Source organism: Manis pentadactyla, chromosome X (assembly GCF_030020395.1).
Source record: "Manis pentadactyla isolate mManPen7 chromosome X, mManPen7.hap1, whole genome shotgun sequence".
NCBI classification, from domain to species: domain Eukaryota; kingdom Metazoa; phylum Chordata; class Mammalia; order Pholidota; family Manidae; genus Manis; species Manis pentadactyla.
Window position 1 is genome coordinate 61,479,690 of NC_080038.1, and position 1,148,051 is coordinate 62,627,740.

The 1,148,051-nt window shown below is 40.3% G+C and overlaps 8 protein-coding genes, 1 long non-coding RNA gene and 1 other non-coding gene across 27 annotated transcripts; 9 read left to right on the forward strand and 1 right to left on the reverse strand.

The window, feature by feature from the left end:
• The first annotated feature begins 51,068 nt into the window (after window positions 1-51,068).
• Window positions 51,069-76,750, forward strand: NALF2 (NALCN channel auxiliary factor 2). Its single transcript, XM_036932443.2, has 3 exons — window positions 51,069-52,290; window positions 73,292-73,463; window positions 73,867-76,750. Exons 1-3 carry the CDS (start codon window positions 51,421-51,423, stop codon window positions 74,247-74,249), a joined length of 1,425 nt encoding a protein of 474 aa, XP_036788338.2. The 5' UTR covers window positions 51,069-51,420; the 3' UTR covers window positions 74,250-76,750.
• An 89,304-nt stretch (window positions 76,751-166,054) lies between these two features.
• On the forward strand, window positions 166,055-808,539 carry EDA (ectodysplasin A). 13 transcript variants are annotated; one of them, XM_036932441.2, is made up of 9 exons: window positions 166,055-166,670; window positions 550,181-550,225; window positions 614,951-615,056; window positions 792,362-792,385; window positions 797,316-797,495; window positions 798,882-798,916; window positions 799,850-799,901; window positions 802,507-802,637; window positions 804,488-808,539. In XM_036932441.2, exons 1-9 carry the CDS (start codon window positions 166,275-166,277, stop codon window positions 804,737-804,739), a joined length of 1,221 nt encoding a protein of 406 aa, XP_036788336.2. In that variant the 5' UTR covers window positions 166,055-166,274; the 3' UTR covers window positions 804,740-808,539. The 13 variants fall into 13 exon arrangements, with proteins under 13 accessions (XP_036788336.2, XP_057351618.1, XP_057351619.1 ...); XM_057495635.1 differs by having other exon boundaries at window positions 802,507-802,631; XM_057495636.1 differs by having other exon boundaries at window positions 802,516-802,637.
• LOC118935822 (U6 spliceosomal RNA) lies at window positions 547,034-547,141 on the forward strand. The gene has a single exon (XR_005034008.1). It is a non-coding gene; the product is annotated as a U6 spliceosomal RNA (small nuclear RNA).
• A 70,994-nt stretch (window positions 808,540-879,533) lies between the features above and the next one.
• On the forward strand, window positions 879,534-880,409 carry OTUD6A (OTU deubiquitinase 6A). The gene is given in 1 exon segment (XM_036907297.2): window positions 879,534-880,409. A coding segment is annotated over 1 exon segment (876 nt).
• A 33,366-nt stretch (window positions 880,410-913,775) lies between these two features.
• IGBP1 (immunoglobulin binding protein 1) lies at window positions 913,776-936,409 on the forward strand. 2 transcript variants are annotated; one of them, XM_036907298.2, is made up of 6 exons: window positions 913,776-914,187; window positions 914,566-914,859; window positions 922,720-922,915; window positions 924,462-924,541; window positions 925,513-925,625; window positions 935,019-936,409. In XM_036907298.2, exons 1-6 carry the CDS (start codon window positions 913,997-913,999, stop codon window positions 935,147-935,149), a joined length of 1,005 nt encoding a protein of 334 aa, XP_036763193.2. In that variant the 5' UTR covers window positions 913,776-913,996; the 3' UTR covers window positions 935,150-936,409. The 2 variants fall into 2 exon arrangements, with proteins under 2 accessions (XP_036763193.2, XP_057351231.1); XM_057495248.1 differs by lacking the exon at window positions 935,019-936,409 and adding an exon at window positions 927,728-927,759.
• A 58,380-nt stretch (window positions 936,410-994,789) lies between these two features.
• Window positions 994,790-1,002,217, forward strand: DGAT2L6 (diacylglycerol O-acyltransferase 2 like 6). The gene is given in 7 exon segments (XM_036907324.2): window positions 994,790-994,874; window positions 1,000,151-1,000,224; window positions 1,000,226-1,000,262; window positions 1,000,744-1,000,814; window positions 1,001,056-1,001,340; window positions 1,001,373-1,001,667; window positions 1,002,114-1,002,217. Coding segments are annotated over 7 exon segments (951 nt in total).
• Window positions 1,002,218-1,034,858: 32,641 nt separating this feature from the next.
• LOC130681786 (uncharacterized) lies at window positions 1,034,859-1,038,955 on the forward strand (the record flags this gene model as incomplete). Its single annotated transcript, XM_057495353.1, is given in 2 exon segments — window positions 1,034,859-1,037,586; window positions 1,037,589-1,038,955. Coding segments are annotated over 2 exon segments (4,095 nt in total), but the record flags the coding sequence as incomplete, so codon positions are not given.
• A 7,038-nt stretch (window positions 1,038,956-1,045,993) lies between these two features.
• LOC130681870 (uncharacterized) lies at window positions 1,045,994-1,064,817 on the forward strand. 5 transcript variants are annotated; one of them, XR_008995092.1, is made up of 5 exons: window positions 1,045,994-1,051,096; window positions 1,052,797-1,052,887; window positions 1,057,321-1,057,426; window positions 1,062,758-1,062,897; window positions 1,064,368-1,064,817. It is a non-coding gene; the product is annotated as an uncharacterized LOC130681870 (long non-coding RNA). The 5 variants fall into 5 exon arrangements; XR_008995093.1 differs by lacking the exon at window positions 1,052,797-1,052,887 and having other exon boundaries at window positions 1,045,995-1,051,096; window positions 1,064,356-1,064,817; XR_008995091.1 differs by lacking the exon at window positions 1,052,797-1,052,887 and having other exon boundaries at window positions 1,045,995-1,051,096.
• Window positions 1,064,818-1,088,115: 23,298 nt separating this feature from the next.
• Window positions 1,088,116-1,106,342, forward strand: AWAT1 (acyl-CoA wax alcohol acyltransferase 1). The gene is given in 12 exon segments (XM_057495354.1): window positions 1,088,116-1,088,142; window positions 1,090,778-1,090,895; window positions 1,091,803-1,091,874; window positions 1,091,877-1,091,909; window positions 1,092,167-1,092,237; window positions 1,094,402-1,094,447; window positions 1,094,450-1,094,607; window positions 1,095,328-1,095,503; window positions 1,097,062-1,097,153; window positions 1,103,463-1,103,475; window positions 1,105,485-1,105,567; window positions 1,105,756-1,106,342. Coding segments are annotated over 12 exon segments (1,044 nt in total). The 3' UTR covers window positions 1,105,911-1,106,342.
• Window positions 1,106,343-1,120,603: 14,261 nt separating this feature from the next.
• Window positions 1,120,604-1,123,843, reverse strand: P2RY4 (pyrimidinergic receptor P2Y4). Its single transcript, XM_057495546.1, is given in 1 exon segment — window positions 1,120,604-1,123,843. A coding segment is annotated over 1 exon segment (1,098 nt). The 5' UTR covers window positions 1,123,354-1,123,843; the 3' UTR covers window positions 1,120,604-1,122,255.
• Between the last annotated feature and the right edge of the window lie 24,208 nt (window positions 1,123,844-1,148,051).

Genomic DNA, 1,148,051 nt, shown 5'->3' on the forward strand with positions numbered 1-1,148,051 from the left:
TTCTCTACAATTCACACCATACAACATCACTGTTTTCCTTTTTTTTTAATTTATCATAAATAAGATTTTTATATACAATCGGTGTGCATTGTATATATGCAGTGTGCATTGTAACAGTTTATACTGAGTCAATAAATTTTATTGAAAATGTAACTTGGCTAAATAGCACATTATTTCCCACATGAAAATATAAACAAATGGATTTACAATAACTTTTTGCTGTTTTGTATTCTTTTTTTTCTTTTTTGGTATCTTTATTTATTTATTTATTTATTTCATTTTATTATCATTAATCTACAATTAAATAAAGAACATTATGGTTACTAGATTCCCCCCTTCACCAAGTCCCCCCCACAAATCCCATTACAGTCACTGACCATCAGCATAGTAAGATGCTGTAGACTCACTACTTGCCTTCTCTGTGTTGCACAGCCCTCCCTATGCCCCCCCATATTATACATGCTAATCGTAAGGCCCTCTTTCTTTTTCCCCACCCTTATCCCTCCCTTCCCACCCCTCCTGCCCAGTCCCTTTCCCTTTGGTAACCATTAGTCCATTCTTGGATTCTGTGATTTTGCTGCTGTTTTGTTCCTTCAGTTTTTCTTTTGTTCTTATACTCCACAGATGAGTGAAATCATTTGGTACTTGTCTTTCTCTGCCTGGCTTATTTCACTGAGCATAATACCCTCTAGCTCCATCCATGTTGTTGCAAATGGTAGGATCTGTTTTTTTCTTATGGCTGAGCAATATTCCATTGTGTATATGTACCACATCTTTTTTATCCATTCATCTACTGATGGACATTTTGTTTTGTATTCTGAAAGTGTTCATACACCCACCCTTTTAAGCCAAATACATCTGGAAAAAAGGTATCAGAACATGTAGTTTAGATTTTACATATAATCTCAACATTTTGTTACTACAAACACAATATTGAGTAAAACAGGGAGGGGGATGGATAAAATGTATCTAATAAAATATTCAATGGTAAAAGAGGACTAATGGAATTACGTGATCCCTTTTCCCATTTTTACATTCTAAACAATCATCCTATCAAGACAAATAATTAAGATGTGTTAATCATACAACATAGCTTATGAATCACAGCAATCTAAAATGCCTAAGGCAAAAAAGTGATACTCAGCTCATGTCAGAAGAAGTATGATGTCTTCCCAGGCAGCCAGACAACCAGAACCACTAGCACGGAGCGGGGTTGGGGTGGGGGAGTGCTCAGTGTGGGGGGGAGGGGGAGACATGCCCTCCCTCAGAAACCAGAGGTGTGGAAGTAATGTTACAAGTCCATCCTGGTAAATTCTATGACCAGAAAGCTTTTTCGCTTTTTTCAAATGTTTCCAATAGATTTCTTTAGTTTTCAAAGCTGTTTTTAAGGGATATATATTTCTTTTTTAAATTGAAGTATAGTTGATATACAAACAAATCAGAAATAGATCCATAAACACAGAGAACAGACTGGTGGTTGCCATAAGGGATTGGGTGTGAAAATGGGCAAAAATAGATGAAGGGAATACAGAGGCACAAACTTCCAATTATAAAATAAATTAGCCACAGGGACCAGAAAGCTCTGAGGCCCTGTTATTCTGGTTGCAGCTAATGGCAACAATCCGTTATAGACATTAGGCTGAACTCTCTATATAATATACACACTCATGCAGAGGTCAAGTGGTCAGCTCAGAGGGCTTCAAATTCTTGTTCCATTTATCTTTTGTCCCCTGGCAGGTACTTCCTTCCTTCCTTCCTTCCTTCCTTCCTTCCTTCCTTTCTTCCTTCCTTCCTTCCTTCCTTCCTTCCTTCCTTCCTTCTTCCTTTTTTCCCTCTTCAACAAATATTTATTGAGCATTTACTATATGTCAGGTGCTATATCAGTCACTGGGGATAAAGCAGTGATCCAGAAAGAAATGGTCTGTCTTCCTGGAGATTACATTTGAGTAGAAGGTAAACAAGTAAACAAACACACAAGATGACTTCAGATAAGTGGTAAGTGCTAAGAAGAATATTAAGGAACGGAATGTGATTAAATGTGACTGAGGATTTACTTTACATAAGATTGTCAAAGAAGACCTATCTTAAGGAGGTGATATTTGAGTTGAAATATTACAAAAATATGGAAGGAGTTTATTCCAGCAAGTACAAAGCCTTTGTGTTAGTAAAGGAAAGAGTATGTTAAAGAAACAGAAAGACCAGTGTGGCTGATTCCCACCACAATATTATTGCAGAAGTTCATTTCTGTGGTAAATAAGAATTCTAAATGTAATCCATAGGGATTTTTGGTAGTTTACATGTTTATATCACATGATATCCTAGTGCCTTGATTCTAAGGCTGACCCAAATGTCCTGAATGACTGCCATGCTTCACGCAGAATCCCTGGCCTCAATAATGAAAGCTTACATTGCTGTCACTTCCCTGAGCGTCATTGCATGGTCAGTGCCATGGGATATTCCTGGCTACCAACAACACCCTGAAGGAACCACCTCTGCTGACAAATATTGCTCATCAAGATGGGGATGCTGAACATTTAGGGAGCCTGGTCTGGCTCTCCTCCTACTCTATCTGCGTGGCCAATCCTAATTGGCCCCTTCTCAACTAGAGAAGTTATTACTGGCCCCATTCCAGATCTCTGACATCATTATCCACGCCTCCCCACTGCCTTAACATTATCTACAGTAGCATGTTCCACAGGGCTAGTTGGCCTTCTGCTGAGCTCACGGCTCCCTGCTGCTGCAATAATACTCACTTCACCACTACAAATTGCGAAGACATATTATAGCTTTGCTTGTTTACTTTCTGTCTTTCCCCACTAGAATGTGAAGTCCATGAGAGAAGGGGCTTGTCTCTTATATTCACTGCTGTATTTCTAGTGCCTACCACATAGTTGATGTTTCATAATTATTTCTTGAATGAATGAATGAATTCTAATTATGGCTTCTTTCTGAGGGTTGGTTTCTTGAGTCTATTTCTGGATGCTGTGTTCTGTTCCATTGGCCTATTTATCTACTGTGTAGACTCTCTTAATCACTATAGCTCTATAGTAAATACTGGTATGAGGCAGAATGTAGCTCCCAACTTGTTTTTCAGAATTATCTAGTGTGGAGCTTAAGAGTAGGGAATCTGGAGACAAATTTCCTTAGAGTTCTGGTTCTGAGGCTAACTGGCTGTGTGACCCTGGAAAAATTACTGAACCTTTCTGTGCATCAGTTTTCTCACATATGAAATAAATACAATAGCAGTACCTACCTTATAGGATTATTGTGAGGATTAAATGAGTTAATAGATGTAATGCATAGAACACTGCCTGGAATATAGTAAGTGTTCAATAAATATCAGCTGCTATTCTTAGCCCTTTGCTCTTTAATATAACTTTTATAACCAGCTTTTTAAGTTTCACCAGAAAACCTGGTTTGGATTGTGACTGGAAATGTATTGAATTTATATATTAAGTTGGGGGATTACTGACATATTTACAATATTGCATCTTTTTACCCATGAACATGGCACTTCTCTACTCATTTAGTTCTCTTTAATGACTTTCAGCAAAGTTTGGGTTAGATTTTTGGAATGTTCATATGAGAGATTGTTCTGTACTGCTTTTCTTTCTTTAAATGGTCTTGTTAATTTTGTTACCAAGCTTATAAAGCCTCACAGAATGAATTGGGGGGATGTTTTTCTTATTTTTCTGTTCCTTAGGTGAGTTTTGTCTGAGATTGGATTTATCTGTTTCTTGAATGTTGATAGAATTCACCTATGAAGTCATCTGGGTTGTGGGATTTGGAATGACAGGTGTGGTAGAGTTTTACCTTTTGTTCCATTTCTTTTAATTTTATAAGTTTATTCAGGTTTCTTCTGGAGTCATTTTTGTTAAGTTATATTTGCCCAGGATATTGTTCACTTAGATTAAGATTTCATATTATTGGCATAAAATAGTTTCAGTAATAACATTATTTTTAATCTCTTCTGTATTTCAATAAGAACCATATTTCATTTTTTAGCTCATCCCTTTATTAATTGATTACTGTCATCAAAGTTTTATCCATTTTCAAAGAACCAATCTTTTCAAATATCAGTTGTTAGTTAAACCCTTTATATTATAGCTTCATTTTCTATTTTATTAATTCCTGCTCTTATTTTTATTATTTCCTTCCTTCTACTTTCTTTTGGTTTATTTCATTGTTCCCTTTCTAACTTCTTAAGTTGGGCACTTAATGTATAAAAGCTCATTCTTTCCTATTTCCTAATAAAGTTATTTAAGGCTATGAATTTGTCTCTGAATAAAATCTTCCTTTGCTGCATCCCACAGATTTTTATGTGAGGTAGTTATATTAACACTCCTTTATAAACATTTTCTAATTTACATTATGGCTCCCTCTTTGACCAGTGAGTTAATCAAACATATGTTCTTAAACTTTTATATATTTTTAAGGGTTTGTTTTTTGCTGTTGAAATCTAATTTAATTGCACTATGACCAGAGAATGTGTGCAGAGAATATATTGTAGGTGTGCCTTTTATAACAACATATAACTGCATTTTGAGAAAATCAGTTATCAAATTTAAATTTTAGTAGTTTACTTGGTGGATTTCATACCATTACATTTATTTTGATCACTGACATATTTTTTATTTATTCATACCATTAATTCAATGTTTTATATTTACTCTTATTTTTTTATGCTTACTTTCCATTTTGGTCCTCTGCAATTAATGTAGGTTTTATTATTAAATTTTTTCCTTTACTGGTTTGTATGTTGCATACTTTATTTCCACTCTTTTAGTAGTTACACTTAAATTTTTAAGCATTCATACTTAAAAGAACCAGGTCTAAATTTAATCAGTATCTCTACCTTCCTCCTGAATGACACAGGGACTGTCTAATGCTTTAATGTTGATCACCCCCTCACATGACTTATTACTGTTGTCCGGTATTTTAATTCCACCCTTTTATAAACTCCCTAACTCAGTCACTATATTGTTTCACATAGGTAATGGTTGTTCATACTTATCTAAATTTCTTTTCTCATTATTCTTTCTTTCATCTCATTCTCCTTTCTGGAAATTCATTTTAGAAGATCCTTTTGTGAGGATCTGATTTTACATGTCTTAAAAAGTTTTTATTTAGCTCTTATTTTTTTTTCAATATTAGCTTTTCAAGGGTGGATAGTCTGGATTGAGAGAGATTTTTCCTTGGCACTTTGAAAGTATTATTTCTCTATCTTCTGATATTATTGTTGCTTTTGAGAAGTCTGCTATCAGTTTAATAGTCATTCCTTTGGAGATAAAACATCATTTCTGTCTGGTTCCTTTTCAGACATTATCTTTTTACCACAATGTGTCTATGCACAGCTTTCTTTGTATTTGTCCTACTTTGGATTTGTTATAATTTCCAAATCTAAGGATTCATGTCTTTCATTGATAAAGGAAAATTATCAGCCATTTTCCTTTGAATTTTGCTTCTCTCTCATTTTCTGCATTCTCCCTCTCTAAAAATGCAATTAGGTTTGTGTTAGATTTTCTCATTCTATCTCCCATATCTTCTAATTTCTCATTTATAGTTCCTATTGATTTTTCTCTTTCTGAGCAATTTTTCTCAGATCTCTGACAATCTCTTTATTTCTGTCTAATTTTCTATTTACTCTGTCCATTGAATTTAAAAAATTGATGATTACACTTTTTATTCTGGAAAATATATTTTGTTCTCTTAAAAATTTACCTAGACTTCTATACCAGACATGATGGTGTAGACTCATTCACTGAGTCTCTCCTTGGTGCAATTATAAATCTTAGAAACAACACAAAAGACAATCAAAGAGAACTCTGAAACATGGAAAGAAGACAGTGGACTGTTTAGAGACCAAAGGACTTGAGGAAAGGCACATTAGCAGGGCATCTAACAATCCCCAACACAAGTTGACTCAGGCCTATCAGTAACTGACCCCCAACCTAGCTACACCAGGTGGCTCAGGTAGGTTCATTTCTCCCCCAGATGAAACAAGAGTCCCAAGGACAAACCCAGGTGAGCTTGGCAGCATTGGCAAGGGGATCAATGGGGATCACCTCTGACAATAATTGGCTAGAGCAAGCCTCTCCTTTCATACTGGCTCCAAGACTCTCCTCCCCAACAGAGAGATAATAGGTAGTCAGACAGCATCACCAAAAGGTATCACACCACAACAAGTGACCAAGACCTGGAAACTTCTGTGTTACCATGGGCCTGAGACTCCTCTCCTTCAACTAGAGACATGAAGCATGGCAGCTCAGGGTCACCAACAAGGAAAATCCCATCACAACAAGCTATCTAGGCACTAAAGCACTCCAAGTCTCTCACATACAGATGAGATCCTGCCACAAGAAGTATCTGGCCATGACTGGTTAGCCAGAGATGGGTAAGATTCCTCAAGGGAGGAACAACCTAAGACAGGCACAGTAGCAGGGGGCCATCTGGTGAGAAAATGGGGAGCAGCAGAGGTGAGGCTTAGAACCTCCCCCCTCATGTTCTGAGAGAAATCTTCTGCATACATGGATGTTTATTGCCCTCATCTAGCTCGGATTAACACATAGTCTACAGGCACACACCTGATCATCTACATTTGCTCTCTTACAACACTAAACTCTGTTTTCTACCTTTATCTCGTATCTACCTACCACTTCAGCATTTTATTAAAAATAATAATAATAGAGAAATGTGGTATCCACATATAAATCAAGTTTAAAAATCAAATGAGATTAGTGGAGGCGGAGACAACATGGCGGCGTGAGTAGGACAGTGGGAATCTCCTCCCAAAAACATATATACTTTTGAAAATACAACAAACACAACTAGCCCTAAAAGAGAGACCAGAAGACGCAGGACAGTGGCCAGACTGCAGCTACACCAGCGAGAAACCAGTGACTGGTGAAAGGGGTAAGATACAAGCCCCGGCCCCGCGGGAGCCGAGCGCCCCTCCCCCCAGCTCCCGGCGGGAGAAGAGGAGGCAGAGCGGGAGGGAGATGGAGCCCAGGACTGCCGAACACCCAGCCCTGCCTTCCGGGCCAGAGCGCAGACACAGTCCGTGCCCAGGGGGCCCTGGATACTGGGGAAACAGGGAGTAAGACCTCTGAGCGGGTGCCGAAGCTGATGCCCCTGTGACAAAGAAAAGCGGGGGCTTTTTGAAAGTCTTAAAGGGACAGGGACTTAACAGCTTGACGGAAACAACCCAGGTCACAGTACAGCAGCTGGAAATTACAGGGAAAACCGGGTGCACTAACCCCCTGGGCAACAGCTCTGAGACCCCTCACGGAGGCAAACAGTCAAGCAGCCCCCCCATCCATTACCCCACCGGGCGCTGCGAAAGCAGAGAAGCAGCCTGAGACAAATTCCGCCCACAGAAAGGGAAATTTCTCCCTTCCGGCCAGGCAAGACACAAAGACCCACTCTACACGCAATTACCCAACACAAGCCACTAGGGGTCGCAGTTGTCCCAGTAAAGAAAGGCCAGTAGCAAGTGAAAATTTTGGCCCTCCCAGCTGACAGTCAATAGCGCCTGTCAACATGAAAAGGCAAAAAAATATGATCCAGACAAGACAAACCCAGACAGCTTCGGCATCTGCTACATCTTCCCCTGAGAAGGAATCTGGGGAGATAGATTTAGCCAGTCTTCCTGAAAAAGAATTCAAAACAAAAGTCATAACCATGCTGATGGACTTGCAGAGAAATATGCAAGAACTAAGGAAGGAGAATTCAGAAATAAAACAAGCTCTGGAAGGACTTCAAAACAGAATGGACGAGATGCAAGAGACCATTAATGGATTAGAAAACAGAGAACAGGAACGCAGAGAAGCTGATGCAGAGAGAGATAAAAGGATCTCCAGGAATGAAAGAATTTTAAGAGAGCTGAGTGATCAAACAAAAAGGAACAATATAAGAATCATAGGTATTCCAGAAGAAGTAGAGAGAGAAGAGGGGATAGAAAATGTCTTTGAAGAAATAATTGCTGAAAATTTCCCCAAACTAGGGGAAGAAATGGCCTCTCAGACCACAGAGGTACACAGAACTCCCATGACAAGGGATCCAAGGAGGGCAACACCAAGACACATAATAATTAAAATGGCAAAGATCAAAGACAAGGACAAAGTATTACAGGCAGCCAGAGAGAAAAAAAAGGTTACCTACAAAGGAAAACCCATCAGGCTATCATCAGACTTCTCAACAGAAACCCTACAGGCCAGAAGAGAATGGCATGATATACTTAATGCAATGAAACAGAAGGGCCTCGAACCAAGACTACTGTATCCAGCACGAATATCATTTAAATATGAAGGAGGGATTAAACAATTCCCAGACAAGCAAAAGTTGAGGGAATTTGCCTCCCACAAACCACCTCTACAGGGCATCCTACAGGGACTGCTCTAGATGGGAGCACTCCTAAAAAGAGCACACAACAAAACACCCAACATATGAAGAAGGGAGGAGGAGGAATAAGAAGGGAGAGAAATAAAGAATCATCAGACTGTGTTTATAATAGCTCAACAAGAGGGGCGGAAGATGGCGGCGTGAGTAGAGCAGCGGAAATCTCCTCCCAAAACAACATATATCTATGAAAATATAACAAAGACAACCCTTCCTAGAATAAAGACCAGAGGACACAGGACAATATCCAGACAACATCCACACCTGAGAGAACCCAGCGCCTCGCGAAGGGGGTAAGATACAAGCCCCAGCCCCGCGGGAGCCGAGCGCCCCTCCCCCCAGCTCCCGGCGGGAGAAGAGCAGGCAGAGCGGGAGGGAGACGGAGCCCAGGGCTGCCGAACACCCAGCCCCAGCCATCCGGGCCAGAGTGCAGGGCCCTAGATACTGGGAAAACAGGGCAGCAAGAACAGTGAGCAGGCACTGGAGGCTGGGCGACAGAGGACATAAGAAAAGCGCGCGAACATTTTTTTTTTTGCTTTTTTGCTGCTTTGTTTTGGCGAGCGCTTTTTGGAAGTCTTAAAGGGACAGGGACCCCAATACTAGGGAAACAGGGCAGAAAGACCGGTGAGCAGAGGCCTGAGGCTGGCACCGGAGAATAAAGAAAAACGAACGACCACCTTTTTTTTTTTAATTAAAAAAAATTTTTTTTTTTTTTAATTAAAAAAATTTTTTTTCTTGTTTTCTTTTGTGGTCTTTGTTTTGTTTTGGCGGGTGCTTTTTGGAAGTTTTAAAGGGGCAGGGCGGGTCACTTAATCCAGAGGTAGGGAATCCGGGATCTCTGGGCACCCTAACCCCTGGGCTGCAGGGAGCAGGGAGGCCCCTTACGGAGATAAATAGCCTCCCAGCAGCTCCTGCTCCAACGCGACTACACCATTTTGGAGTAGCTACCCGAGCCAGGCCACGCCCACAGCAACAGCGGAGATTAACTCCATAGCAGCAGGGCAGGAAGCAGAAACCCTGTCTGCGCGCAGCTGCGCAGCACAAGCCACTAGAGGCCGCTGTAATCCCAGGAGAGGAGGGCCACAAACCAACAAGAAGGGAAGTCATTCCAGCCGTCACTCGTCCCAGTTCTGCAGACTATTCCTATCACCATGAAAAGGCAAAGCTACAGGCAGACAAAGATCACAGAGACAACACCAGAGAAGGAGACAGACCTAACCAGTCTTCCTGACAAAGAATTCAAAATAAGAATCATAAACATGCTGACAGAGATGCAGAGAAATACGCAAGAAAAATGGGATGAAGTCCGGAAAGAGATCACAGATGCCAGAAAGGAGATCGCAGAAATGAAACAAACTCTGGAAGGGTTTATAAGCAGAATGGATAGAATGCAAGAGGCCATTGATGGAATTGAAATCAGAGAACAGGAACGCATAGAAGCTGATATAGAGAGAGACAAAAGGATCTCCAGGAATGAAACAATATTAAGAGAACTGTGTGACCAATCTAAAAGGAACAATATCCGTATTATAGGGGTCCCAGAAGAAGAAGAGAGAGGAAAAGAGATGGAAAGTATCTTGGAAGAAATAATTGCTGAAAACTCCCCCACACTGGGGGAGGAAGTAATCAAACAGACCACGGAAATACACAGAACCCCCAACAGAAAGGATCCAAGAAGGGCAACACCAAGACACATAATAATTAAAATGGCAAAGATCAAGGACAAGGAAAGACTGTTAAAGGCAGCTAGAGAGAAAAACGTCACCTATAAAGGGAAACCAATCAGGCTAACGTCAGATTTCTCAACAGAAACCCTAAAGGCCAGAAGAGAATGGCATGATATATTTAATACAATGAAACAGAAGGGCCTTGAACCAAGGATACTGTATCCAGCACGACTATCATTCAAATATGACGGTGGGATTAAACAATTCCCAGACAAACAAAAGCTGAGGGAATTTGCTTTCCACAAACCACCTCTACAGAACATCTTAGAGGGACTGCTCTAGATGGGAGCACTCCTAGAAGGAGCACAGCACAAAACACCCAACATATGAAGAATCGAGGAGGAGGAACAAGAAGGGAGAGAAGAAAAGAATCTCCAGACAGTGTATATAACAGCTCAATAAGCGAGCTAAGTTAGGCAGTAAGATACTAAAGAGGCTAACCTTGAACCTTTGGTAACCACGAATTTAAAGCCTGCAATGGCAATAAGTACATATCTTTCAATAGTCACCCTAAATGTTAATGGGTTGAATGCACCAATCAAAAGACACAGAGTAACAGAATGGATAAAAAAGCAAGACCCATCTATATGCTGCTTACAAGAAACTCACCTCAAACCCAAAGACATGTACAGACTAAAAGTCAAGGGATGGAAAAACATATTTCAAGCAAACAACAGTGAGAAGAAAGCAGGGGTGGCAGTACTAATATCAGACAAAATAGACTTCAAAACAAAGAAAGTAACAAGAGATAAAGAAGGACACTACATAATGATAAAGGGCTCAGTCAAACAAGAGGATATAACCATTCTAAATATATATGCACCCAACACAGGAGCACCAGCATATGTGAAACAAATACTAACAGAACTAAAGGGGGATATAGACTGCAATGCATTCATTCTAGGAGACTTCAACACACCACTCACCCCAAAGGATAGATCCACTGGGCAGAAAATAAGTAAGGACACGGAAGCACTGAACAACACAGTAGAGCAGATGGACCTAATAGACATCTATAGAACTCTACATCCAAAAGCAGCGGGATATACATTCTTCTCAAGTGCACATGGAACATTCTCCAGAATAGACCACATACTAGGCCACAAAAAGAGCCTCAGAAAATTCCAAAAGATTGAAATCCTACCAACCAACTTTTCAGACCACAAAGGCATAAAACTAGAAATAAACTGTACAAAGAAAGCAAAGAGGCTCACAAACACATGCAGGCTTAACAACACGCTCCTAAATAATCAATGGGTCAATGACCAAATCAAAATGGAGATCCAGCAATATATGGAAACAAATGACAACAACAACACTAAGCCCCAACTTCTGTGGGACACAGCAAAAGCAGTCTTAAGAGGAAAGTATATAGCAATCCAAGCATATTTAAAAAAGGAAGAGCAATCCCAAATGAATGGTCTAATGTCACAATTATCGAAATTGGAAAAAGAAGAACAGATGAGGCCTAAGGTCAGCAGAAGGAGGGACATAATAAAGATCAGAGAAGAAATAAATAAAATTGAGAAGAATAAAACAATAGCAAAAATCAATGAAACCAAGAGCTGGTTCTTCGAGAAAATAAACAAAATAGATAAGCCTCTAGCCAGACTTATTAAGAAGAAAAGAGAGTCAACACAAATCAACCGTATCAGAAACGAGAAAGGAAAAATCACGACGGACCCCACGGAAATGCAAAGAATTATTGGAGAATACTATGAAAACCTATATGCTAACAAGCTGGGAAACCTAGGAGAAATGGACAACTTCCTAGAAAAATATAACCTTCCAAGGTTGACCCAGGAAGAAACAGAAAATCTAAACAGACCAATTACCAGCAACGAAATTGAAGCGGTAATCAAAAAACTACCAAAGAACAAAACCCCCGGGCCAGATGGATTTACCTCAGAATTTTATCAGACATACAGGGAAGACATAATACCCATTCTCCTTAAAGTTTTCCAAAAAATAGAGGAGGAGGGGATACTCCCAAACTCATTATATGAAGCTAACATCACCCTAATACCAAAACCAGGCAAAGACCCCACCAAAAAAGAAAACTACAGACCAATATCCCTGATGAACGTAGATGCAAAAATACTCAACAAAATATAATAACTCAACAAGCGAGTTAAGTTAGACAGTAAGATAGTAAAGAAGCTAACCCTAAACCTTTCGTAACCACAAACTTAAAGCCTGCAATGGCAATAAATTCATACCTTTCAATAATCACCCTAAATGTAAATGGACTGAATGCACCAATCAAAAGACACAGAGTAATAGAATGGATAAAAAAGCAAGATCCATCCATATGCTGCTTACAAGAGACTCACCTCAAACCCAAAGACGCACACAGACTTAAAGTCAAGGGATGGAAAAAGATATTTCAAGCAAACAACAGAGAGAAGAAAGCAGGTGTTGCAATTCTGGTATCAGACAAAACAGACTTCAAAATAAAGAAAGTAACAAAAGACAAAGAAGGACATTGTATAATGATAAAGGGCTCAGTCAAACAAGAGGATATAACCATTATAAATATATATGCACCCAATACAGGAGCACCAACATACCTGAAACAAATACTAACAGAACTAAAGGAGGAAATAGAATGGAATGCATTCATTCTAGGAGACTTCAACACACCACTCACTCCAAAGGACAGATCCACCAGACAGAAAATAAGTAAGGACACAGAGGCACTGAACAACACACTAGAACAGATGGACCTAATAGACATCTACAGAACTCTACATCCAAAAGCAACAGGATACACATTCTTCTCAAGTGCACATGGAACATTCTCCAGAATAGACCACATACTAGGACACAAAAAGAGCCTCAGTAAATTCAAAAAGATTGAAACCCTACCAACCAACTTTTCAGACCACAAAGGCATTAAACTAGAAATAAACTGTTCAAAGAAAGCAAAAAGGCTCACAAACACATGGAGGCTAAACAACACGCTCCTAAATAATCAATGGATCAATGACCAAATCAAAATGGAGATCCAGCAATATATGGAAACAAATGACAACAACAACACTAAGCCCCAACTTCTGTGGAACACAGCAAAAGCAGTCTTAAGAGGAAAGTATATAGCAATCCAAGCATATTTAAAAAAGGAAGAGCAATCCCAAATGAACGGTCTAATGTCACAACTATCGAAATTGGAAAAAGAAGAACAAATGAGGCCTAAGGTCAGCAGAAGGAGGGACATAATAAAGATCAGAGAAGAAATAAATAAAATTGAGAAGAATAAAACAATAGCAGAAATCAATGAAACCAAGAGCTGGTTCTTCGAGAAAATAAACAAAATAGATAAGCTTCTAGCCAGACTTATTAAGAGGAAAAGAGAGTCAACACAAATCAACAGTATCAGAAATGAGAAAGGAAAAATCACGACGGACCCCGCAGAAATACAAAGAATTATTAGAGACTACTATGAAAACCTATATGCTAACAAGCTGGGAAACCTAGGAGAAATGGACAACTTCCTAGAAAAATACAACCTTCCAAGACTGACCCAAAAAGAAACAGAAAATCTAAACAGACCAATTACCAGCAACGAAATTGAAGCGGTAATCAAAAAACTACCAAAGAACAAAACCCCCAGGCCAGATGGATTTACCTCGGAATTTTATCAGACATACAGAGAAGACATAATACCCATTCTCCTTAAAGTTTTCCAAGAAATAGAAGAGGAGGGGATACTCCCAAGCTCATTCTATGAAGCTAACATCACCCTAATACCAAAACCAGGCAAAGACACCACCAAAAAAGAAAACTACAGACCAATATCCCTGATGAACGTAGACGCAAAAATACTCAACAAAATTTTAGCAAACCGAATTCAAAAATACATCAAAACCATCATACACCATGACCAAATGGGATTCATCCCAGGGATGCAAGGATGGCACAACATTCGAAAGTCCATCAATATCATCCACCACATCAACAAAAAGAAAGACAAAAACCACATGATCATCTCCATAGATGCTGAAAAAGCATTTGACAAAGTTCAACATCCATTCATGATAAAAACTCTCAGCAAAATGGGAATAGAGGGCAAGTACCTCAACATAATAAAGGCCATCTATGAAAAACCCACAGCCAACATTATATTGAATAGCAAGCTGAAAGCATTTCCGCTGAGATCGGGAACTAGACAGGGATGCCCACTCTCCCCACTGTTATTTAACATAGTACTGGAGGTCCTAGCCACGGCAATCAGACAAAACAAAAAAATACAAGGAATCCAGATTGGCAAAGAAGAAGTCAAACTGTCACTATTTGCAGATGACATGATACTGTACATAAAAAACCCTAAAGACTCCACCCCAGAACTACTAGAACTGATATCAGAATACAGCAAAGTTGCAGGATACAAAATCAACACACAGAAATCTGTGGCTTTCCTATATACTAACAATGAACCAACAGAAAGAGAAATCAGGAAAACAACTCCATTCACAATTGCATCAAAAAAAATAAAATACCTAGGAATAAACCTAACCAAAGAAGTGAAAGACTTATATTCTGAAAACTACAAGTCACTCTTAAGAGAAATTAAAGGGGACACTAACAGATGGAAACGCATCCCATGCTCATGGCTAGGAAGAATTAATATCGTCAAAATGGCCATCCTGCCCAAAGCAATATACAGATTTGATGCAATCCCTATGAAACTACCAGCAACATTCTTCAATGAACTGGAACAAATAATTCAAAAATTCATATGGAACCACCAAAGACCCCGAATAGCCAAAGCAATCCTGAGAAAGAAGAATAAAGTAGGGGGGATCTCACTCCCCAACTTCAAGCTCTATTATAAAGCCATAGTAATCAAGACAATTTGGTACTGGCACAAGAACAGAGCCACAGACCAATGGAACAGACTAGACAATCCAGACATTAACCCAGACATATATGGTCAATTAATATTTGATAAAGGAGCCATGGACATACAATGGCGAAATGACAGTCTCTTCAACAGATGGTGCTGGCAAAACTGGACAGCTACATGTAGGAGAATGAAACTGGACCATTGTCTAACCCCATATACAAAAGTAAACTCAAAATGGATCAAAGACCTGAATGTAAGTCACGAAACCATTAAACTCTTGGAAGAAAACATAGGCACGAACCTCTTAGACATAAACATGAGTGACCTCTTCTTGATCATATCTCCCCGGGCAAGGAAAACAACAGCAAAAATGAACAAGTGGGACTATATTAAGCTGAAAAGCTTCTGTACAGCAAAAGACACCATCAATAGAACAAAAAGGAACCCTACAGTATGGGAGAATATATTTGAAAATGACACATCCGATAAAGGCTTGACGTCCAGAATATATAAAGAGCTCACACGCCTCAACAAACAAAAAACAAATAACCTAATTAAAAAATGGGCAAAGGAACTGAACAGACGGTTCTCCAAAAAAGAAATACAGATGGCCAACAGACACATGAAAAGATGCTCCACATCGCTAATTATCAGAGAAATGCAAATTAAAACTACAATGAGGTATCACCTCACACCAGTAAGGATGGCTGCCATCCAAAAGACAGACAACAACAAATGTTGGCCAGGCTGTGGAGAAAGGAGAACCCTCCTACACTGCTGGTGGGAATGTAAACTTGTTCAACCATTGTGGAAAGCAGTATGGAGGTACATCAAAATGCTCAAAACAGACATACCATTTGACCCAGGAATTGCACTCCTAGGAATTTACCCTAAGAATGCAGCAATCAAGTATGAGAAAGACCAATGTACCCCTATGTTTATCGCAGCACTATTTACAATAGCCAAGAATTGGAAGCAACCTAAATGTCCATCGATAGATGAATGGATAAAGAAGATGTGGTACATATACACAATGGAATACTACTCAGCCATAAGAAAAGGGCAAATCCAACCATTTGCAGCAACATGGATGGAGCTGGAGGGTATTATGCTCAGTGAAACAAGCCAAGCAGAGAAAGAGAAATACAAAATGATTTCACTCATCTGTGGAATATAAGAACAAAGGAAAAACTGAAGGAACAAAACAGCAACAGAATCACAGAACTCAAGAATGGACTAACAGGTACCAAAGGGAAAGGGAATGGGGAGGATGGGTGGGTAGGGAGGGATAAGGGGGGGCAGAAAAAGAGGGGTATTAAGATTAGCATCCGTAGCGGGGTGGTTGAAAGGGGAGGGCTGTACAACACAGAGAAGACAAGTAGTGATTCTACAACAGCTTGCTACGCTGATGGACAGTGACTGTAAAGGAGTATATAGGGGGGACCTGGTATCGGGGAGAGCCTAGTAAACAAAGTATTCGTCATGTAAGTGTAGATTAATGATTAAAAAAAAAAAAAAAAAAGCAGTTCCTATGTGGTGACCTCTAATGAGTTCTACACAATGATATAAAGGGCATATAAAAGTGTAGGCAAAGGGTCTGTTTGTGTTTATACAGAGGATCAAAGCCTAATTTGGCTACCCCAAAAATGAACTAAGATACGATATGAAAAAGAACTTCCAACATCAGCACTCTCGGGAAGACTCATGACAGAAGATGATCAGCAAAAAAAAAAAAAACTCCAACAAAGATCCACGCACTGTCACAGGTGTAGATGCACTCATCCCACCAGTTCCTGGACTTGCCATGGGAATGATGAAGGAGATATCTAAGCTGGCCTGTGCATACAGTAAAACAACAAATTTGACTGGATCTATACTGTTGGAACTCAACCAAGAATTAGGAGAAGTGCAAATTGTAGCACTCCAAAATCTTACAACCACAGACTATTTATCGTTAAAAGAACATATGGGATATGAACAGTCCCCAGGAATGGGTTGTTCTAGTTTATCTGAATTCTCTCAGACTGTTTAAGTTCAGTCGGACAATATCCACCATATCATAGATAAGTTTTCACAAATGCCTAAGGTGCCTAACTGGTTTTCTTGGTTTCACTGGAGATGGCTGGTAATTACAGGTATGCTTTGGTTAGGTAACTATATTCCTATTATGTTAATGTGTGTGCACAATTTAATTAGTAGTTTAAAACCTATCCATGCTGAAGTTACTCTACAAGAAGATATGTCAAAGAAATAATCAATCTTCCCAGGTTTTCTTCCGCCTGCTACTTCTATAGCTTTTCTTCTTCCTACCTAATCACAACCTTTAAATAGAACTCGTGCCATATGTCGAATTTACCGAATATCATAATTCTTCCAAGTGGTAAAGATACCTCAAGACAAATGCTGGGCATAGATGCCACAGGGCATAAATATGCAAAGAAGTAAAAAGCTAACCTTTTCAAACAATAAGGCTTCTCTCTCACTTACCAACTTAACATTTCCCTGTATGGCCCCGGAAGATGACTGGTTAGCCAGAGACGGGTAAGATTCCTCAAGGGAGGAACAACCTAAGACAGGCACAGTCGCAGGGGGCCATGTGGTGAGAAAATGGGGAGCAGCAGAGGTGAGGCTTAGAACCTCCCCCCTCATGTTCTGAGAGAAATCTTCTGCATACATGGATGTTTATTGCCCTCGTCTAGCTCGGATTAACACATAGCCTACAGGCACACACCTGATCATCTACATTTGCTCTCTTACAACACTAAACTCTGTTTTCTACCTTTATCTCGTATCTACCTACTTCAGCATTTTATTAAAAATAATAATAATAGAGAAATGTGGTATCCACATATAAATCAAGTTTAAAAATCAAATGAATATTCATATTTGAACTGACTGTGTATAGTTCATAATGCATGAACAAAACCGAAAGCTTCTGTGATGACTGCCCTTGCACTGTTCACCATGTAACTTATTCACTATGTAAGAATTTGTACTCCATGTAAGAATTTGTTCGTTATGCATCAGAAGATTGGAGACTGACGAAAATTAGGCTTGGGGTGGATTAATGATTGTGCATTGAGTATTGACCCCCCTATACAGAAATTTATTGTGGTTAACAACCATTTGATCAATAAATATGAGAGATGCCCTCACAATATATATATAACACACTTCCAATTGTAAAATAAATAAGTAACCGGGATGTAATGTATAGCATAAGGAATATAGTCAAAATATTGTAACAACTTGGTATGGTGATACCTGGTACCTAGAATTATCATGTATATAAATGTTGAATCACTGTGTTGTACACCTGAAACTAATGTAATGCAATGCTGTTGTCTACTACCCTTCAATATAAAAAATAAAAATAAAAAAAAAGAAGTATCTGGCCAGAAAGCAATTTCCCTCCCTCACAGAGCCAGACACTTCCCTCCATAACAGGTAGCACAGGCAGCAACCAGCGGCAAAGAGGATCCCACCACAAGTGGCTTGGACCAGGAAGCACTCTTCATTTCTGTGGGTGGAGAATTCCTTTCCCCATCTAGAAGCACCAGGCAGCCCAACCTGGGAAAAATACTTCTGCTCACTCAGAGACCAATGAGAACACAAGCAGCACCAGATAAACCAAGCAGATGAAAAGAGAATAAATAACAAAGGATATGAAAATTAAATACCCTTTGAGCCAGAGCCTACAAAAGTTGGCTAGGACCTGTGTGTTATACCTAAACAGGATGACTACCTGCTAAAATAAAAAATATTGAATAAGACTCAGAGTCCATTAATAGCCAAAATGTCCAAGATACAATTAAAAAAATCATGCTTATCTTCATAAGAAGAAATGGAGCCAGGAAAATATCACAGCATGAATGAGGAAAAATGATTAATCAACACCAATACTGAGATGAATCAGATCTCAGAACTATCTGTCAAGGATCATGAAATAGCCATCATAAAAATGTTTTAAGCAGTTAAAAATTCACTGGAAATAAACAAAAAACAGAAAATAAGTGGAAGTTATAAAAAAGAAACAAACAGAAATTATAGAACTGGAAAATACAATAAAGAAATTAAAACCTTGCCATGTAGGCTAAAGAATTGAGTGGAGATGACAGAAGATAGAATCACTAGACTTGAGGCCTGATCAGTAAAATTTACTATATCTGTACAACAGAGGAAAAAGGTTGAAAAAAAATGAAAAGACTCTCAGATGGCTGAGGAACAATAAAAAAATCCAACATTCTTTTCATCAGAGTCCCAAAATGAGAAGAGAATGAGTAGGAATGAAAGAGTGTTTGAAGAAGTAATGTCTGTAATCTTCCAAAAATTGTTGAAATACGAAAACTTACAGATGCAATAAGCTGAGTGAATCCCACAAAAGATAAACCCAAAGAAATCCAAACCAAAGTACAACATATATAAACACCAAATGTGCAGCCCATAAAAGGAAATTTTGACAAATTGAACTTCATCAAAATGAAACTTTTGCTCTGCATCAGACTCTTTTAAGAAGATAAGAAAACAAACTAATACTTGGAAAATTATTTGCAGACTACATATGTGACAAAGGATTCATATCTAGAATAATGTAAAGAACTCTCAAATCTTAATAGTAAAAGAGTAAACAATCCAATTAGAACATGAACAAAAAACATGAGCAGACATTTTACTAAAGATTATATATAAATAGCAAATAAGCACATCAAAAGATGTTCAACATTATTAGTCATTAGGGATATTCTAGTTAAAACCACAATGAGATATCATTACACATCTATCAGAAATGCTAAAATAAAAAATAGTGACAAAACCAAATGCTGGCAAGGATGCAAAGAAACTGGATCACTCCAACACTGCTAGTGAGATTGTAAAATGGTAAAACTACTCCAGAAAACAGAATGGCAGTTTCTTTAAAAAACTAATCATTCAATGACCATATGATCCAACAATTGCACTCTTGGGTATTTACCCAAGATAAATGAAAGCTTATGTTTATTAAAAAAAAAACCTTAACACAAATGTTCATAGTATCTTTATTCATAGTCTCCAAAAACTAGAAACAACCTGGACATTCTTCATCAGGTGAATGGTTAAACAAATGGTGGTACATCCACACCATGAAATACTACTCAACAATAAGAAGGATTAAGCTACTGATAAACACCACTACTTGTATGAATCTCCAGGGAATTTTTTATTTGAAAAAAGCTAACCCTGAAAAGTTACATACTGTATGATTCTATTTATATTGCATTTTTGAAATGACATTATAGAGAAGGAAAATAGATTAATGGTTGCCAGGAATTAGGAAGAGGCATGAAGGCAGGAAAGAGGTGGATGTGGTTATAAAAAGGCAACATGAGTGATTTCTGTGGTGATGAAACTCTTCCATGTCTTAACCATGGTAGTAGATACATGAACCTATTCATGTGATAAAACTGCATAGAATTAAACACATACTCACACAGCCAGACACCCACACATGAATAGAATTAAAACTGGGAAAATCTGAAAAAATTTTTGGGGTTATAGCAATGCTAATATCTTGCATATGAGGTTGTACTATAGGTTAGCAGCTGTCACCCTTGAGTAAACTAGGTAGATGGTAAATGGTATCTCTGTATTTCTTACAACTGTATGTAAATCTATAATTACCATAAAATAAGCTTAATTTTAAAAGAACCATAATGAATGTGGTATATCCACACAGTGGAATGTTATTCAATAATAAAAAAGATTGAAGGAAATTGACTTTCAAAATGGCAGTAGTCAGGATGCTGCAAGCCCTCTGACCAGGGAAACAACAATCTTTGCTGCTGAAAAATATTTTTTAAAAACCATCTAAAGTCTCCATAAATTGTTCTAAGGGTCTACACTAAATGGAGAAACATCTATTCAAAAAAAAGTGACAGTGAGAGTCTGTGCTGTTAATGCCATGATATACTCACTTATCAACACCCCAGTTTCTACACCAGTTATGTGCAGCTAAGAGTCAAGCCTCCTTCTTTATCTGGCTTAGAGTCTGGTACTATGGTTTCATCTTTGGAGGGGCAGGCCACCAGCATCTCTCACCCCTCCAAGCTTCACATTGCAGAAGATCTATTTTGGGCAGGTACTGTTAAGAGGACCAGTCTTCCTTCCCCAACCCATCCTCTACTGGTAGGACAGAGCCTTTACTCCAGGCATGACAGGCTGACTGAGAAAGCTGGGCTCCGAGTGCCCTTGTCCCAGCTTGTTTGCAGAGTAAAGAGGCAAGTTGAAAATGTGCTCCTGTCCCAGCTGTGAACTCATAGATCAGTAGTGTCACTCTCAAAGAATCAGGCCACTGTCCCCAATCCCAACTTCTGTATAATTAATTGCACAGAGGTTCTGTCCAGGGGAGAGACAGACCATAAGAACAGAGAGCTCTTTATCTCTGAGGCAACTGACATTATCTGGAACAAAGTGTGGGGAAGATCAGGTCTGAAAGTATTGAAAACAATGGAGATCTTGGTGGTAAGCATCTAAAAGGAGGCTAGCAGCTCCAGAATACTTAAAGCAACAAGCAAAATGGTATACCACCTAGAAGTTCAGGAGGGATACATCAGAAATAAAACAGCTAAGAAGAATATACATGGGATCTGAGCAGCCACAAAGATTGGTAACACTCTGCTCCTACAAAAGGTCTCTAATCAGATCAGACCCTGGAGTAATTTGTGCCCCCAGGACATCATCAAAAACAACAGAGCAATCATCTAGCAATATATAACAACTGGGTAGGATACCAAAAAGAGGCAGACCAGCCCAGGCATTCAAGGAAACCGTTCACATGTCCAAGACTGTGCCTCTGTGGAGAGCCATAGCATGTAGCATACTGTGGTGGAAACAGATATCACTGAAACAGTCTAGCCAAGTCCCTAAACAATAAACAAGAAAACAAGCAAACAACAATAAAAAGAAGCCCCAGAGGAATGGGGGTATCAGTATCCAGGGTTGTTACAATATATCACATAAAGTATCCAGTTTTACAAAAATATTACAAGATGTGAAAACAACAGGAAAGTGTGACCCACAAATAGGAAATGACGCAGGCAAAACAAACTGCCTATAGGGAGGCCCAAATGTCACTTAGCAGACAGACATCAAAACAGATTATAGAAATGTTCAAATAACTAAACTATGATTTAAAAAGTAAAATAAGCTGTGATGACTATTATCGTAAAATAGAAAAAGAGCAATAAAGAGATAGGGATTACTTTTTAAAATAACAAAATGGGAATTCTGGAGTTAAAATATACAACAACTGGAATCAAAATGTCACTAGAGGGGTCCAAGAGTAATTGGAGCTGGTAGAAAAAGAATCTGTGAACTTGACAAGTCAGAAGATATTATACAATCTGGAAAATAGGAAAAAAAGAAGAAATAAAAATTAACAGAGCCTCAAATAATTGTGGGACACTATTAGATATACCAACACACATGTAATGGGAGTACCAGAAGAAGACAGACAGAAAGCAGCAGAAAAATACTCAAAGAGATATTGACTGAAAACATCCCAAATTTAATGACAAACATTAACCTACACATTCAAGAAGCTTGATGTGAAGTCCAAGTAGGACAAAGACAAAGAGATCCACACCCAGACACATCAGGGTCAGAATGATGAATGACAATGACAAGGAGAAAAATCTTGAAAACTGCGAGAAAAACAAATCATTACATGCAACAGGTCCCAGTAAGATTAGCCACTGACTTCTAGTCAATAACAATGAAAACCAGAAGGCAGTGAGAGGACATATTCAAAGTGTTGAAAGAAAAAGTTATTCACCAAAAAATTCATGTCCAGCAAAACTATTTTTCAAAACTGAAGGAAAAATGAAGACATTCCCCATTTGGTGGTTACTCTAAATATAAACAGGGAGTTACTATATGAGACAGCAATTCCACTCCTAGGTATATTACCCTAGAGAAATGAAAACATATATACACACAAAAAGTTATACATCAATAATAATAGCAGCATTATTCATATTAGCCAAAAGGTGGAAACAACCCCAATATCCATCAACTGTTGATAAACAAAATGTTGTATATCCATACAATGGCATACTACTTGGCCATAAAAAGGAATGAAGTAGTGATACATAGATGAACCTTGAAGATATTATTCTAAATGAAAGACATTGGTCACACTAAAAACATATTGTATGATTCCATTTGTTGTTAACTATCCATAATAAGCAAATCTATAGAGACAGACATTAAGTAGATTAATAGTTGTTCAAGGCTGTGAGCAGGGGCAGGGTGGGTAATGGCTAAGGGGTGCAGGGTTTCTTTTTGAGCTAATGAAAATGTTCCAAAATCAATTGTGGTGATGGTCACACAACTGTGTGACTAAACTAAAAACCAGGAATTGTACACTTATGGGTAAATGTAATGGTATGTGTATTTTATCTCAATAAAGTGTTTAATGAAAAAGGGGGGTAAAGTGTTTGATATACACAGCAACATGTAGAATATAAAAACATATGACCAGAAGAGTATATACTGTGTTGTTCCATTTATATTAGATTCTAGAGCAAAAAACCATAGTAACAGAAAATGTATCCATGGTTGCTTAAGGATTAACTGAAAGAGCAAATGAGAGAACTTTCAAGTGTGATGGAAATGTTTTATATCTTGACTTAGAGTAGTAGAAATATGGTATATACATTCATGAAAAACTCATTAAATTGTACACTTAGGATATGTGCATCTCACTGTATGTAAATTTTATTTCAATTAAGAGAGAAGATATAGGAGACAGGAGAAAGGAAGGAAGGAGGGAGAGAAAGGGTAGGGGAAGGAACAAATATAGGAGTTATTTATAAAGTAGATTTGGCCTCTGGTAGGATATAAAGGATCAGGAACAGGAAAGGATCTAAAACAACAAAAGGTGGCAGAGTGATATTCTGTAAGAATCCTGACTTTAAAGCCAGATAGATATATAAGAGAATCATGCAAGACCTAGCTGTGGGACCCTGTGGCAATCAACTCTCCTCTCAGAGCCTTGGTTTAATCATCTGTAAAAAATAATGATGATCTGGATTAAAGATGGTGGCATGAGAGGTGAGACAGAGGCTTCCTCCTAAAACCGCATATAATATGAAATATAATTAATAAAACTAATCCTGAAAAAGCACAAAGAAGGAGGACTGCACCAGACTGCATACACCTGGAGAAAAGAGCAGACCTCACCGAATGGGGTAATGTACCAAAGCTGTAGCCTGGCAGAACCCTAGCCATACCCCCACCCCAGCTCACCAGCTGGAGGAAGAGAAACAGAGTGGGGAGGGAGTAGAGGCCTGGGACTGCTGAATACCTAACTCTGGAGATCTGCCCTGGGAGCACAAACCTACATACATTTAATGGTGCTTCATGATACTCTCATGATTGGGGGATTGGAAACTAGGACAGGCAGAATTCCTGGAGAAACTGAGATTCTGGCCACTTGTGGAAAGCAGGGATCCATATCCAGCTGCTCTGGGACAAAGGAAGGGCGGGTGGTCTGAGAGACTTCGTAACAAGGAAGCCCTTAGCAGGAGGGCTGCTAAAGGGGCAAGGATTGCACAGAGCTTACTGCTCAGGAGAAAGGACAGGTAGACAAAATTGTCTGGGTACACTCTGCCCAGCAGGTTGGGAGCTTTCATGATTTCCAGGTGCTCCAGCTCCCTGGCTGGCTACACAGCTCCAGGGCCCCCTCTGTGACAGGCAGCCTTCTACGCCTTTCTCCCATCCAGCCCCACCTGTCTTGCAAACCGGCAAACCCTACTCTGGTGTAAAGCCAGCCAGAGGGAAGATCTGTCTATAGCAACTTCAAATGTGAGGCACAGAGGCTTATGACTATGTGCTCGGCCCACTGGTTCAGGCAGTGGAGACAGGCATAGCAGCTGGGAAGCAGGAAACAGCTCTTTCCTCCCCCCAGGCACCAATACCACTCCCCTGTGACCCCCGACATTGCTTCAGGGGCTGACCAGCTCCACAGAGTAAAGCTTCTGGACACTACAGGGCACCATATACAAATATGAAATGCCAAAGGAACCTGGATCAGAGTAAAATTAACATAACTCCTGAGAAAGATGACATGGACATCATGACTCTTCCTGAAAGGCAGTTCAAAATAAAAATCTTTAACATGCTAATGGAGGTACGGAAAGATATTCAAGAACTCAGAAATGAATTCTGGTCAGAGATCCAATCATTGAAGAGCACAATGGAGGGAATTAAAAGCCGATTGGATATGATGGAGGAGACGATAAATGAAATAGAAACTAGAGAAGAGGAATACAAAGAAGCTGAGGCATGGAGAGAAAAAAGGATCTCTAAGAATGAAAGAATATTAAGAGAACTGTGTGACCAATCCAAACGGAACAATATTCGCATAATAGGGGTACCAGAAGAAGAAGAGAAAGTGTCTTTGAGGAGGTAATTGCTGAAAACTTCCCCAATCTGGGGAAGGAGATACTCTCTCAAGCCATGGACATCCACAGATCTCACAACACAAGGGACTCAAGGAGGACAACACCAAGACATATAGTAATTAAAATGGCAAAGTCAAGGATAAGGACAGACTATTAAAAGCAGCCAGAGAGAGAAATAAGATCACATACAAAGGGAAGCCCATAAGGCTAACATCAGACTTCTGAGCAGAAACTTTACAGGCCAGAAGGGAGTGGCATGATATATTTAATGCAATGAAGCAGAAGGGCCTTGAACCAAGATTACTTTATCCAGCAAGATTATCAGTTAAATTTGAAGGAGGGATTAAACAATTTCCAGATAAGCAAAAGCTGAGAATTTACCTCCCAAAAACTATCTCTCAGTCTATTTTGGAGGGACTTCTATAGATGGAAGTGTTCCTAAGGTTTAATAGCTGTCACCAGAGGAAATAAAACCACAGTAAAGAAAGTAGAACAGCTAATTACTAAGCAAATGCAAAATTAAATAAACTATCCCCAAAGTCAATCAAGTGATGGACAAACAGTACAGAATATGATACCTAATATATAAAGACTGGAGGAGGGAAAAAGAAAAGAACCTTTAGACTGTGTTTGTAATATTATATTAAGTGAGTTAAGTTGGACTCTTAGATAGTAAGGAAGTTAACCTTGAACCTTTGGTAACCATGAATCTAAAGTCTGCAATGGCAATAAGTACATACCTATCGATAATCACCCTAAATGTAAATGGACTGAATGCACCAATTGAAAGACAGAGTCACTGAATGGATTAAAAAACAAGACCCATCTATATGCTGCCTACAAGAGACTCACTTTAAATTCAAAGACATACACAGACTAAAAGATATTTCATGCAACTAATAGAGAGGAAAAATCAGGAGTTGCAGTACTTGTAATCGGACAAAATAGACTTCAAAACAAAAACATCACAAGAGACAAAGAAGGACATTACATAATGATAAAGGGGTCAGTCCAACAAGAAGATATAACCATTATAAATATCTATGCTCCCAACACAGGAGCACCTACATATGTGAAACAAATACTAACTGAATTAAAAGGGGAAATAGAATACAATGCATTCATTCTAGGAGACTTTAACACTCCACTCACTCCAAAGGACAGATCAACCAGACAGAAAATAAGTAAGGAGACAGAGGCACTGAACAACACATTAGAACAGATGGACCTAACAGACATCTACAGAACTCTACACCCAAAAGCAGCAGAATACACATTCTTCTCAAGTGCACATGGAACATTTTCAAGAATAGATCATATACTAGGCCACAAAAAGAGCCTCAGTAAATTCAAAAAGATTGAATTGTACCAACCAGTTTTTCAGACCACAAAGGTATGAAACCCGAAATAAATTACACAAAGAAAATGAAAAATACCACAAACACATGGAGGCTTCACAACATGCTCCTAAATAACCAATGGATCAATGACCAAATAAAAACAGAGATCAAGCAATATAAGGAGACAAATGACAAAAATAATTCAACACCACACAATCTGTGGGATGTAGCCAAGGCCATGAGAAGAGGAAAATATATTGCAATACAGGCCTACCTCAAGAAAGAAGAACAATCCATATAAGCAGTCTAAACTCACAATTAATGAAACTAGAAAAAGAAGAACAAATGAGGCCCAGAGTCAGTAGAAGGAGGGACATAATAAAGATTAGAGCAGAAATAAATAAAATCGAGAAGAATAAAACAATAGAAAGAATCAATGAAAGCAAGAGCTGGTCATTGAGAAAATAAACAAAATAGATAAACCCCTAGCCAAACTTATCAAGAAAAAAAGAGAGTCTACACACATAAACAGAATCAGAAATGAGAAAGGATAAATCATGATGGACACCACAGAAATACAAAGAATTATTAGGGAATACTATGAAAAATTATATGCTAACAAACTGGATAACCTAGAAGAAATGGACAACTTTCTAGAAAAATACCATCTTCCAAGGCTGACCAAGTAAAAAACACAAAATCTGAAAAGACCAATTACCAGTAACGAAACTGAACTGGTAATCAAAAAACTACCTAAGAACAAAACACCTGGACCAGATGGCTTCACCGCTGAATTTTATCAAACATTTAGTGAATACCTAATACCCATTCTTCTTAAAGTTTTCCAAAAAATAAAAGAGGAGGGAGTACTTCGAAACTTATTCTATGAGGCCAGCATCACTCTAAAACCAAAACCAGGCAAAGATACCACAAAAAATAAAATTACAGACCAATATCCCCGATGAACATAGATGCAAAAATACTCAACAAAATATTAGCAAACCAAGTTAAAAAATATATAAAAAAGATCATCCATCATGATCAAGTAGGATTTATTCCAGGGATGCAAGGACGGTACAACATTCGAAAATCCATCAACATCATCCACCACATCAACAAAAAGAGGGACAAAAACCACATGATCACCTCCATAGATGCTGAAAAAGCATTTGACAAAATTCAACATCCATTCATGACAAAAACTCTCAACAAAATGGGTATAGAGGGCAAGTACTTCAACATAATAAAGGCCATATATGACAAACCCACAGCCAACATTATACTTAACAGCAAGAAGCTGAAAGCTTTTCCTTTAAGATCAGGAACAAGACAAGGATGCCCATTTTCCCCACTTTTGTTCAACATAGTACTGGAGGTCCTAGCCATGGCAATCAGACAACACAAAGAAATAAAAAGCATCCCAATTGGTAAAGAAGAAGTTGAATTGTCCCTATTTGCAGATGACATGATATTGTACATAAAAAACCCTAAAGAATCCACTCCAAAACTACTAGATCTAATATCTGAATTCAGCAAAGTTGTGGGATACAAAATTAATACACAAAAATCTGTGGCATTCCTATACACTAACAATGAACTTGCAGAGAGAGAAATCAGGAAAACAATTCCATTTACAATTGCATCAAAAAGAATAAAATACCTAGGAATAAACCTAACCAAGGAAGTGAAAGACCTATACTCTGAAAACTACAAGACACTCATGAGATAAATTGAAGAAGATACCAATAAATGGAAGCACATCCCATGCTCATGGATAGGAAGAATTAATATTGCCAAAACGGCCATCCTGCCTAAAGCAATCTATAGATTCAATGCAATTCCTATCAAAATACCAACAGCATTCTTCAACGAACTAGAGAAAATTGTCCTAAAATTCATATAAAAGACCCCAAATAGACAAAGCAATCCTGAGAATGAAGAATAAAGCAGGGGGAATTATGCTCCCCAACTTCAAGCTCTACTACAAAGCTACAGTAATCAAGACAATTTGGTATTGGCACAAGAACAGAGCCATAGACCAATGGAACAGACTAGAGAGCCCTGATATAAACCCAACCATATATGGTCAATTAATATATGATAAAGGAGCCATGGACATACAGTGGGGAAATGACAGCCTCTTCAACAGCTGATCTTGGCAAAACTGGATGGCTGCAAGCAAGAGAATGAAACTGGATTATTGTTTAACCCCATACACAAAAGTAAACTCGAAATGGATTAAAGACTTGAATCTAAGTCATGAATCCATAAAACTCTTAGAAGACAGCATAAGCAAACATCTCCTGAATAAGCATGAGCAACTTCTTCCTGAATGCATCTCATCGAGAAAGGGAAACAAAAGCAAAAATGAACTCATGGGACTACATCAAACTAAAAAGTTTCTGTATGGCAAAGGACACCATCAACAGAACAAAAAGGCATCCTACAGTATGGGAGAATATATTTGTAAATGACATATCTGACAAGGGGTTAACATCCAAAATATATAAAGACCTTACACACCTCAACACCCAAAAAGCAAATAACCCGATTAACAAATGGGCAGAGGATATGAACAGACAGTTCTCCAAAGAAGAAATTCAGATGGCCAACAGACACATGAAAAGATGCTCCACATCACTAATCATCAGGGAAATGCAAATTAAAACCACAATGAGATATCACCTCACACCAGTAAGGATAGCCAGCATCGAAAAAACCAAGAACAACAAATATTGGCGAGGATGCAGAGAAAGGGGAACCCTCCTACACTGCTGGTGGGAATGTAAACTAGTTCAACCATTGTGGAAAGCAATATGGAGGTTCCTCAAAAACCTAAAAATAGAAATCCATTTAACCAGGGAATCCCACTCCTTCGAATTTACCCAAAGAATATAACTTCTCAGATTCAAAAAGACATATGCACCCCTATGTTTATCACAGCACTTTTTACAATAACCAGGATATGGAAGCAACCTAAGTGTCTATCAGTAGATGAATGGATAAAGAAGAGGTGGTACATATACACAATGGAATACTATTCATCCATAAGAAAGAAACAAATCCTACCATTTGCAACAACATGGATGGAGCTGGAGTACCTTATGCTCTGTGAAATAAGCCCAGCAGAGAAACACAAATTCCAAATGATTTCCCTCATTTATGGAGTATAACAATGAAGCAAAACTGAAGGAACAAAATGGCAGCAAACTCAGAGACTCCAAGAAGGAACTAGTGGTTACCAAAGGGAAGGGGTGTGGGAGGGCGGGTGGGGAGGTTTGGAGAAGGGCACTGAGGTGTATTATGTTTGGTACACATGGTGTGGAGGATCACGGGGAGAACAGTGTAGCACAGAGAAGGCTAATAGTGAATCTGTGGCATCTTGCTGCACTGATGGACAGTGACTGCATTGGGGTATGGGTGGAGACTTGATAATATGGGTAAATGTAGTAACCACGTTGTTTTTTCATGTGAAACCTTCATAAGAGTGTATATCAATTGTACCTTAATAAAAAATTCAAAAAAACAAAAAACAAAAAAGTAAAAATAATAATGATCCCTCTTTCACAAGGTTTTATGAGGATTAATGAAATAATACATGTAAAGTATCTCAAGCACTTTACTGTTATGACTCCAGATTTCTAGTTCAACCCTAGATAGGTCAAGGTTTGCCTCTGGGATGGTATAGGTGTCTTGAACACAGGAAGGAGTTATACAGGAATACACAAATAAAAGGGCCAGAATTGAGGATGAGCAGGAGCTTTCCAGCATGCTGAGGGATGGACTTGGAGCCCAGGATGAAAGCTGCTAGATCTACTTCTAGAAGCTCTCTCCCCACCCAGTTCTCAAGCTGGAAGGTGGGATGCTGGTGGTATCTTCACTCTGCCACCTCATACACATACCCCCCCACACCCAAACCTGTCCTCTTATGTCTGCTTGGTGGTCAGCCTTGGACTTGAACCCATTTTCTGGCTCTGTAGTTAGAATAGTACTGTTTCTGAGAGCAATGGGATATTTCCCTGAAGTCTGTGGAAAAGCCTACATCTTTTGCATCAGATTAAGAGCCTGCTTCCTATTACATCCATGCTCTAATGCCCAAAGGTATGCAAAGCCAAGAGGTGAAAGGTGGGCCAGCTGGGCTCTGAGCTACTACTGACCTACCAGAGATACCTGGTAAAGTGTAGTAGAAGCTCAGTCATGGTTCCTGGGTTAACTCTGAGGCATCATGCTCTTCGAGTTTGATATGGGTGCTTGGATATCTTAGGGGGCTTCAGGTTGGGGATTTTGAGGCTGAACACACTCTGAAAGAAATCATCCCATTACTAGTATCTTGAATGCCCTTTCTTTCCGTTCACTTCCCACATCCCTAGAAGAGCTCTAAGGTGGGCAGTTGGGATACAGGCCAAAGTCGGCAGCAGCACCTCACCAGTATCAGACCTTGACCAAGTTGTGTCCTGCCCCTGTTTCAAGAGATACCCATGTTCCTGGCAGCATGGCAGAGAGGGTCATGGGTGACTATAAGGAGCTGAGGAAATTAGCCAGTAATTTGTAGTGCTGAAATTAGAAGTCTCCTTTTTTCAAGTCACCTCAAGTGAGGAAAAGTAACCTCAGTTACCATGAGGGGGCAGCAGAGACCAATTTACAAAACCCTTAGCCTAGATTTAGAGCTCCTGGTTTAGAATCTGCGTCTGTGCAAGGAATCATATCCCAAGTCAGTTCAATCTTAGGCAGTATCATCTCCCTTCAGGCCAGTAAAGACCTGATCCAGTGATGGGGTCAGTCCAAAGAGCAACCAGAGAATTCAGAGAAGAAGAAACCCTCCAGGACAATGGGACAACCTTGGTGACCCAAAAGTCCACACATAGAAAAGTCCAAAACACGGTAAGGAGGGCAGTTATTTGCATATAATTTAGTTCAGTCCTTACTATATCTGCACAGAAATCCCTCCCTCCCTTCTTAACTGTCTCTCACATAGAAACATTCTTCCCCCACTTTTTATATTCTAGGCTGAGCTCTCCCGGGCTAGAACTACTGCCTCAACTTGTCCTCCAGATCACTCTAGCAATGGTTTTTTCCCATGTCCACCATGCTGGCCTCTCTGGTCTAGGAGAGCCACATTCTTACTTTTATGGCTCATACATTTAAGTTATCCAGATTTCATAAGAATGCAATTTCAGGGACTCTAGGAAGTTTTTCACCCTTCCCCACTGGGTATACACCAAAAGGGTTAGTAATCCATGATTTCCTGGGGAAGAGGATGAGTCTGTTAACCAGTGCTAGCTTGACTAGTTACTAAATTCAGAAGACATTGGCCATCCGCGTCCTGCAAATGAGCTGAATGAAAGCCAGAAGCACTACTAAAAGGCAGGTCTTGACTAGGAAAGCCCAAAAGCAAGCTCAGACTTGAGAACAGAGAGAGCCTGTTCACTAACATATCAGAGCCCAAGATGGCATCCACTGAGGAGGCTACATAGCTGATACAATAAAAAGGCCCTGATATGAGTTTAGATCAACCCAAGAAGGTTCTGAGCTTCCCTGAGCAATACCCTGGGGAAGCCTCATGTGCTCTTCCTCCTAAACTCCCAGACCATGTGTCAGATTCAGACCAACTCCAAGAGATCTACTGGCCTCCTCCCTAAAAGCGTATTCAGCCTCCTTTCCTTTCCTCTCTAAAACTGCCATTGACACTCATCCTATTGTGTGGGGCACAGTTCTCCTTTGGGCTGGCTAAGAGTGAGATAAAGTCTTCTTGGCACTCCCCCAAAGATAAATCTAAAGACAACCCTCAGTTAAAGAGCGATACTGACCACCACCAAGGCAAACACAACAGATGTAGAAAAGCAACATACTGTACATATTAAGTCTGGTGAATTATTACAGTGGAATGAACATAATAAAATGGTGAAGGCTCCATCTTCCAAAATCCCTAAATAGAGATGAAGATTAAAGATGTTGGGCTTTATCTCCTGACTCCCTTCTGAGAAGGCCACTGGAAGCTCTATGAGGCATTTTCCCTACTTATTCTGAGGGTGGGAATCACTTCCCCCAGCACTATCCCCTCCACATTTCTCCCAATTCATACTTGAGAAGCAAGGGCATGTAGGACCCCTCTCTCTGTATGGGCAATCTGTATTTCTGAGGGCATTTGCCCTTGAGGGTGAAGATGAGCACCTAGATCACAGGCCTCTGATATACACAGAAATTGTCCTCTCTGGGAATTTCCCCCTAGTCAAGAACTAGATTTAATAACCTGCTGGTGAATGTGTCTCAAGCCATGGAACAGAATAGAGAGATACCCCAAGTGAAGAAAGGAGATACTTACCTTGTCCTACAAAGAGCTGTTCAGGGTGGACTAATATATACTGAGGGCCATATATGAAGCACTTTAGAGCCATCATGCCATTTTTATTTACACAACAACCTTATAAAGTAGCTATTTTTCCCATTTTACTGATAAGGAAACTGACAGGTTCTGATTGCTTGTGCTTAGAAATTCTGGGCTAGGATGTAAACCCGGGCCTGCCCAACTCCAAAGTCTGTGGTGTTTCCACTACCAATGTACTGCTTCCTGAAGAGGGTAGGGCCCATAAAATATAGCCCATAAAGGCAGCTGAAATAGGCAACTTCTAGATCACTGTACCATCCCCCAAACCTCAGGATGGAAACCACAGACCCTCCAGGGGATAGGACAAGTGAAGAGTCAATGTACATTCATGCCAGGGTGTGGGCTTCTTACCCAAAAGCAGTGCAAAAGCAGGTTGTGGGAGGAAGTGAGGGAAAAGCCTGAATCTAAGCAACCCAGGGCTTCCTTCAGTCAGTCCCAGGTCATGCATGGACCAGTATCCAAGGTAACTCAAACTGAACTCTAATGCTCAGCCCAGCTCCACTGCTTTAAAACTTCCACTTGGTTCCCTTCTACATCCAGCTCTGCTGGTGCCAGAGAATGAAGTAGAATATGACTTGGTATTGAGCTGTGGGGGATAGAGGCCCTTCCTTGCCCCCTGTACCTACCTTTCCCCCATCTTCCCTAGGCAGCTCCCTGTGGCAACCTGAGGCAGGAAGCTGCAGAGAGGGGCTTTCTGGCCTTCACAAGTAATCTGTACCAGATCCCAGATCAGGAGCCTTTTGGCATGGCCTTGCCCAGCCTAAGGGGATGGCTACAGAGAACAGTGCCTGAGGGGTCTCCTCTGCCCACTGCCAGCTGGAAAATCTACCTCTGTCTCTACAGCTAGTTCTCTTGTTGATGTATGAGAAAGTAACCAGTGAATAAAGAAACTGTTACCCTTGTTAGGACAAACCTATTGCACTGAAAAGAGAATCTCCATAGGGGAAGAAGGTGTGGTTGTATCCTAACTCTGGCCTACTGAATCTCTCTTTTCCTCTTAGGGTCCCAGGTCTCACTTAACACTGTCACTCCTTTGGAAAAATGGAACACAGAGTCTCTCAGATTGGAGCAAAAAGACCTTGGGAAGGAAGGGCATGCAGGAGGGGATTTCTCACTTCCAGAACCCCCATAGTGAGCCCCATGGTAGGTTTCTGCCCCTCTTTCCTCGTTCCTGCTGCCACATACCGAGCACCAGGCATGTGCGACCCTCTTTTAAACACTCTGACGGAAGAGGGCCATAAAGCCATCATTGGTCTTGGATATTCCCTGGGCATTGTAGAGGCAGCAAGAAGCATCTTCAGAAAGAACTTCCTTTGTGAAGCGATCTAGGGGAAGCACAGGGTAATGCCAGAAACCCAAACACATCCCTGAGCCAACCATGGCTAACTCTTCTCGGGACTCAGACAGTCTGTCTGTAATACATCCAGGCTCCAAAGTGGCAGAGGCCTGTCTCCTTCCCTCTCTGTCCCTGGCCTGTGTTCACAGAATGGGCACCTCTTACATCCAACCTCAGTGAGCAAGTGTTTGAGGGCTAAGTTCCCTCCCCAGCCAGTACTACAGAAACCTGTCCCACACTTCTTAAAGCCTCCTCTTTAACCCTGGTTCCATCTCTGGTGAATGCATTCCTTCCTCAGGTGATCTGTAGGACTCCGCTGTGATTGATACCATTTATTATCCCACAGTACAGGTGAGAGCCAATCTCCATATTGAGAAGCATGGCTTTGACCTGCATAGGCCCCACAGTCTGACAACACTTCAGCTGTTAACATACAAATTCTAAGAGCAACCCACATACAGTATAACAGATGACACCTCACTGCTCTGTACTGTGAACTGTGGAGACTTGCACTCAGCCCAAAATAATAATCTTTATTTAAAATGCTTTGGATACAGCTGAGGCAGTGTAATTCCATCCTTGTTATGAGAAGCATGAGGAAATAACTTTAAATTTAAGCAGGAACGATAAAAATTGGAAGCAAATTTGCCATAGAATGATGGAACTGAGAAAACTTTGAAACTTGAAGACTCTTCACCCCATGGTAATCTTCAATGTAGGAAAAACGCTGGTCCTCCCAAAATGGACTAGAAGAAAATGTCTTTTGGAAGGAAAGTAAATGAATGATGTGATCTCAGTGGGGCTAATATCCTAAATTAGTTTCTTCCATGTCTTTTCCATTTTCAATCCCAGAAGGTGTCTGAATCCTCTATGCTTAAGGCATGCTCTCTATGCACCAAACCCTAGAATCACAAAACCTCAGGTGGAAAAATCTTTAGAAGTCATCTAGTCCTCTTTTTCTTTTTGTCTGTGGAATTTTAAATGTTTTTATTAAGGTATTATTGATATACAGTCTTATGAAGGTTTCACATTAAAAACATTGTGTTAACTATATTCACCTATGTTATCAAGAACCCCCATACCCCATTGAAGTCACTGTCCATCAGTGTAGTAAGATGCCACAGATTCACTACTTGTCTTCCCTGTACTATGCTGTCTTCCCGGTGACCCCCCCTATACCATGTGTATTAACCATAATACCCCTCAATCGCCTTCACCCTCCCTCCCCACCCACCATACCCCACTACTCCACTTTGGCAACTGCTACTCCCTTCTTGGAGTCTGTGAGTCTGCTGCTGTTTTGTGCCTTCAGTTTTGCTTCATTGTTACACTCCACAAATGAGGGAAATCATTTGGTACTTGTCTTTCTCTGCCTGGCTTATTTCACTGAGCATAATACCTTTTAGCTCCATCTATGTTGTTGCAAACGGTAGGATTTGTTTTCTTCTCATGGCTGAAAAATATTCCATTGGTTATATGTACCACATCTTTTTTTGGGGGGGTATCATTAATCTACAATTACATGAGCAACATTATGGTTACTAGACTCCCCCAATTATCAAGTCCCCACCACATACCCCATTACAGTCACTGTCCATCAGCATAGTAAGATGCTATAGAATCACTACTTCTCTGTGTTGTACTGCCTTCCCCATGCCCCCCCACACACATTATGTCTGCTAATCATAATGCCCCCCTTTATACCCTTTATCCCTCTCTTCCCACCCATCCTCCCCAGTCCCTTTCCCTTTAGTAACTGTTAGTCCATTCTCGGGTTCTGTGAGTCTGCTGCTATTTTGTTCCTTCAGTTTTTTCTGTTTTTATACTCCACATATGAGTGAAATCATTTGATACTTGTCTTTCTCCACCTGGCTTATTTCATTGAGCATAATACCCTCTAGCTCCATCCATGTTGTTGCAAATGGTAGGATTTCTTTTCTTCTTATGGCTGAATAATATTCCATTGTGTATATGTACCACATCTTCTTTATCCATTCATCTCGTGATGGACTCTTAGGTTGCTTCCATTTCTTGGCTACTGTAAATAGTGCTGCAATAAACATAGGGGTGCATATGTCTTTTTGAATCTGTGATCCTGTTTTCTTACGGTAAATTCCTAGAAATGGAATTCCTGGCTCAAATGGTATTTCTATTTTTAGTTTTTTGAGGAACGTCCATACTGCTTTCCACAATGGTTGAACTAATTTACATTCCCACCAGCAGTGTAGAAGGGTTCCCTTTCTCTGCATCCTCAGCACCATTTGTTGTTGTTTGTCTTTTGGATGTTGGCCATCCTAACTGGTGTGAAGTGATATCTCATTGTGATTTTAATTTGCATTTCTCTGATGATTAGCTATGTGCAGCATCTTTTCATGGGGTGGTTGGCCATCTGAATTTCTTCTTTGAAGAAGTGTCTGTTCATATCCTCCACCCATTTTTAATAGGATTATTTGCTTTTGGGTGTTGAGGCGTGTGAGCTCTTTATATATTTTAGATGTTAACCCATTGTCGGATGTGTCATTTACAAATATATTCTTCCATACTGAAGGATGCCTTTTGTTCTGCTGATGGTTTCTTTTGCTGTACAGAAGCTTTTTAGCTTGATGTAGTCTCATTTCTTCATTTTTTATTTTGTTTCCCTTGCCCAAGGAGATGCATTCAGGAAAAAGTTTCTCATGTTTATATTCAAAAGATTTTTGCCTATGTTTTCTTCTAAGAGTTTTATGGTTTTGTGACTTAAATTCAGGTCTTTGATCCATTTTGAGTTTACATTTGTGTATGGGGTTAGACAATAACCCAGTTTCATTCTCTTACATGTCGCTGTCCAGTTTTGCCAACACCAGTTGTTGAAGAGGCTGTCATTTCCCCCACTGTATATCCATGGCTCCTTTATCATATATTAATTTATCATGTATGCTTGAGTTTACATTTGGGCTCTCTATAGGTCTGTTCTTGTAACAGTACTAAATAGTCTTGATTACTGTGGCTTTGTAGTAGAGCTTGAAGTTGGGGAACGTAATCCCCCCAGATTTATTCTTCCTTCTCAGGATTGCTTTGGCTATTCAGGGTCTTTTGTGGTTCCATATGAATTCTAGTTCATTGAAGAATGCCATTGGTATTTTGATAGGAATTGCATTGAATCTATAGATTGCTTTAGGCAGGAAGGCTGTGTAGACAATATTAATTCTTCCTATCCATGAGCATGGGATATATTTCCATTTACTGGTATCTTTTTTAATTTCTCTTAAGAGTGTCTTGTAGTTTTCAGAGTATGGGTCTTTCACTTCCTTGGTTAGATTTATTCCTAGGTATTGTATTCTTTTTGATGCAATTATGAATGGAATTGTTTTCCTGATTTCTCTTTCTACTAGTTCATCATTAGCGTGTAGGAATGAAACAGATTTCTGTGTATTAATTTTATAACCTGCAACTTTGCTGAATTCAGTTATTAGGTCTAGTGCTTTGGGGGTGGATTATTTAGGGTTTTCTATGTACAATATCATGTCATCTGCAAAAAGGGACAGTTTAACTTCTTCTTTACCAATCGGGATGGCTTTTATTTCTCTGTGTTGTCTGACTGCTGTGGCTAGGACCTCCAGAACTATGTGGAAAAGAAGTGGGGAGAGTGGACAACCTTGTCTTGTTCCCTCTCTTAAAGGAAAAACTTTCAGGTTTTGCTGTTAAGTATGATATTGGCTGTGGGTTTGTCATATATGGCCTTTATTATGTTGAGGTACTTGCCCTTTATACCAATTTTGTTGAGAGTGTTTATCATGAATGGATGTTGAATTTTGTCAAATGCTTTTTCAGCATCTATGGAGATGATCATGTGGTTTTTGTCCTTCTTTTTGTTGATGTGGTTTTCGATGTTGATGGATTTTCAAATGCTGTACCATCCTTGCATCCCTGGAATAAATCCTACTTGATCATGATAGATGATCTTTTTGTTGTATTTCTGAAATTGGTTTGTTAATATTTTGTTGAGTATTTTTGCACCTATGTTCATCAGGGATATTGGTCTGTAATTTTCATATTTTGTGGTGTCTTTCCCTGGTTTTTGTATTGGCCCTCTAATGATGGCCTCATACAATGAGTTTGGAAGTATTCTATCCTCTTCTACTTTTTGGAAAACTTTAAGGAGGATGGGTATTAGGTCTTCACTAAACATTTTATAAAATTCAGTGGTGAAGCCATCTGGTCCAGTTTAGTCCTTAGCTAGTTTTCTTATTACTAGATTTTCTGTTTCTTCCTGGGTCAGCCTTGGAAAGTTGTATTTTTCTGGAAAGTTGTCCATTTCTTCTAGGTTATCCCGTTTCTTAGCATATAATTTTTCATAGTATTCTCTAATAATTTTTTGCATTTCTGTGCTGTCTGCAGTGATTTTTCCTTTCTCATTTCTGATTCTGTTTACGTATGTAGACTCTCTTTTTTTCTTGATAAGTCTGGCTACACATTTACCTATTTTATTTATTTTCTCAAAGAACCAGCCCCTTGTTTTATTGATTCTTCCTATTATTTTATTCTTCTCGATTTTTTTTATTTCCGCTCTAATCTTTATTATGTCCCTCCTTCTACTGACTTTGGCCCTCATTTATTCTTCTTTTTCTAGTTTCATTAATTGTGAGTTTAGACTGATTATATGGGACTATTCTTCTTTCCTGAGGTAAGTCTGTATTGCAATATACTTTCCTCTTAACACAGCCTTCACCGCATCCCACAGATTTTGCGGTGTTGAATTATCATTGTCATTTGTCTCTATATATTGCTTGATCTCTTTTTTCATCTTGTCATTGATCCATTGATTATTTAGGAGCATGTTGTTAAGCCTCCATGTGTTTGTGGACTTTTTGTTTTCTTTGCATAACTTATTTCTAGTTTCATACCTTTGCAGTCTGAGAAGCTGGTTGGTACAATTTCAATCTTTTTTAATTTACTGAGACTCTTTTTACAGTCTCGTATAAGATCTATTCTTGAAAATGTTCCATGTACACTTGAGAAGAATGTGTATTCTGCTGCTTTTGGGTGGAGTGTTCTGTAGATGTCTGTGAGGTCCATCTGTTCTAATGTGTTGTTCAGTGCCTGTGTCCTTACTTCTTTTCTGTCTGGTGGATCTGTCCTTTGGAGTGAGTGGTGTGTTGAAGTCTCCTAAAATGAATGCATTGCATTCTATTTCCTCCTTTAATTCTGTTAGTATTTGTTTCATGTATGTAGGTGCCCCTGTGTTGGGTGCATATATATTTATAATGGGTATATCATCTTGTTGGACTGACCCCTTTATCATTATGTAATATCCTTCTTTATTTCTTGTGACTTTTTTTGTTTTGAAGTCTATTTTGTCTGATACAAGTACTGCAATGCCTGCTTTTTTCTCCTTATTAGTTGCATGAAATACCTTTTTCCATCCCTTCACTTTTAGTCTGTGTATGTCTTTGGGTTTGAAGTGAATCTCTTGTAGGCAGTATATAGATGGGTCTTGATTTTTTATCCATTCAGTGACTCTATGTCTTTTGTTTGGTGCATTCAGACCATTTACATTTAAGGTGATTGTGATAGACATGTACTTATTCCCATTGCAGGCTTCAAATTTGTGGTTACAAAAGTTTGAAGGGTAACTTCCTTACTATCTGACAGTCTAATTTAACTCACTTAGTATACTGTTACAAACACAATCTAAAGGCTCTTTTTTTTCCTCCTTTTTCTTCCTCCTCCATTCTTTATATATTAGGTATCATGTATACTCTGTACTCTTTGTCCCTTAACTGACTTTGGGGGTGGTTGATTTAATTTTGCATCTGCTTAGTAACTAAACAGTTTACTTTCTTTACTATGGTTTTACTTCTTCTGGTGATAGCTATTTAGTGTCAGGAACACTTCCATCTATAGCAGTCCCTCCAAAATACACTGTAGAGATGGTTTGTAGGATGTGATGATAGATGATCTTTTTGTTGTATTTCTGCTTACCTGGAAATTGTTTAATCTCTCCTTCAAATTTAAATAATAATCTTTCTGGGTAGGCTATTCTTGGTTTGAGGCCCTTCTTCTTCATTGTATTAAATATATCATGCCACTCCCTTCTTGCCTGTAAGGTTTCTGTTGAGAAATCTGATGATAGCCTGATGGGCTTTCCTTTGTATGTGATCTTATTTCTCTCTCTGGCTGCTTTTAGTAGTCTGTCCTTATCCTTGATCTTTGCCATTTTAATTATTGTATGTCTTGGTGTTGTCTTCCTTGGGTCCCTTGTGTTGGGAGATCTGTGCACCTCCATGGCCTGAGAGTCTATCTCCTTCCCCAGATTGGGAAGGTTTCAGCAATTACCTCCTCCAAGACACATTCTATCCCTTTTTCTCTCTTCTTCTTCTTCTGGTACCCCTATAATGCAAATATTTTTCCTTGTGGAGTGGTCACACATTCCTCTCAATATTCTTTCATTCATAGAGATCCTTTTTTCTCTTTGTGCCTCAGCTTCTTTGTATTCCTGTTTTCGAATTTCTATTTCATTTACTGTCTCCTCTCCTTCATCTAATCTGCTTTTAAATCCCTCCATTGTATGTTTCATTTCAGATACTGTATTCTTGAAGGTTTGTATCTCATTCCTGAATTCCTCCCTGAGTTCTTGAATATTTTTCTGTATCACCATGAGTATGTTTATGATTTTTATTTTGAAACCTCTTTCAGGAAGACTGATGAGTTCAGTTTCACTTGGCCCTCTTTCTGGTGTTTGTGGGGTTTGGTTTGAACCAGATTCCTTTGATGTTTCATATTTGTAGGTGGCACCCTCTAGTGCCCAGAAGTTCTACTCTCTGGAGCTGCTCAGCCCCTGGAGCAATGGCAGGGGTTGCAGGGGAGTGGTGCTGGTGCCCATCAGGAGGAAAGATGTCTTTCCTGCTTCTTGACTGTAATGCCTGTCTCCACTTCCAGGGTCACTGGACCAAGCACGCAGGGAGAAGCCTCTATATTTTTCACTTGTAGCTGCCATAGGTGGGGCCACCCTCTGGCTGGCCTGGTGCAATGGCAAGGGAAGCTGATTTGTGAGCCGGGGCCACCCAGGAGGAAGGTGCCTCAGGCTGCATATCATGGTAGGGGGCCTCAGAGCTGCGTACCCAGCCAGGGGGATGGAGCACCTGAAGCTCCTAAAAGTTCCCAACCTTCTGGGCAGAGAGTGCCTGGACAATTTTGTCCACCTGTCCATTCTCTTGAGTAGCAAGCTCTATACAATCCTTGCCCCTTTAGCAGCCCTCTCGCTATTATGAAGTCTTTCAGACTGCCCCCCTTTCTTTTGTCTCAGAGCAGCTGGATGTGGATCCCTGTTTTCCACAAGTGGCTGGAATCTCAGTCTCTCCAAGTACTCCACCTGTCTTACCTTTTCAACCCCACTAATCACCAGAGCACCATGCAATGTAGGTTCTTGCTCCCAGAGCAGATCTCCAGGGCTAGGTGTTCAGAATTCTTAAGCCTCCACTCCTTCCCCACTTCATTTCTCTTCCTCCCTCCCATGAACTGGGGTGGGGGAAGGGCTTGGGTCCCTCCGGATCATGGCTTTGGTACATTACCCTTTTCCTTGAGGTTTGCTGGTTTCACCAGGTGTAGACAGTGTGCCACAGCCTTGTTTCCTGTTGCTCTTTCAGGGTTTGATGTATTTGTTATATTTTAGTATTATATGTGTTTTGGGGAGGAGGTTTCTGTCTCACCTCTCACGCTGCCATTTTTAATCCCCTGTCATCCTCTAGTCTTCTTGTGGCTATTTAACAATAAATAGTCATTCAACTTCTGCTTAAATGCCTGCTTGAAGATATTTTCTCTAAGGGGAATTCATTATCTCTGGAGGCTACTATGAGGGAAAGACCCTCTGTTGCTATGTGTTGTGGTTCATGTTTGGTATTAAAATACAGTCATACTAGCAGATCTGTTAGAGTAAAGCCACACCTCTGTGATAAGGTAGGGACAGTCCAACTTGAAATGTCTATTCATCCACCCACTCATTCATTCATTCATTTAACAAATACTGAACATCTGTATGTTAGGCACTATATTTGCTACTATGGAATCAGGGAGAAACAAAAACAGACATGCTCCCTTCTCTGATGGAGTTTGGAGAGTAGTGGTTGAGACAGTAATAAGCCAAGGAATCATACAGATAAGGCTGAGGTACAACTGAGATAAGTGCTATGAAGAAAGGAAGATTGTGCTATGAGATATAACAAAACAACTTGACCTAGCCTGGAGGAACTGTTCTAGGAAACCTTGCCTGAGGACATGATGCTGGGAACTGAGATCTGAGTATTAAATAGGATTAACCAAGCAAAGTGGATGAAGGTGGGAATTTAAAGAATGCTCCAGAAAGTGGAAAAAGCACGTGAAAAGGCCCTTTGGTCAACAAGAATGGTATATTTGGAACTGAAAGAAGCCAGTGTGGCTGAAGCACATAGCATGAGGGAGAAGGTGATGTGAATTGAGACTGGAGATAGAAGTTTGGACAAGACCTTATAGGACCTTGTAAGCCACATCAGTGATTCTTCTTTCTTTTATGGGACATAGGAAATTATTGGAGGTTGTTATACAATATGGTAACATAGTCAGATTTAACTGTTGAAAATATCACTCTGGTTGCTGTGCAGCAAATGGTTGGAAAGAAGCCAGTGTGGATGTGTAGAGACCAGTCTTTCAGAACAGATTAAAAGAGATGATGGTTAACAGATGAGGGTGGTAGCAGACAATGTCATTGGAAAGATGTGGATGGACTAAGAAACTTTTAAGTGGTAAAATAGAAATTAGTGATGAATTGGATATGAGGAGGAGGGGTTTCCAATAATGACTCTTAGGTTTCCAAATTACATAACTGGATAGCTGGGGGTGCCATTCACTGAAAAAGGCCAAACTGGTGTAGAACCAGATGTTGGGGAGGAGATCATAGGTTTGGTCTTGGACATATTGAATTTGAATTGTAGTTCGGTTATCTTGATAGAGATATAAACATGAGATATGTACCAGGGGCATGAATAAGATTTCTTAGTGAGAAAGTATAGGGTGAGAAGATAAAGCAGCTTTGAGGAACTCGAACATTTAAAAGCCAGTTAGAGAAAAATAAGCCCCCAAAGGAAACCAATAAGGGGTTCTCAGAGTGGTAGGAGAAAAACGAAGAAAGGAGGCTAACGGAAGAGAGTGTCTCCCTAAAGAAGCAGTCAATAGTGTCAAAGGCCACTGAGAAGTCAAGGGAGATAAGGACTGAAAGCACCCTTTAGGTTTAATGGCATGAAGGTCATTAGTGACCTGAGTGAAAGCACTTTAATGCTAGTAATGTGGCAGAAGCACACTTGGAGTAGGCTGAGTGTGCATGTAGACTACTCTTCTGGGAAGTTTGTTTGGAAAAGGAGAAAAATGAGCAATAACTGGAGGGGTGAGGAGTTGAGGGGGACATTATTTTAAGGTGGAAGAGACTGTTTTACCTGCTACTGATAAGCGTCCAGTTGAGAGAAAGAGGATGACTACTACATAAGAAAGAAAAGGGATAGTTGATGGTGTGAGAAGTTGGGAAAGGAGAGACTACAAACACCATCAGAAACAGTGGTCCTCCGAGAAGGTACTATTTCACTATTACAGGAGGAAAGTCCCTCAGAGGATGCTGATGAGGTAATGTGGGAAGTGGAGGCCCTGCCTGATGTTTCAATCTTCTCAATGAAGTAAATAATGAGGTTATCTGCTATCAGGGAGAGTGAGAGAAATCAATCCCTGCTATGACACAAGGATTGGAGGTTTAAGAAAGCAGTGGGGAAGATTTGAATTAGTCACCATGGAGAGTGAACGGTACTAAGGCAACTTAATATCTACTAGAATTGTGAATCAGTGTTGAGAGCTCAATTGAGATTGGTGATTTATAGTGGAGCAGATCCAGTTTGTAATAATGGGGGCACATAAGCAGACAGCCAAGGAAATGGAGCCCTCTGGGTAAAACTAGGTTTCTGTTAGGTAAAAAAGGTTGAGAGTGCTGATTAGGGAGCAGCTGGTCAAGAGGGCTCTGGTAGAAGTCTTGAGGAGATGGTGAAAAACTGATAGATTGGGTCCAGAAAAAAGCAGAGCAGTCAGAACATCAATGTGAGGGTGGAGGTGGGGAGTGGACTGATAACTTTGGGAGATGTGGGGCATGGTAGATTTAGTCCTAGTATCTTTCAGGAGTTATCAGGCTCTGTACCTTGTGGCCAGAAAACTGGTTCTCTCAACCTGGGTTGGTGGCAGCTGCAGGAGCTCTAGAAGCTCTAGAATAATGATGACCGCAGAGGTGGCCATCTCTGTACCTTTTGTAGTCTAGAGTGGAACAGGGTCTATGGTGAGGCCTCTCTATCAATTACCTAAGGATGAGGCTGTATTCCTCATACTAGAAATTGAGAGTGAGAGGGAAAGCCCAAGAGGAGCTAAAATTTGGACATTTCCTTCTCTTGGTTTAGACTGAGAAGGTACCAAAATATCTAAGAGTAATCCTCTGGGTCGTAGGTCTTAAAATGGTGTCTAATATCTCTCTGCTCCATCTGTGCCAACTTACTCACCATAGCCAAGCAATCAAGCAAGCTGCAAATGCTATCTGGTATTCAAACCCAGGCAATTACCCAGAATCACTGACCCTCTTCTAAGAGGAGATAAGGTGAGCATGAATTCTTGTGTTCAAATTCTGCCTCAGTTAACTGTATGGCCTTAGACAAGTGACTTAACCTGTCTGTCCCTTATTTTCTTCATCTGGAAAACAGAGACAATAACAGTTCCTACTTTACAGAATTGCTGTCACAGAGGATTAAGTGTCTTATTATATATAAATCCTTAGAACAATACCTGGTACATTCTAAGTGTTTGTTTTTATTATCAATTCTCTCTTCCATTCTCCCTTTTAATTACTTTAAAAGATGGATTTTCTTCTTTAATTTTTTTTACTCTCTTTTTTACAGAATCTTAATTACTTGATAATACTTTGCTTGCTGTAATCTCCCTGGCTCTCAACCCTAACTTATATAACTACTCCCGATCCTTCCCCTGTGGTGGTTCATTCCTGGGTCTGTTTACCTGTAGACCAAATAAGCTCAGGTCTTCCACCTGTTCCTCATATGATGTGACTGCTGGTTTGTCACTAGTGTAGTGACACACCTTTGGACACTCTGTACTTTGTCATTGTATCCCTGTTTAAATGGCCTGTCCAGAATGGAGCACAAGCACTCCAGGTGGGATGTGACAAGGGTAGATGAGGGAAGAACTATCTTTTCTCTTGCTCTGATTCTATACTTCTATTAATGCAGCCTAAAATCTAATTACCTCTGTTGGCAGCATCATCACTCTGTTGGCTTGAATTGACTTTACAATCAAATCAAGGTCCTTTTCACCATGTGCTGTTGTTAAACCAGCCAAGTCTCTTCTATCCTGTGCTAGAGGACAAACCATCTATAGTTGCTGGGAGGAAGTCAAGTTCAACAGTCAATGCCCAGTATCTGAGGGGTTGAGTAATAAAGGAAAGGTAGTCCAGGCAAGTTGGTGACTGGGATTCATGACATATGATACCAGCTGCCTGCCCAGTAAGGATTTCCATCTTCTTCCTTACTTACAGAATTCCAACTTTGTTCAGAGCAGCAATGTCCCCACCTAAATGTACCAGATTTCTCAGCTTCCTCTGGAGCTAGGAGTGTCCATATGACACAGTTCTAGTCAGAGAGATGCAGGTGAATGGCACTGAGTAGAGTGGTGCATTCTGAATAGGCAAAGCCTCTCTAGAAGGTCTTTTGCATTTAGCCTTCTTGCTGTGTAGCTGGTTCCCCTTCTTCCTTTCTATAATACAGACATGAGGCCCAGAGCTGCAGCAGCTGTCTTGTGGCCATGAGACAAAAAACAAGTAGATGAAAGACTACCCTAAGGACGGTGAAGATGAAAAGCCAGGGTCTTGATGGCATTGTTGAACTGACATACCAGCCCTGGGCCATGTATCCAGGGACTATTTGTTCCATAAGACAAATAAACCTCCATTTATTTAAACCACTATTGTAGAGTTGCCCATTATTTGTGGCCAAGAGCACAAGTAACTGACACACGGTTACAACATATGAACACTGGGGATCCAAATGGAAGATAAACATGACTATAGGAATTTAGACACTTAGAAATACAAGTGGACAGTTGGAATCATAGGAGCCCATCAGTAGGCCATTAGGTCCCAGCCACTGGCTTGGGATTCAGGCTCAGAACTCTCTCCCTAGATAGCAGACTAAAAGAGCATGACTGGGCCTAGGCCTTGAAAGGGGACTGGTGGTCAGGCAGGGTCTCTGACTGGGAGACTCAGTCACAGGACATGAGACAGAAGATCAGGGATCAGAAATGAGCAATGAGGTAGAAGCTCAGTGTAAACTTGCGATCAGACTCAAGTTGGTATCAATGGGACTACCTGATGCTGAGTTCCAGTGTGCAGGATGGGGTTACTTCAATCTTTTCTGTCTTAGGACAGGGATAGCCTGCAGGTGAGAGGAAAATTACTCCAACTATGGAAGGAGGAGGGGAACAGAGGGTGGGATCCTGGCAGAGCCTGACAAGCTTCAGCTCAAGCTATGCTTTAACCATCCTGACACTCTTCTTACAGGTTCTTAGATTCACCCTTGATTAGGAGCTCTTGTTTCCATCTTTTGCCCATGACCCTTTAAGATATGAGCTTAACAGAAAGCTCCCTGTGTAACCACAGTAGTCTCGTTAAACAGCTCTACTTCTTCTTCTTCCTAATTGTCAGAATATCCCTGTGGAAAACCTTCCCCTTCTCCTCCTCCAAATTTTCTTCCCCCTCCCTGGTTTGAGAGTACTCTATGACTCTTGTTGGGCAGTCTGGGTCCCCTTAGAAGTGATCTACCTTTATCCTCTGACTTTAGACCCTGCTGATCTAGAAGCAGGTAGGAAGAAAGGGCTGGGAAGGAGGCCAGGACCCATTAGCTCTAAGGAGCAGCAACTCTCCTCCCCACCTGTCTATTCTGCCCCCTGAGGCCTGATTAGAAGCCAATGCCTTCCCTTCCCCAATCCCAATTTCTTGTGGCATCTAGGGCATCTAGAGCATGAGAGCGTCCTCTGGCCACTGGTGTCCTGCTACCTCTCCTTTTTGTGCAGTGGGTGCTGTGTGAATAAGTTCTTGTTACATTTTGCTCCTGCGATAAATGGACCTATTCACCCTGTGTGTGGGGGGGAGAAGGAGGAAGTCTTGCCTGAGTGACTTCTCACAGAAAGTTCTGGAGGTGCTCAGAGCTGATAGCCTAGGTCTGGCAGGGTGCTCTGTCATTGGTATTCAAGGGTGTCCATCACTGTAGCCCTGCCAGTCAGCTCTGAACTAGGTATCTGTAAGTGATTAGCTTTCTTTATTAAAGAGAACACTGAAACCTCTAAGTACGAAACAAAGAAGGGCTCTGGAAAGACGATTGCTAGGTGGGCAGGGCCAGTTGTGCCAGTGTCACTAACTCAAGCCCTTTAGTTTCATTGATCTTCCTTCTTCAGGTTCTGTCTCTACCTTATTCTTTTTATCTAGGCCAGTCCTAAGTCCTTTCAATTCTATTTCTGTCATTTCTCTCCCATGTGCATTTATTTTCTTCAGCCCCACTGCCACTGTTTTAATTCAGTCCTCAACACCTCCAACCTGGACTACTAACCAGTCTCCTAACCAGTTTTCTCAAGTCTCCCCCTGCTATCCATCCCAGTCTCTATAGGGCAGTCAAATCAGTCTTCTAAAAACACAAATCTGACCATGTCACCTCCTGCTGAAAACCTTTCAGCCTCTTCCGTGTCTCTTAGTTCCCTTGAGATAAAGTCCAAACTACTTAGCATGGCACTCAGGGTCCTTCACGATTTGGCTCCTGCCAAATCCTCAGCCTTATTTTTGGCTGTGCTCCCATTTCACACCTAATTTCAATGAACTACTTTGCAGTTTTCTGAACATGCCATTCTTGGCTTTGCTTCTGGGTCTTTACACATGACATTCCCTCTGCCTGGGACATCCTGCAGACACCACCTTCTCTCTCCTATCTGTCTGGCCAGTTCTTACTCATCCCTCAAGACTTCAATTCAACTCCCTCAATTCAAGACACATATTTTACTCATGTCTATATCTCTGATGCCTAGTACAGTATCTGGAACATAACAGATCCTCAATAGATGTTTGCCCAATAAATGAATGTCTCCAATTCAAGTGGCTGTGGGCAAAATCATCTCTGAGGGAAGCTGGTAGAATTCCACTCATATCATCCTTATTACACTGGGTTGCAATTCCTTCTTTAAAAAGGCTGCTTCCTTATTCAACTGGGAACATCTCAAGGGCAAGGTCATATCTGACCCACCTCAGTCTCCCAGCTAGTCCCCGGCATAGTACTTGGAACATAATGAATGAATAGGCCTCCCCAATGCCTGAAAGTTTTATTCCTTGTCCCCTCTACTCCCTTCCCCACAATCTCACCACAATACAGCCAAAATGTCAGACTTGTGGCTTCACAACCACACAAGGCCCCTCCTCATCCGTGAAACTTCTCCTACCCACCCACTAAACCCTGCCATTTCTTTAGGAACCAGCTCAAATTCTCCCTCTTCCAGAAAACTTTTGTGCATCCACCCCACCCCATCTCTGAGTGGTGCTAATGATTCCCAACTATCTCATTTAGCCATTGGCATCCCCTCATGTCACTCAGGGGAAAACCAAGACTCAGAGAAAGAAAAGGCTCTCTCAGTTGGCATATTCAGTAGTAGAACTATTATCTGGATCTGAATCTGCAGCCCATGAATCCTCCAACATCTACACCTTGTTTTCTCATGTACACTGTAATTTCCTTTAAGGCAAGACTGTCTTCCACCTCTTCATCTTTCCAGGCTTTACTGGAATGTTAAGAGTTTAAGAGTTAAAACTGCCTGAGTTTTCTACATTGTGTGATCTTAGACAACTTAACCACTGTAAATCTCAGCTTCCCCATATGTAAATGGAGATAAGAGTAGGGCCTATCATAAGAGTGTTGTGAAGAATAAGTGAAATAATGCCTATAAAGTGCCTAGAGCAGTAAGGTAGCACTTCATATATGCTCAATAACAGCTATTTTCTTTATTGTTATTTTTATTAACAGTCCTTACTGGTAGAGGTTGAATAAAAATCAGAATGTGGGAGTTACTGGGAATGGGAGGGAGTGAGGAAAGAAGGTAGAAAGCCAGACAAATCTGAGATTTGGTGGCATCCAAACAAGGTTAGTAGCGGGGCAAGACGCTTGTATGTCTGAGTTCCTAGTGCCATGTGACTGGGAGGGCCCCAAGCACATGGTTCCATTACAGCAGCACAGCTTCCCTAACTCTTGCTTAGCTATTCTCAGCAGTCTGTAGGGGGAGCCAGAAATCTAGGACCGGGGAGAGGCTGCTGGAAATGTAACTAAGGGCAGAAACGACACCTCATCACTACTGCCCATCTAAGTCGGCTATTTTGCCCCCTCCAAGACGCTCTCCAAGTTCTGCCCTCTGCGACAGCTAAACTGGGAGCTGTCCTTCAGCACCAGGGGCCGCCTCTCGGCCTCAGGCAGGACAGTCAGGATGACAGCTGAGTTGGGGACTCGGGACTGGTCCGTTCCGCAGCCGGCTCCAACGTCTCCTAGTCACGGGGACAGGGGAAGCGACCCAGGGAGGCAGCGAGACGTGACGGAGATGCCTCCTGCCTTCTGCTTCCAAGAATCACCCTCAGAAGTCCCCTCGCCTTTGGGGGTAGTGAGAGGCTGTCCCGGGGGACAGGGGGGGGGTGGCCGCCCATGGTGGCGGGGGAGGAGGAGCGCTGGGGTCTGGGACTCAGCTTGTGGCGTGTGCACGCGGAAAGTGGGCGGATGAACGGAGGCGTTGAAGTGAATGGAGTTGGGGGTGGACTGGAAACATCCCCAAACAGCACAGGCTGCGGCCGGCTGTGGGGGGGTTGGAGAGGGTGGGCGGGAGTCCTGAAGCGCACGCGCAGTCGGGGCCCCAGTTCCGCTCCCTCCCCTTCTCGGTGCCTCTTTCTCCGCCCTGCTCCCCCCCAAACACACTCGCGCACGGGCTCTCAAGGTGTTCTCCGCACAGCGGAAGATGGCGACAGACTGAGGGGGCATGGCCAGCGGGAGCCACGGGGCTGTGTCGCCCGGCGGCCGTCAGAGCGGCGCGAACGAAAGGCGGAAACGAGAGGCGCACTAAGTGAAGCCCCGCGTCTTCGTCCGGCGCTGGTGGCGCGGCCGGGAGCCAGGTGGCCCGCCCGAGCCGGAACTCTGGAGCAGCAGGCGCGGAGCGGTAGAGGAGCCGGCCCGGGACAGGCTCCAGCTGACGGCCACAGCACGAGCGCAGCCCGAAGGACCGGGCAGCCGGCCGGCGGGCGGGCCTAGAAAGGCGCGACCGAGGCAGGGAGCGGCGCGGAGCGGACAGCAGGCGGGTGGGCGAACGGGAGGGCAGGAGAGGAGAGGAGCGGGGAGAGCGAGGGAAGCGCGGCGGCCGGGCCCGCACGGCGGCGCCCAAGGGCGCAGAGCTGCGCCAAGCCGAGACGGCCAGAACAGAGTGTGAGCCCGGCGGCCGCCGGCGCAGAGTGGAGTGGCGCGGAGCCGAGGGCAGCTGAGGGACCCGACACTATGAGGAGTGCGGCGCCGCCGCCGCAGCCGCCACCGCCCCAGTGCTCCGCACCGCCCCCCGCCGGGACGCCGGGCAGCGCCTAGCGGGCCGGGCCGGGCGGCCGCGCCCCGGGCCGCCAGCGAGGGAGCGCGGGAGGGGCGCGGGGAGAGCACAAGAGCGCCCCGCGACTCCGGCCTGACCGGAGTCCCGGGCCGGCCGGCCGGCCTGCCTCACCATGCAGCCCCCGAGGTAGAGCCTGGACGGCTCTGAGGACCGCTGAGCGGCGCGCAGCCCACTCGCCATCCGAGTCGGCCGTCCGGCCTCGCGCCCGCCTGCTCCCTCCAACCCGGACTCCCATGAAATATGTTCAGGGGCGCTTGGATGTGGCCCGGGAAAGACGCCGCCGCGCTGACTATCTGCTGCTGCTGTTGCTGCTGGGCTCCCAGGCCAAGCGACAAACCTTGCGCTGACTCCGAGCGGGCGCAGCGATGGCGACTGTCCCTGGCGTCCCTGCTCTTCTTCACCGTGCTACTCGCTGACCATCTGTGGCTGTGCGCGGGGGCTCGGCCTCGAGCCAAGGAGCTAAGCAACGCCATGCGGCCACCGTGGGGGGCCAGCCGAGAGCGGCAGCCGGTGCCCTCTAGAGGGGTGCTGCAACTGCAGCTGCCGCCGCCGCCGCCTCCCGGCGAGTCCAGCGCACCCCAGGGCACCTGCAGCCCCCGATACAGCAACCTGACCAAAGCCGCCCCCACCGCCGGTTCTGGGCCGGACTGCGGCGGCGTCCCAGAGCCCACGGGGCTGGACGCAGCTTGCACCAAATTACAGTCTTTGCAGAGACTTTTCGAACCGACTACCCCAGCACCCCCTCTGCGGCCCCCTGACCCCCTTTCCCGTGCCCCTGCCGAGTTCCCCTCTGCCAAAAAAAACTTGCTCAAAGGCCACTTTCGGAACTTCACCCTCTCCTTTTGCGATACCTACACAGTGTGGGACTTGTTGTTGGGCATGGACCGCCCGGACAGCCTGGACTGCAGCCTGGACACGCTGCTAGGGGACCTGCTGGCCGTAGTGGCCAGCCCGGGCTCCAGGGCCTGGGAGGTATGTAGCAACTGTATCGAGGCATACCAGCGGCTTGACCGACACGCTCAGGAAAAATATGACGAGTTCGACCTCGTGCTGCATAAATACTTACAGGCAGAAGAATACTCAATCCAATCCTGCATGAAAGGCTGTAAGGTAGGGACTGCCGTCCGCGACCACAAAGGCTACTTCTGTGGCAGAAGCGCCAGTGGGACTGGGAGAGAAAGGGGGGTCTCCCCCTCTACTCACCCCACCTCCTCCCATCACCCCCACCGTTTTGAGTGCAGCACTATGAGTGCTACCTTGGGACGCTAAGGGGAGAAGGGGCCTCAGAGATTCAGGTCAGGTCAGGTAGCCACCTGGCTGACTTCTATTAAATCCAGGCAGGTTTCGGCATCGTGGACTGGGGCTTCCTGGCACCCTGTCCCCGAATGGGGAAGGAGGGGTCATTGGACCGTGGGCTGGCCAAGAGGTGGAAAGTGGGAGGTGGCTGCCCCAGTCTCCATCCTCAGCCAACAGTTCCCCCTTTCTTTCCTGGACTGCAATTGAAAATCTAGGGTCTGGCTGGTGCACGGCTAAGGCCAAAGGTGGAAGGAAGTATATTTGGAAAACTGCTCCTCACCCTTTGGCCCCTGCCAATGGGTGAGAGGAGGGGCACTTCTGGTGGTAGGGCACACCACACTGTTGACCTTATACGACCTGAGGTGGCTGGTCAGAGCCTGGGCAGGTGGAGCCCATGGGTGCCTGTCTTCTCCCATGGAGGGAACCAGCCAGCTCCTCTTCACTGACAAAAGAAGGAACTGGAGAGAGGGCACAGAGGCTTGTGGGAGGGCCCCTAAAGGTTGGTGAGTTACAAAATTCCCAGTGTCTTCCTAGTGCCCTAGGGGGGCGGTGGAGGGAAAGTTGGCTTTCTGGCTGCTGGGGACAGGCATCCGGAGGAGAAGTGAAACTGCTGCACAACAGGCCTGTGTAGGGCAGAGGTGAGTGTTGAGAAACTTCTTGACCCTGAGCATGGTCATTCTGGACAGTAGGTATGTGGGGGCTGTAAACATTTGGGACATGATGTTACTGCTTCATTGACTCAGGCTGGCCAGGTGGCCTGCCTTCAGGAGGAAAGAGAACAGAAAGGTCAAAGGGTCAAGTGACAAGGAGACCAGGTAGGGTGTTGGCCTCACCCATCCTCAAGCTGGGGGGCTGAGAGCTGGAGAGGGAGACAGTTGCCTCCTAGCCTAACTTGCCTCCTTCTGAGGCTTTGGGGAAGGGTAGAAAGTGTCCCTTTCCATCCAGTGTGAGCCCTGTGGACTTCTGCCAGGTTCCATACTCTTGGTGGGCTCCTTAGGTCTTGGACAGAGGGCTGGGGAAGAAGGGGGTAGCTCTTTGCTCCTGACTTCACTTTCTCATTCTCCTTTTTCCTGTTCTCGTAACCTAGCAGTCTCCCTCCCGCCTCCCTCAGCCTCAGCTGACTCACTGCCTCACTCACACTACCAAATGAGATATTCCACTTCTTAAAGGTGTACAGACACACACACACACACTGCCATGCATCACCACCATCTTGGGCAAAGTCACACAGAGATAGATTTTCACACCCACAAACAGTGCCACAGAAGCAGACACCGTGTCTCATACACACGCACATCTCCCCACCATGTCACAGACGTTTCACAGACACACAGGCAGAACTACTGTCACATGAAGAAGGATACACTTTGTCATATAGAGACAGAGACACATATCCTCAATGTCAGCGACAGGTATACACACTCATGTAGGAGCAGAGGGACAGGGTCCACTAGCAGATGAGATAAAGGGTGTCTGTCTTTTGTGGCCCTCCTTCCAACCCTGTGGCCCCAACTGTTTTTATTCCCTTCAATCACCAGGGTGAATAAGAGACCACACTAGAACTTTCATGGGGTTTCTTCCATGTTATAGTCAGCTTTAAGCTCTGTCTGATCCTGCACCAAATAGTAATCCCTCCTGTTGATTATTTTTACCAAGCAGTTTGATGTAGGAGAAAGATAACTGATCTCTTGGGTTCAGGAGGCCTTATCACCTCTACCACTTGTTAGCGGTATGACCTTGGGCGCATCATTCCACTTCTCTAAGCTTTCATTTCCTTATTTGTAAAACAGGAATAATTACCTTTGCTCTGGCCCATATCATGAGTCTTTTTGAAATTTAAGTGGGAAGAGGTAGCTGATAGTACTTTGTAAGAATAATATAACCTCTGATATTGATGTAATGCTTTGGGTTTTCAAGCACCAATACCATCACCATTACCCCCATTTTACACATGAGGAAACTGAGGTGCAGGGGAATCAAGCAGTTTGCCCTAAGGTCACTCAGCTAATGAGCAGATGCCAGGCCTCCAACTCACATGTTCTGGTGCTATGCTTGTGGTTTTACCATGGCCGTCCCTCCTTTCCTCTGTCTCCCTGTCCCTATTGCTGTGACTCTCTTGATTTCCCTCTCAAGAGAACTCCGCCTGCTCTTTTGTTGCCTGCTAGGCCCATAGAAGGGCTATGCCCACTTTATGGCTTTTCTTCCTGTCCTTCCAGCCCCTCTTCAGTGCTCTCTCTATCATCTGAGGCCTAGACCCACAGGCCTCTCTAGACCAGCTGTGTTATGCACACTAAGGGAAAAGAGCCCTGCTCTCCTCCTTCCTGAAGCACCTCTCTCTTTCCCTCATCACCCCACTTCTATTCCAGGCCTTCTTCACCGATCCCCAACCCTGCCTCCAGGCTCCAAGCCCTCCTGTTCAGGCCCTACCCGAAATGGGATCCCTTGGAGATGATGCCTCATCCTCAAAGCTTCTCCTGTGTGGAGAGCATACAGCCCAGGCCAGGATGAGAAGGCTTCCTCTACTTCTGGAAACCAAGCCTGGAACCTTTACTTCAGGGCCAGGTGACTCCCATCCCAGGGGCCCTCAGTAAGACCTTTCCTAGGCAGCCCCAGAAGCCCTGTTTTCAGCCTTTGCAATGTCTGCCCCTGTTTTGGGCCCCACAGGGCCCCACGAATCATACCTGTCCTCACTGCTGCCTGTGACACCTCCCAATTTAGTACCAGCTGCAATATTTCTTTAATGTGCGACTGACTTCCTCTCGCACGCACAGCAGGGCAATGTTAACTTAGGTAGGCGGATGCCCATACCCACCCTGGTCTCTCCCAACCCCTGGGGCCATGCTCCACCTGCTTTATCTCACTGTGCACACACACCCCAAATCCCTCAGCTCCCTCTCCTTGGCCCTCCTGGCCCTGTCTAGGGTTACTGGACAGCTATCTCACTCCCCCACTGCTCTCCATCCTTCCAACCCTGCCATGCCCCTATCTGGTTCTGATTGCTTCTCCCCCTATCTCTGCCCTTCCCCTACTCTAAATTCAGGACATTTGGACTGGGGCGAGTGGTGGAGCTGGGAAAAAACTCTGGCTTTTCTGTCATAGCTCTGATCCAAGAAGAGATAGAAGCTCAAGAGGAGGACGGTTCTCAGCTCTCTTATCAGCCATAGGGTCACATCAGTCAGTATACGTTAATGCCAAGGAAAGACATGATAGTTCTGTTCTGGACTTGGACTGGTGCAAACCCACCTTTCAGAACATGTGTTCGCTTCTGGGTCTCACACTGAACAGGTTGGAAGGACACTGGAACCCAAGTTCCCCTGGACAGAGCTGAAGAAGCTGTTTCACCTGGAGAAGAAGGGACTCAGGAGGATGTGGTCTCTTGACTTCAGGCCTCGGAAGAGTTGTCATGGTACAAAAGGACAGGCATGCCCTGCTTTGCCCTACAGGGACTTCAAAGTTAGAAAGTCCTGGATTCAAACCCAGCTCTTTTACATATTACTTGGGTGACCTTGAGCTAGGGACTTTAGCTCTCTGAGCCTCACTCTTCTCATCTGTAAAATGGAGATAATTCATTAGACCAGCTCTGTGTGGTCATTATTACTGAGAAGTCAACACAGTACCTAGGCCTGACACATCAGAGTTGCTCAGTTAAAAGTTTATCTCCTTCCAGAGAGGGAACAGACTGCCTGGGGAGGAGGTGAACCCTTGCTCCTGGGAAATATCTGCCTGATTTCAGGCAGACCACAGGAGAAAATGCTGTGAAGATGACTCTAACTCCAAATTACTGGGGGAGTTAGACCAGATGACCTCTGAGATATATTTCAGCCCAGAGTTTAGGCCTGTGAGCAGAGCCTGCTCCTGGAACAGCAGCCCTGGCTGGGAAGGGCTGGGGAAGGAGTCTAACACCCACACGTTGGGGAGGGGGCGCTGCCAGAACCTGCGCCTCGCCTTCTGCCCATACCTGTTGGGGCCCTGCTCTTCCTCCCCTCTGGCTGGCAGTTGTTTCTGCCTCACTGCCTTCCTCTCTCCTCCCACTTGCCACAGCTTTCCTGCCAAACAGGACTCCCTGGCTAACGCTGGTGTGGAGAGCAGGTTGCTCAGGGCACTGGGCAAAGAGCAGGAACCCCAAGTTGACTACTGGTCCCTGTTGTCACCCAATCTCACAGGCCAGGAAGAGTGCCCCCATCCACCTCCCTGACTCAGGGCTCTTGCAAGCAGAGAAGGTGCCCTGGTCCCTGTTTGGGTGTGAAGGGAGGGGGAGGCAGTCAAGAAGCAGCCTCCTGAGAACCATAGCAGAGCCTCCCCTGGGGAGGGGCCTCCAAATCCACAGAAACTCGTTGCCCAGAAATATAAGCACTGCACTTCTGGGGACAGAGGGCAGACCAAAGAAGAGGCAATGTTTATAGCTGGGACCAGGAGATAGTGGACCAAATGTGGGAGTAGGAAAGTGGCTCCATGTGGCCCACACCTCTCCAGGTCCACTCACCCTCATCCTGACCCACCCCCACTCCCAACTCCTAAATCCTTCCCAAATTTTAGCCTACACCCAGCACTCCCCCCACCCACATACCAGTGATCCCACAGCCTTCCCAGTCTCCTCCTAGATGATCATTCTAGGCCTTTCCCAAACCACATACCACACTTCACTCTCTAATCCTTAGCCTTGTACCTAGGCTCCTCCAACCCCTGCTTCTCCCAACAGTTACCCCCTCCCCTTCCCCCACTCCTGTCCTGCCCCTCTCTAACGGCCCACCCTTTCCCATCTCCCCTCCTACCCTATTTCCCTCATCTCCCACCTCTACCTCACACCTTCCAACCTTTACTCATATCCTTATACTCTTCTGGCCTCCTCCCCCAACCCCCAGCAGTGAACCTATTGCCCTTGACACCTCCATGCCCCTCACCTCCCTGACACCCCACTCATACTTCTCCACCCTTATATCCCCAACCCTCCTGTCCCCCGTTCCATCTTCTGGTTCCCCTCTTCTCCTGTCCCCTTCCTCTCGTCCTCCCCCTCTCTTCCTTTTCCTCCTCCTTCCCTTCTTTCCTCCCCACTCAGGTGGACATGGGCATGTGTGCATGCACACATGCTCAGACACACAGACACACATTCACACAGACACACAACCTTCTTCATGGCTACTTCCCATCCTTCCCACAGGCTGATGCCTGACTACTATAGTCACCATGGCAACGGGAACCTCCAGGAAGGATATACTGGTATCTCCTGAAGGTGGGGGTGGTGGGGAGTTAGGTGGAGGAAGGGAGCCCAGCAGCCTCCCACCCAGTCTCATGTCTGGCTGGAAGAGTCTGATGAACACAGTGGAGGTGGGGGTGGGGAAGGGGAAGATGGTGGGTGGGACAGAGATTAGAGGAGGGTCAAGGATCTCTGAAAATATCACAGATGTGAGAGGGTGCTTCTACGCCATGTGGGTGCATGTAGGTCTCCTCCCCAGGTGTCAGAACTTCAGGGTCAGGACACATCCACCTTCTGTGTGGGGGTGTTATGTAGGAGGCCACCTCAGGCTCCATTCCTTCAGATGCACCATTCTCCTATGCTGACCTGAGAGGCTTCTGTGGAATGGGTATGTTGTGTTCCTGTGGTTACAGGCACGCAGACCAGAGCGTGCACAGGTGGCCAGGCATGAGGGACCAGACTTACCTCCGTGGGCATAGCAGGGGTTCAGAAAAGCCTGAGTTTTTGACACCTTGAGCTACGCAAGTGCTTAGAGGGAAGAACAAAGGCACAGGCGACCTGCAGCTGGCCCTGGGGAGGGAAGGGCGGCTTAGTACACAGTGACAGGGGATGCCAGGGCCAAAGTTCCAGCTCAAATGGATTTTGGAGAAAGGATCCGGAACCTGAGCTACAAGTCCCTGGGCCAGAAGGCTAGGCAGGTTGGCACCAAAGAAGGAAAGGGTAAGACAGGGAAAGGGGAAAAGAAAATTGCAAGCTTTCAACTGCCTGGGAGATGCTATATGTGTCCATGAACTCATTTCATCCTGACAATCATCCTAGCAGGAAGGTACTCTCATTATCCGATATTACAAAGGAGACAGCTGAGGTTCAGTGAGGGAAAGTGAACCCCCCCAGGCCACATAGCTAAGAGGTGGGAGGACTGGGATGCATTTGCAATATTGTACAATCATCAGCTACCCATTTCTAAAACGTTTTTTATTCTCCTAAACAGAAACTCTATACCCACTAAACAATAATCCTCCATTTCTCCCTCCCACAACCCCTCCCCTGCCAGCACCTGAAAACCTCTCTTCTACTTTCTTTTTCTATGAATTTGGCTATTCTAGGCACCTCGTCTAAGTGGAATATACACTATTTGTCCTTTTGTGACTGGCTTCTTTCATTTAACATAATGTTTTCAAGGTCCATCCATGTTGTAACATGTATCAGTACTTCATTCCTTTTTATGGTTAAATAATATTCCATTGTCTGGATATACCACTTTTATTTGTGCACTCATCTCTATGGTCATTGGTGTTCCACTTCTGAACAATTATGAATAAACTTGTCAAGAACATTTCATGGACAGATTTTTGTGTGGACATATGATTTCATTTCCTTCCACCTTTGGCAGTTGTAAATAATGTTATTATGAACATTGATAAACAAGTCTCTGTTTGAATTCCTGCTTTAATTTCTTTTGAGTATATACCTAGATGTGGACTTGCGGGGTCATACTGTAATTCTATGTTTACTTTTTGAGGAACCACCATACTGTTTTCCACAGCACTGCACTATTTTACATTCTTATCAGCAATGCAAAAAAGTTCCAATTTCTCCACATCTTCACCAACACTTATTATTTTACATTTTCTGATAATAGTCACCCTAACAAATGTGACTATTTACTTTTGCATAGTTGGAATCATAAGATTTTTACTCTGCTCTTTTAAACTTTTTGTTAAAGTTATACTGAGTATCTTTCCATGTAATTAAAAATTCATAAATTCATTCTTGATAAGTGTACAATATCCCATCACATGAGTATAGTGCAATCTTAACTAATCCCCCACTGTTAGATATTTACTTTACTTCCAACTTTTACTATTATAAATTATGCTGTGACAAACTTCTTTGTTCATAAATCTTTGTCAGATCTGTGATTCCTTTTTTCTAATAAATGCTATCTCAATATTCTTTTCTTTCTCTACTTTGCTGAGTTTCTTAAATCACAAAATAATGCACGCTCATCATACCACATCTAACAATGCAGAAGTTTATAAATAAAACATTAATTACCCTCCCAGTCCCACTGCCCTGAGGTCACTGATGTTAACAATTCCGTGTGTATCCTTCCACTCCTCTCTCTGAACTTACATAAACATTTGCACACAAAATGACCTTTTCTTTCCTTTGTTTTACATACAAATGGGAGCATACTCTTTAATTCTCCAGGATGAACATTTGGGACTAGTCATACGGAATCAAAGAGTATTAACCTTTTTAAGGCTTCTGAAATACAAATTTCTTTTTTACCAAATTTATTTCCAGAAGGACTGTTCTAGTTTATACCCCTGCCAAAAGTGTGGGGCTAACTTATCATCCTTACCCAGTTTTGAGTCTCATATTTTTAAAGCTTTACTAATTTGGAGTTGAAAAATGGTATAGTATTGACTTTTAATTTGCATTTCTAAGGTCAAACTATTGTTTTCTTGTTTATAGGCCATTTGTATTGCCTGTTTTGTGAATTGTCTGTTCAGGTCTTGTGTTTTTCTTACTGATTTGCATGTACTATGTTATATGTATCAGTGATTTTAACCTTTTTTTGATCACATTTGTGACAGTTCTTTTTTCATTTGTTATTTGAATCTTAGAGCTGAAAGAAGGGAATAAGAAAGAAAGGAACTATCTCAGACACTTTTTATGTACTTTCTCTCAGTTCTTCAATTCTTACATCTGCCTTATGAAATGCATATATATTTATCCCCAATTTACATAGGAGAAGAATGGATCAGAGAGGTTAAGTAACTAGCTCAAGGTCATCCAGCTAATAAGGGTTGGAACTGGGATTTGAATCCAGGTCAGATTCAGGGGTTTGATTGCCAGAAGGTAATGGTACTACCCAATCTGTGCCAGTGTAATTATACTATGGATAAAGCTTTGTGCTAGCTGCTTTACAGATATTATTTACAAAAAAGTAAGGATAGGTGCTTTAATTATCGCCATTTTGCAGATGAGGAAAGTGTTGATCAGGGAAATTAAGTAACTTGCTTGAAGTTTCATAACCAGTAGGAGCAGTCCTGGGATTTGACTGCAAAATTGTTTGAGCTTAAAGATGTTTGACTCTGCCTTCTCCCTATACATGCTGTCTCCCTAGGGACCATCCTCTTAGATACAAATTGAAGCTCAGAGGGGGAAAGTACTTTGCTCACAGTCGCATAGCAAATTACTGGCTGAGTCCCTGTCTCCTTTCAAGATGACTTGTCCAGGTTTACACAGCTAGTTAATGGTAAAGCCAAAATCTGAACCCAGCTCTGGCTAACTCTCCACTTGACTGAAGTAAAGGCTTTGTGATGAAGAATAATTTATGGAGCCAGCTGGGGAGAAGGAGCAATAAGGTAGAGTGCATGGCTGCCCTGAGGCCTTTCTGGAGGAATGGACTGGGGCATTTGAATCTTCCAGCATAAGGCAGTTCTAGAAGCTCCTAAATAAATAGGACCTAGAACACGAGAACCTGTGTCAAAAGGCAAAAAACCTTAACACAAGAAGACAGCTGCCCTCCCTTCACCAGTTACCAAAGGTTTAGCAGGAATAGTGAGCCTCATGCTATGTCCATCTCACACTGTGTGTATGTGTGTGTGTGTGTGTGTGTGAGAGAGAGAGAGAGAGAGAGAGGAAAGAGGGGAGGGAGTGCTCTGGTGGAGGAATGGAAGTGGTCATTAATAGTCCCTAGTACCCAAATGTTCTTCCCCCTATATTGTCTTACAAAGAAAAACTTCCTCATTTAGGGAATGGGCTGAATACACTAATTTTAGAAAGTCACTCTCCTATCCAGTCCTAGAAATCTCTCCCCAACTTGACCTGAAATTCTGTCAAAAAGATTTGTTTGACTAACAAGCTAATTACTTCGATGGTGACAATATAATGGAAGGACAACCCTGGGGGCAATATGGCATATAAGAGCTTGGGCACTGAAGTCCAGGTAAACCCAGCTTCAAATTCCAGTTTGAAACCTGTCTTCTCCATAAAATAGTTGTTGAGACCTTGAACATATTCTTTCATGTCTCTTGGAACCTCACTTCACATTTGAAACTCAGAAATAGGGTGAGGCTTAAATGTGAGGCTTAAATGACATACAACATGCTAACCTCTTAAGGGCACCATTCCTGTGGGATGAAAAGTGCTCAAGAAATGGTAGTCACCATTATTATCACTGGCTGTGTGACCTTGGGCAAGTTATTTAACTCTTTAATCCTTCCTGTCCTTACTTGTAAATATGTTGCCACCTAAGGGAATGGTTGTGGGGATTCAATGAATAGTTGTCAGTTGCTTAGAAAAGAGACCTATAGTAAGCACTTAATAAATAGCAGCTATTATTCTCACCTTAACTAGATTTTTATTCTTCTCACCAAATGACTGCTTAATACCCAGTTGAGACTGACAACACTGGAGTGGACTGCTTGGGGGAAGGCAAAGGTAATTTGGGAGCAAGAGGTGAAGTGTCTGGCATGGGGGTGGGAGGTCAGGAGACAGAAGGCAACTGCAGATATTCTCATGACTGAGGGCACAGAGACATGCTTAAGTGGGGAAGGCAAGAGGCTGAGGTGGAAGGACTTAAAGGCCTTGGTTTACCTTATCCCCAGGGACCAAGCACAGCTGACAGGTCCTTCTGTCAGGTCTCTGTTCTCCCTAGCCTCTCATCTGTTTAGAAGGCACTGTGTTTGAGAAAGGAGGTAAGGCAGGGGCAGGGAGCTGGCTTCATAATAATCCCTGCAAAAGGCTGGAGATTGCTTCCTGGGCCTGGGTCCAGGACTAGCAGTGTGGGACAAATGGATGTGCCTGGGAGGGGCCAGTGGGATTTGATGTCATGCATGTCTATGTGCAGCTCAGAGGAAGCTACAGTTGTCACTGTCATCCTGGCACTTTCTGTGGTGGCCTGCACAGCTATTGTGCACAGAAGCCCCCAAAGCTCCCTTCCTCTCACATTAGTTGCTCTCTTTGGTTATGGGACCACTCATTAGTTCTCTTGGTCCATTAAGCTTACCTGGCCCGAGCCTAGGGAGTAGATGGTCTAGGAGTGGACAGTGCAGGGTGGGGTTTGGGGGCTGAGTTTTGTGAGATCAGATCAGGCCAAGTCTTGGGAATTTTGTTTTGTTGTTTTTGAGGCTCAAGTCTGCAGATCAGTTTATATTTTTATTTTATTTTCATTTTATCAAAGTAATATATGTTCATAATTTCAAAATACATGTATAAGCTATATATAAAGATATATATATATATGCTATAAGCTATACACACACCTACTAACTCTTGAGAGTTAAACACTTGAAATTCTCTTAGCTGTTTCTCCTGTTAGTTACCTCCACAATTCTAATGGTATGCCAGTACTGCTTTTTCTTGGCTTTTCTGTTCAAGTTTATCTGTGTGTGTGTGTGTGTGTGTGTGTGTGTGTGTGTGTGTATCTACACACACATAGATAGATACACACATATGCATATATATATATGTAGATCTATTATATATATATATATCCTTGTAGTTTGTGTCATTCTTTTAAATTATATATATGTAATTATATATATATACAAACTTTAATATCTTTTAAATGATAAATACAGATCTCAATGCTTTAATTAAAACAGAAGCCCTCTGCTCCACCTCTGAGCCTCACTCTTCAGAGTTATGTACTTCCAAATCTCTTAACTGTTTCTCCTGATATTTACCTCTACCTCTCTAAATGGCAGGCCAATACTGCTATTTTTATTTTCTTTTCTGTTTTAAATATCTATTGACTTTTTATTTTATTAGAGGAGGATTTAGGTCTCTTACTACCAGCAGCACCATATGCACATACTTCCCCCCTCATACAGCCAGTATTGACATATCACAATTTCTGGTTTTAACAGTATTCCATTTTTACATTATTAGGATTATAAATAATATTCGCAGCTAAATCATGTAGAATACTATGATCAGATTTCCTTCCTTGGTTGACTTCTTTTCCCAGAGTTAATAATTGCCTCTTTTTTTTCCTGTTTGCTTAGTTTTCTATGACTAGTGGATCCCCACTTTCTCCATCAGAGCTGTAAAATTCATGCAAACACATTACATAACCCATTACTTCCTTTTTCTTATAGCTTTCCACCTTGCTCCAATCTGGGCTAGTTGCTGGAGGCTTGGTTTTCAAGTGCTTAGATTTCAAGTACTTAGCAAGCACCTCCTCTGTATACCCAGCTCCTTTAATGAAATCCTGAGAGTAATGCACAGATAAGTAAAATACAATCCCTGTCCTCAGGGAGACTACAGATGTCTCACCAGAAGGCTTGGGCTCCTCACAAAGACTTTAATCTAGGCTGTCTTTGATCCCATCTTCCAGACAGGCCTTCCCCATCCATCTTCCACTGAATTACCAGAAGAAGACAATACAGTCCCCCAGAGAGTTATTGTGGTCTTAGGCTGCCTTAACAGGAACAGAATTTCTAGGAGGAAGGCTGATATTTCTACTTGACTGTGTTGATAAACTATCTGGGGATCACATTCAGTTGCAAGGGGACACAGAAATATAGAAACTTATCTGAATGAGAACAACCAGTATAGAAGAATGAACTGGAAACCACATCCCATGAAATAGATGAAAAAACTGGAAATGTTTGGCTTCTTGGAACATAGCTCTCTCCATTTTTCTTCCCTCTCATTCACTTTTTTATTGGCTGCAGTCTGGTTTCTGCTCCCACTGCTTCACTGAAACTGCTCTCACCATGATGAGACTGCCAGCATGTTCCTGTCTAATCCTTATCTGGCCACACCCTATTCTTTAAATTTTCTCCCCTCCTAGTTTACAGAACACCACTCTGTTTCTCCTCCAGTCTCTTAAACCACCCCTCCATTTTCATCAGATTCCCTTACTCCATCTGCCCCTTAAAGGTTAGTGTTTTCCAGGGATCCGCTGTTGATCTTTTTCTGTGTTCACTCTCCCTAAGCAATATCAATCACTTCCTTGGCTTCCACTATTGCTTTGTCAGTCAGGGTGAGCTAGGTTATGCTGTGGTAACAAACAACTCCCAAATATCAGAGGCTTAGCATAACAGTTCTTCTTGTTCACAATACATGTCCAGAACAAGTCAGCAAGGTGCATCTGCTCATGATGGTCACCAAGAGACCCAGGCTAGTAAAGGGCACATTTCAACACTGCTTCCACAGTCAGCAACAGAGGGAAGAGAATGTGGCCAATCATATACCAAGTCTTAAGGCTTCTCCCCAGAAATGAGCCATGTCACTCACATTTCACTGGCCAAAGTATGTCATATGGCCATGCCTAACTTCAAAGGGTATGGGCAGGTTCAGTACTGTTATGTTCCTACCTATTAACCCCTTAACCCTTGATGACTCCTGATTAACCTCTGAAATCTTGATCACTCCCAAACTTTTATCTCTAGTCCAGACCCTCCTTCTGAGCTCAGACCATTATGTCCAACTACCTAACTGACCCACATATACTTCAAAGTCAACATGACCACAAACTGAATTCATCTCTGCCCCCAGATCTACTCCTTCTTTTGATTTTCCTTCCTTAATGAATGAAACATCCTGCCTCCCAAGCCAGAAACCTGGTAGTCATCCTGGACCCATCCTTCTCCCTCATTTCCCACATCCGAAAGTTATCCTGTTGGTTCTTTCTCCTTGACATCTTTTCTCACATCCACCCTCTCCTCTCCATTTCTTAATTTTGCTGCTGCTGCCTTAGTTGAGGTCCCTATCATCTCTTACTCAGATTGTTGCAATAGTCTTCTAACTGATCTCCCTACCTCCAGGCTTGATGCCTAGACTCCATCATCCACACTTTGAGACCTAGTCCAAAAAGTTATTCACAGAAGTGATAAGTGATCTTTTAAAAAGCAATTATTTAAAACTCATTTAAGGCTCTCCATTGCCTATAGGATGAAGCCCAGCTCCTCCTCAGCATCCAAAGCATATCATAAATATGGTATGGCCTTCCTCTGCAGCCTCATCTCCCATCATGCCCTCCTTCGCACCCTCTAACTATGTTAAACTACCTATAGTGTCTGGACCCAGCACTGTTTCATGGCTCCAGGCCTTTATGCCTGCTGATTCCTTTGCGTGAAATGCACTCATCCCTGCCCTATTCCACCTAGTGAACTTCTATTCATTTTTCCAAGTCCTAACTCAAGCCTTTCCCATATGGAGATGTTTCCTATCCTTCAGGCTTTAAAATGCAGTTGATCACCCTTTATGCTACCACTGTACCAAGTACATATCACTTATCACAGTGACTTACAATGATTGATTCATATGGTTGTCTCTCCTGCTCCTTGAAGGTAGGAATCTTGTCTTACTCATTTCTATCATCTGTAGATCCCAAGCACACTGCCAGGCACTCAGAAGATGTTCAGAAAGTGATCATTGCTTGAACAAATGAACCGGAAGCCCTGATTCAGGGAAGTTTACAAATACCTGCAGGGCAGGCATGGAGGATTGCAAGCCAGCTGTTCTGTATGACCCTGGGAGAGCTGGTAGAAGCCATGAGTAGAGCCAGAGAGGCATTAACTCAGCTCAAGAAAAAACTTCTTTAATTGCTAGAGTTGTCTGAAGCTATGGTCTGCCCTAGGAAAGAGTGAGGGATGCCCTGTAATAAGAGGTTTATAATCAGTATCTGAATAGCACTTGACAGTGATGTCAGAGTAGAAATTTCAATAGCAGATAGGGAAGTGCAGTGATGGATGACTCTCATGGCCCTTCCATTCTGGAGTGGTTATGAGCCTGCCTCCTCTGCTCACTTGATTGATATGGATCATATAGGCTCCTGAAGAGCTGCCCTGCATGTGGGACACTGCTTCTCCACTAACCAGGCTTCCCCTGGCCAGGCCAGGCCCACCCAGCAGCCACTGGCCTTTGAGCAGATGGCCTAAGAGGCTCAGAGGTGTGAGGGCCCTCTGGAACTGCATTGGCTAAAGGTTCTTACCCCTCTGTAGCCATCCACCCTGCCTTTCCTCTAGGCTGTGTCAGGCCACTTTGACTCATGACTGCTCATTCTCAGAAGTAGGAGAGTTGCTTATTTTTACAGCCACTTAAGTAAAGCCGCATCATCCACCTGGATTGGCCCTGTAATACCTCTAATCCCAGACTGACTCTGCCAGTCCCAATGAACTCCTGCTCTCCCAGAACTATGTCCATGACCTCTTTATCCTGGGTTGGAGAGACTGACTTTGACCTTACCCTGCTCTGATCCAACTCTTTAAAAGCCCAGAATCAGGAATAGGAGCACATGGCTTTTTTCAGATCCTGCCTAGGAAGGCCCATCACACAGTTGGAGGTGTGCTGACTGATGTCGCGCAGACATGGGATTGGTCATCAGAGTACGTCCCTTTTAATCCTGGCTTTGTAGTTGATTTTTTGCATGCCTCTGACTTGGCTAAATCAACCTCCTTTTCTGGACCTTAGTTTACCCCTAGGTAAAATCAGATGGCTGGGTGGTTACTTGTGTGCTGGGAGCTGTGGGTTTCATCCCCAAGCCTAACCCAGATAGCTGCCTGGCCGCCCCATGCTCTGCAGCTGCAGCTCTTGGCCAAGGGTCCCTAGAGTGCATTAAGAAAACAAGCAGCCATGAAGAGAAGGTCTGTAGGGAGGATTTGGATGGGAAAACAGACCCTAGGGAGGGAGGTAAGGTGGAATCCAAGAAGGAAACTGCCGACTTCCTGTTTGGCAAGAACTAAAGCTCTCCTACTAGAGGGTTTTCCAGCCCCAGAACCAAGGAGTCCACGATGGCTTCCTCTTTCTAAACCCTCCGGCTCTGAGTTTTGGCTTTGCACTGTGTGTGTACACACACACTCGCATGCATTCACACAACGCTCTGGAGGCCAGGAGAAGTCAGGTGCTTCTTCCAGTGGGGTTCAGGGGTGAAACTGCCCTGGCCATGGCTGCAAGCCAGAGAGCAGGATGGGCAGGCTCTCCAGGTCTTCCCGACACCCCTTAAACTGGCAACTGCAAAGCCCAGTTTTGTCTGCAAGATGAGGATCCCCCTCATCTTGCCTGCTCCCATTTCAAGAGTGGCTTAACAGCCCAACCAGGAGGAGGGGTGGAACAGCCTTCCTAGCTTCCTTTGTGGGTTAACTGGTGTTCCCTCTAGTTGCTCCCTGCTTCCTTCCCCTCCCAGTTCCTATAGCAACTTGGCTGTAGCAGCCAGAACTTGATTGAGCCTAGGGATGGCCTGACGGAGGTGGGACAGGGGCTTCTGTAGAGAAAGGATGGCACTGCCAGCTCAAGGCTTTCCCCCCAACCCAGTCTCTGCTGTTGCCTCGATGGTCCAAGATGGTTATGCTCAGAGGACAGCGCATGATGAAGAAGGCTTTTCTGCCAGGGATGGAGTCTAAAGAGCCTGAAAGATCAGAACCAGCCTGGTTCTCCTCAGCTCTCCTCCCTGACCCATGCCCTGGCATCCTGCCCTCTCAGTTTGTGGTTTGCAGTCACTGGTAGGATTGTCCAGTAAGAGGAACTCTGGAGTTGGAGCTGAGAAACCAGGTTTCAAGCTCCTCCCTCTGCTACTTTTATGTGCGTGTAGACAACTCCTTCCCCCTTTTCTGGGCCTCAGTTTCCTCAACTATAAAATGATGAAGTCGGGCTAAGCTGATAGTTCTCTGCATATTAAAGTTACCTGAGCTAGAGAAGTGTGGGCCTCCCAGAAAGATTCTGACTTAGTCTGCAGTGTGGTGTGGGCCAAGCAGGAGCATATTTGAAAGACTCTGAGTGATCCTAATATGCATCCAGAGTTGAGAAACTATAGCAAAAGACCTCCAAGAGTCTCCCAACTGACTGTTGTCTGGTTCTGAGACATTGGTTCCCTTTTCCCTACATGCCCTACCTCCAGGGAGTCCCACAGCTCTCCTATCCCTGGTTCTCCTGGCTCTTCCCCATCCTTCTGGATGACTGCCCAGGCCCCCTGTGACTGTCCGAACAACCTGACCCCCCTTCACCTCCCTTATACCCTCCACCTCTTATCCCCATGCTCTTCCTCCCAACCCTGGTTTCTCCCTCCCCCCATTACCACCATTTCTTACCCTCAAACTCCCTACTCTGACAAGACAGGGCAAGCTACTTAGGCCCCTCTAGCAAAGAGGGCTGCAGGGACTAAGGCAGGCTTGCTTCCTGGGTGGTCGCACTGATGGCCAGACTTTTCACCTGAGAAGGACCCCCCCAACCCTGGCCACCTAGGAGGCAATCACCTCAGCTGGCCATCTATGAAGCCAAGGAATTGGATTACCTCTCAGCCCCATGTTGTTCTTCTTCCTCCATTCCCCTCATTTTCTCCTTGCCTGTTCCTGCTTCGCCACCCACAGGCCTGGTGCCCTCCACAGGCAATCTGATCACCCACTTGTTGCCATGGTGACTGGCTGGGAGCGTGGGGCTTGAGGGAGGGTCGTCTAATTAAGGAGAAAGGCCACACTCCCACTGTCAGGCCACCCCTTTTTTGGCTCCCATTTCCCTCCCCTGTCCCTGGAGCAGATGAGGGGAGTGTCCAGCCACCATAGCCTGTTGTTATCCCAATTGCAGTTGCCAGGGAGAAGAGTTGGACCTCCAACAGGGCTTCCTCACCTAGGAGCAGGAACACTGAATGGGAGGAGCCCAGAGAGAATCCCACAGGGGCCTCTGGACCCTGCTGGTGGGAGAGGGGGTGATTCCACAGTTTGGGGTGAGGGCCGTAGGAGGACCCTGGGTCTAGGCTGCAGAGACTGGGGCACAGGCTGTGGACAGAGCCTCATCTTGGCACTCTGGGACAAAAAAGATGGAGATGGTTCTCTGAGGTACTGGGGCCCTTAGCTCCAGGAACATTCTTTTCTTTCCTGTCTTATTTGTTTGCACTATGTTCCTGCTGCTCTAGTCTCCTCCTTCTTACCCTTGTTTTCTGAAATTCCTGTCTTCCTTACCCACCTTCATCCCCTGCTCACTCTGACCCTCACTGTCTTCTTCACAGCCGTCTTACCCACTTCTGTCTCACCCTGTCAACCCCCAGCTCTTTCCTACCCCTCAGCTTCTCTCACTCTCTCACCCCTTCACCTCCCTTATACCCTCCACATCTTACCCCCATGCTCTTCCTCCCAATCCTGGTTTCTCCTTCCCTGCCATTACCACCATTTCTTACCCTCAAACTCCCTACTCCTTCTTACCCTTTCTTTCTCACAACCTCCTTCCTCGTGCCACAACCACCCCCACCACTGCCACTCTTCCCCATCCCTTAGACCCTCTCCAACCCTCTAGTGCTCTCTTCCACTGCCTCTCACCTTCACTTGTTCCTTCCCACCCTCCTATCATTCTCATCCCTTTGCACAGACCTTTCATCCCAATCATTTCACTTTTAGGAGTTTATATAAATAAAATTTAACATAAGTGTGCAAGAGACATGTGTACAAAGATGCTCACCAAAGCACTGTTTATAACAGTACAAATTTGGAAGTGACTTCAATGTCCATCCACAGGGGATCGGTCCCCTTTGCATTCCATTTACACAGAATCCTCCTCTTTTCTTTTAGCACACCATGCATTTATTCACCTCCACACATCTGCAGAAGCTGGAGCCTCAGCCTGGAATGCCCTTTTGTCTTATCTGTACCTGTCCCATTTAAAATCCTACTTTGAGTCTTAGCTCAACTGTTATTCCCTCACTGAGATCCTTATCTGCTTCCCTCCAGCAGCCAAAGGTTGAACCTCTTCAAAGTATAGACCATATGCCATAGATTCAATTAGATGTGTGTACCCATGAAACTGGAATTCCTCTGAGAGTAAGGACATGTACTCTTTTACTCATCCTGTTCATTCAGTCAACAGACATTTTTTTTGGTATCATTAATCTACAATTACATGAAGAACATTATGTTTACTAGGCTCCCCTCTTCACCAAGTCCCCCCCACAAACCCCATTATAGTCACTGTCCATGAGCATAGTAAGATGCTGTAAAATCACTACTTGTCTTCTCTGTGTTGCAAAGCCTCCCCATGCCCCCCCAACATTACACATACTAATCGTAATGCCCCCTTTCTTTTTTCCTGTCCTTATCCGTCCCTTCCCACCCATCCTCCCCAGTCCCTTTCCCTTTGGTAACTGTTAGTCCATTCTTGGGTTCTGTGAGTCTGCTGCTGTTTTGTTCCTTCAGGTTTTCTTTTCAACAGATATTTTGTACATATGTTGTGCTGAGTATACACAATGGTCAATAAGATAAACCCATGACTGCTTTCATGTATTTCCCATTTTGGTGAGGTTGACAGAAAAAACCAAAGTAAGGGTGCAAAGTCATACTTGTGGTAAAAAATAGTTAAGAAAAAAGAATGAGGGGGCATCCTCTAGCTAGAGTGGTCAGTTAGACCCTCTCTGAGGAGGTTACATGTGAACTGAGGCCTGAGAGATGAGAAGGATCTAGCCATGCCAAAAGTTGGGGGAAGAACATTCCAGGCCAAGAGAACAGTGTGTGCCAAGGCCCCAAGGTGGGAAGAAGTAGGGTATATTCAAGGAGAAGCAAGAAAAGCTCTGCATGTGGAGCATGATGGGCTTGAAGGGACAGCTAGACAATGAAGTTGGAGAGACAGACAGGGGCCAGGTTATGCAGGAGCTTGAAGTCTATGGTCCAAAGTCTGGGTTTTATTGTAAATGCACTCAAGGTTTTGAAGCAAGGGAGTAACATGACCCGATGGCATTTTGAGATGGCCCTTTCTCCTGTGTGAACAATGGATTCAAAAGAGCAAGAGTGAAGCCATGGGGTCCAGATAGGAGACAGTGGCCTAAGTTGTGGAAGTGGGATGAGAATTGGTGTGCCTTGCTGATGCAAGGAAAGGATGCAAGGAAAGAGAGAAATGAAGGCTGACTCCTAGGATTCTGGTTTGAACACCCAGGAGGATGGTTGTAGCACTTGACTAAAATGGTCAAGACTTGGGGGTGAGGGCAGATTTGGAGTTAAAAACAATCAAGAACTTCATTTGAAGATTTAGAGAATGCTAGGTTTGAAATACCTGTGAGATATCCAAGCCCTAAACAACACTTTGTTCCTCAGGGCCTTGATTTGCCCCGCCACCCCCTACCATGCACCATCTCTACCCCACCCCTTCTTTGACAAAGGCCAGTATGGGATTACATTGCCAAAGTAAATGTTCGTGGTGTAGTTATTTGTATTTTAGTGTAAATGTTTAAATTAGTGTGAGAATCTGTGATCATGTTGTTCAGAGTGTGGCTGAAAGGTCTGCAGCAGCTCAGTGCCCTGGGTCCTTTTTGAAAACACAGATTCTGAGCCCACGTCAGTCTTCTCTTGAAGCTGAGTTAGAGGGGGCCATCTGAATATTTTACACGCCCCCTAGGGTATTATGAGGCACACTGAAGTCTGAGACTCATTGCTGTAAGGAGCAACTATGAGAAGGTGCCCCCGAAGATAAAAGGACTGCATGTGGGGAGGGCCTGAAGCCAGTGTGTGAGAGTTGCCTGGGCATCCTGTTAGAATGCAGGCACTGATGTGGCTGGGCGGGGTAGGGTCTGGGACTCCCCACTTCTCACGAGCTCTTAGATAATGCTGATATTGCTGGTTTGGGCCCACACTTTCAGTAGCAAGGTGCTAGATCTTTTTTGATTCCCAAAAGGAGATGATTTTGCTCCTCAGGGACCTTTGGGAATGGCTGGGGACATTTTCTTGGTTGTCACAACTGGGGGAAGGGGAAGACTCAATTGGCAACTACTGGGTAAAGGCAAAGGGTGTTGCTCAATGTCCTATAATGCACAAGACAGTCTTTATTACAAAGAATGATCAGGTCCAAGATATCAGTAGTGTTGCCATTGATAAACTCTGGGCTTGATGGTAGCCAAAGAGTATTGAGCAGGGAATCTTTCTGAGCTAGGATCCAATGCCCAGGAGGAGTGGGCCAGAAGCATGCCCATGAAGTGAAACTGCAAGCAAAGTTTCCAAACGAAAGGTGGTGTCTGCTCCACACCAGGGCTGAAGCCAGAAGAACAGAACATGGATGAATAGAGCTTGAAAGGCACATGTCGTGCCTGGTAAGGCAGATTCCTGTTTTTGAAAAAAATAACCGTTCACATTTGAGTTGCATTTTAGAGTTTACAAAACATTTTCCTGTGTCATATTATTTGAGCCACCCAACATCCTAATGAGGTAGAGCAAGGATTCTCTCCACCTCTTTCTTGAATTTAGAAACTTAACACCATTGGCCAAAGAACTGTTTGCTAAATTGAATTTAACTGAAATTTACCTTCCTCATGATAGGTGACCTCAGGCAAGCCAGGACACCTCTTAGGGCCAACTGTCAAATGCTAGGCTTGGATGGGAAGATTGGTAATGCCTCTTCCAGCTCTGACATAGGAGTAATTTTACAATTTGACCAACAAACAAATTCTAAGTCTTGGATGACTGCAGATTGTGGCACTCAGGGGTCCTAGCTATGAGATGGGAGATCTTAGGGTACAATGTAGTGGTCTTGACCCAAACCCTTCTTCTCCACCCCCTGGATACCGAGGTGGGGTTGGCAAGTATGCACCCTCCCCCACCCCATAGACTCCAAGTACACCCCTCCTCATCCCTTTCCCCTGTGGCGGGAAGGGGCTGGCACCTGGGCTGACACTCTTTCCTCTCCCCACAGGCTGTCTACAAGGCCTGGCTGTGCTCAGAATACTTCAGCGTGACCCAGCAGGAATGCCAGCGCTGGGTGCCCTGCAAGCAATACTGCCTGGAGGTGCAGACCCGGTGCCCCTTTATACTCCCTGACAATGAGGAAATGGTGTACGGAGGGCTCCCTGGCTTTATCTGTGCAGGTAAAGGCAAGGCACTGGGGAGGAGGGGAGGAGGCCAGGAGGCTGGGGGCCCAGGGCAGGCCCCAGGTCGGAGCTGCTGGGGCAGGGAGGACAGCAGGGAGGAAAGGTTAGGAAAAGGTTAGTGGCTGGAGCAGTGTTCAGCAAGGTCCCCAGGTTGGGATAGGGGCAAAGAGCAAAGTGGTCATCTCTCTCTAGAACATGCCGAGACTGGGAGTCATCCCAGAGAAACTGCCTGGGGTCTTTGGGAGAGAAATGTCCAGAAAAGGAAGGTGCTAAGGGGCAGGAGGTAAGGAGTCTTGGGCACAGCTACCAGAGCATCCCAGCATTAGAAGTCTCCTCTCTAGGAAAGGCACAGCCATCATCCCCTTTAGCACCCCACCACTCCTTCCTTATCCATTGGCAGGGTTGCTGGATACTTCGCCAAAGCAGCCGGAAACCAAGTGCTGTGACGTGAAGTGGGTCTCCTGTGAATCGGAGAAGAAGTTCAAGGAGTCTGAGGCCCCCAAAACCCACCACCAGCAATTCCACCATTCCTATTTCCACCACTACCACCAACAGTACCACCACTACCACCCTCGGCATGACCCCCCAGGCCGCATCAGCCACAAGCCCTCCCTGCTGCCAGTTTCTGGGGGCTCCAGCCTCAGTCCCAGCAGGATCCGGCTCTATGTCTTTGTTCTCATGCTCCTTCATACCATGGTGTCCTTTTCCAGCAACCAGGAGGGTGGAAGACTGGGGCTGGAGGCACTGCCTGCCCTAGAAGAGGGCCTGACTCGGGAAGAGTGACAGCTGGGAGGGAGGACAGACTTCCACCACATACTGACATCAGCTCCAGGCCCCCCCCACAATGGGAGGCGTAGGACCAGGTTGGGGGCAGGAATAAATGGGGGACCACAAATCACCTCCAACCTACCCCACCCCAAAAGCAGCCCCAACAGAATGGCCAGAGGGCCCCCAGGGAGCTGCCAAACTCATCCAGGAGAAAAAGGCAGGAGCGGCAGGCACCCCGCCCCCCAGGCGCCCATTTGTGGAGCTCAGCAAAAAATGGAGGGCAGTAGGGGCTGGAAATGCCCAGGCCTGCTGAGAGCCCTGGCCCTAGGGAAGTAGGCCGCTCACCCAGCCTTGGCCCTGCGGGGAATGCTGGGGGGCATAGAGGGGAGAAGCTCTTTCTCCCTTCTGCATTCCCTTTGTTGCCACGATCCTTAATTCCCTCCTGCCCATGACCCTACAGGCCACGGCAGATGGTACAGCAACCCTCCTCCCACTCCAGCACACCTTGCCCCACATGGGGCCACCACAGTGATGTGCCAGGCTGGGAGATGAGGTGTGCATAGTCGCAGCTAGGTCGGGGCCCCAGTTAAGCTATGCCCCCAAAATCCTAGGCAATGAGGGACTAGAAAGGAGAGCAAAATAGGTGGCAAGAGAGAGTAAGAGATAGAGAAGAGGGAGAGGAAGGGAGAGATGTGGGCAGAGAGCTTGGAGAGAAGGCCTCATGGACTATTGCCACCTGGCTTTGGGGCTATGGGTGATCAGTGTTCAGGTAGGCTCGGGGACAGCTCCACAAATCAGAAAGGGTTGCATAAGGAACACTATGGGGAAAGAGCACAGCAACTGGCTTGTTGGACCTCAAAACAGAAGGCAGAGGGCCCGTGGTCAGTTAGCCGTGTGTGAAGGGCCCCATCTTACAGAAGGTGCACATACTCCCAAGCGCCACTCACCCTGGAGATCTTGGCCTTGGGGCCAAAGACATTCCCATTTCCGATCTCCATGGGGAGGAGGGACTGAAGCCCAAGTGGGTCAGGCCTGGCCTGGGTCCCCGGACTCCCCCATTTTGTTGTAGCCCAGGCCTCCATGAAGGAGAACCTGGTGGCATTGCCCCAGGGCTTTCCAGAGATGAGCCTTCCCTGTCCCCACCCTGTCCCTATCCCCAGCCTACCAAAGAGTATTCATCCCTTCCTATCCCTGACCCCATGGGTTACTACCCCAATTATGGAACAACCAGACTCCTCACCCTGTAGGGGGTCCCCCCTGATCCAGCCACCCCTGCCCATGGCTGGGGAAAGTCCAGAGACTGGCAAGAGGACCCATTGGATAAAGATAATGTGCTGTTGTCCAATGGCTGAGAGACTTAACTGTTGAGTCTGCCCAGAGGGCTAGATGAAAGGCATTGAGAGCCCCTGGGGGGCCATTAACCTTGTGCTGATCTCCTGGGAGCAGGAGGCCACATTGCCTGGGACCTCTAAAAGCCAACCAGGAGCAGAGAAGAAAGGGAGCCAAAACTATGTTCTGGGACAGGCCAAGGGTCTTTCAGTGCCAGAAGGGCCTGTGTCCTAGGCTGTGAGGCCCATGAGTTAAGGGGAGGGGTGTGCCTGGAGTTGCACTATGTGTATCCAAGAAGGAGAGAGGTAGGGGACAACTGGAATTGGTTGGCTGGGGATAAATGAGGGGGCCTCCCTAGTAGAGAGGGAATCATTTGAGAGCCTCAGCTGGGTCCCAAATAGGCTTTGTGAGACTGGGGAGTTCTTCCAGCCAGTTTTCTCTTTTCTCACAGTGTGCGCCCTGTCCTCACTCCCATGCCTGTCCACACATTCCCTGTTTGGCCCTCAGCACTTCGAGCCTAGCCACATACCTTATCCTTAGAGTGCTCTTTTCAGCTGGGGAAGGGAAGAGGTGCTGGCTCCTTTCCAGAGATGCTTATGTAGACATGAGAGATCCTACATACTGCCTTCTAGCTCCTGCACTCTCAGTTGGGGAAAGGGACCAGAAAGGAAAGGGGGACCTTAGGGCCCCAAGGAATGGACCCAGGGAATGGAGACTCCCATCTTCTCTTCCCCTTCACCAAGTGCCCAGGAGACCCCTGGCTCAGACCAGCCCAGGGCCTTGCCCAGTGGCAGGGGAAAGGGGCACCTCACTCCACCTCAAAGTCATTTGACTGTCCCTCTCTGCCCCACTTTCCAGACCTTCCACCACCTCTCCAGCTGCCCCTGCCCTCCATCACAGGCAGCAGAGCTGGGCAGCTTTCTTATGCCATTTTCTACACTGTGCTTCATGAGTAGGACTTTCTTGCACTAGTTCCTATGACTGAGTCTCCAAGCTGGATTCCTAGTAGTTCCCATCCCTTCCTCCCTCCCCCTGGCTATGATTCAGTTGTGCCCCTTTCCCTGCCTCTGTATTTCAGTGAGAGTCTCTGTATGTGTACTGCTTTCTGTTTTGTTGCATTGTGGGGCAGAGGCCTCTCTGCTCTTGTTTAACTCCATAAAGAAATAAATAGTAAGACTTGATGATAACCCTCCCTTCCTGGTTTTCTTCTGTAGTCATGTGTGGCCTGTGGCTTGGGGAGGAGGTGGGAGAAGAGGATGCAGATTCTGTGCCCTGCCCCTTGCTGGCTCAAGTCTTGGCAAAAAAAGGGGAAACTGCAGTAGACCATTCCAGACAAGGACTCACAAACTAAACCCCTGCAGGGAACAGGCAGCTAAGTGTGATGAGTGAAGTGCGCTGGGCTGGAGTGAAATGCAGACTCCAAAGTTGTGAGCAGTGACAAGTGCTAGTGTGTGCCATTTGCAGGAGGTAGCTCAAACCCAGATTCTCTTGTGGGAATGTGGGCCCAATGTTGCCAGATCTTCTCATTCTTCAAGGGAAGTCAGGACAGGATTTGTATATGAAGCCCTCTAATTTCTAAATGTTTGCTCAAGTCAAAAAGACAAACAAACCTCTGTGTGGGCTCAACACGTGTGCAGGCCACATGTGGCCTGGGGCTTACCCAGTTTTCCACCTTTGTGGCAACCTTTGGTTCTAACCTACCAGGCTCATCTCTCCTGCACTGCTTCCCCATGCCTATTTCCCCACAAGAGGAGGGAAAGGCACTGGAGTAGAGCCGCTGCAAGAGCGGCACTCCATCACCACCATCTCTACCTGTAAGAGGGAGAAGGCAGAATGTGGGTTAGGAGGGAATCTGGTGTCCTCCCTGAGCTGATGAATTTCTTAGCCAAGAAAACCCAAGTCCCCCAACTCCTGTGAAATCAGCATAAAGTGGAGGTTAGGGGGAGGTGTCTGGAGCCAGCATGTATGAGTTCAAAATCCAGCACCATCATCTCCTACTTGTATGACTTTGTAAAAGTTCCTTGGCTTCTTTGAGCCTTAGTAAGTTCATCCATTAAAAGGGTTCTTGTGAGAATTATGTGATGTATAGAAAGCACTGTGCACAAGCTGGCACAGAGGAGCATGCAAATACTCGTTATTGTCATTGGTCCCTCAATCTTTCTTCTCTTCCCTTCATCTCCACCTAAAATAGTCACCAAGTTCTGTCATTCCTACCTCTGTAAAACATTCCCTCCAAATCCTTCCCCTCCTTTTCACCCCTAATCCCACCCAGCCGCTTTGGGCCCTCAGTAGCTCTGGTTGAACCACAGCAATGGCCTACCAACTGATCTTTTGTTCAGTTACTCTGACTTTAATCTGCCTCCCTGGCTAGCACAGCTTGCTTAGGCACTTAGAAGGCACTACCTAAATATTCTGTGAAAGAACTGCTGATCTTCCTAAAGTGAACATATTACACCTGTGATCAAAAACATTAGATGGCTCCACATTGCCCATAAAACCAAGTGTAAACTTCTTAGCATGACTTTCAAGGCTCTTTATATTCTGACCCTATCCTACCAGTCTGATCTTCCATTTAGGCTACCAGCACTCCTGTCCCAGCCACCTTTCACTAGTGGCTGTTCACTGAATGAGCTCTGCACCTTTTCATGTCCTACCCTTTGCTCACATTGTTTCTTCTGCCTAGAATGCTTTCTCTCCATCTCTGCTTATCACTGTCATAGTGTTCAAAGTCCAGCTCAGATGCCACCTCTGCCATGAAGACTTCCACAGTCCCTCTCTCCTGAGCTGAGAACTATCTTGTTCTCTTCTGTACTTCTACAATACTTTGCACCTAAATTGTAGTACTTATTACATCCTGCCTATATTCACCTTGGTTGTTCATTCATTCCAAGAATACCTACTGAGCAATTTCTATATGTCAAGCACTGTGCTGGGTGCTGGGAACACAGCAGTAAAAGACAAACACATTATAGATCCACAAGATAACATGATCTTAGTGTTCAGCAACCATAATATGCTTACTATAAAACGTGAGTTTTCACCATATTATAATGAAATGAAAATGTGTACCCACAAAAAGTTTGTAAAAGAATATTCACAGTAGTAGCATTAATAATAGTGGTTAACTGAAAAAAAATACAAATTCATCAACAGGTAATCAGATAAAGCAATTGTGTACTATTCGTACAAGGGAATTATTCAGAAATAAAAAGAAACTCTTGACACATGCAGTGATATGGATAAATTCTAAAATATTATGTTGAGTAAAATAAGACATATACACAAAAATGCATAAGTTAGGATTCCTTTCAAATGATTTTCTAGAAGTGGAAAAATTAGGCTAAAGGAAACAAGTCAATTGTTTTCTTGTGGGAGGGAATTAGATCTACTGAGAAGGGGCATGAGAGAACTTTCTGAGGATTTGAAAATACCTTGATTTGAGCATTGGTTACATAGAGGTATACATTTTAAAAATTCATCAAACTGTACACTCAAACTATGTGCATTCTATCTAAATTTACCTCAGTTAAATTTTTTAAGAGATCTAAAAAAAAAACGTGAGTTTTTATCTCATCACATATCCATAAGGAGAGCCAGCTTTCTTGGCCTTGGGCATAGGAAAAAGAGGCAAGGGATTGGAGGTGGCTACACACCCACAGTGCTAACAGAGTAAAGGGCACAATGGCTGTGCCAAGAAAGCAACCCTACCAGCCACACATTGCCCTTTGATTCCTGGATATTGCCCTGCAGCTGCCCCTCTGAGTGACCCCTTCCACCTGGGTCCAGGCCCTGGTGCCCTCCCTTCAGGCCAGTCCAAGTGCAGACAGCTTCTGTCTCTTCAGCCTCAGCATGTACAAGGTAGGGGGACAGCAGTAGCTCACAACCCTGGCAGTGCTACACAATCATCTGGAGAGATTTTTCTCTGGCCCTACCTGGAGAGATTTGGGTTTAATTAGTCTAGGTTGGGTTCCCAGCTCTGATATTGTTGAACAAACTGTACAAGTGACTCTAATGTGCAGCCAAGCTTGCCAATCACAAGGTGAAAAGAAGGCTGAGGCTACATGAAGTCCTTGTTATTTGAGGATAAGTGGTACTAGAAAAAGGTCACTTACTTGATTCCACTTGAAGTGGAGACCAACATTTCATAGTAGAGTGAGGGAGAAGAGTTTGCTTGGGATGTTATCTTGAGAATAAAATTGAAGAAATTGTATTTTTGTTTAAACTTAAAAAGTGTAATTGATATGCACATATGCATATTACTTTGTGCATATTAGTGCAAATATGCACTAATCCTTAGAATGAACAAAAAATGCATCAAGAACTGGGATAACATAATTTTCCTGACCAAAGTACATGAGAACATAATACTGACTTTTGCCACGAAACGTAAACAGAGTTTTGTTTTTCCAAAATCAGAGAACTCCTTCAATTATCCCAAGGACCTCTTGTAATCCTTTGAGAGTTGAATCATACTCTTTGAAGCCTTGATCCTGTCATTACCTACATCAATTTACTCTTCTGCCAGTGTTAACTGGTCTCTCTGCCAAATCCCTGTTTACCAAGGACTTTGCATGACATTAGAGATGGTCTTCAACATCAGTTTCATTGACTTCACCAAATCCTGAATCTTTTTCAAGATCTGGTTTCACTCTGAAATTCATTTGCATTGCATAATACTAACAATCAACAAGAGGCTGAAAAAGACCTTAGCATAATTGATATGAATAAACAGTATTCAGATGTGAAGTGGGAGGAAGGACTTACATAGGACTCCAAATAATGCATATTTTGTGCTATGACAACTTTCCCTTTCATAAAGTCCCTTTTCCTTTTTGGGTTTCTAATCTGCTTATTTCTAAAATAAAGGGTTAGGATTAGATATTGTTATAAAGAGTAAATAAATTAACTTAAATGAACTAATATATGTGAAAGCTGAGCATAGTTTCTTGCACCTCTGAGGAGCTCATAATTCCTGCTTTTCCTTCCCTCTCAAAATATTTTTAGATTCCTTTAGAAAATGGGAAGATAAAGAAGGAAAAAGGGAGAAATGCATCAGAATAAAAAGAAAGAAGACCCAGAATTTCTGCCCCAGGCCGAAGTTCTAACTACTATTCTCTCCTGTCACATTCTCTGTGGAGGATCACAGAGATCTTTCACTAAACACTGAACACCTATTAGACTAACTGCTTAAGAGTATAGGGTGGGAATCCAAAGATCCCTCAGACAGGGGATCTACCCTTAAGGTGCTCCTGGGCTGGTTGGAAAGAAAACACATGAACAGAAATCACTCAAAATACCTCTAGAATCTGACAATGTCTCCCACCTCCACTGTCATCACCTAGACCAGGCCATCATCAGCTCTCCCCTGAACCACTGCAATGGCCTCCTAACTGGTCTCTCTGCTTCCAATCTTGCCTACCCCCTCTTCACACATAATCCACCCAGAGCCATCTTTTAACGATGCAAATCAGATCATGTCTCTACCCTGCTAAAACCCTCCAATAGCTTCCCATCTCGAGGGGAATAAAATCTAAACTCTTTACCATGGGCCACAGGACCCTACATGATCTCACTTGCCTATCCAGTCTCACCCAATATACTCCTTTGACTAACCTTCAGCAACCCTACCATATTTCTTTTCATCTGATACACTAAGCTTGTTCCTGTCTTAAGACCTTTGTGTGTGTGTGTGTGTGTGTGTATACACACACACACACACACACACACATATATATATATATATGCCCTTTCTCAGCCTGAAATGTTCTTCCCCCAGATTTTTGCAAGGCTGACTCCTCATCCTCAGATCTCAGCTCACATGTCACTTTCTCAGAAAGGCCCTTCCTTACTACTCGAGGTATGGGAGTGCACTTCCTGCCCCAGACACTATCACCAATCTGCTTTTTATACAGTCCCGTGCTGGTAATTATTTGAAATGATCTTGTTTAGACATGGGCTTTCTTGTTCATTGTCTCTCTCTTCATTTGAATATAAGTTCTGAGCAGAGACCCTGGGCAGCAGTGAGCAGTGGTAGGATGTGTGGAGTGGGTGGAAAGAGACAAAGCTTGAAAGATAGCCTGAGATCAAAATATGGCAGGCCGTGAAGATCAAGCTAGAGAATTTGGGCTTAACATCTAGACCCATTGGGAGCCATGGAAGACTGTTGAGTTTAGAGGGGATATTATCAGCTGACCTGAAGATTCATCTAGGGCCACGTGCCAGATGGATTGGTGAGCGAAGTAAATGGAGGGTCTGGTTTAACAGTCAACCAATCACTACGTGCCCCACCTTCGCGCTCGCTTGCCTCCAGGTCTTACTTCACGCCCAGTTCCACTCAGCTCCTCCACTCTTCCAGGGCTACTCAAGAGCCCTGACTGCCGTTCCTTGGCACCGACCGCTGGGTGGCGCTGTGGCTCCTCCTACCCGATCTGGAGACGCCAAGGAGGCGGAGGCGCTGCCGAACGGGGCCTGGAGCTGGGGGCTCCGCTGGCGCTGGCAGAGCGGGCTCTTCCTAGTCCGCCTCTCTCTCCCATTTTCTTGCTGCCCCGTGTCCAAGCCCGTCCCCCCTCCGACCCCTCGCCCACCCCGGCCCACCACTGCCTGCTTTCCTCCGCCTCTGGAGGGCCTTGGCTTTCTGACCAGCCAGGCCAAAGAGGGGCCAGAGGCTGAGGCTGGAGGGGCGCAGGAGCGGTTGCGGCCGGGTGGTTCCCTCCCTTTAAAGCCCCTTCAGGCCTCAAGCCTCCCTGGACCCAAGGAACGAGGCCTAGAGCTCCTGCAGCCGCCACCCTGAGCCATCCCCTCCTCCGGCCCAACCAGGTCCGAACTAAAGGGGAGTCGGGGCTGCAGGGGCAGCCTTTGGGTGGAAAGGGGCCAGAGCCATTAAGGGGCCAAAGCACAGTTTATGTTAATAGCGCTGCCTTTCTTCTTGGCCCTTGGAGCAAGAAGCCAGTCATCTGGGACTCCTCCTTTGATAGCACCTAGATGCCTATCTCTCTTTCTATGTATGCTCTAAATGGTAAACTAATCCTTCCATTGTCACTGCTATTGTCTGCCCAGGTCTTTATTATGCCCCGGCTGGCCTCCCTGCTTCCTGGATCTCCTCCCCTTGCAGCCCAAAAGTCTTTCGAGGGGGCCAGCAGCCTCCTGGAGCACCAGCCTGGCATCCTGCCCCTGTAATGGTTTCCATTGCTTGGAATAATCAAAAGCTGGCATTCAAGACCCTCTACACTCTGATCTCACTATTTTGGCATCACCTCAGCTCACATCCAGAGTAAAAGGCCCACCCCTGGTATGCTGCCCTGAATAGAAAAGGAGCTGGAACAGGAACTGAACACAATGGGAGACTCTCTGGGACTCTGTACAGGGCTCCACAGGCATTTATTTGAGCAGCCTTAACTCACGATCACACTGTCACAAGAAGGTAGAGATGTGGAGAACACAGTGCCTGCTCCCCCTGAGCAGAGGAGAATATCCATTACTCCTTTGGCCCCTGCCTTTTTCTCCTGTCCCCTGATCTGTTCTACTCTCTATCTCCCTGTCCTCCTTTCCATCCATGTTGCCCACTTCTCTATGACCCTCCTGCTGTGGTACATGAGGCTTTTTTCTCAACAAAGACACACTACCCTTTCACAAAGTGGTTGATGACATGCATGACCAGGTTTCTCTGTAATGTTGAGTCTCAGTTTCAGCAGTCTTTTCTTGAAAAACCTAATATTCACATATGCTAAGACTACAGGTAAGTCTTTTTGAGGAAAGGTTGGAGGCTCCTATATTGATTTTAGCTTTGTTGAACTCAGCATTCAAACATGTAAATTAACATGGAAAAGCATGTAAGTGAACAGGAAAATCGGCAAAGGCACATTTATTGGCAAACAAAGCACTGATTTCTAATTTCAGGCTGCCCTATGCCCCTGAACTCCAGGAATCTGTGCCAGAGTTAGGTACGGCTCATTCACAGTCTTAGAAGTGGCCTGGCAGATGAACGAACTTAGGATCAAAAATAGAACCCTGAGAAGGGTAGAATAAGAGGAGGCAGCCCAACTTCCTTCCATCTTGGGATAGCTTCCCTTGGGAAATGACAGCTTCCTGTCCCTCAAATAAGCTTTCTTGCTACGAATATCTTCTTCCGTATGTGCCACACAGGTACACAGAGTTTTGCTCCTCCTCACAATAACCCTGTGAAGTAGGGATTTTTAGTTTGGGTTTACAGATGAAGAAACTGAGGCTCAGAGAGGCAAAAAGAGAAAAACATTAAACACACACACAGAGCAAAAGACCAGGACAAGAAGCCAAGAATCCTAACTCCAAAACCAGTGTCAACACCTTTTCACCCAAAATTTAGTGACCTGTTGAGTACATAAAGCTGGGCCACTGACCCCAGCCCTGTACCTTCATTCTGTTCTCAAGAATGATTGGAAATGCAGAAAGTATGACTGAGGCAGAGGTTCCTGGGCTGTGCAGATACCTGGCCTGGGTCTGAATAATAGCAGAGGCATTTAGTCAACATGGAGGTTTGTAAGAACAGCAGAGAACAGTGGCCTCGTGCCAGATATCCTCCAAAGCTGAGGTCTCCAACTGGAGGCTTCCAGAGGCATTTTGTTTGGCTTGGTAGTGTTGGTCTGTGCAGTGCTTGAATCTGACTTAGTTTTCCTCAATAAAAGATTTCATGAGAGCATCTAATAAAAGTTCAGTAAGAGTGTAGTCATTAAGAGTGTGGCCTGGGTTTGCATCCTGACTCTGCTGCTTGTTTTGTATGACTCTGGGAAGGTTACTTAAACTCTCTGGGCCCACTTAGCTCATCTGTAAAATGGAGATAAACAATAGTACTCTGCCTCATAGGGTTACAATGAATATTGAGTTATAACACCTAAAGCACTTAGATCAGTACCTGACACAGAGTATGGGCCATATGGGTGTTTGCTATTACTATTATTATTGGATATAGATTGGGGAGAGTTAAAATAAAAATCCACATTTCTAGCTTCTTAGAAATTCAGAAGATCCGACAGTCCTGGGCCCCCACTGCCAGCTGAAACTGAATCTTTCCTCTTCAGATGGAGTGTGCTCTCTCCTGGCCAACCCCACTCCCATCACTCCCCATTTGGTCCCTGACACCAAAGTTAGGTGTCACTTGCCATTTATCATCTTACGTGCAGCTTGTTTCATGGGTTTCCATTGTCTGCCTAGTTTAAAACCAGTCTGTCATCTGCTTAATGCAAACCAACCATTACTTAAAGGGTTCAAGGTGCAAAATCTGTCACCAGGTAGAAGTTGTTAAGCCAATGAGGACATTGTTAGCCAATGGGGATTAAACCCTTACCTTTGCCTTTGCCTGCTTTCTTCTTAATGTCCCACAATGACACTTAGTTGCACCAGCTTGAAGGCCAAGGAAAGCAACAAAGTGGTAAAGAGAGGCTAAATTAGTGACATTCCAGAACATTCCCTCCTGCAGCCTCACAGTTGGGTTTATATTCTGGTTTAAGGACTCTGTAGTAAGATAAACCCATACCTCTGGCAAATTATGTATGTTCAAGAATAGTTATTGCTGCATTGCAGAATAATAGAAATGATTAGAAGGAACCTAAATGTCATCAATAAAAAACTGTTTAAACACATTTTTATGCATACACATAATGGAATATCATGCAGCCATTAAAAAGAACATGAAGAGTAGTGTGTATAAAATACTTTCATTTCTGTGGGAGGAGAATGAGAAATGCACACACATACACATTTGTGTTAGTGGAGAATATCTCCTGAAGGACACATGGATATAGCAAAGGCATAAAACATCTGTGGAAGGATATATTAAGAAACTGGTGACTATGGCAGTCTCTGGGGAAAAGAATCATGTGACTGGTGAAGGAAAGAGATACACTTTTTTCACTATTTACCTTTATATTCCTTTTGAATTTTGCACCATGAAGCCAGTACATATATATATACATATAATTTTAGGAAATTCTGCAATAGATACAAAAGGGAAAAACAAAGTAACTCCAAAGTCTCTCAAGAGACAACCTGAAATCACTTGCCAGTCAAGGACAGCTGCACGGAAAACAACTTAGCACCTGTAAGACCTAAAGCCTTGTTTAGTAAGATGTTTTTTGAAGTCATTTCCATAGTCATTCCATGTCCAAGTGTACTTAAATCACTTTCACTCTGTTCCTTCATGTCCAGGCCACCTCCTCTACCCTTGTCAGCTTAGCTTTACTCAACCTCTAAAAATCCTGGTTTGGGCTACCTCTGTGGCACCCAGATGCAAAACCTTCTGGGGATTGTAGTTCAAGTGGAAAGGGGTTTGGCAAGAGTGATGCGCCACCTGAAGACCAAGACTTAAACTCTCCTTCTCAAAAATCGCTTCTCCCAGTCATCTGGGAGGGAGCTCAAAGTAGGCAGAGCCCTTGTATCTGAGTAGGACACCATCCAAACCAAGGCCCACCTGTTTCACCTGACCAAAGGTCCCTAACTGAATCCAACAGACTTCTTTTTTTTTTAACCTTTTGGCTTTTTAAAACACTGTGCAAAGCCATGGGCCAGGTGTAAAGTTCCTGAGGTGCTAAAGACACAAGGTAAAAGAGAGAGAGTACCTACCCTGTAGGAACACACAGTCTGGATTCTGGAAAAGTCTGAGTTGGAAGAAATCTGTGGAGATATCTAAGGTGACGGCTTTCACCCAGAGTTCTGTAGGGGCCCTCTGGCTTTATGGAGGGGCTTCAGGAGTTCACAAACAATGGATGTGTTGGCAGATTTCAGACAGTAACCAAGAACTGTAACCCTTCATTTCTAACCAGTGATTTGATCAAAAGAGCTCCATAATTCTGATTGATTCACTTTATAATAAGATAAATAACATAAATTGGAAATCAATAAATACATTTATATTAACAAAGAACTGCTTTTATCTGTTTTGTATAGTAGGATTCTGTGTAAAGTTTCATTAAAGGGAGGGGGTTCAGCTGTTTTAAAAGGTTCTCTGTTTTTGACAGAGAAGGAAACAGACCCAAAGGAAAGGACTCACCCAACGTAGCACAGCCTGGCAGAAGTAGAGTGTGGTCCAGAAGCAGGGTCCCCTGCCAATCTGTACTAGGTCATTACCCCTGTACTGTATTATAATAGTATACTATAAGTATTGAATACAAAATCTGAATTAAGAATTAACTTGTATTAGAGGCATCCTTCCCTGTGGAATCTCATCAGGGCTGGAACAGATAGCCCAGGATACTGTGGAGTTCAACCAGCCTAGCAAACCATCAATTTTCTCCACCACATGACCTTTTCATGGAGCCTGAGCTTTCAACAGTCCTCAAGTCTAGGCTTATTTCTGTCAGAGGCACCACCCTTCTGCTTGCTCTGTTCTCTGGGGCTTTCTGGGGTTCCCTAAAGCCAGGGCCTGGATTCAGAAAGCCAGAATTTATTACTTGCTCCACATGGCTTGACTCCCAAGGCTGGGTCTGAGCTCTGAGCCTCTTACCTGCCCTTCCTGCAGGCTCACATCCCTTGTCTTGTTCCCACTCATTCCACCCCCTCCCTCCCAGGTGTTCACACCCTTCAACACTCATTTGTTGGCAGACATTCTTGTGGGCCTTCCCCCTTAGTCACCATTCCCCTTGAACCCACTACTGCTGCCTCAGACCTCCTCCCTTTTATCTTGCCCCAGAAGCTAAGCCCTCCAGTCCCTTAAGGGTTGCTTTTTTCTGAACTCACTCTAATTGATCTCCATAAATTGAAGATAATTGGACTGTCTTGCTCAGGTTATGAGCCCCTGGGGCAGTGTCTTCTTGGTCTGGTACAGCCCTGCTCAGGAAGGAGGGAGGGAGGGAGGGGCACAAAGGAGGCCAGCCTAGGGCTCCGGCTCAGACCACTGGGGAGAAGGCACAGGGTCACAGTACAAACACTCCTTCACCAGCTAAGCTAAGCTGCCTTGATCCCTGCTGCCTGCCCGAGTCCTCACAGGTCAGGACTTTGTGAGGAGCCAACCTGTCTCTGCCAACAATGTTAACAGCAATAGTCTGATATATAAAGTGCTTTACAAATACTGTCCATTAAGTTCTAGGATTCTGGATAAAGGACCCTCCTTAAGGGGCATTTCAGTGAAGAGCTACAGGCATATGGGGGGAAACTCAGACTGAGGAGAATCCTAGGCAATTTGTCTGCCAGTGGACATACTCCATTCCACACAATAATATCTTCCTACAGAAGTATACTGCCAACTATCTTGGGTACTTCTGGTAAGGCTGATTTGGTGACATCCAAGGTATTCAGGGAGATGGGGATAACTATTGCCTTAAGTGGTAGTTAAACCAAGGAGTGAGGGACTAAAGCAATGATATTTCACTCTAGACTCAGGACTCCTTCCCTGCTCACCATCTCATGGTGTCCCTTCACCCTGGTACTGTAGTGGGCCAGGAAACATCCTGAAGCAGCTTTTCAGCCATTCTTCCTGGACATGGGAATTGCTCTTCCCCCCGCCACCAACAAGGTCGTGCTCCGCAGGCTCATTTCCTTCCACCTCCCACCATGACAAAAGCTCCCATTGCTGTGCATCAATACTCCTGAAGACAGCAGTTCCCACCATCATACCTTCAAGGCCTGGCACAGAGCCTGGCACAAAATAAATGTTTGTGGAGCAAAAGCACGAATTAATGAGTACAATGCTTATGGTCTGAATTCTTCCATGCTTTAAACCTTTACAGAATTTACCTCCATCCTTCCCTTGTGGGTCTAACATCATAGCATGCCCTCATAGAAAGTGACAAGGGAGGTCATATTTTCTGTTCCCTTGCCTCCAGTTGGGACTGTATCCAAATGCTACTAAGCAGAAAGTTTTTAAGATGTCCACAAAATGAAGTGAGAAGTGAAGCATCCAGGCTATAGTTAAAAGAGCACTCAAACTTGAAATCAGAAGACCTGTTATAAGATCTGCTCTTGCACTCACTAGCTAGAACCTAAATTGCAAGACAGGAAGTGAGGCTGGAAAATAGGAACAGGCTTCCTTTGTCACTCCAGAGAGCATTTGGACATCCATTTATTCAGCAAAACCTTACTGTACCTACTATGTCCCAGGTACTGTTCTAAAGGCTTTCCATCACTCTGACTGGGTGAAGCAGTCATCGAGGAGCAAGACTGCAGACAGGGAGACAAGCTAGGAGGCTGTATCACTGGTTTGGTTCTGGCAAAAGATAAGGACCTGAATGAAGGCAGTAGCAATGGAGAGAAGTAGACACACTGGAGAGCTGTTTAGGAAGTAGAATTGGTGGGACTTGATTAATTGGATATGAGGGTTGAGGGAGTGAGGACACTCTAGACAACTACACTCAAGTTTCTGTTGTGTGAGACTGAGTGGATAATGTCACCAATACAGGTGAGAAACAGTGGGCTCTGGTTTCACAGTTCGATGGAAGAGGGCTCAGGATGATATAATAGGCTTGGTTTGGGACATGTAAAACTTGAGGATGAGGAGAGAAACAATGGATGGTTGGATACATAGGTCTAGAGATCAGCCTCTTACTGGGGAGTCTCAAAATTTGTTGTTTCTTGTCTTTTGGATGTTGGCCATGTGATTATAAATTCTTTCAAAATAAGAAGTTAAAAATAACAGAGAGAAAGAGGAAGCCACAGCATACACTCTAATTTTGGCCTTGTAGAAGCAAACAACCATGCTGTGAACTGCCTATGGGAAGGGCTATGTGGCAAGGACCTGTGGCCTCTAGGAGCTGAAAGTAATCACTGGCCAATAGCCAGTAAGAAAATGAAGGCTTGAGTTCTACAGTCACAAGGAACTGAATTCTGCCAACAACCAGTGAGCTTGGTAGACACCCCCAAGTTTCAGATGAGATTGTAACCCTGTGAACACCTTGACTTCAACTTAGTGAGACCCTAAGCAGAGGACCCAGCTAAGGTGTGCGTAGACTTCTGATACATGAAAACCATGAGATAATAACACTGTGTTGTTTTAAACCACTAAGTTTGTGGTCATTTGTTGCAAAACAATAGATAACTAAGGCATAGCCCCAAGGGCAAGATGCCATTAATCAACTGGAAGCTTTGCTTCCAGGGCCACAGTTGGGACCTACACATTCTGACAAAAGAAACCAGCACTACCACTGAGGAGGAGCCAGTGTCTCCGAGTTGAAACAGTTGTTCATGGTCTTTCCCTCAGAATATGGTTTTTCAGTTTAGAGTCTTGAACTGCCTCCAGATCAACCCAGCTCTGCTGGCTGCTTGACCCTGTAGTCAGCTGTCACATCCTAAATATGCTGTTCACAATTACAAATGAATTGCACATTGATGGCTTCATGCACTTGCCCTGCTTCATGCTGCAGATTTCCTCTTGCAACCTTCCTGGCTCTGCCTGGGGAGGTGGCCTCACATCCAGGGCACCACCTAGTTCACAGGCAGCTATATCAAGCCAGCCTGAGTCTCAGAAACTGGCCCTTTTCCCCTTATATCTAGGCCTTCCAAGCCAGCAGGATACCCAGGCTGACTCTCAGTGAATGCCAGAAAGGTCAGATGTAGTGCCAGACATAGAGTAGGATTGCACAAATAAGCTGGAATCTTTCTCTTGCTCTTGCTTTGTGATGCCGTGCATCATGGTCACTGTCTTAGTCTACTCATTTTGCCATAGCAAAATGCCACAGACTGAGTGACTTAAATAGTAGAAATGTATTTTCCCACAGTTCTGGAGGCCAGGAAGTCCAGGTCAAGGTGTCAGCCAATTTGATTCCTGGAAAAGGCTCTCTTTCCAGCTTGCAGATGGCTGCCTTCTCCCTATGTCTTCACATGGCAGAGACAGAGTGAATGAGAGAGAGAGACAGAACAAGCTCTGGGGTTACTTCCTCTTATAAAGACACTAACCTATGAAATTAGGGCTCCATCCTTATATCCTCATTTAACCTTTACTACTTCTACACAGGCACCATCTCCAAATATAGTTGCATTGGTAGTTGGGGCTTCAATATATGAATTTTGGGGAGACATATTCAGTCCTTAACAGTTACCTTCTCCTGTGCTACCAGCATTCACAAATATTGTTCTAATACAGGTGAGCAGGGTTGGGGAGAGGTAGGAGCAAGAGTCATCTGGTCACACCCTCATAGGCTTGACCAACCTCACTTCCAGTATTGGAAGGTGGGATGATATAGTGGAAAAGACATGGACTTTGGTGTCAGGCACAGGTTTCATCATACTGGTTGTGAGACCTTGGGAGAGTCATTTAAACTCTCTGAGCCTGTTACTTCATCTGTGACATGAAGATTATAATACACATTTCTTGTGAGGATGAAATGAAATACTGCATGTAATAACATGTATCAGTACCTAGCACATAGGTAGTATTCAATAAATATCAGTGCCCTTCCCCACTGAATCTCTCAGCCCATATCCATGACATCCACCTTCACCAAGTCCAATGCATGCTGTGACTACCACATACACTGACCTCCTATGTTCTGGGTTGAAGACAGCAGTACTCAACATCCCTGACTTGGAGGCTGCGGTAGGTAGGATTTCTAAGAATGGCCCCCAGGATTCCATGTCCTCATTCTCAGAATCTGTAAATGTGATATCACTCCCATCATTTTGTAATGTCATGTGGCCCAGCTGACCTTAAAAAAAGGGAGATTAAATGGAATATTATTCAGCCTTGTAAAGGTAGGAATTTCTGATACATGCTATAACATGAAAATAAGCCAGTCACACAAAAACAAATATTGCATTATTTCATTTATATGAGATACCTAGAGTAGTCAAATTCAGAGACAGAAAGTAGTATAGTGGTTTCCAGGGGTTGGGGGAAGAAGGAATAGGGAGTTCTCATTTAATTGATACAGAGTTTCCATTTGGGATGATGAGTAAGTTTTGTAGGTAATAGAGGTGATGGTTGCACAACAATATAAATGTACTTGATGACACCGAATTACACATGTAAAATGGTTAAAATGATACATTTTATATTATGTGTATTTTACCAAAATAAAAGAGGAAGTTTTCAGGATGGGCCTAATATAATCATCTGAGCCCTTACAAGCAGAGAGTTTTCTCCAGCTGATGGCAGAAAAGGAAGGCAGAAGGAAAAATCAAAGTTGATGCACTGTCACTGGTTTGAAGATGGAAGGGGGTACATGAGAAGAAATGCAGGCATCCTCTCGCAAAGCAGTGAGCAGCCCCCAGATGCCGGCCTGCAAGGAAATGGGGCCTTAGATATACAGCCAAAAAGAAATAGATTCTGCCAACAACCTAAATCAACATGGAAATAGATTCTTACTCCGAGGTTCCAGGTAAGAGCTCAAGACTGCTGAAACCTTGATCTTGGTCTTATGAAACCCTGAGCAGAGAACACTTGGAGCCCCTCTGAACTTCTGACCTGCAGAACTGTGAGTTAATAAATAAATGTTGTTTTAAGCTGCTAATTTTGTGTTAATGTGTTTCTATGGCAGCCATAGAAAACTAATACAGAGGCCTTGGGATTTCAGTCATATGAGGAGGCAGGATCCCAGGCACTAGAAGTTTGTTACTATAAGCAATTCATTTAGATATTTATGCATGTACACTTCCACATATTTGTTGAGGTTCTCCTATGTGCCAGACACTGTGCTAGGCTTTGTGCATAGATAGAGCTATAGAACTTCCAGTCTAGGCTGAGGCACTGTTCCCACCCTCTGGCCTAATCTGGAGGCATGCATTCTGACCTGTTATCAGAATCCCCTTGGGCCTTCCCAGCACCTGACTGCTTGGTGCCATTCCCTTAACAGTTGTCATGGGAGTGGCAGGAAACGGCACTGAGAGAAAGATACAGGCTGAAAACCTCTCTGCAGCCCAGAGCCTGAACACTGCAATCCTGCTCCACAGTGTGTAGACATTCTGCATGGATGCTTGTGGGGGTTGGACAGGGCTGTCAGCATCTTGGACAGACTGAGGCCCAAACAACTTAAATGGAATGTTCTGCCTGAAAGAGTAAGAGTAGGGAGAGGAGAGGTAAGTGTCATAGGGGGCCATTTTCAAGGTTCATAATGGGTATTTGTACAGAAGACCCAGAGAGGGAGACACATTGTGGTGAATGTGCTTGAGGGGTATTGAAAAAGTGTCTGAAAGCAGTGAAATATTGGCAAGAGATGGAAGAAGTACACAAGAGAGATGGGCAAAAGCCCAGGTTTAAGAAGCAAAAAGAGTTGGAGTGGGATTCCAGGTGGAAGAGCCAGGGAGAAAGGGGCAACAGTGAAGAGAAGCCCAGGCCTGGCCAAGCTCAGGGCTTGCTTTAGCAGCTAAGAGGCTGGGTGGGGTCTAGGCTTTGGAAACCCAATCCCTCTTCCAGGCCTTCCTGGGCAAAACTGGGGCCTAAGCTTTAGGGGAAGTGCCAGGGGTGGGGCTGGGAAGAGCTCTCCCCAGCCTCTTAGCAGCCCTTCCTGTCTCACTGGCAATCTGTTTATGTGTTTATTTGCAATATTGGTTTCTGCTTCAGTGGGGGAGAGCTTGGCTCCCTTCCCCCAGGCCTCCAGTTCTGAGTAAAACTCCCCTTCAGGGCAAGCGGCCTGCTCCCTGCCTCATTTGGCTGACTTTCACCTACCCTCTCTGTTCCTTTGGCCCCTGACTGGTGGATAAGAAAGTTCTGGGGGCTGGTCCTCTGGGACTGGCCATGGCTGTAGTTCCTTACAGGCCTAGACATCTGGGGTGGGTCTGGGCAGGAACTCAGGCTCCATAGGAGCCCTGAGAAAATCAAACTGAAATCCTGTCCAGGGAAATCTGCAGTTGTCCAACAAGAGCTTCACTTTAATACATGTGGTAATTTTTTTGTTGTGCTTATTCAGACTTCAGCAGCTGCAGAAGGAGAGGCCCATGATGGGGCAATAAGACTGGAGAAGGGTGGCAGGATGGGGAGAAGGTAAAGGCTGGGTTGCCACAGAAGGCCAGAGCCCAGTATGGATAAAGGGAGAGAGGTACAAGCAGTTGGGGTATAAGAGGAAATCCTCAGGAATGCAGGACTGTTTCTGAAGGGAGAGAGGAAGGGGAGGTACAGTGGCAGCCCAAAGTGGTGTGAGAGCCTGATTAGGGTGGCATGTGGTATGGATGACAGAGACAGGGCAGAGGAGGTAGGGCATGAGACAGTAACCCTTTTACTGTTGATGAATATTGTCTCGTACCATAACTCAGCATGTATTTTTCTCTGGTAAAACTGAAGAGATAAAATTCTAGAAGGTCATTCCCAAGGATAGGAGAGGGGCACCTGAATGAATCATCAGAGAAACCCTGGGAAAGAGTGACATTCATAACCTGAACTGGGAAGGCCTAATGATTCACTGGGCTCAAGACCTGTCAATCCTCCCTCCTCTGCCAATAGCCTGAGAACTGGAGGAGTTCCTCAGACAAGACCCTGGATCTTGGGGAATGCTGTAATAGGGGGAGGAGAGTGAGTTTTGAAATGGGGAAAAGACAAGGACTCTGCTACTGACCTTTGAAGGGACCTGAACTGACACATACATAGAACTTAGAACTAGGAAGGTCCTTGTGCTCATCTAATTCATCCTCTTTATTTTATACTTAAGGAACTGGAGCTCAGAGAAGGAAAGTGATTTGTCCAAGGTCACAAAGTTTGTGTCAATGAAGGCAGATGGACAGGCTTCAGAAGAGGCCACATAGGCTACTAGAAAAAACAGCCCCGGGTATTAGCCTAGATAGGGTCTGCAAATACTTGGTGTTACTTAACCTCTATAAATATATAGTGCCACTTAACCACATCTGTGCCTATGGTGGACATTGCTAGCTGGTCAATGCACCTCAAATTCAGTGCTGACTCTACTTCAAAGTTCTTAACTGAGTACTCTGGGCAGCTACTACCAGTGGGTCAGCATTGATATGTAAATGAAAGCAACTTGTAATTGCACGCCTAGCATAACAGTTCTTTGTCACAAAAGGGTAAAAGAAGTCCTAATGTCTAATCAGTTAGATGTAATTATATAAGGTTCTTTCGGTCACAAGCAACAGAAGGAAGAGTTGCTCTCAGGAAGGGCAGGAACCAGGACAGTTCTGCAAACCTAAATAGTAGAAGTTTGTGACCCTTCCTCATTTTAGAGCACTGCCACATTTGGAACTCAGCTCCAGTGACTGGATCCGATGCTTTGTGACTCCCATTACCAGTTTCAAACTCACCAGAGACAGTGAAGTTGTTTGACCAACCAGGAACAGGTTTTTAAACTGTGGAACAATAAGCAAAGGAGGGAAGACAGGGTCATACAGCATAAGGCAGACTTAACCACTGGGCCTGTGATTTGGGGCATTCCCAGCTATGCTTTCAATGGCAATTAATAGCAAACACATCAAAAAGTGACTTAAGCTATGAGGGAAATTTACTGTCTTGTGAATACATTTCCCAGGGATATGGAGTTCTGGGATTGGTAAATTATCATGAAGGGCCCACTGTATTTCCATTGTTAGCAAAAAGAGTGGAGAAATAGCTATTGCATAGACAATCATCAGTGACAGTCACAGGGGTGTTGTGAGTTAAACCACCACCCCAAGAGGTATCTACCCCAGATATGCTTCAGGAAAACCAAAAGTGACCAAAAGAAATAGGCTGGGATGAAGGTGGGCTTTTCAGAGACGAGAGCCATAAAGGCTCTGTAAGAGGAGATACAGAAACACTAGCAAATCCTCCTGAAGTGAAAGAAAGGCCTCTCTAGGGCTAGATGAGGAAGTGCCTTCCTCATTCATGAGACCAGGGCAGTTCTCTAAGAGGCCAGGAAAACTACTAAGGACAAGTATAGAGTTTCCTAGGACCAGAAGATAATCTGGAAATATTCCACCACTTTATTGCCTGCTCTTCCACCCCCAACCCCAACCAAAGCTAAAGTAATAAAGCAGGTTCTGGAAAGGACAGAGAATCCCACCAACCCTAACAGTGGCACCAACCCAAACTTTCCAGGCGATGAGTCTGAGCATGGCTGAGCATCCAACTGAGACAGGATAGAAGCCAAGAATAGGGATGGAGATTGAGTGCCCTATAAACAGTGCCAGCCAAGCCCATCAGTGGAAAGATCTGAGTTCCATTAGGAAAGGAATTAGTCTTCTGTAAACTCATTTATTTCTAGAATTTTGTAATTAAAAAAAATATGTTGTGTTCCCCTCAGCTTCTGAGAAAAGTTCCTTTTGAAAACTTGCCTTGGATTAATTCAAGCAAAAAGGCATTTGGCCCCAGATGGGTCTAGACAGCTGGGAAGATTATCAAGCTCCCAAAGGGGAGGAATGGAGGTGGCTGTGATGGGACACTTGAAGGCTTGAGATGAGAAAATTTAACTGAGGTAGATCAAGAGATGGCATTTCTATGAGACTTAAAGCTTCTTCCCGGACTTTTCCCTCCTGGAGACAGGATGGAGACTATTGTGGTCTCTAGATAGGACACTACTTGAGAGCTTTGGGTCTGAAGGCAAAATGGAATTGGTGAGGATTCAGGCTGGAGTGAGGAAAGACTACCCCTAGGGAGTTTTAATTCCTTTCTCTCTCTCACCTTTGCCTCTGCTGTGACTTTATAAGTGAAACTGTGCATGTTACCAAATATCAGATTGTCCCAATTTCCTCATTTTTAAGGTTGATATACCAGTTAGGGGTGCTGTGAGGATTAAATGTAGTACTATACAAAGCATTTAACACTGTTAGCCCAGAGCAGGTAGTTAGAGAGTCAATAAAATCAATAAAGCATTCTTTCTTTTCTCCTTACTACAGTGTGTGTGTGTGTGTGTGTGTGTGTGTGTGTGTGTGTGTGTGTGTGTGTATCTTTGTGCTGGACATTAGACAATTTACTAGCAGCTGGGTATTCAAAGATGAGATTATACAGTTCCTGCCCTCAAGAATCTTGCTATCTAGAAAAGAAAATCGTTAAGGAAAACCCAAAAAATGGTTTGTATGTATAGGCTTAGTGGGAATGTAGGGGAAGTGAAACCAAAGTCTACTTGAGGACTTGAGGGAGGGCTTTACAGAGGAGGTAGCATTTAACTTAGGCTCTGAAAGATGAAGAGGAATTTGCTTAGTGGACAAGCACAGGGAGAGTCTTCAGGGCAGTGGAAATGACATGTGCAAAGAAGAAAATAACAGAGGTAAGAGAGAGGATACCTAATTCAGTACTGCTGGAGCATTACCTGTTTGCATATCAGGCAGAGATGGTAAATCCTACAGTCTGGTCATGTTACTGAAGTATTTTGAGCATAACAGGGGCTTATCACATTAGTAATATTTAGTATGATTTGGAGGGATAGTGAAATTAGAGGTTAGATGAAAAACTACTATTTTGGGTAAGACTCCTTAATTATGGTATTGGCAAATGGGGATGAAGAGCAGGAGATGGATTGGAGAGTTACTGAGAAGACAGACCTTTAGAACTTGGGATGAATTGCATGTGGAGAATGCAGGAAGAGAGGAGTCTAGTAATCATTGGGCAACTGGGTAGATTATGGTAACATGTACTGGGCTAAGCAACACTGAAGGAAGAGGTAACACAGAATGGGGCAGGGAGGAGATGATGAGTTCCATTTTGAAATGTTACATTGAAGAGCCTGTGGGATATCCAGGTGGAGATGTTTATAGGCAGCTCAGAAGAGAAATCTGAGATGAAAATGAAAATTTAGAAAATAACAGTGATAATTAATATCAGAAGAAGAACTGCAACACTGAAAGGCAGACAGAGGCCTCCTGGAAGACAGTCTGGTAGGTCTTCAAAAAGTTAAACATTGGATTACCATTTGATCCAGCCATTCTGCTCCTAGAAATATAATCAAGAGAAATGAAAACACATATCCACACAAGAACTTGTACATAAGTGTAGGGAAAATGAAAGTTCCTATGGCCAGGATCCTCACCTGACCCTAATCTACTTGATGTAGTTGGCCTACTGCTAGGCTAATGCTTACACACCCATTGGCAATGAGCCATTATTATTGATGTTACTATAAAAAAAGAGCTCCTCCACCCAGTGCTCTGCCCAGAGGCAGAGACAGAAACTGATTGTGAAGGCCCCAGAAGGCAGACATGATTCTAGCACTAGCCCTGCCATCCTGAGAATAGGGCTTGGTATAAACCCTTTTACCCCTAACATTCAGTTGTTGTTATTCAGTCTCACCAAATCCAGCAAGAATTGGCCCAGGGGCAATCCCCCTCAGGTGAGACAATGAGTATTCACAGCAATACTATTAACAATAGCTAAAAGGTAGAAACAACTTAAATATCCATCAAGGGATGAATGAATGAATAAACATATCATGGTGTATACATACAATGGAATACTATTCAGCCACAAAAAGGAGTGAAGTACGGACACATGCTACAATATGGATGCACTTTGACAATCATGCTAAGTGAAAGAAGCCAGACACAAAAAGCCACATGTTGTGTAATTCCATTTATATGAAATGTCTGGAATAGGCAAATCCAGGGAAACAGACAGTAGATTTGTGGTTGCCTAGGGCTGGTGAGGACTGAGAAACTGCGGGGTGATTGCTAAGGGACCTGGGGTTTCTTTTGGGGAAAATGAAAATGTTCTGCAGTTAGATGGTGATAAAGGTTGTACCACTTGGTATATTAACTAAAAACCACTGAATTGTATACTTTACATGGGTGAGTTGTATGGTATGTGACTTATATCTCAATAAAACTGTTAATAAAATTGTTTTAAAAGATGGGAAGAGAAACAAAGGCTCTCAGGAAAAGGAAAAGTCCCAGAGGTAGATTAACCCAGAGAAAGTACCAGAGCAGATACATGGAAAATCAGAGCAGGTCTAGAGAGTGTTCTGAAACAAGGGTCAGATGTCATGGACAAGCCAGGTAAGATCATGACCACCTTTCTTCTCTTCTCCTCTTTTTCTCTTCTGTCTGGATAAAGAGACATCTCTACTGTGGCCTCTAGAAGGCTGGAGGGTCTGAGCCCTCCCATACTCAGGCCTAGGACCTCTATTTATGTAAAACCCTAGGAATATATGAACAAAACAAGCTTGTTTAGACAAAAGCATGGACAAGATGAGAAGGACAATATCCTCACTAATGAGAAATCTTAGGATAATCATCCAGTCTCTTCCAGGGGACCAATTTTTTTCCTGGAAGGAAGATGATTTTGTCAGTTGCTGGTCCCACAAAGCAAAACATCAATGGGACATGGTATGATGAAGTAGAGTGACCTTTAAATACCCTTTACTTTGGCAAAGTCATCATTAAAGAGGAGTGAAGAAGACATTTTCTATGCAAGACCCTACATAGTGTTTTAACTAACTGTATCTTTTGTCTTCAGTTCTTCCTTGAAAGGAGTTTACAATCTAAATCCATGGAAGCTGTGGAGAAAATGAAGGTTCTATAGCCAGAATTGTCACCTGGCCCTGGTTGGCTAGTTCACTACACACGTGTGGGCAATACATTGCTATTGACTCTATATAAGAGCTCCACCCAGTGCTCTGGGCTGCAGCATGGCTGTAGGACAGCAGAGACAAGACTGGAGTGGTGACAGTGCCGAGGAGAGAGACTGAGATGGCTGTGGGGGCAGAGAGGCCCAGAGGCAGAAACTGGCTTGCTGCATGCAGACTCACTCTGAGTGGACAGGATTCTAGTGATTGACCTGACACTGTGGGAATAAAGTTGGGTGTAAATCCTTTCACCCCAAGAATGTTCCATTGTTATTCTTCAGTCTCATTGAATCCATAGTGAACTTGTCCTGGGCTGAAACCCATTGGCAAGACAATTGACGACATCAGCAGGATTCATTGTAGACAGAAGAACAGAATGGGCTGCCCTCAAGGGAGGGGTGCTTCAGCAGGCTGCCCCTATGGATGGGGAGACTTTTGAGTATCACCCAGTGGACATGTGGTCTGAGGTAGTTTGTACCCTAGAGGACTGGGCCTCACCCCAACACTGGAAGAGGTGGAGGCAACACCCAAGGCCGTAAAGTTGACCCTCAGCAAAATGGGGAATTCCTTAAAGAAACGTGAGGCTGAGGGAACTGTGAGGAGTTTTCTCTCACAGTACTAAGAAAGGCCATGGAGAAAGAAGTCCTCCTGCAGGAAGCACAAAAAGAGGCAACACGAGAACGTGAGCTGCGAGGTGACTTAGAGAAGGTAAAAAATTTGTTGGTGACTGAAATGACATCATTACAAGGTCCTGTGGAGATGGTAAAATATGTAATGGTAGCACAAGAAAAAGCAGCACAAGAGTGCAGGCTGCAAGGTGCCGTGGGACAGGTGAAGGATGTAGTAGAGCCATCAGCCCCAGAAATGAAGGAGGAGCTGAGCTGTGATGAACAGGTGTGGGTGGAGGCCCTGCCAGTGCCAGAGGCACTAGCCCCTCCTCAGTTGAAAGCCCACCCCGTTAAAAGCTGGTTGAAAGCCCAAAAGAAAATGAAGACTCGGCAACCATGGGTTCCTCCAGGAGAGGTGCAGCCCCCTCCGTAGGTCGTGGAGCACCCTATGCTCCTCTTCTGTACTTGAGCTCAAGCAATGAAAGCACGAAAGGAAATGCATTCTGCTTCTTGAGAGAAGAATTTAAAGGGTTCTGTGAAGGTCACAAGGACCCAGATGTGGGTTGATTTTATAAAGGTAGCAGCAGAGAGAAATTGGGTGGAAAGACAAATAGAATCTTACTGGAGCTGTGGCAACAATTGAAACTGGAACAGTTCTGGCTGCTGAGGATGAAGAACCTGAAGCCAGAGACAAAGCAACAAGACTGGCCTGTGTGTCTGTAAGATTTTCTGCTGGAGAGGCTGGAGAAGGTGGGTATTGTCAGGCCCACCCATGGTCCTTTTGATTAACTCATTTCAGTAGAACTGGTTTGAATACACCCAGGATGACCACTTGGTGGCAATGGATCTCCTCAGGCTTGAGGGTTATTATAATTTGTCATAATTTTTGTTATTTGTATATTGGCATAGACTCTGTTGTTACTGTGGAACTTGGTTACAATGTTCCAGCTTTCTCGCATAGGGACCATTGCAGAAGATTTTTTTTCCTTTTTTAAAATTTTTATTAAGGTATTATTGATATACACTCTTATGAAGGTCTCACATGACAAAACAATGTGGTTACTACATTTGCCCGTATTATCAAGTCCCCACCCATACCCCAATGCAGTCACTGTCCATCACTGTCATAAGATGCCACAGATTCACTATTTCCCTTCTCTGTGCTACACTGTTTTCCCCATGACCCCCCACACCATGTGTACTAAACATAATACCCCTCAATCCCCTTCTGCCACCCTCCCACACCCCTCCCCTTTGGTAACCACTAGTTCCTTCTTAGAGTCTCTGAGTCTGCTGCTATTTTGTTCCTTCAGTTTTGCTTCTTTGTTATACTTCACAAATGAGGGAAATCATTTGGCACTTGTCTTTCTCTGCCTGGCTTATTTCACAGAGCATAATGTCCTCCAGCTCCATCCATGTTGTTGCAATTGGTAGGATTTGTTTCTTTCTTATGGCTGAATAGTATTCCATTGTTTCTTTCTTATGGCTGAATAGTATTCCATTGTGTATATGTACCACCTCTTCTTTATCCATTCATCTACTGATGGACACTTAGGTTGCTTCCATATCTTGGCTATTGTAAAAAGTGCTGCAATAAACATAGGGGTGTATATGTATTTTTGAATCTGAGAAGTTGTATTCTTTGGGTAAATTCCAAGGAGTGGGATTCCCACGTCAAATGGTATTTCTGTTTTTAGTTTTTTGAGGAACCTCCATATTGCTTTCCACAATGGTTGAACTAGCTTACATTCCTACCAGCAGTGTAGGAGGGTTCCCCTTTCTCCACATCCTCACCAACATTTGTTGTTCCTTCTCTTTTCAATGCTGGTCATCCTTACTGGTGTGAGGTGATATCTCATTGTGGTTTTAATTTATATTTCCCTGATGATTAGTGATGTGGAGCATCTTTTCATGTGCCTGTTGGCCATCTGAATTCCTTCTTTGGAGAACTGTCTCTTCATATCCTCTGCCGATTTGTTAATTGGGTTATTTGCTTTTAGGGTGTTGAGGCGTGTAAGTTATTTATATATTTTGAATGTTAATCCCTTGTAAGATATGTCATTTACAAATATATTCTCCCATACTGTGGGATGCCTTTTTGTTCTACTGATGGTGTCCTTTGCCTATGTTGTCTTCTAAGAGTTTTATGGTTTCATGAATTACATTCAGGTCTTTGATCCATTTCGAGTTTACTTTTGTGTATGGGGTTAAACAATAATCCAGTTTCATTCTCTTGCATGTAGCTGTCTAGTTTTGCCAAGATCAGCTGTTGAAGAGGCTGTCATTTCCCCATTGTATGTCCATGGCTCCTTTATCATATATTGATTGACCATATATGGTTGGGTTTATATCAGGGCTCTCTAGTCTGTTCCATTGATCTATGGGTCTGTTCTTGTGCCAGTACCAAATTGTCTTGATTACTGTGGCTTTGTAGTAGAGCTTGAAGTTGGGGAGCATAATCCCCCCAGCTTTATTCTTCCTTCTCAGGATTGCTTTGGCTATTCAGGGTCTTTTGTGGTTCCATATGAATTTTAGAATGATTTTCTCTAGTTTGTTGAAGAATGCTGTTGGTATTTTGATAGGAATTGCATTGAATCTGTAGATTGCTTTAGGCAGGACGGCCATATTGACAATACTAATTCTTCCTATCCATGAGCACGGGATGTGTTTCCATTTATTGGTATCTTCTTTAATTTCTCACATGAGTGTCTTGTAGTTTTCAGAGTATAGGTCTTTCACTTTCTTGGTTTGGTTTATTCCTAGGTATTTTATTCTTTTTGATACAACTGTGAATGGAATTGTTTTCCTGATTTCTCTCACTGCTAGTTCATTGTTAGTGTATAAGGATGCCACAGATTTCTACATATTAATTTTGTATCCTGAGACTTTGCTGAATTCAGATATTAGATCTAGTAGTTTTGGAGTGGAGTCTTTAGGGTTTTTTATGTACAATATCATGTCATCTGCCAACAGGGACAGTTTGACTTCTTCCTTGCCAATCTGGATGCCTATTTCTTTGTGTTGTCTGATTCATTGCAGAAGATTGAGGGTGCATAGTTTGAGAGGCAAGAATCCTGTAGGGGTGGAGTGTGGAGAAAGTGAAGGTTCCTATGGCCAGGATTCCCACCTGGCTTTGGTTGGCTTGCTCACTACACATATGTGGGCAAAACGTTTTTATTGACTCTATATAAAGACCTCTTCCCAGTGCTCTGGGCTGCTACAGGGCTGCAGGGCTGCACAGCTGCAGGAGAACAGAGACTGGAGTGTTGGCATTGCCAAGGACAGAGACTGAGACGGCTGTGGGGGAGGAGAGGCCTAAAGGTAGAGGCCAGCTTGCTGCCTGAAACTCCCTCTGAGTGAACAGGCTTCTAGTGATTGACCTACTACTGTGGGAATAAAGTAAGGTATAAACCCTTTCACCCCAAGAATGTTCCATTGTCAATCTTTGGTCTCATTGAACCCATAGTGAACTTGTCCTGGACTGAAACCCATTGGCGATGCAGAGGCCATGTATACAGTGGACCATGGGTTTCACCAGTGAAAAGATCACTTGTCATTCATTTCTGTATGTCCAGCATTCCACAGGGGACCTGACACAATATAGATGCTCAGTGAGGATTCCTTAACTGACCAACTGCCTGACTGAATGAAGCAAATGGGCATGCATGAACAAAACAGCAACATGTGTAAAGATTGGAAGATAGGAGAAATTAAATTCCTGTGGTAGAGGAGTAAGGAAATGAGGGAAGATAATGAAAGTTCCAGGTTTAGTTGAGGGTATCCTAGTTTTCCTTGCCAATTCAGACTAGGCAGGGAAAGTTCCTGAGTGGAGTTTACCTAATCTGAGACAGTTAGGAGTGATGGGCCTGGGGGAAACAGAGAGTTATGCCCAGTCCCCAGGGATTCCAGTTCCAGTGCTTGCAAACACTGTGCCCAACAAATAAAACTGAAGGTCCAATTTGGACTGAGGGCCATACTTTGGGAAGGATTCTGAAAGAAGAGGTGGCAGTTGATGTTTGAGTAAAGGAAGAAATAAAGCTTGTAAGTTGTGAGGACTGTGCATTCCAGGGTCCAGTTGTGGAAGATTACTCAAAGAAAGGGGACTTTGAGCTAGAGAGAGAGGCCAGCCAAGGGAGAAAAAAGAGACTGAAGAAATGAGATTAGCTGGAGCTGTCTCGCAGGAGACAAAGTCCCAGTAAGAAACAATGAGAAGTCACCCCAGGAAAAGGAGAATCTATTACTCCCTCTGAAAGCACTTACAGTGTAATATCACAATTATATGCTGAAGTGCTTGTCTTACCACCAGAGTGAGCACAGGGCTCTCATCTCATTATTCTGAGTATTTGCCCTGGTGCCCTGACAATGCTTGCAGACTGAATGAATGGTTGGATGAATGAATGACCGGCTGAGAGGAAGAGGTGTATTTAATGTGATGATAGTTTGGGAAATGATCCAAAAGAAGAAAAAATGCTCTATGTATAAGGATGTTTATTGCAACATTATCTATAATAGTGAAAAATCTGAAATACTTAAGTAAATGATGGTGCATCCACTCCATGGAATATTATGTGGCCATTAAAATGGTAATTATGAAGATGATGCAGCAAATGATTATGTTATAGTAATGCTAAGTGGCACAAGCAGAATATGAAATTGCATCTGTGCTATGATTGCAAGTATGTGAAAATGATATATGGATATATGTATATAGTCAAGCCCTGGAAAGGGAAGCATAAAAATGAAAATTGCTGACTCACTAGGATGGCAGGATTACCAGTGAATTCTTTTTTTCTTTTATTTTGATTTATGTTGATGTCATTTATGCCATTACAAAGGAAAAAATAAAGTTGATAGGTGGGAGACAAACTGAACCATGACCTTGACAACTGGAAAGAGAGGGCTGGTATCAGAGACGGGAATCCCCACAGAATGATGTTTCTGAGGTGAAAGAAGACTGAGGCTGGGGCTGAGGCTGCTGGCATGGAAAAGGAGTGAGTCTAGGAGATGTTTGTAGTTATTGTCTGCCTTTTCCCACTTCTGCAAATATGTGACCCATGGGTTGTATCTGTGCTGGAATCAAGAGAGCAGGGAATTTGAAATCAAAAGACCAAAGTTCTGCTGCTTACTAACTGAAAAATCTTTTGGGCAAGTTTATTAATTTCTCTGAGCCTTAGTTTGATAATCTGTAAAATGGAGCTAACAATCATTTACTCAGAAAGTTGTGAGGATTAAGTGGAAGAGAAGCATATGAACACCCTTTGTAAAGGAAAAAGCCTATACAGATATAAAGATTTATTATTACCATTATCATCATCATTATACTTATTATTATGTCTCCCAACTTGGCCTGAAATTCTACCCATAAGAGATTTATTTCAATAACAAGCAAACACTTCTGGACAATTTTGAAAGAGGAGCTACCAGTCATTCAAGAGTCAATATAGCCTAGTCCAGTGGTTCTCAACTCTGGCTGCTATTAGAATCATCTGGGGTGATTTTTTTTAAATTGATGCCTGAGCCCCACCCCTAACCAATTAAGGCAGAATCTCCGGAGGTGGAAGCTAGACAGGGGTATTTTTTTAAGGAATCATTGATATACACTCTTACGAAGGTTTCACATGAGAAACAATGTGGTTAATACATTCACCCACATTATCGAGCCCCCCCATACCCCATTTCAGTCACGTCCATCAGTGTAGTAAGATGCCACAGAGTCACTACTTCTCTTCTCTGTGCTACACAGTCTTCTGCATGATCCTTCCCACACCATGTGTGCCAATCATAATACCCCTCAATCTTCTTCTCCCTCCCTCCCCACCCACCCACCCTCACCCACCCCTCCCCTTTGGTAACCGCTAGTCCCTTCTTGGAGACTGTGAGTCTGATGCTGTTTTGTTCCTTCAGTTTTGCCTCATTGATATACTCCACAAATGAGGGAAATCATTTGATACTTGTCCTTCTCCACCTGGCTTATTTCACTGAGCATAATATCCTCCAGCTCCATCCATGTTGTTGCAAATGGTAGGATTTGTTTCTTTCTTATGGCTGAATAGTATTCTATTGTGTATATGTACCACCTCTTCTTTATCCATTCTTCTCCTTATGGACACTTAGGTTGCTTCCATATCTTGGCTATTGTAAATAGTGCTGCGATAAACATAGGGGTGCATATGTCTTTTTTAATCTGTGATCCTGTTTTCTTATGGTAAATTCCTAGGAGTGGAATTCCTGGGTCAAATGGTATTTCTATTTTTAGTTTTTTGAGGAACCTCCATATTGCTTTCCACAATGGTTAAACTAGCTTACATTCCCACCAGCAGTGTAGGAGGGTTCCCCTTTCTCCGCATCCTCGCCAATATTTGTTGTTCCTACTCTTTTCAGTGTTGACCATCCTAACTGGTGTGAGGTAATATCTCATTGTGGTTTTAATTTGCATTTCCCTGATAATTAGTGATGTGGAGCATCTTTTCTTGTGCCTGTTGGCCATCTGAATTTCTTTGGAGAAGTGTCTATTCATATCCTCCACCCATTTTTTAATAGGGTTATTTGCCTTTTGGGTGTTGAGACATGTGAGTTCTTTATATATTTTGGATGTTAAACCCTTGTCAGATATGTCATTTACAAATATATTCTCCCATACTGTAGGGTGCCTTTTTGTTCTGCTGGTGGTGTCCTTTGCTGTACAGAAGACTTTTAGCTTGATGTAGTCCTGTGTGTCCATTTTTGCTTTTGTTTCCCTTGCCTGAGGAGATGTGTTCAGGAAAAAGTTGCTCATGTGTATAGTTAGGAGATTTTTGCCTATGTTTTTTTCTAAGCGTTTTATGGTTTCATGACTTACATTCAGGTCTTTGATCCATTTTGAGTTTACTTTTTTGTATGGGGTTGGACAATAATCCAGTTTCATTCTCTTGCATGTAGCTGTCCAGTTTTGCCAATATAGGGGTATTTTTTTTAATCCCTTAATTTGCCGCTGGGATTGAGATCCACTAACAAATGGGTCCTGAAGCCAGGCAGCCCTGACTTCAAATTCCAGATTGAATTTTGTCTTCTCTACTTACCAAGTGTGTGACCATGGAGTATTTATATAATCTCTCTAAGCTTCACTTCCCTTATCTTGGAAATGGAAACAGCAATGGTACCTACCTCATATGGTTGTGCTGAGGATTAAATGAGTTAATACATGTGAACCACTTTGGCACAATGCATGGCACACAGCAAGTGCTATGCAGTCTTTTTGTTATTTGTTGGCTGTACTTCAAATTCATCCTGAGGCATAAATCTTGATCTTAACAGGAGGAAGAGAAAGTGCAGCATAGAGTCTGCTTTATCACCAGTCTTGCTTGGACTTTCTAACTCCAGGCTCCCAGTGGTTGGGTTCTTTGCTCAGATGTCCTAACACCTTGGATTTGGGTCCCTGTCACATGACTTTTATATCTGGTCTTCCCTGATGAAAATTCGCTTCCCCTGGAGATATCTATCACATGCCCATTTCTGTCTTCAATATCCAGGCCTACTGTGTACTATGTACCAGTCTTGGTTGTTGCTTGAATAACAAACAACAGAGCCTGTAAGGCCAGATCCTACCTTCCTACTCTCACCTACACCTTGCCCAGTCAGGTCCCACTCAACCCAAAGCTTGATTTTGAAGCATTTCTGAAAAGAAAAACTGCCAGATTTGTATACCTTCTGTCTTCCTGGAACAAAGGACAGAGATAAGATGAGTCACCCCAGATTTGTCATCTAATGGGGAGGTAAGAAGGTAGTAAAAAGAGGCAGAGCATCTGTCTTCACTATGTATAATCTACATTGGTGAGAGAGTATCTGTAATAACTAAAAATTTTGGATTGTGTTTTGTAGCTGTTGTAACAAATTACCACAAGCTCGGTGGCCTAAAACAGCAACATACGTTTTTATATTTTCACAGTTCTGTAGGTCAAAAGTCCAAAATCAGGCTTCTTGGGCTGAAATCAAGGTAGGGTCATGCCCCTGCACAGGCTCCAGGGGAGAATCCAGTCCTTGTCTCTTCCACTTTCTAGTGACTGCCGGCATTGCTTGGCTTGTGGCTGCATCACTCCAATTTCTGCCTCCTTGGTCACATGGTCTTGCCAATGTTCTCTCTGACTCTGTATTCTAACGATACATGTGATTGCATTTAGGGCCCTCCCAGATAATCCAGGATAATATGCATCTCAAGATCCTTAAATTATTCACATCTGCAATGTCCTTTTCTGCCATATAAGTTAGCATTCATAGGTTCAGGGGATTCAGATCTTTTAGGATCCTTATTCAGACTACCACATGCTTTAAGTCATTTTCGCCTTTAATTCCCCGTACACCCTCTGCCTTGTTTCCTCCTGTCTGAGAAATGAGGACATTCAAGCTTCATGGATTTTGTCTGGGTCTCTTCTGTATGTGTTTAGGGCCTGCTTGCTGTCTATCAATTGTTTGAATGGCCATTGCAGGGCCCTGAGCATCCAGTGACCTGGGAATTCTAGCATTCTTATGAGAGATTCCCTTTCTTTGGCTGTATGGATCTGGGCCTTGCTGGGGCAGACCTTAAAGGGACTAAGTGGTTTTTTCCCTGGAGACACTGGACAATTTCTGGTCTGGACCTTCCTGCCCCTGCCTGAGTCCCATGCCATACCTTTTTGATTCAGCATCTTCCTGTTTATACTCATTCTTTAGGCATAGCCCAACAGCCCCCTCTGTGCCATGCACTAAGGCTGCTGTGCTGGGGATATATCTATATCTGTATATCTATATCATCTCTCCATCTATATCCACATGATTTATATCTATATCTATAGATAATAGCAGGGGAGAGAGAAAAGTAAGCATGATTCCAATGCAGCATGCTGAGTGCAATATTAGGAATCCTAAGGTGTTATGACCTCACAGAGGGGGGCCCCTGACCCAGATGGAAGGTATGTGCAGGCAGTCAGGAATGCCTAGCTGCCTCAGATAAAATGGCTCTCTCACTTGTCCTACTTCTCCCTGCCCCAAAATGCTCTAGGGCATAGTACTACTGTAGCAGTTAGTGCACTTGAATTGGAGTCCTGCAGTGATAGGTTGCTACTTCACTTTGCCAGGTTACACTATGTTCTGAGCCTCAGTTTCCTCTTGTGCTACAATTGAAAAAGGAACATTTAATCAGAAAAGTCATATTAGTGCATTGTTGTAAGGATTCAGTGGGCAGTGTATGTAAAGGGCTTTATAAAATATAAAGTACCATAACCTGTTCTAGTTGTTATTCCTAGCTCACCACTCACTCTGTCTTTTCCATCCTTGCCCATTCTCCAGCTTTCTGAAGGCTGGTTCATGTTAATCTTTTGTTTTAGTTAATTCAATCCTGATTCTTTCATTGTTTCCTGACTCATTCCTGGCTCTACACACACCAGGGAACAATTTGTTTCTCACCTATTGTTCTGCTTCCAGTCAATATCTTGCCAGTCATACATTAATATTTGCAAACAACCACATTTATAGAGAAACACTACTTCAAAGGGGATTGTTTATCAGCCTTCCAAATTTCTGTCCCGTCTAGATGAAATTTTTCTATTAAGTCTCAGCCCCTCATGCAGTCAGCTGATATTTATCTAGCACCTACTATGTACCAAGTACTGTTTTAAGCACCAGGGGTACAAATGGGAATAAGACAGCCCTGGCCTCATGGAGTTCATAGGCTAGTGGAGGAGTCAGACAAGAAAATGATTTGAGTTTAATGTGAAGGTATGGTTAGAAGAAAACACAAAGTTCTGTGGGAGCAAATGAAGGAGTAGTAGAACTCAGACTCAATGTGTAGATATAGTCAAGCCCTCTTGACTTGTGTAGGTAGAGTCAGGAGGGAACTCCCAGAGGAGCTGATACCCCAGAGGGGGAGATATCTAAGCTGAGGCCTTAAGGAAGGGTAGAAATTAGGTGAGGTGGGGAAAGATTTTTTCAAAGCAGAGAGAACGGCATCAGTTCTGGAGGAATTGAAGGAAGTTTAGTGTGGCGGGAGCACAGAAGTTAAGGAGAGAGCTGGTGGGTGTTAAGCAATGGAGGATAAAACAGAAGAGAGAGGCAGGAGTCTGATTGCTCTGGTCCATATTCAAAGCCATGCGTTGATTTTACTTCCAGGGCAATGGGAAGCCATTGAAGAGTTTTCAAGAGTTATGTATCATATCTGCATTTTAAAAAGTCCTTTTCACTGTTTTATAGGGAACATATTGGAGGAAAACAAGAATTGGATGCAAGAAGACCAGTTGGAAGGTCCAGGCAGGGATCCAAATGAGAGAATATGATGACTCAGATAGGGTGACAGCAATGGGGTTAGAGGAAATTAGAGCAATACAAGAAAGATTTAGGTCGTAGGAACCATAGGATTTGCTTGGTGAGTGATCAGATGTGGGACTAAGGGAGAGAAAGGAGTCAGAGTTCCTAGATTTCTGACCTAGTCACCTGGGTGAACAGCAATGCCATGTACTAGATAGGAGAATTGGAGGAGTGGCAGGTGCAAGGTGGAAGAAGACAGTTCATTGGATTTTGGACATATTGATTTTGAAGAGTCTTCAAAACATCCAAATAAATTTGTGGATGTTCAGAACTGACAATAAGGAGAGAGATGTGGCATTATTTGAATAGGGCTGATGACTGAAGCCATGCAGGTGAATGGGATGGCCCAAGGATGGTGTACAGAGAGAAATGAGGAAAGGGGTTGAGGATAGAGCCTTCAGAAACCCATCTTTAAGGAATGAGGACAGAAATAGGAGCACAGAATCTGCCTCATAATAAATATATTGCATTGCTGAATGAATGAAAGGAGGATGAGAAGAATAAGCTAGAGATTATTAACCCTAGCCCTGTTTGGGATGGGAAGAAAAGAGAGACAAGACCTCAGAAAGGAGGTCAGGCTTGAACTAAGTCATGAAAGATGACCAGGCATTCACAAGGAAGACAAGGGAGGAAAATTTCATTTCAAGAAGAATAAAGAGCATATATAAAGGTTCAAAAACCTAAAAAGTCATGACCTATGCACATGGATTCCTCCAGACTCTACCTCTGTCTTTTTTCCTAATGACCTGGCTGTGTATCCTTAATAAATCTTAATATCCTTAATAAATCCCTGTAATAAATCTTAGATATGAGTATGAAAAAACAGAAGTCATGATATTTTCAATGAAGATTTTCTGATTTACTATACAGGTGTCTTAGTCTCCTTTTAGACCTGTATTCATGGCTCTCACAACCAAGGAGGCCTAGATTCAGAATGGTAAATACATTTCATGCTGCAGTCCAAATGAGCGGTAGAGATTGCTTAGAATTATATGATAATGAGGAGTCTGGGGCTCCGAGTAGACTCAGTGCTAGAGGGCTATGACTGATCAACAATGCCTGCCATGGATGAAGGAGAAAGGAGTGTATGTAGTGTTTGTCATGGTGGCCTAGACTTTTCCCTTTTACCTCTCTCTCACCATCTGAACCCTTGAGTGTGAGAATAGGATCTCATGAATCATCAATTGGCAACTAATTGGTAATTGGCAATTCTCCACCTCTAAAGGATATGGTCTTAATGAAACAATGAATATTTGCTGAGAACTTATCCACTGATAAAACATTGACTGAGTATGTACTATGTGCCAGGAAGAAAAACTAGCCCCTAGGGGATTCATACAGAATACATGATTCATTGTGTTGAACCAATGGAGTAAATCCCAGATTCAGGGCTCCATGTTGAAAGAAAGCATGGCTATCTGTATTCCAAGAGCATGGCAATGTCCAGATTGAATTTTAAGGCACTAGCATGTAGTAAGGGTCTGTTTATTGTGATGTGGTTGTATTTTCTTTTTACCATAGCTTATGCTATGTTTACTGGCCCAGTGAGAACAGAAAAAAAGAGCTACTTGCTCTTACAAAAACTTGTAAATAATGCAAGCATAGTTAGCATAGTCTAGCATACCTATTCTTGCACAGCAACTGCTCAAAGCTTGTTTTGTGCCCCCTTCTTATTTACACTGTACCTCTCATCTGTCTATTCTTATGTAAACGTCTGTGTTGCTCATAATGCTCACTGCAAGACTCTTCTAAGTATTGTGTGGTGAAGGTCTTACTATATTACAGACCTGAATAGAGTGATAAACAGAGCTCACCTAGACGCTTATAGAAGGCTCCAGGCTAGTTCTAAGCACTCAAGGATGGCAATCATTCCTCTCCAGCAAACTGGCTATGAAATAGGTAATTGCTGAAGTCCAAACACCAGAACTGAAGGTACAAATCCTTTCAAGGCCTGGGAAATTTGAAGCAGCAGAATGAGGTTTTTAGCAGCTGAAAGATGGAAATGGGAAGGCAGAGGTGAGAGAGTTTGGGAGCTGAGGCCTCCAGAGGGCCTCATGACCAAGCAACAGTCATGGTGTGGGCTGGAGAGAAAAAAAACCAAGTGAATCTGCCTTCCAAGTCACATCAGCTTGTCATTGCATCTTAGTTACCTGGAGGTAAAAAGAGCTCTTATTGATTGGAGTGTGTTGTACTTGGGAGAGGAAAAGGCCTAATTCATATCAAAGAACTTTTAGATTCTAATAGATGAGATATTCATGTAAACAAGTAGGTACACAAAATGATTCAAAAAGTGCAGAGACAAAATACAATCAGAGAATAGTGTAATAGTGAAGGTAAGTAAGGCTAGTTGCTGTAACATAAGGATTCCCTCATATAAGGGACTTAATACAACAAAGATGTATTTTCTGCTAATGTCAAAATGTATTGTATATAGCTTAGGAAAGGAGTCTCTACTCCACAGTCAGTTAGAGATCCAGGCCTGTTCCATCTTCCACTAAAGCTCACAAAGCATCACCAGTTGGGATACGGGGAAAGTCAAAGTGGAGAAGATATACCTTCTCATAACCATTCTGTCCCAGAAGTGACACAGTGTATGGTAATGGGGCCCCATATAGATGCAAGAGGGCTGAGAGATACAGTGCAATGATATACTAAGGAGGGTATTTAAAAACATGGTTTTTAATATTTGCCCCCATCAGAATGTTCAGTTCTACCTAGAAGGGGCAGAAAAGCCTTCATAGAGATGACCCTTGAGTGGACTACCTAAAGTGAAGTAGTTCTGGATATTAGAGTGAAATAATGTCATGGGAAAAATGAAACCCCAGAAGATAAAACTGAGGTTACTAATACAGCCACATCTTCCCATCTGGAAAGTCTCTTTCCAGAGCTCATTTGACTTAAATCATTTAAGTCACCCACCTTCTTCCCTATTCATCCCAAAAAGTCTCAGCTTAAGGGTTACTTCCTCCAGTAGAGCCTTAACAATAGACTGGGGAGGTTCTCCTGCTATGTGGTCCTATAGTATCCACTGTTTTTAATGTAGCTGTCTAAATGTCCATCTTTCTTCTTATATTATTAAGTACTATAAGAGCAGGACCCTGCCTGGTTTTATTCATCATTGTATCTCTAATGAGTAAAACTATGCCTGCCACATAGTAGGCCCTTGGTAAGTATTTGTTGAATGAATGAATCTGCCTTCTTAAAGCATTCTCTCTTACAGTACTTTTCTCAGTGATTCATGTGGTTGATGAGTCAACAGATATTTAATCCTCATTAAGTGCTAGATCTTATTTTGCATAGTAAAGTTAGCAATGAATGAAACACTGTCCTTTTTATTTGATCATGATTTCCTCTATGCCTATCCCCTTGAGAGAAGGATGGGGCAGCCAACTCATTCTGGTTTGCCCAGAGCTTTCCTGGTTTTAGCACTGAAAGTATAATATCCCAGGAAACCCCCTGCCCCCAAGGCCTGGGCAATTCAGGATGGTTGCTCACTCTAGAGTAGGGTATTCTTCTTATCTCTATCCCAAATATCTAGCATTATACCTGGCACATGATGAGTTGTCAGTGAATATTTGTTGAGTGTAGGAGGGTGAGTTGGTAGATGGATGTGGATGTGGACTTGGATGAGTGCATGGATGGCTGTGTGGGTGAATGGATATGCTTGTTTTGGGAACTTTTCAGAATCTGGAGGAAAGGAAAAGAGATACCTAGAGATCCCAAACACTCAGGAAAGGTCAACAGTAGAGGGTTGGGAGAGAAAGGATAGCCTTCCTTGAGTTTAACATAGTAATTCTCTCCTTTGGCCACTTGTCTGAATGAGACTGATTTAGAGTTCACTATAGACCCAGAGGTGGGGAGAGATTGGCCACTGAAGGAAACTCCCAGCTAGGATGACAGGTGTTTGAGTGACCTGGCACAGAAAGTCCTCATTGTACTTTGCCAATCACTGGGATTAATATCCCTTGGCTATGCCCTCAGTGGAGGTCAAGGTATACATTAATATTTTTAAGACCTTACTTTGGGAAAAGAATGTGACAAGCTTTGAGGTTATTGCAGAGTAGAGGTGTGGAGAGGTGAGAAAACAGCCAGAACTTTATAATAATTGCAGATCATTATTTTTTATATATTAAATCATATAATGGCTATCATATAGCTAATAAAATTACATTTACTACTTTCCTGCTCAGGTTCCTGGTGGAGAGGGGTCAGTATTTTCAAATCATTATTTTAAGGGCATTATAGTAGCTGTGTATTCTTAGAAATTCATTCTCTTCTGTCTTCTAAAATATCTTTCAGCCCCAGCTCCACCCCTGTTCCTCAAAGGTGAGTCACTTTGGGGAAGTCTTTTTGGAACTTTCAAGCCCTCAGAACATTGTGTTCATACCCTTTTGTGGCATGTATCCTTGAATAGCACTGTGAGTGATAAACACCTGCTTTTCCCATTAGATGGGCACTGCCCTGAATACAGACAGGGATTCAAATATCTACCCTGTTACTTACTAGCTGCAAGACTTCCCTCTAGTTACTTAGCTTCTTTAAGCCTCCTTAGTATCTCCTATAAAAAGATGACATTACTTATCTCACAGGATTGTCGCAAGGATTAAATGAGATCCCATAAGAAATCTCCTAGCACACTGCCTGGCACAAGTGGACCTTGGACAAATGTTAGTTGCCTCCCTCTTCCCCTTCTTTGAGGAAGGAACTATGAATTATTTACTTATTTTTTGATTGCCAATACAGAGCTTGGCACACAGTGGGCCTCAGATGTTTGCCAAGTTGAACTGTTAAGGAATCATGGTCACACTGGGGGACGATATCAGGCAAAGGCTCAGCTATAATGACATGGGGTAAAATATGAGAAGTAGAAAGAGGGGGCTGGCACAAAAGCATTTGCCAAGTTAAACATAAACCATGTCCAACTCATCAGTTTCCCTTTACTGATTTAGTACTAACTCCGTCTTTTATTCACTTTTTTGCTCACATTGCACCACTGGCATACTTGTATCATACTTAGCAATTATGTTATAATAAACTGTATATTTATATTTTGTTCCCCCCAACTAGATTATAAATTCCTTGAGTACAGAGAGTGTGCCTTGTGCATCTTTGTATCTCCTGTACCTAGAATAATTCTTGGCATATAAGTACTCATCTGATATTTTTGTTCTAGCAGTTGAGCTGTTTTCACTTACTTTGACGTACCTGCCTTTGGTGAGAAATTCTCTTTAATATAAATCTTTTCTCTTAACTGAATTGAAAGTTCTTTCAAGGGTAGGATATATGTTTCTCCTCTAGGGCCTAGCACAGGGTCAGAACCACAGTGGGTACTACTGCATATTCAACTGACCAATGCATAGGTTCTTACAATAGGGAAATGTCATTCCACATCGTAAAGAACATTTCTGTATGAACTAATGTTCTTTCTTTTAAAAATAAGGAAAAGAAAATGATGTCACTGTTTTTATAAAATAAAAAAGCAACAGATCACCCCAAATCCTACTATCCAAACATAATCAGTGTTAATATTTAGTGAACATCATTTCAGGCATCTCTCTATGCACATATTCAGAAAAGAGATGGATGGATGGCAAGATAAAAATGATTCTATGAAAATAGGATCATAATGTGCAGGCCAGTTTTATTAATAATTATTCAATCTAATTTTACTTGAATTTAACAGAAGATGAAAATGAAACCAAAGGAATTGCCAACCTTTGGATAAATATTATTTTACCTCAAGAAATATTGACTTCACAGTATGGAAGATAAGGTTGTCACTGTTATATTTCCTCTCACCTTCTCTTCCCCAAACTCCAGATTTTTATTAGTTATATCATTATTCTGTCAATTGTGTTCACTGTTACATGTTACTTTTCCACCCGCATTACCTCGGTTATTTAGGGGGTGTGACTGTAGTATAAATATTTATTTACTTAGATGAATTCAGTGCTTTACCTGTATTCTTCTAGTATTGCTTATCCACTTCCAGATTTTTTAATTTTATTTTTCCCATAGTTGGCTGTATTTCAGTAGGTTTTATGAATGCTGTATTCCCTGAGTTCTACCTGTCACCTTTTTATTTGCAAAAGTAGTTGGCTGAGTACAGTATCTTTGAGTCTCCTTAAACTTTCTTTCAACACTTTACAGACCTTCTCCTTTTTTTCCCCCTTTGGTATTGAATATTGCTATGAAATCTGAAGCCAGGCTGATTTTTCCTTCATATAAACATCTTGTTTATATTCTGTCTAAACACTTGAACAATCATTTCTTTATCCTTGATGTTCAAAAGCTCACTTACAATAGGTCTCAATATCAGTCATACTTTTATTTTTTTCTGGAACACTGTATGTCCTTTCTGGCTACAGATTTGGTTCTTCTTTCATTTCAGGGAAAATTTTCTGTATTATATTTCTAAATACCTTTTCTGTACAATTTGTTGAATACTCCATAGACTTTAGGAACCCTAGCCAGTATACTTAGACTGTCCTCATTTTCCATGACCATTATCCAGTCTATGACTAAATTAATACTTTTATCTTTTAGCTTTGATTTGCCATGATTATAACAATACTTTTCATATCAGTAATACCATTTCATTCATGGCTATTTTGAGCCACACTGCTTCTAATTAATTTATTAGTTCTGAAATAATATTGTTTTGGTTCTTACTATGTTTCTTAAGTTCTGCAGTATCCTCATTCTACTGTTTATCTCATCTTTGAGTTCTTGTTTACTGAATTCATTTTTTTGAGTTCTAACATGTAAAACAGGATTTTTTGTGTTTCTTGGGTTCTGTTTTCTTCCATATGTTTTTATTTGAATTGAAATTTTATTAAGATCAATGTAGCTTCACATGCAGTTGCAAGAAATAACACAGGGAGGTCCCCATGTACCCAGTTTCCCTCAAAGGAAATATCTTGCAAAACTATACTATAAATCACAACCAGGATATTGACATTGATACAATTCATCCACTTTATTCAGATTTCCCCAGTTTTACTTAAAATCATCTGTGTGTGTGTGTGTGTGTGTGTGTGTGTGTACCTCTATAAAATTTATCACATGTGGAAGGTTGTGTATCCACCACTGTAGTCAGGGTACAGACAGTTCCATCACTTCAAAAATCCTTTGTGTTGTTCTTTTACAATCACACCCTCCACCTGATTCTCACCATCCCTAACTCCTGACAACTACTACCAATTTGTTGTCCATCTCTATAACTTTGTCATTTTGAGGATGTCATATATGTGGAATTATATAGTATGTGACCTTTAAAGATTGGCTTTGTTTACTCAGCATAATTACCTGGAGATCTATCCAAGTAATTGTGTATATCAACAGTTTGTTCCTTTTATTGCTCAATAGTATTCCATGGTATGGATGTACCATCATTTGTTTAACCATTCACCTATTGAAGTACATCTGGGATGTTTCTAGTTTGGGACTGTTATGAAGAAAAAGCTGCTATGGAATATTCGTGCACAGGGTTTTGTGTGAATATGTTTCCATTTTTCTGGGGTACATGCCCAAGACTGCAATTGCTGCTCTATAAGGATTTAATCTCTTGTTTGCATGCTGTTTCTTCCCTTTCTCCTTTGGTTGTGATGGTATGTTGGCATGATAGCCAGGCCATTTCTTTTCCCCTTGCTTGTGCTAAATGTGGGCAGGTTCGGCCAAAGTTTCTATTTACTTTTATATAATTTGGTTTAATTCTCCATGATACCCTCCCCAGCATATCTAGGACTTTTTCATATACCCCTCCCAGGTCTTGTTTGAAAGCAGAATGTTCTGTTTAATGCATAATTCTGTACCTTTCAGGTAAACTGCAGGGAGGGAAAACTCAGCTAAAGCTGTGCCTCTCTTACTGAGGGACCTGGACTCTGATCTCTGTCTTCTGATGTTTTATTAAATATCCATACATGGCCCATTTTCACTTGCCAGAGATATATTCTATTACCAAAGCACTGTCTCAATACTCCTAAGAAATAGGGAAGTAGGAAAGCTCCAGCAAACAGCAAGCCCTGACAGCTCTCCCTGCCTTGGCTGAGATCCTGCAGTAATATGCTGGGGCTTCTCCTCTTGAAGGCATTTCCTGGACTTTTCTCCAAATGCTCTGTTCCTCAATCCCTCCCTCCACCCATTCCAACCCCTGTTGATTACTCTCCAAATGAGTGGGCTTTAGTGATAACTTACAGGTTTTTGTTGACTTGCCTTTTTCCTAAATACTGTTTCTGAGGGTGGGAACAGAGTTAGGAACTTGTAGCACTGTCCCAAAGTCTTCAATTTCTTTCCTTGGATGCCACTGTTGGAAATTTACATTTTGAAGTTTTATTCTTTTCCTTGTTTGTTTACTGCTATTGAAATTGTTAGTGTTTTTCAAAGTATGACTTGTCTTTGTTCATTTCATTAGGTATTTGGCAGCAGTGATAAAGGATTAAGTCTGTAGGTCAGCTTTATTCTATCAGCCTTCCCAGGAAATCTCAGATGGTTTTTTTTTTCTAACTCCCTCTTTCATGCTGAAGGGCCTGAAGCTGGAGAAGGATAGCACAGAGTTGGCCGGCAGTCATTGTATCCAAGACCAGGAAGGTTTAGGACATAAGTTAGGAAAAGTTGGCATGGCACACCCAAACACACAGCTGACCTGGACCCTTAACTGAACCTTCCTATCCTTCATTTCCCTTATCCAACTCTTTCCAAATTCTGCCAATGTACCTTCAAATTCTTTCTCACATGTGTCGCTTCCTTTCTGTCTTATTGTAATGGCCTTTAGTCAAACCCTCATCTTTCTTTTCGATTTCTGCAGTATTCTCCTAATAAGGTTCCATGCCTCTAGTTTCTTTCCCATGGAGGCCATCCCTCCTCACGGTGCCACTGAGTCAGTTTTCCTGAAACACTACTGAATGTATATCCTTACCATTCAAAGGCCACCAGAGATCTCCCAATTGCCATAAATAAATAAACAAATGTTAAGTTCAAACTTCTTAAAATGATCTACAATAAAAGAGCAGCTAAAACAAAACCGAAAGTTTCTGTGATGACTGCCCTTGCACTGTTCACCATGTAAGAACTTATTCACTATGTAAGAATTTGTTCACCATGTAAGAACTTGTTCGTTATGCTTCAGAAGATTGGAGACTGTTGAGAATTAGGCTTGGGGTTGATTAATGATTGTGCATTGAGTCCCCTATACAGAATTTTATTGTTGTTAACAACCATTTGATCAATAAATATGAGAGATGCCCTCTCAAAAAAAAATAATAATAATAAAAAGAATTTGAAATATCTGTTAGACATATAAATAAAGTGCTATTAGTGACAAAGGAAAAAAAAGAGCAGCTAATGTTTTTATGGTACTTACTAAGTGCTAAGAAAATTCTAATTCATTTTTGTACATTGAATGATTTCATCTTCAAACCCTTGAGGTCGCTGTTGTAATTATCCTCATTTTACAATTGAGGAAACTGAAGTGCGGGAGGTCTCACAATGTTCTTAAGGCTAGGCTACACAGCTAGTAAGTTGAAGAATAGAATTCAAATGCTGGCAGTGTGGCTCCAGACTCCATGATCTTAAACCACCTCATGACATACCCCCACAATACCTTTCATTGGCTGTCATCCTAATGACCTTTATATTCTAAGCACTCTATCATCACCACCCATATGCTGACATTCTGGCCACATCAAGCTACTTGCTCTTCCCTGAACACACCATATGCTTTCAACTTCTGTCCCTTTTCACATGCTATTCTCTCCATGGACCAATCTCACTAACCCCTTTCAAATCTACTTGGTAAACTCCCATTCATCATTCTTTCTCCTGCTGTTTTTTTTTTGGAATCATTAATCTACAATTACATGAAAAACATTATGATTACTAGGCTCCCCCCTTCACCAAGTCCCCCCCACATACCCCTTCAAGTCACTGTCCATCAGCATAGTAAGATGCTGTAGAATCAATACTTATCTTCTCTGTGTTGCACAGCCCTCCCCGTGCCCCCACACACACTATACATGCTAATCGTAATGCCCCCTTTCTTTTTCCCCGCCCTTGTCCCTCCCTTCCCATCCATCCTCCCCAGTCCCTTTCCCTTTGGTAACTATTAGTCCATTCTTGGGTCTGTGATTCTGCTGCTGTTTTGTTCCTTCAGTTTTCCTTTGTTCTTACACTCCACATATGAGTGAAATCATTTGATACTTGTCTTTCTCCACCTGGCTTATTTCACTGAGCATAATATCCTCTAGCTCCATCCATGTTGTTGCAAATGGTAGGATCTGTTTTTTTCTTATGGCTGAATAATATTCCACTGTGTATATGTACCACATCTTCTTTATCCATTCATCTACTGATGGACATTTAGGTTGCTTCCATATCTTGGCTATTGTAAATAGTGCAGCGATAAACATAGGGGTGCATCTGTCTTTTTCAAACTGAAGTGCTGCATTCTTAGGGTAAATACCTAAAAGTGGAATTCCTGGGTCAAATGGTATTTCTATTTTGAGCATTCTGAGGAACCTCCATACTGCTTTCCAACTCCTGCTGTTTTTTACTCAAGTGCAAATCTAATTTTACAATTCCTTGTTTGCCCTTCAGTGAGGCCCCATTGCCTCTAGAAGACACCCAGTTTTCCCAACACAGTAGACAAAGCCCTGAAAGATCTAGCCCCTGCTTACCCTGCAAATATCACCTATTCCCTTCCCCTTCACACCTTACACTCCACCCATACCAAAGTACTTAAAGTTCCCTAAACACACCATGCTGTTCTGTCCTTACGCTTTTGTCTATGGTCTTCCTTCTGATTGGACTCCCCTGTCTACCTGAAAGAATCCTACATATGCTTCAAGACCCAGTGAAATCATCCATTCTATGGTGAAGCTTTCCCTTCCCTTCTTTTCCCTTTCCTTCCTTTCCTGTTCCTTCCCTTCCCTTCTCTTCCTTGCTATGCCTTGCCCGGCCCTCCTTTACTCTCTTTAAGCAGAATTGACTATTCTCTTGTCAATGTCACCCATGCACCTTGAGCATTACTTCCTTTTATCACACCGCTGCAAAATTATTTTTTTTACACAGCTGTCTCCTTTATTAACCTCGTCAAGGATGACAATCTTCTTATTTAAAGTTTACTCTGACTTGTACCTGGCACATAATAGGCACTCCCAAAATATGTGTTAAATGAATGAACCTTACTAGCTCCAGTGCCTAACAGTACTAGGACATAGTAAGTGTTCAATAAATATTTGTTCACTTAACAAATAAATGCTTAAGCTCTTTTTCACTGTTATGTGCCTTCCTTCTAGGTACTTCCCTACTTTTTCAAACAAACTCTTTAGTGGGAGCCCCTAGTGCCTCTAAGCTAGCTCTGGGTCCGTTTTTCAGAACATATGATTACCTTGAAGGGAACAGCACAGCCTAAGGAAACAGTGCAAGAGGAGGTTAGGTAAAACCAACAGGAGCAGAAAAAGGGTAGACTATATGTCAACACCTAGCAGGGTTGGTTGTGCAAAAATAGTTCTATAAGTAGCTTTGTCTTTCTGGAGCAATGATCCCCAAACTTGGGTGGTCATCAGATTTGTTAGAAAATAATTCTCCATGGACCTCTGAATGTATTGTGAGTAGAGACACTGACTGCCTGTTATCTAGACTATCTTTTCAAGGGTGTTTGCCTTGGAAGATATAAATAATATCTCCTCCCAGAACAAAGGACAGGTTTATTACTGTCTCATATAATAAAGATAATCTCTCCATCTAGAGTAAAGATCTAGAGTAAGGCATGCTTATTGCCCATTATTTCCCTAAGCTTGGTGTTTTTCTTCTAATAAGTAATACAACTCACTGCATGTGCTCACATCACTTTGCCCTCTTCATGTCATCCTGTGAGAATTAGGGCATAGAAAACTGACACACATGCTAATACTCTGGCTGCTAGTGTTTCTGAGTAATAACAATAATAACTGTTTTTAGGAAAAGTAATAATAATAACAACTCCTGTCTCTGACCCAGTAATTTCATGTCTTCCTCCAGCATCCATGAAACCATGACAGGCTAACTTGTTAACTTGAAAGTGGAGAAAAAAGTTTCAAACACTTCAGAGTTTTTTATAAGAATCACCTGGAAACTTGTTCAAAATGTAGGTTCCTGAGTTGTCTCTCAGATGATGATTTGATGATTCTAGAAAGATACACAGGAATAAGCATTTTTGATAAGTGGTTCTGATGTTGGAGGTCCTTAGAATTCTCTTGAAAACCACTGTCTTCAGGATTTTGTTAATCTATGGACTTGATTATAGATGGAAGACAACACTTACTTCTTGCATGGATAGAGGTAGTCATAGATAGCACAAGAGCTCCTTTGGCAGCTTTTCTCGTTCAAAAGAAACTTAAAATAGGAAATATCTGCTCACTATAAGCAATATATGAGAAAAAGTTATATACTGACTAGAGTTAAATAGGAAGAAATAGAAACACAAGAATAAACTCACACGTTTGTCACTAAACTTAATTGTTTATTTACTGTGTTAATTAAACTTGACCTTTTCTTTCTCCTCTGAGAGAAAGTGGAAAGTGTTTCTTACATTTAGACTTAACTCTTTATTATACTGGTTCCTTCAGCCTGAGTTTCAACAGATATTTATTGAATATCTGTTGTCATGCACTGTTCTAGGTGTCAGAAATACAGTAATGAATGACACAATATCCCTGCTTCTGTGGAACTTATATTCTAGTGAAGGGACACAGACACTGAATGCATAGGCAAATACCTCACATATTTTCAAATGAAGAAACTAAAATAGAATAATAGGATAGAGAATGACTTGGTGAGTGTTGAGGCACATTTTAGCTAAATGTGGTTAGAGAAGTGCTTTCTGAGGACGTAAGGAGATCTGAATAAAGGAGACTTTCTGGTTCTAGATGTCAGTCTTTGCCTGGCAGAGACTTGCCCATTTGTCGGAACTGAAGCTTGTTAGCCTTCACGGTCAGCCTCACCCAGCTCCCACCAAGCCTGAAAACACTGCAGGAGCTTCCCCCTGGTGGCTGAAGTTCAGAAGTAGCCTGCTGCCCCAAGGACATGATTTGGTCCCCAAGGACTAGGGCATTTGAGGAAAGCCCTAGTCTTAAAAACTGAGCTTCATTCATTTGACAGATATTTATGGAATATATACCTGTGTCAAGAATTATGCTAGGTGTTGGGGATACAGCTGTGAATCAGAGAGACCCTTAACTCTCATGGAATTTCTAGAAGCTTCTGTGGCAGTTGCTAGTCTGAACTCTACCCCAACCCCACCAGATTAGACCTTGCCTAGTCTGTTTCCCTAGGTTAAGAGGGTAACTGGAGCATGTCATGATTCTCTCTCCAGCTGTGGGCTTGAATCCTCTTCAAACCAGTTCAATCACTGGAATCCAGAAACTTCCACTCAAATTTCTGTGATTTTCACCACTATGCAAATACTACTGTTCCTAGTTCCCAGACTCCAAATTGGCTCTCAAAACCAGTATAAATAAGACCTGAGCTGGTCCCCACCCGCTGGACCCTGTGACTTGGACTTTGGGTCATCTCTCTTCTTCAGGTCGGGCCCTATACTTCAGAGGTTCCCTTCTTCCCATTGCTGCCTGCCAATCTACTCTGTCCTCTCTCCCTGTAAAGGTCCCAGCATGCCTGTTGCTGTGGTTATGACACCAACTCCCAGAATCCCTTCTAGTTTGCTTGCTCACTGCCTGATGATCAAAGCTAAATGAAAAAGACAATGGAGGCAGCAGTGCCTGCATCAGCAAAAACTCTCAAGTAAAGTGTTCCTTCCAATAAGGAAGAGGTTGCTCTTGCAACCAGACTTCCCACTTCAAACTTACTCTAATCCCTATCTTATCAATTTATATTACAATTGAATGAGTTTTCTTTCCTGAGACAAGTTCTCAACTGTTCTTACAACCTGCTTTTTGGCACCAGTTAGCCTTTTCTTAAAGGGAACAAATCCTTTCTCTTTATGAATGTTTTCCAACAAGTATTTTAGTGCTTATTATATGTAAGGCATGCTGGACTTTAGTGGTAGATACAAAGATGGAAATATATTTATGGTGTATGAAAAATAGCACTGGATTTGAAGCCACAATGCCTGTTATTGTTAAATAACTTTTTACAGAAGTCATACAAACACATGAACAAAGGCTAAAAAAACACAGAGAAGCATAAAGTAAAAAATAAAAATACTCACCTCTCATTCCCATTTCTCGAATTAAGTAATATTTTACTTGTGTTACAGTAATTTTATGTGCATAAGCATATATGTTTTTCTTGTTTTCTCTCACAAATGAGATCACTAGTGTACATATCACCCTGCTATTTGACTTTCAACTTACTATTTATTGAGCATTTTCTCTATCAGCAAGTATCTATCACATTCTTTTTAATGGTTCCATCGTATTCCATTGTGTAGATGTAGTCCCCATCAACAATTTATTTGAATTGTTTTTATTACAATGAATTGATAATAAACATCTTGGAGCACATGTTTTGGTAGATGATATAGTATTTTTATTGTATAAATTCCTTGTTGTAAAACTGTTGGGCCATAGGTGTCAACATTTAAAAAATTGAATCTATATGCTAAATTGCTTTCCAAAACAATTGTACCAATCTATTTTCTTGACAATAGTAAATGAAAGTGACTATTTCCCAAGAAAACTTTGTTTTGAATCCTGTTACTTTTTGGTAGTATGACTTTGGACAAATAACCTGCTTGAATTTCCATGTCTCCTCTATAGAATAAGATTGATAACACCTTCCTTACAGAATTTTGAGGATTAAAGTTAGATAGTCTCAAAAAGCTAGCATAGAGTTACAATGTGACTCAGTAATTCCACTTCTAGGTATGTACCCAAGAGAAATGAAAGCATATGAGCGTTCAAAACTTTGCACATGAATATTCATAATAGCCTAAAAGTACAAACAACCCAAATGTCTATCTATGTGAATTGATAAATTATGTAGTATATCCATGCAATGGAATATTATTTGGCAATAAAAAAATAATAAAGTACTGTTACAACACAGATGAACTTTGAAAATATTATACCACGTAACAAAGCCAGTCACAAAGGACCACATATTGTATGAATTCAATTATATGAAATGGCCAAAATAAGCACATATATTAGAAACAGGAAGTAGATTAATGGTTGCCTAGGGCTGGGGAGAGGGATTGGAGAAAAGTGCAGAATGATTGCTAATGGGTATGAGGTTTCTTTTCAGGGTGAACAAAATGTTCTAAAATTGATTATTATAATGTTTGTACAACTCTGTTATATATTAAAAACCATTTATTTGTATATTTTAAACAGATAAATTATATAGTAAGTGAATTATAGCTCAATGCGCTCTTGGACAAAAAAATATTAAATAAGATAATACTTCTGCTTCCAGCCAAGACAGAGTAACAGGTAATAAATTTACTCTGCTACTTGAAACATCCCTGCCCCTAAAATATCTAGACAAAATATATGAAACTAGGGTTTTTCAGCCACTAGCTATCAGGCCACACAAACTAGTATTCCCTAAGAAATGGGAAACAAATGAAATGAGTCCTAAGATTGCCCAGTTTAAGAGAGAGGTTTCAGGTCATGATACAATGAGGGGGTGCCCAGGTGGATCCCAGCACGCTCCAAGTTGAGGAGATGGAACTGAGAGTTTAGTGAGACTAAGATGGCTAGAGCTCATAGGTGCTGGATCATGTCCTTAAGGCAGCAGGTGAAGAGATGAGCAAAAAGGGGCCCCTGGAGATCTACAAAGGTTTTCCCTTGAGTATTCAGCAGAGTATCGGTCAGTGTACACATGTGAGGAAACTACCAAAAACCAGAGGAAAAGCCATACAAAAGGAATATTTCCTGTTACCACTAGCCAGAATAGAATAACTCATAATTCATAAGGCACTGAGTAGAGTACTCAAGAAGGTCTTATCTCAGAAATGGGGAATAATTAGCCCTAGATGACTACTATTCCAGACTCACACAACAAATCATAAAAGCAATACCTGTAAGGGTCAAACTTTTTCCAAATAAAGTAACCACATCCAAGAACAAACTTCAAGAAGACTTACAAGAATGCAAAAATATCCAGCACACAACAATGGAATTCACAATATGAAGTTCACAATATCTGGTATCCAATGAAAGCTTACTGGGCATACAAGCAAGCAGGAAAACACAACCCATAATGAGGAGAATAATCAATCAACTGAACCAGCCCAGAACTGACACTGATATTGCAATTAGCAGAGAAAGACACATAAAAGCATTTACTATGACTATATATTATGTATGTTTAAAGAATTAACTAGACATATAGAAGATATTTAAAAAGACCCTAATTGAACTTCTAGAGAGGAAAACTATGAAGTGTGAGATGAAAAATACACTGGATGGGATTAACAACAAATTAGATATTAGTGAAAAAAAAACAGTGAACCTGAAGGCATAGCAATAGAAACTATCCAAATTTAAACACATAAAGAAAAGAGAATTTTAAAAAGTTAAGAGAGCATTAGTGAGCTGTGGGACAACTTAAGACAATGTAATACATGTGTTATTGGAGTCCCTAAAAGTGGGGACTGGGAGGGGCACAGAAAAATATTTGCAAAAATAATGGCCAATGTTTTCTAAATTTGGTGAAAAAGCACAAACCCACAGATTAAAGAAGCTCACAGGACCTCAAGAAATACGAAGGAAACTAAGACAAGACCCATCATAATCAACTTGCTCAAAACCAGTGATAAAGCGAAAATATAAAAAGCAGCCAAAGGGGGGAAATAAACATATTAAATGCAGAGGAAAATGTTAATAACAGCCAGAGGAAAAAAGATATATTACATTCAAAGGAGCAAAGAATGAGAACAGACTTATTATCATAAAAATGCAAGCAGGTAGACAATGGAGCAATATATTTACATGACTGAAAAAAAGAAAAACTGTCAATCTAGAAATCTTTTCCTGATGAAAATATCTTTCAAAAATGATGATGACATAAAGACTTCAGATATACAAAGCCAGACTAATTTATCCACAGCAGGCCCACACTACAAGAAATATTAAAGAAAGTTCTTTAGGAAGAAAGAAAATGATACCAAATGGAAATATGGACTGAACCAAAAGGAACGGATGACACTGGAAATGGTAATTGAATGGATTAATATGTAATCTTTCTTCTTCTAATTTAATTGTATTTACAAGATAAGTGAGTGTTTAAACAAAATAATAACAAAGTATTGTGGGATTTATAACATATTTAAAATGTATGACAATAACACAAAGGTCAAAAGGAGAGAAATAAAAATACACTATTTTAAGGTTCTTCTAATATCTGTGACGTGGTAAAACATCACTTAAAGGCAGATTATGATACGTTAAAAATGTATACTATAAACCCTAATATAACCAGTAAAATGATGAAAGAGTTAATAAATTAGCAAAGGAGGTTAAATGGAATTTAAAAATACTCAATCCAAAAGAAGGCAGGACAAGAGTAAAGGGAAAACAAAAGCTAGATGGAGCAAATAGAAAACAAATAAGATGACAGATTTAAGGCTAACTATATCAGTAATCACATTATATGTAAATGGTTAAAACACCCCAATTACAAGGCAAAGAATGTTGGATTGGAGAAAATAGCAAAGTCTAATTGTGATCACTATTTTTTTTTTTTAGATAATTATTTTTTATTGAAGGGTAGTTGACGCACAGTATTACATTACATTAGTTTCAAGTGTACAACACAGGGATAAAACATTTATATACATAATTCTAGGTTCCAGCTATCACCCTACCAAGCTGTTACAATATTGTGATTACTATTTTTAATGTTAATTTGTTCTAAACAATGCCATTCTTTATTATTTTTTGACATGTTCAAAATTGTTAGTTATTATGATTAGTTATTAGTTTTGTATTAGTTTTTCTACCTTTTAGAGCTCACATTTCTCTTAAATTTTATTGTGGTAAGAATACAAAAATCTCTTAACAGATTTCTTTTGACAAATAAAAATCATATATATTAAATGTGTACAATGTGATGAATTGATTATGTATACATTGTGAAATGAGTACAACAATCAAGCTAATTAACATATCCATTACCTCATATAGTTATCCAACTTTTTGGTGGTAAGGACACTTATGATTTACTCTTTGAGCAAATTTCAAGTTTATAATACATTATTATTAACTATAGTCACCATGACAAACATTAGATACCCAGAACTTCATCTTATATCTGAAGCTTTGTGTACTTTGACCAACATGTCCTCATTTCCCCCTCCCCCAGCCCCTGCCAACCACCATTTTACTCTCTGCTTTTATAAATTTGAATTTTTAAGATTCCATATATAAGTGAGATCATACAGCATGTGTCTTTCTATGTCTTGCTTATTTCACTCAGCATAATGTCTTCCAGGTTTATCCATATTGTTGCAAATGGCAGGACTTCCTTCTTCTTATGGCTGAATAATTATATATATATATATAAAATCTCACTTTTTCTTCATACACTCATCCATTGACAGACACAATGCTGTTGCCATGTCTTGGTGTTGTGGATAATGCCACAATGAACGTAGGAATGCAAATTTCTCTTCAAGAGAGTGATTTTATTTCCCTTGGATACATAGCCAGGAGTGGGATTGCTGGATCATATGGTATTCTATTTTTAATTTCTTGAGGAACCTCCATACTATTTTCCATAATGGCTGTACCAACACTTTACCCATAATATACAAGTGTTTCCTTTTCTCCGCACCCTTGTAAAAACTTGTTATGTCTTTTCCTTTTGATAATAGCCATCCTAACATGTGCAAAGAAGCATCTTGGTGGTTTTGATTTTATGTTTCCATGATTATTAGTGATGTCGAGCACATTTTCATATGCCTTCTGGCCATTTGTATGTATTCTTTGGGAAAATGTCTATTCAGGTTCTTTGCCCATTTTTACTCAGGTTATTATTCTGTTTTTGCTATTGATTTGTGGAAGTTCCTTACATATTTTGAATATTAACCCCTTATCAGACATACAGTTTTCTCCCATTCTGTAGGTTTCTTTTTAATTTTGTTTCTGTTGCTATGCAGACACTTTTTGGTTTAATGCAATCCCCCTTGTTTTTTTTTTGCTTTCCTTTTTTTTCCCTCTACTTTTGCTGTCATTACCAAAAAATCATTTCCAAAAAAACTGTCAAGGAGATTTTCCCCTATATTTTCTTGAAGGCATTTTATGGTTTCAGACCTTACATTTAAGTCTTTAATCCATTTTTAGTTAATTTTTGTGTATGGTGTAAGGTAAGGTTCCAATTTCATTCTTTTGCTTGTGGATATTCAATTTTCCCAACACCATTAATTGAAGAGACTATCCTTTCCCCATTGTGTATTCTTGACACATTTGTCAAAATTTAACTTGCCATGTGGGTTTATTTCTGGGCTCTCAATTCTGCTCCACTGGTCTTGTGTCTGCTTTTATGCCAGTACGATGTTATTTTGATTACTACAAACTTATATTATAGCTTGGAATCAGAAGAGTGATGCCCTCACTTTTTTTTCTTTTTCAAGATTGCATTAGCTATACATGGCATTTTGTGGTCTCATCCAAAGTCTTAGATTGTTTCTTTCTATTCTGCAAAAAATGCTATTGGAATTTTGATAGGGATTGCATTGAATAAGAAGGCATCCATATTGGAAAGGAAGAATTTAAATTGTCTGTTTGCAGACGACATGATCTTATATATAGAAAACACTAAAGACTACACCAAAAAACTGTTATAACCAACAAATGAATTCAGTAAAGTTGCACAATACAAAGTTGATATATAAAAATCAGTTGCATTTCTATGCACTAGCAAAGAGCTATCCAAAACAAAGGAAAAGAGATTAAGAAAACAATTCCATTTACAGTAGCATCAAAAAAGAATAAATTGCTTGGTAATAAATTTAACCAAGGGAGTAACAAATCTGCACACTGAAAACTATAAGATATTGATGAAATAAACTGAAGAAAACACAAACAAATGGAAGATATCCCATGTTCATGAATTGGAAGAACTGACATTGTGAGGACTGTTTTGATGTGTCACTTTGGCTAGGCCACAGTCCCATTATTTAGTCAAACACTGCTCTGGGTTGTTGCTGTGAAGATCTTTTGCAGGTGATGTTAAAGCCCTAATCAGATAACTTTAAGTAAGGGATATTTCCTTGGATTATCTGGGTGGACCTAACTGAATCCATTGGAAGGCTATAAAGGTAAAGATGATATTTCCCTGAGATAAAGAACAATTTTCAACTGTGGATCACAGCTTTTTGTGGTATGACCATAGCGTTCCATCATGCTCATGATCTTCTCCTGACTGCCTGAAGACAACAGTTTCAGCCTATGCCATGAGTTCTAACCTGCCTGCAGTCTTCCTTTCCTGACTGTCTGCTCTATGGGTTTTGAATCTGCTAGTCAGTTCTCACATAACTTCACAATTGTGTGATCTAATTCCTTGTAATAAATCTTTCTCTCTCTCTCCCTCCACATACACAGACACAAACATGCATACATCCTACTGGTTCTGCTTTCTGAAGTCAGTCACCCTGTCAATCTAAGTCACTCCCTCAGTATGAGTGTACTAAGACAGCTTTGTCTACCCCTTTTATGACTCTCTCTTACCTTTCCCTAACTTATGAAATCCTTCCACTATGCTCGCTGGAATTTGTGATCAATCATCACCAAATTCCCCTATATCCACAACTGTTTCTCTGTATATTTCCTTCATCTTCTTAATTAGCTCCCTTTCCTCTGAGACCTTTACTCTCCCTGAAACCTTCTTAAATGGTGCTGATTTCTCTCCCACACTTCTACCATCACAAGGCCTAGAAGTTAGGGAGGTGTCCTCTTGATTGTCTTTCAGGACATTCTCCTCTTTCCTCAGTAACAACGCCCAGCTTTGACTCTCATGTCATCAGGTTATATCACCCACTATCTGTCCTCAGGGAAGTAAGTCACTAACACCCATATCACTCACACTTAACTCCTTGTAAGTTTAAGCACCTGCCTCACTGTCACTCTCTCTAGCACTATTCCTGTCATAATTCTTGGCTATTTCAGTATCCACATAGATTATCTTCATGAGTCTGGCCTCTCAGTTCTTTTAAACATACGTTTCACTTCTAATTATCTTGTCCTCCACCCTACTTTATCCACCAACCCATATAGCCATACCATTGACCTTACCATTACTAAAAAACTGCTATTTATCTCTTTTCTTAGTTTCAACTATCCCACTCTTCAATGATCACTTCTTCTTTCTAGCTCATTCCTTATCTTTCCCCACTCTAATGATACTTCAGTCTCACTCACTGAATCCACTATTCCCATTTTCCCTCATGTTTTCATTTCCCTTCCTACCTAGCAAAAATTCCATGGTCAATTATTATATTAATACTTCTACATATGCTCTCAATTCCTTTGCCCCTCTCTCACTTCTCATTCAAATAGCTAAACCTCAAGTCTGGTTAAATCCAACTCTCCATCTATTATGTACCTCATAATTAAATTTAGAAAATACATAATCATGCTGACTGGCCTCATTTTATGTTCATGAAGAATACTGGTCTGTAATTTTCTTTCCATAGAGTGTCCTTGCTTAGCTTTGGTATTAGGGCAATACTGTCCACATACTATGAGTTGGGGGATTCTCCCTCTTCTTATATTTTGAAAGAGGTTGTGTATGATTGATATGTTTAATAGAATTTATGAGTGAAACCATCTTGGCCTAGAAGATTTTAAACTACAAATAAATTTCCTTAAGAGACATTATACTATTTAGGTAAACTATTTCTTTTTGAGTAAGTTTTGATAACTCGAATCTGTCAAGAAATTGTTCCATTTCATCTAAGATGTCAAATTTACAGGTATAAAGTTGTTTATACTATTTCTTTATCATACTTATAATGTATAAAGAGTCAGCCATCATTAAAATAGCAAAACAAAGAGTTATAGCTAATAATCTAAAAAAGAATATAAAATGAGTAATAAAAATTATTTCAGTAATCCAAAAGAAGGCAGAAAAAGAAGAAACACAAATAAGATGCAACATAGAAAACAAATAGCAAGATGACATTTAAATCTAAGCATATATAAAATTACATTAAATACAAATGACCTTAACACTCTAGTGAAAAGGCAAAGATTGCCAAATTGGATAACAAAAGCAATCCCTAATGATATTTTCTGTTTCTAAAAAACACTTCAAGGGAAGAGCCAAGATGGCAGCATGAGAAGGGCAGCAGAAATTTCCTCCCAAAACCATATATATTTTTGAAAATACAACAAATACAACTATTCCTAAAAGAGAGACCAGAAGATACAGTACAACAGCCAGGGTACATCTACATCTGCAAGAACTCAGCACCTCATGAAAGGGGGTAAGATACAAGCTGCAGCCCGGTGGGACCCGAGCATGCCCCCCACCCCAGCTCACCCAGGGGGGAGGAAAGGACTCAGAGTGGGGAGGGAGTGAAAGCTCAGGACTGCTAAATACCCAGCCCTAGTCATCCACACCAGGAGTGCAGACACACAGTGCGTGGTGTGCTGGATATTAGGGAAACAGAACAATAAAATATGTGAACGGGTCCCCACAGCCAGCACCCCTGGGACAAAAGAAAAGCGAGTGCTTTTTGAAAGACTTAAAGGGACAGGGGCCTCACATCTGGACAGAGCATCCTGGCACACTCAGCTCAGCAGCTGGGAATCCTGGGGAACTCTGGGCGCCCTAACCCTCTGGGAAGCAGCACAGCTCTGAGGTTTCTCATGGTGATAAACAGCCTCCCATCCATTCCCCCTCTGGCTCAGCCCCGCCATACCAGGGGAGCAGCCCGAGAGTGGCTACACCCACAACAACCACCCAGAGCTGCCTCCACAGCTGCCCAAGCCAGACTCAGAGGCCCGTAGGTGCACAGCTGCCCAACACAAGCCACTAGGCGTCACCATACTTGCAGGAAAGGAAGGCGACCAGCAAGCAAGAAGGGATTTTGTTCTCCCAGCTGACACACGCACCAACTGCCTACGACCACCTCTATCACCATGAAAACACAGAATAATTTTATCCAGACCAGAATCACACAGACAACCCCTGAGAAGGGGCCTGGGGAGATAGATTACCGAATCTTCCTGAAAAAGAATTCAAAATAAAGGTCATAACCATGCTGATGGAGCTGCAAAGAAATATTCAAGAGCTAATGGATAAAGATGGGAGGGAGAATACAGAAATAAAACAATCTCTGGAAGGACATAAGAACAGACTGGATGAGGTGCAAGAGGCCATTAATGGAATAGAAATCAGAGAACAGGAACACAGAGGACCTGAGGTAGAGAGAGGTAAAAGTATCTCCAAGAATGAAAGAATATTAAGAGAACTGTGTGATCAATCCAAATGGAACAATATCTGCATTATAGGGGTACCAGAAGAAGAAGTGAGAGAAAAAGGGATAAAAAAGTGTATTTGAAGAAATAATTGCTGAAAACTTCCCCAAACTGGGGGAGGAAATAGTCTCTCAGACCATGAAAGCCCACAGAACTTCCAACAGAAAAGACCCAAGGAGGACAACACCAAGATACATAATTCAAATGGCAAAGATCAAGGACAAGGACAGAGTATTAAAGGCAGCTAGAGACAGAAAAAAGGTCACCTACAAAGGAAACCCCATCAGGCTATCATCAGACTTCTCAACAGAAATCTTACAGGCCAGAAGAGAATGGCATGATATATTTAAAGCAACGAAACAGAACGGCCTTGAACCAAGGATACTGTATCCAGCAAGATTATCATTTAAATATGAAGGAGGGATTAAACAATTCCCAGACAAGCAAAAGTTGAGGGAATTTGCCTCCCACAAACCACCTCTACAGGGTATTTTAGAGGGACTGCTCTAGATGCGAGCACTCCTAAGACTAAATAGATGTCACCAGAGAAAATAAAATCACAGCAAAGAAAGCAGACCAACCAAATACTAACTAAAGGCAAAAAATAAAATCAACTAATCACAAAAGCAGTCAAAGGAAACACAAAAGAGTGCAGAATAAAACACCTAACATATAAAGAATGGAGGAGGAGGAAAAAGAAGGGAGAGAAATAAAGAATCATCAGACTGTGTATATAATAGCTCAATAAGCGAGTTAAGTTAGACACTTAGATAGTAAAGAAGCTAACCTTGAACCTTTCGGAACCACGAATCCAAAGCCTGCAATGGCAATAAGCACATATCTTTCAATAATCACCCTAAATGTAAATGGACTGAATGAACCAATCAAAAGACACAGAGTAATGGAATGGATAAAACAGCAAGACCCATCTACATGCTGCTTACAAGAGATGCACCTCAAACCCAAAGACATACACAGACTAAAAGTCAAGGGAGAGAAAAAGATATTTCATGCAAACAATACAGAGAAAAAAGCAGGTGATGCATTACTAGTAACAGACAAAATAGACTTCAAAACAAAGAAAGTAACAAGAGATAAAGAGGACATTACATAATGACAAAGGGGTCAGTCCAAAAAGAGGATATAACCATTATAAATACATGTGCACCCAATACAGGAGCATTGACATATGTCAAAGAAATACTAACAGAAATAAAGGAGAAAATAGAGGGCAATGCATTCATTCTAGGAGACTTCAACATGCCACTCACTCCAAAGGACAGATCCACCAGACAGAAAATAAGTAAGGACACAGAGGCACTGAACAACACACTAGAACACATGGACCTCATAGACATCTAAAGAACTCTATACCGAAAGCAGCAGGATACACATTCTTCTCAAGTGCACATGGAACATTTTCCAGAATAGACCACATACTAGGCCACAAAAAGAGCCTCAGTAAATTAAAAAAGATTGACATTCTACAAGCCAACTTCTCGGACCACAAACGGATAAAACTAGAAGTAAATTGTACAAAGAAAGCAAAAAGGCTCACAAACACATGGAGGCTTACAACATACTCCTAAATAATCAATGGATCAACAACCAAATTAAAATAGATATCAAGCAATATATGAAGCCCCACCTTCTGTGGGACACAGCAAAAGCAGTCTTAAGAGGAAAGTATATAGCAATCCAGGCATATTTAAAGAAGGAAGAACAATCCCAAATGAATAGTCTAAAGTCACAATTATTGAAATTGGAAAAAGAAGAACAAATGAGGCCTAAAGTCAGCAGAAGGAGCGACATAATAAAGATCAGAGAAGAAATAAATAAAATTGAGAAGAATAAAACAATACAAAAAAACCAATGAAACCAAAAGCTGGTTCTTTGAGAAAATAAACAAAATAGATAAGCCCTATTAAGACTTATAAAGAGAAAGAGAATCAACACATCAACAGAATCAGAACCAAGAAAGGAAAAATCACGATAAACCCCACAGAACTACAAAGAATTATTAGAGGATACTATGAAAACCTATATGCTAACAAGCTGGAAAACCTAGAAGAAATGGATAAAGTCCTAGAAAAATACAACTTTCCAAGACTTACCCAGAAAGAAACAGAAAATCTAAACAGACCAACTACCAGCAATGAAATTGAAGTGGGAATAAAAAAACTACCCAAGAGCAAAACCCCCGAGACAGGCAGATTTACTGCTGAATTTTATCAGACATATAGAGAAGACATAATGCCCATTCTCCTTAAACTTTTCCAAAAAATAGAAGAGGAGGGAATACTCCCAAACTCATTCTATGAATCACCCTAATACCAAAACCAGGTAAATACCCCACCAAAAAAGAAAATTACAGACCAATATCCCTGATGAACATACATGCAAAAATACTCAACAAAATATTAGCAAACCAAATTCAAAAATACATCAAGAGGATCATACACCATGACCAAGTAGAATTCATCTCAGGGATGCAAGAATGGTACAACATTCTAAAATCCATTAACACTATCCTCCACATAAATAAAAAGAAGGACAAAACCACATGATCATCTCCATAGACGCTGAAAAAGCATTCAACAAAATTCAACATCCATTCATGATACAAACCTACAACAAAATGGGTATAGAAGGCAAGTAACTCAACATAATAAAGGCCATATATGATAAACCCACAGCTAACATCATACTTAACAGCAATAAGCTGAAAGCTTTTCCTCTGAGATCAGGAACAAGACAGGGATGCCCACTCTCCCCACTGTTATTCAACGTGGTACTGGAGGTACTAGCCATGGCAATTAGACAAAACAAAGAAATACAAGGAATCCAAACTGGTAAAGAAGAAGTCAAACTGTCATGATTTGCAGATGACATGATATTGTACATAAAAAAACCTAAAGTCTCCACTCGAAAACTACTGGAACTGATACTGGAATACAGAAAAGTTGCAGGATACAAAATTAACACACAGAAATCTGTAGCTTTCCTATACACTAACAATGAACCAATAGAGAAATCAGGAAAACAATTCCATTCACAATTGCATCAAAAAGAATGAAATACCTAGGAATAAACCTAACCGAGGAAGTGAAAGACCTATACCCTGAATATTATAAGACACTCTTAAGAGAAATTAAAGAGGACACTAAAGAATGGAAATTCATCCCGTGCTCTTGGCTAGGAAGAATTAATATTGTCAAAATGGCCACCTTGCCCAAAGCAGTATACAGATTCGATGCAATCCCCATCAAATTACCAACAACATTCTTCAACAAACTGGAACAAATAGTTCAAAAATTCATATGGAAACACCAAAGACCCCAAATAGCCAAAGCAATCCTGAGAAAGAAGAATAAAGTGGCAGGGATCTCACTCCCCAACTTCAAGCTCTACTACAAAGCCATAGTAATCAAGACAATTTGGTACTGGCACAAAAACAGAGACACAGACCAGTGGAACAGATTAGAGACTCCAGACATTAACCCAAACATATATGGCCAATTAATATTCAATAAAAGAGCCATGGACATACAATGGGGAAATGACAGTCTCTTCAACAGATGGTGCTGGCAGAACTGGACAGCTACATGCAAGAGAATGAAACTGGATCACTGTCTAACCCCATACAGAAAAGTAAATTCAAAATGGATCAAAGACCTGAATGTAAGCCATGAAACCATAAAACTCTTAGAAAAAACATAGGCAAAAATCTCTTGGACATAAACACGAGTGACTTCTTCATGAATATATCTCCCCAGGCAAGAAAACAAAAGCAAAAATGAACACATGGGACTATATCAAGCTGAAAATATTCTGTACAGCAAAGGACACCATCAATAGAACAAAAAGGTACCCTACAGTATGGGAGAATATATTTGTAAATGAGAGATCCGATAAAGGCTTGACGTCCAAAATATATAAAGAGCTCATGCACCTCAACAAACAAAAAGCAAATAATCTAATTGAAAAATGGGCAGAGGAGGTGAACAGACAGTTCTCCAAAGAAGAAATTCAGATGGCCAACAGATACATGAAAAGATGCTCCACATTGCTAGTTATCAGAGAAATGCAAATTAAAACCACAATGAGATATCACCTCACACCAGTAAGGATGGCTACCATCCAAAAGACAAACAACAACAAATGTTGGTGAGGTTGTGGAGAAAGGGGAACCCTCCTACACTGCTGGTGGGAGTGTAAATTAGTTCAAACATTGTGGAAAGCAATATGGAGGTTCCTCAAAATGCTCAAAACAGACTTACCATTTGACCCAGGAATTCCACTCCTAGGAATTTACCCTAAGGATGCAGCACTCCAGTTTGAAAAAGACAGATGCACCCCTATGTTTATCACAGCACTATTTACAATAGCTAAGAAATAGAAGCAACCTAAGTGTCCATCAGTAGATGAATGGATAAAGAAGATGTGGTACATATACACGATGGAATATTATTCAGCCATAAGAAGAAAACAAATCGTACCATTTGCAACAACATGGATGGAGCTAGAGGGTATTATGCTCAGTGAAATAAGCCAAGCGGAGAAAGACAAATACCAAATGATTTCACTCATCTGTGGAGTATAAGAACAAAAGAAAAACTGAAGGAACAAAACGGCAGCAGAAGCACAGAACCCAAGAATGGACTAACAGTTACCAAAAGGAAAGAGACTGGGGAGAATGGGAGGGTAGGGAGGGATAAGGGCGGGGAAGAGGAAAGGGGGTATTATGATTACCATGTATAATGTGGGTGGTGGGGGAAAGGGGAGGGCTTTGCAACACAGAGAAGACAAGTAGTGATTCTACAACATCTTACTATGCTGATGGACAGTGACTGTAATAGGGTTTGTTGGGGGGACTTGGGGTAGGGGAGAGCCTAGTAAACATAATGTTCTTCATGTAATTGTAGATTAATGATTACAAAATAAAATAAAAAAGAAAAAATTAAAAAAAACCTTAAGAAAATTAAAAAGATTCAATTTGTACAAAGTATGTAGTCTCACCATAATGGAATTAAATTAGAATTCAATAACAAAAACATATCTGGAAAATCTCCAAATACTTGGAAACTTAAATAACACCTTTCTAAATAACCCATGAGTCAAGGAAGACATCTGAAGGGTAATTAGAATGTATTTTGATCTTAACAAAAATGAAAACAGAATATATAAATATTTGTGGAATGCTGCTAAAGAAGCAGTAAGAAGGGGAAGTTTATAGTACTAAAACAGCTATGTTAGAAAAGAACAAAAGGTCTAAAATAGATGACTTCAGCTTCAACCTCAAGAAATTAGAAAAATAAGAGCAAATTAACCTAAAACAAGCAGAAGAAAGGAAATAATAAGACCAGAGTGGAAATCAATGACAGGATATAGGGAAAAAATAGAGAAAAATCAATGAAACTTAAAGCTGGTTCTTTGAAAATATCAATAAAATTGATAAACTTCTAGCCATACTAACCAGGAAAACAGAGAGAAGACATGCATTACTAATACCAGAAATGAGAGAGGTAACATTGCTACAGATACCAGAAAATATTAAAATGATAATGGAGTATTATAAACAACTATTTTCCCATAAATTTAAAAATTGAGATTCAATGGACAAATACTTTGAAAGAAGCAAACTACTAAAGCTCAGTTAAGGAAAATTAGATAATTTTTTCCTGAAAAGCCCTGTTTTAATGAAATCGAATTTGTAGTTAAAAACCTTCCTATACAAGAAAAATTTTTAAGAAGAAACTATTCTAAAAAATAAGAAAACCTTCCCACAAAGAAATGCCAGGCCCCAAATGACTTCACTGGTAAATTCTACAGAAATTTTCAGGAAGAACAATACTAATTCTATACTAACTCTTCCAAAAAATTGAAGAGTAGGGAATATTTCCCAACTCAAAACGACTGTAACAAAATACCTTCTATGAGACCAGCACCTCCTTGACACAAAAGTTTTCTAAGCAAAATGTCAGTAAATTGAATCCAACAATATATAAAAAAATAATGACACATCATGATAAAGTGGGCTTTGCAGGAATGCAGAGAAAGTTTAACATTTAAAATCAATCAGTGTAATTCACTATATAAACAGACAAAAAAGGAAAATCCATGTGATCATCTTAATAAATGCTGAAAAAGGGCTTGAGAAAATTCAATATCTATTTCTGATGTAAATTCTCAGAAAAACAGGAAGAGAAGGGAACTTCTCTGAACCTTTTCTACAAAAATACCTACAGCTAGTATCATAATTCTTGGTGAAAGATCAGGAACAGGAAAAGAAATATCTACCTTTACCCTTCCATTCAACATTCTACTGGACAAGATAGCCAGTGGAATTAGGCATGACAAAGAAATAAAAGACATCAGATTGGAAAGAAAAAAGTAAAACTGTTTTTATCCACAGACATAATTCTCTGTGTGGAAAATCTGATGGAATTTTCAGAAAATCTCCTTCAACCATCAAGTGTGTTTATCGAGATTGCAGGATACAAGATTAATATACAAAAATTGTGTTTTCATATACTAACAATAAAAAATCAATCAAAATTAAGAAAGCAATACCATTTACAAAAGCAACAAAACACTTAATGATAACTATCCAATAACTAATCAAAAACATTTAGGGATAAATCTTTCAAAAGATGTGACAGATCCAAACATTGAAAACTACAGAATAATGCTCTGAGAAATTGCAGAAGACCCAAATAATTAGGTATATATATATATATCAGGTTTATGAGACAGAAGATGCAATATTATTAGTGTCAGTTCTCTCTAAATTGATCTATAGATTCAAATGCAATCCCAATCCAAATCCCTACATGCTCTTGTAGAAATTGACAAGCTGATTCTAAAATTCATATGGAAATGCAAAAGACAAAGAATTGCTGAAAGAACTTTGAAGAACAAAGTTTGAGGGATAATATCACCTGATTTCAAGATATCTTTTAAAGCTACAGTAATATAGAATGCATAATATTGGTGCAAAATAGACAAATAGATCAGTGGAACAAAATAGAAGGCCCAGATATAGACCTACACATATATAGGCAACTGATTTTTTACAAAGGTAAATAGGCAATTCAGTGGAGAAAAAAATAATCTTTTCAATAAATGATAGAACAATTGGATATATATCTGTATGTAAAAAAAGAACAAACTTCCATCCACACCTTGGACCTATGAAAAAATTAAATCAAAATGTATCATAGATTCAAATGTAGTACTTCTAGATAGAAGATCATAAACCTAAATATAAAACCTCTATAAGTAAACAGGAGAAAACCTTTGTGAAATTAGATTAGGTCTATGACACCAAAAACATAATCCACAAAATTTGATAGATTGGACTTCATAAAAATTAAAAACATGTATTCTTCAAAAGACATGGTGAAGAAAATGGAAGACAATCCACAAAATTGAGAGAACATATGTGCAAAGCAGATGTCTGATAAGGCACTTGTACCCAGAATATATAAAGAACTGTTAAAACTGATTACTAAGACAACAAGCAACCCAGTTAAAAAATAGGCAAAAGGTATAAAGAGACAGTTCACCAAAGAAGATATATGAGTGGCAAAAAAGCACATGAGAAGATGTTCATCATTAGTCATTGGGGAAATGAAAGTAAAACTGCAATAAGATACATACTACTAGAATGGCTAAAATTAAAATTTTGACCATACCCAGAATTGATAAGAATGTGGAGATCTGGAACTCTCATACATTGCTAATGGGAATGTAAGTGGTACAAACGTTTCAGAAAACAACTTGGCAGGTTATCAAAAAGTTAAACATACAGTTGTCATATGAGCCAGCCATAGTGTTCTTAGGTTTTTACAAAAGAAATTACAGCATGTGTCAAAATAAATACTTGTATGTGAATGTTCACAGCAGCTGTATTGGTCCTGGCCAAAAACTGGAAATAAATGACCCTCAAATGGGGAATGGATAAACAAACTGTAATATGCCCATACAATAGAATACCACTCAGATTTAAAAAGGAATAAACTATTTTGTATGATTCCATTTATTTAAAACTCTAATAAACGCAAACTAACATATTATGACAGAAATCAGATCAGTAGTTGCCTTGAGACAAGGCTGAATGGGGATTACAGAGGAGCATGAGAAAACTTTGGAATCAGTAAATATGTTCAAAACCTTAATTGTGGTGGTGTGTACATATGTCAAATCCTAGTAAATTGTACACTGTAAATATGTGCAATTTTATTCTATGCCAATATATCTCAGCAAAGCTGTTAAAGTAAGTGATTCCAGCAAGGTTTTTTTGTAGACGTAGACAAGCTTATTCTAAAATTTATATGGAACTGCACAGGACCTAGATTGCAAAAGCAATCTTGAAAAAGAAGAATAAAGTAAGAAGAATCACTCTACCCAATATTAAGGTCTATTATATAGCCTCAGTAGTCAAAACAGTTGCCATATGGGAGGAAAGACACATAGATCAACAGGACAGAACAGAGAACCTAGACAGAGAACCACACAAATACACCCAACTGATTTTTGACAAAAATGCAAAACCAATTCAATAGTGGCAGCATAGACTTTTCAATGATTGTGTGGGAGCAACTGAACATCCATAATTTTTCTGACAGAAAAATTAACCTGTATTGAAACCTTACACCTTACACAAATTAACTCAAAAAGATAGGTAACAGACTTAAATGTAAAATGTAAATCTATAAAAAATTTAGAAAAAATAGAGAAAGCCTCCAAGATTTAGGACTAGTAAGAGTTCTTAGACTTTACACTGAAAGCATGATCCACAGAAGGAAATGTTGATAAATTGGACTTTATCAAAGTTTTAAAAAGTTTGCTCTGTGAAAGACTGTGTTAAAAGTATGAAAAGATAAGCTAGAGACAGAGAAATATTTGCAAATCATGTATTTGAAAAAAGGCTTTGTATCTAAATATATAAAGAACTCTCAAAACCTAGCAAAAAAAACCAATGCAATTAGAAAAATAGACATGAAGAGATCAAGAAGATACACATATGGTAAATAAGCTCATAAAAATGTGAATATCATAGCCATTAGAACAACGAAAATTGCTTTATGTTGTGGGCACAATGAGCTATCAATACACATCCATCAGAATGGCTAAAATAAAAAAATAGTGACAACACTAAGTGCTGGTGAGGATGCAGAGAAACTGAATCACTCATACACTGCTGGTGGGAATGTAAAATGGCACAGCCACTCTGCAAAACAATTCGACAATTTCTTATAAAACTAAACACATGACTACCATACAACCCAGCAATTGCACTCCTGGGCAATTTCTCAAACAGAGAAATGAAAATTTATGTTTACCCAAAAACCTGTACATGGAATGGTTAACTATAGTTAACCATACTGTAGTGTTTGGAAGTTGCTAAGAGAGTATATCTTAAAAGTTCTTATCACAAGAAAAAAATTTGTAACTATGTGGTGATTGATGTTAACTAGACTTATTGTGGTAATCACTTCACAAAATATACATAAGCCAAATCATTATATTATATAAAATCATTATATTACATAAAACTAATACAGTGTTGTATGTCAATTATATAATTTTTAAACACCCTGTACACAAGTGTTCATAGCAACTTTATTCATAACAGTCAAAAACTGGAAACAACCCAGATAGCCTTCAACAACCCAAATTGTACAGTATTCAGATGAATAATTAAACTATGGTAATCCATACCATGGAATACTACTCAGGAATAAAAAAGAATGAACTACTGATACACACAACAGCTTGGATAAATTACAGGTAATGATCCTGAGTGAACAGCTAACCCTGCAAGGTTATATGCTGTCTGATTCTGTTTCTTGAAATGACATAATACTATTCCTGAAATGACAAAACTATAGAAGTGGAGAATAGATTTTTGGTTGCCAGGGATTTGGGATGGGATTGTGGAGAGGGTTTGTGGGAAGATGGTGTGGTTTTAAAGGGGCAGAATGAGAGATCCTTGTAGTGATGAAACTGTTCTGTATCTTGACTTTGGTGGGCAATACAAGAATCTACACATGTGATAAAATTGCATAGAAGTAATAGACACACACAGACAAAACTGAGTCCAGCTGAACCTGGAAATAATTTGGTGGATTATGTCAATATCAGTATCAAGGTTCTAATAGTGTTCTATGGTTTTGCAGGACTTTACCATTGGGAGAAACTGCAAGAAGGGTTAATGGAATCTTTCTGCATTATTTTTACAACTGCATGTAAATCTGCAACTGTCTCAAAATTAAAAGTAATTTATAAAAAATCTGTGTCAAACACCTCCAAAAAATGAAGTGGTGTAATTGCTATAGAAGTGTCTGATGTATTTTACATACTTAGCAAACATTCAGAAAAACATCATAATCATAACAAGTAATTAATTAATTAATTAATTGACATATATTTATTGAGGGTCTATTATGTCAAGCACTGTTCCAGGGTCTGGACTCTACAACAACAGCCAAAATAAAAATGGTTTCCACCTTCATGGAACTTACAGTCCAGAGAAGGAGACTGATAGTAAACCAAAAAACAAACAAATCATTTAAATTACCAATTTTGAGAAGTGTTCTGAAAGAAATGAACAGATGCTATGGTGGAGAACAACATGAATGGATCCCCTTTTGATAGGGTGATCTGAGGAGATCTCTATAAGGAAGCAATACTGAGGGTGAGGCTGAAGGATGAGATGGAAGAAGCTATACATTCTCATGTAGAAAGATGGGATGGAGGGGTAGGGGAGACTAACGGGCAGTGAAGGCAGAAGGAACAACACATGCATCAGCCCTGAAGTAACAGAAGTTATATGGGGTTGAAGGGAGGGGTAATAGAGGATATTTGAAGCAGGAAATATCACCAGAGAGAGGAGACAAGCTCAGAGATGAAGCTAAGGTCAAGATTATGTAGTGCCCTATAGACAATGGTAAGGACTTTGGATTTTATTATGATTGACATGGAAATCATTAAAGAGTTTTAAGGAGGGGAGTATCATGATCTGCTTGAATATGTTACGAGCAAGTTGATCATGCACACAGGTATATAAACAAAATAGGGAAGAAAGTAGGAAGGCCAGTTAGAAAGTTGTTGCAGTTATCCAGTTAAGGGATGGTGATTTAGCCTATGGGGAAAAGGACTTACCTGTTAGCTTTGGGAATGAAGAAATCTTATGTATATGTTAAGGTTTCTTCCTAATGTCTCAGATATAAGAAATGGTGTTAAATGTAAAATAGTAGCAAGTACCTCCACATGGTACTTTCTAATAGGTGGCTAGAAATCCAAGAGATCAGCAGGGACTAAAGATCATTAGGAGGCAAAAGTGGATCAGGGGCTATGGGAAGTGTATAATGTTTGGTCTGGTGACAGGAAGTCAATAAGTGTTCAGTGCTGACCAACAGATAACTAGAGGCAAAGCATCTCAGAATTAGACAGGACCTTAAAGACCATCTAGCCCAGTTCCTCATTTACAGGTGAGGGGCTGAGGCCCAGTTTAAGAAAGGTGTGCTAGTTATGTAACTAGTAAGAGCTAGAGCTGGGATATAAACCTAGGTCTACGTGAACCCCTGTCCAGCCCAAGAAAACAAGTTTAATGCTTTCCTTCTGATCTTTCCCATGGGAGGGGCATTCCCCTGTCTAGCCAGCAGCTGGAATAAAGCTGCTGCTGGGTTTTGCCTTGTCCTTTCTCTCACAGTCATCTTAATGGACAATCTCTGGTCTAGAATATTGGAAAGCCAATATAGGCTTTCAAAAAACTGTTGGAAGGCTTTTACCTTAATCAGCTAGATGATACCCCTCAAAAAGAGCTCCTTTCCTTTTCATTAGAATGAAATGCAGGCTAGGAAAAATTGGAAAAAGAAAAAACCTAGTGTGAACAACACCAGGGACCCAGTTTAATAAATGATGATCCATCACAGTAGGGAATGCTATGCAGTCATTAAAATGATAACTATGAAGACTATAAAAATGAAAACATACTTATAATACAATGGCAAGAGAAAACGTAGAATTCCAAATGGCATGTATACCCTAATTGCAATATGTAAAATCATTTATGTTCATTGGAGACAACATTCAGAAAGGGAAAACTGTTCACGTGATGGAATTATAAGTGTTATGATATTAAAATGTTCTTTATTATAGTTACAGCATCTATTCAAATAAACATTTAATAAATAAAAAGTAACTGTTATGTCCTCTGGAAAAGAAATACTCTCACAGTTGCTGAAAACAAAGGTTTTCTATTGTTAAATAAGTTGAAATGGAGGCATGGAGGAGAACCTAATCGGTTGGAATGCTCAACTTCTTGAGTACAGTAAGTAAGGGCATTCAGCAGCAATACATCTTCTAGCTGTCACAGGCACATTTTCTTGGGTACCTCTCCTTTAGCAACACCTCTTTTTTCTCCCTTTCCCTCCTGCAAGATTAGAATCAGATGGCAGGAGCTGGTAGATCTGGAAGTGCAGCCCTGAGATTCTGATATTAGGCTCCTAGGTGTTAGGCCAGCACTTGTTTCATTTATTTATGTGCTTTAAATTTATTTTCAACTTATTTTAGAAACTGTATTCTATAAATGGAAAAAAAAGAAATCATGTTTACCTGTAATCCAATCACCAAGCACAGCTGCTTCTAGAGATATGTTTTGATAGAGTTATAGTGAAAATGTCTATACAACTGTGTATTCTATTTTTGTCTTTTTATGTCCTGATGTTATTGTGTTTAGGCTTTTCTGTGTTTATTGCAGTCCTCAGAATTATAGTTTTTATTGCCTATGTAATACTCTATTCAATCTATGGGTCTGAATTCACTTAATTACCCTGATTTTGTTGGACATTTGGCCATTACCAGTTTTTGAGATTATGCTTAATTGACAAGTAAAATGTATTTGTATATACAGCTTTTTCCTTTTGAATGATTATCTTAATGGCAAACCACCAATGAAAAGACACTGGCTGGCTTTTGATTTCTGGATTTCTACTGATTTGCAGGCTTACATAAAACCCAAAGGTGTGCAGGCACTTAATAGAAAATCAGTTACACAATATGTGAAGTGCTAGAAAAATTGGCAGAATTCTTCACAATCCTCCCTAATGTGTTCCTGAAGTTCCCCAGTGGGCCTGCTCATAGGGATTGTATTTACTTGTACTTTGTTGCTAGGCAAGAATCAAGGTGTTGTATTTCAACCAGATGTCCTACAAGACAGGGTAGCAAAGGGAGACATGTGTTTTCCTTTACACAGACCTTCTCAAGCCATCACCAGCTGCTTTCAGTCTCATGGGTGGATCTCGTCACTTGTCAGATTTGCTAGCTCTGGAGGCTTTGGAAAAGCCACCCTTAGTTTCTTTATCTTGGATGCTAATTCTCTTTTAAGTGTCAAATTACAGTTCTAAAAGTTTTCTTAGGCCATCCCCCTGGCTGCCTCCTGACCAGGGCCTCAAGGGTTATGCAGCCTGCTGACCTTAAAGCAATCTGATTACAATAGTTCTTTCTAGTGTCAAGGAAATTTGTGAAAGACTTTGAATGGATATAAAAGATCACTGGGTGTCCCGACTTGTGCACTCTTCTCTGTGATGTACCTTTCATTATCTTTGAACTATTTAACAACTGGATAAATTGTAGAAAACCAAGAGCAATGCAAATACTCTTATCTATAGCAGATGAATTTTGTCTAGTGTAGTGCAATTGGTAATTGTCCTGTGGATATTGACCAGTTTTGCATCTATTTAGAAATTCATTCCAGCATTCCTAATTGCCTGTGGGAATCTACGTCCTTTGAATTCTCTTTGAACTTGTTGCAACATTACATCTTAATGCATCCCTCATTAACTAATGAGTTAAATAAAATTTTGACATGTGTTTTGTATTTACATGAAAGTCATTATTTTACCTTTAAAAAACTATCCTTTAACATGAGCTTGTCTTTTCACAGGGACTTACAAGCCCAAATGGGCCTCTGCTTTTGCCTTTCTGTCTGAACTGCAAGGATTCAGCTCAGTTCACCATGATATTTTCAATTTAATTTTTTTTAAGGAAAAGAATTCAAAACAACAACTATATTAGCTGTAACTTCAAGCCATGCTTCCTCAGCCAGCTCCTCTCAGAATTCTGTTCTCCAGCTTCCCCCAAAAGACAAAGAAGCAATTTACTTTGACAGAAAGTTTTTGGCCCCAACAGAATCTACAGAAAGAAGCTCCCTGACTTATCCAGAATAGGTCTGATCACCTACACCCTTAAAGGCTGGGGCTTCTCATAAGTCAAGTGGTAGTTTGCCAGTGAGTTTTAACCTTTCCAAAAAGGGAGTTTTATGTAGAAACTTTTTATTTTTCCCTTAAATTTCAAAATTTTAAAAATGCATTTAAGGGACAGCTTGGCAGCTGCTTCTTCAGAAATAAATGTCACTAATCAAAGAATCAATATCAGTTGCACAGAGCTCTTTTTGGTGGTGGGGTTATGAAACTGCCAAAGTAAGATTAGGATTTGCCCTTAGGTAGTTGAATACTGGAATGAGACTGGATAAAACGGGGGAACATCTCAAGGCAAACTACAAACTAGGAAAATTATTGGGGTTTGTTGGGGAATAGGACTAGGAGTCAGAAGCAAGGCCAGTGATTTCGAGTCAATTTCCTGTTTCATGCTTCTGGCTCAGAAGAAGTAAAACAAAAGTAATTCATGTGTTTTTTTTTTTTTGGTATCATTAATCTACAATTACATGAAGAACATTGTGTTTACTAGGCTCCCCCCTTCACCAAGTCCCACCCCCACATACCCCTTCACAGTCACTGCCCATCTGCGTAGTAAGATGCTGTAAAATCACTAGTCTTCTCTGTGTTGCACAGCCCTCCCCGTGCCCCCCATGCACTATACATGCTAATCGTAATGCCCTCTTCCTTTTTCCCAGCCCTTATCCCTCCCTTCCCACCCATCCTCCCCAGTCCCTTTCCCTTTGGTAACTGTTAGTCCATTCTTGGGTCCTGTGATTCTGCTGCTGTTTTGCTCCTTCAGTTTTCCTTTGTTCTTATACTCCACATATGAGTGAAATCATTTGGTACTTGTCTTTCTCCGCCTGGCTTATTTCACTGAGCATAATACCCTCTAGCTCCATCCATGCTGTTGCAAATGGTAGGATCTGTTTTTTTCTTATGGCGATAAAGGAGCCATGGACATACAATGGGGAAATGACAGTCTCTTCAACAGATGGTGCTAGCAAAACTGGACAGCTACATGTAAGAGAATGAAACTGGATCACTGTCTAACCCCATACACAAAAGTAAATTCGAAATGGATCAAAGACCTGAATGTAAGTCATGAAACCATAAAACTCTTAGAAAAAAACATAGGCAAAAATCTCATGGACATAAACATGAGTGACTTCTTCATGAACATATCTCCCCGGGCAAGGGAAACAAAGGCAAAAATGAACAAGTGGGACTATATCAAGCTAAAAAGCTTCTGTACAGCAAAATAATTCATGTGTTTTGAAAATGCTTCAAGATGGTCAGGTATAGGTACATAAATTAGTGGCTTGCAAGGAAAGGAGGGAGGAGCAGTTGGTTCTCATCTTGTTAATTCATCAACTTGATGGGCATGATTGTTGGCCTTTCCAGGCTTTGGTTTCTTCTTCTGAAAAGTGATGGGTTGGACTAGATGGTCTCCAAAGCGCCTTCTAAATTCTGACCTCTTGAGTCAACTGTAGAGGCTGAGAAAAGAAAATGGCTGTGACTTTTGGAACTATGGGGATTAAATCAAGTGGAGCTCTGCTAAACCAGGGGTATCTCACTTGATTTTGCAGGGCTAAGCCCTTTGGGCCCAAGGGCCCAAGCTCTGGTAGGTAGTAGTGACCCTTAGGTCATATAATTTCTCTAGGCTGCCACCTCCTTCCCTTTCAGAGGCCAGGCTCCTTTCCCAATTTGGCACATTCCTAAGGGCAGTTTCTTTCCCTCAGGTATGGGCTTGGTGTCTCAACTCTTCCTTCTGTGGATCCCACTTTCTGTTACTAGGTAAATCTTAGCTTCCAGACTCCTCACAAAGGAGTCAGTTAGTGGAAACTTATTCTTCAGTGGCCAATGCTAAAAAGCACATTTCAGCCAAGCAAAACCTGTATTCCTAGGGTTAATTGGAAATAGGTTTCCACAAGAAAAACAAAATCCCTAGATTGACTGAGTTGAATTTGTATGAAAAGAAAGGTTAAGATGGTGGTCAGGTCTGCTTCAGGTCTACGGCCTGCTAGACTCAGCCGCCTGAAGTGTTCATTCATTAGTTCACACAGTTCATGGAAGTTCTGTGAGCTGTGAGTGCCTACAGCCACTGCTCAGTAACTCTTTGAAAACTGAAGAGATAAAGGAAATTACAAATGGATAAATGAAAGAATCAGTACAAGGCCTTCTGTGAAGTTTTCTCTGAGACTATTTCTTTGTAGTAACACCTTGAAGATCCCTCTTGAAGATCATCGGTCACACCACCATTTCTCCTTGGTGCTTTCTCATATAATTCCCTGGGTCTCTATTTCCTTCCAGAATTTTCTTAGTTGTTTTCAAGATCTAATTTGGCTTGACTGCAGTATCACACCTTCCCATTAGATTGTAAGATCATATTGTGATGAGAAAAGCATACTACCATCTAACTTCTATTAGATTCCAAATTGAAAATTACTGAAAACTACTTATTTCTTGGGTTTCTGAATGTGCATAATAAATTGTTCATCATGGCGTAATGAAAAGAATGTGGACTTTTCAATCAAGACAAACCTGGATTTGAATCCTAACACTACCATTTACTATCTAGGTGATGTTAGGTATGTTACTTCACTTTTCCATGGGTGAGGGTCTTTTTAACATGTAGGAAAATGATTTGCCTCAAAAAATTGTTCCTGAAGATTTAATGAGATAAACATGTGTAACTTTGCCTAGCACATTGTCTCATACATAGTAGGTACTCAATACAACAAGACAACATAGCTATTATCTTAATATCTTACATTTGCGTACACTTTCCATTTTACAAAGCATCCTCCCATACCTTGTCTTACAAATCATACACACACACACACACACACACACACACACACACACACACACACACAATTACTAGACATTGATTCCCTAAGTCTCAGGTTCAACCTGGAGCTTATCCACAGGCACTGACATGACCTTGGACCTAGGCTTGCATGCTTCCCATCCTTCCAGGGACCAGGTTGTTACCTTGCAGATTCCTTTCCTGGGCTTTTTACTCAATGTGCTAAACAGAGAATAGGGGAGATTAAATTCCAGTAATAGGCTCTTTAGTTAGCATTTCTTAGCCCAAGGCTGCATTTACTAGTTTTCCTGAGTTATTTAGAGGAAAGCCTTTGAATAGGGGTAATCTGTACCTTTTGTTCAGCGTTTGGAGACTGAAACTGTTAGGACATGGCACTTCCCAAACCCTAGGAGTGTGCCTATGAGTCTGGCCCAGCTCAAAGGTGTAGTGGGAGGAGCGATAAGGCTATTTAAAGGCATTTTGCAGTTATACTGTGTTTGTGAAAAACAGAGTTCTTATTTTTCAAAACAGGTGTTTTAATTGTAGATTGTATTAATTCTTTATTTTGTTCACTGGTGTATCCCCAGCACTTAGAATAGTGCCTGGCACCTAGCAGGCACTCTGATATTTGTTGAATAGATGTAATACTTAAACCACCCAAAGCCAACAGTACTCCCTCAGTATAACCCAGTGGATGGGGGAAGCTGGTGCAGGTTTGGAAAACATAACTCTAGAGTCTTCCAAGTGCTGCCTCAGGCTGCTTATCACAGAGCCCCGATCAGAACACAAAGGGACCTCTCTTGGGCTCAGCTCCTTAAATCTGTTCCCTAACTCTCCTGACCAGGATATACATATTACAGATACAGTCAATAAAGTGGCCAGATCAACAAGCAGACATAGTGTGGTGGACAAATATGACAGTTTAGTAAGAAAAAGAACCCTAGACTGAATCAGATACCCTGACTGTGTGATCTTAGGTAAGTCATTCTAGCTCTCTGGGCTTCAGTTTCCTCCCTTGTTACATGAAGGCAAATGGCCACTTTATCTAACATGCATAGTTGTTTGAAGATGTGAGAACCCATAAAGACACTCACTGCCAAAGACCCTCTTAAAGCCCCACTCTGCCAAAAACTGAATCTGTGATTTCACCAGAGTCCTGATGCATCATGTAGCAATGGCTCTGCAGAATAGGCTGTTTCTGGCCTACTTGGTGGGCTGAATGGTAGGGATGACACACATTACAGGGAATAGATGCAAATGACATTCTGCCAGCAACAAGGTTTCCTATTTTTTAATGAAAAATTCCTTTCCTGAAGTGAGAGCCTTCCCATATGCTCAACCACCCATGAGTAGCCAAAGACTTTATTGCAAAAATGAATATTCCATGTTAATGTTGTGCCATCTTGCCCCCTTGCAGAAGAAGAATTTTCATCTCACCATTGCTTTATGGATTTCTGCAAATGTTTCTATGCCAGCCATGGCCACAGTCATTTCCTCCAGCAAATTAGAGGTCTGGTGCTATTCTCCTCTTTTAGTGTGCATTTTAGAAATTCTCTCTAAATACTAAAAATGCTCAGCATTTTATTTTACTTTGCCTTCCATCTAGAGCAGTCATCTTCTGTCCATCAAACTCTTCTGCCTTCAAAATACTGCTTGAGTTTCATATCTGCAGTCTTTAATCCATTAACAGAGATTTGGTAAGCATCTAACTGAGGTAGGCCCTATAGAGTTAAGACAGAGTCCCACCCTTTGAAAAGCATTGGCTATAATCTGGGGGAAATAAGATACTAACACAGAATGGGGAGAAAGACTTAATGTTTGTGGGTGGCATATTCTGAGTGCCAGAGAAGTTGTGTAGGCAGAGTGTCCTGGTGGAGAGCACTATGGGCAATAAGGCTTAGGAGGGGCAACTTGAGCTGGGCCTGGAAGATTGTGCTGATTTTAAATAGGCAAAGGGAAAGGGACAGGGTATTGGAAAGGGGAAGGGGAGTAATATCAGTAAAAGGCAAAAAGGCAGGAATATAGATGTTTTTTCCTGGACAATGAGAGCTGCAATTATGCAGAAGCAGAATTTTGTTGAGGTTAAGCAACAGCACAGCTGGAGTGGTAGTTTAGGGCCAGATTGGAGGGCTTTGGGTGCCAGGCTAGGGAGTTAAGTTACTGTTCTGTAATCAATGGGAAGTTAGTAAGGGTTACTGTACAGAAGAATGACCTGATGGGACCCAGATTTAAGCACATTCATCTACTCATGGTATGCACAGTAGCCTTCAAATTATAGCAAAAGGGTGGTGGCATCAGCAGCCAGGCTGTTAGGATAAGAAACTCTGGCTTCCAGCTGGTTTATCAATCTGCTACTCCAGGAATCCCACAGCCTCTGCATGCTTAGCTCTGTAAAGCTGAGTTTGAGATCTATCTGCCAGTAGTTGTGAGTAAAGTTGAGAATGGAATTTATAAGCCAGGCAGAACCAGACTTGAATTCAGACTCTACAACTTAGTTGCTATGTGAATTTGAACCAGTCATTTAACCTCTCTGTTAAATGCTTCAGTTTCCTCATCTGTGAAATGTTCATGATACTAACCTCATGTAAAAGAGAAAGCTGTTGCTTTCTGCTTAACATGTTGTAAGAAAAGTCCTTGCCTCTCCAGTAACACATCTGACCAGTCCTCCTTTCTCTTTCCTCTTCCTCTACAAAGGGAGAAATTTAATCATTTCAACAAGCATTTACTGAGTCTATTATGTGTCAGGTATTGGTCTGGTAGATATTAGTGAAAAAAAAAACAGACAAAAATCTCTGCCCTCATGGAACTGATATTTTGGTGTGGCTGCAGGGGAGTCACACAACAAACACATATACAGGCATTCCTTGGAGATATTGCAGGTTTGATTCTAGATCACCCAAATAAAGCGAATGTAGCAATAAAGTAAGTCAAATGAATTTTTTGGTTTCCCAATGCATATAAGTTATGTCTGTTAAGTGTACAATAGTCTTTTGTCTAAAAACACAATGTATATACATTAATTACAAAAACTTTATTGCTAAAAAATTCTAATCATCATCTCAGCTTTTAGCGATTCATAATCTTTTTACTGGTGGAGGGTCTTACCTTGATGCTGATGGCTGACTGAACAGGGTGGTGGTTGCTGCATGCTGGGGTAGCTGTGGCAATTTCTTAAAATAAGACAGCAATGAAGTTGCCCCATCGATTGACTCTTTCTTTCATGAATGATTTCTCTGTAGCATGTGATGTTGTTGGATAGCATTTTACCCACAGTAGAACTTCTCTCAAAATTGGAGTCAATCTTCTCATACCCTGCTGCTGCTTTATCAACTTAGTTTATGTATATTCTAAATCTTTCATTGTTATTGCAACAATCCTGACATCATATTCACCAGGAGTAGATTCCATCTCAAGAAATCACTTTCTTTGCTCATCCATAAGGAGCAACTCCTCATCCATTAAACCTTGATCATGAGATTGCATCAATTCAGTCACATTTTCAGGCTCCACTTCTAATTCTAGTTCTATTATTATTCTTACCACATCTGCAGTTATTTCCTCCACTGAAGTCCTGAACCCTTCAAAGTCATCCAGTAGTCTTGGAATCTCTCTTCCCATGAATCACAAATGTTGTTAATGGCATCAAGAGGGATGAATCCTTTCCAGAAAGTTTTCAATTTCTTTTGCCCAGATACGTAAGAGGAATCACTATCTGTGGCGGCTATGGCCTTACAAAACGTATTTCTCAAAGAATAAGCCTTGAACGTCAAAATTACTCTTTGATCCATGGGCTGCAGAATGGATGTTGTGTGAGCAGGCTTGAAACAACATTAATCTTGTTGTACATCTCTATCAGAGCTCTTGGATGACCAGGTATAATGCAATGAGCATTTTTTTGAAAGGAATCTTTTTCCTGATCAGTAGTTCTCAACAGGGGGCTTAAACTATTCAGTAAACCATGTTGTAAACAGTTATGCTGTTATCCAGCCTGTGTTATTCCATTTATAGAGCACAGGTAGAGTTAGCATAATTCTTAAGGGCCCTAGCATTTTCAGAATGGCAAATGAGCATTAGCTTTAGTTTAAAGTCACCAGATGCATTAGCCTTTAACAAGAGAGTTGGCCAGTCTTTGGAAGCTTTGAAGCCAGGTGTTGACTTCTCCTCTCTAGCTATGAGAGTACTATATGGCATCTTCCAGTAGAAGGCTGTTTCATCTTCATTGAAAACCTGGTATCTCATGAAGCCACCTTCATTAATTATCTTAGCTATATCTTCTGGATAACTTGCTGCAGCTTCTACATCAATACCTGCTATTTCACCTTGGACTTTTAGTTATGGAAGTGGGTTCTTTCTTTAAGCCTCATGACCCAACCTCTGTTAGTTTCATACTCTCCTTCTTCAGCTTCCTTAACCTCTCAGCCTTCTAGAATTGAAGAGTTAGGACCTTGCTCTGGATTAGGCTTTTGCTTAAGGGAATGTTGTGGCTGGTTTTACCTTCTATCCAGACCACTAAAACTTTCTCCATATCAGCAGTAAGTCTGTTTTGCTTTCTTATCAATTCTGTGTTCACAGGAGGAGCACTTTTCATTTCCTTCAAGAACTTCCCTTTGCATTCATCAGTTGGCTAACTGTTTTGGCGCAACAGGCCTAGCTTTCAGCCTCTCTTGGCTTTTGACATACCTTACTCACCAAGCTTAATCATTGCTAGCTTTTGATTTAAAGTAAGAGGTGTGCAATTCTTCCTTTCACTTGAACACTTAGAGGCCATTGTAGGGTTATTAATTTACCTGATTTCAGTATTGTGTGTCAGAGAATAGGGAGACCTGAGGAGAGTGAGAGAGATGGAGGAATGGCAGGTAGTGGAGTAGTCAGAACACACATTTATTGATTAAGTTCATCATTTTATATTGGACATAATCCAATGCACCCCAAAGTAATTACAATAGTACATCAAAGATCACTGATCACAGATGACCATAACAAATAGAATAATCGTGAGAAAGTCTGAAATATTGTGAGAATTACCAAAATGTGACAGAGACAGAAAGTGAACAATTGCTGTTGAAAAAATGTTGATAGAATTGCTTGATACAGGATTGCCACAAACCTTCAATTTGTAAAAAAACAGTTATCTGTAAAGCACAATAAAGTGAAGTGAAATTAAACAAGGTATGTCTATATAAAATGTCAGATGGTGATCAGTGCTAAGAATAAAAACAGCATAAAAAGCAGCCAGTGAATGATGGGAAATTGGTCAAGGAAAGGTTCTCTGATAAGGTGACATCTAAGAAGAGACCTGGAGGAAATGAGAGAGAAGCCATGTGGCTATCTGGGAAAATAGCATTCCAAGCAGAAATTAATACAATTTAAAAGACCCTTAAGTGGGAGCATGCTTTGCAAGTTCAAGGGACAGCAAAGAGGTAAATGTGTTGGGAGAAGAGTGCAAGGAGAATAAAAGTAGGAGAGAAACCCAGGAGGTTGCCAGCAGTCAGATCATGTAGGGCTTGTAGGCCAAGGTATGGATTCTGCAGATGGGGAGCCATTGTGAGATATGGATCAGAGGAGTGATAGGACCTGACTTAACATCCTAACAGAAAATTTCTGAGTACAAGGTGCGAAATAGACTGTAGGGTGGCAAGGACCAAAGCAAAAATCATGGAGACCTGGGAAAATGCTAACTTAGTAATGCAGTGAGAGAGCATGGAAGCTTGTATTAGGGTGGCAACAAGGAAGTGGTTAGAAGTGGTCAGTTCTAGGAATATTTTAAAGGCCAAATTGACAGCATTCGCTGACAGATTGGATGTGGGGTGTTCAAAAAAGAGGATTCAAGGGTGACCTCAAAGGTTTTGTCTTGATTAATGGTAGGATGCATTTGTGATCTGCTGAGATGCAGACCAAGAGATGAGCACAGGAGAGAACTTTGGTTTTGGTCATGCCGAGTTTAAGATGTCTATAAGACATCTAAGTGGAAATGGAGAGAGGAGGAATTCAACACAGGTTGAATTCAGGAGAGGGTGGCGGGAACATAAGGGCTCTATCTCAGACTTAAAGAATGCAAAAATGGAGTAGGCATTTGGCAAGGGCCAAGAATGTAGGTGCTTTTATGCATTTCTGTCATATTCTCACATACTGTTATATTTTTCCTCTCATTTCTTTTTGATGGAAGTCTCTTACACGGCAAGGACTAACATTTACTGTGCATTTATTATGTGCCAGACACTTTGACATATAGCATCCTGTTTAAGTACAGCTATCTCACAGAGCATATGCTGTCATCTCCATTTTACAGATGAGAAAACTAAGGCTCTACAAGATAGGCAAAAATTACTTGTCCTAAGTCATGCAGCTAGTAAGTGAATACACTGGGATTCAAACCAGGATCCAAGTCCTAAGCCCATGTTCTCCCGACTATCTGCTTATCACTAAGTAGGTTAGACTAACACTGTGATCTCTATATCAATGATTTGTTCTGTGGTTTAACCGGAACTAAGAGGTAATTAAAACCAGTCCTGCCCAACTCCTTTTCATATTCCACCAGAGGCTGTCAATTCATTTTAAATACTTATTATTCAGGTATTGTCAGATAATATTATTTAAATATTAGGTCCAGAAAGACAAAATTAGGAAGGGAAACTTGATGTGACAGAAAGCCAATGAAGTACTACAAATCAATTTTATTTGAATTTCTAGATTATTTACTCTTCTGGATTATCCAAAACTCCACAGCACAAATAAGAGGATAATTGCACAATTGTCATTTGTTTCAATTTCCTTTATATTTTTCTGCAATGTGTTATTTAGCTTTGCACACAGTGTTTAATAGTGGTACTGATAGGCATACCTTAGCCCATTTCCCTTCTTGGAATTCTAGGTTAGAGGCTGACTTCATGCCCCATTCATTTGACAAACAATTCTAGGGCCTATTTTGTGGTAGGTGTTATGCTAAGTATTGAGACTACCAAAATTTTTAAAATGTGGTTCTTACCATCAGGGAGCTCATAGTTTAGTGGTGAGAAGGCATTTGCAAAAAAAATACAATGTGGTAAATGATATCATTGAGAGATGCTCAGGGTACAGGGAAAGCATAATGGAAAATCTGTTAGGAGTGAGTTGTGGGGCCAGAGAGAACACAGGATTTGGTTCTTGAAGAACTTATTGGGTGTCCAAGATGGGGGCATTGAAAGGTTATCTCGTCGTGACCCTCCTTACCCAGAATGACTCAGGAGACACGGGCCCACGCAAGAGACTTTATTATCTGAAGGAGAGAGTGGCTGCCCCAGAGGGAGGGGGTGGGTAGAGAGAGAGGGAGCAGCGGGACAGAGAGCAGAGAGCAGAGAGCAAGGGAGAGAGAGCAGGGAGAGCAGGGGGACAGAGACAGAGGCAGAAATACAGAGAGAGGGACAGAGAGACAGAGAGGAGGGGGCACAGAGAGCAGCGGGACAGAGAGAGCAGAGAGCAGAGAGAGGGAGAGAGCAGGGAGATCAAGGGGACAGAGAGATAGAGACAGAGAGAGAGAGAGAGGGCAGCAGCGTAGTGCCTTTTACTGTGGGTCCTCTCGGCCTGTTGCTTTGGGGGAGGGTCGGGATGTTTGGAAATAAAGCGGGGTAAGCCCAGGCAAGCCCAGGCATAATTCTCACCGGCTTATGTGCTTGGGACTATGGGGCAAATGGAGGATAAATTACTATATTCTTACATTCCTCCCTTTTCTGTTTTATAAGTGGTAGAGGATTTGGGAAGGGGTGAAGGTTAGTCTTCAGGAGTTGCTTCCTACTGATTAGGGGTGATGAAGTTCATTTTTGTCCTCAGATGAGCCCTTGGTCTGCAGTGGCCATGGCATTTTCCAGGTTCAATAAGGATCATCATCTTTGGAGAGGGGTTGGTAATCCTGTAACATAAGCTGGTTAAAGGTTTGGTTAGAAATTTTTTGCATTTGGGTTGATTGTTTACATAGGGTGGCTGAATTAATAGCATTCTTTGGGGACATATGTGTAGGCAGAAAAGCAACCTGTAGGGCAAAGGGAATCCTTGATGGTGCAATCTGTTGGACAGTCTGAAAGAGAAGAAAAGGCTGGTGTTGGGAAGATAGGTCTGGTGAGAGAATAAGTGTTGAGACCAGGGTTAATAATTCTGAAGCATGATGCATGGTTGTTGTAAGGGAGGTCTTAGGACTCCGTGCTGGCAGAAACTTCAGTGATGAGTGGTTAAGTGGAGATGAGCAGCACGAAATGTGGAGAGTAAGAGGTCCGTCAGGGTGGAGTAGTAGGAACCAGTGGGAGATTTGGTGGGAGGGGAATAAGGGGAGACAAACGGCTTAAGGTGGGAGTTATGTTATCTAGTGGGGATGATCCTGGAGTTCAACTGCAGTTGGCATGGAAAGGATTACGGTGTATGGTCCTTGCCATTTGGGAGTGAGGGATGGTGTTGGTTGGTGTTTGGAATGGGCATGGTTTGGGTAAGTTTTTTCCTGTATATGGTAATGGCTTTGTAGCGTGGGGAGAGCTGAACTCCCAGGTATATGACCTGAGCGGCAGACAGCTTAACTTTGGAGGGTGAAACTAGATAGCTGTGTTCTGAGAGAAAGTTTAAAAGGAGAATAGTATCCTGTTGTGAGGTTTGTAGGGAGGGACTGCACAGGAGGAGATCATCTACATATTGAAGGGTGGAGCTCGAGAGAGTAAGGGATTTGAGGTCTAGTGCTAGAGCCTGTCCAAAAAGGTGGGGAGTATCCCTAAAGCCTTGGGGAAGGTCTTGTTAAGTGGTCTCTTAATATTAAAAATTAACTTAACATAAGGAATTTCCTGCCTTGAACTTTTCTATGGGATACCGGCATCCAGGTCTGGGAGCATATCAAAAGGTTACCTGCTCAGCTCCCAAGGTGGGCTGAGGTATTGTCTATTTGCTAAAGAATCCTGCCTTTTACTATGCCATCTACAGCTGGGTCTGCATGCTAAGTTAGTTGCTCAGTTTGCAAAATTACCTCAGATCTGAAGGAGGAAAGACAGCACATAGGCCTGAGCCTTTTAGTATGCTAATCTTATACATGATTACAAATGATTAGCTTAATAAAACATGTGCTACTCTTCTTTATCTGGGGAACATTAACTGATCTCACTGAAGAACGAATCTAGAGCTTAATGTTCAACATAGTTTTAGTAGGGGGGGTTTCCTAGCATGTAGTTTTACATTGCTCTGACTGCAAATATCCTGCCTTGCTTTCTCCAGAGGCTCTCACCTTATTCTGTCTAAGCCTATGATCCCTGTCTCATTCTCCCCTCTACAGATAGAGCTTCTAGATGCTGCTAGGGAAAAGGGGCGATGACCGCTCTGGCTGCTTCATGCTGAGAGGGGGCACAGTAATAGGTGCAGCTAGGTCTCCATCACTGGTCAGTTGAGAGGGCCTCAGAAGGTTGGCACTTCTATTCCGGGTTTCATTTCTATTATTATTTGCAGTTTTGTGGCTTTTAGGCAAGATAGAACAAATTGTTATTAGGTTAAGTAGCAACATCTGGAGTTGGATTTTCCATTCTGGAAGGACAAACTTGACGAGATTAAGAATGCAAGGCTGAATATGAGAACTAGAAATATGAAGAGTCTAATTGAGAATCATACCCAAGTATCATGAGGAAACTAGAATGTTGGATCGGGTTTACATCTCAATGACTGGTATCGGGATTTAGTACAGATAAGACAGCATTATTGAAACAATACTTTTCTCTAAAATCACCCACATTTTTATTAGAAGTATCCAGATTAAGAAAATAATTAACAGTTGGCTTGATTATTTGCATAAGTGCAGCAAGAAGAGTAATTGATTATATGGGATCTTTTAAATGTGCTTTGCTGGAACTTTTAGCAAGGAATTTCAGATTGAACTTTTAAGGGCTTCTTGAGGCCTGAAAGCCAAGCCAGACTTGACATCAGCTTGTGTCTGCAGTACCTGTAGATTTGGGTGAATTCCTCTCTTCCTGAGGTTCCTGCACCTGCCAGGAAGTGACCTTCCTTACTCACCTGGTAAGGCTGCTGGGAACTCTGTAAGCAAGGTACCAGGCCAGTTCTTCTAAGGGGCTTTGTTGGCTTTATAAAGTCAATCTTAGTTCCTTAAAGCTGTCTGTTCATATCTGAGTTTACACACGTGTCTCTCAGGTATGACATTCCAGTCAAAGCCTTGGTAATATAACCAGTGTTTTTAATTAGTCCTCTTACAAGGAAAGCAGATTCTTATTGAACTTGTGCAAATAAACATACTGCCATGAAATATAAAAATAGTCACTGAGAGTTTTTAAATTCTGGAGGGATCAGGTAGAGTGAAAGATAAAGTTTCAATTCTGCTTATAAAGGCAGTCATTTACTAAACTGCTGTCAGCATAAGAGAAAAAGCTTGAAACACTTTATCAACAACATTTGAAACAAAAAGCCACAAAATTATCTTCCTTAGTTTCCTTAATCCTATGTAACTAATACCTGTTCTGCTGAAATCTAGTTTTTTACTAGTTTAGGAGTAATAAAACAGTGAGTATAGATGACAAAAGACTTACAAATGACAATGGTTAAAGATCTGATGAGAGCTTACTGTAAGACAGTTGTCATAAGGAAATTTGGATATTTCTGTAACACAAAACATTCAGTAACAAAGTTTAGCATCATTCCCTGTGACAGTGCCTTCTAGGTAATTAAGCAGGTAAATAAGCCAAATTAGCCAAATATTTTCTCCAATGAGAAAAAATTCCTCTGACATGCTCCAGGGACCCTCTGGAAAATATCAGAGTTAACTAGAGGTAAAAGCACCTTTTTGCATTTGATTTTGGGTAGCTGTTAAAAGTTTTAAGGCACTTGCTTAAATAGTGGACAAAGCTACACTTCACTTTAAGCATTTTTCTTTGAAAGATTTAACAGATGCCATCAACTTAAATGACTTTAGGTAAACTTATGCAGCTGATAATCTTAAGGACATGTCTATTCAGTTCAACTTAAAGTAGCATTAATGCTTATTATTAGAATTTTCTGGAAATTTTAGAATGCCCAATTTTTACAAGCGCTTGTCTTTAAATCAATCTTTATTAATACCATCCGGAGGTAGAAAAATATTTTTCATTCACACACTTAGACACAAACATACAGATTGAGACGTAATGATACAGTGAGAGGACAGAGAGCTCCTGGCATGAGCCAGGAGGGGACAAGAGGGCCCGTGGTGGTGCATTGTCTAGGAGTTCTATAGGCAGTTAAGGATATTTGGGAACGTGAAAAAAGCTTAGAGGTGTGGACTTTAAGGCAAGTAGTAGGTGTTTAGGATTGCAGGGGAGACAGAGAGTTTGGTTCGGAGGTAGGAGAAGGCCTAGATATATGGGATCTCTTTCCATTTGCCCGTACGCTCACAGAAGTTGTATAAGTCGTGGAGAATTTTAGGATCTAAAGAGCCACTGGGGGACCATTTAGACTGATGGTCCAAGGGATATTGTGGCCAGATCTCATTACAGTAGCGAACAGGTTTGAGGTCTGGAGTGAGGTGGAGGGGCTTTAGATTATTGAGTAAGCATCCTAGCAGTGAATCTGTGGGAACAGAGGGCCAGATCCCATGGTGAGAATGCGACTGTTCAGAAGTCGCTTCGGCGTCCCTGAGCGATTGAGAAGGTCGCGGAGAAGACCAGGCACAGTTAGGGGGTCGTCACCACCTCTAATTGTGGGGTCGAGGCGAAAACGCTGGGGAGGCTCGGTACCTGGTACCAGGAGTTTTCGAGTTGAGTAGAAACGTAGATAAAGGGAAACCGGGCCTCAGTGGATGAGGATTCTCACCATGTGGAGGCAGAGAAGGGTCGACTATGGGGATCAACCGTGACTGTGAAAGTCGTGGTTGGGGGTGCCCCTGTCCTAGAGGAGCCCTTGGGGGTGCCAGACCTCAACGGTCACTTCCCAGGTTCCAAAGGGACATTTAAGTCGACCATGAAGGGGAGACTCACCAAATCAAAGGCCGGTGTTGGGCGAGAAGACGAGTGACCGGGGAAGTGGACGGTGAGCCTGTGGAGGAGGATCGGGCAGCTCAGGTTCCCAAAGCAGCTCAGGTTACCAGAGGAAGAGCAAAGTCAGTGGGAGAGCCTCATCCAAAGTCACGGCACCAATGAAAGGGTATCTCGCCGCGACCCTCCTTACCCAGAATGACTCAGGAGACACGGGCCCACGCAAGAGACTTTATTATCTGAAGGAGAGAGTGGCTGCCCCAGAGGGAGGGGGTGGCTAGAGAGAGAGAGAGAGAGGGAGCAGCAGGACAGAGAGCAGAGAGCAGAGAGAGAGGGAGAGAGAGCAGGGAGAGCAGGGGGACAGAGACAGAGGCAAAGAGAGATACAGAGAGAGAGTCGGAGGGACAGAGAGTCGGGGGGGGCACAGAGAGAGCAGCGGGACAGAGAGAGCAGAGAGAGAGAGAGGGAGAGAGCAGGGAGAGCAGGGGGACAGAGAGACAGAGACAGAGAGAGAGACAGAGAGAGAGGGCAGCAGCGTAGTGCAGAGAGTGGTGCCTTTTATTGTGGCAGATTCGCTCGGCCTGTGGCCTTGGGGGAGGGTCGGGATGTTTAGAAATAAGGCGGGGTAAGCCCAGTCAAGCCCCAGGCAAGCCCAGGCATAATTCTCACCTGCTCATGTGCTTGGGACCATGGGGCAAATGGAGGGTAAATTACTATATTCTTACAGGCATTCCTGACAAAGAAACCAGTTTTCACAAAGGCACAGAAGTGTGACAAGAGTAATGAATTTGGTATGGATTCCTTGTAGGATGGTGGAAGATAAGGTTGCAGAGGCAGATTATAGGTAATGCTAAGGTGCTGATATTTTGTCTTCTTGAGTACATGGGTCCAGACAGGGAAGGTAAATGAGTGATAAGGACAGTAATGGAGACTAGAAGAAGGAGGTAGGATGACTGTGGAACTTGATTGCTCACACTTGTGTCAAGGGGGAAGTTCTAGCTGACTGTAGCCATATGGGAATGTGGATCCCGTGTTAGCAGATTTTCTGATATTTTGTAGAGAAGCAGGAAGTCTGTATTTTTTATGTGAAATCTCCTGATTTCTAAATGTTGGCAGTTAAATTGCTTCAGCTCAAAGATTTAGCCAACATTGCAGCAAACACATCTGTTTGCTGGATGTGGCCTGCAGGCTGTCATTTTGAGACCTGTGCTGTTAGGGATGGAGTTCTTATAGAAACATAGAAGCGAACTGAAGAAATACTTCAAAACATTCTTTAAAAATAACCATGTGCATTCCTCACTGGATTGCCCCATTCCAAAATTTCTGCTGCATATGAAGCCATATGTTCTTCCTCCAAGGAACCAAAGTGATGTCCAGGTCAGATGCAACTTGCAGGGCTTCTGAGGCAATGGTACAACCCGGGGTCTCAGTCAAGCTGTTAAAAGCCTGGTAGAATACGGTAAGCTGAGACCACTATGGCCCCTGAGTACCACCACCACTACCAGGAGATGGCTGTTGTATGTTCCCTTTACACTTTAGGGGAAGAAGGCACAACCTCTTTGAGCTGTGTAAGCAACCAAGTCAAATAGCTGGTGACAGCACAGAGAAAACACAATGCTATAGCAATTCAAGTTCAAAGTCCCTGTTTTACAACTGGAGAAACTAAGGTCCCAAAATACACAGTGACTTGCTCAGAGTGACCCAGTGTGGGTAAATTTAACACTTCCAGAATATCTCGCCTGGCTTTAGTATATCTGCATATCAATAGGTGTTCAGAGGTGGAAAGAGGTATGGCTTTAGTGTATTTGCATCATTCCTCAGGGGTGGAGAGAAGTTCATCTCCATATCAATGGGTAATTACCTGGACAAGGATGGCTTATCTGTACCTGAGAGGTGAGGGGAGGGCCGGTTTTGGCTTCTCCCGGAGCAGAGGAGAAAAATGGCCCTGTACTGCAGTTTGTAAGGAAGAAACGGGTTTTAAACTTTATTTCTCCCTTTGACTGATTTCAGTTTTTAGAGGTATTTTTCCCTGAGATTTCCTTTTCCCAGACTTACACCCAGCAAACCAGTGGCAGGATAGGTTCACTGACTCCTATTCTAATATTTTAATGATCCTTGGCTGTGATAATTAAGGTAAATCAGCCTGGCAGTTCCCCTACCATCTGGAATTTCTAGATTGAACAAGCAGGACTTGAGATTAGCTACTAAGTGCCCTTTTTTATTATCTGATGAAGATGATATTCTTTGCAAACTTTCTATTTCATGGGTAAGGGTCAATGAGGGGACACAAAGATGTTTCTGAAGCACTGAAACCATTCACAAAGTGTATGGAAGAAAGGTTGGCTGTGGCTAATATATTTAAGGTTTATGACCTCTATGCTCCCTAGGCTGACCTCCCCACCATATGCTTTATTTTAGTTTTGTTGTTTCTTATCTTTTGTCTTCTTTTCTATTTCACCCTATTTTTCTTCTTTTCCACCAGCCTAGGTCTTAGGCCTATCCCCCTCAAGTCAATAAAACGGTTAATTATTCAGAACATGGGAATGGGAGTGCATAGAGACCAAGAAGCAGACAACATTTCCTCTGCTGTTGTCACTTAGCTCTCAATAAATTCAAACTAGTAACTTTTGTCATTGTGACTCAACTAATCCTTCCCATCCTTCATTTCAGGATCTATTGTTCTGACATTTGCCACTTTTTGTTGTTTTTTGACTCTGAACATTTTTCTGATTGGTGCAGCTGTTTGAAGATGCTGCAGTTGCAGCCAAGTACATCTGGAACATTTGGCTGACTTGTTGAACTTCCCCCAGGGACTACTCCAGGGAGAGGAGGGGAGGAGTGGAGAGGCCAGAACAGTTGCAAGTAGAGATGCCAATATTATCTGGCCATTCTGTGGATCCCCTGTAAAAATCCACCTTGTTCTGGCCCTCAGTTTCCCCATTTGCTCATTGAAGGCACATGTTCTCCACTCAAATCCTCTGCCGTGGTGGAAGAAGAGAAGCTACACTGGCTGTGGATTCTCTCATACAGCACTTCCTACACTGTAAAGGAATCAGCACGTATTTGTTGAATTAACTAATAGATCAAGAAATCCAAGGGGACTGTTTTACCCTGAGAGGGGCAACCTGGAACAGGTGGGCTTCTTGGCTACTTAGATGGAGGCCTCAGACTCACTTCAGGAGTAGGGCTGTCTCAGTCTCACCCCATTTTCGCTCCCTTTGGCTTTCAGGCTCCTGGGTCTCCTTTTCTTTTGGCGCGCCATTGGATTGCAAACACAGCAGGCACGGTTTCATTCCAAACCGAGAACTGTTTTAATTAGTTTAACGTCTGTTAAACGCTTTGAAGATTGAAATTAACAGATAAGTACTGGATGATGGTATTAACAACTGCAGTTAATCGCAAACATTTTTATTAATACTAGCTTCTGTCTCCTTTTCTTGCTCTACTTTCCTTCCAAGGTTTCCAAATACTTCTCAGTCTCTCCTCTACCCCCCTCCTCCCTGCTGTACCCGGGCTGAAGAGTTAAATTGGGGCGGAGTCTATGGGTGAGCGACAGAGGCCAACTGGAACGGGGCAAGCGGGAAGAACGGGGTGGGGCCTCCAGGCAGAGGCCAACCCACACGCCCCCAGGCCCCGCCCCGCAGCAGGAGGTGCAGGGTGGAAGGCAGGGGGCGGAGCCCGAGGCTTGGTGGGCCCGGTGGTTGGGCTTCCCAGCAGCCGCTTGAAGGGATGGGGCGGGGTCGGCCCGGGCCTCCTCCCTCATTCTCTCGGAGGGCCGAGCAGCCCCTGTCTCCTGCCCCTCCTCCTCTCTTTCCCACCCTTAGGAGTGAGGCTGCACATGCGGCTGCTCCGTGCTCTATTCCGCCCAGCCTTAGCAGCGCAGGAGCGGGTCCCTGCTGCCCACAGCAGATGGCAGAACAGTAGCAGCCTGTCAGGGGTCGACAACAGCTGAGGCAGAAGCGGCGGCCCCTTGGGCCTCAGAGAGAGGGTGTCTCCGGAGGCCATGGGCTACCCCGAGGTAGAGCGCAGGGAGCCCCTGCCCGCCGCAACTCCGAGGGAGCGGGTCAGCCAGGGCTGCGGCTGTCGTGGGGCCCCTGCCCAGGCGGGCGAAGGAAACAACTGCCGGCTCTTCCTGGGTTTCTTTGGCCTCTCCCTGGCCCTCCACCTGCTGACGTTGTGCTGCTACCTAGAGTTGCGCTCCGAGTTGCGGCGGGAACGGGGAGCCGAGTCCCGCCTTGGCGGCCCCGGCACCCCTGGCACCTATGGCACCTTGAGCAACCCCGGGGGCCTCGACCCTGACGGTTCCATCACCCGCCACTTCGGGCAGCAGTCATCTCAGCAACAGCCGCTGGTACCGGGAGAAACAACACTCCCCACAGACTCCCAGGACGGACACCAGGTGAGTCACCTAGTAGGGGCGGCGGCGGCGGCGGCGAGGCCCCCTCCCCTGTGGGCAGGGCGGGGGCCTTCCCCACAGGGCCCTGGGAAGGACTCTGCCACCTCGAGCCTAGCTGGAGGACAGACAGGACCAGGAGGGGGCAAGCTTGCGGGGGAGAGGGAGATCGCCGGGGGCAGGTTGTCCTCAGTCCCTGGTCCAGCTCGCCCAGACTTTTCGGGACCCTGGACTTGGGAACTCTGGCCCGCGCTCGCCGCCCCCGGCTACGGGCTGCCTCGGGAAGAGTTCGCGGCACTCCCGCCAGCAGCTTGGCCCTTCTGCTCCTGGTAAGATTCCCTGCCCGCGGTGCTTGTTTTTTCGCGTCCAGAGCTGATGTTAGCACTAGCAGGCTCCCCTTTGGAGTTGGAGTTGTAAACAGCTGTAATAACTGCTCCACGCCTGTTGAAAGAACTCTTAATCGTATTTTCAGCGTGGGTCCTTGTGCGTTGGCTAGAACTTGAGCTTATTCACGCTTACCTGCAATTTGAGACTGATTATCCTTCGTGTTCTAGTGAGGATCAGCACCCCTGAGGAATTCTGATAGCAATATGCCGTCTTGCTAGACAACTTTTGAACAGCAATTTCAGAAATCTATGGAAATAAAACTCACCCTTTGCATGCTTGTTCTGATTCTTTTTGGAAGATGGGCTAGGCAGAGTGGCTGTGAAGTGTCATTTACTACTGCAAACTTGAGAACAGGAATGTACTCATAGAATAATTACTCAAGAGTAATCTCTCAAGGGCGGTTTTTTGCAATCGTTATGGTGTTTGTGCCCTTGCTAGCAAACAGTTAGCTTTGGTGTTTGTTTTCTACTTCTTCAGCTCTTTATTCAAGTAAACTTAGTGTACTTAAAATAAGTATTCTCTTTACTGCCATATTTTGATTTATGTGAGTCTTAAGAGGGGCATCCAAGAATCCTTTGAGATGGTTAAAGAATAATAATGAATTAGTTCCTTTGGGGGAAAGGGACAACTCGTGCAAATAAGTTCCTTGAGGTGAGGGACCCAAGCCTTCTATATTTATAACCACATCCAGAGCCATTGTCATACTCTGTAAACATTATTTGTGGTATTTTGATCACCCATCCAAAGCTGGCCACACATTCATGGTAATACTGTAATGTTAGGACTGACACATTTTCTACATTGTGCATTGTAAAGTTGCCCTGAGCCTTAAAATGTCTTGCTACCATACTCCAACTTATATAACAGTTTATCAAAGAAGAGAATCAGTAAACATGTTTCCCATACTTGAAACTTTAAACACTGTAGTAAATGATAATTAACTAGGATTCTGGCTCCCTTTATCTACGCACCCCTGCCTCCACAATGCCCAGTACATACACTAAGCAGCTGAATACTGATATTCTGTGAAAAGCTGAAGGAATTGAATTTCCTTAGTCAAATGGTGGCCAAGGCTTTTGGTGTTCAGAATAGACAGACCCATGTTTATAGAGGATTAGCAGGACAGCTATACTCTAGGGCTTCTGTGATGGTATGCAACTCTCACAGGTTTATGATGGCATTTGGCTGCCTGTCCTTTTCATGGCACTTCAAATAGTACTGTCTAGGTTTAAATACGGCTCCCTATCTTCTGTCCTTTATTCTTACTGTTTTAATTTTTGTGAGCAGTAGAAGCAAGCATGCTGGCTCTTTACAATTGCTGAGATCAATTGGAGTCAGAATTTAAGAATTGTGAGGAGCCACAGGAGGCCATTTTGTTTGAGCCTCTTGGAGAACACCTAGGCCCTGAGGGGGAAGTGACTTGTCCAAGATCATACAACTACAGTCAAAATTAGAACGGAAGTTATTTTCTTGACTCCCAGTTCAGTGCCCATTCCCCATAGCATATTACCTCCTGGAGCCTTTTTGGGAAGTAGTGGGGTAGAGCTCCATAGTAGAATTTTTACAAAGTAGAGGGCTCAGATCTGCATACTTTTCTTATACTCCATCTGTATTTTGGCCAGACTAAGTTTAGCCATGTATTTCTTATTCTTCCTGAACTTCACTTTCAGGAGCACTAGAGTATGCTTTGAAGGAATTTTAGCCCAGACTCAACTTAAGTTTATCTTTAGGATATTAGTTTTAGTATAGACAAAAAAAAGGAAAGTTGATTGTTTTGATTGCTAGTAGAGTTAAATTCATACTGCTTCATCTTGGGTAAAATTTCTGGTGCCCTGGTGCACCCTCTGCTGGCTTTGCAGAGACATTTAATTGCAGTATCTGCTGACAGTCAAGATTCCAAGTTGTACTGACAGATTCTGATTCATGAATAAGGAAGTAAACAGCCTTGTGGGATTTGGCCACGTAGGTCATATTTTTATATTTTAGCTTTTCAACACAAACAGCTGCTGTTACAGCAATTCTTAGATGGAGAGGAAGAAAGCTAGACATGTACACCCTTCAAAGGACAGAACATTCAGGTTTCTTACCAGTTTATTTGCAAGGAGTGAAGGCAAACTGGTAAGAATACATTGCAGCAAGATCTCATGACACCAAGTGGGCTTAACAGTCAGAGGCACATAATTGTATCAGGTCATGCAAACCTATCCATGCTTAAGAGATAACGGGCTCAGTTATGACTCAAGAAAGGGATCTAGAAACCACTAAAGATGTATGTATGTCATCCCTTAATTATAAACATTTTAAAAGCGGATAGAGAATGAAATTGGGACAGTCAAGATACATAACAAAGAGATCAGCAAAGTTCTCCAAGGGAATTGTTAGAAAAGCCTCCCCAGTGGAAACACATTACTGATGATAAAAAGGGTCACTTCAGACCTTCTGGAATCATAACTGTCTCCTTAAGCTGTAGTAACCAAGTACCTGTAGATTTATCTGTATATTCACTGGAGATGATCTCAAGATCTGAGTTAGATAATACACAATATGATTGTTAGATTTAAAAAATTAAAATCACTGTTAATCATTGTGAAGAAGTTGGCTCACTTGTGACTGTGGTCCTCAAAGCCAAGAATATGGTAGTTGTCATGAGGAAGGGTGTTGAAAATAACGACAGAACAAAACTAATCTTTCCCATGTAAAAGACCAAAGTGGATTTGCATCCACAATTATATAAGAAATTCTGGTGGCTGATCCTCAAGAAACACCTAACAGCTGGTAAAAGTCCCCAGAAACCCAATTGAATTACCAAAGGATACAGAGACTTTTTAGTTGTTTTTTTCAGTCTGGAAAGGTGTTGAGGGAAGGATATTATCAAAATTGACCACACTATAAGAGATATGAGTAAGGTTAATATATTGGTATAATTTAACAATCTAGTTCAATAAATAGGAAGTCTTCTATGAGCCAGACACTGTATTAAGTATTAGGTATTTTTTAATGGTTAGAAGATTATCTAGGGAGGGATGCAAATAAAAGTATTACCTCATTCCAGTGATTGCCCCTATAGGCAATCTAAACCAAAGCTCTAAGAAGTGTTTAGAAAAAAATATGTATGGGAAGATTAAAAATAATTTATTTGGGACTGTTGGGGATATTTGGAATATGTTCCTAATTTGGCTTTCCACAAAACATTTCTTGGTTTAATTAGATGGAACTTTTATGTATCCAGATTTTAAATTACTTAGTAAAGCTGGTTGATCAAGAAAATGACTAGGAATCATTAAATCCAAGAGTATTTTTAGGGCATGGGATCTAGAAAAAATAGTTTTGTATAGATTTTCAAATCTGGACTTTTCAGTAAGACATTCAAATCTTTTGATCACCTGGATCCAATATACCTATTCCTTTTTCTCTCTCACTAACTCTATACCTACAACCCACTCAACATATCCTGTCTGGGAATCATTCTGTAGTTGTTATTACAGTTGTGTTTAGTAAGTCTTGTGTCATTATATTAAAGCTCCTCAGAAATCTGCCTCTTGTTTTTTCCACAATACCTGACACAGTGCTAATTATAGTTAGGGTACTTAAATAGTTGTTGAGTTGAGTATTATTTTGGTCCTTTGGAGATGTTAATGTAAAACAAAGATATTTTCTTTTATGTAACAGACCTGCTTCCCTCAGGTCTTGATTAGTCTCTGAATTGTCAGATATGCTTAGGTGAGTAAATAGTTCCACTGGTTTCTAGAATCATTAGGAAGTGAAATGTAGAAAAGCCCTAACCACATTACCTCTAGGATGGTGCACAAAACTTTCTGTAATGTATTGTTTGATGTTTTCTTTTATTTGCTTTTAGGCCTCATCTTTCTCTCAAATCTTGTGAAAAATAATCCATAATTTATTTGTACCTATCTTACAGAGAAGATCTCTTTATACTAGAGAATTGCTGAAACTGTTTAATCCCCAAAAATATTACCAAGAGAAATCATTTGCCTTGCCTGCAGAGTGGCCCTCATAGAGGGCCACCTTTATCTGACTACTCTATAAATAGTCATCACTTAGTTCTTCATTTCTTTTCCTATCTTTTCACTTTTATATTGAAGTAAACATGCACACCAAAAAGGTTGCAAATCATAATTGAACCTGATGAATTATTACAAAGAGAATATCCTAAAATTACCAGAACCCAGTTTGATAGAACTAGCATTCACAAGCTCCACCTTATGCTCCATCCCTATCACCATACTATCCTCTTTCTCCAAAGTTAATGATTATCCTAACTTCTAACATCATAGATTAGTTTTGTCCATTTTGCACTTAATATAAGTGAAATAAAATAGTGTGTTCTTTTAGGGTCTTTTTTTTTTTTTGATCAACACTATATGATTGATATCCATCATGTTGCATGCAGCTATAGTTTTTATTTTTATTTTTGTATATTATTCCCTTCTGTGAATATACCACAGCTTTTTAACTTGATCTACTGATTATGAGTATTTAGATTGTTTCTTGTTTGGTTTGTGGTAAGTAATGAAGCTATGAATATTATTATACATATCTTTTGGTTATATGTACTTGAATTTCTGTTGGATTTAGGATTAGAAAACTGGTTTATACAGAATGCATATTTTCAAATTTATTGATAATGACAGTCTAAATGTACCAATTTACATTCCCACCAACAATGTATGATACTTCTCGGTATTCCACATCCTTGCCAATACTTGTTATTATCACTCTTAATTATAGCCATTCTGGTGGGTGACTTTGTATTAATATCTCATTATGATTTTCATTGGCATTTCTCTGAAGACTGGTGAAGTTGTACTCTTTTTCATATGTTTGTCATCTATTAGGATATCTTCTTCACTGAAGTGCCTATGCAAGTATTTTGCCCATTTTTTTATTGGGTTGTTTGTTCTTTTTCTATAGAATTGTAGGATTTTTTAATATACTCTGGCTGTGAGCTAGTTTTGTATTTTTTATGTTGCAAACCGTTCCCATATCTTTTTTCATATCTTTTGGTGAACAGAAGTTTTTAATTTTAATGTGTCCAGTTTTTTATGTTTTCCTTTATGGCTAGTGTTTTTATGTGTTCCATTTAAGAAGTATTTTTCCTTTTTTAATATTTTGTTTTTTTATTGATGTATCATTGACATAAAATCTTATATTGGTTTCAAGAATACAATACAGTGGTTCAACAGTTATACATATTATTAAATCCTCACCCTCACTACTGCATGTTACTATCAGTAAACATAGGAAGGTTTTATAGAATCGCTGACTGTGTTCTACATGCTGTACTACCATCCCCATGAGCCATGCCAACCTCCCCCAAGGCAACCTCCAGTCACTTCTCAGTGTCTGTGTGTCTACTGATATTTTGTTTGTTTTGTTTTGTTTTAATATTACACAAGTCAGTGAAACATATGGTATTTGTCTTGGTCTGCCTGACTTATTTCACTTAGCATAATACATAATACCCTATAGGTCCATCCATGTTGTTGCAAATGGCAGGATCTCTCTTTTTTATGGTTGAATAATATTCCATTGTGTATATATACCATGTCTTTGTTATCCATTCATCTACTGATAGACACTTAGGGTCCTTCCATAACTTGGCTATTATAAATAATGAAGTGATAAACCTACAGGTGCATATATCTTTTTGAATCAGGGATTTTGTTTTCTTCAGGTAAATTCCTAGAAGTGGAATTACTGGGGCATATGGTATTTCTATTTTTAGTGTTTTTTGAGGAACCTTCATACTACTTTCCACAGTGGCTCCATCAATTTACATTCCCACCAACAAAATAGGAGGGTTCCCTTTTCTCTACATCCTCACAAACGCTTGTTATTTCTTGTCTTTTGCATGGTGGCCATTCTAACTTGTGAGAGGTGATGTCTCATTGTGTTTTTGATTTGAATTTCCCTGATGATTAGTGATGTGGAACATCTTTTCATGTGCCTGTTGGCCATCTATATTTCTTCTTTGGAGAAATGTCTGTTCAGGTCCTCTGCCCATTGTTTAATTGGTTTATTTGTTTTTTTTTGGTGTTGAGGCATATGAGTTTTATATATATATGTTGGATGTTAATTCCTTATCAGATAAATCATTTATGAATATATTCCTCCATACTGTAGGTTGACTTTTCATTCTGCTGATGGTGTACTTTTCTGTACAGAAGATTTTTAGTTTGATGTAACCCTACTTGTTCATTTTTTATTTTGTTTCCCTTGCCCAAGGAGATGTATCCAGGAAAAAATTGCTCATGATGGGTATTAGCTCTTCTTTAAATGTTTGGTAGAATTCAGCTGTGAAGCCATCTGATTCAGAAATTTTGTTTATTGGGAATTTTATGGTTTCCAATTTTAGGAGTTTTTAGGATTTTCTATGTATAATATGCTTATGTTTAAGAGATTTTTGCCTATGTTGTCTTAAAAGAGTTTTATGGTTACATGACTTAATTTACCTCTTTGATCCATTTCAAGTTTACTTTTGTGTATGGAGTTAGACAGTAATCCAGTTTCATTTTCTTGCATGTATCTGTCCAGTTTTCCCAACACCAGGTATTGAAGAGGCTCTCTTTCTCCTTTGTATATTCATGGGTCCTTTATTGTATATTAATTGAGAATATATGTGTGGGTTTATATCTGGGCTCTCTGTTCTGTTCCACTGATCTGTGGGTCTGTTCTTGTGCCATACTCTTGGTTACTGTAGCTTTGCAGTATAGCTTGAAATCTGTACAGTAACCATACTCTTTTGGTTACTGTAGCTTAATAGTATAGCTTGAATTCAGGGAGTATAGTACCCCCATCTTTGATCTTCCTTCTCAGGATTGCTTTGGCTATTTGGGGTCTTTTGTGGTTCCATATGAATTTTAGGATTATTTGCTCTAGTTCATTGAAAACTGTCACTGGTATTTTGATAGGGATTTCACTGAATCTGTAGATCGCTTTGGGCAGGTTGGCTATTTTGACAATATTAGTTCTTTATATCCATGAGTGTGGGATAGATTTTCATTTATTGGTGCCTTCTTTAATTTATATCATCAGTGTCTTATAGTTTTCAGAGTACAGGATCTTTCATCTTCTTGGCTGGGTTTATTCTTAGGTATTTTATTCTCCTTGATGCAATTGTAAATGGAATTGTTTTCCTGAGTTCTCTTTCAGCTAACCAGTTAGTATATAGGAATGCAACAGATTTTTGTATACTTTTTATCCTGCAACTTTGCTGAATCCATTTATTCTAACAGTTTTTTTGTAGAGTTTTTAGGATTTTCTATGTATAATATCATGTCATCTGCAAATAGTGGCAGTTTATCTCTTTCTTACCAGTTTGAATACCTTTTATTTCTTTCTCTTGCCTGATTGCAATGGTTAGGACTTCCAGTACTATGTTGAATAAAACTGGTGAGAGTGGGCATCTTTGTCTTGTTCCTGATCTTAAAGGAAAAGCTTTCAGCTGTGGGTTTGTCATATATGTCCTTTATTATGTTGAGGTATGTACCATGTATACCCATTTTGTTGAAAATTTTTATCATGAATGGATGTTAAATTTTGTCAAAACTTTTTCAGCACTTATTCATATAATCATGTAGCTTTTAGCCTTTTTGTTAATGTGGTGTATGACGCCGATTGGTTTACGAATATTGTGCCATCCTTGTGTCCCTGGAATCAATCCCACTTAGTTGTGATAGATGATCCTTTTGATATATTTTTGAATTTGGTTTGATAATATTTTGTTGATCTGGTAAAAAATTTTCTTTTTTATAGTGTCTTTGTCTGGTTTTGGTGTTGCTGGCCTCATAGAATGTTGCTGGTGATCCTGGCCTCATAGAATGAGTTTAGAAGTACTCACTCCTCTTACCTTTTGGAATAACTTAAGAAGGATGGGTATTAGCTCTTCTTTAAATGTTTGGTAGAATTCAGCTGTGAAGCCATCTGATCCAGAAATTTTGTTTATTGGGAATTTTATGGTTACCAATTCAATTTAAGTGCTGGTAATTGGAATGTTCAGATTTTCTGTTTCTTCCTGGGTCAGTCTTGGTAAGTTACATTTTTCTAGGAATTTGTCTATTGCTTCTAGGTAGTCCAATTTATTGGCATATAATTTTTCATAGTATTCTCTAATCACTGTGTTTCTGTGGTATCTGTTGTGACTCTTCCTTTTTTGTTTCTGATTTTGTTTATTTGTGTACTCTCTTTTTTCCTTGATAATTCTGGCTAGGCGTGTGTCTATTTTTTTAATCTTCTCACAGAACCAGTCATTGGTTTCTTTGACTTTTTCTACTGTTTTCTTATTCTCTATGTTATTTATTTCTGCTCTGATCTTTATTTTCTCCCTCCTTCTACTAACTTTAGGTTTATTAGTTCTTCATTTTCTAGATTCTTAAATTATGAGGTTAGATTTTATTTGGGATTGTTTTTGTTTCTTGAGGTGGGCTTTATTGCTATGTACTTTCCTCTAAGAACCACTTTGGTGGCATCCCACAAATTTGGGACTGTTGTATTTTTGTTTTCATTTGTCTCTGTGTATTGCTTGATTTCTGGTTTGATTTGTTCATTGAGCCATTGATTATTTAGAAGCATGCTGTTTAGCCTCTATGTGTTTGTAGGCTTTTTTGTTTTCTTTATATAATTTATTTCTAGTTTCATACCATTGTGGTCTGAGAAGTTACCTGATGCAATTTCAGTATTTTTGAGTTTACTGAGGCTCTTTTTGTGGCCTAGTATGAGATCTATTCTGGAAAGTGTTCCATGAACCCTTGAGAAAAATGTATATCCTATTGCTTTTGGGTGAAATGTTCTGTAGATATCTGTTAAGTACATCTGATCTAATGTGTTGTTCACTGACTCTGTTTCCTTATTTTCTGTCTGGTTTATCTCTCTATTGATGTGAGTGGTGTGTTAAAGTCTCCTCAAATGATTGAGTTGCAGTCTATTTGCCCCTTTAATTCTGTTAGTATTTATTTTACATATTTAGGTGTTCCTATGTTGAGTACATAGGCATTTATAATGGTTATGCCATCTTGTTGAATTGGCCCCTTTATCATTATGTAATGCCCTTCTTTGTCTCTTGTCACTTTGTTTTGAAGTCTATTTTGACTGACATAAGTACTACTACTCCCGCTTTCTCTCCCTATTATTTGCATGAAATATCCTTTTAATTGTCAATCTCTGTATGTCTTTGGGTCTGAAACGAGTCTCTTGTAGGCAGGATATAGATGGGTCTTATTTCTTTATCTTTTCTGTGTTGGAGGAGTTTTCTGCCTTGTCTTCCTTCTCCGCTGTATTTTTTCCCCTGAGAAGTACTTTTCTACCTTAGATCATGTAGATACTCTCCAATGTTATCTTCTAGGAGCTTTATGTTTTTGCCATCCACATTTACATCTGCAATGCATCTGGAAATTATTTATGTGTATGGTAAGATATAATGGCCAAGCTTCCACTTTTTCTTACAGATACTCAACAGACCCAGGCCATTTATTATAAGGAATGTCTTTTTCTCCACATGTATGCACTGTCACCTTTGTCATAAATCAAGTGAACTGTTTGTTCTGTTCTGTTAGTCTATTTGTCATTGCACCAATACCATAGTCTTAATTATGGACTTTATATTTTGATATCTGATAAAGCAAGTCCTTCCACCTTGTTCCTTTTCATTAAAATTATTTGAGATGTTCTCGGCCCTTTGCATTTATCTTTCTATTTTTAAATCAGCTTGTCACATTTCACAAAATAAAAGAATAATTCTGAAGAGAATGACATCAGCAAGATAGTGGGTTAGAAATTCCTGGACTTTCCTTCCCCCCACCATCACACCAATTCAGCAACAACTCATGGACAAATTCCCTTTGTGATAAATACAGGAATGAATTGAAGTGCTCTTATACTCAGGACAAACATGAAGCCAGGCTCAGTAAAGCTGGTAGGAATATGTGGGATACCCTATTACTAGAGTCCCTGAAACTGGCACAGTACCATGTGATAAGGAACAGACCCCCCTAGCTTTCAGCTGCTCCAAGGGGAGGTAAGGATTTGGTTCATACAACCAGCACCCCATGTTTTTTGAGGACTGGTTTCTGTCTTGCTAGTCTTAGAACTCTGAGTGTCTGCCTAGGGAAGGACAGAGATGGTGGCTTCAGCTGATAGACACCATAGATCAACACACTTGCTGAGCACAGAGAAAGAACCCAAAAAAATCCCAGCTCTAAACATTTCCCCTGGGGAAGGAAAGAGTTTATATGTGCATCCAGTGCTCCAGCTACTCCAGGGCTGCCCAAAGAACTGGCATGTGACTTGCCAGTCTAGGAGTTCTGAGGGGTCCAGCACAGTCTAGCCTGGGGGATAACAGAGGGGATGGCTGAAACTGCTAGATGCCATAGATCTTCCCTCCTGCTTAGCATAGTGGATGAAACATCCCAGCTTACTGCTGGAGATGGAAGAGTTAATCTGTGCATTCAGTGCCACAACTTCTCTGGGGCTTCCCAAAGAACTGGCATCTGTCTTGCCAGTCATGGAGGTCTGATGTGTCTAGCACAGTCTAGCCACCTAGGAGAGAATGGAGATGGAGAATTGGACTAGTAATGCCATAGGCTCTGCCCCCTACCCAAACTTAGAGTAAGCAGACAAGAATCACAGCTGATTTCTTCTCTCTGGGTTGGGGAGAGTTGGTAGAGGCCCCTGGAATCTATAACCAGGCTGATCGGTAGAGATCATCTCCTGCATAAGGCCAGTCCCTGAAGACTTGGAGAGGTGGAGAGGTGCTTGCTTTGTGTAATGTGCAGACATCAACATAGAGAGTAAAGGGAAATGAAGAATCAGCAAAGATACTCCAAACAAAAGAACATACTAAATCTCTAGAAATTGACCCTGGTGAAACAGAATTATTAGATTTACCTGATAGATAATTCAAAATAACTGCTATAAAGATGCCCACAAGGATGAAGAGAAGAACTCCTGGTCAAAATGAAAATTTCAACAGAGGTAGAAAATATTAAGAAGAGCTGAACAGAAACCATGGAGCTAAAGAATACAATAGCTAAACTGAAAAATTCATGAGAGAGATTCAACAGCAGACTAGATAAAGCATAAGAAAAGGTCAGTGTAGTAAGATAGGTCATTGGAAATAAGTAATAGAAAACAAAACAAAAATAGAATGATAAAAGGTGAAACAGCTTATGGAACTTATGGAATACCATCAAGCAGACCAAGATAGGCATTAGGGGAGTCTCAGAAGAGAGAGAGAAAGGACTCAAGGCTTATTCAAAGAAATAATGACTGAAAACTTTCCAAATCTGGGGAGGGAAATGGACAACTAGATCCAAGAAGTATAAAAGGTACTAAATAAATGAACTGAAGAGGAATCCATACCAAGACACATTTTAATCAAATTGTCAGAAGTCAAAGGCAAAGAGAGAATTTTGAAAGCAAGAGAAAATTGACTTATATAAGGAACCACCATAAGGTTATGAGCAAATATTTCAGCAGTAACCCTGCAGGCAGGAAGGGAGCAGGATGATATATTCAGAGTGCTTAAAGTAAAAATATTTCAACCAAGTATACTATACCTGTCAAAATTCTCCATCAGAAATAGTGTCAAATAAAGACATTCCTAGATAGATAAAAACTGTGGAAGTTTATTACTGCTAGACCTGCCTTATTATGTGAAATACCAAAGGGAGTTTATCCAACTCGAAATGAAAGGACTCATGATGGCATAAGTGTGAAACTCACTGGTAAAAGTAAATATATAGAAACATACAGAATACTGTATTACTGCAATGGTAGTAGATAAATCATTTTTGTTTCTAGTATAAAAGTTAAATGAAAAAAAATTAAAGAACTATAAAAATTGTGTTCAAAGATACACAACATTAATAGATGTAAAATGTGACAAAAGTAACAAACTGTATGGGGAAGAAGTTATAGAATTTTTGTATGCAACTGACTTGTCAGCTTAAAATAGATTGTTATAAGCTGTTTTATGTAAGCCCCAAGATAACCACAAAACATACCTATAGAAGTTACACAAAAGAAAAAGGAATAAAATCATACCAATACAAAAAATCAACAAAACACAAAGAAGAAGAACAACAGAGAAAATGCAGACAAAAGAATTTCAAGACCAATAGGAAACAACTAACAAAATGGCAATAGTAAACCCTCTCCTATCAATAATTACTTTAAATATGTATAGGTAAAAATTTCTCAGTCAAAGACAGAGTGGCAAAATAGGTAAAAGTTAGACCCAACTGTATGCTTTGTATAAGAAGTCACTTTAGATTTAAGAACACAGATAGGCTGAACATAAAAGAATGGAAAGACATAGTCCGTGGAAATGGTAACAAAAAGAGAGCAGGGTTGGCTATATTTATCTCAGACAAAATAGACTTTAAGTCAAAAACTGTCAGATGAGACAAATGCATTATACAATGATTAAAAGGTCAATCCAAATGGAAGGTATAACAACTATAAATATATATGCACCAACATCAGAGAACCTAAATACACAAAACAAACATTGACAGAACTGAGAGGAGAAATAGACAGCAATACAATAATAGTAATTGACTTTAATACTCCGGTTGATATAATGGATAGAAAGAACATCTGGACAGAAGAACAAAAAACAGAGGACTTGAAGAACAGTGTAGACCAAATGGTCTTAACATATAGAGAACATACCATCCAACAGCAGCAGAATACACATTATTTGCAAGCACATGTATCTTTCTCCAAGGAAGGTAATATGTTAGGTCACAAAACAAGTCTTCACAAATTTAAGAAGATTGAAATCACTCCAAGTATCTTTTCTGAACACAATGTAATGAAACTAGAAATGAATAGCAGGAGGAAAACTGGAAAATTCACAAACATACTAAAGGTAACACACTTTTGAACCACCATTGGGCCAAGAAGAAATCAAAAAGGAAATTAGAATTCACCTCAAGACAAACAAAACCCAAACACAACATACCAAAACTTATGAGATGCAGCAAAAGTAGTACTGAGAAGAAAGTTAATAGCAATAAATGCCAACATTAAAAGAGAAGAAAGATCTTAAATAATTTAACTTTACAGTTCAAAAAGCTAGAAAAAGAAGAACAAAGTAAGCCCAAAGTTAGAAGAAGGGTGGAAATAATAGATTAGAGCAGAAATAAACAAAATAGAAGATAGGAAACAATTAAACTAAGAGTTGTTTGAAAAAAATAGAAGTGACAAACCCTTAGCTAGACTAAATAGAATAAAAAAGAGATGACTCATAAAATCAGAAATGAACAAAGCATAACAACTGAAGAAAAAGAAATAAGAAAGATCATAAGAGACTACTATAGACAATTGTGTGTCAAGAAACTGGATAACCTAGAATAAATGAATAAATTTCTGGAAACATACAGTGCACCAAGACTAAATCATGAAGAATTAGAAGTCTGAACACATCTATAGCTTGAATAGAGATTGACTCAGTAATCAAAAATATCTCAACAACAACAAAAAACCCCAGGATGGTTATTATCAAAAAGCAGTAGGAAGAATAATGTCAAAATGACCATCCTGCCTAAAGCAATCTACAGATTCAATGCAATCCCTATCAAAATACTGACAGCATTTTTTAACAAACTGTAACAAATAGTTCTAAAATTCATATGGAATCAAAGAAGACTCCAAATAGCCAAAGCAATCCTGAGAAGGAAGAATAAAGCTGGGGGGATTACGCTCCCCAACTTCACACTCTACTGCAAAGCCATAGTAATCAAAACAATTTAGTACTGGCCAAAGAACAGACCCATAGATCAATGGAACAGAATAGAGAGCCCAGATATAAACCCACACATATATGGCCAATTAATATATGATAAAGGAGCCATGGACATACGATAGGGAAATGACAGCCTCTTCAACAGCTGGTGTTGGCAAAACTGGACAGATATATCTAAGAGAATGAAACTGAATTACTGTCTAACCCCATACACAAAAGTAAACTTGAAATGGATCAAAGACCTGAATGTAAGTAATGAAACCATAAAACTCTTAGGAAAAACATAGGCAAGAATTTCTTGAATAAAAACATGAGCAAGTTTTTCATGAACATATCTCCCCTGGCAAGGGAAACAAAATAAAACATGAGCAAGTGGGTCTATATCAAACTAGAAAGCTTCTGTACAGCAAAAGACACCATCAGTAGAACAAAAAGGCATCCTACAGTATGGGAGAATATAGTCATAAATGAAATATCTGATAAGGGGTTGACATCCAAAATATATAAAGAGCTCATGCTCCTCAAGAACCAAAAAGCAAATAGCCCGATTAAAAAATGGGCAGAGGATCTGAACAGACACTTCTCCAAAGAATAAATTCAGATGGCCAACAGGCACATAAAAAGATGTTCCACATTGCTTATCATGAGAGAAATGCAAATTAAAACCACAATGAGATATTACCTCAGACCAGTTAGGATGGCCACCATCCAAAAGACAAACAGCAAATGCTGGTTAGGATGCAGAGAAAGGGGAACCCTCCTTCACTGCTGGTGGGAACGTAAATTAGTTCAACCATTGTGGAAAGCAGTATGGAAGTTCCTCAAAAAACTAAAAACAGAAAAACCATTTGAGCCAGGAATTCCATTCCTAGGAATTTACCCTAAGAAAACATGATCACACATTCAAAAAGACATATGCACACCTATGTTTATCACAGCACTATTTACCATAGTGAAGAAATGGAAGCAACCTAAGTGTCCATCAGGAGAAGAATGGATAAAGAAGAGGTGGTACATATGCACAGTGGAATATTATTCAGCCATAAAAAGAAAACAAATTCTACCATTTGCAACAACATGGATGGAGCTCGAGGGTATTATGCTTAGTTAAATAAGCCAGGGAGTGAAAGACAAGTACCAAATGATTCCACTCCTCTGTGAAGTATAAGAACAAAGGAAAAACTGAGGGAACAAAACAGCAGCAGACTCACAGAACTCAAAAATGGTCTAACAGTTACCAAGGGGAAATGGACTGGGGAGGGTGGGTGGGAAGGGTGGGATAAGGGGATTAAGAGGCATTATGATTAGCATACATAATATAGGGGGGACACAAGGAAGGCAGTATTGCACAGAGAAGACAAGTAGTGTCTCTATAGCATCTTACTCTGCTGATGGACAGTGACTGTAATGGGGTATGTGGTGGGGACTTGACAATAGGGGGAATGTAGTAACCACAATGTTGCTCATGTGAAACCTGAGCATTGTATATCAGTGATACCTTAATACAAAATAAGTGTAGAGGGATAAATACCAAATTAAAAAAAAAGACAACTGTTAGGATATGGAAAAATTAGAACCTTTGTATACTATAAGCATGTAAAATGGTGCTGTCATTGGGAAACAGGAAGTTCCTCAAAAGATTAAAAATAAAACTGCCATATGATCTAACTATCCCAATTCTAGGTGTTTATCCAAATGTATTGAAAAAGGATCTTGAAGAGATATTTGAGCTCCTGTGTTCATTATAGCATTATTCACAATAGTGAAGATGTAGAAAGTCTAAATATCCATTGATGCATAAATAGATAAAAAATTTGATGTAAATAGATAAAAAGTTTTGTGTATACATACAATAGAGTAATATTCAGCTTTAAAAAGTGAAATTCTGCATTATGTGACAACATGGATGAACCTTGTGATCATTGTGCTAAGTGAGAATAAGCCAGTCACAAAGACAAATACTGCATGATCCCCCTTATGTGAGGTATCTGAAATAGTAAATTTATAGAATCAAGGAGTGGAATGTTGGTTGCTTAGAGCTAGGGGAGGGTGAAATGTGGAGTTGCTAATCAATGGGCATTAAGTTTCACTTAAGCAATATAAGTTCTAGAGGTCTGCTGTACAACATTATACCTACAGTCAACAATAATGTACAAAAATTTCATTAAGAGGGTAGATCTCATGTTAAGTGTTCTTACCATAATAAAATAAAGTTAAGGAAAAAGCCCTCCTGGGATTTTGATGTTGATTGCATTGAACTAAAAACCACTGTTTAGAGAAAACTTGTATTTTTATGATACTGAGTGTTCAGTCTATGACTGTGAATATACCTCCATTTATTTAGGTCTTCTTTATTTTTCTTCAATAATATTTTACAATTTTCCATGTAGAACTCCTGTATACCTTTTGTTAGATTTACTCCAAGGCATTTGATATTTTTGAAGCCATTTTAAGTATCTGCAGTTAATGTTCTGATCCATCACCCAAGTTCCCCTTAAGGAAAGAAGGACTTATTACCTCACCTGCTGTAAGTGCTACCAGAAGAGAGATCTCAGCTGACAGGCCTCTTAAATTTCTTTTTGTTTGAAGAAAACTGTCTCATCCAAAGAGATGCTCCTTCCAGGGCATCCTACATCCAATGACTGATCAATGAGGAGTTATAAAGGCTTGCCCCTTCTCCACAAATCTAGAAACATTTGAAGGGCCATATCACTCTAGAGCTCCCTGTGAATTTGCCTAGGACCCTTTTGGGATTGCTTTTTTCCATTCTCTTGCACATACACTGATCCCAGAAGGACTTCCTAATAAAAGTCCTGCCTTTATACGCTGTGTCTCCCAATCTGCTTTGCAGGTAAGCCAACCTGGGACCATATCAATTTAAAATCTTATTTTTTAATTGCTTTTGACTGATACTTAGAAACAGTTTATTTTTATATATTGACTTTATCTCAAGCATCTTGCTGGAAGCAATTATTAATCCTAATAAATTATCTGTAGGTTCTTTTGGATTTTTCTGTATACTGTGAAAAAGAACTTTTGTTTTTTCCTTTTCTATATGTATACTCAAAATTTTTTCCAAGCTTATTGTATCAACTTGAACCTTCAGAACAATGTTGAATAGAAGTAGTGATAGCAGGCATCCTTATTCTATTCCTAATCTCAGAGGGAAAAACTTGTAACATTTCCCCTTTACGTATGATGTTTATTGTAGTCTTTTAAAAAATATATCAATTAAAAAGTTCTTTTCTAGTCCTAGTTTACTAAGAGTTTTGTTTTAATCATGTATGGATATATCATTATACCAGATGATTTTCCTGTAGCTATTGACATATCATATGATTTTTTTCCTTTCCTCTTTTAATGTGGTGTTAAGCCAACCTTGCAGCAGTGGATAAACCATACTTGGTCTTAATATATTATTCATTTTATGTATTGCTACATTTGGTTTGCTAAAATTTCACTTAGGATCTTTGAATCTATCTATATACATGGGTGAGATTAGTGTGTAATTTTCCATCCTTACCAGGTTTGGATCAAGGTTATAATGTTATAAAATTAGTTGAAAGTGTTCCTTTTTTATTTTTTGTCTGTAAGAGTTTATGTGAAATATTATGTAGTGATATTTCATCTAAATGTTTGGTAGAATTGGTGAAGGCCTGAATTTTATTCAGGAGGTGGGGAGGATGGAGAGATTTTAAACTCTAGATTTGGTTTCTTATTAGACATAAAATTTTCAGATTTTCTGCTTTTGCTTATGTCAGTTTCAGTAAGTTTTATGTTATAGGAATTTCTTTATTTTAGCAAAAATTTTAATTCATTCACATAAGGAATTTAATGACATCTTCAATGTCTGTAGTTTATTTGTGGTAAATGTACATAACATAAAATTCACCATTATATCCATTTTAACTATACAGTTCAGTGGCATGAATTACATTCACAATGTTGTATATCCATCACCATTATCTGTTTTCAGAACTCTTTCATCCTCTCAAACTCTGTACCCATTACAGCAGTAATTCCCTATTTCCTCTTCTGCTAGCCCCTGGAACCTCTATTCTACTTTTTTTTCCTTTTTTTTTTATTAAGGTATGATTGATATACACTCTTATAAAGGTTTCACATGAAAAAACAATGTGGTTACTACATTTACCCATATTATCAAGTCCCCACCCATACCCCAATGCAGTCACTGTCCATCAGTGCAGCAAGATGCCACAGATTCACTATGTGCCTTCTCTGTGCTACACTGTTCTCTCTGTGATACCCCACACCATGTGTATAAAACATACTACTTCTCAATCGCCTTCTCCCTCACTCCCCACCTGCGCTCCCATACCCCTTCCCTTTCATAACTAATTCATGGAGTCTCTGAGTTTGCTGCCATTTTGTTCCTTCAGTTTTGCTTCATTGTTATACTCCACAAATGAGGGAAATCATTTGGCATTTGTCTTTCTCTGCCTGGCTTATTTCACAGAGCATAATGTCCTCCAGCTCCACCCATGTTGTTGCAAATGGTAGGATTTGTTTCTTTCTTATGGCTGAATAGTATTCCATTGTGTATATATACCACCTCTTCTTTATCCATGCATCTACTGATAGACACTTAGGTTGCTTCCATATCTTGGCTATTGTAAAAAGTACTGTGATAAACATAGGGGTGCATATGTCTTTTTGAATCTGAGAAGTTGTATCCTTTGGGTAAATTCGAAGGAGTGGGATTCCCCGGTTAAATGGAATTTCTATTTTTAGGTTTTTGAGGAATCTCCATATTGCTTTCCACAATGGTTGAACTAGCTTACATTCCCACCAGCAGTGTAGGAGGGTTCCCCTTTCTCTGCATCCTCGCCAATATTTGTTGTTCTTGGTTTCTTCAATGCTGGCCATCCTTACTGGTGTGAGGTGATATCTCATTGTGGTTTTAATTTGCATTTCCCTGATGATTAGTGATGTGGGGCATCTTTTCATGTGCCTGTTGGCCATCTGAATTTCTTCTTTGGAGAACTGTCTGTTCATATCCTCTGCCCATTTGTTAATCGGGTTATTTGCTTTTTGGGTGTTGAGGTGCGTAAAGTCTTTATATATTTTGGATGTTAACCCCTTGTCAGATATGTCATTTACAAATATATTCTCCCATACTATAGGATGCCTTTTTGTTCTGTTGATGGTGTCCTTTGCCATACAGAAACTTTTTAGTTTGATGTAGTCCCATGAGTTCATTTTTGCTTTTGTTTCCCTTTCTTGATGAGATGCGTTCAGGAAGAAGTTGCTCATGCTTATATTCAGGAGATGTTTGCCTATGTGGTCTTCTAAGAGTTTTATGGTTTCATGACTTAGATTCAAGTCTTTAATCCATTTCGAGTTTACTTTTGTGTATGGGGTTAAACAATAATCCAGTTTCATTCTCTTGCATGTAGCTGACCAGTTTTGCCAAGATCAGCTGTTGTAGAGGCTGTCATTTTTCCATTGTATGTCCATGGCTCCTTTATCATTTATTAATTGACCATATATGGTTGGGTTTATATCAGGGCTCTCTAGTCTGTTCCATTGGTCTATGGGTCTGTTCTTGTGCCAATACCAAATTGTCTTGATTACTGTAGCTTTGTAGTAGAGCTTGAAGTTGGGGAGCGTAATTTCCTCTGCTTTATTCTTCATTCTCAGGATTGCTTTCGCTATTCGGGGTCTTTTATGCTTCATATGAATTTTAGGACAATTTACTCTAGTTGTTGAAGAATCCTGTTGGTATTTTGATAGGAATTGCATTGAATCTATAGATTGCTTTAGGCAAGATGGCCATTTTGACAATATTGTTCCTATCCATGAGCACGGGATGTGTTTCCATTTATTGGTATCTTCCTTAATTTCTCTCATGAGTGTCTTGTAGTTTTCAGAGTATAGGTCTTTCACTTCCTTGGTTAGGTTTATTCCTAGGCATTTTATTCTTTTGGATGTAATTGTGAATGGAATTGTTTTCCTGATTTCTCTCTCTGCAAGTTCATTGTTAGTGCATAGGAATGCCACAGATTTCTGTGTATTAATTTTGTATCCTGCAACTTTGCTGAATTCAGATATTAGGTCTAGTAGTTTTGGAGTGGATTCTTTAGGGAGTTTTATGTACAATATCATGTCATCTGCAAATAGGGACAGTTTAACTTCTTTCTTGCCAATCTAGATGCCTTTTATTTCTTTGTGTTGTGTGATTGCCGTGGCTAGGACCTCCAGTACTATGTTGAATAGAGGTGGGGAAAGTAGGCATCCTTGTCTTGTTCCCAGTCTTAAAAGAAAAGCTTTCAGCTTCTCACTGTTAAGTATAATGTTGGCTGTGGGTCTGTCACATATGGCCTTTGTTATGTTGAGGTACTTGCCCTCTATACCCATTTTGTTAAGAGTTTTTATCATGAATGGATGTTGAATTTTGTCAAATGTTTTTAAGCATCTGTGGAGGTGATCATGTGGTTTTTGTCCTTTTTGTTGATGTGGTGGATGATGTTGATGGATTTTCGAATGTTGTGCCATCCTTGCATTCCTGGAATAAATCCTACCTGATCATGATGGATGATCTTTTTTATATATTTTTAAATTTGGTTTGCTAATATTTTGTTGAGTATTTTTGCATCTGTGTTCATCAGGTATATTGGTCTGTAATTTTCTTTTTTTGTGGTGTCTTTGCCTGGTTTTGCTATTAGAGTGATGCTGGCCTCATAGAATGAGTTTCAAAGTACTGCCTCCTCTTCTAATTTTTGGAAAACTTTAAGAAGAATGTGTGTTAGGGATTCACTGAATGTTTGATAAAATTCAGCTGTGAAGTTATCTGGTACAGGCATTTTGTTCTTAGGTAGTTTTTTGATTACCAGTTCATTTTTGTTACTGGTACTTGGGATTTTCAGATTTTCTGTTTTTTCCTTGGTCAGCCTTGGAAGGTGGTATTTTTCTAGAAAGTTGTCCATTTCTTCTAGGTTATCCAGTTTGTTAGAATATAATTTTTCATAGTGTTCTCTAATAATTCTTTGTATTTCTGTGGTGTCCGTAATGATTTTTCCTTTTTCATTTCCGATTCTGTTTATGTGTGTAGACTCTCTTTTTTTCTTGATAAGTTTGGCTAGGGGTTTATCTATTTTGTTTATTTTCTCAATGACCAGCTCTTGCTTTCATTGATTCTACTGTTTTATTCTTCTCGATTTTATTTATTTCTGCTCTAGTCTTTATTATGTCCCTCTTACTGACTTTGGGCCTCATTTGTTCTCCTTTTTCTAGTTTCATAAATTGTGAGTTTAGACTGCTTATATGGGATTGTTCTTCTTTCCTGAGGTAGGCCTCTATTGCAGTATACTTTCCTCTTATCACGGCCTTGGCTACATCCCACAGATTTTGTGGTGTTGAATTATTGTTGTCATTTATCTCCATATATTGGTTGGTCTCTGTTTTTATTTGGTCATTGATCCATTGGTTATTTTGGAGCATCTTGTGAAGCCTCCATGTGTTTGTGTGATTTTTCATTTTCTTTGTGTAATTTATCTCGAGTTTCATACCTTTGTTGTCTGAGAAAATGGTTGGTACAATTTCAGTCTTTTTTAATTTACTGAGGCTCTTTTTGTGTGCTAGTATATGGTCTATTCTTGAAAATGTTCCATGTGCACTTGAGAAGAATGTGTATTGTGCTGTGTTTGGGTGTAGAGTTCTATAGATGTCTGTTAGGTCCATCTGTCCTAATGTGTTGTTCAGTGCCTCTGTCTCCTTACTTATTTTCTGTCTGGTTGATCTGTCCTTCAGAGTGAATGGAGTGTTGGTCTCCTAGAATGAATGCATTGCATTCTATTTCCTTCTTTAATTCAGTTAGTATTTGTTTCACATATGTAGGTGCTCCTGTATTGGGAGCATGGATATTTATAATGGTTATATCTTCTTCTTGGATTGACCCCTTTATCATTCTATAATGTCCTTCTTTTTCTCTTGGGACTTTTTTTGTTTTGAAGTCTATTTTGTCTGATACAGGTACTGCAACTCCTGCTTTTTTCTCTCTATTTGTTGCATGAAGTATCTTTTTCCATCCCTTCACTTTTAGTCTATGTATGTCTTTGGGGTTAAAGTGAGTCTCTTCTGGGGAGCAGAGATGGGTCTTGTTTTTTAATCCATTCAGTGACTCTATATCTTGATTGGTGCATTCATTCCATTTACATTTAGGGCGATAATCAATAGGTATGTACTTATTGCCATCGCAGACTTTAGATTCGTGGTTACCGAAGGTTCAAGGTTAACTTCTTTACTATCTAAGAGTTCAACTTAGCTCACTTAATATAATATTACAAACACAGTCTAAAGGTTCTTTTCTTTTTCTCCCTCCTTGAGTTTTTATATATTAGGTATCATATTCTGTTCTGCTTGTCCATCACTTGATTGACTTTGGGGATAGTTTATTTAATTTTGCATTTGCTTAGTAATTAGCTGTTCTACTTTCTTTACTGTAGTTTTATATCCTCTGATGACAGCTATTAAACCTTAGGAACACTTCCATCTATAGCAGTCCCTCCGAAATAAACTGTAGAGATGGTTTGTGGGAGGTAATTTCTCTCAGCTTTTGCTTATCTGGAAATTGTTTAATCCCTCCTTCAAACTTGAATGATAATCTTGCCGGATAAAATAATTTTGGTTCAAGGCCCTTCTGCTTCATGTCCTTAAATACATCATGCCACTCCCTTCTGGCCTGTAAGGTTTCTGCTGAGAAGTCTGATGTTAGCCTGATGCGCTTTCCTTTGTATGTGATCTTATTTCTTTCTCTGGCTGCTTTTAACAGTCTGTCCTTATCCTTGATCTTTGCCATTTTAATTACTGTATGTCTTGGTGTTGTCCTCCTTGGGTCCCTTGTGTTGGGAGATCTGTGCATCTCCATGGCCTGAGAGACTATGTCCTTCCCCAGATTGGGGAAGTTTTCAGCAGTTACCTCCTTAAAGACACTTTCTTTCCCTTTCTCTCTATTCTTCTTCTTCTTGAATCCCTATAATGCGAATGTTGTTCCGTTTGGATTGGTCACACAGTTCTTTCAGTCTTCTTTCATTCCTAGAGATTCTCTTTTCTCTCTGTGCCTCGGCTTCTTTGTGTTCCTGTTCTCTCGTTTCTATTTCATTTATCATCTCCTCCACCATATCCAATCTGCTTTTAATACCCTCCATTGTGCTATTCAATGAATGGATCTCTGACCGGAATTCATTCCTGAGTTCTTGAATATCTTTCCGTACCTCCTGTAGCATGTTAATGATTTTTATTTTGAACTCCCTTTCAGGAAGAGTCACGAGTTCCATGTCATTTAAATCTTTCTCTGGAGTTATATTAATGATTTTACTCTGTACCAAGTTCCTTTGGCATTTTAATTTGTATATGGTGCCCTCTATTGTCCAGAAGCTCTACACTCTGGAGCTCCTCACAGCCCCTGAAGCAATGTTGGGGTTCACAGGGGAGTGGTATTGGTGCCTGGGGGGAGGAATTAGCTGTTTCCTGTTTCCCTGCTGCTGCTATGCCTGCCTCCACTGCCTGAACCAGTGGACCAAGCACACAGGTGTAAGCTTTTGTCCTAGAGCGGCCAGATATGGATCCCTGCTTTCCACCAGCACCTGGAATCTCAGTCTCTCTAGGACTTCTGCCTGTCTTAGCTTTCCAACCCCGTAATCACGCGAGTATCATGAAAGCACCATGAAATGTAGGTTTGTGCTCCCAGAGCAGATCTCTGGAGCTAGATATTCAGCAGTCCCAAGCCTTCCACTCCCTCCCTGCTCTATTTCTCTTCCTCCCACTGGTGAGCTGGGATAGGGAAAAGGCTTGGGTCTCGCCGGGACACAGCTTTGGTTCTTTACCCTGTTCCAGAAGGTCTGCTCTTTTCTCCAGGTGTATGCAGTCTGGCACAGTCCTCTTTCCTGTTGCTCCCTCAGGGTTAGTTGTATTAATTATATTTTTGTTTTATATGTGGTTTTAGGAGGAAGCCTCTGTCTCACCTCTCATGCCGCCATCTTTAATCCTCTCCCTCTATTCTACTTTTTGTCCCTGAATTTGCCTGTTCTAGGTACCTCATATCAGTGGAATCATACAATATTTGTCCTTTCTGTCTAATTCCACTAAGGATAATGTTTTCAAGATTCATTGATGTTGTAGCATGTATCAGAATTTTATTCCTTTTTATGGCTGAATATTCTCTGTGTGTGTGTGTATACCATATTTGGTTTATCGATTCATTTGTTGATGGACACTTGGATTGTTTGTACTTTTTGGCTATTGTGAATAGTGTTGCTGTGAATATTGATGTACCAGTATCTGTTTGAGTCCCTGCTTTTGTTCTCTTATATGGAATTGCAGGATAATTTGGTAATTCTGTTTAATTTTTTTAAGAACTGACAAACTTTTCCACAGTGGGCTGTACCATTTTACATTCCCACATGCAACGCACAAGGATTCCAGTTTCTCCACATCCTTACCAACACTTGTTATTTCCTATATTTTAGGAAACAACTATCCTAATGCGTATGAGGTGTTTCTCACTGTGGTTATATTAACTGTTTTAAAAACTTTGTTTTAAAATAATTTTAGGTCCATTACAGTGATGGTATGAAGAGGTCATGTGGACCCTTCAGCGAGTTTCCCCCAGTGGTTACATCTTATGTAACTATAGTACAATATAAAATCCAGAAAATATGTGTAGGTATAAAGTATGTGTATAGTTCTCTCATTTTATCATGTGTATAGTTTTGTAACCACTATTGCCATGAATATACAGAACTCTTTCATCACCACAAAGATATCCTTTGTGCTACCTCTTATATTCATATCCCTTCCCACTCCCCATCATTTCTAAACCTAGCAACTAATCTTTTCTTCTCTTCATCTTTAATTTTGTCATTTTGAGAGTATTATACAAGTGGAATCATACAGTGTGTAGCATTTTGATATTGTCTTTTTTATCAGTATAATGCCCTTAAGATTCATGCAAATTGTTATATATTACAGCATTTGTGTACTTTAGTGTGTTTAAATTAACTTCTAATCTGTATGTTCTGCAGTGTACTCTCCCTTTCACTCCTGATAGTATTAGTGTACACTCTTTTTTTCTTGGTTAGTCTTACCAGGGATGTATCAGTTTCATAGTTGATCCAAACTATGGATTGTTTGTTTTCTACTTCATTAATTTCTGCTATTAACTTTTAAATTTTCTTATTTCTAATTTCTTTAGTTTTAATTTTAAAATTAAATAGTATTTTTTAAAAACTGGTTTCTTGAGAAGGTACTTAAATCATTCCTCTTTTCTAATATGTGCATTTTAGAGTATAAATTTCCCTCTGGGCACAGTTTTAGCATATCACATAACTTTTGACATGTTTTATTTTCATTATTCAGTACAAAAAGTATTTTCTGATTTTCATTGTGGTTTCTTTTTTAGTCATTTTAAGTTTATTTGTTGATTTCCAAACATGGTAATTTTCTAGTTTTCATTTCATTATTGGTTTCCAGCTTAATTCCACTGTGGTTATGGGACATGTCTATATGACTTAAAGTACTTGCTATTCATGGGAACTTTGTGGCCCAACATATAGTCCATTTTTGTAATTGCTCTGTGTGCAGTTGAAAGAATATATGTCCTGTTGGTATTTCTTTTCAAATAGGTCAAATTGTGTTTTTCAAATATTTTTTCCCTGATTTTTTTGTCTACTTGCCTTATCAGTTGCTGAGATATTTATGTTAAAAATCTCTCATGATGATTATGTATTTATCCATGTCTTTTAGTTCTTGCAATTTTTGGTTCATATATTTTGAAATAATGTTATTAGGTACATACAAATTTCGAACTCCTATATCTTCCACTTGAGTTAAACCTTTTGTTGTTATGAAATGACCCTCTTTACCTCTAGTAATGCTTTTTACCTTAAACTTAATGTTTTTTGATACTAATACTGCTACTTTCTTTTGGATATCACTTGCATAATATACCCTCCATCTTTTAAAATTTTAATCCTTCTGTATGTTCTAAATGCATCTCTTATAAATAGACATATTTTTCCTTTTTAATTCAGTATGTCTTTTAACTAGCACATTTAATCACATTCATTTAATGTAATTGATTATACATTTGGCTTTATATATATAACATCATATTGTTGGTATTCTACTTTTCCTGCCTGTTCTATGAACCTTTTCTCTCCTATTACCTGCTTTTGGATTTTTTCACTCATTCTTGTACCCTTTGTTAATTTTGTAGATGTACATTCTTTTACTGTTGTTTCAGCAAATATCCTAAAGATTATGCATTCTTGACTTGTTATTGTCTGATATAAATTTGTTCTTTGACCTCTTCCTTTACATTGTAAAGGCCTTAGAATACTTTGGTTCCATTTACTCTCTGCCAACAATATGCTATTATTGTTTTGCAATTTAATTATCTATGTAATTTAAACCACATAAGACTTTGCTGTTGTTGTATAGTCAATACTCATTTAGATTCCCTCTATGCTTACCCCTTTCTTTACGATTACTTTCTCCTTTCCCTTCCAAGTTTCTGTCTGGGATAATTTCATTCTGTTCCAATAATGCCGTTTAACATTCCCTTTAGTGTGTATCTGCTGTTGATACTTTCTTACAGTTTTTATTTGTCCAAAAACATGTCTTTATATCACCTTCATTGTTGGATATAAAATCCTAGGTTAGCAGTTATAGTTATTTCAATATTTTGAAGATACCATGTCATTGCCAACTGGCTTCCATGGTTTTTGCTGGGAAATCAACTGCAAATTTTTATTTGCTTCTTTGAAGGTAATGTATTTTTTGTCTTGCTGGTTTTGATGGTTATATTTGGGTTTTAGTCATTTTACCATGACGTGTTTAGGTGTGATTTTCTTTTTTCTATTTTTTCTTTTCGTATCATTAATGTACAGTTACATAAGCAACATTATGGTTACTATACTCTGCCCATTATCAAGTCCCCACCACATACACCATTACAGTCACTGTCCATCAACATAGTAAGATGCTATAGAGTCACTACTTGCCTTCTCTGTGTTATACTGCCTTCCCAATGTCCCCCACCACATTATGTGTGTTAATCGTAATGCCTCTTTTCCCCCCTTATCCCTCCTTTCTGACCCATCCTCTCCAGTCCCTTCCCCTTTGGTAACTGTTAGTCCAATCTTGGGTTCTGTGAGTCTGCTGCTGTTTTGTTCTTTCAGTTTTTTCTTTGTTCTTATACTCCACAGATGAGTGAAATCATTTGATACTTGTCTTTGTCCACCTGGCTTATTTCACTGAGCACAATACCCTCTAACTCCATCCATGTTGCTGCAAATGGTAGGATTTTTTTTCTTATGGCTGAACAATATTCCATTGTGTATACGTACCACCTCTTCTTTATCCATTCATCTCCTGATGGACACTTAGGTTGCTTCCATTTCTTGGCTATTGTAAATAGTGCTGCGATAAACATAGGGGTGCATCTGTCTTTTTCAAACTGGGCTGCTGCATTCTTAGGGTAAATTCCTAGGAGTGGAATTCCTGGGTCCAATGGTATTTCTATTTTGAGCTTTTTGAGGAACCTCCTGCTGCTTTCCACAATAGTTGAACTCATTTACATTCCCACCAGCAGTGTAAGAGGGTCCGCTTTCTCCACATCCTCACCAACGTTTGTTGTTCTTTGTCTTTTGCATGTTAGTCATCCTAACTGGTATGAGTTGATTATCTCATTGTGGTTTTAATTTGCATTTCTCTGATGATTAACAATGTGGTGCATCTTTTCATGTGCCTATTGGACATCTGAATTTATTCTTTGAAGAAGTGTCTGTTCAGCTCATTTGCCCGTTTTTTAATTGTCTTATTTGCTTTTCATTTGTTGAGGTATGTGAGTTCTTTATATAATTTGGATGTTAACCCCCTATCAGATATGTCATTTATGAATATATTCTCCCATCCTGTGGGATGTATTTTTGTTCTACTGATGGTGTCCTTTGCTGTAAAGAAGCTTTTTAGTTTGATATAGTCCCACTTGTTCATTTTTGCTTTTGTTTCCCTTGCTCGGGGAGATATGTTCATAAAGAAGTTGCTCATGTTTATGTCCAAGAGATTTTTGCGTATGTTTTTTTCTAAGAGTTTATGGTTTCATGACTTACATTCAGGTCTTTGATTCATCTTGAGTGTACTTTTGTGTATGGGGTTAGACAATAACCCAGTTTCATTCTCTTACATATAGCTGTCCAGTTTTGCCAACAGCAGCTGTTGAAGAGGCTGTCACTTCCCCATTGTATATCCATGACTCCTTTATCATATATTAATTGACCATATATGCTTGCGTTTATATCTGGGCTGTCTAGTCTGTTCCAGTGGTTCATGGGTCTGTTCTTGTACCAGTACCAAATTGTCTTGATTACTTCGGCTTTGTAGTAGAGCTTGAAGTCAGGGAGCATAATTCCCCCCACTTTATTCTTCCGTCTCAGGATTGCTTTGGGTATTCAGGGTCTTTTGTGGTTCCATATAAATTTTAGAAGTATTTGCTCTAGTTCATTGAAGAATACTGTTGGTATTTTGATAGGGATTGTATTGAATCTGTAGATTGATTTAGGGAGGATGGCCATTTTGACAATATTAATTCTTCCTATCCATGAGCACAGGATGTGTTCCATTATTAGTATCTTCTGTAATTTCTCTCATGAGTGTCTTATAGTTTTCAGAGTATATGCTTTCACTTTCTTGGTTAGGTTTATTCCTACTTATTTTATTATTTTTGGTGCAGTTGTGAATGGAATCGTTTTCCTGATTTCTCTTTCTCCGAGTTCATCATTAGTGTATAGAAATGCAGCAGATTTCTGCATATTAACTTTACATACTGCAACTTTGCTGAATTCAGAGGTTATATCTAGTAGTTTTGGGGTGGATTCTTTAGGGTCTTTTTATGTACAATATCATGTCATCTGTACACAGGGAGAGTTTGATTTCTTCCTTACTAATCTGGATGCCTTTTATTTCTTTGTGTTGTCTGATTGCCGTGGCTAGGACATACAGAACTATGTTGAATAAAAGTGGGGAGAGTGGACATCCTTGCTTGTTCCTGATCTTAAAGGAAAGGCTTTCAGATTCTCGCTGTTAAGTATAATGTTCGCTGTGGGTTTGTCATAAATGGCCTTTATTATGTCGAGATACTTGCCCTCTATACCCATTTTGCTGAGAGTTTTTATCATGAATGGATGTTGAATTTTGTTAAATGCTTTTTCAGCGTGTATGGAGATTATCATATGGTGTTTGCCCTTCTTTTTGTTGATGTGGTGGATGATGTTGATGGATTTTCGAATGTTGTACCATCCTTGCATCCCTGAGATGAATCCCACTTGATCATGATGGATGATCTTTTTGATGTATGTTTGAATTCGGTTTGCTAATATTTTGTTGAGTATTTTTGCATCTATGGCCATCAGGGATATTGGTCTGTAATTTTCTTTTATGGTGGTGTCTTTGCCTGGTTTTGGTAGTAGAGTGATGTTGGCCTTGTAGAATGAGTTTGGGAGTATTCCCTTGTCTTTTACTTTTGGAAAACTTTAAGGACTATTTGTATTAGGTCTTCACTAAATGTTTGATAATATTCATCAGTGGAACCGTCTTGTCCCAGAGTTTTGTTCTTAGGTAGTTTTTTGATTACCAATTCAATTTCCTTGCTGGTAATTGGTCTATTCAGATTTTCTGTTTCTTCCTGGGTCAGCCTTAGAAGGTTGTATTTTTCTAGAATGTTGTCCATTTCTTCTAGGTTATCCAGTTTGTTAGCATATAATTTCTCATAGTATTCTCTAATAATTCTTTGTATTTCTGTGGTGTCCATCATGATTTATCCTTTCTCATTTTTGATTCTGTTTATGTGTGTAGACTCTCTTTTTTTCTTGATAAGTTTGGCTAGGGGTTTATCTATTTTGTTTATTTTTTTGAAGAACTAGCTCCTGCTTTCATTGATTCTTTCTATTGTTTTATTCTTCTCGATTTTATTTATTTCTGCTCTAATCTTTATTATGTCCCTCTGTCTTCTGACTGTGGGCCTCATTTGTTCTTCCTTATCTAGTTTTGTTAATTGTGAGTTTTGACTGTTCATTTGGGATTGTTCTTCTTTCCTGAGGTAGGCCTGTATTGCAACATACTTCCCTCTTAGGGCAGCCTTCTCTGCGTCCCACAGATTTTGTGGTGTTGAATTATTGTCATCTATCTCCATATATTGCTTATCTCTGGTTTTATTTGGTCATTGAGCCATTGATTATTTAGGAGCATGTTATTAAGCCTCCATGTGTTTGTGGTATTTTTCATTTTCTTTGTGTAATTTATTTCTAGTTTCATACCTTTGTGATCTGAGAAGTTGGTTGGTACAATTTCAATTTTTTTGAATTTAATGAGGCTCTTTTTGTGGCCTAGTGTATCATATATTCTTGAAAATGTTCTATGTGCACTTGAGAAGAATTTGTGTCCTGTTGCTTTTGGATGACATGTTCTGTAGATGTCTGTTAGGTCCATCTGTTCTAATGTGTTGTTCAGTGCCTCTGTGTCCTTACTTATTTTCCATCTGGTTGATCTGTCCTTTGGAGTGAGTGGTTTGTTGAAGTCTCCTAAAATGAATGCATTGCATTCTATTTCCCTCTTCAATTTTGTTACTATTTGTTTCACATATGTAGGTGCTCCTGTGTTGGGTGCATAGATATTTATAATAGTTATATCCTCTTGTTGGACTGACCCCTTTATCATTATGTAATGTCTTTCTTTGTCTCTTGTTACTTCCTTTGTTTTGAAGTCTATTTTATCTGATACAAGTACTGGAACTCTTACTTTTTTCTCCCTATTTGTTGCATGAGATATCTTTTTCCACCCCTTTACTTTCAGTCTGTGTATGTCTTTGCATTTGAAGTGAGTCTCTTTTATGCAGCATATAGTTGGGTCTTGTTTTCTTTATCCATTCAGTGTCTCTGTGTCTTTTGATTGGTACATTCAGACCATTTACGTTTAGGGTGATTATTGATAGGTATGTACTTACTGCCATTACAGGCTTTAGATTCGTGATTACCCAAGGTTCAAGGGTAATTTCCTAACTACAGCAGTCTAATTTAACTCACTTTGTGTGCTATTACAAACACAATCTAAAGGTTCTTTTTGTTTTTCCTCCTTTTTCTTCCTCCTCATTATTTGTATGTTAGGTATCATATTCTGTACTCTTTGTCTATCCCTTGATTAACTTTGAGTGTAGTTGATTTGATTTTGCATCTGCTTAGTAATTAATTTTTCTATTTTGCTGTGGTTTTATTTCCCCTTGTGACATCTATTTAACTTTAGGAATACTTCCATCTATAGCAGTTCCTTCATAATGCACTGTAGAAGTGGTTTGTGGGAGGTAAATTTTCTCAGCTTTTGCTTATCTGAAAATTGTTTAATCCCTCCTTCGAATTTAAATGATAAGCTTGCCATGTAGAGTATTCTTCATTCAAGGGCCTTCTGCTTCATTGCATTAAATATATCATGCCACTCCCTTGTGGCCTGTAAGGTTTTGGTTGAGAAGTGTGATGACAGCCTGCTGGGTTTTCCTTTGTATGTGATCCTTTTTGTCTCTCTAGCTACTTTCAAACGTCTGTCTTTATCTTTGATCTTTGCCATTTTATTTATTTTATGTCTTGATGTTGTCTTCTTTGGGAGACCTGTGCACATCCATGACTTGAGAGACTATCTCCTTTCCCAGATTGGGGAAGTTTTCAGCTGTTACCTCTTCAGTGACACTTTCTATCCCTTTTTTGCTCTTCTTCTTCTTCTGGTACCCCTATAATGCGAATATTGTTCCGTTTGAATTGGTCACACAGTTCTTTCAATATTCTTTCATTCTTAGAGAGATTTTTTTCTCTCTGTGTCTCAGCTTATTTGTATTCCTCTTCTCTAATTTCTATTCCATTTACCGTCTCTTCTACTACATCTAATGTGCTTTTAAATCCCTCCATTGTATGTTTTATTTCAGATATGGAATTTCTTAATGATGTCCCTGAGTTCTTGAATATTTTTCTGTACCTACATATGCATGTTTATGATTTTTATTTTGAATTCTCTTTCAGAAAGATTGGTGAGTTCCATTTCACTTGGCCCTTTTTCAGGGGTTTGTGAGATTTTGGTCTGAACCAGGTTCCTCTGACGTTTCATATTTCTGTGTGGCGCCCTCTAGTGCCCAGAAGCTCTCATCTCTGTAGCTGCTCGGCCCCTAGAGTGAGGTTGGGGGTTATAGGGGATTGCTGCTGGTGCCTGTGGGGAGGAAAGAGTTGTTTCCTGCTTCCCAGCTGCAGTGCCTGTCTCCAGTATCAGAGCCAGTGGGCTGAGCACACAGGTGTAAGCCTCTGTGCTTGATGTCTCTAGCTGTTGTAGGCAGTGCCTCCCTCTGGCTGGCCTGACACCAGCACAGTGACTGCCAGTGTGTGAGCCGGTGCTGGCAGGCCTGGAGGAAGACACAGGAGGCTGCCTTGGAGCTGAGTAGTCAGCCAGGGGGATGGAGTTCCTGGAGCTTGTCAAAGTTTCCAATCTGCTGGGCATAGCATGCCCAGACAACCTCTTCCATCTACTCTTTTTCCCGCCAAGCAAGCTCTGTGCAAACCCTGCCCCTTCAGCAGCCTTCTCACTGCTAGGAAGCTTCTTAGATGGCCTGCTTTTCCTTTGGCGCAGAGCCACTGGGTGTGAATCCCCATCCTCCACAAATGGCCAGAATCTCAGTCTCTCAAGCAGTCCACCTGTCTCAGTTCCCTAACCCCACCAACCTCCAGAGCACCACAGAATATAGGTTTGTTTTCCAAAGCAGACCTCCTGTGCTGTGTGTTCAGCAGTCCCAGGCTTCCACCCCCCACCACTTCTCTGTTTTTCTTCCCCCCCTGTTGAGCTGGTGTGGGGGAAGGGCTTGGTTCCCACAGGATCAAGGCTTTGGTACGTTACCCTGTTTTGTGCGGTCTACTCTGTTCTGTTCATGAGGTCTCCTTTGTTCGTGAGGCCTTCTTTCCTGTTGCTGTTTTAGGGTTAGTTGTATTAACTGTATTTTTGTACTATATGTGATTTTGGTAGGGATTCTCTTACCTCTCACACCATCATCTTGAATCTCCTGGCCATGTGATTTTCTTTATATTTATCTTCACTGGGCTTTGTACTACTTTAATCTGTGGATTAATTTTTTTTGTCAGTTTTGAAACATTCTCATCTAATATCTTTTTAAATGTTGTTCCTGACCTATTCACTTTCTGCTCTCCTTAAGATTCAGTTATAACCTCTTGTAGATATTTTCTCTGTATATTTTGTGTCTCTTACACTTTTGCTATACTTTGTTCTTTTTTCTCTTTGTATTTCATTCTGAATATTTTCTTCTGACCTGTCTTCCAGTTCATTGAGTCTCTTTTTAACTTTATCTCATTCAACTCACTTACTGAGTTCTTAATTTCACTTCTCACACATATTTTTCATTGCTAAAATTTCCATTTGTTTCTTTTTAAAAATAGTGTTCAGTTCTCTGCCAAAATACACAACCTATTTTTCTCTCTTTTTGAATGTATTAAGTACAATAATTTGAAAATCGTCATCTGACAACTCCATTATCTCAATCCTTTATGGTATGTTTCTGTTGTCTTTTGTTTACTTGATTTTCTTGCACTTTGCCTTCCATCCTCATATGCTTGGTTAGTTTTGGTTGAATGGCAGTCATTGTATATGAAAAACTATAGAAGAGATTGTTTGAGGCCTCAGTTTTTATCTTTTGTAAGATGGTTAGGGGCACTAACTCACTTTTGGAAGATTATTGGGGGCACTAGCAATCTCATATCACCTAATTCCAATCTGATATTGAGAAAATTTGAAGATAACCATGTGAAAAATGACTTAGCCTTCTTTTTGGTGTCTATTCTTTCTTAGTTCGAACCCACCATCTGAGGGTTTTTCTATTGTTCCCTTCTCTGATGGATTGTGAATTCCAAATTTTTGTTATTTTAGCTCCATGAGCCTATCAGAAACTCTGTTGGCTCTCAGCTGACTCTTCTGTGATCAGCCAGTGACCTGAGGAGAAAAACAACCTCTCTGAGTTTTCTTTTTATCCTGCATATTGGTTCTATAATAATTCATTGTCTTGGTCGCTTGGATGCCTTCAAATCTATATCGGTTATATTTTATCTCCATTTTCTTATTGTTTTCATCAGGAAATTTGATCTGAATTACTTAGTCTTCCATTGCTAGAAGCAGAATCAGTTAATCCTTTCTTCAATATGTATTTATTGATTATCTTCTATGTGTCAGGCACTGTACAAACAGCAGAGATGTAATTGTTGAACTGGTTAGAGAGGATTTTTGCCATCATGGCACTTACAATCAAGTGAACAGGCAAATATAAGTCAGTGTGATAATGCAATGATAATGTTAGTCATGGGATGATGTGGAGCACTAGGAGAAGTATCTGACTCAGACTTTTGAAATGAAGGAAGAACTTCTGGACAAAGCATCTTCTGCACTTAGAGCCGAAAAATATGTAAGAGTTATCTAGAATAAGACTGTTTTAGGCAGAAGGAATAGCATGTGCAAAGGCCTGGAAATTGGGGAGAACATGGCATATTCAGAGAACAGAAAACTCAGTTTCCACAGTTATCAAGACACACTGGCATAAGGATACTGGCATACAGATCAATGGAACAGAACTGATTGTTCAGAAGCAACCCTCACATTTATGGTGGGTTGGTTTTTGACAAATGTACCAAGACAATTCATTGGGAGAAAAGACGCTCTCTTCAACAAATGGTGCAGGTACATTTGGCTGTCCACATGGAAAAAGATCAACTTAGATCCTCACCATACACCACACTGAAAAATTAACTCAAAATGTAAAATGGGTTTAAATGTAAGTGCCGAAACAATAAAACTTTTACAAGAAAACATAGTAGGAAACATTTAAGATTGGACATGGATTTCTTAGGCAGGACACTAAAAACACAGTTCAAAAAAGAGAAAAACTTATAAACTGGACATTATCAAAATATAAAAGAACCATCAAGAAATGAAATAAATGCAACAGACTAGAAGAAAATATTTACAAAACACATTAAATAAAGAATTTATCTAGAATTTTACAAAGGACTCCTGGAACACAATAAAAAGACAGCCCAAACAAAAAATGGGCAAAAGATATAAACAAGAATTTCAGCATGGAAAAGATTCAAATTGCTCAACAAATAAATGAAAAGATGCTCAACACCATTATCCATCAGGGAAATGCAAATTAAAACTACAGTGGAGACAAATACTTAAGATTTCACTTATATGTGGAATCTAAAAAATCAAAGTACAGATACAGAGAATAGACTGGTGGTTGCCACAGGGAAGGGGAGGTAGGGACTGGGTGAAATTGGTGAAGGGAGTCAAAAGGTACAGTCTACCAGTTATAAAACAAATAAGTCATGGAGATGGAATGTACAGCATGGCAACTGGTTAATACTGTATTGCATATTTGAAAGCTGCAAAGAGAGTAGATCTTAAAAGTTGTCACAGGAAAAAACATTTGTGTAACTATGTGTGTTGACAGATGTCAACTACTTATTGCAATATACAAATACTGAATCATGGTGTAAACCTGAAACTAATATATATTTCAGTTATACCTCAATAAAAAGTAATAAAATTAAAAAAAATACAATGGAGAGGCCATTTCACATTCACTAGAATGGCTATAATGAAGAAGACAAGAAGTGGAGATGTCAAGAAATGGAACCCCTCACATATTGCTGGTGAGAAGTAAAATGATGAGGCTGTTTTAGAAAACAATTTGGCAGTTCCTCATTAAGTTACCATAGAGTTACCACATGACCTATTCATGTTCTAGGTGTTATACCCAAGATAAATGAAAGCATATGTTCACACAGAAACCTCTACACAAATGTTCATAGCATTATTCATGATAGCCAAAAAGTGGAATCAACCCAAATGTCTGATGGGTAAGCAAGATGGGGTATAATATTCTCTACAATGGAGTATTATTCAACCATATAAAGGAATGAAGTACAGATACATGCTACAATATGGACAAACCTCAGCAATGTTACACTAAGTGAAAAAAGCAAGTCACAAAAAGCATAATGTATGATTCCATTTATATAAAGTGCCCAGAGTAGGCAAATATGTAGAGACAAAAAATTTGATTAGTAGATACCTAAGGTGGGTGGAGTGAATGAAACTTAACTGAATGTGGGCATGAGAGAATTTACTGAGGAAACTTGCTGGAGGGATGAAGATATTCTAAAACTGATTTACCACAGCCAGGGTAGTAACAGTGAAACTAGAAGAAAAGGAAATGCTGTAAGAGATACCATGGTTCTACGATATGGTAATTATTAAAAATCATTGAATTGTGCCCCTAAAATGAGTGAATTACATGGTATGTGAATTACATAGAAATAAAGCTGTTATTTTGAGGTGTCTGTAACATAGAATATGGTAAATAAATGTGTAGGAAGTGTTGGTTGGTTCTGAGTTATGCCTATCTTTAAAGTAAGAGAATCTTCAAGACTGTTCACCCTCAGATATATCTCCCCCTAATGGATTTGTCCAGAATCCCAACCCAGAATCAACTCAGTCAGAAGCTCCAGGGGTGGGATGTGTAATCATGTATAATTTGAAAAACCTCTATGGGTGATTCTACTGTGCACACTAGGTTGAAAATATGTGACTCTCATTTATGAAACTTACCGAGTTGTGGATGGTTTGGTATGGTTAGAACCTAGAGTGCATGTTGGGCCCAATGGCTACTTGCACTACAGTGAGCTTACAGTAATCAGGACTCTTGGCCCAGAGTGACCTCTGCTTCTGTCTCTTTCCTACTCTAATTTTCTGTGATCAAAATACGTAGCTATTCCCAGATCCTACTTAGATTTTTTACATTCTCTTTGTTTTCTTCTTATGGCTAAATAATATTCCCTTGTGTATATGTACCACCTCTTCTTTATCCATTCATCTATTGTTGGACACTTAGGTAGCTTGCATTTCTTGGACATTATAAATAGGGCTGCAATAAAAATAGGGGTGTGTATGTCTTTTGAAAACGGCGCTGCTGCATTTTTAGGGTAAATTCCTAGGTGTGGAATTCCAGGCTCATATGGTATTTCTATTTTGAGTTTCATTTTATTTTATTTTTTATTTCATTAATTTTTTTGAAGAACATTATACTTACTAGGCTCTCCCCTACCCCAAGTCCCCCCCACAAACCCCGATACAGTCACTGTCCATCAGCATAGTAAGATGTTGTAGAATCACTACTTGTCTTTGTGTTGCAAAGCCCTCCCTTTCCCCCACCCCCCCACACTGTACATGCTAATCATAATACCCCCTTTCTTCTTCCCCACCCTTATCCCTCCCTACCCTCCCATTCTCCCAAGTCTCTTTCCCTTTGGTAACTGTTAGTCCATTCTTGGGTTCTGTGATTCTGCTGCTGTTTTATTCCTTCAGTTTTTCTTTTGTTCTTACACTCCACAGATGAGTGAAATCATTTGGTATTTGTGTTTCTCCGCTTGGCTTATTTCACTGAGCATAATACCCTCTAGCTCCATCCATGTTGTTGCAAAAGGTAGGATTTGTTTTCTTTTTATGGCTGAATAATATTCCATTGAGTATATGTACCACATCTTCTTTATCCATTCATCTACTGATGGACACTTAGGTTGCTTCCATTTCTTAGCTATTGTAAATAGTGCTGCGATAAACAAAGGGGTGCATCTGTCTTTTTCAAACTAGAGTGCTGCATCCTTAGGGTAAATTCCTAGAAGTGGAATTCCTGGGTCAAATGGTAAGTCTATTTTGAGCATTTTGAGGAACGTCAATATTGCTTTCCATAATGGTTGAAGTAATTTACATCCCCACCAGCAGTGTAGGAGGGTTCCCCTTTCTCCACAACCTCGCCAACATTTGTTGTTGTTTGTCTTTTGGATGGTGGCCATCCTTACTGGTGTGAAGTGATATCTCATGGTGGTTTTAATTTGCATTTCTCTGTTAACTAGTGATGTGGAGCATCTTTTCATGTGTCTGTTGGCCATCTGAATTTCTTCATTGGAGAACTGCCTGTTCAGCTCCTCTGCCCATTTTTTAATTGGATTATTTGCTTTTTGTTTGTTGAGGAGCGTGAGCTCTTTATATATTTTGGATGTCAAGCCTTTATCGGATCTGTCATTTACGAAAATATTCTCCCATACTGTAGGGTACCTTTTTGTTCTATTGATGGTGTCCTTTGCTGTACAGAAGCTTTGCAGCTTGATATGTAGTCCCACTTGTTCATTTTTGCTTTTGTTTTCCTTGCCCGGGGAGATATATTTATGAAGAAGTCGCTAATGTTCACATCCAAGAGATTTTTGCCTATGTTTTTTTCTAAGAGTTTTATGGTTTCATGACCGATGTTCATGTCTTTGATCCATTTTGAATTTACTTTTGTGTATGGGGTTAGACAGTGATCCAGTTTCATTCTCTTCCATGTAGCTGTCCAGTTTTGCCAGCACCATCTGTTGAAGAGACTGTCATTCCCCATTGTATGTCCATGGCTCCTTTATCATGTATTAATTGAACATATATGTTTGGGTTAATGGCTGGAGTCTCTAATCTGTTCCACTGGTCTGTGGCTCTGTTCTTGGGCCAGTACCAAATTGTCTTGATTACTATGGCTTTGTAGTAGAGCTTGAAGTTGGGGAGTGAGATCCCCAACACTTTATTCTTCTTTCTCAGGATTGCATTGGCTATTTGGGGTCTTTGACGATTCCATATGAATTTTTGAACTACTCGTTCCAGTTTGTTGAAGAATGTTGTTGGTAATTTGATAGGGATTGCATCAAATCTGTATATTGCTTTGGGCAGGATGGCCATTTTGATGATATTAATTCTTCCTATCCAAGAGCATGGGATGAGTTTCCATTTGTTAGTGTTCTCTTTAGTTTCTCTTAAAAGTGTTTTATAGTTTTCAGGGTATAGGTCTTTCACTTCTTTGGTTAGGTTTATTCCTAGGTATTTTACCTTTTTGATGCAATTGTGAATGGAATTGTTTTCCTGATCTCTTTCTATTGGTTCATTGTTAGTGTATAGGAAAGCCACAGATTTTTGTGTGTTAATTTTGTATCCTGCAACTTTGCTGAATTCCTATATTAGTTCTAGTAGTTTTGGAGTGGAGTCTTAAGGGATTTTTATGTACAATATCATGTCATCTGCAAATCGTGACAGTTTGACTTCTTCTTTACCATTCTGGATTCCTTGTATTTCTTTATTTTGTCTAATTGCCATGGCTAGGACCTCCAGTACTATGTTAAATAACAGTGGGGAGAGTAGGCATCCCTCTCTTGTTCCCGATCTCAGAGGAAAAGCTTTCAGCCTCTCGCTGTTCAGTATGATGTTAGCTGAGGGTTTATCATATATGGCCTTTATTATGTTGAGTTACTTGCCCTCTATACCCATTTTGCTGAGATTTTTTTTTTTATCAAGAATGGATGTTGAATTTTGTCAAATACTTTTTCAGCATCTATGGAGATGATCATGTGGTTTTTCATGTTCTATTTGTTTATGTGGTGGATGATGTTGACGGATTTTCGAATGTTGTACCATCCTTGCATCCCTGGGATGAATCCCACTTGGTCATGGTGTATGATCCTTTTGATATATTTTTGAATTCGGTTTGCTAATATTTTGTAGAGTGTTTTTGCGTCTATGTTCATCAGGGGTATTGGTCTGTAGTTTTCTTTTTTGGTGGGGTCTTTGCCTGGTTTTGGTATTAGGGTGATGTTGGCTTCATAGAATGAGTTTGGGAGTATTTGCTCCTCTTCTATTTTTTGGAAGACTTTAAATAGAATGGGTATTATGTCTTCTCTGTATGTCTGATAAAATTCCAAGGTAAATCCACCTGGCCTGGGGGTTTTGTTCTTGGATAGTTTTTTGATTACCGCTTCAATTTCTTTCCTCGTAATTGGTTTGTTTAACTTTTGTGTTTCTTCCTTGGTCAGTCTTGGAAGGTTGTATTTTTCTAGGAAGTTCTCAACTTCTTTTAGGTTTTCCAGCTTTTTAGCATATAGGTTTTCATAGGAGTCTTTAATAATTGTTTGTATTTCTGTGGAGTCTGTCGTGATTTCTCCATTCCTCATTTCTGATTCTGTTGATGTGTGTTGATTCTCTTTTTCTCTTAATAAGTTTGGCTAGAGGCTTATCTATTTTGTTTATTTTCTCAATGAACCAGCTTTTGGTTTAATTGATTTTTTCTATTATTTTATTCTTCTCAATTTTATTTCTTCTCTGATCTTTATTATGTCCCTCCTTCTGCTGACTTTAGGCCTCATTTGTTCTTATTTTTCCAGTTTCCTTAATTGTGATGTTAGAGTATTCATTTGGGATTTTTCTTCCTTCTTTAAGTATGCCTGGATTGCTACGTACTTTTCTGTTATGACTGCTTTCGCTGTGTCCCACAGAAGTTGGGGCTTTGTGTTGTTGTTGTCATTTGTTTCTGTATATTGCTTGATCTCTATTTGGATTTGTTCGTTAATCCATTGATTATTTAGGAGCATGTTGTTAAGCCTCCATGTGTTTGTGTTCCTTTTTGTTTTCTTTGTACTATTTATTTCTAGTTTTATACCTTTATGGTCTGAAAAGTTAGTTGGTAGAATTTCAATCTTTTGGAATTTACTGATGCTCTCTTTGTCACCTAGTATGTGGTCTATTCTGGAGAATGTTCCATGTGCACTTGAGAAGAATATGTATCCTTTTGCTTTTGGATGTAGAAGTTCTACAGATGTCTATTAGGTCCATCTGTTCTAGCATGTTGTTCAGTGCCTCAGTGTCCTTACTTATTGTCTGTCCGGTGGATCTATCCTTTCGAGTGAGTGGTGTGTTGAAGTCTTCTGAAATGAATGCATTGCATTCTATTTCCCCCTTTAGTTCTGTTAGTATTTGTTTCACATATGCCGGTGCTCCTGTGTTGGGTGCATTATGTATTTATAATGGTTATATCCTCTTTTTGGACTGAGCCCCTTATCATTATGTAATGTCCTTCTTTATCTCTTGCTACTTTCTTTGTTTTTAAGTCTATTTCGTCTGATACTAGTATTGCAACACCTGCTTTTTTCTACCTGTTGTTTGCACGAAATATCTTTTTCCATCCCTTGACTTTTAGTCTGTGCATGTCTTTGGGTTTGAGGTGAGTTTCTTGTAAGCAGCATATAGATGGGTCTTGCTTTTTTATCCATTCTGTTACTCTGTGTCTTTTGACTGGTGCTTTCAGTCCATTTATAGTTAGGGTGACTATTGAAAGATATGTACTTACTGCCATTGCAGGCTTTAGATTTGTGGTTACCAAAGGTTCAAGTTTAGCTTCTTTAGTATCTTACTGTCTAACTTAACTCACTTATTGAGCTGTTATAAACACTGTCTGGTGATTCCTTATTTCTCTGCCTTCTTATTCCTCCTCCTCCATTCTTTATATGTTGGTTGTTGTATTCTGTGCTCTTTTGTGTTTCCTTTTACTGCTTTTTTGGGTAGTTGATTTTGTTTTTTGCCTTTAGTTAGTATTTAGTTGGTCTCCTTTCTTTGCCGTGATTTTGTTTTCTCTTGTGACATCTATTCAGTCTTAGGAGTGCTCCCATCTAGAGCAGTCCCTCTAAAATACCCTGTAGAGGTGGTTTGTGGGAGGCAAATTCCCTCAACTTTTGCTTGTCTGGGAATTGTTTAATCCTTCCTTCATATTTAAATGATAATTGTGCTGCATACAGTTTTCTTGGTTCAAGGCCCTTCTGTTTCATTGCATTAAAGATATCATGCCATTCTCTTCTGGCCTTTAAGGTTTCTGTTGAGATGTCTGATTGTAGCCTGATGGGTTTTCCTTTGTAGTTGACCTTTTTCCTCTCTCTAGCTGCCTTTAGAACTCTTGGCTTTGTCCTTGATCTTTGCCATTTTAATTATTATGTGTCTTGGTGTTGTCCTCCTTGGGTCCCTTCTTTTGGGAGTTCTGTGTACTTCCATGTTCTGATCGATTATTTCCTCCGCACGTTTGGGGAAGTTTTCAACCATTATTTCTTCAAAGACACTTTCTATCCCTTTTTCTCTCTCTTCTTCTTCTGGTACCCCTATAATGCAGATATTGTTCCGTTTGGATTAATCACACATTTCTCTAAATATTGTTTCATTCCTGGAGATCGTTTTATCTCTCTCTGCATTAGCTTCTATGTGTTCCTGTTCTCTGGTTTCTATTCCATCTATGGCCTCTTGTACCTTATCCATTCGGCTTATAAATCCTTCCAGAGATTCTTTCATTTCTGTAATTTCCCTCTGCACATCTTCCCTTGGCTCTTGTATATTTCTCTGCAGCTCCGATGCATGGTTATGACATTTATTTTGAATTCTTTTTCAGGCAGACTGGTTAGGTCTGTGTCCTTCTCAGGGGTTGACACTGTGATTTTGTTCTGTATCAAATTCTTTTGCCTTTTCATGGTGATAAAGATAGTTTATGGAACTGGCGTGTATGATGGCTGGGAGAACGTCCCTTCTTGCTCGTTTGTGGCCTTCCTATCCTGGGAAAACAGTGACCTCTAGCGGCTTGTGCTGGGCAGCTGTGCACAGACGGGGCTTCTGATTCTTGCCCAGCAGCTATGGAGTTAAGCTCTGTGGTTGCTGTGGGGGTGGCCTGCCTCAGGCGGCTGTTCCGATATGACGGAGCTATGTTGGAGGGGAAACGGCTGGGAGGCTGTTTATCTCCGTGAGGGGCCTCCAAGCTATGCTGCTGCCCAAGTGGTTAGGGTGCCTGGAGTTCCCGGGATTCCCAGCTTTTTGGCTAAGTGTCCTGGGGCGCTTCCATCCTGGTGTGAGGCTCCTGTCCCTTTAAGACTTTCAAAAAGCATTCGCTTTCCTTTGTCCCAGGGGCTCCAGCTGCAGGGACCCGCTCACAGGTCTTACTATCCTGTTTCCCTAGTTTCCAGCACCCCACACACGCACTGTGTGTCTGTGCTCTGGTGCAGATGGCTAGGGCTGGCTATTTAGCCGTCCTGGGCTCCCTCTCCCTCCCCGCTCTGACTCCTCTCCTCCTGCCAGGAGCTGGGGTGAGGAGCACTCGGGTCCCACCAGGCCACAGCTTGTATCTTACCCCCTTCACGAGGCGCTGGGTTCCTGCAGGTGTGGATGTAGCCTGGATTTTGTCCTGTGTCTTCTGGTCTGTCTTTTAGGAAGAGTTGTATTTGTTGTATTTTCAAAAATATATATGGTTTTGGGAGATTTCCACTGCTCTACTCAAGCCGCCATCTTTGCTCCATGTGTGTTTAGTTTTTTTAAGAAATTATTTTCCAGAGGGGATGTACTGTTGTACATTTCCACCAGTAGCATATGAAGGATCTCGTTTCTTTGCATCCTCACCAATGTTTGATGTTGTCATAATTTTTTATTTTAGCATGTATAGTGACATCTCACTATGGTTTTAATTTGTACTTCCCTAGTGGCTAATCATGTTCATCTTTTCATGTGCTCATTTGCCCTCTGTGCCATAGCCACACTGGTAACATTTTTACCATTTTATAATTGGAGTACTTTTTCACTGTTGGGTCTTAAGAGTTATTTGTATATTCTAGGCACTATTCTTTGTTGGATATGTGGTTTGCCAGTATTTTCTCTCACACCATTACTTGCCTTTTATTTCTTTATCTGGTGTTTCTCAGAGGAAAAGTTTTTACCCTTTGATGATGTCCAGTTTTATGAAGGGACTAGCGGTTACCAAAGGGGAGGGTGGGGACGGTTGGTGGTGAGGGAGGGAGAAGGGGATTGAGGGGTATTATGATTGGCACAAACGGTGTGTGGGGGGATCATGGGGAAGACATTGTGGCACAGAGAAGACAAGTAGTGACTCTGTAGCTTCTTGCTACACTGATGGACAGTGAGTGTAATTGGGTATGGGGAGGGGACTCAATAATATGGCTGAATGTAGTAACCACATTGTTTTTCATGTGAAATCTTCTTAAGAGTGTATATCAGGAGGAAAAGATAGAAGCGTAAGTAGTGTGGTGAAAATCTCCTCCCAAAACCACATATTTTTTTTTGAAAATACAGCAAATACAACTATTCCTAAAAGAGTAACCAGAAGTAAGTGTAGACCAGCCAGTCTACATCTAGGAGAAATCAGCATCCCATGGAAAGTTTAAGGTACTAAGCTGTGACCTGGCAGGACCCGAGCACTCCCCCTACCCCAGCTCACTGGCAAGAGGGAAAGAATCAGAGCAGGGAGGGAGTGGAAGCACAGGATTGCTAAATACCCAGTCCTAGAAATCTGCCCCGGGAGTGCAGACTCACATTGCATGGTGCTCTGGAGATTAGAGGAGCTGAAAAGCAAAGTCTGAGACAAACTGCGAACAGGTTCCCACAACTGGCTGCCCTGGGAAAAAAGAAAAGCAGGTGCTTTAAAAGTCATAAATGGGCAAGGGTTTAACAGGTGGACAAAATCATCTTGGTACACTCAGCCCAGCAGGATGGGAACTTTCAGGAGCTTCAGGCGCAGTCTCCCTCTGGTTGGGAATGCAGCCCTGAGGCCCCTCACTGTGATAAGTACCCTGCCACTCCTTCCTCCCTGCTGGCACCTATGTGCAAACTGGCTGTCCCCGTCATTGCTGCAGACCAGCCGGAGGGCGCCCCCACCTACAGCAACAACACAGCTTAATGCAGAGACTTCTCCCTGAGTGCAGCTAATGGGCCCAGAGCCAGAGGCTGCTCCCTGCACATGGTTGACCAGCACAGGAAGGAGAGATGGGTGCTGAGACTGGGAGCCATGAAGGGGATTTGTTCTCATGGCAAAACCTGCACCACTTGCCTGCAACCCCTGCCAGTGCCCTAGGCGATCCCAAAGGCTGCCCTGCCCATGGTAGTTTAGGGGGTTAACCCAGAGGCTTCTACCTGTGCATAGTCGACCGGCACAGACAGCGTAGACAGGCACTGAGACCAGGAGGCATGAAGGGGCTTTGTTTTCACAGCAGAACATGTGCCGCTCACCTGCTACCCCTGACAGCGACTTAGGCCATCTCGGGGGCTGCTCTGCCTACAGAAATTTAGGTGATTAGCCTAGAGGATGCTCCCTGCCCGTGATTAAGCAGCACAGGCAGCTGAGACCAGGAGGCACAAAAGGGCCTGTTCTCATGGCAGACACATGTGCTACTTGCCTGCGACCCCTGCCATCACCCTACACCATCTGGAAGTCCTCCCTGCCAATGGCAGTTTAGGGGATTAACTCAGAGGCCGCTCCCTGTGTGTGGTTATCTGGCACAGACAGCAGAGACAGGCAAGGCAATCAGCAAGCAGGAAAGGACTTTGTCCTCCAAGCTGACACTGTGCCACTCACTGACGACCACTCCCATCACTCCAGGATGATGAAAAGGCAGAAGAACCTTGTTCAATCCAAAATCCCTCAAACACCACAAAGAGGGCTCAGTGAGACTGCAATCACCAATCTTCCTGAAAAAGCATTCAAAATAAAAGTCATAAGTCTGATGACAGAGCTATAGAAAAATATTCAAGAGCTAAGGGATGAATTCAGGAGGGAAATAACAGAAATGAAACAAACAATGGAAGGATTTAAAAGCAGACTGGATGAGGTGGAGGAAACTTAATGGAATAGAAATCAGAGAACAGGAATACAGACCAGCTGAGGCAGAGAGAGAAAAAATGATCTCTAGGAATGAAAGAATATTAAGAGAACGGTGTGATTAATCCAAATGGAACAATATTTTCATTACAGGGGTACCAGAAGATGAAGAGAGAGAAAAAGGGACAGAAAGTCTCTTTGAAGAAATAATTGCTGAAAACTTCCCCAATCTGTGGAAGGAAATAGCCTCTCAGGCCATGGAAGTCCATAGAACTCCCAACAGAAGGGACCCAAGGAGGACAACACCAAGACATATAATAATTGTAATGGCAAAGATCAAAGAGAAGGACAGAGTATTAAAAGCAGCCAGAGAGAGAATAAAGATCACCTACAAAGGAAAACCCATTAGGCTATCAGCTGACTTCTCAGTAGAAACCTTACAGGCCAGAAGGGAGTGGCATGATATTGTTAATGCAATGAAGCAGAAGGGCCTTGAACCAAGAATACTCTACCCAGCAAGATTGTTATTTAAATTTGAAGGAGGGATTAAACAATTCCCAGATAAGCAAAAGTTGAGGTAATTTACCTTCCACAAAACATCTCTGCAGTGTATTTTAAAGGGACTGCTCTAGATGGAAGTATGCCTATGGCTACATAGCTGTCACCAGAGAAAATAAAACCACAGCAAAGGAAGTAGACCAACTAAATACTAACCAAATGCAAAATTAAACCAGCTACCCATAAAGTCATTCAAGGGATACTCAGAGAGTACAGAATATGACACCTAACATAGAAACAGTGGAGGAGGAAGGAAAAGAAGGGAGAGAAATAAAGAATCATCAGAGTGTGTTTATAATAGCATAATAAGTGAATTAAGGTAGACTGCTAGATAGTAAAGAAGCTGCCTTTGAACCTTTGGTAACCATGAATTCAAAGGTAGCAATGGCAATAAGTACATATCTATCGATAATCACTCTAAATGTAAGTGGACTGAATGCACCAATCAAAAGACACAGACTTACAGAATGGATAAAAAGCAATACCCATCTATATGCTGCCCACAAGAAATTCACTTCAAACCCAAAGAAATACACAGACTAAAAGTGAAAGGATGGAAAAAGATATTTCATGTAAACAACAGGGAGAAAAAAGCAGGTGTTGCAGTACACGTATCAGATAAAATAGACTTCAAAACAAAGGAAGTAACAAGAGACAAAGAAGGCCATTACATAATGATAAAGAGGTCAGTCCAACAAGAGGATATAGCCATTATAAATATCAATGCACCCAGCACAGGAGCACCGACACATGTGAAACAAATACTAAGAGAACTAAAGGGGGAAATAGAATGCAATGCATTCATTTTAGGAGACTTCAACACACCACTCTCTCCAAAGGACAGATCAACCAGACAGAAAATAAGTAAGGAGGCAGAAGCACTGAACAGCACATTAGAACAGATGGACCTAACAGTCATCTATAGAATATTCCACCCAAAAACAGCAGGATACATATTCTTCGCAAGTGTACATAGAATATTTTCCAGAATAGACGACATACTAGGCCACAAAAAGAGCCTTAGCAAATTCAAAAAGATTGAAATTCTACCAACCAACTTCTCAGATCACAAAGGTATAAAACTAGAAATAAATTGTACAAAGAAAACAAAAAGGCTCACAAACATGGAGGCTTAAGAATACACTCCTAAATAATCAGTGGATCAATGACCAAATTAAAACAGAGATCAAGCAAAATATGGAGACAAATGAAAACAGCAGCACAATGCCTCAACTTCTGTGGGATGCACCGAAGGCAGTTCTAAGAGGAAAGTATATAGCAATCCAGGCCTATTTAAAGAAGGAATATGAATCCCAATTGAATAGTGTAAATTCACAATTATTGAAATTGGAAAAAGAACAAATGTGGCCCAAAGTGAGCAGAAGGAGGGACATAATAAAGATAAGAGAAGACATAAATAAAATTGAGAAGAATAGAATAGAAAAAAATTAATGAAACCAAGAGTTGGTTCTTTGAGAAAATAAACAAAATTGATAAACCCCTAGTCAGACTTATTAAGAAAAAAAAGAGACTCTACAGACATAAATAGAATCAGAAACGAGAAAGGAAAAATCACTACGGACACCACAGAAATACAAAGAATTATTAGAGAATACTATGAAGAACTATATGCTAACAAACTGGGTAACCTAGAAGAAATGGACAACTTTCTAGAAAAATACAACCTTCTGACTAACCCAGAAAGAAACGGAAAATCTGAACAGACCAATTACCAGCAATGAAATTGAATCAGTAATCAAAAAACTATCCAAGAACAAAACCCCTGGACCAGATGGCTTCACCACTAAATTTTATCAGAGATTTAGAGAAAACATAATATCCATTCTCCTTAAAGTTTCCCAACAAATAGAAGAGGAGGGAGTACTTCCAAACTCATTCTATGAAGGCAGCAATACTCTAATACCAAAACCAGACACCCCCAAAAAAGAAAACTACAGACCAATTTCCCTGATGAACATAGATGCAAAATACTCAACAAAATATCAGCAAACCGAATTCAAAAATACATCAAGATACATCATGACCAAGTGGGATTCACCTCAGGGTTGCAAGGGTGGTACAACATTCAAATATCCATCAACATCATCCACTATATGAATAAAAAGAAGGACAAAGATCACATGATCATCTCTATAGATGCTGAAAAATAATTTGACAAAATTCAACACACATTTATGATAAAAACTTTCAACAAAATGGGTATGGAGGGCTAGTACCACAACATAATAAAGGCCGTATATGACAAACCCACAGCCAACATCATACTTAACAGTGAGAAGCTGAAATATTTTCCTCTAAGATTGGGAAAAAGATAAGGATGCCCACTCTCCCCACTTTTATTGAACATAGTACTGGACGTCCTAGCCATGTCAATCAGATGGCACAAAGAAAAAAAAAGGCATCCAGATTAGTAAGGAAGATGTTGAACTGTCACTGTTTGCAGATGACGTGGTATTGTATGTGAAAAACCCGAAAGAATCCACTCCAAAACTACTAGACCTAGTATCTGAATTCAGCAAAGTTGAAGGGTACAAAATTAGTACACAGAAATCTGTTGCATTCCTATACACTAATGATGAACTAGCAGGAGGAGAAATCAGGTGAACAATTCCATTCACAACTGAATCAAAAAGAATACAATACCTGGGAATTGTATAATTCCTAATCAAGAAAACCTAACCAAGAAAGTGAAAGACCGATACCCTGAAAACTACAAGATACTCATGAGAGAAAGTAAAGAGGACACTAATAAATGGAAATTCATCCCATGCTCTTGGGTAGGAAGAATTAATATTGTCAAAATGGCCATCCTGCCTAAAGCAATCTACACATTCAATGCAATCCCTATCAAAGTACCAACAGCAGTCTTCAACGAACTGGAACAAATAGTTCTAAACTTCATATGGAACCACAAAAGACCCTGAATAGCCAAAGTAATTCTGAGAAGGAAGAATAAAGCAGGGGGGATCTCGCTTCCAAACTTCAAGCTCTACTAGAATGCCACAGTAATCAAGACAATTTGGCACTGGCCCAAGGACAGACCCATAGACCAGTGGAACAGAATAGAGAGTCCAGATATTAACCCAAGCATATATGGTCAATTAATACACAATAAAGGAGCCATGGCGGAAATGACAGCCTCTTCATCAGCTGGTGCTGGCAAAACTGGACAGCTACGTGTAAGAGAATGAAACCGGATTACTGTCTAACTCCATACACAGAAGTAAACTTGAAATGGATCAAAGACCTGAATGTAAGTCATGAAACCATTAAACTCTTAGAAGAAAACTCAGGTAAAACTCTGTTGAATATAAACATGAGCAACTCTTTCATGAGCACATCTCTCCAGGCATGGAAAACAAAAACAAAAATGAACAAGTGGGATTATAGCAAACTAAAAAGTTTCTGTACAGCAAAGGACTCCATCAGTAGAACAAAAAGGCATCCTACAGTATGGGATAATATATTTGTAAATGACATATGAAATAAGGGGTTGACATCCAAATGATATAAAGAGGTCCCATACCTCAACAACTAAAAAGCAAATAATCCAATTAAAAAATGGGCAGAGGATCTGAACAGACACTTCTCTAAAGAAGAAATTCAGATGGCTAATGGGCACATGGAAAGATGCTCCACATCACTAATCATCAGAGAAATTCAAATTAAAACCACAGTGAGATATCACCTCACACCATTTAGGATGTCTAACATCTAAAAGACAACAACAAATGCTGTGGGAATGTGGATAAAGGGTAGCCCTCCTACACTGCTGGCAGGAATGTAAATTAGTTCAACCATTGTGGAAAGCAGTATGGAGTTTCCTCAAAAAACTGAAAGTAGAAATGCCATTTGACCCAGGAATTCCACTCCTAGGAATTTTTCCTAAAAATGCAGGATCCCAGATTCAAAAAGACATATGCACCCCTATTTTTCCCACAGCATTATTTGCAATAGCCTAGACATAGAAGCAACCTAAGTGTCCATCAAATGAATGGATAAAGAAGATGTGGTACATATACACAATGGAATATTATTCAGACATAAGAAGAAAAAAAATCATGCCATTTGCAACAATATGGATGGAGCTAGAGGGTATTATGCTCAGTGAAATAAGCCACGTGGAGAAAGACAAGTACCAAATGATTTCACTCATTTGTGGAGTATAACAACAAAGCAAAATCTGAAGGAACAAAACAGCAGCAGACTCACAAAACCCAGAATGGACTAACAGTTAACAAAGGGAAAGGGATTGGGGAGGGTGGGTGGGAAGGGGGGAGGGATAAGGGGATTAAGGGGCACTATGATTAGCGCACATAATGTAGAGGGGGGCACGGGGAAGGCAGTACAACACAGAGAAGACAAATAGTGATTCTATAGCATCTTACTACGCTGATGGACAGTGACTGTAATGGGGTATGTGGTGGGGCACTTGATAATGGGGGAATCTAGTAACCACAGTGTTGCTCATGTGATTGTATATTAATGATACCATAAGAAAAAAAAAAAGTCAAACGCTTTAATGGCGATTACCAGAGGCTAGGGAGGAAAGGGGAGTTATTAATCAGCAGACATGAAGTTTCAGTGAGCAAGATGAATAAGGTGTGGAGATTTGCTGTACAACATTGTGTCAGTACATTAATAATAATGTTTTTCACACTTAACCATTAAAAGGGTAGATTTCATATTGTGTTTTTATCATAACATTAAGAAAGAACAACAAAATACATTGATAGGTGTTTCCCATGGAAAAGAAAAGTGTATATCAGTGATACCTTAATAAAAATAATCTATAGCTTTAGGTTTTAAATTTAAATCTGTGATACATTTTGTGTTTATTTTTGCGTAAGGTTTGAGGCTTAGGTTGAAGCCCCACCGTTTTTTTGCCTATGGTTGTCCAATTGCTCCGGCATCATTCATTGGAAAGGCTGTGCTTCCTTTCTTGAACTGGTTTTGCATCTTTGTCAAAAATCAGTTGGGCATATTTCTGTGGGTCTGTTTCTGGGTTCTGTATTCTGTTCCATTGATCTATGTATCTATCCCTCCAGCAACACCATACAGTCTTGATTACTGTAGCTATGTAATAAGACTTGCAATAGGTAGACTCTTTCCGTCAATCTTATTCTTCTTTTTCAGAATTGTTTTAGCTATTTTAATTCTTTTGCCTTTCCATATAAGTTTTAGAATAATCTTGTTTATAACTTCAAAAACTCTTGCTGGGATTTTCAGAGTAATTATGTTAAGACCATATATCAATTTAGGGAGAATTGACATTTTTACTATGTGGAGTCTTCCAATCCATGAACACTGGGGTGTGTGTCTCCATCTGTTTAGATTTTCATTAATTTATTTCATGAATGTTTTATAATTTTCAGCATATAAGTCTTGCACATAGATTTACACTTAAACATTTTTTTTGAGAAATTGTAAATGGTATTATATTTTTTATTTCAGTTCATTGCTAGTATGTAGAAATAAAATAGAATTTGGTAAGTTTATATTGTGTTCTCCAACCTTGCTCAACTGACTTACTATTTCTAGGAGGATTTTTAAAAATAGATTCCTTGGAATTTTCTATGTAGAGAACAATGTCATCTGTGAATAGGGACACTTTTAATTAATCTTTTCCAGTATCTATCCTTTTAGTTCCCCTTCTTGTCTTATTGCACTGATAAAAAAAACTTCCAGCCCTATGTTGAATAAGAGGGGTGAGAGTAGGCAGCATTGCTTTGTTCTGGATCTTGGGGAAAATAATTTTGTCTTTCACCATTAAGTATGATATCAGCTGTGGTGTTTTTTTTTTGTAGATGTTCCTTATCAAATTGAAGAAGTTCTCCTCTGTTTCTATTTTTCTGAGAGTTTTTAACATGAACGGATATTGAATTTTGTCAGATATTTTTTTCTGCATCAATTGAACAGTCCATGTGATCTTTCTTCTTTAGCCTGTTAATATTGGTGTGTTACATTGATAGATTGTGAAGTAGTGACCTGTCTCATATTCCTGGAATAAACCCCACTTGGTTGTGGTTTATCATTCTCTTTATATATCGCTGAATTCTCTTTGCTAATATTTTGTTAAGGATTTTTAAATCCACATCCATAAAAAGTATTTCTATGTATTGTCTTTTTCAGTACTGTTTGGTTTGGTTTGGGTATCAGGGTAATATTAGCTTTATAAAATGAATTTGGAAGTTTTTTCATGGAAGAGATAGTATAAAATCAGTGTTAATTCTCTCAGTGTTTGGTAGTAGTCTCCCATGGAAATATCTGGGCTGTAGATTGCTTTCAGGAAGTTTAAAAATTACAAAATCATTTTCCTTAACAGTTAGAGGGCTAATCAAATTGTGTATCTCATGTTGGGTGAATTTTGGTCATAATTATTTTTTGAGGAATTGGTCCATTTCATCTAAGTCTAAGTAGTTAAACTAATGTGTGTACAGTTGTTTGTAGTATTCCATCATTACCATTTGATGTCTGCAGGGTCTGTAGCGATATTCCCTGCTTTATTACTGATATTAGTAATTTGTGTCTTCTTGCTTTTGCTCTTTATTCTCTGTCAGTCTTGCTAGAGATTTCTCAGTTTCATTGATCTTTTCAAAAGAACCAGCTTGTTGTTCCACTGATTCTCCCTATTGCTTTTCTGTTTTCCATATTTCCTTGATTTCTGCTCTCTGTTCTCTTTCTGCTTGCTCTGGCTGTAGTTAACTCTTCATTTTCTTGTAGTTGATGTGGGAACTTAGATTATTGTTTTCAGAGTTTTTGTCTTTTTTTATGGTATATCTTCGGCGCCATAAATCTCAGTACTACTTTAACTGTATCTCACAAGTTTTGATATATTGTATTTTCATTCTCATTCAGTTCAGTCCATTTTTTAAGATTCCCTTGAGATTCTTTTTGCCCATGGATTATTTAGAAGTGAATTATTAGTTTTCAATTAAAATTAATTAGTTGATTTTACCTAGAGCAGTGTTGAGCCTTTATAATTGTGGCTTTTTCTGCTTCTCCTTTCAGTTCCATCAGGTTTTGCCTCACATATTTTCCACTTCTGTTGCAAATACTGCACATTTAGGATCACTTTGTCCTTTTGGTGGATTCACCCTTTCTTCATTATGTCACACCCCTCTTCCTCTGGTAGTTTTCTTTCCTCTAACATCTACTTTATTTATACTGATATAACCGCTCCTTTTTCTGTACTGATGTTTGTCTGATACATATATTTCTGTCCTTTTACCCTCACCCTCTCAATATCATTATATTTGAAATGGGAGTTTTGTGGATAGCATATAGTTGAGCCATGTTTTTTAATTCACTCTGCCAATCTCTGTCTTGTAATTGGTATAGAGTTGACCCTTGAACAGCAAAGGTTTGAACTGTGTGGTCCTACTTACATGCAGATTTTTTTTCCAATAAATATAAAAAAATGTTTTGGAGATTTGCGACAATTTGAAAAAGCATTTTCTTCCCACTAGCTTACTTCGTTGTAAGAATACAGTATATAATACACATAACATACAAAATGCATGTTAATCAATTTTTTATGTTATCAGCAAGGCTTCCAGTCAACAGGAGGCTATAAGTAGTTAAGTTTTGGGGAGTCAAAAGTTCTATGCAGATTTTCCACTGCATGGGGGTCAGTGCCTCAAGCCCCCTCCCACATTGTTCAAGGATCAACTGCATATGGATCATTACCATTTAAGGTCATTTATTAATATGTTAGGGCTGAAATCTGCCACTGAATTTTTTGCTTTTTGTATTCTGTTTGTGTTCATTTGTTGTGTTTTCCCACCTTCTTTTAAGTTCCTTGAACATTTTTTAGCATTCAATTTTCATTTATAGTGTTTTTGAGTATATCTCTTTGTATAACTTTTTAAGTGGTTGCTCTAGGTGCATTCGTGTGTGTGTGTGTGTGTGTGTGTGTGTGTGTGTGTGTGTGTATGTATTATTAAAATCTATGAGGTTGTCATTTTACCAGTTTGAGGGAAGCATAGAAACCTTTACCTCCTTTTGCATCCTTTTACCTTTACCCATTTATAAGGCAGTTGTCTTAAATGTTCTCCATGCACATTCAGAACCACATTAGTTTTCTAATTTCTTCTTCAGTCTTCAAACATAATAGATAACTCCACAGGAGAATGAAAATCTATTGAACTTACCCATAGTTTTACTTACCATGTTTTTCCTTCCTGAATTTTTAAGATTTCTTCTTTTATCTTTACTGTTTAAAGAAGTTCATGTTGCCATTCTTTTAGGTAGGTCTCCTTGTGACAAAGTCTCTTAGTTTTCCTTCATTTGAGAATCTCCACTTCATTCCTGAGGGATATTTTCACTGGAGATAGGACTTGGGCTCATGACATATTTCTTTCAGCACCTAAAAAGATGCTGTGTGACTTGTTTTGGCCTCCATCGTTCCTGGTAAGAAATTTACTGTCCTTTGAATTGTTTTTCCTTTATTGGTGAGGTGTTTCTCTCTCCGCTTTCAAGTTTTTTTCTCTGTCTTTAGTTTTCAGATATTTGACTATGATGTATCTTGGTGTGGATTTCTTTAGGTTTATACCACTTGTGTTTCACTCAGCCTCTTGAATATGTGGGTTTATATCTCTTGCCAAATTTAAGAAGTTTTCAGCTAAAATTTCTTTGAGTACCTTTTCAGTCCCACACTCTTTCTCTTCTTCTGGGACTTTTGTAAGCAGCATATAGATGGGTCTTGCTTTTTTATCCATTCTATTACTCTGTGTCTTTTGATTGGTGCATTCAGTCCATTTACATTTAGGGTGATTTTTGAAAGATATGTGCTTATTGCCATTGCAGGCTTTAGATTCTTGGTCGCCAAAGGTTCAAGGGTAGCTTTTTTACTATCTAACCATCTAACTTAACTCACTTATTAAGCTATTATAAACACAGTCTGATGATTCTTTATTTCTCTCCCTTCTTATTCCTCCTCCTCCATTCTTTATATGTTAGGTGTTTTTTTTTTTTTTTGAGAGGGCATCTCTCATATTTATTGATCAAATGGTTGTTAAGAACAATAAAAATCTGTATAGGGGACTCAATGCACAATCATTAATCAACCCCAAGCCTAATTCTCAACAGTCTCCAATCTTCTGAAGCATAATGAACAAGTTCTTACATGGTGAACAAGGTCTTACATAGTGAATAAGTTCTTACATGGGGAACAGTGCAAGGGTAGTCATATCACAGAAACTTTCAGTTTTGATCACGCATCATGAACTATAAACAATCAAGTCAGACATGATTATTTGTTTGATTTTTATACTTGATTTATATGTGAATCCCACATTTCTCCCTTATTGTTATTATTATTATTTTAATAAAATGCTGAAGTGGTAGGTAGATGCAAGATAAAGGTAGAAAACATAATTTAGTGCTGTAAGAGGGCAAATATAGATGATCAGGTCTGCGCCTATAGACTAAGTATTAATCCATGCTAGACAAGGGCAACAAAACATCTACGGATGCAGATTTGTCTCAAAACAGGGGGTGTGAGGTTCTAAGCCTCCCCTCTGTTGATCCCCAATTTCTCTCCTGATGGCCCCCCTGCGACTGTGCCTGTCTTAGGTTGTTCCTCCCTTGAGGAATCTTACCAGTCATCTTCCAGGGCCATACAGGGAAATGTAAAGTTGGTAAGTGAGAGAGAAGCAATATTGTTTGAAAAGGTTAGATTTTTACTTCTTTGCAGATTTATGCCCTGTGCCTTCTATGCCCAGCATTTGTCTTGAGGTATCTTTACCACTTGGAAGAATTATGATACTCGGTAATTTTCGATACGAGGCACGAATTCTACTAAAGGGTTGTAATTAGGAAGGAAGAAGAAAAGCTCTAGAAGTAGCAGACGGAAGAAAACATGGGAAGATTGATTATTTCTTTGACATATCTTCTTGTAGAGTAACATAAGCATATATAGGTCTTAACAAACTACTAATTAAATTGTGTACACACATTAACATAAAAGGAATACAGCTACGTAACAAAAGCAGACCTACAATTACCAGCCATATCCAGTGAAACCAAGAGAACCAGTTAGGTACCTATATGTTAGGTGTTTTATTCTGTACTCTTTTGTGTTTCCTCTGACTGCTTTTGTGAATAGTTGATTTTATTTTTTGCCTTTAGTTAGTATTTGGTTGGCCTGTTTTCTTTGGTGTGATTTTATTTTGTCTTGTGACATCTATTTAGCCTTAGGAGTGCTTCCATTTAGAGCAGTCCCTTTAAAATATTCTGTAGAGGTGGTTGTGGGAGGCAAATTCCCTCAACTTTTGCTTGTCTGGGAATTGTTCAATCCGTCCTTCACATTTAAATGATAATCGTGCTGGATACAGTATTCTTCGTTCAAGGCCCTTCTGTTTCATTGCATTAAAGATATCATGCCATTCTCTTCTGGCCTGTGAAGTTTCTGTTGAGAAGTCTGATGATAGCCTGATGGGTTTTCCTTTGCAGGTGATCTGTTTTCTCTCTCTGGCTGCCTTTAATACTCTGTCCTTGTCTTTGATCTTTGCCATTTTAATTACTATATGTCTTGGTGTTGTCCTCCTTGGGTCTCTTGTGTTGGGAGATCTGTTGGCCTCCATGGTCTGAGAGACTATTTCCTTCCCCAGTTTGGGGAAGTTTTCAGCAAGTATTTCTTTAAAGACACTTTCTATCCCTTTCTCTCTCTCTTCTTCTTCTGACACCCCTATAATGCAAATATTGTTCCGTTTTGATTGGTCACATAGTTCTCTTAATATTCTTTCATTCCTTTTATCTCTCTCTGCCTCAGCTTCTCTGTATTCCTGTTCTCTGATTTCTATTCCATTAACAGTCTCTTGCACTTCATCCAGTCTGCTCTTAAGTCCCTCCAGGGATTGTTTCATTTCTGTAACCTCCCTCCTGACTTCATCCCTTAGCTCTTGCATATTTCTCTGCAGGCCCATCAGCATGGTTATGACTTTTAGTTTGAATTCTTTTTCAGGAAGATTGGTTATATATGTGTTCCCAGGCCCTTGGGGAGTTGTCTGGGTGATTCTTGACTGGACCAAATTCTTCTGCCTTTTCATGGTGATAGAGGTAGTCGTAGGCAGGTGGTGCGTGTGTCAGCTGGGAGAACAAAGTCTGTTCCTGCTTGCTGGTTGTCTTGCCCTTCTCCGCTGCCTTTGTTGGTTACCCACACACTGGGAGCAGCCTCTGGGTTAATCTCCTGAGCTGCCGTGGGCGGGGTGGTCCTCGGGGTAGCCCAGAGCCCTGCAGGGAGTGGTAGGCTCATCGGGTGTGTGTTCTCCTGTGAGAACGGCGCCCCTTTGCACCTTGCCCCAGTTTCCTCTGTCTCTGCCAGGCAGCTGCGTGCCAGCAGCAGCCTCTAGGTCTGGCCCAGGTAGCTGTGTGCTGGGAGGAGACTCTGGGCGGTTGCTGTGAGTGGGACTGCTCTCCAGCTGCTCCGCCACTGTGGTGGGGCAGCGCCAGTCAGGGCAACGACTGGCAGGCTGCTTATCACCGTGAGGGGATTCAAAGTTGCATTGCCACCTAGGGGGTTAGGGCTCCTGAAGTTCCTCAGGATTTCCAGCCTGCTGGGCTGAGTGTGCCAGGACGATTCCACCCAGCTGTTAAGCCCCTGTCCTTTTAAGACTTTCAAAAAGCACTCAGTTTTCTTTTGTCCCAGGGGAGCTGGCTGTGGGGACTTTTCCATTTCTCTAATATCCAGTACACCATGCAATGTGTGTCTGTGCTCCCAGTGCAGATTACTAGGGCTGGTTACTTAGCAGTCCTGTGCTTCCACTCCCTCCCCGCTCTGCCTCCTTTCCTCCAGCCGGTGAGCTGGGGTGGGGGGAGGGCTCAGGTCCCGCCGGGTCATGGCTTTGTATCTTACCCCCTTCGTGAGATGCTGAGGTCTCGCAGATGTAGATGTAGCCTGGCTGCTGTACTGTATCTTCTGGTCTCTCTGTTAGGCTTAGTAGTATTTTTTGTATTTTCAAAAATATATATGGTTTTGGGAGGAGATTCCCGCTACCCTACTCACGCCACCATCTTGGCTCCTCCACCCTTCTTCTGGGACTCTTATAAGAATTTAAACCATTTGGTGTCCCACAGGTCCCTGAGGCCCTGCTAAAACAAAATTTTTAACAGACTTTATTTTTTAGAGCAGTTTTAGGTTTACAGCGAACTGAATGGAAGGTACACAGTGTTCCCATATATCCTCTGCCTGCACACAGGCACAGGCATCCCTACTATCAACATCTTCCACCAGAGGGGCACATTTGTTACAATCAGTGGACCTACACTGACTCATCACCGTCCCAAGTCCACAGACCATTATAGAGCATACAGAATAGTTCAATTGTCTTAACAATCCTCTGTGCTCCACCATTTATGCTTTTTTCCTCTCCAACTCTTTTTTCTATTTTCTCTTTCCATTTCTTTGCTGAGATTCTCTACTTTTCATTTGTTTCAAGCATGTTTGTTGCTTTCTGAGACAGTTTTTTAGGGCCCCTTTAAAAATCTTTGTCAGATAATTCTAACATCTCTGTCATCTTGGTTTGGGCATCTATCTATTGTCTTTTTTTCGTTCAGTTTGAGATCTTCCTGGTTCTTGAGTGATATTTGATTGAAACTTGGGGATTTGGGGTATTATGTCATGACATGCTCGATCTCATTTAAACCATCAAGTGTAGCTGCCTCCTCTGACACTGCCACCATCAGGGAAGAAGGGTGTCACATCATTGCTACCCAATGAAGGTAGAAGTCCGGGTTCCCCAGTTGGCCTCCACCGATCCAAAGGGGGACTCCATCATTAAGGCTGGGAAGAGTTGAGAGTTTTGGCTCCACAGTCGGCTTCCACTGACAGCTTCCAGGAGGGCTGTAGTGCTGAGTTACTGCTTCTTTTGTTACTACCTCTGACACTTGGGATGGGGGGCCGGCTTCTTTCCCATTGTGCAGTGGTGAAAATCCTCTCTACATGGTCTTCTCTGACATCATCTGATTGGGGTGGCACTTCATTACTGCCATGTGGGAGTGGAATTCTAGGCTTCCCACATTGTGCCTACTGACATAGTGTGTGGGCAGATCTTATTACCTACCAGCGGGGATGAAAGTCCCTTCTCTGTGCTTGGCCTTTTCTGACCACGAGATTCTGTGAGGCAACCATCATGGAGGAGCTTGGGGTGTTGGGGTATGTCATTACAACCTTGTGAGGGTGGAAGTCTAAGTTTTACCCTTAGGCTTTGCTAGTGTGGGTACAGGTGGGGCCACAGTGTGTTCTCTAGTTTGGGCTGGAATAGAGTGGCTATGTGTAAAAACGTTCTGTCTTGCTAGGTTGATTTTTACTTAGTCCTTTGCCTAGAGAGAACAGGTTCTGGCTGGAGGATTTTTAGTCTGTGCCTATTGGCGTGTCTGGGTTGCTGGCTTCTTCAGGTCCAAGTCTGGGATATATGAGGCAAAAAGAGAATTCACATTATTCCTCCCATCTTGTGAACTTAGGTGGTCTAACTTATTCTCTCTACCTTTCAGAGTCATCTTATGTTTGTTTTATACATAATATCCAGGGCTTTTAGTTGTAATGGAAGAGGAATAAGGCAAAGTACATCAATTCTGTCTTCTCCCATCTTATTTTAAATAAACAGAAATACTTCACACCCTCCTTTACTATCATTTGCATGTTTCAAAGAAATGAAATACCATGACTTAAAATGAATCAAAACAATGATAATTTTAGAAATCCATAATGCTGATCTTGAAAGAGACATCTTTTGGACTTTGATAGCATGGTAGCAATGGTCATGTAGAGTCTGCTTGTTTGCTGCAATCAAGATTGTCATTTCAGATTCTGCAGAGGGAATGACAGGTCCCTTTGAATGTCATCCCCATTGTGTGAGGTTTTGTTTGTGGCCTGAAGTGCAGAAAAACCAGCTTTGCAAATGTTGAGCTTTACTGGCTGTAGTTTGTGTTAAGGAAACCATGGTTATTTTAGTATTGAGTGTGCTTTTTCCATATCTTCACTGAAGCCTACCACCCTCTCTACCTCCACCCCACTTCACCCTCCCCACCTTCACCCAACACACACTCTTGTATCTGGAGGTTATGATCCAACCTCCCAAGCATACACCCCTGCCTTGTAGAGCCACACATCTCCAGCAGTGGATGGGCTGCCTGCATTTTATGCAGCAATCTATGAATATCATCCCTCACAATGGAGCTTTTGATAACGATTAGATGGCAGGAAGTTCAAGGTTACCTTTTTCAAAAAGAAACACTGGGAGAGATGGGGAGCTTCAAGATGGTGGAGTAAGAAGGCAAGATGGAAACCTCCTCCTCCCCACACACAAAGGAAGCAACTACAGCAAATATAACTAAACTGGAGAATAAACTAAAGACTGCAGAACAGACCACCTACACCTGGGGAAAAGGGTACCACACAGAAAAGGTTAAAGTGGCAGAGTCACAACCAAGCAGGACCCCAGCCCTTACGCCATCCCAGCCCACAGGTGGGAGGAAGAGGAAAGGCAAGAGGAGGGGATAGGTACCCAGGAACTCTGCACACCTGGCCCTGGAGATCTGCTCTAGGAACATGAGACCACATTGCACTGGGTTCTGGTGATTAGTGGGACTGGACACCAGGGACAGTTGGAACACTCTGGGAGGCTGGGACACCAGCTGCATGTGGAGGACAGTTATGCTCTGCTGGTCCCACCAAGACCCAACACAGAGGCAGAAGTTTGAAAGACTTGCTAGCAGTGGGAGGGGAGCCAGAGGGATGAGGGTTGGATGGACCTGAGTCTGCAGGAGAAAGGGCAGGTGGAGGATACCTCACCAGCCCTTCCTTGGCTCAGCAGGTCGAGCACTCTCAGGATCCCCAAGGGCTCCATCCCCCTTGCTAGCAGCTCAGTCCTGAGGTGCCTCCCTGTGTGCCTATGATGCACCAGCCCACTTATCCCAGCAGCATCTGACTTTGCTGCCTAGCAGGTACAGGGAGACTCTCCCAGCTTTCATGGCCCTGTTTTAGCCCAACTAAGGAGACGCCTGCAGGAGCCAGCCCCAGAGCTCCTTCTTCCCCACATGTGGCCAAGTCAGATGCTGTGTGCCTTGCTGCTGCTAGGGGGCACCTGTGGGACTTGCTGCCGCAGCAGCTGTGCACTGCTACATAGCAACAAGCTGCCTCCACCACTGGCACATCCTCCCACCACTAGACTCGCTTCCCGCACTCACCCACATGCCCTCCCACTGCATGACTTGCTGCCTAAGCATGACTGCACCCTCCTAGCCCTCAATTTGCTACCACCACTGCACGCCCCACTGCTGCTGCTGCATGCCATGTACCCTCCCACCATGTATCTTGCTGCCACTGGCGAGCACCTGAGGGCTCCATAACCAGGTGACTTGCCACTGCCAGGAGCCTGTGCACCCTGCCATTGTCCATCTTGCTCTGCAATTTCCCTGCTCACCCTATTAAACCAGCAGCCCCACCATCGCTGCAAGGCAGGCAGAGGGTGGCCCTGCCCACAACGATCCAAGCAGAAACCACTGCTTTGATCACATAGACCTGGCTGAGGCAAACCACTGGCCTCAGCTGACTGAGATGAACCACTGACAGCAGAGAGACAGAAAGGTGACCCCACCCATTGCCTACCAACAGCAACTGGGGCTCCAAAGCAAAGGTTAAGCAGGCACTGGAGAGGAAAGAGTCCTGAGCTTCTAGGCACTACAGGACACCTTCTTCATAAAGCCGTTACTCTCTAGATCAAGAAGCATAGCAGATCCATCTACTACAAAGGAAAAAACACAGAAACCCTGACAAAATGAGGAAGCAGAGGAGTATGTTCCAAACAAAACTACAGGACAGGACACCAAAAAGAGGGCTAAATGAAATGGGGATCAACAGTCTTCTTGATAAAGAGTTCAAAGTAAACGTCATAAATTTGCTCACTGATCTGCAGAAATGTATTAAAGATCTCAGAAAGGACTTCAACAAAGAGATACAAGACCTGAAGAATACAGTAATTGAAATGAAACACAAAATGGAGGGAATGAATAAGGAGGAGAAGAGAGAGACAAAGGATAGAAAGTCTCTTTGAAGAAATAATTGTTGAAAACATCCCCAGTCTGGGGAAGGAAATAGACACTCCAGTCATGGAAGTGCAGAGAGCCCTTAACAAGAGGAACCCCAGGACGACAACACCAAGACACATAATAATTAAATTGGCAAAGATCAAGGATAAGGAGAGAGTATTGAAAGCAGCCAGAGAGAAAGAAAGATTAGTTAAAAGGGAAATCCCATCAGGGTATCAGCAGACTTCTCAGCAGAATCTTTACAGGCCAGAAGGGAGTGGCGTGAAATATTTTATGTATTGAAACAGAAAGACCTTCAACCAGGAATCCTCTATGCAGCAAGATTATCCTTTAAATTTTAAGCAGGATTAAACAATTCCCAGATAAATGAAGGCTCAAAGAATTTATAACCACAAAATCAGCATTACAGTATATGTTAAAGGAACTCCTATAAATGGAAATGTTCCTAAAGCTAAGTAGTTTTGATTATGACATATAATACATAAAGTGTGGAGGAGGAAGAATAAGAAGAAAAGAAAACCTTTTAGATTGTGCTTGAAATAGAGCAAACAGCAACTTAATACAGACAGTTATGTAGTCAGGAAGCTATCCTTGAACGCTTAGTAACCACAAACCTAAAGCCTATAATAGATACACAAAAAATTAAAAAAGCAAAATCCAACCACAACACTAAAGAAAACCATCAAATAACAAGTGAAGAGTGTAACAGAGGAAGAAAAGAATAGAGAAGAGCTATAAAAACAAAAAGAAAACAGTCGATAAAATGGCAATAAGTACATACCTGTCAATATTTACCTTAAATGTAAATGGACTGAATGCTCCAATCAAAAGACATAGAGTGGCAGAATGGATAAAGAAACAGGAACCATCTATATGCTGCCTACAAGAAACTCACTTCAAACCCAAAGACATACACAGACTAAAAGTGAAGGGATGGAAAAAGATATTTCATGCAACTAATAGGGAGAAAAAAGCAGATGTTGCAGTACTAGTATCAGACAAAGTAGTCTTCAAAACAAGGAAAGTAACAAGAGACAAAGAAGGACATTACATAATGATAAAGGGGTAAGTCCAACACAAGGAATAAAACCATTATAAATATCTATGCACCCATAGGTGCACCTAAATATGTAAAACAAATACTAAGAGAATTAAAGGGGGAAATAGACTGCAACACATTCATTTTAGGAAACTAACACACCACTCACATCAACAGACAGAACAACCAGACAGAAAATAAGTAAGGAAACAGAGGCACTGAACAATACATTAGAACAGATGTACTTAAAAGATACCTACAGAATGTTCCATCCAAAAGCAGCAGCATACACATTTTTCTCAAGTGCACATGGAACATTCTCCAGAATAGATCACATATTAGGTCTCAAAAAGAGCCTCAATAAATTCAAAAAGATTGAAATTGTATCAATCAACTTCTCAGACCACAGTGGTATGAAACTAGAAATAATTTTCTTACACAAAGAAAATAAAAAAGCCTACAAACACACGGAGGCTAAACAACATGCTTCTAACTAATCAATAGATCAATGAACAAATTATAACAGATATAAAGCAATACATGGAGACAAATGAAAACAAAAATACAACAGTCCAATATTTGTGGGACACCACAAGGGCTTTTCTAAAAGGGAAGTACATAGCAATATAGGCCTACCTCAAGAAATAAAAATAATCCCAAATAAACAGTGTAAACTCACAATTAAAGAAACTAGAAAAAGAAGAACAAGTTTATACCAAAGTTAGTAGAAGGAGAGACATACTAAAGATCAGAGAAGAAATAAATAACATAGAGAAGAATAAAACAATAGAAAAAATTAATGAAAATAAGAGCTGTTATTTTGAGAAAATAAGTAAAATAGACAAACCCCTAGCCAGACTTATCAAGAAAAAAAGAGAGAGTACAGAAATAAATAAAACCAGAAATGAAGGAGTAGTCATAATGGATACCACAGAAATACAAAGAATTATTAGAGAATACTATGAAAAATTATATGCCAATAAATTGGACAATCTAGAAGAAACGGACAACATCTTAGAAAATTACAACCTTCCGAGACTGACTGAGGAAGAAACAGAAAATCTGAACAGACCAATCACAATCAATGAAATTGAATTGGTTATCAAAAACTCCACCAAAAACATGATACCAGGACCTGATAGCTTTACAGCTGAATTCTACCAAACTTTAAAGAAGAGCTAATACCCATCCTTCTTAAAGTATTCCAAAAAGCAGAAGCAGAGAGAATACTTCCAAACTCATTCTGTGAGGCCAGCATCATTCTAATACCCAAACTAGGCAAAGACACTACAAAAAAAGAAAACTATAGACCAATATTCCTGATGAACATGGATGCAAAAATCCTCAATGAAATATTAGCAAACCAAATTCAAAAATACATCACAATGATCATCTATTAGGACCAAATGGGATTTATTCCAGGGATGCAAGGATGGCATAATTTTCATAAATCAATTAATATCATATACCACATTAAAAAAGGAAGATAAAAACCACATGATCATCTCAATAGATGCTGAAAAAGCAGTTGACAAAATTCAACATCCATTCATGAGAAACACTTAACAAAATGGGCATAGAGGTTATGTACCTCACCATAATAAAGGCCATATATGACAAGCCCACAACTAACATACTTAATGGTGAAAAGCTGACGGCTTTTCTCTAACATCAGGACCAAGACAGGAGTGTAAACTCTCACTACTTTTATTCAACTGGAGGTCCTTGCCACAGCAATGGGACAACAGAAAGAGATAAAAGGCATCCATATAGGTAAGGAAGAAGTTAAACTGTCACTATTTGCAGATGACGTGATCTTATACATAGAAAACCCTTAAGACTCTGCCAAAAATCTATTAGAACTAGTAACTGAATTCAGCAACTTTGCAGGATACAAAATTAATACAGAAAAATCTGTTGCATTCCTATATACTAACAATGAACTAGCAGAAAGAGAAATCAGGAAAACAATCTCATTTACAACTGGAACAAAAAGAATAAAATATTTAGGAATAAACCTAACCAAGGAAGTGAAAAGCTATATTCTGAAAAGCATAAGACACTCCTGAAAGAAATTAAAGAAGAAACCAATAAGTGGAAATCTATCACGTGTGCATAGATAGGAAGAATTAATATTGTCAAAATGACCATCCTGCCCAAAACAATTTACAGATTCAGTGCAATCCCTATCAAAATTTCTATAGCATTTTTCAATGAACTATAACAAATAGTTCTAAAATTCATATGGAACCACAAAAGGCCCTGAATAGCCAAAGCAATCCTGGGAAAGAAGTACAAAGCTGGGGGCATTACACTTCCTGAGTTCAGGCTCTGCTATAAAGCTACAGTAATCAAAACAACATTGTACTAGCACAAGAAAAGACCCATAGATCAATGGAACAGAATAAGGAGCCAAGATAGAAACCCAAGCATATACGGTCAGTTAATATATGATAAAGGAGCCATGAATATACAATGGGGAAAAGACAGCCTCTTCAACAGCTGGTGTTGGAAAAACTGGACAGCTACATGCAAGAGAACAAAACCGAATTACCGTCTAACTCCATACACAAAAGTAAATTAAAAATGGATCCAAGACCTGAATGTAATACATGAAGCCATAAAACTCTTAGAAGAAAACAGGCAAAAATCTCTTGAACATAAATATGAGCAATTTTTTTCCTGGACACATCTCCTCGGGCAAGAGAAACAAATCAGAAACAGTGGGAACGTCTATAGGACATCTTGTTGTTGTTGTTGTTTTGTATATATTTTTTTATTGAAGTATACTTGATGTACAATATTATATTAATTTCAAATACACAACATAGTTATTTGACAGTTATCTGCATTATTACATGCTTACCCCAACTGGTAGAAATATATTACAAAACTGTTGGCTATTATTCTCTATGCTGTCCTTTCATCCCTGTGATTAATTTATATTATGATTGAGATTTTGTGCCTCTTTATCATCTTCACCTATTTCACCCGTCCCCCAGCCCCTCCCCCATGGTAACCCCCAGTCACTTCTCAGTTTCTCTGAGTCTCCTGCTGCTTTGTTCATTTTGTTTTCTTTTGTTTTTACATTCCACATATAAGAGAAATCATATGGTATTTGTCCTTCTCTACCCAGGTTATTTCACTTTGCATAATACCCTCTAGGTCCATCCATGTGTGGCAAATGGCAGGATTTCTTTTTTTTTAAGTGGGTGAATAATACTCCATTATATATATTTACCACATCTTCTTTATCCATTCACCTATTGATGGACACTTTGGTTGCTTCCGTATCTCGGCTAGTGTAAATAATACAGCGATATACATAGGGGTATGTATACCTTTTTGAATCAGAGATTTTATATTTTCTTTGGATAAATTCCTAGAAGTGGAATTACTGGGTTGTGTGGTATTTCTAGTTTTAATTTTTGATGAAAAGCATAAGCTTTTCCAGTCAGTGAGGTGGGAGGGGCAGTATAACATATCTATCATGCAGGGGGCTGTGATAATCAAATGCTCAGTGCCTGGCACCAAAGAAGATAGTAATGAATGGCAGTTCCTTCCCTCTACCATACCCTAGTAGATACCTCCCAGCTCTTGCTCCCATTCTTTTCTCCCACATCCTCCCCTTTATACTTCACCACCCCCATTCCTCCTCCCCTTCAGAGGTCACCAGAGACTTAGTTTCCATGGAAATCAGCATCTTCATTAGTTCCAAGTTTAATGGTCCCTAAGTGTCTGTCTGCACTGGGTTCCTAGGTCACATTAGAGGGAGCTTCCCTGTGAGCTCAAGGGCTGTTGATAAATTGTCAAACACAAGCCATTATATTCAAGTCATCCTAATTAGACACAATAGCTTGTATGATACTTCACTGTAAAGACAGGATGTGAGGAAATCATCCCATTCTGTCCAGGTCTTGGGAGATTGGGTGACAGGGAGTCAATGTCCCTCAAGGTTTTAGCATACATCACTAAGGATTTGCTTTTTCCTTATCCTCCCACCTGTCCTTTAAGGACAGGAGTTTTCTGCTCTGTTCATACTTGGTTTCTGTGCAGACTTCAACCTTGTTCTGACCCAGCCCCTACCCCCAACCTGTTTTGCTCATTCATTCATTCATCCACCATTTATCAGTCCTCTTATGTTCCAGGCACTGGTCTAGGCACTGTGGATATAGCAAGTGAGCTAAATAGACAATAATTCCTATCATCAAAGAGCTTATAGTCAAGTAAGGAAGATAGACAAAAATCAAGTACCTACAGAATAACATGCAAAATTGAAGCTGATATTTGGAAAAGAGGTTTACAATATCACTCTTGATGAGGGTCCCAGCCCCATTTTTTCCTTTGTTCCTCCTCATGGATGGTCTATATACTCAGAGTAGTTTCTCCTATCCTAATTCCACATCTGCTGAGGGATCACATGAGAATACATGGAGAGTTTGAGATTCATTACTGTCACCAGTGGCACAAGGTTGGAGGTGGGGGTGAGTCTTCTGGGAGAAATAGCCATGTGAGACCCATAAATCCTGGGAGCCTTTGGAAACTAGAAAGGTACACTTTGCCTACCAGGACAGAGGACAGCAGCTATCTCCAAGCCTCCAAGGCATTAGAAGCCCTCTCTGGCACCTTACAACTCAGTCAGTCTTGGCTTTTCCTGCCCCCAATCACAAACCTCCTGTTTTGTTTTTTTTGACAAAGTCTCCATGCCCTGATCATTCTTAGTCTGCCAGATGAGAAAAAGGGCAAACTGGCACTCAAGTCAGAATGCTTAGAAGCCATGCCCAGTATGCAGAAGAGATGGAAGGGATGGGGGTGAATGTGAGGCATGCAGGAAAAAAGTCCATGAGCATAGTGAAGGCACCTTTGAGAAAATTTGGCTAAAACATTAAGTGCAAGGGATGGGGGCTAGCCTGGCCTCTGGGGCAGCTGAGAATTTGGGAGTGACATACAGACCTCCTACACCACTGAACGGGGTCTACTCTCTGGATGTGACAGACAAGGTCTGACTGTAGCTGCCAGTGTGCCAACTGCTGACCACATGGTCCTGGCTCTTAGCGTTGCCAAATTTAGCAAACAAAGGCACAGTACTCCATTAAATTTGAATTTCAGATGAACAATAAATAATGTTTTAGTATAAGTATGTACCATGCAAAATTTGGGGAATACTTATACTAAAACATTCTTTATTGCTTACGTGAAATTCAAATTTAACTGGAATCCTGCAGTTTATCTGGTAACCCTACTTGGGTGGGGTGAAAATTGCTTTGTAAGGGAAGGACTGACTATATTTTTTATCTGTCTCTGGAGTCCTAGGGTAGGGCCCAGTGGGGAACTGGGTCTGGGTCTGAGAGCAGGAAGAAGGATTTCACTGTTAGGATGCTCAGTGAGGCCATGAAGAGCCCGCCCTGGGTGGCTTGGAATTAGAAACCACCCTTTCTAAGGGCTCAGAGAGCCCTTCCAGCTCTGACAGTCTCTGGGCCTTGGAATCCCCAAGGATTTTGAGAGGGTGGGATGAGAAGATGATGGAGGGGGATAGGACTTAGGGCTGGAAGCCCCCAAGCAGCCTTGACTGTTTCTCTGTTTGATGTTAGGATGGTGAGATGCATGCAGATGCATCCACTGGGCACATGGCCTTCTTTGTGCAGATAGGGAGGCAGAGCTTCTAGAATAATCCAAATGCTCACACTATTATTGATTCTACTCTTGAGTTTCTGACCCCACTTTCTTCGAGCTAACACTGCTTGGAGGGAAGCCCATCCCACAGCAGGCCCAGCTGAACTCCGGGCTTTCTTTCCTCAGTGGCCTGCTTTTCCCTCCCCTCCGCTCCTCTTAGTGAGAGTGACAGCAGCAACCTACACGTGGGCACCACTTCACAGTTCACAAAGTGATTGTCCATCTGTTGCTTGTTCTTGGTCCTCACAAGTCTGAAAGGGAGGACCTGATTCATATTTACATTTGAGGAGACCAAGCCCCAGAGATTTGCCCAGTGCCAGCCACATAGGTCAGGCCTGCAGCCACTGAGGCATTTTTATAACAAACCTCAGTGCATGCCTACCATGTGGCCTGTGTTAAGGGCTGGGCATATGAGGACAGTAAGACCAAGTATACCATCCAGTTCCTGCCCCTGAGAGCAACCACAGCAGGGTCAGGGGTGAGGAGTTAGGATCGGTGGACGGACCATGAAATGGCAGGAAGAGCAAAACACAAGTTCTCAGGGCTGGGCTTGATATGAATGAGGCCCCTTCAGGGATAGCTCAGTGGAGGGAACGAGCACTCAGCCCCCAGGCATTCTTCCTGTCCAGTGGGCAGCTCTTCCTCTTCTCAGGCTGGCCAGTCTCCACTTGCTGCCTTGGCACTGGCCCCTGGTAGCGTACCCAGGCCCTGTGCACATGGCCACAGCCCACTGAGGCAGGGAAGGGCAGATCCTTTCCCTGCTGGCTCCCCAAGGGCCTTGCTGAACCTTCTCTTTCCCCACTCTCACCTTTTGCCTGATACAGTCTTTCGTGGTAGTCCCCTTGGAAGCAGATCAAAAGAAAGCTGGTGCTCTGTTTGAAGTGGGAGCTGCAAGTCCAGAGTCCTCTGCTCAGCCCCACTGTAGTTGCCCCCCCTAGCATGCCTCTGAAAGCCCAGGGTCAACAGAACACACTTTAAAAACCAGCAACTAGTTTTACTAGCCATCATAGTGTCAGCCTTTCCTGCAGGCCTCTCTCACATGTGATAGCTGAAACTAGCTTTATAATTTGCTCCACCCATACTGCATCCCCACTTGCCATCTAGGGACTGAGTCAGAAGCCTGGCCATCCTCTCCCTGCTCACCTCCACACCCAGATACCCAGGCCGGACTATTTCCTATCTGCCAGAGCCTTCTCTGTCCCCCACTGCACCCCTGTGTTTGATGTATAGAGAGCTTTGTTTCCCAATAGGAGATGTCTCAGAAATTTTCCCTAACAGAAGCCTGGATAAGGAGTAGTCTACCTTCTCCAAACAATAAAGTCAGTTTGAAGGGGAGAGAAACCTGGGCAAGGAGGTTTTTCTGTGCTGGGAGAGGCCCCATGAGCCCATCACTTCCTCTGTGTGGAGGTGGAGCTGGTCCTGCAAGTAGGTATTAGAGAGGAGATAAGGGTGAGCCTGTGTGTCAATCATGGGGGCAGTGCAGCCCCTGGGCACTGGCAATCAGCCTTATGTAGCATTTGGCACAAGTCACCATCCCTGCTCAGAAGCTGGTCTTGCCTCCTCAGTGTCCACGGGATTAAGTCCAACCTCCTCATCCTGGTGTCCAGACTCTTTTGGCATTTGGCTCTGCTGCCTTTTCTGCCTCTGCCACCAAACCCGTCACAGAACCACCATTCCCTCCAAGTGGGGGAGTTCCACATATTTCCTGCAGAGCTGGATGGGAAAAGGCTTAAGACATGGAGAGTACCCAGGCCAAGGTGGGGCCGCTGGTTGGGTGCTCACCAATGGGACTCACCCCCCCTTGGAGAGGCATGTGAGCCTCAGAGAAGAGAATGCTCTCATAGGGCCTCTGTTTCAGAGGAGACATCCAGAATCCAGCCACTTCCCACTATCCTGACTACCATCAAGCTGGTCTGAGCCACCACTATCTCTCATATGCATTATTGCCATGGCCTCTCAAAGGTCTCCTCCTTCTTCCCTGGCCCTTTAAAACCACAAGACAGTTCTGTCCCCTTTCCCCTCAAAACCCTGCAATGGCTCCCCATTCCCATCAGAGTAAAAGGCCAAGGTCTTCCACCGTCCGGCCCCCTCAAGCTCCTCTTCACCTCCTCAGTTCCTCTTACCCACTTGGCTCACCTCTCTCACCTACTCTGTTCCTCAAGACCTGCGAGGCACACCCCACCTTAGGGTGTGCGTACTGCACTGGCTGGGCCTTCTGCCTGGAACATTCTCAATCACGACGGACACATGGCTCACTTCCTCATGTCCTTCAAGCCTTTGCTCAAAGGCTACCTTTCTGTCCTGGCCCTCCCTGACCATGCCTTCTAAAATTGTAGAGCCCACTCTCCCTACCTAATCTCTCCCCACCTCCAGTGCCTGGAATTCTTCTTACTCTGTTCAAACTATTTTTCTTTTTCCATAGTGCGTGCCACTTTATATTGCACTATATAATTAGTCAATGAATTAATTTCTATCATCTCTCTTCTCCTACTAGAATATAAACTTCACAAAACCATGAATTCTCTTTGATTTGTTTTTGTTTATTTGTTTATTTGCTGCCTGGAACGTCTCTGGCATATACTACATCCTCAATAATTCTATGCTGCGTGAAGAAGCCCTTCCAGTCTTTTCTACTTTCATCTACTTGGTGCATAGCACACACCTGGCTGGACTTGGATGCTCGGACACTCACATGCCCCCACAGCACATGGCATGTGCTTGGAGATGCCACCTACTGATATGGAGATATGAACAGGCATTGACAATTAGATACTTTGGCCTTTGTACATACATAAGTACACACAAAGGCTGCATGTACACATGGACATACATGGATAAATCACATTTTTAAAATTCGTTTTTTATTGTGACCTCAAGGGACCTTTTCTTTGCAAAATTCTATTATAAAAAATTTCAAACCTAGAGAAAAGTTGAACTGTACAGCGAACACCGACAATCTAGATTGCATATTTTGTCATATTTGATTTATTGCACATCTGTCCATCAATATATCCCTCTGTCCATCCATCACTGCATCCTGTATGTGTTTCAAAGTAAGTCGCAGCTATCTGAACTCTTCACCCCTAAACACTTCTTCACTAATGAGAGTTCAATATTTGTTTCATTTTAATGCAAAATTTACATGCAAAGAAATGCCCAAATCATAAGTGTATATTCTTGAGTTTTGACAAATGATCTTTTGATATGTGTAACTGAAAACTTTACTAAGACAGAGAATGTTGTTGTCACTCCTAAAATTTCCATCATTCCCCTTCCTAGTCAATCCCCTGGCAGAGGCAACAGCTGCTCTGATTTTTCCACCATAGATTAGTTTTCCCTGTTCCGGAATTTCATGTACACAGAATAATTTGATATGTGCTTATATTTGTTTATTCATTCAATAAAACATTTATTCAGCACCTACTACATGCTCACAGACATAGGCATGCTATCTGTTCATGGGGAGTAATGAGTTCTCCCCCACTGATGGAAAGACCAGACGTATTTCTAGGTGTGGCCTGTGGCCTCCTTGCTCCCCCCCTTCAATCACATTGTCACCAAGAGAAAACAGAAAGCCAGGCCTCATAAACAGAAATGCAGGCCCCCTGTGCCAGGTGGGCCCTGGGCTCCTCTGACGCCCCTCCCGCCAGCCACACTGGCTTTGGAGGCCTCTTAGCAGCCCCACCCCCACTCCCACTCGCTTCCCAGACCAGAGATTAAGCCACACTTCTCTGTGCAGGAGGACAAGGGGGCTTCACAACTGAAGCCCAGGCAGTGCCCAAGTAGGTAAGAAGTGCAGATGAACTGACAACCGGAAGGGACAGGACAAGTGGAGGCACGTAGTCCTGAGACCCCTTGGAGAGGAGGGGACAAGGATGGGGACAGAGAAGAAAGCTTGAATAGAGGAAACATTGCAGGCCCCTGAGCAGTCAGTTGGGGTGGGCAGCTGAACAGTACTTACCTGGAGCCACTGGGAACCTGGGCATTATGCTTGTGTCCTCCAAGAAGGACCTCAAGACTTCCCTGGAGGTCTTGGCTGTGTTACAGTGGGCCCTGAGTGCCATCCTTACCAGTGAGTCTTCAGCTTTTGGTAGAGTGACCAACAGTCCTGGTTTGCCTGGGATTGAGGGGTTTTAGGGTTTAGCAGGACTTTTGATGCTAAAACCTGGGTGGTTCCAGGCACGTCAGTAAGGCTGGGCACTCTGGCCTCTGGGCTGACATGTCTCGGCAATGTACTTGGGGATCAGCGAGTGTGCCTGTGGGTACATGTGTGCATCTGGGTGTGCACCTCTGCAGGGGTATGTGTGCACATGTGTGTGAGTGAGCCTTGCTGCAGATGTGTAGGTGAGCCCTTCTGGATTCACCTACACTGGGGCATGGAGGGCATGTTTTGGGAAGATTGGGAGGAGGTCCACTGAGGCTAGCCAAGGAAAAGAGTTTAGCTGTTTGGGCAGGCCATCGATGGGAGACAGATGTTCCGGTGGCAGAGGGAGGCTCTGAAAATCTCTCATCCAGGGCAATCCAACCATTTATCCATCCATTGTTACCACCACCAACACCACAACTTTGTGGAAGTTACTTACAAACTAGCCACTGTGTTCCAGGTGCGGAAGCAAACCATCCTTATGGGAGGGGGACCTAGAAACAACTTCTCATTTGTCAGGTGGTTTAGGTGAGTACTAGCTGGGGGCAGGGGCATGCACTTAATGACCCTGTAAGATGGCTGGGAAGGAAGACTGCAGGTTGGACCTGGGAGCCTGGGGCTTGCCAGTGAGTAGGGAGAATGGACTAGAGAGCAGGGAATGAGGGTTTCAGAGGCCTGTCTGGGATGGGCACCAGGACCCTCCAAAGGTGTAAGAGCAGTGTTAACCTAGGAATGATGGGTAATCAGAGCAGGAAGAGACTGGGAGAAAGGAATTCGTGCATATTAGGCACTTACTTTGTACCAGGTATTTTCACACCTATTATTTCATTTTAGCCTCATGCCAACCTTATGAGGCAGAAGCTTCTATTATGCATAATAACATAATAATATAATAATACATAGTAGTAGCTACACTTAATGATAGCTATCATTCACATAATATTAACTAACATTTATTGCACCCTTTTCTCACACCAGGCACTGTTCTAAGCACCTTGATAATCTTTGTACAGATGAGGGAGCCGAGGTCCATGAAGTCTGAGTGGTCTGTCCAAGATCTCACAGTCAGGAAGTGGAGGAGCTGGCCTGAGAGTTGAGCTCACAAGGGCCAGGTTCCAGGCTTTGAGGCCCTTTCCCTGGAATGTCCTCACTCACTGCTGGCTGATTGGGAGGTTGGGTATGGACGTATTCTTGGAGTGCAAGCCAGGCCAGAGAGGAAGGAGGAAGCCATGCCTTCTGCATATGTAAAAATTCCTGACCGAAAGGTGGAAAAGACCAAGTCAGAATGGCCTCTTACTGAGGGCAAGGGCCCATCCGGGCTTCTCCGTTCTCCCTCCATGGGGCAGAGGCCCTGGGGCATTCTCTTCAGTAAGAGCTGAGTCCCCTGTCTGGCTGGAGTGGTAGCTATCCTCACTCTCATCCCGGTAGCTGCTGGGTCCCCACAAAAAATCTGAGGTGAGTCTGCCAGAAATGTACTGTGCCACCACTTGCCTTTTCAAATGGGCTATAGCTTTGACGTTTGATGCTACTGTTCTTCAGGAAGAGCAGTTTCCCTGCCTGGCCTGGGCTTCCTCTGCTGGCTTTTTTTTTTTTTTGGTATCATTAATCTACAATTACATGAAAAACATTATGTTTACTAGGCTGCCCCCTTCACCAAGTGCCCCCCACATACCCCTTCACAGTCACTGTCCATCTGTGTAGTAAGATGCTGTAAAATCACTACTTGTATTCTCTGTGTTGCACAGCCCTCCCCGTGCCCCCCACGCACTATACATGCTACTCGTAGTGCCCTCTTCCTTTTTCCCAGCCCTTAGCCCTCCATTCCCACCCATCCTCCCCAGTCCCTTTCCGTTTGGTAACTGTTAGTCCATTCTTGGGTTCTGTGATTCTGCTGCTGTTTTGTTCCTTCAGTTTTCCTTTGTTCTTATACTCCACATATGAGTGAAATCATTTGGTACTTGTCTTTCTCTGCCTGGCTTATTTCACTGAGCATAATAATAACCTCTAGCTCCATCCATGTTGCTGCGAATGGTAGGATCTGTTTTTTTCTTATGGCTGAGTAATATTCCATTGTGTATATGTACCACATCTTCTTCATCCATTCATCTACTGATGGACATTTAGGTTGCTTCCATATCTTGGCTATTGTAAATAGTGCAGCAATAAACATAGGGGTGCATCGGTCTTTTTCAAACTGGAGTGCTGCATTCTTAGGGTAAATTCCTAGAAATGGAATTCCTGGGTCAAATGGTATTTCTATTTTGAGCATTCTGAGGAACCTCCATACTGCTTTCCACAATGGTTGAACTAATTTACATTCCACCAGTAGTGTAGAAAGGTTCCCCTTTCTCCACAACTTCGTCAACATTTGTTGTTGTTTGACTTTTCAATGATGGCGATCCTTACTGGTGTGAGGTGATATCTCATTGTGGTTTTAATTTGCATTTCTCTGATGAACAGCGATCTGGAGCATCTTTTCATGTGCCTGTTGGCCATCTGGATTTCTTCTTTAGAGAACTGTCTATTCAGCTCCTCTGCCCATTTTTTAATTGGATTATTTGCTTTTTGTTTGTTGAGGTGTGTGAGCTCTTTATATATTTTGGATGTCAATCCTTTATCGGATCTGTCATTTATTAATATGTTCTCCCATACTGTAGGATACCTTTTTGTTCTATTGATGGTGTCCTTTGCTGTACAGAAGCTTTTCAGCTTGATATAGTCCCACTTGTTCATTTTTGCCTTTGTTTCCCTTGCCCGGGGGGATATGTTCATGAAGAAGTCACTCATGTTTATGTCCATGAGATTTTTGCCTATGTTTTTTTTCCAGGAGTTTTATGGTTTCATGACTTACATTCAGGTCTTTGATCCATTTCGAATTTACTTTCGTGTATTGGGTTAGACAGTGATCCAGTTTAATTCTCCTACATGTGGCTGTCCAGTTTTGCCAGCACCATCTGTTGAAGAGACTGTCGTTTCCCCATTGTATGTCCTTGGCTCCTTTATCGTATATTAATTGGCCATATATGTTTGGGTTAATGTCTGGAGTCTCTAATCTGTTCCACTGGTCTGTGGCTCTGTTCTTGTGCCAGTACCAAATTGTCTTGATTGACTTTGTAGTAGAGCTTGAAGTTGGGGAGCGAGATCCCCCCCCACTTTATTCTAACTTCTCAGGATTGCGTTGGCTATTCGGGGTCTTTGACGGTTCCATATGAATTTTTGAACTATTTGTTCCAGTTCATTGAAGAATGCTGTTGGTAATTTGATAGGGATTGCATTGAATCTGTATATTGCTTTGGGCAGGATGGCCATTTTGACGATATTAATTCTTCCCAGCCAGGAGCATGGGATGAGTTTCCATTTGTTTGTGACCTCTTTAATTTCTCTTAGGAGTGTCTTATAGTTTTCAGGGTATAGGTCTTTCACTTCCTTGGTTAGGTTTATTCCTAGGTATTTTATTCTTTTTGATGCTATTGTGAATGGAATTGTTTTCCTGATTTCTCTTTCTACTAGTTCATTGTTAGTGTATAGGAATGCCACAGATTTCTGTATGTTAATCTTGTATCCTGCAACTTTGCTGAATTCCGATATCAGTTCTAGTCGTTTTGGAGTGGAGTCTTTAGGGTTTTTATGTACAATATCATGTCATCTGCAAATAGTGACAGTTTGACTTCTTCTTTACCAATCTGGATTCCTTGTATTTCTTTGTTTTGTCTGATTGCCATGGCTAGGACCTCCAGTACCACGTTGAATAACAGTGGGGAGAGTGGGCATCCCTGCCTTGTTCCCGATCTCAGAGGAAAAGCTTTCAGCCTCTCGCTGTTCAGTATGATGTTAGCTGTGGGTTTATCATATATGGCCTTTATTATGTTGAGGTACTTTCCCTCTATGCCCATTTTGTTGAGAGTTTTTGTAATGAATGGATGTTGAATTTTGTTGAATGCTTTTTCAGCATCTATGGAGATGATCATGTGGTTTTGTCCTTCTTTTTGTTGATGCGGTGGATGATGTTGATGAATTTTTGAATGTTGTACCATCCTTGAATCCCTGGGATGAATCCCACTTGGTCATGGTGTATGATCCTCTTGATGTATATTTGAATTCACTTTGCTAATATTTTGTTGAGTATTTTTGCATCTACATTCATCAGGGATATTGGTCTTTAGTTTTCTTTTTTGGTGGGGTCATTGCCTGGTTTTGGTATTAGGGTGATGTTGGCTTCATGGAATGAGTTTGGGAGTATTCCCTCCTCTTCTATTTTTTGGAAGACTTTAAGGAAAATGGGTATTATGTCTTCTCTGTATGTCTGATAAAATTCCGAGGTAAATCCACCTGGCCTGGGGGTTTTGTTCTTGGGTTGTTTTTTGATTACCGCTTCAATTCCGTTGCTGGTAATTGGTCTGTTTAGATTTTCTGTTTCTTTCTGGGTCAGTCTTGGAAGGTTGTATTTTTCTAGGAAGTTGTCCATTTCTTCTAGGTTTTCCAGCTTTTTAGCATATAGGTTTTCATAGTATTCTGTAATAATTCTTTGTATTTCTGTGGGGTCCGTTGTGATTTTTCCTTTCTCGTTTCTGATTCTGTTGATGTGTGTTGACTCTCTTTTTCTCTTAATAAGTCTGGCTAGAGGCTTATCTGTTCTGTTTATTTTCTCAATGAACCAGCTCTTGGTTTCATTGATTTTTTCTTTCTTTTTTTTTTTTTTTTGTGAGGGCATCTCTCATATTTATTGATCAAATGGTTGTTAACGACAATAAAATTCTGTATAGGGGAGTCAATGCTCAATGCACAATCATTAATCCACCCCAAGCCTAATTTTCGTCAGTCTCCAATCTTCTGAGGCATAACAAACAAGTTCTTACATGGAGAACAAATTCTTACATAATGAATAAGTTACATAGTGAACAGTACAAGGGCAGTCATCACAGAAACCTTCGGTTTTGCTCATGCATTATGAACTCTAAACAGTCAGTTCAAATATGAATACTCATTTGGTTTTTATACTTGATTTATATGTGGATACCACATTTTTCTCTTTATTATTATTATTTTTAATAAAATGCTGAAGTGGTAGGTAGATACAAGATAAAGGTAGAAAACATAGTTTAGTGTTGTAAGAGAGCACATGTAGATGATCAGGTGTGTGCCTGTAGACTATGTGTTAATCCAAGCTAGACAAGGGCAATAAAACATCCACGTATGCAGAACATTTCTCTCAGAACGGGGGGGTGAGGTTCTAAGCCTCACCTCTGTTGATCCCCAATTTCTCACCTGATGGCCCCCCTGCGACTGTGCCTGTCTTAGGTTGTTCCTCCCTTGAGGAATCTTACCCGTCTCTGGCTAACCAGTCATCTTCCGGGGCCATACAGGGAAATGTGAAGTTGGTAAGTGAGAGAGAAGCCTTATTGTTTGAAAAAGTTAGCTTTTTACTTCTTTGCATATTTATGCCCTGTGGCTTCTATGCCCAGCATTTGTCTTGAGGTATCTTTACCACTTGGAAGAATTATGATACTCGGTAAATTTGATATGAGGCACGAATTCTATTTAAGGGTTGTAATTAGGAAGGAAGAAGAAAAGCTATAGAAGTAGCAGGCGGAAGAAAACATGGGAAGATTGATTATTTCTTTGATATATCTTCTTGTAGAGTAACTTCAGCATGTACAGGTTTTAAGCTACTACTTAAATTGCACACACACATTAACATAATAGGAGTATAGTTACATAACCAAAGCATATCTGTAATTACCAGCCATCTGCAGTGAAACCAAGAAAACCAGTTAGGCACCTTAGGCATTTGTGAAAACTTATCTATGATATGGTGGATATTGTCCAACTGAACTTGAACAGTCTGAGAGAAATCAGACAAATTAAAACAACCCATTCCTGGGGACTGTTCACATGCCATATGTTCTTTTAACAGTAAATAGTTTGTAGTTGTAAGACTTTGGAGCGCTACAATTTGCACTTCTCCAAATTCTTGGTTGAGTTCCAACAGTATAGATCCAGTCCAATTTTGTTGTTTTACTGTATGCACAGGCCAGCTTAGATATCTCCTTCCTCATTCCCATGGCAAGTCCAGGAACTGGTGGGATGAGTGCATCTACAGCTGTAGCAGTGCGTGGATCTTTGTTGGGGTTTTTTGATGAAGATTTTTTTTCTATTGTTTTATTCTTCTCAATTTTATTTATTTCTTCTTTGATCTTGATTATGTCCCTCCGTCTGCTGACCTTAGGCCTCATTTGTTCTTCTTTTTCCAATTTCGATAATTGTGACATTAGACTATTCATTTGGGATTGTTCTTCCTTCTTTAAATATGCCTGCATTGCTATATACTTTCCTCTTAAGACTGCTTTTGCCGCGTCCCACAGAAGTTGGGGCTTTGTGCTGTTGTTGTCATTTGTTTCCATATATTGCTGGATCTCAATTTTAATTTGGCCGTTGATCCATTGATTATTTAGGAGCATGTTGTTAAGCGTCCATGTGTTTGTGAGCCTTTTTGCTTTCTTTGTACAATTTATTTCTAGTTTTATGCCTTTGTGGCCTGAAAAGTTGGTTGGTAGGATTTCAATCTTTTGGAATTTACTGATGCCGTTTTTGTGGCTTAGTATGTGGTCTATTATGGAGAATGTTCCATGTGCACTTGAGAAGAATGTGTATCCTGTTGCTTTTGGATGTAGAGTTCTATAGGTGTCTATTAGGTCTATCTGTTCTAGTGTGTTGTTCAGTGCCTCCGTTTCCTTACTTATTGTCTGTCCGGTGAATCTATCCTTTGGAGTGAGTGGTGTGTTGAAGTCTCCTAAAATGAATGAATTGCATTCTATTTCCTCCTTTAGTTCTGTTAGTATTTGTTTCACATATGCCGGTGCTCCTGTATTGGGTGCATGTATGTTTACAATGGTTATATCCTCTTGTTGGACTGAGCCCATTATCATTATGTAATGTCCTTCTTTATCTCTTGTTACTTTCTTTATTTTGAAGTCTATTTTGTCTGATACTAGTATTGCAACACCTGCTTTTTTCTCCCTGTTGTTTGCGTGAAATGTCTTTTTCCATTCCTTGACTTTTAATCTGTGCATGTCTTTGGGTTTGAGGTGAGTCTCTTGTAAGCTGCATATAGATAGGTCTGGCTTTTTTATCCATTCTATTACTCTGTGTCTTTTGATTGGTGCATTCAGCCCATTTACATTTAGGGTGATTATTGAAAGGTATGTACTGATTCCCATTGCAGGCTTTACATTTGTGGTTACTAAAGGTTCAAATTTAGCTTCTTTACTACCTTACTGTCTAACTTAACTCGCTTATTGAGCTATTAGAAACACAGTCTGATGATTATTTCTCTCCCTTATTCCTCCTCCTCCATTCTTCATATGTTGAGTGTTTTGTTCTGTGCTCTTTTTAGGAGTGCTCTCCCGCTTCTAAAGCAGTCCCTCTAAGGTACCCTGTAGAGGTGGTTTGTGGGAGGCAAATTCCCTCAACTTTTGCTTTTCTGGGAATTGTTTAATCCCTCCTTCATATTTAAATGATAATCGTGCTGGATACAGTATCCTTGGTTCAAGTCCCTTCTGTTTCACTGTACTAAATATATCACGCCATACTCTTTTCTCCTGTAAGGTTTCTGTTGAGAAGTCTGATGATAGCCTGATGGGTTTTCCTTTGTAGGTGACCTTTTTTCTCTCTCTGGCTGCCTTTAATACACTGTCCTTGTCCTTGATCTTTGTCATTTTAATTATTATGTGTCTTGGTGTTGACCTCTTTGGAACCCGTCTCTCGGGATTTCTGTGTGCCTCCGTAGTCTGAGCAACTATTTCCTCCCCCAGTTTGGGGAAGTTCTCAGCAATTATTTCTTCAAAGACCGTTTCTATCCCATTTTCTGTTTCTTTTTCTTCTGGTAACCCTATAATGCGGGTATTGCTCCTTTTGGATTGGCCGCACAGTTTTCTTAATATTGTCTTATTCCTGGAGATCCTTTTTTCTCTCTCTCCTTCATCTTCTATGCTTTCCTCTTCTCTGATATCTATTCCATCAATGGCCTCTTGCATCTTATCCATTCTGCTCATAAATCCTTCAGAGATTATTTCACTTCTGTAATCTCCCTTGGGACGTCATCCCTTGGCTCTTGCATGTTTCTCTGCAGCTCCATCAGCATGTTTATGATTTACATTTTGAATTCTTTTTCAGGAAGACTGGTCAGATCTGTCTTTTTCTCAGGGTTTGTGATTTTGGTCTGTATCAAATTCTTTAGCCTTTTTATGGTTATAAAGATAGTTTGAGGAGCCAGCGCAAGGGATGGCTGGGAGAACGTCCCTTCTTGTTAGTTTGTGGCCTTTGTCTTCTGGGAGAACAGTGACCTCTAGCAGCTTGTGGAGTTTAGCTCCGCGGTTCCTGTCGGCATGGCCTGCCTCGGGCTGCTGCTCTGGTATGGCTGAGCCGCATGGGAAGAGAAATGGCCTTCCGGCTGTTTATCTCGGTGAGGGGCCTCCAAGCTGCCCTCCTGTCCTGGGAATTAAGGTGCCCAGAATTCCCCGGGATTCTCAGTCGCTGGTCTAACTGTCCCGGGAAGTTTCTGTCCAGCGGTGGAGTCTCTGTTCCTTTAAGACTTTCAAAAAACACTCACTTTTCGGGGGATCATGGGAAGATGGCGGTATGAGTAGTTAAGAGGAAATCTCCTCTCCAAGCATATATGTTTATTAAGATACAATAAATAACAACTACTCCTAAAAGAGACACCAGTGGATGCAGTACAAGAGCCAGGATACATCTACAACTGTGAGAACTCAACATCAGATGTAGGGGGTAAGATACAAGCCATGGCCAGGCGGGACCCAAGCACTCCTCCACCCCAGACCCGGCGGGAAGGAGTTGGAATGGGGAGGGAGTGAAAGCCCAGGAGTGCTAAACAACCCGCTCTAGAAATCTGCACCTTAAGCGCAGACACAAGGTGCCCAGTATGCTGGATATTAGAGAAACGGAAAAGCAAATCCTGTGCGCAGGTCCCCGGACCTAGTGCCCCTGAGACAAAAGAAAAGCGAGTGCTTTCTGCACGTCCTAAAGAAACAGTAACCCTATAGCTGAACGAAGTCGTCCCGGCACACTTCGCCAGCGGCTGGGAATTCGGGCAAACATTAGATGCCCTAAACCCCGGGAAGACAGCACAGCTCTGAAGCCCCTCACAGCACTAAGCAGCCTGCCAGTTGTTCCGCCAAATGGCGCGGACTCCGACACACCGGCCCAGTAGCGGGATATTGGCGGAATGTGCCGGGAGCGGCAGTGCTGGAAGGGACCGGGAGCAGATTGCATTGCCAACGGTGCTAGAGGGGACCAGGAGATGCTTGTGAGAGCCCACAGTGGAGGTGACCAAACAGCCCGGGTGCAGCTTGTGCCCACCGGCAGCAGTGGAGCCAGTGGTGCCTGGTAGAGACATGCGCAGGAGAGCCCCATATGCACCTGCAGTGTTTCCAGAGGGAGCAGGCGTGTTCCCAGCAGCCATCTGGAATCCCAGCCCAACACACACCTGCCCGGCCCACACCCAAAGGTCGCTGCTGGCACACAGCTGCCGGGCAGGGGCAGCACTAACATGGAGGTGCGCACCTGGCATGCCTGCCACTCCCCGCAGTGCTCCACGCTTCTCTGACGGAGAATCTGCCCACAGCAGCTTAGGGGACTAACCTGGTGTCTGCTCCAGGATTGTGGGTAACTGACACAGGCAGTAGAGAAAGGCAAGGCATCCAGCAAGAAGAAAAGGACTTGCTTCACCCAGCTGACACACCTGCAACCTGCCTACAGCCACCGCTATAACCATGAAAAGGCAAAAAAGTTTAGTCAGTCCAAGATAGTTCAGACAACACCTGAGAGAGGATCTGCAGAGACAGACATAACCAGTCTCCCTGAAAGAGAATTCAGAATAAAAATCATAAACATGCTGACAGAGCTGCAGAGAAATATGCAAGAGCTAAGGGATGAAGTCCGGAGGGAGATTACAGAAGTGAAACAAACTCTGGAAGGATTTATAAGCAGAATGGATAAGATGCAAGAGGCCACTGATGGAATAGAAACCAGAGAACAGGAACGCATACAAGCTGACACAGAGAGAAATAAAAGGATCTCCAGGAATAAAACAATATTAAGGGAACTGTGAGACCATTCTAAAAGGAAGAATATACACATTAAAGGGGTACCAGAAGAAGAAGAAGAGAGAAATAGGGATAGAAAGTGACTTTGAAGAAATAATTGCTGAGAATTTCTCCAAACTGGGGGAGGAAGCAGTTGCTCAGACTACGGAGGCACATAGAACTCCCGAGAGATGGGACCCAAAGAGGACAACACCAAGACACATAATAATTAAAATGGCAAAGACCAAGGACAAGGACAGAGTATTAAAGGCAGCCAGAGAGAGAGAGAAATGGTCACATACAAAGGAAAACCCATCAGGCTATCATCAGACTTCTCAACAGAAACCCTACAGGCCAGAAGAGAATGGCATGATATATTTAATGCAATGAAACAGAAGGGCCTTGAACCAAGGATACTGTATCGAGCACGATTATCATTTAAATATGAAGGAGGGATTAAACAATTCTCAGAAAAGCAAAAGTTGAGGGAATTTACCTCCCACAAACCACCTCTACAGGGTATTTTAGAGGGACTGCTCTAGATGGGAGCACTCCTAAAAAGAGCACAGAACAAAACACTCAACGTATGAAGAATGGAGGAGGAGGAATAAGAAGGGAGAGAAATAATCATCAGACTGTGTTTCTAATAGCTCAATAAGCAAGTTAAGTTAGACAGTAAGGTTGTAAAGAAGCTAACTTTGAACCTTTAGCAACCTCAAATCTAAATCCAGCAATGGCAATAAGTACATATCTTTCAATAATCATCCTAAATGTAAATGGGCTGAATGCACCAATCAAAAGACACAGAGTAGTAGAATGGATTAAAAAGGAAGACCCATCTATATGCTGTTTACAAGAGACTCACCTCAAACCCAAAGACATGCACAGTTTAAAAGTCAAGGGTTGGAGAAAGATATTTCACGCAAACAACAGAGAGAAAATAGCAGGTGTTGCAATACTAGTATCAGAAAAAATAGACTTCAAAATAAAGAAAGTCACAAGTGATAAAGTAGGACATTACATAATGATAATGGACTCAGTCCAACAACAGGATAAAACCATTATAAACATATATGCACCCAATACAGGAGCACCAACATCTGTGAAACAAATACTAACAGAATTAAAGGAGGAAATAGAATGCAGTGTGTTCATTTTGGGAGACTTTAACACACAACTCACTCCAAAGGACAGATCCACCAGTCAGGAAATAAGTAAGGTCACACAGGCACTGAACAACACACTACAACAGATGGACCTAATAGACATTTATATAACTCTACATCGAAAAGCAACACGATACACATTCTTCTCAGGTGCACATGGAACATTCTCCAGAATAGACAACATACTAGGCCCCAAAAACAGCCTCAGTAAATTCCAAAAGATTGACACCCTACCAACCACCTTTTCCGACCACAAAGGTATAAAACTGGAAATAAATTTTACAAAGAAAGCAAAAAGGCTCACAAACACATGGAGGCTTAACAACATGCTCCTAAATGATCAATGGCTGAATGACCAAATTAAGATGGAGATCCAGCAGTATATGGAAACAAATGACAAGAACAACACAAAGGCACAATTTCTGTGGGACGCAGCAAAAGCAGTCTTATGAGGAAAGTATACAGCAATGCAGGCATATTTAAAGAAGGGAGAACAATCCCATGTGAATAGTCTAATATCAGAATTATCCAAATTGGATAAAGAAGAACAAATGAGGCCTAATGTCAGCATATGGAAGGACATAATGAAGATCAGAGAAGAAATAAATAAAATTGAGAAAAATAAAACAACAGAAAAAATCAATGAAACCAAGAGTTGGTTCTTAAAGAAAATAAATGTAATAGATAAGGCTCTAGCCAGACTTACTAAGAGAAAAAGAGAGTCAACCCACATCAACAGAATCAGAAATGAGAATGGAGAAATCACGACGGACCCCACAGAAATACAAAGAATTATTAGAGAATACTATGAAAACCTATATGGTAACAAGCTGGAAAACCTTGGAGAAGTGGACAACGTCCTAGAAAAATAGAACCTTCGTAGACTGACCCAGAAAGAAACAGAAAATCTAAACAGACCAATTACCAGCAACGAAATTGAAGCCGTAATCAAAAAACTACCCAAGAACAAAACCCCGGGTCTGATGGATTTACCTTGGAATTTTATCAGACATACAGAGAAGACATAGTACCCATTCTCCTTAAAGTTTTCCAAAAAATAGAAGAGGAGGGAATACTCCCAAACTCATTCCATGGAGCCAACATCACCCTAGTACACAAACCAGGCAAAGACACCATCAAAAAGGAAAACTACAGACCAATATCCCTGATGAACGTTGATGCAGAACTACTCAAAAAATTTTAGCGAACTGAATTAAAAAATACAGCAAGAGGATCATATACCATGACCAAGTGGGATTCATCCCAGGGATGCAAGGATGGTACAACATTCAAAATCCATGAACATCATACACCACATCAACAAAAAGAAGGAGAAAAACCACATGATCATCTCCATAGATGCTGAAAAAGCATTCAACAAAATTCAACATCCATTCATGATAAAAACTCTCAAGAAAATGGGCATATACGGCAAGTACCTCAACATTATAAAGGCCATATATGATAAACGCACAGCTAACATCATACTGAATAGTGAGAGGCTGAAAGCTTTTACTCTGAGATAGGGAAGAAGACAGGGATGCCCACTCTCCCCACTGTTATTCAACATAGTCCTGGAGGTCCTAGCCACGGCAATCACAGAAAGCAAAGAAATACAAGGAATCCAGGTTGGTAAAGAAGAAGTCAAACTGTCACTATTTTCAGATGACATGATATTGTATATAAAAAACCCTAAAGACTCCACTCCAAAACTACTAGAACTAATATCGGAATTCAGAAAATTTGCAGGATAAAAAATTAATACAGAGAAATCTGTGGCTTTTCTATACACTAACAGTGAACTAATAAAAAGAGAAATCAGGAAAACAATTTCATTCACAATAGCATCACAAAGAATAAAGTACCTAGGAATACAGCTAACCAAGGAAGTGAAAGACGTGTACCCTGAAAACTACAAGACACTCAAGAGAAATTAAAGAGGACACTAACAAATGGAAACTCATCCCATACTCCTGGCTAGGAAGAATTAATATCGTCCAAATGGCCATCCTGCCCAAAGCAATATACGGATTCAATGCAATCCCTATCAAATTACCAACAGCATTTTTCAATGAACTGGAACATATAGTTCAAAAATTCATATGGAACCGCCAAAGACCCTGAATAGCCAACGCAATCCTGAGAAATAAGAATAAAGTGGGGGATGTCTCTTTCCCCAACTTCAAGCTCTACTACAAAGCCACAGTAATCAAGACAATTTGATACTGGCACAAGAAGAGTGCCACGGAACCATGGAACAGAATAGAGACTCCAGACATTAACCCAAACATATGGCCAATTGATATATGATAATGTAGCCATGGACATACAGTGGGGAAAGGACAGTCTCTTTAACAGATTGTGCTGGCAAAACTGGACAGCTAAATGTAAGAGAATGAAACTGGATCACTGTGTAACCCCATACACAAAAGTAAATTCTAAAAGGATCAAAGACCTGAATGTACATCGTGAAACTATAAAACTCTTAGAAAAAAACATAGGCAAAAATCTCATGGACATAAAAATGAGTGACTTCTTTATTAACATATCTACCCTGGCAAGGGAACCAAAGGCAAAAATGAACAAGTGGGACTATATCAAGCTAAAAAGGTGCTGTAGAGCAAAGGATACCATCAATAGAACAAAACGGTATCCTACAGTATGGGAGAACATATGCATAAATGAGAGATCTGATACAGGATTGACATCCAAAATATATAAAGAGCTCACACACCTCAACAAACAAAAAGCAAATAATCCAATTAAGAAATGGGCAGAGGAGCTGAATAGACAATTCTCTAAAGAAGAAATCCAGATGGCCAACAGGCACATGAAAAGATGCTCCACTTCGCTAATCATCAGAGAACTGCAACTTAAGATCACAGTGATATATCACCTCACACCAGTATGGATCGCCATCATCGAAAATATTGGTGAGATTGTGGTGAAAGGGGAACCCTCCTACACTGCTGGTGGGAATGTAAATTAGTTCAACCATAGTGGAGAGCAGTATGGAGGTTCCTCAGAATGCTCAAAATAGAAATACCATTTGACCCAGGAATTCCACTTCTAGGAATTTACCCTAAGAATGCAGCACTCCAGTATGAAAAAGACAGATGCACCCCTATGTTTATCGCTGCTCTATTTACAATAGCCAAGGTATGGAAGCAACCTAAATGTCCATCAGGTGATGAATGGAGTAAGAAGATGTTGTACATATACGAATGGAATATTAGTCAGCCATAAGAACAAAACAGATCGTGCCATTTGCAAGAACGTGGATGGAGCTACAGGGTATTATGGTCAGTGAAGTAAGCCAGGCAGAGAAAGACATTTACCAAATGATTTCACTCATCTCTGGAGTATAAGAAGAAAGGAAAACTGAATTAACAAAACAGCAGCAAAATCACAGTACCCAAGAATGTACTAACAGTTACCAAAGGGGAATGGACTGGGGAGGATGGGTGCGAAGGGAGGAATAAGGGCGGGAAAAAAGAGGGCATTACGATTAGCATGTATAGTATATGGGGGGTATGGAAGGGCTGTGGAACACAGAGAAGACAAGTAGTGATTTTACAGCATCTTACTACGCAGATGGACAGTGACTGTGAAGGGGTATGTGGGGGGCGGTTACTTGGTGAAGGGTGGAGCCTAGTAAACATAATGTTCTTCATGTAATTGCAGATTTATGATACCAAAAAAAAAAAGCACTCACTTTTTTGTCCCAGCGGTGCTGGGTACGGGGACCCACTCAGAGGTCTTACTGTCCTGTTTCCCTAGTTTCCAGCACCCCACGCATACACTGTGTCTGCGCTCTGTTGCGGATGTCTTGGGCTGGCTATTTATCAGTCCTGGGTTCCCTCTGTCTCCCCGCTGTGATGCCTCTCCTCCCGCCAGGAGCTGCAGTGAGGGGTGCTCGGGTCCCTCCGTGCCGCTGCTTGTATCTTTCCCTCTTCACGACGTGCTGGGTTCTCACAGGTGTGGATGTAGTCTGGCTGTTGTCCTGTGAGTTCTGGTCTCTCTTTTAGGAAGAGTTGTATTTGTTATATTTTCAAAAATATATTTGGTTTTGGGAGGAGATTTCCACTGCTCTACTCGTGCCGTCATCTTGGATCTCTTTTGCCTTATTTCATATTTTATACTTGTATCTGGTAAAGTAGAGATTTTGCTGCCATATTACAGATGAGGGAACTGAGGCTCATAGCAGTATCCAAAGACACTGACAGTCAGTGATAGATGGAGTCTTGAGCTCCTACTACACGTTCTCTCTTTGTCCTTTTTGTTGATGTGGTGGATGATGATGGACTTCTGAATGCTGTACCATCCTTGCATCCCTGTGATGAAACCCACTTGATCACGGTGTATGATTCTGTTAATATATTTTTGAATTTGGTGGCTCATAGCTTGTAGACTATGTTTGCATCTCTGTTCATCAGGGATATTGGTCTGTAATTTTCTTTTTCTTTGTCGTGTCTTTGCCTTGTTTCGGTACTAGAGTGGTACTGCCTTCTTAGAATGAGTTTGGAAGTGTTCCCTCCTCTTCTATTTTTTGGAAAACTTTAAGGAGAATGGGTATTATGTCTTCTCTATATGTCTGATAAAATTCAGCGGTGTACCCATCCATCCCGGCTGTTTTGTTCTTGGGTAGTTTTTTGATTACCGATTCAATATCATTGCTGGTAATTCGTGTGTTTCTATTTTCTCTTTCTTCCTTGGTCAGTCTTGGAAGGTTATATTTTTCTAGAAAGTTGTCCGTTTATTCTAGGTTGTCCAGGTTGTTAGCATATGGATGTTCATAGTATTCTCTAATAATTGTTTGTATTTCCGTGGTGTCCAACATGATTTTTCCTTTCTCATTTCTGATGATGTTAATGTGTGTAGAGTCTCTTTTTCTCTTAATAAGTCTGGCTATGGGTTTATTTTGTTTATTTTTCTCAAAGAACCAGCTCTTGGTTTCATTGATTTTTTTCTATTGTTTTATTCTCTATTTTATTTATTTCTTCTCTGATATTTATTATGTCCCTCCTTCTGCTGACTTTGGGACTCATTTAGTCTTTTTCCAGTTTCAATAATTGTGACTTTAGACTAGTCATTTGGGATTTTTCTTCCTTCTTTAAATAGGCCTGGATTGCAATATACTTTCCTCTTAGAACTGCCTTCACTGCGTCCCACAGAAGTTGGGGCTTTGTGCTGTTGTTGTCACTTGTCTCCATATATTGCTTGATCTCTGTTTTCGTTTGGTCATTGATCCATTGATTATTTAGGAGTATGTTCTTAAGCCTGCATGTGTTTGTGAGCCTTTTTGTTTTCTTTGTACAATTTATTTCTAGTTTTATACATTTGTGACCTGAGAAGTTTGTTGATACAGCTTTAATGTTTTTGAATTTATTGAGGTTCTTTTTGTGGCCTAGTATGTGGTCTATTCTGGAAAATGTTCCATGTGCATTTGAGAAGAATGTGTGTCCTGCTGCTTTTGGTTGTAGAGTTCTGTAGATGTCTGTTAGGTCCATCTGTTCTATTGTGTTGTTCAGTGCCTCTGTGTCCTTACTTATTTTCAGTCTAGTTGACCTGTCCTTTGGAGTGTGTGGTGTGTTGAATTCTTCTAAAATGAATGCATTGCATTCTATTTCTTCCTTTAATTGTTTTAGTATTTTTGTCACATATGTTGGTCCTCCTGATTTGGGTGCGTATGTATTTATAATGTTTATATCCTCTTGTTGGACTTAGCCCTTTATCATTATGTGATGTCCTTCTTTATTGTTACTTTCTTTGTTTTGAAGTCTATTTTGTCTAATACTAGTACTGCAACACCTTTTTTCTCCCTGTTGTTTGCATGAAATATCTTTTTCCATCCCTTGAGTTTTAGTCTGTGTATGTCTTTGGGTTTGAGGTGAGTCTCTTGTAAGCAGCATATAGATGGGCCTTCCTTTTTTATCCATTCTATGACTCTGTGTCTTTTGATTGGTAAATTCAGTCCATTTACATTTAGGGTGATTATCGATAGATATGTACTTATTACTATTGCAGTCTTTGGATTTGTGATTACCAAAGTTCAAGGGTAGCTTCTTTACAATCTGACTATCTAACTTTAACTCTCTTATTATGCTTTTATAAACACAGTCTGATGATTCTTGATTTCTCTCCCTTCTTATTTCTCCTCCCTTCTTTATATGTTATGTCTTTTATTCTGTACTCTTCTGTTTCCTTTGACTTCTTTTGTGGATTGTTGATTTTACATTTATCATTTATTTAGTATTTGGTTGGTCTGCTTTCTTTGCTGTGATTTTACCTTCTCTGGTTACATCTATTTAGCCTTAGGAGTACTTCCATATAGAGCAGTCCCTTTAAAATATCCTGTAGCGGTGGTTTGTGGGAGGCAAATTCCCTCAACTTCTGCTTGTCTGGAAATTGTTTAATCCCTCCTTCAAATTTAAATGATAATCATGCTAGATACAGTATTCTTGGTTCAAGGCCCTTCTGTTTCATTGCATTAAATATATCATGCCATTCCCTTCTGGCCTTTAAATTTTTTATTGAGATGTCTGATGATAGCCTGATGGGTTTTCCTTTGTCGGTGATCTTTTTCCTCTCCCTAGGTGTCTTTAGTACACTGTCCTTCTCTTTGATCTTTGCCATTTTAATTATTATATGCCTTTGTTTTGTCCTCTTTGGTTCCCTTGTGTAGGGAGATCTGTGGGCTTCTATGGTCTGAGTGACTATTTCCTTCCCCAGTTTTGGGAAATTTTCAGTAATTATTTCTTTAAAGACACTTTCTATCCCTTTTTCTCTCTCTTCTTCTGTTACCCCTATAATGTGAATATTGTTCCGTTTTGATTGGTTACACAGTTCTGTTAATATTCTTTCATTCCTAGAGATCCTTTTATCTCTCTCTGCCTCAGCTTCTCTGTATTCTTATTCTCTGATTTCTATTCCATTAACAGTCTCTTGCTCCCCATCCAGTCTGCTCTTAAGCCCTTGTATCGATTGTTTCATTTCTGTTATCTCCCTCCAGACTTCATCCATTAGCTCTTGCATATTTCTTTGCAGGTCCATCAGCATGGTTATGACTTTTATTTTGATTTCTTTTTCAGTAATATTCGTTATATCTATTTCACCAGGCCCTCTCTCTGGGGTTGTCTTAGTGATTTTTGACTGGACCAGATTCTTCTGCCTTTTCATGGTAATAGAAGTGGTTGCTTGCTGTTGGCAGTGTGTCAACTGGGAGAACTATGTCCCTTCCTGCTTGCTGGTCGCCTTGCCCTTCTCAGCTGTCTGTGCCAGTTGCCCACACACCGGGAGCCATCTCTGGAATAATCTCCTGGGCTGCCATGGCAGGGTGGACCTCGGGATAACCTAGGGTACTGCGGGGGGTCACAAACGTTCCAGGTGTATTCTCCTGTGATAACAGCACCCCTTCGTGCCTTCCAGACCTTGCTCCAGCTTCCTCTGTTTGTACTGGTCCGTTGTGCACTGGCAGCAACCTCTGGTCCTGGCCTGTTTAGCTGAGTGCTGGGAGAAGACTCTGTTTGATTGCTGTGGTTGGGGCTGCTCCCCGGCTGCCCCGCAGCTGTGTCGGGTCAGGCAATTTGCTTCCAGCGCTGGCGGAGGGGGAGTGAACGGCAGGCTTCTTATCGCCATGATGGGCTTCAGAGCTGCATCACCACCCAGGGGTTTAGGGCGCCTGAAGTTCCTTAAGATTCCCAGCCTGCCAGGCTGAATGTGCCAGGATGATTTTGTTCAGATGTTAAGCCCTTTTCCCTTTAAGACTTTTAAAAGCACTGGATTTTCTTTTGTCCCAGTGGAGCCGGCTGTGTGGATCCACCTTCCATCTCCATCTTGGATTTTGCTTTTCTGTTTCTCTAATATCCCATATACCGTGGAATGTGCGTCTGTGTTCCCAGGGAAGATTACTAGGGCTGGTTATTTAGCTGTCCTGTGCTTCCACTTCCTCCCCACTCTGATTATTTTACTCCCACTGGTGAGCTGGGGTTGGGGTGGTGCTCAGGTTCCCCCAGGTCCCGGTTTTGTATCTTACCTTTTTTGTGAGATGCTGAGTTCTCGCAGATGTAGATATAGCCTGGCTGTTGTACTGTATCTTCTGGTCTCTCTTTTAGGAATAGTTGTATTTGTTGTATTTTCAAAAATATACATGGTTTTGGGAGTATATTTCTGCCACCCTGCTAATGCTGCCATCTTGAGCCATCTCTTGCAGAATTGGGAAGTTTTCAAAGGCAGCAACTGAGTCTTATACTTCTTCAGAGATTCTGCAAGTACAATATTAATCTGTATTCTTAGTGTGAAAATAAATCTTAAGATATTAAAACATTCTTCCTGAAAATGGACTCTTAAACACAGTTGTACACATTCATTGAGGGGACTATCATTCTACCTTAATGATCTGGTGATTATTAATGGTGTCTATTACTAAGGCTTCTTTCCTTTTAGAGCCCTATTGGACCCCCTAAAGCCACCACTCCCAGTTTTTTCTCTCCTTCATATCTTTAAAAGTTTTCCAGATAGCATGTATTCACAATTCCATTTTGACCTGCTACGTACTTGATTTCCTTAACCCAGCAATTCCTTGCCTTTACAATGCCTTTGAAGTTAATTTCCCTGCAGACTAGTGAAGGTACTTCAGTTTCTTGATGTTCAGATTCTGATGTGCCAGGTCATGGGAGGCTCCATAGCTGAGTTTTCCTTTCAAATTGAAAATCCTCCCCCATCATGTATCAGAGTTTCCTAATCTTCTTGTTTGCATCTTTAACAATATCTTGTTTAATGTGTAAATACAGGTAAACACTTAAGGCAAGCACTCTCTATATCATGTATAACACAAAATATATAGTGTTCCAAGTAATAAAGGCCTAGGGAAAACCCTGCATTTTGCTTCTGTATATATGCCCCTGGTGTGCATGTGTGTGTGTGTATGTGTGTGTACATACTACATGTGTGTGAGAGAAAGGGAGTGAGTGTGGTAGAGCAGGGGAAAGCAGAGAGACTTACTGTGTTTGTTTGTGTATACATTTATGTATTAAACACTAGAATTCTGTCCATTGGTAGATGTCATGCTACATATCACAGTTGGGTAGGTAATATTATTTTGCCTTTTGATGTCATCCCAGTAAGAGCACTTCCAGCATTGTTTCCATCTCTAGGAGGACTCACAAAGCTTATGGTTTGTGACTTTGAGGATAATGACATTATAAAGGTATATTTACCAGCCACAGACATTTTGTAGGTAGATTGAAATTTGTGCCATTAAATTATTAAGCAAATAATTACTCTTTTTCTCCTATGTGCCAAACATTTCTAGGAGAGATGTGATCCACAGTTAAAGGCATAAGACCAAGTATTATTACTGTTTCATAAACTAGTTTCTCACACTTCCAGTTAACCCATTTTTCTCCTCAGATCCTACCATTACCTACTCAATCACAAAGTCTTGCTTCCATATGCTAAACTATTATGCCTCATTCTTGTTTTGATCTATTTTGGAGATTTGTCCTGAAAGTTGTGTGGAGAGTACTGGAATAAATTATAGCTCTTCACTTAGCTAGTTAGCACATTTCAATGTCCTTATTTGTAAAATGGGAAAGGTAATACCTTCCCTGTCTCCTTCAGAGTGTTTTTCTGATGATCAAATACAAATACATGTAAAAAATAAAAAGCTGTGTATTTATTTATTGGGGGACTTACTAATATATATGTCTCTTTGTCTCATGTTAAACTTATATTCTGATTGTTACCTTACATATTCCATATAGTTTCCCCATCTATTGACATAAATTCATAGGAATTGATAATGATACTGCAGTTCTTTAAGTCATGTGCCTTTATGTGCACTTTTTTTTATATTTGCAAATGCTTTCTTTCAGGCTGGCCATGTGATAGCTTCTTTCCATGTGTGGTAGAGGGACACCTAGACTGAGAATTGGGAGACAAGGGTTCTGGTCTGAAGTATGAGTCTAGTTATTTTCCCCTACTTAAATTGGGTCACCTTAGGTAGCTTACTTCACCTTTTTGGCTCTCAATTTTTTCCTCTATAAAATGTTGGAAATTAAAGTCAGTGATCTAAAAGTCTCTTGTAACACCAGCAGTAATACTAAGTTTCTATTTAGTACTGCAACTAAATAGAAGCCTCACTGCTCCCCCTGCCTGAGATTTTCTTACCCTCTTTCCCTCTTGAGAATCACAGATCTAATAAATATATTCCAAATGCTTTAGTTGGCAATGCAGCACCCAAATCTATGGTGGTTTGCCAGCATTATCTACTGTTCATAATAGGAAGCCCTGGTTACATACAGATTGGCTTTCTTACAGAATATTCCTATCTTTGTCACTTGTATCTTCCCTCTCATTAAAATTCCCTTTTTGACAGGAGAATACTCCTCCTCTCTAAGAACAAGCTTAAATTTCACATTTTCCTGTGAATCAGACTTCCCTGACCACTTAGCCCTTAGTGATTTTTTCCTATTTTATCTTAACTCAAATAAACATTTCTGAGACACCAGACACTCTGCCTAACATTGTAGGAGATAGAAAATAAATAAGTCCCTGACATTAAAGACAGGCTTGAAATTGTAAATGAACTTTCTGAGCAGAGGGAGCAGCATGAGCAAAGACTTGGGGACAGTAAAGTGGAGAATGTGTTTCTATAAAGTTTTAGAACCTGTGGACCTTACTTATTCGGTCCATATATTGTTTTACAACAGTTCTTGTGATAGTATGCTAACCATATAATAAGAAATTTTTGTTCACTTGTTATTTACTGGCCACCAGCTTCCATTTCTTTTTCTTCATAGCACTGCAGTTTCCTTTTGGAATAGTCTCCCTTTTTTATTGGATAGTTTTGGTGGCATGGGAAATCTCAGTGTCTGTATCCCACGAGGAAAGCCAAAGAAACCAGGTCTTTCTTCTTACTGCCCCAGTAAAACTAAAGAGCAGTGGCTACATGCTGTAAGCTCAGTTAGCTTACATTCTCTTTTGGAACTGGCTTGACTTTTTATCTGGTCAGGCTGTATCATTTCATGCAGTACTCCAGTCACCCTCTTGCAGTTACCTTCAAGTCTCTTGAGTCCTTGTCTTCCAGTTCTCCCTGCCTTAACAAAACCCCCAAACTGTAGGTACTCCATTCCCCTCACTCACTGGAATACCTACAGATTGAACTTCATTTGCACCCACTCTTGTGCTTCTGTCTCCATAGAAGAAGTGTGTGCTTTTGGCCCAAGACCCATCTTTCATGAGGGCTTGGGATCCCATCCTAGTTTTTCATGGTTCTTTATCTATCAGTCATTTTCTTTCTCTCTTGTATCTTTGACCTCTCTTGAATGTCTTTTTCTTCTTAGCATGTAATCATCTTCACATCTCATCTTAGTCGGGAACTTTGAGTCAACATCTTCCTAAAACTACCCTATTTCTCATTTCTCTTAATAGTCAAGCTTCTGAAAGGAATGGAATAAACTTGTTGTCTATATTTTAACAACTCATTGATTCTTCTTATGGTGAGGTTTCTGTGCCCTCCTCACCACTGAATCTGTTCTTCTAAAGGTCACTAGTAACCTCCATATTGCAAAATTTAATGGGACTCTTGTAATCATATTTTACTTGTCTGTCATGTTTCTTATTATCCAATCCTTTATTCTTTTTTTCATTTGTTATTTTTTTAAAAAAATTGATAAGCAGAGAAAGCCATTTGACATTATGAATTTACTGGTGATATAATAGAGGTATTTCAATTATTAATGTTTTCCAGTGAGTGTTGAATGTAAAGTTTAAATTATGCTTTGTTTTAATATTTGGTAATTGAGATGTAATTCACATATCATAAAATTCACCCTTTTAAAGTGTACAATTCATTGATTTTTTGTAAATTCATAGAATTTTGCAATCATTATCACTACCTAATTCCAGAATATTTTCATTACCCCAAGAAGAAACCATGTATCCATTAGCAGTCACTCCTCAATTTTCCTCCTGGCTTCCATCAACCACTAATCTACTTTTTGTGTCTATGGATTTTCCCATTTGGGCTATTTTGTGTAAATGGAATCATGTATGTCTGGCCTCTTTCCGTGAACATACTTTCAAGGTTCATCTTTATTATGGCATATATCAGTATCCCATTCCTTTTTATGGCTGAATAATATTCCATTGTATGACCATACACTTTTGTTTATCCATTCTTCCATTGATGGACATTTGGATTGTTTCCACCTTTTGGCTATTGTGAATAATGCTGCAGTGAACATACAAGTTTTTCTTTGAACATCTGTTTTCACTTCTGGAATTGCTGGGTATATAGTAATTCTATGTTTAGCTTATTGAGGAGCTATTTTACACAGTTGAACCATTTTACATTCTCACTAGCAGTACATGAAAATTCTAATATTTCTACATCCTTGCCAACACCTGTTATTGTCTTTTTTTTATTATATCCATCATAATGAGTATGAAGTGGTATCTAATTGTTGTTTTGATTTGCATTGCCCTAAAGAATAAGGATATTGAACATCTTTTCATGTGCTTATTGGTCATTTGTATATATTATTTGGAGAAATGTCTATTCAAATCCTTTGCCCATTTTTAAATTGTATTATGTATCTTTTTATTGTTGAATTGTAGGAGGTTTTAATGTTTTCTGGATAGTAAACCCTTATCAGAAATATGATTTGCAAATATTTTCCCCCATTCTGTGTGTTGTAGCCCTTTATTCCTTAAATTCTCTCTTCTTTTGGTTACTGTGGGAATGGGCTTTCCTGTTTGTTCTCCTACCTCTGTGGTTGTTCCTTCTCAGGTTCTTTTAGAAGATCCTCTTCTACTCATCTTTTAAATGTTGATAGTCCCTAGATCTACATCATTGGCTCTTTTCTCCTGTTATTCTATACATTTTCCCAGCATCTTTTAAACTCATGGCTTTAATTGCCACCATCTTTTGACTTTGAAATTGAGATATACAGTCCATACCTCTTTCCTTTACTCCACACCTACTGAGCTCCAGTACTTCTGTTGGAAATCTCCTGGGTATCCATCCCATAGGCATCTTACAATCAACTTCTCCTGAAGTTGCATTTATCTCCTTTCTACACCAGACCTGCTCCAACTACCCTGTTCATTATCTCAGTGAGTAGCACTAATGTCCCTTTATTTATGCAAGCCAAAAATCTGGGAGTTGTTCTAGATTCTTCCTTCTCATGCCTTCCCCATCCAAATTCTAACACCAAGTCCTATGGAGTCTACCTCTTTAATGTTTCTTCAGTCTCTCCTTTCATTTCCTACTGCCTCAGATGCCACCCTCACCCAAGTTTAGTTTAACTTCTACTTCCCCCCCAAAGCTCAGTTCAAATATCACCTACTCAAAAAAATTTTCCCTGACTACTCCCTGACAAATCTAAAATAGATGCTCTTTTGTGTACCCATAGCATTCTAGGCATACTTAACTACAATATAGCATACTCTGTGAATGTTATTTAACCTGTCTTCTCTGCTAAATCCTATCTTATATTACTTTGTTTTCAGTGCCTAGAATGATGTTGTACACACAGCAGGTGCACAAACTTTTTCTTTTTTGTTTTTGTTCCTCAAACTTTTGAAGGAAAGAATGAGAGTGTGATACCTTATTATGAACTCATAGGTACAATAGGCAGAATAATGTTCAGATAAACTGTTCTTTCTTGTGACTGTAGGCTTTTGTTATCATACCTGTTTATTTATTGAGAAGATTCTGTTCTTGGTAGGATCTGGACTTGTGTGAAGTGAACAAAAGTATATTAATTGTGCTCTGTCAGACATGATATCTCATTTTTGCCATCTTGCTCTGGCAGGATGTTTCAAGGTTGTGGCATTGTTATGTTACAAGTGAAGGGATTGGAAGAACAGGACAGCTAAAGTTTTCAATCAAGAACTTTTTAACACTGCCCCAGGAGATCTCACAATAGTAGGGATAAAGAGAATTCGAAGAGACTGTCTTGTCTAGGCCCTCTGCCATCAAGCAGGTGAATTCTAAAGCATTTATAGCAAATAGGCACTCAAGAATATCCAATGTGGATGGGAAGAAAAAGGATAGAGGACATGTATAAAAGTGTAAAAATTATGTATGCCAAGTAGTCTACAAATGTACTTAAATATAGAGAAGAGCTAAGTTAGGAAATGACCAAGATGCAACTCTATATATGAAACCCCATTCTCATTGCCTTCCATTAATACATGGAAATTTTCATTCCTAAGAGAAGTGAATACTCTTTCTGAACACTTTGCTCTAGAGAGCAAAGAGGGACTCTTGAGTTGCACCTAGGGGATCTGGGCTAAAGGAGTGAGCCCGCTTCCTTGTGCAAGACCCATATCAGATGGATGAGGTACACTGCTTCAGGCTACCCAGTTTTTGAGCTTGAATTCTGTAACTGAACCATGGATATAAAATCTGAAGACTGAGGTTGGAGCATAGGGTTGTAAAAAGATTTTGCGTTCTAAGTGGAGGGTTGTAGAGAGGTAGTCTACATAACAGTTAGAGGCATGGGCTTGGCAGCCTGAAGTCAGGATTTGAATCCCAGCTCTGCCATTGACTGCTAATTTCCTACTAGTATTCTCCATTTCCTTATATATAGAATAAAAACAATAAGCTATGTACTCTATAGAGTTATGTGAATCCAAGATGAAACGCATGTGAACCTTGTAGCACAGTTCTTGACAGAGTAAGTGCTCACTAAATGTTAGCTAGTAGTAGTAGTAGTAGTAGTAGTCGTCATCGTCGTCGTGGTCGTCGTCATAATAGTGTTTTAACTTATTGTGCTGTACTGAAGAGACAGTGAAGAAGCAAAGGGAGAAATCTCAGTCAGTCTTAAATAAATGAAATTCTTAGTTATTTTGTGGTGGTGGTGGTGATGATGGTGGCAATGAAAAAAGGCTATCTATGGTATAAATGCAGAAAGCCTTTTCAAGGGTACCTGGATTCTGTCACATTTCCAATGTTAGACACTTGCCCATCATTTGAGGGTTACAGCTATCATATGGGATATAGCTTAAAAAACATTTCCATTGTCTTAATACTTTAGGCTCTAGCTTTCCTTCCAAAAATCAATACAGACCAAAAATTAACTGAAAACTATTTTACTTTCTCTTTCTTAAGAAATTCTCTAGTTCCCTCTCCTCCCACCAAATATTGACACTTTGCTAGTGAGTTAAACACAAAAAGGAGAAAAGACATAAATAAATAATCATGTTGTACCAGAAACAGCTGGTGCTTCCCTTCTGATGGGTCCATGACTTACAAGCAAGAGAAGTTGATGAGCAGTTTCAGTATTTGGAATCTGCCCATTTGCTAGATTAGGAAACTCCTGTAACAGGTTTTCACCCCAATTTGAGGGAGTTGTTTTAAAGACAACTTCCTAATAATTATTTACAGTCGAGTTAGTTATTTTCCTATTTGTAGTCAGAGTTTTTATTCAGCCTGGATCATTGAAAATTGGTTTTTAGTAATGCATTTGATAACTTGCATTGATAACTGCATTATGGGGAGCTTGATAATTGTGATTTTCTCAAATAGCATTGTGATGGTGCAAGTGCTTTCTGTGGTTTTTATGGCTTCGCCAAAAGTTTACATTGAAACCTGAACATGCTGAACCAAGCCTTCTTTGGGCTAGTCTAAGCAGCCTCCACAAGGTACTGTACAATACTAGGTAAGAGAACAGGTTGAAGAGTCACAGCTTTGTTTGGTTTGTTTATTGTGGTAAAATACACAAAACATGAAATTTACCATTTTAGCCATTTTTAGGTATACAATTCAGTGGCGTTAAATACATTCACAACATTGTACAACCATCACTACTATCCATTTCCAGAATATTTCCATCCTCCCAATTGGGACTGTGTACCCATTAAACAACAACTCCCCACTGATTCCTCCCCCCTCAGCTTCTGACAACCACCGTCCTACTTTCTATTTCTATGAATTTAACTACTTTAGATACCTCATATCAGTGGAATCATACAATGCTTACCATTCTGTGACTGCCTTATTTCACTTATATTGTCCTCAAGGTTATCCGTGTTATAGCATGCCTCAAAATTTTGTTTCTTTTTAAAGTTGAAAAATATTCATAAATAATACGTATATATGGCATTTTATTTATCCATTCGTCCATCAATGGGCACTTGGATTGCGTCCACCTTTTGGCTACTGTGAATAATGTTGCTATGAACATGGGTGTACAAATATTTGTTTGAGTCCCTGTTTCAATTCTTTTGGGTATATACATAGAAGTGGAATTGCTGGATCATATGGTAATTCTGTTTTTAACTTTTTGAGGAGTCACCAAACTGTTTTCTATAGCAGCTGCACTATTTTGTATTCCTACCAGCAGTGCACAAGGGTTCCAACTTCTCTACATCCTCACCACCACTTGCTTTGTTTTGTTTTTTGATAACAGTCACCTTAACGGGGTGACTAATATCCCCTTATTGTTTTTATTTGCATTTCCTTAATGAATGGTGGTGCATTGTTCATCTTCTCTTGTACTTAATTGGTCATTTTTATACCTACTTTGGAGAGATGTCTATTCAAGTACTTTGGCCATTTTTAATTGGTTTATTTCCTTTTTGTATTGTTGAGTTGTAAGAGTTCTTTATATATTCTGGATATTAATTCCTCATCAGATATATATCTTGCAAATATTATCTCCCATTCTGTGGGTTACCTTTTCATTGTGTTGATAGTGTCTTTTGATGCACTAAAGTTTTTCATTTTGATATAGTCCAATTTATCTATTTTTAATTTTGTTCACTATTCCTTTGGTACCATATTCAAGAAATAATTGCCAATTCCAACATCACGAAACTATCCTTTCTATATTTTCTTCAAAAGTTGTATATAGTTTCAGCTCTTATGTTTTGGCCTTTGCTACATTTTGAGTTCATTTTTCTATATAGGATAAGGTAAGTGTCCAACTTCTTTCTGTTGCATGTGGATATCCAGTTTTCTCAGCACCATTTGTTGAAAAGGTTGTCCTTTCCCCATTGGATTGTTTTGGCACCCTAATCAGAAATCAATTGATTCTATTTGTGAGGATTTATTTCTGGGCTTTGTATTTTATCCATGGAACTGCTTTCAGATCTTGGCTTTGTTATTTACTAGGTGATAATCTGTGGGTTAATCAACTTTTCTGGTATCTATCTACCCGTGGTAGAAAGCAAATTCCACGAAGGCAGAAACTTTTGTCTCTTTTGTTTACTATTATATTCTTCGTAGCTAGAACAATAAATCAGTAACTAATTGCAGTCAATAATTTTGCTGTTGAATAAATGAGCAATAATCACCCTGAGAGGCTGTTGTAGGAATTAAATCAAATAATACAGGTATCTCTTGGAGATATTGTGGGTTTGGTTCCAGACCACTGTGATCAAGTAAATATTGCAATAAGCAAGTCAAATGAATTTTGTTGGTTACTCAGTTCATATAAAAGTTATATTTATACTATGTGATAGCCTATTAAGTGTGTGGTAGGATCGTGTCTAAAAACAATGTATATAACTTTATTAGAAATACTTCATTGCTAAAAAATGCAGTCATCTGAGCTTTTAATGAGTCCTCATCTTCTTGCTATTAATCTTCTTGATAGTGTATGGTCTTACCTCACTATTGGTATGGCTGCTGACTAATCAGGGTATTGGTTACTGAAGTTAGGGTAGCTATGGCAATTTATTTAAAATAAGACAACAGTGAAGTCTGCCACATCAATTGTCTCTTCCTTTCACGAATGATTTCTCTTTAGCATGCAATGCTGTTGCATAGCATTTTACCCACAGTAGAAATGTTTTCAAAGCTGAAGTCAGTCCTCTCAAACCCTGCCATTGCTTTATCAGCTAAGTTTATGTAATAGTCTGAATCCTCTGTTGTCATTTAACAGTCTTCACATCATCTTCACCGGGAGTAGATTCCATCTCAAGAAACCACTTTCTTTGCTCACCGTAAGAAACACTCCTCATCTCTTCAAGTTTTATCATGAGATTGCAGCCATTTGGTCACATCTTCAGGCTCCACTTCTAATTCTAGTTCTCTTGCTGTTTCCACCACATCTCAGTTAGTGCCTCCACTGAAGTCTTGAGTCCCTCGAAGTCACTCTTGAGGGCTGGAATCAATTCTTCCAAACTCCTGTTCATGTTGGTATTTTGGCCTCTTCCCGTGAATGTTCTTAATGGCATCCTTCTTTAAAGGAATCCTTTTTCTGGCCAGCGGGTCTCAACAGTGGGCTTCAACTATTCAGTAAACCATGTCGTCAACAGATGAGCTGTTATACAGCCTGTGTTACTCCATTTATAGGGCACAGGCAGAGCAGATTTAGCATAATTCTTAAGGGCCCTGGGATTTCAGAATGGCAGATGAGCCTTGGTTTCAACTTAGTATCACTGGCTGCATTAGCCCCTAACAGGAGAGGCAGCCTGTCCTTGGAAGCTTCGAAGCCAGGCATTGACTTCTCCTCCCTAGCTATGAAAGTCCTAGATGGCTTCTTCTTCCAATAGAAGCTGTTTGGTCTGCATCGAAAATCAGTTTTTCAGTGTACCTACCTTCATTAAATATCTTAGCTAGATTTTCTGGATAACTTGCTGCAGCTTCTACATCAATACCTGCTGTTTCACCTTGCACTTTGATGTTATGGAGATGGCTTCTTTCCTTAAACCGCACGAACCAACCTCTGCTAGCTTCAGAATTTTCTCCCGTAGCCTCCTTAACCTCTCTCAGCCTTCCTAGAATTGAAGAGAGTTAGGGCCTTGCTCTGCATTAGGCTTTGGCTTAAGGGAATGTTGTGGCTGGTTTGATCTTCTGTCCAGACCACTAAAACTTTCTCCATATCAGCAGTAAGTCTGCTTTGCTTTCTTACCATTTGTGTGTTCACAGGAGGAGCACTTTTCATTTCCTTCAAGAACTGTTGCATTCACAACTTGACTAACTGGTTGGCACAAAAGGCCTAGCCTTCAGCCTTTCTTTGCTTTCAACATACCTTATTCCCTAAGCTTAATCATTGCTAGCTTTTGATTTAAAGTGAGAGGTGTGAAACTCTTCCCTTCACTTGGCCACTTAGAGTCCACTGCAGGGTTATTAATTGACCTAATTTCAATATTGTGTGTCAGAGATTAGGGATACCCAAGGGGAGGCAGAGAGATAGGGGAATGGTTGGTGGTGGAGCAGTCAAAACACACAACATTTATTAAGTTTGCCATTTTATATGTGCATGGTCCATGGCACTCCAAAATAATTACAATAGTACATCAAAGATTACTAATCACAGATAACAAATCAAATAATAATAAAGTTTGAACTATTGTTAGAATTACCAAAATGTGATACAGAAACACAAAGTGTGCAAGAATTGTCAGAAAATTTGTGCTGATAGACTTGCTGGATTCATAGTCAGATTCCACAACCTTTCCATTTGTAAAAAACACAGTATCTGTGAAGCACAATAAAAAAAGTGCAATGAAACACTTTATATATATGAATCGTTCAGTATACTGCCTTGCAGAAAGTGTACAAAAAATACTATTTAAAATGTTCACATTGTGTATCTTCTATGAATAAATAAATTGTAAATATTTAACTGATACTTTAATTGGGTGGGGCTCTGCTCAGATACAAGGCACAGGTTGGTATGGGTTTGGAGTTACCTTGAATTGAATGGTCCTCAACTGTGGGGCACACAAGAACTCAGCACAGTCATCTTCCCCTGTCCTGAATTGCTGAGATGGCTGTCTTATATCTGGCACCAGAGATAAAGGCTAGATGAATGCTGTTGCTGGAATGCCAAAGAAAGAAAGGAGTAGTTCATGGTAAAGCAAAGGGATGAAGCAGACATCTGGCCAACAGCTCTTTAGGTCTGAAAGGAATAAAATCAGTATCACCATGATTCTGTAATCATTCTATATTGACATCAAGCCAGACAGAAGGATTAGAAGAATTTGGATCGCAGAAGAGCTACCATGAGATAAGTGCCAATCACTGGACTAAGAGAGTACATATACTCTAATTTTGTTTTCACAGTTTCCCTGCAAAGCAAATATTATCCCCATTTTACAGATGAGGAAACAAACTGAGAGATGAAATATCAGACAGTAAATGGCAGAACTGGGATTTAGACCCAGGACTATTTTGATTCCAAAGCCTGCAATCTGAAGCAACATAGATTTTATTTATTTTTCATTTCAAATTCCAACCCTTCCAGTAAGTGTGAGAACAGCTAATACATATTTTTGGATAAATGTAATGGTTTGTTTTGCTGTTTTTCTGATGCATAACCATTAAGCCTTTGCATTATTACCATGTCTTGTTCTTTTGTTTTAACTGTCAAGTTGGGGGTTCCAAAGCTGATAACAGGTTTTCTGAGAAATGTAAAATTTTCTAAATTATAAGCCTATGTATTTTGTAATTTGCAGTTGCAATTATAAAATAAAAATGTAATTATGGTATTTGTAGTTTGTTGTATTTGGCAGGGCGGGTGGTTGGAGAGTATATGTGTATATGTATGTGTGTTTACATTCATATATAATATGTACACACACACACACACACACAGGATGATAGTAGAAAACGTCTGAGTCAGTAAATGGACATTGAGGAAGGTGGCTTTAAAAATTCCCAATGAAAACTATGTCGTTCTGGTGCTAAGTCTTGGACCAGTTTGTTTCATTCTGCTTCCAAGCCAGACCAGTCATATTTATAAACTCATAGTATCGTTTACAAGGTAATAAAGGCTGGAATTATAGTTAGTTCATCACAGAGTAATTACCTTTGCCATAAGATGACATATTTTTCTGGGTGAATGATGCCATCTTCACAGAAGGAAAGGCTGTTGCTTTGATATGTGCATGTGTATATATAATGATTGTAGCAGGAGTTATACCAGGACTTCCATGGCTGATTTCTGTCTGGACTGTGAGAGGCAAGACTTGAGAGCTGAACTGCATGGCTTTGAATTCTTGTTCTGACACTAGCTCTGTGACCTTGAACAAGTTACTAAAGGAAACTGAGGCCCACAGTTCATGGGAAAAGTGGGAATAATAACAGGCTGTCTATCTCATATGGTGGTTATGAGAATAAATACATGCAAAGCACTTTAAAAAGTCCCTGGCTCCAAGAAAGTGCTCAATAAATGTTAGCTGTTCTGCTAGTTACTATTAATAATTACCAAATGTGTAATAGTAGTAGTAGTAGTAGTAGTATAGATTTGTCACACTGATAATTGATGAGGAGGTAATACCATATAGCCACAAAATTTTAGCTTTTGAGGCTGGAAGACCAGCCTGGGTTGAATACTGCTTTTACTATTTATTAGCTGTGTGACTTAGAAGTTACCTGGTTATTCCTTCATTTGTAAAATGAATAAAATCATACTACTAATGGTTATGTGACAGTATTTTTGTGAAAACCAAATTGAAATACCATATGTAAAAGTACTTGGTAAGAAATGACTTCACTTATCTGTGGAGTATAAAAACAAAGCAAAACTGAAGGAACAAAACAGCAGCAGACTCACTGACTCCGAAAAGGCACAAGCAGTTACCAAAGGGAAGGGATTGGGCAGGGGAGTGGGGAGGGAGGGAAAAGGGGACTAAGGGGCACTATAATTATCATTGGCAATATAGGTAGGTCACAGGGAAGGCAGTACAGCACAGAGAAGACAAGTACTGACTCTATAGCATCTTACTATGCTGATGGACAGTGACTGCAATGGGGTTGCGGCGGGGGGTACTTTATAATATGGGTGAATGTTGAAACCACAATGTTGTTCATGTGAAACCTTCATAAGATTGTGTATTAATGATACTTTAATTTAAAAAAGTACTTGGTAAGGGAAATATTGTATCTTATCTATGTATATTGCTATTTACCAGCTCTCTTACATAAAGAGCATTGAGAATGACATTAAAAACAACAAAATATTGATGCTGCTACAATCAGTATAATACAAAGATAACCAGGAGTAAAAGCCTTCCAATTATAATTATAATACCACTTGTTGACTATTTTCTTTTTGCTAAGTACTGTGATATACATTTAGAAATCTAGTCTCATGCATTACTTGTAAGATCTCTGTCAGGAGGCAGGTGAGGAAAGACCATTTCAGGGAGAGAGGACAACCTGTGCTGGGTCAGGATGGAGATAGCCCCTGTAAGTAAGAGTTGCAGATAAAATACTGAGTGCTCAGTTAAATTTGAATTTCGGGTAAACAGTGAATAATGTTTTAGTAGAGTATATCTCATGTAACATTTGGGACATACTTCTACTACGAATATTTGTTGTTTATCTGAAATTCAAATTTAACTGGGCACTCTGTGTATTTTTTGAAATTTTATCATTAATCTATAATTACATGAGGAATATTATGTTTACTAGACTCCTACCATCACCAAGTCCCCCCCACATACCCATTACAGGCACTGTCCATCAGTGTAGTAAGATGCTGTAGAATCACTTCTTGTCTTCTCTGTGTTGTATAGCCCTTCCTGTGCCCCCTCACCATATTATACATGCTAATCATAATGCACCCTTTCTTCCCCCCGCCTTATCCCTCCCTTCCAACCCATCCTCCCCAGTCCCTTTTCCTTTTGTAACTGTTAGTCCATTCATGGGTTCTGTGAGTCTGCTGCTATTTTACTCTTTCAGTTTTTTTCTTTGTTCTTATACTCCACAGATGAGTGAAATCATTTGATACTTGTGTCTGGAGCTCCACCTGGCTTATTTACTAAGCATAATACCCTCTAGCTCCATCCATGTTGTTGCAAATGGTAGGATTTGTTTTCTTCTCATGGCTGAATAACATTCCATTGTGTATATGTACTACATCTTCTTTATCCATTCATCTACTGATGGACACTTAGGTTACTTCCATTTCTTGGCTATTGTAAATAGTGCAGCAATAAACATAGGGGTGCATCTGTCATTCTCAAACTGGGATGCTGTATTCTTAGGGTAAATTCCTAGAAGTGGAATTCCTGGGTCCAATGGTATTTCTATTTTGAGTTCTTTGAGGAACCTCCATACTGCTTTCCACAATGGTTGAACTAATGTACATCCCCACCAGCACTGTAGGAGGGTTCCCCTTTCTCCACAACCTCACCAACATTTGTTGTTGTTTGTCTTTTGGATGGTGGCAATCCTTACTGGTGTGTGGTGATATCTCACTGTGGTTTTAATTTGCATTTCTCTGATGACTAGCGATGTGGAGCATCTTTTCATGTGTCTGTTGGCTATCCGAATTTCTTCTTTGGAGAACTGTCTTTCAGCTCCTCTGACCATTTTTTAATTGGATTATTTGTTTTTTGTTTGTTGAGGTGGGTGAGCTTGTTATATATTTTGGATGTCAGCACTTTATCTGATCTGTCATTTACGAATATATTCTCCCATACTGTAGGATGCCTTTTTGTTCTATTGGTGGTGTACTTTGCTGTACAGTAGATTTTATAGCTTGATATAGTCCCACTTCTTTGTGTTTGCTATTGTTTTCCTTGCCCGGGGGCATATGTTCACGAAGAAATTGCTCATGTTAATGTCCAACACATTTTTCCCTGTGATTTTTTCTAAGAGTTTGATGGTTTCATGACTTACATTCAGGTCATTAATCCACTTCGAATTTACTTTTGTGTATGGGGTTAGACAATGATCCAGTTTCATTCTCTTACATGTAGCTGTCCAGTTTTGCCAACACCAGCTGTTGAAGAGGCTGTCATTTCCCCATTGTATGTTCATGGCTCCTTTATTGTATATTAATTGACCATATATGTTTGGGTTAATATCTGGACTCTCTATTCTGTTCCACTGGTCTGTGGGTCTGTTCTTGTGCCAGTACCAAATTGTCTTGATTACTGTGGCTTTATAGTAGAGCTTGAAGTTGGGAAGCAAGATCCCCCCGACTTTATTCTTCCTTCTCAGGATTGCTTTGGCTATTCGGGGTCTTTTGTGGTTCCATATGAATTTTAAAACGATTTATTTCAGTTTATTAAAGAATGGTGTTGGTATTTTGATAGGGATTGCATTGAATCTGTAGATTACTTTAGGCAGGATGGCCATTTTGACAATATTAATTCTTCCTAACCAAGAGCATGGGAAAAGTTTCCATTTGTTAGTGTCCTCTTTAATTTCTCTTAAGAGTGTCTTGTAGTTTTCAGAGTATAGGTCTTTCACTTCCTTGGTTAGATTTATTCCTAAGTATTTTATTCTTTCTGATGCCATTGTGAATGGAATTGTTTTCCTGATTTCTCTCTCTGCTAGTTCATCATTTGTGTATATGAAAGCAACAGAATTCTGTGTGTTAATTTTGTATCTTGCAACTTTGCTGAATTCAGATATTTGTAATAGGAGTTTTGGAGTGGAGTCTTTAGGGATATTTTTTTGGTATCATTAATCTACAACTACATGAGGAACATTATGTTTACTAGGCTCCCCCTTCACCAGGTACCTCCCACAAACACCATTGCAGTGACTGTCCATCAGCATAGTAAGATGCTGTAGAATCAGTACTTGTCTTCTCTGTGTTGCACAGCCCTACCTGTGCCTCCCCCACACTGTACATGCTAACCATAATGCCCACTTTCTTTTTCCCCTGCCTTATCCCTCCCTTCCCACCCATCCTTCCCAGTCTCTTACCCTTTGGTAACTGTTAGTCCATTCTTGGGTTCTGTGATTCCGCTGATGTTTTGTTCCTTCAGTTTTTTCTTTGTTTTTATACTCCACATGTGAGTGAAATCATTTGGTAGTTCTCTTTCTCTGCCTGGCTTATTTCAGTGAGCATAATGCCCTCTAGCTCCATCCATGTTGTTGCAAATGGTAGGATTTGTTTTCTTCTTATGGCTGACTAATATTCCATTGTGTATATGTACCACATCTTCTTTATCCATCCATCTATTGATAGACACTTAGGTTGCTTCTACTTCTTGGCTATTGTAAATAGTGCTGCGATAAACATAGGGGTGCATCTGTCTTTTTCAAACTGGGATGCTGCATTCTTAGGGTAAATTCCTAGAAGTGGAACTCCTGGGTCTAAATGTATTTCTATTTTGAGCTTTTTGAGGAACCTCCATACTTCTTTCCACAATGGTTGAACTAATTTACATTCCCACCAGCAGTGTAGGTTTCTCCTTTCTCCACAACCTCACCAACATTTGTTCTTGTTTGCCTTTTGGACGGTGGTGATCCTTACTGGTGTGAGGTGACATCTCTTTGTGGTTTTAATTTGCATTTCTCTGATGACTAGCAATGTGGAGCATCTTTTCATGTGTCTGTTGACCATCTGAATTTCTTCTTTGGAGAACTGTCTGTTCAGCTCCTCTGCTCATTCTTTACTTGGATTATTTCCTTTTTGTTTCTTGAGGTGCATGAGCTCTTTATATATTTTGGATGTCAACCCTTTATCGGATCTGTCATTTATGCATATATTCTCCCATATTGTAGGATGTCTTTTTGTTCTATTGATGGTGTCCTTTGCTGTACAGAAGCTTTTTAGTTTGATATAGTCCTACTTCTTTGTGTTTGCTTTTGTTTCCCTTGCTTGGGGAGATATGTTCATGAAGAAGTCACTCATGTTTATGTTCAAGAGATTTTTGCCTATGCATTTTCTAATAGTTTTATGGATTCATGACTTACATTCAGGTCCATTTTGAATTGACTTTTGTATATGGGGTTGGACAATGATCCAGTTTCATTGTCTTACATGTAGCTGTCCAGTTTTGCCAGCGTCATCTCTTGAAGAGACTGTCATTTCCCTATTGTATGTCCATGGCTCCTTTATTGTATATTAATTCACCATATATGTCTGGGTTAATGTCTGGGGTCTCTATTCTGTTCCACTGGTCTGTGGTTCTGTTCTCGTGCCTGTACCAAATTGTCTTGATAACTGTGGCTTTGTAGTAGAGCTTGAAGTTGGGGTGCGATATACACCCCCACTTTATTCTTCCTTCTCAGGATTGCTTTGGCTATTTGGGGTCTTTTGTGGTTCCATATGAAATTTTGAACTGTTCCAGTTGGTTGAAGAATGCTGTTGGTATTTTGATAGGGATTGCATCATATCTGTATATTTCTTTGGGCAGGATGGCCATTTTGATGATATTAATTCTTCCTAGCCAGTAGCATGGGATGAGTTTCCATTTGTTAGTGACCTCTTTAATTTCTCTTAAGAATGTCTTATAGTTTTCAGGGTATATGTCTTTCACTTCCTTGGTTAGGCTTATTCCTAGGTGTTTTATTCTTTTGGATGCTATTGTGAATGGAATTATCTTCCTAATTTCTCTTTCTATTAGTTTATTGTTAGTGTATAGGAAAGCCACAGATTTCTCTGTGTTAATTTTGTATCTTGCAACTTCGCTGAATTCCAATAGTTCTCTAGTAGTTTCGGAGTAGAGTCTTTAGGGTTTTTATGTACAATATCATGTCATCTGCAAATGGTGACAGTTTGACTTCTTCTTTACCAGTCCAGATTCCTTGTATTTCTTTGTTTTGTCTAATTGCCATGACTAGGACCTCCAGTACTATGTTGAATAAGAGTGGGAAGAATGGGCATCCCTGTCTTGTTCCCGAACTTAGGGGAAAAGCTTTCAGCTTTTTGCTGCTCAGAATAATTGTTGGCTGTAGGTTTATTATATATGGCCTTTATTATGTTGAGTTACTTGCCGTCTATTCCCATTTTGTTGAGAGATTTTATCATGAATGGATGTTGAATTTTGTCGAATGCTTTTCCACAGTATATGGAGATGATCATGTGATTTTTGTCCTTATCTTTGTTGATGTGGTGGATGATGTTGATGGATTTTTGAATGTTGTACCATCCTTGCATCCCTGAGAATAATCCCACTTGATCATGGTGTATGATCCTCTTGATGTATTTTTGAGTTCGGTTTGCTAATATTTTGTTGAGGATTTTTGAATCTGTGTTCATCAGGGATATTGGTCTGTAGTTTTCTTTTTTGGTGAAGTCATTGCCTGGTTTTGGTATTACGGTGATGATGGCTTCATAGAATGAGTTTGGAAGTATTCTCTCTTCTTCTATGTTTTGGAAAACTTTAAGCAGAATGGGTATTATGTCTTCTCTATATTTCTGATAAAATTCAGCAGTGAATCCATCTTCTTTGGGGGTTTTGTTCTTGGGTAGTTTTTGATTCACAATACAATTTATTTACCAGTAATTGGTGTGTTTAGATTTTCTGTTTCTTCCTTGGTTAGCCTTGGAAGGTTGTATTTTTCTTGGAAGTTGTCGATTTCTTCCAGGTTTTCCAGCTTGTTTGTGTGTAGATTCTCATAGTATTCTCTAATAATTCTTTGTATTTCTGTGGGCTCTGTCATGATTTTTCCTTTCTCGTTTCTCATTCTGTTGATGTTTGTAGATTGTCTTTTTCTCTTAATAAGTCTGGCTAGGGGGTTTTCTATTTTTTTTTATTTCTCAAGGAACCAGCTCCTCGTTTCAATGATTTTTATCTATGATTTTTTTCTTTTCAATTTTGTTTATTTTTTGTCTGATCTTCATTATGTCCCTCCTTCTGCTGACTTTGGGCCTCATTTGTTCTTGTTGTTCCCGTTTCAATAATTGTGACTTTAGACTATTCATTTGGGATTGTTCTTCCTTCTTAAAATAGGACTGGATTGCTATATACTTTCCTCTTACAACTGTCTTTGATGTGTCCCACAGAAGTTGGGGCTTTGTGTTGTTGTTGTCATTTGTCTCCATATATTCCTTGATCTCTATTTTAATTTGGTCTTTGAACCATCGATTATTTAGGAGCATGTTGTTAAGGGTCCATGTATTTGTGCTCCATTTTGTTTTCCTTGTTCAATTCATTTCTAGTTTTATACCTTTGTGGTCTGAGAAGTTGGTTGGTAGAATTTCAGTTCTTTTCAATTTACTGAGGTTCTTTTCGTGGCCTAGTATGTGGTCGATTCTGGAAAATGTTCCATGTGCACTTGAGACGAAAGTGTATCCTGCTGCATTTGGGTGTAGCGTTCTGTAGATGTCTATTAGGTCCATCTGTTCTAGTGTGTTCAGTGCCTCTGTGTCCTTACTTATTTTCTGTCTGGTGGATCTGTCCTTTTGAGTGAGTGGCATGTTGAAGTCTCCTAGAATGAATGCACTGCATTCTATTTTCTCCTTTAATTCTGTTAGTATTTGTTTCACATATGTTGGTGCCTGTATTGGGTGCATATATATTTATTTATGTATTTATTTATTTTTTAGATAATAATTTTTTTTGAAGGGTAGTTGACACACAGTATTACATTAGTTTCAGGTGTACAACAAAGTGAGTCAACATTTTTATACATGATGATTCTAGGTACCAGCTATCACCATACCAATTGTTACAATATTTTGACTATATTCCTTATGCTATACATTACATCCCAGTTACTTATTTATTTTACAATTGGAAATGTGTGTGTGTGTGTGTATATATATATATATATATTTTTTTTTTTTTTTTGTGAGGGCATCTCTCATATTTATTGATCAAATGGTTGTTAACAACAATAAAATTCTGTATAGGGGAGTCAATGCTCAATGCACAATCATTAATCCACCCCAAGCCTAATTTTCGTCAGTCTCCAATCTTCTGAAGCATAATGAACAAGTTCTTACATGGAGAACATATTCTTACATAGTGAATAAGTTACATGGTGAACATTACAAGGGCAGTCATCACAGAAGCTTTCGGTTTTGCTCAGGCATTATGAACTATAAACAGTCAGTTCAAATATGAATACTCATTTGATTTTTATTCTTGATTTATATGTGGATACCACATTTCTCTCTTTATCATTATTATTTTTAATAAAATGCTGAAGTGGTAGGTAGATACAAGATAAAGGTAGAAAACATAGTTTAGTTTTTTAAGAGAGCAAATGTAGATGATCAGGTGTGTGCCTGTAGGCTATGTGTTAATCCAAGCTAGATAAGGGCAATAAAACATCCACGTATGCAGAAGATTTCTCTCAGAACTGGGGGGGTGAGGTTCTAAGCCTCACCTCTGTTGATCCCCAATTTCTCACCTGATGGCCCCCCCTGCGACTGTGCCTGTCTTAGGTTGTTCCTCCCTTGAGGAATCTTACCCGTTTCTGGCTAACCAGTCATCTTCCGGGGCCATACAGGGAAATGTAAAGTTGGTAAGTGAGACAGAAGCCTTATTGTTTGAAAAGGTTAGCTTTTTACTTCTTTGCATATTTATGCCCTGTGGCTTCTATGCCCAGCAATTGTCTTGAGGTATCTTTACCACTTGGAAGAATTATGATACTCGGTAAATTCAATATTAGGATGAATTCTATTTAAGGGTTGTAATTAGGAAGGAAGAAGAAAAGCTATAGATGTAGCAGGCGGAAGAAGACATGGGAGGATTGATTATTTCTTTGACATATCTTCTTATAGAGTAACTTCAGCATGTATAGGTTTTAAACTACTAATTAAATTGCGCACACACATTAGCATAATAGGAGTATAGTTACATAACCAAAGTATACCTGTAATTACCATCCATCTCCAGTGAAACCAAGAAAACCAGTTAGGCACCTTAGGCATTTGTGAAAACTTATCTATGATATGGTGGATATTGTCCAACTGAACTTAAACAGTCTGAGAGAATTCAGATAAATTAGAACAACCCATTCCTGGGGACTGTTCACATCCCATATGTTCTTTTAACATTGAATATTCTGTAGTTGTAAAATTTTGGAGCGCTACAATTTGCACTTCTCCTAATTCTTGGTTGAGTTCCGACAGTATAGATCCAGTCAAATTTGTTGTTTTACTGTATGCACAGGCCAGCTTAGATATCTCTTTCTTCATTCCTATTTCAAGTCCAGGAACTGCTGGCATGAGTGCATCTACAGCTGTAGCAGTGCGTGGATCTTTGTTGGGGTTTTTTGATGATCATTTTCTGGCATGAGTCTTCCAGAGAGTGCTGATGTTGGAAGTTCTTTTTCATATCATATCTTAGTTCATTTTCGGGGTAGCCCAATTAGGCTTTGATCATCTGTATAAACACAAACAGACCCTTTGCCTACACTTTTATATGCCCTTTATACCCTTGTGTAGAACTCATTGGAGGTTACCACACAGGAACTGCCCCCCTTTTTTTTTTGGTATCACTAATCTACACTTACATGACGAATATTTTGTTTACTATGCTCTTCCCTCTACCAGGTCCCTCCATATATGCCTTTACAGTCACTGTCCATCAGCTTAGCAAAATGTTGTAGAATCACTACTTGTCTTCTCTGTGTTGTACAGCCCTCCCTTTCTCCCACCACACCATGCATGCTAATCTTAATAACCCCCTTTTTCGCCCACCCCCTTATCCCGCCCTACCCACCCATCCTCCCCAGTCCCTTTCCCTTTGGTAGCTGTTAGTCCATTCTTTTTTTTTTTTTTTTTTTTTGTGAGGGCATCTCTCATATTTATTGATCAAATGGTTGTTAACGACAATAAAATTCTGTATAGGGGAGTCAATGCTCAATGCACAATCATTAATCCACCCCAAGCCTAATTTTTGTCAGTCTCCAATCTTCTGAGGCATAACAAACAAGTTTTTACATGTAGAACAAATTCTTACATAATGAATAAGTTACATAGTGAACAGTACAAGGGCAGTCATCACAGAAACTTTCGGTTTTGCTCATGCATTATGAACTCTAAACAGTCAGTTCAAATATGAATACTCATTTGGTTTTTATACTTGATTTATATGTGGATACCACATTTCTCTCTTTATTATTATTATTTTTAATAAAATGCTGAAGTGGTAGGTAGATACAAGATAAAGGTAGAAAACATAGTTTAGTGTTGTAAGAGAGCACATGTAGATGATCAGGTGTGTGCCTGTAGACTATGTGTTAATCCAAGCTAGACCAGGGCAATAAAACATCCACGTATGCAGAACATTTCTCTCAGAACGGGGGGGTGAGGTTCTAAGCCTCACCTCTGTTGATCCCCAATTTCTCACCTGATGGCCCCCCTGCGACTGTGCCTGTCTTAGGTTGTTCCTCCCTTGAGGAATCTTACCCGTCTCTGGCTAACCAGTCATCTTCCGGGGCCATACAGGGAAATGTGAAGTTGGTAAGTGAGAGAGAAGCCTTATTGTTTGAAAAAGTTAGCTTTTTACTTCTTTGCATATTTATGCCCTGTGGCTTCTATGCCCAGCATTTGTCTTGAGGTATCTTTACCACTTGGAAGAATTATGATACTCGGTAAATTTGATATGAGGCACGAATTCTATTTAAGGGTTGTAATTAGGAAGGAAGAAGAAAAGCTATAGAAGTAGCAGGAGGAAGAAAACATGGGAAGATTGATTATTTCTTTGATATATCTTCTTGTAGAGTAACTTCAGCATGTACAGGTTTTAAGCTACTACTTAAATTGCACACACACATTAACATAATAGGAGTATAGTTACATAACCAAAGCATATCTGTAATTACCAGCCATCTGCAGTGAAACCAAGAAAACCAGTTAGGCACCTTAGGCATTTGTGAATGATTTGTGAAATCTATGATATGGTGGATATTGTCCAACTGAACTTGAACAGTCTGAGAGAAATCAGACAAATTAAAACAACCCATTCCTGGGGACTGTTCACATGCCATATGTTCTTTTAACAGTAAATAGTTTGTAGTTGTAAGACTTTGGAGCGCTACAATTTGCACTTCTCCAAATTCTTGGTTGAGTTCCAACAGTATAGATCCAGTCCAATTTTGTTGTTTTACTGTATGCACAGGCCAGCTTAGATATCTCCTTCCTCATTCCCATGGCAAGTCCAGGAACTGGTGGGATGAGTGCATCTACAGCTGTAGCAGTGCGTGGATCTTTGTTGGGGTTTTTTGATGTTCATCTTCTGGCATGAGTCTTCCAGAGAGTGCAGATGTTGGAAGTTCTTTTTCATATCGTATCTTAGTTCATTTTCGGGTTAGCCCAATTAGGCTTTGATCCTCTGTATAAACACAAACAGACCCTTTGCCTACACTTTTATATGCCCTTTATACCCTTGTGTAGAACTCGTTGGAGGTTACCACACAGAAACTGCCCTTTTTTTTTTTTCTATCACTAATCTACACTTACATGACGAATATTATGTTTACTAGGCTCTCCCCTATAAACCCCTTTGCAGTCACTGTCCATCAGCATAGCAAAATGTTGTAGAATCACTACTTGCCTTCTCTGTGTTGTACAGCCCTCCCTTTTCTCCTACCCCCCCCATGCATGCTAACCTTCGTACCCCCCTACTTCTCCCCCCACCTTATCCTTCCCTACCCACCCATCCTCCCCAGTCCCTTTCCCTTTGGTACCTGTTAGTCCATTCTTGAGTTCTGTGATTCTGCTGCTGTTTTATTCCTTCAGTTTTTCCTTTGTTCTTATACTCCACAGATGAGTGAAATCATTTGGTATTTCTCTTTCTCCGCTTGGCTTGTTTCACTGAGCATAATACCCTCCAGCTCCATCCATGTTGCTGCAAATGGTAGGATTTGCCCTTTTTTATGGCTGAGTAGTATTCCATAGTGTATATGTACCACATCTTCTTTATCCATTCATCTATTGATGGACATTTATGTTGCTTCCAATTCTTGGCTATTGTAAATAGTGCTGCGATAAACATAGGGGTGCATTGGTCTTTCTCATACTTGATTGCTTCATTCTTAGGGTAAATTCGTAGGAGTGCAATACCTTGCTCAAATGGTATGTCTGTTTTGAGCATTTTGATGTACCTCCATACTGCTTTCCACAATGTTTGAAATAATTTACATTAGCACCAGCAGTGTAGGAGGGTTCCCCTTTCTCCACTGCCTCGCCAACATTTGTTGTTGTTTGTCTTTTGAATGGCAGCCATCCTTCCTGGTGTGAGGTGATACCTCATTGTAGTTTTAATTTGCATTTCTCTGATAATTAGCGATGTGGAGCATCTTTTCATGTGTCTGTTGGCCATCTGTATTTCTTTTTTGGAGAACTGTCTGTTCAGTTCCTCTGCCCATTTTTTAATTGGGTTATTTGTTTTTTGTTTGTTGAGGCGTGTGAGTTCTTTATATATTCTGGACGTCAAGCCTTTATCGGATGTGTCATCTTCAAATATATTCTCCCATACTGTAGGGATCCTTTTTGTTCTATTGATGGTGTCTTTTGCTGTGCAGAAGCTTTTCAGCTTAAATAGTCCCACTTGTTCACTTTTGCTGTTGTTTTCCTTGCCCGGGGAGATATGTTCAAGAAGAGGTCACTCATGTTTATGTCTAAGAGGTTTTTGCCTATGTTTTCTTCCAAGAGTTTAATGGTTTCATGACTTACATTCAGGTCTTTGATCCATTTTGAGTTTACTTTTGTATATGGGGTTAGACAATGGTCCAGTTTCATTTTCCTACATGTAGCTGTCTAGTTTTGCTAGCACCATCTGTTGAAGAGACTGTCGTTTTGCCATTGTATGTCCATGGCTCCTTTATCAAATATTAATTGACCATATAGGTCTGGATTAATGTCTGGATTCTCTAGTCTGTTCCATTAGTCTGTGGCTCTGTTCTTGTGCCAGTATGAAATTGTCTTAAATAGTATGGCTTTATAATAGTGCTTGAAGTTGGGGAGTGAGATCCCCCATACTTTATTCTTCTTTCTCAGGATTGCTTTGGCTATTCAGGGTCTTTGGTGGTTCCATATGAATTTTTGAATTATTTGTTCCAGTTCATTGAAGAATGTTGCTGGTAGTTTCATAGGGATTGCATCAAATGTGTATATTGCTTTGGGCACTTTGGCCATTTTGACTATATTAATTCTTCCTAGCCATGAGCATGGGATGCGTTTCCATCTGTTAGTGTCCCCTTTAATTTCTCTTAAGAGTGACTTGTAGTTTTCAGAGTATAAGTGTTTCACTTCTTTGATTAGGTTTATTCCTAGGTATTTTATTTTTTTTGATGCAATTGTGAATGGAGTTGTTTTCCTGATTTCTCTTCCTTTTGGTTCATTGTTAGTGTATAGGAAAGCCACAGATTTCTGTGTGTTGAGTTTGTATACTGCAACTTTGCTGTGTTCTGATATCAGTTCTAGTAGTTTTGGGGTGGAGTCTTTAGGGTTTTTTACATATAGTATCATGTCATCTGAAAATAGTGACAGTTTAACTTCTTCTTTTCCAATCTGGATTCCTTGTATTTTTTTGTTTTGTCTGATTACTGTGGCTAGGACCTCCAGTACTATGTTAAATAACAGTGGGGAGAGTGGACATCCCTGTCTAGTTCCTGATCTCAGAGGAAAAGCTTTCAGCTTCTCGCTGTTCAGTATAATGTTGGCTGTGGGTTTTTCATAGATGGCCTTTATTATGTTGAGGTATTTGCCCTCTATTCCCATTTTGCGGAGAGTTTTTATCATGAATGGATGTTGAACTTTGTCAAATGCTTTTTCAGCATCTATGGAGATGATCATGTGGTTTTTGTCTTTCTTTTTGTTGATGTGGTGAATCATGTTGATGGACTTTTGTATGCTGTGCCATCCTTGCATCCCTGGGATGAATCCCCCTTGGTCATGTTGTTCGATCCTTTTGATATATTTTTATATTCCGTTTGCTAATATTTTGTTGAGTGTTTTTGCATCTATGTTCATCAGGGATATTGGTCTGTAGTTTTCTTTTTTGTTGGGGTCTTTGCCTGGTTTTGATATTAGGGTGATGTTAGCTTCATAGAATGAGTTTGGGAGTATCACCTCCTCTTCTATTTTTTGTAAAACTATAAGGAGAATGGGTATTATGTCTTCCCTGTATGTCTGATGAAATTCAGAGGTAAATCCATCTGCCCCGGAGGTTTTTTTCTTTGGTAGTTTTTTGATTACCACTTCAATTTCGTTGCTGGTAATTGGTCTGTTTAGATTTTCTGTTTCTTTCTGGGTCAGTCTTGGAGGGTTATATTTTTCTAGGAAGTTGTCCATTTCTCCTAGGTTTCCCAGCTTGTTAGCATATAGGTTTTCATAGTATTCTCTAATAATTCTTTGTATTTCTGTGGGGTCCGTCATGATTTTTCCTTTCTTCTTTCTGATACTGTTGATTTGTGTTGACTCTCTTTTCCTCTTAATAAGTCTGGCTAGAGGCTTATCTATTTTGTTTATTTTCTCGAAGTACCAGCTCTTGGTTTCATTGATTTTTTGCTATTGTTTTATTCTTCTAAATTTCATTTATTTATTCTCTGATCTTAATTATGTCTCTCCTTCTGCCGACCTTAGGCCTCATGTGTTCTTCTTTTTCCAATTTCGATATTTGTTTCATTAGACCATTCATTTGGGATTGTTCTTCCTTTTTTAAATATGCTTGGTTTGCTATATACTTTCCTCTTAAGACTGCTTTTGCTGTGTCCCACAGAAGTTGGGGCTTAGTGTTGTTGTTGTCGTTTGTTTTCATATATTGCTGGATCTCCGTTTTGATTTGGTCATTGATCCATTGATTATTTAGGAGTGTCTTGTTAAGCCTGCTTGTTTTTGTGAGCCTGTTTGCTTCCTTTGTACAGTTTATTTCTAGTTTCATTCCTTTGTAGTCTGAAAAGTTGTTTTGTTGGATTTCAATCTTTTGGAATTTTCTGAGGCTCTTTTTGTGGCCTAGTATGTGGTCTATTCTGGAGAATGTTCCATGTGCACTTGAGAAGAATGTGTATCCTATTGCTTTTGGATGTAGAGTTCTGTAGATGTCTATTAGGTCCATCTGTTGTAGTGTGTTTTTCAGTGCCTCTGTGTCCTTACTTATTTTCTGTCTTGTGGATCTGTCCTTTGGAGTGAGTGGTGTATTGAAGTCTCCTAGAGGGAATGCATTGCTTTCTATTTCCTCCTTTTGTTCTGTTAATATTTGTTTGAGGTATGTTAGTGCTCCTGTATTGGGTACGTATATATTTATAATGGTTATATCCACTTGTTGGACTGAACCCTTTATCACAATGTAATGTCCTTCTTTGTCTTTTGTTACTTTCTTTATTTTGAAGGCTGTTTTGTCTGATACCAGAATTTCAACACCTGCTTTCTTCTCTCTGTTGTTTGCATGAAATATCTTTTTCCATCCCTGGACTTTAAGTCTGTGCATGTCTTTGAGTTTGAAGTGAGTCCCTTGTAAGCAGCATATGTGTTGATCTTGGTTTTTTATCCATTCTATTACTCTGTGTCTTTTGATTGGTGCATTTAGTCCATTTACATTTAGGGTGATTATTGAAAGGTATGAACTTATTGCCATTGCAGGCTTTAAGTTTTTGGTTACCAAAGGTTCAGGGTTAGCTTCTTTACTATCTTACTGTCTAACTTAACTCGCTTTTTGAGCTATTATGAACACAGTCTGATGATTCTTTATTTCTCTCCCTTCTTATTCCTCCTCCTCCTCCCTTCTTCATATGTTGGGTGTTTTGTTCTGTACTCTTTTTAGGAGTGCCCCCATCTAGAGCAGTCCCTGTAGGATGCCCTGAAGAGGTGGTTTGTGGGAGGCAAATTCCCTCAAGTTTTGCTTGTCTGGGAATTGTTTAATCCCTCCTTCATATTTAAATGATATTCGTGCTGGATATAGTCGTCTTGGTTCAAGGCCCTTCTGTTTCATTGCATTAAGTATATCATGCCATTCTCTTCTGGCCTGTAGGGTTTCTGTTGAGAAGTCTGATGATAGCCTGATGGGTTTTCCTTTGTAGGTAACCTTTTTTTTTCTCTCTGGCTGCCTTTAATACTTTGTCCTTTTCTTTTATCTTTGCCATTTTAATTATTATGTCTCTTGGTGTTGCCCTCCTTGGATCCCTTGTTATGGGAGTTCTGTGTACCTCTGTTGTCTGAGAGGTCATTTCTTCCCCTAGTTTGGGGAAGTTTTCCGCAATTATTTATTCAAAGACACTTTCTATCCCTTTTTCTCTCTCTTCTTCTGGTATCCCTATAATGCAGATGTTGTTCCATATCGATTGGTCACTCAGCTCTCTCAAAATTCTTTCCTTCCTGGAGATCTTTTTATCTCTCTCTGCATCAGCTTCTCTTCTTTACTGTTCTCTGTTTTCTAGTCCATTAATGGTCTCTTGCATCTCGTCCATTCTGTTTTGAAGTCCTTCCAGAGCTTGTTTTATTTCTGTATTTTCCTTCCTTTGTTCTTGCATATTTCTCTGCAAGTCCATCAGCATGGTTATGACTTTTGCTTTGAATTCTTTTTCAGGAAGCCTGACTAAATCTATCTCCCCAGGTTCCTTCTCAGGGGAAGATGTAGCAGATGCTGAAGCTGTCTGGGTTATTCTTGTCTGGATCATATTTTTTTGCCTTTTCATGTTGACAGGTGCTATTGACTGTCAGCTGGGAGGGCCAAACTTTTCACTTGCTACTGACCTTTCTTTACTGGGACAACTGCGACCCCTAGTGGCTTGTGTCAGTTAATTGCGTGTAGGCTGGGTCTTTGTGTCTTGCCCGGCCGATATGGAGTGATCTCCCTTTCTGTGGGCGTGGTTTGCCTTAGGCTGTTTCTCTGCTTTCGCAGCGCCCGGATGGGTAATGGACGGGGGGGTGGCTATTTGGCTGTTTACCTCCATGAGGAGTGTCAGAGCTGTTGCCCAGGGGGTTAGTGTACCCGATTTTCCCTGTAATTTCCAGCCACTGGGCTGTGACCTGTGTTGTTTCAGTCTAGCTGTTACGTCCCTGTCCCTTTAAGACTTTCAAAATGCACTCGCTTTTCTTTGTCACAGGGGCATCATCTTCGGCATCTGCTCAGAGGTCTTGCTGCCCTATTTCCCTAGTTTCCAGCCCTCCATGCATGCACTGTGTCTGCGCTCTGGTGCGGGTGGCTGAGGCTGGGTGTTTAGCAGTCCTGGTCTCCCTGTGCCTCCCGCAGGTAGCTGGGGTGAGGTGTGCTCGGTTCCCGCCGGGCCGGGGCTTGTATCTTACCCCTTTCACTGGGCTCTCGCACGTGTGAATGTAGTCAGGCTGTTGTCCTGTGTCTTCTGGTCTCTCTTTTAGGATTAGTTGTATTTGTTGTATTTTCAAAAATATATATGTTTTTGGGAGGAGATTCCCACTGTCCTACTCACGCTGCCATGTTGGCTCCGCCTCGGGTGCATATCTATTTATAATGGTTATATCCTCTTGTTGGACTGACCCCTTCGTCATTATGTAATGTCCTTCTTTATCCCTTGTTACTTTCTTTGTTTTGAAGTCTATTTTGTCTGATACAAGTACTGCAACACCTTCTTTTTCTCCCTATTGTTTGCATGACCTACCTTTTTCCATCCCTTGACTTTTAGTCTGTGTATATCTTTGGGTTTGAGGTGAGTCTCTTGTAAGCAGCATATAGATGCGTCTTGCTTTTATATACGTTTTATTCTGTGTCTTTTGATTGGTGCATTCATTCCATTTACATTTATGGTGATTATTGAAAGATATGTACGTATTGCCATTGCAGGCTTTAGATTCATGGTTACCAAAGGTTCAAGGGTAGCTTCTTTACTATCTTACCATCTAACTTACCTCACTTGTTAAGCTATTGTAAACACAGTGTGATGATTCTTTATTTCTCTCCCTTCTTATTCCTCCTCCTCCATTCTTTATATGTTAGGTGTTTTATTCTGTACTCTTTTTTGTTTCCTTTGACTGCTTTTGTGAGTAGCTGATTTTATTTTTTGCCTTTAGTTAGTATTTGTTTGGTCTGCTTTCTTTGCTCTGATTTTATTTCCTCTGGTGACAACTATTTAGCCTTAGGAGTGCTTTCATCTAGAGCAGTCCCTTTAAAATATCCTGTGGAGATGGTTTCTGGCACGCAAATTCCCTCAACTTTTGTTTGTCTGGGATTTGTTTAATCTCTCCATATTTAAATGATAATTGTGCTGGATACAGTATTCTTGGTTCAAGGCCCTTCTGTTTCATTGAATTAAATATATCATGCCATTCTCTTCTGGCCTGTAAGATTTCTGCTGAGAAGTCTGATGACAGCCTGATAGGTCTTCCTTTGTAGGTGACCTTTTTCCTCTCTCTGACTTCCTTTAATACTCTGTCCTTGTCTTTGATGTTTGCTATTCCAGTTACTGTATTTCTTGATGTTGTCCTCCTTGGGTCCTTTATTTGGGGAGATCTTTGTGCTTCCGTGTTCTGAGAGACAATTTCCGCTCCCAGTTTGGGGAAGTTTTCAGCAATTATTTCTTCAAATACACTTTCTATCCGTTTTTCTCTGTCTTCTTCTTTTGGTACCTCTGTAATGCTAATATTGTTCCTTTTGGATTGGTCACTCACATCTCTTAATATTCTTTCATTCCTGGAGATCCTTTTTTCTCTCTCTGTGTCAGCTTCTTTGTATTCCTGTTCTCTGTTTTCTATTCCATTAATGGTCTCTTGCACCTCATCCATTCTGATCTTAAGTTCATCCTGAGATTGTTTTATTTCTGTATTCTCCCTCCTAACTTGTTCCTTTAGGTCTTTTGTATTTCTCTGCAGGTCCATCAGCATGGTTATGGCCTTTATTTTGAATTCTTTTTCAGGATTAGTAGTTATAACTGTCTCCCCCAGTCCTCTCTCAGGTGTAGTCTGAGTAATTCTGGACTGGACCAAATCCTTCTGTCTTTTCATGGTAATACAGGTAGTCATAGGCAGGTGGCACGTATGTCAGCTGGGAGAACAGAGTCCCTTCCTGCTTGCCGGTTGGCCTGGCCCTTTCTGCTGCCAGTGTCGGTCACCCTCTCACTGGTAGCAGCATCCGTGTTAATCTCCTGAGCCTCCACGTGCTGTGCAACCCAGAGCTCTGAAGGGAGTGGTAGGTGTTCCCGGTGTGCTCTCCTGCGAAAATGGTGCCCCTTTGCACCCTGCCTTGGCTTCATCTGCCTGCGTTGGGCAGGTGCGTGCCATCTGCGGCCCTGGGTTTGGCCTGGGCAGCTGCGTGCGGGAGGAGACTCTGTGTGCTACTGTGGGCGCTGCTGCTCTCAGGCTGCTCTGCCACTGTTGCAGGGCCGTGCCGGAGGGGAAATGAGTGGCAGGTTGTTTATCAACATGAGGGGTTTCAGAGCTGCGCTGCCTCCCAGGGGACTGGGGCATCCGAAGCTCCTCAGAATTCCCAGCCTGCTGGGCTGCATGTGCTGGGACGTTTCCATCCAGCTGTGAAGCCCCTGTCCCTTTAAGACTTTCAAAAAGCACTCACTTTTCTTTTGTCCCAGGGGAGCCGGCTGTGGATACCCGCTCACAGATTTTACTTTTCCTTTTCCATAATATCCAGCACACCATGCAATGTATGTCTGTGCTCCCTGTGCGGATTACTAGGGCTGTTTATTTTGCAGTCCTGGGCTCCTGCTCCCTCCCCTCTGTGACTCCTTTCCTCCTGTTGGTGAGCTGGGGTGGGGGGAGCGCTTGGGTCCCACTGGGTCGCAGGTTGTATCTTACCCCCTTCATGAGATGCTGAGTTCTCGCAGATGTAGATGTAGCCTGGCTGTTGTACTGTATCTTGTGGTTTCTCTTTTAGGAATAGTTGTATTTGTTGTATTTTCAAAAATATATATGGTTTGGGGAGGAGATTTCTGCTGCCTTACTCATGGTGCCATCTTGGTCCCTCCGGACTGTCTGTGGTTTTCATTTTCTAAATCCAGTAACCCTAATTTAAGACACTGAAAGAAGGCCAGAGTGACTGGATCAGAATAGGGAAGAGGAAATATGGTGTGAGAAGAGGTCAGAGAGGTACGCAGACAGGAGACCATACAGGGCCTTTAGAAGACTTGAGGAGTGCAATTTTAAGGGCAATGGGAGACTATTGAAGGGATTTTAGGTAGGACAGGAACTTGATTAAATTTGAGTTTTGAAATAGTAGTATAGCTGCAGTATAAAGTCCTTACAGAAGAAACTGAATTTCAAGAAGATTAACTTGCCTGTGGCCACAAAGACAATAAGTAACATATCCAGAAGTGGACTCTAGTCCTGATTCAAATTCTCTGCTGTTAACTGAAATTGGAAAATGGCAGTGGGAGGTGGAAAGATTTTAAGGAAAATACTATAAGAGATAGAGTCGCAGCTAGACATATACAGAATTATTGAAGATACTGTGATATTGTGATTTATAGTATGAAACATATATTTCTTTTTGTCCCAGTTCCTAGCATATAGCTTCCTAAAACTCTTGGAATTTCTCAAGTGCCAAGAGCCAACAAGGTGCCTTTTGTTATGTTATTGCGGTGATTTTTGGAAAGCCCCTAGGTAACCTATGGTTGGGGCTGGTTGCCAACCATGTGATTAGAAGGTTGGAACTTTCCATCCCGCCCCCAAACCCCCTGAAAGGGTAGAGGGGCTACAGACTGAGTTCAATCACCAATGGCCAATTATTTCTTCAATCATTGCTGTGTAATGAGCCTCCAGAAAACCCCAAAAGGAAGGGGTTCAGAGAGATTCCAGTAAAGTGGCTGAGAGAGAACATGGAAACCCTGTTCTCTATGCATCTCTTCCATCTGACTGTTCCTGAATTATATCCTTTTATTAAAAAATTATCTAGTAAGTAAAATGTTTCTCTTGAATTCTATGTGTCACTCTGGGAAATTAATCGAGCAATCTCACCTATGGAGGAGGTTTTTGGAACCTCCTGTCTATAGCTGTTAAGACAGAATCACAGGTGATAACCTGGTCTTGAAATTGGTACCTGAAAGGGGGGAAGCATCCTTGTAGGACTGAGCCCTTAACCTGTGGGATCTGATGTTACTTCCAGGTAGACAGTGTCAGAATTGAGTTAAATTGTAGGACATCCAGCCAGTGTTGAAAAATTACGTGGTGTGGGGAAAGAACTGTAGATACCTTAAATAATTGTCCTTCTGCTTCTGCTGTCAACCTTAGTAAAAATATTATTGGGGAAAATCTAAAACCTAGTGAATAACCTGAGGGTGCCAAGGTATGTAAGCTTTAATGCAAGTAAGGACCATTTCTTCTTCAACACTGTGCCTAGATTACACCTATTACAAAGTAGGCTTCAAAAAAATAATAGCTATGTTTGTGTAAAATGCATCAAAACACATATGAAACACAAAGAGCTAGTCATATTTGGCATTCTTAAGAAATAGAATATTAGATAATGCATATAATACTTCCTGAAATGATTCAGTGAATTTTGAGTGCATGTAAGTGTGAGGTTTGGCAAATTATAGCTTGGTCTATTTATTCCAATTGTTAGGGTCAGTAGCCAAATGGTAACTCTATTAACTTGTGTAAATAATGCAACTGTGTTGTCTCTCTGGGTACTAGATGTTGGGAACCTGTGCACTGACAGATTTATATGGTAGGGCTATTATTTCTGTACTTTTATTGACTTACAGCAAGCTTCCCAGTAGAATCACATTACATGCTCTGACATAAGCAAAGTGAATATCCAAACCTATTTCCTTTGTCTCCTTGCAGTATGTGAAATACAGCCTTTCTTTTTTTCAGGAGTGAGGAAGGAGGTAGTATTTATCTCAGAGAAATTCTTCAAACCAAAGAACTGAAGTTGAAGTTGCCACATATCTGTATTCATACTGTTAGGGTAGGTAAAATAGCTAGACATAAGCAGGGGGATTTGGGTCAGAAGCTTGCTTACATTCTACACATTCTATTCAAGCTATTTCCACAGGGTGTGGAGTCAGAATATAGATAACAGACAGGCCAAAACTGGCTAGTTCCAACGTGGAGGAGAAATTGATCCAAGCTTCACCCCAAAAATCTAGTAACATAGTAAAAATCACACCCCGCTGTCATTAGTATAGTAAAAATCACACCTCCCTGTGCCATGACCATTCCATGGGGACCAAATATAGTAAAAAATCCTTCTGCCCAATGTGAGTGGAGGAAGCCTAAGCTCTGAAAGACTCCACCTGTTCCCTCTGAAACCTAACTCCACTTAATGAATATTTATCTCTTTATATAAAAAAGGGGCTCCCTATTGTTCCCTCAGGTCAAATCCCTCTGGGTCTGCCAACACCACAACTCTCCAGTGTGTACTCTTGCCTTTTTCTATAATCTTCTTTTCCAAATAAACTCTTAATGCTCAACAGCTTTTTGTGTCCATTCTTGAATTCTTTCTCACAATGAGACCAAGGACCTATCCCTATTAACAATACAACAAAGAACGCTCCTTCTTTGGAGAAGTAATATAGTATGAGAGCATTGGATTTGGAGTAAAACTTTGGTTCTCTTTCATGCAGTGTGACTCTATCACTCTCTATGTATAATATGGGATAATAACATCTTCCTTATCTCGTAGGATATGGGGAGATCAAAAGGAAATTATGGATGGTTGGTCATTCATTATTAAGTTAGTAGTTTATGTGAGGTATTGTGTATTAGAGGCTGGCATATGGCAGGAAAGAAAATAGATAGTGCCCCAGCCCCAATATAACTTGCAGTCTAACAGCAGAGATAGCCAATATGTAAGTAAATATGTTTACAAAGGGCTGTGAAGTGTGCTATGGGAGAATAAGAGGTAAGGACCTGCTTTAATTAGAATAAACAGAGAAGACCTTGCTGAACAGGTAGCACTGTCACTGAGATACAGAATGAGAAGACGATGGGACAGGGGTGTCTCATATCAAGTAGTGGGAAAGCTTGTGTTGAAGTCATGAAGCAGGGAATGTTGAAGGAACTGAAAAAGGAGCAGTGTGATTGGGAAGTAGTGAGTAAGGCGAAAGTTATGCAAGATGTGGTTGTAAAGGCATCAACCATTGCTAGCAACAGAGTATGGGTTCTCTTCTAAGTGCAAGGTCCTAAGACAGGAAGGAGTTTGGCATGTTCAAAGTGTAAGATGATGCCGGTTTGCCTAGAGCCTAGTGTAAGTGAAGGGGAGGTTGGTGGGAACAAGAGTTTGGCATTTTTATACAAGTGCCTGAGGATAATCTATAGGGAATCTATAGGATAATCTATAGGGAAAAAGTGATTGATGATGTGGGTGTCAGGGAGGAAGAAATTTCCTCTATCCCTTGAGGTTTTTCTAGCTGGTCTAAGAATCAGATTTACACGAGACAGATTAACAGGAGAAAAAAACCCCACAAAGTTTAATTACATACATATGGAGGTCTAATAATAAAACTGAGAGTCAAAGAAATGACCAAGACATGAAGCTTTTATGCATTTTACACAAACAAACATAAATCTGTGAGGAATTGACAGGGGAAAGGAAACTTAAGTTTGGGAGCTTCAATTAGTAAGGAATCCTAAATAACATTTGAGCTGGCATAGTAAATTAGTAAAAAGTAACAGGTTTGTTTATACAGGTTTCTTTGGCCTTTAATTCCCTGCCTCTGATGATAAGGAAGTCACTCTACCTCCAGGTACAGGGAGAGCACTTTCCCATGGGAGATTTCTTTCCTGCTTTCAAGGATAGAGGACAAGAGTTGGGGTGAGAACCCCTTCTGTGTCTGCTGTTTCTCCAGCCATTTTAATTCAAAGTAATCAACATGCCAAAGTGACACGTTTTGGGGACAGCCTGCCCTTGATCCTACACAGGATAACCAAATAAGTAAAGTCTGAAAGGTGACCCAGAGAGAGAAATGGGATACATAGTACAAATGGAAGATATGGCCTTTGAGAGAGACGGAAGTTCATCCCTTATAACAGAGAAAAGAGAAAATGTACACAGACGGAGATCAGCTGATAGATTTGGTGGTGGGAAGAGGGAAAGTGTTCCCCCCTCTGAGAGCACCCTGATCAATGAAGTATGGGGCAAGATCATCAGGATAGAGGGCAGAGGAGAGTGAGGGAGAAGTTTGAGAAGGGAAAAAAAGATAAAATAACTGTCCTGAAAAGTAAGCTTAATAGAGAGAAGTACGATTTCAAACAAGCAGCACTGGGTACTTGTTTGAGGTCTGTGGAATGAATTTAAGTGCAACTTGTCAACAAGACTGTGTAAGTTCCTCTAGGAATATTCAGCCTGCACAGGTGCAAATTCAGAGCAAACAAATGGTTGAATTTATCCATGATCAATCATTTGCTGGACTAGTTTACTGATAAGGAGAGAGAGGCAAGGTCAATGAGGAAGTGATTATAATGTTAGGCTATTGAAAATGCTAGATAAGGAGGGAGAAGAAGACAGAGGGTGAGAAATTGGCTTCTTGTTGAAGTTCATCCATTTATTCATTCAACAAAAAAATTTGAGGGGTTAATATAGACAGTATAAATATAAAAATGAAAAAAACATTAAAATAAAAATAATTAAAATTAAATATAGATATAAAATGTATAATTACAAATACTAGAATTCGATGCACCAGAGAAGACAAATTATAATAAATGAGGTTGAATGGGGGTAAGGGGCAAGCGGAAAAGGTAAAGGGATCATTTAAGACAGCAGGGGCATGTTTTAAGTATAGCTAAAAGAAAAAAAGATCTTTTAGAATTCTCGGTGTATTTCATATGTGACTGCACAATCCATCTTGCTTTATTTTTTAGCAGGCTTTCAGAATAAATACTCCCAATAGAATGTAGCTTCACTGTTCAAAAAGTTTATTGTTCTTGTCTTTGACCTTTTGCCTCTGGCCTCCATGGAACTGGTCCAGGAAATAATTTTAGAATTAACTGATTAAACTCTCCAACTGTCCTGTTGATGTGGGGTAAAGCTCAGATTTTCCAGAATCCCCTGCCTGGCCTTAGTCCATTTACATATACTGCTGCAACTTCCTGCAGCCTCAGGGACAAGGGGTGGAGAGAGTCTGTTCTCTTCTCCTCTCTGTTGCATAATTAGTATGGTGCTTGCCCGTCAATCACTGGGGACCTGCCCCAGGAATTCCTCCCACAAGGTGAGGTTGGGGAAACAGGCACAAACCGTGGGGCAGAGACAGAGAGCACCAAGAAGGCTTTTGCTAGCAGGGACTGGGGAGAAAGGGAAGGAATGAGAGTGGTGTCCAGAGGGGACAGAGTCAGGCCTCACTGAGCAATAAAAGGATTTCTTCCAACCTGCCTTTCCCTTGACAGATGATGGTCACACCAGTTTATTTGCCCTGGGCCAGGAACATACTTCCCCCTGGAGCTACATCTGGCATACTTGGGCAGGATTGGTGAACCATAAATCTGTCTTCATAGGTGTGATGTTTGGGCGGGCTGCCCCTAAAGATGGTGGGTCTTCACCCAGGAACACCCCTGTGGATGGTGGGCATTCACCTGGGGATTCCCCAGTGGGGATTTGGTCTGGGGTAAAGTGCCTCCTAGAAGTGGGTCCCTCCCCAGAATTGGGGAAGGGTAGAGACACTGGAAGCTGTCTGTGAAATTGGGGGTGGCTGTTCCTCACAGCATTGGAAAGGGCTACTAAGGAGAGACTCGCTTCAGCACTGATTGGATGAACTGGGAGATGAGTTGTAGGATGCTCTAAAAAGGAAGTACAGCTATTGAGAACTGAAGTCGCGCTGCTGAGAGACATGCTAGTGGTGAGAGAAGAGGCAGAGCTGCAAGAGGCCATGGCGAAGAGAAAGGAAAGGGTAGTGCCTTCAGCCCTGGTGTAAGAGACATTAGGGGAGGAGAAGCTGGGGAGGACAAGGGAGTGGGGCTGAGGATAGAGGCCCAAGCTGCTGCCAGAGGCACCAGCCCCTCCTGTATTAAAGGCCCTCCCAGTTGTGATTTAAGAAAATAAAAACTCAACAACCGCAGGTTCCTCAGGGGGAGGAGCAGCCCCCTCCCCAGGTTGTGGAACACTCCATACTCAACCCCTATACCCAGGATGAGCTGATGGATTTGAGCATCTGGTTTTGACAGAAACTCTTGGATCCTCTGCCTACATGGCTTTTGTGTCTTTGGGACTTAGGGATGAGAGTATTGTTGTCTGGGTCAGAAATGTGTAAATTGCTTCCTTAATGACTCACCCTTCCTTCTGGCAGTGGTTGAAAAATGCCCATCACACCCCAGAGAATCATGCACTTCTGGATTGTCTGACAGCAGCTCTCAGGGCAATTTGGCTTAATCAGGGTGATTTACCATACTTCCCCGCTAGCTAGAAAATATATGCAAAGCTCCAACAGGTTTTACAGCAGTTGGGAATGGAAAATATCATCTATAATATGTACCCTCAGGATCCCAATGAGGTGTTTTTCACTGTGAGGATGAGAAACCTGGTGCTCCATACAGCTCCCCCATCCCTCTTTGAGTTCCTAGTGACTATTCTTGCCCCCCACATAGGGCAATCTGTAAGTGAGGTTACTCATAGTAGATCTGGGGGAGGTTGAAACAGAAGTAAGTACTGTCTATCACTGAAATGAGAGGTTTAAAGGGCACTGTGAGGCTCTAGAGGACCCAGATGTGGGTTTATTTGATGAAAGTGGGAGCAGTGAAAGAAAAACTTGATGGGCAGCCCAATAGAATCTTGTTAGAATTGTGGTACCAATTAAAGCCAGAGCAGTGGTTCCAGCTGCTGAGGTCAAAGACACAGAATCTGGAGGCAAAGCCCCATGTCTGTCCTGTGTGTCTGCAGGACTTCCTGTGGGAAAGTACTCAGACCCCACCTGGGTCTCTGCCCCCACAGGAGGGTGATTGGGTGTTGCAGTTTAACTGAGGCCAGGGTCAAGTCCCCCACCTTGGGAAACATGGTGGGAACCAGAGGCCACATGTAGAATTAGCAGTTCATTGGTCCACTGTGAATGTACAACGTGTCCTGGCACTGGTGGACACAGGACCTGAATGTTCTCATATATGGCAACCCTGAGTGGTTTCCTGGGACCCCTGCTGTGATAAATGGCTATGAGGGTAAGACAATTAGAGTGAAGAAAGCACAAATCCCATTAGGAATAGGGTTTTCACCCCCAAAGGAGTATACTGTGTATATTTCTACCATCCCTGAATATATTGTGGGGATAGATATCCTGCAGGGCCTGTGGTTACAGACCACTGCAGGTGAGTTCAGACTGAGGACACATGTGGTAAAGGCAGCTCTGAGGGGACATGCTAAGCACCTGCCTATAGCTCTGTCTGTACTTGGTGGGTGACAAATAATAAGCAATATAAATTGCCTGGGGGACACAAGGAAATTGGAGAAACTACAGGAGTTAGAGAAGGCAGACATCATAAAGCCCACTCATAGTCCTTTTAATTCACTATTGTGGCCAGTGAAAAAGTCAGATGGCTTCTGGCATATGACAATGGATTACAGAGAATTGAATAAAGTCACACCCCTTTTCCATGTTGCTGTCCCCTCTATAACAGCCCTTATGGGCACCCTCAGTCATGGACTAGGGATGTATCATTATGTTGTGGACCTTGCTAATGCTTCTCTATTGACATAGCACAGGAAAGTCAGGAACAGTTTGCCTTCATGTGGGAAGGCCGGCAGTGGACAATCACTGTCCTTCCACACAGATACTTCCACAGTTCAAGCATTTATCATGGACTTGTAGCCCAGGATTTGGCCACATGGAAGAAACTGCAAACAGTATGGCTGTATCACTACATTGATGATATTTTGCTCACATCTGATTCTCTCTCAGATTTAGAAGGGACAGCTCCTAGACTGCTGCAACATCTACAGGAGAAAGGATGGGCTGTGAACACCAAGGTTGAGGGACCTGGTTTGTCAGTAAAGTTCCTGGAAAGTTATCCCAGAAGCAGTCATAGATAAGGTCCAGGCTTTCCCTACCCCTAACACTGTGGCATTGATACAGGAGTTTTTGGGTCTTTTAGGCTACTAGAGAGTAATTATCCTGCACTTGGCACAAATTCTGAGGCCCTTATACTGGTCGGTATGAAAGGGCATCAGGTGGGACTGGGATAAGACATGTGCATCTGCTCTTACTGCTGCTAAGCAAGCAGTCAAGGTTGTGCAGGCCTTGAGTGTAATGAACTCATCAAGGCCCTATGAGCTAGATGTTCATGTAACCAAAGAGGGTTATGGATGGGGCTTCTGGCAGTGGATTGAACAGATGTGCCAACCTATTTGATTCTGGTAGCAACTGTGGAAAGGAGCAGCAGTCTGGTACACCTTGCTAGAGAGGCAACTGGCTCCTGTGTACCATCTGTTGCTGGCTTTGAAGCCCATCACCAGATAAGCTCCAACCAATAATAACCATCTATTCCATCGCAGGGTGGATGTGAGACTGGACCCAAAGGCCACAGAATGGCATGGCACAGATGCCCACATTGTTCAAATAGGGCACATATTTACAGCAGCATAGCACCCTCTCCACTAGCCCCTTAAGTGGAGAACCAAAAGATTATTGGGTCCAGTGACACACACCAATGAAAGCAGGAAGAACTTGCTTTGGAGGCATTGGTAGAAGAGAGTCCTTATTGGGAGGGAAAAGCCCCTATACCTGAATATGCTTGGTATGCAGATGGCTCCAGTTTTGTGCAGCCCCCAAAGTGGAGGGCTGTGGTTTTCCATCTTAATGCTGAGACAATATGGATGGAGGATGGAGAGGGGAAGAGCAGCCAATTGGTTGAGTTGTAGACAATATGGCTCGTGATCACCCAGGAGCCCTCCCCAATAGTTGTCTGAAAGGACCGCTGGGCCCTCTATTGGGGCTTGACCCTGTGGCTACTGACATGGTACCACGCCCACTAGATGGTTGGTCACTGGCCCCTTTGCGGGCAAGAGTTATGGCAAGACCTATGGACCTCTGGTCAGACTAAAATAATTACTGTTTAAATGTGACTGGCCATTTACCTTTAGAGCAGACACATTGGCCCAGGTGCATTGGTTAGAAGGAAAGCCTGCCTCTGATATATCCCAATGGTTACATCAGTGTTTGTTGCATGTGGGGAAAAAGATAATGTGGGCTGTAGCCCATTCGTGGAGCTTGCCATTGACCTTTGAAGTCAGCAGAGCCTGGAAGGAGAGCCTTGTATGCTCTAGAGGGACTTACATCGAGTCCTGCAGCAACATGGGACAAGAGTAAAGGGGCTGATACCCCTTGTCAGGTGGCAGATACACTATACTGGGCCCCTCCCCATATCAGACGGATATCAGTATGCAATGACTTGTGTTGACATAGCTACTGGCCTGTTGGTTGCTTTTCCTGCATGTCATGAGATCAGCAAATGACCAAAAGGGGCCTAAAGTGTCTCTTTGCAGCCTATGGCCAGCCACAGGTGACTGAGAGTGATCAAGTCACCCCCACTTTACTGGACATGCATTACAAGAATGGGTGCTGCCCCCTATGTTTATTGCAGCATTATGTACAATAGCCAAGATATGGAAGCAACCTAAGTGTCCATCAGTAGATGAGTGGATAAAGAAGATGTGGTACATATACACAATGGAATATTATTCAGCCATAAGAAGAAAACAAATCCTACCATTTGCAACAACATGGATGTAACTAGGGGATATTATGCTCAGTTAAATAAGTCAGGCAGAGAAAGACAAGTATCAAATTATTTCACTCATTTGTGGAGAATAACAACAAAGCAAAAACTGAAGGAACAAAACAGCAGCAGACTCACAGACTGCAAGAAGGGGCTAGTGGTTACCAAAGGGGAGTGGTGGGGCAGGGTGGGTGGGGAGGGAGGGAGAAGAGGATTGAGGGGTATTATGACTGGCACACATGGTGTGGGGGTGGTCACAGGAAAGATGGTGTAGCGCAGAGAAGACAAGTAGTGACTCTATGGCATCTTGCTATGGTGCTGGACAGTGCTGGGGTATGTGGTGGGGGGGACTTGATAATATGGGTGAATGTAGTAACCACAATGTTTTTCATGTGAAACTTTCATAAGAGTGTACATGAATGACACCTCAAATAAAAAAAAATAAAAAAAAAGAATGGGTACATCAATTACGGAAAAGGTGAAAGTTTCATGTACCATATAAACCTACCAGGGCAGGCATGATAGAGAGGTACAATGGTTTCTTTGAAATCTGGCCTGAAGTCATACACTAATAGTCTATGGGGCTGGTCAGTCTACTTATGGACAGTGCTATGGCATTTGAATGAGAAATCCTGGAAGGGTGCACTGAGCCCTGTGGACATGCTAAACACACATTGCTGGCCCTCCTATACAACTGCATGTGCAAACCAAAGAAGTATTTTGAAGCTAGGATATGGCCAGCAGAACAACATCCTGCTGCCAGCCCCAACTTCACTATACCCTGGAGACTCTGTTGATTGGGTGTGGCCCTGGACATTTCAACACATGGACCAATGATAGCTGGCCCTTCTGGCACATTGGGGACAAGGCCTGGAAGCTTGCCTCCTGTGTGTTCCAGGAGTTACAACAGAGTGACCCACAAATATCACAGTAGGGTACCTAAAATGGCTGGGAGGTAAGAACATCCTACAGGGAAGTTTTGTTTTCTTTGTGGTCAGTGCATCTACCTCCCATAGCCCTATATATTGACCCATCTGTAAGTCCCACAGGGAGGGTGTGAAGGTCTGGTATGCTAAGCCAGGATGAGACCGCATTCCTGCCACTGTCCTATCATAAGACCACTCTCTTGCATGCATCCTACCTGATGGACAGGATTTGCCTATGCTGGTATCATTAAAATATGTATATTATTGCCCTTAAAGTTATTTTCTTCTACAGTCCTTGAGGTTTGGGCCCGCCTTCTGGCTACAGCTGATGCTTGCTGAGCATGCACTGAACTCCCTAATAGTTCAGCTGCTGGACTCTTGTGGAATGCGCGAGCTCTGGATTTAATCTGAGTATTACTTTGAACCCAGCTGGACCCTTAGGCTTGAGGACTATCATGATTTTATTGCCACCTGTATTTCTTTTGTTATTGTACGTTATTAGTCTGGTTGCAGTGCTCCACTTTTGTCACACAGGGGCCATTGTGGAAGATGGGGAGTGTTTAGATTGTAAGGCAAGAATTCTGGAGGGGTGGGTTGTGGAGTAAAGCACAGATTTTCCAGAATCCTCTGGCTGGCCTTCGCCCATTTACATATACAGCTGCAGCTTACCACAGCCTCCAGGGCAAGGGGTAGAGAGAGAGTCCGTTCTCTCCTCCCCTCTGTTGCATAATTGGTTTGGTGCCTGTCAGTCACTGGGGACCCACCTGTGGAGTTCCTCCTGGAAGGGGTGGGTGGGGAAGAGGGCTCATGCCATGGTGGTAGAGAAGGAGAGAACCAAGCAGATTTTTGCTAGCAGGGACCAGGGAGAAAGGGAAGGAATGAGAGCGGTGGCCAGAGGGGATGGAGCCAGGCCTCACTGTGAGCAATAATAGGTTTTTCCCAACCTGCCTTTCCCTTGACTGATTTTGGTCACACTAGTTTATTCTCCCTGGTTTGGGAACACATTTCCCCCTAGAGCTCCATTGAGCAACTGCCAGTCTATAAGTATCTCATAAGAAAGAAATAAGATGTAGTGCTTATAAAGATAAATACCAAATGTTAGAGAATTTTATATTGCTATTCTCATAGAAACAGCTTTTGTTTCATATGAATTATAAGAAAAAATGTCCATACTTGGTATTTGTAGTATTCTCAGATATACAAGCACTTTCCAATACTTAACAGATATTCATAATCTCCTGCTATTTACCAGTCTAAGAACTAGAGTGCAGCACAATCAAGACAATAAATGGCCTTGCCTTCAGGAATCCTGTATTCCGATCCACAGACCTTATGATAGCCAAGGGATGGCGTCATTGCCTTCTTTTAAAAATGATGAAACTGAAACTCGGATTATTTGACTTGGACTAGAAGCCAGGCTTCAGACCCCCAGTTTTGTCTTTCTTTTATTCTGCCCTATTTCCTCATTAGCTTGACAATATTTGCCTTTAATGATCACTTTTAGATAAACTTGAAGGCTTTTTGATGACATATTTTCCCCATGTCTCTGAATTCATTCCACATGTGGGATTATTTTAAGAAGGTTCTCTATCATCATTTTCATTATTAGAATATTTGTTGTGCTTTGCAATTTAAATTATGCTACAAAAGATAAGGGAAGTGAGAGAGCTACAAGCCTAATCATAAATACTTGTTTCCCTGCCCCATGATTCCAGTCTTCATTACTAAGCCCATGCCTCCACCTCACCATCACTTAGGTGATAAACTCCTCCATTGTCCACTGACCTCCTTGCCCACCATCAAACCTATTGCCAATTTAGGTAAAATTATCTTTGCCTTCCTCTTCTAATTTCCCTAGGCCACTGTTTGCTAAATATATGCCTTGTCTGAGCATATCCGGTAGCTCAGCCCCACTTGAAGAAATCTAGGACTACACCTTACCTACAAATCCCACCTCACAGCAAGTGTTCAAATGCTATTGCCCAACTAAAACTTATGTTGAGGCATTTCTGAGTCTTTCATGCACCTTAGCTAAATCCTATCACTCTTATATTCAGGGAATCTCTCAGTCTTAACCCCTTGTATTTCTACTGCCACCATTCCAGTTCAGGCCCCTTATAGCACATACCCTTAATTCCCTTCCCTCCTCTCACTTCTTTTTATTTATATGACAAAAATCACAATCTTGATAACTTTCTGCCTACTTGGACCTTGTACCTATGTAGTGAAAGAGGCTGGAGAAAAACACATGGACATACTATCTGGTCCTACTTTAAATTCATGACCACAAAACTCATGTTAGAACTTTAATGCTGCCTTCCCAGTCCATTTCCTCCTTCCATTTTCTAGATTTTTTTCATACTTTCTCCTCAAATCCCCAACACCAGTGAACACATCCTCACTCTCAACTGAGATCTTTGCATACTATATTTGCATACTTCTTAAGAGCTTACAAAGTACATTTGCATGCCTTTTCTAACTTGAGTTCCCTCTTCTGTTGTAGGAAATAGCTAGTTTAAGCAGAATTCCTTAGAGCAAATGACTTGGTTATTCAGTTTGTTCTAGAATTTAGTTTACATATCTGCAGTTCAGAAGTCCTCACCATTTAAGCTCCACAGGTCAACTGGTGCTTGCATTTCTCATTCTGAAAAAGGATCCTCATACCTGCCCCACTTTCACACACTCACAGGAATATTATGTGAGCATTTGTCTGTACCGTGATTCTTTTAAACCTCAGAGCATAAAGAAACAGACTTGCCATCTACATTCTCTGCCAGATTAATGCACAGGACTACAAAAGATAACTTTGAACTGGAGATTCAGTGATTACTTGTTTGGTCTCCAAGGTATATGATCAGTAATTTGCTATTTAAGAAAAATGCCATTTTCACTATAGCTTAGAATACCTTCTAATTAAATATTAAAGTTCCCTGTTTTAATATCTCTATGTATTGAAAGTTTCAGAGCAAATAAGAATGAGCTTTAATTTTCTCAAAGTATACTTTTTACTAAAGGGTTACTTTAGGCAAGTGGGTCCTTCATAGACTTGAAATGACTAGACTGATAGATGTTCAGATTATACCACTTTCAGGAACATACCTTTTATGAAAAGTCAGCTACACTTGTACAGGCAGGCCCTACTTTTCGCCACTGATGTTCCTGGAAACAGCATAAAAAATGTATCATATTTTCCCCCAGGAACATTATAATTGGGGGTTGTGTTCCTGACCAAAGATTTAGCATCAAATAAATCATAGATATAATCAACAATGTGGCATAAAAGCAAAGATATAGGAACTATAAATCTCTAATCATTTAAAGGAGTTAAAAATTATGCTCCAAGTCCTATAAAATGGATATAAGTGTACTAAATGCAATCATTATGCAAGGGAAACCAATGTATTATATGGTGTACATAAAGCACTTAAAATACAACTCAATTGTATAGTAAATGTTATTTTAAAATAACCTGTTAGCTTCAAGAAATCTAATTTTAGCAAAAAGTCAATAATTTCTTGTGCTATCCTGCAATACAGAAATTCTTGTGGGACTGAGGGTAGCAATTGATCTCAGTGATCTAACCTTGTTTTTTAAACATGGCAGTGCATCAGAATCCCCTGAGCAGTTTTTTTTTTGAGAGGGCATCTCTCATATTTATTGATCAAATGGTTGTTAACAACAATAAAATTCTGTATAGGGGAGTCAATGCTCAATGCACAATCATTAATCCACCCCAAGCCTAATTCTCGTCAGTCTCCAATCTTCTGAAGCATAACGAACAAGTTCTTACATGGTGAACAAATTATTACATAGTGAATAAGTTCTTACATGGTGAACAGTACAAGGGCAGTCATCACAGAAACTTTCGGTTTTGATCATGCATTATGAACTATAAACATCAGGTCAAATATGAATATTTGTTTGATTTTTATACTTGATATATATGTGGATCCCACATTTCTCCCTTTATTATTATTATTTTTAATAAAATGCTGAAGTGGTAGGTAGATGCAAGATAAAGGTAGAAAACATAGTTTAGTGTTGTAAGAGAGCAAATGTAGATGATCAGGTGTGTGCCTGTAGACTCGTGTTAATCCAAGCTAGACAAGGGCAATAAAACATCCACAGATGCAGAAGTTTTCTCTCAAAACGGGGGGTGAGGTTCTAAGCCTCACGTCTGTTGATCCTCAATTTCTCACCTGATGGCCGCCCTGCGACTGTGCCTGTCTTAGGTTGTTCCTCCCTTGAGGAATCTTACCTGTCTCTGGCTAACCAGTCATCTTCCGGGGCCATACAGGGAAATGTAAAGTTGGTAAGTGAGAGAGAAGCCATATTGTTTGAAAAGGTTAGCTTTTTACTTCTTTGCAGCTTTATGCCCTGTGGCTTCTATGCCCAGCATTTGTCTTGAGGTACCCTGAGCAGTTTTAAACATGCAGATTTCTAAGCCTGAACCCCAGAGACTCTGAGAAGGCCTCAGAGGCAAAGCAGGAATATGTATTTAAAAATTTTCCTAGGTGGAAAAAGATGACAGAGTAAGAAGGCAAGGCAAAGACCTCCCAAAATCACATATATGACATGTAAATATGACAAATACAACTAAACCCAAAAACGACCTGAAGACTTCAGAACTGACTGCATAGATCTGGGTAAGCAGAGGAGACCTCTCAGAAAAGGGTAAAGTGGCAAAGCTGAGATTCAGCAGGACCCAAGCCCTCTGTCCACCCCAGCCCACAGGTGGGAGGAAGAGGAACAGAGCAGAAAGGGAGTAGAAGCCCAGGACCACTGAACACCTGGCCCTGGAGATCTCCAGGAACATGAACACACATAACATGGTATGCTAGTGATTAGTGGGGCTGGACAACAAAGACAGACAGAACATGTAGTAAGGCTGAGATTCCAGCTGCTTGTGGAAAACAGGTATGCTCTACTGACCCCATTGAGTATGTGGCCTGCAGTCAGCCAACTTCACCTGGCAGACATTGCAGCAGGGAAGACAGATGGAAACACTCCCAGCTTTCTCAGCCCTGTTTTGGCCCAGCCAGAGAAGTACTGTGGGAGCTAGCCCCAGGAGCTCCTGCTTCCTGGCAGGCCCTGCTTCCACTCACCTGTGGCTACTGTGATTGCTGCAGGCTGGGTGGAGGGCAGCTCTGCCCACAGCAACTCTAGTGGTGCAGCCCCAAGTATTCTGCCAATGCACACGATTACGTGGTGGCCAACACAGCCCACCTGAAATCAGATCACTAAAAGCCAGACAGAAAAGTGCCCCACCCATTGCATGCCAACAGATGGGGCTCCTGTATATGAAAGTGAATTGTCTTGGGTTATGGGAACTAGAGGGCACCTCCTCCATAAAGCTATTATTTCATAGGATACACTTAAAAAATGGCAGAGGATTTTGGCCCAAACAAAACTACAAGACAAAATACCACAAAGAGGGCTGAGTGAAACTGAAATCACCAATCTTCCTGATAAAGACATCAAATTAAAAGTCATAAACATGCTCACAGATCTACAGAAAAATATTCAAGATCTCAGGGAGGACCTCAACAAAAAGACAGATGACCTGCAAAAGAGTAACTCACAGCTGAAGAATACAGTATCTGAAGTGAAAAATATAATGGAGGGATTTAATAGCAGGCTTTCACAGGTTGAAGTTGTAAATGATCTGGAAATTATGGAGCAAATAAACAATGAAGCTGAAAAACAGAGAGAAGAAAGTGTCTCTAGGAATGAAAGAATAATAAAAGAGCTGTGTGACCAATCCAGATGGAACAATACTCACCTAATAGACGAACCAGCAGGAGGAGAGAGAAAGGGATAGAAAATCTCTTTGAGGAAATAACTGTTGAAAATTTCCTCAAACTGGGGAAGGAAATCGACACTCAGGTCATGGACGTACAGAGAGCCCCTAACAAAAGGAACCCTAGGAAGACAATACCAAGACATATAATGTTAAATGGCAAAGACCAAGACATATAATAATTAAATGACAAAGACCAAGGATAAGGAGAGAATGTTGAAAGCAGGCAGAGAGAGAAAAAAGATTACTTATAAAGGAAACCCCACCAGGCTATCAGCAGACTTCTCAGCAGAAACTTTACAGGCCAGAAGGGAGTGGCATAAAATATTTAATATAATGGAACAGAAGGACCTCCAACCAAGAATACTCTACCCAGCAAGAATATAATTTCAATTTGAAGCAGGGATTAAACAATTTGCAGATAAACAAAAGTGGAAGGAATTCATCACCTCTAAGCCAGCCCTACAGGATATGCTAAAATACCTGCTGTAGATGGAAATGTTCCTAAGAATAAATAGTTGTCACCAATGAAAATAAACCCACAGTAAAGTCAGTAGACCAATTAATTAGGAAGCAAGTATGAAATTAAATCAACTACTCACAATATCAACAAAGGGATACACAAAAATAGCAGAATATGACACTTAATATATAAAGTGTGGAGGAGGAAGAGGAAGAAGAAGGGGAAAGAAGGACCTTTAGATTGTGTTTGAAATAGAGTAATCGTGACTTAAGATACACTATTAGATAGTAAGGAAGCTATCCTTGAACCTTTGGTAACCACAAATCTAAAGCTTACAGTGGCAATAAGGACATATCTATCAATAATCACCTTAAATGTAAATGTACTGAATGCACCAGTCAAAACACATAGAGGGGCAGAATGGACATAAACAAGACACATTTATATGCTGCCTGCAAGAATCTCAGAGGACATACACAGGCTAAATAAAAGTGAAGGTTCGTAGAAATATATTTCATGAAAATAATAGGGAGAGAAAAGCAAGAATAGCAGTACTTATATCAGACAAAATAGATCTCAAAACAAAGAAAGTCACAAGAAACAAAGAAGGACATTACATAATGACAAAGGGGTCAGTCCAACAAGAGTATATAACCATTGTAAATATCTATGCACCCTATATAGAAGCACGTAAATATGTAAAACAAAGACTAACAGAATTAATGGAGGAAATAGACTGCAATACATTCATTTCAGGAAACTTTAACACACCACTCACATGAATAAATCAACCAGATAGAAAATAAGTAAGGAGACAGAGGCACTGAACAACGCATTAGAACCGATAGACCTAACAGACACCTACAGAACACTCCATCCAAAAGCAGCAGGATACACATTCTTCTCAAGTGTACATGGAACGTTTTCCAGAATAGATCACATACTAGGCCACAAAAAATGCCTCAATAAATTTAAAAAATCTGAAATTTTATCAAGCAGCTTCTTAGACTGCAATGGTATGAAATTAGAAATAAATTACACCAAGAAAACAAAAAAGCCTACAAACACATGGATACTAGACAACATGCTTTTAAATAATCAGTGGATCAATGAACAAATTAAAATAAAAATCAAACAATACATGGAGACAAAACAAAAGTTAAACAGCCAAAAACGTCTGGGATGCAACAAAAGCAGTTCTAAGAGGAAAGTACATAGTAAAATAGGCTTACCTCAAGAAACAAGAATAATCCCATATAAACAGTTTAAACTCACATTTAAAGAAACTAGGCAAAGAAGAGCAAATGAACCCAAAAGTTAGTAGAAGGAGGGAAATAATAAAGATCAGAGCAGAAATAAATAAAATTGAGACGATTAAAACAATAGAAAGAACCAATGAAACCAGAAGCTGGTTCTTTGAGAAAATAAAACAGATAAACCCCTAGCCTGACTTATCAAGAAGAACAAAGAGTGTACTCACATAAACAGAATCTGAAATTAAAAATGAATAATCACAATGGACACCACAGAAATACAAAGAATAATTAGTACTATGAAAAATTATATGCCAATAAGATGGGCAACCTAGAAGAAATGGACAACTTTCTAGAAAAATACAACCTTCCAAGACAGACGCAGAAAGAAACAAAAATCTGAGCAGACCAATCAGCAGCAAGGAAATTGAACTGATAATTAAAAATCTACCTAGAGACAAAACCCTGGCACAGATGGCTTCACAACTGAATTTTATCAATCACTTAAGAAGAGTTAATACCCATCCTTCTTAAAGTATTCCAAAAAGTAGAAGAGGGAATACTTCTAAACTCATTATAATACCCAAACCAGACAAAGACATCAAAAAAAGAAAAATAAAATTATAGATCAGTATCCCTGATGAACATAGATGCCAAAATCCTCAACAAATTATTAGAAAACTGAAATAAAAAATACATAGAAAAGATCATTAATCATGACCAAGCAATATTTACTGCAGGGATGCAAGGATGGTACAATATTCATAAATCAATCAATGTCATACATCACATCAACAAAAAAGGACAAAAATCACATGATCATCTCAACAGATGCTGAAAAGGCATTTGACAAAATTCGACATCCATTTGTAATCAAAACTCTTAACAAATGGGTATAGAGGATATGTACCTCAACATTATAAAGGCCATATACGAAAATCCCACAGCCAACATCATACTTAATAGCAAAAATATGAAAGCTTTTCCTCTAAGATCAGGAACAAGACAAGGATGCCCACTCTCACCACCTTTATTTAACAGAACTGGAGGTGTTAGCCATGGCAATCAGACAACACAAAGAGATAAACGGCATCAAAATTGGTAAGGAAGAAGTTAAGTTGTCATTCTTTGCCCATGACATGATATTATACATAGAAAACCCTAAAGACTCCACTAAAAAACTATTAGAAGTAATAACTGAATTCAGCAAAGTTGCAGGATAAAAATTAATACACAGAAATCTGTTGCATTCCTATATACTAACAACAAATTAGCAGAAAGAGAAACCAGGAAAAACAACTCCCTTTACAATTGCACCTAAAGAATAAAATACCTAGGAATAAACCTAACCAAGGAAGTGAAAGGCCTATACTTTGAAAACTACAAGACACTCATGAGAGAAATTAAAGAAGACACTATCTCATCATCAAGGATAGGAAGAATTAATATTGTCAGAATGGCCATCCTGCCTAAAGCAATCTACAGATTCAGTGCAATCTCTATCAAAATACCAACAGCATTCTTCAATGAGCTAGAACAAATAGTTCAAAATTCATATGGAACCACAAAATAGCCCAAATAGCTAAAATCATCCTGAGAAAGAAGAGCAAGGCTGGGGGGATTTCGCTCCCTGACTTCAAGCTCTACTACAAAGCTACAGTAATCAAAACAATTTGGTACTGGCACAAGAACAGACCCACAGATCTATGGATCAGAATAGAGAGCCCTGATATAAACCCGCACATGTATGGTAAATTAATATATGATAAAGGAGCCATGAATATACAGTGGGGAAAAGAGCCTTTTCAACAACTGGTGTTGGCAAAACTGGACAGCTACATGTCAGAGAATGAAACTGAATTATTGTCTAACTCAATACATAGAAGTAAACTCAAAATGGGTCAAAGACCTGAATGTAAGTCATGAAACCATAAAACTCTTTAAAAAAATAGGCAAAAACCTCTTGAATATAAACATGAGCAACTTTTTCCTGGACACATCTCCTCAGGGAAGGGAAACAAAATAAAAAATGAACATGTGGAGCTACATTAAACTAAAAAGCTTCTGTACAACAAAAGACACCATCAGCAGAACAAAAAGGCATCCTACAGTATAGGTGAATATATTCATAAATGACTTATCCAATAGAGGGTTAACATCCAAAATATATAAAGAACTCATATGCCTCAACACCCCAACACATAACCCGATGAAAACTTGGGTGGAGGACCTGAACAGACACTTCTCCTAAGAAGAAATAGAAATGGCCAACAGGCACATGCAAAGATGCTCGACATTGTTAATCATCAGGGAAATGCAAATTAAAATCACAGTGAGATATCACTTCACACCAGTTGGGAGGGCCAATATCCAAATGGCAAGAAACAGCGAATGTTGGTGAGGATGTGGAGAAAGGGGAACCCTCCTACACTGCTGGTGGGAATGTAAATTGGTTCAACCATTGTGGAAAGCAATATGGAGGTTCCTCAAAAAAGTATAAATAGAAATACCATTTTAGCCAGGAATTCCTCTCTTGGGAATTTACCCTAAGAATGCAGGATCCAAGTTTGAAGAAGACATGTATACATCCCTATGTTTATCACAGCACTATTTACAATAGCCATGAAATGGAAGCAATCTAAGTGTCCATCAATAGATGAATGCATAAAGAAGAGGTGGTACATATACACAATGAAATATTATTCAGCTGTAAAAGGAAAACAAATCCTACCATTTCCAATAATATGGATGGATCTAAAGGGTATTGTACTTAGTGAAATAAGCCAGGCAGAGAAAGACAAATATGGAATGATTTCACTCATTTGTGGAGTACAAAAACAAAGTAAACAGAGGGGTCAAAATAGCAGTAGACTCAGACACTGAGAAGGGACTAGTGATTACCAAAGGGGAGAGGTTTGGGAGGGTGGGGGTTCAGGAAGAAAGGGATTATGGGGCACTATAATTTGAAATCTCAATATAGGTAAGTCACCGTGACGATAGTACAGCATGGAGAATACGATTAATGACTCTATAACACCTTACTATGTTGATTGACTGCAATGGGGGAGGTGAGGACTTGATAGTATGAGTGAATGTTGAACCACTGTGTTGTGTATTTGAAGCCATGACAAAATTGTGTATCAATGATACTTTATTAAAAAGTAAGAATAAAAAATTCCTTAGGTGATTCTAATGCATGGCTGAGTTAAGAACCCTATGCATGGATATGTGAGTACCTATTTTTCATTCTCCTCTGTTTTTCTTTTTTAAGTAAGCTGATACATTCAGAATGATTCCGTTTACCATAAAATTTGTACTGGTAATAGATTTAATAAATGTTTCCAGGGCTTGCTTCTATTGAAAAACTTTTTAAAAAGTAAAGAGTGTCTTGAAATTTGAAAAACATTTTAATAAGTCAGGACTATCTCCACATTTCTCTACTCACCCACTCCTATCTGTAGCTTTGAATAGTCTTAGGGCTTGTGTGAAACACATGCTCTTAAATCATTTCTCCAAACATGACAGCTTTTTGAGAGCCATCAGTTCTTTACAATTGATTAGGAAGCAGTAAGAATTGCTAAGTCATTAATTGCTAGTTTTTTTTAAGGAGTTGCACATGTTACCTACTAGAGATATTTATATCAAGCCTTTCTTCCCCTAGTAGATTAAAAGCTCCATGAAGGCAAAGACTAGGTCTTATATAGCTTTTATTTTCCCCTGTAAATCCTAACACATAAGAGGAACTCAGTATATAGTTATTGAACAGTAAGTTTTAACACCTCCCACAATTGGAAAGCCAGGCATACGATGGTATTTTGTACCCAATGCTTGTTGGGTCCTAATGTGTGAACCTAAATCTTACTACTTAGTATTTGGAGTTGGGCGCCACTTAGATAATGTTATACAACTTCCTCTTTTTTAAAATGAGAAAACTGATGCCTAGAGAAAAGGAAGTGCTTTAAGATTATCATGCCATGTTTCTATCCTCCCCCCCTGCCACCGTTTATCATATATTTGAGTACCTGCTATGTGCCAGCCTTAAGGAACTAATCGTCTGTTTCTTCTAGGATATAAGAGGCAAGGTCATTTTCTGAAAAGGGGTAGAGTTGGGGGGATTGGGCTCTGGTGGTTTGAGGAGAGTGAAGAATATTTGAAAAAGTTGTGGTAGATAGTGATAAGGAGTGTATTGACCAGAGAAATATGGCAAGATTGGTAAGTAGTATTCAAGGACCTGCTGTAGGTAGTAATTTTGATTTGATGTACTGAAAGTCATCTGGCATGTGACTTGGCCTCATAATTGGCTACTGGATACTGGTGCAGAGAAAGTGGATAGTATGAATGATCAATGGTTGGACTTTGTGAAATGGGTACAAAACATCATCATCCTCATCAACAATATCATAGTGAGGCAAGAGATTTGTAGTTTTGGCAGTAGTGTTACTGCAGTGATGCACCATGGACCCTAAGCTGAATAAGGAAGGAAGTGAAGAAAATTCTAATGAATAGGGAGAAGGCAGAGGAGGAAGTATCAGTGAACTGGAGATCTTGATGAGCTGGAAGAATAGTGATAGTGGGAGTAGTTGAACCAGCAACTTGGAAGGTTGTGGTGAAAGAACAGCATGTTTGAATTAGTGATCTTGGAGATGGGAGTGGTAAAGAGTGATGATGACAAGTTCCAAGGTGTTGGGAGTGGGTGGCTGACATGTAATGGAAGGAGAGGGTTATTGAACATGATGAGGTTAAGGAACTGAGTGGTCAGTGTATTAGATGTACTGTTCCACACTTTCATTAAATTATCTACCTTTTAGGTGCTAATAAAAATAGACCCCACACCCAACCAATCTTTATTAAAAAATCACTTAGAAGCAAAGTGAGGTTAATACATTCTATAGTCTGAGGCAATTCATGAGAGCTGATAATGTTCAGTAACTATTTCCTCCATGTTCAGTAGTTTTACTATGAAATTTATTGTCTGAATCAAGCTTTCTTTACGTAGAAGATGGGATCTTTCTTAGCGTTCACAAGAGACACATTTGAATGTCAGCTCTAGGACAGCTCTTCTAGGCTATTCAAAGTTCATTCTCCAAGGAATTTGAAGAGCTCTCAGAATGGATATGTTAAACTCGCTGTTGCAGCAAGAAAGATGTGTGTGAATTTTCTATCTCTGCCTCTCTGATATGTCCTTTGTCTTGGCACACTGTCAGGTTTCCTCTTCTAAAAAATGGTTCCTTGAACCCTGCCTTACCCTCAGGCTGCTTTCTCCACTCTCTTCTTCCTTTCATTTCTATAAATACTTATCTTTCTTTACATGTATTGGAAAGAGCTATTTTTCTTGAAGTATATTGGAGAGAAAAGAGCCATAATCCTACCATCATAACATATAGCTTTTGTCACTTAAGGGTATACTTTTCCATATATGTAGATGCATATGTGTTATCTGTTTGCATATATGTATATGTTTTTCATGGTTTTAATCAAAGATTGTAATTCTTATGAGGGTAGTAGGTCTGCTTTGCCTGCCACTATATATCCAGTATGTGCCTACTACATTAGGAGGGGCATCATAATTAAATGTCACATGAATGAATGGCATATATTTTAAATTCATATTTTGATTTTTTTCTATTAAACATATCAAACATATCCTGTTCTTTTCCATATTCTTTATAATATTTAACAAGTACCTTATTGTTTTAATATATCACAAATTACTATTTTCCTACAGCTGTACATTTCAAACAGTTTACATTTTTTTGGTATTACTGGCAACAATGAAATGCATGCCTACCTGCATTTATGTATTTGTTTACTACTGTTGTTTTTTTGAACAATTTTTTAAGATAAATTCCAAGGAGTGGGATTACTAGCAAAAGGGTGTGAATGTTTTTATTCTGTTAAACTTATTGAAAGGATTGTACTTTTCTTAAATGCTTTGCAACTTGGCTTCTGCCCCTGCCACTTCCATGAAACATGTCTTCTCAAAAGTCACCAGTCGCTCTGTCTGTCTCTCTGCCTCTCTCTGTCTCTCCCACTCACTGCTCTCTGTCTCTCTCACTCACTGCTCTCTCTGTCTCTCTCACTCTGCTGCTCTCTTTCTTTGTCTCTGTCTCTCTGTCCCCCTGCTCTCCCTGTGCTCTCTCCCTCTCTCTCTCTCTCTGCTGCTCCCATCCCCCCCCCTCTCTCCACCCCCATCTGGGGCAGGCACTCTCTCTTTCAGATAATAAAGTCTCTTGCGTGGGAAAAAAAAAAAAGTCACCAGTCGCTTCCTAATTGCCAGTTCAACCTGGTTGTTCCAAGAACATTCTTAATTCTCTTGCAATATTTTATACTAATTTACCATTACTTTCTTGAAACTCTTTCCTCTCTTGGGTTGATGACATGGCATTCTTTTGGTTCTCTTTCTACCTCCCTGACTGATTTTCTTCCTTGAACCCCCTGAATGTAACCTTTCCCATGGTTCTGTCCTATTCACTACAGCACTATTATCTCTGTATTAATAATGCTCAAACCTGTGTCTGTAGTTCTGACCTCTTAATCTCCAGACTTGCATTTCTTTATCACTCACTAGCATGCCATACTATATATTCACCATGTCTACAAATGAATTAATTTTCCCTCTCCAATCAGTTCCCCCTAACCATTCTTTTTCATGCAATGCTACTGCTATTCCTGGAGACTGGATACCATGGAGACATTTTAATCTTTTTTCCTTCCTTGCTCCAACCATTCCATCAGTTGCCCTGTTATGTAAATTCTAATTTCCCAATGTCCTGTATTTCTTTCACTTTGTTTTTCCTGAATTCATTCATTCATTCAAAAATATTTGAGAACTACTATGTACCAGGCACTATTTAAGTCATCAAAGATATAGTAGTGAATAAAGCAGACAAAAATCCTGGCCATCATGGAGTTGATAATGCTTGTGGAGGAAGACACACAAGCAGGTAAGTAAAATACATAGGGTGTCATAATGAAAAGTTATATGGAGAAAGATTAAGGAAGTTGTGTAGGGAAGATTTGGACAGCGTATGTATGTGCACACAGTTTTAAATGGCATACCCCGGTAAAATTAACTGAGAAGGCAACACTGATGCAGGTATTTGAAGGAGGTGAGGAGAGAGCCAGGCATATATGGAAGGGCACAAGTGAAGCATTCCAGGAAGAATGAGTAACAAGTGTAAAGACACTGATACAGGAGAGATCATAAGGGTTCCAGAAATAGCAAAGTGGCACTGTGACTGAAGCAGTGTGAGTAAAAAGAAGGGTAGTAGGAGGTGAGGTCAGAGAGGTGAGGGAAGAGGACCAGATCAGGTGGGGCTTTGTAGGCCATTATAAGGACTTTAGCTTTTTACTATGAGTGAAATGGGAAGCCATTAGAGGGTTCTGAGCAAAGCAGCAAGCAGCTCTGAGTTTTTTATTGGCAGGAAAGCTCTGGATGCTGGGTTGAGACTAGACTGTAGCAGGGCAACGGTAGAAGCAGAAAGTAATAATGAGGTTATTGCATTAAGCCAGGCAAGAGTTGTTGATGTTTTGAAACAGGATAGTGGTAGTGAAAGTGGTAAAACATTGTTGGATTCTCTATTTGCTTTTGATTGGATGTGGAATGTGAGAGGAGACAAAGGAGACAAGGATAACTTCAAGGTTTTGGCCTGAACTGGGGGAATGTGTTTTTCAATTATTTGTGTGTGTATGTGCATGTATGTGTGATACCTTGTTTCTTGGATCTCCTGTAATTCATGTTGTTATGTTACGTTCCTTAATTACTTTTCAGCTGGGCAGTATAAACAGTCTCCATAAATATTCAGTAGTAAATCTGATCTCCTTTCCTAGCCTCTCTCCTCACTCTAAGTTCTTCCTTCATAAAGTGAGGCACTAATCATGTGATCATCGTCAGTGGCTTCCAATTGCCCTTAATTCAGCAGGCAGACTTCTCAGTCTTGTATTCAAGGCCCCTCCATAATTATCAACCCAACCTATTTCTTCAACTCTATCCTCTACTATTCACTTATATGTTACAGATAAATTGGCTTAGTGCTCCTTGAATATTGTGTTTGAATCAACATTTAACATATTACAGATCATGTTTATTTGGTGCAGGCATATATTTTATTGCACATTATGACACTTCACAGATACTCTGTTTCTTATAAATTGAAGGTTTCTGGCAACCCTGCATCAAGCAAGTCTATCAACAATATGTTTCCAACAGCATTTGCTCACTTGTGTCCCTGTGTAAAGGTTTAGTAATTCTTACAATTTTCAAATATTTTTTCATTATTATTCTTTTTGTTACGGTGATCTATGATCAGTGATCTTTGATGCTGTTATTGTAATTATTTCAAGGCATCAAAAACTGTGCACATATAAGACGAACTTAATTGGTACATATGTGTGTTCTGACTACCCCACCAACCAGCTGTTTTCTCATTTCTCTTCCTTCTCAGAGCCTCCCTATTTTCTGAGACACAACAATTAGTCCCATTAATAACCCTACAATGGTTTCTAAGTGTTCAAGTGAAGGGAAGAGTTTCACACCTCTCACTTTAAATCAAAAGCTAGCAATGATTAAGCTTAGGGAATAAGGTATGTTGAAAGCAAAGAAAGGCTGAAGGCTAGGCCTTTTGTGCCAACCAGTTAGTCAAGTTGTGAATGCAACAGTTCTTGAAGGAAATGAAAAGTGCTCCTCCTGTGAACACACAAATGGTAAGAAAGCAAAGCAGACTTACTGCTGATATGGAGAAAGTTTTAGTGGTCTGGACAGAAGATCAAACCAGCCACAACATTCCCTTAAGCCAAAGCCTAATGCAGAGCAAGGCCCTAACTCTCTTCAATTCTAGGAAGGCTGAGAGAGGTTAAGGAGGCTACGGGAGAAAATTCTGAAGCTAGCAGAGGTTGGTTCGTGCGGTTTAAGGAAAGAAGCCATCTCCATAACATCAAAGTGCAAGGTGAAACAGCAGGTATTGATGTAGAAGCTGCAGCAAGTTATCCAGAAAATCTAGCTAAGATATTTAATGAAGGTAGGTACACTGAAAAACTGATTTTCGATGCAGACCAAACAGCTTCTATTGGAAGAAGAAGCCATCTAGGACTTTCATAGCTAGGGAGGAGAAGTCAATGCCTGGCTTCGAAGCTTCCAAGGACAGGCTGCCTCTCCTGTTAGGGGCTAATGCAGCCAGTGATACTAAGTTGAAACCAAGGCTCATCTGCCATTCTGAAATCCCAGGGCCCTTAAGAATTATGCTAAATCTGCTCTGCCTGTGCCCTATAAATGGAGTAACACAGGCTGTATAACAGCTCATCTGTTGACGACATGGTTTACTGAATAGTTGAAGCCCACTGTTGAGACCCGCTGGCCAGAAAAAGGATTCCTTTAAAGAAGGATGCCATTAAGAACATTCACGGGAAGAGGCCAAAATACCAACATGAACAGGAGTTTGGAAGAATTGATTCCAGCCCTCAAGAGTGACTTCGAGGGACTCAAGACTTCAGTGGAGGCACTAACTGAGATGTGGTGGAAACAGCAAGAGAACTAGAATTAGAAGTGGAGCCTGAAGATGTGACCAAATGGCTGCAATCTCATGATAAAACTTGAAGAGATGAGGAGTGTTTCTTACGGTGAGCAAAGAAAGTGGTTTCTTGAGATGGAATCTACTCCCGGTGAAGATGATGTGAAGACTGTTAAATGACAACAGAGGATTCAGACTATTACATAAACTTAGCTGATAAAGCAATGGCAGGGTTTGAGAGGACTGACTTCAGCTTTGAAAACATTTCTACTGTGGGTAAAATGCTATGCAACAGCATTGCATGCTAAAGAGAAATCATTCGTGAAAGGAAGAGACAATTGATGTGGCAGACTTCACTGTTGTCTTATTTTAAATAAATTGCCATAGCTACCCTAACTTCAGCAACCAATACCCTGATTAGTCAGCAGCCATACCAATAGTGAGGCAAGACCCTCTACCCGCAAAAGGATTGGGACTCACTTAAAGCTCAGATGAAGGTTTGCATTAGGTAGCAATGAAATATATTTTAATAAAGGTATGTACATTGTCTTCTTGGACACAATGCTATTACACACTTAATAGATAAAGTATAGTGTAAATATAACTTTTATATGCAGTGAGAAACCACAAAATTCATTTGACTATTTAAAATTAAGGTATCATTAATATGCAGTCTTATGCTCAAGTTTCACATGAGCAACATTGTGGTTACTACATTCCCCCCTATTATCAAGTCCCCACCACATACTCCATAACAGTCACTGTCCATCAGCAGAGTAGGATGCTATAGAGTCATTTGACTTTTTTATTGTGATGTTTGGTTCATTGCAGTAGAATAAACTGGAATCAAATCTGCAATATCTCCAAGGTATTCCAGTATAGCATAATGGTTAAGAATGGAGAGTCTTATAACTTGGACACCCTGTGTTTGAAATGTGGTTTCATTTTGTGTTGTGTGCTTTTAGGCCATTTATTTAACCTGTGTGCTTCAGTTTTCTATCTGTAAAACTGCTTCAGTTTTCTATCTGTAAAACTGGGATAATAGTAATCTACTTCATAGAGATATTTTGAGGATGGAAGGAATTTGTATGTAAACAGTGCTGGACACATCTTAAGTGTTCTAATATGCTAACTTTTTGTTATTTCTGTTACTGTTTCTCTCAATCCTTTTCTCTCTCCCTCTCCCCTCCTTCACCCTGCCATTACAATATCAGCTCAGTGAGGGCAGGGATTTTTGTCTGTTTTGTTCACTGTTCTATCCCCACTAACTACAACAGTGTCTGATACATAAGAAACACTGAGTAAATATTTATATAATGAATGTTTGCAGATTCCTCAGCCTGAAATGTCTACTACTGCTGCCTCTTCCTCCTAGTCTTTCCCTTAAGAACCTGTCCAGCCTATAAGGCTCATCAATGAATGCCATTTTTTTTCCATAGAATGCTTTTTGATTTTCTCATCCTTCTCTCCAAACAAAATTTAATCTCTCACTTGTTTGAACTTGAATAATATCTTATTTGTGCTTTTCTTATATCCTTTACTTCTCTTTGCCTTTCATCTTAGTCATTTGTATCCTATCTTGCCTACTAGATATTAAGTTCTTAAAGCACAGAATATGTATTACTCATTTTTGTATCTCCTGTGGTATGTAGTATAATGCCTTGAGCATGGTAGATGCTTAGTAAACATTTGCTCATTGAAATGAATTGAATTTCTCCTGTTTATATGCTTAGTTTTATATGAATTTTCAGATTTCTAAGTCATGCTTCCAAAGTATTAAATCTCTATGCAATTTATTTCTTATGTGTCCTAAATGTTCAAGCTTAGAAAGATTGTACTTTTTTATGTGCAGTTGCAGAAGAAGTAGATTTGTCTTAATGAAACCTTGTTTTAGTTGCCTAAGAATTTTGTACCATATCATGAATTACTCTAATGGTAAAGGAGAGGGTTTATCAAATATGATAGCATATAGCTGGAATTCAGTGGTCTAGTAACCTATCCTAAGAACTAGAATGGAGAAAAAGGGCTTTCTGCAGATGAAGTATGTGTCACAAAACCCATGCACTTAAGCTCATGTACTTTATAGGGTAAGCTCCTCAAGTCCTCACTCATAATTTATTTACTCATCATTATGCTTAAATCATGATTATCAGATTTCCCAGCCAACAGCGGTGGAGAGAGCAATATAGAAATGTTTGAAAAGCTCCTAGAAGATAGTAGGAGGGAGGGATAGCTGACTGTAAGGAAAGAAACATAAAAAACAAAAAACAGACCAAGGACTCACAGCAGGGTGAGTCCTCTATTGCTTAAATCAGCCCTCTATTCCTTAAATTGGCCTTCAGGGAATCAGTGTGTTACAACAGTACAGTACTTAATGTTCATAATCCAAATTCATCACAAAATGATTAAATTGTGATCATCCACCATATGCTACATATGTAGATAAACATTCAGTCTTGTGACTAGATTTCTATCCAACTGATTAGAGTAAAAATGGTTTGTTTAGAAAATAATAAGCACTTACCTAGCTTGACAACTTGGGTAACTCATTCCTGAGACCGTATGGATAATCAAGGTTTTCCTGCATTCAGTATGTACTTCCCTTTTCAGGTCCCTCTAACTAAAATTGAAATACAATGATGAGGCACCATGAGGCAGTGAATCCATAAAAATGAATTGTTCATTCACACTACATTTATAACATAGGAAATATGATTATAGAACAGATGTTGACTGATTGAAATGCTGTATGCTCAGTCATGTTAGTGTTTATTTGATAAGGAATGCCATTTGTTTTGCTCATTTATTCAGTGACTGTAGCCTGGAATTTTATTAGATGCTGTATAGCTGTACATCTCTACCCATCAGAATGCTGAGAGAATCTGAGCTTGAATGAGATTTGATAAGAACTAGGAACTTTTTTTTAGCTTGGGGAGTAAAGAAGGAAAGAAGTCTTTATTTTGGAATGTTTTCAAATTTAAACCTGTTTATTTTGTTTAATTTATATATGGGTGCCAGAACACAAAAGCAACTAGTATTCTGGCAGTATTTTTTCCTTTTTGAACTTTTCTCTGAAAACTTGCATTTTCATAAAAGCCTTGTCAGTAACTACCGAGGGAGAGAGAGAGAACCAAGAAAACTTCCTGAAATGGAACCATTTGCAACTGATGTGTTTCTGAATAATGGAGAAAACTAAAATTTAATTTAAAAAGTACTGCAAAACTAAACAGTTCTTATGTTTGAAATAAATTATTCAACTAATTTTTTATTCTCCCTTGGAGCCTGTTAGCAAATATCTTTTGAATTCAAATATATTTGAATGAATAGATGTAGGACCTAGATAATTTGGATAAGTCATTTCAAAATCTGGATTAACTATGACATAAAGAACTAACATCTTAGGCGATCTTGCAATATATTGTACAATTTAAGATATAGTGAAACAGATTTTTAAAATTAAGACCTTAAGCAACATATTTGAGAATGAACTTTATTTTTAAGAATAAGATAAATAGGTTTCTAGCTTCCCACCCAAATCTTTGTGTGTATATTTTGCCCTCTTGAGAAAGGCAGAAGAGGATTTTTAATTGTTGCCAATGCAGATCAAGAGTTGTCAGCTAACCTCTATCAGATATACAACCAAACTGAAGTCAGTTCAGAAGGATGTAATGTATAAATGAAGTATGTTATTGAGTATTATAAATTTCCTGTAATCTCTATAAATAGTCTTTATTATAATAATAATCTGTTGTCAGTATTTATGGGTCTATTTATTTTTTGTTTTGTTTTTTAGATTCCACAGGTAAGTGAAATAATATGGTATTTGTCTTTCTCTGATTCATTTCACTTAGTGTGATTATCCTCTAGGTCCATTCATATTGTTGCAAATGGCAAGATTTCCTTCTTTTTATGGCTAAGTAATATTCCATTGTGTATATGTACCACATCTTCTTTATCCATTGATTTATTGGTGTGCACTTGGGTTGCTTCTATATCTTTGCTATTGTAAATAATGCAGCAATGAACATAGGTGTGCATACTGATGGTTACCATAGGTAGGTGGGGGTGGGAGGTGATGGATGAAATAGGTGAAGGGGATAAAGAGGTTACAAAGTTCAAATTGTAAAATAAGTTAGTCATAGGAATGAAAGTACAACATACAGAATGTAAGAATAATAATATAATATCTTGGTATGGTAACAGGGGGTAACTACACTTACTGTGGCAAGCATCCAGTAATGTATATAATTATTAATTCACTGTGTTGTACATCTTAAACCAATATAATATTGTATATCAACTTTATTCTGATACAAAAATAAACATGCACACATAAAAATAACAATAATAAACCCAATGCATGTTAAAATAAATAACATTTTTGATGAACAGTAACTATAATTTCTACTCTTCATCAGGAACATTCATGTGAAATGGTGTTTCTTTTCCCACAAGTGCACTGTAGTAAAGAATACAATGGCCACTAGTATAGTTTGGTGCCTTGCCTTAATCCATGCCAAGGTGACAACAGTTTTACTCACCACTGCTTTTATTTTAAACAGCAGCTTTATTGAGATGTAATTCACATACCATACACTTCACCTATTTAAAGTGTACAATTCAATAGTTTTTAGTAATTTACAGAATTGTGCAACCATCATCCAAATTAATTTTAGAGTCATAAAAAGAGGCTCAATATTCATAACCAGTCATTCCCCATTTCCCTCTAATCTTCCCTTCAACCTCTAGTAACCGTTAATTCATTTTCTGTCTCAGATTGGACTACTCTGGACATTTCAAACAAATGGAATCATATAATATGTGGGGTTTTTTTCTTTTTCATTTAGCATAGTATTTTCAATGTTTATCCATGTTGTAGCATGAATCAGCATTTTGTTTTTTTTTTATGTTTAAAGAATATTCCATTGTATGGATTCTACATTTTGTTTATCCATTCATCAGTGGATTTGGTTGATTCTACTTTTTGGCTATTATGTCTAATGCTGCTATAAATATATGTGTACATGTTTTTGTGTGGATGTTTGTTTTCTCTTGAGTGTATACATAGGAGTGAAATTTCTGGGTCATACGGTAACTCTAAGTTTAACTTTTTGAGGGGCTGCCAGATTGTTTTCCAAAGTGATTGCACCATTTTACAATCCTGCAAGGAATGTAGGAGTGTTCCAATTTTTCCACATCCTCACCAACACTTGTTAATATCTGTTTTTTTTATTATGTCCATCCTAATGAATGAAATGGTATTTCAATTTTGGTTTTGATTTGCATTTCCCTAAAGACTGATATTGGGCGTCTTTTTTATGTGCTTTTTGGCTAATTATGTATCTCCTTTGGAGAAATACCTATGCAAATCTTTTGCCTCTTTTTTTTTTTTTTTTTTATAATAATTATTTTTTATTGAAGGATAGTTGACACACACTATTACATTACATGAGTTTCAAGTGTACAACACAGTGGTAGAACATTTATATACATAATTCTAGGTTCCAGCTATCACCCTACCAAGCTGTTACAATATCTTGACTATATTCCTTATGCTATACATTACATCCCGGTTACTTATTTATTTTACCATTGGAAGTCTGTCCTTTTTTTTTTTTTTTTTGTGAGGGCATCTCTCATATTTATTGATCAAATGGTTGTTAACGACAATAAAATTCTGTATAGGGGAGTCAATGCTCAATGCACAATCATTATTCCACCCCAAGCCTAATTTTTGTCAGTCTCCAATCTTCTGAGGCATAACAAACAAGTTTTTACATGTAGAACAAATTCTTACATAATGAATAAGTTACATAGTGAACAGTACAAGGGCAGTCATCACAGAAACTTTCGGTTTTGCTCATGCATTATGAACTATAAACAGTCAGTTCAAATATGAATACTCATTTGATTTTTATACTTGATTTATATGTGGATACCACATTTCTCTCTTTATTATTATTATTTTTAATAAAATGCTGAAGTGGTAGGTAGATACAAGATAAAGGTAGAAAACATAGTTTAGTGTTGTAAGAGAGCACATGTAGATGATCAGGTGTGTGCCTGTAGACTATGTGTTAATCCAAGCTAGACCAGGGCAATAAAACATCCACGTATGCAGAAGATTTCTCTCAGAACGGGGGGGTGAGGTTCTAAGCCTCACCTCTGTTGATCCCCAATTTCTCACCTGATGGCCCCCCTGCGACTGTGCCTGTCTTAGGTTGTTCCTCCCTTGAGGAATCTTACCCGTCTCTGGCTAACCAGTCATCTTCCGGGGCCATACAGGGAAATGTGAAGTTGGTAAGTGAGAGAGAAGCCTTATTGTTTGAAAAAGTTAGCTTTTTACTTCTTTGCATATTTATGCCCTGTGGCTTCTATGCCCAGCATTTGTCTTGAGGTATCTTTACCACTTGGAAGAATTATGATACTCGGTAAATTTGATATGAGGCACGAATTCTATTTAAGGGTTGTAATTAGGAAGGAAGAAGAAAAGCTATAGAAGTAGCAGGCGGAAGAAAACATGGGAAGATTGATTATTTCTTTGATATATCTTCTTGTAGAGTAACTTCAGCATGTATAGGTTTTAAGCTACTACTTAAATTGCACACACACATTAACATAATAGGAGTATAGTTACATAACCAAAGCATATCTGTAATTACCAGCCATCTGCAGTGAAACCAAGAAAACCAGTTAGGCACCTTAGGCATTTGTGAAAACTTATCTATGATATGGTGGATATTGTCCAAATGAACTTGAACAGTCTGAGAGAAATCAGACAAATTAAAACAACCCATTCCTGGGGACTCTTCACATGCCATATGTTCTTTTAACAATAAATAGTTTGTAGTTGTAAGACTTTGGAGCGCTACAATTTGCACTTCTCCAAATTCTTGGTTGAGTTCCAACAGTATAGATCCAGTCCAATTTTGTTGTTTTACTGTATGCACAGGCCAGCTTAGATATCTCCTTCCTCATTCCCATGGCAAGTCCAGGAACTGGTGGGATGAGTGCATCTACAGCTGTAGCAGTGCGTGGATCTTTGTTGGGGTTTTTCGATGATCATCTTCTGGCATGAGTCTTCCAGAGAGTGCAGATGTTGGAAGTTCTTTTTCATATCGTATCTTAGTTCATTTTCGGGGTAGCCCATTTAGGCTTTGATCCTCTGTGTAAACACAAACAGACCCTTTGCCTACACTTTTATATGCCCTTTATACCCTTGTGTAGAACTCGTTGGAGGTTACCACACAGGAACTGCCCTTTTTTTTTTTTTTTTTTTTTTTGCTATCACTAATCTACACTTACATGGCGAATATTATGTTTACTAGGCTCTCCCCTATACCAGCTCTCCCCTATAAACCCCTTTACAGTCACTGTCCATCAGCATAGCAAAATGTTGTAGAATCACTACTTGCCTTCTCTGTGTTGTACAGCCCTCCCTTTTCTCCTACCCCCCCATGCATGTTAATCTTAATACCCCCCTATTTCTGCCCCCCTTATCCCTCCCTACCCACCCATCCTCCCCAGTCCCTTTCCCTTTGGTACCTGTTAGTCCATTCTTGAGTTCTGTGATTCTGCTGCTGTTTTGTTCCTTCAGTTTTTCCTTTGTTCTTATATTCCACAGATAAGTGAAATCATTTGGTATTTCTCTTTCTCCGCTTGGCTTGTTTCACTGAGCATAATACCCTCCAGCTCCATCCATGTTGCTGCAAATGATTGGATTTGCCCTTTTCTTATAGCTGAGTAGTATTCCATTGTGTATATGTACCACATCTTCTTTATCCATTCATCTATTGATGGACATTTAGGTTGCTTCCAATTCTTGGCTATTGTAAATAGTGCTGCAATAAACATAGGGGTGCATCTGTCTTTCTCAAACTTGATTGCTGCATTCTTAGGGTAAATTCCTAGGAGTGGAATTCCTGGGTCAAATGGTAAGTCTGTTTTGAGCATTTTGATGTACCTCCATACTGCTTTCCACAATGGTTGAACAAGTTTACATTCCCACCAGCAGTGTAGGAGGGTTCCCCTTTCTCCACAGCCTCGCCAACATTTGTTGTTCTCTGTCTTTTGGATGGCAGCCATCCTTACTGGTGTGAGGTGACACCTCATTGTAGTTTTAATTTGCATTTCTCTGATAATTAGCGATGTGGAGCATCTTTTCATGTGTCTGTTGGCCATCTGTATTTCTTTTTTGGAGAACTGTCTGTTCAGTTCCTCTGCCCATTTTTTAATTGGGTTATTTGTTTTTTGTTTGTTGAGGCGTGAGAGCTCCTTATATATTCTGGACGTCAAGCCTTTATCGGATGTGTCATTTTCAAATATATTCTCCCATACTGTAGGGATCCTTCTTGTTCTATTGATGGTGTCTTTTGCTGTACAGAAGCTTTTCAGCTTAATATAGTCCCACTTACTCATTTTTGCTGTTGTTTTCCTTGCCCGGGGAGATATGTTCAAGAAGAGGTCACTCATGTTTATGTCTAAGAGGTTTTCGCCTATGTTTTCTTCCAAGAGTTTAATGGTTTCATGGCTTACATTCAGGTCTTTGATCCATTTTGAGTTTACTTTTGTATATGGGGTTAGACAATGGTCCAGTTTCATTCTCCTACATGTAGCTGTCCAGTTTTGCCAGCACCACCTGTTGAAGAGACTGTCATTTCGCCATTGTATGTCCATGGCTCCTTTATCAAATATTAATTGACCATATATGTCTGGGTTAATGTCTGGATTCTCTAGTCTGTTCCATTGGTCTGTGGCTCTGTTCTTGTGCCAGTACCAAATTGTCTTGATTACTATGGCTTTATAGTAGAGCTTGAAGTTGGGGAGTGAGATCCCCCCTACTTTATTCTTCTTTCTCAGGATTGCTTTGGCTATTCGGGGTCTTTGGTGTTTCCATATGAATTTTTGAATTGTTTGTTCCAGTTCATTGAAGAATGTTGCTGGTAGTTTCATAGGGATTGCATCAAATCTGTATATTGCTTTGGGCAGGATGGCCATTTTAACGATATTAATTCTTCCTAGCCACGAGCATGGGATGAGTTTCCATCTGTTAGTGTCCCCTTTAATTTCTCTTAAGAGTGACTTGTAGTTTTCAGAGTATAAGTCTTTCACTTCTTTGGTTAGGTTTATTCCTAGGTATTTTATTTTTTTTGATGAAATTGTGAATGGAGTTGTTTTCCTGATTTCTCTTCCTTTTGGTTCATTGTTAGTATATAGGAAAGCCACAGATTTCTGTGTGTTGATTTTGTATCCTGCAACTTTGCTGTATTCCGATATCAGTTCTAGTAGTTTTGGGGTGGAGTCTTTGGGGTTTTTTATGTACAGTATCATGTCATCTGCAAATAGTGACAGTTTAACTTCTTCTTTACCAATCTGGATTCCTTGTATTTCTTTATTTTGTCTGATTGCCGTGGCTAGGACCTCCAGTACTATGTTAAATAACAGTGGGGAGAGTGGGCATCCCTGTCTAGTTCCCGATCTCAGCGGAAATGCTTTCAGCTTGCTATTCAATATAATGTTGGCTGTGGGTTTTTCATAGATGGCCTTTATTATGTTGAGGTACTTGCCCTCTATTCCCATTTTGCTGAGAGTTTTTATCATGAATGGATGTTGACTTTGTCAAATGCTTTTTCAGCATCTATGGAGATGATCATGTGGTTTTTGTCTTTCTTTTTGTTGATGTGGTGGATGATGTTGATGGACTTTCGAATGTTGTACCATCCTTGCATCCCTGGGATGAATCCCACTTGGTCATGGTGTATGATCCTTTTGATGTATTTTTGAATTCGGTTTGCTAATATTTTGTTGAGTATTTTTGCATCTACGTTCATCAGGGATATTGGTCTGTAGTTTTCTTTTTTGGTGGGGTCTTTGCCTGGTTTTGGTATTAGGGTGATGTTAGCTTCATAGAATGAGTTTGGGAGTATCCCCTCCTCCTCTATTTTTTGGAAAACTTTAAGGAGAATGGGTATTATGTCTTCCCTGTATGTCTGATAAAATTCCGAGGTAAATCCATCTGGCCCGGGGGTTTTGTTCTTTGGTAGTTTTTTGATTACCTCTTCAATTTCGTTGCTGGTAATTGGTCTGTTTAGATTTTCTGTTTCTTCCTGGGTCAATCTTGGAAGGTTATATTTTTCTAGGAAGTTGTCCATTTCTCCTAGGTTTCCCAGCTTGTTAGCATATAGGTTTTCATAGTATTCTCCAATAATTCTTTGCATTTCCGTGGGGTCCGTCGTGATTTTTCCTTTCTCGTTTCTGATACTGTTGATTTGTGTTGACTCTCTTTTCTTCTTAATAAGTCTGGCTAGAGGCTTATCTATTTTGTTTATTTTCTCGAAGAACCAGCTCTTGGTTTCATTGATTTTTGCTATTGTTTTATTCTTCTCAATTTTATTTATTTCTTCTCTGATCTTTATTATGTCCCTCCTTCTGCTGACCTTAGGCCTCATCTGTTCTTCTTTTTCCAATTTCGATAATTGTGACATTAGACCATTCATTTGGGATTGCTCTTCCTTTTTTAAATATGCTTGGATTGCTATATACTTTCCTCTTAAGACTGCTTTTGCTGTGTCCCACAGAAGTTGGGGCTTAGTGTTGTTGTTGTCATTTGTTTCCATATATTGCTGGATCTCCATTTTGATTTGGTCATTGATCCATTGATTATTTAGGAGCGTGTTGTTAAGCCTCCATGTGTTTGTGAGCCTCTTTGCTTTCTTTGTACAGTTTATTTCTAGTTTTATGCCTTTGTGGTCTGAAAAGTTGGTTGGTAGGATTTCAATCTTTTGGAATTTTCTGAGGCTCTTTTTGTGGCCTAGTATGTGGTCTATTCTGGAGAATGTTCCATGTGCACTTGAGAAGAATGTATATCCCGCTGCTTTTGGATGTAGAGTTCTATAGATGTCTATTAGGTCCATCTGCTCTACTGTGTTGTTCAGTGCTTCCGTGTCCTTACTTATTTTCTGCCCATTGGATCTATCCTTTGGGGTGAGTGGTGTGTTGAAGTCTCCTAGAATGAATGCATTGCAGTCTATATCCCCCTTTAGTTCTGTTAGTATTTGTTTCACATATGCTGGTGCTCCTGTGTTGGGTGCATATATATTTAGAATGGTTATATCCTCTTGTTTGACTGAGCCCTTTATCATTATGTAGTGTCCTTCTTTATCTCTTGTTACTTTCTTTGTTTTGAAGTCTATTTTGTCTGATATTAGTACTGCAACCCCTGCTTTCTTCTCACTGTTGTTTGCTTGAAATATGTTTTTCCATCCCTTGACTTTTAGTCTGTACATGTCTTTGGGTTTGAGGTGAGTTTCTTGTAAGCAGCATATAGATGGGTCTTGCTTTTTTATCCATTCTGTTACTCTGTGTCTTTTGATTGGTGCATTCAGTCCATTAACATTTAGGGTGACTATTGAAAGATATGTACTTATTGCCATTGCAGGCTTTAAATTCGTGGTTACCAAAGGTTCAAGGTTAGCCTCTTTAGTATCTTACTGCCTAACTTAGCTCGCTTATTGAGCTGTTATATACACTGTCTGGAGATTCTTTTCTTCTCTCCCTTCTTGTTCCTCCTCCTCGATTCTTCATATGTTGGGTGTTTTGTGCTGTGCTCTTTCTAGGAGTGCTCCCATCTAGAGCAGTCCCTGTAAGATGTTCTGTAGAGGTGGTTTGTGGAAAGCAAATTCCCTCAGCTTTTGTTTGTCTGGGAATTGTTTAATCCCACCGTCATATTTGAATGATAGTCGTGCTGCATACAGTTTCCTTGGTTCAAGGCCCTTCTGTTTCATTGTATTAAATATATCATGCCATTCTCTTCTGGCCTTTAGGGTTTCTGTTGAGAAATCTGACGTTAGCCTGATGGGTTTCCCTTTATAGGTGACCTTTTTCTCTCTAGCTGCCTTTAACACTCTTTCCTTGTCCTTGATCTTTGCCATTTTAATTATTATGTGTCTTGGTGTTGCCCTTCTTGGATCCTTTCTGTTGGGGGTTCTGTGTATTTCCGTGGTCTGTTTGATTACTTCCTCCCCCAGTGTGGGGAAGTTTTCAGCAATTATTTCTTCTAAGATACTTTCCATCTCTTTGCCTCTCTCTTCTTCTTCTGGGACCCCTATAATACGGATATTGCTCCTTTTAGATTGGTCACACAGTTCTCTTAATATTGTTTCATTCCTGGAGATCCTTTTGTCTCTCTCTATGTCAGCTTCTATGCGTTCCTGTTCTCTGATTTCAATTCCATCAATGGCCTCTTGCATTCTATCCATTCTGCTTATAAACCCTTCCAGAGTTTGTTTCATTTCTGTGATCTCCTTTCTGGCATCTGTGATCTCCCTCCGGACTTCATCCCATTTCTCTTGCGTATTTCTCTGCATCTCTGTCAGCATGTTTATGATTCTTATTTTGAATTCTTTGTCAGGAAGACTGGTTAGGTCTGTCTCCTTCTCTGGTGTTGTCTCTGTGATCTTTGTCTGCCTGTAGCTTTGCCTTTTCATGGTGATAGGAATAGTCTGCAGAACTGGGACGAGTGACTGCTGGAAGGACTTCCTTTCTTGTTGGTTTGTGGCCCTCCTCTCCTGGGAGAACAGCGGCCTCTAGTGGCTTGTGCTGCGCAGCTGCGCGCAGACAGGGTTTCTGCTTCCTGCCCTGCTGCTATGGAGTTAATCTCCGCTGTTGCTGTGGGCGTGGCCTGGCTCGGGCAGCTACTCCAAAATGGTGGAGTCGCGTTGGAGCAGGAGCTGCTGGGAGGCTATTTATCTCCGTAAGGGGCCTCCCTGCTCCCTGCAGCCCAGGGGTTAGGGTGCCCAGAGATCCCGGATTCCCTACCTCTGGATTAAGTGACCCGCCCTGCCCCTTTAAGACTTCCAAAAAGCACCCGCCAAAACAAAACAACGACCACAAAAGAAAACAAGAAAAAAAATTTTTTTAATTAAAAAAAAAAATTTTTTTAATTAAAAAAAAAAAAAGTGGTCGTTCGTTTTTCTTTATTCTCCAGTGCCAGCCTCAGGCCTCTGCTCACCGGTCTTTCTGCCCTGTTTCCCTAATATTGGGGTCCCTGTCCCTTTAAGACTTCCAAAAAGCGCTCGCCAAAACAAAGCAGCAAAAAAGCAAAAAAAAAAAAAAATGGTCGCGCGCTTTTCTTATGTCCTCTGTCGCCCAGCCTCCAGTGCCTGCTCACTGTTCTTGCTGCCCTGTTTTCCCAGTATCGAGGGCCCTGCACTCTGGCCCGGATGGCTGGGGCTGGGTGTTCGGCAGCCCTGGGCTCCTTCTCCCTCCCGCTCTGCCTGCTCTTCTCCCGCCGGGAGCTGGGGGGAGGGGCGCTCGGCTCCCGCGGGGCTGGGGCTTGTATCTTACCCCCTTCGCGAGGCGCTGGGTTCTCTCAGGTGTGGATGTGGTCTGGATATTGTCCTGTGTCTTCTGGTCTTTATTCTAGGAAGGGTTGTCTTTGTTATATTTTCATAGATATATGTTGTTTTGGGAGGAGATTTCCGCTGCTCTACTCACGCCGCCATCTTCCGGGAATCCTCTCTGCCTCTTTTTTAATTGAGTTTTTTTTATTGTTCAGTTGTAAGTTCTTTATGTAGTCTGAATATGAGTTCCATATATATATATATATATAACTTGTAAATATTGTCTCCAATTCTGTGGGTTGTTTTTTACATGTTCTTGATGGTGTCCTTTGTAGGATGAAAGGTTTTAATTTTGATAATGTCCAATTTATATATTTTTCTTTTGCTGTTTTTGGTGTCATTTCTAAGAAACTATTGCCTGATCCAAGTTTACAAGGATTTACTTCAACTTTCTTTTAAGGGTCTTATAATTTTAGCTCATACTTTGAAGTTTGTGATCCATTTTGAGTTAATGTTCCTCTGTGATATAAAGAAAGGGCACAACTTCATTCTTTTGCATATTATTGAGCAGTTGTCCTAGCACTCTTTGTTAAAAACTGTTATTTCCCCCATTGAATTGAATTGTCCTGTCACCCTTGTGAAAAATCAATTGATTGTAAATGTTAAGTTTATTTCTGGACTCTCAATTCTAATCCATTGATCTATATATGTCTGTCCTTAAGCCAGTACCACTCTGTCTTGATTATTGTGTAGCTTTATAGTATGTTTTGAAATCAGGAAGTGTGTATCCTCTCACTTTGTTCCTTTTCAAGATTATTTTGGCTATTCTGTGCCCCTTGAATTTCCATATGAGTTTTAAAATCATCCTGTCTATTTCTGCAAAAATTCCGGCTGGGATTTTGATTTTGATTATGTTGAATCTGTAGATGAATTTGGGAAGTATTGCCACCTTAACAGTATTAAGTCTTCCAGTCTATGGCCATGGAATGTCATTCCATTTATTTAGGTCTTCTTTACATTCTTTCAATAATGTTCTATAGTTATTGTTATAAAAGTTTTATACTTATTTTGTCAAATTTATTCCTAAGAATTTTTAAAACTTTTTGTCAGACTTATTGTGAGATACCATGTAACATTATGTAAGTTTAAGGTGTACAAGATTATATACATATAAATGTACACATATGTTTTTCAAAATGATTACCAAAGTAAGGTTAGTTAACATATCCATCGCCTCACATAGGTACCATTTTTTTGGTGTGTGTGATGAGAACATTTAAGACTTACTTTCTTATCCACTTTCAAATATATAATACAGTATTATTAATTATAGTCACCGTGCTGTACATTAGAACCCCAGAACTTATTTGTCTCATAACTGGAAGTGTGTACCCTTTACCACCTTCACCCATCTTCCTCCCACCCTTGGAAACCACCAATCTATTCTCTGTTTCTATGAGTTCGGGTTTTTTTGGATTCCACATATAAGTGAAACCATACAGAATTTGTCATTCTCTGTCTGACTTATTTTTCTTAGCATAATTCCTTCCGGGTTCATTCATCTTATCACAAAGGCAGGATTTCCTCCTTTTTATGGCTGAATAATATTATATTCTGTGTGTGTGTATGTGTGTGTCATTTTCTTTATCCATTCATCCATTGAAGGACATTTAGGTTGTTTTCCTGTCTTGGCTATTGTAAATAATACTTCTATGAATAAGCTGGGAATGCAGGTATTTCCTTGAGATGGTGATATCACTTCCTTTGGAGATATATTCACAGCAGGATTGGTGGGTCATAGGGTAGTTGTATTTTTAGTTTCTTGACGAACCTCCATGTATTTTTTTATAGTGGTTATACTAATGAACATTCCCACCAGTAGTGTACCAGAGTTCCTTTTCCCCATCAGCACTTGTTATGTCTTGTCTTTTTGATATCAGCCATTCTAACTGGTTTGATATGAGATCTCATTATGGTTTGGCTTTTCATTTCCTGATGGTTAGTGATGTCAAACACCTTTTCATGTACCTATTGGCGATTTGTACATCTTCCTTGGAGAAATATTTGTTAGGTCCTTTGCCCATTTTTTAATCAGATTATTGTTTTTATTTTTGGTGCTATTGTAAATGGGATTTTTAAAATTTCACTTCCAGTTGTTCTTTACAATTATAGATACACAACGTTTTTATACTGATTTTAAAATTATTATTTAGGTAGTTTATTAGCTCTAGTTGGTTGTGTGTGTTTGTGTGTATGTGTGTGTTTATGGGTGTATTCCTTAGGATTATTTTTATATATTGTCAGATCAACTACAGGTAGAGATAGGTTTTCTTCTTCCTTTCCAATCTGGACACCTTTTATTTATTATTGACCAATGGTATAGCTATAACTTCGAATACAATATTGAATAAAAGTGGTGAGAGCAGACAACTTTGGCTTGTTCAAGGTTTCACCATTTAGTATGAATTTCACTCTGGGTCTTTCTTAGGGTCCCTATATCCAGTTAGGAAGTTTCTTTCCATCACTAATTTGCTGAGTGTATTTATCATGAAAAAGTACTGAATTTTTCAACATGTTCTTTATGTCTTTTGAAATATTCATGCTTTCCCTTCATTCTTTTTATATGGTACATATCATTAATTGATAATCTAATGTTAAACCTTGCATTCCTGAGATGAATCCCACTTGGTCATGATGTATCCATCAGCTATTGGTTTATAACTTTCCTTTCTAATGATATCTATGTCTGGTTTTGGGATAGAGTAATTCTGACTTCATAGAATAAGTAGGCAAGTGTTCCTTGTTCTTCTGTATCATGGAAGAATTTGTGAAAGATAGAGGCTAATTGTTCTTTAAATGTTTATTAGAATTCAGCAGTGAAACTGAATCTGGTCTTTGTACATTGTTTTTGATTACTAATTTACTTTCCTTACTTGTTACAGTTCTATTCATATTTTCAATTTCTTTTTCATTCAGTTATGGTAGTCTCTCTCATTCTAGGGATTTGGCCATTTTAGCAAAGTTACCTAATTTGTATACATACACTTGTTCATGGTATTCCTTTGTAATCCTTTTTATATCTGTAAAAGTCAATACATTTCTATTTCGAGTTTTTTGAGGAAACTCCATACCATTTGACCCAGGAATTCTACTTCTAGGAATTTACCCTAAGAATGCAGCACTCCAGTTTGAAAAACACAGATGCACCCCTATGTTTATCGCTGCACTCTTCACAGTAGCCAAAATATGGAAGCAACCTAAATGTCCATCAGTAGATGAATGGATAAAGAAGATCTGGTACGTATACACAATGGAATATTACTCAGCTATAAGAAAAAAACAGATCCTACCATTTGCAACAACATGGATGGAGCTAGAGGGTATTATGCTCAGTTAAATAAGCCAGGCGGAGAACGACAAATACCAAATGATTTCACTCATATGTGGAGTATAAGAACAAAGGAAAACTGAAGGAACAAAACAGCAGCAGAATCACAGAACCCAAGAAGGGACTAATAGTTACCAAAGGCAAAGGGACTAGGGAGGATGGGTGGGAAGGGAGGGACAAGGGTAGGGGAAAAGAAAGGAGGAATAGTATAGTGGGGGGGGCACGGGGAGGGCTGTGCAACATAGAGAAGACAAGTAGTGATATTACAGCATCTTACTACACTGATGGACAGTGACTGTGAAGGGGTATGTGGGGGGGACTTAGGGAAGGGGGGCACCTAGTAATCATAATGTTCTTCATGTAATTGTAGATTAATGATACCAAAATTAAAATAAAACAAGAATGCACCACTGACCTAAGAGGAAATTAATGGATACAAATTAAGCTATACAATACTATCATTCACTGAGAAACTCAATCTAAATAAAACAAATCTTCAAGTGTTAAAAAAAAAGGCAATATATAGTCGAAGGTAATGTGTGCTCTTTCATTCCTGATTTTAGTAACTTCAGTCTTTATTTTTTCCTTCATCAGCTTAGTTAAAGATTTGTCAATTTTTCTCATTTTGTTACCATTAATCTACAATTACATGAAGAACATTAAGTTTACTAGGCACTCCCCTACCCCAAGTCCCCCCCCCACAAACCCCATTACACTCACTGTCCATCAGCATAGTAAGATGTTGTAGAATCACAGCTTGTCTTCTCTGTGTTGCACAGCCCTCCCCTTTCCCCTACCCTCCAGATTATACACGCGAATCATAATACCCCCTTTCTTCTTCCCCGCCCTTATCCCTCCCTACCCTCCCATTCTCCCCAGTCTCTTTCCCTTTGGTAACTGTTAGTCCATTCTTGGGTTCTGTGATTCTGCTGCTGTTTTGTTGCTTCCTTTGTTTTTCCTATGTTCTTATACTCCACAGATGAGTGAAATCATTTGGTATTTGTCTTTCTCTGCTTGGCATATTTCACTGAGCATAATACCCTCTAGCTCCATCCATGTTGTTGCTAATGGTAGGATCTGCTTTCTTCTTATGGCTGAATAATAGACCATTGTGTATATGTAACACATCTTCTTTATCCATTCATCTATCGATGGACACTTAGGTTGCTTCCATTTCTTGGCTATTGTAAATAGTGCTGCAATAAACATAGGGGTGCATCTGTCTTTTTCAAATTGGAGTGCTGCATTCTTAGGGTAAATTCCTAGAAGTGGATTTCCTGGGTCAAATGGTATTTCTATTTTGAGCTTTTTGAGGAACCTCCATACTGCTTTCCACAATGGTTGAACTAATTTACATTTCCACCAGCAGTGTAGGAGCGTTCCCTTTCTCCACAACCTCGCCAACATTTGTTGTTGTTTGTCTTTTGGATGGTAGCCATCCTTACTGGTGTGAGGTGATTTCTCATTGTGGTTTTAATGTGCATTTCTCTGATAACTAGCGATTTGGAACATCTTTTCATGTGCCTGTTGGCCATCTGAATTCCTTCTTTGGAGAACTGTCTGTTCAGCTCCTCTGCCCATTTTATAATTGGATTATTTGCTTTTTGATTGTTGAGGAGCATGAGCTCTTTAAATATTTTCGATGTCAAGCCTTTATTGGATCTGTCATTTACAAATATATTCTCCCATACTGTAGGGTACCTTTTCGTTCTATTGATGGTGACCTTTACTGTACAGAAGCTTTGCAGCTTGATATAGTCCCACTTGTTCATTTTTGCTTTTGTTTTCCTTGCCCGGGGAGATATGTTCATGAAGATGTCGCTAATGTTTATGTCCAAGAGATTTTTGCCTATGTTTTCTTCTAAGAGTTTTATGGTTTCATGACTTACATTCAGGTCTTTGATCCATTTCATATTTACTTTTGTGTATGGGGTTAGGCAGTGATCCAGTTTCATTCTCTTACATGTAGCTATCCAGTTTTGCCAGCAACATCTTTTGAAGAGACTGTCATTTCCCCATTGTATGTCCATGGCTCCTTTATTGTATATTAATTGACCATATATGTTTGGGTTAATGTCTGGAGTCTCTAATCTGTTCCACTGGTCTGTGGCTCTGTTCTTGTGCCAGTACCAACTTGTCTTGATTACTATGGCTTTGTAGTAGAGTTTGAAGTTGGGGAGTGAGATCCCCACCACTTTATTCTTCTTTCTCAGGATTGCTATGGCTATTTGGGGTCTTTGGTGTTTCCATATGAATTTTTGAACTATTTGTTCCAGTTCGTTGAAGAATGTTTTGGGAATTTGTTAGGGATTGCATCGAATCTTTATATTGCTTTGGGCAGGATGGCCATTTTGATAATATTAATAATTCCTAGCCAAGAGCATGGGATGAGTTTCCATTTGTTAGTGTCCTCCTTAATTTCTCTTAATAGTGTCTCATAGTTTTCAGGTTATAGGTCTTTCACTTCCTTAGTTAGATTTATTCATAGGTATTTTATTCTTTTTGATGCAGTTGTGAATGGAATTGTTTTCCTGATTTCTCTTTCTATTGGCTCATTGTTAGTGTATAGGAAAGCCACAGATTTCTGTGTGTTAATTTTATATCCTGCAACTTTGCTGTATTCTGATATCAGTTCTAGTAGTTTTGGAGGGGAGTCTTTAGGAATTTTTATGTACAATATCATGTCATCTGCAAATAGTGACAGTTTAACTTCTTCTTTACCAACCTGGATTCCTTGTATTTATTTGTTTTGTCTAATTGCCATGGCTAGGACCTCCAGTACTATGGTCAATAACAGTGGGGAGAGTGGGCATCCCAGTCTTGTTCCTAATCTCAGAGGAAAAGCTTTCAGCTTCTCGCTGTTCAGTGTGATGTTGGCTGTGGGTTTATCATATATGGCCTTTATTATTTTGAGGTACTTGCCCTCTATACTCGTTTTGCTGAGAGTTTTTATCATGAATGGATGTTGAATTTTGTTTACTGCTTTTTCAGCATCCATGGAGTTGATCATGTGGTTTTTGTGTTTCTTTATGTTTATGTGGTGGATGATGTTGATGGATTTTGAAATGTTGTACCTTCCTTGCATCCCTGGGATGAATCCCAGTTGTTCGTGGTGTATGATCCTTTAGAAATATTTTTGAATTTGGTTTGCTAATATTTTATTGAGTATTTTTTTTGAGAGGGCATCTTTCATATTTATTGATCAAATGGTTGTTAACAACAATAAAATTCTGTATAGGGGATTCAATGCACAGTCATTAATCAACCCCAAGCCCAATTCTCAACAGTCTCCAATCTTTTGAAGCATAATGAACAAGTTCTTACATAGTGAATTAGTTCTTACATGGTGAACAGTGCAAGGGCAGTCATATCACAGAAACTTTTGGTTTTGATCACACATCATGAACTATAAACAATCAAGTCAGATATGTTTATTCGTTTGATTTTTATACTTGATTTATATGTGAATCCCATATTTCTCCCTCATCATTATTATTATTATTATTATTATTATTATTATTATTATTATTATTATTATTATTATTTTAATAAAATGCTGAAGTGGTAGGTAGATGCAAGATAACGGTAGAAAACATAATTTAGTGCCGTAAGAGGGCAAATGTAGATGATCAGGTCTGTGCCTATAGACTAAGTATTAATCCAAGCTAGACAAGGGCAAGAAACATCCACGGATGCAGAAGATTTCTCTTAAAACAGGGGGGGGTGAGGTTCTAAGCCTCCCCTCTGTTGATCCCCAATTTCTCTCCTAATGGCCCCCCTGCAACTGTGCCTGTCTTAGGTTGTTCCTCCCTTGAGGAATCCTACCCATCTCTGGCTAACCAGTCATCTTCCGGGGCCATACAGGGAAATGTAAAGTTGGTATGTGAGAGAGAAGTAATATTGTTTGAAAAGGTTAGCTTTTTACTTCTTTGCAGATTATTTATGCACTGTGGCTTCTATGCCCAGCATTTGTCTTGAGGTATCTTTACCACTTGGAAGAATTATGATACTCGGTAATTTTTTATATGAGGCACGAATTCTACTAAAGGGTTGTAATTAGGAAGGAAGAAGAAAAGCTCTAGAAGTAGCAGACGGAAGAAAACATGGGAAGATTGATTATTTCTTTGACATATCTTCTTGTAGAGTAGCATAAGCATGTATAGGTTTTAACAAACTACTAATTAAATTGCATACGCACGTTAACAGAATAGGAATACAGATACATAACAAAAGCAGACCTACAATTACCAGCCATATCCAGTGAAACCAAGAAAACCAGTTAGGTACGCTAGGCATTTGTGAAAACTTATCAATGATATGATGGATATTGTCTAACTGAATTTGAATAGTTTGAGAAAAATCAGACAAATTGAAACAATACATTCCTGGGAACTGTTCACATCCCATATGTTCTTTTAACAGTAGATAATCTATAGTCGCATGATTTTTGAGCACTGCAACTTGCACGTCTCCTAATTCTTGGTTGAGTTCCGACAGTATAGATCCAGTCATATTTGTTGTTTTTTTGTATGTGCACAGGGCAGCTTAGATATCTCCTTCTTCATTCCAATGGCAAGTCCAGGAACCGGTGGGATGAATGCAGCTACAACTGCAGCAGCGCCAGTATCTTTGTTGAAGTTTTTTGATGATCATCTTCTGGAATGACTCTTCCAGAGGATGTTGATGTTGGAAGTTCTTCTTCATATTGTATCTTAATTCGTTTTCTGTGTAGCAAAAGTAGGCTTTGATCCTCTGCATGAACACAAGCAAACCCTTTGCCCACACATTGATATGACCTGTATACCATTGTGAAGAACCTATTGGAGATCACCACACAGGAACTGCTTTTTTTTTTAAGAGAAAGGAATATTATCAGAAAAATGTACTTCCATAGCTGATCATCTGACACCCTTTAAAAGATCAAAATTAAGGATATGTAAAGCATGCATTACTCATTGATTTGCAGTTAGTTTTATCCTGTCGGGGAGTAATCCCTCTTTTCTTTCTCTTTTTTTTTTTGCTATCTTTAATCTACAATTACATGAAGAATATTATGTTTACTAGGCTCTCCCCTATACCCAGTCCACCCCACAAACCCCATTACAGTCACTGTCTGTCAGCATAGCAAAATGTTGTAGAATCACTACTTGTCTTCTCTGTGTTGCACAGCCCTCCCCTTTCTCCCACCCCACACATTATACATGCTAATCATAATACCCCCTTTCTTCTTCCCCGCCCTTATCCCTCCCTGCCCGCCCCTCCTCCCCAGTCCCTTTCCCTTTGGTACCTGTTAGTCCATTCTTGTTTTGTGTGATTCTACTACTGTTTTGTTCCTTGAGTTTTTCCTTTGTTCTTATACTCCAGAGATGAGTGAAATCATTTGGTATTTGTCTTTCTCTGCTTGGCTTATTTATTGAGCATAATACCCTCTAGCTCCATCCATGTTGTTGCAAATGGTAGGATCTGTGTTCTTCTTATGGCTGAGTTATATTCCATTGTGTATATGTACCACATCTTCTTTATCCATTCATCTACTGATGGACACGTAGGTTGCTTCCAATTCTTGGCTATTGTAAATAGTGCTGCGAGAATCATAGGGGTGCATCTGTCTTTTTCAAACTGGTGTGCTGCACTCTTAGGGTAAATTTCTAGGAATGGAATTCCTGGGTCAAATGGGAAGTCTATTTTGAGCTTTTTGAGGAACCTCCATACTGCTTTCCACAATGGTTGAACTAATTTTCATTCCCACCAGGAGTGTAGGAGGGTTCCCCTTTCTCCAAAACCTCGCCAACATTTTTTGTTGTTTGTCTTTTGGATGGTATCCATCCTTAGTGGTGTTTTCTCATTGTGATTTCTCATTGTGGTTTAAATTTGCATTTCTCTGATAATTAGCGATATTTTGATATTTGATTTCTCTGATAATCGCCAACATTTTTTGTTGTTTGTCTTTTGGATGGTATCCATCCTTAGTGGTGTTTTCTCATTGTGATTTCTCATTGTGGTTTTAATTTGCATTTCTCTGATAATTAGCGATGTGGAGCATCTTTTCATGTGTCTGTTGGCCATCTGAATTTCTTTTTTGGAGAACTGTCTGTTCAGATCCTCTGCCCATTTTTAAATTAGTTTATTTGTTTTTTTTTGTTGAGGTGCTTGAGCTCTTTATATATTTTGGATGTCAACCGTTTATCAGATCTGTCATTTACAAATATATTCTGCCATAGTTTAGGATACCTTTTTATCCTATTGATGGTGTCTTTTGCTGTACCGAAGCTTTTCAGCTTAATATAGTCCCACTTGTTCATTTTTGCTTTTGTTTTCCTTTCCCTGGGAGATATGTTTAAGAAGAGGTCACTCATGTTTATGTCTAAGAGATTTTTGCCTATGTTTTTTTGTAAGAGTTTTATGGTTTCTTGACTTTCCTTTAGGTCTTTGATCCATTTTGAATTTACTTTTGTGTATGGGGTTAGACAGTGATCCAGTTTCATTCTCTTACATGTAGCTGTCCAGTTATGCCAACACCAGCTTTTGAAGAGGCTGTCATTTCCCATTGTATGTCCATGGCTCCTTTATTGTATATTAATTGACCATATATGTTTGGGTTAATGTCTGGAGTCTCTAATGTGTTCCACTGGTCTGTGGCTCTGTTCTTGTGCCAGTACCAAATTGTCTTGATTACTGTGGCTTTGTAGTAGAGCTTGAAGTTGGGGAGTGTGATCTCCCCCCACTTTATTCTTCTTCCTCAGGATTGCTTTGGCTATTCAGGGTCTTTGGTGGTTCCATATGAATTTTAGAACTATTAGTTCCAGTTCATTGAAGAGTGCTGTTGGTAATTTGATAGGGATTGCATCAAATTTGTATATTGCTTTGGGCAAGATGGTCATTTTGATGATATTCTTCCTCTCCAGGATCATGGGATGAGTTTCTGTTTGTTAGTGTCCTCTTTAGTTTCTCTTAAGAGTGTCTTGTAGTTTTCAGGGTATCGGTCTTTCACTTCTTTGGTTAGATTTATTCCTAGGTATTTTATACTTTTTGATGCAATTGTGAGTGGAGTTGTTTTCCTGATTTCTCTTTCTATTGGTTCATTGTTAGTGTATAGGAAAGCCACAGATTTCTGTGTGTTAATTTTGTATCCTGAATCTTTGCTGTATTCCGATATCACTTCTAGTAGTTTTGGAGTGGAGTCTTTAGGGTTTTTTATGTACAATATCATTTCATCTGGAAATAGTGACAGTTTAATTGCTTCTTTACAAATCTGGATTCCTTGTATTTCTTTGTTTTGTCTAATTAATGTGGCTAGTACCTTCAGTGCTATGTTAAATAACAGTGGGGAGGGTGGGCATCCCTGTCTTTTTCCCGATCTCAGAGGAAAAGATTTCAGCTTCTCCCTGTTCAGTATGATGTTGGCTGTGGGTTTATCTTACATGGCCATTATTATGTTGACGTACTTGCCCTCTATACCAATGTTGCTGAGAGTCTTTATCATGAATGAATGTTGAATTTTGTTGAATGCTTTTTATGCATCTATGGAGATGATGATGTGGTTTTTGTCCTTCTTTTTGTTGATGTGGTGGATGATGTTGATGGATTTTCGAATGTTGTACCATTCTTGCATCCCTTGGATTAATCCCCCTTGGTCATGGTGTATTATCTTTTTGTTATATTTTTGAATTCGGTTTGCTTATATTTTGTTGTGTATTTTTGCATCTACATTCTTCAGGTATATTTGTCTGTAGTTTTCTTTTTCGGTGGGGTCTTTGCCTGGTTTTGATATTAGGGTGATGTTGGCCTAATGGAATGAGTTTGGGAGTATTCCCTCCTCTTCTATTTTTTGGAAAACTTTAAGGAGAATAGGTATTATGTCTTCTCTTTATGTGTGAAAAAATTCCGAGGTAAATCCGTGTGTCCCGGAGATTTTTTTCTTGGGTAGTTTTTTGATTAACGTTTTCAATTTCTTCGCTCTTAATTGCTTTGTTTAACTTTTGTGTTTCTTTCTTGGTCAGTCTTGGAAGGTTGTATTTTTCTAGGAAGTTCTCCATTTCTTCTAGGTTTTCCAGCTTGTTAGCATATAGGTTTTCATAGTAGTCGCTAATAATTCTTTGTATTTCTGTTGGGTCCGTCTTGATGTTTCCTTTCTCGTATCCAATCCTGTTAATGTGTGTTGACTCTCTTTTTCTCTTAGTAAGTCAGGGTAGAGGCTTATCTATTTTTTTTATTTTCTCAAATAACCAGCTCTTGGTTTCATTGATTTTTTTCTATTGTTTTATTGTTCTCAATTTTGTTTATTTCTTCTCTGATCTTTATTTTGTCACTCCTTCTGCGGACTTTAGGCCTCATTTGTTCTTCTTTTTCCAATTTTGTTAATTGTGTCGTTAGACTGTTAATTTGATATTGTTCTTCCTTCTTTAAATTTGCCTGAATTGCTGTATACTTTCCTCTTTAGACTGCTTTTGCTGCGTCCCATAGAAGGTTGGGCTTTGTGTTGTTTTCATCATTTATTTCCATACATTGCTGCATATACATTTTAATTTGGTCATTGATCCACTGACTATTTAGAAGTGTGTTGTGAAACCTCCATGTGTGTGTGAGCCTTTTTCTTTCTTTCTACATTTTATTTCTAGTTTTATACCTTTGTGGTCTCAAAAGTTGGTTGGTAGAATTTCAATCTTTTTGAATTTACTGAGGGTTTTTGTGCCCTTGTATGTGGTCTATTCTGGAGAATGTTCCATGTGCCCTTGAGAAGAATGTGTGTCTTGTTGCTTGTGGATGTAGTGTTCTATAGATGTCTTTTAGGTCCATCTGTTTTAGTGTGTTGTTCAGTGCCTTTGTGTCCTTACTTATTTTCTGTCAGGTGGATCTGTCCTTTGGAGTGAGTGGTGTGTTGAAGTCTCCTAAAATGAATGCATTGCATTCCGCTTCCTCCTTTAGTTCTGGTAGTATTTGTTTCACATATGCCTGTGCTCCTATGTTGTGTGCCTATATATTTATAATGGTTATATCTTCTTGTTGGACTGACCCCTTTATCATTATGTTATGTCCTTCTTTATCTCTTGTTACTTTCTTTGTTTTGAAGTGTATTTTGTCTGATACTAGTACTGCAACACCTGCTTTTTCCTCCCTATTGTTTGCATGAATTGTCTTTTTCAATCCCTTGACTTTTAGTCTGTGCATGTCTTTGGGTTTGAGGTGAGTCTCTTGTAAGCAGCATATGGATGGGTCTTGTTTTTTTATCCATTCATTGACTCTATGTCTTTTGATTCATGCATTCAGTCCATCTACATTTAGGGTGATTATCGATAGGTATGTACTTATTGCCATTTCAGGCTTTAGATTCGTGGTTACCAAAGGTTCCAGGTTACTTTCCTTACTATCTAAGAGTCTAACTTAACTCACTTGGTATGCTGTTACAAGCACAATCTAAACGTTCTTTTCTATTTCTCCTCCTTTTTCTTCCTCCTTCATTCTTTATATATTAGGTATCAAATTCTGTACTTTTTGTCTATCCCTTGATTGACTTTGTGGGTATTCAATTTAATTTTGCATTTGCCTTGCAATCAGCTGCTCTATCCTCCCTACCGTGGTTTTACTACCTCTGGTGACAGCTATCCAACCCTAGGAACACTTCCATCTATAGCAGTCCCTGCAAAATAGACTGTAGAGGTGGATTGTGAGAGGTAAACTCTCTCAGCTTTTGCTTATTTGGAAATTGTTTACTCCCTCCTTCAAATTTAAATGATAATCTCACCAGATAAAGTAATCTTGCTTCCAGGCCCTTCTGCTTCATGGCATTAAATACATCATGCCACTCCCCTCTCACCTGTAAGGTTTCTGCTGAGAAGTCTGATGTTAGCCTGATGGGCTTTCCTTTGTATGTGATCTTATTTCTGCCTCTGGCTGCTTTTAGCCGTCTGTCCTTGTCTTTGATCTTTCCTATTTTAATTACTTTGTGTCTTGGTGTTGTCTTCCTTGGGTCCCTTGTGTAGGGGGATCTGTGGATCTCCATGGCCTGACAGACTTTCTCCTTCCCCAGATTGGGAAAGTTTTCAGCAAGTACCTCCTCAAAGACACTTTCTATCCCTTTTCTCTCTCTTCTTCTTGTGGTATCCCTATAATGCAAATATTGTTCCACTTGGATTGTTCACAAAGTTCTCTCAATATTCTTTCATTTTTGGAGATCCTTTTTTCTCTCTGTTCTTCATCTTCTTTTGTACTCCTCTTCTCTAGTTTTCTATTTCATTTATTGTCTCCTCCACTGTTTCCAACCTTCTTTTAATACCCTTCATCGTACTCTTCAATGATTGGGTCTCTGACCTGAATTTATTCCTGACTGATTGGATGTCTTTCCGTACCTCCATTAGAATGTTGATGATTTTTATTTTGAACTCTCTTTCTGGAAGAGTCACTAGGTCCTTATCATTTAAATGTTCTTGAATGTTTTATTAATAATTTTACTCCAGACAGGGTTCCTTTGGCATTTCATGTTTGTACATGGTGCCCTCTAGTGTCCAGAAGCTCTATTCTGGAGTTGCTCAGTCCCTGAGGCAATGTTGAGTATCACAGGGGAGTGGTACTGGTCTAGGGGGAGGAAAGATCGGTTCCCCGCCTCCTGGCTGCTGTGCCTGTCTCCACTGCCTAAGTCAGTGGACCATGCACACAGGTATGGTTTTGTCCCAGAGCAGCCGGGTATGGATCCCTGCTTTGCACAATTGGCCGGAATCCCACTCTCCGCAGGAACTCTGCATGTATTAACTTTCCAACCCAGTAGTCATGTGCGTCTCATGAAAGCAACATGAAATGTTGGTTTTTGCTCCCAGAGCAGATCTCCGTAGCTAGGTATTCAGCAGTCCCAAGCCTTCCACTGCCTCCCTGCTCTGTTTCTCTTCCTCCCACCGGTGAGCTGGGGTGGGGGAGGGGCTCGGGTCCCACGGAGCCATAGCTCCGGTACGTTATCCCATTCGGTGAGGTATGCTCTTTTCTCCAGGTGTGTGCAGTCTTACGCCGTCCTCTTTCCTGTTAATCACTCAGGATTAGTTTTGCCAATTAAATTTTCTAATTGTATCCTTTTTTATGAGGAAGCCGCTGTCTCTCCTCTCATGCTGCCATCTTTAATCTCTCTTCAAAATTTGTCAATTTTGTTGATCTTTTCAATGAACATATGTGGCCTTTCGAGAATGGAAGCAACAAATTAGTAGTTAGAAGGCAGCTACATAACCCTTATATAATGGTGTCACTGACAGTGTGTTCTTGGCCATGTTTCTTTTTTTTTCTTTTAATTTTTTATTAAGGTATTATTGATATATACTCTTATGAAGGTTTCACATGAGAAAACACTGTGGCTACTACATTTATCCATATAATCAAGTCCCCACCAAAACCCCATTGCAGTCACTGTCCATCAGTGTAGTAAGATGCCACAGATTCACTATTTGCTTTCTCTGTGCTACACTGTTTTGCCCTTTATCCTTCACACCATGTGTACTAAACATAATACCCCTCAGTCCCCAAATCCCTCCCTCCCAATCTGCCCTCCCACACCCCTCTCCTTTGGTAACCACTAGTTCCTTCTTGGAGTCTCTGAGTCTGCTGGAATTTTGTTCATTTAGTTTTGCTTCGTTGTTATACTCTACAAATGAGGGAAATCATTTAGCACTTGTCTTTCTCTGCCTGGCTTATTTCAATGAGCATAATATCCTGCAGCTCCATCCATGTTGTAGCAAATGGTAGGATTTGTTTCTTAAGGTGGAATAGTATTCCATTCTGTATATGTACCACCTCTTCTTTACTCATTGATCTACTGATGGACACTTAGGTTGCTTCCATATCTTGGCTATTGTAAAAAGTGCTGCGATAAACATAGAGGTGCATATGTCTTTTTGAATCTGAGAAGTTGTATTCTTTGGGTAAATTCCAAGGAGTGGGATTCTTACCTCAAATGATATTTCTATTTTTAGTTTTTTGTGGAACCTCCATATTGCTTCCCACAATGGTTGTACTAGCTTATCTTCCCACCAGCAGTGTAGGAGGGTTCCCCTTTCTCCACATCCTCGCCTGCATTTATTGTTCTTAGTCTTTTTAATGCGGGTCATCCTTACTGGTGCGAGGTGATATCTCTTTGTGGTTTTAATTTGCATTTCAGTGATAATTAGTGATGTGGAGAATCTTCTCATGTGTATTTCACTGATCATTAGTAATGTGGAGCGTCTTTTCATGTGTTGGCCATCTGAAAATCTTCTTTGGAGAATTCTCTCTTCTTATACTCCACCCATTTTCTTATAGGGTTATTTGCTTTTTGGGTTTTGAGGTGAGTGGGTTCTTTATGTATTTTGGATGTTAACCCCTTGTTAGATATGTCATTTACAAATATTTTCCCATACTATAAGATGTGTTTTTGTTCTGTTAATGGTGTCATTTGCTGTACAGAAGCTTTTTAGTTTGATGTAGTCTCATATGTTCATTTTTTGCTTTTGTTTCCCTTGCTCAAGGAGCTGCGTTCAGGAAGAAGTTGCTAATGCTTATATTCAGGAGACTTTTGCCTATGTTGTCATCTAAGAGTTTTATGTTTTCATGACTTACATTCAGGACTTTGATCCATTTCGTATTTACTTTGGTGTATGTTGTTAGACAATGATCCAGTTTCATTGTCTTACATGTAGCTGTCCAGTTATGCCAACACCAGCTTTTGAAGAGGCTGTCATTTCCCGTTGTATGTCCATGGCTTCTTTATTGTATATTAATTGACCATATATGTTTGGTTTAATGTCTGGAGTCTCTATTCTGTTCCACTGGTCTGTGGGTCTGTTCTTGTGTCAGGACCAAATTGTCTTCATTACTGTGGCTTTGTAGTAGAGGTTGAAGTTGGGGAGCAAGATCCCCCCCAACATTATTCTTCCGTCTCAGGATTGTGTTGGCTATTCAGGGTCTTCGGTGGTTCCATATGAATTTTAGAACTATTAGTTCCAGTTCATTGAAGAGTGCTGTTGGTAATTTGATAGGGATTGCATCAAATTTGTATATTGCTTTGGGCAAGATGGTCATTTTGATGATATTCTTCCTCGCCAGGATCATGGGATGAGTTTCTGTTTGTTAGTGTCCTCTTTAGTTTCTCTTAAGAGTGTCTTGTAGTTTTCAGGGTATCGGTCTTTCACTTCTTTGGTTAGGTTTTCTCCTAGGTATTTTATTCTTTTTGATGCTATTGTGAATGGAATTGTTTTCCTGATTTCTCTTTCTATTGGTTCATTGTTAGTGTATAGGAAAGCTACAGATTTCTGTGTGTTAATTTTGTATCCTGCAACTTTGCTGAATTCTGATATTAGTTCTAGTAATTTTGGAGTGGAGTCTTTAGGGTGTTTTATGTACAATATCATGTCATCTGCAAATAGTGACATTTTGACTTCTTCTTTACCAATCCGGATTCCTTGTATTTCTTTGTTTTGTCTAATTGCTGTGGCGAGGACCTCCAGTACTATGTTGAATAAGAGTGGGGAGTGTGGGCATCCCTGTCTTCTTCCCAAACTTAGAGGAAAAGTTTTCAGCTTCTCGCTTTTCAGTATGATTGTTTGCTGTGATTTTATATTATAATGCCTTTATTATGTTGAGGTACTTGCCCTCTATACCCATTTTGTTGAGAGTTTTTATCATGAATGGATGTTGAATTTTGTCAAATGCTTTTTCAGCATCTATGGAGAAGATCACGTGATTTTTGTCCTTGTTTTTGTTTATGTGGTGGATGATGTTGATGGATTTTCTAGTGTTGTACTGTCCTTGCATCCCTGAGATGAATCCTACTTGGTCATTGTGTATGATCTTCTTGATGTATTTTTGAATTCTGTTTGCTAATATTTTGTTGAGTATTTTTGCATCTATGTTCATCAGGGATATTGGTCTGCAATTTTCTTTTTCGATGTGTTCTTTGCCTGGTTTTGGTAATAGGGTGATGCTGGCCCCATATAATGAGTTTGGAAGTATTCCCTCCTCTTCTCTTTTTTGGAAAACTTTAAGGAGAATAGGTATTATGTCTTCTCTGTATGTCTGATAAAATTCCGAGGTAAATCCATCTGACTCGGGCGTTTTGCTCTTGGGTAGTTTTTTGATGACCACTTCATTTTCATTTATGGGATTTGGTTTGGTTAGATTTTCTTTTTTTTTCCTTGGTCAGTCTTTGAAGTTTTTATTTTTCTAGGATGTTGTCCGTTTCTTCTAGGTTTTCCAACTGGTTAGCATGTAGGTTTTCATAGTATTCTCTAATAATTCTTTGTATTTCTCTGGTGTCCGTCATGATCTTTCTTTTCTCGTTTCTGATTCTGTTGATGTGTATTGATTCTCTTTTTCTCTTAATAAGTCCGGCTAGGGGCTTATCTATTTTGTTTATTTTCTCAAAGAACCAGCTCTTGGATTCATTGATTTTTTCTATTGTTTTATTCTTCTCAATTTTATTTCTTTCTTCTCCGATCTTTATTTTGTCTCTCCTTCTGCTGACTTTAGGCCTCATTTGTTCTTCTTTTTCCAATTTCAATAGTTATGACTTTAGACTATTCATTTGCAATTTTTCTTTCTTCTTTAATTATGCTTGGATTGCTATATACTTTCCTCTTAAGACTGCTTTTGCTGCATCTCACAGAATTTGGGACTTTGTGTTGCTGTTGTCATTTATTTCCATATATTGCTGGATCTCCATTTTAATTTCGTTGTTGATCCATTGACTACTTAGAAGCGTGTTGTTAAGCCTCCATGTGTTTGTGAGCCTTTTTGCTTTCTTGGTACAATTTATTACTAGTTTTATACCTTTGTGGTGTGAAAAGTTGGTTGGTAAGATTTCAATCTTTTTGAATTTACTGAGGCTCTTTTTGTGGGCTAGTATGTGGTCTATTCTGGAGAATGTTCCATGTGCACTTGAGAAGAATGTGTATCCTGCTGCTTTTGTATGTAGAGTTGTATAGATGTCTATTAGGTCCATGTGTTCTAGTGTGTTGTTCAGTGCCTCTGTGTCCTTACTTATTTTCTGTCTGGTGGATCTGTCCTTTGGAGTGAGTGGTGTGTTGAAGTGTACTAAAATGAATGCATTGCATTCTATTTCCTCCTTTAATGCTGTTAGTGTTTCACATATGTTGGTGCTCCTGTGTTGGGTGCATATATATTTAGAATGGTTATATCCTCTTGTAGTCTGAGCCCTTTTTCCTTATGTAATGTCCTTCTTTATCTCGTTACTTTCTTTGTTTTGAAGTGTATTTTGTCTGATCCCAGTGCTGCAACTCTTGCTTTTTTCTCCGTTTTGTTTGCATGAAATATCTTTTTCCATCACTTGACTTTTTGTTTGTACATGTCTTTGGGTTTGAGTTGAGTCTCTTGTAAGCAGCATGTAGATGGTTTTGCTTTTGTATCCATTCTTTTACTCTGTGTCTTTTAATTTGTGCTTTCAGTCCATTCACACTTAGGGTGATTATTGAAAGATATGTACTTACTGCCATTGCAGGTTTCAGATTTCTGATTACCAAATGTTCAAGGTTAGCTTCTTTACTATCTTACTGTCTAACTTAACTCGTTTATTGAGCTTTTATAAACAGTCTGATAATTCTTTATTTCTCTCACTACTTATTCCTCCTCCATTATTTTTACGTTGCATGTTTTATTTTGTGCTCTTTTGTCTTTCTTTTGACTGCTTTTGTCAGTAGTTGATGTTATATTTTGTCTTTAAGTAGTATTTGGTTGGTCTGCTTTCTTTGCTATGATTTTATTTTCTCTGATCACATCTATTTAGCCTTTGGAGTGCTTCCATGTAGAGCAGTCCCTCTAAAATACCCTGTAGAGGCGGTTTGTCGGAGGCAAATTCCCTCAACTTTTTCTTGTCTGGGAATTGTTTTATCCCTCCTTCATATTTAAAAGATAATCGTGCTGGGCACAGTATTCTTGTTTCAAGGCCCTTCTGTTTTGTTGCATTAAATATATCATGTCATTCTCTTCTGGCCTGTAAGGTTTCTTTTGAGAAGTCTGATGATAGACTGATGGGTTTTCCTTTGTAGGTGACCTTTTTTCTCTCACTGGCTGCCTTTAATACTCTGTCCTTGTCCTTGATCTTTGCCATTTTAATTATTATGTGTCTTGGTGTTGTCCTCCTTGTTTCTCTTGTGTTGGGAGTTCTGTGGGCTTCCATGGTCTGAGAGACTATTTCCTCCCCCAGTTTGGGGAAGTTTTCAGCAATTATTTCTTCAAAGCCACTTTCTATCCCTTTTTCTCTCTCTTCTTCTTCTTGTACCCCAATAATGTGGATATTATTCCGTTTGGATAGGTCTCACAGTTCTCTTAATATCCTTTCATTCCTTGAGATCCTTTTATCTCTCTCTGTGTCAGCTTCTGTACCTTCCTGTTCTCTAATTTCTATTCAATTAACAGCCTCTTGCACCTCGTGCATTCTGCTTTTAAGTCCTTCCAGAGATTGTTTTATTTCTGTATTCTCCCTCCCCACTTTATCTGTTAGCTCTTGAATTTTTCTCTGCAGCTCCATCAGCATGGTTATGACCTTTATTTTGAAATCTTTTTCAGGAAGATTAGTTAAATATATCTCCTCAAGTTCCCTCTTGGGATGTGTTTGTGATTCTGATGTGGATCAAATTATTCTTCCTTTTCATGGCTATAGAGGTAGTTGTGGGTAGTTGGCACATGGGTTAGCTGCAGGAACAATGTCCCTTCTTACTTGCTCATTGCCTTCCTCTCCTGTTAGAACAGCAACCCCAGCAGCTTGTGCTGTGCAGCTGCATTCCAACTCTGAGTCTTGCCAGCGTGGCTACAGAGGATGCTCTCTGTGGCTGCTGTGGGCGTGGCTGCTCTCAGACTGCTGCTCCGCTATGGTGGGTCTGTGCCAGTGGGTGAATGGGCAGGAGGCTGTTTATTGCTGTGAGGGGCCCCCTGTGCTGCACTGATGCCCAGGGAGTTAGGGCGCCTGGATTTTTCTGGGATTCCCACCTGCTGGGGTGAGTGTGCTGGGACTCCTCCGTCCAGCTGTTCGGTCCCTTTCCCTTTAAGACTTCCCAAAAGCACTCGCTTTTCTTTTGTCCCTGCGGCGCCAGCTGTGGGAACCCACCTGCAAGTTTTACTTTTCCATTTCCCTAGTATCCAGCATACCACGCACTGTATGTCTGTGCTCCCAGTGCGGATGACTAGGGCTGGGTATTTAGCAGTCCTGGGCTCCCACTCCCTCCCTTCTCCAACTCCTCTCCTCCCACCGGGGATCTGGGGTGGGAGGTGCACTGAGGTTTCGCCAGGTCGCAGCTTGTAACTTACCCTCTTTGTGAGGTGCTGAGTTCTTGCAGATGTAGATGTAGCCTTGCTGTTGTGCTGTATCTTCTGGTCTGTCTTTTTGGAATAGTTGTATTTGTTGTATTTTCAAAAATATTTATGGTTTTGGGAGGAGGTTTCTCCTGCCCTACTCACACCGCCATCTTGTCTCCGCCCTACAACTCTATGCCTTTTTATTGGTGCATTCAGACCATTTACTTTTAGGGTGATTATCAATAGGTATGTACTTACTGCCATTGCAGGGTTTAGCTTCATAGTTAGTAAAGGTTCAAGGTTATCTTCTTTACTACCTAAGAGTTTAACTTAACTCACTTAGTATGCTATTAGAAACACAAACTAAAGGTTCTTTTTTCTCCTCCTTTTTCTTTCTCCTCCATTCTTTGTATATTCGTTATCATATTCTGTACTATTTATCTATACCTTGATTAACTTTGGGGATAGTTGATTTAATTCTGCATTTGCTTAGTAATTAACTGTTCTCCTTTCCTTACTATGGTTTTATTACCTCTGGTGACAGCTGTTAAACCTTAGGAACACCTCCATCTATAGCAGTGCCTCAGAAATACACTGTATAGATGTTTTGTGGGACTTTAATTATCTCAGCTTTTCCTTATCTGGAAATTGTTTAATCCCTCCTTCAAATTTAAATGATTATCTTGCCAGATAAAGTATTCTTGATTCCAGGCCCTTCTGTTTCATTGCATTAAATACACCATGCCACTCCCTTATGGACTGTAAGGTTTCTGCTGAGAAGTCTGATGTTAGCCTGATGAGCTTTCCTTTGTATGTGACCTTATTTCTCTCTCTGGCTGCTTTTAAGGGTCTGTCCTTGTCCTTGATCTTTGTCATTTTAATCACTGTATGTCTTCATCTTGTCTTCCTTGGGTCCCTTGTGTTGGGAGATCTGTGCACCTCCTTGACCTGAGAGGCTATCTCCTTCCCCAGAGTTTGGAAGTTTTCAGCAATTACCTCCTCAAAGACACTTTCTATCCCTTTTTGTATCTCTTCTTTTTCTGATATGCCTGTAATGCAAATATTGTTCTGTTTGGTTTGGTCACATAGTTCTCTCAATATTCTTTCATTCTTAGAGATCCTTTTTTGTCTCTGTGCTTCAGCTGCTTTGTATTCCTCTCCTCTAATTTCTATTTCATTTATCATCTCCTCCACTATATCTAAAATATTTAAAAGCACTCTGCTTTTGAAACCTTCCATTGTATGTTTCAATTCTGATACTGTGTTCCATAATGATTGGATCTCCGTCTGGAGTTTATTCCTGAGTTCTTTAATATTTTTTGGTACCTCCATGAGCATGTTAATGTCTTTTATTTTGAAATCTCTTTCAGGACGATTCATGAGGTCGATTTCAGTTGAATCTTTCTCTGGTGTTATATTCATAATTTTCTTTGAACCAGGTTCCTTTGATGTTTCACGTTTGTATGTCTCACCCTCTAGTTCCCAGAAGCTCTGCTCTCTGGAGCTGCTCAGCCCCTGGAGCAATGTAGAGCACCATGAACACAACATCAAATGTAGGTTTGTGCTCCTAGAGCAGATCTCCAGAGGTATGTGTTCAGCAGTTCCAGGCCTCCACTCCCTTCCCACTTCATTTTTCTTCCTCCCTCTGGTGAGCTGGGGTGGGGGAGAGGGCTTTGTTCCTGCCAGGGCTCAGCTTTAGTATGTTTTTCTTTTCTCCACGTGTATGCAGTCTGGCACAGCCCTCTTTCCTGTTGCTCTTTCAGGATTAGTTGTATTAATTATTTTTTCATATTATGTGAAGTTCTAGGAGGAAGCCTCTGTCTCACCTCTTATGCTGCCATCTTTCAGGGATCCTTGGCCATGTTTCTTAATGTCTTGGAGCCTCAGTTGCTTCATTTGTGAAATGAGGTGATGAGACTTTCCTCATATATTTTTCTCTCACATGAAATAACATGTAAAATATAATGATACCTATTTATGGTAGACTTTCAGTAAATGCATATCCTTTTCTTTCGTACCATTATTTTGACCCATTTTAGTACATTATCGTTAGGTTGCCAGGTCTAATTTAATAAAGTAAACATTATGGATGACTTCCCTTTTAACATCTTAAAATATATTTTTCTGCATTAACCATCTCAAATAGAACCGTGATGATATTAATTTTCACTAAGACTTAAGAACACACCAATTTCTGAATGTAATCAAGTAAAACAATGATAGTTGAATATTAATCATAGATGATTCTAAAAGCACAACTGAGATCCTATATAATAAATGTTCATGCTCAGTATTATTTTCTTTTTCTCATCTCAGTAGTAATTTCGTTTTCCTATGAAATATCCATAGAGATAATTTCTCTTTTTGAAGGAGACTATCTCTAAGATAAGATTAACATTTTTGAGAGACAATTATGATCTTTTAATGACCTTTTATGAAGTGCATGATAACTTAGTACTGTTATAAAAGTTATCAAAACTCTTTTGAAATTGTGTTCTACATTTCATAAAGGTTAAAAAAGTTATCTCTGATCCAATTTTACTTTTTGTTTAAAGTTTCTACATCTTGTTATTGGGATTTGCATTTTCTCTTTCCTGAGTATCCTTTAGCCTAATCTTCATAGGTGTGCCCTCTCATTGCTTGCTAATAATTTAGGGAAATAAGAACATTTTTCTTTTAACTTTGAGTCAGTGAAGAGTGTCTCCTTTGAAATAAGAATTGAATGTTATTGTCACTTGTATGAACTTGGTGTTTGGCCCAGATGTTTTACAGTCTTCTAAAATGAGGAAAATTTGATGGTGCCTCACTTCACATGTGCTTGCTAGCTGTTGTAACATGTATCTCTATGAGCACTAACAGTGACTTCCCTGAGGATGAACTGCATAGCTGGAATAATTGAATTGCAGAGTGGGGTTATGATTAGGTTATGATGGGATCTCTGTTGCCCACCCTGACAAAAATAGATCACAAAACATCATGATTCTAACACTGATGATAGGAAACCACTCCATCTCCCCAGAGTCCATGTCAGTATAGTTCCCAGAGCAACTCTCTAGTCTCATTAGGTCCCCAACTCCAACCAGAAGACTTTTTTTATGGTATATAGACAGTGAAGACTACTGAGTGGATGAAAATTCATTCTTAAAGACCTGTCTTAGCTAGCTCCTATACTTTACTAGCAATGTGATGTTGGGCAAATTATTTGACTAATCTGAACTCCATTTTCCATGTACATAAAGTATAGGTGGTGATAACTAGGTGGTTTTGAAGTTTTAATAAGATAATGGTCAAAAGTACTTAATACAGTACCCAGCTTATTGTAAAGAATCTTTGTCAAAATGATGTGTCTCCTATGACCCATTTGGCATGGTGCAACAGGCTCCTTAAAGTTTTCTCTCTGACTGTATTTAAATTTCAGATTTGAAACTATTTGACTGGTCTTGTTTAATTTTTTTAGATTTGTACAAACTAAATTACTATGGGTAACAAAACCCTGTCCTGTTATTGCAACTAGCTCTGCCATTGCTTGTCTTTTATTTTGGTATTTTCCCAGCCCATTCTTGTGCTGACATATATTGCCACTAGCTCTTACATATCCATCTGTGTCCCAGCTAGTGTTCTCTACGTGTATGGGATAGATCAGGCCCCAAAGTCAGACAGCCAAATGGTATTTTACCAAGAAAAGTAGACCCTGTTGGCTGGCACATTGCTGTGTTGGCAAGAAATGAATCTCCATAAATGAAGAGGTTCTTATATTATAACAGGCAGGACACTTACATCCACTTTGATAATATTACCAAAGTATGTTTATGGATTTTACAATTAGGCTGTCATAATTAAGGGTCTTCTAATTGGATGATATTTTAAAGATTATCTATTCCCATTCAGTAATAATGGTAGGAGACACTATTGAGTTTTCATTGTATGCTAGGCACAATGATAAATACCTGCATCATTTCATTTAATCCTCACAACAAGCCCTTGAAGTATCCTACTGTTATATGGATTTTTTAAAATGAGGAAACAGAATCAGAGAGGTTAACTTGTCTAGGTTTACATAGCTAAGAATTGAGATCCAGGTTTCAAACCCAAGTCTGATTCCAGAATGCATTCCTCAATACACTATATGGTGACTCTCTTACACTGCAAGTATCCCTTCTTGAGTATTCCTGAAAGATTATTTTGTATTCTACTTGAATATCTTCAAGGATGTTCAGTTTACTATTCTCTTGAAGCAGTTCTTCCCATTATTTGACAAATTTAGTCACTAGTGGGAAAGATACTGAGCTAAAATCTGATTCTTTATAACAACAAAATCATGGCCTGTTGGAGTAGGAGGAACTGGAAGATTGTCTCTTCATTCCCTTTATTTTACAAATGAGAAATTTCAACCTAATGAAGGCAAATGAACAAGATCTCATAGGACTTCCAGAAATTTAGTCCTCTGGGACCTGACAGAGTAACTCTGTTGTATATTCTTCAGATCAGAACATTTAATATTTAAGATAGCTTTTTAAGATAGTGATTCCTCTTAATTTTATCTTTATGCCAAACATCCCCCGTTTTTTCATTACTTCCTTGTATGAATTTGCAGGATTTATCTCATTCTGGACACCTTACTTGGAATCTACTCTCAGTTATTCCCTCCTTTAAAATGGAGCACACAGAACTGGACCTATACTTTAGAGATTATTTGTCCAGTCCAGATTACAGTGGAATTATGCCTTCAACTTCTATTAATACAGACTAAGATTGCTATAGACTTTTCTTTTCAGTAACTATGTCATGAACTTGTAGCCACATCAGAGGAACTATTTTTGAGGCAAGAGGTATTTCTGAAATCATAGTTCTGAACTATTGATTCAAGAATTATTTTCTCTAGCTCTGAAGCTCTGCATGCTGGGTTCATCAGTAATCTATTTGCTTAGAGACTAATTCACTGGAAAAATGAAATGCCATTTGTAACTGTGTATTAGATATTTTATTTTTATACTATATACCTACATTTGATTGGTTAATTTATAAGCACCAACACTTACCACATTTGCTGTTCCAGTCTTACTTAGATAAACTAGCATATAGAACATTGACTTCGAACGGAATTGTGAAGCTAATCCTTATATGAAGCCTAGGTGATGAAAAGCTTTCTTTCCCAAGCAAAACCAATGATACCCCTGAGTTAAATGAAAATGTGCCTAAATGGAAACCAAGAACATTTTGCCTCCTCAGCGTTGTTCTTTCTCTGCCCTCTAGGAGGAAGTGAGAGGGTAGCATTGCCTGTGGGAAAAGGCTAAAAGTCAGAGCAGCTGACCTACAGCTGACCTGAACAATGTTGTTAAAGGAAAAAGAAATTGTAAAATGAAGAGAGGATCAGTTTTGATTGGCATTTAGGCACTTTTACTAGTCCTTGGATGATTCAGGACAGACTTTTAAAAATAAAATCTTGAATAGTAGGGAAGCTAAGGATTGAACCTCTTTTTAACCATACTTTAAATTACATCAGAATTATTTTGTTACATTAATATTTTAAGATGTAAATGCTTACTTATTGTAGTATATAGAAGGACTGTCATTTGCAAATGCTTAAGGTATTTTGCTTTGAGAAAACCTCAGCTTCCTAGACTATACTCTCTGTACCTCAATTTATTTACCTCTAAAATGAAAATAAGAGTACTTTGAATGCTCCCTAGCTTCCCAGTCAGCCCACAGAGAAGTTCTCTGTCTCTCCACTTAACTTTTCTAGTGCTTTAAACTACACTCAGGAGCTCACATATAAATTGTGTACATTGTGGTTACATATATATGTTTTATGTCTTCTACTAAATTATAACCTTCTTGAGGTCAAGGGCTAGTTGAGTTTTCATCTTTTTTCACCTTCATAGTTACTGGTCTAGTGCTTATATATGTAATACACTTAAATATTGTAGTAATTGTAGCAACCTTTACATCATGATTTGTCTCCTCATTTTCTGATTCAATAGTGGGAATTTATTTAGGCATGCGGAAGAGCATGAACAAGAAATAAGCATAAAAAAGGAAAAAATAAAGAAGAGAACAAAATAAGTGTACTTGACATAAGAGAAGAGCCAAGTTAAAAAGCACATCAGCAATGAAAAATTATGTAGATGGCTTAAATTTTAAGCAGAAAAGCATCAATGGCTTTTTCAAGAAGTCTGATGGAGAGGGCGAAGTTATATTACTCTCAGTGATAAGTGAAAATTGACTTTTATTAGGCATGGTGACAGTGTTGGAGAGGAGCAAAATTAAGAGATGGGGCAGTGAGAAGTCAACCATCAATGTGATAGAACATTCAAGTCATAAATGTTTTTATCTCTGATAGTTCATTAGTGATAGTTCTCAAGTGCTCTGAGTAGGGAGGAATCTAAGCAAAGCAAGTGCTTTGGAATCAAACAGCCTGGCTCTGCTACTAGCTGTGTGAACTTCACCAAATTACTTAATTTTGTTTAGCTTCAGTTTCCCCATCTGTAAAATGAGTTTTTATTGTATCTACTACAGAGGATTGTTGTAAAGATGAGATGAAGTGTGTGTCAGTGTCATTCTGCAAGCATTCAATAAGCATTAGTTGTTGCTGGTTGTGTCTTCATGAAGTTTATTTACAGTGGGAAATTGAAAAGGTGTGATTAAAGTAAGTAGGTATGACCAGAGGTTCTATGTCAGAGAGCTGAGTGACATGGAAGTAAATAAAGTTTGACTGGGAGGAAATAGGTGGAATTATTAATATTGATAACACGTTTAGCAATTTATAATGTGTTTTCTAGTACAGTATATCATTTGGTCCACACCTCACTTCAACCCACCTAAACCATCCTCTGGAGACTGATTGATTTTGCTATATATGTTGAAGAGCTGTTGTTTAGTCAGGGTAGTTAAGCAGCCAGAGAAAACAGAGTAGTGATTATAAAACCTGTCACCTTCTCCCCTCCCCCACTTCTCCATCCCCTTTCTTTAATCCCTTTGGTTGGAAGGGGGTTGACCCCTGACAATTTGCCTACCAGAGGATGTGACAAAAACATTCACCTTTTCTCCTCCCATTTTTGTCACCTACACACAACCTTTACACTTTTGAGCAGGACTTAAATGGAGCAATGTTTCAGTGTTTATGTGTGGAGTATAGTCTTTGAGGCTTGGATTAAAAACTTCAATGAAACCACAAGAAAGTAATCAGGAGCATAATTAAACAGGTGGAACAAATTTGTTAAATCTGTTTTGGGAAAACAATCACCTGTTTTAAAGTAATAAATCATCCTCAGGTTCACTGTTCTATAATCAAGGTGGGAACAAGGGAGGAGAGAATGTATAGGTTTTCTGAAGACATCTGAGAATAAGAAGCACTGCCTCTAATATGGCTGATTCCAATGGGAATTGGAGGAACCGCCTCCTGGTCATGTCCAGAAACAATGAGCAACTTGTAATTAGCTCTACCATCAAAGAATCTCTTCACTTTATCTTGTATTTGTGGTAGATAGCAATATTTCAGACTATCACAAAATAAGAAATTTGGGGCATGGGATTAAAGTCTAACATGTAGTACATGGAGAGCTATAATTTCTATTAAGTATTGATGTTTTACTTCAGACAGAGCTGGAAATATATATTAATATTGGATTCTTGTTGGAAAAGATTGATTTTTTCCCCTTCTCTCTAATGAAGACACCAAAAGTACCAGAGGATCTGTTTTTCAATGGACATAAAGCTCATGCAGCTCAAGTCTTCATCTCTTTTGTTAATCACCTCTACAATATCCCTATCAAGTGGCCGTCATCCTAGGCTTGAAATATGTCACTAATGGAAAATTTACCCTCACCAGAGATGGCCCATGCCATTTGCACATTGATCTAGATGTTATAAAAGTCTTCCTTATTTAATACTGCAGTGAGCTACCCTGTGCCTCCTTACTGCAAAGTCATAAACTCTCTTCCACTTGACAGTCATTCACATGGAAAACAGAAATCACCATGTCCCTTTAACTGTCTCCCACCTGCTGTAGGCTGACCATCTTTCAACTGTTCCTTTGTTCCTTTGGTGTACTTTACATACTCTGCATTGTGGTCATAATTTTGAGGCTGTACTCTCACACACCCTCTGCTGTGAGCTCCTTAAGGGCATGGACCATATCTTATATCTGAATGTATCTGATATATAACAAGCATTTGAATGAGAGAAACTGTGTGTTAAATCCCTTCACTATTTAAGCTACTCTTGTTTGGATGTTCTCTTGTTTATCTTTCATTAAACAAATACTATTGAATGCTTTCTGTGTGTTAGAAAGTATACCAGCTTTTAGGAATATAACAAAGAGAGACATAGTTTGTGACCATAAAACTTAAAAACCTAGTGTAAGTTAACAGACAAAGGGATGGATGGTATAAAACATGATAATAAGGCTGCAGTCCAGAAAGGACATAGCACATGGCTTCCGACCAAGGCTTCTGGGTTCAGAGAAGGCTTTTTCCTATTAAAAGAGGAAAAATGTTCTAGACTTGTTCTAACCAAGCCTTGATGATCACATTCCTCATCTGGATTTATGTCTGTTGTTGTAGCTTCAGGTAACATTTGCCTTTTTTATGCCACTACATATTGTTCATTCATTCAGTAAATTTTTATTGAGCACATACTGTGCATGAGGATATGTGCTAGGAAAAATGGGACTACAATAATGAGTAGAGGTAGATTTACTATGAACCTTAAGTTCCAAGGCCCCTCACATGCAGGTCCCCTTCTCAGGCTCTGAAGCTAATTTTGTATTTGTGACTTTGTATTCTTTTTCTTAAAGAGGATCTTGCAATTTTATATACTTCAAGTAAAACAAACCTGTATCTGTGTATGGCTACCATTCCATGCTATGGTCCTATCATCATTTGTTTAACCATTCACTTATTGAAGGACATCAGGGCTGATTCCAGTTTTTGGCAGTTACAAATAAAGGTGCTATGAATATTTGTGTACAGGTTTTTATATGAACATAAGTTTTCATTTGTCTGGGATAAATAGTAGTGCAGTTGCTAGGTGATATGGTCATTGTATGTTTAGTTATTTTTTTTAAAGAAACCACAAAACTTCTCTAGAGTGGCTGTACTATTTTACATTCCTGCCAGCAACATATGAGTGATCTGTTTATATACATCCTCGTCAGCATTTGGCATTGTCTCTATGTTTTATTTTAGCTATTTGAATAGGTGTGTGGTGATAATTTTATTGTGGTTTCAACTTTCGTTTCCCTAATAACTAATTATATTGAACATCTTTTCATGTGCTTATTTGCCATCTTTTATATCCTCTTTGGTTGAATGTCCCTTCAGTTCTTTGTCCTTTATCTAATAGGATTATTTGCCTTTTTTAAATTTACTGTTGAGTTTTGAGAATTCTTTATATATTCTAAATGTAAGTCCTTTGTCAAATAGGTGGTATGCAAATATTTTCTCCCAGACTATAAGCTTGTCTTTTTATCTGTATACATAAGCTTTCACAGAGCAAAAGTTTTTAATTTTGATGAGATTTAATTTATTAATTTTTAAAAATGGATCATGTTTTTGGTGTCATGTATAAGAACTCTGCTTAGCTCTAGGTCCCAAAGATCTTTATCCTGTTTTTTTTCTTAAATGTTTATAATTTTATATTTAAATCCATGATCCATTTTGAGTTAACTTTTATATAAGTGAATTTGGTTGAGGTTACTTTTCTTGCCTATGGATATTCATTGCTCCAATACCTTTTGTTGAAAAGACTATGCTTACTCCATTTAATTGATTTTGAAACTTTTATGAAAATCAGTTGAGCATATTTATGTGTTCCTATTTCTGGATTCTCTGTTCTGTTACATAGATCTATATGTTTATTCTTCCACCAATACCACACTGTTTTGATTACATTAGCTACACAGTAAGCCTTAATATGTGATAGAGTGATTCCTCCCACTTTTTTGTTCTTTCCCATGGTTATTCTAGCTATTCTAGGGACTATGCCTTTTCATATAACTTTAAAAATAAATTTACATATGCCTATTCCAAGGTTATTCTAGCTTTTCTAGAGCCTGTGCCTTACCATATAACTTGTAAAGTAAGTTTGCCTATGTCTATAAAAATCCTTGCTTGGATTTAGATAGGAATTGCAATAAAACTGTGGATTGATATAGGGAGAGTTAACGTGTATGCTTTATTATCTTGCAATCCATGAACACAGTGTATGTCTCCATCTATTTAGGTATGTGATTTATCACCAATTTATGATTGTCAACATATACACATCCTGTACACATTTTGTTAAGTATATACTAAGTATTCCATTTTCTCCAGACCAGTTGTAAGTGGTATCGTGTTTAGATTTTGGTTTTTGTATGTTCATTGTTACTAAAAGAAAAGCAGTTGCTGAGAGGCTTTTTTTTAAATGAATGCATGTTGAATTTGGTCAAATACTTTTTCTACATCAATTGATATGATCATATAAATTTTCTTCAGTGTATTGATTATGCTGGATTACATTGATTTTTGAATGTTGTACCAGCCTTGTATAGTTGGAATAATCTCCACTTGGTTGTGGTATATAATTCCTTTTATATATTGTTGGATTTAATTTGTTAATATTTTGATGAGGAATTTTAAATCTAAGTTCTTAAGCAATATTGGTTCTTAGTTTTCTCTTTTGTGTTATCTTTTGTCTGGTTTTGGTAATATTAGCCTCATGAAATGAGTTGGGTAGTATCACCTCCTCTTTCTATTTTCTGAAAGAGATGTTGTAAAATTGGCATTCTTTTTTTTATTGAAGTATAGTTGGTGTACAACAGTATATTTGTTTCAAGTATACAACCCAGTGATTCAACAGTTACCCACATTATTATATCCTCACCTCCACTAGTGCAGTTACAATCTGTCAACATAGAAAGATGTTACAGAACCACTGACTATATTCTCCATGCTATTCTACTATCCCCATGACAAACTTATATTATGACTGAGAATTTTGTGCCTCTCTATCCCCGTCTACCCACCCATCCTAAACCCTCCCACATGGTAACCACCACTTTTCAGTGTCTGAGTCTACTGCTGTATTGTTCATTTTATTTTGTTTTGTTTTTAGATTCTGCATATAAGTGAAATCATATGGTACTTATCTTTCTCCACCTGGCTTATTTCCCTTAGCATAATACTCTCTAGGTCCATCCATGTTGTCGTAAATGGCAGCATTTCTTTCTTTTTAATGGCTGAATAATATTCCACTGTGTACATGAACATCTTCTTTATTCATTCACCTAATGGCCACTTTGGCTGCTTCCATATCTTGGCTATTGTAAATAATGTGGCAATTAACATATTGCATATATCTTTTCAAATCAGAGATTTTGTTTTCTTTGGGTGAATTCCTAGAAGTGGAGTTACTGGGTCATATGTTATTTCTATTTTTAGTTTTTTGAGGAACCTCCATACTTCTTGCCATGGTAGTTGCACCAATTTACATTCATACCAACAGTGTGGGAGGGTTACCTTTTCTCCACATCCTCACCAGCATTTGTTATTTTTGGTCTTTTGGATAGTGGCTGTTCTAACTAGTGTGAGGTGATATCTCATTGTGGTTTTGATTTGTATTTCCCAGATGATTAGCAATGTGGAACATCTTTTCATGTGCTTCTTGGCCATCTGTATTTCTTCTTTGGAAAAATGTCTATTCAGGTCCTCTGTGCATTTTTTAATCGGGTTATTTGTTTTCTTGGTGTTGAGGTATATGAGTTCTTTATATGTTTTGTGTGTTAACCCCTTATCAGATAAGTCACTTACAAATATATTCTCCCATACTGTAGGATGCCTTTTTATTTTGTTGTTGGTGTTCTTTGCTGTACAGAAACTTTTTAGTTTAATATAGTCCACTTGTTCATTTTTGCTTTTGTTTCCTTTGCCTGGGGAGACATGTCCAGAAAACAATTGCTCATGCTTATGTTCAAGAGATTTTTGCCCATGTTCTCTTCTAAGAGTTTTATGTTTTCATGTCTTATATTTAGGTCTTTGATTTAATTCTTTAAATGTTTGGTAAAATACTCTAGTGAATCCAGCTAAGTCTAAAGATTTCTTTTTCAGGAACTTTTAATTTACAAATTGAATCTTTCTGTTGGATCCAAGGCTATTCAGATTGTCTATTTCATCTTGGTTGAGGCTTAGTAGTTTATGGTTTTTGAAGAATTGGCCCATTTCTGCTCAGTTTTCCAATTTATTACCATAAAGTTATTTGTAGTATTCCCTTATCTTTTTTATTTTTATTTTTGTAGATAATTATTTTTTTATTGAAGGGTAGTTGACACACAGTATTACATTACATTAGTTTCAGGTGTACAACATAGTGATTCAACATTTATATACATGACACTTCTAGGTACCAGCTATCACCATACCAAGCTGTTACAATATCTTGACTATATTCATTACATCCCGGTTACTTATTATTTTACCATTGGAAGTGTATACATTTTTTTCTTTTTGTGAGGTCATCTCTCATATTTATTGATCAAATGGTTGTTAACAACAATAAAATTCTGTATAGGGGAGTCAATGCTCAATGCACAATCATTAATCCACCCCAAGCCTAATTTTCGTCAGACTCCAATCTTCTGAGGCATAACAAACAAGTTCTTACATGGAGAACAAATTCTTACATAGTGAATAAGTTCTTACATGGTGAACAGTACAAGGGCAGCCATCACAGAAACCTTCGGTTTTGCACATGCATTATGAACTATAAACAGTTCAAATATGAATACTCATTTGATTTTTATCCTTGATTTATATGCAGATACCACATTTCTCTCTTTATTATTATTATTTTTAATAAAATGCTGAAGTGGTAGGTAGATACAAGATAAAGGTAGAAAACATAGTTTAGTGTTGTAATAGAGCAAATGTAGATGATCAAGTGTGTGCCTGTAGACTATGTATTAATCCAAGCTAGACATGGGCAATAAAACATTCACGTATGCAGAAGATTTCTCTCAGAACTGGGGGGGTGAGGTTCTAAGCCTCACCTCTGTTGATCCCCAATTCTCACCTGATGACCCCCCTGCAACTGTGCCTGTCTTAGGTTGTTCCTCCCTTGAGGAATCTTACCCGTCTCTGGCTAACCAGTCATCTTCTGGGGCCATACAGGGAAATGTAATGTTGGTAAGTGAGAGAGAAGCAATATTGTTTGAAATGGATAGCTTTTTATTTCTTCGCATATTTATGCCCTGTAGCTTCTATGCCAAGCATTTGTCTTGAGGTATCTCTACCATGTAGAAGAATTATGATGCTCAGTAAATTTGATATGAGGCACGAATTCTATTTAAGGGTTGTAATTAGGAAGGAAGAAGAAAAGCTATAGAAGTAGCAGGCGGCAGAAAACCTGGGAAGATTGATTATTTCTTTGACATATCTTCTTTTAGAGTAACCTCAGCATGTATACGTTTTAAGCTACTACTTAAACTGTGCACACACATTAACATAATAGGAGTATAGTTACATAACCAAAGCATACCTGTAATTACCAGCCATCTCCAGTGAAACCAAGAAAACCAGTTAGGCACCTTAGGCATTTGTGAAAACTTATCTATGATATGGTGGATATTGTCCAACTGAACTTGAACAATCTGAGAGAAATCAGACAAATTAAAACAACCCACTCCTGGGGAATGTTCACATCCCTTATGTTCTTTTAACAGTAAATAGTCTGTAGTTGTAAGATTTTGGAGCACTACAATTTGCACTTCTCCTAATTCTTGCTTGAGTTCCAACAGTATAGATCCAGTCAAATTTGTTGTTTTACTGTATGCACAGGCCAGCGTAGATATCTCCTTCCTCATTCCCATGGCAAGTCCAGGAACTGCTGGCATGAGTGCATCTACAGCTGTAGCAGTGCGTGGATCTTTGTTGGGGTTTTTTGATGATCATCTTCTGGCATGACTCTTCCAGAGAGTGCTGATGTTGGAAGTTCTTTTCCATATCATATCTTAGTTCATTTTCAGGGTAGCCCAATTAGGCTTTGATCCTCTGTATAAACACAAACAGACCCTTTGCCTACACTTTTATATGCCCTTTATACCCTTGTGTAGAACTCATTGGAGGTTACCACACAGGAACTGCCCCCTTTTTTTTTTTGGAATCACTAATCTACACTTGCATGACGAATATTATGTTTACTAGGCTCTCCCCTATACCAGGTCCCCCCTATAAACCCCTTTACAGTCACAGTCCATCAGCATAGCAAAATGTTGTAGAATCCCTACTTGCCTTCTCTGTGTTGTACAGCCCTCCCTTTTCTCCTACCCCCCCCATGCATGCTAACCTTAATACCCCCCTACATCTCCCCCCACCTTATCCTTCCCTACCCACCCATCCTCCCCAGTCCCTTTCCCTTTGGTACCTGTTAGTCCATTCTTGAGTTCTGTGATTCTGCTGCTGTTTTGTTCCTTCAGTTTTTCCTTTGTTCGTATATTCCACAGATAAGTGAAATCATTTGGTATTTCTCTTTCTCCGCTTGGCTTGTTTCACTGAGCATAATACCCTCCAGCTCCATCCATGTTGCTGCAAATGGTTGGATTTGCCCTTTTCTTATGGCTGAGTAGTATTCCATTGTGTATATGTACCACCTCATCTTTATCCATTCATCTATCGATGGACATTTAGGTTGCTTCCAATTCTTGGCTATTGTAAATAGTGCTGCGATGAACATAGGGGTGCACTGATCTTTCTCATACTTGATTGCTGCATTCTTAGGGTAAATTCCTAGGAGTGCAACTCCTGGGTCAAATGGTAGGTCTGTTTTGAGCATTTTGATGTACCTCCATACTGCTTTCCACAATGGTTGAACAAGTTTACATTCCCACCAGCAGTGTAGGAGGGTTCCCCTTTCTCCACAGCCTCGCCAACATTTGTTGTTCTCTGTCTTTTGGATGGCAGCCATCCTTACTGGTGTGAGGTGACACCTCATTGTAGTTTTAATTTGCATTTCTCTGATAATTAGCGATGTGGAGCATCTTTTCATGTGTCTGTTGGCCATCTGTATTTCTTTTTTGGAGAACTGTCTGTTCAGTTCCTCTGCCCATTTTTTAATTGGGTTATTTGTTTTTTGTTTGTTGAGGCATGTGAGCTCTTTATATATTCTGGATGTCAAGCCTTTATCGGATGTGTCATTTTCAAATATATTCTCCCATACTGTAGGGTTCCTTTTTGTTCTATTGATGGTGTCTTTTGCTGTACAGAAGCTTTTCAGCTTAATATAGTCCCACTTATTCATTCTTGCTGTTGTTTTCATTGCCTGGGGAGATATGTTCAAGAAGACTTCACCCATGTTTATGTCTAAGAGGTTTTTGTCTATGTTTTCTTCCAAGAGTTTAATGGTTTCATGACTTACATTCAGGTCTTTGATCCATTTTGAGTTTACTTTTGTATATGGGGTTAGACAATGGTCCAGTTTCATTCTCCTACATGTAGCTGTCCAGTTTTGCCAGCACCATCTGTTGAAGAGACTGTCATTTTGTCATTGTATGTCCATGGCTCCTTTATCAAATATTAATTGACCATATATGTCTGGGTTACCGTCTGGTTTCTCTAGTCTGTTCCATTGGTCTGTGGCTCTGCTCTTGTGACAGTACCAAATTTTCTTGATTACTATGGCTTTATAGTAGAGCTTGAAGTTGGGGAGAGAGATCCCCCCTACTTTATTCTTCTTTCTCAGGAATACATTGGCTATTCGGGGTCTTTGGTGCTTCCATATGAATTTTTTAATTATTTGTTCCAGTTCATTGAAGAATGTTGCTGGTAGTTTCATAGGGATTACATCAAATCTGTATATTGCTTTTTGCAGGATGGCCATTTTGACAATATTAATTCTTCCTCGCCACGAGCATGGGATGAGTTTCCATCTGTTAGTGTCCCCTTTAATTTCTCTTAAGAGTGACTTGTAGTTTTCAGAGTATAAGTCTTTCACTTCCTTGGTTAGGTTTATTCCTAGGTATTTTATTTTTTTTGATGCAATTGTGAATGGAGTTTTTTTCCTGATTTCTCTTTCTGTTGGTTCATTGTTAGTGTATAGGAAAGCCACAGATTTCTGTGTGTTGATTTTGTATCCTGCAACTTTGCTGTATTCCGATATCAGTTCTAGTAGTTTTGGGGTGGAGTCTTTAGGGTTTTTATGTACAATATCATGTCATCTGCAAATAGTGACAGTTTAACTTCTTCTTTACCAATCTGGATTCCTTGTAATTCTTTGTTTTGTCTGATTGCCGTGGCTACGACCTCCAGTACTATGTTAAATAACAGTGGAGAGAGTGGGCATCCCTGTCTAGTTCCCGATCTCAGAGGAAATGCTTTCAGCTTCTCACTGTTCAATATAATGTTGGCTGTGGGTTTATCATAGATGGCCTTTATTATGTTGAGGTACTTGCCCTCTATTCCCATTTTGCTGAGAGTTTTTATCATGAATGGATGTTGAACTTTGTCAAATGCTTTTTCAGCATCTATGGAGATGATCATGTGGTTTTTGTCTTTCTTTTTGTTGATGTGGTGGATGATGTTGATGGACTTTCGAATGTTGTACCATCCTTGCATCCCTGGGATGAATCCCACTTGGTCATGGTGTATGATCCTTTTGATGTATTTTTGAATTCGGTTTGCTAATATTTTGTTGAGTATTTTTGCATGTACGTTCATCAGGGATATTGGTTTGTAGTTTTCTCTTTTGTTGGGGTCTTTGCCTGGTTTTGGTATTAGGGTGATGTTAGCTTCATAGAATGAGTTTGGGAGTATCCCCTCCTCCTCTATTTTTTGGAAAACTCTAAGGAGAATGGGTATTATGTCTTCCCTGTATGTCTGATAAAATTCCAAATTAAATCCATCTGGCCCGGGGGTTTTATTCTTTGGTAGTTTGTTGATTACCGCTTCAATTTCGTTGCTGGTAATTGGTCTGTTTAGATTTTCTGTTTCTTTCTGGGTCAATCGTGCAAGGTTGTATTTTTCTAGGAAGTTGTCCATTTTTCTGGGAAGTTGTCCATTTCTCCTAGGTTTCCCAACTTGTTAGCATATAGGTTTTCATAGTATTCTCTAATAATTCCTTGTATTTCTGTGGGGACCGTCATGATTTTTCCGTTCTCCTTTCTGATACTGTTGATTTGTGTTGACTCTCTTTTCTTCTTAATAAGTCTGGCTAGAGGCTTATCTATTTTGTTTATTTTCTCGAAGAACCAGCTCTTGGTTTCATTGATTTTTGCTATTGTTTTATTCTTCTCAATTTTATTTATTTCTTCTCTGATCCTTATTATGTCCCTCCTTCTGCTGACCTTAGGCCTCATCTGTTCTTCTTTTTCCAATTTCGATAATTGTGACATTAGACCGTTCAGTTGGGATTGCTCTTCCTTTTTTAAAAATGCTTGGATTGCTATATACTTTCCTCTTAAGACTGCTTTTGCTGCGTCCCACAGAATTTGGGGCTTAGTGTTGTTGTTGTCATTTGTTTCCATATATTGCTGGATCTCCATTTTGATTTGGTCATTGATCCATTGATTATTTAGGAGCGTGTTTTTAAGCCTCCGTGTGTTTACGATCCTTTTTGTTTTATTTGTACAGTTTATTTCTAGTTTTATGCCTTTGTGGTCTGAAAAGTTGTTTGGTAGGATTTCAATCTTCTGAACTTTTCTGAGGCTCTTTTTGTGGCCTAGTATGTGGTCTATTCTGGAGAATGTTCCATGTGCATTTGAGAAGAATGTGTATCCTCTTGCTTTTGGATGTAGAGTTCTGTAGATATCTGTTAGGTCCATCTGCCCTACTGTGTTGTTCAGTGCTTCCATGTCCTTACTTATTTTCTGCCCCGTGGATCTATCCTTTGGGGTAAGTGGTGTGTTGAAGTCTCCTAGAATGAATGCATTGCTGTCTATTTCCCCCTTTAGTTCTGTTAGTATTTGTTTCACATATGCTGGTGCTCCTGTGTTGGGTGCATATATATTTAGAATGGTTATATCGTCTTGTTAGACTGAGCCCTTTATCATTATGTAGTGTCCTTCTTTATCTCTTGTTACTTTTTTTGTTTTGAAGTCTATTTTGTCTGATATTAGTACTGCAACCCCTGCTTTCTTCTCGCTGTTGTTTGCTTGAAATACGTTTTTCCATCCCTTGACTTTTAGTCTGTACATGTCTAGGTTTGAGTTGAGTTTCTTGTAAGCAGCATATAGATGGATCTTGCTTTTTTATCCATTCTGTTACTCTATGTCTTTTGATTGGTGCATTCAGCCCATTAAAATTTAGCGTGACTTTTGAAAGATATGTACTTTTTGCCATTGCCGGCTTTAAATTTGTGGTTACCAAAGGTTCAAGGTTAACCTCTTTAGTATCTTACTGCCTAACTTAGCTCACTTATTGAGCTGTTATATACACTGTCTGGAGATTCTTTTCTTCTCTCCATTCTTATTCATCCTCCTTGATTCTTCATATGTTGGGTGTTTTGTGCTGTGCTCTTTCTAGGAGTGCTCCCATCTAGAGCAGTCCCTGTAAGATGTTCTGTAGAGGTGGTTTGTGGAAAGCAAATTCCCTCAGCTTTTGTTTGTCTGGGAATTGTTTAATCCCACCGTCATATTTGAATGATAGTCGTGCTGGATACAGTATCCTTGGTTCAAGGCCCTTCTGTTTCATTGTATTAAATATATCATGCCATTCTCTTCTGGCCTGTAGAGTTTCTGTCGAGAAGTCTGATGTTAGCCTGATGGGTTTTCCTTTATAGGTGACCTTTTTTTCTCTTGCTGCCTTTAAAACTCTTTTTTTGTCCTTGATCTTTGCCATTTTAATTATTATGTGTCTTGGTGTTGTCCTCCTTGGATCCTTTCTGTTGGGGGTTCTGTGTATTTCCGTGGTCTGTTCGATTATTTCCTCCCCCAGTTTGGGGAAGTTTTCAGCAATTATTTCTTCTAAGATACTTTCCATCTCTTTTCCTCTCTCTTCTTCTTCTGGAACCCCTATAATATGGATATTGTTCCTTCTGGATTGGTCACACAGTTCTGTTAACATTGTTTCATCCCTGGAGATCCTTTTATCTCTCTCTATGTCAGCTTCTATTTGTTCCTGTTCTCTGGTTTCAATTCCATCAATGGCCTCTGGCATCCTATCCATTCTGCTTATAAACCCTTCCAGAGTTTGTTTCATTTCTGCGATCTCCTTTCTGGCATCTGTGGTCTCCCTCCAGTCTTCATCCCATTTCTCTTGCGTATTTCTCTGCATCTCTGTGAGCATGTTTATGATTCTTATTTTGAATTCTTTGTCAGGAAGACTGGTTAGGTCTGTCTCCTTCTCTGGTGTTGTCTCTTTGATCTTTGTCTGCCTGTAGCTTTGCCTTTTCATGGTGATAGGAATAATTTGCAGAGCTGGGACGAGTGACAGCTGGAAGAACTTCCCTTCTTGTTGGTTTGTGGCCCTCCTCTCCTGGGATAACAGCGACCTGTAGTGGCTTGTGCTGGGCAGCTGCACGCAGACAGGGTTTTTGCTTCCTGCCGGGCTGCTATGGAGTTTATCTCCGCTGTTACTGTGGGTGTGGCCTGGTTCAGGCCTCTGCTCCAAAGTGGTGGAGTTGCGTTGGAGGTGGAGCGGCCTGGAGGCTATTTATCTCCGTAAGGGGCCTCCCTGCTCCCTGCAGCCCAGGGGTTAGGGTGCCCAGAGATCCCCGGATTCCCAACCTCTGGATTAATTGTCCCACCCTGCCCCTTTAAGACTTCCAAAAAGCACCCGCCAAAACAGAACGAGCACAAAAAAAAAAAAAAAAGTGGCCGCTCATTTTTCTTTATTCTCCAGCATCAGCCTCAGGCATCTGCTCACTGGTCTTGCTGCCCTTTTTCCCTAGTATTTGGGTCCCTATCCATTTAAGACTTCCAAAAAGCGCTTGCCAGAACAAAATAGCAAAAAGAAAAAGAAATGGTCGCGCGCTTTTCTGGTGTCCTCCGGCTCCAGGCCACCAGTGTCCGCTGACTGTTCTTGCTGCCCTGTTTCCCTTGTATTGGGGGCCCTATCCCTTTAAGACTTCCAAAAAGCGCTCGCCAAAACAAAACAGCAAAAAAAAAAAAAAATGGTCGTGCGCTTTTCTTATGTCCTCCTGCTCCCGGCCTCCGATGCCCACTCACTGTTCTTGCTGCCCTGTTTCCCTGGCATCTAGGGCCCCCTGGGCACGTACTGTGTCTGCATTGTAGCCCGGATGGCTGGGGCTGGGTGTTCGGCAGTCCTGTGCTCCGTCTCCCTCCCGCTCTGCCTATTCTTCTCCCGCTGGGAGCTGGGGGGATGGGCGCTCGGCTCCCGCCTGGCCGGGGCTTGTATCTTACCCCCTTTGCAAGGCACTGGGTTCTCTCAGGTGCGGATGTGGTCTGGATATTGTCCTGTGTCCTGTGGTCTTTATTCTAGGAAGGGTTGTCTTTGTTATATTTTCATAGATATTTGTGGTTTTGGTAGTAGATTTCCGCTGCTCTACTCACGCCGCCATCTTCCGCCCCTCTCCTCCCTTATCTTTTTAATGGCTGTAGGATTTAGTGATATGCTCTGTTTAATTCTTGATATTGGAGATTTGTGTCTTTTCTCTTTTTATATTTGCCAGTCTTGATAGATTTTTGTCAATTTTATTGTTTTTACCCCTTAGGTCCAGTTTTTTATTTCATTGATTTTCTATTTTGTTTTTCTATTATCAATTTCATTGATTTATGCTCTTTATGTCTTTCTGACTCCCAGGGTTTATTTTGCTCTTTTTCCCCTAGTTTCCTGAGATAGAAACTTAGGTTATTGATTTGAAACGTTTTCTTATTTTTAATGACAATATTGAGTGCTGCAAATTTGCCTCTCATCACTGCTTTAGCGTCATCCTTGATATTTTGGTATGTTGAGTTTTAATTTTACTCAGTCCTATATATTTTTTATTCCTTTGACACTTCCTCTTTCACCCATGGATTATGTAGAAGTATGTTTTCTAATTTCTATGTATGTAGAGATGTCCTGTTGACTATTTCTAGTTTCATTCCATTATGATCAGATAACATAGTGTGTGATTTTAGTGCCTTTAAATTTGTTGAGTTTTTTTTATTGGCTGGAATATGGTCTGTTCCATGAACACTTGAAAAAGATGTGTATTCTTCTCTTGTTAAAAGGAGATTTTTATATATGGAAATGAGATTCTATTGGTTTTATTTATCTTATCTATACCCTTGTTAATTTTATTTTGGTTTTGGTCTTTAATTTTCAAAAGTTTGGATACATTGTGTCCTGGTATGGATTTGTGTCAAGTTTATCCTGTTTGGAGTTCACTCAATTTTCTCGATGTATGTTTTTAATCAAATTTTTGAAGTGTCAACCATTATTTCTTCAAATATTCTTCAGCCCCACATCCTTTCACCTCTCTTTCTGGGACTCCAATGATATGAGTACTGGATGTTTTGTTATTGTCCCACAGGTACCTGAGGGTCTGTTCATGTTTTCTCAGTTTAAGTTTTCTTTGTTCAGATTGGGTGAATTCTACTGTTCTGTCCTCAAATTCACTACTTCTATCCTTTGTCATCTCCATTATACTATTAATCTCTCTAGCTTATTTTTTTCCCCTGTCATTATATTTTTCAGCTCTGTAGTTTCTATTTGGTTCTCTTTTTAAAAAAAGAATTCTTATTTCTATGGTGAGGTTTTCTCTGTTTTCATTTGTTTCGAAAGAATTTGTAATTGGTTTTTGAAGCACTTTTATGATGGCTGCTTTTAAATTTTGTGAAATAATTCCAACATCTGATTCATCCCAGTTTTGGCCTCAACTGATTTTTTTTCTTCTTCAAGTTGTTGTAGTCTTATTTCTTGGTATAATGGCTGAGTTTCTACTGTATCATGGATGTGTATCTGTCATGTTAGTAGACTCTGGTTCCTATTTAAATCTTTCATTTCATCAGGCTACCACATTGTTTAGGTTTAGCCTCCTTTTTTGGGTTGTAGTTCCAATAGTAGTTTGATTTTTGTAGACTTTGTGGTACCATTTTGGTTGCTTGGTTTTTCATGTACTGTTCGAATTCCCACTGGTCCCTGCTGGTGATATCTGATGGGACAAAGGGGGTTTCCGCAGTGCTGCCAGTGGATGTCTCTGAGTGAAGGAGGGACACAGTGGGAAACTTCACCAGTGTTCCCCACCCCGACACTGATCTGATGTCTTTGGATAAGGACAAGAATGTTGGGTCTGTGACACAAAGAAAGTTCCTGGAATCTCGATGTTTCTTGTGATTTAAGTCCCATTTCTGGTTACATCTTCTCTCCTAGTATCTTTGCATGGGGATGGAGAGTTTTGGATCTAAAGGGACAAAGAAACTTCCTAGATCAGGCTGCCTACTATATATAGCTGGGTCTCTCTCATATGCTCTGCCTGCCAACCTCACTATCTCTGGGTGGGCAAGGAGTGTCTCAGGCCTAGTGGGAAGGACAGTACCTCTCCTGGCTACTTATTTCTGGCTAGTCTCCTGAGTTTGTGATTTATAAAAAATATATATTTAGACATTCAGAATAATGGTTCCTGGCTTACCACTCCCCAAATCCTTGGAATTTCCTGAGTTATAAGAGCAATGGTAGCATCTTTTAAATTATAATATTTGGTCTCCTGTCCTCAGTTCCTGAAATCACTTCAGAGTCATAAAGGTGAAGGGTGTCTTATTCATAACATGCCCCTTTCCACCACAACTGTGTTTATGTTAATGAGGTAACTTTTGGAAAGCACCTCAAGGTGGGGACTGGTTGCTGAGGGAAAGAACCAACATAAGAGGGTTGAAACTTTCAGCCTTGCCCCTTGATTTCTGGGAAAAAGAGATGGGCTAGATGTTGAATCAATTGCCAAAGTCCAATGATCTAATCAGTCATGCCTATGTAATGAAGCTTACATAAAAACTCAAAAGAGAGGGTTCAGAGAGCTTCAAGACTGATGAATATGTGGAAATTTGGAGAGAGTGGCATGCTCAGAGAGGGTACGGAAGCTCTCTACCCTTTCCCCATACTTTGCCCTATGCATCTCTTCCATGTAGCCATTGCTGAGTTATGTCCTTTTATAAAAATTGGTAATCTAGTAAGTAAAATTGTTTTCTGAGTTCTCTAAGCCATTCTAGCAAATTAATTGAACCCAAGGAGAGGGTCACTGGACCCTCCAATCTATAGCCTGTTGGTTAGAATCATAGGTGACAACCTGGACTTGAGACTGGCATTTGAAGTGGAGGGGGAAATGTCAGTATTGTGAGACTGGACCCTTAAGCTGGGAGATCTAATGCTATTTCTGGGTAGATAGTGTCAAAATTAAGTTGAATACTTGGACACCATGCTGGTGTGGAAACAACCACCTCCCCACACTTTGGAATTGAGTCCAGAACCCTTTAGCTCCCAATTGATCCTCTGAACTGGTGATGTTGAGCTCATGTAATGTTGTCAGAGGGACCCTGTTTGATTCTGGAGAGGAATGTGTCTACCTGGGTTGACCTTTCTTGATAGAGTGGAGGATCTGAAAAACACTTTGTCTGGGTAGCCTTTCTCTGTTGCGTACAGGAATGCAAGACATCTTGTCATGCTGTTTCCCAGTTCTGAGGCCCCAAAACAGCTCAGCTGCTTCTTACCACCCTTCAGAGTTCTCTTTTGGTTTTCTCTTATGCCATTTCCAGGTTTTATAGTCATGGTTCTCTGGGAGGAGAAAGGAAAACAACATTCTTCTCAGATCAAAAGTCTTCCTTTCTCTTTGATAATGTGTTCTGTACAACTTGCTTAGAATTGAGATTAAATTCACCAGTTTGCAAACATGACTTTCTTCATTTTGAAAATCAAGACTGTGTTTGCCTCTTTCCAGACTTCAGTCCCTTTCTCATTATTCACAATTCTGTCTAGATAGCAGTTTGGCAACTTAGCCCAAGGTCTTCCCAGTATCCTGGAATGTGATATTCTAAGACAAATGCTTCTTAATCTCTTGTTGTGTCTGTTTTTAGTTTCCTTCTACTAATATTTATTCTACCTTTCTTGTCCTAATTTTTGTTAACAGAGGATATACTGAGATAAAGTAGGAATTGGGTTGTTTTTCTTTTTCTCTTTGCCACCTAATATTATCTTTCTGTTTATTGCTGATGGCAATTTGAAATCCCCTTTTGTTATCCTCAGACTATATCTCTTTCTGAGGTCATTCTGGCCTTCTAGTGTTTTGCAGGTACATGTCACTCTGTAATTCTCATTGGTTATGTCTCCTTTCTACATCAGAAGAGTGATGTATACCAACTTGAGAGTCTGACAGACTTTTATCTCTTTCTAGAGGTGTGATTTGGGATTATTTAGTCTCTGAGCTTCCATTTCCTACTCTAATAATAGGACCAACTTCCAGGGATTCTTAGGAGGATTAAATGACATAACACACATTAAGCATGTAGCACAGTTCCTGATACAGTAAGTACTCAATAAACACTGTAGTTGTTATATATTTTTAAAATATGAGATTGAAGTAAACTTTCTGTAGCTATCTCTTTCTATACCTATCCTTTTCTCCTTCTTTCTAACTTCATAGTCAGAATTTCATTTTTGAGAGTCTTCCAGTCAGTTTATGTAAATTAAATTTCTCAAGGAAGGAGACTGCATATATTTTAAATTGTGAAATTTCACCTAATTTAATTGGAACTGGCCTTCTTATGCCAGTGTTGGTTATGTTCCTCTTACTGAGTAGTAAATGCAGATATTTCACAGCCTTGTCTCCATGCAATTGGTGTGTAGGTGTTAAATTAGCCTTTCTGGTTAACAGTCCATAAATATTTCAAAATACATACTCATATGAGTATCCAGCTTGCTTCTACATGCTATAAAAAGTCCTACTTGTTAGACACTTCACATTATCACAGGTGATACCTGTATTTCTTGCTGTACTTTAAAATAAGTTCATAGTTATAGTATATCAGCATTCTTCTCTGGTGAAAAATGAAGTTCATCAGACAGCTGACTTAAACTCTCTGAACAAGAATCATATCTAATTGTTATACATTTTGAAAAATATGAGATTGAAGAAAACTTTCTGTAGCTATCTCTTTCTATATCTATCCTTTTCCTTATATTTTTCACAGAACTCAACCCATTGTCAGTTAGGTGTTTAGCAGTAAAAGTTATACCTAAAATGATGTACCAATTGTATGAAAGTCAGCAAATTGACATTATTCTGACTATATTCTAACTAAACTCTTTCTTCTAGCATGTTTTTCCTCTGAGTTAAAGTTGGTGATCTTTTGCTTTTTATGACTTCTTAAAATTGTTATTTTGGTATCATTAATGTACAATTACATGAGCAACATTGTGGTTACTAGATTCCCCCCATTATAAAGTCACCACCACATACCCTAATATAGCCACTGTCCATCAGCATAGTAAGATGCTATAAAATCACTACTTGTCTTCTCTGTGTTGTACTGCCTTCCACATGCCCATGTGTGCTAATTGTAATGCCCCTTTTTCCCTCTTATCCCTTCTTTCCCTCCCATCTTCCCTGGTCCCTTTGCCTTTGGTAACTGTTAGTCCATTCTTGGGTTCTGTGAGTCTGCTGCTGTTTTGTTCCTTCAGTTTTTGCTTTGTTCTTATACTCCACAAATGAGTGAAGTTATCTGGTACTTGTCTTTCTCTACCTGGCTTATTTCATTGAGCAGAATACCCTCTAGCTCAATCCATGTTGTTGCAAATGTTAGGACTTGTTTTCTCCATATGGCTGAATAATATTCCATTCTGTATATGTACCACCTTTTCTTTATTCATTCATCTACTGATGGACACTTTAGGTTGCTTCCATTTCTTGGCTATAGTAAATAGTGCTGCGATAAACATAGGGGTGCATATCTCCTTTTCAAACTGAGCTCCTGCATTCTTAAGGTAAAGTGGAATTTCTGGGTCAAATAGTATTTCTATTTTTAGTTTTATGAGGAACCTCCATACTGCTTTCCACAATGGTTGAACTAATTTACATTCCAACCAGCAGGGTAGGAGGGTTCCCCTTTCTCCACAGCCTTGCCAACGTTTGTTGTTGTTTGTCTTTTGGATGGTGGCCATCCTAACTGGTGTGAGGTGATATCTCATTGTGGTTTTAATTTGCATTTCTCTGATGACTTGCGATGTGGAGCATCTTTTCATGTGCCTTTTGGCCATTGGAATTTCTTCTTTGGAAAAGTGTCTGTTGAGATCCTCTGCCCATTTTATAATTGGATTACTTGCTTTTCATTTGTTGAGTTACATGAGCTTTTTATATATTTTGGATGTCAACCCCTTATCGGATATGACATTTATGAATATATCCCCCCATACTGTGGGATGTCTTTTTGTTCTACTGATGCTGTCCTTTGCTGTACAGATTTTAGTTTGATATAGTCCCACTTGTTCATTTTTGCTTTTGTTTCCCTTGCCTGGTGACATATGTTCATGTAGAAGTTGCTTATGTTTATGTCCAAGAGATTTTTGACTATGTTTATTTCTAAGAGTTTTATGGTTTCATGACTTACATTCAGGTCTTTGATCCATTCTGAGTTTACTTTTGTGTATGGGGTTAGACAGTAATCCAATTTCATTCTCTTACATGTAGCTGTCCAGTTTTGCCAAAACCACCTATTGAAGAGGCTGTCATTTCCCCATTGTATATCCATGGCTCCTTTATCATATATTAATTGACCATATATGCTTGGGTTAATATCTGGACTCTCTATTCTGTTCCACTGGTCTATGGGTCTGTTCTTATGCCATTAACAAATTGTCTTGATTACTGTGGCTTTGCAGTAGAGCTTGAAGTTGGGAAGCAAGATCCCCCCAACTTTATTCTTCCTTCTCAAGATTGCTTTGGCTATTCAGGGTCTTAGGTGGTTCCATATGAATTTTAGAAGTATTTGTTCCAGTTTGTTAAAGAATGCTGTTGGTATTTTGATAGGGATTGCATTGAATCTGTAGATTGCTTTAGGCAGGATGGCCATTTTGACAATATAAATTCTTCTTACCCAAGAGCATGGGATGAATTTCCATTTATCAGTGTCCTCTTTAATTTCTCTTAAGAGTGTATTGTAGTTTTCTGAGTACAGGTCTTTCACTTCCTTGGTTAGGTTTATTCCCAGGCATTTTACTCTTTTTGATGCAATTGTGAATGGAATTGTTTTCCCGATTTCTCTTTCTGCTAGTTCATCATTAGTGTATAGGAATGCAACAGATTTCTGCGTATTAATTTTGTATCCAGCAAATTTACTGAATTCAGATATTACTCTAGTAGATTTGGAGTTAATTCCTTATGGTTTGTTATGTACAATATCATGTCATCTGCAAACAGTGACAGTTTGACTTCTTCTTTACCAATCTGGATTCCTTGTATTTCTTTGTTTTGTCTAATTGCTGTGGCTAGGACCTCCAGTACTGTGTTGAATAACAGTGGGGAGAGTGGGCATCCCTGTCTTGTTCCCTATCTCAGAGGAAAAGGTTTCAGCTTCTCGCTGTTAAGTATCATGTTGGCTGTGTGTTTCTCATAGATTATTATGTTGAGCTACTTGTCTTCTATACCCATGTTGTTGAGAGTTTTATCATGAATGGATGTTGAATTTTGTCGAATGCTTTTTCAGCATCTATGGAGATGGTCATGTGGTTTTTGTCCTTCTTTTTGTTTATGTGGTGGATGATGTTGATGGATTTTCGAATGTTGTACCATCCTTGCATCCCTGGGCTGAATCCCACTTGGTCATGGTGTATGATCCTTTTGATATGTTTTTGAATTCAGTTTGCTAATATTTTATTGAGTATTTTTGCATGTATGTTCATCATGGATATTGGTCCATAATTTTCTTTTTTGGTAGAATCTTTGCCTGGTTTTGTTATTACGGTGATGTTGGCTTCATAGAATGAGTTTGGGAGTATTCCCTCCTCTTCTGCTTTTTGGAAAACTTTAAGGAGAAATGGGTATTATGTCTTCTAAATGTCTGATAAAATTCAGTGGTGAATCCATCTGGTCCGGGAATTTTGTTCTTGGGTAGTTTTTTGATTACCACTTCAATTTCATTGCTGCTAATTGGTCCTTTTAGATTTTCTGTTTCTGCCTGGGTTGGTCTTGGAAGGTTGTTTTTTTCTAGAAAGTTGCATTTCTTCTAGGTTATCAAGCTTGTTAGCATATAAATGTTCATAGTATACTCTAATAATTCTTTGTATTTCTGTGGTGTCCGTAGTGATTTTCCCTTTTTAATTTCTGATTCTGTTTATTTATTTTTATTTATTTATTTATTTATTTATTTATTTATTTATTTATTGATTGATTGATTGATAGTTGACAACAGTATTACATTACATTAGTTTCAGGTGTACAACACAGTGATTCAACATTTATATACATGATAATTCTTGGTACCAGCTATCACCATACCAAGTTGTTACAATACTTTGACTATATTCCTTATACTATACATTACATCCCGGTTACTTATTTATTTTACAATTGGAAGTGTGTTTATATATATATATATATATATATATATATATATATAATATTTTTTTTTTGTGAGGGCATCTCTCATATTTATTGATCAAATAGTTGTTCACAACAATAAATTTCTGTATAGGGGGGTCAATATTCAATGCACAATCATTAATCCACCCCAAGCCTAATTTTCGTCAGTCTCCAATCTTCTGAGGCATAATGAACAAGTTCTTACATGGAGTACAAATTCTTACATAGTGAATAAGTTACATGGTGAACAGTGCAAGGGCAGTCATCACAGAAGCTTTCGGTTTTGTTCATGCATTATGAACTATACACAGTCAGTTCAAATATGATTATTCATTTGATTTTTAAACTTGATTTATATGTGGATACCACATTTCTCTATTATTATTATTTTTAATAAAGTGCTGAAGTGGTAGGTAGATATGAGATAAAGGTAGAAAACAGAGTTTAGTGTTGTAAGAGAGCAAATGTAGATGATCAGGTGTGTGCCTGTAGACTATGTGTTAATCCGAGGTAGACGAGGGCAATAAACATCCATGTATGCAGAAGATTTCTCTCAGAACATGAGGGGGGAGGTTCTAAGCCTCACCTCTGCTGCTCCCCATTTTCTCACCAGATGGCCCCCTGCGACTGTGCCTGTCTTAGGTTGTTCCTCCCTTGAGGAATCTTACCCGTCTCTGGCTAACCAGTCATATTCCGGGGCCATACAGGGAAATGTTAAGTTGGTAAGTGAGAGAGAAGCCTTATTGTTTGAAAAAGGTTAGCTTTTTACTTCTTTGCATATTTATGCCCTGTGGCTTCTATGCCCAGCATTTGTCTTGAGGTGTCTTTACCACTTGGAAGAATTATGATACTCAGTAAATTCGACATGTGGCACGAGTTCTATTTAAAGGTTGTGATTAGGTAGGAAGAAGAAAAGCAATAGAAGTAGCAGGCGGAAGAAAACTTGGGAAGATTGATTATTTCTTTGACATATCTTCTTGTAGAGTAACTTCAGCATGTATAGGTTTTAAGCTACTACTTAAATTGCGCACACACATTAACATAATAGGAGTATAGTTACATAACCAAAGCATATCTGTAATTACCAGCCATCTCCAGTGAAACCAAGAAAACCAATTAGGCACCTTAGGCATTTGTGAAAACTTATCTATGATATGGTGGATATTGTCCAACTGAACTTAAACAGTCTGAGAGAATTCAGATAAATTAGAACAACCCATTCCTGGGGACTGTTCACATCCCATATGTTCTTTTAACAATAAATAGTCTGTGGTTGTAAGATTTTGGAGTGCTACAATTTGCACTTCTCCTAATTCTTGCTTGAGTTCCAACAGTATAGATCCAGTCAAATTTGTTGTTTTACTGTATGCACAGGCCAGCTTAGATATCTCCTTCATCATTCCCATGGCAAGTCCAGGAACTGGTGGTATGAGTGCATCTACAGCTGTAGCAGTGCGTGGGTCTTTGTTGGGGGTTTTGATGATCATCTTCTGTCATGAGTCTTCCCGAGAGTGCTGATGTTGGAAGTTATTTTTCATATCGTATCTTAGTTCATTTTCGGCGTAGCCAAATTAGGCTTTGATCCTCTGTATAAACACAAACAGACCCTTTGCCTACACTTTTATGTGCCCTTTATATCATTGTGTAGAACCGATTGGAGGTCACCACATAGGAAATGCTTTTTTTTTTTTAAATCGTTAATCTACACTTATGTGACGAATACTTTGTTTACTAGGCTCCCCCTATACCAGGTCCCCCCTATATACTCCTTTACAGTCACTGTCCATCAGCGTAGCAAACTGTTGTAGAATCACTACTTGTCTTCTCTTTGTTGTACAGCCCTCCCCTTTCTCCCACCCCGCTATGGATGCTAATCTTAATACCCCTCTTTTTCTGCCCCCCCTTATCCCTCCCTACCCACCCATCCTCCCCAGTCCCTTTCCCTTTGGTACCTGTTAGTCCATTCTTGAGTTCTGTGATTCTGTTGCTGTTTTGTTCCTTCAGTTTTTCCTTTGTTCTTATATTCCACAGATGAGTGAAATCATTTGGTATTTCTCTTTCTCCGCTTGCCTTGTTTCACTGAGCATAATACCCTCCAGCTCCATCCATGTTGCTGCAAATGGTTGGATTTGCCCTTTTCTTATGGCTGAGTAGTATTCCATTGTGTATATTTACCACATCTTCTTTATCCATTCATCTATCGATGGACATTTAGGTTGCTTCCAATTCTTGGCTATTGTAAATAGTGCTGCGATAAACATAGGGGTGCACTGATCTTTCTCATACTTGATTGCTGCATTCTTAGGGTAAATTCCTAGGAGTGCATTTCCTGGGTCAAATGGTAGGTCTGTTTTGAGCATTTTGATGTACCTCCATACTGCTTTCCACAATGGTTGAACAAGTTTACATTCCCACCAGCAGTGTAGGAGGGTTCCCCTTTCTCCACAGCCTCGCCATCATTTGTTGTTGTTTGTCTTTTGGATGGCAGCCATCCTTACTGGTGTGAGGTGATACCTCATTGTAGTTTTAATTTGCATTTCTCTGATAATTAGCGATGTGGAGCATCTTTTCATGTGTCTGTTGGCCATCTGTATTTCTTTTTTGGAGAACCGTCTGTTCAGTTCCTTTGCCCATTTCTTAATTGGGTTATTTGTTTTTTGTTTGTTGAGGCATGTGAGCTCTTTATATATTCTGGACGTCAAGCCTTTATCGGATGTGTCATTTTCAAATATATTCTCCCATACTGTAGGGTTCCTTTTTGTTCTATTGATGGTGTCTTTTGCTGTACAGAAGCTTTTCAGCTTAGTATAGTCCCACTTGTTCATTTTTGCTGTTGTTTTCCTTACCTGGGGAGATATGTTCAAGAAGAGATCACTCATGTTTATGTCTAAGAGGTTTTTGCCTATGTTTTCTTCCAAGAGTTTAATGGTTTCGTGACTTACATTCAGGTCTTTGATCCATTTTGAGTTTACTTTTGTATATGGGGTTAGACAATGGTCCAGTTTCATTCTCCTACATGTAGCTGTCCAGTTTTGCCAGCACCATCTGTTGAAGAGACTGTCATTTCGCCATTGTATGTCCATGGCTCCTTTATCAAATATTAATTGACCATATATGTCTGGGTTAATGTCTGGATTGTCTAGTCTGTTCCATTGGTCTGTGGCTCCGTTCTTGTTCCAGTACCAAATTGTCTTGATTACTATGGCTTTATAATAGAGTTTCAAGTTGGGGAATGAGATCCCCCCTACTTTATTCTTCTTCCTCAGGATTGCTTTGGCTATTCGGGGTCTTTGGTGGTTCCATATGAATTTTTGAATTATTTGTTCCAGTTCATTGAAGAATGTTGCTGGTAATGTCATAGAGATTGCATCAAATCTGTATATTGCTTTGGGCAGGATGGCCATTTTGACGATATTAATTCTTCCTAGCCACGAGCATGGGATGTGTTTCCATCTGTTAGTGTCCCCTTTAATTTCTCTTAAGAGTGACTTGTAGTTTTCAGAGTATAAGTGTTTCACTTCTTTGGTTAGGTTTATTCCTAGGTATTTTATTTTTTTTGATGCAATTGTGAATAGCGTTGTTTTCCTGATTTCTCTTTCTGTTGGTTCATTGTTGTTATATAGGAAAGCCTCAGATTTCTGTGTGTTGATTTTGTATCCTGCAACTTTGCTGTATTCCGATATCAGTTCTAGTAGTTCTGGGGTGGAGTGTTTAGGGTTTTTTATGTACAGTATCATGTCATCTTCAAATAGTGACAGTTTAACTTCTTCTTTGCCAATCTGGATTCCTTGTATTTTTTTGTTTTGTCTGATTGTCGTGGCTAGGACCTCCAGTACTATGTTAAATAACAGTGGAGAGAGTGGGCATCCCTGTCTAGTTCCCGATCTCAGCAGAAATGCTTTGAGCTTCTCGCTGTTCAATATAATGTTGGCTGTGGGTTTTTCATAGATGGCCTTTATTATGTTGAGGTACTTGCCCTCTATTCCCATTTTGCTGAGAGTTTTTCTCATGAATGGATGTTGAACTTTGTCAAATGCTTTTTCAGTATCTATGGAGATGATCATGTGGTTTTTGTCTTTCTTTTTGTTGATGTGGTGGATGATATTGATGGACTTTCGAATGTTGTGCCATCCTTGCATCCCTGGGATGAATCCCACTTTGTCATGGTGTACCATGGTTTTGATGTATTTTTGAATTCGGTTTGCTAAAATTTTGTTGAGTATTTTTGCGTCAACGTTCATCAGGGATATTGGTCTGTTGTTTTCTTTTTTGGTGGGGTCTTTGCCTGGTTTTGGTATTAGGGTGATGTTATCTTCATAGAATGAGTTTGGGAGTATCCCCTCCTCCTCTATTTTTTGGAAAACTCTAAGGAGAATGGGTATTATGTCTTCCCTGTATGTCTGATAAAATTCCGAGGTAAATCCATCTGGCCCGGGGGTTTTGTTCTTTGATAGTTTTTTGATTACCGCTCCAATTTCGTTGCTGGTACTTGGTCTGTTTAGATTTTCTGTTTCTTTTTGGGTCAGTCTTGGAAGGTTGTATTTTTCTAGGAAGTTGTCCATTTCTCCTAGGTTTCCCAACTTGTTAGCATATAGGTTTTCATAGTATTCTCTAATAATTCCTTGTATTTCTGTGGGGACCGTCGTGATTTTTCCGTTCTCCTTTCTGATACTGTTGATTTGTGTTGACTCTCTTTTCTTCTTAATAAGTCTGGCTAGAGGCTTATCTATTTTGTTTATTTTCTCGAAGAACCAGCTCTTGGTTTCATTGATTTTTGCTATTGTTTTATTCTTCTCAATTTTATTTATTTCTTCTCTGATCCTTATTATGTCCCTCCTTCTGCTGACCTTAGGCCTCATCTGTTCTTCTTTTTCCAATTTCGATAATTGTGACATTAGACCGTTCAGTTGGGATTGCTCTTCCTTTTTTAAAAATGCTTGGATTGCTATATACTTTCCTCTTAAGACTGCTTTTGCTGCGTCCCACAGAATTTGGGGCTTAGTGTTGTTGTTGTCATTTGTTTCCATATATTGCTGGATCTCCATTTTGATTTGGTCATTGATCCATTGATTATTTAGGAGCGTGTTGTTTAGCCTCCATGTGTTTGTGAGCCTTTTTGCTTTCTTTGAACAGTTTATTTCTAGTTTTATGCCTTTGTGGTCTGAAAAGTTGGTTGGTCGGATTTCAATCTTTTGGAATTTACTGAGGCTCTTTTTGTGTCCTAGTATGTGATCTATTCTGGAGAATGTTCCATGTGCAGTTGAGAAGAATGTGTATCCTGTTGCTTTTGGATGTAGTGTTCTGTAGATGTCTATTAGGTCCATCTGTTCTAGTGTGTTGTTCTGTGCCTCTGTGTCCTTACTTATTTTCTGTCTGGTGGATCTGTCCTTTGGGGTGAGTGGTGTGTTGAACTCTCCTAGAATGAATGCATTGGATTCTATTTCCTCCTTTAGTTCTGTTAATATTTGTTTCAGGTATGTTGGTGCTCCTGTATTGGATGCATATATATTTGTAATGGTTATATCCTCTTGATGGACTGAGCCCTTTATCATTATGTAATGTCTTTCTTTATCTTTTGCTACTTTCTTTATTTTGAAGTCTGTTTTGTCTGATACCAGAATTGCAACACCTGCTTTCTTCTCCCTGTTCTTTGCTTGAAATATCTTTTTCCATCCCTTGACTTTAAGTCTCTGCGCATCTTTGGGTTTGAGGTGAGTCTCTTGTAAGCAGCATGTGGATGGATCTTGCTTTTTTATCCATTCTTTTACTCTGTGTCTTTTGATTGGTGCATTCAGTCCATTTACATTTAGGGTGATTATTGAAAGGTATGAATTTATTGCCATTGCAGGTTTTAAGTTTGTGGTTACCAAAGGTTTAGGGTTAGCTTCTTTACTATCTTACTGTCTAACTTAACTCGCTTGTTGAGCTATTATTAACACAGTCTGGTGATTCTTTATTTCTCTCCCTTCTTATTCGTCCTCCTCCCTTTTTCATATGTTGGTTGTTTTGTTGTGTGCTCTTTTTAGGAGTGCTCCCATCTAGAGCAGTCTCTGTAGGATGCCCTGTAGTGGTGGTTTGTGGGAGGCAAATTCCCTCAACTTTTGCTTGTCTGGGAATTGTTTAATCCCTCCTTCATATTTAAATGATATTCGTGCTGGATACAGTAGTCTTGGTTCGAGGCCCTTCTGTTTCATTGCATTAAGTATATCATGCCATTCTCTTCTGGCCTGTAGGGTTTCTGTTGAGAAGTCTGATGATAGCCTGATGGGTTTTCCTTTGTAGGTAACGTTTTTTTTTCTCTCTGGCTGCCTTTAATATTTTCCTTGTCTTTGATCTTTGCCATTTTAATTATTATGTGTCTTGGTGTTGCCCTCCTTGGATCCCTTGTCATGGGAGTTCTGTGTACCTCTGTGGTCTTAGAGGCCATTTCTTCCCCTAGTTTGGGGAAGTTTTCAGCAATTATTTCTTCAAGGACATTTTCTATCCCCTTTTCTCTCCCTACTTCTTCTGGAATACCTATAATTCTTATATTGTTCCTTTTCGTTTGGTCACTCAGCTCTCTCAAAATTCTTTCCTTCCTGGAGATCTTTTTATCTCTCTCTGCATCAGCTTCTCTTCTTTACTGTTCTCTCTTTTCTAGTCCATTAATGGTCTCTTGCATCTCGTCCATTCTGTTTTGAAGTCCTTCCAGAGCTTGTTTTATTTCTGTATTTTCCTTCCTTAGTTCTTGCATATTTCTCTGCAAGTCCATCAGCATGGTTATGACTTTTGTTTTGAATTCTTTTTCAGGAAGACTGGCTAAGTCTATCTCCCCAGATTCCTTCTCAGGGGAAGATGTGGCAGATGCCGAAGCTGTCTGGGTTAGTCTTGTCTGGATCATATTTTTTTGCCTTTTCATGTTGACAGGTGCTATTGACTGTCAGCTGGGAGGGCCAAAATTTTCACTTGCTACTGGCCTTTCTTTACTGGGACAACTGCGACCCCTAGTGGCTTGTGTTGGGTAATTGCATGTAGAGTGGGTCTTTGTGTCTTTCCTGGCCTGAAGGGAGAAATTTCCCTTTCTGTGGGCGGAATTTGTCTCAGGCTGCTTCTCTGCTTTTGCAGCGCCCGGTGGGGTAATGGATGGGGGGGCTGCTTGACTGTTTATCTCCGTGAGGGGTCTCAGAGCTGTTGCCCAGGGGTTTAGTGCACCCGGTTTTCCCTGTAATTTCCAGCTGCTGTACTGTGACCTGGGTTGTTTCCGTCAATCTGTTATGTCCCTGTCCCTTTAAGACTTTCAAAAAGTCCCCGCTTTTCTTTGTCACAGGGGCATCAGCTTCAGCACCAGCTCAGAGGTCTTACTCCCTCTTCCCCCAGTATCCAGGGCCCCCTGGGCACCTACTGTGTCTGCGCTCTGGCCCGGATGGCTGGGGCTGGGTGTTCGGCAGTCCTGGGCTTCGTCTCCCTCCCGCTCTGCCTATTCTCCTCCCGCCGGGAGCTGGGGGGAGGGGCGCTCGGGTCCCGCCAGGCCGGGGCTTGTATCTTACCCCTTTCACCAGTCGCTGGGTTCTCGCTGATGTAGCTGCAGTCTGGCCACTGTCCTGCGTCTTCTGGTCTCTCTTTTAGGGCTAGTTTTGTTTGTTGTATTTTCAAAAGTATATATGTTTTTGGGAGGAGATTCCTACTGTCCTACTCACGCCGCCATGTTGGCTCCTCCCTCTCTGTTTATGTTTATAGGGTCTCTTTTTCTCTTAATAAGTCTGGCTAGGGTTTATCTATTTTGTTTATTTTCTCAAAGAACTGTCTCTTGGTTTCATTGATTTTCCTATACTTTTATTCTTCTCAATTTTATTTATTTCTTCTCTATTCTTTAGTATGTCTCTCCTTTTGCTGACTTTGGGCCTCATTTGTTCATCTTTTTCCATTTTCAATAATTATGAGTTTAGACTATTCATTTGGGATTGTTTTGCCTTCTTCAAATATGCGTGGATTACTGTTTACGTTACTCTTAGAACTGCCTTTGCTGCATCCCACAGAAGTTGGGGTGTTCTGTTGTTGTTTTCATTTGATTGTGTATATTGATTGTCTCTATTTTAATTTGGTCATTGATCCATTGATTATTTAGGGGCATGTTGTTAAGCCTCCATGTGTTTGTGAGCCATTTTATTTTCTTTGTATAATTTATTTCTCTTTTGTTATCTGAGAAGTTGTTAGGTAGAATTTCAATCTTTTTTAATTTACTTAGGCTCTTTTTGTGGCGTAGTATGTGGTATATTCTGAAAAATGTTCCATGTGCATTTGAGAAGAATATGTATTGAGTTGCTTTTGGATGTAGAGTTCTGTAGATGTCTGTTAAGTACATCTGTTCTAGTGTGTTGTTCAGTGCCTCTGTGACTTATTTTATCTCTGGCTGATTTGTCCTTTGGCGTGAGTTGTGTGTTGAAGTCTCCTAAAATGAATGCAGTGCATTCTATTTATTCTTTTAATTCTGTTAGTATTTGTTTCACATATGTAGGTGCTCCTCTGTTGGTTGCATAGATATGTATAATGGTTATATTCTCTTGTTGGACTGCCCCTTTATCATTATGTAATGTCCTTATTTTTCTTCTTTTACTTTCTTTGTTTTGACGCGTATTTTGTCTGATACAAGTCCTGCAGCACCTACTTTTTTCTCCCTATTGTTTGCATGAAATATCTTTTTCCATCCCTTGACTTTTAGTCTGTGTATGTCTTTGGGTTTGAGGTTAGTCTTTTGTAGGCAGCATATAGATGTGTCTTGCTGTTTTATCCATTCTATTACTCTGTGTCTTTTGATTGGTGCATTCCGTCCATTTACATTTATGGTGATTATTGATAGATATGTACTTATTGCCATTGCAAGCTTTGAATTTGTGGTTACCAAAGGTTCAAGGGTAGCTTCTTTACTATCTAACCATCTATCTTTACTCATGTATTATGGTATTATAAACACAGTGTGATGATTCTTGATTTCTCCCGCTCCTTTTTCTTTCTCGTCCACTTTTTATATGTTAGGTGTTTTATTCTATACTCTTTGTGTTTCCCTGGACTGATTTTGTGGATAATGGATTTTATTTTGTATTCTGTTAGTATTTGGTTGGTCTTCTTTCTTTGCTGTGGTTTTATTTTCTATGGTCACAGCTATTTAGCCTTATGCATACTTCCATCTAGGGCAGTCCCTTTAAAATACATTGTAGATATGGTTTGTGGGCAGTAAATTCTCTCAACTTTTGCTTGTCTGGGAATCGTTTAATCTCTCTTTCAAATTTAAATGATAATCTTGCTAGATACAGTATTCTTGGTTTGAGGTCCTTCTGTTTCATTGCATTGAATATATCGTGCCATTCTCTTCTGGCCTGTAAGGTTTCTGTTGAGAAGGCTGATGATAGCCTATTGGGTTTTCCTTTGTAGGTGATCTATTTTCTCTCTGGTTGTTTTTAGTACTCTGTCCTTGTCTTTGATCTTTGCTATTTTAATTATTATATGTCTTGTTGTTGCCCTCTTTGGTTCCCTTGCTCAGGAGATCTGTGGGTTTCCATGGTCTGAGAGACTATTTCCTTCCCCAGCTTTGCTAAGTTTTCAGCACTTATTACTTCAAAGACACTTTCTATCCCTTTTTCTTTTTTCTTCTTCTTCTGGTACTTCTATAGTGTGAATATTGTTCCATTTGGATTGGTCACACAGTTCTCAATATTCTTTCATTCCTAGAGATCCTTTTATCTCTCTCTGCCTCAGCTTCTCTGTATTCCTGTTCTCTGATTTCTGTTCCATTAAGAGTCTCTTCCACCTCATCCAGTGTGCTCTTAAATCCTTTCATTGTTTGTTTCATTTCTGTTATCTCCCTCTGGAATTCATCCGTTAGCTCTTGCATGTTTCTCTGTAGCTCCATCAGCATGGTTATGACTTTTATTTTGAATTCTTTTTCAGGAAAATTGGTGATTTCAGTCACACTGAGCCCTTTCTCCAGTGTTTGAGGGATTTTGGCCTGAACAAGGTTCTTCTGCCTTTTCATAGCAATGGAAGTAATCTCCAGTGAGTGGTTCATGTGTCAGTTGTGAGAACAAAGTCCCTTCCTGCTTGCTGGTCACCTTGCCCATCTCTGCTGCCTGTGCCAGTCAACCTTGCATACAGGGAGCAGCATCTGGGTTAATCCCCTGAGCTGCCATGCCTTGTGTGGCCTAGGGCACTGGCTGTGGTTGCATGCAATTGGTGCATGTTTGCTGTGGTAACAGAGCCCCTACATGCTTCCCAGACTCCACTCCTGTTTCCTCTGACTGTGCCAGTCAACCGGGTACAAGGGCAGTCTCTGGATTAATCCCCTAAACTGCCGTGGGCAGGGCTGCTGTGAGGATGGCCTAGGGCACTGGCAGGGGTCTCAGGTAAGTGCCGTGTTTTCTGCTATGAGAACAGAGCCCCTTCTTGCCTTCTGGTCTCTGCACCCATCTCCACTGTCTTCCCTGGTCCACCACATCCAGGGAGCATCCTCTGGGCTAATCCCCTGAGCTGCCATGGGTGGGGTCACCCTTGGGATGGCCTAGGGAAGTGACAGGGGTTGCAGGTGAGCTGTGCATGTTCTGGCATAAGAACAAAGCCCCTTCGTGCTTCCCAGACTCTGTGCCTTTCTCCAGTGTCTGTGCCAGTCATCCGCATGCATGGAGCCGCCTCTTGGTCAGTCCCCTGTGCTGCTGTGGATGGGGCATCCCTCAGGATTGCCTAGGGCATTGGCAGGGGTCGGAGGTGAGTCGTGTGTGTTCTGCCACAAGATCAAAGCCCCTCATGCTTCCCGGACTCTGTGCCCGTCTCCACTCTCTATGTTGGTCAACTGTGTCTAGGGAGCAGCCTCTGGTTTAATCCCCTGTGCTGTCATATGTGGGGTGGCCCTCGGTATGGCCTTGGGCACTTGCGGGGTTTGCAGGTTATCAGCACATGTGCTGCCACAGGATCAAAGCCCCTTTGTGCCTCCCGGACTCTGCGCCGGTCTCTGCTGTCTGTGCCTGTCAACCATGTGCAGGCAGTACCCTCTGGGTCTGGGCCGGTCAGCCATGTGTAGGGAGAAGCCTCTGTGCTAAGCGGTGTGGTTGCTGTAGGCGTGCCTGCTCTCTGGCTGTTCTGCAGCAATGGCGGGTCAGTTGGTTTGCTTGCAGTGCTCGTGGGGGTGAAGGAACAGCAGGCTGCTTATTGCCACCAGGGTCTTCCAAGCTGCCTTGCCACCTAGGGGTTTGGGGCACCTGAAGTTCCTTAAAGGTCCCAGCCTTCTGGGCTGATTGTGCCAGGATGATTTCGTCAACCTGTTAAACCCTTGTCCCTTTAAGACTTTTAAAGGACCCACATTTCTTTTGTCCTAGGGCAGCCAGCTGTGGGAACCTGTTTGCAGTCTCAATCTCTGACGTTGCTTTTCCTCTCCTCCAGTACCCAATGCACCATGCAATGTGCATCTGTGCTCCTGGGGCAGACCACCAGGGCTGGTTATTTAGCAGTCCTGTGTTTCCACTCCCTACCCACTCTGATTCCCTTACTCCCACCAGTCAGCTGTGTTGGGGGGAGTGCTCAGGTCCCGCCGGGTCACAGTTTGTATCCTACCCTTTCAGTGAGATGAGCTCTCACAGATGTAGCGTGGTTCGTGTAGTATATCTTCCGGTCACTCTTTTAGGAATAGTTTTATTCACTGTATTTTCAAAATGTATATGGTTTTGGGTGGAGATTTCCACCACCCTACTCATGCCACTATCTTGAGAATCTCTCTAATCTTTTTAATCTTGGTAAATTCTTTAGGTTTCATGTCTGATAGCTATATTTCTGTAACCTCCCAAAACTATCTTAATTAGAGGCATGTTGGAATGTGTTTGAAATTTTTCAGCTATAGCTCCATTGCTTCTGGCAATATTATGTAAGCTTAAGGATGTGAGTTTTCTTTAGTGGTTCAACCTTTCCCGCTTTCCTCCACATAATTTTTTAGCTCTCTACCTCCTCCCCTGCGGAGAATAGTGATCCTAATTGTTGTTAGTCTTCTGGAGATGTTTGAATCTAGGGTCTTGCTGACTTCAAGCTTTGAATGTTGTTGATTTTTTTTTGAGGGCCAGCATTGGCACTATGGCCAAATTCTAATTTGGGCCATTTATATTCCGATATCAGAAACCTTATTGAAATGGCACAAGGTCTAGTGTTTTCCTTTTTGGTTGTACTGAAATGGTTGTGTACAATGGCTAGGTACCATTTTTTCTCAATGGTGTTCCATTTGTGAATTAATTGCTAGATGGTTTGTTTATATGCTTGTAGAGTATTGTTGAGTCCTTTGGGGAAATAAAGGGTTGATAGAGGTGGCTGGGGATGCTTTATGTTCAGTTGTAGAATTATAACTTGCCAGAAGAAGTATAAAAAGGAACTGAGCCCTTAGGCCTGAGCTGCAGATGACCTCTGTGGGATTGATGGGGTTAATACATAATTCAAGTAAGGTAGAAATCAAATGTATAAGCACACATGACTTGATTGTTTCTCCCACACACTCTGTTGATGTGTGATCAAGGACGGAGTGATGAGAACCAAAGCAGTCCTCATGGCTCAGAGCCATTTTCACACTGTTTTGGTATCCTTGAGAAGCGTTGCGTCCTTGGGCTAGACTCAAGGCCAGATAATGATGTTTGTGTTCATTTTAAGTTCATTTATTCAATAAATATGATAAATGCCTTCTCAGCATTGCTCTTGAGCTGTTATGCCTTGAGCCCCCAGGCTGGTCCTTTCAGGTCTTGGACAACTCATTGCATCTCCTCCCTTGTCTGCAGCTTAGAGGCAGGGAGGGGGCCGACAAGTGGCGCCTGAACAGGGACCGTTGAAACTCAGAGTAGAGACTGTTGAAACTCAAAACTGAGACCGTTGAAGCTCAGAACAGCGACATTTGAAACCCAGAGTGAGGAAGCTCCACTTGGGCGACCCTTGAAGGAGCAGAGCAGGCAGTTCTGAAGATCATCGATCCAGTAAGACCCCCAAAAAATCGCACGTAAGGATAGGATCAAGACGTCAGGGACACTATAATGGGCCAAACAAACCAAAGCAGCTAACCAGAGGATTATTTAAAATTGCTCCTTGCCTTCCTAAAAACATCAGGAGTGAAAACTTCTAAAAGAGATTTGGCTCAGCTTTATAAATATATTAAGAAATATTGTTATTGGTTGCCTCCACAGGGAACCCTCAGATAAGCTGATGGGAGTAATGTATTAAAAGATTTAAAAAAGGCTCACAGAGGGGGAAACATTATCCCTGTGCCTGTTTGGGTGGATCAATAGCCCATCAATAAAGAAAAACTGGCATCCTTACATGCATTAGTCTAAGAACAGCTTCAGCTAGATAGATTAGAATTTTCCACAAGCCCGTGGAATTCCCCCGTATTTGTTATAACAAAGAAGTCAGGAAATTAGAGACTCTTACCTGACTTAAGGCAAATTAATGCAGTTCTTAAACCTATGGGACCTTTACAACAAGGCCTCCCTTTTCCGGCTATGATTCCAAAAGACTGGAACATGGCTATCATTGACCTTAAAGATTGCTTTTTTACAATTCCTTTGGCCATAACAGATAGGGGAAAATTTGCTTTTACTGTCCCTTCTTTAAACTTACAGGCCCCTTCAGAAAGATTTCAATGGAAAGTGCTTCCTCAAGGAATGCTAAAGAACCCCACAATTTGCCAAAATTATGTGCATAAGACTCTTCAGCCTATATGTGGGAAATGGCCCTCAGCTTATATCATTCATAATATGGATGATATTCTTATAGCTCTACATATACATCTATCTCTTACTACTATTCTCAATGAGACCGAAGCTGAATTAAAACAATGGGGCTTATAAATAGCTCCTGATAAAATACAAATGCAATACCCAATGAGTTATTTGGAGAATAAAATTAAAGAAAATTCAATAATCCCTCAGAAAATTCAGATCAGGAGAGATCATCTTAAAACTTTAAATGATTTTCAAAAATTATCAGGAGATATCAGTTGGATTTGAGTGTTACTAAATATTCCTACTTATAAACTGAAACATCTCTTCAATACTTTTAAAAGACCCTCAGATCTTAATAGTCCTAGAGACTTAACCTTAAAAGTTGAAGAAGAACTATACTATGTCAAAAAACCTACTATTAGAACTGGTCTACTTATTATACTCCTATATCTTTGTATTACTTAAAAGAAAAGGGGATATGTGGGATTGATGGAGTTAATACATAATTCAAGTAAGGTAGAAATCAAATGTATAAGCACACATGACTTGATTGTTTCTCCCACACACTCTGTTGATGTGTGTTCAAGGACTCAGTGATGAGAACCAAAGCAGTTCTCATGACTTGGAGCCATCTTAACAGTTTTGGTATCCTTGAGAAGCATCTAGTCCTTGGGCTAGACTCAAGGCCAGATAATGATGTTTGAGTTCATTGTAAGTTCATTTATTCAGTAAATACCAGAAATGCCTTCTCAGCATTGCTCTTGAGCTGTTACGCCTTGAGCCCCCTGGCTGGTCATTTCAAGTCTTTGACAACTCATCACGTCTCCTCCCTTGTCTCTGGCTTAGAGGCAGGAAGGGGACCAACAACCTCTCTCTCTGATTCCCTGGTCCACTGCTCTTTCCTCATCTCTTCTTTAACAGAATCCATGACTTTACATTTCTTAGAGACACAAATTCTGGCTTTTTTGCACAGGATCCTCTTGCATAGACTGCTTCCACATTGTAACATGTGTCTGGAAAAATGCCTTCTCCTTCATCCACCAAACCCTCTCTCTGCTGTCAGCCCAGGAGAGCTATAAATTGCATCTCTTTCATTAAACTCTGCTGAACTGAGTGTCACAGAAGTGACAGCTCCCTGAGGCATAGATCATGTAAACACTTATTCTTGTCAGTTTATGTAGATGTTCAGTGTTTTTATACTGCTGTATTGGTATCTTTGTGGGATAGTTTTCTATATTGTCTGGCATCTTAGATTTGTAAGTCCACAAAAGGGAGAAATCCTATCAGACTTACTGGATATTAAGTCTTGCAAGTAAGTAGGCATTTAATAGATTGCTCTTTGATGGCAATGTCATTGAAGGCAAAGTGGACAAATAGCCTTTGAAAAATTATAACTCTTATTTGCTACTTGTTGAACTTTCTAACAGATAGCTTACATGCTTAGGAAATGAAACTCGAATCATTTCAGTTCTTGGCCACACAGTATCTACTACAGTGTTTTAGAAGTTTTATTCATTTTCCTTCTAAATAAGCAAAGGACTCAAAGATTTTACTTCATTGCTAAGTAATACTACTACATTGCTTAGTAATCATGATAATGCTGCCTTTTAATTTATGAGCTGGGGAAGTCTTACATTTCTTTTGTTAAGTTTTCCATGAATTTAACTTCTACCTCTAGGACTGCTATCATTCATTAACTACCTGAACAATAGTTTTAGAACAGAGACAGATTCCTCAATAATCAGAACTCTGCCTGCATTTCCTCCTTTATGTCCTACCGTACCCTATCACTCATGTAGCTCCAATGGTACCAAACTAATCATAATTTCCCATGCCTTCTGCTACAACTTTACTCATATAAGGTTATCTCCTTCTGAAGTCTCTTTCTTCTCTCTCTCCAACTCTTTATTCATCCAGTATATTCTTGACTTATATCAAATGTTTTCTATTCTGTGATTATTTTTTGAACCCTGCACTAGACAGAGATAGTTACTTCCATTTCTCTTATATAGCATCTTTTACACACGTCTATTTCTAAACACTTCAGCATTATATTTTCACCATTTGCATTTGTAGTCTTGCCCCCACCAATTCCACTCTGAGTTTCCTGAAGACAGGAACTTTTTGTTTTCTCAGTCTTGCAAAGTTATTGACACATGCTATGTACTACCTACATGTAGCAATGTAGGAATGAATGAACGAAGTGAACGAATGATCCAAGGGCAGGCATGTCAGTAGAATTAGAAACCATGGCTTTGGGGACTTCTGCTTCTGCCTTTGAGAAACTAACTTGTATCAGACCAACTATCCTTCAAGAAGAACTAGAAAAGTTGGATAAAATTACTAAACCCTTGTTTGAAAGCCTCAGAGAGTTACCAAAGCAACTAGGGGTCAAAATCCCCCAGAGGAGATAGGCATTGTGTAAACATTCTGTGCTATATTTCCCTTCAAGGCATTTGCCAGTATAAGTGGTATCAGTACAGAGACTAGGAAGCTAAACTGAAAGTAGTAAATAAGAAACAGAAAAGCTGAGCAGAAGTTTGAGAATCTCCCAGGGCTATAGAGACAAAAATTAGAATTCAGGGCTACTATGATAATCAGGATTTATGGGTCCAAGATGCCAGAGAAAAAGAAAATACAATGAATTTAGTCCAATATTTTACGCTACTTTTTCCCTTTTGTCATTTGCTGATTTGTAAGTGATTCAGGGCAAAAATGTTGAGAAGTTAAGCGGAAATTGGCAGATACAAATCTGAATAGCCAAGCAGAGCTTTCAGCAATTTTACAATGCTGGAAAGACAGGAATTGGAGTTTATAAAGTCTGCCAAAGAGGGGGTACCATGGTAATTACCCCAGGGTTTCAATTGGGATCCCCAAAGGGCTAAACTCTAGAAGTAAGGATGAATTAGAAAAATACCATTCCTCACAAAAATTAAAGCATAGCTTTGAATCAGCCCAGTTTCAGCCAGGATCAAGGGGATCTGTCCTTCATTACCTGGCAGAAGCAAAAGTAAATCTTCTAAGGAAAAAGTTATCATCCTGAGCTCCTCTAACTTTTAATATATAATGTCTGGGATTCCATAAAAAATTATTAAGCTTACCAGTATGAGTTTGCTATAACAAAATATCACATATTGGGTGGCTTATACAAGAGAAATTTATTGTCTCATGGTTTTGGGTGCTAGAAGTAAGAAATCAAGGTATTGGCAGGGATGGTTCCTTCTGAAGGCTGTGAGGAGGGATCTTTTCCCAGTCTCTCTCCTTGGTTTGCTGATGACCATCTCTTCTCTATGTCTCTTCATACTGTCTTCCCTCTTTCTGTGTACCTTATCCAAAATTTCCTCTTTTTATAAGGATACCAGTATACTGTATTAGGTTCCAACCTAATGACCTCACTTTAACTTGACTGCTTAAAAATAAAGAAACTATCTCCAAATCAGGTCATATTCTGAGATAATAGGAGTTGGGACTTCAACATATGAATTTTGGGGAATGCAAGTCAACCCATAACAACAGGTTATAGGACTGTGAGAAAAAGCAAACAATAGAAAGGCCTTGACATGCGGTTGAGACATAAGAGTTAGGAGACTGAGACTTTAACTGGGAAAATATGTTCATAATGCTTGAGAAGATGGAGAATTTCAGCAGAAGAAAGGAAATTCTGGAACTGAACGTTATAGCAACTAAAATTAAGAATTTGATAGCTGAGCTTAACAGCAGATTAGATATAGTTCAAGTGAATATTGGTCAATTGAAAGAAATATAGGTCAGTAGAAAATATTCAGACTGAAGGACCAAGAGAAGAAAAGATAGAATACACATAAGCATGTCAACAATTTGTTAACTTCACTTTAGTGTACTTGGGAAGCTGTGAAAACATTACCTAAGCCTGTATAGTGAACAACAGATACACAGACAGATCTGGGTTAGAATCTTAGCTCTGCCTCTACTCTCTTAGTGATTATGTGAACTTTGATTAGAGAGTCTCTGAGCCACAGTTTCCTCATTTGTAAAAGGACAATGATACCTACATGACAGGGTTGTTGTGGGGATTAAAAAATATGTGTGGAAGTGCTTTGTAAATTGCAAAGCCACACACGACAGCATTTATTTATTGTATACTAGTTACTTGGGACATTGCTATGACTCTGAGCAGAAATCTATAGATATTTATCTTTTAGATTCAACATCTATTTTAAAGCATTTCGGTGTAAAAGCTTATTCCATCCATTGCTGTGTATACTTGGTGAAAAGAGAGGAATATTTGCATTAACCAGTCACATCTCATTTTACTTTATTTTTTGGAAGTTAAATCTGCTTCTCTAAGGTTGCTGATATCTTCTGGGTTTTTTTTCCCATTCTTAAAACATTTCACAGAAGTATATTTTGCTTTGGTGTGTTGAAGAATTTTTATTTGTGTTTTACATGTCAACTGATATATTTGCTTTATTGCTGTTTCTAATTCCTTTACTTCTATAATCAACTCATTAAATAAACATTTGTTAATGTATTATGTGCCAGGCACTGTGCTAAGTGCTGTGATAGAAGATGAGTAATGGAGCTAGAGGGGAAGTTAGATGCCTAAATATTTCTGATACAGTAAGATGAGTGCTATAGGGGAAGCATGTGCACACAGAAGGTTATCTCTGCCTGTGGTGCCACTGAGAAAGTGACATTTGAGCTAAGTCTCTGATGATTTGTAAAAATATCTTTTGGAGAAAGGGAAGATGTACATTTCAGGTAGAGTGTTATGGAAAATACTGAAAAAAAGCCTGGACTGGATCACCGGTGGAAAAAACCAAGCGGCACTCAGAGGTCTTGGAGTATTGAGGCTTTATTTCACACCGGCGGGCTCATAGGGGAGTAATCTCCCAAAAAAGTCTGAGCCCTGAACAAAGGAAAAGGGAGCAATATATACCTTTCTGCTTCCTTATCTATAACATTCCTACATACACAGCAAGTGAGCAGGCAAAGGGGAGGGAGTTTAGGGAGCGAAACTTGGGACCCGTTGCTCGGCAGCATGGGGAAACCAAGGGAGTGTTTTTTTGTTTGGGTTGAGGAGGGGGGCGAGATGGAGGGGAGCCACCTCGTAAATTACTGTCCTTGTAGTGTTATTTATGTTGAAGAGGAAGGGGTGCGAGACCAGTGGAGCCACCCACTAGGTTGCTGTCCTTGTAAATTTTCCCTATCATTCCCCCCTCTGATGCCCCTTCAAACACTTCGTTTAGGGGGCATCATCTCCTTGGCTTATGACAGGGTCATAGTGGCTCTGCATATACATGAGCTGTATGGAGGAAATGAATTCCTCGATAAAGTTAATGAGCCAGTTAAATATACAGGGTTCCACTAATAGTTTGAGGAACAGCAGAATCTCTGGCCCAGCAAGGCCAGTTAGAAGAGTTGTTAGCCATGGATTCTATTTAAATTATCCCTGGAACTAAGACCTTTTATTTTCTAACATTTTATTTCTATGCTGGATGTTTTCTTTTGCTTTGGCTAGATAACTCTTAACTATGTCAGACTTATTTGCATAAAAACAACAATCTTCTTTAAGGGCTATACATAAGCTTCCCTGGGACATGAACAGGAGGTAGCCAGGGAATCAATCTGATCTTGCAGCTGAATCATGGTGGTTTCAAGCTGCTTTAAATCTTGATCAGCTTCCTCTGTTAGGGCAGCGAGCCTTAAGTCTCTTTATTAGAGCTGCTGTGTCTATTGCAGCTGGTCCAGCTCTACTGAGCCTGACTAGAGCAGGGATCAGTAAAGGGGCAGCTTGTTCTGCCTAGGAAATCTCACTGGGGAAAAGGAGGTAGCTCCCTTTAGCCCACTATGCACTTTATAACTTTTGTACAATTAAACATTACAGAGAGGTACTTTGGAAATGCAGGCTGAGACTTGGGTCCAGCTAGGAGAGACAGGTAAGCACAGTAAAACAACTTAACGATTACTCAATAGACAATAGAAGGGGCAACTTTTTTTGAGGAATAGTCCAGTCCAGGGGGTGCAACAGCACAGAGTCCAATTCCCAGAATAAAAGACACCACTCCAATGAGAGCCAGGATCTACAACGCGCAGGTGTCTATTAGAGGGCAATCGTCGGATGCGGAGGCAGAGAGGATCTGGAGGTCTGGCTGGGCCTCCTACTGATGTGCTTCCTTGTCAGGATGACAGGCTTTTTTCATTCTGGAATGACGGACTCTTGGAGTGATGCCTGCAACCTTGAGGGCAGTAGGAGTAGTTAGAACAATAATGTGGGGCCAGTCTACTGAGGTTTGAGGGGTTCTTCTTTCCAATCTTTAACTCAGACTGAGTCCCTAGCCTGGAAGGAATGTACTGGGGTTCTTTTGAGGGTGTGGTTCATTCACTCTACTTTCCCTGAACTCTGTGGCCTGTATGCAGTGTGAAGTTTCTAGGTAATATTGAGGAATTTAGTTAACATTTGCACTACATCTGTTACAAAGGCAGACTCATTGTCACTGTGGATTGTGGACGGTAGGCCAAACCAGGGCACAATTTCTCTCAGGAGGACTTTGGCTACCTCCTGGCTCCATTCTTTTCTGGTTGGGAAGGCTTCGACCTAGTTAGAGTGCATACACACTATTACTGGGAGGTATCTGAGTGCCCTGCTTGGCTGGACATCCGTGAAGTCTATCTCAAGGTCTTCAAAGGGGGCAACTCCCATTCTTTGGACACCAGGTGGGAGTTGTGGTGCAGACCGAGTATTATTTCTGGCACAAGTTACACACTGTCTACTCACTGCTCGGCATAGTGCTGGCAACTGGCTGATGTAGTGTTGCTTTTGAGGAGGGCCTCTAGTGCAGTTTTTCCCAGGTGGGCAAGCTGGTGGTATTTGCTGACTAGTTGCCTCCCGGTTGCAGTCAGGACATAATACATCTGTCTGGCAACATCTACCATCCATTGTCAGTTAAAGTGGCTCCAGTCTTTCTCCTTTTCAATGTACCTGGGTGGAGGGGCCTCTACCAGGGTGTTAGGGTCACAGTGAGGGAAGGGAAGGAGCTCTCCCTGCCTCTTTACTGGCTGCTGCTTTGGCAGCTTCATCTGCCATCCCATTTTCCTGTGCTGTAGGGTTGTTTTCTTTTTGATATTCTTTGCAATGCAGAATTGCTATCTTTATTATGTAGCGAAGAGATTGAAGGGCCTTTTCATATCTGGCAGGCCTAGGGCTGGTGCCTGTTCTGAAGCAGTTTTTATTTCCAGGAAGGTGGCTCTTGCCTCTTTTGTCCAGGCAGGGGCTTTCAGTCTGGCCCCCCAGAAGGTTGCAGAGGGGACTTGCCATTGCTGAGAATCCGGGAATCCGTGTTTTTGCAGAACCTGGCGGCCCCTAGGAACTTTCACATGCCCCCCCCACCCCTCGTCCTGGGCTGGGGCAAGGAGTTAATGACCTTTTTCTTCTCTGGCCTTGGTGTCTTTTCTCTCTGGGTGAGGAGGGAGCCTGAGTACCAGACTTGCTCTTGGCAGATTTGTGCCCTTTTTTATGAGGCTCGGAATCCTGAGTCTGACAGGAGTTGCAGGAGGGCCTTTGTGCCTTTTGCACAATTTTCCTGGGTGTTACTGGCAAGGAGGAGGTCATCTACCTACCGCAGGAGGGCTCAGCATGTGGCATCTCTTCAGAAAGCTGGCAAGGTCTGCAACCAATGCCTCTCTAAAGAAGGTGAGTGAGTTCTTGAACTCTTGTGGAAGCCATATCCACGTTAACTGCATCTGCGCCCTTATCTAGTTCAGTCCATTCAAAGGCAAATAAGAGCTGGCTTTGGGGGGCCAGCCAGAGACTGAGAAAGGCATCTTTATGTCTGTGCGAGTGAACTATTTGGCAGACTCTGGGATCTGGCTGAAGATGGTGTGCGGGTTTGGGACAACTGGGTGTAAAGAAACAGTCACTCTATTAATGGCTCACAGGTCTTGAACAGGCAGGTGCCCTCCTCCTGGCCTTTTGACTGGCAGAAGCAGGGTGTTTCAGGGCGACTGACACTCGATTAGAATGCCTGCCTCTCTGAGTCTGATCAGGCATTCCTGGATGCCTGCTCTCGTCTCTTGTGAGAGGGGATACTGCCGCTGTCTTTGTGGCTCCAAGTGTAAGAATATAGTAATTTATCCTCCATTTACTCCATGTTCTCAAGCACATAAGCAGGTGAGAATCATGCCTGGGCCTGCCCCACCTTATCTCTAAACATCCCGACCCTCCCCAAGGCAACAAGCCAAGGGGATCTACCACAATAAAAGGCACAACTCTCTGCACCATGCTGCCTCTTGCTCTCTCTTTCTCTGTCTCTCTGTCCCACTGCTCTCTCTGCTCTCTGCCTCTCTGTCCCACTTTTTCTTTCAGATAATAAAATCTCTTGCGTGGGCCCGTGTCTCCTGAGTCGTCCTGGGTAAGGAGGGTCGTGGCGAGATACTCTTTCACCGAGAATAGTTGCAGTCTTTTTCACTGAAGAGAGCTACAGGGAGGGTGACCACAGAGTGTTATGCCCCCGTGTTAACTGTAAAAGCCATGTTTTGGCCATTCACTTTCATTCTGACCGTGGGCTCACAGGGCAGAGTGCAAGAGATCCCAGTCCTTGTCAGTCTGAGTCTGCTCCTGCCAGGCTAATGAGCCTTTCCTCACGGGGCTCTTACCGGCAGCAACTGGGCTTTGGGGCTTTGCCTCATTTGGGGCATTCATCTTTCTAATGCCTCCTCGCCTCCCCCCTTTTTTTTATAGTAAGCACACTGGTCTCTGGCTAGGGGGGTCCTGGGCTTCCCCCCTCTAGGTGGCTGGCTTCTCTCTGCCTTTTGCCCATCCATCTCTTTCAGAACAGCTGCCAGGAGACTTGCCTTTTTATTTTTCTTTTTGCCTCCCTGTCTGCCTGAACTTCTCTGTTTAGATATTTTTTTGGCAATTTCAGTCATCTTAGTGAAGCACTCAAGCTTTTGGAGTTTTATCTGATGTCTGGGGGGCTACGAATGTGGTGTCCACTATCTGCTGGCTCCTTGGTGACTCAGAGTTGAAAGGGGTGTAGATGTCATAAGTTTCACACAGTCTCTCATAATAGTCTCCAGGGGACTCTTCTGGTTGTTGAGTGACTGAAAAAACTTTAGTCATGTTCATAGGCTTTTTGGACCCTGCTTTGATCTCCTGGAGGAGGGTGTCCTAATATTGGTGGATCTGGTGCTGTTCCTCAGGGGTGGTGTGGTGAAGTCCTTCTTGGGGTGCTCCTCAGGGATAGCAATTTCAGCCTATGCACCCTGACCAAGGACCCCAGCTGCCTCTTCTCTTCTACTGTGAACAGGATACTGAGAAGCTGTTGACCTTTTTTTAAGGTGGCTGATTGATTTGGAAGAGGGGTTACATAAGATCAACCAGGGCTTATGGTTTTCCTGACAGGGTTTCAGTTGTGGAGAAGGATTGATAGTAAAACATGGACTGGCTGGGCTGGATGGTCCTATACTTATTAGGTCTTTCAGGCCCTGCATCTCTTGCACTGGCATCTGAAGGGCATCTGCTCCCAGCTGAGGGTGCAGTCAGGCTGCTGGTCCAGGGGGAGTGGGTTCATTGGTCTGGAGTTGGCAGGGAGGCTGACAGCGATGAGGTATCAGGGACCAGGGGCTGGGTGCTGACGGCCTTGGAGGCACACAAGGCGGGGGCAGTATTAGCTCTTCCTCTGGGTCACCAGTAAAAATGTGCGGAGGCTCAGGCTTCTGTTGTTTCTTTGCAGGCTTCCTTGTTGAGTCAACTAAGACCCTACCCTGTCCCTGCCTGTTGCAAGAGAATTGCACCCAAGGGGGAAGAGTCTGGGCAGTTTCTAACCGGGAGTTAAAGTATGGGAACTGATTAAGATGACCTGGATCTCTAGGGATGACCCGCCAGGCTCAGCGGATTGTTGGGACATCTAGGGTTCCTTCTGGAGGCCACCCTACTCTAAAGGTTGGCAATACAGATTCACACAGGGTTTTCAACCTGCAAGGAATTAATTTTACTCTGTTGTTTTCTGAAAATCTCTTTCTGAAATTTTTGATCATAGTGTCAAGGACTGTGGGTTTACTATGCCCTGACCCCATGACGTGTCCGTGGACGGTGCCACGACAACAGACAAGGGCGGGGTGCCTTCTCTAGAGAGAAGGCCAGTCAGATGCCCATCTGTTCGCGCTCCTCGTGGAGACTTTGGCCAGCCTTGGCTAAGGTGCACCCGTATAAGTCCCAGGCCAGGTCAGCCGAAGCTGAATCACCGATATGCCGTGACGGCTGACCGCGAAAGCGGATAAGGGCCCATACAGATTCCGTAGCGCAGGCCGTGGAATCACAGATTCAGTGCAGACTGAATGACTTCAGCTGCCCTGCACACTCACTCACACACACACACAAACACACACACACCCAGGCAGACCAGAGTTTAAACATTCCCCCCCAGGAATGTCTACCTGTGAGACTTCTAATAAGTCTCCCAGGAGGTGATCAGACTTCCCTTCTACCCCAATGGGTGGGACTGGCTGGGTCAGGGGCCCCGGGGCCTTACCGGATTCAGTATCAGAACCAGGTCTTCACTTGCCAAGCCTCTTTGAGTCCGGCGGAAACAGTGGAGCGGGGTTGGCCCAGGGCGACCGGGTGGGAGACTGCTGAAAGGTCACGCAGGGCGCGCCTTCTCCTTTGCGATCTCCTGTTCCATCACCGCCGCCGTTGCCCCAAACCGGTGGAAACAAAGGGCCAGCGCGGTTGGGTTTCCCGGTCAGGGAACCAAATGTTATGGAAAATACTGAAAAAAAAGCCTGGACTGGATCACCAATGGAAAAAACTAAGCGGCACTCAGAGGTCTTGGAGTGTTGAGGCTTTATTTCACACCGGCGGGCTCAGAGTGGAGTAATCTCCCAAAAAAGTCTGAGCCCCGAACAAAGGAAAAGGGAGCAATTTATACCTTTCTGCTTCCTTATCTGTAACATTCCTGCAGCACGGGGAAACCAAGGGAGTGTTTTTTTGTTTGGGTTGAGGAGGGGGGCGAGGCGGAGGGGAGCCACCTCGTAAATTACTGTCCTTGTAGTGTTGTTTATGTTGAGGAGGAAGGGGTGCGAGACCGAGTGGAGCCACCCGCTAGGTTGCTGTCCTTGTAAATTTTCCCTATCAAGAGGAAACAGGATGTTCAAGGGCACAAGGTTGAAGTATTTCATATATTTATGGATCAAATGTAGTTTTGCATGGCTAGGATGTAGGATGTGAGGTAAGAGAATGGGTTGGAGTAACAGATTCACTTGGCAAAGTTGGCAGATCTTAACTTGAAGAGAAAAGGAGGAGGGGTAACAATGAAAGACTTGAAGCAGGGAGTTGCCTTAACTCTATATATTGGCAGTGGTGTGGAGAGTGGACTGGAGAGAGGTGAGAGGAAAGGTAGAGAAATAATTTACAAGGTGGGTACAGTAGCCCAAGTGAGAAATGATGAAGGCCTGAACTAGGACAGTGGCAGTGGGAATGGAAAGAAGAGCAGACTTGAGAGGTATGGCAGGGAGTACTCATTCATGCCCTTTGGTATACAGGTTTCTTCCTATAAATAAATGGATAAGTTTGTATCTATTGTTCTCTTCCTAGTAAACTACACATATAGAGTACCATCACTAGGTGAGAGTTTATTGAAGAAGCCAGAGCAAATACAGAACATAGGTGAACACACCAAGTAAGAAAAATAAATCCAGCTGGGTGGAAATTGATGTGGAGGTGCTAGGGTTTGGTGATGTGAGTAACTGGATCTGGATGAGTTTGGTCAGAGTTGGTATCCTTGGATGACTATTTCCAGGCCCCTCTTCACTTCTTAAATCTCCATCACACTTGTCCTCTTTACTCTCAGCTCCATGTGTGTGCTTCCCTGGAGAAAAGTGCAAGCAGTTGTGAATCTCCAGAAGTTCCTATTCCCACATCTACTCAACCTACTTGCATTTCGACTTACTTTCTCTATTTTCTCTACTGTTACTATAGATGAACTGTTGGTTCTTTTATCAAAAGCCAACTCCTCCACCTATGCACCAGATTCCAACTCTTCTTGCCTAAAAAAAAGCCATTGTTCCTACCCTAGTTCACTTCCTCTCACCCTCCACAGCTAATCCCTTAGGAATTCTATCGCTCAACATTCTAAATCTCTCCAAACTACTTTTCATCTTCTCTGTTGCTACCACCCTGATATTAACCACCATCATCTCTGAAGTAGTTTATTTCAATAGCCTCCTAACTGGTCTTTCTCCTATTTTATTCTAATCACACAGCAGCCATAATGGTCCTCTTAAAACGTAAGTCATATTATGTCACTCTTCTACTCCCATTGGTTTCTTTTTCTCCTTTCTGTTTTTTATTTATTTTTTAAATTTATGTACAGTCTTACTTTAGTTTCAAGTATACAACACAGTGATTCAATAGTTACCCATATTATTAAATCCTTTGGTCACAGGGATAGTAGTACAACATGAAGAATATAGCCAATGATCCTCTAACATCCTGTTGGTTTCTTATCTCAACAGTCCTTAACATGGCTAACACAAAGCTATGTCTTTGACCACATTTTCTACCACTCCACCCCTTACTCTTAGTACCCGTCAAACATGCTAAGTATGCCTTGGGGACTTTGTACCTTCTGATCCCTCTGTTTGGAATGTCTCCCTCCCCTCTCCACAGATATAGGCTTCCATTAAAAAACAAAGGCAAAGAAATCCTGCTGTCACATGTTACAACATGGATTAACTTTAAGGACATTATGATAAGTGGAATAAACCAATCATAAAAGGATAAATCCTGTATGACTCCATTTATACGAGGTATCTAAAATAAATAAATTTATAGAAATAGAAAATAGAATAGTGATTATCCAGCACTGAAGGGGAGGGAGAAATGGTGAATTGTTATTGAGTATAATGAGTATAGAATTTAAAATTTGCAAGATGAAAAACTTCTGGAGATCCATTGCACAACAATGTCAATATACTTAGCACTACTGAACTGTACAATTAAAAATAATAAGATGGCAAATTTTATGTTATGTGTTTTTTACCACAATTAAAAAAATGTTTAGGTTTGTTTAATGGATCAGAGTATGGTCTAACTTAGTGAATACTCAATGCACTTGTAAAGACTGTATTCTACTTTTGCTGACTGAAGTGTTCTGTAAATGTCAATTAGGTAAAGTTGGTTAGTAAAGTTGTGGAATTCTGTATCCTTGCTGATTTTCTGTCTAGTTGTTTTATTGATTGCCGAGAAAAGAGTGTTAAAATGTCCAACTATAATTATTGATTTCCCTATTTATCCTTTTCAGTTTTATCACTTCTTTGCTTCATGTACTCTGAAACTCTGTTGTTAGCTTCATACATATTCAGGATTATTATGACATCTTGTGATTTGATGAACTTATCACTATATAATATCCCTATTTATCCCTGGTAATATTTTTGGTTCTGAAGTCTTACTTTGTCCTATTTTAATGTAGCTACTTCAGCTTTATTTGACATTTTATTTATTTTACATGGGATATAGTTTTCCATCCTTTTATTTTTAACTCATACATGCCTTTATATTTAAAGTGGTTTTCTTGTAGATGACAAGCAGTATCTTTTTTAAACCAGTCTGATAATCTCTTTTATTAGGTATATTTTGATAATTTGCATTCAATGTAATTATTGCCATGGCTGGATTTTATTCTACCATTTTATTATTTGTTTCTGATTATCTTCTTACTCTTTGTTCCTTTGTTTCCCATTTCCTGATTTCTTTTGGAATTTGAGTATTTTTAATAGTCCATTTTAATTTATCTATGGGTGTTTTTGCTGTATCTCTCATATTTGTATTTTGGTGCTTACTCTATGGATGACAATCCACATACCTAATATTGCACTGTCTATTTCGAGTTAATATTGTATCACTTCAAGTAAAATGAAAGCACTTTATAACTGTATGGATCCATTTACTCTGCTCTTATTGCCTTTATCATTATTATATACATCTACATACATTGAAAATTCCACATGCCATATTGTGAGTTTTGCTTCCAGTAGTCATACAGACTTTAAAGAACTTGAGTATAATTTTTAATATTGATCAGGGTTTTATTATTTCTGTTGCTTTTCCATCATTCTTGAAGACATAATTTTCCCTCTGATACCATTTTCCTTCACCTAGAATTTCCTTTAGAGCAGATCAACTGGTGATGAATTCGCTAGATTTCCTTTATCTACTTCACCTTTATTTCTGAAGATTAGCTCACTGTATATAGCAGTCTTGGTTCACAGTTCTGTTTGTTTAGCACTTCAGATATGCTTTTCTACTGTATTCTGACTCCTATGTTTTCTTACGAGAAATCCACAGTTCTTTGAATCTTTGTTCCTCTATGTGTAATGTGTAATTTTATTTTTAAAATTTTTATTTAATAATGAAACTGGTTTGAAGATTAAAAAAAACCTTTCATTTTCAGAATTTTGGTTATAATGTCCTCAGGCATAGTTTTCTTTGAGATAATTATGTCTGGGGTTAGCTGAGCTTCTTGAATCTTGTAAACTTGCCTTTCACCAAATTTGAGGTTTTTCAATCATTATTTCTCCAAATATATTTTCTATACCCACTTCTTTCTCTTCTGGGATTCCAATGACATCATTATTAGCACTTCTGATGTTGTTCCAGAGGTCTTTGAGTATTAATTTTTTATAATATTTTTTCCTCTGTTATTCTTACTTAAAAATTTCTGTTGATTTATCTTACAGTTTACTGACTCTGAGCCCATATTTTTAAAATTTATGATCTTATATTAATTCTAAAATTTGCATTTTTGTTCTTCTGGTTTCATTTTTTTCCTGCTGGTTTCCATTCATTTAAGGTGTGTTTACTGCATGGAGCATAATTTTAAAGTTGTGTATTAGTTTTCTAATGCTGCACAATGAATTGCCACTACTTAACAGCTTTAAACAACACCCATTTATTATCTCCCAGATTGGTCAGGAGTCTGGCATCACCTAGCTGCTCAGGGTCTCACAAGGCTATAATCAAGGTGTCACCTGAGCTACATTCTCATCTCTTCCAAGTTTACATGGGGTTCTCTTCCAGTTTTACATGGTTGTTAGCAGAATTCAACTCCTTGCAGCCTGCAGTTCCCTCCCACATGGCTCTCTCTGAAGGTAGTTCACATTATAGCAGTTTGCATCTTCAATGCCAGCAAAGTATCCTTCTCTGTACTCTAAGATAGAGTCTTATATAACATAATCACTGAAGTGAATCACATCAGCTTTGCCATATAATATAACCTAATTAAGAGAGTGATATTCCATCTCCTTTGCCATACTCTATGTTTAGAATCAAGTCACAGATCTTGCCTGCACTGAAGGGGAGAGGATTCCTTAAAGCCATAGCCACCATGAGGCAAGAAATTGTTGGGAGATCATCTTACGATCTGTTTTCCACAAGCTGCTTTCAAGTCTTTGATAATTACATGTTGGTCATATAGGGTATGGCATCTGTTGGTTGGCTTTTCCCTTGAGAATTGGTCACATTTTCCTGGTTCTTTGTATGTTGGCATAATTTTGGATTGTATCCTGGCATTGTGAAAGTTATGTTTTGTAAACTATGGGTCACATTATAATAATCTAGAGAATATTTTTAAAAGATACTCAACCAAGTCAGATTCAGGCCATAAGTTCTGTCCTGCCTTCTGTGGATGGGGATTCTAATTTCAGTTCAGTGTTCCAAGTCATCAGTTTGCTGTTTTCTTTTTTTTATGTTCATAATGCCACTCAGATGTTTGTCTGAATGTTTGGTGGTAGTTTAACTCTTAGTTCATTCCTCAAAGCTTTTGTCACCTTGTGGGTCTTTCTTGCACATGCCCTGCTTATGGATGAGCACAGGACTTTTGTGGGTTCATTCACAGAATTAGGGAATCATTTTCTCCAGCTCTTCCCTGTACAAAATTTCCTTCACAAGCTCATGCTTGAGACCGTGAATGTCCTCTTTCTTGGTTCCTCTGGCCAGAAAGGCAGGGTATCCCTTGGATTTTTAGCTGCTCACACAGCCATCACTGCCAAACAAGTCCATGACTGGGCAAACTGCTAGAGAAAACAAAACAAAACTCAAAAGATTTAACCCCCACACTCTTTGGCTCATAGTGCTCCCTTTTATGGTTACTCTGCCTGGTGATACAGGGTTTCTGGAATTTTCAACAATCATTTCATTACTCTGCTGTGCAGCTCCACAACTGGGATTCACCCTCCAGGAAAATCTGCAAGATAAACAAATATAGGACATCCACTTTGTTGTAGGCTGTATCTCTAAATTTTAACTCTCTTTCATAATCTATCTGCTTTTGGTTACTTTTCAGTCTTCAGGTATTTGATTTTTGTATTTTCCCCATCATTTTTAGTTGTATCAGCAGGAAAGATAAGCTGTAATGGGTCTACCCCATCCTGGCCAGAACTGGAGCTCATCCTTTCACTTGTACTCTATTTGTATATTTGTATTTCAAATAGGGTTCTTGTAGACAGCAAATAGTTTCTTTGTGCTTTTTTATTTAATCTGACAATATATGGCTTTTAATTAAAATGTTTAGGTAATTTTTGTTTAATGTAATAGTGGTTATATTTGTTTGATTCTACCATTTTGCTATTTTGGTTCTATTTGTTCCATATGCTTTCGTGCTTTTCCCCCCTATTTTTTTCTTCCTTTGGGGTAAATAATTGTCTTATAATTTCATTTTTATTTCAACTATTGGCTTATTAGCTATATATCCTTGTTTTTAGTGGTTGTACTAGGTTGCAGTTATTACAGTCTTCCTAAAAAATATACTTATTCACAAACAGTGTAAGAATCATACAAAGAAATACTTTTATTTTATCCTTTCCATCCTTTGTACTATTGTTGTGATACATGCATTTTACTTGTATGCATGCTATAAACTGCACAATGCATTGCTATTACTTTAAACAATCATTTATCTTTTAAGGAGATATTTTAAATGTTAAAAGGTCCTTTATGTTTAACATTTATGATACTCTTCATTCCTTTATATAAATCAAAGTTTGCTTCAGGAATCATTTTCCCTCTCCCTGAAGAGCTTCATTAAAAATTTCTTATTTTTAATGTAGGTCTTCTGATGATGAATTCTCTCAGATTTTGTTTGCCTGAGGAAGCCTTTATTTAACACTCAATTTTGAAAGACAGTTTCACTGGGTAAAGAATTCCAGGTTGACAGATTTTTCTTTCATTACTTTAGAGATGTCACTCCACTGTCTTTAAAATAGTGTGGTTTCTGATGAGATGTCTGTGATCATTCTTGCCTTTGTTCCTTTATACAATATGCTCAAAAGTTGGGTGCCTTTAACATTTTATCTGTGACTAGTTTAAAGGAATTAGATTGTGGGTGCCATAGTGTGGTTTTCTTTGTGCTTATCTTGCTTGAGATTTGTTGACCTTCTTGAATTTTTAGGCTTACCATTTTTAATAAACTAGTAAAGTTTAGCCATTTTTTTTCTGCCTTCATCTCCTTCTGGGAGATGATCTGTTTGTTTCTTTTATTTTTAGTTATTTTTCTCATTGTGCTTTTTTGGGAAGGTTTCTGTTGCTTAGTCTTCAAGTTTACTGATCTTTTTCGGCGGTGTCTAATCTGTTGTTAATCCCATCCAGTATTCATTTCATTTTAGATATCTTATTTTTAATCTCTAGAAGTTCTGTTTTTTATTTCTTTAAGGTCAATAATGATATCCCCAGTTTCTCCCTGATTCCACTAATTTGATTATTCTCTCTGTTTTGCTTTGTCAGTCTAACTAAAGGTTTCTCAGTCTGGTATTATATTTTCAAATAACCTACTTTTGGTTTTATTGATTTTCTCTATTATTTTTCTATTCACTGTTGTATTAATCTCTCTTCCATATGATTTCCTTTCTTCTGCTTCTGCTTTCTTCTGAAATCTCTGGATTTAATTTGCTATTTTTTCCAGTGTCTAAAGATAGAAGTTTATTGATTTGAGATCTTTTTTCTTTTTTTAATGTAGACATTTACAGCTATAAACTTCCCTCTAAGCATTGTTTTAACTGCATCTCATAAGTTTTGATGTGTGGAGTCTCCATTATTACACATCTCAAAATATTTTGTAATTTCCACTGTGATTTTTTCATGGACCCATAGTTCATTTAGAAAGATGTTGTTTAATGTCCACATATATATGAATTCCCCAAATTTATTTCTATTATTGATCTCTAATTTTATTCCATTGCAGTCAGAGAACATACTTTGTACCATATAGGCTCTTTTAAATTTATCAAGTCTTTTTTTATGGCCTAGAATGTGATCTAACTTGGGGATGTTCCATGTACACTTGAGAAGAATGTATATTCTGTTGTTGGTTGTGTGTTCTACTGATGTCCATTAGGTCTATTTGGTTTATAGTTTTATTCCAGTCCCTATATATCCTTGCAGATCTTCTGCCTAGTTGTTCTAACCATTATAGAAAGTGGGGTATTGAAATTATCACCAGTTATTGGTGAATTGTGTATTTCTCCCTTCAATTCTGTCAGATTTGCTTCATATACTTAGCTAGGTCTGTTGTTAGGTACATACATGGTTTATAATTGTTATGCTTTCCTGATGGAGAGACCCTTTATTGTTATATAATATACATGTTTATCTCTAGTAACTTCTTTGCTCTAAATTTATTTTGTTTTAGCATAGCCACTCCAACTTTCTTTTTTTCATGATTCTGTATTTAATTGCAATTTTGTATTGAAATATAGTTTATATACAGTATTATATTAGTTTCAGATGTACAACATATTGACTCAATAATTATATATATTACTAGATGATTGCCAGAGTAAGTGTACTTACATCCTTTTACCATATCAAGATGTTACAATATTACTAGTTATACTCTATGTTGTACTTCCATTCCTGTGACTAACTTATTTTATAATTTGAACTTTTTACCTCTTTATCACCTTCACCTATTAGAATATCCCCCACCCCCCACCTACAGTAATCAACATTCTGTTCTCAGTACGTAATGGTCTATTTCTTTTTTGTTTATTTGTTTTGTTTTGTTTAGATTCCACATATAAGTGAAATCCTATGGTGTTTGTCTTTATCTGACTTACTTCTCTCAAGATAATACTCTCTAGGACCGTCTCATTGTCGCAAATGGCAAGATTTTCTTCTTTTTTATATCTGAGTAATATGACATGTGTATAGGTACCACATCTTCTTTATCCACTTATCAATTAATGGGCACTTGGGTTACTTCAATATCGTGGCTATTGTAAATAATGCTGCAGTGAACATAGGTGTGCATATGTCTTTTCAAATTCGTGTTTTTTCTTTCCTTTGGGTAAATTCCCAGAAGTAAAATTGCTAGGTCGTATGGTTTTTCTATTTTTAGTGTTTTGATGTACCTCCATACTGCTTTCCAAAGTGGCTGTAGCAATTTACATTCCCACCAACAGTGTATAGGGCTCCCTTTTCTCCACATCCTTGCCAACACTTGTTATTTCTTTTGTTTTAGATAGAAGCTGTTGTGACTAGTGTAATGTGATACCTCACTGAGATTTTGATTTGCATTTCCCTGACGATCAGCCATATGGAAGATCATTTCGTGTGATTGTTGGCAATCTGTACTTCTTCTTTGGAAAAATGTCTTCAGGTCCTCTGACCAATTTTTAATTGGGTTATTTGTTCTGTTTTTTTCTTTATTAAGGTGTTATTCATTTACACTCTTATGAAAGATTCACATGAAAAACAATGTGGTTACTACATTCACCCATATTATCTACTCCCCCGCAAGCCCCATTGCAGTCACTGTCCATCAGTGTAGTAAGATGCCACAGAGTCACTATCTGCCTTCTCTGTGATATACGTTCTTCCCCATGATCCCTACCACACCATGTGTGCCAATCATGATACCCCTCAATCCCCTTCTCCCTCTGTCCCCACCAACCCTCCCTCACCACTCCGCTTTTGTAAACACTAGTCCCATTGTGGAGTCTTTGAGGCTGCTGCTGTTTTCTTCTTTCACTTTTGCTTTGTTGTTAAACTCTGAAAATGAGTGAAATCATTTGGTACTTGTCTTTCTCCACCTGGCATATTTCACTGAGCATAATACCCTCCTACTCCATCCATGTTGTCAGTTCAATTTCATTGCTAGTAATTGGTCTGTTCAGATTCTCTGTTTCTTTTGGGTCAGCCTTGGAAGGTTGTATTTTTCTAGGAAGTTATCCATTTCTCCTAGGTTTTCCAGCTTATTAGCATATAGATTTTCATAGTATTCTCTAATAATTCTTTGTATTTCTGTGGGGTCCGTCATGATTTTTCCTTTCTCATTTCTGATTCTGTTGATGTGTATAGATTCTCTTTTTCTCTTAATAAGTATGGCTGAGGTTTTATGTATTTTGTTTATTTTTTTCAAAGAACCAGTTCTTGGGTTTCATAGATTTTTTCTATTGTTTTATTCTCAATTTTATTTATCTCTTCTCTGATCTTTATTATGTCCCTCCTTCTGCTGACTTTAGGCCTCATTTGTTCTTCTTTTTCCAATTTCAATAATTGAGAATCTAAACTATTCATTTGGGATTGTTCTTCCTTCTTTAAATATGCCTGGATTGCTATATACTTTCTTCTTAAAACTGCTTTCGCTGCGTCCCACAGAAGTTAGGGCTTTTTGTTGTTGTTGTCATTTGTCTGCATATATTGCTTGATCTCTATTTTAATTTGGTTGTTGATTCATTGATTATTTAGGAGCATGTTGTTATGCCTCCATGTGTTTGTGAGCCTTTTTGCTTTCTTTGTACAATTTATTTCTCGTTTTATACCTTTGTGGTCTGAGAAGTTGGTTGGAAGAATTTCAATCTTTTTGAATTTACTGAGGCTCTTTTTGTGGCTTTGTATGTGGTCTATTCTGGAAAATGTTCCATTGCATTTGAGAAGAATGTGTATCCTTCTGCTTTTGGGTGTGGAGTTCTGTAGATGTCTGTTAAGTCCATCTGTTCTAGTGTGTTGTTCAGTGCCTCTGTGCCCTTACTTATTTTCTGTCTGGTGGATCTGTCCTTTTGCAGTGAGTGATGTGTTGAAGTCTCCTAAAATGAATGCATTGCATTCTATTTCCTTCTTTAATTCTGTTAGTATATCTTTCACATATGCTTGTGCTCCTGTATTGGGTGCATATATATTTATAATGGTTATATCCTCTCGTTGGACTGCCCCCTTTATCATTATGTAATGTCCTTCTTTATCTCTTGTTACTTTATTTGTTTTCAAGTCTATTTTGTCTGATGAAAGTACTGCAACACCTGCTTTTTTCTCCCCATTGCATGAAATGTCTTTTTCCATCCCTTCATTTTCAGTCTGTGTATATCTTTGGGTTTGAGGTGAGTCTCTTGAAATCAGCATATAGATGGATCTTGCTTTTTTATCCATCCTATTACTCTGTGTCTTTTGATTGGTGCATTCAGTCCATTTACATTTAGTGTGATTATCAGTAGACATGTACTTGTTGCCATTTCAGGCTTTGGATTCATGGTTCCCAACGGTTCAAGTGTAGCTTCTTTACTATCTAACCATCTAACTTAACTCTCTTATTAAGCTATTATATACACAGTCTGATGATTCTTTATTTCTCTCCCTTTGTTTTCTTCTTCCTCCATTCTTTGTATGTTAGGTGTTTTATTCTGTACTCTTTTGTGTTTCCTTTGACTGCTTTTTTGAATAGTTGATTTTATTTTTTGCCTTTAGTTAGTGTTTGCTTGGTCTGCTTTCTTTGGTGTGATTTTATTTTCTCTTGTGACATCTGTTTAGCCTTAGGAGTGCTCCCATTTAGAGCAGTCCCTTTAAAATATTCTGTAGTGGTGGTTTGTTGGAGGCAAATTCTCTCAATTTTTGCTTGTCTGGGAATTGTTTAATCCCTCCTTCATATTTAAATGGTAATCATGCTGGATACAGTATTCTTGGTTCAAGGTCCTTCTGTTTCATTGCATTAAAGATATCATGCCATTCTCTTCTGGCCTGTGAAGTTTCTGTTGAGAAGTCTGATGATAGCCTGATGGGTTTTCCTTTGTAGGTGACCTTTTTTCTCTCTCTGGATGCCTTTAATACTCTGTCTTTGTCCTTGATCTTTGCCATTTTAATTATTATGTGTCTTAGTGTTGTCCTCCTTGGGTCCCTTGTGTTGGGAGATCTGTGGGCTTCCATGGTCTGAGAGACTATTTCCTTCCCTAGCTTGGGGATGTTTTCAGCACTTATTTCTTCAAAGACACTTTCTATCCCTTTTTCTCTCTCTTCTTCTTCTGGTACCCCTATAATGCGAATATTGTTCCATTTGGATTGGTCACACAGTTCTGTTAATATTGTGTCATTCCTGGAGATCCTTTTATCTCTCTCTGCCTCAGCTTCTCTGTATCCTAGTCTCTGATTTCTATTCCATTAACAGTCTCTTGCACCTTGTCCAGTCTGCTCTTAAGCCTTTCTATCGATTGTTTCATTTCTGTTGTCTCCCTCTGGACTTCATCCCTTAGCTCTTGCATATTTCTCTGCAGGTATATCAGCATGGTTATGACTTTTATTTTGAATTCTTTTTCAGGAAGATTGGTTATATCTATCTCAGAGGCCCTCTTTCTGGGACTGTCTGAGTGATTTTTGAGTGGACCAGTTTCTTCTACTTTTTCATGGTGATAGACATAGTCGCAGGCAGGTGGCACGTGTGTCAGCTGGGAGAACAAAGTCCCTTCCTCCTTTTTGGTCACCTTGCCCTTCTCCTCAGCCTGTGCCGGTTACCCACACACTGGGAGCAGACTCTGAGAGAATTTCCTGAGCTGCCATGGGCTGGACTGCTGTCAGGCTAGCCTAGAGCGCTGCTGGGGATTGCAGCCTCACCTAGTGTGTTCTCCTGGGAGAACAGCGCCCTTTTGTGCCCTCCGGACCTTCCTCCAGCTTCCGCTGCCTGTGCCGGTTACCAGCACACCAGTAGCAGACTCTGGGACAATCTCTTGAGCTGCCCTGGTTGGGGCCGCCCTTGGGCTAGCCTAGAGCACTGCGGGGAGTTGCAGCCATGGTGGGTGTGTACTTCTGTGAGAACGGTGCCCCTTCATGCCTTTCGGACCTTCCTCCAGCTTCTGCTGCCAGTGCTGGTTACCCACACACCGAGAGCAGACTCTGGGACAGTCTCCTGAGTTGCTGTGGGTGGGGCCGCCCTCAGGCTAGCCTAGAGTGTTGCAGGGAGTTGCAGCCACACTGGGTGTGTTCTCCTGTGAGAACGGTGCCCCTTCATGCCTTCAGGATCCTGCTCCAGCTTCTGCTGCCTGTGCTGGTTACCTGCATGCCAGGAGCAGACTCTGGGACAATCTCCTGAGCTGCCATGGGTGGGGTAGCCTAGAGCACTGCAGGGAGCCACAGCCATGCCGGGTGTGTTCTCCTGCAAGAAAGACCCCCCTTCGTGCCTTCCAGACCTTGCTGCAGGTTCTGCTTCCTCTCCCGGTTAGATGTGCACTGGGAGGAGACTCTGTGTGGTTGCTGAGGGTGGGGCTGCTTTCTGGCTGCTCCACAGCTGTGGTGGGTCAACCAGGTTGTTTGTAGCGCCAGCCAGGGGAAACGAATGGCAGGCTGGTTTTCTCCATGAGGGACTTTGGGGCTGCTTTTCCCCCCAGGGCGTTAGGGAGCCCGAAGTTCCTCAAGATTCCTAGGCTGCTGGGCTGAGTGTGCTGGGATGATTTTGTTCAGCTGTTGAGCCCTTGTCCCTTTAAGACTCTTAAAAAGCACCTGCTTTTCTTTTGTCCCAGGGGAGCTGGCTGTGGGGACCTGCTCGCAGTCTCTGTCTTGGACCCTACCCTTCTGTTTTTCTAATATCCAGCACACCATGCAATGTGTCTGTGCTCCCAGTGCAGATTAGTTGGGCTGGTTATTTATCAGTCCTGTGCTTCCACTCCCTTCCCACTCCTTCTCCTTTCCTCCAGCCGGTGAGCTGGGGTGAGGGGAATGATTGGTTCCTGTGGAATCATGGCTTTGTATCTTACCCCCTTCATGAGATGCTGAGTTCTCACAGATGTAAATGAAGCCTGGCTGTTGTACTGTATCCTCTGATCTCTCTTTTAGGAATAGTTGTATTTGTTGTGTTTTCAAAAATATATATGGTTTTGGGAGGAGATTTCTGCCGCCCTACTCACGCCACCACCTTGAGCCGGTAGTTTATACATTTATTTTTTGTTTTTGTTTTTCAAATTTTTTTATTAAGGTATGATTGATATACACTCTTATGAAGGTTTCACATTAACAAACAATGTGGCTACTACATTGACCCATTTCATCCAGTCCCCACCCAGACCCCACTGCAGTCACTGTCCATCAGTGTAATAAGATGCCACAGATTCACTATTTGCCTTCTCTGTTCTACACTGTTCTCCCTGTGATCCCCCACACCATGTGTACTAAACGTAATACACCTCAGTCCCCTTATACATTTGTTTTTAAGAATTAAATAAGTTAAAAGAAACTAGAAAATACATATTTCACTATCTTTCACGATTATACAATTACCTTTACCAGTGCTCTGTGGTTTTCATTGTGGGATCAAATTACCATTAGGGGTCACTTTCTTTCCATCTGAATCATTTTATTTAGGTTTATTGTTAAGGCAACTTTACTAGCAACAAATTCTCTACCTTTGTTATCTGGTAATGTCTTCATTTCACCTTTGTTTTTTGAAAAATAGTTTTTCTGGAAAGGAGGTTCTTGGTTGACAGTTTTTCTTTTATTTCATTACTTTGAAAATATCCTACTGGCTTTCAGCCTCTATTGTTTTGGATGGGACTTTAGCTGTTAAACTTGTTCGATTCCCTTGTGTGTGATGAGTTGTTTTTCTCTTGCTAATTTCAAGATTTAACTCTTTCCATGTCTTTCAGCATTTTTGCTATGCTTTGCCAGTGTGTGAATCTCTTTACCTTTACCTTACAGTTCATTGAACTTTGTGCGTATATAGGTTAGTATTTCACCAAATTTGAGACATTTTCAGCTGTTATTTCTTTTAATATTTTTTCTACCCTTTTCTCTCCCCTCTCCTTATGTTATTGTTACATATATGTTAGTATATTTAATGGAGTCCTGCATTGCTCTAAGGCTCTTCATTTTCTTCATTCTCTCTGTTCTTTGGATTGTGTGATTTGCTGATCTTCTGATTGTTTCTTTTGACCATTGAGCCCCTCTAGTGAATTTTTCACTTCAGATATTATATTTTTCAACTCTAGAATTTCCTTTTTTAAAAATTTCTATCTATTTAGATTCTGTATTTGATGAGGCTGTGTTATGATAGCTTCATTTCTTTAACCGTGGTTTCCTTTAGTTTTTCAGTGTTTATAATATTTATACTGTCTTCTTTGAAGACATTATTTGTTATGTCTAATATCTGAGCCCTCTTAAAGACAGTTTCTATTGCCAACTTTTGTTTTCCTGTGTATGAATCACACTTTCCTGTTTTTTTGCTTGTGTTACAAGTTCTGTTGAAAATAGAATATTTTAGATGATTTATTGCAGGAATATGAATAATGATTATAGCACCTCCTCATCAAGGCCTTGTTTATTAGCTTAATGACTTATCTGTACTAGTTTATTGAAGTCCATTTTTGCCACAGTTTGAAGCTTCTGATGTTTACTTAAAGGGCACAATTTTGGTATATGCATACTTCCTTGTCTTGAGATGGCAGCGTTTTAAGAAGGGCCCTATTTGAATGTCTCTTTCTCTTATCTCTCTGTTAAGTTGTGTGGCTTTATTGGTATCATAGTCAGCTAATACCACCATTAGTTGCCATCTGGTTATTTTATTGTTTTTGACATTTTACTGGGGAATAAATTGTTCCATCTGATCCAATTAAATTTAAGCCCTTTTGCAGGGGTAGTTTTGATACCCATATTTGAGGTTTATTCTGACCCCAGGAAGCCTCTTCTTAGGTGTATCTTTCCCTTGTTCTCTCTGTTAAGCTTCTAGCTGATGTATGGTTTTGTTGTCATAGAGCAACCAGCCCCTTTTTAAGTGCTCACCACCAAAATCTCCATTTTTTTTCACAGTGCTTTGATGCTTGAACCTCCTCATGCTCTGTTCCAAATAGTCAGTTCTCCCAGGGGGAGTTATGGACTCCTCTATTCTTATGACCTTCCTGTGCCCCTGGGGAAAATATCTATACCACTCCTGTAGAGCTGGAGGTTGAGATAGTAGCCCAATTCTCTCTCAGTTATATGCCTGCTTTATTTATGGAGTGCTGTGTGGAGGTCGTAGCTTCTGGAATTCTTTGCTTTCCTCTCCTGCTTTGGCACAAACTTCACCTTATAAGTGAGCTGAGGTTGAAGCATTTGAGGCCCAGGAGTAGAGCTTTGCCCTATGAGTGGTAGCTGAGTGGACGAAGGAAGTCCCAGAACTTTAAGCCATGACCAACTGGATTAGAGCTTCTAAAACAGTGTTGGGGGATGATTAATGTGGGCATTCTGCCCTACCTCACATGACACTGTAGTCCTAGATTGGGATCTCGGGGGAGAGAGACCCCTGTGTTGTTGGCTCCAGCTGCTACAGTAGAGTTTGTTACATAGTGTGCTGGGGAGCCAGGAGATGGGGACAGAGGATGGATCATGTCTTAAATGCCACATACTCTCATTGCTTTTTCCAAAATTTTGTATTTTCTTGAGGAAATCTTTCTACATTTGATGTGTACTCTTAAGGCAATTTCCAGAGAGTGGTTGTAACTTTTTTATAATTTGCAACAATTATGGTTCTTTAGCCAGGTTGAGAATCTGTTGAGCTCCTCATGCCACCATCCCAGAAGTCATTCCTTCTATTTCTGATGTTTTTTCCCCCAGCCTTGTATAGCTCCATCTCCTACATATGCAGATTCAGTAATCAGCCACAGACTCAAGGGAACCTCTTTGTAGACCTCTGGAGTTTATACTCTCTGTACAGCTCCCTGTGTCTGTACTCTTCTTCACAATTTCAGACCACATTGGCCCCTCTGAACACCAATCTCTGCCTCTTCAACTCAGTAAGGCCATTGGGCTCTGTTTCAGTTCCTCTCCTTACCCTGTGGCCTGGAAACTGCCTCCACACAGTAAACTGGGGCAATAGTTGTACTTACCTTGTTTATTTCCCTTTTTTGGAGGATCATAGTCATGTGATACTTGTCCAATATCTGAAAAATATATTTTATTTTTTTAAAATATGGTTTTCTAGTCATTTAAGAAAGGAGGGCAAATCTGGTCCTTTTACTCAATCTTGGTTGGAAGTGAGATTCCCAGTCCATGCTCTAATGCTACTTTCTTTATGCATAGTGATCAAGAGCTGAACTCTAGGTTTGAATTCTGGCTCTACAGTGGTTAAGGCAAGTCACTTCACTTTTCGGTGCCTCATTCTCCTCCTCTACAAAGTAATGAGTACCTCCCTCAATGTTATTGTGAGTATTAAATGAATTAATGCTTAAGTATTTATAACAAGCTATGTCCCATTGGAAGTTGAATAAGCTTCAGCAACTGCTGTCACCACCACCACTACTACTACTACTGTATTCATTTCCCATATATCACTGGGGAAATTGCGTAAGGCATTACTTGTGATACGGATATAAAAGATTCCTGGGCCATAATGTGCAGTAGTTACTGCTAAATATTAAACATTATACAGCAGGTGAATTTTTTTATTCATGTATTCACTCTCATTTATTTGTTTTCATGTATAAATTCAAGATGGCAGACTCTTAAAGCTAGAAGAGATCACCTGTGTTGATTCCCTTACTTTGCATGTGAGCAAAGTTAGTCCTATAGAGCTGATCCTTAGGCTCAGATTATATAACAAGTCAGTCTCTGAGATCCATTATGTGCTCTTAGTGTCACACCATTATATTACTGGGCTTCTCTATACTTAATGCTATCTTCCACCACCATCCAAGTGAAAATGGTAATAGTAAGTCTCTAAAATTGTGTGATTTTTTTTTAAAGTTGAGGTATAACCAAAGATAGCATTGACTGCCCACATGAAGTATGAGGGTAATTCATCCTAGGTAGGTGGGTGTGTTCAATATCCAGGCATTAGTAGAATATCTGTAGCCTGTTTCTATTTTATAAGGATCTGGAAATAGTTAAGGTGGCTAATTTTGGAAATGTGTTGCGTTTCCATCTGGTCTGAATCAATGAACTTAAACTTCATTCTACATGAAATGGAGACATTTTATGAGACACCAGAGTTAGAGACTGTTATATAATGTTCCCAGAATCATCTTCTGGTGTTATGAGAGAAGTTTAATTACTTATATGGGCACAAGTAATGTGGTATTAGTAATATCTGATGAAGAAAGCATGTGGATATCTCCTGTTGACTTGGATACCCTGCTTTGAGCCCTGAAGCCTTTCCCGTGTGAATACTATGCTCTGTCAGGAGAATAACACATTGGTGGTTTACTGTAATACTTATCACCTTATCAAGGTGATATTAAAACGAAACTGACAACCAGTTATTGAACATCTGCGTGGCAGGCACTGTGCTGTGCCTTTACATGCATTGCCTCATTTAATTCTTTCAGAAACATTTTGAAGTAGGTATTATATTCCAGTTTTGTGGAGGAGAAAACTGAGGCTCAAAAAGATAAAGTATATTTTCTAAGATTACAGAGCAAATCAGGGGTAGATATGGAATTCTGACCCAGGGTGTCTGATTCTGAAGCCCTGTGCCTCTCATTAGGCTTATCACTGATGTTATTACTGTGATCTTTGGTCGTAGCATTGATGTCTAATGCGTGGTGCTCTACTGCATTAACTTTTAAAGACAGTGTTATACAAAACTGAAGGAACAAAATAGCAGCAGACTCACAGACTCCAAGAAGGGACTAGTGGTTATCAAAGGGGAAGGGTGGGGGAGGATGGGTGGAGAGGGAGGGAGAAGGGGATTGTGGGGTATCATGATTGGTGCACATGGTATGTGTGGGGTCATGGGGAAGACAGTGTAGCTCAGAGAAGACACATAGGACTCTGTGGCATCTTACTACACTGATGGACTGTGACTGCAATGGGGTATTGGGGGGGACTCGATAATAAGGGTGAATGTAATAATTACATTGTTTTTCTTGTGAAACCTTCATAATAGTGTATATAAATACCTTATTAAAAAAAAGAAAAGAGATAACGTCAAAAATAAATAAATAAAGACAGTGTCATAAAGATACCCCAGCATGTATTTGAACTCAGAATATTAACAGGGGAAACAGGTAATTAAAGGTGTAATGCTACATAAGACTTTGGTGAAAGAATGAAGGAAGCTAGTGCTATGGACTAGACCCCTGAATAGTATCCACCCTGTGGTTTTACCAGCCAGCAGTTGATCTTTGAGAAAAGAGGATGTTAGAGGCTAAGCAAAAAGGCATTGTGGTTTAGAATAGTTTAGAATAATAAGGTTGTTTGTTGGGGTGGTGGGGATAGTTCTGCTAGGTGCTTTATGTATTTCTCACCTGATCCCCATAATGATGCTTTGAAGTAGGTGATATCATTCCTGCTTTCCGATAAAGAACCTGAAACTGAATAACTTGCCTAAGGATGCAAGCTGATGTATTCTTGTAGAATTTGGCAGTCACCCCCTAAGTCTGCCTACTCTAGTGCCCATGTTTTATTCCTCTCTCCCACTCTGCTTAACATGACTTCCACATAGCACCAGCCCTGCAACTAGCTCCTCTTCCTCTCTGCTTAGACTTCTGCATTATTTTTCAATGGATAGAAAAATGTATTTCTCCATCACTTAAATCTTTTTTAATGGAGAGCTATGTGGAATTCTTTAGATCACATTTAATTCATCTGTGAATGGCATGAATGGGAATCTTTGAGAATTTTTCACATACTAATTAACATGTCCACTTCCTATTCCTTACCTTGGAATTCTACCAGCTCATGATAACACTCATACTGATCAGAAGCTCCAATGAGTAGCTGTATGTTTTCAATTGATAAAATCTAACAAATGATTAATTAATAAATGCCATTTGTTTAGAGGATTAATCTTTTCAGAAATGGAGTCATTTAAGGCAAAGTACTAATACTTTGGGAGCCACAGTACTAATAAATCAGAACAGCAGTTCTTGAAGTTAATACTATTTGAGATCAGTGATCTTGCCAAATAATAATTCTGCCTCCTTTAATCAGATTCTAACCTTTAATCAGAGCTATCACAAAGGAATAAAACAAATAGATGGCTTTGAGCTCCAGAATCTTTTTAATTGGCTCTTCTGTGCTCTGGAGCATCAAAGCAGCCTTTTCTTTACTAATTAAGAAGGAAGAGACCCCACAAATGAAACACTGAAAGCCTCGCTAATGGAGTTGACTTATCAGTGTTCCAAAATATTGAGTGCCCCAGAATCATTCATTTGTAAAAGCTAAATCATGAAATCCAAGATCCTCTACTCCTGTCTCCCTCCTCCCTTACTCCCCACCCTTCATTCTCTCTTATTTTCTCTCATTCTGTCTCCTTTGTTCTCTCTCTCATTCTGTCTTTCCTCTTGTTCTTTCTTTCTCTTTTTCTCTCTCTCCCATTGTTTTCATTGTAGCTGCCTCTCCTTTATGCAAACACTAAAGAAGTCATGTTTGCTTCAGGTTGCCATGGAAATGTTCTAAATAGGGCTTTGAAGGAAACTAGCCTGCTCCATTAGTGAAATCACCAAGCCTTCCCAAGGTTGATAATTTACAGAAAGTTTCTACAGAGATTATGGTTCAGAACTCTGAAGTTTAGCCACCCCTTCCAACCCAAACTTCTGTTCTCCTACATATAGTTTTCTTTTATTGTACCTTCAAAGAGACTTGGGTGTAATTTTTTTCAGAGAAAAGACTTGAAGTCTCAAAGATTTCTTCAGACTTCTACTATGATTTGATTTTTTTTAAGCCCGTCTTCTGTGACTTCCAGTATGCTCTTTTCCAGAGCAGAAAAGAGGGTACAAATTGGAGTCTTAGGCATATAAAACCTGGCTCAGAGTGGAAGCAGAAAGTTTTGGAGTGAGAGGAGAGAAGTCCTGACTCCTGCAGGGGGATGCAGATAGGAAAAGATGAAGGTTTTCTCTGGTAAAAGGGGTTCCCCTTCCACCTCTTGGCACTAGAATAAAGAAGTTGAGGAAAGGCACTAGCTTCTGCATGGTGAGAAGACAGGTGGGCCATGTTTTCCTGGCCTCTAGAAATGGGTTGAGGGTATATACTTGGTACTGCTGTGGCTCCAAGTGGAGAGGGATTTGATGTCCATTACAGTAGTAGAGAGGGGCAACCTCAGGAAGGCCCAGGCTTCAGTAGGAGGTATATAACACTAGCAGAGGCTTCCTCCATGCACTGCAATGGGCAACTGTTTCCTCACTCCCAGAAAACTGTTCTGAGGATCTAGGCACTAGAGATACAATTATGAATAGACATAGTCCCAACTCTCCTAGAGTTTATAGCCCTACTTGGTGGTGGGGGAGGCAGGAAACAATTTTCAAAAGTAGCTAAGAAATGGACAGTGACTGTAATGGGGTATGTGGTGGGGACTTGGTAATAGGGGGAGTCTAGTAACCATAATGTTGTTCAAGTAATTGTACATTAACGATAGCAAAAAAAAACAGTAGCTAAGAAAATGTCAAATGGTAATAAATGTGAAGAAGGAAATAAACAGGGGAGTATAAATAATGGTTAGGAGCCTTCTTTGAGGAGATAACATTTAAATTGAACCTTGTAAATGAGATGGATCTAGCTAAACAAAGAGCCAGGAGAGAAAGAGTGTTCCAAGTAAAGGAAAGGGCAAATTCAAAAGTCCCAAATTAAGAGGAATTTGGCCTTTCTTATGAACCACGGGGGAACATGAATGGTGTGAGATGTCAGAAGAGGCTAGATATCCAGAGTGGAGTTTATAGGCCATGGTAAGGAATTTGGATTTGATTCTGAGAACAGTGGGAGGCCATTGGCGGATTTTCAGAAATAGTGCAATTGATCAGATTGTGCTTTGAAAAGATTCATGTTTGCAGAGTGGACAATGGATTGTAAGTGGCCAAGAGTGGAAACAGAGAGACTAGTTAAGAGACAATTACTTTTGTCCAAAGGACAGATAATGTAGTCTTGGATAAGGATGGTAACAATGGAGAATGAGAGAAGTGGAAGGATTTGGGCTATAATTTGAAGATAGAGACAAGGTTTGCTGATGGCTGGCTATGGGGGTAAAGGAAGTGAATGAATTAAGACTGCCTTTTTCTAGTTATAATAACTGGGGAACTCAAAATAGAGTATTGGAAGGGGGTGGTGGTTAGGATTAGCATGTGAGATAGCGATTTGTAAAAGGAAGACCCAAATGAGACTGGTCGAGCCCTGGAATTAACAGATTAACAGCAGTCTGCTCAACAGCTGGTGAGGGCAAGGGCAGGAGGTGGGAAGTAACCCTTTGGGGGAGACTGAAGGTAGGGAGTTGCTTAGCCCACTCTTGTGGTGGGAGGAACAGTTAGAAGATACAGAACAGATCCTTCCTGGCCCAGGAGGGAATAGGAAAACCTGGAATTCCATGATTTGAGGGGAGGGATTTGATGTTTCTTGTCACTTTCACTGTGATTCAGATACCTTGATTTTAGAACTCAGGCTACTTTGATCCAGAGAAATACCTTTTAAACCTATAATGGAAAAATCTTTGGAAATAAAAACCACACTCTTCTGTTTATAAAAGAGAGTTGTTTAGATGAAAGGATGAGGAATAAGGTGATTTGTGAAGGTCTCTTCCTGCTGATCCTAAGGAGTGTGCAAAGCTTTATTACTAAGGACTACTAAAAAGGCCTGTCATGTGATATGTTTAAGTATGCATCATGCAGGCAAAGTTAGGATCAGTGATGCTGGTTGCCTTTAAAGAATTATAACTTTAATATTATTACTTTAAAAGAAAAAGCAGGGAATCTTTAGGCTAATCGATAAACCAACAGCCATCATTTGACTATTTCCTTTGTGAAGACAGCATAGTGACTAAAAGCATGGACTCTTCAGGTGCCTAGGTTCTAATCTCTGCTCCACCACTTATTTGTAGCATGGTCTTTGGGTCAGTTAGTTAATCTTCTCTAACCCTAAGTTTTTATCATATATAAAATGAGGATAATAGAAGTTCCCTCATAAGGTTGTGTTGATGATTATCTATGTTGATATTTATACAGTGTTTAAACAATATCTGTATTAGTCTTTGTTAAAGAAGATAAATAAGCAGTAGGTAGGAGATTCATCAAAGAATGTGAGACTGGCCTAGAATACTGGGTCATTGAGCAGAGTAGAACAGAACAGAGAAAGTAATTAACTGGGTGTTGAGACACAGGTTTAGAGTGGCTCTGAAGTAGGACCAGGGGTGCCTGTTATGACTTAATTAGTCTTTTCCTGTCTTTAGGACAGGAACTGACAGACCTCTCAAGGCCCCGAGACAGGTGAAGGATCCCTACATTGTTGAAGAACTACCAACTAGCGCTTTGTGAGCATCAAGTATATACAAGTTATACAGATAACTCCGTGTTGACATAAGATCTAATAGGATATTAGTTCCTGAAAACCACTGTTTTTCCAAAGCTAAATATAATTCCCAATGTGTCCTTTTAGAAAATATTCCTCTCACTGATGTTTCTCCTTTTTTCTTCTCTGTCTTTTTTTCTTTTCTTTTCTTTCTTTTTTTCTATTTTGAGAGGATGGGAAGAGCTATGACTTCTGTTGGAAGAATGAGTGCAATAAAAAAGTTTTTCTCTTACAGCTTATCTTTCTTGAACAAGTGACTAAACTTTTACTGCATACATGTGTATTTTTCCCTATTAACCAGGACATTTCCTCCCCCCTCCCATGTTGTCCCAAGTATTCCCATCCAAAGACTTATAATTTCATTCTTTATATATTAGAGGAACTACCAACTGGTGCTTTGTGAGCATCAAATGGCAAAAATCAGCCTCTATGGATGGATCAGATTAGTAATTAAAAGCAACACATTTATCTTATTCCATCTGTGGAGTGCAGCAGAATTGAGGCCCTTTACAGAGCTATAGGGCTGCATCGGTTTGGAAGGGTCTGATCCATCTCCCTCCCTCTAGGCTCAAGTCTACCTAAGCCTTTCTAGAAATATGAATATCATATTTTACGGGGCCCTTGGGAGTGAAATTTTTTAACCTCCTTCTAAGTCATTTCTCTGTTTAGGACTTTCATTGTCAGGACATACTTCCTTTTATTTAAGTAAAATCCCATTACACAGATACTTCCATCCCCTTTTGGAGGCTTTATAAACAATGGTGGATTTAAAAAAAAGAGGTTGCTTTTATAAGTTTTCCTGTTATTCCTAGATTGTGATCACTTGTTAATTCAGCATTAATAGCATGAGGTGAACTCTTATTTTCTGTTACTATGGGTTGAGAATGTGATTTCTAGCAATGCACCAATTATAAAAAACATTCTGTTCAAACCAAAGAAATAGGAGGATCAGTTGAGGGGAGCTCAGTTAGGGATGAACTCTTACCTATATTTAACATGAGTCCCTTTTCTCTTTCCCAGTGTTTGTTAGTCTCCTGGTCCTTTTGATTTTCTTATTTTTCTGAATGTAGCCCATGAGAAAGTCCTGGTAGATCCTGCTAGACTAATAAGAAACTAGTTCAGTGATGTTTGTCTAGTATTTAAATGGTGTACTGCAAATAATTTACTAGCTATAGGGGATGTTGACCAACTTTGGTTGGTCAAGTGTGATAGCTCAGAGCTAACATTTTAGCCAACTTAATTCCAAGGTTGAACATGAAATCTCTCTTTTTTGAATAGTATTGATTGTATAATCCTGAGTGTTTGATGTTAAATCATCTATCTTAACCTGATGTATCTCTTTTAGAAGGTAAAATGTTATCAACTAGTATACATTAAAGATTTATAGTAGTCTATCACTCTTCCTTTATATGAAAAGATATTCTAACTTCATCCCAGCAGCTGCTATATTAGCTGCTTAACAGCAGCATGTTCATAAGGAAGAAAATCTTAACGCATTTCATTCTGCCGGGGGAACTGCAAAGCATTGTGAACAGAAAACTAAACTTTCATAACAAAGCCACAATGGATACTTTGTCAAGATGTTATTTTAATAATCTAAATTTCAATCATCCTGACTTCACCTATCACATAGTATTTTGTTTCCTATTAGCCACACACCTCTGAAATGCTCACTAAAGGGCAGTGGTGATGGAATCTACACCTGTCCTAGTATATTTGCACTGTCAGGTATTGATAGAAGAATAAGCTTTAACATTCTTTGTGCAAAGATCTCCATATGGGCTCAGTTTCTCTGTTGAATATACTCTTTATATAGCTGAGATAAGAACTTAACACCATCTTTTGGCTATGGAGTCATCATTTTCAAGCAGTTTGTCTGCATTTTCATTAGGTCTTACACTCAGAAATAGGGTTTACACCGAAATATACTTTGTTTTTTTATGATACTTTATTTATTGAAGTATAGATTCCATACTATATTGTATTAGTTTCAGATGTACAACATGGTAATTCAATAATTATATACATTACAAAATGCTCACCATGGTAAGTGTGGTTACTGCCTGTCACCATACAAAGTTATTACAATGTTATTGACTATATTTTCCATGTTGTATTTTGGAGGCTAAAATCATTCATGTTTGTATCCTTTTGATTCTACTAGTACCATATGTTCTTCTTTGAAACTTTCTTTTAAGACTACTTGCAAATGTCAGGTATGTTGTTTAGAAAGTATTCATCGTCACATGGTATTTCTATTTTTAGTTTTTTCAGAAACTTCCGTAGGGCTTTCCACAGTGGCTGGACCAATTTACATTCCCACCAGAATTGTATGAGGGATACCTTTTTTTGCATATTGTCACCAACACTTGTCTTTTGAATAGTAGCTATTCTGACTGATATGAGGTGATATCTCACTGTGGTTTTGATTTGCATTTCCCTGAGGATTAGTGATGTGGAGCACCTTTTCATGTGCCCATTGGCCATCTGTATGGGAATTTACCTGAAGAAAACAAAATCACTTATTTGAAAAGATATATGTATTCCTATGTTTATTGCCACATTATTTACAAAAGCCAAGATATGGAAGCAACCTAAGTGTTCTTTAGATGAATGGATATAGAGGATGTGGTACATATATACAATGGGATATTATTCAGTCACATAAAAATGAAATCCTGCCATTTGCAACAACATGGATGGACCTAGAAGATATTATGCTAAAGGAAACAAGCCAGGCAGAGAAAGACAAATACCATATGATTTCACTTACATGTGGAATCTAAAAAACAAAGCAAAACAAAAACAAAACAGATATTGTTTTGTTCATTTCAATCAAAACTCAGACACAGAGAAGAGACTGGCAGTTGCCATGGGAAAGGGGAAGGTGAAATAGGTTAAAGGGATAGAGACACAAAATCCCAATTATAAATTAGTCACAGGGATGAAAGTATACTATAGGAAGTATAGTCAGTATTGTAGACTACAGTCAGATAATATATATACAGTCAGATAATGTAGTATCCTTGAATGTTGACAGATAGTAACTACATTTATTGGAGTGAGCATTTAATAATGTAGATAACTATCAAATCACTATATTGTATACTGGAAACTAATATAATATTTTCAACTACACTTTAATTTTTTTTAAAGTGTCCATCTTCATCTGTATACACAAAGAACAAGGTTTTGGTGTTATGATTCATCCAGATAATTGAGCATAAGCCAGAGGTTCCAGTGGAATAGAGGGTAAGACTATCATCCATAAATTGGATGAAATGCGGATCTTCGATGAAGAGTTATGACAAAATGGACTTAATTTTCCTAGAGAAACATTACATATCTAGGTGTTAACCTCTGTGCTTTTAGAAAGAGCTAGTTTGACCATCACAGTTTATGGATTATCCTAGTGTGCTTGGTTCTCCCCCTCCCATTTCCCACATTTGGGCTTTTCCTCTGTTGTTTAGACCTGGGAACAGTGTTTATATTCAGCAAATATTTTTTAGGCAAATGTTTAAGTACAAATTTAAGGAGAGGAGGTTATCCAAAAAAAAACACATATTCATATTCTTTCTATATTTATACTTACAAAATTAGTTGCTGAAGCTGGGGATTTGGGATTATATCTAACTTCTGGTTCCACACAAAAATTTACATGCTGTCTGATCTGATTGTCCTTTAACACATTTTGATTTTTAAAGTTTCCTTAAAGTCATTATATGTTTGCTTCAATTGAAGAATAGGATTTATTATTCAGTAACTTTGTATATCTTAAGGTTTCTTTCTCCTCTGTTTTAGGGAAATGAATGACTTCATGTTTTTAGCCAGTATTGTTTCTTTGATACAGCATTGTAACTAATGATAGCTGGAATATACTCAATCCCAAGTGGACCAGTGTCATTTTTCTGTACAGCAGGAGTGAATAAGATTATCTGTAGATTAGCCAGAAGGAAAATGGCTTTGTATTTTACCTTTTCAGCAGGCTTTTGGAATGTATTTAATTTGATACTGTTATCTGTAAGAAATAGAATAAATTAGGATGAAGCATGTACATTCAAATGTGTAGCTGATGGCACTCTTGAAAGCAGAAAGTGCTAACTTTTTACTTAAAAAAAAATCTAGAAGAGGGCCCCAAATAATTCAGGGGAAGGAAATGCTCAAGAGAAGTCACATGACTCAGTGGATAATTCCAGTGAAACCCAGAAGAATTGAATTAGTGATAGTCTCTAAGTATACACAGTGCTTTACAATAGGTTGATTGCACTAAACGAAGAAAATCCTTTCTCTGAGGAGCTTACAATCTAAAGGTACAAGTTGGTACAGTACAATATGGAATGAGAACAGTAAGTGAGCCCCCTGGTGGGTGGTCTTCATAGCTGAAATGCTTCAAAGACAATTACCTTCTTGGAAATATGGAGGGAAGTTGGAGAGGGAGTGGCACAGGCATACAAAGAAGAGGAATGCTGCTATTTGGGGCTGGGGGGATAGGGAGAAGGAAGGAAGGGTTGGATTGTGGGTCTGAAAAGAACCTCATCATAAGAGTGGGTAAAGAGATCAGACTGACATTGGCATGGTAGAGTTTCATGATTTAGAGGACAAGGAGGATTTAGAGAGAGGGACAAACAACATACCATACGACTTTCTATTACAGCAAATACCACATCCTTAAAGACCCAGATATGGAAAATGCTGCTTGCAACAGCTTCTTGCCAGTGTGAATGGCTTCTACAACAGAGAAAAGAATAGTCCGGAATGGTTCCAAATGAAATACTGTATGTGAGAGGGCTTTGCAAGCAGCAAAGCAGTACAAATGTAAGTCATCATCATATTCTGCTTAGCTTTAACATCATTAAATTTTTGTTTGGTAAAATATTTTAAGACAAAAGGTTAACAGTAGAACTTCCTATTTTCAGAGATGTTGTCAGGAACAGATTTGTTATTATAAATGCTTCATTTGTTTCCATTTTAGCTCATTACAAATTCTTGTAGTAAATGTTCCCCAGAGAGCTCTCTACTCTCCTTATGTAAGTCCAGGGAGAGGAAATCCCGGGGCAAAATACCTCTAAAAACCAAAATCAGTCAAAGGGAGAAATAAAGTTTAAAACCCGTTTATTGCTTACAAACTGCAGTCCAGGGCCTTCTCTCTCCTCTGCTCCTGAAGCAAGCAAGCAAGCCTCTCCCTTTAAACTCCCAAGTTCAGACACACCCTTGGTTGCCCAGGTAATTACCTATTGATATGGAGATGAACTTCTCTCCACCCCTGAGAACTCAAATGCACTAAAGCCAGGTGAGATACTCTGGGAATGTTACAGTTTTACCCACTAGCCACCCCTCCAGAAATCTCGCCTTACAACCTACTTGTTCCCCTTCTTCCACAATGGTCCGTGAGTGAGAAAACTGGAGCACTGTGACCAGACTAATAACATACAATAACAACAGCAATAAAATCATGACAATCCTCAAGCAGGAGGATTCAGCTAGGTTCAAAGTCCCATGCTGATTAAGTGGACAGCTCTTCCATTCCATAGGCAGGCAGTAGCAGAGGATTCAGAGCAATCATCATGTGGCAGCTGCAGCCAAGAGGCACATTCAGGCCACAAGGACTGTAGGAGAAAATAACCTTAAGGGCGATAAGGTACATGTTTTAATGACACTGGCATAGGCAAATCTTGATCATCAGGTAGGATACATGCAAAAGAGTGGTCTTGTGATAAAGCAGTGGTAGGAATGGGATCTCGACCTGGTCTAGTATACCAGACTTTCACCCCCTCCCTGTGGGAGTTACAGATGGGTTGATATATAGGGCTACGGGAAGTACATGCACTGGCCATAAAGATAAAACAAAACTTCCCTGCAAGATGCTCTTACCTCCTGGACATTTTGGGTACACTACTGTGACCTTTGGGGGCCATTCAGCTGTTACTCCAGGAATACACACGAGGCCAGCTTCCAGGCCTTTCCCCCAAGGTGCCAGAAGGGCCAGCCATCACTGCTCTGTGTGTCAAAATGTCCAGGACCAGGTCCATTCAACAGTGTCTCCAGGGCTTAATGCAGTAGGGGCTGGCAGCAGGATGTTGCTCTGCTGGTCATATCCTGCTTCAGTAACTCTTCTTTCGTTTGGATGTACAATTGTATAGGAGAGGCAGCAATGTGTGTGAGCATATCCAGAGGGCTCAAAGCTCCTTTATGTGGCTTCTCATTCAAATGCCACAGCATGGTCCATAGGCAAACTGACCAACCCCGTAGACTATTACTGTGTGACTTGAGGCCATTTCAACAAACCATTGTACCTCTCTATCATGCCTGCCCTAGTAGGATTTTATGGCACATGAACTTTCCACTTTATTGCTAATTGCTGTATTCATTCTTACAACACATGTCCAGTAAAGTGTGTGCCTTGATCACTCGCAATCACCTGCAGCCGGCCGTAGGCTGCAAAGAGATGCTTCAGGCCCCTCTTGGTGGTTTGCTGATCTGCATGACATGCAGGAAAAGCAACCAATAGTCCAGTAGATATGTCCACACAAATCATGGCATACCGATATCCTTCTGATACGGGCAGAGGCCCAATATAGTCTATTTGCCACCTGACAAGGGGTATTGGCCCCCTTACTATTGTACCATGTTGCTGTGGGACTTGGTGTAAGTCCCTCTTACAGCCCGCAAGGCACTAATTCCGGGCTCTGCTGACTTCTTCAAAGGTCAATGGCAAGCCCAACATACAGGCTACAGCCCACATTGTCTTTTGCCCCACATGCAACAAACGCTTGTGTAGTCATTGGGCCACATCAGAGGCAGGCTTTCCTTCTAGCCAGCTCACGTGGGCCAATGTGTCTGCTTCATCATTCCCTGGGGATGCCACAGGCAAACGGCCAGTCACATGATACAGTAACAGTCTTAGTCTGACCTGAGGTCGACAGGTCTTGCCAGAACTCTTGCCCCCAAAGTGGCTAGTAATCAACAATTCAGTTGGCATGCTACCATGTCAGTAGCCACAGGGTCAAGCCCCGATAGATGGCCCAGCTATCAGTGCAGACGACTATGGGGGAAGGCTCCTGGGTGGTCACGAACCATACTGCCCACAACTAGGCCCATTGACTGCTCTTCCTCTCTCCATCCTCCATCCATATTGTCTCAGTCTTAGGATGGAAAGCCACAGCCTTCCACTTTGGGGGCTTCCCATGACTGGAGCCATCTGTGTACCAAGCATCTTCAAGTATAGGGGCTTTTCCTTCCTGATAAGGAGTCTTGACTACCAAGGGCTCAAAAGCAAGTTCTTTCTGCTTTCCACTGGTATATGTCGCTGGCCCCAATAAGCGTTGGAGTTCTCCACTTAAGGGACTGATAGAGAGTGGGCTGTGCTGCTGTAAATATGTGCCCTATTTGGCCAGTGTAGGCCTGTGTGCCATGCCACTCCATGGCCTTTGGCTACAGTCTTGCACCCACCCCATGTTGGGATAGGTGGTTATTACCTAGGTCGGAGCTGTTCCAGCAATGGGCTCTGTAGCCAACAAGGTGTGGTACAAGGCAGCCAGTTGCTTCTCTGTCAAGGTGTGCCGGACCTCTGCTCCTTTCCAGAGTTGTGACCAGAGTCCAATAGGTTGGCGTGTCCATTCAAGCCACTGCCAAAGACCCCATCCATAACCATCTTTGGTTACATGAACATCTAGCTCCCAGGGCCTTGATGAGTCCATTACATTCAAGGGCTGTATGGCCTTGACTGCCTGCTTGGAAGCAGTAAAAGCAGCTGCACATGTCTGATCCCAGTCCACCTGATGCCCTTTCATACCAACCAGTATGAGGGCTTCAGAATTTGTGCCAAGTGTGGGATAAAGACTCTCCAGTATCCCAAAGGACCCAAAAATGCTTGTAATACTGCCACAGTGGTAGGGGTGGGGAAAGCCTGGGACCTTGTCTATAACTGCTGCAGGAACTTTAGTTTTACCCTACTAGACAACTCCCAAGAATTTCACAGACAAACCAGGTCCCTGAACCTTGTGCTGTTCACAGCCCATCCTTTCTCCTGTAGATGTTGCAACAGTCTAGGAACTGCCCCTTCCAAATCTGAAAGAATCAGATGTGAGCATAATATCATCAATATAGTGACACAACCACACTGTTTGTGGTTTCCTCCATGTGGCCAAGTCCTGGGCTATAAGTCCATGATGGTGGAACTGGAGATATCCCTGTGGAAGGACAGTGAATGTCCACTGCTGGCCTTCCCACATGAAAGCAAACTGTTCCTGGCTTTCCTGTGCTATGTCAATAGAGAATAAAGCATTAGCAAGTTCTACTACATAATGATACGTTCCCACTTCATGGCTGAGGGTGTCTAGAATGTCTGCTATAGAGGGGACAGAAGCATTCAAAGGGGGTGTGACTTTATTCAATTCCCTATAGTCTACAGTCATACGCCAGGAGCTGTCTGGCTTTCCCACTGGCCACACTGGGGAATTAAAAGGACTATGAGTGGGCTTTATGATGCCCATCCTCTCCAACTCCTGAAGAATTTCTCCAATTTCCTTGTGTCTCCCAGGCAATTTATACTGCTTAGTGTTTGTCACACACTGAGGTACAGGCAGAGCTAATGGTGGGTACTTAGCATGTCCCCTCAGAACTGCCTTTACCACACATACCCTCAGTCTGAACTCACCCTCAGTGGTCTGTAACCACAGGCCCTGCAGGATACCTACCCCCAGAACATATTCAGGGATGGGAGAAATGTACATGGTATGCTCCTTTGGGGGTAAACGCCCTATCCCCAATGAGATTTGGGCTTTCTTCACTCTAATTGCCTTACCCCCATAGCCATCTATCACAGCAGGGGTCCTGGGAAAATGCTCAGGGTTGCCATGAATCAGAGAACACTCAGCTCCTGTGTCCACCAGTGCCAGGACATGTTGTACATTCACAGGGACCAATGAATTGCTAATTCTACAGGTGGCCTCTTGTCCCCATGATGTCCCCCAAGATGGGGACTTTGACCAACCCCTCAGTCAAACCGCGATGCCCAGTCATCCTCCTGTGGGGGTGAGGGCTCAGGCGAATCCTGAGTACTGTCTCCCATGAAGTTTTACAGGGACACGGGCTGGACATGAGGCCTTGACTCTGGTTTCTGTGCCCTGGACCTCAGCGACTGGACCTGCTGCTCTGGCTTTAATTTGTGCCACAGTTCTAAACTGAGTTTTCCTTTCACTACCCTGGCCTTTCTCAAATCAACCCACATCTGGGTCCTCGAGACCTTCACAGGGCCTTTTGAACTTCTCCTTTCAGTTGTGGCCTGTATTTCCCTCCATGCCCTTATTGTTTCAACCTCCCCCAGATTTGCTGAAGTATGAGTAGCCTCACTTATGGGTTGCCCTAGGTCGGGGCAAGAGTATTCACTAGGGACCCAAAGAGAGATGTGGGAGCCTTATGCAGCACCAGGTTTCTCATTCCTATAGTAAACACCTCCTTATCAGGGCCCTGGGGGTCTATATTATAGATAATGTTTTCCATACCCAATTCCTGCCATACCTATTGGAGCTCTGCATATGTTTTCCAAGTACTGAGAAAGTATGGTAAATCACCCTGATTAGGCCAAACTATCCTGATGGCAGCTGTCAGCCATTCCAGGAGTGTCTGATTCCCTGAGGCATGACAGGCATTTTGCAACCACTGCCAGAGGGAAGGGTGAGTCATCAGGGAAGCCATTCTACTCATCTCAGTACCTGACAGAACAATGTTTTCCACCCCCATATAACAGAGACATAAAACCCATGTAGGCAGAGATTCTGATGGCCACTGCCTATACCAGACGCTCATGTCCCCCTGCTCATCCTGGGTATAGGGGCGGAGCGTGGAGTGCTCCACAACCTGGGGATGGGGCTGCTCCTCCCCGTAAGGAACCCCTGGTTGTTTTGTTTTTATTATCTTAATTACAGCTGGGCAGGCCTTTAAAACAGGAGAAGATGGTACCTCTGGCGGCCGCCTGGGGCTCCTCCACAAATTGCTCCTCCTACACCATTTCCAGGGCTGAAGGCACTACTCTTTCCTCCCAATCCCCCATGGCCTCCTGCAACATGGCTTTTCCTACCATTTCCCCCCTCGCTGCTGCTAAGCAATCTTCTAGGAATGTGACCTGCCTTTTCAGTAACTGTCTCTAGTCTTTAACAGCATCCCATAGGTTATCACCCACCTCCCCTAAGCCATGCTGAAGTGTGTCTCTCTCCTGCCTAAGTCCGTTGTTAATCCTCTCTCTCTTCTGTATAACATTTTCAACTATCTCAATGAAAAGAGACCCTACAGTTTCAGCCGCTACACGGCCCCTAAGGACTCCAAGCAATCTTCCAAATCATTGAGGGTTAATTCTGCAACTTCCGGTGTCTCCACCCTTCCACAGTTCTAGGGAAGGCCCCACCCCATAACAGGTACTTTACCATAGACCAACTCCCCACTAGGGGTTCCCAACTTGGAAGCCCCACAGCTGGGGTGATAATAACAGGTGAAGTGGCACCCTCTGCCGCTGCATCCACTGGGGCCTCCCCACCATAGACAGGAGCAGCCCTCCCAAAGGTTGCACCCATTATGACAGATTTGCGGTACAGAGGCACCCTGCCAACTGCTGCTAGATGTAAGTCAGGGGAAGAGGAAATCCTGGGACGAAATACCGCAAAAAAACAAAATCAGTCAAAGGGAGAAATAAAGTTTCAAACTGGTTTATTACTTACAAACTGCAGTCCAGGGCGGTCTCTCTCCTCTGGTCCTGAAGAAGCAAGTAGGCAAGCAAGCCATCCCCCTCCCCTTAACCTCTCAGGTTCAGACACATCCTCGATTGTCCAGGTAATTACCCATTGATATGGAGATGAATTCTCTCCACCCCTGAGGATATGCAAATGCACTAGAGCCAGGTGAGATACTCTGGAAATGTTACAGTTTGACCCACAACTTACCATTGAAGTAATCTTGATTTTCTCATCAGTGAAAATCCTCATTCCTGCCTACACTCTTGCTACCCAGCCTCTTTTCTACCTTTGTTTATATAGTCACATATCTTCTTTAGCTTTTATTTTTTGCTTCTCTCTGTAATTTTTTATTAAGGTATCATTGATATATAATCTTATGCTCAGGATTCAAATGAGCAACATTGTGGTTACTACATTCCCCCTATTATCAAGTCCCTACCAGGTACCCCATTACAGTCACTGTCCATCAGCATAGTAAGATGCTACACAGTCACTATTGTCTTCTCTGTGCTATACTTCCTTCCCTGTACCCCCCCTATATTATCTGTGATAATCATAATGCCCCTTAATCCCCTTATCCCTTCCTTCCCACTCACCCTCCCCAGTACCTTTGGTAACTGTTAGTCCATTCTTGGGTTCTGTGAGTCTGCTGTGGTTTTTTTTCCTTCAGTTTTTGCTTTGTTCTTATACTCCACAGATGAGTGAAATCATTTGGTACTTGTATTTCTCTGCCTGGTTTATTTTAGTGAGCATAATACCCTCTAGCTCCTTCCATGATGTTGCAAATGGGAGAATTTGTTTTCTTCTTATGGCTGAATAATATTCCACTGTGTATATGTACCACCTCTTCTTTATCCATTCATCTGCTAATAGACACGGTTGCTTCCATTTCTTTGCTATTGTAAATAGTGCTGCGGTAAATATAGGGATGCATATGTCTTTTTGAATCTGCAATCCTGTTTTCTTAGGGAAAGTTCCTAGGAGTGGTATTCCTGGATCAAATGGTATTAGTATTTTTAGTTTTTTTGAGGAACCTCCTTACTGCTTTCCACAATGGTTGAACTATTTCACATTCCTACCAGCAGTGTAGGAGGGTTCCCTTTCTCCACATCCTAGCCAACATTTGTTTTGTTTGTTTTTTGTATGTTGGCCATCCTAACTAGTGTGAGGTGATATCTCATTGTGGTTTTAATTTCATTTCTCTGATTAGTGATGTGGAGCATCTTCTCATATGCCTGTTGGCCATCTGAATTTCCTCTTTGTAGAAGTGTCTGTTCAGATCATCCATGCATTTTTTAATCAGGTTATTTGCTTTTTGGTTGTAGTGGTGCATGCGCTCTTTATGTATTTTGGAAGTCAGCCTCTCATTGGATATGTCATTTATGAATATATTCTCCCATACTGTGGGATGTCATTTTGTTCTACTGATGGTGTCTTTTGCTCTACAGGAGCTTTTTAGTTTGATATTGTCCCACTTGTTCATTTTTGCTTTTATTTCCCTTGCTCAAGGAGATATGTTCATGAAAAAGTTGCTCATGTTTTTATTCAAGAGAGTTTTGCCTGTATTTTCTTCTAAGAGTTTTATGATTTTATGACTTACATTTAGGTCTTTGATCCATTTCTAGTTTACTTCTGTGTATGGAGTTAGCGAGTAATCCAGTTTCATTCTCTTACATGTAGCTGTCCAGTTTTGCCAGCACCAGTTGTTGAAGAGGCTGTCATTTCCCCATTATATGTCCATACTTCTTTATCATCTATTAATTATTCATATACATGTACGTTTATATCTGTGCTCTCTATTCTGGTCCATTGACCTATGGGTCTGTTCTTGTGCCAGTAGGATACTGTCTTGATTACTGTGGCTTTGTAGTATAGCTTGAATTTGAGTAGTGTACTACTCCCACCCTCACTTTGTTCTTCCTTCTCAGGATTGCTTTGACTATTCGGGGTCTTTTGTGGTTCCATATGAATTTCAGAACTATTTGTTCCAGTTCATTGAAGAATGCTTTCAGTGTTTTGATAGGAATTGCACTGAATCTATAGATTGCCTTAGGAAGATGCCCATTTTGACAAGATTAATTCTTCCTACCCAAGAGCATGGGATGAACTAACATTTATTAGTGTTCCCTTCAATTTATCTTGAGAGTGTCATGTAGTTTTCAGGGTATAGGTCTTTCACTTCCTTGGTTAGGTTTATTCATCGGTATTTTATTCTTTTTGATGCAGTTGTGAATGGAATTGTTTTCCTGATTTCTCTTTCTGCTAGTTCATCGTTAATGTATAGGAAAGCAACAGATTTCTGTGTATTAATTTTGTATCCTGCAACTATGCTGAACTCACATATTAGTTCTAGTAGTTTTTGAGTGGATTCTTTAGGTTTTCTTTATGTATAATATCGTGTCTTGTGCAAACACTGTCAGTTTAACTTCTTCCTTCCCAATCTAGATGTCTTTTATGTCTTCGTATGGTCTGATTGCCATGGCTAGGACCTCCAGTGATATATTGAATAAAAGTGGAGAGAGTGGGGATCCTTGTCTTATTCCCGATGTTAGATGAAAAGCTTTCAGCTATTCACTTTTAAGTACGATGTTGGCTGTGTGTTTGTCAATATATGGCCTTAATTATGTTGAGGGACTTGTCCTCTATACCCATTTTGTTGAAAATATTTTCATGAATGGATGTTGAATTTTGTGAAATGCTTTTTTCAGCATCTATGGAGATGATCATGTAGTTTTTGTCCTTCTTTTTGTTGATGTGGTGGATGATGTTGATGGATTTTCGAATGTAGTACCATCCTTGCATCCCTGGAATAAATCCTACTTGATCATGATGGATGATCTTTTTGATGTATTTTTGAATTTGGTTTGCTAATATTTTGTTGAGTATTTTTGCATCTATGTTCATCAGGGATGTTGGTCTGCAATTTTCTTTTATTGTGGTGTCTTTGCCTGGTTTTGGTATTAGAGTGATGTTGGCCTCGTAGAATGAGTTTGTGAGTATTCCCTCCTCTTCTACTTTTTGGAAAACTTTAAGGAGGATGGGTATTAGGTCTTATTAAATGTTTGATAAAATTCAGCAGTGAAACCTTCTGGACCAGGAGTTTTGTTCTTAGGTAGTTTTTTGATTACCAATTCAATTTCTTTGCTGGTAACTGGTCTATTTAGATATTCTGTTTCTTCCTGGGTCAGCCTTGAAAGGTTGTATTTTTCTAGAAAGTTGTCCATTTCTTCTCGGTTATCCTGTTTGTTAGCATATAATTTTTCATAGTATTCTCTAATAATTCTTTGTATTTCTGTGGTTTCTGTAGTGATTTTTCCTTTCTCATTTCTGATAGTGCTTATGTGTGTAGACTGTCTTTTTTTCTTGATAAGTCTGGCTAGGGGTTATCTATTTTGTTTATTTTCTCAAAGAACCAGCTCCTACTTTCATTGATTCTTTCAATTGTTTTATTCTTCTCAGTTTTATTTATTTCTGCTCTAATCTTCATTATGTCCCTCCTTCTACTGACTTTGTCCCTCATTAGTTCTTCCTTTTCTAGTTTCATTAATTGTGAGTTTAGACTGTTCATTTGGGATTGTTATTTTTTCCTGAGGTAGACCTGTATTGCAATATGTTTCCCTTTTAGCATGGCCTCTGCTGTGTCCCACAGATTTTGCAGTGTTGAATTATTGTTATCATTTGTCTCCATATATTGATCTCTGTTTTTATTTGGTCATTGATCCATTGATTATTTAGGAGCTTGTTATTAAGCCTCCATGTGTTTGTGGGCTTTTTCATTTTCTTTGAGTAATTTATTTCTGTTTTCATATCTTTGTGATCTGTGAAGCTGATTGGTACAATTGCAATCTTTTTGAATTTACTGAGGTTCTTTTTGTGGCCTAGTGTATGATCTATTCTTGAAAATGTTCCACTTGCACTTGAGAAGAATGTGTATCCTGCCACTTTTGGATGGAGTGTTGTATAGATGTCTGTTTTATCCATCTGTTCTGATGTGTTGTTCAGTGCCTCTGTTTCCTTACTTATTTTCTCTCTGGTTGATCTGTCCTTTGGAGTCAGTGGATTGTTGAAATATCCTAAAATGAATTCATTGCATTCTATTCCCCCCACTTAATTCTGTTAGTATTTGTTGTACATATTTTGGTGCTCCTATGTTGGGTGCATAGATATTTATAATGCTTTAACTGACTCGTTTATTGTTTTATAATGTACTTCTTTGTCTCTTGTTAGTGTCTTTGTTTTGAAGTCTGTTTTATCTGATACAAGTATTGCAAGTCCTGCTTTTTTGTCTCCCTTTTGTTTGCATGAAATATCTTTTTTCATCCCTTCTCTTTTTGTCTGTGCATGTCTTTGGGTTTGAAATGAGTCTCTCGTAGGTAGCATATCGTTGGATCTTTTTTTTTTATATCCATTCTGTAATTCTTTGTCTTTTGATTGGTGCATTCAGTCCATTTACATTTAGGGTGATTATCAACAGAAATGTACTTATTGCCATTGGAGGCTTTGGATTCGCGGTTACTAAAGTTTCAACGGCAGCTTCTTTTCTATGTAGCAGTCTTCCTTAACTCAGTTGTTATGCTATTATAAGTACAATGTGAAGATTCTTTTTTTCCCCCCTTCTTTTTCCTCCTTCTCTCTTTTTTTATTTGGTGTCATATTCTGCACTCTTTTTGTATCCCCACACTAACTTAGTGGTAGCTGATTTAATTTTGCATTTGGTTAGTATTTAATTGGTCTACTTCCTTTGCTGTGGTTTTATTTTCTCTGGTGACAGCTGTTTAGCCTTAGGCACAGTTTCGTCTAGAGCAGTCCCTTTAACATACACTGTAGAGATGGTTTGTAGGATGTAAATTCTCTCATTTTTTGTTTATCTGCTAATTGTTTAATCCCTACTTCTAATGTAAATGATAATCTTGCTGGATACAGCATTCTTTGTTTAAGGCCCTTCTGGTTCATTGCATTGAATATATCATGCCATCCCTTCTGGCCTGTAAAGTTTCTGTTAAGAAGTCTGATGATAACCTGATGGGTTTTCCTTTGTAGGTGATCCTTTTTCTCTCTCTGGCTGCTTTTATCACTCTGTCCTTGTCCTTGATCTTTTCCATTTTAATTATTATATTTCTTGGTGTTGTCTTCCTTGGGCCCCTTGTGTTGGGAGATCTGTTCACTCCCATGGTCTGAGAGACTGTTTCCTTCCCCAGATTTGGGACATTTTCAGCAATTATTTCTTCAGAGAGACTTTCTGTCCCTTTTCTCTCTCTTCTTTTGCTGGTACCCCCATAATGCATATATTGCTCCATTTGGATTGGTCACACAGTTCTCTTAATATTCTTTCATTCCTAGGGATCCTTTTTTCACTCTGCCTCAGCTTCTTTGTATTTCTGTTCTCTAATTTTTCTTACATTTACCATCTCCTTGACCTTGTCTAATCTGCCTTTAAATCCCACATTTGTATATTTCATTTCTGTTACTGTATTTTTTAAGGTGTCTGTCTCGCTCCTGAATTCTTCCCCTAGTTCTTCAATATTTTTCTATAGCTCCATTAGTATGATTGTGACTTTTATTTTTAATTCTTTTTCAGGTAGGTTGGTGATTTCAGTCTTATTGAGCCGTCTTTCTGGTGTTTGAGGGATTTTGGGTTGAACAAGTTTCTACTGCCTTTTCATAGTCCTGGAGTGATGGGAATGGTTACATGCGAGTGGTGTGACTGTCTTCTGGAAAAACCAAGTCCCTTCCTGCTTCCTTGTCACAGTACCTTTGTCTTCTGTGCTGGTTAGCTGCACACAGCGAGTGGCATCTGGGTTAATCTTCTAAACTGCCAATCGCAGTGCTGCCCTCCTGCTGGCCTAGGTGATGTTGGGGGTCACAGGTGAGTGGCGTGCATGTTTGCCATGAAGGCAAAGCCCTTTCTTGCTTCCCAGTCACTATGCCTGTCTCCAGTGTCAGGGGTGGTTAGCCATGTGAAGGGAGAAGGCTCTGCATTAAGGTGTGAAGTTGGTATAGGTTGGGCTGCTCTCTGCCTTGTGTACAGGAACGGTGTGGACAGTGGGTTTGTGCATAGATGCCAGCTGGTACGTGAGAGGGAGAAGCAGCAGGCTTCTTATTGCAGTGTGGGGCCTCAGGGCTGCATTACCTACCAGGGTGATAGGGTGCCTGAAGCTCCTGAAATTTCCCATCCTCCTGGGCTGAGTGTGCCAGGATGATTTAGTCCACCTGTTCCTTCTCCTAAACCCTTGCCCATTTAGCAGCCCTCTCACTGTTGAGAAGTCTTTCAAAGCACCTGCTTTTCTTTTGTCCCAGGACAACCGGTTGTGAGAACCTTTTCACAGTCTTAGTCTCTGACTTCAGTTGTCAGCCCCTCTAATCTCCAGAGCACCCTGCAGTGTGGGTCTGTGCTCATGGGGTAGATTTCTAGGGCTGGGTTTTTAGCAGTCCTGTGCTTCCACTTCCTCTCTGCTCTGATTCTCTTCCTCCCACTTGTTAGGTCGTGTGGGGAGAGTACTTGATCCCACCGGTTTGCAGCTTTTTTACTTTATCCTTTTCTGTGAGATGTTCACTTCTCCCAGATGTAGACTGGCTCGTGTAGTTTTACTTCTGGTCACGCTTTTAGGAATAGTTGTATTTGCTGTAATTTTAAAATATATGTGGTTTTGGCAAGAGATTTCTGCCTCACTTCTCATGCTGCCATCTTTTTTCCTACTGCATATCTTCTTTAGCCTCTCAATATCATTTTATACTCTGTCTCATTCTAACAGGTCTTCGAGTTTGTTTACTGAGAAATTAAAACAATAACAGGATGAACAAATTGGTGGAGAACTGAGTATGAAGGAAAAATAAATGTCAGAAACTAATGTGAGGCCAGGGTAAGGTTTACACCAAGTATACAGCATTGGTGACTTTATAGCTGTGCCGTACATTTGGCTCAAAGTGTCTTAGCAGACAGATCAAGGAAAGAAATGTCAGTCACATGACTTGCATGTGTCCATAAGGTAAACAAGAACCAATGTCAGAAGAAACTTAGATTTTCTTGAGACCTGCGAAAAATCCCTCACATGGGTTTTTATAAATGCCAGTTTGTTAAGTTTGGATTTTTCCTGAGGGCACTGGGAAGCCAGTGAAAGCTTTTGCATCAGAGGATGATATACACAAAACTGTATTTAAAGCAAGTATAGGAAAGCCCGAATGAGTTGGGGAAAACTAGGTAAACGTAGACCAGTTAGAGATGAGCTCCAAGGGTATAGACAGGGATGTATTTGGTGATCGAAAGGAAAGAAAAGCTATAAGTTGTGTTAGGAAGATGGGCAGGGTGACATTGCTTAGATATGAATTGAAAGGGAAGAATCAGATGCCTGTAGGGTTCAGGTCTACCTAGAGAATTGTATAATTATCCCTTGCAAATATAAGGGGAGGAGAGATGTGTGAAAATAGAAAGTACAGAAAGTTATGAAACAGGTAAGATAAGCATTATGGATTCTTATAGTCATATTTTAGAGCAAGCAGAACAAAGAAAATGGAAAGCTACTGTTTATTTAGCACTTTATATTTTATGAAGTGCTTTTATATGTAGTATTTTGTCATTATGACAATCTTGTGAGGGAAGTAGTAAGTATCCTCATTTTACAGATTAAAAGTCAGAGATGGTGATTCACTGATGCACCTAAAGCCATGTAACTTCTGAATGGCTGTTTTTCCCCACTGTGTCACACCCCTGAAGAAGTCCTTCTGCTTGGAGGTCTTGATGTAATATGACAGTATAAAGATGACAAAATCAGGACAAGGTTAGAGTTTTGCCATCATTATGAACCTTAATTTTTTTGCTTTGCTTTACTGTAATTGTTCTACTGGGGACATTTGATATGAATAAGACTGTTTGCCCCTACACTAAATGTCCCAGACTGCTGTGCTTTTTAAATTTCATATATGCTTTTTATAGTTCTTTAATCTCTTTCACTGCTGTCAGCTGTTAGTACTTGATGTGTTTGGCGTCTCCCCTACTCCTGCTCAGTTGTGCTCCTGGAAAGCAGATTTAATATGCTTGTTACTTTTAAGGCACAATTTTAAGAGTGACTATACTTTGAATGTGGGCATAGGGAATAATCTTATGAAAACATAACTCAAGTGTTATGATATGCTATGTTTTTATGAGTAAAGAACAGACGTATTAATGCCTGATCATTCTTAGAATGTATAATTTTGGCTGTCTTCTAGGTTATTGGCTAATTCTGGATAGTTAAAGGTGTTAGATAAGTAACCTAAAAAGGTAAGCTGTCAGTATGTATATTTAGTATATGACCCTAGACCCTTACTTTATCTATCTATCTATCTATCTATCTATCTATCTATTTATTTGTTTGTTTTATTTTGGTATCATTAGTCTACAGTTACATGAAGAACATTATCTTTACTAGGCTCCCCCCTTCACCAAGTCCCCCCCACATACCCCTTCACAGTCACTGTCCATCAGCGTAGTAAGATGCTGTAATATCACTACTTGTCTTCTCTCTGCTGCACAGCCCACCCTGTGCCCCTCACACACTATACATGCTAATCGTAATGCCCCCTTTCTTTTTCCCCACCCTTGTGCCTCCCTTCCCACCCATCCTCCCCTGTCCCTTTCCCTTTGGTAACTATTAGTCCATTCTTGGGTTCTGTGATTCTGCTGCTGTTTTGTTCCTTCAGTTTTCCTTTGTTCTTATACTCCACATATGAGTGAAATCATTTGATACTTGTCTTTCTCCGCCTGGCTTATTTCACTGAGCATAATACCCTCTAGCTCCATCCATGTTGTTGCAAATGGTAAGATCTGCTTTTTTCTTATGGCTGACTAATATTCCATTGTGTATATGTAGCACATCTTCTTTATCCATTCATCAACTGATGGACATTTAGGTTGCTTCCATATCTTGGCTATTGTAAATAGTGCAGCAATAAACATAGGGGTGCATCTGTCTTTTTCAAACTGGAGTGCTGCATTCTTAGTATAAATTCCTAGAAGTGGAATTCCTGGGTCAAATGGTATTTCTATTTTGAGCATTTTGAGGAACCTCCATACTGCTTTCCACAATGGTTGAACTAATTTACATTCCCACCAGCAGTGTAGGAGGGTTCCCCTTTCTCCACAACCTCGCCAACATTTGTTGCTGTTTGTCTTTTCAATGATGGCGATCCTTACTGGTGTGAGGTGATATCTCATTGTGGTTTCAGTTTGCATTTCTCTGATGAGAAGTGATGTGGAGCATCTTTTCATGTGTCTGTTGGCCATCTGAATTTCTTCTTTAGAGAACTGTCTATTCAGCTCCTCTGCCCATTTTTTAATTGGATTATTTGCTTTTTGTTTGTTGAGGTGTGTGAGCTCTTTATATATTTTGGATGTCAACCCTTTATCGGATCTGTCATTTATGAATATATTCTCACATACTGTAGGATACCTTTTTGTTCTATTAATGGTGTCCTTTGCTGTACAGAAGCTTTTTAGCTTGATATAGTCCCACTTGTTCATTTTTGCTTTTGTTTCCCTTGCCCGGGGAGATATGTTTATGAAGAAGTCACTCATGTTTATGTCCATGTGATTTTTGCATATGTTTTTTTCTAAGAGTTTTATGGTTTCATGACATACATTCAGGTCTTTGATCCATTTCAAATTTACTTTTGTGTATGGGGTTAGACAGTGATCCAGTTTCATTCTCTTACATGTAGCTCTCCAGTTTTGCCAGCACCATCTGTTGAAGAGACTGTCATTTCCCCATTGTATGTCCATGGCTCCTTTATCGTGTATTAATTGAACATATATGTTTGGGTTAATGTTTGGAGTTTCTATTCTGTTCCACTGGTCTGTGGGTCTGTTCTTGTGCCAGTACCAAATCAGACCCTTACTTTTTAAAAACAGGTACTATTGGTGGTAACAGGGAAATGTGATGATTGAGAATTTTTGGTAAATAGAAATCTAGTTGCCAAAGGTGTGAAATGATTGCTCAGTCCCCTTTAGTCCAGAATTGTTTGTGACTGCTTCTCTCAGTCCCCAGTGTCTTCTGTTGGAAAGGTAACAGATACTCCCTTTTATCTCAGTAAGTCTTCCTTGCTTAAATAGTCACTGAAGTTTCATGCAGCCCTCCTCTGGCTCACTCTCTATCCTTTTTTACCTTCTGTGAAGAAGTTTTTTAATAAATATTTATTGACTGTCCACAGGGGTATTGTTCCTGTAGGAAGCACTGCAGTCCTCAGTGTGAAATCTGTATCTCCAGTTGGCTGAATAAAGCATTTTGTGACACCTGGTACACTGTGTGTAATTCAGATATGTGGACTATGGACAGCCTCTGCTTCATGAGCCCCCAATCTACCTTCAAATAGAAATTATGTTTTTTCGAAAATTTACTTTTCAAATTAATTTTTAAGTTGATCAATTGGTGACTAATCAGTAAATTCATTAAGGAATCTCATTTGGATGGAAATGATAGAGAAGGAAGAGGAAAGGTGATTTCCTTTTATACTCTAATGAAAGATGAAATTAATAAGAGTTGATGTTATTAGAACTGAGCAAGGTCAATAACTAAAACTCTTAGCATTTCAAATGTGGAAGACAAGATTGAATTTGTCATAGTGTCAGGAAGGAAAATGTTGATTTCTTTGCACAGGTAGTTTCAGACAAAGGAGATACTTGCTAGAAATACCCACATATCACCTTGAGCCCAGAAAAATTGAAATGATTTTGATTAGCTTTGGTCTTTGGGAAATGAAGCTGTGATACTAGCATTTTATGGATCTAAATTGGACTTTGGTAAGAAGTTCCAGGTTTGATGCTCTTTAGGACTCATAACTGAAAATAAGATTTACAGAGATGATTGGTAGAATACAATTTTTTATGCCCTTACATAAATGCATTTAAGGTGTGAAAATATTGTCTAGAAATAGGTCATCAAGGCCTTGAAGTAAAAGAGATTTCCTAGAAGCCCTTGGGCTTTAGTAGTTGTCCTGCTTTGCATGAGACCATTTCAGTATATCCATTTTATACTGACCTTTCAAAAGGAGAGAAATTTGCTTTCCTTTTTTTTTTTTGCTTTTATGTCTAAATATCTATTACAGGAACATACATTTGCTGGGCATTCAAATATCTCTCATGAGTTGTTTATTGGTGAATGAAAACTGTTTTCTGAAGGGAGCAAGTAGTATGCTCTCTAAAGATAATCAGATTTATCAGTTTGAAAATATGACAATACAACTGAAGTATCTAGATTGGATGAAAACCTATGAATTATGCCTACAGAATGCTGCATCTGCTCCCTTATGTGACTTCAACTTTGGCAGTATGATGAAAGTAAATTATTAAACATTTGAAAAGCTTCACTGAATGAAAACAATCAGCAGCTTGATGAATTATGTTTAGACCTAGCATTAGAGAGGCTTCACTCTTTATAGTGCTTGTGAGCACTGAGGCCAGCTCCAGATATTTGAGGGACATTACGCAAATTTCCCCAAAGCAGTATGGTTTGGAGTTATCTGATGCGTCCGTTAGTTTTAGTGCCCTCTGACTAACGAGGCCAATGGTGGGTGAGTATCAGCCATATGCTTTAAAATAAAGCAATGAGATTGGAGGCTTTAGACTTTCATTGCATTTCATTTGTCACCTGCATTGAACTTTCCTTTAGAAAACCAGACAACACTGACCTGCCAGGGTCTATAGGGAGATTCTGCTATAATAAATCTTTATTAGGTATTACAGGATATAATAGGGACAAGCAATAAGCTAGCCAGAAAGGGAGAGGTAGGCATAAGGGACATATTTTGAGCTGAAAAGGGGATAATGAGATTACACCAAAAGAAAGTTTATATCCCTCCTTGTCTATCCTCTCTGCCACTACCTTGACCTAGCACTGAAACTTGCTTGTAGATCTCTCCTTATCTTTCCTTATTCTAGCTTCCACCACACTACCACACCCATTCATTCCTTACTTTTGAGACCCTCTGTCCTAATGGAAATTCCCTAGTAGGGTATTATATAATAAGAGAAAGACACCAAGGAAAACTGTTAGTTTTCCTTTGTTTGTTGTATTTTTGAAACTCACTTCCTACACCTCCTGTACCCATGCCTTTTCTTTATTGATGTTAACCAAATAAAACCTTTATCAGATAATCTCTTCTCCCATATTTTTATGAAGGGACTCTAGTTAAGCATAAGCCATTTCCATACATTATTTAATGACATTGAAGATACTGTCAGAAGCATTCTAGAAAACAATTTGCTAAAAATACATGTGCATATTGACTATGTAACATACAAAAACAAGCTTATACCTTTTCTTGTTTAGGTAGGGAATGAATTTTACATGGGCCTTCAGTAAATGAGCATTCTTATAGATAGATTCCTCTTTGTGTGATTTACGACTTCTGTCATGAGAGACACTGCCGGTTTTTTGTAACAATGTCCAAATTTCTGTTCTTGTTGAGTCTATATAATGATCATATTTAGTTGAGTTTCTGAGTTTTATCTTTTAATTCAAACCTTTTATATAATCTTGAATGTGTAAGTTTTTCCCACTGGCATTTACATTTGATTATAGCAGTGTAATACAAAAGTCAAAGTTAATATGCTTGGGGAAAAAGTTAATATGCTGAGATTTTTAGAAATGCTTGTAAGTGGAAACTTGCCTGAAAAAAGTGAGACTTTCATCAAGTATTTGGTTAAAGCTGTTGAGCCAAAGCAAGAATCTTTATACATACAGATAAATGAAGGGAAATGTGGTTTTGCTATTGATTCCTAATATTATTGATTGAGGAAAAGATAACTAAAGGCAGGAGGTGAGCCTAATTCCCAAACAGTGACAAATAGTGAAACTCATACCACTAAAGGTTTAAGAGTCTGAATGCTAGGACGTACTTGTTAAATGTCTCCTCCAATATCTATTTAGACAGTTCTGGCTTTTGAGTGCCCCTTCCTTTTCCTTTCTTGAAGAGCTTGCTAAGTTAGCCTTCTAAAACTTCTTATGATAAACCATGATTACATCCTATGATTTTGACAACTGAAGGGTTCATTGGATTTTTATGCTGTCAAGTACAATAATCATTAGTTCATAAAAAGTATAAGAGGTCTGGCTTTCTATCTCCCTTTTTCTTTTGAATTGAAACTAAGGCAACCTTCTCCTCTTTGAGCTTCAATCTTTCTACTCCAAGTTTTCTTAGTAATGAAATTGAGCAAACCAGTGATTGACCCATGAACCCTGTACTTTAGAATGGTACAGTAAAATTGTTTCCTATAAGTTTCTGACCCAAACTCCTACTTCAAGAGTCAGCTAATATTTCTATAAAAGACCAGATAGTAAGTATGTTGAGCTTTGTGGGCCCTAAATGTCTCTGTTGCAACTGCTCAACTCTGTTCTAATACATAAGTAGTCATAGATAATAAATAAATAAATGAGTATAGTTGTGTTCCAGTAAACCTCTGTTTACAAAACAGACTAATAATTTCTCCAAAGAGTATATATAAATAGCCAAAAAAGATATGAACAGATGTTTATCATTATTAATCATTAAGGAAATGCAAATCAAAATCACTTTGTAAGCCACTATGGCTGTTATTTAAGAAAAAAATGGAAAATAGTAAGTGTTGGTGAGGATTTGGAGAAATTAGAACCCTTGTATATTTCTGGTTAGAATGTAAAATGGTAAAGCCACTGCGGAAAACAGTTTAGCAGTTCTTCAGAAAGTTAAACATAGGATTATCATTTGACCCAGTAATTGTACTCCCAGGTATGTACCCAAAAGAATTGAAAACAGATATTTAAATACTTAATACATAACTTTCATAGAATTACTTTTCACAGTAGCCAAAAAGGTGGAAGCAACCCATATATCAATCAATGGATGAATCAATAATTAAATAGTGGTTTATCTATACAAAGAAATATTATTCAGCCATAAAAAGGAATGAACCTCAAAAACATTATTCCAAGTGAAAGAAGCCAGACACAAAAGATTATATAATATGTGATTCCACAATATATATGGAATATTGGATGCAATATCTAGAAAAGATTAAGCCATAAAAGATAAATACAATATCCAGAAAGCAAATTAGTGGTTTCTAGGAACTGTGGGGAAAGCAGGAATGGGGAATGACTGTTTAATGTGTATGCGGTATCCTTTGGGGGTGGATAAAAATGTTTTGGTACTAGATGAAGTGATGGTTGTATAACACTGTGAATGTACTAAATGTCACTGAATTGTATACTTTAAAATGGCTAATCTTATGTTACAGGAATTTCGGCTTAATAAAAAATAAAAAACAGGCAACCACTCTGGTTGGCCATAGTTTCCCAACCCCTGCTCTACCTATAGCTTGAGTACCTTCCATTTTCTATCTCTGTGAATTCTCTTCTTCTCTGATGTCATTTTGGGTATTAGCTGTTAAGTGATAGAAAAGGCTTTTCTGGCCATGGTGCAGCTTGACTACCAAGAACTGACAAAGTTTCAACACCAAAATTTTCTCTGAGGATTTTCTCAGTCACTTTAGTATTTGTGATATAAAGACAGAAACAAAACTTGTGGCAACTGGTCTGAGTCAAAAAAATATGCAGAGCATGTGTGTGTGTGTGTGTGTGTGTGTGTGTGTGTGTGTGTGTGTGTGTGTCTGTGTCTGTGTAGGTACACAGAAATGCATAGCTCAAAAATTCTGTGCCTGACTCTTAGCCCCTATAACATTTATAATGGCAGATATAAACATTAACACATCATATACAGATGAAATTCTGTATATGTATATAAATGTAAATATATAATATACATAATATCTGTGAGAGTTCTTTTTCCTATAGAGCAGGGGTTGGCAAACCATGACTCTCAGGCCATATCAAACCTACCACCTACACTGGAAATTTTTTGATATAACCATATAAATTTTTTAATAGCAGCTTTGTTAAGATATAACTCACATACAGTTTAGCCATTTAAATTGTGCAATTCAGTGACTTTTAGTATATTCCCACTTGTGCTGACATTACCACAATTAATTTTAGAAATTTTTTAACACCCCTGCAAAGAAATACGGTACCTATTAGCAGTCACTCCCCATTTCCCTTAATTCCCCCAGCTGCTGACCACATTATTCTACATTATATTTCTATGGATTTGTCTATTCTGGATATAAATGAAATTATACAATATGTGGTCCTTTATGACTTCTTTCACTTACAGTGTTTACAAGGTTCACCCATGTTGTAGCATGTATCAGCACTTAATTTCTTTCAATGGCTGAAGAATAATCCATTGTATGAAAGTACCACATTTTATTCATCCACTTATTAGCACATGAACATTTTGGTTTTTCCATCTTTTGGCTATTAATAATGCTTCTATGAAAATCTATGTAAAAGTTCTTGTGTAGATTTATGTTTTTTCTTGTATATATACATAAGAGTAGAATTACTGGATCATATATTAACTCTGTGTTTAACTGAGAAGAAAACATTGTTTTCCAAGGTGACTGTACCATTTTACAGTTAATGCTTGTTAAAGTCCCCGTATCTCCACATCTACCCAACAGCTATTATTATCATCTGTCTTGTAAATCAAGTTTTATTGGAACAACACCATACTCATTCATTTACACAATGCCTATGACTACTTTCACAGTACAATGGCAGAATTGAGTAGTTGAGAAAGACACTGTATGACTTGAAAAGCCCAAAATATTAACTATCTGGCTGTATACAAAAAAATTTGCCAATTGCTGCTAAAGAGGTAGTCTTACAAAGTTAAAGTTAATCATATTTTGAATATCAGTATAGTTTGCTAATTAAAGGAATTCTTTAGTACATCCCTTTGTATGACTCTCTTAAGTGGTCTACAGAAACCTATAGTTGCTTAAGACAAAGTATACCTGTATAACCAGTATCCAAGAAACTAAATTATATCTCTTAGATAGAAATTTGATGTTTAAAAAAAAGTAATTCATTATTATAGTTTATTACCAAAAGCTTTGCGATAAATGGTAAAAACACGAAAGGTAAGTATAGTATCAAAATATTAAATAGCAGTAAACATGACGTCCCAAAACATATGAAATGTATATCTTAGAGTATCATAGAATGGAGAGGGAAAGGTTCTGTTTTTAATACAGGAATGGTATGATGGGGAGGGAATTTTCAGGGAAAAGCCATGTTGGACAGACTTTTGAGGATAAAACAGGTGCTAAATCTTAAACATTTCCAACTTTGTTCCCAGAAGCAGCCTATAGCCAAGTGACCCCCTGGCTTGTTTTCAAATATAGACTGGGGTAGCTAGAGATATGAAAAGCTGTTATCAAGATCTTTCCCAGTTTTTTAATATGGGGAAAAAAGACTAAGTTGAGAATGCCACCAAGATAGGGAAGGGGTGGAGTGTGGAGAAGAGTGGAAATGTGAGTCAGTCACACAGAAAACTTTATTACTTTGCCCCTGAACAGTTTTGTTTACTTTTAATTGTGTATAGATAAATAATATTGAATGTGCTAGGAAACAAAACAATCATTAAGGGGCCTTAGATTGAAGAAAGCAGGAGGAGTTAAGGAGCCTTTCCAAGAAGTTACTTTGGTTTTCTATGGGCACACAAATGTATAACTTAGCAACTGTGTTCAACTATGAGGCAGGCTAGGGCTGCTTTATGTGATTATAAAGTAGAACTTGTTTTAAACAGAGCCAGTTTCCTTGTAGAGGAGATATTCCTGAAGGATTTGTTAATCGAGGTGTTCCAGTGATAGAGTTCTTTTTTAAAGGTACTGTAAGAAATCACAGGCCCAGGCTAGGTAACAAGCCAACAGAGCAATGATGCCTGGCTTCTCTGTTATCAATTAACAGGTGAAAAGGTCTTTGACGCCAACACATGACTCGGAGACCTGACAAACCATCTAAAATATAACCTGTCTGAACTCTGAAACTATTATTGGAGCAAAAGAACATGTATATACACACTCAAAATTTAAAAAGGTTTGAGTGACTGATCTGGGATATTTTCTCCTTCTTGATTTGTACTGCAAAATTACTTCTTGTATAGAATGAACTGAAGCCATATCAACAAATTATTTTCTGTGGATCATTCACTGGGTCCCAGAAATGGTAATTTCTTCAGAATCTGAGTCTTGCTGTGATAGGCATGAAGTATAAATGTATCTGTAGATCAACACAGAATTATAGAAGAAGAGTTAAAATCAGTATATATCAGAAATAAGTTCAGTTAAAATTAGACATAGTGGAGCTGGGAGCGAGTACACTACTGTCATTGAAATTAAAACTTTAAGCAAAGTAGTGAAATAGTTCTTGTTGAGTAGAATAGGGATGGTTTCCCAGAGGAGTTGAAATTTTTGGAAAAGTGTGAATAACAGAAGAGATACTTGGTGAGCCACAGTGGTGAATACAATCTGATTTTAGAAGAACCAGCCATAGGAGCAGAATAACCAAACAAAATAATTTATTAAATTATCAGATGTGGTATGCAGAAATCATCTCAGATTCCTTGGGGCAAAATTCAAATGAATGCCCTGGACCAGCTTTCTCTATTTCCTCTCTAACCTCCTTCCTTAATTTCTTACAGTATAGGATCCATCCGCTGTCACCATTCTATTCATACCAGCATCAGTGTAATTTCAGGCTAAAATTCCCAAATCCATTAGCCTTTACCCAATTGTTTTTCTTCATGATCTCTTTGCCATATTTAATGTACCCTCTCAAAACCAGTCATTTGTCTCAGTGATACTGTGCCAAATTGGCTTTCCTTCTGCTTTTTAAAAATTTCTCCTTTTCTCCAAGAGTGGCCCAGGAAGAAACAGAAAATCTGAACAGAACAATTACCAGCAATGAAATTGAATTGGTAATCAAAAAACTCCAAAAAAATAAAAGTCCAACACCAGATGGCTTCACAGCTGAATTCTACCAAATATTTAAAGAGCCAATAACCATCCTTCTTAAAGTATTTCAAAAAGTAGAAGAGGAGGGAATACTTCCAAATGTATTTTATAATACCAGCATCACTATAATACCAAAACCAGACAAATACACTACAAAAAAAGAAAATTATAGACCAATATCCCTGATGAACATAGATGCAAAAATCCTCAACAAAAATATTAGCAAACTGAATTGAAACATACATCAAAAACATCATCCATCATGACTAAGTGGGATTTATTCCATGGATGCAAGAATGGTACAATATTCATAAAACCATCAACATCATACACCACATTAACAAAAAGGATAAAAACCAATTAATCATCTTAATAAATGCTGAAAAGGCATTTGACAAAATTCAACATGCATTCATGATAAAAACTCTCACCAAAATAGATATAGAGGGTATGTACCTCAAAATAATAAAGGCCATTATGACAAACCGACAGCTAACATCATACTCAATGGTGAAATGTTGAAAGCTTTTCCTGTAAGATCAGAAACAAGAAAAGGATGCCCACTCTCACCACTTCTATTTAACATTCTCCTGGAGGTCCTAGACACAGCAGTCACACATGATACAGAGAAAAAAGGCATCCAAATTGGTAAGGAAGAAGTAAATCTGTCATTTGCAGATGACATGATACTATATGTTGAAAATCCTAAAGACTCCACCAAAAAATTATTAGAGCTAGTAACTGGATTCAGAAAAGTTTCAGGATAAAAAATTAATACACACAAATATGTTGCATTCCTATATACTAACAATGAACTTGCAGAAAGAGAAATCAGGAAAGCACTTCCATTGACAGTGCATCAAAAAGAATAAAATAACTAGGAATAAACCTAACCAAGGAGGTGAAAGTCCTATACTCTGAAAACTATAAGAAACTCATGAGAGAAATTAAAAGACACAAATGGAAATCTACCCCATGCTCATGGATAGGAAGAATTAGTAATGTCAAAATGGCCATCCTGCCCAAAGCAATTTTCAGATTGAATGTAATCCCTATCGAAATACCAACAGCATTTTTCAATGAACTAGAGCAAATAGTTCTAAAATTCATATGGAACTACAAAAGACCCCGAATAGCCAAAGCAGTCCTGAGAAAGAACAAAGCTGGAGGTATTAGAGTCCTTGACTTTAAGCTATACTACAAAGCTGTAATAATCAAAACAGTAATGGTACTGGCACAACAACAGACCCATAGGTCAATGGAAGAGAATAGAGAGCCCAGATATAAACCCACACATAAGTGGTCATTTAATATATGATAAAGGAACCAACCATGAATATACAGTGGGGAAAAGAGCCTCTTCAAGAACTGGTGTTGGGTGGGGACAGTAGTACAGCATAGAAAATATATCCAATGATTCTGTAACATCTTTCTACTTTGATAGATAGTAACCACACTAGAAGGGGTAAGGCTTTGATAATAAGGGTAACTGTTGAACAACTGTTTGTACATTGGAAACCAATATGAAGTTTTATATCAATGATACTTCAACAAAAAAAAGAACTGGCATTGGGAAAACTGTACAGCTACATGCAAGAGAATGAAACTATATTACTGTGTAACTCCATACACAAAAGTAAACTTGAAATGGATCAAAGTCCTAAATGTAAGACATGAAACTCTTATAAAAGACAACACAGACAAAAATCTCTTGAACATAAGTGTGAGCAGTTTTTTCTTGGTCACATCTCCTTGGGCAAGGGAAACTAAAAAATGAACAGGTGGGACTACATCAAACTAAAAATTGTCTGTGCAGCAAAGGACACCATCAGCAGTACAAAAGGGCATCCAACAGTGTGGCAGAATATATTCATAAATGATTTATCTGATAAGGGGTTAACATCCAAAATATATAAAGAAGTCATTTACCTCAACACCAAAAAAAAAAGTTAAAAATGGGCAGAGGACCTTAACAGACATTTCTCCAAAGAATAACTCTGGTTGGCCAATAGACACATAAAAGATGCTCCACATCACTAATCAAGAGAGAAATGCAAATCAAAACCTCACACCAGTTGAAATGGCCACCATCCAAAAGACAAGAAGTAACAGTTGGTGAGGATGTGGAGAAAAGGGAACCCTTCTACACTGCTGGGAATGAAAATTGGTGCAGCCAAGGCAGTGGGAGGTTCCTCAAAAACCCAAAAATAGAAATACTATACAACCCAGTAATTCCATTTCTAGGAATTTACCTGAAGAAAACATAATCCCTTATTCAAAAAGATATATGCACACCCATGTTTACTGCTGCATTATTTGTAGTAGTCAAGATATGGAAGCAGCCAAAGTGTCCATCAATAGATGAATGGATAAAGAAGAAGCAGTACATACATATACACAGTGGAGTATTATTTAGCATAACAAAAAGAAACCCTGCCATTTGCAACAACATGGATGGACCTAGAGGGTATTATGCTAAGTGAAATAAGCCAGGCAGAGAAAGACAAATACCATACGATTTCACTTATTTGTGAAATACAGAAACAAAACAAAACAAAATGAACAAAATACCAGTAGACTCAAATACACTGAGAAGTGACTGATGGTTACCATGGAGGAGGGATTCGGGTGGGTGGGTGGGGTGGGTGAGGGGCATAAAGGGGGACAAAAATTCACATAGTATAAGTTGGTCATGGAGATGTTAGTACAGCATGGAGAATATAGCCAGTGATTCTGTAACATCTTTCTATGTTGATGATAGTAACTGCACTAGTAGGGGTGAGGAATTTGTTATATACTTGAAACCAATATAAGATTGTATATCAATGATACTTCAATTTTAAAAATGCCCCTTCTGTGTTGTTCTTTATTTCTTTTTTTCCCTCCTTTTCTGTATTCACTCTCTTGTAAGACTATCTACTTTTCAATTTGCAGTTATATAGTCTCTTGTCATAGAAAGTAGACAGGTGATCTATTAATATAGTTTAACATTCCAAGTGGCTGATGGCAAGGCTTTTCTCAGTGAAGAGGGGGAAATTGAGGCAGTTAGGTGCTTTATAATTTGTTAAGTGTTAAAATAATGTATTAATGTTGGGTCTAATTAGCACATAAGGTTTTTGATTCCCAGGTCTGTTTTTGAGCCCTTTAGAAGATGTTTTTCCAGGTTTATTCTATAAGCACATCTTGAGCATCTTGAACACATTTTGCTTATCAGTTTGGTGGCTGCATAACTAAATTATCCAATCTTTCACACACTCTAATAGCTCTGATTTGTGAATATTCACATGAGTTTGGTGAATGAAAACATATAAATGAAACCTAGTAAATCAATAAGACCTGTGCCATGAGAAGGTATTTGAAGTCCTCTTTTGGCAAGATTGTGTGTGTGTTTGTGTGTGTGTGTGACTGAGAGACAGAGAAAGTTCAGATCCTACTTTTGCCTATTAAATTGCTTAGCTACATTGTTTATTTAAGCCTAATTGAGTTGATAGCACATTAATCAAGAAAGAATATCCAGTGTGTGATCAACTCAGTGTGTAAAATAGTCTGCTTCTAGGAGTCTGTTAATACACGTAGCATACCTTGTATATTTAGTTAAGACTATTTGGGTCCAAAAGTGTAGCAGGACAGCGAATGAATCATCTGGCAACCAACTGTTGTTGTTATCAAATTGTGTGAAATGTTTAACATGAATCAGTCTGTCTTCTTGGAGTGGAGCTGAGCTTCTAGAGAGTCTGCTTCACATTGTAATATTGAACTACAGCATTGGTGCCAGCTGTTTCTCTGTAGTTCAGGGTGCCTCATAGAATTTCTTGGATGAGTAGTAAATTTTGGAAGCCAGTAATTTTCTTGTTACTTATTTTTGGTTTACTTAACAAATGCTCTAAATTTGTGTAATATTTTTACACACACAAACACCCCAAAACAGGAAATTGAAGTAATTTGATAAGTGAAATGAGTTGAAATCTGAAGGATAAATAGGAATTAACTAGGGAAAGAAAGGAGTGACTAGGAAATATTCTGGACAAACAAAACACTCTGTGCCAAGACAGAGTAGCATAAAAAAGCATGGTATATTCAAGGGACTGAGACAAGACTGGTGAGGCAAGTGCAGAGAACAAAAAGAAGGGTGGTTTACAAAGAAGAAGGAGAAGGAGAAGGAGGGGGAGGGGAGGGGGAGGGGGAGGAGAAAGAAGAAGAAGAAAGAAAGAAGAAGAAAACACTAGGTTTGAGATGTAGGCAGAGGTCAGATTCTGCAGGGTTGTAAGCTATAGTGAGGGTTTTAGCCTTTAGCCTAACATTGATTGGAAGCTATTTAAGACCTTTAAGTAAGGGATACTGTGATCAGCTTCACATTAAATTTTTTTAACTTTTTATTTGGAAATAATTTAGACCCACAAGACGTTTCAAAAATAGTACAGGGAGATCCAGTGTACCCTTTACAGATATTCCTCCAGTGCTAACATCTTAAATAACCATAGTACAATTACCAAAACCAAGCAATAGAGTTTTTTTGTATTTCAGCAGTTAGCCAAAAGAGTTTAAAAGATCCCTGTGGCAGCAGTTTAGAGAATGTTTTAGAAGACTCGAGAGCATGTGAGACTAGTAGGAGGCTATTGCAATTGATGAGGTGAGGTAATGGTGGCTCAAACTAGGGTGTTGGCAGTGAAAACACTGAAAATTAGATTCAATAGATATTTAGGAGGCAAAAATTAGATTCAGTATATATTCCAGAGGTAAAATAAACAAGACTAGTGATTCATTTAGTGGGTTGTTGAGAGAAGATAAGTTAAGGCTTCTGGCTTGGGGAACTGGATAGAAGGTGATGCTATTCACCAAGATAAGGACCAGATTTGTAGGGGGAAGATCAGAAACTCACCCTTGGATAAATAGAACTGTTGAGAAGGCACTTGGATGTGAAACTCTGAAGCCCAAAGAGGGGATACTTAGTATTCTGTAGTATGGATGTATCATGATATATTTAATAACGTATTCCTGTTAGACGTCAGAATTGTTTCCAAGTTTTTTCCTCTTACCAATAATGCTGCTGCAGTAAGCATAATTGTAGCTCAATCTTTGTGTATATCCTTAATCATTTCCTCAAGATAAATTCCCAGAAATGTAATTTCTGAGCCAAAGAAAATATATGTTTTATTTTTAATGCTATTCTCTAAATCTTTATAAAACAACCTGATACCTTATTAGCAGTTTTTAAGCTGTAGTAATTGATATGGAAGATCTTGTGACCTTTTGGTAGATTGTAATACTGCTGTTGAGCTCCAACAGACATCATAACAAATGAAAAAACTTTGTGGTGCTGTCTGTGGAATCAGTGGGTTCCCAGGCATGAAATAAAGTTGACTATTCTAAGAAAGGCTAAAGGCTAGTCAATAATGGAAAGGAGAAAATTATGCAAAGGAAAAGCAGTGTAAGAAGTTCTGCCTGCCACTGATAAAGTATGTTATGATAGTAACCATCTTAATCCAATCCTAACTATGTATTTTTATTTAAAGTATTAAAGAATTTATCTGCTTTTTTAGGAAAGTAAATTTCATTTCTATAGAATTTATTCTATATCAAACTTTTGTTCCTTGAAGCAAAGCATATTTGAGAAGTTACTCTTAGAGAGACTCATAAAGTCTCATATTTTAATGACCTCTACACATTTACCAATGCCAGAACCATGTTGCACATGGGAGTGTTGTGGAGACTCTTTTTAAGACTTAAAAGGTCATGCACAGTTTCAGATTAGATACAGGGAGTGCCTTGTTTAGCCACAATTATGATGTGCCCTTTGTTGGCTAGAGCAGAGCCTGACATCTAAGTAGAATGAAGAATATTTCCTGTGTGCAGTATATTCTTTGAAACATAACAGTGGTGCAGTGGAAAAACATTAAAACAATACTTTTGAAAATTGAGGTAAAACTTGAGCAAAATGTATTTTTGACTTTGGAGTACAGAAATGCTTCAGATAAACCAATGATTGACCCTAACATAAGAAACTGATAAATTTGACACAATAAAATTTTTTATTTCTGTTCATCAAAAGACAACATTAAAACATGTAAAGACAACATACAAATTGGGAGAATATGTTTGTAACACATGTAACAGGATTTTTACCTAGAATATATAAAAAATTTATCAAATCAGTTAAAGAAAAGACACCCATTAGAAAAATGGCTTGAATAGGCAGTTCACAGAAAAGAAAACATACATGATCAATAAACAGGAAAAGACTCATTTTTACAAGCAATCAGGAAAATGCAAATTAATACTAAGTTAACATTTCATGCCTATCAAATGTGCAAAAGTTACCAAGTCTTATGGTCCCACTTTCTGGCCAGAATGTAGAACATTGAGACATTTTCTACACTGCTGGTGGTGGGAGTGTGAATAGGTACAGCCACTTTGGAGAACAGTATGTCAATATCTTACAAAGGCTGAAGATGTATATAAACAATGATGCAGTACTTTTACTTCTAGGTGAGTTCCTGGCAATATTCTCTCATGGTAAATCAGGCTACATTCACATGGATCCATTTTTAAAGGCACATTGTTTATAACAACAAGTAGTTGAAAATAACTTAAATCTCCATGAGTAGGGAAATGGATAAATAAATTATGGTGAACTTATGCAGTGAAATACTATGCAGTAGAAGAAAATGAATAAACTAGAGCTACACAAATAATACAGATGACTATCACAGTGTTGACCAAAAAGTTGCAGAATAATACATGTATGTAATGAAACAGTTTGTATAAAGTATGAAGATATCCCAAACAATTCTATGTATTTCTTAGAAATACATATTTTACTTAGAAGTGTATATAGAAAGGCATGGAAATGATAAACATGAAATTCAAGATGGTATTGAACTGTTGGGCAAAGAAGGGCAAGGTGATCAGTGATGAGGTACGCAATAGGAATTCGACTGTACTGGCAAAGTTATATTTCTTGAGTTGTAAGGCAGTTAAGTGTTTTGTGTGCCTTTATATAACTTTTAAACATTAAAAAAAAATTTTTAAGTTGGTCCAGGGACAGTAGTATAAAATGGAGAATATAGTCAATGATTCTATAGTATCTTTCTATGTTGATAGTTAGTAACCACACTAGAGAAGGTGAGGATTTAATAATGGATAAATGTTGAACAACTGTGTTGTACATTTTGAAATGAACATGATTGTATATCAACAATACTTCAATAGAAAATAAAAATAAATTTAAAAGACTATTAGATTGGATTTAGAATCAGGAGGAGACTCTAGCTTGCCAACAACCAACTGTATGACCTTAAATAAGTCACTTTACAGAGAGAACTGGAATAATTATTATGACAGAAAAGTTGACCCTGTTTAAGTCCACTATCAGACTATAATAACCACTTGCCAATGACGGTCTGGCAATATATCTGTGCCATTTTTCTCAGATTCATCAAAACTCATTAAAATAAAAAGAATATTATGCATGAAGGCCACAGAATACTAAAGTAAAACCTTTACAATGTCAGAAACCTTGCCTTTGGTATAGCACATACCTGGTCATACTGTGCTTAAATTGTTTTGATTATTTTATTCTATCCCTGGCCACCATGATATATTATAGGCAAGTACTACACCTAGAAATAGAAGGTTCGACATGATTGAAAAGCAGCTGCCTTAAAGACCTGAAGAAAGCAAACCTAAGTAATCAAAGAGAAGAGTCAGTAGATGCTGTTCCTTCCTTTGGTATGTTAAGATTTTTGAGGGTAGCTGAAATAATTATGTTTAGCTGATATAGACATGTATTAAGATTTCTGAGATGCAGAAATAACAACCCCTCTGTGAACAATGTACTAAAATGAATTTTGGGAGGATTCTCAACATGGTGGCGTAAATAGGGTGGCAGAAATCTCCTTCCAAAACCATATACATTTTGAAAATACAGCAAATACAACTATTCCTAAAAGAGTGACTGGAAGATACAGTACGTGAGCCAGGCTACATCTGACATTAGAAAACCCAACCACATCTTATGGAAAAGGGTAAGATACAAAGCTGTGACCCAGCGGGACCTGAGCACTCCCCCTACCTCAGCTCACTGGTGGAAGTAAAAGAATCAGAGTGGGGAGGGAGGGGAAGCACAGGACTGCTAAATAACCAGCCCTAGTAATCTGCACTGGGAGCACAGACACACATTGCATGGGGCACTGGATATTAGAGGAGAAGAAAAGCAAAATCTGAGATTAAGACTGTGAACAAATTCCCACACCGGCTTCCCTGGGACAAAAGAAAAGCAGGTGCTTTAAAAGTCTTAAAGGGACAAGGGTTTAACAGGTGGAAAACATTGGCCTCACACACTAAGCCCAGCAGGATGGGAACTTTAAGGAACTTCAGGCGCCCTAACTTCCTGGGTGGCAAAGCAGCTCTGAACCCCCTCATGGTGATAGGCAGCCTGCTGTTCCTTCCCCACCGCCTGCATTGCAAGCAAATCGGATGATCCACCATTGCTGCAGAAGAACTGAGGAGGAGCCCCGCCAACAGGAACCACACAGCTTAACAGAGAGGCTTCTCTCTGCATGCAGCTAATGGACCCAGACCCAGAGGCTGCTTGCTGTGTGCAGTTCACTGGCACAGACAGCAGAGACCAGTGCAGAGTGTGGGAGGCAGGAAGGGGCTTTGTTCATGGGGCAGAACACACACCACTCACCTGCGATCCCCGCCACTGCCTTAGGCGATGCCAAGGGCTACTCAGGCCATGGCAGCTCAGGGGAATAACCTAGAGGCTGCTCCCTGCACAGGGTTGATGGGCACAAACAGCAGAGATAGGTGCGGAGACTGGGAGGCACAAAGGGGCTTTGCTCTTGTGGCAGAACATGCACTGCTGAACTGCAACCTCTGCCATTGCCATAGGCCATCCTGAAAGCCACCCCGCCCATGGCAGCTTAGGGGATTAACCCAGAGGCTGCTCCCGGTGTGCAGTTAACCGGGACAGACAGTGGAGACAGGCAAGGTTACCAGCAAGCAGGAAGGGACTTGGTTCTTCCACCTGACACACACGCCACTCACCGCTGACAACTCCAATCGCCATGAAAAGGAAAAAGTCTTGTTCAGGCCAAAATCCCTCAAACACCATAGAGAGGGATTGGTAAGACTGAAATCACCAATCGTCCTGAGAAAGAATTCAAAATAAAAGTCATAAGCATGCTGATGGAGCAACAGAGAAATACTAAAGAGCTAAGGGATGAATTCAAGAGGGAGGTAACAGAAATGAAACAAACAATGAAAGGGTTTAAGAGCAGAGTGGTTGAGGTGGAAGAGACTGTTAGTGGAATAGAAATCAGAAAAGAGGAATACAGAGAAGCTGAAGCAGAGAGATGAAAGGATCTCTAGTAATGAAAGAATATTAAGAACCATGTGACCAATCCAAACGGAACAATATTTCCATTATAGCGGTACCATAAGAGGAAGAGAGAGAAAAAGGGATAGAAAGTGTCTTTGAAGAAATAATTGCTGAAAACTTCCCCAAGCTGGGGAAGGAAATAGTCTCTCAGACCATGGAGGCCCACAGAATTCCCAACACAAGGGACCCAAGGAGGACAACACCAATATATATAATAATTAAAATGGCAAAGATCAAAGACAAGTACAGAGTATTAAAGGCAGTTAGACAGAGACAAAAGATCACCTACAAAGGAAAACCCATCAGGCTATCATCAGACTTCTCAGCAGAAACTTCAAAGGCCGGAAGAGAATGGCATGATAGATTCAATGCAATGAAACTGAAGGGACTTGAACCAAGAATACTGTATCCAGCAAGATTATCATTTAAATTTGAAGGAGGGATTAAACAATTCCCAGATAAGAAAAAGTTTAGGGAATTTACCAACAACAAACCATCTCTACAGTGTATTTTAAAGGGACTTCTCCAGATGGAAGTATGCCTAAGGCTAAATAGCTCTCACCAGAGAAAATAAAACCACAGCAAGGAAAGTAGACCAACCAAATGCTAACTAAATGCAAAATAAAATCAGCTATCCACAAAATCATCAAGGGAAACACAGAGTACAGAATAAAACACCTAACATAAAGAGTGGCGGATGAATAAAAAGAAGGGAGATAAATAAAGAATCTTCAGACTGTGTTTATAATAGCATAATATGTGAGTTAAGTAAAACAGTTAGACAGTAAAGAAGCTGCCCTTGAACCTTTGATAACCATGAATCCAAAGCCTGCAATGGCAGTAAGTACATATCTATGATAATCACCCTAAATGGAAATGGACTGAATGCACCAATCAAAAGACACAGAGTAATAGAATGGATAAAAAAGCATGACCCATCTATATGATGCCTACAAGAGACTCACTTCAAACCCAAAGACATGAACAGACTAAAAGTGAAGGGATGGAAAAACATATTTCATGCAAAAATAGGGAGAAAACAGGTTTTGCAGTACTTGTATCAGACAAAATAGACATCAAAACAAAGAAAATCACGAGACAAAGAAGGACATTACATAGTGATAAAGGGGTCAGTCCAACAAGAGGATATAACCCTTATAAATATACATGCACCCAACACAGGAGCACCTACATATGTGATACAAATACTAACAGAATTAAAGGAGGAAATAGAATGCAATGCATTCATTTTAGGAGACTTCAACGCACCACTAACTCCAAAGGACAGATCAACCAGGGAGAAAATAAGTAAGGACACAGAGGCACTGAACAACATACTAGAACAGAAGGCCCTAACAGACATCTACAGAACTCTACACCCAAAAGCAGCAGGATACACATTCTTCTCAAGTGCACATGGAACATTTCCCAGAATAGACCACACACGAAGCCGCTAAGAGAGCATCAGTAAATTGAAGAAGATTGAAATTGTAACAACCACTTCTCAGATCACAAATGTATAAAATTAGAAATAAATTGTAAGAAGGAAAAAAATGACTCACAAACAACATGAACAGTTAACAACATGCTCCTAAATAATCAATGGATCAGAGACCAAATTAAAACAGAGATCATGCATTATATGGATACAAATGAAAACAACAGCACAATGCCCCACCTTCTGTTTGATGCAGTGAAGGCAGTTCTAAGAGGAAAGTATATAGCAATCCAGGCATATTTAAAAAAGGAAGAAAAATCTCAATGAATAGTCTAAATTCACAATTATTGAAACTGGGAAAAGAAGAACAAATGATGCCCAAAGTCAGCAGGAGGAAGGACATAATAAATATCAGAGAAGACATAAATAAAATTGAGTAGAATAAAATGATAGAAAGAATCAATGAAAGCAGTAGCTGGTTCTTCAAGAAAATAAACAAAATAGATAAACCCTCTAACCAGAATTAAGAGAAGAAGAGAATCTTCACACATAAACAGAATCAGAAATGAGAAAGGAAAAATCCCGACAGACACCACAGAAATACAAAGAATTATTATGAAATAATAATTGAATATTATGAAAATCTGTATGCTAACAAACTGGATAACCTAGAAGAAATGGACAACTTTCTAGAAAAATACAACCTTCCAAGACTGACCCCAGAAGAAACAGAAAATCTAAACAGACCAGTTACCAGCAGTGAAATTGAATCAGTAATCAAAAAACTACCCGAAAACAGAACACCCTGAACAGATAGATCCTCTACTGAATTTTATCAGACATTTAAAGAAGACATAATACCCATTCTCCTTAAAGTTCTCTAAAAAATAAAAGGGGAGAGAATACTTCCAAACTCATTCTATGAAGCCAGCATCACTCCAATACCAAAACAAGGCAAAGACACCACAATAAAAGAAAACTACAGACCAGCATCCCTGATGAACATAGATGCAAAAATACTCAACAAAATATCAGCAAACCGAATTCAAAAATGCATCAAGAGGTTCATACACCATGATTAAGTGGGATTGATCTGAGGGATACAAGGATGGTACAACATTCGAAAATCCATTGACATCATCCACCACATCAAGAGAAAGAAGGACAAAAACCACATGATCATCTCCATAGATATTGAAAAAACATTTGACAAAATTCAACATCCATTCATGATAAAAACTCTCAACAAAATGGTTTTGGAGGGGAAGTATCTCAACATAATAAGGGCCATAAATGACAAACCCATATCCAACATTATACTTAACAGAGATAACCTGAAAGCTTTTTCCTAATGTGGGAAGAAGACGAGGATGCCCACTCTACCCACTTTTATTCAACATAGTACTGGAGATCCTCGCCACAGCAGTCAGACAACACAAAGAAATAAAAGGTATCCAGATTGGAAAGGAAGAAGCCACACTGTCAGTGTTTGCAGATGACATGATATTGTACATGAAAAACCCTAAAGAATACACTGCAAAACTACTAGAACTAGTACCTCCATTCAGCAAAGTTGCAGGATAAAAAATTAATACACAGAAATCTGTTGCATTCTTAAATACTAATGATGAGCTAGTAGAAAGAGAAATCAGGAAAACAGTTCCATTTGCAATTGTACTAAAAAGCATAACATACCTAGGAATAAACCTAACCAAGGAAGTGAAAGACCTACACCCTGAATACTACAAGACACTCTTAAGAGAAATTAAAGAGGACACTAACAAATGTAAACTCGTCCCATGTTCTTTGGTTGGAATTATTAATATAGTCAAAATGGCCACCCTGCCTAAAGCAATCTACAGATTCAATGCAATCCCTATTAAAATACCAACAGCATTCTTCAATGAACTGGAACAAATAGGTCTAAAATTCATATGGAAACACAAAAGACCCTGAATAGCCAAAGCAATCCTGAGAAGAAGAATAAAGCAGGCGGGAATCTTGCTTCCCATCTTCAAGCTCTACTACAAAGCCACAGTAATCAGGACAATTTGGTTACTAGCACAAGAACAGACCCAAAAACCAGTGGAATAGAACAGGAGTCCAGATGTTTACCCAAGCATATATGGTCAATTAATACACAATAAGGGAGCCATGTACATACAATGGAGAAATGACAGCCCCTACAACACCTGGCGCAGCCAAAACTGGACAGCTACAAGGAAGAGAATGAAACTGGATTACTGTCTAACTCCATACAGAAAAGTAAACTCGAAATGGATTAAAGACCTAAATGTAAGTCATGAAACCCTTAAACTCTTAGAAGAAAACTTAGGCAAAATTCTCTTAAATATAAACATTGGCAACTTTTTCATGAACATATCTGCACGGGCAAGGGAAACAAAAGCAAAAATGAAGAAGTGGGACTATATCAAACTAAGATGCTTCTATTCAGCAAAGGACACCATCAAAAGAGCATAAAGGCATCCTATAGCAATGGAGAATATATTCATAAATGACATATCTGATGAAGGGTTGACATCCGAATTATGTAAAGAGCTCACACACCTCAACAATCAAAAAGCATATAAGCCAATTAAGAAATGGGCAGAGGATCTGTACAGACACTTCTCCAAAGAATAAATTCAGATGGCCAACAGGTACATGAAAAGATGGTCTATATCGTTAATCATCAGAGAAATGCAAATTAAAACCATAATGAGATATCATCTCACACCAGTTAGGGTGGCCAACATCCAAAAGACAAACAGCAACAAATGCTGGCAAAGATGTGGAGAAATGGGAACCCTCCTATACTGCTGGTGGGAATGTAAATTAGATCAACCATGTGGAAAGCAGTATGGAGCTTCCTCAAAAAAACTAAAAACAGTAATTCCATTTGACCCACGAATTCCACTCCTAGGAATTTACCCTAATAGTGCAGGATCCCAGATTCAAAAAGACATATGCACCCCTATATTACGTCAGCACTATTTACAGTAACCAAGAAATGGACACCACCTAAGTGTCCATCAGCAGATGAATGAATAAAGAAGATGTGTACATATACACAATGGAATATTATTCAGCCATAAGAAGAAAAGAAATCCTACCATTTGCAACAACATGGACATAGGTAGAGGTTATTATGCTCAATGAAATAAGCCAGTCAGAGAAAGACAAATATCACATGATTTCACTCATCTGTGGAGCAAAAGAAGGAAGCAAAATGAAGGAACAAAACATCAGCAGAATCACAGAACCCAAGATTGGACTAACAGTTACCAAAGGGAAAGGGACTGGGGAGGATGGGTGGGAAGGGAGGGATGAGGGGAAAAGGGGGCATTATGATTAGCACACATAATATAGGGGGAGGGGAATGGTGACAGAGCTATAGCACAGGGAACACAAGCAGTGACTCTATAGCATCTTACTATGCTGACGGACACTGACTGTAATGGGGTATGTGGTGGGAACTTGATAATTGGGAATCTAGTAACCACATGTTCATGTAATTGTAAATGATACCAAAATTATAAATAAATAAATAAAATGCATTTTGTCCTATCATTTGAAAAAGATAATTAAAAAGGGTGATTTATCAAATTTGTTCTGGAAAAAAATGTTTCACATACCTAACATCATTGAATTCTACTGAATTCGTAATTTCTACTATTATAACTTATATTTGAAAAAGAATGTGCTTTACTTTCTAGTATTTCTTTGATGTAAAGTAGTTACGATTTATGATTATTTGTTTGGAGGTATATAACTGAAAGTTTCATAGAAATCAAAGTTAGAAACAGTTATTTAGTCTACTGAGAAGGCTGGGTTTATGATTTGATCATTATTTCCACATATACGAAGTGTTATTACGAAAGGATGTTAACCACTAGTTTTTCTCTGGTGAAGACAAAGCTAAAAGAAATAGCCCTAACTATACTAGAAGAGCTAGATTGTATTTCAGGAGAAACTGCTCAATATTGAGTTTTATTAAATACTTGATCAGTCAACCAAGGGATACAGCTGAATATCACTCCTGAAAGCATTATGAAACAGGATAGGAAGTCATCTAACATGATTGGCTAGTAGAAAGATCGGTCATGTATGAATCCCACTTGGTCATGGTGTATGATCCTTTTGACGTATTTTTGAATTAGGTTTGCTAATGTTTTGTTGAGTATTTTTGCATCTACATTCATCAGGGATATTGGTCTGTAGTTTTCTTTTTTGGTGGGGTCTTTGCCTGGTTTTAGTATTAGGGTGATGTTGGCTTCATAGAATGAGTTTGGAAGTATTCCCTCCTCTTCTATTTTTTGGAAAACTTTAAGGAGAATGGGTATTATGTCTTCTCTGTATGTCTGATAGAATTCCGAGGTAAATCCATCTTGCCCGGGGGTTTTGTTCTTTGGTAGTTTTTTGATTACAGCTCCAATTACGTTGCTGGTAATTGGTCTGTTTAGATTTTCTGTTTCTTTCTGGGTCAGTCTTGGAAGGTTGTATTTTTCTAGGAAGTTGTCCATTTCTACTAGGTTTTCCAGCTTGTTAGCATATAGGTTTTCATAGTACTCTCTAACAATTCTTTGTATTTCTGTGGGGTCCATTGTGATTTTTCCTTTCTCGTTTCTGATTCTGTTCATGTGTGTTGACTCTCTTTTCCTCTTAATAAGTCTGGCTAGAGGCGTATCTATTTTGTTTATTTTCTCGAAGAACCAGCTCTTGGTTTCATTGATTTTTGCTATTGTTTTATTCTTCTCAATTTTATTTATTTATTCTCTGATCTTTATTATGTCCCTCAGTCTGCTGACCTTAGGCTTCATTTGTTTTTCTTTTTCCAATTTCAATAATTGTGACATTAGACCATTCATTTGGGATTGTTCTTCCTTCTTTAAATAGGCCTGGATTCCTATATACTTTCCTCTTAAGACTGCTTTTGCTGTATCCCACAGTAGTTGGGGCTTTGTGTTGTTGTTGTCGTTTGTTTCCATATATTGCTGGATCTCCATTTTAATTTGGTCATGAAGCATTGATTATTTAGGAGCAAGTCCTTAAGCCTCCATGTGTTTGTGAGCCTTTTTGCTTTATTTTTACAATTTATTTCTTGTTTTATGCCTTTGTGGTCTGAAAAGTTGGTTGGTAGGATTTCAATCTTTTGGAATTTTCTGAGGCTCTTTTTGTGGCCTATTATGTGGTCTATTCTGGAGAATGTTCCATGTGCAGTTTAGAAGAATGTGTATCCTGTTGCTTTTGGATGTAGAGTTCTGTAGATGTCTATTAGGTCCATCTGTTCTAGTGTGTTGTTCAGTGCCTCTGTGTCCTTACTTATTTTCTGTCTGGTGGATCTGTCCTTTGGAGTGAGTGTTGTGTTTAAGTCTCCTAAAATGAATGCATTGCATTCTATTTCCTCCTTTAATTCTGTTAGTATATGTTTCACATATGTTGGTTCTCCTGTATTGGGTGCATATACATTTATAATGGTTATATCCTCTTGTTGGACTGAGCCCTTTATCATTATGTAATGTCCTTCTTTATCTCTTGTTACTGTCTTTATTTTGAAGTCTATTTTGTCTGATTCTAGTATTGCAACACCTGCCTTTTCTCCCTGTTGTTTGCTTAAAATATCTTTTTCCATCCCTTGACTTTTAATCTGTGCATGTCTTTGGGTTTGAGGTGAGTCTCTTGTAAGCAACATATAGATGGGTCTTCCTTTTTTATCCATTCTATTACTCTGTATCTTTTGATTGGTGCATTCAGTCCATTTACATTTAGGGTGCTTTTTCAAAAGTATGTACTTATTGCCATTGCAGGCTTTAAGTTTTTAGTTACCAAAGGTTCAAAGTTAGCTTTTTTACTATCTTACTGTCTAACTTAACTCGCTTATTGTGCTATTATGAACACGGTCTGATGATTATTTCTCTCCCTTCTTATTCCTCCTCATCCCTTCTTCATATGTTGGGTGTTTTGTTCTGTGCTCTTTTTAGGAGTGCTCCCATCTAGAGCAGTCCCTGTAAGATGCCCTGTAGAGGTGGTTTGTGGGAGGCAAATTCCCTCAACTTCTGCTTGTCTGGGAATTGTTTAATCCCTCCTTCATATTTAAATGATAATCGTTTTGGATACAGTATTCTTTGTTCGAGGCCCTTCTGTTTCATTGCATTAAGTATATTATGCCATTCTCTTCTGGCCTGTAGGGTTTCTGTTGAGAAGTCTGATGATAGCCTGATGGGTTTTCCTTTGTAGATGACCTTTTTTTTCTCTCTGGCTGCCTTTAATACTTTGTCCTTGTCTTTGATCTTTGCCATTTTAATTATTATGTGTCTTGGTGTTGCCCTCCTTGGATCCCTTGTCATCAGAGTTCTGTGTACCTCTGTGGTCTGAGAGGCCATTTCCTCCCCTAGATTGGGGAAGTTATCAGCAATTATTTCTTCAAAGACACTTTCTATCCCTTTTTCTCTCTCTTCTTCTGGTATCCCTATAATGCAGATATTGTTCCATTTAGATTGGTCACACAGTTCTCTTAAAATTCTTTCATTCCTGGAGATCCTTTTATCTCTCTCTGCATCAGCTTCTCTACATTACTGTTCTCTGTTTTCTAGGTCATTAATGGTCTCTTGCATCTCGTCCATTTTGTTTTGAAGTCCTTCCAGAGATTGTTTTATTTCTGTATTCTCCCTCCTTAGTTGTTGCATATTTCTCTGCAAGTCCATCAGCATTGTTATGACTTTTGTTTTGAATTCTTTTTCAGGAAGATTGGTTAAATCTATCTCCCCAGGTTCCTTCTCCGGGGAAGATGTAGAAGATGTCGAAGCTGTCTGGGTTAGTCTTGTCTGGATCAAATTTTTTTTCCTTTTCATGTTGATAGGTGCAGTGGTGTGCTATTGACTCGTCTGTCAGCTGGGAGAGTCAAGATTCCTTCCACTTGCTCCTGGCCTTTCTTTACTGGGACAACTGTGATCCCTGGTGGCTTGTGTTGGGCAATTGTGTGTAGATTGGTTCTCTGTAGCTTGCCCGGGGTGTATGGAGGAAGCTCCCTTGCTGTGGATGTGGCCAGCCTCTGGCTGCTTCTCTGCTATGGTGGGGCCCTGGTGGGGTCATGGACGGGGGGCTGTTTGGCTGTTTACCTCCATGAGTGGTCTGAGAGCTGTTTCCCAGGGTGTTAGTGCACACGGAGTTCCCTGGAATTTCCAGCTGCTGGACTGTGACCTTGGATGCTTCCGTCCAGTTGTGGGGTCCCTGTCCCTTTAAGACTTTCAAAAATCACTCGCTTTTCTTTGTCCCAGGGGCGCCGGCTTCAGGACCTGCTCACAGGCCTTACTGTCCTGCTTCCCTAGTTTCCAGCACCCCACGCATGCACTGTATGTCTGTGCTCTGGTGCGGATGGCTAGAGCTGGGTGTTTAGAGGTCCTGGGCTCCCTCTCCCTCCCCGCTCCAACTCCTCTCCTCCCGCCGGGAGCTGGGGTGAGGGGCCTCGGGTCCCCTGAGGCTGCTACTTGTATGTTACCCCTTTCAGCAGGCGCTGGATTCTTGCAGGTGTGGATGTAGTCTGGCTTTTGTCCTGTGTCTTCTGGTCTCTCTTTTAGGGACTGTTGTATTTGTTGTATTTTCAAAAATATATATGTTTTGTCCTACTCACACCACCATCTTGGCTCCCCATGTTGCATAAATTTTAAGTAAATTTTATTTCTAGTTGGGATAAAATCATTGACCTGTGTTTTAGTTTTTGTTTTCTTCCTCTTTATTAATGTTTTTTTCTTTTATTTTTATGGTTATTGGACTTACTTTAGGGGGAAGAGGTCTTCTCTGCCATGCTCATGATTTATTATACTTCTAGAGTCCCTATTCAGTACTGTCAGGGTTAAGGGCCTCTCATGTGGTGATTTGTTGCTTTGCTAGGTTTAAGGACCCTAAGATTAAGTCAAGTTTGAATTAACTTCTTGGCATGTAGACAAGCCATGGAACTCAAGTGAACCCAGAGCTTTTGTTGGTGGTTCTTTTACAGTTGTCAAATAGGATGATAGTATCTTCTTGACTTTTAAAGGAGATGGTAGGAAAGCATTCAGTAATGTTTTTCTTAAGGGCTTGTGTCTCTCTATAACCCTGAGGCTCAGCATGTTTTTGGTTACATGGGCAGCAGCAGCAGCAGTAACAAAGGCATTTCATAGGGTCCTAGTGAACCATCTGATTTTCAGTTAGATTTCAGCACGCCACATGGTGACTACTACTCTTCACATAACCAACCACCAAGTGGGCCCATTTATTGTACAGAATATAGCATTTCCCCCACTCTATAAAATGAGGGCCAAGATGTCATTGAGACATATAGCTAATGGTCATAAGGTAAGAATCATTTCACTGAGCCTAGCATCAGCCATAACTAATGCTGGAATCAAAATGCATAATTCAATGTAAAACACATGGATAGACCCTGGATGATAAATATAACCCAGGGCTACTTTAAAGGGGGCCCCAATCCCATACTCCTGTGCTTAATGTCATTTACTGAAATTTCTGAATTAGATTGGTAAAATCCATAACAGAGGCTCAGTCGAACTTGGCAAATACAGTACAACACAGCACAACTCAGCACAAGCTGGCCAACAGGCAGCAAGCCAAAATCAAGAGAAGAAAATCTCCCAGCCGGTGATGACTGTTGCCTCAACATCCTATTCACAATGCCAATTGTCTTGTAGTTGCCCTGCAAGGAGTGAGATTAACCCCCCCACCCAAAATATGATATGGATGTTGAGACTGATGACATACACACACTAAAAGGCTATAAAAAGGTTTATTACTGACATAATGAGATTTTTCTGTGGCGATGGGGCTGGATCCCAAGCCAGTCTGGAATGGTTTAAGTGAAGGGACAGGGGAGTGGCTTTGGTTTCTGTGGTGGCTAGGTGGTAGGGCTAATGTGAGGTTTACTATGCTGGCTGTGACTTGCATGGTTTGAACTTCCCTGCTAGCATCATGAAAAGGAGTGCCCAGGCCATTCTTACCCTGCTCTGGGGCAGAAAAGGGAAAGAAAAAGGATTGGAGTTTGAAAGCTGTCATTGGCTATATATTAAAAATAGAGCCAGGCACTTTATTATAGTTTTCGTTTCTAAAAGTAAATCCCTGATGAACAGTGAGTGTAATGGGGCATGTGGTGGGGACTTGATAATGGGAGGAATCAAGTAAGCACAATGTTGCTCATGTGATTTTATATTAATAATAACAAAATTTTAAAAAGTGTGTAAAAGTAAATCCCATTGTTACCACTAAAAAGCAAAGTAGAAGTTTGCCAGCTACAATGAAAATAAAAATATGTTCATTTTTAAAATAGTTTTTAAGGTGTTGATAATAATCTCAGGTTTCTTCTTTTAAATTCATCAGCCTTCCTTTTGCCATGATACTGCTAATTAAAATGTGATGGTGATATTTATTTTCCTTCCACTATGTAATTCTATTTTAGTAGTCCTAATTAGTGTTAATGTTATGCTTAATTTTGAAAATTTATTATTTTATTTCTGAAGATTTCATATCTATCTTAAAGCCAAATATTGCTTCACAGAAGCTGAATTCTCTTGTGTGCATCAGTGGACTGCATTCCGTACCACAAAGTAGTTGCGCTGTGTTGAGCAAACTTTTATTCTATGCCTCATATTATTCATCTATAAATTGATCCATTCAACAAAAAGTTTTAAAGTGTGTTTTATGAGACAGATATTGAATGAGGTGCTGAGGGTACAAGGCTGAGTAAGGCATGATCCCTGCATTTAAAGAGCTTGCAATCTGGTGGGAGACATTTATGTCTGCAATTGCAATATGAAGGGTCATTTACATGTTAGAAGTGTGCACATGGTACTGGTAAAAATAATTATATGGATAGTAACTCTACTGTCTTCCTCACTAGAAGGGTAATAAATTAAGAACAGCCATATTAAAGTACTTCAAAATATCTGAAGCAAAACAAAAGCACAAATAGACACCCTGCCTTCTTTTGTATAATTTATTCATTTTGAGCTTAACTACTTAGAGCTTTTGGAACTATTAAAATATATTTTTGGAATTTGGGACAGTATTTGATATATATATATATATATATATATATATATTTTTTTTTCTCTTAAAAATTTTTTTTTCATTTTGGTATCATTAATCTACAATTACATGAAGAACATTATCTTTACTAGGCTCCCCCCTTCACCAAGTCCCCCCCACATACCCCTTCACAGTCACTGTCCATCTGCGTATTAAGATGCTGTAAAATCACTACTTGTAATCTCTGTGTTGCACAGCCCTCCCCGTGCCCCCCAAGCACTATACATGCTAATCGTAATGCCCTCTTTCTTTTTCCCTGCCCTTATCCCTCCCTTCCCACCCATCCTCCCCAGTCCCTTTCCGTTTGGTAACTGTTAGTCCATTCTTAGGTCCTGTGATTCTGCTACTGTTCTGTTCCTTCAGTTTTCCTGTGTTCTTATACTCCATATATGGGTGAAATCATTTAGTACTTGTCTTTCTCTGCCTGGCTTATTTCACTGAACATAATAACCTCTAGCTCCATCCATGTTGTTGCGATTGGTAGGATCTGTTTTTTTCTTATGGCTGAGTAATACTCCATTGCGTATATGTACCACATCTTCTTTATCCATTCGTCTACTGATGGACATTTAGGTTGCTTCCATATCTTGGCTTTTGAAAATAGTGCAGCAATAAACATACGGGTGCATCTGTCTTTTTCAAACTGGAGTGCTGCATTCTTAGTATAAATTCCTAGAAGTGAAATTCCTGGGTCAAATGGTATTTCTATTTTGAGCATTCTGAGGAACCTCCATACTGCTTTCCACAGTGGTTGAACTAATTTACATTCCCACCAGCAGTGCAGGAGGTTTCCCCTTTCTCCACACCCTTGTCAACATTTGTTGTTGTTTGTCTTTTCAATGATGGCAATCCTTACTGGTGTGAGGTGATATCTCATTGTGGTTTTAATTTGCATTTCTTTGATGATTAGCAATGTGGAGCATCTTTCCATGTGTCTGTTGGCCATCTGGATTTCTTCTTTAAAGAACTGTCTATTCAGCTCCTCTGCCCATTTTTTAATTGGATTATTTGCTTTTTGTTTGTTGAGGTGTGTGAGCTCTTTATATATTTTGGATGTCAATCCTTTATCGGATCTGTCATTTATGAATATATTCTCCCATACTGTAGGATACCTTTTTGTTCTATTGATGGTGTCCTTTGCTGTGCAAAAGCTTTTTAGCTTGATATAGTACTACTTGTTCATTTTTGCCTTTGTTTCTCTTACCCAGTGAGATATGTTCATGAAGAAGTCACTCATGTTTATGTCCATTAGATTTTTGCCTATGTTTTTTTCTAAGAGTTTTATGGTTTCATGCCTTACATTCAGGTCTTTGATCTATTTCGAATTTACTCTTGTGTATGGGATTAGACAATGATCCAGTTCCATTCTCTTACATGTAGCTGTCCAGTTTTACCAGCACCATCTGTTGAGCAGACTATTTCCCCTTTGTATGTCCATGGCTCCTTTATCATATATTAATTGACCATATATGTTTGGGTTAATGTCTGGAGCCTCTATTCTGTTCCACTGGTCTGTGGCTCTCTTCTTGTGCCAGTACCAAATTGTCTTGATTACTGTGGCTTTGTAGTAGAGCTTGAAGTTGGGGAGTGAGATCCCTCCCACTGTATTCTTCCTTCTCAGGATGGCTTTGGCTATTCGGGGTCTTTGGCGGTTCCATATGAATTTTTGAACTAATTGTTCCAGTTCATTGAAGAATGCTGTTGGTAATTTGATACGGGTTGCATCGAATCTGTATATTGCTTTGGGAAGGATGGCCGTTTTGATGATATTAATTCTTCCTAGCCAGGAGCATGGGATGAGTTTTGATTTGTTAGTGACCTCTTTAATTTCTTTTAAGAGGGTCTTGTAGTTTTCAGGGTATAGATCTTTCACTTCCTTGGTTAGGTTTATTCCTAGGTATTTTATTCTTTTTGATACAATTGTGAATGGAGTTGTTTTCCTGATTTCTCTTTCTATTGGTTCATTGTTAGTGTATAGGAATGCCACAGATTTCTGTGTGATAATTTTGTATCCTGAAACTTTGCTGTATTCCGATATCAGTTCTGATAGTTTTGGAGTGGAGTCTTTAGGGTTTCTTATGTACAATATCATGTCATCTGCAAATAGTGACAGTTTAACTTCTTCTTTACCAATCTGGATTCCTTGTATTTTTTGTTTTGTCTGATTGCCATGGCTAGGACCTCCAGTACCACGTTGAATAACAGTGGGGTGAGTGGGCATCCCTGTCTTGTTCCCGATCTCAGAGGAAAAGCTTTCAGCTTCTCGCTGTTCAGTATGATGTTAGCTGTGGGTTTATTGTATATGGCCTTTATTATGTTGAGGTACTTGCCCTCTCTGCCCATTTTCTTGGAAGTTTTAATCATGAATGGTTGTTGAGTTTTGTCGAATGCTTTTTCAGCATCTATGCAGATTATCATGTGGTTTTTGTCCATCTTTTTGTTGATGTGGTGGATGATGTTGATGGATTTTCGAATGTTGTACCATCCTTTCATCCCTGGGATGAATCCCACTTGGTTATGGTGTATGATCCTCTTAATGTTTTTTGAATTTGGTTTGCTAATATTTTGTTGAGTATTTTTGCATCTATGTTCATCAGGGTTATTGGTCTGTAGTTTTCTTTTTTGGTGGGGTCTTTGCCTGGTTTTAGTATTAGGGTGATGTTGGCTTCATATTATTAGTTTGGGAGTATTCCCTCCTCTTCTATTTTTTGGAAGACTTTATGGAGAATGGGTATTATGTCTTCTCTGTATGTCTGATAAAATTCCGATGTATATCCATCTGGCGTGGGGGTTTTGTTCCTGGGTAGTTTTTTGATTACTGATTCGATTTCATTGCTAGTAATTGGTCTGTTTAGATTTTCTGTTTCTTTTTGCGTCAGTCTTGGAAGGTTGTATTTTTCTAGGAAGTTGTCCATTTCTCCTAGGTTTTCCAGCTTGTTAGCATATAGGTTTTCATAGTATTCTCTAATAATTCTTTGTATTTCTGTGGGGTCCATCGTGATTTTTCCTTTCTCATTTCTGATTCTGTTGATATGTGTTGAGTCTCCTTTTCTCTTAATAAGTCTGTCTAGAGTCTTTTCCATTTTGTTTATTTTCTCCAAGGACCAGCTCTCGGTTTTATTGATTTTTTTCTATTGTTTTATTCTTCTCAATTTTATTTATTTCTTCTCTGACCTTTATTATGTCCCTCTGTCTGCTGACCTTAGGCCTCATTTGTTCTTCTTTTTCCAATTTCGATAATTGTGACATTAGACTATTCATTTGGGATTGTTCTTCCTTCTTTAAATATGCCTGGATTGCTATATACTTTTCACTTAAGACTGCTTTTGCTGCATCCCAGAGAATTTGGGGCTTTGTGTTGTTGTTCTCATTTGTTACCATATATTGCTGGATCTCCATTTCAATTTGGTTGTTGATCCATTGCATATTTAGAAGCATGTTTTTAAGCCTCCATGTGCTTGTGAGCCTTTTTGTTTTCTTTGTACAATTTATTTCTAGTTTTATACCTTTGTGATCTGAAAAGTTGGTTTGTAGGATTTCAATCTTTTGTAATTTACTGAGGCTCTTTTTGTGGCCTAGTATATGGTCTATTCTGGTGAGTATTCCATGTGCCCTTGAGAAGAATGTGTATCCTGCTGCTTTTGGGTGTAGAGTTCTATAGATGTCTATTACGTCCGTTTGTTCTAGTGTGTTGTTCCGTGCCTCTGTGTCCTACTTATTTTCGGTCTGGTGGATCTGTCCTTTGCAGTGAATGGTGTGTTGAAATCTCCTAAAATGAATGCATTGCATTCTATTTCCTCCTTTAATTCTGTTAGTATTTGTTTCACATATATTGGTGCTCCTGTATTGGGTGCATGTATGTTTATAATGGTTATATCATCTTGTTGGCCTGTGCCCTTTATCATTATGTAATGTTCTTCTTTGTCTCTTGTTATTGTCTTTTTTTTTGAAGTCTATTTTGTCTGATACTGCTATTGCAACACCTGATTTTTCTCTCTGTTGTTAGCATGAAATATCTTTTTCCATCCCTTGACTTTTAATCTGTGCATGTCTTTGGGTTTGAGGTGAGTCTCTTGTAAGCAGCATATAGATGGGTCTTCCTTTTTAATCCATTCTATTACTCTGTATCTTTTGATTGGTGCATTCATTCCTTTTACATTTAGGGTGATTATTGAAGGATATGTACTTATTGCCATTGCAGGCTTTTGATTTGTGGTTACCCATGTTTCAAGGTTAGCTTGTGTACTACCTTACTGTCTAACTTAACTCGCTTATTGGTCTGTTTTAAATATAGTCTTATGATTATTTGTCTCCCTTCTTATTCTTCCACCTCCATTCTTCATATGTTGAGTGTTTTGTTCTTTGCTCTTTTTAGGGTTGCTCCCATCTAGAGCAGTCCCTCTATGATACCCTGTAGATGTGGTTTGTGGGAGGCAAATTACCTCGACTTTTGCTTGTCTGGGAATTGTTTAATCCCTCCTTCATATTTAAATGAAATCATGCTGGATATAGTATCCTTGTTTCAAGGCCCTTCTGTTTTATTGCATTAAATATATCATGCCATTCTCTTCTGGCCTGTAAGGTTTCTATTGAGAAGTCTGATGATAGCCTGTTGGGTTTTCCTTTGTAGGTGATGTTTATTGTCTCTCCAGCTGCCTTTAATACTCTGTCCTTGTCCTTGAACTTTGCCATTTTAATTATTATGTGTCTTGGTGTTGTCCTCCTTGGGTTCCTTCTGTTGGGATTTCTGTGTGCTTCCGTAGTCTGAGCAACTATTTCCTCCCCCAGTTTGGGGAATTTCTCAGCAATTATTGTTCCTTTTGGATTTGTTACACAGTTTCCTTAATATTGTTTCATTCCTGGAGATCCTTTTATCTCTCTGTGCATCAGCTTCTATGCGTTCCTGTTCTCTGTTTTCTATTCCATCAATGGCCTCTTGCATCTTATCCATTCTGCTTAGAAATCCTTCCAGAGTTTGTTTCACGTCTGTTAGCTCTCTCCGTACGTCTGTAATCTACCTCCGGATTTCATCCCTTAGCTCTTGCATATTTCTCTGCAGCTCTGTCATCATGTTTATGATTTTTATTTTGAATACTTTTTCAGGGAGACTGCTTAGGTCTGTCTCTGCAGATCCTCTCTCAGTTGTTGTCTGAACTATCTTGGACTGACTAAATTTTTTTGCCTTTTCATGGTTATAGTGGTGGCTGTAGGCAGGTTGTGGGTGTGTCAGATGGGAGAAGCAAGTCCTTTCCTGCTTGCTGGATGCCTTGCCCTTCTCCGCTTCCTGTGTCGGTTACCTGAACTCCTGGAGCAGCTACCAGGTTAGTCCCCTAAGCTGCTCTGTGCGGGGTCTCCATCAGAGCAGCGCGGAGCCCTTGGGGGAATGGCAGGCATGCCAGGTGCACTCCTCCGTGATAGTGGTGCCCCTGCCAGGCAGCTGTGTGCCAGCAGCAGCCTTTGGGTCTGGCCCGTGCGGCTGTGCGTTGGGCTGGGATTCCAGTTAGCTGGTGGAAGTGCACCTGCTCCCTCTGTGTCCACTGCAGGTGTGCCCACAGCTCTCCCACGCGGGCCTCTACTGGGCTCCTCTGGCTCCAGTGCTGCCGGTGCATGGGAGCCGCACCCGGGCTGTTTGGTCGCTTCTGTTGCAGGCTCGCACAAGCCTTTCCTGGTCCCCTCTGGTTCCGTTGGCCCACGCAATCTGCTCCCTTTCCCTTCTGGCGCCACCGCCCCCAGCACATGCTGCCTCTCTTCCGATACTGCGCTGGTGTGTCGGGGTCCCCGTCAGTTGGAGGAACGACTGGCAGGCTGCTTAGTGCTGTGAGAGACTTCAGAGCTGCGCTGCCTCCCTGGTTTTAGGGCGCCTATGGTTCCTCAGGATTCCCTGCTGCTGGCTATGTGTGCTGGGATGATTTCATCCAGCCTTGGCGTCCCTGTCTCTTTAAGACTTGTAGAAATCACTCGCTTTTCTTTTTTCTGAGGGCCACTGGTTGTGGGGACCTCCCCACAGGTTTTGCTATTCCATTTCTCTAATATCCAGCACCCCATGTACCTTTTGTCTCCACTCTGGGTGCAGATTTCTAGAGCTGGTTGTTTAGCAGTCCTGGGCTTTCACTCCCTCCCTGTTCCAACTCCTTTCTTCCTGCCGGGTTCTGGGGTGGGGGTGCGTTCGGGTCCCGCCTGGCTGCAGCTTGTTTCTTACCCCCTTCATGTGATGTTGAGTTCTCACAGATGTAGATGTATCCTGGCTGATGTACTGCATCCACTGGTGTCTGTTTTAGGAATACTTGTATTTGTTGTATTTTCATAAATATATATGTTTTGGGGAGGAGATTTCCTCTGAACTATTCATTCCACCATCTTCCCATGATCCTCTGATATATTTTTAATAAAGGTTCAAGTTTAGTTTCTAAGGGTCTTACTCTCCAGATTATGCAGCAGTTTGTTCCTCTTCCCATAGAGGCTTAATGCTACTAGAGCAAATGGCGCAACTGTGCCAATTGCTAATATTACCAAATTATGGTTTCTAACGATCTTGACTTGGCCTTTAGCACATTATTAATTATCCCTCATTATTCCCTTCTCTTGTTGGTAGTGGCCACTGCTGCAAACCTTTATCACTTTTCTCATGCTCTGTGCATTCTGTTTGATATAACCCCTGTCAGGCTCATCAGTCTTACCTCCTATTATTCTCTAAGACATAGTTATGCTCCATCCGTATCTAACTACTAAGGAAGCCATGTTGCTTTAGGTATCTGTACCTTTGCACATGCTAGTCCTCAGCCTGGAGTCCACCCCATGACACCAAACTTAATTTTTACTTTTTCCAACACTCAGCTCATGTATCTCCACTCTGTGAGGCCTTTTTTGACACCCCAAGCATAGCTAGCCACTCCTTCATTTGCAACACCACTAGACATAGTATTTTCTGCTACTATAGAATGTATTATACCGTGTAGCACTTGTTTACTTTTATAACTAAATCCTCTAAAAAACTGTGAAGTCCTAGAGAGTAGGTACTATCTTGTTTATCTTTGAGTTCCCAGTTCCTGGTATAGTGACTCGCACAAACACAAGTATCTGTTGAGGAATGAAAGGTAGGAAGCAACATAAATATTATAAGTACAGCTTCTTTGAGAACACGAACCTACTCTTTTATTACTTTCAAACTTTTAAGTTATTTTCAATACTATGTCCCTGTTTCTTTTTTCTCTCAACCTTTAGGAAAATTTATTTCCATTTAATAGATGCTGAACATTTTTAAAAAGAACTTCAACAAAGACAGCTGTCTGACAGCTTTGCACCATCTGTGGTTCAGGCCTGGGTAAAAACATCTGGCTACTTGGGTGTAGAAGCTCTGTACTAAAGGAGTTTCCCAGGCTGATGGTGATTAGTATTCTACATGCCTTGCATTGTCCTGCTTTGACATAATGTGTACAAAATTGTCCCTCTAAACTATGAAGTTTCTTTTCACTTGTGCACCTCAATTAAGGTAAATAAATTAAAGTATTAGCATGTTGCTACAGTTTGTCCCCACCAAAAATTTCTTTTATAGTAAAAGATAGATTCGCAGTGAAGTAATTAATACAGAGTAGTGTGTATATGAGTACCCCCATATTTATGCTGTTAGGCAACAACCTATAGAGTATCGAAATTTCTCCCCAAACAAAATAAACTAAATTATAAACACCCTTTTCTTTTCTTTCCCCTGATTTGGAACTACCTTAGCGTCTATGTTCATAAAATAGGAAAGGATTAGGAATAAATGGAGTATGAAACACTTGGTTCTCTTTGTCCAAATACCTGCAGTGCTGTCTGGTTATACTTAATCCTCCTTGATCAGTCTCCTCTACGTTGCTTGTACAGACCAATTCTGAAAAATATCTTACTAATTACCATGAGTAGCATCACACACACACACACACACACACACACACACACAGTCTCTTTCAAATGTTCTGCTTTTAATAAAGCTGTGAGTAGTTATCAATAATGATGCTGTTTGAGTATCTAGAGTTTTTTCAAGTACCATATATCTCAAATTTCATAACTGTGATCCAGATTCCTCCAATATACTTTATGTTAGTTCTATAATCAAGGAATAAAATATGTCTTAAATGGTCAGTCTCACTAATAATTTAAAAGAAATGTGAATTTATGAATTTGGTAATTGTCCTTCATTAGGTAGCTTCAGTATTAGCACAGAATTGATAGCAGTTCAAATTTTAGTGCCACAGTTCTGAACTCTGTGTGTGTGTGTGTCTGTGTGTGTGAAGATAGGATGGAAATCTGATATGCAACAAGTGGTTAACAAAATGAGGTAGCATAACAGTGGTGCCTCTAGCCCCTTTGCAACACAATTTTTCTAATGGGTGCCAATTATATTGTATCTATACTTATTCTAGGAATTGAAGTCCATGACTCTCCCACTAGTATGCTAGTTTCTTGAAAGAAGGGCCATTTTAAATTAAATTTTAAATATCCCAAGAAGCTAGCATCATGCTTTGCATATATCAAGTGATCAACAGAGGGTTGTGGAACATACATGTTGAAGTATGTCACAACTTGGTTATTGAGAATTGGGGTCCTAACTCTTTACCTTCCAAATTTGGTAGATGTGTGTAGAGATAGTATGGTTTTAAGGCAACTTACTAAGAAACTATAGTGTGTTCAGAGGAAGCATAATGTCTGGATGATGTGAAACCCCTAAACACTCGTTGAAAGACCTGGGTCCTAGGGCAGAGCACTGAATGGCAATATAATGCTTGCCTTTGAATATTTGAAAGGGCAGAAGTAAAGTCAATGAGGGATACTTCCAAAATATCTAATTTTGACTCAGATTAAGAAGAAACTCTTGTATCTGGGGTGCCTTGCAATTGAGTGGAATACCTTAAACACTGAAGGTCCTTAAGCAGTAGAGCAATGACTGTCTGTGTGAAATACATTGTGTGGGAGATTAGATTAAATGAGTTCTAATACCTTCTGTGATTCTACAAATGATAGGAAAGGCATTGAGTAGCAGTAATGTTTCCTGTTATGTCATATTTTTCATTAGCCCATCAGTGAAACAGTCTTCTTCACCTTTAGATTGTTATAGCATCTTATTCAATGACATCCAGTGTACCCTTTAGCTCTGATGCTCTACCTAGAATATTCTTCCCCTAGATAGAGCTTCAAGTCACAGTGTTTATCACTCATATCTCAGCTCAAATGCCATCACTTTTCAATGATCATGCCCTGATCATTCTATTTTTTTTGTTATCATTAATCTACAATTACATGAGGATCATTATGTTTACTAGACTCCCCCCTTCACCAAGTCCCCCCAAAAAACCCCATTACAGTCACTGTCCATCAGCGTAGTAAGATGCTATAGAGTCACTACTTTTCTTCTCTGTGTTGCACAGCCCTCCCTGTGCCTCCCCCCACATTATACATGCTAATCGTAGTGCCGCCTTTCTTTCCCCCCAATCCCTCCCTTCCCACCCATCCTCCCTAGTCCCTTTCTCTTTGGTAACTGTTAGTCCATTCTTGGGTTCTGTGATTCTGCTGCTGTTATGTTCCTTCAGTTTTTTCTTTGTTCTTATACTCCACATATGAATGAAATCATTTGGTACTTTTCTTTCTCTGCATTATTTCACTGAGCATAGTACCCTCTACCTCCATCCATGTTGTTGCAAATACCTGATCATTCTATTTAAGATAGTCCACCCTCACACCTCCGTCACCATCCCCCATTATTTTCTATTATATCAACTTGCTTATTTCCTTCAGAGACATTATTGTACTGTACTCTATAATTTTCTTCTGTCTTTCACTGCTCAAATATAAGCCCCATGAGGGTATGAACCTTGTTTGTCTTATCCATAGGTGAATCCCTAGTTCCAGTCACAGCACCTTGCATAAAATAGGAACTTGGTTAATATTTATAGGATGGATGGATGAAGACCCTCTCTCACAGGTTGGGCTTTGTGTTATGTTGGGCTGGAAGGCCCTTGCTCAGAAACGTTTTGTACTTCTCTACCACCCAAAATCAGGTATTTGGATAATTTTTCTATTTTTATTATGTGTCCAAAAGTGGCCGATTTTCTGGTACTGCTTTCAATCATGATAAGTTTTCTAAACTATAAAGACAAAAACTGGAGCGTTTATGGGAAGGTATGTTATTATAATTAAAATCTGTATGCTATATTTAAGAATAAAATGATCATAGAAGATTTTTTTTTGCAAAGATAATATGTGAGTGCTTACTTGCTTAGTCTTCATCCAGTGATGTGCTATAACTTAATTACTTAACTGATGGAATCAGAAATAGAAACACCTGAGATACCTGTTGCTGAAACCACTATGAAAGTGATCTTCCTGACATTTTTTCCCCATGATCTAGTGAAGAAGGGCCCACTTTCCTACCTTGGCCTGCCTTTACTTCACTGCCCACTAGTCATGTTTCTTTTGTTTTCTCCCCCCCTCACTCCAACTTTGATGGTATAGACAGACAAATTCACCAGATATCTGTGGGTGCTACTAACATCAAGCCACATTTCTCTTTTCATAAACCCTCTAAAAGCATACATTATTATCATTTTAAATGTAATGACCCTGTAAGAGTCGGCTATTACTATATTTTCTACATTTGACAGTAATTGCCAAAGGTATTTGGGGCAAACTTTTTGATCAGTTGTTAACTGACAATAACAGGCAAGTATTTCCATAGTCCTAATCTTACTACTTCTTTTATCACTACATTATTTCTCCCCATATTTTCATTTTGCTTGTTCCCAATATATTTTCTTTTTATCTTAAAAATATTTTTCTTGTGTGATGTGCCATAAATTTCATTGACAAAATGATTTCTATCAATAAATGACTTCTTGAACTTGCTGCAAATTTTCACTGAATTATTCTGAGCCAGAATGGGTCCTTGTTTCATCCCAAAGACAAACATTCTTCATATCCACATCTTCTAATCTTAGCCTTGGATTCTTGATCCTTTGAAAACCACAAAACAGTGTTCAGCAAAATTTGTGGGTTTTTCTCAATTCGAGAATACTAGCTGCTGATGAGGCAATGATTTATTAAGCAAGTTAGCCACATGCTGTATGTTACCATTATGACTGTTAAAGCTCTAAGTATGAGAAATTCTAGAAGCTGAAAAAAACCCTAATTCTGCATAAACCTCAAGATAATAAACTTTAACAAATATTATGTGCATATATGTCATGTAATATTGCCCTTGAGAATCAAAAAGGAAGGAAGGAATTAATTCAAGGAAAAATAATATTTGCATCACATCATAAGTGACTTTTAACTGCTCCAAAAAATTAAAAATATGGTAACTGATAGTGTACCTTCTGGGTATCCCATGGAAATTTTGCTTCAAATAGTGAATAGGATAGTGTTTGATGTGAAATAAGCATGCAGAAATTATCAGGTGGCTAAATGGATATTTGGTAAAATAGAGTGTTTCCCAAATGCCAGTCTCTGGTGGAATATTCTAAGGCCTTAAATGTGTATGTTTGTAGAGCAGATTTTCTCAGACTTGGTTCTTCAGAACCCTAGTATAACATAAGTTATGAATAATTAGGCTTGACAGGAATAGAAGATCTTATAGGCAAAGAAGTTTGCAGAACACCACATACTGTATTCCTTCTTGGATCCATATAATGCATGTTAATCTATTAAAAGCATTAAAAATGCCTGTTGTTTACCTTTCCCCATTGTTTCCAAATTTATTATGGTTCGATTATTAGTACCTTTTTAAAAATTTTGTTATAATTAATCTATAATTACATGAAGAACATTATGTTTACTAGGCTCTCCCCTACCCCAATTCCCCCCCACAAACCCCATTACACTTACTGTCTGTCAGCATAGTAAGATGTTGTAGAATCACTACTTCTCTTCTCTGCGTTGCACAGCCCTCCCCTTTCCCCCATCTCCCACATTACACATGGGAATCATAATACCCCCATTCATCTTCCCCGTCCTTATCCCTCCCTACCCTCCCATCCTCCCCAGTCTCTTTCCCTTTGGTACCTGTTAGTCCATTCTTGGGTTCTGTGATTCTGCTGCTGTTCTGTTCCTTCAGTTTTTCCTTTGTTCTTATACTCCACAGATGAGTGAAATCATTTGGTATTTGTCTTTCTCCGCCTGGCTTATTTCACTGAGCATAATACCCTCTAGCTCCATCCATGTTGCTTCAAATTGTAGGATTTGTTTTCTTCTTATGGTTGAATAATACTCCATTGTGTACATGTACCACATCTTCTTTATCCATTCATCTACTGATGGACACTTAGGTTGCTTCCATTTCTTGGCTATTGTAAATAGTGCTGTGATAAACACAGGGGTGCATCTGTCTTTTTCAAACTGGAGTGCTGCATTCTTAGTATAAATTCCTAGAAATGGAATTTCTCAGTCAAATGGTAAGTCTATTTTGTGCTTTTTGAGGAACGTCCATACTGCTTTCCACAATGGTTGAACTAATTTACATTACCACCAGCAGTGTAGGAGGGTTCCCCTTTCTCCACAACCTCGCCAACATTTGTTGTTGTTTGTCATTTGGATGGGAGCCATCCTTACTTGTGTGAGGTGATATCTCATTGTGGTTTTAATTTGCATTTCTCTGATAACTAGCAATGTGGAGTATCTTTTCATATGTCTGTTGACCATATGAACTTCTTCTTTGGAGAACTGTCTGTTCAGCTCCTCTGCCCATTTTTTTATTGGATTATTTGCTTTTTGTTTCTTGAGGTGCATGAGCTCTTTATATATTTTGGATGTCAAGCCTTTATTGGATCTGTCATTTATAAATATATTCTCCCATATTTTAGGGTAACTTTTTGTTCTATTGATGGTGTCCATTGCTGTACAGAAGCTTTTCAGCTTGATATAGTCCCACTTGTTCATTTTTGCTTTTGTTTCCCTTGCGTGGGGAGATATGTTCATGAAGAAATCGCTAATGTTTATGTCCAAGAGATTTTTGCCTATATTTTTTTCTAAGAGTTTTATAGTTTCATGACTTAAATTCAGGTCTTTGATCCATTTTGAATTTACTTTTGTGTATGGGTTTAGACAGTGATCAAGTTCATTCTCTTACATGTAGCTGTCCAGTTTTGCAAGCACCATCTGTTGAAGAGACTGTCATTTCCCCATTGTATGTCCCTGGCTCCTTTATCGAATATTAATTGACCATATATGTTTGGGTTAATGTCTGAAATCTCTAATCTGTTCCACTGGTCTGTGGCTCTGTTCTTGTGCCAGTACCAACTTGTCTTGATTACTATGGCTTTGTAGTAGAGCTTGAAGTTTGGGAGTGAGATACCCCCCACTTTATTCTTCTTTCTCATAATTGCTTTGGCTATTTTGGGTCTTTGGTGTTTCCATATGAATTTTTGAACTATTTGTTCCAGTTCATTGAAGAATGTTGTTGGTAATTTGATAGCGATTGCATCAAATCTATATATTGCTTTGGGCAGGATAGCCATTTTGACAATATTAATTCTTCCTAGCCAAGAGCATGGGATGAGTTTCCATTTGTTAGTGTCCTCTTTAATTTCTCTTAAGAGTGTCTTATAGTTTTCAGGGTATAGGCCTTTCACTTCTTTCGTTAGGTTTATTCCTCGGTATTTTATTCTTTTTGATGTAATTGTGAATGGAATTGTTTTACTGATTTCTCTTTCTGTTGGTTCCTTGTTGGTATATTGGAAAGCCACAGATTTCTGTGTGTGAATTTTGTATCCTGGAACTTTGCTGTATACCTTTATCAGTTCTAGTAGTTTTGGAGTGGAGTCTTTAGGGTTTTTTTATGTACAATCTCATGTCATGTGCAAATAGTGACAGTTTAACTTCTTCTTTTCCAATCTGGATTCCTTGTGTTTCTTTGTTTTGTCTAAGTGCCATGGCTAGGACCTCCAGTACTATGTTAAATAACAGTGGGGAGAGTGGGCATCCCTGCCTTGTTCCCGATCTCAGAGGAAAAGTTTTCAGCTTCTCGCTGTTCAGTATGATGTTAGCTGTGGGTTTATCATATATGGCCTTTATTATGTTGAGGTGCTTGCCATCTATACCCATTTTGCTGGAGGTACTTGCCCTCTATACCCATTTTGCTGACAGTTTTTTTTCATGAATGGTTGTTGAATTTTGTCGAATGGTTTTTCAACATCTATGGAGATGATCATGTGGTTTTTGTCTTTGTTTTTGTTGACGTGGTGGATGATGTTGATGGATTTTCGAAAGTTGTACCATCATTGAATCCCTGGAATGAATCCCACTTGGTCATGGTGTATGATCTTTTTGATATATTTTTGAATTCGGTTTGCTAATATTTTATTGATTATTTTTGCATCTACGTTCATCAGGGATATTGGTCTGTAATTTTCTTTTTTGTGGTGTCTTTGCCTGGTTTTGTTATTAGGGTGACGTTGGCTTCATAGAATGAGTTTGGGTGTATTCCCTCTTCTTCTATTTTTTGGAAAACTTTAAGGAGAATGGTTATTATATCTATTATATATTCTCTGTATATCTGATAAAATTCCGAGGTAAATCCATCTGGACTGGGTTTTTTTTCTTGGGTAGTTTTTTGAGTACCGCTTCAATTTCTTTGCTTGTAATTGGTTTATTTAGGTTTTGTGTTTCTTCCTTGGTCAGTCTTGGAAGTTTGTATTTTGCTAGGAAGTTGTCCATTTCTTCTAGGTTTTCCAGTTTCTTAGCATGTAGGTTTTCATAGTAGTCTCTAGTAATTCCTTGTATTTCTGTTGGGTCCGTCATGATGTTTCCTTTCTCATTTCTAATTCTGTTTATGTGTGTTAATTCTCTTTTTCTCTTAATAACTCTGGCTAAAGGCTTGTCTATTTTGTTTATTTTCTCAAAGAACTAGCTCTTGGTTTCATTGATTTTTTTCTATTGTTTTATTCTTCTCAATTTTGTTTATTTCTTCTCTGATCTTTATTATATTCCTCCATCTGCTGACTTTAGGCCTCATTTGTTCTTATTTTTCCAATTTCGATAATTGTGACGTTATACTATTCATTTGGGTTTGTTCTTCCTTCTTTAATTATGCCTGGATTGCTATATACTTTCCTCTTAAGACTGCTTTCCCCGTGTGCCTCAGAAGTTTTGGCTTTGTATTGTTGTTGTCATTTATTTCCATATAATGCTGGATCTCCATTTTAATTTGTTCATTGATCCATTGACTATTTAGAAGTGTGTTGTTAAGCCTCCGTGTGTTTGTGAGCCTTTTTGTTTTCTTTGCACAATTTATTTCTAGTTTTATACCTTTGTGGTCTGAAATGTTGGTTGGTAGAATTTCAATCTTTTTTAATTTACTGAGGCTCTTTTTGTGGCCTAGTATGTTGTTTATTCTGGAGAATGTTCCATGTGCACTTGAGAGGAATATGTATCCTGTTGCTTTTGGGTGTAGAGTTCTATGGATGTCTATTAGGTCCATGTGTTCTAGTGTGTTGTTCATTGCCTCTGTCTCCTTACTTATGTTCTGTCCAGTGGATCTGTTCATTGGAGTGAGTTGTGTGTTGAAGTCTCCTAAAATGAATGCATTGCATTCTATTTCATCCTTTAGTTGTGTTAGTATTTGTTTCACATATGCTGGTGTTCTTGTGTTGGGTTCATATATATTCATAATGGTTATATCCTCTTGTTGGAATGAGCCCTTTATCATTATGTAATGTCCTTCTTTATCTCTTGTTACTTTCTTTATTTTGAAGTCTATTTTGTCCGGTACTAATACTGCAACACCTGCTTTTTTCTCCCTATTGTTTGCATGAAGTATCTTTTTCCATCCCTATAGTTTTAATCTGTGCATGTCTTTGGGTTTGAGGTGAGTCTCTTATAAGCAGCATGTAGATGAGTCTTGTTTTTTTATCCATTCAGTGACTCTGCGTCTTTTGATTGGTGCATTCAGTCCATTTACATTTGTGGTGGTTATCGATAGGTATGTACTTATTGCCATTTCAGTCTTTAGATTCGTGGTTACCAAAGGTTCCAGGTTACTTTCCTTGCTATCTAAGAGTCTAACTTAGCTCACTTAGTATGCTGTTACTAACACAATCTAAAGGTTCTTTTCTATTTCTCCTCCTTTTTCTTCCTCCTTAATTCTTTATATATTAGGTATCAAATTCTGTACTTTTTGTGTATCCTTTGATTGACTTTGGGAATAGTCTATTTAATTTTGCCTTTGCCTCACAATCAGCTGCTCCACCCTCCCTACCATTGTTTTACTACCTCTGGTGATAGCTATCCAACCCTAGGAACACTTTCATCTATAGCAGTCCCTCCAAAATAGACTGCAGAGATGGTTTGTGGGAGGTAAACTCTCTCAGCATTTGCTTATCTGGAAATTGTTTAACCCTCCTTCAAATTTAAATGATAATCTTGCCGTATAAAGTTATCTTGGTTCCAGGCCCTTCTGCTTCATGGCATTAAATACATCATGCCACTCCCTTCTGGCCTGTAATGTTTCTGCTGAGAAGTCTGATGTTAGCCTGATGGGCTTTCCTTCGTATGTGATCTTCTTTCTCTCTCTGGCTGGTTTTAGCAGTCTGTCCTTATCCTTGGTCTTTCCCATTTTAATTAGTATGTGTCTTGGTGTTGTCTTCCTTGGGTCCCTGGGTTGGGAGATCTGTGGATCTCCATGGCCTGAGAGACTATGTCCTTCCCCAGATTGTGGAAGTTTTCAGCAACTACCTCCTCAAAGACACTTTATATCCTTTTCTCTCTCTTCTTCTTCTTCTGGTATCCCTATAATGCAAATATTGTTCTGCTTGGATTGGTCACAAAGTTCTCTCAATATTCTTTCATTTTTAGAGATCCTTTTTTGTCTCTGTGCCTCAGCTTCTTTGTATTCCTGTTCTCTAGTTTCTATTTCATTTATTATCTCCTCCACCATATCTAACCTGCTTTTAATACCTTCCATCATGCTCTTCAACGATTGGATCTCCGACCTGAATTCATTCCTGAGTTTTTGGATGTCTTTCCTTACCTCCAGTAGATTGTTGATGATTTTTATTTTGAACTCCCTTTCAGGAAGAGTCATGAGGTCCATATCATTTAAATCTTTCTCAGGAGTTGTATTAATAATTTTACTCTGGACGTTTCCTTTGGCATTTCATGTTTGTACATGGTGCCCTCTAGTGTCCAGAAGCTTTATTCTGGAGTTGCTCAGTCCCTGAAGCAATGTTGAGTGTCGCAGGGGAGCGTTACTGGTGCCCTGGGGGCGAAAAGAGCCGTTCCCCGCCTCCCGGCTGCTGTGCCTGTCTCCACTGCCTGGGCCAGTGGGCCGGTCACACAGGTATGTTCTTGTCACAGAGCAGCCGGATATGGATCCCTGCTTTCCACAAGTGGCCGGAATCCCAGTGTCCCCAGGAACTCTGCCTGTATTAACTTTCCAAACCAGCAGTCATGCGAGTCTCATGAAAGCACTATGAAATGTAGGTGCTCCCAGAGCACATCTCCAGAGCTAGGTATTCAGCAGTCCCAAGCCTTGCACTCCCTCTCTGCTCCATTTCTCTTCCTACCCACGATGAGCTGGGGTGAGGGAAGGGCTCGGGTCCCGAGGAGCCACAGCTCTGGTACGTCATCCCGTTCGGTGAGGTCTGCTCTTTTTTTTTCAGGTGTGTGCAGTCTGATGCCATCCTCTTTCCTGTTGCTCTCTCAGGATTAGTTACACCATTAAAATTTTCTAATTGTATCCAGTTTTAGGAGGAAGCCTCTGCCTCTCCTTTTGTGCCACCATCTTTAATCCCATCTCCTATCTATATCTTAATACACTATTTTCTCTCAGAGCACAGTTTGGAAAATTATGTTTTAGAATCCCCTCCAAAATCTGCTAGCTGGGTAAGGTAATCTCTTAATGGTCTAATTGGATACCTGCGGTATCTTTTCTTTAGCAAGTTTGATAAGATTGCTGATGAACCTCATCAGGAAACTGGAAAAGTGAAGTCTGGAGAATAATTTAAAGGTGAATGCACAGTTCAATCAAAGACTACAGTCAGAGTTAGGGTCCAGTCCAGCTCTCCATTCCTTATTTCTATAGTAAGTCCATGGTAGTGCCACACAACCTTGCCACTGTCACAAAACTTATCTTCTGACCTTTATTCTGCATTCTTTCATTTTAATTGCTCCACGGGATGGTCACTTTTCGTTGTATTAAAGACTAGCTGAATTACCTGGCACTGCTTAAAAGACTCATAAACCAGTGTTAAATGAAGGCTTATAGAAACAATGAAAATATGGAGTTGTAATATCTATAACTGAAACACAACTTTTTTGTAAAGACCATGTTTCTCTTTCTATTCTCCAAAACACATATGAATAAATCCCTGTTTCTACTCACTCTATAACATTTTACAAGGAGTTGTATATGGGACAGGTAGCTCAACTGAAAATCAATGCCTGCAATTCAATATGCTTGCCCCTTACAGACTTCCAATTATAAAATAATTGTGTCACGGGGATGAATATAGTCAATAGTATCGTAATAACTTGGTATGGTGACAGATGGTAACTACATTTATTGTGGTGAGCATTTTATAACAAATATAAATGTCAAACCACTATTTGTACACCTGAATCTAATATAATATTGTATGGCAACAGTACTTCAATAAAAAAATTAACTAAAGTGCCTGCTTTTGTGATTTGTGAATAATCATGGAGATACCCACCTACCAGAAAGTGCAGATCTTTGAAAGCAAAGGGGTCATCCAATTAAACTGGTCATGTCTGTGGAATTAATTGTCCCCTTTACCATACTCTGTTCACATTTTCTTTGTTAGGATCTAGAGCTGTGTGCATTCCATATGTTGTTCTTCAAATTAAACTTTCAGGGAGACTAGGAAACTCAGGAATTAATTCCAGTATAATCTTGTCTTTCCATCTTTAAGCTGACCTTTCCATTTTAGAGCTTGACAATGGTGACAAATTTCAGGCGTTATACAGATGTTGAATTCCTTTGGGGCTCCTCTTTGAAATCATTGTTTGCTTTCTCTGCCATAGTATCTCAGCACTGTTAGGAGGATTTCTCACTTTTCATAGCCACATATCTCCTCATGTTGAACTTAAGAGTTTACTTTATGGTAAAGAACATTCTCTTCCTTTCAGTAAGCATAGAGCCTCTTAGTGGAACTCTGTTTCATCTACTCTAGTAGAGGTTGATGGTCTGCACTTTGGGTGATCAAACATTCCTTATGTCATGCATCAGTTTCCCTTGAAAGAACACACCACCTTTCCAGTCAACTACAAGATGATCTTTACATCATATATTTCTTTAATTTGTGCTCAAAATTGCCTGTCTCTCATGTTTGACCTTTAAATGATTATTCCTTTCAGACTGACTTTCAGATTCTCAAAATAATGATTTGCCTTTATTTTTCCATCAATCCAGGTTTGTTTATTTTCAAAATGCCATTTTCGTAGTTTAGTTTCTTAAAAGTATCTGCAATGAAAAAAATTAAGTTCAATATTGTAAATTTTTAGAAACTCCCTCCTACTTATATTATGACAGATACAGAAATGTAAACTTGTGAATTCAACTAATCAACATTTTTAATGTTGATTGTTAGCCGATATATATATATTTTTTTTAATTATTATTTTTTTATTGAAGGGTAGTTGACGCACAGTATTACATTACATTAGTTTCAAGTGTACAACACAGTGGTAGAACATTTATATACATAATTCGAGGTTCCAGCTATCACCCTACCAAGTGTTAGCCGATATTTTAAGTCGTACTCTACCAATTTTGTTGAATTTGTCTCCAGCTATTTTCAATACCATGGTAACAAATAGGCTGAAAGCAACTTTTTGTTTAGAGAGATTAGGTCCAAATGGCTTCAGAGCCATTCACAAGGGCATTTCAGACATGCTCATTTCCTTTTACTTCTATTCATCATCTGTCCCTCTCATCTCAGTGAAATGGATTTATTAAGCTCCTTCATCTTTATCCTACATGCACAGTTGAACCTTAGCAAAATCTATAACTTAGACCTAGAGCTTCCTACTCTAAATACCCAACCCTCTCTCTTCATTCATTCAGGAAGCTTTTGAAATCCCACATGCTCATTTTATCACATGGCACTAGCTAGCTAATTGAGAGAAGGATCATGCACCTTTACCTTACCTCACTCTAAAAGTCCTGGGCTACATGGCCTTTACTTGTCATATCACATATACCCTTACTCCTTTGCTTAGTCCAAAGAATAGTATGTTATTTTCTTTTGAAAATATTCTGTTCAATACTCAGTTGACTATATGTTCTTCACGACCATCTATGTAAGTTCACCCCTTACTTTTTAGAGAGTATTGCACAAATGTTTGCTACTGATGAAGAACTGTATGTGATGAAAGGTGAACGTGGGGAGAGAAAACCAAGTCTAGTATCAGGAAGAGATATGGTTAGTTGGATGGTGAATTACTTGAAGAATGGCATTATTACCTCGTGTTGGAAAACAACATCATTAAATTGGTTATGTATGAGCCCAAAACAATTTCAGATTTAGAGTGGACCAACTCTCTATAGAATGTTTCTCAAGCTCAGCCACAGTATGTTAACAAGTGTTATACAAAAGAAGGGAGATGTGTTAACATTTGACCTGCTGTGTTTACTTACTGCTCCTTTACCTAAAACTTCATCAGCTACTCTCTGCAGTTTGAATAATTTCTAACCTCTATAGCATGAACTATAAGTTCCCACCTACCTCTAGAATATCATGTGATCCTATGCCTCTCTGAATTCAGCTGTGATCCAGCCACACTGGCCTTTTCTTTTGAGTTTTTTTTTTATTGAGGTGCATAGAATAAAATACATAAGTCTTAGTGTACAGCTGGATGAATGGGGAATTTTAATATATGTATACATTCATGTAACATGATCAAGATATCAAACATTACCACTAATTTTGAGAGTTGGGATACAGGATTATTGGAGAAATGCTAAGGAAATTCACTTACGTCCTCAGGCAGAATAATTCTAGTTTGCATTCTCCATTGAAACCTGAATAAGCAGTAAAGGATCTAAATTAGAGTAAATTACAGATTTACAGAAATAACCTTTTAAAGATGAGGGTCTTAAAAGCAATGAACTTGTGATGGAAAGGTTTTGTAACATCTCCTACAATGGAGAGCTATTAGTAACAAAGGATCTAGATGATTGTTTATTAGTCTGGACTGAACCTAGTGTAGTCCTACCTAAATGCAATGAAAGGATGGGTTCTCCAGAGTATTCTTTCAGTCTTATCATTCAGCTTCTCTTTGAGATAGAAAAATATTTTAACTGTGTGATAGATAGACTGCATGTCTTTGAACAACTTGTTTTTACTAAGCATCTATCTTTCTTTTTCTTAATTTTCCTATCATTAATCTACAGTTACATGAGCAACATTATGGTTACTAGACTCCCACGATCATCAAGTCCCCACCACATACCCCATTACAGTCACTGTCCATCAGCATAGTAAGATGCTATAGAGTCACTACATGTCTTCCCAGTGTTGTACTCCCTTCCCATGCCCCCCCACCCACATTATGCATGCTAATTTTAATGCCCCTTTTTGCCCTTTATCCCGCCCTTCCCACCCATCCTCCCTAGTCCATTTCCCTTTGGTAACTGTTAGTCCATTCTTGGGTCCTGTGAGTCTGCTGCTGTTTTGCTCCTTCAGTTTTTTCTGTTATTATACTTACAGATGAGTGAACTCATTTGATACTTGTCTTTCTCTGCCTCTCTTATTTCACTGAGCATAATACCCTCTAGCTACATCTATGTTGTTGCAAATGGTAGGATTTGTTTTCTCCTTATGGCTGAATAATATTCCATTGTGTATATGTACCACATCTTCTTTATACATTCATCTACAGATGAACACTTAGGTTACTTCTGTTTCTTGGCTATTATAAATAGTGATGTGATAAACAGAGGTGCATATGTTTTTTTCAAACTGGGCTGCTGTAGTCTTAGGGTAAATTCCTAAGACTGGAATTCCTGGGTCAAATGGTATTTCTACTTTGAGTTTTTTGAGGAACCTCCATACTGCTTTCCACAGTGGTTGAACTAGTTTACATTCCCACCAGTAGAGTAGGACGGTTCCCCTTTCTCCACATCCTCATCAATATTTGTTGTAGTTTGTATTTTGCATGTTGGCCATCCTAACTGCTGTGAGATGATATCTCATTGTGGTTTTAATTTGCATTTCTCTGATGATTAGTGATGTGGAGCATCTTTTCATAGCCATCTGAATTTCTTCTTTGGAGAAGTGTCTGTTCAGATCCTCTGCCCATTTTTTAATTGGATTATTTGCTTTATGCTTGTTCAGGTGCCTGAGCTCTTTATATATTTTGGATGTCAACCTTTCATCAGATATGTCATTTATGAATATATTCTCCCACACTGTAGGATGCCTTTTTGTTTTGCTATGTTATCCTTTGCTGTACAGAACCTTTAGAGCTTGATGTAGTCCCATTTGCTAATTTTGCATATGTTTTCCTTGCCTGGGGAGATATGTTCATGAAGAAGTTGCTCATGTTTATGTCCAAGAGATTTTTGCCTATGTTTCTTTCTAAGAGTTTTATGGTTTCATGACTTACATTCAGGTCTTTGATCCATTTTGAGTTTACTTTTGTGTACGGGGTTAGACAGTGATCCAGTTCACTCTCTTACATGTAGCTGTCCAGTTTTGGCAACACCAACTGTTGAAGAGGCTGTCATTTCCCCATTGTATGTTCATGGCTCCTTTATCATATATTAATTGACTATATATGTGTGGGTTGATATCTGGACACTATTCTGTTCCACTGGTCTGTGGGTCTATTGTGCCAGTATCAAATTGTCTTGATTACTGTGGCTTTGTAGTAGAGCATAAACATGGGAAACGAGGTCCCCCCTGCTTTACTCTTCCTCCTCAAGATTACTTTGGCTATTTGGGGTCTTCTGTGGTTCCATATGGATTTTAGAAGTCTTTGTTGCATTTCATTGAAGAATGCTGTTGGTGTTTTGATAGGGATTGCATTGAGTCTGTAGATTGCTTTAGGCAGGATGGCCATTTTGACAATATCAATTCTTCCTAGCCAAGAGCACGGGATGAGTTTCCATTTGTTAGTGTCCTCTTTAATTTCTCTTAAGAGTGTCTTGTAGTTTTCAGGGTATCGGTCTTTCACTTCCTTGGTTAGGTTTATTCCTAGGTATTTTATTCTTTTTGATGCAATTGTTAATGGAATTGTTTTCCTGATTTCATTTCTGCTAGTTCATTGTTAGTGTATAGAAAAGCAACAGATTTCTGTGTATTAATTTTGTATCCTGTAACTTTGGTGAATTCAGATATTCTTGCAGTTTTGGAGTGGATTCTTTAGGGTTTTTTATGTACAATATCATGTCATCTATGAACAGTGACAGTTTGACTTCTTCTTTACGAATCTTGATGCCTTGTATTTTTTGGTTTGTCCGATTGCTGGGGATAGGACCTCCCATACTATGTTAAATAACAGTGGGGAGAGTGAGCATCCCTGTCTTGTTCCCAATCTCACAGGAAAAGCTTTCAGCTTCTCACTGTTAAGTATGATGTTGGCTGTGGGTTTGTTATATATGGCCTTTATTATGTTGAGGTACTTGCCCTCTCTACCCATTTTTTTCTTTTTTTTCTTTTGGTATCACTAATCTACAATTACAGAAAGAACATTATGTTTACTAGGTTCCCCCCTTCACCAAGTCCCCCCCCACATACCCCTTCACAGTCTCTGTTCATCTGTGTAGTAAGATGCTGTAAAATCAGTACTTATCTTCTCTGTGTTGCGCAGCCCTCCCCGTGTCCCCCACGCACTATACATGTTAATCGCAATGCCCCCTTCCTTTTTTCTCTCCCTTATCCCTCCCTTCCCACCCATCGTCCCCAGTCCCTTTCCCTTTGGTAACTATTAGTCCATTCTTGGGTTCTGTGATTCTGCTGTTTTTTTATTCCTTCAGTTTTCCTTTGTTCTTTTTTTTTTTTTTTTTTTTTTTTAATAATTATTTTTTATTGAAGGGTAGTTGACACACAGTATTACATTACATGAGTTTCAAGTGTACAACACAGTGGTAGAACATTTATATACATAATTCTAGGTTCCAGCTATCACCCTACCAGGCTGTTACAATATCTTGACTATATTCCTTATGCTATACATTACATCCCGGTTACTAATTTATTTTACCATTGGAAGTCTGTCCTTTTTTTTTTTTTTTTTTTTTGTGAGGGCATCTCTCATATTTATTGATCAAATGGTTGTTAACGACAATAAAATTCTGTATAGGGGAGTCAATGCTCAATGCACAATCATTATTCCACCCCAAGCCTAATTTTTGTCAGTCTCCAATCTTCTGAGGCATAACAAACAAGTTTTTACATGTAGAACAAATTCTTACATAATGAATAAGTTACATAGTGAACAGTACAAGGGCAGTCATCACAGAAACTTTCGGTTTTGCTCATACATTATGAACTATAAACAGTCAGTTCAAATATGAATACTGATTTGGTTTTTATACTTGATTTATATGTGGATACCACATTTCTCTCTTTATTATTATTATTTTTAATAAAATGCTGAAGTGGTAGGTAGATACAAGATAAAGGTAGAAAACATAGTTTAGTGTTGTATGAGAGCACATGTAGATGATCAGGTGTGTGCCTGTAGACTATGTGTTAATCCAAGCTAGACCAGGGCAATAAAACATCCACGTATGCAGAAGATTTCTCTCAGAACGGGGGGGTGAGGTTCTAAGCCTCACCTCTGTTGATCCCCAATTTCTCACCTGATGGCCCCCCTGCGACTGTGCCTGTCTTAGGTTGTTCCTCCCTTGAGGAATCTTACCCGTCTCTGGCTAACCAGTCATCTTCCGGGGCCATACAGGGAAATGTGAAGTTGGTAAGTGAGAGAGAAGCCTTATTGTTTGAAAAAGTTAGCTTTTTACTTCTTTGCATATTTATGCCCTGTGGCTTCTATGCCCAGCATTTGTCTTGAGGTATCTTTACCACTTGGAAGAATTATGATACTTGGTAAATTTGATATGAGGCACGAATTCTATTTAAGGGTTGTAATTAGGAAGGAAGAAGAAAAGCTATAGAAGTAGCAGGCGGAAGAAAACATGGGAAGATTGATTATTTCTTTGATATATCTTCTTGTAGAGTAACTTCAGCATGTATAGGTTTTAAGCTACTACTTAAATTGCGCACACACATTAACATAATAGGAGTATAGTTACATAACCAAAGCATATCTGTAATTACCAGCCATCTGCACTGAAACCAAGAAAACCAGTTAGGCACCTTAGGCATTTGTGAAAACTTATCTATGATATGGTGGATATTGTCCAAATGAACTTTAACAGTCTGAGAGAAATCAGACAAATTAAAACAACCCATTCCTGGGGACTGTTCACATGCCATATGTTCTTTTGACAATAAATAGTTTGTAGTTGTAAGACTTTGGAGCGCTACAATTTGCACTTCTCCAAATTCTTGGTTGAGTTCCAACAGTATAGATCCAGTCCAATTTTGTTGTTTTACTGTATGCACAGGCCAGCTTAGATATCTCCTTCCTCATTCCCATGGCAGGTCCAGGAACTGGTGGGATGAGTGCATCTACAGCTGTAGCAGTGCGTGGATCTTTGTTGGGGTTTTTTGATGATCATCTTCTGGCATGAGTCTTCCAGAGGGTGCAGATGTTGGAAGTTCTTTTTCATATCATATCTTAGTTCATTTTCGGGGTAGCCCAATTAGGCTTTGATCCTCTGTATAAACACAAACAGACCCTTTGCCTACACTTTTATATGCCCTTTATACCCTTGTGTAGAACTCGTTGGAGGTTACCACACAGGAACTGCCCTTTTTTTTTTTTTTTTTTTTTTTTTTTTTGCTATCACTAATCTACACTTACATGACGAATATTATGCTTACTAGGCTCTCCCCTATACCAGGTCTCCCCTATAAACCCCTTTACAGTCACTGTCCATCAGCGTAGCAACCTGTTGTAGAATCACTACTTGCCTTCTCTGTGTTGTACAGCCCTCCCTTTTCTCCTACCCCCCCATGCATGTTAATCTTAATACCCCCCTACTTCTCCCCCCCTTATCCCTCCCTACCCACCCATCCTCCCCAGTCCCTTTCCCTTTGGTACCTGTTAGTCCATTCTTGAGTTCTGTGATTCTGCTGCTGTTTTGTTCCTTCAGTTTTTCCTTTGTTCTTATATTCCACAGATAAGTGAAATCATTTGGTATTTCTCTTTCTCCGATTGGCTTGTTTCACTGAGCATAATACCCTCCAGCTCCATCCATGTTGCTGCAAATGATTGGATTTGCCCTTTTCTTATAGCTGAGTAGTATTCCATTGTGTATATGTACCACATCTTCTTTATCCATTCATCTATTGATGGACATTTAGGTTGCTTCCAATTCTTGGCTATTGTAAATAGTGCTGCAATAAACATAGGGGTGCATCTGTCTTTCTCAAACTTGATTGCTGCATTCTTAGGGTAAATTCCTAGGAGTGGAATTCCTGGGTCAAATGGTAAGTCTGTTTTGAGCATTTTGATGTACCTCCATACTGCTTTCCACAATGGTTGAACTAACTTACATTCCCACCAGCAGTGTAGGAGGGTTCCCCTTTCTCCACAGCCTCGCCAACATTTGTTGTTGTTTGTCTTTTGGATGGCAGCCATCCTTACTGGTGTGAGGTGATACCTCATTGTAGTTTTAATTTGCATTTCTCTGATAATTAGCGATGTGGAGCATCTTTTCATGTGTCTGTTGGCCATCTGTATTTCTTTTTTGGAGAACTGTCTGTTCAGTTCCTCTGCCCATTTTTTAATTGGGTTATTTGTTTTTTGTTTGTTGAGGCGTGAGAGCTCCTTATATATTCTGGACGTCAAGCCTTTATCGGATGTGTCATTTTCAAATATATTCTCCCATACTGTAGGGATCCTTCTTGTTCTATTGATGGTGTCTTTTGCTGTACAGAAGCTTTTCAGCTTAATATAGTCCCACTTACTCATTTTTGCTGTTGTTTTCCTTGCCCGGGGAGATATGTTCAAGAAGAGGTCACTCATGTTTATGTCTAAGAGGTTTTCGCCTATGTTTTCTTCCAAGAGTTTAATGGTTTCATGGCTTACATTCAGGTCTTTGATCCATTTTGAGTTTACTTTTGTATATGGGGTTAGACAATGGTCCAGTTTCATTCTCCTACATGTAGCTGTCCAGTTTTGCCAGCACCACCTGTTGAAGAGACTGTCATTTCGCCATTGTATGTCCATGGCTCCTTTATCAAATATTAATTGACCATATATGTCTGGGTTAATGTCTGGATTCTCTAGTCTGTTCCATTGGTCTGTGGCTCTGCTCTTGTGCCAGTACCAAATTGTCTTGATTACTATGGCTTTATAGTAGAGCTTGAAGTTGGGGAGTGAGATCCCCCCTACTTTATTCTTCTTTCTCAGGATTGCTTTGGCTATTCGGGGTCTTTGGTGTTTCCATATGAATTTTTGAATTATTTGTTCCAGTTCATTGAAGAATGTTGCTGGTAGTTTCATAGGGATTGCATCAAATCTGTATATTGCTTTGGGCAGGATGGCCATTTTAACGATATTAATTCTTCCTAGCCACGAGCATGGGATGAGTTTCCATCTGTTAGTGTCCCCTTTAATTTCTCTTAAGAGTGACTTGTAGTTTTCAGAGTATAAGTCTTTCACTTCTTTGGTTAGGTTTATTCCTAGGTATTTTATTTTTTTTGATGCAATTGTGAATGGAGTTGTTTTCCCGATTTCTCTCTCTGTTGGTTCATTGTTAGTATATAGGAAAGCCACAGATTTCTGTGTGTTGATTTTGTATCCTGCAACTTTGCTGTATTCCGATATCAGTTCTAGTAGTTTTGGGGTGGAGTCTTTAGGGTTTTTTATGTACAGTATCATGTCATCTGCAAATAGTGACAGTTTAACTTCTTCTTTACCAATCTGGATTCCTTGTATTTCTTTATTTTGTCTGATTGCCGTGGCTAGGACCTCTAGTACTATGTTAAATAACAGTGGAGAGAGTGGGCATCCCTGTCTAGTTCCCGATCTCAGAGGAAATGCTTTCAGCTTCTCGCTGTTCAATATAATGTTGGCTGTGGGTTTATCATAGATGGCCTTTATTATGTTGAGGTACTTGCCCTCTATTCCCATTTTGCTGAGAGTTTTTAACATGAATGGATGTTGAACATTGTCAAATGCTTTTTCAGCATCTATGGAGATGATCATGTGGTTTTTGTCTTTCTTTTTGTTGATGTGGTGGATGATGTTGATGGACTTTCGAATGTTGTACCATCCTTGCATCCCTGGAATGAATCCCACTTGGTCATGGTGTATGATCCTTTTGATGTATTTTTGAATTCGGTTTGCTAATATTTTGTTGAGTATTTTTCATCTACATTCATCAGGGATATTGGTCTGTAGTTTTCTTTTTTGGTGGGGTCTTTGCCTGGTTTTGGTATTAGGGTGATGTTAGCTTCATAGAATGAGTTTGGGAGTATTCCCTCCTCCTCTATTTTTTGGAAAACTTTAAGGAGAATGGGTATTATGTCTTCCCTGTATGTCTGATAAAATTCCGAGGTAAATCCATCTGGCCCGGGGGTTTTGTTCTTTGGTAGTTTTTTGATTACCTCTTCAATTTCGTTGCTGGTAATTGGTCTGTTTAGATTTTCTGTTTCTTCCTGGGTCAATCTTGGAAGGTTATATTTTTCTAGGAAGTTGTCCATTTCTCCTAGGTTTCCCAGCTTGTTAGAATATAGGTTTTCATAGTATTCTCCAATAATTCTTTGCATTTCCGTGGGGTCCGTCGTGATTTTTCCTTTCTCGTTTCTGATACTGTTGATTTGTGTTGACTCTCTTTTCTTCTTAATAAGTCTGGCTAGAGGCTTATCTATTTTGTTTATTTTCTCGAAGAACCAGCTCTTGGTTTCATTGATTTTTGCTATTGTTTTATTCTTCTCAATTTTATTTATTTCTTCTCTGATCTTTATTATGTCCCTCCTTCTGCTGACCTTAGGCCTCATCTGTTCTTCTTTTTCCAATTTCGATAATTGTGACATTAGACCATTCATTTGGGATTGCTCTTCCTTTTTTAAATATGCTTGGATTGCTATATACTTTCCTCTTAAGACTGCTTTTGCTGTGTCCCACAGAAGTTGGGGCTTAGTGTTGTTGTTATCATTTGTTTCCATATATTGCTGGATCTCCATTTTGATTTGGTCATTGATCCATTGATTATTTAGGAGCGTGTTGTTAAGCCTCCATGTGTTCGTGAGCCTCTTTGCTTTCTTTGTACAGTTTATTTCTAGTTTTATGCCTTTGTGGTCTGAAAAGTTGGTTGGTAGGATTTCAATCTTTTGGAATTTTCTGAGGCTCTTTTTGTGGCCTAGTATGTGGTCTATTCTGGAGAATGTTCCATGTGCACTTGAGAAGAATGTATATCCCGCTGCTTTTGGATGTAGAGTTCTATAGATGTCTATTAGGTCCATCTGCTCTACTGTGTTGTTCAGTGCTTCCGTGTCCTTACTTATTTTCTGCCCAGTGGATCTATCCTTTGGGGTGAGTGGTGTGTTGAAGTCTCCTAGAATGAATGCATTGCAGTCTATATCCCCCTTTAGTTCTGTTAGTATTTGTTTCACATATGCTTGTGCTCCTGTGTTGGGTACATATATATTTAGAATGGTTATATCCTCTTGTTTGACTGAGCCCTTTATCATTATGTAGTGTCCTTCTTTATCTCTTGTTACTTTCTTTGTTTTGAAGTCTATTTTGTCTGATATTAGTACTGCAACCCCTGCTTTCTTCTCACTGTTGTTTGCTTGAAATATGTTTTTCCATCCCTTGACTTTTAGTCTGTACATGTCTTTGGGTTTGAGGTGAGTTTCTTGTAAGCAGCATATAGATGGGTCTTGCTTTTTTATCCATTCTGTTACTCTGTGTCTTTTGATTGGTGCATTCAACCCATTAACATTTAGGGTGACTATTGAAAGATATGTACTTATTGCCATTGCAGGCTTTAAATTCGTGGTTACCAAAGGTTCAAGGTTAGCCTCTTTAGTATCTTACTGCCTAACTTAGCTCGCTTATTGAGCTGTTATATACACTGTCTGGAGATTCTTTTCTTCTCTCCCTTCTTGTTCCTCTTCCTCGATTCTTCATATGTTGGGTGTTTTGTGCTGTGCTCTTTCTAGGAGTGCTCCCATCTAGAGCAGTCCCTGTAAGATGTTCTGTAGAGGTGGTTTGTGGAAAGCAAATTCCCTCAGCTTTTGTTTGTCTGGGAATTGTTTAATCCCACCGTCATATTTGAATGATAGTCGTGCTGGATACAGTATCCTTGGTTCAAGGCCCTTCTGTTTCATTGTATTAAATATATCATGCCATTCTCTTCTGGCCTGTAGGGTTTCTGTTGAGAAATCTGACGTTAGCCTGATGGGTTTCCCTTTATAGGTGACCTTTTTCTCTCTAGCTGCCTTTAACACTCTTTCCTTGTCCTTGATCTTTGCCATTTTAATTATTATGTGTCTTGGTGTTGCCCTTCTTGGATCCTTTCTGTTGGGGGTTCTGTGTATTTCCGTGGTCTGTTTGATTACTTCCTCCCCCAGTGTGGGGAAGTTTTCAGCAATTATTTCTTCTAAGATACTTTCCATCTCTTTGCCTCTCTCTTCTTCTTCTGGGACCCCTATAATACGGATATTGCTCCTTTTAGATTGGTCACACAGTTCTCTTAATATTGTTTCATTCCTGGAGATCCTTTTGTCTCTCTCTATGTCAGCTTCCATGCGTTCCTGTTCTCTGATTTCACTTCCATCAATGGCCTCTTGCATTCTATCCATTCTGCTTATAAACCCTTCCAGAGTTTGCTTCATTTCTGCGATCTCCTTTCTGGCATCTGTGATCTCTTTCCGGACTTCATCCCATTTTTCTTGCGTATTTCTCTGCATCTCTGTCAGCATGTTTATGATTCTTATTTTGAATTCTTTGTCAGGAAGACTGGTTAGGTCTGTCTCCTTCTCTGGTGTTGTCTCTGTGATCTTTGTCTGCCTGTAGCTTTGCCTTTTCATGGTGATAGGAATAGTCTGCAGAACTGGGACGAGTGACGGCTGGAAGGACTTCCTTTCTTGTTGGTTTGTGGCCCTCCTCTCCTGGGAGAACAGCGGCCTCTAGTGGCTTGTGCTGTGCAGCTGCGCGCAGACAGGGTTTCTGCTTCCTGCCCGGCTGCTACGGAGTTAATCTCCGCTGTTGCTGTGGGCGTGGCCTGGCTCGGGCAGCTACTCCAAAATGGTGGAGTCGCGTTGGAGCAGGAGCTGCTGGGAGGCTATTTATCTCCGTAAGGGGCCTCCCTGCTCCCTGCAGCCCAGGGGTTAGGGTGCCCAGAGATCCCGGATTCCCTACCTCTGGATTAAGTGGCCCGCCCTGCCCCTTTAAGACTTCCAAAAAGCACCCGCCAAAACAAAACAACGACCACAAAAAAAAACAAGAAAAAAAATTTTTTTAATTAAAAAAAAAAAAATTTTTTTTAATTAAAAAAAAAAAAAAGGTGGTCGTTCGTTTTTCTTTATTCTCCGGTGCCAGCCTCAGGCCTCTGCTCACCGGTCTTTCTGCCCTGTTTCCCTAATATCGGGGTCCCTGTCCCTTTAAGACTTCCAAAAAGCGCTCGCCAAAACAAAGCAGCAAAAAAGCAAAAAAAAAAAAAAAAATGGTCGCGCGCTTTTCTTATGTCCTCTGTCGCCCAGCCTCCAGTGCCTGCTCACTGTTCTTGCTGCCCTGTTTTCCCAGTATCGAGGGCCCTGCACTCTGGCCCGGATGGCTGGGGCTGGGTGTTCGGCAGCCCTGGGCTCCGTCTCCCTCCCGCTCTGCCTGCTCTTCTCCCGCCGGGAGCTGGGGGGAGGGGCGCTCGGCTCCCGCGGGGCCGGGGCTTGTATCTTACCCCCTTCGCGAGGCGCTGGGTTCTCTCAGGTGCGGATGTGGTCTGGATATTGTCCTGTGTCCTCTGGTCTTTATTCTAGGAAGGGTTGTCTTTGTTATATTTTCATAGATATATGTTGTTTTGGGAGGAGATTTCCGCTGCTCTACTCACGCCGCCATCTTCCGCCCCCTCCTTTCCTTTGTTCTTATACTCCACGTATAAGTAAAATCATTTGGTACTTGTCCTTCTCCGCTTGGCTTATTTCACTGAGCATAATACCCTCTAGCTCCATCCATGTTGTTGCGAATGCCTCTCTACCCATTTTTTGAGCGTTTTTTTTTATGAATCAGTGTTGAATTTTGTTGAATGCTTTTTCAGCATCTGTGGAGATGATCATTTGGTTTTTATTCTTTTTTTTGATGTGGTGGATGATGTTGCTGGACTTTCGAATGCTTTACCATCCTTGCATCCCTCAATCCCACTTGATCATGATGGATGATCTTTTTGATGATGGATGATCTTTTTGATGTATTTTTCAATCTGGTTTGCTAATATTTTGTTGAGTATTTTTGCATCTGTGTTCATCAGGGATGTTGGTGTGTAATTGTCTTTTATTGTGGGATCTTTGCCTGGTAATGGTATTACAGTGATGCTGGCTTCATAGAATGAATTTGGAAGTATTTCTTCCTCTTCTATTTTTTGGAAAACTTTAAGGAGAATGGGTATTATGTCTTCTCTATATGTCTGATAAAATTCAGTGGTGAATCCATCTGGTCTGAGGATTTTGTTCTTTGGTAGTTTTTTGATTGTTGATTCAATTTCATTGCTGGTAGTTGGTCTTTAGATTTTATGTGTTTTCCTTGGTCAGTCTTGGAAGGTTGTATTTTTCTGGAAAGTTGTCCATTTCTTCTAGTGTTCCAGCTTGTTAGCATATAGATTTTCATAGTATTCTCTAATAATTCTTTGTATTTTTTCGTTGTCCATCATGATTTTTCATTAATTGTGAATTTAGACTATTCATTTGGGATTTTCTTCCTTCTTTAAATAGACTTGGATTGCTATATACGTTCCTCTTAGAACTGCCTTCGCTGCGTCCCACAGAAGGTGGGGCTTTGTTCTGGTTTTGTCATTTGTCTCCATATATTGCTTGATTTCTCTCTTAATTTAGTCATTGATCCATTGATTATTTAGGAGCATGTTGTTAAGCCTCCATATGTTTGTAAGCCTTTTTGTTTTCTTTGTACAGTTTATTTCTAGTTTCATACCTTGGTGATTGGAGAAGTTTATTGGTAGAATTTCAATCTTTTTGAATTTACTGAGGCTCTTTTTGTGGCCTAGTATGTGGTCTATTCTGGAAAATGTTCCATGTGCACTTGAGAAGAATGTGTATCCTGCTGCTTTTGGGTGTAGAGTTGTGTAGATGTCTGTTAGGTCCATCTGTTCTAGTGTGTTTTTCAATGTCTCTGTCTCCTTACTTATTTTCTGTCTGGTTGATCTGTCCTTCAGAGTGAGTGGTGTGTTGAAGTCTCCTACAATTAATGCCCTGCATTCTGTTTCCTCCTGTATCTCTGTTAGTATTTGGTTCACACATGTAGGTGCTCCTGTGTTAGGTGCATATATATTTATAATGGTTATATCCTCTTGTTGTACTGACCCCTTTATCATTATGTAATGTCCTTCTTTGTCTCTTGTGATGTTTTTGTTTTGAAGTCTATTTTGTCTGATACAAGTACTGGAACACCTGCTTTTTCTCCCTATTGTTTGCATGCAATATCTTTTTCCATCCCTTGAATTTAGTCTTTGCATGTCCTTGGGTTTGAGGTGAGTCTCTTGTAAGCAGCATATAGATGGGTCTTGCTTTTTTATCCATTCTTTGACTCTGTGTCTTTTTATTGGTACATTCAGTCCATTTACATTTAAGGTGATTATTGAAAGATATGTACTTATTGCCATCGCAGGTTTTAGATTCGTGGTTACCAAAGGTTCAAAGGTAGCTTCTTTACTATCTAAACCATCTAACTTTAACTCTTGTATTATGCTATTATAAACACAATCTGATGATTCTTTATTTCTCTTACTTCTTATTCTTCCTCCTCCATTCTTTGCATGTTAGGTGTTTTATTCTGTACTCTTTTGTGTTTTCTTTGACTGCTTTTCTGAATAGTTGATTTTATTTTTTGCCTTTCTTTAGTATTTGGTTCGTCTGCTTTCTTTGCTGTAATTTTATTTTCTCTGTTTACATCTGTTTTGCCTTAAGAGTGCTTTCATCGAGAGCATTCCCTTTAAAATGTCCTGTAGAGACCTCCACCCATTTTTTAATCTGGTTATTTATTTTTGGTTGTTCCAGTGTGTTAGTTCTTTTTATATTTTGGATGTTCACCCTTTTATTGGATAAGTCATTTATAAATATATTCTCCCATACTGTAGGATGTGTTTTTGTTCTGCTGATCGTGTCTTTTACTGTACAGAAGCTTTTTAGTTAGAACCCACTTGTTCATTTCTGATTTTGTTTCCCTTCCCCGAGGAGATCTGTCCAGGAAAATCTTGCTCGCGTTCATATTCAAGAGATTTTTGCCTACGTTTTCCTCTAATAGTCTTACGATTTCATGACTTGCATTCAGGTCTTTGATCCATGTTGAGTTTACCTCTGTGTATAGAGTTAGTCACAGTAATGCAGTTTCATTCTCTTACATGTAGCTGTCCAGTTTTGCCAACACCAGTTATCAAAGAGGCTGTCTTTTCTACATTGTATATTCATGGCTCCTTTACTGCATATTAATATACTATGTATGTGTGGGTTTATCTATGGGCTCTGGGCTCTGTATTCTGTTCCATTAATCTATGTTTCTTTTTTTTGCCAATACCAAATTGTTTTGATTACTGTGGGTTTGTAATAGAGCTTGAAGTAAAGGGGTGTAACCCCCCTACAGCTTTGTTCTTCCTTCTCAGGATTGCTTTGGCTATTCAGGGTCTTTTGTGGTTCTGTATAAATTTTAAAACTGTTTATTCTAGTTCATTGTAGAATGGTGTCTGCATTTTGATAGGATTGCATTGAATTTGTAGATTGCTCTAGGCAGCATGGTCATTTTGATAATTCTTCGTATCCATGAGCATGGGATGTGTTTTCATTTATTTGTATCTTCAATTTCTTTCATGAGTATCTTGTAGTTTTCAGTTTATATATCTTTGAACTCCTTGGTTAGGTTTATTCCTAGTATTTTGTTCTTTTTGATGCAATTGTGAATGAAGTTATTTTCCTGATTTTTCTCTTTCTGCTAATTCATTGTTAGTATATAGGAATGCAACAGATTTTTTTTTTTATTTTGTGTCCTGCCACTTTGCTGTATTCAGTTAGTAGTTCTAATAGTTTTTTGGTGGAGTCTTTAGGGCTTTATATTTATAATATCATGATGTCTGCAAACTGTGACAGTTTAACTTCTTTCTTACTAATCTGGACACTTTTTATTTCTTTTTGTTGTCTGATTGCCGTGGCTAGGTCATCCAGTACTATGTTCAATAAAAGTGGTGAGAGTGGGCATCCTTGTCGTATTCCCAATCTTAGAGGAAAAACTTTCAGCTTTTCACTGTTATGTATGATATGGGATGTGGGTTTGTCATATATGGCCATTATTGTGTTGAAGTACATACCCTGTATATCCATTTTGTTGAGAATTTTGATCATGAATGGATGTCGAATATTGTCAAAGCTTTCTCAGCATGTATTGAGGTGATCATGTGATTTTTTTCCTTCTTTTTGTTGATGTGTCACTTTACCTTTCATTTTATTATATAACATGTTTCTCAGTCAGTGTGGTAAAGTGCAAAGAAGACAAGATTTGGAGTTAGCTGGGTAAGTCTGTTTCCTTACCTGTAAAATCGGGGTGACAAGACTTGCTTTGCTTACCTTATATAAGTACTTTGTAAACTATGACCTATATGTGGACTGAGATTAGAGAGACTTCAGTAAAATGAAGCAGAGTATAAATGACACAATACCCTCAAAAAAGCAGTGGTGGAGAAGTAACATATAACTTTGAAAGAAATACGTGTTTTACAGCAAATTTTTAACCTAGCTCTTTACGGTTCTTAGGCATCAATAACAGATCTCTGGCCCAATTTTGTCCCAAGTGAGATGGCAAATTTGAAGATAGGATAAGAAAACAACATATTCACATGTCTTTGAAAGATAGACTAAAAAAAAAAAACCTTATTGATTGGTATCATTATTTTCTGACTTCTAAACAATCCAAATGTACTTTTGATTACCCCCTTTGATATAAGTGATAGTAAATAAGGGAGCTTTTCTACCTCTGCTGTTGTGTGGATTTTCTAGTTGAAATCAAGATGCTTGAAAAATTCTCAATCATATTATAAGTTCATGACAGGGATGGAAGTGCAGCAAGGAGAATATAGCCAATGATTCTGTCACATCTATCTATGTTGACAGATTGTAACTACACTAGCTGGAGTGAGGATTTAAGAATGTCGGTAACTGGTGAACCACTGTGTATACTTGAAACTAATATGAGAATGTATATCAACTATAGCTCAATGAAAAAAGAAATAGATTCACAGATAAATACACAATTGTGTGTGGTGCCTTAAGTAAAATTATTAGATGGGAGAAGAAAATTGCAACAGTCTGGATCCAACCAACCATGAATACAATCACACAGTGATTTAAGTCAAGTTTAGTGTAAAGAATTATTAAACTATGATTAAATAAAAGAAATCAAGGTGTTTCAATATCTGTGCCATTGTGCTGCCAAGCATGATGAGTTTTTTCTGCCTTGGCTTTTAGATGTTGTGTTCCTGACCCTTAAGCCTCAGCTCTGAGGTGCATTGGAAAAAAATGTATCATCGTACCAAAATGCCACAAGCCCAGTCCTCCTAGACCTACCAGAATAAATTCTGTAATGCATGGCCCCATTTCTCAACAGTTTTAGGTTGGATCTCTGCAAAATTTGGCCACTACTTGCATATGTTTTCCCTCTGCAGACATTTTTTTCAGGACACATTACATCTGCTTTTGTCTCCCACAAGCACAATTCTTTCAATCCTATGTAAAAATTGCATGAAATGAGGATGATGTAACCTGCTGTAATGATCAACGATGGTTTCTTCCCCACCGCCACCTGACATAATTGTCATCAGCTACAGCCTAGTTCCATTCATTGTTTCCCAGGAGTGACCTTAGCATAAATACATTCCTCCTCTTTGGGGTTAAATTTGATTCTCATGCAAAGTGTAATTGAAGTCTTGATGAGTAGAGAAGAAGGAAATGAGAGAAAGGAAAATAAGTAATTATCACCAGTTGATAACCTCATAAACTTGGCTTTTCACAGGACTCATCAAATAGCATTCAGAGTGGAGTTAACTATAGTTATTCTCCGTGAAACTCCATATATATTCAAGCATGTTCATATATTATGGTTCCTCTAGTTCAAACACAGTTGAACAGGAAAAAAATTTTCAATTTCATCTTTATTTTGAAACACTCTTTCCTTATGTGGTAGTTTAATTGTGGATAACATTTCACATCTAGTATTGTTGCAGTTGGTTTTAGTGATGGTCTTTTTAACACAGAGATCTGTCTGATTTTTGGTACGTTTTTCATACATTTGGTAATTGGAAAACCAGTGAAATTCTCTGTGTGGATTTTCAGGATACTTATTCATTTTTCTATTTGATATGCTTTTGTCTTCCATTGCCTAATTAGAGCTTTAACCTTACCTGTGCAAGGCTTAATCTGTCAAATACTTGACATCCTAAATCGAAAGAACAATTAGCAATCTTAGGTATCATTTCTGCTAACCTTCTTTTGCCAGGGTTAATTGGTTAGCTTTTGGCCTTGATCAAATATATTAGCTTGAGAAGTTATGAACCTGTTTCCTTCTTCTGGAGTGGTAATAGCTGGCCTCAATGATGGCCCCTACTTATCCTTATTTTCTGATATTTTAACATCCTTGTTGTTCCTTTCCACAACGAAGAAGGCTGACCTGTGGGTAGGACATTGCAGAAATGATGGAGTGTGATTTTCAAGGCTAAGTCATGAAAAACATTGAGACTTCTACCTTGCTCCCTCTTGGACATGTGTTCTGGAGGAAGCCAATGCTATGTTATGAACGTACTAAAGCTTTCTATGGCGATCCTAGAATTGAGGCCTCGCTGAGAACTTCTGCCAATAGCCATGTTCAGTGCACCGCCTTAGAAGAATCCTCCCACCCCAATTAATTCTTCAGATGACTATAGCCCCAGCTGTCATCTTGATTACAACCTTATGAGATACCTGAAGGCCAGAACTACTTAGCGAAGCTGCTCCTGTATTTTAGACCCCAGAATCTGTCTGAGATAATAAATGTTTGTTATTTTAGGACACTTAAATTTTGGGGTCACTGGTTAAGCAGCAATAGATAACTAATACAAGAGTCAAGGTTTGTGAAATTTAAACATGGTCTGGTTTACTAATGGACAGGCTCAACAAAGAGGTTTCCAAATAAACAGTTTTTAAATAAGCATTTATTCTTGAAAACAGAGGGTTAAAGGAAAATACAATTCATGAAAGTTTCACTTTTTGTTAATGTCATTATGTTAATTCCATCAATCACTAAAAGAAAAAAAAAGGTTGAGAAGGGACTGCCTGTGTTAGAAAACAACAACAAAAATGTGGTCCTTCACTTCCCCCCACTTAACTTGTAAACATTGAGAAGAAGGAATAGAGGTTTGTTCCCATATCACCAAATATATAATTCCCAGGAATATTTGGGAGATGCTGGGCACCTGGGAAATCCTCAGAAACATTTGCATAATTAATTTCTTGGATATACTGAAAGGAAATCTTGGTCTCTTCAGATTCCAGGAAAAAAAGTGCTGTGGAATCCACTGATACTAGCCATAGACTTTGCTCTCTTACTCCTACCTGCTAATCTTCATTGAAGGTTGAAGGAGAGAGCAGAAAATTTGAATATGTGAGCATGGCAGAGACTAAAGTAGCTTATTCAGGTATTGATGAGAGTAGAGGACTGGCTACTTTTGAACAAGTGATTGATATGAGAATCACCCTGTGGAATAAGTCATATGTATGGAATTCAGAAGAATGATGTAGAATCCAGGGTAGTGATAAGATTATTGGTGTTTATTCAGAGATCCATGACTGAAATTTCTAGCACCAGTGCGCAAGGTTTTAAAGACATCTGCCCCTCAGTGACCTCTGCTATACATACCAGACATTTGGACAAGTAGGATTTCCAAAATATTGGGGGAATGATAAATGAATGCCTACTGTTTTTAAATTAACATAATTTAAATTTAATAACATTACTAACATTAATTTTTAAATTAACAGTAAAGTAAAATTTACTTTTGGGTGGGGAGGCAGTTGTACCATTCAATGAGTTTTAATTCATGTATAGATTCATTTAACTACCACAAAGATCAGGATACAGAACAGCTTCCTCACTCAAAAAATTATTTTCTGTTACCTTTTTATAGTCCATTGATCCCTAGTAATCATTGATCTCTTCTGTCACTATAGTTTTGTCTTTTCAAGAATATTATAAAGAGATACACAAATGCATAAATACAGCATGTAGCCTTTTGAGACTGGCTTCTTTCATTCAACATAATAATGCCTTTGAGATTCATCTAATATTTTGCTTGTCTCAATAGCTTATTCCACTTTTGCCGAGTAGTATTCCTTGGTATGGCTGTACCACAGTTTGTTTATCCATTCACACAATGAAGGGTGTTTGGGTTGTTTCTGAGTTTTGATGATTATGAAAAATATATCTACTATAAACTTTCATATACAAGATTTTGTGTGAATATAAATTCCATTTCTGTGGGATAAATACCTAGGAGTACACAATTGATGGGTTATATGATAAGTGTATGTTTTACTTTATCAGAAACAACCAAACTGTTTTCCACAGTGGCTGTGCTTGTTTGCATTCCTGCCAGCAATGCATGAGAGTATCACTTTGCCCACATCCTTGCCACCACTTGGTATTGTAACTATTTAAAAATTTTATTTGTATTTTATTTTAGCCATTGTAATAGGTGTGTAGTTGTATGTTCATAGTGATTTTAATTATACATTTCTCCAATGGCTAATGATATTGAACATTTTGTCATATGCTCAATCGTCTACTTTTAATTTTGCATAGGACATTTAATAAATACAAAGACATTTTAACATCAAAAAGCAAATAACTGTGGCTTCATAAAGCCTCGCACATTGTCTTGATTATCTTAATGTTACTTCAGACAGCTGAAATTTTGTTGTACTTAGGCATTGGTCTACTGACAAGCCTTTGGGAGTCCTACAGCCCATGGCTTGTTGTATTGTCACTGGCATCATTGTATGAATATGTGGATGAGCTTAGTCAATTCCCCTTACTGAAGGGTCCTACTAGATAAACCTTCATTTATAGAGTCACATGTAAACTTTCTGGCATGAAAGTTTGAGTTGAGATACTTAACAATTTTTATTCCCACTACCTTTTTAAGCTTTATCTTCTATCATTCCTCCTACTACTTTGCTTCAAGCAACCTGTTACTTTACTGTCCCCCATGGAATCCCAGTTTCATCCTTCATCTGGAATGCCCATCAAATGTATTCAAATCCTATTTTTTCTTCAAGCTGTTATTCGGTGTTTCACAAAATGTATTCCAAGGAACATCTGCATTGGAATAATCTGAAATTGTTAAATATACAGACTTCTGGGTCTTGCTCTAGACTTACTGAATTGGACTTTCTGGGGATAGATCCCAAGAATCTGCATTTTAACAAATGTTTCACATGTGACCCTTAGGCACAAGTGAGTATGAGAACCTCTGAATCCAGATTTAGAATCTAGATGCTGAAGTTCTACTTTGGTGAAGCTATCATACGTGACTCCCAGTCCACAGTGATATCACCTTTCTCTGAGGGACTGTTGAACACTCTTATTTCAGTTAGTCAGTAGCACTCATTTTGGCATTTCCCTATTATGTTATATTGTGCTTTAAATGTTAAATATAACATAATCTACTGAAGGATAAGGATACTTTTCATACCCTCTTTAACATGTAGCTTAATATAACATGGTATAATGCACTCAAAGTCTTAATATATTTATTGAATGAGCTAAAGAAAGTAAATAAAAAAGAATGCGAGACTGAAAGACAGAAAGAAAAGGCAGGGAAAGGGAATGTACAAGCATGTGTACACATATATATACATAAATTTCCTGTTTGTACAGTGATACCATGTGTATGCTTTTTCCTCTTGCGTTACTGATTCCTTGAACTTGTCTTTTTTCTGCTTTACTGGCCCCTTAAGAAAAGGTCATTTGTACAAACACAGTAGGTAGAAATAGGTCATTATGTACAAGAAATAAAATAGTACATTCTTCTGTGAAAGGGCCCACACACCTTCCTTTACATCTAGGTACTTTAAATGTTAGGAACTTGGTGAAATGTGGAGATACACTAAACTTCACTTATAGATGTCTAAATTTGGACATATTATTTCCATCATTTCTGGTAATGGAGTTCTAAGATTCAAGGAGAACAATTGTTTCTAATCATTTTTTCAAAGGCACAGTTAGTTATTCTGTGAACAATGATGATGTAAAACTCTGGGAATCTTGCCTTTTTTTGAGGTATTTTCTACTTGAAGAGCTATGCTGATTTAAGCCTTTGAACATCATATTGATGCTTTAAAATATCTTAAATATTTGTGATATAAAAGTGTGGCAGTGTCTCATTACTTTTATTGTGTGTTGACTAGGCAAGTGTGATTTTCCCTGAAACATACCAAGTTCATTCTACTTGCTCCCCAGTGCTTTATTCATACCATAAAAATTTCATATACTATCCTCCATTCCTGCCAAAATTTTTCCCATTATTCAAGTCCCACAGCAGTTTCCACCTCCTCCATGAAACTTACTGAAACCACTGAAACTTGCAAGGGTTTCTCCCATCTATGAAACTCCTGGTATTTCCTATCTATAGCTCTAATTTGACAATTAACATATAGATTATCTAACACATACTGTTGTTTCATTGTTTAACTCTTTATTGTTTAGTTTCAATGGGTGAATATCTTGTTTTGAGAGCTAGCCACATTTCACTGATGTTAAGGATTTAAAAAAATACTTTTCTAGCAGTGAAGAAATGAATGAATGAAGTTGGTAGTAGTAGCAATACATTGACCTTTTGTAGAGAAAACTGTTGCTTATCAATGTATTCGAAATAATTTCCAGTGAATAATGACTAAGGATGTGAGAGTGTGAATACAATATAATATTATATACCAACTATACTTCAATAAAAGAAAAAGAAAATGTGATATATACACATAATAGAATATTACTGAGTCTTAAACAAGAAGGAAACCATGTCATATGCAATAACAGGAGTGAACCTACAGGACATTATGGTAAGTGAAACAATCCAGTTACAGGACAGATATTGATGATTCCACTTATTGAGGAATCTAAAATAGACACATAGAAGCAGAGAAGGGGGAAATGGAAAGTTGCTTTTCAATAGGTATAAAGTTTCAATTACACAAGATGATTAAGTTCTAGAGATTTGCTCTATAACAGTGTCAACAGTAAACAATACTGTTATTATACACTTAAAACTTTAAGAACATAGATCTCATATTGTTACCACAATTTAAAAAATACATACTCAAAAATACATAATAAGAAAGCATTATAGAAGTGTGTTGAACTGTTAATTAATGATATTTGTATACATATATACATAATACTTTATTCATATATGTACATATATGCATACACACATGCAAAACGTTATATAATACATATATTACTGCTACAGATTTTGTGTTGTTTTGGGGTCAGCTTCTGAAATTTTGTAATCTTTTATAATTCATTTTCACATTCTAAGTAACTATTCACTTTTGTACCAAAAATTAGTTTACAGTGTAACTGGAAAGTCAGACATATAAACAAATAATTCAAAAGGTTTTTCAGGTCTTAAGACAGAAGTATATACAAGGTGTAGTGGAAGCACAGATGACAGAGAGTGGTCAGAAAAGGCTTCAACTTAGAAACAGTATTTCCTTAGAACCTTTATGGGGTAAGATGGCGGTGGGGGGAAGGGCTTTCCAATTATAAAGAGAAGATACCAATAAATGGAAACACATCCCGTGCTCATGTTTATTGTTTTCTGGCTGTTTTGTAATTTGTCTGTTTACTTTTGTGTACAGAGATAGACAATAATCCAGTTTCATTCTCTTACATGTAGCTGTCCAGTTTTGCCAACACTAGCTGTTGAAGAGGCTGTCATTTCCCCATTGTATGTCCATGGCTCCTTTATTGTATATTAATTCACCATATATGCTTGGGTTTATATCTGGGCTCTCTATTCTGTTCCACTGGTCCATGGGTCTGTTCTTGTGCCAGTACCAAATTGTCTTGATTACTGTGGCTTTGTAGTAGAGCTTGAAGTTGGGGAGCGTAATGCCCCCAGCTTTATTCTTCCTTCTCAGAATTGCTTTGGCTATTCAGGGTCTTTTGTGGTTCCATACGAATTTTAAAACTATTTTTTCCAGTTTGTTGAAGAATGCTGTTGCTTTTTTGATAGGCATTGCATTGAATCTGTAGATTGCTTTAAGCAGGATGGCCATTTTGACAATGTTAATTCTTCCTAGCCAAGAGCATGGGATGAGTTTCCATTTGTTAGTGTCCTCTTTAATTTCTCTTAAGAGTGTCTTGTAGTTTTCAGGATATAGTTTTTTCACTTCCTTGGTTAGGTATAGTCCTAGGTATTTTATTCTTTTTAATGCAATTTTAATGGAATTGTTTTCCTGATTTCTCTTTCTGCTAGTTCATCATTAGTGTATATGAATGCAGCAGATTTCTGTCTATTAATTTTGTATCCTGCAACTTTGCTGAATTCAGATATTAGATCTAGTAGTTTTGGAGTGGATTCTTTAGGGAGTTTTATGTACAATATCATGTCATCTACAAACAGGGACAGTTTAACTTCTTCCTTGCCAATCTGGATGCCTTTTATTTCTTTATGTTGTCTGATTGCTGTGGCGAGGACCTCCAGTACTATGTTGAATAACAGTGGGGAGAGTGAGCATCCTTGTCTTGTTCCTGATCTTAAAGGAAAGGCTTTCAGCTTCTTGCTGTTAAGTATGATGTTGGCTGTGGGTTTGTGATATACGGCCTTTATTATATTGAGGTACTTGCCCTCTATACCCATTCTGTTGAGAGTTTTTATCATGAATGGATGTTTAATTTTTTCAAATACTCAGCATCTATGGAGATGATCATGTGGTTTTTGTCCTTGTTTTTGTTGATGTGGTGAATGATGTTTATGGATTTTCTAATACTGTACCATCCTTGCATCCCTGGAGTAAATCTGACTTGTTCATGTTGGATGATCTTTTTGATGTATTTTTGAATTTGGTTTGCTAATATTTTGTTGAGTATTTTTGCATCTATGTTCATCAGTGATATTGGTCTGTAGTTTTTTTCTGTGGTGTTTTTGCCTGGTTTTTGTATTAGGGTGATGCTGGCCTCATAGAATGAATTTGGAAGTATTTCCGCCTCTTCTATTTTTGGAAAACTTTAAGGAGAATGGGTATTAGGTCTTCACTGAATGTTTGATAAAATTCAGCAGTGAATCCATCTGGTGCAGAAACTTGTTCTTAGGTAGTTTTTCGATTACCAGTTCAATTTCGTTACTAGTAATTTGTCTGTTCAGATTTTCTGTTTCTTTCTGGGTCAGCCTTGAAATGTTGTATTTTTCTAGAAAGTTGTTTACTTCTTCTGGGTTATCCAGTTTGTTACCAGATAATTTTTCATAGTATTCTCTCATAATTATTTGTATTTCTGTGGTGTCCATAGTGACTTTTACTTTCTCATTTCTGATTCTGTTTATGTGTGTAGACTCTCTTTTTTTCTTGATAAGTCTTGCTAGCGGTTTATCTCTTCTGTTTATTTTCTCGAAGAACCAGCCCCTGCTTTCATTGATTCTTTCTATTGTATTATTCTTCTTGATTTTATTTATTTCTGCTCTAATCTTTATAATGTCTGTGCTTCTACTGACTGTGGGCCTCATTTATTCTTCTTTTCTTAGTTTCGTTAATTTTGAGTTTAGAGTGTTCATACAGGATTGTTTTTCTTTCCTGAGGTAGGACTGTGTTGCAATATACTTCCCTCTTACGGCCTTTGCCATGTCCCACAGATTTTGTTTTGTTGAATTATTTTTTTCATTTATCTCCGTATATTGCTTCATCTTGGTCATTGATCCATTGATTATTTAGGAGTATGTTGTTAAGCCTCCATGTGTTAGTGGGCTTTTTCATTTTCTTTGCACAATTTATTTCTAGTTTCATACCTTTGTGGTGTGAGAAGCTGGTTGGCACAATTTCAATCCTTGTGATTTTATGGAGGCTCTTTTTGTGACCTAGTGTATGATCTGTTCTTGAAAATGTTCCATGTGCACATGTTCTCAAGTGTATCCTACTGCTTTTGGGTGTAGAGTTCTGTAGATGTCTGTTAGGTCCATCTGTTCTAATGTGTTCTTGTTCAATGGCTCTGTCTCCTTACTTATTTTCTGTCTGGTTGACCTGTCCTTTGGAGTGAGTGGAGTATTGAAGTCTCCTAGAATGAATGCATTGCATTCTATTTCCTCTTTTAATTCTGTTAGTATTTTTTTTTAACATATGTAGGAGCTCCTGTGTTGGGTGCGTATATATTTGTAATGGTTATATCCTCTTGTGGGATTGACCCCTTTATCATTATGTAGTGTCCTTCTTTGTTTCTTGTGACTTTCTTTGTTTTGAAGTCTATTTTGTCTGATACTATTACTGCAACTCCTGCTTTTTTTCTCCCTATTAGTTGCATGAAATATCTTTTCCCATCCCTTCACTTTTAGTCTGTGTATATCTTTGGGTTTGAGGTTAGTCTCTTGAAATCAGCATATAGATGGATCTTTTTTATCCATTCTATTACTCTGTGTCCTTTGATTGGTGCATTTAGTACATTTACATTTAGGGTGATTATTGATAGGTGTGTACTTATTGCCATTGCAGGCTTTAAGTTCATGATTACCAAAGATTCAAGGGTTACTTCCTTACTATCTAAGAGTATAACTTAACTCACTTAGTATGCTATTACAAACAGAATCTAAAGGTTCATTTTCCCCCTCCTTTTCTTCCTCCTCCATTCTTTATATATTAGGTGTCATATTCTGTACTCTGTCTATCTGTTTTTATTACCTCTGGTGAGAGCTATTTTACCTTAGGAACACTTCCATCTATAGCAGTCCCTCCAAAATACACTGTAGAGTTTGTGTGTTGGAGGTAAATTCTCTCAGCTTTTGCTTATATGGAATTTGTTTAATCCCTCCTTCAAATTTAAATGATAACCTTACCGGTAAAGTATTTTTGGTTTGAGGCCCTTCTCCTTCATTGCATTCAATATATCATGCCACTCCCTTCTGGCCTGTAAGGTATCTGTTAAGACATCTGATGATGTCCTGTTGGGTTTATATTTGTATGTGATCTTTTTTTCTCTCTGGCTGCTTTTAATAGTCTGTCTTTATCCTTGGTCTTTGCCATTTTAATTACCATATGTCTTTGTGTTGTCATCTTTGGGTCCCTTGTTTTGGGAGATCTGTGCACCTCCATGGCCTGAGAGTCTATCTCCTTCCCCACACTGGGGAAGTTTTCACCAATTTCCTCCTCAAAGACACTTTCTATCCCTTTTTCTCTCTCTTCTTCTGGTACCTCTATAATACAAATATTGTTCCATTTGGATTGGTCCCACAGTTCTCTCAGTATTCTTCGTTCCTAGAGATCCTTTTCTCTCTCTGTGCCTTAGCTTCTTTCTATTCCTCTTCTTGAATTTCTCTTTCATTTATCGTCTCCTCCACCATATCCCATCTGCTTTAATTATCCTCCACTGTGTTCCTCAATGATTGGATATCCATCCTAAATTCGTTCCTGAGTTCTTGAATATTTTTCCATACCTCCAGGAGCATGTGTATGATTTTTATTTTGATATCTCTTTCAGGAAGATTGATTATTTCAGTCTCACTCTTACCTTTTTCTGTTGTTGTTGAGATTTTGCTTTGAACCTGGTTTCTTTGATGTTTCATATTTGTATGTAATGCCCTCTAGTGCCCAGAAGCTCTACTCTCTGGAGCTGCTCAGCCCCTGGAGCAATGTCGGTGGGTGGTCATAGAGGAACTACGCTGGTGCCTGGGGGAAAGGAAAGAGGTGTTTCCTCCTTCCCAGCTGCTATGCCTGTCTCTACTGCCACAAGCAGTGGGCTGAATGCACAGGTGTAAGCCTCTATGCTTTGCATTTGTAACTGCTGTAGGCGGAGGTGGGGCTTCCCTCTGGCTGGCCTAACACCAGGGCAGGTTTTGCCCATTTGCGAGCCAGGTGTTGGCTGGCTGGAAGGTAAGTGCAGCAGGCTGTGTATCATGGTGGGGGGCCTTGGAACTCCATAAGCAGCCAAAGGGATGGAGTGCCTGAAGATCGTGAAATTTCCCAACCTGCTGGGCAGAGTGCACCCAGACAATTTTGTCTACCTGTCCTTTCTCCTAAGCAGTAAGCTCTGTACAATTCTTGCCCCTTTAGCAGCCCTCTCGCTTTTAGGAAGTCTCTTAGACTGCCTGCTCAGGTCAGCCAGATATTTATCTCTTTTCCACAAGCAGCTGGAATCAGACTCTCCGTTTATTCCACCTGTCTTAGCTTTTCAACCCTGCTAATCACCAGGGCCCCATGCAATGTAGGTTCTTGTTCCCAGAGCAGATCTCTAGGGCTAGGTGTTCAGCAGTCCCACGTCTCCATCCTCTCCCCTCTCCATTTCTCTTCCTCCCACCAGTGAGCTGGAGTGGGGGAAGGGCTTGGTTCCTGCTGGGTCATGGCTTTGGTATATTACCCTGTTCCATTGGGTTTATTCTTTTCTTTAGGTGTATGCAGTCTGGTGTAGCCTTCTTTCCTGTTGCTCTTTCAGGATTAGTTGTATTAATTATATTTTCATATTATATGTGTATTTAGGAGGAGGTTTCTGTCTCACCTCTCATGCCACCATCTTTAATCTACTCTCTATTTATCTTTCCATGCTGACTTATTTCACTTCGCATAATACCCTCTAGGTCCATCCATGTTGTCTCAAGTGGCAAGATTTCATTCTTTTTATGGCTGAGCAATATACCACTACCACATCTTCATTATCCATTATGTACCACATCTTCTTTATCCATTCATTTAATGATGGACAGTTAAGTTGCTTCCATATCTTGGTTATTGTAAATAGTGCTGCAATAAACATAGGGGTGCATATAACTTTTCAAATTAGTGATTTTGTTTCCTTTGGGAAAATTCTCATATGTGCAGTTACTGGTACACTACATATTCTTTATCCATTCATCTGCTGATGGACATGATGTTGTTTTCGCATCCTGGCTATTGTGAATAATATTATAATGACCATGGGAATGCACATATCTCTTTGAGATCCTGATTTGTGTTCTTTTGAATATATACCCAGAAGTAGGATTGGTGTATCATATGGTACTTGTATTTTTAATTTTTTGAGGAACCTCTGTTGTGTTTCCCGTGGTAGCTACACCATTTTTCTAACCCACCAACAATGTACAGGCTTCCAATTTTTCCACATTCTTGCCAACACTTGGCAACACTCTCTTTTTTATGTCTTTGATTTTTTAATGATACTCATCCTAATAGGTGTGGTGACATTTTACTGTGGTTCTGATTTACATTTCCCTGATGATTAGTGATGTCAAGCATCTTTTCATATACCCATTGGCCTTTTGTGTGTCTACTTTGGAGAAATGTCTAAAGTCCTTTCTGCATATTCAAATTGAGTTATTTGTGTTTTCGCCATAGCATTATGGAAAATCTTTAAGTGTTTTGACTATTATCCCCTTATAAAATAAGGGTGGTTGCAAATGCTTTCTTCCATTCTGTAGGTTGATTTTTCACTCTACTGATTGTTTCCATTGCTGTGCAGAAGCCATTTAACTTGAAGTTGTCCTGCTTGTCAATCTTTGCCTTTGGTGCTTATGCTTTTGGTGTCATGTCTTGAGAAAGCGTTGCCTAAAAAAATGTCACAAGATTTTCCCTGTATTTTTTATGAACAGTTTTAATGTTTCAAGTCTAACACTTAAACCCTTCATTCATTTTGAGTTGATTATTATGTATTGTGTAATATAAGGGCCCAATTTCATTTTTGTGCCTGTCAATATCCAGTTTTTTCAGCACCATTTATTGAAGAGAGTATCCTCTCTCTAATGTATATTCGTGGCCCCCTTATTAAAGATCAGTTGGTTGCATATGCATGAGTTTATTTCTGGGCTCTCTATTCTGTTGCATTTGTCTACATGTCTGCTTTATGCCAGTGCCATACTCTTTTAATTACCATAGTTTTGTAATATGTTTTGAAATCATGACGTGTGATGCTATCATCTTTGTTCTCCCTTCTCAAGATTTCTTTGACTGTTTGGGATCCTTTGTGGTTGCATATAAATTTTGGGATTATTTTTCTATTTCTGTAAGAAATGCCATTGAAATTTTGATATGGCTTGCATTGATCGGAAGATGGCGGCATGAGTAGAGCGCCGGAAATCTCCTCCAAAAGCACATATATCTATGAAAATATAACACAGACAACTCTTCCTAGAATAAAGACCAGAGGACACAGGACAACAACCAGACCACATCCACACCTGCGAGAAACCAGTGCCTCGTAAAGGGGGTAAGATACAAGCCCCGGCCCGGCGGGACCCAAGCGCCCCTCCCCCCAGCTCCCGGCGGGAGAAGAATAGGCAGAGTGGAAGGGAGACGGAGCCCAGGACTGTTCAACACCCAGACCCCGCCTTTCGGACCAGAGCGCAGACACAGTGCATGCACGGGGCCCTGGATACTAGGGAAATAGGGCAGCAAGAATGGTGAGAGGGTACTGGAGGCCTGGCGCCAGAGGACATAAGAAAAGCAAACGGCCATTTTTTTTTCTGTTTTGTTTTGGCGAGCGCTTTTTGGAAGTCTTAAAGGGATAGGGACCCCAATACTAGGGAAACAGGGCAGCAAGACCGGTGAGCAGATGCCTGAGGCTGGCGAAGGAGAATAAAGAAAAACGAGTGGCCACCTTTTTTTTTTTTTTTAATTTAAAACTTTTTTTTTTTTTTAATTTAAATTTTTTTTTTTTCTTGTGGTCGTTGTTTTGCTTTGGCGGGTGCTTTTTGGAAGTCTTAAAGGGGCAGGGCGGGACACTTAATCCAGAGGTAGGGAATCCGGGGATCTCTGGGCACCCTAACCCCTGGGCTGCAGGGAGCAGGGAGGCCCCTTACAGAGATTAATAGCCTCCCAGCCGATCCCCCTCCAACGCGACTCCACCACTTTGGAGCAGCGGCCCGAACCAGGCCAAGCCCACAGCAACAGCGGAGATAAACTCCATAGCACCCGGGCAGGAAGCAGAAGCCCTGTCTGCACGGAGCTGCCCAGCACAAGCCACTAGAGGTCGCTGTTCTCCCAGGAGAGGAGGGCCACAAACCAACAAAAAGGGAAGTTCTTCCAGCCGTCACTCATCCCAGCTCTGCAAACTATTCCTATCACCATGAAAAGGCAAAGCTACAGGCAGACAAAGATCACAGAGAAAACACCAGAGAAGGAGAAAGACCTAACCAGTCTTCCTCACAAAGAATTTAAAATAAGAATCACAAACATGCTGACAGAGATGCAGAGAAATACGCAAGAGAAATGGGATGAAGTCCGGAGGGAGATCACAGATGCCAGAAAGGAGATTACAGAAATGAAACAAACTCTGGAAGGGTTTATAAGCAGAATGGATAGGATGCAAGAGGCCATTGGTGGAATAGAAAACAGAGAACAGGAACGCATAGAAGCTGACATAGAGAGAGATAAAAGGATCTCCAGGAATGAAACTATATTAAGAGAAATGTGTGACCAATCCAAAAGGAACAGTATTTGTATTATAGGGGTTCCAGAAGAAGAAGAGAGAGGAAAAGAGATGGAAAGTATCTTAGAAGAAATAATTGCTGAAAACTTCCCCAAACTGGGGGAGGAAATAATCGAACAGACCACGGAAATACACAGAAGCCCCAGCAGAAAGGATACAAGGAGGACAAAACCAAGACACATAATAATTAACATGGCAAAGATCAAGGACAAGGAAAGAGTTTTAAAGGCAGCTAGAGAGAAAAAGGTCACCTATAAAGGAAAACCCATCAGGCTAACATCAGATTTCTCGACAGAAACCCTACAGGCCAGAAGAGAATGGCATGATATATTTAATGCAATGAAACAGAAGGGCCTTGAACCAAGGACACTGTACCCAGCACGACTATCATTCAAATATGATGGTGGGATTAAACAATTCCCAGACAAACAAAAGCTGAGGGAATTTGCTTCCCACAAACCACCTCTACAGAACATCATACAGGGACTGCTCTAGATGGGAGCACTCCTAGAAAGAGCACAGCACAAAGCACCCAACATATGAAGAATCGAGGAGGAGGAATAAGAAGGGAGAGAAGAAAAGAATCTCCAGACAGTGTATACAACAGCTCAATAAGCGAGCTAAGTTAGGAAGTAAGATACTAAAGAGGCTAACCTTGAACCTTTGGTAACCACGAATTTAAAGCCTGCAATGGCAATAAGTACATATCTTTCAATTGTCACCCTAAATGTTAATGGGCTGAATGCACCAATCAAAAGACATAGAGTAATAGAATGGATAAATACCAAGACCCATCTATATGTTGCTAACAAGAAACTCACCTCAAACCCAAAGACATGTACAGACTAAAAGTCAAGGGATGGAAAAACATATTTCAAGCAAACAACAGCGAGAAGAAAGCAGGGGTTGCAGTACTAATATCAGACAAAATAGACTTCAAAACAAAGAAAGTAACAAGAGATAAAGAAGGACACTACATAATGATAAAGGGCTCAGTCAAACAAGAGGATATAACCATTCTAAATATATATGCACCCAACACAGGAACCCCAGCATATGTGAAACAAATACTAATGGAACTAAAGGGGGATATAGACTGCAATGCATTCATTCTAGGAGACTTCAACACACCACTCACCCCAAAGGATAGATCCACCGGGCAGAAAATAAGTAAGGACACGGAAGCACTGAACAACACAGTAGAGCAGATGGACCTAATAGGCATCTATAGAACTCTACATCCAAAAGCAAGAGGATATACATTCTTCTCAAGTGCACATGGAACATTCTCCAGAATAGACCACATACTAGGCCACAAAAAGAGCATCAGAAAATTCCAAAAGATTGAAATCCTACCAACCAACTTTTCAGACCACAAAGGCATAAAACTAGAAATAAACTGTACAAAGAAAGCAAAGAGGCTCACAAACACATGGAGGCTTAACAACACACTCCTAAATAATCAATGGATCAATGACCAAATCAAAATGGAGATCCAGCAATATATGGAAACAAATGATAACAACAACACTAAGCCCCAACTTCTGTGGGACACAGCAAAAGCAGTCTTAAGAGGAAAGTATATAGCAATCCAAGCATATTTAAAAAAGGAAGAACAATCCCAAATGAATGGTCTATTGTCACAATTATTTGAATTGGAAAAAAAAGAACAAATGAGACCTAAGGTCAGCAGAAGGAGGGACATAATAAAGATCAGAGAAGAAATAAATAAAATTGAGAAGAATAAAACAATAGCAAAAATCAATGAAACCAAAAGCTGGTTCTTCGAGAAAATCAACAAAATAGATAAACCTCTAGCCAGACTTGTTAAGAAGAAAAGACAGTCAACACAAATCAACAGTATCAGAAACAAGAAAGGAAAAATCATGACGGACCCCACAGAAACAAAAAGAATTATTAGAGAATACTATGAAAACCTATATGCTAACAAGCTGGGATACCTAGGAGAAATGGACAACTTCCTAGAAAATTATAACCTTCCAATACTGACCCAGAAAGAAACAGAAAATCTAAACAGACGAATTACCAGCAATGAAATTGGAGCGGTAATCAAAAAACTACCAAAGAACAAAACCCCCGGGCCAGATGGATTTACCTCGGAATTTTATCAGACATACAGGGAAGACATAATACCCATTCTCCTTAGAGTTTTCCAAAAAATAGAGGAGGAGGGGATACTCCCAAACTCATTCTATGAAGCTAACATCACCCTAATACCAAAACCAGGCAAAGACCCCACCAAAAAAGAAAACTGCAGACCAATATCCCTGATGAACGTAGATGTAAAAATACTCGACAAAATATTAGCAAACCGAATTCAAAAATACTTCAAAAGGATCATACACCATGACCAAGTGGGATTCATCCCAGGGATGCAAGGATGGTAGAACATTCGAAAGTACATCAACATCACCCACCACATCAACAAAAAGAAAGACAAAAACCACATGATCATCTCCATAGATGCTGAAAAAGCATTTGACAAAGTTCAACATCCATTCATGAGAAAAACTCTCAGCAAAATGGGAATAGAGGGCAAGTACCTCAACATAATAAAGGCCATCTATGATAAACCCACAGCCAACATTATATTGAACAGCGAGAAGCTGAAAGCATTTCCTCTGAGATCGGGAACTAGACAGGGATGCCCCCTCTACCCACTGTTATTTAACATAGTACTGGAGGTCCTAGCCACGGAAATCAGACAAAACAAAGAAATACAAGGAATCCAGATTGGTAAAGAAAAAGGTAAACTGTCACTATTTGCAGATGACATGATAGTGTACATAAAATACCCTAAAGACTCCACCCCAAAACTACTAGAACTGATATCAGAATACAGCAAAGTTGCAGGATACAAAATCAACACACAGAAATCTGTGGCTTTCCTATACACTAACAATGAACCAACAGAAAGAGAAATCGGGAAAACAACTCCATTCACAATTGCATGAAAAAAAAGAAAATACCTAGGAACAAACCTAACCAAAGAAGTGAAAGACTTATTCTCTGAAAACTACAAGTTACTCTTAAAAGAAATTAAAGGGGACACTAACAGATGGAAACTCATCCCATGCTCGTGGCTAGGAAGAATTAATATCTTCAAAATGGCCATAGTGCCCAAACCAATATACAGATTTGATGCAATCCCTATGAAACTACCAGCAACATTCTTCAATGAACTAAAACAAATAATTCAAAAATTCATATGGAACCACCAAAGAGCCGGAATAGCCATGCAATCCTGAGAAAGAAGAATAAAGTAGGGGGGATCTCTCTCCCCAACTTCAAGCTCTACTATAAAGCCATAGTAATCAAGACAATTTGGTACTAGCACAAGAGCAGAGCCACAGACCAATGGAACAGACTAGAGAATCCAGACATTAACCCAGACATATATGGTCAATTAATATTTGATAAATGAGCCATGGACATACAATGGCGAAATGACAGCCTCTTCAACAGATGGTGCTGACAAAACTGGACAGCTACATGTAGGAGAATGAAACTGGACCATTGTCTAACCCCATATACAAAAGTAAACTCAAAATGGATCAAAGGCCTGAATGTAAATCACGAAACCATTAAACTCTTGGAAGAAAACATAGGCAAAAACCTCTTAGACATAAACATGAGTGACCTCTTCTTGAACATAACTCCCCGGGCAAGGAAAACAACAGCAAAAATGAATAAGTGGGACTATATTAAGCTGAAAAGTTTCTGTACAGCAAAAGACACCATCAATAGAACAAAAAGGAACCCTACAGTATGGGAGAATATATTTGAAAATGACACATCTGATAAAGGCTTGACGTCCAGAATACATAAAGAGCTCACATGCCTCAACAAACAAAAAACAAATAACCCAATTAAAAAATGGTCAGAGGAACTGAACAGACAGTTCTCCAAAAAAGAAATACAGATGGCCCACAGACACATGAAAAGATGCTCCACATCGTTAATTATCAGAGAAATGCAAATTAAAACTACAATGAGGTATCACCTCACACCAGTAAGGATGGCAGCCATCCAAAAGACAGAGAACAACAAATGTTGGCGAGGCTGTGGAGAAAGGGGAACCCTCCTCCACTGCTGGTGGGAATGTAAGTTAGTTCAACCATTGTGGAAAGCAGTATGGAGGTACACCAAAATGCTCAAAACAGACTTACCATTTGACCCAGGAATTGCACTCCTAGGAATTTACCCTAAGAATGCAGCAATCAAGTATGAGAAAGATCAGTGCACCCATATGTTTATCGCAGCACTATTTACAATAGCCAAGAATTGGAAGCAACCTAAATGTCCATCGATAGATGAATGGGTAAAGATGAGCTGGTACATATACACAATGGAATACTACTCAGCCATAAGAAAAGGGCAAATCCAACCATTTGCAGCAACATGGATGGAGCTGTAGGGTATTATGCTCAGTGAAACAAGCCAAGTGGAGAAGGAGAAATACCAAACGATTTCAGTTATCTGTGGAATATAATAACAAAGAATAAACTGAAGGAACAAAACAGCAGCAGAATCACAGAACTCAAGAATGGACTAACAGGTACCAAAGGGAAAGGGACTGTGGGGTATGGGTGGGTAGGGAGGGATAAGGGGGGAGTAAAAGTAGGGGGTTATTAAGATTAGCATGCATGGGGGGGTAGGAGAAAAGGGAGGGCTGTACAACACAGAGAAGGCAAGTAGTGATTCTACAACATTTTTCTATGCTGATATATCTTGCATTGAATCTATAGATTGACTTAGACACTTTTTAACAGTATTACGACTTCTGTGAACATGGGGTAACTTCAGCTTGTTTCTTGGCTGCTTTTATTATAGCTTTTTCATATCAATAATTTTATAGTATAGTTTGGTACAGAGCATATGCTGTAAAATTCTTAATGACTGAAATTATGTTGTATTTCTCTTATGCCCAGACCCTAGCATAATATTATGCCCATAATAAATACCCAGTCACTATTTTGAATGAATGAATGAATGCATCACATTCCACTGTAGTCAGTTTAATTTCAAGTGTTTATAACTCTTTTCCTTAAATAAATAGTTATTCTTTTGAATGGTTATCATTTTCTGTTGGAAGCAAGTAGAGATTAGATCTTTTCACTCTGCTCAGGTGCTTCATGGCTTCTCAGTGTAACTAATACACTTATTCTCTTTTTCACTTATGCATTTAAAACCTGCCATATCTTATTGATACATTCTAGCTTAAGCATTAGGCACATTCTATTGAATGAGCAATGAAATAAAAGCAAATTTCATCAACTACAGTATAACTTTAGCCAAGAATAAATGAACGTGTTCACCTATACATGCACCTCTTCTTTCTAAGCTCTCATTTATTTGTTAATTACATTTGAAATCACTGTGTCTCATACACATCATTGTTGGAAAAGCAAATCCTCAGCAGATAGATAATAATATATATCATGTTAAGTCTATCAGATGCAAAAGTATTTCTAACAACTTTCCACTTTTGTGACTAATTCTGGAAACTTTGATTTTTTTCTTTTTATACGTCTGGAAACTTAGGCAAAGAATAGTGAATGACTTAGTTTCCTATAATCCAACACAGTGATTCTCAAACTATGGTCTTTGGTCTAGTGGCATCATCTTGAAAATTATTAGAAATGCCAATTCTCAACCATACATCACATCAACTGAATCAGAAACTCTGGAATGGTGAAGGAGTGGTAGCAATATGTAGCTTTACAAGCACTCCAGGTGTTTCTGATGCATGCTAAATTTTGAGAAGCACAATGCTAGCAGAACTGGAGCTTCAAGGACTTAGTCATGCCTTTGTCTGCCCTACCTCTCTCTCATTCTTAGTGAGACAGTTAATTGTATGATATATGTTCTGTAGGAACACTTCTTAGTGGTATTCTGTCATTATGTAGAAGTGAAGATCACGGGGTATCTTTTTATGCCTCACTTCATGGAAAGTAGGAAGTTTAGCGTTATGGCAGATTGCATATCTACAAAAACTCTCCCAATACACATAAAGTTTTTAAAAATACACTTTAAACTACATGGTGAATTGGCCCAGAAGTAGAGAACATCTTTGAAAGCAAAAAATGATAAAATGCCCCAAATATTGAGCAGTAAGCCAGTTGTGAGTCACTGTGTTAGCATTTGCCTGCAGTTACCTGATGATCTTTGGTGACCTTGAGCCTAGGTTCTAATGGGCCATTCAGTTTTGGGATAAGGACATAAAGCCTGAGACCTGACAAGGGTGGGAGGCCAGATTGGAGATCCATAAATAAAGACTTGATTTTGAAATGGTGAAGCCAAAATTTTCAAAGGGTACCAAGCTTATAGGATGAACTAGGTAAAAGAAATCCCTGTAGGTGGAGGATTAGAAATGTTTGCCTATCTGAGCCATGGCTCTTACTGGAATGTGAAAAAATTCTCTACAGAGATTTCCTAACCAGAAGCCCAAACTCAAAAAAGTTTGCGACTAGATTTCATACTGATTTCATGGCCAGAAAAAAAAAACCCAGCCAAAATTATAAAGATATCCCATACTTCTAGTCCTTTCTGAATACCTGAAAGATGTGATGCAAATCATTTTTGGAGTAACTTATTTAAATACAGGCTTCAAAGAATTCCCACTGTTAAATTTCCCAGGAAATTGTATTTACAGTCATAAATTGCAAAACTTATGAGGAAAACATCCATAATAATTTACTAAGCAGAAAAGCAAACTACAGGAGGATACCTTCCAAGACAAAAGAAATGATCAGATACAGAATCATAAGTACATTTGTTTAAAATAGCAGCAAATTCACCGACTCCAAGAAGGGACTAGCTATTACCAAAGGGGAGGTGTTGGGGAAGGGCGGGTAGGGAGGGAGGGAGAAGGGGAGGGCGAAGTATCATGATTGGTGCACATGGTGTGTGTGGAGTAACGGGGAAGACAGTGTAGCTCAGAGAAGACAAATAACTCTGCAGCATCTTACTACACTGATGGGCAGTGACTGCAATGGGGTACGAGGGTGACGTGGTAATATAGGTGAATGTACTAACCACATTGTTTTTTCATGTGAAACCTTCATAAGAGTGCATATCAATAATACCTTAATAAAAAAATAAAATAAACGTAAGTTTGTTTAATACAGTTAAATAAAAGAAGGCCTTTAAGATATGATGTAGGTACATGAGACCATCAGATGTGATCTGGCACATTTGAAAAGGAACTAAATAGAATATCTACAAGTGAAAAATATAGACATTGAAACTCGAAAGTCAGGAGATTAAATAGATAAGATGTAGGTGAACAGGGAATTAGGAAACTGAAATAAATTATACAGAATGTAACAGTATACGAAGAGATGGAAAATATGATAGGATAAGAAACATACAGAAGAAAGTGAGAAGTTCTACCATAGTTTACCTGGAGTTCCAGGGGGAAGAAATGAGGGAGAGGCAATATTTGAAAAGATAGTGGCTGAGAATTTCCTAGAATTAGTGAGCAGTAAACCAATTTAGGAAGCTCAACAAATTCCAGACTCAGACACATTGTAGTGAAAGTGTGAAGCTGTATAATCAAAGAACAACTCAAAATCAGCCAGGCAGAAAAGACAGATTATACATAGAAGAATGACAATTAAACTCAATAAAATGACAGGTGATGGACAGCAGCAGCGGAAGCTGGAAGATACTGGAATAGTACCTTCAGTAGTCAATGACAGGGGTCAGCAAACATTTTCTGTAAAGGGCAAAGTAATAATTATTTCAGGCTTTGTAAGATATAAACAGTCTGTCACCTGCTCCTCATTTTTTTTGGTATCATTAATCTACAATTACATGAAGAACATTATGTTTACGAGGCTCCCCCCTTCACCAACTCCTCCCCACATACCCCTTCACAGGCACTGTTCATCAGCATAGTAAGATGCTGTAAAATCACTACTTATTTTCTCTGTGTTGCACATCCCTCCCCGTGTCCCCCCACACACTATACATGCTATTTGTAATACCCCCTTTTTTTATTACCTGCCCTTATCCCTCCCTTCCCAGCCATCCTCCCCAGTCCCTTTCCCTTTGGTAACATTTAGTCCTTTCTTGGGTTCTGTGAGTCTCCTGCTGTTTTGTTCCTTCAGTTTTTCTTTGTTCTTATACTCCACATATGAATAAAATCATTTGGTACTTGTCTTTCTCCGCCTGGCTTATTTCACTGAGTATAATACCATTTAGCTCCATCCATGTTGTTGCGAATAGTAGGATCTGTTTTTTTCTTATGGCTGAGTAATATTCCATTGTGTGTATGTGCCACATCTTCCTTATCCATTCATCTACTGATGTATATTTAAGTTGCTTCCATATCTTGGCTATTGTAAACAGTGCAGCGATAAACATAGGGGTGCATCTGTCTTTTTCAAACTGGAGTGCTGCATTCTTAGGGTAAATTCCTAGAAGTGGAATTCCTGGGTCAAATGGTATTTCTATTTTGAGAATTCTGCGGAACCTCCATACTGCTTTCCACAATGGTTGAACTGATTTACATTCCCACCAGCAGTGTAGGAGGGTTCCCCTTTCTCCACAACCTCTCCAACATTTGTTGTTTGTCTTTTCGATGATGGCGATCCTTACTGGTGTTAGGTGATATCTCATTATGGTTTTAATTTGCATTTCTCTGATGACAAGCAATGTGGAACATCTTTTCATGTGTCTGTTGACCATCTGAATTTCTTCTTTGGAGAACTGTCTGTTCAGATCCTCTGCCCTTTATTTTTCTTTTAATTTTTTTATTTGGTATCATTAATCTACAATTACATGAAGAACATAATGTTTACTATGCTCCTCCCTTCACCAAGTCACCCCAACATATGCCTTCACAGTCACTGTCCATCAGCGTAGTAAGATGCTGTAAAATCACTACTTGTCTGCTCTGTGTTGCACAGCCCTCCCTGTGCCCCACACACACTATACATGCTAATCATAATGCCCCCTTTCTTTTTCCCCACCCTTGTCCCTCCCTTTGGATTATTTGCTTTCTGTTTGTTGAGGTGCATGAGCTCTTTATATATTTTGGATGTCAAGCCTTTATCGGATCTGTCATTTACGAATATATTCTCCCATACTGTAGGGTAACTTTTTGTTCTATTGATGGTGTCCTTTGCTGAACAGAAGCTTTTCAGCTTGATATAGTCCCACTTGTTCATTTTTGCTTTTGTTTCCCTTGCCCTGGGAGATATGTTCATGAAGAAGTCACTCATGTTTATGTCCAAGAGATTTTTGCCTATATTTTTTTCTAAGAGTTTTATGGTTTCATGACTTACATTCAGGTCTTTGATTAATTTCGAATTTACTTTTGTGTATGGAGTTAGACAGTGATCCAGTTTCACTCTCTTACAGGTAGCTGTTCAGTTTTGCCAGCACCATCTGTTGAAGAGACTGTTGTTTCCCCATTGTATGTCCATGGCTCCTTTATTGTATATTAGTTGGCCATATATGTTTGGGTTAATGTTTGGAGTCTCTATTCTGTTCCACTGGTCTGTGGCTCTCTTCTTGTGCCAGTACCAAATTGTCTTGATTACTGTGGCTTTGTAGTAGAGCTTGAAGTTGGGGAGCGAGATACCCCCCACTTTATTCTCCTTCTCAGGATTTCTTTGGCTATTTGGGGTCTTTGGCGGTTCCATATGAATTTTTGAACTATTTGTTCCAGTTCATTGAAGAATGCTGTTGGTAATTTGATAGGGATTGCATCAAATCTGTATATTGCTTTGGGCAGGATGGCCATTTTAACAATATTAATTCTTCCTAGCCAGGAGCATGGGATGAGTTTCCATTTGTTAGTGTCCTCTTTAATTTCTCTTATGAGTCTCTTGTAGTTTTCAGGGTATAGGTCTTTCACTTCCTTGGTTAGGTTTATTCCTAGGTATTTTTTTCTTTTTGATGGTATTGTGAATGGAATTGTTTTCCTGATTTCTCTATTAGTTCATTGTTAGTGTATAGGAAAGCTACAGATTTCTGTGTGTTAATTTTGTATCCTGCTACTTTGCTGAATTCCGATATTAGTTCTAGTAGTTTTGTAGTGGAGTCTTTAGGGTTTTTTATGTACAATATCATGTCATCTGCAAGTAGTGACAGTTTGACTTCTTCTTTACCAATCTGGATTCCTTGTATTTCTTTGTTTTGTCTAATTGCCATGGCTAGGACCTCCAGTACTATGTTGAATAACAGTGGGGAATGTGGGCGTCCCTGTCTTGTTCCCAATCTCAGAGGAAAAGCTTTCAGCCTCTTGCTGTGCAGTATGATGTTAACTGTGGGTTTATCATATATGGCCTTTATAATGTTGAGGTACTTGCCCTCTATGCCCATTTTGTTGAGTTTTTATCATGAATGGATGATGAATTTTGTCGAATGCTTTTTCAGCATCTATGGAGATGATCATGTGGTTTTTGTCCTTTCTGTTTATGTGGTGGACGATGTTGATGGATTTTTGAATGTTGTGCCATCCTTGCATCCCTGGGATGAATCCCACTTGGTCATGGTGTATGATCCTTTTGATGTATTTTTGAATTCGGTTTGCTAATATTTTGTTGAGTATTTTTGCATCTGCATTCATCAGGGATATTGGTCTTTAGTTTTGGTTTTTTTTTGTGGTCTTTGCCTGGCTTTGGTATTAGGGTGATGTTGGCTTCATAGAATGAGTTTGGGAGAATTCCCTCCTCTTCTATTATTTAGAAAACTTTAAGGAAAATGGGTATTATGTCTTCCCTGTATGTCTGATAAAATTCTGATGTAAATCCATCTGGCCCGGGGGTTTTGTTCTTGGGTAGTTTTTTGATTACTGATTCAATTTCGTTGCTGGTAATTGGTCTGTTTAGATTTTCTGTTTCTTTCTAGGTCAGTCTTGGAAGGTTGTATTTTTCTAGGAAGTTGTCCATTTCTCCTATGTTTTCCAGCTTGTTAGCATATAGGTATTCATAGTATTATCTAATAATTTGTATTTCTGTGGGGTCCTTCGTGACTTTTCCTTTCTTGTTTCTGATTCTGTTGATGTGTGTTGATTCTCTTTTTCTCTTAGTAAGTCTGGCTAGAGGCTTATCTATTTTGTTTGTTTTCTCGAAGAACCAGCTCTTGGTTTCATTGATTTTTTTCTATTGTTTTATTCTTCTTAATTTTATTTCTTCTGTGATCTTTATTATGTCCCTCCATCTGCTGACCTTAGGCCTCATTTGTTCTTCTTTTTCCAATTTTGATAATTGTGACATTAGACTTTTCATTTGGGATTGTTTTTCTTTCTTTAAATAAGCCTGGACTGCTATATAGTTTCCTCTTAAGACTGATTTTGCTGCATCCCACAGAAGTTGGGGCTTTGTGTTTTTGTTGTCATTTGTTTCCATATGTTTCTGGATCTTCATTTTAATTTGATCATTGATCCATTGATTATTTAGGGTCATATTTTTAAGCCTCCATGTATTTGTGAGCCTTTTTGCTTTCTTTGTACAATTTAGTTGTAGTTTTATACCTTTGTGGTCTGAAACGTTGGTTGGTAGCATTTCAATCTTTTGGAATTTACTGAGGCTCTTTCTGTGGCCTAGTATGTGGTCTATTCTGGAGAATGTTCCATGTGCATTTGAGAAGAATGTGTATCCTGTTGCTTTGTGATGTTGAGTTCTGTAGATGTCTGTTAGGTCCATCTGTTCTAGTGTGTTGTTCAGTGCCTCTGTGTCCTTACTTATTTTCTGTCTGGTTGATCTGTCCTTTGGAGTGAGTGGTGTGTTAAAGTCTCCCAAAATGAATGCATTGCATTCTATTTCCCCCTTTAATTCTGCTACTATTTGTTTTACATATATTGGTGCTCCTTTATTGGGTGCATATATGTTTATAATGGTTATATCCTCTTGTTGGACTGAGCCCTTTTTCATTATGTAATGTCCTTTTTTATCTCTTGTTAGTTTCTTTATTTTGAAGTCTATTTTGTCTGATACTAGTATTGCAACACCTACTTTTTCTCCCTGTTGTTTGCATGAAATATCTTTTTCCATCCCTTGACTTTTAATCTGTGACATGGTCCTCATTTTTGTTGTTAGTGGTAGTGTTTCGCAGTGCTTTCAAAATTGAAAAAGCAGTCTTAGCTCAAGGGCCATACAGCAACTGATCCCTCTTCTATTAGATAAGTGCCAAATTAAAATTTATATCCACAAAAACCAATTAGCGTAATAAAGATATCAGGCATAGAGCTGAGAAAATTTATGAGTAATAAATCCTTCCTAAAAACAACCTTTCAAATGATGTACATTACAAAACAGAAAAAATGATCCCACTTGGAAAATTTGAGTTATAAGTATGGAATGTTAAAACATATGGGTAAATCTAAACATTGGGTGTATGAAACAATAATGATGTCTAATTTATGAGAACATTATCCCCAGTACACCCTCCACCTCCCATCATGGTGTATTCACATGCCATACTACTATGGAGAGTCTTGGTTCCTCATTCACTGCTTGAAAATTCAGTTATGTATGGAATTATTCTTCGCATATTTTGTTTTCATTGCATTTCAGTGGCCTATTCAAATAGTGACTTTCATTCCGTGCATGACAGAAAAGAAAGATTATGTACATTAGAGAAGAAGTTCTTAGACCTAGGAGAAGAGAAAGGGGAGAGCAACACTCTTCTTTTACCCTTTCATTCCCCATGTTTCAGTGGAGCTACAGAAAGCTAATCATGGAAGACAATGTTTTTTGGAGCACAGAAAACTGTTTCTGGCTTTAGGTATTTGATTAACTTCTCTAATGGAAGCTGTGGTGTGACTTTCTGGTAGGTGGCATTTCCTGACAAATTCTTACATGGAGCCTAAAGAGCCACATTAGCATGGGTCGGAATTACTGGGTTCCTTCCAGGGTGACTCCCAGCCCAGTGCACACCAGCATTCTCCCTGTCTGTACCCCATAGGTCCCAAGGCACCATACCTGTGCACCTCCTGGCAGAATACACATGGGTACTCCCTGGGTCCATATCCCTTGGGCTCTTGGTGCCTCTTGGCCTAGGACATACTAGGACACACTAGGTCTACACCTCTTGGACCCCTGACCACTCCACCACAGTGCCCCACAGCCCAGTAAAAAGACCTCCATGGGTCCATGCCCCTTGAACCCCTTGCTGCCCCACCAGGGTGCTCCTCAGCCAAGTGCACACCAGGACACTCCAGGGCTACACTCACTTGGCCTCCAGCCAACCAGCCAATGCCACCAGGGACACACGATCTACCCATGGGACATTCCTACACAAGGCCACTCCTTCAAGACTGGTTCAGGTAGTTGTTTCACCTATTTCATATAAACATACTCAGAAAGTGAAACAGAAGAGTTAACAGTGGAATATGCTCCAAACAAAAGAACAAGACAAAACTTCACAAAAAGAAATAAATGAAACAGAGTTAAGCAATCTACTTGGTAGAGTTCAAGGAAATAGTTATAAAGATACTCACTAGACTTGAGGGAAGAGTGGATGAACTCTGGGAGTAGTTCAATAGAGAAAGAAAATGTTTTAAAAAGAAACAATAAGAGTTGAAGAATGCAATAAATGTAATGAAAAGTACACTAGAGAAAATCAACAGCAGATTAGAGAATGCAGAAGAATAGATCATCAATCAGGAATACTGCATAATGGAAAATGCTCAACCTGAACAACAAAAAGAAAAAAGGACTTAAAAATGAGGAAAGGTTAAGGGGCCTTGAGGACAACATTCACATTGTAGGAGTCCCAGAAGAGACAGAAGAGAGAAACGGATGAAAAACTTATATGAAGAAATAACATCTGAAAACTTACCTAACCCGGGGAAGAAAGTAGGCATCCAGATCCAGGAATTACACAGAACCTCCAGCAATATGAACCCAAAGAGGTCCACTCCATGACACATGATAGTCAAAATATCAAAGATTAAAAGTGAAGAGAAAATTTTAAAAGCAGCAGTAGCAAAGCAACAAGTTACATACAAGTTATATAAGGCTATCAGCTGTTCTTTCAGCAGAAACTCTACTGGCCGAAGGGAGCAGTATGATACATTCAAAGTGCTGAAAGGAAAACACCTGCAACCAAGAATACTCTATCCAGCAAAGTTATTATTAAGATCTGAAGAAGAGATAAAGAATTTCCCAAACATAAATTAAATTTGTTCATCACCACTAAACAGGCCTTAAAAGAAATACTAAAGGAACTTATTTAAGATGAAAAGAAAAGGCCACAACTAGGAGCAAGAAAATTGTGCAAGGAAAAAATTTTCCCTGGTAAAAGCAAACATATTGTAAAGGTAGTAAAACAATCATTTAAAAGCTACTATGAAGGTTAAAAGAACAAAGTAGTAAAATCAATTATTTCTATAAAATTAAGGGAATCACTAAATACAAAGCTATAAAATAAGACATCATATATAAAAAATGTGGTGGAGATAAGTAAATGTAATGGTGTTAGAATGGTTTGCACTTAAGCAATATCAGTTTAACACACTGCTATATACGTGGAGTATCATATATGAAACTCATGGTAACATAAACAAAATCTTATAATAGATATACAAAAAATAAAGAGAAAGGAATCCAAATATAACACTAAAGAAATTCAGTCCACATAAGGGGAGAGAGTAAGACAAGAATCAGAGAACAACAAAACCACTAGAAAACATTTAACAAAATGACAATAAATACACACTCATCTACAATTACTCTATATGTAAATGTACAAGTGCTCCAGTCAAAAGACATTGGGTAACTGAATGAATAAAAAATAAATAAAAAAAACAAGACCCATCTATATGCTGCCTACAAAAGACTGACTTCAGACCTAAAGATACACACATACTGAAAGTGAAGGGATGGAAAAACATTCCACACAAATGGAAATTTTTACAAAATGCTGGGGCAGCAGTACTTATATCAGACAAAATAGACATATATCATACAGATACTATAACAAGACACAAAGAAGGATATTAAATAATGACAAAGCAGCTTTTTGATTATGAATTCAATTTCATTACTAGTTGGTTTGTTTATATTTTATAACAACTGTAAATATCTGTGCATCTAACAGAGTGGCACCTAAATCTATAAAGCAAACATGAATGGATTTTAATGGAGTAAATGACAGGAATAAAATAATAGTAGGGGACTTTAACACTACCCCCCTTATGTTAATGGATAGGTCATCCACACAAAAAATCAATCAGGAAAAAGTGACTTTGAATGAAACATTAAACCAGATGGACATAACATGTATGTACAGAACATTACATCCCCAAACAGCAGAGGACATATTCTTTAAAAGTACATGGAACACTCTCCACAATAGATCACATGTTAGGCCACAAAAGAAGTCTCAATAAATTTATAATGACTGAAATCATACCAAGGATCTTTTCCAACCACAATAGTATGAAACTTGAAATCACAAGAAAAGAATTGAAAAAACACACATGAAGGCTAAACAACATGCTACTAAACAACCAGTAAGTCAATGAAGAGATCAAAGGGGAAATAAAAAATACCTGGAGACTAATGAAAATGAATACAACAATTCAAAATCTTTGGGACACAGCAAAAACAGTTCTAAGAGTGAAGTATATAGCAAAACAGGCCTACCTCAAGAAACAAGAAAAATCTCAAATAAACAAAAAAAACCCAGACCTAAAGGAAATAGGAGAAGAACAAACAAAGCCCAAAGTTAGTAGAAGGAAGGAATAAGGAAGATCAAAGTGGAAATTAATGAAACATGGACTTAAAAGAATACAAAGATCAATGAAATTAACAGCTTGTTCTTTTAAAATATAAAATCTATAAGCCTTTAGTTAGACTCATCAATAACAAAAGAGAAATAAAATAAATAAAATCAGAAATGAAAAGGAAGTTATATCTGATACCACAGAAATGGAAAGGACTGTAAGAGATTACTATGAAAATATTATATGCCAATAAATTGGGCAACCTAGAAGAAATAAATAAATTCCTAGAAACACATAATCTTCTAAGAATGAACCCAGAAGAAATAGAAAATCTGAACAGACTAATGACTAGTAATGAAATTGAACTAGTAATCAAAAAACTCCCAACAAGCAAAATATGAGGACCAGATAGTTTCACAGGTAAATTCTCCCAAACATTTAAAGGAGATTTCATAGCTATTCTTTTCAAACTATTCCCAAAAATTGAAGAGGAAATAATGCTTCTAAATTCATTCTATGTAGCCAACATTACCTTGATACCAAAACCAAAGACACTACAAAAACAGAAAATTACAGACCAATATCCCTGATGAGCATAGATGCAAAAATCTTCAACAAAGTTTTAGCAAACCAAATTCAGAAATACATTTAGAGGATCATTCACCAAAGGATTTATTTCAGGAATGCAAGGATTGTTCAACATTTGCAAATAGCTCAGTGTTATACACCACATTAACCAAAGGAAGGATAAAGACCATATGATCATGTCAATGGATGTGAAAAATAATTTCACAGTATTTAAAATCCATTCATCATAAAAACACTCAACAAAGTGGGTACAAAGAGAACGTACCTCAACACAATAAAAATCATATATGACAAACCTACAGCTGAAATTATAGTTAATGGTGAAGAGCTGAAAGCTTTTCCTCTAAGATCAGGGACAAGATAAGGATGCCTAGTCTCACCATTTTTATTCAACATAGTACTGGAATTCCTAGGCACAGCAATTAAACAAGAAAAATAAGTAAAATTTGTACAAATTGGTAAGGAAGAAGTAAACAGGTCTCTGGTTGCCCATGACACGATGCTATATGTTGAAAACCCTAAATATTCCAACAAAAAATTATTAGACTTAATAATTGAATTCAGTGAAGTTGCAGGATACAAAATCAACGTACATAAATTTGTGTTTCTATATACTAATAACAAAATTGAAAGTGAAATTAAGAATACAGTCCCATTTACAATTACATAGAAAAGTATAAATACTTAGGAATATATTTAACCAAGGAAGTGAAAGACCTGTACTCTGAAAACTACAAGACATTCATGGAAAAATTTGAAGATGGATTGGAGGAATTAATATTGTTAAAATGTTCATACTATCCAAAGAAATCTACAGATTCAATGCAATCCCTATCAAAATACCAATGACATTTTTCAAAGAACTAGAGCAAATAATCCTAAAAATTATGTGGAACCAGAAAATACCCTGAATAGCCAAAATAATCTTGAGAAAGAAGAACAAAGCTTGAGGTGTCACCCTCCCTGATTTCAAACTGTACTACAAAGCTACAGTAAACAATACAGTATTTTACTGGCACAAAAAAGGATACATGGAACAACACAACACAGTAGAGAGCCCAGAAATAAATCCACACTTACATGGTCAATTAACATATGACAAAGGAGGCAAGAATATACATGGGGGATAGTCTCTTCAATTAATAGTTCTAGGAAGACTGGACAGTTATATGCAAAAGAATGAAATTGTTTTATACCAGACACAAAAATAAACACTGAATAGATTAAAGACCTAAATATAAGACCTGAAACCATAAAACTCCTAAAAGGAAATACAGGCAGTAAACTCTTGAACACTGGCATTAGCAAATTGTTTCTGGATGTATCTCCCCAGGCTAGGGAAACAAAAGCAAAAATAAGGAAGTGGGACTGCATTGAATTAAAAAGCTGCTACAGTGCTTGCTTGCTTCAGCATCACATATGCTAAAATTGGAATGATGCAAAGACTAGAATGGCCCCTGCACAAGGATGACACACAAATTTGTGAAGCATTCCATGTTAAAAAAAAAAAACACTTCTGTTGAGCAAGGGAAACCATCATCAAAATGAAAAGGCAACCTACGGAATGGGAGAATATATTTACAAATGATATTTCCAATAAGGGTTAATATCCTAAAAATATAAAGAACTCAAAAAAATTGAGACCAAAAAAACAAATAATCTGACTGAAAAATGTGTAGGAAGCAATCTAAAGTGTCTGTTGATAGGTGAATGGATAAAGAAGAGATGTTACATATATTAATGGAATATTACTCTGCCATTAAAAAGAATGCAATCTGTATTGTAACAATGTATATAGACTGAGAGGATATTATGCTAAGTGAAATAAGTCACACAAAGGACAAATATCATGATTTCACTAACATGTGGAATCTAAAAAATAAAATAGAGTCAAACATGCAGAGAACAGATGTGGTTGCAGTCAGGGAATGGAGGGATAAAGATATTTTCAATTATAAAGTAGGTAAGTCATGGAGGTAAGGTATGGAGCATGAGAAATATGGTCAATGGTATTGTAATGTCTGGATGGTGACTGCCCTTGTCATGCTGAGCATTTTCTGGTTTGTGTGGTTGTTGAATCACTATGTTGTACACCTGAAACCAATGTGGTATTGTGATCAACTATACTTCAATTAAAAAAGAAAGAATTACTCAGCCTCACCTGTTCCATTGGGCCTTGGCTAGGGAATGTCACTTAGCTGGCTTCAAACCTTGTTTAGTTTATGTAAAGATTATTAATGTTTATTTTCTGTTAAAAAATTTTCTTCTATATAAAACATAGAGTGATAGAAAGATACACCTTCCCTACAAGGACTTTGAACATTGGGGTTTACTTCCTTGACTTACCTCGTGGTTAAGGCACCATTACTGAAATTTATTTAGTTTCTCAACTGGCATTTGGGCAGCTTTAACTTCCTCAATCCTATACAGAAAAACCTTGCTTCTCAAGGGGGATAGGGGAACATGGTGGCAAAGCCTGGAGAACCCAGCAGGACTCCATAGCCTGCTAAGTGTCATCCCACTGCTTCCACAAAAAGCAAAGGTAGCAACCAGCTTGGCTGTAGGCCAAGCCTCCTTGCATTTGGATTTGTGACTTTTTTGGTCTGAATGTTTTTTTAAGGTTAGCTCTTAAGTGGTTGAAATTTAGCAGTTTTGGAGCTCCTTCCTAATGCACAGTTCTCTCCCTCTACTACTCACAAATCTCTTACTAGCTATTTGGTTTTCATAACAAAGATGAAGAGCTCCCAGGCCCATTTAGTATGCAGGGTAATGATCCATCCAGAGCTGTTGGCACTCCAAGGTATTCCCAGAGCCATGGGAGATTCTTTTGTGATTTTCCTTCAAGTAATCCCCACCCCCCCACCCCCACCCCCGCACTGAGTACCCATAAGACATTTGGCCGTTGGTTACATCCCCACCAGCATATCAAGGCTCCCTCTAAGCCCTTTTGCTACAGTTGCTTAGCTATATGCCTCAGCCAGATACTTGGGGTCAGGCACTCCCCCTGCCCCCTCCCTACTCAAATCCTCTTGCTCTGTAGTTTTTCAGCTTTCTCCATTTCATAGCCATGATGTCTGAGGATGTTTTTCTTTGGGATTCATGGCAATTATTTCTCCTTAAACATAAATCAGCATATGTTCATTAAAAAAAAACCTTAATATATTCTCCCAAGCCCTGTAGTTCCTCAGGCATTGCATCCTAAGCAGACTGAGGTAAGCAGGGCAGGAATCACCAAGGCATAAAGGGTCCTTCCCTTGTAATCAGAGTATGACGTATCTGTGCAGTCTAAGCATGTAAGGGTTGATCACTTGCTATATATACTTTTGGTCCTTTCCAGAGTTCTTATTCTAAACTGCTTCACAAAGGTGGGCAGAGCATCTCACCCACCAATATGCATTCATGACTGCCTTAATTAACATTTTCCTACTATTTTCACCTCTTCAAGGAGTAAACAGGGTCTAAGAAGATATGAGTCATGTGACTCTTTGGACTTGAGTTAAAATTTCATTTTACTTTGTAATGCAAGTGCTACAGGACACAGCAGGCATCTATAGATTTCCAGTAGAAATGTTGATTGTTTATTCTCAGCAAACTCTTGAGTACATAAAAACAGTCCCTGCCCATTAGCCAGAAGAGGTGTCTATTGCATTTAAAGTAACTTATACAACTGAATTCAGTGGAAATGTACACTGATAGTGCATATTCATTGTTGATTCCCACTATTAGTAACCACTTTTAATGCTAGAAATAGGCAATGATGGTAATGTTATGTCAAAGTGGTTACTAAACTTAACACTTTTACATAAAAGATATAACCTGTTCTCTCTTCCACTGAACAAGCATACCCTGCATTTCTCAAAAATAAGTACTTCCATGGCAGCCTTGAGTGCATCTGCTCAAAGGAATTTGATATTAATTCTGATGGTTCTCTCCCAAGCCCACATGCCTCCTATGTACCAGTCACCTCTTGCATTTTCGTATTTAAACCAGAGATCTGTTCCAACTGAGTTGCCCTGACAAGATTGTTTCCAGTGTCATAGCCACATTAAGACTAGTATTTCTCTTAGTATTGGGGGTTTGCAGTGCCATTCAGCCAACATTGCCTTTGCAAGGCCACTGCCACCATCCCCACAATTGCCTCAAAGAGAACAGAAGAATCCCACAAATCTTAGGGAGATAGGATAATTTGGCACCCCACTGGAATTGGCCATGTGGGCAACAGGCACTTTTATTGTGTTCTTGCTTTTGCAAACTCTCCAGGGCTCCATAAAACCCCATCTAGAGATTGTTAGCCAGTGACTCCCAGGCTTTCCATGATAGGTTAATAGGAATCAAATTGGTATTCTTTTGGTTTAATTTTCTTGGGATTTTTTTCTTTTGGTGGGTGGTGATTTTGTTACTGAATAGAAAAAGAAGAGGAAACTGTGGCCCTTCTGAGGGTTGGTAGAGTTTTTAGTAGTATTTTTAGCCACAAATAAGTAGCTTTGGAAATCTCTGATCAACTAAACAGTCAAAAACATTTTTCTTAACTCCTTTTGCAGGTTACTAAGTGCAGAAGAATAGATTTCTCCACTGTATTCAAAACAGTAAGTAGGTTCCCTGGTTATAGACAATAGTAGTTGATATATTTCCTCAAAAAGCAACCGGGAAACCCACTCTAGTGTTTGTTGATCAACTTACATTGAAAAAAATGAATATGTACTCCATATATTTCTACTTTAATTACCAAACTTGCTGTTTCTGTGGACAAAATTTCTCTTGCTATTCTTCTTTTACTCCTCACAATTACCTTTCCAGTGCCATTTTTCTTTTACTCCTCACAATTACCTTTCCAGTGCCATCAGTACCTTCAATTTTGAGAATGGAGAATTATCCATGGTAGTAAATGAGGGTGCAGTGCAGTCATCCCAGTAATATGCACAAGATAGCTGTCCTGACTGGCCCCCTGACCCTATCTTTCAGGGAAGGTTGTGGCATTTTCAGTGTTCCTCTTTGTGAGCTCCAGACCAAATCCCAGGCCACCAAAAGCCTTTTTTAGGAGGCTTATCAATCTGTAAGCAGCATCTTAGGAAACATGAGCCATTTCTTTGAGGTTAAATATATTTAAAGTGTGTGTGTGTGTGTGTGTGTGTGTGTACTCATCTGCGTACATTTTCGTAAAGTTGCACAGCCCAGGCTTCTGGGAACCATGTATTCCTGAGTATTCTTAGAAGTAAAAAAGTTAACAACTGAGCTCAAATGAGTGTCACAGCAAGCTGACTCTGGGAATGAGCCCCATTTATGAAACAGAGAGAAGAGTAACAACAAAAGATAGATAAAAACGAATGTATTATAACCCCTCCCAATGGAAAATAATGTTGATTTGGTGATCCCCATTGGATATATTACATGCTTTGATTATTATATTATTTTGTCTGTTTCTTTAACCTTTGTTCATTGTTCTTTTAAAAAGACATTGGGATACTGAGTGTAATTTTAAAAACTAGATAATGCATAAATCAGCTGTGGAAATCAGTTTTAATTGCTGTGGGGAAGTGTCTGATTACTGTTTAATGTTTTTTTTTTACCTTCTGTTTTAGATATGTATGTTATTTCATAAAGCCTGGTACTGATTGCAAAGCTCAGCTGTGAAAGTGAAATTAATAGTATTTTTAAACATGAATGTCAATTTCAAGTATATTTGAAATTATTCCTCCAAAAAATATTTGTACACCATTAGGAATAACTCCTCTGCAGAGCAAGTAACCTTCTTTGGAGAAAATGGAAAGTGGTTCCTTATATGTTATCTCTGAGTAGCCCATTTCCTAGGGCATCATGAAAAACACAAATGTGATCATTAACTCTTCCCCAGTTTGAAAAGGAAAGCACTCAGTTTATACCTTTTCTTATGTAAAATAAAATGTCATACCTTTTAAAAACCAAACCAATAAGAGGCCTTTTTCTGTGCCTTGGACTCACATTTGAGTTTTGAGTTGTCTTGACTTCAGGTTGAGGATTACCGGAGGAAAAGCCAGGAAACTCACCTCCAGTTTCGTGGTGCTTCAGATTCTGGTCTTGTTCCCAATCTGCCTCCTACTACTACCTTTCCACAGTCTTAAAATAGCTGCTCCATGCATTCTGTCTAGGCTTTATAGCTGCATTTATTGGGAAAGACAGGATGAAGTACAGGTCTCCATCTTATCTGAAACCAGAATGCATCTCTTTTTGCTTCAGAGAGTTGATGCACTTTAAAATACGGGGAAAAATATGTCCTTTATATTTACCTTCATTTTAACCATTTCCAAAGATCTTCATTTCTTTGTGTAATTACAAGTTTCTGTCTGAGCATATGTCTTCTGCCTGAAGAAATTCCTTTAACATTTAGTGTAGTGCAGATATTCTTGTAATGAGTTCTCTCAACTTTCATTGTCTAAAAAATTATTTCACATTAATTTTGAAAGATAAGTTTGGCTGGCCATAAAATACTGAATGGCAATTTTTTGGTTTTGTTTTTATTCTTTCAATACTTTAAGGATGTCACTCCATTGTCCTCTGACTTACATAGTTTCTAATGAGAACTAGGCTGTAATTACTATCTTTGATTTCTCAAGAATTATGTCATTTTCTCTGACTGCCCTCAGGATTTTACCTCTGATTTTAAAAATTTTGAATATGTGTTTCTGTGCTTTTTAATAGTATGTATCCTGCTTGGCACTTTCCACACATCTTGGATGTGTAGTATTGTGTCTTTTGTTATGTTTCTAAAACCCTCAGCCATTATTTTTGGCCCATTCTCCCTCTTTTTAGTCTTCTGTGATTCCACTTGCATATATATGACTGATATTGTTCCTCAGCTCTTGGTTGAATACTCTTCTGATTTGTCTTATTTTTCTCTTTGTGTTTCAGTTTGTGCAATTTCTATTGATTTATCTTCAAGTTCACTGATGACTCAGTTAAAGGCACACTTCATCTCTGTTACTGTGGGGTTTCTTCCATGCCTGAGATATCTTTTTAAATTTTACATAAAATTTTAAAATTATTTTAAGATTGGTTGATTTACAAAGTGGTTTTTCAAAGTTTTTCTTTTTTAATTATGCTAAGACAGCATTAGATCTACTCTCTTAACAAATCTTTAAGTGCACAGTACAGTGTCATTAGAAAGCACCAGGTTGCACAGGTCTATAGAACTTAATCCTCTTACAAAACTGAAACTTCATGCCCATTAGAAACAGCTCATTTGCCCCTTCCCACCAGTCTATGGAAAACAACATGCTACTCTCTGCTTCTATGTATTTGACTAATTTAGGTACCTAACAGAAATGGAATCATCATCCTTATTTGTCCTTCTGTAATTGGTTTACTTCACTTAGCATAATGTCCTTCATGTTTATCTCTGGTGTCACATATGGCAGGATTTCCTATTTTAAGGCTGAATAATATTCTATTGTGTGTATATATCATACTTCCTTTATCCATTCATCTGATGATGGACATTTAGTTTGCTTTAACATCTTGGCTATTGTGAATAATACTGCAATGACCAAACAGGAAGAGATTGGATTAAAGATGGTGGTGTGAGAGGAGAGAGACAGAGGCTTCCTCCTAAAACTAGATACAATTAGAAAATATAGTTGGCACAACTAATCCTGAGAGAGCAACAGGAAAGAGGATGGCATCAGACTGCACACACCAGGAGAAAAGAGCAGACCTCACCGAACAGGGTAACATACCAGAGCTGTGGCTCTGTGGGACACGAGCCCTTCCCCCACCCCAGCTCACTAGCAGGAGGAAGAGAAACAGAGCAGGGAGGGAGTGGAGGCCTGGGACTGCTGAATACCTAGCTCCGGAGATCTGCTCTGGGAGCACAAACCTACATTTCATGGTGCTTTCGTGAGATTCGCATGACTATTGGGTTGTAAAGTTAATACAGGAAGAGTTCCTGGGGAGACTGGGATTCTGGCCACTTGTGGAAAGCAGGGATCCATATCCGGCTTCTCTGGGACAAAAACTTATACCTGTGTGCCCGGCCCACTGCCTTAGGCAGTGGAGACAGGCACAGCAGTCGGGAGGCGGGGAACCGCTCTTTCCTCCTCCCAGGCACCAGTACCGCTCCCCTGCAACGCCCGACATTGCTTCAGGGGCTGAGCAGCTCCAGAGACTACAGCTTCTGGGCACTAGAGGGTGCCGTATACAAACATGAAATGCCAAAGGAACCTTGTCCAGAGTAAAATTATTAATACAACTCCCGAGAAAGATTTAAATGATATGGACCTCGTGACTCTTCCTGAAAGGGAGTTCAAAATAAAAATAATCAACATCCTAATGGAGGTACAGAAAGACATCCAAGAGCTCAGGAATGAATTCAGGTCTCAGATCCAATCATTGAAGAGCACGAAGGAGGGTATTAAAAGTAGGTTGGATATGGTGGAGGAGACAATAAATGAAATAGAAACTAGAGAAGAGGAATACAAAGAAGCTGAGGCACAGAGAGAAAAAAGGATCGCTAAAAATGAAAGAATATTGAGAGAACTGTGTGACCAACGAAGCAGAACAATATTTGCATTATAGGGATACCAGAAGAAGAAGAGAGAGAGAAAGGGATAGAAAGGGTCATTGAGGAGGTAGTTGCTGAAAACTTCCCCAATATGGGGAAGGAGATAGTTTCTCAGGCCATGGAGATCCACAGATCTCCCAACACAAAGGACCAAAGGAAGACAACACCAAGACACACAGTAATTAAAATGGGAAAGATCAAGGATAAAGACAGACTGTTAAAAGCAGCCAGAGAGAGAAAGAAGATCACATACGAAGGAAATCCCATCAGGCTAACATCAGACTTCTCAGCAGAAACCTTACAGGCCAGAAGGGAGTGGCATGATGTATTTAATGCCATGAAGCAGAAGGGCCTGGAACCAAGATTATTTTATCCGGCAAGATTATCATTTACATTTGAAGGAGGGATTAAACAATTTCCAGATAAGCAAATGCTGAGAGAGTTTACCTCCCACAAACTATTTCTACAGTCTATTTTGGAGGGACTGCTATATATGGAAGTGTTCCTAAGGTTGAATAGCTGTCACCAGAGGTAACAGAACCACAGTAAAGAAAGTAGAACAGCTAATTACAAAGGAAATGCAAAATTAAATTAACTATCCTCAAAGTCAATCAAGGGACAGACAAAAAGTACAGAATTTGATACCTAACATATAAAGAATGAAGGAGGAAGAAAAAGGAGGAGAAATGGAAAAGAACCTTTAGAGTGTGTGTGTGTAACAGCATACTAAGTGAGTTAAGTTAGACTCTTAGATAGTAAGGAAAGTAACCTGGAACCTTTGGTAACCATGAATCTAAAGCCTGAAATGGGAATAAGTACATACCAATCGATAATCACCCTAAATGTAAATGGGCTGAATGCACCAATCAAAAGACACAGAGTAATAAAATGGATAAAAAAAGCAAGACCCATCTACATGCTGCTTACAAGAGACTCACCTCAAACCCAAAGACATGCACAGACTAAAAGTCAACGGATTGAAAAAGATATTTCATGCAAACAATAGGGAGAAAAAAGCAGGTGTTGCAGTACTAGTATCAGGAAAAATAGACTTCAAAACAAAGAAAGTCACAAGAGATAAAGAAGGAGATTACATAATGATAAAGGGCTCAGTCCAACAAGAGAATATAACCATTCTAAATATATATGCACCCAACACAGGATCACCAGCATATGTGAAACAAATACTAACAGAACTAAAGGAGGAAATAGAATGCAATGCATTCATTTTAGGAGACTTCAACACACCATTCACTCCAAAGGACAGATCCACCAGACAGAAAATAAGTAAGGACACAGAGGCATTGAACAACACAATAGAACAGATGGACCTAATAGACATCTATAGAACTCTACACCAAAAAGCAACAGGATACACATTCTTCTCAAGTGCACATAGAACATTCTCCAAGAATAGACCACATACTAGACCACAAAAAGAGCCTCAGTAAATTCAAAAATATTGAATTTCCGCCAACCAACTTTTCAGACCACAAAGGTATAAAACTAGAACTAAATTGTACAAAGAAAGCAAAAAGGCTCACAAACACATGGAGGCTTAACAACACGCTCCAAAGCAGTCAGTGGATCAACGAACAAATTAAAATGGAGATCCAACAATATATGGAAACAAATGACAACAATAACACAAAGCCCCAACTTCTGTGGGACACAGCGACAGCAGTCTTAAGAGGAAAGTATATAGCAGTCTAGGCATATTTTAAGAAGGAAGAACAAACCCAAATGAATAGTCTAACATCACAGTTATCAAAATTGGAAAAAGAAGAACAAATGAGGCCCAAAGTCAGCAGAAGGAGAGACATAGTAAAGATCAGAGAAGAAATAAATAAAATTGAGAAGAATAAAACAATAGAAAAAATCAATGAAACCAAGAGCTGGTTCTTTGAGAAAATAAATAAAATAGATAAGCCGCTAGCCAGACTTATTAAGAGAAAAAGAGAATCAACACACATCACCAGAATCAGAAATGAGAAAGGAAACATCATGACGGACCCAACAGATACATAAAGAATTATTAGAGACTACTATGAAAACCTATATGCTGCGAAGCTGGAAAACCTAGGAGAAATGGACAACTTCCTAGAAAAATACAACATTCCAAGACTGACCAAGGAAGAAACACAAAATCTAAACAAACCAATTACCAGCAAAGAAATTGAAATGGTAATCAAAAAACTACCCAGGAACAAAACCCCCGGGCCAGATGGATTTACCTCGGAATTCTATCAGACATACAGAGAAGATATAATTCCCATTCTCCTTAAAGTTTTCCAAAAAATAGAAGAGGAGGGAATACTCCCAAACTCATTCTATGAAGCCAACATCACCCTAATACCAAAACCAGGCAAAGAACCCACCAAAAAAGAAAATTACAGACCAATCTCCCTGACGAACGTAGATGCAAAAATACTCAACAAAATACTAGCAGACCGAATTCAAAAATACATCAAAAGGATCATACACCATCACCAAGTGGAATTCATCCCAGGTATGCAAGGTTAGTACAACACCTGAAAATCCATCAACATCATCCACCACATCAACAAATAGATGGACAAAAACCACATGATCATCTCCATAGATGCTGAAAAAGCATTCGACAAAATTCAACAACCATTCATGATAAAAACTCTGAATAAAATGGGTATAGAGGGCAGGTACCTCAATATAATATAGGCCATATATGATAAACCCACAGCCAACATCATACTGAACAGTGAAAAGCTGAAAGCTTTTCCTCTGAGATCAGGAACAAGACAGAGATGCCCCCTCTCCCCACTGTTATTCAACATAGTACTTAAATCCTAGCCATGGCAATTAGACAAAACAAAGAAATACAAGGAATTCAAATTGGTAAAGAAGAAATCAAACTGTCTTGATTTGCAGATGACATGATTTTGTACATTAAAAAACCTAAATCCTCCACTCCAAAACTACTAGAACTCATACTGGAATACAGCAAAGTTGCAGGATACAAAATTAACACACAGAAATCTGTGGCTTTCCTATACACTAACAATGAACTAATAGAAAGAGAAATCAGGAAAAAGAATTCCATTTACAATTGCATCAGAAAGAATAAAATACCTAGGAGTAAACCTAAGCAAGGAAGTAAAAGACCTCTACCCTGAAAACTACAAGACAGTGTTAAGAGAAATTAAAGAGGACACTAATAAATGGAAACTCATCCCATGCTCTTGGCTAGGAAGAATTAATATCATCAAAATGGCCATCCTGCCCAAAGCAATATACAGATTTGATGCAATCCCTATCAAATTACCAACAACATTCTTCAATGAAGTAGAACAAATAGTTAAAAAATTCACATGTAAACACCAAAGATCCCGAATAGCCAAAGTAATCCTGATAAGGAAGAATAACGTTGGGGGGATCTCACTCCCCAATTTCAAGCTCTACTACAAGCCACAGTAATCAAGACCGTTTGGTACTGGCACAAGAACAGAGCCACAGACCAGTGGAACAGAATAGAGACCCCAGATATTAACCCAAAGATTTATGGTCAATTAATATATGATAAAGGAGCCATGGACATACAATGGGGAAATGACAGTCTCTTCAACAGATGGTGCTCGTAAAACTGGACAGCTACATGTAAGAGAATGAAACTGGATCACTGTTTAACCCCATACACAAAAGTAAGTTCGAAATGGATCAAAGACCTGGATGTAAGTCATGAAACCATAAAACTCTTAGAAAAAAACATAGGCAAAAATCTCTTGGACGTAAGCATGAGCAACTTCTTCATGAACATATCTCCCCAGGCAAGGGAAACAAAAGCCACAATGAACAAGTGGGACTATATCAAGCTGAAAAGCTTCTGTACGGCAAACGACACTATCAATAAAACCAAAAGGTACCCTACAGTATGGGAGAATATATTCATAAATGACAGATCTGTTAAAGGGTTGACATCCGAATTATATAAAGATCTCATGCACCTCAACAAACAAAAAGTGAAAAATCCAATTAAAAAGTGGGCAGAGGAGCTGAACAGACAGTTCTCCAAAGAAGAAATTCAGATGGCCAACAGACACATGAAAAGATGCTCCACATCGCTTGTCATCAGAGAAATGAAATTTAAAACCACAATGAGATATCACCTCACACTTGTAAGGATCGCCACCACCCTAAAGACAACAACAACAGATGTTGGCCAGGTTGCTGAGAAAGGGGAACCCTCCTACACTTCTAGGTGGAATGCAAATTAGTTCAACCATTGTGGAAAGCAGTATGGAGGTGTCTCAAAAAGCTCAAAATAGAAATACCATTTGACCCAGGAATTCCACTTCTAGGAATTTACCCTAAGAATGCACCACTCCAGTTTGAAAAAGACAGGTGCACCCCTGTGTTTATTGCAGCACTATTTACAATAGCCAAGAAATGGAAGCAACCTAAATGTCTATCAGTAGATGAATGAATAAAGAAGATGTGGTACATATACACAACGGAATATTACTCAGACATAAGAAAAAAAGAGATCCTACCATTTGCAACAACATGGATGGAGCTATAGGATATTATGCTCAGTGAAATAAGCCAGGCGGAGAAAGACAAGTATCAAATGATTTCACTCATATGTGGAGTATAAGAACAAAGAAAAACTGAAGGAACAAAACAGCAGCAGAATCACAGAACCCAAGAATGGACTAACAGTTACCAATGGGAAAGGGACTGGGGAGGATGGGTGGGAAGAGAGGGATAAGGGCAGGGAAATAGAAAGAGGGCCTTACGATTAGCATGTATAGTTTAGGGGGGGGCATAGGGCGGGATGTGCAACACAGAGAAAACAAGTAGTGATTCTACAGCATCTTAGTACGCTGATGGACAGTGATAGCAATGGTGTTTGTAGGGGGGGACTTGGTGAAGGAGGGAATCTAGTAACCATAATGTTCTTCATGTACTTGTAGATTAATGATAATAAAATGAATTAAAAGTATATTGCTTTGACCATGGGAGTGTGGATATTTTTTTGAGATCCTGATTTCAATTCTTTTGGATATATACCCAGAAGTAGGAGTCCTGTATCATAAAGTAGTTTTAGTTTTAATTTTTTGAAGACCCTTTATACTGTTTTCCATGGTAGCTGCACCATTTTACTTGCCCACGAACAGTGTACAGGATTCCAGTTTCTCCACATTCTCACCAACACTTGTTATCTGTTGGTTTTTGTCTTTTTAATTATAGCCATCCTAACAGGTGTGAAGTTCTCACCATGGTTCTGATTTGCATTTCCATATTGATTAGTGATATCAAGTGTCTTTCATATACCTTTTGGCCGTTTGTATGTCTTGCTTGGAGAAATGTCTATTCAAGCCCTTTCCCCATTTTAAAATAGAATTATTTGCATTTTTGCTAATGTTCTTTATATATTATGAATATTAATCCCTTATAAAATATGTGGATTGCCCATATTTTTCCCATTCTGTAGGTTGCTTTTTAATTTGTTGATTGTTTCCATTGCTGTGCAGAAGCTCTTTAGCTTGATGTAGTCCTACTTGTCTATTTCTGCATTTTTGCTTGTGCTTTTGGTGTCTGAGAAAGCATTGTTTTAAACCAATGTCATGAAGCTCTGCCCCTATTCTCTTCTAGACTTCTTAGTTTCATGTCTTATTTTTAAGTTTTTAATTCATTTTTATGTTGATTTTTATGTATGGTGTAAGATAAGTTTCCAATTTCATTTTTGTGCATGTGGATATCCAATTTTTTCAGCATCATTTGTTGAAAAGACAATCCATTTCCCAGTGTGTGTTCTTTTCACCCTTCTCAAAGATCAGTTGACCTGAATATGCATGGGTTCATTTTGGGGCTCTTTATTCCATTGATCTGTATGTCTGACTTTATGCCAGCACCATACTATTTCACTTACTATAGCTTTATAATATGTTTTGAAATCAGGAAATGTGATACCGTCATCTTTGTTCTTCTTTATCAAGATTGCTTTGTCTGTTTAGGTTCCTTGTGGTTCCATATGCATTTTAGGATAATTTTTTCTCTGTTAACAAATGCCATTGGGATTTTGATAAGGATTGCATTGAATCTGTAGATTTTCTTGGGTAGTATAGACTTTTTATCAATATCAAGTCTTCCAGTCTATGAACATTGATGTCTTCCGTTGATGTTTTGTAATTTCAACATAGAAGTCTTTCACCTTTTTGATTAAATTTATTTCTGAAAATTTTATTCTTTTCTATGCTAATATAAATAGCATTGTTTGTAATTTCAAGATAGCTTTTTGTAAATATAGAAATGCAATAGATTTTGCATATGCATTTTATATCCTGCATCTTTACTGAATTTATTTATTATATCTAACAGTTCTTTCTTCTGGCCTATTTGGGTTTTCTACATATTCGATCATGTCATTGAAAACAGAGATAATTTTACTTATTTTTTCCCAATTTGGGTATCTTTTATTTCTTTTTTTTGCCCAATTGCTTTGGCTAGACCTTCAAGTACTACATTATATAGAAGTAGTGAGAGTGGGTATTCTTGCTTTATTCCTGATCTTAAAGAAAAGTTTTCAGTTTTTCACCATTGAGTATGAAGTTAGCTATGTGCTTTTCATATATGGCCTATATTAAAATTTCTTGAGACAAATGCCATTATAATATAAGTTGGTCATGTGGATGGTATTACCGCATGGAGCATGGAGCCAATGATTCTGTAACATCTTCCTATGTTGACAGATAGTAACTGCACTAGAGGGGATGAGGATTTCATAATATGGGTAACTGTTGAACAACTCTGTTATATATTAGAAACCAACATAAGATTGTGTATCAGTGATACTTCAATTAAAAAAGTAATAATAATGATTTATTGAGACAAATGAAAGTGAAAACATAAAATACCAAAACTTATGAGATAAAAGAAAAGTAGTTCTAAGATGGAAGTTTATCATGATAAATCCCTACACTAAAGAAGAAGAAAGATCTTAAATAAAGTAACATTATACCTCAAGGAATGAGAAAAGGAACAAACGAATCCAAAAATTAGCATAAGGAAGAAAATAATAAAGAGCCGAAATAAATTAAATACAGAATAGAAAAACAATAGGAAAATCATTAAAACTGAAAGTTAGTTGTTTGAGAAGATAAACAAATTAACAAACCCCTTACTAGTCTAAATAAGAAAAAGAGAGAGGACTCAAATGAAAAAACCAGAAAGAAGAGACCTTACAAGAGAAATACAGAATATCATAAAAGACTGCTATGAACAGTTATATGCCAACAAATTGGATAACCTAGAATAAATTGATAAATTCCTATAAATATAAAACCTACCAAAACTGAATCCTGAAAAAATAGGATATCTGAATAAACCAATAATGAGTAAGGAGGTTGAATCAATAATCAAAAACACCCCAACTGAGAAAATTTCAGGACCACATAGCTTCACTTCCAAACATTTAAAGAACTACCAATCTGTCTTAAATTCTTCCAGAAATGTGAAGAAGAAGGAATACTTCTAAACTCATTTTATAAGGCCAGCATTATCCTGACACCAAAGCCACACAAAGACATTGTAAGAAAAGGAAACTACAGGCCAATATCCCTGATGAGCATAGATGCAAAAATCCTCAACAAATTACTGGCAAACTAAATTCAATAGCACATTAAAAGGATCGTACACCATTACACAGTAAGATTTATCCTTGGAATGAAAAGATGATTCAATATACTCAGTCAGTTAATGTGATACACCACACTAACAGACTGAATAATAAAAATTATTTGATCATCTCAATAGATGCAGAAAAAACATTAGACAGAATTGAACACCCTTCCATGATAAATACTCTCAGCAAACCAGTTATAGAAGGAATTTACCTCAATGTAATAAAGGACATATATGTTAGTATGTTTTTTAATATCACATCCATTTTATTCTTTCTTATAGTTTTCATCTCTCTGCTAAAATTTCCCATGTGTCCCGGAATGCACCTTTTTCAGTAAAGTCTTGAACATATTAATTGAAGTTGTTTCATCTCTCTGTAATTTCCTGCATCAAAGCCTAGTTCAAGTAATCATTTTGTCTTTTGTCAATGGGCTATTTTCTTCAGTCTGTATGTGTATACACCTTTTAATGTTTGACTGTGTAGAACAATAGAGATTGACATAGCAATCATCATCTTAAAAGGGGACAGTCATCTCTATGTTCACTATTGTACTTAGTGATCAAAGATTTAAATTGTTGCTACATGTGTTGTTAAATTATATAGAACTACTTCTATTGAAGGATTGTATTTCTCTGCTATGTTTAGCTAATCTTAAAGAATTATGACCTTTTCATGTTGATTTTACTTCAATATGTGTTGACCACAGAACTTTCAGTGTCAAAACAAGTCTTTTAGATACGATGGTAAATATAATGCACCTGTAGTGATAAGTAACTAAATGCAAAGCGACATCTCTGCTGAAATAGCTGCTTGGCCTTACCTGTTATACTTAATATTTGAAACATAATAAATAAAAAGTACTAAGTTGAGAGACACATACATGAAACATTTCCAGTTTGTCTTTGCTCTTTTAGAATTGAGAAATAATCTACATACCATATAATTAACCCATTTAAAGTGTACAGTTAATTGGTTTTTAGTATATCCACTGAGTCATGCAACCATCACCAAAATCTAATTTTAAAGCATTTTCATCTTCCCAACAAAAAACTCCATGCCTATTAAGTGTCATTCCACATTACCATAACTCTCTCTCTCAGCCTTAGGCAACATTAATCTACTTTCTATCTCTACAGATTTGCCTATTCTTGATATCTCATAAAAATGGAATCATTTAAAATGTTGTCTTTTGTGACTGGCTTCTTTCACCAAGCAAATCTCCAAGGTTTGTCCAGGTCATATCATATATCAGTACTTCGTTCTATTTTCTTGCCTAATAATCAGTGTATGGGTATTCCACATTTTGCATATCCATTTATCAGTTCATGGACGTTTGGGTTGCTTTCACCTTTTGGTTATTGTGAATAATGCTCCAGTGAACATTTGTGTACAAGTTTTCTGAGTCATATGGTTACTGTGTAACATTTTTTGAGGAAATGTCAAACTGTTTTCCAAATTGGCTGTAACATTTAACTTCCCCAACAGCAGTGTATGAGGATTTCATATATTGGAGAAATCCAATTTCTCCACATCATCACCAAAATTTATTATTGTCTCTCTTTTCTATTATAGCTATCCTAGTGAATATAAAGTGGTATGTCCTTGTGGTTTAGACTCACATTTTCCAAATGATTAATGATATTACGCATATTTTTCATACATGTATTGGCTACTTGTATATCCTTTTTGGAGAAAAATCTGTTCAAATCTTATGCCCGATTTTTAATTGGTTTACTTGTTTCTTTATTGTAGTAAAACATATAACTTAAAATTTACCATTTTGATCATCAAGAAAACAAAAAGGCAACCTACAGTATGGGGGAATATATTCGTAAATGATTTATCTGATAAGGGGTTAATATCCAAAGTATATCAAGAGCTCATACAACTCAACACCAGAAGAAAAAAAAACCCAAATAACCCAATTAAAAAATGCAAAGAGGACCTGAACAGACATTTTTCCAAAGAAGAAATACAGATGGCCAACAGGCACATGAAAGATGCCCCACATCACTAATCATTAGGGAAATACAAGTAAAAAACACAGTGAGATATCACCTCACACCAGTTAGAATGACCGCTATCCAAAAGGTAAATAACAAGTGTTGCTGAGGATGTGGAGAAAAAGGAACCCTCCCACACTGTTAGTGGGAATGTAAATTGATGCAGCCACTATTGAAAGCGGTATGAAGGTTCCTCAAAAAACTATAAATAGAAATACCATATAACCCAGTAACTCCAGTCCCAGTAATTTGCCTAAGGAAAACAAAATCCCTGATTCAAAAAGGTATGTGCACTTCTATGTTTATTGCCTCATTATTTATAATAGCCAAGACATGGAAGCAACCTAAGTGTCCATCAATAGATTGAAATGGATAAATTAGACATGTTACATATACAAAATAGTATATTATTCTGCCACAAAAAAAGAAAGAAATTCTGCCATTTGTGACAACATGGGTGAACTAAGGGTATTATGCTAAGTGAAATATGCCAGGTGGAGAAAAATAAATACCATATGATTTCACTTACATGTGAAATCTAAAAACAAAACAAAATGAACAAAACAGCATTAGACTCATAGACATTGAAAAGTAACTGATGGTTACCAAGGCAGGGGGGGCTGGGGTGGTGGGATGGATGAGGGGGATAAAGAGGCACTAAACATCAATCATAATGTAAGTTGGTCAGGGTAACAGAAATGCAGCATGGAGAATATAGTCAATGGTTCTGTAACACCTATCTATGTTGTTGCACTAGTTGGGGTGAAGATTTAATAATGTGTGTAACTGTTGAATCACTGTGTTGTATACTTGAAACCAATATAAGATTGTACATCAACTATACTTCAATTTAAAAATTTACTATTTTAACCATTCTAAAGTATGCAGTTTCATGGCATTAAGTACAATAAGTACATTCATATTGTTGTGCAGCTGTTACCACTATCCAAATCCAGAACTCTTTCAGCTTCCCAAATTCTGTACCCATTAAACACCAACTCCCTTTCTCTGCTCTCCTGAGCCCTTGACAATCACCATTCTATTTTCTATCTGTATATGTTTGACTACTCTAGGCACCTCATATAAATGGACTCTTATAATAATTGTCCTTCTGACTGTTTTTTTTCACTTAGCATGTCTTCAATGTTCATCAATGTATCACCTATCAAAAATCCTTCCACTTTAACACTGAATGATATTCCATTGTATGTATATACCACATTTTGTTTATCCATTTATCCATTGATGAACACTTGGATTGCTTTTACTTTTTGCCTATTATGAATCAATTACCTTTTGGCTAATATTCATATAAATATGGTTGTACTAGTATCTGTTCAAGTTCCTTCTTTCCATACTTTTTGGTATATATGCCCAGAAGTGGAACTGAAGGATCATGTGGGCCTTCTATATATACCATTTTTCATAGCACCTGTACTATTTTACAGTCCCACCAGCAATGCACAGAGGTTATAATTTCTCCAGATCTTAACCAACACTTCTTATTTTATGGTTTTGTTTTGTTTTAATAATGGCGATACTAATGGGTGGGAGGTGGTATCTCATTGTAGTTTTCATTTACATTTCTGTAATGATTAGTGATGTTCAGCATCTTTTCAGGTGCTTTTATCGGCTGTTATTATATATTCTTTGGAGAAATATGTACTCAAAACCTTTGCCCAATATTTAATTGTGATTTTTGTCTTTTTATTGTAGATTTCTAAGAGTTCTTTGTATTTTTTGGCTACAACTTTACACAATGGCACTTATCGTTTATCTGTGCCTACTTTGGGAAGCCTACAAGGTCTGAAACAAGGAACCAGTTAATTTGAACTTCCAGCAAAATCACCCTGAGTACAATTCATTAGCTTAGATGTAAAAGCTTCTTCCCTTTGGAATAAACTGTGTTTTTACTCAAATGATGCAGTGTATCAGTTTGCTGTGGCTGCTGTACCAAATAGCACAAACTGGGTTGCTTAAACAGCAGAGATTTCTTTACTCTCAGTTTTAGGACTTGAAAATCTAAGATCAAGGTGTCTGCCAGGTTGTTTTGTTTTGAGGTTTCTCTCCTCCACTTGGAGATGGTCACTTTCTTGCTGCTTCTTCACATGGTCTTTTCTCTCTGTGCACATCCCTGGTTTCTCTATGTGTGTCCTAATCTCTTCTTTTCTATAAGGGCACCAGTCTTATTGGGTTATGTCCTATTCCTAGAGCCTTATTTAACCTAATTACCTGTTTAAAGGCCCTATCTCCAAATAGAGTCACATTCCAAGGTACTGGGGTTTAGAGCTCCAACATATGAATTTTGGGGTGACACAAATCAGCCCATAACCTGTACCACATTATTTCACATATCTTGAAATAATAGTTTTTGAGGGGACTTTGGAAGCTTTAATAACAATCCCTCATTTTGCAGGGTATAGAGACTGAGGCACAGGAAGTTAAGACACTTGCCTAAGGCAAGTCACATGGAATTAGTGGCAAAGGGAAAATTAGAAAACAGGTCCCCTGGCTCCAACTTCCATGCCCTTAACAGCAAACCACGTTGCTCCCATAGTTCATTTGGTTTATTCATTCCTTTGATTCCCCTCCTTCTCCTGACTATTTGGGATAGACTTGGCAAAAAATATAAAATTAGCTATTTAAAAAAATATATTTACCTTCATTTTCCTATATTTAATCCCCTGTGTAACTCACATTTTGAAAAGAAAAAAATTTCAAGATTTTCTGCTTAATTCCTTATCACTTTTCCATTTTATACATACATTTTTCATTCTTGCTTTGAAATAACAGGATTTTCTTCTGAGGTAAATGACCTTGTCCTTGCCTGGCTAGTCAAGGAACTAAATCAAAGGAACCTCAGCCTTTTCTGCCTTCTTGGTATCTGATAGGGAGAAGGATTAGCACAAACCTATGCTTCTTCCCTTTCTTTTGACGTGTCCTTTTTCCTTATAGTGGGAAGTCAAGGCTTCTAGAAACCTTGATATATACCCCTCCTTTCTACTCACCCCCACAAACCCCACCCCCTCCAAGTGTATAAGTATGAACATTGAACTGGTAGTGTAAAAACTGCCTGATTGTTCTTTCTGTAGCCAGAAGTATTTAAACTCAAACCTTGGAACCTGAAAGGAAAGAAAATTCTGAATGCAAATGTACCTTTTCTATGCTTGTAAATCTCCACTCTGTTTATTTAGGGTGAAATATCAAGAGAGAAATAGGAGAAATTTTAAGTTATAAAGTACAGTATCAGAATGTTCAAAAGATTTATTAAAATTAGGTGTACTCTTCCATTTAATCCTTGAGGGTTTGACTTCTACTTAAACTACTGGCAGAAGCTATTTGTCCTCAACAGTCAGTTAGTTACCTCAGTGGACCAGAGAACACTTCCCTTCCTCTTAATTCCCAGTTGCTTGCTTCTTGAGCAATGGGTGTTTAAGGACAAAAGGCCAGTCTTCAAATGAGTCCCTTTGAGTAACATAGCCCCACACTGCCCCTCTCTTACCCTACTGATCACTAAGAGATCCATTTGGTTAAGCTGTGTCCTGTGGAGACTTGAGAGAGGCCAGGATTCATCCCATATTGCCTCTAGTGCAATGTGTCAGAATTTGATCCCATTGCTCATTTATTCAGTATAGACAGAAACACTCGGAGACACTAAAATATTATAGATGCCTATGCCATTGAGGTACAAAGGGCAGTTAAATCCCTATCTGTCAAATAAATCTGTATGGTACCACAGTCTTAATGATTTTGACTCCCCAGGAAATAGGAACATAGGTTAAATTTGATTGGCATGATCTCAGACCAAATGTGAATGGCGGTAGGGTTGTGTGTGTAAAAATATGTCCAATATCATATTAGTTAATAAAAAATTTGGATGTTAGATAAGAAAGCAGTGATTTCTTTTTCAAACTGTATTTTAGAAATTCCTGATTTGGGAGGTAGGGTTTGTCTACATGACTCTAGATTTCCCCCTACCCAAGTCATTTCAACTAAAGTTCTACTTTATGTATCTATCCACATATTTTAGTGTAGTTTAAAACATATAAAGTTCCACATTTTATGTTTTAAATTTTAGTTTTTCTTTAATAGTTCATGTGAACAAAAAATTCCTCACCTTCTAAAAAATCTCCTAAAGTCATTATTATGAAGGAGAATTATTCCAGATTTGTGAATATATTTATATGTAAAAAATCTCAAGTATATCAAGTAAAAATAAATATTGTTATATCCTTAAATAATTTTTAATGAAAAGAATAAAATTGTAACTGCCCTGGTTGCTGTACCTATTACAAGTTTCCTTCACATAGTGACAATTCACGTGCATCATCAGCTTTTCCCTATCCTTTGTTTCCAGCAGTGGGAATAGCAAGGGCCACTGTGTTGTCTGATGTATCTGGAGCCAGGCTCTGATAGAAACACAGTTTTTTTGCTCTCTTTTGGGAGTTACCAAGGCTTGCAGCAGACATTTTCACCCCTGTAATTTGGTGGCTGCCACTCTTACTGTGATTTTTAAGTGTTTTCCTCTATTATGAAGTATAGTTCTGAAGAAGAGCTACTACGTAGTTGGGAGATAAAACTGTTGACCTCTAGTGGATGGTTCCTTTGTGAGATCCTACCGTCCAGTAAGCCACAGAGGAATGTATTGAAGGGAGATATTTGAGAACCACTTCTATTCTTCTCCAGCACTACTGCTCATCACAGGGGTAAAACTAGTTCTGTGGAAGACACACAATGTGGGTACATCTGGTGGGCTGGATTTGCTGTGATGGTCCCATCAAAAGGTCCATGGTAATCATAACAACCAGCAATTGCTTTACCATTGTTCCAGGTTGCCATTTGTAGTGGTCTTTGACTGGTAATCAGCTGTCTTCAGCCTAACAGCAGACCTCAAGTACGTTTACCCAGGCTGAGACATTATCCGAAATACACTATTCCTAGTAGCATAAGCTAAAATTCTAAAAGACCATGTTGTAAACAGGAGAAAGGTCATAATTCCTCTGAGTACTGGATGTTACAATTATTACAGTTTGCATATATACACGTGAAATTTGTTAACTCTTCCTACCCAGTCCATTAATTATTTTCAGACAATTATATAGGAAGTGCTTTCACATGCATTCTTATTTAATCCTTCACACTATCCCTATGAGTTTTAAATTGCCTTCTATTTTCTAGATAAAGAAAGTGAGGCTAAGAGATGTAACATATCATGCAAGACTTCAGAACATATATGCCCTGAAGTATTTGGGACTTAATTGATTTTCTAAACTCCTAGCCTAGTACTTTTTCCTATTACACCCCAGCTCTCTTTGTCACAGAAGCAGTGTGTTATAATGGAGCCAGACTGCCTAGATTTGAACCACAGATAGTTTACTTCCTAGTGGATGTGATTACAAGTTATTAAACCCCTCTGCCAAACTTTCCCTATTTGAAAAATGGGAATAATAATAGTATCTACCTCAAGGTTATTGTGAGGATTAGATGAGTTGGCTTATGGAAAGTACTTGGAACAGTGCCTTCAATAGTCAATGTTATAGTAGTATTTATTGCCATTATTACTTTTATTATTATCACCCTTGTTATATTCAACAGCAGCATTATTGCATAACCTGGTGGTTAAGATCTCAGTCACTGAGTGCAGACTGCCTGGATTCAAATCCATACTCTGCCACTGACTGTGTGACCTTGGACAAGTTACTTTGGTGCTCTGTGCCTCAGTTTCCTCATATATAAAATGCTAGCCAAACAAGGGAGGCTGCTTTGAGTATTAAATGAGTTAATCCATGTAACATACTTAGGCCAACATTCGATGCATGGAACCCCTACTTGCCTTATTCCTAATATCTTGGCTGTAAACTCAGACCCACAAAGTATCTGATGGCATTTGTGTATTGTATATGGCATATGTAATTCATCAGTTCTCTATAGTCTAATTACACAAGCCAGTGGTTTGGTTGTCATGATAGTTCTTTAGTCAGAATGTATTTGTCATATAAAAGTTATTTTTGGTCAATCAGTGTGGTGTGGTGAAATGAGCATTCACTGGAGATCCACTTCTATTACTGAATGGCTTTCCATGTGAAGTTCTGGAGCCTAGTGGAATTATTTTAGCAAGAGTAAGAAATAGTAATCCCCAGTCACCTTCTTTCTCTCTGCTGCTTATGGTGTGATGCTCTACTTTCCAACCTATCCTGCTAAGACAGTGTGATATCACTATATTTACAGACAAAAAATATTTCTACTTTGAAATTGTTTTCCAGTACTATACTGCAAATCAATTGGAAAATGATGTTTACTTAGCAGTTGCTCTAGCAGTAACTTTGCTAGACCCCATTCATTAAGCACTGAAGGGGATCCTATGCTCAGCTTCACTGGCAAACCCTCAGTTTATGGGATGATTTTATTTCAAAAGATCATTTTTTGATTGGTTGTTTGGCAATTGCATGTTTTCTTGTAGCAACAATGTTATTATGGTGGGAAAGATCCCAGATTAGCCCACAAAATTGGATTTAACCTGAGGTAGGACTGAAATTCGGTACATGGAGTTCATAAATCATGTGCAAGAATGCTGTCTCAGTATACTAGTAATTAAAGCAAAAATGTAATTGAATAAGAAGTGGCACCTTGAATGCTAAAGGATGAGAATAGCAGAGTTAATTACAGGTTGAGGAGACAGATGGAGGCTTTGGGAGATTCTTTCGGAAATGTACTTCTCAGTACTTTCAATGGACATTAGATGTTGATGGCACAGGTTTTAAGTCTAATTTCACTTCAAAAAGACTGGCTTTCCTCTTCCTTGCTATGGGTATCTCACTGATAGTGCTCTTACAACTATCCGCCATGATTACAGTCATTTGGGGTTGACGAAGAGAAGAAAGAGACTGAGAGACAAGTTATCTTGAAATAACTGGGCAAGAGAAAGAGGAAGAAAGAGCAATTTAAAGGTGGTGGTATGGGTACATGACAGAATATGTGATTGCTTAAGGTGGAGTTAACTAAACACAGTGAGTAATGACAGAAATGAGAGTTCAGCTTGTGCGCAGGATCCCAGTGAAAACCAAGCAAGTGGGAAGATTTCCATGATACTGCGTGTATCCCTGATAAATTATTTTTAACTTCTGTTCACACATTCTCCCTGTACTGTAGTTCTTCATGTGTGTCCTATCTCCCCTGCTAGACTACGCTTGGAGGGCAGAAATGATTTCTTATTCTCTGCTTCCAACAACACCTAGCACATAGTAGGTGTAGAACACACCGTTTGTTGAAATGAAATCAGATGTAATCTCACAGCTGAATCCATTTGCTTTTTATTTGACCAGGGCATTAAAAAGCTATAAAATTGTGTCCTCAACTATCATGTGGTATGTAGTCCTAATATTTGGCATAATTCAAAATTGTGATATCCCAAATAGAGAATGGAGAATCCATGCATGAATTGTCTGCTTGGTTATAGACATATTCTTTTCTCCCCATTTCAAGGGTGACACCTTTTACTCATCCCTTCTTTCTCCATCTCCCCGACTTGAGCAGAGTCTGGTCAAATGGAAATTGCAAACACTATACATAGAGCATTGGAGGCTCCCTGATTGACAAAATCTCTCTGGAGATAGTTTTATAGCTTCCCTCAGAAACACATAAGCAATGTGCTGGTTCCAGAGAGGTAGTGTAGAGTTTGACTAGTGATTCTTTGTCTTCCTCTTTGCTTTTTGTTCTGTTTGACCCCTACACTGATTCATTCCTGGTGGAGACAAAGCCACATGCTGAACCATGGGGAAGTTTGTAATGCAACAAGCTGCTCCCAAATTTAAATATTGCATGTTGGGGCAAAGGCAGAGTTCCTTTTCCTCTAAAGCTATTACATTAAAAAAATTCTGTTTGATATTCAGAGTTATTTGATCTGGCAGTTTAACAACTGTTGATGTTTTAATTGCTTCTTTAAAGGATTTCATCTACATTTCTAGGTTTATTTTTATTTTACTCTGAAGGAATGTCAATATTAGCCATCACTTTGCCCAGTAAGTTACCATTGCAGGATCTTGGAGTAAAATCCAGTAATCACTGGAGCTGGTAACTTCAGACCCTGCTGAGAAATTTGGCAGTTTCCCTTTTCCTTGAGAGGCATCTCTTCCCATGGAGCTAGAAGTCATTTATATTTCTGAATCAGTTTTGTGTGGGTGTTGTACCTTCAAGATCAGATTCTATGCAAGATTGAGGTCATTCTATTCTGGGTGAAAGAGGAACTTTAAGTCACTCTTAAATCAGATAAATGTACAGTTCTAAGATGTGCTACCAAGAAAGACTTTGCTTATAAACTCTTAGGATCTTAACTTCATTTTTACTTGCCTATTCATTTTCTTCCAAGACCAAGTAGAATACTTCATGTGCATACTACTTACATGTATGCAACTAGTCATTCAAATTCTCTGAACAAAACTACTTACATTCAATGCTCTTGAGATGAAAGGGTCTTCTGAGATCATCTAGTCTAGCCCCCTCTAAGTGCTTTAACTTGTATTCATTAATAAAAAGAGGGTTGGTTGAGCTCACATCTTTATTATTTTGTTATATATCCTTTGAATTATTCCTAACCAGAAATGTTTATTAAGCGCTTACATGCTGAGCCCAGTCTGAAGCAATTTGCTTCAGAAGGCATGGTTCTTGGAGTTGTGTAGCTCACATGCTAAAACCAATGGCACTGACATACTACATACTGACTTTCACAGTTTCTCTTCTGAAGTTCTTTACACTCCCTCACCACCCCCAACCCTACCCCCACATGCATACATTTTGAGGAGATGAAAACAAATCTCTTAAATATTTATGTTTTTGCTTTGAAGCAGCACTGCCAGAAGAGGCTTCCTTTTGCAGAATACACTTTATCCTTGTCAGGGATAATCAAAGGTTAAATGAGAGGACCAGCCAACTGATTGATGAGGGGGACACTGGATAGATTGGTTGGGGAGAAGTGGACTTAAGCACTGGGTATGTTATTCGCCACCCATTATATTTCTCTGCCTTTACCCGTTCTTCCCAACACTAGGACTATGACTTTATAATACTTAAGACTTTATACTTACATACTTTAAACTTGTACAATACTATCGACACCCTTTTTGGGAAATGGAACCAATTACTACATTAGCTGTCTGGTTCCTCCTCTAGGAAAAAAAAACTGTTTAAAACTCAGAAACTTCCAATGAAGCTCCCAACCTTTTCTACTGATCATTACTTGTGCCACTTTTACTAGGCTTAATTAAGGTCAGACTCTTATTTAGTTGTGACTTTATAATTGTAACTCTGGACTCTTTTCTTCTTGGAATCCCTTTGCAATAGATAGCACTCAGTCATTCAAAATTTAAGAGACTGCTACCATGTGGAGAATTTCATAAAATAAGCTTGGTAGATAGAAAATTACATGTACACAGTATGATGTTAGAACCTGTTCTTGCCTCGATCACCTTTACTGAGTTGACCTCTGTCAATGTTGACCCACCCTAACCCTTTCCAGCCCAAGTGTTGTTGTTTTATTTCCCTTGACTTCACTAGACTGTATACTCCATGAGGGAGGAGACTACCCTGTCTATCTTACTTATTGCTATAAATCTGTATATCTCATATGCCTAGTGCAATCCTTGGCACATAGAAGGTACACAATAAATATTTACTGACTGAATTAAGCAGTCCATACTCTTATCCTAGTTCCCATATTTGCTTCTACCACTGGTCTAGATAGAGTCCTCTGACTGAACTCTACCTGTTTATTGATGAAACAAGGTCCTCTGTGGCCCTCTATTTATCTTTGCATGCATACTACACCCCAGCAACCCTCAACTACTGTCCTATTTCTAATGGCAATATTTCTTTAATCATCTACTCTTGAAACTCTTCAACAGCCCTCTCTCTTCTCACACCAAATTTCTCATCCTTCATTTCTGATTCATTCTTTCCTTTACTTATTGTGCACTGTTTTTTCAAGATTGTCTGGGTTCAAAACTTTTCATGCAGTATATCATCCTTGTAGTCAGTCTCCTGCTTAATCTCCTATAGTACACAAGTTTATATTTACACTTTTATTTGTGTGATCAGAGCTAACTCCTTTCTGCCCCCTAGAAGAGCTACCCTAAGTCACAAACAGTAGGAAAGATCTTTTGAGCACAAGTACACAAAGAAACAGGGTAATTCCATTTTTTAAAAGCAATTTTTAAAATATCACATTGAGGTGATGGTATGAAAGTACTTTCCTGAAGTTAAATTTGCAAGTGTCTGTCTTCCTCTTCTCTCTTCTGGATATCACACTGACACATCTGCCATTAGAATTGGATTTTGTGGAGATTTTGAATTGGGAGTGGTGACATGAAACGCCTTAGCTTTCGGAATGTCTTTCTATTGTTCCCTCCCAGGATAATGGGATATATTACAGTGCTGCTGTCTGTATTCCCAAATATCATTGCAAATTGGCAGCAGCACCATAAAGTCAGGTTTATTGGCCAAAAATAAAATTGCAGATTGTTAAAGTATGAGTTCTACATTATTTATATAAAAGAAAGAAAGAAATACATATAGCTAAATATAATGTCTTGTTTTAGACATAGCTGGGAACACAGAAGATATTCAATAAGTATATGGCAAAGTTAAAATTGTTGCCTTGATGATAATTTAATTTCTCAGGATGTACAATAATTCAAACAGGGAATAGCTACTCTGGTCATAACTCTAAACAGCAAGGAAGAGCTGGTTGGTGAGATAGAGGTGATAGGAACCTTGGGAGAAGGTGTGTCATCTTAGAGTTTGTAGTAATGAAAGAAGAAAGTGCTGTTGATGGTACCATATCTATTACAGGCTTTAGAAAAGCATCTCAAAAATTAGTAAAATGAAACTTAAGTATGTCTGCCTTGTCTTGACATACTACATTTTTTAAATGATGAAAGATTCTGAAAATCAAATACTCCTAATTTCTGGATGAGAGAGAAGGGAAAGGAGTATCTAAAACAGTCATACTAAATCTTTCTGATATCCCAGCAGTCCAGAAGGGAAACAATCAGAAGGGACATGGCACATACCTAGTAACAGTGCTCATTCTAGAACCTACAAAAACACATATCAGAACTTGTAGAGAATATGTATCTTGAAACCCCACCCAAAAGGACAGTCATCCTTTCCTAGCCCCCAAATGGCATCACTGATCTGTGTGACCTCACAGGAAGTTCTTCGACAAGTTCATATGTGACACAATAATTGGAAGAGCATAGAACCAAGTACACATTGCAGAGACAAACATAATTTTAAGAATAGTGTTAGAAAGGCCAAAGCCTTGTTAAAAAAATGCTAAGGACCAATAAATGTGTGCATATATTCAGTTCTGTTTAGAACAAGAACAAGGAAGAGCTAGGCCTGCTTGGCATGCTATTTAAAGTGACAGCTGACAGGACTATTCACCCAAACTTTTCTATCAATGAGAATGATGTTCAAACAAAAAAGGATTGATGGAACATGGTTAAGAAGGAATTTAAAGCTCAAGACTGATGAAAAATTAGAAAAGATATAACTGTTCCCTCTGAGTAGCTTAAGTCTCCAGACCCAGAAGAACTGGATCTAAGGGCACAGAGAAAAACTGCAGAGATCATCACAAAAGTACTATTACCAGTTTTTGAGTACTCATAAAGGACAAGTTACATAAGGTTAGAGATGGACAAATGTCCCTGATTTTCTCAAAAAGGAGAGGGGATCAGTTTGGGTGGAAGTGATTTGCTGAAACTATGGATCTGTAAATTTAACAATTACCCCCAGGATAATTCTAAAACAGATTTTCAGTCACATAGTTTATAGACATTCATTAAAGAAAATAATGGTCATCAAAATCTCCAAGTTGGTTCTTTAAGGATAAGTCACTAAGAGAAGAGTGTGTGTCATTTCTTGATAGGATTACTAAATTAAACTTTAAGGGAAAGACAGCATGAAGTAGTGATCCAATAAGACAATTAACTATACATCTTGTGTAATCCTTGTGGAAAAGAGGACAAAAGAAAAGTTTGATAGCAGGTAGAGGGATTTATATTTAGCTGAACTCTCTTACTCTGTGTATTTATTTCAGTTTTGAAAGAATTATGCTGTGGCTTACCATAGAGCTCTGTCCTATTCAACTTGGACAAAAATACTGAAGGTATACATATTAAACTTTTGGATCATACAAAGCTAAAAACAATAGCTAATTTGTGCATGACAAAATTAGAACTCAGAATATTAAATTCTTAAATTTTAACCAACAAGATTAAATTGACAGTAGCCATGTACTCTTCATCAGCTAGTCTGGTACTAACAAAGCCTGGGTGTCATACTTTAAAAATTTTGGGGAGATATTGCATCTGAAGGAAGGTTTACTTAGAGGTGGGAATCATGTCCAATGAATAATGAGGTTTTTTAGCCTGGAGAAGAAGAGTCTTTAGTTGGATATGGTAGTGGTCTTTAAATATTTGAAAAACTGGCATATATAGGAAAAATTATAAGCATGGGGGAAGAATAGAGACCAAGTGAAGGAAGAATAGGAAGGAAACTTTTACTTTAAAACAAAATTTCTAACAATTTTAGCTGTTAAATATTACAGTGATCTGTATAGAAGGGTAGTGAGTGAGCTCCCTACCTTAGAAATTAGGCAGAAACTAGATGACCATCTTTCAGACTATTAAGATAATTCTTTTATTGGAAGAAAATTTAGACAAGATGAGTTCTGAAGTCCCTTCCAACTGTGAGATTCTATGATACTGTCTGTATTTGCAGTTTTCTTTGTCAACTACTGCTTCTATTATAATTTTCAAGGGGAAACTCGGTAATGCTGAAAGCCATGTCACAGATATTTTAAAGCTTTCACCCCCACAAAATGTCTATTTTCCTTTTCCCGTATCTTTCCTCTTTTCTTTCCTTTCCATATACCCAGAAAAACTAAATTAGAAATGCACCCTTAGTGATAATCAGACCCCTACCTGCTTACACTTCGTTGAAAAGATTATTTGTCCCATCTGAACGAACTCTAAATGTGCTTACCCTTTTCCTTTTTCTTCTTTTGGTATCATTAATCTACAATTACATGAGGAACATTATGTTTACTAGACTCCCCCCATCACCAAGACCCCCACACATAACCCATTACAGTCACTGTCCATCAGCATAATAAGATGCTGTAGAATCACTACTTGTCTTCTCTGTGTTGCAGAACCATCCCCGTGCCCCCGCACATTATACATGCTAATCATAATGCCCCTTTCTTTCCCTCCCTTATCCCTCCTTTCCCATCCATCCTCCCCAGTCCCTTTCCCTTTGGTAACTGTTAGTCCATTCTTGGGTTCTGTGAGTCTCCTGCTGTTTTGTTCCTTCAGTTTTTTCTTTGTTCTTATACTCCACATATGAGTGAAATCATTTGGTACTTGTCTTTCTCTGTCTGGCTTATTTCACCAAGAGTAATACCCTCTAGCTCCATCCATGTTGTTGCAAATGGTAGGATTTGTTTTCTTATGGCTGAGTAATATTCCATTGTGTATATTTACCACATCTTCTTTATCCATTCATCTACTGATGGACACTTAGGTTGATTCCATTTCTTGGCTTTTGTGAATAGTGCTGCGATAAACATAGGGGTGCATGTGTCTTTTTCAGACTGGGCTCCTGCATTCTTAGGGTAAATTCCTAGGAGTGGAATTCCTGGGTCAAATGTTATTTCTATTTTGAGTTTTTTGAGGAACCTCCATACTGCTTTCCACAATGGTTGAACTAATTTACATTCCCTCCAGCAGTGTAGGAGGGTTCCACTTTCTCCACAACCTCTCCAGCATTTGTTGTTTTTTGTCTTTTGGATGGTGGTGAACCTTACTGGTGTGAGGTGATATCTCATTGTGGTTTTAATTTGCATTTCTCTGATAACTAGCGATGTGAAGCATCTTTTCCTGTGTCTGTGGGCCCTCTGAATTTCTTTGGAGAACTGTCTGTTCAGCTCCTCTGCCCATTTTTTGATTGGATTATTTGCTTTTTGTTTGTTGAGGTGTGTGAGCTTTTTATATATTTTGGATATCAATGCTTATCAGATCTGTCATTTATGAATATATTCTCTCATACTATAAGATATCTTTTTGTTCTATTGGTGGAGTTCTTTGCTGTACAGAAGCTTTTCAGTATGATGTAGTCCCACTTGCTCATTTTTGCTTTAGTTTCCCTTGCCCGGGGAGATATGATCATGAAGAATCGCACATGTTTATGTCCAAGAGATTTGTGCCTGTGATTTTTTCTAAGAGTTTTATGGTTACATGACTTACATCCAGGTCTTTGATCCATTTCAAATTTATATTTGTGTATGGGGTTAGACAATGATCCAGTTTCATTCTCTTACATGTAGCTCTCCAGTTTTGCCAACACCAGCTGTTGAAGAGGCTGTCATTTCCCCAGTGTATGTCCATGGCTCCTATATCATATATTAATTGACCATATATGTTTGGGATAATATCTGGAGTCTCTATTCTGTTCCACTGTTCTGTGGCTCTGTTCTTGTGCCAGTATCAAATTGTCTTGATTACTGTGGCTTTGTAGTAGAGCTTGAAGTTGGCTAGCAAGACCCCCCAACTTTATTCTTCCTTATCAGGATTGCTTTGGCTATTCAGGGTCTTTTGTGCTTCCATATGAATTTTATAACTATTTGCTCCAGTTTGTTGAAGAATGCTGTTGGTATTTTGATAGGGATTGCATTGAATCTGTAGATTGCTTTGGGCAAGATGGCCATTTTGACAATATTAATTCTTCCCAGTCAAGAGCAGGAGATGAGTTTCCATTTGTTAGTGTCCTCTTTAATTTATCTTAAGAATGTCTTGTAGTTTTCAGGGTATAGGTCTTTCACTTCCTTGGTTAGGTTTATTCCTAGGTATTTTATTTTTTTGATGCAATTGTGAATGGAATTGTTTTCCTGATTTCTTGTTCTGCTAGTTCATTGTTATTGTATAGGAAAGCAACAGATTTCTGTGTATTAATTTGTATCCTGCAACTTTACTGAATTCAGATATTAGTTCTAGTAGTTTTGGAGTGGAGTCTTCAAGGTTTTTTGTGTACAATATCATGTCATCTGCAAATAATGACAGTTTGACTTCTTCTTTACCAATCTGGATTCCTTGTATTTCTTTGTTTTGTCTAATTGCCATGGCTAGGACCTCCAGTACTATGTTGAATAACAGTGTGAAGAGTAGGCATCCCTGTCTTGTTCCCAATCTTAGAGGAAAAGCTTTCAGCTTCTCACTGTTAAGTATGATGTTGGCTGTGGATTTGTCATACATGGCCTTTATTATGTTGAGGTACTTGCCCTCTATACCCATTTTGTGGAGAGTTTTTATCATGAATGGGTGTTGAATTTTGTCGAATGCTTTTTCAGCATCTATGGAGATGATCATGTGGTTTTTGTCCTTCTTTTTGTTGATGTGGTGGATGATGTTGATGGATTTTTGAATGGTATACCATCCTTGCATCCCTGAGATGAATCCCACTTGGTCATGGTGTGTGAACCTCGATGTATTTTTGAATTCGGTTTGCTAATATTTTGTTCAGTATTTTTGCATCCTTGTTCATTAGGGATATTGGTCTACAGTTTTCTTTCTTTATGGGGTCTTTGCTTGATTTTTGTATTAGAATTATGCTGGCTTCATAGAATGAGTTTGGAAGTACTCCCTTGTCTTCTATTTTTTGGAAAACTTTAAGGAGAATGGGTATTATGTCTTCTCTTTATGTCTGATAAAATTCAGTGGTGAATTCATCTGTTCTGGAGGTTTTGTTCTTGGGTAGTTTTTTTATTACTATTTCATTTTCATTGCTGGTAATTGGTCTGTTTAGATTTTCTGTTTCTTCCTTGGTCAACCTTGGAAGGTTGTACTTTTCTAGGAAGTTGTCCATTTCTTCTAGGTTTTCCAGGTTGTTAGCGTATACATTCTCATAGTATTCTCTAATAATTCTTTGTATTTCTGTGGGGTCCATTATGATTTTTTTTCCCATTTCTGATTCTGATGATATGTGTAGATTCTCTTTTTTTCTTAGTAAGTCTGGCTAAGGGCTTATCTATTTTGTCTATTTTCTCAAGGAACCAGCCCTTGGTTTCATTGATTTTATCTATTGTTTTATTCTTCTCAATTTTATTTATTTCTTCTCTGATCCTTATTATATCCCTCCTTCTGCTGACTTTGGGCCTCATTTGTTCTTCTTTTTCCAGTTTCAATAATTGTGATGTTAGACTATTCATTTGGGATTGTTCTTCCTTCTTTAAATAGGCCTGGATTGCTGTGTACTTTCCTCTTAGAACTGCCTTCGCTGCATCCCACAGAAATTGGAGCTTTGTGCTGTTGTTGTCATTTGTTTCCATACATTGCTTGATCTTTTTAATTTGGTCATTGATGCTTTCATTATTTAGGAGCATGTTGTTAAGCCTCCATGTGTTTGTGAGCCTTCTTGTTTTCTTTGTATAATTTATTTCTAGTTTTATACCTTTGTGGTCTGAGAAGTTGGTTGGTAAAATTACAATCTTTTTGAATTTACTGAGGCTCTATTTGTGGCCTTGTACGTGGTCTATTCTGGAAAATGTTCCATGTGCACTTGAGAAGAATGTGTATCCTGCTGCTTTAGGGTGTAGAGTTCTGTAGATGTCTGTTAGGTCCATCTGTTATAGTGTGTTTTTCTGTGCCTCTTTGTCCTTACTTACTTTCTGTCTGTTGGATCTATACTTTGGAGTGAGTGGTGTGTTGAAGTCTCCTAGAACGAATGCATTGCATTCTATTTCCTCTTTAATTCTGTTAGTATTTCTTTCACATATGTTGGTGCTTCTGTATTGGGTGTATATATATTTATAATGGTTATATCCTCTTCTTGGACTCACCCCTTTTTCATTATGTAATGTTCTTCTTTATCTCTTGTTACTTTCTTTGTTTTGAATTCTATTTTGTCTGATACAAGTACTGCAACACCTGCTTTTTTTCTCCCTATTGTTTGCATGAAATATCTTTTTCCAACCCTTCACTTTTAGTCTGTGTATATCTTTGGGTTTGAGGTGAGTCTTTTGTAAGCAGCATATTGATGGTTCTTGCTTTTTTATCCATTCTGTTGTTCTGTGTCTTTTTATTGGTGCATTCAGTCCATTTACATTTAGGGTGATTATTGAAAGATATGTACTTATTGACATTGAAGGCTTTTTATTCGTGGTTTCCATAGGTTCAAAGGTAGCTTCTTTACTATCTAACTGTCTAACTTAACTCGCTTATTAAGCTATTATAAACACAGTCTGTTGATTATTTCTCTCCCTGCTTATTCCTCCTCCTCAATTCTTTATATGTTAGGTGTTTTATTCTGTACTCTTTTGTGTTTCCTTTGACTGCTTTTGTGAATAGTTGATTTTAATTTTTGCCGTTAGTTAGTATTTGGTTGGTCTGCTTTCTTTGTTGTGATTTTGTTTTCTCTTGTGACATCTGTTTAGCCTTAGGAGTGCTTTCATCTAGAGCAGTCCTTTAAAATGTCCTATAGAGTTGGTTTGTGGGGGGCAAATTCCCTCAACTTTTGGTTGTCTGTGAATTGTTTAATCCCTCCTTCATATTTTTATGATAATCGTGCTGCATACAGTGTTCTTGGTTCAACGCCCTTCTGTTTCATTGCATTAAATATATCATGCCATTCTCTTCTGGCCTGTAAGGTTTCTGTTGAGAAGTCTGATGATAGCCTGATGGGTTTTCCTTTGTAGGTGACCTTTTCTCTCTCTCTGGCTGCCTTTAGTACTCTGTCCTTGTCTTTGATCTTTGCCATTTTAATTGTTATATGTCTTGGTGTTGTCCTCCTTGGTCCCTTGTGTTGGGAGATCTTTGGGCTTCTGTGGTCTGAGAAACTGTTTTTTCCCCCAGTCTCGGGAATTTTTCAGCAATTATTTCTTCAAAGACACTTTTTATCCCTCTTCTTCTGGTACCCCTATAATGCTAATGTTGTTCCATTTGGATTGGTCACATGGTTCTCTTAATATTCTTTCATTCCTGCAGATCCTTTTATCTCTCTCTGCCTCAGCTTCTCTGTATTCCTATTGTCTTATTTCTATTCCATTAACAGTCTCTTGTACCTCATCCAGTCTGCTCTTAAGTCCTTCCAGAGATTCTTTTATTTCTGTATTCTCCCTCCTGACTTTATCCCTTACCTCTTGCATATTTCTCTGCATATCCCTCAGCATGGTTATGACCTTTATTTTGAATTCTTTTTCAGTAAGATTTGTTACATCTATCTCCCCCGGCCCTCTCTCGTGGGTTGTCTGGGTAATTCTGGACTGGACCAAATTCTTTTGCTTTTTCATGGTGATAAAGGTAGTAGCCATCAGGTGGCACTTTTATCAACTGGAAGAACAAAGTCCATTCCTGCTTGCTGTTCACCTTGCCCTTCTCCACTGCCTGTGTCAGTTACCCGCCCACTGGGAGCAGCCTCCCAGTCAATCCCCTGGGTCACCATGCGCAGAGCCACTCTCGGGGTCCCCCATAGCCCTGTGGGGAGTGGCAGGCACACCAAGTGTGCTCTCCATCAAGAACGTCGCCCCTTCGTACCTTAACCTGGCTTCCTCTGACTGTGCCAGGCAGTTGTGCACCAGCAGTGGTCTCTGGGTGTGGCCCTGAGGCTGCATACTGGGAGGAGACTCTGGGTGCCTGCTGTGGGCACGGCCGCTCTCCAGCTGCTCGGCCGCTGTTGTGGGGGAATGAATGGCAGGCTACTTATCACTGTGAGGGGCTTCAAAGCCGTGTTGTGACCCAGGGGGCTGGTGCACCTGAAGTTCCTCAGGATTCCCAGCAGGTGTGCCAGGATGATTCTTTCCAGCTGTGAGGTCCCTGTCCCTTTAAGACTTTCCAAAAGCACTCTCTTTTCTTTTGTCCCGGGGCACTTGTTGCAGGGACCTGCTTGCAGATTTTACTTTTCGGTTTCCCTAATATCCAGCACACCATGCAATGTGTGTCTGTACTCCCGGTCCGGATTGCTAGGGCTGGTTATTTAGCAGTCCTGTGCTTCTATTCTCTCTCCACTCCAATTCCTTTCCTCCCACCAGTGAGCTGGGGTGGGTGGAGTGCTTGGGACCTACCTGGCTGCAGCTTGTATCTTACCCCCTTTGTGAGATACTGAGTTCTCACAGATGTTGATGTAGCCTGGTTGTTGTACTGGTCTCTCTTTTCAGAATAGTTGTATTTGTTGTATTTTCAAAAATATATATGGTTTTAGGAGGAGATTTCCATTGCCCTACTCACGCCACCATCTTGGCTCCTCTCTGCCCTTTTCTTTTGTATGTAAGCATTTGGTGGGGGAAAAGCCCCCACAGCCACATTTTCAAAGGAGTAAGTCACTAATTCTTTTGTACAAGTGGTAACTGCTCTGTCTCCACAATCTACCCAGGGAAATACTCTGTCTTGTAGACATATCAAGCACTATTTTTGTAACTTAGGATATCAATTGAAAGTATTAACTATATAGTCCAAGCATTCTGGTATCTCCTATTACACCATTAAACTATTTATCTCTTGTCTACAAATATATGCAATTTCTCTTGAACCTTTTCCTTATATATTTCTATTTCCATTCTAAGTCATTAGTTAGTATAATGATGATAACGAATTCACAAACCTTGGGTAAAGTATTATGTGTTTTCTTTGTCACAAATGTATTCTTGTTTATCTCTTTTAAGTGAATAATTCAACAGTTACTGAGCTATGTACCAGTAATTGCCTATGTGCTAGCAGTTTCATACCCACTATCTTTGTTCCTTTTTGAAAGTGCTTGTGAAGTAGATGGCATTATTCACATGTTTTAACTTTGGTTTTTCATAGGTTGTCTGTGATGTGCCTACATAGGTGGTGTGTGTGTGTGTGTGTGTGTGTGTGTGTGTGTGTGTGTGTGTGTTTAATCCTGATAGGCATTTTCTGTACTTCTGGACTCTTTGAATCTGTAAGTTTGACCAAATATGGGAAAATTCTGGTCATTTCTTGAATATTCTTCTGCCTCATTTTCTCTCTCCTCTCCTTCTAGGAGTCCAATTACATATATGTTAAAGCATTTACTGTCTCACGGGTCTCTGAGGCTCTGCATATTTCTCCCAATCTTTTTTCTCTATGTTGTTCAGATTGGACAATTTCTATGACTCTCTCATCAAGCTCACTGTTTTGTCATTTCTGTGGACTAGTGCTGTTAAGTCCATAGGGTGAGTTTTTATTTCAAACATTAAACTTTTCTGTTTTGAAATTTTCATTTGCTTCTTTTTTATAGTTACTATTTCTTTGTTGAGATTTCCTATCTTTATCTTTTCATTCATGACAAGTATATTTTCTTTTATGTTAGAGCATAGTTACAATAGCTGCTTTAAAATCTTGTGTGCTGATTTCAAATGTATGTATCATTTCAGAGTTGGTCTTTGTTGTCTTTTCTCTTGAGAATGGATCACATTTTCCAGTTCTTAAAATATGTTAAATAATTATGGGCTGTCTACTGGATATTATGGAAGATTATGTTATAAATGCTCTGGATTCTTTTATGTTCCTCTAGAGATTTTTAAAAATAAGCATTTAACTTGGCCAAACACAAACTGTAAAACCTATGTCTCCAGTAGTGGGAGACAGCTCAAATCTAAGTTCAGTACTTCAGGGTTTAGCTGGGCTGCTTGTAGTCTGCCTTGCACGTGTACAAGTCAAGGGTCAACCACAAATACAGACAGCATTTATATGCAGAATTTGGGATACCCCTCTGGCTCTCTCCTTTCCAACATTTTCCAGTAGTTGTGGTTTTCTTTGAACTCTGTCCTCTAGTTCTTCAAGCCAGTGAGGCCACAGATTTCTATCTGAATTCTAGCTACCCTGTGAGGTGCTAAAAGCCATTTTTTAAAATGGGAAACTCACTCAGTTTCCCTTCTTTTAAATGTCATTTCTTCCCATATCTGCCATCTGCCTGCTTTTATTATCCAGTGCCTTCTGGTAGTTTTCCCCCCTATTTTATCCAGAGTGTACAGTTGTTACCTGCAGGAGGGTTGGTCTGACAGGAGCTTATTTGGCCCTTACCAGAAGTGCAACCAAACTGCAGTGTATCTACTCAAATGTTTTAGAAAAGCAGACTTAGGTTAAGTGATCTTCACCTTGTTGCATCACTAGAAAGTTATAGAACTGCAACTTAAAGATATGTTTTCTGGATCTGAATGCAGATAATCTCTATATGTTACTTTTAAGTATCAGTAAGACTTCCTCACGCATAATTCTCCCAGATGGGTGAGGCCTGACTCTTTTATCTCTCATCATGTAATACCTATTCCTCCCATCACCTTAATTAGTTTTCCTGTAGATGTCCATTGAACATTTTTCAACTTCCTGTCAATCTCCTTTAGGTTTCCACCATATTCCAGCAGTGGGTTTCATTGCATAAGAGAAGAGTCACTTTTGCCTTTCTTCAAACGAACTTTCTGAATGATGCCCCAGCAGTGTCTTCATGGAATATTTCATGGGCTCTTGAATATCATTTCTCTGTTAAAAGTAGATGCTCAGTGGCTGTATGTTATGTATTCTCTCTTTCCTCCAAAATATGTAACCTACTCACCCTCATAGGAAATTGTACATTTTCTACCCTCTCATGAGTCTCATTAGGCCTTTCTTTTTATAATGTTTCCCTGTTGTTATAGCAGTTTATATGGAGAGTACTTTGTGTTATCTGCAATCTCAACTCACACTCTTTCAGGCAACAAGCAAAAATGTTAAAATGCACTGTGTGGTTTAATGAATAAAACAAGCATCAAAACATGTATACATGCATGCAAAAACTATTTTCTGAGTGCCTACTCTGCACTTGTCCCTTTACTGGGTGCTGGAGATGTAAAAATTAGCAAAGCAGACATAGTCCTTGCCCTCCTGTACGGCTCTTACAGTCTGGTAGAAAAGTCAGACGACTAAACAAGTAATAATATAAAACTAAGTGCTGACGTGAGGGGAAGTGTAGGATGCTATGGAAGCTCATACTAGTAACACCCTACCTATCTGGAGTGGGGAAGGGTAGAGAAGGTCCTTCAAATGAAGACTTAGATTTTGATCCCAGTTCTGCCACTAACTTGTGTGGCTCCCATGTCATAGCTTCTCTTCTGGTCTCAGTTTTCCCATGAGTAAAATGAAGTTGTTGGGCAAGATAGTCTTCAACATCTTTTCCAATTAGTTAACTCTTGAGTCTCAGTGGTGATATATGATACCGTAAGTGCAGACTTTGAAGGTAGATACGCCTGGATTCAATACCTCTTCTGAGCCCCAAGTTCCATATCTACAAAATGGGAATAATAACGAATTCAGGGTGCTGATTTGAGCATTAAATGAGATCAGAGAGCCAAGGCTGGGACTACAGAAAGGTCATAGGATAAATGTGTACAATTTTCCTCCTAGGCCTGTTTTAAACAATGGTAAGTGATTTAAAGTGTATCCCTCTTATTCCAAGATCCCCAGTGGATGCCTGAAACTGTTCATAGTACCAAACCCTATATATGCTATGTTTATTCCTATATATACATACCCAAGATAAAGTTTAATTTATAAAGTAGACACAGCAAGAGATTAACAACTATTAATCAAATGTAACAGTTGTAACAATATACTGTAATAAAAGTTATGTGAATATAGTCTCTCTCTCTCTCGATGTCTTATTGTACTGTACTCATCCTTCTTCTTCTTGTGATGATGTGAGATGATAAAATGCCCACATGATGAGATAAAGCAAGGTGACATAGGCATTGTGATTTAGTTTTAGGCTACTGTTGACCTTATGACAATATGTCAGAAGAAGGATTATCTGCTTCTGGACTGCAGTTGACTGTGGGTAACTGATATGGTGCAAAGTGAAACCACAGATAAGGGAGGACTACTGTATTTTCATAGTAAAGCATACTTACTATGAGTAGAATACAAATCTTATGTGAATTTCTAGAGAAACCAAATAAATTTTCTGTTTTGGTATATATACTCCCAGACATTTGTAGCATTAGTCTTTTCTGCTTTTATGGCTACTTTTGAAAAATTGGAGAAGCACTGTGTGAAAATGTCTAGTATGGTGCCTGATGCATAAAAGGAACTCAGTAAATGATAGTCATCAGTATCAACACAGATCTGGAAAGTGCTCCTCATTTACATTTTTCATCTAATGCAGTCTCCTTTGTTTACACCCTTAAAATTGTTCTCCTGGTCCCACAACTTCTGTGTTATCTCATTTTTAGTTTTAAGCAATCTTTGGTGAGTGATCTAGAAAAAAAACTTTCTGAAAACTCAAAAACATTGCATCCATTGGTTTTCCATTGGCCACATCCTTATTTACCTCCTGAGAACTGTTGTAAATGAATTTAGAGATGATTTCTACTTACAGAAAATATGTCGCCTTTTCCCCACTGCGTTTTGTTGCTATTTACATATTTAATCTCATATAGATCAATGTGTTTCAACTCAAAACTAAGATTTCAGAAGCACAGAAAGCATATAAAGCCCAGCTCATAGTGTTTGTGGTAATAGGCACGGCATATCATATCATGGATAAATATGATCCACAGATAATCCTCAAAACTTCCTTAAGCTACTGTTCAAACACATTTTCTCATCAGAAACTACATGCCACAGGAGGAAAATTGACTAATTTCACTTTCATTTTCTCCATCAAGTCATCCCAGATTAACTCTATTTTATGATAATCACTCCTTGACTCCTAATTTCCCTGCCACTTAGGTGTTCTATTTTGTAATAACAGCATTTTTAATACAATGTTTTAAAATTTTTTTTTACCAGAGTGTTGTTAATATACAATCTTATGTTGGTGTCAAATGTACATCACAGTGTTTCAACAGTCTCCATTACCAACTTATACTGACTGCAAATTACCATGCCCTTTTAGCTCCCTCCTCCTCCCCCCAGCACCCTTCCCAAGCCCTCCCCCTTGATAACAACCACTAGTCACTTCTCAGTGTCTATGAGCCTACTGCTATTTTGTTCCTTCTGTTTTGCTTTGTTTTTATATTCCACAAATAAATGAAATCATATGGTATTTGTCTTTCTCTTCATGGCTTATTTTACTTAGCATAATGTCCCCTAGGTCCATCTATGTTGTTGTAAATGGCAATATTTCTTTTCTTTTCATGACTGAATAATATTCCATTGTGTATATTTCTCTTCTTTATCCATTCATCTACTGATTCCATTGTGTATATTTATCTTCTTTATCCATTCATCTACTGATGGACACTTAAGTTGCTTCCATATCTTGGCTATTGCAAATAGTGTGGTGATAAACATAGGGGTGCATATATCTTTTGTAATCAGGGATTTTGTTTTCTTCATGTAAATTCCTAGAAGTGGAATTACTGAGTCAAATGGCATTTCTATTTTTAGCTTTTTGAAGAACATCCATACTACTTTCCAGAGAAGTTGCACCAATTTACATTCCCAGCAACAATGTAGGAGGGTTCCTGTTCCTTTGCATCCTTGTCAGCATTTCTTGTTTCTTATCTTTTGAATGGTGGCCATTCTGACCAGTATGAGGTGATATCTCATTGTGGTTTTAATTTACATTTCCTTGATGATTAGTGATGTGGAGCATCTTTTCATGTGCCTCTTGGCCATCTGAATTTCTTCTTTGGGGAAATGTCTGTTCATATCCTCCACCCATTTTTTAATCGGGTGATTTGCTTTTTGGGTGTTGAGGCATGTGAGTTCTTTTTATATTTTTATATATTTTGGATATATTTTAGATGTTAACCCCTTGTTGGATATGTAATTTATGAATATATTCTACCATACTTTAAGATGCCTTTTTGTTCTGCTGTTGGTGTCCTTTGCTGTACAGAAGCTTTTTAGTTTGATATAGTCCCATTTGTTCATTTTTGCTTTTGTTTCCCATGCCCAAGGAGATGTGTTCAGGAAAAAGTTGCTTATGTTTATATTCAGGAGATTTTTCCCTGTGTTTTCTTCTAAGAGTTTTATGGTTTTTTATCCATATTGAGTTTACTTTTGTGTATAGAGTTAGACAGTAATCCACTTTCATTTTCTTACATGTAGCTGTCCAGTTTTCCCAATACCAGTTGTTGTATTTTCCCCATTGTATATTCATGGCTCCTTTGTCATATATTAATTGACCATATATGCTTGGGTTTATATCTGAGCTCTCAATTCTGTTCCATTGGTCTGTGGGTCCTTTCTTGTGGTGGTACCAAATTGTTTTGATTACTGTGATTTTGTAGTAGAGCTTGAAGTCAGGGAGTGTAATCCACCCAACTTTGTTCTTCTTTCTCAGGATTGCTTTGGCTATTTGGGATCTTTTGTGGTTCCATATGAATTTTAGAACAATTTTTTCTAGTTCATTGAAGAATGCTGTTGGTATTTTGATAGGGATTGCATTGAATCTGTCAATTGCTTTAGGCAGGATGGCCATTTTGACAATATTAATTCTTCCTATCCATGAGCACAGCATGTATTTCCATTTATGGTGCCTTTAATTTCTCTCAAGTGTCTTGTAGTTTTTGAGGATAGGTCTTTCACCTTCTAGGTTTATTCCTAGGTATTTTATTCTTTCTGATGCAACTGTGAATGGAGTTGTTTTCCTGATTTCTGTTTCTGCAAGTTTGTTGTTAGTATATAGGAATGCAGTGGATTTATGTGAATTCATTTTGTATCCTGCAACTTCGCTGAATTCAATTATTAGTTCTAGTAGTTTTTTGGTGGATTCTTTAGGATTTTCTATGTACAATATCATGTTGTCTGCAAATAGTGACAGGTTTTGGTTCCCAGAAAAGATCACCAAACACTATCCAAGTATGAAATGTATTTCAAGGTTCTCTTTTCATATATAGCCTATTCTGTAACATCTGATAATTTACAAATGTTGCATGATGTAGATGCTTAGTAACCATCTGTTAATTAATTTCATACCTTCTCCTGGGTGTAACTATACTGAAAAAGGCAGAGGAATATCAGCAGGAAGGAAATGGAAGGAAATTAATGATAGTAAGTGCTTGTGTGAATGAATTACCACCAAACTGAATTATTTCCCCAAATCAAGAGTAGACTAACCCATCGTTTCTATGAAAGGAAGCTGAATCCCTATTGAAAGTGAAAGGTAAATTGAACTCTCTGGAAAGGAATCATTATTCTGAAATAATCTGCCTTACTGTGAAGTGACAGTTCTCTAAAAATGTATTACCTTCTTTCCTACAAAAATAACCTCTCCTTTAGCAGTCAAGTGAGTTAATTTCCTTTCAGTTTTTTCAAAACCATATCTAAACCTCATTTTAGTTTCTATAATGAAGACAGTTAACTCTGGTGGCATCTGTACGCACAGACTGGCTTTAAAATCTCTGGAAGAATTAAACATAAAGTTCTTTTGCAAGTAACTGGTTGGATACAATCTAAATAGATTTGTTTTTCACAGATATTTAAAGTATTTGTGACTGGTTAACAACAGGAACTATAATCGATTTTATACTCTAACAGTCTAACTTTAGAGTCTAAGAAGACTTACAGCTGAAGGATAATTAACCATTTGGAGTACTATAATATAGGGCAGATAAGCCACTGGTAATTTATTACATTTTTTGTCCCCCTTGCAAAAGTCCTTTGGATGCTTTTACAAACACATAGACACGAAATGTAACTAAGATCACACCTGGGCTATTCAGCTTCTCCACACTCATTAACTGAAAAGATATAGATTAGTTGGAGAGAGTTCAGAGAAGAGTAACCAAAATGATTAAGGAGCCAGAGGGATTGATTTATGAGCAAAGATTAAAAGAATTTTTTCTATACAATTAGCCAAGTGATGACTAAGGGGGAAGGGAGTGGGGACACAACTGTCTGAAGCGTGTAAACACCAAGGGGAGAGAAGAATAATTTACTATGTAACATGAGACTATAACTAGGACTAATAAGCTATAATTACCCAAAGGAATAACAGAATAAATATTTCAAGGAAACTCAGAACCAGTAAGACTGCCAACTTGTTTCTCAAGGATACAGTTGCAAACACTTATAACCCTGGTCTCATCCAGATTAACAAGTATTATGTGATGTAGAATAATCATCTGATGCCATTGATCTACCTCCTTCCCCAACCCTCTCCAGTGGTCTTGCCTTTTACATTATTATAGTATATTTCAAGTCCAGCCTAGTACACAAGTCTACATAATTTTGTCTTTATTGGTGCTGGTGAGTCTTTTAAAGTTTTATTCCACCAACAGTGGCCACAGAAAAGCCCTTCCTTTTGGATTTACTATTAATGCCGTTGTAAAGCACCAAAATAGGGATCAAATCTAGAAGTGAGAAAATCTTCGATTCTTCTTTTGTTTTTAAACAAATCAGAAATCATAGTGTTTGTGTTTGGAATCTCCAATAATGAAATTTCAAATTGTGTTTCATGTCTTAAAAAGGTCCAATTTTAGCATTATCTGTAGAAAAAGACACCTAAAAAAATCTTTGTAGGCCTCATGATTTGTGTAAACTTTGGAATGTGGTTCTTCAGAAAACAAATTGGTCTGTGGGTAACTGCAGGCTAAGTTATTTGGCTAATTCCTGTTGTGCTATCATGACATTCCAGAACATTGCTATTTAACCTTGCCAGATAAGATTTTGCATGTCACTGCAGTGAAAGTAGCTTCTTTTGTAGGCATACTTCTCTCTTTTTCCTTTGTGTTGAAAATCTTCATAGGTTGTTTGCACTCTGGAAATATATTTTTCTTCTTCTTTACCATTGCTTTCAAAAGTTCTTCTGGTTTTACCTTAGATTATATACTTCTTTGTCCAGTTTTTTTTCTAGGTAAATAATATCTTAATGCAATATTTTAAATAAATGTTTTATTTTTTAGTAGTTTCAGATTTACAGAAAATTTTCAATAATCATACAGAGTTCTTCCCATATAACCCATCCCCAGCAATCCCCTTTACAGTGGAGTGGTGTATTATCACTGATACATCATTAATAACTAAAATTTCTACTTTCTTCACATGGCCTTGGTTTTTATCTAATGTCCCTTTTCTCTTATAAGGTCCCATCCAAGGTGCCATAGAATATTTATTCATCATGTCTCCTTAGTCTCCTCTTGATTATGGAAATTCCTCAGACTTTCCTTGTTTTCATTGATCTTAACAGTTTTGAAGAGTGCTGGTCAAGTATTTTGTAGACTGTCCCTCAACTGGAATTTGTGTAATGTTTTTCTCATGATTAGACTGTGGTTATAGGGTTTGGGGAGGAAGATTACAGAGGTAAAATGCCATTCACAACACATCACATCAAGGGTAATGCTATTGACATGACTTATCACTGTTGATGTTAACCTTGGTCAGCTGGCTGAAGTGGATATCAGGTTTCGCTACTGTAAAATTTAATTAAATTCCCCCATTTCTTGCTGTACCCCTTGAGAGTCATGATGTACAGCCCATGTTTAAGAGTGGGAAGTTATGCTCCACTTCCTTAAAGGTGTATTACCTACATAAATTATTTGAGATTCTTCTGCATTCTTCTTTGTTTATTCTTACCCATTCATTTGTTTGCTCATTGTTTAATCATTTTATATAAGCATAGATATAAGGATATTTATTTTATATTTTGGGTTGTAATCTAATACTACTTTATTTTTTCATTCAGATTGCTCCAGTGTTGACCATTGGGAGCTCTTTGAGTTGGCCCCTTGCGTCCCTTTGACATATCACCATCTATGTGGGCTTGTGCTGAATACTTCTTTACTTTATGGGACTGTAAGGGGATTCAGGCTCATATATATATTTCCTGCCCCAGTCAGTCCTATTGTCATCATTTCTCCATCCTATCTTCAACCAGTTCTCCAAGGATCCCTGATACTATATATTGGAAAATGGTATTAAAAGAGCAAGATCTGAGTGCTAGATGTGCTTGTTGCTACTGAGTTTCCATTACTTCTAGGCCTCTCAACTGACCAGAGGAAGGAAATAGATAGTGGATACACATGTATAGTGCTTTCAGAATTGTTAACCAATACCTCCTCGGGGACAACTTTATCAAATAGAGTATGTGCTTATCTATAGTTTCTTTTATCTTTGGTCTGACAAACTCCCTTCATTTCCCAACTTACTTAGGTCAGCCCCTTTTCTCTCCCTCCCTTCAGTAAGGTTGTTTCATACATAAGTAATAAAATTAGATTCTTTTGTCCCATTCTGCACTCTGTCCTGAGCTCAATCCCCTGACTTCTTAAATGACTTTTTAAATTTTGCATATATTAAGATTCACTCTTTGTGCTGTAAGTTTCTATGGGTTTTGAGAAACACTTAGTGTCATGTACCCACCATTACAGTGACATACAAAATAAGTTTTTGCAAATCCCCTCTGCTTCATCTATTCAACCTTCTTTCTTCCTCCTCAAATCTCTGGCAACCACCAATCATCCGTTCACCACCTCTATAAAAGGCAGAGCTTTCCCTGCCTTTTGTGGAAGTAGCAATGCCTCAGAAATAGTGTACTCCCCATGGCTGGGTGCAAGGGGCATCAGAGTCCTCAGTGTAGCTGACCAGAGATCAGGAGCCTGGACTCTTGCTGACCTCTGGCTTCCAGATGCCTCTGCCTCAGCATCCTCCCTGATAGCTGGGCCCCCACCTCCTTCCCCACAGTCCTAGAAGAGTCCTAAAACTGACCTTGGCCCAGGATTAGGTTCCAGCCTCTCAGCCTCATGTGAGAGCCCTGCCCACCTTTCTGGACTTAACTCACACTGCTTCGAGTTTGGCTTTATACTCCAGTTCCATCCAAATACACTTTCTGAAACAAACAAAAAAAAGCAAGTTTTGTCTTTTCCAAAATGTTACGTAAATAGAATTGTGTAGTGTGTAGACATTCAAACTGGCTTCTTTCACTTAGCAATATACATTTTAGATTCACTCACATCTTTGTGTGGGCTGACAGTTTATTCCTTTTTAATCACAGAGTAGTTAGTATTCAGTATATGTATGTACACAGTTTATTTACCTTTTGCATATTGAAGGACATCTTGGTTGCTTCTAGTGTTTGGTGATTATGAATAAAGGTGCTATAAATATTCACGTGCTACTTTTTATGTGGAAATAAATTTCAAATCAGTTGGGTTAAATAGGTGTGCAATAGCTGGGCTGTGTTTAGCTTTGTAAGAAGCTGATAAGCTGTGTTCCTAAGTGGCTGTACCATTTTGCCTTTCCACTGGCAATGAATGAGGGTCCCTGTTGCTCTACATCCTTGTCAGCAATTGATATTGTCAGTTTTTTTTATTTTAGCCTTTCTAATGAGTGTGTACTATCTTGTTATTGTTTTAAATTGCATTTCACTGATGACAACCTTGCCCACTTTTGATTGGTTACAATCTATGAATGTTTTAAACAATAGTTTCTGTTGTACTAACCAATTCTCCCTTTATTAGAATTGAGGGAACAAATGCTTATGAAATGGTAGGCTTTAATTATATTGGATAAAAGTGTTTAAAATTCAGGCTACTACCTTTTTATGAATGTGTAGATTTTGTGCTTCTGTATAATTAGCTGCAATATAGGCAAAGGAAGCATCTGCTAAAGTGAATGCTAAGTCACAGGTGGCAGAGAATCAATCCAGTGTGGCTGTTGTTCAGAAAGTAGAGGGAGTTTGATTGGTAAGCAAGATGCCTATAAGATCACTGTTTTTCTGGATATATCAAGAACTTCCCTTTATTCTGCCCTCCCTTTCTACCATCACCACACACACAAAAACACATGCACACACAAACATGCAAACACACACACACCCTTTCTGTCCTCACTACCTGAACAAGGAAATACCAGTGAGACTAAAATGTACTCAGAATATATATGCAGTATGATTTCTTCTTGCTTTAGGCCCAGATGGCCAGAGTGACTTTAATTCCTTTTCCCATCATGATATAACTAGCACTATATAATATCTTTGAAAACTATTAGTTGCATCTGATTTTGATTGCTCTGTAACCCTAACTTAGGTCCTCCCTTTCTGGGTATACCTAGATACTGCCATGTTACCTTTATCTCTTCCAAGCTGTAAACATGTCTCTCCCCCTTCAAATCTGATTGCATCTTATCCATTCTATATGCCATCCCTTCAGGGCCACACCAGGTAAAAAAAAGTTAAATCAATGTCATTTTAAATGTTAGGGCAAAGAATGAAACTAGCATTGATGAACATTTACAGTGCACCAAGCACTTTCATACGTGTTCTCCTCTCATTCTCTCAATAACCCCATGAGGTCTTTGTTATTACCATTTTATAGATGAGAAAATTTAGAGGTACGTAGCATGCTTTAATATTTTTGCACATGCCATTCCCTCTACCTGAGATGCCCCTTCAATTCTATACCTATCTATCAAACTACCAAACCTTCAGAAGACTCTGAAAGGACTTTTGAAAACACTTTCAAAGTAAGTCTTTTACTTGCCCCTAGTTAAGAGCCATCATGTTAAGCTGAGACTATATAGAAGACAAGGGCCATACCTTACTGGTATTTTTTCCCTATCACATTACATACTGTCTTTTGCATTCCACAGTATTTTATCAGTCAGTGTTTATTAAATGAATAATTTGGTTTTATGGAAGTACAGGTATTTTGTGTGTGTTGTACTGGGTGAGTAGATCTAGAACCATTTGATTAAATTTATTCAGAGAACTGCTAAATCTTTCGGGAGCAGAAGTAAAAGGTGGTGATAACTATGAATGGAACCCACATAGACTCTGAGGCAAAGATTTTTTGAATGAAGAGGATGCTTATCATATTTTTTTTTGTAGATAATTATTTTTTATTGAAGGGTAGTTGACACACAGTATTACATTACATTAGTTTCAGGTGTACAACATAGTGATTCAACATTTATATACATGACACTTCTAGGTACCAGCTATCACCATACCAAGCTGTTACAATACCTTGACTATATTCGTTACATCCCGGTTACTTATTATTTTACCATTGGAAGTGTGTACTTTTTTTTTGTTTGTTTGTGAGGGCATCTCTCATATTTATTGATCAAATGGTTGTTAACAACAATAAAATTCTGTATAGGGGAGTCGATGCTCAATGCACAATCATTAATCCACCCCAAGCCTAATTTTCGTCAGTCTCCAATCTTCTGAGGCATAACAAACAAGTTCTTACATGGAGAACAAATTCTTACATAGTGAATAAGTTCTTACATGGTGAGCAGTACAAGGGCAGCCATCACAGAAACCTTCCGTTTTGCTCATGCATTATGAACTATAAACAGTCAGTTCAAATATGAATACTCATTTGATTTTTATACTTGATTTATATGTGGATACCACATTTCTCTCTTTATTATTATTATTTTTAATAAAATGCTGAAGTGGTAGGTAGATACAAGATAAAGGTAGAAAACATAGTTTAGTGTTCTAAGAGAGCAAATGTAGATGATCAGGTGTGTGCCTGTAGACTGTGTTAATCCAAGCTGGACAAGGGCAATAAAACATCCACGTATGCAGAAGATTTCTCTCAGAACAGGGGGGGTGAGGTTCTAAGCCTCACCTCTATTGATCCCCAATTTCTCACCTGATAACCCCCCTGCGACTGTGCCTGTCTTAGGTTGTTCCTCCCTTGAGGAATCTTACCCATCTCTGGCTAACCAGTCATCTTCCGGGGCCATACAGGGAAATGTAAAGTTGATAAGTGAGAGAGAAGCCTTATTGTTTGAAATGGTTAGCTTTTTATTTCTTTGCATATTTATGCCCTGTAGCTTCTATGCCCAGCATTTGTCTTGAGGTATCTTTACCACTTGGAAGAATTATGATACTCGGTAAATTTGATATGAGGCACGAATTCTATTTAAGGGTTGTAATTAGGAAGGAAGAAGAAAAGCTATAGAAGTAGCAGGTGGCAGAAAACATGAGAAGATTGGTTATTTCTTTGACATATCTTCTTGTAGAGTAACTTCAGCATGTATAGGTTTTAAGCTACTACTTAAATTGCGCACACACATTAACATAATAGGAGTATAGTTACATAACCAAAGCATACCTGTAATTACCAGCCATCTCCAGTGAAACCAAGAAAACCAGTTAGGCACCTTAGGCATTTGTGAAAACTTATCTATGATATGGTGGATATTGTCCAACTGAACTTGAACAGTCTGAGAGAAATCAGACAAATTAAAACAACCCATTCCTGCGGAATGTTCACATCCCTTATGTTCTTTTAACAGTAAATAGTCTGTAGTTGTAAGATTTTAGAGTGCTGCAATTTGCACTTCTCTTAATTCTTGATTGAGTTAAAACAGTATAGATCCAGTCAAATTTGTTGTTTTACTGTATGCACAGGACAGCTTAGATATCTCCTTCCTCATTCCCATGGCAAGTCCAGGAACTGGTGGGATGAGTGCATCTACAGCTGTAGCAGTGCGTGGATCTTTGTTGGGGTTTTTGATGATCATCTTCTGGAATGAGTCTTCCAGAGAGTGCTGATGTTGGAAGGACTTTTTCATATCGTATCTTAGTTCATTTTCGGCGTAGCCCAATTAGGCTTTGATCCTCTGTATAAACACAAACAGACCCTTTGCCTACACTTTTATATGCCCTTTATACCCTTGTGTAGAACTCATTGGAGGTTACCACACAGGAACTGCCCTTTTTTTTTTTTTGGTATCACTAATCTACACTTACGTGATGAATATTATGTTTACTAGGCTCTCCCCTATACCAGGTCCCCCCTATAAACCCCTTTACAGTCACTGTCCATCAGCATAGCAAAATGTTGTAGAATCACTACTTGCCTTCTCTGTGTTGTACAGCCCTCCCTTTTCTCCTACCCCCCCATGCATGCTAACTTTAATACCCCCCTACTTCTCCCAGCCCCTTATCCCTCCCTACCCACCCATCCTCCCCAGTCCCTTTCCCTTTGGTACCTGTTAGTCCATTCTTGAGTTCTGTGATTCTGCTGCTGTTTTGTTCCTTAAGTTTTTCCTTTGTTCTTATATTCCACAGATAAGTGAAATCATTTGGTATTTCTCTTTCTCCACTTGGCTTGTTTCACTGAGCATAATACCCTCCAGCTCCATCCATGTTGCTGCAAATGGTAGGATTTGCCCTTTTCTTATGGCTGAGTAGTATTCCATTGTGTATATGTACCACATCTTCTTTATCCATTCATCTACCGATGGACATTTAGGTTGCTTCCAATTCTTGGCTATTGTAAATAGTGCTGCGATAAACATAGGGGTGCACTGATCTTTCTCATACTTGATTGCTGCATTCTTAGGGTAAATTCCTAGGAGTGCAATTCCTGGGTCAAATGGTAAGTCTGTTTAGAGCATTTTGATGTACCTCCATACTGCTTTCGACAATGGTTGAACTAACTTACATTCCCACCAGCAGTGTAGGAGGGTTCCCCTTTCTCCACAGCCTCACCAACATTTGTTGTTGTCTGTCTTTTGGATGGCAGCCATCCTTACTGGTGTGAGGTGATACCTCATTGTAGTTTTAATTTGCATTTCTCTGATAATTAGCAATGTGGAGCATCTTTTCATGTGTCTGTTGGCCATCTGTATTTCTTATTTGGAGAACCGTCTGTTCAGTTCTTCTGCCCATTTTTTAATTGGGTTTTTTGTTTTTTGTTTGTTGAGGCATGTGAGCTCTTTATATATTCTGGATGTCAAGCCTTTATCGGATGTGTCATTTTCAAATATATTCTCCCATACTGTAGGGTTCCTTTTTGTTCTATTGATGGTGTCTTTTGCTGTACATAAGCTTTTCAGCTTAATATAGTCCCACTTATTCATTTTTTATGTTGTTTTCATGCCCGGGGAGATATGTTCAAGAAGAGATCACTCATGTTTATGTCTAAGAGGTTTTTGCCTATGTTTTCTTCCAAGAGTTTAATGGTTTCATGACTTACATTCAGGTCTTTGATCCATTTTGAGATTACTTTTGTATATGGGGTTAGACAATGGTCCAGTTTCATTCTCCTACATGTAGCTGTCCAGTTTTGCCAGCACCATCTGTTGAAGAGACTGTCATTTTGCCATTGTATGTCCATGGCTCCTTTATCAAATATTAATTGACCATATATGTCTGGGATAATGTCTGGATTCTCTAGTCTGTTCCATTGGTCTGTGGCTCTGCTCTTGTGCCAGTACCAAATTGTCTTGATTACTATGGCTTTATAGTAGAGCTTGAAGTTGGGGAGTGAGATACCCCCTACTTTATTCTTCTTTCTCAGGATTGCTTTGGCTATTTGAGGTCTCTGGTGTTTCCATATGAATTTTTAAATTATTTGTTCCAGTTCATTGAAGAATGTTGCTGGTAGTTTGATAGGGATTGCATCAAATCTGTATATTGCTTTGGGCAGGACGGCCATTTTGACGATCTTAATTCTTCCTAGCCACGAGCATGGGATGAGTTTCCATCTGTTAGTGTCCCCTTTAATTTCTCTTAAGAGTGACTTGTAGTTTTCAGAGTATAAGTCTTTCACTTCTTTGGTTAGGTTTGTTCCTAGGTATTTTATTTTTTTTGATGCAATTGTGAATGGAGTTGTTTTCCTGATTTCTCTTTCTGTTGGTTCATTGTTAGTGTATAGGAAAGCCACAGATTTCTGTGTGTTGATTTTGTATCCTGTAACTCTGCTGTATTCCAATATCAGTTCTAGTAGTTTTGGGGTGGAGTCTTTAGGGTTTTTTATGTACAGTATCATGTCATCTGCAAATAGTGACAGTTTACCTTTTTCTTTACCAATCTGGATTCCTTGTATTTCTTTGTTTTGTCTGATTGCCGTGGCTACGACCTCCAGTACTATGTTAAATAACAGTGGAGAGAGTGGGCATCCCTGTCTAGTTACCGATCTCAGAGGAAATGCTTTCAGCTTCTCGCTGTTCAATATAATGTTGGCTGTGGGTTTATCTTAGATGGCCTTTATTATGCTGAGGTACTTGCCCTCTATTCCCATTTTGCCGAGAGTTTTTCTCATGAATGGATGTTGAACTTTGTCAAATGCTTTTCAGCATCTATGGAGATGATCGTGTGATTTTTGTCTTTCTTTTTGTTGATGTGGTGGATGATGTTGTTGGACTTTCGAATGTTGTACCATCCTTGCATCCCTGGGATGAATCCCACTTGGTCATGGTGTATGATCCTTTTGATGTATTTTTGAATTCGATTTGCTAATATTTTGTTGTGTATTTTTGCATCTACGTTCATGAGGGATATTGGTCTGTAGTTTTCTTTTTTGGTGGGTTCTTTGCCTGGTTTTGGTATTAGGGTAGTGTTAGCTTCATAGAATGAGTTTGGGAGTATCCCCTCCTCCTCTATTTTTAGGAAAACTTTAAGGAGAATGGGTATTATAGCTTCCCTATATGTCTGATAAAATTCCGAGGTAAATCCATCTGGCCCGGGGGTTTTGTTCTTTGGTAGTTTTTTGATTACCACTTCAATTTCATTGCTGGAAATTTGTCTGTTTAGATTTTCTGTTTCTTTCTGGGTCAATCTTGGAAGGTTGTATTTTTCCAGGAAGTTGTCCATTTCTCCTAGGTCTCCCAGCTTGTTAGCATATAGGTTTTCATAGTATTCTCTAATAATTCTTTGTATTTCTGTGGGGTCCGTCGTGAGTTTTCCTTTCTCGTTTCTGATACTGTTGATTTGTGTTGACTCTCTTTTCTTCTTAATAAGTCTGGCTAGAGGCTTATATATTTTGTTGATTTTCTCGAAGAACCAGCTCTTGGTTTCATTGATTTTTGCTATTGTTTTATTCTTCTCAATTTTATTTATTTCTTCTCTGATCTTTATTATGTCCCTCCTTCTGCTGACCTTAGCCCTCATTTGTTCTTCTTTTTCCAATTTCGATAATTGTGACATTAGACCATTCATTTGGGATTGTTCTTCCTTTTTTAAATATGCATGGATTGCTATTTACTTTCCTCTTAAGACTGCTTTTGCTGTGTCCCACAGAAGTTGGGGCTTAGTGTTGTTGTTATCATTTGTTTCCATATATTGCTGGATCTCCATTTTGATTTGATCATTGATCCATTGATTATTTAGGAGCGTGTTATTAAGCCTCCATGTGTTTGTGAGCCTCTTTGCTTTCTTCGTACAGTTTGTTTCTAGTTTTATGCCTTTGTGGTCTGAAACATTGGTTGGTAGGATTTCAATCTTTTGGAATTTTCTCAGGCTCTTTTTGTGGCCTAGTATGTGGTCTATTCTGGAGAATGTTCCATGTGCACTTGAGAAGAATGTATATCCTGTTCCTTTTGGATGTAGCGTTCTATAGATGCCTATTAGGTCCATCTGCTCTACTGTGTTGTTCAGTGCTTCCGTGTCCTTTCTTATTTTCTGCCCAGTGGATCTCTCCTTTGGGGTGAGTGGTGTGTTGATGTCTCCTAGAATGAATGCATTGCAGTCTATTTCCCCCTTCAGTTCTGTTGGTATTTGTTTCACATATGCTGGTGCTCCTGTGTTGGGTGCATATATATTTAGAATGGTTATATCCTCTTGTTGGACTGAGCCGTTTATCATTATGTAGTGTCCTTCTTTATCTCTTGTTACTTTCTTTGTTTTGAAGTCTATTTTGTCTGATATTAGTACTGCAACCCCTGCTTTCTTCTCACTGTTGTTTGCTTGAAATATGTTTTTCCATCCCTTGACTTTTAGTCTGTACATGTCTTTGGGTTTGAGGTGAGTTTCTTGTAAGCAGCATATAGATGGGTCTTGCTTTTTTATCCATTCTATTACTCTATGTCTTTTGATTGGTGCATTCAGCCCATTAACATTTAGGGTGACAACTGAAAGATATGTACTTATTGCCATTGCAGGCTTTAAATTCGTGGTTACCAAAGGTTCAAGGTTAGCCTCTTTAATATCTTACTTCCTAACTTAGCTCGCTTATTGAGCTGTTATATACACTGTCTGGAGATTCTTTTCTTCTCTCCCTTCTTATTCCTCCTCCTCGATTCTTCATATGTTGGGTGCTTTGTGCTGTGCTCTTTCTAGGAGTGCTCTCATCTAGAGCAGTCCCTGTAAGATGTTCTGTAGAGGTGGTTTGTGGGAAGCAAATTCCCTCAGCTTTTGTTTGTCTGGGAATTGTTTAATCCCACCATCATATTTGAATGATAGTCGTGCTGGATACAGTATCCTTGGTTCAAGGCCCTTCTGTTTCATTGTATTAAATATATCATGCCATTCTCTTCTGGCCTGTAGTGTTTCTGTCGAGAAGTCTGATATTAGCCTGATGGGTTTTCCTTTATAGGTGACCTTTTTCTCTCTAGCTGCCTTTAAAACTCTTTCTTTGTCCTTGATCTTTGCCGTTTTAATTATTATGTGTCTTGGTGTTGTCCTCCTTGGATCCTTTCTGTTGGGGTTTCTGTGTATTTCCGTGGTCTGTTCAATTATTTCCTCCCCCAGTTTGGGGAAGTTTTGAGCAATTATTTCTTCTAAGATACTTTCCATCTCTTTTCCTCTCTCTTCTTTTTCTGGAACCCCTATAATACGGATATTGTTCCTTTTGTATTGGTCACACAGTTCTCTTAATATTGTTTCATTCCTGGATATCCTTTTTTCTCTATATCAGCTTCTATGCGTTCCTGTTCTCTGGTTTCAATTCCATCAATGGCCTCCTGCATCCTATCCATTCTGCTTATAAATCCTTCCAGAGTTTGTTTCATTTCTGCGATCTCCTTTCTGGCATCTGTGATCTCCCTCCGGACTTCATCCCATTTCTCTTGCGTATTTCTCTGCATCTCTGTCAGCATGTTTATGATTCTTATTTTGAATTCTTTGTCAGGAAGACTGGTTAGGTCTGTCTCCTTCTCTGGTGTTGTCTCTGTGATCTTTGTCTGCCTGTAGCTTTGCCTTTTCATGGTGATAGGAATAGTCTGCAGAACTGGGACGAGTGACGGCTGGAAGGACTTCCTTTCTTGTTGGTTTGTGGCCCTCCTCTCCTGGGAGAACAGCGACCTCTAGTGGCTTGTGCTGGGCAGCTGCACGCAGACAGGGTTTCTGCTTCCTGCCCAGCTGCTATGGAGTTTATCTCCGCTGTTGCTGTGGGCGTGGCCTTGTTCATGCCTCTGCTCCAAAGTGGTGGAGTCGCGTTGGAGGGGGAGCGGCCTGGAGACTATTTATCTCTGTAAGGGGCCTCCCTGCTCCCTGCAGCCCAGGGATTAGGGTGCCCAGATATCCCCGGATTCCCTATCTCTGGATTAAGTGTCCTGCCCTTCCCCTTTAAGACTTCCAAAAAGCACCCGCCAAAACAAACAACGATCACAAAAAAAAAAGGTTGCTGCTCGTTTTTCTTTATTCTCCAGTGCCAGCCTCAGGCATCTGCTCACCGGTCTTGCTGACCTGTTTCCCTAGTATTGGGGGCCTTATCCCTTCAAGACTTCCAAAAAGCACTCGCCAAAACAAAACAGCAAAAAAAAAAAAAAAAAAATAGTTGCTCGCTTTTCTGGTGTCCTCCGGCGCCAGGCCACCGGTGCACGCTCACTGTTCTTGCTGCCCTGTTTCCCTAGTATTGGGGGCCCTATCACTTTAAGACTTCCAAAAAGCGCTCGCCAAAAGAAAACAGCAAAAAAAAAAAAATTTGGTCGCTCGCTTTTGTTATGTCCTCCGGTGCCCGCTCACCTTTCTTGCTGCCCTGTTTTCGTAGTATCCAGGGCCCTGCAGTCTGGCCCGGATGGCTGGGGCTGGGTGTTCTGCAGTCCTGTGCTCTGTCTCCCTCCCACTCTGCCTATTCTTCTCTGGCCGGGAGTTGGGGGGATGGGTGTTCGGCTCCCGCCGGGCCGGGGCATGTATCGTACCCCCTTCGCGAGGCGCTGGGTTCTCTCAGGTGCGGATGTCGTCTGGATATTGTCCTGTGTCCTCTGGTCTTTATTCTAGGAAGTGTTGTCTTTGTTATATTTTCATAGATATATGTGGTTTTGGGAGGAGATTTCCTCTGCTCTACCCACGCCACCATCTTCCGCTGTTTCTCGCTTATCATATTTTTGTTCTTTTTTGGAAACAAAAACAATCTACTGTTCTCATAATGCAAACTACAAAGAGTAAGGTCTGGTAAAGCCTAATTAACTGGTGCAGATACACAGAAAATAACTGTAAACCAGGGATACTTCCTTGGGAAACAGGTTGCCATTAGAAAGAGGGACTGCATACAGTGTTAAGCATTTATTAAAGTTGACATAGGTTAAATTTTAAATAGTCGAAAAACACTACAGTAGAAACTCAGAAAGTTTTGGTTGCCTAATATCTTATACAAAAACAGACTCCTTGGTGATTCAAATCCTTTGGTTGCCTTGAGATCTATTGTTGCTAGAAATAAATGTGCCACCAACTTATACTTAAAGTTTCTTCATTCTACAACAGCTTTCTTTATGTGTTAAAGGTATTTACTTAATAGAATTTGACCTTTATTGGCAAAAAATATGAAACATTTTTAATCAGTTCTCAGGCAGGGCATCACAACACTTTCCACACAACTAGGTATCAGTTGAAGAGAGATGAGGTCTCTCTCTGATCACTATTTCAACAGTTACCATTATTACAAGTCAAAATGAAAATTGTGACTGGCATGTGCTTAAGGATCTCAGTAGTAACATAATTCCTCATACTGTTTATTGCTTAGAACTGAGCTGTGCATGATTCCAGTTCAATGTCAATTCAAGACCCCAGCAAGATACTTTATGGCTGACTCGATTTGCCAAAAAAATTTGAAAACTTCTTTAAAGCTATTAAAAGCATTCTCACTGGGTTTTGGCAATCCTAGGTAGAACTTGGCTCATCATGGAGCTGGGGTAATCAGAGAGGTAGTATATGATAATTTAGGTCCTTAGGCAAACATGCAAGCTTTGAAGCTAGAGTATTTCTAATTGCATGCCTAATGCTCAATTGACATGATTCTGAGTTTGGACAGCTACCCGCAAGAAGCTGCTTCTAGGTTCTGATTGTTTAACCAGCAGCCCTCAGCTCCTTCACACAGAAATGTGATGCACAAACTGGCAGTTGTCTGCCAGGGTCTAGGATGTGTATTCCTGGAGCATTGATTCTACTCTGAGTTAAAGAAAATCACTTTGTTATATTTAAACAAATATATGGTAATAGAATGTAAAATTCCTCTAAAATGGGTGGAAGGGCATTGGAGAGTATGGAAAAACTTCTGAAGGGTTCTCCTAAGTTATAGACACTTTTCTGGAATTCCTTTTATTCTCACCTCTGCCAAGAAGTCTGCTGCTTACTTTTCAAAAGTTGTGCTTCCCAACTTCCTTACCCCAAGCAGAATAACTCCCTCCTCTGTAATTTCATTGACTTTCCTCCATGAGCTTACTGCAGCATTCATCCCATTAATGTGAATAGCTCTTCTCACTAGATAGATTGTAAGCCTCTGAAGAAAAGGGTCTGCAAAGTTTTTTGTATCTCTAGTGTCTTTTACAGTATTTAATAGAGCAAGTGCCTAGCAAACAGAAAGATGGATGGATGCAGAGAATAGGACAGACATAAAAATGTCCATTTCTCAATGTCTACCTACCTACCTCAAACAAGAATTTGAGTTGCTGCCTGAAATATTCTAGTTGAGGCCTCTGAATATAGAACTAGGTGTCCACTGGGTTGTTTCCAACATGTATATCAATTATGCCTTAATTTTTTTAATGGGGAGAAAAATCGATGATTCACCCTACTAAAAGGCTCAGAGAGAAAAATCATAGGATCATATCAATTCAGGCAAAACGCTTAACAAAATTCAGTACCAATTCATGAAAAAACTCTCACAAAACTAGAAGTGGAGGGGAACTTTGTCAAAAACTATACAGTTAACATCATATTTTATTGTGAAAGCTAATGCTTTCCTTCTAAGATTAGGAACAAAGTAAGAATATTTGCTCCCATCATTTCTAGTCAACATTGTGCTTGAGGTTCTAGTCAACACAATAAGGAGAGAAAAACAAATAAATAAGAGGTAACCAGTTTTGAAAGGAAATAAAACTGTCTTTATATGCAGACAATGTGATCATCTCTGTAAAAAATCATAAGAAATCCATAAAACAACTAGAGCCAGTAAGTGAATATTACAAGTTCACAAGACACAGAATCACTACTAAAAATCAACTGTATTCCCATATACTAGCAGTAAACAATCAGAAATTGACATTTTAAAAATACCTTTAATAATGGCATCAAAATATGAAATAATATTAAGACATAAGTTTTCCCCAACTTGATATATTCCAACTGTTTTTTTTGAGAAATAGGCAATCTGATTACAAAATTTATCTGGAAAGTCAAAGGACATAGAATATCCAAAACAAGTAAGAGAACAACTTGGAGAACTTATGCTACCTGATCTCCAGTCTTATTAGAAAGTGACAGTAATCAAGATATAGTGTTCTTAATATAAAGGTAGATAGTAGATAAAGGAACAGAATAGTGAGTCCAGAAATAAAACCACACATATACATGTGGTCAATTGATCTTTGACAAAGGTATAAAGCAATTCAATGGAGAAGGCTTAGTCTTTCTAATAAAAATAGTGCTAGAACATTTGGACATCATTATTAAATAACCCAAAATGGATCCTAACCCTAAATGTAAATTCCAAAACTATCACACAATTTTTTTTTATATGACACCCAAAAAATGATTCATAAAAGAAAAAAATTGATAAATGGAACATCAAAATTAAGAACTCTGTTCTTTATAGGACAATTAAAGGACATGACATAGATTGGAAGAAGAATATTTGTAAATCATGTGTCTTATAAAGAACTTGTATCCAGAATATATAATGAACTATTAAAATTCAATAATAAGAAACAACTCAATTTTTAAAAATGGGTGAAAGATTTGAACAGATACTTTACCAAAGAATATAAATGAAAAGATGCTCAACATCATTAGTCATTAGGGAAAAGCAAATTTAAAACCCCAATGAGAATACTACTACACACCTGTTAGAATAGCTAAACTTAAAAAGACTCACCATACCAAGTTTTGATAAGGATATAAGAAACTGAAACTCTCTTACACTCTTGGTGGGAATAAAATGGTAAATCCACCTCTGAAAACAGTTTGGCAGTTTCTCATAACATATACTTACCATATAGCCCAACAGTTCCACTCCTAGTTATGTCCTAAGAGAAATGATGGCATATGTCCATACAAAGATTTGTACACCAATGTCCATAACAGTTTTATTTGTAGTAACTAAAACCTGGAAACAACCCATTATGTCCATCAACAGGTAAATGAATAAAAAACTCATCCATGCAGTGGAATACTACTTACCAATAAAGAGGAATGAACTGCTGATACATGTTATAGCATGGATGAATCTCAAAATAATTAGGCTGAGTGAAAGAAGCCAGACAAAAAAAGAGTACACATTGTATGATTCTATTTATATGAAATTCTACAAAATGAAAACTAGTTTATAATGACAGAAAGCAGACCAGTGGTTGCCTGGGAATGCAGAGGCCATCAGAGACAGGGCTGGGTGGGAAGAAGGGATTACAAAGGAGTATGAGGAAACTTGAAGTTGGTGGGTATTTTCATGTTTTGATTGTGATGATGGTTCCACAGTTGTATGTACATATATGTCAAAACTTAAGTTTTACACTTAAATATGTGCAGGTTATTTTATCCTTACAAAGCCATAGAAAGTAATCTCTGTGGCTGGGAATGAAGCTAGTTGTAACTTAATCCATAGTTTGTGTTTATATATCTATGGTTATAGGAGAAAGGAAGTAGATTCTGTGGCAGGAGCTGAGGGAAAGAGGCAGGTTGAATAACAGACAGGGGCTATCCTTAGATGGCCCTTTTGCCTGCACTCTTTTTCAGGTGAGGATTCTCAAAGGCTGGTTTGAGTTTAGTAAAGCAAAAGATTAATGTTTCAAGGTTCCTAGTTGATTTTGAAGTAGCCAAGTAGTACATGCATGTGTTTTTTAAAAATATGAACTATGTACATAAAGGTTTATAATGTCTACAATATTTCACTGTTGCAACCCTCCCTGCCCCAAGTCCTAATCCTCTGAGATTATTATCTTTAATTCTATTAACTGTTTCTGTTTAGTTCTTCTGGTGATTGCTTCCTTATATAGTGCTATTACTATATATACTTATCCACTGTTTGAGTGTTCAGGGACTAAAGCCATCTTTCCATGGAGCAACGGAGAATTAGATCTCATAGATTTCATCTCTGATATATCTATTTTAGACTTTATTAATTTTCTGCTGTGATAAATAAGGCCTCAATTATTCTACCTTGAGTCCCAGTGTAGTTATGCTTTGGAGTACCTCTGTTTGTTTGTTTGAGAAATATACTTAGACCTTTATTTCTTGTTCCATAAATTACAGACAACATCTCTTTAATTCTGTTTGTAAGATGAGTCCATTAGTTCCCTGGTTTTCTCTTTCCCTTTCATCCTTTCTACCCACTAACTCTTGTCATTGCACTTTTACTTTTCACATTGCCAAGAAGGATAACATTTGTTATGTTTTGCTCTTTACTATAATTAATTATCTCTGTAATTAAGAACCTGTGCTTTTGTATATTGGTTATTTCTGAAAGTTTAAAATAAGTGTGCATTGTTTATATTATTGTGGCTCTTTAAAATTTTTCCCTCTTCTGTCAAGTGTTATGAAAGCATTAATATTTCTTAATTCATATAACATTTTGGTTTTTTTCTGGATTTTCTAATTGCCTTTGTTTTTTTCTCACATTGTCTGCATCATCCATAATTTCTTTAATTTCTTAAAGGAAAATAAAATCTTGAGATCCCTCCCCCACCTACTGTTTCTTGGATGCCTTTCTGGAAGCCCTCCTTGCTTTCTTTGGGACTGAATGTTCCTTAGGCCTGTTGTGCAGCTGTCATCCTTCAACTTAATTTTGTTAGTCTAGTTTTAAATCCACTGTTTCCAGAATCCAGTGTTTATCTCTGCCTTTCTTTACCCACCTCATTTTGCTGGAGTATATTCCTAAGTAATTTCCTAGGAAAGGGGTAAAAGGTGAACTTTGAGTCTTTGAAATCTGGAAATATCTTTCCTTTATGTGGGTAAAATTGTAACATTTCCAGAATATCTCACCTGGCTTTAGTACATCTGCATATCAATAGGCGTTCAGAGGTGGAAAGAAGTATGGCTTTAGTGCATTTACATCATTCCTCAGGGGTGGAGAGAAATTCATCTCCATATCAATGGGTAATTCCTTGGGCAAGGAGGGCTTATCTGTACCTGAGAGGTGAGGGGGAGGGCCGGTTTTGCAGCTGCTGGAGCAGGAGAGAGTGACGGCTGGACTGCAGTTTTGTAAGCAATAAATGGGTTTTAAACTTTATTTCTCCCTTTGACTGATTTTGGTTTTTAGAGGTATTTTGCCCCAGGATTTCCTCTCCCCGGACTTACACCACCTAGGAAGCAGAATTTAGTGACTGCTTTTACTCTGTGTGAAAAATGTTGGTTGTGTTCAGCTTCCATGTTTAGCTTTACTACACAATTTCAGTCATCACCAGACATATTTACAATAAGGAATGGCAATCTCTAGCACTTACACTGAAGATGCCCAAGGTGCCAATTTCCTTTGGCATTTGGGATGATTACTGCCACCTCTCCCCCAACCCTGCTGGGGACAGCTCCCATGGGATATTGTGATCAATGTCAAGTGTTCTTGTTTACTCTCTCTCAGGAACTGGCACACTCTGGTCAGCAACCAGAACATGCTGTGCTTCCCTTCTTGTCACACTCCTTTTAAAGCCTTGCTACCTCCTGTTGTGCTATCATTTCACTACAGAGAAACTCAGGATTATTTGCATGTTGTTTGTATGTGTTAAGGATAGTGTATAGCTCAGTGTCCTCCATGTGGTAAGCACTTAGTGTTTGTTCAGCAGACGACAACACCCTGAGTGACCCTCTCCAAACCTTTGGTTGAAAATCAGAGCATGTTGAGTCAAGGGTTCTTCTAGGATTGGAAGTATGTTTAATGTTAGCTTCTGTATTCATTTTATATTCATGACATACCCATCAAACTAGTTTGGACAGCTGTACTTCACTCATTGGTACTGGGCTGGTCACATCTTGCTATGGTGGAATCTCTTGGAGATTTTGTTAAATGTCTCAGGGTATAAATGCTTTCATTTTATTTTATTTGAAGGTCTCAGCAGATTTCTGGTGAGTGATGGTAGTGGTTGCAATAAGAAAACTGATTTATTCAGGAGCACTGAAAAAGAGATCTTTTAAAAAATTAGGTGATTTGCCAATTTGAGAAAGCCTGGTAGGTAACTGCCTCCTCTTGAGAGAGATTAAGTACCAACTTCTATAACAGATTTAATTCTGAAAATGACAGACTAAAAAGTGAAAAACACTAGCTATGTGAGAGCCTTATTTTACCAGTGGCAGAAAAGACAGCCTTTTAGTCTCCAGATAATGAACCAGTTGAGGAATGAACAGTACAGCAGTTCCTCAAAATGGGGTTCAAGGACCATCTGCATCAGAATCCTGTAATGAACAAGTTGAAAAGGCATATTCCAAGGTCCCACCTCAGTGTACTAAGTCAAAATTGGGGGAGGACAAGGCGTAGGACTCTACCATTTTAACACTCGTGCCTCGTGATGCTGATGCACACCAAAGTTTAAGAGTCACGGACCTACGGAGCATCTCATTTTTAAGATCTCTTTGATTTGTTTACTTGCCAGGAGAGTAATGAATCCTTAGTCAACCTTTCCATGGTTCAGCCTAATAAATGAAGTCCAATGAGGGTCAAATAATATCCTATTATTTGATATAAATTAGGGTTTAAGGAATGGATTACTAATAGTCCTATTATTCTTTCAACAAATATGTATGTTTTAGGGACCTACTATGTGCCAGGCCCAGACCTAGGCCCTCAGTATACAAAAACAGATAAAATGTTCTCTACCTTCAAGAAGCTTATGAGTAATTTCCCAGAAGCATCTAATAAATACAAACAAATATATTAGTCATGAAATGCATAATGAATTAAATTTATTCTATGTCATGGCAAAAAGAAAAAAAAGTACCCAATAATTCTGTGGGTTTAAATACTAGAAAAGAGATATATTTGTAGTAATATCTGTAAAGTCACTAGCAATTATGAATGTATCCCTCATGTCTCACTGTTAATGAATTGTTTCCAGCTGAGATCCCAGTAATCTGCAGGTGCTATTTACCATGTAATTTTACCATAGGAAACAAGGGTGTAATCAGTTAATAAACTGTAAAGAATTCGATTTTTTTCCCTTGAGCAAAATGCCTGGCTCTGGCCAACATTCCTGATGCCTCCTGCCTTGTTCAATAAGAAAGAAATATTCGAAGAGAGAAGGTTGTTTTGTTTATATTCTTCAACTTGCCTCTGGAGCCATTCTAATGAACGCAAAAATCAAGCTAGAATTCCAGACTTTTTGTATGAGCAGCCACAGAGGAGTTTTCCCTCCTACCTGTAACTGAGACTCAAATGAGGGCACTGTGAATAAGGATCCTCTTTCAGGTTAAGCAGAGTTTTGTGTTGTTTTCTTTCTTTTTTTATGGAGAAAATATATACTATGTTCAAAGAATTTTCATATCCAGGCAGTCCCCATCTAATGAACACTTGACTTATGAATGTCCTATGCTCATCAATGGCCTTTCTTAAGGGCTTTTAAGCTACTCCTACTACCTGTGGAAGCTGGAGTTGTTTCTCCTGTCTGCTGGAGTTGTTTCTCCTCTCTGCAGGAGTTTGTTTCTCCCTCAGCCTTCCTCCTCTGAGAGCTTAAGTCCTCACAAGCTCCCATATAGGCCCTTTAGAACCATAACTATGTGAGCACATTCTGCTGCTGCCACCAGACACAAGAAGGTGCTGGAGGCCCTGCCATAACCATAGTTGTTGAGCTCCTGAGGGAACACAAGGAGTATGAAGGAAGTGCTGGAACTGTAGTTTGTGATGGTGGGGAGATTCTGCATTTGGATTTCAAAGTTCCTTTCTCCTAGAACTAGCACTATACTGTAATAACATACCCAGATAAAAGGGTTATCTGACAAATTCACCTATGCAGACCATAGCCAGGCATAGAACAAGAAAGAAATGATCTCTAAACCACCAGAGAAAAAGCACCTTCCTATTTGGAAAAGCCAATAGACTGCCCATTTATTCTCTTTGTACATGATTCTAATTAGTTTTAACAAGATGTCAGGACTATAGTAGGTTATAAGCAGCACATTTGAAGGGACTGGAAAAGATGTTACAGGTAGATGAAGTAAAATCTAAAAGTTGACAGCAAGAAGAGGGACAAAAAAAATCAGTGTCATGAAGATTCAGAGCACTGGAACTCTCATACATTGCTGATGGGAGCATAAAATGGTACAGTTCCTCTGGAAAGCTTGGCAGTTCCTTACAACAAATACTTACCACATAACCCAGATGTTCCACCTGTAGCTGTTTACTCAAGGAAAATGAAAACATATGTCCCTGGGAAGATTCATACATGAATGTTCATATCAGCTTTATTCATAATAGCCCCAAACTGGTAATAGTTTGAATGTGCCTCAACAGGTGAATGCATTAAAAAATTGTGGTATATACACATAGTAAGATAACACTCAGCAATAAAAAGGAATGAACTACTGATAACCACAACATGGATGAATCTCACCAACATGTTGAATGACAGAAACAACAGAGAAATCATACAATCATATTGTATGATTCCATTTATGTAAAGAATGGGAAAATCTAAGCATGGTGATAGATATCAGAACAATGGTTGCCAAGTGTGGAGGGTAGCACCGAAGAACGACTGGAAAGGGCACAAGGGAAAATTCTGGGGTGACAGAAATGTTCTATATCTTTATTTTCGTTGTGGTTACAATGGTATGTACATTTTTCAAAATTCTTCAAACTATATGCTTAAAATGTGTGCATTTTATTTTATGTAAATTACAGCTCAAATTTTTGTAAGATACAAAATTATAGCTCAGTAAATTTCATCAGGTACAAAAATTTACAAAGGAGAAAAAATGCTTCAGAGAATCCCCCTGCTACAGGATAACGTCTAAATTCCTTAACATGAAATGGCCCTTATTTAATATCTCTTGGTTCATTCCTTACCATTCCTCCCCACCTACTTCTTACTCTAAACTGCTTGTATTTCCAAAAACTGCTATTCTCTCTCTTTTTAAAGGTTTGAACCTTTAAACACAATGATCCCTTTACCTGGAATTCCTTTTGGCTTTCCCATTCATCACTAAATATTTAACATCCTTCAGGACTCACAGAGGTAGCACCTCCTCCAAGAAGCCTTATCCACTCCCAGTTTGTGTGAGGTGCTTTTCCCCTTGCTCCCAGAGAACCTTATGCTTCTTTCTAAGAAAGCATATATTGCTTTGTAATTCAATTGTTGTTTTTTTAAAAAAACCCTCAAAACCATAGTGGACTATGACCATTTAGTTTACAGACCAATAGTCTTCTACATATTCAGTAAGCCCTGAGGTAAATCATATATTGTAGACTAATTTCTATCCAAAATAGCTGAAGTAAGTTTCAGCACTCAAAGTTATCAAGAAAACTCTTCTATCTAGAATGACTTGTTCTTCTAGAGTTGCAAATGATTGTGCTTTTGTTGTAAATAGCAGTTCAGGCTTATATTATTAGTGGTATGATAATTTATTTATATTGTGAGTTAACTAACTTTCTGTGAGTTTGACCCAGAAACCTAGCCAGACCTTGATTCTATGGGAAAATGCATTTTACATTCCAGTCAAGTGACTCAAAAATACTACCCAGTTGAATCATGTGCAATAGTTGATATTCAACCATTTTTTTACATACAAAATGGCACTTTCATATAGTTAGTGTAAATGGTTTTAAATACAACCCTATAACAAGTTTTAAATTCAACTCTGTGGCAGTCTATGTACTGAAGATTGCCTATACATTCATTTATTAATTTTATATTTAATACATGAATATATTCTGCAAGATGCTGTTGGGTATAACTGTTCTAAGCAAACAGTGAATCACAGAATTTTGAAGAAAGTGTATAGAATGTTAAAGCCTTCTTGAGTCCTACCCATTTTTCTTCCAAATTAATCAGAGATGCAGCAGATATGAGCATTTGGAATTGCTTATTTTTTGAACTTACACTAGGATGAAAATGCAGATTCATTTCTTCATTTTTAACCCCAAACTATCTAGTCTATTTTGAAGACTAATTTTAATAATAGTAATAGCTAACATTTACTGAGTGCTTATTATTACATTCTGGGTACTGTGCTTACCCTATAACTACTTACTGAGTAAAGTACTGCTATTATCTGTATTTACTTGCCCAAGGATACACAGCTATAATTGGTCAAGTCAGGATTAGAATCACTCTCAATCCTGGTACTCTGTTCACTATTTACCTCAAGCACTTTTCTTAAGCCCAAAGAAGCACTCATGCTGAAGGATTGTGATTCAGTTCAACAAGCATATATTTAAACTGTGATTATCATTAGTGAAACCAGACCCATTCACATATGAAACATACTGTATTATGATGAGAGGTTATCAGAAGAGGACCAAGTACCAAAATGAGTATGTTAGACCACAAGTGCTGGAGAAGTCTAGGAAAGGGAGAGAATAACTGCACTTTGTCATAACTAACTACCAGAAGATCATTGACATGAGTGGTACCATCTAATCATAACTGGATACAGAGCATTCTGGGAACAAACCAAAAGTTCAGTATAAATAGGAATAGTGGGAAAATCATAAATGTTGTATAAGAACATAGATGAAATCCAAGAAGGAGTAGCAAACCCAAGTCTAATTCTTGGGCAGACATCAGTGCTTTGCAAGAGAAGTTAGAAATCCATGACTGGGCTCTCTGAACCCCAGAACCATATGGAGAGATGGGTCTTAAAGGATCACTCATTAGATATTTGTGCATAAGAAAGGGAATTCAGAGATTAACCAAAACTTTTTGCCTATATGATTAGAATAATAATGGTATAAAAAATAAAAGAATTTTTTATTAGAGAAGAACATGGGCTTGGGCTTTAGACACACTGAATTTAAAGTGAAGGTAGACTGCCTACAGAAAGCTGTTTTTTCATTTGACTGTGGTTGACCAAGGTCAAACTTTGACTCATTTACTTACTGTTTTTACAGGTGGCCCTTCTGAATTTCTTCTTCCCAAAAGAAAAGTCATACTCTGAAGAGGAAAGTAGGCATGTTCGCCGCAATAAAAGAAGCAAAAACAGTGAAGGAGCAGATGGTAAGTCTACTTGGGTGATTCTTTATCACATCTCAATTAATGAGAGTACCCTCCTGAAAACTACCTTCTCAAGTGTGCTTCACCATCTCATTTATTGTCCAAGGCCCAAGGTCACAGAAGAAGGTTTTTCCAGCATAGCCTTCTAATCACCCTTTGACTTAGAACTGACTGTAGAAGGATCCTCTCTCCTCCAACACTAGATGCCTTCAGTCCTTTCACAGTATGTCCAAGAGCCATGGTAGCATTTGGATCTCTCAAGATCATCCTCCCATAAGGACATCATCTGTCCTGGGGATATCCCATATCTACTAAGCCACCAAGAAGATTCAGTATTACTCTTGGAATTGACAGAGTGTTGTGCTATTATGGCATTTACATGATGTGTTAATTCCAATGATATCATGTCAATGTTGGTACCAGCTACCATGGTCAAATGTGAACTAGAGCTTCTAGACCTCATCTGTAAGTTCCTTGAGGTCAGAGATTCATTTCTCTTCATGTAATTCCAGAATATAACTTAGTATTTAGCAAATTGTTGGTGTTGGTAATATAAGCTGATGATGTTGATTGCCCCTTCAGCTAGGTTATGAGGTGCCATGAAAACCAAAGAGGGTGAAACAGATTTGAGTTAACTAGCAATGCATTTTGTGGAATATAACAAAATGTTAAGCTATCTCCTGGGCAGTCTTTGAATTGCTGTATTTCAATATCCTTTTGTCAATTGACAGAATGCTACCTCTCCGGCACAGGAGTTTGTAGAAAACGTAGCTCTGGGCTGCTGCAGAACCATCTGTACTCAAAGATAGCATGTGTCTGGCTACATCTGCCAGATATATGTGCTTTCTGATCTTGTCTCCTTCCCTCTCCCTCTTGATCACAAAGTCACAAAGAAATATGACTTTATAAAGATGAAAATGAGATTTTTAAGCTGACAATTGTCAATGTGACTAAGGGCCAGCCAGTGGTGGAATCAGTTCCAGAAGGCATGAGCTATTGAGGAAATGGGGTTAGGACATTGTCAGTAGTGGAAAGAAGAAGTAGAACTGGATGACGTCTGAAAAAGAGCTCAGAATAAGGGCCCTGTAATAAAAAGAGAGAGAGAGAGAGAGTCATAGAAATAAGATAAGTAGGGTGTTCTAGACAATGGAGGTGGCAGCAGCATTGAGCCATTGAATGGAAAACTGTACCAGTGGGACCGTTCTGCAGAGCAGACCCCTTGCACACAAGTGATGACCAAACTTAAGCCTAGGAAATGTGGTCTGTGAAGTAAAAGGCACCTGTTATCCACACACTGCTTGCAGTCAGTTTCCTAGAAGCCTTCAGAAGGCTATGTGGAAGCTGAGAATGAATGTTCCCTTTCCTCTCCTAATCATCTCACCCTCTGATGCATGTAGGTCTTTCCACCCTTGACTCTTCCCTTGAGGCTACTCCCAGTACCGTCAATTCTTTCATATTCTCTGTTTACTAAGAAGGAGAGGAGCAAGGTGGTAAGAGCAATATCACCTTCTGCAGTGAGCATGGTCTTCCAAGTGGGAAGGCTAATTGCCTCTAAAGTTTACCTCTTTATCTGGCCTCCAAAATTTTCTCTTAAAGAAGTCATCTTCTTCCTCTCTTTCAAACCACTTTATCTGGATATGGCTACCAACCTCTGTGCTACTGATTTTCCTTACAGTGTTTATTCTGTTTTGATACAAAATAGCTTTTCTCTCTGGTCAACGTCAGAGCTTTTCTTATTAATTTTTAGCACTTCTTAATTTGGTTTCTTCCTGGACTTATATTCTAGTCACTCACTAGACTCTAGTCACTTTGTGCCAGTGCCAAATTTCTTTTGTAATCCCAGATATTTTTCTTTAATCAGTATAGCTGGGAGGAATCCAAGAACCCCTTAGAGTTCAGAGTACAGAATGTCTGGGGATCCTGAGATTTGATTATATTTCCAGACTTTCACCTGGGAGGCTATAGAACTACTTCTTTAGATGTGGTGGGTGCTTCAGTGAGTTAAAGGGTAACGAGCAATCCAAATCTCCTTTACTTTTGAACCATGCCTGTTACTCTGCTGAGTTTATGCTATATTTATTCAATATTTTCATCAAATATTTACTGAGAATATATAGAAACTTATATAACACTACAGTAGAAATACCATCAGGATATTTGTGTTTGTTTTGTTTACTTTTACATCCCCATTGCCTAGAAAAGGACCTAGAACATAGTAGAACCTCAAATGTTTCTTTTTGCCCTCAAAAAGCTTAAATTCCAGTATAAAAAGACAGATAATAAACAAAATTAGGGGTGATAAGTGTTGTGGAGAAAAATACAGGCATAACAAGAGGGAGGAAGGAAATGGAGGGGTGTGCTGTAAAGTGATTGGGAATGTCCCTCTAGTAAGGGAACAATTGAGAAGAGACTTAAATGAAATGAAAGTGTGAGCCATATGAATATCTGTGGGGGTGGGGGCAGGGAAAAAACAGTTAAAAATGCTCTGCAGCAAAAGAATGCTTGGTATGTTCCAGAAAGATCAGTGTGGCTGGGAGCAGAGTGATCAAGAGGGAGAGGGAAGGAGACAAGATCAGGAAGCACAGCCCAGTCTAGAGCATTTGTAGGCCAAGATAAGGACTCTGACTGTTAATAGTGTGTGAGATGGGGAACCATTGGAGGATTTTGAACAGAGGAGTGATAGGATTGGACTTATGTTTTAACAGAATCCCTCTGGGTGCTGTATTAAAATTAGTTGCAGGAAGAAAGGACAGAAACAGGAAGACCTGTTAGGGCAGTATAACAATCATCAGGCAAGAGATGATAGTGGTTTAGACTAGGATGAAGGAAGTGTGGGTGGTGAGGAGTGGTCAAATTCTGGATAGATTTTAAAGGAATAGCTGTCAGGGTTTCAGATTGATTAGATTAGGGATATAAGAGACAAAGAGCCAAGAGTAACCCCAGTTTTGGACTTAAGCAACTAGACTAGTAGAATTGCCATTTCTGAGATGGGGAAAAACAGGGGAGGAGCAGGCTAAAGGGGTGTAAAGAAGGAAGCAAGAATTCTTAGGCACTCTAAGTTTCAGGTGTCTATCATACAACCAAGTAAAAGAGAGCTGGATATATAAGTCTACACTGTATGTCACTGTCTCAGGACAGTGAGCTGATTCTGTTTTATAAAAATAAAGAACGTCTCATTGAAGAACTGAGTCAATCTATAAACCATTTGAATAGAGTAAGAGGTAGGATGGGATCCATAAATCACAGTGGGGTGAATTAAGGCCGAAAAAAAACCCTATCAGGTATTGATTCTAAATCCACAAGTTGCATGATATAATAAAAATTTAGCTCTCTGGCTCAGGTTTGAATCACAAGTGTCAAATAAAAAGTTGTTTACCTTGAACATTTAAGAACATGACAGAGATTCCAGGAAGAAAACACTTCTCAAAGGTCAAAAATAGAAATAAGTTTTAAAAGAGAGCAGGAAAATCAGTTCTATTTCCTTGTATAAACTTTTTGATCTGTTACTATCCTTTAATTTCACTTAAATTCCCAAAACTTTATTTTATTGTTTTTTAACAAGCCTTCTAGTCCCACCAGAAGAAGTATAAAGATGAGTAAGACCTCAGAGAAGCTTACAGTTTAATGAGGGAGTGATATATTTATAGGCAACAGGTAAAAATGAAACAAAGGTAGGGTGGTGAAAATGGGTCCTGGAATTTTACCTTACACAGCTCCAGCACATAGAAGACACTGAAATCTTTGTTAAATGAATTGCTGAACAAACAAATGGAAGAGAGGAGTCTAGATTTTCTATCAAGGAACTATAGATATTAAACTTGATAATCATTAATCTCTGTTGGAAAAAAAAGTTTTAACAAATGGTTCATTCACTCTTAGGAAAAGCAAGGAATGTAGTGATCCTTAGAAGCCTGTGTAGGTTCACCAAGAATAAATAATGCTACAGAAGCCTTTATTCCTGTTTTTCACAAGACTACTAAACTAGTTGATTAAAGGCACAACATAGGCGTGGTTATCTTGCCTTAAAAAGAGTCAGTGGCCACATTCAGCATGTATCCAATCTTCCTGACCTAACATTCAAGAAATGATTGGATTCATCTCAGTTTCTCAGTTTGGATTATTCTATAAATGAAACCATTGACTAGGAAGCAGGAGTCCCAAACATAGGGTTAGTTCCCCTCCAATATAAATCTTGGCACTTTATAACTTCAACTCTCAGAAAATATAAGTGAGTCTTTTCCTTTACTACATCTTTACCTTAAATTCACTACTCCTGTTTTGAGTCAGCCAAAAGTATTGGATCCAGGTTTTAAGTTCACTTTTGCTCATTATATGAGGCCTTTAGTTGTGTTGTTCTGCAACAAAAGCATGATCACTTCATTGTAGGTGTTGTGAGTGACAACAGCTCCAAAAATCTGTGCCAAAATTTCCTGTTGAGACCCATCCTTGTGATGTGTTTCTGAAGTAATAATAGCTCTAGATGGCTTGCTTGGTCATCTCTTACAGGATATTCCAGAAATCTGTAGAACCTTATTTTCTAGTTAGAATGAAATATAGAATATATTCAGAGGGCCATGAGGTCTTAGAATTAGAAAACATGAATCCAGAATTCCCATGGAGGTAGTTTCCATTTTTTATAAATGTTATTGTGAAATCATTTGTCCTCTTCCTGTAGAAGCATTTTTAGGAATCAATCAAAATATTAATATCCCTCCACATGCACCTCCCCTCCATGTTTCTGTCCTAGTAAAAGAATAAAAACAAAAGGTACTAGGCTGAATCACAATTTCTGGATCCCAATCTTGATGTCACTGCCACCTTAGCAGCCATGTGACTTTGGAGGAGTGACATTCCTCTGAACCTCAGTTTCCTTACCTATAAAATGGGGATAATTAACCCTGCTTACCGCATGCAGTTGTAATGATCAGAAGTGTTAATGTATGTAAAAATGCTTCAGAAATTATTAACTGCTATTAGTATGTTGTCTCCAGAATATGAACATAATAGCATGATCTCTCAGACATTTTAGAAACTCATATTACCATAATAATTTCTGCAAAGATACTCTTTCAGCCAGATTGACCTTTTTTGTGCTCACTGATGCTATCTAAGCCCATAGAAAGAAGACTCCAAGCCTCAAACTATGGCCTGTAACTAGCTCATCACAACAAATGATCACATGTGTTCCATCCCGTGTCACTCTGTTACTCTGTCTGGCTGTGTATATGTGTCCTTTTTTTGTCAGTATCTCTTTGTAGTTTACTTTGGGACTGATGAAAAAATAGTATTCATTTTTGCTATTATAAAAGAGTAAAGGGGAAAACCAAATAAAATTAAAATATAATTGAAATATATCCTCTTTCCTTTGTTTCTTAAAAATAATAATGGAACAGGGCATGGCTACCACTAAATTGATACAGATGACATAAAAGGCTATGGCTTCAAAGAAACACTTTCTACCTATACAAATGTTAGCTATGATTAAGAAACACCTTCATTCTAGTATTGCTCATGTATTTATTGCTTTTCAGTGACCCATCACTATGTTATTATCAAATGAGAGAAACTAAAATCGTTTTGAGAGCTGATAGTCTCAGGGGCTTGTTTACAAAACAAAATTAAAACTTTTTAGGGTTTACCATGTGTATAGACTTGAAGAAGATTGCTGATTTCATTTGTAGAGTCCCCAAGGTTGTCTACTTGTCATGGAAACCAACAGCTTAAGTGCCCACAGCAGAACAGTCTGGAAAGTGGCTTTATATCAAATAAGACATTAAGTAAATGAAAATGTCTTTCCTTGTTCATACTCCAAATGCCCTTGAAAACTATATTTTCATTCATGGAACTAGCCCTGCAGTGAATGATCTCACAGCTTTCACCACTGACACTTGGTTAACAAACATTTTTAGAATACTAACTACTTGTAAGACATCGTACTAGACTCTGTAGTTAGAATACCCACCAAACTCCTAAGTCCTAAAGTGAACTTGGTATAGAGGTTAAATATTAGGCTTCTTAAAAATATTCACGAGATCTTTTTACAGTACAACAATAACATGTACTCATTATAACAAACATACGCAATATAGCATCATATAAGATAAAGTATAAATATGTCTGCCTCCCACTAGAAAAATGCTGTAAAGGTAAGATCCCTGAAGAATATCTTACTTGCCTAAAGGACGTCACAGGCCCAGCTGACCTGAGGTTCTCTAAAGGTACTTCTGGTCTATCTCACTGTCTCTTAAATTCCTTCTAGTTATTTGTTTCTCAATGTTAGGAGGAGTGATGAATTCTAAGCCAGGAGACCCAGATTCTAGTACCAACCCTGCCATTAGTAGTTATACTGGTAGTATGACCTTGGGCAAGTATTAACTTTACTTCTCTGATCTTAGTTTTTTCTAAAGGTTAGACTAGAATCAGTAATTCTCAACTTGGGTGTAAGACATTCAAACTCACCTAAGGAGTTTTTTAAGGTATGCATACCCTGGAAATTCTGGCCATTCTGCACCCCATTAAGAAAACTACAGTGAGGTAGTACTATTTCTGATGAAATTATATCAATCTCTCAGATGTATTAAGATAAGAAAACAATTGTTGAACTACTAGAATAAATTATCCAATTGTTTCCTTCTAATTCTGTTATAATTTGCTTCTACCTATTCCTAATTTCTATAATATAATGGTAATAGCTAAGGTAGTTTTAGCCAATTGAGTGATATCTGGATGATTAAATACTCAGTTTCAGTTCAGGTGATCGAGTAGGCCTTTTCATTAGCATCCATGCAGAGTCTCAGTAAGGAAAGATTAAGAGCATGCATATGGTTTCAAGAAGTGAACACTAAGGAGCTTAATCTGTTGGCTAAGTGGTGAACTGTCAGCTCCCTTTAGAATATGGCTTCTAAATATCACAGACAGATGTCTATGTGTACGCAGAAGACTTCTGTTGGCTCTGTAGTGTATTGCTTATGCAACCCTGCCTTACTCTTGATCCTACTCCTAGACTTGCAGGGCTTCTTCTATCTCACAGGTGAGGAATGGCTGCAGCTTCCTCTTTTTTTTTTTTTTGTCATTCATTCAGTCAGTAAATGTTTATGAAGTATGTACCAGCTAGTTGTTGAATAAATGTTTACCTGATCAGAACATTAGGGACACAGTGGTGAACAAGAGAAGACCCTGCCCTCATGAAACTCACAGTTGGATGGTTTCAACGCAGAATAGTAAGTGGTATAATAGGGTAAATACAGGATGCTATGGGGCACATCAGCACCTGATCTACACCTGTGAGATTTGGGAAAGTCTCCTAATGCGGGTAACATCTGAGCTGCAACCTGACTGGTGCTAAAGAGTTAGCCAACTAAAGATTTGATGGAAGGGTAAACCAGAAAAAAAGGATATAGGTTTTAGAAAGCTTAAAGTAAAGGGGACCTTGGCTCATTTGAGGAACCAAAAGAAATTTGTATGGTTAGTATAGATTTCTAAAGGTTAAGTGATAAAAAAGCTGAGCTGGCCAACAGAAGCCAAATCATGCAGGGCTTTGGAATCCATTTTATAGAGCACAGAAACTACCTAAAGGCGTTAGGGAAGCACGGGATCAATGTCAAGAATAAATTTTATGGCAAATATCTTCAAATGCTTAATGCATATACTCTGATTCAGCAATTCCACTTTTACTTCTACATATACTCACACTTTGAAAATAATTTATCAACTGTATTCTTTGCTGTACTGTTTGTAGTAACAGAGCATTGGAAATAACCCAAATATCCACTATTTAGAAAGTGATTACATAAATGATGATAGATCTATAGGTGGTAGCTGTTGTTGCTCTGGGGAAGAAAACTGAGTGCTTGAGATTGGAGTAGGAAGAGAGTTAATTTCCATCCTTCTGCATCTTTTGAATTTTTTTAATCATCTGTATGTACTATTTAAAATAAACAAAAAAGTTTATTTTTAAAATAAATAAAATATGCATGATATGTCATTTTCTACCCATCACCCAAATGCATTAGCAATAATTTTATAATATAAAAACATCCTATGCTAGTTAGGAAGAGGGAAAACCCATATATTTGTGGAAAGAATATAAACTGGGTTTTTTCCAGCTTTATTGAGGTATAATTGAAAAAAATTGTATATATTTGAAGTATACAATGCAATATTATATATACATATACATTGTGAAATGATTGCCACACTCAAGCTAATGAACATTTCCATCACCTCATATAGCCTTTTTTTATGGTGAGAGCACTTAAGATCTACTCTCTAAGCAAATTTCAGATGTAGAGTATTATTAACTATAGTCACCATGCTATACATTAGATCTCCAGACTTATTCATCCTGCATAACTGAAACTTTATACCCTTTGACCAACACTTCCCCATTTCTTCTACCCACCACCTCCTGGCAACCACCATTTTACTCTATGCCTCTGTGAGTTTAACTGTTTTAGGTTCACATGTAAATAATATCATGTAGTATTTGTCTTTCTGTTTCTGGCTTATGTTTTGCAGGTTCAAACATGTTCTCATAAATCACAAGATTTCCTTTGTAAGGGTGAATAATATTCCATTGTATGTGTGTGTATCACATTTTCTTTTTATATTCATCTGTTTATAGACACTAAGGTTGTTTCCATATCTTGGCTATTGTGAATAATGCTGCAATGAACATGAAAGTGAAGATACCATTTCAAGATATGAATGTTCTTTCCTTCGTATATATACCCTGAAGTAGGACTACTAGATCATATGGTATTTCTATTTTTAATTTTAGAGGAAACTCCATTCTGTTTTACATAATGACTATACCAATTTACATTCCTACCAACACTGTACAACTGTTACCTTTTCTACACATCCTTGGCAACACTTGTTGTCTCTTGTCTTTTTTGTAATATCCAGCCTAACATGTGAGATAACATTTCATTGTGGTTCTGATTTACATTTCCCTGATGATTAGAGATTTGAAGATCTTCTCATATATCTGCTGGCCATTTGTATGTCTTCTTTGGAAAACTATCTCTTCAGGTCCTTTACTTGTTTTTTAATAAGATTCTTCTTATTATTATTATTGTTACTGTTGAGTTGCATTTCTTACATGTTTTAGATACTAAAATACCTTAAATATGTAAGATGTGTGGTTTGCAAATATTTTTTCCCTTTCTGTATGTTGTCTGTTCATTCTGTTGATTATTTCCTTTCCTGTGCAGAAGCTTTTTAGTTTGATACAATCACACTGGTCTATTTTTGCTCTTGTTGCCTGTGCCCTTGAGGTCATGTCAAAAAAATCATTGCCTAGCCCAATGCCAAGAAGCTTTTTCCTATGTTTTCTTCTAGTAGTTTTACAATTTCAGGTGTATTTTTTTTCTTTTGGTATCGTTAATCTACAATTACATGAGCAACATTATGGTTAGTAGACTTCTCCCATCATCAAGTCCCCACCACATACCCCATTACAGTCATTGTCCATCAGCATAGTAAGATGCTATAGAATCACTACTTGTCTTCTCTGTGTTGTACAGCCCTCCCCATACAGCCCCCCTACATTATGTCTGCTGATTGCAAGGCCCCTTTTCCCCCTTATCCGTCCCTTCCCACCAATCCTCACCAGTACTTTTCCCTTTGGTAACTGTTAGTCCATTCTTGGGTTCTGTGAGTCTGCTGCTGTTTTGTTTCTTCAGTTTTTGCTTTGCTCTTATACATATAGATGAGTGAAATCATTTGATACTTGTCTTTTACTGCCTGACATATTTCACTAAGCATAATGCCCTCTAGCTACATCCATGTTGTTGCCAATGGTAGGATTTGTTTTCTTCTTATGGCTGACTAATATTCCATTGTGTATATGTACCACATCTTCTTTATCCATTCATCTACAGATGGACACTTAGGTTTCTTCCATTTCTTGGCTATTATAAATAGTGCTGCGATAAACATAGGGGTGCATATGTCTTTTTCAAACTGGGCTGTTTGTCTTTTTGATGTTGGCCATCCTTACAGGTGTGAGGTGATAGCTCATTGTAGTTTTAATTTGCATTTCTCTGCTGATGAGCAATGTGCAGCATCTTTTCATGTGCCTGTTGGCCATCTGAATTTCTTCTTTGGAGAAGTGTCTCTTCGGATCCTCTGCCCGTTTTCTAATTGGATTATTTACTTTTTGTTTGTTGAGGTGTGTGAGCTCTTTATATATTTTGGATGTCAACACTTTATCGGATATGTCATTTATGAATATATTCTCCCATACTGTAGGATGCCTTTTTTTTCTATTGATGGTGTCCTTTGCTGTACAGAAGCTTTTTAGCTTGATATATTCCTACGTCTTCATTTTTACTTTTGTTTCCCTTGCCCAGAAGGTATGTTCATGAAGAAGTTGCTCATATTTATGTCCAAGAGATTTTTACCTATGTTTTTTTCTAAGGGTTTTATGGTTTCATGACTTACATTCAGGTCTCTGATCCATTTTGAAATTAATTTTGTGTATGGGGATAGACAATGATCCAGTTTCATTCTCTTACATGTAGCTGTCTAGTTTTGCCAACACCAGCTGTTGAAGAGGCTGTCATTTCCCCACTGTATATCCATGGCTCCTTTATCATATATTAATTGACTGTATATGTTTGGGATAATGTCTGGACTCTCTGTTCTGTTCCACTGGTCTGTGGCTCTGTTCTTGTGCCAGTACCAAATTCTCTTGATCACTGTGGCTTTGTAGTAGAGTTTAAGTTGGGAAGCAAGATCCCCCCATGCTTTTTTCTTCCTTCCCAGGATTTCTTTGGCTATTCGGAGTCTTTTGTGGTTCCATATGAATTTTAGAACTATTTGTTCCAGTTCGTTGAAGAATGTTGTTGGTATTTTGATAGGGATTGCGTTGAATCTATAGATTGCTTTAGGCAGGATGGCCATTTTGACTATTAATTCTTCCTAGCCAAGAGCATGGGATGAGTTTCCATTTGTTAGTGAACTCTTTAATTTCTCTTAAGAGTGTCTTGTAGTTTTCAGGGTATAGGTCTTTCACTTCCATGGTTAGGTTTATTCCTAGGTATTTTATTCTTGTTGATGTAATTGTGAATGGAATTGCTTTCCTGATTTCTCTTTCTGCTAGCTCACCATTCGTGTATAGGAAAACAACAGATTTCTGTGTATCAATTTTGTATCTTGCAACTTTGCTGAATTCAGATATTAGATCTAGTAGTTTTGGAGTGGAGTCTTTAGGGTTTTATGTGTACAATTTCATGTCATCTGCAAATAGTGACAGTTTGACTTCTTCTTTACCAATCTGGATGCCTTGTATTTCTTTGTTTTGTCTGATTGCTGTGGCTAGGACCTCTAGTACTATGTTGAATAGTAGTGAGGAGAGTGGGCATCCCTGTCTTGTTCCCGATCTCAGAGGAAAAGCTTTCAGCTTCTCGCTGTTAACTATGATGTTGGCAGTGGGTTTGTCATATATGGCCTTTATTATGTTGCTGTACTTGCCCTCTATACCCAATTTGCTGAGCGTTTTTATCATGAATGGATGTTGAATTTTGTTGAATGCTTTTTCAGCATCTATGGAGACGATCATGTGGTTTTTGTCCTTCTTTTTGTTGATGTGGTGGATAATGTTGATGGATTTTGATATGTTATACCATCCTTGCATCCCTGGGATGAATCCCACTTGGTCATGGTGTATGATCTTCTTGATGTCTTTTTGAATTCGGTTTGCTAATATTTTGTTGAGTACTTTTGCATCTATGTTCATCAGGGATATTGGTCTGTAATTTTCATTTTTTGTGGGGTCTTTGCCTGGTTTTGGTGTTAGAATGATGCTGGCTTCATAGAATGAGTTTGGAAGTATTCCTTCATCTTCTATATTTTGGAAAACTTTAAGGAGAATGGGTGTTATGCCTTCTCTATATGTCTGGTAAAATTCAGCGGTGAATCCATCTGGACCAGGATTTTGTCCTTGCATATTTTTTGATTACCAATTCAATTTCTTTGCTGGTAATTGGTCTGTTTCGATTTTCTTTTTCGTCCTTGGTCAGTCTTAGAAGGTTGTATTTTTCTAGGAAGTTGTCCATTTCTTCTAGGTTTTCCAGCTTGTTAGCATATAGATTTTCATAGTATTCTCTAATAATTATTTGTATTCCTCTGAGGTCCGTCATGGCTTTTCCTTTCTCATTTCTGATTCTGTTGATGTGTGTAGATTTTCTTTTTCTCTTAATGAGTCTGGCTAGGGACCTATCTATTCTGTTTATTTTCTCAAAGTACCAGCTCTTGTTTTCATTGATTTTATCTATTGTTTTATTCTTCTCAATTTTATTTATTTCTTCTCTGATCTTTATTATGTCCCTTCTTCTGCTGCCTTTAGGCCTCATTTGTTCTTTTTCCAGTTTCAATAATTGTTACTTTAGAATATTCATTTTGGATTTTTCTTCCTTCTTTAAATAGGTCTGGATTGCTATATACTTTCCTCTTAGAACTGCCTTCACTGCATCCCACAGAAGTTGGGGCTTTGTGCTATTGTTGTCATTTGTCCCCATATATTGCTGGATCTCTGTTTTAATTTGGTCATTGATCCATTGTTTATTTAGGAGTATGTTGTTAAGCCTCCATGAGTTTGTGAGCCTTTTTGTTTTCTTTGACAATTTATTTGTAGTTTAATATCTTTGTGATCTCAGATGTTGGTTGGTAGAATTTCAATCTTTTTTAATTTACTGAGGCTCTTTTTGTGGCCTAGTATGTGGTCTATTCTGGAAAATATTCCATGTGCACTGGAGAAGAATGTGTATCCTGCTGCTTTTGGGTGTAGAGTTCTGTAGATGTCTGTTAGGTTCATCTTTCCTAGTGTGTTGTTCAGTGCCTCTGTGTCTTTACTTATTTTCTGTCTGGTTGATCTTTCCTTTGGAGTGAGTGGTGTGTTGAATTCTCCTAATATGAATGTATTGCATTCTATTTCTTCCTTTAATTCTGTTAGTATTTGTTTCACATATGTTGGTGCTCCTGTATTGAGTGCATATATAATTATAATGGTTATATCCTCTTGTTGTACTGAGCCCTTTATCATTATGTAATGTCCTTCTTTATCTCTTGTTACTTTCTTTGTTTTGAAGTCTATTTTGTCTGATACAAGTACTGCAACACCTGCTTTTTTCTCCCTATTGCTTGCATGAAATATGTTTTTCCATCTCTTTACTTTTAGTCTGTGTATATATTTGGGTTTGAGGTGAGTCTCTTGTAAGCAGCATATAGATGGGTCTTGCTTTTTTATCAATTCTATTACTCTCTGTCTTTTGATTGCTATATTCAAGTCCCTTTACATTTAGAGTGATTATCGATAGATATGTACTTATTGCCATTGCAGGCTTTGGATTCATGTTCACCAAAGATTCAAGGGCAGCTTCTTTACTTTCTATCCGTCTAACTTTAAACCTCTTATTACACTATTATAAACACAGTCTGTTGATTCTTTATTTCTCTCCCTTCTTATTCTTCCTCCTCCATTCTTTATATATTTGGTGTTTTATTCTGTATGCTTTTGTGTTTCCTTTGCCTGCTTTTGTGGATAGTTCATTTTATTTTTTGCCTTGAGTTAGTATTTGGTTTGTCTGCTTTCTTTGGTGTGATTTTATTTTCTCTGTTGACATCTGTTTAGCCTCAGGAGTCCTTCCATCTATATCAGTCCCTTTAAAATATTCTTTACAGGTGGTTTGTGGTAGACTAATTCCCTCAACTTTTGCTTGTCTGGAAATTGTTTAATCCCTCCTTCAAATTGAAATGATAATCATGTTGGATGCAGTGTTCTTGGTTCAAGGATCTTCTGTTTCATTGTGTTGCATATATCATGCCATTCTCTTCTGTCCTGTGAGGTTTCTTTTGAGAAGTCTGATGGTAGCCTGATGGGTTTTCCTTTGTAGGTGATCTGTTTTCTCTCTCTGGCTGCCCTTAATACTCTGTCCTTGTCTTTGATCTTCGCCATTTCAATTATTACATGTCTTGGTGTTATCCTCCTTGTGTCCCTTGTGTTGGGAGACCTTTCTATTTCCATGGTCTGAGAGACTGTTTAGTTCCCCAGCTTGGGGAAGTTTTCAGCAATTATTTCTTCATAGACACTTTCTATCCCTTTTTCTCTGTCTTCTTTTTCTGGTACCTCTATAATGCAAATTTTGTTCCATTTGGATTGGTCACACAGTTCTCTTAATATTCTTTCATTCCTAGAGATCCTTTTATGTCTCTCTGCCTCAGCTTCTCTGTATTCCTGTTCTCTGATTTCTATTCCATTAACAATCTCTTATACCTCTTGAAGTCTGCTCTTAAGCCCTTCTACTGATTGTTTCATTTCTGTTATCTCCCTCCGGACTTCATCCCTTAGGTCTTGTGTATTTCTCTGGAAGACCATCAGCCTGGTTATGACTTTTATTTTGAATTATTTTTCAGGAAGTTTGGTTATATCTTTCTCACAATGCCCTCTCTTTAGGGTTGTCTGAGTCATTTTTGCCTGGACCAGATTCTTCTGCCTTTTCATGGTTACAGAAGTGGTCGCAGGCAGGTGGCGCATGTGTCAGCTTACAGAACAAAGTCCGTTCCTGCTTCTTAGTTGCCTGCTCTTCTCCACTGCCTGCATGGTCTACCTGCACACTGTGAGCCATCTCTGTGACAATCCCCAGAGCTGCCATCAGCGGGGCAGCATTTGGTATTGCCTAATGCACTGCAGGGGTCGCAGATGCACCAGGTGTGTTCTCCTGTGAGAACAGCATCCCTTCATGCCTTCTGGTCCTTGCTCCAGCTTCTGCAGCCTGTATCGTCTTCCTGCACATGGGAGCAGTTTCTGGGATAATCTCCTGAGTTGCTGTGGGCAGGGCGGCCCTCGGGGTAGCCTAGCACACTGTGGGGGGTCGCAGCACGCTGGGTGTGTTCTGCTAAAACGGCGCCCCTTTTTGCCTTCTGGAACTTGCTCTGGCTTCCGCTGCATGTGCTGTCTGCCTGCACACTGTAAACAGTCTCTCAGATAATTCCCTTAGCTGCTGTGTGCGAGGCAGTCCTTGTGATAGCCCAGGGCCCTGCGGGGGTCACAGGTGCTCCGAGTGTGTTTTCCTGTGAGAATGGTGCCCCTTCGTGCCTTCCGGGCCTTCCTCCAGCTTCCACTGCCTGTTCCGGGTACCCACCCACCAGGAGCAGTCTCTGGGATAATCTTCTGAGGTGCCACGGGTGGGGTGGCCCTTTGGGTAGCCTAGCACATGGCATAGGTGACAGACATGCTGGGTCTGTTCTCCTTTGAGAACGGCACCCCTTCCTGCCTTCTGCACTTTCCTCTGGGTTCCTCTGTCTGTCCCAGTTAGCTGCATGCTGGGAGGAAACTCTGTGTGGTTGCTGTGGGTGGGGCTATTCTCGAGCTGCTCTGCAGCTGTTGCAGGTCAGCTGATTTGCTTCCAGCATTGGCCAGAGGGAATGAATGGCAGGCTACTTATCACTGTGAAGAGCTTCTGGGCTGCTTCACCCCCCCAGGGGACTAGGGTGCCTGAAGTTCCTCAAGATTCCCAGCCTGCTATGCTGAGTGTGCTGGGATCATTTTGTCCAGCTGTTGAGCCCCTGTCCTTTTAAGACTTTTAAAAAGTGCTCTCTTGTCTTTTGTCCCATGGGAGCCGGCTGTGGGGACCTGCTCGGATTCTCCCTCTCCAATTTTACTTTTCTATTTCTCTAATATCCAGTACACCATGCAATGTGTGTCTGTGCTCCCAGTGCAGATTACTAGGGCTGGTTATTTAGCAGTCCTGGGTTTCCACTCCCTTCTTCACTCTGATTATTTTTCTCCCACCAGTGAGCTGAGGTGTGGGGAGCGCTTGGGTCCCACTGTGTCACGGCTTTGTATCTTATCCTTTTCATGAGATGCTGTGTTCTGGCAGACGTAGATGTAGCCTGGCTGTTGTAGTGTATCTTCTGGTCTCTCTTTTAGGAATAGCTGTATTTGTTTTATTGTCAAAAATATATATTGTTTTGGGAGGAGATTTCTTCCACCCTACACATGCCGCCATCTTGAGCCCCCCCTCTCAGTTCTATTTTTAAGTCTTTGATCTATTTTGAGTTGATTCTTGTATGTGCTGTGAGATAAGAATCTAATTTCATTCTGCAGGTGACTACCCAGTTTTCCCAGAACCATTTATTAATGAAACTCTCCTTTCCCCATTATGTGTTCTTAGCACCCTTGTCAAAAATCAGTAGTCCATAAATGCATGGATATATTTTTGGGCTCTCTATTCTGTTCCATTGGTCTATATATCTGTTTTGATGACTGTACCATGCTGTTTTCATTGCTGTACTGTTGTATTATATTTTGAAATAATGAGATGCAGTCCTTCTAGCTTTGTTCTTTTTGTTTAAGATTACTTGTGCTATGTGGGGCCATTTGTGTTTCCATATAAACTTTAGGATTCTATTCTCTATTTTATCAAAACTGTCATTGGAATTTTGGTAAAGATTGCATTGCATCCATAGATAACTTTGGATAGTATGGACATTTTAACAATATCAACTCTTCCACTCCAAGAACACAGGGTATCTTTCCGTTTTTTTACCCTTTTCAATTTCTTTCATCAGTGTTTTCTTCTTTTTAGTATACAAATCTTTTACTTCCCTGGTTAAATTTATTTCTAAGTAATCTTTCTGATATCATTGTAAATGGGTCGTTTTAATTTCTTTTTTGGATAGTTCATTTTTAGTGTATAGAAATGCAACTGATTTTTGTATGTTGATTTTGTATCCTGCAACTTTGCTGAATTCATTTATTTTTTCTAACAGTTAGTTTTTAGTGGAGTCTAGGGTTTTCCACATATAGGACCATATCATCTGTAAACAGAGAAAATTTTCCTTTTCCTTTCCAACTTATGTGCCTTTTATTTATTTTTCTTGCTTAATTACTCTGGCTATAGGACTTTAAGCACTATGTTTAACAGAAGTTGTAAAAATGGGCATATTTGGTTTTCCTCCTTATTGTAGAGGAAAAGTGTTCAGCTTTTCGTTGTTAACTATGATGTTATCTGTGAGATTGTCATATATGTTGAGAAATATTCCTTCCATATATAATTGGTGAAGAGTGTTTATCATGAAAGAATGTTGAATTTTGTCAATTGCTGTTCTGAACCTATCAGATGATCACATGACTTTTTTCTTTAAAAAGTGTTTCTTTATTGAAATACAGTTGATATAGATTCCTATATTGGTTTCAAGTATACAACACAGTGGCTCAACAGTTACCCATATTATTAAATCCTTATCCACTAGTGCAGTTAGTATCTGCCAACCGAGGAAGATATTACAGTATCACTGGCTACATTCTCCATGCTGTACTACCATCCAGTGAACGAACCTGTATCATGATTGTGAAGTTTGTACCCATTTATCCCACTCATATTTCCCAATCACCTACCCCATCCCCTCCCCCATGGGAACCAAGAGTCATTATCAATGTCTAAGTCTATACATTTTGTTCATTTTGTTTTGTTTTATTTTAAAATCTGCAAATAAAGGAACTCATATGGTATTTGTCTTTCTCTGCCTGGCTTATTTCCTTGGCATAATACCCTCTAGTTCCATCCATAGTGTCACAAGTGGCAGGATCTCTTTCATTTTTATGACTGAAAAATCCATTGTGTATATGTACATCTTCTTTATCCTTTTATCTATTGACTGACACTTTGGTAACTTCCATATTTGGCTATTGTAAATAAAGTGGCAATAAATAGGGGTGCATATATCTTTTCAAAGCAGGGATTTGATTTCTCTGGATAAATTCCTATAAATGGAATTACTGAGTCCTATGGTATTTCTACTTTGTTTTTTAAGGAACCTCCATATTGCTTTCCATTATAGTTGAACTAATTTGCATTCCCACCAACAGTGTAGGAGGGTTCCTCTTTCTCTGCATCCTTGCCAGCATTTGTTGTTTGTCTTTTGGATGTTGGCCATTCTAACTAGTGTGAGGTGATATCTCATTATGATTTTAAGTTGCATTTCCCTGATAATTAGCGATGTGGAACATCTTTTCATGGGCCTGTTAACCATATATATTTCTTCTTTGGAAAAACATCTGTTCAGGTTCTCTACTCACTTTTTAATCAGATTATTTGTTTCTATGCTGTTGAGTCATATGAGTTTTTTATGTATTTTGGATGTTAACCCCTTATGGGATAAATCATGTATGAATATAGTCTCCCATAACTTTTTGTTCTGTTGATCATGCCCTTTGCTGTACAGAAGTTTTCCGTTTGATGTAGGCCCACTTGTTCATTTTTTTTTGTTTTCCTTGCTCAAGGAGATGCCAGGGAAAAAATTGCTCAAGCTTATATTCAAGAGATTTTGCCTATTTCCTTCTAAGAGCTTTATGTTTTCATGTCTTACACTTAGGTCTTTGATCCATTTTGAGGTGATATCTCATTATGATTTTAAGTTGCATTTCCCTGATAATTAGCGATGTGGAACATCTTTTCATGGGCCTGTTAACCATATATATTTCTTCTTTGGAAAAACATCTGTTCAGGTTCTCTACTCACTTTTTAATCAGATTATTTGTTTCTATACTGTTGAGTCATATGAGTTTTTTATGTATTTTGGATGTTAACCCCTTATGGGATAAATCATGTATGAATATAGTCTCCCATAACTTTTTGTTCTGTTGATCATGCCCTTTGCTGTACAGAAGTTTTCCGTTTGATGTAGGCCCACTTGTTCATTTTTTTTTGTTTTCCTTGCTCAAGGAGATGCCCAGGGAAAAAATTGCTCAAGCTTATATTCAAGAGATTTTGCCTATTTCCTTCTAAGAGCTTTATGTTTTCATGTCTTACACTTAGGTCTTTGATCCATTTTGAGTTTACTTTTGTGTATGGAGTTAGATAGTAATCCATTTTCATTCTCTTCCATGTAGCATCCAGTTTTCACAACACCAGTTATTGAAGAGACTGTCCTTTCCCCACTGTGTATTCATGGCTCCTTCATCACATATTAATTGACCATATATGTGTGGGTTTAAATCTAGGCTCTCTGTTCTGTTCCATTGATCTGTGGGTCTTTTCTTGTGGCACTACCATACTTTCTTGATTAATGTAGCTTTGTAGTATAGCTTGAAATCATAATATAGTACCACCAGCTTTGTTCTTCTTTTTCAGGATTACATTGGCGATTCAGTATCTTTTGTGGTTCCATATGAATTTTAGGATTATTTGCTCTATTTCATTGAAAAATGTCAGTGATATTTTGATTGGTATTGCATTGAGTCTGTAAATTGCTTTGGGCTTGATAGTTATTTTGACAATAGTATTTTTTCCTATCCATGAGCATGGAATAGATTTCCATTTGTTTGTGTCTTCTTTAATTTCCTTCATCAGTGTCTTATACTTTGCAGACTACAGGTTTTTCACCTTCTTGGTTAGGTTTATTCCTAGGTATTTTATTCTTTTACATGCATTGTCAATGGAAGTGTTTTCCTGATTTCTCCTTCTGCTAATTCGTTGTTAGTGTATAGGAATTAAACTGATTTCTGTGTATTAATTTTTTATCCTACAACTTTGCTAAATACAGTTATTAGTTCTAATAGTTTCTTGGTGGAGTCTTTCAGGTATTCTATATATAATATCATATCATCTCCAAATAGTTACAGTTTTACTTCTTCCTTGCCAATTTGGATGTCTCTGATGTCTTTGTGCTTCTGATTGCCATAGCTAAGAACTCCAATAGAATGTTGAATAAAAGTGGTGAGAGTGGACATCCTTGTCTTGTTCCTGATCTTAGAGGAAAAGCTTTGAGCTTTTCACCATTGAGTATGGTATTAGCTGTGGGTTTTTTGTATATGGCCTTTATTATGTTGACATATATACCACTATGCCCATTTTGTTGAGAGATTTTATCATAAATGGATGTTGAAGTTTATCAAATGCTTTTTTCAGTATTGAGATGACCTTGTGGTTTTCATCCTTCTTTTTATAATGTGGTGTGTCACATTGATTGATGAATATTGTACCATCCTTGCATCCCTGAAATAAATCCCACTTGGTTATGATGGATACTTTAAGGATAGATATTAGTTCTATGAAGCCATCTGATCCTGGATTTTTGTTTATTGCACGTTTTTTATTGCCAATTCAATTTTGTTACTGGTAATTGGTCTGTTCAGATTTTCTTTTCCTGGATCAATCTGGGAAGGGTATACTTTTCTAGGAATTTGTCTTTTTCTTCTAGATTGTGCACTTTATTGACATATAATTTTTCATATAATTCTCTAGTAATTCTTTCTATTTCTGTGGCATCAGTTGTCACTTCTACTTTATCATTTCTGATTTTATTTTGATACTCTCTCTTTTTCTCTTGATAAGTCTGGGTAGGGGTTTCTCTATTTTCATTACCATCTCAAGGAACCAGCTCTGGTTTTCATTGATATTTTTTTCTATTGTTCTTCTCTGTTTTATTTATTTCTGCTCTGATCTTTATTATGTCCCTCCTTATACTAACTTTGGGCTTCATTTGTTCTCCTTTTTTTAAAATTTAGACTGTTTACTTGAGATTGTTCTTGTTTCTTGAGGTGAGCTTGTATTGCTGCATACTTCCCTCTTAGAACTAATTTTGCCACATCCCACAAATTTTGGGTGGTTGTATTTTTGTTTTTATTTGTCTCCATGTATTGCTTGATTTCTATTTTCATTTATTCATTGATCCACTGATTATTTAGAAGTATGTTATTTAGCCTCCATGTATTTGTTGGTATAGTTCTTTTTCCTCACGTAATTTATTTCTAGTTTCATACCATTGTGTTCTGAGAAGTTACTTGATACAATTTCAATCTTTTTGCATCTACTGAGGCCTTTTTTTGGCCTAGTATGTGATCTATTCTGGTGAATGTTCCATGTACACTTGAGAAAAATGTATATCCTGCTGCTCTTGGGTGGAATGTTCTGTAAATATCTGTTAAGTCGTTCTGATCTAATGTGTAGTTCAGCACCCCTGTTTCCTTATTTATTTTCTGCTTAGTTGATCTGTCCATTGATATAAGTGTCATGTTTAAGTCCCCTAATATGAATGAGTTGCAGTCTATTTGCCCCTTTAGTTCTATTAGTATTTGTTTTACAATATTTTGGTGATTCTATGTTTGGTGCACAGGCATTTATGATTGTTATAACCTCTTGTTGGACTGATCCCTTTATCATTATTGAATGGCCTTGTTTGTCTCTTCTTCTTTTCTATGTTTTGAAGTCTATTTTGTCTGAAATGAGTACTGCTACTACTGCTTTTTTCTATTAATTGCATGAAATATCTTTTTCCATCCCATCACTTTCACTCTGTATATGTGTTTTGGTCTGAAATTAGTATCCTGTAGGCAGGATATATAGATGGGTCTTGTTTCTATATCTATTCTGCCACTCTGTCTCTTTGGATTGGTGCATTTAGTCCATTTACATTTAAGGTGATTATTGACAGTATATACTTACTGCCATTTTATTAATTGTTTTCTGATTGTTTTTGTAGTTCCTCTCTGTTCCTTTCTTCCTCTCTTATACTCTTTTCTTGCTATTAGATTGTTTTCTTTATTGTTATGATTCTATTCCTTAAAAAGATTTTTTTTCTATACCTATTATAGGCTTTAGGTTTGTAGTCACTATAAGGTTCATAGATAGTTTCCTAAATATATAAATATCTATATTTAGTTGGTGAACACTGTATTTCAAATATAACCTAAAAGTACTTCTTTTTTATTCTTCTTCCTTCTTCACACTTACTGTATTACAAGTCATAATGTGTATTTCCTTGTGTATCCCATGACTGATTTTGTGTTTAGTTAGTTTTACTACTTTTGTTATGTTTTTTTAAAATTCATTTTATTATCATTAATCTACAATTACATGAAGAACATAATGGTTACTAGACACCCCCCTGCACCAGGTCCCCCCCACAAACCCGATTACATTCACTGTCCATCAGCGTAGGAAGATGCTGTAGACTCACTACTTGTCCTCTCTGTTGCACATCCCTCCCTATGCCCACCCCACATTATACATGCTAATCATAAGGCCCCCTTTCTTTTTCCCTGCCCTGATCCACCTCTTCCCACCCATTCTACCCAGTCCCTTTCCCTTTTGTAACTGTTAGTCCATTATTGGGTTCTGTGATTCTGCTGCTGTTTTGTTCCTTCAGTTTTTCTTTGTTCTTATACTCCACATATGAGTGAAATCATTTGGTACTTGTCCTTCTCCGCCTGGCTTATTTCACTGAGCATAATACCCTCTAGCTCCATCCATGTTGTTGCAAATGTAGGATTTGTTTTCTTCTTATGGCTGAATAATATTCCATTGTGTATATGTACCACATCTTCTTTATCCATTCATCTACTGATGGACACTTAGGTTGCTTCCATTACTTGGCTGTTGTAAATAGTGTTGCGATAAACATAGGGGTGCATCTGTCTTTTATAAACTGGGCTGCTGCATTCTTAGGGTAAATTCCTAGAAGTGGAATTCCTGAGTCAAATGGTATTTCTATTTTGATTTTTTGAGGAACCTCCATACTGCTTTCCACAATGGTTGAACTAATTAGCATTCCACCCAGAAGTGTAGGAGGGTTCCCCTTTCTCGGCAACCTCGGCAACATCCGTTGTCTTTTGGATGGTGATGATCCTTACTAGTGTGAGGGTGATACCTCATTGTGGATTTAATTTGCATTTCTCTGATGAAAAGTGATGTGGAGCATCTTTTCATGTGTCGGTTGGCCATCTGAATTTCTTCTTTGGAGAACTGTCTGTTCAGCTCCTCTCCCCACTTTTTAATTGGATTGTTCACTTTTTGTTTGTTGAGGTGCGTGAGATCTATATATTTTGGATATCAACCCTTTATCAGATCTGTCATTTATGAATATATTCTCCCATACTGTAGGGTACCTTTCTGTTTTACTGATAGTGTCCTTTGCTGTACAGAAGCTTCTCAGCTTGATATAGTCCCACTTGTTCATTTTTGCTTTTGTTTCCCTTACCTGGGGAGATACATTCATGAAGAAGTCTCTCATGTTTATGTCCAAGAGATTTTTGCCTGTTTTTTTCTAAGAGTTTTATGGTTTCATGACTTACATGCAGGTCTTTGATCCATTTCGAATTTACTTTTGTGTATGGGGTTAGACAGTGCTCCAGTTTCTTTCTCCTACATGTAGCTGTCCAGTTTTGCGAGCACCATCTGCTGAAGAGACTGTCATTTCCCCACTGTATGTCCATGGCTCCTTTATCATATATTAATTGACCATAAATGTTTGGATTAATATCTGGGGTCTCTATTCTATTCCACTGGTCTGTGGCTCTGTTCTTGTGCCAGTACCAAATTATCTTGATTACTGTGGCTTTGAAGTAGAGCTTGAAGTTGGAGAGTGAGATCTCCCCCCCCCCACCCCCACTTTATTCTTCATTCTCAGGATTGCTTTCGCTATTCAGGGTCTTTGGTGTTTCCATATGAATTTTTGAACTATTTTTTCTAGTTCATTGAAGAACGTTGTTGGTAATTTGATAGGGATTGCATCAAATCTGTATATTGCTTTGGGAAGGATGGCCATTTTGATGATATTAATTCTTCCTAGGCAAGAGCATAGGATGAGTTTCCACTTGTTAGTGTCCACTTTAATTTCTCTTAAGAGTGTCTGAGTTTTCAGGGTATAGTTCTTTCACTTACTTGGTAAGGTTTATTCCTAAGTATTTTATACTTTTTGATGGAATTGTTTTCCTAATTCCTCTTTCTATTAGTTCGTTATTAGTGTATAGGAAAGACACAGATTTCTTTGTGTTAATATTGTATCCTGCCACTTTGCTGTGCTCCGATATCAGTTCTAGTAGTTTTGGAGTGGAGTCTTTAGGGTTTTTTATGTACATTATCATGTCATCTGCAAATAGTGACAGTTTAACTTCTTCTTTACCATTTTGGATTCCTTGTATTTCTTTGTTTTTTCTAACAGCCGTGGCTAGGACCTCCGATAGTATGTTAAATAACAGTGGGGAGAGTGGGCATCCCTGTCTTGTTCCTGATCTCAGAGGAAAAGCATTCAGCATCTCGCTGTTCAGTATGAAGTTACCTGTGGGTTTATCATATATGGCCTTTATTATGTTGAGGTACTTGCCCTTTATACTCATTTTGCTGAGAGTTTTTATCAAGAATGAATGTTGAATTTTGTCAAATGCTTTTTCAGCATCTATGGAGATGATCATGTGGTTTTTATCCTTCTTTTTGTTGATTTGGTGGATGATGTTGGTGGATTTTCAAATGTTGTACCATCCTTGCATCCCTGGAGTGAATCCCACTTGATCATGGTGTATGATCCTTTTAATGTAATTTTGAATTCAGTTTGGTAATATTTTGTTGAGTATTTTTGCATCTATGTTAATCAGGGATATTGGTCTGTAATTTTCTTTTTTGGTGGGGTCTTTGCCTGGTTTTGTTATTAGGGTGATGTTGGCTACATAGAATGAGTTTGGGAGTATTCCCTCTTCTATTTTTTGGAAACTTTAAGGAGAATGTGTATTATATCTTCTCTGTCTGTCTGATACAATTCGGAGGTAAATCCATCTGACCTGGGGTTTTTTTTCTTGGGTAATTTTTTGATTACCACTTCAATTTCTTTGCTGCTAATTGGTTTGCTTAGATTTTGTTTTTTCTCCTTGGTCCGTCTTACAAGGTTATATATTCTAGGAAGTTGTCCATTTCTCCTAGGTTTTCCAGCTTCTTAGCATATAGGTTTTCATAGTAGTCTCTAATAATTCTTTATATATCTGTTGGGTCCGTCGTGATGTTTCCTTTCTCATTTCTGATTCTGCTGATGTGTGTTGATGCTCTTTTTCTCTTAATAAGTTTGGCTATAGGCTTATCTATTTTGTTTATTTTCTCAAAGAACCAGCTCTTGGTTTCATTGATTTTTTCTATTGTTTTATTCTTCTCAATTTTGTTAATTTCTTCTCTGATCTTTATTATGTCCCTCCTTCCGCTGACTTTAGGTCTCACTTGTTCTTCTTTTTCCAATTTTGATAATTGTGATGTTAGACTATTCATTTGGGTTTGTCCTTCCTTCTTTAAATATGCCTGGATTGCTATATACTTTCCTCTTAAGACTGCTTTCGCTTCATCCCGCAAAATTTGGGGCTTTGTGTTGTTGTTGTCATTTATTTCCATATATTGCTGGATCTCCATTTTAATTTGGTCATTGATCCATTGACTGGTTAGGAGCGTGTTGTTAAGCCTCCATGTGTTTGTGAGCCTTTTTGCTTTCTTTGTACAATTTATTTCTAGTTTTATACCTTTGTGGTCTGAAAAGTTCGTTGGTAGAATTTCAATCTTTTTTAATTTAATGAGGCTTTTTTGATGGCCTAGTATGTGGTTTATTCTGGAGAATGTTCCATGTGCACTTGAGAAGAATGTGTATCCTGTTGCTTTTGGTTGTAGAGTTCTATACATGTCTATTAGGTCCATCTGTTCTAGTGTGTTGTTCAGTGCCTCTGTGTCCTTACTTATTTTCTGTCTGGTGGATCTGTCCTTTGGAGTGAATGGTGTGTTGACGTCTCCTCAAATGAATGCGTTGCTTTCTATTTCCTCCTATAGTTCTGTTAGTATTTCTTCACATACACTGGTGCTCCTGTGTTGGGTGCATACATATCTATAATGGTTATATTCTCTTGTTGGACTGAGCCTTTTATCATTATATAATGTCCTTCTTTATCTCTTGTTACTTTCTTTGTTTTGAAGTCTATTTTGTCTGACACTAGTACAGCAACACCTGCTTTTTTCTCCCTGTTGTTTGCATGAAATATCTTTTTCCATCCCTTGACTTTTAGTCTGTGCATGTCCTTCGGTTTGAAGTGAATTTCTTCTAAGCAGCATATAGATGGGTCTTGTTTTTTTTATCCATTCAGTGACTCTATTTCTTTTGATTGGTTCATTCAGTCCATTTACAATTAGGGTGATTATCGATAGGTATGTACTTATTTCCATTTCAGGATTTAGATTTGTGGTTACCAAAGGTTCCAGGTTACTTTCGTTACTATCTAAGAGTCTAGCTTAACTCACTTTGTTATGCTGTTACAAACAAAATCTCAAGGTTCTTTTCTGTTTCTCATCGTTTTTCTTCCTCCTTCATTATTTATATATTAGGTATCAAATTCTGTACTTTTTATCTATCCCTTGATTGACTTTGGGGGTAGTCAATTGAGTTTTGCTTTTGCCTTGCAATTAGTTGCTACACCCTCCCTACCGTGGTTTTACTACCTCTGGTGACAGCTATCCAACCCTAGGAACACTTCCATCTATATCAATCCCTCCAAAATAGACTCCAGAGATTCTTTGTGGGAGGTAAACTCTCTCAGCTTTTGCTTATCTGGAAATTGTTTAACTCTTAACTCCTCCTTCAAATTTAAATGATAATCTTGCCAGATAAAGTAATCTTGGTTCCACACCCTTCTGCTTCATAGCATTAAATACATCATGCCACTCCCTTCTAGTCTGTAAGGTTTCTGCTGAGAAGTCTGATGTTAGACTGATGGGCTTTTCTTTGTATGTGATCTTATTTCTCTCTCTCTGGCTGCTTTTAACAGTCTGTCTTTATCCTTGATCTTTCCCATTTTAATTACTATGTGTCTTGGTGTTGTCTTCCTTGGGTCCCTTGTGTTGGGAGATCTGTGGATCTCCATGGCCTGAGAAACTATCTCCTTCCCCATATTGGGGAAGTTTTCAGCAACTACCTCCTCAAAGACACTTTCTATCCCTTTCTCTCTCTCTCTTCTTCTTCTGGTATCCCTATAATGCGAATATTGTTACACTAGATTGGTCACACAGTTCTCTCAATATTCTTTCATTTTGAGAGATCCTTTTTTCTCTCTGTGCCTCAGCTTCTTTGTATTCTTCTTCTCTAGTTTCTATTTCATTTATTGTCTCCTCCACCATATCCAACCTACTTTTAATACCCTCCATCATGCTCTTCAACAATTGGATCTCCGACCTGATTTCATTCCTGAGTTCTTGGATGTCTTTCCTTAACTCCATTAGAATGTTGATGATTTTTATTTTGAACTCCCTTTCAGGACGAGTCACGAGGTCCATATCATTTAAATCTTTCTCGGGAGTTGTATTAATAATTTTACTCTGGACCAGGTTCCTTTTGCTTTTCGTGTTCGTATATAGTTCTGTCTAGTGTCCAGGAGCTCTATTCTGGAGCTGCTCAGCCCCTGAAGCAATGTCGAGGGTTGCAGGGGAGCGGTACTTGTGCCTGGGAGGAGGAAAGAGCAGTTCCCCGCCTCTTGGCTGCTGTGCCTGTCTCCACTGCCTGAGTCAGTGGGCCGGGCACACAGGTATAAGTTTTTGTCCCAGAGCAGCCGGATATGGATCCCTGCTTTCCACAAGCAGCGGGAATCCCAGTCTCCCCAAGAACTCTGCCTGTATTAACTTTACAACCTGGTAGTCATGCGAGACTCATGAAAGAACCATGAAATATAGGTTTGTGCTCCCAGAGCAGATCTCTGGAGCTAGTTATTCAGCAGTCCCAAGCCTTCCACTCCCTCCCTGCTCCGTTTGTCTTCGTCCCGCTTGTGAGCTGGGGTGGGGGAGGGGCTCGGGTCCTGCAGCGCCACAGCTCTGGTACGTTACCCCATTCGCTCAGGTCTGCTCTTTTCTCCATGTGTGTGCAGTCTGATGCCGTCCTCTTTCCTGTTGCTCTCTCAGGATTAGTTTCACCAATTAAATTTTCTAATTGTATCCAGTTTTAGGAGGAAGGCTCTGTCTCTCCTCGCACGCCACCATCTTTCATCCATTCTGTCTTTTGTTATGTTTTGTTGTAATTTCGTACTTACTTCGTAAGTAATTTGCCTTCTACCTTTACTGTGAGTTTATTTTAGTGATGAAAAATGTTCAGGCTTAAGAACATTTCCATCTACAGAAGTCCCTTTAATATATCATAATGCCAGTTTAGTGGTAGTGAATTGCTTCACCTTTGTTTCTCTAGGAAATTTTTTATTCAGGTATCATTTATATACAATCTTATGAAGGTTCATATGAGCAACATTGTGGTTATTACATTCATCCACATTTTCTAGATTCCCCCCCAACACTCCATTGCAGTCACTGTCCGTCAGCGTAGTAAGATGCTATATAGTTACTATTTGTCTTGTCTGTGCTATACTGCCTTCCCCGTGCCCCCACTACATTATGTGTGCTAATCATAATGCCCCTTATTCTCCTTCTCTCTCACTTACCCCTTCCCTTCGGTAACCACTAGTCCCTTCTTAGAGTCAGTGAGTCTGCTTCTGTTTTGTTTCTTCAGTTTTGCTTTGTTGTTATACCACACAAATGAAGGAAATCATGTGGTATTTGTCTTTCTCCACCTGGCTTATCTCACTGAGTATAGTACCCTCTAGCTCCATCCATGTTGTTGCAAATGGTAGGATTTTTTCTTTCTTATGTCTGAATAATATATCATTCTGTATATGTACAACCTCTTTTTTATCCATTCACCTTCTAATGAACACTTAGGTTGCTTCCATATCTTACTATTGTAAATAGTGCTGAAATAAAAATATTGGTTCATATATCTTTTTAAATCTGAGATACTGTTTTCTTTGGTTAAATTCCTAGGAGTGGAATTTCCAGGTCAAATGGTATTTCTATTTTTAGCTTTTTGAGGACCCTCCATATTGCTTTTCACAATTGATGAACTAATTGACATTCTAGCCAACAGTGTAGGTGGATTCCCCTTTTTCCACATCCTCATCAGCATTTGTTGTTCCTTGTCTTTTGGATGGTAGCCATCCTAACTTGTGTGAGAAGATATTTCATCGTGGTTTCAATTTTTGTTTCTCTGATAATTAGCGATGTGGAGCATCTTCTCCTGTGCCTGTTGGCCATCTGAATTTCTTCTTTGGAGAAGTGTCTGTTCAGATCTTCAACCCATTTTTTAATCGAGTTATTTGCTTTTTTGTGTGTTGAGGCATGTGAGTTCTTTATATATTTTAGATATTAACTGATTGTCAGTTATGTCATTTACAAATATTTTCTCCCATACTGTACAATACATTTTTGTTCTACTGATGGTGTCCTTTGCTGTACAGAAGCTTTATAGTTTAATGTAGTTCTATTTGTTCATATTTTATAAATTTTCCCTTTCTTGAGGAAATGTGTTCAGGACAAAGTTCCTCATGTTTATATTCAAGACATTTGTGCCTATGTTTTCTTCTAAGAGTTTTATGGTTTCATGACTTACATTCAAGTCTTTGATCCATTTCGAGTTTACATTTGTATATGGATTTAGGCAATAATCCAGTTCCATTCTCTTATGCATAGTTGTACAGTTTTGCCAAAACCAGTTCTTGAATAGGCTACCATTTCCCTGTTCTACATTCATGGCTCTTTTATCATATATTAATTGACCTTATGTGCTTGGGTTTATATCTGGACTCTCTATTCTGTTCCATTGATCTTTGGATCTGTTCTTGTGCCAGTACCAAATTGTCCTGATTACTGTTGCTTTATATTAGAGCTTCAAGTTGGGGAGCATTATCCCCCCAGCTTTATTCTTCCTTCTCAGGATTGCTTTGGCTATTTGGGGTCTTGTGTGATTACATATGAATTTTAGAACAATTTTTTCCAGTTCCTTGAAGAATGCTGTTTGTATTTTGAATGCAATTGCATTGAATCTGTAGATTGCTTTGGGCAGGATGGCCATTTTGACAATATTAATTCTTCCTACCAGGTGCACATAATGTATTTCCATTTATTAGTGTCTTCTTTAATTTCCCTCATGAATGTCTTGTAGTTTTGAAGGTATAGCACTTTCACCACCTTGACTAGGTTTATTCCTAGGCATTTTATTCTTTTTGATGCAATTGTAAATGCAAATTTTTCCTCATTTCTTGTTCTGCAAGTTCATCATTAGTATATAGGAATGGAACACATTTGTGTGTATTAAATGTGTCTCCTGAAACTTTGCTGAATTCAGTTATTATTTTTAGTAGTTTGGGGATGCATTCTTTAGGCTTTTTTATGTACAACATCATGTCATCTGCAAACAGTGACAATTTTTCTTCCTTACCAATCTGGATGCCTTTTATTTCTTTGTGTTGTCTGATTGCCATGACTAGGAATTCCAGTACTATGCCACACAAAAGTGGGGAGTTAGGGAATCCTTGTCTTGTTCCCGAACTTAGAGGGAATGCTTTAAGCTTTTCACTGTTATGTATGATGTTCATTGTGCGTTTGTCATATGTGGGCTTTATTTTGTTGAGGAATGTATCCTCTATAATCATTTTGTTGAGAGTTTTTATCATAAGTGGATGCTGAATTGTGTCAAATGCTTTTTCCGCATCTATGGAGATTATCATGTGATTTTTTTGTTATCATTAATCTACAATTACATGAAGAACATAATATTTACTAGGGTCCCCCCTTCACCCAGTCCCCCCCCATAAACCCCATTACAGTCACTGTCCATGAGCATAGTAAGATGTTGGAGAATCACAACTTGCCTTCTCTGTGTGGCATGGCCCTCCCCATTCCTTACCCCCACATTATTCATGCTAATTGTAATACCCCCTTCTTCCCCACTCTTTTCCCTCCCTTCCCTCCCATTCTCCCAAGTCCCTTTCCCTTTGGTAACTGTTAGTCCATTCTTGGCTTCTGTGATTCTGTTGCTGTTTTGTTCCTTCAGTTTCTCTTTGTTCTTATACTCCAGATATGAGTGAAATCATTTGGTATTTCTCTTTATCTGCTTGGCTTATTTCAATGAGTATAATACCCTCTATCTCCATCCATGTTGATGCAAATGGTAGGATTTGTTTTCTTCTTATGGCTAAATAATATTCCATTGTGTATATGTACCACATCTTCTTTATCCATTCATCTACTGATGGACAGTTAGGTTGCTTCCACTTCTTGGCTATTGTAAATAGTTCTTGTGATAAACATAGGGGTGCATCTGTCTTTGTTAAACTGGGCTGCTGTGTTCTTAGGGTAAATTCCTAGAAGTGGAATTCCTGGATCAAATGGCATGTCTATTTTGAGCATTTTGAGGAACCTCCATACTGCTTTCCACATTGGTTGAACTAATTTACATTCCCACCAGCAGTGTAGGAGGGTTCCCCTTCTCCACAAACTCGCCAACATTTGTTGTTGTTTGTGTTTTGGATGGTGGTGATCCCTACTGGTATGAGATGATATCTCATTGTGGTTTTAATTTGCATTTCTCTGATAACTAGTTTTGTGGTGCATCTTTTCATGTGTCTGTTGGCCATCTGAATTTCTTCTTTGGAGAACTGTCTGCTCATGTCCTCTGCCCAGTTTTTTAATTTGATTATTTCTTTTCTGTTTATTGAGGAGCATGCGCTCTTTATACATTTTTGATGTGAAGCATTTATCGGATCTGTCATTTACGAATATATTCTCCCATACTGTAGGGCACCTTTTTGTTCAATTGATGGTGTCCTTTGCTGTACAGAAGCTTTTCAGCTTGATGTAGTCCTACTTGTTCATTTTTGCTTTTCTTTTCCTTGTCTGGGGAGATATGTTCATAAAGAAGTCACTCATGTTTATGTCCAAGGGAATTTTTCCTATATCTTTTTCTAAGAGTTTTATGGTTTCCTGACTTACATTCAGGTCTTTGATACATTTGGAGTTTACTTTTGTGTATGGGGTTAGACAGTGATCCAGTTTCATTCTCTTACATGTAGCTGTCTAGTTTTGCCAGCACCATCTGTTGAAGAGACTGTCTTTCCTCATTGTATGTCCATGGGTCCTTTATCAAATATTAATTGACCATATATGTTTGGGTTAACCTCTGGTGTCTCTAATCTGTTCCACTCTTCTGTGGCTCTGTTCTTGTGCCAGTACCAAATTGTCTTGATTACTAAGGCTTTGTAGTAGAGTGAGAAGTAGGGGAGTGTGATCCCCTCCACTTTATTCTTCCTAGTCAGGATTGCTTTGGCTATTCGGGGTCTTTGTTGTTTCCGTCCATATGAATTTTTGATCTATTTGTTCCAGTTGGTTGAAGAACGTAGGGATTGCATCAAATCTGTATATTTCTTTGGGGAGGATGGCCCTTTTGACAATATTAATTCTTCCTAGCCAAGAGCTTGGTATGAGTTTCCATTTTTTACTGTTCTCTTTAATTTACTTAAGAGTTTCTTATAGTTTTCAGGGTGTAGGTCTTTCACTTCTTTGGTTAGGTTTATTCCTAGGTATTCTATTCTTTCTGATGCAATTGTGAATGGAACTGTTTTCCTGACTTCTCTTTCTATTGGCTCATTGTTAGTGTATAGGAACGCCACAGATTTCTGTGTGTTAATTTTGTATCCTGCAATGTTGCTGTATTCCGATATCAGTTCTAGTAATTTTGGAATGGAGTCTTTAGGGTTTTTTATATACAATATCATGTCATCTGCAAACAGTGACAGTTTAGCTTCCTCTTTACCAATCTGGATTCCTTGTATTTCTTTGTTTTGTCTAATTGCTGCGGATAGGACCTCCAGTTCTATGTTAAATAACAGTGGGGAGAGTGGGCATCCCTGTCTTGTTCCCAATCTCAGAGGAAAAGCTTTCATCTTCTCGCTGTTCAGTATGATGTTTGCTTTGGGTTTATCATATGTGTTCTTTATTATGTTGACGTACTTTCCCTCTATACCCATTTTGCTGAGAGTTTCTATCATGAAAAGGTGTTGAATTTTGTCAAATGCTTTTTCAGCATCTATGCAGATGATCATGTATTTTTTGTCCTTCTTTTTGTTGATGTGGTGGATGATGTTGATGGATTTTCGAATGTTGTACCATCCTGGCATCCCTGGGATGAATCCCACTTGGTCATGGTATATGATCCTTTTGATATATTTTTGAATTCAGTTTGCTAATATTTTATTGAGTATTTTTGCATCTACATTCATCAAGGATATTGGTCTGCAATTTTCGTTTTTGGTGAGGTCTTTGCCTGGTTTTGGTATTAGGGTGATGTTGGCTTCATAGAATGGGTTTGGAAGTATTCTTTCCTCTTCTATTTTTTGGAAAACTTTAAGGAGAATGGGAATTATATCTTCTCTGTATGTCTGATAGAATTCTGAGGTAAATCTGTCTGTCCCGGGTGTTTTGTTCTTGGGTAGTTTTTTGATTACTGTTTCAATTTCTTTGCTGGTAATTGGTTTGTTTAGATTTTGTGTTTCTTCCTTGGTCAGTCTTGGAAGATTATATTTTTCTAATAAGTTGTTCATTTCTTTTAGGTTTTCCAGGTTCTTAGCATGTAGGTTTTCATAGTACTCTCTAATAATTCTTTGTATTTCTGTGGGTCTGTCCTGATGTTTTCTTTCTCGTTTTTTATTCTGTTGATGTGTGTTGATTCTTTTTTTCTCTCAGTAAGTTTGGCTAGAGGTTTTCCTGTTTTGTTTATTTTCTCAAAGAATCATCTCTTGGTTTCATTGATTTTTTCTTTTGTTTTATTCCTCTCGATTTTATTTATTTCTTCTCTGATCTTTATTATGTCCCTCATTCTGCTGACTTTGGCCTCATTTGTTCTTCTTTTTCCAATTTAGATAATTCTCACGTTAGACTATTTGTTTGGGATTGTTCTTCTTTCCTTAATTATGCCTGGTTTGCTATATACTTTTCTCTTAAGACTGTTTCCATGGCATCCCACAGAAGTTGGGGCTTTGTGTTGTTGTTGTCATTTCTTTCCATATATTCCTTGATCTCAATTTTAATTTTTTCGTTGATCCATTGATTATTCAGGATCATGTTGTTAAGCCCACATTTGTTTGTGAGCCTTTTTTTCTTTGTACCGTTTATTTCTAGTTTTATACCTTTGTGGTCTGAAAAGTGGGTTGGTAGGATTTCAATCTTTTGGAATTTACTGAGGCTGTTTTTGTGGCCTATTATGTGGTCTTTTCTGGGGAATGTTCCATGTGCACTTTAGAAGAAAATGTATCTTGTTGCTTTTGGATGTAGAGTTCTATAGATATCTATTAGGTCCATCTGTTCTATTGTGTTGTTCAGTGCCTCCATGTCCTTACTCATTTTCTGTCCAGTGGATCTATTGTTTGGAGTGAGTGGTGTGTTGAAGTCTCATAAAATAAATGCATTGCATTCTATTTCCTCCTTTAATTCTGTTAGTATTTTTTTCACATATGCTGGTGCTCCTCTGTTGGGTGCATATATATTTGTAATGGTTATATCCTTTTGTTGGACTGAGCCCTTTATCATTGTGTAATGTTCTTCTTTATCTCTTGTTTCTTTCTTTATTTTGAAGTCTATTTTGTCTGACACTAGTACTGCAACACCTGCGTTCTTCTCCCTGTTGTTTGCATGAAATATCTTTTTCCATTCCTTGACTTTTAGTCTGTGCATGTTTTTGGGTTTGAGGTGAGTTACTTGTAAGCAGCATATAGATGGGTCTTTCTTTTTTATCCTTTCTATTACTCTGTGTCTTTTGATTTTTGCATTCAGTCCATTTCTCATTAGGGTGATTATTGGAAGATATGTACTTATTGCCATATCAGGCTTTAGATTCATGGTTACCAAACATTCAAGGTTAGCTTCGTTAGTATCTTTCTGTAATTTATCTCACTTATTGAGCTGTTATAAACACTGGTGATTCTTTATTTCTATCCCTTCTTATTCCTCCTCCTCCATACTTTATATGTTGGTTGTTTTATTCTGTGCTCTTTTGTGTTTCCTTTAACTGCTTTTGTGGGTAGTTCATTTTATATTTTGCCTTTAGTTAGTATTTGGTTGGTCTGCTTTCTTTGCTGTTATTTTATTTTCTCTGGTGACATCTATTCCGTCATAGGAGTGCTCTCATCTAGATCAGTCCCTTTAAAATACCCTGTAAAAGTAGTTTGTGGAAAGCAAATTCCCTCAACTTTTTCTTGTCTGGGAATTGTTTATTCCTCCTTCATATATAAATGATAATCGTGCTGGATACAGTATCCTTGTTCCAAGGCCCTTCTCTTTCATTGCATTAAATATATCATGTCATTCTCTTCTGGCCTGTAAGGTTTCTGTTGAGAAGTCTGATGATATCCTGATGGGTTTTCCTTTGTCGGTGACCTTTTTCCTCTCTCTAGCTGCCTTTAAAACTCAGTCCTTCTCCTTGATCTTTGCCATCTTAATTATTATGTGTCTCAGTGTTGTCCTCCTTGGGTCCCTTCTCTTGGGAGTTCTGTGTACTTCTGTGGTCTGACAGATTATTTCCTCCCCGCTATGGGGAAATTTTCAGCCATTATTTCTTCAAAGATACTTTTTATCCCTTTTTCTCTCTCTTCTTCTTCTGGCACCCCTGTAATGGGGATATTTTTCCTTGTACATTGGTCACACAGTTCTCTTAATATTGTTTCATTCCTTAAGATCCTGTTATCTCTCTCTGCCTCAGCTTCTATGCATTCCTGTTCTCTGGTTTCTATTCCTTCAATAGCCTCTTGCATCTTATGCATTCTGCTTATAAATCCTACCAGAGATTGTTTCATTTCTGTCATCTCCCTCCAGACGTCATCACTTAACTCTTCCATATTTCTCTGCAGCTCCATCAGCATGGTTATGACCTGTATTTTGAATTCTGTTTCAGGAAGATTGGTTATGTCTATCTCCTTCTCAGGGGTTGACTCTGTGATTTTGGTCTGTATCAAATTCTTTTGCCTTTTCATGGCGATAGAGGTAGTTGTGCAGGGCTGGTGCTGTGTGTCAGCTGGGAGAACGTCCCTTCTTGCTGGTTTGTGGCCTTCCTCTCCTGGGTGAACAGCAACCTCAAGCAGCTTGTTCTGGGCAGCTGTGCGCAGATGGGGCCTCTGATTCTTGCCTGGTCACTGTGGAGTTAAGCTTCACAGTTGCTGAGCAGTTAAACTCCGCCGTTGCTATGGGCATGGCTGGCCTTGGTCTGCTGCTCCAATATGGCAGATCCACATCTCAGGGGAGACAGGCAGGAGGATGTTTATTGCCGTGAGAGCCTCCAGTCTTCACTGCTGCCCAGGGGGTTAGGGCACCCAGTGTTCCCTGGGATTCCCAGCTGCTAGGCTAAGTGTCATGGGACGCTTCCTCCAGCTGTGGGGTCCTTGTCCTAATACTTTCAGAAAGCACTCACTTGTCTTTGTCCCAGGGGCTCCGGCTACAGGGATCTGCTCACAGGTCTTACTGTCCTGTTTGCCTTGTTTCCAGCACCCCACACACGCAGTATGTGTCTGCGCTCCCGTGCGGTTGGCTAGGGCTGAGTGTTTAGCATTCCTGGGCTCCCTCTCCCTCCCCACTCTGACTCCTCTCCTCCTGCCGGGAGCTGGGGTGAGGGGCGCTCGGTTCCTTCCATGCCATGGGTTGTATCTTACCCCCTTCGTGAGGTGCTAGTTTCTCACAGGTGTGGATGTAGTCTGTCTGTTGTCCTGTGTCTTCTGGTCTCTCTTTTTGGAATAGTTGTAGTTGTTGTATTTTCAAAAATATATATGGTTTTGGGAGATTTCCACTGCTCTACACAAGCCGCCATCTTGGCTCCAACCCTGATCATGTGATTTTTATCCTTTTTGTTGATGTGCTGTAAGATGATTGTTTTTCAAATAATGTGTCAGCCTTCATCCCTCAAATAAATACTCCTTGATCATGATGGATGATCTTTTTGATGTATTTTTGAATTCAATTTGCTATTTTGTTGAGCATGTTTGCATCTATGTTCATCAGGGATTTTGGTCTGTAATTTTCCTTTTTAGTGATGTCTTAGCCTTGTTTTGGTATTAAAGTGATGATGGCCTTATAGAATGATTTTGGAAGCATTTCCTCCTCTTTTTTGGGGGGGAATCTTTAAGGAGGATGGGTATTAGGTCTTCTCTAAATGTTTGATAAAATTCAGCTGTGAAGCAATCTGGTACATGGTTTTTGTTCTTAGGCAGGTTTTTTTTATTACATTACCAAATTAATTTATGATTGGTAATTGGTCTGTCTAGATTTTTCTATTTCTTCCTGGGTCAGTCCTGGAAGGATGAATTTTTCTAGAAAGTTGTCCATTTCTTCTAGGTTATTCAACTTGTTAGCATATAATTTTTCATAGTAGTCTCTAATGATTCTTTGTATTTCTGCAGTGTCCGTAGTGATTTTTCTGTTCTCACTTTTGATTCTGTTTATGTGTATAGACTCTTTTTTTCTTTGTAAGTCTTGCTAGGGGTCCATCTATTTTGTTAAGTTTCTCGAAATCCCAGCTCCTGCTTTTGTTGATTCTTTCTATCGTTTTATTCTTCTCAAGTTCATTTATTTCTGTTCTTCTTTTTCTAGTTTCATTAATTGTGAGTTTAGATGGTTCATATGGGATTGTTCTTCTTTCCTGAGGTAAGCCTGTATTGCAATATACTTCCATCTTGGCAAGGCCTTTGCTGTGTCTCGCAAATTGTGTGGTGTTGAGTTATTGTTTTCATTTGTCTCCATATATTGTTTTATCTCTTTTTATTTGGTCATTGATCCATTTATTATTTAGGAACATGTTGTTAAGCCTCCGTGTGTTTGTGTGTTTTTTGTTTTCTTTGTGTAATTTATTTTTCTTTACATACCTTTGTGGCCTGAGAAGCTAGTTGGTAAAATCTCAATCTTTTGGAATTTACTGAGGCTCTTTTTGTAGCCTAGTATATTGTCTATTCTTGAAAATGTTCCATGTGCACTTGAGAAGAATGTGTATTCTGCTTTGTGGTGTAGAGTTCTTCAGATATCTGTTAGGTCCATCTGTTCTAATATGTTGTTCATTGCCTCTGTCTCCTTATTTATTTTCTGTCTGGTTGATCTGTCCTTTGGAGTCGTTGATGTGGTAAAGTCTCCTAAAATGAATTCATTATGTTCTATTTCCCCCTTTAATTATCTTAGTATTTGTTTCACATATGTAGGTGCTCCTGTGTTGGGTGCATAGATATTTATAATGGTTACATAGTCTTGATGGTCTGACCTCTTTATCATTATGTAATATCCTTCTCTATCTCTTGTGACTTTCTTTGTTTTGAAGTCTATTTTGTCTGATACATGTACTGCAACTCCTGCTTTATTCTCCCTTTTATTTGCATGAAATATCTTTACCATCCCTTTACTTTTAGTTTGTGTATGTCTTTGGTTTTTAAGGGAGTCTTTTGTAGGCAGCATGTACATGGTTCTTGCTTTTTTATCCATTCTATTACTCTTTGTCTTTTGATTGGTGCATTCAGTCCGTTTACATTTAGGGTGATTATTGATAGATATGTACTTATTGCCATTGCAGGCTTTAGATTCATGGTTATCGAAGGTTTGAGGGCAGCTTCTTTACTATCTAACTGTCTAACTTAACACACTTATTACACTAGTATAAACACAGTCTAAAGATTCTTTATTTCTCTCATTTCTCTCTGTTCTTTTTCTTCCTCCTCCACTCTTTATGTCTTAGGTGTTTGACTCTGTGCTCTTTTTTTTTCCATCGACTGATTTTGTGGATTCCTGATTTTATTTTGCATTTAGTTAGTAATTGCTTGTCTACTTTCTTTGCTGTGGTTGTATTTTCTCTGGTGCCAGCTATTCAGCTTTAGGAACACTTCCATCTAGAGCAGTCCCTTTAAAATACATTGTAGAGATCGTTTGTGGCAGGTAAATTCCCTTGAGTTTTGCTTATCTGGGAATTGTTAATCTCTCCTTAGAATTTAAATCATAATCTTCCTGGGTAGAGTGTTCTTGGTTTGAGGCCCTTTTTTTCATTGCATGGAATATATTATGCCATTCCCTTCTTTCCTGTAATGTTTCTGATGAGAAGTCTGATGATAGCCTGATGGGCTTTCCTTTGTATGTGATCTTTTTTCTCTCTCTGGCTGCTTTTAATCCTCACTCCTTGTCTTTGATCTTTTCCATCTCAATTATTATATGCTTTAGTGCTGTCCTCCTTGGGTGCCTTGTTTTGGGAGGTCTGTGGTCTTCCATAGTCTGAGAGATTATTTCCTTCCACAGCTTGTGGAAGTTTTCAGCAATTATTTCCTCAAATACACTTTCTATCCATTTTTCTCTCTCCTTCTTCTGGTACCCCTATAATATGAATATTGTTCTCTTTGGATTGGTCACATAGTTCTCTTAATATTGTTTCTTTCCTAGATACCCTTTTATCTCTCTCCACCTCAGCCTCTCTGTATTCCACTTCTCTGATTTCTGTTGTATTAACAGTCTTTTCCACCTCATCCAGTCTGCTCTTAAGTCCTTCCATTTTTTGTTTCGTTTCTGTAATCTCCCTCCAGAATTCATCCCTTAGCTCTTGCATTTTTCTCTGTAGCTCTCTCAGCATGCTTATGACTTTTATTTTGAATCCTTTTTCAGGAATATTGCTGATTTCACCAATCCCTCTCTCTGGTGTTTGAGGGATTTTGGACTGAAGAAGTTTCTTCTGCATTTTCATGGTCATGTTAGTGGTCACTGGCAAGTGGTTTGTGTGTTAGCTGGGAGAACAAAGTTCCTTCCTGCTTGCTGTTCACCTTCACTGTCTCCGCTTTCAGTGCTGGTTAATTGCACACAGAGAGCAGCTTCTGTGTTAATCCCCTGTGCTGCTGTGGGCAAGGCATCTCTCAGGATGGCCTAGGGCCCTGGTGTGGTTCACAGTTGAGTGGCATGTGTTCTGCCATGAGAACAAAGACCTTTCATGCTTTCCAAATTCTGCGCCCATCTCCATTCTCTGTGCCATTCAACTGCTTGTAGTAAGCACCCTCTGGGTTTATCCTCTGAGCTGCTGTGGGCAGGGCTGCCCTCAGGATAGCCTAGTTCCCTGGTGGGTGTCACAGGCCAATGGCGCATGTTCTGCCATGAGGACAAAGCCCCTTTGTGCCTCCTGGACTCTGTGCCAGTCTCCGCTGTCTGTGCCAGTCAGCTGCACACTGGAAGCAGCATCTGGGTCTGGTGTGTTTAGCCTGTCTCTGGCAGAAGCCTCTGTGCTAAGCTGTGTGTTTGCTGTAGATGTAGCTCCTCCCTGGCTGTTCCACAGCAATGGCGGGTCAGCCGGTTTGCTTGCGTTGCTTGCGGTGGGGCAGTGAATGGCAGGGTGCTTATCACTGTGAGGGGCTTCAGACCTGCATTGCTGCCCAGGGGTTTAGGTTGCCTGAAGTTCCTTTAAGTTCCCAGGCTGCTGGGTTGAGTGTGTTTGGATGATTTTGTCCACCTGGTAAACCCTTGTCCTTTCAGACTTTTAAAGCACCTGCTTTTCTTTTGTCCCAGAGCAGCTGGCTTTGGGAATCTATTCGCAATCTCAATCTCAGACCTTGATTTTCTGCTCCTACTATATCCAGTGCACCATGCAATGTGTGTCTGTGCTCCCAGGAAGACCACCAGGTCTGGCTTCTAGCAGCCCTGTTTTTCCACTCCATCCCCACCCTGATTCCCTTCTTTCTGCTGGTGAGCTGGGGTGGGGATAGTGCTCAGGTCCCTCTCGTTCACACCTTTGTATCATACCCTTTTCCGTGAAATGTTGGGCTCTTGCAGATATAGCCTGGCTCATGTACTGTATCTTCCAATCACTCTTTTAGCAGTAGTTGTATTCACTGTATTTTCAAAATATATACAGTTTGGGGAGGAGTTTTCCACCACCCTACTCACACCACCATCTTGAGAATCCAATGACTCTATGACTTTTGATTGGTGCATTCAGTCCATGTACATTAGTGTGATTATTGACAAGTATTTACTTATTGCCATTGTAGGCTTTAGAGTCGTGGTTCCCAAAGGTTCAAGGATAGCTTCTTTACTATCTAATTGTGTTACTTAACTCACTTAGTGTGCTACTTCAAACACAATCTATATGGATTTTTTTCTCCTTTTTTTCTTCCTCCTCCATGCTTTATATATTAGGTGCCATATTCTGTAGTCTTTGTGTATCCTTAGACTCACTCTGTGTGTAGTTGATTTGATTTTGTGTTTGCTTAGAATTAATTGTTCTACTTCATTTACTGTGGTTTTATTTTCTCTGGTGACAGCTATTTTGCCTTAGGAGCACATCCATCTATAGTGGTCCATCCAAAATACACTATAGGAAAAGTTTGTGGGTGGTAAATTACCTCCACTTTTGCTTATCTGAAAATTACTTAATCCTTGCTTCAAATTTAAATGATAATCTTGCTGGGTAGAGTATTCTTGGTTTGAGGCCCTTCTGCCTCCTCGCATTAAATATATCATACCACTATCTTCTGGACTGTAAGGTTTCTGTTGAGAAGTCCGCTGGTAGCCAGATGTGTTTTCCTTTGTATGTGATCTTTTTTCTCTCTGTGGCTCTTTTTAATATTCTGTCCTTGTCTTTGATCTTTGCCATTTTATTTATTACATGTCTTGGAGTTGTCTTCCTTGGTTCCCTTGTGTTGGGAGATCTGTGCCCTTCCATGGTCTGAGAGACTATTTCCTTCCCCAGTTTCAGGAATTATTACCTCAAAGGGTCTTTCTGTCCATTGTTCTTTCTTCTTCTTATTCTGGTTCCCCATAAAATGCAAATATTGTTCCATTTGGATTGGTCGCATATTCTTAGTATATTTTCATGTTTAGAGATCCTTTTTTTCTCTCACTGCCTCAGCTTCTTCGTATTCCTGTTTTCTAATTGTGTAATTTGTATTCCTTAATGCTGTTAATGTGGCATATCACATTGGAGAATAGTGTTATGCCCAGTTGGGATATTAATCCAGCTCTCTAGTAAAATCAAATATTATGGTACCTTTGGTTGAGCATTTACAGTTTTGAGAATCTATCTTACAGAAGTAAAAATACCAATACATAGATCATATATGAAGATATGAAACTGTTCTAGGGGCAAAAATAGGGATAACCCTGATAGCTATGAATAAGGAAATGGTTGAATAAATTATGAAATGACCATAGTGTTGAATATTATGCAGCTATTTAAAAGAATGAGTTAAAGTTTTAAGTATGAACCTGAAAGAATAGCCATGTTCCTTTGTTAGGTAAGAAAAAGCAAGTTTCCTTATAATGTATATAATAAGATTCCATTTTCATGAGAAAGAAATATTTTAAAACCCTACAAATTTTTGTAGATATATAGATATGTACATGGAATCAGATGTGGGAAGCAGAAGGACTAAACTGAATTACTGATTACATCAGATGGATGGAGGTTGGATGGGAAAATGATAACTGTTAATTGGCTCTTTATATAGTTCTATGCTATTTGACTTGTTAAAATTAGCATGTGTAATTTATTAAAAATGTAATTAAACAGTACAGAAAATGAGAAGAAGATGGACTGGAGCAGGCATGAGGGAGAAAAAGAAGGCAGTTAAGAGGCACTGCAATGACACACAAAAGGAATGATAGCAGCTGAATTAGAGTAGCACCAATGGAGATGGATGTAGACAGATTTATTTAGTAAGTAGAAAAATTAGGTCTTGGATATTTGATTGAGGGGAGAAAAAGAGGAGTCAAGAAAGCCACCCAGATTTCTGGCAAAGGTGCTATACTATTCACTGAGATAATGATCAGAGGAGAAAGATGTGGTTTTTGACAGGTTGAATTTCAGGTACCTATTGGAAATTCAACAGGAAAAAACCTGTAAGTGATTGGAAATATGCATCTTACACTTAGGCAAAATATCCAGGGTGGAAATATAGATATGGAGATCATTAGCTATGTTAAAACTCTCTCAGTTATAACTGACAGATAGCTGCCCCAAACTGAAATAAGATTTTTTTAAAAGAAGCAGGCATAGGATTTATTGGCTCTGTTAAATCTCTGATAAAGTTGGCTCATAACAAGGCTAAACCTTGGAACTCAAATGATGTCATCAGATCTTTATCAGTTCTGCTTTCCTTTGTATTGGCCTCATTCTTCAGGCAGGTTTTCCTTATAAGGTGGCAAAAATAGCTCCTAACAGCTCTAGGCTTATATTTTACCAATTTACCAACAAGGCAGAAAGTGTGCCTCATCCATCTATTGAATCCAAAAATAAAGATGTTATTGGCAACATTGGTGAGAGCATTTTTAGTGGAGTAATAGGTACAGAAGGGTTGAGAGGTAAGTCAGATGAGTAAGTAGAAAATCACAAATATAAATTAAAGGAAGGGAGAGACCAGCGTAATTGCTAGGAATTTATTAACCACCTACTATGTGTAAGGCACTGTGTTATATTACCCCCAGGGATACAAGAGTAAGATAAGGTTCTTCAGTTCTGGAACCCCATGGTCTTCATAACAGAGAATATCTTATAAATTCCAGAAGTGATAAATACTGACAATAAGTATAAGAATACAGTGGAAGCTTACAGGAGGGAGTGGAGAATGGCCAAATACTTTAAATATATTTCCAAGAAGAAGTACACAATGGCTAGAACATATTAGACTAGACATGCATACCTGAATGCATGAGGTGACATCTGGAGAATGAATAGGACTTTGATGAAGAAAATTAGAAGGTGCATTTATCATAAAGGGAACAGCACATGCAAAAGCTAACCAATCCCCTAAATTTGTTGCTTCTGCTCTTGACTTAGGAAATCTGATACATAACATGAGAAGCTTGGAGGAAGGACTGAGAGAAGCCAGGACCACTTGTCAGAGGAAATGTGACAAGAGCCCAGATCTATCTGAGGGACTTTCAAATGCCCACTCAGGCATTTGATAAATGGCATTGTAATCCCAAATTATCTTGACATCTTCCCACCCCATTTCTCTCTCCTCTACACTCCATATACTTGAGAAACAAATATTAGCAAGGCAAACACAATTCTTCCTTATTACTAAATCCAAGATATGGGCCATGTGTAATGATTCTTAACTTTGGTAGCTGCTCTAATATCCCTGATCTTCTACTTAGTGATCTTTGGGACAAAGTAGTGAAGTACATTTAGACCTGCAAGGTAATTTAGAAACAATGATTGATCTTTCTTTCTTAAGAGTTAAAGCTGAGTCTTAGAAGACATAGATCCTATGCCATTAGTATGTTGTGAAATGAAGAAAGAGATATTTCAGAAATAGTAAAGTACCGAGGATGTTTTGCTGTAGGTTTATGAATCTTGGCTGTGTTTCACCATTGCTTCCATCCCCTTTAAAGAACCTACTACTGTGGTGAATTAGGCCATTAGTTTAGGGTCTAGACTCACTGGGGTTCTATATACCCCAAGCCAGGGGTCTAACCAATCTATTCTGTTTGTGAAATGGTGTACTAGAAAGGTGGCTTTGTGCACATCTATTCCTTTCATACTCATGTGCCTGGGCTGTTGCCAGAAAGTTAGTAGTGTCATCTTTATAAATGAAATTCAGCACATCATTACCTTACATTGTGCCAGAAGAGTAGTAAGAAGATTGACTTGGTAATTCACCATGTTTTGATCTTCACCTGTTTAGAAATATGATTTCATAAAAAGGAAATGGAAAAAGAATGTGTCTCTCATGATAGCTTTCTAGTATCATCTAAGAGGATGTTCACTTATTGTAAATACAGCAATTTGATTCTCTTCTCAAGTTTCAGATAACTAACTACATTGAAAAGATCAAATTTAAAATAAGAAGTGCATGCTTTCAAAAATGAAATTTTATTTATCAGGACACATATTTAAATCTCTTTTTTGATTAAAAGAAGAAAACTTCTTACATGCATCAGTCATAAAGAGGTTAGTTTGTATAGTGCATTATCTTTAGAAGTTATCTCCAAAGCTCTTTAGAAACATAGGTTGACATTGTAACCTATTTTAAAAAGGGCATATTTGTGATACAAAAGTTTTATTTCAAAGGTTGTTTTCAAGTTTCAATTCAGCATTTTGAATCTAATCTCTTCTCCCCACTCCTTGTATAAAAGCTTTCAGAAACAAGGCCCAAATTTAGTACAGTAAAGCTCCCACTGCATGGATGAAATATACACACAAAAAAGAAAAACTCAGTTGATATCAAGAAGCAGTTCTTCTGACATTTGTTTCCTGTCTCAGAAAACTTGGAGTAAGGAAAGAACATAAAATTTAAAGCCACAGAGACCTGCTTTGCAATTTATAATCAAAGAGACTCAATTCCAAATCCTAGCTTTACTACCTTTGCTTTATGGCCTTGGACAAGTCATGTAACCTCTCTCGGCATAAGTTGTCTCATTATATAAAGACAATAATAATACTTCCTTTGATAAACTATTAGGAAGGGTAAGAGATAATATAAAATGCCTAATGCAGTGCTAGCACATAAAAGCTGTTCAATAATTCATATGTATTAGTATCAACAGTAAAATGAGACTAGTACTAAACCATAACCTCCTCAGGTTTTGGGTAGAATAAATGAGAATGCTTTTTCTCAAACATCACAATTTCTTAACCACTTTTAAATTGAGAAAAGAAGCTACCCTGCTTATCTCACAGGATTGTGATGATCAAAAGAGATAATACATGCTAAATTAGAAAAATATAAAGTGCTCCTAAAGATGGAGTCTTTATTTTAAATTTGGCTTGTCTTAGGAGTTTTCCTTTTCTTCTTCCACCAATGAATTAAGAATGAAATAATAAAACTGGATATCACAAACTATTACTATTGATCATTTAATTGTTACATCTGATTTTTCCATTTTGCAGAAATATATACAGAATGTGATTGTTGTAAACAAAATATAATTATCATGATATACCCTGATTATTCAGAGCTCTTTTATTTAGAAACCTCAAACATCCAGAACATAGCCTAAGACCCCAAAAGGAAGGAGGATGGAAATCCTATGATCCAGGAATAAAATCTAATCCACCAAGACCTGTCACTCTATACCTTTAAGAGAGGAGTGGCATGAACCTCACTAAGCATCTTGGCTTAGTGTTGAATATAAAATAAAGGTTACTTACTGATGTAATGAGCATAGCTGTCTGAAAATCAATTAGAATCAGAGAAGGGGGTCTCCTAGATATGAGAAGACAGATACCCTAAGAAGGTATAGTTAGCTCAGTGACCAGAAAAAATATGGCACAGAAGGAAGGCAAGGTAGAAACCTTCTCCCCAAAACACATAAAATGCAAAAATACAGCAAATACACCTAAACCTGAAAGCCACCTGAAGACTACACAACAGACTATCTACAACTGGAGAAGAACAGAAGACCTCACAGAAAAAGGTAAAGGGGCAAAGCTGATTGAGCAGGACCCAAGCCCTCCCTCTGCCCCAGCCCACAGGTGGGAGAAAGAGCAATGGAGTGGGAAGCGGGTAGGAGCCCAGGATCACTGAACATCTGGCCCTGGAGATCTGCTTCAGGAGCACAAGCCCACATTACATAGTGTTCTGGTGATCAGGAGAGTTGGACAACAAAGACAGGCAGAACACTTGGGGAGTCTGAGATCTTAGCCACTGGTGGAGAACAGGCATGCTCCACCTGTTCCCCTGAGACAAAAGTAAAGCTGGCAGTTTGAAATAATTCCCAGCAGCAGGAGGGGTGCCAGAGGGTCAAGTATTGGATGGAGTTCTCTTCTCAGGAGAAAAGGCAGCTAGACAATACCTCCCCAGCCTGCCCTCAGCATAACAGGTCAAGAACTCTCAGGAGCCCCAAATGTTCCATTCCCCTCTGACAACAAAACCCCAAGGTTCCTCCCTGTGCACACAGTGGATAGACAACCCAATTGGCCCAGGAGTAGTGTCATACTTTGCTGCTGGACAGGCTGAGGGAAAGCCTCCCAGCTTTCCTGGCTCCATTTCAGTCCAACTGGGGAGGTGCCTGGAAGAGCCACCCCAATAGCTCCTTCCTCCCTACAGGTATCAAAACCAGGTGTTGTGTGAAAAGTCTGAGCAGAGCCACACATAAGCCCACCCACACCATTAACCCTGCAGCTCAGACATTTCTGCAGGCCAGGCAGAGAGTGGCCCTTCCCACAGCAACTCTCGCAGAGACTTCACTGATTACAAAGGCATGACTGAGGCAAACTGCCCTAGAATCACCACTGCAAGCCAGACAGAAAGGTGGCCCCAACTACTGCACACCAACATCTGGGACTCCCACACTGGAAAGTAAAGAGTCTTGAGCTTCTGGGCAGTGCAGGGCACCTCCTTCATAAAGCTATTATTCCATAGGAAGAAACAAAGTAGGAAGAAAAGAAGCTTGAGAAAAGAAGAAACCCTGACAAAATGAGGCAGAAGGATATGTTCCAAACAAAACTACAAGGCAAAACAGCAGAAAGAGGGCTGAATGAAACAGAAATCACCAATCTTCTTGATAAAGATTTCAAAGTGTAAGTCATAAACATGCTCATGGATCTACACTAAAATACTCAAGATCTCAGGGAGGACATCAACAAAAAGATACAAGACTAGCAAAAGAGCCACTCAGAGCTAAAGAAAGCAGTATCTGAAATGAAACATACAATGGAGGGATATGATAGTAGATTATAACAGGTTGAAGAAGCTGTAAATGAAATCAAAATTAGAGAACAGAAAAACAATGGAGCCAAAAAAAACAGAAAAGGATCTCTAGAAATAAAAGAATAATAAGAGAGCTGTGTCACCAATCCAAATGGAACAATATTTGCAAAGTTGGGGTACCAGAAGAAGAAGAGAGAGACAAAAGGATAGAAAGTCTCTTTGAGGAAATAATTGTTGAAAATTTCCTGAATCTGGGGAAGGAAATAGACACTCAGTTCATGGAAGCACAGAGAGCCTTAACAAAAGGAACCTCAGGAAGACAAGACTTAAAATAATTAAAGTGGCAAAGATCAAGGACAAGGAGAGAGTATTGAAAGCAGCCAGAGAGAGAGAAAAGATTACTTATTTAAAAAATCCCACCAGGCTATCAGCAGACCTCTCAGCAGAAACTCTACAGGCCAGAAGAGAGTGACATGACATATTTAATGTACTGAAACAGAGGGACCACCAACCAAGAATATTCGAACCAGCAAGATTATCATTTAAATTTGAAGCAGGTACTAAACAATTTCCAGATAAACAAAACTTGAATGAATTCATCACCATTAAGCAAGCCCTACAGTATATGCTAAAGGGACTGTCATTCCTAAGGCTAGGTAGCTTCACCAGTGAAGATAAACCCACAGTAAAGGTAGTAAACTAATTAACCAAGTACGTTAATTATAACTTACTTTTCTACCAACCAAGTAAGACCAAGCCAGTATGAAATTAAAAGAAGCAAAATCAACTACTCACAAAATCAGTCAAGGAATACACAAAAAGTGCAGATTCGACATCTAAAGCATATGTGGAGGAGGAAGAAGAAGAAAAAAAGTACCTATAGATTGTTTGAAATAGAGTAATCAGCAATATAATATAGAAAGTTATAAAGTAAGGAAGTAAGGAAGCTATTCATGAACCTTAGGTAACAACAAAACTAAAGCCTACAATAGATATACAAAGAAATTAAAAAAGGAAGGAAGGGAGGGAGGGAAGGAAGAAGGGAAGGAAGGAAGGAAGGAAGGAAGGAGGGAGGGAGGGAGGGAGGAAGGAAGGAAGGAAGGAAGGAAGGAAGGAAGGAAGGAAGGAAGGAAAAAAAATACAATCACAATGCTAAAGAAATCCATCAAGTAACAAGAGTATAAGAGAGGAAAAAAGGAACAGAGAGGAGATATAAAAATAACCAGAAAAGAATTGGTAAAATGGCAATAAGTACATATCTATAAATAATCACTTTCAATGTAAATGAACTAAACACACCAATCAAGAGACATAGAGGGGCAGAATCGATTTTAAAAAAACAAGAACCAACTATATGCTGCCCACAAGAGACTCATTTCATATCCAAAGAAATACACAGACTAAAAATGAAGGGATGGAAAAAGATATTTCATGCAAATAATAGGGAGAAAATATCAGGAGTAGCAGTACGTATATCAGACAAAATAGATTTCAAAACAAAGTAAAAAGAGACAAAGAAGGATACCACATAATGCTAAAGGGGTCAGTCCAACAAGAGGATATAACCATTATAAATATCTATGCACCCAATGTAGAAGCACTTAAATATGTGAAACAAAAGCTAACAGAATTAAAATGGGAAATAGACTGCAACACATTCATTTTAGGAGACTTTAACGCACCACTCACATCAATAGACAGATCAACCAGACAGTAAATAAATAAGAAAACAGAGGTACTGAACAATAGGCTTCATCAGATAACAGACATCTACAGAGCATTCTATCTAAAATCAGAAGGATACACATTCTTCTCAAGTGTACATGGAACATTTTCCAGAATAGATCACATACTAAGCCACAAAAAGAAGCCTCAGCAAATTCAAAATGAGGGAAATTGTATCAAACAGATTCTCAGACCACAATGGTATTAAACTAGAAATAAAATTCATTAGGAAAACAAAATTATACCCATAAACACATGGAGGCTATACAACATACTTCTAAATAATCAGTGGAATAATCAATGACCAAATTAATAAACAAATCAAGCAATACATGGAGACAAATGAAAACAAAAACAACAGGGCAAAACCTGTGGGATACAGTGAAGGCAGTTCTAAGAAAAAAGCACATAGCAACACAGGCTTCCCTCAAAAAACAAGAACAATCCCAAATAAACAGTGTAAACTCAGAATTAAAGAAAATAGGGGGGAAAAAAACAAATGAAGTCCCAAGACAGTAAAAGGAGGGACATAATAAAGATGAAAGCAGAAATAAATAAAATTGAGAAGAATAAAACAATAGAAAAAATCAATGAAACTAGGAGCTGGTTCTTAAGAAAATAAATAAAATAGATAAACCCCTAGCCAGACTTATCAAGAAAAAAAGAGAGTGTACAAATGTAAATGGAATCACAAACGAAGATGGAATAATCACAACAGACACCACAGAAATACAAAGAATTATTAGAGAATACTATAAAAAATTACATGCCAATAAAATGGATAACCTAGAAAAAATGGACAGCTTTCTACAAAAATACCACCTTCCAAGACTGACCCAGGAAGAAACACAAAATCTGAACACACCAATTATGAGCAATAAAATTGAGTAGATAATCAAAAACCTACCTAAGAACAAAACTCCTAGTCCAGATGTCATCACACCTGAATTTTATCAAACATTTATAGAAAAGCTAATACCCATTCTCCTTAAAGTACTCCAAACAGTAAAAGAGGAGGGAATACTTCCAAACTCATTCTATGATGCCAGCATCACTCCAATAACAAAACCAAAGACACCACAAAAAAAGAAAATTACAGACTAATATCCCTGATGAACATAGATGCAAAAATCCTCCAAAAAATATTAGCACACTGAATTCAAGAATACATCAAAAATATCATCCATCATGACCAAGTGGGATTTATTCCAGGGATGCAAGGATGCTACAATATCAGAATATCCAACATCCACCACATTAAAAAAAAGGACAAAAACCACATAATCTTTTAAATAGATGCTGTAAAAGCATTTAACAAAATTCAACATCCATTCATGATAAAAAAAACTCTAAACAAAATGAGTACAGAAGGCATATGCCTCAACATAATAAAGCCAGTATAATACAAACCCACAGCCAACATCATACTTAACAGTGAAAATCTTAAAGCTTTTCCTCTAAGACTGGGAACAAGACAAGGATGCACAATCTCACCACTTTTATTCATCATAGCACCAGAGGTCCTAGCCATGGCAATCAACACAAAGAAATAAAAGGTATCCAAATGGGTAAGGAAGAAGTTAAAGTGTCACTGTCTGGAGATGACATGATATTATACATAGAAAACCCTAAAGACGTCACACACACAAAAAAAAACATTAGAACTACCAATATCCCTGATGAACATCGATGCAAAAATACTCAACAAAATATTAGCAAACCGAATTCAAAAATACATCAAGAGGATCATACACCAAGACAAAGTGGGATTCATCCCAGGGATGCAAGGATGGTACAACATTCGAAAATCCATCAACATCATCCACCACATCAACAAAAAGAAGGGCAAACAACACAGGATCATCTCCATAGATGCTGAAAAAGCATTCAACAAAATTCAACATCCAATCATGATAAAAACTCTCAGCAAAATGGGTATAGAGGGCAAGTACCTCAACATAATAAAGGCCATATACGATAAACCCACACCCAACATCATACTTAACAGCGAGAAGCTGAAAGCTTTTCCTCTGAGATCGGGAACAAGACAGGGATGCCCACTCTCCCCACTGTTATTTAACATAGTACTGGAGGTCCTAGCCACAGCAATTAGACAAAACAAAGAAATACAAGGAATCCAGATTGGTAAAGAAGAAGTCAATCTGTCACTATTTGCAGATGACATGATATTGTATATAAAAAACCCTAAAGACTCCACTCCTAAACTACTAGAACTGATATCAGAATACAGTAAAGTTGCAGGATACAAAATTAACACACAGAAATCTGTGGCTTTCCTATACATTAACAATGAGCCAATAGAAAGAGAAATCAGGAAAACAATTCACAATTGCATCAAAAAGAATAAAATACCTAGGAATAAACCTAACCAAAGAAGTGGGAAGACCTACACCCTGAAAACTATAAGACACTCTTAAGAGAAGTTAAAGAGGACACTAACAAATGGAAACTAATCCCATGCTCTTGGCTAGGAAGAATTAATATTGTCAAAATGGCCATCCTGTCCAAAGCAATATACAGATTTGACGCAATCTCTAGAAAATTACCAACAACATTGTTCAACGAACTGGAACAAATAGTTCAAAAATTCATATGGAAACTCCAAAGACCCCGAATAGCCAAAGCAATCCTGAGAATGAAGACTAAAGTGGCGGGCATCTCACTCCCCAACTTCAAGCTCTACTACAAAGCCATGGTAATCAAGACAATTTGGTACTGGCATAAGAACAGAACCACAGACGAGTGGAACAGAATAGAGACTCCAGACATTAACCCAAACATATATGGCCAATTAATGTATGATAAAGGAGCCATGGACCTACAATGGGGGAAATGACAGTCTCTTCAACAGATGGTGCTGGCAAAACTGGACAGCTACATGTAAGAGAATGAAACTGGATCACTGTCTAACCCAATACACAAAAGTAAACTCCAAATGGATGAAAGATCAGAATGTAAGTCATGAAACCATAAAACTCTTAGAAAAAAACATAGGCAAAAATCTCATGGACATAAACATGAGTGACTTCTTCATGAACATATCTCTCTGGGGCAAGGGAAACAAAGGCAAAAATGAACAAGTGGGACTATATCAAGCTAAAAAGCTTCTGTACAGCAAAGGACACCATCAATAGAACAAAAAGATATCCTACAGTATTGGAGAATATATTCAAAAATGACAGATCTGATAAAGGATTGACATCCAAAATATATAAAGAGCTCACACACCTCAACAAAGAAAAAGCAAATAATCCAATTAAAAAATGGGAAGAGGAGCTGAATAGACAGTTCTGTAAAGAAGAAATCCAGATGGCCAAAAGGCACATGAAAAGATGCTCCACATCAGAGAAATGCAAATTAAAACCACAATGAGATATCACCTCACACCAGTAAGGATTGCCATCATCGAAAAGACAAACAACAAATGTTGGCGAGGTTGTGGAGAAAGGGGAACCCTCCTACACTGCTGGTGGGAATGTAAACTAGTTCAACCATTGTGGAAAAGAGTATGGAGGTTCCTCAGAATGCTCAAAATAGAAATACCATTTGACCCAGGAATTCCACTTCTAGGAATTTACCCTAAGAATGCAGCACTCCAGTTTGAAAAAGACTGATGCACCCCTATGTTTATCACTGCACTGTTTACAATGTGGAAGCAACCTAAATGTGCATCAGTAGATGAATGGATGAAGAAGATGTGGTACATATACACAATGGAATTTTACACAGCCATAAAAAAAACAGATCCTACCATTCGCAACAACATGAATGGAGCTAGAGGGTATTATGCTCAGTGAAATAAGCCAAGCAGAGAAGGACAAGTACCAAATGATTTCACTCATATGTGGAGTATAAGAACAAAGGAAAACTGAAGGAACAAAATAGCAGCAGAATCACAGAACCCAAGAATGGACTAATAGTTACCAAAGGGAAAGGGACTGGGGACGATGGTTGGGAAGGGAGGGATAAGGGTGGGGAAAAAGAAAGAGGGCATTACAATTAGCATGTATAGTGTGTGTGGGACACGGGGGGTTCTACACAACACAGAGAAGACAAGTAGTGATTTTACAGCATCTTACTATGCAGATGGACAGTGACTGTGAAGGGGTATGTGGGGGGGACTTGATGAAAGGGAGAACCTAGTAAACATAATGTTCTTTCTGTAATTGTAGATTAATGATTCCAAAATAAAAATAATAAATAAATAAACATTAGAACTAATAACTGAATTCAGCAAAGTTGCAGGATATAAAATTAATGCACAAAAGTCTGTTCCATTCCTTTATACAACTAACAAATTAGCAGAAAAAGAAATCAGAAAAACAACTCCATTTACAATTGCATCCAAAAGAGTAAAATAACTAGGAATAAACCTAATCAAGGAGGTGAAAAACCTTTGCTCTGAAAACTATATGACACTCATGAGAGAAATTAAAGAAGACCGCAATAAATGGAAATCTGTCCTGTGCTCATGGATAGGAAGAATTAATATTGTCAAAATGGCCATCCTACCCAAAGGAATTTAGAGATTCAGTGCAATCCTTATCAAAATACAAACAACATTCTTCAGTCAACTAGAACAGATTGTTTTAAAATTCATATGAAAGCACAGAAACACCGAATAGCCAAAGCAATCCATCCTGAGAAAGAAGATCAAAGCTGGGGGATTACACTCCCTGACTTCAAGCTCTACTGCAAAGCCACAGTAATCAAAATAACCTTGTACTTGCTCAAAAACAGACCCACAGATCAATGGAACAGAATACAGGGGCCAGATACAAACCCATGCATATATGATCAATTAACATATAATATAGGAGCCATGGATATACAATGGAGAAAAGACAGCCTCTTCAAGAACTGGTGTTGTCAAAACTGGACAGCTACATGTAAGAGAATGAAAATGGATTTTGTCTAACTCCATACACAAAAGGAAACTTTAAGTGGATCAAAGTCTAGAATATAATTTATGCAATCGTAAGACTCTTAAGAGAAAACATAGGCAAAAATCTCTTGAATATAAACATGAGCAACTTTTTCCTGGACATGTCTCCCTGGGCAAGGGAAACAAAATAGAAAATGTACAAGTTGTACTATATCAAACTAAAAAGCTTCTGTACAGCAAAGGTCACCATCAGCAGAACAAAAACACAAACTACAATATGGGAGAATATATTCATAAATGGCTCATCTGATAAAGGGTTTAATATCCAAAATACATGAAGAACTCAGATGCCTCAACACCCAAAAAACAAATAACGAATTAAGAAATGGGCCAAGGGCCTGAACAGAAACTTCTCTAGAAAAGAAACACAAATGGCAACAGGCCCTTGAAAAAATATTCCATATCACTAATCATCAGGGAAGTGTAAATTAAAACCACAATGCGATATCACCTCATACTGGTTAGAATGACCACTATCCAAATGATAAGAAACAACAAATGCTGGTGAGGATGCAGAGTAATGGGAACCCTCCTACACTGTTGGTGGGAATGTAATTTGGTGCAACAGCTGTGGAAAGCATTATGGAGGTTCCTGAAAACCTAAAAGTAGATGTACCATTTAACCCAACTCCACTCCTAGGAATTTACCCGAAGAAAACAAAATTTCTTATTTGAAAAGACATATAAACCCCTATGTTTATCACTGCACTGTTTGCAATAGCAAAGTATGGAAACCACCTAAGTGCCCATTAGTAGATGCATGGATAAAGAAGAGGTGATACATATGCACAATGGAATACTATTCCGCTATAAGAAGAAAGCAAATCCTACCATTTGCAAGAACATGGATGTCGCTGCAGAGTATTATGCTCAGTGAAATTAGCCAGGGGGAGAAACACAAATACCAAATGATTTCACTCATTTGTGGAGTATAAAAACAAAGCAAAACTGAATAAAATAGCAGTAGACTCACAGACACTGAGAAGGAGCTAGTGGTTACCAAAAAGAAAGAGTGGCGGAAGGTGGGTGGGGAGGGAATCAGAAGGGCATTAAGGGGCACTATAATTAGCAAGCTAGGTTCCATGTCATGTAAGGGTCAAACAAAATGATATGCAGGTTGAAATGCCATGTTAATTGTACATTGATGTATAAATGTGAAGTGTTACTTCATATAAAAGTTGAGTACAGAGAAAAATATGTTCTGTAAGCATTGATTTTGGGGATTTCAAAGAAAGAGGATATTACAAGGAAACCAAAGGCCTGATTTCACTTAATGTAACATTACCCTGCCATTGCAACCATAGCAGCAAAATAAGTGGTTCTTGTCTTTTTCTCCAGATATTGCTGGTTACAGCCTCTTGCTTTTGCTAAATCAGTCCCCTTCCTAGACTGCCTTTTTACTTCCTCACTTCAAATCCTGATCTATCTTTCCAGGATCCAGCTCTAAAGCTCCATGGCCTTTACGATGTTTTAATGAACTTCCATCCAGATAGTTCATTTTCTTAATTTACATTCTTCCATGTCCATGCTTAACACACTTGCATTTTCTAGGTTTATTTCATGTACTTCTCTTATCTTCCCAGCTAGATGATAAGCCACAGAGGTTAGGGATCACTTCTACTTTAGTGTGGCAACTAGCATAGGATGAGCAAACAGTCAAGTAGTTAATGAATGTTTGCAGATTGAAAGAAAATATGTCGCAGGCCTATGCTAAAGCATACCCCCCTTTTAACAGAAATAGCCATGTTTGTAAGATCTTAAAGGATAGACAGTAGGCAGTGCAGATGTCTGTGAAGCTGCAGGAGTTGTTTATAATGGCACATATTTGCTAAGTCACTGAGAGATTGAAGGACGGAGTTGTTAGAAATATTTGTTCATGAGGGAGCAACCTGTGGGTCTTCTCCAGTTTTTTTCTTGTACCACAGTAATGATGTTGTCCACAAATGGCTTCTCTAAAGGGCAATTCTGTGCAATACATGTAATTCCATCCTCACATTTAAACACAAATGAAGAAATAAAAATTATGTTGTAATTTATCATCTCACTCTACATTCACAAAATGTTATTATTGCTCTGATTGCTATTCTATAGTGTGGCAGATCTTGACCTCATATCTGCATAATGCACAACTTACATAAAATTTACATGCAGGACTCCATTCCTGGGGTCCCTGGGGTTCTATGCATTTTTCTAGTATGGTGGCTATAACAGGCACCTTTCTTTCCTGCTCAAGAAAACCTATCAGAATGCAAATGAGAATGACACTATAATAGAAACGCCATGAAATCTATTCCAGTTTCTGTTTAAGTAAATCATTAGTGACTTTTGGTACTCTGTTAGCAAGAAAGGATTTGAAGCACTCTTCAGTATCTCAACTGTGAATCATCAGGGCAGTAAAACAGAATTTGGTTCCATGTTTAGGGACCTAGGTTCTAGTTGCATGTCTGCCGCTAACTTTCTGTGAAACTAACCATGCTGTTAATCTCTCAGCTTCAGTTCTTATACAATGTCAATAATTGTAATACCTACTTAATTGGGTTGCTGTGGAGATTAAATATAGTGTGGTTTGAAAAGCACTTTTCAAAATGTAAAACCCTGGACAAATCTGAATTCTATATCCCCTATCCACCTGTACACATCTCCTTTTCCTCATTTCTAGGCCCTTGGTTTTGGCATGAACTACCTATTGCTCTAATTCCTAACTTTATATAAATCCCTCATCCCCTCTTCCTTCACAATCATTCCTTTGTAGTTGATCCAGCTAACAGTTCCTGAAGCATGTTTTTCTATTAGAGCCAGCTATGCTAAGCCCTAACTCCTGGAGGTTATTCTTACTGTGCTCATAGTAATGGACTTTAATGTAGTCTAGGACTGAAGGAAAAAAACCTGATATTAGGATATTCCTGCCCCACTCCCAGAGAATGCTTTCATATACACCAAAAGTTGAGGTCTTGCCCTGCCAGTACTTCCAGTATATATCTGCACATAGCCCAGTTCAGAAAAGCAACTTAGGGGATGCAGAGAGGAAAGGAAATCACCAAAAGGACAAGGGTAGAGGATCGAGAGAAGATAGAACCCAAGTTCTCCAAATTTGTTGACACTGTCAAAATTTGTATGGGAACCTTCAGCAGTAGGTCCTAGCTATACCCATGCTACTGTTCAAGCTTTAACTCCAAATGCTACAGCCTAGTAAAGCAAAACAAGATTGGAAAACTAGGACCAACTACCACTCACAATGTTTCTTAGGTCTTTACAGGCAGCCCCATTCCTACCAGTTGCTCTTCCTGCTGATTCTGACCCATATTGGAACTCCCTCTGCCTGATCTCCATTGCTTTTCCCTCATCCACTACATAATTGTTTCACTTGGGTGAGAATTGTGAATTCCCAGATCTCTACCTAGAAGAAAGTCTTACATGTATACAATACCAGATTTGGACAAGAATATTCAGTAGCAAAATCTAACAATTCAAATGTACAGCAACAGGAAAAATGGATGAAATATGATATGTTCATACAATGAAATGTTAAATAGCAGTCAAACCAATGAACTGCAACAACACTTGGTGGTATGGATGAATCTTACCAATGTGATATTAAGCTTATAAAAGTTAAGTCCACTATATTGAAGTTGTCACTAAAAACCTATGTATGTTCTGGGTATATATATCTGAAGGAAAGAAAATCACTATCTCAAAGAGATATCTGCACCCCATGTCCACTGCAGCATTATTTATTTACAAAGGCCAGAGCATGTAAATGACCTAAGTGTCTTTTGATGGATGAATGGATAAAGAAAATGTGGTACATATACACAATGAAATACTATTCAGTAATAAAATAGAAGGAAATCCTGTTATTTGTAATAATATGGATGAACCTTGAGGTCGTTATTGCTAACTGAAATAAGTCAGACAAAGACAAGTATTTTATGGTCCCCACTTACATGTGGAATCTAAGAAAACTGAGCTCATAGAAACAGAGACCAGATGGGTGGTTGCCAGAGGCAAATGGTGGGGGATGGGGGATGGGTAAAGGTGGTCAAGAGGAAGAAGCTTCCAGGCATAAGACAAAGAAGTGTTGGAGATGTAAGATACAGCACAGTGACTATTTGCAAGTTGCTAAGACAATACATCTTAAAAGTTCTCATCACAAGAAAAGAAATTTGTAACTGTGTGGTGATGGGTGTTAACTAAACTTATTGTGGTAATCATTTCACTATATATGTATCAAATCATGATGTACACCTTAAGCTAATATAATTATATGTCAATTTTATCTCAATAAAACTGGAAATACATTAAAAGCCTCTACATGTATTAAATCGCTTAAGAAACAATTCACTTTGGACTTGTAATAATGGAAAACCTAATTGAATACTGAAAAACCAGTAATTCCCAAAATATTAAATACAGCATAATCAACTTAAAGTTACAAACAACTAAGCTTTCTTAAACCTTCTCAGGAATACATATAAATGTGATATAACTGTATGGAAAGGAAATCAAGGGAATGATGAACACAGGATTGAGGATAAAGTTTACCTTGGATGGGGGAGAGGTAGGGAGATGAGACTGAGAAGGAACCATATGACTGGATATAGGTGTTTTACAGAGTCCTTCCTTTGTTTTCAGTGATTAGTTCCCAGGTGCTTATTGCATTGTTTTTAAAAACTAAATAAATAAAATGAGATACACATAGACCAGTGTGAATTAGGGTATGCTGTAACTGTAAAATACATACCAGATTTCAAAAAAGCAATGTTAAGTAATCTCATTAATTCATATTTGAATTGATTACACTTATAAATTATAATATTTTGGATATGTTGAGTTACATAAAATGTAACACTAAAATTAATTTCACCTGACTATTTACTTTAAAATATGGCTAATCAAAAACTTTAACTTCCATATGTGGCTCAAATTTGTGGCTTACTTTATATTTCTATTGGACAGTTGTGCTGTAAGAATTCTATAGCACTAGTCTTTGTATTTATAAAGAGCTGTTTTCAGACTTGAAACTAGTTAGTTTGTCTTTTTTAGGTTTAATAATTTATTTTATTTTTGATTATGAAACAATTGAAAGTTTTAATGAATACTAAGTGATACATTCTCCTAAAACAAAGTTAAGCATTAGATAAATTTGATAACATAAGGAAAGTAACACTGCAACCTCAGTTCCTCCTTCATAAAGCACTATTAACAATACCTAGACTATCTAGGTATATGTATTTTTAAAGTTTTAGTAACTCAGCATCAAAGTTGTCTCTTTCTTGGTTTCTCTGACACCAGAGAAGGAATGTAAGGTCATACTTTGATGTTTGTGTCAAGCAGAGAGCTAAAGCAGTAATTCACACCTCTGAAGTTACAATACTCTTGTTAGATGGATTTTGGATTTCTTTCCCTGACCAAGACCCTTTCTCCCCCACAAAGGAAATGCTTTTTGGCATATATTTATACTAAAAGCTAAATAAACTGAAATTCATTTTGGGAATTAATTAAATTCTACAATTTCCTAATACGCCTGGGAAAAATCAGAGACGCAACAGGATATTGTAAAACCAGAACTAAGAATCCTTGTTTCAATGTATTGATTGGCAACAAAGTACCCGATCATTTCTCCCAGTGGGTATGAAGCAGGGAATGTAATGATCTGTAGAAAGCAAGATGCATCCATTTCTCTTCAGTCATAGGTTTCTCTCTATTCTTTGGAAACAGTTTAATGGAGGATCTGTAAAGGGAAAAAGGAATCCTAAGGTCAGATTTGGATTATGTGCTAGATTTTGAAAATGTTCATTCCAGATTGCCTGAGACCTTATATAAAAATCATTAGTAGAGGGAGGAAACAATATGGTGGCATGAATAGGGCAGTGGAAATCTCCCAAAACCATATATATATTTGAAAATACAACAAATACAACTATGCCTATCAGAGAGACCAGAAGATACAGTACAACCAGGCTACATCTACATCTGCGAGAACTCAGCATCTCACAAAGAGGGTAAGATACAAGCCACGACCTAGTGGGATGTGAGCGCTTCCCTGACCCCAGCTCACCAGTGGGAGGAAAGGAGTCAGAGCGGGGAGGAATTGGAAGGCCAGGACTGCTAAATAACCAGCCCTAGTAATCCATAGACACACATTGCATGGTGTGCTGGATATTAGGGAAAAGGAAAAGGAAAATCTGTGAGCAGGTGCCCGCACACATGTCCCTGGAACAAGAAAAGCAAGTGCTTCTTGAAAGTCTTAAAGGGACAGGAGCTTCATGGCTGGATGGAAGAGTCCTGGCACACTCAGGCCACCAGCTGGGAATCCCAGGGAACTTTAGGCGCCCTAACTCCCTGGGAGGCAACACAGCTCTGAAGCCCCTCAGGGTGACAAACAGCCTGCCGTTAATTCCCCCTCTGGCACAGCCCCCGCCATAGCAGCTGAGCAGCTGGAGAGCAGCCACACCCACGGTAGCCACCCAGTCTCCTCCCTGCTTGCAGCCACCTGGGCCAGAACCAGAAGCCGCCACTGGCATGCAGGTCCCCGGTGCAGGGAGAGGAAACTGGGACAAGGTGAGGATGGGCACAGAAGAGCACACCCAGTGCACATACCACTCCCTGCAGGCCTCTGGGCTGCCCTAAAGGCTGCCTGCCCACCGTGACTCAGGAAATTAACCCAGAGACTGCTCTTGGTGTGCAGGTAACAGGTGCAAGCAGCAGAGAAGGGCAAGGTGACCATCAAGCAGAAAGGGACTTTGTTCTCCCACCTAACATATGCGCTACCTGCCAACAACAACCTCTATCACCATGAAAAGGCAGAAAAATTTGCTGCAGTCAGACTTACCCAGACAACACCGAGAAGGGGCCTGGGGGGACAGATATAATCAATCTTCCTGGAAAAGAATTCAAAATAAAGGTCATAACCATGCCAATGGACCTACAGAGAAATATGCAAGACCTAAAGGATGAAGTTGGGAGGGAGAATACAGAAATTAAACAATCCCTGAAAGGATGTAAGGGCAGACTGGATGAGGTGCAAGAGGCCGTTAATGGAATAGAAATCAGAGAACAGGAATACAGAGAAGCTCAGGCAGAGACAGATGAAAAGATCTCCAGGAATGAACGAATATTAAGACAACTGGATGACAGATCCAAATGAACACTATTTGCATTACAGGGGTACCAGAAGAAGAAGAGAGAAAGGGATGGAAAGTGTCTTTAAAGAAATAATTGCTGAAAACTTCCCCAAACTGGGGGAGGAAATAGTCTCTCAGAGCATGGAAACCCACAGATCTCCCAACACAAGGGACCCAAGGAGGACAACACCAAGACATATAATAATTAAAATGGCAAAGATCAAAGACAAGGGAAGAGTATTAAAGGCAGCCAGAGAGAGAAAAAACGTCACCTACAAAGGAAAACCCATCAGACTATCATCAGACTTCTCAGCAGAAACCTTAAAGGACAGAAGAGAATGGTATGATATCTTTAATGCAATGAAACAGAAGGGCCTTGAACCAAGAATACTGTATCCAGCATGATTAACATTTAAATATGAAATAGGGATTAAACAATTCCCAGACAAGTAAAAGTTGAGGGAAAATGCCTCCCACAAACCACCACTACAGGATATTTTAAAGGGACTGGTCTGAATGGTAGCAGTCTTAAGGGTAAATAGATGTCAACAGATAAAACAAAAAGACACCAAAGAAAGCAGACCAACCAAATACTAACTAAAGGCAAAAAATAAAATCAACTGTGCACAAAAGCAGTTAAAGGAAACACAAAAGAGTACAGATTAAAACAACTAACATATAAAGAATGGAGGAGGAGAAATAAGAATGGAGAGAAATAAAGAACCATCAGATTGTGTTTACAATAGCTTAATAAGTGAGTTAAGTTAGATGATAAGATAGTAAAGAAGCTACCCTTGAACCTTTGGTAATCATGAATCTAAAGCCTGAAATGTCAAAAAGTACATATTTTTCAGTAATCACCCTAAATATTAATGGACTGAATGCAGCAATCAAAAGATACAGAGTAATAGAATGGATAAAAAGCAAGACCCATCTATATGCTGCTTACAAGAGACTCACCTCAAACTCAAAGACTAAAAGTCAAGGGGTGGAAAAAGATATTTTATTCAAACAATAGCGAGAAAAAAGCAGGTGTTGCAGTACTTGTATCAGACAAAATAGACTTCAGATCAAAGAAAGTAAGAAGAGATAAAGGACATTATATAATGATAAAGGGGTCTGACCAACAACAGGATATAACCATTATAAATATATATGCACCTAATACAGGAGCACCAACATATATGAAACAAATACTAACAGAATTAAAAGAGGAAATAGAATGAAATGCATTTGTTCCAGGAGACTTAAACACACCAATCACTGTAAAGGAGTGAACAACCAACAGAAAATAAGTAAGGACACAGAGGTACTGAACGACACACTAGAACAGATGGACCTAACACACATCTACAGAACTCTACACCCAAAAGCAGCAGGACACACATCCTTCGCAAGTGCACATGGAACATTTTCGAGAATAGACCATAAACTAAGCCACAAAAGGAGCCTCAGTAAATTCAAAAAGATTGAAATTCTACCTACCAACTTCTCAGAAAACAAGGGTATAAAACTAGAAATAAATTGTACAAAGGAAAACAAAAAGGCTAACAAACACATGGAGGCTTAACGACATGTTCCTAAATAATCAATGGAACAATGACAAAATTAAACAGAGATCAAGCAATATATGGAGAGAAATAACAACAACAGCACAAACTCACAACTTCTGTGGGACACAGCGAAGGCAGTTCTAAGAGGAAAGTATATAGCAATGCAGGCCTATTTAAAGAAGGAAGAACAATCCCAAATGAATAGTCTAAAGTCACAGTTATCAAGATTGGAAACAGAAACAAATGAAGCCCAAAGTCAGCAGAAAGAGGGACACAATAAGGATCACTGAAGAAATAAATAAAATTGAGAAGAGTAAATCAATAGAAAAAAATCAATGAAACTAAGAGCTGGTACTTTGAGAAAATAAACAAAATAGATAAGCCCCTAGCCAGACTTATTAAGAGAAAAAGAAAATCTACACACAAGACAGAATCAGAAATGAGAAAGGAAAAATCACGACGGACCCCACAGAAATACAAAGAATTATTAGAGAATACTATGAGAATTTATATGCTAACAACCTGGAAATCTGTGGAGAAAAATACAACCTTTCAAGACTGACCAAGAAAGAAACAGAAAATCTAAACAAACCAATTACCAGCAAAAAATTGAATCAGTAATCAAAAAACTACCCAAGAACAAAACAGCTGGGCTAGATGGATTCACTGCTGAATTTTATGAGACATATAGAGAAGACATAATATCCATTCTCCTTAAAGTTATCCAAAAAATGGAAGAGGAGGGAATACTTCCAAACACATTCCATTAAGCCAGCATCACTCTAATACCAAAACCAGGCAAAGACCCCACCAAAAAAAAAATTACAGACCAATATCCCTGATGAACATAGATGCAAAAATACTCAACAAAATATTAGCAAACTGAATTCAAAAATACATCAAGAGGGTCATACACCATGATCAGGTGGGATTCATCTCAGGGATGCACGGATGGTACAACATTGGAAAATCCATCAACATCATCCACCACATCAACAAAAAGAAGAACAAAAAGCATATAATCATCTGCATAGATGCTGAAAAAGCATTTGGTAAAATTCAACATCCATTCATGATAAAAACTCTCAGCAAAATGGGTATAGAGGGCAAGTACCTCAACATAATAAAGGCCATATATGACAAACCCACAGCCAACATCGTACTTAACAACGAGAAGCTGAAAGCTTTTCTTCTAAGATTGGGAAAAAGACAGGGATGCCCACTCTCCCCACTGTTATTCAACATAGTACTGGAGGTCCAGGCCATGGCAATCAGACAAAAAAAAGAAATACAAGGAATCCAGACTGGTAAAGAAGAAGTCAAAATGTCATTATTTGCAGATGACATGATATTGTACATAAAAAAATACCTAGAGACTCCACTACAAAACTGCTAGAAAAAATATCTGCATTTAGCAAAGTTGCAGGATACAAAATTAACACGCAGAAATCTGTTGATTTACTATACACTAACAATGAACTAGCAGAAAGTGCAATCAGGAAAACAATTCCATTCACAATTACATCAAAAAGAATAAAGTACCTAGGAATAAACCTAACCAATGAAGTGAAAGACCTATAGACTGAAAAGTACAATACACTCTTAAGAGAAATTAAAGAGGACACTAACAAATGGAAACTCATCCCATGCTCTTGGGTAGGAAGAATTAATACTGTCAAAATGGCCATCCTTCCTAAAGCAATCTACAGATTCAATGCAATCCCTAACAAAATCACAACAGCATTCTTCACCAAACTGGAAAAAATAGCTTTAAAATTCATATGGAACCACAAAAGACCCCAAATAGCCACAGCAATCCTGAGAATTAAGAATAAGGTAGGGGGTATCTTGCTTCCCAACTTCAAGCTCTACTACAAAGCCACAGTCCTCAAGGAAATTTGATAATGGCACATGAACAGAGTCATAGACCAGTGGAACAGAATAGAGGTCCAAGTATTAACCTAAACATATATCGTCAATTAATATACAATAAAGGAGCCATGGCACACAGTGGGGAAATGACAGCCTCTTCAACAGCTGGTGTTGGCAAAACTGGACAGCTACATGTAAGAGAAAAGCTGGATCATTTTCTAACACCATACACAAAGGTAAATTCAAAATGGATCAAACACCTGAATGTAAGTCATGAAACCATAAAATTCTTAGAAAAAAACATAGGCAGAAATCTCTTGGACATAGACATGAGCAACTTCTTCATAAACATATCTCTCAGAGCAAAGGAAACAAAAGCAAAAATAAACAAGTGTGACTGTGTCAAGCTGAAAAGCTTCTATACAGCAAAGGACACCATCAATAGAACAAAAAGGCCTCCTACAGTTTTGGAGAATATATTCATACATGACAAATTTTATAAGGGGTTGACATCCAAAATATATTAAGAGGTCATGCACCTCAAGAAACAAAAAGCAAATAATCCAATAAATAATTGGTCAGAGGAACTGAACAGTTATCCAAAGAAGAAAATCAGATGGCCAACAGACACATGAAAATATGCTTCACATCACTAGTCATCAGAGAAATGCAAATTAAAATCACAATGAGATATCACCTCACACCAGTAAGGATTGCCACCATCCAAAAGACAAACAACAACAAATGTTCGTGAGGTTGTGGCAAAAGGGGAACCCTCCTACACTGCTGGAGGGAGTGTACATTAGTTCAACCATTGTGGAAAGCAGTATGGAGGTTCCTCAAAAAGCTCAAAATGGAAATACCATTTGACCCAGGAATTCCACTTCTAGGAATTTACCCTAAGAATGCAGCAGCCTAGGTTGAAAAACATACATGCACCCCTAAGTTTATTGCAGCACTATTTACAATAGCTAAAAAATGGAAGCAACCTAAGTGTCCATCAGTAGATGAATGGATAAAGAAGATGTGGTACATATACACAATGGAATATTATTCAGCCATAAGAAGAAAACATCCTACCATTTGCAACAACATGGCTCAAGCTAGAGTGTATTATGCTCAGTGAAATAAGCCAGGTAGAGAAAGACAAGTATCAAATGATTTCACTCATACGTGGAGTAGAAGAACAAAGAAAAACTGAAGGAGCAAAACAGCAGCAGACTCACAAAACCCAAGAATGGAATAACAGTTACCAAAGGGAAAGGGACTGGGGAGGATGGGTAGGAAGGAAGGCATAAGGGGGTGGGGAAAAGAAAGGGGGCAGTACGATTAGCATGTATAATGTGGGGTGTACAGGGAGGGCTGTACAACCCTGAGAAGACAAGTAGTATCTGTACAGTATCTTACTACCCTGATGGACAGAGACTATAATGGGGTATTTGCTGGTGACTCAATGATGTGGGGAATCTAGTAAACATAAGGTTCCTCATGTAATTGTAGATTATTGATACTAAAATAAAAGAAAATCATTAGTAAAGGAATATCCTTTTTTACAAGATTGGGCTAAATGCCATAGAGATGGCAGAAGATCGTTTCTTTGTTCACATTATTGATTGATAATGTTAAGTCTGGATGCATTTCTAGGAACAAATACAACATAATTTTACATTTCTCCTTGTCCATTCAATGAAATGCATTCATTTAACATTATGTTTACTAGACGTCCCCCAATCACGGAATACCCCCCACAAACCCCATTACAGTCACTGTCCATCAGTGTAGTAACATGCTGTAGAATCACTACTTGTCTTCTCAATGATGCACAGCCCTTCTGGTGCACCCACACACATTATACATCCTAATCGTAATGCCCCTGTTCTTCCCTCCACCCCCTTATCCCACCAATCCTCCACAGTCCCTTTCCCTTTGGTAATTGTTAGTCAATTCCTGTGTTTTGTTCCTTCAGATTTTGATTTGTTCTCATACTCCAAATATGAGTGAAATCATTTGATACTTGTCTTTCTCCACCTGGCTTATTTCACTGAGCATAATACCCTCTAGCTCCATCCATGTTGTTGAAAATGGTAGGATTTGTCTTTTTCTTATGGCTGAGTAATATTCCATTGTCTATATGTACCGCATCTTCTTAATACATTCATCTACAGATGGACACTTAGGTTGCTTCCATTTCTTGACTATTGTATGTAGTCCTGCGATAAACATACGGGTACATCGGTGTTTTTCAAACTGGGCTGCTGCATTCTTAGGGTAAATTCCTAGAAGTGGAATTCCTGGGACAAATGGTATTTCTAATTTTGGCTTAGCGAGGAACCTCCATACAGCTTTCTACAATGGTTGAACTAGTTTACATTCCCATCAGCAGTGTAGGAGGGTTCCCTTTCTCAACAATCTCACCACAATTTATTGTTTTTTGTCTTTTGGATGGTGGTGATCATTCCTGGTGTGAGGTGATATCTCATTGTGGTTTTAATTTGCATTTCTCTGATGACTAGTGATGTGGAGGATCTTTTCATGTGTCTGTTAGCCATCTGATATTCTTCTGTGGAGAACTGTCTGTTCAGCTCCTCTGCCCATTTTTTAATTGGATTATTTGCTTTTAGTTTGTTGAGGTCCGGGAGATCTTTGTATGTCTTGGATGTCAAACCTTTATCTGATCTGTCACTTATGAATATATTCTTCTATACTGTAGGATGTCTTTTTGTTCTATTGATGGTGTCCTTTGCTGTGCAGAAGCTTTTCGGCTTGATAGAGCCACACTTGTTCATTTTTGCCTTCATTTCCTTTACCCGGGGAGATATGTTCATGAAGAAGTCGCTCATGTTTACGTCCAAGAGATTTTTGTCTATGTTTTTTTCTAAGAATTTTATGGTTTCATGACTTCCATTCAGGTCTTTGAACCATTTCATATTTACTTTTGTGTATGGGGTTAGAGAGTGATCCCATTTCATTCTCTTACATGTAGCTGTCTAGTTTTGCCAACACAAGCTGTTGAAGACGCTGTCATTTCCCCATTGTATGTCCATGGCTCCTTTATCATATATTAATTGACCATATATGTTTGGGTTGATATCTGGACTCTCTATTCTCTTCCACTGGTCTATGGCTCTGTTCTTGTGCAAGTACCAAATTCTCTTGATTGCTGTGGCTTTGTAATAGAGCTTGAATTTGGGAAGTGACAAACCCTCTACTTTACTTTTCCTTATCGGGATTGCTTTGGCTATTTGGGGACTTTTGTGGTTCCATATGAATTTTACAACTATTTGTTCCAGTTTATTGAAGAATGTTGTTGGTATTTTTATAGGCATTCCATTGAATCTGTAGTTTGCTTTAGGCAGGATGCCCATTTAGACGATATTAACTCTTCCTAGCCAAGAGCATGGGATGAATTTCCATTTGTTAGTGTCCTCTTTAATTTCTCTTAACAGCATCTTGAAGTTTCAGGGTATAGGTCTTTCACTTCCTTGGTTAGGTTTATTCCTAGGTATTTTATTCTTTTTGATGCAATTGTGAATAGAAGTGTTTTCCTGATTTCTCTTTCTGCTAGGTCATTGTTAGTGTATAGGAAAGCAACAGATTTCTACATACTAATTTAGTATCTTGCAACTTTGTTGAATTCAGATATTTGTTCTAGTAGATTTGGAATTGAGTTTTTAGTGTTTTTTATGTACAATATCATGTCATCTCTAAATAGTGACAGTTTGACTTCTTTTTTCCAGTCTGGATGCCTTGTATTTCTTTATTTTGTCTGATTGCTGTGGCTAGGGCCTCCAGTACTATGTTGAGTAACAGTGGGGAGAGTGGGCATCCCTGTCTTATTCCCGATCTCAGAGGAAAAGCTTTCAGCCTCTTGCTGTTCAGTATGATGTTAACTGTGGGTTTATAATATATGGCCTTTATTATGTTGAGGTACTACCCTGTGTACACATTTTGTTGAGAGGTTTTATTATGAATGGGTGTTGAATTATGTGAAGTGCTTTTTCTGTATCTGGAAATGATCATGTGGTTTCTGTTCTTCTTTTTGTTGATGTGGTGGATGATGTTGATGGATTTTCCAATGTTGTACCATCCGTGCAACCCTACAATGAATCCCACTTGATCATGGTGTATTACCCTCTTGATGTATTTTTTTTGTTATCATTAATCTAAAATTACATGAAGAACATTATGTTTACTAGGCTCTACCCTTCACCTAGTCCCCCCAACAAACCCCATTACAGTCACTGTCCATCAGCATAGTAAGATGTTGTAGAATCACTACTTGTCTTCTCTGTGTTGCACAGCCCTCCCATTTCCCCCAACCCCCACATTATACATGCTAATCATAATACCCCCTTTCTTCTTCCCTGCCCATATCCCTCCCTATCCTCCCATTTTCCCCAGTCCCTTTCCCTTTGGTAACTGTTAGTCCCTTATTGGGTTCTGTGATTCTGCTGCTGTTTTGCTCCTTCAGTTTTTTTTGTTCTTATACTCCACAGATGAGCGAAATCATTTGGTATTTGTATGTATCCACTTGGCTTATTTCACTGAGCATAATACCCTCTAGCTCCATCCATGTTGTTGTGAATTTTAGGATTTCTTTTCTTCTTATGGCTGAATAATAGTCCATTGTGTATATGTACCACATCTTCTTTTTCCATTCATCTACTGATGGACACTTAGGTTGCTTCCATTTCTTGGCTATTGTAAATAGTGCTGTGAGAAACATAGGGGTGCCTCTGTCTTTTTCAAACTGGAGTGCTGCATTCTTAGGGAAAATTCCTAAGAGTGGAATTCCTGGGTCAAATGGTAAGTCTATTTTGAGCATTTTGAGGAACCTCCATGCTGCTTTCCACAATGGTGGAACTAATTTACATTCCCACCAGCAGTGTAGGACTGTTCCCCTTTCTCCACAACCTTCCCAACATTAGTTGTTGTTTGTCTTTTGGATGGTAGCCATCCTTACTGGTGTTAGGTGATATCTCATTGTGGTTTTAACTTGGATTTCTATGATAACTAGCAATGTGGAACATCTTTTCATGTGTCTCTTGGCCATCTGAATTTCTTCTGTGGAGAACTGTGTTTCAGCTATTCTGCCCATTTTTAATTGGATTATTTGCTTTTGGTTTGTTGAGGTGCATGAGCTCTTAATATATTTTGTATGTCAAGTCTTTATCAGATCTGTCATTTATGAATATATTCTCCCATACTGTAGGATACATTTTTGTTCTATTGATGGTGTCCTTTGCTGTACAGAAGTTTTCAGCGTGATATAGTCCCACTTGTTCATTTTTGCCTTTGTTTCCCTTGCCCAGGGAGATATGTTCATGAAGAAGTCCCTCATGTTTATGTCCATGAGATTTTTGCCTATGTTTTTTTCTAAGAGTTTTATGGTTTCATGACTTACATTCAGGTCTTTGATCCATTTCATATTTACTTTTGTGTATGGGGTTAGGCAGTGATCCAGTTTCATTCTCTTACATGTAGCTGTCCAGTTCTGCCAGCACCATCTGTTGAAGACACTGTCATTTCCCCATTGTATGTCCATGGCTCCTTTATCATATATTAATTGACCATATATGTTTGGGTTAATGTCTCGAGTCTGTAATCTGTTCCACTGGTCTGTGGCTCTGTTATTGTGCCAGTACCAAATTGGCTTGATTACTATGGTTTTGTAGTAGAGCTTGAAGTTGAGGAGTGAGATCCCCGCCACTTTATTCTAACTTCTCAGGATTGCTTTAGCTATTCGGGGTCTTTGGTGTTTCCATATGAAGTTTTGAACTATTTGTTCCAGTTCATTGAAGAATGTTGTTGATAATTTGGTAGGGATTGCATCAAATCTGTATATTGCGTTGGGCAGGATGGCCATTTTGACAATATTAATTCTTCCTAGGCAAGAGCATGGGATGAGTTTCCATTTGTTAGTGTCCTCTTTAATTTCTCTTAAGAGTGTCTTTTAGTTTTCAGGGTATAGGTCTTTCACTTCTTTGGTTAGGTTTATTCCTAAGTATTTTATTCTTTTTGATGCAATCTTGAATGGAATTATTTTCCTGATTTCTCTTTCTTTTGGCTCATTGTTAGTTTATAGGAAAGCCACAGATTTCTGTGTGATAATTTTGTATCCTGCAACTTTACTGTATTCCAATATCAGTTCTACTAGTTTGGGAATGGAGTCTTTAGGTTTTTTTATGTATAATATCATGTCATCTGCAAATAATGGCAGTTTAACTTCTTCTATACCAATCTGGAGTCGTTGGATTTCTTTGTTTTGTCAAATTGCCATGGCTAGGACCTCCAGTACTATGTTAAATAACAGTGGAGAGAGTGGGCATCCCTGTCTTTTTCCTGATCTCAGAGGAAAAGCTTTCGGCTTCTCGCTGTTCAGTATGATGTTTTCTGTGGGTTTATCATATATAGCCTTTAATATTTTGAGGTCCTTGCCCTCTATACCCATTTTTCTGTGAGTTTTTATCGTGAATGGATGTTGAATTTTGTCGAATGCTTTTTCAGCATCTATGAAGATGATCATGTGGTTTTTGTCCTTCTTTTTGTTTATGTGGTAGATTATGTTGATGGATTTTCGAATGTTGTACCATCCTTTCATCCCTGGAATGAATCCCACTTTGTTGTAGTGTATGATCCTTTTGATATGTTCTTGAATTTGGTTTGCTAATATTTTGTTGACTGTTTTTGCATCTATGTTTATCAGGGTATTGGTCTGTAATTTTCTTTTTTAGTGGGGTCTTTGCCTAGTTTTGGTATTAGGGTGATTTTGGCTTCATAGAATGAGTTTGGGAGAATTCCCTCCTCTTCTGTCTTTTAGAAAACTTTAAGGTGAGTGGGTATTATGTCTTCTCTATATGTCTGATAATAATCAGCAGTGAATCCATCTAGCCCAGGGCTTTTGTTCTTGGTTTGCTATTGTTTACGATTCAATTTCTATGCTATTATTTGGTCTGTTTAGATTTTGTTTCTTCCTTGGTCAGTCATGGAAGGTTGTATTTTTCTAGGAAATTGTTCATTTCTTCTAGGTTTTCCAGGTTGTTAGCATATAGATTCTCATAGTATTCTCTAAAATAATTATTTTTATTTATGTGGGGTCTGTCATGATTTTTCCTTTCTCATTTCTGATTTTGGTGATGTGTGTAGATTCTCTTTTTCTCTTAATAAGTCTGGCTAGGAACTTATCTATTTTGTTTATTTTCTGACAGTATCAGCTCTTGGTTTCATTGATTTTTTTCTACTGTTGTATTCTTCTCACTTTTATTTATTTCTTCTCTGATCTTTATTATATCCATCCTTCTCCTGATTTTGGGCCTCATTTTTTCTTTTTCCAGTTTCAATAATTGTGAGTTCAGACTATTCATTTGAGATTGTTCTTCCTTCTTTAAGTAGGCCTGGATTGCTACAGACTTTACTCCTAGAACTGCCTTCGCTGCATCCCACAGAATTTGGGGCTTTATGCTGTCATTGTCATTTGTCTCCATATATTTCTTGATCTCTGTTTTAATTAGGTCATTGATCCATTGTTTATTTAGAAGCATGTTGTTAGGCCTCAATGTGTTTGTGAGTCTTTTTGTTTTTTCTTTACAATTTATTTCTAGTTTTATGCCTTTGTTGTCTGAGGATTTTGTTAGTAGAATTTCAGTCTTTTTGAATTTACTGTGGCTCTTTTTGTGGTTTAGTATGTGTTCTATTCTGGAGAATGTTCAATGTGCCCTTGAGAGGAATGTGCATCCTGCTGCCTTTGGGTGTAAAGTTCTGTATATGTCTGTTAAATCCATCTGTTCTAATGTGTTGTTCAGTGCCACTGTGTCCTTACTTATTTTCTGTCTCATAGATCTGTCATTTGGAGTGATTGGTGTGTTGAAGTCTCATGGAACAAATGCACTGCATTCTTTTTCCTCCTTTAGTTCTGTTAGTATTTGTTTCACATGTGTTGGTTCTCCTGTATTGGATGCATGTATATTTATAATGGTTATATCCTCTTTTTAGGCTGACCCCTTTATTATTACATAATGTCCTTCTTTGTCTCTTGTTACTTTCTTTGTTTTGAAGTCAATTTTGTGTGATACAGGTACCGCAACACCTGTTTTATTCTCCCTATTGTTTGCATGAAATATCTTTTCCCATCCCTTCACTTTTAGTGTGTGTATGTCTTTGAGTTTGAGGGGATTATCTTGTAAGCAGCATATTCATGGGTCTTCCTTTTTTATCCATTCTATTACTCTGTGTGTTTTGATTGGTCCATTCAGTTCATTTACATTTAGGGTGATTATTAAAAGATATGTACTTATTGCCATTGCAGGCTTTACATTCATGGTTAGCGAAGGTTGGAGGGTAGCTTCTTTACTACCTAGCCATCTAACTTAACTCTCTTATTAAGCTATTATGAACACAGTCCGATGATTCTTTATTTCGCTCACTTCCTTTTCCTCCTCCTCTTTACATGTTAGGTGTTTAATTTGGTACTCTATTGTGTTTTCTTTTTACTGCTTTTGTGTGTAGTTGATTTTATTTTTTGCCTTTAGTTAGTATATTCTTAGGAGTGCTTCCATCTAGAGCAGTCTCTTTAAGATACCCTCTAGTGGTGGTTTGTGGGAGGCCAATTCCCTCAACTTTTGTTTGTCTGGAAATATTTTAATCCCTCCTTCATATTTAAATAATAATCGTGCTGGATACAGTATTCTTTATTCAAGGCCCTTCTGTTTCATTGCATTAAATATATCATGCCATTGTCTTCTGGCCTGTAATGTTTCTGTTTGAGAAGTCTGATGATAGCCTGATGGGTTTTCCTTTTTAGGTGACCTTTTTTCCCTCTCTGGCTGCCTTTAATACTCTTTCCTTGTCTTTGATCTTTGCCATTTTAATTATTACATATCTTGGTGTTGTCTTCCTTGGTTCTCTTGCGTTCGGAGGTCTGTGGGTTTCCATGCTCTGAGAGACTATTTCCTCCCCCAGTTTGGGCAAGTTTTCAGCAATTATTTCTACAAAGACACTTTCTATCCCTCTTTCTCTTTTTTCTTCTGGTACTCCTATAATGCCAATATTGTTCAATTTGGATTGGTCACACAGTTCTCTTAATATTCATTCATTCCTGGAGATACTTTTACCTCTCTCTTCCTCCGTTTTTCTGCATTCCTGTTCTCTGATTTCTTTTCCATTAACAGCCTCTTACACCTCATCCAGTGTGCTTTTAAGGCCTTGCAGAGACTGTTTTATTTCTGTATTGTCCCTCCTAACTTGATCCTTTAGCTGTTGCATATTTCTCTGCTTGTCCCTCAGCATGGTTTTGACCTTTACTTTGATTTCTTTTTCAGGAAGATTTGTTAAATCTATCTCCCCATGCCCTGTCTCGCAGGTTGTCTGGGTAATTCTGTACTGGACCATGTTCTTCTGCCTTTTCATGGAGATAGAGGTAGCTGTAGGCAAGTAGCGCAGGTGTCAGCTGGGAGAAAAAGTCCTTTCCTGTTTGCTGGTCACCTTGCCCTTCTCCACTGACTTTGTCTGTTACCCGCACTCCTGGAGTAGCCTCCCGCTTAATCCCCTAAGCTGCTGTGGGATGGGTCACCATCAGAGTAGCCCAGAGCCCTATGGGGAGTGGCAGCCATGCCAGGTGTGCTCCCCTGGGAGAGCAGCACCTCTTCGCACTTTGCCCCAGTTTTTTCTGCCTGCACCAGGCAGCTGTGTGCTTGCGGCTGCCTTTGTTTCTGGCCCTGGCCGCTGCCTGCTGGGAGGAGACTCTGGGCAACTGCTGTGGTTGCGGCTGCTCCCGGTCCACTCTGATGCCGCCGCAGGCACCCTTGACTGTTGTTGCTGCCGGCGCGCTTGCCCACTCCCGGGCCACTCAGCCGCCTCCGCCGTTGACACACACACCCTCCCCCTAGGCCACTTGGCTGCTGCTGCTGCCAGTGCACACACCCACTCCCAGGCCTCTTGGCTTCTGCTGCTGCCAGCTCTTGTGCCCACACCTGGGCCTCTGTGCCACCGCCAGTCTCATGCTACTGGGCCACTGTGTTGGTGTCTGTGCCAGCCTGTGGAACAACTGGCAGGCTGCTTATCTTCATGAGGGGCTACAGTGCTGTGTTGCTGCCCAGGGATTTAGGGCGCCTGAAGTTCCCCCTTGATTCTCAGCTGCTGGGCTGAGTGTGCTGCCACGATTCTGTGCAGCTGTGAGATCCCTGTCCCTTAAAGCTTTCAAAAAGCACTCACTTTTCTTTTCTCTGAGGGGAGCGTTTTGTTGGGAACCACTCACCGATTTTGCTTTTTCTCTAATATCCAGCACACCATGCAGTGTGTGTCTGCACTCCCGGTGTGGATTACTAGAGCTGGTTGTTTAGCAGTCCTGGGCTTCCACTCTCTCTCCACTCTGACTGCTTTCCTCCTGCTGGGGAGTTAGGGTGAGGGGAGTGCTCAGGTCCTGCTGGGCCATGGCTTGTATCTTACACCCTTCATGAGATGCTGAGTTCTCGCAGATATAGATGTAGCCTGGCTGTTGTATTGTATCCACTGATTGTATTTGTTGTATTTTCAAAAATATGTATGGTTTTGGGAGGAGATTTCTACTGCCCTACTCATGCCACCATCTTCCTTACTGTCTTTTTATAACTATGATTTTTTTAAATCATATTCTATATGATCCTGGTCCTTGCCTTTTGTGGAGACCTGTTGGAGCAAAATAAACACAAACTTCACTTCTACTGCTATTCTGATTAGGATCTCTTTCCCTTCCTCTCTTACAGAAAAATAGCAGTCCAACCAAAGCTTTTCTGAAACTCTTTCTAAGTTACTGTTCAAAGTCATCCTGTCTATCCGCAAATCCATTATCATTTTTCTTCTAACCTAATCTTCTTTTTACTTCTCAGATCCAATTTATTTGTTTCTTTTTTGTTCACATTTTTGTTTTTGTCTTTCCTCTTTATCCTTCTATTAGATTTGCAGCTCTTTGAAGTAAGAGATCATGTCTTCTTCTAATTCTAAATTAATATAATGCACATGTCCAGAAAACACTTTTCAACAAAATTGTTATCTAGAACCCATTTCCCTCAAACTCTGCTTGAGTTTATCTTATACCGTCCATGCCTTTGTTTAAAATCTGTAAGTATGCATAGCATGGTAAACTTGTTCAGAGATTACAAAAGGTAAATTGGAGCTAAAAACACAAAAGGACAACCTGTGTGGGTTTCTTATATTCATGGCCTATTTATATTTTTTTCACCTTTTTAGTTTGCTATTGTTATATATATATGTGTTCTGTTTATGAAGCACTTTGTGATCTAATGTATTGAATAGAATAGTAGATTAGATAGAGCACTTGGCCAAAAATAAATGTGGGATTCAGATCTAAATCAGCCACTAACTAACTGTGGGACTTTGGTGGATCAAACCTCTCTGTTTAATGTCTTGGGTGAGGGAGGGAGATGGCTAAACACCCATCGTAAGCACTTCACAAGGGTGTTAACAGGATCACCATATCAAAAATATATCGGAAAGTACTTTGTGAAACACCATATAAATATGAGGTTCTTTGGATGTGATTACAATTGCAATTCCAACATTCAGAAGAATATTCATTTCCTTTTGTCTTCCCTTACAGTCTATGAATATTGCTACAAGGAACTTTGGCCTTTGTCAGTATAGTAAAATATGCCAGCCTTTAGACACAAATATAATTTATTTGAGAAAATGATATTAGCTCACTTTGATCTTTTAAAAAATTACAATAGAATGCTTTATTAAAATAGTTAAACATAGTAATATAAATATTATATTAAATATGATATACAGAGCAAAATTTCAAAGCACCTAAGTAATAACAATGCTCACTAATTATTGACTGTTATGATCCTCATTTTTAATGGCGCTTTATTGAGATATAATTCACATAAAATATTCTTTATCTATTTGATGTGTGCAACTGGTACTTCTTAGAATGTTTACCAAGTTGTACAATCTCAACAAAATCAATTTAGGAATATTTTCATCACCCCAAAAAGAAACCCTTTAGCTACCATTCCTCAACTCCTCCATTCTCTCCTTCAGTCCTAGGCAACCACTATTCCATTTTCTATCTCAACAGATTTGCCTATTCTGGACATTTTGTGTCAATAGATTCATACAGTATACATTTTTTGTGTCTGTTTTGTCTTAGCATGTTTTCAAAGTTTGTCCATTTTGTAGGATGTATCAATACCTCTTTCCTCTTCTTATTGTCATGAAATATATGTAACATAAAATTTACCATTTCATTCATTTTTTAGGATACAACTCAGTGGCATGATTCACAATATTGTGCAACCATCACTGGTCTCCCTTTCTGAAATTTTTTCATCCTTCCAAAGAGGAACTCTGTATCCACTAAAATATAATTCCCCAATTTCACTTCCACCAGCCCCTAGTAACTGCTCTTCTACTTTCTCTTTATGACTGTGCCTATTCTAGGTACTTCATATCAGTGGAATCATACAATATATATCCTTTTTATCTGGTTTATTTCAATTAGCATAACATCTTCAAGGTTCATCCATGTTGAAGCATGTATCACTTCATTCTTTTTAATAGATTAATAATATTCCATTTTATAGATATACCAAATTTATTCATCAGTTGATGGACACTTCAGTTGTTTCCATTTTGAGCTATTATGAATAATGCTTCCATGAACTTCCATGTACACATTTTCAATGAAAATATGTATTCATCTCTCTTAGGTACATATATACTCAGGAATAGAATTTCAGGGTCAAATGGTAGCTCCATTCTACCTTTTGAACAAAACTGCCAGACTTTTCCATAGTAGCTACAACATTTTACAATCCCACTAGTAGTGTATGAGGAATCCGGTTTCTCCACATCCTCACCAACACTTGTTATTATCTACCGCTAATAACACTTGTTATTACAGCCACCTAGTGGGTGTGAAGTGGTTGCTATTTGTATATCATATTTGGAGAAATATCTATTCATATCCATTTTTCAAGTGGGTTATTTGCCTTTTATTGAATTCTTTAAGTATTCTGGACTCAAGTCTCATAAGACACACAATTTGCAAATATTTTCTCCTATGGTAGTCTTCTTACTTTATTGTTGATATCATTCACAGCACAGAAGTTTTTTATTTTGATGAAGTCCAATTTATCTATTTTTTTCTTTTGTGTTCCTCATTATTGTTTTATTGCTTCTCTTATAACTTAGAAAAGACAAGTCCAGGGTATGGTTTCTACTCTTCATGTGATTTTATGTTCAGTCACAACTCAAGTGGCTCTGGATTTACTATGATTTCAGGTCTCCATGGGCTCTTTTGAAAGTAGTAGTCAATTTTTGCGATCGTAGTTTTCCAACTGGGTAGTCTAAATGGGGAGATAAGAAATGAGTATTTCCTCTCCTTCACCCTTCTATAAGGACTGTCCTATCTTGCAGCTGAGAGAAATGTAGGAAGATCATAACCATATAGATATATCTATGCCTAAACACCTAACCAACTTGTACATGATTTCTTTAATAATTGATTAAAATTTTTCTGCAGAAATCTAATATAGGAAGTATTCTGTAAAAAAAAAACTAGCTGTTAGGCCCTAGGAATCTGTGCTTTTTCTGAATAGCTTAGTTACAGAATACCTCAGCAAAATAATTTATCTGAGCTAATTACTACATGAGATCAAATTTCTGCTAGAACAAAACTCTTACACATTTAAATAAAAAACCTCAGATGACCTCTAGGGCTCCATTCAGCCATGAAATTATATTAACATAGGGAAGAGTTGAAATTATTTCATAAAAACTATTTATATATCTTATTCATTTATTCTGGACTAAATAAGCCAAGGTGTGATACAGACCTCAATTTCTCTTCTAAAAATGACTGTAGAGAAGAGGTGGTACATATATACAATGGAATATTATTCAGCCACAAAAAAAGAAAGAAACCCTGACATTTGTAACAACATGGATGGACCTAGAGGGTATTATGCTCAGTGAAATAAGCCAGGTGGAGAAAGACAAATACCATATAATTTCACTAATATGTGGAATCTAAAAACAAAACAAAATGAAAAAAATAGCAGCAGCCTCATAGATGCAGAGAAATGATTGTTGGTTACCAAGGGGGAGGGTTTGGGGTGGGTGGGTCAGATGAGTGAGGGGGATAAATAGGCATAAAAATCTCAATCATAATATAAGTTCGTCATGGGAATGGACATGCAGCATAGAGAATATAGCCAGTGGTTCCGTAACATCTTTGATGACAGATACTAACTGAACTGGTTGGATGAGGATTTAACAATGGGCATAACTGTTGAATCACTGTATTGTATACTTGAAACCAACATAATATTGTATATCAACTACACTTAAAAAATACACTTAAAAACCATCTGCAAGAACTCAGCACCTCACGAAGTGGGTAAGATACAAACTGCAGCCCGACGTGATCTGAGCGCTCCCCCTACTCCAGCTCCCTAGCAGGTGGGAAACAGTCAGACTGTGGAGGGGTAGAAGCCCAGGACTGCTAAATAACCAGCCCTAGTAATCCACACCAGGAGCACAGACACACAGTGTGTGGTGTGCTGGATACCAGGGAAACGGAAAAGTAAAATCTGTGAGCAGGTCTATGCAGCTGGCTCCCCTGGGATAAATGAAAATTAAGTGCTTTTTGAAACTGTTGAAAGGACAGGGGCCTCATAGGTGGATGGAAGTGTCCCGGCACACTCAACCCAGCAGGCTGTGAATTCTGAGGAACTTCAGATGCCCCAGCCCCCTGGGTAGCAATGCACCAATGAAGCCCCTCATGGTAATAGGCAGTCTGCCAGTTGTTTCCCCAGCCAGCATGGCACTGACACAGCAGGCAAACAGCGGGAGAGCAGCCACATGCACAGCAACCATCCAGAATCCCTCCTGGTGCACAGATGACCTGGACAGACCCAGAGGCCGCTGCTGGTGTGCAGCAGTCTGTTGCAGGCAGAGGAAATTGGGGCAAGGCATGAAGGGGTGCCATTCTGGCAGTAGAGCACACACAGTGCACCTGCCACTCCCCACGGGCTCTGGGCTACCCTGACAGTGACCCTGCTCACGGCAGCTTAAGGGATTAATCCAGAGGCTGCTGCAGGTTTGTGGGTAATGGACACAGTCAGCATAGAAGGACAAGGCAACCAACAAGCAGGAAAGCACTTTGTTCTCCCAGCTGACACACGTGCTACTTGCTTACAGCTACCTCTATCACCATCAAAAGGCAGAAGAATTTGGTCCACTCCAGAAATACCCAGACAACACTTGAGAGTGGGCATTGGGTGAGAGATTTAAACAATCTTCCTGAAAAAGAATTCAAAATAAAGGACATAACTATGCTGACAGAGCTGCAGAGAAATATGCAACAGCTAAAGTACCAAGTTAGGAGGGAGAATACAGAAATGAAACAATATCTGGAAGGACTTAAGAGCACATTGGATGAGGTGCAAGAGGCTGTTAATGGAATAGAAATCAGAGAACAGGAACACAAAGAAGCTGAAGCAGAGAGAGATAAAAGGATCTCCAGGAATGAACGAATATTAAGAGAACTGTGTGACCAATCCAAACGGAACAATATTAGCATTATAGGAGTACCAGAAGAAGAAGAGAGAGAAAAAGGGATAGAAAGTGTCTTTGAAGAAATAATTGCTGAAAAGTTCCCCAAACTGAGGGAGGAAATATTCTCTCAGACCATGGAAGCACACTGAACTCTGAACACAAGGGTCCCAAGGAGGACAACACCAAGACACATAATAATTAAAATGGTAAATATCAAAGGCAAGGACAGACTATTAAAGGCAGTCAGAGAGAGAAAAAACTTCACCTACAAAGGAAAACCCATCAGGCTATCATCAGGCTTCTCAACAGAAACCTTAAAGTCCAGAAAAGAATGGCATGATATCTTTAATGCAATGAAGCAGAAGGGCCTTGAACCAAGGATACTCTATCCAGCATGATTATCATTTAAATATGAAGGAAGGATTAAGCAATTCCCAGACAAGCAAAAGATGAGGGAATTTACCTCCCACAGACCACGTCTACAGAATATTTTAAAGGGACTCCTCTAAATGGAAGCACCTCTAAGGCTAAATAGATGTCACAAAAGAAAATAAAATCACACTAAAGAAAGCAGACCAACCAAATACTAACTAAAGGCAAAAATAAAACCAAATATTCACAAAAGCAGTCAAAGGAAACAAAAAAGAGTATAGAATAAAACACCTTACATATAAAGAATGGAAAAGTAGTAATAAGAAGGGGGAGAAATAAAAAATCGTCAGACTGTGTTTATAATAGCGTAACAAGTGAGTTAAAGTTAGATGGTTAGATAGTAAAGAAGCTACCCTAGAACCTTTGGTAGCCATGAATCTAAAGCCTGATATGGCAATAAGTACATATCTTTCAATAATCACCCTAAATGTAAATGAACTGAATGCACCAATCAAAAGACACACAGTAATATAATGGATAAAAAGCAAGACCCATCTATATACTGCTTACAAGAGACGCACCTCAAACCAAAGACATACACAGACTAAAAGTCAAGGGATGGAAAAAGATAGTTCATGCAATCAATAGGGAGAAAAAAGCAGGTGTTGCAGTACTTGTATCAGACAAAATAGACTTCAAAACAAAGAAAGTGATGAGATAAAGAGGGACATTACATAATGATAAAGGGGTCAGTCCAACAAGAGAATGTAACCATTATAAATATATATGCACCCAATACAGGAGCATCAACATATGTGAATGAAATTCTAGCAGAATTAAAGGAGGATATAGAATGCAATGCATTCATTCTAGGAGACTTCAACACACCACTCACTCCAAATGATAGATCAACCAGACAGAAAGTAAGTAAGAGGCACTGAATAACACACTAGATCAGATGGACCTAACAGACATCTACAGAACATTACACACAAAACCAGAAGAATACACATTCTCCTCAAGGGCACATGGAACATTTTCCAGAGTAGACCACATAGTAGTCCACAAAAAGAGCATCCATAAATACATAAAGATTGAAATTTTACTGACCACCTTTTCAGACCACAGTTATAAAACAAGAAATAAATTGTACAAAGAAAACAAAAAGGCTCACAACACATGGAGGCTTAACAACATGCTCCTAAATAATCAGTGGATCAATGCAAAGTTAAAACAGATATCAAACAATATATGGAGACAAATGACAACAACAGCACAAAGTCCCAACTTCTGTGGAATGCAGCGAAGGCAGTCCTAAGAGGAAAGCATATAGCAATCCAGGCCTATTTAAAGAAGGATGAACAATCCCAAATGAATAGTCTAAAGTTACAATTATCGAGATTGGAAAAAGAAGAACAAATGAGGCCCAAAGTCAGCAGAAGGAGGGACATAAACAAAGATCAGAGAAGCAATAAATGAAATTCAGAACAATAAAACAATAGAAAAAAGTGATGAAACCAAGAGCTGGTACTTTGACAAAATAAACAAAATAGATAAGTCCCTAGCCAGACTTATTAAGAGAAAAAGAGAATCTACACACAAGAAAGAATCAGAAATTAGAAAGGAAAAATCATGGCAGACCCCACAGAAATACAAATTATTAGAGAACACTATGAAAATCTATATGCTAACAAGCTGGAAAACCTAGAAGAAATGGACAATTTCCTAAAAAAATACAACCTTCCAAGACTGACCAAGGAAGAAACAAAATCTAAACAGATCAATTACCAGCAAAGAAATTGAATCGGTAATTTAAAAACTACCCAAGAACAAAACCCCTGGGCCAGATGCTTCACCACGGAATTTTATCAGACATACAGAGAAGACATAATACCCATTCTCCTTAAAGTTTTCCAAAAAATAGAAAATGAGGGAACACTTCCAAAATCATTCTATGAAGCCTAGCATCACTCTAATAGCAAAAGCAAAGACCCCACAGAAAAAGAAAATTTCAAACCAATATCCCTGATAAACATAGATGTAAAAATACTCAATGAAATATTAGCAAGCCAAATTCAAAAATACTTCAAGAAAATAATACACCATGACCAAGTGGGATTCATCTCAGGGATGCAAGGATGGTACAACATTCAAAAATCCATCAACATCATCCAGCACATCAACAAAAAGGACAAAAACCACATGATCATCTCCATAGATGCTAAAAAAGCATTCAACAAAATTCAGCACCCATTCATGATAAAAACCCTCCACAAAATGGGTATACAGGGCAAGTACGTCAACATAATAGAGGCCATATATGTCAAACCCACAGCCAGCATAGTACTTCACAGTGAGAAGCTGTAAGCTTTTCCTCTAAGATTGGGTAAAAGACAGGGATGCACACTCTCCCCACTGTTACTGAACATAGTACTGGAGGTCCTGGCCGTGGCAATCAGACAATACACAGAAATACAAGGCATCCAGACTGACAAAGAAGTTAAACTGTCACTATTTGCAGATGACATGATATTGTACATAAAAAATCCTGAAGAATCCACTCCAAAACTACTAGATCTAACATCTGAATTCAGCAAAGTTGCAGGATACAAAATTAATACACAGAAATCTGTGGCATTCCTATACACTAACCAGGAACTACCAGAGAGAGAAATTAGGAAAACAATTCCATTCACAATTGCATCAAAAAGAATAAAATACATAGGAATAAACCTAACGAAGGAAGTGAGAGACCTATCCTCTGAAAACTATTAGACACTCATGAGAGAAATTAAAGAAGATACCAATAAATGGAAACACATCCCATGCTCATGGATAGGAAGAATTAATATTGTCAAAATGGCCATCCTGCCTAAAGCAATTTGTAGATTCAATGCAATTCCTATCAAAATACCAGTCATGAAGCCATAAAACTCTTAGAAAAAAAACATAGGCAAAAATCTCTTGGACATAAATGTGAGCTAATTCTTCATGAACATACCTCCCCAGGCAAGGGAAACAACAGCAAAAATGAACAAGTGGGACTTCATCAAACTGAAAAGCTTCTGTACAGCAAAGGACCCCACCAATAGAACAAAAAGGCATCCTACAGTATGGGAGAATATATTCATAAATGACATACCCAATAAAGGGTTGACATCCAAAATACATAAAGAGCTCATGCACCTCAACAAACAAAAAGCAAATAATCCATGTAAGAAATGGGCAGAGGAGCTGAACAGACAGTTCTCCAAAGAAGGAATTCAGATGGCCAACAGGCACATGAAAAGATGCTCCACATCACTAGTCATCAGAGTAATGCAAATTAAAACCACAATGAGATATCACCTCACACCAGTAAGGATCGCCACCATCCAAAAGACAAACAACAACAAATGTTGGCAAGGCTGTGGAGAAAGGGGAACTCTCCTACACTGCTGGAGAGAATGTAAATTAGTTCAACCATTCTGGAAAGCAGTATGGAGGTTCCTCAAGAAACTCAAAATAGAAATACCATTTCACCCAGGAATTCCACACCTAGGAATTTACCCTATGAATGCAGCAGCCCAGTTTGAAAAAGACATATACATCCATATGTTTATCACAGCTCTATTCACAATAGCCAAGAAATGGAAGCAACCTAAGTGTCCATCAGTAGATGAATTGATAAAGAAGATGTGGTACATATACACAATGGAATATTATTCAGCCATAAGAAGAAGACAAATCCTACCATTTGCAACAACATGGATGGAGCTAGAGGGTATTATGCTCAGTGAAATAAGCCAGGCAGATAAAGACAAGTACCAAATGATTTCACTCATATGTGGAATATAAGAACAAAGAAAAAGTGAAGGAACAAAACAGCAGCAGAATCACAGACCCCAAGAATGGACTGACAGTTACCAAAGGGAAAGGGTCTGGGGACGAGGGGTGGGAAGGAAGGTGTAAGGGCTGGGGAAGAAAGGGGTGATTATGATTAGCATGTATAATGTGCGGGGCACAGGGAGGGCTGTGCAACAGAAGACAAGTAGTGATTCTACATCTTACTACACTGATGGGCAGTGACTCTAATGGGGTATGTCGGGGGAACTTGTTGATGGGGGAGTCTAGTAAACGTAATGTTCCTCATGTAATTGTAGATTAATGACACCAACAAGAACTCTGTAGCCTCTATACTTCAATTTTCAAAAATACTTTAAAAATAAAATTGTGATTTTTCAGAAAAATTAATAAATAAAAATAACTATCATCTCTTACCTTCCTACAATGTTCTAGGCATTGTGTTAGGCCCTCTAATTCTATTATCCTGAACAAGAAATGAAGGTTATTATCATTTGACATAAAGACATGAACATCAACCTCAGAGATGTTAATTTGACCAGAGGTTAAATGTGGTGGGTAAAAGTGAGTACAAAAATAAAGTCTCTTTCTCTTAGTTTGTCCCCCGAGGAGGTGTTTATTTTGCCTTTCAGATGCTTCCCGACCTAATCTTAACCTTGGAGAATTCATTTTGACCTTCTATTCCCTGAGTCTTGGGCATACTTGGCTTTCTTTAGAACAACTTGGCTGGAAGGATTCCACTGGGGTTACAGAGCATCAGCTAACTTTACTGTCTCTGAGTGGAAAAAGCTAAAAGTGAATGTTTTGAATGAAAGTTTAGCATCTTACTAAAGCCACAACATAGAGACCCACACCCAAAGTGCTGTCTTGGTGATATCGATCTCTCTTTACCACTAGATCCTTCCAGGTTTGTTTGATAGGAACTTAGACATATCAGTGGTGTACAGTATCATTAATAAGCCATTAAAACTCAAAATTTAGGTTCATTTCCCCTGTTTCTATGCCAGAAAAGCAATATTATAGTATAGAAACAAACCTGTACTGTAAATTAAAAGAGAATTGAACAGGAAATGTTGAGGTTTCATTGCAAATTTTTTTAAAATTTTGTTTCTTTTTTCACTTCTTTGAGCATCTTGGGCTTCTACTGTGGAGACTAGAAATAGTAAGTAATTATAAACATCAGGATAAGATGAGTATATCAATCTTCTGTTCCAAGTGAGTGATAACTCTTTGTTCCATAAGCTATAAAATATGTAAGTACAGAGAAGGAATTTAAGTACAGTGACTGAAGCAGGAAACAATCATTGCATGATCAAGTTGGAGAATATTAGATGAATACAGAGAATTGTCAGAAGTTAGTCATATTGTCTAGAAGCATTTTCAGATTTGTAGAGCACCAACTTTGGTTCTTCACTTTATGTGCTTTATATCACTGAATTTCCATAACAATCCTGTAAAGTCTGTATTATTATTCTCATTGTACAGATGAGCAACCTGTGATTCAGAAAGATTAAGTAATTTGCTCAAAGCCACATAACTAGTTAGTGGCAGAAACAAGAATTGATCCAAAGTATTTTTGATCCCAAAATTCTTTCAAGTACAATGCCTCCAAATGACAATATGGTCAGACACTTACTTTTTCCTTGTAATATCCAGTACTATAATCACCCTGGTACTACTAATGCATCAGTGTCTGAGGCATACTGGTTTGAGATGAAGGGGAGGGTTTAAAGACCAGACAACAGCATCTAAGAAAGACAAGTGTTGTAATGTGAAGATACGGGTCTCTTCTGAAATGATGAGTTTGAAATTGTATATTTTATGCCAAAAGTCCTAAGAAGTAAAAGTCACCAGTACTCCGATTTGAAAATGTGAATATTAGAAAAGGTTACTGTTACTACTTTTCAGACTTAAAGTAGCTGCTATTGCAACGCCCCCCCACCAGAGGACCGTACTTCTGCCAGTCTTACTTTTACTTAGTAGTAACTGTGAATGTGAAATCTTGTTTTATGCATAAGGATTCAAATGTCCTCTGCCGCTTACATGTTTCCCTCAAGAAACACAAAAAGCTTTACAAATGCACAAAGGAACATTGTATAGAAAGAGAACTTGGGCCATACCAAGAGTGGTCAATTTAACATTCCACCAACTTCCAGTGAACTTAGGAAAGGTATCTTGCATGGCTTTCCATAAACCTAGTAAATCTCCATCTCTTTAAGTTTTCCTAGATACTCTTTCATTATGGTTTATTCCTTAAATAATTACCACCATCAGAAATCCCCTTAGATATAAAAAAACTCTGTTTTTGAGGATGTTGCTTCCTCTGCTGTTATTTTTCTTTAAAAAGAAAATAGGAGGACTTATGTTTCTGCCAAGATGGAGAAACTGCATTCCTTCTGGGTCCTTCCTCTTACAACTAAAAACCTCTGTACATAACAGTATAAAGAACCCTCTAAAAGGTGGAAAGAAGTCAAACTGCCTTAGATCTCAGTAAACAATATAGTGGTGAGCTCGTCTATTTTCCTTTTTGCCTCCCATATATCACAGACAAGGCACTACACTAACCTCCAATCTATAACTGCCAACTGTCACAGACAGAAAAAAAAACTCTAAGAAATGCCTGAACACCATATCTAAAGGAAAGCAGGAAAGGGTTTCCTAACAATAGAAAACCTTTCTGGCAATACTTGGCAAAACCTTTGTCATACCATCCCCACAGCCCCACAGCTTCAGTGGGGCCTAGTAGGAAGCTAATCTTCTACTCTACCTCTTCCCACAATAAAGCAGGTAGCATGCTCCCATATCACTACTGAGACAGTTTGGCAGAACTAAGCAGGCAGTCCTTCTAATCTCCCAGCCAGCAGAAGCTGACAGAGCTCCTATTCTCCTTCCAGAGTAGTATCAGCCCAGTCTAGTGGTAATCTGAGCTTCCACACTCACCCAGAAGCAAGGAGACTTAACAACTTCATGCAAGGCAGGGCTAGTCACCACTGGACTTCATCCCCACCTCCATGTTAGTAGGGTCCAGCAGGGAGGCTGAGCTTCTATCCCCTCCACATCAAAAAGACTGAACAAAGGGAATCATGTCAGGACTAGTGAGCACTCCACTTTTCTCCCACCTCTGGTGTCAGGGAGGTCCAGTGGAAAGCTGAAGCTCCATACCCACCTGGCAGCAATGAGATTGAAAGAGTCAGTGTCAGGCAAGGCTAGTCAGCTTTCCCATCCCCACTCCTCTGGTGTCAGCAGAATCCAGTGGAAAGCTGAACCTCCCCAAAGCCAGGATCAAAGAGGTGATAAAATGTGGAGCTAGTTGGTAGTTTGCTTCTCCCCCTCCTTCCCTGGTAACAGCCCACCAAGGAGCTGAGCTTACACTTCTATTCAAAGATGACAAAAGCCAGAAGTCCTGTGAGTCAGTGCCACTCTCACTGGGATAGTGCTGGCAGAACCAAAGGGTAGCTAAACTTCCACTCTAACCATTTGCAACAAGGGAGGGTGAGTCAATGTCCCACTTTTGCCAGGGTCTTGTCATGTCAGTAGGATATAGCAGGAATATACTTACCCAGCCCTCACACCTCAACACAAGGACAGCCTGCTTTAAAAAGATTAAATAAGATCCAGACTCTCATAACATAGTGTCTAAAACCCTCCAGTTTGGTCAAAAGTCACTCATCAATGAGAACAGACACCAACACCAAGATTAATCAGATTTTATCTGACCAGGATTATAAAGCATCCATAATAAAAATTATTCAAGTAATTACAAATTCTCTTGAAACAAACACAGACATACAAAATCTCAGCAAAGAAATAGAAGTTATTTAAAAAGAAGCAAATACAAAATATAGGACTAAAAATATAATAACAAACTCAGTGGATGGGGTCAATAGTAGGGTGGAAGTCAGTGAACTTAACATCAGAGAAGTAGAATTTACTCAATCTAACAACAGAGAGAAAATAGACTGGAAAAAAATGAACAGAGCCTCAGGGAAACTGGGACAATAACAAAAGATTCAGCATTCATATCACCAGTGTCCAGAAGGAGAGAAGAGGAAAGTACTGAAAGAGGACTCAAAGAAAAAATGGCTGACTTCAAAAGGAAGGAAATTCTGACATATGCTACAACATGGATGAACCTTGAGGACATTATTAAGTGAAATAAGCCAGTCACATAAAGACAAATATTGTATGATTCCACTTATATAAAATACACAGAGTATTCAAATACACAGAGAAGGTTGATGACTGACAAGGACTAGGGGTAGAGGAACATGATGAGTTGTTTCATGTACATAGAGTTTCAGTTTTGCAAGATGTAAAGAGTTTGAAGATTGAGTGCACAAGAATATGGAGGTACTTAACACTACTGAAATGTACACTTAGAAAATTTATGGTTAACATAAATTTTATGTATATTTCATCACAATTTTTTAATTAAAAAATAGGTAAAAACTTATTCAGCAAGTACATAAAGCTACAGATTCAAAAAGCTAAGCGAAACACAAATATAATAAACCCAAATAAATCCATTGCCAAGACATCATAATTAAACTTCTGAAAATTAGTAAAATGAAAAATAAAATCCTTGAGAGCAACCAGGAATAAAATGATGCATTAATTATAGGGTAACACCGATTTGACTGTCAACAGATTTCTTATTTGAAAGCATAGAGGCCAGGGGGACATGGTACATTTTTCAAATGCTGAAGGAAAACTATCAACTACAGACCTCTAGCAAGAGAATCCCTTCAGGAATCAAAGGAAACTAAAGGAATTTTTAAGGAAAGAAGAATATTTGCTGCTAGCAAGCCTATGCTTTAAGATTGGTTAAAGAAGTTCTGTAAACAGAAATGATAACAGAAGAAGGCTTGGAACATAAGAAAGGAAAGAGGCACACCACAGTGGTGAAAACAGGGATAAATATAATAGACTATGCTAGTTCTTATGAATTTCTTAAATCATTTCTGATGTTTGAAGCAAAAATTGTAACACCATGTGAGGTAGTGCCCGATGTAGGTAGAGGAAATACTTAAGACAATTAAGACATACTTAAATATTGAAAAGGTGAGGAGGGTACTGAACATCATTAGCCATTACATAAATTTAACTCAAAAATATGATGAGCTACAACTTTATAACTACAAGAGTGGCTATAAATAAAAGATAATATAACAAGAGTTAACAAGGACATGTGAAAATTGGAACTATCATATAATGCCAGTGGGAATGTAAAGTGATGTAGCCCTTTTAGAAAAAACAGTCTGGAATTTCCTCAGAATGCTAAATATTGTTACCATATGACCCAACACTTCTACTCCCAGTATTTAACCAAAAAATTGAAACAGATATTCAAACAAATACTTGTACATGAATGTTCATAGCAGCATTATTTGTAATAGCCAATTATTGGAAACAACCCAAATATCCATCAACAGATGGACAAATAAAATGTGCCATATTCATGCAATAAAACATTATTTGGCAATAATATTGATGTGTGGTACAACATGGATGAATCTTGAAAACATTATGTTATGATTCCATTTATATAAAATGTTCTGAATAGGTAAATCCAAAGAGACAAAGTAAATGAGTGGTTCCAGGGGGGTGAGGGAAGTTGGATGGAAATAAGAGGAGACTGTTAAAGGGCTACTTTTGGGGATGATGAAAGTGTTCTAAAACTGATTATGGTGATATTTGCAAACTCTAAAAACCATTGAATTATACATGTTAAATGGGTAAATTATATGTTATGTGAGTTACATCTCAATAGAGCTATTACTAAAAAACGAGTGTAAATGGACATAAATGGAAGTAAAGTTTCTACATTTAACTTGAAGTACAAAAGCATCAATACCAGTAGACTGGTATAAGATATGTATATATTGTATGTGATACCTAGAGAAACCACTAAAAAACCATACTGAGTAAAATACTCAAAACCCTGTAAATAAATAAAGATGGAATCATTTTAAAATGCTCAAATTACCCACAAGATAACAGGAAGGAGAAAACAGAAATTATAAACAGAGGAAACAAACAAATTGAGATAAAAATGGCAGACTTAAGTGTTAACAGATCAGTAATTACATTAAGTGCAAATGGTCCATCAAAAGGTGGAAATACTGCTGGAACTCTGGGATTGGAAGTACTGGGAAGTACCATTGATTAGGTTCCCTCTCAACCTTGATAGCACACAGAATAGCAAGGTCAAATTGTGCTACCTGACCTGCCACCTCAGGGATCCCTGGGCCCCTAGCCCACAGCAGCTCCACACATCCCACAAATAAGATCCACTGCTGACACCAGTTCAAGCTCCAGAAGGCCCACTAAGGTGGAACAAACATGGTGCCTACCAGAGCATCCCCTGAACATATCCGCTTTGACTCCAGCCATCCTTCCAGAGTGACCCCTGCCCAGATCACCCTGGGAGCCCCAGCCTGTACCTGCTACAGCTCCAAAAGTACTGCAAGGGTACCCCCAATGCAGAGCATACCAGAAACCTCAGTCCACACCCACTCTGGTTCCAGGATTCCCTCCAAGGCACCTCCTATATGGAACATCCCAGGAACCCCTGGCACATGCCTGCTTCAGCACCAGCAACCCCACCAGGGCACCCCAGTCTGGATCACCCTGGAACATCCCAGCCCATATGCACATTGGCTCAATCCATCCTCCCAGGGAACCCCTGTGCTGAGTGACCCAGGGGTGACCATACCCACTTCAGCCAAAGCCTCCCCTGTGTGGAGTGCCTTGGGATCTCTGGGCCCACACCTGTTTCAGCTCCAGCCACCCTACCAGAGTAACCCCAGTGTAGAATTTCCAAGGACCCCCAGCCTGTGCCTGCTACAGCTCCAGCCAACCAGCCAAATCCACCAACCACACACAATCTACACAGAGGATGTTCCCACAGAAGGCAAACCCTTCAATACTGGAAGAAGTACATGTCTGGCCCAATTCATAGAAACGAAGATAAACAAAATGAGACAGAGAAATATGCTCCAAATGAAAAAACAAAACTTCAGAAAAATGTCTAAATGAAATAGAGGTAAGCAGTATACTTCATAAAATGTTTAAATTAATGGTTATAATGATGCTAACCAGACTTGAGAGAAGAGTGGATGAACTCACTGAGAACTTTAACAGATATAAAAAATATAAAAAAGAACCAATCATTGTTGAATAATATAATGACTGAAATGAAAAATACACTAGAGGGAATCAACAGCAGATTAGAGAATGAAGAAGAATGGATCAGTGATTTGAAAGACAATGTACTTCGGGAGCTGGAATAAAAGTTGATGGTGTAGGAAGGCAAGGCAAAAACCTCCTTCCAAAATCACATAGAACACAAAAATACAGCAAATACAGCTAGGCCTGAAGACACAAAACTGACCACCTACATCTGGGAAAGAAGAGAAGAACCCTACAGAAAGGGGTAAAGTAACAAAGCCATGATCAGATCGGACCCAAGCCCTCCCCTGACCCTAGCCCACAGGCGGGAGGAAGAGGAAAGGTGCAGGGAATGAGTAGAAGCCCAGGACTTCTGAAAACCTGGCCCTGGAGATCTGCCCCAGGAACATGAGTCCACATTGCATGGTGCCCTGGTGATTGGTAGGGCTGGAAAACACAGAAGGGCAGAACACTTGGGGTAGCTGAGATCCCAGCCACCTGTAGAGAACAGGCATGCTCTACAGGCCTCCTGAGAAAGAAAGCAAAGTAGATAGTTTGAAAGACTTACCAGCAGTGACAGGGGCATCAGAGTGGTAAGGATTGCACAGTACTCTCAGTTTAGGAGAAAGGTCAGGTGGAAAATACCTCCCCAGCCCACCCTCAGCCCAACAGGTTGGGAGTCATCAGGAGTTTCAGACACTCCATCCATCTTGCAGGCAACACAGCCCAGAGACTTCTTGCAATGGCATGCAACCTCCCTGCCAGTAGTAAAATCAAACTTTGCTACCAGGTAGGCAGGTGAAGATCTGCCAGCCTGCTCAGCCCTATTTTGGGCCAGCCAGGGAGCTGTCTGCAAAAGCCAGCCCTGGAAGATCTTTCCTCCTGGCAGACACTGGTCCTATTCACCAGCACTCCCCACCATCACAGGCCAGGCAAAGGGCAGCTCTGCCCACACCACTTCCAGCCCTGCAGCCCAGCCTTGGGAGCCTGCACCCCTGTCACTGTGGCAGGCCAGAGAGAGGGCAGCTCTACCATGGCATCTCCAGAAAGTATTCTCCCTGCTCCTGTGATCAGGTGATGGCCCACACAGCCCACCTGAAATCAGAACACTATGAGCAAGGCAGACGGATGCCACACCCACTGCACACCAACAGCTGGGACTTCTGGACAGGAAATTGAGCTTCTGGGCACAAGAAGCATCTTCCTACACAAATATATTATCCCAAAAGAAACACTAGGAAAAAAAAAGGGGGAATTTGGTCCAAACAAAAATTCAAGAAAAAACACAAAAAAGAGGACTTAGTGAAACTGAAATCACCAGTCTTCTCAATAAAGATTTCAAAATAAAAGTCATAAACATGCTCACAGATTTATAGAACAGTATTCAGGATATCATGGAGGACTTCAAAAAATATATAGAAATCTTCAAGAAAAGCCACTAGAGCTGAAGTATACAGAATCTGAAATAAAACATACAATAGGGGGATTTAAAAGTAGATCAGATGAGGTAGAGGAGATAGTAAATGAAATATAAATTATAGAACAGGAAACAAAGAAGTTGAGGAACAGAGAGAAAAAAGGATCTCTAGGAATAAAAGAATAATAAGAGAGCTGGGTGACCAATCCAAATGGAACAACATTCACATTATAGGAGTACCAGAAGAAGAGAGGAACAAAGGTAGAGAAAGTCTCTTTGGGGAAATAACTGTTGAAAGATTCCACAATCTGGGGAAGTAAATAGACACTCAGGTCATGAAAGCACAAAGATCACCCAACAAAAGGAACCCTAGGATGACAACAACAAGACATATAATAAATTGGCAAAGATCAAGGACAAGGACAGAATATTAAAAGCAGCCAGAGAGGGAGAAAAAAATCACTTATAAAGGAAGCCCCATCAGGTTATAAGCAGACTTGTCAGCAGAAACTTTACAGGCCAGAAGGGAGGGGCCTGATATATTTAATGTAATGAAACAAAAGGGCCTTGAACCAAAAATACCCCAGCAAGATTATCATTTACATTCGAAGCAAGGATTAAACAATTTCCAGAGAAGCAAAAGTTGAGGAAATTCAACCCCACCAAACCATTTCTACAAGATATCTTAATGGCTCTGCTCTAGATGGAAATGCTCCTAAGGTGAAATCACTGTCAACAGAGAAAATAAACCCACAGTAAAGGTAGCAGACCAATTAATTACTAAGCAAGTACAAAATTAAAGGAACTTCTCACAAAATTAGTTAAGGGATACACAAAGAATACATTATATGACACCTAATATGTAAATAGTGGAGGTGGAAGAAGAAGAAGGAGATGGGAAAAAAAGAACCTTTAGATTGTGTTTGAAATAGAGTAACAAGTGATTTAAGATAGACTGTTAAATAGTAAGGAAGCTGTCCTTGAACCTTCAGTAACCACATATCCAAAGCCTAAAATGGCAATAAGCACATATCTATGGATAATCATCCTAAATGTAAATAGACTGAATGCACCAATCAAAAGACGTAGAGATACAGAATGTATAAAAAAACAAGACCCATCTATATGCTGCCTACAGGAGACTCATTTAAACCCAAAGACATACACAGACTAAAAGTGAAGGGATGGAAGAAGATATTTATAACAGGGAGAAAAACAGAAGAGTATCAGTACTTATATCAGAGGAAATAGATTTCAAAACAAAGAAAGTAACGAGACAAAGAAGGACATTACATAATGATAAAGGGCTCAGTCTAACAAGAGGATATAACCATTATAAATATCTATGTACCCAATATAGGAGAACCTAAATATGTGAAACAAATGCAAGCATAATTAAGGGGGAAATAGAATGCATCACATTCATTTTAGAGACTTTAACATACCACTCACACCAAAAGACCGATCAACCAGATAGAAAATAAGGAAACAGAGGAAGTGAACAATACATTAGAACAGATGGTCTTAACAGACATCTACAGAACACTCCACCCAAAAGCAGCAAGAAACACATTCTTCTCAAATGTACATGGAACATTTTCCAGAAGGGAACAAATACTAGGACATTAAAAGAGCCTCAATAAAGTCAAAAAGATTGAAATTATGCCATCCAGCTTCTCAGACCACAAAAGTGTGAAAGTAGAAGTATATTATGCAAAGACAACAAAAAAGTCCACAAACACTTGGAGGCTTAACAGCATGCTCCTAAATAATCAATGGATCAATGACCATAGATAAACAAAAATCAAGCAGGATATGGAGACAAATAAAAACAACAGCCCTAAACCTGTGAAGGCAAATCTAAGAGGAAAGTATATAGCAATACAGGCTTCCCTCAAGAAACAAGAACAATCCTAAATGAACAGTATAAACTCACAATTAATGAAACTAGAAAAAGAAGAACAAAGGAGACCCAAAGTCAGTAGAAGGAGGGACATAATAAAGATCAGAACAGAAATAAATAAAATCGAGAAGAATAAAACAATACAAAGAATCAGTGAAGGCAGGAGCTGGTTCTTTGAGAAAATAAACAAAATAGATAAACCCCTAGCCAGATGTATCAAGAAAAAAATAGTCAACACACACACATGAACAGAATCAGAAATGAAAAAGAAAAATCACAACAGACACCATGGAAATACGAAGAAGTATTAGAGACTACTTTGAAAAATGATATGCCAACAAATTGGATGAACTAGAAGAAATGGAAAACATTCTAGAAAAATACCACCTTCATAGACTGACCAGGAAGAAACAGAAAATCTGAACAAACCAATTACCAGCAATGAAAATGAGTGGGTAATCAAAAAACTACCTAAGAACAAAATTTTTAGACCAGATGGCTTCACTCCTGAATTTTATCAAACATTTAAAGAAAAGCTAATACACATCCTCCTTAAAGTATTCCAAAAAGTCAAAGAGAAGGGAATACTTCCAAACTCATACTATGAGACCAGCATCACTCTAATACCAAAACCACACAGTCACCACAAAAAAAAGAAAGTTACAGACCAGTATCCCTGATGAACATAGATGCAAAAATCCTCAACAAAATATTACCACACTGAATTCAAAAGTACATCAAAAATATGATCTATGTTGACCAAGTGGGATTTATTCCAGGGATGCAAGGGTGGCATAATATTTGAAAAACAATCAACATCATACATCACATCAACAAAATGGACAAAAATTACATGATCATCTCCACAGATACTGAAAAGGCATTTAACAAAATTCAACATCAATTCATGATAAAAACTCTCAAGAAAATGAGTATAGAGGGTACATACCTCAACATAATAAAGCCCATATATGACAAACCCACAGCAAACATCATACTTATTAGTAAAAAGCTAAAAGCTGTTCCTGTAAGATTGGGAATAAGACAAGGATGCCCACTATCCCCACTTTTATTCAGCATAGTCCTGGAGTTCCTAGCCTTGGCAATCAGAAAGCACAAAGAAATGAAAGGCATCCGGATTGGTAAGGAAGAAGTCAAACTGTCACTGTTTGCAGATGACATGACATTGTAGATAAAAAATCCTAAAGAGCGCACCTGAAAAATCTAAAAATAACTGAATTCAGCAAAGTTGCAGGATACAAAGTCAATACACAGATATCTGTTGCATTCCTATATACTCTAATGATGAACTAGCAGAAAGAGAAAGCAGGAAATAACTGCATTTACAATTGCATCAAAAATAATAAAATACTGAGGAATAAACCTAACCAAGGATGTGAAAGACCTTTACTGTCAAAACTACAAGACACTCACAAAGGAAACTAAAGAAGACACCAATGAATGGCAATCTATCCCATGCTCATGAATAGGAAGAATTAATATTGTAAAAATGGCCATCCTACCTAAAGCAATCTACAGATTCAGTGCAATCCCTATCAAAATACCAACAGCATGCTTCAACAAACTAGAACAAATAGTTCTAAAATTCATATGAAACCACAAAAGACCATGAATATCCAAAGCAATCCTGAGAATGAAGAATAAATCTGGGGGGATTTTGGTCCCTACCTTAAGCTCTGCTATAAACCACAGTAATCAAGACAATTTGGTCCTTGCACAAGAATAGACCCATAAATCAATGGAACAGAATAGAGAGTCCAGACATAAACCCAAGCATATGTGGTCAACTAATATATGCTAAATGATCCATGGATATACAATGGGGAAATGACAGCATGTTCAACAACTGGTGTTCACAAACTGGACAGCTACATGTAAGAGAATGAAACTGGATTATTGTCTAACTCCATACACAGAAGTAAACTCAAAATGGATCAAAAACCTGAATGTAAGTCATGAAACCATAAAACTCTTAGAAGAAAACAGTCAAAAATCTCTTGAATATAAACATGAGCAACTTTATCCTAAACACATCTCCTCAGGCAAGGAAAACAAAATAAAAAATGAACAAGTGGGAGTACATCAAATTAGAATGCTTCTGTACAGGAAAGGAAACCATCAGCAGAACAAAAAGGCATCCTACAGTATGAGAGAATATATTTGTAAATGACTTATCCAATAAGGGGCTAACATCCAAAAAATGTAAAGAACTTACATGCATCAATAACTAAAAAAAAAAATAACCCAATTAAGAAATGGGTGGAAGATCTGAACAGACACTTTTCCAAAGATGAAATTCTGATGGCCAACAGGCACATGAAAAGATGCTCCACATCACTAATCATCGAAATGCAAATTAATACCACAGTGAGATATCTCCTCACACCAGTTAGGATGGCCAACATTCAAAAGTCAAGGAACAGCCAATGCTGGTGAGGTTGTGGAGAAAGGGGAACCCCCCTGCACTATTGGTGGTAATGCAAATTGGTTCAATTGTTGTGGAAAGCAATATGGTGGTTCTTCAAAAAACTAAAAGCAGAAATACCATTTGACCCAATAATTCCACCACTAAAAATTTACCTGAAGAGAACAAGATCCCTGATTCAAAAAGACACATGCACCCCTATGTTTATTGCTACACTATTTACAATAGCCAAGGTCTGGAAGCAACCAAAGTGTCCATCACTAGATGAATTAATAAAGAAGAGGTGGTACATATACACAATGGAATATTATTCAGCCATAAGAAGAAAACAAATCCTACCATCTGCAACAACATGTGTGGTGCTAGAGGGTATTATGCTCAGTGAAATAAGCCAGGCAGAGAAAGACAAGTACCAAATGATTTCACGCACCTGTGGAGCATAATAACAAAGCAAAAACTGAAGGAACAAACACAGCAGACTCACAGAACCCAAGAATGGACTAACAGTTACCAATGGGAAAGGGACTGGGAAGTGTGCATGGGAAGGGAGGTTTAACGTGATTAATTGGCATTAAGATTAGCACACATAATGTAGTGGGGGGTCACGGGAAAGGTAGTATAGCACCGAGAAGAAAAGTAGTGACTCTGTAGCATCTCACTATGCTGATGACAGTGACTGTAAGCGGGTATGTGGTGGGCAGTTGAAAAGGGGGGAATCTAGTAACCACAGTGTTGTTCATGTGATTGTATACTAGTGATACCATAATAAAAAAAAGATCAGATTGGAAATAAATGAAATAAAGGCTAAAAGAACATTACAAAAGACCAGTGAAACTAAGAGCTGTTTCTTTGAGAAGATAAACAAAATTAATAAACCTTTAGCTAGACTCATCAAGGGAAAAAGAGGATTTCAAATAAATAAAATCAAAAGTGAAAGAGGAGTTACAACAAATACCACAGAAATACAAAGAATTATGAGATTACTGTGAAAATTTATATACCAACAAATTAGAAAATATGGAAGGAATGGATAAAAATCCTACAAACAGAATCTTCCATGACTAAACTCGGAATGTATAGAAAAGCTAAACAGACCAATTGCTAGTAACAAAACTGAATCAGTATCAAAAAAATTTCCAATGAACAAAAGTCCAGGAATAGTTGAGATAGATGAAATAGATAAAGAGGTAGAAACTTACAATTATATGCTGCTTGGTGCATACACACTTAAAATTACTATGTCTTCATGATGCATCCAACCTCTTATTTTTCACCTATATCATTGTGTTTGAAGTGAATTTTTGACAACATGGAATTGGGTTGTGGGGATTTTTTTTGTCATCCATTGTGCCAATCTTTGTATTTTAATTGATGCATTTATACCATTTTTATTAAGGTAATGATATTTTAGGCTTTGAGTGTGCCATTTATTTATTCATTTTTGTTTGATTATTTTGCCTGCCTGCCTACCTATGGGATTCTTGTGCATTTTTTAGGATCCCATCATGTTTTATTTATACAGATTTTAGTGTATCACCTATAATATTCTTAGTTGTTGCTCTAGATTGTGTGTGTGTGTGTGTGTGTGTTATCATTGTGTATGCATATCAACAATTTACCATTTTGAATGAAGTATTGAAACCTTGCTTCTTTTAGGACTATTTAAATCCTTTCCACTTTGTAAAAATAATTGTCTTATTTCCTCCATATACATTGAGCACCACAATGGCACTGTTACAATTTTTACTTCAACCATCAAATATAATTTAAGAAACTCCTGAGAATTAAGGTAGTGTATTCTATTTAATTTTATTTTGACCCATTCCATTTTTCTTTTCTTCCTGAACTCTGAGCATTCTGTTACCTTTTCCTTTTTATTTGGATAGCTTCCTTTAGCCATATTTAAATTATATATCTACTAGCAAGAGATTATCCTAGTTTGAAATATCTAATTTGATATTTAATTTGAGAATCTAATTTCTATTTATTCCTGAATAATAGGTTTGCTGGATATAGAATTTGACGTTCCTTTCTTTGGGTATATGAATAATTTTATGTCACTTCCTTCTAACCCTTATGCTTTCAGATAATAAATCCTCAGACTTTCAAATTGGTATTCCTTTAAAGGTAATATACCATTTCTCTCTAGTTGTTTTTGAGATAATCTTTGTCTTTAGTTTTCAGAAGTTTAATTATGATGTTTATTGGTATGGTGTCTTTGGGTTTACCTTATGTGGAGTTCACTCAGTTTGTTGAATCAATAGGTTTATGTCTCACCAAAATATGGGGCATTATCAGCCATTATTTCCTTGAATACATTTTCAGTTCTACTGTTTCTCCTCTCCTTCTGATCCTTCCATGATATTAATGTTAGCTATCCCATTACTGTTCCACAGTTTTCTGTCGCAGTCTACTCTTATCAGTGCTTTGTTTCCCCATTGTTCAGATTGAATAAACTCTACTCATCTGTCCTCAGGTTCATTGTTTCTATCTTCTGTCATCCCCACTCTTATACTGAGCCTATTTAGTGAATTTTTTAGTTTAGTTATTTTAATTTTTTGTTCTAGATTTCCATTTCATTCTTTTTTATGACTTCCATTTCTTTACTGAGGTTTTCTGGTTCTTTTCAGTTGTTTCAATGGAATTTGAAATTAACTGTTGAAGCAATTTCATGGTGGCAGCTTTAAAACTTGTGTCAGATGGTTGCAACAATCTGGTTCATCTCAGTATTGCATCAGTTAATTTCTTTTCTCATTCACATTGTGATTTTCCTGATTTTTAGTATGCTCTTATTTTATTGTATCCTTAGATATTATATTACGACTCTTGATCCTATTTAAATCCATTTTAGTAGGCAGCAGGCCTGGTTTGGTGTAGTGTGTTCTGACCTACTTTTGTGAGCTATAATTCCAATGACAGTGTTGTTTTCTGAGCCCTTACAATATTTCTCTGTTCTGTTTCATGCTCTGGCTCCACTTAAGCTCCTGATAAATCTCTGCTGGTGCACCCGTGGGGACAGAGGTTGCTTCCATGGTCCACCCATTGTCATTTGCTACAAGTCAGAAATGTCATAAGTGTGGGGCACAGTGTTTTCCCTTGCCTGTTCTCTGGTCTCTCAGTGCTGGTCATTTCTCTACTCTATCTCTGCTGGTGACTAAGAGGATGAAATCACGTAACTGGGTTGCCTTCTGCAAGGTAACATGGGTTCTGTATGGATCTTTGCCACTGGGTGGAGGTTCAGGAATCCCTGACCCTGTTTCATCTTCTGCCACTCATTGGAGGCCCAGGAGACATTTTTTACAGCAATGGATTCCATATATTAAAGGGACCTAATGTAATGCTGATGAGATACCAGGCTTTTTGTGATTTTATCATATTGTCACTACTAGATGTTGGTTTCTTATTGAACTATCGTTTTTCCATAAATTTTTCAGTAATCATTTTTATTGAAATAGTTTATATACAATTTTATATTGGTTTGAAATTAACAACTTATTGATTCATCAATTACATACATTATTAAATGCTCACCATGATAAGTGTAGTTACCATCTGTCACCCTACTAAGATATTACAATAATGAGTTATATTCCCTATGCTATGTTTCCATGCTAGTGACTAAATTATTTTATATTTTGAAGTTTGTACCTCTTATCCCATTCACCTATTTCATCCATTCTCCTCTCCCGTGGTAACCAGCCATCTGTTCTCTGTTTTATAAGTCTATTTCTGTTTTATTTGCTGTTTGTTTATTTTTTATATTGCACATATGAGCAAAACCATGTACTATTCATCTTTTTCTGACTGAGTTATTCCATTTAGCTTAATATCCTCTAGGTCCATCCATGTTGTTGCAAATGGCAAGATTTCTTTCTTTTTATGACTGAATAATATTCCATTGTTTATATGTACTGCTTCTTTATCCATTCACTGATGTACACTTCAGTGGCTTCCATATTTTGCCTATTGTAAATAATGCAGCAGTTAACATGAAGATGCATGTATGTTTTCAAATTAATGATTTTGTTTTCTTCAGGTAGATTTCCAGAAGTGGAATTGCTGGATTATATGGAATTTCTATTATTAGTTTTTTGGGAAACCTCCATACTGCTTTCCATAGTAGCTGCACCAATTTACAATCCCACCAGCATTGTACAAAGGTTCCCTTTTCTCTACATCCTCACCAACACTTCTTATTTCTTGCCTTGATACTAGCCATTCTAATTGGTATGAGGAATATCTCATTGTAGTTTTGATTTCCATTGCCCTGATGATTAGTGATGTCAAATATCTTTTAATGTGTCTGTTGATCATCTATATGTCTTTAGAAAAATGTCTATTCATGTCCTCTGCCCACTTTTTAATCGAATTGTTTTTTGGTATTCAGTTGTGTGATATTTTTATATATTTTGTATATTAGCACCTTATCAGATATATCATTTGCAAATATATTTACCCATACAGTAGGTTGCCTTTTGTTTTGTTTTGTTTTGTTGATGGTTTCCTTTGCTGTTCAAAAGCTTCTTAGTGTGATGGAGTGCCACTTGTTTATTTTTACTTTTGTTTCCATTCCCCAGAGAAACATATCCAGAAAAAAATTTCTAATGTTGATATTCAAGAGTTTACTGCCTACATTTTCCTCTAGGAGTTTCAGGTTTCAGTTCTTACATTTAGGTCTTTAATCCATTTTACATTTATGTTTGTATATGGTGTAAGACAAACTACTCAGTTTCATTCTTTTGCATGTAGCTGTCTAGTTTTCTGAACGCCACTTATTGAAGAGAGTGTCTTTTCCCCATTTTATATTCTTGCCTATTTTTTCAGATTTATTGACCATATAAGCATGGGTTTATTTCTGGGCTCTCTATTCTGTTCCATTGGTCTCTGTTTTTGTGCTTGTCCCATACTGTTTTGATTACTGTAGCTTTGCAATACAGTTTGAAATCAGGAAGTATGATACCTGTAGCTTTGTTGTTTCCCAAGATTGCCTTGGCTATTTGGAATTTTTTTGTGATACCATACAAATTTAAGATTATTTGCTCTAGTTCAGTGAAAAATGGCATCGGTGTTTTGGTAGGGATTGCACTGACTCTGTACATTGCTTTGAAACACTATGGCCATTTTAACAATATTAATTCTTCCTATCCATGAGCATGGAATACCTTTCCATTTATTTGTGTCATCTTCAATTTCTTTCATCAATTTTTTATACTTTTCAGAGTACATGTCTGTCACCTCCTTGGTTAGAGTTTTTCCTAGGCACTTTATTCTTTTTGATGAAATTGTAAATGGGATTGATTTCTTAATTTCTCTTTCTGTTAGTTCATTGTATATAGAAATGCAGCAGATTTTTCTACATTGATTTTGGTGGAGTCTTTGGGGTCTTACATATATAGAACCATGTCATATAGTATCAGCAAATAGTGTTAATTTTACTTCTTCCTTACCAATTAGGTTACACTTTATTTCTTTTTCTTATCTGATTGCTGTGGCTAAGACTTCTAAACCTACATCAAATAAAAGTGGTGAGTGTTGGCATATCTTGTTGTTCCAGATCTTAGAGGAAAAGTTTTTAGTTTGTCACTATTGTATGATGTCAGCTGTGGGCTTGTCATATATGGCTTATATTATGTTGAGATATGTGCCCTATATACCCACTTTGTTGACATTTTTTATTATGAATGGATGTTCAACTTTGTCAAATGCTTTTTCAGCATCTATGAAGATGTCCAGATTTTTCTTCTTCTTTTTTGTTAATGTGATATATCACATTGATTGATTTGTAGATATTGAAACATCTTTGCATCACTGGCAAAAATCCTACTTGATCATGGTATAGGTCTTTTTAATGTATTTTTGAATTTGGTTTGCTAATATTTTGTTGAGGATTTTGCATCTGTATTCATCCAGGATATTGTTCAGTAATTTTGGGGTTTTTTGGTAGAGTCCCTGTCTGATTTTGGTACTAGGTTGATGCTGGCCTCATAAAATAAAATTGGAAGCTTTCCTTCCTCTTCAAATTTTTGGAATAGTTGGAGAAAGATAAGTATTAACCTTTCTTTAAATGTTTGGTAGAATTCTCCTGTGAAGCCATCTCATCCTGGACTTTTCTTCTTTGGGCGTTTTTTTATTACTGATTCAATTTCATTGCCAGTAGTCAGTTGTTCAGAGTTTCTATTTCTCCCTGGCTCAATCTTAGAAGAGTGCACATTTCTAGGGATTTATCCATTTCTTCTAGGCTGTCCAATTTTTTGGTATATAATTTTTCATAACACAATCATTTGTATTTCTGTGTGTCACTTGTAACTCTTCTTTAATTTCTGGTTTTATTTTAATTCCTCTCTTTTTTTCATAATAAGTCTAGCTGAAGGTTCATCAATATTATTTATCTTTTCAAACAAAGAGCTCTTAGTTTCATTGATTTGTCTTTTCTTTTTGTCTCTATTTAATTTATTTCTGTTATGATCGTTGTTACTTCCTTTCTTCTACTAACTTTGGCCTTTGTTCTTTTGTGGTTCCTTTAAGTGTTGAGTTAAAGTGTTTATTTGAGATATTTTCTGCTTCATAAGATAGGCCTGTATTGCTATAAACTTCCCTCTTAAGACTGCTTTTCCTGTATCTCAAGGATCCTGACCATTGTGTTTCTATTTTCATTATTCTCCAAGTATTTTTTTATTCATTGATTTCTTTTATGGCCCTTTGGTTGATTAGTATCATATTCTTTAGCTTCCATGTATTTTTGCTATATCCATTTTTTTCTTGTAATTGATATGCAGTTTCATATTGTGATTGGAAAAGATGTTTGATATGATTTCAGTGTTCTTAAATTTTTGATGTTTTTCTGGCCTATCATAATCTATTCTGAAGACTGTTCCATGTGCACTTGAAAAGAATATGTATTCTATTGTTTTGGATTTGATGTTTTATATATATGTAGTAAGTCCACTTGGTGTAATATGTAGCTAAAAGCAACTGTCCAGACGTATCCTATGATATAATAGGAATGTTAAAGTCCCCTGCTAATATTGTATTTCTGTCAATCTCTCCCTTTATGTCTGTTAATCTTTGCTTTGTGTATTTAGTTGCTCTTCTGTTCAGTGCTTAGATATTTGCAGTTATTGTATCTTCTTAGTAGATAATACCTTTAATCAATATATAATGTCCTTCTTTGTCTCTTGTTACAGTCTTTCTTTGAAAGTCTATTTTGTCTAAGTAGTACTACTCCAGCTGCTTTTTTCATTCCTATTTGCCTGAAAAATCCTTTTCTCTCCTTTCAGTTTCAGTCTGTATGTGTCCTTAGGTTTTAAACAAGTCTCTTATAGGCAGCAAATAGATGGGTCATGTTTTTTTATCAGTCACCCTATGTCTTTTTATTGGAACATTTAGTTCATCTACATTTAGAGTAATTATTTATAGTTATGTACTAATTGACAATTGTTAAATGATTCTGGTTGTTTTTATTGTTCTTTTCTGAGAGTTTCTTCTTATTTTCCTTTCCCCTCATGTGTTATGACTTTCTTTTGTTTGTTCCTTGTGTACCCATTATAGGTTTTTGGCTTTTGGTTACCTTGACATGACATCCTACATATACAGCAATCTATGCTAAGTTGATTGTCACTTAAATTCAAATGCATTCTAATACATTTTTTACTCCACCCTCCATTTTTTATATATGATACCTTTTTTGTACCTTTTTATTTAGTTATTCCCTTAACTAATTTTCAGATATAACTGATTATACTTCTCTGGTCTTATTGATCTTCATGATAGCTTTTAAGTGATTGATCTACTACTTCTGATATATGTTAATTTTTATTTTTTTTTATTTTGGTATCATTAATCTACAATTACAGAAAGAACATTATATTTACTAGGTTCTCCCCTTCACCAAGTCCTCCCCACATACCCCTTCACAGTCACTGTCCATCAGTGTAGTAAGATGCTGTAAAATCACTACTTGTCTTCTCTGTGTTGTACAGCCCTCCCCTTGTCCCCCACGCACTATAAATGCTAATTGTAATGTCCTTCTCTGCCCTTATCCCTCCCTTCCCACCCATCGTCCCCAGTCCCTTTCCCTTTTGTAACTATTAGTCCATTCTTGGGTTCTGTGATTCTGCTGCTGTTTTGTTCCCTCAGTTTTCCTTTGTTCTTATACTCCACATATGAGTGAAATCATTTGGTACTTGTCTTTCTCTGCCTGACATATTACACTGAGCATAATACTCTCTAGCTCCATTCGTGTTGATGCGAATGGTAGGATCTGTTTCTTTCTTATGGCTGCGTAATATTCCATTGTGTATATGTACCACATATTCTTTATACATTCATCTACTGATGGGCATTTAGGTTGCTTCCATATCTTGGCTATTGTAAATAGTGCTGCAATAAACATAGGGGTGCATCTGTCTTTCAAACTGGAGTGCTACATTCTTAGGATATATTGCTAGAAGTGGAATTCCTGGGTCAAATGGTAAGTCTATTTTGAGCATTCTGAGGAACCTACATACTGCTTTCCACAGTGGTTGAACTAGTTTACATTCCCACCAGCAGTGTAGGAGGGTACCTCTCTCTCCACAACCTCGCCAACATTTGTTGTTGTTTGTCTTTTTGATGACGGCAATCCTTACTGGTGTGAGGTGATATCTCATTGTGCTTTTAATTTGCATTTCTCTGATGACTAGCGATGTGGAGAATCTTTTCATATGCCTGTTGGCCATCTGGATTTCTTCTTTAGAGAACTGTCTATTCAGCTCCTCTGCCCATTTTTTAATTGGATTATTTGCTTTTTGTTTGTTGAGGTGTGTGAGCTCTTTATATATTTTGGATGTCAATCCTTTATCGGATCTGTCACTTATTAATATGTTCTCCCATACTGTAGGATACCTTTTTGTTCGATTGATGGTGTCCTTTGCTGTACAGAAGCTTTTTAGCTTGATATAGTCAAACTTGTTCATTTTTGCCTTTGCCCTTGCCCGGGGAGATATGTTCATGAAGAAGTCACTCATGTTTATGTCCATGAGTTTTTTGCCTAAGTTTTTTTCTAAGAGTTTTATGGTTTCATGACTTACATTCAGGTCTTGATCCATTTGGAGTTTACTTTTGTGTATGGAGTTAGACAGTGATCCAGTTTCATTCTCTTACATGTAGCTGTCCAGTTTTGGCAGCACCATCTGTTGAAGAGACTGTCATTTCCCCATTGTATGTCCATGGCTCCTTTATCATATATTAATTGGCCATATATGTTTGGGTTAATGTCTGGAGTCTCTATTCTCTTCCACTGGTCTGTGGCTCTGTTCTTGTGCCAGTACCAAATTGTCCTGATTACTGTGGCTTTTTAGTAGAGCTTGAAGTTGGGGAGTGAGATCCCACCCACGTTATTCTTCATTCTCAGGATTGCGTTGGCTATTCGGGGTCTTTGGCAGTTCCATATGAATTTTTGAACTATTTGTTCCAGTTCATTGAAGAATGCTGTTGGTAATTTGATAGGGATGACATAGAATCTGTATATTGCTTTGGGGAGGATGGCCATTTTGACGATATTAATTCTTCCCAGCCAGGAGCATGGGATGAGTTTCCATTTGTTAGTGTCCTCTTTAATTTCTCTTAAGAGTGTCTTTTAGTTCTCAGGGTATAGGTCTTTCACTTCCTTGGTTAGGTTTATTCCTAGGTATTTTATTCCTTTTGATGCAATTGTGAATGGAATTGTTTTCCTGATTTCTCTTTCTATTAGTTCATTGTTAGTGTATAGGAAAGCTACAGATTTCTGTGTGTTAATTTTGTATCCTGCAACTTTGCTGAATTCCGATTTTAGTTCTAGTCGTTTTGGAGTGGAGTCTTTAGGGTTTTTATGTACAATATCATGTCATCTGCAAATAGTGACAGTTTAACTTCTCCTTTACCAATCTGGATTCCTTGTATTTCTTTGTTTTGTCTAACTGCCATGGCTAGGACCTCCAGTAATATGTTAAATAACAGTGGGGAGAGTGGGCATCCCTGTCTTGTTCCCGGTCTCAGAGGAAAAGCTTTCATCCCTCTCGCTGTTCAGTATGATGTTAGCTGTGGGTTTATCATATATGGCCTTTATTATGTTGAGGTACTGCCCCTCTATGCCCATTTTATTGAGAGTTTTTATCATGAATGGATGTTGAATTTTGTCGAATGTTTTTTCAGCATCTATGGAGATGATCATGTGGTTTTTCTCCTTCTTTTTGTTGATGTGGTGGATGATGTTGATGGATTTTTGAATGTTGTACCAGCCTTGCGTCCCTGGGATGAATCACACTTGATCATTTTGTATGATCCTCTTGATGTATTTTTGAATTCAGTTTGTTATATGTTGTTGAGTATTTTTGCATCTATGTTCATCAGGGATATTGTTCCATAGTTTTCTTTCTTGGTGGGGTCTTTGCCTGGTTTTGGTATTAGGGTGATGTTGGCTTCATAGAATGAGTTTGGTAGTATTCCCTCCTCTTCTATTTTTTGGAAAACTTTAAGGAGAATGGGTGTTATGTCGTCTCTGTATATCTGATAAAATTCCGAGGTAAATCCATCTGGCCCGGGGTTTTTGTTCTTGGGTACTTTTTTGATTACCAATTCAATTTCGTTGCTAGTAATTGGTCTGTTTAGATTTTTTGTTTCTTTCTGGGTCAGTCTTGGAATGTTGTATTTTTCTAAGAGTTGTCCATTTCTCCTAGGTTTTCCAACTTGTTAGCATATAGGTTTTCATAGTATTCTCTAATAATTCTTTGTATTTCTGTGGGGTCCGTCGTGATTTTTCCTTTCTCGTTTCTGATTCTGTTGATGTGTGTTGACTCTCTTTTTCTCCTAATAAGTCTGGCTAGAGGCTTATCTATTTTGTTTATTTTCTCGAAGAACCAGCTCTTGGTTTCATTGATTTTTGCTATTGTTTTATTCTTCTCAATTTTATTTATTTCTTCTCTGATCTTTATTATTTCCCTCTGTCTGCTGACCTTAGGCCTCATTTGTTCTTCCTTTTCCAAGTTTGATAATTGTGACATTAGACTATTCATTTGGGATTGTTCTTCCTTCTCTAAATATGCCTGGATTGCTATATACTTTCCTCTTAAGACTGCTTTTGCTGCATCCTACAGAGTTGGATCTTTGTGTTATTGTTGTCATTTGTTTCCATATATTGCTCGATCTCCATTTTAATTTCGTCATTGATCCATTGATTACTTAGGAGCATGTTCTTAAGCCTCCATGTGTTTGTGAGCCTTTTTGCTTTCTTTGTACAATTTAGTTCTAGTTTTATACCTTTGTGTTATAAAAGTTGGTTTGTAGGGTTTCACTGTTTTGGAATTTACTGAGGTTCTTTTTGTGGCCTAGTATGTGGTCTATTCTGGAGAATGTTCCATGTGCACTTGAGAAGAATGTGTATCCTGTTGCTTTTGGATGTAGAGTTCTATAGGTGTGTATTAGGTCCATCTGTTTTAGCGTGTTGTTCAGTGCCTCTGTGTCCTTACTTATTTTCTGTCTGATGGATCTGTCCTTTGGGGTGAGTGGTGTGTTAAAGTCTCCCAAAATGATTGCATTGCATTGTATTTCCTCCTTTAATTCTGTTAGTATTTGTTTCCCATATATTGTTGCTCCTGTGTTGGGTGCATATATGTTTATAGTGGTTATATCCTCTTGTTTGACTGAGCCCTTTATAATTATGTAATATCCTTCTTTATCTCTTATTACTTTCTTTATTTTGAGGTCTATTTTGTCTGATACTGGTATTGCAACACCTGCTTTTTTCTCTTTGTTGTTTGCATGAAATATCTTTCTCTAACCCTTGACTTTTAATCTGTGCAATATCTTTGGGTTTGAGGTGAGTCTCTTGTAAGCAGCATATAGATGGGTCTTGCTTTTTTATCCATTCTATTACTCTGTGTCTTTTGATTGGTACATTCCATCCATTTACATTTAGGGTGATTCTTGAAAGATATGTACTTTTTGCCATTACAGGCTTTAGAATTGTGGTTACCAAAGGTTCAAGGTTAGCTTGTTTACTACCTTACTGTCTGACCTCACTCGCTTATTGAGCTGTTATAAACACAGTCTGATGATTATTTCATTCCCTTCTTTTTCCTCCTCCTCCATTCTTTTTGTGTTGGGTGTTTTGTTCTCTGCTCTTTTTAGGAGTGCTCCCATCTAGAGCAGTCCCTCTAAGATACCCTGTAGAGGTGGTTTGTGGGAGGCAAATTCCCTCAACTTTTGCTTTTCTGGGAATTGTTTAATCCCTCCTTCATATTTAAATGATAATCATGCTGGATACAGTATCCTTGGTTCAAGGCCCTTCTGTTTCATTGCATTAAATATATCATGCCGTTCTCTTCTGGCCTGTAAGGTTTCTGTTGAGAAGTCTGATGATAGCCTGATGAGTTTTCCTTTGTAGGTGACCTTTATACTCTCTCTGGCTGCCTTTAATACTCTGTCCCTGTCCTTGATCTTTGCCATTTTAATTATTATGTGTCTTGGTGTTGACCTCTTTGGATCCCTTCTCTCGGGAGTTCGGTGTGCCTCCGTAGTCTGAGCAACTATTTCCTCCCCCAGTTTGGGGAAGTTCTCAGCAATTATTTCTTCAAAGATACTTTCTATCCCTTTTTCTCTCTCTTCTTCCTCTAGTACCCCAATAATGTGGATATTTTTCCTTGTTGATTGGTCACACAGTTCCCTTAATATTGTTTCATTCCTGGAGGTCCTTTTATCTCTCTCTGCATCAGCTTCTGTGCATTCCTGTTCTCTGGTTTCTATTCCATCAATGGCCTCTTGCATCTTATCCATTCTGCTTATAAATCCTTCCAGAGTTTGTTTCACTTCTGTAATCTCCCTCCGGATATCTGTGATCTCCCTGCGGACATCTGTAATCTCCCTCTGGACTTCATCCCTTAGCTCTTGCATATTTCAATGCAACCCTGTCAGCATGTTTATGATTTTTATTTTGAATTCTTTTTCAGGGAGACTGCTTATGTCTGCCTCTGCAGATCCTTTCTCAGGTGTAACTATCTTGGTCTAGACCAGACTTTTTTGCCTTTTCATGGTGATTGCAGTGGCTGTAGGCAGGTTGAGGGTGTGTCAGCTGGGAGAAGAAAGTCCTTTCCTGCTTGCTGGATGCCTTGCCCTTCTCCGCTTCCTGTGATGGCTACCTGCACTCCTGGAGCAGCCACTGGGTTAATCTCCTATGCTGCTGTGGGCGTGGTGTCCGTCAGAGCAGCTCCGACCCCTGTGGGGACTGGCAGGCACGCCAGGTGTGCTCCTCCATGCTACCAGCAACCCTGCTGGACAGCTGTGTTGCAGCAGTGGCTTTTGGGATTGGCCCGGGTGGCTGTGCGTTGGGCTGGGATTCCGGTCAGTTTCTGGGAGCATGCCTGCTCCCTCTGACTCCGCTGCCAGTGCACACGGGGCTTTTTCACACAGGCTTCCTCCGGGCTGTGGCTTCACTGCCACCGGTGCACGTGAGCTGTGCCCAGGCTGTTCGGTCGCACTGCTGTCGGCTAGCCCTGCAGCACACGGATCTGCTCTCGGTTCCTACTAGTGCTTCCGCCCCCGGCGTGCACTCCTACTCTCCTGCTACTGGGCCCATGTGTCGGGGTCCACGCCAGTTGGAGGAATGACTGGCAGGCTGCCTAGTCCTGTGAGGGGCTTCAGAGCTGCACTGCCTCCTTTTAGGGTGCCTAAGTTTCCCCGGTATTCCCAGCTGCCGGGACAACTTTGTCCAGCTATGGGGTCCCTGTCTCTTTAAGACTTTCAGAAAGCACTCACTTTTCTTTTGTCTCAGGGGCACCAGTTGTGGGGCCCTGCCCACAGGTTTTGCTTTTCCGTTTCTCTAATATCCAGCAGCCCGTGCCCCTTGTGTCTGCGTTCCAGGTGTGGATTTCATGAGCTGGTTGTTTAGCCGTCCTGGGCTTTCACTCCCTTCCCGTTCTGACTCCTTTCTTCCCGCCAGGTTTTGGGGTGGGGGAGCATTTGTGTCCCGCCTTGCCGCGGCTTGTATCTTACCCCCTTTGTGTGATGCTAAGTTCTCACAGATGTAGATGTATCCTGGCTGTTGTACTGTATCCACTGGTGTCTCTTTTAGGAATAGTTGTATTTATTGTATTTTCATAAATATATATGTTTTGGGGAGAAGATTTCCTCTGAACTACTCATGCCGCCATCTTCCTGTGATCCTGGTATATGTTTATTTTTATCAATGAAATTTCTCTTTCCTGTTTTTCTTCTAGTTATGGTCTTTTCCTTTCCTCTTAAAGAAGACCTTTTAACATTCCTTGGAAGTCCTTTTTAGGGGTGGTGAACTCTTTAAGTTTGTGTTTGTCTGTGAAGCTCATTATCTTCCCTTACGTTCTGAAAGGTGACCTTGCTGAGTAGAGTATTCTTGGTTGGAGATTTTTCTATTTCAGCAAATAAACCATGCCACTCCCTTCTGACCTATAGAGTTTCTGATAAAAAATCAGCTGATAGTCTTATGGGGTTTCCCTTGTAGGTAACTCATTGCTTTGCTCTTGCTGCTTTTTTGTTTGTTGGTTACTTATCATTAACCTACGATTACATGCAGTGCATTATGTTTACTACGCTCCCCCCTTCACCACGTTCCCCCCCCCCACAATCCCCATTACAGTCACTGTGCATCAGCATAGTAAGATGCCATAGAATCACTACTTATCTTCTCTGTGTATTACAGCCCTCCCCATGTCCCCCCCACATTATACATGATAATCGTAGTGCCCCCTTTCTTTTTCCCTGCCCTTATCCCTCCCTTCCCACCCATCCACCCCAGTCCATTTCCCTTTGGTAACTGTTAGTCCCTTCTTGGGTTCTGTGATTCTGCTGCCATTTTGTTCATTCAGTTTTCGTTTGTTCTTATTCTCCACATATGAGTGAAATCATTACATACTTGTCTTTCTCCACCTGGCTTATTTCACTGAGCATAATACCCTCCAGCTCCATCCATGTTGTTGCAAATGGTACGATTTGTTTTCTTCTTATGTCTGACTAATATTCCATTGTGTATATGTACCACATCTTCTTTATCCATTCATTTACTGATGGACACTTGCATTGCTTCCATTTCTTGGCTATTGTAAATAGTGCAGCGATAAACATAGGGGTGAATCTGTCATTTTCAAACTGGGTTGCTGTATTCTTAGGGTAAATTCCTAGAAGTGGAATTCCTGTGTCAAATGGTATTTCTATTTTGAGCTTTTTGAGGAACCTCCATACTGCTTTCCACAATGGTTGAAGTAATTTACATTCACAGCAGCAGTGTAGGAGGGTTCTCCTTTCTCCAGAACCTCCCCAACATTTGTTGTTGTTTGTCTTTTGGATGGTAGCAATCCTTACCGGTGTGAGGTGATATCTCATTGTGGTTTTAATTTGCATTTCTCTGATAACTTTAGCAATGTGGAGCATCTTTTCATGTGTCTGTTAGCCATCTGAATTTCTTCTTTGGAGAACTGTCTGTTCAGCTCCTCTGCCCATTTTTTAACTGGATTATTTGCTTTTTGTTTGTTGAGGAGCATGAGCTCTTTATATATTTTGGATGTCAACCCTTTATCAGATCTGTCATTTATGAATATATTCTCCCATACTGTAGGGTACCTTTTTGTTCTATTAATGGTGTCCTTTGATGTACAGAAGCTTTTCAACTTGATATAGTCCTACTTGTTCATTTTCGCTTTTGTTTCCTTGCCTGGGGAGATATGTTCATGAAGAAGTCCTTCATGTTTATGTCCTAGAAATTTTTGCCTGTTTTTTTCTTAGAGTTTTATGGTTTCATGACTTACATTCAGGTCTTTGATCCATTTTGAATTTACTGTTGTGTATGGGGTTAGACAGTGATCCAGTTTCATTCTCTTACATGTAGCTGTCCAGTTTTGGCAGCACCATCTATTGAGGAGACTGTCATTTCCCCATTGTATGTCCATGGCTCCTTTATCGTATATTAATTGGCCATATATATTTGGGTTAATGTCTGGAGTCTCTATTCTGTTCCACTGGTCTGTGGCTCTGTTCTTGTGCCAGTACCAAATTGTCTTGATTACTGTGGCTGTGTAGAGCTTGAAGTTGTGAAGCGAGATCCACCCACACACACACACTTTATTCTTCTTTCTCTGGATTGCTTTGTCTCTTCAGGGTCTTTGGTGTTTCCATGTGAATTTTTGAACTATTTGTTACAGTTCGTTGAAGAATGTAGGGATTGTATCATATCTGTATATTGGTTTGGCAGGATGGCCATTTTTCCAATATTAATTCTTCTTAGCCAAGAGCATGGGATGAGTTTCCGTTTGTTAGTGTCCTCTTTAATTTCTCTTAAGAGTGTCTTATAGTTTTCAGTGTACAGTTCTTTCACTTCCTTGGTTAGGTTTATTCCTAGGTATTTTATTCTTTTTGATGCAATTTTGAATGGAATTGTTTTCCTGATTTCTCTCTCTATTGGTTCATTTTTAGTGTATAGGAAAGCCACAAGGTTCTCTCTTTGTCTTTGACCTCTGACATTTTTATTTTGATGTGTCTTGATGTGCACCTCCTTGGGTTTATCTTGTTTGTGGCTCTCTCTCTCACTCCTTGAACCTGGATGTCTGTTTCCTTCCCAAGGTTTAGGATGTTTTTAGCTATTACTTCTTAAAAATGTTTTCTATTCCTTTGTCTCTCTCTTCTCCTTCTGAAACACCTATAATGCAAATGTTTGGACATTCGATATTGTCCCAGAGCTCCCTTAATGTTTCGTTATTTCTTTTTATTCTTTTCTCTTTCTGCTGTTCAGCTTGAATGCTTTCCATTACTCTGCCTTCCAACCTGCTGATCTGTTCTTCTGCACTCTCTAATCTGCTATTGATTTCCTCTTGAGTATTTTTCATTTCGTTTATTGTATTCCTCATCTCTGATTGTTTCTGTTTTATATTTTCTTTCTTTGTAGAGACTCTGACTTCCTCCATACTTCTCTCAAGTCTGGTGAACATATTTATAAGCATTAATTTCAACTCTTTTTCCAGTAGATTACTGACCTCCATTTCATTTAGCCCTTTCTCTGAAGTTTTGCCATGTTTATTATTTCAACCATGTTTCTTTTTCCCCTCATTTTGTTCTCTTTTCTTCATTCTATTGATTAGTAGAAAGGGCTACCTCACCCAGTCTTTAAGGATTGGTATTGTGTCAGGAAGGTCCCCTGGGTAGACAGCATGTGCCTGGTGGTTTATGCTGGCTGGCTGGTGGCCCATTGAGAGCTGGGGGGTGTTCTGGTGTCAGGGCTCTCAGGGCATGGTTGCAGGGAACTGCAGGTAGACTGGTCCAATACTGATGTGGTCCATGTTGGCAAGGAGACAGTGGGCCCAGGCACAGTCTCCAGGAAAGCCCCTCCTGCACAGCTACTGGCTCCATGCTCACAATGTGCCAATAGCTCAGGCACACTCTTCAGGGGTGGGCAGTGATCACCTATGCAACTGTGGTGCAGCCCCATGCCTAGGAATGACCCCCAGGAAAGCCAAATCTCCACAGCCACCAGCTCCACACCTGCAATACTGCAGTAGCCCAGGTGGGCTCTCTAGGGGTGGGCAGTAACCAGCTCTGTGTGGCCTCTGAGGAAAGTCTTCCCCTTCCCATGGCTACCTGCGTTGAATCCTCAGGGCAACAGCAGATCAGGTGCCCAGCAAGTACTGGCTCCAGGACAGCCCCACCTTCTCAGCTACTGAGTGAATACCTGTGGTGCAGCAATGGCCAAGATGCGTTCTCCAGGGGTCAGCAGCAACTGGTTCTGTGCCTTCACAATAACTGCAGCCCAAATGAACTCTCTGGCTGACATATATGGGTGTGGGTGCAGATTGGAAGCCTCCTCCTAGAACAAAACTGAAATTTGTGTGTGTGTCTGGGTCATGCTCCCTACATCATTATCAACGTGGGGAAGAAGTGCAAACAATAGTGCTGGCCAGACGTCTAATCTGGTGAACTCCAGCCATTCCCCAACCAAAGAGCAGGTGCTTTAGTTCTATAAATTGGGTTTTTTCATTTATAATCTAGATGCACTTTAAAGTGTAGCTTTTTCTACACCATAGGGCATGGAATCTGCATCCAGATCCCTCAGTCATATCCCTCCCCACAGCAGCCACTGGCTCTGTACCCTCAGGATAGCTGCAGCCCACATGCACTATCTGGCTGACTCATCTGAGTGTGAATGGAAGCTGGGAAGTCACCTTGACCAACCCGGAAGTTGTCATGTGTACCCCAATCATGGTCGATGAGTCACTCTCAGTGTGGAGAAGGAGTGCAAAAAAATGGCATTTGATCTGGAGAGAGTTGCAGCCATTTCCCCAATGAAACAACAGATGCTTTAGTTCTGAAAATGGGGCTTTTTCCTTTATGGTCTAGATGCACTTTAAAGTAAAGCTTTTTCTTTCTATGCCCCAGGGCAGGCAACCTGTGTCCAGGTCCCTCAGTGACATCCCTCCCCTCGTGGGTGATTGAGTTGGGGGTGGGATTCCTTGTGTTTCTCTCCATCTCTCCTGCCACTTTTAATGTGCTCTTTCTCTCTCTAATTGTGCAGAAGGTGCTCATTTGGGCCTTGGTTTTTGCTCAAGATGAATTGTTCTGTATGTAGATGTAGATTTGATGTTAGGTGGGAGGAGGTGAATTCAAGGTCTCTCTACACTCCCAGCATCCCAGAAGTCCCATCCATTTTCGTCTCCTTTGAACCCATGTCCATTGTTCTCCAAAACTGTTATGACATTATAATTAGTGGCAAAAATGAGGGATTTGGCATCAGTTAACTTGAGTTTGAGTCTTGACTGCATCTGGGTGAAGGATCCTAGACAAGTGATTTTCTCTTCCTTGAGCTTCAGTTTCTTTATTCCTTGTAAAATGGACACACTGCCACCTACCCACGGAGTTAAAGTGGATTAAATGTATAAAATAATTGCAAATTCATTTTGTAAAGTGATATGCAAAGTAGGTTTAACATCCAGAATATATAAAGAACTCACATGCCTCAACCCCCGAAAAGCAAATAACCCTATTAAAAAGTGGGCAGAGGATCTGAGCAGACACTTCCCCAAAGAATAAATTCAGATGGCTAACAGGCACATGAAAAGATGCTCCACATCGCTAATCATCAGGGAAATGCAAATTAAAGCCACAATGACATATCACCTCATAGCAGTTAGGATGGCCAACATAGAAAAGACTAGGAGAAACAGATGCTGGCGAGGATAGGGAGAAAGGGTAACCCTCCTACACTACTGGTGGAAATGTAAACTCATTCAACCATTGTGGAAAGCAGTATGCAGTTTCCTCAAAAAATTAAAAATAGAAATACCATTTGACCCAGGAATTCTAATCCTAGGAATTTGCCCTAAGAATGCAGCAGCATAGTTTCAAAAAGACATATAGGGGGGCAGAGCTAAGATGGCGGTGTGAGTAGAGCAGTGGAAATCTCCTCCCAAAACCACATATATTTTTGAAAATACAACAAATACAACTCTTCTAAAAGAGAGACCAGGAGACACAGGACAACAGCCAGATTACATCCACACCTGTGAGAACCCAGTGTCTCATGAAGGGGGTAAGATACAAGCCGCGGCCGGGCAGGACCCAAGCGCACCTCACCCCAACTCCCGGCGGGAGAAGTGGAGTCACAGCGGGAAGGGAGAGGGAGCCCAGGACTGCTAAATAGCCAGCCCTAGCTATCTGCATGAGAGCGCAGACATAGTGCATGCATGGGGTGCTGGAAATGAGGCAAACAGGACAGTAAGACATGTGAGCAGAGCCCCACAGCCGGCGACCCGGGGACAAAGAAAGCGAGTGCTTTTTGAGACTCTTAAAGGGACAGGGACCCCACAGCTGGATGGAAGCATCCCAGGACACATAGCCTAGCAGCTGGGAATCCCGATGAACTCCGGGCACCCTAACCACCTGGGCAGCAGCGCACCTCAGAGAACACTCACGGAGATACACAGCCTCCCGGCTGTTTTCCCTCAGACGTGGCTCCGCCATATCGGAGCAGCAGCCTGAGGCAGGCTCGCCCACAGCAACCGTGGACCTAAGCTCCATAGCGGCCAGGCAAGAATCAGAGGCCCCGTCTGCATGCAGCTGCCCAGCACAAGCCACTAGAGGTCGCTGTTCTCCCAGGAGAGGAAGGCCACAAACCAACAAGAAGGGACGTTCTCCTAGCCATCACTCCCGCCAGCTCTGCAAACTATCTCTATATGAAAAGCCAGAATTTGAGACAGACCAAAATCACGGAGTCAACCCCTGAGAAGGAGATAGACCTAACCAGTCTTCCTGAAAAAGAATTCAAAATAAAGGTCATAACCATGCTGACAGAGCTGCAGAGAAATATACAAGAGCCAAGGGATGATGGCTGGAGGGAGAGTACAGAAATGAAACAATCTCTGGAAGGATTTATAGGCAGAATGGATAAGATGCGAGAGTCCATTGATGGAATAGAAACCAGAGAACAGGAATGCATAGAAGCTGATGCAGAGACAGATAAAAGGATCTCCAGGAATTAAACAACATTAAGAGAACTGTGTGACCAATTCAAAAGGAGCCATATCCACATTATAGGGGTACCAGAAGAAGAAGAGAGAGAAAAGGGGATACAAAATGTCTTTGAAGAAATAATTGCTGAAAACTTCCCCAAACTTGGGGAGGAAATAATCGATCAGACTACGGAGGTACACAGAACTCCCAACAGAAGGGACCCAAGATGAGCAACACCGAGACACATAATAAATAAAATGGCAAAGATCAAGGACAAGGACAGAGTTTTAAAGGCAGCTAGAGAGAGGAAAAAGGTCACCTACAAAGGAAAACCCATCAGGCTAGAATCAGACTTCTCAACAGAAACCTTAAAGGCCAGAAGAGAATGGCATGATATCTTTAATGCAATGAAACAGAAGGGCCTTGAACCAAGAATACTGTATCCAGCACAATTATCATTTAAATATGAAGGAGGGATTAAATAATTCCCAGACAGGCAAAAGTTGAGGGAATTTGCCTCCCACAACCACCTCTACAGGGTATTTTAGAGGGACTGTTCTATACAGGAACACTCCTAAGACTAAACAGATGTCACCAGAGAAAATAAAATCACAGCAAAGAAAGCAGACCAACCAAATGCTAAAGGCAAAAAATAAAATCAACTACCCACAAAAGCAGTTAAAGGAAACACAAAAGAGCACAGAATAAAACAACCAACATATAAAGAATGGAGGAGGAGGAATAAGAAGGAAGAGAAATAAAGTATCACCAGAGGGTGTTTATAATAGCTCAATAAGTGAGTTAAGTTAGACAGTAAGATACTAAAGAAGCTAATGTTGAACCTTTGGTAACCACAAATCTAAAGCCTGCAATGGCAGTAAGTACATATATTTCAATAATCACCCTAAATGTAAATGGACTGAATGCACCAAACAAAAAACACAGAGTAATAGAATAGATAAAAAAGCAAGGCTCATCTATATGCTGCTTACAAGAAACCTCAAACCCAAAGACATGCACAGACTAAAAGTAAAGGGATGGAAAAAGATATTTCATGCAAACAACAGTGAAAAGAACGCAGGTGTTGCAGTACTAGTATCAGACAAAATAAACTTCAAAACAAAGAAAGTAACAAGAGATAAAGATGGACATTATATAATGACAAAGGGATCAGTCCAACAAGAGGATATAACCATTATAAATACACATGCACCCATCACAGGAGGACCAGCATATGTGAAACAAATACTAACAGAACTAAAGGAGGAAATAGAATGCAATGCATTCATTTTAGGAGACTTCAACACGCCACTCACCCCAAAGGATAGATCCACCAAACAGAAAATAAGTAAGGACACAGAGGCACTGAACAACACACTAGAACAGATGGACCTAATAGACATCTATAGAACTCTACATCCAAAAGCAACAGGATACACATTCTTCTCAAGTGCACATGGAACATTCTCCAGAATAGACCACATACTAGGCCACAAAGAGAGCCTCACTAAATTCCAAAAGATTGAAATTCTACTAACCAACGTTTCAGACCACAGAGGCATAAAACTAGAAATAAACTGTACAAAGAAAACAAAAAAACCCACAAACACATGGAGGCTTAACAACATGCTCCTAAATAATCAATGGATCAATGAACAAATTAAAATTGAGGTCAAGGAGTATATGGAAACAAATGACAACAACAAAACAAAGCCCCAACTTCTGTGAAACGCAGCGAAAGCAGTCTTAAGAGGAAAGTATATAGCAATCCAGACATACTTAAAGAAGAAAGAACAATCCCAAATGAATAGTCTAACATCACAATTATTGAAACTGAAAAAAGAAGAACAAATGAGGCCTAAAGTCAGCAGAAGGAGGGACATAATAATGATCAGAGAAGACATAAAATTGAGAAGAATAAAATAACAGAAAAAATCAATGAAATCAAGAGCTTGTTCTTTGAGAAAATAAACAAAATAGATAAGCCTCTAGATAAACCTATTAAGAGAAAAAGAGAATCAACACACATCAACAGAATCAGAAACGAGAATGGAAAAATCACGACAGACTCCACAGAAATACAAAGAATCATTAAAGACTACTATGAAAACCTATATGCTACGAAGCTAGGAAACCTAGAAGAAATGGACAACTTCCTAGGAAAATACAACCTTCCAAGAATGACCAAGGAAGAAACACAAAAGTTAAACAAACCAATTACAAGCAAAGAAATTGAGGAGTAATCAAAAAACTATCCAAGAGTAAAACCCCCAGGCCAGATGGGTTTACCTCGGAATTTTATGAGACATACAGAGAAGATATAATACCCGTTCTCCTTAAAGTTTTCCAAAAAATAGAAGAGGAGGGAATACTCCCAAACTCATTCAATGAAGCCAGCATCACCCTAATACCAAAACCAGGCAAAGACCCCACCAAAAAAGAAAACTACAGACCAATATCCCTGATGAACATAGATGCAAAAATACTCAATAAAATATTAGCAAACCGAATTCAAAAATATATCAAAAGGATCATACACCATGACCAAGTGGGATTCATCTCAGGGATGCATGGATGGTACAACATTAGAAAATCCATCAACATCATCTACCACATAAACAAAAAGGACAAAACCACATGATCATCTCCATAGATGCTGAAAAAGCATTTAACAAAATTCAACACCCATTCATGATAAAAACTCTTAGCAAAATTGGTATAGAGGGCCAGTACCTCAACATAGTAAAGGCCATATATGATAAACCCACAGCTAACATCATACTGAACAGCGAAAGCCTGAAAGCTTTTCCTCTGAGATCGGGAACAAGACAGGGATGCCCACTCTCCCCACTGTTATTTAACATATTACTGGAGGTCCTAGCCATGGCAGTTAGACAAAACAAAGAAATACAAGGAATCCAGATTGGTAAAGGAGAAAGTTAAACTGTCACTATTTGCAGATGACATGATATTGTACAATAAAATCCCTAAAGACTCCACTCCAAAACTACTAGAACTGATATCGGAATACAGCAAAGTTGCAGGATACAAAATTAACACACAGAAATCTGTGGCTTTCCTATACACTAACAATGAACCAATAGAAAGGGAAATCATGAAAACAATTCCATTCACAATTGCATCAAAAAGAATAAAATACCTAGGAATAAACCTAACCAAAGAAGTGAAAGACCTATGCCCTGAAAACTTTGACACTCTTAAGAGAAATTAAAGAGGACACTAACAAATGGAAACTCATCCCATGCTCTTGGCTAGGACGAATTAATTTAGTCAAATGGCCATCCTGCCCAAAGCAATATACGGATTTCATGTAATCCCTATCAAATTAACAACAACATTCTTCCACAAACTGGAACAAATAGTTCAAAAATTCATATGGAAACACCAAAGACCCCGAGTAGCCGAAGCAATCCTGAGAAAGAAGAAGGAAGTGTGGGAGATCTCACTCCCCAACTTCAAGCTCTACTACAAAGCCATAGTAATCAAGACAATTTGGTACTGGCACAAGAACAAAGCCACAGACCAGTGGAACAGAATAGAGACTGCAAACATTAACCCAAACATATATGTTCAATTAATACATGATAAAGGTGCCATGGACATACAATGGGGAAATGACAGTCTCTTCAACAGATGGTGCTGGCAAAACTGGACAGCTACATGTAAGAGAATGAAACTGGATCACTGTCTAACCCCATACACCAAAGTAAATTCGAAATGGATCAAAGACCTGAATGTAAGTCATGAAACCATAAAACTCTTAGAAAAAAACATAGGCAAAAATCTCTTGAACATAAATATTAGCAACTTCTTCATGAACGTATCTCCTCTGGCAAGGAAAACAAAAGCAAAAATGGACAAGTGGGACTATATCAAGCTGAAAAGCTTCTGTACAGCAAAGGACACCATCAATAGAACAAAACGTACGCTATAGTATGGGAGAATATATTTGTAAATGACAGATCCGATAAGGGCTTGAAATCCAAAATATATAAAGAGCTCACACACCTCAACAAACAAAAAGCAAGTAATCCATTTGTAAAATGGGCAGAGGAGCTGAACAGACAGTTCTCCAAGGAAGAAATCCAGATGGCCAACAGACACATTAAAAAATTCTCCACATCGCTTGTCATCAGAGAAATGCAAATTAAAACCACAATGGGATATCACCTCACAGCAGTAAGGATGGCTACCATCCAAAAGACAAAAAACAACAAATGTTGACGAGGTTGTGGAGAGTGGAGAACCCTCCTACACTGCTGGTGTGAATGTAAATTAGTTCAACTATTGTGGAAAGCAGTATGGAGGTTCCTCAAAAAGCTCAAATAGAATTACCATTTGACCCAGGAAATCCAGTTTTAGGAATTTCCCCTAGGAATGCAGCACTCCAGTTTGAAAAAGACAGATGCACCCCTCTGTTTATCGCAGCACTATTTACAATAGCCAAGAAATGGAAGCAACCTAAGTGTCCATCAGTAAATGAATGGATAAAGAAGAGGTGGTACATATACACAATGGAATATTATTCAGCCGTAAGAAGAAAACAAATCCTACCATTTGCAACAACATGGATGGAGCTAGAGGGTATTATGCTCATTGAAATAAGCCAAGCGGAGAAAGACAAATACCAAATGATTTCACTCATCTGTTGAGTTAAGAACAAAGTAAAAACTGAAGGAACAAAACAGCAACAGAATCACATAATCCAAGAAGGGACTAACAGTTACCAAAGGGACAGATGCTGGGGAGAATGGGAGGGTAGGGAACAATAAGGGCTGGGAAGAAGAAAGGGGGTATTATGATTAGTATGTACAATGTGGGTGTGGGGGTAAGGGAGGGCTGTGCAACACAGAGAAGACAAGTAGTGATTCTACAACATCTTAGTATGCTGATGGACAGTCACTGTAATGGGGTTTGTGGGGGGGACTTGTTATAGGGAACAGCGTAGTAAACATAATGTTCTTCATGTAATTGTAGATTAATGATAACGAAGAAAGATAAAAGAAAAAGACATATGTACCCCTATGTTTTTCGCAGCACTATTTACAATAGCCAAGAAATGCAAGCAACCTAAGTTTCCATCAGTAGATGAATTGATAAAGAAGAGGTGGTGCATATACACAATAGAATATTTTTCAGCCCTAAGAAGAAAACAAATCCTACCATTTGCAACAACATGGATGGAGCTGAGGTATTATTCTCAGTGAAATAAGCCAGGTGGAGAAAGACTAGTACCAAATGATTTCACTCATCTGTAGAGCATAAGAATAAAGCAAAAACTGAAGGAACAAAATGGCAACAGACTCACAGAACCTAAGAATGAACTAACAGTTACCAAAGGGAAAGGGACTGGGGAGAGTCGGTGGGACAGGAGGGAGAACGGGAATAAGGGGCATTACGATTAACACACATAATGTGGGGTGGGCACAGTTTAGGTAGTATAGCACAAAGAAGACAAGTAGTGACTCTATAGCATTGTGTGCTGATGGACCGTGACTGTAATGGGGTATGTGGTGGGGACTTGATAATTGGGGGAATCTAGCAACCACAATGTTGCTCATGTGATTTTATATTAATGATACTAAAATTTTAAAAAACCACACACAAAAAAATGATACACATAGCGAGATGGCATTTTTCTTACTCATCTGCTGTTCTCTATAATGATTTCTGTTCTTGTCATATCTATAACACCAACACACCCTTAGATGACCCTAATGCTTCAAACCTAATGTCCTTGTTCTTAAATTCTAATCCTTGAACTGGTGCCAGGCCAAATACATAATAATCACCTAGGGCTTGCTTTTAAAATACCTACTCCCAGGTTCTATCCCCAAGATTTTTATTTACTAGATCTGAGATGAGGCCCAGAAATCTATTTTTTTAGATTTTAGACAGTGAATTCTTTGAACATAGCCCGAGATGGGACCCACTTTACCTGAAACACTTAGCACCATACCTTGCAAATGGCAGGTAGTCAGAAAATGGTTAGCAATTAAATAAATCCTGGTAAAGAACAATTCATATGACTCAAAGGGTAAGTTTAAACTTGAGAGGAGAGGAGAAAGGAACTAGAGTATATGAGACCAAAGAAGTATGGACATACATTTCATGACTGTTTTCTATTCTACTGTGGGTTGTTTTGAAGATCCAGACAAGTTGTTCTCCATTTGGGCAATGAACTTAAATGGTAGCAACAGAAATTCCCATTATAGGCCAGGAAGAATTTCTTGACCCAGCATGGCATTCAGGTTTAAATCAGGTTACAGTAAGAGGTGTAAATAAGCTTCCCATAATGTTCCAAACTCATACCCATTCTAAGTCAAAGGGGACCTAACCTCATGAGCTCAACATTCCCTTCCACTTCTGTGATTCCAGATGCATCATGAGTACTTAGAAGCAAAGCCTGGTAAGTTAAACCAGCAATTATTGCCTTTTAAAATGCTAGTGATTTTAAGAGTTTTCTTTGAAAAGTCTTACTCAATAGAAACATAAGACTATGAATATCCCAAAATATTTAGCTGTCTATTGAAACTTCTTTATAGTATTGAATAAAATGGAAACAGATGCAACTAGACCAGAGCTTGGTTAGTAGGTAACAGATTTATTGGACTTGCTCATTTTAAAAATTAGGGTTATGAACAACATATGTCAAAAAATCCTATAAAACTGTTCTGGAAATCATCTTCCTGGAAAGCCAAAATCCCTGCTAATGTTCTGAATTTGTTTTTCAGAACTGAAAGATGACATTGTATATATCTTTGCAGCACTGTTTGAAACAATACTTCTTTGACATGGAGCTTACTCTGGGTGGGTGTGTATTCAGTAGCAATCTAAAAGTTTCAAACACCTGGTCTCTTCCCAGAATGTAATCCATCCAGTCCCTTGAGAGAAGACAGCTTCTCTATTTATAAATACAGGTGGCTTTGCTATAAGTTACAGTTTTCTGGGATTTTTTCATACATGGTTCAGGATTTTAAAGCAAAAGGAGGTCATATCAGAATGAAGTTACCAAATCTTTGATCTATCCTGAAGGCTAGAGACTTGAGGACAATTTCAACTGGCTCTTTTTATTTTTGCTGTCACATAAGCATGTCTCCTGTTGAATCTCCCTGGTCCACTGTTCCCTCTAATGAAGTCATGTTCTGTGCTGAGGGCAGTAATATTCTCAGAAGCAGATGTCTCCCATAAAGCATGACCTCATTCCTTGGAATGGGAAGAGCAGTAGACTGTGGTGGTAAATTTGGGGGAAGTGTTTGTTTAAAAATAATTTTCTTAAATAATGCATTCAACTTTTGTATAAATTTCTATTAAAAGGCAAATCTAGTTTGTTGCTAGGTTTTTTAACCTTATTCCTCAATTCCAGAAGGAGCAGCCACTAGACGAGAGGGAACAGAATCTTCACAGAGCATAGACACATCCATCCAGTTGTTTGTTAAAGACTGTGTGACATATTTGGGTATAGAAGGGGGTAACTTGGGGTTTTCCAGTTGCTAAATCTAGGCTTTGTATCAGACCCCACTGAATCACAGCCTAGATTTCAACAAGCACTTTATAATACTGCTGGAGCTCAGAGGAAATAAACTCAAATGCCCAAGGAAAGTTACTGTCCCAGATACTCTCAGCAAATTAGGCAAGTGGGAACATTGCTAGAGATGGAAAGTGTAGAAGAAAAGAGTGGACCACTTAGAAAGATAATTTGAAGCCAATCCAAATTTGTTCAGAAGGATAGTCTTTCCAGGCTATTCTTGTTCCAGATGTAGGGCAGTTCCTGAGCACTGACCTCTCAAATTATTAGGAATAACCAAAATTCATGAAATACTACACTCTCTTATACAATATAACCTGGCCTTTCAGTCACAGCGCACGTGTTCTAGGGCATTCCTCATTTCTGAGTCTGTGCAGAAAGTGAGCACCCTAATAAATAAAAGGTCCAAAGAGCTAATGTCCTGAAGACAAAAGGCAAAGACCTTTCCACAAAAAGCATCACAATATAAGGTAATTACTATCTGAGCTCAGTGCCTGCAATTTGTAAGTTTAATCACTACATTCCCATAAGAGGTCTGTTTTGGTTACAGTTGTGCATTAAAAACTGAAGATATGCCAATAATTCTATAAATAATAATTGACAGAGATAAATATTGAAATTATATTTCCTTTCCTAACTCACACATTAGTCACCTTGGCTGGCAACTAGCCCTTCTCCAAAGAGCAATTGAAGCTTCATCCCTACCATAAAGCAAACCTTTCCAGAGCAAACCTCCCAGACTGTATTTCTTATGCTGCTTGAGCCCATCCATCTTCTTCCCTCCTTCCATACTTCATCTTCCATCCTTCCTACTTCTGATTTATCTGGACACAGTGACATTGTTAACTGAAATTAAAGTGTAGAGAAAGTGGGTAAGAGAGCAAAGGAATTTTTTTTCTAAGTTAGTGTGGCTGAGTAAGCTGTTTTTAAAAACTGAGGCTGTATATCAGTTATCCCTCAAGGAAGTGCTACAAACTAGGAATAGCAGTAGGTTTTTTCAATGAAGGCTATTGTGTATTTTTTTCTTCCATAGAGAAAAAACACCCAGTTACATCCCAGGGAAGAAAAGGAGTTAGGTCCAAATCAAGATATTATAGAACATACTTCCTGTGTTCTATAAACTGTAACAAAGCAGAGACAGAAGGAATGCTTCCCAATTCATTTCATGAAATTGGTATAACCTTGAAACCAATCCTTCTAAAAACAGCACCAAAAAGGAAACTAAAGACATAAAAACATAAATATCTTAAATAAACTACTAGCAAATAAAACCCTGAGGTATAGTTTAAGTGTAATATGTCATGATCAAGTAGGGTTTGTCCTAGGAAATCAAAGATGATTCAATAATAGGAGCTCTCTTAATATCACATTACAATATCAGATGAAAGGATATAATTCAAATGATCAGCCCAGATGCCACAGAGGAATGTGGTTAAAATTTAACACCGTTTTATGATCATTCTTACTAACCTAGGAATAAAAGGGCATCATTTAATATGATAAAGAATTTCTTGGCCTAACAAATAGCATAGTACTTAATGGTAAATATAGTAGAGGCATTACTGCCAAAAATCAGTAATAAGACAAATGTGCTCCTTATAACTGCTCATGTTCAGCATTATTCTTGAAGTTCTAGCCAATGTAATGAAGCAAGAAACTGAAATAACAGGTATACTACTGGGTAATTATACAAACTATCATTATTAACAGACATGATTGTATAGGTAGAAAACCCAAGATAATTGGCTGAAAAGATGATAAATAAGAGAGATCACTAAGGTGGCCAAGTCTTACAGTATCTGTTCTGTATAGTACAAATATAGTACTAAACATCTTGTGTTCAAACAATATTTATGAGTTGACTATAACTGAAAGAATTAACTGAAAAGAAAAACTTTCTACACAAGTTTAATTCCTTCAAGGACATTTCAGAATCTTGCTGTGCCTTAAGATTATCATTCTGAACATCAATTTATATTATATGAAAAGGCTTGGTTACTTGAGCTTTCTGTTTGCTTGGGTTTTTGAGGAGTTAAATTAATATGGTTACAAAATTTTCCAAAGAAATGAACTTATATGTATTGAGTGCCTAGAGAATATCTTATACATGTTTTTCTGCTATCTTTTATCATCCTTACAACAACTGTGTAAGGTACATAATAGTATCCCTGTTTTACAAATGAAAATACATTCAGAGAAATGAGTCAATTTGCTCGATGTCACATAGCTTTTAGTAAGTGGTAGAGCTGGGACTTGAATGCAATTATATGGCTTACAATTACATATCCTATCTCCCTGCAAGGGAAAAGGTAGTTCCTGGGACAAAGTTCTACAGAGTACAATGTATAGATGGCATGGACAATGGGGAGTTGCAATACTTAAAATAGAAAAAGCAAGCTAACACTTACCATGTTGAAGGATAACGTCAGATGAAGTCAGGTAGGTATACCCTTCTTGGGGAAAAAAATAAAATTCAATTGGCTCTTCCTAAATCAAAGTACTGAGCAGCATTTCCATCCTAGGGCAGGCACTAATGTAAATGACCAGAGAACACACAAACTGAGCATCAGAAATCCCCAATTTGTCCCATAATAAGAGAATCCAATATGACTCAGGTTGAGCCCATCCCTGACACCACATGCACAGCAGGACAACAGCCATCTTGATCTATTCTAGGACCCGGTCGAGAGCCATTGTGCTTATGTTTGGTTCTCAGTGTAACTGCTGTTTGTGGTTTGGCTAGCCAGCTGTCATAACTTCACTCCTCCCCAGTGAAGGAGAGTCAGAGGACCAGCCGTTTGGGCTCATTGATGGGGTTGACCTGCTCAGAGGAAGATAGGGAAGCTCTGGTGATTTATGTCAAGTCACAAAAGTAGATTCTCTCTTGACTCCCCAGCTCTGCCCAACAAAATGGTTAGGATGATAAATTGCCAGTGTAACCTTTAACATGTTTAATGAATTAACACATCTCAACTACTAAAGCAATCCACTTGATTCATGTGCATACTGCATAAAATTCCTTACATTTTGTTAGTACTTTACATTGCCCAAAATGTGATTTGATTTCTGTGATATCATTGATCCCCAGAGATGAAGATTGAACACCCCAGATTTCAAGCCCAGGTGAAGCGGAGAATGGTGCTACCACTAATAGACATGAAGGAACTGGCACTTGCAGCTTGACCTAGAGCAGTGGTTCTCAACCTTGGCCACACATTAGAATCACCTGGGGAGCTTTTAGAACTTCTCATGTCCATGCCCAGCTCCAGACAAGTTTAATCAGAATCTCTAGAAATGGGATCCAGGCATTGAGAGTTTTTGAAGTTCGTCACTTAATTTGAATGCTTAGCCAGATTTGAGAACCATTAATTTAGAAGATGAGTTTAATCTGAAGCATGAATTCCAGGTAACAAGAATGCACACAAATGGCAGTGTCACAGGGCTAATTGGAAACATGGGCTATGATTTAGGGAGTATGATTCTCCATAAGGGTTGAAGTCCTGGAAATAAATAATACTCATGAGAGAATGTGTAAGCAGAGGCCTAAAGGATAACCTTTGATATTCATAGTGTTAAGATTTCTCTGTTAACCTAGTTTGTTTTTTAAAGGCCACAAGATTTCATAATGAAAAAAACATTAGAGGTCTTTGTGGAATGAACTATGTGTGTATCTAAAGGAATCAATGGGTATAAATATTTAGTTCAAAACATCTTTAATGAACTTTGTAACAAAGGTTTTTATTACTTTGAGTTGGTCTTCAGGCAGCATGGGATTGGAGGGACCATCCTATGAAGAGGTTTGAACACATCTTGCTAAGGTGGGAAGCATAAATAGTAGAATTTCTATAATAGCTTTTTCTAGTTTCATTTAACATTTTTATATATGGTCTGGGTAAAAGTTTCCAGTGAAATCTCTAAATTCACCCATGGTGAATCATTTAGCCCAAAAACCCATTCAGAGCTTTGCCACTTACTAGCTGTGTGACCCCTGACAAGTTACATAAACTCTCCTGTCCTGTTTCCCCAACTGTAAAGTAATAAAATTGGACATAAATATCTCAACTAGAAATTCTAAAGCTTAGCTTAATTCAGCTCCCCTTTCTGTGTTTACAATGAAGAAAACACATAATCAAGTTCTTTAGTTGATTAGAGCAATGTGAGAGACTGATGATTATAGGGTCAAGGACCAGAGAAAGCAATTGTTATACTGAATTATTATTCACTATACAGAATTTTTTGTGACCAGATTGGCAAAACACTGCTTCTGCCAGCCACCTGCTGGATCATAAAAATAGCTTTGTTATACAGGACCATCCTTTACAATTGGATTTGACCTGTACCACAGATTTCTTCAACAATAAATTTATAAATCTCTTACATACCATTTTAGAGTTGAGGTTCACACACTTTTAAGAGTACAAGGTTACCTAGTCCATACCTATATTTGGCAGTAGAGAAATGTAGACAGGTGAAGAAATTCACTCGTCAGACAGCAAATGAGTCATAGAGCTAGTTCAGTTCTTTTCTGGTTCCCAAAGCACTGAGAAATATAGCAATTTGAGTCTCATACCAGACCTATTTTGAAGCTGTTTTGGCAGGCCTATCAGGTAGGGATGTGGCTTGATAATAATGGTGATGAAAAATGAATGTGATCAAGAGGGGCTCAAGATGGCTTCAGTAGGGCAATAGAAATCTCCTCCCAAAACCATATATATTTTTGAAAATACAGCAAATACAACTATCCCTAAAAGAGAGACCAGAAAATACAGTACAACAGCCAGGCTACATCTATGTCTATGAGAACTCAGCATCTCACGAAAAGGGTAAGATACAAAGCCATGACCCAGCAGGACCCAAGCACTCCTCCCACCCCAGCTCACTGGCAGGAGGAAAAGAATCAGAGTGGGGAGGGAGTGGAAGCACAGGACTGCTAAATAATTAGCCCAAGTAATCTGCACCAGGAACACAGACACACACTGCATGGTGTACTGGATATTAGAGAAATGGAAAAGTAATATCTGGGATGGAGACTGCAAGCAGGTCCCCACAGCCGGTGACCCTGGGACAAAAGAAAAGTGGGCACTTTCTTAAAGTCTTAAGGAGATGATGGCTTAACAGCTGGACAAAATCATCCCAACACACACAGCCCAGCAGGCTGGGAATCTTGAGGAACTTCAGGCACCCTGACCCCCTGGGGGGTAATGCAGCTGCAAAGTCCCATATGGCGATAAGCAGCCTGCCACTCATTCACCCCAGCCGTCACTGCAAGCAAACCAGCTGACCCACCACAGCTGTGGAGCAGTCAGAGAACAGCCCTGCCCACAGCAACCAAACAGAGTCTTTTCCCAGTGCAAAGCTAACTGGGAAAGACCCAGAAGCTGTTGCCAGTGCGTAGCTGCCCAGCACAGACAGGAACCCAGAGCAAGGTCCAGAAGGCACAAAGGAGTGCCATTCTTTCAGAGAACACACCCGACGCATCTGCCACCCCCACAGTGTGCTAGGCTATCCCGAGGGCCGCCCCCACCCATGGCAGCTCAGGAGATTATCCCAGAGACTGCTCCCTGTGTGTGGGTAACTGGCACAGGCAGCGAAAGCTGAGCAATATCTGGAAGACAAGAAGGGGTACTGTTCCCACAGGAGAACACTCCCAACGTGTCTGCCACACACCACAGTGCACTAGGCTATCCTGAAGGCCGCCCACCCATGGCAGCTTAGGAGATTATCTCAGAGACTGCTCCCAGTGTGCAGATAACTGGTACAGGCAGCAGAAGCTGAAGCAATGTCCAGAAGGCACGAAAGGGTGCCAATCTCACAGGAGAACACACCCAATGTGTTTGCCACCCCCACAGGGTACTGGGCTATCCTGAGGGCTGCCCCACCCACAGCAGCTCAGGAGACTGGTCCCAATGTGCGGGTAGATGGCACAGGCAGTGGAGAAGGGCAAAGCGACCAAGAAGCAGGAAGGGACTTTGTTCTCCCAGCTGACACACATGCCACCTGCCTGTGACCATTTCTATCACCATGAAAAGGCAGAAGAATCTGTTCAAGGCAAAAATCACTCAGACAACCCCAGAGAGAGGGCCTGGTGAGATAGATATAACCAACTTTCCTGAAAAAGAATTCAAAATAAAAGTCATAACCATGCTGATGGGCCCACCGAGAAATATGCAAGAGCTAAGGGATGAAGTCTGGAGAGACATAACAAATGAAACAATTGATAGAAGGTCTTAAGAGCAGACTGGACAAGGTGCAAGAGAATGTTGATGGAATGGAAATCAGAGAACAGGAATACATAGTAGCTGAGGCAGAGAGAGATAAAAAGATCTCTCGGAATGAAAGAACATTAAGAGAACTGTGTGACCAATCCAAGTGGAGCAATATTCACATTATAGGGGTACCAGAAGAAGAGAGAGAAAAAAGGATAGAAAGTGTCTTTGAAGAAATAATTGCTGAAAACTTCCCCAAACTGGGAAGTAAACAGTCTCTCAGACCATGGAAGCCCACAGATATCGCAGCACAAGGGATTCACGGAGGACAACACCAAGACATAATAATTGAAATGGCAAAGATCAAAGACAAGGACAGAGTATTAAAGGCAGCCAGAGAGAGGAAAAAGATCACCTACAAAGGAAAACCCATCAGGCTATCATAAGACTTCTCAGCAGAAACCTTATAGGCCAGAAGAGAATGGCATGATACATTAAAAGCAACAAAACAGAAGGGGCTTGAACCAAGAATACTGTATCCACCACGACTATCATTTAAATTTAAAATTAAAGGAGGGATTAAGCAATTTCAAGACAAGCAAAAGTTGAGGGAATTTGCCTCCCACAAACTACCTCTACAGGATATTTTAAAAGGACAGCTCTAGACAGAAGCACTCCTTAGGCTAAATAGATGTCACCAGAGAAAATAAAATCACACCAAACAAAGCAGACCAACAAAATACTAACTCAAGGCAAAAAATAAAATCAACTATCCACAAAAGCAGTCAAAGGAAACAGAAAACAGCACAGAATAAAACACCAAACATATAAAGAATGGAGGAGGAAGAATAAGAAGGGAGAGAAATAAAGAATCATAAGACTGTGTTTATAATAGCTTAATAAGAGAGTTAAGTTAGACGGTTACATATTAAAGAAGCTACCCTTGAACCTTTGGTAACCACGAATCTAAAGCCTGCAATTGCAATAAGTACATATCTATTGATAATCATCCTAAATGTAAATGGACTGAATGCACCCATCAAAAGACACAGAGTAATAGAATGCATGAAAAAGCAAGACCCATCTATATGCTGCTTACAAGAAACTCACCTCAAACCCAAAGACATACACAGACCAGAAGTGAAGGGATGGAAAAAGATATTTCATGCAAACAATAGGGAGAAAAAAGCAGGTTTTGCAGTGCTTGTATCAGACAAAATAGACTTCAAAACAAAGAAATTAAGAGATAAAGAAGGACATTACATAATGATAAAGGGCTCAGTCCAACAAGAGGATATAACCATTATAAATATCTATGCACCCAACACAGGAGCACTGACATATGTGAAACAAATACTAAGAGAACTAAAGGGGGAAATACTATGCAATGCATTCATTTTAGGAGACTTCAACACACCACTCACTCCAAAGGACAGATCAACCAGACTGAAAATAAGGAAGGACAGAGAGGCACTGAACAACACACTAGAACAGATGGACCTAACAGACTTCCACAGAACTCTACATACAAAAGCAGCAGATACACATTCTTCTCAAGTGCACATGGAACATTTTCCAGAGTAGACCTCATACTAGGCCACAAAAAGAGTCTCAGTAAATTCAAAGAGTTTGAAATTGTACAAACCAACTTCTCAGATCACAAAGGTATCAAACTAGGAATAAATTGTACAATGAAAACTTAAAGACTCACAAACACATGGAGGCTTAACAATATGCTCCTAATCAATGGATCAATGACCAAATTGAAACACAGATCAAGCAATATATGGAGACAAATAACAACAGCACAAAGCCCCAACTTCTGTCGGATGCAGTGAAGGCAGTTCTACGAAGAAAGCATATAGCAGTCCAGGCCTATTTAAAGAAGGAAGAACAATCCCAAGTGAATAATCTAAGTCACAATTATTGAAACTGGAAAAAGAAGAACAAATGAGGCCCAAAGTCAGCAGACGGAGGGACATAATAAAGATCAGAGAAGAAATAAATAAAATTGAGAAGAATAAAACAATAGAAAAAATCAATGAAACCAAGAGCTGGTTCTTTGAAAAATAAACAAAATAGATAAACCCCTAGCCAGACTTATTAAGAGAAAAAGAGAATCTACACACATCAACAGAATCAGAAATGAGAGGAAAAATCATGATGGACCGCACAGAAATACAAAAAATTATTAGAGAATACTATAAAAATCTATATGCTAACAAGCTGGATAACCTAGAAGAAATGGACAACTTCCTAGAAAAATACAACCTTCCCTTCCAAGACTGGCCAAGGAAGAAACAGAAAATCTAAACAGACCAATTACCAGCAAAGAAATTGAATCAGTAATCAAGAAACTACCCAAGAATAAAACCTCTGGGTCAGAAGGATTCACTGCTGAATTTTATCAGACATATAGAGAAGACATAATACCCATTCTCCTTAAAGTTTTCCAAAAAATAGAAGACGAGGAAATACTTCCAAACTCATCCTATGAAGCCAGCATCACTCTAATACCAAAATCAGGCAAAGACCCCACTGAAAAAGAAAATTACAGACCAATATCCCTGATGAACATAGATGCAAAAATACTCAACAAAATATTAGCAAACCGAATTCAAAAATACATCAAGAGGATCGTACACCATGATCAAGTGGGATTAACCTCAGGGATGCAAGGATGGTACAACATTTGAAAAACACAAATTCCATTTGACCCACGAATTCCACTCCTAGGAATTTACCCTAAAAATACAGGATCCTAGATTCAAAAAGTCATATGCACCCATATGTTTATCTCAGCACTATTTACAATAGCCAAGAAATGGAAACCACCTAAGTGTCCATCAGCAGATGAATGGATGAAGAAGATGTGTACATATACACAAAGGAATATTATTCAGCCATAAGAAGAAAACAAATCCTACCATTTGCAACAACATGGATGGAGCTGGAGGGTATTATGCTCAGTGAAATATGCCAGGTGGAGAAAGACAAGTATCAAATGATTTCACTCATCTGTAATTATAAGAACAAAGAAAAAACTGAAGGAACAAAACATCAGCAGAATCACAGAACCCAAGCATGGACTAAGAATTACCAAAGGGAAATGGACTGGGGAGGATGGGTGGGAAGGGCAGGACAAGGGGGGAAAAGGGGCATTACGATTAGCAGACATAATGTAGGCGGGGACATGGGTAGAGCTGTACAACACAGAAAAGGCGAGTAGTGATTTGATAGAATCTTACTACGCTGATGGACAGTGACTGTAATGGGGTATGTGGTGGGGACTTGATGATGGGGGCAGTCTAGTAACCATAATCTTGCTCATGTAATTGTAGATTAATGATTATATATATACCACAAAATTGGAAGAAAAAAAATGAATGTGATCGTTATAAGCTGCTATGTATTGAATTCCTGTGAGTGCTAGGAATTGTGTTAAATCCTGTGCATTATCTCAATTAATCCTTTTGACATTCATTTTGTGGTAGATATTATTGTCCCAATTTTCATAAACAAAGAAATTGATTCAGCAATGTGTAGCAACTTGCCCGTTAGAACTAGTATGTTAGAACTAGAATTCAAACTGAGTTCTGAAAGAGTAACAAAGATTATGCTGTTTTCTGAATCTCAGGATTTCCCAAACCACATAATCCAGCACATTGATTCAACAAAAGAAAAGTGCTTCTCAAAAAAGGTTTCTTGGCCAAATAACCTTGGGATATGTGGCATTTCATATTCCAATTTAGACAGTCACATTTCCCATTCATATATTAAAAGATCTGAGAAATGTTAAGTGAATTAATGTTCTTTTTAATTTAACCCTGTGCTTCCCGAACTCTTTGACTGAGGAATCCATTTTCTAAGAACATCTATTAATACCACACACGGCCCCAGTGCCCCTTGGAACACAATGTGAAAAACACTCACTAGACCACATGGTTCATTCCATTCGTCTTTCTAATCCTCTTCAGAGATTGTTGCTCTTAGGCTTTTTCATTCTCACCATTAAAGAGACCAAAGACTCAGTGTTGCAAAATATTTCCTTAGCAAGAACACACACTTGTCACTTTGAGAACATCTTTGATAACATGAAGAAACCTATGTCTCATGGAACTTTGACCTTCTGAAATGTCAGCAGCTAGTGGGACTGTTTCAGTGTTTCCTGAACCACAGTAATATTTTTGAGTCTTTCCCCAACCAGACAAAGCTGAGCCAGAAAACTTTTACAGCTGATAATAACGTTACATCATGTTTGAGGAATCTGAAACCCCAGGCATGAGCCCCTGCTGCAAGGGTTAATGAGGAAATCCTTGGATGAAGAATGCAAGCCTTCTCACATTGGAAACACTTTAGAAATCCGGGTGGGATAAAGTGGGTGTGAGAATCAACTTGCACAGACCCACCTTTTCTTGCCTGTTTGTCATGCTTAGAGCAGATGTTGGAACTGTAATCTGGACTCTAAACATGGGCATTCCATGTGGTTCTCGTTCAAAATACTCTTCTTTGAAGCTAATGGCTTCCATCTTCAAATGCATTGAAATTGCCACACATATTTCATTTTCTATATTTACAATTCTATTGGTGTGAGGTAGAACATGAAATAAACTCTCAAGGTTATAAAATTTGAAGATGCAGACTATATTGAAGATTATTTTTCTTGTTTTAAATAAAAATTTCCAATCTTATACCTCCTCATCTGCCAGTCATTGCTCTTACTTTCCTCCTTATTGCTTCACTAAGGTACTGAAGAAATGTTGACTATGTTCAGTTCTCTGGGAGTAAATCTCTATATAAAGGGAGGAAGGCATGAAAGTGGAGAGCCTTATAAACAAAGAACAAATGAAATTAAATAAACATTTATTGAGTACCTACTATTAGCACATCACTTTCACTTATTTAGGCTGCAAAACAACTCTAAGTCGATAGAATTATGCTCAATTTTCAAATGAGCAATTTTTGATGCTATTAGTACTAGTATTCTTAGCATGACTATGATTCAGTAGACGGTACAATGAACTTGGAGTCATAAGAATTTTTGTTCACATCCCAAGTTTACTACTTCCTTCAGTCATTCATTTATTCATTTAACAAACATTATATTGAATACCTACTACAAAAGAAATGCTTTAGGCACTGGAGATACAGAGATAAATAAGTCATACCCCTTGCCCTCAAGGAGCTAATAATCTATTAAATGGAACAATCACATAACCAGAGAATTACAATTTGATAAATTCGAGTTTATTATGAGAACACAGAGGAATTGTCGCCTCAGCTGAGTCTTAGACATTCATTGAAAGTTGGACTGGCAGGGCACTTCATGCAGAGGAAATGGCCTGAAGAAAGGTACAGAGGCAAGAGGTAAGTGGATATACAGCATTATTTTTAAACTAGTGGATATTTCATAAATTTATTTTCATCATTAATAGACTGTTTTAGAACAGTTTGAGGCTTACAGGAAAACTGAGTAAAAACAGACAGTTCCCATATACTCTTTCCCCCACCCTTGGCAACCAAAGATCCTTCTACTGTCTCCTACTTTTGCCATTTCCAAAATGTCATACGAAGCATATGCAGTCTTTAGACTGGCTTCTTTCACTTAGCAACATGCATTTAAGGTTTCTCCATGTCTTTGTTAGGCTTGATAGTAATTTCTTTTTATCACTGAATAATATTTCATTGTATGGATGGACCACAGTTTGTTTCTCCACCTGTTCAATGACTTCTTAGTTGCTTCCAATTTTTGGCAATAATTAATAAGGTGGCGATAAACACTCATATGCAGATTTTTGCTTGAACGTAGGTTTTCAGAAAATTTAGGTAAATACCTAGGAGTGCAATTACTGAGTTGTGTGGTAAGACTATGTTTAGCTTTGAAAGAAATTATCTAACTGTCTTCCAAAGTGGCTATATCATTTTGCATTCCCATTAGCAATGAATGAGTTTCTGTTGCTCCACATCCTTGTTAGCATTTAGTGCTGCCAATGTTTGAGATTTTAGCCATTCTAATAGGTATGTAGTGCTATCTTACTGTCTTCATTTACATTTCCATAATGACATCTGATGGTGAGTTTCATATGCTTATTTTTTAATCTATATATCTTCATTGATGAGATGTCTGTTCAGGTATTTTGCCCATTGCTTAATTAGATCTTTTGGATCTAATTTCTGTTTGGATCTTTTGCCCATTTCCTAATTCAATTATTTGTTTTCTGATTGTTGAGTTTTAAGATTTTATTTTTTATTAAAGTATAATTGATATGGTTTTAAGAATTTTTAAATTTATTTTGGATGTAAGTCCCTTATCAGATATGTATTTTGCAAATATTTTCTCCCAGTCTGTGGCTTGTCTTTTGATTTATTTAACAGTGTTTTTCTCAGAGCAGAAGGTTCTTATTTTAATGAAGTCCAAGTTTTTCAAATTTCTCAATTTTTTTTCTTTCATATATTGTGCTTTTGGAGTTCTACCTAAGAAATCATTGCCAAAACCAAGCTCAGCTACATTTTCTCTATGTTATCTTCTAGGAGTTTTAGAGTTCTGTGTTTTACATTTAGCTGTTATTCATTTTGAGTTTATTTTTGTGAAAAGTGTAAAGTCAGTGTTTTGATTCTTTTTCTTCTTGCATGTGGATGTCCAGATGTTCCTGCACCATTTGTTGAAACAAAACTATCCTTTCTCCATTATACTTTTTTTGCTCCTTTGTCAAAGATCTGTTGACTATTTGGGCTCTATTTCTGGGCTTTCTATTCTGGTCCATTAATGTAGATGTGTATTATTCCACCAATAGCATACTGTCTTGATTATCATAGCTTTATGCTAAGGCTAGAATCAGTTTGTGTTAGCCCTCCAACTTTGTTCTTATTTTTCAATATTGTGTTGGATTTTCTGAGTATTTTTCCTTTCCACATAGTAACTTGTGGGAATTTTGACTGGGATTATGTTGAATCTATAGATCAAGTTGGAAATTAATGACAACTTAACAATATTGAGTCTTCCTATCCATGAACATGGAATATCCTTCCATTTATTTAGACTTTTATTTCTTTCATCAGTTTTATAGTTTACCTCATATAGATCTTGTACATGTTTTACTTGATTTATACTTAAATATTTCTCCTCTTTTGGTACTAATGTAAATAGTGTTGTTTTTTTATTTCAAGTTCCAGTTGTTCATTGATGGTATGTGGGAAAGCAGTTGGCTTTTGTATATTAGGCTTATATCCCATAGCCTTATTATATTTGCTTATTTGTTCCAGGAGGTTGGTTGTCAGTTCTCTGGGATTTTTACATAGAAAATCATGTCATCTGCAAACAGAGACAATTTTATTTCTTCCTTCCCAGTCCATAAACCTTTTATTTCCTTTTGTTGCCTTATTGCATTAGCTAGGAGTTCCAGGGTGATGTTGATTGGGAGTGGAAAGAGGGGATATCCTTGCCTTGTTTTCAATCTTAGGGTGAAAGCATATAGTTTCTCACCATTAAGTGTATTGTTAGTTGCAGATTTTTGTAGACTTTTTTTAATCAAAATGATGAAGTACCCTCTATTCCTAATTTGATGAGAGTTCTTCTCATAAGTGGATGTAATTTTGTCAAATTATTTTTCTGCATCCATTGATACAGTATAGGAAATTTCTTCTTAAATCTGTTGATGTGTAATGGATTAAGTTAATTAATTTTTTAATGATGACTCAGCCTTGTGTACCAGAAATAAAACCCACTTGGTTGTGGTATATACTTCCTTTAATATATTGTTGGGTTTGACTTGCTAATATTTTTTAGGATATTTACAACTATTTTCACGAGATGTTGGTCTGAAGTTTTCTTGTAATGTCTGGTTTTGGTATTAGAGTAATACTAGCCTCATGGAATGAGTTAGGAAGTGCTCCTTCTGCTTCTGTTTTACGGAACAGGTTGTAGAGTATTGGTGTAATTGCTTCCTTAAATATTTGGTAAAAGTTACCAGTGAAACTATCTGCACCTGGTACTTTCTCTTTTAAAGGATTATTCACTGTTTGTTGAATTTCTTTAATATATATAAACCAATTCAGATTATATATACAACTTCTCTAATATATAGATTATCATTTGTATGTTATCTATTTAGATTATGTATTTCTCTTTGTGTGAGTTTTGATAGATTGTGTTCTTGCAGGAAATTAGCCAATTTCATCTAAATTATCAAATTGTGGGCATAGAGTTGTTCATTATCCTTTTAATGTCCATGGGAATAGTAGTAATGAACCTTCTTTCATTTCTGATATTAGTAATTTGTGTTTTCTCTCTCCCTTTCCTAGATATCCTGAGCAAGGGTTTATTGATTTTATTGCTCTTTTCAAAGAACCAGCTTTGGCTTTCATTGATTTTTCTACTGCTTTCCTGTTTTCCATTTATTTTTGCTCTCATTTTTATTATTTCTTTTCTTTGACTTACTTTGGATGTAATTTACTCTTTTTCTAGTTTTCTAAGATTGAAGTTTAGATTAGATATTTTCCAAAATCATTTAGATCTTTCTCCTGTTCTAATATATGACTTTCTAGTTATCTTTCTGTTATTTAATTTCTACTTCATTCCTCTGTGATGTGAGAGAATACACTGTATGACATCTGTGCTTTTAAATTTGTTAAGGTGTGTTTTAGAAGAAAAAAATGTATATCTTAGTAAATGTACATGTAAACTTGAAAAGGCGGTGTATCCTATTGTTGGATGAAGTATTCTATAACGGTCAATTAGATCTCGTTAATTGATGGTATAATTTAGCTCAACTATATCCTAACTGATTTTCTGCAAGCTGGATATTTCAATTACTGATCAAGGGATATTGAAGTTTCTAACTATACTATTGGATTATTTAGGTTTTGCCTTGCATTTTTGACACTCTTGGTAGGCACATACACATTAAATATAGTTATGTCTTCTTGGAGAAATTACCCTTTTATCATTATGTAATTCCCCTCTTTATCCTTGATCATTTTCCTTGCTTTGAAGCCAGTTTTGTCTGAAATGTATAAATATATATATGTACATATCTTTTGATTAGTGTTAACATATCATATCTTTCTCCATCCCTCTACTTTTAATCTACCTGTGTCTTTGTATTTAAAGTATGTTTCTTACAAACAACATATAGTTATTTACCTTATGTTATTAAGTTATTTATCTTATTCTTTTATCCACTGACAGTTTCTTTTAACTGGTGTATTTAGAACATTCACATTTAAAGTGATTATTGATGTAGTTGAATTAATATCTACTATATTTGTAATTGTTTTCTATTCATTGCACTTTTCTTTGTTTCTTTTATTGTATTCTACTCTTTTTCTGCCTTTGGTTTTAATCAAGCATTTTATATGATTTCATTTTCTCTCCTTTCTTAGCATATCAATTATACTAATTTAAAAATTTTTAGTGGTTGCTCTAGAGTGAAATATACATTTATGACTTGATCAAAGTGGATCCAAGTCCACTTTCAAATAACACTATGTCATTTCATACATAGGTAGTACAGGTGTCTTATAGCAGAGTATTCCCAATTCTTCCCCTATCCTTTATAACATTCCTGTCATTTGTTTCATTTATATGTAGGCTCTAATCACTCGGTGCATTGTTGCTATTATTATTTTGAGCAAGCTACAAATCAATTGCAAGTAAGTAAAATAAAGGTTTGAGTTTAGTTTAATTCATTCCTTCTCTAATGTTCTTCCTTTCTTTATATAGATCCAAGTTTCTGTCCTACATTGTCTTCCTTCTCTAAAGAACTTCTTGTAACATTTCTTATGAGGCAGGTCTACTGGCAACAAATTCTATCAGTGTTTGTTTATCTGAGAAAGTCTTTATTTCTCCTTCATTTTTGAAAGATAATTTTGCTGAATATATAATTTTATATTGGTGGATTTTCTTTCAATATTTTAAATATTTCACTGTGCTTGCTTCTTGCTTGAATGACTTCTGGAGAGAAACCAATTCAATGTTTATTCTTTTTCTTCTGTAGGTAAGCTGTTTTTACCCCTCTAACTCCTTTAAAGATTGTCTCTTTGTCTTTGACTTCCTGAAGTGTGGATATGATATGCCTAGGCGTAGACTTCTTCATATTTATCCTACTTGTTTTTATTTTAGCTTTCTGCATCTGATGTTTGGTGTCTGTCAAATCTCTTAGAAAATTCTCATCGAATATTACTCCAATATTTGTTCTGTTCCTTCCTCTTTCTTCTTTTGGTATTCCCATTATGGGTCTGCATCATTTATAACTATCACACAATCTCTGGATATCCATGTTCCATCGTTTTCATTTTTATTTGTCTTTACATTTCATTAAGGAAGTTTCTATTGACATAGCTTCAAACTCACTGATTCTTTACCATCAAAGGAATTCTTTTATAGGTTTTTATAGCCAACATTGTTTTATTTAAATTTATTTAAACAAAAAATAACAGTTCATCCATTTCTCCTATCCCCCACCCCCTGCCTACAGGAACCACCTATCTATTCTCTGTACATATGAGCTTCTTTTTTTTTTGATTCCACATATAAAAGCATACAGTATTTGGTTTTGTGTGGTTTATTTCACTTAGCATAATGCCCTCAAGGACCATTAATGTTGTGACAAATGGCAAGATTCATTCCTTTTTTATGCCTGAATAATATTCCATTGTATGTATATACTACAGTTTCTTTATCCATTCGTCCATTGATGGACACCAGTTTGTTTCCACATTTTAGCTATTGTAAATAATGCAATGATGAACATGGGAGTGCATATATCTTTTTTGCATTATTGTTTTTGTTTTCTTCAGATAAATAGAAGTGGAATTGCTATATCACATGGTCCTTCAGGTTTTTGAGAAAAATCCATGTTGTTTTCCATAGTGACTGCACCAATGTACATTTCCACCAACAGTGTACAAGGGTTCCTTTTCTTCCACACTAATACCAACACTTGTTATTTCTTATTGTTTTTAGATTAGCCACTCTTACTGGTGTGAGGTGATATCTCATTGTGGTTTTGATTTGCATTTCCCTGGTAATTAGTGATGTTTAGCAACTTTTCATGTGTCTGTTGTCCATCTGCATGTTTTCTTTGAAAAAATAGCCATTCAGGTCCTCTGCCCACTTTTTAATCTGATTATTTGGCTTTTTGGTGTTGATTTGTGTGAATTCTTTTTATATTTTGGATATTAGCCCCTTACCAGATGTATCTTTGCAAATGTCATTTTGTTGATTGTTTCCTTTGCTACGCAGGAGCTTTTTTTTTTGTCACAATTTTTTTTTTTGGTATCATTAAACTACAATTGCGTGAGGAACATTATGTTTACTAGACTCCCCCCATCACCAAGTTCCCCCCACATACCCCATTACAGTCACTGTCTATCAGTGTAGTAAGATGTTGTAGAATCACTACTTGTCTTCGCTATATTGTACAGCCCTCCCTGTGCCCCACCAACATTATACATGCTAATCGTAGTGCCCCCTTTCTTTCCGCCCACGCATCCCTCCCTTCCCACCCATCATCCCCAGTCCCTTTCCCTTTGGTAACTGTTAGTCCATTCTTGGGTTCTGTGAGTCTGCTGCTATTTTGCTCCTTCAGTTTTTTCTTTGTTCTTATACTCCACAAATGAGTGAAATCATTTGATACTTGTCTTTCTCCACCTGGCTTATTTCACTGAGAATAATACCCTCTAGTTCCATCCATGTTATTGCAAATGGTAGGATTTGTTTACTTTTTATAGCTGAATAATATTCCATTGTGTATATGTACCACATCTTCTTTATCCATTCATCTACCGATGGACACTTAGGTTGCTTCCATTTCTTGGCTATTGTGAATAGTGCTGCGATAAACATAGGGGTGCATATGTCTTTTTCAAACTGGGCTCCTGCATTCTTAGGGTAAATTCCTGGGAGTGGAATTCTGGGTCAAATGGTATTTCTATTTTGAGTTTTTTGAGGAACCTCCATACTGCTTTCCACAATGGTTGAACTAATTTACATTCCCTCCAGCAGTGTAGGAGGGTTCCCCTTTCTCCACATCATTCTCGCCAACATTTGTTGTTGTTTGTCTTTTGGATGGTGGCGATCCTTACTGGTCTGTAGTAGTATCTCACTGTGATTTTAATTTGCATTTCTCTTGATGACTAGCAATGTGAAGCATCTTTTCATGTGTCTGTGGCCATCTGAATTTCTTCTTTGGAGAAGCGTCTGTTCAGATCTTGTGCCCATTTTTTAATTGGATTATTTGCTTTTTGTTTGTTGAGGTGTGTGAGCTCTTCATGTATTTTGGATGTCAACCCTTTATCGGATCTGTCATTTATGTATATATTCTCCCATACTGTAGGATGCCTTTTTGTTCTATTGATGGTGTCCTTTGCTGTACAGAAGCTTTTCAGTTTGATGTAGTCCCACTTGTTCATTTTTGCTTTTGTTTCCCTTGCCTGGGGAGATATGTTCATGAAGATGTCACTCATGTTTATGTTCAAGAGATGTTTACCTATGTTTTTTTCTAAGAGTTTTATGGTTTCATGATTTACATTCAGGTCTTTGATCCATTTCGAATTTACTTTTGTGTATGGGGTTAGACAGTGATCCAGTTTCATTCTCTTACATATAGCTGTCCAGTTTTGCCAGCACCAGCTGTTGAAGAGTCTGTCATTTCCCCATTGTATGTCCATGGCTCCTTTATTATATATTAATTGACCGTATATGTTTGGATTAATATCTGGACTCTATTCTGTTCCACTGGTCTGTGGGTCTGTTCTTGTGCCAGTACCAAATTGTTTTGATTACTGTGGCTTTGTAGTAGAGCTTGAAGTTGGGTAGCAAGATCCCCCCTGCTTTATTCTTCCTTCTCAGGATTGCGTTGGCTATTTGGGGTCTTTTCTGGTTCCATATGAATTTTAACACTATTTGTTCCAGTTCGTTGAAGAATGCTGCTGGTATTTTGATAGGGATTGCATTGAATCTGTAAACTGCTTTATGTAGTATGGCCATTTTGACAATATTAATTCTTCCTAGCCAAGAGCATGGGATGAGTTTCCATTTGTTAGTGTCCTCTTTAATTTCTCTTAAGAGTGTCTTGTAGTTTTCAGGGTATAGGTCTTTCACTTCCTTGGTTAGGTTTATTTGTAGGTATATTTTTTTATGCAATTGTGAATGGAATTGTTTTCCTGATTTCTTGTTCTGCTAGTTCATCATTAGTGTATAGGAAAGCAACAGATTTCTGTGTATTAATTTTGTATCCTGCAATTTTTCTGTATTCATATATTACTTCTAGTAGTTTTAGAGTGGAGTCTTTGCAGGAGCTTTTCAGTTTGATGTAGTCCCACTTGTTTATTTTTGCTTTTATTTCCCTTGCCTGGGGAGCTGTATCCAGAAAAAAATCTCTAATGCTCATGTTCAGGAGTTTACTGCCTATATTTTTTTCTAGGAGTTTTACAGTTTTAGGTCTTGTATTTAGATCTTCAATCCATTTTGAGTTTATTTTTGTGTATGGTGTAAAACACTGAACCGGTTTTATTCCTCATGTAACTATCCAGTTTTCCCAACACCACATATTGAAGAGATTTTCTTCCCCATTGTATATTCTTGCCTGCTTTGTCATAGGTTAATTGACTATATAAGTTTGGGTTTATTTTGGGGCTCTCTATTCTGTTCTAGTGATCTGTGTATCTATTTTATACTATTACCACATTCTTTTGATTGCTGTAACTTTGTTAAATTTGAAAGCAGGGTGCATGGTACTCCCAGCTTTGTCCTTCTTTCCCAACCTTGTTTTGGCTATCTGGGATCCTTTGAGGTTCCATACAAATTCTGATAGAAATTGTATTGAATTTTATTTTGATAGGAATTGCATTGAATCTGTAGGTTTCTTTGGGCAGTATGGCCATTTAGCAACATCTTTCAATAAGCATGGGATATCTTTTAATTTATGTCATCTTCAATTTCTTTCATCCATGTCTTACAGTTTTCAGAGCACATGTCTTTCACCTCCTTTGTCAGATTTATTCCTAGGTATTTTATTCTTTTTAATACAACTGTAAATGGGATTTTTTTTTGTTAATTTCTCTTTCTGCTAGTTGATTATTTGCATATATAAAAATACAACAGATTTGTTTATATTGATTTTGTGTCCTGTGACTTTACTGAATTCATTTATTAACTCTAATACTTTTTTGGTGGAGTCCTGAGGATTTGCTATATATAAGATCATATCATCTGTGGACAGACAGTTTTACTTCTTCCTTTCCAATTTGGATGCCTTTTATTTTTCTTGTCTTATTGCTGTGGCTAGGGCTTCCATTACTATGTTGAATAAAAGTGGTGACAGTGGGCATCCTTGTCCTGTTTCTGATCTTAGAGGAAAAGTTTTCAGCTTTTCACCATTGAGTGTGTTAGCAGTGAGTTTTCATATATGGCCTTTATTATATTGAGTATGGTCTGTCTATACCCACTTTGTTGTGTTTTTATCATGAATGGATGTGAATTTTGTCAAATGATTTTTCTGCATCTATTGGGATGATCGTATGGTTTTACTCCTTCCTTTTGTTAATGTGGTGTATCACACTGATTGATTTGAGGATACTGAGCCATCCTTACATCCCTGGAATAAATCCCATTTGGTTATGGTGAATGTCCATAGAGTATTTTTGAATTTGGTTTGCTAATATTTTGTTGAGGATTTTTGCATCTATGTTCATCACAGATATTGGTCTTTAATTTTCTTTTTTCTTTTTTTTTTCAGTGTCTGTCTGGTTTTTGTGTCAATGTGATGCTGGCCTCATATAATGAATTTGGAATATTTCCTTCCTCTTCAACTTTTTGGAATATTTTGAGAAAGATAGGTATTAACTCTCCTTTAAATGTGGTGGAACTCTCCTGTGAAGCCATCTCATCCTGGACTTTTCTTTTTTAGGAGTTTTTTTTATTACTGATTCAATTTCATTGCTAGTAGTTTGTTGTTCAGATTTTCTATTTCTTCCTGCTCAATCTGAGAAGATTGCATGTTTGTAGAAATTTATGCATTTCTTCTAGGTTGTCCAATTTGTTGGTATATAATTTTTCATAATACTCTCATATCATTTGCATTTCTGTGTGTCATTTGTAACTTCTTTCATTGCTGATTTTATTTATTTGAATGTGCTCTCTTTTTTTCTTGATGAGTCTAGCTAAAAGTTTATCAATTTCATCTTTTCAAAGAACCAGCTCTTACTTTCACTGCTCTTTGTATTTTTTTAGTCTCTATTTCATTTATTTCCACTGTTATATTTATTATTTCCTTCCTTCTACTACATTTGGGCTGTTTTTTTCTCCTTTTTCTAGTTCCTTTAGATGTAATGTTAGTTTATTTGAGATTTTCTTATTTCTTGAGGTAGGCCTATATCATTTTATACTTCCCCCTTGGAACTGCTTTTGCTGTGTTGTAAAGATTTTGAACCATTGTGTTTCTATTTTCATTATTCTCCAAGTACATTTTTATCTCCTCTTTCATTTCTTCATCACCCATTAGTTGTTTAGTGGCATGTTGTTAAGCCTCCACATGTTTGTGTTTTTTCCAATTTTTTTTCTTGTAATTAATTTCTGGTTTCATATTGTCATGGTTGGAAAAGATGCTTGATATGATTTCAGTCTTTTTAAATTTATTGAGACTTGTTTTGTGGCGTAACATATGGTATGTCATAAAGAATGTTCCTTATGCACTTGAAAGGAATGTGTATTGTACTCTTTTGTATGTAATGTTCTGTATATATCTATTAAGTCTATCTGGTTTAATGTGTCATTTAAAGCCACTGTTTCCTTATTTATTTTCTCTCTGGATGATCTATCCATTGATGTAAGTGGGGTGTTAAAGTTCCTACTATTATTGTATTCCTATCAATTTGTCCCTTTATGTCTCTTATTATTTGCTGTATATATTTAGATGCTCCTCTGTTATGTGCATATATATTTATAATTGTTAGATCTTATTTCTGTATTTAGCCCTTAATCATTATTTAATGTCCTCCTTTGTCTCTTTACAGTCTGTTTTAAAGTCTATTTTGTCTGATATAAGTACTGCTATTTCAGCTTTTTTAAAATTTCAGTTTGCATGAAATATCTTTTTCATCCCTTTAATTTCAGTCTGTATGTGTCTTTAGGTCTTAAGTGAGTCTCTTATAGGCAACATATGGATGGGTCTTGTTTTTTTTTTTTTTGTCTGTTCAGTCACCCTATGTCTTGATTAGACCATTTAGTGTATTACATTTAATGGAATAGACTTTATAGGTATGTAGTTTTTGCCATTTTGTTAAATGTTCCCGGTCATTTTTCTCTGATCCTTTCTTCTCTTGTTCTCTGTCCTTGTGCATCATGACCTGCTTTATTGTTATGCTTGGATTCCTTACTCTTTAGTTTTTATGAATCTATTATAGGTTTTTCATTTATGGTTACTGTAGGGTTCATATATGATGTTCTACATACATAGCAGTCTATGTTAAGTTGATGGTTGCTTAAGTTTTAACACATTCTAACAGCTCTGAATTTTTTACTAACCCTCCTCCATGTTTTAGTTATATTGCATTTTATTTTACACTTTTTAAATTACCCCCTTAACTAATTTTTATAAGTAGTAATTTTACTATTTTTGTCTTTTAACCTTCATACTAGTTTTTATGTGATTGATCCACTACCTTGGCTATATGTTTGCTTTTACCAGTGAAATTTTTCTTTTCATAATTTTCTTGCTTCTAGTTATGTTCTTTTCCTTTCTTCTTAAAGAAATCCCTTTAACATTTATTGTAAGGCTGACTTAGTGGTAGTGAACTCCTTTAAATTATGTTTATCTGAAAATCTATTTCTCCTTCAATTCTGAATGATAAACTTGCTGGGTAAACTATTCTTTGTTGGAGGTTTTTTTCCTTTCAATACTTTGCATATATCATGCTACTCCCTCTGGCCTATAGAGTTTCTGCTGAAAAGTCAGCTGATAGCCTTGTGGGGTTTCCCTTAAGTGTAATTTTTCGCTTTGCTCTTGCTGCTTTTAAGATTCTCTCTTGTCTTTGATCTTTGATGTTTTAATTATTATGTATCTTGGTGTGACCCTCCTTGGGTCCATCTTCTTTGGGCCCCCCTGTGATTCATAGACCTGGGTTTCTGTTTCCATCCCCAGGTTAGGGAGGTTTTCAGCTATTATTACTTCAAATAAGTTTTCCACCCCTTTCTTCTCCTGCTGGGACTCCTATAATGCCAATGTTAGGATGATTGATGTTTTCCCAGAGGACCCTTAACCTGTCCTCATTTATTTTTATTTTTTCTTCCTGCTGTTCAGCTTGAGTGTTTTCCATTACTCTGTCTTCCAAATCACTGGTCCATTTTTCTGCATCCTCTAATCTTCTCTTGGTCCCTTCCAGTGCATTTTTCATTTCATTTATTGTTTTCTTCATCTCTGATGGTTCTTTCTTCTATTTTCTATCTCTTTGTTGAAGTCCTCCCTGAGTTCATCTATAATCTCAAGTCTGGTAAGCATCTTTATAACCATTACTTTACTTTATCAGGAAGATTACTTAACTCCATTTCATTTAGTTCTTTTCCCGAAATTTTGTCTTGTTCTTTCATTTGGAGCATATTCCTCTGTCTCCTCAATTTGTTTGATTTTCTGTGTTTGTTTCTATAGATTAGCAAAAGAGCTACCTCTCCCTACTTGAAATCATGGTCTTGTGTAGGGGTGTCCCCTGGGTATAATATGTGTGCCTGGCACATTTTTTGGCTGGCTGGAGGCTGGGTGAGTGTAGGCCAGGGTGTCCCAGTACTGGGGTTCCCAGATCAGTCAGGGGTTGTCCTGGGTGGACATTTTCTAGGCTTCTGCTGGTATGATGGCTGGGGACGGAAGAGCACTGTACAGGGATTTCCCTAGTGGGCACCAGCCAGGGCTAGCCACATTGGTGGGGCAGTCAGCTTATGATGGGCATGGTCTGGGGGCTCCCAGGTGGGTGTTTGGCCAGAGCCACAGTGGCATGGCAACCAGAGGTGGAGAGATACAGTCTAGATGTCTCCAAGGTAGATGCTGGGCCAGAGTCATGCTGGTGGGATGACTGGGGTCATAAGGGTGTGGTCTGGGTTCTCCTGGATGGACCCTGGTTGGGTCGTGCCAACAGGGTGAATAGGGATGGAATGGGCATGGGTGGTGTGAATCCTTGAGAGTGCCTTTAGCTCCAGGGTGGGGTGAGGGCTGAAACAGGTTCCCAACCTGGGGCAATGAAACCAGTGAAACTGGTGAAGCTGAAGTAGGTCAAGGGAAAAACTAGATGGGAGAAGCACTTTATTGCTTACAGAGGCCTGGTTCCATCCATCTCCTGCAGCTACTCTCATTTGCTGTTCCTTCCCCATTCCAGCACTCTCTCTCCTCTCCTCCTACCCTTTCTTGGAGAAATTCCACAGGCAGAACGCCAGCGACTGACGTGCCAGACCAATTGTGCAGTAGAGTGGGGGAGAGAACAGCTCTCCATTCCTTGTCCCTGGAGGCTGCGAGAGGCTGCACTGGTAAACAGCTATTGTTAGGTAAAATGACTAAGGCCAGGCAAGAGTTTCTGGAAATATTGCAATTTGAACCCACAGCCTACCCCTCCAGAATTCATGTTGTACAGTCTACTTCATTCCCATCTTCTGCAGTGGCCCCTGTGTGAGAAAGCTGGAGCAGTGTAACTAGCAGGAATACAAGTAGCAGTAAAATCATATTCTTCTGACCTGAGAATCCAGCTAGATTCAAACTCCTATGCAGATTAAATCCATAGTTCACCCATTTCACAGGAGGACAGCAGGTGAACTGATAGGGAGCTCTGTACATACTCATCAAGCAGCAGCTTAGCCAGGAGATGGGTCAGAGCAGAAAAGACTATTGAATAAAATAACCTTAAGGGGGATAGATACATGTTTTAATGACACCAGCATTGGTAAATCCTGCCCATCAGGTAGGATGCATGTAAGATAGTGGACCTGTGATAGGACAGTGGCTGGAATGGGGTCTCACCTGGTCTAATATACCAGACCTTTACCCCCCACCCTGTGGGAATTACAGATGGGTCAATATATAGGCCTATGGGAGGCACATGGACTGACCACAAAGATAAAACAAAACTTTGCTGTAAGATGATCTTACCTCCCAGCCATTTGGTGTACACTACCGTGATCTTTGGGGGCCACTCTGCTATTCCTACAGGAACACACAGGAGGCCAGCTTCCAGGCCTTTTCCCCAAAGTGCCAGAAGGGCCAGACATTACTGGTCCATTTGTCAAAATGTCCAGGACCACATCCACTCAACAGAGTCTCCAGAATTTAATGCAGGTGGGGCTGGCAGCAGGATGTTGTTCTGCTGGCCAAATCCTACCTTAAATAACTCCTCTTTGGTTTGTACATACAGTTACATAGGACAGGTAGCAAGGTGTGTTAGCATGTCCACAGGGTTCAAGGCTTCTTTTCAGGGCTTCTCATTCAAACTCCAAAGCACTGTCCATAAGCAAACTGACCAGCCCTATAGATTATTAGTGTCTGACTTCAGGCCAGATTTCAACAAACCATTGTACCTCTCTATCATGCCAGCCCTGGTAGGGTTATATGGTACATAAAACTTCCACTTTATTCCTAATCACTGTACCCATTCTTGTAATGCATGTCTAGTAAAATGGGTGCCTTGATCAGTCTCAATCACCTGCAGCTAGCTATATGCTGCAAAGAGAAGCTCTAGGCCCCTTTTGATGGTTTACTGATCTGCATGACATACATGAAAGGCAACCAACAGTCCAGTAGCTGTTTCCACACAAGTCATGCTATACTGATATCCTTCTGATATGGGCAGAGGCCCAATATAGTCTATCTGCGACCTGACAAGGGGTATTGGCCCCTTGTTGCTGGGGGACTCAGTGTAAGTCTGTCTTAGAGCACACAAAGCACGTCTTCTGGGATCTGCTGACTTATTCAAAGGTCAACAGCAAGCCCCACCGATGGGCTACAGCCCATATTGTCTTTTGCCCTATGTGGAACAAACACTGATGTAACCATTGGGCCACATCAGAGGCAGGCTTTCCTTCCAGCCAACACACCTAGGCCAATGTGTGTGCTTCATCATTCCCTGGGGATGCCAAAGGCAAATGGCCAGTCACATGATATATGGTAACAGTCTTAGGCTGACTAGAGGCCCATAGGTCTTGCCACAGCTCTTTCCCCCAAAGGGGCCAGTGACTAACCATCCAGTTGGCATGGTACCATGTCAGTAACCACAGGGTCAAGCCCTGATAGACGGCCCAGCTGTCAGTGCAGACAACTATGGGGGAATGCACCTGGGTGATCATGAGCCATATTGCCTACAAGTCAGCCTGTTGGCTGCTTTTCCACTCTCTATCCTCCATCCATATTGTCTCAGTCTTAGGATGGAAAACCACAATCCTCCACCTGGGTGGCTGCCCATGACTGGAGACATCTGTATACCAAGCATCTTCAGGTATAGGCACTTTTCCATCTCAATAAGGACTCTCAGGTACCAATGGCTCAAAAGCAAGTTCTTACTGCTTTCCACTGGTATGTCACTGGCCCCAGTAATCACTGGAGTTCTACACTGAAGGGGCTAGTGGGGAGGGCACTATGATGCTGTAAATATGTGCCCCATTTGGCCAGCGTGGGCATCTGTGCCATGTCACTCCATGGCCTTTGGGTTTAGTCTTGCACCCACCCCACGATGGGATAGGTTGTTATTACTTTGATCAGAGCTGTTCCAATGATGGGCTCTGTAGCCAGCAAGCTGTGGTACACAGCAGCCAGTTGCTTCTCTATCAAGGTGTACTGGACCTCTACTCCTTTCCAAAGTTGTGACCAAAATCCAATAGGTTGGTGGGTCCATTCAAGCTGCTGCCAGAGGCCCCATCGATAAACATCATTGGTTACATGACCATCTAGTTCACAGGGCCTTGATGGGTCCATTACACTCAAGGCCTGTATGGCCTTGACTGCTTGCTTAGCATCAGTAAAAGCAGCTGCACGTTTTAGCCCATATCCATTTGATGTCCTTTAGTACCAACTGGTATAAGGGCCTCAGAATTTGTGCCAAGTGTGGGATAAACACTCTCCAGTAGCCAAAAAACCCAAAAACTCTTGTAATACTGTCACAGTTGTAGGGGTAAGGGAAGCCTGGACCTTGTCTGTGACTGCTTCTAGAATAACTTTAGCCTTACCCAACCAGACAACCCCTAAGAACTTTACTGACAAACCAGGTCCCTGAAAATTGGTGCTGTTCACAGCCCATCCTTTCTCCTGTAGATGTTGGCAACAGTTTGGGAGCTGTCCCTTCTAAATCTGCAAGAGAATCAGACATGAGCATAATATAATCAATGCAGTGATACAGTCACACCATTTGTGGTTTCTTCCATATGGCCAAGTCCTGGGCTACAAGTCCATGACAAATGGTGGGACTGTGGAGGTATCCCTGTGGAAGGACAGTAAATGTCCATTGCTGGCTTTCTCATGTGAAGGCAAACTGTTCCTGGTTTTCCTGTGCTATGTCAACAGAGAAGAAAGCATTTGCAAGGTCCACAACATAGTGATGTGGCCCTGGTTCGGTGACTAAGGCTGTCCATAAGGGCTGCTATAGAGGGAACAGCAGCATGCAAAGGGGCTGTGACTTTATTCATTCTCTGTAATCCATGGTCATATGCCAGGAGTCGTCCAGCTTTTTCACTGGCCATACTGGGGAATTAAAAGGACTGAGTGGGCTTTAAGATGCCCACCTTCTCCAGCTCCTGTAGAGTTTCTCCAATTTCCTTGTGTCACCCAGGCATTTTACATAGCTTAGTATTTGTCACCCACTGAAGTACAGGAAGAGCTAAAGGCGGGTGCTTAGCCTGTCCCCTCAGAACTGCCTTTACCACATGTATCCTCAGTCTGAACTCACCAGCAGTGGTCTGTAACCACAGGCCCTGCAGGATGTTCACCCCCAAAATATACCCAGGGATTGGAGAAATGTACACAGTGTACTCCTTTGGGGATAAATGCCCTATTCCCAATGGAAGTTGGGCTTTCTTCACTCTAATTGCTTTACCCCCATAGCCATCTATCACAGTGGGTGTCTCTGAAAACCTCTCAAGGTTGCAATAAATCAGAGAACATTCAGGTCCTGTGTCCACCAGAGCCAGGACACATTGTACATTCACAGGGGACCAATGAATTGTTAATTCTACATGTTGTCTCTGGTCCCCACCACGTCACCCAATGTGGGGGCTTTGACCCCCGCCCAGTCAAACCACAACACCCAATCACCCTCCTGTGGGAGCCGGGGCCCAGGAGGAGTCTGAGTACTTTCCCCCAGGAAGTCCTGCAGGCACACAGGCCAGACATGGGGCTTTGTCTCTAGCTTCCATGTCTTTGACCTCAGCTGCTGGAACCACTGCTCTGGCTTTAATTGGTGCTGCCGTTCTAACAAGATCCTATTGGCCTATCCATCAAGTTTCTTTCACTGCCCCTGCATTTATCAAATCAACTCACATCTGGGTCCATGAGACCTTCATGGGGCCCTTTGACCCTCTCCTTTCAATCATAGACCATACTTCCTTCTGTGCTCTTATTGTTTCAACCTCCTCCAGGTCTGCTATAGTACAAGTAACCTCACTTATGGGTTGCCCTATGTATGGGGCAAGAATAGTCACTAGGGACCCAAGGAGAGATGGGAGAGCTGTATGGAGCACCAGATTTCTCATTCCCATGGTGAACAACTCCTCATTGGGGCCCTGGGAGTCCATATTATAGATGATATTTTTCATGCCCAACTCCCATAAAACCTGCTGGAGCTCTGCATATGTTTTCCAGCTAGTAGAGAAATACGGTAAATCACCCTGATTAAGCCAAACTTCCCTGAGGGCTTCTGTCACCCAATCCAGAAGTGTATGATTCCCTGGGGCATGACAGGCATTTTGCAGCCACTGACAGGCAGAGGGGTGAGTTGTCAGGGAAGCCAATTTGCCCATTTTGGACCCAGACAGAACAATGATGTCAACCCCTAATTCCAAAGACACAAAAGCCATGTAGGCAGAGGTACCAAGGACTTCTGCCCATACTGGATGTTCAAATCCACCAGCTCATCCCGGATATAGGGGCAGAGCATGGAGTGCTCCACAAGCTGTGGAGGGGGTTGCTTCTCCCCCTGAGGAACCAATGGTTGTTGCATTTTTTATTTGTTTGTTTTGTTTTTCTTTGGTATTTTGGGTTTTTTTTATTTTGGTATCATTAATGTACAATTACATGAGGAACATTATGTTTACTAGACTCCCCCCATCACGAAGTTCCCCCCACATGGCCCGTTGAAGTCACTGTCCATCAGCGTAATAAGATACTGTAGAATCACTACTTGTCTTCTCTGTATTGTACAGCTCTCTCCGTGCACCCCCCTGTACATGATACATGCTAATCGTAATGCCCCCTTTCTTTTCCCTCCCCCCTTATCCCTCCCTTCCCATACATTCTCCCCAGTCCCTTTCCCTTTGGTAACTGTTAGTCCATTCTTGGGTTCCGTGAGTCTGCTGCTGTTTTGCTCCTTCAGTTTTTCTTTGTTCTCATACTCCACAGATGAGTGAAATCATTTGATACTTGTCTTTCTCTGCCTGGCTTATTTCGCTGAGCATAATACCCTCTAGCTCCGTCCATGTTGTTTCAAATGGTAGGATTTGTTTACTTCTTATGGCTGAATAATATTCCATTGTGTACATGTACCACATCTTCTTTATCCATTCATCTATCGATGGACACTTAGGTTGCTTCCATTTCTTGGCTATTGTGAATAGTGCTGCGATAAACACAGGGGTGCATATGTCTTTTTCTAACTGGACTGCTGCATTCTTAGGGTAAATTCCTAGGAGTGGAATTCCTGGGTCAAATGGTATTTCTATTTTGAGTTTTTTGAGGAACCTCCATACTGCTTTCCACAATGATTTAACTAATTTACATTCCCTCCAGCAGTGTAAGAGGGTTCCCCTTTCTCCACATCCTCACCAACATTTATTGTTGTTTGTCTTTTTGATGGTGGTGATCCTTACTGGTGTGTGGTGGTATCTCACTGTGGTTTTAATTTGCATTTCTCTGATGACTAGCGATGTGGACCATCTTTTCATGTGTCTGTGGCCATCTGAATTTCTTCTTTGGAGAAGTGTCTATTCAGATCTTGTGCCCATTTTTTAATTGGATTATTTGCTTTTTCTTTGTTGAGGTATGTGAGCTCTTTATATATTTTGGATGTCAACCCTTTATTGGATCTGTCATTTATGAATATATTCTCCCATACTGTAGGCTCTCTTTTTTCTATTGATGTGTCCTTTGCTGTACAGAAGCTTTTCAGCTTGATATAGCCCCACTTGTTTATTTTTGCTTTTGTTTCCCTTGCCCGGGGAGATATGTTCATGAAGAATTAGTTCATGTTTATGTCCAAGAGTTTTTTGTCTATGTTTTTTTCTAAGAGTTTTATGGTTTCATGACTTACATTCCAGTCTTTGATCCATTTCGAATTTACTTTTGTGTATGGGGTTAGACAGTGATCCAGTTTCATTCTCTTACATGTAGCTGTTCAGTTTTGCCAGCACCATCTGTTGAAGAGGCTGTCATTTCCCCATTGTATGTCCATGGCTCCTTTATCATACATTAATTGACCATATATGTTTGGGTTATATCTGGACTCTCTATTCTGTTCCACTGGTCTGTGGCTCTGTTCTTGTGCCAGTACCAAATTATCTTGTTTACTGTGGCTTTGTAGTACAGCTTGAAGTTGGGAAGCGAGATCCCCCCTGCTTTATTCTTCCTTCTCAGGATTGCCTTGGCTATTCAGGGCCTTTAGTGGTTCAATATGAATTTTAACACTATTTGTTCCAGTTCGCTGAAGAATGCTGTTGGTATTTTGATAGGGATTGCATTGAATCTGTAGATTGCTTTAGGCAGGATGGCTATTTGAGAATATTAATTCTCCCTAGCCAAGAGGTTGTTGCTTTTTTATCTTTTTAATTACAACCAGACTGGACTTTAATATGGGAGGGTCTGGTGCCTCATGTCTTGGGCTTGGCAGCAGTTCTGCCCTTGGCCACACCCCCTCATCCTCCCCTGACATCTCCTCTACCATCTCTGTGGCTGAAGGCACCTCTTCTACCTCGCCCTCCCCCACAGTTACCTGTAGCTTGGATTCTCCTGCTGCCACCTCCTCCCTGGCCCCTAGCATGTCTTTCAGCAGCACAACCTCAGTTCTTAATAGCTGTCTCTCCTTAAGGGCATCCCATAGCTCATTGCCCAGCTCATCCAAACAATGCCGAAGTGCATCTCTCTACTTGGTAACCCTTTCCAATACCTTGAGAATCAACAACCCCACAATTTCTGCTGCCACGTGGCTACTCAGGACCCCTAAGCAGTCCCCTATCTCATGGAGGGCTAATTCCATAGCTTCTGGTATCTCCACCCTTCCCCAATTCTGGGGAGCGCCCAGTCATCTAGGAGGTGCTTTACCCTAGACCAGTTCCCCAGTAGGGGCTCCCTTCCAATGGGGGATTCCCAGGCAAAGCTGCACCATCCACAGGAGGTGTCCCCACCATTCACAGGGGGGTTTCCAGGTGTCTCACCACCATCTCTATGGGCAGCCTGCCTAAGCATTGCCCCCATAAAGACACATTTAGGGTTCACAGGTCCTGCCAACTACTGCCAAATGTAGCTCTGGGGGAAGCATGGTCCCAACCCAGAGCAAATAAACCAGTGAAACTGGTGAAGCTGAAATTGTCAAGGGTAAAGTTAGATGGGAGAAGCTCTTTATTGCTTACAAGTGGCCTGGCTCCATTCATCTCATCCTGGTGCTCACTCTCCTCTCCCCACTCCCCTTCTGGGAGAAACTCTGCAGGCGAAGCCATGGCGACTCACAGGTGCCAGACCACTTGCACAACAGAGAGGACAGAATAGCTTCTCTCCACCCCTTTTTCCTGGAGGCTGTAAGAGACTGCAGTGGTCAACACCTATTGTTATGTAAAACAACTAAGGCCAGGCAAGCGATTCTGGAAATACTGCACTTTTTACCCATGGTGCCACACTAGTGCTGCCTTGGTAGGAGTGTAGGATCTCTGGAGGGCATGTTTGGGCATGGGCAGCAGTTCAGAGGCTGCCTTGGTTAAATCTGGAGGTGGTGTGTGCACCCTGCTCCTGCTCCTGTCTGCACTAGCAGTATGCAAGGTGAACCTTAACTAATGATACTCGCTCTGTTCCCATCCACACTATCAGTGTGTGGGAGGCATGTAAACAATGGCACTTACTGGCACGTCTGGTCCTGGAGAGTTCTAACAGTTTCTGCCATTTGTTGGGTGCTTTCATTCTGAAAATCATCTTACTTCCCTTATAGAGTGGTTGCCCTTTAAACGCTTTAAACCACAGATTTTTCTCTGTGGCCCAGGACAGGTGATCTGTGCTCCAGTTCCTCACTGGTATCTCTCCCTACTGTGAAACATGTTGGGCGTGGGGATCCCTCCATTACTTCTTCTCTGTCTCTCCTGCTCTTTTTTATGTGGTCTCTTTATCCCTGGTTGTACAGAAGGTGTTCACTAAGGCCTCAGTTCTTCCTCAGGATTAATTTCTGTGTGTGTGGGTGTAGATCCAGTGTGTACATGGGAAGAGGTGAGCTCACACTCTTTCTACACTGCCATCTTGGACCTATCTCCTACATCTCCCTTTTTTAGAGCAGTCTTATGGTCACAGCAAAATTGAGAGGAAGGTACAGAGATTTCCTATATATACACTGCCCCTACTCATTACACTGCCCCCACTCATGAAAAGGCTTCCTGCCAACTACTACCACCACCAGAGTTGTACATTTGCTACAATTGATAAACTACACTGACACATCATAATCACCCATTCTGAAGTTTACATTATGGTCCAGTCTTGGTGTTGTACATTCTATTAGTTTGAAATCTGTATCATCATTATCATATCATACAGAATATTTACACTGACCTACAAATCTGCTGGTTCACCTATTCATCCCTCATCCCTAACTCCTAGCAACCACTGATCCTTTTACTATCTCTATAGTTTTGTCTTTTCCAGAATGTCATATTTTGGAATCATACAGTATGTATCCTTTTCAGGTTTGCTTCTTTCACTTAGTAGTGTGCATTTAAGGTTCTTCCATGTCTTTTCATGGCTTGATAGTTTATTTCTTTTAGTGCTGAATAATATTCCATTGTCTGGAATATAAGGTTTATTTATTCATTCACTTACTGAAGGACATCTTGATTGCTTCCAAGTCTTGGCAACCATGAATAAAGCTACTATAAACACCGTGTGCCAGTTTATGTATTAACTAAAGGAGTTTAAAACTTACATCAAGTACCAAGGATTATGACTCCTGGATAATATGGTAAGAGTATGTTTAGTTTGTAAGAAATCACCAAACTGTCTTTAAGAGTGACTATACCATTTTGCATTCCCACCAACAGTGAATGAGAGTTCTTGATGCTCATATCCTCACCAGCATTTGATGTTGCCAGGGTTCCACATTTTGGCCATTTTAATAGGTATATAGTGATATCTTATTGTTGTTTGAAGTTGTGTTTCCCTAACGACATATGATGTTAAGCATCTTTTCATATGCTTGTTTGCTACCTGTATATCTTCTTTGGTGAGGTGTCTGTTTAGTGTCTTTAGCCCATTCTTTAATTGAATTGTTCATTTTCTTATTGTGGGGATTTAAGAGCTCTTTGTATATTTTAGATAACAGTCCTTTATCAGATGTGTCTTCTGCAAATATTTTCTCCCTGTCAGTGGCTTGTCTTCTCATTGCCTGTCTTTCACAGAGCAGAAGTTTTTAATTTTAAGGAAGTCTAGTTTATGAATTATTTCTTTGATGGATCTTGCTTTTTGTCTTGTATATAAAAAGTTATCATTACACCCAAGGTCATCTAGGTTTTCTCTTATGTTATTTTCTAGGAGTTTTATAATTGTGCATTGTACATTTATATCTGTGATCCATTTTCAGTTAATTTTTGTGACTGGTGTGGTGTAAGTCTGGGGAGAGGAAATCCCGGGGCAAAATACCTCTAAAAACCAAAATTAGTCAAAAGGAGAAATAAAGCTTAAAACCTGTTTATTGCTTACAAACTGCAGTCCAGGGCTGTCTCTCTTCTCTGCTCCTGAGCAAGCAAGCAAGCAAGCAAGCCAACCCCTCCCTTTAAACTCTCAAGTTCAGAGACACCCTCGGTTGCCCAGGTAATTACCCATTGATATGGAGATGAACTTCTCTCCACCCCTGAGGATATGCAAATACACTAAAGCCAGGTTAGATATTCTGGAAATGTTACAATTTCACCCATAGGCCACCCCTCCAGGAATCTCACCTTACAATCTACTCATTCCCTTTCTTCCGCAATGATCCCTGGGCCAGAAAACTGGAGCATTGTGACCAGACTAATGACATAACAATATCAACAGCATAAAATCATGACAATCCTCAAGCCAGAGGATTCAAATAGGTTCAAAGTCCCATGCACATTAAGTCCATAGCTCATTCATTCCATTGGCAGGCAGCAGCTGAGGGTTCAGAGCAATCGTCATGTGGCAGCTGCAGCCACGGGGTGCATTCAGGCCACTAGGACTGTAGGATAAAATAATCTTAAGGGCGATAAGGTACATGTTTTAATGACACCAGCATAGGCAAATCTTGTCCGTCAGGTAGGATACATGCAAGAGAGTGGTCTTGTGATAAAACAGTGGGGGGAATGGGATCTCGTCCTGGTCCAGTATACCAGACTTCCACCCCCATCCAAGTGGTAGTTACAGATGGGTCAATATATAGGGCTACAAGAGGTACATGCACTGGCCATAAAGATAAAACAAAACTTCCCTGCAAGATGCTCTTACCTCCTGGACGTTTCCAGTACACTACTGTGACCTTTAGGGGCCATCCAGCTGTTACTGCAGGAATACACACGAGCCCAGCTTCCAGGCCTTTCCCCCAAGGTGCCGGAAGGGCCAGCCATCACTGGTCCATGTGTCGAAATGTCCAGGGCCAGGTCCATTCAACAGTGTCTCCAGGGCTTAATGCAGTAGGGGCTGGCAGCAGTATGTTGCTCTGCTGGCCATATCCTGGCTTCAATAGCTCTTCTTTGGTTTGGACATACAATTGTACAGGAGAGGCAGCAAGGTGTGTGAGCATATCCACAGGGCTCAAAGCTCCTTTACGTGGCTTCTCATTCAAACACCGCAGCACCGTCCATAGGCAAACTGACCAACCCCATAGACTGTTGTCCAACTCCAGGCCAGATTTCAACAAACCATTGTACCTCTCTATCATGCCTGCCTGGGTAGGATTATATGGTACATGGAATTTCCACTTTATTCCTAATTGCTGCACCCATTGTTGTAATGCATGTCCAGTAAATTGGGTGACTTGATCACTTTCAGTCACCTGCAGCCAGTCATAGGCTGCAAAGAGACACTCCAGGACCCTCTTGGTGGGTTGCTGATCTGCACAATGTGCAGGAAAAGCAACCAATAGTTCAGTAGCCGTGTCCACACATGTCATGGCATACCGACATCCTTCTGATATGGGCAGAGGCCCAATAGACTCTATTTGCCACCTGACAAGGGGTATTGGCCCCCTTACTATTGTTCCATGTTGCTGTGGGACTCAGTGTGAGTCCCTCTTACAGCACACAAGGCACTCCTTCTGGGCTCTGCTGACTTCTTCAAAGGTCAATGGCAAGCCCCACCTATGGGCTACAGCCCACATTGTCTTTTGCCCCGTGTGCAAGAAACACTTGATATGGCCATTGGGCCACATCAGAGGCAGGCTTTCCTTCTAGCCAGTGCACCTGGGCCAGTGTGACTCTTCATCATTCCCTGGGGATGCCAAAGGTAAATCACCAGTCACATGATATACAGAAACAGTCTTAGTCTGACCAGAGGCCCATAGGTCTTGCCACAACTCTTGCCCACAAAGGGGCTGGTAAACAACCATCCAGTTGGCATGATCCCATGGCAGTAGCCACAGGGTCAAGCCCTGATAGATGGCCCAGCTGTCAGTGCAGACAACTATGGGGGAGGAGTCCTGGGTGATCATCAGCCATACTGCCCACAACTCAGCCCATTGACTGCTCTTCCCCTCTCCATCCTCCATCCATATTGTCTCAGCCTGAGGATGGAAAGCCACAGCCCTCCACTTCGGGGGCTGCCCATGACTGGAGCTGTCTGTGTATCAGGCATCTTCAGGTATTGGGGCTTTTCTCTTCTGATAAGGAGTCTCGGCTACCAAGGGCTGAAAAGGAAGTTCTTCCCACTTTCCACTGTTACAGGTCACTGGCCCCAGTAAGCATTGGAGTTCTCCACTTAGGGGGCTAGTAAAGAGGGCACTGCCCTGCTGTAAATATGCATCCCATTTGGCCAGTGTAGGTGTCTGTGCCACGCCACTCCATGGCCTTTGGATCCAGCCTCGCACCCTCCCCATGATGGGATAGGTGGTTATTACCTTGGTCGGAGCTGTTCCAGCAATATGCTCCGTAGCCATCAAGGCATGGTATACAGCAGCCTATTGCTTCTCTATCAAGGTGTACCGGACCTCTGCTCCTTTCCATAATTGTGACCAGAATCCAATAGGTTGGTGTTTCCACTCAAGCCACTGCCAAAGACCCCATCCACAACCATCTTTGGTTACATGAACATCTAACTCACAGGGTCTTGATGAGTCCATTGGATTCAAGGCCTGTATGGCCTTGACTGCCCACTTGACAGCAGTAAAAGCAGCTGCACATGTCTGATCCCAGTCGACCTGATGCCCTTTCATACCAACCGGTATAAGGGCTTCAGAATTTGTGCTAAGTGCCGGATAAACACTCTCAGGTAGCCCAAAAGACCCAAGAGTCTAATACTGCCACAGTGGTAGGGGTGGGGAAAGCCTGGACCTTGTCTATAACTGCTTCAGGAAGAGCTTTAGTTTTACCTGACCAGACAACCCCCAGTGATTTTACAGACAAAACAGGTCCCTGAACCTTGTTGCTGTTCACATCCCATCCTTTCTCCTGTAGATGTTGCAACTGTCTAGGAACTGCCCCTTCTAAATCTGAAAGAGAATCAGATGTGAGCATAATGTCATCAATGTAGTGATACAACTGCACTGTTTGCAGTTTCCTCCATGTGGCCACATCTTTGACTACAAGTCCATGACAGATGATGAGACTGGAAATATACCTATGGAAGGACAGTGAATGTCCACTGCCAGCCTTCCCATGTTAAAGCAAACTGTTCCTGGCTTTCCTGTGCTATGTCAATAGAGAAGAAAGCATTAGCAAGGTCTAGTACATAATGAAACATTCCCAGTTCATGGCTGAGGGTGTCCAGAACATCTGCTATAGAGGGGACATCAGCATGCAAAGGAGGTGTGACTTTATTCAATTCCCTGTAGTCTATAGTTGTATGTCAGGAGCTGTCTGGCTTTCTCACTGGCCTCACTAGGGAATTAAAAGGACTATGAGTAGGCTTTATGATGCCCACCCTCTCCAACTCCTGGAGAGTTTCTCCAATTTCCTTGTGCCGCCCAGGCAATTTATAGTGCTTAATATTTGTCACGCACTGAAGTACAGGCAGAGCTACAGGTGTGTGCTTAGTATATCCCCTCAGAATTGCCTTTACCACACATACCCTGAGTCTGAACTCACCTGCAGTGGTCTGTAACCACAGGCCCTGCAGGATATCCACCCCCAAAATATATTCAGGGATGGGAGAAATGTACACGGTATACTCCTTTGGGGGTAAATGCCCCATCCCCAATGAGATTTGGGCTTTCTTCACTCTAATTGCCTTACCCCCATAGCCATCTATCACAGCAGGGGTCCTGGGAAAATGCTCAGGGTTGCCATGAATCAGAGAACACTCAGCTCCTGTGTCCACCAGTGCCAGGACATGTTGTACATTCACAGGGACTAATGAATTGCTTATTCTACAGGTGGCCTCTTGTCCCCATGATGTCCCCCAAGATGGGGACTTTGACCAACCCCTCAGTCAAACCGTGATGCCCAGTCATCCTCCTGTGGGGGTGAGGGCTCAGGCAAATCCTGAGTACTGTCTCCCATGAAGTTTTACAGGGACACAGGCCAGACATGAGGCCTTGACTCTGGTTTCTGTGCCCTGGACCTCAGCGGCTGGACCTGCTGCTCTGGCTTTAATTTGTGCCACAGTTCTAAACTGAGTTTTTCTTTTACTACCCCGGCCTTTCTCAAATCAACCCACATCTGGGTCCTCGAGACCTACATGGGCCTTTTGACTTCTCCTTTCAGTCAGGGCCTGTACTTCCCTCTGTGCCCTTATTGTTTCAACCTCCCCCAGATCTGCTGAAGTACGAGTAGCCCCTCTTATGGGTTGCCCTAGGTGGGGGGCAAGTGTAGTCACTAGGGATCCAAAGAGAGATGTGGGAGCTGTATGCAGCACCAGGTTTCTCATTCCTATAGTGAACACCTCATCAGGGCCCTGAGTGTCCATATTATAGATGATGTTTTCCATACCCAATTCCTGCTGTACCTATTGGAGCTCTGCGTACGATTTCCAACTACTGGGAAAGTATGATAAATCACCCTGATTAGACCAAACTATCCTGATGGCAGCAGTCAGCCATTCCAGGAGTGTCTGATTCCCTGAGGCGTGACGGGCATTTTGAAACCACTACCAGAGGGAAGGGTGAGTCATCATCAGGGAAGCTACTCTACTCATCTCAGTACCGGACACAGCAAAGGTTTTCCACCCCCATATCCCAGAGACATAAAAGCCATGTAGGCAGAGATTCCAATGGCCTCTGCCTATACCGGACGCTCATGTCCACCAGCTTATCCTGGGTATAAGGAGCCCGCGGTTGTTGAGTTTTTATTTTCTTAACTACAGCTGGCGGGCCTTTAAAACAGGAGAAGATGGTACCTCCGACAGTGGCCTGGGTAGCAAATCTGCCAATGGCCTCGCCTCCTCTTCTCCCTCAGACTTCTCCACCAATGGCTCCTCCTCCACCATTTCCAGGGCTGAAGGCACTACTCTTTCCTACCCCTCTCCCACAGTCTCCTGCAATGGGGCTTTTCCTGCTGTCTCCCCCCTCACTGCTGCTAAGGAATCTTCTAGGAGTGTGACCTGCCTTTTCAGTAACTGTCTCTTTTCTTTAACAGCATCCCATAGGTTATCACCCAGCTCCTCGAAGTGATGCTGAAGTGTGTCTCTCTCCTGCCTAAGTCCCTCTCTCTCCTCACTAACCCTCTCAATAATCCTCTCTTTCCCCTTTATAACATTTTCCACTATCTCGATGAAAAGAGACCCTACAATGCCAGCTGCTACATGGCCTCCTAAGGTCTCCAAGCAGTCACCCAATTCTCAGAGGGCTAATTCTGCAGCTTCTGGTGTTTCCACTCTTCCCCAGTTCTGGGGAAGGCCCCACCCCTCTAAGAGGTATTTTAATTTTACCCTAGACCAATTCCCCACTAGGGGTTACCAACTTGGAAGCCCTACAGCTGGGGGGATAATAGTAGGTGAAGCAGCACCCTTTGCCACTGCATCCACTGGGGCCTCCCCACCATGTACAGGAGCATCCCTCGCAAAGGTCACACCCATTGTGACAGATTTGGGGTTCAGAGGCACCCTGCCAACTGCCGCCACATGTAAGTCCAGGGAGAAGAAATCCGGGGCAAAATACCTCTAAAAATTGAAGTCAGTCAAAGGGAGAAATAAAGTTTAAAACCCGTTTATTGCTTACAAACTGCAGTCCAGGGCCGTCTCCTCTGCTCCCTAAGAAACAAGCAAGCAAGCCCCTCCCCTTAAACTGTCAGGTTCAGACACACCCTCGGTTGTCCAGGTAATTACCCATTGACATGGAGATGGACTTCTCTCCACCCCTGAGGACATGCAAATGCAAAAAAGCCAGGCGAGATATTCTGGAAATGTTACAAATTTAGCCACTTGTGGGGCCTGTCTAACTTCGTTTTTTTGGCATGTGGGTGTCCAGTTGTTCCAGCACCATTTCTTGAAATGATAGTCTTATCCCATTGTCTTATCACTACTCCTTGTCAAAGATCAGTTGGCTTTATTTATGTGGGTTAGCATTTCCTTTTATTCTCTCTTAGAGTTCATCTCTCTTCTTATATTACCCATCTGTTCTTTCATACTGTCCAGTTTTTCCATTGGCACCCTTAGTATGTTCATCATCATTTTAAATTCCATGTCTAATGATTCCAAATTTTCTGATACATCTGAGTCTGGTTCTGGATGCATGCTTTGTCTCCTCAGACTGTTTAGTTTTGTTTTGTTTTTAGCATTCTTGTATGCCTTGTAATTTTTGGGTGAAAGCCAGACATGGCATACTGGGTAAAAGTAACTGAAGTAGATAGGCCTGTAGTGTAATTTTTTGTGTGTATCTGACTAGGAGCTAGGCTGACTTTACTATTTTCTGTAACTGTGGTGTCACAGGCTAAAATTTCCTCTGTTGTTCTTGTTTAATCTCCTCTTGTTGTCTTTGGATGTCCCTAGAAACTCCTGAAGTAGGGTCTGAGACTTACAGGGTTTTTTTTTTTAGGTATAATCCTCTGTTACTACACTGGAGCCCCATTGATGTCGTGGTAAAGTGTGAGTACAAGGAAAACATTCTGTAGTCCTATGATTAGGCCTCAATCTTTTAGTGTACCAATTAGGCTTCAGTAAAATCCCAGTTAGTAATGCTCAGTTAAAACAGTTTCCTTTGAAGGCAGGCCTTGTTAAGGAGAATAGAGGCATCTGGTGTATTTCAAATGACTTAAAAAATTTTTTTAATGGCTTTCCTCTTCCCTTTCCAGAAATACAAGGGAATACCATCAATAAAACAAAAAGGCAACCTGCAGTATGGGAGAATATATTCATAAATGATTTATCTGACACGGGGTTAGCATAAAAAATATATAAAGAACTCATATGACTCAACACCAAAAAAAAAAAATCAAAAATTCACAGAGGATCTAAATAGACATTTTCCAAAGAAGAAATACAGATGGCCAACAGACACATGAAAAGATGCTCCACATTGCTAATCATCAAGACAACGCAAATCAAAACCACAATGAGGTATCACCTATACCAGTCACAATGGCCACTATCCAAGAGACAATAAGTAATAAGTGATGGCAAGGATGTGGAGAAAAGGGAACCATCCTACACTGTTGGTGGGAATGTAAATTGGTACAGCCACAGTAGAAAGCAGTATGGAGGATCCTCAAAAAACTAAAAATAGAAATACCATACAACCCAGTAATTCTACTTTTAGGAATTTACCTAAGGAAAACAAAATCCCTGACTCAAAAAGATCTATGCACCCCTATGTTTACTGCTACATTATTTACAACAGCCAAGATATAGAAGCAACCAAAGTGTCCATCAGTAGATGAATGGATAAAGAAGTGGTACATACACACAACAGAATATTATTCAGCCATAAAAAAGAAAGAAATCCTGCCATTTACAACAACATAGATGGACCTAGAGGATATTATGATAAGTGAAATAAGCCAGGAAGAGAAAGACAAATATCATATAATTTCACTTATATGTGGAATCTAAAAACAAAGCAAAACCAAATGAGCAAAACAGCAATAGACACATGGACACTGAGAAGTGACTGGTGGTTACCATGGGGGAGGGTTTGGGGTGGGTGGATGAAGTAGGTGAAGGGGATAAAGAGGCACAAATTCTCAATCATAATATAAATTAGTCGTGATGATGAAAGTATAGCCTAGAGAATATAGTCAGTAGTTCTGTAACATCTTTCTACATTGACAGATAGTAACTACACTAGATGGGATGAGGAATTAATAATGTATATAACTGTTGAATCACTATATTGTGTGTTTGAAACAATATAATACTGTATATCAAATATACTTTGATAAATAAATTTAAAAAAAGGAAACACAAGGGAATTTTTCTCCAATTATCACAGTGAGAACCTAGCAGTACTCTTAAAAGTCAAACTCATGAAAGTGTTGGGGTCCCGCTAAGACTGAGTCCCTTGGGTTTTCAGCTCTTTATCTTGTCCACACTGAGCCTGTAGCAATCTACTGTTTACAGTTTTAAAGTATTCTTAACTGATACTGGCTTCAGCTGCAGGCTTCTACTCCTGGTAAGCTGTGATTCTCTTTATCTACTATATACCTCTCTACATCTTCCAGAAGAGCAGTTTGCCTTGTGACTTCAATCCTCTGGTGGATCTAAGAAGAGTTTATTTTAATTTATTCAGCATTTTTTTTGTCATGAGTATGAGAGTGATGACTTCCAAGCTTTTGACATGTTAAACCAGAAACCAGAAATATAGACTTTTTTAAAATTAAGGTATCATTGATAGACAATCTTATGCTCAGGTTTGACATGAGCAACATTGTGGTTAGTATGACATTTATTTTTAAGTTTTCAAAACACATGTAGAATAAGAATCTTTCTCACATTTCAGCTTACTTAAAATACCTGTAGGTTGTGTGACCATGTGCAATTTATTTAATCTATCTCTTCATCTATAAAATAAGCACAGTAATATATAATTTGATGGATACTTATAAGACATAAATAATATGTATAAAGCAAGTAGCATTGTGTATGGCTCATTTATATTCAATAAATGTTAGCTTTATAATGTCATTTATCTTCACCAGAACACTAAGCCTTCAATAGAGACAATATACATAAAATATTCCCTAACTTAGAAGATAAAGAATTAAAAGTAAAGGGTCACTTGCCCTATGGTTGGTTTGTGGTTAAGTCAGGACCAGGATCTGTTGGAACTACTGCTGGCCTCTGTGGCCCTGATGATATCACAAGACCCCCTTTTCTTAATGTCAGATAGCAAATTGCCTGCCCACATTGATCAAAACCTGCCAGTTCTCAATTTTACTCCTCTCAAAGCAGTCCCAGGGACTGCACAGCTGTCTGTCCCACTCTGATGCATTTGTGGGTTTTACCTGCAGAAAACATGATGGTTACAAATAGAGGGAATTGGAATGATATACAAATGTAGCCTGTTACCATGGAAACAGATATGTGACAGTGGTAGTATTCTGAGATTTTATGAAAAGGGATCTGAAACATATAGAGAAAATAAGTTAATATATCTAAAAGGATATAGAACTCAGCAGAAGTTACTACTTTTGCTCTGAGTCAAGATGCTCATGTCTAGTATGGGATAGTTCTAGCGCCCTGGCATTTTCTCTCTAGAAGCTGAAAGAGTAAAAAGGCCTTAAGCAAAAGAAATGGGTATGGTGAATATAGAGCCAAGGGTTAGAGGTCCACATTGAAACTCATAAGAATTACTTGCTGGCCATGGTGAGCTGTATCAGAACAAGAAGGAACTCCTATACTGCTGAGAAGATGTACTCACTAGCACTTGTGGAAATATTATGTAATGATAATCTTGTCTGTTCTTTTCATCCTTACTTTTTCCAAGGAATATCCAAATATCCACTGAGTAGAAGCTCTCTGAGAGCCCTTCTGTGACACAAAGGAAGTAGAAGAAAGGGCTGGCTTTGAGAAGCAGTTCCTCTCAACATACTTAATGTCATGGTCATTTTGGAAAATAAAAATAAAAATTTTAGGTAGCTCCTTACCTCACACTATATACCAAAATCTATACCAGATTAATTAAAGATTTAAATGTAAAAATGAAACCACAAAAGAACTAAAAAAAGTATAATGAGTTACCTATATAATGCTGGTCTACCCATATTAAAAATGATAATGGAGAAATATAGTTATTGAAATAGAAAAAAGTCATCAAACAACATTTTTATTTGATCACATTTTGTAAAAATACATATTTATATGCATAGAAAATTTATAGTTATGCATTAAAATGTTAATAGTAATCATTTGTGAGTTTATTAAGGTACTATTTTCCCTTTGCTCCTCTTTTTTTTATAAATTTATATATGTGTAATGAGTTGGTACTTCTGGTATAAAAATAATTGAAGTTGATTTGGATTAAAGATGGCGGCGTGAGAGGCGAGACAGAGGCTTCCTCCTAAAACTGCATACAATTAGAAATTTTAATTGGCACAACTAATCCTGAGAGAGCAACAGGAAAGAGGACGGTGTCAGACTGCACACACCTGGAGAAAAGAGCAGACCTCAGCAAACGGGGTAACGTACCAGAGCTGTGGATCCATGGGACCTGAGCCCCTCCCCCACCCCAGATCACCGGCGGGAGGAAGAGAAACGGAGCAGGGAGGGAGTGGAAGGCTTGGGACTGGCCTAGCTCCGGAGATCTGCGCTGGGAGCACAAACCTATATTTCATGGTGATTTCATGAGACTCGCATGACTACCGGGTTGGAAAGTTAATACAGGTAGAGTTCCTGGGGAGACTGGGATTCCAGCTGCTTGTGGAAAGCAGGGATCCATATCTGGCTGCTCTGGGACAAAAACTTATACCTGTGTGCCCGGCTCAGGCAGTGGAGACAGGCACAGGAGCCGGGAGGCAGGGAACAGCTCTTTCCTACCCCTAGTACCGCTCCCCTGCGACACTCAACATTGCTTCAGGGGCTCAGCAGCTCCAGAATAGAGCTTCTGGACACTAGAGGGCGCCATATACAAACATGAAATGCCAAAGGAACCTTGTCCAGAGTAAAATTGTTAATACAACTCCCGAGAAAGATTTAAATGATATGGACCTCGTGACTCTTCCTGAAAGGGAGTTCAAAATAAAAATAATCAACATCCTAATGGAGGTACAGAAAGACATCCAAGAACTCAGGAATGAATTCAGGTCAGAGATCCAATCATTAAAGAACACAATGGAGGGTATTAAAAGCAGGTTGGATATGGTGGAGAAGACAATAAATGAAATAGAAACTAGAGAAGAGGAATACAAAGAAGCTGAGGCACAGAGAGAAAAAAAGATCTCTAAAAATGAAAGAATATTGAGAGAACTGTGTGACCAATCCAAGTGGAACAATATTCCCATTATAGGGATACCAGAAGAAGAAGAGAGAGAGAAAGGGATAGAAAGGGTCATTGAGGAGGTAGTTGCTGAAAACTTCCCCAATATGGGGAAGGAGATAGTTTCTCAGACCATGGAGATCCACAGATCTCCCAACACAAGGGACCCAAGGAAGACAACACCAAGACACATAGTAATTAAAATGGGAAAGATCAAGGATAAAGACAGACTGTTAAAAGCAGCCAGAGAGAGAAAAAAGATCACATACGAAGGAAAGCCCATTAGGCTAACATCAGACTTCTCAGCAGAAACCTTACAGGCCAGAAGGGAGTGGCATGATGTATTTAATGCCATGAAGCAGAAGGGCCTGGAACCAAGATTATTTTATCCGGCAAGATTATCATTTACATTTGAAGGAGGGATTAAACAATTTCCAGATAAGCAAATGCTGAGAGAGTTTACCTCCCACGAACTATCTCTGCAGTCTATTTTGGAGGGACTGCTATAGATCGAAGTGTTCCTAGGGTTGGATAGCTGTCACCAGAGGTAGTAAAATCATGGTGGGGAGGGTAGAGCAGCTGATTGCGAGGCAAATGAAAAATTATATTGACTATCCCCAAAGTCAATCAAGGGATAGAGAAAAAGTATAGAATCTGATACCTAACATATAAAGAATGAAGGAGGAAGAAAAAGGAGGAGAAATGGAAAAGAACCTTTAGAGTGTGTGTGTGTAACAGCATACTAAGTGAGTTAAGTTAGACTCTTAGATAGTAAGGAAAGTAACCTGGAACCTTTGGTAACCACGAATCTAAAGCCTGCAATGGCAATAAGTACATACCTATCGATAATCACCCTAAATGTAAATGGACTGAATGCACCAATCAAAAGACGTAGAGTCACTGAATGGATAAAAAAACAAGATCCATCTATATGCTGCTTACAAGAGACTCAACTCAAACCCAAAGACATGCACAGATTAAAAGTCAAGGGATGGAAAAAGATATTTCATGCAAACAATAGAAAAAAGCAGGTGTTGCAGTACTAGTATCAGACAAAATAGACTTCAAAACAAAGAAATTAACAAGAGATAAAGAAGGACATAACATAATGATAAAGAACTCAGTCCAACAAGAGGATATAACCATTATAAATATATATGCACCCAACACAGGAGCACCAGCATATGTGAAACAAATACTAACAGAACTAAACGAGGAAATAGACTGCAATGCATTCATTTTAGGAGACTTCAACACACCATTCACTCCAAAGGACAGATCCACCAGACAGAAAATAAGTAAGGACACAGAGGCACTGAACAACACACTAGAACAGATGAACCTAATAGACATCTATAGAACGCTACACCCAAAAGCAGCAGGATACACATTCTTCTCAAGTGCACGTGGAACATTCTCCAGAATAGACCACATACTAGGTGACAAAAAGAGCCTCAGTAAATTCAAAAAGATTGAAATCCTACCAACCAACTTTTCAGACCACAAAGGTATAAAACTAGAACTAAATTGTACAAAGAAAGCAAAAAGGCTCACAAACACATGGAGGCTTAACAACACGCTTCTAAATAGTCAGTGCATCAACAACCAAATTAAAATGGAGATCCAGCAATATATGGAAATAAATGACAACAACAACACAAAGCCCCAACTTCTGTGGGACGCAGCGAAAGCAGTCTTAAGAGGAAAGTATATAGCAATCCAGGCATATTTAAAGAAGGAAGAACAAACCCAAATGAATAGTCTAACATCACAAGTTATCAAAATTGGAAAAAGAAGAACAAATGAGGCCTACAGTCAGCAGAAGGAGGGACATAATAAAGATCAGAGAAGAAATAAGCAAAATTGAGAACAATAAAACAATATAAAAAATCAGTGAAACCAAGAGCTTGTTCATTGAGAAAAAAATAAAATATATAAGCCTCTAGCCAGACTTATTAAGAGAAAAAGAGAGTCAACACACATCAACAGAATCAGAAATGAGAATGGAAACATCATGACAGACCCAACAGAAATACAATGAATTATTAGAGACTACTATGAAAATCTATATGCAAAGAAGCTGGAAAACCTAGAAGAAATGGACAACTTCCTAGAAAAATACAAACTTCCAAGACTGACCAAGGAAGAAACACAAAATCTAAACAAACCAATTACCAGCAAAGAAATTGAAGTGGTAATCAAAAAACTACCCAAGAAAAAAACCCCTGTGCCAGATGGATTTAGCTCGGAATTTTATCAGACATACAGAGAAGATATAGTACCCATTCTCCTTAGTTTTCCAAAAAATAGAAGAGGAGGGAATACTCCCTAATTCATTCTATGAAGCCAACATCACCCTAATATCAAAACCAGGCAATGACCCCACCAAAAAAGAAAACTACAGACCAATATCCCTGATGAACGTAGATGCAAAAATACTCAACAAAATATTAGCAAACCAAATTCAAAAATACATCAAGAGGATCATACACCATGACCAAGTGGGATTCATCCCAGGGATGCAAGGATGGTACAACATTCGAAAGTCCATCAACATCATCCACCACATCAACAAAAAGAAGGACAAAACCCACATGATCATCTCCATAGATGCCGAAAAAATATTCGACAAAATTCAACATCCATTCATGATAAAAACTCTCAGCAAAATGGGTATAGAGGGCAAGTACCTCAACATAATAAAGGCCATATACGATAAACCCACAGCCAACATCATACTTAACAGCGAGAAGCTGAAAGCTTTTCCTCTGAGATCAGGAACAAGACAGGGATGCCCACTCTCCCCACTGTTATTTAACATTGTACTGGAGGTCCTAGCCACGGAAATCAGGCAAAACAAAGAAATACAAGGAATTCAGATTGGCAAAGAAGAAGTTAAACTGTCACTATTTGCAGATGACATGATATTGTACATAAAAAAACCCTAAAGACTCCACTCCAAAACTACTAGAACTGATATCAGAATACAGCAAAGTTGCAGGATACAAAATGAACACACAGTAATCTGTGGCTTTCCTATACACTAACAATGAACCAATAGAAAGAGAAATCAGGAAAACAATTCCATTCACAATAGCATCAAAAAGAATAAAATACCTAGGAATAAACCTAACCAAGGAAGTGAAAGACCTATACCCTGAAAACTATAAGACACTCTTAAGAGAAGTTAAAGAGGACACTAACAAATGGAAACTCATCCCATGCTCTTGGCTAGTAAGAATTAATATCATCAAAATGGCCATCCTGCCCAAAGCAATATACAGATATGATGCAATCCCTATGAAATTACCAACAAATTTCTTCAACGAACTGGAAGAAATAGTTCAAAAATTCATATGGAAACACCAAAGACCCCAAATAGCCAAAGCAATCCTGAGAAAGAAGAATTAAGTGGCGAGGATCTCACTCCCCAACTTCAAGCTCTACTACAAAGCCATAGTAATCAAGACAATTTGGTGCTGGCACAAGAACAGAGCCACAGTCCAGTGGGACAGAATAGAGACTCCAGACATTAACCCAAACATATATGGTCAATTAATATTCGATAAAGGAGCCATGGACATACAATGGGGAAATGACAGTCTCTTCAACAGATGGTGCTGGCAAAACTGGACAGCTACATGTAAGAGAATGAAACTGGATCACTGTCTAACCCCATACACAAAAGTAAATTTGAAATGGATCAAAGACCTGAATGTAAGTCATGAAACCATAAAACTCTTAGAAAAAAACATAGGCAAAAATCTCTTGGATGTGAACATTATTCATGACTATATCTCCCCGGGCAAGGAAAACAAAAGCAAAAATGAGCAAGTGGGACTATATATAGCTGAAAAGCTTCTGTACAGCAAAGGACACCATCAATAGAACAAAAAGGTACCCTACAGTATGGGAGAATATTTTCGTAAATGATAGATCCGATAAAGGCTTGACATCCAAAATATATAAAGAGCTCACGCTCCTCAACAAACAAAAAGCAAATAATCCAATTAAAAAATGGGCAGAGGAACTGAACAGACAGTTCTCCAAAGAAGAAATTCAGATGGCTAACAGACACATGAAAAGATGCTCCACATTGCTAAAGTTATCAGAGAAATTCAAAAACCACGATGAGCTATCACCTCACACCAGTAAGGATGGCCACCATCCCAAAGACAAACAACAACAAATGTTTCCGAGGTTGCAGAGAAAGGGGAACCTTCCTACACTGCTGGTGGGAATGTAAATTAGTTCAATCATTGTGGAAAGCAATATGGAGGTTCCTCAAAATGCTCAAAATAGACTTACCATTTGACCCAGGAATTCCACTTCTAGAAATTTACCCTAAGGATGCAGCACTCCAGTTTGAAAAAGACAGATGCACTCCTATGTTTATTGCTGCACTATTTACAATAGCCAAGATATGGAAGCAACCTAAGTGTCCATCAGTAGATGAATGGATAAAAAAGATGTGGTACATATACACAATGGAATATTATTCAGCCATAAGAAGAAAAAAAAATCCTACCATTTGCAACAACATGGATGGAGCTAGAGGGTATTATGCTCAGTGAAATAAGCCAAGCGGAGAAAGACAAATACCAAATGATTTCACTCATCTGTGGAGTATAAGAACAAAAGAAAAACTGAAGGAACAAAACAGCAGCAGAATCACAGAACCCAAGAATGGACTAACAGTTACCAAAGGGAAAGAGACTGGGGAGAATGGGAGGGTAGGGAGGGATAAGGGCGGGGAAGAAGAAAGGGGGTATTATGATTAGCATGTATAATGTGGGGTGTGGGGGAAAGGGGAGGGCTTTGCAACACAGAGAAGACAAGTAGTGATTCTACATCATCTTACTATGCTGATGGACAGTGAGTGTAATGGGGTTTGTGGGGGGGACTTGGGGTAGGGGAGAGCCTATTAAACATAATGTTCTTTAAAAATATGTAAATAAATAAATAAATAAATAAATAAAAACATGATGAGGTACCACCTCACACCCACTTGTATGGCTCTAATAAAAAGAAAAAATAATAATAATAATTGAAATTGAAAAAATGTTTTAACTTACCTTTCCCACTTTTCACTTGTGGAGTTAAACCAAACTTCCTCTAGGAAGTGGTTGGGTTTTTTTCCTCAGTTCCTTAAGTCTCCCCTGTTGAGTATTTTCCTATCCAACTGTAAGTTGTTTGAGGATAGAGTTGTGTTTCATTATTTACTGTCTTAACTTCCATAGGCATGGAAGGACTGGTTGCTTGGTGATGGTCTGATTTCCTCAAAACCTGCTTTGAAATCTGATGTAACTAGTGCTTTAGCCAGCTGGAGTGGTCAGAAACTTGGCCAGAGCTAGCACAACTTGGCTGTGAGGGAAGTGTGACTACAATAGCTGTTATCGCACTGCCCTCCCAGGCTAAGATGGCTGACTGGCCATTTGGTAGCCAGTTGATGGGGCTGGGCCTTTCTGTGTGAATCCTACCCCAAATAGCTTCCTTGTTCAAGGAGGTGGCCCTTCTTAGGTTGAGTTGCTGCCTCTTAGTCAGTAGTATCTTATAGCTGTGCTTTCTTGCCAGAACCTACATGCACATTTTCAAGAACTCTTCAATGCTGTTAAGAAACATAAAAGATAGATAGCAAAGAAACAAGACAAAGGACTGGGAGGAGAGAACAGGAGAAAAAACTAGCATAAAAGAATGGAGACTCATGACCTGAAGTGCACCAGGTTGCTAAACCCAACCTACAACATCCCCTGTACATAATACCTACTGTTACATGTGAAACTACTCTGCTAGGGAAGTCTATACTAACATTGGTTTTCAAGGGACTTGTGTAAACTCTGATGGCCTAACTGGTAGCCTTCCAGCTTAGAGACTTTACTAACTTATGATCAAGCCTGCTCAGATAGAACCTCTAATACAGCCTGTTCTTGCAGGTAAAAATCATTACAGGCCTGTTGCAAGGATAAAATGAAATACGAGATGGAAATAGGTTTTATAAACTATAAAACAATAAACAAATGCTTAGTGTTCTTTTTTGTAAGCTCCTGAGGGCACTGACAGTGGTTTACTGCTTTCCAATAGTGTCTTCATGGGAGTTTGGGACAGATTTTTAAATACCCATATCTAAATCAAATCAAATCAACTTACAGAATGAAGATAATTGAGTACCCACAGGGGAAAAACATGTCTCAGAGACACCTAAACTGTTTAAGTCTGGGGAGTGGTTGTTACCTAACTATATGAGAAAAGGCTTGCATTTTCTGAGTGCTTTCCATTGATTAGGATTGTTTTCTTCAGAAGTAATTCCCAAGAAAATACTTGTGATTCCACTGTCGATTAACCTGTTGACACTCCTTTTAAAGTGTCCATTAACTTACAGTAACTTACACTGGGAGTGCATGTGGCCCCCACATGAATGTATTACAGTTGCACTCTTTTAATAACTAACTGAAATCATGATAAAGAAATGACTAACAAAGGACACTGCTGCTGTTCTACTCCTTTCATGAAAATGACCCTTTTTCCTTCCAGCTTCAAGGAATGAGAGTTCATATCAGTTCCTCACCTGAATGCATGACTCTTCAATCTCAGGACTGGCAGAATTAATGGATGCCGTCCTAAAGTTGTTGAGTTCTGCATTTCTGGGCATTTCATCTTTATGGAGAAGTACGCATTCCCTCATTCCAAAGACTGAGCCTGAAAGACTTTTCTCCCTAGGGAAGAATCTTCCTTGTAACTTTCTTGTTACCACAGTCAGAAAAGAGAAACAGATAGAGGAGATTTGAAATTTGGGAGATACCTTACCAATAACTTGACCCTTGGCATGGAGCTCCCTCAAATTTGCAGTGCTATGGGGGTCCCTATTGTGACTGTTAGAGGATAAACACTTTGCTAATTTCTAGTGAATTAATTTTCCATTTTCTTTTCTTTAATAGGTCCAGTTAAAAACAAGAAAAAGGGTAAGTTCAGCTCCTGATTTTATAAAATTGCTTTCTTTTCTATAATTAGAAGAAAAAAATCAAGGCAGTAGGATTTTTAATTATATTCTTTCAATGCAGGTTGTCCATTATTTTATTCAATCACAAATGTCTTGAGTGTTGTATCTTCCAAAGAATAAGAAATAGAAATTGTTTTTCATTGATGATCTGCAAAAGACAGAAGTGCTTCTAATAGCAACATATGGAAGTTGTTTTTCTTTCTTGCTCCACCTCCCATACAATTCAATTTATATTTCTTTCCTTCGTTCTTCCTTACTCATTTTCCTGCCCTTCTCCTTTCTTCTTTTTCTCCCTCCTTTATCAAATCAGTGATCTAGTATGAATGAAGTGCTGAGACAAGTTGTAATGACTAGGTATACTACCTCCTGACAGATGTCAGTACCCTATTTCTTGGATGAAGAGCTGTCCCTATCCTATTTCACCAACAGGGAAGGTGTTCCTTGCTTTGGGATTTTAATGTCATTTTCTCTGTGATGGAAAAGTTAGCCTGGATTAATACCCTGACCTTTCAGTCCTTTCAAAGAAGCTTCTAGTTGGGCAGATCCACTGTGCCACTGTCAGGTCAGTAAGTCTACAATGTCCTTGGAATGGGACTCGCCCAAAAGCTTGTATGAGTGCTTGTGTACTTGAAGAGGAGAACCCCAAGACAGATCAGCTTCCAAAAGACAGGACCAGGTAATGTGGTGTACTCCTTGGCACTGAAAGAACCAACATGAAGCCAGTTTTAAGGACCTGTTTGTGTCATTGCACTGACCTGGGGGAGAGTAGAGTGAAATTAATGATTTCTTCATTAAAATGCTTTAGGTGAAGTGATTCTGTCTGTTAAGATGTCTGGAAGTTTATAGGGTAGAATGGGCCAAAAAGACTGGCTTCAGCCACTGCTTGCCACTTCTCTGAGCACTAGGGTACACTGATGGCTTGACATGTCCTGGCTCACATGGAAAACCTGTATCCCTGTTGTAAGGAACCTGAGGAATGGCCTGTCTTCCTGAGTACCTAAACTGAGCAGAGTTAGAAAAGAGGCAGAGAGCTGGAGTCAGTGAGGAAAATTTCCTCTGTAGGGTCTGGCCATTCAGATTTTTTTCTGAAAAGTCTGCCTTTTCAGAAAGGAAATTTGGCTTTCAAGCATATAGTTTTTAGGCCTTGTCATATTCCTTTAAGACAGAAATTATAACAAACCTAGAAAGCTCACCTGGCTTGGACAAGGACCCCCTCTACTTCTAACACAGTCCCAGAGATGACTTCCCTTCTTAATAGGTAGACTTGAGAGCACATTCTAATTATAGCTACTAGCTTTTTTCCACTCATTTAGTAACTAGACAGTGAATAAGCATCTTACATTGGTCAGGAATAGAGATAATGGAGATGAAGGAAAATGGTTCCTACCCTCAAAAATCGCCCAGTGTAGCTGGAATCATGGAAGTGCACACAAATAATTGCAGCACAGTATGACAAATACTATCATAGAAGCATGAGCAGGGTGCCATGGGAGTGCAGAGAAGAAGGAAGTAGTTCTCTCTGTGGGAAGTGAGGAGCTGTATCTCAGAGAAAACAGTACTTGACCTGGACTTTGTAGCATGAGAGAAAAAGAGGAGGAAGGACATTCCTGCAAAGTGAAGAGCACACGCAGATATCTCAGAGGCCCGACAGAATATTGCGTGTTTGGAGGAACAGCAAGTAGGCTAGTGATCCCACAGAGTGTAGGGCATGTGTGTGGTAGGGAGTGGCACCCAGCTGTAGTGTTCTCTGATGGGTAAGCACTGAGAGAACCCACTTGCTAGTGGCAGTAGAAGGCACATGTCTAGGCGAGAAGGCAATTCAGAGATTCCAGGGCCTCTGGCAGGGACTCTGATCACTGCCTGGCTCTGCAACCTTGTATATGGGCCAACACCAGGAGGAGAATGTGCATAGGCCTTAAACATTTACTTTGGCTGAAAGTGATTTAGAAGCCATTTAATACAGATTTCCTTGGACACAGTGAATAGACACATGCCTGGAGAGGTAAATTGACTTGTTCATTTAATTTCCATCCTCTAATGGATGTTTCCCCCTCCTACAACTAATTCACTCTTGCACACATGCTCTTTTTCTCTTGCTGGCTTGCTCGTTCTCCTCTCTCTCTCTCTCTCTCTCTCTCTCTCTCTCTCTCTCTCTCTCTCTCTCTCTCTCTCACACACACACACACACACTTTCACTTACTTGCTTTTAGTTGTTCTTTCAACAATTTTGGCTTCACTGAAAAGTTAGGGAAATGCCCCTTTCACAAAGTTTAGCTTCAAAAGGAATATGTATATACTTTCATCTAAGACAATACGGAGTACATTTCTCAGAAGTTTCTGGGCCATTGTATCATGAAGTGCTCTGTGAAAGTAAAGAAATCCAGAGAAGGAATTCAGTCCTTTAAAGTCATCTTCTGGGTCCAGGGGTCATTTTGTACATGTTCCTCTCTGGACTAACTTTCTGTAAGTATGAAAGTATGAGAAGCACACTTGCCTAGACCTGGTTGCAGAGGAGCAAAGAGTACCAAGTGCACAACTAGATCACAGCAGGAGCTTTTTCCCAAATGCCTTCTAACATTTTCATAAATGAATATCCTCTGTTTATACTGCAACCATTATTGTCTAACTGGAGGACTTTCTGGCTCTAATTTCTCCAAAATTACATTAACAATCACAGGAGATTCACAGCTGGACCCTGAAGTTTGTACTACCCAAACACCCTCTAGCTCAAAAATCACTGTGAGGACTGGAAATCCTGGGACATAGGGCAGGTTAATGTGCACCATCCTTTGTGTCTATGCTACTCACAGAGCAATGAGGGACAAACAAACCTGACAGCCAGGCCAGGGGGTTCCCTGACCTCCAGGAGTAAGTCAGTCCTCCTTAAACAATCTCAGTCTTGGGAGGAAACAGAAATCATTGAGACCAAGCTCCTCATTTCACCCACGGAGAAATTAAGGCTCAGGGAGAGGAAAGATTTGCCCAAAGTGCATCTGTGGCAGATGTGGGGCTTACAGCCTTATCTCCTGACTACAGATTCTGTGTTCATTCCACTACACTGGCTGGAATTGAGACTTGGGCACTGAATAAGCCTGACTTGGAAACTGCCCAAATCTGCAGGGAGATGGCTTTCCTGTTCAGCATCTTGAAATGGGCTACATCTAGAAACTGGGCAGACCTGATCATGTGCTGCTAAGCTCAGGGCAAATACTAAAGCTCCTGCCTCTAGGTCTTCAAGGCCACAGGGACTCTGCCCAGCAGAGAGGCTCTCCAGACCTTCCTTCCTTTTCTCCCTGGGGAAGGGGCCCCACCATGACCCCATCACTTCATTCCAAATGCAGATGTGGTTGAACATGGACAACTGGCCTCTTGAGTGGCCTTGCCATGGGGATTGGGTTTCTTGAACATGCAGCATTATTTTTACAAAAGGACCTGATAACTCAGGACAGGATCCTCCCGCCTAAGACTCTGGGGAGTGGGGAATTGGTGTCAGTAAGGAGGTCCTTAAGGTAGACTTGCGAGGGCTACATTTGAAACAAAGAAAGTTCCACAGGTGAAGACATTGTGATGGAGTCTGGTAATGGCTTCCATTCCTGGGACTTGTCCGGAATGGTGAGATCGTGGTGAAGGGTGGAGAGAACGTCTACCTGTGACCAGCCGCAGTGCTGCACAGAGCAGAGGACAGAAACAGGAGCTGCTGGAGGGTTTCATCAAGACCACAGCTGTGACTCAGTTAACATAACCACTTCCTGGCAGGAATGTTGGAAGGACTGGAATATGAAATAGGAGGGCTGAGACTGTTCTGAAAGGAGAGTGAGGAGGAAGGGGGGAGGAGTTGGTGGGCTTGACTAATAATACATTTGTGAATAGGGCCTCTGAGAAAAGATTCTGGGAAGCCAGACTATTTAGCCAGAAAAATGGAGGTTGATAGGAGACTTAATGCCTTTAAACATATGAGGGTTCTTATGTGTACGATAGTAACCATTTTGCTCTATCTACACAGAATAAGAGCTTAAGCTGCTGCAGGAGGGACTTCAGTTAAATATACAGAAGAACTTCCTAACAGTGAGGGGTGACAAACATCAGAGTATGTTACCAAAGGAGTTTTCAGAATTTTCTTTTCCAGAGGTCTTTAAAAAGACGTTTTGGAGAGGTCAGCTGAGAAAGCAAACCTGCCTGTCGCCTCGTCCTCAGCTCTTTCTCTGCCCTGCCTCCCCTTGTTTCCTTCTGTTTGTCACCTCCCCCTCCCACTCCTGTCTTCCATGCCCCCCACCTCTCATCTCCCAAACTCCTTCCCCTTCCTTATTCCTAGCTAGCACTACCTCCACCGCAACCTGCAGTTCCTGTACATCCTGATGCCTTCAGGAAACCTTCCTGGAGCTGATGTTATTCCTGAGGTCAGGCAGGCCTCCTCACTTCCTCTTCTCATTTGCATCAAGTCCACTAAACTAGGCAGTGAACATTAAAGCCACACTCTTCAACAACAGCCCAATTCTCAGTTCTAAAAGTGACCTATAGGTCTGGCCACTTGATAATTCTGATCCTTTGGACTCAGCTCAATGGAACCTCCTCTTCGAAGCTTTCCCTGACCTCTTCAGCATTTTGTCCCTACCACTGATGTTCTACTATCCTGTGACTCTGTATTCCCACTAGACTCAGCTCCTTGTGGGTCATTTATTTCTGTATCTTCAAACCCAGCTCTATAAATGATTATTCATGAAAGGAGGTTGGGAATATGTGTGTGTGTGCGTGCACATGCTCTAAAGGTGTCTACCACTTTAATAACAGGAACCCCCAGAGGGCTGACTTGATGTCACTGGAAGCCTGTAGAACTCCTGATAGTACATTCTCAGTCGATATCCACAAATGTAACACTGAATCTTGTCTTTTAGGAAAGAAGGCAGGACCTCCTGGGCCCAATGGCCCGCCAGGACCTCCAGGGCCTCCAGGACCCCAGGGACCCCCAGGGATTCCAGGGATTCCTGGAATTCCAGGAACAACTGTTATGGGACCACCTGGTCCTCCAGGTCCTCCTGGTCTTCAAGGACCCCCTGGCCTCCAGGGACCTTCCGGTGAGTTCCTGTCTCTCCATCCACCTAGGCTCCTTACAGATACTCTAACAGAGCAGGAATGGGTGATGCTGAGAGGATTTTCAAGTGGTGGTGGTGGAATTGATATGCAAAAAGAAATGCAGGTCTCTTAGCTCAGTGTAGCTCAGTCTAGGAATTGAACAAGCCAGTAGGGTCTGACGTGCTCTAATCTCTTGTTTATACCAGCCTGTCAAGCACAGGCCACCTTCATCGCAAGCCCTCCCTGACTCTAGGCCTCCTTGTAGTGGGCTAGTAAACTCAGATGAGCCAAAGACAGAAGCCCTGATGGTTCATTGGAGTTCCCATGGGGGGTAGAGTTAGTCTGCTCTTATTCTCAGACTCTAGCTCCACATGCTGATATTTAATTGCAAAAAGGCCATGGAGACAAATGTTGGGGAAATGGGAAAAATGACAAGCACTACTAGAACAGTCTCATCCCCTGAACTCTGAAGTGCCCTTCCCATAGAGGTAGACAAGTAGCTGCTGGTGGTCAAGGAGCTGGAAACTTATGAGTCACTCAGGCTGTGTGGCAGACTCAAACCCAGGCACCAAGACCATCTAACTGGGGAGTCAAGCGCTTCTTGCCCTACACCCTTACCCCACCACACTGTCCATTTCCCTTTGCATGTTTCCCCTGGGGCCCAGAAGGGCATCCAAAAAGTATAGATGCAGATTCAAGCCTGCCTGATTCGAGCTGACTGCCTGGGCTTAGGTCAGTTGTTATTCCTTCTCCTACTCCCCTCTTGTATTGTGGGGCTTTAAAGAAATGGACTCTTTACAGCTGATTTCTCTTGGTCCAAGAATCCTGCAACCAGACGCAGATTCTTTGACTCGTGGTTCAGATGGGGCAAATCACTGTTACTGTGGCCAAGAAACAGAATTAGGGACTTCCTTTTCATCCAGTCTTTCCACAAATACTAATTGAGCACTTTCTGTGCGCAAGAGATGTATTGATAAGTAGTCTCCTGTTCTCAATGGAGTTTATGGCCTAGAGGAGGAGACAATTACAGAAGCAAGATATTTGTAAGTGGCAGCACACTCCATGAAGAAAATTAATAGAAAGTGAGCAAAAGCCTGAGGAAGCAAACAACATTATCTCAGGATCACACAATGACAAGAGTCATCTCCCATCTGTTTCTGTGGGTGCTCAGTGGGACTGGCCTTGGGCCAGCATTGGCATGAGGCCAGTTTTCCTGCTGGGTGCTAGGCCAGTGGAGATGCAGGTCAGGGACAAGTAAGAGAAGGGGTGTCCTCCTCTATCCCAGGGCTTGGCTGCAGGGAGCAAGAATCACTGCCATTGGCTGCCTAGGTGAGGAGAAAATGAAGTAAAAAGGTCATGCCCTCTGATTGTCAGGTCCTATTTTGCAGGTGCTGCTGATAAAGCTGGAACTCGAGAAAACCAGGTTGGCTGGGAATTGCTCTCTTCCTGGGGAGGAGGGAAGGCCACAGGCTAAAGCCACCTTTGAGTTTGCTCCCTATTAAATTTGCTGAGGCTTTATTGTGTGAAGCTACCCTGGAGGTTCTAAGGTTTCTCACAGACCCCTCCCACTCTATATGTATAGAAAAGATTTGCCCCAGGGCCTGCCTTCAGCTAAAGGAACTGAGTCTTACCATGGTCATTTTCCTCCATTCCACAGGAGACAGAGGATCACCATCTGAGCTCAGTAATCAGCTGAAATGAGCTCCCAGTTGGGCCTGCTCACCTGGGCCTCCGGCTCCCCAGCCACCCTAGACACCTTGTCAGCACTCAAACAGCCTAGGATCAGGAGCTTAGAAGTTTAAGAGTATGTTCTTGAAAGTCAGCCAACCAGCTCCAGGCCAAACCCAGCAAGGGCTTCTGCCTTAATGGCCTGAAGGGCCCCTCCCTAGCCTTTGAGCTTCCTAATCTGTCTCCATTGGCAGGTTCTGCTGCTTGCCTTGTCTCATCTCAGCCTCCCTCACTACAGCTGTTTAGCCGCAGTGATAAATCTATGCAGCTGCACAGTGCTTGATGGCTTGCAGGGCAATTTTATATCCATCACCTCATTTGATCTTCAAACATCCCTGTGAGAGAGGCCAGATAAAGATTCTTATAATCCCCATTTTACAGTTAGGGAAATGAGACTCACAAGCATTACATCTGGCTGAGGTCACGTAGCTACGAAGTGGCAGAGCTACAAATCATATTACCCTCTAGTAGTAATAATGTGGTCACTAGCATCCCAAGACAGAGAAGAGGATCAGAGCTGGGATGCTAAAGGAAACTAGAAGTCAGAGGTGGAAACATGGAAACTGATGGCTGAGCAAGAAGCCATTTCTCACAGTCACTTCTCTCTCTATCCTTTTCATCCTCCCAGCCAGCTGTGGTGCATCTACAGGGCCAAGGGTCAGCAATTCAAGTCAAGAATGGTAAGAGTCCAAGTTGGCACTCTCCCTACGAGGAGCTTCTCCTCTTCCTTATCCCCAGCCTTCAGATCATCACCTAGTCTGGTTCCTGCCAGGCCCCCGAGGTCCTCTGTGCAAGAGGGGCCATTCTCTCCTCCATTTTGCCCTCTTGTGGCTGTCCTGGGCTCCCAGAGCAGTTGCCCCACCCAGAGGGCATTTGGAATCCCTCACGAGGGAGCTGAAAGGGAGAGACTGGAGGCATCATGCACACCAGGGATTCTTGGGAGATGGAGGCTGTGTCAGAGTCACCATGGGGATATATGTACTTTGAGCAACATTTTCACAATGCCAATTAGAGGAGGTCAAACTATGTAAAATGAAATTCTTCTTATCTGATGGCACTATGCAGAAAGCAGGTGGAGGGGGCATTTTTCTCAGGGAGGTGAGGGCATGTTAGACTCTCCAGGGAGTATATGATACTGGGGTCTATAAAAAGGGGGAACAAGTGTAAGATGGTTAGGAAACACTGATCTAATGTAGTCCCTACATTTAAAAGATGGGAAAGCAGAGTCCTGAGAGATTGGATAATACCATAATAAATCATGCTGCCTTACAGTCGTATGGTGCTTTAGAGTTTCCAATGTTCTTTCTTTGTCTTTTATTTTATTTGAGCCTCACAACAACCTTATGAGGTAGGTATTAGAGGTTTCTGGCTGTCACCTTTCCACAGAGCCAGAAACTGAAGCTCAGAGAGGTTGATTAACTGGCCTAAGATTTCAGTGAAGTGTAGGAGCTGGGATTCAAAACTACATCTGTCTGACTCTTTCCACTGTGGCACTTTGCTACTTCAGTGATGTATGTGTACACGCCACTGAATGCATTTTCTTCCCCAAAGAGACATGAGCATTCATTAAAGAATGGAGCTTTGAAATGATGTCCAGTCCCCAGGGTGCACAAAGCCTAAAATGCATGAGCCCCCAGGATCCTTGAGAAGCAGCAAGTCAGTGAAGATGCCAGATGCTTACAGAGCTTGGAGTGGAAGGGAGGGGCTGTGAGTGTGGAAATGGTAAATGAAGGTTAAGAAACCTGCCACATGGGGACAGCTTCTAAGAGCCCAGTCAGTCCTGAACTGGCTGTACTGAGCTTCCTTACTGATTGAGCTTAGCTACATGCCGGACTACCACCTGGACACCTGACTTAATAGCCTCAGAAATATAAGGATAGAATGATACCAAAATCCAAATGGTCCTGCTGGGACCAGGTGCCTTGGGCCCCAGGGCCTTGGGTGGGCCATAATTATCATCTGTCCTGGGAGGAGTAAGACAGGCAGGAAATAGACTTGATTGGGTATCTAGGTGGATGGCCTCAGTGTTGATTCTGTGCCAAAAGCTATTGATTTTGGCCCCACTGCCACATATCAAGACTGGTTCCAACCCCTCTGGGCCCATTCCTGCTGGGAGTTTATGCTGATCTTTAGTTCCACCAGGAGCAGAAGCAAGGGGGTCAGGGGTAGGAGAATGTCATGCACGGTGGTCCTTTGAAGAGGCAGGGCTGGGGCATCGCCTCCCAACTCCTGTCCCATCTACTTATCACCTCTTCTGGAAGGCCGATTTCCTCACGCCTCAGAGAGGCAGGCCTCCTAAGACTAGCCAATGATGGACATTCAAAATGTAATTTCTTGGGTGAAGAATGAGCAGTTTGGAGAAGAAAAGTCCCCATGGGCTTGGACTCTCTCCTCTTGGGGTGGAAAGGAACCTCCCACTTTCTGTAGGACCAAAAGGCAAGCCTTCCCTGTGCCCTCACATTCTGGCACCCACTGTCCAGCCAAGGCTGTGTGGCTGTCTGCTGCCCTGAGTGGGCCACGCTGAGAGACAGATGCTCTGCCAGGGCTGCTTCAGCCCCCAAGCACCTGCACCATGCCCCTGGCTGGTTCCAGTGCTGCTGGGTGGGCTATCCCTCCTTCTCAAAAAGATCTGTCTCTCCTATGGAGCCTTATTGGTGATGGTCACTCCATCCAGCTGCCATGAAATCAGACTCACCCCAATCCCTAAGGTTCCCCAAGTAGACAATCTTTGGGCTGGGTGATTTCTTGGGGGCTCAAATGGGCTTTCCAGAAAGGAGCGGGTATGGGAGAACTATAAAAAGCAATCCCTTAAGGAGGAGAAAACCTATGAACCTGTAAGACAGTAGAAGGATTTAGAAGCTATGGCTGGTGAAATAAAATGGAATAATAAGACCTAGCCTGCCACTCAGTGTCTGAATTTTGCCTGTGCAGTCCCCAGAACAAAAGAGAAAATAGGGCAGCATGCCCACTCTCTTACTCCCCTCCTCCCCCCACCATTTCTAGCTAGAAGATGTGAGTTAAAGACCCTTCCAGATGGAGAGGTCAGGAAAGGAGTGAGGAAGACAGATAGATAGTCAGACCCCAGGGGCCTAAGGCAGGTCTGGCAGCTGCTTTACAAACAGAATACTTCTCTGCTTCCAAAAGCTGTTCTTAAAGCGTGGCCTCCTGGGCTATCCGGGTTATACAGGGGTACGGGTGGGGGTTGTGTATTGCTTGATATTTCTTGTTTCTATTACCCAGATTATTCTTACATGTACTGAGTGACTTGCCTTCTCTCATACTGAGATCTTTCAGGTGGAGTGCTCAATGACTGGTCTCGCATCACTATCAACCCCAAGGTGTTTAAGCTACATCCCCGCAGCGGGGAGCTGGAGGTACTGGTGGACGGCACCTACTTCATCTATAGTCAGGTAGAAGTGAGTACGGTCTTAGGCCTAAAGCTTCTTATATCCAGACTGCAGATCCAGTGCAGGCCACATAGGGGCACTGCGGAGCCAGCCAAGACCAGCCAATAGCCAACTTCCTGCTTTGGCTGGGAGGAGGGGTGGGGGCACCTCCCTGGGAGAGAGCTGAGAGGATGAAGAGAGGGGGGCTGTCTGGTATTTTTATTCCCACTCAGTTATCATTGAAAAGCACAGGAGAGGCCCCTCCCACACCCTGCCATCTGACTCCCTCTCGCAGGGTCCCAGGCCCTGGTGTCGCAGCTGAACTATTTGGTTCTCCTACCAAACTGGAACTCTGCCTCAGCATATTCTTTGAAAGTCAGTTCCAGGGCTGCGGGGATCCTCTTCCCCACACACCCCTAACTTTATAAATGAATAGTGCTTCTGCGGACTTTCTCTTCACCTCAAAAAGATTTCTGACTTTCCTTCCTCTTTCTCCCATTTGTTTCTCTCCCTTTTCGTTTCTCCATCATTCTTGCCTCCTTCCTGCTGTCATTCTCCTAGCCCTTTTCTCCCTGTTTTTGTCCTTGTCCTGCCGTGGGCCCACTCTCCAGGTCTGCCAATGTCCAGCCACTTCCTCCTCTGTTGTTGGCCTCCACTGGGGTGGCTCCTCAGAGCCAGAGGTCGATGAGCCTTGAGGTTGGGGCTTCTGTGGGGTGGGCAGCAAGCAGGCGGATGGACAGAAGGACTACAGAGCCAGCAGAAGGGTCTTGCAGGAGAGTGGCCAGAGAATGTGGGTTCACAAGCATTTGTGAAGCCCTCTGAGCATCCTGGCACAGGGTCCTGACCCAAGAAATTGTATGGCACCTAAATACACTACTCTGTACCCGAGAACCTGTGGTGCAAGTTGGGAGCAACCTTTCATGAAAGTGAATTAGGGTGAGACAGGAGGGTCCACTCCCCAGAGGAGAGATGGGTGTAATCCCAGTGTCCTAGGGGCCATTTGTCCTAAGCTCCATTTGGTGGGAGGATCAAAGCTTGGGGTAGGGCGTGAGAGCTAAGCATAGCAGAGGATGCAGAAATTCATTCTCTGGGCTTAGGAGAGAACTGGGAGTGGCCTCAGGCCTTGGCTACCATGACAAGCAGGCAAAATCCCCTTGATACCAAGTTGTGGAACACAGGTTAGCACTTCCTTGTGGCCATAAAAGGAGGGGCGTGGGTTTTGCCCTTCCAAGTTCTTTACGTCATTGTGGTGGATAGCTCTCCATCTCCCTGTGTCTGTCTCCTCAGTCAGCAGATGAGAGGGCCAGGAGGTACTGTGAGCATCAGTGAGGGAAATTCAGCCACAGCGGAGGGATGGCCTGTGGGCTGAGTGAGCCGCAGTCAGCTAAAGAGCTGAGGAAGTGCATGGCGAGTGTTACTGTGCCCTCTCTGAGGAATCAAGTGACTTCAAAGTTTATCCGCACAGTTCCTGAGGCTTGAAATTGGAAGTTCACTTGTATCTGTTTGTGTCTGTGGCACTCACTGAGCACCTAGTGAGTACAGAGTACTATGCTTCAGGCCAGGGCCGAGGAGGGCAGTGGCACGGGAGGGGCTAAGGAGCCAATAAAAAATGATTCCTGCCCTCACTGGGTTTACAACCAATGGACCAGTGAAAGAAAGATTTGCTTGGCCATCTGAGCCTCATGGAGTGGGAGAAAGACAAGCATGAGCCTGTCAACCTGCCTTTCCTATTGGCTACTTAGCATGCCTTCAGGTGGCACGGCCCCTTCATGAGGTGTACCAGCAGCTCCATGGAGAAGGTCCTGTGTGTTCATCCCAGGGGAGGGCCCTACCCTCTCTTTCCTCCCTCCCCCAATCCCTTCTTGTTGCCTCTCACCCAGGTTTACTACATCAACTTCACTGACTTTGCCAGCTATGAGGTGGTGGTGGATGAGAAGCCCTTCCTCCAGTGCACCCGAAGCATCGAAACAGGCAAGACCAACTACAACACCTGCTACACCGCGGGCGTCTGCCTTCTCAAAGCCCGGCAGAAGATCGCCATCAAGATGGTGCATGCCGACATCTCCATCAATATGAGCAAGCACACCACCTTCTTTGGGGCCATCAGGCTGGGCGAGGCTCCTGCATCCTAGATTTCCCCTATTTTGCCCCTGCCCACATCCCTGCCCCAGGTCTGGGAGCCAGGACTCCCAGAACCTCGAAGTGCTGCTGTGGAGTGAGGTACATGGGTGTTGCAGCCATAGAGAGAAATTCCCCCATGCTATTTATTCCCCAGTGACTCCAGGATGACAAGGCCTGCTTGACTTTCCAGAATGACCTTGAGTTAACAGGACAGTTGACGGAGCCCCAGTGTTTACATGAAGCAAAACCTTCCCTGGCTCCATGTTGACTGGCTTCTGGCATGACTTCAACCTCAAGGTCCCCGTTGTCAGAGTTATGGTTTGTTGCACTAACATGAGGGTCCAGGGCAGCAAGCAAGAGAAAGCTGAGGCATCCTCCAGACTGTGGGGGTGAGCCTCTGACCCTGAGCAGGCTGCTGCTCCCTTCTTGGCTGGGGTTGGGGGGTGGGGTTGGGGCTGGGAGGGAGTGCTGCAGCCTAAGGAGAGGGGCAAGGAGGGAAAAGGCAGGTGCTTGTGGCAGAGACCAAGGAAGAACGCTGCCAAGTGGGCATCCTGGGTGGTGGAAGCCTTCTTGCTGCTCTGCACTGTGGCTGCCAGAGGGTCAGAGAGCTCTTCCCACTCAGGCTGAGAGCCATGTTGTTGGCAGCTTGCTGGGCTTTGGGGACAAGAGGTTCTCTCCTCCTTGAAGCGACTGCAGGGCATGAGCACAAACCTGCCTGTATAAGAACCTGAAGCCATACATGGGGCCACATGTCTTTCACTTTGTTTGCAGCTGTGCTCCACACTCAGAAAACCCCCTGGGTCCCCTCCCAATTGTCCCCTTTCCCTGCCTGACTAGAACTCCTGCCTTCTTTCTCCACAGAGCCTACCTCTGTCTGAGACAGGTGCCTAACCTGGGACCTGTGCTTATGTGAGTTGGGGATCCTTGTTAGATTACCTCGGCACAAAGAGAATTCTCCATCTCTTAACCAAGATAAATACTCATCTAGTCGAGTTGTGTTTAGGGGCAAAGGGCTGGACTGGATGACCTCCAAAAGGCCCTTCAAATTCCAATATTTAGGAAGCCACCATGATCGCCTTCTAAAATTCCCAAACTCTAGACTGCCCCTGGGCATCCGCAAGACAGAGCTTTTCCACCTGATCCAGGAAGGGCAAGAGATGGGGATAGGACAGAGGGTTTTTTCCAAGTGTGTGGCAACCGAAGCAGCTGCTAGCCCAGGCCTTATCTGAAAGAACTGCAGCTGGTGCCCTCCTGACCTGCCTTTCCTTGTTCTGACTTCAGAAAGCCACAGCAGAGTGTAATCACCAGAGATTCCAGGGCTGCTCCCTCGAATCCAGGCTTAGGAGGAGCCAGCGTCCAGGCATTGTGCAGGGCTCTGCCCTCTTGTCAGCTTGCCAACCTCAAGTTTCCCAGCAGATCATATGGTGGGACCATTCAAGGGCCGGGGCCCAGTCTGGCTCCTGCACACTGGGTCTAGCCCCAAGCTGGGAGGGCCAGTCTTGTACATTCTGCTACCCTTGCTCCTGAAACAGTTTTACTTTCGAACAGATGGGGAATAAGTTCCTTTAGGCAGCTGACATCCACCAAGAACAACAGGTATTCATTTTGCAGCTGTGCCTTCTCTTCCAAGCAACTACACTGCTTGGCCCTCAAGGGTTAGGGCAAACAGTGGTGTGGGCGATGCCGCCACTGACTGGTTGTGGATGACAGCATGGCAACCTCCAGGGAGGCAGGCTTTAGGCTTCTGTCTGGCCCCAGCCCCGATAAAGTATCTCAGACAGTCCTCAATTGGAGCAGGAACTGATGAGAACCTCTCCTTAAAAGTTAGGAAGTACATTCTCTCTTACTATCTCCTTTGGTAATATTATAAATCCCATTGTTTAGATGAGGTTCAAAGAAGTTAAGTGCTTTGACCAGGATCTCACCCAGCTTAAGTCACAGACTTGGGGCTTCAGCCAGGTCTGACTCCCAAGCTATTCCTTTATGCCACAGCATTGTGTTGAACTTGGGATCTTGAGAGAACCAGTAAAAATGGTAATAGGGACCCCAAACTCTTGAAGGTCCTAGGGTAAACCCCAGAGATGTTCGTTTTCATCCCTTGATGGCAATGCCTGTTCCCTTGGCTGCCAGGGCAGCTGCTGAGGCTCTGTGGCAAAAGGGTAAGATGTTTCTTTCGGAAACAGCCATCAGCTTTAGAGCTCTCGTGGGCCAAAGAATTGTCTTGGCACCATGTCTAAGCAGCAGGCGCCCAGTACCCACAGCACTGATAGCCCTCTTATTCTCTTACCCACCCAGTGACCCAAGAAACTGCTGTGTGTGGAGCCTCTGCTGCAGGCAAGGTCCTCCCTCCATTACCCTACAGGCAGCTTACAGGAGCTGGCCCCCTTCCCATGGCTAGTAAGTGACTTCTTATCTCTTTCTACCATGCTACAGAGACCTTTGTGCTACCAGGATCTCTCAGGATGGAGGGAAGACCCTACAGAGGACTGGTTCCAGAGCCAAAAGGATGTGAGGAGAGGGAAGGAAAAGGCTTCCTACTTGTGCCCCCAAAGGACATTCTAATACCCATACTATTCTCCAGATCTGGAGGGCATCATAGGGGAAATAGGATTTGCACAGGACCCTTTATTCACTGTGAGCCCCCAAAGGGAACCCTAGAGTGAGGTAAGCAATATGTAGCCAGGGAGCCCTGTGGCAGCAAAGTTATTGGCAAAATGGTAACGTGGTTTACTAATAAGAAAGTGTGGAAATAGATTTCGAAAGAGTTTGGAATTATGATCATGTGAGTTTCCCAGAGGGCCAAGCTTGTATGGAGAATGCGATGAGGATATTTGTGAGCAAGCAGATGGCAGAGATTTGAAGGGAAATTACATGGCGGGTGCCTCTGCCAGCTGCTTGGGCTTTATCAGCCAAGGCTGGCACAAAAGGCAGCTGTTGGGGACTGCTCAGCTCCTGGTTCCTTGGAAAATGTAGTCTTTGCTTTATTTCTGCCTCATCCATCCTGAGCCAAATTTCTTTTGTTGAGCAAGAAAGGTCTAGGAACCCTGGAGGTAAACAAAGACTTTGACCCACGTGTGTGTATGTGTTTTGTGAACTTCTAGTGGTTGCAAATAGATACAGAGAAATTTAGAGCTAAAAAGGCTCTTAGAGGAAATCTAACCCAACCTACATCCAGGTAGCCATGTTACTCACGTGGAAACAGAGGTGACCTACCTGAGGGGAAAGAGCACTGACCTCCAGACTCACAGAGCGTGGGGGAAGCAGTCCCTGTCCCACATGGCCCCCTTCTTTCTTCTACCCTCAGACTCAAGGCTGGAAGGGCTCGGCCCCTTTCAGGAACCTGACCAGGCAGGGAGAGAATAGCTGCAGCCTTCGTCAGAACTCTTCCTCCCGCCAAGGCATTCTCCCAGCTCAGGGCTCTGGACTGGAAGGCTCTGGACAAGCCTGACACCAGAAAGTCCTGAGGCCACCCTGGCACTGCCTCAAGCCCCGTCCCTGCCTGGAGGGCTCCCCTAGCCATGTGAGCATAATGAGGGAACTGGGTTTTTGTTTTTCTCTAAGAGGGGTTGGGGTATGTCATTTTTTTATTCAAAAAGCTTCCAGCTGGGGTGGAGGGGTGGGCTTTGTTGTGAGAGTGGCCTGGAGCGGGCTCAGTGCTGCTTTAGAGGTCAGCACCCAGTGTGAGAGACTGTGTATATAAACTATATATAATGTATATAAAGTGGGATGTATGTTTGTGTAAATTAATGGTTTATTCTTTGCAAATAAAGCTTTTCTCCCCCTGTTCTTGAAATCGGCTTGAGCACATCCTGCATGCTAACTGCTTCTTTGCAAGTGATGCCACTCATGAGCTAGGGGAAGGATGAGGGCACCCATTTCAGAGGGGGCAACAGAAGGAAGGTAGTCTACATTTCCTATCAGAACATCTCATCCAAACCACACACCCCTATCTCCCCCACCTTAAGTCTTTTCCTGTGACTGCATGTCTTGTAGGCTAGAGGTCCTGCTTAAAGGAACATTGCCCTGAGGCAGAGACATAGCATAGGGTCACCCTCTGCTTGAGACTGTGGTATCTATAACATGTTTCGGGCCTGGGCCCAAAACAGCTTGTGCAAATCCAGCCTCCAGCCCCCCATGACCTATCATCCCATTTTGCAGATAAGGAGACCAAGGCTCAAGAGTTTTAAGTATCTCACCCAAGGTCACCCAAGTAGAAAGGTTTCTTAAACTTTCAAAAGACTATTGACAAGATCCTACAGCATGAACATTCTTTTAAACATCGGGGTGCCATGAAATTTAGGGCTTTGTTTGCTTGGATGGAAAATGGGCCAAATGGTTGCAAGAGAATAATTCTGTGTGGCTCTCCAGTTTACAATATGCAATCACATTTGATAGCAACTAGTGTGTTGGCCTGGTCTGGTTCCAAGTCTGGTGCAATTTCTGCTCAGCCACACTGCCTCTGCCACTTGGCCCTAAGTTCTCTGTACAGAGAAGCCCTGTGGAGGCTGACATAAGGAAGAGGCTCACCGGAAGAAGGCCAGATGGCAGCTCAGGAACACCTGGCCTCAGAGAGTTCTGGGCACTTTTCTCAGCCACCCTGGCCCCCACTGCGTAGGTGGAGAATGTGGCACAAAGGCCACAACATGCACGTGATAGCCTGTGCAAAACCCATGCTGAGGTGTGCATGTGTTGGGTGTTGGAGCCCAGGTGGGTCCCCCTGGCTGCCTTAGGTTGGAAATAGATTTTTGTAAAGGAAACCAGTCATGGAAAGCCTGGAGCTTGTTGAAAAACACCTTATGGGGAACTCGGGGAAAATCAGCTCTGGCCAATGAAGTACAGAGACAGCCCTACTGTGTACAACTCACCACATGAGGCAGGTATCCAGGGTAGGGGCGGCAAACCACAATGTGTTGAATACACAGGATGTTATAGACCAGACTGACAAAGTCAGTGCAAGTTAACTGCTAGGACCAAATGGCAGCCACCCAAGACTGGTAGAAAAAGGGGGCTGTGGGTCAAATTGTGTAACCCACCACTGGCAACAACCATTGGGTCAAGAGACTCACCATGTGGAAAGAGAGTTCTTTATGGCTGCTGGAAGCCAGGTGCCTCACTTCTATCCTGAGCAGGACAGATGGCTCACTAAGAAAGGGCAGAGTTAGTGAGGGTAGACAGGTTGCTGGAGGAAGCCAGGGCACAGTAGGCCTGAGCCTGACCCATTCGACTGTAGCATCAGGAGGTAGAAACGGAGTGTGGAACAGGAGTGCTAGGGGCTATCAATTACTTAGACTTTCAAAGGACAGTTGACAAGCTCCTACACTGTAAGCTTTCTTTTAAACATTGAGGTACCCTGAAATTTAGGACATTGTTTGCAGGGATAGGAAATAGGCAAAATGGTTTGAGGAGACTAATTTTTTGTAGCTTTCCAGTTTAAAAAGTTCAACCACATTCAGTATCATTTGATCTTACCAGCAGTCTCTGAGGTAAGCAGGGGAGGGAATCTTAGTACCATTTCCCAGATGAGGAAACTAAGGCTCAGAGGTGATGGATTGCTCCAAGTCACATGGCTTGAAGGTGGTAGAACCTCAACTCAAAGCCCACTGGATCTCCAGGCACTGGGCTCTGCAGGAGGCTCAGTGCCAGGAGAGGGGGCTGCTTGAGAGCTAGGGAAGGAAAGCCATGTGCAAGGGTAGCAGGCCCTCAAACCAGACCAGGTGGGGGCAGAAGCAGTATCAGAAGATGAGCTTTTTATTATCTGTTGTTTTCCTCAGTGCTGGTGCTGAGTGAGCATGTGAGGGAGGGGTATCTCTCCCCTAGAGCCCTCCCTGCCTTTGGGAGCTATCTCCCTTGTGACCCAAAGGAAAAGGCAGAGAAGAGGGAGATGAAGGAAGAAGAGAGGCCCGGAAAACAACCAAATGGAAAGCCCCTGCTTACAGTGAGGACTGGCCAAATCAAGAGCCAGAGCCCCGTGGGTGACTTTCATCCTCCTGTCTCACGGGATCCACACCTTCCAGGCTGACAGGCTGCTGGGGATGTCTGTCAGACTCACCAGCTCCTGGGTCTCTGAGATGCCAGACTTGGTCTCATGCTAGTTAAACAGTTTGCAGAGGGCATTGATATAGAATGCAAGGTATTTAGCCACGGAATCCAGGCTCGGGTTCTCAATCTTGGGCAGTGGTAGAGGTTTCCCGACTGCCAGAAGACACAGAGAAGGAAAAGAGGAATGCATCAGAAGACCTTGCCCCTCAGGACGGGTCTCAGCCCTCAAACCCAGGTTCTCCCTACTCTTACCTCCACCCTACCACCCAACCCGGCCAGCCTCCCTGCCTCTGGATACAGCCAGAGCCGAGGTTCAGACTCAGAACTGGACCCTATATCTTAGACAAGGCTGCCAACCGAAGGGCCCACTCACCAATGGTGGTCACAGGCTTACTATAGGTCAGAAAGCCCCAGGAGTTCTCAGTGAGGCCACACCCATGGAAAGCACAAGGGTAGATGTCTACCATTCTCTGAAACCACTCCTGGAAGCAACTGACCAAGCCCCAGGAATGAAAATGTGCTAATCATAGAGGTCTGTCTCCCCAAAGGCATAGGCAGGGGGAAGAGGCACCTTGCAGAGGAAAAGCATGACCTTGCGGGAAAGGTAGAGAACCAGGTGAAAGCCAGAGATGCTGACCACAGGAGTCCCTGGGTCTGCCTAGGGGCTCCTCAGCCCCTAACTTAGCTAGGCCTAGTCCCAGGCTGAGTGTGAGGACCCTACAGTCTACCATGGGTGGTCTGTGGTGGCAAAGAAACAGTAAGCTGAACAAAGCAAGCCCCAGACCCTCCTGTGAACTCCCAAGCCTTAAACACTGGAAGATAAAATCCAAGGGCCATTTCACTTAGCTCTCTTCCTTTTAACCCACTCAGTAATTTTGGCTGTCTCTGAACTGGCGCTGCAGCCAGCTACCTTGTACAGAGGAACTAGCCCAGATAAGAGGCTTGTGAGAGGGAGAACAAAGCAGGGCTGGCCCTCTAGCTTTTCTTCATAAACAAAATACCTTCCAGACCTGGCCCAGGCTCTACTCCAATGCAGAAGTGTTTCTCACCCTCCCTTTTTAGATAAAATTTCCTCAAAACCCCTGGGCTTTTGGAGTCCCCCTCCCCAGTCTGGACCAAGCTGTCCTTACCCATGTTGAAGGGCTATGTGTATAAAGCCAGTCCAGTTCTTCAAGAACACGGTGGTAGAACCTGACAGGCTGTATCTGCACTCAGCCAGACCACCAGCGACCACAACTAGCATGTTGCCTGTGCCTTTATGGGTGAGCAGAAAGTCCATGGAGGATTGGCCCACAGAGCAGAGTCCTGGCAGGCAGAAAAAGGCAAAAGGTCATTGACTACTTCCCAAACCTCCTAACTTTCCTTGCTACCTCTTCCAAAGTGGGGAGAGCCTCAACATCAGGCAGATGAACCTACTGTAGCTTTTTAAGACCAGAGGGGATCAGAGTTGGCCCTGCTCTCAGCCATTCCCCCTAACACTTCTCCCTCTGGGAACCATTTTTGCTTTGGCTTTCTGTCCTAGGACCCAACTCACCTGAAGACATGATATAGTCTCTGAGGAAAGATACCCAGAAAAAGACTCCCAGTATGAGCATATAGGGGACAATGCCAGGAAAGATCTTGGAGAAGCCTGAGGTCTCTGTGGCAAAGTGGCCAAACAAAGTATGAATGGGCCAGGAGCCCATGAGGGTGGCAGACAAAGATGTAGTTGTCCTTGAGGGGAGATATCATGAATCTTCGAAAGCTGTGGAGGAAAGTGGAGTCAGGAGGGAAGAGAGTCCACCAGGGAGGAGGACACCCCCTTTAGTCAGAGCCTTGGAAGGGGAAGGGCCGCTATGTCAGGCCAGACATGCTCGGTCACACACAACTCTTGGAGGGCACCATTCACATGGCCCTCTATGTGAATGACTCCCCCGACCCCACCGTTGCCACTGGACTTGGGGCCTGGCCTGGGACCCAGATGAAAGCTTAGGACTACTCACCTTAAGGGAGAAATAATCACAGTGCTGTTTCAATAGGCACCAATGCCTCACATAGGCAAGCCGGCAGCCACCTGAAAACAGAACCAATGTGGCAAGTTTTGCACCCCACCTCCACCCCCACCCAACTATCTTCAGAGCCCTTTGGGCCTGCCACAGGGTGCTCCCACCTCTGCTGTGTCCTGGCCGCTTAAATGACAAGCAGGATGGGCTCTGGCACGTGAGGTCCAATTTCAGACAGGCATAACTTTCTGCTTTACTAGCTGCCCCTCCCCTAACCCACTCCAGTTCTATTATGTGCCTTTCCAGCACTTTGAAAAAAACCCTTCCCTCAGCTTCCCAGGGAGGGACAGGCTGAAGGGCTGCCTGGGAATTGGCCACAGCCTCTCAAAATTATAAAACAAAAAGGGAAAAGAGCTATGGCAGGTGGCAACACAGCCCCAGCAGGGCCCTTACCTTGCTCAGGGGTCTTCCAGTCAAAAGCCAACCAGGTGAGAATGAGCACAGTGACAGGCTCGAACATCATGAACAACACCAGGTAGAGGTTGCCAAGGGTCACAATGGTTACTAGAGGGAATCCAGCCCAGAGTTAATGAATTATAAACAGCCTCTCACACTTGCCCTCCCATCAGGGTTCTGTTGCCCCCTCAACCTAACCCCCCACCATAGTTGCATACACTCTCACCCATGCTCACTCAATGCTCTCACTTCCTCACATAGCCCATGGGCCCAAATCCCCAGCCACCCCACTTCCCCTACAGCTCCTCTCTGGCCTTGAGAATCTGTTTTGAGTCTAGAAGGCAAGGTATTTCCTCCCCAGTTGTGCTCCATGCAGTAAGCCCTCTACTCCCCAGTGTCTGCTCCCATGCTACTGTGGGCTACATTCAATGGCAGGGAGGTATTGCTGGGTCACACCAATCTGGCCACCAGAGGTTGAGAGTCCTGGAAAGACAGAGCCAGGAACAGTTTTCCTCCCGCTCGCATTTCCTCTCCATGTCTTCATGTCTGTGAGGCATCAATATAGCAAAATACCAGAGAAAAAGAAAACCCACTGTGAGCCATATTGGGGTCACACAAGGCTGCAGACAAGAAACAAAGGCAAATACAAGCTAGGAAAGAACAAGGCATTGGGCTACGTTAAGCTCCAATAAGGTCAGAACTCTATGTTAGAGTAGCTACGACAGACTTAATGGAGGTGAGTCATAGGGAGTCACACTCAGAATTATTACAGGACTCAGTTTTTAAAATAGCTGAGAATAAAACTGTGTGAGAGAAGTGGGTCAAAATAAAAGAAGACAGAAAACACTTCTGGTTGAACATGGCAGACTGAATGCAAGTTTTTATCTTGACTCCTTGCTGGATCCTCATGAAAATTACAAAAAATTTAAAAGACATAGATCTGTAAGGAGAAAGAGAATTAGAGAGATGCCAAGGGTGGATGAGAGAGATCAGCAAAATGTTTGCATGCTGGAGAATAGATGGAGGAGGGAGTAACTGACCTGGAACACAGACAACTGAAACCTAGTTACCTGCAAGGGGAACACACCTATAAGAGCAAGGTTGTTTGTGCTGGAAAGACTCAGAGTTTGGAGCCACCAGATGTCACAAAAAGTGGGTGTAAGACACAGGGTTTCATTGAGAGCCTATCAGAGAAGTAGTGAGAACCCCAGGTCCCCTCCCTTTCCCTATACAACTGGATGATGGAAGGGTTATTCTCTGAAAAATGAACCAAAGAGACCCTGGACTCAGATACTTAGACTAGACACAGCCAAGATAACGCTATATGCAGCCAAATTCTACCTAAGCCAATAGGTAGAATAAAGGCATTCTCAGGGATACAGTCTCAGATAGTTTGTCTCCCATGTCCCTTTCTCAGGAAACCAATGGAGGATATTCTCCATGAAAATGAGGGAGTAAGCCATGACAGAGGAACACATGGGACCTAGGAAAAAAGGGATCTAATGAAGGAAGGAAGTGACCTGGGCCAGGACTGGGGTGAGGCAAGCAAGGCGCCTAGGGCACAAAATCCAAGGAGACACTCATTCTCAGGGTTGGCAAATATTGACCCAATATTTGCCCGATGCTAAGAGCAAGCACCTTCTTAAATTGTGCACCCAAGGTGCCTCAAAGGCCTTGGCAGTGACAACTGTGCATGAGACCAGATTGTCACAGGTGGATGCTGGGCTCCTGTAGCGATATCCTCAAGGAAATAGAGAATGGTGGGGGAGGGGAGGGAACTGATAAATTCCTGATGTGTTTGCACATATCAAGAGATTAACGCGTCTGTGAAGAGTTTGGGGATGAATTAGTGGTAACTAATGGATATCTAATAGACAGCTAAACAAATTTAAGATGAGGCAATTATGAATTCCAAGGAAAACAAGAGGTTGCACAAGAAAGGAAATGCAATCTTGGTGCACTAAATAGCTCAATGGTAGATAATAGTTCCCAGTCAGATTCAGGCACTGAACCTAAACCTGTGCTGTAACAATCTGGGGAGAAAGGGGAGCAGGCGATGCAGCAATAACACACAGAGCCAAATTCTCATCTTCCAGGGTAGGATGTCAGTGACAATGTCTAAAACTGTTAAATCAGAACATAGTAACATTTAGAAATTTTAAGTGAAATTTAGACACATTTTAGAGGTAAATAACAGAAGGAAGTGCTAGTAGAATTGAAAATGGCTGACTCTAGGGAACAGATCTAAGGGTGGAGCAGAGGCCAGCAGCTTTGGGATTTTAATATACTGCTTGTCAAACTCTGACTTTTTTGAGAAACAAAGGAAGATATAGGTCTAGAGGAGACCTCCCTGTGTCTCTTAGGTTTTGCTCAAAACCAGGCAGTGTTGGGGACATCTTGTGAGGCTGTGTGGCCTTGGGCCATGTGCCCTGCAGTGAGATGAATCCTGGATCTGCCACTTACCATGAGTATAATCACAGATAAGTCACTGAACTTCATCTGCCAAATGGGAATCACACCACCAGTATCTGCCATCCTGCCTAAAGCAATTTACAGATTCAATGCAATCCCTATCAAAACACCAATGGCATTTTTCAAGGAAATAGAGCAAATAATCCTAGAATTCATATGGAACTACAAAAGACCCTGAATAGCCCAAGTAATCTTGAGAAAGAACACAGCTGGGAGTATCCACACTGCCTGATTTCAAGCTACACCAGAAGGCTACAGTGATTAAAATGGTATGGTACTGGCACAAGAGCAGATACATAGATCAATGGAACAGAACAGAAAGCCCAAAAGTAAACCCACACATACATGGCCAATTAATGTATGACAAAGGAGGCAAGAATATACAATGGGGAAAAGACAGTCTCTTCAATAACTGGTGTTGGGAAAACTGGACAGTTACATGCAAGAGAATGAAACTGGATCACTAATACCATATGCAAAAGTAAACTATAAATGGATTAAAGGCCTAAATGTAAGACATGAGACCATAAAACTCATAGAAGAAAACATAAGCAGGAATCTCTTGAACATCAGGATAAGTAGTTTTTTTTTTCTGGATATGTCTCTCTGGACAAGGGAAACAAAAGCAAAACTAAACAAGTGGGACTGCGTCAAACCAAAAAGCTTCTGCACAGCAATAAAAGCTATCAACAAAATGAAAAGAATATTTGCAAAGTATGGGAGAATATTTGCAAATGACATATCTGATAAGGGGCTAATATCTAAAATATATAAAGAATTCGTATGACTCTACACCAAGAAAAAGAATAACCCAATTAAAAAATGGGCAGAGGACCTGAATCAACATTTTTCCAAAGAAGGCACAGATGGCCACAGGCACATGAAAAGACACTCCACATCACTAAGCATCAGGGAAATGCAAATCAAAACCACAGTGAGATAGTACCTCAAGTCAGTCAGAATGGCCACTATCCAGAAGACAAGAAATGACAAGGGTTGGCGAGGATGTGGAGGAAAAGGAACCCTCCTACACTGTTGGTGGGAACATGAACTGGTACAACTGTGGAAAGCAGTATGGAGGTTTCTCAAAACACTAAAAATAGGAATACCATACAACCCAACAATTCCACTTCTGGCAATTTACCTGAAGAAAACAAAATCACTAATTCAAAAGGATCTATGCATCCCTATGTTTATTGCTGCATTATTTACAATAGCCAAGATATGGAAGCAACCAAAGTGTCCGTCAACAGATAAATGGATAAAGAAGATGTGGTATATACACACAATGGAATATCATTCAGCCATAACAAAGAAAGAAATCTTGCCATTTGCCACAACATGGGTGGACCTAGAGAGTATTATTCTAAGAGATAAGCCAGGCAGAGAAAGACAAATACCATATGATTTGACTTGTATGTGGAATCTAAACAAAACAAAACAAATGAACAAAACACAAAGAACCTCATAGACACTGAGAGGAGATTGGTGGTTACCATGGGGGAGGGGAGGAGGCAGGTGGGTGAAATAAAGGAAGGAGAAAAAAGAGGCACAAAATTAGTCACAGGGATGAAAGTACAGCATAGAAAACATAGCCAGTGGTTCTGTAACACCTTTCTATGTTGACAGATAGCAACTACACTAGTTGGGGTGAGCATTTGATAATGTAGACAATTCTCAAATCAGTATGTTGTATACTTGAACCCAATATAATATTGTATATCAACTATACTTCAATTTAAAAAATACTAATATCTTGCTTCTCTTCCTCACAGACCTATTGTGGGGGGGGGGTCTTCTCTCAAGGCCTTTAGGGTCCAAGTAGATACAATTCCACTCATAGACTTCTAGGGTGAAGAGCTCAGAAGAGCTGGTGGACCATTCCTTTCCCCTCCCCTGCCCATGTGAGCTAGTGAGGGAGGAGCAGACACTAGAACCTCATCTCCTGGGGCCTACGCAAGAGCCCTTCTGCCTGCTCCTTACCACCTTTCTGCATGTCTCAAAGTCAAGCTCTTACTAAGAGCCCACTGGGACAGTTTTCTCCCTGCACTCATCCCCCTTAAGCCAGTTTCTTTCTCTATCTTTCGCTGCTCCACCTGTCCCTCCACCAGCTCACACTGGAGACTGAACCCTCCAGGCTGCCTCCTCCCTTTCTCTCTCCCAGATCTTCTGATCATCAGCTCCTATGAATTCTACTCCAAATTCTTGAATCTCTCCTTTTCTTTCCTCTTCTCTCCATCCCAATTACTACTGGTCTGGCCCAAATCACCACCAGCTTTCACCTGGACTATTACAACAGCCTCTTCTATAATCAGTTTGCTACATAGAGCTATAGTGATCTCTCAAAAATGCAGATCTGACACCATTGCCCTGCACCAAACCTATCATGGCTCCAGGGAAGAGTCCAAACTCTTTTCCATGGTTTACAGCACCCGGCACAACCTGTCCCCTACCTACTTCTCCATTCTCCTCTTTCTTCTGCCTCTCATTCGTTCATTCATTCATTCATGCATTCATTATGTATTGAGACTCCATTCTGTGCCTCTCACCCCTCATCCCACTTAACCACTGGCAGCTCTTTGAATGCTCTGTGCTCTCCCCTCACCCTAGCCTGGTCATGTGTTGCCCACTCTCTGCTCTGAACCCTCTTACTTATTCATCTACTTCCTATTTGTGCTTTAAGAGGCAACTCAAGTTCAATAGTAAAATGGGGGAAGGTCATGAATGGACAATTAACAGAAAGAGAAATACTAACTGCTAATAAATAGGTGAAAAGATGCTCAATCTCACTCATATTTAAGGAGGTTCAAAATACAGCTGCAACTCATTATTTACCTATCATTTCTGATTGAAGACAGTAAGGTGTGCATATGACTTCTCCGTTCTCTTTCTTTCCCATGCTGTACTGTCTTGCCATTGGGTTTCAGACCCTGAGTAAGTTCACTATGGATTCAATGTGACCAAAGAAATTGGCACCAAATGTTCTTTGGGGTGAAAGGGTTTATTACCCAGTGTCTTGCCACTGGGTTTCAGCCACGGGCAAGTTCGCTATGGATTCAATGTGACCAAAGAAATTGACAGTAAAATGTTCTTGGGGTGAAAGGGTTATACCCAACTTTATTTCCAGTTGGCAGGTCAGTCACTAAAATCCCATTCACTCAGAGTGAGTCTGTATGCAGTAAGCCAGTCTCTGCCTCTGGGCCTCCCTGCACAGTCATCCCACACAGCCATCCTCTGGGCCTCTGTCCTCAGCTCTGCCACCACTCCAGCCTCTGCTCTCCTACAGCCTTGCAGCCCTGCCACCATGTCGTGAGCAGAGCATGGAGCGGAGCTCTTTATATAGAGTCAACAGCTATGTATTGCCCACAGGTGTGCAGTGAGCTAGTCAACGAGGGCCAGGTGAGAATCCTGGGCACAGGAACTCTTTTTATCCACACCCAGCTTGTTCTCCTTGAGGTAGGTGAAGCACTAGCCTCTCTGCCTCCACCCAGAGCACTGGGCAGAGCTCTCTATATAGTGCAATAATAGCTTATTGCCTAAAGGTGTGGAAGTGATAGACAGGACAGTTACATCATCAGGTGGTTTAAGTTCAGTGAGGATCCTGGCCATAGGAACCCCAACTTCCCCACACTCCACCTGTGGATAAAATTCTTTGTATTTCTGTGGTGTCCGTAGTGATTTTTCTTTCTCATTTCTGATTCTGTTTGTGTGTGTAGACTCTTTTTTTCTTGATGAGTCTGGCTAGGGGTTTATCTATTTTGTTTATTTTCTCAAAGAACCAGCTCTTGCTTTCATTGATTCTTTCTATTGTTTTATTCTTCTCGATTTTATTTATTTCTGCTCTAATCTTTATTATGTCTCTCCTTCTACTGACTTTGAGCCTAATTTGTTCTTCTTTTTATAGTTTCATCAATTGTGAGTTTAGACTCCTTATAATGGATTGTTCTTTCCTGAGGTAGGCCTGTATTGCAGTATGCTTTCCTCTTAGCACAGCCTTGACTGCATTTCACAGATTTTGTGGTGTTGAATTATTGTTATCATTTGTCTCCATATATTGCTTGATCTCTGGTTTTATTTGGTCATTGATCCATTGGTTATTTAGGAGCATGTTGTGAAGCCACTTTGTGTCTGTGGAATTTTTCATTTTCTTTGCGTAATTTATTTCGAGTTTCATACCTTTGTGGTCTGAGAAACTGGTTGGTACAATTTCAATCTTTTTGAATTTACTGAGGCTCTTTTTGTGGCCTAGTATATGCTCTATTCATGAAAATGTTCCATGTGCACTTGAGAAGAATGCGTATTCTGCTGCTTTTGGGTGTAGAGTTCTGTAGATGTCTATTAGGTCCATCTGTTCTAATGTGTTGTTCAGTGCCTCTGTGTCCTTACTTATTTTCTGTCTGGTTGATCTGTCCTTCAGAGTGAATGGAGTGTTGAAGTCTCCTAGAATAATGCATTCCATTCTATTTCCCCTTTTAATTCTGTTAGTATTTGTTTCACATATGTAGGTGCTCCTGTGTTGGAAGCATAGATATTTATAATGGTTATACCTTACTGTTGGATTGACCCCTTTATCATTATGTAATGTCCTTCTTTGTCTCTTGTGACTTTCTTTGTTTTGAAGTCTATTTTGCCTGATACAAGTACTGCAACTCCTGCTTTTTTCTCTCTATTAGTTGCAGGAAATATCTTTTTCCATCCCTTCACTTTTAGTCTGTGTATGTGTTTGGGTTTAAAGTGAGTCTCTTGTAGGCAGCATATAGATAGGTCTTGTTTTTTTATCCATTCAGTGACTCTATATCTCTTGATTGGTAAATTCAGTCGATTTACGTTTAGGGTGATTATCAATAAGTATGTACTTACTGCCATTGCAGACTTTAGATTTGTGGTTACCAAAGGTTCAAGGTTAACTTCCTTACTATCTAAGAGTTTAACTTAACTCAGTTAATATGCTATTACAAACACAATCGAAAGGTTCTTTTCTTTTTCTCCTCCTTTTTCTTCCTCCTCCATTCTTTATATATTAGGTGTCATATTCTGTAGTCTTTGTCTATCCCTTGATTGACTTTGGGGATAGTTAATTTAATTTTGCATTTGCTTAGTAATTAGCTGTTCTTTACTGTGGTTTTATTTCCTCTGGTGACAGCTATTAAACCTTAGGAACACGTCCATCTATAGCAGTGCCTCAAAAATAGACTGTAGAGATGGTTTGTGGGAGGTAAATTCTCTCAGCTTTTGCTTATCTGGAAATTGTTACTTTTTTTTTTTTTTTTTTTAGGGGAGTCAATGCTCAATGCACAATCATTATTCCACCCCAAGCCTAATTTTTGTCAGTCTCCAATCTTCTGAGGCATAACAAACAAGTTTTTACATGTAGAACAAATTCTTACATAATGAATAAGTTACATAGTGAACAGTACAAGGGCAGTCATCACAGAAACTTTCGGTTTTGCTCATGCATTATGAACTATAAACAGTCAGTTCAAATATGAATACTCATTTGGTTTTTATACTTGATTTATATGTGGATACCACATTTCTCTCTTTATTATTATTATTTTTAATAAAATGCTGAAGTGGTAGGTAGATACAAGATAAAGGTAGAAAACATAGTTTAGTGTTGTAAGAGAGCACATGTAGATGATCAGGTGTGTGCCTGTAGACTATGTGTTAATCCAAGCTAGACCAGGGCAATAAAACATCCACGTATGCAGAAGATTTCTCTCAGAACGGGGGGGTGAGGTTCTAAGCCTCACCTCTGTTGATCCCCAATTTCTCACCTGATGGCCCCCCTGCGACTGTGCCTGTCTTAGGTTGTTCCTCCCTTGAGGAATCTTACCCGTCTCTGGCTAACCAGTCATCTTCCGGGGCCATACAGGGAAATGTGAAGTTGGTAAGTGAGAGAGAAGCCTTATTGTTTGAAAAAGTTAGCTTTTTACTTCTTTGCATATTTATGCCCTGTGGCTTCTATGCCCAGCATTTGTCTTGAGGTATCTTTACCACTTGGAAGAATTATGATACTCGGTAAATTTGATATGAGGCACGAATTCTATTTAAGGGTTGTAATTAGGAAGGAAGAAGAAAAGCTATAGAAGTAGCAGGCGGAAGAAAACATGGGAAGATTGATTATTTCTTTGATATATCTTCTTGTAGAGTAACTTCAGCATGTATAGGTTTTAAGCTACTACTTAAATTGCACACACACATTAACATAATAGGAGTATAGTTACATAACCAAGGCATATCTGTAATTACCAGCCATCTGCAGTGAAACCAAGAAAACCAGTTAGGCACCTTAGGCATTTGTGAAAACTTATCTATGATATGGTGGATATTGTCCAAATGAACTTGAACAGTCTGAGAGAAATCAGACAAATTAAAACAACCCATTCCTGGGGACTGTTCACATGCCATATGTTCTTTTAACAATAAATAGTTTGTAGTTGTAAGACTTTGGAGCGCTACAATTTGCACTTCTCCAAATTCTTGGTTGAGTTCCAACAGTATAGATCCAGTCCAATTTTGTTGTTTTACTGTATGCACAGGCCAGCTTAGATATCTCCTTCCTCATTCCCATGGCAAGTCCAGGAACTGGTGGGATGAGTGCATCTACAGCTGTAGCAGTGCGTGGATCTTTGTTGGGGTTTTTTGATGATCATCTTCTGGCATGAGTCTTCCAGAGAGTGCAGATGTTGGAAGTTCTTTTTCATATCGTATCTTAGTTCATTTTCGGGGTAGCCGAATTAGGCTTTGATCCTCTGTGTAAACACAAACAGACCCTTTGCCTACACTTTTATATGCCCTTTATACCCTTGTGTAGAACTCGTTGGAGGTTACCACACAGGAACTGCCCTTTTTTTTTTTTTTTTTTTTGCTATCACTAATCTACACTTACATGACGAATATTATGTTTACTAGGCTCTCCCCTATACCAGGTCTCCCCTATAAACCCCTTTACAATCACTGTCCATCAGCATAGCAAAATGTTGTAGAATCACTACTTGCCTTCTCTGTGTTGTACAGCCCTCCCTTTTCTCCTACCCCCCCATGCATGTTAATCTTAATACCCCCCTACTTCTCCCCCACCCTTATCCCTCCCTACCCACCCATCCTCCCCAGTCCCTTTCCCTTTGGTACCTGTTAGTCCATTCTTGAGTTCTGTGATTCTGCTGCTGTTTTGTTCCTTCAGTTTTTCCTTTGTTCTTATATTCCACAGATAAGTGAAATCATTTGGTATTTCTCTTTCTCCGCTTGGCTTGTTTCACTGAGCATAATACCCTCCAGCTCCATCCATGTTGCTGCAAATGATTGGATTTGCCCTTTTCTTATAGCTGAGTAGTATTCCATTGTGTATATGTACCACATCTTCTTTATCCATTCATCTATTGATGGACATTTAGGTTGCTTCCAATTCTTGGCTATTGTAAATAGTGCTGCAATAAACATAGGGGTGCATCTGTCTTTCTCAAACTTGATTGCTGCATTCTTAGGGTAAATTCCTAGGAGTGGAATTCCTGGGTCAAATGGTAAGTCTGTTTTGAGCATTTTGATGTACCTCCATACTGCTTTCCACAATGGTTGAACTAACTTACATTCCCACCAGCAGTGTAGGAGGGTTCCCCTTTCTCCACAGCCTCGCCAACATTTGTTGTTGTTTGTCTTTTGGATGGCAGCCATCCTTACTGGTGTGAGGTGATACCTCATTGTAGTTTTAATTTGCATTTCTCTGATAATTAGCGATGTGGAGCATCTTTTCATGTGTCTGTTGGCCATCTGTATTTCTTTTTTGGAGAACTGTCTGTTCAGTTCCTCTGCCCATTTTTTAATTGGGTTATTTGTTTTTTGTTTGTTGAGGCGTGAGAGCTCCTTATATATTCTGGACGTCAAGCCTTTATCGGATGTGTCATTTTCAAATATATTCTCCCATACTGTAGGGATCCTTCTTGTTCTATTGATGGTGTCTTTTGCTGTACAGAAGCTTTTCAGCTTAATATAGTCCCACTTACTCATTTTTGCTGTTGTTTTCCTTGCCCGGGGAGATATGTTCAAGAAGAGGTCACTCATGTTTATGTCTAAGAGGTTTTCGCCTATGTTTTCTTCCAAGAGTTTAATGGTTTCATGGCTTACATTCAGGTCTTTGATCCATTTTGAGTTTACTTTTGTATATGGGGTTAGACAATGGTCCAGTTTCATTCTCCTACATGTAGCTGTCCAGTTTTGCCAGCACCACCTGTTGAAGAGACTGTCATTTCGCCATTGTATGTCCATGGCTCCTTTATCAAATATTAATTGACCATATATGTCTGGGTTAATGTCTGGATTCTCTAGTCTGTTCCATTGGTCTGTGGCTCTGCTCTTGTGCCAGTACCAAATTGTCTTGATTACTATGGCTTTATAGTAGAGCTTGAAGTTGGGGAGTGAGATCCCCCCTACTTTATTCTTCTTTCTCAGGATTGCTTTGGCTATTCGGGGTCTTTGGTGTTTCCATATGAATTTTTGAATTATTTGTTCCAGTTCATTGAAGAATGTTGCTGGTAGTTTCATAGGGATTGCATCAAATCTGTATATTGCTTTGGGCAGGATGGCCATTTTGACGATATTAATTCTTCCTAGCCACGAGCATGGGATGAGTTTCCATCTGTTAGTGTCCCCTTTAATTTCTCTTAAGAGTGACTTGTAGTTTTCAGAGTATAAGTCTTTCACTTCTTTGGTTAGGTTTATTCCTAGGTATTTTATTTTTTTTGATGCAATTGTGAATGGAGTTGTTTTCCTGATTTCTCTTTCTGTTGGTTCATTGTTAGTATATAGGAAAGCCACAGATTTCTGTGTGTTGATTTTGTATCCTGCAACTTTGCTGTATTCCGATATCAGTTCTAGTAGTTTTGGGGTGGAGTCTTTAGGGTTTTTTATGTACAGTATCATGTCATCTGCAAATAGTGACAGTTTAACTTCTTCTTTACCAATCTGGATTCCTTGTATTTCTTTATTTTGTCTGATTGCCGTGGCTAGGACCTCCAGTACTATGTTAAATAACAGTGGAGAGAGTGGGCATCCCTGTCTAGTTCCCGATCTCAGAGGAAATGCTTTCAGCTTCTCGCTGTTCAATATAATGTTGGCTGTGGGTTTATCATAGATGGCCTTTATTATGTTGAGGTACTTGCCCTCTATTCCCATTTTGCTGAGAGTTTTTAACATGAATGGATGTTGAACTTTGTCAAATGCTTTTTCAGCATCTATGGAGATGATCATGTGGTTTTTGTCTTTCTTTTTGTTGATGTGGTGGATGATGTTGATGGACTTTCGAATGTTGTACCATCCTTGCATCCCTGGGATGAATCCCACTTGGTCATGGTGTATGATCCTTTTGATGTATTTTTGAATTCGGTTTGCTAATATTTTGTTGAGTATTTTTGCATCTACGTTCATCAGGGATATTGGTCTGTAGTTTTCTTTTTTGGTGGGGTCTTTGCCTGGTTTTGGTATTAGGGTGATGTTAGCTTCATAGAATGAGTTTGGGAGTATCCCCTCCTCCTCTATTTTTTGGAAAACTTTAAGGAGAATGGGTATTATGTCTTCCCTGTATGTCTGATAAAATTCCGAGGTAAATCCATCTGGCCCGGGGGTTTTGTTCTTTGGTAGTTTTTTGATTACCTCTTCAATTTCGTTGCTGGTAATTGGTCTGTTTAGATTTTCTGTTTCTTCCTGGGTCAATCTTGGAAGGTTATATTTTTCTAGGAAGTTGTCCATTTCTCCTAGGTTTCCCAGCTTGTTAGCATATAGGTTTTCATAGTATTCTCCAATAATTCTTTGCATTTCTGTGGGGTCCGTCGTGATTTTTCCTTTCTCGTTTCTGATACTGTTGATTTGTGTTGATTCTCTTTTCTTCTTAATAAGTCTGGCTAGAGGCTTATCTATTTTGTTTATTTTCTCGAAGAACCAGCTCTTGGTTTCATTGATTTTTGCTATTGTTTTATTCTTCTCAATTTTATTTATTTCTTCTCTGATCTTTATTATGTCCCTCCTTCTGCTGACCTTAGGCCTCATCTGTTCTTCTTTTTCCAATTTCGATAATTGTGACATTAGACCATTCATTTGGGATTGCTCTTCCTTTTTTAAATATGCTTGGATTGCTATATACTTTCCTCTTAAGACTGCTTTTGCTGTGTCCCACAGAAGTTGGGGCTTAGTGTTGTTGTTGTCATTTGTTTCCATATATTGCTGGATCTCCATTTTGATTTGGTCATTGATCCATTGATTATTTAGGAGCGTGTTGTTAAGCCTCCATGTGTTTGTGAGCCTCTTTGCTTTCTTTGTACAGTTTATTTCTAGTTTTATGCCTTTGTGGTCTGAAAAGTTGGTTGGTAGGATTTCAATCTTTTGGAATTTTCTGAGGCTCTTTTTGTGGCCTAGTATGTGGTCTATTCTGGAGAATGTTCCATGTGCACTTGAGAAGAATGTATATCCCGCTGCTTTTGGATGTAGAGTTCTATAGATGTCTATTAGGTCCATCTGCTCTACTGTGTTGTTCAGTGCTTCCATGTCCTTACTTATTTTCTGCCCAGTGGATCTATCCTTTGGGGTGAGTGGTGTGTTGAAGTCTCCTAGAATGAATGCATTGCAGTCTATATCCCCCTTTAGTTCTGTTAGTATTTGTTTCACATATGCTGGTGCTCCTGTGTTGGGTGCATATATATTTAGAATGGTTATATCCTCTTGTTTGACTGAGCCCTTTATCATTATGTAGTGTCCTTCTTTATCTCTTGTTACTTTCTTTGTTTTGAAGTCTATTTTGTCTGATATTAGTACTGCAACCCCTGCTTTCTTCTCACTGTTGTTTGCTTGAAATATGTTTTTCCATCCCTTGACTTTTAGTCTGTACATGTCTTTGGGTTTGAGGTGAGTTTCTTGTAAGCAGCATATAGATGGGTCTTGCTTTTTTATCCATTCTGTTACTCTGTGTCTTTTGATTGGTGCATTCAACCCATTAACATTTAGGGTGACTATTGAAAGATATGTACTTATTGCCATTGCAGGCTTCAAATTCGTGGTTACCAAAGGTTCAAGGTTAGCCTCTTTAGTATCTTACTGCCTAACTTAGCTCGCTTATTGAGCTGTTATATACACTATCTGGAGATTCTTTTCTTCTCTCCCTTCTTGTTCCTCCTCCTCGATTCTTCATATGTTGGGTGTTTTGTGCTGTGCTCTTTCTAGGAGTGCTCCCATCTAGAGCAGTCCCTGTAAGATGTTCTGTAGAGGTGGTTTGTGGAAAGCAAATTCCCTCAGCTTTTGTTTGTCTGGGAATTGTTTAATCCCACCGTCATATTTGAATGATAGTCGTGCTGGATACAGTATCCTTGGTTCAAGGCCCTTCTGTTTCATTGTATTAAATATATCATGCCATTCTCTTCTGGCCTGTAGGGTTTCTGTTGAGAAATCTGACGTTAGCCTGATGGGTTTCCCTTTATAGGTGTCCTTTTTCTCTCTAGCCGCCTTTAACACTCTTTCCTTGTCCTTGATCTTTGCCATTTTAATTATTATGTGTCTTGGTGTTGCCCTTCTTGGATCCTTTCTGTTGGGGGTTCTGTGTATTTCCGTGGTCTGTTTGATTACTTCCTCCCCCAGTGTGGGGAAGTTTTCAGCAATTATTTCTTCTAAGATACTTTCCATCTCTTTGCCTCTCTCTTCTTCTTCTGGGACCCCTATAATACGGATATTGCTCCTTTTAGATTGGTCACACAGTTCTCTTAATATTGTTTCATTCCTGGAGATCCTTTTGTCTCTCTCTATGTCAGCTTCTATGCGTTCCTGTTCTCTTATTTCAATTCCATCAATGGCCTCTTGCATTCTATCCATTCTGCTTATAAACCCTTCCAGAGTTTGTTTCATTTCTGCGATCTCCTTTCTGGCATCTGTGATCTCTTTCCGGACTTCATCCCATTTTTCTTGCGTATTTCTCTGCATCTCTGTCAGCATGTTTATGATTCTTATTTTGAATTCTTTGTCAGGAAGACTGGTTAGGTCTGTCTCCTTCTCTGGTGTTGTCTCTGTGATCTTTGTCTGCCTGTAGCTTTGCCTTTTCATGGTGATAGGAATAGTCTGCAGAACTGGGACGAGTGACGGCTGGAAGGACTTCCTTTCTTGTTGGTTTGTGGCCCTCCTCTCCTGGGAGAACAGCGGCCTCTAGTGGCTTGTGCTGCGCAGCTGCGCGCAGACAGGGTTTCTGCTTCCTGCCCGGCTGCTATGGAGTTAATCTCCGCTGTTGCTGTGGGCGTGGCCTGGCTCGGGCAGCTACTCCAAAATGGTGGAGTCGCGTTGGAGCAGGAGCTGCTGGGAGGCTATTTATCTCCGTAAGGGGCCTCCCTGCTCCCTGCAGCCCAGGGGTTAGGGTGCCCAGAGACCCCGGATTCCCTACCTCTGGATTAAGTGACCCGCCCTGCCCCTTTAAGACTTCCAAAAAGCACCCGCCAAAACAAAACAACGACCACAAAAAAAAACAAGAAAAAAAAATTTTTTTAATTAAAAAAAAAAAATTTTTAATTAAAAAAAAAAAAAGGTGGTCGTTCGTTTTTCTTTATTCTCCGGTGCCAGCCTCAGGCCTCTGCTCACCGGTCTTTCTGCCCTGTTTCCCTAATATTGGGGTCCCTGTCCCTTTAAGACTTCCAAAAAGCGCTCGCCAAAACAAAGCAGCAAAAAAGCAAAAAAAAAAAAATGGTCGCGCGCTTTTCTTATGTCCTCTGTCTCCCAGCCTCCAGTGCCTGCTCACTGTTGTTGCTGCCCTGTTTTCCCAGTATCGAGGGCCCTGCGCTCTGGCCCGGATGGCTGGGGCTGGGTGTTCGGCAGCCCTGGGCTCCGTCTCCCTCCCGCTCTGCCTGCTCTTCTCCCGCCGGGAGCTGGGGGGAGGGGCGCTCGGCTCCCGCGGGGCCGGGGCTTGTATCTTACCCCCTTCGCGAGGCGCTGGGTTCTCTCAGGTGTGGATGTGGTCTGGATATTGTCCTGTGTCCTCTGGTCTTTATTCTAGGAAGGGTTGTCTTTGTTATATTTTCATAGATATATGTTGTTTTGGGAGGAGATTTCCGCTGCTCTACTCACGCCGCCATCTTCCGCCCCCTCCTCGGAAATTGTTACTTTTAAGAGTCTGTCCTTATCCTTGATCTTCGCCATTTTAATTACTATATGTCTTGGTGTTGTCTTCCTTAGGTCCCTTGTGTTGGGAGATCTGTGGATCTCCATGGCCTGAGAAACTATCTCCTTCCCCATATTGGGGAAGTTTTCAGCAATTACCTCCTCAAAGACACTTTCTATCCCTTTCTCTCTCTCTTCTTCTTCTTCTGGTACCCCTATAATGTGAATATTGTTCCGTTTGGATTGGTCACACATTTCTCTCAATATTCTTTCATTCGTAGAGATCCTTTTTTCTCTCTATGCCTCAGCTTCTTTGTATTCCTCTTCTGTAGTTTCTATTTCATTTATTGTCTCCTCCACCATATCTAATCTGCTTTTAATACCCTCCATTGTGCTCTTCAATGAATGGATCTCTGACCGGAATTCATTCCTGAGTTCTTGAATATCTTTCCGTACCTCCAGTAGCATGTTAATGATTTTTATTTTGAACTCCCTTTCAGGAAGAGTCATGAGGTCCATGTCATCTTTCTCAGGAGTTATATTAATTTTACTCTGAACCAGGTTCCTTTGGCATTTCATATTTGTATATGGTGCCCTCTAGTGTCCAGAACCTCTATTCTCTGGAGCTTCTCATCCCCTGAAGCAATGTCGGGGGCCACAGGGGAGTGGTATTGGTGCCTGGGGGGAGGAAAGAGCTGTTTCTTGCTTCCTGGCCACTATGCCTGTCTCCACTGCCTGAACCAGTGGGCTGAGCACACAGGTATAAGCCTCTATGCTTTGCATTTGTAGTTGCTGTAGACAGATCTTCCTTCTGGCTGGCCTAATGCCAGGGTAAAGTTTGCCGGTTTGTGAGCCAGGTGGGGCTGGCCGGGAGAAAGGTGCAGTAGGCTGCCTATCATGGAGGGAGTCCTTGGAGCTGTGTAGCCATCCAGGGAGCTGGACCACCTGGAAATTGTGAGAGCTCCTAACCTGCTAGGCAGAGTGCACCTGGACAATTTTTTCTACCTGTCCTTTCTCCTGAGCAGTAAGCTGTGTGCAATCCTTGCCCCTTTAGCAGCCCTCTTGCTAAGGGCTTCCTTGTTAGGAAGTCTCTCAGGCTGCCCACCTTTCTTTCATCCCAGAGCAGCCAGATATGGGTCCCTGCTTTCCACAAGTGGCTGGAATCTCAGTCTCTCCAGGAATTCTGCCTGTCTTAGCTTTCCAATCCCCTAATTACGAGAGTATCATGCAAGCACCATGAAATGTAGGTTTGTGCTCCCAGAGCAGATCTCCAGAGTTTGGTATTCAGCTAGGTCCCAGGCCTCCACTTCCTCCCTGCTCTGTTTCTCTTCCTCCCACCAGTGAGCTGGGGTGGGGGAAGGGCTTGGGCCCTGCTGGGCCACAGCTTTGGTACATTACCCTGTTCCATGAGGTCTACTCTTTTCTCCAGGTCTATGCAGTTTGGCACAGTCCTTTTTCCTCTTGCGCTTTTAGGATTCGTTGTATTAATTATATTTTCATATTATATGCAGTTTTAGGAGGAAGCCTCTGTCTCACCTCTCATGCCACCATCTTTAATCCTGTCCCCTGTAAATTCTTCTTGTGAGTAACAGATCTTATTTCTTTCCGAGTTCTCATTGCTTCAGCCTCTCCTAAGTCTGCTACTGTATGTGTCACCTCTTTTATGGGGTGCCCTACTTGAGGGGAAAGAATGGCCACTAGAGACCCAAAGAGGGATGTGGGAGCCGTTTGAAGCACAATATTTCTCATCCCAGTAGTGAAAATCTCTTCATCTGGGCCATAATTCTCTGGACTGTTGATGGCATTTCTTATGCCTAGCTCTCATAACACCTGTTGGAGTTCAGCATACATCTGCCATCTAGCAGGAGAGGATGATAGATCACCCAGATTGGGCCATGCACCATGAAGTGCATCCAGAAGCCAATCGAGGAGGGAGTGACTCCCTCGGGTCTGATGTGCATTTTGTAATTGCTGCCTCAAGGCAGGCTTCACTGTCAGGGAGGACACCTTTCCCACTCTGCTCCTGACAGAACAGTTCCATCCACCCCCTAAGTCCCACAGATGCAGGAGCCAAGCTTATATTGACTCTGAGGGCTTCTGCCTAAACTGGGAGCCCAAATCCACCAGCTCAGCCTAAGTATATGGGTGGACCATAGAGTGCTCCACGACCTGGGGAGGGGGCTGCTCCTCTCCTTGGGGAACTTTCAGCAGCTGGGTCTTTATTTTCTTTACAACCATTTGGTGCGTTTTCAATACAGGAGGTACCAGTGCCTCTGGCACCACCCCTTCATCCTTCCCCAGTTCCTCCATTTCTGGGGCTGATGGCACCTATCTCTCCCCTCCCCCAAGTGCCTCCTCTGCTATAATCTTTACCTTTTGTACTGTGCCTCGCAGAAATGCTAGTTCAGTCTTCAAAGCTCTCTTACCTTCACCTCAATGCTTTGCAGCTGATCTTCTCATGCCACCTCTGCCTGTGCTTCCCTCAGGAGTTCATCTTTTTCCTTGATGGTGTCTTCCTCCTTCAGAACACCTGGCAGTGCTGCCATCTCATTCTGTAAAGAATTATTTACCTCTACAATGGCCCCTTGCTGCCGGCATTCTCATGTGCCTCCTCTCACATCAATACTATTTCCTTCTTCAGGAAATCCACAGAAGTTTGAAGCTCACTTTCTCATGCCACCATTTCTTGGGTCTCTTCTGTAGACCTTTTTAATACTGTGAGAAGCAGCCAGTCCACAGTCCCTGCTGCCTCCCGGGCACTCTGTTTCTCAAAGGATCTACTTACTATACCAAGGGCCACCCCTACTGCCTCAGGTGTCACCTCCACTTGCCTCAAGTTCTGGAGTGGGGCCCAATCCTCTAGGAGGCAAGCCACCTCAGACCACATACCCATTGGGGGACAATCCATTGTCTCCCTGTTCACAGGGGCAGCCTGCTAAAGCACCCCTCCCATAAGGGCAGCCTGTCTTTTTCCTTGGTCAACAGTGAACCCTGCCGACTTTCATCAATTGTCTTGCGAATGGGTTTCAGCCCAGGGCACATTCGCTATGGATTCAATGTGACCAAAGAAATTGACAGCAAAACGTTCTTTGGGGTGAAAGAGTTTATTACCTGACTTGTTCTCCCAGCAGTAGGTTGAGCAGTAGTCTCTCTACCTCCACCCAGAGCACTGGGCTGAGCTGTCTATATAGTGCAATTATAGCTTATTGCCTAAAGGTGTGGAAGTGGTAGCCTAGCAACAGGCCAGTTACATCATCAGGTGGTTTAAGTTCAGTGAGGATCCTGGCCATAGGAACCCCAACTCCCCCACATGTGCTAATCTCTGAAGCCACATTTTGCAGCATCACAATTTGGTGGGGCCTCCACCAGTATGAACATTAATGTTTACAGAAAGCAGAGACTCCCACCAACCTGTGTTGGAGGTTTAACATGAACAAAAAGGAAACATTTGTTGGGTTAAACCCTTGAGAGTTAAGGGTTAATTTGTAACCACAGGATGCCTAAGCTATCTAAAGTAATGCACACTAATATACCCTTTTAACAAATTAAGAAAGCAAGACTCAGAGAGGATAAATAACTTGCTACAGATGCACATATATGAAGTAGTAGAACTGGATTTGAACACAGGCAGTCTGGCTTAAGACTGAGTTTTTAACACCCATATTTTACCATTTCTTGGCTATATGTATGTGTGTGTGTGCACACACGTGCACATGAATATATATATATTTATATATCCATAATTTCTAGCTATATACACAAAAAACTATTAACAGTGGTTACCTCTGAAGAGCAAAATTTGGGACTGGATTGAGGAAAGAGCAATACTAGCCCAGAGTCTGCAGCCCATACACTGGGCCTGGCCCCAGGCAGCCTGTAATAAATGGCCATGCTTCTTCCCCATTGCAGTGTCAGCTCCTAGACCTTGGAGAATCTGCTCTCTCATGGGAACACAGTGGCAGTGAGTGGTTAAGGGAGGATGGTAATGAGCCAAGTCTGTGTGGACAGGACAAGAACTCAAGAGAAGCTATAGTACCCAATATCCTAAAGCTCCTGGGTTAGAGAAGGATCTACAGGCAGAAACTGACTACAGGTGCCATAAGGCTGCTAACTCTGGTTTCTGAGACCCCTGGAGCTGAAGCACATTGTTCTTGTTAAAGCCAGCAGAGGAGATCACGGGAAGATGGCAGCGTGAGTAGTTCAGAGGAAATCTCCTCCCCAAAACATATATATTTATGAAAATACAACAAACACAACTATTCCTAAAAGAGACAACAGTGGATGCAGTACAACAGCCAGGATACATCTACATCTGTGAGAACTCAGCATCACACGAAGGGGGTAAGATACAAGCCACAGCCAGGCGGGACCCGAATGCTCCCCTACCCCAGAACCTGGCAGGATGGAAGGAGTTGGAATGGGGAGGGAGTGAAAGCCCAGGACTGCTAAACAACCAGCTCTAGAAATCCGTACCCGGAGCACAGACACAAGGTGCCCGGGGTTCTGGATATTAGAGAAATGGAAAAGCAAAACCTGTGGTCAGGTCCCCGCAACCGGTGCCCCTGAGACAAAAGAAAAGCTAGTGCTTTCTGCAAGTTTTAAAAAGACAGGGACCCCACAGCTGGACGAAGTCGTCCAGGCACACATAGCCAGCAGCTGGGAATCCCGGGGAACCTTAGGTGCCTCAAACCCCGGGGAGGCAGCACAGCTCTGAAGCCCCTCACAACACTAAGCAGCCTGCCAGTCGTTCCTCCAACTGGTGCGGACCCTGACACACCAGCCCAGTAGCGGGAGAGTGGCAGCGTGGGCCAGGGGCGGCGGCACCAGAAGTGACTGGGAGCAGATCGCGTGCACCAATGGCGCCAGAGGGGACCAGGACAGGCTTGTGCGAGCCCACAGCGACAGCGACCAAACAGCCCAGGTGTGACTCACGTGCACCGGCGGCAGTGGAGCCAGAGGAGCCCAGTAGAGGCCTGCGTGGGAGAGCCCCATGCACACCTGCAGTGGAGCCAGAGGGAGCAGGCACATTCCCAGCAGCCAACTGAAATCCCAGCCCAACGCACAGCCACCCGGGCCAGACCCAAAGGCCGCTGCTGGCACACAGCTGCCCGGCAGGGGAGCCGCTATCATGGAGGATCGCACCTGGCGTGCCTGCCACTCCCCGCAGGGCTCTGCACTGCTCTGACGGAGACCCCGCACACAGCGGCTTAAGGGACTAACCCGGTGGCTGCTTCAAGAGTGCGGGTAACTGACACAGGCAGCAGAGAAGGGCAAGGCATTCAGCAAGCAGGAAAGGACTTTCTTCTTCCAGCTGACACACCCACAACCTGCCTACAGCCACCGCTGTCACCATGAAAAGGCAAAAAAACTTAGTCCAGTCCAAGATAGTTCAGACAACACCTGAGAGAGGATCTGCAGAAACAGACCTAACCAGTCTCCCTGAAAAAGAATTCAAAATAAAAATCATAAACATGCTGACAGAGCTGCAGAGAAATATGCAAGAGCTAAGGGATGAAGTCTGGCGGGAGATCACAGATGTCTGGAGGGAGATTACAGAAGTGAAACAAACTCAGGAAGGATTTATAAGCAGAATGGATAAGATGCAAGAGGCCATTGATGGAATAGAAACCAGAGAACAGGAACACATAGAAGCTGATGCACAGAGAGATAAAAGGATCTCCAGGAATGAAACAATATTAAGAGAACTGTGTGACCAATCCAAAAGGAACAATATCCACATTATAGGGGTACCAAAAGAAGAAGAGAGAGAAAAAGGGATCGAAAGTGTCTTTGAAGAAATAATTGCTGAGAACTTCCCCAAACTGGGGGAGGAAATAGTTGCTCAGACTACAGAGGCACACAGAAATCCCGAGAGACGGGTTCCAAAGAGGTCAACACCAAGACACATAATAATTAAAATGACAAAGATCAAGGACAAGGACAGTGTATTAAAGGCAGCCAGAGAGAGAAAAAAGGTCACCTACAAAGGAAAACCCATCAGGCTATCATCAGACTTCTCAACAGAAACCTTACAGGAGAAAAGAGTATGGCGTGATATATTTAGTACAGTGAAACAGAAGGGACTTGAACCAAGGATACTGTATCCAGCACGATTATCATTTAAATATGAAGGAGGGATTAAACAATTCCCAGAAAAGCAAAAGTTGAGGGAATTTGCCTCCCACAAACCACCTCTACAGGGTACCTTAGAGGGACTGCTTTAGAAGCGGGAGAGCACTCCTAAAAAGAGCACAGAACAAAACACTCAACATATGAAGAATGGAGGAGGAGGAATAAGGGAGAGAAATAATCATCAGACTGTGTTTCTAATAGCTCAATAAGCGAGTTAAGTTAGACAGTAAGGTAGTAAAGAAGCTAAATTTGAACCTTTAGTAACCACAAATGTAAAGCCTGCAATGGGAATCAGTACATACCTTTCAATAATCACCCTAAATGTAAATGGGCTGAATGCACCAATCAAAAGACACAGAGTAATAGAATGGATAAAAAAGCCAGACCTATCTATATGCAGCTTACAAGAGACTCACCTCAAACCCAAAGACATGCACAGATTAAAAGTCAAGGAATGGAAAAAGACATTTCACGCAAACAACAGGGAGAAAAAAGCAGGTGTTGCAATACTAGTATCAGACAAAATAGACTTCAAAATAAAGAAAGTAACAAGAGATAAAGAAGGACATTACATAATGATAATGGGCTCAGTCCAACAAGAGGATATAACCATTGTAAACATACATGCACCCAATACAGGAGCACCGGCATATGTGAAACAAATACTAACAGAACTAAAGGAGGAAATAGAATGCAATTCATTCATTTTAGGAGACTTCAACACACCACTCACTCCAAAGGATAGATTCACCGGACAGACAATAAGTAAGGAAACGGAGGCACTGAACAACACACTAGAACAGATAGACCTAATAGACACCTATAGAACTCTACATCCAAAAGCAACAGGATACACATTCTTCTCAAGTGCACATGGAACATTCTCCATAATAGACCACATACTAAGCCACAAAAACGGCATCAGTAAATTCCAAAAGATTGAAATCCTACCAACCAACTTTTCAGGCCACAAAGGCATAAAACTAGAAATAAATTGTACAAAGAAAGCAAAAAGGCTCACAAACACATGGACGCTTAACAACATGCTCCTAAATAATCAATGGATCAACGGCCAAATTAAAATTGAGATCCAGCAATATATGGAAACAAATGACAACAACAGCACAAAGCCCCAACTTCTGTGGGACGCGGCAAAAGCAGTCTTAAGAGGAAAGTATATAGCAATGCAGGCATATTTAAAGAAGGAAGAACAATCCCAAATGAATAGTCTAATGTCACAATTATCGAAATTGGAAAAAGAAGAACAAATGAGGCCTAAGGTCAGCAGACGGAGGGACATAATCAAGATCAAAGAAGAAATAAATAAAATTGAGAAGAATAAAACAATAGAAAAAAAATCTTCATCAAAAAACCCCAACAAAGATCCACGCACTGCTACAGCTGTAGATGCACTCATCCCACCAGTTCCTGGACTTGCCATGGGAATGAGGAAGGAGATATCTAAGCTGGCCTGTGCATACAGTAAAACAACAAAATTGGACTGGATCTATACTGTTGGAACTCAACCAAGAATTTGGAGAAGTGCAAATTGTAGCGCTCCAAAGTCTTACAACTACAAACTATTTACTGTTAAAAGAACATATGGCATGTGAACAGTCCCCAGGAATGGGTTGTTTTAATTTGTCTGATTTCTCTCAGACTGTTCAAGTTCAGTTGGACAATATCCACCATATCATAGATAAGTTTTCACAAATGCCTAAGGTGCCTAACTGGTTTTCTTGGTTTCACTGCAGATGGCTGGTAATTACAGATATGCTTTGGTTATGTAACTATACTCCTATTATGTTAATGTGTGTGTGCAATTTAAGTAGTAGCTTAAAACCTATACATGCTGAAGTTACTCTACAAGAAGATATATCAAAGAAATAATCAATCTTCCCATGTTTTCTTCCGCCTGCTACTTCTATAGCTTTTCTTCTTCCTTCCTAATTACAACCCTTAAATAGAATTCGTGCCTCATATCAAATTTACCGAGTATCATAATTCTTCCAAGTGGTAAAGATACCTCAAGACAAATGCTGGGCATAGAAGCCACAGGGCATAAATATGCAAAGAAGTAAAAAGCTAACTTTTTCAAACAATAAGGCTTCTCTCTCACTTACCAACTTCACATTTCCCTGTATGGCCCCGGAAGATGACTGGTTAGCCAGAGACGGGTAAGATTCCTCAAGGGAGGAACAACCTAAGACAGGCACAGTCGCAGGGGGGCCATCAGGTGAGAAATTGGGGATCAACAGAGGTGAGGCTTAGAACCTCACCCCCCCGTTCTGAGAGAAATGTTCTGCATACGTGGATGTTTTATTGCCCTTGTCTAGCTTGGATTAACACATAGTCTACAGGCACACACCTGATCATCTACATGTGCTCTCTTACAACACTAAACTATGTTTTCTACCTTTATCTTGTATCTACCTACCACTTCAGCATTTTATTAAAAATAATAATAATAAAGAGAAAAATGTGGTATCCACATATAAATCAAGTATAAAAACCAAATGAGTATTCATATTTGAACTGACTGTTTAGAGTTCATAATGCATGAGCAAAACCGAAGGTTTCTGTGATGACTGCCCTTGTACTGTTCACTATGTAACTTATTCATTATGTAAGAATTTGTTCTCCATGTAAGAACTTGTTTGTTATGCCTCAGAAGATTGGAGACTGACGAAAATTAGGCTTGGGGTGGATTAATGATTGTGCATTGAGCATTGACTCCCCTATACAGAATTTTATTGTCGTTAACAACCATTTGATCAATAAATATGAGAGATGCCCTCACAAAAAAAAAAAAAAAAGAAAGAAAAAATCAATGAAACCAAGAGCTGGTTCATTGAGAAAATAAACAGAACAGATAAGCCTCTAGCCAGACTTATTAAGAGAAAAAGAGAGTCAACACACATCAACAGAATCAGAAACGAGAAAGGAAAAATCACAACGGACCCCACAGAAATACAAAGAATTATTACAGAATACTATGAAAACCTATATGCTAAAAAGCTGGAAAACCTAGAAGAAATGGACAACTTCCTAGAAAAATACAACCTTCCAAGACTGACCCAGAAAGAAACAGAAAATCTAAACAGACCAATTACCAGCAACGAAATTGAAGCGGTAATCAAAAAACAACCCAAGAACAAAACCCCCAGGCCAGGTGGATTTACCTCGGAATTTTATCAGACATACAGAGAAGACATAATACCCATTTTCCTTAAAGTCTTCCAAAAAATAGAAGAGGAGGGAATACTCCCAAACTCATTCCATGAAGCCAACATCACCCTAATACCAAAACCAGGCAATGACCCCACCAAAAAAGAAAACTAAAGACCAATATCCCTGATGAATGTAGATGCAAAAATACTCAACAAAATATTAGCAAAGTGAATTCAAATATACATCAAGAGGATCATACACCATGACCAAGTGGGATTCATCCCAGGGATTCAAGGATGGTACAACATTCAAAAATTCATCAACATCATCCACCGCATCAACAAAAAGAAGGACAAAACCACATGATCATCTCCATAGATGCTGAAAAAGCATTCAACAAAATTCAACATCCATTCATTACAAAAACTCTCAACAAAATGGGCATAGAGGGAAAGTACCTCAACATAATAAAGGCCATATATGATAAACCCACAGCTAACATCATACTGAACAGCGAGAGGCTGAAAGCTTTTCCTCTGAGATCGGGAACAAGGCAGGGATGCCCACTCTCCCCACTGTTATTCAACGTGGTACTGGAGGTCCTAGCCATGGCAATCAGACAAAACAAAGAAATACAAGGAATCCAGATTGGTAAAGAAGAAGTCAAACTGTCACTATTTGCAGATGACATGATATTGTACATAAAAACCCTAAAGACTCCACTCCAAAACGACTAGAACTGATATCGGAATTCAGCAAAGTTGCAGGATACAAGATTAACATACAGAAATCTGTGGCATTCCTATACACTAACAATGAACTAGTAGAAAGAGAAATCAGGAAAACAATTCCATTCACAATAGCATCAAAAAGAATAAAATACCTAGGAATAAACCTAACCAAGGAAGTGAAAGACCTATACCCTGAAAACTATAAGACACTCCTAAGAGAAATTAAAGAGGTCACAAACAAATGGAAACTCATCCCATGCTCCTGGCTGGGAAGAATTAATATCGTCAAAATGGCCATCCTGCCCAAAGCAATATACAGATTCAATGCAATCCCTATCAAATTACCAACAGCATTCTTCAATGAACTGGAACAAATAGTTCAAAAATTCATATGGAACCGTCAAAGACCCCGAATAGCCAACGCAATCCTGAGAAGTTAGAATAAAGTGGGGGGGGATCTCGCTCCCCAACTTCAAGCTCTACTACAAAGTCAATCAAGACAATTTGGTACTGGCACAAGAACAGAGCCACAGACCAGTGGAACAGATTAGAGACTCCAGACATTAACCCAAACATATATGGCCAATTAATATACGATAAAGGAGCCAAGGACATACAATGGGGAAACGACAGTCTCTTCAACAGATGGTGCTGGCAAAACTGGACAGCCACATGTAGGAGAATTAAACTGGATCACTGTCTAACCCAATACACGAAAGTAAATTCGAAATGGATCAAAGACCTGAATGTAAGTCATGAAACCATAAAACTCCTGGAAAAAAAACATAGGCAAAAATCTCATGGACATAAACATGAGTGACTTCTTCATGAACATATCCCCCCGGGCAAGGGAAACAAAGGCAAAAATGAACAAGTGGGACTATATCAAGCTGAAAAGCTTCTGTACAGCAAAGGACACCATCAATAGAACAAAAAGGTATCCTACAGTATGGGAGAACATATTAATAAATGACAGATCCGATAAAGGATTGACATCCAAAATATATAAAGAGCTCACACACCTCAACAAACAAAAAGCAAATAATCCAATTAAAAAATGGGCAGAGGAGCTGAATAGACAGTTCTCTAAAGAAGAAATCCAGATGGCCAACAGGCACATGAAAAGATGCTCCAGATCGCTGTTCATCAGAGAAATGCAAATTAAAACCACAATGAGATATCACCTCACACCAGTAAGGATCGCCATCATTGAAAAGTCAAACAACAACAAATGTTGACGAAGTTGTGGAGAAAGGGGAACCTTTCTACACTACTGGTGGAATGTAAATTAGTTCAACCATTGTGGAAAGCAGTATGGAGGTTCCTCAGAATGCTCAAAATAGAAATACCATTTGACCCAGGAATTCCATTTCTAGGAATTTACCCTAAGAATGCAGCACTCCAGTTTGAAAAAGACCGATGCACCCCTATGTTTATTGCTGCACTATTTACAATAGCCAAGATATGGAAGCAACCTAAATGTCCATCAGTAGATGAATGGATGAAGAAGATGTGGTACATATACACAATGGAATATTACTCAGCCATAAGAAAAAAACAGATCCTACCATTCGCAGCAACATGGATGGAGCTAGAGGTTATTATTATGCTCAGTGAAATAAGCCAGGCAGAGAAAGACAAGTACCAAATGATTTCACTCATATGTGGAGTATAAGAACAAAGGAAAACTGAAGGAACAAAACAGCAGCAGAATCACAGAACCCAAGAATGGACTAACAGTTACCAAACGGAAAGGGACTGGGGAGGATGGGTGGGAATGGAGGGCTAAGGGCTGGGAAAAAGGAAGAGGGCACTACGAGTAGCATGTATAGTGCGTGGGGGGCACGGGGAGGGCTGTGCAACACAGAGAATACAAGTAGTGATTTTACAGCATCTTACTACACAGATGGACAGTGACTGTGAAGGGGTATGTGGGGGGCACTTGGTGAAGGGGGCAGCCTAGTAAACATAATGTTTTTCATGTAATTGTAGATTAATGATACCAAAAAAAAAAAAAAGCCAGCAGAGGAAGCCCAGGCCAGGCAGGGAAACTGCTCTTCCTGAAGAACAGTAGCATCAAACGTCAAAGCTATAGCCCATTTGAAAAGGCAAGTGGTGGCACAGTACATTTCTGGCAGACTCACCTCAGATTTTTTGTGGGGACCCAGCAGCTACCGGGATGAGAGTGAGGATAGCTACCACTCCAGCCAGACAGGGGACTCAGCTCTTACTGAAGAGAATGCCCCAGGGCCTCTGCCCCATGGAGGGAGAACGGAGAAGCCCGGATGGGCCCTTGCCCTCAGTAAGAGGCCATTCTGACTTGGTCTTTTCCACCTTTCGGTCAGGAATTTTTACATATGCAGAAGGCATGGCTTCCTCCTTCCTCTCTGGCCTGGCTTGCACTCCAAGAATACGTCCATACCCAACCTCCCAATCAGCCAGCAGTGAGTGAGGACATTCCAGGGAAAGGGCCTCAAAGCCTGGAACCTGGCCCTTGTGAGCTCAACTCTCAGGCCAGCTCCTCCACTTCCTGACTGTGAGATCTTGGACAGACCACTCAGACTTCATGGACCTCGGCTCCCTCATCTGTACAAAGATTATCAAGGTGCTTAGAACAGTGCCTGGTGTGAGAAAAGGGTGCAATAAATGTTAGTTAATATTATGTGAATGATAGCTATCATTAAGTGTAGCTACTACTATGTATTATTATATTATTATGTTATTATGCATAATAGAAGCTTCTGCCTCATAAGGTTGGCATGAGGCTAAAATGAAATAATAGGTGTGAAAATACCTGGTACAAAGTAAGTGCCTAATATGCACGAATTCCTTTCTCCCAGTCTCTTCCTGCTCTGATTACCCATCATTCCTAGGTTAACACTGCTCTTACACCTTTGGAGGGTCCTGGTGCCCATCCCAGACAGGCCTCTGAAACCCTCATTCCCTGCTCTCTAGTCCATTCTCCCTACTCACTGGCAAGCCCCAGGCTCCCAGGTCCAACCTGCAGTCTTCCTTCCCAGCCATCTTACAGGGTCATTAAGTGCATGCCCCTGCCCCCAGCTAGTACTCACCTAAACCACCTGACAAATGAGAAGTTGTTTCTAGGTCCCCCTCCCATAAGGATGGTTTGCTTCCGCACCTGGAACACAGTGGCTAGTTTGTAAGTAACTTCCACAAAGTTGTGGTGTTGGTGGTGGTAACAATGGATGGATAAATGGTTGGATTGCCCTGGATGAGAGATTTTCAGAGCCTCCCTCTGCCACCGGAACATCTGTCTCCCATCGATGGCCTGCCCAAACAGCTAAACTCTTTTCCTTGGCTAGCCTCAGTGGACCTCCTCCCAATCTTCCCAAAACATGCCCTCCATGCCCCAGTGTAGGTGAATCCAGAAGGGCTCACCTACACATCTGCAGCAAGGCTCACTCACACACATGTGCACACATACCCCTGCAGAGGTGCACACCCAGATGCACACATGTACCCACAGGCACACTCGCTGATCCCCAAGTACATTGCCGAGACATGTCAGCCCAGAGGCCAGAGTGCCCAGCCTTACTGACGTGCCTGGAACCACCCAGGTTTTAGCATCAAAAGTCCTGCTAAACCCTAAAACCCCTCAATCCCAGGCAAACCAGGACTGTTGGTCACTCTACCAAAAGCTGAAGACTCACTGGTAAGGATGGCACTCAGGGCCCACTGTAACACAGCCAAGACCTCCAGGGAAGTCTTGAGGTCCTTCTTGGAGGACACAAGCATAATGCCCAGGTTCCCAGTGGCTCCAGGTAAGTACTGTTCAGCTGCCCACCCCAACTGACTGCTCAGGGGCCTGCAATGTTTCCTCTATTCAAGCTTTCTTCTCTGTCCCCATCCTTGTCCCCTCCTCTCCAAGGGGTCTCAGGACTACGTGCCTCCACTTGTCCTGTCCCTTCCGGTTGTCAGCTCATCTGCACTTCTTACCTACTTGGGCACTGCCTGGGCTTCAGTTGTGAAGCCCCCTTGTCCTCCTGCACAGAGAAGTGTGGCTTAATCTCTGGTCTGGGAAGCGAGTGGGAGTGGGGGTGGGGCTGCTAAGAGGCCTCCAAAGCCAGTGTGGCTGGCGGGAGGGGCGTCAGAGGAGCCCAGGGCCCACCTGGCACAGGGGGCCTGCATTTCTGTTTATGAGGCCTGGCTTTCTGTTTTCTCTTGGTGACAATGTGATTGAAGGGGGGGAGCAAGGAGGCCACAGGCCACACCTAGAAATACGTCTGGTCTTTCCATCAGTGGGGGAGAACTCATTACTCCCCATGAACAGATAGCATGCCTATGTCTGTGAGCATGTAGTAGGTGCTGAATAAATGTTTTATTGAATGAATAAACAAATATAAGCACATATCAAATTATTCTGTGTACATGAAATTCCGGAACAGGGAAAACTAATCTATGGTGGAAAAATCAGAGCAGCTGTTGCCTCTGCCAGGGGATTGACTAGGAAGGGGAATGATGGAAATTTTAGGAGTGACAACAACATTCTCTGTCTTAGTAAAGTTTTCAGTTACACATATCAAAAGATCATTTGTCAAAACTCAAGAATATACACTTATGATTTGGGCATTTCTTTGCATGTAAATTTTGCATTAAAATGAAACAAATATTGAACTCTCATTAGTGAAGAAGTGTTTAGGGGTGAAGAGTTCAGATAGCTGCGACTTACTTTGAAACACATACAGGATGCAGTGATGGATGGACAGAGGGATATATTGATGGACAGATGTGCAATAAATCAAATATGACAAAATATGCAATCTAGATTGTCGGTGTTCGCTGTACAGTTCAACTTTTCTCTAGGTTTGAAATTTTTTATAATAGAATTTTGCAAAGAAAAGGTCCCTTGAGGTCACAATAAAAAACGAATTTTAAAAATGTGATTTATCCATGTATGTCCATGTGTACATGCAGCCTTTGTGTGTACTTATGTATGTACAAAGGCCAAAGTATCTAATTGTCAATGCCTGTTCATATCTCCATATCAGTAGGTGGCATCTCCAAGCACATGCCATGTGCTGTGGGGGCATGTGAGTGTCCGAGCATCCAAGTCCAGCCAGGTGTGTGCTATGCACCAAGTAGATGAAAGTAGAAAAGACTGGAAGGGCTTCTTCACGCAGCATAGAATTATTGAGGATGTAGTATATGCCAGAGACGTTCCAGGCAGCAAATAAACAAATAAACAAAAACAAATCAAAGAGAATTCATGGTTTTGTGAAGTTTATATTCTAGTAGGAGAAGAGAGATGATAGAAATTAATTCATTGACTAATTATATAGTGCAATATAAAGTGGCACGCACTATGGAAAAAGAAAAATAGTTTGAACAGAGTAAGAAGAATTCCAGGCACTGGAGGTGGGGAGAGATTAGGTAGGGAGAGTGGGCTCTACAATTTTAGAAGGCATGGTCAGGGAGGGCCAGGACAGAAAGGTAGCCTTTGAGCAAAGGCTTGAAGGACATGAGGAAGTGAGCCATGTGTCCGTCGTGATTGAGAATGTTCCAGGCAGAAGGCCCAGCCAGTGCAGTACGCACACCCTAAGGTGGGGTGTGCCTCGCAGGTCTTGAGGAACAGAGTAGGTGAGAGAGGTGAGCCAAGTGGGTAAGAGGAACTGAGGAGGTGAAGAGGAGCTTGAGGGGGCCGGACGGTGGAAGACCTTGGCCTTTTACTCTGATGGGAATGGGGAGCCATTGCAGGGTTTTGAGGGGAAAGGGGACAGAACTGTCTTGTGGTTTTAAAGGGCCAGGGAAGAAGGAGGAGACCTTTGAGAGGCCATGGCAATAATGCATATGAGAGATAGTGGTGGCTCAGACCAGCTTGATGGTAGTCAGGATAGTGGGAAGTGGCTGGATTCTGGATGTCTCCTCTGAAACAGAGGCCCTATGAGAGCATTCTCTTCTCTGAGGCTCACATGCCTCTCCAAGGGGGGGTGAGTCCCATTGGTGAGCACCCAACCAGCGGCCCCACCTTGGCCTGGGTACTCTCCATGTCTTAAGCCTTTTCCCATCCAGCTCTGCAGGAAATATGTGGAACTCCCCCACTTGGAGGGAATGGTGGTTCTGTGACGGGTTTGGTGGCAGAGGCAGAAAAGGCAGCAGAGCCAAATGCCAAAAGAGTCTGGACACCAGGATGAGGAGGTTGGACTTAATCCCGTGGACACTGAGGAGGCAAGACCAGCTTCTGAGCAGGGATGGTGACTTGTGCCAAATGCTACATAAGGCTGATTGCCAGTGCCCAGGGGCTGCACTGCCCCCATGATTGACACACAGGCTCACCCTTATCTCCTCTCTAATACCTACTTGCAGGACCAGCTCCACCTCCACACAGAGGAAGTGATGGGCTCATGGGGCCTCTCCCAGCACAGAAAAACCTCCTTGCCCAGGTTTCTCTCCCCTTCAAACTGACTTTATTGTTTGGAGAAGGTAGACTACTCCTTATCCAGGCTTCTGTTAGGGAAAATTTCTGAGACATCTCCTATTGGGAAACAAAGCTCTCTATACATCAAACACAGGGGTGCAGTGGGGGACAGAGAAGGCTCTGGCAGATAGGAAATAGTCCGGCCTGGGTATCTGGGTGTGGAGGTGAGCAGGGAGAGGATGGCCAGGCTTCTGACTCAGTCCCTAGATGGCAAGTGGGGATGCAGTATGGGTGGAGCAAATTATAAAGCTAGTTTCAGCTATCACATGTGAGAGAGGCCTGCAGGAAAGGCTGACACTATGATGGCTAGTAAAACTAGTTGCTGGTTTTTAAAGTGTGTTCTGTTGACCCTGGGCTTTCAGAGGCATGCTAGGGGGGGCAACTACAGTGGGGCTGAGCAGAGGACTCTGGACTTGCAGCTCCCACTTCAAACAGAGCACCAGCTTTCTTTTGATCTGCTTCCAAGGGGACTACCACGAAAGACTGTATCAGGCAAAAGGTGAGAGTGGGGAAAGAGAAGGTTCAGCAAGGCCCTTGGGGAGCCAGCAGGGAAAGGATCTGCCCTTCCCTGCCTCAGTGGGCTGTGGCCATGTGCACAGGGCCTGGGTACGCTACCAGGGGCCAGTGCCAAGGCAGCAAGTGGAGACTGGCCAGCCTGAGAAGAGGAAGAGCTGCCCACTGGACAGGAAGAATGCCTGGGGGCTGAGTGCTCGTTCCCTCCACTGAGCTATCCCTGAAGGGGCCTCATTCATATCAAGCCCAGCCCTGAGAACTTGTGTTTTGCTCTTCCTGCCATTTCATGGTCCGTCCACCGATCCTAACTCCTCACCCCTGACCCTGCTGTGGTTGCTCTCAGGGGCAGGAACTGGATGGTATACTTGGTCTTACTGTCCTCATATGCCCAGCCCTTAACACAGGCCACATGGTAGGCATGCACTGAGGTTTGTTATAAAAATGCCTCAGTGGCTGCAGGCCTGACCTATGTGGCTGGCACTGGGCAAATCTCTGGGGCTTGGTCTCCTCAAATGTAAATATGAATCAGGTCCTCCCTTTCAGACTTGTGAGGACCAAGAACAAGCAACAGATGGACAATCACTTTGTGAACTGTGAAGTGGTGCCCACGTGTAGGTTGCTGCTGTCACTCTCACTAAGAGGAGCGGAGGGGAGGGAAAAGCAGGCCACTGAGGAAAGAAAGCCCGGAGTTCAGCTGGGCCTGCTGTGGGATGGGCTTCCCTCCAAGCAGTGTTAGCTCGAAGAAAGTGGGGTCAGAAACTCAAGAGTAGAATCAATAATAGTGTGAGCATTTGGATTATTCTAGAAGCTCTGCCTCCCTATCTGCACAAAGAAGGCCATGTGCCCAGTGGATGCATCTGCATGCATCTCACCATCCTAACATCAAACAGAGAAACAGTCAAGGCTGCTTGGGGGCTTCCAGCCCTAAGTCCTATCCCCCTCCATCATCTTCTCATCCCACCCTCTCAAAATCCTTGGGGATTCCAAGGCCCAGAGACTGTCAGAGCTGGAAGGGCTCTCTGAGCCCTTAGAAAGGGTGGTTTCTAATTCCAAGCCACCCAGGGCGGGCTCTTCATGGCCTCACTGAGCATCCTAACAGTGAAATCCTTCTTCCTGCTCTCAGACCCAGACCCAGTTCCCCACTGGGCCCTACCCTAGGACTCCAGAGACAGATAAAAAATATAGTCAGTCCTTCCCTTACAAAGCAATTTTCACCCCACCCAAGTAGGGTTACCAGATAAACTGCAGGATTCCAGTTAAATTTGAATTTCACGTAAGCAATAAAGAATGTTTTAGTATAAGTATTCCCCAAATTTTGCATGGTACATACTTATACTAAAACATTATTTATTGTTCATCTGAAATTCAAATTTAATGGAGTACTGTGCCTTTGTTTGCTAAATTTGGCAACGCTAAGAGCCAGGACCATGTGGTCAGCAGTTGGCACACTGGCAGCTACAGTCAGACCTTGTCTGTCACATCCAGAGAGTAGACCCCGTTCAGTGGTGTAGGAGGTCTGTATGTCACTCCCAAATTCTCAGCTGCCCCAGAGGCCAGGCTAGCCCCCATCCCTTGCACTTAATGTTTTAGCCAAATTTTCTCAAAGGTGCCTTCACTATGCTCATGGACTTTTTTCCTGCATGCCTCACATTCACCCCCATCCCTTCCATCTCTTCTGCATACTGGGCATGGCTTCTAAGCATTCTGACTTGAGTGCCAGTTTGCCCTTTTTCTCATCTGGCAGACTAAGAATGATCAGGGCATGGAGACTTTGTCAAAAAAAACAAAACAGGAGGTTTGTGATTGGGGGCAGGAAAAGCCAAGACTGACTGAGTTGTAAGGTGCCAGAGAGGGCTTCTAATGCCTTGGAGGCTTGGAGATAGCTGCTGTCCTCTGTCCTGGTAGGCAAAGTGTACCTTTCTAGTTTCCAAAGGCTCCCAGGATTTATGGGTCTCACATGGCTATTTCTCCCAGAAGACTCACCCCCACCTCCAACCTTGTGCCACTGGTGACAGTAATGAATCTCAAACTCTCCATGTATTCTCATGTGATCCCTCAGCAGATGTGGAATTAGGATAGGAGAAACTACTCTGAGTATATAGACCATCCATGAGGAGGAACAAAGGAAAAAATGGGGCTGGGACCCTCATCAAGAGTGATATTGTAAACCTCTTTTCCAAATATCAGCTTCAATTTTGCATGTTATTCTGTAGGTACTTGATTTTTGTCTATCTTCCTTACTTGACTATAAGCTCTTTGATGATAGGAATTATTGTCTATTTAGCTCACTTGCTATATCCACAGTGCCTAGACCAGTGCCTGGAACATAAGAGGACTGATAAATGGTGGATGAATGAATGAATGAGCAAAACAGGTTGGGGGTAGGGGCTGGGTCAGAACAAGGTTGAAGTCTGCACAGAAACCAAGTATGAACAGAGCAGAAAACTCCTGTCCTTAAAGGACAGGTGGGAGGATAAGGAAAAAGCAAATCCTTAGTGATGTATGCTAAAACCTTGAGGGACATTGACTCCCTGTCACCCAATCTCCCAAGACCTGGACAGAATGGGATGATTTCCTCACATCCTGTCTTTACAGTGAAGTATCATACAAGCTATTGTGTCTAATTAGGATGACTTGAATATAATGGCTTGTGTTTGACAATTTATCAACAGCCCTTGAGCTCACAGGGAAGCTCCCTCTAATGTGACCTAGGAACCCAGTGCAGACAGACACTTAGGGACCATTAAACTTGGAACTAATGAAGATGCTGATTTCCATGGAAACTAAGTCTCTGGTGACCTCTGAAGGGGAGGAGGAATGGGGGTGGTGAAGTATAAAGGGGAGGATGTGGGAGAAAAGAATGGGAGCAAGAGCTGGGAGGTATCTACTAGGGTATGGTAGAGGGAAGGAACTGCCATTCATTACTATCTTCTTTGGTGCCAGGCACTGAGCATTTGATCATCACAGCCCCCTGCATGATAGATATGTTATACTGCCCCTCCCACCTCACTGACTGGAAAAGCTTATGCTTTTCATCAAAAATTAAAACTAGAAATACCACACAACCCAGTAATTCCACTTCTAGGAATTTATCCAAAGAAAATATAAAATCTCTGATTCAAAAAGGTATACATACCCCTATGTATATCGCTGTATTATTTACACTAGCCGAGATACGGAAGCAACCAAAGTGTCCATCAATAGGTGAATGGATAAAGAAGATGTGGTAAATATATATAATGGAGTATTATTCACCCACTTAAAAAAAAAGAAATCCTGCCATTTGCCACACATGGATGGACCTAGAGGGTATTATGCAAAGTGAAATAACCTGGGTAGAGAAGGACAAATACCATATGATTTCTCTTATATGTGGAATGTAAAAACAAAAGAAAACAAAATGAACAAAGCAGCAGGAGACTCAGAGAAACTGAGAAGTGACTGGGGGTTACCATGGGGGAGGGGCTGGGGGACGGGTGAAATAGGTGAAGATGATAAAGAGGCACAAAATCTCAATCATAATATAAATTAATCACAGGGATGAAAGGACAGCATAGAGAATAATAGCCAACAGTTTTGTAATATATTTCTACCAGTTGGGGTAAGCATGTAATAATGCAGATAACTGTCAAATAACTATGTTGTGTATTTGAAATTAATATAATATTGTACATCAAGTATACTTCAATAAAAAAATATATACAAAACAACAACAACAACAAGATGTCCTATAGACGTTCCCACTGTTTCTGATTTGTTTCTCTTGCCCGAGGAGATGTGTCCAGGAAAAAAATTGCTCATATTTATGTTCAAGAGATTTTTGCCTGTTTTCTTCTAAGAGTTTTATGGCTTCATGTATTACATTCAGGTCTTGGATCCATTTTTAATTTACTTTTGTGTATGGAGTTAGACGGTAATTCGGTTTTGTTCTCTTGCATGTAGCTGTCCAGTTTTTCCAACACCAGCTGTTGAAGAGGCTGTCTTTTCCCCATTGTATATTCATGGCTCCTTTATCATATATTAACTGACCGTATATGCTTGGGTTTCTATCTTGGCTCCTTATTCTGTTCCATTGATCTATGGGTCTTTTCTTGTGCTAGTACAATGTTGTTTTGATTACTGTAGCTTTATAGCAGAGCCTGAACTCAGGAAGTGTAATGCCCCCAGCTTTGTACTTCTTTCCCAGGATTGCTTTGGCTATTCAGGGCCTTTTGTGGTTCCATATGAATTTTAGAACTATTTGTTATAGTTCATTGAAAAATGCTATAGAAATTTTGATAGGGATTGCACTGAATCTGTAAATTGTTTTGGGCAGGATGGTCATTTTGACAATATTAATTCTTCCTATCTATGCACACGTGATAGATTTCCACTTATTGGTTTCTTCTTTAATTTCTTTCAGGAGTGTCTTATGCTTTTCAGAATATAGCTTTTCACTTCCTTGGTTAGGTTTATTCCTAAATATTTTATTCTTTTTGTTCCAGTTGTAAATGAGATTGTTTTCCTGATTTCTCTTTCTGCTAGTTCATTGTTAGTATATAGGAATGCAACAGATTTTTCTGTATTAATTTTGTATCCTGCAAAGTTGCTGAATTCAGTTACTAGTTCTAATAGATTTTTGGCAGAGTCTTAAGGGTTTTCTATGTATAAGATCACGTCATCTGCAAATAGTGACAGTTTAACTTCTTCCTTACCTATATGGATGCCTTTTATCTCTTTCTGTTGTCCCATTGCTGTGGCAAGGACCTCCAGTTGAATAAAAGTAGTGAGAGTTTACACTCCTGTCTTGGTCCTGATGTTAGAGAAAAGCCGTCAGCTTTTCACCATTAAGTATGTTAGTTGTGGGCTTGTCATATATGGCCTTTATTATGGTGAGGTACATAACCTCTATGCCCATTTTGTTAAGTGTTTCTCATGAATGGATGTTGAATTTTGTCAACTGCTTTTTCAGCATCTATTGAGATGATCATGTGGTTTTTATCTTCCTTTTTTAATGTGGTATATGATATTAATTGATTTATGAAAATTATGCCATCCTTGCATCCCTGGAATAAATCCCATTTGGTCCTAATAGATGATCATTGTGATGTATTTTTGAATTTGGTTTGCTAATATTTCATTGAGGATTTTTGCATCCATGTTCATCAGGAATATTGGTCTATAGTTTTCTTTTTTTGTAGTGTCTTTGCCTAGTTTGGGTATTAGAATGATGCTGGCCTCACAGAATGAGTTTGGAAGTATTCTCTCTGCTTCTGCTTTTTGGAATACTTTAAGAAGGATGGGTATTAGCTCTTCTTTAAAGTTTGGTAGAATTCAGCTGTAAAGCTATCAGGTCCTGGTATCATGTTTTTGGTGGAGTTTTTGATAACCAATTCAATTTCATTGATTGTGATTGGTCTGTTCAGATTTTCTGTTTCTTCCTCAGTCAGTCTCGGAAGGTTGTAATTTTCTAAGATGTTGTCCGTTTCTTCTAGATTGTCCAATTTATTGGCATATAATTTTTCATAGTATTCTCTAATAATTCTTTGTATTTCTGTGGTATCCATTATGACTACTCCTTCATTTCTGGTTTTATTTATTTCTGTACTCTCTCTTTTTTTCTTGATAAGTCTGGCTAGGGGTTTGTCTATTTTACTTATTTTCTCAAAATAACAGCTCTTATTTTCATTAATTTTTTCTATTGTTTTATTCTTCTCTATGTTATTTATTTCTTCTCTGATCTTTAGTATGTCTCTCCTTCTACTAACTTTGGTATAAACTTGTTCTTCTTTTTCTAGTTTCTTTAATTGTGAGTTTACACTGTTTATTTGGGATTATTTTTATTTCTTGAGGTAGGCCTATATTGCTATGTACTTCCCTTTTAGAAAAGCCCTTGTGGTGTCCCACAAATATTGGACTGTTGTATTTTTGTTTTCATTTGTCTCCATGTATTGCTTTATATCTGTTATAATTTGTTCATTGATCTATTGATTAGTTAGAAGCATGTTGTTTAGCCTCCGTGTGTTTGTAGGCTTTTTTATTTTCTTTGTGTAAGAAAATTATTTCTAGTTTCATACCACTGTGGTCTGAGAAGTTGATTGATACAATTTCAATCTTTTTGAATTTATTGAGGCTCTTTTTGAGACCTAATATGTGATCTATTCTGGAGAATGTTCCATGTGCACTTGAGAAAAATGTGTATGCTGCTGCTTTTGGATGGAACATTCTGTAGGTATCTTTTAAGTACATCTGTTCTAATGTATTGTTCAGTGCCTCTGTTTCCTTACTTATTTTCTGTCTGGTTGTTCTGTCTGTTGATGTGAGTGGTGTGTTAGTTTCCTAAAATGAATGTGTTGCAGTCTATTTCCCCCTTTAATTCTCTTAGTATTTGTTTTACATATTTAGGTGCACCTATGGGTGCATAGATATTTATAATGGTTTTATTCCTTGTGTTGGACTTACCCCTTTATCATTATGTAATGTCCTTCTTTGTCTCTTGTTACTTTCCTTGTTTTGAAGACTACTTTGTCTGATACTAGTACTGCAACATCTGCTTTTTTCTCCCTATTAGTTGCATGAAATATCTTTTTCCATCCCTTCACTTTTAGTCTGTGTATGTCTTTGGGTTTGAAGTGAGTTTCTTGTAGGCAGCATATAGATGGTTCCTGTTTCTTTATCCATTCTGCCACTCTATGTCTTTTGATTGGAGCATTCAGTCCATTTACATTTAAGGTAAATATTGACAGGTATGTACTTATTGCCATTTTATCGACTGTTTTCTTTTTGTTTTTATAGCTCTTCTCTATTCTTTTCTTCCTCTGTTACACTCTTCACTTGTTATTTGATGGTTTTCTTTAGTGTTGTGGTTGGATTTTGCTTTTTTAATTTTTTGTGTATCTATTATAGGCTTTAGGTTTGTGGTTACTAAGCGTTCAAGGATAGCTTCCTGACTACATAACTGTCTGTATTAAGTTGCTGTTTGCTCTATTTCAAGCACAATCTAAAAGGTTTTCTTTTCTTCTTATTCTTCCTCCTCCACACTTTATGTATTATATGTCATAATCAAAACTACTTAGCTTTAGGAACATTTCCATTTATAGGAGTTCCTTTAACATATACTGTAATGCTGATTTTGTGGTTATAAATTCTTTGAGCCTTCATTTATCTGGGAATTGTTTAATCCTGCTTAAAATTTAAAGGATAATCTTGCTGCATAGAGGATTCCTGGTTGAAGGTCTTTCTGTTTCAATACATAAAATATTTCACGCCACTCCCTTCTGGCCTGTAAAGATTCTGCTGAGAAGTCTGCTGATACCCTGATGGGATTTCCCTTTTAACTAATCTTTCTTTCTCTCTGGCTGCTTTCAATACTCTCTCCTTATCCTTGATCTTTGCCAATTTAATTATTATGTGTCTTGGTGTTGTCGTCCTGGGGTTCCTCTTGTTAAGGGCTCTCTGCACTTCCATGACTGGAGTGTCTATTTCCTTCCCCAGACTGGGGATGTTTTCAACAATTATTTCTTCAAAGAGACTTTCTATCCTTTGTCTCTCTCTTCTCCTCCTTATTCATTCCCTCCATTTTGTGTTTCATTTCAATTACTGTATTCTTCAGGTCTTGTATCTCTTTGTTGAAGTCCTTTCTGAGATCTTTAATACATTTCTGCAGATCAGTGAGCAAATTTATGACGTTTACTTTGAACTCTTTATCAAGAAGACTGTTGATCCCCATTTCATTTAGCCCTCTTTTTGGTGTCCTGTCCTGTAGTTTTGTTTGGAACATACTCCTCTGCTTCCTCATTTTGTCAGGGTTTCTGTGTTTTTTCCTTTGTAGTAGATGGATCTGCTATGCTTCTTGATCTAGAGAGTAACGGCTTTATGAAGAAGGTGTCCTGTAGTGCCTAGAAGCTCAGGACTCTTTCCTCTCCAGTGCCTGCTTAACCTTTGCTTTGGAGCCCCAGTTGCTGTTGGTAGGCAATGGGTGGGGTCACCTTTCTGTCTCTCTGCTGTCAGTGGTTCATCTCAGTCAGCTGAGGCCAGTGGTTTGCCTCAGCCAGGTCTATGTGATCAAAGCAGTGGTTTCTGCTTGGATCGTTGTGGGCAGGGCCACCCTCTGCCTGCCTTGCAGCGATGGTGGGGCTGCTGGTTTAATAGGGTGAGCAGGGAAATTGCAGAGCAAGATGGACAATGGCAGGGTGCACAGGCTCCTGGCAGTGGCAAGTCACCTGGTTATGGAGCCCTCAGGTGCTCGCCAGTGGCAGCAAGATACATGGTGGGAGGGTACATGGCATGCAGCAGCAGCAGTGGGGCGTGCAGTGGTGGTAGCAAATTGAGGGCTAGGAGGGTGCAGTCATGCTTAGGCAGCAAGTCATGCAGTGGGAGGGCATGTGGGTGAGTGCGGGAAGCGAGTCTAGTGGTGGGAGGATGTGCCAGTGGTGGAGGCAGCTTGTTGCTATGTAGCAGTGCACAGCTGCTGCGGCAGCAAGTCCCACAGGTGCCCCCTAGCAGCAGCAAGGCACACAGCATCTGACTTGGCCACATGTGGGGAAGAAGGAGCTCTGGGGCTGGCTCCTGCAGGCGTCTCCTTAGTTGGGCTAAAACAGGGCCATGAAAGCTGGGAGAGTCTCCCTGTACCTGCTAGGCAGCAAAGTCAGATGCTGCTGGGATAAGTGGGCTGGTGCATCATAGGCACACAGGGAGGCACCTCAGGACTGAGCTGCTAGCAAGGGGGATGGAGCCCTTGGGGATCCTGAGAGTGCTCGACCTGCTGAGCCAAGGAAGGGCTGGTGAGGTATCCTCCACCTGCCCTTTCTCCTGCAGACTCAGGTCCATCCAACCCTCATCCCTCTGGCTCCCCTCCCACTGCTAGCAAGTCTTTCAAACTTCTGCCTCTGTGTTGGGTCTTGGTGGGACCAGCAGAGCATAACTGTCCTCCACATGCAGCTGGTGTCCCAGCCTCCCAGAGTGTTCCAACTGTCCCTGGTGTCCAGTCCCACTAATCACCAGAACCCAGTGCAATGTGGTCTCATGTTCCTAGAGCAGATCTCCAGGGCCAGGTGTGCAGAGTTCCTGGGTACCTATCCCCTCCTCTTGCCTTTCCTCTTCCTCCCACCTGTGGGCTGGGATGGCGTAAGGGCTGGGGTCCTGCTTGGTTGTGACTCTGCCACTTTAACCTTTTCTGTGTGGTACCCTTTTCCCCAGGTGTAGGTGGTCTGTTCTGCAGTCTTTAGTTTATTCTCCAGTTTAGTTATATTTGCTGTAGTTGCTTCCTTTGTGTGTGGGGAGGAGGAGGTTTCCATCTTGCCTTCTTACTCCACCATCTTGAAGCTCCCCATCTCTCCCAGTGTTTCTTTTTGAAAAAGGTAACCTTGAACTTCCTGCCATCTAATCGTTATCAAAAGCTCCATTGTGAGGGATGATATTCATAGATTGCTGCATAAAATGCAGGCAGCCCATCCACTGCTGGAGATGTGTGGCTCTACAAGGCAGGGGTGTATGCTTGGGAGGTTGGATCATAACCTCCAGATACAAGAGTGTGTGTTGGGTGAAGGTGGGGAGGGTGAAGTGGGGTGGAGGTAGAGAGGGTGGTAGGCTTCAGTGAAGATATGGAAAAAGCACACTCAATACTAAAATAACCATGGTTTCCTTAACACAAACTACAGCCAGTAAAGCTCAACATTTGCAAAGCTGGTTTTTCTGCACTTCAGGCCACAAACAAAACCTCACACAATGGGGATGACATTCAAAGGGACCTGTCATTCCCTCTGCAGAATCTGAAATGACAATCTTGATTGCAGCAAACAAGCAGACTCTACATGACCATTGCTACCATGCTATCAAAGTCCAAAAGATGTCTCTTTCAAGATCAGCATTATGGATTTCTAAAATTATCATTGTTTTGATTCATTTTAAGTCATGGTATTTCATTTCTTTGAAACATGCAAATGATAGTAAAGGAGGGTGTGAAGTATTTCTGTTTATTTAAAATAAGATGGGAGAAGACAGAATTGATGTACTTTGCCTTATTCCTCTTCCATTACAACTAAAAGCCCTGGATATTATGTATAAAACAAACATAAGATGACTCTGAAAGGTAGAGAGAATAAGTTAGACCACCTAAGTTCACAAGATGGGAGGAATAATGTGAATTCTCTTTTTGCCTCATATATCCCAGACTTGGACCTGAAGAAGCCAGCAACCCAGACACGCCAATAGGCACAGACTAAAAATCCTCCAGCCAGAACCTGTTCTCTCTAGGCAAAGGACTAAGTAAAAATCAACCTAGCAAGACAGAACGTTTTTACACATAGCCACTCTATTCCAGCCCAAACTAGAGAACACACTGTGGCCCCACCTGTACCCACACTAGCAAAGCCTAAGGGTAAAACTTAGACTTCCACCCTCACAAGGTTGTAATGACATACCCCAACACCCCAAGCTCCTCCATGATGGTTGCCTCACAGAATCTCGTGGTCAGAAAAGGCCAAGCACAGAGAAGGGACTTTCATCCCCGCTGGTAGGTAATAAGATCTGCCCACACACTATGTCAGTAGGCACAATGTGGGAAGCCTAGAATTCCACTCCCACATGGCAGTAATGAAGTGCCACCCCAATCAGATGATGTCAGAGAAGACCATGTAGAGAGGATTTTCACCACTGCACAATGGGAAAGAAGCCGGCCCCCCATCCCAAGTGTCAGAGGTAGTAACAAAAGAAGCAGTAACTCAGCACTACAGCCCTCCTGGAAGCTGTCAGTGGAAGCCGACTGTGGAGCCAAAACTCTCAACTCTTCCCAGCCTTAATGATGGAGTCCCCCTTTGGATCGGTGGAGGCCAACTGGGGAACCCGGACTTCTACCTTCATTGGGTAGCAATGATGTGACACCCTTCTTCCCTGATGGTGGCAGTGTCAGAGGAGGCAGCTACACTTGATGGTTTAAATGAGATCGAGCATGTCATGACATAATACCCCAAATCCCCAAGTTTCAATCAAATATCACTCAAGAACCAGGAAGATCTCAAACTGAACGAAAAAAAGACAATAGATAGATGCCCAAACCAAGATGACAGAGATGTTAGAATTATCTGACAAAGATTTTTAAAGGGGCCCTAAAAAACTGTCTCAGAAAGCAACAAACATGCTTGAAACAAATGAAAAGTAGAGAATCTCAGCAAAGAAATGGAAAGAGAAAATAGAAAAAAGAGTTGGAGAGGAAAAAAGCATAAATGGTGGAGCACAGAGGATTGTTAAGACAATTGAACTATTCTGTATGCTCTATAATGGTCTGTGGACTTGGGACGGTGATGAGTCAGTGTAGGTCCACTGATTGTAACAAATGTGCCCCTCTGGTGGAAGATGTTGATAGTAGGGATGCCTGTGCCTGTGTGCAGGCAGAGGATATATGGGAACACTGTGTACCTTCCATTCAGTTCGCTGTAAACCTAAAACTGCTCTAAAAAATAAAGTCTGTTAAAAATTTTGTTTTAGCAGGGCCTCAGGGACCTGTGGGACACCAAATGGTTTAAATTCTTATAAGAGTCCCAGAAGAAGGGTGGAGGAGCCAAGATGGTGGCGTGAGTAGGGTAGCGGGAATCTCCTCCCAAAACCATATATATTTTTGAAAATACAAAAAATACTACTAAGCCTAACAGAGAGACCAGAAGATACAGTACAGCAGCCAGGCTACATCTACATCTGCGAGACCTCAGCATCTCACGAAGGGGGTAAGATACAAAGCCATGACCCGGCGGGACCTGAGCCCTCCCCCCACCCCAGCTCACCGGCTGGAGGAAAGGAGGCAGAGCGGGGAGGGAGTGGAAGCACAGGACTGCTAAGTAACCAGCCCTAGTAATCTGCACTGGGAGCACAGACACACATTGCATGGTGTACTGGATATTAGAGAAATGGAAAAGTCCCCACAGCCAGCTCCCCTGGGACAAAAGAAAACTGAGTGCTTTTTGAAAGTCTTAAAAGGACAGGGGCTTAACAGCTGGGTGGAATCGTCCTGGCACACTCAGCCCAGCAGGCTGGAAATCCTGAGGAACTTCAGGAGCCCTAACCCCCTAGGTGGCAATGCAACTTTGAATCCCCTCACGGTGATAAGCAGCCTGCCAGTCGTTGCCCTGACTGGCGCTGCCCCACCACAGTGGCGGAGCAGCTGGAGAGCAGTCCCACTCACAGCAACCGCCCAGAGTCTCCTCCCAGCACACAGCTACCTGGGCCAGACCTAGAGGCTGCTGCTGGCACGCAGCTGCCTGGCAGAGACAGAGGAAACTGGGGCAAGGTGCAAAGGGGCGCCGTTCTCACAGGAGAACACACACCCGATGAGCCTACCACTCCCTGCAGGGCTCTGGGCTACCCCGAGGACCACCCCGCCCACGGCAGCTCAGGAGATTAACCCAGAGGCTGCTCCCAGTGTGTGGGTAACCAACAAAGGCAGCGGAGAAGGGCAAGACAACCAGCAAGCAGGAACAGACTTTGTTCTCCCAGCTGACACACGCACCACCTGCCTACGACTACCTCTATCACCATGAAAAGGCAGAAGAATTTGGTCCAGTCAAGAATCACCCAGACAACTCCCCAAGGGCCTGGGAACACATATATAACCAATCTTCCTGAAAAAGAATTCAAACTAAAAGTCATAACCATGCTGATGGGCCTGCAGAGAAATATGCAAGAGCTAAGGGATGAAGTCAGGAGGGAGGTTACAGAAATGAAACAATCCCTGGAGGGACTTAAGAGCAGACTGGATGAAGTGCAAGAGACTGTTAATGGAATAGAAATCAGAGAACAGGAATACAGAGAAGCTGAGGCAGAGAGAGATAAAAGGAATGAAAGAATATTAAGAGAACTATGTGACCAATCAAAACGGAACAATATTTGCATTATAGGGGTGTCAGAAGAAGAAGAGAGAGAGAAAGGGATAGAAAGTGTCTTTAAAGAAATACTTGCTGAAAACTTCCCCAAACTGGGGAAGGAAATAGTCTCTCAGACCATGGAGGCCAACAGATCTCCCAACACAAGAGACCCAAGGAGGACAACACCAAGACATATAGTAATTAAAATGGCAAAGATCAAAGACAAGGACAGAGTATTAAAGGCAGCCAGAGAGAGAAAACAGATCACCTGCAAAGGAAAACCCATCAGGCTATCATCAGACTTCTCAACAGAAACTTCACAGGCCAGAAGAGAATGGCATGATATCTTTAATGCAATGAAACAGAAGGGCCTTGAACGAAGAATACTGTATCCAGCACGATTATCATTTAAATGTGAAGGACGGATTGAACAATTCCCAGACAAGCAAAAGTTGAGGGAATTTGCCTCCCACAACCACCTCTACAGAATATTTTAAAGGGACTGCTCTAAATGGAAGCACTCCTAAGGCTAAATAGATGTCACAAGACAAAATAAAATCACACCAAAGAAAACAGGCCAACCAAATACTAACTAAAGGCAAAAAATAAAATCAACTATTCACAAAAGCAGTCAGAGGAAACACAAAAGAGTACAGAATAAAACACCTAACATATAGGTACCTAACTGGTTCTCTTGGTTTCACTGGATATGGCTGGTAATTGTAGGTCTGCTTTTGTTACGTAGCTGTATTCCTTTTATGTTAATGTGTGTACACAATTTAATTAGTAGTTTGTTAAGACCTATATATGCTTATGTTACTCTACAAGAAGATATGTCAAAGAAATAATCAATCTTCCCATGTTTTCTTCCGTCTGCTACTTCTAGAGCTTTTCTTCTTCCTTCCTAATTACAACCCTTTAGTAGAATTCGTGCCTCGTATCGAAAATTACCGAGTATCATAATTCTTCCAAGTGGTAAAGATACCTCAAGACAAATGCTGGGCATAGAAGGCACAGGGCATAAATCTGCAAAGAAGTAAAAATCTAACCTTTTCAAACAATATTGCTTCTCTCTCACTTACCAACTTTACATTTCCCTGTATGGCCCTGGAAGATGACTGGTAAGATTCCTCAAGGGAGGAACAACCTAAGACAGGCACAGTCGCAGGGGGGCCATCAGGAGAGAAATTGGGGATCAACAGAGGGGAGGCTTAGAACCTCACACCCCCTGTTTTGAGACAAATCTGCATCCGTAGATGTTTTGTTGCCCTTGTCTAGCATGGATTAATACTTAGTCTATAGGCGCAGACCTGATCATCTATATTTGCCCTCTTACAGCACTAAATTATGTTTTCTACCTTTATCTTGCATCTACCTACCACTTCAGCATTTTATTAAAATAATAATAATAACAATAAGGGAGAAATGTGGGATTCACATATAAATCAAGTATAAAAATCAAACAAATAATCATGTCTGACTTGATTGTTTATAGTTCATGATGCGTGATCAAAACTGAAAGTTTCTGTGATATGACTACCCTTGCACTGTTCCCCATGTAAGAACTTATTCACTATGTAAGACCTTGTTCACCATGTAAGAACTTGTTCATTATGCTTCAGAAGATTGGAGACTGTTGAGAATTAGGCTTGGGGTTGATTAATGATTGTGCATTGAGTCCCCTATACAGATTTTTATTGTTCTTAACAACCATTTGATCAATAAATATGAGAGATGCCCTCTCAAAAAAAAAAAAAAACACCTAACATATAAAGAATGGAGGAGGAGGAATAAGAAGGGAGAGAAATAAAGAATCATCAGACTGTGTTTATAATAGCTTAATAAGTGAGTTAAGTTAGATGGTTAGATAGTAAAAAAGCTACCCTTGAACCTTTGGCGACCAAGAATCTAAAGCCTGCAATGGCAATAAGCACATATCTTTCAAAAATCACCCTAAATGTAAATGGACTGAATGCACCAATCAAAAGACACAGAGTAATAGAATGGATAAAAAAGCAAGACCCATCTATATGCTGCTTACAAAAGTCCCAGAAGAAGAGAAAGAGTGTGGGACTGAAAAGGTACTCAAAGAAATTTTAGCTGAAAACTTCTTAAATTTGGCAAGAGATATAAACCCACATATTCAAGAGGCTGAGTGAAACACAAGTGGTATAAACCTAAAGAAATCCACACCAAGATACATCATAGTCAAATATCTGAAAACTAAAGACAGAGAAAAAAACTTGAAAGCGGAGAGAGAAACACCTCACCAATAAAGGAAAAACAATTCAAAGGACAGTAAATTTCTTACCAGGAACGATGGAGGCCAAAACAAGTCACACAGCATCTTTTTAGGTGCTGAAAGAAATATGTCATGAGCCCAAGTCCTATCTCCAGTGAAAATATCCCTCAGGAATGAAGTGGAGATTCTCAAATGAAGGAAAACTAAGAGACTTTGTCACAAGGAGACCTACCTAAAAGAATGGCAACATGAACTTCTTTAAACAGTAAAGATAAAAGAAGAAATCTTAAAAATTCAGGAAGGAAAAACATGGTAAGTAAAACTATGGGTAAGTTCAATAGATTTTCATTCTCCTGTGGAGTTATCTATTATGTTTGAAGACTGAAGAAGAAATTAGAAAACTAATGTGGTTCTGAATGTGCATGGAGAACATTTAAGACAACTGCCTTATAAATGGGTAAAGGTAAAAGGATGCAAAAGGAGGTAAAGGTTTCTATGCTTCCCTCAAACTGGTAAAATGACAACCTCATAGATTTTAATAATACATACACACACACACACACACACACACACACACACACACACACACGAATGCACCTAGAGCAACCACTTAAAAAGTTATACAAAGAGATATACTCAAAAACACTATAAATGAAAATTGAATGCTAAAAAATGTTCAAGGAACTTAAAAGAAGGTGGGAAAACACAACAAATGAACACAAACAGAATACAAAAAGCAAAAAATTCAGTGGCAGATTTCAGCCCTAACATATTAATAAATGACCTTAAATGGTAATGATCCATATGCAGTTGATCCTTGAACAATGTGGGAGGGGGCTTGAGGCACTGACCCCCATGCAGTGGAAAATCTGCATAGAACTTTTGACTCCCCAAAACTTAACTACTTATAGCCTCCTGTTGACTGGAAGCCTTGCTGATAACATAAAAAATTGATTAACATGCATTTTGTATGTTATGTGTATTATATACTGTATTCTTACAACGAAGTAAGCTAGTGGGAAGAAAATGCTTTTTCAAATTGTCGCAAATCTCCAAAACATTTTTTTATATTTATTGGAAAAAAAATCTGCATGTAAGTAGGACCACACAGTTCAAACCTTTGCTGTTCAAGGGTCAACTCTATACCAATTACAAGACAGAGATTGGCAGAGTGAATTAAAAAACATGGCTCAACTATATGCTATCCACAAAACTCCCATTTCAAATATAATGATATTGAGAGGGTGAGGGTAAAAGGACAGAAATATATGTATCAGACAAACATCAGTACAGAAAAAGGAGCGGTTATATCAGTATAAATAAAGTAGATGTTAGAGGAAAGAAAACTACCAGAGGAAGAGGGGTGTGACATAATGAAGAAAGGGTGAATCCACCAAAAGGACAAAGTGATCCTAAATGTGCAGTATTTGCAACAGAAGTGGAAAATATGTGAGGCAAAACCTGATGGAACTGAAAGGAGAAGCAGAAAAAGCCACAATTATAAAGGCTCAACACTGCTCTAGGTAAAATCAACTAATTAATTTTAATTGAAAACTAATAATTCACTTCTAAATAATCCATGGGCAAAAAGAATCTCAAGGGAATCTTAAAAAATGGACTGAACTGAATGAGAATGAAAATACAATATATCAAAACTTGTGAGATACAGTTAAAGTAGTACTGAGATTTATGGCGCCGAAGATATACCATAAAAAAAGACAAAAACTCTGAAAACAATAATCTAAGTTCCCACATCAACTACAAGAAAATGAAGAGTTAACTACAGCCAGAGCAAGCAGAAAGAGAACAGAGAGCAGAAATCAAGGAAATATGGAAAACAGAAAAGCAATAGGGAGAATCAGTGGAACAACAAGCTGGTTCTTTTGAAAAGATCAATGAAACTGAGAAATCTCTAGCAAGACTGACAGAGAATAAAGAGCAAAAGCAAGAAGACACAAATTACTAATATCAGTAATAAAGCAGGGAATATCGCTACAGACCCTGCAGACATCAAATGGTAATGATGGAATACTACAAACAACTGTACACACATTAGTTTAACTACTTAGACTTAGATGAAATGGACCAATTCCTCAAAAAATAATTATGACCAAAATTCACCCAACATGAGATACACAATTTGATTAGCCCTCTAACTGTTAAGGAAAATGATTTTGTAATTTTTAAACTTCCTGAAAGCAATCTACAGCCCAGATATTTCCATGGGAGACTACTACCAAACACTGAGAGAATTAACACTGATTTTATACTATCTCTTCCATGAAAAAACTTCCAAATTCATTTTATAAAGCTAATATTACCCTGATACCCAAACCAAACCAAACAGTACTGAAAAAGACAATACATAGAAATACTTTTTATGGATGTGGATTTAAAAATCCTTAACAAAATATTAGCAAAGAGAATTCAGCGATATATAAAGAGAATGATAAACCACAACCAAGTGGGGTTTATTCCAGGAATATGAGACAGGTCACTACTTCACAATCTATCAATGTAACACACCAATATTAACAGGCTAAAGAAGAAAGATCACATGGACTGTTCAATTGATGCAGAAAAAAATATCTGACAAAATTCAATATCCGTTCATGTTAAAAACTCTCAGAAAAATAGAAACAGAGGAGAACTTCTTCAATTTGATAAGGAACATCTACAAAAAAAAAACACCACAGCTGATATCATACTTAATGGTGAAAGACAAAATTATTTTCCCCAAGATCCAGAACAAAGCAATGCTGCCTACTCTCACCCCTCTTATTCAACATAGGGCTGGAAGTTTTTTTTATCAGTGCAATAAGACAAGAAGGGGAACTAAAAGGATAGATACTGGAAAAGATTAATTAAAAGTGTCCCTATTCACAGATGACATTGTTCTCTACATAGAAAATTCCAAGGAATCTATTTTTAAAAATCCTCCTAGAAATAGTAAGTCAGTTGAGCAAGGTTGGAGAACACAATATAAACTTACCAAATTCTATTTTATTTCTACATACTAGCAATGAACTGAAATAAAAAATATAATACCATTTACAATTTCTCAAAAAAAATGTTTAAGTGTAAATCTATGTGCAAGACTTATATGCTGAAAATTATAAAACATTCATGAAATAAATTAATGAAAATCTAAACAGATGGAGACACACACCCCAGTGTTCATGGATTGGAAGACTCCACATAGTAAAAATGTCAATTCTCCCTAAATTGATATATGGTCTTAACATAATTACTCTGAAAATCCCAGCAAGAGTTTTTGAAGTTATAAACAAGATTATTCTAAAACTTATATGGAAAGGCAAAAGAATTAAAATAGCTAAAACAATTCTGAAAAAGAAGAATAAGATTGACGGAAAGAGTCTACCTATTGCAAGTCTTATTACATAGCTACAGTAATCAAGACTGTATGGTGTTGCTGGAGGGATAGATACATAGATCAATGGAACAGAATACAGAACCCAGAAACAGACCCACAGAAATATGCCCAACTGATTTTTGACAAAGATGCAAAACCAGTTCAAGAAAGGAAGCACAGCCTTTCCAATGAATGATGCCGGAGCAATTGGACAACCATAGGCAAAAAAACGGTGGGGCTTCAACCTAAGCCTCAAACCTTACGCAAAAATAAACACAAAATGTATCACAGATTTAAATTTAAAACCTAAAGCTATAGATTATTTTTATTAAGGTATCACTGATATACACTTTTCTTTTCCATGGGAAACACCTATCAATGTATTTTGTTGTTCTTTCTTAATGTTATGATAAAAACACAATATGAAATCTACCCTTTTAATGGTTAAGTGTGAAAAACATTATTATTAATGTACTGACACAATGTTGTACAGCAAATCTCCACACCTTATTCATCTTGCTCACTGAAACTTCATGTCTGCTGATTAATAACTCCCCTTTCCTCCCTAGCCTCTGGTAATCGCCATTAAAGCGTTTGACTTTTTTTTTTTCTTATGGTATCATTAATATACAATCACATGAGCAACACTGTGGTTACTAGATTCCCCCATTATCAAGTGCCCCACCACATACCCCATTACAGTCACTGTCCATCAGCGTAGTAAGATGCTATAGAATCACTATTTGTCTTCTCTGTGTTGTACTGCCTTCCCCGTGCCCCCCTCTACATTATGTGCGCTAATCATAGTGCCCCTTAATCCCCTTATCCCTCCCCCCTTCCCACCCACCCTCCCCAATCCCTTTCCCTTTGTTAACTGTTAGTCCATTCTGGGTTTTGTGAGTCTGCTGCTGTTTTGTTCCTTCAGATTTTGCTTTGTTGTTATACTCCACAAATGAGTGAAATCATTTGGTACTTGTCTTTCTCCACGTGGCTTATTTCACTGAGCATAATACCCTCTAGCTCCATCCATATTGTTGCAAATGGCATGATTTTTTTTCTTCTTATGTCTGAATAATATTCCATTGTGTATATGTACCACATCTTCTTTATCCATTCATTTGATGGACACTTAGGTTGCTTCTATGTCTAGGCTATTGCAAATAATGCTGTGGGAAAAATAGGGGTGCATATGTCTTTTTGAATCTGGGATCCTGCATTTTTAGGAAAAATTCCTAGGAGTGGAATTCCTGGGTCAAATGGCATTTCTACTTTCAGTTTTTTGAGGAAACTCCATACTGCTTTCCACAATGGTTGAACTAATTTACATTCCTGCCAGCAGTGTAGGAGGGCTACCCTTTATCCACATTCCCACAGCATTTGTTGTTGTCTTTTAGATGTTAGACATCCTAAATGGTGTGAGGTGATATCTCACTGTGGTTTTAATTTGAATTTCTCTGATGATTAGTGATGTGGAGCATCTTTCCATGTGCCCATTAGCCATCTGAATTTCTTCTTTAGAGAAGTGTCTGTTCAGATCCTCTGCCCATTTTTTAATTGGATTATTTGCTTTTTAGTTGTTGAGGTATGGGACCTCTTTATATCATTTGGATGTCAACCCCTTATTTCATATGTCATTTACAAATATATTATCCCATACTGTAGGATGCCTTTTTGTTCTACTGATGGAGTCCTTTGCTGTACAGAAACTTTTTAGTTTGCTATAATCCCACTTGTTCATTTTTGTTTTTGTTTTCCATGCCTGGAGAGATGTGCTCATGAAAGAGTTGCTCATGTTTATATTCAACAGAGTTTTACCTGAGTTTTCTTCTAAGAGTTTAATGGTTTCATGACTTACATTCAGGTCTTTGATCCATTTCAAGTTTACTTCTGTGTATGGAGTTAGACAGTAATCCGGTTTCATTCTCTTACACGTAGCTGTCCAGTTTTGCCAGCACCAGCTGATGAAGAGGCTGTCATTTCCGCCATGGCTCCTTTATTGTGTATTAATTGACCATATATGCTTGGGTTAATATCTGGACTCTCTATTCTGTTCCACTGGTCTATGGGTCTGTCCTTGGGCCAGTGCCAAATTGTCTTGATTACTGTGGCATTCTAGTAGAGCTTGAAGTTTGGAAGCGAGATCCCCCCTGCTTTATTCTTCCTTCTCAGAATTACTTTGGCTATTCAGGGTCTTTTGTGGTTCCATATGAAGTTTAGAACTATTTGTTCCAGTTCGTTGAAGACTGCTGTTGGTACTTTGATAGGGATTGCATTGAATGTGTAGATTGCTTTAGGCAGGATGGCCATTTTGACAATATTAATTCTTCCTACCCAAGAGCATGGGATGAATTTCCATTTATTAGTGTCCTCTTTACTTTCTCTCATGAGTATCTTGTAGTTTTCAGGGTATCGGTCTTTCACTTTCTTGGTTAGGTTTTCTTGATTAGGAATTATACAATTCCCAGGTATTGTATTCTTTTTGATTCAGTTGTGAATGGAATTGTTCACCTGATTTCTCCTCCTGCTAGTTCATCATTAGTGTATAGGAATGCAACAGATTTCTGTGTACTAATTTTGTACCCTTCAACTTTGCTGAATTCAGATACTAGGTCTAGTAGTTTTGGAGTGGATTCTTTCGGGTTTTTCACATACAATACCACGTCATCTGCAAACAGTGACAGTTCAACATCTTCCTTACTAATCTGGATGCCTTTTTTTTTCTTTGTGCCATCTGATTGACATGGCTAGGACGTCCAGTACTATGTTCAATAAAAGTGGGGAGAGTGGGCATCCTTATCTTTTTCCCAATCTTAGAGGAAAATATTTCAGCTTCTCACTGTTAAGTATGATGTTGGCTGTGGGTTTGTCATATACGGCCTTTATTATGTTGTGGTACTAGCCCTCCATACCCATTTTGTTGAAAGTTTTTATCATAAATGTGTGTTGAATTTTGTCAAATTATTTTTCAGCATCTATAGAGATGATCATGTGATCTTTGTCCTTCTTTTTATTCATATAGTGGATGATGTTGATGGATATTTGAATGTTGTACCACCCTTGCAACCCTGAGGTGAATCCCACTTGGTCATGATGTATCTTGATGTATTTTTGAATTCGGTTTGCTGATATTTTGTTGAGTATTTTGCATCTATGTTCATCAGGGAAATTGGTCTGTAGTTTTCTTTTTTGGGGGTGTCTGGTTTTGGTATTAGAGTATTGCTGCCTTCATAGAATGAGTTTGGAAGTACTCCCTCCTCTTCTATTTGTTGGGAAACTTTAAGGAGAATGGATATTATGTTTTCTCTAAATCTCTGATAAAATTTAGTGGTGAAGCCATCTGGTCCAGGGGTTTTGTTCTTGGATAGTTTTTTGATTACTGATTCAATTTCATTGCTGGTAATTGGTCTGTTCAGATTTTCCGTTTCTTTCTGGGTTAGTCAGAAGGTTGTATTTTTCTAGAAAGTTGTCCATTTCTTCTAGGTTACCCAGTTTGTTAGCATATAGTTCTTCATAGTATTCTCTAATAATTCTTTGTATTTCTGTGGTGTCCGTAGTGATTTTTCCTTTCTCGTTTCTGATTCTATTTATGTCTGTAGAGTCTCTTTTTTTTCTTAATAAGTCTGACTAGGGGTTTATCAATTTTGTTTATTTTCTCAAAGAACCAACTCTTGGTTTCATTAATTTTTTTCTATTCTATTCTTCTCAATTTTATTTATGTCTTCTCTTATCTTTATTATGTCCCTCCTTCTGCTCACTTTGGGCCACATTTGTTCTTTTTCCAATTTCAATAATTGTGAATTTACACTATTCAATTGGGATTCATATTCCTTCTTTAAATAGGCCTGGATTGCTATATACTTTCCTCTTAGAACTGCCTTCGGTGCATCCCACAGAAGTTGAGGCATTGTGCTGCTGTTTTCATTTGTCTCCATATTTTGCTTGATCTCTGTTTTAATTTGGTCATTGATCCACTGATTATTTAGGAGTGTATTCTTAAGCCTCCATGTTTGTGAGCCTTTTTGTTTTCTTTGTACAATTTATTTCTAGTTTTATACCTTTGTGATCTGAGAAGTTGGTTGGTAGAATTTCAATCTTTTTGAATTTGCTAAGGCTCTTTTTGTGGCCTAGTATGTCGTCTATTCTGGAAAATATTCTATGTACACTTGCGAAGAATATGTATCCTGCTGTTTTTGGGTGGAATATTCTATAGATGACTGTTAGGTCCATCTGTTCTAATGTGCTGTTCAGTGCTTCTGCCTCCTTACTTATTTTCTGTCTGGTTGATCTGTCCTTTGGAGAGAGTGGTGTGTTGAAGTCTCCTAAAATGAATGCATTGCATTCTATTTCCCCCTTTAGTTCTCTTAGTATTTGTTTCACATGTGTCGGTGCTCCTGTGCTGGGTGCATTGATATTTATAATGGCTATATCCTCTTGTTGGACTGACCTCTTTATCATTATGTAATGGCCTTCTTTGTCTCTTGTTACTTCCTTTGTTTTGAAGTCTATTTTATCTGATACGTGTACTGCAACACCTGCTTTTTTCTCCCTGTTGTTTACATGAAATATCTTTTTCCATCCTTTCACTTTTAGTCTGTGTATTTCTTTGGGTTTGAAGTGAATTTCTTGTGGGCAGCATATAGATGGGTATTGCTTTTTATCCATTCTGTAAGTCTGTGTCTTTTGATTGGTGCATTCAGTCCACTTACATTTAGAGTGATTATCGATAGATATGTACTTATTGCCATTGCTACCTTTGAATTCATGGTTACCAAAGGTTCAAAGGCAGCTTCTTTACTATCTAGCAGTCTACCTTAATTCACTTATTATGCTATTATAAACACACTCTGATGATTCTTTATTTCTCTCCCTTCTTTTCCTTCCTCCTCCACTGTTTCTATGTTAGGTGTCATATTCTGTACTCTCTGAGTATCCCTTGAATGACTTTATGGGTAGCTGGTTTAATTTTGCATTTGGTTAGTATTTAGTTGGTCTACTTCCTTTGCTGTGGTTTTATTTTCTCTGGTGACAGCTATGTAGCCATAGGCATACTTCCATCTAGAGCAGTCCCTTTAAAATACACTGCAGAGATGTTTTGTGGAAGGTAAATTACCTCAACTTTTGCTTATCTGGGAATTGTTTAATCCCTCCTTCAAATTTAAATAACAATCTTGCTGGGTAGAGTATTCTTGGTTCAAGGCCCTTCTGCTTCATTGCATTAACAATATCATGCCACTCCCTTCTGGCCTGTAAGGTTTCTACTGAGAAGTCAGCTGATAGCCTAATGGGTTTTCCTTTGTAGGTGATCTTTATTCTCTCTCTGGCTGCTTTTAATACTCTGTCCTTCTCTTTGATCTTTGCCATTACAATTATTATATGTCTTGGTGTTGTCCTCCTTGGGTCCCTTCTGTTGGGAGTTCTATGGACTTCCATGGCCTGAGAGGCTATTTCCTTCCACAGATTGGGGAAGTTTTCAGCAATTATTTCTTCAAAGAGACTTTCTGTCCCTTTTTCTCTCTCTTCATCTTCTGGTACCCCTGTAATGAAAATATTGTTCCATTTGGATTAATCACACCGTTCTCTTAATATTCTTTCATTCCTAGAGATCATTTTTTCTCTCTCTGCCTCAGCTGGTCTGTATTCCTGTTCTCTGATTTCTATTCCATTAAGTTTCCTCCACCTCATCCAGTCTGCTTTTAAATCCTTCCATTGTTTGTTTCATTTCTGTTATTTCCCTCCTGAATTCATCCCTTAGCTCTTGAATATTTTTCTATAGCTCTGTCATCAGACTTATGACTTTTATTTTGAATGCTTTTTCAGGAAGATTGGTGATTGCAGTCTCACTGAGCCCTCTTTGTGGTGTTTGAGGGATTTTGGATTGAACAAGGTTCTTCTGCCTTTTCATCATCCTGGAGTGATGGGAGTGGTCGTCAGTGAGTGGCACAGTGTCAGCTTGGAGGACAAAGTCCTTTCCTGCTTGCTGATTGCCTTGCCTGTCTCTGCTGTCTGTGCCAGATAACCACACACAGGGAGCGGCCTCTGAGTTAATCCCCTAAACTGCCATTGGCAGGGAGGACTTCCAGATGGTGTAGGGTGATGGCAGGGGTCGCAGGCAAGTAGCACATGTGTCTGCCATGAGAACAGGCCCTTTTGTGCCTCCTGGTCTCAGCTGCCTGTGCTGCTTAATCACGGGCAGGGAGCATCCTCTAGGCTAATCACCTAAATTTCTGTAGGCAGAGCAGCCCCCGAGATGGCCTAAGTCGCTGTCAGGGGTAGCAGGTGAGCGGCACATGTTCTGCTGTGAAAACAAAGCCCCTTCATGCCTCCTGGTCTCAGTGCCTGTCTACGCTGTCTGTGCCGGTCGACTATGCACAGGTAGAAGCCTCTGGGTTAACCCCCTAAACTACCATGGGCAGGGCAGCCTTTGGGATCGCCTAGGGCACTGGCAGGGGTTGCAGGCAAGTGGTGCAGGTTTTGCCATGAGAACAAATCCCCTTCATGGCTCCCAGTCTCAGCACCCATCTCTCCTTCCTGTGCTGGTCAACCATGTGCAGGGAGCAGCCTCTGGCTCTGGGCCCATTAGCTGCACTCAGGGAGAAGTCTCTGCATTAAGCTGTGTTGTTGCTGTAGGTGGGGGCGCCCTCCGGCTGGTCTGCAGCAATGACGGGGACAGCCAGTTTGCACATAGGTGCCAGCAGGGAGGAAGGAGTGGCAGGGTACTTATCACAGTGAGGGGCCTCAGGGCTGCATTCCCAACCAGAGGGAGACTGCGCCTGAAGCTCCTGAAAGTTCCCATCCTGCTGGGCTGAGTGTACCAAGATGATTTTGTCCACCTGTTAAACCCTTGCCCATTTATGACTTTTAAAGCACCTGCTTTTCTTTTTTCCCAGGGCAGCCAGTTGTGGGAACCTGTTCGCAGTTTGTCTCAGACTTTGCTTTTCAGCTCCTCTAATCTCCAGAGCACCATGCAATGTGAGTCTGCACTCCCGGGGCAGATTTCTAGGACTGGGTATTTAGCAATCCTGTGCTTCCACTCCCTCCCTGCTCTGATTCTTTCCCTCTTGCCAGTGAGCTGGGGTAGGGGGAGTGCTCGGGTCCTGCCAGGTCACAGCTTAGTACCTTAAACTTTCCATGGGATGCTGATTTCTCCTAGATGTAGACTGGCTGGTCTACACTTACTTCTGGTTACTCTTTTAGGAATAGTTGTATTTGCTGTATTTTCAAAAAAAAATATGTGGTTTTGGGAGGAGATTTTCACCACACTACTTACGCTTCTATCTTTTCCTCCTGATATACACTCTTAAGAAGATTTCACATGAAAAACAATGTGGTTACTACATTCAGCCATATTATTGAGTCCCCTCCCCATACCCAATTACACTCACTGTCCATCAGTGTAGCAAGAAGCTACAGAGTCACTACTTGTCTTCTCTGTGCCACAATGTCTTCCCCATGATCCCCCCACACACCGTTTGTGCCAATCATAATACCCCTCAATCCCCTTCTCCCTCCCTCACCACCAACCGTCCCCACCCTCCCCTTTGGTAACCGCTAGTCCCTTCATAAAACTGGACATCATCAAAGGGTAAAAACTTTTCCTCTGAGAAACACCAGATAAAGAAATAAAAGGCAAGTAATGGTGTGAGAGAAAATACTGGCAAACCACATATCCAACAAAGAATAGTGCCTAGAATATACAAATAACTCTTAAGACCCAACAGTGAAAAAGTACTCCAATTATAAAATGGTAAAAATGTTACCAGTGTGGCTATGGCACAGAGGGCAAATGAGCACATGAAAAGATGAACATGATTAGCCACTAGGGAAGTACAAATTAAAACCATGGTGAGATGTCACTATACATGCTAAAATAAAAAATTATGACAACATCAAACATTGGTGAGGATGCAAAGAAATGAGATCCTTCATATGCTACTGGTGGAAATGTACAACAGTACATCCCCTCTGGAAAATAATTTCTTAAAAAAACTAAACACACATGGAGCCAAGATGGCGGCTTGAGTAGAGCAGTGGAAATCTCCTCCCAAAACCATATATATTTTTGAAAATACAACAAATACAACTCTGCCTAAAAGACAGACCAGAAGACACAGGACAAAATCCAGGCTACATCCACACCTGCAGGAACCCAGCGCCTCGTGAAGGGGGTAAGATACAAGCTGTGGCCTGGTGAGACCCGAGTGCTCCTCACCCCAGCTCCTGGCAGGAGGAGAGGAGTCAGAGCGGGGAGGGAGAGGGAGCCCAGGACGGCTAAATAGCCAGCCCTAGCCATCTGCACCAGAGCACAGACACACAGTGCATGTGTGGGCTGCTGGAAACTAGGGAAACAGGATAGTAAGACCTGTGAGCGGGTCCCTGCAGCTGGAGCCCCTGGGACAAAGGAAAGCGAGTGCTTTTTGAAAGTCTTAAAGGGACAGGAGCCTCACACCAGGACGGAAGCGCCACAGGACACTTAGCCCAAAAGCTGGGAATCCCGGGAACTTCAGGTACCCTAACCACTTGGGCAGCAGCACAGCTCGGAGGCCCCTCACAGAGATAAACAGCCTCCCGGCCGTTTCCCCCCCAACACAGCTCTGCCATATCGGAACAGCAGCCTGAGGCAGGCCACGCCCAGAGCAACCACAGAGCTTAACTCCATAGCTGCCGGGCAAGAATCAGAAGCCCTGTCTGTGCACAGCTGTCCAGCACAAGCCACTAGAGGTCACTGTTCTCCCAGGATAGGAAGGCCACAAACCAACAAGAAGGGAAGTTCTTCCAGCCGTCACTCGTCCCAGCTCTGCAAACTATCCCTATCACCATTAAAAGGCAAAGCTACAGGCAGACAAACATCACAGAGACAACACCAGAGAAAGAGACAGACCTAACCAGTCTTCCTGACAAAGAATTCAAAATAAAGGTCATAAGCATGCTGTCGGAGCTGCAGAGAAATATACAAGAGCCAAGGGATGATGTGCAGAGGGAAATTACAGAAATAAGAATCTCTGGAAGGATTTATAAGAATGGATAACGTGCAAGAGGCCATTGATGGAATAGAAACCAGAGAACAGGAATGCATAGAAGCTGATGCAGAGAGAGATAAAAAGATCTCCAGGAATGAAACAATATTAAGAGAACTGTGTGATCAATCCAAACGGAACAATATCTGCATTACAGGGGTACCAGAAGAAGAAGAGAGAGAAAAAGGGATAGAAAGTGTCTTTGAAGAAATAATGGCTGAAAACTTCCCCAAACTTGGGGAGGAAATGATCAATCAGAACACGGAAGTACACAGAACTCCCAACAGAAGGGACCCAAGGAGGACAACACAAAGACACATAATAATTAAAATGGCAAAGATCAAGGACAAGGACAGAGTTTTAAAGGTAACTAGAGAGAGGAAAAAGGTCACCTATAAAGGAAAACCCATCAGGCTATCATCAGACTTCTCAACAGAAACTTCACAGGTCAGAAGAGAATGGCATGATATCTTTAATGCAATGAAACACAAGGGCCTTGAATCAAGAATACTGTATCCAGCACGATTATCATTTAAATATGAAGTAAAGATTAAACAAATCCCAGACAAGCAAAAGTTGAGGGAATTTGCCTCCCACAAACCACCTCTACAGGGTATTTTAGAGAGACTGCTCTAGATGGGAGCACTATTAAGACTAAATAGATGTCACCAGAGAAAACAAAATCACAGCAAAGAAAGGAGACCAACTAAATACTAACTAAAGGCAAAAAACAAAATCAACTACCCACAAAAGCAGTCAAAGGAAACACAAAAGAACACAGAATACAACAACCAACATATAAAGAATGGAGGAGGAGGAATAAGGAGGCAGAGAAATAAAGAATCACCAGACAGTGTGATAAGTGAGTTAAGTTAGACAGTAAGATACTAAAGAAGCTAAACTTGAACCTTTGGTAACCACGAATCTAAAGCCTGCAATGGCAAAAAGTACATATCTTTCAATAGTCACCCTAACTGTAAATGAACTGAAAGCACCAATCAAAAGACACAAAGTAATAGAATGGATAAAAAAGCAAGACCCATCTATATGCTGCTTACAAGAAACTCACCTCAAACCCAAAGACATACACAGACTAAAAGTCAAGGGATGGAAAAAGATATTTCATGCAAACAACAGGGAGAAAAAAGCAGGTGTTGCAATACTAGTATCAGAAAAAATAGACTTCAAAAAAATGAAAGTAGCAAGAGATAAAGAAGGACATCACATAATGATAAGGGGTTCAGTCCAACAAGTGGATATAACCATAATAAATACATATGCACACAACACAGGAGCACTGGCATATGTGAAACAAATACTAACAGAACTAAAGGGGGAAATAGAATGCAATGCATTCATTTCAGGAGACTTCAACACACCACTTACTCCAAAGGATAGATCCACTGGACAGACAATAAGTAAGGACACGGAGGCACTGAACAACACACTAGAACAGATGGACCTAATAGACATCTATAGAACTCTACATCCAAAAGCAAAAGGACACATATTCTTCTCAAGTGCACATGGAACATTCTCCAGAATAGACCACATACTAGGTGACAAAAAGAGCCTCAGTAAATTCCAAAAGATTGAAATTCTACCAACCAATTTTTCAGACCATAAAGGTATAAAACTAGAAATAAATAGTACAAAGAAAACAAAAAGGCTCACAAACATATGGAGGCTTAACAACATGCTCCTAAATAATCAATGGATCAATGACCAAATCAAAATAGAGATCAAGCAATATATGGAAACAAATCACAACAACAACACAAAGCCCCAACTTCTGTGGGACGCAGCAAAAGCAGTCATAAGAGAAAAGTATATAGCAATCCAGGCATACTTAAAGAAGGAAGAAAAATCCCAAATGAATACTCAAACATCACAATTATTGAAACTGGAGAAAGAAGAACAAATGAGGCCTAAGGTCAGCAGAAGGAGGGACATAATAAAGATCAGAGAAGAAATAAACAAAATTGAGAAGAAAACAATAATAGAAAAATATCAATGAAACCAAGAGCTGGTTCCTTGAGAAAATAAACAAAATAGATAAGCCTCTAGCCAAACTTATTAAGAGAAAAAGAGAATGAACACACATCAACAGAGTCAGAAATGAGAATGGAAAAATCATGACAGACTCCACAGAAATACAAAGAATTATTAAAGACTCCTATGAAAACCTATATGCTAACAAGTTGGAAAACCTAGAAGACATGGACAACTTCCTAGAAAAATACAACCTTCCAAGACTGACCAAGGAAGAAACACAAAAGTTAAACAAACCAATTACGAGGAAAGAAATTGAAGCGGTAATAAAAAAACTACCCAAGAACAAAACCCCCGGGCCAGATGGATTTACCTCGGAATTTTGTCAGACATACAGAGAAGACATAATTCCCACTCTCCTTAAAGTCTTCCAAAAAATAGAAGAGAAGCAAATACTCCCAAACTCTTTCTATGAAGCCAACATCACCCTAATACCAAAACCAGGCAAAGACCCCACCAAAAAAGAAAAGTACAGACCAATATCCCTGATGAACATAGATGCAAAAATACTCAACAAAATATTAACAAACCGAATTCAAAAACATATCAAAAGCATCATACACCATGACCAAGTGGGATTCATCCCAGGGATGCAAGGATGGTACAACATTCGAAAATCCATCAACATCATCCACCACATCAACAAAAAGGACAAAAACCACATGATCATCTCCACAGATGCTGAAAAAGTATTCGACAAAATTCAACATCCATTCTTGATAAATCTCTCAGCAAAATTGGTATAGAGGGCAAGTACCTCAACATAATAAAGGCCATATATGATAAACCCACAGCTAACATCATACTGAACAGTGAGAGGCTGAAAGCTTTTCCTCTGAGATTGGGAACAAGACAGGGATGCCCACTCTCCCCACTGTTATTCAACGTAGTACTGGAGGTCCTAGCCATGGCAATCAGACAAAACAAAGAAATACAAGGAATCCAGATTGGTAAAGAAGAAGTCAAACTGTCACTATTTGCAGATGACATGATATTGTACATAAATAACCCTAAAGACTCCACTCCAAAACTACTAGAACTAATATCGGAATTCAGCAAAGTTGCAGGATACAAAATTAACACACAGAAATCTGTGGCATTCTTATACACTAACAATGTACCAATAGAAAGAGATCAGGAAAACAATTCCATTCACAATTGCATCAAAAAGGATAAAATACCTAGGAATAAACCTTACCAAAGAAGTGAAAGTCCTATACCCTGAAAACTATAAGACACTCTTAAGAGAAATTAAAGAGGACACTAACAAATGGAAACTCATCCCATGCTCTTGGATATGAAGAATTAATATCATCAAAATGGCCATCCTGCCCAAAGCAATATACAGATTTGATGCAATCCCTATCAAATTACCAACAACATTCTTCAACAAACTGGAACAAATCATTCAAAAATTCATATGGAAACACCAAAGACCCCGAATAGCGAAAGCAATCCTGAGAAAGAAGAATAAAGTGGGGGGGATCTCACTCCCCAACTTCAAGCTCTACTACAAAGCCACAGTAATCAAGACAATTTGATACTGGCACAAGAACAGAGCCACAGACCAGTGAAACAGAATAGAGACTCCAGACATTAACCCAAACATATATGTTCAATTAATACATGATAAAGGAGCCATGTACATACAATGGGGAAATGACAGTCTTTCAACAGATGGTGCTGGCAAAACTGGACAGCTACATGTAAGAGAATGAAACTGAATCGTTGTCCAACCCCATACACAAAAATAAATTCGAAATGGATCAAAGACTTGAATATAAGTCATGAAACCATAAAACTCTTAGAAAAAAACATAGGCAAAAATCTCCTGGACATAAACATTAATGACTGCTTCACAGTCATATCTCCCCGGGCAAGGAAGACAATAGCAAAAATGAGCAAGTGGGACTACATCAAGCTGAAAAGCTTCTGTACAGCAAAGGACACCATCAATAGAACAAAAAGGTACCCTACTGTATGGGAGAATATATTCATAAATGACAGATATGATAAAGGGTTGACATCTAAAATATATAAAGAGCTCACACACCTCAACAAACAAAAAGCAAATAATCCAATTAAAAAATGGGCAGAGAAGCTGAATAGACAGTTCTCCAAAGAAGAAATTCAGATGGCCAACAGACACATGAAAAGATGCTCCACATCACTAATTATCAGAGAAATGCAAATTAAAACCACAATGAGATATCACCTCACACCAGTAAGGATGGCTACCATCCAAAAGACAAACAACAAATGTTGGTGAGGTTGTGGAGAAAGGGGAACCCTCCTACACTGCTGGTGGGAATGTAAATTAGTTCAACCATTGTGGAAAGCAGTATGGAGGTTCCTCCAAATGCTCAAAATAGACTTACCATTTGACCCAGGAATTCCACTTCTAGGAATTTACCCTAAGAATGCAGCAGCCCAGTTTGAAAAAGACAAATGCACCCCTATGTTTCTCGCAGCACTATTTACAATAGCCCAGATACGGAAGCAACCTAAGTGTCCATCAGTAGGTGAATGGATAAAGAAGATGTGGTACATATACACAATGGAATATTATTCAGCCATAAGAAGAAAACAAATCCTACAATTTGCAACAACATGGATGGAGCTAGAGGGTATTATGCTCAGTGAAATAAGCCAAACAGAGAAAGTCAAATTCCAGATGATTTCACTCATATGTGGAGTATAAGACCAAAAAAAACTGAAGGGACAAAACAGCAGCAGAATCACAGAACCCAAGAAGGGACTAACATTACCAAAGGGAAAGGGACTGGGGGGAATGGTAGGTTAGGGAGGGATAAGGGTGGGGAAGAAGAAACGGGGTATTATGATTAGCATGTATAATGTGGGGGGTGGGGGAAAGGGGAGGGCCATGCAACACAAAGAAGACAAGTAGTGATTCTACATCATCTTACTACACTGATGGACAGTGACTGTAATGGGGTTTCTGGGGGGGACTTGGTGAAGGGGAGAGCCTCGTAAACATAATGTTCTTCATGTAATTGTAGATTAATGATAACAAAACACACACACACAAAAAAAAACCCTAAACACACCCTTATAATATGACACAGCCATTGTGCTCTGAGTCATTTTTCTCAGTAAAATGAAGATTTATGCTCACACAAAAACCTGCATAGGGATATTTATAATGGGTGCATTAGTAATAATCCCAACCTGTAAACAACCAAGAGGTCCTTCAACAGGTGACCAGTTAAACAAACTACAAAACATCCACATCATGGGATACTACTTAGCAATAAAACGGAGTGAAACTTAAAGATATGTAACAACTTGGACTTGGACAAACGTCCCCTTTCCTCAATTGTAAGGAGGGGAAGGTTGTCTCAAGGGCCTTCCTATTTGGGTATTTAAGACACAGATCAACTGGGTGGGGCAAGATGAGAGCATATTTGAAAGAACTTAGGGCTTTATTTTATATTTTACTTTTTAGAGCTTTTAGAGATTTAAAATAATCAGAAAGAAGTGGAGAAGAGGAGTTTAGAGTAGGTGCATTCTGTTGGCACAAGCTATGAGGTCTGCTCAGTTGTAAGTAGAATTTAAGGGGAGTGGCCATTGCATTCTTACACTGAGATGAGACAGAAAGGATTTGAGGCCTAACCTGAAAGGACTCTGTTCCCAGGAACATGAGGAAATGTCTTTGTTCTGATACACTAAATTAAGGGTTCACCAGTCACAGAACCTGAAAAACCACGGAAATCTTCACTGCTCCCTTATAAACTAAGAGTAATAGGCAGTCCAGCGACAGAGCACATTTAGCTTGTGGTATAGTATTTGTCATGTGATTCTCAAATATAACTAGCATTTGCCCTGTGTTCAAGCTTCGAAATGATTAGAAGAATCCGCGAAAAATTCTGCAAGCCTGACCGGGGCACGTGACGGCAAAGGGGGGCTTTTACCCTAGGGTTTCCACCCCAGCTAAAACCAAAGCAACCATTACTATGGGGGTCCACTGGGGGCATAAGATTCTGCCAACAGCCAATCGGAGTGCCAGGCATGTCCGAGGGGGCATGGCCAGGGAGCGAGTGGCCAATGGCAGAGAGGGCAGTGAATAGTCTGACGGCTACCTCAGTGAGGTAAACAGAGCAAAGTGGCGAGGGGAGGTGGAGGACCTGCTGCTTGTTGGGGACTTTGAGCTGTTAGTCGGAACTGCAGCCAGTATCTTTCACTGCCACCAAAGTTCGATTTTCACCTGCCATTAAACATCATGGAAGATTCTCAGAGTGAGCATCAGTGGATGATACTGCACCACCACAGCGAGAAGAAAGAGCTGCAGGCCAGCATCCAGGCCATGAAGAGTCTGGTCCCCAAGAACGACAAGAAGAGAAGAAAGCAGTTGCTCCTAGATGTGGCCCGCCTAGAAGCTGCGATGGAGCAGAAGCACCAGCAGGAGCTGGAGAAATTTGAAGAGAGTTTACCAGATAACAGCAGCATCGCTTCTGTCACTGAAGATCTTAACAAGATGGATCTCGAGAACCAGCCTCCCCACGTCTCTAGGGCTCAGAGAAGGTGCAAAAGAAAGGCAGCCCTCGAGAGAGAGCCCGAGGCGAGAATCACCAAGGCTGAGATGGAGCATCTGGCCAGCTTCCACCATGAGGAGGAAGAGAAGCTTGCTGCCATCCTGTGGTCCAAGAATCTGGAGATCAGGGCTATCCCGGCCGACCACCACTGCATGTACCATGCCATCTAAGACCAGCTGGTGTTCTCTATGACCGTGGAGAGCCTGTGGGGCCGCACCGCTGAGTACCTGCGGAAGCACGTCGACGACTTCCTGCCCTTCTTCAGCGAAACTGAGACAGGCAGTGCCTACAGCCGTGACAACTTCATGAACTATTGCGACAACATCGTGTGCAGAGTATCGTGAGGAGGCCAGCTTGAGCTGAGGGCCCCGTCGCACGTCCTGCAGACCCTCATTGAAGTGATCCAGGCCAACTCACCCATCGTTGTCGTTGGGGAGGAGTACACCAGGAAGCCACTGACCCTCGTCTACATGCGCTACACCAGCAACCTCGGGGAGCACTACAACTCGGTGAAGCCAATCAAGGCCAGCGCTGCTGGGGGCCTAACCCCACCTCTCTTCTAGGCCCCCCACCCCCACTGCCAGGGCCGCTGCTGTCGCCACTCCAGCAGAGGCCACCGCCGCTGCGTCTCCTCAGTAGGCTCCATTTCTTAACTTGGGTTTTCTCAGTGTGGTCCTTGTTTTCCTCACAATTCAGGCCCCTCACTCCTCATGCCCCGCTCGCTCTTCCACCGGCCCTTCGCTCCTCCCCTCCGTCCCTTGTAGATCCTCTCCCCGGGTGGGAGGTGGGAGACTCGCCCCAGGAACAGAAATACCTTCCTTTTTCTAGTGAAGGAGTGACCGTTCGCTCAGTTCTAACCACTTCTGGCCCTTCTGTGGCTTTGCCCCCCTCACCCTTGAGAATTGGTCGTTTTGCAAATAACTTTGAGAGAAAAATGGAAACAGTTTGATAAATTCTTGGCTCTGCAAAATTAAGGTGGTCCCATGAAAATGTGGGATTTCTTCGCAAGGTTGGATTTGATGTAGTTGAAATGCGCTGCAAATGCCTTGTGCTTAGTTCTTTGGCAAGAAAATGCATCATAGGCTGTTGTTTGCTTTGCTTTTTACTTCAGCTGGGCAGCCCAGGAGATGTCTCAAGTTATGAACGAGAGCTCTTGTTAGTATTTAGGTTGTTCATAAAAATTTGTGTGGCTCCAAATCAACTTTAGTTGTTTTGATGCTTGCTGAATTCTAAATAATAGAGTATTTGTTAAATTTAGAAGTCAAATGTAAGTGCTAAGCATCTAAAGTAGATTGATATAAACTGATAGGCTGGATGTGGGCTGCTCCAAGATGTGAAAGCTCTCAACTTCATATCCTTAATTGAATATAGGAAAGGGATGACTTTGTTCAAGTACTTGATCTGTTGTTTCATTGTATCTACAACTGGTCTGACACAAAAAGAGACAAACTGATAGAGAGCTTCCCTTACTGTATCGGGGGAGGTCTGGAATAGTAATTGTCCTTTATTCTCAGAGGCCTTAAAGGGCATGACTTTAGTCAAGTAGTTGATACACCTGGTTTGAAGTGTGAAAGATCTGGACTTAGTAATCTTCCTTAATTCTTAGAAACAGAAAGTATTTAAAAAGAGATTTTAAAATGTATTAAAATACTTGATCCATTTTGTTCTATCTACAACTGGTGTGAGGCAAAAGAAATGCGAGCAATATACTTTTGTTGATATTTGAGACCTGTTGATATCTTGAATTTGCCTAAAGAATAGTAAAAGTGAAATGATTTGCAGTAAACAATTTCTAAATTTTTATACCTTAAGATCCTGTATTTCAGAGTTTAAATTCATTAAAAAACAATTCTTTGTACACACTGAATTTTCAATAAAATATGTAAATCCAAAAAACAAAGAAAATATATTATGCAATTTGTTTCAAAAATAAAAACAGTTTAAATAATATCTGGTTCTCTATTTTTGTGTAGCTGACTTAGCTCATACAGAGTTTGTATCCTAAGATCTATTTCAGCAAAGGAATCCTGGAGGGCTAGGGAGCAGGGGCTTGGCCAGGAAGATGAGGTTTTTGGAAGGAGCAATGGGCCTTCAGTCTTGGTGGTGACCTGGAGTAGAGTATTTCTCTGGGAAGGATTTAAGCAGGAACTTTACCCTGAGACTGTCCAGAATTGATGTTTCACTCCATGAAAAGGTGTAGGAGGAAAAATAGGACATGGTGGGGGAGAAGGGAATAGGCTGAGGAGGGGGACTAGCTGGAGAACAGGGCATAGGTGGTGAAGAGAACCTGGCTAGGAGAGGAGACCTACATGGGGTATGGGACATGCATGGGTGAAGGGGGCCTGATGGGGCACATGGGCAAAGGCTCATAAAGACCTCTAGAAATGGGATGGGTGCTCTCCTGGGGTGGGCTGCACTGGGGGGGCACAATTTCAAAGAGGGGGCCTGGCTAGAGTAGGGGGCTTTGATGGATAAGGGGACCCAGATGAGTAGGAGGACACAGGCTGGGGAAGAGGGCCTGTCTATGGGCAGATTCCTGGCAAGCGAAGAGGTCTGGCCTGGGGACAGGGGCATAGGCTGGTGAAGGGCTTCTGGGAGGAGAAGGTACCCCAGCTGGTGGGTTGCATAGGCAGGGGAAGAGGGCTTGGCTTGAGAAGGGAAGCTGACTGGGAACTCGGCCACCTTCTGGGGAAGGGGGCCTTTGCTGGAGGTGTGGGAGAGGTTGAGAGTAGAAGAGGAAAGGAGACTGGTGGGGAAGGAGACACTGGCTGGGAAAAGGGACCTGCCCTGGAAGGGGGCAGAGGCAGCAGAAGGGGTCCTTACTGGGGAATTGGGTCCATCTAGATGGAGAAAGAGACTTAGGGGATACAGGCTGGAGAGGGGCCATATGGTATTAATGGGGTCATGGAAGGAGAAGGGAGCCTGGCTAGGACTGGCAAGATGTCTGAGGGTGGGGCCTGACAGCAAGGCACTGGGGCACTGGCTGGAAAAGGTGGCCTGGCCAGGGACGGGGGCTTAAGCAGGCAAATGGGACCAGGCAGGGGAAGCATGCTTATTGGAGATTGTCTTGGAGAAGAGGGAAGGCAGAGGAAAGGGATGTGGCTGGGCAAGAGACAGGCACACAGGGCAGGGAAGGAGGTATGGCGAGGAAAGGGGTCATAAGGGATGCTGGCTAGGGAAGGAGGGATTGGCTGGCAGGGAGAAGGAGGCCTAGTTGAGTTAGGGAGCAAACAATGAGAAAGGTACCTTTGGATGTTGAAGTGCAGAAGGCTGGCGAAGGACACCTGGCAGGAAGGAGATCTGGCTGGGAAAGTAGGCATAGGCTGGGGAGAAGGACATAGGCTGGGGAAGAGGCCTAGATGTGGCAGTGTGCCTGTCTTGGAAAAGAAACAAACTCTTGGTTGGGTGGAATCGGTTGAGGGGGCAATGGAGGGTAAAAGTATCCTGGCAGAGAATGTTGGCCTGGTGAACAAGGGGCTCTGATGGCGGGGAGGGGTTCTGCCTGAGGAGGGAGGCACAGGAAAGGAACTTGGCTGCAAGAGGTTGGAGTGCTGAGGGCTACATAGGCTGGGCATGGGGTACTAGGCAGGTTCGTGGACCTGCCAGGGCCTAGCGGGTAGAGAAGGCCTGCTAGCAAAGGGATCCTGCCTGGGAATGAGGGCCTGTTCCCTGACAACGGTCCTGGATAAGGGCTGCATGGCTGAGGAAAGGGACCTAGCTGAGGAGAGGGCACAGGCTAGGGATGGGGTGAGTTCTGGCTGAAGAAGGGGAATAAGCTAGAGAAGGGCTTGGCAGAGGTTCTGTCTGGGAAAAGGAGCAGAGACTGGGGAAGAGGATGTGGGTCCCTCCATGAGGGGAACCTGGCAGGGGAGGGAAGTTTACAGCTGGGAAGGAGTTCCTAGATGGAGAAGGGGGCTTGGCTTAGCATGGGGGCATGTGTGGGTGAAGGGGTCCTGGCAGGGGAAGGTCATGTGGCTGGGAGGTGATGGAGAGCTGAAAGAGAAGGATGCTTGACTAGGGAAGGAGGCTGACTATGAAAGGACAATGAAGAAGCAGTTCTCTGGAAAAGTGATCCAGCTGAAAAGGGAAAAGGCTGGGCACAGGTGCCTGGCTGTGGGATGGAGGTACCTTCTGGGGACATAGGGTTGAAAAGGGGCCTTGCCTGGGGAAGGATAGCCTGGCTAAGGAGACTGTCAACAGGGTCTCAGGTTGGGGAATGGGCCCTGGCTGGGGGTGGGGTTCTGGGAGGCAAAGGGGCTGGCCTGCATGGGGAAGGGACAGGCTGAGGTTGAAGCCTGTCTGGAGATGATGGGAGGCTGGAGGTCATAGGATGATAAGGAGACCCGGCCGAGGCAGAGGGTGGGAAACTACCAGGTAAGTGCTTAGAATCTGGAGAGGTGGACACAAGCCAGTAAGATGGTGGATTCAGAAAGGGGGCCAATCTAAAGAAGGGGACAGAGGCTGGGGAAAGGGGCTTGGCTGGGCAAGGGGATATAGCCTGGGAAGGGAAAATCGAGTTGGGTCAGGGAGCCAGGGCTCAGGCTGGGGAGGGGTAACAACCTGGGGCAGGTTGTGGCTCCCCTGGGGAGGGGTTATAGGTGGGTATAGGGGAAGCCTGCCTATTGCCTAGCAGGGCAAGGACCAGGTCTGGGGAGCTTGCCTTGGCTGGGGAAGGGGGCCTAGCTGGGGAGGAAGCCATAAATGGATGGAGAGAGCCTGCCTAAGTGAGGGGGCCTGGCTGAGAAAGAAGGCATGGCTGGTTTCTGCAGCCCAGGCAGGGTAAGGGTTTCTGATGGGGGAGGGTGATCTGCTGGGTGAGGCCACATAAGATGGAGAAAGGGGACAACCTGGCAAAGATGGCCTGGCCCTCAGGAAGTATAGACTGAGGAGCAGGGTTAGGGAAGTGGACTTGGGTGAGGAGTGGGGAATAGGGTAGTGACAAGGACCAGGGGCCTGGCCTGGCTGCTATAGGGAACCAATGGATGTAGGATGAAAAAGGGATTCCTGGCTTTGAAGAAGGAAGGGCTTGAGAGGGGATTCCTGGCTAGGGGAGGAGGGACTTGCTAGGGAGGGGATTCTGCATGTGAGGTGGGGGATGCTGGATGGGGACATGGCACTATTGCAGGAGAAGGGTGCATTGGTTAAGAAAGTGGGCATGGACTGGGCAGGGTACACTGACTAGGGAAGAAGCCACAGGGTGGTGAGGTGGGCACTGCCTGGAAAATGGGAGCCTTGCTGGGAGTGGGGAGGGGCTGGTGCTGCCCACAGTACTCTTTGGCAGACTGTACCAAACAAAGACAGCAGAGTCCCATTTTACAGGTATGTCCCTGAATAAGAGAGAAAAAACTGTTCCTCTCTTGGGAACCCTTAAGATCTCTCTGGACCTGTCCCAGTTGCCTCCACTGGCTCTGCCTTCAGCTGGAAGCACAGGGAAGAGTTAACCCAGATCAGATCCTAACCAAGGCCCAGAGCACAAAGCAAGAGGGGGCCATCACTGTGGGAGCTGGCAGGACACAAAGGGTTTGTAGCCTGTTCCATTTTGTAACAGTCAGTGAGGAAAGTGACTATTCTGGGCAATTTCGTGTGCAAAAGCCACGTGTACTTTTCTGGGTTTTGAAGCTCAGCCCATCCACCCACTTCCCAGTTTTGTGACTTGAGTAAGTCATAATGTACCTTATTTTTCTGGGCCTCAGGTTCCTCATCGATAACATGGGACAATGAATACCAATCTTAGAAATATCTCTTGGGATGCTAAGGGCATGAAATGAAAATACATGTGCTACCATTAGTATCATTATGCAGGAGCCCAAGAACATAACATTAACAGCTCTGGTAACAACTACTCCTTTATTTTCTCTGCAGTGACATTTGGGGCCACTTGGCTGCTTCCCACAGGTCCTGTTGTGGGAGCAGAGCCTCTCCCAAGGCTGTGGAGCCCGGCTTTTGCCACCAGGGTTTCCTGGGCTGTAAAGCAAAAGCAGAAGCCCCTGGAAATCACCCAAAGTACCCTCCTGGGGACAGGGTGGCCTGTGTGCAGGGACTCCTCAGACCAGTCAGTATCTTCTTTCCAGGCTTCTTCTACACAAACATGTAGACACACATGTTCTAAAAAACAAAATCGTTATTCTATTCAAGCTACATTTTATTTTTAACTTAACAATACATTATATGCATTTCCCTGTATTCTTAAACAGTCTTTAATACAATGATATTGAAATGCCTGTGTTCTAGCCTGTGAATGCGCCATAATTTATCCTAGTCTATTGTTGGACATTTAGATGGCTTTCAATTTCTCACTACTATAAATATGCCACTGTAATATACTTGTAGCTGAATCTTTGTCTGTATTTCCTGATTACTTCCTTTTGATGAGATTTCCAGAAGTGGCCTAGGTCAAAAGGAGAGGCTTTTAATACATACTGGTGAATTGCCTCCAGAAAGATTGCACCAGTTTACATTCTCAGGGTACAAGAGTGTTATTTTCCTATATAGTTGCCAACACTGAAAATTATCATCTTCGCTAATTTGTTAGGTGAAAAATGTTGCATTTGTTGACCCTTTGTGGATTACTAGTGAGGTAGAATATTCCTATAAGTGTTTATTAGCATGTCTATTTCATTATACAGAAACAGAAAAATTCTTAATTTATTGCCTGTTTCTGACACTTTTTTAATCTCCTATGAGTAAGTTTGTCTTTTTCTTACGGATTTTTAATAGGTCCTTCCACTTGTCATCTGGCTATTTTAAAAAATGGTTTTTCTTGTATATTATTAGCCTTTCAGCTTTGTTTCTGACTTTTTGCATAAGCTGAAGTTTAAAATTGTAATGCACTCTTAGCAATCAATCTTTTTCTTTATGGTTTCTGTCTTGGTATCATGCTTAGAAAGGGCTCCCCCATCCCAAGGTCAGATCAATATTCATGTATACTTACTTTTGGGTGTTTCATGCTTTCTCTTTATATTTAACTGTATTTAACATAAGCACCTGGAGATTGAGTATAAGATAAGGACATAAATTGATTCTCCCCCATTATGGTAATTAACCAGTTAGCCCAACACCATTTATTGAGTAATCCACCATTTTGCCACAGATTTGAAAGGCCACATTCCACGTATATTACTTTCTCATACTAAAAGAGGGTAAATCTCTTTTCAGTCAGTCACACAAAATAGCTGCATTCCAGTGACCTCAATCTGAAACTGCCATTCGTCCATTTATTCAAAATGTACTGAAGAGGTTGCTGATAAAGAGGTAAAAAGAGCCGGTCTCAGCCTTTGCTGTCTCATGGAGGGGGCAGACAGGAAAACAGTAGAAATGAAGCAGCATGACCAGTGCTGTTGTGGAAGGAAGCACAGAGGAAGGGCATCTCGTCAGACCTGGGGTGTCAGGGCAGCTTCGGAGGGACTAGCCGAGAATGCAGCCAGAGCAGAGGCAGGAGTGGAAGAATAGGGTATCTTCCTGTGAGAAGAACAGGAGGATAGAGGTGAGAGGTGAGGGAGCTGTGGGAAGAGGCTAGAGAGGGAGGCAGGCATGTAAACATCAGTTTTACTCGTAATATTACAAATTAAGCAAATACAAATTAAATGAGATACCATTTTTCATCAGCCAGCTGAGCAAAGAAGTAATGTTTGCTCATGTGCTGTATAGATGGGGGAATGCAGACACAGGCACTCTCAAGCATTGTAGATGGTGTATCAATAGGTACAATCCCTTTGGAGGGCAATCTGGCAATAGCTGTCAAATTTAAAATGCATAAGCCCATTATCATTTGTACTTTTATAGATACAAAAACACAGTTTTGCTTGTGCATGACCAAAGTATATATTAAAAATGATAGTATTAGCTGCTTTTGAGGGGGGGAACCAGGTGGCTGGATAGGAGGGGGCTTTTCACCATGTAATCTCTTGAACGTCTGATATTTTGGACTATATGAATTAAGAAATAACTCTAAATCTAACCTACCAAATAAAGTACACATAGCTTTTGAGCTAGCAGTCGACAGGGCAGGGATCTGTGCTGCAGATGTGTATTTTATACAACATTATATTTCATGCATTCAGCAGTGTTGTTTGTCAAAGCAAACATCTAGATATGACCTCAGTATCCTCAGTAAGGACTACTTGAATAACTTTTGGATCACCCATATGAATCGCTTCCTCTAGGGAGAGGGGTGGAAATGGGTGGGTAGAAGAGGAAGATGGTGAGCTTTTACTTTTAAACTATATGCTTCTATATACTGTGTTGGCTTCATCATGGTGCTTAACATCGCAAAAATAACATCAAGCACAGCTAAAAACAATGCTTATGCTTCCATTTAGATTTTTTAAAAGAAGAAAGAAAAGAAAAAAAAGGAAAACCTAGCCCTTGGAGCAAAAGATAGAAAACAAAGGAAACTGAAAAAAGAGTTTACTGTTCTTTGTCATGGGGCGGTGGGGGGAGCAAGGTAACCTCTGCATTTTTCTCCTGGTGTCATCACTTTAGTTTGGTTTAAATTATTTTGCACATGGACGTACCAAGGTTGTGCTATGCTGCTGTGGCCTGTACCTAGTTTCAGAAAGAAGTCGTCTTCTTAATTCTTTTTGGTTCCTTTTTATAGCTGTCAGTCTTTTCTAGGGGAATTATGCAAATGCACATTTACTCAACCATCAAGTCCCAGCTACACTTTGAATGGGAAAGACATACCTCCTAAATATGTTTATTGCTCCTGAATTAAGCTAACCAAAAACTTTGTTAACCACTGACCTGGATGATCTCTATGATCCCTCTGTGTCCCTTTTGGTCTCTGTCTGTCTGTCTGTCTGTCTGTCTGTCTGTCTGTCTCTCTCTCTCACACACACACACACACACACAAATCTAGGACCTATCTCTGAACGTTGTGTGTGACCCCACAGCACCACAAGGCAGAGCAGTAGGGAAGTAATTTTGGTTTGGCATAAGAAAAAATGTTCTGATAATTAGAGGTATTCAAAGATACTAAGCTCTCTTTATTGGAGGTGTGTAAGCCTAAAGTGAATAACCTCATCGAGGTTTTCAGGTCATTCAAGCCTCAAATGGGAGCTTAGGAGCTTTCTATCTTTCCTGAGAAATTAGAAATGAGAGGTTTATTTTGTTTGGAGGCAGGGAGTGAACCAGAAGGGAAGCACAGAAAGTCCCAAGGCATGGGGAAGGCTGGGCTGGGAGCTGGTGGGGTACTGAAGGGGGCTTGATAGGCCCCTTTTGCCCAGTTGAATCCTCTTTCCAGAACCACATAAATGTTAATCCCTCTCCCAGGCTCTGAGCAGTCTGGAGATGTCTGGGAACACACCAGTCGTGCTGAGCAGTAAGAATAGCCTGAGGTGGAGACCCCACCACAACGGCACTGCACTATTGGCACCAGCTCTTGTTCCTGAGTGTGAAATATTGCTTCAGCCCAGATGGGAGAGCTACTCTGGGGACCTGTTCTGATGAAGAGCCTGGAATGACTGGAACACATTCTCAACTGTGTGAATAGTGCTTCTGAAATATTTGAGGGGGCTTGAAAACTGCTCGTTCTCTTAAGTATGCTATTCAGTTCAATAAAATACATCAAATATCTCCAGTAGCAGACACTATTGATACCCAGGAAGGCCGAGTAAGGAACCCTTATAATTAAGACTGCATTCATGTTCCCAAGGTGGGCTTGCAGCCCCCAGAGGTGCCACCCTCTCAAATTCAAGTGACCACCAACCCAAGTCTCACCAGTAAGTGCTGTGGTCCGTTAGATGAGGAAATTAAGTGGGAATTTCTGGGCCAGCTTGGGGCTGATTGGAGGTAGACAAAAGACGGAATGAGGAGCCCTGAAAGGTCAGCTTAGATTTAGGCAGGCAACCCTGAAGGGAAGGGTGGTCCAACCTGAGAGGACCCCATTAGGCAAACACACAGAAGTGGCAGTGGCAAATTGCAAATAGAGAAATTGCTCACATGTCCAGCATCTGTTTCCTCCCCTTCCCATAAAGGGTCCCATCATCCTTTTGGGGTGCCAGCCCTCTGCCTGCCTCTTGGGGTGAAAGGATGAAGGGGTTCACCTCCAGGGCCCGCCACCTTCTGGGCTGCTAATCAACGCTCTGCTTCTTCCCCGCCACAGCGATTGGTTCAAGATTAAGCTGTATCTTGGGCCCATCCAATCAGAGTGAAGGCTAGGATTTGATGAGCGCGCGGGTGCTCTGCTGCTGTTTTGAACCTATGAGAAACAGAATCTGTAGCCCTGGCCATCTTGCAGCCTTTGTGGGTGGGGAGGCAAGGGCTGCAGTTACCGGGGAGGCTCAGATGAAGCTACCATGGGAAATCACCAAACTGAATCAGCCCCTAGGAAGAGGCTAATAAGGCCTTCCTAGAATTGGAGGTGAGTTCAAAGTTTCTGGAAAACCCAGTCAGAATTTTGTGTGAAAAGAAAGGAGGAAGGAAATGGGTAGCAACAACAGTGCTTTCCCAAGTTCACGAAGCCATTTTATGTGGGTTTCTCAGCTATCTTGCAACCAGAAAGGGGGGTATCAGGGTGTTGTAGCCTGTTGGGAAGTGGCCTAAGTCATAGTAAGTGGGAATTCTGGGGCCTGTGGCAGTCTGGTGTGAACTGAGTTAGTGTTTGTTCATTTCTAGGAATGCAGGCATCACTGGGGGGTCCTGGGAGTATCTCAATTTCTGACCCTGAGGACCAGCCCCTGTGGCAACTTCATTAGCTGCCTTGCTGCAGGGCCCACACTCAGCAACCAGACACACCTAAGCAGAGATAGTATTTCTGCAACCTGCTCCACCCTTTGAGTTAAAAGTCTTCTGTATCGAAGAGTTAGAATGTTCCTCTAGGGGTGGTAGACTATTAAAAGTTGGTTTTTCAGGACTGAGACATCAGAGCTATGCTTTAAGAATAAGGAATCTGATGGCGTTTGGGGGAAAGAATGGATTGCAAGGAGAGAGATTGGAGGCAAGAAGATGATTTGAGAGGTTCTCTTTTAATCCATAACAGATAACACTGACCTGGCTGGGGGCTGTAGTAGCAGGGAGATAAGAAGAGATAAAGTGATGAGCACTGGGAGTAGAATGAACATTTGTTTTATGTGGAGAGTAAGAATGAAGGCAGGATCAGAGGTGACTGATTCCCTGGATTCTGGCTGGAGTAACTCAGAAAATCATTCACTGAGAAAGAACCCTCAAAGTCCCTTAAATTGCCAATCAAGTAGTGTCCCCAATTTCATGTATACAACCTTTGCTCACTAAAACTATTTGTAATTCTGAGCCAAACTAAAGGGAGTGTGTGAGTGTGAGTAAGTACAGACTATCTTGGAATGGCTACACAAGGAATTTCAAGGAAACAGACTCAGTGGCTAAGAAAATGGTGTGAGTGCGTGGCTCATTCAAAATATAATACAGTGTAAATTTTAATATGTAATGAAACTTGATGTAAATGTAGATATGTAATTAAACTTAAAAACTGAAGCTGTTTGCAAGCCAGCAATAAACTCACTGTTAACTCACCCAGCAGTACTGTCACCGAACTCAAAATGGTTGAGTTGACAATAAGACAGGAGCGTCATCAAGTCAGTGCAGGGAGGGCCCTGGCACACTCTGCAGGTGTAAATGTGCTCTGCATCCTTCTTCCTGCAGCACTCCATTAGATAACTATTTGACCAGAGTTCACAACCTCTCTCTTGGTCATAAAAGCACAATCCCACCCCTTTTAAGGAAAGCAACAATTCTTAGAGAGAATGAAGTCTAAATCCACATTTTAAAAGCAATATAATTTTTTCTGAATTCGGACCCACAATGGATTTTGAGATTTGCAAACAGTTTTATGTTTCTTTCCTCTGCTTTTGGGGCAGAGACCTGAGGCCCCTTACAATACCTTGTCTAAAATCAGAACCACTAAATACTAGTCACACAAAGAAACTACAGCAGAAGCTTTGAAATTCAAAAACTTTTGGTTTTGCTTTGTTACCTTGTTTGTGTTTTTTCACTTTGAGCCACATCAACTTTTTAGCCTTGGTGTATTCCCATCACTGATCTTTGAAGATAGAAGGGAAGTCCCCAGAGGCCAAGGCAGGGAGGGTGATAAGCTGAGAGGATGGCAGGATCTACTCTTACAGTTCCATTTGCATAGAGTAAGCACAGTAAGAACAGACACCAAATACAGGTTTTCGCTCAGTGGAATTACAGGTGCATTTAATTTCTCAGATTACTGACAGCATTTGATTTTACATTGTATTTTAATAAAAACAAATCAGTGTAAAGATTCCTAGATCCTGTAAGAGACTCATTAAAATGATTTTGTATTTTTCCACAAACAAGGTAACTTTCTTTAAATAGGAATAAAAACACCTTAATTTGCCAATGCTTTCCTTTTTATTTCCAGTGAAAAACAATGAGCCATGTTTTTTTTTTCAATGAACAAAAGTTTCTCCAAACAGGCTTGCTCTAAATGTTATGATTTTAATAAACATTTCAGTGATGTAGTGTGCTGACTCCATATGCAATAGCTAACATGATTAAAAGTTAAAATCTTCCTTAAAATACCAAAAATCATTGTAATGAATAATTCAAATTAAAATTTTTTTAATTCAATGTTTTCCTAAAAATAGCTTCATATTTTAAGGACATATTAGAAAAATTGAAGCTGCAAAGTAATTTTTAAAACAAGACCATACAAGTAAATAAGTATTTACTGTAAAACTAATCATCCTTCTAAATGTTTAGGTATTATATAAAAAACATAAATGTTAAAAACAATTTTTTACAAAAGGGGAAGTGACTAAGAGAGCAGAGGGAGGGAAGCTTCTGGGGATAATGATACTTGCTCTGTTTCCTGATCTGAGTGCTGCTAATATAGGTCTATTCATATGGAAAAACTTAGGCAGTTACACCCTTATGAAATGGGCACTGTTCTCTCTGTATGTATTCTTCAATAGATAGTCTCAAAAAACAAAAAAGAGGGGGAAGTCAAACAGAATTGAAGATCACAGAATTTCAGGATGAGGATTGAGACTAGGTTGTTGGATGTTATGAATAACAATAATATAATAGTTACCAGGTATATGGCTAATAATTATTATACTGAACACTTATCATGTGCCAAGAATCAGTTCTAACACTGTACATATATTAATAAATCTAATCCCTAATCCCATGAGGTATATACTATTATAATCATCATGGCAAAGTTGAGGAAAGTGATACATAGAGTCATTAGGTAACTGGACCAAGGAGGTTTATAAACTACTCTCTAACAAGTTTATAGTGAATGAAAAAAGAGAAAGGTAATTTGTGCAGAAAACAGAAAGGTTTGTTTTTGTTGTTCTGTTGTTGTGGGCAGGGTTGAGTACATATAAGGTTTGAGGAGAGAAGCCAGAGACAGAAGGAGAAAGAGACCATCAGTGCTTGATCATGCCCCAGGAGGCCGGAAGGAGGTGGGTCAAGAACCTGGGTATGTACAGTTTTGCCCAAGGGACAGGCACCTTCAAGATCTGAAGAAAGGTGGGATCTGTGCATTGGAAAGCTGAGAGAGTCCCACCGCAGGTAAAGGAGATGGTGAAGACCTTTGCTGAGCCATAAGGAGGCCAGGAATGGGTGAGAAAAGCTGGAGAAAAACTGCAGTGAGGATTACTCAATGTTTGTGACAGTTAAAATGATTACAATTGCTCATTTCAGGATCCCACCCCAGGCCTTACTGAATTAGACTCTTTGGAGGTGGAGTCCCAGTGCCTGTGTTTTTAACCAGCTCTAAAGGCAGTTCTGATGACTCCTGAGTTTGAGTGACATACTGGGTTATCAGGTCCTCAGGTCTCAGAAGATGAAGGGAAAATGGGTCCACCCTGTGAGGCAGAGCAGGAAAGGATAGTTTTCCCCAGGAATTGGAACCTTAATAAGCTCTCCAAGTGACTGTGATGCAGGTGGTCTGTGGAAACACTGGGGAAATTTTGCCTGTAGGGTGTTGGTGGCTAAGCATGCGGGCTTTGGAGCCAGATTGTAATACTACCATTTATTTCCCACGCCACCTTTGGCAAGTTAGTTGACCATCCTGTGCCTTAAGTTCCTCATCATCTGGAAAATAGACCTAATAATAGATAGTACCCACTTTATAATGTGATTGTGAGGATTAAATAAGTTCATGTATATCAAGTGCTTGAAACATGATAAACACTCAACACTCAGTAAATATTAGCTATTAGTGTTGCTATTTCTGCTATTCACCATAGTTGGGGGGCCCAGAGCCACTGAAAGTGTGACCTATGGAAAACAGATTAAGCAATGGAATGTACAAGCAAATTCATGAAAATAACCTAGAGAGTGGAAAAGACAATCTTGTGGCCAGAGAAGAGCTCACAAGGAGTGAAGGGAGATAGCAAAGTGAGGGCTGTAACCCCTCCTGGCTGGTCTTACTAGGGTCCCTAGCTGGCAAAGACAGCCACTGATAGGGTGTACTGGAGCTACACCCTGCAAAGTCAGTGATAGAAAGAGAAGTGGGGGTGGTGGGAGTGGCTGGGAGGCAGAGATAGAACGGCTGGTGTGCCCTCCCCAAATGGATAGAAACCAGGAACCAGTACTGCATCAAGGGCTAACTGCTTAAAAAAACCTGCCCTGTTTTGCCTCTGGTGGGAACCACCAGGCTCTAAAAATGTTCCCAAATGAACAGAAGTCCTTTATTCATCTGATTAAGGACTGCCTGTAGATTCTAAGCTGAGCTTCTTGTTCAGGTACTCAGAGACCTCTCTTCCAGCCATGCATTCAGGCTGCTGCTTTAGCCTCTTGGTCTCTCTTTCTGCACTTACTCCTGCTCGGGTTCTGGTTAAGGGGAGCACAGACAGGCTAGGGAGACAGCTGGAAGCCAGGTCCCATGAGAGACAGTTGAAGAAGCTGGAGCTGTGTAGCTCAGAGAAGACTGAAGGCAGCGTGGCTTCTGTACCTCTGAAAGGCTATTCCAAGACATCAGGAGCAGATTGGGGGAGGTCAAGGGGCAGAGCTAGGACCCACAGATAGATAGAAACCATGGGGAAGCATATTTCAGCTTAGCACAAGGAATTACGTTTCTAATAAAACTGATCACCCATAGATCAGAGTAGATACCTAGTGAGGTAATGAGCTCCCTGTTACTGGAGGAGTGCATGCTGAGGTTGGATGACAGCTTTACAGCAAAGAACGTTTCAGTGCCTGGTTAAACTTTCTGGCTGAAACATTTGTACTATATTTGTGTTCAGCAGCCTGGTTCCATTCCCACAACCCTTAGCTTTCTTAGCACTGCTTTAAAATACCAAGGAATGGATGTTGGGGAGCACTCTGAGTCTCCCATAGGCCCCAGGAATTGGGTCTGTGCTTGTCTCTCCCTTCCCAGACTGCCTACAAAGTGGAATACTTTCTCTAGTTCCCTGCTTTCTTGCTGTCCATGAAGCAAACTTATGGGCCCTTAAGGTTATAGAGTCACTGATGGGAAGTGACAAACAGGAAACATGGCAGGTAATCCAAGTTCCCCCACAGTTGTCCGTGCTCTATTAAACAAGTGCTTCTCACACTTTAATGGGTATTGAATCACTCAGGCACCTTGTTAAAATGCAGATTATGATTCAGGAGCCTGAGATCATGCATTTCTAACAAGCTTCCAGGTGCTACTGATGTTCCAGGTCTGTGGATCTTAATCAAATATCAGGGTTGTGGCTGTGGTTGTAGTTATCATTGTGTATATCATTTTGTTGTTCCAAGGCAGAGTTGTAATAAGGGTTGCAAGCTCAAATGCCCATCATCAGGATTAATATAAATGGGTGAGGGAAACCAGACATAAGGCAATGACTTCTAAACCATTTGGACTGAGACCCAGCATAATACCAAATGCAAGAGGGTAGACACACAGCATCCACCAGTCTGGGAGCTCTATGAGTCTACATCCACTCAGAGCCCCCGTGCATGCATGTATGCCTGTGTGTGTGTGTGTGTGTGTGTGTTTAATTCTTTGTGAGTAGCCCCTCATCTTGATCTCAGCTTGGTAGAGGTCCCAGCCGTTTGGAGGGGAAAACAAAAGGATAAACCATTTGCTCTTCAGGTGCCTCTGGACTCCCTGGGACCTAGACCTCTCCATCTTGGCCCAAGTGAAGACTTCCTTGGCACTCTTCTCAGATTTCTCCCTTCAAAACAAAGGGCTCATTTTTCTTCATTCAACACAATTAGCAATGGGGGGCCTGCCCCCCTTGTACACATGCATTAAGCAGAAGGTTTGCTGTGGTCATTTTTACCTGGCAGGCTACACGACAAACCCCAGGTCAGAAGGGTAAGAGGTGAACTAGGCAAAGGCCAGAGTCAGCCTCTGGGCTACAGGAGTGTCCTGCATATTAGTTCTCCCACTAGCAAAGGGGCAAATTGAAAAAGAGAGTAGTTGTAATGATATGGAGATTTAGTGATGGGAAAACAGGTATTTTATCCCAGAGATAGTGTTCTAGTTCTAGAAATCCAGGCCTGCATCTGGTACTGTAACCCTAGGTTTGGGGAAAGAAATTCCTTTGAAACAGGAAGGGATGATTTCTCAAGCTGTTACTCAAGCCAAATCAAAAGTTCCCAGCAAACATTTGCCTTTGCTCCGATTCTTACGGCATGAACATCTCTCCCAGTTGGAAATTTTAGTGTATGTCATTTAGTCTAGCTCATCACTGCCTCCTCCCACCCAGCAAGGTCTCACTGTCTTCTTTATTTTCCAAGCAGCTTTGTGAGTTGGCATTTATTTTCCCGAGTGATCTTTCTCCCCACAAAAAGGAATTTTACCTGCTAGGAAACCACTGTTCTTGGGCTTAGTTCTTGGGTATAACTCAGTCTTCAGTAAGTACTTCACTTCAGGGCCTGATCTCTACTGTCAGGGTCAGGGGCTAGAAGTCACAAGGCTCAGTGGAAGTATTGTTCTTCCACAAGAAATCCAGTTCCCTTAAGGAGAAAAGACTTAAGCCCAAGTTTGTAATCCCTAATAGGAACCCCCACCTCAGCCACTGTGGTGCCCTTAGGAAGCAGCATTGGAGAGTAAACCACAGCTTGTTCTGCAGAAGAGACAGGATACTATGCTGCATTTCCTCACTCCCTCTAGCGCTCTTTCATAATGGAAGGACAAACACCTCCCCCTGAGGAACTGTGCTGCCTTTCGAGAGTGGACAGCCCATCATTACACACAACTTGGGCACAGAGCCAAATGAGGCAGAAGTGGGAAACACAGAGGAGCCCAAGGAGGTGAGAGGTCTCTGAGGACTAGCTGCCTTCTCTAGGGGAAAGGAGGAGCTGCTTCCAAGGCTCCTGGACTTTATCCCTCTCACACAATGCTCTGCACCATGTGGAGGGAGTCTCACCCCGCCTCTGCCCAGTGGCATCAAATGGACTCCCACAAGCCTATCTCTCAGCACCTCCTCCCTCCAATTGCACTTGTATGCTGGATTAAGCCTTATTAGGTTTAGAGGAGCCGAGGTCTCTGCCAGCTGGCTCTTCATGTGAGAATGGTGATGGCAGCCCTAGCTGGGCATAAAGGTAGGTCCCAGGATGGAAACCCAGTGGCATCTGCTCCCAGATAGACTGCTACCTGGTAGGAACATCACAGATGTCACAGAGACTGTGTTGAGCTTCAGGAAAAGCTTGCTTTGAGAATCAATCCCATTTGGAATCCCAGCTCCCCCACTTTCTAATTCTGTGACCTTGAGCAAGTTACTTTGCTGCTCCATGCCTCAGTTTCCCTGTTTGCAAAAACAAACAGGTACCTACTTTTTAAGTCTACTGCGAGGATTTAATGAGGGATTTGTAAAAGCACTTGACCCAGAGCATGTGCTCAATAAGTGTTCCTTCCCTTCTCTTGTCTTGGCAGAATATGTTTACTCAGGAAAGTGGAGATACACAGAGGCCAGCCCTATCCCTTGGACTGGTGTCAAATTAGATGCCTCTAGATGCCATGCCCAAGAAATAAAAACAAGACCAGAAGAAGATTAAGTAAAGCTGCTCTCTGCCCGCTTGCCAGTGTGACCACCAGTATGACAGTGTCCTGTCTGTCAATCAGATACATAGCTGATCCTCTGGGTCCACAGGCATGTTTAGAGGGTCATATCTCTACACCAGGCTTTCCACAGTCTGATCTTTCTGTGGCCAGAAGCAGTCATTTGCAAGACAGCTGACCTGAGGAAAAGTTTTTCTCTGTGAAGCTAAGTAGTCCATGAAGTAATTTGAACTTGGCTCCCTCCTGCTTTGAGCCCTCACAAATCCCCATCCCTCACCCTTTGCCTGGCTAACTTCTCCCAGTGGCCTTGACCTTAAATATTGGTTCTGTGTGGAAGCCTTCCAGACTACTGGTTTGCTAAGCCAAAAGTACCTATACTTTGCCTGAGCACTTTGCACACCTACAAGTAATGAAAGGATCACACATTTCTCTATAGGGACTGTTTCCTCTCTTGACTGGAAGCTCCTGAAAGAGGGGCAGATCTATATTGTTCAGCAGTATAACCTTAGCACCTAGCATAGTGCCTGACACATGGTATGTGCTCAAAATATTTGTTTGCTGATTTGATGGTCCCTACAGCCCCTCTCACCCTTAGAATTCTGTGGTCACTTGGGCAAGCTGTTCCTCTATAACTTCCAATGGCAAGTGTGCAGCTGCCCAGCCAGAGATCCGTCTGAAAAAGTGTGGCACACCCTACAATGTGATGTCTCTTTTTTTCCTCATTTTCTCGCCTTGCTCATCACCATCCCTATTGAGGTGGTGATAGAACCTTGAGCAGCCACTCAACCTCCACCACAGCAGAGAGGGAGAATTAGCCAGCAATCCTAACAGCTCTTTGTGGTTCTGACACAGGAGAGCAAACCAGGATAAACATAGCACCAGCTAATGGTGTTTCAGGTCCCACAAGGACCAACATCCTGGGTGACAAAGATGAACTCCCTAACTGCCTCAGTCTGCCATAGAGTCTGAGGCTGGCAGATGTGTACGAGAGGCCTAGACTGGGGAGTCACGATAGCTCAAACTCTGACTGCCAGGAGAAATGTGCTTTCTGGAGTCTGAGGTCAGGAAGTTTCCCTCCTGCTGAGCGCTGGAGAAGAGCTCCAGGGAACAGGAGGTGCAGAGAGTGGGCCGGCTGTGAGGCAGCCCCAAAGAACCATCCATCAGAGGCTCAGATTGCAACTGCTTTTCTACGCTTTGGCTTAAAAATCAAATTCCATTCTAGACAAATTTCCTTACTGCATGCAAGCTGCTCTCATTTCAAGAATGTCAAATACGCAGCCAAATGCAATTACATTTTAAGCACAGCACTGACTTGAAATATAGCACAAATTTCTAAACCAATTTTAATCACATTACAGATAGGGCAGACATGCTCAGCAATCTGAAATTCCACCTCATCCAGAGAGTGTTTCCTGATTAGTTAGAAGAGTGGCCAATTTGCTGGCTCTGCCCTGCGTAGTCTCCTCTTCACTCTGTTGTCAGGTATGCATTTATCCTTATTCTTGTATATAATGTAAATGTGTTTGTCAGTTATTCATTCTGCCCTGGTTACCTGTTCACTCAGTTAATCACATGCCTTTTGTGGCTGAGCAGCCTTTTGGCTGTTTCTTTCTGGTACTCCTCTGTGAGCATAGTCCTGGCCTTGGACTCCTTTCCTGCAAGGGCTCCCCCAGCCCCACCCTGCCCAGGAGCTGAATTAAGGGTTCTTTGAGGATGAAAGAAAGCTCAGGGAACCAGAGGTCAAGCCAGGTGGTTGCTGGGACAATGTGTGGCAGCAAGTCCAAGATCCCATAGAATTTAAGCATCAATGATTTCTGTTTGGTTGGTGGGTCTAAGCGCCTTAGCAACACTGTCATCTGGGAGCCTGGCATACTCCTTGCAGGCCAGCATCACCAGAGATGCCTTTATAGATATTCCCACCAACAAATAGGAAGATCTGTCTGAGTGTTCCCGGTGATGCCCACACTGCTGACCAAGGGAACCACGTTCAGGGGACAGCTGACTGGGGAAAGCAGAGCCCTGCTAGTTAGAGGGTCTGTGCCTGACTGGCCATTGGAATTCTTCCTGTTGGAAAATTTAGGACAGCAAAGGATTCCAGGCTCCACAGTCTACCTTAATCTCATGCTCACGTCTTCTGTTGGCTCCAGGGTGTGTGTGTGTGTGTTGGGGGGGTGTCTCTTCCTCTTTCTTTTTCTTTTTCTTTGTGTGTCTCACTGTCTCTCTTTCTCTCTGTGCCTCTGTCTCTTTGTGTGTCTCTCAGTCTTTCTCTCTGACTTTTTCTGTCTCTTACTGCATATATGTGTCTCTGTCTCTTTCTGTTTCTCCTCTCTCTTTTCTCTCTCTCTCACCCTCTCCTCTCTTGCTGTCTGTTTCTGCATATGTACAAGCGTCTCTTGGTTTCTCGGTATTTCTGTCTGTCTGTCTCCCTGTTCCATGGCTCTCTCCCTCTCTTTTCCACCCCCACATACTTCCCTTTCTGTCTGCTCTCTCTCATTCTTGCTCTCTCATCTCTGTCTCCCTCTCTGAGTTTGTCTTTCCTCTCTCATTCTTTCATCATTGCTCACTCCACATGCCTAGACACAGAAATACCCTTTTTTTCCCTGTGACAAATCCACATATTTAAAAAGGTAAATTCACTTAGAAATGAAGGGGAAGGAAGTGGCCCAGCATAGAGATGTCTGCCCTAGTCAGAATGTTTAGCCATGCCCCTTAGCTCTTATTTCAGTGTATGTTGAGGTTGCAGGGCCCCAGCCCCTACAGGAACAGCTGTCATCCTAGAACCTGGCCCAGTGGGATATTCCTGAGTTGGATGACAACTTGCTGGGGCCTATAGCATCAGATGGAGGAGCAGCAGGATGAAGGTGGACTTAATGGAGTAGATAAATCACCATAATTCCCACATGGTCTCCAATGTGAGGTTCTGAGATTTTGAGATTTATACTTGTGACTTACTTGAACCTGAAAGGGCTGGACAGTATTCTGTCTGGAGCCTCATACATTAAGGGGAACAAACTAGAATATGTCCAGAAGAGAATGAGAAGAATGGAACAGGGACTAGAGACCATGTCACTGTCTCACAGCCAACATGAATTAAGTGCCTACTGTGTGCCATACACTGGACTAAGCACTGGGTATACAGAGTTTAATAAGGCACAGCCTTTTGACTTCAAAGAGTGATCAAATCTAGAAATACACATTTAATAATGATAACCCACACTTACTGAGTGCTTCCAATATGCCATATGATATTCTAAGCTTTTTGCATGTATTATCTGGTTTAGTCCCCACTTTAGAGATGAAGAAACTGACACACAGAGAGGTTCCATTTGGTGACAGTTTAGTACCATGAGGATTGGTTGAAAGAGCTGGGGCTGTCCAGCCTGCAGAAGAGAAGATCCAAGGGAACCATGGGTCTCTTGCTCTCAGACTTCTAGCAGTGTCTGAGAGAACCAGTTTGTTTGTTGCCCCAGAGGTCACAGCTGGAACCCAAGAGTGGAAGGAGATTTGGACTTGATACAAGGCAAAAATATGTCTTAGGAATCGGAGCTGTCCATGGCTAGGAAAGGCTTCCTGGAGAGGGAGGAAGGAGTCTAGGCAGAGGCTGCATGACCTTTCAGGAAGGGCAAACAGGAAGATGTGCTTGAAGTACTCTTGTAGTTCTCACTGGCTGCACAGCTCCCTTTTCTGGCTGCACACTGGCATAAAGACCGACTCTGACCCCTTTAAAGTCCTCTGGGGACCCACAGTCCAGCTGCCAGAGATAAACATCCCAGCTGTGTACACAGGGAGCACCTGTGATCCGCTCATGCTCATCCTCCTCCACATATTTCCTCATTCTCTTCTCTTGTCCCCTCCCAAGGGGTTTTGGGCATGCCTTGCAAAAGAATCCCACCCACAATCTTCCCCTCAGTTTCCTATTCAGGCCGTGGGCTGATACTGTTCCTGTGGAGCTGCAGACCAAGAGCAAGCAATGGCTCATTCTCAGTAGGGTAATCAGACCACAGCAGATGACCAGTAGGCCAGTCACTACCAGCCAGGGCTACATAGCCCAAAGGCCGGCATGCCTCCTACAGGTAAAGCATGGTCACCCATCAGTCAGGCCCAGGAGCCTTTCTGACTATCCAGATACATACTTGGTGTTCTCGCAAGTCGAACATACTCACACTGGTCCTAAGCAAAGCACCAGCAGTAGGAAAGATTGCTAGAGATGGCCACATTTGTGAGGTGGCCAGACATGGTCTCAGGGTCACCCTTTTCAAGGCCTGCAGGCTATTGTAATGAAGGTCCAGATCAGACAAGGCAGAGCAACCAAGGCCCTTGGGAAGGCTGCTCACCTTATAGTCAGAGAAGTCAAGGCACTGAGCTCCTGTAGGCAGGGAGGCCGTGCTTAGGAGCCCTTCACCCCATTGCCCTACAGGAAGAACTTCCATGAGAACTGCAGGCCCTGGAAGGTCCTTGCCATGTTGCCAGAGAGATCCAGGGAGCAAAGGATAGCAGGGGCAGACTCCTAAACATAAGGCCTGGGCTTGTTCCTTTGAAGGCCCAGATGCTTCTCTAGCAAGGCTGCCCTGAACGGCTGGAAGTGGGGCTTTTGGGAGGCCTTTCCCCCATGATACCATGCCTCCAAGACTGGTGTAACACCTTGTCCCTCAAGTCCATAACTTCCAGCCTGAGCATAATCTCAAAGAACCAGCTGAACAAAGACTAAATAATATTCCCCTGGAGACTCAGAGTTGTCAAGGGCAGAAGGACAGTGGAGAAGTAGGCACTGGCCTCAGAACTGGTGATACCATGGGGCACTGGGTTGTCACTTTCTGGAGATAGTTCTGGGCCAAGCTGAGGTGCTGAAGGGCAGGAAGCCTACCAAGGAAGTGTCTAGCAAATGCTATGTACTTAGGTCAAGTGGGGTCGGCCAAGATGATGCTGTTCAGATGGGGTGCTATGCCATGGTCACTCCCAGTCAGAGCCCACCTAGTCACCTCTTGGCACCAACTGCAGCCCCCTAAGCTGGGGGATAGAGCATTTGATTCTAGAAAGGCCAGGAAGTTGTCAGAGAGGTTAAGACAGACATGATATTGGTTGGGGAGAAGTGGTAAGGTACTCAGCCACTTATGACTCAGGTCTAATACCTGAAACTAGTACAGTGCATCCCACTCTTCAGCTTCTGATAACTATAGGAAATCAGGGCTTAGGTGGTGCTGCCACAGGTTGGGGAGGCTGAAGGCAGGGGTGCAGCAAAGAGAGGTCCTGGCCAAGTTGAGCTTCTCCAGCAGAGGCAAGCCAGCAAATTTCCAGAATGGAGTTGTTGCTCAGGTTGATGTTCAATAGCAAAGGGGATCCAAGAAGGTACCCCAAGCCAGGTGAATCATGGGATTGTCTGAGAGATTTAGGCTTTCTATCAAACTGAGTTTGGCCACCTAGTAAGCAGTCATGTCACTGTTGAGGCAGTTGACCAAGAGGTCCAGAACCTGAAGGTGACACAAGAACTGGAGTGCTCCATCATTAACCAGATGGTTATAGTCCAGGAGATTGGATGCCAGGATGAGGGAACTGAGTCAACAAAGCTGGTGGAAGGCCTCTGAGTCAAGAGCCTCCAGCTAGTTGCCCTGAAAGAACATGCTTTCATCTGGCCTCTGTTGCACCATTCCCCCTAGAGTTTTTAAAGAAGATTATGAGAGGGGTCAAGTTGTTCCACACTCAATGAGAGCCCTGCCAGAAAAGTCTGGAAGCCTGGCAGGAAACACTCTGCTTGGCTGGCAGGAACTGGGGATGGGGGTGGGGGTGGGGGTGGTATCCTGTGAACTGAGACAGTAGGATGGAGTTGGGGAGGGAAAGCAGAACCCCATTCACTCAAAAAGAAAGGTCTTGAATACGTCCTGTGGCGCTGTTACATTCATTCCCTCGCAGTTATTCCTACTTTATAGATAATGAAAGAAGCTGGGGGAAACAAAGTGATCTGCCCAGTGTGCACAATTTTAACTCAAGTCTGTCTGAATCAAAGCCCATGCCCTTTCCACTATTTATCTTTCCTCCTTGAGTGTATCTTGTTCTAGTTCAAAAAGCCCTTGTTCTTTATGGCAACAGGAAATTTGTTTCTATCCATGAATGAATCAGGCAATCCTACAGTAAAATACAATCAATACAGTCCTTGAATGTTAGAACTGGAAGAGACCTGAGAGGCCTTTTCTCCCTGACAACTCTCATTTTTAACAGTAACAGCAAAAGGCTCAGAGACGGAAGATGCTGCTCAAAGAGGACAGCAAACTTGAGCCAGCCAACCTGAGCTGGCTGCTCACCCTCTGCCCCAGGAGCTCTCCAGGTGGGGGTGAAGAAGGGAGGGAGAGGCAACAATAGGATTCCTTAGGCAGACTCTTCCTACCCCTAGTTACTCCTTGAAGACTGGACACCCACCCAGGACAGGAGAAACCTCTTTCTAGTCCTTTCTCTTGGGGAAAGGGCCAACTAAGGAGCCAAGGAGGTTCTCCTTCCACCTGCCACCCCATCATCCAAACATAATTTACTGGGTAAAAATGGGTTTTAAGATAAAAACAGATGGGTTCAACTCCTGACATCACTACTAACTAGCCTAATTATCTTGGGCAAATTCTGTGATTTCCCAGAGCCTTGGTTTCCTCCCCTGTAAAATAATGAACAAAATCCATGGACTTCATGCCTTGGTCTGCATCCCCACTACAACTTCTCCAATCTAAGCCCAGCTCCTCTCTCACCTGCCATCAGTCTCTGCCCTCTTTCAAGGCAAATGGACCTCCGAGCCAGCAATTATAACCATCCACTTCCTTGCTTGAAACTCTGATAGCTCCCCACTGCCTGCCACATCAAATCCAGCCTCCTTCACCTGTCACATGAGGCACCTTATGATCTGGCCCCTGCTCACCTGTCTTTATTTCTGTCATTCCTCCACCAGAAACATGCATTTCAGTCATACTTAACTACTTACAGTTACTGCAGAATATACCAATACTGTTTCACAATTCTCTTTATTTGCACATACCATTCTTTCTTCCTGAAATGCTCTTTCCAGCCTGTCTAGAAGAATTTGACCTGTCCTACAAGCTGCCCGTGAAATGTGATCTCTTTTGTGAAGACTTCCTTTGTCTTTTCTTGGATTCAGCCTTATAGTCACCTAGGCGGCACCCTCCACATACTCCCTGGCCAGTTCTTGTCATGTCTGGTCTTGTTTATCCTCACCCCTCTCAATGATTTTTCTTCAGTTGAGTCTTATTCTATAACAGGCAATCTGCTAATGTTGTACATATGTCATCCCATTGAATCTTCACACTGCCCTGGGAGTTTAGTTCCATTATTATCTCCATTTTACAGCTGAGAAAACTAAGGCTTGAAGAATCTAGGTCAGTGACCCAACATCACCCAGGATACCAGGTTAATAAGCAGCACAGTGGATATCCAAACCTAGGCTCACTCAAAAGGCTAAACCTTGACACTAATGTACCTGGCTGGTCTTTACCTGTATAAGGGATGTAGTAACTCTGAGAGAGGCTTGCTGAAGATGGGCAGAAATAGAGATGAAATATCTTTGGCTCCATGTGCCCTGATGTCTTAGAGGCTGCAGACAATGACCTTGGGGCAGCCCACTGGCCAGATCTGTGGCTTCTTCCATCTGAGACAAAGAGCAGGGTGCAACATGACAGAAACTACTACCTTTCTAAGGAGAAAAAGATGCAAAGCTTCAGGTATTGATGCTGCCTGCTTCCACAACTCATACAAAATCCCTTGGCCATGCCTAGACAGAGAAGGTCAGACAGTCCTGGGCAAGCCTGACTGGCAGCAGGGGGGCAAGGGAAGGTGGGGAGAGTGAGCAAGCGAGGCCAGAGTTTAGGCACTAACTGCCACCTGGTGGTCAGCCTTAGAGAGGTAAGTGGCCGGGGCTAGGGCCCTGCCTTAGCTCAAAGCCAATGGGCAAAGAGGCTGCTTGTGTGAGCTGAGCCCTGGCTCACAGCATTCATTCATTCACTCATTCACCCATCCATCTCTCTATTCCTCTCTTCATTCATCAACAATGGTGTATTGTACCAGGTGCAGACTAGACACTGGGAATACAGTGAGCAAAACAAAACTGCCTGCTGTCATTGAGCTCATATTCTAGTGGTGGGAGAGCTTAAAAAATAAATAAGTAGATGACATTGTGTGTTAGTTGGTGATGAATGCTATGAGGAAAAGGCAGGGAAAGGGGAGAGGGAAAGCTTAAATATGCCATTTTAAGTAAAGCCTCATTGAGAATGTTACCAACTGAGATGCTGTTATTCCCAGAATCATGTTTTTGGAGGTGAGGAAGAATGAAGTCAGCAGACAAGTGTACAGAGCAAAAGCATACATAGCCTTTTTAAGGAGTGAAAAGAGAAAGCTCCCGCTACTGAGGAGTCGAGGCTGTGGTGTCTGGGGTTTATATTCCCTCCTGAGAGGAGGAAGTCCCACCCCACGGACTTAACAGAGAACTGAACTAATGACATCACAACCCACTCTTGATTGGCTGAAAGTACAATACTTCATTTGCATAGGCCATAACCAATCAGAGCTGAGGTCTAAGTGTACTTTTGAATGGCTGAGTTGGGTTGGAGCTTTTCAAAACTTTAAAGGACTTTGAAACTTACAAGTACCTTGAAATTTAGTGGCACTGAACTCTATCTGCCTGTGGGTGCCTCTATCACCTGCCTCAAGAAGGTGAAATTTGAGAAAAAACTTGAAGGAGATAAGGGAGGTAGCCAGGGCGATGTCTGTGGGAAGAAGGTTTGGGTTAAGAAAACAGCCCAGAAAGACCCTAAGATAGGACCAGACATGATATGATTGAGCTGGAGCAGAGTGAATAGGGAGAGAAATAATAGGAAATAAGCATAGGGAGGTGGGCAGGGGTAAGATCATGTGGGGCTCTGAAGACCTGTTTTATAGACTGAGTGAGATGGAAAGCCACGGGAGATTAACTTGCCGGGGATCACCCAAACTAGCAAGTGGCACTAGGCATTCTATCTCATAAGCCCATGCCCTGCAGTACTGATAGGGATAGGCACATAGACCAGTAGAACAGAAAAAGAGAACCCAGAGATAGACACCTACAAACCTGCCCACCTGCTTTTTGACAAAGGTGCAAAAACAATTCAGGGGAAGAAGGTCTTTCCAACAAATAGTGTTAGAGCAATTGGGCAACCATAGGCAAAAAGTAAATCTCAACCTGAACTTAACACCTTATATAAAAATGAACTAAAAATGGACCACAGACTTAAATGTAAAATGTAAAATAATAAAACTCCTAGAAAAAAAATAGGAGAACATCTTTGAGACCTATGACTAGGCAAAGAGTTTGTAGGCTTGACACCAAAAGCACAGCTCATAAAGGAAAAATTGATAAATTGGACCTCATCAAAATAAAAAACTTCTGCTTTATGAAAGACATGTTCTATTCACACACCAAAAACTTGAATATTCATAGCAGCATTATTTATTCATAATAGCCAAAAACTGGAAACAACCTAGATGTCCTTCATCACATGGATGATTAAACAAACTGGTACATCCATACTATGGAATACTACTCAGCAATAAAAAGGAATAAACTAGTGATACACCCAACAACTTAGATGAGTCTCCAGGGGATTATGCTGAGTGAAAAGAGCCAATTCCAAAAGGTTATATACTGTATGATTCCATTTTTGTAATGTCCTTAAAGTAGAATTATAGAGGTAGAGAACAAATTACTGGTTGCCAGACACTAGGGATGTGGGAGGAAGTGAGTGTGGTCATAAAAGAATAATGCAAGGAGTCCTGGTGATGACTGAACAGTTCTGTTATGTTGACTGGGGCTATATTAGATACATGAATCTCCACATGTGATAAAATTGCATTAGAACTATACATACACACAAATGAGTTCGTGTAAAACTGGTGAAATCTGAATAAGCTCTGTGGATTGTATCAATGCCTGTTGACTGGTTTTGATATTTTACTATAGTTGTAATAAGATGCCAACATTGGCAGAAGCAAGGGAAAGGATGCACAAGCCCTCCCTGCAATTTCCTTTCAGTTACGTCTGAGTAGAAATTTCAAAACAAAACAAAAAACCCTAGAAGAAACTATGAGTGATTCTAAACAATAAACTTAGTATTTGATCAAAAATGCTTGGATACATTTTTGTCAGTTTTTTTAAAAAATACCTTAACGGATTTGTTGGCATTCAGACCTGAAAAATCACTGAGATGATCAGAACTACTTATGATCTGACATTAATAAGGGGATATTCAAGATGACAGTTAGTCCAACATTCTTATTTTACAGATGGGGAAAATGAGGCTCAGAGACAGAACGCTTCTTGTCCAAGGTCATACAGCAAAGGAGAATGGTGGAAACAAAATCCTCTTGGTGCCCAGTTTCAGTGAGGATGACAAGGGACTTGGTGGAGGAAACAAGGGCAAGTGCCTTCACCTCTGTGAACCTCTCTTCATTAAACTCTGTAAAATGGCTGATTATGAGTTCAAGTATGTAAAGAACCTAGTGCAGTGCCTGGCAAATAATTGGTACTCAATTGTAGTTTCCTCACCCCTTTTGTTAAGGCATGAGGAACAAAGACAGTGGCTGCACCCATAGCAGGGAGTCGTCTGCACCTTCCTGCCAGCCCTCTCAGAGTTCTAGACCTCAAGTAGAGATTGAGTCTGGTAATATCTTAGGGTAGGGATGAAGGTCACCATGGAGATGACTGGGGCGGGGTACTTTCAGTTTCAACAGTGACAGCCTAAGAAGCAGGATGTGACTTGGAAGAAAGGTTGGGGAGCATGGAGTTTTTTCCGTGAAGATGGGGAGGAGGCTTTCTTCCACCTAGGTGGAAGTAGGAGATTTGAAGCAATGAAGCGACTCATCTCCATGGAGACAGATGCGGGAGGTGACACTTTCTATTTCAGCTGTTAGAGGGCTTCTAGGGGTTCACTCAAACCTATTTAAATGCTTTAAATGTTTCTCTGTGTACCACCTAAATTCATCTCTCAGATCACCAGCATGCTTCCACACTTTGGGAAAGACTGAACCAGTATATCTACTGTGGTCTCAGAGCTACTGCAGGGCACCCTTAAGACACTGTTTATCCAAGTTATTGAAAATAAGTGCTATACAAAACCGGTATGCAGCAGCCCCTGCTTGATCCATGAGGACAGGGATTTTGCCTCAATTCACTCCAGTGTCTAGGGCAGTGTCTTCCACATAGCAATTCAATAAATACATGTTGAATTAATTAATCACCTACCTCTTGTTGCCTCCAACTTAAGTTTCAGTAATATCAAAGTGCTTTAAGTTCCCTATACATGCTATCGGCATTCAAGACTCAGTTTCAGCATCCTCTCATTTGAGAGTCCTTCTATGAGCCTCCCAGTGAGGCTACCCTCCTAGGTGTGTCCATCATACCCTCCAACTATCACTATAAAAGCATTTACCACATTACACTAAAATCATTTATTGTCTCTCTCTCTCACCTGTTAGAGCCACAAAAACAAAGACTATGTGCATTTATAACTTGTCAGGTAGCACAGTGGCTAGCACAGTGTTGGACAAGGGCTTCAGTAAATATTTGATTGACCTAAATGCCTCCCACTTGTCTGTACAACACCAAGTCTACACTCTTCTGGTTGACTGTACATCCTCCATAATGTGGGTCAGCCTCCTGATTCAATCTTACTTCCTTTTACTTTTTAGCACAGATCTGTTGCATGTTCATTTCCTCTTTTGTTCTTCACTAGGTCTGCAATTTCCCCTTCTTTTGTAGTATAGTATAGTGGTTAAGAGCATGGGCTCTGGAATCAGATCTGGATTCAGTGGAGTTGGGCTCAAATCCCAGTATAAGGGCACACTAATGGGCCAATTATTTTAACCTCTGTGAGTCAGTTTCCTCATCTGTAAAGCAAGGGTGTAACAACACCTACTTCTTATGGCAATTGTGAGGATTAATTGAGCAAATGCGTGTGAAGTCCTTATCATAGTCAACTGGCAGGAAGTAAGCACTCAGAGAAGGTTAGGTATTATCATGCATCACTATTCATGTAACATTGAGTCCCTACCTAACAGATATCAGATGCTGTGCTGAGGCACACACAGATATGAATAAGGCACTCTCCCTGGCCTCAAGGAGCTCTCAGTCTAGTGAGAGACAGCTGTAGGTAAAGAAAACCATAGTCTAGTACTATTCTAGAGAAATAAGTAAAGTGCTTTAAGAGCTAAGAGGAGGGTACCTCATCTGCAGGTGAAAGATCAGGAAATGGTTCCTGGAGGAAGTGATCCTTGAGCTAAGTCATAAGTAATGAATAGAAATTTGCCAGGCAGACGAGGGAGAGAAGGACATTCCAGGCAGAAGGCACGACCCATGTAAAGACATGAAGGTCTAAAAGAACATGATAGGTTTGAAGAACTAGGAGAGTTCACTAAAGGTGGAGCTTAGGAAAGGTCAGATCAAAAAGGAACTTTTAAGTCAGGTATGGAGTTTGACCTTTCATAGAATGCCACCTTGGGGCCAAAGTTATTCCCTCCATTCTTACCAAATTACTATTTGATTGTTTACCTGTCTCTTCCTTTGAACTATAAGCCCCTTAAAGCCTCAAACCCTGTGTCTTATTATTTGAAATCCCAGTGCCTAGCATTCAGGTAGCACACAACAAATGTGGAAAGAGGGAAAGAAGGGACTTCTTTAGTCACACAGCTAGCTACTCAGTACAGGGATGGGACTCAAATCCACATCTCCAGAGTATGTTTAGGTGTTGTGCCACATTCCTCAGAGCTGGATCTGGAAGTAGGAATCGAAAATCTTTCCTTTAATTCAATCTTCATTGTATTAGAGTTCTTACTTTCATGGTTTAATGAACTTCTTGCCACTAGTCAGGCAAATTCAAATCTCAAAATACTTGGTGAAAATAGTTTGAACACTAAGAATTAAATAATTCTTCCATAAATAATTTTTGGCAAGTTACAGCCTGCTCTTGGCTTTATGCTGCATACAATTTAAATTCATCTAGTGCTATTGCTGGCATTATAGGTACAAATATCAGTAGAATATTACCCACTCAAGATAAAACAGCAGTAGATCCTATAAAGCAGACCAAAGTAGGTCTAAACTGCCAAGCATATCAATTCAGACAGGCAGGAAAAGATCTACTTTAACATTTTTCTCGTGAATTACCCAATTGGTTATCCAAGATAACAAATCTGTGTTAAGATCCAAATGTGACAAATGAACTTCCATCATCTCCATCAGGAATTCATATCAGGATATACTTGAAAGGTCATCTAATTTCTACAGTCATGCATAGATGACTAAAAATGCTTTCTACTATTCTCCTGGACTCTAGTTTCTCCCTATCCCATTTCAGTCTATATACAGTTGCCCAGTTAATCATTTTAGCTGCATGACCTTGGGTGAGTCTCCTAACTTCTAAGGGTCTGTTTCCTCATCTGCTAAATGAGGGGGCTGGGCTTAGATGAGGGCTTCTTATACTGTGTTGCTTAGAGCCCTCAAGTCCCTCAGAGGTGCGCCAGTGCCTTGGGTGCCACTGAGCTGGTTGGGAAAAAGATGGGCCAGAGGCTGGGTTGTTGGCAGGCTTCTCTGTATCCACTTCAAACACAGCAGCCCTTTTAGAAATTATGTGCCTGTCTAAAATTTGCTTTGGAAAAAGATTTCTGCTACTACAAAATTTTTTAAATGATTTCTAAGAACCCTTCTAGTTCCCCTAAATAGGAATTTTTTTAAGCTGTCCATACATAACAGAGATTTAATGTGATGAAGTGTTTACCCACAGAAACACAATAAACAACCCATATTACTACTTTTTTCTAACCACTTTTTCATCTTGGTATCATCTCAAAATAAGATGCTATGCAATACATAAAATGACAATTAGAATATATAATGTGTACTCTGAAAGTAATTGCCAAGTCCCATAAAGACTGTCATTTTGAAAGCCATAGAAAAATTGCTTACAAAGTTTAATTCTACCAAATTCAAATTCTGTGTATTTTTTCCTCTTAGGCAACCAACATGAAGCTATGTCTTAATCCAAGCAAATGTGCAGAAACAAGTTATTTTTAATTTCACAGTTACTGAGTTCCAAGTCTCCACCACAAATAGTATCTTTCTTCTTTGTATTCCTGGCCAAGGCTGACCCTGAAAGCTCCCTTTACTAGAGTCAGATAGGTAATTCCTCAGAGCATCCCTTCCTCAGCAGCTTCTAAAGAGGGTGTGGGGGGAGATGGAGGGTTTGCAAAGGGAGGTTTATTAGAATCATCTGGGAAGTTTTTTCTTTTTTTAAATTTTCACTTCATTTATTGCTCTGATTATAAAAGCCTTTTCAACCTACACTTATGCTTCCCTTTCCTCTCCCCCTTGCAAAGCACTGATTTAGCTTGGGGCTTCATTCTGTCCCACCTGAAAGATTCTCTCCATCTTTTTAAATCCTACTCCATTGTGGAGTAAAAACAGTTGAATTCAGAAGGCGCTGGCTTTGTCACACCAGACAGGCAAATCACCTAGCCGGAAAATATCTGGTCTCAGTTTTTTCCTGATTTTTGAGGTCCTCTTCCAGCTTTGAAAATCTGTGATTGCATATCACATCTAAGCAGCTTTCTGAACTAGTCCTAGTATAGAATGACTTTGTCTTTTCTTGGATGTCCAACAGCCTGTCCAATATAACATATCCCCTCATTATATACTGTCCTATATTGCCTTCTAGTTGTTTTAACATGAAAATTTTTTCCTTCTCAACTACTTACTTTAAATATGTATTTACTTTAAAAGCTTATTTCCCAGTGCAAGCAGTATACATTCTGCATAATTTAAATCTCCTAGGACAACCCGGGGTGTGTCCCAAGGCAATCAGTGTATATTTATATTGAATTATTCAAAGCAATGATGTCTCTTCTTTCAAAGTCCTGGAATTGTATTTTTACATCTGCGCTGTCCAGTAGAAATACAATGCGAGCCTGATATGTAATTTTAAGTTTTTTCATAGGCACATTAAAAAAGTGAAAAAACAGTGAGATTAACTTTAATAATATATTTAAACTCAGTACATACAGAATACTAGCATTTCAACATGTAGTCAATGTAAAAGTTATTTTTCATATTTTTATTCTTTTTCTGTAGTAAGTGTTAGAAATTTGGTGTGTATTTTACACTTACAGCACATTTCAGTTCTAAATAGTTACATTCAAGTGCTCGGTAGTGCCATGTAGCTAGTGGCTACCGTATTGAACAGCACAGTTCTGCAGAATTGGGCTGCTTTCCAAACCGGTCACTTATATTTTCTATTCATATAATGACAATGAGCACTAAATAAGTACCAGGCACTGGGCTAGCCAGAGGGGTGCAAGAATTAATCAGGCTCATTCTGTTAAGGTTGACAGATTTGTCATCACTAGCAGTAAACAACGCAGTAAGTGGTCCGAATGAAATTTTTCTGTGACTTGATGAGGGGAGCGGGGAGCAGCGTGGGGGTGGCGGCTCAAGGAAGGTTTCACAAAGGAAGCAACTATCGGAAGGAAGTGGGGTGACTGGAGTAGCAGGTAACCTAATGGGAAGCGCCAAGGGGCACCGGGCATAAAGGGCGGAGGTGTGTCCGTGTGTAGGAGGGATGGAGGGGAAATGGGTATGTGTGTGGTGTGGGCGGAGCGACGTGGAGGGAAGGGGGCGGGCGAGGATTGATTGGGAGGCACCCGGTGCTCAAGCTGGTAGGTGGACAGAAATCGGAGGGGGGCGCTCTTTGCACTGTGCGCTCGCGCGCCCAGACGGGGCAGCAGGAGCTTCCGGCCACCCCGGTACCCACGGCCTCGGGAGCGCCTCGGCCGGTAAGGGGCGCTCCTGGCCGGTTCTTGGAGCTCGCCCACCCTGAACCGGCCTCGGAGCCCACGGAACATCCCAGGCGGGGTGGGCGACGAGGAGCACAAGGTAAGGCAGCGTAAGCGTGCTTGTTTTAACAGATGGCTACTACTAGAACTAGGCGGCCGGGTAAAATGACTTTACGGAAACGGTAACCAGGGCCGGCAGACAGCTGCTTCCAGGAGTTCTTTGACGTTTTGCTGACGGTGGAGCTCTGGACCAATGCGGCGCGCCTTCCGGTTTCGTTCCTTCTTGCGGACTTCTTCTTTAGCAAAGTTGCCTTTGACTCCGGAAGCGAAGTTTTTCGTGTTTCTCTCTCCCGCAATATGGCAACGGCGGGGAACGAGTTGCTGCTAGCGCGGCTCCCCGAGCTGTTCGAAACCAGCACCCAGCTTCTGGACGAAGTGGAAGTAGCGACTGAACCCAGCGGTTCCCGGATCATCCAAGATAAAGTGTTCAAGGGGCTGGATCTCCTTAAAAAGGCTGCCGAAATGTTATCGCAGCTCGACTTGTTCAGGTATGGGGGACAGGGTAATAATAGCTAAGAAAAAGGAAATAATGGTTACCAAAGGTGGAGCCATTGAGCCTGGGTGGAGGGCACCTTTCAGACTAGGAGCCTTTCATTCCTACCTGCCACTGCAATCTTGTGTACGTTGTTTATATTCTTCACCGCTCTTCTTGACAGTTGATACCCCACAACCCTGCTTCCTAGTGTAGGCTGTTTTGCATACGTATTATGAATGCTCAGCCACTTTCATTGAGAAAAACCGGACGCTGTTCCCCGTGCCTCCTCCCTTTACCCCACTTCCACCCAGCAGCTCCCCTCCCCCTAGGAGCAAGGGCCATAGTTTGAATGCCCAACCAGGCTTCACAGCCGCCTCTTTGCTCTTTCCAGCCAAAACGAAGATTTGGAAGAGATTCCTTCCACCGACCTGAAGTACCTGATGGTGCCAGCAATTCAAGGAGCGCTCGCCATGAAACAAGTCAACCCCAGCAAGCGTCTAGATCATTTGCAGTGCGCTCGAGAACACTTTTTAAATTTCTTATCTCAGTGCCAAAACTATCACGTGGCAGAGTTTAAGCTGCCCAAAACCAAGAACAACTCAGCTGAAAATAACACTGCTAGTTCCTCGGTGGCCTATCCTAGCCTTGTTGCCATGGCATCTCAAAGACAGGCTAAAATAGAGAGGTGGGTCAACAGCTGTAATTTGAGCACGGGAGGAGGTGCATGTTTTTTGCGGGGGGGCAATGGTGTATATCATTCTTTTGGTTCTTATTGAGCATCGGCCCTGGTGAAGGCAAACTCTCCCGAGTATTTCAGGAAGCCTCTGCCTTTGTTGTGATGATCATACCTAACCCTCAGATGCCTGCCACCCTATGGCTGCCAACGGCAGCAGTGTAGTTTAGCATAGCATCTCCCAGTCTTTCCCACATCACAGTAGAGCAGTATTCATATGGTGCAGTGGGGTAAATATCTCTGAAGGGCACAGTATCTTGTAGCTGTAGTCCATTTAAATACCATTGATTAAGAAGCTCTGTTCTAACAGATTATGTGTGTAACAGCCTAAACTAATCATAGTCCTGGCACAGCTTCATTTTATGACCTTGACAAGTTGGTTACTCTCAGTTTAGTTTAAAAAGAAACATTTAATGAGTGGTCACAATGTTTAAGAACTATGCTAAGCACTAGGGATACAAACTGAGTTTGGGTGTTTGTATGAGTATGGATGGCCTCTACCTTGGAGGAATGTACAGTTTGGTGAGGAAAAGAGGCATAGAAACAGTATCAATATAAAATGATGTGATAGACACACAAGGTATTGAGAGAGCAGATAGGAGGGGCACCTAACTAAAGAGGGAGAAGGAGAGGAGAAGGCTCCCTGGAAGAAGTGACTCTTGTGATGACCTGTTTAAGGAGGAATAGGAATATTATCTAGAAGAAAAGAAAAGGAGGGCATTAGCCAGCAGGGAACAGCATTAGTAAAGCTACGGGCACATGAATGAACACAGTACTAGGGTGGGGAATCACTCTAAGTTGTTAGGTAATGCTAAAGCACCAAGTGAGCTGCTGGAGAGGAGCAAAGAATAATGCTGAAGAATTGCAGGGTCCAGCACCAAGGAGAGTTTGGGGTGTGAGGAAGGTGAAGGAACAGCCTTGTTGCTGAAAACTTGGGAAGGGGTTTGAATTCCAGCTGCACCATTTAATCACTCTGTGCCTTAATTTTCCCATCTGTAAAATTGGATAATAATAGGTCTTTCCTCATGAAGTAGTTAGGAAGATTAAAAGAGAAATACATCAAAGCACTTAGCACAGTGTCTGATGAAGTAAGCCCTCAAAGTCAGCTGTTGTTCTGTCTTTGCAGCTGAGTACAGATAGTGGAGTAAGAGACCTGGGGAACTTATTCACCTTCTCTGAGCCTCAGGTTTCCTCATACGTGAGATTGCAGTAATAACAGTACCTATCCCATAGGGTTAAGGAGCATAAATAAGATAAAGCAAGCTAGCACAGTATCTCACACATAGTGAATGTTCTGTAAACGTTAACCTATTAGGCCACACTAAAAGCTTAAACTTTGGTTGGTGACTGGGATCCACTGGAGTTGTTTTTTTATTTTAAAGAGCGTGGTGATACTTGCATTTTAGCTGGGATACTCTGGCAGGAGTTAGGATACAATGTGCGGGAGAAGATTAGATCCAGTTAGGTCACAGAGGGATGAGGCCTCACTATGGCAATGGCAGAAGGTGGGTGGGGTATATTTATTTAGGAGGGTTTAGTCTGCAGAAAACCTAGTGATCAGTTGGTTGTAGGAGGTGGGATAGAAGAAGGCAGCCAGGAAAATGTCCATGTTTCTGCCTCAGGTGGATGGCTGTGGAACTCAGTAAGATGGGAAATAGAGGAAGAACATATCAAAGGGAAGAGGAGAATATGCATTCAGTATTGAGACATGTTGCATTTAAGGTGCCTAGGAGACATCCAAGTAGAGGTATCTGGTAGCATGAGGTTCTGAACAGAGGCCTAGTCTAGAGAACTGAACATTCATTCATTCATTTAACAAGTATCTGTTGAACCTTTCCTGTGTGCCAGGAACTATTCTAGGTAATGGAGATCCAGACAGAGTCTATGCCCTCATGGAGCTTTTATTTTCGTGGAGACAGACAATAAGCTAGTAAATAATAATGTAATTTCAGGTGGTAAGGGCCATAAGGAATAATAAATTATAGTTAGTGGCTCCTAAGTAACAGTAAATGAATTTTGAGTAAATGGAATAGACTGATATGAAGCGGAACTTCATGTCCTTTGTAAGATGGGGGAAGCCCACTGGCATGTAACAGGAAGTTTAAACACTGAGTTTGGTGTCCAAATAATTATACGCAAAGAGGGGACAATAAATGCCATAGAGACACAAACACTGTTGTGGAGAAAGACCAAGGAGTGGTCACATTTGGTTGAATGAGGAAAAGGTTTCAGAACAAAATGGCAATTGAGGTCAGCCATGAAGGATGGTTAAAATTACAAATTATATATTTTCCTGTATGTAAAAGTAATTATTCAATGTAGAAAGTTGGGAAAACAAAAGAATTATTTTTAATTAAAAATAAGCTTTAACCACTCAAAAATGATCTTTGTTAATTTCCTGATGTATTTCCTTCCAGTTATATGGTTATTTTAGTTAATAAATTTGGAATAATATGGTAAATACAGTTTTTATCCTTTTTTTAAACCTAACATACTATTAGCATTTCCTCATGTCTTTTGAAACCATGATGTTTAATGGTTACATAATATTCCATCCTACAGTTGTACCATTATTACCTAAGCCAGTCTCTTATTGTCAAATATTTAGGCTATTTATGGATTTTTTTGTTTGAAACAAACATCTTTAACTGCATCTGTCACGTTTCCTTAGGATAGATTTCTAGATGGAGCAGTGACTAGATCAAAGGGTTTGAGTATTTTGAGACTTTTGATGGTAATATTTCTTTCCACAATAACAGTTTCACAGTATGTTCCACTGAGCTGGTCTTGGATGTTTACACTTAGAAAATCCAACTGGGCAGTCAAAAAAAGGTCTCATTGTTTTTATTTGCATTGCTTTGGCTAGAAAGCATAATCTTTGAACATCTTTAAATGCCTGACAGACGAGATAACTTTTTGCTAATGGCTCCCACATTATATTGCTAGCCCAGCCCTCTCCTGACCTTCAGTCTCATACTTCCAACACCCTACATGGATGTTTCAAAGACACCTTAAATTTAACATACTCTAAATTGGAACCCTTGGCTTTTTAACCCCCACCAGTACCCCCATGCCCAAGTCTTCACCATCTCAGTAAGTGCACCACCATTCACCCAGGTGTTTAAGCCAGAAACCTAGGAGTTTACTTCATTTCCTCCCTTCTGAGTCTCTGCATGGAGTCCAATCAACAAGGCCTGCCAGTTCTAGCTACAAAGTATATCTTATGGCCTGTTTCTCTCTGTCTCCACTTCTCATACCTTAGTCTGGGCCGCTAGCATCTCTTACATGAAATAGCCAAACTGCTAACTATAAGGCCCTACGTGGTCTTCAGTCTCATCAGGTATCATACTTTGTTCACTAGACTCCAGCCACAGTGGCCATTCAGCTCTTTGAGCAGACCCAGCTCCTTCCTTCTACAGAGTCTTGTACATGCTCTTTTTGGATTGATTGTTCTTCATTTATCTGTCTTTCTGGGTTTTGTCTTTCTCCCCTGTTAGATTATATGCTCCATGAGGGTAGAAGCCATTTCTCTCTTGTTCACTGGTATGCCTAGCACAGGGCCTGGCATACAGAGGGTGTTTAAGAAATATTTATTGTCAACAAACAGGAGGAACAATATGAGTAAAAGCTCAATGCCGAGTAGTTTGAGGTATGCACAGGGAACAGAGAATAGTCTGGTTTGGCAGAAGCTAAGAGTGTATGGTCAGAGGTCTGCACGAGGAAATGATGTGTGTAGAATACTGAAAGAGAAGACAGGCAGAAAGACAAAACATGTCATAATAGTACTTCAAGTGGGAAGGAGTGATAAAAATGAAGTTTCCGCAATCAGAGATACTTCTTTTACAAGGAAAATTTGTATGATTAGAAAACAAATTGTTCAGATACTTATTTACTTTGTGTAAGTCCTCCCTCCCCTGCCCCATACTGAAACCATCCTACATAAAACACCTAAATGGTATATTCTCTCAAAACCTGTTTCTTCACATACTTCCTTTAGTTCCCATTTTTGAGGACTGTGTAAGTCTGGTTGGTTAATTGCCCCTCCATTCTTTCAACAGAAATAGAGAAGTGGAGGCTGGGTTAAGTAATGAGCCCAGTTTTAGATTTACTGAATTTAGGTCCTAAAGTGACAACTAGAGAGCCATGTCCATAGACAGATGGAAATGTGTAACTAAAACTTAGGAGACTGTTTTGTGGATGGTGCTAAAAATTTAGGAGCTTTTGTGGGAATGGATAGTTTGCCAGAGAAAAACATGTAGAGAGAAAAAAGCCAAGAATAAAACCTTGGGGCAAGTTAAGGGAGAAGGAAGAGGAAGGAAAGGGCAGTCAGAGGTAAGAATCTCCACAAGATACAGGTCATACTTAGAGAAGCCAGCGGGGAAGAGAGAGCAAATATCATGTCCTCTTTGAAGCTTCTCCCTACCTATCTCCCCTCTCAGATGCAATAGCACTTCATTTATGTTACTTTCTGTCATTCTCCGGACTTGGAAGTGCTGAAGGTCAGAGACCAGGCTAATTGTATCCTTAGTATCCTAATTGTATCATTGTATCCTTGGTGCCCAACTCAGTAGTTGGATAATATTAAGTACTTGATCTTTGGGAGGAACTGATAAGGTAGAATGGTCATCAGAAAGATGGAAACAATGTAGTGTTGCAGAAAAAGCCTGGACTTTCCAGTCAGACAGACCTGGGGGTGACCAACTTCTACCCCTTAATAGATGGGACATCATCTAGCCCCTCCTAGCCTCAATTTTCTCATTGGCTAATAATATTTATATTACATTGCTGCTTATAAAGCCCTTTATGTATATTGTTCCACTGGATCCTCTTAACAACCCCAGGAAGCAGATATTGTTATCCCCATTTTAGAGATAGGAAATGGGTTCTGAGAATCAACTTGTCCAAAATCACATACCTAGTAATTGTCCAGGCTTGGATTTAAACTTTGGTCTTCAAATTCTCAGTTCTATTGCTGTTTCCACTAGAGCATAGAAAAGAGAAGAGGGGTCATTTGAAAAGATAAGACATGGAATGAGGGAAAGTGTTTCTAGGAAAGGTGGAATGCACCAGTGGAGTGAAAAATTGTAACTGCTAATGTCAGGATCACTGGTAAGAGTGAGGCCTGGAGAATGTGGTGGGGGCAGGATGGACCACAAAAGTGAAATGGAAAGATGTTGCCTTGGTAAGAGGAAAGGTGAAGCCACAGAGATTTTAAGGTAAAGAAGGAAATTGAATTCTATATTGGCTGGTCATCTGGAGAACATGATGGTGGCAAGGAATCCACAAAAGACAAAAAGGATAGCTGAATAAGAGTGACTACTTAACCAAAGTTTCATAACATGAAATTGTGGTTGACTCATTTGATATAAATTTGTTACTAACCAGTTAGCTCTCTTCAGCAGGTTGGGAACAGAAAAAGGGAATGGTGAAAGTCACCCAGAGTCAGAAGGTTGACAGGTATTGGGAATTTAGGGTGATAGGGAGTGTCTGTGTAATGGCTCACTGTGGTGATGAAGGCCTAGGACAATGGCTTTCAGATCTTTTCCTTGGAACCTTAAGCATCCACTGCAGTGCCTGGGTAGGAGGATGTTGGGAGCTCTCCTCTGATTTAACCAAGGTGAGTTTTACCTGTTTATTACTTATTGGAGTTCCAAATAAGCTCTTATACGATGAAAGCATTCTTCTGCTAAGACAAAAAGGTTTAAAAAACACTGGCTGAAAATCACAGGAGTTGAGGAGCTTGAAGTCCCAGAGACGACAAAGCACAAAGTCATAGGAGCAAGGAAGTAGAGAAGAAAAGACCAGAGTGTGGTTGACTATGTGCATGCAGAGACCAGGAAGGAAGAATGAGAGCCTTAATCAAATCACTATAGACCAACCCAGAACTCACCCTGGAGTAGATACATTCTAAGGCCCTCATATGTTTTGTTTCCTGATTTAGGTGCATCCAGTACAGAGGGTGGGGTCAGGAATGGGACTGGAGGTAAATGTTCTCACGTGATCCCTGCAATAGTGGTTATGATCTAGGAATTGACCTTTGTAGTGTTTCGTGCAGAAAGCTATCTGTGATGATGCTGTGACAGTTACTTGTAACACTATATAAAGTGCCCACTTGTTGGTAAAAGAATTAGAAAAGCCCAGGAGCTTTTATAATAAGAATGTTTCCAAGCAGTGGTTCTTGACTTCGTGGGTCATGGATCTTATTGTTAATTTGGTTAGTAACTACAAAACCTCTCCCCAGCTTAAAAAAAAATGCATACATGTAGAATTCTGTATAAAATTTTCAATAGTTCAAGGACATACCACCCCAAGCTTGCCCATGGGCCTCAGGTTAAGAACTCCAGATTTGGATCAACACCTGCAGGGGAGCATCTGCTAGAGGTCCAGAGTGGGGTTCTAGACAGATTTCAAGACACTTCTCTTAGAAATCAGTATTTCCTTGACTCCTCTCTTTTCCTCAACTCCTCTCTTTTCCTCAAGCCCTTACATCCAATAAATTAACAAATCCTCTTATTTTATTTTAAATATATGACATCTCACCAGCCTCCCTATTTCAAGTCTCTAACTCTCGCCTGGATTGTGGCAATATCCTCCTAATTATTGATTTCCTTGCTTTTACCCTTGCCTCCCAACCCCCACAGTCTACACACAATAGCCAGAGAGGTCCATATTTAACAAGTTCTTACATCATTCTATTCAGGCCACATTCTATTCAAAAGCTTCCAGAGGTTTTCCCATTTCACTCAAAATAAGGTATTTGATATTTTGGGTCTTAACAGCCTACAGGGCTCTACAGATTATGGCCCTGGCTACCTCTGACCTCATTTCCTATCATTCTCCTTCACTCTATGAAATTTAGCCATGCTGGCTTCCCTGCTGTTTCTCAAACACACCAGGCAAGGTACTCTCCCACCCCAAGACCTTTGTATTTGCTTTCCTCCTTAAAACACTCTTCCAGTTACTGGCATGGCTTGCTTCCTTATTTCCTTGAAGTCTTTGTTCAAATGTCACCTCTTCCTGGTCACCTTACACATACAGCGCCCAGCTGTCACACCATTGTGTTCCATCCTCTTTGTCTTGCTCTTTGCTTCTTCACCACCTGACTCATCTGTTTGTTTTGTCTGTCTGCTCCCACTAGAAGGAAAGCTTCAGGAGAGCAGAGACTTCTCTTGCACACACTGCTGTGTCTCCAGCGCTGAGAACAGTGCCTGTCACACAGTAGGCACTCAGTACATATTTTTGGAATGATAGATGACATACTAGAATGCATCTTGAAGAAGGCAACCAGGGTGGCTATGAGTCTTTAAGTTCTATTAATATGAGTCAATAAAGCTGGGAATGTTTTGTCCAGAAGAAAAGAGATGATCGTTTTTTAGGTTGTTTCACAAGGAATTGCTGCATCAGTGGCAGGCAAATGAACCCTGAGAGTCTATGATTCTTTGAAGCTGTAATTCCAGGCAGACATTGTGTGATACTAAACACCCAAGCTCTCTTAAGGGCTGATGTGATAAATTACTAAGGCACTTCCATCTCTAAAGATGATGGCAAGAGTTGCTCAGATCAGGTAACTTCTATATTTTTCTGACATCAGAATGTATTTCTCAGCCCCTGCTGATCCCTTCCTTGCCTTATGGTTTTGAGGGAACTGCCTTGGTGGCAAGTTCTAGGATATAGAACCTGTATTTTTGCCAAAGTGGAAATTGGCATACCAACCACCTGGTCATTTGCAAAGGAAAAATCTTACTCTGGCCTTCTTTTGAAGACATGCTGCTTTATTTTTAAGTTCATGGATAATGCTTCTCTGTGGAACAGATACAAGCAGAAGAAGGAGGTAGAGCATAGGTTATCTGTGCTGAAATCTGCTGTGGAAAGTGGTCAAGCAGATGATGAGCATGTTCGTGAATATTACCTCCTTCACCTCCGAAGGTGGATTGGTATCAGCTTTGAAGAGATTGAGAGCATTGACCAGGAGATAAAGATCCTGAAAGAAAAAGACTCTTCAAAAGAGGTAAGCCTGGTCACTTCCTATATAGCTCAAAAAGCAACTGTCAAGAGATTTGATGTTCTACAGGAGGGTAATCAAATTAAAATCATTCCAAGTCTCCATAAAATCACTCTTCTGTTAAGAGTAGTGGAGGGAGGCTGAAGATGCAGTAGGGTAGCTTTCTTTCTAGCTTATAGCAGTGTTCATGCCTGGGACTTTGTAACCTGTAACACACTTCTAGTCATTTGTAATTTTGTGATATGCAGTCGGGAGGGAGACCTTGCTGAAGTAAAGCTGCTTTTGGCTGTAGGGAGTTATGACTACTGAAGGAATGTGTAGGGAGGTAGGCCTTTAAAATCTGTGCTTGACTGAAATAAACCAAGAGGAAGAGGATTAAGGTGGGAACTGAAAAGAAAAGTGAAACTGGAGGAGAGAGCAGAGTAGAGAGAAGAAAAACCAGAGGTCAGGGAGTATGTTAAGGAGTGGGGAGGAGTCAGAATCTAACCTTACACGTTGATGCACTCACACCCTGATGTCTGAGTATGAGACACAAGGCCATTTCTATGCACAAAATGTGGGGTATACTGATAAAACCTGGTGTGACACAGCTTTGACTATTTTGAAGATTGTCACCCTGTTTTGGAGCTTCTGCTGCCACTTAATTTTTGGTTCAGAGTACAATAGGAATTGAGTTGAATTTATCAGCTAGTCACAGGCATTTACTTAAGTCCTCAGAGAAACCTCTTCGTATTGTGATTTGTACTAATTAAGTAGCCCAGGAGCTTTTGCCTCAGGGTAACATCAACCTAGTTAAAGGCTCAGCGAATCAACAGTTAGTATTCTAAGGCCATAAGGCCTGTTGAGTATATCCAGATGAGTGGCTTTCAAGCATTTTGAGGCTATACTCCTCTGCGTCCTCCCCTGCCCCCTTCTCTCTTATGGTATTGGAATTGGCTCTGGAAGTGACAGAGCTAGAACCAAGGGGGCAACGGTTCTTTGGTCATACTTTCAATATGTCCCTGGACAGCCAAGGTTCCTTGAAACTTTTCTGTATATCTGTATATGAAAACTACAAATTCATTCTTCCTCCTTGCATTTAGAATACCAACTTCTAAAATGCCTTAGGGGTTCTTGACAATTAGTAGTAAAATTACGTTAGGAGAAGGGGTTTTAGAAGAAGGATCTCAATAATTCACCTTCAGCACTGAAGGCCAGGCTGAGGAAAGGGGCTTCAAATTCAGCTCAAGGAATTTAGATAGAATGTGGAAGAAGGCTTTGGAATCTTCTCCTTTGGAGGGGGCTGTTTTAAAGCCACAGAATTTTTTACTTGTGGTTGATGTGATTCCTGGGAGAGCTCTCTTCCTTCCTTTTCAGTAAGGTTCTTGGGCCTCCTCAGGAGAGCTAAGCAACCTCCACCATTAATATTCTGCTGCTGTAGCTTAGAAACTGATAAATAGGGAGTGAGCAAATTTTGAATCCAAGGCTTTTCAAGTGCCTGAATACTTAAGAGCCTCATAGTGGAGCGGGCAAAATGGCAAATGCACTCCTGATAATTAATATCCTTTTTAAGGCATCAACTTCTAACTCATCTCGTCAGGACAGGCCTCTGATGAAACCTTTCATTCTCACTCGGAACATCGACCAAGCCAAGTAGGTACTACTAAAATATGGGCTGCCTTTGCAGTCTCCCTGCTTTTATGATTCAGCTGCAGCACATGAGTGACAGACAGAATGGTCATTGTTAAAAGGTCATGGCTTCACCTGTGGGGGCTATTCTTTTGCAAAAGGGATATTACTCTGCCAGCGCTTCCTCTGTCTTCATCAGACATTTTTCCCTCACAAACTTGAGCTTAAAAATAGGCTCAAAAGAAACTTAACAAAAATAAATAAAACAGAAGAAAGGAATCTAATGGAGAATTGTGTACTTTAAAATGGTTTCCCACTTTGAATTCTCACTTGAAATGCGTTCACCTATGTTCTTAAAAGGACATAGTTGCTGATTTAATTCTTGAGCTGCTTTTCCTCAGGGTGGCAGAAGAGCTTCCTTCCTCTGTGTACCTTTGAGACATCCTGTGGTGTCATCACTGCTCTGGGGGTCATGGGACTCTGGAATTGCTTACTGGGAGATGATCCTGGGCTATTTATTTTCTCATGAAAGCTCTTGACTTTAATGCCCCTTCCTGGATGCCTCTGTTTATAGATCCTCACAGCAGTGTGCATAACTCCTCAAAATAGCCAGGTAGGTAATCAAGGATGAAACAGACCCAGGCTTGGTTACTAAAAAGAAGAGACTTTTTAATAGTGCTATTTGTTTTTTTTAATTGAAGAATAATTGGCATACAATATTGTATCAGTTTCAGGTGTACAACATAGTGATTGATATTTACATACATTGTGAAATGGTTACCGCAGCAAGTCTAGTTACTATACAAAGTTGTTAAAATATTATTGACTGTATTCCCTATGCTACACTTGACATCCTTGTCTTATTTATTTTCTAATTGGAAGATTGTACCTTTTAATCCCCTTAATTTATTTTATCCATCCCCCACCCACCTCCCTTCTGACAACCATAAGTGCTATTTATGTTTAGTTTTCTAAATGCAGTGTGATTTTTACAGAGTATTTGGAGCTGGTTACCCAAGCCTGGCATCTATGACAGTGAATGACTGGTATGATCAGCATCAGAAATATGGAACATTGCCACGTCAGGGAATAGCCAAGGCAACACCAGGTATGCAGGGGTAGAAGGAAAATAGTTATACTATTGGTCCCTTACACCCTAGAAATTAATTCATACCAGGAATTGTTGCCCTTTAGGAGCAGAAGTAATCTGGACAAAGATTCTGAGAAAGAGAAAGATTCTAGGCAGTATTTTCTTATATTTATTATTAAGATAAATAGCAGGTGATTCTGGGAGGATGGGGGTTGTGGAAGCATAGTTTTTAAATCTATCTAAATATCATGGCATAAAAACAGACTGAGCAACTAATAGCAAAACCAAAAATCTATCAGTAGCAGTTCTGTTTCTAGTAATGGCAGAGTAAGTGTATCAGCAGCTACTTATGGTAATGGCAGAGTAAGTTTATCAGGCCAACCCCCCTCCTACAAATAACAGTTACAAACTGAGCAAAATATAACAAAACAACTATCTGAAGGCACTTGAGAGTGACCAAAAGCAGACACAGACTGGAAGGCAGTGAACACTTAGAAAAGGGAATCATACTGGAATTTCTGGAGGGCAGGGACTTTGACTCACTGTGCTCTTGGTGCTCAATTTGGTAATTAGATCATAGTAGGTACTTGGAGGTGTCTTTGGAAGGAAAAGGTGGAGAGGGTGGTCATTAGAAAGATAGAAGCAATATGGTGCAGCAGAAAAAGCATGAACAGGCCTGGGGTAACCAGTTATCCCTACCACTCAGTAGATAGGACATTAGCTCCTCTGAGCCTCAGTTTCCTTGTCTTGTGTATTATCTCATTTGATCCTCTTAACAACCCATGAAGCAGACATTCTTATCCCCATTTTAGGATGAAGAAACAATATCTGAGAACTGACTTAGCCAAAGTCAACATAGCTAGAAAGTGGCCAGGCTGGGATTTTAATTCAGGCCTTAAAATTCCAGTTCCAGTGCTGGTTCCACTATAGCACAGAAAGAGTGGTCATTTCAATAGATTTCCTGTACAGCCTTTCACCTATGGGCAGGCTACAGTTGCTGTGATGTGGTAGCATGTAAAACTTGGATAGGAACTTGCACTTTATTGGTTGAGGAATAAGAGAACTGAGTTTAGGGTGACTGTAGCAACTGAAATGTGAGAAGATACCCCAGAAAAGAAAGAACCATGGAAGAGTAACCCTAATTCTCTAAACCCTACCCAAATCTCCAGCTGACTACTAAGCTATGTGTGTACAGGATGGACTCCAAACCCCCTAGGTAGGGCTAAAATAACTGAATGGAGAATTTGGCCACTGCCCAATGTGGAGAAATTTTGGTTCTAGATAAATAAACTGCCTGCTAAAATGAAAAATCAATACTCTTTAGAAGAATGAAACAGAATTCAAAATCTCTACAACATATCATTCAACCATTCACAAAGTCTGAGATTCATCCTAAACTTTTATACATATAATAAAGATTAAAAAAAGAACAGGAAAATGTGACTTATACTCAAGAGGAAAAGCAGTCAATGGAGACCAATCCCGGATGACTCAGATGTTGAAATTAGCAGACAAGGACTTTAAAACAGCTTATTTATATGCTCAACAGAGGGGAAAATATAACTATATTGAATGAAAAGACTAAAAATATCAGCAGAGAAGTAGAAACTATACACACAAAAATTCTGGAACTGAAAAAGAGAATTTCTGAAGTTTAAAAAAAAATCATTAGATGAGTTTAATAGCAGATTGGCAATGATAGGAGAAAATGTCAGTTAACTTGAAGATAGACTGATAGGAATTAACCAATTTAAAAAATAAGATTGGAAAAAAGTGAACAAAGCCGCAGTGACCTATGGAATAATGTATAAAGATCTCTCATATGTACAATTGGAACACCAGTGGAAGAGAACAAAGAAAAGGAGCCATTTGAAGAAACAGTGGCTGAAATTTTCCCCAAATCTGTGAAACACAAATTTACATTTCAGAATCTCAGCAAGCCCCAAGTAGGTTAAATATAACAAAAAACACACATGGGCAAATCATAGTCAAAGAGCTGAAAAACAGAGAAAAAGAAAATCTTGATAGTAGCCAGAGTTTAAGTTACACATCATATGTACAAGAACAATGGTGGGAATTACTGCGGACTTCCCATTAGAAACAGTGGGAGCCAGAGACAGTAGAGCAACATCTTTAAAGTGCTGGGTAGGGAGGAGGAAACCTGTCATTCCAGAATTGTATATCCAGTGAAGATATCCATAAAAATGAAGGCATAATTAAAACATTATGGTACGGGTAGAAGTTCTTCAGGCTGAACAGAATACCACATAGAAACTTGGATAGTCAAGAATGAATGAGGAACAGCAGAAAAGACAATTATGTGGGTAAACACAAAGGACTGCCTCCTCCTGCCAACTTTTTAAAACTACATATGACTTCTTAAAGCAAAAGTTATTATATTGTTCTGTGGGGCTTACAATGTACATATATATATAATACATTTAACAGCTACAGCAAAAATGATGGGGTAAATGGAACTTGTTTTGTATGTGAAGTTATTTTGTGTGAAGTAAAATATATTACCTATTGCTATGTAACAAATTACTCTAAAACCTAACAACTTAAAATAATGAACATTTATTGTCTCACATAGTTCCTGAGGGTGAGAATTCCAGGACCAACTTAACTAGGTGGTTCTGGCTTAGGATCTCTTGAGGTTGCAGTCAAGCTGGCAGCAGGGGCTGCAGTCTTCTGAAAACTTGACTGAGACTAGAGGATCTGCTTCCAGCTCATTCACTCATTCATGTGGCTGTTGACAGGAGGCCTCCCAACATGGGTCTCTCCATAGGGTTGCTCACAGCTTGAGAGCTTCCTTTTCCCAGGATGAATTATCTGAGAGAGAACAAGGAAGATACAGAAACTTCAGTTTCATTTATAACCTAATGTTGAAGGTGACATACCATAACTTCTGTCATACTCTATTGGTCATGTAGACCGATCCTGATAGCATAGGAGGGGACTACATAAGTACATGAATACCGAAAGGTTGGGATCACTGGGTTCCATCTTTGAGGCTGCCTACCCTGTGGTACAATATTAACTCTAAGTAGACTGGGAAGTTAGGGATGAATATTGTATTCCCTAAAGCAACCACTTAAAACACAATGCATCAAAAGAGAGTGAAAAGACAAGCCCCAGACCAGCAGAAAATATTTGCAAAAAACACATCTCATAAAAGGCTGTTTTCCAAAATATGCAAAGAATTCTTAAAACTCAACAATAAGTAAACAGACACCCCAATTTAAAAAATGGGCAAAAAACCCTAAACAGACACCTCACCAAAGAAGGATATACAGAGGGCAAATAAGCATATGGAAAGATCTTCAACATCATATGTCATTTGGGAACTGCAAACTAAAACAATAATGATACCACTATACCCCTATAAGAATGGCCAAAAAATCCAAAACACTGACAACACCCAAATTCTGGCATGGTTGTGGAGCAGCAGGGACTCTCACTCACTGCTGGTGGGAATGCAGAATGGTACAGCCACTTTGGAAGACAATTTGGCAGTTTCTTACAAACTAAACATTCTCATCGCATATGATCCAGCAGTCATGCTCCTTGGTACTTACCCAAATGAGTTGAAAACTTAGGTTCACACAAAAAAACGTGCACATGAATGGTTATAGCAGCTTTATTCATAATTGCCAAAACTTGGGAGCAACCAAGAGATGTCCTCGGTAGGTGAATGGAGAAATAAATTCTGATACATCCAGACAGTGGAATAGTATTCATTGCTAAAAAGAAATGTGCTATCAGGCCATGAAAAGACATGGAAGACCCTTAAATGCATATTAGCATATTACTAAGTGAAAGCCAGTGTGAAAAGGCTACATGTATATGACATTCTGGAAAAGGCAAAATTATGGAAACAGTGAAAGGATCAGTGCTTGCCCAGGAGTTAGAGGGGAAAGAAGGACAAATAGGTGGAGCACAGAGGATTTTTAGGACAGTGAACCTATAAATGCTATAATGGTGGATGCATATCGTCATACATTTTTCGAAACCCATAGAATATATAATACCAAAAGTGAACAGAAGAACAAAAAATAGATGAGATGAATAGAAAACCAATAGAATGGTGATCTCAGTTCAGCCCTATCAATAATCATTTTAAATGTAAAAGGAATAAGCCTTCAAATTAGAAATCAGAGGTGATTATCAGACTCGACTGCATGCCGTCTACAAGAGATGCATTTTAAATATAAAGGCACAGATTGGTTAAAAGAAAGATAGAAAACAATGTACTATGCTAACAGTAAGCAAAAGAAAACTGGGATTTTCTACTTTATCAGATAAGGTAGACTTCAAGACTTTTATCTGTTACTGGGTATAAAAAAGGACGTTTCATACTGATAAAAGGGGTATTTTATCAGGAAGACATAGCAATCACGGACATGTTTGTGTCTAATAAGAAGGTTCAAATTACATGAAGAAAATATTGACAGTTAAATCAAGAAATAAATCTGCCATGGTTGGAGATTTTAAAACTTGTCTTTTAGTAATTAAAAAAATTACTAGACAGAAAATCAGTAAGGACATGGAAGATCTGGACAACAGTAGCAGCCACCTTAACCTAACATTTACAGAATATATCCAGACATCTGCAAAACACCTTTTTTCAAATGCACATGGTATGCTCACCAAGATATTTTTTTATAAAACATTAGCTCCTGATGTTCAAATGTTAAATATTTTACTTGAAGAAAAACATGCCAAAGGTCACCAATCTTAGGAAAACAGTATTGACATAGCCAATGCTGTATCCTGTTACCTATTTCTTAGCAAAACGGATTGCTGGTTCTTATTATTTTTATTTAAGTATCATTGATATTCAATCTTATGATGGTTTCACATAATCAATACAGTGGTTTCAACTGTATTGTTATCAAGTCCTCACCTCTATTGTGGTCACTGTCTATCAGCATAGTAAGACAACAAGACACATTCTTAAATAAAATTATTAGACTTTAAAGAAAGTAAGACAGCAAGACACATTCTTAGATAAAATTATTAGACTTTAAAGTAAAACTGCCTTGGACATTTCAGCAAAAGCAGCAGATAATTTATAGAGGAAACTAGATCACTCTCAAACTTCTTGGCACCAGCACTTTAGGCCAGAGGAAAATGGAGTAACATATTTAAGATACTCAAGGAGAAAAAAATGTTAATCAAGGACATTGTATCTGATATAACTGACTTTTAAATATAAAGCATACAGGCATTTATCAACATGCAGAAACTCAGGAAATACTGTTCCCATGATACCATCCTGAGAATTTGCTACAGAATGAGCTTTAGCCAAAATGATCAGAGAAATATTGGCATAAGGACAGGGCGTGAGTATTAAAACATATAGTTACTTGTAGAACTAAGACTAAATGAGGGTTAAAAGGGAAAGAGTAGAGTAATGCCTATATGCTCAGTGCTCAGATGACATATATTTGGCACAATTACTTTTTTAAATGGGGAAAGCATATGCAAAAAAATTAACAATTCTCAGTAATTGGTGACAATATTAGTTATTCCAAGACTGTGTAGTATGAAATAATATAAATTGGTAATTATGAAATATTCTATTGTCCTCTGTCTTTAACAACCAAGACTTAGTGTGGAAGAATACAGATGTAATTCATAATTTAAGTTAGAAATGAAACAACCCTGTAGTCCTGAATATGAACTCATGAGAAATATTTTATTTAAAAGCACACACACACACACACACACACACACACACACCCTTGCTTCCACTGAAAACACTTAGAAACAATGACCAGCCCAGTAGCAAAGAGCATACCTAGTAACCCAGACTATTGTCTTCAAAAACCACTCCCATTAAAAGCAGCCAGTATGTCTTAGAGAAATAGCTAATTCCCAGTCTGGGGCAGAAGACACACAAGATGAGCCTGGAACATCTTGTCGTAAAAGATAGGGAAGAAGCTTTCAAAAACTACTAGAGTCATACCAGAAGGACTCAGAAGCCAATTTGAAGATGTTTCCACTGGCCTGAGACAGTTTGGCCTCAAAAGGGATAATTGCAAGCAGCAATAAGCACATCCAGAGGCCAAATTGTGGTTTCTGATACCATTCCCCAATTAAAGGAACCAGGGTTCCTTAGAGAAATGGCTGATTCTAGGGCTAGGGTGGGGAATATACAAGATAAGCCTGAAGCATTGTGTAGTACTAGAATATAAAGAAGAACTTGTGGGGAAAAAGATGAATTGAGGTTTGTTAATGGAGCACAAGGGCCAGCTGAAAAAACTCTTGCTGGCCAAAACTGAAGGAATTTGAGCAGGAAAATAACAGTATTGGATTATAACACAAGGAATAAAATAAATATCCATGAGTCTATAAGTAACAGAAACAAATGGTTAAATAAATAAATAAATGTGGGAGAAATGACAAATTGCCTTGCAGAAAAATTCCGAATAATCTGTGTATATACTCCTTTCTTGAAGAGGTGGAGCCATACCTCCTCAGCCCTGAAGCATGGGCTCTGTTTAGTGACTTGCTACCAGAGACCACAGTGTGGAAGGAGGAGAGAGGAGTGGCTTTACAAATGGGAACCCTGCAAACACTGGTGATCCAAGCCAACATCAGTAGTGATAAGTCATGTTGGCGTAAGCGTCCCCTCTGTAGTATCCTCCTCCAAAACCCCAAACCGTTGCCTACGGGGAAACCACCAGGCACCCCGAAACTGAGGCATAGTCTGCGAAATATCTGATGAATAGTCCTTAAAGGTGTCCAGGCCACCAAAAACAGCAGAAGTCTGAGAAAGTGTCACAGCCAAGAGAAGGGAGAACTAAATGTACTGTATTCTGGCTGGGATTCTGGAGCCAAAAGAGGACATTAGGTAAAACTGAAGGACATCTGCATAAAGAATGGACTTAAGTTGTTAATAACATACCAGTATTGGTTTATTAGTTGTGACACATAAACCACAGTAATGTAAGGTGTTAACAGTAGGGAACATTTTGTGTGGATGTGTAAGAACATCTGTACTATCTTCCCAGTTTTTCTGTAAATCTAAAACTATTCTAAAATTAAAAAGCTTATTGAAGTATTTTTAGAAATCATTGCAAGTGATTGAAACCCATCAAATATATTGAAATCCATGAGTTCATAATTGTATTTAAGAATAAAAGTTGTTTGATTTCAGGAGATAATAGGGAACCAATTTATTACTTTGAGAAGAAAATACAATGAAAGAGTGAAGTACTGAGCTTCTCTGTTTTTCTGGGTAACCAAATAGTAGTAGATGAGGGGAAGCAAATCTTTCTAAAAGCATTTGTAGATAAAGCGAAGGGTCCTGTGGTCAGTATTCTCACCTGGCCCTGGTTGGCTAGCTCACTACACACATGTGGGCAATACATCGTTATTGACGCTATATAAAGAGCCCTGCCCAGTGCTCTGGGTGACACAGTGGCACGGCTGCAAGGCTGCAGGAGAGCAGAGATGAGGCTGGAGTGGTGGCAGCACTGAGGACAGAGGCCCAGAGGACAGCTGTGCAGGGGCAGAGGCAACGGAGGATTACAGACCTGCAGACTATTAGATGCAGACATAACTCTAGTGCTCTACCTTCTGCCGGGAGAACAAGTCGGATAATAAATGCTTTTGCCCCAAGAACGTTCTGCTGTCATTTCTTTGGTCATATTGAATCCATAGTGAACCTGCCCGGGGCTGAAACCCATTGGCAAGACAGTGTTCTAGTTAATTTAGAAAAAAGAAATGCTAAAAGTAAGAGTATCAACTTTTTGAAACCCCCAGAAAATTAATGTATCTGGGTATTGAGCATCAGCGGCTGCTAACATCAGAACACCTGAGACACAGATATGTGCCACCTGATGAGCTAACACAGCACCAGTTGTAATTGTGCCAAAGCAATCAGCCCTGAGATCTAGCCTCTGCATCCACTTGCCAATCTGCAGAAATACAGAAGAACATGTTGGACTGCCTCATGACTATGCCATCAGCAGAATCCAGATGTTGGGAAACTATAGGTCAAACTCCCCAGTTTCCTCAATAGATAACTTGTAGAGAAAGAAAGAAATGGAAGAGGAACCTGTAGATTAAAAAGATACCCAGATATTTTTACATGGGCAAAACTAACCTCAAAAGCATTATGGTAAGTGAAAGTTGTCAGACACAGAAGACCATATATAGCTTGATTCCATTTATGTGATATGTCCAGAAATAGGACATCTATAGACAGAAGGTAGATTAGTGATTTCAAGGGGCTGGGGAGAGGTAAGGAATGGGAATAAACCATAAATGGACACAAGGATCTTTTGGGGTGATAGGAATTTTGTTTCATTGGATTATGGTGATAGTTGCACAACTCTACTAAAGGCTGTTGAGTAAAAAATGAATATACAACTCTGGTGTCTAGGGATGCATACATACGTAGCTATAATAACCTCCAGGAAATTACTACTATAAAAGGTGGTAAAGTGGTTACCTGTGGGGCGAGAGGAGGGTTGTGATTTGGAAGGTGCTCATGGAGAAGTTTTTGGGATGGAAACAAGATCTATTTCTTGAGCCCAGTGAAGGCTATAAAGGTATAGCTTCCTTATGAAAACTTAACTTACATGTATTTTGTGTGATTTCCACTACTCTTTATTTCACAATAAAAAGGTTATACAAAAGAGAGAATACAAGCCGCCTACACTGTTAGATCAGATCCCCACATATTTCATTCTTTATCATAGTAGCGAGAGTATTTCTCACAGGCAAACTCAGGGTAGCCAAGGCATGCTCACAAAGGCGGAAAAAAAGTTACCGTGAAAGAGAGAGGGAGCTGTTGGTTTAAATTTCTTTTGGGGGTACACTACATGACAAGTGCCATTTGGACTTCAGACCCTGTTCCAAACATGTACAAAATAACAGATATTCCTTTCTGGTAGGTCCAGCTGCCCTGCAGTTTCCAATTACACACACACACATGCGCACAGTGGTAAAACTAATGTAATGAAAGAAATGGACGGAGGAGGAAAAGTCACCTGCAGTGCTACCTCCCTGCAGTTCTAATGCAGATCATGAAATCGTGAACATTTTGTAGTTTAGTGTTTTGGTCTGCTGGTGTTTTGTTGGTTGGTGTTTTTGGTTTTTGTTGGGGAGGGGGGCAGGGGGTTTGGCCGTTTTAGCAAGAATTATTTCCCAAAATAGAATGCATTCCAAGGGGCAATGTTTTTGCCTTCTTGTGAAAACCACTTAGAGCATCCTTTCTCCTTATGACTTAACATGTCATCTGTTCAGTAGTACAAGTACTGTCCCCAATTCTGGCCGCAGGGTAGGCAGCTAGCTGTATTCCTTGTCCTCATTTTCTGTGGCTGTGTGCAGGAGGAAGCTGAGGCCCTTGACATTCCCTCTATTTCTCAACCCTGCTTTCTTGTTTTTTCACTGTAGTAGAGCAACAGGAAAATCAGGAACAGAAGAAGGAGGAAGATGATAAGCTGACACTCCACAGAGCTCGGGAGTGGGATGAATGGAAGGACACCCATCCTAGGGGCTATGGCAACCGACAGAACATGGGTTAGTCTTCCCACAATCAGACAGGACTGCAAGGACTCCTATCTTCCCTGCCAAGGAAAGCTGCATGGTTTTTCCCTTCCCTGGGCTTCTGCTTCAGCTTTGTACATCGTTGGAGAAGAAGATGCTTAATCTTGCTCTGCATTCAGTAAAGTGTCAAAACAATTGTGTATTTGTACCCCAGATGATGAGCCAGCAATTGTGTTTGGATATCATCATCCTCATCATGGTGTATTCCAATTTCTTAAGTGGAAAGAAATGAGTCCTGATTAATGGCTCTGTATAATCAATAGCTGTGTGATTTCTCTTTAACAAATAAGTCCTTTCTATTAATGAACCTGTGCAGAAATATGGGTATCAGCTGCCTTTTTTAGGTGAGGAAAGGGTCAGCTATGAGTTCCTAGCCTTATGGAGAGACTCTGATCATCTCCCTCTGCTCTGGGCAATAAATTTCCCAGCATACAAGCTGCCCAGAGTGGCTAGAGCTTGCTTTCTCCTTTGTACATGAGCACTGTGAACCCAACACTCTGCTTTACAAGGACTGAGCACAAAAGCCAGGACGCTCTGCCACATGGCACTGTTTTCAGGAACTAGAATTGTAAATGAACGCACCGTACCTGTCCCATCTACTGGTCTTCCTTGTCCTGGCCAGAAGAAATGAGGGCAACCGGAAAGTGCTGGGAAAGCCATCCTTGTGTGTGTACCTGAGGCCAGGGCCTTGAGTCTCAGAGGACTGTTTGCCATAGCCCTTAGGGGGAAGAACAGCTCAGGCTATAGCCTAGCTCCTAAATGGACTGCCCTCAGACCACTGTGGCATATGCTGCCTGTGCTTTGTGCCACCTGGCACCATCTGAAGCAGTAAGTGTGCCATGATGGTCACTTTGCCGGTCAGTAAGGTGCCTGCAGTCAGGTGGATTAAATAACTGGATGTGGAGGAGGAGGATGGCACAAGTGACCCTGAACAGTACCTATTTTCTGCAGTAGAAGACATGCCCCCAGTTCTTGGGTCATACCCTCAAAAAGCAGCCATATGTTGGCATGTGGAGGTCACATGGAAGACAGTGTAGCCTAGAGAAGACAAGCAGTGACTCTGTGGCATCTTACTACACTGATGGGACAGTGACTGCAGTGGGGTATGGATGGGGACTTGATAATATGGGTGAATGTAGTAACCACATTGTTTTTCATGTGAAATCTTCGTAAGTGTCTATCAATGATACCTTAATAAAAAATATAAAATAAAATAAAGCAACCATGTGTTCAGATGATCTGGGCAGAAAACATACTTTGGCTCTGTGTGGCTTTGATACACTGAGGTTTTCTTTCAAGAAGATGACAGCATTCCTGTTCTAGCTTCTGCAGTCCAGCTCAGGAAAGGGGTTTGAAAAGGAGTCAGTTCCCTCTTATGTGCAGGGTGGTCAGTGCAGGACTATCAGACAATGTGTAGGAGATTATGTTTAGTGTGAGAAAAGAGAAGACTACCAATATATATTTGTGTACTACTTAATAAAGGATCACCTCACCCTCACAGCATAAGCTACTGAAACCAGTAGGGCACAGATTAAATTCCCCGAGGATTTGGGAAGCAAACATTCATTGTCAGCTCTCAATTATTGCCAGGCTGTTTCTAGCAATGGCCTATTTCCCGCCCTTGAAACTCCACCCTGAGTTTATTTGCAAAATGGGCCAGGTTGGGGGCTATTGCCTTAGTCTATTTGAAGGTGGGCCTTCCGGAAGAATCAGCTGGATTAAGCCCCCTCACACATTCTGATACCTAAGAGGCAATGTAGAAAAGGTGGGCTTGAATTCTGGCTTTAAAAATTGCACACGGTGTGACCTTGGGCAACAAAACTTCCCTGAACTGCTCTCCTGTTTCCTGGATGTCTGTAGATGAGCTGTCTCATGGCATGGTTGTGAGAAGTAAGTGAATAATGGCAGCCGGTATAATATACTAGAACAACCAAAGAAGTGCTTTCTGATTGTCGGAGCTCAGTGATCGCAGTCCGTCCACCAGGAAGGGAAAGGGAGTGACCAGGTACTGGGAGTCTCTTCTGTGCCAGGCACTGGAACCAGCACTTTCACGTGTTATTAATACAATTATCCTGCAAAATAGGCAGCATTGTCCCCATTTCACAGAGGAGAAAATAGGCCCAAAGAAGCTGAATGATTGCCTCAAGTTCACTCTAGTAAGTAGCTGTGTTTCCATCATTTTTCTGTATGCTTCTCAATTGTGCTTTTCTGTGTCTTAAAGCTGCTTAAAAAGAGGGCGCAGCAATAAAAATCTAAACCCAAACCACCATTTATACATCAGTGGAGCTCTAGAAATTCCTTCTTAGCTGACTCACCAAAGGAAAGGTTGTGCCAGCTCCTTCGCCCTTCCCCCCAAGGCTGGCGCAGGAACACAGGTGGTGAGCAAGCCCATCTTCATGCATTTTCCTCCCCAGTACCTCCGCCTGCCAGAGAAGGCAGAAAAAAGAGCCACCCTCTCTACTCACACCAGAGCTGGGACTTTCAGGGTCCCAGAGTGAGCTGGATTTGGTCGATGCCAGGAAGTGAGGGGTCACAGCTTTCCACACAGAACGATCCTGCTTCATAGCTTACAAAATGCTTTCACATAGCATTGCTTATTTCATTTTTACAGCCTGCCGGCCTGATACTGGAGTTCTTGTTTGCGGAGTCAAAGAATGAGCTTTGCAAACACTCAAGGTAGGAGAGCCAGGGAGAGGCTTTTATTGAGAGAGACAGTGAGAGGACAGAGCTCCTGGTGTGAGGGGCCAAGAGAGCCTGGGGTGATATGTTGTCTAGGGGATTTATAGGCAGTTGAGGATTTTGGGGAACTGATAAAGGGCTTAGGGGTGTGGACTTATTAAAAGTGGTCTTAGGATGTCTGTCCTTGATGAGACATTAAGTCCCTTTTAGCATGCTAAAGTGAATCTTACACATGATTATAAATGATTAGCATAATTACATGGGCTGTGCTGAGATACTTTCCTCTATCTGGGGAATATTAACTGATCTCACTGAAGAATGACTCTAGAGCTTAATGTTTAGCATGGAGTTTTGGTAGGGGGTTTCCTTGCATGTTGTTACACTGCTCTGACTGTAATTATCTTGCCTTGCTTTTTCCGGAGGCCCTCATCCTACTCTGACTACACCCACGGTGCCTGTCTCAAGGCAGGGCATGATGTCTTCCTTTCACAGAGAAGGAAACTGATTTGGAAAATGAAGTGAGTGACTTATTTCAGGCAAGCAGGTGAGAGATAGAAGAGGCAAGCCTGTCGGTGTAGCCAAAATGTGTGCCCTCAGCAGCCGTCCCACAGAGGCCCTCCCAATTAGCTTTGGAGCAGGGGAGGGCAGAGCACTGTCTGTCTTTCAATGCCTTTATGCAGTAACTTGTCCTGTCCACTCCTATTCCTCTCAACACCCCTATGGGAAAGCAGGACTGGGGACTGAATGAGCTGATTTCAAGCCCACGAAGTGGGAGTTAAGAGTCCTGAGTTAGAGTCTAATTCAGAGGGCTCTTCCACTTCCCAGCTGGGTAACCCTGGGCCAGCCAGTTCACCCCAGTCACTTCTGTCATTTAAAACAACTTGAAAAGGGGGACACTTTTGAAATTAAATCCACCTCTCAGTGCCATGCAAATTCCAAAGTCCTCCTCTGCTTACTGAGGGCCTCCAGTTTGTTCATCAGCACAACAGATGCAGTGCCACCCATCTCTGTTGACCAGCTTACAGCAAGATGGCATTCTTAGCTTTGTCTCCTTGCAAAATGGCTCTGTCCCACACCTGCCCATCACTTCCTCACGGACTGCCTCTAACCCATCCATGCAAAGCATAGCTCACCCTAGCCCAGTTCACTCGTGCTCTATAACAAGGAGACGCATGTTCTAATCCCAGCTCCCCAAGATGCAGACAAGATATGCCCTCCTTACCTCACAGGCCAGACTGAGGAATATAAATCTGGGGAGAGGATATCCCAGGGCAAAATACCTCTAAAAACGAAATCAGTCAAAGGGAGAAATAAAGTTTAAAATTAATTTATTGCTTACAAACTTCAGTCCAGGGCCTTCTCTCTTTCCTGCTCCAGCAGAAGCAAAAATGGCCCTCCGCCTCACCTCTCAGGTACATATAAGCCCTGCATTGCCCAGGTAATTACACACTGATATGGAGATGAGCTTCTCTCCACCCCTGAGGAATGATGCACATGCACTAAAGCCATACTTCTCTCCACCCCTGAGCGCCTATTGATATGCATATGTACTAAAGCCATGCGAGATATTCTGGAAATGTTACAATTTTACCCACAGGAGCAAATGAAATCAAGTATGTGAAAAGCACATTAAATGCTTATAAAACAGGGCATCAGAGGGGCGGAAGATGGCGGCGTGAGTAGAGCAGCGGAAATCTCCTCCCAAAACAACATATATCTATGAAAATATAACAAAGACAACCCTTCCTAGAATAAAGACCAGAGGACACAGGACAATATCCAGACCACATCCGCACCTGAGAGAACCCAGCGCCTCGCGAAGGGGGTAAGATACAAGCCCCGGCCCCGCGGGAGCCGAGCGCCCCTCCCCCCAGCTCCCGGCGGGAGAAGAGCAGGCAGAGCGGGAGGGAGACGGAGCCCAGGGCTGCCGAACACCCAGCCCCAGCCATCCGGGCCAGAGTGCAGGGCCCTCGATACTGGGAAAACAGGGCAGCAAGAACAGTGAGCAGGCACTGGAGGCTGGGAAACAGAGGACATACGAAAAGCGCGCGACCATTTTTTTTTTTTTTGCTTTTTTGCTGCTTTGTTTTGGCGAGCGCTTTTTGGAAGTCTTAAAGGGACAGGGACCCCAATACTAGGGAAACAGGGCAGAAAGACCGGTGATCAGAGGCCTGAGGCTGGCACCGGAGAATAAAGAAAAACGAACGACCGCCTTTTTTTTTTAATTAAAAAAATTTTTTTTCTTGTTTTTTTTTGTGGTCGTTGTTTTGTTTTGGCGGGTGCTTTTTGGAAGTCTTAAAGGGGCAGGGCGGGTCACTTAATCCAGAGGTAGGGAATCCAGGATCTCTGGGCACCCTAACCCCTGGGCTGCAGGGAGCAGGGAGGCCCCTTACGGAGATAAATAGCCTCCCAGCAGCTCCTGCTCCAACGCGACTCCACCATTTTGGAGTAGCTGCCTGAGCTAGGCCACGCCCACAGCAACAGCGGAGATTAACTCCATAGCAGCCGGGCAGGAAGCAGAAACCCTATCTGCGCGCAGCTGCGCAGCACAAGCCACTAGAGGCCGCTGTTCTCCCAGGAGAGGAGGGCCACAAACCAACAAGAAAGGAAGTCCTTCCAGTCGTCCCAGTTCTGCAGACTATTCCTATCACCATGAAAAGGCAAAGCTACAGGCAGACAAAGATCACAGAGACAACACCAGAGAAGGAGACAGACCTAACCAGTCTTCCTGACAAAGAATTCAAAATAAGAATCATAAACATGCTGACAGAGATGCAGAGAAATACGCAAGAAAAATGGGATGAAGTCCGGAAAGAGATCACAGATGCCAGAAAGGAGATCGCAGAAATGAAACAAACTCTGGAAGGGTTTATAAGCAGAATGGATAGAATGCAAGAGGCCATTGATGGAATTGAAATCAGAGAACAGGAAAGCATAGAAGCTGACATAGAGAGAGACAAAAGGATCTCCAGGAATGAAACAATATTAAGAGAACTGTGTGACCAATCTAAAAGGAACAATATCCGTATTATAGGGGTCCCAGAAGAAGAAGAGAGAGGCAAAGAGATGGAAAGTATCTTAGAAGAAATAATTGCTGAAAACTTCCCCACACTGGGGGAGGAAGTAATCAAACAGACCACGGAAATACACAGAACCCCCAACAGAAAGGATCCAAGAAGGGCAACACCAAGACACATAATAATTAAAATGGCAAAGATCAAGGACAAGGAAAGAGTGTTAAAGGCAGCTAGAGAGAAAAAGATCACCTATAAAGGGAAACCCATCAGGCTAACGTCAGATTTCTCAACAGAAACCCTACAGGCCAGAAGAGAATGGCATGATATATTTAATACAATGAAACAGAAGGGCCTTGAACCAAGGACACTGTATCCAGCAAGACTATCATTCAAATATGACGGTGGGATTAAACAATTCCCAGACAAACAAAAGCTGAGGGAATTTGCTTTCCACAAACCACCTCTACAGAACATCTTACATGGACTGCTCTAGATGGGAGCACTCCTAGAAGGAGCACAGCACAAAACACCCAACATATGAAGAATCGAGGAGGAGGAACAAGAAGGGAGAGAAGAAAAGAATCTCCAGACAGTGTATATAACAGCTCAATAAGCGAGCTAAGTTAGGCAGTAAGATACTAAAGAGGCTAACCTTGAACCTTTGGTAACCACGAATTTGAAGCCTACAATGGCAATAAGTACATATCTTTCAGTAGTCACCCTAAATGTTAATGGGTTGAATGCACCAATCAAAAGACACAGAGTAACAGAATGGATAAAAAAGCAAGACCCATCTATATGCTGCTTACAAGAAACTCACCTCAAACCCAAAGACATGTACAGACTAAAAGTCAAGGGATGGAAAAACATATTTCAAGCAAACAACAGTGAGAAGAAAGCAGGGGTTGCAGTACTAATATCAGACAAAATAGACTTCAAAACAAAGAAAGTAACAAGAGATAAAGAAGGACACTACATAATGATAAAGGGCTCAGTCAAACAAGAGGATATAACCATTCTAAATATATATGCACCCAACACAGGAGCACCAGCATATGTGAAACAAATACTAACAGAACTAAAGGGGGATATAGACTGCAATGCATTCATTCTAGGAGACTTCAACACACCACTCACCCCAAAGGATAGATCCACTGGGCAGAAAATAAGTAAGGACACGGAAGCACTGAACAACACAGTAGAGCAGATGGACCTAATAGACATCTATAGAACTCTACATCCAAAAGCAGCGGGATATACATTCTTCTCAAGTGCACATGGAACATTCTCCAGAATAGACCACATACTAGGCCACAAAAAGAGCCTCAGAAAATTCCAAAAGATTGAAATCCTACCAACCAACTTTTCAGACCACAAAGGCATAAAACTAGAAATAAACTGTACAAAGAAAGCAAAGAGGCTCACAAACACATGCAGGCTTAACAACACGCTCCTAAATAATCAATGGATCAATGACCAAATCAAAATGGAGATCCAGCAATATATGGAAACAAATGACAACAACAACACTAAGCCCCAACTTCTGTGGGACACAGCAAAAGCAGTCTTAAGAGGAAAGTATATAGCAATCCAAGCATATTTAAAAAAGGAAGAGCAATCCCAAATGAATGGTCTAATGTCACAATTATCGAAATTGGAAAAAGAAGAACAGATGAGGCCTAAGGTCAGCAGAAGGAGGGACATAATAAAGATCAGAGAAGAAATAAATAAAATTGAGAAGAATAAAACAATAGCAAAAATCAATGAAACCAAGAGCTGGTTCTTCGAGAAAATAAACAAAATAGATAAGCCTCTAGCCAGACTTATTAAGAAGAAAAGAGAGTCAACACAAATCAACAGTATCAGAAACGAGAAAGGAAAAATCACGACGGACCCCACGGAAATGCAAAGAATTATCGGAGAATACTATGAAAACCTATATGCTAACAAGCTGGGAAACCTAGGAGAAATGGACAACTTCCTAGAAAAATATAACCTTCCAAGATTGACCCAGGAAGAAACAGAAAATCTAAACAGACCAATTACCAGCAACGAAATTGAAGAGGTAATCAAAAAACTACCAAAGAACAAAACCCCCGGGCCAGATGGATTTACCTCGGAATTTTATCAGACATACAGGGAAGACATAATACCCATTCTCTTTAAAGTTTTCCAAAAAATAGAGGAGGAGGGGATACTCCCAAACTCATTCTATGAGGCTAACATCACCCTAATACCAAAACCAGGCAAAGACACCACCAAAAAAGAAAACTACAGACCAATATCCCTGATGAACGTAGATGCAAAAATACTCAACAAAATATTAGCAAACCGAATTCAAAAGTACATCAAAAGGATCATACACTATGACCAAGTGGGATTCATTCCAGGGATGCAAGGATGGTACAACATTCGAAAGTCCATCAACATCATCCACCACATCAACAAAAAGAAAGACAAAAACCACATGATCATCTCCATAGATGCTGAAAAAGCATTTGACAAAGTTCAACATCCATTCATGTTAAAAACTCTCAGCAAAATGGGAATAGAGGGCAAGTACCTCAACATAATAAAGGCCATCTATGATAAACCCACAGCCAACATTATATTGAACAGCGAGAAGCTGAAAGCATTTCCTCTGAGATCGGGAACTAGACAGGGATGCCCACTCTCTCCACTGTTATTTAACATAGTACTGGAGGTCCTAGCCACGGCAATCAGACAAAATAAAGAAATACAAGGAATCCAGATTGGTAAAGAAGAAGTTAAACTGTCACTATTTGCAGATGACATGATACTGTACATAAAAAACCCTAAAGACTCCACCCCAAAACTACTAGAACTGATATCGGAATACAGCAAAGTTGCAGGATACAAAATCAACACACAGAAATCTGTGGCTTTCCTATATACTAACAATGAACCAACAGAAAGAGAAATCAGGAAAACAACTCCATTCACAATTGCATCAAAAAAAATAAAATACCTAGGAATAAACCTAACCAAAGAAGTGAAAGACTTATACTCTGAAAACTACAAGTCACTCTTAAGAGAAATTAAAGGGGACACTAACAGATGGAAACTCATCCCATGCTCGTGGCTAGGAAGAATTAATATCGTCAAAATGGCCATCCTGCCCAAAGCAATATACAGATTTGATGCAATCCCTATGAAACTACCAGCAACATTCTTCAATGAACTGGAACAAATAATTCAAAAATTCATATGGAAACACAAAAGACCCCGAATAGCCAAAGCAATCCTGAGAAAGAAGAATAAAGTAGGGGGGATCTCACTCCCCAACTTCAAGCTCTACTATAAAGCCATAGTAATCAAGACAATTTGGTACTGGCACAAGAGCAGAGCCACAGACCAATGGAACAGACTAGAGAATCCAGATATTAACCCAGACATATATGGTCAATTAATATTTGATAAAGGAGCCATGGACATACAATGGCAAAATGACAGTCTCTTCAACAGGTGGTGCTGGCAAAACTGGACAGCTACATGTAGGAGAATGAAACTGGACCATTGTCTAACCCCATATACAAAAGTAAACTCAAAATGGATCAAAGACCTGAATGTAAGCCATGAAACCATTAAACTCTTGGAAGAAAACATAGGCACAAACCTCTTAGACATAAACATGAGTGACCTCTTCTTGAACATATCTCCCCGGGCAAGGAAAACAACAGCAAAAATGAGTAAGTGGGACTATATTAAGCTGAAAAGCTTCTGTACAGCCAAAGACACCATCAATAGAACAAGAAGGATCCCTACAGTATGGGAGAATATATTTGAAAATGACACATCCGATAAAGGCTTGACGTCCAGAATATACAAGGAGCTCTCACGCCTCAACAAACAAAAAACAAATAACCCAATTAAAAAATGGGCAGAGGAACTGAACAGACAGTTCTCCAAAAAAGAAATACAGATGGCCAACAGACACATGAAAAGATGCTCCACATCGCTAATTATCAGAGAAATGCAAATTAAAACTACAATGAGGTATCACCTCACACCAGTAAGGATGGCTGCCATCCAAAAGACAAACAACAACAAATGTTGGCGAGGCTGTGGAGAAAGGGGAACCCTCCTACACTGCTGGTGGGAATGTAAGTTAGTTCAACCATTGTGGAAAGCAGTATGGAGGTACATCAAAATGCTCAAAACAGACTTACCATTTGACCCAGGAATTCCACTCCTAGGAATTTACCCTAAGAACGCAGCAATCAAGTTTGAGAAAGACAGATGCACCCCTATGTTTATTGCAGCACTATTTACAATAGCCAAGAATTGGAAGCAACCTAAATGTCCATCAATAGATGAATGGATAAAGAAGATGTGGTACATATACACAATGGAATACTACTCAGCCATAAGAAAAGGGCAAATCCAATCATTTGCAGCAACATGGATGGAGCTGGAGGGTATTATGCTCAGTGAAACAAGCCAAGCGGAGAAAGAGAAATACCAAATGATTTCACTTATCTGTGGAATATAAGAACAAAGGAAAAACTGAAGGAACAAAACAGCAGCAGAATCACAGAACTCAAGAATGGACTAACAGGTACCAAAGGGAAAGGGACTGGGGAGGATGGGTGGGTAGGGAGGGATAAGGGTGGGAGAAGTAGGGGGGTATTAAGATTAACATGCATGGGGGGGTAGGAGAAAAGGGAGGGCTGTACAACACAGAGAAGGCAAGTAGTGATTCTATAACATTTTGCTATGCTGATGGACAGTGACTGTAAAGGGGTTTATAGGGGAGACCTGGTATAGGGGAGAGCCTAGTAAACATAATATTCGTCATGTAAGTGTAGATTAGTGATAGCAAAAAAAAAAAAAAAAAGGGCAGTTCCTGTGTGGTAACCTCCAACGAGTTCTACACAAGGGTATAAAGGGCATATAAAAGTGTAGGCAAAGGGTCTGTTTGTGTTTATACAGAGGATCAAAGCCTAATTGTGCTACCCCGAAAATGAACTAAGATACGATATGAAAAAGAACTTCCAACATCTGCACTCTCTGGAAGACTCATGCCAGAAGATGATCATCAAAAAACCCCAACAAAGATCCACGCACTGCTACAGCTGTAGATGCACTCATCCCACCAGTTCCTGGACTTGCCATGGGAATGAGGAAGGAGATATCTAAGCTGGCCTGTGCATACAGTAAAACAACAAATTTGACTGGATCTATACTGTTGGAACTCAACCAAGAATTTGGAGAAGTGCAAATTGTAGCGCTCCAAACTCTTACAACTACAGACTATTTACTGTTAAAAGAACATATGGCATGTGAACAGTCCCCAGGAATGGGTTGTTTTAATTTGTCTGATTTCTCTCAGACTGTTCAAGTTCAGTTGGACAATATCCACCATATCATAGAGAAGTTTTCCCAAATGCCTAAGGTGCCTAACTGGTTTTCTTGGTTTCAGTGCAGATGGCTGGTAATTACAGATATGCTTTGGTTATGTAACTATACTCCTATTATGTTAATGTGTGTGCGCAATTTAAGTAGTAGCTTAAAACCTATATATGCTGAAGTTACTCTACAAGAAGATTTGTCAAAGAAATAATCAATCTTCCCATGTTTTCTTCCGCCTGCTACTTCTATAGCTTTTCTTCTTCCTTCCTAATTACAACCCTTAAATAGAATTCGTGCCTCATATCAAATTTACCGAGTGTCATAATTCTTCCAAGTGGTAAAGGTACCTCAAGACAAATGCTGGGCATAGAAGCCACAGGGCATAAATATGCAAAGAAGTAAAAAGCTAACTTTTTCAAACAATAAGGCTTCTCTCTCACTTACCAACTTCACATTTCCCTGTATGGCCCCGGAAGATGACTGGTTAGCCAGAGACGGGTAAGATTCCTCAAGGGAGGAACAACCTAAGACAGGCACAGTCGCAGGGGGGACATCAGGTGAGAAATTGGGGATCAACAGAGGTGAGGCTTAGAACCTCACCCCCCCTGTTCTGAGAGAAATCTTCTGCATACGTGGATGTTTTATTTCCCTGGTCTAGCTTGGATTAACACATAGTCTACAGGCACACACCTGATCATCTACATGTGCTCTCTTACAACACTAAACTATGTTTTCTACCTTTATCTTGTATCTACCTACCACTTCAGCATTTTATTAAAAATAATAATAATAAAGAGAGAAATGTGGTATCCACATATAAATCAAGTATAAAAACCAAATGAGTATTCATATTTGAACTGACTGTTTATAGTTCATAATGCATGAGCAAAACCGAAAGTTTCTGTGATGACTGCCCTTGTACTGTTCACCATGTAACTTATTCATTATGTAAGAATTTGTTCTACATGTAAAAACTTGTTTGTTATGCCTCAGAAGATTGGAGACTGACAAAAATTAGGCTTGGGGTGGAATAATGATTGTGCATGATTGTGCATTGAGCATTGACTCCCCTATACAGAATTTTATTGTCGTTAACAACCATTTGATCAATAAATATGAGAGATGCTCTCACAAAAAAAAAAAAAAAAAAAGAAGGACAGACTTCCAATGGTAAAATAAATTAGTAACCGGGATGTAATGTATAGCATAAGGAATATAGTCAAGATATTGTAACAGCCTGGTAGGGTGATAGCTGGAACCTAGAATTATGTATATAAATGTTCTACCACTGTGTTGTACACTTGAAACTCATGTAATGTAATACTGTGTGTCAACTACCCTTCAATAAAAAATAATTATTTAAAAAAAAAAAAAAAAACAGGGCATCAAAGTGGGGAGCTGGAGTAGCAGGATCTTTGGAAGCTCAGGGGACAGAGAAGGGGAAGTTTGTTCAATCCACTGTCTGTCTATCACCACTAGTGAAGAGGTTTATGAAAAGCTTTTCTTTCTGTGCTGAGACGACCAGCAAGGGAGAGAATTATGTGCAGTAGAAATGCAGAACAGATTTTTACATATCTGCACACCAGGCCACCTTTGACACGTGTGTGTAGAAGGCTGGTGAGCAAAGTCTTAGACTTCAGTTTCTTGTTCCCAGTGGCAATAAATCCCTCAAAGAGAGTACAGCTCAGCCGTGACTTAGGCCAGGCTATTCTCGTGTGGTGGCATGAATAAAAATTATAACTGCCGTGTTTGAGCACCTACTGTAGACTAGGAGCTTTCTATTATTTCTAATCCTTACAACAGCCCAAGGTAGATATTATTATAGCCTCAGTTTGTAAATGAGGAAATTGAGGCTCAGAGAAGTGATTTCCCAAAGATCACTCAGCCCTAAATGGTTGAGCTGGGCCCTCATTCCAGGCCCACTGCACGGCCTCCCTGCAAAGCACAAAGCACAGGGGACATGGAAGGTGGGCAACGCACCCTGGTGGTGATGCCAGGGTTCTTGTTTGCAGAGTCCAAGAATGAATTTAGCAAACAGTCAAGGTAGGAGAGCCAGGGCAGAGGCTTTTACTGAGAGATACAGTGAGAGAACAGAGCTCCTGGCTCATGCCAGGAGGGGACAAGAGAGCCCAGGATGGTGCGTTGTCTAGGGGATTTATAGGCAGTTGAGGACTTTTGGGAACTGAGGGCTTAGGGTGTGGACTTGTACCACCTGCCCTGCACTCAAGGTGGGCTGGGTTATTTTCTGTTTGCTAGGGCTGTTTACAGTGAAGTCACGGGTTATACTGAGACACCCTTGCGGAACACTCAAACATTCCAGGCCAAGTTGCTCCTGGCCTTTTGACCTTTAAAACTGATCTCACTGAAGATGTCTATATTCCTAGTCTGGTATCTTTACCCTAGAGAATTAGTGTGACCTTGACTTTGCATAATGCTGAACACAGAATTTCAATAGGGACTCTACATTGTTACATTGCTTGACTGTAAATATCTTGCCTTGCTTTTTCTGGAGGCCCTCACCCTACTCTGTCTAAGCCCATGATCCCTGTCTCATTCCCCCCTCTTCAGATAGAGACCCTAGTTGCTGCTAGGGAAAGGGGGAGACGACCGCTCTGGCTGCGTCATGCTCAAAAGGGGCACAGTAAAGGGTGTAGCTAGGTCTCCATCAGTGGTCAGTTGAGAGGGCCTCAGAAGATGGGCACTTCTATTCCAGGTTCCATTTCTATTACTATTTGCAGTTTTGCAGCTTCTAGGCAAGAGAGAATAAATTGTGTTATTAGGTTAAATAGAAACATCTAGAGTTGGATTTTCCATTCTGGAAGGACAAACTTGATGAGATTAAGAATGCATTGTTGAATATGAGAACTAGAAATAGTAAAACTTTAATTGAAATGATGGGAGAAAACTAACACATATGGAGAATCATAGCCAGATATTTGGGGAAAACTAGAATTCTGAATCTAGTTTATGTCCCAATGACTAGTATTAGGATTTAGTATAGATAAATGCAGCATTACTGAAACAATACTTTTCTCTAACATGACCCTCATTTTTATTAGAAGTAACCAAATTAAGAAAATAATTAGAGGGGCTGGAGCCAAGATGGCGGCATGAGTAGAGCAGTGGAAATCTCCTCCCAAAACCACATATATCTATGAAACTATAACAAAGACAACTCTTCCTAGAATAAAGACCAGAAGACACAGGACACCATCCAGACCACATCCACACCTGCCAGAACCCAGTGCCTCGTAAAGGGGGTAAGATACAAGCCCCAATGCAGCGGGACACGAGCGCCCCTCCCCCAACTCCAGCGGGAGAAGAGTAGGCAGAGCGGGAGGGAGACGGAGCCCAGGACTGCCGAACACCCAGCCCGATACATCTGAACCTGAACGCAGACACAGTGCATGCACGGGGGACCATGGATACTAGGCAAACAGGGCAGAAAGAACAGTGAGTGGGTACCGGAGGCCTGGCGCCGGAGGACATAAGAAAAGCGAGCGGCCATTTTTTTTTCTTTTTTGCTGTTTTGTTTTGGCCAGCGCTTTTTGAAGGTCTGAAAGGGATAGGGACCACAATACTAGGCAAACAGGGCAGCAAAAACGGTGAGCAGATGCCTGAGGGTGGAGCCAGAGAATAAAGAAAAACGAGGGGCCATTTTTTTTTTAATTTTTTAATTTTTTTTTTTTGTGGTCGTTGTTCTGTTTTGGCAGGTGCTTTTTGGAAGTGTTAAAGGGGCACGGTGGGACACTTAACCCAAAGGTAGAGAATCCGGGAATATCTGGGCACCCAAATCCCCTGGGCTGCAGGGAGCTCGGAGGCCCCTTACGGAGATAAATAGCCTCCAGGCCACTCCCCCTCCAACGCGACTCCACCACTTTGGAGCAGCTGCCCGAGCCAGGCCACGCCCACAGCAACAGTGGAGATAAACTCCATAGAGCCGGGCAGGAAGCAGAAGCCCTGTCTGCACGCAGCTACCCAGGAAAAGCCATTAGAGGTCACTGTTCTCCCAGGAGAGGAGGGCCACAAACCAACAAGAAGGGAAGTTCTTCCAGCCGTCACTCGTCCCAGCTCTGCAAACTATTCCTATCACCATGAAAAGGCAAAGCTACAGGCAGACAAAGATCACAGAGACAACACCAGAGAAGGAGACAGACCTAACCAGTCTTCCTGACAAAGAATTCAAAATAAGAATCATAAACATGCTGACAGAGAGGCACAGAAATACACAAGAGTAATGGGATGAAGTCCGGAGGAAGATCACAGATGCCAGAAAGGAGATTACAGAAATGAAACAAACTCTGGAAGGGTTTATAAGCAGAATGGATAGGATACAAGAGGCCAATGATGGAATTGAAACCAGAGAACAGGAACGCATAGAAGCTGACATAGAGAGAGATAAAAGGATCTTGAGGAATGAAACAATATTAAGAGAAATGTGTGACCAATCCAAAAGGAACAATATCCGTATTATAGGGGTTCCAGAAGAAGAAGAGAGAGGAAAAGAGATGGAAAGTTTTCTTAGAAGAAATAATTGCTGAAAACGTCCCCAAACTGGGGGAGGAAATAATCGAACAGACCACAGAAATACACAGAACTCCCAACAGAAAGGATCCAAGGAGGACAACACCAAGACACATAATAATTAAAATGGCAAAGATCAAGGACAAGGAAAGAGTTTTAAAGGCAGCTAGAGAGAAGAAGGTCACCTATAAAGGAAAACCCATCAGGCTAACATCAGACTTCTCGACAGAAACCCTACAGGCCAGAAGAGAATGGCATGATACATTAAATGCAATGAAACAGAAGGGCCTTGAACAAAGGATACTGTATCCAGCACGACTATCATTCAAATATGATGGTGGGATTAAACAATTCCCAGAAAAACAAAAGCTGAGGGAATTTGCTTCCCACAAACCACCTCTACAGAACATCTTACAGGGACTGCTCTAGATGGGAGCACTCCTAGAAAGAGCACAGAACAAAGCACACAACATATGAAGAATCAAGGAGGAAGAATAAGAAGGGAGAGAAGAAAAGAATCTCCAGACAGTGTATATAAAAGTTCAATATGCGAGCTAAGTTAGGCAGTAAGATACTAAAGAGGCTAACCTTGAATGTTTGGTAACCACGAATTTAAAGCCTGCAATGGCAATAAGTACATATCTTTGAATTGTCACGCTAAATGTTAATGGACTGAATACACCAATCAAAAGACACAGAGTAATAGAATGGATAAAAAAGCAAGACCCATCTATATGCTGCTTACAAGAAACTGACCTCAAACCCAAAGACAGGCAAAGACTAAAAGTCAAGGGATGGAAAAACATATTTCAGGCAAACAACAGAGAGAAGAAAGCAGGGGTTGCAGTACTAATATCAGACAAAATAGATTTCAAAACAAAGAAAGTAACAAGAGATAAAGAAGGGCACTACATAATGATAAAGGGCTCAGTCTAACAAGAGGATATAACCATTCTAAATATATATGCACCTAACACAGGAGCACCAGCATATGTGAAACAAATACTAACAGAACTAAAGGGGGAAATAGACTGCAATGCATTCATTCTAGGAGACTTCAACACACCACTCACCCCAAAGGATAGATCCACCGGGCAGAAAATAAGTAAGAACATGGAAGCACTGAACAGCACAGTAGAGCAGATGGACCTAATAGACATCTATAGAACTCTTCATCCAAAAGGAACAGAATAAACATTCTTCTCAAGTGCACATGCAACATTCTCCAGAATAGACCACATACTAGGCCACAAAAAGAGCCTCAGAAAATTCCAAAAGATTGAAATCCTACCAAACAACTTTTCAGATCACAAAGGCATAAAACTAGAAATAAACTGTACAAAGAAAGCAAAGAGGATCACAAACACATGGAGGCTTAACAACGCGCTCCTAAATAATCAATGGATCAATGACCAAATCAAAATGGAGATCCAGAAATATATGGAAACAAATGACAACAACAACACTAAGCCCCAACTTCTGTGGGACACAGCAAAAGCAGTCTTAAGAGGAAAGTATATAGCAATCCAAGCATATTTAAAAAAGGGAGAACAATCCCAAATGAATGGTCTAATGTCACAATTATCAAAATTGGAAAAAGAAGAACAAATGAGGCCTAAGGTCAGCTGAAGGAGGGACATAATAAAGATCAGAGAAGAAATAAATAAAATTGAGAAGAATAAAACAATAGCAAAAATCAATGAAACCAAGAGATCGTTCTTCGAGAAAATAAAATAGATAAGCCCCAAGCCAGACTTATTAAGAGGAAAAGAGAGTCAACACAAATCAACAGTATCAGAAACGAGAAAGGAAAAATCAAGACGGACCCCACAGAAATACAAAGAATTATTAGAGAATACTCTGAAAACCTATATGCTAACAAGCTGGGAGACCTAGGAGAAATGGACAACTTCCTAGAAAAATACAGCCTTCCAAGACTGACCCAGAAAGAAACAGAAAATCTAAACAGACCAATTACCAGCAACGAAATTGAAGCGGTAATCAAAAAACTACCAAAGAACAAAACCCCCGGGCCAGATGGATTTACCTCGGAATTTCATCAGACATACAGGGAAGACACAATACCCATTCTCCTTAAAGTTTTCCAAAAAAAGAGGAGGAGGGGTTACTCGCAAACTCATTCTGTGAAGCTAACATCACCCTAATACCAAAACCAGGCAAAGACCCCACCAAAAAAGAAAAGTACAGACCAATATCCCTGATGAACGTACATGCAAAAATACTCAACAAAATATTAGCAAACCGAATTCAAAAATACATCAAAAGAATCATACACCATGACCAAGTGGGATTCATCCCAGGGATGCAAGGATGGTACAACATTCGAAAGTCCATCAACATCATCCACCACATCAACAAAAAGAAAGACAAAAACCACATGATCATCTCCATAGATGCTGAAAAAGCATTTGACAAAGTTCAACATCCATTCATGATAAAAACTCTCAGCAAAATGGGAATAGAGGGCAAGTACCTCAACATAATAAAGGCCATCTATGATAAACCCACAGCCAACATTATATTGAACAGCGAGAAGCTGAAGCATTTCCTCTGAGATCGGGAACAAGACAGGGATGCCCACTCTCCCCACTGTTATTTAACATAGTACTGGAGGTCCTAGCCACGGCAATCAGACAAAACAAAAAAATACAAGGAATCCAGATAGGTAAAAAAGAAGTTAAACTGTCACTATTTGCAGATGACATGATAGTGTACATAAAAAACCCTAAAAACTCCAAAACTACTAGAACTGATATCGGAATACACCAAAGTTGCAGGATACAAAATCAACACACAGAAATCTGTGGCTTTCCTATACACTAACAATGAACCAACAGAAAGAGAAATCAGGAAAACAACTCCATTCACAATTACATCAAAAAAACTAAAATACCTAGGAATAAACCTAACCAAAGAAGTGAAAGACTTATACTCTGAAAACTACAAGTCACTCTTAAGAGAAATTAAAGGGGACACTAACAGATGGAAACTCATCCCATGCTCGTGGCTAGGAAGAATTAAGATCGTCAAAATGGCCATCCTGCCCAAAGCAATATACAGATTTGATGCAATCCCTATGAAACTACCAGCAACATTCTTCAATGAACTGGAACAAATAATTCAAAAATTCCTATGGAAACACCAAAAACCCCGAATAGCCAAAGCAATCCTGAGAAAGAAGAATAAAGTAGGGGGGATCTCACTCCCCAACTTCAAGCTCTACTATAAAGCCATAGTAATCAAGACAATTTGGTACTGGCACAAGAACAGAGCCACAGACAAATGGAACAGACTAGAGAATCCAGACATTAACCCAGACATATATGGTCAATTAATATTTGATAAAGGAGCCATGGTCATACAATGGCGAAATGACAGTCTCTTCAACAGATGGTGCTGGCAAAACTGGACAGCTACATGTAGGAGAATGAAACTGGACCATTGTCTAACCCCATATACAAAAGTAAACTCAAAATGGATCAAAGGCCTGAATGTAAGTCATGAAACCATTAAACTCTTGGAAGAAAACATAGGCAAAAACCTCTTAGACATAAACATGAGTGACCTCTTCTTGAACATATCTCCCTGGGCAAGGAAAACAACAGCAAAAATGAATAAGTGGGAATATATTAAGCTGAAAAGCTTCTGTACAGCAAAAGACACCATCAATAGAACAAAAAGGAACCCTACAGTATGGGAGAATATATTTGAAAAAGGCACATCCGATAAAGGCTTGACATCCAGAATATATAAAGAGCTCACATTCCTCAACAAACAAAAAACAAATAACCCAATTAAAAAATGGGCAGAGGAACTGAACAGAGAGTTCTCCAAAAAAGAAATACAGATGGCCAACAGACACATGAAAAGATGCTCCACATCGCTAATTATCAGAGAAATGCAAATTAAAACTACAATGAGGTATCACCTCACACCAGTAAGGATGGCTGCCATCCAAAAGACAAACAACAACAAATGTTGGCAAGGCTGTGGAGAAAGGGGAACCCTCCTACACTGCTGGTGGGAATGTAAATTAGTTCAACCATTGTGGAAAGCAGTATGGAGGTACATCAAAATGCTCAAAACAGACTTACCATTTGACCCAGGAATTGCACTCCTAGGAATTCACCCTAAGAATGCAGCAATCAAGAATGAGAAAGATCAGTGCACCCCTATGTTTATCGCAGCACTATTTACAATAGCCAAGAATTGGAAGCAACCTAAATGTCTTTCGATAGATGAATGGATAAAGATGATGTGGTACATATACACAATGGAATACTACTCAGCCATAAGAAAAGGGCAAATCCTACCATTTGCAGCAACATGGATGGAGCTGGAGGGTATTATGCTCAGTGGAACAAGCCAAGCGGAGAAAGAGAAATACCAAATGATTTCACCCATCTGTGGAATATAAGAACAAAGGAAAAACTGAAGGAACAAAACAGCAGCAGAATCACAGAACTCAAGAATGGACTAACAGGTACCAAAGGGAAAGGGACTGGGGAGGATGGGTGGGTAGGGAGGGATAAGGTGCGGGAGAAGAAGGGGTGTATTAAGAGTAGCATGCATGGGGTGGTGGGAAAAAGTGGAAGGCTGTACAACACAGAGAAGGCAAGTAGTGATTCTACAACATTTGCTATGCTAATGAACAGTGACTGTAAAGGGGTTTATAGGGGGGACCTGGTATAGGGGAGAGCCTAGTAAACATAATATTCATCATGTAAGTGTAGATTAATGACATCAAAAAAAAAAAAGGCAGTTCCTTTGTGAAGACCTCCAATGAGTTCTACACAAGGGTGTAAAGGGCATATAAAAGTGTAGGTAAAGGGTCTGTTTGTATTTATACAGAGGATCAAAGCCTAATTTGGCCACCCCAAAAATGAACTAAGATACGATATAAAAAAGAACTTCCAACATCAGCACTCTCTGGAAGACTCATGCCAGAAGATGATCATCAAAACCCCCAACAAAGACCCACGCACTGCTACAGCTGTAGATGCACTCATCCCACCAGTTCCTGGACTTGCCATGGGAATGAAGGAGGAGATATCTATGCTGGCCAGTGCATACAGTAAAACAACAAATTTGACTGGATCTCTACTGTTGGAACTCAATCAAGAATTAGGAGAAATGCAAATTGTAGCACTCCAAAATCTTACAACTACAGACTATTTACTTTAAAAGAACATAAGGGATGTGAACATTCCCCAGGAATGGGTTGTTTTAATTTGTCTGATTTCTCTCAGACTGTTCAAGTTCAGTTGGACAATATCAACCATATCACAGATAAGTTTTCACAAATGCCTAAGGTGCCTAACTGGTTTTCTTGGTGTCACTGGAGATGGCTGGTAATTACAGGTATGCTTTGGTTATGTAACTATACTCCTATTATGTTAATGTGTGTGCGCAATTTAAGTAGTAGCTTAAAACCTATACATGCTGAAGTTACTCTACAAGAAGATATGTTAAAGAAATAATCAATCTTCCCATGTTTTCTTCCGCCTGCTACTTCTATAGCTTTTCTTCTTCCTTCCTAATTACAACCCTTAAATAGAATTCGTGCCTCATATCAAATTTACCGAGTATCATAATTCTTCCAAGTGGTAAAGATACCTCAAGACAAATGCTGGGCATAGAAGCCACAGGGCATAAATATGCAAAGAAGTAAAAAGCTAGCCTTTTTAAACAATAAGGCTTCTGTCTCAGTTACCAACTTTGCATTTCCCTGTATGGCCCCAGAAGATGACTGGTTATCCAGAGACGGGTAAGATTCCTCAAGGGAGAAGCAACCTAAGACAAGCACAGTCGTAGGGGGCCCATCAGGTGAGAAATTGGGGATCAACAGAAGTGAGGCTTAGAACCTCACCCCCCCTGTTCTGAGAGAAATCTTCTGCATACGTGGATGTTTCATTGCCCTTGTCTAGCTTGGATTAACACGTAGTCTACAGGCACACACCTGATCATCTACATTTGCTCTCTTACAACACTTAACTATGTTTTCTACCTTTATCTTGTATCTACCTACCACTTCAGCATTTTATTAAAAATAATAATAATAGAGAAAGTGGTATCCACATATAAATCAAGTATAAACATCAAATGAGTATTCATATTTGAACTGACTGTTTATAGTTCATAATGCATGAGCAAAACCAAAAGTTTCTGTGATGACTGCCCTTGTACTGCTCACCATGTAACTTATTCAATATTTAAGAATTTGTTCTCCATGTAAGAACTTGTTTGTTATGCCTCAGAAGTTTGGAGACTGATGAAAATTAGGCTTGAGGTGGATTAATGATTGTGTATTGAGCATTGACTCCCCTATACAGAATTTTATTGTTGTTAACAACCATTTGATCAATAAATATGAGAGATGCCCTCACAACAACAACAACAAAAAAAAAGTACACACTTCCAATTGTAAATAAATAAGTAACCAGGATGTAATGTATAGCATATGGAATATAGTCAAAATATGGTAACTTGGTATGGTGATAGCTGGTATCTAGAATTATCATGTATATCAATGTTGAATCACTGTGTTGTACACCTGAAACTAATGTAATGTAATACTGTGTGTCAACTACCCTTCAATAAAAAATAATTATAAGAAAAAAAAAAGGAAAAAGAAAATAATTAACACTTGGCTTGATAATTTGCATAAGTGCATCAAGAAGAGCAATTGGCTCTTTTAAATGTGCTTTGCTGGTACTTTTTATAAGGAATTTCAGATTGGACTTTTAAAGGCCTCTCGAGGCCAGAAAGCCAAGCCAGACTTGCCATCAGGTTTTGCCTGCAGTACTTGCAGATTTGGGTGAATTCCTCTCTTCGAGGTCCCCAGTCATCCTGAGATTCCTGCACTTGCCAGGAAGTGACCTTCCTTACTCTCCTGATAAAGCTGCTGGGAACCCTGTAAGCAAGGTACCAGGCCTGTTCTTCCAAGGGGCTTTGTTGGCTTTATAAAGTCAACCTTAGTTCCTTAAAGCTGTTCATATCTGAGTTTATGCACGTGTCTCTCAGGTATGACATTCCAGTCAAAGCCTTGGTAATATAACCTGTGTTTTTAATTGGTCCTCTTACAAGGAAAACAGATTCTTATTGAACTTATACAAATAAACATACTACCATTAAATATAAAAATAGTTACAGAGTTTTTAAGTTCTGGAGAGACCAGGTAGAGAGAAAAATAAATGTTTCAATTCTGCTTATAAAGATATTGTCATTTCCTAAACTGTTGTCAGCTTAAGAGAAAAAGCTTAAAAGACTTTATCAGCAACATTTGAAACAAAAAGCCACAAAATCATCTTCCTTAGTTTACTTAATCCTATTTAACTAAACCTGTTCTGCTGAAATCTAGTTCTTTACTAGTTTAGGAGTAATAAAACAGTGACTATAAATGACAAAAGACTTACAAATGACAATGGTTAAAGATCTGATGAGAGCTTACTGTAAGACAGTGACAAAAGGAAATTCGGATATTTCTGAAACACAAAACATTCAGCAACAAAATTTAGCATCATTCCCTTTGACGGTAATTATATATCAGATAAATAAGGAAATTAGCCAAATACTTTCCCCAATAAGAAAAAATTCCTCTGACATGTTCCAGGGGCCCTCTGGAACATATCAGAGTTAACTAGAGGTAAAATCACCTTTTTGAATTTGATTTTGGGAAGTTGTCAGAAGAAAGTTTCTTTGGCACTTGCTTAAATGGGATTATAGCTTGCCATGAAGCAAAACTAATCCATTTATTTATTTTTGAGAGGGCATCTCATATTTATTGATCAAATGGTTGTTAACAACAATAAAATTCTGTATAGGGGACTCAATGCACAGTCATTAATCAACCCCAAGCCTATTTCTCATCAGTCTCCAATCTTCTGAAGCATAACGAACAAGTTCTTACATGTGAACAAGTTCTTACATAGTTAAATAAGTTCTTACATGGTGAACAGTGCAAGGGCAGTCATATCACAGAAACTTTCAGTTTTGATCTCGCATCATGAACTATAAACAATCAAGTCAGATATGATTATACTTATTATTTTTATACTTGATTTATATGTGAATCCCACATTTCTCCCTTATTATTATTATTATTATTATTATTATTATTATTATTTTAATAAAATGCTGAAGTGGTAGGTAGATGCAAGATAAAGGTAGAAAACATAATTTAGTGCTGTAAGAGGGCAAATGTAGATGATCACGTCTGTGCCTACAGACTAAGTATTAATCCAAGCTAGACAAGGGCAACAGAACATCCATGCATGCAGAAGATTTCTCTCAAAATAGGGGCGGTGAGGTTCTAAGCATCCTCTCTATTGATACCCAATTTCTCTCCTGATGGCCCCCCTGAGACTGTGCCTGTCTTAGGTTGCTCCTCCCTTGAGGAATCTTACCCGTCTCTGGCTAACCATACAGGGAAATGTAAAGTTGGTAAGTGAGAGAGAAACAATATTGTTTGAAAAGGTTAGCTTTTTACTTCTTTGCAGATTTATGCCCTATGGCTTCTATACCCAGCATTTGTCTTGAGGTATCTTTACCACTTGGAAGAATTATGATACTCGGTAATTTTCTATATGAGGCACGAATTCTACTAAAGGGGTGTAATTAGGAAGGAAGAAGAAAAGCTATAGAAGTAGCAGATGGAAGAAAACATGGGAAGATTATTTCTTTGACATATCTTCTTGTAGAGTAACATAAGCATGTATAGGTTTTAAACTGCTAATTAAATTGCGCACACACATTAACATAATAGGAATACAGCTACATAACAAAAGCAGATCTACAATTACCAGCCATATCCAGTGATACCAAGAAAACCAGTTAGGTACCCTAGGCATTTGTGAAAACTTATCAATGATATGATGGATATTGTCTAACTGAATTCGAATAGTTTGAGAAAAATCAGACAAATTAAAACAACCCATTCCTGGGGACTGTTCACATCCCATATGTTCTTTTAACAGTAGATAGTCTATAGTCGCACGATTTTGGAGCACTGCAACTTGCACGTCTCCTAATTCTTGGTTGAGTTCCGACAGTATTGATCTAGTCAAATTTGTTGTTTTACTGTATGCACAGGCCAGCTTAGATATCTCCTTCTTCATTCCAATGGCAAGTCCAGGAACCTGTGGGATGAATGCAGCTACAACTGCAGCAGCGCCAGGATCTTTGTTGAAGTTTTTTGGTGATCATCTTCTGGAATGACTCTTCCAGAGGATGTTGATGTTGGAAGTTCTTCTTCATATCATATCTTAATTCATTTTCTGGGTAGCCAAATTAAGCTTTGATCCTCTGTATAAACACAAACAAACCCTTTGCCCACACATTGATATGACCTTTATACCATTGTGAAGAACCTATTGGAGATCACCACACAGGAACTGCTTTTTTTTTTATTTTAACAGAAAGGAATATTATCAGAAAAATGTACTGCCTTAGCTGATCATCTGACACCCTTTAAAAGATCAAAATTAAGGATATGTAAAGCATGCATTACTTGTTGATTTGCAGTTAGTTTTATCCTATCAGGGAGTAATCCCCCTTTTCTTTCTCTTTTTTTTGCTATCATTAATCTATAATTACATGAAGAATATTATGTTTACTAGGCTCTCCCCTATACCAAGGCCCCCCAACAAACCCCATCACAGTCACTGTTCATCAGCATAGCAAAATGTTGTACAATCACTACTTATCTTCTCTGTGTTGCACAGCCCTCCCCTTTCTCCCACCCCCCATATTATGCATGCTAATCATAATACCCCCTTTCTTCTTCCACCCCTTAATCCCCCCTACCAACCCATTCTCCCTAGTCCCTTTCCTTTGGTACCGGATAGTCCATTCTTGGGTTCTGTGATTCTGCTGCTGTTTTGTTCCTTCAGTTTTTTCTTTGTTCTTATACTCCACAGATGAGTGAAATCATTTGGTATTTCTCTTTCTCTGCTTGGCTTATTTCACTGAGCATAATACCCTCTAGCTCCATCCATGTTGCTGCAAATGGTAGGATTTGTTTTCTTCTTATGGCTGAATAATATTCCATTGTGTATATGTACCACCTCTTCTTTTTCATTCATCTACTGATAGACACTTAGGTTGCTTCTAATTCTTGGCTATTGTAAATAGTGCTGTGATAAACATAGGGGTGCATCTGCCATTTCAAACTGGAGTGCTGCGTTCTTAGGGTAAATTCCTAGGAGTGGAATTCCTGGGTCAAATGGTAAGTCTATATTGAGGAACCTCCATACTGCTTTCCACAATGGTTGAACTAATTTACATTCCCACCAGCAGTGTAGGAGGGTTCCCCGTTCTCCACAATCTCGCCAACATTTGTTGTTGTTTGTCTTTTGGATGGAAACCGTCCTTACTGGTGTGAGGTGATATCTCATTGTGGTTTTAATTTGCATTTCTCTGATTATTAGCGATGTGAAGCATCTTTTCATGTGTCTATGGCCATCTGGATTTCTTCTTTAGAGAACTGTCTATTCAGCTCCTCTGCCCATTTTTAAAATGTATTATTTGCTTTTTGTTTGTTGAGGCATGTGAGCTCTTTATATATTTTGGATGTCAATCTTTTATCAGATCTGTCATTTACGAATATGTTCTCCCATACTGTAGGACACCTTTTTGTTCTATTGATGGTGTCCTTTGCTGTACAGAAGCTTTTCAGCTTGATATAGTCCCAATTGTTCATTTTTGCCGTTGTTTCCCTTGCCCGGGGAGATATGTTCGTGAAAAAGTCACTCATGTTAAGGTCCATGAGATTTTTGCCTATGTTTTTTTCTAAGAGTTTTATGGTTTCATGACTTACATTCAGGTCTTTGATCCATTTGGAGTTTACTTTCGTGTATGGGGTTAGACAGTGATCCAGTTTCATTCTCCTACATGTAGCTGTCAAGTTTTGCCAGCACCATCTGTTGAAGGGACTTTCATTTCCCCATTTTATGTCCATGGCTCCTTTATCGTATATTAATTGGCCATATATGTTTGGGTTAATGTCTGGAGTCTCTATTCTGTACCATTGGTCTGTGGCTCTGTTCTTGTGCCAGTACCAAATTACCTTGATTACTGCAGCTTTGTAATAGAGCTTGAAGTTGGGGAGCGAGATCCCCCCTACTTTATTCTTCCTTCTCAGGATTGCGTTGGCTATTCGGGGTCTTTGACGGATCCATATAAATTTTTGAACTATTTGTTCCAGTTCATTGAAGAATACTGTTGGTAATTTGATAGGGATTGCATCGAATCTGTATATTGCTTTGGGCAGGATGGCCATTTGACGATATTAATTCTTCCTAGCCAGAAGCATGTGTTGGTGTTGAGTTTCCATTTGTTAGTGACCTCTTTAATTTCTCTTAAGAGTGTCTTGTAGTTTTCAGGGTATAGGTCTTTCGCTTCCTTGGTTATGTTTATTCCTAGGTATTTTATTCTTTTTGATGCTATTGTGAATGGAATTGTTTTCCTGATTTCTCTTTCCATTAGTTCATTGTTAGTGTATAGGAAACCTACAGATTTCTGTGTGTTAATTTTGTATCCTGCAACTTTGCTGAATTCCGATATTAGTTCTAGTACTTTTGTAGTGGAGTCTGGGGGGTACATTGGGGTACACTGGAGTACAGTGGGGAGACTGGGCATCCCTGTCTTGTTCCCGATCTCAGAGGAAAAACTTTCAGCCTCTCGCTGTTCAGTATGGTGTTAGCTGTGGGTTTATCATATATGGCCTTTATTATGTTGAGGTACTTGCCCTCTATGCCCATTTTGTTGAGAGTTTTTATCATGAATGGATGTTGAATTTTGTCGAATGTTTCTCAGCATCTATGGAGATGATGATGTGGTTTTTGTTCTTCTTTTTGTTGATGTGGTGTATGATGTTGATGGATTTTCGAATATTGTACCATGCTTACATCCCTGGGATGAGTCCCACTTGGTCGTGGTGTATGATCCTCTTGATGTATTTCTGAATTCAGTTTGCTAATATTTTGTTGAGTATTTTTGCATCTACGTTCATCGGGATATTGGTCTTTAGTTTTCTTTTTTGGTGGGGTCTTGCCTGGTTTTGGTATTAGGGTGATGTTGGCTTCATAGAATGAGTTTGGGAGTACTCCCTCCTCTTCTATTTTTTGGAAAACTTTAAGGAGAATGGGTGTTATGTCTTCTCTGTATGTTTGATAAAATTCCAAGGTAAATCCATCTGGTCTGGGGTTTTTGTTCTTGGGTAGTTTTTTGATTACTGCTTCAATTTCATTGCTGGTAATTGGTCTGTTTAGATTTTCTGTTTCTTTCTGGGTCAGTCTTGGAAGATTGTATTTTTCTAAGAAGTTGTCCATTTCTCCTAGGTTTTCCAGCTTGTTAGCATATAGGGTTTCGTAGTACTCTCTAATAATTCTTTGTATTTCTGTGGGGTCCGTCGTGATTTTTTCTTTCTCATTTCTAATTCTGTTGATGTGTGTTTACTCTCTTTTTCTCTTAATAAGTCCGGCTAGAGGATTATCTATTTTCTTTATTTTCTTGAAGAACCAGCTCTTCGTTTCATTGATTTTTCTGTTGTTTTGTTCTCAATTTTATTTATTTCTTCTCTGATCTTTATTATGTCCCTCCGTCTGCTGACCTTAGGCCACATTTGTTCTTCTTTTTCCAATTTCGATAATTGTGACATTAGACTATTCATTTGGGATTGTTCTTCCTTCTTTAAATATGCCTGGATTGCTATATACTTTCCTCTTAAGACTGCTTTTGCTGCATCCCAGAGAATTTGGGGCTTTGTGTTATTGTTGTCATTTGTTTCCATATATTGCTGGATCTCCATTTTAATTTGGTCATTGATCCGTTGATTATTTAGGAGCGTGTTGTTAAGCCTCCATGTGTTTGTGAGCCTTTTTGCTTTCTTTGTACAATTTATTTCTAGTTTTATACCTTTGTGGTCTGAAAAGTTAGCTGGTAGGATTTCAATCTTTTGGAATTTACTGAGGATCTTTTTGTGGCCTAGTATGTGGTCTATTCTGGAGAATGTTCCAGGTGCACTTGAGAAGACTGTGTATCCTGCTGCTTTTCCATGTAGAGTTCTATAGATGAGTATTAAGTCCATCTGTTCTAGTGTGTTGTTCAGTGCCTCTGTGTCCTTACTTATTTTCTGTCTGGTGGATCTGTCCTTTGGGGAGAGTGGTGTGTTAAAGTCTCCCAAAATGAATGCATTGCATTCTATTTCCTCCTATAATTCTGTTAGTATTTGTTTCACCTACATTAGTGCTCGTGTATTGGGTACATATATGTTTATAATGGTTATATCCTCTTGTTGGACTGAGCCCTTTATCATTATGTAATGTACTTCTTTATCTCTTGTTACTTTCTTTATATTGAGGTCTATTTTGTCTGATACTAGTACTGCAACACCTGCTTTTTTCTCTGTTGTTTGCATGAAATATCTTTCTCCAACGCTTGACTTTTAATCTGTGCATGTCTTTGGGTTTGAGGTGAGTTTCTTGTAAGCAGCATATAGATGGGTCTTGCTTACTATTTTTTTTTGTAGACAATTATTTTTTATTGAAGGGTAGTTGACACACAGTATTACATTACATTAGTTTCAGGTGTACAACATAGTGATTCAACATTTATATACATGATAATTCTAGGTACCAGCTATCAACATACCAAGCTGTTACCATATTTTGACTATATTCCTTATGCTATACATTACATCCCGGTTACTTATTTATTTTACAATTGGAAGTGTGTACTTTTTTTTTTTGAGGGCATCTCTCCTATTTATTGATCAAATGGTTGTTAACAACAATAAAATTCTGTATAGGGGAGTCAATGCTCAATGCACAATCATTAAACCACCCCAAGCCAAATTTTCATCAGTCTCCAATCTTCTGAGGCATAACAAACAAGTTCTTACATGGAGAACAAATTCTTACATAGTGAATAAGTTACATGGTGAAAAATACAAGGGCAGTCATCACAGAAACTTTTGGTTTTGCTCATGCATTATGAATTATAAACAGTCATTTCAAATATGAATACTCATTTGATTTTTATACTTGATTTATATGTGAATACCACATTACTCTATTTATTATTATTATTTTTAATAAAATGCTGAAGTGGCAGGGAGATATAAGATAAAGGTAGAAAACATACTTAAGTGTTGTAAGAGAGGAAATGTAAATGATCAGGTGTGTGCCTGTAGACTATGTGTTAATCCAAGCTAGACAAGGGCAATAAAACATCCACATATGCAGAAGATTTCTCTCAGAACAGAGGCGGTGAGGTTCTAAGCCTCACCTCTGATGATCCCCAATTTCTCACCTGATGACCACCCTGAGACTGTGCCTGTCTTAGGTTGTTCCTCCCTTGAGGAATCTTACCTGTCTCTGGCTAAACAGTCATCTTCCGGGGCCATACAGGGAAATGTAAAGTTGGTAAGTGAGAGAGAAGCCTTATTGTTTGAAATGGTTAGCTTTTTATTTCTTTGCATATTTATGCCCTGTGGCTTCTATGCCCAGCATTTGTCTTGAGGTATCTTTACCACTTGGAAGAATTATGATACTCAGTAAATTTGATATGAGGCACGAATTCTATTTAAGGGTTGTAATTAGGAAGGAAGAGGAAAAGCTATAGAAGTAGCAGGCGGCAGAAAACATGGGAAGATTGATTATTTCTTCGACATATCTTCTTGTTGGGTAACTTCAGCATATATAGGTTTTAAACTACTAATTAAAGTGCGCACACACATTAACATAATAGGAGTATAGTTACATAACCAAAGCATACCTGTAATTACCAGCCATCTGCACTGAAACCAAGAAAACCAGTTAGGCACCTTAGGCATTTGTGAAAACTTATCTGTGATATGGTTGATATTGTCCAACTGAACTTGAACAGTCTGAGAGAAATCAGACAAATTAAAACAACCCATTCCTGGGGAATGTTCACATCCCTTATGTTCTTTTAAAGTAAATAGTCTGTAGTTGTAAGATTTTGGAGTGCTACAATTTGCATTTCTCCTAATTCTTGATTGAGTTCCAACAGTAGAGATCCAGTCAAATTTGTTGTTTTACTGTATGCACTGGCCAGCATAGATATCTCCTCCTTCATTCCCATGGTAAGTCCAGGAACTGGTGGGATGAGTGCATCTACAGCTGTAGCAGTGCGTGGGTCTTTGTTGGGGGTTTTGATGATCATCTTCTGGCATGAGTCTTCCAGAGAGTGCTGATGTTGGAAGTTCTTTTTCATATCGTATCTTAGTTCATTTTTGGGGTAGTGCAATTAGGCTTTGATCCTCTGTATAAACACAAACAGACCCTTTGCCTACACTTTTATATGCCCTTTATACTCTTGTGTAAAACTCATTGGAGGTTACCACACAGAAACTTCTTTTTTTTTTTTTTGGTATCACTAATCTATACTTACATGACGTCTATTATGTTTACTAGGCTCTCCCCTATACCAGGTCCCCCCTATAAACCTCTTTACAGTCACTGTCCATCAGCATAGCAAAATGCTGTAGAATCACTACTTGCCTTCTCTGTGTTGTACAGCCTTCCCTTTCTCCCACCCCCCCATGCGTGCTAATCTTAATACCCCCCTAATTCTCCCCCCCTCTTTTCCCTCCCTACCCACCCATCTTCCCCAGTCCCTTTCCCTTTGGTACCTGTTAGTCCATTCTTGAGTTCTGTGATTCTGCTGCTGTTTTGTTCCTTCAGTTTTTCCTTTGTTCTTATATTCCACAGATGGGTGAAATCATTTGGTATTTCTCTTTCTCCGCTTGGCTTGTTCCACTGAGCATAATACCCTCCAGCTCCATCCATGTTGCTGCAAATGGTAGGATTTGCCCTTTTCTTATGGCTGAGTAGTATTCCATTGTGTATATGTACCACATCATCTTTATCCATTCATCTATCGAAAGACATTTAGGTTGCTTCCAATTCTTGGCTATTGTAAATAGTGCTGCGATAAACATAGGGGTGCACTGATCTTTCTCATTCTTGATTGCTGCATTCTTAGGGTAAATTCCTAGGAGTGCAATTCCTGGGTCAAATGGTAAGTCTGTTTTGAGCATTTTGATGTACCTCCATACTGCTTTCCACAATTGTTGAACTAACTTACATTCTCAACAGCAGTGTAGGAGGGTTCCCCTTTCTCCACAGCCTCGCCAACATTTGTTGTTGTTTGTCTTTTGGATGGCAGCCATCCTTACTGGTGTGAGGTGATACCTCATTGTAGTTTTAATTTGCATTTCTCTGATAATTACCGACGTGGAGCATCTTTTCATGTGTCTGTTGGCCATCTGTATTTCTTTTTTGGAGAACTATCTGTTCAGTTCTTCTGCCCATTTTTTAATTTGGTTATTTGTTTTTTGTTTGTTGAGGCGTGTTTGCTCTTTATATATTCTGGACGTCAATCCTTTATCGGATGTGTCATTTTCAAATATATTCTCCCATACTGTACGGTTCCTTTTTGTTCTATTGATGGTGTCTTTTGCTGTACAGAAGCTTTTCAGCTTAATATAGTCCCACTTATTCATTTTTGCTGTTGTTTTCCTTGCCCGGGGAGATATGTTCAAGAAGAGATCACTCATGTTTATGTCTAGGAGGTTTTTGCCTAAGTTTTCATCCAAGAGTTTAATGGTTTCGTGACTTACGTTCAGGTTTTTGATCCATTTTGAGTTTACTTTTGTATATGGGGTTAGACAATGGTCCAGTTTCATTCTCCTACTTGTAGCTGTCCAGTTTTGCCAGCACCATCTGTTGAAGAGACTGTCATTTCACCATTGTATGTCCATGGCTCCTTTATCAAATATTAATTGACCATATATGTCTGGGTTAATGTTTGGATTCCCTAGTCTGTTCCATTGGTCTGTGGCTCTGCTCTTGTGCCAGTACCAAATTGTCTTGATTACTATGGCTTTATAGTAGTGCTTGAAGTTGGGGAGTGAGATCCCTCCTACTTTATTCTTCTTTCTCAGGATTGCTTTGGCTGTTCGGGGTCTTTGGTGGTTCCATATGAATTTTTTGAATTATTTGTTCCAGTTCATTGAAGAATGTTGCTGGTAGTTTCATAAGGATTGCATCAAATCTGTATATTGCTTTGGGCAGGATGGCCATTTTGACGATCTTAATTCTTCCTAGCCACGAGCATGGGATGACTTTCCATCTGTTAGTGTCCCCTTTAATTTCTCTTAAGAGTGACTTGTAGTTTTCAGAATATAAGTCTTTCACTTCTTTGGTTAGGTTTATTCCTAGGTATTTTTTTTTTTGATGCAATTGTGAGTGGAGTTGTTTTCCTGATTTCTCTTTCTGTTGGTTCATTGTTAGTGTATAGGAAAGCCACAGATTTCTGTGTGTTGATTTTGTATCCTGCAACTTTGCTGTATTCTGATATCAGTTCTGGTAGTTTTGGGGTGGAGAATTAGGGTTTTTTTATGTACTGTATCGTGTCATCTGCAAATAGTGACAGTTGAACTTCTTCATTGCCATCTGGATTCCTTGTATTTTTTTGTTTTGTCTGATTGCCGTGGCTAGGACCTCCAGTACTATGTTAAATAACAGTGGGAGTGCGGGCATCCCTGTCTAGTTCCCGATCTCAGAGGAAATGCTTTCAGCTTCTCGCTGTTCAATATAATGTTGGCTGTGGGTTTATCATAGATGGCCTTTATTATGTTGAGGTACTTGCCCTCTATTCCCATTTTGCTGAGAGTTTTTCTCGTGAATGGATGTTGAACTTTGTCAAATGCTTTTTCAGCATCTATGGAGATGATCATGTGGTTTTTGTCTTTCTTTTTGTTGATGTGGTGGATGATGTTGATGGACTTTCGAATGTTGTACCATCCTTGCATCCCTGGGATGAATCCCACTTGGTCATGGTGTATGATCCTTTTGATGTATTTTTGAATTCGGTTTGCTAGTATATTGTTGAGTATTTTTGCATGTACGTTCATCAGGGATATTGGTCTGTACTTTTTTTTTGGTGGTGTCTTTGCCTGGTTTTGGTATTAGGGTGATGTTCGTTTCATAGAATGAGTTTGGGAGTATCCTCTCCTCCTCTATTTTTTGGCGAACTTTATGGAGAATGGGTGTTATGTCTTCCCTGTATGTCTGATGAAATTCCGAGGTAAATCCATCTGGCCCGGGGGTTTTGTTCATTGGTAGTTTTTTGATTACCGCTTCAATTTCGTTGCTGGTAATTGGTCTGTTTAGGTTTTCTGTTCCTTTCTGGGTCAGTCTTGGAAGGCTGTATTTTTCTAGGAAGTTGTCCATTTCTCCTAGGTCTCCCAGCTTGTTAGCATATAGGTTTTCATAGTATTCTCTAATAATTCTTTGTATTTCTGTGGGGTCTGTCTTGATTTTTCCTTTCTCGTTTCTGATACTGTTGATTTGTGTTGACTCTCTTTTCCTCTTAATAAGTCTGGCTTGAGGCTTATCTATTTTGTTTATTTTCTCGAAGAACCAGCTCTTGGTTTCATTGATTTTTGCTATTGTTTTATTCTTCTCAATTTTATTTATTTCTTCTCTGATCTTTATTATGTCCCTCTTTCTGCTGACCTTAGGCCTCATTTGTTCTTCTTTTTCCAATTTTGATAATTGTGACATTAGACCATTCATTTGGGATTGTTCTCCCTTTTTAAAATGTGCTTGGATTGCTATATACTTACCTCTTAAGACTGCTTTTGCTGTGTCCCACAGAAGTTGGGGCTTAGTGTTGTTGTTGTCATTTGTTTCCATATATTTCTGGATCTCCATTTTGATTTGGTCATTGATCCATTGATTATTTAGGAGTGTGTTGTTAAGCCTCCATGTGTTTGTGATCCTCTTTGCTTTCTTTGTACAGTTTATTTCTAGTTTTATGCCTTTGTGATCTGAAAAGTTGTTTGGTAGGATTTCAATCTTTTGGAATTTTATGAGGCTCTTTTTGTGGCCTAGTATGTGGTCTATTCTGGAGAATGTTGCATGTGCAGTTGAGAAGAAAGTATATCCTGTTGCTTTTGGATGTAGAGTTCTATAGATGTCTATTAGGTCCATCTGCTCTACTGTGTTGTTCAGTGCTTCCATGTCCTTACTTATTTTCTGCCCAGTGGATCTATCCTTTGGGGTGAGTGGTGTGTTGAAATCTCCTAGAATGAATGCATTGCAGTCTATTTCCCCCTCTAGTTCTGTTAGTATTTGTTTCACATATGCTGGTGCTCCTGTGTTGGGTGCCTATATATTTAGAATGGTTATATCCTCTTGTTGGACTGAGCCCTTTATCATTATGTAGTGTCCTTCTTTATCTCTTGTTACTTTCTTTGTTTTGAAGTCTATTTTGTCTGATATTACTACTGCAACCCCTGCTTTCTTCTTGCTATTGTTTGCTTGAAATATGTTTTTCCATCCCTTGACTTTTAGTCTGTACATGTCTTTGGGTTTGAGGTGAGTTTCTTGTAAGCAGCATATAGATGGGTCTTGCTTTTTTTTCCATTCTATTACTCTGTGTCTTTTGATTGGTGCATTCAGCCCATTAACATTTAGGGTGACTATTGAAAGATATGTACTTATTGCCATTGCAGGCTTTAAATTCGTGGTTACCAAAGGTTCAAGGTTAGCCTCTTTGGTATCTTACTGCCTAACTTAGCTCGCTTATTGAGCTGTTATATACACTGTCTGGAGATTCTTTTCTTCTCTCCCTTCTTATTCCTCCTCCTCCATTCTTCATATGTTGGGTGTTTTGTGCTGTGCTCTTTCTAGGAGTGCTCCCATCTAGAGCAGTCCCTGTAAGATTTTCTGTGGAGGTGGTTTGTGGGAAGCAAATTCCCTCAGCTTTTGTTTGTCTGGGAATTGTTTAATCCAACCATCATATTTGAATGATAGTCGTGCTGGATACAGTATCCTTGGTTCAAGGCCCTTCTGTTTCATTGTATTAAATATATCATGCCATTCTCTTCTGGCCTGTAGGGTTTCTGTCGAGAAGTCTGATGCTAGCCTGATGGGTTTTCCTTTATAGGTGACCTTCTTCTCTCTAGCTGCCTTTAAAACTCTTTCCTTGTCCTTGATCTTTGCCATTTTAATTATTATGTGTCTTGGTGTTGTCCTCCTTGGATCCTTTCTGTTGGGAGTTCTGTGTATTTCTGTGGTCTGTTCGATTATTTCCTCCCCCAGTTTGGGGACGTTTTCAGCAATTATTTCTTCTAAGAAAACTTTCCATCTCTTTTCCTCACTCTTTTTCTTCTGGAACCCCTATAATATGGATATTGTTCCTTTTGGATTGGTCACACATTTCTCTTAATATTGTTTCATTCCTCGAGATCCTTTTATCTCTCTCTATGTCAGCTTCTATGCGTTCCTGTTCTCTGGTTTCAATTCCATCATTGGCCTCTTGTATCCTATCCATTCTGCTTATAAACCCTTCCAGAGTTTGTTTCATTTCTGTAATCTCCTTTCTGGCATCTGTGATCTTCCTCCGGACTTCATCCCATTACTCTTGTGTATTTCTGTGCCTCTCTGTCAGCATGTTTATGATTCTTATTTTGAATTCTTTGTCAGGAAGACTGGTTAGGTCTGTCTCCTTCTCTGGTGTTGTCTCTGTGATCTTTGTCTTCCTGTAGCTTTGCCTTTTCATGGTGATAGGAATAGTTTGCAGAGCTGGGACGAGTGACGGCTGGAAGAACTTCCCTTCTTGTTGGTTTGTGGCCCTCCTCTCCTGGGAGAACAGCGACCTCTAGTGGCTTGTGCTGCGCAGCTGCACGCAGACGGGTTTTCTACTTCCTGCCCGGCTGCTATGGAGTTTATCTCCGCTGTTGCTGTGGGCGTGGCCTGGCTCGGGCAGCTGCTCCAAAGTGGTGGAGTCGCGTTGGAGGGGGAGTGGCCGGGAGGCTATTTATCTCCGTAAGGGGCCTCCGAACTGCCTGCAGCCCAGGGGTTAGGGTGCCCAGAAATCCCAGGATTCCCAACCTCTGGATTAAGTGTCCCGCCCTGCCCCTTTAAGACTTTCAAAAAGCACCCGCCAAAACAAAACAACCACCACAAAAAAGAAAAAAAAATTTTTTTAATTAAAAAATAAAAAAATAAAAAGGTGGCCTCTCGTTTTTCTTTATTTTCTGGTGCCAGCCTCAGGCATCTGCTCACTGGTCTTGCTGCCCTGTTTCCCTATTATTGGGGTTCGTATCCCTTTAAGACTTCCAAAAAGCGCTCACCAAAACAAAACAACCAAAAAAAAAAAATTGTCGCTCACTTTTCTGGTGTCCTCCGGCGCCAGGCCTCCGGCACCCGCTCATTGTTCTTGCTGCCCTGTTTCCCTAGTATTGGGGTCCCTATCCCTTTAAGACTCCCAAAAAGCGCTCGCCAAAACAAAACAGAAAAAAAAAATTGGTTGCTCGCTTTTCTTTTATCCTCCGGCGCCTGGCCTCCGGTGCCCGCTCACTGTTCTTGCTGCCCTGTTTCCCTAGTATCTAGGGTCCCCTGCGCACACACTGTGTCTGCACTCTGGCCCGTATGGCTGGGGCTGGGTGTTCGGCAGTCCTGTGCTCTGTATGCCTCCCACTCTGCCTCTTCTTCTCCCACCGGGAATTGGGCTGATGGGAGCTCAGCTCCCGCCGTGCCGGGGCTTGTATCTTACCCCCTTCGCGAGGCGCTGGGTTCTCTCAAGTGCGGATGTGGTCTGGATATTGTCCTGTGTCCTCTGGTCTTTATTCTAGGAAGAGTTGTCTTTGTTATATTTTCATAGATATATGTGGTTTGGGGAGGAGATTTCCACTGCTCTACTCACGCCACCATCTTCCGATCTCCCTCGGGTCTTGCTTTTTTATCCATTCTATTACTCTTTGTCTTTTGATTTTTGCATTCAGTCCATTTACATTTAGGGTGACAATTGGAAGATATGTACTTATTGCCATTGCAGGCTTTACATTTGTGATTACCAAAAGTTCAAGGTTAGCTTGTTTACTACCTTACTGTCTGACCTCACTTGCTTATTGAGCTATTATAAACACAGTCTGATGATTATTTCTTTCCCTTCTTTTTCCTCCTCATCCATTCTTCATATGTTGGGTGTTTTGTTCTGTGCTCTTTCTAGGAATGCTTCCATCTAGAGCAGTACCTCTAAGATACCCTGTAGAGGTGGTTTGTGGGAGGCAAATTCCCTCAACTTTTGCTTGAATGGGAATTGTTTAATTCCTCCTTCATATTTAAATGATAATCGTGCTGGATACAGTACCCTTGGTTCAAGACCCTTCTGTTTCATTGCATTAAATATATCATGCCATTCTCTTCAGGCCTGTAAGGTTTCTGTTGAGAAGTCTGATGATAGCCTGATGTGTTTTCCTTTGTAGGTGACCTTTTTTCTCTCTCTGGCTGCCTTTAATACTCTGTCCCTGTCCTTGACCTTTGCCACTTTAATTATTATGTGTCTTGGTGTTGACCTCTTTGGATCCCATCTCTCGGGAGTTCTGTGTGCCACCGTAGTCTGAGCTACTATTTCCTCCCCCAGTTTGGGGAAGTTCTCAGCAATTATTTCTTCAAAGACACTTTCTATCCCTTTTTTCTCTCTCTTCTTCCTCTGGTACCCATATAATGCGGATATTTTTCCTTTTGGATTGGTCACACAGTTCTCTTAATATTGTTTCATTCTTGGAGATCCTTTTATCTCTCTCTGCATCAGCTCCTATGCATTCCTGTTCTCTGGTTTCTATTCCATCAATGGCCTCTTGGATCTTATCCATTCTGCTCATATATCCTTCCAGAGTTTGTTTCATTTCTGTAATCTCCCTCCGGACTTCATCCCTTAGCTCTTGCATATTTCTCTGCATCTCTGTCAGCATGTTTATGATTTTTATTTTGAATTCTTTTTCAGGGAGGCTGGTTAGGTCTGCCTCTGCAGATCCTTTCTCAGGTGTAACTGTCTTGGTCTGGACGAGATTTTTTTGCCTTTTCATGGTGATTGCAGTGGCTGTAGGCAGGTTGCGGGTGTGTCAGCTGGGAGAAGAAAGTCCTTTCCTGCTTGCTGGATGCCTTGCCCTTCTCCACTGCATGTGACGGCTACCTGCACTCCTGGAGCAGCGACTGGGTTAATCGCCTAAGCTGCTGTGCGAGGGGTGTCCATCAGAGCAGTGCGGAGCCCTGTGGGGAGTGGCAGGCATGCAAGGTGTGCTCCTCCGTGCTAGCGTAGACCCTGCCGGGCAACTGTGTAGCAGCACTGGCCTTTGTGTCTGGCCCGGGCGGCTGTGCATTGGGCTGGAATAAGGGGGGGGAGAAGAAAATGGTATTAAGATTAGCATGCATAATGGGGGGGTGGGAGAAAGAGGAGGGCTGTACAACACAGAGAAGACAAGAAGTGATTCTACAACATTTTGCTATGCTGATGGGCAGTGACTGTAAAGGGGTTTATAGGGGGGACCTGGTATAGGGGAGAGCCTAGTAAACATAATATTCTTCATGTAAGTGTAGATTAATGATAACCAAAAAAAGAAAGAAAGAAAAGGGGGATTACTCCCTGATAGGATAAAACTAACTGTAAATCAACAATTAATGCTTGCTTTAAATATCCTTAATTTTGATCACTTAAAGGGTGTCAGATGATCAGCTATGGAGGTACATTTTTCTGATAATATTCCCTTCACTTAAAAAAAAAAAAGCAGCTCCTGTGTGGTGACCTCCAAGGAGTTTTACACAATGGTATAAAGGGCATATCAAAGTGTAGGCAAAGGGTCTGTTTGTGTTTATACAGAGGATCAAAGCCTAATTGGACTACCCCAAAAATGAACTAAGATACGATATGAAAAAGAACTTCCAACATCAGCACTCTCTGGAAGACTCATGCCAGAAGACGATCATCAAAACCCCCAACAAAGACCCACGCACTGCTACAGCTGTAGATGCACTCATCCCACCAGTTCCTGGACTTGCCATGGGAATGAAGGAGGAGATATCTATGCTGGCCAGTGCATACAGTAAAACAACAAATTTGACTGGATCTCTACTGTTGGAACTCAATCAAGAATTAGGAGAAATGCAAATTGTAGCACTCCAAAATCTTACAACTACAGACTATTTACTTTAAAAGAACATAAGGGATGTGAACATTCCCCAGGAATGGGTTGTTTTAATTTGTCTGATTTCTCTCAGACTGTTCAAGTTCAGTTGGACAATATCAACCATATCACAGATAAGTTTTCACAAATGCCTAAGGTGCCTAACTGGTTTTCTTGGTGTCACTGGAGATGGCTGGTAATTACAGGTATGCTTTGGTTATGTAACTATACTCCTATTATGTTAATATGTGTGCGCAATTTAATTAGTAGTTTAAAACCTATATATGCTGAAGTTACCCAACAAGAAGATATGTCAAAGAAATAATCAATCTTCCCATGTTTTCTTCCGCCTGCTTCTTCTATAGCTTTTCTTCTTCCTTCCTAATTACAACCCTTATATAGAATTCGTGCCTCACATCAAATTTACTGAGTTTCACAATTCTTCCAAGTGGTAAAGATACCTCAAGACAAATGCTGGGCATAGAAGCTACAGGGCATAAATATGCAAAGAAGTAAAAAGCTAACCTTTTCAAACAATAAGGCTTCTCTCTCACTTACCAACTTTACATTTCCCTGTATGGCCCCGGAAGATGACTGGTTAGCCAGAGACGGGTAAGATTCCTCAAGGGAGGAACAACCTAAGACAGGCACAGTCGCAGGGGGGTCATCAGGTGAGAAATTGGGGATCATCAGAGGTGAGGCTTAGAACCTCACCCCCCCTGTTTTGAGAGAAATCTTCTGCATAGGTGGATGTTTTATTGCCCTTGTCTAGCTTGGATTAACACATAGTCTACAGGCACACACCTGATCATCTACATTTGCTCTCTTACAACACTAAACTATGTTTTCTACCTTTATCTTGCATCTACCTACCACTTCAGCATTTTATTAAAAATAATAATAATAATAATAATAATAATAATAATAATAAAGGGAGAAATGTGGTATCCACATATAAATCAAGTATAAAAATCAAATGAATATTCATATTTGAACTGATTGTTTATAGTTCATAATGCATGATCAAAACCGAAAGTTTCTGTGATGACTGCCCTTGTACTGTTCACCATGTAAGAACTTATTCACTTTGTAAGAATTTGTTCACCATGTAAGAACTTGTTCGTTATGCTTCAGAAGATTGGAGACTGATGAAAATTAGGCTTGGGGTGGATTAATGATTGTGCATTGAACATTGACTCCCCTATACAGAATTTTATTGTTGTTAACAACCATTTGATCAATAAATATGAGAGATGCCCTCTCAAAAAAAAAAAACATAGGCAGAAATTTCTTGGATAAACATGAGTGACTTCTTCATGAACATGTCTCCCTGGGCAAGGGAAAAAAAAGCAAAAGTGAACAAGTGGGACTATATCAAGCTGAAAAGCTACTGTACTGCAAAGGACCACCAATAGAACAAAAAGGCATCTTAAAGTATTGGAGAATATATTCATAAATGAGAGATCTGATAAAGGGTTGACATCCAAAATACATAAAGAGCTCACACACGTTAACAAACAAAAAGCAAATAATCCAATTAAAAAATGGGCAGAGGAGCTGAACAGACAGTTCTCCAAAGAAGAAATTCAGATGGCCAACAGACACATGAAAAGATGCTCCACATCGCTAGTCATCAGATAAATGAAAATTAAAACCACAATGAGATATCACCTCACACCAGTAAGGATGGCCACCATCCAAAAGACAAACAACAAATGTTGGCGAGGTTGTGGAGAAAGGAGAACCCTCCTACACTGCTGGTGGGAATGTAAATTAGTTCAACCATTGTGGAAAGCAGTATGGAGGTTCCTCAAAAAGCTCAAAATAGAAATACCATTTGACCCAGGAATTCCACTCCTAAGAATTTACCCTAAGAATGCTGTAGCCCTGTTTGAAAAAGACACATGCACCCCTATGTTTATCGCAGCACTATTCACAATAGCCAAGAAATGGAAGCAACGTAAGTGTCCATTGATAGATGAATGGATAAAGATGATGTGGTACATATACACAATGGAATATTATTCAGCCATAAGAAGTAAACAAATCCTGCCATTCGCAACAACATGGATGAAACTAGAGGGTATTATTCTCAGTGAAATAAGCCAGGTGGAGAAAGACAAGTATCAAATGATTTCACTCATTTGTGGAGTATAAGAACAAAGAAAAAACTGAAGGAGCAAAGCAGCAGCAAACTCACAGAACCCAAGAATGGACTAACAGTTACCCAAGGGAAAGGGACTGGGGAGGATGGGTGGGAAGGGTGGGATAAGGGTGGAGGGGAGAGAGGGGGCATTATGATTAGCATGTATAAAGGGGGGCACGGGGAGGACTGTGCAACACAGAGAAGACAAGTAGTGATTCTACAGCATCTTACTATGCTGATGGACAGTGACTGTAATGGTGTTTGTGGGAGGGACTTGGTGATGGGGGAGTCTAGTAAACATAATGTTCCTCACATAATTGTAGATTAATTATACCAAAATTAAAAATTAAAAAATTATAAAAAACAGACTAACAGTTTAAGAAAACTTTGTCCTTTTAACTGAAAACAAAATTCTAATTTGCTGTGTACTTGATATCAAGACTCATTTCCTTTTATTTTATATAGCATGACCATATCAATTCTTCCACAAACTTTCTACAACTTCCTTTTATATTCAGAGTTCTCCCTCTTTAAACAGCTGTACTTTAGAACAAAGTTACTTTCTTTTAGCAAAAGACACATTCTTTAGCATGCAGAAATGTTTTCCTTATTACTTTAAGTAGTTTTAATTAGAGCTTAAAACCATTAGGTAACTTAATTTTCAGTGAACACTGAGAAGTAGTCTATTATAAGCTGCTACACTAGCATTCTTTAGATTGACAAATTTATGAACACATTTTATAATTTCTGGAACCATGTGCTTTACAGCACAATCTCTCAGTAAGCACAAAGTATGTCTATTTAACTTAGCAAAACTTTAAGGTTTTAGGTGACCACAAAGATTCTCAGGCTCTTTGTAGGTATACACACTGTAACACACTATAACACACAATTATTAAGATGTTCACTTGCTACACTTAGTTTACTCATTCCTAACAATTATGCTAGATTACTTACAAAACCTTTACTGAACATTAGACAAAGTCAAGCCTCTAAACATTCTATTCTTTAAAGATTTTGCAGATAACAGCAACTTAAATGACTTTAGGTAAGCTTAGGCAGCTGATAACCATAAGGACATGTCCATTTCAGTTCAACTTAAATTAGCATTAATGCGTAATATTTTCTATTAGAATTTTCTGGAAGTTTTAGAATGCCCAATTTTTACAAGTGCTTGTCTTTAAATCAATTTTATTAATACCATCCAGAGGTAGAAAAATATTTTTCATTTACACACTTAGACATACAAACATACGGACTGAGACGTAATGACTACCATTAGCAATACTTTTCATAAAAGAGCATATACACAGATAAACTGATACAAAGATCTGAGTTACTGATATCCAATTACCTTCTTTCCTTTTAGCTTATTTGACTAAAAGTATCTCAGTTTTCAAGAATACACTCTATGGGCTTGCAGTTTACATAACTGGTTTAAGGTTTAGATGGCCCCAGACTAACAGGGCCGATGAAAGCTCTGAACTGATAGGGACCGTGTGTGTCCAGGGGGCTGGAAATGAAATGCAAGTACAATTCTAGCACCAGTCATTTAAAGCCAGACTGTATTGCAGAAGATAAATTTCTTCCACTTCAGGGAGTCTAGTTTAAAAACCTCCCAACTTTTGAAGATAATGAACCCAGTAAGTAGAATAGATTTTCACCTAAAAAATTTAGAAAACTAATCCCATATTGTAGTAGTTCATGGAACTTCTGACTATTTTCCTTCCTTGCATTAAAATCAATTTAGCTGCATAACTATATTATATTATATACTTCTCTCAGGGACTAAGCCTCTCCATTAGAGAGTATGTATTGAGGCCAGGCTTGTGTGCAGATGATAAAGCACTTCTTTTTCAGGGTCTGGGGATCAAAATTGCTCTCAGTTCTTTAGAATGCATGCCAGAGGCTTGTCTGGCTTTAAACTTGAAGAGGAAGCTCCCACCTGGAAGAGAGACAAACAGGTATGTGACATCTGGTCGGCCTTTCTCTGTGCGGGCGTTCCCTTGCCTTGGAGCCTGGGTGACAGTGGTCAGTCATCTCCTCTGCCAGGCCTACTGTACTTAAACACTCCTTACCAGCGTGGCCTGCACCTTGCCTTGATTTCCCTCTTGCCTTCCCACTGAGCAAGAGTTGCTTCAGAGCCCTGGATCTAGTGGGAACCCCACCAGTATGCTCTTACTTTACGCCTTCTGGGAGTCTTGATCCAGGCTCTAGTTTCTCTGCGTGGGCTTTAGCATAGCACACTCGGGGTCATTCTTTGAAAATCCCCTGCCTGTCCGATAAGTGCAGGGATTGTGTGACCTCTCGCTGCCAGAGCCTTGGTCAGAGTCACAACCCTGTTTCACTTCCCTGGGGCTGCAGGAAAGGAAATGCCTAGCCCCAGGATGACTGCCTCTAAGATAGGGAGGTCAATAGAATAGAGCCATTTCCATGTTGGGTTCAAGGTTTCAGTTTGACTACTTCACAGACTGCATTTACATTACACAGGAGAAGGTGGTGCAGCCCTAAGAGGAGGGCTTTGAATGAGGATCAGGGGAACTTTTTCAAAGGCCAACAGCAGAATTCAGACAGATGTTCCCATGGATAGTTATGGGGGGGTGTCTATACTGTTAAACACCAGTTTCTGCCACTGCCTGGGAATTATTTGGCCAGTCACCCACTGTAGCAAGAGACAAGAGGTCAGGGGTCATCTGCGGCTCTCGCATAGGCAGCAGCCTAGCTGGAGGTTCACTCAGCGCCATCAAATCAATCAGCCCGAGCTGAGATCCAGGACCACTGTCTACTAGTCCGGTCTGCCCTTGAAGTCTGCAGATTAGGATAGGAAAGTAGGAAATTGGCTCAGCCACTCCCCAACATTCCCATCTGGAGGTGGAGGATCAAGGAGCAGCAGACACCAGGAAACCTTTCACCCGAGACTTAAGACTGGTAGCCGATGCTAATCATCTTTTAAGTGGCTAATGAGTGCCCAGACACATTTTTATAAGATAAAAAGTGCGGTATTTAGTCAGAAAAAAGAGCGAAGCATGGATCTCCTACCTTGTGGTGGTGAGCATCGGGTTCTATGAAATTGATAAAGTTAGGAGAGAGTTAGGAATGCCCCCTGCCTCACTGAGGCCAGGGCAGTCTGAAGAAGCAGGCTGGAAGTCAGAGACAGAGAAAGAGACACTCCTCACAGATACCCAGTTGGGCTGTCAGGGTCTGACTACAGACATGCGGACCTTTGAGAAGCCGCTGAAGTGTAGCCTCAGCCTAGACTCTCGCAGCTGCCCATGGCTTTCCTCAGTCCCTCGCATCCAAGGAGATGCCTCTGAAAAGGAATCCTGGCCTCCACTCAGGTGACTTTCCAGACTCCCAAGGGAGACGGGGGATCCACTTGGGGAGATGCAGGGGAACCTGTCACTCGAGACTTTGAGAATGGCAGCCGGGCTAGTCCCATTTAAGTGGCTGACGAGCGCCCTATGTTCTGTGCCATAGACGGCTTCCTTCTATAAGGACAGTGAAAGAAAAGACAGGCTTGGATGCCGATACTCACCTCTGAAGTTATCCCGGACGAGCCCCCAAAGATGATGCTGGGGTTTTTGTTTGCAGAGTCCAAGAATGAATGTAGCAAACAGTCAAGGTAGGAGAGCCAGGGCAGAGGTTTTTATTGAGAAATACAGTGAGAGGACAGAGCTCCTGGCTCACGCCAGGAGGGGACAAGAGAGCCCAGGTGATGCATTGTCTAGGGGATTTCTAGACAGCTGAGGATTTTGGAGAATTGAGGGCTTAGGGTGTGGACTTGTACCACCTGCGCTGCCCTCAAGGTGGGCTGGGTTATTGTCTGTTTGCTAGGGCTGTTTACAGTGATGTCACAGGTTATGCTGAGATACCCTTGCAGAACAGTCAAACGTTCCAGGCCAAGTTGCTCCTGGCCTTTTGACCTTTAACTGATCTCAATGAAGATGTCTATATTCCTAGTCTGGTATCTTTACCCTAGAGAAATAGTGTGACCTTGACTTTGCATAATGCTGAACGCAGAGTTTCGATAGGTACTTTACATTGTTACATTGCTTTGACTGTAAATATCTTGCCTTGCTTTTTCCAGAGGCCCTCACCCTGCTCTGTCTAAGCCCATGGTCCCTGTCTCAGTGGCACATGGCTCTGGGGACAACCTCTCCCTTCCTCTAAGTTTTTAGTGATAATTCCATCAGCTTTGCCAGCCAGGCCCTTCAGGGTCACATCTAAGACCTGCTTGCTAGGGAACAACCCCCCACTCAGAAACTTCCCCATCCTGGGCCCCACATTCTTCAACCTGCAGGGGAATGTTCCAGTTCCCAATGGCAGGCCCACCCACTTGTCCCTTCCAACCCTCACTGACCTTTGCCCACGTAAACCTTTTAATCCCTTTACTCTCATGTAGAGATATATGTTACTATTTCCTAAGCCAGTCAAAGGAACCCCCACCCCCGACCATCCACCAGGCCTTCCCAGACAACGAAGACCAGACCTAGGCCATGAGTGCATGAGGCTTGGAGGCCAGGGGCTGGGAAGAAGGGTTTCTGTGTGAACAGAGGCCCACAACAGATAATGCCTTTGCTACCCTGGTGCCCTTCTGGCTCAGAGACACTGAGGTGTTTGCAGAAAGACATCTCACCAACTTTATGTACCTAATCTTCTCCTTTTCTCATCTGCCTTCTCCCTGGGTGAGATCCATCCTCCTCTGGCTTCCCTGACCACAGGCGCCCTGAACTTTCTGTTGAGCTCTGGGACCTGGGTCCTACCAGCTACTACAGAGCAACTCTCAATGAACAAATGTAACTCAAATTCAACAGTCTTGGAATGGACTGGTTACACTCCCCACCCCTCTTGCTCCCAGAGAGCTTTTTGTGTCCCAGTCTCCTACTTAGTCCTTCTCCTGAGCAGCACAGCATGGTTTCTGGCTCTTTCTCCTGACAAAGCAGGCCTGCAGTGATGCAGAATGAATTAGTGAATGGATGAGTCCCATCAGTAATCACAGTTCTTCATCAGGTGGATTCACAAAAATCTGGCCTCTTCCTTTCATATTCAAACAGCTTCACATAAAAGAAACCCCAGAATCCCATCACCTTAAAGCAGCAATCATTTCCCCTTGCAGACCTCCTTTCATCCTATCACTGAAGAGACCTCATTTTTACAAAGTGCATTCGATGCAGAGGTCTGCTTTATATTCTGCTTTTAAAGCTTGATGTATCATATACTACAGTCTGCCTTGCTATAATTTTAATGATTCTTAATGACTGCAAATTAGTCTAAATGCTGCTATATAATAGCTGACTCAGCCAGCCCCAGATTCTGAACATCTGGATTCTTTCCAGGTTTTTACTGTATGTACCTGTATTCATTAAACAAAGTAAATTACCTGATTGGCTTGTGTGTGTATGAACTATCCCTGGAGTGGGAGGGGTGTTGGGCTGTTAGAGGCCAGGAGAGGGAAGGAGACTTTTCACCAAATTCCCTAGAGTCCCTTTTGAATTTTGAATGTGGCTACACTGACTATCCAAACTACATATGCTAAAAGCTTATCAAGCAGTTGCACTAGAAGCTGGTGTAGAAGTGGCATCTATGCTCCCAAACTCACTACCTGATGTGTGCTCTCCCCAAAGTAGGTATACTGTACCTTGGGAATCCAGAGGAGAGAACAGGATAGAGTCTCAGGGAATGACATTTTCAGTGAAACTTGCAGCATGGGTAGTTGCCACTCAGGCTGGTATGAGAGCATTGCAGCCAAAGGCCCAGAACAGGAAAGGGCACCTCCTGTTTGGGAAGGAGGCTGTATCTGGTGTGGTGTGAACGTGATGGGAAGTAAGACTTCTGAGGAAGGCAGGAACCAGAGTAGAAAGAGCTCTGGATGCCAGGCTGTGGGGTTTGAACTTGACCCCAGAGGCAATGGGAGACTTTGGAGGGTTTGAAAGAGGGCAGTTGCTAAGAGCTGTGTTGGACAGCGATCTTCTAGCAGCAGCGTGGGGACCAAAGGAAGGCAGGGAGCAGCCTGCTGAGACAGTGACAAGGGGCTGAACTTGGGGAGCAGCTGTGCAGATTTGTCCAAGATCATACTGGTTTTAGCACCGAAAGCCCCACATCCAGTACCTGGCTCACAGAGATGGTCGGTCACCACAGTCTGAGGGAAGGCACCAGGGGCTGCTGTTCCTCAGGGACTGCCTGCCCTGAGGAGCAGTCCAGTGACTTCCACAGGAGTTTGAAATACCCACCCTATTTCACCCTGCTGCCCACATCCACAGGCCCCTCCTCAAGCCAACAACTTTCCCTAGACTCTAGACCCATTGACCTCCAGACATAAAGAGATTTGTGAGAAAAACATCCCCACTTACCAATTTCCAGCCTTCTCTTCTACTTGCCTCCATGAACCTGAGGCTCCAGTCAAACTAAACAAGCCCCTGTTCCAAAGCAATCCTCCAGACTTTTGTGTCTCCTGGGCCAGCACAGAAAAATCACATCCCTACTTCTCTGTCTTTTGGAGCCCACTGAAAACACCACCTCCCCACATCTACACACCAGCACCATTGAACAGCTCCTGGGTGTCTGATATTGCCCAAGGAGCTGTTCAAACCTTGCCAGCAGTCCTCACAGCAAATATTATTAAGCCCTTTTTCCAGGTGAGGAAACTGAGACTCTGAGAGGGTAAGTGTCTTGTCTAAGGTCACACTGCTACTAGCCTTCCTCTCTTCTTTGCGATTCTCTGATGGCCCCTCTCCTTGTACGGATGATGTTTGCACTCCTTTCACTCTCTGCCTGGCCCCCACTGCCGCACACAGAACTGTGAGCCTAAAACAACACCAGCCTTATAGTAGGACTTTAATGAACATTTGGTGCATGAAGGGACTACCTAGCCTGGTGCCCGGCATCAAATATGTTCTCCATAAATGCTTTTAAGTGGGCTGAAATTGCAATACCTAACCAAATAAGGGTATGATAAGGGGGATCCAAGAAAACCCATTATGGTAAAGTCTTAGCTCCCCAAAGCTTTCTGGAAATGTGTCATTCTGAAAGTGGAGGTGAATCTTTAAATCCAGGATGAAGATACCTGGGGCTGCTTCCTTCTCAGAGCTATCCCCCTTCCACCACTCCTGAGCTCCCCCGTCCCCGTGATCTTTTCCTTCCATTCTTCTGCCTTTGTCTTCTATTGCTCCTCAGAAGTGCCCTAGCTTTCCAGCTTATCCCAGACCCCCATTCTTACATGTCTGGTGAGCTCGTTGCAGTCTTCCCTGGGCTGCCCTTCATGCCCCATGAGCCCTGTCCATTTCTCCTCCCTGCAGCATCCCCTCTTCCAAAAAGCCTTCCCTGATCTCCTCAAGCTAGAGGGTGCCTCTCTCTTCTGCTCACCCCACAGTGGTCCACAAAGGTGGACCTTGCACCCTGGACTGTGAGTTTCTTGAGGGTGAGAATCACATCAGCCTTAAATGTTGGCGAATGAAATCACAGCCATTTTGTGCTCCTTGGCCACCTTTCCTGAGGCAGCTAAGCTTTTGCTTGTCTGTCTATTAGTTGACTTATCACTGGGAAATCATGAGGACTGGCTGTTCAGGGTTTGTAGGCTGGCCTACTTTGCTTCTTCCTGATTTTTCTACATTTTCTGGTATGTAGGTTACACTTGCCTATTTGGCTCAAGAGAGCTCCAGCTTTTATAGCATGTTATCTGTTTTGGGAAGAAACGGGTAACCAATCAGGGTTGTCTCACTTGAAGAACCAGGAGACTGACCTCCTCCATTTCTTTCACAGTCATTTACTGGAATGCCTGCTCTGTACCAGGCCCTGAGCCAGACATTAAGGAGACAGAAATGGCAATCAGCCTGCCCTTGCCCTGCCTATGGTGGCCTGCATGACCTTAAGTCCTTTCTAGGACTCTTCCATGTACCCATCTGAAAGTGAAGAGTAGAAACCTGACCTGTAAGGGCACTTAGAGCCCTGGACATTGTAAATCTTGTCTGTTCCGGCTACTTGCCACACCCATGCTTTCCCCTAGAAGAACCAGACCTGCTTCTTGCCTCTCCCACTGCTCCCTGCAAATTCTGAGCAGACCCACTCCAATATAGCTCACCTCATATGTGGCCAAGTAGCCCCAAGAAGCAGCTTGAGAACCTCAGCTAGCTAGGGCAAGGAGAAGAAAAGGAAGCAGACAAAGGAGTGACATGTCAGGTGGCCTTTCAAGATACACTGGGGAGTGAGAACACCCCCCACAAAATACCAGAGAAGTTCCCTAAGCTCAACTCTGAAGAGCCATATTAGTCAGTCTAATCAGGGAGGCCCAACCCAGAGTAGGAATAGGGAGAGTTTTGCTAATTTCCCTGGAAAAGGCTAAGGAATCAATACTTCCTTGCACTTGTATGACCCTTGATATTTTGTATTTCCTTTTCCTAGCAACACTTTTGATTACATTCAAAAGATTTTCTTGAGCACCTTCTATATTCAAGACCTTATACTGAGAAATTCTGGCCTTTTCCTTTAAGACACTTTTGACAAATTCAAGTGTATAGACATTTTTGTGATTTTTAAAAATATATTGTCTGTCTCCTCCACTAGACTGTAAGTTCAATGAAGGAAAGAATCCTGTCCATCTTCTTCACCGTTGAATCCTCAGCACCTACAACAGTGCCTGGCAAACAGTAATCAATCAGTAGAGTGTTACAGAAAAAAATGAATCCGGAGGATTGGGACCTGGAAACAATCTTTAATTTTTTTTTTCTTTGTAGATAATTATTTTTTTATTGAAGGGTAGTTGACACACGGTATTACATTACATTAGTTTCAGGTGTACAACATAGTGATTCAACATTTATATACATGACAATAATGGATACCAGCTATCACCATACCAAGCTGTTACAATATCTTGACTATATTCATTACATCCCGGTTACTTATTATTTTACCATTGGAAGTGTATACTTTCTTTTCTGTGTGTGTGAGGGCATCTCTCATATTTATTGATCAAATGGTTGTTAACAACAATAAAATTCTGTATAGGGGAGTCAATGCTCAATACACAATCATTAATCCACCCCAAGCCTAACTTTCGTCAGTCTCCAATCTTCTGAGCCATAACAAACAAGTTCTTACATGGAGAACAAATTCTTACAAAGTGAATAAGTTCTTATATGGTGAACAGTACAAGGGCAGCCATCACAGAAACCTACGGTTTTGCTCATGCATTATGAACTATAAACAGTCAGTTCAAATATGAATACTCATTTGATTTTTATACTTCATTTATATGTGGATACCACATTTCTCTCTTTATTATTATTATTTTTAATAAAATGCTGAAGTGGTAGGAAGATACAAGATAAAGGTAGAAAACATAGTTTAGTGTTGTAAGAGAGAAAATGTAGATGATCAGGTGTGTGCCTGTAGACTATGTGTTAATCCAAGCTAGACAAGGGCAATAAAACATCCACCTATGCAGAAGATTTCTCTCAGAACGGGGGGGTGAGGTTCTAAGCCTCGCCTCTGTTGATCCCCAATTTCTCACCTGATGACCCCCCTGCGACTATGCCTGTCTTAGGTTGTTCCTCCCTTGAGGAATCTTACCCGTCTCTGGCTAACCAGTCATCTTCCGGGACCATACAGGGAAATGTAAAGTTGGTAAGTGAGAGAGAAGCCTTATTGTTTGAAATGGTTAGCTTTTTATTTCTTTGCATATTTATGCCCTGTAGCTTCTATGCCCAGCATTTGTCTTGAGGAATCTTTACCAATTGGAAGAATTATGATACTCGGTAAATTTGATATGAGGCACGAATTCTATTTAAGGGTTGTAATTAGGAAGGAAGAAGAAAAGCTATAGAAGTAGCAGGCAGAAGAAAACATGGGAAGATTGATTATTTCTTTGACATATCTTCTTGTAGAGTAACTTCAGCATGTATAGGTTTTAAGCTACTACTTAAATTGTGCACACACATTAACATAATAGGAGTATAGTTACATAACCAAAGCATACCTGTAATTACCAGCCATCACCAGTGACACCAAGAAAACCAGTTAGGCACCTTAGGCATTTGTGAAAACTTATCTATGATATGGTGGATATTGTCCAACTGAACTTGAACAGTCTGAGAGAAATCAGACAAATTAAAACAACCCAATCCTGGGGAATGTTCACATCCCTTATGTTCTTTTAACAGTAAATAGTCTGTAGTTGTAAGATTTTGGAGCACTACAATTTGCACTTCTCCTAATTCTTGATTGAGTTCCAACAGTATAGATCCAGTCAAATTTGTTGTTTTACTGTATGCACAGGCTAGCTTGGATATCTCCTTCCTCATTCCCATGGCAAGTCCAGGAACTGCTGGGATGAGTGAATCTACAGCTGTAGCAGTGCGTGGATCTTTGTTGGGGTTTTTTGATGATCATCGTCTGGCATGAGTCTTCCAGAGAGTGCTGATGTTGGAAGTTCTTTTTCATATCGTATCTTAGATCATCTTCCGGGTAGCCCAATTAGGCTTTGATCCTCTGTATAAACACAAACAGACCCTTTGCCTACACTTTTATATGCCCTTTATACTCTTGTGTAGAACGCATTGGAGGTTACCACACAGGAACTGCCCTTTTTTATTTTATTTGGTATCACTAATCTACACTTACATGATGAGTATTATGTTTACTAGGCTCTCCCCTATACCAGGTTCCCCCTATGAACCCCTTTACAGTCACTGTCCATCAGCATAGCAAAATGTTGTAGAATCCCTACTTGACTTCTCTGTGTTGTACAGCCCTCCCTTTTCTCCTAACCCCCCATGCATGCTAATCTTAATACCCCCCTACTTCTCCCCCCCTCATCCCTCCCTACCCACCCATCCTCCCCAGTCCCTTTCCTTTTGGTACCTGTTAGTTCATTCTTGAGTTCTGTGATTCTGCTGCTGTTTTGTTCCTTCAGTTTTTCCTTTTTTCTTATATTCCACTGATAAGTGAAAACATTTGGTATTTCTCTTTCTCCGCTTGGCTTGTTTCACTGAGCATAATACCCTCCAGCTCCATCCATGTTGCTGCAAATGGTTGGATTTGCCCTTTTCTTATGGCTGAGCAGTATTCCATTGTGTATATGTACCACATCTTCTTTATCCATTCATCTATCGAAAGACATTTAGGTTGCTTCCAATTCTTGGCTGTTGTAAATAGTGCTGCGATAAACATAGGGGTGCACTGATCTTTCTCATACTTGACTGCTGCATTCTTAGGGTAAATTCCTAGGAGTGCAATTCCTGGGTCAAATGGTAGGTCTGATTTGAGCATTTTGATGTACTTCCATACTGCTTTCCACAATGGTTGAACCAACTTACATACCCACCAGCAGTGTAGGAGGGTTCCCCTTTCTCCACAGCCTCGCCAACATTTGTTGTTCTCTGTCTTTTGGATGGCTGCCATCCTTACTGGTGTGAGGTGATACACATTGTAGTTCTAATTTGCAATTCTCTGATAATTAGCGATGTGGAGCATCTTTTCATGTGTCTGTTGGCCATCTGTATTTCTTTTTTGGAGAACTCTCTGTTCAGTTCCTCTGCCCATTTTTTAATTGGGTTATTTGTTTTTTGTTTGTTGAGGAATGTGAGCTCTTTATATATTCTGGATGTCAATCCTTTATCGGATGTGTCATTTTCAAATATATTCTCCCATACTGTAGGGATCCTTTTTGTTCTATTGATGGTGTCTTTTGCTGTACAGAAGCTTTTCAGTTTAACATAGTCCCACTTATTCATTTTTGCTGTTGTTTCCCTTGTCCGGGGAGATATGTTCAAGAAGAGGTCACTCATGTTTATGTCTAAGAGGTTTTTGCCTATGTTTTCTTCCAAGAGTTTAAAGGTTTCATGACTTGCATTCAGTTCTTTGATCCATTTTGAGTTTACTTTTGTATATGGGGTTAGACAATGGTCCAGTTTCATTCTCCTACATGTAGCTGTCCAGTTTTGCCAGCACCATCTGTTGAAGAGACTGTCATTTCGCCATTGTATGTCCATGGCTCCTTTATCAAATATTAATTGACCATATATGTCTGGGTTAATGTCTGGATTTTCTAGTCTGTTCCATTGATCTCTGGCTCTGTTCTTGTGCCAGTACCAAATTGTCTTGATTACTATGGCTTTATAGTAGAGCTTGAAGTTGGGGAGTGAGATCCCCCCTACTTTATTCTTCTTTCTCAGGATTGCTTTAGCTATTCGGGGTCTTTGTTGTTTCCATATGAATTTTTGAATTATTTGTTCCAGTTCATTGAAGAATGTTGCTGGTAGTTTCATAGGGATTGCATCAAATCTGTATATTGCTTTGGGCAGGATGGCCATTTTGACGATATTAATTCTTCCTAGCCATGAGCATGGGATGAGTTTCCATCTGTTAGTGTCCCCTTTAATTTCTCTTAAGAGTGACTTGTAGTTTTCAGAGTATAAGTGTTTCACTTCCTTGGTTAGGTTTATTCCTAGGTACTTTATTTTTTTTGATGCAATTGTGAATGGAGTTGTTTTCCTGATTTCTCTTTCTGTTGGTTCATTGTTAGTGTATAGGAAAGCCACAGATTTCTGTGTGTTGATTTTATATCCTGCAACTTTGCTGTATTCCGATATCAGTTCTAGTAGTTTTGGGGTGGAGTCTTTAGGGTTTTTTATGTACACTATCATGTTATCAGCAAATAGTGACAGGGTAACTTCTTCTTTACCAATCTGGATTCCTTGTATTTCTGTGTTTTGTCTGATTGCCATGGCTAGGACCTCCAGTACTATGTTAAATAACAGTGGAGAGAGTGGGCATCCCTCTCTAGTTCCCAATCTCAGAGGAAATGCTTTCAGCTTCTCACTGTTCAATATAATGTTGGCTGTGGGTTTATCATAGATGGCCTTTATTATGTTGAGGTACTTGCCCTCTATTCCCATTTTGCTGAGAGTTTTTCTCATGAATGGATGTTGAACTTTGTTAAATGCTTTTTCAGCATCTATGGAGATGATCATGTGGTTTTTGTCTTTCTTTTTGTTGATGTGGTGGATGATGTTGATGGACTTTAGAATGTTGTACCATCCTTGCATCCCTGGGATGAATCCCACTTGGTTATGGTGTATGATCCTTTCAATCTATTTTTGCATTCGGTTTGCTAATATTTTGTTGAGTATTTTTGCATGTACGTTCATCAGGGATATTGGTCTGTAGTTTTGTTTTTTGGTGGGGTCTTTGCCTGGTTTTGGTATTAGGGTGATGTTCGTTTCATAGAATGAGTTTGGGAGTATCCTCTCCTCCTCTATTTTTTGGCGAACTTTAAGGAGAATGGGTGTTATGTCTTCCCTGTATGTCTGATGAAATTCCGAGGTAAATCCATCTGGCCCGGGGGTTTTGTTCATTGGTAGTTTTTTGATTACCGCTTCAATTTCGTTGCTGGTAATTGGTCTGTTTAGGTTTTCTGTTTCTTTCTGGGTCAGTCTTGGAAGGCTGTATTTTTCTAGGAAGTTGTCCATTTCTCCTAGGTCTCCCAGCTTGTTAGCATATAGGTTTTCATAGTATTCTCTAATAATTCTTTGTATTTCTGTGGGGTCCGTCTTGATTTTTCCTTTCTCGTTTCTGATACTGTTGATTTGTGTTGACTCTCTTTTCCTCTTAATAAGTCTGGCTTGAGGCTTATCTATTTTGTTTATTTTCTCGAAGAACCAGCTCTTGGTTTCATTGATTTTTGCTATTGTTTTATTCTTCTCAATTTTATTTATTTCTTCTCTGATCTTTATTATGTCCCTCTTTCTGCTGACCTTAGGCCTCATTTGTTCTTCTTTTTCCAATTTTGATAATTGTGACATTAGACCATTCATTTGGGATTGTTCTCCCTTTTTAAAATGTGCTTGGATTGCTATATACTTACCTCTTAAGACTGCTTTTGCTGTGTCCCACATAAGTTGGGGCTTAGTGTTGTTGTTGTCATTTGTTTCCATATATTTCTGGATCTCCATTTTGATTTGGTCATTGATCCATTGATTATTTAGGAGTGTGTTGTTAAGCCTCCATGTGTTTGTGATCCTCTTTGCTTTCTTTGTACAGTTTATTTCTAGTTTTATGCCTTTGTGATCTGAAAAGTTGTTTGGTAGGATTTCAATCTTTTGGAATTTTATGAGGCTCTTTTTGTGGCCTAGTATGTGGTCTATTCTGGAGAATGTTGCATGTGCAGTTGAGAAGAAAGTATATCCTGTTGCTTTTGGATGTAGAGTTCTATAGATGTCTATTAGGTCCATCTGCTCTACTGTGTTGTTCAGTGCTTCCGTGTCCTTACTTATTTTCTGCCCAGTGGATCAATCCTTTGGGGTGAGTGGTGTGTTGAAGTCTCCTAGAATGAATGCATTGCAGTCTATATCCCCCTTTAGTTCTGTTAGTATTTGTTTCATGTATGCTGGTGCTCCTGTGTTGGGTGCATATATATTTAGAATGGTTATATCCTCTTGTTGGACTGAGCCGTTTATCATTATGTAGTGTCCTTCTTTATCTCTTGTTACTTTCTTTGTTTTGAAGTCTATTTTGTCTGATATTAGTACTGCAATCCCTGCTTTCTTTTACTGTTGTTTGCTTGAAATATGTTTTTCCATCCCTTGACTTTTAGTCTGTACATGTCTTTGGGTTTGAGGTGAGTTTCTTGTAAGCAGCATATAGATGGGTCTTGCATTTTTTTCCATTCTATTACTCTGTGTCTTTTGATTGGTGCATTCAGTCCATTAACATTTAGGGTGACTATTGAAAGATATGTACTTATTGCCATTGCAGGCTTTAAATTCGTGGTTACCAAAGGTTCAAGGTTAGCCTCTTTGGTATCTTACTGCCTAACTTAGCTCGCTTATTGAGCTGTTATATACACTGTCTGGAGATTCTTTTCTTCTCTCCCTTCTTATTCCTCCTCCTCCATTCTTCATATGTTGGGTGTTTTGTGCTGTGCTCTTTCTAGGAGTGCTCCCATCTAGAGCAGTCCCTGTAAGATGTTCTGTAGAGGTGGTTTGTGGGAAGCAAATTCCCTCAGCTTTTGTTTGTCTGATAATTGTTTAATCCCACTGTCATATTTGAATGATAGTCGTGCTGGATACAGTCTCCTTGGTTCAAGGCCCTTCTGTTTCATTGTATTAAATATATCAGGTCGTTCTCTTCTGGCCTTTAGGGTTTCTGTCGAGACGTCTGATGTTAGCCTGATGGGTTTTCCTTTATAGGTGACCTTTTTCTCTCTAGCTGCCTTTAAAACTCTTTCCTTGTCCTTGATCTTTGCCATTTTAATTATTATGTGTCTTGGTATTGTCCTCCTTGGATCCTTTCTGTTGGGGGTTCTGTGTATTTCTGTGGTCTGTTCGATTATTTCCTCCCCCAGTTTGGGGAAGTTTTCAGCAATTATTTCTTCTAAGTTACTTTCCATCCCCTTTCCGCTCTCTTCTTCTTCTGGAACCCCTATAATACGGATATTGTTCCTTTTGGATTGGTCACACAGTTCTCTTAACATTGTTTCATTCCTGGAGATCCTTTTATCTCTCTCTATGTCAGCTTCTATGCGTTCCTGTTCTCTGGTTTCAATTCCATCAATGGCCTCTTGCATCCTATCCATTCTGCTTATAAATCCTTCCAGAGTTTGTTTCATTTCTGCGATCTCCTTTCTGGCATCTGTGATCTCCCTCCGGAATATTCATCCCATTTCTCTTGCGTATTTCTCTGCATCTCTGTCAGCATGTTTATGATTCTTATTTTGAATTCTTTGTCAGGAAGACTGGTTAGGTCTGTCTCCTTCTCTGGTGTTGTCTCTGTGATCTTTGTCTGCCTGTAGCTTTGCCTTTTCATGGTGATAGGAATAGTTTGCAGAGCTGGGACGAGTGACGGCTGGAAGAACTTCCCTTCTTGTTGGTTTGTGGCCCTCCTCTCCTGGGAGAACAGCAACCTCTAGTGGCTTGTGCTGCACAGCTGCGCGCAGACAGGATTTCTGCTTCCTGCCGGGCTGCTATGGACTTTATCTCCGCTGTTGTTGTGGGTGTGGCCTGGTTCGGCTGCTGCTCCAAAGTGGTGGAGTTGCGTTGGAGGGGGAGCGGCCTGGAGGCTATTTATCTCTGTAAGGGGCCTCCCTGCTCCCTGCAGCCCAGGGGTTAGGGTGCCCAGAGATCCCCGGATTCCCTACCTTTGGATTAAGTGTCCCACCCTGCGCCTTTAAGACTTCCAAAAAGCACCCGCCAAAACAAAACAACGACCACAAAAAAAAAACAAAAAAATTTAATTAAAAAAAAAAAATTTTTTTTTAATTAAAAAAAAAAAAAAGTGGCCGCTCATTTTTCTTTATTCTCCGGCGCCCACCTCAGGCATCTGCTCACTGGTCTTGCTACCCTGTTTCCCTAGTATTGGGGGCCCTATCCCTTTAAGACTTCAAAAGCACTCGCCAAAACAAAACAGCAAAAAAAAATGGTCGCGCGCTTTTCTTATGTCGTCCGGCACCCGGCCTCCGGTGCCCGGTCACTGTTCTTGCTTCCTTGTTTCCCTAGCATCCAGGGCCCCCTGGGCACGTACTGTGTCTGCCCTCTGGCCCGGATGGCTGGGGCTGGGTGTTCGGCAGTCCTGTGCTCCGTCTCCCTCCTGCTCTGCGTATTCTTCTCCTGCCGGGAGCTGGGGGGAGGGGCGCTCGGCTCCCGCCAGGCCGTTGCTTGTATCTTACCCCCTTCGCGAGGCGCTGGGTTCTCTCAGGTGCGGATGTGGTCTGGATATTGTCCTGTGTCCTCTGGTCTTTATTCTAGGAAAGGTTGTCTTTGTTATATTTTCATAGATATATGTGGTTTTGGGAGGAGATTTCCGCTGCTCTACTCATGCCGCCATCTTCCGCCCCTCCCCCAACAATCTTAATTTTGCAGAAGCTGATGTGCAGAAGCAAACCTCTTAGCCTGAAATGTAGGACATGTTCAATGGACATTAATTGAACTAAACAAATAGTAATAATGGGAAACATTAACATAGTGCCTAATGTGTGCTGGGCCCTGTGCTAAACACTTTATATTCTTTCACTTGTTGCCTATGAGGTAGGCACCATTGTTATCCCAGTTTTACAGATGGTGAAACCAGACATGACACACACCAATTTGCAAGCAGCAGAGCTGTGATTTGAACCCCAGCCATGTAGTGCAAAGGCTGTCCCTGACCACTGCCACACTGCCTTCCAACAGTGAATTCTCAAACATTTCTAGAGAGATGGAGCAACATTCAAAGATGTTGTGCAAGAACATGGTGGAGCTAAGACTGGAACCCAGGTCTGCTTTCTGTGCAATGCTTCTCCCACTCTGCTATACGGTATCTGGCTGCTGATATGGGGCCTCTGGAAATATGGGCATGAGGAGGGATCTGAGACATCTGGACACTGTGCAGAAGAAGGCCCTAGTTGACAAGGTGGCTGTCAGCAGAGGACAGGAGGAGCCCAAGAGCAGCCACTTGGGCAGAAATAAGCAGGTCTCCTTTCTTAGGCAGGGAAAGGTAGCAGGTTGCTTTTCAGAGGTTCTATTTGAGGCTTAAGGTGTTCTCTTTTCCTGCACTAATTTATCAGAGAACCCCATCCCCACCACACACACACACAGCTAGAGTTCCCCCTGCCCAGGGCCACTTCTACCTCATTGCAATTGAGCACACATGGAGAAGAGACACATATTAGGGCAATTAGGTAGTGTGATTTAAAACCTGAAGTGTGTCTAGGCATTTGGGGCAGGCCAGAGAACAGAGAAGACTGGAGGAAAGGTTAGGTCAAGCTTAAAACCTCCAGCAGCTAAAGGGACTCAGAGAGGAGAGCAAAGCACCTGTAATCAGGTCAGCTTTAGAGGCACTGGCCTTCTGTTCAGGCTCCTTGCCACGACAGAACAGCACTACGGCCATGGCCTTCTTCTCCCAGCTGGATCTTCAGGAGGGCCTCCAAACTCTTTCTGTTTTGCAATGAATCCCACCCTACATATTTTTAGGTGAGTGAAGTTCAGGTCCTGGAGAGCACATGGGAACAGGCCAAGAAAGAGGCCAGGAGTCCCCAGATGAGGAAGGCTCTAAAGAGGTCATTTGGTTTGTCCCCTCCCTCTGGGAAATACTGTACTTCCCCCTACTGAGAGATGGCTGCTGCAGAGCTGACTAGATTTCTCTCCTCCTCACTGAGGGGCATGAAGGCCAGGAGTGGTGTTGCAGTTGTTCTGGCTTAAAGGTTCCCCCAGCCTTCTCAGGACTGCCCCTCTGAACTAGCTGAAAAGAAGTATATTCAGGGAGGGGAGCAAAGGTGGTGGAGGCTCGTAGAGTTGGTGTTACTAGGTAGGCATAAGTGATTTTCCAGTATAAGACTACAGTGAGAGAATTCTGGCAAATCTGAGTCCTGCTTCAGTGACTCATTAGACACAATTTAGAGAGAGAGCCTGTTGTTCAGTGCACTTGGCACATGGCAGTTACCACTGTTGGGCAAAGGAGCTGAGAACTCCAAGCTTTTCCCAGCCAGAACCCAGGGCTTTGTAGGCAGCCAATTATAGGGGCAAGTTTGACAAATGGCCTGGAAGAAAGGTTATCCTGAAGGATGGGACAGGTAGGAGGCAGCCAATTCCAATCCATGGGAGGCTATATGACCCTTTAGAGCAGAGATTCTTAACCAGAGGCCTATGGACCTAGAATCTGGGTGATGGGTGCAGGGGGAACAACTTTGAATCTGATTGGAAAAAATTACCTCTTATTCTCATTAACCCCAGATCAGAATGATGAATGCAGGCAACAAACCACAGAAGTGCTAGCAGCATTTGCCAGCTGTGGCAGGCATCTAGAAATGTCATTTGTGCCTGTAACTACTTCAAAATTCCAACAGTTATTGGAACTACCATTCGGTCTGGTTATTTAATGCCCAAATCAAGATGCTCATGTTTCTTTATCATAATTTTACAATGTTGGATGATTGTGTTTGAATATGATGAGTTTCCTTTGAAAGTCTGCGTATTTTACTTTGTGAGTTTAAAAATATTATTCATAAAAAGGGTCCACAGGCTTTACTAGACTGCCAAAGGGGTAAATGACCTCCAAATTATGAAGAATTATTGAGTCTTATTGAAATCAAATCATGCCAAGCTCTTATTCCATCAATGGCTTGCTTCTCAGTGTATTGAGAGAAGGAAGCAATTTTTCTGTAAACTTGTTTCCAAGCCTTCCATACCTTCTTTCTGCTTTCCTTTGTATTTATCTTAACTTCCTCAAAAAAGACCCCTTTGACAAACTCCAGCCCTTAGCTGGGAAAGTGAGGGACATAGGAATGTCCTAAGAGATGTGGCATCATGATGGCAGCCACCATTTCAAGTCCGGATCCTAGAAAGAGAGGGCAAAGGTGGGACAGAGAGAGCAAGAAAAATAGGTAACCAAGGAAGAACTGTGAGAGCTGGTACTTTCAGGTATGGTTTGTCCTATCCCAGAAAGCCTTTATATGGTATTTGAACCCAAGTGCCCAGAATGTTCTGGCTCTTCTGGAGAGCTCTCCTCAATAAAATGTTCTCATTTCTTCAGAAAATGATTTTTTATTAAAGATTTCTTTATCTTTTCCTTTTCCCCTCTCAAAGAACACAGTCTCTGGGGAGGAATAGGGTAGATGGTATATCTAACATTGAATGTGTAAGGGTCTGAGAAGGTGAGGGACAGTCTCTTAGTAACGTTCCCCCAATCTCACCAGCGTCCAGTCATTGTGGAAGATCTGGAGAAGTGGAGGGGGGCTGTTAGAGACAAGTGTTGGCGCCTGTGTGTCTTAAGTGAAAATACTAATACTAAATGTGAATGTTTTCTTTCACCTGAATTTTTTAAAGTTTTTAAAAACTGTGGTAGAATACATATAACATAAATTCTGCCATTTTAACCATGTTTAAGTGTACAGTTCAGCGGCATTATGTAACTTACAGTGTTATGCAACCATATCCACCATTCACATCCACACTCAGAACTCTTTTATTTTGTAAAACTGAAACTCTGTGCCCATTAAACAATCACTCCCCATTTCCCCTCCCTCAGCCACCTGGCAACCGCTCTTCTACTTTCTGTCTCTGTGAATTGGTCTCCTCTGGGCACTTTATGTAAGTGGAATCATACACATTTATCCTTTAGTGACTGGCTTATTTCACTTAACATAATGTCTTCAAGGTTCATCCATGTTTTATCACGGTCAGGGTTTCCTTCCTTTTCAAGGATGAATAACACTTCACTGTACACATATATCACACCCGGTTTATCCTTCATCTGTTGATAGACACTTGGGTCACTTCTACCTCTTGGCTATTGTGAATAATGTTGCCACAAACATGGGTGTTCAAATCTCTTTGAGACTTTCCTTTCAATTCTTTTGGATATAAACTCAGAAGCAGAATTGCTGGATCATACGGTAATTGCATTTTTAAATGTTTTGAGGAATGCCATGCTGTTCGTCACAGCATCTGTACCATTTTACATTCCCACCTGTAGTGCACAAGGGTTCCAATATCTCTCCATCCTCACCAACACTTCTTTATATTGTGGGGGTTTTTTAGTAATTGCCATCCTAATGGATGTTAGGTGCTTTCTCATTGCAGTTTTGGTTTGCATTTCCCTAATGATTACTGGTGTTGAGCTTCTTTTCATATGTTTCTTGGCGTTTGTCTTAACCTTTTTTAGATTGGTTATCTTTATAATTCTGTTTGTCTTCCTCTACTAGTTTAGGTGCTATACATCCTGCTTGTATTCTTTCAGTGATTATGCTAGAAATTACAACAGGAATCCTGGAGCTTGGGGGTTACTAAAGTACCCCCAGCATCTAACTATGTGTGATGCCCACAGACATCAAATCCATTCAACAGTTACAGAGCAAATACTAATTCTAAGACCTGGGCTGTCCTTGCTGAGACTACAATGAGTCAAGTACAGGCCCCTTACTATGTAATAACAAACACAAACCAATCATTCATTCCACCATTGTACATTTTTATGTCAGTGCTGGACACATACAAGATTGTGGTAACTGAAAGAAAGAAACACAACAAAGTGATATAAAAGTTTCAGATAAAAAAATATTACACCTATTTTAGGAGATCAGGGAAGGTAGAGAAGGGAAATGGTGTGGCATGGTTCTAGAGTTTGTCAAACAGATAATAATTAGCTATGTGAATTTGGACAAGTACTATATAACTCCTCTGTGCCTCAGTATTCCCATCCTTTCAGCCTGGTCCACAGTAAATATGCCAGTGTCCTTCCTTCCCCCAATTCCTTCCTTCCCCTTCTACCTCCTTTACTTTTTTCTTCTCCTCCTCCTCCCTAATTTCCTTCTTCCTTCTCTTTCTCACCCTCTTTCCTTCATTCCTTCTGTCTTTCTCAAAGATATGTATTGCCATCTACCTCAATTGTTGTGATATCCTCTTTCCTAGCCCTTTACCTTTTATTCTCCACACTCTCCAATCTGTTGTACTGCCTGCTCCCAGAAGAGCCTTGCAAAAGCATCCATGATTACAGCCCTCTCCTGCTCAAAAATAGTCAGTGGTTCCCCACTGCTTACTTAATGAAGTATAAATGTGTTAGCCTGGGCATTCAAGTCCCCCTCCACTCTCTGGTGGTAAGCCTTTACCAGCTCATCTCCCTATTCTTTCCCCTACACAAAAGTTGTATTCGAGGCAACCTATTCACAGAACAAATGTGAAGGGTGTTCTCCCATTCCTTCACCTCTGCTCCAACTACTCCCTCCAGTGGAAAGATGCCCCAATTGCTGTTACTGGATGATCCATGAACAGCCCCTCCTCTGAGATATTGCTCAAGTCATAACTTCTATGCAACATTTCCAGACAACCAGAACTACATCCCGTCTGAAAGTCCGGAGCACTTTGTAAAAATAAGTTGGGGAGCAGCCCTTATATCCTTTGTCCCCTCTACCCAGTAAGCCCCATGAGAACAGGGGCCATGTCTTGTCATTATTACGTGCAAGACCAGGCTCAACACTAAATGGGCAATTTTTCCAGATTTCTTCTTCCTCACTATCTCATTCTTTTTTCTCTCACTTGAATATCCTTCTTTTTAGGCCTGCCTTCTTTCTCTGGTTTCTGATACTACAAAAATAAATTTAGTCTCACAAGTCCAGTAGATCAGGTCTGCCACTTATTTACTATGTGACCTCATTCAAGTAAGTCGTTTGCCCTCCACCATTTTAGAAACAGAGCATAGTGCCTGCCTCTCAAGACCATTCTGAAGATCAAAGAGGTGAGAAAATCCTCAGTATATGTCATTTTGTCTCTTTCTGTTACAGAAATTGACATTACCCAGACCCCAACTCCCCCACCCTATAACATACTACCAACCTCAGCATTTAATCAACAGAGGAGTGACAACCACTTCTGAGACAGGCACCCTAGACTCTGATTTCATTGTACCTTCAGGAATAATAAAGGGAAACGAAGTCCCAGAAAATTATGTGAATAGAGACTTTGATACATTCCCAGCATGCCCACAAACTCTTTCAAGGCATCACTCACTACTCCCTTTCCTTCACCCCCTACATCCAAGTAAACCCTGAAAGTTCTACCTGCATCATATCTTTCAAATTAGTGTGAGAAATAGGAGCTTGTTTCACGTTCCCATTGCCTCTCATCTAAATCACTGAAACTCTTAAGATGGAATTCAATTCCACTGCTCTAAGATGTATCATATTTCCATTTCAAAGCTTGCTATGGCCTTTTGCTAACAGAGATAACTTTTTTCCCTTCCAAAACTTTGAGATATTTTGAATGGGACAAAATTGGACATAGTAAAGCAGTTTCTTATATGTGTTTTTCTCTCAGCATCAAACAGCCTGTACATGCAGGAGCTCCTCTCCACTGGAATGTACTGAATTAGCAGTTCCACAAAGGAATGAGGGTCAAGCTTTTAGAAAGGACTTACTGAGATCCCAGAATGGGGCTATGAGCCTCTAGCCCAAGGTGCTTTTCTTTCTATGAGCCAAGTAGTGCTGTCATTTGACACCAGCTGAAGACCTGCTCACAGAATGTCATAGTGCTGCTCTTTCCTCAGTTAAGATATCAGCCATCAAGGGGACCCAGATCCAGAGACTCAGAGGTCAGCCTGGACCACAGCAGAGATAGGCTGTGGGTGGGAGGATATGAAGGAAAGGGTCTCACACCAGGCTCAACCTGCTCCTTCAGTGTAGAGTAGAGATCAGGTTTGTGAGAGGTGTATTAACTTGAAGAGAGTTGAAGAGCATGAACCCTTTGTGTCCCCTCAGGAGTTATTTCTATTATTCTTATACCCTACTTTCTGGTGTTCACTAAATTTTGGACCTTATCCATGCTTGCTTTAAGCCTGGCTCACCTATGATTGGAGTACCCACATTCAAGGTAAGAGACACAGGAAGAGTGGTGGTCCCTATCTGTGCCAAACACAGAACAATAGGGAAAGGGAGGTATAGGGAGAAGCAGAGGGAGAAGGGGTGGGGAGAGGAAAGAAGAAGAAGAAAGGGAAAAGAAAAGGGGGGAGGTGGAGACAGGTAAAGAGAGGGGGAAGCAAAGGGAAGTAGAGGGAAGAAGAGGGAAAAGAGAGCAAAGCTCAGCAGGGAACAGAGGTCTCTGACAGCCTGCCTTGTAAGAATGAACAGGGTGAGGTTTCTGGACAGATGCCTCTGGCCTCAGAAAGGCTTCCTATGTCTCCTTGGGGAGCTAGATTCGAGGATAGTACCTACAGCTCTATGCTGTAGAAATATGGAAGTGTGAGCAGGAGTCCCTTCTGTGACATGAGGACTAGGAAGAACCCTCCACCTCTGGGAGAAGTCAAGAGATTGGCAATGTCTCACCTCTCTTCCCATCCCTTCTGTACCTACAGGTGGTAGACGTTCACCTTGGGTCTGAAACTGGGTCCTCTGGAAGGATTTCCAAAATTACTTCCCAATAATGGTGACTACCCTCCCCCTGGATGCCCTTGGCCCCTGCTGTGCAGACTCCCTCCTCGCTCAGCTTCATGTTTTTAAAGGCTTTGGTGGCCTGCACTGGTCAAGGTGCAGAGGCATAATGCAGAGTGGGGGCCCAAGGTGGATGGGCATGTAGGGAGATGGATGGATTGTAAGCTTTCCCCACAGTGGCAAACCCAGGTCAACTTCTCAGAGCATCATAACATTTGGCAATCTCCCTCTAACAGCTGGTGAAGACTCACGACCTCTCTCCCAAACACAACCATATCATTGCCAACCACCCCCATGGCATTTTCTCTTATGGTGTCTTCATCAACTTTGCCACTGAGGCCACTGCCTTTGCTCGGATTTTCCCAGTCATTACTCCTTCTTTAGGGATCTTGGAAGGGATCTTCTGGATCCCAATTGTGTGAGAATATGTGATGTCAATGGGTGAGTATAAGAAATCATTCCATTCTCTGACCTACCTCAATACTCTAACCCCAATGAGGCATAAGACTGGAGATGTTTTGGTGCTTTGGGGCTCTTGTCCTATAGTGGGGAGATTGTAGAGGTTTCTCACCTTGGAGAGGATTTCCCTGGGGGAACTTTCTGGGAGAACTGACACTTCATCCCCTCTCCTTGAAGAACATACCTTGTTCCTCCCTATTCCTTTGGAGAGAATGAGGCTTACAATCAAGAGATCTTCCCTGAGGGCACATGGAAAAAGTGCTTCCAAAAAACCTTCCAGGACACATTTTTTAAAATCCTGGGACTAAATTTCTATACCTTCCATAGCCAGAGCCTCACTCAAGGATCCTGAGGCTCCCTGCCTTTCATTCAGCCCACTACCACTGTTGGTGAGCTTTCCAAAATCTCTGGACCACCTTGAGCTTTGCTTTCCCCTCATAGGTGATCCATCAAGTACCAGGGCACCTGGCACACAGCTGGGATTGCCAATGGGAATTCCAGTGATTGTGGTTGAGGGTAGGGTGAGGAGGAAATAAATAGATAACAGTTGTGGCCATTTACAGTGGGACATTTCAATAGCTGTCATGAGAGCTTCATTATTCACATCCATTCCTCAACACTCTCCTGAGCTTGCTGTCAATCTCTTTAGTGTGAGGGGACCCACAAGATTAGGTGTTTGGAGAATAAAGGATAGGATGAGGCTAGAACAGAGCAAAAGAACAAAAGTAGGGGAGGGGACCCATATACTGGTTTCAGCATGTGGCTACCTCTGAGGGATGGATAACTTGAGTTGGGTGGAGGGTCTATGATGCTTGTCTCTTATTTTTCCCCACAATTGGGGAACCCTTGCCAATCCCAAGGGTTAAGAGGTCAAACAAGAAGTCGGTAGACAAGTATCACACATTCTATATCAGTGCCCTGCACAAGTTATTTGACTAACACTAAGTTAAGCATGGCATCCCTGAGACCCAGGAGCTGACAATCATACAATAGGAGCTGGATTCCACCATTACTAAACCCCCAATGTATTGAGATACCTATGTGGGCCACATGAAAGGAAGAATTTGGGGAGAGAGGAGGACATCAGGGTTGAGGAAGAAGGCCAACCAAGTCAGAGAGCACTTGATGAATCAGGTTTGGGGTAAGAAACCAGAAGGGCATGGGAAGACTGGACAACAACCCAGTTCAGCAAGAGAGGCTTGTGAGTGCACAGACCTTTTTTAACCCCTGACTCCAGCAAACTTTCTGATCAGAAGAATGAGAAGCCAAGGAACACCATGCCCCTTCCTCTTGATCCTTATTGACATCATCATTATTTAGGTTTAGGCATGAAAGTGTTGAGAACAATGATCATTTGTTTCCTCCTAGGCCCTTTCCTTTACGATCTAGGGACCACAACAAAGTAAGCAAGGGGACCTGAACTGTGCTTTCCTGATCCAAGCAGGTAGAATTTCTACAGTTGTGATAGTTCTACACTGGTAAAAACTTTTGCACAGTTATGTTGTTTTGTCTATAAAAATAAAGTTCTAGATATATAAAATAGGACAGGACTATTTAATTTCTGTGGTTCACTACTGGGTGACCCTCAAACCTGGTGAGAAAGATGGCCTGTGGAGAGCCATTTTCCTTTCCTTCATCCACCCTTTATACTGCCCCAACAGAAAAGGTGAGGGACTGGGCCCAGAACTGCTGCATGTGTAGGAGATAGGAGCAGAATTGTGTGAATGGGCACAAGTACCCACTGCATAGTCCCTCTCTCCTGCTCCCACATAACCAGTCTGGGTCAGAATGGAGGGGGTCAAAATGTGAGTTTACTTTATGTCAAGTACACACTGTGTACCAGGGACTATGCCATTATTTTCACAACATTTGTCTCTTGATGCTAATACCAGCCCTGTGAGACTGCTATCATCTCCATTTCACAGTAGCAAAACTCACAGAGGTTAGTAACTTGCCAAAAGCCACAAAACATTAGATACAACTAGCATTCAAACCTAAGCCCTACTAATTCCAAACCAAAGGTCTGTCTAGTACACCAACCACCTCACCTCCCATTCCTTATTTCTTGGAGACCTATTAATAAGCTGCATTTATCTAAGTAAGGTCCCATGGTACTCTACTTAAATTAATTCATAACTGAGAGTAAAAACGACATAGATTCTACTTAGAGTGGTGCACATTAGGCATCAGGGAAAACAATTTATTAATTTTAAAAACTTTTTGTATCAATAGAATAGAATTGAGAAGCCAGGAACAAACCCATACATTTACGGTCAATTGATTTTTGCCAACAGTGTCAAGGCAATTCAGTGGGGGGAAAGAATAGCCTTTTAAATAAAGAATGCAGGACAACATGGACAGAGCTGGAGGACATTATGTTCAGTGAAATAAGCCAGGCAGAGAAAGATAAATGCCAAATGATTTCCCTCATCTGTGGAGTATAACAATGAAGCAAAACTGAAGGAACAAAATGGCAGCAGACTCAGAGACTCCAAGAATGAACTAGTGGTTACCAAAGGGGAGGGGTGTGGGAGGGCGGGTGGAGAGGGAGGGAGAAGGGGACTGAGGGGTATTATGTTTAGTACACATGGTGTGGGGGATCATGGGGAGAACAGTGTATCACAGAGAAGGGACATAGTGGATCTCTGGCATCTTGCTGAACTGATGGACAGTGACTGTGTTGGAGTATGGGTGGGGACTTGATAATATGGGTAAATGTAGTAACCACATTGTTTTTTCATGTGAAACCTTCATAAGAGTGTATATCAATCATACCTTAATAAAAAATAATAAATAAATACATAAATAGTGCAGGGACAGGTGGATATTCACATGGAGAAGGATGAAGTTGGACCCCTACCTCATACCATAATCAAAAATTGACTCAAAATGAATCAAAGACCTAAAATGAGAGCTAAAACTATAAAATTCTTAGAAGAAAACATGGGGTAACATTTGCTGGCTTTGTATCTGGCAATGGTTTCTTAGATATGACACCAAGAGCTCAAATAACAAAAGAAAATAATAGATAAGCTCTACTTCATTAAAAGTAAACACTTCAGTGCTTCAAAGGTCATTATCAAGAAAGTGAAAAGACAATCCCCAGAATAGGAGAAATTTGCAACTATGCATTTCTGATAAGAGTCTAGTATCCAGAATATTTAAAGATCTCTTACAACTCAACAACAAAAAGATGGTCCAAGTAAAAATGGGCAAAGTATTTGAATGGACATTCCTCCAAAGAACATATACAAATGAAAAGGTACTCAAAATCATTAATAATTTGTGCAATGCAAATCAAAACCATAATTAGATACCGTTTCATATCCAGTAGGATGACTCTAATAAAAAAGATAGACAATGCAACAAGTATTGGTGAGGATATGGGGAAATTGGACCCTCAGGCATTGCTAATGAGGAAGTAAAATGGTACAGCTCCTTCAGAAAGCAGCTTTGCATTTTCTCAAAGTTAAATGTAGAATTATCACACAACCCAGCAATTCCACTCCTAAATATATACCCAAAAATTGAGAACACATGATCATACAAAAATTTGCACATGGGTAATCATACCACAATTATTTATAATAGCAAAATTGTGGAAACAACCCAAAGTACCACAAAATGTGGTTCATCTATACATATGGATTATTCAGCCATAAAAGGAATAAAGTACTGACACATGCCACAACATGTATAAACCTTACAAGTATTACGCTAAGTGAAAGAAGCGAGAAGCACAAAGCCATACGTTATGATTCCATTTCTATGAAATGTCAGAAAAGGCAAATACAGAGCTAAAAAGGCAGAAAGTAGATTAGTGGTTGTCAAGAACTGGGGAAAGAGGAGAAAGCATGACTGCTAATGGATATAGGGTTTCTTTTTGGGGTAATGAAGATATTGTGGAATTAGATAGTGGTGATGATTATACAACCTCATGAATACACAAAATTCCACCAAATTATGCACTTTAAAATAGTAAATTTTATGGTATATGAATTATATATCAATAAAAATGTAATGTTTAAAAAAATTAACCATACAGATGACCAACAGGCACATGAAAAGATCTTCAGCATCACTAATCATTGGGGAAATGCAAATCAAAACCACATTCTTACCTCACATCAGTAAGAATGACTAATATCAAAAAGACAAGATATAACAAATGTTGGCAAGGATATGGAGAAAAGGGAACCCTCCCACATTGTTGATGGGAATGTAAATTGGTGCCGCCACTGTGGAAAACAGTATGGAAGTTTCTCATAAAACTAAAAATAGAAATACTATACAATCCAGTAATTCCATTTCTGGGTATTTACCCAAAGATAACAAAAACACTAATTTGAATAGGTATACGTATCCCTTTGTTTATTGCAGCAGTATTTACAATAGCCAAGATATAGAAGAAATCTAAATGGTAATTGATAGATGAATGGACAAAGAAGAGGTGATACATATATACAATGGATCGTATGTATATACCTCAGTCATAAAAAAGAATGAAATCTTGCCATCTGTGACAACATAGATAGACCTAGAAGGTATTATGCTAAGTGAAATAAATCAAACATAGAAAGACAAATGCCATACAATTTCATGTGAAATCTAAAAAGATACAACAAACAAAACATAAATGGACTCATAAATACAGAGAACAAACTGGTGGTTGCCCTAGGGGAGGGAGTGGGTATCAGCAATAAAGAGGATGAAGGGGATAAAAAGGTATAAACTCCCAATTATAAAATAAATAAATCACAGGGATGAAAGGTATAGCATAGGAAATATAGTTAATAATACTGTAATGTCTTTGTTTGGTGACAGCTGGTAACTACACTTATGGTGATCATTTCATAACTCGTGTAAAATTCATTGAATCACTATGTTGTTGTATACCTGAAATCGATATAATATGGTATCTTAACTATATTTCAATTTTAAAATTAGCCTCTTCTTTTAGGGGAAAAAGTGTGAGCTGTATTAACATAAAAAATCAAAATAAAAAATTTATATACTCTTTATTTTGAAATGATTGTAGATTCACAGTGATTGCAAAAGTAGCCCATTGGACCCTCTGCCTGGCTCTCGCAGTGGTGACATCTTATATAACTATAGTAGAAATCAAAACAGGAAATTGACACTGATACAGTATTGTTAATTAGACTACAGGCCCTACTCAGTTTTCACCATTTTTATATGCACTTTTTTGTATGTGTGTGTATATGTGTAAATGTATGTGTGTCTATGAAATTTCATTCCATGTTCAGATTTGTGTAACCTCCATTGTTACGGAAAATACTGAAAAAACCTGGACTGGATCACTGACGGAAGAACCAAGCGGCACTCGGAGGTCTTGGAGTGTTGAGGCTTTATTTCACACTGTCAGGCTCAGAGGGGAGTAATCTCCCAAAAAGTCTGAGCCCTGAACAAAGGCAAAGGGAGCCATATTTATCTTTCTGCTTCCTTATCTATAACATTCCTACGTGCACAGCAAGTGAGCAGGCAAGGAGGAGGGAGTTTAGGGAGTGAATCTTGGGAATGGTGCTCGGCAGAGCGGGAAAACAAGGGGGTGTTTTTGTTTGTTTGTTTGTGTTGAGCAGGTGGGGGAGACAGAGGGGAGCCACCCAGGCTAGATTGCTGTCCTTGTAAATCTTTCCCTGTCACTCCCTCCTCTGATGCCCCTTTAAAAACTTTGTTTTAGGGGGCATCATCTCCCTGGTTTATGACAGGGTCATAGTGGCTCCGCATATACATGAGCTGTATGGAGGAAACACATTCCTTGATAAAGTTAATGAGCCAGTTAAATATGCAGTGTCCCACTAATAGTCCAAGGAACAGCAGAATCGCTGGCCCAGCAAGGCCAGTTAGAAGAGTTGTTAGCCATGGATTCCATTCAAACTATCTCTGGAACCAAGATTTTTTATTTTCTAACATTTTAATCCTACATTGGATGTTTTCTTTTACTTTGGCTAGAGAGCTCTTAACTATGCCAGACTTATTTGCATAAAAACAACAATCTTCTTTAAGGGCTATACATAAGCCTCCCTGTGGCATGAACAGGAGGTCCAGTCCTCTATGATTTTGCAACACCACTTCAGCCAGGGAATCAATTTAATCTTGTAGCTGAATCATGGTGTTTTCAAGCTGCTCTAAATCTTGATCAATTTCCTCTGTTAGGGCAGTGAGCCCTAAGTCTCCTTTTATTAGAGCCGCTGTGTCTATTGCAGCTGATCCAGCTACACTGAGCCCAACTAGAGCAGGGATCAGCAAAGGGGCAGCCTGTTCCGCTTAGGAAGTCTCATGGCGGGGTGGAAAGGAGGCAGCTCCCTTCAGGCCCACTATGCACTTTATAACTTTTGTACAATTAAACATTACAGAGAGGTGCTTTGGAAATGCAGGCTGAGACTTGAGTCCAGCTAGGAGAGAGACAGGTAAGCACAGTAAAACAGCTTAACGATTATCCAATAGACAATAGAAAGGGCAACTTTTTGAGGAATAGTCCAGTCCAGGGGTGCAACAGCAGAGAGTCTAATGCCTAGAATAATAGACACCACTCCAACGAGAGCCAGGATCCATGGCGCGCAGGTGCCCATTAGTCAGAGGGCAATCGTTGGATGCAGAGGTGGAGAGGATTCTGGAGGTCTGGCTGGGCTTCTTCCCTCACTACGGCCCTAACACCCTCAGTGGAGGCCCCTCCACCCAGATACACTGAAAAGTAGAAAGACTGGGCCATAGCTGAAGGAACCAATTTAACTGAAAAAGGATGGTGGATGTTGCCATAGACTTGTCTTTGTCCCAACTGCAACTGGGAGGCAACTAATCAGCAAATACCACCAGCTCACCCACCTGGAAAAAACTGCGCTGGAGCCCTCCTCAAAAAGCAATACTAAATCAGCCAGTTGCCAGCACTATGCTGAGCAGTGAGTGAACAGTGTGCAACTTGTGCCAGAAATAATGCTTGGTCTGCGCCACGACTGCCACCTGCTGTTGGCAGATTTGTGCCTTTTTCCATGAAGCTCAGTATCCTGAGTCAGACAGGAGTTGCAGGAGGGACTTTGTGCCCTGCACACAATTTTCCTGGGCGTCACTGGCAAGGAGGAGGTCATCTATATACTGGAGGAGGGTGCAGTGTGTAGCTTCCCTCCGAAAGCTGGCAAGGTCTGCAGCCAATGCCTCTCCAAAGAGAGTGGGTGTGTTCTTAAACCCTTGTGGAAGCCATGTCCAGGTTAACTGCATCTGCCGCACCATGTCTGGTTCAGTCCATTCAAAGGCAAACAAGAGCTGGCTTTGAGGGGCAAGCCAGAGGCAGAAAAAGGCATCCTTTAAATCTAGGCAAGTGAAACATTTGGCAGACCCCAGGATCTGGCTGAGGAGGGTGTATGAGTTTGGAACCACTGGGTGTAAAGAAACAGTCACTCAGTTAATGGCTCGCAGGTCTTGAACAGGCCAGTACCCTCCTCCTGGCTTTTTGACTGGTAGAAGCAGGGTGGTGCAGGGCGACTGACACTTGGTTAGAATGCCTATTTCTTTGAATCTGATCAGAAGTTCCTGGATGCCTGCTCTTTCCTCTTGTGAGAGGGGGTACTGACGCTGTCTTTGTGGCTGCGCCCCTGGAGTCAATTCTACAATGACAGGGGCTTGGTTGTGAGCAAGTCCAGGTGGGTTGTCTTCAGCCCATACTGAAGGGAAGGCAGCTCTGAATTCAGGTGGGCTACTGGAGAGGGTCTGGGCACAGAATAACCTCTATTCCTCTTCCCTGGATGTGATTATTTCCATTACGAGGGACCCTTGCTCTTCTTGGCCTGGGTTTAGTTTGAGGCTGGTGTGTCCAGTTGGTTCAAAAGTTATTTGGGCTCTGAGCTTTGAGAGTATGTCTTGGCCAAGGAGGGGAATGGGGCACTCAGGCAGGCAGAGAAACTCATGTTGGACCTTGTGGCCTCCAAGTTCACATCGCCGGGCTTGGCAAAAGTGTTGCTGGACTGTTTTTGTCCCAGTGGCTCTGAGAATAGTTGCAGTCCTTTTACTGAGAGGGGCTACAGGGAGGGTGACCACCAAGTGTTCTGCCCCTGTGTCAACCATAAAAGTCATGTTTTGCCCCCTATTTTCATTTTGACTGTGGGCTCATGGGGGCCGAGTGTGAGAGAGCCCAGTCCTTGTCAATCTGAGTCTGCTCCTGCCAGGCTAATGAGCCTTTCTCAGTGGGGCTCCTCCAGCAGCAACTGGGCATTGGGACTTTGCCTCGGTTGGGGCATTCATTCTTCTAATGCCCCTTTTTCTTTACAGTAAGTACACTGGTCCTTGGCTAAGAGGGTCCTGGGCTTCCCCCCTCTTGGTGGCTGGATTCTCTCTGCCTTCTGCCCATCTCTCTCTTTCAGGGCAGCTGCCAGGAGACTGGACTTTATTTTTCTTTCAGCCTCTCTGTTGTCCTGAACTTCTCTGTTTAGATATACTTTGTTGGCAATTTCAATCAGCTGAGAGATATTCATCCCAGCAAAGTCCTCAAGCTTTTGAAGCTTTAGTCTGATGTCTGGGGCAGCTTGGGCTATGAATGAGGTGTTTACCATCTGCTGGCTCCCTGGTGACTCAGGGTCAGAAGGAGTGTAGATGCGATAAGTTTCACAGTCTTTCATAATAGTCCCCAGGAGAGTCTCCGGTTGTTGAGTGACTGAAGAAACGTTAGTCATGTTCATAGGCTTTCTGGACCCAGCTTTGATCCCCTGGAGGAGGGCGTCCTGATATTGGTGGATCTGGTGCTGTCACTCAGGGGTGGTGAAGTCCCTCTTGGGGTGCTGCTCAGGGACAGAAATTTTAGCCTATGCACCCCGACCAAGAACCCCAACTGCCTCCTCTCTTCCATTGTGAACAGGGTGTGGAGAAGCTGCTGACAGTTTTTTTTAGGTTGGCTGATGGATTTGGAAGAGGGATTAGATAAGATCAACCAGGGCTTGTGGCTTTTCTGATGGGGTGTCAGTTGTGGAGAAGGGTTGATAGTAAAACATGGACTGGCTGGGCTGGATGGTCCCATAATTATTATGTCTTTCAGGCCCCGCATCTCTTGCACTGGAATCTGAAGGGCACCTGCTCCCAGCCAAGGGTGCAGTCTGGCTGCTGGTCTGGGGGGAAGTGGGTTCACTGGTCTGGAGTTGGCAGGGAGGCTGATGGCGACAAGGTATCAGGGACCAGGGGCTGGGTGCTGATGGCCTCGGAGGCACATAAGGTGGGGGCAATATTAGCTCTTCCTCCAGGTCACCAGTAAAAATTTGCAGAGGCTCAGGCTTCTGTTGATTCTTTGCAGGCTTCTTTGTTGAGGCAACTAAGACCCTACCCTGTCCTTGCCTGTTGCAAGTGAGTTGCACCCAAGGGGGAAGAGTCTGGGCAACTTCTAACCAGGTGTTAAAGTATGGGAACTGATTAGGATGACCTGGATCTCTAGGGATGACCCACCAGGCTCAACTGATTGTTGGGATATCTAGGGTTTCTTCTGGAGGCCACCCTACACTAAAGGTTGGCAATACAGATTCACACAGGGTTTTCAACCTGCCAGGAGTTAATTTTACTCTGTAGTTTTCTGAAAACCCCTTCCTGAAGTCATAGTGTCAAGGACTGTGGGTTTACTCTGCCCTGATCCTATGACATGTTTGTGGACGGTGCTGCAACAACAGACAAGGGAGGGGTGCCTCCTCTAGAGAGGAGACCAGTCAGATGCCTGTCCGTTCACACTCCTTGCAGAGACTTTGGCCAGCCTTGACTAAGGTGCACCCGTATAAGTCCTGGGCCAGGTAAGCCAAAGCTGAATCACCGATATGCTGTGATGGCTGACCACGAAAGCAAATGAGGACCCACACAGATTCTGTAGCGCAGGCCGTGGAATCACAGATTCAGTGCAGACTGAATGACTTCAGCTGCCTTGCACACTCACACACACACACACACACACACACACACACACACACAGGCAGACCAGAGTTTAAACATTGTACCCCTGGGAATGTTTACCTGTGAGACTTCTAATAAGTCTCTGGGAGGTGATCAGGCTCCCCTTCCACCCAAATGGGTGGGACTGGCTGGGTCAGGGGCCCTGAGGCCTTGTCAGATTCCACCTGGTCCTCACCTGCCAAGCCTCCTTGAGTCTGGCGGGACCGCGGAGCGGGGTCGGCACAGGGCAACCAGGCAGGAGACTGCCAAAAGGTCAGGCAGGGCGTGCCTTCTCCATTGCGATCTCCTGTTCCTTCACCGTTGCCCCAAACTGGTGGCAACACAGGGCCAGCGCAGTTGGGTTTCCCAGTCAGGGAACCAAATGCTATGGAAAATACTGAAAAAACCTGGACCGGATCACTGATGGAAGAACCAAGCGGCCCTCGGAGGTCTTGGAGTGCTGAGGCTTTATTTCACACCGTCAGGCTCAGAGGGGAGTAATCTCCCAAAAAGTCTGAGCCCTGAACAAAGGCAAAGGGAGCCATATATGTCTTTCTGCTTCCTTATCTATAACATTCCTTTGTGCACAGCAAGAGAGCAGGCAAGGGGGAGGGAGTTTAGGGAGTGAACCTTGGGAACCGGTGCTCCGCAGAGCGGGGGAAACCAAGGGAGTGTTTGTGTTTGTTTGTTTGTGTTGAGGAGGGGGGAGGAAGACAGAGGGGAGCCACCTGGGCTTGATTGCTGTCCTTGTAAATCTTTCCCTATCACCATGACCATCATGATATAGAACTCTTTAATCACCATAGAGGAACTCCCTCAGACTACAGCTATATAATCACACACCTCCACCTTTGTCCTTTTCCCCCTGGCAATCACTGATCTATTCTCTCTTCTATAGCTTTGTCAAAGGATATTACATAGATGGAATCACACAATATGTAATCTTTTCAGACTGGCTTTTTTCACTAAGCATAATGCCCTTAAGATCCAACCAAGTTGTCATATATCAGTAGTTCATTCCTTTTTATTGCTGAGTAGAATTCCATGGTATGGATGCACCAGTTTGTTTAACAATTCACCCATTGAAGACATCTGGATTGTTTCCAGTTTTTGGCTATCACAAGTAAAGCTCCTATAAACATCCATGTACAAGTTTTTGTGTGAACTGTTAAAAAACAAAATTCAATTGAGTAAATCTGAAGATCTAATTGGCTTTATTAAGCAATTCATGAATCAGGCAGTATCCCATCTTGCAAGTAGAGAAAGGCTCTGAGGAATTGTACAAAATGGAAGGTTTTCATAGGAGATGTGGGGCTAGAAGTTATTAGCAAAAGAAAATATTTTGGGGGGGCAAGGTCACCCTCCCTTACGGTGAAAAGCAGAGGGCATTCTCATGCAGATTAACTCTTTTTCTTTCAGGGGATGGAGACAGTTCATGTGACAGATTACCTCCTTGTTGTCCAGGAAATTCCTGATTGACTGCTAAGACTACATTTCTGGAGGACATTGAAACTGCAATTAAGCTAGGCATTAAGGCCCAGTTTGGTGCCCTGGCCTTGCACAAGTGACTTGCTCTTGGGCCTATGGCTTTCTTTTTAACAGAACATAAGTTTTTATTTCTCTGGGATAAATGCATAAGAGTGCAATTGCTGGGCTATATGGTCATTGCATGTTTAGCTTTATAAGAAACTGGCACACTATTTTCTACAGAAGCTATACCACTCTACATTCCCATCAATAATATATGAGGATTTAAGTTTCTCTGCAACTTAGCCAGCAATTGGTATTGTCACTCTTTTTTATTTTAACCATTCTGATCCAAGTGTAGTGGTATCTCATTGTAGTTTTAATTTTAATTTTTGTTTTGGGTCAGTCTCAGCCTTGATAGTGATGCTATCAGTTAGAAATGCCTGGGGGCACTCACCTGGGTCGACATTACTTGTGGTGAACCCCACAGACATTTCCTCCACTGAAGCCAATGCTGTGGCTGGACAGGTTCTTGTGGTTTTTATTGTGATTGCACACAGCAACAACCATCAGGGATCTTTAAAAAAACAAGGCTCATTACTCACAAGTCCTAGAGGATACATGGCACACTGGGGGCCACACAATGACGTCCCATGTAGAGAAAGAATGGTGGGGGAGAGGAACAGAGATAGAGAATATGGACTTGGGGTTCTGCTTTTATTGGGTTCAAGGGTGGGATGCTTAGGGTTTTATGATTTCACTTGTTATTGGTGAATTTAAAACATAAGAATGGGAATTAAAGCACAGGAATGGAAAAGCAGGGTCGCTCAGTCAGCTATCTAGGTCACCCAGGACTTTCTAAAAGGGTAGCTTCATGGTTAGGGCAACCTGGCTCTTTATCTCATTGTGCAGCTGGCAGTGTGCTTGGATGTCTTTGAAATGGGTACCTTGGCACTCCAAAGATTAATGTCAAGAACTTACATTAAAATCAAAAAGCTAACTGTAAGTCACTTACATTAGAAAATTTTCCTAGTAGCTAATGATGTTGAACATCTTTTCATGTGTTTATTTGCCATCTATATACCTTCTTCAGTGAAATGTCTTTTCATATCTTTTGCCCATTTTCTGATTGAACTGAATAGATTCTTACTGTTGAGGTTCTTTACATATTCTAGATACTTCTAGATACTACTCCTTTGTTGGATACATGGTTTGCAGATGTTTTCTACCCATATATAGCTTGTCTTTTCATTCTCTTAACAGGATCTTTTGCAGAGAAAATATTTTTAGTTTTGATGAAGTCAGATTTATCAAATTTTTCTTTTATGAATTGTATCAGTTCACAATTGAAACTGTAACAAATAACCACAAACTTAGTAGCTTAAATCAGCTAATTCATTATCTTACAAATCTAGAGGTGAGAAGTCTGAAAAGGGGATTCCCTGGGCTAAAATCAAGGTGTTGATGAGGTTGTGTTCCTTCAGGAGGCTCTACAAGAGGATCCAGTCCTTGCCTTTTCCTGCTTTTAGATACTGTCACATTCTTTGGTTCATGACCCTCTTCCAGCAAAGGAATCACTCCAATCTCTGCTGCTGGAGTCACATCTCCTTCTCTGACTCTCATCTTCCAGCCTCCCTCTTTTAGGGACTCTTGTGATTTACATTGAGCCCACATAGATTATTCAGAATAATCTCCCCATCTCTTAATCACATATTCAAAGTCCCTTTCACCACATAAGATAAAAATTTACAAGTTCTAGAGATTAGAATGCAGACATTTTGGAGGGACCATTTTCCAGCCTAGTACTGTTTTTGGGGTCATGTCTAAGAACCTTTCACCAGGCCCTAGGTCCTCAAGGTTTTATCCTATATGTCTTTCTAAAATGCTCCTAATTGTATGTTTTACGTTTAAGCACCTAATCCATTTTGAAATAACTTTTGTATAAAGAGTGAAGGGTCAATAAATTTTTGTTCACATACAAAATGCCATCTAGAATCTATCTCAGGGAAGATGACTCATCTCCTTCAAGTGTCTTCATTTGTTAGTCCCTGATCCAAAGCAGAGACAGCACAAATACAAAAAAAGGGAACAATAGAATATACCATTTATAAACAAAGATATAGGCCTCTTAAAAAATAAAAATAAATTGGATTCAGAATTCTCTTAACAGAATGCTCTACCACCAAGAAGGTTTATTCCAGGAACGCAAATGTGGTAAATTATTAGGAAATTTATTCCTATGACACAATAATGTGTCAACAAAGAAAAACTGTATGATCATCTTAATATATGCTTAAGAAGAATATAATAAAATTAAATGTTCATTCTTGATTAAAAACTCTAAAATTAAACAATAGAAGATATTTCCATACTATCATATATGATATCTATCTGAAATCAATAGCCAACATTATATACTGATGAAACTCTACAGGCATTTCCATTAAAATCAGGAACAAGTCAAGAATATCCTTTATCAACACAACTATTTACTACTATTTCAAAGTCCTGGGCAAAGCAATGACAAGTGAAACACAATTGAGAAGAATAAATATGGGAAAGAAGGCAACAGAATTATGTTAAGCTGTGACTCCTTTCTTATCACAACTAAAATACCCTAGTAATACAAGAACTCCTATTTACACTGATGCAACATCATCTCATAGTAAGCTGAGATGTGGGTGAGCATGTTAAGAATAAGCACAGGATAGGAGAGGTAGGCAGGGATCAAATTACATGAGGTTTCAGAGATCATGGTAAGAACTTTGCATTCAATTCTGAGTTCGATGGGAAACCACTGAAAAATTTTGAAAGGGAAAGTGACAATATCTGATTCCCTTTACAACATTCTTCACCTTTTTCTAGTCAGTTATCTTCAAATTTGAGAATTTTTTCAGTCTCACCAATATATGAGAAAAAAATACCAAATCAATGAAAAGTCGAGCAAAGCTGTACCTTAAAAGTGAAATATGGGATGATTGGATTAAAGATGGCAGTATGAGAAGTGAGACAGAAACCTCCTCCCAAACCACAGATAATATGAAAATATAGCAAATACAACTAATCCTGAAAGAGCAACAGGACAGAAGACTACTACAGACTGCCAAAATCTGGGGGAAAGAGAAGACCTCACAGAAAAGGGTAAAATAGCAAAGCTGTGATCTGCTGGGATCCAAGCCCTTCCTTCAAACTTCCTGCACCCCAGCTCAAGAGCAAGAGGAAGAGAAATGGAGCAGGGAGGAGGTGGAGGCCTAGGACTGCTGAACACACAGCCCTGGAGATGTGCTCTGGGAGCATGAACCTACAATACATGTTGCTCTAGAGATTAATGGGATTGGAAACCTAAGACAAGTGGAATACTTGTAGAGACTGAGATTCCAGCTGCTTGTGGAGAACAGGTAAACACAACCAGCCACACTGGGACAAAGGAAAAGTGGGCATGCTTAGAGACTTCCCAACAGTGAGAGGGTCATGAATAGGGTGAGGATTGCACAGAGCTTGCTGCTCAGGAGAAAGGACAGGTGGACAAAATCATCCCAGAGCACACAGCCTAGCAGGTTGGAAACTTTAGGGAACTTCAGGTGCTCCATCCCCCTGGCTGGCAGCACAGACCTGAGGCCAACAATCACAATACAAATCCTGCCACTCCTTCCTCTTGGCTGGCACTGGCTTGTAAACCTGTTGCCCCCACCATTGCAAGAGGCCAGCCACAGGGCAGCCTCAACTATGGCAGCTACAGAGGTGAAGCATACAGGCTCCTCCCTGTGTGCTTGGCCCACTGACCCTAGCAGTGGAGGCAGGCACTGCAGCTGGGAGGCAGGAAAGACCTCCTTCCTCCTGGCAGTCAATAGCAGTCACCAGTGCCACTCACTTATGAACCCCAACCTTGATCCAGGTGCTGGGCAGCTCAAGAGAGTAGACCTTCTGGGCACTAGAGAGCAGAGCCTACACAAAGTTATTATTCACTATTATTCATTACAAATATGAAATGTAGAAAGAACCTGGTACAAGCCAAAATCCCACAAACACCAGAAAGAGGGCTAAGTGAAACTGAAATCACCTAGCTCTCAGAGAAAGATTTCAAAATAAAAATCATAAGCATGCTCAAAGAGCTACAGAAAAAAATATTCAAGACTGCAGGGAGGAATTCAAGAAAGAGATAGAAACTTTGAAAAATACAGTAACAAAATGAGACATAAAATGGACTGACTTAAAAGGAGATTAGATGAGGTAGAGGAGATGGTAAATGAAATAGAAATTAGAGAATAGGAATAGAAAGAAGCTGAGGCACAGAGGAAAAAAAGGATCTCCAGAAATGGAAGAATATTAAGAGAATTGTGTGACCAATCCAAATGGAACAATATTCATATTATGGAGGTACCAGAAGAAAAAGAAGAAAGAAAAAGGGTTAGAAAGTGTCTTTCAGTAAGTAATTTCGGAAAACTTCCCCAATCTGGGGAAAGAAATAGTCTCCCAGGACATGGAGGTGCACAGATCTTCCAACACAAGGGACCCAAGGAAGACATCACCAAGACATATAATAATTAAAATGGCAAATATCAAGGATAAGGACAGATGTTTAAAAGCAGCTAGAGAGAGAAAAAAGATCACATACAAAGGAAAACCCATCAGGCTATCATCAGGCTTCTCAATAGAAACCTTATAGACCAGAGGGAGCAGCATGATGTATTTAATGCAATGAAGCAGAAGGGCCTTGAGCCAAGAATACTCTACCCAGCAAGATTATCATTTAAATTTGAAGGAGATATTAAACAATTTTCAGATAAGCAAAAGCTCAGAGAATCTACCTACCACAAACCACCTCTACAGTGCATTTTGAAGGGACTGCTGTACACAGAAGTGTTCCTAAGGCTAATTAGCTGTCACCAGGGGATATAAAACCACAATAATGAAAGTAGAACAATTAAATACTAAAAAGATGCAAAATCAAATCAACTACCCCCAAAGTCAAACAAGGGGTACACAAAGAGTACAGAATATTGTCGGGAGCTGTAGGCCATAGAAACAATGGTCTCGCCCTTTTTGCCTAGGCCTCTAGTTTCTCAAGCCTGCCCCATTTACAAAAGATCAACTGACCCAGTTTGCGATTAGACTGCTGGGATAGAGATTAAGCAGCTGCCGTGATAACATCTCCTCCTTAGCAAAACATTCTGTCTTTTCTCAGTAATCCCCCACCCATGATCTTTTCCAGAGAACATTCTTCAGTTAGGTATCCTGGCAACCTAGATAATCCTTGCCACTTCAGCTGGGGCTGTTTCCCCCTCCTAGCTCCTATATAATCTACCTTGTAAGAATAAACTTTGAGACCTTGATCAGACTTTTGACTTGGTCTCCTTCTTTGTGTCTGGTTTGTCTCTCATCCAGGTTAACTTCCCCTCGAGCCCTTGTTGAATTCCCCACCGGCCGGGGCAGAATATGATACCTAACATATAAAGAATAGAGGAGGAAGAAAAAGGAGGGGAAAAAAGAACCTTTAGGTTGTGTTTCTAATAGCATACTAAGTGAGTTAAATTAGGCTGTTAGATAGTAAGGAAATTAACCTTGAACCTTTGGTAACCACGAATCTAAAATCTGCAGTGGCAATAAGTACATACCTATCAATAATCACCCTAAATGTAAATGGTCTGAATGCACCAATCAAAAGACATAGAGTCCTGAATGCATAAAAAAACAAGACCCCTCTATATGCTGCCTACAAGAGACTCACTTAAAACCCAAAGACATACACAGACTGAAAGCAAAGGGATTGAAAAAGATATTTCATGCAACTAATAGAGAGAAAAAATCAGGAGTTGCAGTACTTGTATCAGAAATAATAGACTTCAAAACAAAGAAAGTCACAAGAGACAAAGAAGGACATTACAGAATTATAAAGGGGCTAGTATAACAGGAGAAAATAACTATTAAGAAAACCTAAGCACCCAACACAGGATCACCTACATATGTGAAACAAGTACTAACAGAATTAAAGGAGGAAATAGAATGCAATGCATTCATTTTAGGAGACTTCAATACACCACTCACTCCAAAGGACAGATCAACCAGACAGAAAAGAAGTAAGGAGAAAGAGGCATTGAACAACATTTCAGAACACATAGACCTAACAGACATCTACAGAATACTCCATTCAAAAGCAACAGTATACACATTATTCTCAAGTGCACATGGAACATTTTCAAAAATAGATCATATACTGGCCACAAAAAGAGCCTCAGTAAATTCAAAAATATTGAAATTGTACCTACAAGCTTCTCAGACCACAAAGGTATGAAACTAGAAATAAATTACACAAAGAAAATGAAAAAGCCTACAAACACATGGAGGCTTAACAACATGCTCCTAAATAGTCAATGGATCAATGACCAAATAAAAACAGAGATCAAGCAATATATGGAGACAAATGACAATAATAATTCAACACCACCAAATCTGTGGGATGCAGTGAAGGCCATGCTAAGAGGAAAGTATGCTACAATACAGGCCCACCTCAAGAAAGAAGAGCAAAATGAACAGTCTAAACTCACAATTAATGAAACTAGAAAAAGAAGAACAAATGAGGCCCAAAGTCAGTAGAAGGAGGGACATAATAAAAATTAGAGCAGAAATAAATAAAATCAAGAAGAATAGAACAATAGAAAGAATCAATGAAAGCAAGAGTTGGTTCTTCAAGAAAATAAGCAAAATCAATAAACCACTAGCCAGACTTATCAAGAAAAAAAGACAGTCCACACACATAAACAAAATCAGAAATGACAAAGGAAAAATCACTACAGCCACCAGAGAAATACAAATGATTATGAGAGAATACTATGAAAAATTACGTGCTAACAAACTGGATAACCTAGAAGAAATGGACAACGTTCTAGAATAATACAACCTCCCAAGGCTGAGCCGGGAAGAATCAGAAAATCTGAATAGACCAAATACCAGCAATGAAATTGAATTGGTTATCAAAAAACTACCTATGAACAAAACCCCTGGATGAGATGGCTTCACTGCTGAATTTTATCAAACATATAGTGAAGACCTAATACCCATCCTCCTTAAAGTTTTCCAAAAAGTAGAAGAGGAGGAAATACTCCTAAATTCATTCTATGAGGCCAGCATCACTCTAATACCAAAATGAGGCAAAAGCACTACAAAAAAAAGAGAATTACAGACCAGTACCTCTGATGAACATAGAGGCTAAAATACTCAACAAAACATTAGCAAACCAAACTCAAAAAACATCAGAAAGATCATCCATCATGATCAAGAAGGATTTATTCCAGGGATGCAAAGATGGTACAACATTTGAAAATCCATCAACATCATCCACCACATCAACAAAAAGGACAAAAACCACATGATCATCTCCATAGATGCTGAAAAAGCATTTGACAAAATTCAATACCCATTCATGATAAAAACTCTCAACAAAATGGGTAGAGAGGGCACATACCTCAACATAATAAAGGCTATATATGACAAACCCACAGCCAACATCATACTTAACAGCGAGAAGCTGAAAACTTTTCCTTTAAGATTGGGAACAAGGTAAGGATGCCCACTATCCCCACTTTTATTCAACATAGTACTGAAGGTCCTAACCACGGCAATCAGACAACACAAAGAAGTAAAAGGCCTCCAGATTGACAAGGAAGAAGTTAAACTCTCCCTGTTTGCAGATGACATGATATTGTACATAAAATAATCCCTAAAAATCTACTCCAAAACTAGTAGATCTAATATCTGAATTCAGCAAAGTTGCAGGATACAAAATTAATACACAGAAATCTGTTGCATTTCTATATACTAGTGATGAACTAGCAGAAAGAGAAATCAAGAAAACAATTCCATTCACAGTTGCATCAAAAAGAATAAAATACCTAGGAATAAACCTAACCAAGGAAGTGAAATACCTATACTCTGAAAACTACAAGACACTCATGAGAAAAATTAAAGAAGATACCAATAAATGGAAACACAAATCATCTTCATGGATAGGAAGAATTAATATTGTCAAAATGGCCATCCTGCCTAAAGCAATCTATAGATTCAATGCAATCCCTATCAAAATACCATCAGCTTTCTTCAACAAACTAGAGCAAATAGCTGTAAAATCATATGGAACCACAAAGGAATCAAGAGAAGGAAGAATAAAGTTGGGGAGATTATGCTCCAGGTCTTCAAGCTCTACTACAAAGCCACAGTAATGAAGACAATTTGGTACTGGCACAAGAACAGACCCATAGACAATGGAACAGACTAGTAGAGCCCAGATATAAACTCAAGCATATATGGTCAATTAATATACGATAAAGAGCCATGGCTATACAATGGGGAAATAACAGCCTCTTCAACAACTGGTGCTGGCAAACTGGACAGCTACATGCCAGAGAATGAAACTAGATTATTCTCTAACCCCATACACAAAAGTAAACTCAAAATGGATCAAAGACTTGAATGTAAGTCATGAAACCATAAAACTCTTAGAAGAAAACATAGGCAAAAATCTCTTGAATATAAATATGAGCAACTTTTTCCTTAACACATCTCCTCAGGCAAGGGAAACAAAATAAAAAATGAACAAATGGGACTACATCATCCTAAAAAGCCTCTGTACAGCAAAGGACACCATCACCAGAACAAAAAAGCATCCTACAGTATGGGAGAAAATATTCACAAATGACAGATCCGATAAAGGGGTTAACATCCAAAATATATAAAGAACTCACATGCCTCAACACCCAAAAAGCAAATAACCCAATTAAAATATGGGCAGAGGATATGAACAGACACTTCTCCAAAGAAGAATTTCAGATGGCCAACAGACACATGAAAAGTTGCTCCACATCACTAATTATCAGGGAAATGTAGATTAAAACCACAATGAGTTATCACCTCACACTGGTTAGGATGGTCAACATAGAAAAGACTGTGAACAACAAATGCTGGTGAGGATGTGGAAAAAGGGGAACCCTCCTGCACTGCTCATGGGAATATAAACTAGTTCAACCATTGTGGAAAGCAATATGGAGGTTCCTCAAAAAAATAAAAATAGAAATTACACTCCTAGGAATTTACCCAAAGAAAGTGAGATCTCAGATTCAAAAAGACATATGCTCCCCTATGTTTACTGGTGCACTATTTACAATAGCCAAGATATGGAAGCAACCTAAGTGTCCATCAGTAGATGAATGCATAAAGAAGATGTGGTACATATACACAATGGAATGTTGTTCAGTGATACGAAGAAAACAGCATGGATGGAGTTAGAGGGTGTTATGCTTAGTGAAATAAACCATGTGGAAAAGGCAAGTACCTAATGATTTCACTCATTTGTGGAGTATAACAACAAAGCAAAACTGAAGGAACAAAATAGCAGCAGACTCACAGACTCCAAAAAGTGACTTGCAGTTACCTAAGAGGAGCCGTGGGGGAGGGTGGGTGGGGAGAGAGGTAGAAGGAGACTGAAGGACGTTATGATTGTCACAAATGGTGTACGGGTGTCACACGGAAGACAGTGTAGGACAGAGAAGACAAGTAATGACTCTGTGACATTGTACTACACTGATGGACAGTGACTGCAATGGAGTGTGGGGGGCTTGATAATATGGGTAAATGTAGTAACCACAATGTTGCTCATGTGAAACCTTCATTAGAGTGTATATCAATGATACCTTAATTTTAAAAAATTGAAATATGGTATTTTGACTTTTGACTCTAATGTCAGAGTTCTTGTTCACGAAGCTGAAGAATGAGCTTCACAAACACTCAAGGTAGGAGAGCAAGGTACAGGCTTTTATTTAGAGATAAAATGAAAGGACACAGCTCCTGGCTCACAGCAGGAGGGGACAAGAGAATCTGGGGTGGTGTGTTTTCTAGGGGTTTTATAGGCAGTTGAGGATTTGGGGGAACATTGAAAAAGTTTAGGGGTGTGGACTTATTAAGTGGTCACTGAATATTTAGAATTAACACAATAAACTTCCTCCTCTGATGATTTCTCCCTGAGATACCTGCATCTTGGTCTGGGGGCATACGAAACAAGGCCACCTGCCCAGCTCCCAAGGTGGGCTTAGGTATTGTTTGCTAAAGAGTAAGTTAAGAATTTCTAACATCTTAACTTCTTGGATATTAAAATGAAATCTTATCTTTAAGGTGGAACCCTTCCTGCTTTTTACTATGTTGTTTATGCCTGGGCTTACTTGCTAAATTAGTTGCCCAGCTTGCAAAATCACTTCATCAGATCTGAAGGAGGAAAGACAGCACATAGGCCTGGGCCTTTTAGTATGCTACAGTGAACCTTACACATGATTATAAATGATTAGCCTAATAAAAATATGTGCTACTTTTATTATCTAGGGAATATTAACTGATCTCACTGAAGAATGACTCTAGAGCTTATTATTTAACAACAGAGTTTTGCTAGGGGGTTTTCTTGCATGTAATTACATTGCTCTGACTGTAAATATCTTGCCTTGCTTTTTCCAGAGGCCCTCACCCTACTCTTGATGCTGGGGTTCTTGTTCACGAAGCCTGAAGAATGAGCTCCACAAACACTCAAGGTAGAAGATCAAGGTACAGGCTTTTATTTAGAGATAAAGTGAAAGGACAGAGCACCTGGCTCATGCCAGGAGGGAACAAGAGAGTCCAGGGTGGTGCATTGTCTAGGGGTTTTATAGGCAGTTGAGGATTTTTGAGAACATGTTAAAAAGCTTAAGGGTGTGGACTTATTAAGTGGTCCCCTAATATTTAGAATGAACTTAACATAAGTAACTTCCTGTTCTGATGATTTCTCCCTGAGATACTTGCATCTTGGTCTGGGGGCATATAAAACAAGGCCACCTACTCAGCCCCCAAGGTGGGCTGAGGTATTGTTTGCTAAAAAGTTAAGAATTTCTAACATCTTATCTTCTTGGGTATTAAAATGCAATCTTAACTTTAAGGTGGAATCCTTCCTGCCTTTTACTGTGTTGTTTATGCCTGGGCTTACTTGCTAAATTAGTTGCCCAGTTTGCAAAATCACCTCATCAGATCTGAAGGAGGAAAGACAGCACATAGGCCTGGGCCTTTTAGCATGCTAAGGTGGTAAGACCCAATGGCGTTATTCCAGTCTGCGCTTCCCCCCAGTGAGGAGACGAAGGCCACGGCAGATCAATGCAACAAGCAAGAGGTTTATTGTTATTCCAGCTAGCTGGGGTCCAAGTGTCTGCCCAACACAGCGGGTTTCAACAAGGACCCCAAGCACTCAGAGCCAAGGGTTTATATAGCATTTTCAAAGCACTTAACTCATAGTAATTTTCCACAGCTATACATTATTCTTGCAAGACATACATCCTGGGGTTAGGCAAGAGCAAGATAAGACTATTCTTCATTTGTCAGGGAGGTTCTGCACGATAAGCTTGGTATGTAGGATTAACTGACCAAGGTTAGCTGACCAAGGGTCACCGCTGCCTTATTCCGGTGTTCATGATTGATTATCTTGTTTTTCTCAGCCTTACCCAGTTCCAGTTCACACACACTCAGGAAATGGCTTTTACACCCTTAAGATGGCTACTCTTATGCTAACTTATTTCTATTCTTACATTTAACCTATTTCTATTCTTACAAGGTGAATCTCACACAAGATTGTAAATGATAAGCATAATAAAAAACATGTGCTACTCTTCTTTATTTGGAGAATATTAACTGATCTCACTGAAGAATGACTCTAGAGCTGAATGTATAACACAGAGTTTTAGTAGGGGGTTTCCTTGCATGTAGTTACATTGCTCTGACTGCAAATATCCTGCTTTGCTTTTTCTGAAGACCCTCACCCTACTCTGACTACAACCATGGCCCCTGTCTCAACTCCATTAACATAAATGAACCAAGCAACAGTTTTGGCAAAAACATTGTCTTTCTTTCGAACACACAAAAGTAGGCAGTGTGAGGTAAAAAGGAAAACATTTTATCCTGAACAAAGTATACTTCTGGTTTGAAAGCTGCAGGAAGAGAACTCTTTGCTGTAACATCAGAATTGGGGGACTGGGTATCTGAAGGCCCTTGCAAAAGAGCATTAAAGGAGTTTCTTGGAGAGTTAGTCAAAATCATTAAAGAGGGAGGGGCGGAAGATGGCGGCGTGAGTAGAGCAGCGGAAATCTCCTCCCAAAACAACATATATCTATGAAAATATAACAAAGACAACCCTTCCTAGAATAAAGACCAGAGGACACAGGACAATATCCAGACCACATCCGCACCTGAGAGAACCCAGCGCCTCGTGAAGGGGGTAAGATAGAAGCTGCGGCCCGGCGGGAGCCGAGCGCCCCTCCCCCCAGCTCCCGGCGGGAGAAGAATAGGCAGAGCGGGAGGGAGATGGAGCACAGGACTGTCGAACACCCAGCCCCAGCCATCCGGGCCAGAGTGCAGGGCGCTCGATACTAGGAAAACAGGGCAGCAAGAACAGTGAGCAGGCACTGGAGGCTGGGCGACAGAGGACATAAGAAAAGCGTGCGACCATTTTTTTTTTTTTTTTGCTTTTTTGCTGTTTTGTTATGGTGAGCGCTTTTTGGAACTCTTAAAGGGATAGGGACCCCAATACTAGGGAAACAGGGCAGAAAGACCGGTGAGCAGAGGCCTGAGGCTGGCACCGGAGAATAAAGAAAAACGAAAGAACACCTTTTTTTTTTTTTTTTAATTAAAAACTTTTTTTTTTTTTTAATTTAAAAATTTTTTTTTCTTTTTTTTTTTTGGTGGTCGTTTTGGTTTTGGCGGGTGCTTTTTGGAAGTCTTAAAGGGGCAGGGCAGGTCACTTAATCCAGAGGTAGGGAATCCGGGATCTCTGGGCACACTAACCCCTGGGATGCAGGGAGCAGGGAGGCCCCTTACAGAGATAAATAGCCTCCCAGCAGCTCCTGCTCCAACGCGACTCCACCATTTTGGAGTAGCTGCCCAAGCTAGGCCACGCCCACAGGAACAGCGGAGATTAACTCCATAGCAGCAGGGCAGGAAGCAGAAACCCTGTATGCATGCAGCTGCGCAGCACAAGAAACTAGAGGTCGCTGTTCTCCCAGGAGGGGAGGGCCACAAACCAACAAGAAAGGAAGTCCTTCCAGCCGTCACTCGTCCCAGTTCTGCAGACTATTCCTATCACCATGAAAAGGCAAAGCTACAGGCAGACAAAGATCACAGAGACAACACCAGAGAAGGAGACAGACCTAACCAGTCTTCCTGAAAAAGAATTCAAAATAAGAATCATAAACATGCTGACAGAGTTGCAGAGAAATAAGCAAGAGAAATGGGATGAAGTCCGGAAGGAGATCACAGATGCCAGAAAGGAGATTGCAGAAATGAAACAAACTCTGGAAGGGTTTATAAGCAGAATGGATAGAATGCAAGAGGCCATTGATGGAATTGAAATAAGAGAACAGGAACGCATAGAAGCTGACATAGAGAGAGACAAAAGGATCTCCAGGAATGAAACAATATTAAGAGAACTGTGTGACCAATACAAAAGGAACAATATCCATATTATAGGGGTCCCAGAAGAAGAAGAGAGAGGAAAAGAGATGGAAAGTATCTTAGAAGAAATAATTGCTGAAAACTTCCCCACACTGGGGGAGGAAGTAATCGAACAGACCACGGAAATACACAGGACCCCCAACAGAAAGGATCCAAGAAGGGCAACACCAAGACACATAATAATTAAAATGGCAAAGATCAAGGACAAGGAAAGAGTGTTAAAGGCAGCTAGAGAGAAAAAGGTCACCTATAAAGGGAAACCCATCAGGCTAACGTCAGATTTCTCAACAGAAACCCTACAGGCCAGAAGAGAATGGCATGATATATTTAATACAATGAAACAGAAGGGCCTTGAACCAAGGATACTGTATCCAGCACGACTATCATTCAAATATGACGGTGGGATTAAACAATTCCCAGACAAACAAAAGCTGAGGGAATTTGCTTTCCACAAACCACCTCTACAGAACATCTTACAGGGACTGCTCTAGATGGGAGCACTCCTAGAAAGAGCACAGCACAAAACACCCAACATATGAAGAATTGAGGAGGAGGAAAAAGAAGGGAGAGAAGAAAAGAATCTCCAGACAGTGTATATAACAGCTCAATAAGCAAGCTAAGTTAGGTAGTAAGATACTAAAGAGGCTAACCTTGAACCTTTGGTAACCACGAATTTAAAGCCTGCAATGGCAATAAGTACATATCTTTCAATAGTCACCCTAAATGTTAATGGGCTGAATGCACCAATCAAAAGACACAGAGTAACAGAATGGATAAAAAAGCAAGACCCATCTATATGCTGCTTACAAGAAACTCACCTCAAACCCAAAGACATGTACAGACTAAAAGTCAAGGGATGGAAAAACATATTTCAAGCAAACAACAGTGAGAAGAAAGCAGGGGTTGCAGCACTAATATCAGACAAAATAGACTTCAAAACAAAGAAAGTAACAAGAGATAAAGAAGGGCACAACATAATGATAAAGGGCTCAGTCCAACAAGAGGATATAACCATTCTAAATATATAGGCACCCAACACAGGAGCACCAGCATATGTGAAACAAATACTAACAGAACTAAAGTGGGATATAGACTGCAATGCATTCATTCTAGGAGACTTCAACACACCACTCACCCCAAAGGATAGATCCACTGGGCAGAAAATAAGTAAGGACACGGAAGCACTGAACAACACAGTAGAGCAGATGGACCTAATAGACATCTATAGAACTCTACATCCAAAAGCAGCGGGAAATACATTCTTCTCAAGTGCACATGGAACATTCTCCAGAATAGAACACATACTAGGCCACAAAAAGAGCCTCAGAAAATTCCAAAAGATTGAAATCCTACCAACCAACTTTTCAGACCACAAAGGCATAAAACTAGAAATAAACTGTACAAAGAAAGCAAAGAGGCTCACAAACACATGGAGGCTTAACAACACGCTCCTAAATAATCAATGGATCAATGACCAAATCAAAATGGAGATCCAGCAATATATGGAAACAAATGACAACAACAACACTATGCACCAACTTCTGTGGGACACAGCAAAAGCAGTCTTAAGAGGAAAGTATATAGCAATCCAAGCATATTTAAAAAAGGAAGAGCAATCCCAAATGAATGGTCTAACGTCACAATTATCGAAATTGGAAAAAGAAGAACAGATGAGGCCTAAGGTCAGCAGAAGGAGGGACATAATAAAGATCAGAGAAGAAATAAATAAAATTGAGAAGAATAAAACAATAGCAAAAATCAATGAAACCAAGAACTGGTTCTTCGAGAAAATAAACAAAATAGATAAGCCTCTAGCCAGACTTATTAAGAAGAAAAGAGAGTCAACACAAATCAACAGTATCAGAAACGAGAAAGGAAAAATCACGACGGACCCCACGGAAATGCAAAGAATTATTAGAGAATACTATGAAAACCTATATGCTAACAAGCTGGGAGACCTAGGAGAAATGGACAACTTCCTAGAAAAATATAACCTTCCAAGATTGACCCAGGAAGAAACAGAAAATCTAAACAGACCAATTACCAGCAACGAAATTGAAGAGGTAATCAAAAAACTACCAAAGACCAAAACCCCCGGGCCAGATGGATTTACCTCAGAATTTTATCAGACATACAGGGAAGACATAATACCCATTCTCCTGAAAGTTTTCCAAAAAATAGAGGAGGAGTGGATACTCCCAAACTCATTCTATGAAGCTAACATCACCCTAATACCAAAACCAGGCAAAGACCCCACCAAAGAAGAAAACTACAGACCAATATCCCTGATGAACGTAGATGCAAAAATACACAACAAAATATTAGCAAACCGAATTCAAAAATACATCAAAAGGATCATACACCATGACCAAGTGGGATTCATCCAAGGGATGCAAGGATGGTACAACATTCGAAAGTCCATCAACATCATCCACCACATCAACAAAAAGAAAGACAAAAACCACATGATCATCACCATAGATGCTGAAAAAGCATTTGACAATGTTCAACATCCATTCATGTTAAAAACTCTCAGCAAAATGGGAATAGAGGGCAAGTACCTCAACATAATAAAGGCCATCTATGTTAAACCCACAGCCAACATTATATTGAACAGCGAGAAGCTGAAAGCATTTCCTCTGAGATGGGGAACTAGACAGGGATGCCCACTCTCTCCACTCTGATTTAACATAGTACTGGAGGTCCTAGCCACGGCAATCAGACAAAATAAAGAAATACAAGGAATCCAGATTGGTAAAGAAGAAGTTAAACTGTCACTATTTGCAGATGACATGATACTGTACATAAAAAAACCTAAAGACTCCACCCCAAAACTACTAGAACTGATATCGGAATACAGCAAAGTTGCAGGATACAAAATCAACACACAGAAATCTGTGGCTTTCCTATATACTAACAATGAACCAACAGAAAGAGAAATCAGGAAAACAACTCCATTCACAATTGCATCAAAAAAAAATAAAATACCTAGGAATAAACCTAACCAAAGAAGTGAAAGACTTATACTCTGAAAACTACAAGTCACTCTTAAGAGAAATTAAAGGGGACACTAACAGATGGAAACTCATCCCATGCTCGTGGCTAGGAAGAATTAATATCGTCAAAATGGCCATCCTGCCCAAAGCAATATACAGATTTGATGCAATCCCTATGAAACTACCAGCAACATTCTTCAATGAACTGGAACAAATAATTCAAAAATTCATATGGAAACACCAAAGACCCCGAATAGCCAAAGCAATCCTGAGAAAGAAGAATAAAGTAGGGGGGATCTCACTCCCCAACTTCAAGCTCTATTATAAAGCCATAGTAATCAAGACAATTTGGTACTGGCACAAGAGCAGAGCCACAGACCAATGGAACAGACTAGAGAATCCAGACATTAACCCAGACATATATGGTCAATTAATATTTGATAAAGGAGCCATGGACATACAATGGCGAAATGACAGTCTCTTCAACAGATGGTGCTGGCAAAACTGGACAGCTACAAGTAGGAGAATGAAACTGGACCATTGTCTAACCCCATATACAAAAGTAAACTCAAAATGGATCAAAGACCTGAATGTAAGCCATGAAACCATTAAACTCTTGGAAGAAAACATAGGCGAAAACCTCTTAGACATAAACATGAGTGACCTCTTCTTGAACATATCTCCCCGGGCAAGGAAAACAACAGCAAAAATGAGTAAGTGGGACTATATAAAGCTGAAAAGCTTCTGTACAGCAAAAGACACCATCAATAGAACAAGAAGGATCCCTACAGTATGGGAGAATATATTTGAAAATGACACATCCAATAAAGGCTTGACGTCCAGAATATGTAAGGAGCTCACACGCCTCAACAAACAAAAAACAAATAACCCAATTAAAAAATGGGCAGAGGAACTGAACAGACAGTTCTCCAAAAAAGAAATACAGATGGCCAACAGACACATGAAAAGATGCTCCACATCGCTAATTATCAGAGAAATGCATATTAAAACTACAATGAGGTATCACCTCACACCAGTAAGGATGGCTGCCATCCAAAAGACAAACAACAACAAATGTTGGCGAGGCTGTGGAGAAAGGGGAACCCTCCTACACTGCTGGTGGGAATGTAAGTTAGTTCAACCATTGTGGAAAGCAGTATGGAGGTACATCAAAATGCTCAAAACAGACTTACCATTTGACCCAGGAATTACACTCCTAGGAATTTACCTTAAGAACGCAGCAATCAAGTTTGAGAAAGACAGATGCACCCCTATGTTTATTGCAGCACTATTTACAATAGCCTAGAATTGGAAGCAACCTAAATGTCCATCAATAGATGAATGGATAAAGAAGATATGGTACATATACACAATGGAATACTACTCAGCGATAAGAAAAGGGCAAATCCAATCATTTGCAGCAACATGAATGGAGCTGGAGGGTATTATGCTCAGTGAAACAAGCCAAGCGGAGAAAGAGAAATACCAAATGATTTCACTTATCCGTGGAATATAAGAACAAAGGAAAAACAGAAGGAAAAAAATAGCAGCAGAATCACAGAACTCAAGAATGGACTAACAGGTACCAAAGGGAAAGGAACTGGGGAGGATGGGTGGGTAGGAAGGAATAAGGGGGGGAGAAGTAGGAGGGTATTAAGATTAACATGCATGGGGGGGTAGGAGAAAAGGGAGGGCTGTACAACACAGAGAAGGCAAGTAGTGATTCTACAACATTTTGCTATGCTGATGGACTGTAAAGGGGTTTATAGGGGAGACCTGGTATAGGGGAGAGCCTAGTAAACATAATATTCGTCATGTAAGTGTAGATTAGTGATACCAGAAACAAAGCAAAAAAAAAAAAAGGGCAGTTCCTGTGTGGTAACCTCCAACGAGTTCTACACAAGGGTATAAAGGGCATATAAAAGTGTAGGCAAAGGGTCTGTTTGTGTTTATACAGAGGATCAAAGCCTAATTGGGCTACCTCGAAAATGAACTAAGATACGATATGAAAAAGAACTTCCAACATCTGCACTCTCTGGAAGACTCATGCCAGAAGATGATCATCAAAAAACCCCAACAAAGATCCACGCACTGCTACAGGAGTAGATGCACTCATCCCACCAGTTCCTGGACTTGCCATGGGAATGAGGAAGGAGATATATAAGCTGGCCTGTGCATACAGTAAAACAACAAATTTGACTGGATCTATACTGTTGGAACTCAACCAAGAATTTGGAGAAGTGCAAATTGTAGTGCTCCAAAGTCTTACAACTACAGACTATTTACTGTTAAAAGAACATATGGCATGTGAACAGTCACCAGGAATGGGTTGTTTAAATTTGTCTGATTTCTCTCAGACTGTTCAAGTTCAGTTGGACAATATCCACCATATCATAGATAAGTTTTCACAAATGCCTAAGGTGCCTAACTGGTTTTCTTAGTTTCACTGGAGATGGCTGGTAATTACAGATATGCTTTGGTTATGTAACTATACTCCTATTATGTTAATGTGTGTGCGCAATTTAAGTAGTAGCTTAAAACCTATACATGCTGAAGTACTCTACAAGAAGATATGTCAAAGTAATAATCAATCTTCCCATGTTTTCTTCCGCCTGCTACTTCTATAGCTTTTCTTCTTCCTTCCTAATTACAACCCTTAAATAGAATTCGTGCCTCATATCAAATTTACCGAGTATCATAATTCTTCCAAGTGGTAAAGATACCTCAAGACAAATGCTGGGCATAGAAGCCACAGGGCATAAATATGCAAAGAAGTAAAAAGCTAACCTTTTCAAACAATAAGGCTTCCCTCTCACTTACCAACTTCACATTTCCCTGTATGGCCCTGGAAGATGACTGGTTAGCCAGAGACGGGTAAGATTCCTCAAGGGAGGAACAACCTAAGACAGGCACAGTCGCAGGGGGGCCATCAGGTGAGAAATTGGGGATCAACCGAGGTGAGGCTTAGAACCTCACCCCCCCTGTTCTGAGAGAAATCTTCTCCATAGGTGGATGTTTTATTGCCCTTGTCTAGCTTGGATTAACACATAGTCTACAGGCACACACCTGATCATCTACATTTGCTCTCTTACAACTCTAAACTATGTTTTCTACCTTTATCTTGTATCTACGTACCACTTCAGCATTTTATTAAAAATCATAATAATAAAGAGAGAAATGTGGTATCCACATATAAATCAAGTATAAAAACCAAATGAGTATTCATATTTGAACCGACTTTTCAGAGTTCATAATGCATGAGCAAAACCGAAAGTTTCTGTGATGACTGCCCTTGTACTGTTCACCATGTAACTTATTCATTATGTAAGAATTTGTTCTACATGTAAGAACTTGTTTGTTATGCCTCAGAAGATTGGAGACTGACGATAATTAGGCTTGGGGTGGATTAATGATTGTGCATTGAGCATTGACTCCCCTATACAGAATTTTATTGTCGTTAACAACCATTTGATCAATAAACATGAGAGATGCCCTCACAAAAAATAAAAAATAAAAAATAAAAGGACAGACTTCCAATGGTAAAATAAATAAGTAACCGGGATATAATGTATAGCATAAGGAATATCGTCAAGATATTGTAACAGCTTGGTAGGGTGATAGCTGGAACCTAGAATTATGTATATAAATGTTCTACCATTGTGTTGTGCACTTGAAACTAATGTAATGTAATACTGTGCGTCAACTACCCTTCAATAAAAAATAATTATTTAAAAAAAAAAAAGAAAAAAAAATTATGATAAACATAGGTTTTAGGCCTTCTCTTTATCAAATCCTCCAAACTCTTAATGTCATTTGAGGCAGGGAAAGAGTCTGTTTAGTCCACATTATTAAAACGAGGAACTTTATGCAAACATGAGAAGGTAATTGCAACTCCCTAAAAAGATGTTAGAACGGAATTTCCATAGCAACATAAAAAAAAATCATTAAAGAGGAAGACTACTATTTCCAAACAGTTGTCTAATATCAATAAAATGGGACATTTTGTAATCTAATGCTGTCACAAATCTGCAATGCCAAGAAAAACAAACCAAACCTTGACTCTAAAGAAGAGGTGGTTGAATTGTTAGATTCTCAAAGGAACTAAGGCATAAAAGATTTTTTTGAAATAGGAAAGTAAGGGATCACTGTTAGTGTTGCCATAGAAATTATCATGCTCCAAATATTTACCATGTGTCAATATATATCTCATTGACAATAAAAACTTTCCAGTTTTTTAAAATGCATTTGAAGGTCCTAAGAGTAATAATGTCTATGTTCACTCAAGGAGTAATTTAGCAGAAAAATATGACATCTTCATTCAAAACTTCAAGGACTTTTATTGTTTTCTTTTTATATTGTAAGAATGAGAATAAGTTAGCATAAGAGTAGCCATCTTAAGGGCCTAGAAGCAGTTTTCTGAGGTTGTGACTTAAAAGAAAAAAACTGGAACTGGGTAAGGCCTTGGAAACAAGTTAATCATGAACACCGGGATGGGGGCAGCTGTGGCCTTCGGTCAGCTAACCTTGGTCAGTTAATCCTACATACCAAGCTTATCGTGCAGAACCTCCCTAACAATTGAGGAGTGGTCTTGTCTTGCAAAGATAATGTGCAGCTGTGGAAAATTACTAAGAGTCAAGTGTTTTGAAAATGCTATATAAACCGTTGGTTTTGAGTGCTCGGGGTCCTTGTTGAGACCCGCTGCGTCGGGCTAACTTGGACCCCAGCTAGCTGGTTCCTGAATAAATTCCTCTTGCTTGTTGCATCAAGAGACACCTTTCGTGAGTGATTTGGGGCGGCGTCCTCCTCTGGGAGAATCCAACATTTGGGGGCTCGTCCGGGATCTGCGCTCACCCCGCTTCACTCCTGAAGTCGCTCTTGGAGGAAGAGGTAAGATTAGTGGCGCCTCGGGTTGTCTGTATTCTGTTTTCTGTTTTTCAGTGGGACCGGTCAGAATTCTGAAAGGGTACCTGTTGTCTGGCAGCTGTCTCGATCCCGTAAAGGGGTCGAGACTGCGGTCGGTAGACGTACTAGGAGCACCGCAGGCTGCAACCCTGGGGGACACCTCGGGGAGGTTGGGGGGCCAGGGACGCCTGGTAGCCTCCCGTCTGTTTTTCCGGCAAAGTGAACCTGATGAGATAGGATTGATTTTTGGGCGCCGAGAGTTTCAACCCTCTGATTCCTTTCGGTTTCTGTTTGAGACTCTGAGGAGAACTAAACACGGCCGCTGTGTGTCTAATTTGTGTGTGTCTTTGTTTTTTGTGTCTTTTACGTGTCTAATTATTGTTATACTGACAATGGGACAGGCAGTGACGACCCCCCTTAGCCTGACGTTAGATCATTGGACGGAAGTCAGAGCGAGGGCACATAACTTGTCAGTAGAAGTGAAAAAGGGACCTTGGCAGACTTTCTGTACCTCCGAATGGCCCACCTTCAATGTTGGGTGGCCCTCGGAGGGGACTTTTGATCTCCCCACTTTATTAGCAGTAAAAGCTGTTGTCTTCCAGGATTCGTCTCAAGGACACCCGGATCAGCAACCCTACATTGTAGTCTGGCAAGAGTTGGTGGAGAACCCCCCACCCTGGGTAAAGCCCTGGGTACAAAAGAAAATGGGCCCTCGAGTTTTAACTGCCCAGACTCAACCTTAGAAAAAGGAAAAAGAAACTACCAAAGTTTACCCCGATACTCAAGATTTGCTTATGGTTGATGATCCCCCTCCCCCTCCTTACCCTCCCACCCCTACAGCACCCCCGGTGCCCCCAGCCCCGGCACTCCCAGCACCGCCAGCCCCGGCACCCTCAGTCCCTGATGCTGAGGCAGTGGGGCCGGCTCCAGGACCTGCCCAGGGAACTCGGCGCCACCGAGGAGCCACCTTGGACCCACCGGGTATTTTTCCTCTCCGGTCTTATGGAGTTCCCATCCTTGGGGAAGAAGGGGACCCGCCTTTCCAACCTCTGCAATATTGGCCCTTCTCCTCTGCTGATTTGTATAATTGGAAAGCTAACCACCCGCCCGTTTCAGAGGAACCGCAGAAACTAACTGGTCTGGTAGAGTCCCTGATGTTTTCCCACCAGCCCACCTGGGATGACTGTCAGCAGCTTTTGCAGGTGCTCTTCACCACGGAAGAGAGAGAGAGGATTCTCCTGGAGGCACGAAGGAATGTGCCTGGAACCGACGGGCGACCTTCGCAACTCCCTCATGACATAGAGAGGGGGTTCCCGTTGACTAGACCCAACTGGGACTTTAATTCTCCAGAAGGTAGGGAGCGACTAACCATCTATCGTCAGGCTCTGGTGGCAGGTCTCCGTGGGGCCGCAAGACGCCCCACCAATTTGGCCAAGGTAAGAGAGGTCAGCCAGGGAGCCACTGAAGCACCCGCAGTATTCTTAGAGCGCCTGACAGAAGCCTTCAGGCGGTATACTCCCTTTGATCCCACTTCTGAGGGGCATAGTGCTTCAGTGGCCCTTGCTTTTATCGGACAGTCAGCACCCGACATTAGAAAAAAACTTCAGAGATTGGAAGGCTTACAGGATTTGTCGCTGAGGGATTTGGTGAAAGAAGCAGAGAAAGTTTATCATAAGAGAGAGACTGAGGAAGACAAGGAGTTAAGGAAGGAAAAGGAAAGGGAAAGTAAAGAAGAAAAGAGGGATAGGAAGTATGAGAGAAATTTAACAAAGATCTTGGCCGCAGTAGTAGAAAGTAAGGGACGCCCGCCCTCTAGTGGTAGAACTAGTAAGGCAGGGTCCCTGCGCAACCTACCTCCTTTGGATAAAGATCAGTGTGCGTACTGCAAGGAGAAGGGGCATTGGGTGAAAGAATGCCCTAAGAAACCACCGCGGGGACCTCCGAAGAAGGTGTTGTCTCTGCTAGAAGATGAGGATTAGGGAAGACGGGGCTCAGAGCCCCTCCCCGAGCCTAAGGTAACTCTGAAGGTGGAGGGGCAACCCGTTGAGTTTCTGGTAGATACTGGTGCTCAACATTCAGTACTGACCCAAGCTAGAGGCCCCCTTTCTAGCAAAAAGTCTTGGGTGTTCGGGGCCATGGGCCAGAGACAATATGCATGGACTACCCAAAGAACAGTGGACTTAGGAGTGGGACAAGTAAACCACTCATTCCTTGTTATACCGGAATGCCCTACACCCTTGTTAGGAAGAGACATCTTGACCAAAGTTGGGGCCCAAATATCCTTTCAGGCTGAAGATACCCGAGTGACTGATAGAGAGAAGAAACCTTTGGGCCAAAGTATTCTGTCCATAAGATTAGAAGACGAGTACCGCCTTTTTAAGGAACCAGAACCCTCCCGAGTTAATCAAAGGTGGCTCAACCAGTTCTCAGGGGCCTGGGCGGAGACGGCAGGTATGGGGCTTGCTGTAAATCAGCCCCCGGTGGTCATAGAATTGAAAGCCTCAGCCTCACCAGTAACTGTGAGACAATATCCAATGAGTAAAGAAGCCAGAGATGGAATTAGGCCCCATATCCAGAGGCTCATAGAGCAGGGGATATTAGTAAAATGTAAATCCCCATGGAACACTCCCTTGCTGCCTGTAAAGAAAGTGGGAACAGGAGATTATCGACCAGTGCAAGATTTAAGAGAAGTTAATAAGAGAACACAGGACATTCATCCCACTGTGCCGAATCCTTATAATCTGCTAAGCTCTCTGGCCCCAGAAAACACTTGGTATACAGTCTTAGATTTAAAAGACGCCTTATTTTGTTTGCGCCTGCACCAGAGTAGCCAACCACTGTTTGCTTTTGAGTGGAAGGACCCCTCCACAGGAACTACTGGACAATTGACCTGGACTCGCTTGCCACAAGGATTCAAGAATTCACCTACCCTCTTCGACGAGGCTTTACACCAGGACTTGGCCTTTTACCGAGCCTCCAACCCACAGGTAACCTTGTTACAGTATGTTGATGACTTGCTGATAGCCGCCCCTACACAAGAAGTCTGCCAAGAGGCCACTGAAGCCCTTTTGACTGAACTTGCTAAGCTGGGGTATAGAGCATCTGCCAAAAAGGCACAGATCTGCCAACAACAAGTGACTTATTTAGGGTATTCCTTGAGAGAAGGGAAAAGGTGGCTTACTGAAGCCCGGAAGCAGACTGTGACGCAGATCCCGGTCCCTACTACTCCGCGCCAAGTCCGCGAATTTCTGGGAACAGCAGGGTTCTGTAGATTATGGATACCCGGATATGCCACCTTAGCCGCCCCCCTGTACCCCCTAACCAAAGGGGCAGCCCCGTTTGTTTGGGGACCTGAACAGCAACAGGCCTTTGATGAGATCAAGAAGGCCCTCCTGTCGGCACCCGCTCTGGCCTTGCCAGACGTGACTAAGCCGTTCGTCCTTTTTGTGGATGAACGGAGTGGAGTGGCTCAGGGAGTGTTGACCCAGCAATGGGGACCTTGGAAGAGACCTGTCGCCTATTTGTCAAAAAATTAGACCCAGTAAGTAGCGGATGGCCTGCCTGTTTGAGAGTAGTGGTGGCCGTGGCCCTCCTAGTTAAAGATTCTGACAAACTGACACTGGGACAGAAACTTACTGTGGTTGCTCCGCATGCGTTGGAGAGTGTAATTCGGCAGCCACCCGAGAGATGGATGTCGAATACCAGAATGACTCACTACCAAACCTTACTCCTGAATCGTGATCGTGTGGAGTTTGCCCCCCCTGCCATTCTAAACCCGGCCACTCTGCTCCCCGATTCGGGGAAGGAAGTGCTTCATACCTGCCAGGAAATCCTGGCTGAGGAGACAGGCACCCGCCAGGACTTGCAAGATCAGCCCTTAGGAGGACCGGGACTCCTGACTTGGTATACGGACGGGAGCAGTTACATCATGGATGGTAAGAGAATGGCTGGAGCTGCAGTAGTAGATGATGACTGGATTATATGGGCCAGTGGACTCCCAACAGGCACCTCTGCACAGCGAGCAGAACTCATCGCCCTGACTCAGGCCCTAAGGATGGCAGAAGGTAAGAGACTTAACGTCTACACTGACAGCAGATACGCCTTTGCCACTGCTCATATACACGGGGCTATTTATAGACAGAGAGGGCTGTTAACTTCTGCCGGGAAAGATGTTAAAAACAAACAAGAGATTTTAGATTTGCTAGAAGCCATCCATAGGCCTAAGGAAGTAGCAATAATACATTGCCCTGGACATCAGAAAGATGACTCTCCAATAGCTCGAGGAAACCGGAGGGCAGACCAAGCCGCAAAGCAAGCGGCTCAGGGAATGAACATTTTGCCCCTCCAAGTGTGTCCGGAAGCCACCCACATTAAGAGCTTCCAGTATACACCTGAAGATCTCGTTTGTATAAACAAATTAGGGTTCAAAAATTTCTCGCCCCAAGAGATATACAAGTCTGAAGAAGGGAAAGTTGTCCTGCCCCAGAGAGAGGCAGAGGAATACTTAAGGCAATTACATCAATTGACACATCTGGGAGCAAAAAATCTAAAAACCTTGGTTCGAGACTCCCCTTATCATGTTATTGGATTAGGAAAATTGGCTGACGAGGTTGTAAAAAATTGTGTACCCTGTCAATTAGTAAACGTGAGCAAAAATCAAGCAATATCTGGAAAAAGACTTCGAGGAGATCGCCCAGGAGCTTATTGGGAAGTTGACTTCACTGAAATTAAGCCTGCTAAGTATGGATATAAGTACCTTCTAGTTTTCCTAGACACATTTTCAGGATGGACAGAGGCGTTCCCCACAAAAACTGAGACAGCCCAGACGGTGTCTAAAAAGATCCTTGAAGAGATATTTCCCAGATTTGGGATCCCAAAGGTAATCGGCTCCGACAACAGCCCTGCCTTTGTTGCCCAGGTAAGTCAGGGATTGGCCAAGATCCTGGGGACGGATTGGAAATTGCATTGTGCATACAGGCCCCAGAGCTCAGGACAGGTAGAAAGGATGAACAGAACTCTAAAAGAGACCTTGACTAAATTGTCCATAGAGACTGGCTTATGTGATTGGTTGGTCCTCCTTCCCTTTGCCCTGTTTAGAGTCAGGAACACTCCCGGCTGCTTTGGACTAATGCCTTTTGAAATAATGTTTGGGGCCCCGGCCCCGCTTCAGTCAGCACATCTTCATACATTCCCTGAGTGTGCAACTAATAAGTTTTTGCTTGAAAGGTTACGAGCCTTGGAGGACTGTGTGCAGCTTTAAGAGAAGAATGCTGCTTTTATGCAGACCACTCCGGAATAATAAGAGATTCAATGTCAAAGCTTAGGGAAAGGATAGACCAGAGAAAGAGAGAGCGAGAGGCTGGCCAGGGTCTATTTGAGTCCTGGTTCACTAAGTCCCCATGGCTCACAACTCTGATATCCACTTTAGCCGGACCCTTGCTCATTCTTGTTCTGCTTCTTACTTTTGGTCCCTGTGTTTTGAACCGGCTAATATCTTTTGTTAGAGAGAGACTAAGTGCTGTTCAAGTACTAATGCTAAGACAACAGTATCACTCGCTCACACATCAAGAAGAAACAAACATTCCATGATTGGAATGCCCCAAAAAGAGAAGTGGGGAAATGTAAGAATGAGAATAAGTTAGCATAAGAGTAGCCATCTTAAGGGCCTAGAAGCAGTTTTCTGAGGTTGTGACTTAAAAGAAAAAAACTGGAACTGGGTAAGGCCTTGGAAAACAAGTTAATCATGAACACTGGGATGGGGGCAGCTGTGGCCTTCGGTCAGCTAACCTTGGTCAGTTAATCCTACATACCAAGCTTATCGTGCAGAACCTCCCTAACAATTGAGGAGTGGTCTTGTCTTGCAAAGATAATGTGCAGCTGTGGAAAATTACTAAGAGTTAAGTGTTTTGAAAATGCTATATAAACCGTTGGTTTTGAGTGCTCGGGGTCCTTGTTGAGACCCGCTGCGTCGGGCTAACTTGGACCCCAGCTAGCTGGTTCCTGAATAAATTCCTCTTGCTTGTTGCATCAAGAGACGCCTTTCATGAGTGATTTGGGGCGGCGTCCTCCTCTGGGAGAATCCAACAATATGTTGAGCTATAATTTACATACCATGTAATTCACCCTTTTTCAAGTATACCAGACAGTAGTTTTGCATATATTCACAATGGTCATCTTAGACAAGCCATCCTATGGGGGAAAATAACTCCCCCAAAGGAGCATTTATGATGCAGCATTTCTATTAGGTGTTTTGTTTTTACATAGTTGATAACAGTTTTTAAAAGAGCATGTATTTGGATGTTCTTTTCATTTATTTCCATTACCTGTTTTGGTATTTTTCCAGTGTGTGATGAGTTTTCAGGAACAAATTAAAATGTATTATATTTCAACAATAGAATATAGGTTTAACTTATGACAGTTTAATGCCAAAACTTGGTTCAGAAAACAACAGGCTTCAAGTTATTTGCAAACAGTATGATTGTGTACTTAAGAAACTCCAGAGAATAAACTGAGGAATTCTTAGAATTGATGAGTTCAGTCAAGTAGCTAAATACAAGATAATATGAGAAAAAAATAAAATTTTCTGGCATACTAACAATAACCAATTAAAAATATAATAGGAAAAATATTTTTAAAAATTTATTGAGATATTTAAAGCAATGAGTAAATAAATACAAAGATATACTATGCTCCTGAATGAGAAAACCCAATATTGTGAAGATGTTAATTATTCCCAAGTTAAACTGAATGTTTAATGTACTTCCAACTAAGATCCTAATAGGGTTGGCACTTGATAACATTATTCTAAAATTCTTCTGAAAGAATAAGAGGTCAAAAATACCCAGGAAATTTTTGAAAACTTAGAGTAATGACAAGGAACTAGCATAACTAGATGTTAAAATACATTATAAATATTCAAACATTAAAATAAAATAGTATTGGTACAAAAATAGATACATAGGTAAATGGAACAGAACAGGGAATCCAGAAAGAGATTAGATGACAGATAGACAGATAAATAGGTACATGATAGGTAGATAGATAGAGATGTTAGGCAGGAAAATAGATATGAGCGGGGTGGAAAGAGAAAAAGGTCAGGAAAGTCCACTAAAAAGACCCAGAGTTAATCAATTAAAGATCAAAAAGCCAGTAGCAACTTGGCCTGAAATGTTCAAATATTCCCCAGATGAAGGAAGGTGCCTCAGCATAGAGCCCGTCTTTATTGTGTTAGTCATGCAGGCCCAGCTTATTTTTTACCTTTATCTATGTGCTGTTTGTTTTCTCCTTCAGCCCTAATCAAGTAGTTTGTAACCTAGGCAACTAATTTAGCATACAGGCCCAGCTGTAAACAACATAGTAAAAGGCAGGAAGGATTTCACCTTAAAGACTGTATTTTAATACCCAGGAAGTTAAGAAGGAAGATTCTTAACTTAATCTTTAACAAACAGACAATAACTCTGCCCACCTTGGGGTTTTGTTTGATATGCTCCCAGACCAAGATGCCCAGTATCTCAGGGAGAACTCAGAGCAGGAAATTCCTTGTGTTAAGTCAATTTTAAATATTCAGGAACCACTTAATGAGTCTGCACCCCCAGCCCTTTGTTACATTCTTGAAAAATATCCTTAAAAGGGGGAACCCCTAACCTTTCAGGGCGCTCCTCTCTCTGAGGTCGCCTGCACTTTCTAAGTGTGTAATACATTTGTGGGGAAGAACTATAATGTCACCTCATACTATATGGCTACTAATTCAATTAAAGTTTTATTTAAAGCCGCAAACCATAAAAAATAGTGGAAGAAAATGTAGAGGACTTCAGAAAATGGGTTCAGGATTTAAAGTCTCTCTGCTTACAGTTCCCTCATATTCTCTTCCCTCAGGAGAAAATGGAGGGCGCCTCCTCAGGGCCTACAAAGATTTTTCCTTGGCCCTAGTGCTTTCTAGGCCAAAATGAGACCCCATCCCAGTGGTACAAAATTATTGTCTGAGTGTGCAGCAAAATCAGTGGCCATGATCCTTCAGAATTTGTTGAGGAATTTAAGGAATTAAAAGGGGTTTCTGCTCAGGCATCCCTGAACAGGCTTCCCTCAAGTGTCACAGGTCCAAGCTCACTTCTATCCAGTGGCTGCATAACAAAAGAGTATCAAGAGGGACAATGGATAGAGAGGCTGGAGGGAAAGTAGATCCTTGTTGGGGGAAGGGATGAGTCCTTCAGACTCACTGCTGCCCCAAGTCTAAGACTATCAAAGGGAGCCCACCTCTTTTCAACCTCCACAACAGAAACCACTAAAGTCTCAAGGCATAATGTCTGAGGAAAAACTAAGACATGTTTAGAGCCTAATTCCTGGCTCTCTGGTAGTGACAGAGCTTTTACTTGGTAGCCAATTTTCCTCTTTTTCCCAGTAACTGGAAGAAAGCCTAGGATAGGGAACTGGAGAGTCAGAAAACAGCAGTAATGCTGATAGCTGGAGGAGGACTCCACCCACTTGACAAACCCAACTGCCTGGATGTAAGCCAGGAATCATATCCCAAAAGCATCTGTGCAAACCAGTCTTTCCTGAAGACAAGCATAGTCTGGGAGATCCCTCACTCCTTATCTCCAAGATCTCTCACACCATACGACATATACAGGTCATTACAGCACATGTTGTTCCTAGAGGATTAGGAGTTCAGCAAATGCGTCAGCCTGAATTTGCTATCTGTCCCACATCACTCAGTGCTTTCAAGCTCTCACAACATTATTATTTCACTATTTTAACAAATATTTATGGAGTTCCTATGTGACATCCTACATCAACCTTGTACCTAATGGTTTTAGCAGTAACAGCAATCATTGCATGACAGAATTATTTCATCAGACATTGTACAATAATGTTTTTCTATTTCTATCCCTCCATTCACATAATGCATAGCTCTCATAATACAGTATATTGATGTCTCACTTTCAAATCCACTACCTCTGACCCATTCCTTCCCTCTCAAAAAAGGTAAACATTTTTGTTAATTTGTTTTTTTATCATTCTAAAGTTATTTTTTCAATTAGAAACACTTGGATGTATGCATTTGTATGTATACACATATATTTGTATCTCCTCTTTTTCGCAGTGTATTTCTTATTGAAATATAGTTGTTATACAAGATTATATTGGTTTCAAGTACACAACACAGTGATTCAACAGTTACATTATTAAATCCTCACCCCAACCAGTGAAGTTACGATCTGTCGACATAAAAAGATGTTACAGAATTATGGAGTGTATTCTCTGTGCTGCACTTCCATCCCCATGACCAAATTATACTATGACTGAGGGGTCCCACTTTATCTCCCTCATCCACCCCACCCTACCCAACCAACCCAGCCATTCCCCCATGGTAACCAGCAGTCACTTCTCAATATCTATGAGTCTATTGCTGTTTTGTTCATTTTGTTTTGTTTTATTTTGTTTTTAGATCCTACATGTAAGTGAAGTCATATGGTATTTGTCTTTCTCCACCTGGCTTATTTCACTGAGCATAATACCCTCTATGTCCATCCAGGATTCCTTTCTTTTTTATAGATGAATAACATTCCATTGTGTTATGTACCACTTCTTTTTTATCCATTCATCTATTGATCCCTCCTGGTCCCTCCCAGGAGAATGATGGACCTGAAAAAAACCAATATTCCCTCTACCCTTTCCAAGTCAGCTTCCACCAGCTGGGCTGGGATCACTGGATCATTGCTCCCCATCTCTATACCCAAACTACTGTAAGGTAGCCTGCCCTCGGGTACTACACTATGGTCTCACTTCTCCCAATCATGCCACCATCCAGAATCTTGTCAATGAGCTGGTAGACCAAAGCACCCCTCAGCCCTCCTGTGTCCCTTATAAGTATGTTGCCATTAGCATCCTTCTGATTGAGGCAAGTGGGAAGATCTGTACAAGGAGTATGAGGATATGATTGCACAGTCCTACACATGCAGGTGACAGCAAAGGTACAGCTAGCTCAAGTTTCCTGAGAAATTGGAGAAGGGTTTAAAATAAATAAATATCAGTGTTAAAGCTGCAAGTGAAAAAAAAGTTGCTTCTATAACTTGTCTGTTGTATATAATGTGGCAATAAGCACAGTGTTGCATCTATCTTTTAGAATCAGAGATTTTGTTTTCTTCAGATAAATTTCTAGTTTAGTTACTGGATCCTATGGTACTTCTACTTTCAGTTTTTTGAGAAAGCTCCATACTGCTTTCCATAGTGACTGCACCAATTTACATTCCTACCAATAGTGTAGGAGGGTTCCCTTTTCTCCACATCCTTACCAACACTTGTTATTTTTTGTCTTTGGATGGTGGCCATTCTGACTGGTGTGAGGTGATATCTCATTATAGTTTTGATTTGCATTTCCCTAATGGTTAGTGATGTGCAGCATCTTTTCATGTGCCTGTTAGCCATCTGTATTTCTTCTTTGGAAAAATGTCTGTTCAGGTCCTTTGTGCATTTATTAATTGTTTTTTTTTTTTTTTGGTGTTGAGACATATGAGTTCTTTATATATTTTGGATGTTAGCCCTTTGTCAGTTAAACCATTTACAAAGATATTCTCCCATACTGTAGGTTGCCTTTTTATTTTACTGATGGTGTCATTTGCTGTACAGATTTTTAACTTGATGTAGTCATACTTGTTAATTTTTGCTTTTGTTTCCCTTGCCCAGGGAAACATGCCCAGAAAAAAATTTTTCATGCTTATGTTCAAGAGATTTTTGTCTATGTTTTCTTCTAAGAGTTTTATGATTTCATGTCATATTTAGGTCATTAATCCATTTTGAGTTTACTTCTGTGTATAGAGTTAGACAGTAATCCAGTGTCATGCTCTTACATGTAGCTGTCCATTTTTCCCAGTTACTGAAGAGAATGTCTTTTCCCCATTGTATATTCATGGCTCTTTTATCATATATTAAAATTGACCATATATATGTGGGTATATATTTGAGCTCCATATTCTGTTCCATTGATCTATGGGTCTGTTCTTGTGGCAGTACAATAGTCTTTTGGTTACTATACCTTTGTAGTATAGCTTGAAATCAGGGAGTGTGATACCCCCAGTTTTGTTCTTTCTCAAGACTGCTTTGGCTATTCAGGGCCTTTTGTAGTTCCATATGAATTTTAGGATTATTTGCTATAATTCATTGAAAAATGACATTTGTGTTTTGATGGGGATTGCAGTGAATCTGTGAATTGCTTTGGGCAGGATGGCCATTTTGACAATATTAATTCTCCCTATCCATAAGCATGGGATAAATTTTCATTTATGTCTTCTTTAATTTCTCTCATCAGTGTCTTATAGATTTCAGAGTACAGGTCTTTCACCTCCTTGGTTAGGTTTATTCCTAGGTATTTTATTCTCTTTGATGCAATTGTCAGTGGAATTTTTTCCTGATTTCTCTTTCTGCTAGTTTGTTGTTAGTAAATAGGAATGCCACAGATTTCTGTGTATTAATTTTGTATCCTGCAACTTTACTGAATCTAGTTGTTAGTACTAATAGTTTTTTGGTGGAATCTTTGGGGTTTTCTATATAGAGTATCATGTCACCTGCAAATAGTGACAGTGTTACTTCTTCCTTACCAATTTGGATGCCTTTTTTCGCTGTATCATGTCTGATTGCTGTGTCTAGGACCTCCAGGACAGTGTTAAATAAGAGTGGTGAGTAGACATCCTTGTGTTGTTCCTAATATTATGGGAAAAGATTTCAGCTTTTCACCATTGAATATGATGTTAGATGTGGGTTTGTCATACGTGGCCTTTATTATGTTGAGGTACGTGCCCTCTATACTCATTTTGTCAGCAGTTTTTATCATGGATGGATGTTGAATTTTGTCAAATGCTTTTTCAGTGTCTATTGAGATAATCCTTCTTTTGTTAATGTGGTGTATCACATTGATTGGTTTATGAATAATGTACCAACCATCCTTGCATCCCTGGAATAAATCCCACTTGGTTGTGATGGATGATCCTTTTGGTCTACTTTTGAATTCAGTTTGCCAATATTTTGTTGAGTATTTTTGTGTCTATTTTCATCAGGAATATTGGTCTATAATCTTATTGTTTTGTAGTTTCTTTGTTTGGTTTTGGTATTAGAGTGATGCTGGACCTGTAGAATGACTTTGTAAGTATTCCCTCCTCTTCCAGTTTTTGGAATACTTTAAGAAGGATGGGTATTAGCTCTTATTTAAATGTTTGGTAGAATTCACCTGGGAAACCATCTGGACTTTTGTTTGTTGGGAGTTGTTTGATTGCCAATTCGGTTGTTACTGGTAATTGGTCTGTTCAAATTTTCTGTTTCTTCCTCAGTCAGTCTTGGAAGGTTGTCCATTTCTTCTATATTGTCCAATTTCTTGGCATATAATTTTCATAGAATTCTCTAATAATTCCTTGTACTTCTGTGGTGTCAGTTGGAACTTCTTTTTGTTTCTGATTTTGACTATTTTTGTCCCTGTCTTTTTTTCCTGGTAAGTCTGGCTAGGGGATTATCTATTTTGTTACTCAAAGAACTATCTTTTGGTTTTTTAAATTTTTTCAATGGTTTTATTCTTCTCTATTTTATTTATTTCTGCTCTGATCTTTATTATGTCCCTCCTTCTACTAACTTTGAGTTTCATTTGTTCTTCTTTTTCTAGTTTCTTTACTTGTGAGTTTACACTGTTTATTTAGGATTGTTCTTGTTGTAACTCCTCCCTGAAAAAAGGTTGCATTACTGTATATTTGTTGGGAGCGAGCCTATGGACTTTAAGCAATGCCAGTTATGTAAGTTAAGACAACAGCAATCATTTCTGCAGTATCCTAGAAAAAGCAAAGCTGCTCTCCTAGCCAAATCAATATAGATCTTGCAGTCAGATTGCTAAGCAACATTTCCTCCTCTGTTCTTTCCACTGGCCTTCTAACCCTGCCAACACCCTGCTTCTCAAGAACATCCTCTGCCCCAGGGGAAGGCCCCACCCTTAAAACCTCCCTCCCAAGGGCCCCCGCCCACAAGATGGCGAACTCCCCGCTTCTCTTCTGGGTCCTCTGCTCCCGCCGGCGCCACCTAAGGTCCAATTATCTTCTGACCCACCCCTTCCTTGCTAACCTGTATAAATTGAGCCTGCAAACAATAAACTGTGCCAGCTTGATCAGACATCCTGTCTTGCTGGTCGTGCTTTGTGTCCCTTGCTTGTTTCATTTCTGCAGGTTTCTCGTTTTGGCCCTCGTTGATAGTCCCGCGGGACGGGACAACTGGCGCCCAACGTGGGGCTCGACGGGACTCCTGCTGAAACGTCTACTTGTAGTCCTGGCCAGGCACTCATTTGAGACGTCACGCAGGTAGGAGCCTGATGCCGACTCTGCATTGACGATCACTGCGGCCCACCCGTCCATAATACAGATCCGTGAGAGGTGAGTAGACGCATTCCCCAAGCAAGCATTTCAAAATACCTCTTGTGAGTTCAATTTTAGTAATCTGATTGATTTTATCACTTCCCTCCAGTCTCCTGCCGCGATTTATTCCTTGTTTTGTCCTCTGGTTGTCCCTCTCTGAAAACCTTGTGCTTACTTTGGGCTGACGGCCGTTCACCTCGAAGGCATACCCAGGGGACTCTGACTATGGAGTCCCTGCCCTAGAGGGTCCGAGCAGGCGGATTATACCTGCCGGCTGTCCTACGTAAGCAAGGGCTCGTCTGAGCTGATGAGAGTGGCTCCACTGACTCAAGACATTGGTGTAGTCGCGGCTGACTTGGAGAGATTCAAATTTAGTTAGAGCAGAGGTTGTAACCATAGTGATGGGCAATTCTCTGAACTCCCACGAGGTATTTCTTAACAGAGTTAAGGATTCTCTCAGGACACGAGGTGTAAGGGTTAAGAAAAAAGATCTTCGGCACTATCAGTTGTAAACGCTGGGAAAGAGTTGGTGATGCCCTCCAAGATTTTTATCAGACCTTTGGCCCTGAAAAGATTCCTGTCTCAGCGTTCTCCTTTTGGAACCTTATCCATGATATCCTTAAAGTTCATTCACAAGACCCTGATATCAAAAATGTTATAGAAACAGGAGAAATAGCCCTTAGAAAAAACTCCCGACCACCCTCTACTTGTCCTTCAATAACTGTGGACATCCCTGAAGATCCCGCTGTTTCTCTTGAAGAACCTCCTAAGCCGCAATCTGAACAAAATATTCCAGATCCCCAAGATAAACCTGAAAGTAAACCTGGCAAATCTAATTCCCCCAAAATCCCCTCCATTTACCCTACACTCACATCTTTAAGACATCAAAACAATCATTTAAGCCCGGAAGATGAAGAGACATTAAGAGAACAAGCTGCTCATTATCATGATCATGAGAACCCCTGGCGTCTCACGGCGCCAGTCCTTTACACCTTAAGCCTCCCCCATACAAACCTATCCACCCCCCCCAATGCGTCCCTATGCAGCTAAATATATTTTGCCACAAGGGAAGAAAATAGTCAAAAGTTCCATGAACTACTACAATATGGAGCTAGTTTTTAAAATTCTTTTAGTGAACATCTATTCTACTTATTAAGTTCATCACTATCTTTGAGAATTGAGAAGTCTTAAACTAAACTTCCTGAGATAGAACAAATTTATCTTCTGCAGTACAGCCTGGTTTTAAATGACTGGAGCTAGAGTTGTACTTGCATTTCATTTCCAGCCCCCTGGACCATACACACAGTCCCTATCAGTCCAGAGCCTTCATCGGCCCTGTTAGTCTGGGGCTGTCTAAACCTTAACCCAGTTATGTAAACTGCTTGCCCTTAGAGTGTATTCTTGAAAACTGAAGTACTTTTAATCAAATAAACTAAGAAGAAAGAAGGCAATTAAATATTAGAAACTCAAATCTTTATGTCAGTTTGTCTGTATGTTTTTATATGAAAAGTGTTGCTAACTGTAGTCATTATGTCTTGGTCTGTATGTTTGTGTGTCTAAGTGTGTAAATAAAAAATGTTTTCTACCTCCAGATGGTATTAATAAAAATTGATTTAAAAACAAGCGCTTGTGAAAATTGGGCATTCTAAAACTTCCAGAAAATCTAATAAAAAATATTATGCATTAATGCTAATTTAAGCTTAACTGATACGGACGTGTCCTTATAGTTATTAACTGCCAAAGTTTACTTAAAGTCATTTAAGTTGATGTTACCTGTTAAATATTTCAAGAAGATGCTTAAAGAAAAGCTTGACTTTGATGTTTAGTAAAAGTTTTATAAGTAATCTGGCATGTTGCTAAAAATAAGTAAACAAGTGTAGTAAATAAACTTTTTAATAATATTACTGTGTTAATGTATAAATGTATATATCTGCAAACAGCTTGAGAATTTTTGTGGTAACCGAAATTCTTAAAGTTTGCTAAGCTATATAGACATATTTTGTACTTAATAAGAATTTGTGCTATAAGGCACATTTCCAAAAATGATAAAATATGTTCATAAATGTATCAATCTGAAGAATGTTGGTGTAACAGTTTACAGTGGCCTGTATTTCAGTGTTCACTGAAAGTTAAAGTATCAAATAGTTTTAAGTTCTGATGAAAACTACTTGATATAATAAGGAAAATATTTTGGTATGTTAAGATGTGTGTTTTAATAAGAGAAAGTATAAAGAATGGAAATTCGTTTTGTTGAGAGTAAAGAAGGTTAATTGTTCTAAAGTACAGGTATTTATTTAAAGGGAGACAGAGAGACAGAGACAGCAGTGTGGTGCAGCAGCATGGTGCCTTTTGTTGTGGCAGATCCGCTCAGCCTGTTGCTTTGGGGGAGGGTCAAGATGTTTAGAGATAAGGCGGGATAAACCCAGTCAAGCCCCAGGCAAGCCCAGGCATAATTCTCACTGGCTTATGTGCTTGGGACCATGGGGCAAATGAAGAATAAATTACTGTATTCTTACAGATATAATCATGCTATGTGAAATTAAAGCAAGTGAGTCTTAATATCAAGAACACAGCAAAATCGGACTTTTGTTTTCAGTTGGAAAGACAAAGTATTCTTTAACTGTTAGTCTGCTCTTAATATTGAAAGATTGCAAAGGGTTCTCTAATTGTTTTATTAAAACAGTTTCTTATGCTTAAAGTCTTAATAAATTGTCATTTGTGAGTATTTAAGAAAATAAGATCTTCATATTAAAAAGACTAAGCTAAGTGTTAACAACTATGTAACCTGCATTTGCTTTTAAACTTTATTATCATTCTAGTTAAATAATAAGTGTTATTTAATAACTATAATTGTATTTAGGCAAGTGCCTTAAAACCTTTTGACAACTTCCCAAGACAAAATTTAAAAAAGTATTTTTACCTCTCAATTAACTCTGATATTTTCCAGAGGGCCCCTGGAACATATCAGTATAATTTCTTCTCATCGAAGAAAATATTTGACTAATTTGGCTTATTTACCTGATATATACTTACCTAAAAAGTGCTGTCAAAAGGAACAATGCTAAACTTTGTTACTGAATGTTTTATGTTACAGAAAGGTCACTCCTCCCCCTAAGACGCTTACTCCTGATGCCCAATTACATTTACTTGTTAGTACTACTATAATTACTGATTGTGTATGTATTAATTGTACTCATGTATCCTCTTACTGTAATTGTACAATCAATGTAAAATAGTCCTCTAGATATAGACTTCCAAATGGTTAAGTATTTTTGTGTAATAACAAAACATATCAAGCCCTCTCTCCACACTATCAAGGTGTTTGTGGGGTGAGACGCATTCTTCCTGCTCTAATAGACCATCCTGAATATAAGCACAAGAGACTTCTCCAAGCTCTGCCATCTGACTGTGATGAAAACTTGAAGCTTTGAGGTCCTGCTGCTGTTGCAGTTGCAGCTGTGTTCCTCCTGCCGGTTCCTGGACTTGTCGTTAGAATGCTAAAGGAGATATCTAAGCTGGCCTGCGCATATAGCAAAACGACAAAATTGACTGCTTCTGTATTATCTGAACTCCACCAAGAACTGAGAGAATTGCGAGCTGCGGTGCCTCAGAATCGCGCTGCTGTGGACTGTCTGCTGTTAAAAGAGCATGTAAGATGTGAACACTTTCCAAGAATGTATTGTTTCAATTTGTCTGATTTTTCTCAAACTACCCAAAATCAATTAGATGATATCACCGGTCACCACAGAACCATTTAAATCCTATCTTATTTGCAGCCAAAACTGCATCTGATATATTAAATCAGATGAAAGACATGTGCAAAGAACCCCTGAATAGTCTCTGGCACGCTGTCACACCTCTCTTAACTCTAAGCATTTTATGGCTTTTGTTGCTCTTACTAGGGCCTTGTGACCTTCGCAGCATGTAGAAACTCATCCAACAAGCCTTAAGAGGCCTGCATCATTTGAAATTGCAGACGGCCCCACCCCCACTTGTAAATCATAATATCTAAAGTCAAGTATGGTAGCCAATGATGGGTAAGATATGGTTGAATTGTAAATACCAACCTAAGACAGGGAGTGGTCGACAGAGGACTATAGCCCCATGACGGGTAAGGATTTACTTCAACCATACAACCTAAGACAGGCACCTACCTTGACCCAGTCTGAGTTAGACTGGTTGTTTTATTAAAGAGAAAAAAGAGACGGGATAGTCAAAGACGGGTAAGCACCCTAGAGCCTCTGGCAACCTAAGACAGGGCTTCCACATTGGAGTGGGAGTACCAATGACGGGTAAGATCAGAGTCGCTGCCTTGGGGCACCTAAGACAGGCACGGTCTTCTTATTATAAAATAAAAAAGGGGGAGATATTGGGAGCGAGCCTATGGACTTTAAGCAATGCCAGTTATGTAAGTTAAGACAACAGCAATCATTTCTGCAGTATCCTAGAAAAAGCAAAGCTGCTCTCCTAGCCAAATCAATATAGATCTTGCAGTCAGATTGCTAAGCAACATTTCCTCCTCTGTTCTTTCCACTGGCCTTCTAACCCTGCCAACACCCTGCTTCTCAAGAACATCCTCTGCCCCAGGGGAAGGCCCCACCCTTAAAACCTCCCTCCCAAGGGCCCCCGCCCACAAGATGGCGAACTCCCCGCTTCTCTTCTGGGTCCTCTGCTCCCGCCGGCGCCACCTAAGGTCCAATTATCTTCTGACCCACCCCTTCCTTGCTAACCTGTATAAATTGAGCCTGCAAACAATAAACTGTGCCAGCTTGATCAGACATCCTGTCTTGCTGGTCGTGCTTTGTGTCCCTTGCTTGTTTCATTTCTGCAGGTTTCTCGTTTTGGCCCTCGTTGATAGTCCCGCGGGACGGGACATATATTGTGTTCTGCATCTTGCTCTTTTCACTTAAATATATCCTAGAAATCACTCCACATCTGTTTCTCCAGATCTTCCTCATCTCTGGAGGAAAATATTCCTCATTATTGGTTTTGAGCAGGTTACTGGCAAAATCTGAATTGTAGTTTAGAAGACTTTCTCTAGCTGCCCTGTAAAAAAATAGATCTTAAAGGGGTAAATATTAAATCAGAGACACCATTAGAGAGTATGCTGCAATCGTCTAGGCAGATATGGTGATGAGCCATCTTGGACCATGCAAATATGGGCAACCCCAGAGAGATAGGGGGTCTTGTGTCCCTGACAACCTCGCTAAATAGGCCTGCACAATAGCTCAGACACCTCTTGGTGTCTGAAAGAGAGAGATATAGATTTTTATCTTATTTAAGCTACATTTATTTTGTATCTCTGTCACATGCAGTGAACTTATATCCTAACTAACACAAATCATTCTAGTCCAGACATGCTCTGATTATTATGACTGGGAATCAAGACAACTGGCTTTTTGTCATAACTGGATGGCTGTGTGGCCTCGAGCAAAGAAAAGGTAAGAGAGCATTCCAGGTAGAGGGAACAGCATGGCTGAGGTTTCAGAAGTTGTATAATTTGGCCTTTATGTCATTAACAATAGAGAACCCCTGAAAGTGACGAGTATAAGAGGAATTTTCAAATTATAATGTGGGTAGTAGTTTAGAAGGAAAGAGAAAGCAGAGACCAGGAGACCAGAATAGGAATCCAGTCTTAGGCCTTGCTTCTACCCAACAAGTAGTCATTGATGCCCCAAAGTAACTTACTTCCTCAAAGACTTACCATGGCTCACCCTAGCACAACCTCTCTGTCTCCACTTCCTACTGTTTTCTCTACTTGTCACTAACTCCAACTGCAGTCACACTGACCTGTTTGCTATTCCTTGAATAAATTACTTTAACTAGTTAGTATACTCCTGCCTCAGGGCCTTTGTATTTGCTGCAACCATGTCTGGAATGGCTCTTGCACTAGATAGCTATGTGCCTTCCCTGACCAATCTACCTAAAACAGCAGGCCACTCCCCTTCCCCATTACTCTGGTATATTTTACAGAATGTATCACCATTTGGCATTATATTATATAGCTATTTTGTTTGTTGTTGTCTTCCCTCCTTAGAACATAAGCATCATGAGGACAGGGACTTTCTCTAGTTCAATGTTGTGACCCCAACACTTAAAACACTGCATACAACATAGTTGGCACATAACAAATATTTGCCAAATGAATGAATGAGATATAAAATATATTTCACTTAAGTCCTTCTACTAGTACTCTACTCCAAGGAGGCTTAGCTAAGAAAATATGAGACAACAGAGAAGAGAAGTGGAAGGTTAGGATGGAAGACTCAGCCCTGAGACTAAAAACAAGTGGAAGGAGCTTGAAGAGGCTTAGCCTAGCCCCCTTTACAGATTGAGAAGCACTCAAATCAATGTTTATGGAGTTAAGTTTTCTGTAATTAAGTAAACCTGCAATTTTTGCATCTCTGTCTTTTCCCCAAAGTTATGAAAAAATTTTAACAACAAACTTTTCAACTTTTGGAAGAACATATAGTGAAATATTGTGGGGAGGAATTTATTAAACAACACACAAAAAGGGTAAATCTCAAAGGAAAGATTGACAAATTCAACCACATTAAAATTAAGAACTTTAAAAAATCTTCTAAAGAAAATGAAAAGACAGTCTACAAACTAGGAGAAAAATCATTCATTCAGCAAATCTTATTGAGCACCTACAATGTGCCAGGCACTCTTAATGGTCCTTTGGATAAAATCACTAAACAAATCAAAACAAAACAAAATCCCTGACCTTGAGGAAGATTCGGTTGAAATACATATGTTGATTACTACAAGCCAGGCACCAAGATTAACTTGCTTAAATGATACACTAATTCTATGAGATAAGTACTCCACAGATGAGAAAAATGAAGCTCAAGGAGGTTAGGGAAACTGAAGCCAGGGAAGTTAATTTCCTGAAATTGTTGGGAAAGGAAAGGACTCTGCTCGGTGTCACAGGGAAGTCAGATATAGTGAAACAATAGACCAAAGTCAAGAAGGCAAAGTAAGTTTTAATACACTCTGCATAGAGTAACAGAGTGGTCCTGCAGGCGTGGATGCTCATTCTGAGGCTTCTTTATGTGGTTTCGGCAGGCAGAGAGGTCTTTGATTGACAGCTGTCAGCTCTCTAGGCTTGTTCTGATTGGTGAAATGGGGACAGGGGCTGTAATGTGCCTGTGCCTCTGATATTTCTTATCTGGGAGGACCCTGGACATTTCCTGAGTCACTCTTGGACCGTATGGCTTCATCTGATTAACTCTCTGAGTCATTTCTGGCTTTCTGGTTATATTTGATCAACTCCCTGAGTCATCTTTGGGGGCCCTTTCTCCTTTCCATCCCACTCATTCCTGTCTAACAAAATCACACTGTTTGTAAAGGGTGGAGCTGGGATTTGAACCCATGCAGTCTCGCTCCAGAGGTCATGGTCCCTATACCTTACTATAAATTGGAATATTGACATTCACAGTATCTAACTGACAAAAGACTAATATATAGACTATATCAGAAAAACAACCAATAGAAAAATGAGTAAAAGACATAAATAGGTATTCTTCAGAAAAAAATTGGCCTATAAACATATGAACCAATGCTCAACCTCTTTAGTAATTAGAGAAATACAAATTAAAACCTCTATAAGGTAGCATTTGACACTAAACTGATTGGCAAAAATTTATGTCAGTTATAGACAAGTGTTAAGATATGGAGCAATGTGAACTCACACTCTGGTGAAAGCATGTGATACAATCACTTTGGAAAACAGTCGAGCATGCCAGAAAAAAACTGAATATGCACAAAACCTGACCCAGCAGCTCTACTCCTAGGCATATGTGCTAGAGAAACTTTTACATGCGAGCATCAGAAGACATGTATAAAAATGTCCTAGAAGCATGGTTCATCACAGCAAAAACAATCTGGAAACAACCCAAATGTCCATCAATAAGAGCATGGATGAATAAATCACAGTATATCATCCATATTTATATAATGGAATACAAAAATTGGAGCTACATTTGTCAACAAAGATGAATCTCAGAATGTTAGTGTTGAGTGAAAACAAGTCACAGAGGAATACCATATTTTATATTTACATATGCACATATATATGCACAAAACTAAACAATGTTTTATTGTTTAGGCAGACACACACATGTGTGATGAAACTACAAATAAAATAAAAGCAAGTGAATGATAGAAAGCACATCAGCATACTGGCTATTCATGGGTGAGGAGGAGACGAGGGCAAGGAAATTAGGGAGAAGTGTGCAGGGGCCTTCAAAGCTGCTGGCAGCATGCCATTCCTTTAGCTAGGTGGTAAATACCCAAATATTTCTCATGTGTTGAGCTCAAGAGGAAAATCCCTACTGGAAAATAAGGAGTGATAAAGATAGCGATAGAAAGAGAGGGACATCTGTAAATTAATGATGAGACAAAAAAAAAAAAACTCTGTGTTAAACATTCAGCTCTAGAGTCATTCTTCAGTGAGATCAGTTAATATTCCCCAAATAAAGAAGAACAGCACATGCTTTTATAATCATGTGTAAGATTCACTTGAACATGCTAAAAGGCCCAAGCCTACATGCTGTCTTTCCTCCTTCAGATCTGATGAGGTGATTTGCAAACTGGGAAACTAATTTAGCAAGTAAGCCCAGGCATAAACAACATAGTAAAAAACAGGAAGGGTTCCACCTTAAAGATAAGATTGCATTTTAATACCCAAGAAGATAAATGTTAGAAATTCTTAACTTACTCTTTAGCAAACAATACCTCAGCCCACCTTGGGGGCTTGGCAGGAGGCCTTGTTTCATATGCCCCCAGACCAAGATGCTGGTATCTCAGGGAGAAATCATCAGAGCAGGAAGTTGCTTGTGTTAAGTTAATTCTAAATATTCAGGGACCACGTAATAAGTCCACACCCCTAAACTTTTTCGATGTTCCCCCAAATCCTCAACTGCCTATAAAACCCCTAGACAATGCACCACCCTGGACTCTCTTGTCCCCTCCTGCCATGAGCCAGTGACACAGGGACTGTGGGATTAGGCAGAGTAGGGTGACAGCCTCTGGAGAAAAAACAGAGCAAGATAATTACCATTATAACAATGTAGCAATGTGCAAAGAAGTCCCTATTGAAACTCTGTGATAAGCATTACTCAAAGTCAGAGTCACACTAATTCTCTAGGGTAAAGATACCAGACTAGGAATATAGACATCTTCAGTGAGATCAGTTAAAGCTCAAAAAGCCAGCAGCAACTTGGCCTGGAATGTTTGAGTGTTCTGCAGATAAAGAGAAGTGTCTCAGCATAACCTGTGACTTCACTGTATCAATTTAGATCATGACACTGTAAAATTTACCTTAGCCTGCTAAAAGGCCCAGCTTATTTTAACTGTACCTATGTGCTGTATTTCCTTCTCTGATCCTAACCAAGTAATCTGCAACCTAGGAAAAAGACTAATTTAGTAAACAAGCCCAACTATAAACAGCACAATAAGTTAAGAAGTAAGATTCTTAACACACTTCAGTAAACAGGCAACAACCCAGCCCACCTTGGGGGTATAGGAATATAGTACTTTATCCTCCATTTACCCCATGGTCCCAAGCACATAGGCTGGTGAAAATCATGTCTGGACCTGCCTCACCTTATCTCTAAACATTCCACCCCACCCCTAAGGCAACAGGCCAAGCAGTACTTTTCCACTCTGCCACTATAGAAGGCACAATGCTCTGCACCATGAGGCTGCTCTCTCTCTGGGGGCAGCCATTTTCTCTTTCAGATAATAGAATCTCTTGTGTGGGCCCATGTCTCCTGACTCGTTCTGGGGTAAGGAGGGTCATGGTGAGATACCCTTTCATTGGTGCCATGACTCGGATAAGGTTCTCCCATTGATTTTGCTCTTCCTCCAGGAATCTGAGCTGCTTTGAGAACCCTCACTGCCTGATCCTCCTCCATGGGCTCACCATCCATTTCCCCAGTTGCTCGTCTTCTCACCCAACACTGGCCTTCAATTTGGTGAGTCTCCCCTTCCTGGTTGACTTAAATGTCCCTTTGGAACCTGGGAAGTGACCGTTGAGTGTCTGGCATCCCCAAGGGCTCCTCCGGGACAGGGGCACACCCAACCACGACTTTCAGAGTCATGGTTGATCCCCATAGTCAACCCTTCTTTGCCTCCCCATGGTGAGAATCCTCATTCACTGAGGCCCAGTCTCCCTTTATCTGCTTGTAAACTCCTGGTACCAGGTACCGAGCCTCCTCAGTGTTTTCACCTCAACTGCTCGGTTAGAGGTGGTGACGACCCCCTAACTGTGTCTGGTCTTCTCTGTGACCTTCTCAATCACTGTGGGATGCCTCAGCGACTTGTGAATGGTCTCATTCTCATCATGGGATCTATCCCCTCCATTCCCATAGATTCACCGCTAGGGTGCTTACTCAATAATCTAAAACCCCTCCACCTCACTCCAGACCTCAAACCTTTTAAGCTTATTTGTTACTGTAATGAGATCTGGCCACAATATTCCTTGAACAATCAGTCTAAATGGCCTCCCAATGGCTCTTTAGGTCCTAAAATTCTCCACAACTTATACAACTTCTGTGAGCACATGGACAAATGGAAAGAGATCCCATATATCCAGGTTTTCTCCTACCTCAGAACCAAGCCCACTCTCTGTCTCTTCTGGAATCCTAAACACCTACTACTTGCCTTAAAGTCTTCACCCTCCAACAAACCAGATCCCACTACATCCTCTGACTTCAACCCCACTGACGAACCCCCACCCCACCGACCCCAAATCCCCACAGCACCTCCTCCTTCTCCTCCTCCCCCTCAACCCCCACCAAGTCTCCCACCACAAGCTCCCGTCAACAGCGGGGCAACAACCTCGCCTCCTCAACCTCAGTCAGTTTCCCTCCCATCCTGAGATCCCCTACCAAGTCCTCCAGTCACTTTCCCTTGAACCCAGATCCTATCCCCACTAGGGGAAGTAGCCAGTACAGAGGGTGTCATCTGGGTCCATGTCCCTTTCTTCTCTCCAACCTATCTCAAATTGAGAAAATATCAGCCTCTTTCACCTCCATCCCAGCTACTTAAATAAAAGAGTTCCAGTACCTAACTCAGTCATATGACCTTACTTTTCATGATATTCACATGATCCTATCCAACACACTTTTGCCCGAGGAGTGTAGGCAAGTCTGGGAACAGGCTAGAACTCATGTCAATGAGGTTCACCAAACTACTCCAGCTCATCCAATAGGTGCTAAGGCGGTTCCTGGCCAAGACCCTAATTGGGACTATGATACGGCAGGGGGAGTCACCAGTCTAGATCAATTCATCACCTGCCTCATGGCAGGTCTCAGGAAGTCAGCCAATAAAGCTATTAACTATGAAAAACTCCAAGAGGTTATTCAGGATAAAACTGAGAATCCCTCTATGTTCCTAGACCACCTCACCAAAGCTCTTTTACAATATACAAACCTAGACCCTGAGACCCCAGATGGGAGACAATTATTAATGACCTACTTCTTCACCCAGAGTTTCCCCAACATTAAGGCTAAACTTAGATGTCTAGAGAAGGGACCCTTAACTCCTCAGGCAGAAGTCCTGGCAGTGGCCTTCAAAGTATATAATGGAAGAGATGAAAATGCCCGTAAACAAAAATATCAAATGCTGGCTAAGGCCTTTCAACCTACACCAACCACTGGTGCTCGGGTATCCTCACTTCCAAAGAAGCAGCCAGGAGAACCTCCTGGTCCATTCTTCAAATGTAATCAAATGGGTCATTGGGCTAGAGCCTGCCCAAATCCCCGGAAGCCCCCCAGTCCATGCCCTAAGTGCCATCAGGAGGGACACTGGGCTGTTGACTGTCCTCACACACTGAGAGGTGCCAGGCCATCCAGCTCTAACACTCCACACATAGACCTTCTGGGTCTGGCAACTGATGATTGAGGGGGCCCTGGACTCCTCCACCCAACCACTACCATCACTGTACAGGAGCCCAGGGTAACCATTGTGGTAGTGGGTAGGCCCATCTCTTTCCTTTGGACACCAGGGCCACCTACTCAGTTCTGAAGGAGTTTTGGGGACCTCCCTTACTCTCACAGTCCTCTGTAGTTGGGGTAGAGGGCACACCTTATCAACCTTTACAAACTCCCATGCTTCACTGCATCTTTAGAGGCATTGCCCTCTCTCACTCCTTTTTGGTGATTCCCCATTGTCCCATACCCCTTATAGGAAGAGACCTATTACACAAGGTTGGAGCTTCCATTACTTTCACTCCTGGACCGTGCCTCAACCCCAACTCACCTTCAATCCCACTTTTACTCACCCTCCAACCTGCTGCAAACCCACCTCCCCATCTGGTCAACCCTGTAGTCTGGGATACCCTCACCCCCTCTATCACCACCTGCCCCCCAAGTAATTATCAGACTAAAGGACCCTGCCTCTTTTCCCTCTCAACCTCAGTACCAGCTGCCCCTCAAGAGTTTACTGGGCCTGCAGCCAATTATCCAGGAACTTTTATACAAATGGCTACTACAACCAGCCAATTCCCCTTTCAGTACTCCTATACTGGCAGTTAAAAATCCTAATGGTTCTTACAGGCTTGTCCAGGACCTAAGAGTAATTAATGCAGCCATTGTTCCCATCCATCCCGTGGTCCATAACCCCTATACTTTATTGTCCACCATTCCTGCTTCCACCACTCACTTTTCTGTCCTTGACCTCAAAGATGCATTCTTCACAATCCCCCTCCATCCTGACTCTCAAAATCTATTTGCTTTCACCTGGAACAATCCTGCCACCCAGATTTCTACTCAATTTACATGGACAGTCCTTCCCCAAGGCTTTATAGATAGTCCCCACCTTTTGGGACAGGCTCTAGCACAAGACCTCAAATCCCTTACTCTCTTGAGCTCCACCCTCCTTCAATATGTAGATAATCTTCTCCTGTGCAGTCCCTCCCTACAAACCTCTCAACAGGATACTATTGTCCTTTTAAACTTTCTCTCAGAACATGGCTATCGGGTTTCACCCTCCAAAGTTCAGCTGTCCACCACTCAGGTCACTTACCTGGGAGTTCAGCTCTCCCTGGGCTACAAGGTCATTTCCATAGACAGGAAAAAACTTCTCCAAACATGCCTGTTCCAAACAACAAAGATGAAATTCTCTCTTTTCTGGGTCTTCCTGGGTTCCTTCATTCCTGGATCCCCAACTTTTCACTCCTGGCTGCCCCCCTATATGAAGCATCCCAAGGATCTCTTGCTGAGCCCCTCTTGGTGCCCATAACTAAGCCCTTCTATAAACTCCAGCTAGCCCTTCTACAAGCCCTCACTCTGCACTTGCCTGATCTCACACGCCCCTTTTCTCTATATGTCTCAGAAAGGCAGGGCTTCACCCTGGAAGTTTTGGTACATATGTTAGGACTCTCCTTTGCCCCGGTTGCCTACCTTTCCAAAAAACTAGATCCTACTGTTTGGGAATGGGCTCCTTGCCTGCGAGCCCTAGCAGCGGCTGCCGTCCTCATTCAAAAATCCAAAAAACTCATCTTCGAGTCACCCACAACTGTTGTCTCCCCCCATCATCTTTCTGAACTCCTTACCTACAAAGGCCTGCAGACTCTTTCCCCCTCCAGGATTCTATCACTTCAGGTTGCCCTAGTTGAGGACACCTCCCTCAGTTTCAAAACCTGTCCTCCCCTTAATCCCTCCACCCTTCTTCCATTACCTCCTGATCCACAGGCAGGATCACAACCCCCCTTCCATAACTGTTTACAAACTCTAGATGAACTCCTACCCTGTCCCTTCCACATTCAGGAGGGCGCCCTTCCTCAGGTCACATAAACCTGGTTACTGATGGCAGTTCCTTTATCCATAAGGGTGTTTGACAGGCAGGATATGCCATTGTCTCTCTGAACAAAACTGTCGAGGCAAACCCCTTACCTCCTAACACCACAAACAAACAAGCAGAACTGATCGCCCTTACCCATGCCTTCACTTTAGCACAGGGGTCCTCTCCTACTATCTATACTGATTCTAAATATGCTTTCCATATCCTACTGTCCCACGCAGCAATCTGGAAAGAACGGGGACTCCTCAACACCAAGGGCAGCTCTATCGCCAACATCAAACACATCATACCACTGATAGAAGCCTCACATCTTCCAACAGCCACAGGCCTAGTACATTGCCACTCTCATCGGTCAGATCAGTCATCCATCTCCCTTAGAAACAACAGGACAGATGAGACAGCCTGAAAAGCAGTGTTAGCCCTTGTAATAGGTGCCCTCGTTCCAGGACCTAAAAAATCTGTTTCCACAACTACCAGCCCACCTTCCACTGAGGCCATACTCTCCTACATACATCATTTATTCCACCCTAGCCCCCAATCTTTACAATGCTTTCTTAAAACTTACCTGCCTCTTTCTCATTCAGAAACTGCACTTCAGAAAATGCTCACCACTTCCTGTGAGATCTGTCAAAAAGTCAATCCCAATTCACCTTCCCTACCACCGACCTTTCCTACCCATCAAACACAGGGGCTTATTTCCGGGACTGATTGGCAGCTCGACTTTACTCACAAGCCTCCAGTAAAGTGTCACCAGTATCTTTAAGTACTGGTGGACACATTTTCAGGATGGGTTGAGGCCTTTCCCAAAACTAACAAATGAGCCCAGACTGTCTCCAACGTCCTACTGTCTGAAATTATCCCACGCTTTGGGATACCTACTTACTTACAATCAGACAATGGCCCCGAGTTTATCTCTCAAATCTCCCAAGTAACTACTAAAGCCCTTAATATTCCATGGCATTTTCACATCCCCTATCACCCATAATCCTCAGGTAAGGTGGAAAGAACCAATAGAACCCTCAAATCTATTCTTACTAAATTATCCGTGGAGCTCCACCTTGACTGGGTAAAACTCCTCCCCTTGGCCCTACTTCAACTCCAGGCCTTACCAAAAAAACCTGCTACACTTTCTGCTTTTGAACTCATGTATGACTGCCCCATGCTTCCTCCAGGTCTCAACTCTGAACCTCCTATCCTTCCTCCTCATCTCATCAACCTTTTACTTCAACACATTTGCTCTCTACTCTGGTCCCACACTGACCTCTATACACCAAAACCTCAAGACCCCACTTCTCCTACTTTTTATCACCCAGGAGACTCTGTGCTCCTATCCCTGCCACACCAAGCAACACCATCCCTAACTCCCAAATGGCAATGACCATACATAGTAATCCCTTCCACACCAACTGCAGCTAAACTCCAAGGTCTTCCCCATTGGATACACAACTCCCATCTTAAGCCATTTGTCTCACCTTATTCCCTTCCCACCAAATTTCCCACAGGTTCTTACTCCTCCACCCTGATGGGACCTCTTACTCCACATTTTGCAACACTCATCTCCACTTCCACTCATCACTGAAGAAGTTTCCACCAGCACGGAGTCCTAAGACCTCCCTTATGACGGCCATGCATCATGCTTCAGGTTAACCCTGGTCTCAACACTTATTCTCTCACCAGACCTATCTTCCCCAGCACCAGCCCTTTCTTCTCTTTCAGACTGTCGAAAAGATTGTACCATCAAGGATTCCCTTTACCCTACAGGTTGCTTTTCTGCCTACACATATGTCTCCAAGGAATTCTATAATTCTGCCACCCTATGTAAACACAGTAATCAGAAATACTGGACAGGGAAATCCAACTGTAAGGCTAGGATAAGCCAGTGCCCCTGGAGAAATAGGGGAAATAGTGCCTCTTCCCACAGTTATGTTGGAGCTTCTTTACCCATGCAGGCATGTCAGATGAGGGTGGAGTACCGGATCAAGCCCGCCAGGAATATGTCTTAAAGTATTGACCCAAATACTTCACAACATGTTAAATCCCACCAAGCATTCCTCAATCTGTCAATCAGATGGAAACCCATACCTAAAGACCCTCTCCTAACTCAAATAGTTAATACTATCCATCACTTACTTAACCTTACCAATCCCTCTCTGGCTCAGGGGTGCTGGATGTGTTTGAGAGCAGGCTTCTCTCATTTAATAGCTAGTCTTCTACAATTCAACAGTTCAATACAGCTCAATGAGACTTCCCCAGACCTGGCTGATGTCTCACCCAAGCTTTCTAGAGTGCCCCTTTTTCAGTTCTCCCAGAGGTGTTTTACCTCAACAGGAAACACCTCTGTAGAATTACAGAAAGAACAGTGTAGACAAACTCTCACCTACTCACCACCCACAAAGGCTCACTGTCCACCAGTCCCTGAAACCTCCCTCCTATGTGGGACAACTGTCTATTGCTGCCTTGCCCCTGGATGGAGAGGCACATGCACTTTGGTCCTCTTATTTCCATCCATAGACATTGTCCCAGGGGACAAGGGAGTCCCTATAACCCTAATGGGTAATGTAAGATCCTGACCCAAACATGCTATTCAATTTATTCCCGTACTAGCCACCTTAGGGGTCACTGCAGGCATAGCCACCAGAACTGCTGGAATAACCACATCCATTACTTATTATCAACAACTGTCTAATAAACTAATAGGAATATTCAACAAGTAGCTGAATCCATATTAACCCTTCAAACCCAACTGGATTCTCTAGCTGCTGTAGTCCTCCAGAATTGCTGTGAATCAGATCTCGTAATGGTGGGAAAAGGGGGACTCTGCCTATATCTGCAGGAAGAATGCTGCTTTTATGTTAATGGGTCAAGAATAGTAAAAAACAAAATCAAACAATTGCAGGAAGATTTGGAAAAGAGAAGACAACAGATAGCCCAAAATGCCTCTTGGTCTATCCCTAGTCAACTATGGCAAATCTTCCTCCCATTTGCTACTCCCCTTCCCCTAACCCTTCTAATCCTGCTCATAGCCCCTTGTTTTATTAATTGAATTCAGAAAACACTCCACTCCCAAATGCAAAAAATTTCTAACTAGACTTTTAACCAGTTTATATTACAGGATTACCAACCCCTCTCCAAAGATGATGATCCTTATTAAATCTGGAACATGCCATCACAACTTCAGACCAAGGGATCATCCGAGGACCACCCCCCATCAATACAAAAATGAACTTTATCGCCCCTAATCAGCAGGAAGCAGTTACCAAAGACTAACCTTCACCCCTTCCCTAAGTCCTCTACCACTTATAAAACAGAAAAGGGAGGAATATAAGAATATAGTACTTTATCTTCCATTTACACCATGGTCGCAAGCACATAGGCCAGTGAAAATCATGTCTGGACTTGCCTCACCTTATCTCTAAACATTCCGCCCTGCGCCTAAGGCAACAGGCCAAGCGGTACTTTTCCACTCCGCCACTATAAAAGGCACAACGCTCTGCCCCATGAGGCTGCTCTCTCTCTGGGGGCAGCCATTTGTTCTTTCAGATAATAAAATCTCTTGCATGGACCCGTGTCTCCTGAGTCATTCTGGGGTAAGGAGGGTCCCAGCGAGATATGCTTTCAGGGGGCAGGGTATGCGGTCTTGATTGACGTGCTCCTGGAGTGAAACTGCTATCTTGAGAGAGAATCAGAGCAGGAAATTTCTTCTATTACTTAGCAAAATGAGCTTTCTGGAACCACTGGACAAATCTGCATGCCTGGCCCTTTACCCCCATTCCTGAAAATCTTCAACCACACATAAAACCCCTAGACAATGAGCCAACCATGGACTCTTTTGTCCCTTCCTGGCGTGAGCCAGGAGCTCTGTCCTTTCACTTTATCTCTAAATGAAAGCCTATACCTTGCTCTCCTACCTTGAGTGTTTGTGAAGCTCATTCTTTGGCTTCATGAACAAGAACCCTGGCATCAACTCCATTTCCTTTGATACAAATCAGGATGGCCAGGACCACCCACATACCAAGAAAATTCTTGGCTTAGGAAACTGCAGTCACTCTCACCCTTAGTTCAGCTGAGACTAGATTAATTTTTCTCTCAAAAACAAAACAATATTGTTAGGCAGGAAAATAGATATGAGCGGGGTGGAAAGAGAAAAAGGCCAGAAAGTCCACTAAAAAAGACACAAAATTAATCAATTAAAGCTAAAAATCCAAGAGGAACTGGGCCTGGAATGTTTGAATATTTCCCAGATAAAGGAAGGTACCTCTGCATAGCCCATGTCTTTGTTGTATTAATCAAGCAGGCTCAGCTTACTTTCTGTACCTTTACCTACATGCCATTTTGCTCTCCTTCCAGCCCTAATTAAGTAGTTTGTAACCTAGGCAACTAATTTAGCATGCAGGCCCAGCCATAAACAACATAGTAAAAGGCAGGAAAGATTCCATCTTAAAGATTGTATTTTAATACCCAGGAAGTTAAAAATGTAAGATTCTTAACTTATCCTTTAGCAAACAGACAATACCTCCACCCACCTTGGGGGCTGGGCAGGCAGCCTGTTTGATCTGCTCCCAGACTGAGACACCGGTGTCCCAGGGAGAAATCAGAGCAGGAACTTCCTTGTGTTAAGTTAATTCTAAGTATTCAAAGACCACTTAATAAGTCTGCACCCCCAGCCTTTAGTCACATTCCTAAAGAATCCTTAAAAAGGGGAACCACCAACCTTTCGGGGCTCTCCTGTCTCTGAGGTCACCCGCACTTTCTAGGTGTGTAACCTTTTAACTTTAAACTCTCTTTTTACAACCTTTCAGAGCATGCTCCTCTCTCTGAGGTCACCCACACTTTCTAAGTGTGTAACCTTTTAATCTTAAACTTTCTCTCTCCAAACCTTTCAGGGCACCTCTCCTTGCTGAGGTTGCCTGCTGCACTTCTCTCTTTAAGTTACTTTAAATAAAACTTTTACTCTGCTCCACTACTGTGTCTCTGCCTTTCAATTCTTTGTCATGGTGGGGACAAGGACAGAGGAAAATACACAACGCTCTCCCAACAATATGAAAGCATTGAAACCAATGTGTGGATAAAACAGATTTCTTACTCTAGTTTTTCCTGGATACAAACTGACCTCAGTGACCCACAGCTTTCAAGTCCTATTTTTCCACACTTTACCTAAGCCCTGGATGTGGCTTTCATTTAAACATTCTCTGAGCTTGAGCTGAGGTAAATCTACAGCATCAGCCCTCCCAGGTCTAGTAGGACTTGGGGACCCTTCATGAAATCTGTTACCTGAACTGTTTGAAGATGGTGAAGCCCTCTCTTCAGACCCAGTCATCTTGATGCTGGGGTTCTTGTTCACAAAGCCAAAGAATGAGCTTCACAAACACTCAAGGTAGGAGAGCAAGGTACAGGCTTTTATTTAGAAATAAAGTGAGAGAATAGAGCTCCTGGCTCATGCCAAGAGGGGACAAGAGAGCCCGTAGTGGTGCATTGTCCAGGGGGTTTTATAGGCAGTTGAGGATTTCTCGAGAACATGAAAAAAACTTAGGGGTGTGGACTTGCATCACCTGCCCTGTCAAGGTGGGCTGGGTCAAAGTCTGATTACTAGGGGTGACAGCGGGGTCACGGGTTATGCTGATACCCTTGCAGAACACTCAAACATTCCAGGCCAAGTTGCTTCTGGCTGTTTGACCTTTAACTAATCTCACTGAAGATGTCTATATTGGTAGGTATCTTTCCCTAGAGAACTAGTGTGACCTTGACTTTGCATAATGCTTAACAGTGTCAATGGGGACTTCTTTGCCCATTGTTATATTGTTCTGACTGTAAATATTCCAGCTTGATTTTCCCCCCCAGAGGCCCTCACCCTACTCTGACTACACCCACCGTCCCTGTCACACCAGGAGGAGACAAGAGAGCCCATAATGGTGTGTTGTCTAGGGGGTTTTATAGGCAGTTGAAGATTTTTCAAGAACATGAAAAAAACAGAGGTGTGGACTTACAGTGAGACAGGGACCGTGGATGTAGTCAGAGTAGGGTGAGGGCCTCTGGAGGGGGCAGGGCGGTATATTCGCAGTCAGAGCAATGTAACTACATGCAAGAAAACCCCCTGCTAAAACTATGTTAAACATTGAGCTCTAGAATCATTCTTCAGTGAAATCAGTTAATGTTCCCCAGATGAAGAATAGCACATGTTTTATTATGCTAACCATTTATAATCATGTGTAAGGTTCACTTTAGCATTCTAAAAGGCCCAGGCCTATGTGCTGTCTTTCCTCCTTCAGATCTGATGAAGTGATTTTGCAAGCTGGGCAACTAATTTAGCAAGTAAGCCCAGGCATAAACAACACAGTAAAAGGCAGAAAGGATCCCACCTTAAAGATAAGATTGCATTTTAATACCCAAGAAGTTAAGACGTTAGAAATTCTTCACTTACTCTTTAGCAAACAATGCCTCAGCCCACCTTGGGGGCTGAGCAGGTGGCCTTGTTTCATATGCCCCCAGACAAAGAAGCTGGTATCAGGGAGAAATCATCAGAGGAAGTTTCTTGTGTTAATTCTAAATATTCAGAGACCACTTAACAAGTCCACACCCCTAAGTTTTTTTCATGTTCTCGAAAAATCCTCAGCTGTCTATAAAACCCCCTAGACAATGCACCACTATGGACTCTATTGTCCCCTCCTGGCGTGAGCTGGGAGCTCTGTCCTTTCACTTTATCTCTAAATAAAAGCCTGTACCTTGCTCTCCTACCTTGACTGTTTGTGAAGCTCATTCTTCGGCTCTGCGAACAAGAACCCCGGCATCAATGGGTTATGCTGATGCCCTTGCAGAACACTCGAAGATTCCAGGCCAAGTTGCTCCTGGCCTTTTGACCTTTAACTGATCTCACTGAAGATGTCTATATTCTTAGGTATCTTTCCCTAGAGAATTAGTGTGACTTTAACTTTGCATAATGCTTAACAGAGTTTCAATGGGGGTTTCTTTGCCCATTGTTACATTGCTCTGACTGTAAATATTCTGCCCTGCGTTTCCCCCCGGAGGCCCTCACCCTACTCTGACTACACCCACTGTCCCTGTCTCAATCTCTTGGAGAGAGAGGATGATTCTGCTGACCAGGCTACTCAGTGCCTAGTCACTACCCAGGTTAATGGAGGTTTGAGAAAGCATTCCACTTTCTGCACCAGTAAATCCTGAAAACTGCTGGGAGAGAGGAAACTGAGCAGTGCCACTGAAAGGGCTGCAAGGGCTATGGGTAACAGGGTTTCTGATCAGTGACTTTCCACCTACCATGAAAAGACCTAGAAGTCTGACCAGACAGTGCAAAATACATCTACAAATTAGTGTTCCCTCCATAATAGGAGATCAGGTAAGTGAATCATGGCATATCCATATGAAGAAATGCTATGTATGATGTTATAGAAGAAAATAGTCACAAAAAATGTCCATGATGTACCATAAGGTGAAAAAACATTACAAAACAGTGTAAATAGTATGATTCCATATTGGTTAGTAAATTATACATAACTAACATTTATTGAGCTTTAAATATGAACATATATATATATATATGAGTAAGGCACTGAGCGAAGTACGTTACAAGAATTTATCCTCATGACAACCCTATTGTTATGGAAAATACTGATAAAAAGCCTGGACTGGATCACCGAGGGAAAAACCAAGTGGCACTCGGAGGTTTGGAGTGTTGAGGCTTTATTTCACACCGGCAGGCTCAGAGGGGAGTAATCCCCTAAAAAGTCTGAGCCCCAAACAAAGGCAAAGGGAGCCATATATTTTTTTCTGCTTCCTTCATTTCTTTTTTTTTTTTTTTTTAAATAATTATTTTTTATTGAAGGGTAGTTGATGCACAGTATTACATTACATTAGTTTCAAGTGTACAACACAGTGGTAGAACATTTATATACATAATTCTAGGTTCCAGCTATCACCCTACCAAGCTGTTACAATATCTTGACTATATTCCTTATGCTATACATTACATCCCGGTTACTTATTTATTTTACCATTGGAAGTCTGTCCTTTTTTTTTTTTTTTTTTTTTGTGAGGGCATCTCTCATATTTATTGATCAAATGGTTGTTAACGACAATAAAATTCTGTATAGGGGAGTCAATGCTCAATGCACAATCATTAATCCACCCCAAGCCTAATTATCGTCAGTCTCCAATCTTCTGAGGCATAACAAACAAGTTCTTACATGGAGAACAAATTCTTACATAATGAATAAGTTACATGGTGAACAGTACAAGGGCAGTCATCACAGAAACTTTTGGTTTTGCTCATGCATTATGAACTCTAAACAGTCAGTTCAAATATGAATACTCATTTGGTTTTTATACTTGATTTATATGTGGATACCACATTTCTCTCTTTATTATTATTATTTTTAATAAAATGCTGAAGTGGTAGGTAGATACAAGATAAAGGTAGAAAACATAGTTTAGTGTTGTAAGAGAGCAAATGTAGATGATCAGGTGTGTGCCTGTAGACTATGTGTTAATCCAAGCTAGACCAGGGCAATAAAACATCCACCTATGCAGAAGATTTCTCTCAGAACAGGGGGGGTGAGGTTCTAAGCCTCACCTCTGTTGATCCCCAATTTCTCACCTGATGGCCCCCCTGCGACTGTGCCTGTCTTAGGTTGTTCCTCCCTTGAGGAATCTTACCCGTCTCTGGCTAACCAGTCATCTTCCGGGGCCATACAGGGAAATGTAGAGTTGGTAAGTGAGAGAGAAGCCTTATTGTTTGAAAAGGTTAGCTTTTTACTTCTTTGCATATTTATGCCCTGTGGCTTCTATGCCCAGCATTTGTCTTGAGGTATCTTTACCACTTGGAGGAGTTATGATACTCGGTAAATTTGATATGAGGCACGAATTCTATTTAAGGGTTGTAATTAGGAAGGAAGAAGAAAAGCTATAGAAGTAGCAGGCAGAAGAAAACATGGGAAGATTGATTATTTCTTTGACATATCTTCTTGTACAGTAACTTCAGCGTATATAGGTTTCAAGCTACTACTTAAATTGCGCACACACATTAACATAATAGGAGTATAGTTACATAACCAAAGCATATCTGTAATTACCAGCCATCTCCAGTGAAACTAAGAAAACCATTAAGGCACCTTAGGCATTTGTGAAAACTTATCTATGATATGGTGGATATTGTCCAACTGAACTTGAACAGTCTGAGAGAAATCAGACAAATTAAAACAACCCATTCCTGGGGACTGTTCACATGCCATATGTTCTTTTAACAGTAAATAATCTGTAGTTGTAAGAGTTTGCAGCGCTACAATTTGCACTTCTCCAAATTCTTGGTTGAGTTCCAACAGTATAGATCCAGTCAAATTTGTTTTTTTACTGTGTGCACAGGCCAGCTTAGATATCTCCTTCCTCATTCCCATGGCAAGTCCAGGAGCTGGTGGGATGAGTGCATCTACTCCTGTAGCAGTGCGTGGATCTTTGTTGGGGTTTTTTGATGATCATCTTCTGGCATGAGTCTTCCAGAGAGTGCAGATGTTGGAAGTTCTTTTTCATATAGTATCTTAGTTCATTTTCGAGGTAGCCCAATTAGGCTTTGATCCTCTGTATAAACACAAACAGACCCTTTGCCTACACTTTTATATGCCCTTTATACCCTTGTGTAGAACTCGTTGGAGGTTACCACACAGGAACTGCCTTTTTTTTTGTTCTGTTTTGTTTTGTTTTGTTTTTATCACTAATCTACACTTACATGACGAATATTATGTTTACTAGGCTCTCCCCTATACCAGGTCTCCCCTATAAACCCCTTTACAGTCCATCAGCATAGCAAAATGTTGTAGAATCACTACTTGCCTTCTCTGTGTTGTACAGCCCTCCCTTTTCTCCTACCCCCCCATGTATGTTAATCTTAATACCACCCTACTTCTCCCCCCCTTATCCCTCCCTACCCACCCATCCTCCCCAGTCCCTTTCCCTTTGGTACCTGTTAGTCCATTCTTGAGTTCTGCGATTCTGCTGCTGTTTTGTTCCTTCAGTTTTTCCTTTGTTCTTATATTCCACAGATAAGTGAAATCATTTGGTATTTCTCTTTCTCCGCTTGGCTTGTTTCACTGAGCATAATACCCTCCAGCTCCATCCATGTTGCTGCAAATGATTGGATTTGCCCTTTTCTTATGGCTGAGTAGTATTCCATTGTGTATATGTACCATATCTTCTTTATCCATTCATCTATTGATGGACATTTAGGTTGCTTCCAATTCTTGGCTATTGTAATTAGTGCTGCAATAAACATAGGGGTGCATCTGTCTTTCTCAAACTTGATTGCTGCGTTCTTAGGGTAAATTCCTAGGAGTGCAATTCCTGGGTCAAATGGTAAGTCTGTTTTGAGCATTTTGATATACCTCCATACTGCTTTCCACAATGGTTGAACTAACTTACATTCCCACCAGCAGTGTAGGAGGGTTCCCCTTTCTCCACAGCCTCGCCAACATTTGTTGTTGTTTGTCTTTTGGATGGCAGCCATCCTTACTGGTGTGAGGTGATACCTCATTGTAGTTTTAATTTGCATTTCTCTGATAATTAGCGATGTGGAGCATCTTTTCATGTGTCTGTGGGCCATCTGTATTTCTTTTTTGGAGAACTGTCTGTTCAGTTCCTCTGCCCATTTTTTAATTGGGTTATTTGTTTTTTGTTTGTTGAGGCATGTGAGCTCCTTATATATTCTGGACGTCAAGCCTTTATCGGATGTGTCATTTTCAAATATATTCTCCCATACTGTAGGGATCCTTCTTGTTCTATTGATGGTGTCTTTTGCTGTACAGAAGCTTTTCAGCTTAATATATTCCCACTTACTCATTTTTGCTGTTGTTTTCCTTGCCCGGGAGATATGTTCAAGAAGAGGTCACTCATGTTTATGTCTAAGAGGTTTGTGCCTATGTTTTCTTCCAAGAGTTTAATGGTTTCATGGCTTACATTCAGGTCTTTGATCCATTTTGAGTTTACTTTTGTATATGGGGTTAGACAATGGTCCAGTTTCATTCTCCTACATGTAGCTGTCCAGTTTTGCCAGCACCACCTGTTGAAGAGACTGTCATTTCACCATTGTATGTCCATGGCTCCTTTATCAAATATTAATTGACCATATATGTCTGGGTTAATGTCTGGATTCACTGTTCCATTGGTCTGTGGCTCTGCTCTTGTGCCAGTACCAAATTGTCTTGATTACTATGGCTTTATAGTAGAGCTTGAAGTTGGGGAGTGAGATCCCCCCTACTTTATTCTTCTTTCTCAGGATTGCTTTGGCTATTCGGGGTCTTTGGTGTTTCCATATGAATTTTTGAATTATTTGTTCCAGTTCATTGAAGAATGTTGCTGGTAGTTTCATAGGGATTGCATCAAATCTGTATATTGCTTTGGGCAGGATGGCCATTTTAACGATATTAATTCTTCCTAGCCACGAGCATGGGATGAGTTTCCATCTGTTAGTGTCCCCTTTAATTTATCTTAAGAGTGACTTGTAGTTTTCAGAGTATAAGTCTTTCACTTCTTTGGTTAGGTTTATTCCTAGGTATTTTATTTTTTTGGATGCAATTGTGAATGGAGTTGTTTTCCTGATTTCTCTTTCTGTTGGTTCGTTGTTAGTATATAGGAAAGCCACAGATTTCTGTGTGTTGATTTTGTATCCTGCAACTTTGCTGTATTCCGATATCAGTTCTAGTAGTTTTGGGGTGGAGTCTTTAGGGTTTTTTATGTACAGTATCATGTCATCTGCAAATAGTGACAGTTTAACTTCTTCTTTACCAATCTGGATTCCTTGTATTTCTTTATTTTGTCTGATTGCCGTGGCTAGGACCTCCAGTACTATGTTAAATAACAGTGGGGAGAGTGGGCGTCCCTGTCTAGTTCCCGATCTCAGAGGAAATGCTTTCAGCTTCTCGCTGTTCAATATAATGTTGGCTGTGGGTTTATCATAGATGGCCTTTATTATGTTGAGGTACTTGCCCTCTATTCCCATTTTGCTGAGAGTTTATAACATGAATGGATGTTGAACTTTGTCAAATGCTTTTTCAGCATCTATGGAGATGATCATGTGGTTTTTGTCTTTCTTTTTGTTGATGTGGTGGCTGATGTTGATGGACTTTCGAATGTTGTACCATCCTTGCATCCCTGGGATGAATCCCACTTGGTCATGGTGTATGATCCTTTTGAAGTATTTTTGAATTCGGTTTGCTAATATTTTGTTGTGTATTTTTGCATCTACGTTCATCAGGGATATTGGTCTGTAGTTTTCTTTTTTGGTGGGGTCTTTGCCTGGTTTTGGTATTAGGGTGATGTTAGCTTCATAGAATGAGTTTGGGAGTATCCCCTCCTCCTCTATTTTTTGGAAAACTTTAAGGAGAATGGGTATTATGTCTTCCCTGTTTGTCTGATAAAATTCCGAGGTAAATCCATCTGGCCCGGGGGTTTTGTTCTTTGGTTGTTTTTTGATTACCGCTTCAATTTCGTTGCTGGTAATTGGTCTGTTTAGATTTTCTGTTTCTTCCTGGGTCAATCTTGGAAGGTTATATTTTTCTAGGAAGTTGTCCATTTCTCCTAGGTTTCCCAGCTTGTTAGCATATAGGTTTTCATAGTATTCTCCAATAATTCTTTGCATTTCCGTGGAGTCCGTCGTGATTTTTCCTTTCTCGTTTCTGATACTGTTGATTTGTGTTGACTCTCTTTTCTTCTTAATAAGTCTGGCTAGAGGCTTATCTATTTTGTTTATTTTCTCGAAGAACCAGCTCTTGGTTTCATTGATTTTTGCTATTGTTTTATTCTTCTCAATTTTATTTATTTCTTCTCTGATCTTTATTATGTCCCTCCTTCTGCTGACCTTAGGCCTCATCTGTTCTTCTTTTTCCAATTTCGATAATTGTGACATTAGACCATTCATTTGGGATTGCTCTTCCTTTTTTAAATATGCTTGGATTGCTGTATACTTTCCTCTTAAGACTGCTTTTGCTGTGTCCCGCAGAAGTTGGGGCTTAGTGTTGTTGTTGTCATTTGTTTCCATATATTGCTGGATCTCCATTTTGATTTGGTCATTGATCCATTGATTATTTAGGAGCGTGTTGTTAAGCCTCCATGTGTTTGTGAGCCTCTTTGCTTTCTTTGTACAGTTTATTTCTAGTTTTACGCCTTTGTGGTCTGAAAAGTTGGTTGGTAGGATTTCAATCTTTTGGAATTTTCTGAGGCTCTTTTTGTGGCCTAGTATGTGGTCTATTCTGGAGAATGTTCCATGTGCACTTGAGAAGAATGTATGTCCCGCTGCTTTTGGATGTAGAGTTCTATAGATGTCTATTAGGTCCATCTGCTCTACTGTGTTGTTCAGTGCTTCCGTGTCCTTACTTATTTTCTGCCCAGTGGATCTATCCTTTGGGGTGAGTGGTGTGTTGAAGTCTCCTAGAATGAATGCATTTCTGCTTCCTTCATTTCTACGTGCACAGCAAGCAAGCAGGCAAGGGGGCGGCAGTTTAGGGAGTGAACCTTGGGAACCAGTGCTTGGCAGAGTGTAAAACCAAGGGAGTGTATTTTTTTGTTTGGGTTGAGGAGGGGGGCGCGGCGGAGGGGAGCCACCTCGTAAATTACTGTCCTTTTAGTGTTGTTTGTGTTGTGGAAGAGGTGTGAGACAGAGTGGAGTCACCCACTAGGTTGCTGTCCTTGTAAATCTTCCCTGTCACTATGACATAGGTATGTATTATATTCGTCTTTTTACAGAAGAGGAAATGGAGGCAATAAGAGGTTAAGTAATTTGCCATATGGTTCAGGTAATTGGTGGACCTGAGATACAGACCTAGATATGTTGGACTCAGAGCCAAAATCTTCACAATATTTGTGTCTATATTTGTATAGAAAAGTCAGGAAAGAGAAATACCAGGATGTTAACAGTTAACAGTGGTTATTTCTGGGTGGTGAGGTCAAGAGTGACTTTTGCTCCCTTTATGATTTCCTGAGTAGTCTGAAGTTTTTATTATTTACATGGATAACTTTTGTAATCAAGAAAAACAATAAATCATATTCCATTTTGAAAAAAAAAACAAATAAGCCATTGTTTTCAACCTGTAGGCAGCAAACTATTGAGGAGTGTGGGAAAGTAAATTATTACAAGGGCTCTGGAAATTCCTACATGGCACAGGCATTGTCTATAATCAATAAGTAATATGCTTGCACATATTTTTTTCACATGTCATGATACATACCTATAGTGCTTTAGTTTATATATTTCTCATTCAGTGTATATTAAAAATACAACTATCCTCATGTGGAAATCCAAGACGTATTGAACATTAAAATACTAAAGCAAGGGATCACATCTGCTGTTAAAAGGGAAAATACATATACAGATCAACCCTGTAGCTTGGCTGTCTTCTTAACATCTTACCTCCTTTTCTTCAAGTGGGTAGGAGGAAATAGAGCAGAAGAAAACAGAAATGCACAGATTATTAAAAGTTAATCCAGGAGAAGTCCTGGAGAAGACAGTTTACAAGGGTGAGAGAACATAGAGAAGGAACTGATGTAGGCCCAGAAAATTCTGTCATGGACAGACAAAACGCCAACCTCCCCTGTATTGCCAAGGGCTAGTTCCCACCCTCAACCACAAGGATGCCAGCACTTATGTAAGCAGTGATGCTGCAATACCTGATTGCTAATGTTTCCAAGGGCCAGACTGGTATTCAATAAGCAGGAAGACCTGGAGTGGTGAGGACCCTCCAGGTGTCGGGGAGGCAAAGTATGTGGAACTTTGTCTTTTGCAAAGCAGACTTCAAGGTCAGCACCTGCCTTCCTTTCTTGCATTCTTCCCCCCTTTTGTAATGTGTTCTTTGTCCTCCACTTCTGCTTTTCATCCACCACTCAAGTTCCCAGGACACACTCCTCCTTGGGGGTCCTGTGATCTCATTACCTGTAAGAAACAATCCTGATTACAGACTTCAAACTAAGACATGCACCCGCTGATGGTTCATTCAATACTGAGGGAGGGCCTAGGACTTTCCTGGTATTGGGGCCAGAAGCACTGACAAATAAGATATGGTTTAGAAGTATAGTCTTCAGGTGCAAAAAGCAAAACAAAATACAAAACCCACAACTCAACTTGCTTCAACAGGAACAAAGTTATGATAAAGTAAGAGGAACCAGGGAGGAGAATGAGGGCTTTTCTTTCCCTGGCTCCACTTCGGCCTGTATTTGGTACTCACCTAGGAACCAGTCTCCACACCATCACCCCTGCTCATGGGAGATGATGCTGAGGACTGGAAGACTGGCTTACTCCAAGGAAGTGTTACAGAAAAACCTGAAAAAACCTGGACTGGATCGCTGACAGAAGAACCAAGCGGCACTCAGAAGTCTTGGAGTGTTGAGGTTTTAATTTTACACCAGTGGGCTCAGAGGGGAGTAATCTCCCAAGATATGAGCTGCAAATAAAGGCAAGGGGAGCAATATATATCTTTCTGCTTCATTATCTGCAACATTTCTATATGCAAAGCAAGCAAGCAAGGGAGAGTAAGTTTAGGGAGTGAGTGCCTGGCAGAGCGGGAATTAAAGGAGTATTGTGTTGTTTTTGCTGAGAAGCAGAAGGGAGCCACCTGGACTAGATTGTTGTCCTTGTAAATTTTTCCCTGTCACTCCCCCCTCTGATGTCCCTTTAAACACTTCATTTTAGGGGTCATCATCTCCTTGGTTTATGACAGGGTCATAATGGCTCTGCATATACATGAGCTGTACGGAGGAAATACATTTCTTGATAAAGTTAATGAGCCAGTTAAAGATGCAGGGTCCCATTCATAGTTCAAGGAGCAACAGAACCGCTGGCCCAGCAAGGCCCTTTAAAAGAGTTGTTAGCCATGGATTCCATTTTAACACTTGCGGCTCAGAAGGCACAAATGTCATAGGGGTTTGTGCAATTGGAGGAGATGGGCACATATTTCAAGGGCCAATGAAAATTAGAAAGGAGTGGGAGGGGCACATGCCATCACCGGCCCTCCAGTCCTCCTTGGTGCACCTCCTTAGCACAGTCCTCCACCAACGTTGTGCAGTGGGAGCTGAGGACACTCAAGGGACTGAAGGCAGACCCTGTAGTAATATTGATCTGCTTAATCTGTTATGGAAAAACCTGAGAGGTCAATACTTTGTGGTAAATTGGTTCTTTAGTTAGTGCCTTTAGGACCTGCTTGACCTTTTCATCCCTGTCACTTCGCGCTTGGTTCTGGACTCCCCCCCATCAGACATTACAATGTGGGTGAGGTAGGTCCAGCAGACAGTGGATCTCTTTCTTCCCCTAATTGCACAGTCTTAGTCTCATTTATTTATTGTTTTAGTTCAGTACCTTTTACCATCTCTAAGGCAAAGTGTGGCCCTGTTCTTATCATAACATTTAGCAGGCATGTAGGTGTAGGCACTGAACCCAGTCCCCCATTTGTCTAACTTTACGCAAACACACTGAGGTTCCCTGGGAATGAGGGGGAGGAAGGGATGGGAAAGAAGGTATTAAAAAAACATTACAGAGTGGTAGTGGGGAGATGCAGGCTGAGGCTTGATTATAATTAGGAGAAACAGGTAAGAACAGCAAAACAACCTATGATTACCTAATAGACAATGAAAAGGACAACTTTTGAGGAATAATCCAGTATAGGAGGTGGGGTTACAGCAGAGAGTTCAATGCCCAGGATGAAAGATACCACTGCAGCGAGGGCCAGGATCCACGGCCCGCAGGTGTTTATGAGTCAGAGGGTAATCGTTGGATGAAGAGGTGGAGAGGATTCTGGATGTCTGGCTATGCCTTCCACTGATGTATTTTTTTCATCCAGATTATGGGCCTTTTTCACTCTGGAATGATGGACCCATGGAGTGATGCCTGCAACTTTGAGAGCAGTAGGAATGGTTAGAACAACAATGTGGGGGCCACTCCACTGAGGTTTGAGGGGGACCCTTTTTGAATCTTTGACCCAGCCTGAGTCCCCAGCCCAGAAGGAATATGCTGGGGTCCCTAAGGAGATTGGGGCTTTCTCTGGTATATTGCTGCAGCTTATTTAGGGTGGCTCCAAAGGCTTGGAGCTGTTCTCTTTCTCCCTTATCTCCTACCTGGCATAGGTTTCCTGGGAGGCTTCCTAAACATGGGGGAGGACATCCATACACTAATTCAAAAGGGGAAAAGCCTTGAGTCCCAGGTGTGCAGCAAGCATGCAGGAGAGCCAGGGACAGTAGGTCCAGCCACAGGAGGCCAGTTTCTTGGCAAAACTTACCTAGGGTTCCTTTGAGGGTGCAATTCATTCGCTTCACTTTCCATGAACTTTGTGGTCTGTATGCAGTATGGAGTTATCAGGTAATGTTGAAAACTTTACTGCATCTGCTACAAAAGCAGGTCCACTGTCACTGTGAATTGTAGATGGTAAGCTAAACTGGGGCACATTTTTTCTCAGGAGGACTTTGGCTGCCTCCCGGCTTCATTCTGTCCTGGTTGGAAAGGCTTTGACCCACCCAGAGTATGTACACACTATTACTAGGAGGTGTCTGAGCCCTCTGCTTGACTGTATATCTGTAAAGTCTATCTCAAGGTCTGCAAAGGGGGCACCTCCTGCTCTTTGGACACTGGGCGGTGGTCGTGGTGCAGATACAGCATTATTTCTGGCACAAGTCATGCACTGCTCACTTACTGCTTGGCATAATGCTAGCAACTGGCTGATGTAGTATTGCTTTTTTTTTGAGGAGGGTTTCTTGTGCAGTCTTTCCTAGGTGGGTGAGCTGATGGTATTTGCTGACTAGATGCCTTCTGGTTGCAGTTCGGACAAAGATGCGTTGCCAGGCAACATTTATCTTTTTTTTTAGTTAGGGTGGCTCCTTCAGCTATAGCTCAGTCCTTTTCTTTTTCTAGTGTGCTTGGGTGGAAGGGCCTCCAGTGGGGGTGTTAAGGCTAAAGTGAGGGAAGGAGCTTTATCTGTATTTTGTTGGCTGCTGTTTTAGCTGCTTTATCTGCTAGCTGGTTCCCCTGTGTTGTAGGATTGTTTTCCTTTTGATGTTCTTTGCAATACAGAATTGCTACTTATGTACGAAGAGATTGAAGGGCTTTTTTATATATGGCAGGCCTAGGGCTGGTGCCTGTTCTGAAGTAGCATTCATTTCCAGGAAGGTGGCTCTTGCCTCTTTTGTCCAGAAAGGGGGCTTTCAGTCTGGCCACCTCAGGACACTGTAGAGGGGTCTTGCCAATGCTGAGAATCTGGGAATCCAGGTTCTGCAGAACCTGGTGGCCCCCAGGAATTCTCATGAGCCTTTCTTCATTTGGGGCTGGGGTAAGGAGTAAAGACCTTTTTCCTCTCTGGCCCTAGTGCCCTTTCTCCCTGGGTGAGGAGGAAGCCCAAGTACCAGACTCGCTGCTGGTAGATTTGTGCTTTTTTCTATGAGGCTCAGTAGCCTGAGTCTGACAGGAGTTGCAGGAGGGCCTTTGTGCCTTTTGCACAATTTTCCTGGGTGTCACTGGCAAAGAGGAGGTCATATACATACTGCAGGAGAGGGCAGCATGTGGCATCCCTTGGAAAACTGGCAAGGTCTACAGCCAATGCCTCTCCCAAGAGAGTGGGTGAGTTCTTGAACCCTTGTGGAAGCCGAATCCATGTTAACTGCATCTGCCACCCCATATTCAGTTCAGTCCATTCAAAGGCAAACAAGAGATGGCTTTGGGGGGCCAGCTGGAGGCAGAAAAAGACATCTTTAAATCTAGGCAAAGTGAACCATTTGGCAGACTCCAAGATCTGGCTGAGGAGGGTGTATGGGTTTGGGACCACCAGGTGTAAAGAAACAGTCACTCTATTAATGGCTTGCAGGTCTCGAACAGGCCAGTACCTCCTCCTGGCTTTTTGACAGGTAGAAGCGGGATGTTCCAGGGTGACTGCCACTCAATTAGAATGCCTGCCTCTCTCAGTCTGATCACGTGTTCCTGGATGCCTGCTCTCACCTCTTGTGAGAGGGGGTATTGCCACTGTTTTTGTGGCTCTGAGAATAGTTGCAGTCTTTTTACTGAAGGGGGCTACAGGGAAGGGGACTACAGAGTGTTCTGCCCCTGCGTCAATCATAAAAGTTATGTTTTGGCCCCCCACTTTCATTATGACCATGGGCTTATGGGAGCCGAGTGCGAGAGACCCCGGTCCTTGTCAATCTGAGTCTGTTCCTGCCAGGCCAGTGAGCCTTTCCCCATGGGGCTCCTCCCGGTAGCAACTGGGCGTCAGGGTTTTGCCTCATTTGGGGCATTCATTCTTCCAGTGCCCTTCTCTTTACCCTAAGCACACTGGTCCCTGGCTGGCGGGGGGGTGTCCTAGGCCTCCCCCCTATTGGCAGTTTGCTTTTCTATGCCTTTTGGTCATCTCTCTTTCTTCAAGGGCAGCTGCCAGGAGGCTGGCCTTTTTCTTCATTTCTCTTTCAGCCTCTCTGCCAGCCGGAACTTCTGTTTAGATATATTTTCCTGGCAATTTTTTTTTGGTATCATTAATCTACAATTACACGAAGAACATTATGTTTACTACTCTACCCCCTTCACCAAGTCCCCCCCCACATACACCTTAACAGTCACTGCCCATCAGCATAGTAAGATCCTGTAAAATCACTACTTGTCTTCTCTGGGTTGCACAGCCCTCCCCATGCCCCACACACAGTATACATGCTAATCGTAATGCCCCCTTTCTTTTTCACCACCCTTATCCCTCCCTTCCCACCCATCCTCCCCAGTTCCTTTCCCTTTGGTAACTGTTAGTCCATTCTTGGGTTCTGTGATTCTGCTGCTGTTTTGTTCCTTCAGTTTTCCTTTGTTCTTATACTCCACATATGAGTGAAATCATTTGGTACTTGTCTTTCTCCACCTGGCTTATTTCACTGAGCATAATACCCTCTAGCTCCACCCATGTTGTTGAAATGGCAGGATCTGTTTTTTTCTTATGGCTGAGTAATATTCCATTGTGTATATGTACCACATCATCTTTATCCATTCATCTACTGATGGACATTTAGGTTGCTTCCATATTTTGGCTATTGTAAATAGTGCTGCAATAAACATAGGGGTGCATCTGTCTTTTTCATACTGGAGTGCTGCATTCTTAGGGTAAATTCCTAGAAGTGGAATTCCTGGGTCAAATGGAATTTCTATTTTGAGCTTTTTGAGGAACCTCCATACTGCTTTCCACAATGGTTGAGCTACTTTACATTCCCATCAGCAGTGTAGGAGGGTTTCCCTTTCTCCACAACCTTGCCAACATTTGTTGTTGTTTGTCTTTTTGATGATGGCAATCCTTACTGGTGTGAGGTGATGTCTCATTGTGGCATTAATTTGCATTTCTCTGATGATTAGCGATGTGGAGCATCTTTTCATGTGCCTGTTGGCCATCTGGATTTCTTCTTTAGAGAACTCTCTACTCAGTCCCTCTGCCCATTTTTTAATTGGATTATTTGCTTTTTGTTTGTTGAGGTCTGTGAGCTCTTTATATATTTTGGATGTCGACCCTTAATCAGATCTGTCATTTATGAATATATTCTCCCATACTGTAGGATACCTTTTTGTTCTATTGATGGTGTCCTTTGCTGTACAGAAGCTTTTTAGCTTGATATAGTCCGACTTGTTCATTTTTGCTTTTGTTTCCCTTGCTCGGGGAGATATGCTCATGAAGAAGTCACTCATGTTTATGTCCATGAGATTTTTGCCTATGTTTTTTCAAAGAGTTTTATGGTTTCATGCCTTACATTCAGGTCTTTGATCCATTTTGAATTTACTTTTCTGTATGGGGTTAGACAGTGATCCAGTTTCATTCTCTTACATGTAGCTGTCCAGTTTTGCGAGCACCATCTGTTGAAGAGACTGTCATTTTCCCATTGTATGTCCATGGCTCCTTTATCATATATTAATTGGCCATATATGTTTGGGTTAATGTTTGCAGTCTCTATTCTGTTCCACTGGTCTGTGGCTCTGTTCTTGTGCTAGTACCAAATTGTCTTGATTACTGCGGCTTTGTAGTAGAGCTTGAAGTTGGGGAGTGAGATCCCCCCTCCCACTTTATTCTTCCTTCTCAGGATTGCTTTGGCTATTCGGGATCTTTGGTGGTTCCATATGAATTTTTGAACTATTTGTTCTAGTTCATTGAAGAATGCTGTTGGTAATTTGATAGAGACTGCATTGAATCTGTATATTGCTTTGGGCAGGATGGCCATTTTGACGATATTAATTCTTCTTAGCCAGGAGCATGGGATGAGTTTCCATCTGTTAGTGTCCTCTTTAATTTCTCTTAAGAGTGTCTTGTAGTTTTCCAGGTATAGGTCTTTCACTTCCTTGGTTCGGTTTATTCCTAGGTATTTTATTCTTTTTGATACTATTGTGAATGGAATTGTTTTCCTGATTTCTCTTTCTATTAGTTCATTGTTAGTGTATAGGAAAGCCACAGATTTCTGTGTGTGAATTTTGTATCCTGCAACTTTGCTGAATTCCGATATTAGTTCTAGGAGTTTTGGAATGGAGTCTTCAGGGTTTTTTTTATGTACAATACCATGTCATCTACAAATAGTGACAGTTTGACTTCTTCTTTACCAATCTGGATTCCTTGCATTTCTTTGTTTTATCTAATTGCCATAGCTAGGATCTCCAGTACTATGTTGAATAACAGTGGGGAGAGTGGGCATCCCTGTCTTGTTCCCGATCTCAGGGGAAAATGTTAAAGCCTCTCACTGTTCAGTATGATGTTAGCTGTGGGTTTATCATATATGACCTTCATTATGTTGAGGTACTTGCGTTCTATGCCCATTTTGTTTAGAGTTTTTATCATGAATGGATGTTGAATTTTGTCAAATGCTTTTTCAGCATCCATGGAGATGATCATGTTATTTTTGTCCTTCTTTTTGTTGATGTGGTGGATGATGTTGATGGATTCTCAAATGTTGTACCATCGTTGCATCCCTGGGATGAATCCCACTTGGTCATGGTGTATGATCCTTTTGATGTATTTTTTGAATTCGGTTTGCTAATATTTTGTTAAGTATTTTTGCATCTACGTTCATCAGGGATGTTGGCCTGTAGTTTTCTTTTTTGGTGGGGTCCCTGCTGGTTTTGGTATTAGGGTGATATTGGCTTCATAGAATGAGTTTGGGAGTATTCCCTCCTCTTCTATTTTTTGGAAAACCTTAAGGACAATAGGTATTATGTCTTCTCTGTATGTCTGATAAAATTCTGAGGGGAATCCATCTGGACCAGGGGTTTTGTTCTTGGGTAGTTTTTTGATTACCGCTTCAATTTTGTTGCTGGTAATTGGTCTGTTTAGATTTTCTGTTTCTTTCTGGGTCAGTCCTGGAAGGTTGTATTTTTGTAGGAAGTTGTCCATTTCTCCTAGGTTTTTCAGCTTGTTAGCATATAGGTTTTCATAGTATTCTCTAATAATTCTTTGTATTTCTGTTGGGCCCATCGTGATTTTTCCATTCTCGTTTCTGATTCTGTTGATGTGTGTTGACTCTCTTTTTCTCTTAATAAGTCTGGCTAGAGCCTTATCTATTTTGTTTATGTTCTCGAAGAACCAGCTCTTGGTTTCATTGATTTTTGCTCTTATTTTATTCTTCTCAATTTTATTTATTTCTTCTCTGATTTTTATTATGTCCCTCCGTCTGCTGACCTTAGGCCTCATTTGTTCTTCTTTTTCCAATTTCGATAATTGTGACATTAGACTATTCATTTAGGATTGTTCTTCCTTCTTTAAATATGCCTCTATTGCTATACGCTTTCCTCTTAAGACTGCTTTTGCTGTGTCCCACAGAAGTTGGGGCTTTGTGTTGTTGTTGTCATTTGCTTCCATATATTGCTGGATCTCCATTTTAATTTGGTTGTTGATCCATTGATTATTTAGGAGCATGTTGTTAAGCCTCCCTGTGTTTGTGAACCTTTTTGTTTTCTTTGTACATTTTATTTCTAGTTTTATACCTTTGTGGTCTGAAAAGTTGGTTGGTAGAATTTCAATCTTTTGGAATTTACTGAGGCTCTTTTTGTGGCCTAGTATGTAATCTATTCTGGAGAATGTTACATGTGCACTTGAGAAGAATGTGAATCCTGTTGCTTTTGGATGTAGAGTTCTATAGCTGTCTATTAGGTCCATCTGTTCTAGTGTGTTGTTCAGTGCCTCTGTGTCCTTATTTATTTTCTGTCTGCTGGATCTGTCCTTTGGAGTGAGCAGTGTGTTAAAGTCTCCCAAAATGAATGCACTGCATTCTATTTCCTCCTTTAATTCTGTTCGTATTTGTTTCACATATATTGGTGCTCCTGTATTGGGTGCATATATGTTTATAATGGTTATATCCTCTTGTTGGACTGACCCCTTTATCATTATGTAGTGTCCTTCTTTATCTCTTTTTACTTTCTTTGTTTTGAAGTCCATTTTGTCTGATACTAGTATTGCAACACATGCTTTTTTCTCCCTGTTGTTTGCATGAGATATATTTTTCCATCCCTTGACTTTTAATGTGTGCATGTCTTTGGGTTTGAGGTGAGTCTCTTGTAAGCAGCATATAGATGGGTTTTGCTTTTTTATCCATTCTGTTACTCTGTGTCTTTTGATTGGTGCATTCAGTCCATTTACATTTACTGTGATTATTAAAAGATATGTACTTATTGCCATTGCAGGCTTTAGATTCGTGGTTACCCAAGGTTCAAGGTTAGCTTCTTTACTACCTTACTGTCTAACTTAACTCACTTATTGAGCTATTATAAACACAGTCTGATGATTATTCCTCTCCCTTCTTATTCCTCCTCCTCCATTCTTCATATGTTGGGTGTTTTGTTCTGTGCTCTTTTTAGGAGTGCTCCCATCTAGAGCAGTCCCTCTAAAATACCCTGTAGAGGTCATTTGTGGGAGGCAAATTCCCTCAACTTTTGCTTTTCTCGGAATTGTTTAATCCCTCCCTCATATTTAAATGATAATCGTGCTGGATACAGTATCCTTGGTTCAAGGCCTTTCTGTTTCATTGCATTAAATATATCATGCCATTCTCTTCTGGCCTGTAAGGTTTCTGTTGAGAAGTGTGATGCTAGCCTGATGGGTTTTCCTTAGTAGGTGACCTTTTTTCTCTCTCTGGCTGCCTTTAATACTCTGTCCTTGTCCTTGATCTTTGCCATTTTAATTATTATGTGTCTTGGTGTTGTCCTCTTTGGGTCTCTTCTGTTGGGATTTCTGTGTGCTTCCATAGTCTGAGCAACTATTTCCTCCCCCAGTTTGGGGAAGTCCTCAGCAATTATTTCTTCAAAGACACTTTCTTTCCCTTTTTCTCTCTTCTTCTTCTTCTTCTGGTACCCTTATAATGCGGATATTGTTCCTTTTGGATTGGTCTCACAGTTCTCTTAATATTGTTTCATTCCTGGAGATCCTTTTATCTCTCTGTGCTTCAGCTTCTATGCGTTCCTGTTCTCTGGTTTCTATTCCATCAATGGCCTCTTGCATCTTATCCATTCTGCTTATAAATCCTTCCAGAGATTGTTTCACTTCTGTAATCTTCCTCCAGACATCATCCCTTAACTCTTGTATATTTCTCTGCATCTCTGTCGGCATGTTTATGATTTTTATTTTGAATTCTTTTTCAGGAAGACTGGTTAGGTCTGTCTCCTTCTTAGGGGTTGTGATTTTGGTCTGTATCAAATTCTTCTGCCTTGTCATGGTGATAGAGATAGTTCTCATAGATGACGCAAGTGATGGCTGGGAGAACGTCCCTTCTTGTTGGTTTGTGGCCTTCCTCTCCTGGGAGAACAGTGACCTCTAGCAGCTTGTGATGGGCAGCTGCACACAGATGGGGCTTCTGATTCTTGCCCAGCCACTATGGAGTTTAGCTCTGGGGTTGCTGTGGGCGTGGCCTGCCTCGGGCCGCTGCTCCAATATGGCGGAGTCGTGTCGGAGGGGAAAACGGCCGGGAGGCTCTTTATCTACGTGAGGGGCCTCTGAGCTGCCCTGCTGCCCAGGGAGTTAGATTGCCCAGAGTTACCCAGGATTTCCAGCAGCTGGGCTATGTGTCCCGGGATGCTTCCATCCAGCTGTGGGGTCCCTGTCCCTTTAAGACTTTCAAAAAGCCCTGGCTTTTCTTTGTCCCTGGGCGCCAGCTGTGGAGACCCACTCACAGGTCTTACTGTCCTGTTTCCCTAGTTTCCAGCACCCCACGCAATCACTGTGTCTGTGCTCTGGTGCAGATGGCTAGGACTGGCTATTTAGCAGTCCTTGGCTCCCTCTCCCTCCCCACTCCAACTCCTCTCCTTCCACTGGGAGCTGGGGTGAGGGGCGCTCGGGTCCCTCTGGGCCACGGCTTGTATCTTACCCCCTTCACGAGGCGCTGGGTTCTCACAGGTGTGGATGTAGTCTGGCTGTTGTCCTGTGTCTTCTGGTCTCTTTTTTAGGAAGAGTTGTATTTGTTGTATTTTCAAAAATATATGTGGTTTTGGGAGGAGATTTCCGCTGCTCTACTCACACCGCCATCTTGGCTCCCTTCCCCTTTGTTGGCAATTTTAATCAGCTGAGTGATATTCATCTCAGCAAAGCCTTCAACTTTTTGGAGTTTTTGTCTGTCTGGGGTGGCTTGAGCTATGAATGAGGTATTGACCATTTGTTGGCTCCCTGGTGACTCAGGATTGAATGTGGTGTAGATATGATAAGCTTCACACAGTCTTTCATAATAGTCCCCAGGAGACTCTCCTGGTTGTTGAGTGACTGAAGAAACTTTGGTCATGTTTATAGGCTTTTTGGACCTGGTTTCTATCCCCTGGAGGAGGGCATCCTGATATCAGAAGATCTGGTGCTGTTCCTCAGGGGTGGTGAAGTTCCACTCAGGGTGTTCCTTGGGGACAGCAATTTCAGCCCATGCACCCTGATCAAGGATCCCAGCTGCCTTCTCTCTTCTGTTGTGAACAGGGTGCAGAGAAGCTGTTGACAGTTGTTTTTATGTCGGCCAATGCGTTTGGAAGAGGAATTTCATGAGATCAACCAGGGCTTATGGCTTTTCTGATGGGGTGTCAGTTGTGGAGAAGGCTTGATAGTAAAACATGGACCACCTAGGCTGGATCTTCCCATATTTATTACATCTTTCAGGCTCCCGTGTCTCTTGCACTGGCATCTGAAGGGCTCCTGCTCCTGGCTAAGGGTGCAGTGTGGCTGCTGGTCTGGGAGAGAGTAGATTCACTGGTTCTGGAGTTGGCAGGGAAGCCGATGGCAGCAGGTATCTGGGACCAGGGTCTGGGTGCTGATGGCCTTGGGGGTGCGTAAGGTAGGGGCAATATTAGCTCTTCCTCTGGGTCACCAGCAAGAATCTGCAAATGACTCAGGCTTCTGTTGATTCTTTGTAGGCTTCCTTGTTGAGGTGACTGAGACCCTACCTTGTCCCTGCCTGTTGCAAGTGAATCACACCCAAGGGGGAAGGGTCTGGGAAACTCCTAACCAGGAGTTAATATATGGGAACTGGTGAGGATGACCTGGATCTCCAGTGATGACCCACTGGAACTGGCAGACTGTTGGGACATCTAGGGCCCATTCTGGAGGCCATCCTACACTAAAGGTGGGCCATTTAGATTTACACAGGGTTTTTAACCTGCTGGGAGTTAATTTTATTCTGTAGTTTTTTTTTTGAAAATCCCTTCCTCAAATTCTTGATCATGGTGTCAAGAATTATGGGTTTGCTGTGCCCTGACCCCTGATGTGTCCATGTAACTGTGTTGTGACAATGGACAAAAGAGGGGTGCCTCCTCTAGAGAGGAGACCAATCAGGCACCTGTCTGTTTGTGCTCCTTTCAGAGACTTTGATCAGCCTTGACTAAGGTGCACCTGTATAAGTCCCCGGCCAGGTCAGCTGAAGCTGAGTCACCATTATGTCGTGGCAGCCAACCGTGAATACGGTGAAGGGCCCACTCATATTCTGTAGTGCAGGCTGTGGAATCACAGATTCAGTGCATACTGAATGGCTTCAGCTGCCCTGCGCAGTTACTCACACACTCAGACCAGAGTTTAAACACCCCCCCCCCCGGGAATGTCTACCTGTGAGACTTCTAAGAAGTCTCTGGAAGGTGATCAGGCTCACCTTCCACCCCAACAGGTGGGAACTGGCTGGGTCAGGGTCCCTGGGGCCTTACCTGATTCAACGTTGGAAGCAGGTCCTCACCTCCCAAGGCTCCTTGAGTCTGGAGGGAACAGTGGAGTGGGGCTGGCCCGGGACAACCTGGCTGGAGACTGCTACAAGATCAGGCAGGGCGCACCTTCTCCATTGTGATCTCCTGTTCTATCACTGCCCTGCCGTTGCCCCAAACCAGTGGTAACAAAGGGCCAGCACGGTTGGGATTCCCAGTCAGGGAACCTAATGTCATGGAAAAACTTGAAAAAACCTGGACTGGATCACTGACCGAAGAACCAAGCGGCACTCAGAGGTCTTGGAGTATTGAGGCTTTAAATTTTACACTGGCAGGCTCAGAGGGGAGTAATCTCCCAAGGTCTGAGCCCCGAACAAAGGCAAGGGGAGCAATATTTATCTTTCTTCTTCCTTATCTGCAACATTTCTAAGTGCACAGCAAGCAAGCAGGGGGGAGTAAGTTTAGGGAGTGAGCTTAGGGAGTGAATGCCTGGCAGAGTGGGAATTAAAGGAGTGTTGGGTTGTTTTTGCTGAGAAGCAGAAGGGAGCCACCTGGACTAGATTGCTGTCCTTGTATATTTTTCCCTATCAGAAGAACAGTCTTCGACAAGTCCATGGCACGGGCAGAAAAGAAGGGTAGGACAGGGGACTGTTCTATATTAAAAGCAAATTAAGATCTTGCCGCAGGACTCAAACTGGAGTCTTATCCAGTCTTAGAATCCAGTCACCAATCTGTGAGAAATACGGAGGACCCTGCTGAAATACACCAAGAACATGCAGTCAGCAAGGTCAGGCTGTGGGAAATTCTTCAGGTCGAATATGGATTCTTCAACAGATAAATTGTCAGGAAGAGAAAGGGATGGAGGGGTGTCCTGTAGATTAAAACAGACTTAAACTCTTCAAAAATGCCAAGGTCATAAAAGACAAGGGAAGACCAGGAAACTATTACAGATTGGAAGAAACTAAGGAGACATGATGATTGAATACAGTATGGGGACTGATAGAATCTTGGAACAGAAAAAGGACATTAGTAGGAAAAAAAACAGTGCAATTCAAATAAAGTCTGGGGTTAGGTTAACAGTAATGTACCAGTATTGGCTTCTTAGCTGTGATGACTATATCATAGTTCCATAAGATGTTAATATAGGGGAAGCTAGATGAAGGGTGTGGGAAACTTTCCATATTATCTTTGCAAATCTCCCATAAATCTGAAAGTCTTTCAGAATAAAAAGTTTAAAAAAGAGACAATTTAAGGGACATGTCCATTTTTTTAATGGGCTAGACTAAACCATAGCCATTAGGGAAGTTTGTGTAATAAATAAAACCATAGAAATATGATGAAAAGACTCTAAATGTCAGGATGATGGCTATTTTGGGAGGAGAAAGGGGATTGTGATTGGAATGGGTACATGAGAGGCTTCTAGTGTAGGTGAAAAAGTTCTATTTCCTGACCTAGTGACAGCTGCAAGGCCACTGTCTTATAATAATTCATTGAGCCATACATTTGTTTTTAGGTGGTTTTCTGTATCTAGGTTTTATTTTACAATGAAAACTTAAAGACAGAGAGAGAGACTGAAGAGACATAAGGTCCAAAAATAATCAGTGTACTTTCTTTGGATCCTGATTCAAATTAACCAAGTATAAAAAGATATTTGAATATGGACTGAATATTAGGTATTATTAGAGAATTATGAAATTTCTTAAGGGTGACAGTTGGTATTGTTATGGAAGAAAATATCCATATTTTTGTAGAGACATGTTGTGAAGTATTTAGGGATGAAATGACATTATGTCTTAGAATTGCTTTAAGATTTTCCAAGAAAAAAAAAAGAGTGGGGAGATAAATGAAACAAGTATGGCAAAATGTTAATAGCTGTAGAAGATGAACACAAACTATGAGTGCAAATATGAAGTTTTGTTGCATTCTCTAGTTTTACATATGTTTAGAAATGTTTATAATAGAAAGTTAAAAAGGGGACATTGCCCCAAACCAGGATATCTCTGGACAATAGTTTGTCTCAATATAGACCTACCCTTGGGCACCCCCCCACCCCACAGACCCCAGAGCTCCTTTCCCACCAGTCTTCTCCCCGAGGTCACAACCCCTATAATCTCAGAGTGCTCTGTGAGAAATTTTTCCCTTCACTGGCTCTCTGAGTCACTAAGACTGGATAGCATTCCTCCATTCTGGTGTCCTAATAATGCCAGGAAAGAGACTCAAAGGGCAAATAAGCAAGGCTTGGGTTCAGACCTAAAGGGGCAGTTCTTAGTGCTCCAGAGCCTTCTGCCTGCAGTGGGGGATGTGTGTGGGGCAGAACAAGGAGGAGAGGCAGCAAGTGAAACTTTGCCATAGTCATATGCTCTCACTACCGAGTGAGCTTCCAGAGGTGGAGGCACCACTGGTTTAGAACACTGCTCTGGAATCTTCACCTCCTTCGTTCTTGGGTATCATTCCTTGTTTCAAGCAGCCTAAGCACTTACAGAGTCTGATTCTTATGCGTTGGCCCTTGATCTACCTTGCCACAGGTGAGTACTGATCCAAATGTCTGTGGTGAGAAGCCAGAGTCAGGGGCCAGGGCCAGATCAGGGGTAATTTGTATGCTCATGGAAAGTCTCATCTCTGGTTTTTTATTATCTCAGATGGTAGTACAGAGGAAAGCCAAGGAGTCTTGGGTTCTGTGAGTGCCCTGGAGGAGGGAGAGATAGAGCCCCAGAGAACAGTGAGGCCAGGCAGAGGGGCAGAACAGGGTCATGATGGATATGAGTAGATGTAGCTAATTTCAGTCACTTCCTATCCCTCCTATCACTATCTGGAAAAGGGAAATGAGGCCCAGAGATATGATCATGATCATAAGGAAGCATGGGAAGTGGGACAGAGGAAGCATTAGCATTACAGACTTAGAGAAGTATAGCCTGTGCTTGTACCAAAGGGTTTTCCATTCTGGCAGGGGTGGGTGGTAACAGGGGAGGAGACAGAGATGATGGAGGGAATGGTGAATGGGTAAGAGGATGAGAATGGTGGATGGGAAATAGTAGAGGGATGCAGATGCTGCACGGGCAGGATGTGGCGAGACATGGATAGCTCGTGGGCAAGGGAGGGTGGGCTGCCAGTGTAACAAACATTCAATCATGATGGATAGGAAGGGACACAGGAGGCCAGATGGAAAAGAGGGTGGACGAATGGGCACAGGGGGGATAATTGATGGAAGGCAGAAGTCAAGCAGACAGGGATGTCAGGTAAGCAGGGAAATAGGGCTGGTGTGTGGTAGAAGCTAGAGAAAATATTTGAAGGACAAGTGGTCATGGATGGGCAGGAGCTAGGTTGTACAGAAGGCCAGGGCTTGTGTAGCCTAGAGAGCTCTTAATGGGGACAGCAGTACATGGCCAAGGTCTGCCAGTAACCCGAATCTGGTCGGACCTGCTACCTCATCAGTTTGGATCTTGCAGCCATTTGTCATTTTCCTACTGTTTACACCCTTGTGGCCTCTACCAGCCCTTTACTTTGCCCGGTTTTCCTGGACTGGAAGACCCCAGAGCAAGGTAAGACTCATGGACCTAGACAGAAAAGGGCCTAAGAATGTTTTATCTTAACCTGTAACCAGGGAGTCCCACTCACTATGCCATAGGCTCCTCATCCAAATTTCCAGAGCCACGGGAGCTGGGCCAGCCAGAACCATCCCAGGCTGCTTCCTTTCCAGCAGAGCCATGTTCCCTCCATGGTGTTAGGGAAGCTCCAGGGTAAGCAGGATGGGGAGGGGGGTGGCACACACCATCCCCTCCTGATACTTCTGTCTCAGGTGGTAGACATTCAGCCTGGGTAAGGAACTGGAGTGTCTGGACCCACATCAGAGACTATTTCCCCATTACAGTAAGTGTCTCTTCCCCAGCATCCCTCATGGTTCCCCAAACACTAGGCATTTACTGGGTTGTCCAGAAATAAAATGAGCGTCCCAGAGAAGTTGCAGTGCAGGCAGGCATATTTCAGGATCCCATATTGCTACCAGGCCCTTGTGCTACTCTGCAAAGATACTTTGGATGCCTTCAGCATGACCTACCAGATGATGCAGGCTGAGACACAAATACAGTACAGGTCCACTTAACAAATTTTGATTAAAAGTGAGTAGGATTCCATCTTCTGCTATCAGGGAGCTCACATATACTGGGAGGATTGAAGAGTATGCACTTATGGTTTGGTACATGGTATACAATTAGTTCAGATGAGAGGTAAGGAAAGGCTTCAGAGATATGGTGACCTCTAAGTTGGGTTTTCAAAGTTCAATAAAATTACTTAGGCAGGCACTAGAAAGGGTTGGTGAGGAGAAATACCAGGAAGCAGTTCTAGAAATGTGCTGCTATGCAGATCCTCTGGGCTTACAGTCACCGTCCATCAGCATAGTAAGATGCTATAGAAGCACTATTTATCTTCTCTGTGTTGTACTGCCTTCCACGTGCTCCCCCCCCCACATTATGTCTACTAATCATAATTCCCCTTTTCCCCCCTTATCCCTCCCTTCCCACCCATCCTCCCCAAACCCTTTCCCTTTGGTAACTGTTAGTCCATTCTTGGGGTCTGTGAGTCTGCTGCTCTTTTGTTCCTTCAGTTTTTTCTTTGTTCTTATGCTCCACATATGAGTGAAATCATTTGATACTTGCCTTTTTCCACCTGGCTTATTTCACTGAGCATAATACCCTCCAGCTCCATCCATGTTGTTGCAAATGGTAGGATTTGTTATCTTCTTATGGCTGAATAATATTCCATTGCGTATATGTATCACATCTTCCATTTATCTACTGATGGAGACACTTAGGTTGCTTCCATTTCTTGGCTATTGTAAATAGTGCTGCGATAAACATAGGGGTGCATATGTCTTTTTAAAACTGGGCTCCTGTATTCTTAGGGTAAATTGCTAAGAGTAGAATTCCTGGGTCAAATGGTATTTCTATTTTGATTTTTTTTAGGAACCTCCATACTGCTTTCCACAATGATTGAACTAATTTACATTCCCACAAGCAGGCTAGGAGGGTACCCCTTTCTCCACATCCTTGCCAACATTTGTTGTTGTTTGTCTTTTGGATGGTGGCCCTCCTCACTGGTGTGAGGTGATATCTCTTTATGGTTTTAATTTGCATTTCTCTGATGACTAGCGATGTGGAGCATCTTTTCATGTGTCTGTTGGCCATCTGAATTTCTTCTTTGGAGAAGTGTCTGTTCAGATCCTGTGCCCATTTTTTAATTGAATTATTTGCTTTTTGTTTGTTGAGGTACATGAGCTCTTTATATATTTTGAATGTCAACCCTTTAAGGTATCTGTCATTTATTAATATATTCTCCCATACTGTAGGATACCTTTTTGTTCTATTAAGGTGTCCTTTGCTGTAAAGAAGCTTTTCAGCTTGATATAGCCCCACTTGTTCATTTTTGCTTTTGTTTCCCTTGCCCCAGGAGGTGTGTTCATGAACAAGTTGCTCATGTTTATGTCCAAGAGATTTTTGCCTGTTTTTTTTCTAAGGGTTTTATGGTTTCATGACTTACATTCAGGTCTTTGATCCATTTCGAATTTACTTTTGTGTATGGGGTCAGACAATGATCCAGTTTCATTCTCTTACATGTTTTACCAACACCAGCTGTTGAAGAGGCTGCCATTTCCCCATTGTATATTCATGGCTCCTTTATCTTATATTAATTGTCCATATATGTTTGGGTTAATATCTGGACTCTCTTTTCTGTTCCACTGGTCTGTGAGTCTGTTCTTGTGCCAGTACCAAATTGTCTTGATTACTGTGGCTTTTTAGTAGAGCTTGAAGTTGGGAAGTGAAATCCCTCCTGCTTTATTCTTCCTTCTCAGGATTGCTTTGGCTATTCAGGGTCTTTTGTGGTTCCAGAGACTAATATCTTGATCCCGAGTCCTACTTATGGCCTGTCTACTGAGCAGCTCTGCTGTGGAGGATACCCTAATCCCTGCAGTGTCTTCAACCTTGCTTCCTCATGTGGCTCATTTCACCACCTGTGGCATTTCTCTCCATGGCTGCAGATCCTGAAGACCAAGGACCTGTCACCTGAGCATAACTACATCATGGGGTTCACCCTCATGGCCTCTTGACCTTCGGTGCCTTCTGCAACTTCTGTACTGAGGCCACAGGCTTCTCAAAAACCTTCCCAGGCATCATGCCCCACTTGTCCACACTGTCCTGGTTTTTCAAGATCCCCTTTGTTAGGGACTACCTCATGGCCAAAGGTGCTACCAATCATACTTAGTGGAGCTTCCAGCCCATTTCTCTGCTTGGAGATGCACCTTTTTAAGCCCCATATCTACCCCTCAACCCCCCTCCCCATCATTATGGCATAGTAGTTAAAAACCTCATCTATACCCTAGAGCCCCCCTCCCCACCCCTGGAGCCCCCTCCTCACCATTACAGCATGGCAGTTAAAAGTCCCATCTCTACGCCTGAGCCCCCATCCCCAGCATTATGACATAGTAGTTAAAAGCTTATGTTCCATAGCTAACCTGCCTGCCTTTGAATCCTGGCTCTGCCACTTACAGTGTGTTCTGGGGCAAGCTACTGAGCCTCTATTGGTCTCAGAGTGGTGTTGTTGATAATAGTCTGACCTCAGAGCTGGTGTGATAACTAAATGAAACAATACAAGTAAAGCATTCAATATAGTGCCTACCACAGAGTACGTGCTCCGTGAATAATAAACTGGAAACCTTCCTACTGTAATTGCAACCTGGACCCTCCTGTAAAGTGGAGATATTGCCTCAAAGTGAAACATGTTGTGTCTACCCACAGCCTTCACTTCTCCACACCCTTTGTCCCATCCCATTGACTCTCCCCCTGGGGTGCATGGGAGCAGAGGGCACTCAAGCCAGTGAGGAGTAGAGCAGAGGGTGTTCCCTTCCAACCACTTCCCTCTTTCCTGATCATTCTGCTCCTCTCTCTGCTCCTTGATCCTTTTCAGGTGTGTGTGTGCTCCATGAGTCAGGCAGCCATCAACTACCTGCTAAACCATGGCACTGGCAACTTAGTGGGCATTGTGGTGGGAGGGGTGGGGGAGGCCCTGTAAAGTGTGCACAGTGTCACCACCATACTCCTCCAGAAGTGCAAGGGGTTTGTTTGCACAGCCCTCTGGCACAGGTAAGCATTCCAGCCAAGGTGGGGTGGGTGGCCTCCTCTGAGCAGCATGACCTCGTAAGCAATGCCAAGATGAATCAGGCATGAGTCTTGCCATCATAGAACTTACTAGTGAGTAGGGGAGATGGCCATAGAATTTCAAAAAGCTTTAGGTCATCCATTCATCCTGGGTTAGCTGAACCAGTTCTCAGGAAGCCAAACCAGAAGTCCAGATTCATTATTGAGAGGTTTGGCTAGTGCTCCCCTACTATACAGATGACACTCACATTGTCTCTATCAACATCAACGTCTCAATCTGCTTGTTAAAGGTAAGTGTAATGTACTCAGTACATTATGCTGAGTATGCACATAGGATCTGGAGTCAGTGACCTGAGTTAAAATCCTGGCTTCAGGGCTTACTGTGCACTCTGGGACAGGTTACTTAGTTATTTTGAGCTTTGGTATTTTCATCTTCTTAATGTGGCTACTAATAATTGTATCTACTCCATAGAATTATCATGGGATTTAAGTGAATTAATCCACATAAAACACCTACCATGTCCTGGCACACAGTAAGTGACAGATACATGTTAGCCATTCTGACTTAAGGTAAAGAGGAGGTAAAGAGCAAGAGCCCCAGGCTGGAGCTGGGGGTGGGGTGGGCATCGGGTCAGCAGGCCAGCTCACTGGACACAGGAACAGTTGTCCTACTGTAGACTCAGAGGAAAGGGAAGTATTTCTTCCAACGACCTTGCCTCAGTGGCCTGTTCATCAGTTTGGAGCATAATGTAAGAGAGAGAGACTGAGCTGAGAGGAAGGAATCCAGGATTCTAGTCCAGATCCTGCCACTCACTGACTGCCTGAGTGACCCTCCGCCTTTGGAACCTGGGATTCAGGATCTGTAAGATTTAAAAAAAGTAACCCACCACTGTGTCCTCTACTGTATCTCCCGTGAGGAACCAGTAAGGTAACATGCCAGAGTGCTAAGAGGTTGGTATTAGCAATGCACAAAGACTTGTACAAGAGAGACTGTGCTCTCGTTTCTCTCACAGGAAGACTTCAGTAGCTTGATTCTCTACCTAGGGCACCATCAGGGTGGATTCCTGTGGTCTGTGAGAGGGAAACTTCACTCTGCTCTAATCCAAGGCCCAAGGACAGAATATCTTATGCATAGTCCCTGTGAGTGAGGGGAACATGTTATAAGCATATCTCTGCACACTTACCGTCATTTGTGTGCTTCCTCCTAGTGGAAACAGAGTCAGGTATTCCCTTCCAGGACACCTCTTTGAAGCTTTTTTAATGTGATTTGAGTCTCTGGAGATCTCTGCTGAAACTTCTCTTCCTTCCCTGCACCCCCATATCCTGTGATCCTGTCTCAGAGATAATGTTCTCACCGGCCTTGGAAATTTCAGGACACCACACATTAAATATGGGAACCCTGTTTAGCACAAGAAGAAATACTTTATGCCACAGGGGTTGTATAGTAGATGGGAGTCTGGCCAGGAACAAACTTTCTTTCTGGGTTTCTGGGTGGTTCTCACCCTGGGCAGTGTTTGGGAAATAAGTTTGGGTTTTCCCACAGGGCTTATCTGGTCCCCACCTTCACTTTTGGAGAAACTGAGGTGTATGATCAGGTGTTGTTCCATAAGGACAGCTGGATGTACGAGTTCCAATGCCTCTAAGACATTATCTTCGGCTATTTTTTTTTTTTAGATAATTATTTTTTATCGAAGGGTAGTTGACACACAGTATTATATTACATTAGCTTCAGGTGTACAACACAGTGATAAAACATTTATATACATGACAATTCTAGGTTCCAGCTATCACCCTACCAAGCTGTTACAATGTCTTGACTATATTCCTTATGCTATACATTACATCCCGGTTACTTATTTATTTTACAATTGGAAGTGTGTACTTTTTTTTTTTTGTGAGGGCATCTCTCATATTTATTGATCAAATGGTTGTTAACAACAATAAAATTCTGTATAGGGGAGTCAATGCTCAATGCACAATCATTAATACACCCCAAGCCTAATTTTCATCAGCCTCCAATCTTCTGAGGCATAACAAACAAGTTCTTACATGGAGAACAAATTCTTACATAGTGAATAAGTTACATGGTGAAAAATACAAGGGCAGTCATCACAGAAACTTTCGGTTTTGCTCATGCATTATGAACTATAAACAGTCATTTCAAATATGAATACTCATTTGATTTTTATACTTGATTTATATGTGAATACCACATTACTCTATTTATTATTATTATTTTTAATAAAATGCTGAAGTGGCAGGGAGATACAAGATAAAGGTAGAAAACATACTTAAGTGTTGTAAGAGAGCAAATGTAGATGATCAGGTGTGTGCCTGTAGACTATGTGTTAATCCAAGCTAGACCAGGGCAATAAAACATCCACCTATGCAGAAGATTTCTCTCAGAACAGGGGGGGTGAGGTTCTAAGCCTCACCTCTGTTGATCCCCAATTTCTCACCTGATGGCCCCCCTGCGACTGTGCCTGTCTTAGGTTGTTCCTCCCTTGAGGAATCTTACCCGTCTCTGGCTAACCAGTCATCTTCTGGGGCCATACAGGGAAATGTAGAGTTGGTAAGTGAGAGAGAAGCCTTATTGTTTGAAAAGGTTAGCTTTTTATTTCTTTGCATATTAATGCCCTGTGGCTTCTATGCCCAGCATTTGTCTTGAGGTATCTTTACCACTTGGAAGAATTATGATACTCGGTAAATTTGATATGAGGCACGAATTCTATTTAAGGGTTGTAATTAGGAAGGAAGAAGAAAAGCTATAGAAGTAGCAGGCAGAAGAAAACATGGGAAGATTGATTATTTCTTTAACATATCTTCTTGTAGAGTAACTTCAGCATGTATAGGTTTTAAGCTACTACTTAAATTGCACACACACATTAACATAATAGGAGTATAGTTACATAACCAAAGCATATCTGTAATTACCAGCCATCTCCAGTGAAACCAAGAAAACCAGTTAGGCACCTTAGGCATTTGTGAAAACTTATCTATGATATGGTGGATATTGTCCAACTGAACTTGAACAGTCTGAGAGAAATCAGACAAATTAAAACAACCCATTCCTGGGGAATGTTCACATCCCTTATGTTCTTTTAACAGTAAATAGTATGTAGTTGTAAGATTTTGGAGCGATACAATTTGCACTTCTCCTAATTCTTGGTTGAGTTCCAACGGTATAGATCCAGTCAAATTTGTTGTTTTACTGTATGCACAGGCCAGCTTGGATATCTCCTTCCTCATTCCCATGGCAAGTCCAGGAGCTGGTGGGATGAGTGCATCTACAGCTGTAGCAGTGCGTGGATCTTTGTTGGAGTTTTTTATGATCATCTTCTGGCATGACTCTTCCAGAGAGTGCTGATGTTGGAAGTTCTTTTTCATATCGTATCTTAGTTCATTTTTGGGGTAGCCCAATTAGGCTTTGATCCTCTGTATAAACACAAACAGACCCTTGCCTACACTTTTATATGCCCTTTATACCCTTGTGTAGAGATCATTGGAGGTTACCACACAGGAACTGCCTTTTTTTTTGTTCTGTTTTGTTTTGTTTTGTTTTTGGTATCACTAATCTACACTTACATGACGAATATTATGTTTACTAGGCTCTCCCCTATACCAGGTCTCCCCTATAAACCCCTTTACAGTTGCTGTCCATCAGCATAGCAAAATGTTGTAGAATCACTACTTGCCTTCTCTGTGTTGTACAGCCCTCCCTTTTCTCCTACCCCCAACATGCATGCTAATCTTAATACCCCCCTACTTCTCCCCCCCTTATCCCTCCCTACCCACCCATCCTCCCCAGTCCCTTTCCCTTTCGTACCTGTTAGTCCATTCTTGAGTTCTGTGATTCTGCTGCTGTTTTGTTCCTTCAGTTTTTCCTTTGTTCTTATATTCCACAGATAAGTGAAATCATTTGGTATTTTTCTTTCTCCACTTGGCTTGTTTCACTGAGCATAATACCCTCCAGCTCCATCCATGTTGCTGCAAATGGTTGGATTTGCCCTTTTCTTATGGCTGAGTAGTATTCCATTGTGTATATGTACCACCTCATCTTTATCCATTCATTTATCGAAAGACATTTAGGTTGCTTCCAATTCTTGGCTATTGTAAATAGTGCTGCGATAAACATAGGGGTGCACTGATCTTTCTCATACTTGATTGCTGCATTCTTAGGGTAAATTCCTAGGAGTGCAATTCCTGGGTCAAATGGTAAGTCTGTTTTGAGCATTTTGATGTACCTCCATACTGCTTTCCACAATGGCTGAACCAACTTACATTCCCACCAGCAGTGTAGGAGGGTTCCCCTTTCTCCACAGCCTCGCCAACATTTGTTGTTCTCTGTTTTTTGGATGGCAGCCATCCTTACAGGTGTGAGGTGATACACATTGTAGTTTTAATTTGCAATTCTCTGATAATTAGCGATGTGGAGCATCTTTTCATGTGTCTGTTGGCCATCTGTATTTCTTTTTTGGAGAACTGTCTGTTCAGTTCCTCTGCCCATTTTTTAATTGGGTTATTTGTTTTTTGTTTGTTGAGGCGTGTGAGCTCTTTGTATATTCTGGATGTCAAGCCTTTATTGGATATGTCATTTTCAAATATATTCTCCCATACTGTAGGGATCCTTTTTGTTCTATTGATGGTGTCTTTTGCTGTACAGAACCTTTTCAGCTTAATATAGTCCCACTTACTCATTTTTGCTGTTGTTTTCCTTGCCCGGGGAGATATGTTCAAGAAGAGGTCACTCATGTTTATGTCTAAGAGGTTTTTGCCTATGTTTTCTTCCAAGAGTTTAATGGTTTTATGACTTACATTCAGTTCTTTGATCCATTTTGAGTTTACTTTTGTATATGGGGTTAGACAATGGTCCAGTTTCATTCTCCTACATGTACCTGTCCAGTTTTGCCAGCACCATCTGTTGAAGAGACTGTCATTTCCCCATTGTATGTCAATGGCTCCTTTATCAAATATTAATTGACCATATATATCTGGGTTAATGTCTGGATTCTCTAGTCTGTTCCATTGGTCTGTGGCTCTGCTCTTGTGCCAGTACCAAATTGTCTTGATTACTATGACTTTATAGTAGAGCTTGAAGTTGGGGAGTGAGATACCCACTACTTAATTCTTCTTTCTCAGGATTGCTTTGGCTATTCGGTGTCTTTGGTGTTTCCATATGAATTTTTGAATTATTTGTTCCAGTTCATTGAAGAACGTTGCTGGTAGTTTCATAGGGATTGCATCAAATCTGTATATTGCTTTGGGCAGGATGGCCATTTTGACGATATTAATTCTTCCTAGCCACGAGCATGGGATGAGTTTCCATCTGTTAGTGGCTCCTTTAATTTCTCTTAAGAGTGTCTTGTAGTTTTCAGGGTATAGGTCTTTCACTTCTTTGGTTACGTTTATTCCTAGGTATTTTATTTTTTTTGATGCAATTGTGAATGGAGTTGTTTTCCTGATTTCTCTTTCTGTTGGTTCATTGTTAGTGTATAGGAAAGCCACAGATTTCTGTGTGTTGATTTTGTATCCTGCAACTTTGCTGTATTCCGATATCAGTTCTAGTAGTTTTGGGGTGGAGTCTTTAGGGTTTTTTATGTACAGTATCATGTCATCTGCAAATAGTGACAGTTTAACTTCTTCTTTACCAATCTGGATTCCTTGTATTTCTTTGTTTTGTCTGATTGCCGTGGCTAGGACCTCCAGTAGTATGTTAAATCACAGTGGGGAGAGTGGGCATCCCTGTCTAGTTCCCGATCTCAGAGGAAAAGCTTTCAGCTTCTCGCTGTTCAGTATATTGTTGGCTGTGGGTTTATCATAGATGGCCTTTATTATGTCGAGGTACTTGCCCTCTATTCCCATTTTGCTGAGAGTTTTTATCATGAATGGATGTTGAACTTTGTCAAATGTTTTTTCAGCATCTATGGAGATGATCATGTGGTTTTTGTCTTTCTTTTTGTTGATGTGGTGGATGATGTTGATGGACTTTCGAATGTGGTACCATCCTTGCATCCCTGGGAAGAATCCCACTTGGACATGGTGTATGATTCTTTTGAAGTATTTTTGAATTCGGTTTGCTAATATTTTGTTGAGTATTTTTGCATCTACGTTCATCAGGGATATTGGTCTGTACTTTTCTTTTTTGGTGGGGTCTTTGCCTGGTTTTGGTATTAGGGTGATGTTAGCTTCATAGAATGAGTTTGGGAGTATCCCCTCCACCTCTATTTTTTGGAAAACTTTAAGGAGAATGGGTATTATATCTTCCCTGTATGTCTGATAAAATTCCGAGTTAAATCCATCTGGCCCGGGGGTTTTATTCTTTGCTAGTTTTTTGATTACCTCTTCAATTTCGTTGCTGGTAATTGGTCTGTTTAGATTTTCTGTTTCTTTCTGGGTCAATCTTGGAAGGTTGTATTTTTCTAGGAAGTTGTCCATTTCTCCTAGTTTTCCCAGCTTGTTAGCGTATAGGTTTTCATAGTATTCTCTAATAATTCTTTGTATTTCTGTGGGGTCCGTCGTGATTTTTCCTTTCTCGTTTCTGATACTGTTGATTTGTGTTGACTCTCTTTTTTTCTTAATAAGTCTGTCTAGAGGCTTATCTATTTTGTTTATTTTCTCGAAGAACCAGCTCTTGGTTTCATTGATTTTTGCTATTGTTTTATTCTTCTCAATTTTATTTATTTCTTCTCTGATCTTTATTATGTCCCTCCTTCTGCTGACCTTAGGCCTCATCTGTTCTTCTTTTTCCAATTTCGATAATTGTGACATTAGACCATTCATTTGGGATTGCTCTTCCTTTTTTAAATATGCTTGGATTGCTGTATACTTTCCTCTTAAGACTGCTTTTGCTGTGTCCCGCAGAAGTTGGGGCTTAGTGTTGTTGTTGTCATTTGTTTCCATATATTGCTGGATCTCCATTTTGATTTGGTCATTGATCCATTGATTATTTAGGAGCGTGTTGTTAAGCCTCCATGTGTTTGTGAGACTCTTTGCTTTCTTTGTACAGTTTATTTCTAGTTTTATGCCTTTGTGGTCTGAAAAGTTGGTTGGTAGGATTTCAATCTTTTGGAATTTTCTGAGGCTCTTTTTGTGGCCTAGTATGTGGTCTATTCTGGAGAATGTTCCATGTGCACTTGAGAAGAATGTATGTCCCGCTGCTTTTGGATGTAGAGTTCTATAGATGTCTATTAGGTCCATCTGCTCTACTGTGTTGTTCAGTGCTTCCGTGTCCTTACTTACTTTCTGCCCGGTGGATCTGTCCTTTGGGGTGAGTGGTGTGTTGAAGTGTCCTAGAATGAATGCATTGCAGTCTATTTCCCCCTTTAGTTCTGTTAGTATTTGTTTCACATATGCTGGTGCTCCTGTGTTGGGTGCCTATATATTTAGAATGGTTATAAACTCTTGTTGGACTGAGCCCTTTATCATTATGTAGTGTCCTTCTTTATCTCTTGTTACTTTCTTTGTTTTGAAGTCTATTTTGTCTGATATTAGTACTGCAACCCCTGCTTTCTTCTCGCTGTTGTTTGCTTGAAATATGTTTTTCCATCCCTTGACTTTTAGTCTGTACATGTCTTTGGGTTTGAGGTGAGTTTCTTGTAAGCAGCATATAGGTGGGTCTTGCTTTTTTATCCATTCTATTACTCTGTGTCTTTTGATTGGTGCATTCAGCCCATTAACATTTAGGGTGACTATTGAAAGACATGTACTTATTGCCATTGCAGGCTTTAAATTCGTGGTTATGAAAGGTTCAAGGTTAGCCTCTTTAGTATCTTGCTGCCTAACTTAGCTCGCTTATTGAGCTATTTTATACACTGTCTGGAGATTCTTTTCTTCTCTCCCTTCTTGTTCCTCCTCTTCGATTCTTCATATGTTGGGTGTTTTGTGCTGTGCTCTTTCTAGGAGTGCTCCCATCTAGAGCAGTCCCTGTAAGATGTTCTGTAGAAGTTGTTTGTGGAAAGTAAATTCCCTCAGCTTTTGTTTGTCTGGGAATTGTTTAATCCCACCGTCATATTTGAATGATAGTCGTGCTGGATACAGTCTCCTTGGTTCAAGGCCCTTCTGTTTCATTGTATTAAATATATCATGCCATTCTCTTCTGGCCTGTAGGGTTTCTGTTGAGAAATCTGATGTTAGCCTGATGGGTTTTCCTTTATAGGTGACCTTTTTATCTCTAGCTCCCTTTAAAACTCTTTCCTTGTCCTTGATCTTTGCCATTTTTATTATTATGTGTCTTGGTGTTGTCCTCCTTGGATCCTTTCTGTTGGGGGTTCTGTGTATTTCCGTGGTCTGTTCGATTATTTCCTTCCCCAGTTTGGGGAAGTTTTCAGCAATTATTTCTTCTAAGATACTTTCCATCTCTTTTCCTCTCTCTTCTTCTTCTGGTACCCCTATAATACAGATATTGTTCCTTTAGGAATGGTCACACAGTTCTCTTAATATTGTTTCATTCCTGGAGATCCTTTTGTCTCTCTCTATGTCAGCTTCTATGCGTTCCTGTTCTCTGATTTCAATTCCATCAATGGCCTCTTGCATCCTATCCATTCTGCTTATAAACCCTTCCAGAGTTTGTTTCATTTCTGCCATCTCCTTTCTGGCATCTGTGATCTCCCTCTGGACTTCATCCCATTTCTCTTGCGTATTTCTCTGCATCTCTGTCAGCATGTTTATGATTCTTATTTTGAATTCTTTGTCAGGAAGACTGGTTAGGTCTGTCTCCTTCTCTGGTGTTGTCTCTGTGATCTTTGTCTGCCTGTAGCTTTGCCTTTTCATGGTGATAGGAATAGTTTACAGAGCTGGGACGAGTGACGGCTGGAAGAACTTCCTTTCTTATTGGTTTGTGGCACTCCTCTCCTGGGAGAAGAGCGACCTCTAGTGGCTTGTGCTGCGCAGCTGTGCGCAGACAGGGTTTCTGCTTCCTGCCCGGCTGCTGTGGAGTTTATCTCCGCTGTTGCTGTGGGCGTGGCCTGGCTCGGGCAGCTACTCCAAAGTGGTGGAGTCGCGTTGGAGCGGGAGCGGCTGGGAGGCTATTTATCTCCGTAAGGGGCCTCCCTGCTCCCTGCAGCCCAGGGGTTAGGGTGCCCAGAGATCCCTGGATTCCCTACCTCTCGATTAAGTGTCCCACCCTGCCCCTTTAAGACTTCCAAAAAGCACCCGCCAAAACAAAACAACGACCACCACAAAAAAAAAAAAAAGAAAAAAATTTTAAATTAAAAAAAAAAATTTTTTTTTAATTAAAAAAAAAGGTGACAGCTCGTTTTCTTTTATTCTCCGGCGCCAGCCTCAGGCCTCTGCTCACCGGTCTTGCTGCCCTGTTTCCCTAGTATTGGGGTCCCTATCCCTTTAAGACTTCCAAAAAAAGCGCTCGCCAAAACAAAACAGAAAAAAAAAAATGGGCACTCGCTTTTCTGGTGTCCTGTGCCAGGCCACCAGTGCCCACTCACTGTTCTTGCTGCCCTGTTTCCCTAGTATTGGGGTCCCTATCCCTTTAAGACTTCCAAAAAGTGCTCGCCAAAACAAAGCAGCAAAAAGAAAAAAAAAAAGTGGTCGCGTGCTTTTCTTATGTCCTCTGGCACCCGGCCTCCGCTGCCCACTCACTGTTCTTGCTGCCCTGTTTTCCTAACATCCAGGGCCCCCTGGGCACGTACTGTGTCTGCGCCATGGCCCGGATGGCTGGGGCTGGGTGTTCGGCAGTCCTGTGCTCCATCTCCCTCCCGCTCTCTCTATTCTTCTCCCGCCGGGAGCTGGGGGGAGGGGCACTCGGCTCCCGCCGGGCCGGGGCTTGTATCTTACCCCCTTCGCGAGGCGCTGGGTTCTCTCAGGTGCGGATGTGGTCTGGATATTGTCCTGTGTCCTCTGGTCTTTATTCTAGGAAGGGTTGTCTTTGTTATATTTTCATATATATATGTGGTTTTGGGAGGAGATTTCCGCTGCTCTACTCACGCCGCCATCTTCCCTGTCTATCTTCAGCTATTTTTGTGTCTTCTATAGACGAAGCTTCTGCCAAGGCTGCAGTGGGCTCCTGCCTTACCCGCTGCCTATCATTACTGTGGGTGAGTGCTGCTTTCAGCCCAAGGCCACCAGCCCTCACCACCCCCACTCCACCAAAGAAGAGCCAAGCAGTGGGAGAGAAGCTGGGAGTTGACTTGGGATGTGAGAGGATCAGGCCCAGAGAAGGAGAAGGTTAAAGGAAGAGAAGATTCTAACACTTGGCCTTCTCTTTTTCCATCTCTCTTGGCAGTTAGGGAGCCTCTGACACTGCCCAAAATTGAAAATCCGAGCCCAGAGATGGTGGACAAATACCACACACTCTATACAGATGCCCTGCACAAACTGGTTGACCAGCATAAGATATACTATGGCCACTCAGAACCCCAAAAGCTGCTTTTCCAGTGACTCAAGGGGCAGTGCACCCAAGGGCAGGCATCTTGGAGGGGAGATTGCTTTGCTACTTGCTGACCAAAAGGTGGAGCGAGGATGATGAGGGTGGGCTCTGTGGGGCAGGAGAGGGCATCAGGAACTCCTGTCTTGCCATGAAGCCCTTGCAGTGGCTGTCCCTGGAGAGCTTCACTTAGTCATTCCTCAGCGAGGGCATCCTGAGGCCCCTTAGGCCCAGCCACTGCTCCTTGTCCCACCCCCCATGGCTTTCCTCTCTGAGCCCAAACCCCCAGGTCCCAAGGACTCAAGCTATAGCCAAGTGGCCTGAACAGCCACCACTATGGTTGTTGTTTTGTCTTACTGCCATTTTTAAATTGAGATGTATTTTGTATACCATAAATTTAACCTGCTAAAAGTGTGATATTCAAAAGACACCTGTAAAAACACAGCAAAAGACCAAAAGGTAAAAGACCATTTCAAAACTCACACAACTCAGTAGCAAAAAAACAAAAAACAATAAAACCCCAAATCACAAATAGTATGATTTAAATTAACTGAATAGTATATTCAGAGTCATGCACTACTACCACTATCTAATTTCAGAACATTTTTCAGCACCCCCAAAAAGAAATCCAGTGCACATTAGCAGTCACTCCCTATTCCTCCGCCTCCCCCAGCCTCTGGCAACCACTCATCTACTATCTGAGTCTACAGATTTGCCATTTCTGGACATTTCATATAAATGGAGTCATAGAATATGTAGTCTTTTATGACTGGCTTCTTTCTCTTACCATAGTATTTTCAAGGTTGGCCCAAGGTTGTAGCATATATCAATACTTCACTTCTTTTTATGGTTGAATAACGTTTCATTGTACTTAATATACCACATCCTTTTATCCATTCACCAGCTGATAGACTTTTGGGTTGGCTATTATGAATAATGCTGCTATAAACATCCATGTGAAAGTTTTTGTGTGGTAATGTTCTATGTACAGATATAAAGCTTAGCTTATGTCCACTCCATTAAGCTAACAAACATGCCGTTCGGATAGATCAAAGGCATCTTACTCAGGATTACTTTCAGCTGGAAAAGGCATTTCACATAGGTCACTTTGTCTTCATGATGGCCCTCTAATGCCATAATCCCGAACTATTTGCTAGCAACCTGAAAGCCTACTATGGGAAATCCACTTTATATCCATATTTTAAATCCTTACTAAGTTCTATTTAAAAGTTTTTCTTTAAAGCTGTATTCTGACAATTTTAAAAGAATAAATAAAAATACAGATGTATCTTCCTTCAGAAGGCAACCTAAAAAAGACATACTTAAAAACACAGCAAAGGACCAAAAGTTAAGACCATTTAGAAACTCCTACAGTTCAGTAGCAAAATATTTAAAAAACAATGATACTTCGATTTAAAAATGGGTGGAGAACCTGAGTAGATGTTTTTTCAAAGAAGACATACAGATGGCCAGCAGACACATGAAAAGATGCTCCACATCAATAATCATGAGGGAAACAAATCAAAACCACAGTGAGATACCACCTCACCCCTATTAGAATGGCTATCATCAAAAAGACTGGAGGTAAGTGTTGGTGAGGATGCAGAGAAAGGGAACCTTCCTATACTGTTGGTGGGAATGTAAATTGGTGCAGCCACTGTGGAAAACAGTATGGAGGTTCATCAAAAAAGTTAGAAGTAGAATTATCACATGACTGAGCAATCCCACATCTGGGTATATATATCCAAAGGAAAGAAAATCATTATCTTAAGGAGATGTCTGCACCCCCATGTTCATTGCAGCATTATTCACAATAGCCAAGACATGGAAACAACCTAAGTGTCCATTGATAGATGCATGGATAAAGATGTGGTGGTATGGAATATCATTCAGCCATAAAAAGAAGGAAATCCAAATCCTGCCATTTGGGACAACATGGAGGGACCTTGAGGACCTTATGCTAAGTGAAATAACTCACAGGAAGAAGACAAAAGCTGATTTCACATATACCTAGAATCTAAATAAAGAAAAGCCAAACTGATAAAAACAGAGTATAGAATGGTGGTTGTCAGGTGCTGGGGAATGGAGAAATGGGGAGATGTTGGTCAAAGCATACAAACTTCCAGTTGTAAGATGAATAATTTCTGGGGGTCTAAAGTACAGTATGATGAATATAATTAACAATAATGTATTATAAACTTTAATATTGCCAAGAGAATATATCTTAAATGTTCTCACTACCCACACACACATACACACACAAATGGCAGCTATATGAGGTGATGGATGTGTGAGCTGACCTTATTGTGGCCATCATTTTGCAGTATATGTGTATGTCAATTCATCATGGCGTACACCTTACATTTACACAATACTGTATGTCAGTTATATTTCAATAAAAGGTAAGGAGAAAATGTGGGGGAAAGACCATTTAGATTAGCCTTTTTTTCCTTTTCTTAACCCTTAAATATTGGGTTGTGGTGGAGTCCCACCCTCTTTTCTCACTTCACACTGTTTCAGGTCTGAAATATCTACTTCTAACCCAGATTTCCCTCATAAGTAAGTTCCCCCAAAACCAATATATCCAACTTGAACATCAACATACCAATACCAGGTGAACCATCTTCCCCCTCCCAACTCCATGTTTTGGCATCAAATCCTTTCAATTTTACCACCTTAATATTAATACAACCTGTCCTCCTCTCTCCTTCTCCACGGTCTCAACCTAGTCAAAGCCCTTACCAACAGTCCTAGACTATTGCCACTCCCTCTAGGAAAGTCCTGCCTAATCAATCCAGTCATCACACTGCTGCCAAGGTGCTCTAACTAAAGCTGAAGTCTGACTTGTTAGTCATCTGTTTAAAGTCTTTTATTGCTCCCACATGCTTTTACCAGTGTCTTAAATTATGCTCTGGGTACTGCGAATGCTCTGGGTAGTGAGAACATGTTGATGTTCAAGTTGTATATATTGGTTTTGAGGGAACTTACTTATGAGGGATGCTAATGAATATTGCATAGGAAACAAAAATGGTTCTGTCATTAAATAACTGTGAGAGATGCTGGGTTAAACAAAATTAGATGTATTTATTGAAATATTTTCAGTGCCTTTACTATACTAGTGGACATTGTGACTATCCAAGAAGTATTTAGCATTTCCCGAGCTTCTCTGACAATGGAACCCTTGTTTCGAATAACATCAATTACCATCTCATGGTACATTTTAAGTTCCTCTAAATACGGTGTTGGAAATGCTGGTCTACAGGATAAAGTTCAGACTCCTTAGCACAGCCAAGAAGGTTGCTGGTAATATAGGGAAAGTGGTTGATTTGATTTGGGAGCCTATCAGATTGGGAGAAGCCTTGGTAAGAGTCGTTGGGGCTAATTGGGTGGGTTGAAACCTCATAGAGGGTGACCAGAAGGTGACTGAATAAAAGGGGAATTGGAAAATCGTTCTCACCTGTTTGGGTTGTCCAGGAAGAGGAAACAACAGGAAATGAGAGCAGAACTTTTCCAGAAGAGCCTCAAGGGCACACATGGGAATAAGGCTATACCTGAAAGAGTAAAAGAAGAGATGGATTGCAATTTAAGCCTTCACTTTCTTGTCAGTATCAGCCACTTGCTTTCTCTCAAAAATTCATTCCTTAAGCTATCAGTCAAGGAGTTCAATGCCTCCCCACACCTAATAGTCGGTTGGTCCATCATGAAGGCCAGCAAAGGCCATTCACACTCTGGCCCCTATTAATTTCTGATCACCCACTCTCACAGTCTAAAGTAATATGCTGGACTATTTCATGTTTCCTGAACATTTGTACATTTCTTTGCCTTTGTACATGTTCTCTCTACTTCGTAAAGTCTAGTCATCTTTTAAGCCCACATCAAATATCACCTTCTCAGTGAAGCCTTCACTCGGCAGAATTAATAACCCCAACTTCCGTTCTCCCATAGCCTTTTGTTGGCTCTACTATGGTACTTGACGTATTGTATTACAGCATAATTATTTGCTCTTAGGCAAGTCTCTTCCCACTAATTTGAAAGCTTTTGAGAACAGAAACTATGTTTTACTTGTCACAGCATCCCCAATGTCTAAAACAGTGCCTGGCACATAAGAGCCACCTAATACATATTTCCAGGAAGGAAAGAAAGGGCTTCACAGGAGATTTTATAGAAAAAAGGCACCAAAGAGATAAATTCAGGGCACATCAGTTAGAAGTATGCTGTACAATGCAAGTCTAATAAGCTAAATAAGATAGCAGAGAAGTACAGAAAAGAAAAACTGAAAAAAGAAGTTTGAGGGAAAAGTTAAACATAGATTATCCAAGTAAATTATCCATATAAAAGAGATTTTTGGAATTTACAGTTTTACTGTAGCTTCAACAATCTGCAAGTAAGCTTCACAGCCCTGAAACTCATGAGCACAGAGGCTATGAGTGTGTAGGTCATCTCTGTGTCCTCATCCCTTAGCCCAGTGCCTGGCTCATGTGGGTGCTTAAGAAATAATTGTTGAATGAATGAATTCAGAAGGTACATGGGCAACTTATAATTCTGCTAAAACAAGTGACTTAGCTAGTGAGTGAACTGAACTGGATCAAATGTAAACTTGGTTTTGTTACTCTCCACTCATGGTCAGCGCCATTAAGGGTATATGAACGAAAAACTTAAAATTTTCAGTTATACCTTCACAGCATTTATGGATGAAAATCATATGGTCTCAGAATACATACTTTGGGTTGTATTCCTCATACATCAAGGATCTGCTGTATAATGTGATTGGTGATCTCAACACTCTGCTATCAGAATATGACAAATCAAATAAACAAAAATCTATTTTTAAAAATTATGGAGCCAAGTAATACAATAAATCATGTAGAACAAACTGTCAAATGATAATATCTTACTCAGCAGGACAAGGAATTACGCTTTCTTTTCAAATGCGCATGTATCACTCAGAACTATTATCCGTGTACTTGAATTAAAAAATGCTCTTAGTAAGAAAAAAGGCAAAAATTCTACATACTATAGTCACAGGACACAGTAAACTTAGAAATAAATAATAAATGTGGAATTAGAGTTCCCAGTTGAATAGGAATTAAAAATCATCTCCTGAAAACAGGTTCAGAAAAGAAATTTAGAGACAAAAATAGAATATATTGGGGGAAACAAGGAAATGTAAATACAACATATACAAATGGATGGAAATACAATATGATCCTGGAGCATCTTGAAGTGTCAGGAAGCAAGGAAGTGCTCCAAAAACAAAAGGTTGGGAGCATGTCAAAGGGACACAGAAGCAACCTGAAAAAGCTTTCAGTAAGCAAACCTGTGACAGTTTGACCAAGATAAATAATGTGTATGGGATTATTATCCAAGGTATAAAATAAATATACATGATCCCATACTGATATAAATAAATGATTGAATGGGTAAATAAATGGTGACAAAGGGACAAATCTTCCTTAAAGCAAAACTACAAAAAATGTATGTAGATACTCTCCCCTCCAGGAAGTAGAGCTTAATCCCCTCTCCACCTCCAACTGTGGGCTAAACTTAGCAACTCAGTGCCAAAGAATAGAGTGTGGAAAGTGAAAATATTAACTTGACAGTGGAGGAACCAGGCAAAGACAGCCTACAGCAAGCAATTGAGGTCAACATCACAAGCAGTAAGTCATGTTGATATCCTGTGATGAGAAGAGCACGTCACTTCTGTGGGATTCCTCTCCAAACCCATAAACCCAATCTAATTGTGAGAAAACATCAAAAAAGCCAAAATCGAGGAACAGTTCACAGATTTCCTAACCAATCCTCCTCAAAATCAAGGTCATGGAAACAAGGAAAGACTAAGAAACTATCAGATCAAAGAACATCACAGACCATGATGACTAAATGCAATATGGTATCTTGGATGGGATCCTGGAACAACAACAAAAAAAGGATGTTAGTGGAAAAACTGGTGAAATACAAATAAAGTATGGAATTCAATTAATAAGAATGTACCAACGTCAATTTATTAGTTTTGGCAAATGTACCATGATTACATCAGATGTTAACATTAGGGAAAATTGAGTGAGGGGCATATGTGAACTCTGTATCGTCTTGGCAGTTTTTCTGTAAATGTAAAATTATTCCAAAATAAACAGTTTATTTATAAAAATGTATGAGTTGCTGCCAAGACCAATACTGAGAAAAATTTATCACTTTTAATATTTTTATTAATAAGAACAGAGAGTAATTAGTTATATGTCTACCTTAAAAGCTTTAAAAGTGAAAGGAGAGTTCACTAATTAATTGGAATATATATATACAGTTGACCCTTAAACAACATGGGTTTGAACTGAGCAGGTCCACTTAATATGTGGATTTTTTTTCAATGGATGTATTGGAAAAGTGTTTGGAGATTTGTGACAATTTGAAAAAACATTTTCTTTTCTCTAGTGTATGTTATTATAAGAATAAAGTATATAATACACATAACATACAGAATATGTGTTCATTGACTATGTTATTGGTAAGGCTTCTGGTCAACAGTAGGCTATTAGTAGTTAAAATTTGGGGATGTCAAAAGTTATACATGGATTTTCAACTGTGCAGGAGGCTGACACCCCTAACCTCCACATCTTCAAGGGTCAACTCTAAAATGAATCCCAGCTGTGTGTGTATATAAATGAAAAATAAAGTATATATTATATAAATACATATAACAATAGTTATACATAAACATATAAATGAAACCCCAAGTAGATTCACAGAATTTGGTCAATGAACACTGTATTAGTCTGTTCAAGCTATAACAAAATGTCACAAACTGGGTGGCTTACACAACTGAAATTTACTTCACCATAGTTCCGGAGCCTGGGAAGCCTGGGAAGATAAAGGTGCTGGCAAATTCAGCTCCTGGTAAGGGCTCTCTTCCTGGATTGTAGACAGTTGCCTTCTCACTGTGTCCTCATATGGCCTTTCTTTGGTATGCGCTAGAACTGTCATTTGCTCACTGTCTGGTATCTCTTCTTATAAGGACACTATCCTATTGCATCAGGGCTCCACCCTGATGATCTCATTTAACCTTAATGACTTCCTTTGAGGCCCCATCTCCAAACACAACCACACTGGGTTAGGGCTTCAACAGATGTATGCTGTGGGGACACAAACATTTAATCCTTAACAGACTCCATGGCATAAGATCACTTTCAGAATTAAGAAATATTCCATGTCATTATCCAGATTCTAACAACATTTCAACCAATAGAGTTTGCTCTGTCAGCAAAATGAGGGAAACTATCCAAATGTGCTTCAATAGGGAAGAAGCTAAATAAATAAAAGGTTAAGTACATCTAGGCAATGGAATACTATGTTGCTATTAAAAGTGGCATTGAAGAATTATTATTTTTGACAGGAAAAATATTAACTAATAAGTCATCAAGTGAAAAACAGTTTGCAAAACCGTATGCATAGAATTATCTAATTTTTATTAAAATAGTGTATGTGTGTACAGAGAGAGAGACAGACAGACAGAGGGATAGAAGCAACTGACATCCAGAAGCTGGCCTGGCACTCACAACTATGCCATGCTATTCTTATATTATGAGGTTGAGAAATCTGACAGAATATCAACCTCAGATTAGATTACTCTGACATCATGATAAATGAAACCAAACAAGGTCTTTTCATAATTTTGTCTATAGATACAGACAAAATAAGGTTACTGTGCCACCCACAAAATACCTAACATCTCCTCTCACAAACGAAATAAATGACTGCTACTTCTTTAAACAGCTACAATTTTACTCTCCCCTTCCTATATGATTCATTGAGATACGCAGTTGTAGAATTGAATTCCCCCTTACTTTTTGACAACATCCGTCCAATCTAGAGTGAGCCCCCACGAACAAACCCCATATCCAATGATAGTTTCTTTCTAATACCTTCTTACTGAAACACTCCATGGTTCCCCATGATGTGTTGTCCTTCACAGTAATGAATCACAAATTCAATTTGTTCTACTACAGATATGTTTGCATGCTTATGGCCATTCATGTATCTTCTTTTTGTATCTGTTCACATCTTCTGCCTGTTTTGGGGTGTTGTTTGTGTTTTTTTTACTGAGTTTCACTAGAAGTTCCTCATATATCTTAGATACCAGTCCTTTGTTAGATAAATGTTTCGTGACTATTTTCTCCCAGTCGGTGGCTTGTCTATTCATGTTTTTAATGGAATATTTTGATGAGCAATTTTTTTGTGTTCAGAATACAAATTTATTGTATTTTATTGTTTAGAATAGTTGTAGATTTACTGAAAAATTGAGCAGATAGTACAAAGAGTCTCCATATACCCCACGACCATTTTCCCCTATTATTAACATCTTCTATTAGTGTATTTGTTAATCAACTGAACCAATGTTGAAACATTATTATTAACTAAAGTCCATCCTTTATTCAGGTTTCCTTAGGTTATACTTAATGTCTCTTTTTCCTCTCCCAGGATCCCCTCCAGGACACCACAATACGTTTAACCATCATGTCTCCTTGGGCTCCTCTGGGCTCAGATAACTTCTCAGACTTTCCTTGTTTTTAATGGCCTTTACAGTTTTGAAGAGTGCTCTTCTGGTATATTGTAGGATGCTCTCGACTGGAATTTTTCTGATGGTTTTATGTGATTATGCTGGGGTTATGGATTTCAGGAAGCCCACAGAGTTTAAGTGCCATTCTCCTCTCACCTTTTCAGGGGGCCAGACTAGCAACATGGCTTATCATTGTTGAGGTAACCTTTGGTCACCTGGCTGAGGTGGTGTTTGTCAGGTGTCTCCACTGTAAAGTTACTCTTTTTTCCCCTTCCCATTCTATACTCTTTGAAAAGAAGTATATATTATATGCAGAGCTCACACTTAAGGAAGTTAAGCTTCCCCTCCTTGAGGGTGGAGTACCCATATAAATCATTTGGAATTCTTCTGTACTAGAGATTCATCTGTAGCAATTTAAAAATGTTTTTTGACAAAGTCTAATTTATCAGTTTTTTTGTGTGGTTATTGTTTTCTGGGTCTGAAGAAAACTGCCTACCCCATGGGGTTCTTCTTACTTGTCTGTGTTTTCTGATCCTTCTGTAATGAGAATGCATTGTTTTTGCAATTATGAAAAACAAGTTTTAAAAATTTAGATGATAAAAATAACCCAGAAGTTTTCAGATGTGGGTTTTATCATCCTGTTTTTCTGAATTGTATTTCTAAGTCATTTTTAGACAATTATGCCAGCTCCACTGGTTTGGCAATGCCATCATAAATTAAAAATGAAAAATACCAAAATTTGAAAGCAAAGATGTTTAAAGATTCATCAAAAAGGTTGTAAAAACTATTCTGGCACACCAAAAGTACCAGTATGTGAAGAATCAGGAAGAAATTGCTTTTGAATCCATTGTTGACTATTCCATCTTTCTGTTTCCTTCTCTCCTGGCAGGCTGGTCCTTGCCTACTCTGGGGATGAATCTTCTTTGACAACTTAGGGCCCTGATAGGTCTTCCTGGACACCTTAAATACTCATTCATCTGCTTCATTCAGCAATATTTATTGATCACTGTGATGTGCTAGACACTGGAGAGAAATAAGTCAGACACCTGCCCTGTTCTTGAGAACCTCAGTGTACTGGATGAATATTCAAATGCAGTTGACAGTTATTAATGCTGACTTACTATGTAGCAAGCATTCTTACATGCAGACTGTATAAAGCTTTGCACATGAAAGAGAAGTGATGATATCAGGCTGACACTGAGTACAAGACAACTGGAGGAATTTAAATTTAAATTTTAAATTAAGATTCATTAAGCTCTTGGTTTTCCAAAAAGTTGCTTAAGTCCATAACAAATGTGACAAATGATTATATACTGTTACTCTTGCTTTTGTAACTCTGAGTTACAACATAAGTTCTTGAAATGCACCTCAGGAAAAAAAAAGAAAGAAAAGTTCCTTGGTCAGTAAGTTTGGTAGCTATTACATATAGAACCCCTTCATCTTAGAAATTCACAGTGGGCTTGGGATAAATCCTGTAGTAAAGAAATTCTGCTTAACATTGTTTAATCCAACTCCTTAAAAACTTAGTAACAACTATTACTCTCCTGAAACAACTGTTTTTGGAAACTGCATTAGAGAAATGAATAAAGTCAAAATCTTGTAAAAGCAAACTAGCTTAAATCCTCAAAGAACCAGAACAATGGCTACCCTCTGGAAGGGAATCCAGCAAGACTCAGAATGAGTAAAAATGTGTTATTCAGGTTGGAGGTTATTGGTATAGTAAAGGTAATGAGGGCTTATGAAGAACAGTAAGTGAGAAGTACACAAAGTGAGCAGGTGCCAGCAGCACGATATCCCCCAAGAGGGCATTAGTTAATTTTTCTGTTGAGATTTCCGAGTACATCCAGTTTCTCCTCCCCATCAGTTCATCCAAGAGAACATCTAGGGCTTCAAAGTGTGGTACAAAATTTACAGCAATAACCAGACAGCCCCAAGAAGGAATTCATCTTCCTCTTTCTCTTGGAGAGTTCTCACATTTTAATAATTTACACTTTGACTCATGGAGGGATAATTTGTCTTCTTCCTACTTTGTGACCTAAATACATAAGCTCTGGCTATTAAACATACACCAAGGTGCCCTCATAGACAGACTCACTCTTTGGTTGTATTCAAGTATTTTTACATTTCCTATACTGGAAATCTCAGCTCTGTAGGTTGTGGCATGTAACCCATTCAGTGGGTTAATCTGAAATTTTTGGATAGAGGTAGAGGCACCTAGTAACTCAAAGGGAAGAAAGAGTATAAATGCATGTAAACAGATCTTGATTACAAAGACATTTGAGATTGGCCTCTTTAGTTAATGGCATTGTCTAATATCTTTCATATGCATCGATGCAATTTGGTGGTGAAAGGGAAGAAAGGACACAAACTCCACAGTCCAAGCAGGTTTATTGCTAAACCTGAGAGGGACCTCTCTGTTCTGGCGAGTAGAACAAAGGAAAAAGGGGCCTCTAACAGGTCAAGAGGCTTTTTATGACCAGGGTTTTCGGTGGGCTTTTTGAGGGGAGGGGTCAGGGGAAAGGTGGGCTTGTGGCTTGCTGATGTGTCCTCTGGAAGATGCTTGTAGCCTAAAGATGACACCTAGGCCTCTCTGAGATGGTGGGTGGTCTTATTCGAAAAGTGGTGCTCAGGTCCAGAGCTTAGCTCTCTAGATTTGCAGGGCTTTACCACAATCTAAAATATTTAAAGCTGAGATTGTGATCCTCATTTTATAGATGATGAATTGTGCTCTGAGAATCCAAGTGACTCATATAAGTGACATACCTGAGCCCCACTTTCATAACCAGGGCTCAAACTTGGGTCTTCTGATTTTCAGTCCTATGCTCTTCCCTTTCTATCACAGTAACTCAAGAGGTTTACAGAGCAAACGGTAAACAAATATACATAAAGAGCTAAATAATAATTCAAGATAATAGTACAGTTTACCCTTGAACAACTTGGGTTTAAACTGCACAGGTGCACTTAGTCACAGTTTTTTTTCAACATATATATTGTAAAATTTTTGGAGATTTGTGACAATTTGAAAAAAAAATTTTCTTTTCTCTAGCTCACTTTATTGTAGAATACAGTACATAATATATATAACATATTTAACATGTTGTAACTGGCTATGTTATTGGTAAAGCTTATGGTCAACAGTAGGCTATTAGTAGTTAAGTTCTGGGAGAGTTAAAAGTTATACATAGATTTTTCAGCTGCACAAGGGTTGGTGCCCTCAAACCCCGGGTTGTTCAAAGGTCAACTGTATAAGTAATATCAAAAGACAGTAAAAGTGCCAAATGACTGATATAGACAATAATTACTGTAGACTGATAGGACAGGGAAGATCACTGTGGATAAGAGTCAGCAGAGAAGAGGAAGTGAGACTTAAGCCTGGCCTAGGAAACTAGGTAGGAAAAGGACAGTGGGAGAAGAAAGAGGGCCTTCTAGTGTGGTGAAAAGGAAGAATAAAGGCTCAGAGGTGAGAAAGTGCAATTCTTATTTTGAGAAAGAGGAGATCAAATTAGCTAGAGAGATTTATATTGGGGAAGAATAGAAAATAAGACTGAAAAGGCTCTCCTGAGTTTCTGACTAAAGGATTTCAACTTGTCTTATAGACAACAGGGAACCCTAAAAGAGTTTTGAAAAAGAAAGAGTGAAAATAGTGTTTGGGTCAATTAATCTGGCAATATGCATTATATGGGATGCATTTGTGTGAGGAAAGACTGAAGTTAAGGAAAACCAGTCAGGGGACTGAGGCAGTCAGTCAGAGATAAGGTGACAACAGCCAGTATTAGAATGATAGTGCTGGGACCATAAAGGAAGGCCAATCGTAATTGACATGAGGAAGAAAGAAATTTCAGAATCCCGTGAAATAGGAGGGAGATGAGTCAAAACTGCCTGAGCATTTTCAAGTCTAAGTGACTTGAGGAAAGAAGATTCCATTAACAGAAATGAGCAAGGCACCTAGGGCAATTAGTTTGGAGTGTCTGGTTTTTGACATCTTGGGTGAGAAGTAACAATGGAATACCCAAGTGAAACTGTCCAGGGGGCAACTGAAGATACAAAGGTAAAGCTTTGGAGAAAGGTTAGGACTAAAACTGAGTTGGCCTGGTGTAATGGAAGGAGCTCTGGAAGTCACGGGACCTGGGGCCTTTGCCCTTCTCTGCCACTAACTTAAGAAGTCACAGGCAAGTCATATCACTGGACCTTTTTCCTCTACTGTGAAATAAGGTGATGCCAAGGCCCTGGAAGATTCGGGGTACTCTCAAGGAGTCAACTGAATTGTGTTCATGTGCATATATGTTCTCTTCAAGAAAAAAATAAACAGTCAGGTCAGGGGAAGGGATTAAAGAATCCCTAAATACTATGATTATGACAGATCTTAGAACTTAGTTCACCTAGGGAGTAAAAGCGAAAAGGAAGCCAGCAAAGAGAGAGGAAGTAGTAAGAGACATAAAAGTAGGAGAGAAAGTTAAACACAAGGGGACAAAATAAGAAACAAAATTTAAAATATTACAATAAATGGAAGAAATATTTAAATCAAATATGACAAAGGGTTAATATGTATGTTAAATAAAGACATTTAGATGCATAAGAATACCAGTAAGATGCCAAATGGAGAAAGATATGAATAGACAATTGACCCAGAGGAAATGCAAATAGTTAACATATAGAAAAGTGTCCAATCCCATGAGTAATCAAAGAAATGAAATTAACAAATTAGTGTTTAAGCCATCCAAAAAAATTTCTTACAAAGTTCAATGCTAGAGCTGCAAAAGGAACTGGAACACTCATGTGTCATTGTGGTGTTAAAAATTTTTGCAATCCTTTTGGGAACCAAGAGCCATAAAAATGTTTATGCTCTTTGATCTGGTTATCCCACTCCTGGGAATTTGCCCCCAGGAACAGAATTACAATGAAGATGAAAACCATACGCATTAAAATGTTCAAAGCACAAAAAAATTGGGAGTTGCCTAAATGTCCAATAATAGGGGAATAGCCAAATAAAACATAATCTACTGATGGAATAATTTTATGTGGCCATTGAAGTGAAAAATATGAAATACTGCAAGTGCAAGGAGAGTATTTACAATAACAAGTTTTTTAAAATCAGAATTTAAAAATTTAAGTACAGGTTATGCTTATATAAAAAATATATGTATTATGCAAACTGAAAAAGCATGCAACATGAAAAAATAAAAACAATTGTCCAGGATTTGGAAACATAGGTGAATATTTTCTTTCAAAATTTCCTTTAATGCCATAGTGTAATTTTTAAATGCTGTTTTTATAAAAATGTTTAAAAAGGATCTACATCAGTGAAGTAGCAAAGTCAAAGAGGGTGAAGGTAGAGAAAAGACTATTAAAGGTCTTGCTTATGAGGTAATTTGTGTTCTAGGTACTGAAAAGCATAGGAAGGAAATCAGATTCAGAGAGTTAAGGGGTGACTTTACGGTGAGGAAATGGGATTTATGGTACTCTTTCTATAAATTTGACAGTGAAATGAATGAAATGACTAGAATGGTAGCCAGAAGAGACAGCAGGGTCAAAGTATCAGTGGTAATGTTTTATTTTTGTTTGGTTGAGTTTTCTGTGTTTGTTTTCTAAAGATGAGATGAGGTCAGTTTTAGAAGAGACTGAAAATGATAAAGAGGGATAAACAAAGGAACAAGAAAAAGGACCACCTCTTATACTGAACTGCAAGGAAGAAAGGTAGAAAATCAGGATGGTTATAGCAGTAGAGTTATCATGAATGAAACAGAGAGAAGTTGAGGTGTTAAATCTTCTCAGTCTTGCAGGAGGCAAGGTAACTCTTAAGAGTTCATAGGGTAGGATGAAGTTGGGGCCTTGAGAAGGTGGAAAAGACTGGAAGCAGTTGCTCTGGAATGTTCACTAGGAATTCAGCAGGATAAGAGGAAAGGGAACTTCAATGAACTTTCAGTGGGTCAAGCCAGCCTTGTGCTCTGGAATTCCCTCCAGTTCTAGGACAGAGGAGAAGATTGGCCCAAGGTGAAAGTCCAGGTGTTTAACTAAAGTTAGAGTGCAAGAGAAGGCAGCTGTAAAGTAGCAGACCACAAAGTCTGGGCAGTTAGTTTCAATTAAGTATATGGAAGTCAGATGGACTGGAGAAATGGAGGAAGCTGAGTTAATTGTGATAGGGAGAGCAGCTTTGCTGGGTGGGGCCAGTGGATAGGAGAAGTGATGGACAAGGAAGCTGTGATCATAGGAATAAAGGGGAGAGCAGGCAGATGAGGAACCGGGTATATAACAGGCTAGGCAGTGGCCTGGAGACTGGAGACTAGTAGGAAGAAGACCAGTACATTTACTCCAGTGGAAGGAGTCCTGGGTAGCAGGCATACTCTGGAAATCTAGGGAGGAAGAGGGAATATTTAAAAGGATGCAAAGGGGGACTCGGGGGCATTGAAGTCTTTTTCCTCTGCAGACCAGCCCAACCTTACTCTCCAGAGATCTCCCTTAGAAGCCAATAGACAAGTGAGAGATCATGGACAGCTCAGAAAGGGTGGAGCAAAATAAAAGGAAGGCTGGAGACTCAGGAGACCAATGGGATGGAAGGCAATCTCACAGTGAGGCCTTCAAGTGTGAGCCTACTCTTCTTACAACTGCCTGCCCAGAAACTCTTCTTTCCAAGGCTTGGGAGTTAGCTCCCCAAATTCTATAATCCCCTCCACTCCTGTAATCCCGTAAGCATTAAGATGGTGCTGCAGGGGAGTGACTGCATAGGAGACTCTGAGTGGAGTTATCCTTGTCCCAGTGCCCTGCCCTGCCCTCAAAGGCCCAAAGCTTGATCTGAAAGAGCTGGTGACAAATGTATCATTTACCCAGGACAGGAACTAGAAAAAGGGGAGACCAGTGAAGAGCCAGCTCTGGGCATCAATCCATGTCACCACCCCAACCTCCACACGAACCTGCTCTACCCCTTGGTGCTAGAACTTAACAGCCAGAGACCTGAGAGCTCCTCCCTCTCATTCTAAGCCACCAACTCTTCCTTCCAGTAAGCACAGGCGAACTGTCAAATAATCTCTCAGCAAACATTGTAAAGGAGGTCCAGTAACATTCCTGTTCCAAAGGCCACTATCAGCTTGGGCCCTGCCCCTTGAGTCTCCACAGGGTCCCCACCCCATGGTAAGACTCAGAGATCCCTCTCTACCTTATGGCTACCCACCAGTTCAACAGTGCCAGGCCTCCAGCTGAATGTGGGGACCCTGGCATGCAGGCTTTCTGCCATTGTGCCCTATTCAGCACCTTGATAGGCAAGACTACCCTGTCTTCTAGGGGAAACTAGGAAGTGGGTGTGGACACTACACAGGGCATATCCTTGGCATCTGTGATATGCTGGTGCCCCCACTTCCTGATTCTGGCTATCACCATCAGATAAGTGAGGCCAATCTTGAGATTACCTGGCTTCTCCACCCCTCCAGCTGAATGCTCTGGTCTGGCTGGGCGAGCACACACTGTACAAGGATGTGGGGGAAAGAGAGGGGAAAGGAGGACCAGGGGAGATTTCCAGGAAGCCTTATAGGATCAAGAGATAGGACCAATGGCCCCAATAAGGGGACAGAAACCAAGACAAAGAAGTAGAGGAGGAAGAGTGGTTGCTAACTGCATTGGCTAAAAAGGAGAGCACAACTGAGGAGTTTATGAGAGATGGGGTCACACATGGTCTCCCTTGCTCCCCACTAACCCTCCAGGCGAGGGCCTCTCTCCAGAGCTGGCGAAGAGGAGAAACAGCTGCATCAGGTGTCACCCTTGCTTTCCCTCACTTTTCTGCACCCACCCCCTTTTCTCTCACTTCCTGGATTCCAGTGTTACAATCTAGCTGCCTCAGGGGTAGGGCAGCCACTGTCTGGGGGGATGACTATCCACCTGCAGCTGCTATCCTCAGGCAGGGTCACCAGTGCCAGGGAGGATGCAGCCATGTGGGGCAGGGGCTGGCCACCCCTGCAGAGCTGTCAGAGCTGACATTGATACTTGTCCTCAGTGAGCAGGTAGAGCACAGGATCCAGGCAGCTGTTGGCACTGGCCAGAGGCCGAGTCACTTTGTAGACCAAATTGACAATGTTCAGCACCTGGCAGTCAGCTTCCACCAACCTTGCCATGTAATAGATGGTGCAGGTGATATGGAAAGGCATGAAGCAGATGGCAAAGACGATCAGCACCACAGTGATGGTGCGGACAGATCGCAGACGAGCAGATGACTGGGCAGCCCCTGGAAAGGGCCGATACAGGCACCGGGCCATGAGCCCATAGCAGACAATAATGACCAGGCAGGGCACACCAAAGAGCAGCCCTATGATGGCTGAGTTGAAGCGCACATAGTGGTCAAACTCCTTGGGCCATGTGGTATCATGGCACAGGATGGTGTCCCCCTTGGTGCTGGTTGTGACAAAGAACAAGTTGGGCATGAGGCAACCAGCTATGATAAACCAAACTGTCAGACAGAGGAGGCTCACAAAGCGTGGGCGACCCCAGTGCAGTGCCCACAGTGGGTGGCAGATGCCCAGGTAGCGGTGCACACTGATGCAGGTGAGGAAAAGGACGCTGCAGTAGAGGTTCCAGTAGAAGAGAAAGCGAATGAATTTGCAGAGCCCAGTGCCAAAGGGCCAGTGGTTGTGGGCTGCATAATAGTAGATGAGGGTGGGTAGTGACAGCACAAACAAAGTGTCTGATAAGGCCAAGTGGAACATGTAGGTGGCCGTTGCATCCCAGGGTCGGACGTGAAACAGGAAGAGCCAGAGGGTCGGGGCATTGAGGCCTAGGCCCAGCACAAAGACAAATGTGTAGCTCACAGGCAGCGGGATGAACTTGAACTCCTCGTCAAACCAGCAGTTCAGCTTCACCTCACTGTCACCAGGATCTGGGCTGGGGCCTAGGTTTGTAGGAAGTGAGAACTCTGCACTGGCCATGGTCCCCCTAGAGGTGGAAAGGGCAGGAGTGAGGGTGGCTAGATTTCCCTGGCTCCACAGCCCTGACCTGTGGGAGCAAAGCGGAAAATGGAGAGGGCAATTGTTGAAACATTTGGGGAACCTGAGAGGAGTGTATTTGGGCACAGTGCAGGCCAGCCTGGCCCCTGGCCAAGCCTCCTTGGCCCAGTCAAGGATACAGCAGGCAGCAGGCAGTACCAGGGCTCAGGAAGGCAGGTGGTGGGTTTGAGTCATTCTCACTCTGCCTCTGACTCTGTCCTTCAGAGCTTAGCCAGCTGAAGCAGGCAGAGTCCTGCCAGGTCTATCCCTTGTGGGAAGATGCCCAGACCCAAACTGTCTCCTAGCTCATCACAGCAGCTATGTCCCTGTGGCAAGGGCATCGCCTGGAGAGAGGTGACTTCACCTTTCCTCTCACCCTGGTCGCAGTGTCTCTCCATCAGTTATCTCTGATGCCTTCCCCCAACCTGGTCCAGCCCAAGGACCCCATAGTACCCTTACCCAAGAAACTTGGCACATCTCCTACCTGGTCCTCTTGAAGCTGAGCCCAGCATACTCTGTCACCCTTCCCTTTGGCAGCCAGAGGGCATATCCAAGGGGGCGGGGTTGGAAGTAGGGCCTGTCCCTCCTTTCCAGGAAGATTGTCAGAGCTAGAAAGGCCCATTGAGATACGTACGTAGTCCAACCCATTCACTGTTCAGATTGGAAAACTGGGGCCCAGTGAGATTACTGTTTAACAGCTTTTGAATGACTGCAGGTAAGAGTACACAAGGAAATGTCTAGTTACAGATGAAGAGCCAGGCCACAGGAGAAAACTAAAACAACAGGAAGATCAGACAAATCTGTGTGAGTGAGCAGAAACATGGGAGATGAAAGAATGCTAACATGGGCAAGTGAAAGACAGCACACTGAGGATTTTAGAATATCTAATCTACTGATAAAAATCTTAACTCCATATGCATATAAATTCTAACTGCTTATAGCGTGCTTACTATGTGCAAGGCACTGTTCTAAGTGCTTTATACTTATTAATGGTCCCACTGACTCTCTGTGAAGTAGGCACTATGATCATCCCTACTTTGCTAATGAGAAAACTAAGGCACAGAGAGTTTAAGTATTTTGCTAATTAGTGGTAGAGTCAAGATTTGAACCCAGGCAAGTCTGCCTTTGAACCAGGCTCCAATATCCATGTACTTCATTGCTCTGCTTAGTTGATTCTCTAAACCACTGGCGATAATCCAGAAAAGGGTAAGCAAATATTTACTGAAAACCTACTACGCACTTGGTCCAGTTCTAGAGACTGGGAGTTCCCTCATAGTGACCAAAAGAGACAAAAATTCCTACTTTCTAAGGAAGCTGCATACTAGTGAGAGGAAAAAGAAAATATAGGGAATATAGTCAATAATATTGTAATAACTTTGTACAGTAACAGATGGTGACTACACTTACCATGGTGAGCATTTCCTAATGTATGTAATTATTGAATCACTATGTTGTACACCTGAAATAGAATATTATATGTCAACTATAGTTTAATTAAAAAGAAAAAAATTTAAATAAATTAACAATAATAAGTATATATGAGCACAATAAAAATAATAGCTTGATGTGTTACTTTTGGAATATAAGTATACCTGAGTAAAGCATGTCCCTAAAAGAATTATTAACAAGTAAAATACATAGATTGTGGTCACTGTTATAGAGAAAAATGAAGGAGTTAAGGGGAATAGAAAAGGAAGGACAAGGGGACTAGAGATGATTGCTGTTTTTAATATTAGGGTGACTTTTGAATAAAGACCAGATGGTTGTGAAGAAGAGGAAATGTAGAGATGAGATCAGAGAGTTTGGCAGGGACCAGATCATGAACATCCTTCAAAGCCATTGTGAGGACTCCTTGGCTTCTACTTTCAGTGAATGGAAAACCATCCAGGGTTTAGAAGATGCAAGTGTCAAAATCTGACTTACATTTTAGGATGTCCGGCTGGTACTATGTTGACATAGTGGCTGAGGGCTGAGGGCACAGGAGGAAAACCAGTTCAGAGCCATAGCCACTAGAGATGATGGTGGCTTGGACCAGGGTGATGGAGGTGGTGAGAAGTGGTCAGATGCTAGCCAGATTTTTAAAGACACCAAAATTTACTGATGTGAGGTGTGACCAAGAGGAGTCAAGAATGAGTCTGCAATTTCTGGCCTGAGCAACCAGAAGAATGCAGTTACTGTTGACAGAGATGGGGAAGGTTGCTGGAGGAGCAGGCTTGGGGAAAGATCAGGAGCTCATTTTTCAGCCTGTCAATTTTGAGATGCCTATTACACATGTAAGAGAAGGTAGCCAAGAGGTAGTTCACTCTTCCCCAAGGATGCTAGCCAACATGCTTCCCTTAAAGATGCCACCCCTTCCTACACCCTACCCTTCATCTCTCTGTATCATTCCAGGAGACCCTTGTCCAAATACAGCAGACAAAGTATAGAGACCAAGCCTAGACATTTGAGAGCCAAGTGCCAAAGAATGCTAAATTGTCAGCTCTGGGCCTGGAGCTCCTGGGGTGATAGAGAGAGATGAGGGGTAGTATGTAGAAAGGCCTAAGACTCCACAATAATGGAGGTCTTAGGTAAGTAGGCCTCTCACGTCTAATGTTTGTAAATGTCTCAATGATAGTTTCTCTGCAATGTTTGTTGTATCCTTGGTGCCTAAAGAAGGGTGGGCCTGGAGAACTGTAAGGTGGGTAGTGCTCTTGGGGAGAGGAAGCAGACTGGAGCAGAATCTACTCTGAAGGGAGCTGGGAAGCATTGGGGACTCTGAGCTTGATTTTCAGGCTATGAGAATGTTGCCCAGCTAGATCCTGAGAATGAGAGGAGGAGGCAGGTCTGTGAGGAAGTTTCTGGAATCTAGAATCTAGATCCCCTGGAAGGCCCAGAAATCTGGGTGGGGAGAACCTAGAGATCCTTTTCTTGTGGCAGGGCAGGAGGGTAGATAAAAGGTGGACATGGAGAAAGCAGTCATAGTCTGAGTCCTGGAGAGCTGACTGCTGTGATATTACATAAAAGGCCCAGGTGTTTGGAGCCAGACAGACTTGAATTCCAATCCTGTTCTCCCACATATTTGTTGTGTGACCCTAGACACCTCTTTGTAACTTAGTTTCCTCACCAGTGCAATGGGGATAAAAGTACCAAGCTTTTAGGGTTTCCTGAATATTGGGTTGGCTAATAGGTATGAGAACACTTTGTAAACCATAAAATGCTGCTAATCTATAAGGTATTTTGTATTATCACTTTGCCCCCAGAGATGAAGCTGGCCTCTTCAGTGAGGGACAAGCATGATTTGAGGCTTGGCACACACCCAAGGAGACACCCCACTGTCCACTACACTAGAGAAGCCCTAGCCCTACACAGTGTCCTGCTCCTATTGCCTCAAACTGGCTTCTTAGCTCTGCTGGGTTTCTGCTGGTCCCTGGACACGACAGTAGCAGCCACCACTACCTCCCAACACCACTGCTACTTCAGGAAAAGACCTCTCCCAACATTTCCTAACTGGAAGCTAGTTTCTGCTAATGTCACCAGGGCCAAAAGGAATGACCTGTGCCTTATGAAATGCTGCAGAACAGACTCGCTCTCTCCTGTGAAACTCTTCCTCACTTTTGGTTCTGTGACTTTGCATTACTCAGATTCTCCTATTTCTCTGCATGTTCCTTCTGACTCCTTCCCTGGCTCTTTTTTGTCCTCCTTTCCCCAAATGAGACCCTTCCCAGAACTTACTCCTAGAGCCTTGGCTCCTCTATTCCTCTCCTCTCCTCTTCCTTACCCTCTTCCCTCTTCCCACTCTGCCCCCACTCTGCTGTTTCTCTCTCTCAATAACCACTTATGATTTAACCTAGAAGTTATGAATAATTATAATGACCAATGAGCCTCTAGCACACAGATCTCTCTCGAATCAAAATTTTTCTCTCTCTCACGCTCTTATCACACTTAATTTTCACTAAGATTGTGACACATACCACAAACTGCCTAGAATTCCACTCACTTGTGTTTTTGTCCTTCTCCTCCCATCCTCCCAACTCCACAGCAGACCCAGAGCTTCTGGAGGACAAACACCTGGTTTTACCTCTGTCTTTCTCACAGCCTTCAAGTAAAGATATGATAACATTAGTTCCAGGTATTTTCTTCCCAAATTATACATCTTATTGCCCAAAAAATGCCTTCCAATTCAGTTAAGAAAACAGACGCCTCACACATATAAGATGTTCAATAAATGTCTATCGAATGGATGAATGACTCAGTTATACTTTGTTGAATTGAATGACTGCTCTATCTATAGTCTAAGCCCTATATATATTGTGTGCTGTAGGACAGATCTAGAATATAGCATGTCAGGCAAAGTTTATGATCTTCTTTCCCCTGACATAGGTAATTAAGATGTATGGATACTGTTACAGCTGGTTTCTGTCCATTCCCCTGCTGTTCCAGTATTTCCAATCTTCTCCCTCTTGGACCATCACATCTAATACTCATAAATGTCTTGATGACAGTTTCTCTGCAATGTCTGCTGTTTCCTTGAAGCCTAAAGAAGGAAAAGGGGGGAAGGCATGGTTTCTAACTGCTTTCTGTGAACTGGAGGGAGGGGGAGGGGAAAAAGGAGGGACAAAGGAATGGGGTAGGGAAGGAAATATTTGAGGGAGGGAAGGAAAGTGAAATAGTAAAGAAAACACAGGCTTTGGAGTCAGACAGACTTAGAGTTTAACTGATTCCATCCCCTACTAGCTACATGACTGTGGGTGAGTGTTCCTGAACTTCATTTCCTCCAATGTAGAATGAGAGTACTAGCACCTGTCTTGTGAGAAGAAAATGAGGCAATGCCTGTAATGCAGAACATCTGGCAGTCACCATCTTCATCATTAGGAATTAAAATACAGGTGAATGTGGAGGGTGTTGGAAATTGGGAAGTTCACCCCAGTTGCCTGGGCTTTGTTTATGAAGTGAAAAAATGAGGTGGCCTGATAAGAATGGGTGCCATGTGGAGTAGAAAAGACAGTCACTCAACCTTTATGAAAAGGAGCAGAAGCCCTGGATAATCCAAACTTACTAATAAAATCATGGAAAAGTGACTGGCTCCCTATAATTGTACCCAAGTTAGCCTTGTCCAGGTGTTTTTTCTGTACTGTGCCCTTTCAGTTTTCCTAAATGTCTGTTCTTTATTTCCAGCATGGGAAGTCTGTTTCCCCTCTCTTTCTTCCCTCACTGAATCAATGCTGTCACCCAGACCCCACTTAAGTCCACTAGTATGCTTTCAGTTGCAATAACAGAAAATTCCAATGTGGCTGACTTTAAAATAAGGAAATTTATTATCTTGCATCTAAGTCTAGGAGTAAGCACTTTGGATTGGCTGATCCAACACTTCAACAATGTCATAAAAAGTCCTGATTCTTTTCATCTTTCTGATCTGCAACCTTAGCATGCTGTTTGGCAACTTGCATGGTCACAAGATGGCTGTTGCTGTCCTCGCATTGCCTTCTGTCTCTGTAGTCAAATCTCCCCCTATCTCCCTCTGCTTTCCTCTTACAGAGACTAGTGATCACATCTAGGGTCCACTCAAATACCAGAATAATCTTCCCATCTCAAGATCCTTAACTTAATCACATCTGCAAAGTCCCTTTGGCCATAAAGGTTACATTCATAGGTTCCAAGGTTTAGGACATGATGTATTTGGGAGGCAGTATTCAGTCTACTACAGTAAGTAAAAATTCAAGTTTTTACTGTGCAATTAAGACTTGTGCATCTTATTGTTTGTAAATAAGTAAAATACCTCAGTCAAAAAATGTACATACTCCTGGAAAAGAGATAATGATTTAAGTTCAGTCATAATAATTAATTAAAGACCTACCAGATCTACTTTCATCCTGCTGAGAGGCCCATGGACCTGGGTTGAAAGAGTCAGTAAGCCGTAAGTGTGAGTCTGAAGACAAAAATAAGCTGAAGGCTGGTCCAAAAGTACATACATTTTGACTTTTCACCTCCCCCCAGACACTAACCTTGGCAAGTATATGACTCGGTATGCCCAACATTAGTTTTGATCCCACTATGATCCCTGCAGAGTCTGGGCTTCTATTTCGAGCTCTATCAGAAAATCCCAGAGGAGTTACAGCATCTAAAAGAAAAGGCTCTGGGGTATATACTGTGTAGGAAAAAGGGAAGTTCCCATGGCCAGGATGCTCACCTGACCCTAATTTACTTGCCCACTGTGCACATGCAATGATGTATTTTGCACATGCAAATACTTGGCCTATTGCGCATGTGCATGTTTACATACATGTTGGCAATGAGTCACTATTGTATAAAAGAGTGACTGCTAGGCACCTATGTGCAGAGGTGGAGGTAGATTGTGAATGGCAGACTTGCTGTGTGTAGAAGTGGATCCAGAGATATGGATGGGAGTTTAGTGCTCAATTTGCCACTGTAAGAATAAAGCTTGGTATAAAACCTTTTATCCCCAATGTTCTATTGTCATTATTCAGTCTCACCAAATCCAGAGTGAACTTTCCCAGAGATGAAACCCTCTGGCACTACATTTAGCATGGTAGGCAGGATTTACTGCAGACCAAAAAAAATGGAATAAGCTGTCCTCACGGAATGGGTACTTCAGCAGAATGCCCCATGGGTGAGGAAATACTGCAGGATGCCCCTATGGGTGAAGAGATATCTGGATGTCCCCCATTGGGCATGTGGTCTGAGGTGACTTTCCTTCTAGAGAGGTGGGCCCCTCCCCAGGACTGGAGACAAATGGAGGTGATGCCTGAGGCAGTGGTGGAGGCCCTCCACAAAATAGGGAAATCCTTTGAGAAACAGAGTGCCCACATGGTGGCAGGAGCCATGGGTTGCCTATTTCTCACAGTGTTAAAAAAAAGGCTATAAATGAGAAGGGCATACTCCTGTGAGAAGCATGAGAAGAGGCAGCAGAAGAACGTGAGCTGCAAGTTGCTGTGGAGGAGGTAAAAGATTTTTTGAAGATTGAGATGGCGTTGCTGAAAGGCACTGTGGAAAAGGTAAAGGCATTGAAAGAGAAGGATGTACTCCTGAAAGAAGCACAAGAAGAGGTAGCACGAGAATGCCAGCTGTGAGGCACTGTGGAGGAGTAAGAGATTGGTTGTAGATTGAGATAGTGTCACTGCAAGGTGCTGTGGAGAAGATAAAGGTTGTAGCAGTGGAGGCACTCTGTGGAGCAGTGAGAAATCTGCCATCAGCTCCTGAAGTGGTGGAGGATACCTCGGAGAAGGACGGGGAGGTGAAGTTTGTGCCAGAGGCACTAACACCTTCTCTACTGAAATCCACCCAGTTGCAGTCAAGAAAATTAAGACTCAGCAACCATGGTTCCTCCAAGAGAGGTTCAGCCCCTCCCCAGGTTGTGGAGCACTCTATGTTCTGCCTAGGCAGAGTGGTGGATTTGGGCTCCTGGTTTCAGCAGAAACCCTTGGAGTCAATATCAGTGTGGCTCCTGTTCCTTTGGGATGTAAGGGTAGATAGTATCCTCCTGTCTGGATCAGGGATGTGAAAGCTGGCTTCCCTGACAACTTATCCTGCCTTGTGGCAGCAACTGCACATGCACACCAGACCCCAGGTAACCATTCATTTACTGAGTGTGTGATGGCTGCCCTTCACCCTGCATGGCCCAATCAGGGTGACTTACCAGCTTCCCCTGCTGGATGGCAGATGTATGCCCAGCTCCAATAGGTGTTACAGGAGTTAGGCAAGAAAAATGCTATTTGTGACCCAGGAAATCATGACCCTGACAAAGTAGCTGTTTACTATGGGAATGAGGGATATGGTGCTGCAAATGGCTTCCTTGTCCCTCTTTGGGCCCTTAGTGGCCATTCTTGCCCCTCGCTTAAGGCAGCCCATAATTGCAGTTACCTGTACTGTAGCAGATATGTGGGAGGCTGAATCGATGTAGGGATGGAAGGGAGTGCAGTTCACTACTGAGAGGAAGGGCTTAGAGGGCCCTGTGAAGGTAGCGAGGACCCAGATGTGGGTTGATCTGATAAAGGCAGGAGCAGATAAAGAGAAATTGGATGGGAAGTCAAATAAAATCTTACTAGAGAGCGGGGGCGGAAGATGGCGGCGTGAGTAGAGCAGCGGAAATCTCCTCCCAAAACAACATATATCTATGAAAATATAACAAAGACAACCCTTCCTAGAATAAAGACCAGAGGACACAGGACAATATCCAGACCACATCCACACCTGAGAGAACCCAGCGCCTCGCGAAGGGGGTAAGATACAAGCCCCGGCCCCGCGAGAGCCGAGCGCCCCTCCCCCCAGCTCCCGGCGGGAGAAGAGCAGGCAGAGCGGGAGGGAGACGGAGCCCAGGGCTGCCGAACACCCAGCCCCAGCCATCCGGGCCAGAGTGCAGGGCCCTCGATACTGGGAAAACAGGGCAGCAAGAACAGTGAGCAGGCACTGGAGGCTGGGGGACAGAGGACATAAGAAAAGCGCGCGACCATTTTTTTTTTTTTTTTTTGCTTTTTTGCTGCTTTGTTTTGGCGAGCGCTTTTTGGAAGTCTTAAAGGGACAGGGACCCCAGTATTAGGGAAACAGGGCAGAAAGACCGGTGAGCAGAGGCCTGAGGCTGGCACCGGAGAATAAAGAAAAACGAACGACCACCTTTTTTTTTTAATTAAAAATTTTTTTTTTTTTTTTAATTAAAAAAAATTTTTTTTCTTGTTTTTTTTTTGTGGTCGTTGTTTTGTTTTGGCGGGTGCTTTTTGGAAGTCTTAAAGGGGCAGGGCGGGCCACTTAATCCAGAGGTAGGGAATCCGGGATCTCTGGGCACCCTAACCCCTGGGCTGCAGGGAGCAGGGAGGCCCCTTACGGAGATAAATAGCCTCCCAGCAGCTCCTGCTCCAACGCGACTCCACCATTTTGGAGTAGCTGCCCGAGCCAGGCCACGCCCACAGCAACAGCGCAGATTAACTCCATAGCAGCCGGGCAGGAAGCAGAAACCCTGTCTGCGCGCAGCTGCCCAGCACAAGACAGTAGAGGTCGCTGTTCTCCCAGCAGAGGAGGGCCACAAACCAACAAGAAAGGAAGTCCTTCCAGCCGTTACTCGTCCCAGTTCTGCAGACTATTCCTATCACCATGAAAAGGCAAAGCTACAGGCAGACAAAGATCACAGAGACAACACCAGAGAAGGAGACAGACCTAACCAGTCTCCCTGAAAAAGAATTCAAAATAAGAATCATAAACATGCTGACAGAGATGCAGAGAAATACGCAAGAGAAATGGGATGAAGTCCGGAAAGAGATCACAGATGCCAGAAAGGAGATCGCAGAAATGAAACAAACTCTGGAAGGGTTTATAAGCAGAATGGATAGAATGCAAGAGGCCATTGATGGAATTGAAATCAGAGAACAGGAACGCATGGAAGCTGACATAGAGAGAGACAAAAGGATCTCCAGGAATGAAACAATATTAAGAGAACTGTGTGACCAATCTAAAAGGAGCAATATCCGTATTATAGGGGTCCCAGAAGAAGAAGAGAGAGGCAAAGAGATGGAAAGTATCTTAGAAGAAATAATTGCTGAAAACTTCCCCACACTGGGGGAGGAAGTAATCAAACAGACCACGGAAATACACAGAACCCCCAACAGAAAGGATCCAAGAAGGGCAACACCAAGACACATAATAATTAAAATGGCAAAGATCAAGGACAAGGAAAGAGTGTTAAAGGCAGCTAGAGAGAAAAAGGTCACCTATAAAGGGAAACCCATCAGGCTAACGTCAGATTTCTCAACAGAAACCCTACAGGCCAGAAGAGAATGGCATGATATATTTAATACAATGAAACAGAAGGGCCTTGAACCAAGGATACTGTATCCAGCACGACTATCATTCAAATATGACGGTGGGATTAAACAATTCCCAGACAAACAAAAGCTGAGGGAATTTGCTTTCCACAAACCACCTCTACAGAACATCTTACAGGGACTGCTCTAGATGGGAGCACTCCTAGAAAGAGCACAGCACAAAACACCCAACATATGAAGAATCGAGGAGGAGGAACAAGAAGGGAGAGAAGAAAAGAATCTCCAGATAGTGTATATAACAGCTCAATAAGCGAGCTAAGTTAGGCAGTAAGATACTAAAGAGGCTAACCTTGAACCTTTGGTAACCACGAATTTAAAGCCTGCAATGGCAATAAGTACATATCTTTCAATAGTCACCCTAAATGTTAATGGGTTGAATGCACCAATCAAAAGACACAGAGTAACAGAATGGATAAAAAAGCAAGACCCATCTATATGCTGCTTACAAGAAACTCACCTCAAACCCAAAGACATGTACAGACTAAAAGTCAAGGGATGGAAAAACATATTTCAAGCAAACAACAGTGAGAAGAAAGCAGGGGTTGCAGTACTAATATCAGACAAAATAGACTTCAAAACAAAGAAAGTAACAAGAGATAAAGAAGGACACTACATAATGATAAAGGGCTCAGTCAAACAAGAGGATATAACCATTCTAAATATATATGCACCCAACACAGGAGCACCAGCATATGTGAAACAAATACTAACAGAACTAAAGGGGGATATAGACTGCAATGCATTCATTCTAGGAGACTTCAACACACCACTCACCCCAAAGGATAGATCCACTGGGCAGAAAATAAGTAAGGACACGGAAGCACTGAACAACACAGTAGAGCAGATGGACCTAATAGACATCTATAGAACTCTACATCCAAAAGCAGCGGGATATACATTCTTCTCAAGTGCACATGGAACATTCTCCAGAATAGACCACATACTAGGCCACAAAAAGAGCCTCAGTAAATTCCAAAAGATTGAAATCCTACCAACCAACTTTTCAGACCACAAAGGCATAAAACTAGAAATAAACTGTACAAAGAAAGCAAAGAGGCTCACGAACACATGGAGGCTTAACAACACGCTCCTAAATAATCAATGGATCAATGACCAAATCAAAATGGAGATCCAGCAATATATGGAAACAAATGACAACAACAACACTAAGCCCCAACTTCTGTGGGACACAGCAAAAGCAGTCTTAAGAGGAAAGTATATAGCAATCCAAGCATATTTAAAAAAGGAAGAGCAATCCCAAATGAATGGTCTAATGTCACAATTATTGAAATTGGAAAAAGAAGAACAGATGAGGCCTAAGGTCAGCAGAAGGAGGGACATAATAAAGATCAGAGAAGAAATAAATAAAATTGAGAAGAATAAAACAATAGCAAAAATCAATGAAACCAAGAGCTGGTTCTTCGAGAAAATAAACAAAATAGATAAGCCTCTAGCCAGACTTATTAAGAAGAAAAGAGAGTCAACACAAATCAACAGTATCAGAAACGAGAAAGGAAAAATCACGACGGACCCCACGGAAATGCAAAGAATTATTGGAGAATACTATGAAAACCTATATGCTAACAAGCTGGGAAACCTAGGAGAAATGGACAACTTCCTAGAAAAATATAACCTTCCAAGATTGACCCAGGAAGAAACAGAAAATCTAAACAGACCAATTACCAGCAACGAAATTGAAGAGGTAATCAAAAAACTACCCAAGAACAAAACCCCCGGGCCAGATGGATTTACCTCGGAATTTTATCAGACATACAGGGAAGACATAATACCCATTCTCCTTAAAGTTTTCCAAAAAATAGAGGAGGAGGGGATACTCCCAAACTCATTCTATGAAGCTAACATCACCCTAATACCAAAACCAGGCAAAGACCCCACCAAAAAAGAAAACTACAGACCAATATCCCTGATGAACGTAGATGCAAAAATACTCAACAAAATATTAGCAAACCGAATTCAAAAATACATCAAAAGGATCATACACCATGACCAAGTGGGATTCATTCCAGGGATGCAAGGATGGTACAACATTCGAAAGTCCATCAACATCATCCACCACATCAACAAAAAGAAAGACAAAAACCACATGATCATCTCCATAGATGCTGAAAAAGCATTTGACAAAGTTCAACATCCATTCATGTTAAAAACTCTCAGCAAAATGGGAATAGAGGGCAAGTACCTCAACATAATAAAGGCCATCTATGATAAACCCACAGCCAACATTATATTGAACAGCGAGAAGCTGAAAGCATTTCCTCTGAGATCGGGAACTAGACAGGGATGCCCACTCTCTCCACTGTTATTTAACATAGTACTGGAGGTCCTAGCCACGGCAATCAGACAAAATAAAGAAATACAAGGAATCCAGATTGGTAAAGAAGAAGTTAAACTGTCACTATTTGCAGATGACATGATACTGTACATAAAAAACCCTAAAGACTCCACCCCAAAACTACTAGAACTGATATCGGAATACAGCAAAGTTGCAGGATACAAAATCAACACACAGAAATCTGTGGCTTTCCTATATACTAACAATGAACCAACAGAGAGAGAAATCAGGAAAACAACTCCATTCACAATTGCATCCAAAAAAATAAAATACCTAGGAATAAACCTAACCAAAGAAGTGAAAGACTTATACTCTGAAAACTACAAGTCACTCTTAAGAGAAATTAAAGGGGACACTAACAGATGGAAACTCATCCCATGCTCGTGGCTAGGAAGAATTAATATCGTTAAAATGGCCATCCTGCCCAAAGCAATATACAGATTTGATGCAATCCCTATGAAACTACCAGCAACATTCTTCAATGAACTGGAACAAATAATTCAAAAATTCATATGGAAACACCAAAGACCCCGAATAGCCAAAGCAATCCTGAGAAAGAAGAATAAAGTAGGGGGGATCTCACTCCCCAACTTCAAGCTCTACTATAAAGCCATAGTAATCAAGACAATTTGGTACTGGCACAAGAGCAGAGCCACAGACCAATGGAACAGACTAGAGAATCCAGACATTAACCCAGACATATATGGTCAATTAATATTTGATAAAGGAGCCATGGACATACAATGGCGAAATGACAGTCTCTTCAACAGGTGGTGCTGGCAAAACTGGACAGCTACATGTAGGAGAATGAAACTGGACCATTGTCTAACCCCATATACAAAAGTAAACTCCAAATGGATCAAAGACCTGAATGTAAGCCATGAAACCATTAAACTCCTGGAAGAAAACATAGGCGAAAACCTCTTAGACATAAACATGAGTGACCTCTTCTTGAACATATCTCCCCGGGCAAGGAAAACAACAGCAAAAATGAGTAAGTGGGACTATATTAAGCTGAAAAGCTTCTGTACAGCAAAAGACACCATCAATAGAACAAGAAGGATCCCTACAGTATGGGAGAATATATTTGAAAATGACACATCCGATAAAGGCTTGACGTCCAGAATATATAAGGAGCTCTCATGCCTCAACAAACAAAAAACAAATAACCCAATTAAAAAATGGGCAGAGGAACTGAACAGACAGTTCTCCAAAAAAGAAATACAGATGGCTAACAGACACATGAAAAGATGCTCCACATCGCTAATTATCAGAGAAATGCAAATTAAAACTACAATGAGGTATCACCTCACACCAGTAAGGATGGCTGCCATCCAAAAGACAAACAACAACAAATGTTGGCGAGGCTGTGGAGAAAGGGGAACCCTCCTACACTGCTGGTGGGAATGTAAGTTAGTTCAACCATTGTGGAAAGCAGTATGGAGGTACATCAAAATGCTCAAAACAGACTTACCATTTGACCCAGGAATTCCACTCCTAGGAATTTACCCTAAGAATGCAGCAATCAAGTTTGAGAAAGACAGATGCACCCCTATGTTTATTGCAGCACTATTTACAATAGCCAAGAATTGGAAGCAACCTAAATGTCCATCAATAGATGAATGGATAAAGAAGATGTGGTACATATACACAATGGAATACTACTCAGCTATAAGAAAAGGGCAAATCCAATCATTTGCAGCAACATGGATGGAGCTGGAGGGTATTATGCTCAGTGAAACAAGCCAAGCGGAGAAAGAGAAATACCAAATGATTTCACTTATCTGTGGAATATAAGAACAAAGGAAAAACTGAAGGAACAAAACAGCAGCAGAATCACAGAACTCAAGAATGGACTAACAGGTACCAAAGGGAAAGGGACTGGGGAGGATGGGTGGGTAGGGAGGGATAAGGGGGGGAGAAGTAGGGGGGTATTAAGATTAACATGCATGGGGGGGTAGGAGAAAAGGGAGGGCTGTACAACACAGAGAAGGCAAGTAGTGATTCTACAACATTTTGCTCTGCTGATGGACAGTGACTGTAAAGGGGTTTATAGGGGAGACCTGGTACAGGGGAGAGCCTAGTAAACATAATATTCGTCATGTAAGTGTAGATTAGTGATAGCAAAAAAAAAAAAGGGCAGTTCCTGTGTGGTAACCTCCAACGAGTTCTACACAAGGGTATAAAGGGCATATAAAAGTGTAGGCAAAGGGTCTGTTTGTGTTTATACAGAGGATCAAAGCCTAATTGGGCTACCCCGAAAATGAACTAAGATACGATATGAAAAAGAACTTCCAACATCTGCACCCTCTGGAAGACTCATGCCAGAAGATGATCATCAAAAAACCCCAACAAAGATCCACGCACTGCTACAGCTGTAGATGCACTCATCCCACCAGTTCCTGGACCTGCCATGGGAATGAGGAAGGAGATATCTAAGCTGGCCTGTGCATACAGTAAAACAACAAAATTGGACTGGATCTATACTGTTGGAACTCAACCAAGAATTTGGAGAAGTGCAAATTGTAGCGCTCCAAAGTCTTACAACTACAAACTATTTATTGTTAAAAGAACATATGGCATGTGAACAGTCCCCAGAAATGGGTTGTTTTAATTTGTCTGATTTCTCTCAGACTGTTCAAGTTCATTTGGACAATATCCACCATATCATAGATAAGTTTTCACAAATGCCTAAGGTGCCTAACTGGTTTCCTTGGTTTCACTGCAGATGGCTGGTAATTACAGATATGCTTTGGTTATGTAACTATACTCCTATTATGTTAATGTGTGTGTGCAATTTAAGTAGTAGCTTAAAACCTATACATGCTGAAGTTACTCTACAAGAAGATATATCAAAGAAATAATCAATCTTCCCATGTTTTCTTCCGCCTGCTACTTCTATAGCTTTTCTTCTTCCTTCCTAATTACAACCCTTAAATAGAATTCGTGCCTCATATCAAATTTACCGAGTATCATAATTCTTCCAAGTGGTAAAGATACCTCAAGACAAATGCTGGGCACAGAAGCCACAGGGCATAAATATGCAAAGAAGTAAAAAGCTAACTTTTTCAAACAATAAGGCTTCTCTCTCACTTACCAACTTCACATTTCCCTGTATGGCCCCGGAAGATGACTGGTTAGCCAGAGACGGGTAAGATTCCTCAAGGGAGGAACAACCTAAGACAGGCACAGTCGCAGGGGGGCCATCAGGTGAGAAATTGGGGATCAACAGAGGTGAGGCTTAGAACCTCACCCCCCCGTTCTGAGAGAAATCTTCTGCATACGTGGATGTTTTATGGCCCTTGTCTAGCTTGGATTAACACATAGTCTACAGGCACACACCTGATCATCTACATGTGCTCTCTTACAACACTAAACTATGTTTTCTACCTTTATCTTGTATCTACCTACCACTTCAGCATTTTATTAAAAATAATAATAATAAAGAGAGAAATGTGGTATCCACATATAAATCAAGTATAAAAACCAAATCAGTATTCATATTTGAACTGACTGTTTATAGTTCATAATGCATGAGCAAAACCGAAAGTTTCTGTGATGACTGCCCTTGTACTGTTCACTATGTAACTTATTCATTATGTAAGAATTTGTTCTACATGTAAAAACTTGTTTGTTATGCCTCAGAAGATTGGAGACTGACAAAAATTAGGCTTGGGGTGGAATAATGATTGTGCATTGAGCATTGACTCCCCTATACAGAATTTTATTGTCGTTAACAACCATTTGATCAATAAATATGAGAGATGCCCTCACAAAAAAAAAAAAAAAAAAAAAAAAAAAAGGACAGACTTCCAATGGTAAAATAAATTAGTAACCGGGATGTAATGTATAGCATAAGGAATATAGTCAAGATATTGTAACAGCCTGGTAGGGTGATAGCTGGAACCTAGAATTATGTATATAAATGTTCTACCACTGTGTTGTACACTTGAAACTCATGTAATGTAATACTGTGTGTCAACTACCCTTCAATAAAAAATAATTATTATAAAAAAAAAAAAAAAAAAAAAAAAAAAAAAAAAAAAAAAAAAAAAAAATCTTACTAGAGCTGTGGCAACAACTGAAGCCACAGCAGCAGTTTTGGTCATTGGCTAAGGTGAAGATCAAAAAATGGAAGCTGAAGACAAGGCCACAAGTCCAGCCTGTACACCTGAAAGACTTCCTGCTGGAGAGATAGTTGACCTCACCTGGACCCTCACAGGAAGCTGATTGGGTGATATGGTTTGACTGAGGGGAGGGTCAAGGTACCTGCCTTGAGGGACCAGGTGGGGACTGGAGGCCACATGTTGAAATATCAATTAATTGGTCCCCACCGAATGTACATGTCCTGGCTCTGGTAGATACAGGAGCTGAAAGCTGGCTGATTTATGGCAACCCCGTGTGGTTTCATGGTAACCATGCTGTTACAGATGGATGTGGGGATAAGGCTATCAGAGTGAAACAAGCCCAAATCCCATTGGGAATAGGGCATCTATCCCCAAAGGAGTATACTGTGTATAGCACTCCCATCCCTGAATATATTTTGGGGATAGATATCCTGCAGGGCCTATGGGTGCTGACCACTGCAGTTGAGATCAGACTGAAGATATGTGTGGTGAAGGCAGTTCTGAGGGGACATGCTAAAACACCCACCCATAGCTTTGCCTATGCATCAGCAGATGACTAATACTAAGCAATATAAATTTCCCGGAGGGCATAAAATTGGAGAAACCCTCCAGGAACTAGAGAGGATGGGTATTATAAAACCCACCCACAGCCCTTTTAATTCCTTGGGGTGGCCAGTAAAATAGCTGGATGGCTCCTGGTGTATGACAGAGAATTACAGAGAACTAAATAAAGTTATTCTCCCTCTGTATGCTGCCATCCCCTCTATTGCAGCCCTTATGGATACCCTCAGTCATGAACTAGGGATGTATCATTATGTTGTGTTTCTTGCTAATATCTTTTTTTCATTGGTATATCACAGGAAAGTTTGCCTTCATGTGGGCAGAATGGCAGTGGACTTTCACTGTCCTTCCACAGGGATACCTCCACAGTCCCACCATCTGTCATGAACTTGTATCCCAGGAGACTTGGCAACATGAGAGAAACTGCCAACTGTGCAGCTGTACCATTATATTAGTGATATCATGCTCATGTCTGATTCTCTACCAGACCTAGAAGGTACAGCACCTAGACTGCTGCAACATCTATAGGAGAAAGGATGGGCTGTGAACAGCACCAAGTTTCAGGGAACTGGTTTATCTGTAAAGTTCTTGGGGGTTGTCTGGCAGGGTAAAACTAAAGTTATCCCAGAAGCAGCAATAGATAAGGTCCAGGCTTTCCCTACCCCTACCACTGTGGCAGTATTACATGAGCTCTTGGGTCTTTTGGGCACTTAATACAAATTATGAAGCCCTCATACTATTTGGTACAAAAGGCATCAGGTGGGACTGGGATGAGACATGTGCCTTTGCCACTGCAAAATGGGCTGTCAGGGCCGTGCAGGCCTTGAGTGTGATAGAGCCATCAAGGCCCTGTGAGCTGGATGTTCATGTAACTGAAGACAGTTATGGCTGGGGTCTCTGGCAGCAGCTTGAATGAACTTGCCACCCTACTGGATTATGGTCACAACTCTGGAAAGGAGCAGAAGTAGTATGGTACACCTAACAGAGAAACAATTGGTTGCCATGTACCATGCCTTGCTGGCTATGGAGCCCATCACCAGAATAGCCCCGGTAAAGGTAATAACCATCTATCCCACTGTGTGATAAGTACAACATTGGACCCAAAAACCATGGAGTGGTGTGGCACAGATTCCTATACTGGCCAAGTGAGGTGCATACCTACAGCAGTGTAGCACCTTCTCTACTAGTGCCTTGATTGGAGAACTGCAACACTTACTAAGGCCAGTGACATATACCAGTGAAAGGCAGGAAGAACTTGCCTTAGAGCCACTAGTGGCAGAGAGCCCTTATCAGGAGGGAAGAACCCCTACATCTGAAGATGCATGGTATACAGATGGCTCCAGCCTTGGGAAGCCCCTGAGATGGAGGGCTGTAGCTTTCCATCCTAAAACTGAGACAATATGGATGGAAGATGATGAGGGGAAGAGCAGTCAATGGACAGAGTTGCAGGCAGTATGGCTCATGATCACTCAGGAGCCCTCCCTTATAGTTGTCTGCACTGACAGCTGGGCTGTCTATCGAGGCTTGACTCTGTGGCTACCGACATGGTACCATGCCAACTGGTTGGTTGGTGAACAGCCCCTTCGGGGGCAAGAGTTGTGGCAAGACTTACAGGCATTTGGACAGACTAAAACAGTTACAGTATGTCATGTGATAGGTCATTTGCCATTGGCATCCCCAGGAAATGATGAAGCAGATGAATTGGCCCAGGTATGTTGGCTAGAATGAAAGCCTGCCTCTGATGTGGCCCAATGGTTACATCAACATTTGTTGCATGCAGGGCAGAAGACAATGTGGACTGTAGGCCATCGTTGGCGCCTGCCTTTGACCTTTGAAGAAGTCAGCATAGCCCCACAGGAGTGCATTGTATGCTCTAAAAGGGAGTTACACCAACTCCCACAACAACCTTGGATTATAGCTAGGGGCTAATACCTCTTGTCAGGTGGCAGATAGACTATATTAGGCCTCTGTCTGTGTCAGAAGGGTACCAATATGTCATGACTTGTGTGAACACAGCTACTGGACTTCTGGTTGCTTTTCCTGTGTGTTATGCAGACCAACAGACCAACAAATGACCAAAAGAGGGCTAGAGTGTCTCTTTGCAGCCTATGGCCAACCACAGGTAATTGAAAGTGATCAAGGCTCCCACTTTACTGGACATGCTCTATAAGAATGGGTTCAACAGTTAGGGATAAAGTGGAAGTTTCAAGTATCATATAATCCTACTGGGGTAGGCATGATTAAGAGGTACAATGGTTTGTTAAGATGTGGCCTGAAATCAGATACTAATAGACTATGGGGATGGTCAGTCCACTTATGGACAGCGCTATGGTGCTTGAATGAGAATCCCTGGAGGTGGGCATTGAGCCCCATAGACATACTAGCACACATTGCTGCCTCCCCTATACAACTGCAGATACAAACTAAGTAAGAATAGTTGAAGCTGGGGTTTGGCCACCAGAATAATATTTTGCCACCAGCACCAACTACAATAACCCCAGAGACTCCATTCAGTGGACATGGCCTTGGACGTTTTGACACATGGACCACAGATGGCTCGCCTTCCTGACACCTTAGGGACAAGGTCTGGAAGCTGGTCTCCTGTGTATTCCTGGAGCAATGGAAGAGTGGTCCCCACAGATCACAATAGTGTACCCTAAATGGCTGGAAGGTAGAAGCATCTTAGCAGGGTGTTTAATCTTTATGGCCAGTGCATGCACCTCCAGTAGCACTATATATAGACTCTTCAGTAACTCCACAGAGAGAGGGGTAAAGGTTTGATATACTAGATCTGGAAGGGACCCCCTTCCTGCCATGGTCCTATCACAGGACCACTCTCTTGCCTGCATCCTACCTGATGGACAAGATTTGCCTATGTTGATTTTATTAAAACGTGTCTTATCGCCCTTAATGTTAATCTCCTCTAATGTGTTTGTGGATTGGGCACACACCCTAGCAAAAACTACTGCTTGCTGGGTGTGCATGGAGCTACCTACCAGTTCTGCTACTGGTCTCCTGTAGAAAGTGAGAATCATGCATGAACTCATCTGAGTGGAATTGGTTTAAATATGGCTGGAATGACTACCTGGTGGCATCAATCTCCTTAGGCTTGAGGACGAATATCATCATCACAATCTTTGTTATTATCTATATGTTGTTGTTATCCTCTATTGTTGTTGTGGAATCTGGTCACAATGCTTTAGCTTTCTCAAACAGGCACCATTACAGAAGATTAAGGGCATGTAGATTTTGAGGCAAGAATCCTGGAGGGGTGGAGTGTGAGGAAAATAGAAGTTTCTATGGCCAGAATGCTCACCTGGCCCTAACTTACTTGCCCACTGCTCACATGCAATGGTGTAATACTTGGCCTACTGCACAAGCACATGCTTACACACGTGTTGGCAATGAGCCCCTACTGTATAAAAGAATGACTGCTAGGCATTTGTGTGTGGAGGTGGAGATGGATCTTAAATGGCGGACTTGCTGCTTGTGGATGTGGATCCACAGATGTGGAAGGGATTCTAGCACTCGGCCTGCCACTATGAGAAAAAAACTTGGTATAAGACCTTTTAACCCAATGTTCCGTTGTTGTTATTCAGTCTCACTGAACCAGAGTGAACTTGCCCAGAGCTGAAACCCTCCAACACTACATACTAGCAAGGAATGCAAAGGCTGACAGTTAGCTGTGCAAAGGGAATACAGGACAGCTGTCCAGTACGCACATTAGAGAGCAGGAGGCAGGGAAGGCCCACCCATCTGAGCCAGAGCCAGAGCCATCCTCTGAGGAAGGCAGATGAAAAGATACTAAACACCAGCCAGCTCTGTGGGGAGGTGAGGGGGTAGGGTCTTGTCTCCCCAGAGCTTGGAGATTCTGGCTCTACATTCTCCATGTCCATGAAGCCTGGTCCAGGGCCCTATAGGAAGGACAGCCATTACTTTTCTTGCTGTCATTGTGGAAATCCTGACAGCTGTAAGACAAAAACATCTCTACTTTTTTTTGTATACTGTTTATTATTTTTTTCTTTTTATTAAAGTATAATTGATATACATTCCTATGAAGGTTTCAAAAGAAAAACAATGTGGTTGCTACATTCACCCATATTATCAAGTCACCCCCACCCATACCCCATTGCAGTCATTGTCCATCAGTATAGTAAGAAAAAACATCTCATATTCTATTAGGAGTTATATGACACCAGGGAATCTGATTAGAGCCTATAGCATGGACTTAGTTTAGGAATTGAAGACAGTCAAGAGCTGGCAGGGTGTGTGGGAGAGTTTACTTCAGGTGGGATTGATACAGATGTTAATTATCTATTCCCACCACAGGCAACTTCCTGCTAGGAGAACCTGCCCTGGAGCCAAGAATTCCTTGCTACCTTCTTCCCCAACAAGAAAAGAAATTCAAGGCTCACAGACATGTTCACACACAGTACAATACACTCAGCCTCCCATACTCAAACCCCATCCTCAATTTACAGGAGATTGACTCCTGCTGTGCACATAAGCTGGGATAATCACGTGTCAACTTCCTAAACGTGTCAACTTTCTAAATGTGTCAACCTCATGAGTCCCAACTCTCACACGCTGGGGTCTGGGGAAGGAGTACTCTTTCCCATATTCTTGGCTTTTGCATGGTCTGCAATACCTGATCAACAGATAGAAAGACTGGAGTGTGACACAAGGCTCTCCTTTCAGAATCACAAAGGCCTATACTTTGAGCCCTCCTATTTCTGCCCCTCACCATGTGTTTCCTTTAGTGTTTATGACTCCCCTTTGATCCTAGTCCTCAGATTCAAAGCCTCACAAAGCCAAAACCTTGTATTTCCCCTTCTCAAGATCCCCTAACTTTAAAACTATCAGAATCAAACCTCTACCCCCACCCTGTACCAGCAGTGACAGCTTGCTAATCTTTCAGCCACTAATCTGCTTTCCAAACTCTTAGCACCTGAGCTATTTATAAAGCAGCATTTCATGCCCCCTGCCCAGAACCCTATTCTTCTACCCTGACCCTCACCAATCCAAACACTCAGAGGACCTTGGGTATAAGAGGCTAGGGAGGCGAACATACCAGGGCTGGAGATGGATGTGAGTTTCATCTCGCTCCCCAGGTAGTAGTCCAGAGTCCTCTTTTTCTAGCCCCTACTAGGTCCCATATCCCTTGCCATTAGCACCACTCCCCACTAATATATCATTGAGCATTTGAGGGGCACCTTTCCTGAGACAGCTGGCAGGCACTCAGGGTGAGAGACCCTGTGAAAGACCTCTGGAAGCTCCCCAAAGTTCAGCCCTCAAACCAGACCTAATATACATCAAAGAGAAGTACTAGAGAGACATCTCCCTCTCTCTAAGGGTCCCTACTCCATAGCCTAGTGCCTGGGGACATGGATGGGGATAAAGATAGGAAAATCTGTGGAGGGCGATTGTCTTGTCAATGGGTTTCAGCCCAAGACAAGTTCACTATGGATTCAGTGAGACTGAAAAAAATTGACAGTGGAATGTTTAGGGGATAAAAGCGTTTACACCCAACTTTATTCCCACAGTGGCAGGTCAGTCACTAGAATCCTTGTCCACCTCAGCCAAGTCTGCATGCAGCAAGCTGGTCTCTGCCTCTGGGCCTCTCTGCCCTGACAGCACTCTAATACCAAAACCAGGCAAAGACACCATTAAAAAAAAAGAAAATTACAGACTAATATCCCTGACAAACATAGATGCAAAAATATTCAACAAAATATTAGCAAACCAAATTCAAAAATACATAAAAAAGATCATCCATCATGATCAAGTAGGATTTATTCCAGGGATGCAAGGATGGTACAATATTAGAAAATCCATCAGCATCATCCACCACATCAACAAAAAGCACAAAAATCACACGATCATCTCAGTGGATGCTGAAAAACATTTGACAAAATTCAACATCAATTCATGATAAAAACTCTCAATAAAATGGGTATAGAGGGCAAGTTCCTCGACATAATAAAGCCCATATATGACAAACCCACAGCAACATCAAACTTAACACCGAAAAGCTGAAAGTTTTTCCTCTAATATCGGAAACAAGACAAAGATGCCCACTCTCCCCACTTTTATTCAGCATAGGTCTGGAGGTCCTAGCCACGGCAATCAGACAACACAAAGAAAGAAAAGGCATCCATATTGGTAAGGAAGAAGTTAAATAGTCACTGTTTGCAGATGACATGATACTGTACATATAAAACCCTAAAGAATCTGCCCCAAACCTGTGAGAACTTATAACTGAATTCAGCAAAGTTGCAGGATAAAAAAATTAATACACAGAAATCTGTGGCATGCCTATATACTAATGATGAACTAGCAGAAAGAGAAATCAGGAAAACAATTCCATTTACAATTGCATCAGAAGAATAAAATACCTAGGCATAAACCTAACCAAGCAGGTGAAAGGCTTATACTGCAAAAACTACAAGACACTCATGATAGAAATTAAAGAAGGCACCAATAAATGAAAATACATCCCATGCTCACGGATAGGAAGAATTAGTATTGTCAAAATGGCCATCCTGCTCAAAGCAATCTACAGATTCAGTGCAATCCCTATCAAAATTCCAACAGCATTCTTCAATGAACTAGAGCAAATGGTTCTAAAATTCATATGGAACCACAAAAGACTCCAAATAGTCAAAGCAATCCTGAGAAGGAAGAATAAAGTTGGGGAGATTATGCTCCACAACTTCAAGCTTTACTACAAAGCCACAGTAATCAAAACTAGCGCAAGAACACACCCATAGGTCAATGGAACAGAATAGAGAGCCCTGATATAAACCCAAACATATAAGGTGAATTAATATACAATAAAGGAGCCATGAATATACAATGGAGAAATGACAGCCTCTTCAACAACCGGTGTTGGCAAAACTGCATAGCTACACGCAAGAGAATGAAACTGGATTATTGTCTAACTCCATACACAAAAGTAAACTCAAAGTGGATCAAAGACCTGAATGTAAGTTATGAAACCATAAAACTCTTAAAAGAAAGCATAGGCAAAAATATCTTGAATATAAAAATGAGCAACTTTTTCCTGAACACAACTCCTTGGGCAAGGGAAACAAAAGCAAAAATGAACAAATGGGACTACATCAAATTAAAAAGCTTCTGTATAGCAAAGGACACCATCAGCAGAACAAAAAGGCATCCTACAGTATGGGAGAATATATTTGTAAATGATATATCTGACAAGGGGTTAACTTCCAAAATATATAAAGAACTCACGCTCCTCAACACCCAAAAAGAAATAACCAGATTAAAAAGGGGACAGAGGATCTGAACAGACACTTCTCCAAAGAAGAAATTCAGATGGCCAACAAACACATGAAAAGATGCTCCACATCGTTAATCATCAGAGAAATGCAAATTAAAACCACGAGATACCACCTCACACCAGTCAAGATGGCCAATATCCAAAAGACAAACAACAACAAATGTTGATGAGGATATGGAGAAAGGGGAACCCTCCTACACTGCTTGTGGGAATGTAAATTATTTCAACTACTTTGAAAAGTAGTATGGAGGTTCCTCAAAAGCTAAAAATAGAAATACCACTTGACCCAGGAATTCCACTCCTAGGAATTTATCCGAAGAAAACAAGATTCCAGATTCAAAAAGACATATGGACCCCTATGTATATCGCGGCACTATTTACAATAGCCAAGATATGGAAGCAACCTAAGTGTCCATCAGTAGATGAATGGATAAAGAAGATGTGGTACATATACACAATGGAATATTATTCAGCCATAACGAGCAAAC

What these genes read in the sequence shown, in the direction of transcription:
- IGBP1 (XM_036907298.2), top strand. Translation starts at nt 913,997, where the DNA reads ATGGCAACGGCGGGGAACGAGTTGCTGCTAGCGCGGCTCCCCGAGCTG. An exon ending in AGACAGGCTAAAATAGAGAG is followed by an intron (nt 914,860 to 922,719) that starts GTGGGTCAACAG and finishes TCTGTGGAACAG; the next exon opens with ATACAAGCAGAAGAAGGAGG. An exon ending in AATAGCCAAGGCAACACCAG is followed by an intron (nt 925,626 to 935,018) that starts GTATGCAGGGGT and finishes TTTTCACTGTAG; the next exon opens with TAGAGCAACAGGAAAATCAG.
- EDA (XM_036932441.2), top strand. Translation starts at nt 166,275, where the DNA reads ATGGGCTACCCCGAGGTAGAGCGCAGGGAGCCCCTGCCCGCCGCAACT. An exon ending in AGTTAAAAACAAGAAAAAGG is followed by an intron (nt 792,386 to 797,315) that starts GTAAGTTCAGCT and finishes CTTGTCTTTTAG; the next exon opens with GAAAGAAGGCAGGACCTCCT. An exon ending in AGCAATTCAAGTCAAGAATG is followed by an intron (nt 799,902 to 802,506) that starts GTAAGAGTCCAA and finishes TCTCATACTGAG; the next exon opens with ATCTTTCAGGTGGAGTGCTC.
- NALF2 (XM_036932443.2), top strand. Translation starts at nt 51,421, where the DNA reads ATGTTCAGGGGCGCTTGGATGTGGCCCGGGAAAGACGCCGCCGCGCTG. An exon ending in CCTGCATGAAAGGCTGTAAG is followed by an intron (nt 52,291 to 73,291) that starts GTAGGGACTGCC and finishes CTCTCCCCACAG; the next exon opens with GCTGTCTACAAGGCCTGGCT. An exon ending in CCCTGGCTTTATCTGTGCAG is followed by an intron (nt 73,464 to 73,866) that starts GTAAAGGCAAGG and finishes ATCCATTGGCAG; the next exon opens with GGTTGCTGGATACTTCGCCA.